Source organism: Phodopus roborovskii, unplaced genomic scaffold (genome assembly GCF_943737965.1).
Source record: "Phodopus roborovskii unplaced genomic scaffold, PHOROB, whole genome shotgun sequence".
Lineage (NCBI taxonomy): Eukaryota > Metazoa > Chordata > Mammalia > Rodentia > Cricetidae > Phodopus > Phodopus roborovskii.
In genome coordinates, this window is record NW_026126541.1 from 2,702,501 (window position 1) to 3,645,000 (window position 942,500).

At 44.6% G+C, this 942,500-nt stretch overlaps 3 protein-coding genes across 4 annotated transcripts in view; 1 reads left to right on the forward strand and 2 right to left on the reverse strand.

The window, feature by feature from the left end:
* The first annotated feature begins 2,897 nt into the window (after window positions 1-2,897).
* On the forward strand, window positions 2,898-208,015 carry Gfra1 (GDNF family receptor alpha 1). Its single transcript, XM_051199904.1, has 10 exons — window positions 2,898-3,007; window positions 3,896-4,189; window positions 5,372-5,455; window positions 61,276-61,290; window positions 149,287-149,623; window positions 175,675-175,784; window positions 178,541-178,675; window positions 182,390-182,571; window positions 206,590-206,643; window positions 207,840-208,015. Exons 1-10 carry the CDS (start codon window positions 2,968-2,970, stop codon window positions 207,993-207,995), a joined length of 1,407 nt encoding a protein of 468 aa, XP_051055861.1. The 5' UTR covers window positions 2,898-2,967; the 3' UTR covers window positions 207,996-208,015.
* A 106,766-nt stretch (window positions 208,016-314,781) lies between these two features.
* Window positions 314,782-822,219, reverse strand: Atrnl1 (attractin like 1). Of its 2 annotated transcripts, XM_051199717.1 has the most exons (29): window positions 821,896-822,219; window positions 799,011-799,094; window positions 797,861-797,974; window positions 792,744-792,872; window positions 788,757-788,965; window positions 779,951-780,125; window positions 777,770-777,857; window positions 771,275-771,530; window positions 768,472-768,655; window positions 755,307-755,461; window positions 747,652-747,736; window positions 745,398-745,606; window positions 744,396-744,514; window positions 737,658-737,790; window positions 733,162-733,343; window positions 730,165-730,378; window positions 727,755-727,943; window positions 724,416-724,634; window positions 718,687-718,824; window positions 705,594-705,687; window positions 696,499-696,551; window positions 688,637-688,731; window positions 686,894-686,972; window positions 685,379-685,536; window positions 646,740-646,801; window positions 631,027-631,105; window positions 502,891-502,998; window positions 403,233-403,347; window positions 314,782-317,218 (listed from the first exon to the last, which is right to left on the reverse strand). In XM_051199717.1, exons 1-29 carry the CDS (start codon window positions 822,183-822,185, stop codon window positions 317,097-317,099), a joined length of 4,137 nt encoding a protein of 1,378 aa, XP_051055674.1. In that variant the 5' UTR covers window positions 822,186-822,219; the 3' UTR covers window positions 314,782-317,096. The 2 variants fall into 2 exon arrangements, with proteins under 2 accessions (XP_051055674.1, XP_051055675.1); XM_051199718.1 differs by lacking the exon at window positions 403,233-403,347 and having other exon boundaries at window positions 317,059-317,218.
* Window positions 822,220-933,327: 111,108 nt separating this feature from the next.
* The window catches only part of Trub1 (TruB pseudouridine synthase family member 1), a 36,991-nt gene continuing 27,818 nt past the window's right edge, over window positions 933,328-942,500 (reverse strand). Inside the window, exons 5-8 of the mRNA XM_051199875.1 lie at window positions 938,236-938,308; window positions 936,889-937,028; window positions 934,884-934,940; window positions 933,328-934,232 (exon numbers count right to left, since the gene is read on the reverse strand). Of these exons, the coding sequence (XP_051055832.1) occupies window positions 933,973-934,232; window positions 934,884-934,940; window positions 936,889-937,028; window positions 938,236-938,308 (530 nt within the window). The 3' untranslated portion in view covers window positions 933,328-933,972. The remainder of the gene's footprint in view (window positions 934,233-934,883; window positions 934,941-936,888; window positions 937,029-938,235; window positions 938,309-942,500) is intronic.

A 942,500-nucleotide genomic window follows, 5' to 3' on the forward strand; every position in this document is an offset into this window, starting at 1 on the left:
TAACCACCCCAGATGGTCCCCAAAGACAAGCACTGACTGACTTGACAGAGAAAGACATTCCCTTTCACTTATGAAATAGGACAAGAAAAAAGGTTTTACGTTTTGAGTATCCATGGGAGTCTTGAGATACATCTTCTCATTAAAATCCACCTTCCCATGATTTTTGCCTTGGCATGAAAATATGGAAATATGTTTTCGAAAACAGAGACACTGATTGGAAGACTCAATTACATCTCCCGGCAGTAGTCCACACTGCAAACTTCTATCACTAGAGAAAAAATTTAAGTAGCCCTTGGATTGAACCATCTGTCGTGAAAATGTGACATATGTTTTCTTTGTTTACTCAACTACCAAGTGTAAACTGATACATTGAACTGGAAATCTGTGTCTGGTGTGACTGAATGGGACGCTGGGGGAGGGGCCCCTGATGGAGAGGACAGCTACTTCAAACCTGCTCCTGAGGAAGCGCGCAAAGCAGAGGAGGAGCAGGGCTGGCGGGATGCCCCCTGGGTTTGGGTCACTCACTAAGGAGCAGACACCCTTTGGGGACTTCAAACAATGCACAGCGCCCAACTGGCAGCCACCACAGCTGAAGGGCACGCCTGGCTGCTCTGTGATGGAGAGCGACCCATCCCTCCCTGTTTTCCCTGCCCTCACACCTGGCCTCAAACTTAAACTAAAGCCCCCATGCCCTTTTCAATTAACCCCCCAGATCAAACAAGAGCTTTTCTTTTCTGTCCTTCTTGGCGGCCCATTGTCTGTGGTGATGGCTTTGCAGATTTAACAGCTGGGCTCATAGATCTGATTCAAACTCGGTTTTCCTGAGAGACGAACTTGAACACAGAAGAGGTCTCCAATAGAAGCCCCGAGCGAGCGGCGATCTCTTCGCCCACCGCTGCAGACTGTACTCTAAAATCTCTGGAATTCTAAGGGACATCGGGTATTCAGCAGCGTCACTGGAGCGACTCTTGGAAGTTGGGGTTGCGACTATGGATGCGTCCTGCGTATACAATGGCTTTTCAGGGAAAAAAAAAAAAAAATTACTCTTGAAATAGTCAAGATGGAGGTCACCTTTAGGTTGATTACCCAAGGCTGGGTCTGACCAGACTTCAAAGCAGTGGGCTGGAAGGAAGCTTTGCTTTGTCTGGCTGTCCGTGCTGGGGGAGAGAGGGGAGTAAGCTCACACTGGCGTGGATCTAAGGGTGGGTGGGCTCATCTCAAGATCACTGCTCAGAGCTTAGGTCTGAGTGAGTCCATAGCATGCCAAGTCTTGAGTCACAGCCGCGAATGACGTGGAGAAGGGGGAAAAAACTTTGTGTTCAAAAGGGTCTGGATGGATTGGTGCTTTGCACTAAATAAAGAGCCCTTGTGCACTGAAGGGGACGCAGTCTCGGCGGCGGCTGCGTAGCGCTGCAGGTCCAGAGGCTGCGTTGCCTGTTGGCTTTGCGTCCCATTGCCTGTAAGTCTCTGTGGCGGACAGTGGAGCTCTGGTGCTTCAAGGAGGAGCTGGCTCTGCTCTGCCGGGCGGCCGGAGCAGAAAAAGCAGGTTGAGGGTCCTTCGGCCAAAACCAATCTGGGCACGCTACTCTCCCACCGCTTCCAATAACCGCTGACATCCCTAACGGGCATCCAGCCGGGGCGGGGCGGAGCGGGGCGGAGCGGGGAGAAGGGGGGGGGGTATCTGCTCGGAAATCGTCCTGGCCAACTCCGTCCTCTGAGCTGTAGCAGATTATGGCATCTTCTCTTCCTAGCGCGAGAAAGTGAGCCCGGAAAAGGAAAGAGGGGGCGGGTCACCCCGAAAGAATAAATAAATAAACACTGGCTACTCGCCTCAGCCGGACGCGGGTCAGTTCAGGCCAGGTTGGTGGCATTTAGAGTTTTCTCATTTCCACTGGAGCACCCATCGCCATCCCCTTCAGCTCCAGCCACCCATTTCCATTTTGCTGGCATTCTCCAACTTTGGGGCCAGGGGGGCGCTAGTGGTGCGGGGCTGCACCTGCTGGGGCATGCAGATGCTGCGGGCTAGCTCGCTCTCCCCGGGCAGTGGTGTGGATGCGCAGGAGTTCGGACGCTGGGCGAGTGCGTGAGGCTCGGATGTCTGGGAAGGCGCCCGGGATGCGCGCCGGGGAGGGGCAGGGGCACCGAAGCCGGATTACGGCTCCAGGCAGGACGTCAGTTTCTTCTTGCGGGACTGCCTGGGAAAAAGAGGCTCGCCCGGGGGAGGGGGTGTCGGCGACGGAGGCGGCGATTGGTGGCCTGGGTGCTAGAACGCTCAAGATCGAGCCAGCAGTGGTCGGGCAGGAGCCAGGAAGGGCGGCCAACTTCCCGGAGCAGGGTCTCGGTCCAGCTGGGTCTGGCTAAGGAGCCTTCGCCACCGAGGCTCCGACTCCGGTAGCGCCAGCTTGCTTCCGGCGCTTGCTCGGAAAGTAAAGCTTATTTATGTGCTTGCGTTCAGCCTCTTGGGTTGTGCGGGATGGCCCCTGGCTTTGGACGCTGGGCGCTTCTCCAGCCCCAAACCGCGGGTTCCGGAGCCTCCCCACGCCCGGAATATATGCACCCCCACCTCCCGCTCCCGCTCTCGGACCCGAGTGGGGGTAGCGCTGAGAAGTCCCTCCAGGCGGGAGCGGGGGAGGGGAGGGGAGGGAGCGGGAGGGAGCGGGAGGCTTCAGCGCTCTGGGCTCGCGTTTCAAAGCGCTTTTCCTCTCCTCTCCAGGTTGGGTCGGAACTGAACCCCTAAAAGTGGGTCCGCCTCCCGCCCTCGCGCCCGCCCGGGGCTGAGTCGCTGGCGGCGGCGGAGGGCGGCAGAGCGTCGGGGAGTTTCCTCTCGCCCTGGATGGAGCTGAACTTGGAGTGGCCAGAGCAGCGCGGTCGCCCGAGGACCGCTGCACGCTGAGCCCTCCCTGCGAGACCCGGCGGCGGCGGCGGCTTTGGATTGTGGGGGGCGGGGACCCGCTGCGCATCGACACCATGTTTCTGGCCACTCTGTACTTCGCGCTGCCACTCCTGGGTAAGTCGAGGCTGCCGCTGGCTGCCACCCCCTCCCCTCCCCCGGACTCTTTTCTAAGAGTCCATTGCGGCGGTCACTCCAGAATTGTAGCGTGGGCTCCGTGGGTGTGGGTGCAAAGTTTCGCCGCGGGGTGAAAGGTTCCAGGGTCTCTGAGCTTGGGAAGCGGCGGCAGCGGACCTCTGCGCGGTTGGTTTTATTTTGCTGTGTCAAAATGATGATAGCTCCGCCCGGTGGGGATTTGAGGGGTCGGAGACCTTCACCGCCTGGGGCGTTGGTCCCCTTGGAAGTCGCAGAGAACTCGGTGAGGCACTCCTGCAGGTGGAGTGTGGTCGGGAAACGCTGGGGTCCGAGAGAGCAAACTTAGGAATGGGAACTTTTTGGGACTAACGTCTCAGCCTACCCGCGGGGCAGACTCGCCTCTTTTCCGGCCTCTGCCCCGGCTCGGCCGACCGAGGCCATGCCGAGCGCTCCAGGGCGCTGTTGGAGGGGCGGCCCTGGGCTCCCGCGGACTGGCTGGCCCGGAGACTGCAGCCCCAGGTGCCCGGGGAGGCGGGGCAGCCAGCGGGCCAGGACCGCTTCTGCTTTAGGATGCTGGGCCCGCATGATCCTCATCAAATCGGGCAAAGGAGGCCAGCTAACCGAAGCTGCTACTACCTCCCTTGGTGGGCCAGGAAGGGATGAAGGCAGTGGTCCCAGGGGTGTGAAAACGGTCTCCCCGAAGAGGGGTAGATCAGCTTCTTAGGTAGTCTGCCTATTGCAAGGAGGGTGGAGGTATCATGTCCCAGGGCTGCGCGCCTTCCCCCGCCCCTTCTCTGGCCCCTGCTGGGACCTGGAATTAGGGTCGCCACTGGTCTCTAGCATTCAAGCGTTCTTCCATTCACCCTGCAGATTTGCTGCTGTCGGCCGAGGTGAGTGGCGGGGACCGCTTGGACTGCGTGAAAGCCAGCGATCAGTGCCTGAAGGAACAGAGCTGTAGCACCAAGTACCGCACACTGAGGCAGTGCGTGGCGGGCAAAGAAACCAACTTCAGCCTGGCGTCCGGCCTCGAGGCCAAGGACGAGTGCCGCAGCGCCATGGAGGCCCTCAAGCAGAAGTCTCTCTACAACTGCCGCTGCAAGCGGGGCATGAAGAAAGAGAAGAATTGTCTGCGCATCTACTGGAGCATGTACCAGAGCCTGCAGGGTACGCATCAACCGCCCCCACCAGCATGCCTGCAGGGGCTTCCTCTCCCAAGTCAGGAGGCAACCTCAGCCCAGTCAGGCTTGGGGTTAAGCCGGCTGATCTCATCTTCCACTCCATTCTCCCAGCTGCGGAATGAGGACCTTTCATTGGCCCCTAGGGACAGCGGCAGCTGGTGTTTGCTGCAGCCCAACACTATTGTTGGAGCTGGTTGTTGGAAGATCCGTGGGGGGGGGGGGGGTGGGACCCCTGGGATCCCACTGACCTTTCTGAAACCTAGTCCAAACATCGGAGTGGGGACCCCCTCAATGCTGCCTAAGGAACCTTCCCCTTCTCTGCCAGCCTGGGGCTTTCCCTGGCTTTAGGCTGTAATCATGTTTCAGAAAGCTACACTGCTGCATCTTGCCCAGAGTTTCCCCTCTCTCTTCCCTTATGACACGAGATGAAGTATTGCAGAGCCAGCCTTCCCCACCACACACCGGTTCAAACACACCACGTGTGAAAATGACATTTGTCATCTTAGATTAGTTGAGTTTTGGACCAGCTGTTGAGGTTTAACCATGATTAGCCCCAAAGTAGCAATCACAAATGCCCATTCCAATGGGACTTAGGGGAGTCTGTGAATGTACCCCATGGACACCCACCCTTTCCATTCACTGAGACTCGCTGAACGTTTGTAATACAGAAGCTGGAAAACTATCAGCTGCCACGTCTAAAACCCAGCCGTGCAAACCTGTGTTTAGGGATGATCTCATGAACAGCCCGGCTCCCACCTGCAGACCACATGCCTCGGTTTGGGGAGCTAACAAGCAATAGGGGCCTCTCAGGGGTCACCTTTCTTCTATTGGTTCCTGGAGGCAAGCGACGTGTGTGACGTCACTGGGCTCCTTCCTCTCGGATTTCAGTTCCTTTTTGCAAAGAGTGGGAAGAGTTTTCTGGCAAGCTGGAGCTGGGTTGTGCTCCAGTATTTCTAGGCACTCTGGGGAGAGCAAGGACAACAGAGGCAGAGGAATGAGGAAAAAAAAAATAATAATGTCCCCAAACGTGCATGTGAAGTCTTTGGGGGCTTCAGCATTCTCTTGGTACATAGTCATAACACGATTAGGGGTTCTGAGCAAGCAGTGAAACACTGTTTGAAACATGCCCGTTTTCCAGAGCTGAGCCTAATCTTCCTGTCATTTCTAGGAAATGATCTACTGGAAGATTCCCCGTATGAGCCCGTTAACAGCAGGTTGTCAGATATATTCCGGGCAGTCCCTTTCATACCAGGTAAGCTGATTTATACTTTGCTGCAATTCCTTCGCCGGCTTGGCTGGGTAGTCCTGCCTTCTCTTGAGCTCTCAGGTACTGTGTGGGGTGATGGGGTGTTTCTGGGGAATCTGAAGTGAAACGAGAAGGTATTGAAGAGGTGGGTTGCCTAGTGAGTTGCCTGCGAGGGAAGGGTAGCTCTGGATGAAGTAATGCAGTGTGATGGTTTGGAAGAGCCGGGAGGGCGGTGACTGAGTTTAAAAAGAAAAAAAAAAAACAATAAAATATGATTGGCTAACTCCTGATAAAGGGACCTCTTCCATCCGGAGTGGGCGGTCATATGTTGCTGCATAGTGTACCCAGTGCCTCTGTAGGATGCGATTTGCTCTCATGACACAACTGTCTTCAGGAAACACTAGAGATATCCTTAAACTGTTGAGGAATTGTGGGTAGGCTAACTTGACTGCCTGTGGTTTAAAAGCTGACATTCTATTTGTTCACTTGTCTTCTCTTTCTTGTCCTGAGCAAGTGTGTGCACTTCCCAGAGACCTCTGCCCCAGAGGCCTCTTAACATTTAGTCTTTCTAACGCTATGCTTTTTGGACTTTCTTTATAGTTCTGAATTTGGGTTGGAAGTGAACTAAAGTCTGAGAATGAAGTGGTGTTGTTTGTTTGTTTGTTTGTTTGTTTTCATAACATCAGCATGAGACAGCCCACATATAGTAAGGAAGGCAGTAATTTCTCTCAATGAAATGCAGAGTCCAGATTGGTGCTGTCTTTATTTATTTGCAGTTAAGACATTTCTCAAGAGCATAGAACCACCACCTGTGTCTTGGTGGTTAAACACGATGCTTAGTGTTGAATATGATTCTGTGAGATGGTGGCTTGTTGATGAGAATCTTCTGGTAATTTCGATGCTTTAGGCTTTTATGCAAAAAAGGCACAGAACCAAGGGAGTGTGTACATATTGAAACTGTGTGTGCACTCATTGGCCGAATATCTCCTGGACAACTACTGTGCTCTCGATATTGTGGCTTTGGCAGTGAGCCAGCTATCATCCTGGTCCTTGTGGATCTTACAGGCAGCTGCTGAGATTTCCTGAGCCCTTACTACATACCAGGCATTGTGTTGGGAGTTTCTTGTCACTAATACACACCATCATGTGCATGTTTAGGTTAGGGTCTGTAGATGAGCAGATTAAGGCGCAGAGATGGTGGGGGACCTTCAGGTCATCACAAAGCTGGTAAATGTAAGAAGCAGAATTCAAAGCCAGATTTGTTTGGTCCACCTACCGGTTGTTGGCAGAGACTGGCATCCTTAACGTGGAAGTTAGAATCTCAGGTTGCATCCAAACGACTGAATCAGAATCTGAATTTTAGCAAGGTCCACCAGGATTGTCCTTCTTTTCTGTGCGTGTTTAGAGTAAGATATGTAAGTTGGTTTTCTGAGACCTTCGTGTTGTTGAATTTTCTGGTAATTTCCATTCTAAATCTTGACTGTTTCTCTCTGTCCTGCAAAGACGGTGTCTTAAGCATTGAGAGAGATATGCAGGGGCAGCCTTTCAAGGAAGCAGTTGTGGAGGGTGGGGTGTAGATGGGTGTATAGGGTGGAGATGGGGTGTAACTGATGGGGTACTGGGATCCTGACCTCTGTACCTCTCCCCCGATGCCTGCCATGAGAACGTTACTTCCCACGGATGGCTAGAAGGGTGGGGCCTGCCCCATAAGTAAGGCCCATTTTGATTTTAATTTCAGAATTGCAGTGTGAGCTACACGTGTGGCTTTGCACAGACTCCTGCCTGATGCTGTATCATTCACCTCTCCTTGGTATAATGAGGCAATTGGTGTACGTGATCTCGAGTTCTGCATTCTGCAGTACTGAAGGAAGACTGAGTTCACCCCAGAATACCTCCCCATCCCCCTGCAATGCCATACCACCTTTGCAACAGCAAGGCCAATCATGTCTAAATTCCCCTGAGGAGTATCAGAAAATCTTCTGCATTGATCAAGTTCCCCTTATTCATTTACTGGATAAATAAACTCAGTCAGGTATACTTTCACAGCAGATAAGATCCTAAGTGTGTGAGGCCCATCCTGTTGAGTACCTGGAAGTCATAATGAATTAAGCAGAGGCAGGAAGGCTCTGCTGAGAGCTTGCATTTGGTATCTCAAGGGCATTGGACTTGGGTTCTAGCCCCAGAGAGCTTTGACCTTTGACAGTGGCTGTGTTCCTTAAGTGGGTATAGTAGAGCCTTGCTTACTTAAATGGGGCCTTGAGGGGTTTGCAGTCATTGACTATGGCACATTAGCCAGTGTGGCCTCTGTCCGATGGAGGGTGGAGACGCAGAATGATAAATGTAGCTTTTCACAGTTGGAGTCTGAGCTTGAAGAATAAGTCCTGCGCTGGCCATGTGTCCGAGGAAGCTAGGGCAGGAGGGCCTCCCGAGCCCTACAGATGCAGTAGCCATCAGGGATCCCATGTTGGGGTAACCCTGCCTGGTGTGAAGAGTGTTTATCCACACGTAGGAGTGAGACTAAGACACAGTTGGAAGTCTTGCAGTGAGGATTGCTGGGTGAGTTCAGTGCTCGCTGAATGAACATGGAGAACTGTGCGGGTCCTCAGCAGCCACACAGAAGCTGGAGCCAGGGATGAGCATCTATGACCTCACCATTGAGGAGGGTAAGGCTGAGGCAGGCAGATCCGGCCAACTCTGTGGTAACAGGTTCAGTGAGTGACCCTGTCTCAGAGGGAGAGGGGAGGGGAGAGGAGAGAAGGGAGAGGAGAGAGAGAGACAGAGAGAGAGAAAGAGAGGGAGAGAGAGGGAGGGAGGGAGGGAGGGAGGGAGGTGTTGCTGGAATTCCCTTGTCAGCCTGGTCCTGCTGCCTTTCAGCCCCAAATAAGAACATGGACGCCATATTGATTATAAAACTGTTGGCTGACGACTAGGCCTTCTTAATTATCTAACTCTGGACCTGTTACTCCTCCTTCCTCAGCTACATGGCGTCCCTCTCCTCGAGGTCTCTCTCTGCCTACCTTTCCCAGAATTCTCGTGTGCTGGTCCCGCCTATCTCTCTGCCTCTATTGGCCAAACTGTGCTATTGGTCAACCAATAAGAGAAACACAAGCGCGCCCATCCCCATCAAGGTAGAGAGTTATAGGACGATGATCCCCAACACTAACATGGACCTCTGGCCTCCACACCCGTGTGAATGGCCTAGTGCACCTGTACACAGAGAAGCATGCCTGGCCCCCTCAAGGATGTTTGTTTGCATATTCTTTGGAGTCTTCAGACCCAAAGCTGTCTTGCTAACTGGGTAAAAGGCCTTGTGGAGATACTGCACGCGGCCGGCCCGGCAGGAACAAGGAAGAGAACAACAATAAGATACAATCTCAAACTATTTTCTCTTCTGAAGCCTGGACCATAGAAGGGGAATGGAGGTGATGATTGAGGCCAGCTCTTTAGTGGACAGTTGGCAGGGTTACACTTGTGAAAATTGGATTGTGGGAGCCTTTGGTCTGAGGCATGCGGAATGGACTCAAGGAGGCATGTTCTCTGTGAACTCTACCAGTGTGGTTTCCAAGGGTCTAGGGCCTGAATTAAACAAAGGAGAAAATGAGCCCGTGTGAGAGAATGGTGGAGTAGATGGCGGGCGGGGCCATGAAGAGTCTGCCCAGAAGGCAGAGCTATGTGTGCACTTGGAGGTCCAGACACTAGAACTTACCATACAGTACTCACCAGGCCCTTCTCTCTTAACCATTGCCCTCTGCCTGTTAACTCCTGATCTACGTCACGTTTTCTTCAAGAGTAACTAGACATAGACCTGGGAGCACAGTGGATCCGCTGGCATTTCCTTTCTTTGACTCCCCGGAAAAGGAGAGCAGTGGATGCATGGGGAAACGTTGAAAGTCCAGTGGGTGCCAAGAGAGGCCTGAGAGCCAGCGGAGGTTTCTGAGGGAGGTGTTAATCCTCTCCGGGGCAGAAAAACTAAAAGGAGCTGCAAGGTTCCAGTGTTGATTGGGAGATGGCACTTTGGAAACTCGTGTAAGTGCCATCGCTTTGACTCTGGCGCCTACATGAGTAAGACTGGTTGAACCCAGGAGCAGGATGTGCCCAGGCTGTCTTGAGTCTGGATTTCTGGATGAGGCTGTGTATCGCTGGCTGTGCTGTCCGTTTCTGATTTCATGTGCCCTGATCTTGATGTCACTGCTTTAAACCACTCTGTTAAACCCTTGGCCCACTGGAGAAGAGTCTTACGACGTCGTCCGTGGCTCACAGGAGACCCTCCACGCTCTGGGATGGGGGTCCCATCCTGATTACTCGGTTCTTGATTTAGTTGTAAACTATTTTAAATTATTGTATGTCGGTCTCTGTGTGTGCCAGTATACGCCATGCATATGGGTGCCCGATGCACCAGAAGAGAGGGCGTGGGAGCTCTGGGAGCTGGAGTTACAGGCAGGAATAAGTCACCGGATGAGATGAAGGTGCTGATGACAAAAATCCCGTCCTCTGGAAGAGCAGCCCACACTCAAAGCTCTGAACATCTCTCTGCCCCTTGCCTAGATCTTGGAAACCATCTCTGATGGCACTGATGGCTGGGTCTTAGAGCCCAGTAGCTGCTGTTACTGATTCTGATCTGTGTCCACTCCTAGCAGGCCACAGAGCCCTTTTTGGCCTAACTGCGCAGCCCCCTGGAAGCACCATGCTCTTTCCAATCAACCTCCCTCCTCAGCCAAACCCTTCCCCCGTGTAGTCCATCTGTGCTCTCCCTCCTGGGCCTCTGCTTGCATCTTGTTGCTCCATCTTGTTGCTCCAGAAGCTTCTAATACTTCTTCAAGACCGTAGTCACATTTCTTCTCTGAAGGCCTTGCTGGAATCCCCCAAACGGGCCCTTCACTTAAGACTCCCTCCTGCTTCCTGATCCTTTGCTTTTATGGTAATTGTTAATCACAGCACATTGAGAAAGACACATTGATGCCTCTGCCTTTCCCACTCGGAGTCGGTGAGTGGGTGAGTGGCTGCTACTCTGTGTGTGTGCTTGGCACCCAGCACCCTCTCTGATCCAGAGCAGGCATTCTGTTGACCTGGGTGGCTGATTGACAGATAGGGCAGCGTCTTCAGAGATCTAGGCTTTCACAGACACTTTTGCAGAGAGGGTAAGTGACGTACTGCTTGAGACTTGCCAGGGCATGGCTCTGTGGGAGGAAAGATGTGTTTTTTACCGCATGCTCTAGACAGGGCTTGTCCATTCCAGGGATGGCAGCCACCTGGTTTATCCAGGTTCTGAAGCAGTCTTTCCTGCTGGGACCATGTAGCTGTATCTGTTACCTCAAACCTAGCATATCCATAACCCATCCCCTTACCTTCTTCCCGATTCTCTCACACAGTGGTGTGATTGGATGTCCCATGTGTTACACCATAAACGGCGGGGTCTTCTTCAGCCTCCTCCATCCTTACTCAGTCAGCGGAGTTCTGACTCCAGGCTCGGAGTAGACAGGAGAAAGCCTGTCTTCTTTGGCATGGTCCTCCGCCATTGCTCAAGTTACCATCTTGCCTTTTGCAGGACACCTGTCAGCTTGGGCTTTGTTTCTCTCAGTGTCATTGCCAGAAACCTCGATGACCCGATGACAGCAGTCTTACTTCACAGACTTCCCGTGCTGGGTCTTTGTCTCCCCGCATTTGCTCTGTCGGTGTTCAGGGTAGCCTCACAGGGTCACTCCTAACACATACACGGGCTAGAAAAATGACATGTACCTTCGGCTTTCACCCAGCCACGTGACTCCTGGCTCCACCCAAAAACTTGGCTTCGTTTGCTGTATAAAATCAGGGTGATTGCATCTTCTTCATCGGCTCTGTGGGTTAATGAGGCTTTATGTGAAAAAAATTAGCACAGTGCCTGAAACACCTTTGGCCCTCTGTAAATCTTCCATTGCTGAGACCCTTATTTGCTGTAAGTTCTCTCCGGACTCTGAGGCCAGGCTTCTTCTCCATAGAGCATACTTCCTAATCAGGGAAGCAATCAGGAACCCAAGGCAAACCTTACGCAAACTTTTGGCAAAGCAGGATGAGCCTGTCTCTGTCTCAAAGGCTCTGGAGGGGAGGAAAGCCTTGCCTCTCCATAGATAGCCAGGCACGAGGCTAGTGGAGGCCTTGCTGGGGATCCCTGCTCATGCCTGCTCAGGTTCCTGATGCTGCACTTACTTGGTTGGAGATGAGTGTGTGGCTCACCACCGGGGAAGGGAGTTCTTCCTGTACTTAAGGATTCTTGTGATCAGTTTTCCCTTCTCAGCTTCACTGACTCCCATTTCCCCCCACCTCACCCCATAAATCTTTCCAGCGCCCCACAGCAGAAGAATTACTGCTCCCTTCGAAGGGCACGCCTTGCCTTAGACAGCAGCGGGAGAGACTTCTGCCTTGGAAGCCTCTGCTAAGTACAGGCACAGTTCACTTTCACAGACCACTACCTTTGGGTTTTAGTCTCCTCCTTTCCTGCTCCACTCCCCCCCCCCGGGGGGGGGCGGGTCCGCTTTTATGGTGTAACAATATGAAATTGCACACAGGTTCAAAAAGAAAGGATAACCAGTCTAAGCAAACACTAGTAGGAGCCTTTTAGGGTCTTTGAACTTGTAAACAAGTGTGTAAATCACACGTGTGGCCTTTCGTTTTAGCTTCTACATACTTGCTCATTACCTGCCGGATGACTTGAGGAAGCTGTGTCTTTCTGTGTCACTGACCACGTCCTCCAGGCAACATTATGTTATTTAGATTAAATGTGAACCTCAATAAGTTTTATGAGGAGAGCAATGGGACGTTGTGGTCTCTGACTCTTTATGGCAGGGGCCTGCATGCACCGGTGAAGGCTGGGGATGCAGACAGTCAGATATTTTGCATAGAGCCCCTGGAGGTCCTGTTTTAGAAAACGAAGATAAAACATCAGTGAGTGACAGGTAATTGCATGAGCTGAGGATTGTTACAAGGTGCAAAATTATTTATAGCCAATATGTCTGTCCTCATTCCTTCTCTTTAGTCTCCTGAAGTATTTCTTCCTGTCGTCTCTTCATTTTTCTACTGTCGAAGTTTGTTCTTTACAGAGGACACTCCACACCTTGTTTTTTTTTTCTTGTTTTCCTTTTTTTGTTGTCTGAGACACAGTGTGAAATTCTCAAGAGAAGGTAAAAATGGAGCAGATTTGGTTCAAAGAGTGCTGTTGTTCCAGGAGGTGGGAATCTGCCAGGTTAACCCTGGACTAGCTGGGGGACCTTGGTCTACTGTCCACCCTTCCTGGAGGACACGTGTCCATGGCAGTAGGAAAGCAGTGGACTGGGGTAGCTTTGAACAGAGTTCTTGAAGAATCTGTACGTTGAATCTTATACCTTTATGTGCCTTTCTGTCTTTGTTTCTAACACTTTTCTTCATACCAAGGAGACAGTTGGTCCTGACACACACACACACACACACACACACACACACACACACACACTGTGATTTAGACTATGGGCTAACTGTAAGCAGAGAAGATGATGGAGAATAAAAGAGAAAGGGAGAGAAGACCAGAGTAGGAAAGAGAAAATGAAACCAGAATTGAGTTTGGTAGGTAAAAGGTAAGCTGTAGGATCATAAAGTCACACAATCACAAGATTGACAAAGATGCCCTGGGCAGGACTTTTGGAGGTCATTCTGGCCCAGCCCTCTTATTTTATTGATAAGAAAACTGAGGGTTCCATAAATTTATGGGACAGTGGAACATAAATTGTTGGGAACAGTGATGACAAGCAAAATTAGGTGTGTGCTTGTTTTTAAATCACTACGTGGAGCCCTCCAGATCCTGGTATTTTCCTGCTTCCTTTCACTGGCCCTTGACCTGTTCAGGCCTCTGTTCCCTCCTGTCTCTCTTGCAAGACAGTGAGCGCTACAGCATGGCTCCAGCCAGAGAAGCAGCTGACCCCTGTTTCAGAACAAGGGTTAATTGACCGATCCAGCAACAGGAACCAGTGGCTGAAATGTTAGTTAGTTGTTGTTGTTGTTTTTTCTTTTTTTAATCTTTTGCCCCTCTTCGGAGTTTCTGTGAGGGGAAGAAAATGAGAAACTTTGTGTTGCTTTAAGCCCTTCAAGCCCTCCAAAAAAAAAAAAAAAAAAAAAAAAAAAAAGACCTTAATCTTTCATTTGGTATTTTTTCTGTTAAAGAAGCTAACCACTTCCTGTAATTTAGAAACTGAACTAGTTGGGTCAGTGATGGAAATGAATGGGTAATTTGCATAAGGGGCTAATTTATTATGTCCCATGGGTATTTCTTTGATCTCTCCTTCCATTCCAATTAACGTTCTAAGGGGGTCTATCACCATATCAGAAATTAAGGGTGAAAGCAGCCATTGTTAACCTTTCTGGTGATTTCTTGATCTTTTAACCATTTCTCTCTGTGACCAGGACTTCAGGCCACAGAGTCTTTGGGGTTAGATTTCTAGGGGTGTGCTCTTTCATGATCTCGCATCAAGTGCTAAAAATCTTCTTTTCCAACTGCACAGGGACTCGGAGATGTGTAGAGTCCTGGTGGTGCATGCAATGGCTTGCACACGAGCCTGAAAGCTGCAGAGACACATGTACATACCATGTACCTCTTGGAGCTTTGGGTACGTTTGTATATCTGCGTGCTCTGAGTTCAATTTTGGGCATCTATTATATTTTTTTTTTCCTTAGAAACCAAAAAAAAAAAAAAAAAAAAACCCAAAACCTTCCTTGACAGGCATTCAGTTGTTCCTGGTGGTGATAGAGGCTATGCAGCTGTGTGTGTGTGACTGAAGAAGGGAGAGAGAACAAGTAATTTCTTCGAAAATCAATTGTAATTTACTCTTGCTAAATTGGTGAAGGTCTGCCCTGTCCGTGCATTAGCATATGACAGACTTTTAATCATTTGGTCAACTGGCCTATTTCTGGTCAATCCATGGTTCCATCTGGTACTCTGCTATCTTAGACCCATGTGTCCTCCATGGTTACTCCCTTTTCAGAGAGGGCTGAAAGGTAAGGGTCTCTCCCTCCGGGAACTCACAGCGAGTCACTGCTGTGTGTCTTTTTACTGAACAGCCCCCTACACGGTGCATTTTGCTTTTATGGCCCAGCTCTCTAGGTCCGTGTTGTGCCTTCTGATGTCTGGAGGGGAGCTTTGAGCTCTGAGAGATTGAGCATGGCTCTGAGGGTCTGGGAAGAGCTCACATTTTTGTTCCCGCGATTGGACAGCTCTTCTCTCTGTTGGCATTTGAATTGTAGACCTGGGTCCCTCGTTCCAAAAGGAGATTTTTTAGTTCCGTTTTTTTCCCCCTTTCCTGTTCCCAGCTTTTCTTCCTCTGTCTTCTACACTGTGTGACAAAGGGCCTTTAAACTTGAAATGTAAGCCAGTATCTGTTATTTTAATACTTGGCCCTGCATTCTGATGGATTCTTAATTGAGACCCGGAATCCAGAACACGCGCGCTATTAAAACCGTTCCGGCGGAACTGCAGGAGTATTAACCAGAGAAGCAATTTCTGCATTCTATCCTTTTCCGTCTCTGTGTGAGGCGGGAAGGTTTCTAAAGTAGAACAGAGTGCCTGGGGCCACTTTTTGTCATGTTGTCATATAAATAGCATTGCACAGTGGCAAAGAACTTGCATAGTTGAGTCCCACTTTGAGGTGACCTCCTATGCTACGCGTTGGTCTTCCACAACGCTGCCGCTGCCTCTGCTCCCCTTTGTGCCCCAGCAAATCGCCTAGGAAGCACCACAGCAGCCGGTATTTCTACTGCCCTCTGCACGTTGTCATCTGGCGGACACTTAATAATGTATGAAAACCAGTATTGATTGCGCCGTTGGTAGGAATACAGCAGCAGGTTTCCTAAAGTCCATGTTTATGAAATGGTTCATTGATCCTTGTTCGTCATATGAGTTCCACATAAACCCTTGATGAAGCAGGTGCCAGGAGATCACTAGATCCCAGGTGGGGGTGGGGGTGGGGGACCGCCAGGGGAGCCCTGTCTGTTCAGAGTGACAAGGGGCATCTGAATGGGGAGAAGGGTGAGTCGCTGACACTGAGTATACTCCCAGTGACAGATCTCACTGTGGTCATTCGAGAAAAGGGAGTAATTGCAACGGAAGTGAGACACAACAGCCTAGGCGTTTACGTGCAACAACTCAGTGAACCCTTGTTGAGGAGCAGGAATGAGCTCCACTGGGTGGATGTGGTAACAGCACCAGAGTGCATACACCTAAGTGTGGCTGGGCTGGGAAGACAGCCCGGTGATTGACGTGTCTGCTGATGAAGTATGAAGACCAGAGTTCACGCCCTTGGAACCCAAGGAAAAGGCACACGGCTGACATGACGACCCACGTACAATTCGGCCTCATCTGTGAGTTCTGAGCTAGGGCTCGAGACCCTGCCTCAGTGAGTAAAAATGAGGATGACTCCTGACGTTAACCTCAGGCCTTCACGTGCACACATATTCACACCTCACTAACAGCAGACCTTGCCATGCATGCATGCACACATATGCATACTGTGCAGGTATGCGCGTGCATGTACACACACACACACACACACACACACACACACACACACACACACGACAGAACTAAGCTGTGGCAGAACCAGGATTCTTATGTATGAAGTTGGCTTCAGTATTCCTGTGATGACATGTGCAGCATATGTGTTCTGTGAGAGTTCAGGGTATAACCAACCTGTAGATGCAAAAAGCATTTAATATCTATTATCTATGTCACACATACATGGTATACATATGACACACATAATCACATACATTACATACTTTGTATTATGTAACATGTAACATGTTGTATGTGTAATATGACACATGCTATGAATGTTACATGTATCACATGCTATCTGAGACTATGTGACAATATATGCTCCATGTGTTTATTTTTGATTTAGGAAAATTGGTCAGTTTGGGGCTCTTATTTTTCATCTTTTCAAGGTGGTAGAATTTTATTCCTGCCAAATGCACTCACAGATTTACTTCCCTTTCCCACCCTCTAAGAATTCGCTTTCTCTGTTTTGTGGATAGAAATGAAGAAGATAATGTATGGGGAATGGTAGAACCCACACAGCTCAGTGTAACCCTGAGAGGGAATAAGCGATTAGATAAAGTTAAAAGTTAGAAGAGTCGCTAAGGGAACTTATCCTCACTTTGAAATGCCTGAACTTATCTTCGATTTCTTTTATTAATAAATTCTGCTCACACGTGTATTTAAAGCATTACTCCCCATTCACCCGCTCTTACACCTTTCCCTTGGGTCTCTCATATTTGTGACTATCATTCCAGTCCTACTTCCATGCTTATGACTTTGGTTTGGTTTTTATCGCCCAGAGTTTAACTAAAACTATATGACCACGGGCTTATAGCCATGTGTTACACTACGCTCCCCCTCCCAGACTTTGTTCATTGCCAATATTTGTTGTAGGGCCCTGTACACCCTGACTCCGTCCAGAGCTGTTATGTACGTGAGACTTGTGTGGCCCCAGGGCCAACTGCCATGAGTTTATGATTTCCATGGCTCTGTCATGCTTAGAAGATGATGTTTTACAATCTAAAGGGGGACTTTTGAGTTGGGCTTTGTGAAATGAATAGGAGTTTGATAAATAGAGACGGTTGGAGAAGGAATTCAGGCAGAAGAGTGTCATGGATGAAGATACATTGCGCCTGGGCCATTTCCTGTGATAAGGCATGAGGCATGACAGGGGTGGACTGGGTACTTGTGTGTCCGAGCGCCAGGATAAGGCAGTGGCTGGCTGCGGCTCTCAGCATCGCTGACACTGTCAGTCGTCGGACTTACGTACTGTGGCTGTGTTTGCCTTTTCAGCTCAGTGTGGCAAAACAGCAGAAAATCTGCGTGTCTCAACCTCATTATTGAGTCTTGTGTGGTAAAAGCAAGGCAGGGCTCTCTGCATGCTTCCTGGTGGGAGAAGAACATGAGGGCCCCCACGGGAACTCCCTCGCTCCACGTTCTCTCCAGGCCGGCGAATGAGGTCAAGAGTGCCATGCTCCTGCCTCAGCTCCTGGTGACGGCAGAATGGACAGGACAGAGCTGCTGGAGTGGGTGAGGCTGTCTGCACCCGCCCGGGGTGGGCCCGGGAACACTGCGAGGCAGACAGGTGGATGCTGGGATGGATGCAGGATGTAGGACAGTAGGGAACCAGACTCTGGTAGAATTCCTGAGGCCAAGGCCCTCTGCGGAGTCCCACAGTGTGGCCGATGAAAAGAAGCCTGTCTCGCTGGCCTCTGGGAGAGGGCTTAGTCTAGACCCCTGGAGCAGGAGCTTCCCACCTGTCTTCTGTGGTAGCTACCCAAGCATTGCCTGTCCTGGGCTCAGAACAGGCCTCTCTGCTTGAAGCCGGTTGTTCAAGCATGGCTCTCCAGGGCAGGACCATCCTGCTGGACAAGTGGTGCTGGTGAACTTCTCTGCAGACTGCTGCCCCCCCCCAAGGGGCAGGGCCTCCATGTATTGGTATTTTCATTCCTTTTCTATCTACTGCTTCTCTGGCATCTGTGTACACATATTAATTACCAGGCTGTTTTCTGGGGAGTCAGGGCATTTGGCAAGGATGTCTGAGTAAGACCCCAGGATTGTCAATGTAGGAATTTGGCCTGACGGTGTGGGATGCTCACTGACCCCAGGACACGTGTCTGTGAAGCTGGATGAACAGTGGGAACTGTGTAGATTACATCCAGACTTACCAGCCAGCCAAGGTGGCAGTGTCCTTGGCTATGGCTGCTCCCTAAGAGCAAGAAACCCAGAGCCTGAAGCATCTCTGCACATGGGAGACCCACCAGGCAGACCAGCCTTCCCAGCGCTTCGACCCTTTAATGTAGTTCTTCATGCTGTGCTGACGCCAACCATGACATTATTTTCATTGCTACTTCATGGCTGTAATTTTCCTGCTGTTATGAATCATAATGTAAATATTTTTGGAGATATGAAGGCTTGTCTGTCAAAGGGGTCATGACCCACAGGTTGAGAACTAGATCTGGGGCAAACATGGGGTGGGGGCGGGGGGCAGGTACGAAGTCTTGATTGTAGTGGAGTGCAGTATACAGCATGGTGGTGATGAACAGAAGCGTGCGGTTAGCACACCTGGCTTGGATTTCGCACCCTAGCACTCACTAGCGGCATCCAGTTCAGGGGGTGGAGGAGACGATGGAGCCTACTTAGCTTGCTTTGGCATGACTGAGCAGCCTGGGAAGTGGGAAGCAGCAACTTCTCGAACGCTGTCCTGTTTTTGTTGTTATTGTTTTGTCAACTTGACGAAAGCTAGAGTCATGGGGGGGGGAAGGGTTCAGTTGGGAACCCCCCCAAGGCTATGGGGGTATTTTCTTGTGTGATGATTGATGTGGGTTGGCCCAGCTTCCTGGGCAGCGCTGACCCCGCTTCCTGAGAGGTAGAAGAAAGCTACTTGAGCATGAGTCTGGTGGGCAAGCTGGTGAGTAGAGTTCCTCTGTGGCCTCCGCTTCAGTTTCTGCCTGGCTCCCCTCAGTGATGAACTCTGCCAAGGCCTGTAAGTCAAATGAACCCTTTCTGCTTCAAGTTACTTTTGGTTGTAGTGTTTATTTACTATGACACAGACTCCTTTCCTGTGTACTAACTCCTCTCCTGCCTCAGCTTGTCATCGCGAAATGGGCATAGATGGGTTGAGTTTGAGGAGAAGAGGAGGAAGAGAGGAGAGAAAAATCACTGCAGCTGTACTGGAAATGAAAATCATCAGTTGAGAGTAGGTTGAACAATGCAATGTCTACTCACAAATACTAGCAGTCCATCTGTCTCCAGAACCCTCTGTGTGCCTGACGCTGTCCTGAGTGGTGATGGGTTAGAGTGCAGAATGGGTTAAAATGGCCTTGGGATGGGGTAAGGGAAAAGAGAGGCAGAAAAAGTGGATAAAAGAAAATTCTGGAAGGACGTATGTTTCTAGGGGGAGGAATTTTAGGCAAGCCAGGGCTTTAGTGGTAGCGGAACCACCGCAGGAATCTCACGTTGGATATATGAGCCCAGTGTGGATGGCTGTGAACATGGTAAAAAGAAACAAACCAGTGTCCCCTCCCCTTTTTGCTGGAGAAGGATTTGAAAAGGTGATGTTTGCAGACAACATGGAAGCAGTCAACGCATTGTTTTCTGTTAGTAGTGTAAGCTTTGCTGGCTCTGGATATTTTTTTCATTCTTGTCTTCCAAATTGTAATTTTAAAAGACGAGACATTTCATATTCAAGAGTTTTCTTTGTCTGAAATAAATTATTCATCAATCTACAGTTTCAGAAACAACGAACATAATACTTAATGCGCCACAATTAAGCAGGCATAGCGTCGGATAAAATTACGCTCCATGCGTTTGGGAGGCAGGCAGTGCGGAGCACCCTACATCTTGCTGACATTTGTTCCCCGGCAGAAGAACATAAAGTCAGAGACCCAGAAATGCGTTTCCTTTCTTTGTGGTGGAGGAGGGGTAACTTTAGACCCCTGCACCCTGTTTTTGACATTCCACAGCTGCTGGTCTCCCAGAGAGAAAGTGGGTCTCACTAGGAACTGTGTTGTGCATGAGGTCAGGTGAGGGTCAGAATTCCTAAGCTCTGCTCACTTTGTTTCTGCCTCCTTTGTCTGGGTTGAGATCCCGGGTGTGACTTCTTCCTTTGGATGCTGAAGGCAGCTTTTCTTGAATCCAGGCTTTGTGATCGATCACATGGGGTGTTTCTAAGGGTCAGCTCTGGAGAGTACCCCCTCTGTGACAAGAGTCCTCCCTGAGAGTTAATGCCAGTGCCGGTAACAAGGGCGGTGACCTCCATGGAATCTTCAAGCTTGAAGATTGGAGGATGTTTGAGGTGCCCTCTATTCATCGCCATCGTCAAAGTTGGTGCTGGTTGATCATTGGCAACCAATAGTAGCATGTGTGCTGGATTCCCATAAACAAGACGCAACGGTCATTTCTGGGCTGTTTTATGGGATCTTCACTAAGAGTATTGGCCTGGAGATGGGACATTCATCACACATTGCGTGGTAGGGAACCCAAACCCAAAAACTGGTGACCCGTACATACTTACACAGCTGGCTGGTGGCTGGTCCTGAATTCCAGCCAAGTCTGGGTAGCAGTAAGGGCTTTGCCGCATGCTGCCTTTCTGGTTGTTTTATAAGAACAGGAATAACTGAATTCAAGGTGGATACTTGGCTCCCTCTGGTCTGAGTATCCTGTTTATATTTGAGCAGAGAAAAATAATTGTATCTCATTACAAAGAGAGACCTGGAGGTGGCCAGTTGACTTACACGTTTCTCTGCCCCAACCCTGGTTTACTAGCTAGTGCCTGGTCTTACTGCCCTCCCAGGACTTCAGAGCTCTTAGGGTCTTTACTGCCACAAAGTCATGTGGCTTTCCATCTTTCATGCTTGAGGAGCTCCATGTTCTGACCAGTGCTTCCTACATGGGCTTCAGGGGATCCGTGGGGATCCGTGCATGAGTTTTGTGAAGTCTCCTGAGATCTCAAACTTGAGGATCCCTCCTTTGAAATGTGCTCATTCAACCGCCTGCAAATACTTCCATCAAGGTCACTAGACATAATGCATATGCGTTTCATACTGAGCTGGCCCTGTCTCTTAGCCTGCCTGGGGCAAAAGGAAGAGGTATATATATTAGACTCTCTAGGCAAGATGCTTCTATGTATGGGGGGGGGGGGAGAAGTGTGGTCATGAAATGACATCAGGGTCAGCTTTTTGACTTGACTAATTCTTCACTTGAGATGTCTTATTTGCATGCTTGTAGCCTGGAGCATGTGTGTATGTGTGAATGCTGAGTTATTTCTATGAGACTCCATGTTCAAGGGCCTCACTCCCTGGGAAAGTGGCCTCATTGTGGTGGAAAGTGCTTATGTACTAACCACTCAACACGTAGACATTTCTTTCGATCAGGAGGGCCTTTGTCTCCTGTCTGCCCTTGGCAGCGGCTTGCCCTGGTCAGGGTGAAGGTGTTTCTCAGATGTCCTGGATGTGTGTGTAATTTTGTTTGCCCTGGCTGGTCAGGAAAACAGAGCAGCCCTACCGTGTAGTAGAAGTAGACAGCACTTTACTGTTACAGTCTGTCAGAGAGTAAAGGGGGTGTGATCACATCCCAAGCATACAATACATTCTCCATCAAGAAAAGCAAGTGGACACAGGTAGAAATAGCCTTTTGGAAATGGCTCTTGATGAGTATCTGGCCTGCCGATCAAATTGGAGTGAGCCTGGAGAATGAGGGAAATCGAGTGGGTATGGGTTCCCAGGAAGGTGAGTAGCCCGAGCTGAGGCTTACAAACAGAACTTAAAGGCAGAGTGCTTGTTAAATAGGCCTCTGACGTAGGCCTTAAATGCCTGGCAAATATTTACCATCGATGTCCAATACAAAGTTAAATGTTCAGAAGGTCTTAAAATAGAAAGTTTTGTACCCAGGGTTTTATATTTCATAACTGAGCAATAAAAAAATAACTAAAGGCCCACTGCAGTCCCAGGAGCTCCCTGCATCCTAGAGAGACAATACGGTGCTACCGTGCTGGTGACCTCCCTCCCCACAGACCTCTCTTCACATGCACTCAGATGAGAACTCTCTCCACCCTGTAGTGACTTTGGCACTTTGCTCTGTAAGCCCTGACTCTCTGCCATGCATCACACACCTGTGCTCCTGGGGTGTCACCGTGAGCACAGTGTGCGATGCTGGCATTCTGAGATTTGGACTTCCCATAGCCTCCAGGATTAACAAAGCTGTTAATCCAAGGGTTTAAACTCTAGAGGGCTGACATTGGGCCTGGGAAAGCCTCTCTCTGTCACGCATGCAAGCACATGTGTGTGCATGTGTGTATGTGTGTGTGTGTCTGTCTCTCTTGCATACATGCATGTGTGTCTATCAGATTTCTGAGTTAAACTCTAAAGGTCCCATTTAATCAGTTCCTTTATTTTGCTTACATCTCTGTTCTCTGGCAAGATGGGCTATACGGGCCATTTAAGTGTTCCAGATCTGGCAACATGGGACGGTTCATGCTTTCATGTGTGTGTGTGACATTTCGTGTGGCATCTCCCGGGCCCCTCTGCTGGGTTGAAAGAGAGATACTATGCTGCAGTTGGTGTTTTTCCTGGGGAACTCTTCCTGTTCTGACATAGCACGTGCTCCTCAGTGAATTTTTAAATTCTTGGGAATTCAGTTCATCGGTGGAATTTCTAAGGCTTTGGAAGCTGGACGTTGTTCATGGTCCTGAGGACGTTGGTGTGGGCAAGACAGATGACACTGACATTTCAGTAGTGAGTTACAGCATACAGCATGATTATATTAACGCAAGAGGGTGCTGATGGCAGCCAGTGTCCTTAATAAAAACATACCCATGTGATGGTCACTGGAGGCCAAGAACAGCCTCACTGGAGAGGAGACTGTCAGCTGAGACTCTGAGTGACAAAGAACTGGCCGTTCCAGGTACCTACCCCTGTCGGCAGAGCTCATGGCCAATGCCGCTTGGCTTTGTGGTGGCAACAATCTCTACCCTGGAAAGACAGACAGAGATGAAGCCAGACCACCATCAAGTTTCAATAGAGAGCTACAGCTAGAGGTCACAGGGATGTTGGAAAATCAGGCCTGGGCACCAACTTTGGGCCATGAGGCTCACCGTCCTCAGCCTTGAAATCCTCCATCGCCGTATCTCCCTACTCTGGATTTGGAGTTGTCAGAATTGGAGACGTCATGTGTGAGTGTCACTGGAGGGGGGAGGGGTGTCTACTTGTCCCCAGGACACTCTGGGTGCACGCTTTGGAAGTGGCATTTCTAAGTGGACATGCTCTTTAGCATAGCGCTGTTCTCTTCTGCCCGGCAGATAGTCGTTACCGCAGCCCCCATATCATGGTGTCCGCAGGACCCACCCACCCATCTGATACTGGTTTTCCAGTTTATTTGCTTGTGGGTCAGAGAGTGTTGTCACTTCAAAGCACGGGCCTCGTCCGCTTTGTTCCTTGCTGTGTCCCTGATTGAAGGAAGCGACAACACGGGCAAACACTCATCCGTGAGTGAATGCGTGCAAGGGTAAATACAGTGAACAGGAGCCGGATGGGTGCAGGCGAACTTCCAAGTAGTTATTCAGCACCGTGTTTTATGGGATGCCCAGCACCTAGGTGAGCGCGGACAAGCGTGCTTTGTGGATACTGCCAAGCCGGAAGGGGTGTCTGTTAGGAGGCATCCAGGGCAATGGAGAACCTATCTGTTGTTTTCTTTCTTTGCCGCTGTGTCAACAGGTGTTGTAGAACATGGTCCCCAAGCTACGGCAGCCCACTTGCCTGAGCATCCTTGGTCTTACAAGAACTTGCGACTGCATCTCCCTGGGGACTTGGTTTTAGAGCCTGTCAGAGGTCAGCTGAGAGCATGACCTCTTGACCTTGCAGCTTATATACGTGCCCTTCACGTTGGATGCATCATTTCAGAGTCAATCGAGGGACGTCTCCCAGCAGTTCTCTGTGTCTCTTTAGGTGCAGATGGGCCAGAGCCTCACAGGTGGACACATCACTAGGTGCCTGGCAATGTGATGGTGGCAATGCCAGCCTCCACTCAGTGCTTGGAGTTTATGCTGGTCCAGTAGAGGGGTCAAGGCGCAGAGAATCTCAAGTATACAATAACCCCCCCCCACACACACACCAAGAGGTCAATGTTGCTAAGAGGGCTGCTAGCAGGGAGCTGGTTCGGTCAGGGTGGTAAGAACGTTCCAGAAAGAGAAAGAGGAGGCGTGCATGTCAGGAGGGAGCAGGAGGCAGGCCAGGATGAGATGAGTCAGGGAAGACATCTAGGGCTGGTGGCAGCAGTCGGGGCGAGGGGATCCGTGGTTTCCTGGAGCAGGCCTGCAGATGGAGCCTAGAGCTAAACCTCGGAATGCACCGTGGCAGCCACTGTCGTCATTGTCACATTTGAGAGGGACCAACTGCACCCATGTGGGAAGAGCGGGAGGGAGAGCTGGTGTTTCACTCGCTTCTCCGGAGAGCATCACGTAATTTTTCACAGGCCCTTTCACTGTTTCAGTCTTGGGTTTCCTCAACGGGAGTTGCTTTCCTGTCTGCCCGAGGACTTCATAGATTTGCAGACCCTTGAAGGAGATGCCCTAGAGGAAACTCTGGATAAAATGGGGCGTTTTGACATTCTGTCAGCTGTATGAGAGGATGGGTCCCAGGCAACTCTGAATGCAGAGTCCTAGCCCTTCAGAAACCAGAGCCTGGAGAAACGTTTGGTTAAAGTTCAGCGGGTGGGATGGGAGTCTTTGTCCTGTCTACTCATGGAAGGGTTGAAGGTCAGCTTGAGGCTGATCACCTGACCTCCCAAAGCAGTGCTCATTATCCACAAGGCTCCAGGGGAAGGTGTAGCTGTGTTTTGTCCCACACTCTTGGGAAAAGTGTGGGTATTTTAGACAAAACTTCATTCTGGAGGCTTTGGTGATGTGCCTGGCATGAGACTCCTAGGCTGCAGCTCTATGGCTATTCCCTCTCCTCCCCTACCTCTCCCCCCTGTCCCTACCAGAGCTCTTGCTGGCAGAAGTATGGGAACTCAGGTTTGGAGGGACTCAGCCTGGGAAACACTCAGTGGCTTTCCCAGGGCCTACGCCTCAGAGTCTTCTGTCAAGTATACAGGTTAAGAGGATCCCAGTGTCTACCACCCATAGTGAGCAGATGGAACCATTTTCTTCTTACCATCTTAAAAAGGAATCGCCATAGGAACAATTGGATTTTCCCTCAAGTATCACTAAATAATTGATGAAGAGTCCTTCTCGGCCAGACAATTTGGGGAACAGGGAGGGACATGCAGGGTTGGCATTCTGATTATGGCCACACATCATAAATGAGGACAGAGGAGAGGGTCGTGTAGGCCAACAGGACGACTACTTTTGTTTTTTTAAGATTTGTTTTTTTTTTTATTATAAGTAGATGTGTGTGTGTGTGTGTGTGTGTGTGTCTGCCTGTGGGTATTTGTATGTGAGAGCAGGTAGACGAGGAGGTGTTGGAGTTACAGGTAGTCATGAGTGGGGTTCTGGGACCCAAAACTTGGTCCTTTAGAGGAACTTCAGGCGTGCTCAAGTGCTAAGCCATCTCTCCAGCCTCAGTGGGTACTGTTTTAAGGAGAGTTGCAATGGTCAAGAACTTTTGAATTTGGAAGATATCCAGGGCCCATGCTCAGAAATGGAAAAGGTCCTTGTGGTTTAAGTAAGTATGAATTCTGATGTTGTGGGGATAGTGTTTGTCCAGCCTCTCTACTTTTTTTCTTTACAAAGATTTTCCATGAATGATAAAGGTATGTATGTTGTTTCTTTGTGCTGTAACCATATTCCTATTCTTGACCCTCTGTGATAAATGTGTGTGTGTGTGTGTGTGTGTGTGTTCTGTCTATAGATAGAATAACTGAGTGGGTTATGAATTATTTATGGCCGATAAGAAAAATGCAGTTATGTACAATGGGATATATATTTTTTTCACCTTTTAAATCCTACAAAGTTAACTTTGTTTGTTTTTTGGCTTCTAAGTCCTGGCCACATCCCTCAGTTTTCTATCATATTAACCACCCTGGATGGCGTCTCTGCTGGGACACACCTTACAATAGTTATTTTCCAAGTATGAATGCTTGGGACCTGATACCTTAATCTTTCCCTTCTTCCTAGGCTCTATTTTAAGTAAATAGTTTAGATCCACAGAATACTTGAAAAGAGAGTTCTGAGTCCCCATATCTACTCCACCATTAACATTTTACTTTAATGTGCTATATTTGTTAAAATCAAGGCCTTACAGTGTTATAATACGAGTACATTATTACCCTTAAAGTGTACCGTTTACCTTTATGTCATGAAATTCCCTGGGTCTGACAAGTGCGTGTCATTTTTATCTTTTAAAAAATCTTCCTTTGAAGCAGGGTCTCCCTGAGTTGGGTAGGCTGGACTTGGACTTGGCAGTCTTCTGCTTTCCTGACTGAAGTTCCAGAGGAGCTGGGATCACAGCGCACACACATGCATGCAGGCAGGCGAAACACTCATCTTAAAGAGAATGACTTCTCCTCCATTAGGACCCATCAACTATCCAAAGCTCCTCAGCTAGGGAATGGAGGTGGGGGAGGCTCCTGAGCTTATCCCCTTCATGCTAGAACCTGGGCTCCTTTGATTTTGAGTAGGCAATCACAGCTGCTCTGAGTTCATGAGCACATCGATACTGCCCTTGCAGGAGATGCTGATTCTCCTCAAACTGTGACTCTAATGATCTTTCTGCCCCTTTCCATGATGGTTCCTGCATCTTGGGGAGGGGGCATGATTTGGACATCCTATTATTTTCTCTCAGAGTTTGGGTGGGCGGTATTGGTAAATATCCTTTACATGACACACCTTGGCACAGAAGGTTCTCTCAGGCCCTCAAACATTTCAGACTGGAATGCATAGGAGGAAGGCTGCAGCCAGTACCTTGCTCCTCTGAACCCTCCAGGTCCCACACTTTGGTCAGATTGGTGAGTTCTAGATGGAAGGGGTGAGGATAGAGACAACCTTGATTGTGCCACAATTCCAAGGGTTCAGACACACCTTCGGAGTTTCAGCAGACCAAGTTGATGAGTAGAGAGTGCATTTTGTGTCACTGTAAAATTCTCTCCGCATTCTTGACAAGAGTCAGCTCTCAGTCTTGATTTGCATTTCTTTAAGCTATCATATTTTCCTTGTCATCTAATATATTAACATCTCCTATTTGTTTCACTGTTATTCAAACATGGCTTTGTTTTTGCGATGGACTATGACTGTGGGTATGTGAGCCTGTGTCACAGCAAATGTGAGCTAGTCAGAGAACGACCACACCTTCTTAGAGACAGAGTCTCTTGTCATTATGTGTACGGCAGGTTGGCCGGCCGGTGAGCTTCTGGGTGTCATCCTGCCTCTGTGTTTGCTACTGCAGCTGGTTTTTAATATGGGTTAAGGATTCAAACTCAGGCCCTCATGCTTTTAATGCAAGCCCTTCGCGCACCGAGCCATCTCCTCATCCCCCAGCTTTGTGTATAAGATTCTTGGCGTTTTATAATTTTTTCCCCCAAAGTGAATACATCTTCATTTCGCTTGCAGATTTTCTGCTTAATTTCCCTCCTAATGCCTTCCATTCTCCCAGCTGTCTTCCTTGTAAACCACTTATTCTCCTTGTGGTTCAGACTTGTGTTTTCCATTCTCTGTTTCTCTGATACACCTTTTGTTTGAGGGTTCAAGTCCAGCTTCCTGCTTATTAACCGCCTTCTCTGTGTTCCATCAAACCCGTATATTGAAGTTTAAGTTTTAAATTTCTCTAGTTATTTTTAAAAATATTATTTTATAGCCTGGTGGTGGTGTATGCCTTCAATCCCAGCACTTGGGAGGCAGAAACAGGCAGATCTCTGTAAGTTCCAGGCCAGTCTAATCTATACAGGACAGGCTCCAAAGCTACAGAGAAAAAAGAAATTACAGGGTGTGTGCATGTGTCTATGAATGTATGTGTAATAGGCAGAGGACAAGTTTCAGGAATCAACTCTTTCCTTCTACCTTAGGGACCCAGGTGTTGGACTCAGGTCATCACCTTTGTTGGCAAGTGCTTGCTGAGCTCTAGCACCTGCTCTAGCCTTGTTCATTTTGAGATAGCTTCTTGTGATTTCCATTCCTCCTTTGTCTCGTTTAGTTATTAGAACCGTTCAGGTTGACCAGTTGTCACTGTCTCCCATTTGTTGCTTTCACGGGGTCTATCAAGTTCGTTTTTGGTGGCAGTGGCCTTCGGAGGGTTCCTGCATAGGGTCTTAAAGGCAACTGTCAGGGTTAATCTAGACTTGCTGTGCCGATCTCTCAAGTTTCACGGGTATACGGCTGTTCGTTCCTCATTCCATGGAGAAGCATCCTCGGGACAGCACTCTTAAGGATGTCTGCCTCTTTCTGGACCTTGTCCTAACTTATCCAGCAGAGATCTCTGGGCTAATCTTCAGCATTTGTGTCTTTGGGACCTCTGCGTACATGCTAGCAACTTGGCACAAGTTTCCTAGATGAGGGTCTGTCCCATGGTGGCTCCTCTCACCGGATCCTGTCACCATTATTCCGGGGATGAACTGCATGTTGGAATTGTCTTATCTGGGAGGCTGGCAGGTTAATTATTTTTTAAAATGCCAGATTATTCTAGATGTGCAGTCTAGGTTGCATATTGCTGCTTGTCCCTATTTGTGTCTTGGTTTCCATTTTTTTTTAGATTATTAATTATGTACATTTCCTATTTGCTCTGATGAATTTTATTTATTTATTTTTGGCTCAAATGATGTCCATATTCCTGTATCATTTCAGGCAACCATTCTGACTATATTTCAGCCGCCAATAGATAGCTTTCCAGAAATGTGCCTGGTCTTTGAATTCTTCCTGCGAGTTTTAATTTCTTTGCAAAAGATAGGTCTTTTTTTTTTTTTTTCCCTTTCTGGTGCCGTCCCCACTGCCAACCCATTTCTTTCAGCATGGGTGCTTTAATTAAAATGAATTTATACTTCGGGGCTGGATTTGCGTTAATGGCATTCCGTGCTCTCCTTTGTGTTAAGCGTTTGAACAGATTCTGTCACCAGAGAATATATCCGAAAGTCAGCCGTGGAAAGTGTTCAAGCAGTAAGACTTTAAATGCTGCATAAGAAGTGATGGAACACTTATTTGGGGGTGGGTAAAGTAAACCATCACAGAAAAGAAGTTATGGAGGAGGGTAGTTTTCCTAGCTGAGTTGAGAGAATGTTAGATGAATAAGTAAATACTCCACCATGTTGATGTGGATTGATGCATCATAGCGTATATTCAGATGCATACAGCAGGGCTGCTGAAATGGCTTAGTGGGGCTTGCAGAAGGCCTCATGACCTGAGTTTGATCCCTGGAAGCCACATGGTGGGAGAAGAGAACCAGCCCCACAAAGTTGCCCGGTGACCTCCACAGGTGTGCCATCAGAGACACGCTAATAATCATAAAAAAATAAAAAATGCAATGATACAGGATGAAAACAAGGGAAACCTTTTATGTAAATGTAGTTTCTGAAGCAAATAGAATGCAGTTTTCAAAGGGGTTCATTCTTAATTATAAAAAACCCTGTTTTCAGATGCTGTCTTCCAAAATCGAATCAGGGCACCATTAGCGAAACATTTTACTTGATTTGATTAGTTTGAGGCAATTGACATTACCCGCCTAATTGACTTTTTATAGGGGTTTGAGTTTGAAAGGAATGATCTGTGTACAGTTACATTTTCAAAATAAGCTTCTAAAACTTATGCCCCGAGTCTGGACTGTGTGGGGCGGCATCTGCATCCATCTGACGTCGCCATAGACATCTGCATCCCTACCTGTAAGCATCTGCAAATGGTTGGCTTCCCATTGCCAGTGCACAGGCTGGGGTTCAGGCCTAAACAAGACTCGAGAGATGGAGCAGTTATCGGATACTCAGGCCCCACATGCATGAATCTCCCATATGATATCTTGGAGGTTCTGGATATTTCAGTTACAAGGATATTTTGATGAAAATCATCTGGGTAATTGCACAAATTTTCCACTTCGTTCTGTGTGTAAACACAGCTGTCCTGTGACTGACAAGTTTCAAAAAATTCTCTTTTGAAAATAACCATTTTTCACGTTCGTGTGTATGTGTGTGTGTGTGTGTGTGTGTGTGTGTGTGTGTGTCTTCATGAATGTGTGATATGCCCAGGCACACTTGTAACACTTGTATGTGCTGTGGAGGCCGGAGGAGGTCACCATCAAGTTTTCTCCTTAATTGAATCTGGAGCTCACTGACTTGGCTAGCTCTGCTGGCCAGTGAGCTCTGGAGAGCTTCCCGTCCATTTCCCCAGGGCTGGCTGTGCACATGCACACTGCTGTGTTTAGTTTGTAAGTGGGCATGCTGGGAATCGAACTCAGGTCCTCACCTCATGATTGTTCAGCTTGTGCTTTGCTGATGGAGCCTCCTCCCTGGCCTCCAGATTGCCGACTTTGCTTGGGAACTGTGTTTCGGCTCATGTCGTGGATCCTTGGCTCCTGTGTGCTGTCTCCTGGAGCATGGCTGGCTAGCAAGGCTCTCCTTGTGTTCTTGGTTTTGAAGAGTCTTCTGTATGGACCTAATGATACTTCTGTACAGTCTCTGGAAGGGGCAGAACATTCATCCGTCCATGCGGTTCTGCCTAATCCCACCATTAACAACGGCGACATTCCACACCTGTGCTTCATAATCACAGGGAGTATGGGAAAGAGATCCATGTGTAGAGACTCATCCGATCTGACTAACCCATCCATTCCAGATGGTACCTGTTTCTGATGAACCTCTGCTCAGTGCCAAAGTGGAGCCTCAGCCAACACATTCTGATTCCAGTCCCAAACTCATGTGCGTCATGTGGTGTCGAGTATTAATACCCATTGAGCTGCTGCTTGGATCAGCTGAAGATGCAGATGTGGCCCAGAAAGGTCCTGCAGGGGCCTCAGCTGGAGGCTTGCAAGGGCCTGTGTTTTCCCATCACAATGAAACACTGAAATTACTCCGCTCAGATTTGTTTTGACAGATTTTGGTTCTCCAGGGTCCCTCTGTTTCTCTGGTCTCTTCCAGGCAATTCGAAATGCTCACAAGACAGTTGGACGAAGCCTGGGGGGCTGTGAACTTCTTGGTGACAGGTTCTTGGAAAGGTGTGCATTGGTTTTCTTGCCCCTGCTGTTGGTTTTACAAGTGCTTTGGATTCTTCTGGCAGAGGCCACGGTCACTCCGAGACATGAGAGTATTGTTTTGCAAAGCCACGCATTTTAGAAATGTCCCCAGTTGTGAAATCATAAAGCATCTGCTGTGTGAAGATAGGTATGCCTTCAGCAAGGTCTGGTTTGTGAGGATGGAAGGCTGTGGCATCAGTCTGTTAAGATTTAGTGCATGGCTGAGGGCGGAAGCTTTGGCTTGGTCCCAAGTCCTAGCTCCGCCGTCTTCACCAGGTCCCCAGACCTCAAGTTCACGGTTGGCTAACTGGGACATCTTCATCACGACTCCTCGTGGTTTGACCCAAAATGAACGCTCCCCTTGCTTTCCCTGACACGAGTGAACCCTGCACACTTCCGACATGCTTTTGACTGTTTTCTTCAGTCTGCATGCACTTGGTGAGTGTCTGCTAGATGTCAAGCCCCGAGATGGCGCCTCCACCCTTCTGCTTGCAGGTTGGGGTAAGGGCTTTGAGACCTGTGATGTGTGAAGATGTGATGCTTTGAGATGTGTGAAGATGTGATGCTGAGTCCAGAGGAGAGGAGACAATCTGCACACACACACCCTTTCCTAGTGGCTCCCCACACGCGTAAGGGCTCCTTTTGTGCTCTATTCCCCACGTTCCACGAGATGGCCCGGAAAGGACTAGAGGTCTAAAGGAGCCGTGTGTGTGTGTGTGTGTGTGTGTGTGTGTGTGTGTGTGTGTGTGCACACGCTCACGTGTGTCATCACAGGTGCACTTGCCTGTGTGTATGTGTGGGAGGAGGTCAAGTTCTGGTAGCTTCCTCTATTATTTGTCCATTTTGTTTTTTTGAGACAGGGTCTCTCACTGAACTTGGGTCTTGCATTTGGTCTATACTAGCTAGAGAACCGCCAGGATCTGTCTTCGGCCATACCACCCTGAACACACCTGATCCCGGAAGCTAGGCAGGGTCGGGCCTGGTTAGTATTTGGATGGGAGAACCCCCAGGACCTACCTGTGTCTGCCCTACGGGCCTACAAGCAACCACAGCTGGTTTCTGTGTGGTGCAGGTGTGTTCCTCACAGACCAAGCCATCTCTGCAGCCCGCGTTTGCTCTTTAGAGTCCTTGGCTTGGGGAAACGGGTGGGATTTGAAGCTTTGAAGAAAACCATGACAAGATAAAGGCCTCTGTGCAGATGTGGTTTGCGATGGAGTTTGGGAAGGGAAATGACACATGTTGCTGCCTTCGCTTTCACTGTGTGTCAAGAGGGCTGGGCACTCTGGGCCTCAGGAAGAGCGAAGAGGGGCCCCTGAACGTGATGGGGCCGAAGGGAGCAGCGGGCCAGCTCGCTCATGGCTCTCCGTAACGGGACTAAGAGGCAAGCACATTAGGTCAGCGTGGGGACAAGCAGTGGGCGCTTTGTTCAGAAGACATAAGAGTATACCAGCTGCTTCCTCAAGTCCAAAAGCCACTTAGACTTCCCTTGGTGGCCTGAAGGGCCAGAAACAGGACACTAGCAGGCAGAGCCTTCCCGCGTTTCGTATGACACCACAGGGAAGCAGCTCAGCCATCTGCTTGTTGACATCCTCCCCCCCCCCCAAGTGCTAAGGTTTCTTGGACCCAGCTAAACTCTGCAGACCATGTAGTGAGTGACCTCATGATCCAGAGACCCTCGTCTGCTGCATCGAGGGCCCCTGAACAGGGCTCTATTGTGCAACACATTCAAAATTGCTTTCATAGTTCCGCTCGGAGTGAACTCTTCAAATGGTTTGGTAAGTCCTGGGAGACTTGGCTATCAGCTTAAGGCTTCTGCCGTTACTGCCTCACTTGAAAATGAATCTGAAGTATAAATTATCTTTTAATGAAGAGCGGCAACCTTCTTTTGTTGGAGATGATACTTGTCTATCACTAGATAAATAATCACTTTAATTATTATGGTGGCATGGGAAACTACATTTTCCAAAGAATTTCATTCTAAATGTATGACAGGCTAAATTAGTATTTAGAAACTCCTGAAAGAAACTCATTGTTACACTACGCTCTTATCTTCTGTCCTATCAGGCGGGCTTTCTTTAATTGAACGTTATTATTTTGGACCTCATAATATTTGCTCTGGGTAAAATAACAATAACTCATTAGACCCAATGCCTCTGCATGAGATCAATAACAAAATTCCCATTATTTATTTTCCCCAAAGACCTTTAGACAGGGTACTACCAGCATGGAATAAAAGAAAGGAGTTTTATAATGATTTACTTTAAGAAGATTTTCACCTCTGATATATATCCAGCAAAGCCCCACTAGAATTGAATTGTAATAATTATAAAACAAAAACTTTGAGAAATGGTTCTGTCGTGATCTGCATTTTGACTCTCTGAAACTCAAGAGATGCAAAGCTTTTCAGTGTCTAGAACAAAATTTGTCATCATAATATGGTAGGAGGGTCTATAAACAATATTTCCAATGTAAAGCCACGAATGCAGAGAAACGTGATTAGTCTTTCTCCTCCCTCCCTCCCTCCCTCCCTCCCTCCCTCCCTCCCTCCTTCCCTCTTCATCTTTCCTTCATGTTATCTCTAAATGCATTTTCCTTGCTGTTTTTAAAAGTAGCTGGACATGATGATGATATGCCTGCCTTTAGCCTACTGTAGGGGCTGGGGGAATAGATCAGCAGGTGAGCATGCCTGCTGTGCAAGTATTAAGACCTTAGTTCAAATCCCCAGCATGCACATAAAAATTGGAGCATAGCCATACACCTTTAGCCTCACCACTGGAAGCCAGTGGGGATAATAGGAGGCTGGCTGTGTCTGATGGCTGCCAGCCTAACTCCAGGTACAGAGATAAATCCAGCCTTAAGGGAAGCAAACAGAGAGAAATGGAGCAGGACACTGTCATTCCTTGGTCTCAGCCCACACCGTGTATACCACTGACATACATGCCCACACACATGCACAAGTCAAATAAAACGAAGTAATGGAATTTCCATTCTATATATCCCAGTCTGAGCCCAGTGGAAGGGACAGAAAAGCAAACACAGAAGCTGTGGGGGCCTTGTTGCAGGGGAATTGCAAATGCTGGTTTTGCAGCTACTAAGTGCTAACATTCAGCATGGGTAAAAATTATAGATTTTTTTTTTAATCTCAGCCTTTTAAAGGAGTGGCCATTTGTTTTATATGTCAATAGTTGAAACACCAACGTGGAGAAACAGATTCAAATATTCTGCCTCAGGAAAAAAAAAAATCTGTAATGTCCCATAGATTTTTAGATTAAATGGACCAGATTAGAATAATTGCAGAGGACATTATTCCTTCATTGAGCAGATTACAACCAATTAAGTCGTAATTGTGAGCCCTTGTTAAATAAATATCCCTTATGATCAATCACCGCAGAGGGAAGACAGGTGGTAGGCTTGTCTATCCGTTCCTGTCTCCAGAAATTCTCTGTGTACCTGAAATGGTTCTGTCCACAGAGAGCTGTCCACAGAGCCCATAGAAAACATGGCCTGTGGATGGCGTGTAGCACATGTGTAAATATGCTTGGCCTGCTCTCTGTCACTTTTTAGCTTGGCACTGGGGAAGGCAGGCATGCCATGGCCTGAAGACGGAAGGCGGATGGAGGAGTTTGCTGTGTTCTTCTGACACTTACAAGATGGAGTAAATCTTTCTGATGGCTTGCGAGGTCACAGGGAGGTTACCTTGCTGGCGCCTTCCCTAGGGCCCCTCCACGTTGAAAGACGAGGCTTTCCTGTTGTCAGATGCAGCCCTGTTCCAGCAGCAGCTGCTCCCAGAAGAGCTGGCGAAAGAGTAGCTGGACTTGCATGCACTTCACGTTGTATATAATTCCGGGTGTTAAATCTATCAGAAGACTGAGCTTAATGTAAAACACAGCATAGGAACTAGGCTCCAGTGTCTGCTTTCCTGCAGTTTGGAAGGAAATGCAGGTTCTCAGGATGTCTGCTGTGTGGGGGGGAACCGGTGCTGTGAGCCTCGGAGTGGACCTCTAATCAGCAGGTCTCTGAGGTGTGGCTCTGTGACATCTGGGAGGTAGCACAGGTGTTGTGCTCCCAGAGGAGCTCCTCTCTCTCTACTCCTGACCTTGTCAGAGCTGTGGGGCTCTGGGCCAGCAAATCCCAAGTCTGCATCCATTCTGAGATCTCCCTTAGCCAGGGCTTGCTGGGGTAAATGATGCAGGAGGAGGGGCGGGCTTTGATTGGCAGCAGCAATGCCTCTGTCTTGCTACTTGGATAGAATATACAGGATGAGTGTCTGGATCCCTCAAGAGGAACAGAACTGCAGCAGAAAAAGATGGAAGGAAGGGAAGAGGCAGTCTCTCTGCCTTGTTTATTTTGATCTGTTTGTCTCCTCAATGTTTTGTTGGTTTATTAATTAGAGTGTTTACTGAATTCCTTGTGCCAGACAGTAAATATGGCAGATTGCTTAAGAGCTCAGCCTGGAACCAGACCAACTTCAGCTCTAGTCTTTCCTCAGCCACAGTTAGACATATGACTTCTGACCCCAGGTGAGTCATGTGATCTCCCTGAGCCTATATTTTCTGGCCAGTAAAATCTGGGAGACAGATCTGTATGTCCATCCATAGACTGTGAGTAAATATTTTATGGCCCAGCCATAGAGTGGAATACTATACAGTTTTAAAATGTACGCTGTGTCTCTATGTAAAGGCCTCTAAAATAACTAAGCATTTGCAAGGGAAAAGAAACATAGAATATGGGGGCTTATGTATGCATAAAAATTACGTGGATACATAAGGCACAGGGACAAATATTAGTGACAGATTTGAAAGGCAACAGCATTTTGTGAGTGCAGGGCGAGAGGGAAACTTCCCATTGTGTCTTCATATGTTTTCATAATTTTAATCATACGCTGCCTCTTAACATAAACATCACCAAGTTTTGTAAATTCCTTGTGGGGATAAAGCTGACTCATAACATTCTTATCCCAGTGCCTGGGTCTAGGTGCTCTGAGGCTCTCTTTAGTGAGGTGATTATCATTGCAGTATTGAAACAAAGTTGCTTATTTGAAGTTAAGGGTTTCCTGTTTAGCCTGAAGACAAAAAATTAGCAAGATGCACCCAGAGTGCCCCGGGGATGTTGAAGATAGTTAAGAGCCAGGCAGGGTTGTGCTTAATTTGGGGACAGGGTGTAGCACGGGGGCTCCCAGAGACACATTAGCACTTGTCTGTGTTTTCAACTTTCTTGAATGTGAACAGTTGTCGTCGGCTATTAAAATTTGTTTTTGCTGGATCTTCTTTGTCTCATGTCACACCTGTCCTGGAAGGCTATGACTTTTCTTCCCCGTGATTTCATTCTGTCTTGGTCACCTTTATAAATACAAGGTATATGCATGCTTCTCCCATTGTACATGAGAAGGTATTAGCAACTTCCATTGGAGCTCGATGGGGAACTACTCAGAGTGCCAGGTCCCTGTGCTGTGGTCCCTGGCAAATGCCTTGACCCCAGGGAAGCGAGAAAGTGGTTCTACTCAACAGACTTGGTCCCCTAGAAGGGAATGGTGTCCCTTCCTATTGTGAGCAGGGCCCCCAGGTGTCCACCTTAGGCTGAGGGTATGAGTGTTTTCTTGGGTCAGTACTAGGGGTGCCTGTGCACCCTACAACAACAACAAAAACAAGGAAAGGTCACACTATGACTTCCATCGCTCTCACCCATCCTTGGTGTCAGAGATGGGCTATTTCTTGGCCCACTAAAGCTGTCACAACAATGCTGTAGACTGGGGTGGGTGATTTCGAAGAGAGACATAGTTTCTGCCTTCTGAAGGCTGAGGTCAACCTGCTGGAAGAACAGATATTCTTCCAATCTTTCCCTTGACTTGTAGGCGGCTGACATTTTGTGGGATGTTCATGTGACATCTTATTTGTATAGGATGAGGGAAAGACAGAGAAGAGGTGCCTGTTGTATCTTACAAGGGCACTGATAATACGGGGTGGGGACTTTCATGACCTTATCCAAGCTCATACTTCCAGAGGGCTAAGCCTCTGAGTGCCATCGAATTAGAAGCCATGGCTTCTTGAGAGACTGAACACTACAGTTGAGTTCCTAACAAGTGGGATGGATGGTTTTGGGGTGAGGGCAGTGAGCAATGCTGGGCATGCCCTTCTATAGTGTGAGGGAGCAGGTTCTTCCAGGTGCTGAAAATTGGTGGTGGTGAAGGTGGTGGTGGTGTGTCTTGGATTTCTTGGATTCAGGGCTCTCAGGGCTCTTGGTGCAGACTTTCAGCTATACATTGGCTAGCCAATAAAATATTGTCAAAATTCTTTGACTCCTGGCTACAAAAAAAGGATTAACACACTTTGAAACTTGTTTCTTTTGTAAAGAAACTGACAGGCCAGGAAAAGATATTTAACAGCCTGCAGATCCTCAGACTGTTTGGAGGCAAGTTGCAGTGGCCATTGTAATAACATTTATTTTCTCTTTGATTGGCCTTGGCTGACCTCCTTTGGGACATCTTTCAGTTACTGTTTGCTTGCTGAAATCTGATGTTTAAGTATTGAATTTCCCAACTGTTCTTCCAGTTTGTGGCACAGGCTCTTGCTCTACCCCTGGGTTCTAGGCAGAGGCCTCCAGATACATATATAATTTTATGTTTCTATATGGTGGTTTGAAAGAGAATGTCCCCCATGGCTCAGGTATTTGAATATTAGGTCCACAGTTGGTGGCACTGTTTATCACATGACATGTACAGTAGCAGGGTAGAGGAGGCTATATGCATTACCTGTGACTGACAAGTATTCCAGGGATGTGATATGTGATGGACTAAGCAAGTGTGTGAGCTAGAGATCCCAGGACAGACCAAAGTACTGATACCACCAAAGTCCAACTTGGTGAGCCTTGAGGGTTTTGTGTGTGTGTGTGTGGGGGGTGCTTAATGACAGGAGCAGAAATGGCTCACAGACAGCTGTATCACCAAAGCCCACCCCAGCATGGGTGATAGCTCACAAAGCTGGGACCCTGGAGCATGCTGCACAGCCTTCAGGCAGCTCAACAGGTTGTAGTGTGTTGTTTGCCGGGCTCACTTAACGCATCCAGGCATCTCCAATGGTTTCTGCTTCTTTGGACAGCTGGTCTCTAAGTCATCTTTGCAGCCTTCTTTGCTTATCTGGTCAGTTTCAGGAACTTCCTGGAGCTGTTTTGAGTTGTTTACCTCCCTGTTTAAGGAGGAGTTTCCCTGAAGGATGGGATGTTTCAATCTAGAACGAAACTGTTACACAATATCAAGTTTATGTCTACAAAGAGGTTTTTGTTGTTGCTTTGTTTTATCCCCTAACCTGGATTAAATGAATGGGGCCAGTGTCACTGATTTTTATCTGAAGGGTCCAGAAGAGACACTTTTACTACAGTTTAGGCAGTTTCTGGTTCCCATGCCCACTGGAGCCCACCCCTTCATTTTAGTGCATCTCTGAAAAGATGTCCAGCTAAGAGTTGGTTTGATCTCAACCAACTAGGGACTGAATGGGTTCCCACAGATGAGATCCCTTTCCTGGATGAGACACACAGGCAAGATGACTGTTAGGAGAAATGCTTTAGTTGGATTGTCTGTACTCCAGCTCAGCACAGAGGCCTGTGTAGGTAGGTGTGTGTGTGTGTGTGTGTGTGTGTGTGTGTGTGTGTGTGTGTGTGTGTGTGTGAGTGATGCAGTGGGAAGGAGTCTGCCTTATCCCCAAAAGAAGGGACCTAAGATGCTCTTCTGTCCCAAGAGCTAAGAAGCCACATCCCTGGCCACCTTGATAAGGAGCTGCTGCCTTCCTGGCATCCAAGGGAAGGAATGTCAATTATGGTAAATGGCAGGTTCTTCCTCCAAGCCCCTTCTGCTGTGGTCTATGGAGAAAACCCCTACCCTCATCCTTTTTTTTTTTTGTAATATTGGCCCTTTATACACAATTTATGTTGGGAAAATGGCAAAACCAAATGTCCTTGTTAAAAGAAACCAGGAGGTGGAGTGAGATGGTTCTGTTTTGAGAGGAAGCTGGCTAGGCAGAACAGTTGCCCTGGGAAGAGGATGATGCTGGCAGATGGAAAGCAACTGATGCGTGACAGCATTGGGTGAGGTGTGGTGTGTGGTGACAGGTAATAAGGGGAGGGGTCGGGCTTTGGCTGGGGGCGGGCCTCCTGATCTAAAGGGGTGGGTGTCTTAGGAGAGGATAGTGATCTTAAAGAATGGGGCCCAGTGTCTGGGTGGGATCTGGCCAAGTTAGTGCAGTGTTTACTTGAGTGTCTGCATGTTGGAAGCTTGAGGTTTGTTCTAGGCTGTTGGGAGTTAGTCTTGGGCAATAGCTTAGGCAGGGAATCCCTCTCTTCTAGCATGCTGACAGCCCTCCGTGTATGCTCAGAAAGATCATTGACTAAATTAAAAGTAACCATGCTGGCTTGGGAAGAGGGCTGACCTGGTAAAGTGCTTGCTGCACTTACTGAACCATGAGAGCCTGAGTTCGGATCTCCAGTGCTTGTAAAAGCTGGGCCTAGGCAGCCTGTATCGGCAATCCTAGCCCTGTAGTTGGTAGACACAGGTGAATCCCTGAACTCACAGCTGAGCCAGCCCAGCTGCGTCTGGGGCTCCAGGTGTCATGAGAGAGCTTTAGCAATTGGGGAAGACACCTAGTGCTGCTGTTTGGCTCTCACACATGCATTCCTCCTCGGGTGTACCTAAGGAATAGGTACGTGTAACACACGCACACACACGCATACACATGTAAATAATAACAAAGGTCTGAGGGAGCCATTGTAGATTTAAGGAAAAATCTGGCACTAGGGAAATCCCCAGAGAGCTACAAGGATGACCCCAACTAACAGTTGGGTAGTGGTGAGGCTACCTTTAATGCCCTTCCCCGATAATGAGATTGATGACTACCTTATATGTCATTCTAGAGTCTTCATCCAGTAGCTGATGGTAGCAGAACAGATACCCACAGCTAAACCCTAGCCAAAATCCTGGAATCCAGTTACAGAGAGGGAGGAGTGATGAGCAAAGGGGTCAAGACCAGGCTGGAGAAACCCACAGAAACAGCTGACCTGAACAAGGGGGAGCTCATGGACCCCAGTCTGATAGCTGGGAAACCAGCATAGGACTGACCCAGGACCCCTGAATGTGTGTTCGTTAGGAGAACTGGGCAGTCTGTGGGGACTCTAGTAATGGATCAGTATTTATCCATAGTATGTGAATAGACGTTGGGAGCCCATCCCACAGAGATGGATACTCTCTCAGCCAAACACATGGGGGAGGGCCTGGGCCCTGCTCCAAATGATAGGACAGACTGTGAAGACTCCCCATGGAAGGTCTCACCCTCCCTGGGAAGCAGAAAGGGGGTGGGGTAGAGTTTGGTGGGGGTGATAGGGGAGGGTTGGAGGGTGAGGGAATTGGGGTTGACATTTAAAATAACATTGTTTCAAATTTAAATTAAAAGGAAGAAAAAGGAAAAAAGCCCTGATCTGAAGGTGTCTAGAATCTTGATTCAGAAGTTAACTTAGAATACCTTGGTCTTTGGCTGGAAGTAGCACAGGTTAATTAAAGGTCAGAGAAGCCTGTGGCTCCGATGAAGGGCTCTCCAGCAGCACACAGGGGCCTCCCAACTGTGCTCCCTAGGGTGCTCATGGGAGCTGGGGCTTCCCAGCTGCCAGCATTGTGAGGGACCCTGGGAAGACTAGAGGCTTTGTAGCCCTGGGCTTGGAGGTCACAACCCCTTTTTAACACCTTTGAGGAAGGTTAATGATTAATAATATGTTCCACTTCAGGAAACTCCACAACAAGCTGTAAAAGTAATTTGTAATTCTCCCTTTCTCCATATCTATGCTGAATGTGGTGTTTAATTACCCGGTAATGGCTTTTTGTTCTGAAGATTTTTTTTTTTTAAAACAAAAGTAGACAGTCCTTTATTATCATTGATAACCAGGAATTTCTTCTTCTTCTTTTTTTTTTTTTTTAAGTTAAGAATCACTTAAGTTATCACAAAAGGTTTGAAAAAATGGCGGAGAACTTGGTTTTCACTTAGGCTATGAAATTTTCAACACAATGCCTTCGTATTTATAGTAAATGAATTCGTTCAAACGGGGGTATATTTAAAGAGAAGTCAAGGCACTAAAATACCCGTCTTTAAATCACCCCACAGCCATTTGGGAGAAGTTTCTGGAGGTCTGCCAGCCCTTCACTCCATAGCAGTGGGAGGAAGGTAGAGTAGCTGCACTTTTTCATCACATTATTTCTGGACAGTATGGAGGATGTTTAATTTTTAACCTGTTTATTTTAGTACAATCTGGAATCTAGCCACCTGGTTGGGATTGTGTGACCTCAAGGGGAGCGCCTTCCTCTTTGCCTGAAACCCTCACCGGCAGGAATGATCTCTCCTAGAGAGAAGAAAGCAGGTCACTCACTCTGGAAGGACCGGAATGGTCACATGGCTCTTCTGCACGTGAGGCCACCAGTTTGATCTTAGTAATAGCATCCCTTCATCCACCGAGGACGGGCCCGTTTAGTGAGGACAGTTTCCTACAAGGGTCCTGTATGCAGAGGAAGTGTAGTTGACGCACAGCTCCGTAGAATTAGTTCTCAATAAGCTTGTGTGCCGAGGCCTTGATGTAGACGTGGGAATGTGAAGTAAGGCCTGTCACAGAGCATTAGCTTTTATCCCGTAGTTAGGATTTAAATGTATGGGTGCATTACAGCAGCTTACTTTTCTTCACTAAGCAGGTGAGTTGGGAAAAGGCTGGCAGATGCTTTCAGGTGAGATGGAAAAGAAAGCCCTGGAATCTGGGAAGGAGAAAGGAAATACGCATCAAAGGCAGACAAGGAAAAGCATTATCCAGTCAGCATAGCAGCCCTGCCCTGCATTTATCTACTACGTGTTAGAAAGATGCTTCCTTGTCAGTTACATAATCTGAATCCACAGCGAGAGAATCCACAGAGAAAGATTTAACTCTGTGCCTTAAATGGCAGCGAGGCATAGAGGAAGTATGACCTTGAAACAATGTAGAGGTGCCTGAGACTTGGCCAAGTACTCAATCATGTGATCATTTAAGGTGTGAAGGGGCAGAGGCTCACAACGTGTGATGTAATTCATGTCACAGAGCTGGCGGACACCCCAGGACTGGAAATGCAGGAGGGAGTCAGGAAATAGGTCCTAGCTTTGTGGGTACCTTCGCAAGGGCCCCCTGCCCTTGTCTGAGCTCACACCTGTTGTAAGAATCGGCCTTCGGCTCAACTGTTAGCCTTACTTTCCTGCCAGAAAGTTTCTGTGCTTCTCATTCAGTCTTAAGTGTACATACGGTTATTTATTTTTTTTTAACAGAAAATAAAGTTCAAATAGTCCTGCACAGCACCTTGAAGGCTTTGTTGATTTACAATCTGTACTGTGGTCCTAAACATTGGTAGCTTCGTCTCCAGAACACACAGCGGATTTCTTTCCAGTCAGAGACAGTCTATATTGCTTTTCTCCTTACTGAATGGTGTGTGTGTGTGTGTGTGTGTGTGTGTGTGTGTGTGTGTGTCCGCCCTTGTCTGTGTCTGTGTGCACAGGCACTCAGTGACCTTAGTGAAGAATGAAGGCTGTGGTCTGTTTACAAGAATGGCACCTGTCTAATGGTTCCTCAATAAATATTTCTGAACTAGAGACAAGCTTGTTTATACCAAAAGCTTTCGCCTGCACTTTGAGAGGAATTGGAGTTCAACAGAGAAAGGACACACAGCAGCCATTGTATACACTGGTGTCTTGATTGTAGCTCTCCCAGCAGCTTCTGAGGAGTGGGCTGCCTGTGTGTTAGACAGCCATCCTACCTAGCAGAGTGAGGACTTGTGACTGTGTCTTCACTGTGACCTTCAGCCTGAGGTTAGTCTCAGTTTCCGAAGCTCTGCATTCAGCCATCAGCACTGCCTTGAGTATCACATGGGAAAATACATGTGAGGCTTTGTTGGGGATGGGGCGGGTGGTTGGGGGCGGGGCGGGTGGTTGGGGGCGGGGCGGGTGGTTGGGGGCGGGGCGGGTGGTTGGGGGCGGGGCGGGTGGTTGGGGACTGGCGGGTGGTTGGGGATGGGGTGGGTGGCAGGTGAAGGTGCTGCTAGGATCCTGAGGTGTATCGGGCATTCCACTTCAGACAGATGAGGAAGTCTCCAGTCTCTGAAGGTACAGATGGCTGAGTGATCGCTCTCCTCAGCGAGTACAGAGAGGCCATAAAAAGTCCCTTCAGATTCCAGACTAAAAGACAGTTACAGAACAGCTCAGGGAGGAGCCCGGATGAGGGGTGTGGCGGTGATGCCTACCCTGGAAAGCCTCCTCTGGTGTTTGTGTCAGGTAAGGTAGACTGTTACTGGGTCTGGAAAGGTGGCTCAGTGGCTGAGATCACTGGCTGCTCTTGCAGAGGACCTGGACTCAGTCCCCAGCAGCCATGTGGACGCCCGCAGCCATCTATGACCCCTCTTCCAAGACATCCAGCATCTTCTTCAGGATGCTGTGGGTAGCCAGCACACATGTGGTACACATACATGCATGCTGGCATACAAGACACACATGCACAGTAAAAATAAGTAAGATCTTGTTTTAAAAGATAAACTTTTATCTAAGGAAGGAAAACAAATAGGAGAATGGACGCTTATCCTTTTCTCCGCACATCCAGCCTCACCGACAATATATTTTGAAAATATATTTGATTAAAATGTGTGTATGTTAGTCAGCTTGCATTGCCGTGAAGAGGCTACAAAGACCAACTTAATGGGACATAGGTATTTGTTGTTGTTGTTGTTGTTATGGCTCAGAGACTCAGACTTCAGACCAAGGGTCACGACGGCACCTGTTGCTTTGGGCCTGAGGTAAGGAAGAATCTCACGGTGGACAAGCTGCTCAGCTTGTATCAGCCAAGCATGGAAGCCTGTGGGGCCGCTGTGGTGGGCTCCTCCTCCTTTTCCCCCCGTTAGTGGTTACTTTTCTATTGCCATGGCTAGGGCAACTTAGAGAGAGGAAGAAGTTGATTTGGCCTTACAGATCCAGAGGGCTGGAGTCCATGTCACTGAAGGTGTGGCAGGAGCTGAGGCCTCACATCTTAAACCACATATATTAAGCAAAGAGAATGAGCTCAAAATGGCCTTCTCCCGTGACATACCCCCTCAACAAGGCCACACCTCTTTTTGTGGTTTTTTTTCAAGACAGGTTTTCCATGTGTAGTCTTGGCTAGAATTGCAGCTCACTCTGTAGACCAGGCTGGCCTCAGACTCAGAGATCTGCCTGCCTCTGTCTTCCAAGTACTGGGATTAAAGACGTGTTACCCCCCCCCCCAATCTCGGGCAAGATCTCTTAAGCCTCCCTAGAAGTTGTCACCAACTGGCGTCCTAGTATTCAGGTGCTGGAGACCGCAGTGAAATCTCATTCAGGCCAATTGAAACTGTCCACATTCAAAGTGAGAATTCATCTTATAGCTGCTGCCCCAGCTGCCAGATACCGCAGAAAAGCCATCACCAACACACCCAATGTGGGCTTCACGAATCTAAGCGTGTCTTGATCTGATTAAGCTGAGAGTTGAGATTGTCCGCCACAGTATATGAACTAGGGCAACACAGATTAGCCACAGGAGCATGGCTTTGTGTGTTCGCCTAGGAGAAAAGCCGCCCTCGTAGCTTTATGACTCATTCTAGCCGCTGTTCTCCAACCTGCGTTTTTACTGAGCGATGTCTGCCCTGTCCACTTGTTTCTTCGTTGCCTGACCCTCTGTAGTGGCATGTAACTGCTGTATGAGTCTCCTGTTGCTGCTGTAACAGCTCTAGTGTCTTAACCGGTAAGGACTGAGTAGCTCCGAGGTCTGTAGGTTAGAGGTTCATTATGTATTTCAGGATGGTGTCAGTAGGAGAGCTAGCTGTGTTCCGTGTGGATGACCCAAGGGGGATCTGTCCTTGTTTAAAACAATGCATGTTAGTCAGACAAAAGGAGCGGAGCCCGTGGACTTCTAGAAGCCACCCATACTTTTGATTTTGCTCTTTGTGGCCTCCTTTCTCCAACGTCAAGGTCAGAAATAGCACCTCTGCAACCTTTCCTTCTAATCGCAACTGTCTGGAGAAAGTCTCAAGTGTTGTGGACTAAGGTAGTTAAGGCGAGTATCATGTGTCTATTCCCATTGCTGCGGTGAAATACCTGTCAGTAGTAATTCACGGAAGGAAGGAAGGATTCATTTTGACTCATAGTTTAAGGACACAGTCCCTCATTGTGGGCATGAGTGTGAGGCGACTAGCCACGCTGCACCCAGAGTGAGGGACAGCGATGTGGATGCTGGAACTCAGCCAGCATTCTCTTTGTAGGCAGCCCGTGGAATGAATAAACGATACTACCTACGTTTAGGGCAGGCCTTCCCACCAGAGTTAACATAGAGTTAACGTAGGAGAGGCTCGTCTCCTCGGTTCTTCTAGATCCCGTCAGCCATTGTAGGGGTCCACTTGGAAAATCCAGGATCGTCTCCCCTTTGGGGCATGTTTAATCTAACCAGGGCCACAACATCTTGTACGCAAGACGTGAAGGTTCCAGAGGAGAGAAGGGGAAGAGAGGTGGGAATAAATGAGTGGTAGAGTCACCTTAATTATGTGAATCCATAACAGCCGAGACGTTCCTTAGACAGCTGTGAAAGAAGAAGGAGGTGCTGTTTCCGACCTTGGAGTTGGAAAAGGGAGGCTCTGCTCGTTTGGGCATTTCTCACAGCGTAAGTATCACTACCATGCACATGTCAGGGTGAAGGGGAGGTTGAAATCCAGGAAGGGCTGAACTCAGAGCCTGGTATATTGTAGGAAAACCTTCTGCCACTAACCGACAACCCCAGCCCCACATGGGACATTGGAACCTACTCTTCCATGTCCCATAGTCAGAGACATAAAGGCTGGGACTCCTTACTGACCTTTGGAGCTGACTGTTCAGGCTGGCTTCCTAGGAGTCCCTAGCTGGGAGATGATAAGACACCTTTGAATCTCTTTATCAGAGAACTCCAGATTTTTTGGTGTCCAGCAGAGGTATTCACATCATGCCAACCCATACCACCCAGGGCATTCTAAGGCAGCCAACTGCTTGCCGACTCCCATGCCTGGTAGATAATGGGAGTGGAGGGGGGAGAGTGGGAAATGAAGGCTTTGATTATCAGGCCTGAGAAGGTCCGTCTAGAAATAACCACATCACAGCCAGTTCTTTCGAACTCTGAGGTACATTTTGTAACAACGGCTGTAATTTGAAGACATTTCAAGCCACAAACTGGCTCCAGAAATGAGCTTTGTTCTTTATAGCATGTTCTGCTCGTCACCACACAGAGCTCTTAAAGCAACTCACTGGGCTGAGAGGAAGCAGAGGCTGGAGGCGTGCTCATCTTTGTCTACACCCAGCTTGGGCATAGTGGACGGCCGGTCCAGCCTGGGTGCTGGAAACAGGTGTGGTGCTTGCTACTCTCTCATTTCTAAGCATGTGGAGGAAATGAACTAATGGACCAGGAGATGGGATTGAGTCCGTATTTCCCAGCTGGACCAGTGCATGCCCAGAAGACATTAAAAGTCCCTGGAACATTTGCCCTCCCTTTCCCCGGTGCACTGAGTGCAGACAATTAAGACACAGCTGTCCAAGGATTCTGAGTGCAGGTCCGTCCAGAAGGGTTCTGGTTCTTGTATCTTTAAGAAGCAGTGCTCTAACCACCAACTCCCACAGTGCACTGCAGGGGGTGTGGTTTGTGAGCCAGATAGCAGAGCTCCAGGTTTATCAAGGGCAGTAGCTGCCCATCAAGGCTGCGATTTTGGCCACATGGTGGTACCTCCGTGTCTTCGACCTTAACTCCAAAGAGATGGGGTGACAAGGTCACAAGGCACATGCCTTTGGGCACTGGCTAAATAAAGAAGCACTCAGGGGCTGATGATGTAGCTCAGCCGCTAAAGAGTGCTTGCCCAGTGCACACAGTGGAGACACCAAGCTTAGACTCCAAAGGCGTATATGCAGAAAGTAGTGGTTCTTTGTGTCTGTGACTTCAGTATCCTGGAAGTTGAATGTTGTATGATACCACTTCAGGAGGGGTTGAACAGAAGATAGGGGACCAGTAAATAGATGAATGTGTCCATACCACCAAAGCCCAGATTCGTGACCCAGTGAGATTTTTTTAGGGTTCCCTGTAGAAGCATGGATGACTTAAAGGTAGCCACATCATCAGACCAACATTGTTGGAACTCTGGATTTCTCCCACCACTTGTAAGCACTCAAAAGTCTCACGGGATCTTTATCCCCCTCCCCCTTGACCATTTTGACTGCTTATGTAGGAAGGAGTCTGTGAATCTGGTACATTTCAGGTACTTCCTGAGACTTAGGAGTTGTTTATTTGGGGGAGGGGTCTTGAGCTTCCCTCCAGGATGGAATATTTTAGTTCTGGAGGGAAAATTGTTACACAACATGCAACAGGAAGGTCAGGAATTCAAGGTTGTCATCTGTGACACAGAGAGTTTGAGACCAATGTGGGCTACATGAGACTTTGTCTCACCAAACCAAACCAAACCACAACTTGGTACAAAAAAAACCAAGCACCTGGAGAGGTTGGCATGGGCTCACCTCTGGTACCATGATAGTGTGTCCATCACTAGGGTCCTCTACTTATCTTTCTTTTGGGTAGAGCTGTGCCTCTGGATTTTGTAAGTAATACTGAACAGGGACACTGTTCATAGCTTTCCCCTGACTCATAACTCGGTCATGTTCTCATTGCCCTGGACTTGTGGATCAAAGAGTATTGTAAAGAAGCAAAAAGCCCCATACACATGGGATGGGGGGAGGGGTCCTTGCAGATGACATGCAAGGCCCCTTCTGGAGGACATGTCTTTGAGAAACAGCTTCCTTTCTGTGAATGGAGGTCTGTTATCTCATCTGTGAGCTTTAGTTGTTTCTGAAAAGGCCACTCTTTGATCACGAGTGTTAAAGAGTTCAGGCAGAGTTTCTGGGGTCTGTCTTATTTGGGCAACATTGGTGCTTTGTAGACCAGGGCAGGCCAATATTTTAAAGGCGGTGGTGAACATCTTCCATCCTAGTCTGGGCAGCGGCTGGGCAGCGGCCAGGCACAGACAAGGAACTGCTTGTGCCTCCCATCGTTACGGAGCAGCAGGCGTTTTTATAACTGTTGAGTGGACTTCAGAGTTAATTACCATTTAAAAGTCTGAATAAAACAATCTTCTAAAAGCACTGAGGATTGGGAGAGTTTCACCGACTTACTCCTTTGTTAGACATGAGTACTAGATCTCCAAACACTCCAAGGATCAGTAAGTAAGAGGCCAGCGTCCAATGGGAACATAGCATAAGCCACATATACATGGGCCTTAAAGAGGTATGGCGCATTAAAGCTAAAGAAACAAGGGTGAAATCAGTTTTAATGCAGATGATTTGCCCAATTCATTGAACATACTCGAGGATATAATTGAAAATAAACAATTACCAATGAGCTATTCCACCTTTCCCTTCCTGAGGGAAGTCGTTGAAATCTTTTTGCTGAAAACATTTGTTGTTCTCACTCATTTTTCTCCTCATGCCCAGAAGTCAGCTGCACCCCGGGGCTGACGTATTGGACAGCCCAAGAATGCACAGGTACCGGCCGTGGCCCTTTGGAGACAGAGGATGTAGTATTTCATTTGGACATGGCTTGCTTGGTGCTGGTCATGATGTCCGGGCCCCTGTGCCTCTCTCTTTAAACGTGTTCACTGGCTGGAGGGCTGGGATGCAGTTGTGACTTTGCACAGTCTGTTTGTAGTTGCTGGTCACTAGCAATCAGTGTGTCTTCTCAGGATGCTGTTTTTTCTGATGTGATTTCACAGACGTTTCATTGTAGCCATGTACAGTGCGAAGTTCAGAGGGGTTTTTTTGTTCATGAAGCTATAGATCCATGCACGGACAGCCCGTTTTAGAATATCCTCAGTTCTCTAAAAAGAAATTCATCTCAACCTTGTATTTCCTTTCTCTCCTTCACTGTCAAGCACTTCCAGCCCTGGCCGTCCGTCAGTCCTTCATTCTGTCTCTAGACAGACTCATGCGTGAGCACATGAGTGTGCATGGGAATGTGGAGGCAAAGGTTTATGTCGGGATTTCCTTGATCATTCTGCATTTATTTATTGAGACAAGGTTTCTTACTGAACTCAGTGTTCTCCAGCATGGGCTACCATCCATAATGTCCCAGAGATATCCTGTGTGTGCCTCCCAAGTGGAGTACTGGGATTACAGATAGCCACCAAGCTTTTATGTGGATTCTGAGGATCAAAACGCTGGTCCTCAGATGTGTGCATCTGGCATTTATTTTATCCACAAACCATCTTCCAAGAGCAGATACTGACTTCTTTAGGGCATAGACCTAGGAGTGAAATTGTTGGGTCATATGAAAAATTCTATGTATTGAACCATTTGTGGACCTTCCAAAGTGTCTCTAGCACTTTATATTCTTATCACCAGTGTGCAGATAACTTCAAACACTTGTTAGGTCTTTTTAAATTGTGGCCATGTGTGTTATTGTTCGGTGCTATTGTAATAAAACGCTGATCCTAAGTCTTTCCTAGATTGCTTTCTGTTGTAATGAACACCATGGCCCAAAGCACCTTTAGGAGGAAGAGGGATTCTCTTACCTTGCAGGTAACAGTCTGTCGTTAAGGGATGCAAAGGCAGGAACTCAAGGCAGGAGCTAAAATGCAGTCAGGGAAGATACTGCGTCCAGGCTTCTCTGTCCCTGCTGCTTTTCTTCTACAGCCCAGGTCTTCCTTCCTAGGATGGCACCGATCATATTAGACTAGATGCTGCCCCATCAATCAGCAATAAAGAAATGCCAACAGACAGGCCCACAGGCTCGTCCAGCAGAGGTAATTCCTCGTTGGAGATTCCCTCTTCCTAGGAATGCCTAGGTTTGTGTCAAGTTGACAAACACTAATGAGCACAGTAGGCAATTTATAAAGAAGGGAGATGTGTTTTCTCACAGATTTTGGAGGCTGAGAAGTTCAAGGCCAAGTTGTAGAAGGCTTGCTTGTCTGGTAAGTCTGTTCTGTTTCCAAGGTGCTGCCCAGACTGAGAAGAGGACCCTCTGTGCCAACCAATATTCTGAAAACCAAATTATATATAAAGCATGATTTAAACGCTTTGGGCTTTGCGATACATTAGAATTCTTTCTTTGGGAGTTACTGGCAAGCTAGCTATACAAATCCATCGTGAAAATGTCATTTACACTTTATGATTTGTGTGTGGACAGTGAATAGTAGCTCACAGGTTTAGAAAAACCTTAAACTGTAGAATGAAATTCCTTTTTTTCCTTAAAAGGGCACTTGGTGGGGTGCAAGCTGCAGTGCCCACCCTGGCTGCACAGGGATGAGTTCTCTCAGGTTATGGTCCGTTCACAGCTGCAAAGGTGATTGGCGAGGTGTGGTCAGTTCTTTGCTTATCTTTATCTGTAGTGCCCATTTCATTATAGAAGAGACAAGCTCTACACACAGCCATGATGAGACAATGGAGAGAGGCTGATCAGCTACCCAGGCCTCCAAAGAGAGCGTGCTACCCTAGTGTTTGGAGTACATTCTGTGTGTCTGCTGCTTCCTGGGACTCCACACAGCTCTCCAGTCCTCTGACAGCCGGATAGAAAGCATGAGGCAGGTTTACTTGTTTACCCTCATTTTGTCTGGCTACTGAGCAAGGATTCACATGAGACAGTGTATCAAAGTACACAAGTTTAGCCTCTGAAACCAGATTGTTTCAACTTGAATCCTGGCTGGCTTTCATTCTTCAGAACTTTGGTAACTTTAGTTTACTCTCAGGGGCTATGTTTCCATGTCTATAAAAGCGCATCTTTATAGCTGTCTGGTAGAGTGATGGAGAGCATTGTCTGTCCCTATAAAGGACTTAAAATAGTACCTAGTACATGGAAAGCTCTGGAAACATACTATTATTAACGTTAATATGCACATAGGATGAGCTACTATTTTACTCTGGGCTTTGGGACCATGGCATCTTAGTTGTGATCGGTGTATTTCAGTGCACAGTAGACAGGTGCCCATGTGTTCCAGAAGCACAGGGCAGAGGGCCCTAATGAAAGAAAGGTCTTGTTGCAATATCCATTCTAGAGTGTGGAAGTTGGAGTAGCTTGCATAGATTTCTCCTTTGCACGAACGTGTGTGTGTGTGTGTGTGTGTATGTGTGTGTGCGCGCACACATGCGTCACATGGCCAACCTCTTCCCTTCTCCACTCTGTTTTGGAGACAGGATCTCTTACTGAACCTGGAGCTAACCAGAGTCAGCTGGAATGGCTGCTCTCCAGCACCTCTTAGGGGTCTGCCTGTCTCTGTATCCCCAGCTACGGGTTATTTGTGTGTGCTGTGGCACCCAACTTTTTACATGGGTGCTGCCTCCTCTCATGCAATGGGACTGCAGGAGCATACACCTTCCTGGCTCAAGATTACAGATTTTTCCTTGTTGAATTCCTTTTAAAACACCCATTGAGTGTCAATGATCTGCCCAAATTTAGAGTAGAGGCAGGCTAGAACCTGCTGTGATCTGAGGCAGAGGCCAGCCTAGAGTGTGTTGTGTCTCCAGTCTTCCGTGAGCCTGTGGGCCTGTTTTGTGGTAATCAACTGTGTTAGACTGCTAGGGCAGCTTCTCAGAACCCCGACTTTAATTGTCTCTGGCTCCTGGGAGCTCCCCTGAAGGTAATTTGTGCCAAGCCATCAAAATAATGATGATGGTCATTGTCTTCTGTTTGCTTTAAAGTTGTCCATCCCGGTAATGATCACCTAACAGGGAAAGAGATTTCTTCTTCTAGACATTTGTAAATGCCTTCTTTGAATTTAGGCGACTGGGTAACCAATCTGATTAAAACCTGGATCTCTCAGACCTGTCTGAGGAATACATCTGTGATGAAATTAATCAGTTGGTTTGAAAACAGAGACAAAAGAGGGTGCTTCAGGAAGTGTATGTTGGGTGGGTGTTGGGGGGAATCAGAAATTGATGCCATGAGCCACTATAACCTTATAGGTTTCAGATGACTTATAATTCATCTGTAATGGGAAAAATACTTTACTGTGGAGATAATATCTTGGGATAAATGCAAAATCATAGACTGTGTTATGGATGTGTTTGTGGATGCATGTGAATTGCAGGGAGTGATTTTTTTTCCTTCTCAATGTAATTTAGATTAGATAAGATGACGAATAAGCTATACACAACAAGAGCCCATTTGATGTAATGTGTGTAATTTTAAACATAAAACCACCATGTTTTAGAGCTGGAAGAGACCCTTAGCCTGCACGTAGTGCATATCATTTTGCAGACAGAGAAAATGAATCCCAGAGAATGCATTGGCTTTGCCTCTAGTGTGGACTGGGTCTGAGATAGGAAAATTACCAGGGCTGATAGGGGGATTTCTGCTGTAATATAACACACAACTCTCGGCACATGCAGATACTTAGTAAAAATATACTTCGTGACTCTTAATAATTACATAAGTTTAAGCAATTAGAATGATGTCATTTCTCAGGTTCTCCTTTGTTTGGGTTATTACCATGGCTCCATAGGGTTTCTCAGCAGGTTCCAAAGAATTCAGAGAAAGTCGTGTATGCTGTTCTTTTCAAAGAAAACCATTGGTTGCCAGAGAGATTGAGTTTTATATCGTTTCATATCGTAGGGATTTTAATAGGAAGTCTACAGTATTTGTACATGAATTCATTAAGCCTAGATTAGCCCTATTATAATTACTCAGAAAGTAATCCAATTGGAAATATTTTTCTCCAGGTATAAAATACACAGTTAGCTGGGTAGCCACACTTTTCTACTTTTATCAGCCCCATAAAGTAGCAGTAGACTTGGACATAACTTTCATAGTATACAGAATGCAGTCATAAAAAGTATTATTCCTAAATCTATTTTTTTTTATGTTCTTTCAGTAGTTAAGAGCTTTATACCTCAGTGGTAGGAGTGAGATACACTAGTGGTAGAATGTCATAAAATGCTAGGGACTTTTACTAGCTGTTTCTGTCCTGCCTGCCCCAAGTCAGTGTAGGCTGAAGGCTCGTAAGTGGAGGGTTCAAGATTGATGCTGGCAGCACATTCTGGAAGTAACTGGAAGATACTTCAGGGTTGTTGTTGTTGGTGGTGGTGGTGTGATAGTGGTTGTGTGTGTGTGTGTGTGTGTGTGTGTGTGTGTGTCACCAACATATAAAAGACATTTACTGGGCACCAAGTGTTTTCAGATGGCTCCCAGTGATAGGCAAAGCGTCGGTCTTAATTTCTGACGTGATAAAAGGTGAGGAGAATATGGGAGGGAGGAACATGCCAGAACTTTCCTGGGCCTCTCTCTGAATCAAGACAAAAGGGCTCGGGCACTAAGGGATGGGATTGGTTTGGGACTTCCAGGCCCTTTGAGACAGCCCTAAAGCTTTGCCAAGGCTCATGGGGACTCTGTCCGTGCGTGCCAGGAGGAAGTGGGGGCTTGTGGGTACTGTGCCTGAGCTGTCTGGCCTTGGAGACACTTAAAGTTAATCACAGCCCTGTGGTGCCACCGAGGGAGGGCCAGGAGAGCCTGTGGAGGGGACAGTGAATTTGGCTGGGCTCCAGGGATGACAGACCTGCACCAAGGCAGGAAGGGCTCTGCCTAAGTGCTCTGTTGGGCTCAAACTTTGCTTTATTTAATTTAGCACCCAGAGTGTTTCCTCAAGTGGATTCATTCAGCTGTCCCATGTGGTCTCTTCCTCTTCTGACCTTTAGTCAGGAGAAAGCGCGTCTCCTTTGGGAGCCCTTTAAACGGGCATCTTCCGTAATGATGGGGCCGGAAGAGGTAGGCAGGGTCAGAGAATGCTGGAAACAGTGATACCTGCTCATTCTCCCTGTACTGTCATTTGAAGGTTAGATGCCACTGAGTCCCGCATTTCAAGGCCCCCCGAATAAGTCATTTGTAAGGTAATACTCAGGAGATCATACTCGAGAAGCCCTTTGGTGTTTCTTGGTAGCGTATAGCCGGAGGGTGACAAGATAATGAATTTTCTTCATGCTCTTCCTATAGTACTGTACTTGCCACACAAGTTTTCAAGCAAGTAGTGAGTGAGGTCATACTACCTCCAGTAATTAAGCTGCAGTGAGTAGAAGACCTTGCATATCCTGCGCCTTTCCACTCATGCATTACTTCAGTCTCCATGGCAGTTGATGAGGTTTCATTCATGAAAATCAGCTATGGCTATGGGCGTCGAGTCCTTCCGGCTAGTTCTTAGAGGTAACAACATGATGAACACAACGCCACCATTCAGACACGACTAAGGCATGGGGAGGCTGCGGAATTGGTCCAAGACCACGTGGTCAGATTTGCGACCTGCTTTGACTCTTTGGACCTCAGTTTTCCATCTTGCTGCTCTGTCCTGCTCTTTGTGATAATGATACCACTGACCCCACTTGTGAGCTGGCTACCATGGACCAACTTCCAAGTGTCAGAAGTTTTATGTGTGAGAGACCCTGCCTGCTCACGGCAGTGCCGAAAGAAAGAAGGGTTTTATTGTCCTGACAGAGGAGGAAATCAAGGCGGAACGAACGTGGGAGCCGGCTAGGAAGGTGGTTCATGCAGGGTTCCGCGGAGTCTTGTTTGACTATACCATCCACGTGTGTGTGGTGGTTTGATCCGCATGAGATTCCATCTGATAGTCAGTCAGGACAGATTGAGCAGTTATCCTGGTTTTGTGCCTGTTAAAAGGCTAAGTCCTGACTCTGGGTTGCTGGATGCAGTGGCCACTGTAACAGTGACTGTGATGTATCATCCCACCTTTTTTGGGGAAGGGAACATAAATGTGACAAGACTGGACTTCAGTTTTGTGAGCTTAGAACACAGGACTGTCAGTAAGGTGGACCGGGAAGACATATCCATCCCGAAGTACTCGTTCAGCAAGCTTGAGGGCCTGAGTTCAAATCCCCAGGATACATACATAAAGCAAGCCAGACATAGAAACACCTACCACCCTGGTGTTGGAGACAGGGACAGGTAGAGCCTTGAAGCTCATTGGCCAGCCAGCTGACATTGATCCCTGGCCTCCATACAAATATGAACATACGTGCAGTCTCACACATGTACACCTTGAAACTGTACACACACACAATACTTTGAATTATTTAATAGGGAAAAATAACATACACATTTTAAAATAAAATATAATTAATAGAAAAATGGAGGGCTTGTCCTCAGTAAGAGGGAGACATGAGCAGGTCTTGCTTTTCAGTGCAGGAAAAAAAAAATCCTTCCTGTGTGCTGATTGACAGCTGTAGAACTTGGGCTGGAGTCTGACTACCTCTTGACCCCTGTGCAGAGCTGACTGAGCTTAGGATACTGAAAGTGACTTACTTAATGGCAAACATGACTCCTTTCAATAAAGCGGCACCCACTTGCTCCAGCTGCTCTTCAGATCCTTTCCCCAACCCTGGTTAGTTGGGTGCAAGTAAAATTTATAGTGCTTTACTGTAAAAGCCCTTGACTTGAGAAAGGGTTTTCTCTCAGTAGCTGAAACCACAGGAGAATGGCGTAAGACAGCTGTCTCCCCAGGTGAGACTTCTTAAATGGGAGTTAAGTGCATGCATTTTCAAGAAACTAAACTGCCCTCATGTATAATTTACCCTGGAAAAGAGGGAAGAATGGGAAGAGGTATGTGATCACATTGTTGGGGAAGTAGTAACTTCACCTCCCCCGGGCTCGGCGAAGCCATGCATACTCTCTCTGTTTGGCAGATCTTGAATGCTGTGGTGTACAGGGTGGCGAGTATGATATTGCAATAATGATGAGGTTTCTCTACCTGTAGTCGGGGACTGTGGTTTGGAATGGTAAATTATTCCTAGCAGACCAAATGGGCAATAAGACTGCCATCCACTTCTCCTCATAAAACAAAGCGATAGATAAATAAAGGACAGCCGACTCATTTAACCCGCATGGCTCTGTGCACTGCTAATTATTAACCCAGGCGCAAGACAGGGGTTCACCCAGAGTGTAGTTAAATCATTTTTAATGGAGGTAAGCACTAGCCATGTGGACGGGCAATACTCAAGAAAATTTCTCATCAGCCACGTTTAGGAATCACCCAGCCTAATTGCCATAACTTATTAATAATAATAAATAATCTAGTCTTTTTATGGGCTGGGTCTCTGGGGACTCCATGCATTACGAGCTCCAGGGTTTGGATCCCTTCCTATCGGATAGCGGTGGGGGAGGGGCACACATCCCTGGCCTCCTATCAGGTTAAAAAAAGGCAGATCTGGGCCTCTTCCTTCTTGCTTCCTTCTTACATCTGAATGACCAGCTCACACATGGCCTTTCATCTGTCTCCAGGACCAGAAGGGCTCCAGGGGCCAAGGGCGGGGGTGGGGGACTAGGGGCTGGGAAACAGGCTTTCTTTGTTCCTCTGGGTGATGGGGGTTGAGGTTTACTCCCTGGGGAAGTGAGTCCAGGCAGAGCCTTGTCTGAAGGAGTTGGTTTCCTCTTTATTGGTGTCCCTGGTACCCTTTGGGCTCATCTTAGTTGTGGTGGTCACTGGCTGCTCTGGATTCTTGTGATTCTGGATCCTTCAAGGGTGAGAAATATCACCATGTCTTACTCAGTGTGGCTTTCCCTGGCTAACTTCGCCTTCCTAATACTGTGCAGTGGTATTAGGATGTACGCCCCCCACCCAAGGTCTGTAGCAAGGAAATGGGAGGTCAGAGGGGGCAGAGAATGACTGTCTGTGGTTGGGTGGACAGAAATCAAACCGCCATACTCCCATTCCAGTTCCTGATCTTTAGTAGTGAATACAGCTGACGGGTTTAGCTGTGGCCGCGCACACAGACTCTAGAGCCACGAATGGTGTGGGGAACCTTGGGGCTGAAATCTTGTGACACCCATTGGTTTGGGAGAAAGTGCCTGTGCGGTGGGTGTAACGCTTAGCTAAAGGGCATGGCTGCTGCTTCTCCTTCCTATTCACACCGTCCCGTCTACAAAGCATCCCAGCTTGAGCTCAGGTGGCCGTTTCCATCTAGAAACACAACGTTTTAGAGAGCCATGATTACAGAGAATGAGATTTAGGAGATGGCACATGTGTAGAACCTGTGTCGGCCTTTATTCAAGTTTCCATGTGAAAATGGAAAAGTTTTTGAAAACACAACAACCTCAAATAGCTACATGAACATTCAGTGAGTTTCAGGAGTGGAGACCTTAGTGGCATTTTGTGCACGTTTGTCTGCAGTGACACATACAGTAGGATTGGGAGGAATAGGGCCGGTAAGTCGGGCCTGGGCTCTCTTCCCCTCGACGGCCGCTGCTTTCCTATGATTCTGGGTTTCAAAACAAGTGTCCCTAGTCAAAATCACGGAGAGGCAGTTGAGGATTGTGGACGGATGTCGAGGCTGCATCTGTGTTTGAGAGACTAATCTCATTTCCCTGATGTTTTCAAGGTTGGAGGTTTTCGTCTGTTTTCATTAAAGGGGAATGACAAATGTCTAATTTGTACTTTGCTAATGACCACAGTGAGCATTTGAACTTTATTAAGGTTAAATGATTCTCATGCAGCCCTGGCTGGCTCAGCCATGAACGGCACGTGCAACCTTAGGGAAGGTTTTTCTTTTATCCGGGGCTCAGTTTCCTCACCTGTAGAGTAAGGTGAGACGGGGCCTTTTCCCCTCCCCCCTCGGTGAACAGGGTCAGGCAGGAGACCTAGGTAGAGTTTAAGGCCCATTGCTCTTGTCCTCAACTCACAGTCTCCGTACATAACTAATTATAATCTGAGCTATAATTGCAACATGCGTGCAACACAGGTGGAAACCGTGAGTTCCCTCTCTGTAGGGGCATTTGTCACAGTGAAGGAGGGCTCCGCCAGGAGTACACGCTGCTCAGAGGGTAGGTGTCCAACTGCGGGGTCCAAGAAGCAAGCACACAGAGACGGTGTATTTCAGGAGCTGCCCACAGCCCCTTCCTCAGCCCCTGGGCAGTGGCATCTCACCGCTGGGTCCGGGTTTGTACTGAAGACGAATTGCCAAGGCTAGGGGATACTGTAGGACATGTGCAGGGGAGGTTTGTGTCTGTTAGAACTTCCGGGTTCTCAAGCCGCTTGCATAAGTGGCACCGTATGTGCTCATCAACTATAAATACCTTTCTGTATATTTCTAATCACCTCTAGATTGCTTCTAAAATCTAACACAATATGTGCTGCATAAATAGCTTTGATGAGGTATTACTTAGGACATAATAACAAGAAAACGTGTTTACCCATGTTCAACACGGTTTTTTTTTTAAAGCCATGTCTTCAGTCTGTGCTTGGGTGACTCCGAAGACGCAGAACCCATGAGAACGGGGCCTGGCTGTGTAAACTAGAGCCGAATCGGTGTAGTGGCACCGATGCAGCCTGTTCTCACTCCACGTGGCTTTCCTCAGTCGGGAGACGGCTCATGCTGCCTGGGAATTGGGAACTTGTAAGAGTTTCTCACCCAAGCCAGAGCAACTTCGAGAGCATGTGTACTGATGAGCACAATTCTCAAAGGGGACATTGTAGGAAGGGAAGGGGTTGGCAGGGATGTGAGAGAGGGAAGAGAGGATGGGAGTGAGGGTAATTAGATTGCACTGTATATGTGCATGGGATTGTCAAAGCAAAGGTTTAATTAATGTAATTGGAGGTTGTGTGCCCAAGTGGAATGAAATCTGCAACCTCAAGTTTTCCGATCTGTTAGTGTGCCAGGAGAATGTCTGTTCTATTCATGGCCCTGGGCTCTTTGTGGCCCCATGGGAGCTGGTGTTTCAGGTGATAGTAATATGAAGTTGATGCGACAACATAGTTCTTACCTAGTTTTTAAATTAATATAAGTTTAATTGTAAACTGAGTTTACAAATATAAGGTATGTTCACTGCTAAAGATTAAAATAATATATAAGATCTCATATAAGATTTAAAAAAACTTAATTCTCAGGCGCTGTGGCGCATATCTTTAATCCCTGCACTGGGGAGGCAGAGGCAAGTGGATCTCCCTGAGTTTGAGGCCAGCATGGTCTACAGAGTTAGTTCCAGGACAGCCTCCAAAGCAATACAGTGGAACCCTGTTTCAAAACACCAAAAACCAAAGCAAAAAAAAAACAAAAAACAAAAAAACCCTAATTCTAGCCACCAAAGATAAGCAACATTGTTGTGACCATTGTCACAAACCTCTCTTAAGGTAGCATGCATGGGCGCACAGGCACATAAATGTGTTCGGGATTATATGCTCCATCTTGGCATCTGATATTTTCACTTGAAGTCAAAGTCTTTAACTATAAAAAAAAATCAAAACTCTGTGTGTATGTGGGCATAAGGACATGCCGTGACATCTATGTGCAGGCCAACGGATACATTGTTTTCCTGTCTCCTTTGCATAGATGCCTGGGCTGAAGGTTGGGTTGTCAGGCTTGCATGACTGTTGGCAGCATCCAGTGTCAACACTGTCAACAATACTGCGATCAACCTCTCTCTAGGTTTCTTTTGTATCTTTAGGTATTTTGTTGGATTAAAGTTCTATAAGTGGCAATGTTTGCCCAAGGAATGCAGATTGAATGTTTCTGTGTATGTTACCAAGCTATCTTCTAGAAGCTTCCTTTTGAAGCCCTGCAGACAGAGCAGGTGCTTCTTCTGTCTGGGTGTGTAGCATGAGCATGTGAGAAACATCACTGGTGATTGTGAGGCCAAGCTCCTGTGTACGTAGACGATGAGAAAAAGTTGATTGCATGTAAGGAGTTTTTCTGCCTGCTGCTTGTCTTGTCCCACCACCATGCCAGCCCCAAATAACGCACAGAGACTCTGTATTTGATATTATGCTGTTGGCCAGTTACTTGTTTCTTATCAGCTAGCTCTGTCTTAAGTATTAACCCATTTCTATGTATTTCCATGTGGTCTTACCGAGAACGGAGGAATGGCGGTTCTGCTTTCTCCAGTCTCTCTATCTTGACTCCTCCTTCCTACTTCCTCTTTCCTCCTTGTCTCCTAGTCCCTCCTATCTTCCTTTCCTATTGGCCAACAGTGCTTTATTCATTAACCAGTATGAGAAACATATATACATAATGGCATCTCCCATCATTTGCATGTGTGCCTATGGTCACTAAAAGATGTGGAGGAAAACACCACTCTTGACTAGTATTGCTAAACACGGAAATAAGTCGAAAACTTGCCCCATCAGGGTGGAAAAACAAATGGTAGAATACTTATACTATGTAGCCATGAAAATGACATGCCCTACCGTGTATTACAAAGTAGCCATGAAAATGACATACCCTACTGTGTATTAACAATGTAGCCATGAAAATGGCATGTCTTACCTGTATTACAACGTGACCGACTCCCATCTGCAGTGCTGAGCAAAGAAGCCACACATAGACAAAAATGTTGCTTAACTATGCATGCATACTAGACTCAAAGACAAAACACACTTGTCATTGGAAGTCCGGCTGGAACAGCATGTATGCATTTGTGTTTTGTTTTGCTATGGCTGCTAGTGACAAAGTACTTGGCACATAGCAGACGCTCAGATATTTGTGGAAGGAAAACCGCAAAAGCGTGAATACTTACTTGGTCATCTTTCTAACAGACTTTGGCCTAGGATTCACTGTGATGACATGGTGTTCTTACTAGTTACGAGTTACAGTGTGTAGGATGTATACATGCTTTGTTTTACGATTTGAATATGACTCTGAATTCACAGGCCCTTCTATCGTCTTCAACTGATCAGGTAGCTTTTTAGATCTTGACAGGATCATGAGGGCTAGGGTTCGATCCTGAGCTCTTGGTGTACCAGCCTTGTGTCCATTACCTAGTCTTCTGGAGACTCTGTTTCTCTATGAAAACAAGAATGATTACAGAGCCTGTTTTGTAAGAGTGTTGTAATGGTGACATCATGGACATAGAGCATGTCATGTTCACTCTTCCCAATCATACTGCTCATGTTGGGGTTTAAGAGACAGAAGAGTGCAGAGTTTGTGAGTATTGAGCCGTGATTCAGACCCAAGTGGTCTCTACCTGTGGCCTGAACTTGGTGCACAAGGGAGAATATTTATCAAAGCCAATGTGAATGAGCTGATTGTCATGATTTCTTCTTCACTATTACTAACTAATGTTCTCCCCCCTCTCTCCCTTTCTCTCCCCTTCCCTTCCCTTCCCTCTCTCATTTTTCCTCCTGCCACCAGATGTTTTCCAGCAAGGTAAGCTTCACTGCGCCTGGTTGTCCTGTTGGCTATGTTCTTTAGATGGTGGACTCTGTTCTCTCTGAGCATGTGTCTCTAGAAATTTGGGGACCCAATAAGGATGGTGGCCTGAAGTGCCACCATCAGTCTCTTTGGGGCTCTGCATCTCCCTCTGAACCGTGTTTGGGTCTGGATCTGGGGTCTAGACATGTGGGGAAGAGGACAGGGATGACATGGTGCTTGGAAGGAGCAGGTATCCCTGGAGGGGTCTGTCCTTCAAGAGCCCTGCTGCCTTCAGAGGACTCCCTAAGCCAGGTCCAATGGATGCTTCTTTGCTGAGCAAACATGTAGTCATGTGGGTGTGGCCAGGGCAGTTTGTGTCCTCCAACCTAGCTCTATCTCTCCAGCTGTTTCACAGGTCTGGCGAGCTGGAAACCCAAGTGTTTTGTCACTGGTGTCTCTGGCTGGGGTTTGTCCAAACTATGTGTAGACATTGTGCTTTGGAGTCATGACCCGACTAGAACCTTCTAGATGCACATGATGGGGGAATTGCCTTCCAGCCTAGTTTGGGTAACAGTGGCAGGCATGTGTTGTTAGTATGCAAGCTGGGAAATATGTCTGCTGCATCTTTCTGGAACCCAAAGCTGGTTTACAGTAAAGCCTTAAAAATACACCCAGGCGTTCCATAAATAGCTTCCAAATATTCTTAAAGACTCCAGTTTCCCCCCCCTTCCCCCCACCCCACAACTGTTATTTCGCCCCAAACGCGCAGTTCGCGTTACAGAGAATATCTGATCTCTGATAGAAGACAGGTTGTGGGTAACGATGAGGGTTCTGTTGTGTTGTCTTTTAAGAAGTCTGGAGTCGTAGACCTGCTTTCATAAATAATTCAAAGAACTCCAACAAGCTATAAGCAATAAGTTCCATTTGACTAGAGACTAAGAGATGAGCAAAATTGAAAAGGTGTCATGGCTGTCGTGTAATGAGAATGCCATTGTCGGAACCAGTTTCTGCAGTGAGTTCTGGTCCTTGACAAATTGGGGGCTCAGCAAGGGAGCCAGCCCCTGCATGTGAGCTGCAAAACACGACCCAGCTCCCAGCGGATATTTCTCCCCTCGGAACAAAGAGCGCTTGAGTTGGGAATGTGTGTTTCAAGGCCATTGGTGGGGGGAGGAGGAGAGCCTCCCCTAAGGTCTCCTTTTCTGTGCACCACGGCTGAGCCTTCCTGAGTGCTATAATTGATATAAAGAATGGCTAGCACACTGCTCATGTCAAGTTTGTGTCCTTTTTTCCATCAGTCATGGTATTGGATTGATGGGATTTGCCTGTCAGTTGCAATGATACACACAAGCAAAAGTTATAATCATCTACAAATCACTGGCTATTGAGACCTAATAGCATCTGAAAGAGGAAGAGGCCCACAGCCAATAGCTGTCTACCCACCTCGGGCGATGGAGGCGAGGTGGCAGCATTCTCCCGAGGGGTTACGAGGGCCTGCATCCCTGAAGAGAACGGATGTGCCTCTCGATAGCCGCCAGCGGCCTGTAGCTTCTCAGCTGGGATTTGGTGAGCCCTCCCCATCTGTGTAGGGGTTTGGCTGTCTCGGTCTTGTGCAGATCTTGTGCGTGTGACCAGAGCTGCTTGGGGTCCATCTGCACAAGTGCGCTGTCCTGCAAATACTGTTTGCTGCAGATGACGGATCCCTCTGGATATTTGTGATTCCTGGGCTCTGGTTTGATGTCATTGTCCCATTTAGAACTATGCATCCCAGTTACAGTTTCTGCTGGCTTACCACCGCTGACTCCCTGGACACATCTGGTCCTATATTGGTGTGTATGCAGGCAGCAATAAGTGTACTTAGTGTCCAGGGTGGAGAGAGAGTGGGAGGGGGAAGTGGTAGTGGGGTTTGAGGGGGAAGAAATGGAGGAGGCTAGATTTGATGAAAGCATTATATTAATATATGAAATCCTCCAAAAGAATACTCTTCCAAATGTATAGACCAGATATACCTAATTTCTGTTTATTGGTTTTTAATATTTTCCAACTTTGGTGAAACTTATATGCTTTATATCCGTATTTTGTGTAGTGAATTTTTGACCTTGAGTGCCAGAACTTTGGGTTTCGCCATTTGTTGTTGAGGTACTACAGTCCACAGAACGTTTTTATGTTTGAACACACACATAATATTCATCACTGGGTCAATGGAGTTACTGTGAATTATTTACATGGCACTGCTCTTAGAAGACTACTTTGTACTGAGACACCTCAGGAATGATGGCTAAGAGCTTACAGAGCTGATACCCACCACCCTCCCAGTGCTATTTGCTTCCTGCCACTCTCCCTAGGAAAGTACTGCCCAGGTAATGCTGGCGGACGTAGCAGACCAAGCCAAAACATTCTACATCCTGTACACAGAGTCTGAAAACATGGTCATTATGTCCCCAAAACTGGGAGACATGCCTTGTGGCAGAAAGAAATGGCAGAAATCTAGTGTTTGCAAGGCGAAGGATGGCTCTGGTGTCCTTTTCTGAATCCCATTTCATGGTGCCCACTGACAGTGGCCTCTGCCTTCCTGAATGTATCCTGTGGTTTGTTTCAGCATCAAGAAGAGAGGCGCGTCTGCCTGCAGTACACATGTGTGTGCTTGTGTGTGTATGTGTGAGAGAGAGCATTCTGTGTGTGTGTGTCTTTGTCTAAGTGTGTATGAGTGTGTGTGCGCGAGTGTCTGAGTGTCTGTGTGTCTGAGTGTGAATGTATGTGTGAGTGTATGTGTGTCTGTGAGAGGGTGTGTGTCTCTGAGTGTGGCTGTCTTGTGTCTGAGTGTGTGTGAGTGTATCTGTGTGAGGGTATCTGTATGTGAGGTTGTCTGTGTGTATGTGTGTGTGTGTATGTGTATGTATGTATCTGTGAATGAGGGTATCTGTGTGTGCACGCGCATGCGTGTGTATGTGCATGTGTGTTACTGAGCACCATGGCAGGCAGACATGGGAAGCAGGCATATGTTGACAACATCAGACATTCTCAGAGGAAACACAGGTTTATTTCCTCTGGATTGCATTATCTTTTATTTCACTACAGATCAATCTTGTTACAGTAGGTGACAGCCCGGCAGCTACTGCTGGGCCTTTCAGGGCTGTGTGTGAGGCTCGTGTTTGTGGGAGTGCGTTTCTCTCTTGATCCTGTGACATTTTACTTCTTAGTTTGGTGCTTTTGTGTAGATAGAAATGCCACCATGTGTTGTGCTGCTGGGCCGTGGCATCTAAAGACGGTCAAGGACCAGTAGACCCACAGCTGAGTCTCTTCCAGATACAGAGCCAGGGCCAGAGGACCACACTTCCTGTTACTCACAGAGCTCAGGAGCGTCTGGTGACTCTCACAAGCTCCCACGAACCACACAATAGCTCTTCAAGCATGCACTGAGGTACCACACATGGACACTCGACTCCACTCTGCAGTTTCAGGGCTGTTCGTGCCAGTCATTTGATGATGGTGAACAGGCCTGTGGGCATTTGCAAACACTCCCACACATGCATACATGCTTCATTTGAAGCTGCTGAAGCACCTCTTGACTATTCACTCATCCGTAGATCCAACCTTGATTTCAAAATCGAACAGAAACTTAGCAAGCAGCTTCAAAATCAGAACACCGTTGCTCGGTGGGTTTTTTGTAAATAAACACGGGAGCATCGTCTAGATTTAGCTGTTGAGTTAATTCTCTCCGTGCTCAAGTCGCTGCGTGAGCTGAGACCGAAGAGACAAAGATCCCCTCACTCCAGCTTCTGCCTGGGGTTGGGCTCTTGTCGTATGTCATATGTCTACACCTGTGAATAGGTTTCAGGTACTTTGCAGGCCTTGATGACTGGGGAGTGAGCAATACAGTCGCTTGTCATTTTCATGGGTCTAACAGTTGGGCATGCAGGGTAGTTGGTACCTAAGGAAGCAAGGGAGTGAAGTATTTCAGAGTGTGTCAAGTGAAGGAAGTGTTCAAGGGTGATACTCGGGTGCCTGGGAGGGACCCCTTATGTGGTGTGGTCAGGGAGGGACGGTGGATTAGTCGTTCCAGACAATTGTAGGGGAAAGGTTTGCAAAGGAAGAGCCCGTGGGCAGTTACCCAGTGTCCTGGGGAAGCTGATGTGGCAGGAGCTGGTGAGTGGAGAGAAATGTGTAGAATGGGCATGGAGAGCGAGGTAAGAGTGAGGTCTGGGGCTCAGGAAGGAAGCTAGAAGGGGCTGTTCAGTAGAAAAGTGGTCGGGTCTCACAGGAAAAAAAAAATAGCCTTTTCGGCGGTAGAGCAAATAAGCGCAGAGGAGCAATACTGATGTACGAAAACCAGCCTGGTGCTGCATGCCCATTGGGCCCGGGCCCCTCTGAAACCAACACCCTGTCCAAGTTACAAAACCTCCTTTCCCCAATACACATGCATGAACACGTATGTGAGGCATGTGTCTTACTTGTGTGGCATGGTTGGTGCCCATGTATGCCTTTTGCATGTTACATAAATATCTAGGTATCTCTCCTCAGACATCCACAGGCGGAAAATGTGGTCAGGCATGCTTGCAGGCCCACTGAGCATGTGGCAGATTATTTTTCTTGACATTTCCCCCCTGAACTACATGTATTGGTGGCTGTTTACAAAGCACACACGTTGTTTCAGGTGTTGCGAGCCATCTAGAGAGACTTGAAGTGATTGGGAGGATGTTATGTATAAGTACTGTTCATTTTATATAAGGTCTGAAGCACCTGGGTTTGGAGTTCTCCAGAGGGGCCTGGAACCCAACCAACAGATTCCAGGGCATGGCTACATAGGCGACCCCTGGGTTGACCCCTGGATTCTCATGCCCTTTGGCCACAATTCCTTAGCTCCCCATATCAGACAGAAACCATGCAAAAATCTGGATAGCTCTGAACAAGAGGTTTTCCAAGAGCAGCCAGAGATCCAGAAGTGGACGAAGAACTTCAATCCTTGGGCTTTTATATAAAGCTTAGACAAATGAACCAAGACCTGCTTTGTGCCAGGAAGGCCTCTGATACTCTGGAGAGCATAGCTCTGCTTGCAGTGGGGTTACTTAACTTTGCACATTGGGACAGTTGCATAGCTTGGTTCTCGCCTGTAAAATACAAGGAGTGGGGAGCCTTCCCTGATCCTGTCCCGACAATAGTCTTGAAAAGCTGTCTGTGGAGTTAGTAGTCTAAACATTGCCCTGTAAGAGGCTGGGCTATTATTGGCCCTGTCTTGGTGGACACTAAGCATTAAGTTACAGAAGCGGCTTCCAAAGTCTAGTTCAGCCATTTCGAATCATCAGCTCTTGCCCATGCAGATGAGTACTGGGATTCACAATGGATGGCGATACTTTTATTAATGTGAAGAGAACAATAAATCATAGTTCGGTCTTTGGCAGCTAAGTCAAGCTTGTTAATTGTTGGGTGAGCTTGTGGTGGCAGGAGACCACTATCATTTATAATAAGCTCAACCTGAGCTCTTATGCATATTTCAAACTCACTCTGTGGCCGGATCTTAGGTTTCTCCAGCCACTTCAGAAAACCCATCTATTATGAAGAAAGCTTTGACCCCTTAGCATAAATTATGGCTCCTCTGATAATGTCTTACATTATGAAATACTGTTTTCTTTATGAGTGTGGGATTTGGGTAGGTGAATTAAATCTGTTGTTACTGTTTTTTTTAGCCAAATGTGCTAAGTTGTTACTCATGACTATTGACTTGTGAGGATATATTAAGTGGGAAACATTTGGTTCCCTGGCCACACTGCTGTTTATGCTAATGTTCGCTGTGTAGGCATACCATTTCCTTATTCTGCCCAGAATTAATAGAATATTCTGTGCCATGTAGGAAATGCATCTATCTTCCCAGCACAAAATGAACAACATTAGCATTAAATTTTACATCGATTCGCAGTGTGTGTGTGTGTGTGTGTGTGTGTGTGTGTGTGTGTGTGTGTGAAGCCATAGCCATATTTAAGTAATCACATTCTCGATGATGCTTTATCATGGACATATGTAGGACATTCTGTTGTGCTAGGTGATTTTGTTCTAGGTGTTTCTTTCAGTCCATCTGTTGTATGTCCACTCTGGTTTGGGGTGAGATGGTAGTCTCTTTCCCAACTACCCAGAGTTTCAAAATTACCAAATCGGTAAATGTGAAAATTTTGATTCTTCAGTTGAGATATTTGCTACTGAAAAGTGCGGTCTTTCCTTTGAGCTTTTATTGAGGAGTTGGGTGTCACAGTGCACAGTTACAATCTCGGCACTTGGGAGTCTGAGACAAAAAGAAGCCTTGGGATGATAATGCTGGAGTTTGTTGATTCTGAGCACGGGCCTGCTAACTTTGCACACATACTCTGTTGAATTTACTCATCATCAATGCTATAAAGTGAAGCCGATGCAGGACGGAATTGTCGTAGTGATGGTTACATAACCGGTGAACCGAGAGCTGGGTCTGGGTTTTTATTTTGTTTCATTTTTTTCTTCTTAATGATGGTCTATTTTATGGAACAACCTGAGTTATAAGGACATACGAAGGTAGCATAGAGTGTTCTGATGTACTCTGTGCTTGGTTTCCCCTGCAGTTAGTAGTAGGTGGTGTTAGAGGCTGACCGGGTTATGGGCTCCACCCACCTGACTGAGAATATACTTTACTTATGAAATCCAGCTTGAGAGACTGGTTTCTGTGAGCACACGGCCAGAAGCAGGGACACGTCCTTGTCCTCATCAAATGCCAGACCCCCTGGTACCTTAATCTTGACTTCGCATGTGTTAATACTGCCATCCGGGGAGTTGTGTACATTGTAGGGGTCAAACATTCAGACTGGGGGAGGCAGTTTCTCAGATTTTCCTTGTTTATAAATGACTTGATAGTTTTGAGGCATACTCCTCAAATGGATTGTGCGATCGCCTGTGCTGGTATTTGGTGGATGTTGTCTCTTGTGGTGAGGTTTTACCAAGTTTCCCAGGCTCCCTTCAAGCTCCTGGGCTCACACAACCTTCTGTCTGCCCTTGCTGCCTGAGGCTGAGCTGCAGGCTTGTACCTCTTACTGGCTGCTGTTTGCTCTTGATTACACATTTCACGGGTTATTTACACGTGTTTGATGTGCTGCGCGTGTGGAAGTCTGAGGACAATTTGTGGGAGTTGCTTCTCTCCTTCTATTCTGTAGGTGCCAGGGATCAGATTCAGGTTATCGGGCTCGGTGCCGGGTGCCTTTGCCCCGAGAGCTGTCTCTCCCACCCTGTTTCTTTATGATCAGTCTGGAGCTGTGGACTTTTGCAAGGAATAGCCCAGACAGCGGCAACGTGACCTCTCCGTCCTGTCATACCAAGGGTGCACACCACCGCCATGTGATTTATGACTATTGATATGCATCTGATCACTTCACTGAAATGGAATTTGTCAAATTCCTCATCTGTAAAGTGGCAGCTCTCTGTCACCCCCTTCTCCCGGAAGGGTTCTCCGCCAAGTCCACCCCAAGCGCAGCTACGCCTCACGGCATGTATCTGAACGGGTTGTTCTCTTACATGTATCTCCCCTTATTTGGTACTCTATTCATTAACCTATGTATATTTACTAGAATGTATTAGTGCTATAAAACACTTGTAGTAATTTATAACGCCAATTAATGTTGAACTCGTAGATATTTATTTTATACTCCGTGTTATCACTATACTATTAATTTCCTTGTTCAGTTTGCTCCAGCTTGGACCACAGGGAACTCCTTGACATATTAATAATCAAGGGTTGTTTTTTTTTCTTTTACACATTTCTATACTGTATGCGACACCAAGAGATTTTCCAGGGTTATTTCCCAGCTTAGTCTCCCAGTCTTTCCCCTCAGGTACCATGGTTCCTTTGGTAGGAGAATGAAGCTAGGAACTAAAATCTGGGTGTGGCTTTGCTTCTTACTACTGGAGAATGATTCTGTTTGCTCCCTCCCAGCTGACAGCTCAAATACATAGACATAGTGTGTGTTGACCTCTGAAAATATATGCATATCTGTAAATATCTCTGTGTTGACCAGGTTGTCTGTGTTAAATTAAGTTCATCCCACAGTGCTCTCCAACTCGGTCCATTATCATAGAAATAATGCTGGCCTCACCCCCTGCCCATGTCCTTAGGGAGGTTCCCCAGGCTGGGACTTGAGCTCAGGTTCTTTGGCGATGATTTTGTTTTTCTACCCACTCTTGCCCCAACACAGACTGAAGGAGCAATCGTGGACTCCTCCCATTTTCCAGGCCTAGTGTGACCACACAGGCAGGAAAGGGCAGGCTCAAGGGTCCCCCTTCTGCTCCCACACCTGACACAGCCTTCATTCCTGACTCCTCCAACAGTCTAGCTCAGAAGCAAACTTGGTTTGCATGGCTGGAGTGGAAGCTGGTTGCTCAGAGACCCACCTCTGAATGTGGCCTTTTTTCCGCTTGAAGTTGGGTGAGCCAGCGCAAAGGCTCCTGTACCTACCTTGGATGAATTCATCCTCTTTGGGGACAAATACAGAGCTGCCTTCAGTCTCCAAACTTTTTCTCAGGGTAAATGGTGAGGGTTTGTGTTGGACAGGGGAGTTGTTGCATACATGTGGTTAATGACTAAAAGGACTGCAGTTTTGGAGTGTGAATTTTTAAACTTTCCTTTTTTTTTTTTTTTTTTTTTTTTTTGATATAGGGTCTCACTGTAGGCTTGGCTGGCCCGGGACTCACTGTGTAGAGCAGACTGGTCTCAGATTTGAAAATGCCAATGAGAAATAAGTTCATTTATCATATAACATTAAGAGACCAGGTTTTGGGATTTGAAAAACTGTAGGGAAATGTTTTCTTTATTCATCTGGTTTCTCAAGAATTTTCCTTGCAATAAGTTATCAGGATTCTTAAAGAAGGGAGAGTGGATTGGAGATGGGCACTGTGGGTGACACACTTTGCAGCCCGACACCTCCAACTTCTGAGCATCGGTTGTGTGAAGTGCGGTTAGGCGTCATCATGGGAAAGAATTGGGCCCTCTGCGGTGGCCAGCACCAGCAAGGCTCTTCCCACTTACAGCACACCTCACTGGTTTGCTGAGCACACTTCTCAGATTCATGTCTTCTTCCTAGACTCAGACTGACGGCAGACCACCAAACAGTGACCGTTACCATTTTATGGAAACTTTGGTCACTGAGCTGGTTGCTTCTGTTGGCTGTATACAACCGATATGTAGGTTATGTGGCACACTCTGATCAAGAGGTGGTTTGTTGCACTGAATGAATGAGGACAGCAGTTCAAAGTGACAGGTCTTTGCTTTTGTTAGTTTTTAGCTTTTGGCTTCTGGTCAGCTCCTGAGAGCATCTGCTTACCGAATCTTCTTTCCACCTTTCCAATGAGCGTCAGGTTCCAAATGACCACTGAACTGACCATGTGGAGTTGTTGGCAACTTCTAATAAATTAACTTTGATGGTTGCTCTCAGTTGGTTATTGTCAGCCTCCAGTGGCCTTCTACTATGCCCCACTGGTCAGTGTCCAGGACTTCATCCCTTCCGCAGAACTTTGAAACACCATCGTACTGTATATTCATTAACAGTTGTTGGGCAAATGCCATGTTGATTAGGAGAGTTGTCTTTGTTGCCTTATGACCAGTCTTTAACTTGGATAAGAAAATCATTCAATTTGCTTTTTGCCTAACATCCTTTCCATAGTATAAAATAAAGAGCAAGTACTAAGTCATTATGAAATAACACAAAGCAAGAAATGTGCATTAAAATGATATGAACATATTCATATATATAGAAAAAAACATAACCTCATTTATTAAGAATATATTCCAGTATTGAACAGCAAATTTCAATAATGCAAAAGCCGCAATTATTTTTGCACCAACCCTGTCTGGCCCCACCTGTCCATTTCTCCCATGCTTTTCTCTCTGGCTTCCCTTCCCAGAAGTCCATGCTAGGGGACAGCCCACTCTGGGTGGAAGAGCTATTCTGACTTAGAGATCCATGCGACTGCCCTATCCATCTGGTGGACAGGTGTTATCTGCTTCCTGATTTCTCGTGACATCCTTAGTGCACCTGTCACTCTCCAACCTAGCAGTCAAGGGCTGGGAGCTGGCTGCTCATGTCATCCCAATGTCCAGATCATCTCAGTGTGGGGCTTATTGGAGGCTGTAGGGTATCCCAGGCCATCATAGTTGCCACAACATGTAGTCTGAGTTAGGGTTTCTATTGCTGTGATAATGACCTTGACCAAAATAATAATAATAATAATAATAATAATAACAACAACAACAACAATAATAATAATTGCTGTGATAATGACCATAACCAAAATAACAACAACAACTTGGGAAGGAAAGGGTATGTTTCATCTTACAGCTTGTAGTTCATCATCCAGGGAGGTCAGGGTAGGGAGCTCAGGGTAGGGAGCTCGTGGCAGGAACCTGGAGTCAGGAGCTGATGCAGAGGCTGTGCTGCTCACTGGCTTGCTCCTCACTGAGCAAGGTGATAGCTGAGGTTATCTTTTGAGAAGCATTTTCAAGTTGATTAGAATGTGTCGTTAGGGCTGGGGAGGAGGCTTGGTGGACAAAGGGCTTGCTGTACAAGAACCAAGACCTGAAGGATGGATGGTTTCGAAGGGCGGAGAAGGGCTGGATGGATAGAACAAGAGCTGACCCAGCACAGGTGGTGAAGGGTTGGGAGCAGATTCTGGATGCAGGAGACGAAGACATGCATGCTACTGTGTTTACAGCGTGTTGCCAGGGTAAAGAACCTGAGCGGTTCTGGGCTTGGATCAGACGAGGATAGTTGCGGAAAGTCCACGGTTTGTTTACTGTTGAAAACCCTGTGTTCTCTCGTGTCCGTGAATGATCCCAGTGTGATTGAAAAGATTTTTGTCTGCTAAATGAATAGTATTGGTTATTGAATTTCCCTGTTTATTATTACTCCTTTTATTATACCTCTCGTTGATCAGTGTAGGCGGTGTCCTGCTCCTGGGTTGATGAGATCCCAATCCATGAAAAACCAAGTTTGATATTTCAGATAGCCCAAGCTATGAGTTCTTTGGTTCTCTTGCAATCTAGGCAGCAGAGCTTTGAGTAGTTCCCTGAAGCCCCGCCCCGCCCTAACCACTGTAGCTTTTCAAACAGAGAAAGGCATCTAGTATGCACAGCAGTGTCCCATGGTGGATGCATAAAACAATAGTTACGCGTTTATTTTCATGTTTACTTGGCTTGTGTCAACAAGTGTTTGTCTCATCTGTTAACTTACTGCCCGTAGTAAAGCAGCTACGGGCTGAATGTCTGTGCTTCTCCCAAACTCCTGTTGTCTTTCTAGGCTGTCTTATTGGGAGTTGGGTCTTTGGGAGGACAATTAGTCATAAAGGTAGACTCTTTACCACAAGGGCTCGAAGAGGCAGAGGGGAACATCTGCTTTCAGCCAGCTGTCATGGGAAGACAGCAAGAAGACAGTCCCCTGCAAAGGGGCAAGGAGGCTGTTACCAAGTCACTAAGACCTGACCCTGTAGACACCTTGGTCCCAGACTTCCACATTTCAGAAATGAGAAATCAGTATTTACTGTTCAGTAAGCATGTGTGGATCATGGCATTTTTGTTAGGGTCACATCCTTAGCAATCCCTCGTCTTATTTTCCAGGTGCTGACATAGTTCGGGATATTTACTTTTATTTTTCAGAGGGCAGACAGCTAGACTCGAGTCTGAGCTCAAACCCAGGCAGCTGGTCTGAATTCCTAATGCCTGCAGCACAGTCGATATGGAGAGACTAGGAGACCGAATTGGTCTTGCCAGTGGTCAGGATTAGCAGAATTGAGTCAGACAAGAGGTCTCAGCCAAAGCTGCAAGAAATAAAAGCATCTGTACGGGAATAAGACACACATGTACACATTCTTACAGCAGGTGAAATTGTTAATAGCCCCAAGTAGGGAAATGCAGATTTCTATCAGCAGGAGAAAGGGCCACTACAGATGTCCTCAAGCACATGTATTCCTAGCATTTGGGAGATGGAGGCAGGGGGATTTCAAGTCCAAGGCTAGTCCAGGCTGCAGAGTTAGACCTTGTTTCAAAATAAAACAAATGAACAGAAACAGCAAGCCATAGGCACTAGAGAGATGGCTCAGAAGCTAAGGGTGCTTGCTGCTGTGGCAGAGGACTGGAGTTTGGTTCCCAGCACCAACATTGAGTGGCTGACACCACTTCTGACTTCCAGTGTGGTGTGCATACCTACACGTGCACACACACACACACACTCACGCACACACACGCACATGCACACATACATACATGCACACACATTTACACGTATACACTCACACATGCACACACTCACATGCACACTCACACACATGCACACACATTTACCCATACACACTCTCACATGTATACACAAACACATGCGCGTACACACACACACACACACACACACACACACACACACACACGAAAGGGAGAGAGAGGCAGAAAGATTAAAAGGTATAATACCCTGTGAAAGAATCTCTTCCCAGAAGACACACAGCTTGGTTCATTTATATTAAGTTCCAAATACTAGTGTGATGGAAACACTCACACTTCGGTTGGTTCTGGAGCCATAGCGTAGAGACTCGATTGGGAGATGCAAGGACCCTCTGCCCTGATGGTGATGCTCTCTGTCTTTGTAGGTTTGGGTTATAGAGTCCTATGCATCTGCCCAAACTTAAGACTTGTAAATTTTGCCTTAAAGGGAAAAAAAGAAAAAGTGGATAAGAACCGTGGTGAATGATGTGCCCACGGAAGCAATAAGGGGCAAGTGTACTGATGTGTGCAGATTGCTTTGGAACGTATCCAAGAAATGCATGGGCAGTATTTACTGCTGGATGGAGGGGAAGTGCACAGATGGAGAACTGTGTGATAAAGCACGCATTCACTCCGTTAATTATGCTAGGACAGAAGCGTTAGGTATATCAGTGCACATTGTGAGACTCGTCAACTTTGCCCCATGTTTGAAAACTTCGTAGTAAACGATCAAGGCAAAGGAAAACAGACCCTAGTTGGTCTTCTCTATGTGAATAGAGAGTTGTGGCCTCTGCAGTCATAGAAGCAGAGGTCAGCCAGAGGGAGTCACTCCAGTGCAAGGGTAAAGGCCTGGAGCCCCGATACAGAGCCTTGGGTGAGGAGGAGGCACAGACCACAACACGTGTGTGTTAGAGATGGTGGCGAGCAGGCTGTGCACACACATGCAGCGGCCCTGTAACTTAGGGCACTGCAGTAGAGGGTTGCAAATTAGATGGCTTAAGGTAACACAAAGGAGACATGCAGTCCAGGTTCTTACTGGTGGCATTGGGGCCATGGTGTCACTGGAGAAGGGAGGCGTCCATGCTCTGATGTTGTGTCTGTACCACATCCATCTTTTTGTCATCATATCCATGTCCGCGTGTCTCTATCTGAGGGCACCGGTATTTATGAATGTAGAGCCCGTTGCACTCTGCCATGGCATCTTAACTTTGCCTGCAGAGATTGGGTCTGCATAAGGCTGCTTGCCAGGGTTGAAGGTGGGGCTTTGGGTGGATGCTATGCAACCACGGGAGATGACAAACTCAGCTGGTGGTGGCGGGTGAGAGCTTCAAGGACTGGGTGGAAAGGCAAGAAGATTCCCTGCGGATATGGAGGGGAGCAAGTGTGATTGTTTTTAGAATGCCAGGGGGAAGAAACGAGGGCCAGGGGCAGAAGGCAAGCAGGTTTGCATGCAAGGACAGTTGTTTCAACCATGCCCCCCCCCCACTTACCTCCTGGATCTCTTAAAGAATTAAAATGTAAATCTCAGAAATTAAATCCATGGGTGCGGTGTGCACGGAAGAGGCTTTCGCAGAACAGACAAAGCTGCTCTCCTTCCTTGTTAAACAGCCACACATGGGTGGGAAGCCGCGTCTGTACGCACGGGTTTTATTTGAGGTGGATTAAGTTTCGTGATGAACGAATCTCAGAGGTATTGCAGGTGCAGCTCTCATAAGCTTGCAAAAGTTCACCTTATCTGAGGCTTATCCAACCTGAGGAAATCTTTCAGGCCAGCTAGAGGTTAGGGACCTCCAGGAGCCGAGTCAATATCCTGTGTCAGGAAACCACCTGTGTGGGGGGAGGTCTATAAATTAAAGTTCTCTGGGACCAGAGACCTGATGTGGCTTTGAGCTGCCTGGGCTTGGACCACCCACTCTTGTTGATGGATGGATTTAAAGGGTAACCGCCCGGCCCTTGTGGGGAGGAGTTTGTGCAAGCCTCAACCTCATCCAGTTTTCACACCAGCTCTCTGGGTCTGGCCCTGGGCACCTGGTGCTCCTACACTGCCCTCTTTCCTCTGGGGTTTACACCTGTTTACCTTGCTCAGGGACTCTCTTAGGCCGCTTGGACCTGTTGTGATATTTACTCAGAGCTCCAGAAGCCTCCTCGTGAAGTTTGTATAGACAGGGATTCTTCAGCGATCCCTTCCCTGGACAGTCTACTGTGAAAATGATCTTACTTGCTTATTTTAAACTTCCGTATCATTTAAACAGCTCCCCCCAACCCACACCCAATAATTGTTTACTTTAAAGCTCAGATGCTTGGAAATCGTGTTGACTTGGTGTAATTGGGCTCCTATCTGAAAATACCATAAAAAGTAGTTTCTGACAATTCTGGAGTCTAGGAAATTGATGATCAAAGCTCAGTGCTAGCTGAGTTGGTGTCAGGCAAGGCTCAGTGTATGGCTGATAGATGGTGAATTTTGAGCTGAGTTTGCACAAGGCAGAAGGAAGGGGCTTGCTGGGGCTCCCATGGGGATACTAATCCCATCTGTGGGAGTCTGCTCCCGTGGCTTAGTCCCCTGCCAAACACTCCCACCACCTAATAGTATCCTGTTGGGTCTTGGTTTTCAACCTTCTTTGGATGTTGAAGGAACATGAGATTAGAGTCCAGGGCAGGTAGGCTTGAAATGAAAGCGTAGATTTCAGAAGGCTCTCAGTGGGACTGGTAAATGTGGAGAGGGCAGAGAGAAGGCTGAATACAGAGGCAGAGATTGGTCAGTGTCCTGCTTCCTCCAGAAGCCAGGTGATGCCTAAATTGTTCTTAGTCCCTCAACAGACGCAATGCTAAGTAGTTCCCACCCATCTCTTCCGTTAAAATATTCACTAAGTGGGTACGAGGACCAGCTTTGTTACCAGTGCTCACAGCTTCACCACACGGAAGGCCAGCCACACAGTAGGTGCTCAGTGAGAACCTGTCAAAATGATGGACCCTGTGATGTGACCGAGACAGACACCAGCGAGGTTTATTAATGAGCTAATGTCATACTCCCAACAGAGTGGTCACTCAAGTCTGCGTTCTCTCCCAAAGTTCGGGTTTTCCTACTGTTCTGTGTCAGCTTAAAAAAAATTACTCTTAATGCCTTTAGCACAAGTGTAATAATCTCTTCTCCTATTGCAGACCTTGGTTTTATGAGGCTTTTGAAAAGAACCTGAAGGTCATTCAAAGTTCATTTTGCTGAATGGAACAAGCAAATCACAAGGCGAGAGAACTCCAGTCCAAATCAGGAAGAAAAAGAAAATAAACGTTAGGTTAGGGTTAGCAGACTGTGGTCCCCTGTTACCACTTCACTCTGGACTTTCTTGGGGACAGACTGGTCTTGCTCACTCTTTACTCTCCAAGGCTTGGGACACAGTAGACAATTAAGGGGTACTTGGGTGGATTTAAATCTGGGGCTTGTGTGTGGAGGAAAGAGCCATCGCCTGTGTCGTCCTAAAGCTCTGTAGGTTTTATTTCTGAGACAGCGTCTCTCACTGACCTGGAACTCACTAGGTTGGCCAGGCTGGCTGGTCAGTAAGCCTGAAGTATCTGCTTGTCTCTGCCTCCCCAGTGAGAGGATCATAAATGTGAGACATCATTTCTGGTTGGTTTTATTTTATTTTTTAAGACAGACTTTAGGAATTGAACTGTGGTCCTTATGGTAGCAAAGTTCACCAACGTAGCCATTGGCCCAGACCTTGAATGGATGGCCAGATGGATATGTGGTGAATAAGTGGCTGAGTATCTATCTGGCTTATAGACCACAGTGAGTGCTATTCTGAAAAGGACTTTGTTACAGGATCGAGAATTCTTTGTTGCAACCTTGAAGGCACATGCCCGGGTTGCTCTCTGTTCTGTGTCCTGGCTTTTGTGTATCTGTGGCTCCTCAATGTCATGGGTTTTTGATGGCAGCCTAGACTCTTTGGTTTTTCCATTCACACTAATTGTAGTTGTGGTAACATTTAGAAATGTTGTGGCTACAAAGTGGCATAGTCATAGGACAGTAGATAGGAGGTGTGTCATGTCTGATAGTTGGGTGTTGGCACGCCTCCTTGAAGAGCCACCCTGTATGGGCTCGTGCTCTGTGAGATGGTGGTGAACTATTTACAGTATTCTCCTCTGCTTTTGTATCTCTCCTTAACTAAATTTTAATTCTTTTCTTAGCCACAGTGGCTCCTATGTTCCCACCTGCTCACCAGATGTACTTAATCAAGGTGGCATGGTTAGCTGAAGAAGGCTGGGATTTCACTGAAGACAGGCTGTAAACTTAAACTTATACGGAATTGCTAGGAGTCAGATGAGGTTCTGAATGTCTGTCTCCCTGTGGGTTTTTCTTGGCCTTCCCTCATGTAGTCCTTAGTATGCCATCCACAAAAAAATGTTAATCAGATATCCAAAGCCTATCAATTTAAAGTACACAAAACTAGCAATTGGCCTACTGTGCTCTAAGACTGAGTCTGGCTAAGAAAATCTATTAAGAGAAAAAGCTAAAAGTAAGTGAATGAGACAGTTTCAATTGAAGAGTGTTCACAGGAACACAGGGGAAAAGGTTCAACAGAGGTTGGCCATGGAGAGAAAACAAACCAAACCAAAACAATAACAAACCATAAATTTCCTGCAGGAATGGGTAAACTATGGCCAGTGAGCTCTCTGTTCTCTTTTTAAATAAAGTTTTATTGGAACACAGCCGTGCCCATTCATTTGTCCATTGTCCTTTATTGTTTAGCAATAAAGATGGATGCTTTCCACTGTTGTGGCTGGTGAAAATGTTTACCACCTGTCTCTGTGCAGAAGGAACCGGGAATGGAGTCTTACTCTATGGCTGCATGCCTGCTTTCCCATGTTTTCCCAGCAGACTTCTGGTCAGCAGCCATAACCAAAGATAAATTGTGACAGTGGTTGTGAGTTTGTGTGGGGAGTGATTAAGCCCTTGGTGAATGATGAAAGGAACCTGGCTTGTAGCAAGCAATCACTGATGGCTCTTCAGTGGGTCAGTCAGTGGGCTTAACTTGTCAAAAAAGTGAAACACCAAACCCATTGCATTGAAGTCACTTGGGAGCCTTCTTTGTGTTCTAATTATTGAAGACTTGCAGTCCAAAAACTTAGGCCAAGTACATGTCAGACAGAGGATTACGTTCTCAGAAGCAGGACCCTTGATCAAACTAAATACTGTGTGGTTAAGTTAATATGGGCCAAAACCATACCAGAAATTTTAAGTGATTTCTTGAAACTGCCCTTTTGAGGTCTCCAGGATATGTTATGAAGTGCACAGGTCTGTGTATTCATTTGCAGTGGGGGGGGGGGGCTTAGCAGTAGACCCAGCCAGGTGAGCAGGGTCCGGAATGACTCACTGGAAATGGCTTTGTGTGCTTAACTGTCCATTGGGTGAGTATTTGTGAGGTTATTTTTAGGTGTTCTATTCTTATTTATCAGTCAACTTAGGCAACATCGATTGACCTAAGAGACCTGGTTTGTAAATAGTGAAACAAGTCCACTGGAATATTTAGAAACTACTTGCCGCATAGAGACAGAAGAATAAGAAGACAGCAAACTATTAAAAACTCCCTGGTCATGCTATTGCTCCTTAAGGTTTTATAATGAGCCTTCCTTTTATAGAGTGTTGACTCTTGATTTGCCTTTTGGAATGAGGTCTGCCCAAGGAAATGGGGGTGGGCAGTTGGATGACCCAAAAGCAGATGCCCACCCCTCGCTGGGGGTGGGTCTAGAGACTACGTCCACCACCCTGACCGTCACTGCCTCCTCAGCTCACTGGGCACAGGGTTTTCTTACCAATAAAAGTAGGATTTGTGTCTCTTAGGAGACAAGTCTTTCTTGGCTGGTTCTATCAGAAAATACGAAACAGATGTGATCCATGGGGAAGGTTGGGTGACGTTCCTGTGAACTTGGGACCCCACGAAACCCTCTTTCTTGCCCTCACTATGAAATTGTTTCCCCTTAGTCTTCCCAAAATTGATGGCTCTATTTTCCTTTGACTGGTAAAGAGTATGTTAGTAGATTTTTTTTTTTTTAAGAATCAATGCAAAAAAAAAAAAAAAAAAAAAAAAAAAAAAGAAACAAAAAGTCCAAAGTCTTAAACATTCTTTCGACTTCTCCCGCCCAGACTTTAATGGCCCCTGGAGTGGGTGTAGAGGTGGCAGGGGTCTTTTGTGCTCTCCCAACCTGCTGTTTGTACAAGTGGCTGTTATGACTGCAACAGCATAATTGCTTTTAAAATCTCTCAATAATAAAAAGAAATCTGTTTTTATTTTGTAATCTCAAGTCTCCTTAACTTCCATCTTTCCAGCCACTTTAGTAATTTCTGGAAATGAACCTCACAGATACACTTTCCCAGGCTGGCCAGTGAGCTTGGGCGTTGGCGGCTAAGGCAGGGTCTCGAGAGGCTGAAAAGTCACAAGTGAGCTGAGGCAGGGGGATTTGCCTGTTAGGTAGCAGCTGCTTGTTCCTTCCCTTGACCGTGGTGGGCAGGGTGGGGCATACATGTAGAAATGTGTTTTCTAGCATTCTCCAACGGTGTCAGTTCCTTTGGGTTTCGAGACCGAAGGGAAGCATCTCTGCTCTCTGGTTTTCTATGACACACACAGGCGAGGACCACATCTATGGTTTGGACTCTTTCTCCCAGTGGAAGGCCCAAACTCACCCTCATGCAGAAGTCTATGTTTCTGAGTCTTATCTCTTAAGAAGCTTTACCCAGAGAGATGCCAGGCAAGGTGGGCTAGAGCTGTTCACTTGGAAGAGAGGCCTCCCCGTTGGGTAAAGGAACAAAAGATGGTCTCTTGGTGTGGATTCAGCCTTCAAGCAGAGTCAGAACTGTGTTTGCCATGGGCCATTTGTAAGGCCACAGATGATAGGGTTTGGAACCGCCCTAAGAACAGACTTCAGTTAGGTTTGCCAGGACTGCTGGTGGTGGGTTAAATGGCATGCCCTTGTGGTGTTAGTTTTGATTATTACCCTGACAGCATTTATAGTCACCATGGAAGCATACCTTTGGATGTAACCACCTTGAGTGTTTTCAGAGGGTTTAACTCAGGAAGGAAGACATACTCTGAATGTGGGGCAGAGTTCCATGGCCTGGGGTCTTTGGCTGAGTAAACAGGAGAAAGTACACTGAATGCCTGAATGCGGGTGCTGATCACTCTTGCCTCTGGCCAGATTCCTTGCGTCACTGCCACGATGCCTTCCCCGCCGTGGTAGAACTGGACTGTGAGCCAAAATAAACAAACCCTTCCTTAAGTCGCTTTAGTTGGGTATTTTGTCATAGCAAGAAGAAAACTTGCAGTTGGAAGTTTCTGTCATGCTCCGTCCTATACAGTCCCAAATAAACACATAGAGGCCTATGTTCCTTATAAACTGTTTGGCCTATGGCTCAGGCTTCTTACTGGCTAGCACTCTCTTAATTATTAGCCCATTTCTATTATCTGTGTCTCTCCACGTGGTCATGGCTTACTGGTGATACCCAAGCCTCTTGCTTCCTCAGCAGCTACATGGCATTTCCCCAACTCTTCCTCCTCCCTTTCTCTATCCCTTGTACAGATTTCTCACCTGGCTACATCCTGCCTATTCATTTGCTGAAACGGCTTTATTCATCAGCCAATAAGAGAAACATATATTCACAGCATACAGAAAAAGTAACTAACATAGGCCTAACACCCATGGGCCTGGGGCACCAGCTCGAGCACAGGCCTACACAAGGGCTTCCCACAGGCTACACACCTCACTGCACATCTGTATACACCAACTTCTAATGATCACTTTCCCATGGGAGCAAGTTCACATGAGTGAGTGTGTGTTAGCATAGATACTTCTGGTCTTTGGGGACAATGGCTGGAAATGCCTTGCAGAAGAAGGACTCCTAGGTGAGTGAAGGAAAGCTCTCCAAGTCACTGAAGAAGTAAGTTACTCCTTTGGTCTTACTAAAGGATGAGGGGAAGGCTTCCCTAGGACCCTGTGGTGGGGGCTGACTCTTGCCATCACCTTCTCTTAGCCTAAAAGCAAAGAGCTTACACTTCCCGCCTGCTCTGATGTTGGGAATGCCTGGCCCCAATTTTCCCTTTCACACGCTTTAACTCAGCTGAAAAACGTTTTCACGTGTTTGGAATTTCAAAGAGACAGTCTAGTTAAAATCTTGCAGTTTCTCCTGGCAGTGCCTGAGTTACCCCTTCACGCCGCCGGAAAGAAAGAAAGGGTTGCAAAAACTCTGCAGAGAGTCGGTTTTTCACAACACAGCTGCCCAAAAGTTTATTGCTTGGTGCTTAAAGAAAGCCATTCTGATTTCATTTTCAAGAAAGTTGAATTTAAAGCTCAGAATATACTTTATAATTATGCCACTTACTTGGCAGCATAAAGGGAAAATTTATACGGCCTATCAATGTGAACGAACAGGGCCGAGGCTCCAGGCTTTTACCGTGATTATGTATACCTGTATGGGGGCTTTGTGTGCTTACAATTTGAATCATTTATAGATGCACACTTGACAGAGTTCGTGCGTAACTAGTACTGTGGGCTTTTTTTTTTTTTTTTTTTTTTTTTTTTTTTTGCTGACTAAATGATAGGCAAAGCAATTTTCAACAAATGTCTCCCAGTAGGCTCTCATCACAGAAGCCTTGTAATATTGCTTTTTAACCTTACCATTGGCAGCTATCCAGAAATTACCGCATTGATACCAAACTGCCATGTACCAGGCTGTTGCCCTTTTCTCTCTGGGAACCTGGTGAACTCCCAAGTAGGAGCCAGCTCTTCTACCATTACCCTGGTCCATCTTTTATGAGTAGATCTTTTCACCTGGTTCTTGTTCAGCTGTAGGTAGCGGAGCACACGAGAAGTTGAAAAGGGCAGCAAAATGGTTGTCTGGGTTGGGTTATTACGGCTTTAATGCATTCAGTTATCATTTGGAGCATTGTCGCCAAATAAATGATGCCCATCGGTGGGTGCTGTGGGAGATAGAAGGGCATTGGGTTCTCTTCTCTCCCCTTGGGCTAAGACAAATCCAGCTTCCTTCTCTTGGCGCCCACCCATTTTCTTCTTTCAAGGCATCTTGTAAATGACTTTCGGGGATTGACAGGTCGTGAAGGACTGGTTGGGGCTTCTAGAGAAAGGCTGGGCATGAGAAGACCCTGCAGGTTCCTTGCACAGGAGCTGGTGTGGACGAAGGGAGAGAACCAGCAGTAGCCACTCTTGCGGGGAGCTCCAAGAGCAGCCAGAGTACTGGCTTACCCGTCTCTGTGCTGGCATCAGAGGCCGGAGACTTAGGATGACTTCCAGGGAGCCCTGTCGAAACAGGGTATGCGGCTTGGTTCCGTGCACCAGCATAGAGAAGGGATGTCTGGTGTCTGATGTGTTCTGGAAGTGTGACTTCAAATGCTCACCAGGTTTTAAATTCACCTGTTATGTGCCATGTGTGAGCCCTGTGCACTTGGAAGGTTTATGTGTGTTTGTGATGGCCGGGCCATCTCCGGCAGTTGGCTTGGTGTGCAGAGAAGGCTGCACCTTGGTGTGTTGAAAGAAAGGGTATTTTTTTCTCACTCAGCAGGGAGATGCTGTGATCTCTGCATGCCAAGTTGCCAAGTTGGCTTTAAATTCCTCCACTGTGTCTAGTTGCTGAACCTAGCCTTTTCTCCCCCAGCTCTTATCTCCCTGTCTACCTTCCTTGAGATTCTCTCTCCTGCAGCTTAGAATGCCTCCCTGGGGGACATCTGTCTTCTCATGGGGCAGCATGCTCATCTTCATGGTGATCGCCAGGAGAAGAGAGATCCAAGAACCATCTCTGGCCTTGACCTTCTAAATGGCCAGTGCCTCGAGTGGAGAAACAGATAACTATGACATATCCTCGGTTCATAGGAAACTGTCTTTGGCGCGGAGACAAAGTATTGTACAGGATGAAATTGGAAATGCAAACTGTAATAGAAAGTCTTAACTCAGAGCACTGAATACAACAGTGGAAATCAGTGGTCTCCAATCTATTTTCTTTTGTTTGTTTCTGAGACCTAAAATACGTTCCATTTAGTAATTATGTGAGTGAGTGAATTTATGTAATAATTCCTATATGGTGGGCAACAAAGGGAGAGTTAATATAGTCCACTGGTCTGGTCTCAATGGTAAGCAAGCTCCTAGCACAGCTGGGAGAAGAGAGCTGAGGAGGTGGAGGGGGCAGAGGAAGGCACAGGAGAGGGGAATCCATGGGCGAGCAGCTGGGGCTGAGGAGATGCAATTTCTTCAGTAAACAGAGTGCTAATCCAGGGAATTCCTCAGAGGCAGTCTTCCCTGTGATTTGGATGGAGAAGCACACTGGTGTCCAGGCATCATGTGGGATAGGATCCACCCCCTCAAAGGACTGTCTTTTACATGAGGACAGCTAGTCCATCTTTAGGTCTTGGAAGAGAAACGACTTCTCCAACTGCAGGTAAATTTGCTAAATTACTCAGGTAGATTCAGAAAAACCCAACCCTCAGGGATGCAGAGATGGCACAGTAGAGAGGAGCTTGCAGCACACAAGCCTGAGGACCTGAGTTCGAATCACCAGTGCCCATGCAAATGCTGGGTGGGTGTGCCAGCCTACCTGTAAGCCCCAGTGTCTGAGAGGAAGAGACCAGGTTCCCTGGAGCAAGCTGCCTGGCCTAGCTGAATGAGCCAGCTCTGGGTTCAAGTGAGAGACCCTGCCCCGAGATAGTAAGTACAGGGTGATTGATCCAGAAGGGCACCTGACAGAAATCTCTGCCCTTCGCAGGCATGCACACAAATGTTCACAACTGTGCACACATGTGCCCACACACGTGTGAATGTGCATATACTCAATGTGTGCACAACATAAACAAATGTACAGAAAAGCAAAATGCCCAACCTTTAAAAATGGTGGCGATGTGCACACACAGAACGTCGGTCTTTACCATTTGTGGCTGTAGTCCAGGGAGCCTAGTCATGCCTTCCCGCCACCATCTCTACCAGCCAGCCAGTCCTGAAGTTTTCCATCTCTAGTGACGGCTTCCCTTTCCACTCCTCCCTCCAGCCTCCTGGCAACCACAGATCTGCTTTATATCTCATGAGCTGAACCTTGCAATGTTCATTCCTGTGTGGTGTGTCTGGCTTACTTCACTACTGCTGGCCTTGTTAGTCTGGGATCGGAGAGGGACTGTAGGTGTCCTTTTCCCAAACCTCAGCTCTTTCTGCCGCGCTGATCTCCTCATTCTGGACACCACAGGCTATGACCTCTACCTAACCATCCTCTCTGAAGCTGGCCCCTCCCCCTTCCTTGACCCTTGTCTTGCCTGCCTACGGTCACGTGTCCTTTGATGATCATGTTGTGTACAAGCTGTGCTTTCTCAACTCTTTGGCCATCTGTCCCCTGGATTCTTAGACCTGAGAGGGTAGAGATTCTACAGCCTGGGTTTATTCCTAGGGTATAACCTACCTCCAGCACTGCTGTCGGGAACTCAGTTAACAACTGAAGAGGATTGAGGGTTGTATCTCTGCCTCTGGCCTTGGCCCTGGCTGTCGGGATCCTTTTGAGTGTCTGAGTATAGGGTGCCCCAGAGATAAATGCAAACTTAACACTTCTAGTCTTGGTATGCTCTTTTCTATCTCCCTAAGTCTTCCCTGGGAAATGTCTGGCCCTGGAAAATGTCTGGCTTTGTAAGTCCTTGACTCTCATGGGCAGACAAAGTTCATTCATATTCCCATGTGACCGTGTGCTTAGACAAAGTAAACAAAGTTTAATATAGACTCAAATAAAACACAATTAAAAAGCAAAAATGTGCCACGGAGAAGTTGGCCCGGATATTCATACACTAGATGAAATGAGTTTTGGATGAGTTCCTTCATTGGATTATTCACACCACTAACTTTTAGACTATTATAATTAGACTTTATTAATATTAAAAAAATAAGATACCAATTTTCAGGCCTGAGGGATCAAAGCATAACTCCCTGAAGAACCCTGAAGTCTTGGCCTGTTCATTCTGGAAGGTGTCTCACTGAGGATCCCACACATATCATTCAGTGCATGAAGGATGTAATTGCAAGCCAGTGACATCAGGGGCCACCCAGAGTCCCCAGAGATGCTGAGGGAATAGAATGTTGGGCTACAGCCTCTTGGCCTCCAGCAGGCATTTTTTTGAATAAAACAATGATAGTTAAATATGAAATATTTGCATAATATTTACATTCAGGCAGAGTCGTTTTCTAGACTCTCTCCTTGATGCCTTCTTTTCTTTCTTTTTTTTTTTTTTTTTTTTTTTTTGGATGGATATGAGCATTTCTGTCATTGTTGGTCACAGAGGGAAGGACTTGTGTGTGTGTGTGGTGTGTGCCAATCATTGTTGGGCATCGAGGAAAGGGCATGTGTTGTACAGTCACATGGGTAACCATTAGTGTGGAGACTCTATAGTTTTATTATGTAGGAGTTGGGAATAAAACCTGCTTTATCTCTCCAGAATCCTTACCGCTTTGAGAAAGGGCCTCTTGCTGGACTTGAAGCTCCTTGATTAGGCTAGGCTGGTTGTGGTTGGCCAGTGAGTTTCAGGTGTCTTCGGTCCCTCGCTGCTGGGCTTACAGGAGAGAGCTGCCGCCACTGGCATTTCCTTGGATCCTGGGACCCTGGTCCTGCATCCTCATGCTTCTCTGCACACGCTTCGTTGAATGAGCTGTGTCAGACCCTCCATCGTTCTTTCTATGCCTTTTTGCCTTTATGGCTCTATCACGCATTCACACACAGAGCCTTGACCCCTACAACTTCATGTTAGCTGAGCACAAGTGTGAAAGTCCTCGGGAGTGAACCCTGGAGTTCCAGATGAGGGCAGGAGATGCCTCGGAACTTGCTTGCAAGCATGAAGATCTGGATTTGGGCCTCAAATCCCAGAGATGATGGAGCACACTTGTAATTCCAGAGCTTGGGATGGGGGATAGGGATAATCAGATTGCTTCGGCTCATCAGACAGCCAGCCTCATCTACTTGGTGAGCTGCAGGCCAGTGATAGGCCTCTTCTCCATAATAAATAAGTGGGTGACTCCTGAAAGTAACTCCCTAGGTTGACCTCTGGCCTTCACATTCATGTGGACACAAGTGCATATATTTGTGTGAACATATGTGTGTTCTCCGGCACCTTAGAGCTTCCTGGGTATGGCCCAGGACCAGGGTATGGCCCTGAACATAGATGGTGTTTCAACCTCCAGTATCACAGCTCAGTGAGACACTGCTTGAGGAAAGAAGGACTTGAAATCTTAATACTCTGAAGGCTTTGGATGCAAATGCCAGCGGAAATTGTTTTATTTCCTTGGGAGGAAGTCACATTCCTTATAAGTACCGGAAAATTTTCTCTTCTGTTCTGTACACCTGAAATACAAATAGAAGAGTTTGCTTGCTATTAATTAAGCAGATGATAGACGGCCTGAAAATGAGCATTCAGCACCCCATAGTCTCCTCCTCTGTTTGCAGAATACTGAGATAATTGGATGGGAAACAACATGGCATTTAAATGTGGACTTAAAAACATTCCCCTTTGCCTTCTAGAAAGAGGTAGCCAGCCTTTCTGACTTCTGCTGCATCTCAGGCGAATGTGCAAGGCAATCATTTGTCCACGTACCCTCGTTCTGTGCATGTGTGGGTTCATTTAGCTGTTGGCAAACCTTGCTTAGTGGTGCGTCAGTAATTAGAGGCTGCCGCCACCGTCGCGTGAAGTAATGTGGCTCCTCTCTCTTGTCACTTAGTTCCTTGGGGCTTTGTGGGGACAGAGCGAGTCACATTTTATTGCTGGTGAAACACAGACCCGCTTAGAAGTGGTAAGATTGTGCAGGCTGCGTTTTAACCACCTCAACTTCCGTTATTTCCCAGACACTGTCAGTGCCAACACTGACTGCCCTCTGAGGTCGACGCAATTGTTAGGTTTTTCTTGTGGCAAGTCACCTGACAAAGGAGACTTCCAGAAGGAAGGGTTTATTCTGGTTCGTGGTGTGAGGCTTACGTCCATCCTGACAGGTGGTGTGGCAGTGAGAACAGCCTGGCTTTGTAAGCAGGCATTTGAGGGATTGGACCGAGGGCTGGAAGCCGAGAGAGATGTGTGTTCAAGCCTCCTGTTTTGGATTCCATCTGTGTCCCCAGCCTGTGAGATGGAGCTGCTCAAACTTGGGGTGGGTCTTCCTTCCTCATTAAAGCTCTTGAGGACACAACCTCACAGGCATGCCCTGGGGTGCATCCCCTGCTAAGCTGATAATCTGGACCAATCATTGAAGTTGACACAGGGACTTCTGTCTCTGCTTCTCTTCCTGAACCCCGCATGGGGGCCAGGGCAACTGATGGAGTACTCCTTCGTGCCCTGGGAGAAAACTTCCTTTATCTCTTTCTCCTCCCCAAGGAAGGTATTTGAAAATGAACTGTCACCGGGTCTTGGGACGGGACATCAGGAGCTGGCTAACAGCTACAACAGCAGCCTTGATGGTTGCAGGGACCCTTCATTACCCTGGTGGTGTTACTTGGGCTGAGAAGAGAACCCCCCCCCCCCCGGCAAGCAGTTATTAAGAAATTCCTTCAAGAGTCACACATGAGGAGAGGGACAGATGATGCGTGCGGGAGACGCGGAGCTCCTGAGAGCTCCAGAGAATGGGGCTCCGGAAGGCCTGGTTGGTGAACTCCTCAGTGCTATGACGAGGGTGGCTCTGTGCCCAACACGTGAGAGGGAGAGGGAGAGAGAGTGGGGATGGGGAAAGCCTGCACGTGATTCACAGAGGCATCGAGATCGTGAGCTGATCCCTGCAGCTGCGCAGAAGCCTGAGAATGTAAGGTTTAGACACTGCTCGGCAGATACCGCATCTCCTGGGACATGTGCGGTCTGAGGGAAATGAATGTTCTAGTGAGGACTCCATACATTCTTCCTGGCCCAAATGGCAAGCTGTTCTGGCACCCACTGTTCTGGGGCTCTGGCTCAACAACCATAAACCAGATAACTGATGTAGCCGGGTTTCCCCCGACCTCTTGCTTTGAAGCAGCTTCGTGTCCAGGCTGAGCAGATGTGCCAGGGGGCCTGGGGTCTCTGCTCTGACCCTCTGAGGACACACTTCCATTAGAGCTCAAATAGCTGGCCAGGAAGCTCAGCTGCAGCATTGACTCTTCTTCATGCCAGGGTCTGGCAAGGGAGCCAGCAGTATCTGTAGCCACTTGGTTCCACCAGGCAGACGGGGCTTGGTTTGGGACTCTACCCAGAGGTGGCAGGTCTCTGCCAGGCCTGACAACAGGGTGCATTGCTCCTCTGGGGAAGCAGTCATTCACCATCACCCTGATAAGTGATGGAATTTCTGAGAAGAGGGTCAGAATCTAGCCATGCTGGACCATGGGGCCAGGGAGGAGGCTGCCCTCCATCTTCCCATACCGTGTGGTCCTTCCCGCTCACGATTGGCCAGGAGGTGACTGATCCTGGAGGCCCCAAATCTTCTAGGTCATTGGCAGGTGGCTGTCACTGGAGGGTCAGTGACGCTGGACCAGACTCTAGACAGTGGAGAGGCTAACGGGCCCAGTAGTTGCATTTTGTGACACACAAGCAAGGGGGTCCCTTGGGTTTCCAGGTGGGGCGGGCCTGCACCCGGTGAGATGTCCTCTGAGGCATCAGGAACCGCCAACTGCAACATCGCCAAGCAGTGGAGTGCAGGTTGGACAGCTGAGGCCATGGCCCCGGGTTGCAGAAGTCTCCCAGAGAGGCAGTCATCTGGACTTGCCCCCAGGGTCAGGTGGTGAAGTTAGCTAAGTGGCCAGGGGTACTGAAGAGCAGCAAGCATACTTCCGCCCTTTCTGCTCGTGCCAAACCAGGCCCTGTACTCCAGCACAGATGCACAGATCAGCCAGGCCCTATACACGAGCACAGATACACAGATCAATCTGTGGCCGTGGTGTTCTACTAAGAGGAAACAGAGAGAGCCAGTGAGGAGGAGGGGAAGGAAGACTGAAGACAAGTAACACACAGCCGATGGATATTGGATCCTGGCTTGCGAGAGCTTTTAGATGGGAGGTCGGAGTTGCTGTCTACCTACACGCTGTGTCTTCGATACTGATAGTACGAGAGCGTGCTGCTCTGCTCCCCATCAGCCACGATCTGTCTCTCCGTTGCCACAGAGAGCCAGGCTGGGGGCAAGATGGTAGACTGGCCAGTGTTCGCGTTCGCTTTTGACTGGGGTAGGCCTTGACTCCAGAGTGAAGTGAGTATCACAAAGTCCCAAGCGGCCTTGGGCTGAACGACGGGGAGAGGAGACAGCTGGGATTCTTGTGGAAGAGCTTTCTAGAGTGTTCAGCTCTGAGGAGGGACTGCGGGGACTAGAACCTTGGGACGTCCTTCGTTCACGTCGAACATCAAAGCACAGACCTGAGCACCTCAGAACAGTGCAAGAGTCACAGGTAGCCTGCTTGGATGTATTTCCCTTCGCATATGACTGCTGTTCTCAGCCTGGGATGTTGCGGGTTGCCCTGCTGCGACACCCCTTGAGGGAGGGGGTAAGAAGACGCAGCACCCACGACTCCCAGGAGTCAGTGCAGAGCAGAGCATTTATTAAGGAAGTTAGACACGCCTTTATACCCCGCCCCCAGGTCCTGGTGGCTCAGGCGGCTGACACTGCTGTGTTGTCCTATCCTCCTTGGAGTCTCTGGGCCTGGTGTCTCTAGGTTGGCAGTCTCTCTGCTAACACAAGCTTGGCTCAGGGAGGAAGAGCCTGCCACACATGAGCATGCTCATATGGGCTGTCCTGGGAGGGGGCGTAATGTCGGCCAGGGTAGGCTGCCCACCGTTCCTCCTACACTGGAGTCTCCACCCCTTTAGGGGTCTAAGGACCCTTTCACAGGGGTCACATACCAGACATTTTGTACATATTCACTTACATTGTGATTCACAACAGCAGCAAAATTACAGTTACAGAGTAGTGACAAAAGTAGTTTCGTGGTTGGGGGTCACCACCACACGAGGATCTCGCAGCTTTAGGAAGGTGGAGAGCCGCTACCGTCTGAGAGGAGCACCCATAAGTCCGGCTCTAGGCAAACGACAGACGGTTAACTCCTGAGTTGTTCTGCAGCTTCTGTAACATCTCCATTTTCAGGGAAACGGATCAGCATGGTTGTGGTGGACCCCTTACCACACAGAGCTCCCTGAATGCTCTTCAGCTAATGCTCCCAGTCTTAGCATTTATACCCAAACTCTTAAAAAGTGAGCCCATGGTTTCATATGCAACTAGCTTGTACCCTCTTCAGAAGCTTTTGATTCTTAGAAGAGAAAGAAAGAAGGGGTAGGAAAAAAGGAAGGCAGGCAGGCAGGCAAATAACTTACTGAGGTGTCGCTGTGACCATTTCACAGACACATAAACTGAGACCTGCGTGCGGTACAGAACTCGTGCTGACGTAGGTGGCTGAGTTAGGCCTTCCCCTTATCTCTGGCCCGGTGACCTCAGTTTTCACAAGGTGAGTGGTGACTGTGCCTATAAGAGTCTGAGGGTGTTGCCCTGGTTATAGCCTTGGAGCAGAGGCAGGGCAGTATGCCTTCTCCTGCTTTCTCTCTTGGCCCTCTCATTTTCATAGGTATGACCGCACACAAACCATTCCCACTCTGTGTTACTCAGCACGAGGTAGCAGCACCTCCCACACTTGCAGAGTAATACTGCAAGTGTGCTATTCTTGAAGACGTGAGGATAAATTCGTACAGACATGGGGATAATAATGTCTTTTTACCTAGGTTCTCAGAAACGGAGTCCAATAGGTTCATTTCAGTCCATTATTATCGCCTACCTCAAGGGCTTCATCAAAATCGACGTACCAGGAAACACGTTATTTACGGAGGAGTGAGGAGCGGTAGCTTCATGTACTGAATGAGGAGGAGGGGCTTGATTGGACTTCTGAACCTATGACCCCTCCTGGCTAAAATGATGGCGCTATAAAAACTAGTCAGAAATGGAACAAAGGCGCTTTCTAGAAAAAGAGACTATACATGCAGTTTCAAGAGGATTCTAGAGATGACATCATTTGAGGGGGTGGAATAGATGTCCAGAAAGAGGGCATTCCCATGGAAACAAAAGCTTGTCATCTTGGTGGTCCCAACCCAAAATCAAAACAAAACAGAAACATTAGTCCCCCCTCGGGGGGATAAGAAATAGCATCCTCTGGACCCAAACAAAAGCCTAGGAGTAGAGGTTCAGGTCACTCCAAATCCTGTGTTCCAGTGTGATAGCTTCACAATTTGTTAGCAACAAAACCAAATTATAAAGGTTCGGCGGGAGGTGCAGGTCTTTCAAGGAACTCCACCACAGACGCCATGGAGAGGGGCGAGGGGGAGCAGGGGAAGGTGGAAGAGAGGGGTCAGTGCCGCCCACCGGCTGGAAGGGAAGCTGGGAAACACAGTGAGCGTGTCAGCTTTATTCCCAGAAGAGCTAAGAAGTCGGTGACCAAACTTGACAAGACTGGGTATTGACTGAGGCAGGTACATGCCCTTAATTATATCATCCCTGTTGTCTGTGGTGGTGTTTTTGCTGCACTTTTGCTTGGTAACTGAGTGACGACAATGATATTTGATACTGACGAAGACCTTCGAGTCAGAGTATTTATCACACCGCCCAACTTTGAACATATGTCAAGGAGCACAGATGCACAAGAGAAAATTTTTTTATTTGTGAGGGCAGTCTAAGTATTTGGCTTTTATTTATGTCCCCACATGCTACACAAATAGCTTTTCTGTCCAGTGTGCTGGAATTTATGCTGCAGAGTCTTATTACAATATTGTAAATTGAACTGTGTATGAATTTTCCTTTGGAACTGATGGTTTTTTTTTTTTTTTCTCTTTCCTTGTCTCAAGTGTTCACCTCAACTAGGCACTTTAAAATCTTCCAGTCAAAAAGATGTTGCCTGAATTAATCACTTACTTGTTTGCAAAGAAATATTTGCTGACTAGCATGGACTCGAATAATGATTATTAAGGAATCTAATTCATTCGACAAAGTGTGTATTGCCAGAGTTACAAACTCACAGAGGAGGAAACAGAGTATCTCCTTTTGTGTGGTCTGTGTGGTGGGTGGCATCTTGCTCGCACCAAAACCAGGAGCCAGTGCTTGTGGCAGCCTCTGGGACTTGAGAACTCCAGTTTGTATTTTCCCTCCCGGGGCACAAGAACTGCACCTGTGTGTGGTGTCTGCTCCCTTCTGAACCCCTAGCTTATCCAAACTCCACCCATCATTCCAGCCCCAAGGCACAGTCCTTGCTCTCAGACCAGTTACCCAAAAAGTCACCCTGTCTCCTGTCCCCACGTCCTGGCTCAGGGTTCTGACTGAGAAAAGGGGAGGAGGGTATGATAAATGGCGAGGAACAGAAATTCTACCTGTGTTCAAATCCTGCCTCACCCACTAACCAGACGTCCAGGCTTGGGCTGGCCACTCCATCTCTAAGTCCATCTCCTCATTATTGCAGTGGGGATGAAGGGGCTTGACCCCAGAGAGGCTAATGTCTGTGAAGCTCTTCAGCGCTTGCTCAATGTGTGCTTGATGCATTGTGCCAGATCTGGAGAGTGGGGCCGTTTGGTTAGATTTGGGCTGCCTCTTGTTTTCTCCCTGGCCTGGGGACAGCTTCCCTCTGCTCAGGGTGCTTCCTGCTTCCCTGTGCACTAACGAGCAGGGGCCCGGTGGGCCTTGGTGCTTACCAAGGACAAAGTGCCGTGCTCACCGGGCCTCAAAGGATGAGCAGCCACTGTCACCCTCCCGAGACCTCCCTCTGCAGAGGACTCTTTGCTGGCTGCTGTCTTGCTGGCATGAATGCTTCTCCTATCTTAATCCACCAGGCTGGCAACACCACACATACCACCACAGGTGGCTCACGTCAGTGAGAGGTAGGACTGCCCTACTCTGGGTGGCCGGGATACCCCGTGTCTCCAGGGCACCCTGGTTTCCTCCCTCCGTGGGATATCCTGTGCAGTGGCTCATTAGATTTGAGCCTGTCTTTTGCATCCAGTTTTGCAACTTTGGATCCATTGCTTAAACTGCCGAGTTGGGTTCCTGAAGCAGTGTAGTCTCTACCTGTAGAAAAGAGTAACTCGGCCTGTCCTCAAGAAGCTTGACAACAACTAAATAATAATAAACTCAAAGTGGGGGCAGTTACCAGTACAAGACAGTGCATACTCTAGGAGTTGGGGGAGAGCAGCATGTTCTTAAGAGCTGGACTGACCAAGGAAGGTCTCTCGACACCATAATGTCCTTGTGTTTAGGGTTTCCCAAACATAGTTTATAGTTTATCTATAGTTCAAAAGAGTAACTATTCACCAGTTGTGAAGAATCTAAGCTCAAATAAGATGCATTTCGAATCTCGGGTAAGCAACAGACACAATGACGGTCTCCTACTTTTCAGAGTGTGCAATTTATGTGTGGATACTTGGAAAGTCAGATTTCCAAAGCACACCTGTGGTGCTGTTTGACCCCATTGTTAGTGGATGTGACAGAACAGAGCTCTGTAAGGTCCCTCCATTCCTGACCCAGCTTCTGCCATGAGCCTGGGCTCCTTGATGGATACCATTCATTCATTCTGAGGCATATTCCTTTCTGGCTCAGGTTGGCAACATTTGGTTTTGTTCTGGGATTACTCCAGCATGCATGTGTGGGAGGGTGTGGGTGGCCTTTAATTGTTACCAGGATTGCGCTGATACTCTGAGTGTAAGTTTACTGGGGTTTCTGCTTTAGATAACTATTTTTTTTAGTGGTGCTTCATTTCTCCCCCTAATCGACACCTCCTTGATGGCGCCCGCATCCTGTGAGGAACGGCACCGAAAACTCTATGTCCACACCACCCTTTTGTGCAGTCTCGCACTTGTGTGGCTGCATTACATCCCTGTCAGATGCCAGCTGCCTGTGACCCAGATCCCTTCGCAGCTTCAGAGCGCTGCTTCTAACTCGTCATGTCTGTCCAGCCTCCCCAGACAAGGCAGACTCCCCCAGCACTCCAGTCCCTACCTCTTCAAGTCTCCTTTGGCCTTGAACTTGTCTGGTGTAAATGCCAATATGGCTCCGGGGTCTTTTCTTTTGGTTCGGGATCTCATTCGTTTACCCAGACATTGCATACATACCCCAGTGAGCCACTCACTCCCTGTCTCCTGTCCTCTGTGTAGCCCTGGAGTCCAGACCTTCCTGTGGCCCGGCCTGGATGGGCTCCTGTAACTGTCTAGTCCAAGGACCCCACACGGCTCCTCACTGTCTGGTCAGAGGCTGTGGTGTTCCGCCCAGCGAGGCCTTCCCTTCGTCTCTTGTCCCATCTTCTTCTGAATGCTTTACAATCTAGAGATACCAGACTTTGTATCCATCCCTAGACCTCCCAGATGCGCTACCAGCCCCTGTCCCTTTGTTTCTGATGCCTACGGTCTTTTTCACTGTGTCCTTGGTATAAACCAGTTCACCCAAAAGTCCATCTTTATTTCCTGTGACTTCAACTGCCGCACCGCAGGAGAGTCCCTTAACTTTTCTGCTTCTCCGTCCTGGAACTCTCTCGGGCCTACCTATCACTGGGTGTGTTGGATTTGTAAGCCTGGTGCCAGGTCCTCTTGTGCCCCTGATACTGCTGGACATGGACATTTGGAAGAGTGGCCAGAGGGAGGGAAGGAGGAAGGAAGGGTTTGAGAGGGCAGCTAGGGAGGAAGGTGGCAGGGACATAGGACAGACTCAGGCTAGCTCTGCAGCCGAGTCTGCCCCATCCACCCAGTGCCTAGCATCACCTACCACTTGACAGTCTTGTTTAAAGTAAATTATTTGTAGATTGACACATGTTTATGGGGGAAAAATCATTTAAAATTCCCCGGCTGTAAAAACAGTAGATATTGTGTTGTGTTTCTGTTTGTGTTAGTTTTCTTATAAAGATCTTTTTGGATATCTTTGAAGAAGAAATATTAATGTGTTTGCTGGGCTGTGTGTGGTGACAACTGTCTGCACCAGATACCATTGGCCCATGTTTTAAATTTTTAAATGAAATAAACACGCAAGACAAAACAAGCTAACATCTACTTAGGAAGGGAGGAAGGGAGAGAGAGAGAGAGAGAGAGAGAGAGAGAGAGAGAGAGAGAGAGAGAGAGAGAGAGAGAGAAGGCAAGCCCTTTGGTACCCAGGTGGGTGTTTCTTGTCACCGGGACCCTAACAGGCTGAAATGGGCAAAGACCCACTGGAAAACAAGACAGGAACCACTTTAAAAAATAATAATAGAGGAAGTGCAAGAGGACTTTTCATTTCCTCCTGGATTTTGAGAACCAGTGCAGCTGGCTAGAGTCTGTTTTCTTTATTACCATAATGACGTTTATATCTTGTAACCATGGTGATGTAGCAGCCTCCCAGTGAGAGGTGGGAGGTAAATAGCCCCAGGGTCCAGCAGTGCCAAACAAAGGGACTTCCAAGGAAGGCAGAGGTCCAGGCCAGTGACCTTCACTCATTTTCCTGAAACTTTGAATTTCCTCGCAGGAAGCAAATCTCACAATGAAATTCTAGATGAGAGTCCCAGGCATGATTGTAGTGAAAGTAAAATCAACCAGCATTAATCTCGCCCTTTAATGATCTATGCATGGTAATCCAGCATAGTGTTTTCCCATCTTCTGTCCTTGGCGGAAGGCAGCCCGCTGAGCTCCTGCTTGCACAGGCTTCCTGATAAATGTCAAACCATCTTTGGGAGATGGCACGTGGTAAGACAGCTAAGAAGTCTTCACAGATTTCCTCCAAGACTTCCTCTTGTCCCAGGACAGGGCTCCATGTTGAGGATGAATCCCAGGATGCCTTCTGCAGCAAGCACACAACAAATGCTATTAAACCTGGGGGAAGCTGACATTTTTGCATATCTCCTTCCCTGTGATGGACTCAGGTGAAGCACAGGTTTCCTAGCAGAGCCAGGGATACAGGGTTCCCCTGAATGAGATTTCATTTTGTGTCCTTGGCTGGGGCTGTGCACCTGCTGCCTTAAATTGATTAGGGCAGGGCATTCGAAGGCAGGCTCCGGCTTTTGTCATCTGTGTGGGGAATGGCATGCAAATCTTTTAAGGAAAAAAAAAAGTACAATAAATCCACAGCTTGCTTGGAGCCTTTATGTATTTATGTATTGTATTTTGCTTTCAGTATTGAGAGAGGAAAATTGTATTTTAAAGCTTATTAAAATGTTACCCATCTAGATAGTTTTTAAAGATAATTTATATTAGCGCTGGTGCATAACCTTTTAAATTAATAATTCACAACTGTGACTGGAGGCTTCAGTAATCCTGGTAGTATATTATCTGACTGCTCCACTGAGAAGGTAGCACTTACAGACCAAGGTATAAAATTGAAAAATCTAACCCATTTGGTAGTCTGTTCTCAGCTAGGAGAGCCTTCTCCAGTGGAAACCTATTAGTGTGAGAATTCTGATTTCTGGAATCAAATCTGTTTTGGGTCATTGTGGAGTTTTATAAGCAAGCCTCTGTGGCCTCACTCAACGCTGAAGTCTTCAAGTAGGCAGACTATTGATTTTCAGTGGGAGTTACTGCCCCAGACACTGAAGAATGGGTCACATGACTAAAATTTATAGGTTATTAAGGAGAAGAATGCAGGGAAAGGACTAGTTGGAAGATCCACAGAATTAGCTCATTTTGTGGGTTAGAATTCGCTTAGCACTCCTCTCTGAAATAGAGAGATAGCTGAATCCAAAGAGCTACCAAAACATACTAGAATCAGACCTGAGCTTGCAAGGGGGAAGGGTTTGCAAAGAAACAGCAAAGCACTTTTTCTTTTTCTTTTTGGGGAAGACTAATTTGTCAAAAGGAGCGGGATTGGCAGATATGGCCAGATCTGTCTTTTGTTTGGTTGGTTTTTTTTTTTTTTTTTCCTACACACCTGGAAGAAACAAACTTGTCCAGTGCAAACTAGACAGGTGTGTGGCAGAGAGCTGTCTAAAGTCTGGAAGCGAGCTCGGTGCAATGCTTACGTTGTCATGCAGGCTTTATGCCTGACTGGGGATCCAGGAATCTGACAAAGTCCGCGTGGGTACGTTCTAGCCTCTGGCAGACCACAACTCGGGTTGTGGTCTAATCTCTGTCATGCAGAGGAAGCTGCAGAGTCATCGGAAAGGCGTTTGTGTGGAAGCAGTAGCTACACATACGGGCAGATGTACGTCAAAATATGAGGTGTGTCCTATGCCAGAGGCAGAGTCTCCCAGGAAAGGCCACACCCAGCGAGAAGACACTCACCAACCGGTCCTCTACCACAGACATCCTCAGAGCGTCACGGACCAGACAGGATGAGCCCAGCATCCAGGAGAAGGACCTGCCTACAGCTGGGGGTGGGCTCCACAAGCAGGGCTGCCTGAGCAGACACAGGATCAAATTATCCATCATGGGAATGCATTGCGATGACGCAGAAAGCTGATGACGTGGTGGGCTTCCAAACACGAGTATTTGAGTTTGATGAAAGTGCATGCGCCCCAGTGAACAGCGCCTCCTCGAGGGCAGCGCCGCTGCCCATGGCTCACTAAGAGTCTTCACGTCAGATTTACGTCTTCAAACCTCACAGCTGTCTACAGGGCTCTTGTGACAGTCAAGGTGTAGATTTAGACAATTCAGTCCGTGGCTCTGATTTACCCAGCTAGCCCCTTGTTTCTTCTGAGACTCTCCAGTAGTGACTGCCCAGCAGGGTCCCCGCTCCCCACCTGCACACACCCCTGTATTTTGGGGGTCCTGATGACTCTCCAGTCTTTTTCATACTCCAAGCCAGTGGCCCACTTGAATTTCTCTCCCATGCCACATCCTCCGGGTCTCTGGCCTTCACCCTGGACGCCCTTTTGACCCTCGGCACCCTCTATGTCCAGCGCTTTCTTCCTCCGAGAGGACCACTAATTCCACTGTCTAAAGAGTAAACCTTTGTGTGCTCCATGCCGGTGGAGTACTGCATCCCTTCTCATCTCCCATGAACTCCGGGTTCCGGGTTCCCTCTACCTGTATTGAGAGTGGATTTACTGTCACACCAGCTCCCAGGCTGCTAGCATGTTCGGGTAGAGGATGCTTGCTGAGTTCCAGAGCTGACCTTTGACGGCTACCGTGCCCATTGTCTTGAGGGAACAGGGCAGCGGGGCTTAGGGTCCCACAGTGAGAAGCAACTCAGCCCCTCCTCCTGCTGCAGAACTCTAAGGGTTGGAAGATAAGGGTCTGAATCTGGCTGCAGATGATCAGCCTGTTCCTATCTCCTACGGAGTCCCTAGGCTGAGGGTAGACAAGACTTAAGTGTGTCCAGAGGCAATGGTTAGAACAGAGTGCTTGGGGGGCTGGCAGGGTCCCCAAGGGAAGAGAGGTTCTGAGCTGGGTCAGGAAACATGCACAGCCTGCCAGTCTTACCTCTTCCCTTGCTCTGCCTGTCTGCTGAGTTGGTGCGCGCCGTGGCAAGCCCTTATTGAGGACACGTGTGAGCGTGAGTCAGGAGGCAGGGGATCCTCCAAACCTTGGACTGCTGGTGAGACCAGCGGGACCCTTGGTCTACGCACCAGAGGAATTTGAGAAAAGCTACCACCGAGAACTGCTTGCAGGGTCCCACATCTGACAGGCACCACCATTCCAGCTGTGTGTGCTGCTCCAGAAAGCCTAATAAATCTGCTGATTTAATTATACTAAATTACTTAATCAGAGAAATTTTATGCTACAAATTATTACTTTAATAAACCAGAGAGAATAAAGAAAAATTTCTTGAATATCTTTGGCAAATCAGTCTAGGCATCCATTTTCAATTTAATAACTAATAGTGGAGGAGATTGAAATAGATGTTATTACAGATTTTTACAAGGCAAAATATATTTAAGAAGGATCAGAAGGTTAATTAAAATTATAGTTGAGGCTTGTCATTACCCAGCCACTCTTTCTTCTGCACAGTTGCTTGAGTTTAGCGTCTGTTTGATAAAAATGCTTAAAATGGAATCCTCATTTAAGAGAGAATTACACTCAGTATTATTATTTTTTTTTTCTGGGCCTGATCTCATGTACCTGCGTCGGAAATAAATGCATAATTAACCCTTTTTCATGATAAATTAACATTCATCTTCCTAGGATTAGTAGGAAATAGCATAATACAGGGCAGGGTTTGCTTTCATTCTGATCATCCCAGGGGACCTCTGACACTCTTAAAGGATTAGTGAGGCCTGTGATTCATTTGTGTGCCTGTGTACATGGAAATCGGATGTGGGCTCTGACTGACAGGAGAGCCGGGATTTGTAATGGACAGTTTTCACAAGTAAACATCAGAAGGTTAGCCTGAAAACACTATGAAGATGACTTTGGAGTCATGGCTGGGGTGTGTGAGTGAGAAGAAAGTGTCCTATGTACTTGGGGAATTTCCATTGAGTTCTGGCGGGATCTTTAGACAGAAGGAACCACCAGCCGTTGACATCAAAGACACATAGGACATAGGCAGTCAGGGGAGGCTCTTTGTCTGTCCCTGCATGTCTAAACTGGGGGTTTCTTGCTTATCTGAGACTGGGTTCAAATTCACATAAGCAGTATGGTTGGTTTGTTTATTTAAAGTAGGGTAGGATGAAGTGGAGGCTGGAATTCTAAGACTCTTAAAAATCCTTAAACCAGAATTCCCCAGGCGTTGGTGGGTGTGGCAGTAACTGCCATCAGGCTGTCCTTGAGTAGGGAGCTTGCATAACAAGTGCTTGGAAGAGGGTGTGGAAGTTCCTTGTATTTCTTCACTCAGCAAAGGCTTGGTCTAAAGCATGTGGAGCCATCCTTTGTTTGAGTACAAGACCCAAGTCACACTCCAGGGAGTGGGTGTGAATCATCTCTGTTGAGAATGTAAAAACCAAGAGTGAGACTAGTGTGAACAGTGAGGCGAGTGTGAGCAGTGAGACACTCATGAAGAGAGACAGGTGTGAAGAGTGAGTCACTCACGAAGAGTGAGACAGGTGTGAAGAGTGAGACAGACAGGTGTGAACAGTGAGACAGAGACAGGTGTGAAGAGTGAGACAGAGACAGGTGTGAAGAGTGAGACAGGTGTGAACAGTGAGACAGAGACAGGTGTGAACAGTGAGACAGAGACAGGTGTGAAGAGTGAGACAGACAGGTGTGAACAGTGAGACAGACAGGTGTGAAGAGTGAGACAGAGACAGGTGAGAAGAGTGAGACAGAGACAGGTGTGAAGAGTGAGACAGGTGTGAACAGTGAGACAGACAGGTGTGAACAGTGAGACAGGTGTGAACAGTGAGACAGAGACAGGTGTGAACAGTGAGACAGAGACAGGTGTGAAGAGTGAGACAGAGACAGGTGTGAACAGTGAGACAGAGACAGGTGAGAAGAGTGAGACAGAGACAGGTGTGAAGAGTGAGACAGGTGTGAAGAGTGAGACAGACAGGTGTGAACAGTGAGACAGACAGGTGTGAACAGTGAGACAGACAGGTGTGAAGAGTGAGACAGAGACAGGTGTGAAGAGTGAGACAGAGACAGGTGTGAAGAGTGAGACAGACAGGTGTGAACAATGAGACACTCGTGAAGACTGGGATCCAGGAAAGGGTGAACTTTACCTCTGCTTCCCTCATCATTGCCATACACCTAGTAGAGGCTACAAAATAAAAGGGAAACGCTCCTTGCATCTGTCTGCCAGTGAAGACAGGCTCAGCACCACACACTGGGCAACCCCAGGCCTCCCCTCTCAGCCTTTCACGGAGGTCTCTGGAGTCCGCCCCTTGGTTGATCAGTGGTGAGAATCGGCTTTGTGGGTAGGGAATTTTGTTAACGTTTGAAGGTTGAGGATGCGGAGTCACCTTTGCAAGGCAGAGTTGCTGAGTGAGTTGGCTCTGTCCTTGCTGCACATGGACAGTGGGCCTCCTCGGAATTAGTTCTGTGTCCTGGAGTGGAGACAGAGCATGATAGTGGTGAGGGCAATGAGCGTGGTTGACATCAGCCAGGAGACATTGCCAGTGGAGGGAAGCCGGCCCACTACACCGGCTACAGTAGGGCAGGGCACACTTAACCGCCCCATCCGGAACCTGCATCTCAATGTCCAAAGGGGAACTATTGACGTTCAAAGCACTGAGGGATTGTTTACACAGCAGGGTCATTGAGGGTTTTATATTTGGGAGAAAAATCTTGTGTGCATATAATCTCCATGCTGGATGTGGACTGCATCAAGAAACAGCTGGATCAAATAAAAGTAATGATGAATAAAACAACCCAGCAGCAGGCCAGACCCATGAAAGATGCAGCCTGAGCCTGGCAGCAGCCTCTGCCTGGCAGGCAGTAGGCACGGGAAGCCCCCTGGGGATCTTAGAAGACTCCTCAGGCCAGCACTTACCCCTCCCCTGTGGCCATAGTGGAGTTGAAGGGGACTTGAGCGTTTATGTCAACAGTTCTCGGGTGCCCTTTCCTCTGAGGCCTGGTGAGCAAGTCCAGAGAGGGTAGACCAAAAGGGTACGTAACAGCAGGTGGAAATTTTCAACAGGAAATAGCTGGCCTGGAAGGGCATCTGGTGGGAAGGGTTTGTGCAGTGGTCGGCAACACGTGCCCTTTCAGCTCTTTGAAAGAAGCTTCCCTTGGCTTGCCTCAGTCTCCTTTTTTCAACTGAGGCAGTGGGAGGCACTTAGAGGGTGCTCCTGCAGCCTTCCAAGTATCTGGGTCCACAGGTGCGTACCGCCGTGCCTGGCTGGACTTCTCGACTCAGCCAAACTCAGAGCCCCATACTTGCACAGGGCTTAACCTCCTGAACCATCTCACCACCCCAGGTCACCGTTTCTTACTTAAGAATTTCATGTTTCAAGGGTGAGCTCTACAAAGTGCCGTGGAGGCTGCAGATTTCAGAGTGGTGATTTTATAGGGTTTGTTACTATCACACATGGTGATGTGGATTGCTTCTGATTTCCCAAAGGTGGAACCTAGCAATCCCTGGCTTAAACTCAGGCTGCTGTATGGCAAAGGCCTTTGTGTTATGACAATGCCAAATGAGAACTTGGGAACAAAAAGCGGTGAACTTGGCTACAGCTGGTTTTATAAATAAAACCACGGAAGGTTCTGATGACATTTTGTAACAGGCACTGGACTGAATCCCTGGGGATGGCTCAGAGGATTGAGGCAACATGTGCCCACCTGAGTAAGGATGCGGCCAGGGACAGACTCTGGGCATGGATGGGGTGGGTGAGTGCCGCATGCCAGACTAAGACGGAAAAGGGAAGTCTGGTGAGAGAGTGCCTACAAGGTGGGTGATGCTCAACCATTGATGGTGGAGCTGGGGAGGCCAAGTGGGGCCTGGAGGCAAGGGGTTGACAGGAGAAATCTTGGGGAGCTTTTGGCAGATTAGCAAACCTTGGGCCCCTTGCAAGGAGAAAATAAAGTTGTAGTCAGTCTGTGATCTGCTACGCATTTGAGGGGACACTGCTGGATTCTGAGGTTCAGGGGGTTGTTAGGCTCCTCTTCCTATCTCCATGGTGGGACAGTGGAGTGGGTCGTGTCTGGTAGCTGCAGGTGCTTGGAGGAGATGTGGTTGTGAATGTTTTTATGTCCAGTAAGCGAGGTGGGAGGGGGAGGAAGGGAGAGGGAGGAACTGCTCAGGCACTGTTTGGAAGATACAAGTTTGGGCTGATGAGATTGGGTAAAGGCACTTTTTGCCAAAGCCTGGTGCCCTGATTCATATCCCCAGGGACCTGAAGGGAACTGACTTCCACAAGGTCAGAACCGCACATGGGTGCAGCAACAAGTACACCCTTACATAGCAAGCATAAATCAGTGTGGTTCTGCCACGGAGAGACCCTCCCTCCTCACTGTGGGCTCTGGGATTTCTTGGGCCACGAGACTAACTAACATTGGCCTATCACCTCGTCCTGGTTAAACGCAGCTTCCAGGAACACACAAAGTAGTCTAGCTGTTACAACCTGCGAGGGAGGAGCCAAGACCATGCCATGAGTTACAGCCACCCCTCAACCGCTGAGTAAGAGCTTTCCTTTGGTGACATCCTCTCGGTTCTTAGAGAAGAGACGACGGGCCAGGTGTGCTTAACGTGTTAAAGTGACTTCTCATTATCCACAGTAAAGGGGTCCTTGAGACTTGGCTAAGGGGAGCAGAGAGGCTCCGTGTGTGCTCCGTTTAGAATTCTGCCATGCCTGGGCTTACAATGTGTCTGTGGCAGAATGATTGACACCACACAGAGCCACTCTGAAGACATCAAGGCTCTGAGATTGCCTCTTAGTTGCCCCTGCTTCTAGAGAACGCAGACTGGAGGGTGTGTCTAGAGCTCAATAGACGTGTTATTAAGAGCTGTCTGCTCCTCCTCAGCTGGGATGAAAAAGTAAATATTGGAAAGGCAAGTGGCTACATATACTTGGAAAAAGCAACAGTTTTGTGAGAATTGTATAAAAGGATTCATATAAATGGTTTTGTGAGTAGGAGACAAAATGCCCGCAGTGCTTTTAAATGATCTTCCTGGCAGTGGCCGTTGAAAACAAGTGAGGGCTGGTTTCCCAGGGGCAGTGGCTGCAGCTGGGCTTACACTGTTGTAGTGCTGGGTAGCCACTGCTTATGGGTGGAGGAAATACTTTATTTTTCCAGTGTAAGATCCTATGTGACTTTAATAGTATGAATTCTCTCAAGTCGTTGGTGAATAAATTTGCACACAGTTTAACATAACGTGGGTACATTAAGTCGGATTTGGCATTAAAAGGCCCAACACCAAATGGGGGTCTGAAAATAAATGCCACATTCTCCCCAGAAGCCTGCTCACCCTGAGGCCATGGGCATTAATTTAACCGAATGAGGAAGCCATTGGGGCAGCTGTCGGGAGCTTATTTGATTTGTGAATAAACAATGCCTTCATTTTAAATGCTGCTCCCTCTTACCCGGACCAAAGCAGGACAGAGAGTACAGAAGGGACTAATTGGTTACACAAAACCCACTGGAAAACAGTCAGTGATTTTTAGGGTCGCTGTTAGACTTTTGTTTTTAAGGAAAGTGCAGAGCTTCAGGGCTCCCCAACCTCTGTGTGTGTGTGTGTGTGTGTGTGTCTTGTCTGTGTCTGTCTCTGTCTGTCTGTCTGTTCGTCTGTCAGTCTGCATTCATTCTTGTATATGCAGAGGCCAACCTTGGCTGTCATTCTTCAGACACTCTACTGTTTTGGGTTTTTTATTTTTATTCTTGTTTTTTGTTTGTTTTGCTTGTTGAGAACTGGTTCTCTCCTGGTTCTCTCACTGGCCTGGAACTTGCCAAATAGGCTAGGTTGGTTGGCCAGAAGCCCCATCGATCCATCCACCTGTCTCAGGCTCTCGGGGGCTCGGGTTACAAGCGCAGGTCATATACCTTGAATTTTTCTTACTGGGTTCTGGGCATTGAGGAGAGGTTCTTGTGTATACACAGCAGAACTTCATCAAAGAAGCACTGTCCGCACCCTTAGCTTGCTGATTTCAAAGCTCAGCGAGTAGATCGAGGCCCTGGGTTCTGCTCAGAGTTGATAAGGTACACTCAAGCTTCCAGCAAATGACGATGAAGGACTTGAAGGTCATTCAGGTGCTTAACACTTGGGATTGTCAGCCTGGAGGGGTCAGCGCTCTGTCGGTGGCCAGCAGGGCTGGTGTGACATGGAGAAGTTCCCTCAAGGATACTCTGGACTGGTAGGAGTGATGTCCCAACGGAACACCAAGGGTCCCAGTGGCAGAATCAACAAAGTATCTACAGCAAGTACTTGGTGAACTGGACGAGTCCCTCATTTATCACAGCCCAGTGCTGAGAGACACAGATTATAGACTCCACTTGAGACCCGAGGTCTCCCAGACAGGGAACCCGGGAAGAAACCTTTGCTGTCATCTATGAAGCCTGTGATATGATAGCTCACCCTAGCCTTTGATTCACTAAGTCCTCCATGTCCAATCCTGCCCTGAAGAGGGAGCTAACAAAGGCACATGGCACAAGCCTTTGAGCTCTACGCACCCCCATCAGGCCATCTGATGCTAAGTGAGTCAGCACAAGCCAGGACAAGACAGAGGAGGCCATGTAGGAAACGGCCCTGCCTCCAACCAGTCGGTTGTACAAATTTTAAGAGGCAATGCGGCTTGGGATTCACAGTTAGCAAGTCACAAACCCAAGATGAAATGGGCCTTGGAGGCGTAAGAGTGTCGCTGGAAATCTGGGGCTGTGGATAAATTGTTTTCCAACAATGTCTTCAATTTGCCGAGAACAGATCGACTTGACGGTGGTGACAGGCTATGGTTTGGCTCCCGGTGTTTCTCCGGCAAGTGTCTGATGCGTGGCACTTAGCTCCTGGAGGATGCACCTGGATGGAGGCAAGGAGGGAAAACACTGGCATGGATGCCCGTGGGTATTTTACCTCCCCCAGTCACATGCGTTAATGGAGCCTGAGGTTACGCCCTCCTCGTGGGTTTTATGGGGTTTTCTTTCCTTGAGAGCCAGAGAATAACTCAAGGTGTTTAGTGACCTCCTTTACGAGCAGAATCCTCTTATGGGTCATTACATTGATTTTTCTCCTCATCCAAGCTCAGAGTTATTAAGAGCAGGGCACATGACCTTTCCCACACTGCGGACCAGAGGTCATCTGCCAGCAGCAGCATGTGATATTACCACAATGGCCGGCCACGGCCACAGTGTGGCCATTAAGGCGAGCGAGCAGAGCTGCTATCTTCACAACTGTTTTCATTTGTAGGCATGTGTTAAGATAGATCACAGGGGCCAACTCCATCCTTGTGGATATGGTGTTGTTTATCGCCCAAAAGTAGTGCAGCCCTGGGCAAGGTTCTCTAGATTAAAGTCCTCTTTGGAAACGTAGCTTGTTGACCATCGACTTCACTCTTTGTCGTCAGCATTCACAGTATAAGGCCAGCGCAGTCCTTCGGATCAGTGTGTAATTGCTCTTGTAATAATCTGGTTTCCAGGGACTGAGGAGGGTGGCCCACTAGGTAGAGTGCTTGCCTGCAAATGTGAGGACCTGAGTTCAAGGCCCAGCACCCAAAGTTAGCGTGGCGGTGCATTGCTTGTAATCCCAGCTCCAAGGAGGCAGAAAGGGCCCGTTAGCTGAATCAGTGAGCTCCAGGGTCAGTGAGAGACTGTCTGTAAACACAAGATGGACGAAAGTGCAGAGTTGACCGCTATCCTCCGTTCACGGACACACAGACACACGCGGACATGTGTCACTCGTTGGTTGGAAGTCAGTAGGTGAAGTGCTATGTCGTGTGTATGGGGGTGTGCATGTGTGAGCACTCCCATTTTCCGGAACCTCCACAGATGGACTCCTTAGGTAGAGGCTGTCATGCCTGGGCACAGCAGCTTAGAAAGAAGGAAGCCCAGAACCAGTGGATGGAGGCTTACTCTGCTGTAGTCGTCAGAGTTTCTGGGAAGCTGTGAAAGCTGTTGGGTCTCTTAGTCCTCAACACCACCCCCGCCCCCAGGCACCCTATGTGAGAGTCTCAAGCCAATGGAGAAAGACAGCAACATTGCTCTGCTAGCGTCTCTCTGATCTTAGGTCATTTCTATTTAGACTCTAGTCTTGGATCTTCTCCGGCTTAACCACCTCCAGTTGGTTCCATGCGTGCATCAAAGGGGCCTGCCTGGATTGACGCATGCTTGTGGAGCCAAGCACGGTGCCTTTTAGATTTGCAGAGAACTGATAAAACACGCTTCTGTCAGCCCTTGGGTTAATCCCAGCAGACATGGAAGGGAGGCCGATCCCTTAGACCCTGAACCTGAGAGATAGCTGGCAATCAGAAGCAGCCGGAAGACATCGGATAATGTATGAAGTTGGAGTCTGGAGTCTGTGATGTTTCTGCATGTGTGACGGGAGCTCAGATGCATCTTCCTTTTGATTAAGGACCAAGTGGTCCTTCGCAGGAAAGTCGACAAGTATGTTTCTGCAGGTGTGGCTGCGTTCAGCTTTCTTCTCTGTGGTGTGTGTGTTGTATATATGGTCATGTGGGTGTGTCCACATGTGTAATAAGCAGGCGTGTGGAGGCCAGAGGTCAACACTGGGTGTCTTTTGAGACATGGCCTCTCTAACTGAACCTGTATCTTTACTATTCGGCTAGACTGACCAGTGAGTTTTGACAGACCTTCGGGTCTCTGCCTCCCTAGCGCTGGGATTATGGATGCACACTGCAGTGCCCACTTCCTTTACACGTCAGAGTTGGTGGTCCAAGCTCATGCTCACACAGCAATCCCTTTACAGACTGAGCCGTATCCCTAGCCCCTCAGCTTCTTTCTACATGGAGGGGAATTCCTGTTCTGTCTTGGCTACAGAAACGGCGCTGTATCCCATAGAACACGGTAAGGCTCGTCAGGAAGAGATCTGTACGTCTGGGCGTTAGGTGACCTGAAGGGCTTCTGAATTCCTAGCAGTCGGATATCAGGAGCCTGGCAAAGCAGGGTGCCAGCCACAGAGGTGACTTTGCAGGGGTCACACTGAGCATGCCCAGGGTTGCGGAAGGTTTCCACCTTCACTCATATCTCTCTCACAGATGATGTGCAGGCTACCAGGGCTTCCCCTCATCTCCCAGTAGGCACAGCCTCTCATTCCTGTCCCTGGTTCCACTTTCTAGGTCTACCTCAGGGGCTGGAAAGCAGCCACTGTGCAGCCCAGTCCGGTGTTTCCTGAAAGAGACACAGGGCCTAGAGTGTCAAGGTTCCTATTCCTGCATGGATTCCCTATGAGCAGTAAATTAAGATCCTATCACCAGAGGATTAATAATGCATTGCTGTTATTGACAGGTGTCTTCCCTCCCAAGCATCTCAGGAACTCGCTTTGGCGTGCGAGTGGCTTCCCGATCTATGCGTGGACCCATGCCGGATGGTCCCTGCCACTTGGGGGTTGTCTAAATGCATGATTTGTTAAAGACAGTGCATCCTTCTGTGAAACATATATTGCCCATTAATTGGCCATTGATCTCCAGCCCATTTAGGACAGTTATTCTTACTGATAATTGTATGCCTTTGTCATGTTGTATAATTCTGACTCTTAGTTTATTGCTTGTGGGTTATTGTTTCAGCGTAGGCACTTGAATGATGTCTAATGATTTCTTACTGACATCCATCCAGCAGATATTCCTTATGCATCTGTGTACTGCGACTGAGAAGAAATGCCAAGGACATGAGTATCCAGAGATGGATCAGCTATCTTTGATGCCTTCAAGGCATTTTTCTGTCTGGTTGCAGAAGAGCGACACACACCCAAATAACCATCCTGGAAATGTGCTGAACAGGGTTCTTCTGCAGTGTTAGTGGGGCTGTAAAAGGGTTAGTGTGGTTTTGGAGAGTAATATGATAATATCTTTTAAAAATTAAAAATAGCCTACACTCTGACTCCTCTAATCCCCTTTCAAGGAATTTTCTAGGAAGTCATTGTGGGAACCTGAAGTTATAAATTCCAGAATGCTTATTTTTAACAACTAATAAAAACCAAGAGACAAGAACCGAACGCCGTTTGTATTCAGCAATGGGGGGCTGGGGAATAAGTAATAATTTTTACAGCGGTGGGGAATGAAATTGATAATGGGGACGAGACAGTTCCATATCTCCGTAGGGCAAGGCCTCTGATACATCGGCTGGTATAAAAAAACGTAAATTTCACGTGACTCATAAAAGTTAAAAAAAAAATAAGTAATTGTTAGTTATAGCAGAAGTCGGGATGCATTAACTCGTGCTGTGTGTAAGCTGTGGAGTTATGGGCAGTCTCTATTTCATTTTCTGGGTGGAGGGCAGGGGAAAATGTGGGGGTGGGGAAGAGGATTGCCAGCACTTTCCACCTCTTGTGTGGCCACCCGTAGTCATGACAACATGGGAGAGGTGTACCCGGTGGCCGGGTTCCTGTCCAGATTCTTTCCCCACACCTGCTGGCCCAGTGCACACCCGCTGGCCCAGTGCACACCAAGCCCTTTTAGAGTGTGCCAGCCAACCCTGGGGTTAACCCAGCCTGACCCAGGACCCAGGCAACTGTGGGCTTCACACTCCGAAGTGAGCCCCCTCACTCGGGCAGGCCCCTAGACGGGAGACTCCGTGCATGTGTTCAGAATAGCATGTCCCCTGCTCTCCGTCGTTCTCAGAAGTCAGTGTTAGTGTGTTGGGAACATAGCGTAGTATCCAGTGTTGCCTGTGAACATCTGCTGCATAGCGGGATATAAAGGCCGTGACAAGTTCTGCAGTAGTTCCTCGCGTTCAGTTCCATTTAAATCAGGATGGGTCACAAGTCTATGACCCAGGAAACTTTCATGGGACCCTCATCTAATTCTGAAGAGCACACAGACAGGACTGGAATGAACCGGGCCACAGTGGGGCTCATAACTCCGCCACCCGTGGAGGGGCAGGGTCATCAAAAGATCGTCTCCTAGAAGTGACTTTCCCGTTCTGGTCATGTTAGGAACTGCATTTCCCAACATTTCCAGCCACGCTCTGTGGCCTGTGAGTTTGCCCCTTGGTGTCCAGTGCCATTGTACTCAGGGCAGGCAGCCGAGGTGGCTCTGGGTGACAGCTGTCTTCAGAATGCCTCTTTGCTGTGCTCACTCTGGGTGCTCAGGGTTGAGCCTCAATTGCTTCCTCATTCCGAGTGGCCTTATTCTGCTGATGAGTAATTGCACAGCCATGTCTAGTTACAAGTTGACTTTGTCTGGAGAAGTCGTCTTCCTACCTGTGTCTGACATCACTTCAGGACCTTCAGCTTCTCTCTCATCTGGCCAGCGGTGTAACTGCCAGAGAAGCCTCCCGGAGCCTGTAGAATGTCCTAGAAGATCAGATGAGGTGCGGCCGCCTGTCCTTCCCTTTGCAAAGTCTTTGCTCGAACGGTTCACTCAGTGACTTTTTGAGCCGGTATCGAATGATCTGGTTCTCATTTTCTGGGTGTACCAGATAAGCTTAGCATCTGTGAAGGCCTTTAGTCTTCTCAGTTGCTGCTAACCAGGGATTGGGTCCTCCTCCCCGTAATATAGCGGTGCACTTTGCACCCTGCTGTCCATGCCGGGTATGTGGGGGTGAGTCTGATGGGAATGTACAGTTTAGGGGCTGTACTGCTGATGTGGGAACAGCAGGGCATTTGCAAACGGGACTGGATAGTGGGGATGATCCCGGAGAGAGATGGGAGCCTTTCCTATAAGGAAGTCTTTCTGATTCGTCAAAAAAGTGAGCAAACACTAGACAAAGGCTCTATGCTCAGACTGAGTTGTTTCTATAAAAGCAGGGTCGATTGAGCATGCCAGAGAAGCCCCATTGCTAGCTCTGAGATTTGTTCACGCATCTGGTCGCTGTTCCCACTCTTACGCTAGCTATGCTGACATCCGTTGTACATGACACTAGGAATACAAAACCGATTGAGGTAGTTCTGTCGCAAGGACAGTGCTTTGGGGGTCACACACGCTGCCCCACAAACGTTGGCACTGCGGTGGTGTGGTGCAGAAGCTGTACCAGGGTGAGGAGGATGGAGAAGAGCGTCAGAGGGGAGGAGGGAGGAGGTGGAGGTCCTTCACTGGAGAAGATGGCAGAATAGCCTGGGCAGGCAAGCGATGGTGCTCTTCAAGGATGGATAGAAGTCACTAGAAGGACAAGCAGAGCTCAAGGCATAGAGGCGCTGTGCTCTGAGGCGTGAAGGCACGATTGAGCAGGCCTCTGCACCCTTCCCAAGGGCTGGAAGGCTTAGGTCTAAAAGAAGACAGGGGTGATGGCTCCCACCCTGCTGACTGTCACCTTGATCTCACGCACACCGGGCCTTCCTTTCGAGCATAGCCAGGTGACCCTTTAGAAAGGTGATGTCTGTGGCATACCCACCCTTCCTGTGCATCCATGCCCAGATCCAGCAGTCTCAGGAGGTTGACCCTTAAAGGAAGTCACTAAAGTCTGCCTTGGAAATCCACCAGGAGGGCAGGCTGAACTCAAGTTGGCCGACTGATGAACTTGGTGTGAGCTCACCCAGGCTGGCTAGAGGGTGTAGTGAGCTTTTCTCTACAATCCTAATGTTTGAGAACTCCTTTTGTGTGAGTTCCCATCTTCACTCACCCTTCCTGGGAAAGCAAAGCTAGTTGCAGTTGAGTTTGTTATGGCCTGAGTATCTGAAGACAGCCCAGTGCCTGAACCCTGGAGGAAAAACCTGGCTCTGGAAGGCAGACTGGTTATAATTAGCAGGCAGGCATTGGTGATCCTAGGTTTATCAAGAGGCGTGCCCCTTGCGCCACACTGCGGGGAGAGATAGTGGCCCCGCCCCCTAGTTTGGAAACACAATAGGGACAATTCCAATTAAAGAACAAAGGGGAGACAGCGAGAGCCTGCAGTGAAATACCATCTCTAATTGGGTTTTACTTCCACAATAGCACAGATTAAAAGCAGACCATCAACTTAACCTTTCCATTGGCTGCCTTTGTCAGCCCCAAACAGACAGTAACATGATTTATAGTTTCCTTTCATTGTAGTTCTTCACCATCTAATTGGAATCAGATCATCAAAAAAAACTGTTTCATAAGCAACCTGGAATTGGGGTGTTTGTTTTTTTATCAGCGAAGGAAATAAAGAATGGATGGGGATGGCAGGCTTGTTGGATCAAACCTAAGTGCCCCGTTGCAGGGAGGTGTGGCTGGAGAGTGGAGTGGGAATGTATGGCTCAGTTTAGGGACAAAAGATGGTTCCAGTTCTTCCAATGCGCAGGCCTCTGCTTACCCTCAGAAGGAGACAAACAGAATACATTCTGGGGGGAATTCTTTGGAAAGCTGAAGAAAACCATTTAACCCCTAACTTCGTTTGAAATGGCTCCTAATGACCTGTAATTTCCTCCGTTGAAATGGTCCCATTACATCAATCACATTGATGGGGCAGTGACAGATTATTCTCATTAAATGGAATATTCTTTTGTTGTCCTTCCCCATGGACCGTGAGACCAAGAACAGGGCATCCGTCTATGGCTCGAGCCCCTGTTTTTAGTGTTACGCTCTGCTCTGTGCCCTTGGTCTGGCGCGAGGGTCTCTGCTGCCTTTCAGAGGTCAGGGAAGATGGTTGGTTGATTAATTGGGATAGCATCTCATTTAGTTCCTGGTGCACATGTAAGGCTGACATGGCACGGGCCTTCCTTCTACTAAGTAGCTGTCTACGGAACCTGCTCCAAAAGAGAACTTCCCCTCCCCTGCGAACTTGCCGGATTCGCCACCCAGAGCAGGTCTTCACACCCATCTGTTTTTACTGCACCCTCTGTGGCTCTGGCTCCAGCATGCATCCGGTGTGAGGACTGGGTGCCGTGGGGCCGGCTGTTTCCTCTCTGACAGCCAGAAGCTTCCATTTTTCATGAGCTTCTGGGGAAGCAGTGCCCTCCCGGGGTCTGTCTGTATTGCTGTGTTTTCCTGAACCTGACTGCTTGTGTGTGTATGGTATGTGTGTGTGTGTGGGGGGTGGGGGCAGTTGCTGAAACTGAATGACATGTAAAATCACTTTACTGTCCTTGGATGTATGTGTTTGTATGCACGTACATGTGCACATGCATGTGCGTACATGCTTGAACATCGATGTGGAAAGCAGAGGTCAGCCTTGGCTGTCATTCCTCAGGTGTCATCCACATTGGCTTTGGAGATGCGTTTCTCACTGGCCTGGAGATTGCCAAGTGTGTGAGGCTGGCCTTGGAGTTCCCAGGATCTGACTGTCTCAGCCTAGTAGTGATATGCCCCCTCCCCTCATAGTGTTGACCACGGAAGCATCAGGGACCAGGGTCCATCTCCTTGGAGCAGTTAGCCGCAGCAGCAATTACCCGTTGTTTGCCATGTAACTTACTTACTAAGTTATATTGGGTCTGGTGGAAACCAATAGTCACACCATCACCTAGCATCCATGTGGGTAGGTTCATCCAACCAGCTGTGAGGGAGGCATGGCCTCCTCAGTCCTGGGATTATGGGCACATGCCACCACCCATACCTGTCTTTCGTTTTACATGTGCTCTGTGGATTGAACCCAGGTCCTCGGGCTTGCACAGCAAGCACTGTGACCCATTGAGCCGCCTTCTCCCCGGCCCTTTATGTTACCACGTCTTATTCATCCGTGTTTATAAGTTTCTGTGCTCTGGAAGGTAGTTCTGTTTCCCTGGGGGCATTCCCTAGATGTCTGCAGGTGACTTCAACAGATCACTCCCTTTCTCTACTAGAAGGTAAAGGGGACAGAGGGACTCTGAAGCCCTGTGTTTACAGCAGCACTGACTGCCATTGTAAGGGTGTGGGAACCCAGAGACTGTGTCTAATGCACGTTGTTCTGCTGTGCTTTTTTTTTTTTTTTTTTTTTTTTTTTTTGCTTGTTGTGTCTATGTGGTTTTACCTGTTGTGTCTAAATTCTGTTTTTAATATGGGAAGAACAACCCATCTTCCCTATGATTGATACAGGAATGAGATGGGTTGAGCTAGATGACTCACAGAAATTCTGAGAAGTGATTAACAATAGCATTATATTTAAGGTAATTGTATTTGAAGGTAACAAGTGCTTTAACTTACTGTATGCAGTTTATAAACACTCCTAGAAGAGCTGTGATGTACTGTATTCATGTTCCCTGGACACCTCTCAGCAGAGTTGCTTTGAAATGGCCTGTCTTGTGTATGGAACAGTCCCAACTGATCAACACTGGTAGCCAAGGGCACCAAGGCCAGAGCCTCTGAATCTGGGAGATCAGCAGCGACAGGTACACTATTATCTTGTAGGGATGCCTTTGTCTTGTAGGGCTGTTCTCATCTTACAGGGATGCCCCCATCTTATAGGAATGACCTCATCTTATAGAGATGCCCTCATCATCTTATAGAGATGCCCTCATCATCTCACAGGGATGACCTCATCTTACAGGGATGTCAGCCATCTTATAGGGATGCCCTCATCATCTTACAGAGATGCCCTCATCTTACACAAAGCCACGCCCACTCTCTGCTCCACTCTGACATGACTTCCGTGTCAGTGCGCAGTAAGCACTTGCGACAAAGATAGTAGGAACTGATGCTGTGAAAGTTAGCTTGGAGCGAAGCTCTCAGAACAGTAAACGGACCGCAGGTACACAGCAAGCCTAGCTCAGAGTCGGTTACATAGTGTGAGGATCCCCCCCCCCAGCAACCCTGGACACGTACAATGAGCACACTAGTAGGGAAACATTTTAAACAGTGAATGTAGCTCTGTGCATACCACCCAGTCAAGAACTGCAGCGCTCCTGGGATTGAGGAGACCACCACTTCGGTAGTGTACCCCGGAGGTGGCCTCTCTGTGTCTTCTATCAGTGTGGATCAGATTTGCCCTCTTTGAACTCTGTGTTTATGAAATCTTGTACCATGAACTTCCTGAAATTGACTCCTTTTGTTTAGTACTTGCCAGTATTGTTACACGGAGCACTAGTTTGTTGATTTTCATTGCTGTGCATGACTGCCCTATGACAACACACAGTTATCAATTGTGCAGCTGTTGGGCTCTGAGTGTGATCTAGGTTGGGGCAACGAATATGCAGCAATGAAGATTCTTGTATGTGTCTGGTGCCCATATGCATGCAGTGTACATACACCCCCCTCTGTCTCTCTCTGTGTGTGTCTTTCTCTGTCTCTCTCTGTCCCTGTCTCTCTCTTTCTTGCTCTCTCCCCCTCCACCTGACGACATTTACTAGGTCATATATTTGAACCCAGCCTACTACCGATAAGGAGCTTTATGTTTTTGTTTTGCCAAGTGTCCGATGCTCCTGCTCCCTCCCAGCCGGGCTGTGTATGTGCTGGGTGATGTATGTTCTCAACTTACGTTTGCTTTCACTGGCTCTCTTCATTATAGTCACCTTGGTGGGGCTGTAGCTCTACAGTGCATGTCCCCAAGGGTGACTGCTGGTGAGCACTGCTCCACGTTCTGTTTTCCTCTAGTCAGAACGACTCGGATGTTGTTTCTTGTCAGTGCATGTCTGGTTCTGCCTGCTCCTCTGCTGGGTTGCCTGGCTTTTCTCTGATGGATTCGTAGAATTAGAGGAAATCTTCTGTCTCTGAATGTCTTACAAACATCCCCACCCACACAGTAGCTTGCCCTTTTGCTGTTTAAATGCTATCATTTGATCAGCAGAAATTTGTTTGCTTAATGTAGTCCAATGTCTGAGTGTTTCCCTTAAACCAAATGATATGTTTTATGGGAGGTATCTATACCTATCCTGGCTCACTGTTAACCTGTCCTGCCATGTAAGTTCTGGGATCTCCCACAGGAACCCCAAAACAGAGCATGTTTTAATATAAATTGATATTGTACTTCCATAGGGCTTACATAGTCTTCATGCCAGTACTCTGTCAATCAATTTGTAATATTTAACACAATATGAACACTGTAAATAATGGTTGTGAACGCTGTTGTGCTGTATTGGGAATTATGATGCAACAAAGTGTAGATGTTGAGACAGATTAATTTTTTCTTAATGTTTCCATCCCTAGTTGATTGAATTCACAGATTCACCCTGAAGATACAGAAAACCAACACATACCCTCACCCCATTTTCTACAGCCTCGTTCATTTTATTTTAGAGTAGGCAGGATCACAACTCTTCAAACAACTCTGCAGTAGAGTAAATGGAAGTCATCCAAAGACGTTACCTTAAAGGGACGGAGTAGGTAGCACTCAACCAGTCAGAAACTGTTGTTTGAATAATTTTACAATGCCTGGAATACAAAGTCAGGAACCCTGACCCTGGCCCTGGCCCTGGCCAGGTGTCCATGAGAGATCACTCACCATGCACAACTGTCATGGTCCTCATTTATACAAACCTCCTTCTGCTCTGGAAGGTTCCAGTAAGACGCACAGACAGAGGCAAGTGTGTCTTACTAGTGGTAGCCTGAGGGGTCTAGTAAGGGTACCAGTAGGTGTCCCAGTCTCTGCATCTTCTGAGGAGTTTTGTGTCCAACTCCTAAACTTGCTCTCTTGGCATAAGACTGGCACAGAATGCTAGCTCTGCAGTGTGACATAAATCATTTAAGTGCCGGTTTCTAATCTGTAAAACAGATTCAATAAGGAGGGGATTGCTTAGAACATTGACTCGCTCAATGGATGGATGGGCAGATGGATGCATGGATGGATGGGTGAGTGGCTGCATGCATGCATTTATGTATGGATGGATATATGGATGAATATATAAGGAGAGCATAAATGTATGGCTGGGGTTGGGTGAGTGGAGGGATAGACGGAAATTGGATTCGTGGATAAGACGGATGGGTACAGATGGGCTATTTTGATAAATCATTGAAACCAAGTTTATAATATACTGACTGTGGGGCTAAAACAGGGCAGAAATGTCACTAAAGTCCCTAAGATGCTGCAGTTGCTGACCGCTCAAATGTCGTTAGCTTGGTGAATCTAATGTCACGGAAACAAAAATAAATGTACACTCTACTGAGAAGACCACAGTGTAATATCACCTTGTGGTTATGGTGGCAAATCCATGTGTGCAGGTTTCAATGTCACCCATAAAAATAAATAAAATAAAAAAATAAAATAAAAACTAAAAGTCAACCCAGTGCTCACAATGCATCCCAACAGACTGCTCCTGAGTGGGTATTGGTGCTGGTCAGGGGGTGCGCGGGGGCATTTATGATGTCACAGTGACAATACTGCTCTGGTTACACCGTGTTACCAGAATAGCCTCCATGCCGGTGCCCCTGCTCCCTCTCTGAACCACCTTAAGTCACCACACCCACTTACTCTTCACTCACAGACGATGTGGCCACTGCACAAGAATGGCATTATTACGTCACTGGGAACGCTTCAGTGACTTGCCCTGCGCTTAAGACTGACACCCAAACTCTGGCCCCTGAGGAGTCTCAGAATGGTTTGGCCCTCAGAAGCCTCCTGGACCTCCCTGTTGAGCCACCTTCCTACCGTGGGCCAGACACAATGGCCTCCTTTCTTGCGTCTCGAAACAAGCAAGCTTTCCCCAGCCCCAGGCTTGCTGGACTTGGGCCTCTGACTGTCCTATAGCAGAGCTGTAGTGTCCACATGATCTCAGGTTCACGCTACTCCCTCTGTACAATACATTCTGTCTATACAGCTGATTGCTTGCCTTGCCTCTCTCTGTCTCCTCCAGTAGACTCTGAACTCCAGGCTTTATTGCTTGAGCCTGTACAAAGGGATGCTCAACCAACCAACAAGCAAATGGTTGGTCATTTGTTTAGCCTCGGCCCACTGGGCCTCCCAGGTCTTTAAGGGTCTTGCTCCTCTCTCTTACCACTTTCCGGAAGGTTCTGGCCTCATTCAGGAAGTGACATTTGTCCATACCAAATGTGCCTGCCCATTCCCGCACCTTGTGATACGCGTCTACAGCATCTCACCCTGGCGGTACATCTGTCGCCGGCATTCTTACCCAGTGGCAGAGATTTCTGCTCTGCTGCCGTGGGCTGTCCGTCATGCTGACAGTCCTGGGCCACATCTAGGCCAGCAGTTGTGGTGTAGTTGGTGGCTTCTCCCGTTTGACCTTACAGGAGGTGGAAACATTCCCAGCGCCCTCTCCCAGGGGCTTTCCTCATTCCTTCAGTTCAGGTCATAGAAACTTCCAAAGCTTCTCATTGGGACGCCTCGTAGTCAGTGTTCTCTTGGTTTCTGATCAGAGAAACCGGCTCAGGTTGCTTAATTCTCAGAGTGAGATAAGAACCCAGACGTGTCCATGGAAACGGATGAACAGAAAGCACATCTGGGGCCTGTAAGGGCCTTGCCTGGGTATCTATTCTGGGAGTAAGCAGTCCATAGAGACTTTCTGATACCAGATTTCTGGAAGACAGCATGCCACTGATGCAGATGGTGGTCCCAGCCTCATCAGACGTGCCTCTCGGGGAGTGTGCTTCTTAGGAGATGTGGACCGTAAGGGCTCAGTGGGGGAAAGAACTGAGTAATGCTCAGAGACGTTTCCATGTTCCTTACCCCAGAGACTGCAGTTGGGAAAGGAAAACGGGCAGTCCTGATCTGGACAGTTTCTGAAGAAAGGCAGGACATCAGGACTTTCTTCTATGAAGAGCATGAGCCGACAGTAGACAGTGTTACAGGAAGTGTGTGTGTGTGTGTGTGTGTGTGTGTGTGTGTGTGTGTGTGTGTGAGAAAGAGAGAGAGAGAGAGAGAGAGAGAGAGAGATGGATGTCTTGCATGTGGTGGGCCAGGATTGAAGAGGCATCTTCAGGAGACACAGGAATGAGCAAATGAATAACCAGACCTTTGGGGAGGTCAGGGACTCGAGGTTTGACTCTCAGTTTCATTTGCTTAGGTTCAAGTCCCAGCCCTAGTACTGATCCCTTCTAGCCTTAGTCAGTCAGCTCAGTAATTTTTGAGGCAGGATTTCATGTGTCCCAGGATGCCCTTGATCTCAGATCTGGTAGATTATGTAGCCGAGAATGACTTTGAACTCTGGATGGATCCTCCAGTCCTCCAGTCTCTACATCCCAGGTACTGCTGGGATTACAAATGTGAGTCGCACCCGGTTTGCATGGAGCTGGGGAACCAAACCAGAGCGTAGGCATGCAAGACAAGCATTCTGCTAACAGAGACACACCCCAGTCCACCCTCACCCTTAAGGTGAACACACAGGAAAGTGCCCAGCAAGTAGAAGCAAGCGCAACAGTTAGCCTCCAGTCAGCTGTGGCCTCAGCCGCCACCCAGGGAAGTCATCTTAGGAAGATGACAAAGGCGAGTCCTCTTTTTCAGCACCCTTTGGCCTCTGGGACCCATAGTAGGTCTTGTTTCTAATGATCACACTTCAGTGAACGGTGAAACCCACTCCTCAGCCCCGACCCTGAGGAATGTAAGCAGAAGCTGAGGGTCGATTCCTCCCTGCCTGGTGTCTTCACTGACCCTCTTGCGATGGGTTGTTTAACAGGTGAGAAACCGCCAGGATACCCAAACGTTTGGCTAGTATGAAGCACCAACCGTGTGTTAATCGTCTGCTGTTGAGACCTACCTTTTATTCTTGAGTGAGCAGTTTGTATGCGCGCAACTCAGCACCCCTTCAGCTCTACACTCCCTTTGATCCCTAGCTTATTAAAATATGCAAATCTAAACTGTATCTTATTAATGGGATTCTTTGTGTTCGAGCTGTGGGGGTCTGAGAAACATTCCTCCCTTCCTCTAATGTATTTGGATTTTTAATGTGAAAGTGAGGGAGTGTGGAAGAGCTCAGTTTTCTGCAGGCCATATTTTCTAATCAACTGTTATGAAAGATTTTTTTTTCCTTTTTATTGTGATGCTACTTCTTGCTTTCTTGGAACGCAAGGAGGTAAGGAGTAACGACTTCATTGTCAAGCCCCACGTAGTCCCAAGCATGTCAAGATCTTTATTCATTTGCTGTTATTTCTTCAACATGACAGTGGCTCTGGCTTACAGGAACATTCCGGATGTATGTGTTAAAGATGTACCTGATGTTGGAGACAGTCAGTCCACACAAGTTCCCGGTGAAGATCTCAGGCATGCATCCCCCCTGCCTCCACAGGCTAGCATGATGTGTGTCATGCTGTGCGTGTGCAGCTGGTCCCTTGCCTGGTTGTCAAAAGCAGTCTTTGCAGCCTTTGAGTCACTGTGTTTTTAGAACATCTTTTTTTTCCCCCTTAAAAAAATTAAGCATTTGAAGTATAATTTGAATCAAGTTTAGAACTGATCCCCTGGGATCATGTGTGTACAGATGAGTTTCCCTCACATGTCCTGTTTCCTGCCCCAGCCAGATCATATCTCGATCACCAGTGTCTCCTCACCCTCAAATCAGCTTCCTCCTCCTGTTTAATGATTCTGTTTCTTAAGATCAAAGCTAATTATTTTACAAAAGCCATCATATGGAAATGATCATTTTATATTTACAAGGCTGTCAATATGTTCCCCTTCCTACCCTAGTAAAGCTCTTTCTGAAATACCCTGTGTGCGTGTGTGTGTGTGTGTGTGTGTGTGTGTGTGAGAGAGAGAGAGAGAGAGAGAGAGAGAGAGAGAGAGAGAGAGAGAGAGTCAGGGTGGTGTAGTGTGGAAAAAGGAAATGGCCTGTTTAATAGTCAGCGTAAAGGCCATGGGTCCATGGTACTCTCTCTGAGCCCTGCGTCCCTATCCCACCTAACTTTCCAGATAGCCTGAGGTGGTTTGGACTCTTACTATGGTACACTCGTTTAGTAGATGGGGACCCAGAGGTTGAGCCTAAGAGCTCGTGATGTTAGGGGTCAGACTTGGGGTATAGCTCTGTGACTCTGGTTATGGGGCTATTTGTAGTGGGATAGTCACCTTGTTGGCACCTGTGGCACAGACCACGCCCATTGGGGGTGGAGACAGGGCTGGGCAGGGCATGATGTGGGGGAACTAAGGCTAAGGAGGGGACTCCAGAGAGCTCTCTTACAGGGACAGGGGCACTTCAGAGGCATCCTTGGGAGCAGGAACCTGCTGGTGTTCATCTGTCTATGTTGTGAGTTATTTCTCCCTGAATAAACATCTATTCGGCCTATTTGTTTCTCCTGATCCTTATTAAGCTTCAATAGCTATTACCTTTACCACTGGCACCATTTGGGTCTGGCTAAGGGAGGACTTGAATTCTTCCCTGGTCCTTCCCGCAGCTTGCTGTGTGTCTCCAGGCCCACATGGCCATCTTCCCCATTCGTAAATTGGAATTTTAGACTAGGTTGTCTCTGAGGTCACATTCAGCCCTAAAACTTTTATCATTCTTACTGTTTTAAAATGCTTTCTAAGGTGCCACCAAAAGGCAGAAGGCACCCTCCCACACACACACACACACACTTACACACACATGCTTGCACACGCATGCTTACACACACATGCTCGCACACACACTCTCTCACACATACACACAGAGTGCATACGCGCACACATCATGTTCTCACTGGCAGTGGATTAAGTCATGGTAGAAAGATTTCAGCTGTCATTTCTCATCACACCATTCATTTCTGGTAGGCAGAGATTGCTGTAACTCACACACACACACATACACACACACACACACACACATGCACACACGTGCGCTACCTGTGGCTTTCTGACACCTCCCGCAGTGTCCGCAGGAAGCAGGTATCTGGGGGAGGAGCATGGTAGGTGGGAACAAGGGAGGGCCTATTTTTACCCAGAGCCTCCTGCCTGTCCCCCGGCCCTAGGAAGGAGGCCTCCTTGCTCCCTCTTCCCAGAGCCAGCGCGAGCAGTGGTTCATAAAGAAAGATCCGGCACTACTGAAGCATTGTACAGAAAGGCTTTGATGGGCGTGCTGCGTGAGGGGCGTGCTGCGTGAGGGGCCGCAGGTGCAGATTTCTGTGACATGTACCAGCTGATGCGAAGTGACATGTGGTGGCAGAGTCCCGCTTGGTGATACTGACTTCTTTTGTCTTGATAAAACCGGTTGCCCTTTCTCCTAGCGTTCAGGGCACAAGCTGGTCTTTTCTGAACCTCTTAAAGAGCAGACATTCACCGCATGTGTTTTCAAATGCAAGGGAGCAGGATAAATCGACAGCCCCAATTACGAGGGCAGATGAGCTTGACCTTGGATGATTGACAGCTGCCTCAGGAGCTAGTCATGCGCTCTCCATCAAGGCCAGACAGCTCATTCCAAGTCATTTCCCCAGGTCTCTCCACAGGCTGGTTCCCTGCACGCTTTAGGATGGGCACACTGAGGGTTCTCTGCCTGTCTCTAGTAGAGTGTTGCATGTAGATAGGAAAGTGTAAACAATGTGAATGTCTACACAAATACCAACCCAGCTAGCTATATACAACCCTCATACCCCCTCATCTCACACACACACACACACACACACACACACACACACTCGTTACACATCCAAAAGTCATCCCAGGGGTGGATCTAGTTTGAAGATTCGGAACCTGCCTTACTCTCTCACCCCTCTACTCTACCATGCACCCCTCCCTACCCAGCCCCCAGGTCTGAGGAGAGGACCCAGCCATGGGTTTAGATGAATTTACAGAAGAGATGTCCACTGGCTGCAATTGCTGATGGACATTTTTATTCCCCCCTCCCATCCCCTCCCGCCCAGCAGGGTGGTACGGGTCTCGGGCATTTGAATACCTCTAAGGGGAAGTTGAAGATAGAAATTAATTGAGTTTGAGATTGTCTGGGTAGGGGTTCCTATAGTTTATGAAGAGACATCAGACTAAGGCAACTCTTACAAAGGAAGGCATTTAATTCGGACTGACTAGTAGTTTGAGAGGGTTAGTCCATTATCTTCACGATGGAACATGCCAGCCTGCAGGTAGTCCCGGCGCTGGAGAAGGAGCTGAGAGCTCCGCATCTTGATCTACAGGCGGCAGAAGCAACTCTGTCACACCGAGGAAAGCTTCAGCAAAGGAGAAAACTCAGAGCCCACCCATGGAGTGACACACTTCTCCAGGAAGCCACACCCCCTAATGGTACCTTTCCCTATGGGGGCCGTCCTCTTTCAAACCTCCAAGGGTGCATGAGGCTCAGGGGACTACAGAGTGACTTCCAGGAAGCTCACAGTCAGGACAGGGAGGTCACATCGTGGCGGGGTGTGTCTCGGGTTGCCCACGCCTGATGTTGGCAGCTACCGAGTAAACCGAAGTTTGAAGTGTATAATGTCAGAAGCTCTTGGAGGGAAAAAAAAATTCCAGTGAGAAAGCAAGACTGATTGTAAGTGATTCCCTTCTGGCCGATACTAGCTCACACTGTCCTGAGGGGAAGGAACTCGGTGATGAAGTCCATATAATTCTAAACACACCACTTTGTCCTGCCTGAAACCCCACATTTCCTTCCTCAGACAGCCACCTCTGTTGGAAGAACTCCCTGCTACAGACAATCTGGGGTTTGTCCAGACATCGGATGCCATGGCCCCACATCTTTTTTATTAAAATATTCTATTTTAATTATGTATGTGAGTTTGTGCACAAGGCCAGTGCCTGTGGGGCTGGGAAAGGCATTGGACTCCTGAAGCTGGAGTTATAGGTCCTTGTAAGCTGCCTGACATCTGTGCAGGAGTCGAACCTGGGTCCTTTGGAAGAGCGTTATGTGCTCTTACCCATCAAGTTATCCTTGTTGACTCATATTTTTATCCTTGGCTGTGCACATGGATTGGTAGATATGTGAGTACTGTGTGTGTGTCTGTGTTGCCCGTGTGTGCCTGGGGCTTCACTTTTTTTATATAAACTTTAGCATTTGATGACCACCTGCCTGCTTATCAAACACTGTTTTGAAATTTCTCTTTTAATACATTGCCGTCTTACTCATTTTTTTTCCCACTGCCAATTACATCGGCTACATTATTTCACTGTGTGACTGTACTATAATTGATATTTCCTGTCTCCTGTCAGTGAGCGTTTGGGTCAAAATAATGACTAATTGGAAGTAAACAACCGAAATGACTGTGTGACACACTCAGGTGAGCGAAGACAGATTCCTTGTAGTGAACGTCTTCAAACTCTTGTTCAAGAATTTGTTAAAAGAATTGTAGAAATCTGTGCCTCCTCTTGCATTCCTTAATCGACAGCTGAGATGCTTCAGTGTGAGTTTGTGTAATCTGAAAGGTTGTTAATTTGCATAATACTGTGATGTAGATATTTAAATGTAAAGGTAAGGGTCATAATATTTAAGGACACTAGTGAGACCAAATAGGATAAAGACGGAGCGCTGCCATCCCTTTAAGTAATATGCCTCTAAGCTGCTTCCGATGTCGCCCAGTGGGGAGTTAAGTAGAGGCCCTGGGTCCCATCCCCAGGGCTAGGATTCAGGCATCTGTACAGGCCCGCACTTGGGGTTCTGTCAGGATACACCCTCAGCTGCAGCCACTGAGAGCACCATCTGTGCACATTCACTGTGTTCCCCTTTAAAAAGGCCCCGCCCACCTCCCATTATTTTCTCCCTTTCTGTCTGTTCCCCCTCTCTTCCCCTCCCCCTCTCTTCCCCCTCCCCCTCTCTCCCCCTCCCCTCTCTTCCCCCTCCCCCTCTCTTCCCCCTCCCCCTCTTCCCCATCCCCCTCTCTTCCCCCCTCCCCCCTCTTCCCTCTCTTCCCCCCTCCCCCTCTCTTCCCCCTCCCCCTCTCTCCCCCTCCCCCTCTTCCCCATCCCCCTCTCTTCCTTCCTCCCCCCTCTTCCCCCTCTCTTCCCCCCTCCCCCCCTCTTCCCCCCTCTTCCCCCCTCCCCCCTCTTCCCCCTCCCCCCTCTTCCCCCTCCCACCTCTTCCCCCTCCCCCTCTCTCTCCCCTCCCCCCTCTCCCCCTCCCCCCTCTTCCCCCTCCCCCTCCCTCCCCCCTCCCCCCTCTTCCCCCTCCCTCTCTTTTCTCCTCTGTCCTGCCACTCATGTCTCAGGAGGCTGGTGTCCCCACCCTCCCCTTTCCCTAATTAAAAAAAAAATTACCCATCTTGAACCCTGTCACATGGCGCGTCTTTCTCTCGAGTGCCGCATTTCTCTTTCTTCTTAAATCACAACACCCAGCGCCACCCAAAGCGGGGGGTGGGGTGTAGGGGGCAGGAGGGTTAGCAGAACACACTGAAATGTAATGTAACCGTTACTTCTCCAGACGTAGAAACCGGAGGACACGGACATCAGCTTCACACGGTTCACCCCTCTGTTACATTAGACGCTAGACCCTGTCTCGGAACAATCAAATACAATATCTTCCGTGGCTGTCTTAATTTGAAATTCATTCCTTTTGCATCCCCGGAATTTTATCTGGATGCACTGTATTCTTTCCATGACAGCTCCTACTATCAGTGGCCATGGGCTGTGTCTCCCCGTCCCGTGGCTCTGTCTGAGCACCATGTGACTGACTTCGGAGTTCTAGTCTTTTGCCGCTTCAAGACTTCACACGTCTTTCCCTAACCTGTGCCTCATCGTTTTGTCTCAGACAAACTTGACAGTTTTTCATCCTCATATGGTTAATTTACCAGTATTTTCTCTGTGCTGTGAAAGTACTTATGTCCTGTTTCAAAGTTTCTTCTCTTGGGCTTATCGTCCCCATGGGTCCCTTCTAGAAGTTTTAAAGCAGTGTTTTATGTTTTAATGCTTTCAAGTATGAGTGTCTTAGAAATTTAAATTTATTTTTTATCTTTTGTGTGCATCTATGATGCCCGTGTATGTATGTACATATGCATGCATGTACTCATGTTCATACGTAAGAATGTGGGTATGCGCTTGCCTGTGTGTTTTTGTGGAGGTCAGTGGGTGATCTCAGGTGTAATTTTCACCTCCTACTTCATTTGATCCAGAGTCCACATGTTGCTCCCCTGGTGTGTAAGCCAGGCTAGCTGACCCTTGAACCTTCAGGGTCCTTCCCATATCCACCTCCCGTCTGTCACAGGAACCCTGGAATTATAGATGTGCAGCTCTGCCTGAGGTTCATGTGACTCTTGGTGGTTCAAACTCAAGTCTTCCTACTTGCATGGCAAATGTATTTTGCCAGCCGGATGTTGGTGGCACACACCTTTAATCCAAGCACTTGAGAGGCAGAGGCAGGTGGGATCTCTGTGAGTTTGAGACCAGCCTGGTCTACAAGAGGTAGTTCCAGGATTTTTCCCACACAGCTGCTTCCCTAGCCCTAGAAACCTAATTTTACACTATTTGAGGAAATACACAATTAGTTATTGCAGGGTTGTTTTTAAGTTGCTTATGCTTTGTCAACTAATATCTTTTGCTAAATTCATATATAATTTTGCATATATATATGACAAACAAAAATACTTGGACATAGTAGCTCCCAAGATTTCAACTAGAAGGAATTACTTTTATTCAATTCCGCATTATCTTATATTCTCTATATGCTCAGGGCATATCATTTATACAGCTAATATTTATCCACTTAAGCTGAATTTCAGTGTGGTCCGTCATGGAATAATAGGGGCAAATTTTATGTTGCCTAAACGCCAGAATAAGTAACAGCAGGAACCCTGTGTGTGAATGAATGACACCAAATTATCAATGCACATTAGACCTCACATTGGTATTGGCGTACCCTAAGCTTTTATAGGGAGAAAACTTATTACCACACCTTCATTTCCAGGACAGCATTCTGTTTTGGCAGTGTAATGTCTCTTATGATCTGGTCTGGCAGAAGCATTTGGAAGGAACGTTAAAATAAAGACTTGTGATTATTGCCCAGATCCAACTACAAAGCCAGACTGGAAGTGAGATCCCTGCTTGAGGAGATTCCTACATCTAGAGACATGTAAGCGTTCTTCATTGGTGGCCTGGCATTCATTTCTGCCAGTATGAGCAGTGGTGAGGGAGGTCTAGCTCAGCCCATGTCCCTCAGCAAAGATGATCTGTCTCAGGTCAGAACCTCGAGTGAGAGAGAGAGCACGCAGCCAGAACCGGAACCCTTGGGTTTGTCTGTTCCAGCCCTGACTTCTTCTTTGCGCATTTATCCTTTCGCTCAAAGATGCTAACTTCCCGACCAAGGCTTTTCCAGCTTGTTGGACTGCGAGTCAGACTTCCCGTGGCCACTGTAGGGAGGGAAGACTAAACCAGGAAGAGGAGACTTGGCTGCTGCTGTCCTTTCCTTTCTATAAATCTGAGTAATATTCAGGTGGTGTCTGCAAGGCATGGATAGGTATCTTGTTATCAGCTCAGAGCAAAGGGATGCTTACAGAAATCTGGCTTGTAGTTGGAGCATAGAAACGGCCATCGTGGCTGTTTACAGGTTGTCTTGGATACTCAGCCAGTTGTTCCCATACTCGTTATGCCCATGGATCTGTGGGCTGGTCTTTCTATGCTAAAGACACGTAAGGAATTTTATTCCAGCACAATTCTTAGTGGAGTCACTGGCCTTCTAGAGAGTAGGGGGGAAAACCATGGCGCTGATAGATCCAGTTTGAGGATGGCTCTGCCTAGTGTTCTGAAACCCAGGCTTTGTACCTGTTCATCACAAAGTCTCCCCGAATCCCCCAGCTTGCCTTCTGCTGTAATTCTATTTGAATGAGCGCACACTTGGAGTATATGAACCGTACAGCTGGTTTTAAGGAGGGATAAGTCTGAGATCATCCTCCCTCTATCCTGAATGGCACAATCATTTTTTATTCCATTCTGCTTGGCCCGGGAAGCAATTAAAGCTCCCATAGTAAGAAGCATTTTCATCAAGTAAGGCATTAAAAATACCAGCCTGTCAGAGTGGGAAGCGGACCTGGTCTTTACCACAACTATTCTTCAACTGCGCTAGGGCATGACGCCGTGAATAGCATTCATTTCATGCAGGGGAAAAATAAGGCCAGCTTTGGCTTTAATCTTTATTATGAGGGCCCTCGTCTCCGCAGGGATGGAATGAGTGGATGCACCCCACTTAGTTTAAAGTAACAGATCTATAGTGAGTTGTTAATTTGTAGGTAAATACGGGTTTTCCACTGTTAATGTTCCTTGATCCACACAAAGTGGCTATATTAATACTGAAACATTATTAATCAATAGTTGGCTCTTTAAAAATACATCAGTAAGACTACCCAATTACCTTTAAGTATACATCAAAGGACAGCTGAGCAATCTGACATACACTCAGACTCCATTAGAAGCTACTGGACAGATTAATTAAAAATTTTTTAGTTACAATGAACTCTTACACAGTGGCTGGAAAAAAATTGCTTTTGGTAAACAAACAGTTGTGGTGGATTGAAAACTTGAGAACTTGAGAATACATTTGGGAACCCCCGAAAGGTCTGGTGTATTTCAGGGGTGGAGCGACTCAGGATGGCTTCGTTTAACTTAAGCCCAGCATGTAAAGGGTTTTCATTGTGACTGTGAGCTGAAGGATGTGCAGGGTTTCCCTCTCGGTTATGGAGGGAAAGGCAATTCCCAGGTATGACATTGAACATCATCAAGGGGGAGGTGTTTTCACTGTGCACCAGTGAGGCCTCACTTTGGATTAAGAACAATAAATTGAAACACTGTGAGGGATGCGACAGGGCCCTGGCTGTGTCCTGTTGTGTGGAACCATCCTTGAACTTGATCATTAGGGTAAAAACAGATGCCCGCATTGAGCTGCCCCACACTTCCTGGTCCCTGCCTATCCCTCGGCCAGACTCTGTGTGCAGGGGTGAGTGGTCCTTTTTTATTTTTTTATTTATCTTGTCATACAGCAGCAGAGGGAAGCCTTCTTTCCCCCCGAAGTCCTTGCTAACAGCCCAATCTGTGAAGATCACTGGTCTGGTACCTGCTGTGGGCAGAAGACCAGAAGTGTGAGATTGCTCTCCATCGCCTCACATGTAAACCCAGGAGACAGACCCTAACCCTGTAAGTTATAATTAGAACACCTCCCTTACTATACAACACACCACCAAGGCCTGGATGTCCCAAGGAGGAACATGCCACCATGGTATTCACTCTGTAGTCTCCCTTTTCACTGGAGGGGTTTGTCAGCAAGTGACAGGCTTCTCCCTTCTATGGAAGGCGAACCTGAGACTCAGAGTTAAGCATCACATACCCACATCACTCGTTTTGGAAGATAGCATCTTCTCACCAACCTCAGTGTCTGTCCCTAGGCCATTATCTAGCACTGGCTGTCCACCGAGAACTGTGCAAGGTGTGATTGTCATTCAACACAAACGGGTTTTTTAGGTGGGCATTGGTCACCGTGTGAGGCATGCTCCCTTCAAGTGCAAGCAGTCAATTACAGCCCAGAGGTTTTACGGCTACATTATTACCATCATACTATTAGGTCTTCAGCTGCAGAATTCTGTTTGATCGATCCGTGCCAGGACATTGATGGATAGCTTTGTTCTTCAAATGTCAAAGATGCAGGGCTTGTGTACTTTATGTGTTTACTGACACACCAGTCTTGGGTAGATACCTTTCCCCTAGGTCACTGTCAGCTCTTGCGGAGGTCTCACAGAGGACTGCGGGACGTCTGATCACATTTTAAGTTTCCTTTCTCACCTCTCTCGAATTCAGAAGTACTACTGAATTATCGGCACTTCAGAGAAGTATTCCCTGCTCAGAGAAGACTCTTATCTGAGTAAAGAATGAGAGTAAGAACTCCCTCCCCTTTTCCTCCTCTTCTTCCCATTCTAGTATGCAGATGCCATGCAGAAAATTGGTGACCAATTTCAGAGTGTGTCTCCTATTTTTAGAACTTCGTTTTTCTGTTTGACTTTTAAATTGCTTTAGTGTAAGGGGTAAGGTTTTTCCTCCCGCTGCTGATCTTGTCCCGCCACCGCGCCAGACCTAAATAACACACTGAGACTCTGTATTTCATATAATGCTGTTGGCCACATACTAGTTTCTTATCTGCTAGCTCTGTCTTAATTATTAACCCATTTTTATGTACTTCCACAGGGTCTCATGTTACCGGGGAGTGTGGCAGGCGTCTCGTCTCCCCAGTCTCTCCATCTTGACCCTCCTTCCTCTTCCTCTTTCCTCCTCGTCTCCTAGCCTTCCTTTCCTATTGGCGAACAGTGCTTTATTCATTAACCAGTATGAGAAACATATTTACATAATGACATCTCCCATCACTTTAGTGTGTGTGTGTGTGTGTGTGTGTGTGTGTGTGTGTGTGAGAGAGAGAGAGAGAGAGAGAGAGAGAGAGAGAGAGAGAGAATCAGTTCTCTCTACCTGCCTGTGGGGCCTGGGGATTGAACTTAGTGGTGAGTGTTGTGACCTGCTGAGGCATCTGGGTCTTACTGGCCTTTAACATAACTTTCCCAAAGCCATATATAATTTTCAGTGTTTCTTAAATCCCTGCCTCTGAACTTTGTAAACCTTAACCACACTCTGATGCCTCGGCATCTCCAAATGCGGCCCTGCACTGAACAGAAGTTTCCATGTGAAATCCTTCCAGGGAATGTGGGAGACTCTAAGGGTGAATATTTTTTTTAAGTAAAACTAATAACTCTTAAATCTGACATGGAGTCTTCTGTCCCACAGAACAAATCAGCCGAACACTTGTAGAAATTGTAATTCCCCTTCAGAAAGTCCCCTTGGGCTGCTGTTTTCTTCCCATCCAGGAACTTCTTAGAAGGGACAGCCTGGCCCACAGGAATGGCAGCCTCCTTCCCAAGTCACATGGTGTCCACTGTGTGGGCTTCGTGTCCCTGCTTCAGCGGTGACATCCAGCTGCGGTTTGCACCCCGGCTCCTCCCCCAGTTTTCTTGGGTAGACTCATCCACTGCTGCCGCTGGGGGAGGGGGTCAATGAGATCTTTGCCAGTAGCTCTTTCGTATGTATGTATGTATGTATGTATGTATGTATGTATGTATGTATGTATGTACATACGTACACACACAAGCACGCACACATCTCAGGAGATGTTCAGTATTCATTTCATTTCCTAAGGCCAGAGTGCACAAGGCCAATCAGTACCATGTTGGGCAGTGAACACAAACCCACAGAGATGAATCCTGTGACTCTGTCTGAACACAAGAACGCCCCCGTCCCCAACACTGAGCCTGCTTCATTAGTACAGGGCCAGGGATCCAGGACATCCTGTAGTTTAAACAGCCACGGCGGCTGTTCAACGCTCAGTGGCTTCTGCACAGAAGGGCAGTGTGTCTGGCCATGCTGAGATGGGCAGTGTCTGCTTCCATCCTGCAGAAGTGCCCTTGCTAAAGGGTGACCCTGTACCTCTGGCGAGTCCTGGGGTGCTGGCTGCAGCATTAGCATTGACCGGATCCCGGGTGCTGGCATTGGATGTCACTGTGATCTCTCCAGGCGCAAAGCTGATGGAATCACCCTGACCTCCACACTCACTTTCTGCTGCAGCCTTGCCCAGAGTTAAATGGAACCATTCATGTGGACATTTCTCACAAAAGGGAGCCGCTGTGCTACCTTTCTCTGTTAGAAAAAGGCTCGCTTTGAAGCTTGAAAGAATTCCCAGCAGAAATCATGCTTTTGGGCCTCAATTGCAGTTGTTTTTAACAGGAGGAACCTGCAAATGGAAATATCAGCTTTGGGTGTTGGCACAGTTCTAGTTGAACCCTCGATCTTTAATTTACACAGTGCCCATGCAATCAGGAATATAAAAGTTGGCATTCTGTGTGAGTGAGGAGGTAAGGAAAGCGACATTCTAGAACCAGCAGAGAGGGCTCAGTAGACTCCCAGCATCCCATGGATAGGAGCCAGGTGGGGGAGAACCTCCCTCCCTGGAAGAGGTGGCTTGGTGCCCAACGCCATGAGGCTAGACTCCACAAATCCCTTGGGAGGCAGAGCTGAAGCTTAAAGTTACCAAGATTAGTGGAAGCCCTGAGTGAGGAACTTGGATGTAAAATTTCCAGGTCCTAAATGGTCTTTGAGTTAACCAGCATCGTCTGTCATATGGGGATCTAGCGGATCAGAGGGTACATGTGTGAATGCATTCTGGATTTAAAACTTTGGGAAAGTAAATGAGCAAGAAGACTCCCCAGCAGCCGATGCAAATGGAACAATGCTCACTGGGTCACTCAGATGTGTGGCTAGACACAACCCCGACTGTCCGCTGCTTCTGCAGCTCAGGGAGGGATGTGGCCTCCTGAAATCAGGTGAGGGAGGGTTGTCCTGCTGACCAGCTTCATCTTCGGCCACCTTGAAAGTATGCACACTGGAGACGTTCGGTCTTTCTTTTCTGAGACATAGACAAAGACTGCATTGTCAGTTGGATCTTCCTGGGATGATGGCTGAAGGAATGGATTATCAGGACTCACCCCCTAATGACCACAGCCCTAAATATGTGTCCAGAACCAACTGGAAATGGAAAGCCAGGATTTGCCATGGCGATAAGTAATGGGTTTATATCATGAAAACTCATTCAGTTTCAAATTTGACTGTTCAGGAGTCCTGGGACCTGTGTGGAAAACGCAAGTTCTTAAAGGGTAGCCAGGCTTGGTAACTCCTGGAAAGAATGATTGGAACACTAAATCTGTTATACAAAAGATAAATTATAATATTCACCACAAACAGGAGACTACTATAAAGCCCTTAACCAAACAAATCTTATTAATGTGGCTGGACAGGAAACCCTTGACTGTAATGAAACATCATTTTGCAATATTAACTTCAGGACTAGGGATATGTCACACAAGCCTGAGAACCAGAGCTGGGGAACCCACATAAAAGCGGGGTGGGCCTGGCCACCCACCTGTACCTGCATGTGGGGGAGGTAGAGGTGACATCCTTGGAGCAAGCTTGCTGGCTAGACTAGCACAGTCAGTGGATTCACGCTCTGTGAGAGACCCTGCCTCTCACTGTAAGGAGAGTGATGGAGAAAACATTTGATGTCAACTTCAGGCCCTCTCATCACCTGCATGCAAGCCTATGCACACAAGAACACACAGGGAGGCCCAGTCTCTCTCTCTCTCTCTCTCTCTCTCTCACACACACACACACACACACACACACACACACACACACCGTGTACATTGTGTACATTAGATAAAAAGGTAGGCATAGAGTTCAGAATCCATGTATCTGACTCTAATGGCCATTTCTTCTCCACCAGCCCTCGTCTTGGGGAACACAGACACACTACTCCAGACATTTGCCCAACCAGAGGCTCTCTTTCCATCCTGACCACAGCTACTGGCTACTACTGTCTTTTGTGAACACAAAGCCCTTTAAATGCAAAGTGTTGCTATTATTATTCACGTAGCTTCTGTTTACCTTCCCAAAAGAAACAATTGAGCTGGAGCAAATGAGTAATGGTTCTGGAGCTATGGCTGTGGAGTGACTTAATGGGGAATTAATTGGGATGCAGGTGAATGCATATAGGTGGCACAGCAGGTATGTAAGTAGGCTCGTGGGAGGAAAGGCATTGAATTTTATGCTCTTTAACTAAAAATAAAGACTTGATATTTAGCTTATCTTTGCTGAAATCCATACTGTGAGGACCCTGACAACCACCAGCATCATCAATGATTCATTATCCCGGCATCATCTCAACTACTTAACGGGATCTTCAGTGTCTGCACCCTGCCTGGGCTTTAAATGCAGACTTTGTCTTCTCTCTGTGTCTATCAGGTAATTTTTTTTGAGAGTTTCAGGTACAAGCAACCCTTGGGCCCCTGCCCATCTTCTGGTCATATCCATGTCCTCCAGTTTCACAGACCCAGTACTGTGACTAGATAAAAGGTTCCCAACACAGTCATTCAAGCAAACATGCTTCTTCCAGGCAACCGCCTTAGAAATACTTAACTCCAGGATCTTCTGGTAGAATACCATTTTGAGAATGCCTCCTTAGGTAATTGCTACAGAACTCGATTTGTCAGTCACCCACAGGAACAACAAAAACCTTAACATGGATCTTCCTTCCCTTTTTTTCTACTCATAAACACCGTCCAGTATCACCGCTTACTTCTTTCAACACTCAGCACTAAACACTTAAGCATCAACCCTGGGGCTGGAGAGGCAGCTCAGCACTTAAGAGCACTGGCTCCTTGCTGCAGAGGACCCAGGTTCAATTCTCAACACCTACACGGAGCCCACACCATCTACAACATCTACTCCAGGGGATCTGATGTCGCCTTCGGACATCTGAGGGCAGTGTACACAGAAGGTGCGCAGATTCACATGTAGACAAAACACTCATACACTTAACAGTCGTTTAAAAAGCATCCGTAATGCAGACTCAGGGTTTCTCACAGACATTGAAGAGCAAATCCCAGACTACTAACAGAGACCTCCTGAGGTCTCCAGAGAGCTGGTAGCCTTCTGGGGGTAACATTTCTGCTTCCCATCATTGCCTACCTTTAGACATAACCTTTATATATTTTAATTAAAAATTACATTGTTTTCTGTCTTCATTTTTCTCCCTCTTAATCCTTCCCATGTAGCTCAACTTGGTTGTTCTTGAAATCAAGGCCTTTTTTCTTTGTTGTGTATATGTGTTTGTGAATATATAAACACAGCCTGCTGGGTCCACACAGTATTACTCATGTGTAGGTGGTCAGGAGGTCTCGTCACTAAGGAAGATGGGTTCTTCCCCTTCTCAGCATTCCTTAGTTGCTTCAGTTCTTTGTCTGTGGCTGTTGCCCGTGATTTTTCTCCCTCCCATGTTAGCATGTCTGTTGATGTTGTACTTCAGATCATGTTTATGCAGCCATATGATTGAGGTATGATGGGTGTTGCTTCCATGTCATTTCTGGAAGACACAGCCTTTTAGTAGATTTCTATCGTGGATAAATAAGAATCAGGGAAAACAGATAGGCTGATGGGTTTACTCAGGGAGAAATCATTCACAACAGAGACAGATGACCGCCAGCAGGGTCCTGTCCCAAGGATGCCTCCGGATGCTCTCTGTCTCTGACCAGAAAGCAAGAGGGGTCCTCTGGCTCCCTGACCCCAGGCCTAGTTCTCCCTGGTCCTCACCTGTCCCCACCCCCCAATGGTCAGTGCAACAGGTTTGGGCGGGGTGAATATCTCACTACAGATTTCCTGGTACTTTGGCTTTTAACAGCTTTTCTGCCTCCTCTTCCAAGGTGTCCCCTGAGTCTTAGGTGCAGGATTTTTTTTTGCTGTAGATTTATCAGTTGGGACTGGGAACCACATGATTACTTGTTCTCTGTGGTTTTCTGTAAGAGTCTTCTTGCAAAGAGAAGTTTTTTGTTTTGTTTTGTTTCTGATGGATGGTGAGAGAAATATTTATCTGTGGGTACAAGAATAAACATCCAGGAACAGTTAGGAATTTTGCAGGCCTGATAAAGTGGCAGTAGTAGGTTCTTCTCTAATGCCCTTGACCCTGGGGTAATTGGCCAGGTTTTCAGGACTGGCAATGATTTCCCTCCTGTGAATGGACGTTACGTCCGATTAGAGAGCTGTTGGTTACTGCCAAGATACAAATGCCACTACAACACCCTTGTGGTGATCATGCCATTCTGGTCATTGCTTGTGGTTCATTTAAAAGTACAGACACGTTTTCTCACGGACAGCTTTTTATTTGACAGTGACCTAGAAAAAAATCTTTTAATCTATCCCCACTCCTTCCAGTTGGCCCTGTCTCTGGCGACAGATACCGTGGCAGAACACATGCAAGAAGGCTTGGAGTCTCGATTAGCTGGCCCACATCAGCTGTCTTCCCTGAAGAGAAGCAGCCATTGAAATCGCTAAGGATCAGTAGAGCTTGCACATGCGGGATATTAGAGGAGTAATATTTTGTACTCCTTAAAATGAATTAGGTTTATTTTATCATGCAGATCCTTCCGATAGTTGAAGTACTCATTAATTTTACTGCTAATGAGATGTTAGCAATTAAATGTCTTTAATTAATGAAAATCAGACAAAAGCAAGGGCTGTTGACTGTGCCTTCATAAAATACGGGAAATGTTCGCAGACCTCACTGTATGTGATGTCTGTGGAAAGACCGCAGATCTGAGCCACTGTTCTGGTCCGGGGAAGTCATTAGGAGAGTTTGCTTTGGGAAAATGAGGAAAGCAGGCACATTTGGATGGCAGAAGAGGGTCAGGGTGGGCCTGAAACTGAAAACCAGCCCTACATGAAATAGCAAATTTCATGGTTGAAGATACAGCAGGATTAAACACAATTAATAGTTCTCTAGTGTGGCTGAGTTCTGGGGTAGGCCCTGAGCACATAATTAGATTATTAAAAATGGCCTGTCTTAGGCCCACTATTTCTAAATTGAAATCCAATTATGCTTTTATGATTTTGCTAGAAAAAAATGTTTAGCTGTTTTGCTTGAGTCCGCCTAGAAGATCATTTCCCCTCTCCCTCACCATTTGCACATGTCACAGTACATCTCCAAACAAATCTGACCTCAATTATCTTGGAATCAATCTCACATTAAATAAAATGTATTTTAATGAGTGTTTTTATGTCTAATATTATAATCATGCCTCCAAACTTGAGGAATTAAAGGATGATGATAGGACTCTTTCCAGAAAAAAATTATAATCTTTTTTAATGGGAGGCATGCATATTTCAAGAGAAGACTAAACATGCCATCTTAGGACTTGCAGAGGCATCATGCCCAGATATGTGCCAGAGTGTGCTACAAGACAAACTCGGTGCCATTTGCAGTGACTGGCAACGGGCTGTAATAAAGCAGTTGTTTGTAGAGAGAAGGGCTCCACCATCTCATGCACTCCCGCAGTGTGGATTTAAATGCTGAGTTAAATATTTATGAACCCGGGATTTTTATAATTGATCATTCTATGATTTATACTCTGTAATTATAATTAGGTTGAAAGAGATTCTAAAAAGCCAGTTCCCTGGTAGCCAGGGCTATTAAATAATGCTAAGCTGCCAAAACAAAAATTAGGTGGGAACCCAGCCACCGAGAACTCAACGCCTGTCCCCATGTCTGAAACACGGGGAGGTGCTACACCTTCACCAGGCACATGGCCTGCAATGCCGATTCCCACGTCGGCTGTGACTGCTCCTCATGCCTTTGTCTCAAACCTGGTTGAACGTAAACAAATAGGAAACTTCGAGGAGCTGGTGTTATAACAAAGGGTAAAGGTCCGGGGAGATTGGAAAGGTTAATTAAAATGTAATAATCACATTTGCTGAGACAGCACTTTTAGTCACCGTGGCCGCCAGCCCGTGTGTGACTGGCACACCCCTTCTTAGAGACATCTGGTTTTTAAGGAATGGGAAGAGCTGGGGAGGGAATGCAGTGAAGGCACGTGACTGTGTGTCTAATGGCAGTCTGACGGACCGAGAGCGCCCTTGACTTGTGGTCAGCGTTGGAAACTGTTTCCACCAGGTAGAAGAGTTATTTCCAAGTTCATATTCATTCACAATGTTGTTCCTGTTCTCGCCCGCAGTGGAAGCTTAGGTACGGCTTCAGGCTTTGTGTAGTTGTGGTGAATACAAAAATGTGGGGCCGTCAGGAAATGCACACTGTGTGATACAACAGGTCTGAACCGTGTAAATGGAAAAATGAGCTCCAAACAGCCGGCACGTGGATTTTAAATGTTAATTTTTTTTTTTTTTTTTTTTTTTGCACCTCGGCTGGAAAAAGCCAAACTCATGAAGGATCAATTACAAGGGTCACAGCCTGCCTGATCAGATTTTGCCATCTGATCCACTCACATATCAGATGACTATCAACGTGGGCTTCCAGAAAAGCTTGGATACCCTGGGAAGAGCTTCGCGCCTGTTGCTCACTTTTCATTTGCTGGGCTAACACATTAGAGGGAGCCCATTGGAAGGAGAACAGTAGTTGTGTTAACGTGGCAATTAATCAAGTCAGAAAGAAAGACGGGATGGGTTGTGAGTTCCGTTCTGCAGCCCCACAAAGAAGAGCCGGAAATTGGCAAGCCCTTGTAAACAGCACTCTCTGGCTGTGTCTTGCAAACTTTCTGACTAATCCATCATATCTCACGCAGCCCGTGCAGATTTTAATATACTTACTGCTTGACTCCATCGCATGACCTGCAGAAACTGATCGCTACTTGCTTGTATCACTGCTACAACTGGAACAGCACCGACTGGGTAGCTGGCACTGGAGTTTTCTAATAAGGACGGCATCTTTTCCTGAGTGTAATGCATAGAGGCTCCTGGTCACAGTAGTGGCCTCTTTGCTTTGGGGATTGTTATCTGGGGGAAAGGTGGTTCCTTGCTTCAGAGAGTTTTGAGTTTGAGTATTTCTCTCAGGCCATTGTGCAGCCCTGACATACTTATCTCCCCTGATGGGGTCTGCTTTCAGATCAAGGTTGATTTGGGGCCCATGAACTTCCTGGGTCAACACAGAGGGCAGTGGCTTTGAGAGCGTGGAGCCTCTGCCTGTGGTTTCATTCTGTCCTTCACCCTCATCCTAAATATTTAAACTGATAATTTGAAAAAGCACATTACATTGTACATTAAACCAGAGGTTTTTGAGGATTGAAGGAGCTCCATTTGTCATTTCTTGCAAATGGGGGAAGAAGGTCCACAGGGGTAAAACTGACTTACATACCGATGCACAGATGGTTGGACCATATTTAAAACCCAAATCTAGTCAGGCATAGTAACCCATGTCTACAGTCTATGGTAGTTGGGTCAGGAGGATTAGGTTAAGTTCAAGAACAACCTATGCTACAGACATATTCAAAAAGCAAATAGATGGTAGATAGATAGATAGATACATAGATAGATAGATAGATAGATAGATAGATAGATAGATAGATAGATAGAAAGGTGATAGAAAGTAGGTATAGATAGATAGATGATAGAAGATAGGTAGATAGGTAGGTAGGTAGATAGACAGACAGACAGGTATTCAGACTCCAAACCATTACTCATTAGCAGCACATGACTCTGCTTTGGGCTATAGTTCTCCAATTTTGATGAATGTCATTCATACCATACCCAAGAAATCAAAAACTCCCAATCAGATAGAGTCCTACTGGAAAGACTTCCAGTGGGGGAGAGAGAGAGAGAGAGAGAGAGAGAGAGAGAGAGAGAGAGAGAGAGAGAGAGAGAGAGAGCAGCCTGTAACCTGCGAAGTAATGCCATGGTTATGTTGAGATTCATCATGAAAAGCTGTTTAAATGGCATCCCCCATACTACAGTATGGGGGCCCAGGCTGGAGAGGAGCACATTAGTTGAACACAGCCTACTGGCATATGCCCTGACCCCAGATAAAACAGGATTTCTAACAAACAGCCTTCATTCTGGGAGCATTCCCATTCAGCCAGCACCCCAGACATTCCACCAAGTTAAAGAATGAACGACACCAGATGGCAGGAGAGATTAGAGGTGGAGGGGAGGGAAGCAAGATCATAATGCTGAGCTCAAAAACGGGCTGAGTCCAGGATGGCACTAAAAGACACCGTGAAGCTATCTAAAGCTGCCCCGCACCAGCAGCAGAGCCACGAGCCTAGAGGGTAAAATGGGGAGTGTTCCTGCCCCTCCATGGGGGCCTGGGGGATGGAGGTGTGGAGCCTGCCCTGATGCCAATCATCTCCTCTTTCCTCCCTCTCTCTGCCGCTCATCGAGGTGACATTTGTTTGCTTGCTTCTAGGAGATCATTTCCTAATGCAGCACTGAGGTTCAGCATTCTCAGGCACTGAGGCTTAACACTCCCTTATCTGTTCCGCGATGGGGAGCATTTACTAGAAACTTAGCCAGGATTTGAGAGATCTGGAAGTAAGTTTTGTGAGGGACTCTTGAGGAGAAGCGGCTGAGAGAGGTACAGTTAGTTCATAGCTTCCTGAGGTAAAAGGGTGGCATAATGTAAATTTATTTTTTCTGAATATTTTACTATGAACATTTGCAAACCTATAGAAAAGCAGAAGCATTTTCATAGTCAACACACCACAAGCATTTAGAGGCTACCCTCAACATTTTGAAGGTGGTTGTTTTGGGGGGGGGAGCTGCTTATCTATCGACCCCTCTAAGTTTTTAAAATGAAACTGTCATTATCTATCCTTTAAATACTTCAGCACACATGTCATTTACCAGTGTTCACCGTTGACCTAGTTCCTTTTGGGGGGTGGGGAGAAATATTTAAATATTCACAAACCTTTGCTACCCCTACCCTCTGGTTTTAACCTAAACTATATAACCAGCTGGTATCAGCGTACAGAATATTGCAATGAATCTAGAAAGTTCTAGCTCCTTCCAGCCAATTGGTATGCCCTCTCTAGGAGTAATTTGCCTCTTGTATTTGCCTAGAGAACTACATAGAAGGTACTTTTCCTCTCCCCCTGCAGGCCAGTGTAACCCGTGGCCACGGCCATGTGTCACAGGGCAGAAGTATGCCTGCAGCCCAACACAAAACGCTTAACTTTCTCAAACCTGATAGTGATTTTCAATTGTGTGGTTCTCAAGTATGACCTTTGCAGGTGGCAAACGTCTTGTCACAGTGTCATAAGGCTGGGCGCGTCCTTACAGGTCCTGGGCGCATCCAGGCCTAAGGCTCTGTTTCCCTCCCAGCGTAGTGTTTTTGTGATTCATCAGTGCCATTGTATATGCTGATAATTGGCTCCTTCTTGTTTCTTATTCCTCCATGGTGTTTCATTGTCCGCCCGTCTGTCCATGCTGTGGAGTACTGCCATGATTGTGTAAAGGTGTGTTACATTTGTGAATGCTGCGTTTGCTTGATTATGTGGTTTCACTTTGCCTGCCTAAAGCGCTTGATGGGTTTAATAAAGAGCTGAACGTCTGGCCAGCAGCTAGGCAGAGAGAGTATAGGCCGGGAGGGCAGGCAGAACAAGTACAAGGAGAAGTCCGGGCTCAAAGTACAAGAGAGAGAAGATTGAAGGAGAAAGACAGGGACATGCCTGGGGCCAGAAGCCAGGCAGCGGCCGGACAGACAGACAGATGGACGCTGGAGGAAGCAGGAAAGTAAGATATACATGAAGGAAGGAAGGAAGGAAGGAAGGAAGGAAGGAAGGAAGGAAGGAAAGCCCTGAGTAGATAAACAGATTAAAACAAGAGCTACGCTAAGACCGAGCAACCATAACTAGTAACAAGCCTCTGTGTCATGATTTGGGAGCTGGTTGGTGGCCCCAAAGACAGCCTGTAGCCCATCCAGTCCTCTGGCTCTCGTTTCTGGCCCTCTTTTGTGGGTTTGCCCTGAGCCTTTGGAGCTGTGTCAGTTGAGTCTGAGCCCACTATTACACTTACTCTCTGTATCTGACCAGCGGTGGCTCTCTTTAATCCTCTCCATGTGTTGCAAAAAGCAGTTTATTAGAGAGAGAGAGAGAGAGAGAGAGAGAGCTGCATTTGTGTAAGTATATGGATAAGTATTTGGAATATGGTTAGAAATTACACCAAAAAGAAGGGTAGTGTATTCTCCTCTAGGGTGTGTGGCCTCTTCTTCCAAGGGAGTTGGCTGGGTTTGCAGTACCAGTCATGGAGTCCCTTATACTGAGTGGGTCTTCAGTCCAATTAGACAGCTGTTGGTTGCCCCAGAGATAAGTGGCACTACTACACCATTAGTGGAATCTTGCCTGGCCCGTCATTGCTGTGGCTCAGAGGCCTTACGGCTGCTCCTCTCACATGGGACCTTCTGATGCTAGGAGAGTTAGTCCATGATGGGGCTTCTGTGGTTATGCTTTGTGGTCTAACAAAGCTTCCTGAAGATCAGAATGCAGAGCTGAGCCACTAGTTAGCCATAGAGGACAGACAGTGGTGGTCACACCTTTAATCCCAGCACTCAGGAGACAGAGGCAGATGGATCTCTTCAAAATCAAGGCCATCATGGGCTACACGAGAGTGAATAAGTCTAAAAGAGAAACAGAGCTCACAGCTTTGATCCCAGTAGTTGGAATGGCATAATTTAATCCCAGCACTAGGGAGGAATATAAAGTGGGAAGATACAGGAGCAGTCTAGGCAGTCTGAGGTTTGGTGGAAAGCATGGCAGTCTGTCTGGATTCATGGAGACAGGATCTTCCCTTTAGATCTGGGGGAGAGGTAAGAGCCAGTGGCTGGCAAGCTTTGCTTCTTTGATCTTCAGGCAAGCTTTATTAGGTCATAGACAAAATATCCCCACAGGCTGCCAGGCTCGTTCCCCCTCAATTCCGTCTAGCCCCGTGTGGTGTCTTCAGCAATGCAAGTCCTGTTTGTGGTCATAGGTTCTTCCCTTAGACATTTTTGTGAAATCAAGGTCATCTTTGAGTAGGATGTAGGTGTGGTTCCCATAAGACACTGCCTAAGTTTTCCCCAGTGTGGTTGGACAGATAGAGCCTTCACATTCACTCTGCATTTGAAATTGTTGGACTTTGGTTTTAACAATTGTGATTACTGGGTAAAACATCTTGTTGTTAGATTTTTTTTTTTTTTTGCATAACTAATGATGTTGAATACTTAACGTGTTTATTGGCCATTTGCACACTTAACTTCTGTGACAGATATGTTAAAATATTTGGTGTGCTTTTCAGGAGGGTGCTTTCTTTTCATTGTAAGGTTTTAAGCATGAATTAAATTCATATTAATTCATATTAATTTAAATATGAATTTTTTAGATGGTGGTACTTTGTCTGACACACATTTGTGACTATTGTTACAGAATTCCTTCCCACCAGCCGGTTCTTGCAACCACTGGGGTCCCAAATGAGCACGCAGAGACTTACATTAATTATAAACCTGTTGGCTAATGACTAGGGCTTCTTATTGTCTAGCTCTGTCTTAATTATTAACCCATTTCTGTTAATCTGTGTGTTTCTACATGATCTTATCTTACCAGAGAACACCTCACCTGTGTCCTCTCTGCCTATACTTTCCAGAATTCTCCTTGTCTCCTAGTCCTACCTATCTTCCTGCCTGATAGGCTTTTCATCAACCAATAAGATAAACATATATACAGAAAGACTACTCCCATAACACTATTTTCTCATAAGGCCTTCTATGCACATGGGTTTTTTTGTTTTGTTTTGTTTTGTTTTATTTTTTGTTTTTAACCAGTGTCTTATGCCAGCAGAGTTTTTTAATGTCTGTGAATTGTAACTTAGAGGAAATTTTTTCTTGATGTTACTAGTATATTATATGGTCCTACATAATATTTGTTGACTGCGCAGATTATTTTATTTTCTAGCAAATTCACAGATTTTAGCTTTTGTATTTATTCTGTATTGATTTTATGCATGGTGTGAAGTGGGCGGGGTTGATAAATTGGAATTTTGTCTTTCTACTCTTCTGTCAATAGTACAAAGATACGCCCCCCCCCTTCCTTGGGTTGCTTTAGTATAATTTGTTTTTAAGACTCAAGTAACTGTGGGTGTCTGATGTAAACACCTTCCTGAATCCTGTCTTCTGCTCCAGTGTTCAGTCTGTGGGTGTCTATGCTACACCACAGCGACATGACGATGTCCGGGCATCTCTGCTTCATCCTCTTTCAAGTTGCATTTATTACTCTGTATCACATTTATGCGTAAATTTTAGAATGTGAATGTCAATTCTAAGACATGAAGGTTTAGAGGTAACTGGCACATTAATTATTTTGGGTCTTCTGGTCCATGAACATGGTATGCATCTCCATTTATGCGTCTCTTTAATTTCTACCAGCAGTGCTTTTGACTTTTCAGTATCTAGATGTCACCTGTGTTTTTATTTTTTGCTATTTGGTACTATTGTAAGTGACATTGCAGGTTAATTTGTTTCAGGTATCATAGAAAAGGGATGGATGTGTTAATTAGATTGGTTTATTCATACCACGTGCACGTGTCGTGCACTCATGAGGGCATCACACTGAACCCTATGAACACTAGTTTGTCAGCTAAAATCAAACGTGTGGTGTGCAATGCTGACTCTAGACATGGCATGGCTCTCGCAAGCATCTAGGCAGCAGCTAAGACTATGACCTGCTCAACATTTCAATCTGGACCAGGGAAGGGCCCAATCAGAGGATCTGTTGGAAATCAATGGCTGCTGAGGGAGGAAGATGCATCTCTTAGGAATGTGGCCCCTAGTAGGTTGTCCACGCCCCAGTGGGGGGCCACACACCCATGTGTGTATTGGGAGCAGTAACAGGACTCAGGAGGTAATTAATAACAAAAAAATAAACTTGTGAACTCAAGAAGGTACAATTGATTTTTATATTGTCTATCTTTGACAGCTAAATTTAATTCTAGTAGTTGTTTCATATATTCCTAAGGAGCTTTCAAAGTCTTTTGCAAACAGGGTGTGCACGCATATGTGTGTGTGTGTGTGTGTGTGAGAGAGAGAGAGAGAGAGAGAGTGTGTGTGTATGTGCTATGTTTGTGTGTGTGTGTGTATGTGTGTGTGTAGAGAGAGAGAGAGAGAGACAGAGAGAAGTATGTCTTCTCCTCTAGTACTTTCTATTTAATTCTGTTGCTTTATTGCAAAGGCTGAAACCCTCTACTGCGGTATTGACTGTGAATGATAAGGATGTGTGTCCTTTGTCCCAGATCATAGGCAGAGACATTATTTTACTACAAGATATGATGGTATCTGTGTGTCATAGCTGCTCTCTCTCAAGCTGAGGAAATTATTTTCTATTCTTAGTTTGCTGAATATTTGTATTGAGTGAGTGTTGAAATTCACTGAGTGCATTTTTTTTCTACTAAAATAATGTATTTTTCTTCTTCTTGAATTCTGTTACTGCGTGGAATCACATTGATTTTTTTTAAACATCAGATTTATCTTGGATCCTTGGGGAAATGGTGTGCTTTCTTCTTAACATACTGCTAAACAACTAGCTCAGATTTGTGGGAGAATTCTTTTTACATCTGTGTTTGAAAGGAGTGGGAGTCTGTTATTGTGCTTCTGTTGGGTTTTGGAGTTTGGATTTTGCTGTCTCATCAAGGTAAGAAGTGTAGTGGAAATGTTTTGTGTTCGTAAGGGTCAGAAATATGTGGAAAGTCACACACGACCCATGAGGTGGAAATAAATTGGTTTTGCCCCTCCAAATGTTCCAGGCTATACACTTTGGAATTTGTCAAAGGCTTTGAAATAATGGTAATGAGATGGTGTGCTGGCCAGGCTTACGTGTGGAAGAAAGTAGGATCAGCAGAAAGTGAGGCAGTCATAGCCACTGCTAAACTAAGTTAGCTGTGGACAATTGCTTCAGACATAACACACTTCCTGTTTCCACTTGTACAAAGCTTTTCCTTTAGAATATTGCTTTTCTTTGTTTTATAACATTGAGGAGGAGGAGGTGGTGGAGGAGAAGGAGGTGGAGGAGGAGAAGAAACTGGGCAGAGGTGATGGTCCATTCTGCAAAGTATTGCTGCAGGAGTCTCAGGAACCGAGTTCAGGTCCCCAGCACACGTATAAAAGCCAGTCTCAGCAGGATATGACTATGTGATCCCAGTGCTGGGCCTCAAAGAGACAGACAGGTTTCTGAAGCTCTCGGGCTGGTCAGGCCAGCTGAATAGGTACTCTCCAGGCTCTGTGAGAGATCTTGTCTCAAACAGTAAGATGGAGGGTTCTAGAGGGAAGCGCCTGACACTGACCTTGCTTCCACAAATGCATGCAGATAGGTGTTACACATACTCACACAGAAGAAGTTAATAGTTACGAAATTCCAAAGAATATATAAAAGGCAACAGTCTTTATGAGCAGGCTTCCCCACCAGCCTGGTCCCACAGCCGTGCCAGCCCCAAATAACACACAGAGACACTGTATTAGATATAAAGCTGTTGGCCGGTTACTAGTGTTTCTTATGGGCTAGCTCTGTCTTAAATATTGACCCATTTCTATCAATCTAAGTGTTTCCACATGGTCTTATCTTACCGGAGAGAGGGTCTGGAGTTCTTCTTTCTTGGTCTTACATGTCGAATCTCTTACTACCTCCTCCTCGAATCCTCTTTGTCTCCTAGTCCCGCCTATCTTGCTTTCCTATTGGCCAACAGTGCTTTATTCACTAACCAATAAGAGAATCATATTTATAGGATGACATCTCCCATCAAACAGTGTTATGGGAAGAAAAAGTATGCACCAGCCAAGTGTTTCCTAAGTTTGTATGTTGACGTGTAGATTACTTTGAGAGATAAAAGAAATTTGTGGGTATCATAAGTTGACTTTTTATTTTTATTGTAATGTTATCTCAGAGTTGTAAACAAAAAGGGACTCTGCTTGTTTTCACACAATTATAAAAGCAACACAAGTTAAACAGTAAAAGGTCAAACTTTGAAATCAAGGGAATGCAAATGAATAGCGTGAGTTTAATATGACATTGTTTTGCTGGAACTGAGCAAATTCTTGACCATCAAATGACCCCGGCACCAGATGTAAGTGAGCATAGGTTCATTTTCGTTTGGCAGGCCTGAGATATCCAGTGTATGTGGTGACATCTTCTCTGCCATTTTCTCCATTTGAGATTGCATGCACTGTTGGGTCATCTGTCACTCGCTGCGTTCCTTACGTGTAAACCACCTCTGTCTCAGCTATTTTTGATTTATGCAGAATTTAGGAAAAAAAACTTTCGCTAGTTATCGGTGGCTATACGATGATACGTAAGGGCCTACTCCAGATGATGTGGAATAAGAGATTATTAATTTATTTTGAGATATCATGAAAGCATTCACAATTTACAAACTTAGAGGACTATAGACATGCAAAAAACACAAATTATCCTTGCATCCAGCAGCCCAGCATTCAACATCTCCAGGGCTCAGCTGTTCAAGTGCATAGCATGCCTGATGCCCCAAGTGTTATCCCTGGCACCATGCAAACTTCTTGTGATTCCAAAACCAGAGGTTTAAGCAAAAGTATTAGAAGTTCAAGGTTTATCCTCAGCTACAAAAGGAGTTTAAGGCCATCCTGGGGTTCATAAGACCTTGTAATTAGAAAAGAAATTGCGGACAGTGATAGCTCAGACCTTTAATTCCAGCACTTGGGAGGCAGAGGCAGGTGGATCTCTGAGTGCAAGGCCAGCCTGGCCTGCAGAGTGAGTTCCAGGACAGCCAGAATCCTGTCTCAAAAAGCAAAGGAGGGAGGGGAGAGAGAGGTTTTAAATAGAAAGCTCTAAGTATTGACCAGGGCATTTCCCACCAAGAGTCCTAGATTCTCAGAGTAGGGCAGTGACATGGGCTTGGGAAGAGCTGTGTGGAGAGCACATCGGGAGTACTTGATGAAGTGGCAGGCGTCTCTGGAGCGGCTGCATGGCTCACTCTGAGAGGCTAGAGGGCCTGCTTCCTGCACTCACTCTGAACCTGCAGGTCTCAGAGACCACACACAGAGGCATGGACCCGGATGAAAGTACATGAAAGTGCCTCACAGCTCCGTGCAAAGTAGAGTAGATTCCCATCTGGAAACTTGGTTAAAACAAGGCACTTGTTTTAGCTACTTTGTGTGCCCTTTATGTTTGTGCTCTGTAAAAAAAAAACTGTTTCTGAGGTTCTGGTAACAATATCTGATACCCAATCTTCCCTCCTAGGAATTAAAAGTAGTTTATTACATTTTGATTTATTTTGTGTGTGTTTAGGGAAGGTGAGAGAATGCTATGGTGTGGAGGTCAGGGGACAGTTTGTGTTCTCTCCACGCACCATGTGGGTTCCAGGCACTCAGTTCATCATGCTGGGCAGCAAACACCTTCACCTGCTGAGCCATCTCAGTGGCCCCCTAGCAAAAAACGTAAGAGTAAACACAGGGTCAGTAACCTTGGATGGGTTCTCATAAGGAAGACCTCTCAACTTGCAGAACATACTCAGCTTGAAGCTGGAATTCTGTTCTCATCGAGTAGCAACCACCTCCTTCCTCTACCCTCAACCCAACAGCCTTCTGTGAGTTGGGGCGTTTATCATCGTTAGGCGAGTGGAATCACGTTTGTTTTTCCTTCGGATGCTGACTCAATTCACTGGGCTTAATGTCCTCAAGTTCCTTCTATATTGTCACAGTTTGCAAGGCTTTTCATTTTTCCTTTTTATGGCAGAGTAATATTCCACACACCCTTATAAACCCACTGCCGTACATTTCAGCCCCACACGGCCCACCAGGGTGCTTTCTTTCTTGTCCGTTCTATAAGCTCTTGCTGCTTCCCAAATAAATGCCTTCCATCAGTTGAGAATGGTGAGGGACCGAGCTTGAGTAGGGACTTGCTTGGGATCTGATCCATAACATGCTAGTTTTCTGCTAGTCACTGGCATAACTGCTTAGCAGCTGCTGTGGGCCACTTCATCAGTGGGTTCTAGAAGGTTCCTTCACTTCACTAACTCTAGAGAAACCCCTTTATATGGGTTGTGACAGTTACTTCTAGGTGTTAACTTCGCCACAGCCTGGAACTCCCCAAGGAGAGTCTTCATGGAGTTAAGGTCTTTTCAGGCTGCTCTGCAGGTGTTTTCTGGTGGCTTGTCTAAATTGTAGATTGTAGGAAGACCCAGCCCGCCAGAGTGGAAGTATTCCTAAGTGAAGGAAAGTAAAGCTACCAAGCACCGAGCATTCATTTCTCTCTGCTCTTGGCGGTGGGTGTGATGTGAGAAGAAGCTGTTTCAGACCCATATTGGCTTCTCCTTGAAGACAGACTGTAAGCCTATCTTCTGGAATAGTAAGGCCAAGTGAGCCCTTTGCAGTTTTTTTTTTTTTTTTAATTAGGGTGCTTGTTACAACAACAAAGAAACAAGAGCCTACAGCACCGGGTGGTGAGCCTAGAGCTCTGGTCCCCAGTCTAGAGCGTGGGTCCTGAGCTCAATTCCCCTTGTCAGTTTACTTGAAACTTCCCCATTGACCCAGGCAGCATGTGCAGCCTCCCCATGGAATCTGCTTCCTGGAAACTCCTACCCAGGCCACACAAGAGCAGCCCACAGTGGGCAGCGCTGGTTTTTCAAGCAGCCTGGGCATGAAGAGCCTGAGCAGAAGGCAGCATATGCCCTTTGTTATTTCTTATGCCTGTGGTGTGCAAGCCCAGAGAAATTGTATCCAAAACCCTAGCTGAATTTTCCTAATCAGGAACTTCAGTGTCCACAGAGCCTACATTTTGAGTGTGGTGAGCTCAGTGGTAATTGAGGTTTGCAAAATGTTATGTGCCTTATTCTAGTGTTCTTCCAGTGGCCCGTGAGCCGAAACTTAGACAGAAACTCTCTGGAGTTGCTTCTTCCTGTTTAGAGAGGCTGGCATAATATTTTGTCTTCTGGGCTCAAATAACCATGTAATTACTCTGTAATCATATAGTAATTAGTATGTTCTATACGCATTTATTACATAATTATATTCCTGGAGGATTGCATTGCAATTATACTTGCATTCAGCATATCATTTTATATGCTGTATCACGAACAAGTATATAATTTGTTGCTGTTTTCTTTGATCCTGATTTCAGTTTACCAAGCAGGAACTGGAAACATTTCTCCGGTTGCCCTTTTTACTAGTAGCTGGGCAGGAGCCCGAGTTCCCCAGGCCTGGATCCCAGCTCCACAAAGATATCTAGGGATGTGTAGGGTCTACTGTAGGCTCTTAGCCTCTGCACCCTATCATGTTCCCTTTGTCATGGACTGTTAATGTTACCAGGTTTGAAACTCGGTGAATTCTAGAGTGTATGCATGGCCAGGTGAATGGCGATGGGCCAGCGCAAATGTCTGTGGGAACACTCGGGAGCCAAGCCCTGTGCTCACTCCTCTCTCTCTGCTTTGCAGTGGAGCACATTTCCAAAGGGAACAACTGCCTGGATGCGGCCAAGGCCTGCAACCTGGATGACACCTGCAAGAAGTACAGGTCAGCCTACATCACCCCGTGCACCACCAGCATGTCCAACGAAGTCTGCAACCGCCGCAAGTGTCACAAGGCCCTCAGGCAGTTCTTTGACAAGGTCCCCGCCAAGCACAGCTACGGGATGCTCTTCTGCTCCTGCAGGGACATTGCCTGCACTGAGCGACGGCGGCAGACTATCGTTCCTGTGTGCTCCTACGAGGAACGAGACAAGCCCAACTGCCTAAATCTGCAGGACTCCTGCAAGACAAACTACATCTGCAGGTGAGTGTGCCAGCAGCCGGCGATTGACGAGGGAGCTTTGGCCCACTGCTCTGGCTCCCAGGCCCCTGTGCTGCTCCCAGGACGGGTGGGAGCCCTGAGTGGAGCGGTAAGAGTCTGACCTCTGCAGCTGCAGCCTGGGAGGTGGATCATGTCTTTAACTGGGGAATGCTTTTGAGACAGAAGGGGGAAGTCCCCGGCTAACAGGGAGCCCTCTAAGGTGAGGGACGCCCACACCTGGGTGAGGCTAGGCTGTGGCATGTGCCCACTGGGGTCCCCAGGGGATGCCAAGCCTGGAAAGAAGCTTGCCAAGGATAGAGACTCTGGACCTGCAGGTGTGGCACACTGGAAGAAGCCAGACAGCGGGAGTTGGCTGTGCCCAGCCTATGTGTGTGTGTGTGTGTGTGTGTGTTCTGGAGAAAGGGGTGCGGGGGTTAATGTTGTAGAGAATGTTCCTTTCTTGGGTTGACTATTTATTGGTTTATTTTTAACATTTGGAGGAGTCCAGAAACACATTCTCTGTGGGGAGGAAGGGGTGTGAGGGTGGGGTGGGGCAGGGGGTGGAGATTGGGGGATGTATGGCACTAATAGGTCCTTCCCATCCCAGTCCCCAGCCCTGCTGCGTCCTTCCAGAACTTAGAGCTAGAACGCAGTGGGCACCAGTGAGCAGAAATTAGCTCTGCGCACTGAGGCTTGCTGTGTCTCTTTCAGAAGAGCATACCGAGCTGTAGACTTCGGCGGGCCAGCATGTCTCTCTTTGTCCGCGGGGTCATGTGCAGGGGACTTCAGAGCCTCTGAAAATCCCTTGTGCTAGGTGGGCAAGCGATGGGTGAAGGCACAAGGTGCTTTACTTGTTTTATAATAATAGATTCTCTGTTTCTAAAGACTAGAGATCAAGACGGAACATGCGCCTGGTGTGTTAGTTCTGATTAGCTATTAATCTTACTCTGGCGGGATGGGACTCCATTCTCCCTTTAAATAAACTCTAATAATAATGGAAGGAAGCGAAAGTCCTCATGTATAACTGTCTCGTGCTAAAGATGTTTTCCTCCCGCCCTCCCTCCCCCTTTTATTCTTCCCTCCCCCCTTTCTGTACATGTGTATGTACACACGCATGCGCCAGGCTTGTCTTTGTCACATGAGTTCTGGGTTCACACTCAAGCCCTCTTGATCGCAGGACGAGCGCACCGACTGAATTTTCTCCCAATGCCTTGTTAAATAGTTTCTGAGAATAATGGCCACACATGTGTGTGCTGTTGTTTGCTTTGTTGAAAGAAGTGATCTGTTGTTCCTGGAGGGGCTTGGGTGAAGCATTACAGGGGCAGTTGATGTGTGGAGAGGACCCACTCTACTTCCCAGCTACCGGCCCCACAGGGTCGTCTTGGGAGAGATGGGTTGTCCTGAGCATAGGGTAGGCCCCAGCAAACCAGGAACCTGGAAAGCAAATGTAGCTGAGGGCAGGGAAGGGATGGAAGGCAGACCTCACGTGAAAAGATGGGAAGGCTCGGGAATTCCGAAGAACCCTTACCTTTGAGCAGAAGGGATCCCCTTGTGTGAACAGGACTTGACTTCTAGTGTGTTCTTTGGCTTAGAACCTGACAGTTCAACCCTAAGGTATGTTCATACCCACTGCTGAGTAGAGAAAGGAGGCCTGGGCTCTGAGTCCTCCTGGGGAAGTAAGAAGGACATCTTCCATTGAGTAGTGGCTGGCCAAGGAGGCGAATTCTTCTCTTAAAGATTTCTGTTGCACACGACTTCGGGGAAGGTCTGTGGAACACACCTACCAGGCATCTTGAATTTGCACTCACACACTGCCATGATCTGCTTGTAATGATACACTCCTTGGATTGGTGTAAATGTGTTACATCGCTCTGGACTCCCGCTCAACTGGGGAGGAGAACTGGGAACTTGAAGACTTGGGGGCCTCCGGGGAAGTGGCAGGAGAATCCTGCAGATAATACGATGGTCTGGCTGCTCTCTGGGACCTCAGCCTTTCCCCACACAAGAGCAAGTTCAGGAAACGGAGAGACACTGCCATGGTTCAGCCGACAGGACCGAAGTGGAAATTGCAAGACAGTCCTTGCCTGAAAGTAACCCTGCCAAGGCCAGAGTGGACAGAAGCCATAACGACACAGTGGGGTGGCAGCCCTGTGGGCACAGTGACATCTGGGGTGGTGTTGGCACCACTGTCGCTGATGTTCCCGATAGGACCCAGAGGCCATGTGAGAGCCAGAGCTAGGCCTACCAGGGAGCCCCACCAAGGGAAATTTCTGTCCACGTGACTGATCGTGACTGATGGCTTTTCTACCCTGTCTTGAGCCTCTCCCCGGAAGGTGACGTCTCTCTCTCTCGGGTGTTACCTCTTTAAGTTATCTAGCCCATGACCTCTTTCCAGAGCCTGGATTTACTTCTCAAGATCACCCACTCCTTGCCCAGTGTGGGTGAGTGTAATCGGAGCCGCCACATTGGCTGGCCCTGTTTTCCTTCGGTAGATTTTATTAATCTTGTCTGTAATTTTATGCTGTTACTTCATGCCTTCTCAATCCAGCTTAAGGAAGCCTCCATAAACCTACCCAGGGCAGCAGCTGGTGGTGGCTGGAGCCTGGGGCTCTGTGGGCTCCCTGCTGTAGTCACCTACCCCTCTAAGCCCAACCCTGACTCTGCAGAGATGGCTGAAGGGCTTGTGTGTGTGAACATCCCTGACTGGAAGGGATAGCAGCAGGAAACACCATGTGTTAGCCACACCCTCTCCCCCCAATCTTCAGACTTTCCAAAGAGCCCTTCCTGGCTTAACATCCTTGCCTATCACAGAGCTGCTCAAACTGATTAAAACATGCTTTCCTACTGCAGCCTTCAGGTTTCCTTCCCAGGGGTCCCAGGGTACCTCTGCATAAAACCCACTCTCTCTGCCTTGAGCCTTCAAACACATACAAAGCAACTTTGTTTTCCTTCCCCCCTTTCTTCTTTAGTGAAACTGACAGGCTCCTTTCCTCTTGGGGTGAATGGGGAAGGAGTAAGCTTGACTGCTCAGGCCTCCAAGCTTCTCTGGAGCAGTGCACGCACCGCACCGAGGAGGTGTTAAGAGATAGATGGCTGTGATGAAACCTGAAAGATCCTCGCTCCTCCCCTGGAGCACAGCGGCTCCCCTGGAGCACCACAGCTCACATGCTGGCTTCCTTCTGGTTGTTTCCCTTACTGCCCGGAAGGCTGACGGTTCCTAGTGTGGCCCAAAGGAAGCGCATCCTTCATTACCTATGCAAATTACGCTGTATACATTATTTAAATTTATACTCTGCCTGCTCCTTCTCTTCCTCCCAAATTCCAACATTCAAAGTTTAAGCTCTGCACTTCAGGTCTGACTCAGGGTAGCAGAGATTTGCTTCGGTTGCTCTTGGCTCTCTAATTAATCACTGGGGTGCTTGGATTCTCTCAACGCCGGGAGGGTGTCCTCTGTAGCATGCAGCTCCAGCCATCTCTGAGGAGTCACGGAGGTGATGCCATCCCCAGTCTTCCTCCAGTGCCAAGCAAAGAGGGAGCCCACGGCCACCTGTCTGTGGCCTTCATTACTGCTCCGCATTTCCCTTGTTGAGCGGCTGGGGATGAAACTATCACTCTGTGTGAGCAGCAGAGACACTGAAACCTTGGGTATCCAAGTATGCACTAAGGCATTGTGCCTCAGAGGGCTGGGGTCTGAGGGCCTCAGCCAGAACCAGCTGTCCACCATGGACAGTGTCCAGGTTCCCCTTTGCCTGGCAGAATGCCCCTCCGGGGTAAGTGTTTTCTCTGCATTTAGCAATGCTGGGTCATGATTACCTACCTACTTCCCTCTAGACTGTTCTAGTAATGTTGAACATCAGAAGGAAGCTGGATGTGGTGGTGCACACCTTTAATCTCAGCATTCAGGAGGCAGAGGCAGACAGATACCAGGCATCTGTGTGTTTAGTCCAGCCTGTACTCATAAAAGTAAAATAAATAAATCTAAAGTATTTTTTAAGGGAGGGAGTCAGGGGCTTCAGTACCTCTGTCTCTGAACTTCTCCTGGCCCTCTGGAGATATTTCTCCTCCAGGGGCCCAGCAATAGTGTAACGAGAACTCTTTCCTGCCGGCCTGGTCTCACAGCCATATCAACCCCAAATAAACACACAGACACTATATTAGTTATGAAACAGTTAGCTGGTGGCTTGGGCTTCTTAATGGCTAGCTCTGTCTTAATTATTAACCCATAACTACCAATCTATGTATTTCTACGTGGTCTTAACTTACCGGAGAATGCCTGACTCTCATCTTCTCTTCCTGGGCTCATGTGACAACTCTTCTCTGCCTACACTTCCCAGAATTCCCCTTGTCTTCTAGTTCCACCTCTCCTCCTGCCCGGCCAATCAGTGTTTTACTCATCAACCAATAAACAAACATACATACAGAATGACATCTCCCATCACTGTAGGTCCTCATAGTCTACAAAGTAGTAGCTTGATGAGATCGCCAGGTATATGGTTCTTCCTTCCCTACGGACTTAGGATCTTATAATTACATCTGAGACACCCAGGAAATTGTCACAGAACCAAGAAGGCACCTGTCCCTTGGTACAGCTCTAGAAGAACCATGCATTGCGATTTCTGAGCTCCTACTCTAATTAATGCCTCATTTGCCATACATGGGGTGACCCTTTTACACATAAAGAAAGTGTGGCCTTGTTACCTAGTTCAGTGGCAGGTGAGCACCTGTTTAAGATGAGAGAAATGTTTCATTACCAGGAATGAGGCCCTTTGTGTACCCTAAGCCCTGTGGGTCCCATCGACCAAGGCTCTCTCTACTTCCCAATGGAAATCAGACAATGCAAGCTTTTGAACTGGGGAAAGGAAGGTTCGGGAATATGAGAGAATATAAGTAAAACGTCTTCCAGTCCATTTGAACAGCTTTCATTTCAGGTGAGTACACAAGTGTCTTTAGCAGTGCATTCCGAGTGCCAAACCGCTCGCTGGTTCTTAACGCACCCCACCTGGGAGAGCCTTTCTCCCCATACAAGCATGTGTCTGCATGATGCAGATTCGTCAGACCTTGGAAGCTAGGCAAGGATCTCCAGCTGTCCCTTGTCTTTGTCAGGCGAGGAGAGCCTTGCTCTTCTGGACCTCACTGAGCTCAGGGATGTGTGAACCGGATGCGGACCGCTCCACTGTCTTCCTGTAACCCTTTCCTTACCTCTCTTTTGGTAGTTTGTCCTCCTGGAATCAGTAGTTTCATAAAAGCCTGGGTGGATTCACTATGCATTCTCTCTCCATCCAGCGCTCACACGCTTGCCAAGTCCAGGAGTTCTGCTGTCTCTGCCTGGGCCTCCTCACTACCACCACCCCCAGGCTGTCCACGCCCTTCCAAAGTCTCTCTCTTTGTTGGCCTGGAGGCAGAAAGAGCCACAGACTCCTTTTACTATATGAGCCTACTGTGTTGATTTGGGGTCTGGAGGGAATCTTAGTGCCAGAGCTTTCTTTCCCGTTGTTGAGCAGGAAAGCGAACGAACAAGAGCATGGATGAGCAAAGGCCAGGAAGCCAGAGAGTACAGCCAGTGTCCAGATCATTGGTGGCTACGAAACAGAGATGGTGAAGCTGAAGGGGAGCATGGGGGTTGTGCAGGGAATGGAGATGGGAAGCTCCAGCCTCCAGCAGCTTGCAGAGTACTAGATTTTATCCCTCAAAGATGACCTAGAGAGCATCAGAGGAGGTCAGGTGGGCAGGGTCTGGAAAAGATGGAGGCCAGGTGGGTGGGGTTTGGAGAGAATGGAGGCCAGGTGGGCAGGGTTGGGAGAGGACAGATTGGAGGTCAGGTGGGCAGGGTCTGGAGAGGATGGAGGCCAGGTGGGTGGGGTCTGGAGAAGATGGAGGCCAGGTGGGTGGGGTCTGGAGAGGACAGATTGGAGGCCAGATAAAAAATTATTCAAAGTAAAGATGAGCTTTTGGAAAACTTCACTGCCAACTAATGTAAGGAGTAAAGTTTTCCCGCCCGCAGCTGGTCTTGTCCCGCCACCGCGCCAGCCCCAATTAACACACGAAGACTCTCTATTAGATATAATTCTGTTGGCCAGTTACTTGTTTCTTATCAGATAGCTCTATCTTAAGTAGTAACCCATTTCTATTAATCTCCAAGTGGTCTCATCTTAGTGGAGAGAGAGCCCGCCGGCCTTCTGCTCTGTCTTCCATCTTGACTCCTCCTTCCTACTTCCTCTTTCCTCCTTGTCTCCTAGTCCCTCCTATCTTCCTTTCCTATTGGCCAACAGTGATTTATTCATTAACCAGTATGAGAAACATATTTACAGAATGACATCTCCCATCAAACTAATGTAATTAGTAAATATTTGCTGAATAAGTAAATGAACGAACAAGTATAGAATGCAAATAGATATCAGAGGCAAGGCTGGCTAATGGGGAGAATTTAGAACTGGCTCTGTAGAGGCTGCTGTTGCAGTGTGCAGTAAGACTTGTCCTCCTGGACAGGGTGTGAGAAAACAAGGTTTCCAAGTACTAAAACTTGGGATTTCCAAGTTTGTGTTGAAAATACCAGAAGAGGGAGAGAATCAGAAGGTTGAGCAGTTTTAACAAGGAAAGCACAGTTGTTAGTGGTTTTAGTTACTCAAGGGGGGAAGCCTAGATGGACAGTGGATTTAGCATAGAGAGGGTCCAGTCCTCTGTCATTCTGTCCTTGTATCCCTCGCTCTGTGAGATATTCCATTCATCTGTCTATCTGCTCATCCTTCTATGTGTTGTCTATTAATTGCATATCCATCTAGCCACTGTCTATTCACATATCCATGTATTTACCCATCTGTACTTGTATCCTTCCACCCATCTGGCCCATACTTACTGAGAGAGAATAAAAACCTAGAATCTCATTCACATTTCAGAAAAGGAGGCCAACACACAGCTTCTATCGGGACTTGGTAGTCTGTGGTCAGGAGGCCTCGGAGGACTTTGTGAGAACAGAGATAAGAACTTCAGTAAGGCTTCCTAGAGAAACCACCATGTGAGGGAGGTCACGGGTGAGTTGCATGGAAGAGAACATTGTAGTAGCAAAGCCTGGGGCGTGAGAAGGTGCAGCACAGCCCACCCTTGGGTGATGATAAGGGCCGTCAGTAGACTATCCTCGTCACTGCTGGGACCACACTCACATGGCCGTGCTGGTGGGACCAGACCAACGTGGCGGGGCTACTTCTGTCTCTGATCACGCCACCTTTGCTGGTAGGAGAGGGTCTACAGCCCTCTCTACAGGAGAGAATCTAAAACAGAGCTAAGCAAGCTTACCATCACCAGTTGCAAAGGATTCCTTTTTCTGACAAGACTACAGTTTGCACACTGTTCAGCCTGTCTTCCTGTAGTCCAGACATACAGGATGATGGTCCTGGGTCCAGACGCTCTCCATGGCTCAGTAACCAAGATTGCCTTGATTTTAAAGACTTTCCATGGAGATTAGGACATACTGTCCATCCGAGCCTCTTAGCGGCATTTGAGAAGTGAAAACGGCTTCTCACATAACAGATGCTCATTAAGTTCTTGCTTTAGCTCATTTCCTTCTGAGTGTTCTCTGCTTATCACCACTTTGAATGGGTACTCTGTGACAGCTTACTGCTTCTGAAAGAGTTGTTCCCACAAATAGGGAAAGTTATTAACTCACTGCTCTGGGCACACTATCTGAGTGTCGGTGACATTTGACGGCCTGGGTGCTGGACATACTGGTCATGTGTTTTTCTTCCAGATACTCGGGCTCTTTCTGAGGGACCCCACCGCGTTGCCATTAGAGTCCAGTCCCTGATCCTCACCTAGCTGACAGGAGCTTTGTCTGTGCTTCACAGGGCTTAGGCGAAGTGTGTGGTCACACGGTGACACCAGCTCTAAATAACCAATGTGTCTGCCCCACTCCTGGAACGTAACTAATAGGTTTGCCTTCCTGACTGCCCTGTGCCCCAAGGCCACCTCATTCATTACAGAAAGTTTCTGTGCTAGAAGATAGCATAAGGCTATCCTATCTTAATACAGGTCTTGGGGATGTTGTAGTGAGGTTAAGACCTCAGGGTCTTCCTAAGCACTGAAGGACGAGGACGTGAATGGGCAGGTCTTGGGGCCACGGATGTCAGATACCTTGTCTACATCTGTATGCATCTGAGGGAGACCACGTTTGAACGCCTTTGCTGCCTCAGTACGGCTGGCTCTTCCTCTTCAAAAGAGGCCCAGCAGTCGGTTCCCGTACTCAACACAAGGAAGGCCTCACAAACCAGGATCACATCCCGTTAGGCCCACACCTAAGCTAAGCAGATACACGCTGTTCTTCCCAGATCCCCACCTGATTCCAAAGATGGGGGCTTCCATTTCCCACAGTCTCTTTTCAAAGCTGCTTCACCCTCTGAGCAAAGAATGGGAAGAATGGGAAGACGTGAGACCTCCGCCTTCCCAAGGGCCACGGGTAAGAGACATCCCCAGCAGACCCCTGCCCTCCTCCAGGCCCCGCCCATCAGGCCCCGCCCTCCTCCAGACCCTGCCCACTGCCCACGGGGTGGGGGGCATCTCCAGCAGACAGACTGCTTGCTGCCTCCCAGTCTGGAACTGTGCAGCTTCCAGAACACGGTATTTCCTTTTTCAGTCATGCGCTGTCTCTGGTGGACGTAGCACCTGCAGCCCATGACCTGGGACATTCTCACCCTTGTACCTGGACCTTGTCCCTCCCAGTGTCCTCTAAGTTAGGAGTGGGGCATGTCCCACGAATGGGGAGGACCTGTGGAGGGCGGGGTAGCCTGGTCCTGTGCAGCCAGTGTGCACTCTCCTGCCTTAGATTCTGTTCCTGGGATCCTACCTGAGCCTCCGCTGTGTAGCTTTTACCACTGAGCATGGGCCTGGGTCTCACACACAGACTTACTGTTCTGCTCCCACCCCATCTCACGCTTCCACACCTCCAGGGTGTCCTGTGGGGCACACTGACACTTTCGTTTCTATGTGCATTTCCAACTCAGTGAATAGGAAATTTCTCTTTAATTTCCAAAGGTGATTAATTATGCAGAAAATATCACACCCAAGGAAAACAAGAATTCAAAAGAACTATCAACATGAAAAGCCCCACTCTGCTGGAGCCTTGGGATTTTATTTCCTCATCACAGTTGTCAGTGTCGAGCAAGTAAGGCAGACCTGGGCTTCCATTGCGGCTATCATATGGCCCTGCTTCCCTGCCGTGGGTGGGACCGTTGACTCCATCCTCACAAGTCTGCACGAGGACAAAAAGAAGCAAGCGTAAGGGCCGGTAGCTGCTACAGAGCACGGAGAGCTCCTTTCTCCTTCACTTTCTTCTGCAAAAGCGTCTAGACGTAACGTTTCCGTCCCATAGCAACGGAGACCTTTAGTGTGGGATGTGCGCATGGGAGAGGGGGGGCAGATTCCGACTGCCTAACACTGCGTACCCGCACGACTGAGAAGCACGTAGAAATGCCAACAGTTTCCGGAGCTGACATCACCAGGCTTGGTATGATCCATAGCCGTCTTTTCCCCTTTGGTGTTCAGGCCTCCAGGAAAAGTGGGAGGACGGAGGCAGGGAACAATGTCTAGAGGTGTCTGCGGTATGTGTCATTTCTAGAACATCTCTTGTAGAACATGCAGTTATTAACATAATATGGACAATAAGATGTGAGCGGAGCTGGCCACGGTGGTGAGGCTCACTATTGTTGAGGGTGTGTAGGCAGGGGGCCATGACTGGCGGCCTTGTGGGCATGTGAAGGCGGCTGCAGTGACCCAAAGGGGCCACCCCAAATAGGGGGCTCTCTGACGTGGAGCTGTGTGTGAGTCACCGTGATGAGGGGCCAGGCAAAGGGCACTTGCTGACTCGGGGATGGCTCCTACACATCCCTCGTCCTGGACGGGTTCAAGCACTGAGTCATTCCATCGCCCCATTGGGGAGCAAGCCGCAACGAGAGGCAGATGACTTGTCACAAGGGACTCAGGAGCCTGGGGATATCACCACAAGAATGTGTGAATGGCAGTAGCAGTTGAGGCTAGGGTTAGGGAGAGCAACATTTGCTCGGCATTTGCATTGTCCCAAGTATTGGGCCACGCTCTTGCCAGCAGAGGTGGAGTGGGAGGGCTGAGGATGCGAGAGATGAATTCACATCTGTGTCACCCGAGCACTGTGACTGGATTTGCGCTCCGGAGGCCTGGTGGGCTGCCGAGCCGCGCCGCCCGCTGCTGTGCAAGGGGCGCCTGTCTTGGAAGCTGCCCCTGTGTGTCTGCCAGCCACACTGAGCAGGAGTGAAATGGAGGCTGGAGGTGACTTTGATTTCACTTTTTATTTAATCATTTTCAAAGGGAAAAAAAAAATGCTTAAGTAAGAGACCTAAGCATCTTGTACCTCTTGGAAACATATTTCATTTCTCATTAAAGTAACAAATCTTCAGCCTTTTTGGTTCCTAGACCTCTTTACACTCCTGAAAAAAACTCACTGAGACTCCCAGGGGGGTTTGCTTATATGGGTTAAATCTATTAATACTTCCTATATTACATCAAAGCTGAAGGAATGTTTACATGCTAATGGAAAGCTCCATTTGCATTTCACTTAAAAATAACATCAAGAAGCCTCCCGTGTGTTACTTTAAATAACAGGGTCTGTTTGCTAGAAGTATTTCTCAAATACAGCAACAGAAACAAGAAGAAATGCATGGGAGGGGTCTCACACTCTTCCAAACCCGTGTCTGGAAGGAGGACCTTCGGGTGGCTCCTTCATTCAGTCTGTGGCGTTCTCACAGCAAGTGGCCTCTGGCCAACCCTGTTCCGTTCTCTCCTGACAGTGAGAGACGGAACTGCATTCATTTGACTGCAGAAACAGCCACATTGACCCCAGTAGGGTTCCGTGCACAGCGGGCGCCTGGATGGACTGTGTAAATTTGGGGCTGGAGTCTTGGGTTCCTAGATACCATCTTTCCCAAGATCTCTGAACTGAGGCATTGTGTGTAGGCAGGCACCTCTATCCTGTGTCTGACCTGCGTATAGGCAAGGTGTGTCAGGGTCTGTCTGTGGGAGCAGGCTCAGAGCCCTTCCTGGTGCATTCTGGGTAAGTGCTAAGAATGCCAGGCTTGGCCATCAGACACGCTGTGCTCTGGGGCTGCCAGGCAGGCTCAGAACAGGGACCTACACTGTATCCTCCTGGGAGAAATGCCCCGCTGAAGACAGCACCTTCCTCGGGGCCCTTCCCTTTCCAGGGTCCTAGGGGATCACCACGCATTGACTGTTTTATGCTGATGGTTATTAATTCTGTGTCTAGAAATATTTGTCAAGGCTTTCTTCTGAGGCTGGGGCTTGAGAAGGTTCCTCAGGTAAGTCCCAGGCTCAGAGAAGGGGTTATAGCCCGGCTCTGCTCTCTTTGCTGTGTGTGTGTGTGTGTTATGTGTGGTGTGTGGGTATATGGTGTATATGTATGTGTCTTATGTGTGGTATGTGTGTGCATGTGTAAGGAGTGTGCGTGTGTGCGTGCATGTGTGCGTGGGTATATGTATGTGTCTTATGTGTGGTATGTGTGGTGTGCGCATGAGTGTGTGTGTGTGGTCTGTGTGTGTGTGTATTATGTGTGGTGTGTGTGGTGTGTGAGTGTGTGTGTGGTGTGTGTGGGTATGTATATGTATGTGTTTAAGGCTACAGTTAACCTAACTCAACCCCTAGAATAGGAAATGGAAGATTCCTGTGATTACGCAGTTGGAATTCCTCTGGTAGTTAGTTCCCTGACTCCATCTAACAGCTTGAAGCTTCTTAGGACAGGGATCTGGGTCCAGGAAATCCCTTCCCTTGAGAATGCTGCAGCAGAGGAGTCAGATGCCGCCCTGGGAAGAAGCCTCTCTGTAGGGGCAGGACGAAGGCCCAGAGGTCAGCCCCCAGCAGGACTGCAAGCTGAACCATGCTCACATAGGAATAATGCCTTCCCTGCTATACTCCTCTTTTGTTTCAGACTGGCTGTTTGCTGTGTTGTGGCTGCTGGTGACTTCATTTGGTGGGTCGTCAGGATTAGGGGGTCAAATGTTTTGTGGGGCTCGGGTTAGAGAGGAGTGGGTTACCCTGAGTGCTGGGGAGGCAGGTAATGTGGGTATCTATGGCACTACAGGAGAGACTGTCCTGTAGCTCTGAGAAGGGCCACTCTGCTGGGATAAGTTCTGATGCGGGACAGCTGGCATGGACCAGCGCATCTACAGCCCAAAGGCCAGTGCTGCTGCTGGTCTAGGGTTCAGCTGGGAGAGCTACTGATTTAGGAAATGCTGGCCAGGTGGTCTAGGCTTGAGGTCACATCCTCCTTTGGGCTGAAAGGTTGAGAAGGAACACACTGAGATGGATGTTGCTGGGATCTGAGCCTTGGAGGGAGGGGTTGGGGAGGGGAGGGATCTGCACTGTCTAGCCAGTTGGACGTGAACCGTGGAGAAGACATGGAGGCCATGAAGTTAGTTGTGGGCAGGAAGAATAAGCAGGAAACCCTTGATGCACTAAAGGAACTATGCTTGGAAGGCCTGGGAACTCACTGGGAAGAGGTTTAAAGTCAGGTGATGCCCCTGTCAGAGGACACTAAGATGCTTGTGTGTTTGTTGGCTTTGTGTCCCTTGACCACAATATCTCAGGGGACAGCTTAAAGGGAGAAGACATTATTCTGGCCCACAGCTGCCGAAACTCGCACTGTTTCTGGCCCTGCGGGGAGACGACATGATGGTGATGGGAAGATGGGGCAGAGTTTGTTTACTTCATGGTGGCCAAGACACAGGGCGGCCTGGGACAAGATGCAGCTCCCGTGGACACAACTCCAGTCAGTCACTTCCTTTAAATTGTCCGTATCTCCAAAAGTTTCCAGAACTGAAAATGGTCCCTCTAGTTAGGGACAAAGGTTTCAACACACGAGTCTTTGGGGGGAAATTCTTCTTAATTCCAAACCATAACAACGTGGTAGCCACTGACCTGTTTAGTTCCTTTCGGGGCTAGCCCCATTGCCTGTCAAACTATGTCGTCATTTTGTGAGGAAAGGAGGAGACAACCAGGTGTCCATAGGCAGAACCTGGCCTGAAATAGGAGTCAAGTCATCCGAGTTATAATTGAAGATGTATGCCCAAGCAGAGGGTTTGAGGACAATAATTTGGAGAGAAGCCCGGTTGCAAAAAAATGGCCTTCGGAGCAGTCTTTGTGCCCCGGGGGGAGGAGGGAAAGCTGCTCTACCTGGTTCCTGTGTTACTTCCTCTGTGGACATGTCTGTGGTTATCAGGGGGGAGCATGGGCTGGGCTGAGATTGCTGTCTAGACTTCAGGAAGGGGCATGTCTGGGTGTCCAAGAGGTACCACCAAATGTCGTCTGACTGGGTTTTGGATACCAAGCGTGCAGCAGAGACCTTTCCTTCCTGCGTGGCAGACAGGCTCAGTGTTTTCCTCCCTAGGCAGAGGATACTGGTGTTGGGCACTTGCAGACCCTGCTCAGAGAGATGGGGCCCAGTCCCAGGTGACCATGGCATCTCCATGTAGCTGTGTCACCGGGTTGTATTTGAGCCTTACTGGCAGTGGCAACAGACGCTACATTGTTGTGTCTTTTGACTTTGAGCACTGTCAGACTGTGCCCACGAACCCTGTCATTACACTTTATTGGTCCCAGTAAGATCACTGGTAGACATTTAAATCAGATCGAACTCCACTCATGCAGGGTTCACGAGCTGAGCTGACAGATCGTGAAGTCTTGGAGGTGACTGTGGGCTTCTCCTCTCCTCCAAATCTGCTTCTAACTCTAACCAGGCTCCTGACCGGGCTGATCTGGGCCTGGCTGGGACCCAGGGTGCCAAACTGTGAATGAAGGTTGTTGTTTGTCAAATGATGGTTGTTCCCCGAACACCATCAGGTACAGCGGCAGATGCAGTTACTGTAAGGACAGTTTGGAGCCGCCGCATTGGGATGACGTCTCCTCACCCGAGCCCGTTGTGTGGGTGAAAGTACACACCCAAGCCGTCCATTATTAAGCGCTGATTAACCAGCAGTTGGAGCCCGGTGTTTGGGACTTAGATTTACTTGCTCACACATCCAAGCCTTTACCTGCTTTGTTCTCTTCTTGGTTCTAGGCCCTTCTTTCTCCCGGTGTTGTAAAAGTAGAGGCTCGCACCTGAAGCAGGCACCCTGCTTCAGGCTCCCACAGAGAAGAGGCTTGGTAGGGGCCTTAGTGGTGTTCCCTGCCCCCTGTAGGATCCCATCCATTTGCTACTACAGCAAGCTAGGTGAGGGACCCACTTCTAGAAAACAGCTTGTACAAAACGTGGGACTTGGCTCCTTCATCCTTGAGAAGCGAAGAGGGGATGCTTTATATGCAGTCGAGAGAGCTGTATATAAAATGCAGGTAGTGGTGGGCGGGATGCAAGACCTGAGGATTCGCTGGAAGGGGAAACTGTCTTCTGCTAGCAGGAGCAAGTGACTCATTCCCTTGATACACACCCCGGTGAGTGCCTGCCTCCTGCGCAGTTGTGATATTCTCTGTGCCCTGTCTTGGAAGAAATATATTAAAGAGCGGCTATTTGCTAAGCTCAGTGTCTGTTGACTCTAAAACAACTTGCCTAAAAGAAAAATGGCCTAGTGTATATTTACTGTTGAATATAATTTTCCTTAGGAAGTCTGCATGCCCATTAAAGATTAATAGGGGACCTTATTTTCATGTTTCTGTTTAAGGTTTGTTCATAGGAGAGTAGGTCATTAGCCACTCAGGCATCCATTTCTCTCTGCTTCTTTCTTCGTTCCAATAATGTGATGACAGTCCATGGGGCAGAGCTTGGGGCCCAGGCTCCACAGAGGAAGTTAGTGCTTGCCTTTGAGAGTTATGGCAAGAAGGAAGGGCTTTGCAAATTATGGAAGTTAAGAGAGTTATGTAATTTTAATTTTTCATCTTCTGGGAACCCCCCCTCCAAAAAAAAACCTCAAGGCTCAGCTGAAGAAAGCAGCTTTTGGGATAATTTCTAGAATTTAGCCCGTTTTCGCAAAGCTAATTAGAGTTCAAACAGACACTTTAACTGCAAACATCATAATACTAAGTTCCGGGTCTCTCCACACCCTTGTGAGAGTAGGCTGCTCTCCTCCTTATATAACACAGGCCTGGTGATCAAGTCTTAAGACCATTAGTGCTCCATGTATGGGAGCTACATTCAGAGCTTCACTGTCTGAGTGTGTATGGATTGTGGGCTTCTTGACCCATAGGACACTGATGTACTTGTGGGCTCATTGGACAGTAGGATGCTCTGATATCCTTGAAGATGGCGAAGACTTACCAGAGAAAGTCCTTTGTGCTCTGTTGAAGGGATGAGCCTGGCCTGGTCTGTCATGGTCTCAGTTTGAACGCATGGACTGTGGCCTGGTCAGGAGTTAGTTATAACTAAGTTATTAGCAGATGAATTCTACAAGTACCACAATGGTCATCTAAACCCTAGCATTTATTTCATAGAGGTCCCAAGGCCAGTGTGGAGTCTCTGGCAGGTCCAGATCTGAACTGCAGACACTGGTGTGTGAATGGAGTTTCTTAATTAGTCCAGATAATGAAAGGGCGGAGTCAGATATGGAGGGAAACGCTGAGAGATTGGAGAGAAGGAGCGAGTCACCGCACACCTCACCTCCTCATCATCTCAGCAGCGAAGAGAGCAAATTCCTGTTTCTCCCTGCTTATATCCTGTTTCTGCTCAGCTACCTCACTTCCCGTCTGTCTGTACAGACCTCCAGAACTCTGTGCTTAGCTAGTGGCAAGCTCCATTCTCTAACACCCAGACAGGCTTTATTTGTGCAAGAAAGATACCGCCACAGTGGTGCTCATGAGTTTCCTTTTGCTTAGGAGTCAGGAACAGCTGTGAACAGGTGCAAACTGTTAGATGGACCTAACCCCTCCTCCCCCAGTTTTAGCTGGTGGATTTGCTGCCATTCACCTCAAATAAGTAAACTTTAGAGAGATTAGGGTGCTTCCCTGAGGTGTCGTGGTTAGTAAGCAGCTGAATTTAAATATAATTTTTTACTCCATCAGCAAATTTGATACTCAAAACTCCTTCGCTGTTTGCTTAATACGTTGCCGCAAACCTGAATGATACGGAATGTTCTTCTGTATGGTCGGAAACATGCCTTGCTTTTATTGGTTGATGAATAAAGCTGTTTCAGCCAATGGCCAGGAAGAAAAATACCGCCAGGTAGGAAACCCAAACAAAGACGCAGACGGAAAGAAGGCCAAGCGAGGGAGACGCCATGCAGCCATCAAAGGAGTAACATACGGGAGCATTCCTGGTAAGCCACAGCCTTGTGGCAATGCAGAGATGAGTAGAAATGGGTCAATTTATAATAGAGAGCTAGCCAGTGATATGCCTGAGTCATTGGCCAAACAGTTGTAGTTGATAACAAACCGCAAAGTGTTATTTCAAACAACATGAACTCATTCTCTCAAAGTCTACAAGTCCCAAGTCCTTAGTGGCTGCACTAGGCTGTGGTTGGGGTACTTGCTGGGCTAAGTTTTTTCTGTATGCCCGTGCCTTGCTCTCATTTCCTGATTTCTTGGCTTATAGGTCTGTCTGTTGTCTGCCAGTCTGTCTGTTGCCCTCCTTAATGAGACCTCACTCTATAGCCCAGGCTGGCCTTGAATCTGCCATCTTCCTGCCTTGACTTCTTGAATTCTGGGATTGCCCGCGCATACCACCACACCTGGTTTCCTTACCTGCTGTCCTTTCACACACAAGGATCCCTGTGGTTGCCTTGGCCGCAGCAGCAAGCTTCCTTTGCCTGGTGAGTAAGGCAGCATTCTCTCAGGCTCTGAGGATCGGAGTGTAGACAACGTTAGGAATCAAAATGGCCCACAGGTCAGTTCATCCCTCCACATGTGGCTTCCTTACACATGCCCATCTTGTTTAACTCTTTGGCATCATGGAATGCGTCAGTCACTGACTTTTCTCCCAGGGGATGGTATAGACCTCGCCTCCAGGTGTGTAGTTCTTGCCCAGCCAGCAGAGATGTCTGCAGTCTGTACAGGGATGTGTGCAGTCTGTCTGTTGGCCCTCAGTCCCCTCACTGGTAGTTTCCTGGACCCTGCTGCATGGCAGCTACACCAGAATGTACTTCAGACAGGTTTCTGAGATAGGAGTGAGCATAAATAATTAAATAAAGCCACAGTGGGTGACCCTTGCTGTCCAGTGTCCCTGAACAGCTGATGATGTGAGATTTGAGTTCGAAGAGGAATGGGAGGCCGCTTCTGAAAGTCTCCCCTGAAGACACGGGGGAGGGCTGCTGAATTCTACATATCTGGAGCCTTACAGTGCAGCTCTACTGGTGAAAGATTGGTTGAACATCTAGATTTCTATTTCTCCCTGTGGCCAAATTGTCACAAAAACTGATTTATTAATTTCCCCTGCAGAAATATCAAGGGCTTATGAGCTAAGACTTGCTCTAAAGGGGTTTAACGTATTTGTCACCTGTGGTTACCTCAGCAGACAACTGTTGGGTGACTGAGAGTGTTATGATTGTCTCATCAGCCAGAAAGCCTCCAATTTCTCGGCTCCTTCAATTTCTTCCTTTAAAAACAAGGACGCGAAGCTAGATTTTTTTTCTACGCTAATAGACATAGCATGGCATGGGCAATACAAACAACTTTATTTGACTTGGAGATGCGGCACAGGGCTGTCTGTGCTTGTTCTGTGCTCCTGCTATTGTCTGGAGTTTGTTTATATTGCAACTATCAGTTTGTGCATTGAGAGGAACCCACTGTGGGAAGCTGGAGAGGGAGCCCTGCTGATGGGGAACTCTGGGACACCAGATCAGAGGCCTGTGAAAGCCACTTTCTGGTTGGAATGGATTAGCAGCGGACCAGCAGCGGTAACTTACTTTGCAAAATTGCCAATGAGAGAGTAGCTAGCTGTACAGCCATGCCAGCCACCTGGTGCGTGCTGACTGATGGCTGTCAGTGCTCATGCGAGGTAGCTTCAGGAAGAATTGTTTGGATGCTGAGGGGACTGCCCTCAGGGGGCCACCGCAGTGTGATGTGATCTGAAAGGGTAAGAGTGTGCCATCTCTGCAGCCTGCCTTGTCTGAACCCGGAAAGCTTCTGACTACAGAAGACATGGGCAAAACTGCAAGGTGCCCACGTGCTGCCTTGAACACCTTCCTCGGGCTAGGCTCTGTAGAGATCCACAGACCAGGCATGGGGTATGGTGAGGGAAGCCTGTGTGCGATCCATGGGCTGAACTCTTGCCCTTGGGGCCTCCAAGAACCTTGGTAGCGAAGCTCAGGGGACAGGAATAGTCAGGATATACCCATGGTTCTGGTCAGTGTCTTGGAGCTTCCTAAATACCAGAATAGAGCTGAGCAGGGATTTGGGGAAACAGGGATTGAGAACTGCTTAGGCACAGAAGCCTTCCTGATTCTGGAAGCAAAGCACAGGAATGTCCCAGAGGCTGTTGGATCTAGCAGTCAGCACGTGGTCGTTTTGGCCGAGTCTAGTAATCTCTCTCTGAGTGACAATTTCAGGTAGAAGCTCATGAACCCAAGTTTCAAGAGGCTCTAGCATTTGCAGCAGGAGCGTGTGTATCTGACCAAGGACCCCTGCTCTAGAAAGGCTGTGCTTGGCTCTCAGGCTTGGCTCTCAGGCTCACTGCTAGGCAGCAGGTAGATGCGGGCTCAGCCCTACAGTTGAGTCCCACAGCCTGCCTCCAGCCTTTGCTGCAGAAAGCCAGTGAGGAGAAGAAGGTACAGTGACAGAAAACAACGCCTTCTGCGGAATGTATTTAATACAGGCTCTGATTTCCTAAACGATGCTTTCCAGATGTGCACTGCAGTGGGCTGCCGGAGCACAAGGGCTAAGGTAATTTTCTAAAAGCAGAAAGAGGAAAGATCTGTTTCATGTCACTGTATCAGACAGTTACCATCACAGTACTCCAGCACTGTCCTCCCTGGGCTAATATTGGAAGCTTGTTTTTCAAGATGTTTTTATTCTGCATGAGATATTAGAAGTGGTAGCGAACTTACTGATACTTAGTCATTGAAAAATGTCTTTCTCTCTGCATCTCTTCCATAAAGTAGCTTCATTTAAAACCCCTTCATACCACAGGTTCTTAAGACCGAGAAGGCCGTAAGGGACACTGTAAGATGCTTTGCTTTTGGGCTTCTCGGTTTTGTTTTGAGTCAAAGTTGATGTCTCTAGCTTCACAGATGTAACCTATTCCTCCTGTGTGACAGGAGGGCCTCTCGGGGAAAGGTATGCTTCTCCACTTGGGTTTTTATGGTGAAAAGTTCACATTGGGATTGTCTGGGGACTAGGAGAAATGGATGAAGGAATAGGAACAAAGCTGTATCGAGCATCAGGTGTCAAGAAGAACTCTGTAAATGCCAGCCATGTAAAGCGGCTTTCCTGGCATTGGCTATCTTCCAAGTGAAGAAAGAAACTGAGGTAGAAGTCAAGTCACCAGCTAACGGGTCAGAGAGGGGATCTGGAGTAGAGAGGTGTTCCCAGAGCAGAGAACCTTCTATGGGCATACTCATTGAGAAGCTTCCATCAGCCAAGTGATGTGAATGGAAAGCCTAATGTTTAAAGGTTTCCAGAAACTTCATAACCTCTCCCTCTCAGATCTCCCCAGGTTCTCACGTAGCCCAGGCTAGCCTCAAATTCACTATGTAGCCGAGGATGGCCTTGAACTCTTAATCCTCCTGTCTCTACCTCTGAAGTGCTGGGATTATGGCCATATACCAAGCCAGGATTCCAAGTGTGCTAGACATGCATTCTACCTAATTCAAATTCAAGATCTTCATTTGATAATCAACCCCTTCCGGTGTGTGGATTCTGGTTGGCTCCAAAGAGCCAAAGGAGGAGAGCATGATTCACAGAAAGGGTCACCCTCTCTAATGTAGTTCCTCTTGTGCATGCCCTGCCCACACATATTCCTTCAGAATATATAAGATACATGTGTATCTTATATCCCAATGCTGCCTCTGAAGGCAGGGGGACATAAGGATGAAGTCTGCAGGCGAAGTCTAAGGTAGGTGACTTCAGGGCCCCAGCGAAAGGAAAATCAAAGTCTGTTCTTGACCCCTGCAGAGCAGTTACAGACATGTGACAAGTCCTTCTCTGAGCATGCCACCTGTGGCCACCTGCTCTGGCATCCTGAGCTTGTGAGCCCTGCCTTGTGAGCTGGATGAGGCGTCCTTAATACAAGTCCTGTTCCAAGTCTCCAGAGGAAGTACAATCATGGTTAATGGCAGAATCGATATGGGTGTCAACAGTAACACTGGAAAAACAAAAAGTAGTGTTTTGTTGGTGTTGACCTTAGTTTGTTTGTGGCAGCCTTGTGTCTCACGTGCTGCATTTCTGAGATTGCCAGGAGGAACCTGCAGAGCACAGGTGTTAAGCAGTACATTCAGCAGTTGTGGGCCTCGATCCCATACAGCATCACAGCTCTTCACCCAGGCTCAGCATAGCTCTCACCCAGGGGGTGTGTCCCAGGAGGCAGTTAGAGGCCTTGCTGACCCACGGGTGCCTACCCTTTATAGCACATTTCTCCTAAGTTACAGAAAAAGTAGGGAAATGGCACCCTTCCCCACTGTCCAAAGACCATCTGCCGTTTAAGATGCTTCAAGACTTTATCATTATAATCATTTTTCTATTTCCAGTTAGCAGCGTACTCCCTTAATGTGCTATTTTCCACATCAACCACTATTTTTCAGATTCCCTAAGAGCCTCGTGGCATTTGCCAGCCCTTTCTTCTTTAAGGGCGGGGGTGGGGGTTTCTGTGACTGAGGGCGATACATTTCTACATTAGTACCTATTCATTTCCTTTTCATTTTCTCAGAGAAAAACAATCGGCGCTCATCACCGCCGTAGTCATGGAGATTTCGCGTCTCCAGAAGAAATCCGTCGGTGGAGTTTCTTTGTTAATCCCATATTGGACATTTATGCTTCCTGGCAGAGGAGCCACTGAAACCCAGTTACAGCATGATTCATCACTTAGGGCCTGAGGTGGAGGTGTGTTCACGCACTGTATCTGAGGGCTGCCGCAGCTGTGCATACAGCTGGTGCTCATGTGGTGAATGTTCGCTGGGTGATACATGAGCTGGTGGTCTAACCACCTACCAAAGCTTGAATTCTGAAGACACTGTGTACTAGGAAGAGCCACAGCTACAAACCCATAGCCTGGTTTTTCCACCACAACACCATTTCCCAATCTATTGTTCACACTCTGATCCTTTCTGAAGCTTGGGTTCCACCATCTTGATACATTCTCGTCTTTTCTCTGTGTCCCAAGCAGCGTGGGTATGCATAGGCCTCAGCCCATCAGCTGAGGGATCTATGGCCACCCATTGGTTCTAATTATGCCTTTGCCCATCAGCTCAGAGATCTGAGGAAAAGTCTTCACAGGATCCTATGCCTCTAGGATAAAGTCCAAACTCAGTTCGTCCACTCTTCCCCTCCAGTAGCACCTGCGTCCCGTAGCCTCGCAGTCCTCTGTGAAAGGGTTAGCAGTATACCTGAAGTGTAATTCTGGGGATCCTTGTGGTGCTGGAACTGGACAGAATGTGGCCATCCCCCAAACCCAGCCTTGGAGTTCACAACCTGCAAGGGTCCACACTGACCCTCTCTCTGACGCAGCTTCCTCCTAAAGATAATGGGGACCATGCTACATATTAGTGAGGTGGTTGTGGAGCTGAATGTGTGAGTATGTGTTGAGCACATACACCAGCACACAGAACATGCAAATCCTTCACAACCGTTGCCCTGGATTACGGAAACACGATAATAATGTCGCCTCCTGCCTGCCACAGTCTTCCTTCAACTTTGTCTGAAAAGTGTGTCCCTCCTGTCTCAGGCCCTGGAGCTTGGCTTTTCTGAAGCCATTGCAGCTCTGGGTTGAAAGCATTCGCAAGGGTGTTAGTGTGTGGTTTTAAAAAAATCCAGGTTCTGCTGACCCCTCTTTTCCTCTGGAATGAAGACTTAAGTATAAAATTAGGATTAAAGTATGAGGGAAAAAAGAGTAAGGCCCGGAGGTGGCAGACAGGCTTAGTGTATGAAGGGAAATAATCCAAGCTAAGTGTTAGGAAACGCCACAGGGAAACATGTTACTTTGTGTGCTAAGACATTAGAAATAAATAAATAAAAGTAAAGTTAAAAAAAAAAAAAAAACAGCAACAAAATATCTGTCTCACTAGAGTTGTCAGGAAAAGTCTAGGCCATTTGTAAAAATGTTAAATTGTTGGTTTGTCTTTGGTTTTGGTTTGCTTAGCAGCCTTTCTTAGATGTTTTGGGACTTGCTGACTGTGAGGGAAAAGCCTGTTCTACCAGCACTTAGGAAATGGAAGCAGGGGGATTGGGAGGATTGGGAGTTGAAAGTCTTTCTTAGCTGCAGATCTAATTTGAGGCCAGCCTGGGCTACATAAGACCCTGTCCAAAACCAAAACAAAACAAAAACAAAAAACAAAACAAACTGAAACCAAACAAAACAGCCAAGGTATTATAATAATCCCTTTACGGATTCTGGACCTGAAGTTAAGATAAAGACAAGGTCTTTTTCATCCTCATATTGGAAGCACAAACACAACATCAGTCACTGAGCTCGAACACACCTTGGCCAATGCATGAGACCCTTGGCTCCCAACGCTATAAGTTGTCTTAGAGGACAGTGATGGAGGTGTTGTAAAGGAATAATTCCTGTCTTTCTTTGGAAAAGGCTGAACTTGGACTTTAACCGGTGCCACAGAGCCTTATTAGGCACAGAAAAATAGGAGTAGAAGCCTGGCCCAGAGGATTTGTTCTGGGTGGCCAAGATACAACACAGGCTTTCCCATGGGACCAGCTGCATCGTTACAATTCTTCAACATGATGTCTATCTATTGTTCATGAGGAACCTGCTTTGTGGCATTGACTGGTCACCACATTCTGATGTCGAGCAGTTCCCACAGTTCCTCAAAACGGCCCATATATCCAAAATGCTGACTCCGGCACACTTTCTTCTATTGGTTTTCCCTCTTTCATAGTGGGAGCCCCATCATCTCCAGCTGTGGATGTGAGGAATAGGTGTGGGGTATATCTGACAGAATACTGCCCGTGTACCCTCCTGGACCCTGAAACGCTCTGCCCATGGTACACTGGTCCTGTTTCCAGGGACACAGAGGTTCTCTTTTGGGGTTCTTGGTCTCATTAATAAAAGAGTTTAAAAACAGACTCAGGAGGAGGCTCGTCAACAGTTTATTCAATTTTAGAGTGTAAGGGGAAAATTACAGTATAGGTTAGGTGGGAACCCTGGCTGTGCCAGGAGAAAAGGTGGAGGGAAAAATCATGTCTCTTAAATTAGCCATGGAGTATATTTAAAGTTAGAAGCATTCTCAAGGGTGGGAGGGGTGATGAGTGGAGAAAAGAGCCCCAATCGTCTTACGGTGTAGTGGCTGTGTGGCCTTCGGTTGCCCCTCCCCCTGTGTTTCCTCGGGGGGGGGGGCGCTTTCTTGGCTTCTTGGCATGTGCTCTGCTTCCTAGATAATCCCAGGTAAAGTGGAGGCTTCTTGTCTTCCTCTGAGTACTGGCTTCTTCCATGCTAACCTTGCAGCTGCTTTCTTCCGTTCCTAATCTCTGGTCCCATCTTAGCCTTGCTGGCCTCAGAGCCTGGATCTTCGTTCCTCTCAAAATGCAGCCACGGTGTTCTGCTTAGAGCTGTATGTATTTTGTCCGATTCTCCCAATCAAGCTTACAGTTTATGCAACATACTGATTCAATTAGCCTTTCATTCCGGGGTCCAATTGTGAGTCAATTCTTGGGTTGTTAAAGTGAGTCTGGTGGTGTTAGCCTGTACAGAGGAGAGGGGCTGTAATCCCCATCACGATGCCATTGTTAACAGTGTGATCCGGAGACTCAGTCACATTCCAGAGTGGGTGATCACCGAGGTTTGGCCACCACCGCCATCTAGGTTCTGTGTAGAGCTGTCTGAACTGGAGTTGAGCTTTGCTGAATGAGAAACCCAGGGCCATTAAAGCATTAATTTCATGGCCAGAATTTTTTGGTTTTTTCTGAAATTAACACTCCATTCGAGCTGAACGCCGTCTGACACAGTTGGGTAAACCTGAGGTATCTTTAGAGATTTCCTGCAGAAAAGAAATCCTTTAGCTGGACTGTAGAATTAGCCAGGTCCTGTGCCATTCCATGTGCTCAGTACAAGGTAGAGGGCACCAGCGAGGCCCTGGCTGTGTTTGTGGTCCAGGTGTTCACACTTTCAGAGCCTCGCCTGACCTGGTGGGGGAGGGGTGGTGTCCAGGGCTGCTTAGTGTTAGCCTGCAGCCCTGCTCCAGACCTGTGCTGGGAGACTTGCCAGGGAGTGCTGGCGTTAGGTAGAGAAGATGAAGCAGATACCAACACCTGTCCTCCTGAGGCCCCTGGAGATGAGCCCACCACCCAGAATGCAGAGCCCCTGCAGTGTACTGTGAGCTGTGACCACTGGCAAGGCCTTTGCATGAGCTCTCTAATTAAAATGGTAGCAAAGATCCAGGCATAGTAGCTTATGTGCATGATCCCAGCACATGGGAGGCTCAGGCAGGAGGATGACAAGTTTGAGGACAGCCTTGACTACATAGCAAGACCTTATCTCAAAAAACAAAACGAATCCCAGGACGCCCCCCCCCCAAAAAAAACCTAGAAGAAAGTGGGCCTTTACAAGCCTGTAACTCCTACATCCATGCCCAGCTCAGTGCTGCAAACTCGGCTTCCTGGGGTCTCGTCAGGCTACAGGAATTACAGTTTCTCTTGTGCAAGAAGTAGAATCCGGACTGGGCATGTCAGCAGCTGAGCTGAGTGAGAGCTGAGCTGAGTGAGAGGCTCCTTGCTGGGTACGCACATCCCCAGGTTCATGGTGCTCTCCTGTAGAAACAGGACTGTTCTCTGCCGAGATGGCCTCACAGGAGGCTACTTCTTATTCAGGATTTCCCCAACAATATCCCTTCGAAGAGCCTGAAACAGCCCCATGCCAAAAATTAGCCCTCTATGTCCCCATACCAGTGAGTCCGGGGCTTCTGAATCTCCACAGTCAGGGCTTCCTGGTGAGTGTGCAAGCCTCTGGAGAGTTCTGGGAATGCTAAAAGCCACATCCTGGCTGAGGGATCCTGCAAACGAGGCCAGCCACGGGCCTGCCCCTGCCGTGCCTCACCCTCCCCTCTTGACTTCCCTGTCACTCTCAGAAAAACCAGCTCTTTCCTGGCATGGGGCTGGGGACAGCATGGGACTGGAGTGGGGATAAGGAAAGACTCAAGAGACAGAGACATGCATTTTTCAAGGCTCTAGGAATTATGGGAGCAGATGGGCTGTAGGATCTCATTTTGATGCCAGGAACATGTTTCTGTATAAAGTAAATATTTTCCCACTGTGGATCTCCGGTGAGCGTGTGGAGAAGCATATTTCCTAAAGATGCAAATAAGTCTAGTCAGAAATAAATATTGAATGGAAACTTCAAAGCCTTTAGATTTCTCTAGTTATAGGCCCTGAAGATTTCTGTCCAAACAAGCAGAGACACACAGGTAGTTGAAGGCTTGGGGAGGGGCAGGTGGAAGGTTGAATAAAGAAAGGGTATGCCCATATTTTAGGGTTCTCTCTCTCTCTCTCTGGGGGATGCGGGGTGAGGGAGAAAGCAAGGGAGCACAGAAAGTCATATTGACAAAGGAATTACTGTTACATCTGTCCAAACGATGATATTTTCTGTCTTCATATATATTTTGTGTTTGTCATAGACACACATTATACCTTATGTATTTATGAGCTATGGAGGTGACATTTCAACACATGTGCATATGCAGTGTCTAATGATTTGGCTAGTTGGCATGTTCATTACGCCAGAGATGTATCACATCTTTGTACTGCGAACATCCAAAATCTTCTCTACTAACCGTTTTGAAGTCACAACTAAGTGTCAGCAGCCACAGGTGCTTCCTGAGCTGAGAGCCTTAGGAAGTTGATCCTCTGACCAGCCACACCCTGAGCCTGTTACCAGCATCTTCCTGCACCCTCCCCTCACTCCAGAGGCCTGGGGTATTTTCAGCACGCCCCCCCCCTTTCTGTTGCAGATCTCGCCTCGCAGATTTCTTTACCAACTGCCAGCCAGAGTCAAGGTCTGTTAGCAGCTGTCTTAAGGAGAACTATGCAGACTGCCTCCTGGCCTACTCAGGACTGATTGGTAAGACCGGGGATTACAGAGCTGTCTATTGCAGGCTTCGATGTCTGCACAAGAGACAACTTCCCAGTAGCCTCTGTACTGGAGTTTGAAGATAGCTGGGAGGGAGGGAGGGAGGGAACAGGATTGTTGGGCATGAGGGAGGGGGTTAAGGGGGAGGGAGGGAGGGATAAGGGGGAGGGGGGAAGGGAACAGTGCCGGAGAAAGGAATTGGGGTAACTATAGAGCAGGAAGGCTACATATTCTGAAGGGGGTTGGGACAACTGGAGCAGGGGATCCACAGTCATGGGGGAAGAAAGCACTTCAGGCACTGTCAATCAAATCAAGGAAAGGTAGAAAGCAGGAGCTTGGAAGTCGGGAGCTGCTTCCGGGAAAATGGATTCCTCAGCATGGCGGAGCTTCCCGCCATTATTGTTCTAGATCATTTGACTCCTGGCGTACAGGAGATTGTTGAAAGCTAATCTCCCCCCCCCCCCCCCCCCCGTAAACAACTGTTCGAAAGTAGAAACAGTGTTTTCCAGTTTGGGAGTCCTGTAGTGCTAGGAGAGCCATATTCTCAGTATTCTAGAGAATAGTGAGATTAAACAAGCCAGGAAGAGGCTGACTCACATCCGGGGTAAATAGTGCTGGCAGGAAGAAAGGCAGGTGTCCCATGTATTGGGGACAGCTGAAGCTTCTCTGTCAGGGTTCCATCACAGTTGGCATTTGAGACGTAACGTTGAAGGCTGTGGAGGGTGAGAGAAATCACAGCTGTCATACGGCCCTGGCTGAGCGGCATCTCACTCCTAGGGTCCATGCCAGTCAGGTCCTACACATCACCAGCGGGGACTCCCTCTCACCTAGAACGACAGCACAGGCTAACCTTACTGTCAGAAGAGCCTTTGGCTTAAGTGAGTGTACAGTGCAAAGTGACTTCCAGTTCTGGACACCCCAGCCACTCCCAACTTTTTGCGAGGACCCCTGTGCTCCCTAGTGTAACCCTTTAATACTCTCACAGTTCCTCCGGGAATATACCAGCAAGTGTACGTGCCCTCCTTAAGTTAGAACTGTAGAAACAAACATATTCATGCCCTCCTTAACGAAGGTCCTAGTCTCTACCTGGGATTGCATATACAATGATGGAATTGCAGAAATAACAAAAGCAATTAAGGCGTAACCACTGTTTAGAAAGGAAAACTAAAGCCAGAGATGCTCCCAGAAGACAGTTAAGTCTCTGCAGATGTAATCACTGTTAGTACTTCAGTCTGTGTCCTTCCAGGAGTTCATGCTCGTTAACTCCCCTGTGAGCCGCCAAGGAGAGTGACTGCCAGCGTGTCTGTGAGATCATTCCCAGGCTTGGCAAAGCCTTCCATGTCTCAGGATGATGAAATGGAAGGAGCAAATGGTAGATGGAGTGTGTTGTGCAGGCCAAGAACTGTTTCTCTCCCAGTCTGGGTCTCTGCTACACGGTTTCCCGAGGAGGCGGTGGCGCCTGACTTCTGCCTCTCCCACATGTCAGGGCTCCCTTGTAGCATCTCGGGTCAATGGCTCTGACTTCCTCATTCTGTTCCCAGTGTCTGGTGAGTTAGACCTCCCTGTATGATGCAGATTAAATTCTCATGCGGATAATGAGATTCAAGTTCAGAAAAAGTAAGACCAGTAGGGCAAAGACAATACATCCTTGACGCCTTGACCCCAGAAGAGCATCCCAAATCTATTCTGCTTATAGCCAGACTCATCCTCTGGATTGCTGACCGATTTCTTCTTCCTTCCACAAAAGCAACTAAAAACAGAAAGTACTTGGCGTCCATGGGCATCGCCTGGTGTGAGCCACCCAGGAGAAGACATTTGGGTTGTATTAAATATGAATGCATTGTACATTTCCCCCAGTGGAGAACTCGCCAGAAAAGCTACAGTCATAAGCAGGAAGGTCCCACACAGCATTTCTGTGGGAACTGCTGTGGATCCTAGACCATACCTCAGGAGGCCTTGACTGGAGAAACTACACTGGCTTTTTCTCCCTATTCTTCTTTTCTTTTATTCTTCTTTTTAAATTGTATTTCCTGTAGCTAAGGATGCCGGTTCTCCTGCCTCTACCTCCCAAGTGTGCTGAGATTACAGGTGTGCGCCACCAAGCCTGGCTTTATGTGATTCTGGGGAATGACCTACAGGCTGGCTGGACAAGAGCTCTGCCCGCTGAGCTATACCTGCAGCCCTGTCTCCATGTCTTTCACACCTTGGATGAGTTTATTTAAATCAGTGGAGAATCTGGGAAAGGACGCCTTTTATGTACATCTGTAGACACTCAGGATGTGGGGACCTTATGGGAGGCATCTATACTCCTTCCCTGGCCATTTGCCCCAGAGGAAACTGGATTAAAAGCCTTAAGAGAATTCTTAAACTGTGTGCACCCAGTACTATTTATGAAGATTAATGGCATTTTCAAGAAAATGCAAGGGATTTGGCAACTCATGCATTCTGAGTTAATTCTCGCCTTCTCCATGACATCCATACCATTTGTGCGGGAAGAAAATACCCTAAATACAGCCCAAGGAGTTTGCTTTTAATTTTTAAAGTAAATGCATAAATTATTTTATGTGCTCAAGATAAATTGCCAAGAAAATGCGCCGCTTAACGTAATTTCCCACCCGGCAAACACGGCGTCTGTAATTAGCCGTGGCGTTACCACCCTCAAGCCAACAACATTTGTTTCTTTTTAGGCCGCAGAAAAGTCCATGTCAACGTGGAAAGACAGCATGCCTTGTCTTCTTCTCTTCCAGGCACAGTCATGACCCCCAACTACATAGACTCCAGCAGCCTCAGTGTGGCCCCATGGTGTGACTGCACCAACAGTGGCAATGACTTGGATGAGTGCTTGAAGTTCCTGAATTTTTTTAAGGACAACACGTGTCTCAGTGAGTTCTCAAAAAACAAGGAGCATGCATGCATTCGCGTTGTCCTCTTTGAGTGACAGATCTCTCTGTTATGTCCCTCCCTCTCTCCCTCCCCTTTCCCGAGGGATGGCGGTGACTCTTGCTTATTTTGGCACGCTCAGTGACACAGCGGGGAGCCACACAGGTGATGAGCTGGGTGATGCTGAGACTGCTCCCAAAGGCCTATGCGGACAAGATATCCAAATTACCGGGGGTGACTTGAGTGGGAGAGAATACTTCTACCCACAGATCAAATTTCCATCTTGGCAGCCCGCACAGAGTTCATTCCCGGGTTCTGAAAACCTTGCTGGAATGTACAATGTGAAAAGCTCAAACAAAATGGACAGGACAGGCCTCCAAGGACTCTGCAGGGAAAATCAGAATGTTGACACCAGCAGTCCCTTGCGTTGTCAGGGCTGGCTCTGAGCAGAAGCCATGGATCTATCTTGATGGGGGAGTCTGGCCATGCCACAGGGTCACTCAGGATGCGGGTTATCGTGAGAGCTGAGCTGAGCTCTTGTGAACAGGATGCTTGTGTTTAAGAACAGGCTAGTTACTATTGTGGTACTCTCTAGGCAGTTTAGATCATGCTTCACAAAGAGATAGGGATGTGCGGATGTGAACCCTGGGCATCACCAACAGGACTTCAAAAGCAGAGCACCAGGTCTCTTGGGCACACAGCTCCATGGTGGGTGGGCATGCTCTGGACCGCTCTGCAGCTGAGACACACACAATGCATATTGTAAGGAGTATTGTAAGGCGTATTGTTTTTCTGCCTGCTGCCGGTCTTGTCCCGCCACCGCGCCAGCCCCAGTTAACACACCGAGACTCTGTATTTGATATAATTCTGTTGGCCCGTTACTAGTTTCTTATCGGCTAGCTCTGTTTTAATTATTAACCCATTTCTGTTGATCTATGTATTTTCACGTGGCTTCCTTACCGGGGAGTGGGGCAGGCGTCTGGTCTCCCCAGTCTCTCCATCTTGACTCCTCTTTCCTCCTTGTCTCCTAGTCCCTCCTATCTTCCTTTCCTATTGGCCAACAGTGCTTTATTCATTAACCAGTATGAGAAACATATTTACATAATGGCATCTCCCATCAGAGTATAGAGTCCATGCGGTTTCATTCTCTATACTCCACACAAGGCACGCGAGAACCCTAGGAGACATGGGTGTCATATGCACGTGACAGCTGAGGAGAAGAGGTAGTGTTCTTACCGACCCAGAGTGGCGGAGGTAACAATCTACAGCTTCGATCCTTGTGCATCCCCCTGGCTCCAGAAGACCTTGTTCATGGCTGGTATTGAAGGAACTATTACTACAGATGTAACCCTGAACATCTGGGGCATGGTCTGACTTCTTAAAAGAGGCGTCAAGATTCAGCCACGCCCCTGGAGAACTCTTGACAAGTTCTGTACAAAGTTATATGATTATTGGCTTTTGAAGAATTAGCTGGTGATTTGTCAGCTATTTGGAGAAAATTTCTCCAGCATTTCGCTGAAATTTCCTCATCACCTCCTCCATGAAAAAGTAAAGTTCAACTTGCTTAGTAGGTGCAGCTGCAGTGCCTGAGGTTGGTTCTCCTAAAAATAAAGTCATCTTGTGAGTTCTTAGGTAGCATTCAGACCTACAAAATGTGCCATGTGTGTGGAGGCATTCCCTGAGACATCGGGTGTCCAAGCATGTTACGATTGGGCCTCTTGTTCGGGATTCATTCGTGTTATGCATTATTATTCTTTCCACTTCTTGTGCTCTTCTGGTTGAACACAAGTTTAAGCAAAAATAAAGCAATGGAAAATGTGTTCCTCCGAGAGAAGATGAAGTTGCCCCTCGTTGGCGACATTTTGGTGAAGTGGAGGCTAGTCTTTTACATAAGACTGACTTTTACATAAAGACAAATGCCAAAGGCAGCCAGCAGCTGTCATAATCGTTCCATTTATCCTGGTTTGGATGGGACACAGGGCTGCAAATGCAGTCTCTTACAGAAGGGCTTGACCTAGAAGCTGTTGCACTCTCCGGATGGGGCTCATACCTAGAGGCTTCATTGCACCTCCCTCCAGTTAAGCCAGACTTCCCTCAGATCTCCCTACCATCAACACAACTGTGATCGGTTGTTTGTGTAATGTGGGAGTGGGAAGTGGCCATCCTCACACCAGTTCATGGCAGACGGATGTGAAGAGGGACACAGGACTTGTGTACAGAAAGCAGAAGCGTCCTCTTGGGGGCCTCCCTGGGCCACTTGATCTAAACACCAGCTGCTTTTCTGCAGGCTGCCCTTGCCTCAGCCTTTGCCATCACTTGTGTGTGGAAGCTGTTGCTTTTCTGCCTTCCTGCTCTGAAGCTCTGCTTGTGGGTGTGGCTTCGGTCTTCTGTTGCTGCCATCCCTGGAATTTAGTAGTTAGATCAGTAGCGTTTCAGTGAATGAGAGGACAGAAGGCCACACTCCTAGGAAAGCAAGGGTGGTCTTCACAAACGACAGCCCTCTCTTGACTCTCTGTGTCTAACAAGGGAGAGCAGAGGGCTGTGTTGTTCGTGTCCCGAGGTCACTTAGGGAACCTGATCTGCAGGCTCACCCTCCTACATGTTCTATGTCCCTCTTAAACCACAGGACCTACTAAAACTACGAGCTGCGTTTGTATTATTTGGAGGCTGTCTGTTGCAGAGCCCCCAAAATGAGAGTCATAGAAAGCAAGCTTTCAGTTTTGCTAAACTTGAAGGACAACACTTTTGAAGCAAAATGTCACTTCTAAGAGGAAGATTAGGCTTCAGTTACTCTGTCTCGTATATCAGAAACTGCCAAGTAAGCGTCATGTATTAGCAGTCTGCACGTTCAGGTCCCAAATGAAGGAGTTTGATTTCTTATACAATGAATATGAACAAAAAAAAAAAAAAAAATCCTAAATCCAGGGCAAATCCCCCAAAGACCTGATTAAAAACTGTTTTTTATTCATTTTGGGAAGGGAACAACACACAACCAATTTACACTTGCCATAAAAACAGTCTAATCCCATGAAATTATAATAAGCTTTGAAAGTTTCACGTTTCAAACTTTTCATTTAGACAGGGCTGTGCCTATCTAATTATGCAGATCCTCTTTGGAAGACTGGAAGCAGAAAGGAGAGAAATAATCACACCGAAATTTTCTCTAGATATCGATGAGGTTTAAGGTACATTCTTCTTCTAAGGAAGCAGGCTGCATTTTGCTGCCAAGTGAGTGTTAGAGTAGCATCAGCTTCAAGGTAAAGAGAGAGATGCTAGTTAATTTCCATCCAGGATAGAGTTCCCATACGGCACAGGTATTTATTTTTCCTTGGGAAAAAAAAAATCTGTGGCTAAGATGCGACCTCTGAGTTTGAGGATGTGTTTTAAAGGGCTCATGATAAAGACTTGCTTTGTTTATGATTAGTAAGTGTCTCACTCAGTGTTTAATAAGTGCATCCATTTTTGAGCACCTGATCCAAGAGATTGGGTCTCAGAACCAATCAGGTGATTGGGTAGATGGGTGGCTGGGAGGATGGGGATATGGGGATGGGTGGATGGGCGGATGATGGGTGGGGAGGTGGAAGAGTGGACAGGTTTGTTCTGAGACACCCAGTGCTATAACCAGAATTCTGCTCAGGCCTCTTTGGCTGTTTTCATCCTGCATGTTATGCTTGCTCCTTGCCTCTGAAATGGGATTTTACTATGTTTTCCTGCAGAAAATGCAATTCAAGCCTTCGGCAATGGCTCAGATGTGACCATGTGGCAGCCAGCCCTGCCAGTACAGACCACCACTGCCACTACTACCACCGCCTTCCGGGTCAAGAACAAGCCCGCAGGGCCGGCAGGGTCTGAGAATGAAATCCCCACACACGTTCTGCCGCCTTGTGCAAATCTGCAGGTGAGAGGTGGGTGGGGTGGCTTCTGGGAGAAAGCGTGCTCAGCGCCACTCAGGCTCCAGTCATTTCTCAAAAGGATCTTTGCATGTGCACATGCATGTGCACATGTGTTCATGTGCACGATAGGGAGCCCATGTGCGTTTGTGAGGGAGTCAGAGTGCAACCACAGTGTCCGCCTTCTTCCGTGCTGTGAGAGCCAGGCTCCTTACGAGCTTTGGGGATTGCCTCTGCTCCCTGTCTGGTTGTAAGAGTGCTGGCATTGCAGATCCAAGCCACCATGTCGTGTCTGGCTTTACATGCGTTCTGGGGATCTGAACTCAGGTCTTCATGCAGGTGTGGTGAGTACCTCACCTACTGAGCCGCCTCTCCAGCCCAGATGGTATCTGGGAGTTGCATTTTAAACACTGTAAGAGGCGATTGTGACGTCTCACAGAGTGAAGAAAAAGACGGACTGTGGAACTGACTGCCAGCTCCTGAAGATGCGACTTTGGTCAAGGCTCTATAAAATGAGGAGTCTGGGCAGATACACTACTAGTAAATTTTGTGGGGGAGGGGGTGTTAGTGTAGAGTTTTGTTGGCTCTAGGTATCTTCTGTGTTCTTGATAAACAACAGCATTATCAAAGAGAGAGTGTTTTCTTGGCTTGTCGCCGCCACAGCCATTCAAACAACGTGCAATCAGAGGCAGTATTACTAGCTGTTATGTAGAGTCCCAGGGAGGTTAGTAATTTACAAGGCAACACCAAACGCTGTTCCGGAGTAAGAGAAGATGCCACGGCGCCATGAAAAACCACGTGTGTGCACAGAGTATAGTGAGAATGGCCAAGAAACTTCTTGAACTGACCCAGGTGTGTTTGAGTTGAAGCAGGGTATAAACACAGCGTTTTCCCATCTCTGGTCAGAGGGCATACTGGATCTGTGGCTTTGTTGAGTTGTCATGGTAGTGAGTATTCAACTGTCAGCAAGACGTTAGTGATTTGGAGGTTTGCCTGGGCTCTTTACGCTTAGACGCCTTGGGTGCTCTTGTGGTGGTTGATGGGGAAGGGCAGTTAGTTACTGTGACATGGTGATCCAGTTCTTGCATCTGAGGACACAGGCTTCTGGAAAATCACGTTTCTATTCACGTCTGCAGAGCTGGTGGGTCACAGAGGCAGTGCTGGGAATCCAAGCACATCATCTGTCCACAGTTGTTCCTATATGCCGAGGGAGAGGTAACCACACGGTGACCGGGGAAATGGGTGGTTCGCCTATTTGCTGTTGTTTTGATTGTTATAGGGTCTCATGTGACACCTACGGACCTTGAACTTGCTATGTACATAAAGGGGGCTTATAGACACGTGCCACCATGTCTAGTGCATTCAGAGCTGAGGGTGGAACCCAGGGCTTCTTCGAGTGTGTTACTTTCAAGCCGCTGTGATGGGACCCCGCTCTTAGCATAAGAGTGTCTCTCCCTTTCCACCTCCCTGGCAAGGGTCAGCCCCTCTGGACCATTCTCAGTTCTTACAAATGCTGTCTTCACCCACACGTACCGTGCTCTCTAGAGCGTGTTAGGCAGGGTTTCCACCTAATCTGTATGGCACTACCTCTGAGTGCTCTTCATCTGAGTGCTGGCCTCTGTCACCTAGGTCTTCTGGGTCCCTCACTCCCACACACGGTGTCAGACATGTTCACTCACGCCAGACAGCAGGGAGAAATCAGATTACACAGCTCAAGAGCAAGCCCGGTGCTCTTGGGCTCTCAGAACCACTTCCTAAGCACTTACCATCTTCAGATCCCCCCCTCTGCAGAGTATCTGAGCCAGGAGGCCGTGCAGGCAATGGTCAGAGGCAGCTACTGCTCCGTTCTGCAGCAGGGCCCTGAGTCTGAAAGAGGAAGCGATGTGTTGAGTCTCCCGGGCTGGTGGAGGTGTATCTAACATCAGGAATGACAAGGTCTGTTTCTGGCCAGGGCTCCGTGCCTGTTTGCTCCCTTTGTGCTGTACAACACAGCCAGCCTTTGCTCTCTGTACCTCCCACCCTCAGAGTCCAGCCAGATGAAGGATAAGACCTTGTCATCACAGCCTGACAAGGTGGGCCAGGCATGCTTTCTGGTCGGTAAGGAAGGGAGCTTGTGCTTCAACAAAATCTGCAGCATTCTGTACACATTTAGATACACAGAGGGTGACTCAGGTGCCACCTACAGTCCATCAGTAAGTTTCCTCGGACTCAGAAGCTGCGTAGACCTTAACATTCAAAATCAGAAACAGAAATTCATTCCTCAGTGAACACAGGCTAGTAGGCAGGCTGCACCTTTCCCACAGTTTGAAGAAGGTCACATGGGGTAAGTAGGTGACATCTCAGATTGGAAACCATGGCCTTCCAGGTTCCCTCTTCCCGTGAGTGGAGAAGACTCTTTTAGCTGCAAAACGTGTCCCCTGCTTCTCCAGTCCTTTCCTTGTTGCTAATTCCAGCTCCTGACTTGGGTTCTTGTGGTGCACATCTCAAGTCCAGCACAGATGTGCCCAGCCAACCCTTCCTACCGGGAGGGCTCTGTGGTACCGCTGTGTAGTTGCCCTGGCAACGCTGAGCACACCTGAGCAGCATTCCCCCTGAGCAGCATTCCCCCAGAAACCATTCCTTTCCAGTCCCCATGTTAGCATAAATACAAGAACAAAGGTAAAATTCAAGTGTGATGTCTACCTCGGGGTTGCCTCTGTTGACTTCTCAGGGGTTTCACAGAGCCTGTATTTACAGCTGAGATGTAAGATGAGGGTGTTAGCACGTTCGTGCTAACTCTTGAAGCCTCATCTTCCTCGTCCAGGGTTCGTGAGTATTGCCTAGCTGCTGGGCAGTGATCATCATCATGACAGATCCTTAGTCAGCTGATCACCTGACCCATCTGTTAGACGGGGTCTGGGGCGTGCTAAGGAGCGCTGATGGCAGACAGAAATGGCAGATGGATAGTAGTGCATTTCATGCTTTGGAATGTCACCGCTCGCTCCCCTTCCCCCTCAGAGCACCCCTGCGGGGCTCACATTGCAGGCACACTTTCTTTTCACGGAAGAGACAATTGAGAGGACAGTGACTTCACCTCCACAACCAGTGTCTGGGGCAGGCTCGCCCCAAGGGCAGGGTGTCGTGGCTCCTGGACAACGGTGTCTTTCTGCGTTAGGAGTGGTCAGTGAGAGGACACAGAGGGCGGGGAGGAAGGAAGGGGAGGCTGCCCTAGTTCCTGCTGAAGTTCATTCCAGGAATGAAACAACGGCAAATCTAAAGTTCACCCTTCACTCATTCCTACTCCTGTCTTCAGGTCCAGGACACGGGGGGCAGAAAGTTCTGTAGCTCGATGACCTCGTTAGGGCAGCCTACATGAAGAAGGGGGTGAAGGCTAATCTGAGGTCACAGATTGGGGCTAGAGACAGTGACAAGTGAGTGGCCTTCACCCTGAGGACATGGTCCCTCTGGCTGATTTAGGGCTGAGCTCAGTGCAGGGCTCCCAGGAGGCACATTCTCCTCAGATAACTGCCTTCCCTTCGTGCCTGCCTGGCTGCACATGAATTACCATTTGCCTGGGGGAGTGGGGGAGGGGGAGGGGGTGGGGGAGAGGGATGGGGGGAGGGTCCTGGAAATATCTTCGAATAGTGTTTGTCCCTGCTGCCCTGAGTCATGACTCAGAATTAGAACTTACTTAAACCAACTGGGGATCCACTGGTACCAGATCTTGAGACAGTCAAAGACCTAGGCAGCCTTAAAGATCAACTCCTTAGAGATGCACCCTCTTGTAATATTTTTAAATACACAATAACATGGAAAGACTCTGTGGGACTGGAGAATCTGCCTTAACATTTGAGATAGACTCCCCTTTGAAGGAAAGGAAAAGAGTAAACATACTTTTTTTCAAAAGTCTGCCTAGAACCAACAGCAGGTCTGCATGGGGGGGATGGGCGGCTCTGGGCCTGGTGATCATGGGCTCATGGGTCGCTGCTGCGGAAGGCTCTACTTTAAAAAAAAATTTTGATTGATTAGTATAAAATGTCAAGGAGATGTCCAAGTGCTGGCCCCCTGAGGTGATAAAATACTGGGTTTGGGGTAACCCACCAAGCTCCCGTGGCAGGATTAATTGGCAGCCTAGTAATAACAAGCGTCACGCAAGCTGTGCTATTGTTAGCCTATCCCTCTGACTTGTATGAAATGGTCACACAAGAAACAAAGAAACCTTAATAATTCTACAAATTACTTCATCATCTGTGCACTTGAGTGGCCTGGCAGCTGGAAGTTCTTTGAGTATTTAAACCAAAAGAGTGTACTTGTCGCTTATTTAAAGTAAACATCTCTGGGGATGTAAATGGATATTGGAAAGTGTTTGGAATCACTGTGCCCTCTTATGACCAGCGCCTCCCTCCCCAACCCGGTGAAGACCCCTTGATGGCAGTACCCAAAGACCTCTAGGATCTAAATCTAACTACAGTAGAATTATGTTGGGTGTCTGTAGGGGAGAGGGTCCCAAGCCTGCTAAAATCTATACCCTATTTACTTTTGGGAAGAAGAGTCTCACTTTGTACTCCAGAGTGACCTTAAATTTGTGTCAGCCTGCTTACCTCGAGTGCTGGGATTTTAGAGAAGAGTTACTACACCTTCATCAGGTCCTATATGTGATAGTGTATGTGTGTGTGCAGTTTCGTGTGCAGGCTTGTTGTGAGTGCAAGTGAACATGTTTGAGTGTGCACATGTAGGGCAGAGGTCAGTCTCCAGTGTTATTCTAGACAGGGGACGACGCTTTACCTAGAACTTGTGGTTAGGTTTGGCTGGTTGGTCGGTGGACCCCAGTGGATATTGGTCTGTGGTGCTGGGATGACAAGCATGTGGCTGCTTATATGTAAGAACGCTCTGGTGGCCAAACTCAGGTCCATGGTGTTTGCATGGCTTGAGTTTCACTCACTGAGTTACCTCCCTAGAAAACAAGGTTTGGTTTGGTCTGAATTTTCTCCTGGGGTTGGTTGACTCCTTAGTGATGGTAGATTAGTGGGCTGATGCTACTACAGGATAGCCACTGCAGCCTTCAGACTGGGCAGTGATGCAGTGGTCCAGAGAGGACCTCATCAGCACAGATCTAGCAGGATGGCTGGAGAACTGTGGGGCAGTTGACCTCTGTTAGAGTGAACAGTGCAAGCCACCAAGTTAGCTTGCTGTGAGCCAAGTGAGTGTCAGACAGAAGGCCATCAAGTATTCACCCCAGGTGTGGGTCTCCGCTGCTCATCCTTGAGATCCTTGAGACAGATTCTAGAAGGAACCAGCAGAGTGGCTGTCTGAGGAGAGATATGTTAGTCCTCTGGGCTAATTTTTGTAAGAGAGATTCCTGTCCAAATCATCAATGCAGAGCTGGCTCCCTGCTGCCCCTGCACCCTGATGTGGGTATCCTCAGTGGTCTCTGACTGTCAGAGCTCATCAGCACCGCGTGGCTCTCAGCAGGAACACTCAGCTCTCTCTGTGTGTGCCCGAGGGGAGGAAGGTACACGGAAAGGCTGTGAAATCACCACATCTGAATCTAGGTCTACGCTTCTGGTCTCCCCTCATGGTTTGGACTCATTTCCTTCTATTCCAAAGGCAGGGTCTAACGGCACTGCAGGCTGGACTCTGACAGACGTCACCTAGGAGTCTCAGATGGCTCAGAGCCATGGAGGGAAGACAGTGCACTTAGCTCTTCCCTGTTATGCTTGAGAATATTGAATATGATCTATATTTAGAAAAGGTCCCCCTCCCTCTTCCTCTCCGGTACCTTATGGGACCCAAATGGAGTCCATTTGTTCCAGATAGGGCCTGACCATTCCTGAACTGATGTTTGAAACTTCACAGCAGGAAGGTGATTATCCAAAGCTGCTAAATACCTGGGGCTCTGCTGGTTGTGACCAAGTGCAAATTTTTAAGTGTTGAGTTTTCAAAGGAAAGCTGCCAATGGGTGTGCTGTAAATCATTTGTGCCGGCAGACTGACCCCATTATGTCAGCTAATCCTGGAAATACAGGAGGTAAATTTAAATCTTCGAGCATGAAGCACTTAATCAATATTCTAAATGTTTTTCTTGCAATTTATGCTTGCAGAGCAATGGGGTGCTCTGGCGTCCCGTTAATCTTCTAATGGTGAAGAGACACTCTTGAGAGAGGCCAGGGTGGTAGGGTTTGCTGGAGATGTCTAGTGCAAAGACAGCTCCTAGAGCAGAGGGGAGGGGGCTCCTTTCTACCCCAGGTCTGTCTGGGGGCAGGGTGTTCAGACCTTCGAATTTACCTGCTTCGCCCTTCCCAAGAGGCTAGAGTAGACCCCAGGTTCTTCTCATGCCTTCCTTTTGAGTACACTGGACACCTTAGGCATTAGCTTACTAGGAAGAGTCAGCCCCATGGAGTTAGGTGGGCCTGAGCAAGAGTACTGGCTACCGTTTCAATAATACTTTGTGATGAAGTATGTTCATTAACTTCTCTGGATTTCTGCAGCCAAACCCAACCAATGATTTGAGTTTCTTGTATTGATGAAGGAACAGTACACAAGGCCAGCCAACCCCCTGGCACTTGGCGAGTGGCAGCTTCCTGTCGTGATGTATGCAGTGCCTTGGAGACATCTTGGGAATGTTCAAGCTGCAAAGGAGAAGGTTCCAAGGATGCAGGAGGAGGCAGCAATGGGGGAAAAAGCATGTTGAAACTCCCTAGGTTTCATTTGTTTTTTAACTTTGTTAGAGGATTTGAACTAAGTGTCAGTAGACAGTCCCTACCAAGGGGTAGGATGTTCTTTGGACTCCAGGCCAAGAAGGATTAGAAACCCAAGGCAGAAAGAAAGGTCCAGGTCTTTCTTGACACTAGGAGGCTCCAGATTCCATCTTGGTACCTACATAAGTCTCTCCAGAGCTCTGTCCTAACAGCCTGCTCCTCAGTAGAGTCAGATCCCATCGAGCCTGGGCACAAGAACAAGGTCTGTCTGCCAAGGGCCTCGATGCACTTCTAAGCAATGTCAATATGGGGAACAGGTAACATAATTGTTAGCAACAAATGCTCTTCATTACAGAAAAGATGGTGTCTGAGAACCAGTCCCGCCTCTCAGGTTTCACAGCCCAGGACTGGAGCTGTTCACATATTTATACATCACTGGTTATAGTCTTGGAGAACGGCTTATATTTATAAACTCATTTACAAAAAGTCATCCATCACAAGCTCTTAATAAATAGCACACGTGAAATCATGGGTTCAATTTAGTGATGCATGCTTTTAATCCCAACTCTGTCGAGGCAGAAACAAGACAGTCTTTGGGGACTACTGGTCAACCATCCTAGCCTACGTGGTGAGCTCTAGACTAGTGAGGGACATTGTCTCAAAGAGAAAGCAGAAGGCTGCTTGACAAACAAAACCCAAGCTAACTTCTCTCCTGCACATAAATAATGCATACGAGTTTATCTTTACACACATATGCGACCCACGCATGCTCCCCTCACACACATGCATGCACATGTACACACACATAAAATTCGAGAGACCCCAAGAACAATTATAGAGATAACTTGAATCACTTCATTCTGTTGTGGTTTGGTGTTAATAGTAAAGTATATACAACACTCTCCATTAATAAGCCCAGAGTAGCTCATGAGGTCAGTGCCGTTACTCTCTCCATTTTCTCTTTCTTTCTTTCCTTTTTTTTTTTTTTTATAAAGATGAGACCTAAGAAGCAGATAGCCTTAGTTGGGAAAGGAGATACAGTAAATTGACATCTTCTTTATGCATTCAAAATGCCTGTCCCATATTACCTAAATCAGAAGACTTTAAACATTTCATTTCCCACCAGCATTATTCATCACTATAGATTAAATCAGTTCCTAAATTCTTGTTGAATATCTGACAGATTGAAGTGTCAGAATGGCTCATAAACTAGCATAAAGAAAAGTAATGGTGACTGTTCTGATGCCAGCTGGTGTACCACAACACAACTCAATCTTGACGCTACCACCAAGAGCTAGTGTCAGGCCATAGGTCCCATCCAGGCTGGCCTCTCAGCAGATGTCAGCTGCACTCCTGGGCTCTGCTCTTGTATGCAGTCTGAGCAGCTAGTTGCAGATTCAGGCATCTGCAGGAAGCTTCATGCCCTAGAATGACTCGTGGAACTCAGCAAATTGCTACACTTAATAGCTTTGTTATAAAGGATTCAAATCAGGGCAGTCAAATGAAGGCACAAATGCTATAAGACCAGAGTGGGCTTTGGTCAGGGATTTCTCCTGACAGCCTCCCCCGGTGAACTAAGTGCAATTTATTACCTTTTGTAACACGAATGTATTTACCAGGCAAAAGGCTGGCAACTCAGTGGTTGATGTTTCTATTGGAGTTGCATTAAGTAGGCATAGGAACAGAATCATTGGCCCCACAATGACTGGACATAATAATCTTTAGCCCTCCCCAGATAGTATCTGAAAGACAGGTCACTTTGACCTTCCCTGACTCAAAGCCTAAACCCTAGAACCCAAGGTTGGGTTTATTGGCTAACAAATAAAGCACTGCTAGCCAATAGGAAAGCAAGATAGGCGGGACTAGGAGACAAGGAGGAGAGAGAAAGAGTAGGGAGGGGTCGACATGGAGGACAGAGAGAGGGCAGAACTCTGGACCCTCTCTCTGTTAACAGGAGACCACGTGGAAACACTTAGATTAATAGAAATGGGTTAATATTTAAGACAGAGCTAGCCAATAAGAAATGCTAGTAACTGGCCAACAGATTTATATCTCATATAATGTCTCTATGTGTTATCTGGGGCAGGCAGAAAAACTGTCAAAGAATTCCAAGGGTTTAGAGGTTATCGTTCAGAAATAAGGAAAAAAGCCAATCAAATACTTTTGTAGGAAAACATACCATGTCAGAGTTGATTGTTTAAAATGTGGTGGCAGTCTTAGAGACATGCTGCCAAAGGTGTTGAAAATGTTGCTGTCCTATAGCCATGGAAACCAGGGCAAGTTACCTTCTTACCCTGACTGCCCCAGCTTCTTTACTAGTGATATGGGCGAGAGGGTAGAAGAGCCTCCTGAGGTATTAGTAGGATCCCTTGTATCCTGTCTCTACAGCTTGCTTGGAGCTGTGAGGACTTCAGGATTTAAATTGTGCAAGTTTTTATTTGTAATAAGTGGCTAGAGGGAGCCTGCCAACACTAAGAAATACTTGACTGCCTTCACCCCACCCTTACTAAAATGAACTGCTCCCAGGGGCCAGGCGTTGCTTTCAGTTCCGATTCCCAGGGGGTTTCTGGTCTTGGTGACCTGTGCAGCTTTGTACATGTAGACTTAATATAGACAGGAAGAGATGAGACCATGTCACAGCTCCAAAGTCCCATACTTGATAGGAAATCAGTATCTCTCCTGGCATCCTTTGCTGGACATGAGTTGTACCTCTCTAGGGCAATCTGAGGGATTTCAATCAAGATTATTCAGGACAGTTCTCCTGGGTCAGGCTTTCTCGGGGTTCTACTCTTGGTAATTTGGTCTGAATAATTGTCATGAGGGATGTCCTGGGCATTGTGGGGTATCGAGTATCATTCCAAAAGCACCTTTCCCCCATCATGACAACATAAAGTGTCCCCAGACTTGCCAAGTACCCACCCCTTTCGGGATAAACCTAACCTTTCTGAAGACTGCCTCAAAATGCCCTCACCTTCCTTCTTATGTGGTAAGGTTCCTAGAGAGATGCCAGAGAAGACTGGTGTATTGGAACGAGCCCTCCCTTGTGGCATAGGCAAGAGTTAAACGGGCGGGGGCTGCGGCTGCTGCTGGCCTTAGTGTAGGAGAGATGTAACAATGGTACAGACCAGCTTGGACCAACAGAAATTAACTGTCCACCGTTCAGAGGGAGGCAGATTGGGTCTCTTGCTCAGTCTTCATGAGAAAGGCATTAAGTTCCATCTTGGGGCTGTGTCCTCAGGACCTCGTCAGTGTAACCGCTTCCCAGACCCCTTTCCTCTTGCTGCTACCGCATGATGTGTCCGGGTTACAACACAAGAACTGGAGAGGAAATACCTCAGTCAGTCCCTATCCCTGCCCAAACCATACATTTGGGGCTTTAACTTGCCCCAAAACAGCATTGTGCCTCCAATTGGTGCCCGTCAGCGACACCATAGGTGATGCCAACTTAGGCTTGAGCTGGTGGCATTCACGGACACGCAGGTGTCCACAGCAATCTGGGGTGTCACTGTCAACTTCCTTCTAAGCAGTGCCTGTGGCCCTGTGGCACACTGTGAGTGCGTTTCAAAGGACTTTCGACTTAGGGCATAGTGGGTGACAGAGTTGGTACCAAACCGAAGTAGGGTTCCCCACAGGTGGACGGAAGGATGGGGGTTTCGGAAGGGTTGGGGTTAAAGGACAGGTTATAAGGCCTCCTGACAGAGTTGCTGAGGAGTCCTCAGTAAACTTCATAGTTCCTAAACACTAGAGGCCTTGGATTTAAGGCAGTAGCAGCAGCCTTGGGGACACACTGAATCAGTCGATGGCATCAATGTCTTTCTTTTGTGTTTGCTATGACATAAATACCTAGGGAGAAGCAACTTCAGAAGGGAAGGGTTTGTTCACAGGTGGAGGAGATACAGTCTGTCACAGAGAGGAAGCTGGGAACCGGAACAGGGGGATGTGATGAATGCTGGACCTCAGCTCACTTCCTGCTTGTTACTCATTCCAAAGCCCCAGCCCTTAGAATGGCGTTGCCCACAATTAGAGTGGATCTTCCCACCTCAGTTAAAAAGGGCCAGCCAAAGAAACACACCCTGTCCCTGAAACCAGAGCCAAAAGGCTGAAACAGACCAGTGAAAGAAACACACTTTGTCCCTGAAACCAGAGCCAAAGAAACACTCTGCCCCAGACCAGCTCAGCACAAAACCCAACCAATACCCGAGCACCAGCCAATGCCTGAGCATGCAACCCTTGTCCAAACTCAGGGATTGAAATCTGACCAGTTCCCAGCCTGGAAATCTTCACCCTGGAAAAACTCTGCCCCCAAGAAGCCCTATGTAAGCCCTGTACCTGTTCAGTTAAGAGCTGCCCTTTCCCACCCTGGCAGGGGCAACGGCCCTCCTGGATCTTTCCCTCCCAGTGACTCTCTTGAATGAGGTTCGGGTGAGACCTTTTCCCTAAATGGAGTTGAGCAGAGAAGTAACAACTTTCCGGAGTCAGAGCAGAACTGTAACAGCTTCGCTGGGGAAACCCTCCCCTGTGGGAGCAGAGTTGTTACATCGGAGTTGCCCTTTCCCTGTACACTGCTACACTTACAGCGATTTTGTGATACTCCTTGGCTCCTAACTGCCAGATTCCCTTTCCATCAGAGCAGCAGTGCTTACAGGTAATGCCTTCCCAGGCATGGCCAGGATCTTATATATCCAGGGATGTGTCCCCTATGGTACTCTGAGATACTGACAGTATTAACCAGTAGGTTTCCATCTGGGGTGGAGTCCACTATTTCTATGTAATGTCACCTGCCTTCTTATTTTTGTCCTGTTTTTAAAAAGAAGAAAAATGTCAGGTATATCTAGCATTTCCCTTACGCAATGTTCATGTGCTTGGGGTGAGTCTATTTCCCTGATTCGGGAGCTATGATGTGCTAAGAGAGACAAAAGCCTCCTATCCTGGCTACCATGACAGAGCTGTGGATCAAGTTGCCGGATGGTTCCAGGATGTCCGTGGTGTCTCCAGGTCCTCACAGCCTAGAGGCTGCCAGTGGGTGCCTTGGATTCCATCCTCCTCTTCCTGGGTGCCAGCAGAGAAACTCATGGGGAAACTGGATCCCAGAATTAGCCCTGGGAGGAAAAAGTCTGTCTTGAAGAACTGCCTGTAGAATGCATTTGGAGTTCTTGAACCAAGAGAGTGCTTGTATTCGGAACTCTAAATTGGGTGGTACTCCATTAAGGCTGCTGACAATCCAGAGACTCTAAATGCTTTCACGTGTGTGTGTGTGTGCAAACCTAAGTAGTAGAGGAAGCAAGCAGGCACTAATGAGCTCCCCCAAACAGGAACTGAATCTTGGGCCCAGGCTTCCTGGTAGGTACGTACATACACATACCCCCACTACATGCTAAATAGTGCCTGTGCAAATATTCAGTGACTGAGCAATTGGAATGAAGGAAGGAGGAAAGGAAAAGAAAATAGAAACTTTTAAGTCCTTACGGAAAGATGCTAAGGTCAAAATTGTTGTCGTCACAATCCTTTCCTTAACACGTGGGGTCCTAGTAAGAGCCACTGAGCAGCCTTTCACTCTGAGGCTCCAGTTCTGGTTGTTCCTGTGGTTGAAGGGACACCGAAGGAAGTACCTGCGGTAGAAGACAAGCTGTCCCAGCCAGCCTGCTGCCCCAGCCAGCCTGAAGATCAGGTGCTGGGTTGCCTCCGGGCAGCAGCTGTTACCAGATTGTGGGCTTGTAAAAACTTAATTCAGGTAACGATTTCTTTGTGATTGGCATGTTTGTCTTGTAGCAATCTTAGGTTCTGCATATTGTTAGAATACATAATGCTGTAATTTAAGAATATTTTATCAGCAGTAAGGGGTTTCTGTAATTCATTAAAAAGTTGTAATGTGCTTGAGCATCTTCAGCATGGTTGATAATACAGCATTTTATAGCTGGCTGTAAAATTTCAGATTACAGTATTTGCGATCGTGCAATTCTATTTTATGGTTTAATAATTGTTCAAATGAAGGAGAATGTAAAGTTCCTTAAAACCAATTTAATGACTTAGAAAAATAGCTTTTTATCACAATCTATTGCACACCTTTAATGAACCCAAATGTCCCCCTTTCAGCAAAGAGGCCAGTTTTTCTCAATGAGATATGTTCCCAATTTTTCTCACACGTAGTGTTAGTGCAGGTAACTCTGAGTTAACAATTTTTCTCTCCCCCACCCCCTTTATCCTTAATCTCTTGCAAATAGAATAAACCTGTTTGTCAAGCAAGCACAGAGAGAAGAACCAGCCAGGCCAGAAGCCTCAGCTGTGAGCTTGAGCGGGCAAGAACGCTCTCTCTTTTAGGTGTGTTTTCTTTTTCACAGGCGACTCCTGTATTGCAGGAGTCTCAACTCCCATTCCTGAACTGATAGTCTCTTATTAACACTCCCAAACAGCTTGTTCTTCACTGTGCTGTGAAGTGAGCAGCAAAAATGGGAGCCTTGCATTATAATAATTTAATTGTATGCTCTCGTTATGAAAGCGTTAGCCTATGGCATTGAGGAGAAAGCACCCGTCTCGTTTTGTCACTGAAACTGTAGTTCATGTATTTCTTTGAACTTGCCATGAGTGTGTCATTGGATAAATAGCATCAATATAATAAGTAACTATAGGCCAGATCACACAGGGCCTTGTGGGACACACCATGCAGGGGTTCAGTAGCAGGATCCATGAATACTGTATGACTGTTGGGATGACTATCTCGGGCCCAGACCCCTGTCTGTATGTTATAGACTCATCCGTACTTGCCAGGACACAGGGCTGCTTCCTCTCTGGGGTTCAATCCAGGGGCCTGGGGCAATAGCTCATGACCACTTGGTGTTATAATAGCTGTGCATACTGATCCCGTGGCCTGTGGAGAGTGCAGCCACACTTCCGTTCATTATCCTGCAGACTGAAGCGCCTTTTTAAATCTTACATGTGGGGAGTGGTTTGCCTGCGTGTGTACCTGTGCTCCATGAGCGCCCATGGAGATATACGCTCTCCTGGTGGTCACGTTTACAGATGGGTGTGAGCCTCCATGCCGGTTCGAGGAATCCAGCTCAGAACCTCTGCAAGAGCAGTGAGTACTTTTGTAACCACGGTGCTATCTCTCCAGTCTCTGAAACTCATTTTAAGCTAATTTCTCCTAAGCAACAGAGTGCAGCAGCAAGTGTTCCGAGGATTGGCAAGGAATCGTGCAAACATTAGGGAGATGGTTAGTTCTCCAAGGTGCTTTTGTAAGATAAAGAGGTGATGGTATGTTGGAGTATCCTCTGAGAAGATGAATCTGAAGGGGGCTGTGCTTTGTGTTACAGTGAAATTCAGAGTGCCCCACAGACTGAGACGAGAAATCTTTTGATCTTCTGGATCCTCGGATTTGTCATCTCTCCTGTGGGCTCACAGTGCCCCACTGCCTGGGAGGGTTGGGATAATTAAACGGATCAAAATCCCCCAGCTCCAGTGAGACTTCTCTATCACTGTTTTGTATTCCCGAGTGGCCCATTGTTGACCATGAGATAGGAAGGGCCTGTGCTGATGAGGCACTTGGGCTTTACGGAGTGGGCCTGCTCCCTTAGACATGGGCGCGGGTTCAAACCACTTGTTTGTGCCCGCCTGGTCACTGCATCTTCTCCTCAGCATTATTTAAAACCGCTTATCTCAAAAACTGAGACGGGATGTGAAGACCAGCCCCCACGTTACTACGTTCAGCACAGAGGCGCTCCTTTTCTACCCGGGGCCTGTGGTCAAGAGGACAGTGTGGCCAAGCCCATGAGAATTCAGCCTTGGACAACTGCTTCACCCAATTGCCGGGTAATAAACATGCTTAATAAAAAGGAATAGGATGCCTGCCCTGCCCTGGCTATAAATATGCTCTCTTGTTCCGGGTAACCTACGAGAATACCTCTGAGCACACTTAGATCACATACTATAAATAAATCCAATTTCTTGTATTCCCTCCTGACCTTTTATCCTTAGCACTTCTAACCAACTGCGCTTGCCGCAATAATGGGCTTCATGGTTTGAACTATGGGACGCGCTGTGGAGGAATCTGCTGTGAGCCTCTGCCTTCCCTCTCCATTGTCCTTCTCGTTTCAGCCCTTAGAGGAGACATATTACGGAGGGAGATATCGAAGGGGAAACTAGGAAGTTGGGCACTGGACATATGTTGAGGGAGTCTTCCCCACAAATGGTTTTTCTTCTGCCTGCCACTCAAGTACAGGGACCTCAGGGACACTGCAAGGCAGTTGCCTCCTAGATCCGTAAAAGAGCAGAAGTTACCGTTACCTACCCAGTCTACCTCTACCTGTGGCTGCTCACAGTAGCCATGTTTGCAGACATTGTTCCTGGTATTTGGGTTCAGGATTGCGAGGCTCCCTTTATGCTCTGTCCCTGCCCTAGTTAGCTCTGTCTGTGTTGACCGTGGGACCCTGTGCCTGAGTGAGTATGCTCATCTGTTGTCAACAGGAAGCAAGGTCTGTCTCTAAGGTTTGTTTCATGGGCAGAGCTGCTCCGAGCTGGGGCCAGTATTCAGGGATGCTGAGGTCTGAGAAAGTGTGTGTCTTCAGATTTCTGTGTGGCATTCCAGGCTGTAGCAAACGGCAAGTCTGTGTCCAACCTCTACAGAGAGGGTTGCCCACCCCCCACGAGTATGCTCAGCAGTTGCAGTTTGCATCAGTTTTTAGGGTACTTGGCTTTTCCTGTGTATTTTCTAGCATATTTTCTCTCTGCTAAATGCACAATTAAAAAAAAAACAACAAACTTTGATTTACCTTATCTATCTTTTATTTTTCAGCCCTAAGTATCACTGTCTTCTCAACAGAGAGAGGACAAAAGTGTCTTCCCACTTAGTCTTGAGACTGTAGATAATTTTTTTAATTAAAAAATGTTTCTATATAAAACCCCAGTTACCACCGTAAGTCATAAGACCATTATGGGTCTGCACTCAGCTGTACACAAAAGCACCAGAGACCGGGAGGCTTAATAAATACTATCTGCTGTGATGAGGGTTCGTGTCTGATGAGATGGGCTGCATATACTTCTCACCGAGGAGGACAGCTATGAATCTTTGCCATTGCTCTTGAGGATTTGCAGTACCAACTGCGTATGCTTAGAAAATAGATGTTTTGCTGCAGAGCTGTCCTTCCTCCTTGCCTTACACCATTGTTGCTGAATGTTTGCACCACAGAACACCCTCCCTCCCCTAGCAGACACCCCGAACAAAATATCTTTCACACATTGTTTAGCATCATTGTTAATTGGGCATAATTTTCTAAACTACCGCTCATAATTGCTTCTTGTCTGAATATTTTACTAATCAAGCAAGCTAACCATGAATGAAAACACACAGTTCTGTGGTGTATTTTGCAACCTGTGCTTGCCCCATCGTGGGGAAAAGCAAAACAGACTTGAGATAGTTGTGTGGAATTGAGAAGTCCAGCTCCAGAATGCTGGAGCTTCAGGCCACAGCCTACAGGCTGCTTTGCTCCATTCTGCCATTAGTGTTGAATTACAAGGGCAGGAGACGAGGGAGAGACCCGAGGGATGCCTTAGCTAATGGGGAGTGTTGACATGTCTTCCTGGATATATGTCTGTTTCATGTCTCTTTTGTGGCGTCCATTTTTAAAACCGTAAGGATGGTCGTGGACCACATCCCTGTCATAGAATGTAGATGGAAGCTAAATTAGCCTCAGAATTTGCATTTTCTATTATCCTGGTCTAATACTAATATCTTGTCTCAATCCAAGAGCAGCTGGAGACCAAAGCCAGGATAAGCAATGTCGGCAGCAAGTTTGAAAGAATTTCCTGGGGGGGGGGGGAGACAGATCAGTGGGCCACGTGCTTGACACTCAGCACGTCGGCCTAAATCTGGACCCTGATTTAAAAGAAAGAGGTCAGTGGCCTTTCTATGTAGCCTCATCAGTGGGGGCGAGGGTGTAGGGAGGCAGAGACTGGCCCAACCCCAGAGCTCTCTGGTCAACCCAGTCCAGCTGAACGGGCGATTTCCAGATTCAGTGAGAGACTGTTGTTAAAGAAAAGAACAGGTAGAAAGGGACTATACATAGTACACACATGCATTTCCAAACCTGTGTTCCCCTTAGCATACTTTACCAATCAAGCCAGTATCAGGACTGACTTCTAAACTATGGTAGAATCTGTCTTAACTGCCGTTCACTTAACTGTCTCAGAAGCCAACCTGTCCTTTCAGGGCCACGGTTGCGTGGGAGGCGTGAGGGTTACCAAATGCCCCAAGCTTGTTCCCCAGGCCCCCTCCCCCATCTCCCTGGTAGAAACAGAGGCTGCAAAGCTGAGTGCCTGCCCTCAGTTGTTTCTCAGGATGCTGCTTACAGAACTGAACTTCAGTAGCATGCAGATGAAGAGCAGCACGAAAAGGAGTGATTGATTTAAGGAAAAGATGAGAAAACGCAGATTCCTTCTTTCAAAAAATATTCCCGTGGATTAGCGAGGAACAAGATAATTATAAAAGTCTGCCTCCCAAATGGTAAGAAGGAGAAGGTGTTCTAGTTCCTCTGTGGGTGTTAAACAAACACTACCCCCGTTTTAAAGCACCTGAACATGGGGGCTGAGGCTGTGGTTTGGCTGGTAGGGTTGGTAGAGCTTGCGTGGCATTCGTGAACTATCCTACATTAGCCAGGCACGGTGCCTCGCACCCGTGACCTCTGTGCTCAAGAGGTAGAGGCAGAGGGATCAGAAGTTCAAGATTATCTTCAACTATAAAGCAAGTTTGAAGCCAGCTTGGGCTACTTGAGATCTGACTCTTATGGATGGAGATGGATGGATGGATGGATGGATGGATGGATGGATGGATGGATGGATGGATGGATGGATGGATGGATGGATGGATGACCAGGAATTAGTGACACACACCTTTAATCCCAGCACTTGGGAGGAAGAGGCAGGTGGATCTCTATGAGTTAGAGGCCAGCCTGGTCTACAGAGTGAGTTCCAGGACAGTCTCCAAATCTACACAGAGAAACCCTGTCTTGAAAAACCAAAAAGAAAAAGAGAACAGAGGAATTAATGAATGACTAGCTAAAAAGGAAAAAGAAAACTAAACAATGGGTATTCTGTAGCTGTCAGTTCATAAATGTAGCTTCTGTTAAACAAAAGCTAGAGAATTCTGTTCCATGGCCTTGACCCTTAAAAGGAAAAGAAAGTACCCTTGTTCAATATTCAGAATGGTATGTGTATGCACACATGAGTATGAACACACACACACACACACACACACACACACACACGGTTCTAGGTGGTTGTAAGCCATCTGGTGTGGGTTCTGAGAGCAGAACTAAGATCCTGTGCAAGGGCAGTATCTTCTCTTAGTTGGGGAGATGACCTGCTAGGCCCCAACTCCCCTTTTGTAAACAGTTGGACACATCTATCGTGTGTGAGTTTTCCATTGTTCTTTTCTCTGGTAGAGGAAGAGAGTTTCTGCTGTAGGTGTAGCAGGGACACAGGTCAACTCTGACTACAAGGGTGTCAGAATCTGAGGCCTTGTGGACTCCAGAGCTGGTCTCCATGTTGCTTTTAAGGCTGTGATGCGCCTGCAGTCTGACATTCTTTAGTTCGCTGGGATGCATTATTGGAAACCTCATCTAAGCACAGTCCTGCTGGGGTCCGAGTAAGAAAGTCACCTCTGCTGACTTTGCTCACCTGACCTTATGACCAGACACAGCCTGCCTCCCCCGGTCTTCAGGAACTGGGGCTGAGTGAGGACCAGGCCTTTCTTCCAGCGCGTCTCACAATGAGATCCTTTGACTGAGGCTCAAGCAATGCTGGGTTAATTCGTTCTGGGACTGGAGGAGGTCAAGGTGAGCTAAGTATGCAGTCTCCACGGTAGGAGCACTGAGCAGGACCTTGGTGAAGGCTTTCAAAGGACTCCAGGTGACCTGGGCTGTCCTGTCAGCTGGGAGGAAGTGTGGGTCCCTTCCCTGCTAAGCACAGGGAGCAAAAGACAAATGGCCAGACCCAAAGGCTCTGAGGAGGCCTTATTTATGTGTTCAATTGTGGTTTTTTTTTTTTTTTTTTTTTTTTTTCCATGCCAGCTTTACTGCGAATTATTCAGGCCAGTGGCTGGGAGCAGTCGTTACCAAGTTTGTAGGGAAGGTAAAGTTTGAAAATAGACAGTGGAGAGATGTTAGAAGGGCTGGCCAATGGCTTGTGACCAAACTGGCAATAAAAACCTCCTCTCCCAAAAGTCAGGAACAAAAGTCTATCAGGAGTGTGAAAGTGCTGCAGCTCACAGTTAGCTCAGATTCACCGGAAGGCTTGGTCCTGCTGTGTTTTCCTGCAAGTGCAGAAGTTAAATCTGGGCAGATGCGGGTCAGGGACACTGCAGACTTGTTACATAAAACATGCCAACAGCAACTGCGCATCACTGGTGACTCTAGTACCGTGTGAGAAACAGGGCTGTGTGGTAAGTTTCCCTTGGGATTAGGTACACACCCGTCTCCCTGTTTGGTCTCTCAAGAGAACATGAGACATGCATACTTAAGTGGATTCAAGCCCTGGATTTCCACTTCTGAACTATTTGGGAAAGATCTCTTGCAGTAGCTTTTGCCAGCCGGAGTCCAGTCTGTGCGGAAGGAGAGGCGCTATGCTAATGAGCTAGTATTGACAAGTGTGATGGATACAGCAAGGTACTTAGTGAGAGCAAAGTTGATTGTGTTTTACAGCCTGTGTGTTTCTGTGTTTATCGCTTGCATTCTGTCATTAAGCAAACAGGTTCCTAATATAGCGAATCTCTCTAATCACTAAAGCAAAAGAGAAAAGAACCAGAGCGCTTTAATTATGACTGTTTGGCTGTAGCCTGGACAGTCTGTTGCTATCATCAGATTGGGCAGCCTCTTCTAGTTTTATTTCTTGCAGTTTAGGCAGAGAGGAGAAAGAGGCTTTTCTCCTGCATGGAGGGGAACAGAGACATGTTCCATGCCCTGCTGGCTGACAACTGCCTAAAAACCTGTGTTTAATCTCAACATTGGCTTCTCCACAGAAATGGAGCCCTGGGGCAATAAAGGCCAGGCTCTGCAAGGGTACACTTTTATGTCTCCAATTCCATAAAGAGATGGAGCGTGCTGATCATGACCCTGCACTGTCCCCAAAGTCCTGCATTGCCCTACAGTGGGCAGAAACAGGTGGGGAGTCCGTGCCAGCTAAGCAAAGTGTGTAAGCCTGTGAATTCAGAGCGCTGTTGGCACCCAGGCTGGCTTTGCAAATGCTGAGACCCAGGGTAAAAGGCAGAGAGGCCACTCTGACTCCAGGTACAGGAGGTTAACAGCATCTAATGCATTTATTAACCCTCTGGTGCCATAGACCGGCCTCCTAATCACAGAGCCCTGGAAATTCTATTATGTGACATGCCTGGACTCGTTGATTGCCGCCAGGGACAATTTTGTAACAGCTGCTGGAGGGACAGAGCTTATGGAGACTCTAAAGGGCAGGTTTCTGTGGTTTTCTAAAACGCAGGCAAGGCCTTTGCACCAGGCTTTTGCCCTTTTAAATCTTTGAGATAAAGCTCAGAACACATTGTGTCTTGGTGGTGACATTTCACACAAAGCAGAGTCAGGAGGCTTTGCCCAAACCACAGGACCGCAAATTATCTGATAGGAAACATCTTCATAAAAGACATTAAATAATTCATTTTCTTCAACCTACTCTGGTAATTGTTCAAATTAACTGTTGCGATGACAGATTTCCTTCTCTTCCTCCCTTAAGCCAGTGACTGCTAGGGTCAGTGTCTATGTGGGTGTGGGCTGCCAGAACTCTAGGTCAGGTGCCTGTACATCCCATAATTAACTGGTGTCAGGGGACTACAGGGATCCTCACACCTGGTGCCAGCATGCCTTAATGGAGCCTTTGGCTTTACCAGTGTACACTTTGGTGATGACAGCTAGTTTTCCACATTGGGGCTTAGTTTACTCTCTACGGAGCCTTAGTGGTGTGTGCGTGTGCGTGCGTGCATGTGTGTGTGTGTGTGTGTGTGTGTGTGTGTCTTTTCATTTCCTTAATTCCATCTCAGTTTTCAGTAAGTGAAACAAGACTTAATGTGTAAGTACTTGCCATATCCTCAACAGTAGTTGAAGTGTGTATGTGTGTGTGTGTGAGGGGGGGGTTGCCCTGTAATTTTACATTTGAATTTATCATTACTGACTAGCAAGACTGGTTGTTTAATGACGTTTCCAAAAACAGGATAGAAATCTTCAAAAACATAGAAGTAACAGGTTTCTGGGGCTTCTACTAGTGGGCTTCACGACACAGATTTTCTTAAGGCCACTCTGGGTCTGCAGTGGTGTCTCGGATCCTCAGTGGCCACTGGAATTCGTGCCATGTACAAGACTCCTGAGCATGCTCACACTCTACATGTGTGAGCCCAGTTCTGCCCCTCTTCTCTGCCTGCCGATCACATGTGGTATGGGTACCAGACAAAGCTTGATCTGTAGTTAATTCCAGGGTAGGTGTGGACCCTTTGAGCTCCATCTCATCAGGTAAGGGACTAAATCCTTTGATTTTATTCTCTGGCTATCACCTGCCTTCTTCTTCTCATAGTGGCACATACCTCCCGGTGTCCCTGCTAGGTTTGGGTAGCTCCTGCAAGACGACGACGACTTCTGTGTTTGCTTTACTCTGTCTGCAGTCATGGTATCATCTCCAGTACCAGGAAGCTTGCTAAGTGCTTCCTGGAAGCAGGGTTTAGAGACCTGCCTTGACAGCCAAGCTCGGCTCTGAGGGCTGAGACAGGGAAGCCTCTCTGGGTTAGACAGCACACTCTCACTTGGATTCAGCATTCTGTGTGCTTACGCCCACCAGGATGGTCCTCCAGCTACAGGTGAGCTGTTAGAAGTCCGCAGGATGCTGCTTTGGGGCCTGTCTACGACACAGAAGTAAATGCATCTTCCTGTGCCAGGAAATGATCACTGCGGCCACCCCTTGAGTGAAGGGAGGGCTGGCACCTTTAGCTGTGGGAATGTTGACCTACTGGAAAGCTTAGAGACATTATATTTAGTGTGAGGCCCTCGGTGATGGGTCATACAGGTCTACCCATGTGCACGGAAGCTCATGGTTAGCTCCTGGAAGTCCCATTATAATCACTTCATCATGGGAATACTCTCCAAGTCTGTCTCAGGTTCCAAAATGGCAGACTCATGGGTGGGTGCTGGTCAGGTGAGGGGGAGAGCCACCGTGAGTGCTACTTTACTGTGATCACGCTACAGAAACAGTTTGAGGCCACACTGCATCATCACAATGCTGAGGTCCTACTGTTTCCCCAAACCAGTCAGTGAATGGATTAGCTATGCAGAGTCCTTCCGTGGAGACCTTTGTCTTTTATGTCTTACGGCCTAGTAAAGAAAAGGCAGATTGTGTTTTAAGGCCATTTGGGTGTCTGGGCACAATTCCAAACTTGACATTCTGCACGTTATTCTCTGTAGGTAGCAGAGCAGTGGCTCAGACTTGCAGTTATTATAGATTAAAAGTAGGCTTTTGAGTAAGTTCAGTTCCGCTTCCAATTCCCCCTCTGATCTTCTTATACATAACATTTAGTGACCTTTGAACAGCCCGGGGATGCTTCCCAGTGTCTTGTTCTTGAAGCCTGCTTTAAAGGTTCCTATTTCATATTCACTGCTGGCATATGCAAATATAGGTAAAGATTATGATGCCTTCCCAGTGGCATTATGGTCAACAAATTACTCCTTGGGTGAGCCTGCTGTCGCTGTAGCCTCCCGCGAGTCACAGAGGCCGGGAGCATGCAGGCGGCCTTCGAGCAGCATGCCCTCAGAGCTGGGGGTGGCTCAGGTGTTCAAAGGTGAAGACTGTTTATCAGCGTTTGCCTTCCTTGGTGTCAGAGGGCTGAGGGTGGGTTCCTTGGGAAGAGTTCCTTGCGTGGATTTGGGGAGGACACAGACTGAAACGAGTCTGTGATCCAGGAAAGAGCATATTTCCATTGAGTACAGGTTGCATTCTGACTCTGTAAGCATATTGATGAGTGTTGAACCAAGTGACTAGTTTTCAAGGTCTGTTCCCTGCAGTTGTCTGAGTGATGGAAACACCCCTTCCACTGAATCCTCAAGCCTAAGCCCAGTGGAGGAGTTGGTTCAGTTACGTTACAGGAAAAGAGAGTTTCTGGCCTGCACTGCTCAGCCCGCTAGCATCTACCTTGGAGGTAGATTACGAATTTCTGTATGGGGGTCTGCCTTGATTACCGTTCTATCGCTGTTAAGAGACAGCATGACCAACGTGACTTACAAAAGAAGGCCTTTGATTGAAGTCTTGCTTATAGTTTCAGACACTTAGTCTGTGATCATCATGGCAGGGAGCATGGCGGCAGGCGGGTGGGCAGGCAGGCAAGGGGGCACTAACTGAAGGCATGACATCCTGATGCACAGATGGGGGAGAGGGAGGGGGAGGGAGGGGGAGGGAGGGGGAGAGAGAGATTGAGAGGTTGGCCTGACATGGGGTTTTTGGAACCTCAGACCCCACCACCACTGACCTCCTCAAACACTTCACCAACAGGACAGGGCCCCAAACACAATGAGGCCCTGGGGCTGTCTCAGGCCACCACAGGGTCTGTAGTGCTATGTGATTGCTGTAGGACATCCATCTGAGAGGCCCTTCCGGGTGCTTTAACCCCAACCCTGGGATTGTTTGCCAGGAAGCAGGGGGCCCTGGTGCTCAGAGAGCCCTGAGCTCAGGAAGTGAATCTTTTCATCCCATCTCCCCAGACCAGCAAGCACCAGGAAACACCACCAGGGAGCTTCTGACTGTTTGCTGACTGGGGTGTCAAGTTGGAAAGCAATAAGCCTCCAGGAGACTAGTTGCTAATATGTGGGCGTGTCTGTTGTGAAGTTTTAAAGTAAACGCACTTTCCCCAGATTAGCGCCTGGAAAGATAAATAAAGATGAATGAGTCATCACTTCAAAACTCCCTCCTGCACCCAGTGGGTGCCCGCTTGTGACAATCCCTGTCCCTGCCTGCCCCACACAGTGGTAGCTACTGGGCTCTGAAGCAGGGCAGCCCTGAGCAGAGACACGCAGGGTCACACACCGGGGTTTGAAGACCTGGGAGGAAAAAAATGCCAAATCTCTCATTAATTTTTTTTATATTGAATCCATGTTGAAATGGTAATACAGTTGGTTAAATAAAATATATAATTAAGGTTAACCTCACCTGCTACCTCTTTATTAGACAGCCGCTTGAATGCTGTAAATTACAGATGGGGCTCACAGTTGTGGCTCCTGTATTTATCATCTGGTCCTGCCCTAGACTGTTGATTAATGGATCATAATTAATTACTCTTCCCCATTATGTCTGAGTGCTTCCCTCCCCCCTTGTCTCCCTCCAGGCACAGAAGCTGAAATCCAATGTGTCGGGCACCACACATCTCTGTCTTGCTGATGTAAGTGACATTTCTTTTTGTGTTTCTTTTGGCTTTATAGGGACATTAGACTTCTGCACTGGGTACATAATATATAACATGTCTTGGATCCAGAAAAGAGCTTGTCAGCCTCTGTATTGACCCGAAAGGTGCAGAATTGAGATCTGGTGCAAAGTTAGAACTGAATGTACCACTTGTGATCTTTAGCACAAGGCCAGCCTTAGCGACAAGTCCATCGTTCCATGCCAGGGGACGCCTAGGTCAGTTACCTGAAGTCATTCTGCCTGCTGGCTCAAGGATCCTGACCTGCAGCTCCTCTGACCTCTCCACAGCCCACTGGGAGATGGCGTTAGCCCCAGACAAAGAGGAGACAGTCAGGTGTGCTATGTGTCATCTTCCTCTGCCGTGAGGGACTGTGGCATCACAGCACTGAGCAGCTGAGATGATGCAGTGGGTACTCACATAGGAAAGGATGGCCGTGCTGGTCAGGGAGTACAGTGCAGGTTCTGGAGTCAGACCCAGTGGGACCCCTCTGGTGAGGTTAGTCAGGGATGCGGGGGAAGTCTCTGGCTACTGTCGTCCCTGACCGTCATTTTGGTCCGTGAGCTGCACATTCCCGGATGGTTCTCTCTGCCTTCCTGGCCTGGTGTAGAGAGTCAGCTAGAAGCCCCCTCCCCAGTGAGTAGGCCGTAGCTGTTAGGTGGTCTAGAAAGAGATACAAAGGCAGCCATCCCCAGGCCTACACATTTCCCATCAAAAAGGGCATTTGAAAGACTGAGTAGCAAGTGTTGGCCAGCAACTGACCCAAGGGGTCCACACCTTCTAAGGTCATGGTCCCTTCTCATAAAAAAAAAAAAAAAAAACAAAAAAAAACTGAAAGTTAGCCAGTTGAATCTCAGTGGTTAAATCTCAGGGCAGCTTTTTGTGAGAGAGTCTACCATTAGGGAGGGGATGAGTGGGTTAGTGAGGGTGGGTATGTGAGGATGGGGTGTGGGGGTAGAGGGTGGGTATGTGGGAGGATGGGGTGTGGGGGTAGAGGGTGGGTATGTGGGAGGATGGGGTGTGGGGGTAGAGGGTGGGTATGTGGGAGGATGGGGTGTGGGGGTAGAGGGTGGGTATGTGGCATTATGATGTGTGGGGGTAGAGTGTGGGTATAATATGGCACTATGGGGGTGGGCATGTGCTGTGGATGATAATGAGGACATTCTTTCTTGCAGCATGATTATGAACAGGATGGTCTTGCTGGTGCCTCCAGCCACATAACTATAAAATCGATGGCTGCTCCTCCCAGTTGCGGTCAGAGCTCACTGCAGGTGCTGGTGGTTACCACTCTGGCCACCCTATTATCTGTATCCTTGGCAGAAACATCGTAGCTGCATTCAGGAAATACGGAAAGACAAGAGAGAGAGAAAAACAAAACAAAACAAACAAGCAAAACAAGTAACCTGTTTCCTGTCCTCTTGTATATCTAAAACTCCAGTCTTAAAGCTCGTCTGAGAAACAGTTTCATCCAACGGGAACTCTTCTGTTGTTTTTAAGGAAGCTTCTTGTGACCCTGATGAGCTTCTGTGAAAGAACATCACAGGGCTGATTCCAAACCCAGAAGGTTCTGCAGCAAGCATGGTGTGGGTGAAGGGGACCATTTACAAACTGACTGTAAAACCAGCTGAGGCTGTGTATTTTGGTGGTGGTGGTTCTGGTGGTGGTGATGATGGTGGTGATTTTAACAGCTTGAACTCTGTTCTCTCCACTGGCTAGAGCAGGAGATGCGCTGTTGGTGAAGATTCTTCCATATCTTACTTAAAAGCTTTGAATTCTAACGCCATGGCTGCCATATAATGTGGATGACGAATGAAGGTTGGGCCTCAAGAGTGGGACATTTTGGACTCCATCTCATGTTAACGTTCACCTCTCTGTGTACGTTGTCCATTGAGTGTTTGTGTATTATCAACGACTCTGTGACACTTAGCAAAACAGAAAGCCCCGGTCACATCCAGATGTAGAACCTGTCGTTCAGTCCAGTAGCTATCCGGGCTGTGGCCCTCACATAGTGCCTGGATTGTTGACTGACGCTCTCCTGAGTCTTGCCTGAGTGAGAAGCCCTTAAACTAACAAGAGCCGGATACAGCAGAAGTGCGGTTCTTAATGCTTTTTACACTTGCAGAAGTGTTAACTTTACCATTTAATGATTCCAGCTGTTGGCTTTCTACATTTTGAAAGCAAGGATACTGTCCTCATTTTTTTTTTTAAACTGATGGTTTAATACAGATACCCGCAGTGTGTTTTCCTCTCATAATTAGTACTAGCTCCAATTAGTACTTCCTTCTCTCATACAGTTCTCAAAAGCAAGACCCCATGCTTTAGCAGAAAGCTGCATCACATTTCCGTGGACAGGCAGGGGAAAACAGAACAGCCAGCCCCTCTCTGTCTTTATCTGTCTGGAAAAACAAGGCTGCATAATGCAAGAACAGGCTGATCCTTGTAAAGGGTGCTACAGTGTGATGGCATGACTGGCAGCTGACACAGCCCCAGGACCTTGATAGTCATGTTATCTGACAAAAGCACCATTGATTTGGACTCGACACAAGGGACACGTTGGAGATGCCCTGTCTGCTTTTTCAAAGATCCCTGTCAGGGTCTACAGGAGTGTGTCCCCTGCTCCTGACTCCAGGGTATCTCCTGTAGAGTATTCTATGGCCTTTATCACAGACTCTACCCCCTGCAAAAAGGAATATTCTTTGTGGGTCTCGGGGGCCAACATGGAGTTCTGGAAAGGTGAATTGGCTGGTAAAGGTACACAGAACAGGATAGAACTCTCGATGAGACATCTGGCTTATATAGCCACAGCCTTCTGGGATCCTCTTCCTCACCCGAGCAGACCCTTAGGTGTTTATCTAAAGTCTGGGTGAGGTCGTAGTCTGCAGATGATTGCAGACTGGCAACCATGTTTTCCCCAAAGTTAGGAAAAGAAAGTCTTCCCTCCATGGAGCCCTGGCAAGATGATCTTGCTTCCTACCCTCAGAAAGGCAGAGAGGCAAGTCCTGGTGTGCTCACTCTACTGATACATGCCCCCTGTGCTCTGAGGTTTGCCTTGGACACATAGCAGTAACAGTTCACCTGGGAAAGGGAAGACACCATGAAAGCCAAGAGATAGAAAAATCTGTTTTTCAGCTCTTTAGTGTTTGAAGTACATTTATATCCAAGTGCTAATGAATACCAATGTTAAATACTCAGTAGCAACATTTTTTCATGTCAGAATGTTTCAAGGGGAAATGCACTCAACATCCGAATATACCCGATCAGTGGGAAGTTCCATGAAGACTCATCCATACAGTGAATAAACGCCTTGAATGTGTCAAAACATTCAGAATACCAGTCATGTATGATAGATATCTCTTATGGAGCGTATTTTATTTTAATTAAGGTATCTCCATGTATCTACACCGGACTAATTGCATATGGGTCTGATTGGATGTGATCCGCCTTAGGAAGCTATCGATTACCCCTGCAGTATACCGCAGCTCTAATTAGCTTCAGAGGACCATAAAGGAAAAGGGAGCCCTATGCTAACAAGGGCAGCCTTCAGCAAAGAACTCATAGATACGCAACATGCAAATTAAACTTTGAAAAGCTCTGTCACCAACAACAACAACAAAAAAAAATCTCATTTTTTTTCTTTCAGAAATAAAAGCATATGGAAGTTACCAAATCCTCAATTTGCAAACAAGTTGCTGATTAGATAAACTGTGGGCAGGGCCTCAGTAGGGAGACTGTTAGAAAAACCAGCCCAAGTAAGTGGTCCTGTCATTCATGATCCCAACTTGATGTAAGAGCTTGACAAAGCGATTTGTCTCAAGACTGGAGAGGGAAACATGGCGTCTTTTACTTGCCTGACTTCCTCCTGGATCCGCTGACAAGCAAGAGCAATTCTCTGTTTTCTATCTGTCCGTCTGTCTGTCTGTCTGTTTCCCCTTTGCACAGGCATGGGTTTGGTCTCCTGGGGTTGGATTCCTTGCAGAAAACTCTCATGGAAGTTGCTTTTACCATCATAGCAGATAGTTGTGTCCACATAGTGACTCAGAATCTAGCGCTGCCCTACCTTCAGAGAGAGACAGGAGACAGCTGCTTTGAGTAGAAGCACATTCTTTCAGTTTGACCCTGGATGCCTTCAGCAGATCATGTTTAAGAGAGCACAGGAACAGAGATGTGCACATCAGGGAGGTGTTTGGCAGGGAAAGTTGCCTATTTTTCCACATACGTTTTTTTGGTTTTGGTTTTTCAAACCTCTAATAGAAAAAAGTAGACATTGAAAATTGCATAGGTTATTTTTCATCAAGAAAAGCAAATTTTATCTAGATGTAATTGGAGAGTGGTTTCCATTTGTTTCCAAGGCAATCCCATATCTTGTAGTTAAGCAGAAATGTCTTAGAAGTTGTAGCTTCAAGTTCACCCCAGTACAACACAGGAACTCTCCAGAACCCTGGGCTTAAAGTTTGCCTTGGTAAGGGCTTGTCTCTGTCTTCCTGTGCTCTTTGCTCTGCGGGTAGATCATTCCCAGCTACACTGCATTTCCCATGAGCCTCCCTGTCTGTAAGTCAGACACTCCTAAGCATCCTGTCTGTTAAGGCAGAGACATGAGAGAGGGTGGAGGTTAAATCAGTGTATATTTAGGAAAAGAGGTGTAAAAAAAGCACATCATTAGCAATTATTTCCTTAGCTCCCAACGTAAATGTACTTCAGTTATAACTTACAAAACAGTGGACTCAGAGGAGCGATCATTGGGAACGGAATGTGTTATTCACAGAGTCAGACCAGAAAAGGGTTGCTTAACTAAGCTCGCATTCTGCCTTGGCAATGCTGCTCTCTGTCTCCACGAGTCACCCCCTGCAGTCCTAGCTTGTTCTTTTTGCCTGAGCAGATGAGACCATGGGAGACCCATCTTCGTAAGGAAGGCTAAGACAGTGACAACATCTAGACAGAAGAGAATATCACCATGGCCTGGGCACCATGGCACCAGGGGGCCCATCTGTCCTGAGCTCAAGGGGTTTGGAGAAATCATGGGGCAACAAGAAGCCACTGAGATGGTCTGAGGGGGCCCCACTTTGTGAGGCCCTTTACTGATGGGAGCGTCCTTCTGATAGAATAGCCAGTGTCCCGGAATAATGGGGGTGTCCTTCGTAGAAAAGAAGCTAGAATTGACGTCTGGGTGACTGAGGGAAGACTTTGCTTTTAGAAACCCTAAAGTAAAAACCCAGGGGGTGTGGTTGGGTAACCCTAGAAGCTACATCCCTCTCCTTATCGACTCGTCTTGACTTTGACGTGGTTCTTCTCACGGAGCAAGTTTAAATCTGATCGCTAAGATTCTTCATGAGGAATAACAGTGTGACGGCAGAGGCCTTGCTTTCATGGCTTTAGCCACTGCCTCTGCCCTGGTGCACATTCTGAAGGGTTTTCATTTCCCTGTTGATTGCTGAAGCCTCCACGCTTCCCCTTTCTTATATCATAGAATCCCTTCCCAGGTTTTCATCACCCAAGTCACTCTAGGTTCAGAGCAGCCAACACTTAGCCACGCCCCATCGGATGTTCATTTTGTGGGAAGAGACCCTGGAGCCAGAGGATACAAGTACCAACTGGGAAATGCACTCCCCTACCTCTCTTGAGAGCCTCCTTCCTCGCTTTTGGGTACCCTGCGCCCTACACCCCCCCCCCCCGGGACAGCCCATACTTTTTCCCCAGAGGCGGCTTAGTGTGCCTGTTCATCAGAACGCACCACCACCTGCATTTCTGATGGGTTCTGAGACCCAGCCCAGAGGGGTGGGGGAGGAACACAAACCCAGTTCCAATAAACTGCCTGCCTGCCGAGTGCTCCAGCCTGCTGATAGTCATCAAGGCCTCAGAGCCCCCTGAGGTCTTTCTCCAAGCTCATTTGACCAACGCAGCTGTGACTTCTCGGGCTGTCTGCCTCTGGCAGGTGCCAGCATCAACATCTTGTCCAACTGCCACGAGGAGGGGTCCATTTTCATTGGAGGGGCAGCTGCCAGCCCAGCACAAGCATCAATAAGGGATTCCCTGGGTTTTCTCTCTTTGACAGTGTGGAACTTTCTTACCAGTCGCTACTTTACCTTGTAGACGATTTTATTTTATAGATGATTCCAGGAGCTTGAACAGAGACCGACAGTTCCAATACCAACAGTGTTCCTGGCTCAGTGCCCTCCTTTGTAAATCCAACCTGTAGTGGGTACTTCTAAAACGCCAGTTGCCTGAAAAACACTGGGACACCGAAGGGTTCTGTCCTGCCCCATGGCAGAGAACTCTCCAGACACATACCTGTGCTGGTCTCACTTGGAGTGGACTGGGACTGCCCCAGTCTAGAAAGGTACTCAGCTGACCATGTTCAGGGCCAAGAGCTGAGACTTGAATAGTCATTCTCAGAAGAACCCAGCATGACTAAATAATCAAAACAGATCTACTATGCCTGCCAGACGAGTGAGCCTCCAGGGATTTTAACCACCACTTAAAACAGGGTGCCCAACCCCTCTGGCCACCCCAGGGATGATGACCTTTCCATTCCCCATCCCAGGAAGCAAGTACAGTATCTGTCAATTTAGCACGTTTGGTAGGCAGGTTCTGTGACTGGCTGCAGCACCCTTTGAAACAGCAGCTTCGCCACGCAGCACTGAAGCACGTTGGGCTGGCTCCTTGGCAGTCCCAGGGAAACACCGGTTTCCCTTTTCCTGCTGATTGGTGCAACCCTTCAGTTTGACCCCCTCTTTATAATGTGTAGACTTGGGACGTTGGTGTGTAAGAGATAACGTCTCAGTTCCTATCTGCACACAGCAAAGCCAGCTGCTGTGAGGATGAGGAGGCAAAGCCACCACCCTCAGTCTGAGTCAGACAGGCTACCAAAAGAAGCCAGGCCTCACACGGCCATGAGCTTACGGGGGAGGGGGGGGATGTCACAGTGGTCTGGAGCCAGCAGCAAGGGCAAGAATGAGGGACAAGGAGCGGCAAAAATCAGGACTCGGTTTAGAATCGTTTTCATTAGCGTATAAAGCAACGGGTTCATGATCACATTTTCATACGCAAACGCCATTGTGTTTGCTGTGCATTCTCCCTGTAGTCCCCCCCCAACTGATGCTGCTCACCAGGGCCCGTTCACAAAGCAGGACTCAGAGTATGTGCAAGGAGCCCTGATGCCCACTTCACGAAAGAAACCTAGATCCCAGAGTTCAAGTGAATTGACACGGAGAGCTGGGAAAGCTAATGGACGCTCTGGTATAGGAAACTCAGGGTCGTTTAATAGTAAAGCATGGTCAGTAATCAGTGTGATGGTTACAAGCATAGGTGTGATGGTTACAAGCATAGGTGACCTGTGCTTTCTTACACTAGACTGTAAGATATCATCACTCACCCCCCCATACACACGCACAAACATGTGTACACATCTCTCTCCCACATCCTCCTCACCCAGGCAGGGCTATAGAGTCCAGCTTCATGTTCCAGGCGTGAAAAGCATGCTTGATCTGAATCTGGGTTTTTACTGTTCAGCTGTAACTGAAGGCATTTCTGGAAGGGGGAAAAAAGTGAGTAAGCAAACAAACTGAAAAAGCACTCAAGCTCTGCTGCTGTGCTTTTCCCGATTCAGAAAGAGCTGATGTCCTCAGAGAGTTTAGGGGAAAAAAAATGGCTTCAGAAACCTAAGATCCAGAGCCTTGCAGAGTTCCTAATTATCTGACTTTCCTCTCTTCTCCCTCACCCAGGGGACAGGGGAAAGCTCCTCACACAGCTCACTTGAAAGAGTCTCCTGTCCTGTGCACATTATCCCTTGATATTGAAATTATTTTCTCTGTTTAATCCAGCTCCTGCTGAGGAGCAGCTGTGGGATTTAGGATGCCGGATTTTCTCTTGGACTTTTTCAGCGATGATGCACCTTTTACTCCTAACTGGAGGGTATGTCTCAGCTGCTGCTGTTCTGGTCCACACAGGTTAGCTACAGTTGAGGGGGAGCCAGCTGCTGAGGAGATGTTTTCAGAATTCTTGCCTGAACAAGGGTCCAGACGTGTGTGTCCTGGGAGTGTGGATGAGGAGAGGGGGCTGTGTTCAGAGGTCTCAGGTTAGGAGAGGCCACCTTGTGTACCCAGGGTTTTCCACACGTAGAGGAAGGGGCATTTGCCAACCGTGTGCCTCCCAGGTTGCCCACACGTCTCCATGCAGCTCTCCGGACCGACAGAAGACCATCTATGCAGACGAGGACAGTTTTCCATTTGGACTTTGGCAGAGGTTGGGTGATGTTTGAATTCTCTGTCAGCCTCTTGCTCAGACCCTACAGAGTGTATGTAGTCCCTCGGGCCCTCTCCACCCCAGAATATCCCAATAAACGTTCTTTTATATAAGAAAGACTTGAATTAGTTACTTTTCTTGTGTTGTTGAAAAATTCCCCGACAGAAGCAATTTCAAGGGACGGGCTTATTTCAGCCCACAGTTTGAGAGGACACAGTCCTTACGGAGGAAAACCTGGTCAAGAATCAAGAAAACTCGGGCTGGGAGTAGGGCCGGACCATAACCCTCCAGGATCACCGCCCTGCCTCAGCCTCTGTTTACACTGCCTCCTAAAGGTTCTAGAACCTTCTAAAATAGTGTGACCAAGTGGAGACTGCAAGGTCAACGTCTATGAGGAGGAACACGTCTAAATTCTCACGCGAGACTTCTAAGAGCAGTCCCTCAGGTTTGGTATAGGGGCCGCAGTTCCCATTTATTTTCTGTCTGCTAAAGGCAGTTTTATTTAACTCTTTATTCATTTTACATACCAACCACAGTTCCCCTCCTCGCCCTTCTCCTGCTGCTCCTCACCTCCCTCTCACCCTACTCCTGGTCCCCAGAGAGGGTACCACCTCCCATGGGAAGTAAAGGCAATTTTATAATCACATTACTGGGTTGGTAGATTCTCTTCCTACCATTGTGTGCACCGAAAGGTATGTATAGACTTAAAGACAGTATTTTTTATGAAGGATTAGGGCTTAGAATGGGGTTGCTTTTCTTATTTCCAGCAAGTAGGTCAAAGCCTACTGGCCAAGAAAGTCACTTATGGTCCCAGATTTCTCGGTGCATTAGGACCTGGAGAAGCTGCTCCATACCGTTTCTATCTCCCTGGTGGGGCAGATGTCACGTGTGTCCTTTTTCCATCAGGATTCAGGGAAAACAGAGTGTTTAGACACAGGAGCCACAACGAAGTTTTCCACCACCGTTGTGTGTGTGCGCCTCGGGATTCACTGTTTATAGTCTGAGGGACACAGAGAAGTGGCGTCTCATTCAGGCTTCTGTGGGGGCCACCTCGGTTTTTTATTAGTTGTTATGGAATTCGACGCAGCATTTTCACACATGTGTATAATACGCCTTTTTCACATTCACCCCTCCTTAGCTTCGCAAGTCCCCCTCCTGACGACCCCCAGTCCCCTCTACTCTCCGGTGTCTTCTTCACCTTCCTGTTACTCGATGCATTTGATTAGCTGTGCTGACAGGAGCAGGGGTCGGCAGTTACTTACAGAGACCAGGACACTCTGCCGGTAGCTACACTACTGAAGAAAAAACGTCTGCCTTTCTCAGCTACCGGTAGTTAGCTACCTGTAAACCCTCAGGGTGTTTAAGGCTTCCTGAGCCCCTCCCGTGTTCATGACAGGATGTTGCCAAACCCAGTCTTGTCTAGGTCCAGCAGCTCTAAGCCTGAGTGTGCCAGTCAGGTCCTGCCCAGAAAACAGCATTCTACAACACTCCACCCCTTAGTGCTCTTACATCCTTTCTGCTCTCTCTTCTGTAATGGTCCTTGAGCCCCGGAGAGAGCGTCTCATTAGGGATTAGCGTTCAACTGCCATGTATCTCAGTACCTGGATCACTTACGAGTCTCCGCCATTCAGAATCGAAGCCCCGCTTACCAACAGTACTGTGTAAGCTGTTGAACTTCCAGAAAGCCGTTTGAAAGCCATACCACGCCCACCCCGCTAAACACCAGCAATGGCCTCCACTCTGGCCCGTGACATCCTCAGGTTTTTGTGTTTTTCTGTTGTCCACCAGCTGGGCTTCTCTCCTTCCCTGCTTCTAGGTTTACGTTCAGACAGCCAGGTTTGGGTTGATTACATTCAGACCCTTCAGAATTTCTGGGTCCGAAGTTTGCAAGCACTCAGACCTGTGTGACAAAAGCCAGAGCTCCCAGGTTCTGGGCTTCTCGGGGAGAATGACACAGATAAATGACCCGTAGCTGCTCAGGCCCACACAGGTGGGGTGCACTCCAGAGGTGGGCAGGGGTAGGGGCAGGGTGTTCCCACCAACAGAAACAAGAAGAGCAATCTGCAGTGCAGCAGCCACCTGGGGCCTGCGGGGTCCCCACCCGAGCTGTCCGTTCATATTCTAACCGTCTTCTGAATATAGCCAGGTCCCCAAGATGCTGGTGATAGAAATTTCAGCGTCTAGAACAAGAAACGTCTAATAAAACCCTGACAGAAATGCCAAGAAAGCAAATAAAAATTGTGACAGGAACAAGGTACAAGACTGCTTGTGTTGGCGATATAAATAAAGCATAAACAATACACAGTGATGGGTAAGATATGAGGGGAAGTAGCCATAAAAGTCCCATAAACCACCGTGATTGCTGCACTGAGGGGTTTCAACCTCATGAAGGTTCCTCCCATGCAGGCTGGTGCAGGCCACATTTAAAAAAAGCCAGCTTTGGCCTCTGACTGCTCAGGTGCATACATAAATAGAATACATACTCTAAAAGAATTTTCAAAATGTGCATATGCAAATATGCATGTACCCATGTGTGTGCCCTTGTGCGTGTAGGCCAGAAGAGGGTGTCATGTCCCTTGAAACTGGAGCGGCAGGCCTTTGCTGGGGTGCCTGGCTTGCTGTGTGGCTGCTGGGATCTAAACTTGGGTCTCATGATTGTACAGTGACAGCTCTTAACCACTGAGCAGACTCATCACACTGCAGGCTGGGAAACTCCTTTCTGGAAATGTCCTAATTTAAAATTCACACCTCTTGGAACCACAATTCCACTGCCAGGAATGCACCCCAAATTCTTCTGCAGTGTGCCCAAACCCATGCAGAAGTGTTTCCTACCACAGAATGGTTTATAGTCTCATGTAACCTGGGAAGACAGACAAGGGAATGCTACACAGCCGTTTCTTTATCCCTACTATTTTTAATTTTCTTTTTTTTACAATTTCAGACATGTGTTTTGATCTGATTCACAACTTAACCTTACCCTTCCTTGTCCTCCACCTTGGCTCTTTCCAACTGGCCCCATTCTACTTTCGTGGCTTATTTTTATTTATATTTTTATGAACCAGTGCATTTTCTTAAGGTTGCTTCCATGAGATGAAATGGGGATGGGGGGCTGTTTACCAGACTTCAGGGAACTCACCCATGGCTTACCACAAGGAAGATAACTTCTGATTACCCACAACCTGTTAACCTGTGCGATCACTTTTTAGAAGGTAGATGTAAATAGGCTCAAGATGAAAGCCTCTATAACAAGTCAGATAAAAAAGGAAAATCATGGGGTAATAGGTCTTATTAGTAAAAATTTAAAGAGTGATGATGGGTGACAGATACATAAATGCATACACATAGGCAAGAGATTCCAATAGGTTATAAATATGTCATAGCTATGCGGTATATATGCAATAGATGGCTCACAGGTAGATGATAATATAATAGAGAAATGATGATTAGATAGAAACTGATGGATAATAAATAGGTGACAACGTGTTTTATCAGTGGATGATAGGCACCTAGACACATTTCACTGTGTCCACAGATTTTTCCTAGTCTGCTTTGGAGAGTAAGAAGCAGAGGAAACTCTGGCTGTATCATGTCTGTGACTGCCTCAGCCTCTGAACCATACTTTATGGAGAGAAGAGACAATTCTCTGCCTCAGAGCTCTCTCGGGCCTGAAGTTCCCTAGTGCAGCCAACAAAGCCACCCTCCCCAACCCTGCACATTCCAGTAAGCAACCAGCAGCATCCCTACAGCACCTTCTGCAAGATTAATTGCCTCAATTTTGGGAAGAAGCACCTCCAGGCACCTGCTGTGTGCTGTGAGCTTGGCAGAGTTATAAAATAATCCCTCACTCAGTGACTGCAGACTCAGGGTGAGTCAGCTCCAGGCAGGGCTTTCCCAGCCCAAGGGAGGTTGGGTCAGCCCTTGCCAGGAAGGAGACGGCCCTGAAGACACTTCTGAGGGGCTCCTGAGCAGCGTTTGCTGGCTACAGAGTTTGCATGCACCACGCACGAGATGAATAGGCTGCATGCCCACAAACATACCAGTTCTCACTGCAACCACGGCTTGGGGGAGAGGGGCTCAGAGACGGTGCAAAATCACATGACCAAGGCCAGCAGGCAAGGTTATGAGAATACATCATTTCATCGTCGTTTCTCCATACCTTCACATATCAACCTCCTCCACCCACACAGGGGGCGACATCCTGAAAACAGCCCAAGTTGGTAGACTGTGGCGTGAGCTTGTCTCAAGAGATAATTAGATCACCTCCCTTGCGTGGAGGAAAAGAATAGCAGATTAAAAAGGAAATATGACAAGTCATCCAAGTGCCAGGAATGCCTCCCCCGAGAGCCACACTTCCATTTCGGTCCCTCATTCCAGACATGGGACCAATTAAAGTAGGTGTGGTGTATACATTTAAACAAAAGCCAGCGTAAGTGTTAAGAGCCAGTTCCCCCAAACACTGTACCCAGAGAAACAGCTGGCCCCTTATCCTACAACTGTGTGACTGCAAGGCCCAGCTCCGAGGCGTTGGGGGCCATTTCAGATGTCCCCCTCCCCCCAGCCACCACCCCTTGCCTCTTCTACCCTCACTAACACATAGGGGAGGTCAGGCAGACTAGGCTTGCATTTCTGGCCCTTGGCAAGGTGCTGGTCTAGAGAAGCCCTTTGTCCCCGCCTGGCCCCAATCCCACCACTCCACACTGGATAACTCTGAGAAGGCCCATGACGTAATCGGTGCAGTTCCCTCTGCCTCAGCACTGGGACACCCAGTGTTCAGATCGAGACCAACGAGTGTGTCACCTTCCCGTGATTGTAGCAAACCCTGGGAGAAGTCATCTTAAAAAGAGTCCTCTGCTCTCCACATGCAAGGTGGCGTGCATGCATGCATCCCGGCACATACATGGAAAGCAAAACCAAACAAATACAATGGAGAGTAGATATGAGCCGTGTGGAGTTCTCACAATTAAAATCTCTCCAAATGTTGGAGAGAAAAGGTTAGGGCCGAGGAGGTAGTGCCTTGTAAGCTTGAGGACCCGAGTGAGTTAGACCCCAGAACCCACATGCAATGCTGAGGGTGGTGGTATACACTTGCAGTCCCAGTGCTGGGGATGGGACACATCAAGATGTATGTCCTGCGGGCTAACTGGACGCCTCGCCAAGTCGGTGAGCTCCAGGCACCAGTGAGAGACTGTGTCTCAGAATTAATTAACTGGAAAAGACAAAGCTGATGGGGTCTGAGGGAAGACTCCCAAATTTGACCTGACCTCTCCATGTGTGCATTCACACAGGTGAACACATCTACACCTATCCATCTATGCATGCATGCATGCATGCAAAAGGGAGTGTGAGAGAGAAAGCGAGAGAGTGGCTGGTGTTTACTTGGGCTCATGGTTTTGGAAGCCTGCGACTGATAACATTATTGCAGCAAATCTCCGCAAAGCCATCACCTTATCATGGGGCATAAGCAGAGGGCTGGGTCCTGCAATCCCTTCCAAGGGCACACCTCCAGAGGCCTCACACTCCCCATTAGGCCCCACCTGTGAGGACTTCTACCTCCGTGCTCTAGCACCCATATCTTGGTCCTCTTCGGTGTGAAGGCACGAAGGAGCCACATTCCACCAATGGTGATAGAAAGTGGGTTGGACTCTAGCTGAGGAGCCCAAGGAAAAATAAATTATCCAAAAGGAGAAGAAAACGTTGGCCAAATGAGAAATGGTAACAGCTGTGCTTTGTACATGGCCCTCACCTCAGCCGGTTTCTCCTTCCCTTGAAGAGGATCCTGCCTGTGGCACGCAGTCATGACTGCCTAGTATCCTAAGAGTGAGCAAACAATCTGACACAGCTGATTTGTGAACCCTTTCCTGGCACTCCTGGCACACTTCTGTCCTGGGGGCTTAAGTGACACCTTAAGAGAGAAGGGATTCAGTTTGCCCAACTTCTTTACCCCATGCCATTTCTGGCTCCTCCTGCTGGACAGTGTGACACTAATTGTCCATCCGGATTCCTTGCACACCTCTGTTGGTCAGCAGCAGAGGTTCCTCTGCCCAGCGTGTCTCAGAGCTCCCTTCGACACCAGGATCCCCTTTGATTTCACAAATCGCCTCAGTGATGCCTTCCAACTCAGGAATCGCAAGGCTATTTTAATGCAGGATGCACTATCTACTTACGCAGGGCATATCTACACACTTGCAGGTATCCAGTAAGTTTTAAAGGCATTTTCTTTTCTTTCTTTTTTTCTTTTTCTTTTTTTTCAAAATATTAAGTGTTCTTTGAAACAGCCTCCACTATAATTTGGGAGATCGCCAGTTTCAGATACACAGAGCACAGTGCTACTAACAATGGCTTTATGTGATAGCTGTTTCCACAAGCCTGGTTGATGGGCAAAAGCAACACAGGACCAGGGCGGTGGCCTCCTGGACAGGCACTAAAATGTCCTAACATTACAAACCAACATGGAGGGGCTGGAGCAGCTCTGAGTGTGGTGCTAACCTCCTGATGGGTCCCTTGTCTGTGCAAGGGGTCCTCACAATCGGCTTTACTCCAGCAAACCCAGCACGAAGCAGCCATGCAGTCCATTGGCAGGTGCTGTCTAGAGCCTACAGCTCTGCCCGCCACTCCCACCATGGAATCCACTTCCATTGTGTTCTCTGATTGGCCTCCATGGTTTCCCAAGTCTCTCCAGGGCGCCCTCTTCCACTGATGGCTTAGACAAGTGCAGGTGCCACAGTAAACCTCACAGCCCCCTGGAGGTAGATGCTGCTGTCTTGGTTTTGATGATGAGGAAACAGACTCGGGTTAAGTAACTTGTCAAAGTCACAAGACTAAAAGAGAGGGCTAGGCTCCAGGTTCAGGGAGCCTGGCTGACCTTAGGTGTATGTTGTGACCTTGGGTTATCTTGGCTCTGGTAAGTGATGCCTCTTGTCCAGGATTAGGTCCTTGAGGAAACCTGTGGGATTATGTTGGCGATGTCTGGGTCTATGGAAAGCTAGGGATTGTGCTTGGATTGTTCTTTTCTTAATTTGATTTGCTGAGAGCAAAATGTGGTCCCTTCGATGCTCAATTTGCTGGTGACATTTTAACGAGTGATGACTCAGATCTGCTTGCATGCCTTCACAGGAACAGCCAGTCCCTGTTCCCTGTCCTCTTCTGCCCTGTCCCTTCTGGAGAGCTCCCCTAGCTCCCAGCCCAGAGCTCATTTACCTCCTGCCAGCTCCCAGCTCCAGATGCCACCCAAACCCAGGAAAACCAGCACCCTCTCTCGTGGACCATTCTCACTCTGCTTCCCGAGTGCCCAGCATCCCTGGGAAGAATCCGCTGTGGGAGGAGCCCACAGCAGCCGCTCCAGGCATCCTCCTAGGGGCTGGGTACCCTTGAGACTTACTATTAATGAGTCATGAAGAGACAGGCCTGCCTTCTCACTGGACGACCGACACAGGCTTGGGAAAGGAGTGTTTATGACTGCAGCAAAGTAAGACATGTCCGTGAGATAATGGGCAACATTGGCAATTACGTCACTGATTGCTCTGAGGATGAAGTGTAACGACTCTCATAGCCAACCTGTGTTACGACAGACTCTGTGGAAACACATGGTGTTGTCACTGTGAAACTCACGGGGTGCCACAAGGGGAGGACCCGGGGCTGGTTGTTATCTGGGTGACCAGAGGAAGTCTCTTTGAGAACGTCCTCACTTTTTAAAATCCAGGGAGTTTGTTGTCACTGCTGTTTGATTGCTTTAAAAAAAAAAAAAAAAAAAAAAACCTCTTGAAGCAGAGAACGAGCAACTTAAGGCAGGACACAACAAGGTCAAAAACTGTGAGTGGGCATGATTGCTGAAGAAAGCCGTCAAGCGCCTGACTCCCAGAGGATGTCTTAGAAGGAGGAGTGCAGAGAATCGGGCGTGGCCATGGTCTGTGCAGAAAGAGCATCTGGGATGCTCACAGAGAGGGCGGGGCAGTAGAAACAAGTAGGAGGGGCTGGCTTGACTGCACCCCTAGAGGTGAGGCTGAGCTAGAACAGCTCCCAGGCTAGGCTGAAGCAGCAGGCAGGGGATGGCCCCTTTGCCAGCGAGGAGGGCATGAGCGAGGTCCCGTAAGGCGCGAAGGAAGAGACCCACAGTTTCTTTGAGAGTCGCCAGCCTCAAATTCCCCCACATCTTGCTTGCTCTTTGCTGACCAATCTAACACCAGCCAATGGGGTGTGGCCTTCCCTCTGCTGCTTGTGGCTCCCCCATGTACCCGGCCTTCATCCATACCCGAGTCCTCCCGACTCTGCCGCCACCAGGCCACAGGGTGGGTCTGTCCCCAGCTCGGATCTAAATCACCCCTCTTTTCTGTTCGCTGCTAAGTGTGCCCTGCTCGACACCCTGACCCACCCGATCGATCCTGTCCCAGCCAGAAAGCCTTTCAGTCTCTCCCCTTCACAGTGAGCTCCCAATTTGAAACCCTCGATCTCATAGCTTGCATTACTCAACGGGCTCCTGGCCTGGCCTGTGACACAGTACACTCAGCCTGAAGAGCCTGAGACGCCCCTCCCCCATGGCAAGGCTCAAGACATCAGCTCTCACACAGCGAACTTCAGGCAGGTAAGAGGCCAAAATAAATACCATCAGCCTGCAGAGGAGCAACAGGGAACGTCGCCCCAACCCCACGATTGGCCCCTCCATGCATGCGCCCCTGTGCACGTCAGGCACATGTGAGGTGTCATAAACCCTCATTGGCTTGCTTTGCTGCCCTTATAAGACTATTGCTACTACCACATCCCAAGTGACAGCTTCCACCGTCAAAGTGTGTCTGCACGTTTATTTGCCCAGAGAAGCAATGACTTCGCTCCAGCATTCCACAGAAAGCCATTTCCTTCTGCTGGCCTCCTGTCACTTAATTGTCATTGTGTAGGAGTTCATTAACGTCCCCTTAATCTGCTATGAAGACTTAAAAGGCTTTCAGATCCAGTCAAACTCAAAACACATTTATTTGCTTTTACCATGATTGAGACGATGTGCTCTGTAAATAACCTTATGCTCAACACTCGGCGATATTAATTTCACTCGACTTCATGACTTAAGGTCAAACGTGTTCATCAAAGCCGCCATCGTTAGCACAGTTTCCTTTTCTATTAAGCGATTATGATCACTTACTATTAATGAGTCGTGAAGTTTTAATAAATTTTTGCTGGTGTGAAATTGCAAAACAGTAATTATGGCATACACTGTATGGACGGCCTGTTCCATAACTTAAATGTGGCCTAATATTGCGGGGGGGGGGGGCGGGATACGAAACAAGGGCAGCAAACAGTTAGTTGTTGATATGGAACCCAAACAAACCTTGGCCACGTAGGTGAATGGTCAAAAAATGAAGACCTTTTGTCGGCCATAGCGAGATATTTAAGCATATGCCCCGGATCCTCTAAAAGTCCTGCTGGGTGTTGGGGTGGATTTTGGGCTGAGGTCACTATTTCTGGCATGAGGGACAGGATGAGGCTTTTAAAATAAAATTGAATGTAATGAAATGGATTGGTATGAATGGCACCAAACAACTATCATGGCAAGGCTGTCCTGGAACCACGGGCTCCTGAGGCAGCTTCAGAGATTGGGAGCCGGTGCTTATACCAAAAGGAGTTCTCTCGCAAGACACAAAAGCTTCTCCGAGGGTGGTGTCCAAATGTAGTTCAGGTTCAGGGCCCTCCCACATCTGCACATGTTCTGACTGGGGCCAGCCTAATCTGCATTCAGCCATGGCTACTTTGGCACAGGTGAGCTATAAAGCTCATAAGAGAAATACTTGTCTAGAAATCCCAAGTCTCATTCTACAGAATCATACAGGAGCCAAGACTCTATCTGGGCAAACAAACATGTCTTAGATCTCATATTAAACACAAGACTATAAGACTTTTAGATTAAATAATCTAATAAGAAAAGTGTGATGTGTATAAACAGCACGTGATAACTGAAGATCTCTTCATTTACAGGCACCAGGCACAGATCGGAGTATTTTTTATGCAACCTCGCCATAACCCATTTTACAGATGTGGAAACTGAGTCACAGGAAAAGATTAAGCAACTTACCAGTTAGATACTCTCATCTGATGAAAATGGCAAGATGGGTGTTCGTTAGGCAGAGAGTGAGCGTGTGTTTAGGAAGGGGAAGAGCATACCCAGAGAGCTAATCTTGAATCCTCTTCAGGTGACAGCTGTGTAGATCAAGAGTCCAAAGTACCAGCTGTCCAGGGTGGTAGCTTGGGAGGTTCTCAGAGTCTATGCTAAAGTGAGGGGTTGAGTGGGGTTTCTTAGACTTCTACTCCATGCCCTTTCTCATGTTTGTTCCGACAACTGAGTCATGCCATCATTCGATAAGATGGCTGAAAACTAGGAGCTCAGGACATAGGTCAGAAGAAGACTGGAGATGCTTCCAGAACTGACTCTGGAGGGGTGGGATCAACTTGAATGTTACCTGCTGGCTTAGGGTTTGGTGGGAAAGGATAGCCAGGAGGCAGAGAGACAAGAGATTCCGGCATTTATTTTAGAATTACACACAGCCAGGTAACTCATCCTCATAGATGGCAGTGTAAGCCACCAGTTTCTGGATGAGGATGAGGAAGACCCTGGTAACTGCTCTCCATCGAGTACTGTGGAAGGACAGTAAACACCTAACGATGTCCAGCCCTGTAGATGGCCTCCATGGCTGCACCTACAGGACAGAGAAGAACCATTGTTCCTGGGATTCCCGGCAGCATCTCTGCGCCCCTTGCTAAGCACCGGGCAGGTGCCGGGCACTGGCAAAGCCTTCTGAATATCATCTCATTGACACCTCGGAGAAACCCTGGAGGAAAACACAGCTCTACTTACATTCCACATACGGATCTAACTCAGTGTACTGTACTGCACAACTGTACAACACATCACGTTGTGAAATTCCACGCCACCGTGTTCCTGTGATGGCACAGCGGAGACCACGGTCCGTCTTTAAAATGAAATGAGAGGTAGAATTGCTTCAGCTACACAGAGTGACCTGGACAGATGGTGCCTTGCTAATTCAAACGCATTTAAAAGCCCACCCCAGCTTGAGGCCACTGATTCTGTAAGAAGACACAGATTGTACAAACATGGGAGCAGACAAAAAGGGTCCCTGATACCGAGGCCCCACCCAAAACGGTCTAAGTATATAGAAAGAGGGAGAGCATCTGGCAGAAAGCCAATGGCAAAAGGTGTTCTGTGACTTACCCTACATCTCATCCAACTGGATAATTTTCCCAGGAAAGATTTTATTAGCCACAGCCTTACCCAGGAACCATTGTACACATCAGTGTCCATTTTCAGATCTCCCTGAAATCCCCATCAAGGGATTTACTAGCACAACCACTACCTCTGCCCCTCCAACACCCTCTGAATGGCTGCTTCTCCAGATTTACCAGGATCAGTATGAAAGCTGAGCTGAAGCTGGCAAATGCCTCTGTCTGTGTTCTTCATAAGCGGAGTTGTCTTCTTATTCTTGGCAGAAGTAGTGTTATCTGGCCTTTACCTCATTATGTTTGTCTAGAATTTTCTCCATCTGGGAGGGAGATCTGACAAATGACTTGAACACGAGGTTGTGCCAACATAGGCACAAGAATAATGGGCTGGAAATTGGCAAATATCTCAGGAAAACATGTTTCCAAACAGACCGAGAAGCTGAGCTGGCCCAGGGCCCAGGCTCCAGGCTGAAGCATCCAGTGCTGGGGTGACTCCCTGTCTGGGTGAGAGGTCACCAAAAAGTTTGGGTCAAGGGTATAAGAACTCACCATCTATGAACTATGCAACAATGGCCATTGCCTTCATTTTACATGGTATAAACAAACACTAAAGTCTGGGTTGTGTGGAGCATTGACTGTGTAGCAAATCTTCTGCTAGGTACAGAGGCATCACCTCTGACTGATACACCAGCTAGGTGTAAGGAGTACGGTTTCTCCACCCGCCGCCTGGTCATGTCCAGTCGCCGCGCCAGCCCCAATTAACACACAGAGACTCTGTGTTTGATATAATTCTATTGGCCCGGTACTAGTTTCTTATCGGCTAGCTCTGTCTTAAGTATTAACCCATTCCTGCTGATCTACTTATTTTCAAGTGGTCTTCTCTTACCGGGGAGCCGGCCGGCATTCTGCTTTCTCCAGACTCTCCATCTTGACTCCTCCTTACCCCTTCCTCCTTGTCTCCTAGTCCCTCCTATCATGCTTTCCTGTTGGCCAACAGTGCTTTTGTTCATTTAACCAGTATGAGAAACATATTTACATAACGGCATCTCCCATCAGCTAGGTACTAAAAAAAAAAAAAAAAAAAAAAAAAAAAAAAAAGATTCAACATGGCTCCCAACTCCCTAGGAACGATATCAACAATGTCAACAGCAGTTCTTTTCCTAGTGGTACCATGGGTGGTCTCTCCTCTCTCTCTCTCTCTCTCTCTGTCTCTCTGTCTCTCTCTGTCTGTCTCTCTCTCTGTCTCTGTCTCTCTCTCTCTCTCTGCTTATCTATTCACTTTAAATGTTCAATGTTGGACAACAAAAGAACATCAAACTCTGTTTATAAAGATTTATTTATCACTGGCCAGATACAAGAGCGACAGACTGGGAAAGCCAATCTCTGTCCATGAGAACACCAGAGGACAGCTGTGTCCCAACGTCAATGAAAACACCTGCTGCTTTTGCCCTTGTTTCTAGAATGCCCTTCCTGATGCAGAGAAACTGGAGATGCTGAGGAAGGCCTGGTTCTAGGGCTGAGGAAAAGGTGAATTTGCTGTGGCGATAAAAGTGAGGAGATACGCAAAAGTATCATGGGAATATGTCAAATCGAGAGGGCATTGGAGAAAATGAACACACGGCCATGAAGCAGGGAACCATGGACTATAATATTGAGAGTAATAAATGAATACACTGGAAGGTTGATGAGGCTAGGTTACTTACATAGTCTCAAAAACCTCAGGTTAAACAGTAATTGTGAGGAAGAGGCAAGGAGAGTAATTCTATAGTAGGAAGCTTGACAGATTTCTTAACCTAGTGATTAGCATCGGCATCATCAGACATGAGGCAGGCGGCATCATGTGACACCTTCTTAGGAGGTCCGGAAAGGAGTGTACTCTCCTCTGTGACATTCTTGCCAGACATGGTAACCCCGATAAAATCAAAACATCGGACGAGCCTCAAGTACTATGGGTTCTACAAATTATCTGCTTCCTTACCCTGGTTAGCTTCAATCATCAACTTGACACACCTCAGAGTCACCTGAACTGAGGCTAAGCAGGTGGCTAAGAAAGATCAAATGGTGCTCCCCCATGGTAGAAAGCATCAAAGGGTGCTCCTGCATGGTTTCTGTATGAAGTTACTGCTTGAGTTCTTGACCTGGCTTGCTTCAGTGCTGGATTGTGACCCAGAAGCATAAGCCAAATAAACTCCTTCCTCTTCAAGTTGTCTTGGTCCAAGTGTTCTATCACAGCAGCAGAACAGACACTAGAACACATAATTTTCAAGAAGAAATCATGATGATAAGATCAGAGGAAAGACTAGGAGCAAGGTAATAAAGACAGGCTGAGGGAGATGCAAACGCAGTCCTAAACTTGGGCAGAGACCCTATCTTCAGGCCTTGCCGTTTGTGTTTTAGGAATGCGGTATCTTTATGCGCAGTTAACATACAAACAAGAAGAGTATGTGGTGAGGTAATTCTCGTGTTTTCGGGGCACAGGGTAGAGTGTGCACAATTCATCAGACTTTGGAGGGTTTTATATTGCTTTATGAAACATTTAAAAATCACAGTGTATGGACTACAACATGCCAAGTTTGTACCATAAGTGAGCAAGCCTCTCCATCTCCACTTAGAAGCGACCCCAAGGCCTGGTGCTGAGTCAAAATTTCCTGAAAGCACATCTTAGAACAGACGCAGCTCCGTACCTGGAAGTTTTCCATCGTAAAGCATACATGTAATAATTTTATCTTAAGACATTTTTACAGGATGAAAATGAAACTTCTGTCTCAGTTAAAAGCATACCGTTGAAGGCTCCACAATGCCAATAGTCCCGCTGGCACGAGCTAGTTGCCAACGTTAATGCCGGGTGTACTGAATGAGGTGAGGTGCTGAATGGTTTATTAGCGATGAAGAACTTACTAATGAGTTTTGATTCTAGCAATAATTAAGCACCAGGGCTGATTTTCAGGAGATTAATTAGGTGAGATCATCTGAAACGATGGGTCCAGGTAAATCCTAAGTATGGTCAATGGTCCAGAAGAAACGCCACTGTCATTATCATATACATTATGCTCGTCATTACTGTGGGTATCAGCAAATGGTTTTCTTCACATTTTTCCTTCTTCGTCACAGGTGGGCATGCTCCAGGCTCGCTGGGAGGTGTCATGCAGCAACTAACTCAAGGATGCATTAGGAGGAGGTGGACTCTGTCAGAAACTGCTTCTCGGATGCTGGGAATTACAGATTCATCGGAGCAGTGGCCATTTGTGCTGAGGCGGTGATTCAGTCAGGGACACTGAAATGCAAGACGCAATAACCGAGAGACTGCTTTAAGACCACACATATTGGCCTATAATTGGTTCCTGCCAGAGAGTCAAAGGCGAAGGGAAGGTCTGTGAAAGTCGCAATCTGAAAGTGTTTCTGGTTTATTTTTCCATCTGTAACTCCTATAAAACAGTGACCTAAGAAACTCGGGGCTGGTCGGGTAGTCAGGATGAAAAGGTAGTTTTAAATGGCATGCCCAGTAAACTAATTGGTTTGTAACTAGGGAAGAAGGAAAAAAAATGGAACTCAATATCTACTGGCAGCAAAATAAAAAACTAGGCACCTCGACCAATTTCCCCACTGGAAATAGCTTAAAATGCTGGGAAAACATTGTAAACAGCCTCGGAAGCGCTTGGAGGGGCAGACAAATGAACTGAGGGTCTGAACCCAAGAGGCGGGCAGGAAGTGGAGCAGATTTCATCCTAGGGGCGTTGGCAGAGCCAGGGATACTGAGCTTGGATTTTTCCCAGGCTCAGGCAGCACCAGAAACAAAGTACAGGTCCACTTAGGAGGGAGTCCAAGAACAGGCCTTTTCTAATGAAACCCGAATCCTCAACGCTAGGTTCTCAGTGTAGGGAGAATGAGAAATACTCCACTGCCTCCTCACCACCGATGGGACTATCAACAATGTGCTGCCTTTGAACCCCAGGGTATCTGTGGTCCCCACTTGGGATGCAGCCTGAATTCTGATGATGTAACCCCAAACAACAAGGCTAGTGGTCCTGCATTAGTGGTGAGCCCAGGCATCAGTGACTCCTCTCTTAAGGGCACCATTCAGCCAACAGGAATCGCGGGTGGTTTTCCCATCTCCTTTGGGGGGACAGGGCTGGAAACTACCAGGGAGCCTTGTATCCATTAAACTTGGACTTCTTCAAAACAAGGAAGAAGGAGGAGGAGAAGAGGAAGAGGAAGAAGAGGAGGAAGAGGAAGAAAAAGGAAGATGAAGAAAAGGAGGAGGAGGAGAATCATCACATACAAGCTCCAGAATAAATGAGCCATAAAGGACTTTAAGGTTCCCTTAGAAAAATGGACAATGAGAAATATCAACTATGACTTAAAGTCCTGAAATTACTGTAGACAGAGCTCAAAACCATAGAAATAAAATTTAAGATCAAATACCAGCGGCTCAAAGAGACCTCACAGATGACCAAGAAGGTACCGCCGGAGAACGAAGTAAAGAAATTATCCAATTTGCAGTCTAGAGATAACATGGGCTTCGGGCATTTGTGTTTGCAGAAATATTGAGAAGCAGGGAAGGTGGACAAAAGATCAGTGTCTGTTGGCTGGGGCAATTTTGTCCTCTGGGGGACATTTGGCTTGGGTCTCATTGATGACTGGTACAAGCTGATACCCAGCTGGCAGAGTTCACAGATGCTCGTGGTCCATTCATAGATAGGGCTTCCCTGAGCAGTAAAGGGGGCATCAGCAGTGCTGAGATGGCAAAGCCACGCCCTCTCTCCACAGAACTCCAAGGGAAGCATATTGGAAGTGAATAAATACATTTCAATCTGTTCATTTATTATTTATTTGTTGATTGATTTTGTGTGTGTGTGTGCGCGTTCACACTTTCATGCTCACATGTTACAACGTGAATGTGGAGGTCAGAGGAAAACTTTTGGGAGTCACTCTTATTATTTGGGTGCCAAGTATAGAATGTAGACCGGGTGGCAAGTGCTCTTAACAGCTGAGTCATCTCAGCAGCCCACCTTCCTTCTTTCCAAATGTTAGCACTTTCGCCAACCTGGCCTAATAATAAATATTTTAAAAGCCAGGGTACATTAGGATCCCATACACTATTCAAGTACCCATATACTATATGTATTTTGAAATTTCCTAAGTTGAGAAATTTACTAAAAATTAAAATAACCACCCAGAGAAAAGACAGACTACTCTGGGGAAAAAAAAAAACTGTAGTCAGTTTGTCAGCAACAAGAATGGAAACAGAAGTTGGGAGAGGTGTTCAGTATGCTGGGAGAAAAAATGCTGTCGGCACAGAATTTTATACAAAGTGAAAATACATTGCAAGAATTGCAAGAACAAGAATCAGGCACGCTCAGACAGAACAAAAATTGAGTTTTTTTCAATGGCAAACCTTCAGTAGATTTTTTTTTTTTTCAAGCATGGAGTAGAGGCAGGAAGGACAGGGATCCAGACAGAAGGTCTGAGGTGCAGGAGGGCTCAGAAAGATGACTGTGTTTAAGTGTAAACATCTATTTCCACAGTGAACTTCCTCATAATCATGCCCAGGGTCAAACTGCAACCAGAGTTGTATTTGAAGAAAGACAAATACATGTGAAACACTTAAGAATTTCACCATATGCTCAGCCTATAAATAGGATAAGAGACACTGGTTTCTGGGGCTGTACCAATTCACCTTGTCTTAATATCAGTCTAGTTTAACATTTATCCCAGACAAAGCTTCCTGTTTGGGTGTGAATGTACATGTTTGTTCTAAGCATAGGCAAGTCTTAACCTAACCTACAAATACCTAACAACATAAGATTATGTTCTTTCCATAATGCAATTAACTCAGAAATCAGTAACAGTAGCCAGTGTACAGTTACCAGCCTGGTCCCACAGCTGCATCAGCTCCAAATAACACACAGAGACGCTGTATTAATTATGAAACTGTTGGCCGGTTACTAGTGTTTCTTATTGGCTAGGTCTGTCTAAATTATTAACTCATTTCTATCAATCTAAATATTTCTACATGGTCTTATCTTACGGAGAACACCAGAGTCACATGACATCTCTTCCCAAGATCACATCACAACTACATTTCCCAGAACCCTCTACCTCTCCTAGTCCCACCCATCTTGCTTCCCTATTGGCCCATAGTGTTTTATTCATAGACCAATAAGAGAAACATATTTACAGAATGACATCTCCCATCAGTGTACTAGTGTACCCCAACTCAAGGGATTGAGGCTTTTGTGGTAGTTCACATGAGAATGGCCCCAATGGGCTCACATGTTTGAATCCTTGGTTCTTAGTTGCTGTAACTATTTTGGGGAAGGATTAGGAGATGGAACCTTATTGAAGGAGGTGTGTCACTGGGGTTGGGCTTTCAAGTTTCAAAAGCCCACACCAGGTCCAATCTCTCTCTCTCTGCCTCCAACTCTGTGAAACTGTAAGCCCTGATAAACTTTTCGTAAGTTACCTTGGCCACAGTGTCTCTTCACAGCAATAGAACAGAGAGTAGGTCAGGTTCCATGTTGCTCAAGCCCTTGTCACGCTTGCCCATCAGGAAGCTCTGTGCTAGAGGTGACAACTCTAAGAGCTCTCAAGTCTGCTTGCTCCATCTGTCACTTAGTGCTCAACTCCTAAAGGCAGGGCCGCTTCTCATGCAAGACAATGCCCAGCTTCACAGTTGTAGTTTGTAGATTTTGCCTGGGAGATGACACCAGCCTCATAGGACCCGCCCTCGCCAGTCTCAGGGAGGACTGATGGTCAGCTGAAGCTTGTGCAGAAGCTACAGTTGAGGGAGATTACCAAACAAGTGAAGGCTGTGGTGATGGGCAGCTGGGGGCGGGGCTGGAGTGGGGCTGGGGCGGGGCCTGGGCAGGGTCTGGGGTGAAAGATGCCTTGGAGAATGTGTGCTCAACCGCTCAGAGAAAAGGGAAGAGAGTGAAAAAAAAAATGCTCATTCAGGAAGAACCTCTGCAAAGGAATATGAATTCGGTTGTGTTAATCAGTGTGTAAAGCTATACCATGGCTATCCCCAAATCCAGAGCAGTGCCGTCTGCAGCGGGACCCACCCTGGGTGCCTGGGAGACTCCTAACAGGAAGAGTCTAACAGAGACAGCATAGGGGCAGAGGAATGACAAGTCTGATGGAAATCGGAGGCATGCCACAGGGGAGATCTGAGCCAGGTACCGAGAGAGAGGAACCATGGGAGCAGCTGGGAAGGAGCTGGCTTCTCATGGGGAGCAGTGAAGGTCAGAAGTCTGTGGTGTGACACACTCAAATCCCTGAAACAGGTAAGAAAACAAACAAACAACAACAAAAAAAAGAGTTGTTAACCCAGGATTTCATATTTAATAAAATTAGTTTATGACAGTGAATGTGGTGATATGTTACTTATGATTTATTAAATCTTGCCTGAGGATTCAGAAAGCAAAGTCAGCCACAATCCATAGAAGCCAGGCACGCACCTTTAATCCTAGGACTCAGGATTAAGAGGTAGTGTGGATCTCTGGGAGTCCAAGGCCAGATCTACACCAGACTGATTCAGCCCTAAAGAGAAACATCTGGGATCACACCTTTAATCTCAACACTAGAGGGGAATAAAAGATAAGAGCGGGTTCTTCAGTAGTCAGTATCAGGCATTCATTCTCCAGCCACACTGAGGATGGGAAGACATTGAAGTCTCAGGATTCTACTGCAACCAGGATCACCTTTCAGTCTGAGGTAGAGTATGAGTTACTGACCAGCTGCTTTGCTTTTCTGAGCTTAAAGTTTGAACCCCAATATCTGTCTCTGGGCCATTTATTTATTAGTGATAGAGGTAAAGACACAAAAAGCATCCCAGATAAAAACTGAAATAATAAATTGTTAGCCAGGCTGCCTTACAGAAAATGTTAAAAGTCACTCTTCAGGATAAAAGTCCTTGATCCCAGATGGTCATTTGAGCCAGTAATTTTGTATCTAATTATACAAAGCAGATTAATACCATATGTTTTCTCCTTTCTCCTCTTGACTGAATTAAAATACACTGTTAAAAACAGCGGGTGTGTACCTGTGTTGTTGAGGTTACAATCTATAGAAAATCAAAAAATTTTTACAAGTGAAAGTTTTTCTTAAAACTGTGTTTGTTACACAAAATAACTGGCAAAAGCAACTTGAGGTGAGAAGGGTTTGTTTTGGCTGATGGTTTGAGAAGAAAGGAAGGTTGACTTCTGTTCTGTTTAGTCCAGGCCTCCAGCCTGTAAGGCAGGGTCCGTACATTCAGGGTATGGCCACTTCCTGCAGTTGAGCCTCTCTGGAAACCTCCTCATGGACACACCAGAGTTGTGTTTCCTAAAAAAAAAAAAGTGATGCCAGTTAGTCAAACCCTTCCAAGTGAGAGATGAGCGCTTGTCCAGATGGGTCTGGCAGCTCTGCCTCTGCAGAACATGCTCTAAACGTGTCCCTGCTGACCTTTATCCTGTCATTATCATCTAAAAGTACAGCATAAAGTTATTTAAATAACATTCACATTGCGTTGGGTATTATAAGTAATCTAAGGACCATTTAAAATGTGAGAACATGTATAGATGTTGTAAAAGAAAATACTACAACACTTTATGTAAGGGACTTGGATGTGGACATCTGTGTACCTACAACCGTCTACAGAAAGATCTGGAATGAGTTTCCCAGGAAACTATGGAAGACAGTACAATTGCATCCCATCCTCTGAAAGACCCCCACTATGCTTATTGCCTGTTTAAATTGCTCTTGCTAATTGCCAAGGTCAAGTTATGAGAAAAGTACAGGAGGGAACCAGGTGCTGCTCTCATCCAACGCCAACCAGATATCTGTGGTCTGCAGCTTGGACTAAAGCAAGGTCAGCAGGACAGTGTCCAGGATTCTGAGAGAGTCATAACTGAATTCTTTGTATTCTTTGTGCCCAACCCAAATAACCAACTGTCCTTGGTTAACTACAACTGCTACATTTAGATGAAACAATGAAATCCCTGTAACCATGCTTCTGCTTCTGTAAGCCTGCTTCTTGCCACCCCAACCCTATATAAACTGCCTGAGTTTTAACCTCAGCACGCTCAGTCCCCCCGAAAGACTGAAGTGTCCACAGGTACCTGTGTAAACAATAAACAACCTCTTGCACTTGCATCCAGTGGTCTGGTCTCTTCTCTTGGGGGCAAGGGCCTTCCCCCTGACAGGCTCCAAACTCTTGGGGTCTCTTGGGATCTTTCACTCCACTGATTTAAAATGCAATTGTATGAAACAATATGCTCATTTCATTTTTTAGAGCAACAACATGCTTAAATATAAAATATTTGACAATAATGAATCTAAGAAGATGGATGGAAAAGAAAAAAACATGCTTCGCTGGAGGAAGAAACTGACACCAGTCAGATCCGCAAGAACTGCTGTCCAGAAGGGATGATGGGCAATTTTTCAGATAATGTGTACCTCCAGGGTGGTAGTTAAGAGTGATCGCTGAAGAAATGAGAAGTGATTGCTGATGGTACCGCATTCTAGGGAAGGTGGAGGGGATGCTAAAATGTTCAACAAGTAACCTCGATGATAGCTACCCAGCTTCAAGAATACACTAAAATCATCGAATTGTGCAGTGAAAATGGAGATCTCTGAGAAACTGTTAAAAATGAGAGCGTTTTAAAAATTACACAGTAAGACGAGGAGTCACAGAGTGGAAGATAATTACATTAGATATAATTGAGAGAGAAACGGTTTACAGACTTTGAAAAGAACTTCTATAAATAGGTAATAAAAAGAACCAGACTGAAAACGAAGGAAAAACTACCACAGATGCAATCCATAAAGACATTAGACAATCTTCATTAATAATCAGAAAGGTGATACTAAAACCCCAGTGACAAACTTCTATAACCACCAGATAGGCAAACGCAAGCAGCCTTGACAGCTCCAAGCCTCAACACAGATTTAGTCCATTGGGAACAGACAATATGACCAGCAAGATGACATAGTGTGTAAATGTGCCTGCTGGGCAAGCCCAGAGACCTGTACTGGATCCCCAGAACCTACACAACAGTGGACAGACGCAAATTTATTCTCTGATCTCCATATGCATACCACGGTATATATAAACCCACTCGCCTTCGTATATTTGCCACGGTGTACACCCCCAACTTACACATCCATGCGTGGTATACACCCCCACTCTGATGTCTACATGCATGCCTTGGTCTGTACACCCTCCACACACAGCATGCTCACGTAATGATAATAAATACATAAATAAATAAAATAAAAAACAGATGGAGGGCATGTAATTCTGGGGATTATCTAGTATAACTGAGTGTGTACACGCTATGAGTCGGTAAGCTTGCTCCTATCTACTTTAAGGCAATGCGATCTAAATTCAGTAGCCACTGAAACACTGAAATGTGGAAGTATAAATTAAGAGATGCACAACACAAACCACTCTCTGGATTTCAAAGACACCACGCCGGGGAAAGACGATGTAAACTAATGCATTAATAATCTTCATATTGGTTACATGTTGATGTAGCCAATGTTTTAAATATATTAGGTTATTATGTGTTGTTCAATTTATTTCATATTTATACTTTCTATGTGGTTATTAGAAGAATTTAGATTATTTATATAGCTTTCTGTTGAACACCACAGAGGTGATGGTTAACATTGGTTTTCAGCTTGTCGAGATGGGCCTGAACTTGTCAGGAAAGGAGTTTGTAGTTGGGTATATTGGTGTGGGACGACTCACCCTGACTGTGAGTAGCACCACTGGGCTGGGGTCCCCAACTGGAATGACGGAGAAGAAAATCTGAGGAGCAGTGTCCACCTCTCTCTGCCTTCCTGACTGTGGGTGAAATGTGACCTTGGCTTTCCCGACTGTGATTTAACATGACCAGCTGCCTCATGCCTTGATGTCCCCTCAGAGCCTAACCCCAAATAAACCCTTCCTCCCACAGTTGCTTTTGTCTGTTACCTTTGTCACAATAAAAAGTAACTAATTCACTTCCTCAGAGAAACCCTTGCACACAGAAAACAACACGCCCAGCATCTTTGTTCACAGAGCAAAAGAAAAACAACAAAAATAAAAGGAAGGAAGGAGGGAGGGAGGGAAGAGAAAACAAACTCGAAACATTAAAAGTTGGAACAACCCAGATGCCCTCAGCAATAGAGTGAACAGTAATTTTCATACACCAAAACAACAGAAACTGGTATCAAAGAAAAAATGAAAGAGCTCCTGCTTTGTGCATCTGCCGAGAAGAATCTTAACAACACTGCCAATGGAAGAAAGGCAAGTTCCCAAGCGATGCACGTCAGTCATGAGCCACTGGTACAATGGCTCAACGTACATAGGTGAAGTAATTAAGACTCTAGTTAATGCAATTATTTTGCATGGAAAAGCTGACTATGGATGTCTATTGCTGTGAAGAAACATACGACCATGGCAACTCTTACAGAGGGAACATTTAATGGGAAGAGCTTATAATTCAGAAGTTTAGTCCATTGTTTTCAGGGTGGGGCATGGCAGTGAGCAGGCAGACATGAGGGAGTACTTGAGAGTTACACACCTTGATCTGCAGGCAGCAGGGTGTGGACGGAGTGTCACACTGAGTGAAAACTGAGGAACAAAACCTCAAGGCTTGCCCCAACAGGGCCACACTTCCTAACAGTGTCATCCCCTACAGTGCATGGGCACCGGTTACAGTCAAACTAGCACACTGGGGGGGGTGGTGCTGACCACATAGCTGAGGCTCTCACTGCATGGTCGTGGTGTGTTCATTTGTAGTAATTATTTTAAAACTTAACACATGCTTCCCTTCTCTTCTGCGAGTCCACACCAACCCTCCTAAGGCAGGGGAAGCATCACCCAAGAGTGAGTGAAAAAAACGTAAGAGCCAGAGAATGGGGAGGAGGGCTGGGAATGCTGTCCCACGGATATGACCTGGCCTTACACTCACAAACTCACACCCACTGCCATTTCCCAGGCAGGATGGGTCCATCGGCATTCCGTCATGGGCAGGGGAGGGGCTCTTGATGCTTCACCCCTTCAAGAAGCTATTGACAATTAAGGATTGATGGGGAAACACAGGGGCAACACTGATTAAACTCAGGGACACACACACACACACACACACACACACACACGCACGCACGCACACACACACACGCACACACACACACACGCACACACACACACACACACACACACACACACACACACCATGAGACTAAAGAGGTTTGCTGGAAATAAACGGCTCAACAGGGATGGGAGGGGATGAGAGAAGCTAATGGGTTGTCAAAGGAAATGGACCCAAAACGTTGTCTACATGTATGGAATTGTCAATGAATAAAAGGTAGCTAAAAGATGAGAACAGGTGAGTAAAACCAACTCAAGGAACTCAAAGGGAAGGTATTAGTGGGATAAAAAAAATTACTTAAATTAGTAAAAAATGGTAGTAAAGGTGTCTTTGTTAGAGAACAAAAGGAAACGATACTTTTGTTACCCAGACTGTGAGCCCGCATGTGTGGAGCTGAGGCTGATAACAAACAGCACAGCAGAGAGGCCAGCTGGGCATTTCTAGACTTTTGCTCTTTGACCACATTAGAGGCTGCACAGCTTGACTCTTGATTCTAAAGCAACGAGTGTTCTGTTCTTTAAAGCCTGGAGCAAACTTCCCAGGAATTACCCCAGATCTGGGTCAGTGCAACCCAGAAAAGTTCACACCAGCTAATTCTGCCTCCTTCTAAGTCCTCCCATGACCAACCTGACCTGGAATATCAACCTCTCTGTGGGAGCTAATTTTACCTGAGTTCTTTGATAGAGTGAGAAATATTTGATGGGTTTTACATTTTAATGCTATCCTAATGGCTACTTTTGGTTTTCATTTTGCTTGTTAGAACAGAAACTTGACATACTTTGTTTGTTTGTATCTTTGGTGTTTAGACTGATTCAGAGTCCCTGGGAAACCAGGTTCAGGGTGAGGTAATGCTGTTTTTCTGTAGTCAGAGGCAAGTAGCTTAGGTTATCCTCAAGGTTAAATGGCCTCAAACAAAGCTACTCAAACCCTGGGCACATTGTTTATGTCTACTATGGGGCCACAATCCATGGTGAAGGGGTGTGGTCTATTCCTTCTCCACCCTCAGCCCCACCCTCATGAGCTCTGGTTGAACAGCCGGACTAAAGGGGACAGAAAAGCAAGTTGTGGAGATGTCAGGCAAGAAAGAGACACCGGATTACTCTCAACAATTGTCCCACTGCTTTCCACGGAAGTCTCCTTCACAGTGGCCCAACAATGTTGCTAGTAGACTGACTCACGCTCTGCTAACACCAGATATTACAGGATAAAGCAGAACGAACCTCCCACCCTCTCCTCTGCCTGGGGGAATGCAGCTGCTGGCTCTGGAGAAAGCCTTTTCCATCCATGTGGACTTCCATTATTATCGAAGCCCAGCCAGGGCGTGGTGATGGAGAGACAAGCACACGGGGCAAAAATCTTCCAGCACTATTATTTATTTATTTATTTATGTTACATGTCCATCCCAGTTCCCTCTCCCTCCCTCCATCCCTCCCTCCTCCTTACTCTCTCTGCCCCCTCACATGCACCCTAACCACCCTCCCCTCCCATCCCCCCACCCCAATTCCACATGTAGGACAATACCATCCAGTTGGGGTCATGTAGATCTGACAGGTCATGTGAAGTAGGGACTAGGGCTTCTCTCCTGTCTCTAGGTTAAGGCAGTATCCCTCCATGGGGGATGTGTCCGCAAGGTCCTTTTGTGCACCAGGGATACATCCTGGTTCTACTGTCTGAGGTCCCGTAGACTGCTCAGTTTGTGGAGCACTACTTTTATGGATAGGATGTGTATGCGTTAGTCATAGTTCTGCAGTCAGAGTGATCCTTTACAAATGTGAAGGTCAAATCTAGAGCCTTAGGCATGCCAGCAAGTGCCCTGCCATCCATCTACACCTCTAGCTTGAGCAATTTTTAAACGTTAAAAAAAAAAAAAAAACCAGTCATCTTGCCCCATGTTTTAAAAGCAAGTGTCTATCACTTGCCTTGTTAAAAAACAACATCACCCTGCTATGTCTATCCATTCATTCCTCCTTCTAGCCATCCATGCATCGCCCTTCCACTCACCCATCCATCCACCTACCCACTCCATTCAGCTACCCCCTCACCCAGCCAAATGATACGTACTGAGTACCTCCTATGCTTACCGAGTTCTGGGCACTGGAAATACGCAGTGAATATAATACTCTTGGAACTAACGTTCTGATGGGAGGGAATGTATGGAGAAATGATCAAAGGGCACATTCATTAAAAGGGGGAGACTGGGCTAATAAGTGTTCTGTAGAATGTTAAAATAGAGTGCTGTGTCAGAGAAGCCAAAAGGTACTTCGGGTTTCCTTGAGACGGTGGCATTTAAGCTGAGACCCGGGTGGCAATACAATCTAGGTGGAGAACACTTCAGAAAGGAGGAGCAGCTTGTGAAGAAGCCCAATGATAGCGTGTGGTGTGCTCAAGAAATGAGAGGTGCCCCGTGCACTTAGGCAGACTGCAGGAGCCCGGGGTGGGCTCAGTGAAATCCTCATCTCCAACCTCTGGGATAGAACTTGTGTCACTATGAGGTACTTAAGGATCTGCCACAGTGTTTGGGATTCATGGCCTGCCCTGCGGTTCATGAATGGGATAGTCATTAGGTCATAGCAGGACAGCAGAATATCAGAGAACAACCACCAGCAGATGACCAGATAGACGGCTAAAGGTCCCTCCCCTGGGCAAAGCACGTTGCCCTAAAGGAAACATGTCAGGGGGCAAAGGCTGATCACATAAGATCCACTTAAGACATCCCACCCGACCCTCCCACTGGAAGTTCTAGTGAACAGGCGTATCTCTTCTCAGTTAGCACGTCCTGTACTGTGAGCCACTGAAATAAACTTCAAATGAGTGTGATGCAGTGCTAGATTTAAGGATGCCTTGGGGAAACACCCTTGCTCCTCACAGACCTCCCTCTCCTGGGCCCACGGGTCTCAAACAATGTAAAATGTTGTCCTGTGCTTCTCTCCACCCCAGGGTCTGGGTACAATTCCCATCCTATCAAGCAGGAGAAAATTGAGATTCAGGGAGTTGATAAAGTAACTCACCATAACTAGCAAGAGGCAAAGGCAAAGTCCAAACTGAGCTGTGCTGACTTAGTTGTTTTTACCTTTGTGTGTGTGTGTGTGTGTGTGTGTGTGTGTGCATGTGTGTTTGTGTGTGCATGTATGTGTGCATGTTTGTATACATGTGCTTGTGTGTGTGCATGTGTGTGTATATTTCAGCTGAGACCAACCTAGAGCATCGAGGCCAAGCTGGTCTATGGCTGACTCCAGGGGTAAGCTTTGTTTAAACAAGAATCCCAACCCACAGACCCATGAATTACCAAGTGTGAAGTGGTGTGTAGCATGACAGCTCTCTGATCTGGCCGGTGGTGAACACCGATGTAAAATGGGTGAATGTGGGAAGAATGCAGACAGCAGCATGGTGAAACTGAGAAAGTCAGGCTGGGGCTGCGGGACGGGAGGACTAAGTACCTCGCCCCTACTGCGCACCTCGCCCCTACTGCGCACCTCGCCCCTACTGCGTACCTCGCCCCTACTGCCCCTACTGCTGTTTACCATCTCAGAACAGGGCAAGCTGAGTGGTGTGAGGAGAAACCCTGGAATTTTCTTTCCTTGGATAAGTTTCAAGGACTTAACAGCGTCTTCTGTTTCTATGCTCACTCAGAATCTTCTGGAAATAGAATGCACACAGGGTAGGTGTGGAGGGCTAGGGAAGGATCGGCAAAGCTGGGAGCAGCCTTGAGTCCTTGACACGCCAGGGCCGTTGACTCGCATTCAGCCTTTCAACTGTAGACTTGTATCTGACTAAGCCTCAGGCAGAGGACCTGCCAAATAGGCTGGGCAGGGACTGCAGAGGGCAAGGGACAGCACCGGTCACACATTCCAGACACCTCTCGCGCAATTAGTGGAATGGAAACGTGCTGTTCATGATCAGCAGTATCAAAGAGAGTGCTTTGCACTTCGCAGGTGTTCCTCTCAAACACCATCTGTTACCACTGGCCTCTCTTCTCAGGGCACAGCATTCCAACAGCAAGAGCCACGTGGAAGACCAGGAGGGGCAGAGGAGAGCTACAGAGCCAGGCGGTGCGTGAGCAGGAGGCAGCCAGCCTTGCTCCTCAGTCCTTAGTGAGTGGCTGCCAGGGATGGGGGATGGAGTAAGGCAGCCCTCACTAGGTACCACCAGGTTGCCCTTCTGCTCTCCCCAAACCCCCCATGGATAGATGTCTCCACCCCTTCACAGCTCAGCCCATGCTCTGGAGTCACAGACCAGGAGAGAATTACAACCTAGGCAGGACATTTGCTCAGTGATACCGGGCAAGCCACTTCCCAGCCTCTGTTGTTCTTACCCATCACATGGGTTTGCAGACAGCAGGCCCTTGGCTTCTGGGGCTGTGGTGAGGAGTAAATGACACAAGGCTGTCATAGTAAACCCATCGTCATTGGGTATCATGACATTCTTGTCACCGGAATCCTCACAGGGCTTGGGCTGAGGGCTGGGGAGCATTAGACGCGTGGTAAGATCTTCTAAGATACATGGACTTGCAAAGGCCACCTGCTGGCAGGATTCTTTCTTACTTTTTCTAGAAAGGAAGTGGATGTGGAGCGCCCACACCCAGGAGGGCGTGTGCTATGCCCAAAGCTAATCCCACGCGCAGAACACCTTCACAGAGACGCCCCTGCCCCAGAATAATGTGTGGACAGGTGTTTGGACACTGTGACTCGGAAAAAGTGACACACAGATAAATGTCCCCGCTTTGCCATTGATGATGGAGCATCTGAGAGCCACACACAGCAAACCACAGCAACCGCTAGGGACTCTGAAATGAAGGCTTGGTCTCCACTCTCCACACGAGTAAGATGGAGACACGGTGCCTCCCTTACAGGGAGAACAAGAGGAATAAATGGAGGAGAGTACACTTTGGGCTGGGTGTAAGCCAGTGCCAGAGAAAAATTCCCACAGACGACCCCAAGCAAATCGGCACCAGGTGGCATTTTTCTGGATGATGGGAAAGCCCCCTTCACACACTAAGCCATTGCCACAGCTATGTCCCAGGACACTGTCAGAAGCTATCACCCATGAGAGATTTACCGCCATGAAAAATACTGCCCTGCTGGCCAGGAGAGCTGCAGTGCCCGCTGCACGCTTTGGAAGCCTGCTGCCCGCAGCCACACACACCAATCTAAGCAGGGTTATTAAAGCATAAATTCCCATCTCTTGTCTCCCTCTCATTGGACCGAAGCATCACCATGTTCATTAGCGGGAAATGTGAGGTTATATAATCTAATTTTTATAACTCTCCAAGGAGAGTGTGGGTCATACATTAGCCTGAGATTTCAACCTTTAAAGATAAGGGGAATGTCATTTTTATTAAAAAGGACCACAAAGTATAATGAGAATTATTACCCCAAATAGGCAAAACAACCCAGAATGCACAGGAAGGATTGCTTATAATTCTCTCTCAGATGTGGCATCTGAAGAGGGAGTGTATATGGAAGGTATTCCCCCATGGTGCCCAAAGAGCAGCTGGGCTCTGCGCGGGGGCCCAGGCAGATAAGAGGTGGCACCCTGAGTCATGGTGGCTGCCTGGTGGGAGGTGGCCAGGTCCCATTAGCCTTCAGTCAGTGCATGAACTGGGCAAGAGGTCAACCCAGGCCTGCCCCGCCTCTTCTTATACTGAAAGCACCAAGAAGCCACAGAGACATCCAATAGAGGAGGCTGCAAAGCGACCTTGGTTGATGTGTGTCGGTGGACATCTGTGATGGAGCCACATCTCCAAGGGCAAATGGTGGTCTCTCCTTCCTGCCCCAGATCCTCTTCTCTGGCACCCAGGATCTTCAAAAGCAGTGACAATGTTCCCAGAGTCACATGACAATGACCTACAGTCAGAGGTCACATAGCCCTGGACCCGCTCTGCGGCATCCGAGAATGAAAAGTTTTACGTGCTGCCACAGCGTGAGGGCTCCCCTGGTGCTCCCTGCACCGGGTAAGCACATGGGTACAGCCTGGCAGGAGCTTCTGTGTAAGTGACCCTTGGCTTTCGCTTCTGCTCCTGTCTCCCGAGCCCCGGCTTTGCAACACAATGTGGGGAGGTTTGAGCTCCATACGGCCCTCACCTGCCCCTCCCACTGCCCTGGCCATTCTTGCTCCCCACGTTGGCATTGTTCCATCAGTAGGTATGATCTGTTACAGAGTGGGTCTCTCTGCCTACCTCCTCCTCTCTGACTAGCCTGTGGCATGAGGTAGATGGGTTGCCTATAGCTTGCCCACCTGATGATCCCATCACAACCTACCACTGGACTACTGTGGGAATTTACAAATGCCAAGTGATGTAGGAAGCTACCAAACTCTTAAAAATGCAGTCTCATATGTCCAAGGATGCTAAAGACAGTAAGGACCCCTGCGTTCTAAGCTCAGAGAGAAGTTCAAGGCAAAAGAGAAGTCAGAAGTCTAGCCCAGAGCACACTCCAGGCCCTCACTCTCGACTCCCAGAGCTGCTCAGCAGGAAGTACTGCCTCAGCAAATCTAAATCTTTCTTGTTGCAGTTCGAGCCAATTTCCTGGGCAGTGTGATGTACATTTCATCAAGGACACATGGGTGGCAATTATCTTTCAGAGTGGCTATTATGGGCAGGCCCGGCGGATGACAGCCTTTTAAGTTTTCAGAAGTGTGTGTGTCTTTATTCCATGCCATATGGACTTCCTGCTCAGTTCTGCATATTTAAAAGCCCATCGTCTTCTGTTTGAAATACATTTAATCCATCAGAATAGTCAGGACATCAAGTAAAACCATACTTGCAGCTACTGATCGATATCCCACCTGAGAGAAGAGCTTAAGCAAGGTTGACTTACGCTCCGATCTCATAGCAAACCAGAGCGGGGCTCGTTCATAACTGCTCTAGACCTTCAACTCCTCTAATTCCCTTAAATCCTGAACCACCTCCCCCATCCGTGACTGTCAATGAAACATAGAAACAAATGTTTGTAACTAGGTTATGCTAACTTGGAAAGTGTGTCTCCTCGAGCTACTATGTGCATTTTAAAATAATTCCCTCTGATGTACAACAAAAGAGTCATCCTGAGAAAATGACTGTAGCTGGGATTCTGGGATGCTTTGACACAAGAGCTCCAGGCACTGAAGCCAGACTCTGTGAAGATAAATATTAATGGAGACGTGGGTGTTCAGCAAAACCTCATGTTGTATTTGCAAAACACCCGTAGTTAAACAGGCATTGAGAAAGAAGAAGGGTCTGATGCCTGCAAACAGTCTGGAAGGAGGGCTGACATGGTAATTAGAAACGTCTCTCCCACCCCTCCGGGCAGGAGGCATGCATTCTGTCTGGGTGGTCTATTCGGGATGATATAATTCTTCATATTACGTATTAATTTCACATATATGTGAATATATACATATTTCATATGTATAAGGGACTGTTCTCTCCTCCTGTTCGCATCAGTGCTGGGTCTCAGAGTTTGATGCTCAAGTTTTAAAGTGTCCCTTTGAGGCATGTGGGACAGAGCTCTCTGCTGATGTGTAACAGATCGGGGCTTATGAGTCAAAGCCAGGAAAGGGCTGACATTTCAAAACAGCCTTGGGGACTTTGTGAAGACAGACTTCTGGCCTGCAGGTGTCACACTCCTCTCGGGGCAGGGTCACCCAGTAGAGTAAGGGAGGGTCACCTTGGAGTCACAGGGTCCTCCTGTGACACCGGGGAGGGAGGCTGAGCAGCCTTTGAGCCTTCCTCCTAGGACCCATGGGTTACAGAATGCTCCTGGAAGGAGGAGCTGGAGGCGCACCTGCCTGAGCCTTCTGTTCTTCTTCGAAGTCCCCTGGAGCAAAGCGCCCACGGAGCGGTAGCACAAAGAGAGCCAGTCCCAGGCACGAAGCCATTGTGCCTCTCAAAGGCGGTGGGGGACAGGATGGAGAGCCATCATTTTCCTAATGGGGGAAGAAAGTATTCTTCATCCCGCTATGACTGTTAAAGCAGATATCCCAATTGCTATTAAAAACCAACGGTGTCATTGGTATCTGGGGAGATAGTCACCAAGTTTCAGATCTCAACAAGCTGGCCTGGTCTGTGTCAGTTCCATAGATCTCTGCTTAACTTTAGTGACATATGGTGGGGGAATAAAAATACGGTTACTGTCTGGGTTTTCCTTTTGATTTCCAACCCATTTCCTCTCGTCTGAATGAGCAGCTAGTCCACGGATACTAGAATCGAAAATTCCACTTCAGAACCACTTGAACACTAAATGCATTTTAGCTGTGTCAAGTTTCTAGTAACCAAATCTACCCATTAATACAAGTAGGGAAATAATAAAATCAGAATCATTCCATGCCAGAATATTCCATTATTTCCTCTCAGCCTCAACTCCTTTCATTCCACTCTATTGTCTTTATTGTAATGAGCACAAGAAGCTGTAAGATGTGAAAGCAAGAAACCCAGGCTCCAGGGAGGCAATCGCACTTGCAGGCACAAGAATTGATCATCTACTCTTCCTATTCATGCTGTTCAGACTCATATTGGTCCTTCTAATTTTAACAGAAAGAGTCAGCTTGGGAAAGAATGATTCTGCGCAAATTTTCACAATATGTTAACAATTCCGACTGTGAGGAGTCAACAGTTACAGGATGCATCATTGTCAGGGAGACTATATTAAGAGCAGATAATTATGAATGGAACATACATATATTCCATTCATATATGCATATATTATTTGCATATAACCGCAGCTCTGGTTCCTGAGGCAGGGGGGTGGGGGACGCTTGCTCATGGAACACATGTTTGGTAATTGAGTTCTCATTTGGAAGATTAATTGTTCAGTGACTGCTGTCTGAGACTCTCCGTCTTGTCACTGATGGAAAACAACCCCCACAAGGCTGTCCTTCTAGAGCCCTTGGCTCTGGGTAGAGAACAAAACCCAGGGGTAGGGAGAATATGGGCTCTGGTTGGGCTGGGTTACAGTTTCACCCAGCTCTTGACAATGGAATACTCCATCAACTTGCCTAGGGAACTCTTAGACTTGTGTCCCCACCAATGGATACTTTGTGTCCCAAAGGTGGCAGGCGAGATCATTTTAGAGACAGATGTGGATAGTACTTAATCACTACACAGTTAAACAGTCACTTAGCACATATATGGGTAATTTCAGAGAGAAAATTACTTAAAATGAAGCAAAGAAATGTAGAGGCTGACAGTGAGTAAGCTGGGTGCAAGGTTTGCTCAGGTCCGAGAAAAAGAAGATAGTGAATACTAGGAAACTGTGCCATGAATCCTCATCTCGTTCAAGACAGGCAGGGAAGGGCCCTGCTTAGAGAAAGCGGGGGAGGGGGGATGAGGAAGGATGGTTTCAATTGCTTGTGTCCAACGTTCAAATTGAATTCAGATATGTTATGGTGTCTGGCAACTCAGAACCAGCAGAAGTTATCATTCCTGGGTTGTAAGCATGTGGGCGTCAAAATTACAACCCAGATTTCAATTTTGGAGGAAAAAAAAACCCTGAACTAAACAGGGAATGCAGAATCTAAGCAACCATGTGTGCCTTAGAATTCTTCCAAGTCCCTGCCTAATTCCCAGTGTCTCTGGCCCGGAGAGACCATGAGATCTGAAATGGTAGAGGGCTAGGCTCTGCTTGTCAGCCCTGGACACAAGGGGCCTAATACTTTTAGAGAGAACTACTTTCAAGAGGAAGAGATGAAGACTTGAGACATAACAGCTAGCCCAAGGCTGAGCTGCTGTTTGTTGCACACTGAACACAGCACATTGGATGTCATCTTGCTTGTCACCAAAAGCCCCAAACTGTTGAGAATCACTGTGAAGGCCAAGTCCAGACACCCCATCCCAAGACCTCACAGTGAGTTTAAACATTTCTCTTATCCTAATTGCTTGCCCTTTCTCCTCAAGATCATGGCCCTAGCTGATCAGTCATTGTCTTGAAATGAGCAAAAAGGATGTCAATCAAAAGTGATGTACCCATAGGAAACTGATAGGCTATTGTTTCCTTTCATTTTCATTTAAATTTCCTGTAAAAAATAAAATTTAATGCCAAGTGGGAGGAAAGGGCCTATCTATTATATCTCAACTTGGTCAGGGAAGAAAAGCTCCTACGGGTTTTTTCTTTCTTTTCTGCTCCCCCCATGCCCCACCCTCCCAGCCCCCTCCACCCCCGCCAAACTTAACCTTCTCCCGCAGGGTGCATGGCTTCATGATCGGATATGCCTTACGAGAAAACATGATTGAAGAGAGTCTACACATCATTTCTCAGCCTCCCTTGGCTTTTCCCAAAGAGAGCAAGCACCGGTTAGGATTCAGAGGTGATTTTTCAAATCTACTGTCTAAATTACCTATGAGAACGGAACGGCGCCTCTTCTCAAGGTTAAATTAGTCTTTAAAGAGTATGTTGTATCACTGAAGGCAAATTATTTTTATCCCTCCTAGTGCCTAGCAATAATACCGTGTTAAACTTGTAATGAGGATTAGTCAAATGCTGAACTTCGATAATGAGAATAGTTACCTTGTGATGAGACGGGCAGCTGAGCAGGACTCAGCTGAGTTCTGTTTTAGCATCAGGTTGGTTGATGACTAGTTTCTGTTGTGCATGGAAAGCTGCTTAGCCATTGGCCCTGGGTGTTCTCGGGTTCCAGTAAAGCTGTTACAATGGATCAGAGGACACATGCCTCTACTCACCCTGGGAATAAGACAGTAAACAGGCACAAGGAGATCTCCCTCCTCACCCTCCAAAACGGCACAGGAAGTCAAGGAAGATGCCTCAGCCACTAAAGTGACAGAAGCCAACAGTGCAAAAGCCAACTGTGGTTACTCGTCTCTGTGACTTTAGTGCTGGGATGCCTGACAGAAAGACCTCTGGAGTAGACCAGTCAGTCTACTCCACTGGTGATCTCTGGACTTACTGAGAAATTCTGTGACAAAAAAGCCCATTTGAGAGAGGTAGTGGAGAAAATGCCTACCAGTGACATCTTTCCTCCACACACACTTGCACAAGCACATACTTGCTTACATATACGCTGCATGTGCACACATAAACCTAACACACAACAAGGGGCGCTTTAAATAATCAAGCTGTGTACATAGAATAGTCTGACAGAGGCTTCCCTCAAAACCAAGCACCTTAAATATCCCACAGAGCCACTTTTAACACCATCTTCTTCTCATATGTAAATCAAAGCCAGTCAGTGCAAATCCAGGATGACTTGACTTATACCCCACTCTGTAGCCTGAGATCTTGGGGTCGACCAGAAGGACGGCTCTGAAGCAAAGGCATAGCCGAGTTCAAGTCCATCGCTCTGAGGACTGTTATTAGTGCTGCTGAGGGAAACCTTTGTTTCCCTCACCTCGTTCAGGTTGAAATTGCAGGCTGGTAACAGGCTCTGACATTCGCATGGTCTCGTTCAAGTTCACACAATAAGGAGAGTTGAAGAGTCAGGGTCAATGTCATTGGCTGATGGGTGGACCCCAGAGCACCATCATGTGCCTTTCTGTGATTACTAACACTGACTGAGCCTGTCAGCTAAACGCAGTGACAACTCGGCTGTACCTCAGGCTTCTCAACCACACAATGCTCAGGTGGGAAATAGTTTGGATAGGATTCTGAAGTTTTAAAGACACCCAGCTGTAGTGAGATAGTTCTGTGGCACTGACCACGCCCATTGGGGGTGGAGCCATGGGCGGAGTGACCTGTGGAAGGAGGTTGGAGGGGGCCAGGAAAGGCCCTCTCTGGCTGGCGTGACTCGGACAGGAGAGGATCGGGTTGAATTTCCTGGTGTTCATCTGTCTAGGTTGTGAGTTATTTCTCCCTGAATAAACATCTATTCGGCCTATTTGTTTATCCTGATCCTTATTTACCGCGTTACCCAGCACAGGGATTTAAATTTTTCCTTCACTGGCTTCGGTATAGCTCAGACCTCATAACGGAGAAACTCAGAGGTTCACTGAGGCTGAGAGAAGTCACTTGTGGTAGGGTCTGCAGCAGGAAAGACAGCAGATTCCAGAGCTGGTGCCACTGATCCTGTGTGTCCCTGAGGCTGGTGCCTACAATCCCCTATGGAAGTTAGGAAGAACCCACAGGGCAAAGACATCCAAAGCATACCTCTTCATAAAGGCATTTCCACGAACCAGACATAGCTCTGGGCATTCATATACCACAGTCGGCATAAGAGGAAACTTCTGCTAGGCCAGGGATCTTTCAGTAGGGAGGTGTGATAGATTAATAAGGTGTTCAGTGGTTAGCATGAGAAAAGCATGAAGTAGAGTTTGGGGGAGGGTCTTTCATACAAAAATGTCCAAGGAAATATCTCAGTAAGAAACTGAGTGGAGGCATCATGGTTGGATTTTCAGCTGCTTGGTTTGGGGAGATGAAGGGGGAGGGCATGCCGAGAACCTAGACCAGAGAATTGCAGGTGGTAAATCCAGGTCAGGGTGGTCTACGAAGCAAGTATGGACCTCAGAGGGGGAGTGCACTTAGAGGATCAACAGAGAAAGATGGCGAGGGACAGAGGAAACAGGGCAGGGGGACTCTGGTGGCCGATTGCTCACTCACACAGGACACCTACCTGCTCTGAGCTGCAGAGCCTGGAAGAAAAGCCTTCAAGAAGATAATCTCGCTGATGATTCAAGATACAAAAACCCAGAGAAATCACATGGAGTCCCAGAGAAATTACTGCAAAAATGAGTTGCAATGGAAGATAGAATAGCCAAGAACATTTCCTAAGGCCTGTAGTCATTTGAGATGATGTATGAAAAGACAATGCTCCTTGGACCTCAAGGGTGGCTAGACTCAAAGAGAGTAAATCTGTTTAACACACAGCTTGGTATCTGGCATATGGAGGCTATGCAGCAAACCCTGGTAGCTCAGAGAAGTTACCCAATGAACAGAGATGGTAGGGGGAGAAATGAAACCTGGATGAGGAGGACATGACTCCAGGAGTAATGTGTTTCAGCACATGCATGAGGAACTGAGCTCAAATTCCCAGCACCCAGATAAAAAGCTCAGCATGACAATTGAAATCTGTAACCCTGTGCTGGGAGCTGGGGAAGAAAGGAAGACCTTGGGGCTTGCTGGTCAACCCGCATAACCAAAAGGTCAAGCACAAGGTCAGTGAGAGACTCTGCAGCAAAAAATAGTAATGTGGAAACTGGTAAAGACACTAAGTGTTAGTGCACATACCCACAACACACACACACACACACACACGGGAAGCTGTCTTTTCAGGGCTGCAGTTGGAGCCAGATGACTTGCCTACAGTTCAGGCCTGAGCAGGGGGAGTGTGGACTAAGAAAGGCTAGCTAAGGGAGTTAAGAGAAAAGACAGACACAGGAATATTTTCAGGAGGGCAGATTCAGTCTGTATTAAAGGCCCTGAGTTTATTCTTCAACCTTCTTAAGTACCTAACCAAAAGTGGGGGCAATGGCAGAAGACTTCTATTATGTATAAGGAGCAAGAGAGTTACTTCCCTTAATCCTCCAGGCATTGGGTAGACACACCTGCCATGCAGCCTTTGGGGTCAAGAGTCAACACACCTAAGCCCAAGTCTGTTGTTATTTACATAAAGCATCTGCTACCAAGGCCGAAACATCTTGCAGCAACCAAGTTATAGACTTGTAAGTATAAGGGCAGTTTTGAACACTCTGATCTTGAGGCAACATGAAATGGACCCTTCTTTATGGGCCCTGACATACACACCCATTGGAAGTTTAAAGTACCATATTAGACAGGTTGAATGGCATAGTGCAGGATTTTATAGAAAACCAGGGCATTTGGGGTCCACTTTGACCTCTTAGAATGATCAATACAATGTAAGTTGTAAGTCTTGTCTTGATCATCAACCATTTTGGAATACGTTGTATCAGATGCTCAAGCTAGAAAGAGCAAGGAGCGTGGACATCTACACCCTTCTTTGCTGACTGGGGTACAGCAGTTCTTAATAAGGGTGGGCTATAATCCATGACTGGGTTGCATTTCCCACCGAGCAAGAATCAGACCTTGTAAGGGAGATACTCAAATATTTGTAAGTAATTGCTTCAGCAGCCTCAGGTTCTTGTTAATGTGTGCCAGCATGCTGACGAGCCTGGTTTGAGGGAAACACCTGTTGTATTTTAGCGGCCACATTCCACCAAAGCTCCCCAGAAGGAGAGCAATAAAGTATGTCCCAGTGCAAGGGGAAACACTTGTGGATGTCTGCTTTTTTCCCTCCAAGAACCAGGAGCAAAGGTAAACTTCAAAAACAGATATTCATGTCCAGCTGTTCAGAGGGCTACATATAAAGTCAAATTGCAACGTGGACTGAAGACCAATATATTGCATGCCATATTAAGTAAGACATCTCATAAAGCTGAGAACCAGTTAGGACAGAGCAGAGCAGAGAAAATCTGAAAAATTCAACAGAGTCAGAGAGGCAAGTTAGGCACAAGACAGACGCTAGCATCCCAAGAGCTCGTGTTGGGTGTTACTGCTGCCAGATGAATGTGTAAACATGAATTTAAGCTGCTATATGACTTGGGACTATTATGGGTAACCAGCGATTTACTTATTTGATCAACAGAATTCCCCCAACAGCGGCATCTGAACTGCAAGAGGTAATTCACAATTAGCATCATTTGGCACAGTTGCTGAATTAATTTTTTAATCAAATAATCATGATGTTAACTTTTGAGAAAACGGGCAAGTTTTGTGGTAGGAGGTGATAATGAAGAACATACCAGCCTGCTTTCTGTCACTGTAGCGGTATTCCTAAAATAATGGACTTCTACAGAGGGAGGTTCCTGGAAGCTCACAGCTTAGGAGATTCAAGTCCACAGCAGTTGGCCCTACTGCTTAGGGCCTGGGTTAAGTCAGCACATCCTGTCCAGGATAATATGGAGGAAGAATTGTTCATCCATTCATAAAGGAGAGAGGTGTCCTCCACAATCTTCCTCAAGGGCACATCCCCATTGACTTAAAGCCTCACGAGCCCCGCCCCTAAAGCTATCCACCCTTCCCAACAGGGCCAATATAAGGACAAGCTTCTGACATCTGGGCCTTTGAGCAGCATCCAAACTCAGGGACAATCCAAAAAGGACAAGGCATGGAGGCTAAACTACAGCATCTACCTCCCACAGACCTGCTCGCTGGTCTGTCTGTCCTCCCTGGCCAGCTTCCGTCCTGCTCAAGCTGCATCACAAAGGCTTCGGTGTGAGCCCTGATGAACTGAGTCTTCTCTCTCTCATTCTCCTCACAGGCCATCGATCAGGGAGCGGGTACTCCTTACAGGCCACCCTGTCTCACTTCACCGCCTCTACCGTGGCTGAAAGGTCCTAGAGCCCAGGGGAACGCCTGGCTCGCTGGGAAAGATGAAGCCTATTTTTTTCAAGCACATAAAAGGCCAACACATGGCTGCCTGGCCAATCCTCCCGGGGTAATGACTCAAGCCCAGGCCCCGAGACACAAGTTTGATGGATGTCTAGGAGATCAGAGCCAGGGCTGGTGTGATCCATCCCCAGAACCGCACGCCGTTTGGGATGGAACGGGGCATATTTCCTCTATCCTGGTGAGGACTTTATCTTCGCTGGGCCAGGAAGAGGACGAAAAGCTTGACTGACCTTTCTGATGGCCGCATTATTAAAACTTCCTCTTGCCATTCCATCTCTCTGTCTACTGACCTCTTTTATTGGACCGTGAAGGCAGAGTCCCCTTGCTTAGGCTTATGATCCATTGCCTCGATTTAGTATTCTGTTTGTTCAAAAACATATCTCCTGCCCAGCCCCTTTGGCAATATGTTGAAAATACAGATGGGAAAAATATGACTCTTATCAGCCTAAATGTTCAGTTTAAAAAATAGCTCAAAGCCTTATCTAGCAGAAACTATCAGGCGTTGTATACAGTGTGTTAGATCACAGGAAAAGAGCCCAAAAAGTGGGGTGGTGGCTAAAATCGGGGTTACTGTGGACACAGATAAACTCCAAGTGCTAAGGGTACCAAGCTGAAGGATGAACCCCAGGCAGAACACCCTCCCTTTCCTAATCCTCCTGGATGCTATTGTCCCAGTTTCCTACTGGCTTGGCCAAATTATTATAATGGCTCTGAATGTTTGGTGGGTGTTTGCAACATGCATTTATACACATCTAACTTATTCATCATCTGCTCCCCAGGGGAGAGGGCTTGGCTGATGTGTGGGTCTTTATATGAGAATAGGTGTGTTCCTTTTGCTTTCCACAGAACAGGAACATGGCTGTCTGTGGCTGACCCATAAAGCTGGAGGATAGCCGGACAGTGTGAAACCCCAGGTATTTCTTCCCAGTGAAAGCCAAGACTTAGACATGTGTGGGTTTTCTTTTCTTTTTCCTTTTTCCAGTCTGTTCAACTGAACTTCTGGTGACCCCAGAGAGGAAGGAAGAGAGTAGGGTCATCACAACATTCAGGTCTAAGGAAGCCATGGTCTTGCAGGACAGGGATGAGGAAGTCAAACCCAAGACGCAGACTCCCGAGCGGGAGGGGTGTGGGAGCCTGAGTTCTGCTTAGCATCTTAACTGTGATGGGGGCTGTGAAAACAGGTCCTGGTCATAGAGTTAGATATAAACCTACCAAGATTTTCCATGGGTGGAGGGTGCTTCCCCCAAATTAACATTTAACAAAAAACTAAGGAGGCGCTTTGCCCAAGGCCTTTATGGTCCTCAAGGAGTTATATTTATAGTTTTGTGTTTGTTTATTTTAACAGAATAGTTAATCATTCAGCTTATGTTAGGATTTAAGAAGCATGCACTCCTCAAGAAGAGGAAATGGATATTTTTAGGAAAATTAAAAACTATTCTAGATTTAAAGCAAGTTTGGGAGCCCAGTTAAAGAGAGGGAGAGAGAGACAGAAACATAGACACATACACACAGAGACGGAGGCAAGAAAGAGGAGAGACAGAGGGAGAGGAGAGAGATCCAGAAGGAGGAAAGGAAAGTTGGCTTCGTACCAGGAGTTTGGGCAATGCAGACTAAAAGAAATTAGACTCACACGAATCCCTGCCCATGGCTATAGAATCCCATGTAAAACACTAAGTGGCATGGCACCAGTTTGGAACACTGAGCTGGGGTCTCCAGATAGGAAGTCTGTTTTGTGGGGGATGGGTAAGGGTAGAAGGGGAGATACTGGAGAGCAGGAGGCCTTCTGGCCTTTCCCCTGGAGTTCCAGTTACATCGAAGGAGGAGAAGGCCTTCAGTAAGTCCTTCAGAGGACAAGAACCTCGGAACCTCTTTATAGAGTAGATGCATTTAAATTCCCTCTTGGAGAATCAGAGCTCAGTATGACTCTGGAGTTAGGGTAGGTCCTTTAACAGGAGACCCGCTGAGCCATCGCAGGTCTAGACCTAATCTCTGCAAATTCTTCTTCCTGGAATAGGAGTGTGAGAAAGACTGTGGAGTATGGGTAGAGGAAAGCCTGTGGAGCGCAGAGATTGTAGACACACCTCATGGCCACCACCTGCAGGACCTTAGGAAGACCGGCTTACAGGTCAACTCCTTGAAGCCTGGAAGCTTTGAAAGGAATAAATCACTGCTGTCTTAAACAACCACATTTAGGAGTAATTTAGGAGTTGGGCAACGAAAACAAAGGGGTATCTGAATCTTTGTCCAGTCATCCATTTGTCAATTCATGCATTTGACAACACTTCCTGGGTGTCTGCAATAAGACAGTCAGGCAGCCACTGAGAATCAGAACCGCCTGCCTTCCTTAGCTCAGCATCAGAAATAGACATTGCCTTGGACAAGGAGCCGCAGCCACATGGGTGGCACAGGCAGGGGCAGAAATCTGTGGGAGGAGCTCAGCATATCCAGCGCCAAACAAAGAAAGTCCACAATGTCTAGCAGCCAATTTTTAAAAACAAACAAAAGCAGCAGCAAGAAGACACCTACGTGGAGGTAAAAGGCACAGAAGGGACACAGCCGAAAGCTAAGGACAGGAAAGTGGGTGGAATTACATCCAACAGCAAAGAGAGCTCCGGACGACAGTGAGACCCAAACCAAATTTCCAGAGATGATGACCACAGTGATAAGGAAGATGTGTGGTTGGTGCTGTGTCCACGGCAGACACATTGCATAGGGAGATACGGGCTACTTTCAGGACAGAGAAATAGGAGATGTCCACCATGAAGCTCTGGGAGGGGCCAAAGACCAGGACCAAAACAAGGGTTGCGATGTAGAGATTCCTGCTAAACCGTTCGGGAGCAAAGCCAGCCGGAGCACACTGGACCCATGCTGTCAGCAGTTAATTCTGGAGCCACCAAAAGCAGCCTTCAAAAATTAAGGAGGGAAGCTACGTCACCCTCACTTCACATTTGTAAGTTCTTCGTTTTCTGGAAGGGATGCATTGGTTCCGAACTTCACACAGAAGCATGAAGGACCTAGAATGATCGAAACAACTTTGAAAAAGGAAGAATAAATATGAAAAGCGATTTCAGAACTTTATAAAGGGAGTCGTTACTGCTCATGTAAGCAACCCCAATTAGACACAGTGGGTCACAACAGTAGACATAAAAGTAGCAGGGGAACACGCTAGAAAGAAAAGGGGGCTTGGTGGGAGGGGAAGAGGGATCGGGAGAAGAACGTGGGTGAATATGATCAAAGAATTCTACGTACGGCATTGAGAAGGAATACATAAACAAAATGGAAACACAGCATAGTTTCCTGTCGATACATTACAGAACTCCTCTACAATACAGGCCACGAAGTAACCGCTCTGTATTTATAAAGCCTACATAACTAAAGAGTGGCCACAGTGACCACAGTGAGGTGAGGCCACAGTAGACGGAACCAGCGTGACAGGCCACACTCTGGGAACCGACCCTGTGAGCCGCTAGCCTCCACTTTAATCCTGATGGAGGCATCTCACAGCAATTGTGTTCAGTGAGGTGTTAAAACAACTCGATATTCGCAGGAGAATGTAAGGGTTCCCACCATTACCTCACATAGCACAGAAACCCCTCCAGAGAATAGCATAAACACAGGAAATCACTGTTCGCGTTTTAGAAGAAAAGGCAGGAGAAAAATCTTAGCGACCTCTGACTTTCACAACGATGTCTTCAACAGGACACAAACTCCAAAAGACCGAAAAGGAAGAAATGGATAGTGTCTTATGAAATCTGAAGTGTCTTTAAAACACCATTATAAAAACAAAGATGAGAAACACAGTGCAGGAAAAAAAATATTAGCAAAAAAATATGTGCTGCTCATAGAAAGGACACAACTCAATAATGCAGCCAGCAAGCTGCTCCATCAGACGAGACATGGGTAGCAAAGAGGCCTATGAAAAGTGTTCTTGTCATCAGTTGTCAGCAAAACACAAACTAAAACCATATGATATGTCACCATACATTAATTGCTATTCATAAAATTACAAAGCCTGCTGAGATCAAAGGAATCAACTACTACTCACGTGTGTGTGTGTGTGTGTGTGTGTGTGTGTGTGTGTGTGTGTAGTTGCTCCATGTGGTGGGGCCATCTTTGTGGGACTCCAGCAGGACCCAGCTGACTTTGCCCAGTTCATACTTGAGAGGGGTTTGTACCTTGAGAAACAGCAGGAAGAGATACTAAGGAAAAGATAGAGGCAGAAAAGTCAGGCAGGAAATCCAGTGAATACTGAATGACACAAGTTTATTCTTCAACGTTCTTATATAACCCAACCAAAGAGGGGGAATTGGCAAAAGACTTCTTTATCATGATACAAGGAACAAACACACATTCTTAATTCTCCAAACATTTAGTAACCGCTCCTTACACTAAATATCTTGTCACCTGGCCTTGAGGGTTAAGAGTAACCACACCTTAGACCAAGTCTCTTGTTATTTAGATGAGACATCTTCACCTAAGACCAAGCATCCTACAGTAGCCACTCATTAGACCTTTAGGTTTTATAACTTTAACCTTGGAAGAGTAAGGGTGGTTTGAACTCTCTGACCTTAAGCCAAGATGAATCAAAGCCATTTTTATGGACACTGACATACACACTACTCTTGACTACACAAAATATTACAACTTGGGGAATAATTTGGCAATTTCTTTTTAAAATTTTGTAACCATGAGACCCAGTTCTTCTGTTTCTATGCATTAATGCAAAAAGACTGAAGCACATATTTACAAAAAGACATAAATAAATTATGTCAGCTTTGTTTAAAATAACAAAACTATAAACAAATGTCAGAGCCAGCCTGCCTGTACCTATAATCTTTGCAAGCTACTTGCAAAGCTGAGTGGGGAGTCCCTTGAGGCCACAAATCCAAGGCTAGCCTGATCAACATGGCATGTCTATGTCTCAGGAAAAAGAAAACAGAAAAGATGTTATGATATGCACCAAAGCTTGGCATATCTTCACAAGGAATTCTGCCAGGAACCCAAAGGTTGACAGAAACAAACACAATAGATCTCCAAAGGGCTAAGCAAGCATAAGAGATAAGAGCACATACCATATAAGCCAACCCACACAAAATTCTGCAGAACATAGCAACCGGCACAACTAACCAAGTTGAAACCATGTCAAATTCACCAGAACTTAATTTGGAAAACTCAGAGTGGGAATATATCTTGTGTGTGGGGGGAAAAAATGCTAGCGTGCAAATGCTCTAATTTTTAAAACATACAAGAGATGTGGTGTCCTTGCCTAAAGAAGATTCCCAGGTGGTCATGGGACCCCCTGAGAAGATGCTTGGTGTCACAAGGGGAATTCACAGTAAGAAGCCACTTTGTTCCCTACAGGATGGCAATAACCATTACAGACAGAAGGAAAAATGGAGTATGGGTGAAGGACACGCCTTGTTGACAGGAATGTAAAATGCTCACTCACTGTGGAACACAGCATGGCAGCTCCACAAGCAACTAAATCTAGAATCCCCATATAAACCAAAAAAACTCAATTTCTTGGCATAGGTTAAGGGAATTGGAAGTAGTGGGTAAAAGAAAAATGTGCACAAACACGTTCATGGTAGCGTTATTCACGCCAGATAAAAGACAGAAGCAACCACGCGCCCATGGACAAGGGATGACTAAGCAAGGTGCACGTGCAGTTGAATGCACTGAGCACTGAGGAGGGACGTGCGTTGGCTTAGCAGGCTTTGCTGCCAAGCCTGGTGACTTCAGGTCATTCCCAGAACCAAGCAGCAGAAGGAGAGTAGTGACCCCAGCTGCTTGTCCTCTGACATCACATAGACCGTGGCATCTCTCTCTCTCTCTCTCTCTCTCTCTCTCTCTCTCTCTCTCTCTCACACACACACACACACACACACACACACACACACACACACACTAAATAAATGTAAAAAAAAGACTAAAGAAAGGGAAATCTAAGTCATGCTTAGACTCTCAAGGATATCATCTCCTCTCTGTGTGATGTCATAGGTATGAAGTGCTTAGAGCAGGTAGGGTTCGTAGAAAGTGAAAGGGGGGAAGGGAGGAAAGGAGACTATTTAGTGGAATTCTTGCTTGGTAGAACACTCTGGAAATGGGTCAGAGTGTTTGCACAATCATGTGTGTATATTAAATGCTACTAGAAGGCATTTTGGAAATGATTTGAATGGCCTGTTTTACATTATGTTTTTTTTTTTTACCACAATTACAAAGAGGGAAAATATAAGATACTCTCTGCAATGTCATGTGTTAAAAAAAAAGAAGGGCAGAAACAACTTAAGTACCTGCGAATTGAAGCTGTTAAAAGCTTATAGCACATTTAAAAATTGTACCCATTAAAAATAATTAGGCTCTTCCCTTCATACAGAAACGATCTCCAAAGCTTTTGTGTAAAACAAAACCAAGCAAGATGCAGAATCATGCATGTTCCCAAGTATGTAAACGAAGATGGAGGAGGAGCTGGAACCACACACACCACACACCGTGCACACACAGCACACACACACCCCACACACACACCACAAAGGTGCATATGAACAGACTCTTCCTGGAAGAGTTAGCACTGGGGGCTGGAAATGTGGCCCAGCAGTCAAGAGCTTGTGCTGGTCTTTCAGATGTCAGAGGTCAGAGGTCAGAGGTCAGAGGTCAGAGGTCAGAGGTCAGGTCCCAGAACTCATGTCACCTGGCTCACAACTACCAATAAAACAAGCCTCTGCAAACACCTGCACTAATACTCACATACTCATCACACACACACACACACACACACACTGCAGAATTTAAAAAGAATTAGCAGCAGTGGTTGCCTCTGGGAATGGGGAGGGATCTGACCATGAGTGTGCGGAGCCTTCCTCCCTCACCCTCCTCCACCCCTGCTCTCCCCTCCCTCACCCTCCTCCTTCACCCTCCTCCCTCACCCTCCTCCACCCCTGCTCTCCCCCTCACCCTCCTCACCCTCCTCCACCCCTGCTCCCCTCCCTCACCCTCCTCCACCCCTGCTCCCCTCCCTCACCCTCCTCCACCCCTGCTCCCCTCCCTCACCCTCCTCCCTCACCCTCCTCACCCTCCTCCACCCCTGCTCTCCCCCCTGGTACAAGCACCATCTTGCAAGCCTGGTTACCTAAAGCAGACCTCCAAGTCTCCTTATCTGCTGCACCTTTCACACATCCAGTGGATTTTTAAAAAATTAAAGACTTTCTCAGCCACAAGGTGTCAAACCAATCACTTCAAAATGATTAGCGTTATGTTCTATGAATTTCACTTTAATATTAAAAAGTCAATTACTGGATAGGTTGTAACATCTTACTGGTTCCTTCACTAATTAATGAGTTAAATAAAATCTTGAACATGTGTTCATCAAAAAAAGCCAAGCTGCTTTACCCTCCTGTAACCGCTTAAACATTTTAAATATTTCCCCCGGGCTCTCCCAAAAACTCTCCAGTCCTCAGCATGGCACCTGCATCCTAGGCTGCCCACTGGAACTTTCTGTGGAGATGGAGACACTCAATGACCATCCAAGGACGCATTCGCGTTGCATTCGCCAGGCACGGGGTCTTACGTCGTGACTCTTACAATCAAGGAGGCGAATGCTTGGCATTGCCTGCTGTAACTGCTTAGATTTGCTTTAACTGAAATGCCGTGTTAACTTCTTTTTGTTATTGCTGTTCTCTTTGGGGACTCGTGTGGCGAGGAGGCTGGCCTTGAACTCTGCCTCACTGTATCTGACAAGGCCCTGTACACCCGCCCCCTCCTCCCTCCTCCCTGTATACCCGCCTCCCTCCTCCCTGTACACCCGTCCCCCTCCTCCCTCCTCCCTGTATACCCGCCCCCTCCTCCCTCCTCCCTGTACACCGGCCTCCCTCCTCCCTGTACACCCGCCCCCTCCTCCCTGTACACCCGCCCCCTCCTCCCTGTACACCCGCCCCCTCCTCCCTGTACACCCGCCCCCTCCTCCCTCCTCCCTGTACACCCGCCCCCTCCTCCCTGTACACCCGCCCCCTCCTCCCTCCTCCCTGTACACCCGCCCCCTCCTCCCTCCTCCCTGTATACCCGCCCCCTCCTCCCTGTACACCCGCCCCCCCTCCCTCCCTCCTCCCTGTACACCCGCCCCCTCCTCCCTCCTCCCTGTACACCCGCCCCCTCCTCCCTCCTCCCTGTACACCCGCCCCCCTCCCTCCCTCCTCCCTGTACACCCGCCCCCTCCTCCCTGTACACCCGCCCCCCCTCCCTCCCTCCTCCCTGTACACCCGCCCCCTCCTCCCTCCCTCCCTGTATACCCGCCCCCCCCTCCCTCCCTGTACACCCGCCCCCCCCCTCCTCCCTCCCTCCCTGTACACCCGCCCCCCTCCTCCCCTCCTCCCTGGACACCCGCCCCCTCCTCCCTCCTCCCTGGACACCCGCCCCCCTCCTCCCTCCTCCCTGTACACCCGCCCCCCTCCCTCCCTCCTCCCTGTACACCCGCCCCCCTCCTCTTTGTTGACATAGCCTGTCTGGCCAGCTCCACCTCTGCTTGTCACCTGCCCTGCTGTGCTGTGCTTGTCCTAACCTGCACGTTATCACACGCGTGTCCAATCCCTCCCTCACCACCTTCAGGAAGCTCTGCTGGCCGCTGCTGCTTCAAGCTGTGCCCGCCTCCCCCTCCCGGAGACCTCACCGGTGGGTGGGGCTCACTCTGAAGCCCTGCCTTTGGAGAGGAGGTCTTGTGGGGCCCGTGCTGCAGACTGAGCTCAGGCTGATGAAGGTTCTGCCCTCTCCCTTTCCTCTCTCTCCATGCAGAGTCTTAGCCCTCATCAGAACGATGCGAACCTGGCAGGTGACAAGCTTGAGACCATGAACTCACTCTTCATTAAGGCTGAGCACTGTGACATGGAGATGATCACTCACTGCCAGTGTGAGAAGACTCCCCGAGCTTCCATATATTACAGATCATGAGCGTCTCACATGGTCTTCATAATTTCATCCAAAATAAAATAAATCCTTCCTGGTTTAGACTCTGGAGGTGACTCAGCATGCCCCGTTAATCACAGCACCAGCAAAAGGGGAAGAATCCTGCAGGAACCCACCAGTAGCCAGGGCACTGAGGAAAGCAGGCAGGCAGTAGCGTGTGGAGGCTGTTTGAAGGAAGGTGAAGTCTCTGTATGGCAGAATTCATAAGTTCGCCTCACTTTTGAGGAGATTCAAATGCATAGGCAGATTGTGACATTCTTGGGAAGATCAAACAAAATCTGAGTTCTGAGTGGGACCATGAGAATTGAATAATACCCTCAGAAAAGCCTAGAACATGGAAAACCATGAGAACAGATCAATACCTACAGAGAAGTCTAGAACGTGGAGATGCAGAAATGATCACCACTTTGTACCATGGCATCTCTTCTCAACCTAGCTTCTCTCCTCTCCTCTGCTCTCCTGTCCCCTCCCCTCTCCTCTCCTCCCCCTCCCCTCTCCTCTCCTCCCCCTCCCCTCCCCTCTCCTCTTCTCTCCTCTTCCCTTATTTCTCCCTTCCTTTCCTTCCTTTCTTCTTTCTTTCTTGGAAAGCTCTAGTAGTTATAGAAAAATAACTAGCAATTAGTTAGAGCCTCAAATAATGGTGCTACCAAGAATAGCCATACTACCAATAAAGATATGGAGAAGGGGCCAGCAAGATGGCTCAGCACCTAAAGGTGCTTGCTGCCAAGCCTGCAGGCCTGAAGTTCCATCCCTGAAAACATATAGACGGGGAACTAACTCTCAAAAATTGTCCTCTAACTCCACACAAACACCAAGACATCCTTGCGCCCTCCCACACACACTAAATTAATAAACAATGAGTAAATACATGCAAACCACTATTTAAAAGAGATGTAAAAGGAGGAGAGGATGATGAGGGGAGTTGTGATGGTGGAATGGCCACGGAGACACCGCTCTGGGCACGCTGTGGTTGGCTCTACCAGGCCTGACAGGGACTCCCCTGGTGAGGTTGAGGTTGGAATGTCTACTGTAAAATTCATGAACTTGAACTGCTAGGGCATTTCTCCCTTGGAGCCCCTCCCCACCCACACTCTCTGGAATTCTTTTCTTCCCCTCAATAAGTCTATACCCACTCTGAGAAAAAATACAGAACAGGAAGATACGTGAGCACAGACCCTCAGCTCTTTTCCTTCCGACAGCGGATGCCTCCTTCCTGCTTCTGCCTCCAGGACTTTCAAACCCTGACCACAGAAAGCCTTCCAACCCTGAAGCTGCTGCTGTCCAGGTAGTCTAGTTCCTGCTGTACAGGAAACCCAACTGTTACAAAGGAAGGGAGAGAGGAAAGGGAAGAAGAGGAAGAAATACTAAGGATAGTAGTTGTATAAAACCCCACAACAAGCAACTGATTAAAAGTGCACACTCTTTCCTCCGCACGGTCTCTGTTGTTCTCAATTAACTTGCTGGGCTGTCTTGGTACAGCCTCCATGAAAGAATGTCTTGACTTGCTGTTACAGATAAGTATCTGCACCGAGAGACCTGTCTGACTTTGCAGTCAAAATTACGGCACCCACAGCGGTCCAACGCTGGGAGGCGGTCAATTCTCCAGCAGAGTCGCATCTTCACAAAGCTTATTTCTCTCTGGGCGAGTGTAACTCAGAGGCCCAAGTGAGAGCTGCAAAGATGTTGGCCCACTCTTGCCAATAGAAACGTTTCCAACAGGCAGAGTTCCCACCCTGTGCAACTGTTGTGCAGTCAGAGAAAATTCGTGCAACCTTCTGGCACCTTGTAAAAGTGCAGGAGACATCATGAATGGCAGTGACAGTGGACTGGGCAGTGGAGCGGGAGCCCATACGTGAGTGAGGGGCTCTGTGCCACGCCTACCTACCTCCTACATGGGGACTTCAAAGCATGAGACTGACTCAAGCTCGCAATACAATTATAACAGGCATGCACCAATGAAGGACTAATTTAAAGAAATAAAGAACAAACATGGATACTGTGAGAGCCACTCTAAGCTCCGAAGGTCCAGCTCAGTCTTAGATGTAAGCACACATGCAGGCATGCTTGTCCATATACTCACCTGTGGCTCCAACCCCTCCTTCTTCTAAGGAGAACTACATCTCTCTGGCTTATGACTCTAAAGAAGAAGGCCTGACGAGGAAGGGCCAGGACTGAGGTGAGCAGACTGGTGTCAAGTATACTAGTCTGCGGGTAAGAAAGCCGAGCATCCCACCATCCACAGATCTGTCTATGTTGACAACAAACAGAAGTGCACGTGGATGCCTGTGGCCTGGCTTCTTCCTCCCTGTGACTGAAGGCTCCAGAATTTCTCACCCTGACAGAAACACATGCCGTGCTGGCCATACAATGGAAACTATAGTTACAATAGTTACAGCTCTGAACACCACGGAAGAGCTACAGTGTGGAGATGACGCAGGTCCTGAACTGGCAATTTCATCCTGCCTTCTTGGCAAAGCTCCTGAAGCCAAACCGAACCCACAGCTCCTCAGGGCCAGGAACCAAACCCAGATGACTGCTGTCCTAGTCTGCCTGTCTGTTTTTGTGATAAGCTCCATGGGCAAAAGCAGCAGAGGAAAGGGTTTCTTTGGATGAAACTTCCATGTCACAGTCTGTCATTTGAGGGACAGGGCAGGAACTCACGACAGGAACCTGCAGGGAGGAACTGAAGCAGAGGCCGTGGAGGATGCTGCTTAAGGGCTTGGTCATGCTCACGCATGTTTCTTATACCTCCAGGACTGCCTTCCTCTGCTGGGGGTACCACCCATGATGGGCCTGGCTCTCTCACATCATTAATGCAGAAAATGCCTTAGTAGACTTGTCTACAGGCCAGTCTATGAAGGAGGAATTTTCTCAGCTAAGGTTACCTCTGTCCCCAGTGGCCCTAGCTTGTGTCAAGTTGAAAACCAACCAAACAATTAACCAGCTAACAAACCAACTAACCAACCAACCAACCAACTAACCAACTAACCAAACAACTAACCAGCTAACCTGTTCTGACACCAGCCTGTCTTCAGCCTTGTCCTCTGGACAAGCTGCCCCCAAGCCACACTTTACATGTCAGCCATTTCCCTCCCAGAAGTGCTAGTGTATGAGTTGAAAGCTCTGCCTCAGTTTCTCTTCCTCTGGAAGTGCTGAAGCTGCCAACCTCATTTATAATTTCCTGTGTTCTTGGCTAATCCATGGCACCCTCTGTGTCCTGGCTTCCCTGAGAACCTTTCTTGGCAACTCTGTTCTCCAACCACCATCATCCAGTTCATTTCTCTAGTAATTTAGTACAGAAACACCAGAGACATAGCAGATAAATCCTATGCTGCATTGGCAAACCCTTCTAAACCTTCACATATCTGTTCCTGACCAGACAATAGACATGGCGTTTGGACGACAGTGCCCAGTATGGTAGGTCCCCAGCATGGGGCTATTGAGCACTGTGGCTGTAAGTAATATACCTATATTAATAATTCATGTTTATTCTGCATCGAAGTGATATTACTTGGGGAATGTTTTCTTATATAAAATGTATTATTAAAACAATTTCACTGATTTACTTTTTACTTTTTTACAAAGCTATGAACAAATTTTATAATTTCATACACAGTTCGCATTAATTTTCAACTGGACGGCTGTGAGTTTGACCTGGCCATTTCCAACCCCTACTGTGCCCGGATACCTTAGGTGAACATGGCAAAGTCCTGTTCCGCTGTCTCCTCTTTTCCCATCGGATTCAAGGGCACAGAATACATAAGCTGGGCCAGGGAGTTAACCTCAGGAGTATCATTTGGGAGAGCTGGTCTCAGATACCTTTGAACCTGTGATCTCTGAAAGCAGAAACAGGGGAGCAAGACACAGGGCAGCATAAACACTAGAAAAAATAAAACGCTCAAGGTTTTTACAAACTTTGCCTCCAAAGGAATTTTGAATAATGAACAAGGGAAATAAAAACTCAATTTTCAAAAAAAATAAAAGAGAGAGAGAGGGAGAAAGAAAGAGAAAGAGAGAGAAATTAAACTAAATTGAAAAAAAAAAAAAAACTTCTCAGGGCCATCAAGCGCCAGAAGAGAATCTGTGAAAACATATTATTGCAGTTTCAGGGGGCTGCTGGGGCAGATTGATTTGGTGATGAGGGCCTCCGAAAGCTATTTTCCCAGCTTCGGCTGAAGTTAACCACCTTGGAATGGCCCAGTATTTAGCTCTGCAGCTGACAGCAAGCATGGGGTTGGGGGAGAGAAACGAATGAATGAACGCACTAGATCAGAGCTCCCAGTGATCTGTAGAGCTCCGTCCGTCCCGGGGGCTCTGATTAGCAGCAAGGGCAGTTCAGAAACCTTACCTTGTTATTCTGGGAGCAGGACAGCATCCAGGGGACAGTGACTTGGACCCTGTTCTCAGTAGCCCCGCAAATGGCAGGAAAGTTTTAATTGGGGTTTAAGTCAGGCACACAAAAGCAGAAGAAGATTTTACTTTTTTTTTTTTTAAACCATCCCCTGGGTGCTACTTGCAGGTGTTGGACCCCAGCGCCTCCCAAGCACACATGCTAAGGGTTTGTTCTTTTTCCTATGGGTGGAGAACAAAGAAAAGTTGTTTATTTATGTTCTTTACCAGGGGACTTCGCTAGCACTGCACTTACAAAGCATTTGTTCTTACAGGGAAATAGAGAACCCTAATTTCCTCTCTAGTGCTTGCACAAAGCCTCTGAGGGTGGATATTCTCAACATTACGAATAAAGCTTCATCTTCAAACATGTTTTTTTTTTTCCTGTCTGTTTCTAGAAATAAAGGTGCTCTCAAAAACACTTTAGCAAACGCTCACAAATCCTTGCTGGGGACTGTCCTCTCTCCCTTCCCCTGCCCAACCTCCTTGGGTAAATTACTAATTTCCTGTCAGATCCCAAACCACAGATATATAATATTGCTCCTCCAGCCTCCAGGGAGAGGGAAATGCCTTTTATTAAAGGCTGATAAATAGGAATGACAAGGTGGAAGGTCTTGATGCAGTTCACGAGTGCCAGTGTCCCTGGCTCTGGTCATTTCTGTCTGCACCAGGAGGCTGTCATTCTGACCTCCGTCCGACCTTCAGAATATATAGAAGCGTATCTCCTCTCAGCCCCTCATCAATCAGCAAACTGGAGTGAACTCACAACTGTGTACTTCACTCCTAAATGTGCCAAACCAGCCAGGAGTATGGGTAGGGTGCAGAGAGAGTGCAGGCTGGGCCCAGGGTTGAACTTGAACACGCAGGCTCCAAGGAGTGATGAGATTTTATGATATACACACTCTCTCCTCTAACCACGGGTGGTCTCTAATCTTTTGTTTGGAATTCAAGTACATTCAGTGAATTGTAAATTTGAGTGAGGGTAAAACACATTGTTCCCATGGAGCCAGACAGACCTGGATCAGATGACTGTTCCTGTAGTTAGGACCCTGCCACCTTGGAGTCTTGCTGGGATTAAAGATGTGTGCCACCAACACCCAGCACTGTTATGTTTTCTAGTAATGACACATTCAAAGACACAGAGAAAATAGGTAAAATTCAGTATTTCTCCCCTAAGTCAGCGGATTAAAAGGAGCAGCCTGTGATCTTGGGATTCTCACTCTGAGTGGAGCACATTTCAGATCAGAACAGCCAGGAGATCTACAAGTGGCTCCCGTCCTGGACAGCAGAGTCCTGTGAGTAGCTGGAAGGGCACACAGAGCCCCCACAGAGAGTATGCAGTGATGCTGGCCACAGGCCTCATTACAGCAAGACTCAGGAAAGTGTGACCAAAGGGGTTAATGGGAGAAGTTTACCCTTGAGAAGTACAGCCCCATCTTGCCTCTAGGAAGCGATCTGTTAAATGCTTGATCCAAGGCTGGGCCGTGAGCAGGAAGGGGTAGAGGTAGGTAGGGCAGGGAGTTATCCCTCAGACAGGAGGGTGCCAGGGAAAGGACCTTGTGCTTTCTCCATTAATCCAGCTCTCCAGTCGCTGTTAGAGCCATCCTCGCTCGGCAGGGCAGGGTGAAGGATCTCAACAGCTCTTCAATACCTGAGTATGTACCGCTGCAGGGCTAGGGTCTCCACAAACACCACATTCCCTCGTGAGCTCCGCGGCTTACTGTGTTGGCGTAATTGCGGTCCTGGTGCAGGTCTGCAGAGTGGTTTGGGGTCAGGGAGACCCTTCAATCCTGTCCTGTGTTCTGCTACTCTGAGCGACTCTGATGGGCTCTCAGGCTGTTTCTCCACCTCTGAGAGACTATGTATCAGAGTTCAGAACAGATGTTGGTGCCATAGTAACCAACTTACAAGGACTTCATGGTGAAGACTGGGAGACAGCTGGAGCCAAGCAAAGCAGCCAACACAAGACCAGCTCATGACAGGGCATCAGGGTCATCCGCCCACACAGACAGACTGCTGTCCTTGTGGACAGGACAGCTCTGAGTTACAAATGGTGCCGTTCGGCCCCATAAACACTATGTGTGTGCAACCACACAGTACCCTGGAGGCTTTCCTCACTCCTATCACTTCCGGCTCTCACTTTCAAGTTCCTGACTATGAGTTAGACACAAGCCAGATTTAGTTTTACAAAATGAAACTTTGGGTACGGGGTCTGACAAAGGATGCTTGTGGCTGAATTTCCACGCTGAGTCATTTCTCGTTACTGGTGTAATACCTACAGATACATTTAAGAAAACGAGAGAGAGAGACAGACAGAGACAGAGACAGAGACAGAGACAGAGAAAGGAGTTACTTTGTATTCTGGTCTCTGTGTCTTGAGTTCATGGTCATGTAGTGTTCCACCTCTGAGCAGGCTCATTGTGAGGAAGATGCGTAGCTGCTCATCTCATGATGGACTAGAGTCAGAGAGTAAGCAGGCACACTCCAGTGACCTACTTCCTCAGGTGGACCCATGTCCTAATTAACGATGCTACCATGTTATGAACTGATCAGTGGATTAATCCATTGATTGGATCCAAGCCTCATCACCCAACCTCTTCTCAAAGCCTCGTTTCTGACCACTTAGGGACCGTGTTTTGAACACAAGCATTCGGTGGTGGTGGTGGTGGTGGGGTTCATATGCAAAACATAATACTTTCCAAGTTCTACAAATGTAAGTCAGAAGTCATATTGAATTACCCACATAGTAAGCTTCATTTAAAAGAGTAAGGACCAGGGCTGGAGAGATGGCTCACCACTTAAGAGCACACTTGCTGTATGAGCAGATGACCCCGGTTTGATTCCCAGCATCCACACATTGGCTCACAACTGTCTATAATTCCAGTGCCAGGAAAGCTGGCCTTAGAGGGTTCTAGGCACATGTGCAGGCAAAATACTCAAAGGCCTAAAAAAACTAAAGATTTAAGAAATGTTTTGAAAGTAGGGATGATCTATGATCAGCACTGTCCCATGTTCTATGGAATGTCAAAGCTGTGGACAATTGTTAAACAGTCTCTTCTCAAGCCCAGGTCCTGGTAGCCATTTACAGCCAGAAGCTAATGATCTGGAGATGAGAGCTTCCAGAAGCTGGTAGACCATGGGACCCCCTGGACAGGTCACTAGGTCTGTCTGCTTCCTCCCTGTCTGCTCCTCGCTCCTGGGTGTCTAAAGGGAAGACAGTGTCGCAGAAGTAATAGCTACTCACCCTTTGCTTCTTAAATGAGTTCTTTGGCTGATCTAGGAACCCAACTTGGGTATTTTGTAGCAGGGCTTTCTTGGACCGCCAGTCCCCAAATCATGACATGGAAACTTGCTATTAATTATGAATGCTTGGCCTTAGCTTAGGCTTGTTTCTAGCTAGCTTTTTTTTAAATTTAAATGAACACATTTCTATTAATCTACATGCTGCCCTGAGGCTCGTCTATTGCATCTACACACCGTCCATCCTGCTTTTCTGCCTCCTTTCTGGCTGGCCGGCCCCTGGCTCGCTGCCTGACAGCCCTGCCAATCAATCCCCCCTCTGCACAGCTATTGACTGGCCAGCTTTTTATTAGACCAATCAAGTACCTTAGGCAGACAAAGTGAAATGGCAATACAGCATAAACAATTGTAACACACCTTTACAAAGTTAAACAATTATTCTGCTACATAAACAAATGCTACACATCTTTACATTGTTAAACAAATATTCAATTCCACAAGCGTTCCTCCCCCACCCCCCCAACTTCCCCCCAACAAGGGAATTATCTACCTCATAGACGGTTTAGCTTTACTACTCTTTAGAAAATGGTCAGTTTGTGCTTTTGAGGGCAAATCGGATTTTCTTAGCTGCCCTTTAGCAGCCCTTTCTTAGCTGCCTTTATCCCTTTAAGAATCCTGAGGTTTTAAGGTCTGTGTTTCAGTGTAGGTACTTCACAACATCAATGCAGGTTTATCTCATGAGTTCCAATGATTGAACCCTGGAGAACATAATGAAGACAGACAACCAAGTCTAAAGAGGCTCTTCTAGTGAACATTAAAGTCTGAAATCTGGGTTTGTAGAAAAAAACCAGCAGTCTTCCATTGCCCCCAGCACGTGATGATGGTATTTGATTTAAGTTGCTAGTCTCGCCCTGTTAAAATAGCTTAGCCTTCCATGTTGCAAACTCAGAAGAGCTTCCTCCCAACAGCTCCTGCCCTGTCTTAATGAGAGAATTGGTCTGGTAGTACCAGTTAACTCACTGGAAGTCGACAATGTGTTAAGATTTACTGTAAACCAAATTTGTGTGTGCTGGTATAATCATATTACTGTTTAAAATATGTAATTTGGGAAATTAAATTTAAATTATTTACAGAACTCCTGAAGTGCTTCTGCTGAGCCCTGGGGTCCCTGGCAGAACATAATTAGAAAGCCTCTGACCTGCTCAGCCAGGTTCAAGCTCATCTGCATCCCAAGGTCCCTTCATCTCGACCCCCAAGTGCTCCCCCAATAGGAGCTTCTGGCTTCAGGTGCCTCTGCTCCTCATGGCCCCGGGATCAAGCTCATGTTACAGTGTTTTCAGGTTTTAGTTTATGCTGACAACTGAACTTGGATGGGTACCTGCCTCTTTTCTCACTCAAGACTGGCCATATTTTAGGTGCAGGCATCCATCTGTCCATCTGTCCATCTGTCTGTCTGTCTGTCCGTCCGTCTATGCATCCTGTCGTTCAATCTTCCACCCGTCAAGTTTGCCAGATATCTGTTGGAAATTGTGATGTACGGGGTTGCTAGAAAGACAAGCAGATCATAGATTTGTCCTGTGGAGCTCCCAGAGCAGCTCAGGAGAGACTCGGGCATGAGAGGTGTCGGAGTACAGAGAGGCTGATAGCAGGGAGGAGGGAGGCACACAGATATCTCAGATGAGTAGGGACCTAACTCCAAAAGGTCCAGGCTGTGAACTACAGGTCCTCCCCCCACACCACACACTTTTTACTTTGCTGCTCATGAGTTTGTCCAAAGCCTTCAGCTCTACCCCTCCTCTACCCCTACCCCAGCTTATCTTTGCACACTCATCAGTGCCAGGCACAAACACCGACACAAGGAATCCTAGAAATGCCTGCTGGTTGATGTCACCGACCAATGGGAGAGGAGAGAAACTTCACTTAGGTGGCATCAGAGGAGCAGAGGAAAGGGCCAGTTGTGGGTGAGCACTCAGCAGGTTCTGAATACAGTAAGGTCACGCTGCTCCTCCTAGAGTGGCATCCCGTAGGAACACTGGTCTTCCTATCATAACATCCCATAAAGAAAGGTGACCTAAGAGGTCTCTGAAGTGCAGTAAAGATCACATTGGCCCTCTTAGCGTGGCATCCCACCACAGCAGCTGACCCATGGAGGGCTCTGAAATATAGTAAGATGGCATTGGTCTTCCTAACAGGACATCCTTTAAGGACAGTTAATTATGCCCTTATCCTTGACTATGGTGATGATATCACTTCACTCTTGTAGTTTTCCTTCCCTTACACGCCATTAACTCCTGAATAGATGTAACAGGTCAGTCCATTGACAGCTGGGCTGGTATATGATGCACCAAAGCCGTAATCTACAGGGTTTTCCAATTGCTGTGGTGTAAATACTCCCAGTGGGGTTAATCCCACACTACCAACATGGTTCCCCTGACTAGGAAGCTGAGAAACAGCTCTGCACAAGAGGCCCTGTGTGCATTAGCCAGGCAACACTGGGAGAAAGCCTCCCATCTGACGGCTCTCACTCAAGGAGGGCTTCTATAATCAGGTAGGACATTCGGCCTCTGATTAATTTCGATTGCGCTGTCAAAAATAGAATGTACACGAGCTCATTCTCAGTACAAGGCAAGGAGACAGCCTAATGCCTCTCCTCCTTCTAAGAGCTTGTTTTGATGAGTAAATAATGACTGATGAGCTTTCAGAGAACACAGATCAAAACCGAGAACAAGATGCTATTTTCAGGACCCGGCTGCTTCTGCCTGTACTCCAGAAACAACACTTCTTTTCAGAACCTCTGCTGCTACTGAAGCAAGGTCTCAAGATCAGCTTATGGAGCAGTGAAACGTCAGGCACTTTCATGCCAGCCTCACTCCCAGACTGCAGTACAATACACCCGTGCCCCAAGCACGAGCCCCGCGAAGTTCAAGACATTTCACTCTACCGAAGGGTTCTTGAGTGAATGTTCAGGCAATTTTCTGGGTGCCAGGGAAATCATGAGGAGCCAGGTATAGAACACAGAATTAACAAGAAGGTTTACACACACTGCTTCCGTCCTCTGGCCACACCCACACTTCATCTGCCCTCTGCCCACCTGTTTGTATTTTAGGATCCTTCCTGCTCACAGCTGGGTCAGCCTTCCCGGGAGCAGAGATCTGGACTTGGCTTGTGTGGCCTGTGGAGCTAAGACCCCACACAAGAGCCAAGGATACACTCAGCCCATCTGCCTCTCCATTCTCTGCCTGATCAGGAAGCTCCAGCTCAAAAACCCACTGATTACAGGGGTTTGTGTTTCTGTGACTTCTCCTGGGAAGACCCTGCCAAGTCTTCACAATGGTTTTACTAGCTCTCTTTTCCCCTTCTCAAGGTCACTGAGCCCACTCTCAAGGTCAGTGGGAGTAGTCCCATGGGCTGGAGTGGGTTACAGGGGCAAGGGCTCAGGGCTGTATTTGAGTGTTAGGTTTTTGACACCAGTTGTTGCATTGACTGCTGAGCCAACCACCAAAAACTGACTTCTAGGAGACGAATTCTGGGTCCCAACTTCTCCTCCAATAGCTGAGCAAGCCTGCTGCAACTCTGAAATGCAGACAGCAGGCATAATTGTTCTGCACTCACACATGCTCCTTAAAAAACCTGGTGGGTTTGCTTTTCCATCCATGAAAGAAGAAACAATCTTCTGAAATGTGTGCATTTAAAACCCATCTGTTGGCGTCCTCCGTGGCAGGCACCATGGTGGATGCCCTCCCTATCTGCCTCCGCCTCCTCTGATGCCAGGGCCCAAATTCATGAATGGAATTCTTCCCACATATCCTGTAATTAATCTCTCTCATTGGGAGTAAAGCGCAGTTTGCCACAATGCAGTCCCTGTATCTGTAAGCAGCAGGCTCACACCTATCGGGACACATACACGGAGTTCCTTCCCGGTCATTAACTCCCTTGGGTGTCTAAAGCCAGGCAACTAGGTGGGTGAGCAGATCAATGAGCCTGTGAACTTCAATAGGGCCACTTGCTGCGTCCTGAAGGAGGACACAGTACAGCAGGCCGGGCCGTGTCCCTTGTAGCTAGTACTTTCCTCCTCCATGGGTGTCTGTACCTGAGTGGAGTGGGGTTGGGGAACAGCCCTTCCTTCACGGCCAGGCCACCTCAGCTCCCTCTGCGTAATGGCCTCTCTGCTTTCCTCTCCAGGTTGACAATTAGCATGGCTGCCATACTGGATGTTAGGAAGTGCCGTTTTCCTTAAGTGGGCTCCATCTGTGGGCTTCGCTGAGCCCTGGCACCCTCCCTGGGAGGCGGGGAAAGCAGAGAGCTTGGTCATTAAGTTGCTTGTTGGTAATCTCCATTCTTGTCTTCTCTGTAGGAGATTCCATCTGTGGTGGGAAGTGCAGACACCTGCAGTTTGTTGCAGAGTGCAGTTCCCGCCAGCTTGGACATTTGGTACCCGAGGCTATGGATGCCGCCCACTTTTTGACAATGCACTGAGGACTGTTCCTTGGCCTCTGGAATTTAGTAAAAGCAGGGCAGATGGGGCACAGATAGGGAAAGACGGGAGAAGGGGGTTTTTAGAATATGGGTGTTCCCTGACTTGAGCCTTAGACACGGAAATTACTTTTTGGATGAAAGTTAAAATAGTCTTTGGACAAAGTGTCCTTCTTCGCGTTTCTTGGAGTTTCTCCTTACCGGACATAAGACATACTGCTTACCCCGTTGTCTCTGAGGTGCGATCTGAACTGATCGGAGCATGAACTGATCGGCTGCTGAGATCAGAACTTGTGTTCAGAGGTGCAGCCTGGGGAAGGTCATTCAGTGTGATGGCTCCGTGCGCACGACTAGAATCAGCACCTTTCCCCTTGCGTGGAGTGAGGGGCTTCTGGAAGGTGCCATCCTTGAGGCAGAAGGAGCCAACTAGATTCAGAAGCTGTTGGCACCTCGGTCTTGGCTTCACAGTCTTCAAAATGAGGAGCAGTACTTTTCCATTCCTAAGTTACCCAACCAGGCATCAGTTACTTTTTTTATTGCTGTGATTAGATAGATGCCTGATGAAAAACAACTTAATAGAGGAAGAACTGTACCCAGGTGACATCACCACCACTCCAGCCATGGGTGACGCCGCCTCTGCTCAGGGTGGGTCTTCTTCCTTGAAGCTCTCTGGAAACCCAGACAGGCTCATCTTCTTGGTGATTCTATATCCAGTCAAGTCGACAAGAGAGTGACCTTCACATCCAGTCTGAGGCTTTTTATTACAGTGTCCCAGTTATGAGACACAGCTCAGAATGTACAAAAAGCATCCTGGGTGTCACCCACAGGGAAGTCCGTGTCTCCTGCTTAGTGACTCTCCACCCCCTTCAGCACGTGCATGCTCTGGGTGGACTGACAGATGGAGAAAAGTTTATGTCCTTTCTCCAAACGACCGGTTCAAAAGTCACACCAATCCATTCCCCTCGCTGTTGAACAGTTCAAGACCAGGTCCGAAGCCGTCTCCGTACCGTACAGCTTCTGAAAGCAAGGAGCTAACCTCACTTCCCTCTGTACAGAAATGTGGAATGGCCGCGCACTGCCTTTAAAATAGCTGCCAAACTTTGCACAAATGTTTATGAACCTGTGAGATCCAGTGCTGTTATTTTATCCTAGTACTATTATTTTAACCTCCTACAAACTGGTCAGAGCCTGGGCTGGGTTGGAGTTCTACCTCCCTCCCCCAAATTCGTGTCTACCCAGAAATTCAGAATGTGACTTCATTGGAGGGTCGGCTGTTTGTGAATATAATTGCCTAAATTAAGATGAGGTCATCCAGAATTAATCAGCCTGATCTAATGACATGTCCTTATAAAGCCATGTGGGGAGCATAGATACACACAGAGCAAAAAACAGCATGGCGCTGCAAGAAACACTGTTAGAAGCCACCAGAGGGAGTCACACCCCCAACAAGCCGGAAGTCAGTAGCTCACTCACTCCCCCAACAGGCAGGAAGTCAGTAGCTCACTCTCCCAACAGGCAGGAAGTCAGTAGCTCCGCTAACCGCTCAGGGTCAGCTGTTTAGTCCCCCAGAAGTGTCAGCTTGGTGTTCTAGACAAAATCTCTGTTGTTTTAATAAAGCAGATGCCTGACGATCCATCACACAGCCCTGAGAAACCAACTGTTACCTACTGTGCACTGTCCATGGCCCTGAAAAGCCTGCCCCTTCTTGTCCTGGGCATCTACATAGCTCTCACATTCAATTCAATTAGCACAAACAGTCCTATGTACCTAGAGTGGGTTCTCAGCTCAGTTTCTTTGTGTGCTTTATGTGCTGTGTTTGCAGATTGTTTCCCTTGGTGCTCAGCCTGTTTGTAGAGAGCACTTATTGTGATTGGCATGTCCCGTCCTGTGGAGGGCTTTCCAGTGTTAAATGGACAGTGACAGGTGCACTCAGAAGGGGACGAGTTTTCCTCCCGTACCTTGTCTCAAGCCCCAGGTTCACGAATAAGGAATCTCCCCTCTTAGAGAAACATGTATCAGGCTTGCTTTTTTGGAGAAAAGAGGGCTCAGAGAAAGGCGGCCAACTAGGAAGGGCTGTGCCCAGTTAATTATCTTTTTCAGGTGAACCTTAACCTAGTTTTTCAAACCCATGGAAAATATCTCTGGATCGATACCCAGTTTTCTAAGAAATCTCTATACTGATTTCCACAGCAGCTGTACAAGTTTGCGCTCCAGTAGCCAGCAGTGGAGGAGTGTTCCCCTTTCTCCACACCCTCTCCAGCATAAGCTGTCATTGGTGGTTTTGATCTCAGCCATTCTGATTGGTGTAAGGTAGAATCTCAGAAACATTTTGAATTGCATTTCCCTAATGACTAAGGATGTTGAGCAATTCCTTAAATGTCTTTCAGCCATTTGAGTTTCTTCTGTTGAGAAATCTCTGTTTAGGTCTGTACCCCACTTTTTAATTGGTTGGATTATTTGTTACTTTGGTGTCTAGTTTCTTGAGTTCTTTGTATATTTTGGAGATCAGTCCTCTGTCAGATGTGGGGTTGGTTTAGATCTTTCCCATTCTGTGGGCTGCTGTTTTGTCTTGTTGACTGAGTTCTTGGCCTCACAGAAGTTTCTCTGTTTCTGGATGTCCCATCTATTGATTGTCAATCTCAGGGTCTGTGCTACTGGTGTTATGTTCAGGAAGCGGTCTCCTGTGACCATGTGTTCAAGGGTACCTCCCACTTTCTCTTCTAAGAGGTTCAGCGTGACTGAATTTATGTTGAGCTCTTTGATCCATTTGTACTTGAGTTTTGTGCTTGAGGATAGATATGGATCTATCTGCAGTCTTCTACATGTCCACCTCCAGTTATAGCAGCACCATTTGCTGACGATGCTTTCCTCTTCCCATTGTATACTTTTAGCTGTTTTGTCAAAAAATCAGGTGTTCATAGGTCTGTGGGTTAATATCAGATCCTTGACACTGAGGCCAATCTGGTACTGGTGAATTCAAGGTTAGCCAGGGCTGCACAGTAAGATTATTATCACAAAAAAAAAGAAAACAGACATTAAAAAAACTTTCTAAACAGTTTTATCAAAATATAATTGGTACATAATAAAATGGATGTTTAAAGTACACAAACTGGTGTTTCCACACTTGTATTCACCCTGGAAGTTGGTCTCACCACAATTGAGATAATGAACAAACTTAGCAGTTTTCAAAGTTTCTTTCTGTTCTGTTTGAAAATGGAAGACCTGTATTGCACTGTGATTCGTCGCTTTAAGAAACAGCGTGGTGGCATTATGTGTGTTCCTAGAACTGTCACCACCACCTCCCTTCAGGGCCACTCACCTCACACCCTCACACTGAATCTTCTCACTGAGACCCCTCGCCTTCCATCCTGGCCCTGATACGCTAATGTCCTACCTTACCAACTGTACTACTAATGGTCCATCACGCAGGGAAGAGGCAGTATTGCCTGACTTATTTACCTTAGCGTGCAGGAGGACATCGGTATTGTACCGTTTCAGAACATCCGTCTTTTAAAAGACGACGTACTTTAGTTTTTAGTGATGTGTGTATGCATGCGTGTGTACCTGTGGGTGTACATGTAGGTGCCTGTACATGAGTGCAGGTGCCCCAGGAGACCAGAAGAAGAGGGCATCGCATATCCTGGAACTGGAGTTGTGAGCCATCAGATCTGGAGTCTGGGTATCAACTCTGGGTCCCTTGGAAAAACAGCAATTTCTAACCCTCAGAATAGATTTTTATTTAATTTATTTATTTATTTTTGCAAGAGATGCTATTCTATTGTATGAAACGTTCAATGTGACATTCTTCCAATATTGGGCAATAATGGTGAGCCTCAGATCCTGGTCAGTAACGTAAACCTACAGTGTTGATTAGCTATGGCGTTAGGTGTGTCAGAAGCATTTCTGTTTACAATGGGTGTAGCCACATGTAACCCTGTTGGAAGAAAAAAAAAAGTGAATTGAACGGACTGATTTTCAAACCTTAAGCCAACCCTGACACTATAAGCTTGTGGTGGCAAATCTTTTGACACATTGTGTTAACTGCATGTGTGCTTGGATGAGTACATGTCTATGCTGCTGTAACAAAATATCCCAACAAAAGTAACTTCAGGGAGATAGGCTCTATTTGTTGTGTTTCACAGTTGGAAGGCCCATCGTGGCGGGAAGCCACAGTGGCAGGGGACGACGGGGACGGGTGGTCACCTGGCACCCACGGGCAGGAAGCTAGAGGATGAATGTGGTCTTGGCCTTTGGTATTCAGTTGGCCTAGCATTCCATTCTAGGGATGCTGCCACATGGAGTTAAAGCGAGGCAACCTTAAACTCTTCCAACCTGGAAATCTAGTCATCCGTCCAGGCACCAGAGTCTGTGACCTGATCTAGAGCATCCTCATAGATCTAGAGCATCATCCCGACTCTGCCCTGTCTAGATCACCCGCTCTTGCCCAGGTTGAGTTTAAGGATCTCCGGAAATGAACTAATTCAAGCTGGGTGATGCCCTTGTTCCCATCTGATGTCTTAGCTGGTCCCTGGGGTTTTATTCGCTCCTTGGTTTTATTTCTCCCTAGCAGTTATTGGGAGCAGGGTGATGATGATGTCTCTGCTGTAGTTCTGGCATTTCTACCAATCCCTGTGGTCCTCTGGATTGTGTCAGGGGAGAGGGGGCATGCAGAGACTACATGCTCTCCCTCTGTAGGAGGTCAGGGCGGAGCACTGTGGTAATGGGTGGGAAGGGACAGTTCCAGAAACAGGAAATCCTCCTGGGAAGCTGTGGGGAGGAGCATTGTTACAGGTGCAGGAAACTTTCCTCATGCCCCTGCTTCACACCTGTGCCAGAGTACCAGCCCCTCCCAGCCCCTCCCAGCCCCTCCCAGCCCCTCCCAGCCCCCTCCCAGTGTCTACTGTGGTGCTTGGCTTCCCTCTTCCCGGCAGCTTCCTGGCAAGTTGCTCCTTAAGGCTGGCTGTCTACTTGTCACATTAGGTGATGACTGCCAGTCTGGCTGCCTCACACTGCACTCCCACATCAGATCCCTTAGAGAAAGACTGTGTAGATCACCACAGACTCTGATACTCTGCTGCGCAAGTAATGTATAATTCCCCAAAGTCTGAGCGGCCACACAGAACCTCTCCTGAGAATTCCACGTGTTTTCAGAACTGAGTATGAATTTTAATGCTGCCGACATTTAAGATATTGTCAAGTGGAGCCAGCGTCTCTGGAGATATGCCCTGTCCTTCTTGGGTGCAAAACATATGCAGGCTGGGTGTGAGGTGTACAGTAGCCCCGCACAGGCCTGCTCTCTCCCGAGTCCCTCGGTCTGCACACATCACACATCGCAGGGTGCTGTGGCTCTCTCTCAGAGGAGTTGCCACTGTCATTCCTTCGGGGCACGGTCTGTTCTGCGTAGGCAGCTGCTGCCAGGTCTCAAGATGAATGCTTCAGGTTCTGCCTTGATGGATAGCTGCCCCCAACAAATTGGCACAAGATCTACAGAGATCTTCTTTAGAAGGGTGACAAACGGTGACAGGTGTGGAGGGTGAGCTGCACACTTGTTTCCAGGTATACCAGCTCTGAGAGAACTTCTCCAACGGGAAAACAAAACAAAACAAAAACCTGGTCATCATGGAGGCTCCAAAGGAGCTTGAGACCATCAGGAAAGATCAGAAGAGAACTGCCCACCTCTGTCTCCCCATTTCCATCATACATAAACCCAGACTAGAATAGGTGAAATTCCAATTTTAGGTCACAGGGTATGCGGGAGACAGAGCCAGGACGTGACATGGTAAAATATGCATTCTGTCTTCCTCCTATTCCCTGGCATACCCTTCCTAAAGTCCTTGGCGTCTTCAAACTATGTCACTTGAGAGCTGATAGCTCCTAGGTCTCCTAGAGATGGGGGTTGGTCCCTGGGAAGACCAAGGTAGGACGAAGCTCAGTCCTACTTTCCAACATTGCCTAGGGCACAGCAGCTTATGATTCTGGTAATCATGCCTAAGTAATACAATTTCCAAAGGACAAGATTCTGGAAGTGTCTAGGTATGGGAACATGCAGCTATTCCTAGAGAATAGAATCCCTGGACCAGCATGGAAGCCCCATGCTCCACACCACACCTTACCCTGAGCCATCTCTTCATTTATAGCATTAGCGACAGCCTTCATTAGAATCCAATAAATGTTTTCTTCTTGAGCTCAGAGCCACTTGGACAAATTAACACTGAACCAGAGAAGGTTGTGGGAACGAGATTCCATTGCTTGATCAGAAAACCAGCTGGAAGCAACCTGGTGGTGGTGGTGGTGGTGGTGGTGGTGTGTGTGTGTGTGTGTGTGTGTGTGTGTGTGTGTGTGTGTGATTTAAAGGGTAGCACAGAGGGAAAAAAATTCCTAACAAATGAGCCCCAGACCTGTGGGATCTGGCGCTATCCCCCTGAAGAAAGTGCCCCCAAAACAGAGTTAGAAGACACTCAGTTAGTGTCCCCGGTTCACAAGTTCTTATTTCTCAGTGGTGGGATGTAGTGAGGGATCCACCCAGCTGCACCTGTGGCGTGGCCACGCCCACTTGGGCATGTACACAGGCTCACAAGTGAGCATGTGGTATTTGGTCTGGGTTCCAGGACAGGCTTGCTCTCTCCTGATGGGGTCACACAGGGCAGCTCGTGTGGATTCTCAGAGTAGGGACTTTTGAGGGTCATCTGCATCGTGTGTAAGTGATTTCTCCCCGAATAAAATTATTTAAACTTATATTTGAGCCAGTCCCTTGAATCTTGTGCTGTGCACAAATCTACCTCAGTGAGACTCCAGGTTTTTTTGCGGCCTTAGGTGTCCTCTGCAATATTTAGATCTGTACTCCATTTTTAAATTGGATTATTTGGTGTTTGGCGACTAGCTTACTGAGTTCTTTGTATATGTCGGAGATCAGTTCTCTGTCAGATGTGGGGTTGGGGAAGATATTTTCCAATTCTGTGGGCTGCTGTTTTGTCTTGTTGACTGTGTTCTTTGCCTTACAGAAGCTTCTCAGTTTCAGGAGGGCCCACTAATCGATTGTCAATCTCAGGGTCTGTGCTACTGGTGTTATGTTCAGGAAGCGGTCTCCTGTACCAATTTGTTCATGGGTACCTCCCACTTTCTTTTCTAAGAGGTTCAGTGTGGCTGGATTTATGTTGAGGTCTTTGTTCCATTTGGACTTAAGTTTTCTGCGTGGTGATAGATATGGAACTATCTGCAGTCTTCTACACACCAGCATCCAGTTATGCCAGCACCATTTGTTGAAGATGCTTTCCTTCCATTGTATACTTTTAGCTGTTTTATAAAAAACCAGATGTTCATAGGTCTATGGATTAATATCAGGGTCTTTGATTAGATTCCATTGGTCTACCTGTCTGTTTTTATGCCAATATCAACCTGTTTTCATTACTATAGCACTATAGTAGAGCTTGAAGTCAGGGATAGTGATTTCCTTTATTGTACAGGGTTGTTTTGGCTATCATGGGTGTTTTGTTTTCCCATATTCCAAGATCTGTGAAGAATTGTGCTGAGATTTTGATGGGGATTGCATTGAATCTGTAGATTGTTTTTGGGAAGATTTCCATTTATACTATGTTTATCCTACCTATCCAAGAGCATGGGAGATCTTTCCATTTTCTGCTATCTTCTTTGATTTCTTTCTTTAAAAACTTAAAAGTTCTTGTCATACAGGTCTTTCACTTGTATGGTAAGTGTTACCCCAAGACATTTTATATTGTTTGTGGCTATTGTGAGGGGTGATGTTTCTCTGACTTCTTTCTCAGCCCATTTATCATCTATATGTAGGAGGGCTACTGATTTTTTTTTTTGAGTTTATCTTGTATCCTGCCACTTTACTGAAGGTGTTTATCAGCTGTAGGAGTTATCTGGTAGAATTTTTCCAGTCACTTCTGTAAACTACCACACCACCTGCAGATAAAATAGGGGAATTTCAAATGGCCAAAAGGCATTTAAGAAATTGTTAACACCCTTAGCCATCAGGGAAATGAAAATCAAAACAACTCTGAGATACCATCTTACTCCTGTCAGAAAGGCTAAAATCAAAAACACCAATGACACTTTATGCTGGAGAGGATTTGGAGAAAGGGGAACATTCCTCCACTCCTGGTGGGAGTGCAAACTTGTACAGCTACTACAGAAATCAGTATGGCAGTTTCTCAGGAAAATAGGAACAAGTCTATTTCAAGACCCAGCAATTCCACTCTTAGGCATATACCCAGAGGATGCACTTTTATACCACAAGGACATCTGCTCAACTATGTTCATAGAAGTATCATTTGCAGTATCCAGAACCTGGAAGCAACCTAGATGCCCTTCAACCCAAGGACGGATAAAGAAAATGTGGTACATTTACACAATGGAGTACTACTGAGTGGTAAAAACAAAACAAAAATAAAAACCAATGACACCTTGAAATTCACAGGCAAATGGATGGAGCTAGAAGAAAGCATTCTGAGTGAGGTAACCCAGACACAGAAAGACAAACATGGTATGTACTCGCTCATGAGTGGACATTAGACATAGAGCAAAGGATCACCAGCCTAGAAGCCACGATCCCAGAGAAGCTAGGAAACCATAACATTGGACCCCTGAGAATGGGGGGGGGCTCCTGAATGAATTGGGAGCACGGGGGACAGGGGAGGGAGCAGAAAAGAGGGGAGAAGGGGTATGGGGAGGAGAACATGAGGAATCAGGAGATAGAGTTGGGAGAAGAACAGAGAAGGAGAGCAAGGAAAGAGACTCCTTAATAGAGGGAGCCATTATAGGCACTAGGGAAATCACCAGGGATCCACAAGGATGACTCCAACTAACAATCTAAGCAATAGTGGAGAGGCTACCTTAAATGCCCTTCCCCTATAATGAGATTGATGACTACCTTCAATGGCATCCTAGAGCCCTCATCCAGTAGCTGATGGAAGCAGAAGCAGACACCCAAAGCTAAGCACTGAGCCGAACTCCTGGAATCCATTTGTAGAGAGGGAGGAGCGATGAGCAAAGTGGTCAGGTCTGTGCTGGAGAAACCCACAGAAACAGCTGACCTGAGCAAGTCAGAGTACAAGGACCTCAGTCGTAAAGCCGGGGACCCAGTATTGGACTGAACCAAGCCCTCTGATGTGGGGGCCAGTTAGGAGGCCTCTAAAGTGGAACCAGTATTTATCCCTAGTGCACAAATGGACTTTGGGAGCCCATCCCCCACGGAAGGATGCTCTCTGAGCCCAGATGCATGCTCCAAATAATGTGACAGACTTTGATAATTCCCCCATGGGAGGCCTCACCCTTCCTGAGGATTAGTGGGGGGGTAGAATGGGTGGATGGGAGGGAGAGGGAACTGGTATCGGTATGTAAAATAAGATTGTATTAAATTTACATAAAAATTAATAATAAAGAAGGAGTCTTCTGCATTGACACCGAGCTGCGAGACCAGAGGGAGATGGACACCACCTGTTGTCTGGGTTCCCGCCCGGTGCCCCTGCAGTCACTAACAGGCAGAGGGGTACAGACAACATTGCAATTCACACAAGAGACAGGAGGGTAGATGCCGCCTGCGCACATCTGTTACATCTGTTCTATTCCTGAGATGTTGTAAAGGCAAAGAGAATTTACTGGGGGTGGAGAATTAAACAAGGGAGGTGGTTTTGTGGTCTCAGGTACTCGGGCATGCAGCATTACCCAGCAAGCCCTAGGTGTGTGGCGGGTGGGTGGTCTCCTCCCCCGCCTGCCTTTTATATGGGGAGCATCTGGGCTTTCTCTTAATGGAACGAGGCCTGGCAGAAGCTGCTCATCCACTCTAGGACTGACAGAGCAGTATGCATGGCTGCAGAGAAAGATCTGGGGGCCATGCACCAGCCTTGGGCCAATTAAGCCTAAAGCAAATTCTCAGGCTGCCAGAGCTCCGATTATACTTGGAGTGCTGTGGGCTCTACCCCATAGGAAAGCCTGCTGGCCCTGCCCCAGTAATTGGTCTGAAACACGGGCTCTCCACCGATGGCTTCCTAATGATCAATGGCGCCAGGCTATTTGTTTAGGCACATTTAAAAGCAAGGGTGCTGCAAAACCCAGTCGGCAAGCCCGCTGGTCTTGCCTGCCCGCCTGCCAGGGGATGCACACTCTGGATTTTTCTACCAATCTATGTGGCCTAAATAGGGGAACAGAAACGAAAGGTCAGAGAAGCCAGAGTTATTAAAGTGAGAGCTGAGAAGTCTCCCCATGTGAACAGCAGCCTCAACTCATGTGAGGAGAAAAAAAAAAAAAAAAAAAAAAACCATGGATTTCCTTTTCATCAAAAACACACAAGCTCAGCATCACGGAGGAAACAATTATTCATAAGGTCTAAACTGTGCAAGCCTGACCTGCCATCCCACAGGGAGAGGGTACAAGCGGCTAATAGCTTGGGCGTGATTAATTTGGGCAAGATTAAGTTTGTGTTTTCAGTGGGTCCAATCCACACAGCGTAGAGGCTGTGCAATTGCTTGCTGCCCCTAGTGTGTGCTCATCAGCCTTGGAAATAAGGAAGCAAGGCTTCGGAGGGAAGCAGCCTCCTCCACTGGGCTTCACAGAAGCTTCTTGATGTGTACTGTGGGTTGGTGAGTGGGCATCTCTTTGCTTTGGAAAAAATGAGACCCTGGAAGATCATCTCCAGGGCAGAAGGCACTTGCTGGCTGAGTGTCTGGGGCAGAAGGGGCCGTAACCGTCATTACTGTCGGGCTTAGGTCTCCACTAACACGTGTATAAAACATTCTTCTGCCAAATTTGAGGCTGACCAGTGTTATGTCAATACAGAGCTGCCTTGCTGATTCTACCAGATGCCAATTTAGCTTACCCTTCCATTATCCAGGAGAGAGCCTGAGGTCCAGACTGAGCAAGGACCATGGCTAGGACGGCTGCTGCAGCCAGTTCCTAGACCTTTGCCAGCACCCCCTCTTACATCTTCTGGCTACTATCAACATAAAGCAGATTCCAGCAGCCACAGACCAGAGCTCTGGCAAGGGAAGTCCACCAGTGCAGTTCCGGGGATGTTTCCTGGCAGGAGGAGAATCTGAACCGGACCCGGACACACAGACAACACTGACAACATTTATTACTGATAACACCTGCCTGCCCGGCCCCCAGCCTCTCACTGAATCCCTATCACATCCCACCTGACAGCTGTGGACAATGGCCACTCGATTCTCCATCCTGCTCTGACTAGAGACAGACAACCTCCTTCAACAGAAACACCTCCCGAAACAGAGGCGGAAAAGGGGGTGTGGGGATTTAGCTCAGTGGTAGAGTGCTTGCATAGCTAGAACAGGGCCCTGGGTTCAGTCCTCAGCTCTAAAAAAAAGGAGATGGGGGAGAGAGGGAGACAGGGAGAGGAGAGAGAGGGAGGGAGGGGGAGGGAGGGGGAGGGAGAGAGAGAGAGAGAAGGAAAAGAACGATCACTCAAAATGTGACCATGCTTAGCTTTAGGCATGGGGAGCACCACAGAGAGACATATCTTTTTATCCAATAGCCAGAAAAAAAGCCCAAACTCTGAAATCAGCAGAGGATCTGCAGCAGATAGACACCAGGGTCTGTTTGTCTTGCAAGAGTTTGAAGGGGCACAGTCTATGAACACACATGGTCTACAAGCAAAGGACACGGCTTGTGAGTAACAATGGGTTAGCGGTCACACACACCCACACATCGGAGACCACATCCTTCAGGTAACCCCACCACACACACACACACAGCATACACAGAGTTACAGGTACAGTCAATCTTGGTTTGTAGGCTCAAGAGCCTGGGAACAGCTAAGGGATCCAACTGGAGAGAGAGAGACAGACAGAGAGAGAGAGAGAGAGAGAGAGAGAGAGAGAGAGAGAGAGAGAGAGAGAGAGAGACTAACAACAGAAGACTCTGTGTTGACATGCAGAGTCTTCTAGGACGTGTTTTAAGAAGAAGAATTAAAGCACATAATGTGTGAAACAGTGCATGAAGTCTGATAGGTTTGCATAAGAAAGGAGACAGAGACACGCACACACACAGAGATAGACACACACACACAGAGAGAGAGAGAGAGAGAGAGAGGGATAGAGAGAGGTTTTCCGATGCACCCCCTCATTGTTTTTGGAGCCACCCCACCTGGATTACGCCTTTCCATCTGCTGACTCCTGTGCCCACGGCAGGCAGTCCAAGCTGCTATCCCTTGTTGCTGTTCCTTATGGCTTTTTTTTTTTCTTTATGCTCATGTCCAATGCTGAGAAGAGACAAGAGGCACAAGAGAGAGAGAAGGAAGTACCAACTACTTCCTGCGGCAGATGCAAGCCTAGCCTAGGGCCATCACTCTGACTTTCCTCTTCTGGGAACTCCTGTTAGGGCAGTGGAGGGTCCCTGCTGAGGTAGGTTCCCCCAGAACCAGGTTGAATACTTCGGATGGCCTGTTGAACCTACAGCTCCTTGGCTGCAGTGCAAGGTGTGGTTTTCATTTGTGACAAGACAATGTGTAACTCTAAAATGCAGGCAGGGCTCATTCCTTCTGTCCTTCTCCTCTTCCCCTCAGTCACCCAGATGGTTTAGGGTATGTTGGGACTGTAAGAGCTGATGTTGGGAAAGGTGACTATGGAGGAGACAATCCCTGGCATCAGGGATTGTCAGAGCCTGAACTGCATGGCCAGATACAGACACAGGAGACCCCAAAACCCAGAGACAGGGTTTGCTTCTAGAAAGACCCAGAAGTCAAGGGAAAACCGCACTTGAAAGCCGCTGGGAGGGAGTGGGGAAGCTGCCAGGAATAAACAGGCTTCTTTTCCTTTTTCTCCTTAAAAAAAATATAAAAATAAAAAAGCAAGACACACCATTTGCCAAGTGTGCAGAGCTCAATGTCTGATTAATGTCCACAGGGGATTTTCTAAATCAGGGGGAAAATAATGCAGCTAGGAAAAGAGTTGAGTCAGGAAATCTCAGGAGCTGAGAAGTGGCCATTACTGATACAGGGGTGGATGGAGGCTTCAGGGATCAGCATATCATTTGGGAGGCCCCTGGGACCGCAAGGGAAAGATGGCTCCTAGCACTGGCTTGCACAAGTCCCCACCCTCCCCCTGCTCCTGCCCATCTAGGTGGACAGCACGGGGTGAAGATCCATGTCACTTAGTTCTTCAGTGATTTGCTATGGCACATGGCTAGTTCTACCCAAGTTGGAGGTGTTCACTGCCCCCAGGAACCCACAGCTCTGCTTCTCAGCTTCAGAGGAGTCATCCACAGAGCTATGCTGGGAAGGTGGAAAGCGGGGGAGGAGCTTGAGCATTCCAGGACTCATTCTGTGTCCTCCCTCCCTGTCTCCTCTCTTCCTCCCTCCTCCCTTCCTCCCTCCCTCCATCCCTCCCTCCCTCTCTCCATCCCTCCCTTCCTCTCTCTTCCTCCCTCCTTCCCTCCCTCCCTCATCCCTCCTTCCCTCCTTTCCTCTCTCCCTTCCTCCCCTCCTTCCTTCCTCCCTCCCTTCCTTCCTTGACACTCACTTAACCATCTCTGTTTCCCACATAGAACTCCACAATGTCCTACACAATAACCGAACAAGTTTTAAACAGAAGAGCAAACTCACCTGGCAGAAATCAGGCAAACCTCACCCAGAGCCTCCCTCCTAGACACAGCCAAAGACTCAGACAAGAATAGCAGCCACTTTAAAAAGTTCTTCCCTGTTCTCTCCCTCCCATTCCCCATCCTCTTTCTGTCTTGGGATAATGAGTGCCCTTGTTTATAGTTGCTACCTGAGATAGAAACTCTCGGAGGGAGCCTGCCAGCTGCTCTGCCCACCCAGTTACTATTGAGGAAGCACTATTGGGGGGGGGGGGACCCTGCCGCCTTCCTGACTGTCTGGACATGGGTGGGGTAACCCAGAACACATCCCAGCGGGAGCATCAGACACTGGGCGGTTTTACAACAGACTGGACAAGCTGATCGTATTGCACAGGGCCGGTACCGTTGCCAATCCTCACAGGGCATGGCATAGGTGTCCTGGGGCTGAGCTGGAGTGACTTCTGATTGGCTGAGCAACCATCAGACATGTCTGAAAAAGGAACCTAGCATCCTCACATGAAGAAGTAAGCCCGCCACAAACCTCCCGCACATAGTGCAGGCACCCAGCTTACTCTCCACAAGTGTCTCCTTAGTGTTTGGGTTACACAGGCACCCGGCTGCCGGCTCTGAAGTCTCCCCTCTTTCTCACTCCGACCCCCATCTTCCAGAGTTCTCAGAGTCCTGAGCCCTCCTAGGTCTGAGTTGCTTTTTGTGCCAGTGCAGGCTCACTTTCCGAAAGGTGGCTTTGGGAAAGGCCTTTTGAAAGCCCTTGAGCTGAGATGCAGGCAGGGTATCTTACAGATGCCTTCCCAGAAGTCCCTTCAGCAAGGGGAGGCACAGCCTGAGCTGCATTCCCAAGACCAGAGCAGCATAGGACAGTGTGACATTTGGTGTTGGCCGGCCACTCTTCTCTCAAGGCCCAAACGTAGGCGAGGTCCTGGCTGCTGAAGAGTTTCCTGTACACGTTCTCCTCCACTCCACGCTAGATCATCTCTCCCTTAAAAAGGACTAGAGAAACTTTACCCAGAACCTCTGGAGCCTGTCTCCCTGGGGCAGAGGTAGGCTGCTCAGATGGGTGAGGGACCAGGGAGCCAGGAGATATTTGGGGCTGGATTGGAGCGCAATCAGGGGCTGGGAGCCTAGAGGCTTGCCAGAGGTTCAGGCCTTCCACAATTCCTGAGTTAAATGTCCACAGATGGTGAGGGCAACAAAATGGCTGTGGTATCCTGTATTCAGTCAACAAACATCATGCCAACAGGCACTCGCATTCCAGGCGCTGTCCAGACCCTGAAGATGTGAAGCACGGAGATTCTGACCCCATGGAAAGAGAGTAAACGCACAAACTCAGAAACTAAAACACCGAAGTGAGAGCTAGCAGGGCTCTTTGTGCAGGCGCATGGGATCAAGGGAGTGTGCCACCCACCTCAGGCTCAGTTGAGGCTCAGAGGACACAGGAGTGGGGACCCCACAGAAGGCCTCAGGTGGGCTGTCAGCAAGGGGCAGCCGGCGGCACCCAGCAGGGACGCTCTGGGTCTGACCCTTCATGAGATGGAAGCTGGCCTTCGCAGGAGCTTCAGTGTGCAGGTTGCTACAGAGGTGAGGGTGGTTTATGTCATGTATGGCTTGACCATTGCCTGTTTGTCTACCCAGCCACCCATGATGACGAGATCCCATCCCACACTGGTTAGAATGACCAGCCAGCAAAGCAAAGAGCTCATCTGCAGTACGCTGGTGAGATGCAGAGTCACCGTGAGCCTGGTTTGAATTGCTGGAATCATGGACTCAGAGGACTACTCCAGCAGAGGTAGTCAGAGCCTGGTGATCCGGGACCCTACGTAGTCACCTATGGTGCCAGAGCCTGCCTTCATGTTCACCCCAAAGTAGAAAAAGTCATTGATTTTTATAAATAATAGATAGGCAAACTGGAACAGAAAAGAGGTATTGTTGCCTAACATGAATAACTCCCAAAGGCGTGGTCTAGAGTGCCTAACACCACCGGCAGCCCCTGATGTCGTGGTCGGCAGAGACAGCAGGAAGTTCTAAGGCTGTGTCGCCGTCTCCTATGATATTCTGCAAAGGGCGGAAGTGTTAACATAGGAGAGATGAGGTGGTTGCCAGGGAGGAAGTGGAGAAACATGCAACCCGTGGCGTGGACCGTGAGACTGGCTGTTGCATCATGGGGCAATCCCACGGCGGACAATCCAGGGAATTAGTTTAGGGTGGATCTTTCTGCCCTAGCCGGGAGCCAATCCTTTCTGGATACAGTCTCACAGACATGGTACAGGTCACTAATTCTGAACCAAGAAGATGGTCTGTGAGGTTGACTAGAAGGTCTAGCAGAATAATCAACAGCTCCTTAGCTGTTACTAGGCTTGTTACTAGCCAACTCTTACATTTAAATGATCCCATATTCCTTTTTTCGTTTGTTTGTTTTGTTTTTTGTTTGTTTGTTTGTTTTTGTTAGTTTGTTTTCTCTGTGTAACAGCTCTGGCCTTTGTAGACCAGGCTGGCCTAGAACTCACAGAGATCACCTGCTTCTGCCTCCCGAGTGCTGGGATTAAAGAGTGTGCCACCACTACTGAACCCATATTTCTTATCTACGATTTGCCACATGGCTTGGTACCTTTCCACAGCATGGCACGCCCATCTTGCTTCTCTCTGAATGTGCTTGCGACTCTTATAACTCCGCCCTTCTTCCTCCCAGCAGTCTCCTTGTCTAATTCTCCTGTCTAACCTTATCCTGTTCCGGTATTGGCCAGTCACCATGACTTATATCCGCACAGAGTAAAGGAGTGTGCCACAATAATTGCCTTTGAAAACCGAGAATGTTCCCCATCTCACCTAGGATTCCAAGTCCCACTGAATGCCACACCTCACTGCTCCTCACAGCAGAGGGTGGGAACATCCTCCACCGAGCCCAGATACCCTGAGCCCCTTGTGTTGTGGTGGGGTGCGAGATGTCCAATGGAAATGGCTGTCTCACATTATCACCAACCACACACACCCCTTAATCCAGAAGAAGGTGGGAAGAAGCCACGTGGCGGTCAAAGGAGAGAAAACATTGTGATTTCACCAGAGTTGTGGCAGCGGCTCCTTTGGAAAATTGATGGGTTACGTGAACACTTCACTTCCATTTATTTCAGGGAGGAAAAAAAAAAAAAAGCCCAACAGGAATCAGTTACTCTAATTGTTATTAGGTTTAGCTCAAACACACCATTGGTGTTGGCAGTCAAGTGGTGTGGGCTATTTATTTGAAGGATCCTTGATAATCCATGTTTATTGATTTAGCTAAGCAGGTGCATGCAACACTGTTTACTGAGAAGAAAAAGATGCCTTGTATTCAGCGAAACAGAACCACTCTATGGGCTAAAAAGAGCCATATTACCGTCTAAAGAAAGAAAGAAAGATGTTGAAAGAAAATAACCAAATGCAGTGCTGGCTAAACTCTCAGTTCGGAAGAACTTGGAGTCACATTGAAATGGCAGCTCGAGAGCCAGGGAGATAGCTCTGTTGCTAAAGCACTTGCCAGACAAGCAAGAGGTTGCCAGGTGGGCACGGAAGCTCGCAGGTAACTTCTGTCTTAGACTGCAGAGACAGCTTCCCCTGAGAAATAAGCCATGTTGGCAAACTCTAGGTTTGACTGAGACCTTGCCTTACAAAAATGAATAGAGTGGATATCATGCCTACACACACACACACACACACACACACACACACACATGTGTGACTATCCTCACATACAGATGCATCCACACACATCTGAACATGCATGAAACATGCACCACATACACACACACATAAAGATGATGAGGACAACGATGGCATGGTGTCTCGCAAAGTGAGGAGGACCTCTCAAAACCCAGAAATGGAGCAGACAAGAATCCTCGCTCTTACGCTTGCTGCCCAGAGACCTAACTTCTTGTGAAGGAGATGGGGGAGGGTCTGCAGATGTGACCAAAGAAGGTCTTCTGTACTCGGTGCGTGCGTGTGATGAGGAGGGAGAATGCTTGGTGCAAAGGGGACAACTTGACACATATTCACAGGCACTTTAGAAGACGCAGTATTAGCGATTGCATTAAAGAAAAGTAGCACACAGAGAGCTACACATGGCCAAAGCTGACAGGCTCCTTTCAGACATAAGGAAATTCTCTTACACACAGATCTTTGGGGTGTTGCTAGGTGGTCCCTGGAGAGCAACCAGCCATCTCTTTAGGAAGAAATCTATTTAATAGGCCCGCTCACATCCTGCTTTACTTTCTCACACTGCCCATCTGGATAGGGAGGAGCGATGTTCTTGTTGTCCGTAGATGGTAACAAGTGTAGGTACTGTGGTGTTGTGTCAACAATGGTCTGGACTTGCACCAGACTCCAGGAAAGCAACGACGTCAGTGCTCTGTGGGCACCCTCCCCCGACAGTGTCCCCTGTCCCTTCCTCACTGAAGCTATTGCTCCTGAAGGCTCAAGCCAGATGCCATCATGACCACAGCTCTGTCAGGGTTAGCTCACTCAGACACATTTTGAGCATCGAAGCTGCTCTAACTAATGCCAGTCCAACCAGCCTCTTCCAGTAAGTGTCCCACCCACATCCTTGTGTCTACTCTTGCTTGTGGACTCCTATAAGTCCTGCATTCAGCTCAGTAAGCCAGAGCAGTTCTCTTAAAACACATGTGGTACAGCTAAAGCCAAGTGCTGTACCTTACAGCGCTGTCTTCAAAGGCGCACTCCTGTTTCCAGAAGACCTGTGTAGGGATGCCCATGGCAGCACGTGTCGCAAGACTGGTGTCTTGGTTAGGGTTTCTACTGAGAAGAGACACCATGACCATGGCAACTCTTACAAGGAAAAGTCCAGTACATTATCATCATGATGGGAGCATGGCAGCGTGAAGGCAGATGTGGTTCTTGGAGCCCTAGATCTTGCGGGAAACAGGAAGTTGACTGAGACACTGGGCAGTACCTGAGCATAGGAAACCTCAAAGACACATACATCTACAGTAACACACTTCTTCTAACAAGACGTACCCACTCCAACAAAGCCACACCTCCTAATAGTGCCACTCACTATGAGGTTATGGGGGCCAGTTACATTCAAACCGCCCAAAACACCAAGGAAGTCATTAGTTGTACAATGGAGGAATGCCACTCAGTCTCTCCTTGACGTGACACAGCATCGGGCACAGAAAACTTTCATTTACACTTCACAGATGGGGGAGTCTTACTGGAAACAGAAATCAACACAAGAAGCAGACATTAAAAAATACATCTAGTCATCCATAGATGTGAGCTGTTTCCTGTGTGTACATGTGCACCAGTGTGCACACATGTACGTGTGTGCCCACATGTGTATGTGCATGCATGCATGCACGTGTGTGTGTGTGATCTATGAGGTGTCATTTCTTAAACTGTCCACTTTATTTATTGAGACAAGATCTCTCATTGCCCTGGAACTGACTGAGTAGACCAGGCAGCCAGCTAGCAAGCCCCAGGAATCAGCCTGCTCCCACGTCCTGGGCACTGGTATTCACACGTATGCACCACCATCCTCACATGGGTTTTGGGGATCAAACTCAGGCCCTCAGCTTACGGGGCAAACACTTCACCAACTGAGCCATCTCCACTGATTACGCGTAGTTCTCAAGTAGGCCAAAGTGATTTAGAGGTGGAAGTCAAGTTAATGTTATGTTTGGGGTGCAGAGCGGCAACAGGAAGAAGCCTGGAGGGGGGCACCCTGGGGATGCTGGAGTGCCCGGGCTGGAGGCGCTCAGGAGGTGCCCTGCTGACTTGGAAATTCCACTGTGCTCTTACGGTTCAAATGCTCTTCCGTCTCTTATACCACCCTTCAACAAAGTGTATAACCTTTGGATGATTGCACAAGGAAGACTGAGAGTAGACGGACACACAGTTCCCAAGAACGCCCTTGTCAGATGCTCCGAGTGAAGTGTTTAGAACAAATCCAGGGTACTCTGCATCCTCGATGTGGAATAAGTTGGGTTCAGTTAGAACGTTTCCGGGCCATTAAAGAAACTTTCCGCTCTAACCAGAGCCTATCCCACCCCATGCTTCCTGTCTCTGTACCTCACGCAGTATTTTTAATGTACAGTTTGGGTTTTGGTTTCTTGAGCACGGACTCACTAAGTAGTCCAGGATGCCCCAAAACTCACCATGAAGCTTGCCTCAAACTTGTGGGTATTTTTCCTGCCTCAAGCTGCAATCACAGGAATACTGCATTATGTGAGCAGGACTGAGGCTGATTGATGGTGTGGCATAAATCCAAATTCTGATATCTCTATCCAGATATCACAGAGAAAGTTAAGTTTTGAAGCCATGCTCAAAACCTATACCCCTCCACCCCCACACACAGCCACTGTGCAAGGATTCACCAAAACCTCTGCAGCTCTGCTGATGAGAGACTTCTTGTCACCCCGCACACATACTCTTGCTACGCCTCAGACATGGTAGCCTCCAGAAAGCCAGAAATACCCACCTCAAGTCTTTTGGACAACCTGCCTGTGCTCCTGTGTTACGAGTAGATTTTTTTTTCCCGCCTGCCTGGTCCCACAGCCATGCCAGCCCCAATTAACACACAGAGACATTGCATTAGATATAATTCTGTTGGTCAGTTAACTAGTTTCTTATCAGCTAGCTCTGTCTTAAATATTAACCCATTTCTATTCATCTAAGTACTTCCACGTGCTCTTACATTACCGGAGAGAGGGGCTGGTGTTCTTCTCTCCGTCCTCCATCTTGAATCTCCTCCCTACTACTTCCTCTCTCCTCCTCGTCTCCTAGTCCCTCCTGCCTTGCTTTCCTATTGGCCAACAGTGCTTTATTCATTAACCAATACGAGAAACATATTTACAGAATGACATCTCCCATCACTCCTGGGACACTATATTTTAAATATCTTTATTTAATTTCTGATACTTTATACATACCTACATACTACATAAAGCACACACATGAAATATTGTGATTGCGGTCCCCCATGACTTCCCTGAGCCCACTCCCATCCCTCCCTATTCCCTGCCCTACTCTCTTGTTTTCTCTTTAGGTCCTGTGTACCCCGCCACAGCTGCTGTGTTCACAGTGATATCGGCCATGACATCTATCTCAAAGTGAAGATTCAGGTGCCCCCTTTTCCTTAGCCTCTGGTTTTTTTGCCCATCTCAGCAAATTCTTTCCCAACCACCAGCCTTTGCCATTCTCTTCTGCGCTCTCTCTCCCTGGCTTTATTGCCTATGATGTATTGCGCCATTAGATATGTATGACTCTGCCCTCTCTTCTCACACTAGAATCTGGGGTGATCGCTGACTGTATCTGTTCCATCTTTCTCTACTTCCTGGCATTGGGCTTTGAGGATGGCCTCATTCCTTTGGAGTTTCCATTTCCTTTTGTTTGCACAAAGGTGGCTGCTGGCACCATGAGTAAAACAGCACCAGCCCTTCTGTGGGAGCTGATACTGCTCCTGCCCAAGGGGACACTCCATTCTATCGGCCTGAGAGTCAGCCTGGTGGCCCAGGAGATGCTGCAGTTCATGGAGGTCTTGTGAGTCTTCCTCCCTGGGCTCAGTCAGAGCAAGTGAAGTCTTGCCATTACTGATTCGTAAACATGAAAAAAAATAATTTAATATGAAATAAAGGCTGAGTTTGGTAGGCCCCTGTCATCTACAGAATCATTTCACATGTTCATTCTTGTGGAGAGGCAAGGAAATTCATTTGTGAGTTGGCTTCGGCTGGATCCTTGATGGAACGTCCCGAGCTTGCGAGCTGGAAACTATGAATGCTGGTGATTAACTCTAGTGTTCCAGAGACAAGAGTGGTACAGGACTGACTGTTGGGTCTCAGCATCCTTGTGTTGCCATAGCAATCTAGTGGGTATGCTTTAAGAGAAGGGGAGACAGGCAGAAAGAAAGAAAAAGTAGGAAGTGGAAAATGGTGGCTGAAGCTTCCTGGCCAGGGTCCTGATCACCAGAACTAAGCAAAAGCCAGGCAGTCTAGTAGATACCTATAATCACAGGACTAGGGAGGCAGAGCCACCAGATCCCATGCAAGCTGGCATTAACACGTGCCAGTTTCAGGGAAGAGCCTTCCTCAGTAGAATAAAGTGGAGCGTGATGGAGGAGGATACTGGATATCAGCCCCAGGCACCCACATGTGTTCCCCGCACACATATGCATGCGCACATGTAAACATGCATATATGTGTGGACACATACACCACACGAGCATGTTCAAAGTTAAGTATGCTCACAGGCGGTATTTCCTACCTTCTGACTCCTAAGGATCATACATTCAGGACTCTGTCCATTTGACAGGGCAACTCAGCGCAGCACCGGGCAGGCTTCCAGAACTGTCTCCTCCTCAGTGTGTGTGTGTGAAGAATGCTAGTGTCTTCATCACAAGTGACTTGTGGAGAATGAATTGGGTAAGACACGGCACATCACATATCTAGGAAAAGCACTATAGTAAAAACAGGATCATTGCTAATCCCTTTTGGGTGGAAACCCATTTGCATTGTGAATCGCATGTAATGGTTTTTGAGTGGAATGAGACTGTTCCTGAGACACCGTCACCCACGTGGTCTAGCTCAGCTGGGAACAATAAAGAAGAAATGAAGAATGAACGAGGTAGCCAAACAAAACTCCTGTGCAGAGTGAGCTGAAATCCAGGGGACACGCTTCCTTTTTAGCAGGCTAAACAGACGTGGCATATTGACTGTAAAATTTACACGCCATATGCCCAGGTGTGAAAAAAAGAAAAACTATTTATTTTTCCTCCACCATTGGTTCTCGTTGTAGCCCAGTTCACAGCTAGTCAAGGCAACCCAGACACATGAAGGTTTCTTGTAGGCTGTAGATCTGCCCCTTTCTTTCTTCTCAGAGCACATCTACAGTCTTGTTGAGTGAGGAGCTGGGAACATGGTGCTTGTGTCTCCACATCCACGGAGAAGACTCCATGTCACCCTCTGTGGCGGGTTTCTGGTAATGACCGCCATGTTGTCCTCTTCTGACCTAATCACTGGCGTACGATCTATGGGCTGCTTCTAGGAACCAGACCTGGACCCCCCCCAACATGTGTGTGACTACACATGGCACCGCACCCCTACATGTGTTCACATCCTCTTTTGTCCTTGTCCAAGGAGTCAGGTGAGTAGGCTGGGCCTCAATTCTCTTTCCCAAACTCTTTCTTCTGTGTTCTTCTGTCTTCCATCCACACATCTGCGGTCTCCTCTTTCTATGGATGAGGACAGGTGTTCATGGGAAGGGTCCCCATAGGTTGCTGGGTTTAACACTCGGTCCTTGATTGGCGGAAGTACTTACTGGAGGTGGACTTTTGAAGGCCACGCCCATCTCTGGATGGGGTCTGGATTTCTGTGTCTTATCAGGGTTCCTGGAAGTGAATGTGCACCTTATACTCCTATAACCATGCCCTCCCTCACCATAATGATCTGGAGTTCCTGACATGGAGAGCCAAAACAATCTCCTCCTCCTAATTAGGTTGTCTCTACTGGCCATGTGGTCACATTGGTGGCAAGTGGTAACACAACAGGTTACTGTCATCTCAAACATCAACCGAACCTACGGCTTGGGCTAGCTCTCAGGTCTTAATAAACACACACTGGGGATTAAATATTACTATACCCCACTTTTTTTAATTTTAACTTCATCTTTGGGGACATAGAACTATGGTGTATCTTAAGACTGAAACATTTTTGTTTTCATTTGTATGTGTGTGTGTGTGTGTGAGAGAGAGAGAGAGAGAGAAAGAGAGAGAGAGAGAGTTTGTGTATGTCTGTATATCCACATGCATGTGCAAGCTCACAGTTGATGTCAGGAGTCATCCATGACAACTCTTGGGCATGATTCAGTGAGGCCGGTCTCTTGATCAAAGCAAGGGCTTTCTAACATGGCTAGTCTAGTCTCACTAGCCAGCTTGCTCTGGGGCCTCTTCTGCCCCCATCTCAATGATGGAGCTCCAAACAGACTGCCACACCGAGGCAGCATCTATACGGGCTCTGGGTCCTTTGCTTTAACAATTTCCACATCCTCCTAGCTAAGGATGAACTTTAAAGGTGGCACATTACCCCAAAACGCCACTTCAGAAGACAAAGCCAGGCACTCGAAGCACCCACGGCCTCTCGGCCCCCTCAGTGCAGGTGAGACTGTCAGACACTCCTGTGCCTTCCAGGGAGTCGGGAACTGGGAGGTAATTCTCTTTTGTTAAAACATCCAAGGGCCAGGGACCCGACCCCGTGCAGTCAGGAGAACAGTTCCTAAGTCTGCTTAAGAACCTCTGCTAACCCCCAGTGGGTGAGCCCAGAGGGTAAGCTGCCTGCATGAGTGGAGGGCAGGCGTTTAGAGGAACATGGCTCAGAGGCAGACTTGAGGTCTGCGAGCGCATTTCTGAGAAGAAGCTGTGCTTGCAAGATTGTGACAGCTCCCACCTCCCTTTCCCAGCAGTGAAAACAATTATTCTTCACGTTAGTCTCCCTCGGTCCAGACCCTCATCCATCTCCATCCAAATGGCCCGAGATGAACGGTGTCCGAAGAGCTTCTTGGAAAGCCTCCATCAGCATAAGCATGGCTGTGCCAGGGTGGCGCCTGTGCTCGCTGGGGCCAGGCTATGGTGTTCCCTGCTGCCTTAGGCTGGCTGCAGCTGTGGCCACTTGGACTTCTGTCGCTGCTTTGTATGGGATCTCCCCAGTCCCTCTCAGTCTTCTCTGGAGCTATCCATTGTCCCTCCAGGGTGCTAACGATGGCCTTTTATCTCTCTTAGCATCTTAGTCAATCTCCCCGGAGTGCTGCCTTTGGCTCCGTCCTCAGTCTCTATGATCCTGTCAAACGGCGGCTTCGAAGGAGAACAGTAGCATCTATCCAGCTCACGAGAGTGGAACCTGGAAGGCATACATGACTTGGTTTTCTAGCCACGCCCCTTTTTCTCTGTTTAATGAGGGCAATCTGAGGGTGGGGGTGATGGGGCCACCCTCACATTGTCACCCACCCTCTGTGCCATGCGACAAGATGTTGTTGCAGCCCAGGGCTTGCAAGGATGAAGAGACTCCCTACTCCAAGCTTCCTAGAGTCTGATTTTTTTTTTTTAATCAACTCAATGAGATTTTTTAAAAACTATTTTATGGCCTTGAGAAAATCCCATCTGTGAATTACATTGAAATCAGTAAGTGCTAACATTTCTGGGTTTGAACTTGTGGTTTAGAAGGTCAGGCTACTATTTAAGTGTATTAGATTCTAGCAGCCTCTGTAACAAATGACTATACCTGACCAGTGAGTTGTTTTCACAATGGCTATGTATCCTCCTTTGACACCTCTGGAGGTGTAGTGAGGCTCAGGGGCAGAAAGCATGTCGATTGACAGGTCTAGTTCCTTCTGTAATTGTAGGTAAGGTCCAGGTCCCTTGGGGCAAGGACCTGACCTAACTAAAGATAGCAAAGGACCGAAGAAAGGACATAAACACAGAGAAGCTGGGATCATTTGGGTTGTGCCACTCTGATGGAGTGGCACCGGCCACACATTGATACTGTCTCTGTATCTCTGTAGGTCTCTGTGGGAGATCTCTGTAGATCTCTGTGGGAGGTCTATGTGGGAGGTATCTGTGGGAGGTCTCTGAGGGAGGTCTCTCTGAAGGAAGTCTCTGTGGGAGGTCTCTGTAAGGGGTCTCTGTGGGAGGTCTCTATGGGAGGTCTCTGTAGGAGGTCTCAGTAGGAGGTCTCTGTGGGAGGTCTCTGTAGATCTCTGTGGGAGGTCTCTATAGGAGGTCTCTGTGGGAGGTCTCTATGGGAGGTCTCTGTAGGAAGTCTCTGTGGGAGGTCTCTGTAAGGGGTCTCTGTGGGAGGTCTCTGTAAGGGGTCTCTGTGGGAGGTCTCTATGGGAGGTCTCTGTAGGAGGTCTCTGTGGGAGGTCTCTGAGGGAGGTCTCTGTAGGAAGTCTCTGTGGGAGGTCTCTATGGGAGGTCTCAGTAGGAGGTCTCTGTGGGAGGTCGCTGAGGGAGGTCTCTCTGCAGGAGGTGTCTGTGGAGCTGTCTCAGGCCTTTGGCATCCACAAAGAAGCTGAGGTTGCCAGTTTTGCACACTGCCAACATTCATCCTGAGCACAGGAAGGCTTTGTCGCCCTTCTGATCCACACAGGGAAGGCTTTGCCATTCCACTGGGTCTTGGACATGGCTATGCCGTGTCAATAATACACAGTCACTCAGGGCTCCCACAGTCCACACAAGCTTTGGTAGTCTTATGGCCTCTCCCCTTTATTTGTGAAAAGTCACATGAGGAGGTAAACCTGGAGCCACGGCAGTCATCTTGTGATCAAGGACAAGCGTGGATCAAAGCTGATCCACTGAGGACGAGGACTTGGGGCACCGGTGACACTTCCTGATCACCCTGGGACTCCTCACGGAAGAATTTTAAAAACTGACATTTGTTTCTGTGTGGGAGAAGCATGCCATGGTGTGCATGTGTGTGCGCACACATGTGTGCATGTGTGCGTGTATGTGCGCATGTGTGCGTGTGTGTGCATGTGCGTGTGTGCACGTGTGTGCATGTGTGTGTGTGTGTGTGCATGTGTGCATGCGTGCATACGTGCATGTGTGTGCGTGTGTGTGCGTGTGTGCATGTGCGTGTGTGTGCGTGTGTGCACGTGTGTGCATGCGTGCATGTGTGTGCGTGTGTGCGCGTGTGTGCGTGTGTGCATGCGCACGTGCGCGTGCATTCACATGTGTAGGCGAGAGCGCAATTTGAGGAGCTGGTCCTTTCTTTCTGTTGTGTAGGGCCCGGGGACTGATCTCAAGCAGTCTGGCTTGATGGAACCATCTTGACCCACTGAGACATTTCAACAGTCCATGAAGTTTTGGGTGTTGTGACGTGAACTCTAAGTCCCTTGTGGTCATTCCTCTGTTTCTCGGGCTGTCCAATGCTGACAGCTAAGGCACCCTAAACGACAAACAGGCAAAACAGAGACAAGCGATGGGAAACTGGTTCAGAAGCACCACCAGAAGGATCCTAGAGCACACCTGCCCTTCACAGTGACGGCGTTCTATCGGAAGCGTCGTCACTGTTGTGTATCTGTGTGTCAGGATCACAGGGGTGCAGGAAAGGCAGCAAGATGAACATGCACAGGAAAACATGGGGCCCTTTCCCACCTGGGTCACATCACCCAAACGGAGCGCCCCACAGAAAGCCATGGCTCAAAAGAGTGAGAGGAGGCGGGTGTAGAAGCATGAAGTCTTGGGACGCTTTCTCTATGGAGGGTCAGGGCCCAGCGGTCTTGAACGGGGAGCATGCTTTCCCAGCGCCCCAGTCCACGCCCATCCTCAGGCCTGTTATCTCTTTCCTAACACACTGCCCTTGTTTCCCTTACCGACTAGGTGCCACGTATGATCTTTGTCTGCAGCCCTGACAACCTGCAGCCTTAGGTGGCAGGGCAGGCTCAGGCGTGTGGCTAACAATTACCGGCCTGCACTTCTCACCCCCAACTTTGTGGCATTGTGCAAATGTGGGTTTTTTCCAATCATTTTTAAAATTTCCACCCCCAGTTCTCCCCTCATCTCCTCCCGTACCCTCCCCTACCCCTTCTATCCCCTCCCCCCCACTTCACTCCTTTGTCTCCATTCAGGTAGGGCAAGGCCTCCCAGGGGAATCACCAAAGCATGGCAGAAGCAGGACCAAGCATCTCCCCACTGCATCAAGGCTGAACAAAGCATCCCCCACAGGGAGTAGGTTCCAAAGAGCCAGCTCCTGCATCAGGGCAGTTCCTAGTCCTACTGTCAGGAGCCCCACAAAACACCAAGCCACACAACTGTCACACGATGCACAGGGCCCACATCAGTCTCAGGCCAGCTCCCCAGCTGTCTGTGCAGTCTATGAGCTGTCTCTGTGGGTCTTCCCCACCATGATCTTGACCCCCCTCACCCCCCACCCCCCCATATTGTCTCTCCTCCCTCTCTTCACCTGGACTCCCGGAGCTCAGCCCAGTACCCAGCTGTGGATCTCTGCATCTGTTTCCATCAAGTACTGGATGAAGGTTCTATGATAGCAATGGGGTGGTGGTCACCAAACGATTACAGGGGAAGGCCAGTTCAGGCACCCCTCCACTGTTGCTAGGAGTCTTCCATGGGGGCCAACCTTGTGGGTTCCTGGGGATTTCCCTAGCACCAGATTTCTTTCTAAACCCATATCGGTCCCCTCTATCAACATATCTCTTCTATTACTCCCTCCCTCCATCCTACCCCCAACTTAACCATCCTTCTCTCTCATGTTCCCAACCCCCATCCTCCCCTTTACTCCGCCCACCTCCAGTTTACCCAGGAGATCTATTTCCTCTTCCCAGGGAGCTCCATGTGTCTCTCTTAGGGTCCTGCTTGTTACCTAGCTTCTCCAGGGCTGAGGATTGCAGCCTGGTAATCCTTTGCTTTACATCTAATCTCTACTTATGAGTGAGTAAGTAGTACATGCCTTGTTTGCCTTTCTGGGACTGGGTTACCTCACTCAGGATGATTTTTTTTCCCTAGTTCCGTCCATTTCACAAATGTTCTTAATCATCTTTATAAGTCACAGTGATTTGGATTCAGTGTTTGTCACTGGAGTGCTGGGTCAGTCCCTTGGGTCTGCAGCTCATCCGTCCGCTTAGAGACACCCATTCTCCTTTGTACTGGGCTCACTTCAGTTACACCACAGGTCCAGGGGAGCTTTGCAGAAGCAGGGGGAGGCTCCTTGGCTCCCTGTCTGCTGCCACCGGCCGCTTGAGTAATTATTCCGCTGTGTAACTTTAACTGCTCTAAAGAAAACTCCAGGCAGGCAGACACACCCATTTTTCTTCTGGAATTGTTCATTTGAATTCCCTCACTCATATCAGACTTAATTGTGCAATATTTTAGAAATGCCCAGACATCTGCCATTGCTGAGCATATTGGAAAGGTGACGTTGGAAAGGCAATGCCTCCTGCTCTGGTCCCGGGAGCAGGAGGCATCTTCTCCAGAAGGAAAATGAGAGGGCTGCCCATGCAGATTAGAGCGAATCCAAAGTATGTCAAGTGATCCAAGGTGAGGTCTTGACTCATTTCATAATCTGCATGTTAGGGACTATGCTGATTTTTCACTTAAGAAGTAAGTCTTGAAGAAGTCACTTTCCTTTGGGACTTGGTTAAAGGATGCCTGTGGCACTGATTAGCTCTCTAACTTTTAATCTGGACGGCAGCTAATTTCCCTGGCAACTCCTCTCCCAACTCTGCTGTCCTGCTCTCTGAGTCAGCACAGCAGCTCTTGGAGGAGGCTGCCTCATGCAGAGCTGTCACCACCATCAAATAGGAGGCCCTCAGGGTTTGTGTGCATCATTAAAGAAAGAAACTCTTGTTAGAGTGTTAGCAAGGCCCAGTGCAGCACAGTTAAATTAATTTTAGAGGTGTATCTAGGTTAACGTACCTGCACAGCCACCACATACAAACATGTCAGCTAGGTACCTGTGTTTGCACATTTGTGAAAGGTTACAACCTTGCTTGGCAGTGACTTACCCTTTATTTGGGCCTCAGATTGGAAACTGTGGAGTTGCTTCTGAGAGCTGGTTTTTGGGGAGGGGTGGATAAAGAGCATTTTGTGTATGATGTGGAGCTTCTGTTAGGAAGCTTCTGTTAGGAAGACAGAGCATTTCTCTCTATCAGTATGCACGCAGCCTGCGTCATTGCTGTCCAGGGCATCCACGTTACAGACTGAATCCTTGTGCACCCATCAGTGTCTCTCAGGAAGATCCCAGTCTGTAAAGCTGACAGGTTTCACTCGATTGATGAGCACTGATTTTTTTGAGCGTGTAAAGCTAAGCCGAACAAACACACACTACTGTTGTCCCCGGGTAACGATCTGTCAGACGGAGAAACCGCACCCTGAAAGCTACATAAGGACATGCCAGGCATAGTGACAATTGCCTGTCAGTCCTAGAGCTGGGGAGGTTCAGACAGGCAGATTCCTGGGGCCTAGCCTACTCGGTGAATTCCAAGCCGGTGGGAGACTCCAAACATTGCAGTGGATGGTGACTGAGGAAGACACCCAAAGCTGACCTCAGCATCCCATGATTAAGCACACACACACACACACACATGCATGCACACACAGACACACACACGCACACACACATGCACATACACGCATGAACAGACACACACACATGCAAACACACACACACAGCACGCCGACTAGTCCCAGGAACACACTTTAAGTGAGAACTGCTGTGTATCACTTCCTGTCATCGTGGGACCTGCTGAGAGAACAGACATTCAGATGGTGTTTGCAGGTTGCCAGCATTCCAGGAGGAGACAACTTCAGTACCTCTCCATGTAGCTTGTGGTGTGATCTGACGTGGTGCGAGTACCTCCTGAGGCACCCACGATGAGCCTGACTTTGCTGCTCCGAAGCTGGGATGGGATAAGCAAGAAAGTGCCAACTACTCTGTGTGTGCTGAACACAATGAAGGCTGAGCAGTAAAAACAGACAGCAGGTCTCTGCTACAGCCCCATCCCCACCCCAGATGAGCTTCTCCGCTGGACGCTAGGCCAAACCAGTGCCGCAGTGACGTCTAGAGATGTGTGAGCCACAGCCAAGTGGGATGCGGACAATGTGGTCACATCCTGTCCCTGTGGAATTTAAAATAACCAGAGTCACTTTCTATTCCTTCCCGTGCACTCTTGTGACGCAGTGTTGTGGCACGAATGGATCTGAAGGCAGTCCCTAACGATGGCCACTGTGATAGTGTGGCTGACTCACTGGTACCGTGGCCCACAGGTGTCTGGGCATCCCAGGCTGCCTAGGGCTCAGGGAGTCAGAGCTTGTTCCGTTGTTATAGGGAACCAGGACCAGTGCAAAAGATAAGGCTGTGGTGGTGCTTAACGGAAGATGCCCAGCTGGTAAAGCTGTTTGGGAAGGATCGGGAGGTATGCCTTGTTGGAAGAGGTGCATCACTGGGTGCGCCTGGAGGTTTCAAAAACCCGTGTCATTCCCTGTTAGCTCTCTATAGCTCTCTCTCTCTCTGTGTCTTTCTATCTTTCTCTCTCCCTGTCTCTCTCTGTGTGTCTCTCTCTGTCTCTCTCTCTGTGTGTCTCTCTGTGTCTCTGTCTCTCTCTGTGTCTCTCTGTCTCTCCCTGTCTCTCTTTCTGTCTCTCTCCCTGTCTCTCTCTCTGTGTCTCTCTGTCTCTCTCCCTGTGTCTCTCTGTTTCTCTCTCCCTGTCTCTCTCTGTCTCTCTTTCTCTCTGCCCCCAACTTGTGGATCAAATGTAAACTCTCACCCGCTCTTCTAGCACCATGTCTGCCTGCTGCAACACCCTCAGAAACTATAAACAAAGTCTCCAGTTAAATGCTTTACTTTATAAGTTGCCTTGGTCATGGAGTCTCTCTGCAGCAATAGAAAAGTAACACAAACAGCTACTTATTAGCTAAGGGAAGTCATGACTTTGACTGAAAAGGTCATGGGGAGGTCTAATTCCTTCCACTGTGTAAAGGGTCTGTTTGGCAGGTGTCTTACACATGCCTCTTAGTTACCATGCAAGCTTAGGCAGGTGGTCTACACAGTTGTGAAGGTGGGACTCCACAATTTTGTTCCTGCAGACTGGCAGAGGATTATATCACACGGTACATAGTAGGCACTGTGACACACTGGAACTTTCAGAAGGTACACTTCACAATAGGGTCATCTTTTAAAAAATACTTATTTTGATGTTACGTGTCTGTGGTGATTAAGTACGGCATGACCATTTGCGTGTCATCAAAGGCTGGAAGAGGGCATCCATCAGATTCCCTGGAGCTGGAGTTGCAGGAAGTTGTGAGATTCCCAAAGTGGGTTCTGGGAACTGAACTCCAATCCTGTGCAGTAACGGTGCATGCTCTCAATTTCCTAGCCACCCCTCCATCCACAGAAGCCATCTTTGGAGAGGAAGAGCATCCATGAATTGACTCCAAGGGCAGGAGAGATGCAATTGGTCATTCAAAGCAATACACACATGCAATTAACAACCTTTCAAGCCCAAATTGTCTTATGACCTGAGGTTTGAAGGCAACAGCATCTGCCAGGACAAAAGCAAAACCTAACTGAGCTGATGACAGTGGGTATAGACTACACAGCCACAGCCGAGAGCCCCCAGGGCCAGTTCATGTCCCACAAGGCCATCATGTCACATGACCAGGAATGGCTGGGTGGAGGCCATTAGCTGCTTTATGAATGGTCTGCCCCCGGAAGGTCTATGCAGACGACAGGGATGAAGGAAAAATCTGAGTTCCTAGGTAGAGTTTTCCACAGCTGTCTCTTGTCAGTTTTAGAAACAACATTCCCATCATTCGTGACACACGAGTAATTATAAGACAATGGGCTATTACTGGTGTGTATGAGTATTCATTGATGCTTCATGATGGTCAGGCAACACCGGGAAGGATGAACTTTATCCCCTAAATAAACAATTAGCCAGGGCCTTTATCAAAACCACAGAAGCCCCATGCTACTCTTACCGGCAGACGTAGGAACCCATGCAAGTTGGCTTCTGGCATGCCTCACTAGTGTGGGTGAACCAAGGCCTCGCACCCTCCGAAGAAGAGTTCATTTTCAAACATTTGCAACTCCTGGAAAGCTCTTCGAGGGGGTCTTTATCAATTAAAATACAGATAATAGCGAAGTGTGGTGTCTCATGCCTATGAGCTTAGCACTAAGGAGGTGGAGACAGGAGGCTCTGGAGTTCGAGGCCAGCCTGAGCTCACGAGGCCCTGTGTCAAAAATATCTGAATAAATAAACAGATAAAAATATAAAGCAACGAATCTGAATAAATGAACATGTAAAAATATAAAGCATAGGCATTGATACCTTGTCACCCAAATCCACCGTCTAGGTCCTGGTCCTGCCCAACCAGAGAACAACCTGGAAGGCCATGACCTTGTGGGACATGGGGACTCCTCACTGTGGTCTCTACGGTCTGGTTTGGCATTGCAGGCACGCCCCCTCCATCCTGACAGGAAGTCCCTGACAGGAAGCCCCCAGTTGGGACCCTCTGTCTCTGCCCCCTCTGTCCTTCTCCCTAGAACGTGTCAAACATGGAAATTCTTGGGTGCCTGCCGATGGTCCCAGGCTTTGCTTTAATCACCCCCCCCCATCTAGTTCATTCTCGACACCATAGGTTAAGAACCACTTACGTCAGCGTGACAAAACAGTATGCTTATAAATGTTTAGACCTCTGGAACACTTACTGAGGTTTTCCTATATTCAGGAAAAAGGAAACTAGACTCCATTTCCACAAGACTGACTCACGTGTAAAAATCACTTTGACTTGAAAACATGACAACGAGACCAAATCTGGTTATTAGCTAAGAAAGGCAGTGACTGCAACTCACTACTGTTGAATGTTCACTGTCTGAAGGCAAAGTCACCCGATGACGTCACTTCTAAAATAAAAGCTAGCATCCAATCATGCCGTGACATAATTAGCTCTGGGGCGTTTCTGTGTGTGTAATTGTGCAATGCACTTTGACTTTAGCCACTGGAGTCATGAACAGCCACTCAGTGACAAGAGTCCATGGGGTAAAAATAATGATTTAGATTTCATTTCTAATGTATCTCCCATCATTCGCTTGTCACACATAGGTGAATATATAAAAATACACTATTTCGCTGGGTACAAACAAAAGGGCATTAGATACTTGTTTTAAAGTTTATTTAGAAATATATTCTCTATTAAGGGAAACCTGAAGTCTGAATGTAAACAGGCTTTTACACAGAAAAAAGGAAGGTCCATTATGCACACACACACACAAACACCCAAGAAAGAATTGAGCTGCGTGATACAATACACTCCGTTCAATAGTCTCATATTGGTTTATAGAAGCCCAAAGAACACAGTTAAATGAAGGAGAATCGAAGGCACATGATGGGAGCGTCCCTCGCAGATTTAAATCTCTTCCACTTGATTAAAAATTCCTAGTCCCTCTTCAGTGGATTGTTTGGAGTTTTTGAGCAGCCCCTGCCCTGATTAAAACAAATTAGCATCAAAGATCCCCTGCTGAATGAGAAATCATTAATTGAGAAACATGCACTGCTCCTTAATTACCTTTACAACAGCTAGAGAACAAATACTCTGAGGTTCCCGAGGGGCCGCCTGCCCTGCACCACGGACTCGTTTCCCGGAGTTGCTAGAATAAAACTCGGCTGCTAACACTACTGGGGACCATCAGTGCACGCTTCGGCAGACATTGGAGATTGTTTATCCAAGGAAAATATCTACCTAGGTAACCGCTAGCAGAAAGAGGGGGGAATGTTTGCTCTCTTACTGCAGTGGATGCTCTTAAAAGTGTTTTTGCGTATGTCCCTATCGATGGATAAATCACGAAAGCTGTTGTATCAGGCACAAATGCCAATGCTCTGTGTAAGATACTTCATTTGTGAAACTCCCAGTGAGATTCCAGACGCGAATGCACAGGAGAGAAACTTCATTTTTTAATTGGACAGAAAGTGCTTAGCTTCAGACAATTCAACTTCATCTGGATATGGCTTTGTCTTTACACTTTTAAGATAGGATCTCATTCTCCGTGTCCTTTTAGTTTTATTTATTTCTTTTGAGACAGGGTCTCACTAAGTAGCCAAGGTTGGCCTAGAACTTGTGATGATTCTCCTGCCTACGTTTCCTGAGTGAGGGCATTCTGAGTGCCCATCAGATGGAAATGTACATTGTAACAGTTACTCAGTCCCTAGTAAAGGATGTATTCCTCACTGTGGCTCAGTGAAGTAAAGGGCAGCCCGCCTCTCCCCGGCCTTTGGAATACGAACATGGGGGCCATCCCTGGAAAACCCTGCAAAAATGTTGTGATTTTGCGGAGAGTTAGCCAATGCTGCGGGTTCCAAAGGCACATTGCACCTGCTCCTGGGAGGAAGGAACTTCACTGTGGTGGTAGTGGGGGGGGGTAGGATAAAGGACACTTAGCTCTCTGTGTGGTATGCACACCACTTCATATCAAACAAAGCACACAACCCCAAATAACGCCAGCATCCCGATCTATTCTAATGTGATTAAGCCCAACACAAGGTTCCCATTTAATTTCAGTGGAAGCAAGGAGTGTGTTTTACCAGGTGAATTAAACTTTCTATTAATAGACAGCAGATTCCAGAGTTTTCAGACATCACCAATCATTATTCTACATCACAGTGATGAACCGGGCATTGCTGCTACAATCTTCTCGAACAGTCTCTTAAGAGTCCATATCAAAGCCATTCTCAAGGCTCCACCAAGAATAATTTGTAACAGAAGAAAATGTTACCATGAATTGCACGAATGCTGGTCTGGGGCTATAATCATGGTTGTAATGTTATGTACCACTAGGAAAATAAAAAGAAAAAGGATTTTTTTTCTTCCAAGTGGTTCCTGTGGGGGCATAACATGAGCCTTCAGGATAAAATCACCCTCAGCTTCACAGAGTGATTGTTTGCACCCAAGAGCTGCTAATGCTGCCACATAACCGTATCCCGGACCTCGCTTTAAAAAATAAAAATAGAAAGCCATACTATAAACACGGTGTCATCTGTATAAAAGCACACAGCAGAAAGTGCATCACTACAGACTCCCGCAGACTCGTCGTGGACAGGCCTGTGTGCTGTTACCTCTGAAAGGCCGTTCCTTTGCCAGCTCGTGTCCACAGAGCTGCTCCTCCTCGTGCACGGGAAAGTCTAGTTGGAACTGTCATCTGAGAAGTCCACAAGGAGTGAACACTGCAGTCCCAGAGGTCTCTCTCGCAAAGGTCGTCTGCAGGCGGGCATTGGGAGGGTTCTGCCATCTCCGGCTAGGAAGCCTCAATTGCACTTGACAAGCCACACGTCCTGTTTGCCGTTATCTATTGTGGTGTGAAGTAATTCATTCCAGGGTGAAATCAAATTGTCTTAAGCAGACCTAGTGTTTTTATTGGTGTCCTTCCAGCCGGCCTTCCCTCTGAAGTGCCATCGTATTTCAAACAAGCCAGCATCCTCAGGAGAGAACAAGGCTGCGTGCCCATTTTATGCCAGTTATTTGTTCTTAAAGCATTGATAGGGATGTGAGTATGCTGTTCTGCAGCCTGAGGAGCAGATTGCCTAGTGCATGAAGGGTCGAGGCCTGTGCTGCTTGCTACAAAACCGCCATTTAAAGTGAAGGCAGGTGACATTTAGTTGTGAAATATGTCATGGATATCCCAAAACCTTGAAGAGAACATATCTGAATCACGAGGAATGCATTTCCTGCGTTCAGACTGCTTAATAATTACGTGGGAGCTTTGGCATCTCTGTGAACTTTGGTGTCGTTCCTTTGCGCGCACACACGGAGTTCAAAGGAAACAAGCGGCAGTGCTCAGGAGCTGCTGAGTTCAATTTTGGACTCTTCCATAGTAACAGATGAGTAACCACGGTCTCCTCTGATATCGATGACAGCACCAAGGAAGCCACGGAGGAGTAGAGTGAAGTAGATAAGAGGTTTGTTTTTCTTTCTTTATATTCGTGTATATGCATTGAGTACTGAGTTCATGAGGACATTTCCATCCAAGCTGTGTCCCCTTGCCACCCTCTTAGGTAAGCATTTTGTCACAGTTCACTTAGAGATGGTTTAGACAACTGACCTAAGACCTTAAAAGTGGGGGCTGTCATTTGACTTTATAGCAAAATTTGATTGTGTCCAAATTCTAAGGTCACTTAGCACATCAATTACCAGAGAGTACAGGATCTAAGATGCCTTTGGGTACTGGGGGAATAGTGCACGATCTAAGATGCTTGGGTACTAGGTGGATACAAAGCCAGGAAATCAATTGTTGCAAGAATCTATATTCACTAATATTATTATTTCCTGAATGGGTTTCTTAGAGAATGTTCTCTACGCACTACACACAGCAGCCCCATGCTTAAATAACTGTCTCCCCTCAGCAAAAACACTTCTGCCAAAAGCAGCTGGGTCAGACCCAGTGGTGAGCAGACCCTGTGTCAGTAGAAGGGCTGCGCCCTCCCCTGCATATGAATGGGGAGAATTATCTCTTCAGTGTATGGTCTAAACCAGGGGATCAAGTCGTGAGAACGAAGAAAGCTCAGAGACCCTAGTGTGTAGATGAGTATTCACAATGATACAACAGCTCCATGTTTAGACAGCAAAGCAGCCAAGTGTGTGTACTCTACAGGTCATGGGTAGGGCTGGAAGAGCGTGCCTGGGTTCACAGTAGCTATCACAAACCTAGGCAGATCTCCCTAAAATCACTTTCCAGCCAAACCCCACAAATCTCCATGTCATCATAACCCGCTATTAAAAAAAAAAAAAAAAAAAAAAAAAGCCTGGGAGTGAGCAGGACAGAGGCCCACAGAGCGGGTGAGGAGGAGAGCGAGCAGGGCTTGAGGAGAAGGTGCTTCCTGTTGACCTGGCTACTTTTCACTTGGGCCTCGCAGCCATCTTTGGAAACCATGATAGAGAGCCACCTTGCCTGGAGGGAGGAGGATGCAATATTGTGCAACTGTCAGCAGAGGCAGAGGGCAGAGGCAGATGGCAGAGGGCAGGGGGCAGAGAGCAGAGGGCAGAGGGCAGAGGGCAGAGGGCAGAGATCAGCTCCCAGCCAGAGACCTTGAGGATCCTGAAAGCCTGCTGTTGACTTTGGGCTACAGAGGGTTCTCCTCAGGTATTTGATCTGTATGTGTGTGTGTGTGTGTGTGTGTGTACATTGTGTGCTTGCAATCACACGTGCATTTGTGTCTGTATGTTCATGGACACCCACTGAGGCATCTTGCTCACCCAACACTCTCCTTTTTGACACTGATTGCAATTAAATGGCCACAGATGTCAGAAGAGAGTGTTGAACCTCTGAAACTGGAGTTACAGGTTTTGTGAGCTGTTTGATGACAGCCGGGAGCCTAAACACAGTTCTGCAAGTGCAGTACAAGCTCTTAATGCCAATTGAGCCACCTCGTATAGGGCACTGGGGCTAGAGCTCAGGCCCTTATGCTCGCAGGGCAAGTACTTTGTTAACTGTGCCGCTTCAGCCAGCAGGCATTCCAGCAGAGCCCAGGCAGGAAGCCTGCTAGAGCACATGAGGGCTTAGCCCAGCCTGTCCCAGGTGCTGGGGGAATCTACAGTGGTAGCAGGGGTCAAGAGAGGAAAGAGTTAAGAAGAACAGGGTCTCGAGTTCAAATGCAGCTTTGGCAACTCAGTGAGCCGGAGCCTGACAGCTCGGTGGTAAAACACTTGCCTTAGCATGAGCAAGGCCCAGTCCTGGGAGCCCAGCCCCTGGGCTCAGAGCCTCACTGAGCGCTGGCACCCTGAGGCCCCATCTCTCACAGCACAGCCTTCCCATTCTAAGAAAAACCCGGGATCCGGAGAGCATGTCGGGGAAAGGTCATGGAGGATCTGAAGAAGGGGAGAATGATATAGTCTGTGAAACCAACAACTTTCACAGCTGCCTTCCAGATTCTGAGGAGGAGTGCTCTTTGCTGGAGGACGCCAGAAAGGTCAACATGATAAAAATAATAGCAGAAGCAGCTTAGAAGATGGGTGTAGGGGTGCTGACCTGTGATCTCAAATCGTGAGGCAGGAGGACTACGGGTTTGATATTAGCCTGCGCTACATAGCAAAACCAAACCGAACAAAACAAAAGGCTCCCACCCTCCAACACACACACATAAAATCCTGTATTTGGTGACCGGGCCTGGAGAAGCCAATGTTTTTATTTTAACAATTAAAGTTCCAACTAGCAGCAAATCATATTCTAAAACATATGCTTCTAAAGGCATATTTAAATGTTTACACAGTGTTTAACACAGGCTTGCACACCTACACACACACACACACACACACAGAGCTACAACTATAATTCTTAATTTAAAAAATTGGGTGAAACTAAAATGTTAACTATGTATCACTGGAAACCACTGCTGAGCATCCAGTGTCCTGAATCCTTGGGAAATTATGCAAAGCATTAGGAATTAGAGGGATGACTGATTTAAATGAACTCCCTGGTGCTACAGAGGCAGCTCAGGCCCAGGGCAGTGTGACCCTTTGCCTGTCAGTCAGTAAGGACCTCTGGCAGCGTACTGAGCAGACTGTCCCACAGGCCACCCTGTCCTTGAGTCTGAAGATGGGAATCTGCCCTAACTGGAGATTTTCATGATCGATTAAACCCTGAGCTCAGTCTTGGGAGGCAGCAAGTGAGTTTTGCAAGTAAAGGTGGAGCCTGGTTCTCAGTTTCTGAAGCATTTGAAACATATACCTGCTTTTCTGTAGAGTTCTACGGACACTGAGAAAACAACTAAGCAAACGAGTCTCAAAATGACAGAGGGACACACCTGTCCCTCATGCCTTGTTTGTGGGTGGTCAATGGCACTGGGTTAGAAATCTCCAGATCCCAGAGGCACAGGGCGTGTTTCTGAGTAAACTAGCCTGGCCACCCCATAATTACAGCAGCTATGCTAACCATGGGCCCACAGTGGGCTTAGGTGGAAGAGCTCGGCCTTCAAAACAGCCCTGGCACCACACACCTCATGTGAACACCCTCTAAATGATCCCATGTCAGGGGCAATGGCCACTACACAGGGCCTCTGTCTCATGACACCCAAAGGAAACGAGATGTCAGAAAGGACTGCAAGAATTGACTGCATAGACGTTCTAGTTAGTGTTTTCCTATTGAACACAACAGGGCAGGGCTGGGAGATGAGAGGGTGGGCCAAATGTTTGCCCTGCAAGCTTGAGGACCTGCATTCAGTCCTCCAGAGTCCACTGGGGAGACAGAGAAGCAGATCCCTGGGGCTCACTGGCCTGCAGTGTAGGTAAATCAACAACCATCCTGTCTCAAAGATAAAATGGGATCAAATCAAGTAAGGTGAAAAAAAAATGAGTAATGACTAAGGATGAAGTCTGCTGTCAACACACACACACACACACACATTTACACACATACACACACATGCATACACACATACATACACACATATACACACACATACCTCTACACACATACACACACATGCATACATACATACATACACACACATATACACATATACACACACATACACACACATGCATACACACATATACACACATATACATACACGCACATGCACACACATATACATACACACATATACACACAGACATATACATATACACACACATATACATAACACACATATACATACACCACACACACACACTACAGTGTAGATCACTGTTCATTACATATCACTAATGTAACTTTTTTCCTTATGAGAACCTTAACTCTCTTTAACTCTTATCCTTAAAGTTCACCAACCAAACTAACTCCTCACAAACACAAACACACTGTGTTTTCACTGGGATTGTTCTACTTGCCCAAATAATGTTCCCGAGTCAATGTTTAAACTCAGTTCCAGTGGACTGACAGTGCGTGTACTTAGTGGAGTGAGACTTTCCGCCATGAGGTTCCCCAAGTCACTCTACGCCGAGATACCGAGAATCTCATTAAAGACATTCTCAAAAGAATCACCCATTTGGACCCCCAACTTCTCAGAAAGATTCTGCATACACAAGCGGCTTGATTTTTAAGGAAGGAAAGCATCCAAATACAAAGCCATCGGGAGGAGTCGTGTAAGAGCAGACCACGGAGAGCGATGCCTTTGGTTCACTTCACCTGGAGGTGAAGAATTTTATTTCCAGTAAAAAGCTTTATATGCCAAGAATATATTGCATAATTGGCCACAGAGTTAATGGTAGAGGGTGACATTGCATTAAATTCCATAATTCTCTTAATTCGAATTTAAGTTTTAAGAACCTTGTGGGATTCATGGTGGATGAGACTGGGCAGCTCTTCCTTGCTGGCATTGACTGCTGGAACTGGAAGCTGTAATGACTCACACAGGTCTGATGACTTCTCTTTCCGTTGTATGAGCTTTCTTTAGTGACAGATGTTGGGGATTAAACAAAATGAGCAACTGCCTTATTTTCAAATGACTAGATCTTTATAATGACCGGTTTTGCCAATTTATTATTTTATGGGGAAAAAAATCAGCAAGAAAGTGTCCAAAAGCCAAAAAAAAAGTTGATCAAATTACTTGATTGTCTTTAGGAGACAATTACAAATTCAACTCAAGTAGTTTTCTGAGAGAAAAATCTCCTGGGAAGTATCAGCAACCAGCCCTCCCTCCCCGACCCAAACCCCACAGGCTGTAGAGAAAATTACTAAAACTATTCTACAAAGTCATCTGATTTTGAGTGCATGGAAAATATAGTCAAATTATCATGCCAACATAAAGAATATATACTATATTCAAAAGGCTAGTTATCAAAATAAGACAATCATGGTTAGATGGGACCTAACTGTTTTGTAAGATGCAGTACATATTCTGTGGTCATTTCTGTTACATATTACACTCGATCCTCATCAAATTAAGCTATGTATACATGGAATTTGAAATAAATATTTGACATTGGGATAGGGTCATATTCTGCTACTGCTCTACCATGGCATGCAACAAGTAACCAGGCATTAATCGTAAAGTGTCACCCATCCCCTTCCAGAATTCCAAAGAACACGAAAAGTATGTTTACAGTACTTAACATTGATTAGATGTAATGACTCTCATATTAAACAAGACTACAGAGTGTGCAGCAGCTCTGGGTATCTTTTTCGTTGTTCTAGTCTCTCGCCTTTCCTGGGCTAACCCTGAAGTCAACCATAGCCACTCCAGACTGAACCTCGGTGAACTGCGGTTGGGATTAGGGCACACGTGACAATCCCATGTGCGAGCTGTCTTCCTTTTGTTTTTCTTTCCTGCTGTTTTTCAGGACTTTGTGTCATTAGGGATGTTTAGGATGTGGCCAGCAATGAATTTGTCCTTGGACTGTGGACATCTCACCGCCTGGTGTGACTGCGCGGTGTGGTTGTATTGGGGAGGGAGAATTTGCCGATGCTCGCCGCCGGGGTGTCTCTTTCCTGCTTGCATTCTATAGGAAGAAGTCGGTGGCAGGGAACTTGGAAAGTCTTACCTTTAAGACACGTTTTGTAACACTTGTAAGAGGTAAGTACAACCCAGAGAACAGAAGACTGGAAGAAAATGGCGCCTCCTAGTGGAGGCCCAGGGGAACACGTTGGCCTGGTGCTGGCACAGAGATCCCAGGCAACCAGAGCACCACCATCAGGACCAGAAACTCTGCTATCCAGTGACCGCACTGGCCATCTTCTGGTTGTTGAACTGGAGACTGTTTGTGGGAGAGGGGACACTAATTGCCAGGCAGTCTTTTCCATGCTTTGTCATTGCAGGAATGTCCCCATGCTCAACATTCTAACAAAGTTCCTGCCACACACGCAGGCATCCAGACCGACTCTCTGGTCCGAGTTCCTATTAGCTGGAAATTGTCGCATTCTCAAATTGACTCTGGATACTATATGGTCATGTGCAGAATTTAAACACATGACCTACAGCTTATTAAATAAAAGCCTTGCTTTCATATTTATAATGAGACAAAACAGCAGTCACAGCTGCCATGATTTGTTCATTTCCTACTCATATGCAAGTAACTGATGTTTGCCGAGAGGCAAAAACTGTACATTTCTCACCATTCAAGCATTATAAAATGTCTTTCTTTAAAGTCTTGGGATATAAACAGTTGGCTTATAAGAATTACATATTTCCATCTGTATTAAGAAACAATATACATCTTTTCCCATAGTAAGTTGTGTTAGCTCTAAGCCCAAGGAAGCCATAGAAACTGAATCTGTCACTTGTGACCATCAATACTGTTATTTTTAAAAAAATGAAAAAAACCTCACTGGCATTCTTTGGCCACTTGGGACATTGCCCACTTAGAGGGAACTGTGCTTGGGCCCTGGACCCCAGGACATTAACCTTTGTAAGACCCAAGGCCACAGAACAGCTTTAAGGGAAGCGGTTTGTGAAGTAAACCAGCACACAGCACCGAGGTGGCTTCCACTCAGACACAAGTTCCTTGACGTGTGGAGAGGTGTTTCCGGTTGCGGATTCCGGAAGTCTTGTCTTTATTGTCAGAAGGCTTCTGCTGTGAAATGTCTATCAGGGCACTGGCGATAGCAAGGCCTGGAAAGAAAGGAGAAAGGCATTTAGACCTTCACAAAGACGTCTTCGACGGACAGAGGTGGCTTTGGATGATGCCAACACATTTGGTCAGGCAGTGCTCGGGTGCTTACTGGTGAACTAGCTAGCACTGATCGACACAGCTAACTGGATATAATACTGGGACACCCAGTCAGAGCCCCAGGAAGCACTGTGGTCTGCTGTGGGCTCAACTCCTCACTTCATTTCTACTTCATTTCTGTGTTGAATACAGTTTGTTCCGGGTAGGTTGGGAACCTCCAAGGTTACTATGTTGTTTTTGCTTCTACAAACAAAACCCATTAGATGTGTCTTTTAAAAGAGGCTTGGAACACTGTTAAGTTTCTGGAAAAACTGAACACAGATACAAGATTGCCACTTGAGGTTGGTGGCTTCCATTAGCAGGCCCAAGGCTTTCCACCAGCTCCGCCACATTGCTACACGGATAGTTTTGTTGCCCTGAAAAACTGTGTTTGACACTAATTTATCTTTCTCCCTCCCTAGCAAGCATGGCCAGTTTGTTTCTGTAGAGTCCTACAATTCCAGAGTAAAACAAAAACTATTCCAAAATTCCCATCCTTCACCACAGGGCCAGAATGCTTGGCCTTGCTTCAGACCTGACTGAACCCCAAGGTCTTGGGGAATTGATTTTGAAGCGAGCTGGCCCAGTTCTTATGCCTTCCTGCCATCTTCACGTGACGCTTCTCAAGGAAGATCTTTGTTTTGGGGGTCACTTCATTGTCACGGTCAATTTACTCCACATAGGCTTCAAACATGATCCTATGGTCCCGAAAGAACAGAACACAGGGTTCTTGAGCAGAGAGAGATGACAATAAAGGACCATGGGACACAGGAAGACCCGTGGAACGGGGGCACACGACTTTAGAAGGCCTTAACCAGAGGCCACTGAGTTCCCTCGAAGTAGATTTCGGTAATCTCTGACCCACCTGAGTGGAAGGTGAGCAGGGACATACGGCCATCGGAGTTGGCCAGTTTAAGCCCCCAGCTTAAGTTGTTGAATGGAGAGAGGTGGGTGAACTTTTCCGCACAGGGGGGCAGTGTAGGAGGAGGATGTGGAGAGCTCATGACTAGACATCTTCTGTTTGGAAGGGAAATGCACTCAAGGACATCTGGAGACTGTAGGCGATGGTGGAGGAGCAGCTATGGCTAGACGGAGAAGAAATACCACACACACTAAGAAATACCACATACACTTACATTTTAGGGGCTGCTGCCAAAGAGCCCTTCAGAATGCTACTATCTCCCTGGCATTTTCAGAGAAAACACAGGCTCAGACTTGAAATAAGCTAGTTCTTGCTCTTTGGCAATCTCCCGTGAACTCCCAAGTGCCACAGATTGGGTGGTAGGGTTGACTCATGGTAAACACTTTATTTCTTTACTTTATGAATTTGTTTATTTTTTATTTATTTTTATATCATCACAACCTCTGGTCAAGCTAACCACAAGTTCAGACGGAGCAGATCTCAAGTTTCCTCAGGTCTCCTTGAGTACTTTTGTCATAGTTTACAACTTCCCGCTCATTTGCCCCTGGCACCGACTTCTCTGGAGACAGCAGATAGAAGGGTTAATGCACGGCTCCTTTACTGTGGGCAGAGATGACTTACACTCACTCGGGCGAAATCATGCCAGAGCTTGGAAAGTGCGTTCTCATTTCCCTGTAGCTGCAGATGTTGCCACCCCCCCTTACAGTGCAAGCAACACCAGGAGCAAACTAAAGAGCTTCAGATGCTAAAATGGGACATCCTCTGCTAATTCACCCTTGTGCGGCAGTGCCTTTGTATTGGGGAGTACGTGACGTTCAAAGCCTAATTAAAGTGCCATCTCTCACAGTACTCTTGGTTTGCCTCAGGATTCCGAAGCTTGGGAACACATTGAGCTGAAAACTCATAAACCATATTTCCATATTTCAGTTAATTTACAAATGAAACAAAAAATTGTGCTTACTCTTAACTTGGCAGCTTTTTGTGCTGTCCTATAATTAATAAAAAAAAAAAAAGAACAACTAACTCTGTATAGGAACAGCTCTAAGCATGCTGGGAACCTTGGGATCCTCTGGACAGTAGTATCCAAGTGTCGCCCACCATGTGCAGTTATAGAGGACACTCAGGGTCACTTTTAACTTGTGCATAGGTTAAATGCGCTTTTCATTTGGGGCTAAGCTTAACTCTCTTACCTTATCTCATGGTTTCTGGCCCTTCGGGAGGTCATAATGTCATAATTATGTACAGCGTAAAGATTGTAATAATTGTGTTTATGTAACTTGGATGTCAAATGTCAGGATTTTATTTCTGATTTCTGTGCCTCCTCCTGTTTGATACAGGGTAAACTTTAAAACCACCAGGACAACCAGAACTTGCCAAGTCTTCCTCCTACCTTCCTGCAAGGGTGAGGAAGAGAAACAGGCCTCAATTCTGTAGGGACACGTGGATGTGGGGATGCCTCATCTCTAGCTTTAGGCACCTGCACACTTCATTATTCTGCTTCCTATTCTCATTAAATGACAAAAAGAAAAGTGGACTTAGTAGCTTTTTAAGGAGGGATGTTATCTCCTTCCAATCCCCTCATACGTTACATGTGAGGGAAAGGCTGGGCATACAGACAATATCCAGACCCTAAGTAAGAGCTCAGGATTGTCACCGGCTGCATGCTCAGGAAACCAACGCATGAGATGCCAGGAGCTGTGCAGGATGCCAGCAAGCAAGAACTTACAGTGGTAGGAATGCAGATTGTTCAGTAACGGCCATCTTCCCAAACAGTTGGGGCTCAGTGAATAACCAGGCAGCCTACCTAATCCCTGCCTTCAGTGCTAGTGTAGGACAACTGGGAAAAGGAGATGTCCACCCTAACCAGCTGTGCAGGACACACTCACTGGTAGTTTGCCTCTTTACAGCTCCCATAACCCAACACTCTCCAATCTCGATGTAACAGCACACCCCTTGTCCCCTGAACCCTCCCCATTCCATAGCCTGATGACAAGTCTTCAGCGGAAGGTGGCCGGCCACCTTCCAACAGCAGGCTCCTGAAATAAATAGCTTTCGGTTGTTTTCATGTAGAATGTGGTTTCCTTTCCCCATTGGCAATGATGAGATGTAGATATGAATAACCTCAGGTCTTGCCTGTATTTTAAAACAAGGTACACACCCAACAAAGTAAGCCAGAAATGGGTTCTAAGAGCTGCCCTGCCACAGCCACTGTCTCCCAGTCTGGAGTGCTCACTGCCAGGGGGCTTTCGTGGGATAACCTTCTGCTGTGCACCATGGGAGGAAGCATGCCATTGGGTCCTGCGCAGTGGCTTGTGCTGATTGCCACTAGAGTTCCATTAAAATCAGGTTGCTCCAGAGGATCATTTTTCAAAACGTCACACAAATCATCTGATGAAATCCACTTATTGTCTTCTCCTGGCCTCCAACAGTTCCTTGTTATCACGGCAATACAATTAAGTGGGGGAACAATTCATTATCTTAGGCTGGCCATCTAAAGGAATTTCATTCACCGTATCATGGTAACACACAGGCACTGGGGGCTAGTTCAGTGTGCGTCAATATACGCCCACAGATTCAATAAAGATGCTAGGGTTTAAATATTGACTGCAAGCCTTAGCTTTCTGTATTTTTAATTCTTAAATACCAGGCACCGTGACATGTTATTTACATTCCAAGTCTAAACCGCATGAATAAAAAAGTCCGGCTCTCATGTCCCTGTCTCCCATGACTTCCTGCCATTTCAAACGTGCTGCCCTGGGTCACTTAGGTGGGGACACGTTGTGAAGGAGGTAAGTACTTTCATCAGGATTTCCTTCAGCAAATGGGCTTGGCCGGGCAGTCGCGGTGCTGAGTGCCAGAGATTACCACAGGCATCTTGTAAGTGTGGAGGTACACAATGCACCAAGATGGGGCTCAGTCGCAACCTGAACTATATTTGCTTCCTAGAATTTGAGACCTTCACCTCTCTGTAAGCACGTGCAAACATGTCCGGGACAGAACGGAAGATAATAGCTGATAATCAGACACTTAACTGGCAAATACATCTTCAGACACTAGGAACACACCAGGAGTTTAGTGATTGTTTGTAAAACCCTGGTTTTCCCCGTAGAAGTGAAGTGGATGCACTCTGGCAGTAACAGTGTAATCATAAAAACCACGGGTGCGTGTCTCTTTACAATCACGAGAAAACAATTAATAAGTGCAGTAATAAATATTGCACGTCGGATGAAACTGCGCTGGAAAGAACATTCTAGCATCGCACACAGACATCGAGCTCTCGCATTTTACATTTGAATAGAAACCTTGAAAAAAAAAGTCATTCATTTTGAAATACTTTCCTCCCAAGTCTTCGTAAAAGCAAGCAGCACTATATATTTTAATTTTCCAGGAAAACAGCTTCATTAGGCGTGAAAGGTTAATTGCAGGTTTAAGTGGAGTTCAGAGAATGGTACGGGGTGTGCAGTGAATTGCGCAGTCTGCTCCTGGAAGACAGCATGAACGCCGTAAACTGTGTACCCCGCCGAAATGCTTTACTACCTCATTTACTATCTGTCTTCTTTTACGGCTTGTATTTGTAGTTCTTCTAAACCTTTAATGGCTACAGTTTTATTTCACTGTAATCAGATTTAAATGGAAATACCATGCTGGGATGTTTAAATGTTCCCCTTCTGATTGTATATAGCTACACACTTGTGATCAGAGCTTTGGTAACCCTTCACGTGATTAAGGAAGTGACTTTGGGAAACTTTGATGTCACACAGACAGACTCTTGCCATTGAGCAGCCTCCATTGAACACTCAGCGTGGCCCTGCTTGCCAATATTCAGCCAAGGCCGGGTGCATAATTAGAAAATATGCATTTCCATTTTAATTTATCCGTTGCAAGGCTATCACAAGTGAGGTCATTGTGGGGCAAAATTCCAAAGGTTACATTGCTGAATAAAAACCGAAATACTTCAAGTGCTCCAGACTCTGGAAAGACAAGCATATCAGTAATATTCTTCTGAGCGAGCGCTTAAAGGAATGTTTCTCCATCACCTGCTAAAAACCAGTGGCTGCCACAGGTGCCAGTGTTTAAATCTAAGTGATCTTTGTACTCTGTCACCTGGCCTTTAACACACGATGGCATTGTGTGATTTCATTTAAAGGCACCGTGTCTGAATTATAGGAAATGTAAACCTATACATTCCAGGGACACCTGACCCATGTTCTATAACACCGTCGAGCACGCCCTTGACTGTGTATGACAACATTCCCTCATTGGCTGGAATGCGCTGTCTCAAATCATTATGTTTAGGCGAATTCCCATGATGCTTCCCCCATTTTCCACCAGTTCTAATTTTAGTTACAATGTAGGGAATTTTACTTGGTTCTTTTATATAACTTTGTGTTTTTTAGAGTCATGACATGTGGAAAACCAGCCTTTACCATACCAGCTTTCCAAGCTGGTAGTAAATTTGCAACTCAGCTGAAACTTCTCCACTCCAAAACCAAGTAAAACAACCACTCTGTGTGGTGTTCTCAGAATGGAGGGTGGAATCCTCGAGTGTGAGGGACATTCCAGCCCACATAAGGTTCTGTCTCAAAACAAAAACCCAAGACCCCAAACAAAAGAACCTTTCTAACATATAATAACCTTCACTTTAAGACTAGTGATCCTCAATTCCAAAGTGTTTATCACTAGCTGAGAAACTGAAAAAATGGCAATATTGTGACAATGGCCAGATTTTATTTTTTTTATTGTGTAGAGAAATTATATTTTATTGTTTCTTAACTAAGTAAAATTATGTATGCAAAAGTGTTTTGTAAGCTGTAAGGTGCTATGCAGAGTTTATCAGTAAACTACAAATGCCTCAAACTCCCAACTCCTAAACATCAAGAGGTTAGAACAAGAAGTCACTTCATGGGGAAGGAAGGATTTCTTCATGTCTGCTACCACCAGTGGCTGTTCTTGTCCCTAAGTGACAAATTAAACAGAGCTGGTGACCCTTGGAATTTATGCCATTGTTCATCAAGTATGCTGTCTTTTGACCAAGTTATAGTGAAGAGTATAAACGAAGGACTTTTCTAAGTGCCTACTACCTAAGATTTCAAAAATGTCAGCTGTCTGAATTAATGCCTCCCCCCACTGAGGATTATCTCTCATGGAACCAGAAGCTTCCATGCAAGCTTCCAAAAGAGAAAGCAACCAAGAGCTCTGCATGCTATGCTGGCTATGTACACAACAGTGGCCACCATAGCATGGTAACCCTAAAGGTGCAGTAAGTCAAGAATCTTGGCAGGAACCAACGGCTTTCTAATTGGACTTAAGACCTGTTCAACAGAAACCATGCCTGACACTGGAAACCAAGCCAACTACCTGGGCTAGTAAAGTCATAGATCTTGGGGAAGAACCTACAACCACCATTTTACTAATACAGCATAATACCTAAGTGTATTCTAAATGTTTGCCCTTATACCCACAGGTAAGTGTGGGCCTCACCCTTCATCAAGGAAACTACTTTTTGCAACAGAGACCATTACAGAAGACCACAAGTAATCGAACTTCAGCCTTGTGGAGTCCAGTCCCAATGGATACATCTACAAAACACTTTGGAAGAGGGGCAGAAGCAAGGTTGTAAGGGCCAGAGGATCAGGGATTTGTTGTGAGATTGTGTCTCCTACATCCATAATGTCTTAGCAACGTGACTGCATAAACAAGAGCTGAATGAGCACAGTAGAAGGGCCACAGGGACCCAGCGAGGCCCAATGAGGCTTCGGCCCTGCACAAAGAACTACAGGCAACTAAGGGGTGTTGACAGCCAGAGGAATGGTGTTCCTACAGAAGAGCGCAGCCGCCAACCCTGAGCAACATATACAAATAACATTATACAGGCTGGACATTACACACCCACACACACTCACACTCACACACTCACACTCACTCACAATCACACACTCACACACACTCACACACATACACACACTCACACACATACACTCACACACACCCACACACTCACTCACACAATCACACACTAACACACAGTCACACACTCACACTCACACACGCTCACTCACACACACTCACACACTAACACAGTCACACACACCCACACTCACACACACCCACACTCACACACACCCACACTCACACACTAACACACAGTCACACACACTCACACACATACACACAGTCACACACTCATAACACACATTCTCTCATACACATACTCACATACACACATACACACACACTCACACACACTCATACACACACGCATTCTCATAGACACACTCACATACACACTCACACACAATCACACACTCACACTCACACACTAACACACAGTCACACACTCACACTCAGACACATACACACTCATACACACACACTCATAACACACGCATTCTCTCATACACACACTCACATACACACATACAAACATATATACATACACATTCATACACACATACACTCTCTTATACACACACTCATATCATACACACTCTGTCTCATACACACTCACATACACACACACACATACACACATACACACAGTTATAACAATTAAAAGAGTTCATGAATAATTTGAAAGGGAGCAAGGAGGAGTATATGAAAGTTGGAGGGAGGAAAGGTAAGGGGAAAATTATATAATTATATTATCTCAAAATAAATGCCAGCCATCATCTTTACCATCATCATCATCATCATCATCATCATCATCATCATCACTATCACCATCTCAAACTAAAAAGGAAGGAATGGAGAAAGCAGTGGGATTTGTATAATTGTGATGCTGTCTTATGATAGCATTCATTCATTCATTCATTCAAAACCAAGTATAATTGTGAGTTGGAATGCCAGATAAGGGGGACAATATACAGGCAGACAGACTGGAAGACTCACAGACAGCACCTACTGAGACAGTGTGGGCAGTTCTCAGGGTTGGGGATAGAACAGCAAGAGTGTTGTGAGGGACATGCGTGACTGTGTGACTTGCCCGTGCTGCCCATGCATTAGGGAACATGAAAGCAGCCGGCATCACTGATGTTGGCGTGCTCCAGCCAGCATCCCACAGAGAAAGCACTGTTTGTATTAACGTTGTTTGAGGTATTCCGACTAAAGATTAACTTGCGATTCTCAGTTAAAGCATGCCTTTTCATTCACCCTCAAGGCTGCTCCTCAAGACCATCCTGCTGAAGTGGGTCAGGGAGCTATTTTTATCCTCACTTCACAGATGGCCAAAATGAAGCAGAGTGTGTAAATGACTAGTTCAGTTCACACAGCTGGTGGGGTGCAGGGGCCTGAACCCCCCTGCCCCAGATGGTGCAACTCCAGCTCTGTTCACTTTGCAGGCGAAGGAAGGGACTCTGTGATTTTGAGCCAAAACAAAAAGCAAAACACACTGCTAGAGATGTGAAATCAGTATGGTCCAAGGTATTAATTACTGCCAATGGTAATAAAGGCCACAGCAACTCTGGCACAGAACAACATTTTGCTACCATTGATCAAAAGCATGTCCTAAGCCAGGCATTGCCCCCAGGCCTCTATGTGCAACATTGTATCAATGTATGCAAATAGGAGTGACGGTACAGTTGATTAAGGAGTATGGAGGGCATAATGCAGGCCATGTGTGGTAGCTGGCTGTGCTCAGAGAGCATAGAGCCTGGGCAAAGACAGAAGAGCTCCTGGATGTGCTGCTAACTATCACATGGGTTCTCAATTTGCCAGCAGGGGAGAGCTTCGGATGACTTAAGTCATCGAGAGACATGGAAGGAAAGCCAGACCCAAGGCCGATGCCTGGCTCGGATGCCTGTGCATCCAAACACTTTGCGGAAGCATGTGATTGAAAGGAACCAGCCAGGCTGTGTGTGTCCCAGACACAGTGATTTTGGTGACCCAGGGAACATCTCAGGGGCTTGTATGGGGAGCAACACTGGCTGTCACTGTAGTGTCTGAAATCAGAGCAGCTCACAGATCAAGGTTAGCTGGCATCAGGATGGGCAATGGGGTGGGAAGCAGCCTTTGCCTTTGCATTAGCAACATGGTTGCACTGAGCACTGATACCCGCAGGCCGGGGTGGGTCCGGCCCCTGGACCACACTGGGCCAGAAGCAGGCCTGCCAGGGAGCTGGACTCTGTGCTGGAGGGAAGGACTCCACAAGAGTGAAAAGGAGGATGATGCAGAGGACGGGCTGAGCACCCAGGGCAGGAGCATCACCGGGGAGGCAGGGACAGGGTGGCCGTGATTCTGTAAGGGCTAGCCTACACGCGGCCATAATAACCCACGGGCCTTGTTTCTGTCGTCAGCAATTAACCCCGCATTCCACACCAACTTTAAGCCAACTGAGTTTGCGGCTTCCGATTTTTTCTTTCCCCTTTGGCTTGTAATTCAGAGTGTCTCTGGAGATATTTCTAAAATGTTAGAGTTGGTGGTTCCTACAGTTACTGCTGGCTCTTCACGTGTATGATTCCAGATGGTTTTCTCCAGGAGCCCACTGGCAAGGGTGTCCTGCACCCTCCTATGTGCTATTATGTGGCAACAGAAGGAGCCAAAGGTCACCAAGAAGTCAGAGGACTGGTGGGTTCAAGAGCTTGTCTGGAAGTGAACATCTGGGCTTGGTAGTTAAGGATCGGATCTCTATGTCAAAGCCCAGCTGGTAGCATTGTACGTGTTTCAAACTCATGCTTAGGTGCTGTCCTGACATCAAGGGTCGAGGAACTGGCTGAGTCTTCCTTTGGGGGTTTCTGTCGCTTGCTCTTTTCGTTTTGTTTTCTAGTTATGTACATTTAGTACCCCCGTTTTTGAATTGGGAATGCATTGCATAAAAGGACTGTTCACTTTTATGTTCCGATGTGTCTCTTAGATAAACAGTCAATACACACTGAATAGCAAAGAACAGAGTGTTATGGAGCTGTGTGCTCCTAGAGAAGTGAACTGGATATCCAAGTCTCAGGTATTGTTATCTGACCCCCCTCCAAGGACCAGGCAAGCTTCACCCATGCAGGGTGGGCTGCAGTGGGAGCTTCTGGTTCCATCTCTTGGTCCACATCGCAAATGAACAGGTTTCAGTGTCTGTGGCTGTGTGTACAAGACTGACAAAACCCAGGAACAGCTGCCACACTGGCTTGGTGTCAAACCCCTAGCAACGGTTCCCCCCTGAAGGTCCCTGGAGCCCCTGCTGATATTATAAACCAACCCTGTGAGTCCCACACCGCCCTGCTATCCTGCGGGGGACTTGTCTTCACCTTCCATACTTCTCTGAGGTTTGTGCAGGAAGTCAGAGCCAGGGCAGATGTTTTCCTTTGAGCTGTCTACAATTTCAGACCCGTCCACAATTTCAAATCACGGCTAAACAGTCTGGGGGAGGTGACAGGCACCATTAGTTGGATAGTATTTACGGGACACAAAGCTTGTGTCTTAGGAAAAGGGCCACATGAAAATAGGTGAACGATACACAGCTGCCTCTGTGAAGTCAAAGTACTCTTTCAACAAACCCTATTTGTGCAGCGAACTTGTGGCCTCTATCTGAAACTCAGATTGCGGCCGAAGTGGAAGGAAGTGGCTGGGTAAAATTATGCAAATCTTTGCTTCCAGCCATTAGGGTAAAACAGGAGGGGAACATTGCAGGGAATCATGGTTTTCCCATTACTATCACTATAAAGTACTTGGAACCTTACCAAAAGTTATTACAGACAACTAAAAGGCCAAAGGTACCCCAACAGAGACTGAGGTGTCTGCAGGCAAACTGATCCTTGACAAATCTCCTTTGCTGCAGAGGGTAGTAGAGCTGGGCAGCCCTTTTTCTCAACACAGATTTGTGAGCCTGGCTCAGATGTCTGAGGACCTGTGTGGGACCCTCCTGGTTATGCTGCACAAGGACTCCTGGAAGACAGTTTGCTTAACTGACCCCTTCAATCCAACGGAGGATGGGAAAATGGAACTGTCATTGCCCGAAACAGCCGAGTGCCTGACTGTGTATATCCCATAAATGCTGACCCCTCGGAGTGGGAAAGAAAAAGTATCACTGTCTTTTGCTTTGCCTTTGAGAACAATAGAAATGCCCTTTGGACAACCTGAATTGAGAGGTGTCACAGCGGCAGTACTGTTGGGACCTCACAGGCTCCAGGGGCACGTAAGTCACAGGGGACCTGGCTTTGGAGGGATAATCACCGTCCAGTGCCTGTGCCCAGGTATCTTCCAGGCAAAAGGTGAGTTCTCAGGACATGAGTTACTCGCAAGTGCTCCTCCAGGAGAGGTGCTCTGCTCACCACAGAGCATCAGTGGGATGAGTTACGCAGTGGGCGTAGGGCGGCACCTCAGTGGCTTGTGTCATCACAGCTGGCCAGGAACAGACGAGAACCCAATTGTCATTTGCGGGAGAGTGGGCAGCTTCTGCCTTCTTTATGAGGCAGGTTCACCTTGCAGAGCGTCTACCTACTGTAGTCAGTGCCTCAGCTGGCATCAGATTAAAGGGACACTTTCAGGTCAGCGAAGAAAAGCTCCTATGATCAATGGTCTGTGAGAGCAGTAGGCTCCGAGTTGTGCTTGGTAAAGGGTTTTCAAATTAGGCTGGCTCCCAGGTCTGGGCAAGGGGCCAGCTCACCACCCAGCTGCCTTTGACGTTAGCTCAGTGGTGGATGTGTTCTCATAATTAGAGGGCAAAATAATTTTAACAAAGGAACAAAACGAAACATTACACTTCAGAGGCTCTGAAAAGCGTCATCAGATTCGGTTTCACACTTACAAACACAAATGTTCTTGTATTAAAGTAGGAGAAAAGCAGATTGAAATCTTTACCTGCAAATACACCTGCAGTTTTCCCACAGAACAATTCGAAAGGGAGGTGTCTAGCAGCTAACAAATGACTCACTTAACCTCAGAACTCACTTTCCTCTCTTCGTTTCAGTTTTAAGGTGTCTGACCACTTGGCATCATCATAATCAAAACGCAGGCAGGGGCCCTGGGCCCACACTGCACCTCTATGTAATTGTAGCTCGTTCCGTTTGCCGCCTTAGAAGGGGAAGCAGGGAAGCACTTGCTTTTACTTTTCTGGTCCAGTACTGGGAGAATGAGATGGAGGAACTGACCAATGAGACACGAGGCTCCGGCAGTACCCGAGAGCATCTAGATACGACACAGTTACACCCCCAGAGTGCAGATCCAGAGAAAATGCCACCGGAAGTCCCTGAAACGGCCAATGTCTATCGTGCAACAATCCTGCTACATCCCACAGAAGGATTTTAGGACCGCACCATTGAACTCCAAATGTGGGCTTTTTTTTTTTTTTTTTCAGGTTACTTAACCTTTCTCAAACGTTTACCATATTTTGATTGGCATTTGAAAAGTGAGGTGGATGGAAAGTTAAAAGAGAAGATGTATCTTTTAAACATAAAAGCAATCTGCTCGACTTCCCATCTTTAACATATTGACATATGTTTTGTTCCAGTATTACTCAAAATTAGCTTTGAGATAAAAGTTCACATTAATTATCCCATAACGCAGCTTAATCACGGCTGACATTTTGAGAGAGAAGATATAGCCAAGATAGAGATTACAAAGTGGGTGCAAAAATATGGCACATATTAATCCCAGAGAGTCTCTCACCTACTTCACCAATTCATTTCTCTTACACTCACCCCCTGTAGTGACCAGGACTGGAGGAAACGGGACAGGACGGATGTGTGTCAGTGACCAGGACAGGAAGAAGAGAGATGGGAAGGAATTTGACTCCTTGACCTGCTCAGGCTCCTCCCTCCCTCCCTCAACTGTCTGCTTCAGAGGTACATGAGCCAAAAAAGATTTTGGCTATGATTCGGTTCTAATTTCACTAATTAATTTCATTAATCTATTAGCCTTTGGCAGGCCACAAAATAAGGCAAGGGTTTGGTTCTCTTCCTTAAATAGTTATCCCCACCCCCAGAAAGAAACACGTCAATCCATCTCTTTAATTAGCAGGCACTGAAAACTTTACTATTAAAAATGTTTATTTAATATCATGTGTGAGTTTCTAAATTCCTGTGAAGAGATAAGTTAGCCCGTGCCTGTCAACTCTCTGTTTAGTTTTCCACTATGAACACGCATCATCCCTACAGTTTGCATTTAGCCAACCCCCTTGCGGGAGTGAGTGAAAACCAAGAGGACCAGGACTGTGACGCAAACAGTAGGGAGGAGAAAGTGTTGTAGAGTCCATCAGCTCCCTCAATACGAGGGTTCCAAGACCGACTTCTCCAGTGTTCAAGGACACGAGCGCATGGATGCAGCCTTGTCTTATCTCACCAAACTGACTGGAAACCACTTCAGTTGGTGGAAGAAACAAGTACCGGACAGGTTCATAAAGCAATCTTAAAAAGTCATTGTCCTAAAAAGACACTGCTCTCTCTCTCTCTCTCTCTCTCTCTTTCTCTCTCTCTCTCTCTCTCTCTCTCTCACACACACACACACACACACACACACACACACACACACACACGACTGGACCCTATGAATTCAAAATTGTCAAATACCCTGTTTAATAATATTCACATTTGGTATTCCAATATGAATATGAGCAAAATTGTTTCCTTATTCAGAAAAAATTGTCTCACTCTAGTTTTTAACAGAGTAGCCTTCCAAAGTGCAGTAAACAGACACTTGTTACGAACACTCCGATTTTCTCACAAAGTAATTGATACGGTCTCCACAACAGAAAATTACATTTGAATGACTTTCTGCCCAACTGACATGAATTTCATGTAAGGAAAGTCTCAGCAAGTTTAAGATTCTCTTTCCACCCAAGTTATTAAAAATTTGTGTTTGAATGCACCTCCTTTCATTAACATTAAATCAGTTAGCTTCAATTTCTGGGGGATTAAAAAAAAAAAAGACTCCTAAGTTTTACCACAATAGTTTTCACAACTCTAATATGCAATCATGAAAAAAAAAAAAAAAAAGAACACAATAAATTAATTTTCTTTTCCTGGAAAGAATTTGACAGATGCATTAGTCTTGAAGAAAGCGCATTTGATTTTTCCCACTGTTTCACACAAAGATACACTACTGAGTTATCGTCCTCTAAGCAAAATGAGGCATAGCGGTAATAATGGGGCATTCGGGGTCCCAGAGAACTCAGCGATTCTCCAGTGTATCAAGCACTCAGTCTTCCCAATGCTGCACAGAGTCACCAAGTGGAGAGGGACTATTTGCATTTTCTCCACTGGAAACTCCCTCCAAAGTTAGACTTACTCAAGCAAAGAGCATGCCGTGTCCTAAGTCACGGAAACACGCTACTGAACCAGGCTACTTTTTGCTCCAAGGCTTTGAGGGTTCCGTTAAAGGGCTGAGATGATGCTGAGTCACATCTACACAAAGCTTTGTGTAGAATTTATATGTGAAAACAGCATTAAAGTTGTTCCCAGCACTCACTCTGCGCGGTGATACATTTGAGAGGACACTGCAGTGTTGTTGAGCAATCTCAGTTTGGGAAAACGACCAGCAGACATGTGTCACAGATACTCCTCTCCTTTGCTGTTGGTCCTTTTTCATTTTTAGCATCACACTTTTCTCGGGTTCCAGAGAAAACCTCCCGTCTCATTACCTGGAGCCTTGCTGGTTGTCACTTCGTTTTAATGTTAAGGAGACACAAAGGAGGTTTCCAAAAGCAACAGCGACTGCACTGTCCTCAGTGAGTGGCATGCTCTAGTAGTCGTTTTTTTAATGAAATGCAATCAGTTTTTTAATACGAAACATAAATATGGCTCACATGGATAAACAGACACGTACTGTCTATGTACATATGCATGTACATATTTATACAAATGTTACAAGCTGATGCAAGTAAGCTAAATCATGGGACCAGCCCACAGAACAATTTCACCATCGCAGACAACATTTCAAACCTTAGATGACGGCATATGCAAGAAAATTCTCTAAGAAATGGAAACCTGCTAGGCATGGTGGTATCGCGCTTTAACCCCAGTACTCGGGAGGCAGAGGACGGTAGATTTCAGAGTTCCAGGCCAGCCACAGATATATAGGGAAAGCTTTTCTTAAAGAATAAATAAATAATAAAAACGGACAATCTTTTTTCCATTTGTAAACCGTGTGGCTCATGGGAGCCCATGTCCTCCTTCTGTCCGCGGGTGAACAAGCATTACTGTCCTCAGGGGAGGAAGGGAATCGCTCACGTGTCCCTTGCAAGCCTGCATGCTCTCCCGTGGTAAGAACTCTGCATTCCTTCCATCTCACTCCTTTTTGCTTCTGGAGAATAAATGTATCTTTCTCACATTTAACCCATGACTCTGTTCTCTTTATGTTATTTCATAAGAATCTTATTCTCTTACTGGTTTTGAAATTTTAAAGTCCTTTGTAGTATACCACCAAGTACTGGTTTGAAAAAAGCAGTCAGTACTGGTGGGCTGTCTTTGCTAGTGATAGTCATCACTGACCAAAACAAATAATCCTGTTTCTTCCCATACACTAAAGGGCTGCCTTGCTTTACTTTAAGGGATATTTATTTTCAGTGGGCTATTGTTTCTTTAGAAGCACTCAGCAGTATTACATTTAGTTAGGTGACTATGTACAAGCACTCACCGATCCGTCTCATGAAAACATACAAATCTTACCCAACAAGTCAAACACAAGAATTAAAATACAAGCATTTTCCAAACTTAGTGCCAATCTGCTTGTGAATCTACACGATGTCTTGGCAAAGTCTACACAAAGTAACTGTGATAAAATCATTCTGTGTGAGTAGGGCTGGGGCCCTGGTCCTGCACCATCCCTACCCTCGGCCCCAGGTACCACAACACTGGGCGAGTCTCGGGCTTCTAGCGGAGCATCAGCCATCTTCAAGGCAGGGAAATACACTAATGCTTCAGGAACACTCCTCATCCCAAGCTTGGAAAACAAGAACTTTTGCTTAACTCAATTATTTGCTGACTCACTCAGCCTGCTTTTATTGTATAATATTGGAAGATGTGGAGTTATAAAAAAGTGTGCTAAATTTGGGATAATCCCAATTTAGATGGGGCCATTTAGTACTTCTTCCCGGAACAGCTCTGGAACATGAGCTGTGGAGTTCTCTCACCTTGGGTTTATCCTGGGGTTGACCCTGAGTGCGTGAGGGTCACCTGCAACTCACTCAGTGCCAAGACTGGACACTCCCTATTAGCCTCAAAGTTTAGCAAATGAACACCGGCAGCAGGAAGGGAAGTGGACGGACTCCAATGTCAGCACAGTGACCCGGGGAACACAGAGGCCACAGCAAGGGACGACCCCGCCCCCCGTGTGCCTCAGTGTGTAGCCTGGACCCCCTCGCACGCGCTTTGTAAAGTGCTGATTTCTGGGGCATTATTTTGTGTGTCTTCATTCATATCTGTTTTATTGAGACATGACTGACATATAGAAGGTGGCATGTGATCCTTTAAACCCTTTAGTACATTTTAATTCACATTTAAACTTTAGGGGGAATATGAATGAATATGAATATGAATATGACATGTGAATATCTCTGTATATGCACCAGCTACAGCAATCAACCCTTCTATCTATGTCTGTTTTACCCTCCAGGCTGTTATTCAACACGAGGCGCCACACAACATGGGCTTGTGTGTGAGTCTGTGTCACTCACCACAGGAGCTCTCTGCTAAACACAGTGGGAACAGGCTCAGATTCTGCTAGACCACATATGGCCACTGTAACAGAAAGCTAAAATCCATTCCAGGCACCTGGGGTCTCCTCCTTCCTCCCACGAGCTCCCTTGGGGCAGGGACAGAGGGATGGAAGGTGTGTGTGTCTGTGTCTGTGAGAGAGAGTGTGTGTGTTTGTGTGTGAGAGAGAGAATGTCTGTGAGAGAGAGTGTGTAAGTGAGAGAGAAAGAGAGAGTATGTGTTTGTGTGTGTGAATGTGTGTATGTGTGAGAGTGTGTATGTGTGTAATAGAGAGTGTGTGTGCAAGACAGAGTGTGTGTGTGAGTGTGTGTGAGAGTGTGTGTGCATGCGTGTGTGTGAGAGAGTGTGTGTGAGAGTGTGTGTGTATATGTATGTGTATGTGTGTGTGCATGTGTGTGTGAGAGTGTGTGTGTATGTGTGTGTATGTGTGTGTGCATGTGTGTGTGTGAGAGAGTGTGTGCATGTGTGTGTGTGTGAGAGAGAGAGAGAGAGTGTGTGTGTGTGTGTGTGTGTGTGTGTGTGTGTGTGTGCGCACGCGCTCCTGAGAGCCTTATGTCTGTAACACAGGCAAGCACTTGTTTCTGGCAAGGGATAGTTAAGCTTCTCAGAGTTCTAGTATCATCATTACCCTCTTTTGCCCGCCCCCAGTCCCTTGAATCTCTTTTAGGGCACGTGTGCCAGCTCTGGCCTTGCTGTCCCCAGATCACCGCCGCTGCTGCGTGCGTGGCTGAGGTGAGGTGAGGTGGGGGAGAACCAGCGGACAGGGATGTTACATCAGGACAAGGTTGTGACCCGCAGTCAGCAGAGGAGAGCTCAGGAGGCGGCATGCGGCGGGGCCCACCAGTGCTTGGCAGTAAGCTGCTCCGCTGTCCCATGGCCTTGAGAGCTGGGCAGGGGACCGTGGACAAGTTAGATCCCAAAGTGATGGTCTCCATTATAGCTCTAATGTGGCTACAGGACTGCTACTCTGCAAGATGAATACAGCTGAGCACGTTATCCTAGGGTGTGGCAGTTGCCAGGTCACTGCCTGGGGAGGCTCTGCCCTTTACTCTGCAGTAAGTGATGATGGCTCGAATCTTACTGAGCTTCTCTGTTGTCACTTTCAAGTATGACTATTGCTAAATTCACAGCACACCTGGCATCTCACCCAGACATCTGGGGAGAGGGGATGAATACACTGATCTGCCTACTGTAAGAAGGGCCTGCACATAACATGTATCATTGTCACGCATCACACCAGTGGCCAAGTCTATCCTGAACACTTCTATACATTACCTTTGGCTCTTCCAAAGTCTGCCAAGCACCTCATCTTTTTATCCACACAAGGCAGAGGATTCCTGAGGATTCGAATCTGGATCTGTGTGCACATCGCTACAGGGCTTCTTAATACAGTGATGGTTCTCAACTACACGGCCGAACACATCCTTTAACAGCTTTTACATCCCTTCTTATTATGAGAAAAGAGTCAAAGAATACACAGCCTGTCTACATAAATAATATTCACTGAGCTAACAGTAACATACATGAGGGACACATAAGGAGCTAACTTAAAAATGTGCATTTCACTGGGTATTAATCACATGACCGGCTACACATGGATATATTATAAGTAGATAGATACTTACAAAATCACCAAGGCTCAGGTACAAATACAGAGGACACACATATCTTTAAGATGATGAGTAAATGTATAAGAATTGCATAGCTAACAACGGCGTGTCAATAAGTCTAGAAAGATTCTAAACAAAAAGCATATAAATTTCTAATGATTTAGACAATGGTTCTATGTCTGTAAAATTGATTATATATTAGACTCATAAAAACACGGAGTTTATTTGTTTCCCTTTTTTGTTTACTGAGACAGTTTCACTATGCAGCCCGGGAACTTTAAAGACTGGGCTATCCTTGAACTCACAGAGATCCACCTGCCTCTGCATCCCAAGTTCTGGGATTAAAGGTTTGTGCCACCACTGCCTGACACTGAGTTGGGATACAAAATAGAAGTTCGGATAACATAGAACAGTCTTCATTTTTTCCACAGGGCCTCTAAGCTGTGGCGGAAAGTGGGTTGAGTCCACACTGTAGGTGCTGTGAGTCTACACTGTAGTCGCTGTCGTGAGTCTACACTGTAGGCGCAGTCATGCGTCTACACTGTAGACACTGCTCCATATGGCACAGATGATGCTGGATTCCTTCCCTGTCAACTAAAAGCCTTTATACTGATCCCAACACCACTCATGCCTACAAGGCCTGCAGAGATCTGAATATGCCCATGAATCATCGGTGGGATAGGTTTTTAGATTCCCTACTTATCTAGAAAGATTTTATAGGCTCATACAGTGGAAAAAACTTCCAATTCCCATCACAGGCCAGAGGTATGAAACACTCCAGGAATTGTTACCATTGTTGACTTGCCTACAGTCATTTAGATCTTGAGAATTTGATTCCCAATGTGTGGTGGTAATGGTAGGTGATGGGACATTTAAGGGTAGGACATCATGAGAGACAGTTATGTCCCTGGGTGAGTGTCCATGACATACTGGAACCCGGGCCTCTGTGTTTTTATGCTGCCTAGCTACCACGAGGGGAACAGCTTTCTTTATCATACCCCCACTCCCAACACACACACACACACACACACACACACACAATGGGCTGCCTGGCTGCAGGTCCCAAAAGTTAGGCCAACCAAGTGTGCACTAAAACTTCAAAACCTATGGGTCAACATAAACCTTCCCTCCTTGCAAGCAAGAACCTCAGGTGTTTTGTTACAGCAGCAGCAAACTTCCTAGTGCACTACCCTCCTCCAGGGGCCCCTTCACCTGCTCCCCCGACACGCTTTGTCTTTAGCACTGGGCGCTCGCATCACAGACCAATCCTGGTGGTTTGTGTCTTACTGTTTTATCAGTAATGCTGGGAGAGAGTCTGGCCTCTTCAGATTCCTCATCTCCCTAAGCTCTGTTGTGTAAATATTCGCTGATTAGTTAAAGATCAAATTATTTCTTTAAATTTACGGATGCAATTGCTTTGGAATTATTTAAGCTTTTCTTGAGACTCCCTTAGCCCTATATTCACAGGGAACATTGGTATGACTACCTGTCGAGCTTTTCAGAAGCCACAGGAGGCAGACTCCTATAGCAAGAGGAAGGACAACAGAGAGCAGGCTACTTCAGAGGAGGCAAAAGACATTTTAGAAAAGGAGTGTAAACACGTGGATCATGATTACTGAGACCAAATCTTTACCAAAAATGACATTTGACAAGTCAGTAGACCAGAGGATGCATGTTAGTAATGGCAGTAGAACCGATCTTTGCCGTTCCCGCGTATTTTGTTACCCGTTTACATGGAGAATATCACGTGAGAAAACACAGGCTTGGAACAAGAGGGGGTCCTGAAGAAAATCTCCCTGCAAGCCGAATTGTGGCAGACTCTGGATGTAAGTATCTGGTGAGCGATTTCACAGGGTCTTTGTTTCTTAGGAGTGACATTTGAGAAAAATACGCAAGGGTTTTTTCCCCTTTTCAAATATTAATCGCATATGAATTTCCACTCTATGGAAAGTAGTCTGTAATAGATTTAAATACCCCCTTCACTGAAATTGCACAAAACAAATCAACACTGCCAAGTAAAACCAAATAGCAAAACAGAGAACAAAAGCCACTCCATATAAGGGAACTTTCTGACACTCTTCCCTCCTTAATCCACACAGCCACTCCAAAGAATGGATACCATTTCGGCGAGAAACTCAGGATCCCACGCTGTTGCTGACCACCCAAGGCCATGTGGTCGCTGCAACCAGAGCCATGATCAGAACCTGTCGTGAAGCCGACTATGTTCCCGGCACCATGCTGCAAGTTTACAGCACCAGCAGCATCAGGTACCTGGGGTGGAGGGCACGTCCCGGAGAGCTGCATAGAGAAGCTCTCTTCCTTCATACTGATGACATCAAAACTTGGATCCAATTGGTGTGTGTGTGTGTGGTGTGTGTGTGTGCATGTACATGCATGCACACATATGCCACACCCAGTGACAATGAGGGATAGAGCCTAGCCCTGAACTGAATCTGGTCCTACTGTCCTTTGTAAAGTCCTAGATAGTACAAAAAGGAGAAATGTTGGGAGCATCAAGTCAAGGAATTTCACAGTGTGAGAGCCAATGATCTCTCTGGGTCAGAGCTCCAAGGGAAAGGAAGACCACCTACCTTCAGAGCAGTGACCTCTGCCAGCACCAAGTCACCGGTAACACAGCAGGTGGGAAGCTGGGGTGTCTGTCTCTGTCTTACTCTGAGGAAGTTTATAGTCACACGTTTATGAATTCCAATAGGCGAGGGATTGCAGACCGGTAATCGGAAGTGAAACAGGCTCTGGTCAGAGGCCGTTCTCACTCACACGACTGCAGTAACACACAGTCCGTGAAGCGAGGGACAGCAGATCTACGTTCTCCCCTTCTCCCAGCAAGTTCGCTGTATGTTTTCAGGCATTTCTTCCTTTGGTCTGTGTTGGGGCATGCCCGATAGCCTGTGACTATTTTAAACGAAAGGTCTCTGAGGGCCCAGGCTACGTCGACTTAGCCACGTGGAGCAGCAGTCAGAGCCCAGCGGGCGCTGTACACATTTATAATGCTGTTTGGGGTTGGCGATTATGACGAGGCCGTAGTGAGATCTGAAGCAACTCAGCGGTCATGTAGAGATTGAAAGGTGGGGTCATGGCTTTCCAGCAGTCGCAATCAGACCGTGGAGCATGGGTATGAGAGCTCAAACAAGGAGACTGCCCTTTTAAACGCCCATGCGGACTGTAGAGTCTTCTAGAAAGACGCACAGGAGCTGGCTCACTAATGTGCTGCAAACACTCTAACAAGTACTTTAAGTGATGCTCAGCTTTGAACAGATAATTGGCCCAATTCTTCCCTTCTCTGTGCCTGTAGCTCCCACTGAAATCAATGAGCATCGCATATTCAAAAGGGACAGAGAGAACAAAGTTGTAGGTTGAATTAATGGGATAAAGGACTGCAGAGCTCTTAAAGCCAGTGCAATTAAATTGTGGTCTCACACAATTCTCTAGGGTCACCAGCAATTTGCTGGCCTAGGAAAGCCAGCTGACTTCCCTTTCGGAGGTGTCACGATTTACAGAATGCATTTCCTTAGACATCGCCACGTGGTCCTTCTCAGCTCAGAATCCACCTTCCCGTTCAATCTCTTTACAGTTTGATGCCTTGGAGTCTAAGCACCTAGGACTACCTTATTTTTCTCTGAAATCTTTATGTAGCACACATATTGGGTAAATATGCATTACTGACTTAATGAGTAATACTTCATTATATCTATATTCTTTTTCATTGTCTGCAGAAAGCTGTGACTAACAAGAACTCTGTCGCATCTGTTGCTATAACCCCAAACGTTTGATCTGGTTGTAATTATCAAATATTTTTTAATCAACAAAATACCCAGTGTGCTCATCTGGGTATTCACAAAGCCTTAAGATTAATGTTTCAATATTTGCCTCAGCAATTTCTCTTTCGGGACAAAGAGGAAGAAGGAAGAAGGTGCCACTGACTGTAACTCTCGTTCATATGTTAATTTCTCTCCAAATGTTTTCCTTCTCTAACGAATTCTCACAACAGTGGAGCAGGGTGCCATCGTTTTCCTTGGTGATACAGAATTGAAGCCCTAAAGAGTTTGGGTAGCGTGCCGAAGAATGACACAGGACCAGGCAGCAGGAGAGATAGGTCCCAGCCTTCTGACACCCGCCTGCCCTCAATGGTTAGCACACGAGAAACAGGAAAACCAAATATGAGAAATATATTGATATTCAATCAACAGAAGTGAAGAACGATGAGTTTGGCTCACCTGGTCAACCAATGAGCTGAAAGTATCAGGAAGGCAGGGCTCGGGCTGCCTCCTAAGACGTTCACAGGCACTCTGAACTCTGAAGACCCTGCAGGTCACTCTGGACTTTGACAACAGGAGCCCTCAAGCTGAGACCTAATGTGTCATAAACGTGTCTCCGTTTTCCTTGACAACTGCAGCCTATTCTAGACCCATCAGTCCCTGCTCTTGGGTAGGTATGATCTCAGTCCAAAATTTGCACACACATTTGATTGTCCAAAGCCCAATGTTTTCCTCTCCAAACAGACCCACCTTCTGCTTTCTTATTTCCCAAAAAACAGATACTCAACCTCCTTCTGGCATGTTTCAACTGTTCCCCTCCAAGTACTTTGGAGTTTACACTTGAATCTTCCTTCAGTGAGGGCAATGACTCCAGCTTTGGAATAGTACTTTGTGGGTTGCCAAGAGGAGACTGGCTGTACAGGAAGACTACGTACTGTCACTGTATCCCATATAGCCGAGTGCCCTGAGCTCTGGAGGCTTCTTCAGTCACCAGACTGTGCAGGGAATGCTGTGGAGGGAGGGACATTGTTCTAGAATTGGATTCAGGAAGGCCAGTGTAGAGGGCAGGAGGAAGAGCAGACCCTTCTGCTGACTGGCTGCTGGTGTGCTTACCTGTGCCCTTCGACCTTGTCACCCCACAGCCCCTCTGGGTCCCTGTGAGATACAGACTCTTGTCTTCTGTGGTAGAAGGGCCAGTGTGGCTTCAGAGCAGTGAAGTGCCTTCATGGAACATTTGCAGCTGGATTTTGAGAAGACTGGGACCCAACTGCCACTGTGCTCTTAAAGACAACACTACCCAAGGGCTCAGGTGACCCTGGAGCCTTTTCTGGGGATGTTAGTAAGGGGACATGTGTATAATTAACTAGGTGATTGGAATTCTGTTATAGTACTGATACTAGCAGGGGATAGAATATCCTGTATGTGGGAAGGAATGAGAATTAAGAATCTATTAAAGTGCTGCTTTGCACATCTACTGCAGGTAGGCTTGTAAAGCACGTTCTCACATTAATAGCTTCCCCCTTCTCTCTGGATAACCACACTCTGGCTGTAGCCACAGCTACTGGGCGCCCTTACCAACCACATTATCTCTCATTTCTGCAAAAGTGGGTGTTGGGGACACTTGGGGAGTTGGGAGTGCTGGGCAGTCCATGTGGCGAGTGATAGCAGCCAGGGCATTGTGCCCCTGGCCTCAGGCCCTCCCTGTCTTCATTTGCCTCCCAGGTGGGAAAGGTCCTGTCACTTCCCCATGGCTGTGTGTGAAGAATGACTGTATTTCCCCAAGGTTTTAGGCAAAATCTTGTTCCTTGACATTTCCCCACGTTTTTAAATTCCCTGTGCACACAGCTTTACGATTCCCCTAAAGCTGTGTGACAATCCACGTTGTTTTTCTTACTTTTACTTATCTAGGTTTTCAGTTTTCTTCTATTATAAACAGAAGCTATCCTATTCATAGCTAGTGAGTATTTGGCCATATTCCTGCTTATTTTCCTCAGGCAGATTCCTCTAAAAACTACAGAGCCCATAAGCCAAGGCTTGGGGAAGTTCAGTCTAATCATTTTTGCAAGACATGGTCACTTCGCCATCACTGGGCCTTCCACATGTACACTGTGCATTCAATCCTGTGCTAACTGGACAGATTTGGGGCATTGCTTTAGTATCTATATTATCGACTACTAATTAGACTATAGGCTTCCACTGTTTTACGAGTTGTTACTTTATCAATTGCTTCTCTGTATATTTCGTCTCTTGCGTATTGATATACTGGCTTATCTTCATTGATTCTGATGAGCCATCCCTACAATAAAACAGTCAACATCTTATTTGTCTGTAATGTTTCCCTGGCTCCCGTGCGTGCTTGCTCTGGCTGTCTTTGGCTCTCTTGATTAGCAAGTGATGACTTCTAGAGCCAGGCTGCTGTCTCCTGCAGTTCTCCCAGCCAAATGGCTTCCTGTCCCCCGGATGGGTGGGAAGCAGCCGATGTCAGAAGCCTGAGACTGAGTCATTTAACAGTCTTGTGCTAGCACATGGTATGTGAGTGAGAAAACCAGACGGAACCAGCACATAGGAAGGACACCATACGGGGATCTATTAAGGTATGCAGACCCAGGAAATGAATCATGGATGACTTTCCAGGCTTCAAACCTTCTAGCTTAGCATGCAGATGGTGTCCAAGAACCCTAGGAGGGTGAGGGGCTGGGGCTCAGGGTGAGGCTGCCAAGCAAAGGCCACGGCACCCTGAGCTCAGACATCCCTCATGCTGTCCGCACAGGAGTCCTGGCAGATGAGCCATCATCTGGATGAACACTTTTCCTCTCCAGTGCTGCACACTCATGGGTCTGTAGGTTAGATTAGTTACTTATTAGTTAACTGGTCCTCAGTTTCTTCATCTTCAAAGTGAGCATGGCTGCTATGAGAAAATAAAGCCGTTCTCATTTTATATATGGAGAAACCAAGGCACACAGCCAGAGAGGAACGCTTCTGAGTGCATCACGGCTAAGCATTCCAATCAGCGAGAGAATGAGTCCCAGAACCTAGATAAATGTAGGCGGGAGACCCAGCTCCACAGAGCTGTCCTCTGACCTCACACGCGTGCGAGGCTCCCACCCCCCTACACCACAGACGCTAACAATTTTGGAAAAAAAAATAAAAAGAAAGAAAGAAAGAAAATTACTTGTGCATTTTGGTAAAGATTTTGCTGCATTCGGTATCTTAAGACTAAATAAACAAAACAAAACACTAGTGTACAGTACTGTAAATTAAATCCAGGGACCGGCCCGGCTTCTTTTCATCCAGACGTCACATTAGTCATTTGACTTTCCATAGTCACCAGTGTGGCCATGTGCCAAGTAAGTGTCCTGATAAAAAGTCTGCATGCAGGAGCATTTGGTATAAACGCCTACCCTGAATAGAACGTTGAATGCTATCACGTGATATTAATAATGGCCTCCTCTGCTGTGCGTGCTGAGCTCGGGGGCTTTGCACGGACAAGGGGCAGGAATCGCCTGTGTGAGTGGGAGGCTACACGGGTGGTTTGGCTAAGGATGTTCTGAACAGAGGCCTGGCTGGGGGTGTGAGGTCTACCAGGCTGCTCTGTCTGTGAAAAACGCCCCCCCCCCCCGGTCAAAGGAGCCTCCTTGACAGGACTCTGGAAGTAGAAGAGGCCCATGCAAACAAAGGGCATGAGAACAAAGAATGAGCCTAACAGTGTGCTAACCACAACCTGGTCACAGCCCTGACCCCTCTGCAGAACGCTTTCGTGGCCACATCAGTTAGCGGGCACTAAGGCATCGGGTGAACAGGATGAAGCAGTGTAGGCAATGCCCAGCCTTGCCCAGAAGTAAGATGCCAGGTCCTCGCGGCCCCCACCCCCATTACGGGTGGTAATGTCCGGGTGGAAGCCCACTGTCCTGTCACAGAGAGCAGGACCTCACCCATCCTTGGCTCTCCCTTCTACTTCATTCAGGGAAGATCATGTTTAGATATTTAAAATATCCTTTGGGCAGGATCACACCTGCCTAAGTACATTCTAAACAGAAATATACACCCTAATCATCATTTAAACACATTCGGGACATTTCCTGTTCTTTCCCAAGGCAAGATGAACCTCCCTAGAAATTCTAGAACATTACTCTGAGATTGTCTGACCCATCTCTCCCCATTTTTAAAAACTTAGCAACATGGGAAAATACTGATAATGTTTAGTCACCGACCCCCCCCCCAGCACACCAGGAGCCAGGCAGATTCTGCTGGGGCGCTGAATGTGGTAGGAACAGTTGAAGGTTGCCTCCAAAGGTCCGGCAGGAGGCAGGTCCTGATTGTGAGACCTTTGCACGCTGAGGCATTTAGCCTTCGTCCTATGGGTTGCCTCATGCGGCCCCAGTGACGCTTAGGAATCGATTTGTGTGAGTAAAAACCAATGCACAAGGCTGGCTTCTGAGGGCAGTATGAAGTGGAGGACCCTTCTCTGCTTGTATCTCACAGATAAAGAAACTGAGGCACCAGGGGACACGGGAGTATATTGAGAATATGACAGCTACTGAGTGGCAGATTTGACTGGGCCACTTTTTTCTGCAATGGAGAGAAACAAGGTCAACTGTGGAGAGCAGGGCTGAGAGAGAATGAGAGGGGAAAAAAAAAAAAAAAAAAAAAAAAACAAGCTCAGTGTCGAAGTCTGGAGAGGTTTCCCTGTAGGAAGCCGTTTTCTTCAAATAAAAATTCTGAATTAAAAAGTGTGGTGAAAACACAGAGGTAAACATGGGAAAGGGAGATGATTGTGACTAGGGAGACCCCCAGGATACCATTCATTTCTCCCGGACACAGCCAAAGTGCCACACGGTGCTCCCTCAGACGGTGCTCCCTCACCACACACGGTGCTCCCTCACACATGGTGCTCCCTCACACGGAGCTCCCTCAGACAGACCGTGCTCCCTCACACAGTGCTCTCTCACACGGTGCTCCCTCACCACACACAGTGCTCCCTCACACACGGTGCTCCCTCACACACGGTGCTCCCTCACACATGGAGAAAAGCAGTCAGGAGGAAGAAGAGCGGGCACCCTGCTAGAGCAGCATGTGTGCACATCAGGGAAAGCCTTAGCCGAGCCGTGAGATGAGGCCCTCGCTCTGCCTACAGCTGGCCTCGGTGGCTGCTCAGGGGCCCTGAGGAATATATTCACCTGGAGTGTCTCCACGGCAGGCAGGGTCATATCTCTCCCCTATTCTGGAGGATTTACCTGGCAAAAGGAATGCTGCAGGTATGATTAAGGTAAGAACCTACGGTGGGGAGACAAACCCACACCATACAAGGGTTGCCCTGCAATAACCACAAAGATGCTTAAACATGGAAGGAGGAGACAGAAGCAGGCGAGCCACACTGGGCCAGACATTGCTGGCCGTGAGGATGCGGGAGGAGTGTGGGTCAAGGGATGTAGGCAGCCGCTAAAGATGAAGGACAAGGAAAAGGCTGTGCCCAAGAGCTGGAGCCTCTCCAGGGACTGAGGCGCAGCTCCATCTTCCCCTCCGAGCCCGAGACACCTGCTCCAGCAGCACCATGGAGCTGGTAGAACCTCCTACCCCTCAGGACTATGCCAGGGCCCGAGGTGCCAGCAGAGCTAGGATCTCTGCTTTGTGCGGCATTGTAGGCTATGCTTTGCAGAATCACCAAGAGATGGAAAGCTAAATGGAACCAGGAAGAGGAGCCAGTGCACATGTCCTCCTCTGCCTCATTCGGGTGCCTGCCCACGCGTGGAGAATTCGGCATCTTGCTACTTCACTGAGGGATAAAACGACATGAGTCCTGACAAGGTAGTCACTTAAAGACCCCGAGGGGCCCCTCCACACTGCATCGTGGAGAGACAAATTCACGCACTAAGTATGATTTTATCGTAAAACATCTGAACATTAAAAGTAATTTTATTGGCTATGGTTGCTCAGCAATGATAATGCATACTTGTGAATTCTAATGAGGCACACACACTAATTACTTACAAGTCTATTGAAATGGTTACAAATGCCAAGTTTAACAGCAAAACTGGTGTTATATTCTAGAACTGTTTCTTTATTTCAATTTTGAAGACTTTGAAGTTTTAGAACAAAAATTTTATTTTAATGCTCAAAACAGTTTCACAGGCCAAGGCCCTTTGCTCATAGTTCCTGATTTGGAAGAAAAATAAAAACAAACAAACAAACAAGCCAAAACAAAACAAAAACCCCTTTTATTACTTATTTACTGAGACGAAGTTCCATGTTCCCTGGGCTACCCTGGGCTAGTTGAAAACTACCTTTGTAGCCAAGGATACCTTGGCGATCCTGATCTTCCTGCCTCTACCTCTCCAGTGCTGGAACCACAGGCACGAATTTCCTGGTTTACTCAGGGCAGGGATCAGCCCAAAGCTTCATGCATGCTAGACAAGAATGCCACAAACTGAAGCCTGGAGAATGCCTCTTGGTGGTAAAATATCAAATGGCGTTGCCAATGGCTGAGCTTAACTCCAGCAGTGCTGTTTTCACAGTATTTATGCAGCAGAGGGGAGTGTCCTCTGCTGTGTCCTCTGTGGCCGACCCAGTCACCTTGTGACCACGGTTCTCTTCCACCATTGACGTGTGACAGAACTGTATGAGTTGCCTGACTCTCAGATGTCACGTTCAGGGATCGCAGGTCCAGGAAAAAACGCACAGGCGCCAGGCCGGTTTGGTACTTACTAAAGCACGGGTTTTCAATTTTTTTTTTTTTAAAAACAAACAAACACAGCTTTAAGTAAAATCATGTACTGTGAAATGTGTTGTTTTAGTGGTGGATGGTAAGTTATGGTGATCATGTTCTAAAGCAATTACAGTGATAACTGTAAACATTCATTTATTATAAACCAATCGATTCGAACGATGTGCCTTTTGTGCTGAACACAGGAAAATGACGCCACTGTAGTCACAATCAAGCAGTCTCCAGCTGTTTCCCTTCACCGTATTGAGAGAGCGCTACACTACACAACTGCACATTAAACAAAATTTTAAGTAAGTCTTCTTATAAACCGGTTCATCCTTCAAACGAGCAACTCTGATGCTCAAAAGGCAAGAACTGAATTACAGTCTGTTTCGTTATACGCATTTCTCTACGTCAGGCAGGGGTGCTGGGAACCAGGGAGCCTAGGGTGCACGCGACCATGGTTCTCAGCCATGGCAAGAGCGTTCTGTGCAGGTGGAAGCTTCCATCCCGCCTAGGCCTACAACGGCATTATCCCGCATCAGTCCTGGACCAGGGATGTTAATGGGAATTGAACCCTGTGTGGCTTGATTCTCCCCCAGTGGTGTGAATGTGCAGGGTCTGGCTAACCTTTGTAGAGAGAGATGTCTCTGTTGAATTTCTCCTCAGTTGTCATGGAATAGTGCACTGAGGCACGAGGGATCGGGCGCAGAGTGCTGGTTAACTTTGGGAAACCATAACTGTGACTCTGTCTCCTTAGCTTTACCCGCCTGCCTTGGAATTGTGACTTTCGTTTGGTAACCCCGACCGCTAGTGTGGTTCCTTTAGCGCCTGGGAATTAGCATTCATAAATCCAAGCTCAGCATTACGGGCGCTCTGACTTTCTTACAGACGTTTGGACGCGCCCAGTTAGGGGCGTCGTTGTGGCACACCGAGGGAAGCACATGGTGACCTGACACTCCAGCTGATAGTGCTTTAGTGCTCCAGGAATGGCAGGGCCCTGGCGTGAGGACCTCCTGCAGCTGGTACTCAGCCACAGGGAAACCTGAACAGAATGGACTTCACGTTTTCCTCCCTTCCGTTTAGTTCCGCATACAAGAGAACCTGATTACAGACTTCACTTTCTTTTATAATAATTGGTAAGCTGGAGGGAGGGGGGACAGGGGCTTACATTTATCTCTAGGAGTGGGGACACGATTTGCTTTCAAAGTTGGGGATCTTCGTGATGGCAACCAATCCCCGAAGCGAACTCTACAACCTGGCTGTGCCGAGTTGGAAACCAGACAGAAGTACAGCGTGTGCACCGGGACAGCTGCTTTATGAATGTGCAGACCCCACCCCCGTGACCCTGTGAGGACTGTCTGGGGCAGCCCTGGCCACTGCCGCAATGGCAACTGAAGCAAGGCTCTCCTGGGGTAGTGATCTCTCCCTGTGTGGGCAAGAGCGTCCTTCAGGTGGTAATGAAATAGCTTGGGGGAGGGGGTGAGCAGAGCCTTCTGTGGGCCCCATCACGTCCACCCGAGGCTCAGGTGTGCGAGGACAGGCAGGGGTCTTCCTGCTCGCGCAGGGTCCTCAGTGAGTAACCGCTGCCCTGCCCAGAGCTTTCTCTAAACTATACCGCGCTTCCTTTCCAGTCACCCCTCTTTCCCCGGGACCACCCTGGTCAGAGCTCTCATGGGCGTCGTCCTGCACTCTGCTCCTAGACATCTCCTTCCAGCGTCTGCTTCCGGGAGAGCCAGAGCTGCCACGCCAAGGGATGTCAGCGTGCTGGGATAGTTGAAAATGCAAAGGTCACATGGAAGGCTCACTGGGACCCGGCAACTTTACATTTTCCACTCTTCTGTCTGTCGGATCCATGTTCTCTTGTGAACTACCCTGCCACACTAACCAGGGGAAACGTTTAAAAGCGCTCTCTTTCTCTCTCTCACTGTGTGGAGAAAACTAGACCCCAACATCAGAGGACACTAAAAGTGAAAAAGGGGAGAGGAAGGTTCGGGTGCTGTGTGTGGGGTGTGTTGGGGAGCACGCTCATCTGGGCAGGCTGTCCAGCCAGCGAGCTCTGGAATGTGTCTGTTCACCCTGCAGGACTGGGCTTACACAGCCCTTCTCAGCACTCAGGTTCAGCCACTGCACACCGAGTGCTTCCCACCTTCCCAGTCCCTCAGTCATCTTTTAAACTTAGTACTGGAACTTGGAAGACAAGCCGGACATGGCAGCTCCCGGGACGGACAAACAGGAGCAGAGCCAAGGGCTCCAGGCCATCCTTGGCTCCACAGCCATTTCCAAGCCTCCGTGGGCTACATGATGCAGTCTTACAAAAGCAAAATGAATGAACGGGTGAATGAATAAGTGAATGAATAAAATCAAAAGAAGACACTCTGGGTAACGGATTTTTTTTTTTTTTTTTTTGGTGTTGGCGTTTAATTTGGTTCCAAAGAAGGCTGCAAGCAATACTCTGAGGCCGAAGATTCATCACAGTTAAGAAAGGAAGCAATTAGAGCAGCAAAGTATCTCGGAAGCCTTTTCCAGGGCAGCAAGAATAGCAACAGCATTCCGGAGAGAGTGGCTTGGAGGCAGCAAATGATGCTACTGAGCTCAGATTTTTGCAACTAAATGAAAAGTCTGGGCCAAGGAGATGGAGGGCAGGTGGAGGGATGCCAAAGGGAGGCTTGCTCTGTCTTTGAAGCGCATTTCAAAGGCTAGAAACCAAATTTGAAGTCGATGCCTACCAGATGTAATAGGAGTGTGTCAACACTAAGACCAAGCAAATGGATGAAAACCGAAGAGATCGTGATAGGTAGCACCCTGGACAGGTCATACTTTAAACACGTGACCCTTAGGTGACTAAACCAAGAGTGAAACCGTGAAGGAGAGCCTCCCCCAGTTCATGTCACGTGTGCAGGACTAATGTGAAACTTTCATACAGTGCCCAGCACGAGCAGGGCCGCAGATGCGGAAGCTGCAGAGTCAGAAGCCCTTCCCAGATGTGTCAGGAGGGAGAAGCCCTTCCCAGATGTGTCAGGAGGGAGAAGCCCTTCCCAGATGTGTGTCAGGAGGGAGAAGCCCTTCCCAGATGTGTCAGGAGGGAGAAGCCCTTCCCAGATGTGCCAGGAGAAGCCCAACGCTGCCAGCCCTACTCTCAGAGCCCCCTTCTTCTGCGAACAGTTCTCAGGTAACTAACTTCTGTCTCCAAGGACGCACTTCAGGAAAGACCTGTCAACACCCGCCCTCCCTTCCCCTTGTTGCTTGGTTGCTTTTCATTACCGAATCCCCTGTAAGTTGTGTCATCAGGGTTAAAATAGCGAATTCACATCCAATTGATTTCTGAAGGAAGAAACTGCCTCAAATTATCCCTTGATTTCCTCCAATATACAAATGAGCAAACGGTGTGCGTGTGTGTGTGCGTGCGTGTGTGTGTGCGTGCGTGTGTGTGCGTGTGTGTGCGTGTGTGCGTGCGTGTGCGTGCGTGTGTGTGTGCGTGCGTGTGTGTGCGTGTGTGTGCATGCGTGCGTGTGTGCGTGTGTGTGCGCGTGCGTGTGTGTGTGCGCGTGTGTGAGGGGCATTTGAGAGTGGAGCTGTTTGCTTTGTGTGTGTCTTTTCTAGGGAAAAGCATCAGTTGCTCATCCATCGGAACTCTACCGTTCACTTCCTGCCACTCTACCGGCTAGCGATGGCGCCACTCATCTCTATGCAAACACTCCCTTCCCTTCCCTGGTGTTAATGGAAGTCACTCTGGTGTATCAAAGGGAGAATGGGCTCCTTTGTCTTTTTAATTGGTCCTATAAAACAATAAATGAACACACTATGCCAGTTCTATCTAGAGATAAATTTTGGCTCTCCATACTGTGTTTCTTTAAAAAAAAAAAAAAAACATTTTTTAAAAGAATGTAATATGTAGTTTTCTCGTTGGACACAGGCTAGGAACTAGACCCATAAAAAAGTACATCAAGATTAAGGGGATAATAGGTAATTTTGTTCTTTAGTGAGAAGCTTCTGCCGAGAGTGTGGGACTCCAGCAGAATGCAAAGCACAGAGAGCTTGTGACGATGAAGCAATTGCAACCACAATTTAATGGAGGACAAGAAGGCAATTAACAGCGTAGTCACTGATGCGAAGGATAGACCTCGAGATTAGAATCTTATTAAAACAAAGGCTGGTACAACTTGATTATAATGAGTTAAGTTGAAAGAGCTCCAAAGCAGCCTCAGCGTGCAGATGTGGGAAAGAAAACATAATTCACCCATTATTACACATTGGGTTCCAGAAGGTGTGGGTAGCACAGGGAAAATTTTTTTTTTTAACTGAAGGCGCTTTGAATCCACTGAGTTGACCCCTGGAGACTGAAGGTGATTGGTGGATAAGTTTCTCTCTTCTCTCATTACCACCTGGGGAAAGTGGTCATGCAAAGTTGATGGGTTTGTTCCCCAAGCCCTGCCCATCATTCCTTACCTCTTTGGGGTGTTGTTTGTGTGTGTGTGAGTGAGTGTGTGTGTGTGTGTGTGTGTGTGTGTGTTTTATAACACCACTAAGAATGTTTCACAGCCCAGTGTAAAAATGTGCGATGGTTTGTGATAAACTGAATGGTAACCAGACTCAACTCTCCCTAATTCAGCATCTCAAGTTTAAAAAAAAAAAAAAAATTACACAAGAGACAGGGGGTAGGTGTTAAAAAAGACAAAACAACAACAATAACAAAACCTAACGCCCCTTCCTCCAGAATAAGCAAACAACAAAAACAGCTAGAAAACCTGCCAGGGCTATTTGATTTACTGACTTCTTTAAACTGGTACACATGTCTTTTTAAAGAGTGTTTTCACCTGACCCTGAAATGCACCCTCATTAAAACATCTGTTTCATGACTCTCAGGGAGAAACCTGGTGCTAGGAAAACTCCCAGGAACCTACAAGGATGACCCCAGCTAAGACTCCTAGCAACTGACCTTCTGCTGCAATCAGATTGATGGTTCCCTTAATTGTCATCAGAGAGCCTTCATCCAGTAATTGATGGAGGCAGATGCATAGATCCATAGGCAAGCACTGGGTGCATGTGTGTGTCAAGGTCCTCCAAAGGGGACCCACACAAACACCTCACCCGGGCTCACAGGAGCTCAGACACTGTACCACCAGCTGAGGAGCCTGCATGGGGCCAACCCACACCCTCCGCATGTGTGTGAGAGTTGTAAAGCTTTCCCTACTTGTGGGACTCTTCCTAGTGGGAGCAGAACCTGTCCCTGACACTTAGGCAGGCTTTTGAAAGCTGTCCGTCATGCTGCACCACCTTGCCAAGCATTAATATGAGGAGAGGAGCTTAGTCCTACCTCAGCTTGATTTGCAATGCTTTGTCAGCACCCATGGGAGGTCTGCCCCTTCCTGAACAGAAACAGGAGTGGATGGGGGAGGTGAGGTCGGGGGAAGGAATTGGAGGAGAGGAGGGAGGGGAAATTGTAGTCAGGATGTAAAAAAAAAAAAAAAATGAATAAATTTAATTAATATAAAATAAAGTAGGCTTTTAAAGCACAAGTTACAGTTTTTCAGTCAAGTATACACTATATTTTTAATCAAAATATACTCGAACAAGGCTCAATTTTCCTTCATTTTTATAGACTAATTTAATATTCTACAAGCCATTTAATATACTATGGATGCATACCTTATGAATTAGGATGTATTTGCTTCTGTTTTTAATGGAACTGTTTCATGTGTCCATGTGGGATAAAATGTTGTATTAAATTTTTAAAAAAATATGCACTAAGGAGATAGGAGTTTTTTTCACAGAAACTTGAGTAAAGACTAATTGGCCATTAAGACGATGATGTCAGCACATGTCAAAGCAGACTGGCTGCTGTCGGGTAGGTCTGCCTGTGTGTAGTATACATGTATGTATGCATGCCTGCTGGTGTGTGTGAGCACACATGCGTGTGGGGGTCTGAAGTTACGTTGGGTGTCTTCTTTATTGCTCTGACTTTATCTCTCAGTGAACCCTGAGCTCCCTGATCTGTGGTAGCTTCTCTTTGGAATTCTCTGTCTCTGACTCCCCAGTGCTGGGATTACAGGTGGTTGCAGGCACTGGGTATCAAAGCTGCGCAGCAGGCATTTTATCCATCAGCACCACCACCCCCAACTGGACTTCCTGTAGCTCTAATCTGCATTTCACGGGTTACTGTTGAGAGTGGCTATCATTTCTGTTTCCTGACTGGGGACATTTCCTCTGGTGAAATGTCTGCTCAGTCTCTTGAATGGGTTTAAAGCCCGGCTTACTCCGGAATGACTGAGAAGTCACCTGGCCTCTCTGCCTCAGTGTCCTACATGAGACGGGGGATGACAGGGTGATGTCGTCACAGGGCTGCTGGGAAATTAAGTGCATCAGTGTATGTAAAGTGTTTAGTTTAAGAGCCGGCCTATCATAAGTGTTACAGATTACAAAGACTACAGGCACACGTGTTTAAATGGCTTTTTATCTTTTCACACTTCCAAGGAAGCCTTTTTTTTTTTCATGGCTTGAAACTGATGCAAAAGAAGCTCCCTCCAAAGTCCTCAGGACCACCATAGATGGCCTTTGGGATGTCTTCTGTTACCTTCCATACTAAAATCTCTGATCGAGTTATGATGAGAGGTGCCGCTCAGTTTTAGTTTATTTCTAGTGGACAAACAGACTTCCCAGTTACTGGGAAGCACACCTCTGGCTGAATTGTCTACAGTGTCAACTTTGTCATCAATTATTTCTAGACATTTCACATGCCAGTCCATGCCAGCCTCACCCTGTCAGTGCAGGTACGCCTTGGTTTGCCTTCACTTCACATTCATGTTCCTAAGGCCAGATATTTACTCTGTTGAGAAGGAAAAGTCCTGCGACCAGAGTATTTTTATTATGCTCTATGTTGTCTTTTCCTCCCTGTCTTAGTGTCACTTCTGTGGTAAAATACCCTGAAGAAAAGCAACCGAGGGGACGGAGTTCTTATGACGGCCCACAGCTCCGGGATATGGTCCATCGTACCACGGAGGCCAGGGCGGTAGACACTTCAAATGACCCAAGTCACATCACGTGCAGTCAAGAACAGGGACAGAATGGATGCATGGGTGCTGACTATCTAGTCCAGTCCCCAGCACTAAGGAATGACTGCACCCGTGGTGGCCTGGGCCCCACCACCACCACCATTTAAGGTAATCAAACAGCCCACCTGATCGAGACCCTCTTCACCGGTGATTTTAGATTGTGTCACATTGATTACAAAAACTAACAATCACCAATCACTTCACAATATTGTCTTTTTAAAAAAACTGCTCAATACAGGGCATACAAATACAGAGAAGAAGGAATATTTAAGTATTGTCCCAAGTTCCACGTCTCCTCAATGTACTTCCCATAGAAATTCCTGCCTCTCTACAGCTCTCCTCAATGCAAGCACTTTATATTTAATGTGCATTTATGCAGAACATTTCGTGTTATACTTGCTATTTTAATAAGTCCAGCAGACCCAAGATAAATGATAAACAGGTATTTGTTAGGGAAGCCCCTACACAGATAACAGTAAATAACCACCTCACTCTTCCTGCTCCAGAGGATGCAGTCTCTGTCCTTCCAATGCGCTCACTGCAACCCAAGAGAGTGAGCCACAGTCTGCACCTGAAGCCACGCCCAAAGGGTGTGGCCATCACTGAAAGTTCACTGGCAAAGCAAGCAAGGTGACATTACATTTCCCCTTTTTGTGTAAATAAGAGGGTTTTAAAGCCTGATACAAAACTATATACAATAACAAATATCAAGAGTAGTCCAGGAGAAGGAAAGGTAAAAACACACACAAATTTAGTTCTACAACCAGCAAGACAGTATTAAGCAAAACACACATACTAAATGTCCAGTCCCAGGGTACTGGCAATAACAGAGATTACTGATAGTTGTCCTATTCTGGAAAGTCTAAGTCTTGTACCTAATATGTTCTATCTAAGATAAGAGAGGATATTAGCTGTGACTGTCTAGTTTTCAACCTCATCAAAGGCCTGGAAGAAAAATAACATTACTAGGGTAAATAGGAAGTACAAGAAATGACAGAAACAGCAGGCTGTCTGTACAGTCACCCAAGGTCTCACATAATGTCAGGGCAACCAACTTTGGCTAAGGCCTAGAGTATCTGACAGATCATCTCAGGATCAGGAAAATTTGAAAGACTGTCCTACCCTCACTTGGCAAGGTTGAGAAGTCTCTTTATTCTTATCTTCTGCTAGCCCAGTTAGGACAGTGTGTCTAAGGTTGAGGGAGGAAGTCAGGTTTTTGCCCAAAAGGCCAATAATGCCAAGACAAAAACTAATTCCAAATGGAGTGTCATCGGTGCCCATCATATTCTTGGGAATAGCTCAGTGCTGTCAGGAACAATCGTATCTCATGTCAATGGAGTTCTAAATTATTAAAACATTTAAATGCCATATTCTGTAGGCCTTTGAAGTGTTTGAAGATCAAATATCTATATAGAACCTAACTAACTAGGTACAAGAAGCATTGGTAACTATAATCTGTAATTCTCAGGAACATATATTGCTTACTGACTGAAGCTTCCCAATATAATTTAAAAAATCTTTAAACAAATGTGCAGCATTAGGACAATGAACTCAAATTTGTAACTATATGCATATATAAATGTAAATCTCTATATCAGAGGTAGAACTGAAATATTTTTGCCAGAGGTAGAATTGTATAGTACAAAATGATTAAAAACTTCCTAAATTGTATCAATACTCAAAATATCTTAAGCATGTGCAGAAACATACATACATATGGCTTTTTAGTTTTTTTCATGACCATGAGACACAACTGCTCTTGGCAACACCAATTACAGAGAGGAAGATGGGCGTAGAAGAAACTCATTTTGGAGTTTGCCTTCAACTTGACAGGAATAACCATTTGGACAAGAAACTGCTCTTGCCTGGACTGCTTGATAGCACACTGTCCAAACTGGACATGCAGGTCACAAAGGAAAGTGACTGCTGAACTTGCCAAGGGACAGGATGGTCCTTCAGGTTCCTGCTTTACAGAAGAAAGCAACTGGCAGACTTTGCCAGTACAAGACAGAACAGATCTTCAAATTTTCTACTTCACTAAAAAGTCTGCCAGACGCTATGGCTTATGGGCTGAAGATGGATGCTCCAACATTACAAAGAAACTATGGGTGACTTTCCAGGCAGCAAAAATGTCTCTGTCAATTCTAGAATTTATATGTTATCCTTCTGAGGTCTTTGATGGAGTTGAAGACAACTTTAGACTTAAAAAATAGGATAACTGATAGAATATTTTAACTTTTTCCATGATAATGAACTAAATATTGTAATTATAATTCTTGCTTTATAATTGTTTTATATAATTTTACTATGTTAAGGTTAAAACCTTCCTTTTTATTTAGACAGAAAAGAGGAGATGATGGGGGATGTCCTTCTGTATGCTGTGAATGTATGTTTCTCTTATTGGTTGATGAATAAAGTTGTTTTGGCCAATGAATAGGTAGGATGTAGCCAGACAGGAAGTATATGCAGAGCTACCAGCAGACTAGGAGAAGTCTGGGGAGAAGAACACAGAGGAGTCACCAGGGAGAGACCATGTAGCTGCTGAAGGAGTAACGTGCTGGAGTATTACGGGTAAGCCACTGCCTCATAGCAATACATAGTTTAATAGCTATGGGTTAACAATTAAGAGAGAACTAGCCAATAAGAAGACAGAGCCATTGGCCAAACAGTTTATAATTAATACAAGCCCCTGTGTGCTCATTTGGAACTAAATGGCTGCGGGACCAGGAGGGATAGAGACCTCCATCTTCAATACTCATCTCTTAAAACATAATAGAGATATTTCCATATATATTAAAATTGACACATTTCTAAGTTGTTGCGTTCCTAGTCACCTTTGCGGTACTCAAAGAGCCAACAGTTCCAGAGTGTTCCACTACAAGGTTCTCCTTATGCATGGCATGCCCAAGGTCAGGTTGTTTTGTTCCAGGACTCCTGTAGCTTCAAGGGAGGACTGAGGCTGGTGTAGAGAGTGTGGAGATGCCCGATGGCACCCAATGCTTCCTAAAGCTCCATGACAAGCAGATGTCATTCCTGGGGTGCACACTGATCCCACAGGCCGTCACAGATGAGTAAGGTGGGGAGGGAACGCAGATGATGGTGCAAAGAAATGTTCTGCCCCAATGAGGGTCCCACAGATAACTCACATGCCTTATTTTTAAGAATATGGGTGTGAATCCTCCAGTTCCAATTTATCTTCCAGGAAAACTGGAAGACTGGCCGGCTGGTTGGGCGCTCCCTATGGGAACACAGCTAGCTGTTGCTGAGAGTTGCTCCACTGCAGTGAAGGTGAGCGAGCTTCCATTTGCCACAGTCACCATCTGTCCCTTGGCCTCACAACCCATTCACTCCCTCACTGGACAGGCTCCATGACCTAAGCAGATGGTTAAGAACTTTCTAACTTTTCTGTTATATACATTTCCCCTCATACGTCAACATCTCTTGATGTGTGTTCAGATGCTTTGATTACTGACAGGCCAATAGAGACAGCCCACAGTTCACTAACAGTGTCAGGATGTCTCTCCAACAATGCACGGGTATGCTCGTCTCCTCAAACACAGCCAGCAATGGAGAGGATGGACATCGCTGATGGACCTCCATTGTAGTCATCCTTAAGTTAGCAGCAGCACAGGGCAGACGCTCACACCTACCTAGGAGTTTCCGGGTTCTTTCCGAGGCACATATGTTCATAGATGACATGTCCGCTCACCTCCACTGTATGTTTCTTAGTGTCACACGTCTGACAAGTTAATTAGGACTCTTCCTATTGGGATTATTGACTCTGTTACATTAATAAGCCCCAAAGTTTGCCAAATATAGAATGTATCTGACAGCGTGACAGTCAACAGCACTGGTCTCTTGTGAATCTTGCTAATGAAAAGTCTGCAGAAAATATATACTCATACTGTTTTGTACCATTCATGGAGGTACAGGTCGGTGCCCATGGAGGTCAGAAAGCAAGCTTGGGTATGGTTCCTCAGGAAACGATCATCTTACATTTTGTTTCCTTTGAAAAGTAATTAAATTTTGCTCTTTCTTGCTTCTTGAGACAGGATTTCTTGATGGCTTGGAGCTTGTTGACCCTGGGCTGACTGGCCACTGGGCCCCAGGATCTGCTGTCTCTACCTTCTCAGAGCCTGGATTCATAATGCCACCACCATACATGACTTGTTCATGTGGTTCTGGGCACTGGACTCAGGTCCCTTGGAGCACTTTAGTTTCTGAGCCATCATTATAGTCTAATTTATCTCGATCTAACATATGTATGCACGCCTTTTTTTTTTTTTTTTTTTTTTTTTTTTTTTTTATAATGCACTATCCAAGCCAGCCAGAACTTAAGCTGTGATTTCAAGTGGTATTTTTTGAACATCATTTAGTCAATAGTCTTCATACTATTTTGGAACAGTCATCCTTAGCCCATTTATTTATAGTCTTTATTATTACACTAAATTACCATAATTATTTGTGCCTATTTCTGTATTCTTTACTGATTAATTTGTTCTGACTTCATGTTGTTTTAATGCTATGGTTTTATGGATTAATATCTAGAACAATTATTCCCTTTTCCAATATTTTTCCATTATGTTCTTCCAACATTTTTACTGGATATTTTTATATTTTACTGTTTTAAACAAACTGACAGCCATTCTTTCAATGTGTCCTTCCTGGGCCAGATTTGCCCGGTCTCACAATGTAGTTATGCTTGTTTTAGAAAAGGCTGGTTCCTTTATGCTGTGAAGCAGTTTAATTAGCACGGCGAATTTTACTTCTTCAAGGTTTAAGAGAATTCATCTGAAAAGCGAGGAGCGCTGTTTGGGCAGTATATCTCAATGGCTTCTTAAAGCTATCTCGTGATTATTAGTTAATTTAAGGCCATGACGTCATTATTTAAAGGGACAATACATGCTGCCTCGCGATAAATAACCTACATATTAGGAAGACAGCACACACGTAATATATTTTTAAAGTATCAATTTTCTGAATGCTTTAGGGGAAATACAGAAACAGGGTTTGATGGCTATGACTGCTGGCGGTGGTGGCAGCGTATACACCCATCCTTTCTGCCTTCCCACACGCCCTCTGTCTGGCAATGTTTCCATTTGACTCCATCGACCCTCAGCTCCGCGCTGTAGGCCTCGCCTCCCTGGTTCTCCTGGGGCTGACACAGTGTGACACACTCTCTAACCAGTGCCTGAGTGTGGGCCTCACTCATCTTATCTTCATGCACAGAGGAGTCTAGGTGTCCAATAAGATTACCGAACGGAGACAGCAAGACTGTGGCCTTCCTGGAAGAGGGGAAAGAAGCAGGCGGAAAAACAGCTTCCCGATGGGATCCCTTGGGGGGGGGGAGCCACGCAAGGGGGGCAGGAAGTGGCTTTAAGCTCTTGCTAGACCTTCAGCTCGGGTTTCCCCTTCTGTGCCAGTGGGAGAGGAAGAAATATCCTGAAATTCACGCTAGGATCCTGTGCCGCCTCTGCCTCTTTAATCCGTAATCTCACACCTGCAGTATACACTAGTGATGGGAGATGTCATTCTGTAAATATGTTTCTCTTATTGGTTAACAAATAAAGCACTGCTGGCCAATAGGAAAGCAGGATGGGCGGGACTAGGAGGAGAGAGGACGTAGTAGGGAGGAGTCAGCATGTAGAGTCTAGAGAGAACAGAGGTCCTGCCCCAATCTCTCTTAAGATGAGACCATGTGCAAATACTTAGATTAATAGAAATGGGTTAATACTTAAGACAGAGCTAACCAATAAGAAACTAGTAACTGGCCAACAGAATTATATCTAATACAGAGTCTCTGTGTGTTAACTGGGGCTGGCGCGGTGGTGGGACCAGACTGGCAGGAAAAACTACTCGTAACATAATGGTGCCTATAATGTGGCTAATAAGAACTTCCATTTAAAACTTAAGAAAAGCTTAAGAAAGTGTTTTAGCAACAAAAGAACAGAGATAAGCAAGGCTTCTTGAAAGAAAATTGATTGTTGATTCAAGATGGACATTGCTACAGAGTTCCTGCTTCATGGAAGAGTCTGCCAGACAATCTGCAGAGAAAAGTGACTGACAAACTGCCAATACAGGTGACAGTTTAAAGTTTCCTGCTTTGCTGAAGAGTCTGCCAGACACACTATGGCCTATGGGCTGAAGATGGAAGATTACAGAAGAACTTCAGGTGACTGACCAGGCGAGATGTCTCTGTCATTTCTAGAGTTTATATACTATCCTTCTGTGGTCTTTGAGGGAGTTGAAGACAAATAGTTATGGTTATAGTTTTCCTTAGTTAGGATTAAGGATAAGTTACATATAAGACTTTAGACTCACAAAGATAGGATAGATGATAGAATATTTTCTTAAATCTTACTAAATGTTAATGGACTAAATATTGTTAACTGTGATTCTCACTTGGTAAGTGTTGTGTTATATATTTTGCTATGTTAAGGTTACAACCCTTCTTTTTATTTATACAGAAAAGAGGAGATGATGGGAGATGTCATTCTGTAAATATGTTTCTCATACTGGTTAATGAATAAAGCACTGTTGGCCAATAGGAAAGCAAGATAGGCGGGACTAGGAGACAAGGAGGATTCCGGAAGTAGTAGGGAGGAGATTGAAGATGGAAGACAGAGAGAGAAGAATGCCAGCCCCTCTCTCTGGATTCTGTGCATCATTAAAAAAAAAAAAAAAAAAAAAAAGATAAGAAAAGCAAAAGAGGACACAAAATGGGAGATGGAGGAGCTTGGGGAAAATGGGGGGAATGTGATAAAAACAAGGTGTGAAATATTTAACAAAATATTGTATGAAAAAAGAATCCACTTAAGCCGCTATAAGAATCCAACAATGGTCAGTACCTTCGTAGCTGCTTCAAAATTTAATTTTCCATGGGAACTGTTCCTAGAACATTTACATCCTGATTTTTGAGTTTACATAAATCATAATTTTACCGAACAGATACAGTTTCTTGGGTCATGCCAATCTTACACACACTGCACCTGTATACATACACTGTGTCTGTCTGTACACACACACACACACACAGTGTCTGTGTGCATATACACACTGAAACAGTCTGCATAGCCACAGTGTGCCTCTGTATAAACACACTGCACCTGTCTATAGCCAGTTTCCGAGTTGAACGGAAAGTATTCCTACGGGATGAACAGTGGTGGGACCAGGGTGTATCTGAAGCAAACTCGCCACGATTTAGGAATTAGCAGCACAGTGTTCCCATGCTTTCATCCCCATGCCTCCAATTCCTCTGAGGGCAGCAGAATGACAACCCATCTTTAACTGAAAGGGACGCTGACTGAGATAACTGAGTCCAGGTCAACTGTGGATAAAGCTCTCCTACAGTATAGGACTCAGCCTCCTTGGACCCTGAAGTCTTCTTAAAATCCCCTCATTCCTCCTTGTTATTAACGTGTTAAGATCCCCAAGCCCAGCCACCCAGAAGAGGAAGGGCTGCTTGGCCCACAGCCTTGGAGGTGTTAATTCCCAGTTAGTTGCTCTGGGTCCTGTAGTGGAGAATGTCATGGTAAGGTAAATTGTGGAAGAAGCTGCTTACTTTGTGGGAGCAAAGAGAAGAAAGAGGGGCTTGAAGACCAGTTTCCTCCTTAACGGCAAGCCCCAATGCCCAACCTTCTCACACTAAGCCTCACTGTAAAAGTTTCACCACCCAGTGACAACACAGGCTGAGGGCCGACACATAGGCATTCTGGAAACAAACTCTGGTACTATGGGAACCCAGATTCCTCCCAAATACTTCGCCCATTATTGGAAAACAAGGTTTTGTTTTCCATTATTCATCTGTCTGCTTCTTCAGCCTTACCAATTCTACAATAAAGCAAAGGCTCCCATTGTCCCCACTTCACCCACCGTGCCCATTCGTGCACTCAGCAGGCACTGCGTGTCTGAAGAGGGGTTCCCAAGCAGGACCGCTGCATCCAGTCGTCTGCCTCATGGGCAGGCCCTCACACCCAGCACTACCTCTGCAGCTAAGCCTCTCCCTCCTGAATGGCAGGAAGCCCTCACAGGACAGTTCCTCAGTTCTCGTGCTGGTCCACCATGTGCTCAGAAAAACACAGACCTGTCCCTCTGGACGAGTCACCTATCCGTCTAAGAAGAAAAGCAAGGCGTGCAGGATAAAAACATTTCATGGTGTGTATTTATTGTACCCACCAAACCATCATCTCAGCTCCACATCGTGATTGAGTGTCACAGCCAGGTGCTCCAGGGTTACACACGTCCCTCAAGGTTGCACCAGGGTTACACACGTCCCCCAAGGTGATACCAGGGTTACACATGTCCCCCAAAGTTGCACCAGGGTTACATACGTCCCCCAAGATTACATCAGGGTTACCCACGTCCCTCAAGGTTACACCAGGGTTACACATGTCTCTCAAGATTACACCAGGGTTACACACGTCCCCCAAGGTTGCCCAGCTTGCAGATGCAGAGTCCTGATCTTTATTCTGTACCATGCACACTCTGTGCACTAATGCCAAGTCCTCTACAGCCACTCACTATCAACTGCTCTACCCTTTTCTTCTTCACTTTCCCTGGAATCTGAAAGAGACACGGGGCCACCAACTCTGTGCCTTACGCACACCTCTATCATCTCACATTTGCTGTCCTGAAACCCAGTCTTTGCTCTTGCCCATGTCTAAACTCTGTGTAGTTAACAGTGTCCTCTGAGTTGCCAACCACACAGCCATTCATTTCTGTTCTTCATCGTTCTGTTCCTGGCTCATTGGCACTCAAAAGAGTGGGTTCTTCAACTCCTCTTATCCCAATATTCTACAACAAATGTGTCCAGATAGAGGTCACCGGCAAGTTTTAAAATGCACCCTGTCCTGATTGAGTTTTAGAGTATCAATATAGCTTTAATATTAATAACTTACAAACTGACATTTTGTCTGTCTGTGGAACATTTAATTATATCACTGTAATGCAGGGCAAATAAAATTAGTGCTACAACGTCAACACAAACAGGCTTGAAAAATAAGTTAATCTCTCCTCTATTCCAAGTAGTGTCAGTATTTTCTGATCATGCCGTTATTCAATCTTACTCCATTATGGAGGATGCATGCTATGATTCGCAGAAGGAGTCTAGGTATCCTGTAATCAGCCAAGCACACATCTAGTAGAGTTTCAATGAGGCTCTTGGCTACAGCCGCTTTCAAAGTGTCCAGTCTGACTTGGTATACATTATAAGCACAAAACTTTGCAGCCATGAATTCATTATTCTTAAGGTAACAAGAAAAGCGGTGTGATCAAAGTTTTAAAGAGAGTTTCTGTACACATTGAAATCATCAGGGGCTATACAGGACAGAAAATATATCACCAGAGGTACAAATCACAAACCACAAAGAAAAACTGCCCATTATTGGGTAGTCTTTTATACTGAAGGCTATCACATTCCTTCAACAGGAAATAGTCACCAGCCACAACAGGTCTTGTGGCATGGTTTTAGAGTTCACAGTGCGTGGAGCAGGAAGCCCCCACACACACCTGTAGACCTTCAGCAGACCCGCAGGACTCTTCCACCCATACACATTAATACACCCTTGCTTCCTGAGTGCCAAGGGGTTGGCTGTTTTTCTGCCCTGCATCTATCATTCTGTAAGTGTGTGTGTTTCTGCACCACTTGTCTACAAAACCCTGAGCTGAATTAATAATGCAATGCCCTATTTACACGGCACAAACGTTGAGATTGTGCAAGGCTAGCTGATCAATGTGACAGATGGAAAAAGAAAGTGCTCCTAGCTCACCTACGTTACACGGACTAGGCATGTTCAATGTCAATTGCAAGGAATGCCAGTACTCCCTGCTTTTGGGTGAGATTTGAAAGTTTTTTGTTCAGCTTTAGAAAATAACTTCCTACAGAAAGTAACTGAGAGACTGTTTACTGTTTGGGGGCAAATTTCAAAATGAAAGCGATTGATGAACAAAAGCCTAATAAATGAATCCAAGGCAGAGGAATTGACTGAGAGATGATTTAGGGATGCTAACCCATTGTTGCAAGCATGGGGAAACTTCACTACTTAACTTAAGTTGCTCCACTGTCCATACAGAGAATAGCTATCTCCTTATTTTATTCACCAGAACATGCATTTCCTCAGAGAAACACAAAGAAGTGTGTTTGTGGGTGAATTTCACTCACTGAGGCATTGGTGGTGGCTACCGGGTTTTTTTCTAGAACACTGTCCCCAGCACTCTGCTCCCCGACCTAATGTTCTCATTTACAAGTGTTCTCGACCTTAATTTCATTCATTTAACCAACCACTTGGGCTCTGAACGTGACAGTGCTTCCCCACAGATTACAAGCTTTCATTTGCTGCTAAAACTGTATGTTTAGAATAAGACGATATTTTTATTTTTATCTGGGGAAGATAGAACACATTTTGCTAAAGAAAATGCCCATTAATGCTGCAGGCAGAAGGTGCCCTCAATTGCCCACACACCTTGATTTGTACCTTTAAAGTCAAACAATGGTTTCTAAGGCATTTCATGAGTCCCCTGTTAGCATCGGCAGTAAAAGGTAGCACCTGAGATAAAACAGAGCACCCGCCTCCAACTTGACAGCCATGACTCTGATAGCCACACTGAATATTCCTCTCATCAGAAACCTCCCTCAACACTAATTTGGCACAGGGGCAAACAGGCCTTTGAGCAACCCTGTAAACCAAGGTGTCAGGCACTAAAAGGTGCCATTAAGCTGATAAAATACCTCTGCATAGAAGTAGGCATCATTATGGGGCTGTATTTCTTAGTACCTAAAGTTTATTAGCTCATTCTCCAAACCTGACAGTGTCCTTCATGAACTATCAAACATATCATAACACAAGCTATTAAAAGAAATAGAAAGTGTACGTTTTCCTAAACAATCTTTTCCTGTAGCAAGTAAACTAACTGAACTTGGAAACAACGAGAAATAACAGATAACAGCAATCTTCAAAAGATGACCTGGGGGGGGGGATCCTATTTTATGGGCACCATGAGCACATAAAGACCATTTCTGCATATTTCAACACAGATATGATAAATATAAGTGATGAATGAGAGTAGTGGACTCCTAAGTGCTCAATCAAACGTCTTTGTGTTCAATAAATAGCTTTAAAAATTAACCATATTAGAGTTGGTGAAAAATGGGATCCTTCAACTCCTATTTCTATACTTAATGGGCTCCACACTCTTAATGTAACACGGACTGTCAGTCAGCTCTGTGGGCTTTGGCGGTCCACCTCCCACAGGGATGGCTGCACAGAGGAAAACAGGTCTCTGGAAGTTTCTATGGTTTTCCAATAATAGGCACTTTCGAAATTTAGTGCTTTGGCTATATTTAAAATTAAGCTCCAAAGTAGCTTATTTGTACAAACACGGGTGAACGTCTGTATCACAGGAACAATAAGAGACTCAGTGGCCATTGTGTCATGTCAACCGGAAAGCAGCCTCTCTCTCTGGTTGATCCAGAGTAATACCGATAATTGGAGAAACCATTTGGTATCAGAATGGTAATTAAGTACATGGTCTTTAGAATTTGGCTGTCATCTTGTCCAGGTTCTCTTGCATGCTCTTCTGTGAATTGTACTTTTAGAGGCAAGGTCAAGGAGATTGCTAATGTCACTTTCACGCACTCACACCAGCACTGATAAATATTCAGGTGTTTCACGAACCACAGCGTGGAGCCGAGAGTTGGCATACAAGCTTGAGGGCAGACATCCTGTGCCTACATCCTAAGGCAAATAGCCAGGGGCCATGTGGTCCACATCAAGATATATAGAGCGCTGAACTAAGAATTGCCTACACTGCACAACTGTTGAGGGAATTATCGCCTAACAGTAGATGTAAAACACCCTCACACTGTCTAGTACGTGGACATTTCTTCTGAAACTTTTAATGTCAACTCAGCATAGAAAACCATGGCATTACACAAGCTGACCTTCTGGTGGGTGATCACAGAGTCCGCACTGTGCAAATCCATCAGCAGGAGAGAAACTGCAACCGTTGTTAGGTATGCCTTCTGCCACTGCCTCTGTCCCCCTTTCTGCTTTTATTCTAACTGAATCCTTCAACCAACCATGCAGCCAGCAACGTGAACTAACTGTCAGACAGGTCAAATTTGAACACATCAGATCGGTAGCGACGAAACTTATCCTGCCAGTGCCAGGCTTTGCTGCTCTGGACAAACCACTCCGCAGGGATAACCTGAGGGGAAACGGGCTGGTCTCGGCTCATGTTTTCCCAGGCATCAGTCCATAGTCGGATAGCCTGGGGTAAGGTGGGGTATCACAGCATAAAGGCAGAGAAACACAGCTCACGGGTTGCCCCCGGAAGCAGAACGATAGACAGGCAGTGGCAAGGGCCTTCCTTCTCCGTCCTCTCCTACGGGGTAGGGCTTCTCACATGACGGGCAGCTCTCCTCACTGTATTTAGTCCTCTCCAGAATGGTCCTTTCCCTGTCTTGGCATCTTGCAACACAGTCAAGTTGACAGGCTTACCGTTGCTGCCTTTGTCCTACTTGAAGGGTTTCCCCTATGGTAGAGCTTTCTAGTTTTCACACCTATCTGATTCTATGTATACCCTGTGTTGGCTCAAGGGCAGAGAGTTCGAAACTGTCCTCAGCAAGTCTTAAGACCTAAAGGTCTAAGGTGTGGCTACAGTAGGCTGTTTGTCTGTCTTACTCTAAATAACAACAGGCCTTGTCTGAGGTGTGGCTACTCCTGACCCTCAAGACTAGGGAACAAGAAGTTGAATCAAAGGTGTGGTTACTGAACCCTTAGAGAAAGGAGGAAGAAAAGTCTGTTTGTTCCATATACATGATGCCATATAAGAGTAGTGAAAAATAAACTCCTGGCATTTTAGTATTAACTGATTTGCCGTCCTGATTTTATTCTGTCTCTGTCTTTTCTTTATCGTCTATAGCTAGCCTTTCCCTCGTCCACACTCCCCCACTCAGGATGAACTTGGGGCTGGTTCCAATTGCAGCCCCACAAAGACAGCTTCAGACAATCCTGAGCCCACAGAAAGACGATCCCTCACTGTTCCATTAATTTAGAAGGTACCATAGGATTGCTTCTGGTCAATGTAAGGTCAAAACAAGTGACAAGCCATTTCTGGAACGGAATGTCTAAGGCAGGGGGAAGTATCATTACTCTCTGAGACATCCTTGTCAGCCACATGCCAGGCAAATGGAGAAGACGGAGGGGCCTAAACACTGGGTCAGGTGAGTGAGTGCTTTAGTTAGCCAACAATACAATGAACACGAGTGAAATTATCTTTTGTGGCAGCAAATGGTTACTTACACACAGGCAGAAATGCGTGTGGTAATAACAACTATTGTAGAGTATTAATAGGGTCCACACAAGTGTATAAGAAGGGCTTCATCCTGGAGAACCATGTGGTTTTCTTCCAGCTCAGGGGGTTGGGGGGGCTATTTGACAGCAGAGTAGGAGGAACCTGATTCACACGGGAGACACTCATGACTAGAGGGAGAGCCACCCATAGCACACTGCCCATCACCCATTAAGCACTAAGTGACAAACATGGTAAGGTTATTGCAGAGAAAGAAAGTCATACCTTCCCAGGCATAAAAGTCAGCGCAGGAAACAGATATTAATCTAGAATCACAAAAATGAACCTTGAGTCATAACTGTGACAAATATGTCAGGAATAAGCAGTAAAATGTGAGCTGATGGAATAGGGATGATCTAAGAAGGTCAGAGAAGGTTCCTTGAGAAAGAAATAAATCAAGCCAGGATCTTAAGAGTCCTAGGAACTAAGCCAGGTAAATTGCCAGGGGCTAAGGATGAGGAGGCTGCTCCCACTGAGGACATGGGCATTAGACCGGCAGGCAGGCAGTGTGTGATATCTCAATCAAAACATTGCAAGTGTTCATCTTCCTTACAAAGGCTGTGGAAGGTCATGAGCATGTTTTATGCAAGATGGGTCATTTATGCAATGATCTGTTGCATGCATCCACGTTTACTCTGTTGTTTGTAGAAGATAGAAATGTTCTATCTGGAAGATGGAAATTCCTGAGGTTAGGAGCAGGAGGAGGGCTCATTACGAGGATGATGCACGATGTCCAGGTAGACCCTGATGTTTCGGACAGCAAATGTCAGTGAGCACAGTGATAAGATTAAAGTTGGGGATAATAAAGGAAAGAAGATGGCTTGGTAAGACACTGGGACAAGAAAAACTGGAATAAGGACTATTTACAGAAAACAAAACATAAGGCCCATGCTGTGGTCTGAGTGTTTGTGCTCCATGAAGGTTACGGTTAGGATGTGATTTTGTCAGAGAGATGGCGGCTTCATGACTAGCTCAGTGCCTTATAAAGACGGCGCAGAGACACGCCAGCATGTGAAAGCATGCCGAGAAGATTCCCTCCTAACAGGAGAGCTCATCAGAAACTGAATCTGCTCCTGTTTGGCCTTGAACATCTAAGCTTGAAGAGGTGTGAGAAATCATGGCCTCTTGTTTATAGGCCACTGAGACTAAAGTGTTTTGTCATAGAAGCTCAAATGAGCTAAAACAAAAAACGTTGAGCTTCAGGTAACTTTGACAGAGCCAGGGGGATGAAGCAGGGAGGCCCCTCAACTCCCACCTGGAGATCGGGTTCAGACTCGGGTCCTGATCCAGGGGGTTTGGGATAGAGTCCAACCCTCTCTATTCCTTAGGATCATAGACAGTGATGATGCGTGAGCCACACACAGGGCTTGTATGCCATAAACACTTGCAAGTGGACAAGTATGGGAAATACCCCCAAATAAACAAACAAACCAAAACAAACAAACAAAAAAACCAAAGACCAAGCTAAAGGAAGAAAAAGCATCTTGAAGAATCTGTTCTCATATCTGACAGAAACGTCAAAACCTTAGATTGTTTATAACATTTGACAGCAACCTTAATATCTCAGACATGTCTCGAAAGCAACAATTTATTCTGAATGTGCTAAATTTATATCTAAATCTATGTATAAGGATGTCACAACATGAACAACAAATACACAGATCTGTCTAGAGGGAGAACCTGATAGCCCTTTTGTCTTAGGGTTACTATTGCTGTGGTGACACCCCACGGCCAAAAGCACCTTAGGGAGGAAATTTCACTCACAGTCCCACAAGACAGTTCATCTCTAAGAGCAGTGAGGGCAGGAAACCAAGCAGGGCAGGAACCCAGTGGTAGGGGCTGATGCAGAGGCCATGGAGGGGATCTTTTTACTGGCTCGCTCCCCATGGCTTGCTCAGCCTGCATTCTTAAAGAACTCAGGATTACCCACCCAGAGATGGCCCCACTCATAATAGGCTGGGCCCTCCCCCACCAAGCCAATCACTAATTGAGAAAATGCCATCAGGCTTGCCTACAGCCTGATCTAACGGAAGCACTCTCTTAAGTGATGATCCCTCCTCTCAGATGACGACAGCTGGTGTGTGTGAAGTCAACACAAAACTAGCCAGCACAGCCTCAACGCTCACTGCTTGTTGCCATAACTTAAACGAGTAAACCACAGGATTGATTACATGGTATCTGTGGTTCTCTGCCCCTAAGATGTAAAACATCTACAGGGTAGACACACTCACAAACAAAACTCCGACCAACACCACTAATTAGGGTCACTGGGGACACTCGTGAACCGTGAGTTCCGCCTGTTGTGCATACATGGTATTAACCTCCCAGGGGTTTTGAGGTCTTGCTATGGCCTACACGTGTCAAGAGTCATACCCTCCCAGTCACCCCTGTCTCCGTTCGAGCTTACACTTGTCCTGCACACTATGAGGTCTTTAAGTTTCATTCATTTTCTTGTCCCGCCAGGTCCTACCGCTTCAGCCCCGAATGAACAAAAAGAGATGCTATATTAATTATAAAACTGTTGGCCAATAGCTTCTTATTGGCTAGCTCTTTCTTAATGATTAACCCATGCCTACTAATCTATGTGTATCTGCATGGCCTTGTCCTCCTGGGGAACGCCTGGTGCATCCTATCTTCCCGGTCTCCACACGGTATTTCTTTGAGGTGCCTCTCTCTGCCTACCTTTCCAGAATTCTCCTTGCCTCGTAGTCCCGTCTGTCCTTCTGCCTCTATTGGCCAAACAGCGTTTTACTCATCAACATATATACAGCAGGATATCCCCCATCAAGTTGAAGCGAGTATAGAACAATTTACGCATCAGGTAGACCTCTGCCCTTCCTCACCGGCTCATGGCAACAAGGTCACCCATTGTTACAGAACTAGAATCACCACAAGGCGATTATCTGGAATGGAAGGTCTTTGTTATGTTTCCACAAGAACACATTTAAATATCCTTTTGGAGAACTGTCGTGTGAAACAAATAGTGAGATGATGGTGATTAATGGCGAAAACCAAGACAAATTGCAACTGCAGAAGTATTCCCTGGGCTGGGAGATGCTCAGAGGTTAAGAGCACTTGCTACTTTCTCAGAGGACTTGCATTCTATTCCCAGCACCCATGTTGGGTAGCTTACAACTGACTGTGACGCTAGCTCTAGAGGAACAGATGCCCTCTTCTGGCCTCCTTGGACCCCTGTACACACATGCATAGACATGCATACATACACATACACATAAATAAAAACCTTGAAAATAAGAACTCCAAAAGGTGGATACAGGGACCGGGGAGATGGACCAATCAGTAAGGCTCTGTTGTAAAAGTATGAGGACTCAAGTCCAGGTCCCAGCAGCTGTGTAAAAGTCAGGGACATTTGTCATCCCAATTCTGGGGGGGAGAGGGGAGGGACACAAAGATCCCTGGGGTTCAATGGCCAGCTAGTCTAGCCTAATTGGTGAAATCAAAGTCACGGTGAGAGACCTTGATTCACAAAATAAGGTGACAGCTCCTTTGGAATAGCACCTGAGACCATCCTCTGGTCTCTGTGTGTATGTGTAGGCACACATGCTCACACACCCGCAACATGCGTGTACCTGCACATTTACAAACACACATAAATAAACAAAAACCAAGCAAGAATTGCTGGGCAATTTAGATACCATCAGTGTTACAACAGGGAAGATACTTAGTTGAAATGTGTCACATAAATAAACAAAAACCAAGCAAGAATTGCTGTGCAATTTAGATACCATCAGTGTTACAACAGGAAAGATACTTAGTTGAAATGTTCATAATATAATTTAAAGAGGCAAGATGTGGTACACAATGTGTGTGTGTGCCTGTGTGTGCAGCGAGGTTCTCATCTAAAAGAGATTCCAAATATTTACAATATTTCATTTATATTTTCATATAAAACCATTTTTTTTTAAAGGATCCTCAGCTTACCTGGTGAGATGACTCTGGTGTATTTGTTATCTGATGTGAACCAAAAGAAAAAAAAGGGAAGACTTCCTTAGTACAACTCAGCCCCAGTGGTGAGAAAAGTCAAGACAGTCATCTTCCAGGGCTGAGAGCAGGGGTAGCAGCTTCCCAGCCTCAAGAAACTAATGTTACCATTATAAATTCCTGACATGCTAGACGACCTGATCTCCTTGGGAACAATGGAATTTCAAATGAGATGTGATTCTTTGAATCTGTTTATTTATTTATTTTTTGGATAAGGCAGATTTTACATAAGTACTCTCTACTTATACAGTCACTGTTCATCATTTAATTATATAGCCAAAGCCATGGATTACAATAGAGTGCACACAGATGTAATTATAGGATAAGTACCCAGTAATGTCTATTCTCCAAAGTGAAGCCTGAATGTTAATTAGCTTTATGAATATTACTGTAGGTGCAATTACCAGGTAATCCTTGGGAATGTGTACTTTTTGGATCAGCATTCACTAAGGAAACCCTAGGCCTTTAGTGAGGAATGAGACTTTAAAAAAAAAAAAAGCTGTAGACCTTTGTGACTGCATATAAAGAAAGAATAATTAGAGGAGACAGTCTTATTGGTACTACTCTGTTCCCATTGTTCCCTAGTAACCCTGTCCCTCTAATGGTTCACTATCCCTGGGAACCCGGGAGATCAGAAAAACCTGTCTACGAGCTGTACTCCTCAGCACACAGCACCCGAAGAAGCCAAGCCTATCCGATGAACCTGTCTCCAGCAGTTTGCATTTAAATATGAAACGGTAATGAAGTGTCCAGGTGGCAACATTTTTTTGCACCAGCAGCTGCAGCACCTACACAAGGATTCAAAAGAATGAGCCCGACAGATTAACGATTCCCCATAATATTATCTCTGTAACATGCAATTTGTTCTCAATGATAATTAGATATTTAGAGAGAGAGACATAATTAGGAAGAAGCGCCATAATGCTTTTTGATGCTGTTGTTTGTGGAGCCTCTCCTGACGACAGCGGACGCTCTGCCGTGGGAGTAATGTAATTCTGCTATTGGAGCTCTCAGGCGCTGCCCACGTAATATTGTGGCCTAAACATTCTGCATGGTGAAATAAAACCTCTCCAAATTCAAACCTTTCTAGTTAATTGGTATCTGCTCATATGTGCCTCATAAGCATGGGCTATCAAAAGAAACACCGAGCCAGATAAAGAGAAATGAGGTAAAATCCTGTTTCAGATTGTCCTGGAATTATGATGGCTGAAACAGCCGTGTAAAAGTAAGATCCAGGTGGCAATGTCCTCCGGCGGTTTGTGACAGCTAGTTCCTTCTCTTCTTCAGATCTAGCACTGCTGCCAGGAAAGTCCACACGCATTTACATGCACAGCATTTTCCTTGGCATTCTATTTACATAATCAATAACTAGGCTCCTTGTGATGCATGGAGTCAATACCAAGCAATTTAAGATTCCATTTCCCACGCTCACTCAGGTGTCCACTGCAGGATCTGAGCAGACACGATTTGTTTGGAACAAGTTAGGGGACCTTACCCAGGCAGGAGTTCCAACCCTCAGGAGCATCGCAAGCCCTGAAGCAGGAGTTCTTGGTACTCCTCCACTCTAGAAGATGCCCCTTGGCCTCTCCTCCTCAAGGATAGCTAATACGCATATCTTTGGCACTACTGGTGAGTATTCTCTTTAAAACCATGGGGCTTGAGATACAGTTCAGTGGCTAAGAGCACTTGTTGCTCTTACAGGGGACCCAGTTCAGTTTCCAGCACCCACACCCACACAACCATCCTTACCCTCCAGTTATATAGGGATCTGATGCCTTTTTCTGGCCCATTTTGGACACCTGCATGCACTTAGGTACACAATCATTCACACAAAAGAAATAAATCCATGTAAAGCAACTTCACTGTGTATCTTCTGAGGCTGGCTTGTTTGTCTGGCTTCATGTATGTCCAATTTGCAACAATTTATTTAGCCCATTGCTGTGCACAACTCCTTTGTAGGAATATACTATTCTTTACCAATTACATTATTAATGGCGATTAGGGTTACCTCAAAATTTTAGCCATTATAAACCATGCAGTCATAAACACTGCTGTATAAATCCTCCGGTGCATTTATAACCCCACTTGTATGGGGGAGATAGCCAAAGAAAGAATTTCCCTGATAGCTTCTAAAAGTGGTAATTTGATCATGGATAGGCAGGAGGGCTTCATTTCTGCAACACAGGAGAAGACAGTTTTTATTACAGATGTGTCTGAGATGGTATGAAGGGGGAATCGCAGACCATGTGGGCTCCTCTGCAGTGTGAAGAGTTCCTCTCCTGGGCATGCTTCTCAGAGGGACTGCAAGAATGTTTAGGGCCTACAGGGACCTCCTACTGTCTGCTCAAGCCTAACCCAGAGTCGTTCCACACAGTGGGAATTTGGGATTAATATGAGCGGGAGGCTTATGTCCTCATAGTCCATTGTAGCAGTGAGACATTGATGGGTTTAGGGGCAGGGGAGGTGGACAAAGAACGGCACAGCCAGGGTTCAAGCAGCTACGTTACCTTGTTATTCATTTGAAATGCTCAGAAGACTAGCCCTCTGTCAGGATGTCCCCCGGCTGTCTGTCCATGCCCACCACATGCCCAGCTCTGCTGGGATCCAATGGGAATCACCTAATCCTTTACATTTCAGCATGTACTCTAGGCTTCCTTCCCCCTTGCTTGCACGGGCTTGTGGATTTGTGGATGCTGAGTGCTGATGGGGGGGGGGGGTGCGGCGACACCTGCCAGTGGTCACCTGTGCTGGGGCCTTGGGTGTGCTGAAACACTCCGTGGTATTGGGATGCCAGGGCGGGAATCTGGGAAAGTGAGTCATGTTTCTGTCCAACTTGTTAAGGAGAATGAAGTTTCCCTTGTCGGAAATGAGCCCCAAATCCATCAATGAGAGTAACCTTTAGCGAGAAAGCTACAGGAGGGAGGGACCGAGGTCAGGTAGAGACAGTGAACAGTGGCACAGTGCATGGTGAGCCAAAAAGCTTCAGGTTAGTCAAAAAAATATGTGGTGTGCTTCCCCACAGCAAGGGGGACCCGCCCAGGCCATGCTACAGGGCCAGGAATAAGTCACTCTTTAAATGAGATAATATATGTTTCCTTCTGAGAATTCTGTACCACCATCTGAGTCCTGATTCAGAAATAATGTTTCCCCCCTTCTCTCTCTCTCTCTCTCTCTCTCTCTCTCTCTCTCTCTCTCTCTCTCTCACTGTGTGTGTGTGTGTTTCTCAGATCTATCGAGAGCCTGAGTGTGAGCTCTATCTGTCCCTCTTTCAATAAATGGCTGCTTAAAAGCCGCTCCACCCTCTCTCTTCCCACTCTCCATGAGAGATTACAGCTTGCCTGCCCTGAGAGAGGTTGTCTTTTAAACACTATCCTCAATATGGGGGAGTGCAGACAGACAGACAGACAGGCAGACAGACACACACACACAGGGAGGTAGGGAGAGAGGGAAGGGGACAAAAGAGAGAGGGGAGGGAGACAGAGAGAGAGAGAGGGAAAGAGAGAGCCTGAACATGTCATCAGTCAGAACGAATTTCATGATTCTGATGTGGCCAGCACGATCTGAAACTGACTAAGCAGAATGGCATCTTGCAGAGCAAAGGCTCTTACGTTTCTTCTGCACACCGTTTACACAGAAAGCTTTCCGTGCCTGACTGAGGTGTGTGGAGACCCCAATGGGCCCCCTAGCCCTGTGGCACCTCCATCATGGCTGGCTCACTCGAGGGCCGAAGGACACCTCAGAAAGGCTCCTTTGACCCCCTGCCTGTCGCCCACCTGGATGATAAGTGTCCTTTTCAGGAGCCATTGCCTGGTCCCCAGTACAGTGCTCAGGAACACTCAGTAAATTGTTTCCCATACATGAATAAAATAACACGCCTTCCACCTGCCCAGGGAGAAATAACCTCCAAGTCTTTAGAGAGAAGTTAAGACAACATGGCTGAAATTACTTTAAGTTAATTGTGTAAAATTTGGTCACTGCTTATATTAAAAGGAATTTAAATATTGCCAAACAATACTTTTGTTCCCAAAGCTTGAATGGTCTCGTAGATAGTATCAAGAGGGTAAGTGAACATCAATATACTTGGCAATTTCTCTTGCTTCTAGCCATTTTGGATTATTTTTAAAATTAATGTGCAAAGTAATGGTGTGTGTGTGTGTGTGTGTATGTGCGCGCGCGCGCGTGTGCATGCGTGCCTGTGTGTGCGCGTGTGTGAGTGCATGTATGCGTGCATATGTGCACGTGTGTGTGCATGGGTGTGTGCGTTCATGTGTGTGTGCGTGCACGTGCCTGTGTGCATGCCTGTGTGTAGGCATGTGCGTGCGTGCGTGTGTGCACACGTGTGCGCGCGTGTATGTGTGTGCATGCGTGTGTGTGCCTGTGTGTGTGCGTGCGTGTGTGTGTGTGTGTGTGATTTTCACATGAGTCTGTGTCTGTTGGTCTCCTAATTTTTTCTCAGCTATCCTATCATTCCTCTTCCCTTCCCTCCCACACTCAGTAGTCCCTTTCCATGGTTACGTCACAGGTGTTCTCTCCTTCCTAAACCTCCCTCGCTGATGGGGGTCGATCTGTATGCTGCGAATATATGTTTCCCCTACTGGTTGATGGCTAAAGCTGCTTTGGTCAATGGGCAGTCAGGACGTAGCCAGGCAGGAAGAATAGGCGGGGCTACCAGACTCGGGGAATTCTGGGAAGCAGGGTGCAGATAGTGAGAGGCAAGGAGACGGCGTGTAGCTGCCAAGGAAGCAAGAGACCTGGGCTGAAGTATGGCTGATGGCTTTTGCTAGCTTCTTACCACGTGCCTCACCCTGACTCACGTTTATATACATACAGCCATACATTCATGTGTCCGCAAGCGTGTACCACGACTACCTGAACTGAGCCCACTCACAGTCCCTTTCTCCAAAGCTGAGGCTTCACTAACTCTTTACAACACTCTTGGTCTGAGAACATCTATAGTCTTCCCATTGTGATTTCTGGAGCCATCTCTTAAGACTCAAGGACGTAAAGGTGATATAGGCTGCTTCATCTCCAGCCACCACGGGATGGGCTACAGAGTTTTTTTTTTTTTTTTTTCAGACTACATTCTAACATGGACCGTCTTCATTCCTACCTGAAGTAAATAAGAAGACTTCCATTCCACCAAAAACAGCCCTCAATGCAACCTGAATCTCAGCTACAATCACACAGATGCTTTCTTCTCAATTTTGTTCTCAGGCTTCTCAGAGCCCGGAAATATATTCTATGGTAATGGCATCTCAGAACAGTCTATGATGATATACCAGTTACTCATTTTACTTTCCAATTGCTTAGACTGCACAGAAGCTGCATGACTCTTGGCTTGGATCCACGAGACAGAAAATTCACTGTACTCTGCTTCTAATTGTCCACTATTCTTTTTAAAGAAAAAAAAGCATTCTAGATAAATTGTTTAGCTGAAATGCTAGAAATGTTTTAAAGAGAAAAAAAACGTTTCCTTTCCTGGAACTGTCAGAGTTTTCTAATTAAAACACAGTAGACTTATGGCTAAGTGAACAGTCAGAGAGCAAAGGCTAGAATTTAGTTTACTAACCATTTAAAAATGCAAATTACAAAAACACTTTAAAATTATTCCTAGTGTATATTATCTTAGCAATTAATTAATTGTGCTTACTACTGTCAGATCTTTTAAACTATGCACCAAGTATACATTCTCCAAGTCCCCTCAGCTCCCTGAGCCTGATGCTTTCACTTTAGAGGACCTCACAATGTGAAACGCAATTACATATCAACACCCAAACACACAGAAACAAAACGGAATATCCGAAGGAATGGGGACATGTGGCGAAGGTGTGGAATGAATGAAGCACTCTGTAGACGTCTCCTCTCCAAGAGGTCGGTGATATCATGGCTATCATGCAGGTTAAAAATTAAAATCGAGAAAAGCTGTGTCTTCCCAGGGTAAAACAGCCAGGAAATGTCCACACTCATCTGACTAACAATCGGAAGATCTGACATTCTGGTCTTTTCCATTCAATCCTGAGTGGGTACAAAGGCCACTTGGCACTTAATTCTCTTCCAGCTTCACCCTGTCCCAAAGCTTCTCACTCCTACAGCAATTCCCAGCCCTGACCTTTCTATTTTGCTTTGTTCACTGTCCCTCTCACTGAATCTTGTCCTCCTCAGTTCCCCAAGTCTTAAGATGCTGGCTTTGTCCAGGCTGGGGATTCAGGGTCTCAGTTTTGCCAATGAGCTCAAGAGACTTGAGGTTCTTATCTGACACGTCTCTGGAATGCCAGCCGTGGGGTCCCTACAGATCTCTACCTTACTCCCGAGCCAATCTCTTCAATGCAGCCTTGGCCTTGGTTAATTTCTGGTTAGACTTCAAATGCCTGATGCAATGCCTGCACAGGGCTCAAACCTACAACAGGGCAGATCCAGGCAAACTCTGTGCACTGGTCAGCAACACACAGTTGGTGCTGAATGTGTGTAAATGGAGAAAGTGATTAAAGCAAACCTCCAGCACCAGAATGGGACCTCAGCACATCTCAGTGACAGAAATGTGGTGAAAGCATGAACTCTCTCCTTAGAACACCGGACCCTTACCATAGCTTCACACTTCTTTCTCCATGAGGACTTATATCTGGTTTGGGGCATTTCTTTTGGACAACATGACCCTGAGCTTGATCTTCCACTCATCTTCCAGAATAACCTAACCCCAAGTGCTGATTTTCAGGGCAATTCCAGCAGATCCTTCATTATATTCAAGCAGGGCTACGCGTGGCGGCACGTGCCTTACTCCCAGAAGCACAGAGGCCTATACTGGTGTATCTCTGTGACTTCTAAGCCAGCTTTGACAAATAGTGAGTTCCGGGCCAGCCAAGAACACATGGTGAGACCCTGACTCAAAATATATACAACAACAACAAAATTCAACTAGAGATGAGGTCTCAAGTCAAACTATATTAAGAATTTTACTATTAGTGGCTGGAGAGGTGGCTCAGTTGTTATGAGCACTGGATGCTCTTCAAGCACCCATCTTATCACTGTAACTCCAGTCCCAGGGGACCCGATGTGCTCCTCCAGCCTCCAATGGCACCAATGGACATGGCATGTAGAGAGATATGCAGGTAAAGCACCCAGAGATACTTCTAGAAAATCAGACTTAAATAAATTGAAAGAATACCTTGCCATTCGTAAAGCTCGTCAACGAGTATGTAGGTAGTGTTGCTGCTCTATCAGTCAATTTAATTTGGTTTTGTCTATAGTTCATGTCTATACTTCCAGAACTTTACTCACTTAGTTACTGTGCATTTTCCCTAATTGATCCACATTTATAGCTGTGTTTATCATATAAAGAAAAATTTCTTTTCTTTTTTTTTTTAAAGACAGGTTCAACATTTATTTTCTTAAAACTGAATTTTAATCTCATATCCCAGCTCAAAATCCAAGTATCTTTACTAGTTTGCAGAACATTAAATTCAAATACCTCCTGGCAGGGAAGACACCTTAGCTAGTGTCTTTTCTCACTCTGGGCATGTGCTCAGACTCTGTCCGAGTCACGTTCTGCTGACGTCACCTCAACAAGTGTTCTTTCTCTCCTTCTGTGCTTTTATCTGTTGTAGAAACTGAAGATTCGCTTATTTATTATCTACCTGGGAGATTGCACTTTCCCTCAGAGAGGATTATCATCCACATTGTCCCTGTTTACAAAGTGTGTTGATGGTTGATCTCCTTCAACTGTGCCTGATATTCGGGAAGTGCTCTCACAGGAGATGTGTGTAAAGATAAACACCTTCCTCCCAATTCCCAAGTCACCGAGTGGCAGCCAGAGAAAGCGAAGGCCCTGAGGACAGTAGGCAAAGAACCTCCTTGTGTGAGATGTTAGGTGTATCTCCCTGTGCTGACAGACCCGTAGGCACAGAAACTAGAGCAGAGGCCGGGTCAGTGTCCGCACCACAACAGCAAGGATCTTCTTCTGGCCTTAGACTCTGCTTTCTAAGGAGCTCACGAGGTGGAATCCAGATGCCAGGCAGGGTGACCCCAGCATCCTGAATGATAACAGGTCAGGAAATCCCCTCAGGTCACAGCAGGAGAGGAAGCTTTAACATCTACTGCAGTTGGTGGCCCAGAGTTGGCACAGGAGTCTTGTAATAGGAAGGATGGAGGAGGAGGTTATCATTACATCGTCACTCCTGGGCCCTCAGAACCCTTGAGTGACTGATCAAAGGAATTATTGAAAATCTGTTACAGACTGCCAATACTATTTCTCTTACATGAAACTAAAATTAATATAATCATTAAGTAAAAGTGTTCATATATTTGTGTGTGTGAGAGTGTGAGTGAGTGCGTGTGTGAGTGAGTGTGAGTGTGTGAGTGAGCATGTGTGTGAGTATGTGTGTGAGTGTGTGCGCTTGTGTGAGTGTGTGTGAGAGTGCATTGTGTGAGTGTGTGAGTGAGTGTGTGAGTGTGTGTGTGAGTGTGGGTGTGTGTGTGCTCACCCCTCATGTTTTGTTAACAGAGTTCTAATTAGAGAGGATCACAGGCCAAAGCTCTGAGCAACAAAATGTCTTCTCCTTCTGGCTTAGGGGGCTGTGATCTTCCCTTGTCCCAAAGGCCATTCCAGGGCAAAAGTCTAAGAAATAAGTATAGAGCCATGTGTTAAAATGACCCTTGAACCAAATAAGGTAACACGTTTAGTCATAGAATTTCAGGGCTGAACCCTGAGCAGATACGGTTGACGGGATGACCTGGCTGGTAAAGGAAGAAAAGGCCACGGTTCTTAAAAGCGCTGAGTGTGTTGTTGAAGGTTATTAGTTTAAGATGTGTCACATTCATTTACGCTGTGGAACATTTGTTTAAAGATGCAAAGATGCGTTGCACCCTTTTATGATGCATTTGTTTAACTCTGTGAAGCTGGGTTACTTTGCCTACCTGAAACACCTGGTTGATCTTATAAGGAGCCGAAAGGCCAACAGCAAGGCTGGAGAAAGGCTAGGCGTGGCTGCCACGCCGAGATAATAAATAGAAGAGAAGAGGGAGGATGGAGAAAAGGAAAAGAGAGGAGGCCATCAGGGGCCAACCACCCAGCCAAGGAGTAAGAAAGAAAGATATATAGAGTAAATACAGTAGAAAGCTCAGAAAAATGTAGTTAAAGAGAAATGGAATAATCTAAGTTAGGAAAGCTGACTAGAAACAAGCCAGGCATTCATAAGTAAGACTACGTCTCTGTGTATTTATTTGGGAGCTGAGTGGCGTGCCTCAAGGAGAGAGAGAGAGAGAGAGAGAGAGAGCATGAAGGAGGGGTTGGATGGTTTTCAACCCTACTCAAATTTATTTTTCAGAGGGACTTGTGGGATCTGAAACACCCCCAGGAGACTCTCTACTCGCTGTTATTTTATGGCCTAGGTCTTGGGTCCTGGTCATTTTTGCCTGGGCAGAGGCTTTCTCTCATCAAGGTATTGCCTGTGACTTACAAAACCAGCATGCCTACTCACTGAGGCTGTATGAAGGTTACAGCAAAGCAAACGGGTAGACGGACGAATGCACGCCATCCTGAAGCCAGCCGTTATCAGGCACACGGGCTTCAGTTGATTACGCTCAGTGTTACACGGCTATTGTCTCCCATCCCGGGGTCCTTATCTTCCAGAGAGAAGCAATGGGGACACAATACAATGCAAGCAGAAAGATGTTCTCCGAATGGCTAATAAACAGCGCTCGTGGCTAGACTTCAAGGAGAAGCAGCTACTCTGTAATCTGAAAATTCCCAGACGATCAAGGCTTCCCAGAATTCCAGCCTGATTTACACACCCAAGTCAAGGAAATAGTTTGTCACTGTTTTTCTGAAAAATAAGAGAAAACGACCAAAGTAGCTGCCGATTTATCGTTGCTTTCTCTGGGGTTCCTGAAGTCAGGATACAACAGTAGCTACAGGAAACTGCAAACACTCAGTTTATTTCAATTAGTTCTTGCTGGACAGCCCAGAAAAGATGCCTTTTTAGCATGTTCAAGCTGCTTGACTTCCGAGATAAGCACTGACCTCAGAGCTAGTCATGTCCGGCGAGATTGGGTTCTTTGTGTCTTACCCGTTTACCTGCTGGCATCTATTTAACTCCATTTGTGATGAGCGCTCACTTTTTTCTCTTGGTTTCAATCCTGACTTGATATTACTTTATCTTCATCTTCAGATTAACACAACTCTACCTTCGTGGCCTGGAGCTGAGTTTTTCATCGAATGCTTGTTGTCTAAATAGCAAAACTGAGAACTGAAGAGCGCCCCACTTTCGAATACGAATCACAAGCTGGCGCAGCCACTATTGAAGGCTTTGAACTTTTAAGGAGAGAAAACACTGGCATCCCTCTGTCAACGTTTTCCCGAGCCACAGCTTGCTCATGCACTAGAAATTCTCTAGCAGTGGAACAAAAGGGCTATGACAGGGACATATTTTTGCACCACAGGCCTGCAAGTCAGGGCACTTTCAGAACACACCACGTATGCTGGAAGGGTGGCAGATGCAGGAACTAGGTTTAGCCACAGATGATAAGCCAATTTTCTCCATAGCTCTGTAACTCAATAAGTCTTTAATGGCTTCTTAGATAAACAGATGGATGTCATCAAAAGGCACAGGACGATAAATCTGATCGGTGTCTGAAGAACTTGCTCGGCTTTAGCCCTGAACAGGCACTGAGGACGGGGGAGAGAACCACACTTAAGCCCCAGCATGGGAGTTTAAATTATTTGCTGAGAAACAGTTGCATTTTCCCAGTGGCATAATATTAAAAACAAGAGTGGCGGCATCCAGGAAGGACAATCCCTCTTTTTAATTAGGCTTCCCCTTTCGAAGACTTACACTGTTTAGCTGTGTTTACTCTGACTTGGTTGATTCCGTTTATTTTCATACAGACTTGCAAATATTCCATCAAAGCCTTGGAAGATTACGGATTTCAGGTATCCACGATAAACTAGGCTTCGTAGACTCCCAAGCCCATGTCACTGCTGCCAGTCAGGCGTTCCTCCTTGTTCAGGCAGCTCCTTGGCGGGGACGCCGTCCATGTATCTCAACAGTTTATCGAGATCATTCAGTAGCATTAGATTTCAAAGGGCTCATTGTCAGAAGTCCTACTCACGACTCACCTGAAAGGTTAAGCTCAGGATGCACCAGTAGCCCCAACCACCAGGGGGACTTGCCCAGGTCAGCCCAGGACAAAGGCTGGAGACTTAAGAGACCTCAGAGGGGATTCGAGAGTTCTGTTGATCGACGTTGTTGTGGTTGTTTCCGGGTTGTGAGACTGTGGGAAAGTTCTGTGGTTTTTGAGCATTGTGGACAGAATGTAGGATTAGATCATTTTTAAACACTGATGGTGAAGTATACCAGTTCTTTCTCTAATTATGAGGAGGGCATTTCTGAAGGATCAGAGATGCCAATGGTCCTCATCTGCAGCACAAGAAATTGCTTTCATATATTTCTAGAAGAGTCAAAAGTTCACTAAACACAGTCTTGAAAGAAAGAAAGGGAGGAAGGAAAGACACTATTCCAGGACACAACTAAACTATCCTGGAACAACAGGGCCTTCTTATACAGAACTCACTGTGGGCCGGACAGAGTTCCTAGCACAACACACGGCAGGTCTAAAGAAATCTCTACTGCCGGCCAATCCACGGAGAAGAAAACAGCAACACAGATAGATTAAGCAACCTGCCGAAGGTCTCTCAGTTCTGAAATTGTAGAGCTAGAATTGAGCTCAGACAGCTTGGCTCCAGAGTCTATGCTTTTAAGCATTTTAATATTTTACTATCTTTCATAAAAGCTTGACTCATGTATAAAGATATCCACGATAGTATCAGTAATCAAATCAGATGGGCTGGTTAGGTCACAGAGAACACAGGGTGGTAATCTGTGCTTAGGAATATGGTTACTAAAGTGATTTGGGGTGGAGGGACACAGCGAAGCAACCCACCAAGAAGATGGGGGCAGGGAGCCCGTTATTGTCAGGTGTCCCAAGCTCTCAGGATGCCTGCGGGGCACATCGTAAATAAACTGCACATTCCAAAAGCACGTGATGTGTGCTGGGGAAATTTGCTGCCAGGTCCCCTGTGTGCCGAAGCATGGCCCTGCCTTCACCTCAGATGACTGCCCGTTAGGCTTCTGCCAGGCTTCAGGTCTGGAGTTCAAAGACCTTTGGTTAGTCATGTGACTGGCTCCTTCCTTGACTGAAGAGCAAACTATATTCCTATGCTCCACTGGCAATCCCCTTAGAAGGGTCATAGTGTTTTCTATGACATTCAAACCGCCTCAGTTGGCAAATAAATTGCTAAAAATTTCCTGAAAAAAGCAATTTAGCACTATGTATTGAAAACCTATCTATCAAGCATATGCACATATGTAATAATTTTAGAACTACAGACATGGCCTAAGTAAATAAACAGAGGGGGAAATGAGCGTTTTATATGAGGATTAATTCACAGCAATACCCATAACAGAGGGCCTGGGAAGAGCATAGATATCTAAGAAGGGAAATATAATTAAGACATTTATGAGACTTCCATAAAATTCCATATTATGCAGTCATTAAAATTATGTTTCTGAAAATTTTTTACTGAAGAATTTTTAAAGACTCAGAGAAATACTTATTATATAACATTTGTTGAGAATGCAGAATACAGGATTTCATTAAAAATGATGCCACTTATATAAAAAAAGAAGTCTAAATATATCTGAAATCCTGGAAAGAAATAGGATGTTTATGTTGGATAGTTCCAGGTTGTGGATATAATACTTGTTTCTTTCCCCCCCAAAAAAAAATGTTAAAGGAAGATACATTAAGTTTTCTCCAGAAAAATCAACCAATAAAGTACAAATGTTCCTGAGCTGCCAGGATCTCCGTGGTGGCGTGAGGAGGGTGTCAGTGGGCAGCGGAAGACAAAGTGCAGCCTTTCTTCCCAGGACAAAGGTCTCAGGTTCCCAGCCTCCCCGCTCCATGCATGCACACATACGTACTCACAGGTGCACATGCAAACACATGTTTATGACTGTCAGTGGCACCTAGCTCTTTCCAGTAGGGGTTTGGAATCCCAGTTAAGTACAGCTGGGAAGAGAATCAGACTGTCTCTGTGTTGCTGGAGTTTTCTTTCCAGCCTGCTTTCACAGCTGATTTGGCCTCAAATGAGCACACAAGATGCTATATTAATTATAAAACTGTTGGCCAATGGCTAGGGCTTCTTACTGGCTAGCTCTGTCTTAATTATTAACCCGTTTCTATAAATCTATGTATGTCCACGTGGTCTTGGCTTACTGGAGAATGCCTGGACCTGTTACGCCTTTGGCAGCTACATTGCATCTCCTTCTGGTACCTCCCTTTACCTTTCCCAGAAGGCTCCTCGTCTCCTAGTCCCGCCTGTCTTCCTGCCTCTACTGGCCAAACAGTGTTTTTATTCATCAACCAATAACAGAAACATATATGCAGAAGGGCATCCCCCATCATCCCTGGACCAGTTAAGTACAGCTGGGAAGAGAATCAGATTGTCTCTGTTACCATTTTTATATAAATTACCTCAAATGACAGTCACCCCATCCTGTGACCTGTAATCCTTTAGGCTAAAGGACATTGGTCCACAACACTTCTCACATCATCACAGCCCCTCCCTCTTGCCCCCAGGCTTTGGCTTCTAGACGTGAAAAGTCAGAGGGGCAGAATGTATGAACACATTCATCCACTTGCTTCTCAAAGCACGGAGGATCCGGGTTGGCAGGTGCTGCTGCTGTGCTGGTCTTGGAGGGTGTGGTGGTAACAAAGAATGGCCCTTCCTTCTGCCTGTGTTGCCCACAGTTTAGTCGGAAGAAAAGCAGTGAACAGGAGGTATTTGGCTGGGGAAAGATGAAGGGGTCAGGCAGGAGCTAGAACACACTGTTAGGTTTAGAGCTGTCTCTGGCTCTAAAGTACTAATCAGTCAAGTGTATTTAACCTCCCAAGACAGCAGATTTGAGAGGCAGCAACCAATCCGATGCAGACACTCCAGCGTGTCCATATAAAATCAATCATGGAGTGGCCACATTCCAAATGCTAAAAGGAAATTAAGATCTGTGAGTTATTATTGTGAGAACTGGGCAGTCTCACATCCACGTAGAGGTTAAAACACGAGGAAGAAGCGACATGGGCTTGGGCGCTGAGTGATATGGACTCTCCTTGTCTAATGCTCCTATGCTAATGATGCTAAGAGAGGAAGAGAAGGAGGATGGCCAGTGGACAGGGAGAAAGTCCCAGGTTTCCAGGCTGCTTCCTGCAAGGAGGCCTTGATGCCTCCTACCATTCTGTCCCTTTTAAGGATGTTATAAACCAATGGGAGCTTGCCCTGACCATGTACCATGAAGGAGCTGTTGATACCTAAGCAGCTAGTGACTTGGCATCTCTAGATGAGTTATAAAAATCACAAAATCTCACAGTGGTTCAAAGGATCTGCATGAACTGAATAAAACTCAATGAACTGGCTGATAGTTTCAATGAAAATATCTGGTAATTCTCACACTTAATACGCACAGTTCTTAGAGGAAAACAATATTATGAATATGCAGGGATTTCAGAAAGTTGGTTACATCAACCAAAGTCACTAAACTAAAGATTGGGGTCTCTTTTCTAACTAGCATTTCGTCGATTGTACCAATTAGTCTGAACCAGGCTGAGATTCCCAGGATTTCCTAAAACTGACATCTGTGCCTTCCTTATCGGCTGGCGTCAAACATGATGCAAATTCCCCAATTATGGGGCTGTGTGTCGGACGCGCACCAGCGGCAGCAAAGCCGGGGGGGTTTGAGCGTGAAGTGTTCTGGGACAATAGACAGCTATGTTTGATCTCTGAGTCACATTTAAAATCCCTGCTGGCTTTCGTTCTGTTCTGTCATCTTAAATCATAGAACAGAGCAGCTTAGACACAAGCCTAACAGGATTCCTGTAATTCTTTGGGTGCTCTGCTCTACTGACTGCTTCCTGGCCAGGGACATGCCAGAGGACTGTGATCACAGGCGTAATAAACTTTAGAGAAAGAAAAAGGTTCTTTCTGTTGTGTGGTCAGTAACTGTGGATAAGGCTTTGGATTTTAATGTTCCCAACCTACCTTATGGGCTGCTACTAAGGTTCAGCGAGAGCATAATAGGAACCAGCTGCCGTGCCAGCATCTCAAAGTAAGAACTCAGTGAATTCTGTTAGTGGTTCTGCTCTCTGTGTGAGTCCTTGACCATCTGGACACTTAGACTACTCGGGTTACTATCTAAGTCGAGATGGTCGCAATAGAAACGCCATTTGCACTGGAAGCCCACCAGACATGCTGTGTTCATATCTTCATAATTTATAGATGCCCATTAGGAAGGAACTTCATAGTGTCGTATCACAGCCTTGACATGCTTAGTTATTTTAAACACTTCCAAAACTTTTAACCAAAATACGGTCATGCTTTGTGAGCCTGTTATGATTCAGTAAGAACATTGTTTTAAGCTTTAGGATACCTGCTCCTATACTTTCTGATTCATCGACCAAATAAATACGATTTAAAGACACAAGGCAGAATTATTAATAAAAACACTCACAATCTAACAATTCTAGTTTTTTTTTTTTTTTTTTTAAGGTATTCTCATGAACAAGATAAACACAGCAGGCTGCTCCTCTGCATGCTCTCTAGCCAGATGAGGCCCCCTCCAGGCACACAGACAACAGGGCAGCCATTGCAAGGGTCACGCAGACCTGGCTCGAAAATCAGCTCTGCCACGTGCTTACTTCACATTCTCACAATAAAAGCCTGAGCCCAGTAAAGCAGCCCTTCATTCCTTTGGCTTCCCCTAAGGAATGCAGCAATGGACTTATGGCTTATGTTCTGGGCTACAGGGGGCTAGCAGACACACAGAAGATACAAGCCACCCAGTTCTAGGGCTGACCCAGGAACCGTGTGATAGAACAAATGTGATTTCTGTGTGAGAGAGAAAAAAAGCGCATCTTGTAATCTACAGATTAACCTTTGGGGTGTGACCTACTTCAAAGGAGGCATGAGAAAATACATTCCACTATTTACTTTGAGGTAATTTCAGACACAAACATCTCCAAAAGCGACCGTTCTCACACCTTCCTTCCCATCCCCACCTTCCCCAGTGAAAGCATCTGGCGCATGATCAGACCACAGAGATTCAGGAGCCCTGGCTGACGTACACCACCATCCTCTGATGTGTTATGACTAAGGCACATTTGCTTCATAGCTGTTCACCATTTGCATTGTTATTTTATTTTTTCTTGGTTGCACTGGGTTATACATTTAACAGCAATACAATAGAGGTGTTAGCACTGGGTTACACATTTAAGGCATGTTTACTAGGTCGCTGTACCAGTAACTGGCAACTTTTCCTTTGGCTTCCAACATGTGTCTTGTGGAAGGATGCTTCCAGGCTGCACAGACTTGCTGCTAATGTATTTGTGCTGTTTTACATCCCAGCGGGGGCTCCCGCCCTTAACAATTACTCTTGTGGTCCTGTCTGATGGTGCCTTTTCTGCTTGCTTTTCCTAAGGAGGAATTGCTTCCCCTTCTCCCTCAAGCAGTAATTTAACCAACTGTGCATCCGTGAGAATGCACTGGGTGCTAACTTAGTATTTCAGTTATAGTGGTAGTACACCTATTTATCCGAAACTGTGCTAATTTTTTATCATTAGTTGCTCTTCCAGTAAAGCCCCCATGCCCAATTATCAGGTCTTACTCATGTTGAGAACTTACTTAGTTTGGGGAACTTTAAGGAGACTTTGGTACATCTTGCATTTTCCTATTTTCAGTCTTGGAATCAACCTCTGAATTCCAAATCCAGTGTTCCTTTTGTTAAGAGAATAGTTTTAAGAAACCAAGATGTGAGTGTCAGATATATTCATCACTACCAAGGTACCACATCTTCTCGGCCCTGTCCTGTCCCATCCACCCCTCTCCCCATACCCCTCTCTCTCCCCATTCCCTCCTGCCCCATCCCCCTTTCTACCCCCACCCCCTTCTACTCCATCCCCTCTCTCCCCATTCCCCTCTCTCCCTCTCTACCCCCTATCCCCCTCTCTCCCATCCCCCTCTCTCCCCCTCCCCCTCTCTCCGCATCCCCCTCTCTACCTCCCCGTCTCCCCATATTTCACAGCTCCATCCCATCTTTGACTGGTGCATTTATGACCCCCCCCCTCTACTCTTTTCTTGCAGGTAGACAGTCTTGTTAGTTTCTGGTTTATTTTACTGTGTTTATTTTCTGTGTGTGCAGTTTGTGTTTACACATGTGTGCATGTGTGTGAGCATGCGTGTGGAGGCCAGAGGTCAATATTTGGTGTTTTTCTAAATTGGTCTTTGCCTTACTTTTTTGGGACTGGATTTTTCACTAAACTTTGATCTCACCAATTTGGCCAGGCTGGCTGTGGGGGGCCAGAGAAACCTGGGATCCTTCTACATCTGCTTCCCCAGTGCTGTGGTTACAGATGCAGGTCCTGCGCTTGGTTTCGGACATGGGTGCTGGGTTACACGGTCAGCTCTTCAAGCCCGTGAAGCAAGGATTTTGGTGACTAAGCCATCCTGCCGGTCCCTGGTTTCCACTTATTCTTCTCTTTTTGCAAAACTAGGTTGTCTTATAGTCTATGTCTTTGTTCTTGAAACAGTGTCTTACTCTGTAACCCAGTTGTCCTGGAACTCACTATGTAGCCAGGGATAGCTTTGAACGCAGTAACTCTCCTGCTTCAGCTTTGCAACTGAGCCCTGCTTTTATCTCTGTTCTGTGTTTCCTCTATTAACACACTTGGGATAGTCTTAAGCAATTTGCATTTGTCAGAAACATGGCCTGTGAATTCATACCTGTTCTTTGAGAGGACGTCCCTGTCTCCCTGCAGGATCATGCTGTCCCACCACGTTCCTATGTATTGTTTTTAGGTTGTCTTTCCTACGTGGTTGCATTTGATAGTTTGCGTTCATGAAGAACACTGAAATTCATATCGATGGAAGTATGCTTTACGGCAAGTTCCCAGAAACTGGATTGCGTGTGCAGCTTTGTTAGGCATTATCAAATCCCCTTCAGTGTGGTCACGGCTGTTTGTTCTCAACTGCAATATGTTGTCATCCTTTTTAATTCTCACCAGCATGATGGGTGAGAAATAGTATTGCAGAACTGTTTGGGGTTTCTAAGAGATACTTTCAATGGGAATGGAAAAGGGAAGTTGGGCAGAAGCTTGGGTGGACAGGCAAGAGCTGCCTATAAATCAGAATGAGTCTGAGAGGTCTCGACCAAGACTGAGTAACCTAGCGATAGAGGGCGGCTCTGGAGTGCTGGCCAATCAAAAGCAAGAAGACAAGGTCCCAGTGACTGGGCCAATGAGGACAGCAGAAGGAATTCTGAACGGCACTAAGTATGAGGTAGGCTTAGGAGATGGACGTGCTTTTAGATACAGAAGAAAAGGCAATAGCAAACGGTGTTTAAAACAGAGATTCGAGATTTCGGAGGTGTTCGCAAATCTGTCCTCCGACACTTATGGGGGATCCAGAATCTAGGGAGGCAATCAAAATCAGAAGTTGTAAATGGATGGTTACGTAGCAGAAAGAACCTTGAGACTCATTCCTAGGCCACCAGAAAGAGTAATGGACCCTGATTCTGTTTGAAGCCCTAACATGAAAGAAGATTCCGTGGAACATTAATTCCTAGGGGGAAAAAAATTATAACAAAAAGCAAGGGTTTTAAGGATGATGAGACCATCACAGCATATATTTATATATGAAGAGAGAGACAAAGAAATGTTTTAAACGTACAAGAGAACCACCCACTATAAGCCACTAACAAAACTTCTATGACAAACAGGACTCAACTGAGGCGTGCGGAAGAATCGGTTTACCTCATCGAACTTCTGGTTCTATTTCAAACACCAGACTTGGAGCCAGATGTTAAGGGTTTCCACACTCCCCCCTTCAGATTTTAAACCCGAGAAGCATCTAAAACACCTTATAGTGAAGTACTAATAACAAGTACTTGACAAGGTGCAGTAGAAAGCATAAACTCACAACCAGCTTAGGGGCTTGATTCTGGGAGGTTAACACCGAGAGGTGTACATGGGTCGGCCAGAGAAAGGAGGAAAATAATTAAGCAATATATTGATCTCCTGTTATGCTTTGGGCACCATTTACCAGCAAGGATGTAATGGTAAGTGGGAATTGCTGCCCTTAGCTTGCCTGGGTGTGGATAAAGACAGTGTAATGAAAATCTTATAGAAGTAAATGAAAAAGCAAAGCTGTGGAGTGAGTGTGGGTGGCTCAGATGGAGACAAGGTTCCCAGGTGACCCCTAAATAAGACACCCTCTTGGTGACAAAAATCAAGAGGCGCTCACAGGGACAGGTATATGCAAAGGGGCAATTTGGTGCATCCACAACTGCGTGTGCACTTGCATGTGTACATATGTGTGCATATGTGTGCATGATGTGTGCTTGTGTGCACAAGCGTGTGTGTATGTGTGTTTGTGTGTATATGTGTGTACTCGAGCACTTGTGTGTTTGCACGTGTGTGCTTGTGTGCACAAGCATGTGTGTATGTGTGTTTGTGTGTATATGTGTGTACTCGAGCACTTATGTATGTGCACGTGTGCATATGTGTGCATGGTGTGTGCTTGTGTGCACAAGCATGTGTGTGTATGTGTGTTTGTGTGTATATGTGTGTACTCGAGCACTTGTGTGTTTGCACGTGTATGTTTGTGTCCACAAGCGTGTGTGTATGTGTTTGTGTGTATATGTGTGTACTCGAGCACTTATGTGTGTGCATATGTGCATATGTGTGCATGATGTGTGCTTGTGTGCACAAGCGTGTGTGTATGTGTTTGTGTGTGTATGTGTTTGTGTGTATATGTGTGTACTCGAGCACTTATGTGTGTGCATATGTGCATATGTGTGGTGTGTGCTTGTGTGCACAAGCATGTGTGTATGTGTGTTTATGTGTGTACTCGAGCACTTATGTATGTGCACATATGCACATGTGTGCATGGTGTGTGCTTGTGTGCACAAGCGTGTGTGTATGTGTGTATATGTGTGTACTCGAGCATGTGTGTATGTGTGTTTGTGTGTATATGTGTGTACTCGAGCACTTGTGTGTTTGCACGTGTGTGTTTGTGTCCACAAGCGTGTGTGTATGTGTTTGTGTGTATATGTGTGTACTCGAGCACTTATGTGTGTGCATATGTGCATATGTGTGCATGGTGTGTGCTTGTGTGCACAAGCATGTGTGTGTATATGTGTGTGCACAAGCATGTGTGTGTATGTGTGTGCGTGTGTGTGCGTGCACGTGTGTGACTTTAAAAGCCCCTCTGGAATCCAGCACTGGGAGACATATGCCATCAAGAGTCAGAGCAGAGAGTGACACTAAGGACAGCTTGAACTTTTAGAATGACCCCGAAACAGCAGAGAAACCAAGTGAAACAGAGTTCCTTCTGGTACAAGGAACTCAGCGGCATAGACACAAAGTAGGGGCGTCAGGGAGGGGCAGAGGGGTGTGGTCCCTGCAGGGACGCAGCCATCAGCAGGGCATAAAAGAGGGGTTAGGACACCGTGGCCTCTGAGGAAATCCCCTCAGGGAAGTGTAGGTGTCCTCACCTAACAAGCAAAGGGAGGGAACCACATCTCCAGTCCCTGCATAGCCCGCCAGTCTCGAACCAATGACATCGGGGTGTCCGAAGCTGCGAGGGTCAGAAGGAAGACAGGCTCGAGGAAAGCTGGAAGACTAACTCGAGCACTGAGGCTAGACAGCCAATCAGCTGCTCTGTGACACGTGGTGGGTTAGCTAGACAGCCAATCAGCTGCTCTGTGACACGTGGTGGGTTAGCTAGACAGCCAATCAGCTGCTCTCTATTTCTGGAGCGACAAGGACAAGACGACAGAGAACAAAAGAAAATGAGATGAAATTGCAGAGAAGACTTAGAAGCACACCTTTGGGGGGCATCGTTAGGGGCAGTCTGTCTGTCTGTCCAAGATGACTCTGCACAGGGTCACCAGCTGTGACTGCAGCGCTGGACGAGCCAGATGTCATCTCACTTCGCTGAATCTCCACAGTTACGGAATATTATCCATAAATAGAGTAATACCAAGTCACCCCGTTTATACATTTTATGCATCTATTAATATGGGCAACGGTTTCCTCTCCATTATACCAGGAAAGTTTTGAATACAAATGTGTCTCAGCCTCTCCCCATTACAGCTCAGCCTCCAGAGCTAATTGCCTCTATGAACACTTAAGGAGTCATTTTTCTTCATGATGGTGAGCAGGGGAGGCAGATGGCACAGTCGCGTTATTGATTTGATGATCCTTGCCTGGCTTGCTGGGTAAATGGAACCCAATGCATGGTCACTGCATTGAGACTTTTAGGGGCTCCAAGGTTCAATCCAAATTGTATCAGACAGCAGGTTCAGGGGACAAGAATCCATTTATTCCCCCAAGGTTTCTACATGACGGTTCCAGGGACCAGAGAGGACTCTTCAGACACCCTCCCTGGAGTCTTCTGAAAAGGAAGAACGAACTCTCTTACGTTTTACTGGGACTTTTGGTGCATGACAGCCCAGGACATGCTGCCCATCAATTAAGGAAGACTGCTCAATTTGCATGGCCTATGTTCATTTGCAAATTATAAGGCAGATAGATGGAGACACATTACTCACTTCTCTGAGGGTCATTAACTTTTTCCTTAAAAGCCCTCTGAGAAAGGCCGCTGTGGCTTTAAGGAGTTAATGTAATTATAGTCAACGATTACCTTTTGTGGAATTATATTTCTGCTGCTGCTGTTTGACCCTCCCTCAGGACTGGCATTAAGCACGAGCACGTATTCACACGAGTAACACCTCGGGTAGACACTATCACACCACTGAACAGTACACAGTAGGAGCTGAGACCGGATATGTTTTTTAATGATAAATTCATTTATCATCCTATTCATGGCTCCATAGGTTTCTTTTCTACAAACTCAGCATCACAACGACAGTTTTGTGCCACCAGGATTACCCACCCGCCCTTGTTTAACGAAGACAGGGATCACTACTGTGATGGCTCTGGAGGAGAGACCCGTGGGTAACTAAGAGGGCAGAGCCTCCACGGTGGGACTGACCGGAAGGCAGCAGACCCCATTCTGTCCCTACAGGACAACGGCCTCCAGATACGTCAGACACCCGGATTCTGACTTGCCAGCTTCCACAACGTTGAGAGATGTGTGTTTGCCGTTTAGGCCTGTTTGTTTATTATGGGAGCCTCACTCACTATGAGCAGACTTCATTTAGAGTCTTTCAAATCCAGAAATCACAGTTTTATTTAGATTACAACGTCATTTTTCAGAAGGAGTCCAAAGGGAAGGGGATTTGCTCTTTGTGTTTAATTTACAGTCACAAAACTTGCATCTTATTGTTTGGATTTTATTTCAAAAGCAGCTTTCTTATTGTGAATGAATTTCTACCCCCTGGCCCGGCTTTGTAATTATTTGTTGAGTTTTACTACCGCCTCCTTGACCAGAATAATAATTTACCAATCAATTATGGGACTACCAAAACGGGGTGGTGGGAGGGGGAAAGGACAGGGAAGCGAGGTATGTGGGCTACAGGCCTCATGGCAGCGTGAGAAGTCCCACCCTGTTAGGAAAAGTGTTTCTAACTGGTGAGCCTCAGAAAACAGAGACCCATTTTAGGGTCAGCGCAGACTGAGGCGCGTTTCGTTAGTCATGCTCACTAGGCATCGGGTTTCTTACTGGCATTTTTTCTCTAATTCTCTGACATGGGAATCAATCTCTTTCCATTAACTGTGGCACAAAGAAAAATTGAAATCTCATGAGGGAGGGACTTGGCTGCACCTCTGCTGACTGGCACTTGTCACAGGGAAGACGTTTGCACTGTTCTCAAAAGCAGGCAGCTAACCCCTCTATTTATGCAAAACCCCAGCTAACCCCAGCCGAGATTCAGAAAAAACAGCATTGTTTCTGACATTTTCTGATTTTAAATTCTGGTTCCATAGTTATTTACTGTGTGGCTGTAGGCAAGTGTCCAAACCTCCATGAGTTCACTGTCTTCACAGGTTATGAGAATTTGGTACTCTCTACCTCCTAGGGTTAATCTAACACAAAGGTATTTGGAATGCAGAATAGATTCCAGACGATCCGTGTAATGATAATTACAATAGTGAGACCCTAAGCTCTGATCGTTTGCGAGGTTCTCTCCTCTGAGAGTAACTAGTATGTGGAATTCATCAAGTAAGAAACCCAGTCGTGTTATCTCAAACTTAAAACTAATAGTTGTTTTCTTTTTTTTAAATCATCAAAGGAAGAAACCAAAATTAAAATCATACAACAGAACATTTCATGACGGGCTTCATGTATGGTGTGCTGGAAATACAGCCCCTGCATTAATGTTTTGAGCCACCCTTCACTAATACTCGGATTTGATTGCATCTTTAATATATAAACAACGAAAATTTCTAACAGATGTATTCCACCAAAGTACAGTTCTCAGCTTAATTTTAGTCCTCAAGATATGTAGCCTCAATGCTTCATGAATCAATGAAGCACAAAGCCTAATCTACTAGGATTATGGGCTTACATTTGTATGGCATACATCTTTTGGCGAGAAGTTCTACATTTTACGACTAATCAATTTTACACACCAATCAAATGTTTATCAAGCAAAGAGTAAGACCAGGAGCCTGCTGGCAGCTTCTGCCTGGGAATCAGGTAGAGGGTAGGCCACACAGATAGCAATAAGGAAGGGCAGCGGTGGCTGACCTAGCTCTTATCTGATAGAATACCAAGGCTGCTTGGAATGGAAAGTGGCCTTCAAAACTGAAGAGGAAGGGGACTTTCAGTACAAGGGACAGCGGTAAGTATGATGAAAGGCATGCACGTACTCAGGGAAACACAGGCACAGGGCCAGGTGTGGTGTCACATGCAGGTAACTGATGAACGCTGAGCGCTGGCCACTTGGAGGTCAGCTCAGGATGCACAGTGAGACATTGTGTCAAAAGAATAAATGAATGAAAGAATGAATACATAAACAAACAAATGGAAAAACCAACCAAGCAACCAAGTGGGTATAGAATTAAAGCAGCCGTAACAAGGGTTCCACTTTTGTGATAGGTGAGGTGGGGTTACGTGAGGGCCCGGTCACTCATGCTGCTGTACACCTGGCACAAATGGGCACCGTGGGTGCTGGGTGGTCCAGAGGTGGCTGAGCAATGACAGGCAGGGCTGCCTACCCTGGAGGAGGAGTGGCGACCACAGTGATGCTTTCCCTTGGCAGAAATCCAGGGCGTGGAGAAGGCATGCTGGAGTCAAGACTGGAAATAAAGGACTTGGGGGCAAGGGAGGAGGAGGAGAAGACGAAGGAGGAGGAGAAGAAGGAGAGAGAGAGAGAGAGAGAGAGAGAGAGAGAGAGAGAGAGAGAGAGGGAGAGAGAGAGACTCAAGGGGAGCGGAGGTGGTTAGAGTGGGCGGGCAGGAAAAGGAGGGGGGACTGACTTTACATGTGAACGTCAGGAAGCCAGCCAGAGACTGACCTTCTGCTGGTGAGGTGTGAAGGCTGCAGGACCCGGGAACCAGCCCACAGCAGCTTTCCTAACTAGATGGAGAGGACCCCAGAGACTTGCTAAGGCTGCACCCAGAGGAACAGAAACCCTTCTTCTCAGAAAGAGGCAGAGGAGCTCAGGAGCCATGGCCTCTCCATGCATTCTAAGAGATGGGTGGGGTGCAAAACATCAGGGCATCCATGCTGTAGGCGTCTGGTCTGTGGACCTGAAATGGTGGCCACGCCCCTTGGGGTGTGGCTGCAGGGACTGAAGCTGAAGGAGAGGAGATGGAGGCGTGGCTTTCCTTTGTGCAGGCTCTTTCTGGTGGGTCAGCGAGTCTGGTAGGAAGCACAGGGAAACGCTCCAGTGTTTTTTTTTTTTTTTTTATTTTTCTGTGCAACTGTTCCCTAATAAACACCCATTTATCATTTATCTTGGGTCTAGTGATATCATTACATCCTCGACTTCGGGATGCAAATGGTCCCAGAAGCCGAGGAGGTGAGGTGGGGGATATTCAACAGAATGACTCTACAAGAGCTGAGGTGGCATGTGGCAACAGGGGACAGGGCTTCATTCATCATTCCGTTACTGCTACAGGGAACATGAGGCTCAGCCGTCAGACTTCTCGGTAACCCACCTCCATACCTTCTGTCCATTGCACCGATCATATCTTCTAAGTTGTGGGTTTATTCGCATGGTTATTTGTGTCATGTTTATATCTGCAAAGGGTGAAGCCTTTCCAAGCACAGAGCAGATGCCTCTCAATAACCCTGAGTGAGTACGAACAGTAAGTGGATTGATTCCCAGCAGCCAGAATACTGCAGAGAGGGAAAACCATTTCCTACTGTGGGGCTTGGGTCACCTCAACACCAAGCATTCTTGGAGACAGAGTGATACTTATCAACAGCAACAATTTTAGACATTTGTTCCTATTTGATGGCCTTCCTGGGTTGGGTCTCTGCCGAATTCTGTCATCTATCAAGCCACACTATTTCGTTCTTTGCGTAGGCTCACGTATCAGCTACGGGCAGTACTGGATCTGAGGATAACAGTAACTAACCTGTTGGATTTTTATAATGAATTTTATTTAGTTCTACTTTTTAGTTCTGCCCCCTCTACTAAGAGTGCTACGGTTGAGCAACAGAAGTGTTTCTACAAGTGTGGAGACACAGTGGCCAAAGTAAGAAGGAGGCGTCTGCAAGGATGCAAACTCCACAGACTTCCAGGAACTGCAAGTTTGTTTGACAACCGGTTTGAGAGGGGACGGTGTGTCACGGAGGTCCAGCAATTCCGGAATCTGTGTCTAGATCACAGCTCTCCCCACAGCCTTGGCTGCACTCTTCCCAGGAAACGGAATAAGCCTAAACGTCCATCCGCTGACCAGTGCATAATGAAATGTGTGACAGGTACAGCATGGAACGCTATTCAGCTGTAAAGGAAACTGAAACCATGAAGCTCACAGTTAAACGGACGGAACTAGGAGATATTATGCTGGGCGAGGCAGCACAGATCCACAAACACAGACACCCCAGGGTCTCTCTTTGTGGTTACTGGCTCCCACACTTTAGATGTGAGCAAATAATCTGGAGTAACCACAGACACCAGGGAAGTTAGAAGAGACCCAGGGGTGGGGGCAGGGCTCTAGGAAGCGGCAGGACACACCGGTGATATGAAGGGGGGATGAGGAAAGGGGGAGCTTTAATTGGGAGGGGTGGGGAGGTAGGGGGATAAGCAAGGCTGAGGACACTTTAGAAAGCCTGTGAAGTCATATTATTACATGTTCTCACAAAATTGATTATAGTACATGCATATATTTGAGTGAAATTCTGCCACTTTGAGGTGATGATACTTCTTCAAGACCCATACACTGTATTAAAGACTAGGCATGAGAAGCCTTTCAAGTTATTTGTCTGAGGAGTCCAAGAGGCCCCCAAACAATTCAGGCTATCACCATCGCCCGTGGTTGCCTTCCAGAAGTTGAAGGTAAAGTCGCTATTGCTGAAGACATCATGTACTTTATGCAAAACTTGAAGCAACTGAGATGGATCTGGGCCAGAGGCCTCCTCCCTCAGGACTAGCTCGAGTAGCACCATAAGACACTGTGCAAGCTGCCAAGGGGGAAAAGAGCAGTCCTACTCAGCTGTGACGCCTGGTCACAATGACCATCACGGAGGATGTCGCCAAAGGTGCAAAGTGTCACTTAGATGTCGGGAGTGACCACCAGCTGTGCAATTGGGCTTACGCCCACTCTGTGTGTGTGTGTGTGTGTGCAGTTGTGTGTGTGTTCATTTCTGTCCCTGTGGTCGTAACTAACTGGAGGAGGACCTATTATTGCCCCTTCCCTAAACAGTGCAATAGCTAACTCCATTCTAAACCTTGTCTTTATCCCCACAGATAAAAGTAGCTCTTATCAAAAAGGCTTCTTTCCTTTGTAGCGGATGAGGGCCATAGTAGAAATCCACGGAGGTCAAAGTTTAGAGCTCTGACCATGGTTGCCAATGGAAACTTCTACAATCCCTACACCAGAGATAGAGGAACATCGTGGATGAGCGAGCAGAAAGACCAGACCAACAGGATGTCTGTTCTCTATCTGACAGGGAAGCTGCACCCAGGAAATCTCAACGTCGTCGTGGTTGCCCACACAAAACCTGGACAATGACAGCACCAGCTGACGAGTCACCGAGGAGGAGAAAATCTCAGAAGGCATGAACCCCTCAACTGGTCCAATGCCTAGTGGTCAGTCCTAAACACATATACATAAGAGCAACAGTAAATGAACTCAGTAGGTCACTCACACACACAAAGCATGCACATATGCGCGCGTGTGCACGCGCACACACACACACACACACACACACACACACACACACACACACGAGTTTCAAGGGCACAGGACGAGCCACCAGCAACTGGAAGTACAGGTTTGATGACCAAATGGACACAGTAGCACAGTTTGTAGCAGAGTACTACAGCCAGTTTAGGGTGGGTTAGCAAGTAAATCTTGAGAATAAGGCCTAGTCACATGTAAACGACACAGCTCACGGCATTAATGGCAGAGTCTGTCACATGTAAAAAACACAGCTCACGGCATTAATGGCAGAGTCTGGTCTCCATCTCAGGTCTGGTAACTCTGATGCCACAGTTCACCACCAAGTTCCTCTCATGCCCGCACACTCCTGTTGTTACACACAGAACCGTAGCTGTGCTAGCAGATATGGTGTGACAAGCAAGCACATGCTTGCATTTTACCAGTGAAATCACCAGGAAAGATCAAGGAGTCCGGATTTCCCTCTCAAGAGCACTGATTAGCACAGACCCTTCATGTCTTTCTGGATGAGCTTTAAGTCTGTATGTTTCTTCAGGACTAAGGGCTGTATTTGGGAGCATCTCCTGTCTGTATTGAGATCATAGTGGTATACAGGCAGAGGATATAAAATCCCTGGGTTTAAATTCTGGCTCATTCGTTTGTTGGCTGAACTGAGTCATTTAATCTTTAGAGATCCAGGTAAAAAGAGGAGTCACAAAGGGTCTGGAAACAGTAAGAATATCTGTGCATATATGTGTGTGCATGGTGTATATGCACAAGTACACACTTTGTGTGTACATAGTGTGTGTGTGTGTGTGTGTGTGTGTGTGCATGCGCACATGCATGCAGATACATGTGTACCTATCTTAATACAGTAAGTGGCTGGCCCAGAATTGTTATTTCTCCTTCCTTCCTTCTTCCTTCCTTAACTTCAAAGGTCTTTTTGTTATTGTTCTAAACAGGAAATGCATCAATGACACTGTGGCTAGAATATCATTTTAAATTTCATGTAGTACTTATGGATTATTCTAAAAATGTTTGATCATCTTGCCCAAATATCTAAGCCTAAAATGAGACATCACCTTAGGCTCCCCAGAAGTATTCTCTTTGTTGATGTCAGAAATCCCTCATAGGCTGAGGAGATGTCCTAGTAAGCAGCCTTACAACCCTTGCAACTTGTATGTCACCCCTGGGACCCACACAAAGGTAGAAGGAAAGGAGAGACCCCACAAAGTTGTCTTTTTACCTCTACACACACACACACTCACACACACACACACACACACACACACACACACACCAATGACAAAAGAGTTCTACAAGGAAGACCCCAACTAACAATCTAAGCAGTAGTGGAGAGGCTACTTTAAAAGCCCTTCCCCGATAATGAGATTGATGACTACCTTATATGCCATTCTAGAGCCCTCACCCAGTAGCTGATGGAAGCAGAGGCAGACACCCACAGCTAAACACTGAGCTGAACTCCTGGAATCCAGTTGCAGAGAAGGAGAAGTGATGAGCAAAGGGGTCAAGACCAGACTGAAGAAACCCACAGAATCAGCTGACCTGAACAAGGGAGAGCTCATGGAGTCCAGTCTGATAGCTGGGAAACCAGCATAGGACCGACCCAGACCCCCTAATGTGGGTGTTATGTAGGAGAACTGGGCAGTCTATGGGCCCCGGTAGTGGATCACTATTTATCCCTAGTATACAAATGGATTTTGGGAGCCCATTCCACATAGAGGGATACTCCCTCAGCCTAGACACACGGGGGAGGGCCTGGGCCCTGCTCCAAATGATATGACAGACTGTGAAGACTCCCCACGGAAGGCCTCACCCTCCCTGGGGAGCAGAAAGGGGATGAGATATGGAGTCAGTGGGGGGCAGGAGAGGAGGGGGAACTGGGATTGACATGTAAAACAAGACTGTTGTAATATAAATTTTAAAAATTGAAAAAAAAGAGTAAATCATACATGAGTAAATCATCATAAAATCTTGGTTTTAGTTGAAACACACTACTTCATTCCAGCAGCGGACACTTGGGGCCCTGGGATTTTTAATCCAGTGAGGGACATTAATCTGCTTCTCATTAGGAAGAATTCATAAACTGTGGAATCCATAATCTTCCATCAGAGAGCCAGTGGTCATTACCTTTTCCAATTTGTGCTTCTCAAGAGGTCTACTTACATCGTGCACATTTCATCCTAACGTGGCTCTAAAATGCTCGGGGACGGTACCGCCAGAGTGATTCGACAGAAGCTTGGTTTACCGTCATGCAGGCCAGCCAGCGACTTAATGTGTCCTGTTTTCATGGGGATCCGTGTTCTGCACCAAGTGTGGGGTGAGAAGGGAAGGTGCTGCGTGGTGAACACATGTCACCAGTGTAGACGTCACACTGACCTCAGAGCCTGGGGTAGAGAGAGGTCACAGTGACCTCAGAGCCTGGGGTAGGTAGAGGTCACACTGACCTCAGAGCCTGGGGTAGGTAGAGGTCACACTGACCTCAGAGCCTGGGGTAGATAGAGGTCACACTGACCTCAGAGCCTGGGGTAGGTAGAGGTCACACTGACCTCAGAGCCTGGGGTAGGTAGAGGTCACAGTGACCTCAGAGCCTGGGGTAGGTAGAGGTCACACTGACCTCAGAGCCTGGGGTAGAGAAGCTGGCAGCTTTGTCAGGGCAGGCTCGGACCCTCATGGGGCGATTTGCCTCTGTCCTGCCTGCCATTAATGTTCTGGCCAAACGGGTGGCAAAATGTAAAATGTAAAAAAATAAAAGACAGAAAAAACAGAGGCGTGTCAAGGAAAATGGGTTATATGTGAAGAGAAAGCAGGAGAAAGGAACTGGAGAGGGTAGGTTGGAAGGGTTACCATGAGGAGGGCAAATAAGAACAAAGTTAAGGACATCAAATTTGTATAGAAATGTCCCAATGACGAACAGACGATCCCGAGAAAGAGGTTAGTGCCCGAGGAATGCAGAGGTCAAACGTGCAGTTTTTCTTTACCTCTCTAATGAGATGAAGGCCAAAGGCAGTTCACATTTTCAAGGCACACACAAGAAAGGACACCTTTCTTCCTCAAATATTGCAGAAACAGTTGTTAGTAGGAAGAGGCAAAGCCCCTAGGAATCCTGCAAGATTCCTAGCTGTCCCTGCAGGAAATGGTCGCTAGAGTAGAGTGTGTTTCCAGAAACTTACTTCCATGTGATACATGCAGTTTTGAGAAAGAATTTGGTGAACTTAACTGTCGCCCTGATATAAGTGTGTGTGTGCGTGCGTGTGTGTGTGCGTGTGTGTGTGTGTGTGTGTGTGTGTGAGAGAGAGAGAGAGAGAGAGAGAGCAGTCCGATTGATTTGGGAAGAAGAGTCACCCTCAACACTGGTGTGCTGAATGGGCCAGAACAGCTCCGGGAGGGGTGACTGTCCTGAAGGCACCACAGACATTCCAGCACAGTCACAAAATTGTTATTCTATTATAGCAAGACATTTTACTATTAAAAAACAAATATATATATATATATATATATGTATATATATATATACACACACACATACATACATACATGCATACATATATACATACATGCATACATACACGCATACATACATACACATATATATTTCAAAGTTAATTTTACAATGAACACGATGAACACTGGTAGGTATTCCCATCACTTCTGAGTCCCCCACTAGTATTTGCCTGTTTCTTTCCTACCTGTCAATCAACCATCATTCTATCCAGAGATCCTGTCTGCGCCTTCTTAAACACCAGGTGGGTGTCTATGCAGAACTCCAAGGGTGTAGAGCAAAGAGACACACAACATCCCTCAGTTTCCAGGCTCTGGAAAAAGTGTGCAAACTATTTCAACGTTTCACCTTTCTACCTAGAGCAGCTCTGTAGACATCATCATTATGAATTCAGAAGCTTCAGTTGGTGAAGATGTGGGCTGTTAATTACAGAGAGATAGGCTCTCTACTACAGATGGAACAGTAATATCTTTCTCTTTGCTCTACACCCTCGTCCCCCCACTCCAATCATTCCTCGAGCGTAGAAACACAGTGTTTCTACACATGACTCCTCTCACTTGGAGTTCTGCATTACTTCACAGCCCTGTCATGAAGATCAAATGTGAAAAACCGGGGAGCTGTGTGTAAATAACACAGCTAAAGCAGCGTTATCATGAGGCATCATCATGCCTCCTCCATAGGAAAACATGGCTCCCGCAATGGCCCACACTGCTTCTAAGTCACAGAGGGACAGACAGAATATTGACGATTGCCTTTAGTTTCTCCCCATCAGTTAAAGTCATCTTGTCAAGGATCAAGAGGAACCTTGGAGTATATCACCTTGGCTTGTTTTCACTAGTGAAGTATTTGTTTTGGAAATCATCCCAGCTTTAAAACATTGCTTCCATTAGCTGGGCTCAGGTACCTATAAATATCCCTCACATCTGAACAGTGTCAACCTGTTCTCCTTCTGCGTGCTGGTTCACCTGGGCGTGGACAGGATCTCTCTTCTGAGTAAACATTTACTGTTGAACTTTGGATGGAAATTCACTACCTCAAGAGTGTTGTTGGGAACTGTTCACACAGGGTAGTTCTGCAGCATGGATATTTAGAGCTTAAAAGACGTAAGGCAGCATGGTTCCCAAATTGTTGGGGGAAAAATATAAACCTTGGCAAGGTCAAAGTTAAGTTGGGGAGTAAGCAAAGAGAAAATAAGCAGGGAGGTGAGTTCGCCATCCATTACAAACCCAGAAGCTGCCAGGACGCTGGCACTTTGTTTTATGTATAAAGAGATTGAGGAGAAAGGTCTAGAATTTCCCTGGCTCTCAAACACATTACTTCCATTAAGAGCTGACCAGATGATAATCAGATTATTAAAAAAATATTTTGGACAGCTGGACTGCAACATGTAGACGGGGACATGAGTGTGGCATTGAGATCTGATTACTAGTGACAATCACATCGAGTATGTGTAGCGTATGCAATGGCATCCCAGCTGTGATTGTCTCCAAAAACAAAGCATACTTTTCAGGTGTGAAAGGTGACTCAACCAGAATAGGAGCCACTGTACTCATCCATGGGAAAGAGAGTGCCTAGCCCATCAGCCCCCCTTGTCTGGGGCTGAGGGGGAACATCATACCTAGATGTTTGAAGGAGCTGTTGTTTCCTGAGGCCACCGAGTCCCCTGAACACACACTCCCTGGGTTGGTTCCAGGTCAATGATGCAAAGTTTTCATCATAGCTACAATGTGGCTCCCTATAAGCCACACATGCCAGGAAAAAAGCTGGCCCAAAGCACCACGAGCTTGCGTCTTTACTAGACAGATTTCGCCCAACACTACACAAATACACACACATCAGCAGCGTTTATAAGGGAAACACTGGTGAATGGCAAAGCATAATGTACACGTGTGCCACAGTTTGTATGCTAATAAGATTTCATCACCATGTTCTGAAACTTGTGAGCCTCCTGATAGTGTCTCTAGTGTAGCTTTTCTCTATCAAGTTTGCTTAACTTCTGTCAGCTCGTGCATCATACCTGACTGCCCAGGGGGTGGGGCGCCCGATGATCCTCTCGGTAGACAGAGAAACACCGTCAGGACAGCAGCTCTGTTCCCAGCACAGGGTTCTATGGCTATTGGTTTAGGTGCACCCTGAAAAAGAAAACCCGCTGTAAGTTTCCATAGGTGACATGATATGGCTAATTTCCCCTACCCTCCCCCCACCCAGTGAGCAAAACTGCATTCCTAGTTGTTGGGGGATACCCTACTGCTAGCACAGTGGAGATGTGTGATTAGCACTCAGGTGACTGCATGAGCACATTTCACTATGATATACTAGCTGGTCTATCGCAAAGCTGTGCATCTTTGGTTGCTCTCCCCAGGATTTCCCTCTGATCAGTGATGTGTCACATAATCACATTTATCTAATCAAGTGTTCGCGATTTCAAATATCCTACCGGCATATCTATTTTTAAAAAATTACTTCCATGTATGCATGTATAATACACCAAACACAAATGGCATTATTGCAAAAGCCAAGCAAGCTGCCAACACTCCACATAGTCTACACTTTTCAAATAGTTTTAGCATACAATATAATGTTATTAAATACAGCCCTCCTGATGTACAACAGATATCTAGATTCCGTCACCTTATCAAGCTTGGTTTACAGGCACTGCCCAGCCATCTTCTCTATCCCTTCCTGACACGGTGACCACATCTCTACTGTTTGTATATGATGTAAGAAAACTCCATATATAAGTGAGAGTTTCATATATGTATATGTATGTATATATGTATATATGTATATGCATATGTATATTTAATTTGTTTGTGTATTCATATATATATATTTGTGTGTATTTTCATATATAGTGGCATATCTTTAAAATTACCTTAGTGAAATATATATGTAATAATTATGCTTCAATACATTTGTATAAATAACAGGGCAGAAATAAGGCAAATATGCTTAGAATCTTATGTGAATCCTACATGATAAAAATACTGAAGAGGGTTCTCACCCAGCTATTTCCTCCAAATTAAAACATTAGTGGGAGGTTATTAAGACTAAGAAAGTAAACGAGACTTAAAGTCTCAGGAAGCTCCTGAAACAGACAATTTTCACAAGCTTCTCCCCAAGGATACAAGCTGTAACAGATGCTGGGGAGGACCCAGGCCAGCTGAGCTGTCTGTACTCCTGTAGTAATCCAGTAAACTCAATGGGTGGGATAGCTTTGGGGGACTGGTCTTGGCTCTTTATCTGGGGTGAAAAGATGTTTGTAATATCTCTCAGGAAGTCAAGGAGCAAGTATAAACTCCCCATAGCTTGGAAGAAGTTAGAGGACTAGCATGTAGGTTCAGGTAGCTACCTCCTGAGTCTGTGTTCTCAACAGTAGCCTATGGTTCACTTACAGACACACATGCACTCCACACACACATGCTACTTACTACACATACACCACACATACCTGTACACTCACCTCTTTCTACGTAACAAATATACACATATTTTAGAGTTAAAATAAATGACTTTTGAGACATTACAGGTTATCATCTCAGCCCAGGGATTACAGTTTGGACACCATTATTTGAAGAATTACAAGTGAGAGACAGCTGTTATGTCACAGCAGTATCTTTGCATGAAGGCAAAATTAAATAGAAGAAAGACAAATATAAAAAAAGACCTTTAATTATTAGAACAAATGATTTACTCAGACATTTTTCTATTTAAGATATTTGAACTTTGGAAGAAATATAGACATATGTAGCCATTCATTCAGTCAGAATATTCTAGAATATTGACATTTCCAGAAAGCTTAATGAGGCATTAAAGATAAAATATGTCCCCTTTTATGTAAAACTTAGACAGAGTTCCTGGTTGCAGTGGTTTTATGTGGTTATAAAGGATTTCTCCTTTATAGCAACATAAATCTCATGTTTAAAATTTATTTTCCTCCTATAGATATATTTTTGAAGTTTCCGATAGAAAGGTGGAAGTTGCCAGGGTGGGAAGCAAAGGCCATTACAATGTTCCAGGATAATGCCATCAGGTATTGTTGTTTTACTTGCACCAAGTTACACGATCTATGTTCTGATACTTTAAAAGATTACATTTAATTTAACAGATTAAGTTTTGAAAATGTTAAGTCAGAATTTGCATAAGTACACAGATATTATCCAATGATGTAAATATTTAGAGAACAGGCTTGTCATATGGCAAGACTAACAGAAAAAAAAATACTACGAATTTTCCAACCATATTACTAGGCACTGAAATGTATTTTAATTTAATAGATGCAAAATATATGCAAAGGTCAATTTGCTAAAATATACCAAGAGAATGTAAAATGAATTTCCGGTTTAAATGACAGTAATTTATTAGAAATAGCAAAACCCCCTTCACTTAAAAAAAAAAAAAAAAAAAACAAAAACAAAAAAAAACCAAAAACCTCATGATTAGTATCAACAGAGGAGGTTACTTTAGTTATTTGTTTTGTAGCTCCAAGTGGAACAGCTGATACATTTAGTTTATCCAAAGTCATTAAAAAAAAAAAAAAAAAAAAAAAAAAAAAAGAGGTGAATTTCCATATGACCAAAGATTTCCCTGAAACGGCGTGCTTTGGTGTGGGGAGTTAGGAAACTACATGGTTTGGGAGTCTATTAGTTGGCCTTGTTGCCCGGCTACCTTGCAACATTTTAACACCACAGTAACAGACTGTAACTATCAAAGCACCAAGGGAAAGGAGAGCTTAATAAACTGCAAGTTTAACTGTAAGTTTCTGGTGGAACAGAGCACGATTATCTATCGCTTTCAACTTCAGAGACAATGGCCAAGGACAACGGGTGTGAGAACTGGACCATGGGGCATGAAGTCAGCCCAGAAGCCCTAAGAACAGGCCATATTAGTATTCAGGCATCTGTACTGGCCTGTCCTTGGGGTTCTGACAGGACACGCCCTGAGCTGCAGCCACTAAGAGCATCACCTGTGCACATGCACTATGTTCTCCTTTAAAAGCGCCCTGTCTACCACCCCTCCCCGCCTCCCTCTTTCCCTCCTCTTCTCCCCTCTCTCTCTCTCCCCCACCCCTCTTCCTCTTTCCTTTTTCCTGCTCACCCATCCCCAGAGACTGGACTCCGCCTTCTCCGCTTCACAACCTTTCCCCTTTAATAAAAACCGCTCTTCTTGAACTCTGTTGCACGGTGTCTTTCTCTCTCGAGCCATTTTTTAAAAAATTACAACATTCAGTCTGTGGAGCCATTCTTAGACTCATTCTCTCCCTCCCACGTCTGCTGTGATCATATAGAAAGTACTTTTTAAACCTCTTTGTGTTGGTAAGCTATGCAAAAGGGGATCGTAAGTCTACTTTTAAAAACCAAATTGGCTTATAACTCGGTCTATATTTAGCTTCAAGAATTTTCATAGAAGGATATTAGCAAACGATGAATTATTCATTACATTCAAAATATTAGTTACTAGCCAGTTCTCTGACACTTCTGGGAGGAATTCACATAATTAAAAATTATTGTGAAAGAATTTGTAACAAATACCACTTTAAGGATGGGATTTTAAATGTTTCTAAAAAAGGAGAGAAACAGTACATAACACCTGAATTTTACATAAGAAAATGGCAACATGCTATACGTGCTAATATTTCGGACGCCCTGAGTTCTGTCAGTTGTTTTGTTCTAAAGGTATGAGCGTGAACCGCAGTGGCTTCACAGTGAGATCACATGCTCGCAGAACCCGGTAATTTATCGCGGTTTTTCCGTGGCTGCCCTGAGACGAGGTAAGGCTCAGGTCTGTGGCCTGCAGCACTCTGCAGCTGGGATTTGCTTCAAGGCATTTTTCCCGTTTGTCGTGCTGCAGAAGGTGTGTGAGAAAACAAGAGTGATGTCAGGAGCAGCTCTAGTTCAGGAAGCACACGGCACGCACGCAACGCCCACGCACAACCGTGTGGATTGCAGGAGGCGTTTCCAACTGCAGAACTTATTTTCACATCGCTATTTTGAAGGGTCATTAATGCTATGGTAAACCCTTCCCGGTCTTTTTTAGCAATTAAAGACAAATTACCAGGGAACCTTCTGGACTCACAAATAGTCCCAAGGTTTATCCTAAAACATCGTGTTAGGAATAAGTCGTGTGGGGACCTTGGCGGATGAGGGTGATCAAGACGGGGGAGGGGGACAAACATGCGAGGAAGACAGACTTAGAAGTTTTATTAGGAAGGCGGGGGCGGGGGAATAGATAAAGGGACAGAGAGAGGACAGGAGAGGGAGGGAGACAGGAACAGTCCTGCCCGCCCCGGGACCAGCAGGAAAGAGAAAGGAGAAATGCAGCATAAGTGGGCGGGGTCTGTCTTTCAAAGGACCCTTTGCACCTATGTGCAGACTATGCAACCACGGACCCCTGGGCCCGACCAGGGCGCAGCCTGAGTGCATCCTGCCAGGTGACAGGGGCGGGCCAGCGTGATGCCTGAGTCCTTACAGTATGTTCTGGAAGTGAGGCAGGGGCCTGTCCTGAATGGCTGCTGTGACACGAGCCCCTGCAGGTTTAGAGCATGCCAAGGGACAAAGCTAGGTGAGCTTTCCTCTTCACGTCTCAGAAACCCCAGAAGCCATCTGTGGGAGCCCCGCATGGCATGGTGGCTGAGGATTTCATAGAGTATCTGATGTTCTCAGAGCAGCTGTCACGCTCATGTGCGGGGTTGGGACTCAGGTAAGAAGTGAAGGTCTAAAGAAGACCACAGAGATGGTGATCAAAACTAGAAATGCGCGGTCCTTAAGGTCATGACAGTTTTAAATACTTCTCGGTCAGCAGAGAGTGTCTGTGGATCAACAGAGGCCTGGAGGCTGCCACGTGCGACCTGTAGCACTGAATAGCATTCCCGGGCATTCAGGCACGAGGCCAGTCCATCTGCAGTCTGTCCATGGAAGGGCACGCTCAACTCCTGCCCCGGGTTCCAGCATCTTCCTGTGATGTCCTGTGATGTACGACGTCATCCTGCAGCATCTCATGACCCACATCCCTCAAACCCACACCAAGCGTCACCTGACCAGGAAGCTGTCCCTGTCTGAGATATCTGGCCTCTTTTTAGTTTTCAAGTGAGATCTCTCTCTCTCTCTCTCTCTCTCTCTCTCTCTCTCTCTCTGTCTGTCTGTCTGTCTGTCTGTCTGTCTCTCTCTCTCTCTCTCACACACACACACACACACACACACACACACACACACACACACACACATTATACCCTGCTTTAGAAGTACAGATCAAACCATGGCCCTGAACCTGTTATATTAACTCTCTACCACTGAGCTGAACCCAAGTCTTTATGGTTTTGTTTTGTTTTTGACAGTGTCCTGCTATGAAGCCTAGGCTGTCCCTGAACTCAGGATCCTTCTGCTCACAGTTCCCCGGTGTGAGCTGGGGAGTAAAGGTGTGTGTCACCACACAAAACTCCTAAATCCAGTTTCTCATTCTTCACTCGGCTCCCCTCTTTGGAATGCCCAAGCACTATGGTGACTTGGGGGACTTGTCCCTCAATCTTTTAAGACACGTATTGAAGTACGCGTTGGGTGCCCATGAACTAGGTCCTGGGCAGGGCAGGCCCGAGCCATTCTTTGCCCTGTTTGTAGCATCTGTTTCCGTGGCTACCGTATGAGCAGCAGAGGGGAGATGTGGGCAGGTAAGCTTGTCACAGGGGTAGCAGGGAGCCAACGCTATGACAGGACTATATCCACTTCAGGGCACTAGAAGGGCAAGAAAACATGGAACACAGTGACTGCTAACATGTATGGGGTACTGCGGGTACTCTGTGGTGCTAAGCACTTAAGCCACGTGGTTATGTGTAACCATGCAGCAATCGTGCTAGGAGAAAGTGCCTTTTTCTATTCCATAGATGAAGGAACTGGGATTCAGAGAGGTCAGCCGATGTTGTCAAGTAATATGGGCATTTAGGGGCAGATCAGGGTTCTAATACACAGGTTCTTAATTGAAGTTCTAGACCAATATTGCCAGGTTAAAATTCTAGGTTCTAAATATACAATTTTATTAAGAGGACAGTTTTAAAATTCAAGGCTTCTCTTATCCTGTTGTTTGGCTATGAGTAGGAGAAACCAAATGAAGATTTTTGGTATAAAAATTATACATACATGTATATGTATATATACATATATATGCCCATTTATTTTAAAAATATTTTAATTAATCATTTGAGAATTTCATACATTGTATTTTAATTATTATTTTTATTATTTAAAACTTTTTTTTTTTGGTTTTTCAAGTCAGGGTCTCTCTGTATTGCTTTGGAGCCTGTCTTGGCACTCACTCTATAGCCCAGGGTGGTCTCGAACTCACAAAGATCCGCCTGCCTCTGCTCCCCAAGTGCCAGGATTAAAGGCGTGTGCCACCAATGCCCAGTTGTTATTTAAAACTTTTAATGAAATCTTTTTTTATACAATAGATTCTGATCATGCTTACTCCTTCCACAAATCCTCCCAGACACCCCCCCCTTCCACACACACCCAAATCTAAGCCCTCTTCAAAAAAAAACTACACAAACAAAAATGAAATAAACAAATATGAATAGCAAAGGAAAAAAATCCTATCAAAGAACACAAGAAACAAGCACTCCACACCCTTACCTACACAACTATACACACAAAACCACACCTACACAACCACATCCACACCTACATAACCACACACACACCTACACAATCACACCTACCAACCATACCCATACCCACACACCCACACCCACACCTACACAACCACACCAATACTTACACAAAACACCCCCTCATAGCCACAAAACACCCTCCCACACAAACACCCCCATACCCCCACACCCTCCTGCACACACAAACACAGCAACTCACACACAAACACCTCCCCACCCACAACACACACACGCACACACACACACAGTCACAAAAGCATATGACAACGAGCATTAAAAATGAAGGGTTCCCAGGACCAGCTTTGCTCTTATCTGTCTGTGTGTCACTAAAGTCACTTCTCCCAAATGTAAAGTGAACCAGCAGGCTGAGAGGCTTCCAGGGCACTTCTCCTCCTTAATAACTTGTGACTATGCTTTACGTGATTCATGAATAAACTGTAGAATGTCTGGCACAAGAGCAGCTAGCACTGTCTGTAAGTACCATGAAACTTAAGGTTTCCAGTGCTTGCTAACGTTTTCTTCCCTGCCAAGGCACTTTTAATGCCGTTGTAATTTAAAGAACATTCATATATGGTATGATGAATAGATCACGTGGGCCTGAATGGCCACCATCGCATGCCAAAAAAGCAATTAGAAAATTGGATCAAGGAATTAAGGATTAATGTGGATATGTTATAGCTGTCAGCAGTAATGAGTGTTTTGACAGGGAGAGAATAGCTTGACAGTATTCACAAATACTAATCTGATATATGAGTGAATTATTAAAAATGCAAACAACTGAACATTAATCACTCTAGTATCTCACTCCTAAAATGTGTTTAATGCTATTCTTATCAGACCTACGTATAAATGTGAACAGTTTGGTATTTGCAGTTTAATGATTGTTTAGAGTGATGGAAAATTTAGCTTTTAGTCACATTAATAAAACTGCATTAATTTACTGAGCCTTGAATTAAGTCAGTAGAGAAGCTTGAGTCATAGCTAGTCAAATGCGCTGGATTCCATAGGATCAGCAAGTCCCAGCACTCCACACACCAAAATCAGGTTCTTGAATGTCATTATCAGTCCTTATAAAAGGGTGAGGCTGGGAACCATTCTTTACAGATTGACTTTCCCTCTGCGTGAAATGATAAATGAAAAAATACATTAGCTGGCTTTATTCGGTAGGAGAATTCACAGTAACAAAATCAATTAAGCTGATGGAAGACCCTCACAAGGCTAACTCAGGATGGTTTTTTCTAGTTCCGTCCATTTGCCAGCAAATTTCATGATGTCATTGTCATTTTTTTTTGTTTGTTTGTTTTTAACTGCTAAGTAGTATTCCATTGTGGAAATGTACATTTTCTTTATACAGTCTTCAGTTAGGGGGCATATAGGTTGCTTCCAGGTTCTGACTATTACAAATAGTGCTGCTATGAACATAGCTGAGCAAATGTCCTTGCAGTATGAGTGTGTGTCCTTTGGGAATATGCCCAAGAGTGGTATTGCTGGGTCTTGAGGTAGATTGATTCCAAATTTTCTGAGAAACCGCCACACTGATTTCCAAAGTGGCTGCACAAGTTTGTACTCCCACTAGTAACGAGTGAGTTAACCCAAGGCAGAAAGACAAACATGATATGTACTCACTCATAAGTGGATATTAGACATAGAGCAAAGAATAGCCAGCCTACAGTCCACAACCCCAGAGAAGCTAGGTAAAAGAGGAGACCCGAAGAGGGGCACATGTGGAGGGCCCCAGGAAGGGAAAATAGCTCAGCTCTCCTGGGTAAACTGGGAGGGGGTAGGGAGGGGATGGGGGGGGCATGAGGGATCAAGAAGACGGAGTTGGGGGAGGGGAGGAGGGGTGAGCAATGAAAGAGATATTGTGACAGAGGGAGCCATCATGGGGTTAGGTAGAAACCTGGTGCTAGGGAAATTCTCAGGGATCCACAAGGAGGACCCCAGCTAAGACTCCGAGCAATAGTGGAGAGCGTGTATGAATCAGACTTCTCCTTTAATCAGGTTGCTGACTGCCCTAATTGTCATCATAGAAGCCACATGCAGTAATGATGGAAGCAGATGCAGTGACCACAGCCAAGCCCTGGTCTGAGCTCCCAGGGCTCAGTTGAAGAGAGGGAGGAGGGATCATGTGAGCAAGATCATGATGGGGAAAACCACAGACAGCTGACCTGTGATGGGAGATGTCATTCTGTAAATCTGTTTCTCTTACTGGGTAATGAATAAAGCACTTTTGGCCAATAGGAAAGCAAGATAGGCGGGACTAGGAGACAAGAGAATTCGGAGCTCACAGACTCTGGACTAACAGCTGGGGAACCTGCACCGGCCCTCTTAATGTAGGTGACAGCTATGTGGCTTGATTTGTTGGGGGAGGACCGGGCAGTGGGACCAGGGCATTTCCTGGGCACACCATCCCCTCCCTTGCTCAGCCATGATTCAGGGGGGAGGGGTTGGTCTTGCCTCGACTTGGTATGCCAGACTTTGTTGATGCCCCAAGGAAGGCCTTAACCACTCTGAGGAGTGGATTGTGGGGGGATGCAGGGGGAGGGAGGTGGGGGAAGGACAGGGACGTAAAATGAAAAAGAAATAATTCATAAAAGAGATTATAAAAAGATATAAAACAACAATAACAAACAAACCCAAAAAACCCACAAGGCCAGAGAATTCTAGAAGTCAAATCAGAGGGAATAGAACAGTGTCTGTGGGAACAGGTACAGGAATAAAACCACATTCACAAACTGGTCAGAGGCTCTGAGGGACCCGACTGTCAATCATCCTCACACCATAGTGAGTATGTTCCTTTGGGGAAACATCTCTGTTCTTACTATGTCATATATGTACACATTCAAAGCCATTCATGTATGCTGAGGGTTCAAATCTGTAGTATTCCATGCTGCTTGACTGAACCTTGCTTTGTTCTACACGGCAGGGACTTGGGGGTGAGGAGGCTCAGTTGTGAAAGGCCTGCTAGCTTCTCTAAGGAGCGTGGGAGCCAGAAGGAAAAGCAAGCTCTGTGAATTTGTGCTTTGCCTGAATTGGTTAATGATAAAAATGCTGATATGGGATGGTTTTTTTTTTTTTTTTTTTTTTAAACAGGTCATCTTTAAAAATCTATGCCTGGTAGCATTTTTCAAACACTTGACATGGATTACCTATGAGATAATTGCAATAAGTAGAATTTTAATAATCTATATTCTTCTCAGCATCTCAGCCCAAGAGCAATTTGCCCACGATGCTTCTTTTGTGAGTTTGAAAATGGAGCCCATCTTTCCTGGCCATGAAACTGCTCAGTGAGAAACTGGGGTGCCGGCCACACCACTCACCTTCCCTCAAGCTCAAGCACAGGGCTGGGCCTTTGTCATGCTGTCCTACCCAACTGGACTAGACGCCAGCACCAGAAGACCCACATTCCCAGAAGACCCAGCCCAGTCCCTTCTACCTTCAGAGACTAGTCCAGGCCGTGCTGGGCCACTGTGGGACTGTCACTCTAACAGTGGAGTAATTCACCTTTCAGGGACAAATGTGCAATGTGCTGGGGCTGAGACACCAAAACAATGCTCAGGTTTCAGGCTGTTCTCTGACCAACGTGTGAGCTCGGTGAAACACTTCTCTTGTCTCAGACATCTGACGGGTAAGATGAAGCCGAGGGAGGCTCCCTCACAGTGTAATTACAAGGACTAGAGGGACTTATACAGCTGTCTGCAGGCTTATAGTGAGTACGTTGCCAACGAGCTGCCCTGAAAAACCACCCGCCCTGTTCTTACTTAGCTCTGGATTGTTCTGTGTCCCACCAATTCAAGAGGAAGCTGTCTGAGGGCAAAGGGATACTTCAGGAATTCCTGTTAACAGCTTGAAACGAGTTTTTCCGGCAAGAATCCTGCTGTGGGAAGCCACATACCCGACGCCAAGTACCACCTTCATCCACACACAGCATCACGGCTGCAGAGGTTGCCACATTCATCCACAGCCGGTCTGCTTTGATAAGGTTCGTATCTGTGGCCGTGTGTGCTGCACAGAACCTAAGACCAAGGTGACGTTTTACATACACGGTAAGGGGACATCCATGGATGCCCAAACATTCACTTTTCTTTCTTTTCCAAACTGCACACAAGGCAAATGTCTGAATCTTGTAACCCAAAGCTATTACAAATAGAACCTCAGTCTGGAGCAGATAGAGGGAGGGTAACAAGGAAGCGGAATTAAAATCATGCTGCGGTTTCCCAGATCAGTCTTTTCCAAAGCATATTGTGTCATTAACGCAAAATGCCACCGTAGGAATACAGCTGCCGGGACAGTTCTGTTTAAAAGGTAAACAGCAGGCGTTGGGCACCCTTCACAGCTGACTGTAGCTAGGCATTGACAGGAATGTTCTGCGGCTATGCAAGGATCCCTCAAAGTGGGATGGAGGGGGCACAGGAAGGTGACCAGGAGTTCACCGGAAAAGTGAGGGAGCGCGGAGGTTCCCGAGAGAAGGGAAAATCTGAAGCAAAGGATGCCCTGCAGACGGCTTTGTCTGGGAACCTGGCGGAAGTGCCAGGGACGCATCCTAACAGTTGTCCTGGGGAGCCAGATAGAGGCCAGAGAAGAAGACAGGGCACTTCAAGAAATCCAGGCCCCCTCACTGTCCCCTCCTTGGCCAGGGCTAGGGTGGTATCCATCCACTGAGGGCTGAGATGGGACCGCGTCTCTGTATCAAGATATGCAGATCCTCCCAAATCGACACTACGACCATCTTCCCAGGGATCACCGTGTCCTGGTGGGATCCCTTAGGCTTAGTGCACATTAAATTAAAACATTTACTCTGAAACTTCAACCGTAAAAGTAAATGAAGAATCACCGTGAAAACCAAGTGTCAGCAGAAGAAGGAAAGTGCAGATTTGGCAATATTCTCAACTGGGAATCAAATGTTAATAGATCCAGCGTAGCAAATGGCTTTCTGCCATGATTATTACACCAATCACAACCTAGTATAAGCAAGAGCACAGTCAAAACTGCGAACTGAAAGAGCTTCTTTAACTTGTACAGAGGCGTACATCAGCACCGAAGAGCGAAACTTGCCTGGATGGAGTGACTGTCATCCGGATGACAGTTTTCCTACAGAGCCCAACATTAACCCTACAAGGACCACAGCTTTACTGTTTGGAACACTGAAGAAAAAAAAAATAATGGTGCGAAATAAACAATCAATTCTCTCTCTGCTTCTCAACCAGGCCTTAAAATACTGAATAGAATTTAATACTTGATGCCCACGGTTAGCTTTACAGAGAGTAGTTTTCTCTGCATGCTGCAAGTACAGAGAGGCCTTTACTTCCTCCCCTGCACTGCCCCGGGACCCGACAGTGCCATCCTGCTGGCTGCTTATTTGTTGTTTACATGAAGGCAAGTGAGCACTGCGCAGCTGCCAGCGAGAGGCGTAGAAGACTTCCCGCAGTACCCGGCAGTGACGCAGGCTCCGTGGCCTTCCGAAGGACCCCTTCTCTCCACTCTCTTTACTCTTGTTGCTATGGATGTGGCTACTCCAGTCAGCATCATCCAAAGTGCTGCCTAGCTTCAGCATTCCCAAGCACGTGGACCAGAATTTGCAACAACCCCCTGTCCCCTGAGATCTCAGAGCAGATTAGAACGGCAGAATTTGGAAATATTCATACTGTAATGTCTACAAATATCTCACTAGACCCAAACGACATTTTGCACATGAATCAGACTTAGGGCATGATCTTGGGTAAATATAAACACACACACACACACACACACACACACATATGTATATGTATACATATATATTAACTTTCCTGTGCCTCAAGTTCTCCATACAGAAAGCAGAGATTATGAAACCTATCGTGAGGTTACACTGAGGGTTATAAAAGATAATGCAATGTATGAACAAGTAAAATTGGCGGGCCCCAAACAGGTTTTAAATTTTTTAAAAATATGCCAAATAATCCCCAAATGTAATTCGTATTATTGAAAACTAATTGAATATCAGCAAGTTGTTCAGGTCAACCTCACAAACTCCATTTCCCTCTTCTGACTTTGCTTTTGTGAGCCACGGCAGGGAAGCTGGGGCTTTCTTGTGTTTCCCGGGTGCTTCCATAGTCTCAGACGTGGCCTCAGGGGATGAGAACAGTAGTCTAGTATCTGTGCCTTAGAGGAGGAAGTCAGTTCCAAGTGCAGACATCATTCTATGGTAGAGAAGATGATTAGGAATCGATGCAAACAGTAGAAAGTCCTGAGGTAAAGCCTCTTAGATCACTAACTGTAGGCCAGGGGAACCTTCCTGATGACACAGGGGAGGGAGATGGTTTATGTGTGGATACACTCAGAAATGGCTTTTCATATGTGTTCTTAATACCTGTGACTAGCCCAGGAAGCCTCCCTGCCTGATCACTCCTGTGTGTGTGTGTGTGTGCGTGTGTGTGTGCGCGCACACATGCATGTATATATAGATACATATACACACATATACTTAGTTATATATAATATATATTATTAGTCCTTGATTTTCTTGTGAAGTGGGTTGAGACAGAAATGGGTTAAGTTGAGATGACAGAGGCAGAGCGTTCTTTTCTGCTTCCAAAAGGCCAAGCGATTGACCGGTGTGACAAAACTCATCAGGAAACTCGTGCTACTCCTGTATGCATAGAGGGCATCCCCCATGCTCAGCGAAACCCAGAAGATGGTGTATGTCATGCGTGCTCTGAAGGGTGTGGACACGTATGGAATATGTCAAACCTAATGACATTTGCACAGTATCCTTTGTGCTTTCCTCACACGGCTTCACCGTGCGCTCACAGCCACCAGCTACCTCACCGTGACTTGTACCCGACAGTGGGGCATAGGAGAGGGAACAGTCTCCCCAAAGCTCTTCCCTTTAATCCCGAAGCACCGTTTTTCAGTGTGACTAGAAATTAATGGTCAGAGTCCGTGTAATGATCCTTGCCTTAGTTTTTACACTGACGGTTTACAAACTCTCTCTTGGTGACAGCAATTATCTCCTTGATTAATCCTCAGGGACTCTTCTGTCACAGGGTGTGGCCCACTGCAGACATCTGGATCAGTATGCCTCCTTCAGAGAGCACAGTGGCACAATTAAGACACCAAAGGCACACCCAGGAATGGAGGAGGATGTTTCTCCCTCGGTCTGTGGTAAATTAAATCCCCCACCCACCCCCAAATTCGCAACCGTCAAAATTTTAGCATGTTCCCTTGTTTGAAACTACAGTTTTAGCCTCAGGGTTGAAGTATTGATCCCCGGAGGTGAGGTCTTTGGAAGCTCATTAAGTCCTAAGGTATAAAGCTCTGTGGTTTAGCTCACCAATAAGTTCACGGCTCAATGGGCTGGCAAGCAGTGGTGGAAATTTCAAGTGGGTAAGCTGGGAGAAGGAGGTCACAAGGGTGTCCCTAAGGGGCATGTTCTCTCTCCCTGCTAACCTTGCCTCTGTGGCTCCACCATCTGCTCTTGCTGGCCACAGGGATGGGGACAGCCAACAAGGACTGAGACATCTTTAACTGTGAGCCAGAGACACGCTCTTTCTGTGACTTTCCTCAGATGTTTTGGCTCGGCGACCAAAATGCAAAAACCTTTCAGATGCAGCTAATTAGGATTAATTAAGGAATCGTAGCAAAGCAGGACACACCCGGCATTCTCTTAAGGGGAGAGGCCGCGCAGAGATGATATACAGAAGAGGACATGACTTGATTGAAGAGATGAGTTCACCGGGAAGGGACAGCCATGGTCTGCTGGAAGCCAACTGTCATAGCCAGGAAAGAGACAAAGAATCCATTTGCCTTTGGGACCTCAGAAGGAATCAACTCAGCCAACATCTTAATTTCAGACTCCTGGCCCAGAGAACCATTGCTTTAAGCTGCAAATTTGTGGTAATTTTTCACAGCAGCCTTGGGAAGCCAACATAGTGTCCCTAGTCACAAACAACCTCTATTAGAATAGCCAGGCAACACTGCCTGTCTGTTGTGTTCTTCCATTGTGTAGGACATGTCCATGTTGGTATAATATTGAAATAGTGACCGACAGAGTGTTGGGGACATTCAGCTACCTTCATTTGAGAAAAAAAAAAAGCAAATTATCAGATAAAACAGCAAAGGTCAACAGAGAAACTCAGTTAACTAAGAGAGTTTTGTGATCATCCTACAATTAATGACATTAATAAACTTGGAAATCATCATAATTGCTTACAAGAATGTAGGCACAGGCTATGTTGGATGTGAGGTTCCCTAGGAAACAGGTTCTGACTCTTCGATGTGTGAAGCAGGGTTTTAGCAAGCAGCCCCAGGCACGGTATCTGTGTAGGGCGAAGGCAGACTTGCAGGCAGAGAGCTCAGGCCCCCTGAGATGCTGAGTTGACAGGTCTCCAAGGCCTTCCAGGTGCCCTGTGGAACAAGTCTCCCTGCAGAAGGACTGTGGCAGTCCCCAGAGAAGTAGCACACCCCAGCACTCCTAGAGTATTCCAGACTGTAAAGGAGAATTCTCATTGACTGAGACAGGGACTTCAGCCAGCCTCAAGCAAATGAACCTAGGAAGCAAATAGTGTAGCCATTTTAATATCTGACAAAATCGCCCTCAAACCAAACAAAGAAGAGATGGGGAAGGACACTGCATACTCACTAAGGAATAGTCTTCCAGCAGGACACTGCAATCCTTAACATCTATGCACCAAACATAAGCGCACCCGAGTCCATAAAAGCTAAACTCACACACTGACCCTGACAGAGGGAGGTGCCGATACCGGACTCTCACCAATAGACTTCATCCAGACAAAAACCACACAGAGCGATGTTAGAGTTAAATAACGCCACACACATAAGGGACGTAGCAGACATCTGCAGGACATTTCACCCAAACACACAAAAATATACCTTCTTCTTAGCAGCTCAAGGAATTTTCTCCCAAACTGATCACATACTTGGACATAAAGGAAGTCTAACAGATGATAAGAAAATGGAAGTAACACCATGTGGCCACCATGGATTAAAGCTGGACATCCAAGACAAAAACTGAAGTATATGAGCCCCAGCCAAGCAACTCACTACTGAATGAAAAAAAAGGGGGTTAAGACAGGAACTAAGAAGGAAATCAAAAACATTTTAGAACTGGGTGGGAATGAAGACATAAGCTATGGGACACAATGAAGACAGTTCTAAGAGGGACGCTCGCAGTGCTAACGCCTACATTCAAAAAGAATGGTAGAGCGGCCTCATATGAGCAATGTAACAACACACCTGAAAAGTCAAGAGCAACAAGGACAAAATAATATCTAAAGGGAGAAGATGGCACAAACTAATCAAACTCACGCAGGGCTGAAGTCAACAGCGTAAAAACAGCAGCAAATAGGACAAAGACTCGATGAAATAAAGAGTTGATTCTTTGAGAAAATCAATAGGATTGGTAAATCCGTGGCCAAATGAAGTAAGGAATAGAGAAGATCTAAGTTGATGAAATTAGACACAAAAGAAGGGGACAACCCAACAGACATCAAGGAAACCAAGGGAACCATAGGGACACACTTTCACAACCTACTGACATTAAATACAGATCAGATGAGCAATTTCCATAGACCCCCTAACCTGCACTGGAATTACAAGCAGTAATTAAAATTGTCCAAACCAGAAAAAGGCCAGGGCCAAACTGATTCAGCATAAAATTCTACCAGACCCTCAAAGAAGAGTTAATGCAAACACTCTTCAGACCGCTCTGCAAGATAGGAGCTGAAGGGACATTGCCTAATTCTTTTAAGGAAACCACAATCACCCTGATAACAAACCATACAAAGACCTAGCAAAGAAAGAAGATCACAGAGCATTTTGCCTTATGAACATGGATGCAAATATGTTCGTAAACTGAATACAAGGACACATCTGAAAGATTGCCCACCACCATTTTGGTGTGTTCTTGGAATTGGTTTCCAAGTATCTTATTGAGTATTTTTTGCATCTACCTTCTTAAGGGGAACTGGCCTGTAGTTCTCTTTGTTGAACCTTTATGTGGTTTTGGTATCAGGGTGACCATGGCCTCATAAAATTATTTTGGCAATATTCCTTACATTTCTATTTAGAGGAATAATTTGAGAAGTATTGGCATTAACTCTTCTATGAAAGTCTGGTAGAAGTCTATGCTAAAACCATCTGGCCCTGGGTGGTTTTTTTTTTTTTTTTTTTTTTGGTTGGGAGACTTTTAATGACTTCTTCTATCTCAGTAGGGGTTGAAGCTCTATTTAAATTGTTTTTCTGGTCTTGTTTTAACTTTGGTAAGTGGAACCTAAAAAGCAAATTATCCATTTCGTCTAGATTTTCCAATTTGGTTTGTAAAGTTTGTTCTTATGACTCTCTGGATTGTGATGTTACCCTTTTTATTTCTGTTTTTATTAATTTGGATATTTTCTATCCATCCTTGAGCATGGATAAGGGTTTGTCTCTGTTGTTAATTTTCTCAAAAAACAACTCTTTGTTTCATTGATTTTTTTTTAATAGGACAGTTGCCATCAGAGAGGCTTCCTCCTGCAGCAGATGGGAACAGATGCAGAGACACACAGCTGGGAATTATGCAGAGAGAGTCTAAATTGGAAGTCTCCATTGGGGCCTTTCTCTGGAGATCAGGGACTCGTGCAGAAGACTCTCTCTATAGTTATCCAATCAAGTACTTGAAGTCTTACCTAGAACAGTAAGAGAACTGAAGATCAAGGAGATAAATCAGGAGCAGAGAAGCCGAAGTGTCTGTATTTACACAATTCTACACATAAAGACCCCAAAACTCCACAGCAAACTTCTACAGCTGATAAACATGTTCAGCATAGCAGCAGGATACAAAACTAACACACAAAAATCAGTAGCCTTCCTATCTACAAATGACAGACTGAGAAAGATACCACACACACACACACACACACACACACACACACACACACACACACACACACCTTCAGTAATGCTAACAAAGCAAATGAAAGACTCGTATAATGAAATCTTCAATACATGGGGGAAAGGAATGGAGGGATTCAGAAGATGCAAGACAGATTCAGCAGTTAAAGTTGCGGTGCACCGTTATGCTGATCTCTCATGGAATTTTCTCGGTGCTACAGCGCTGCCCTGCGGAACCTCTAAAAGAGAGTGCTCTTCCAGACCTTAGCCTGCCTCTATAACTTCTCTACTTGGACTTGAGCAACTCTGATGGTAATTTTTCTCTTTAAGAAAGGACAAAAGTGATTTTACTGCTAGATCTACGGCCAGATCAGCAGTCTAAAGAACCAAGTAGGCAGTGCCGGAATTTTCTTCATACTTATTATTCAAATAACTCACTGTGCCTGACTGTATACGTCATAAAGAGTCCGGGGAAGGTGGCCGTCCCTACTTGGCATGCAACGGAGGGTGTGCTCACCAGCTGATGTTAGGGTTCTATAAGCCATCAGAAGGAAAGGTAGACAACTCCCTTTGTCTCCCAAGTTAAATTCTATCCAGAAAATGCATTTTTTTTAAAACTTCTTTCCTTTTATAACAACAGTAATGTTGACTGTTATTTATTGGCATTTATTTGGGAAGACTGAATAGTGGGTGGGCTACAGCTTTGAACAAGTTACACAAACACCCAGAACATGAGCTCCAAAGGTTCAGGAAAGAATTACAGCAACATGCAGCGGCTACAGAGTCTAAAGTGGCACGGCCCAGGGAGAAGACTCTGTGAAATATGTCACAGGGAGCATGATAAAAATGAAGAAATATTGTGGCTGCTGAAAGCTGTCTCTAGTGGGGTTGGCAGCGTGACGAGCAGACACTGAGAGACAGTGACAGACAGACGGAGGCGATTGGAGTTACACGACGTCCTGTTACAGACAGGCGCTGCTGGGAAGAGGAGTGGCTTGCTGAAGCAGTGATTACGCGGAGGTGAAATGTGGGGAGGGTTAAAGGACGGGCTCGGGCATTGCATGGTTGAAAAGGCCCCATAGAGTCATGTGTATGGATGCTCGGTCCCTAGGGGGAGACACTCAGGAGGAGTGGCCCTGTGGGAGGAAGTGTGTCACTGGGGTGGGCTTTGAGGATTCACCATGCTGCCGTTTTTTCCTACCATGAATATACTAGACTGACCCTCTGAACTGTAAGCCCGCCCCAATTAAACGTTTTCCTTCATTCACTCTGCTCTGGCCATGGTGTCCCTTCACAGCAATGAAACCACCATGAATCATTCGCTGGCTCTGACACTGCTGTAACCCAACTTGTGTCCTTACTGCTCTGTGACAAAATGATTTCCACCTACCTCACTGGATCATCGTGAGAATTAAATAAACAGATACTTGAATTTAGGATAGTCCCTGGCATAGGGAAGTGATCAATAAGCATGGCCTATTACCTTTTTTTAATCCTGTCCCCTTTTAATGGTCTGCTTAACATAGCAGACATTTTTACACCAGAATAACTCATTCTCCCAACTTAGCCTAACCCTTCCGAATTGAGATGGGATGGCCCAGGGGAACATGATATAGGCAGGTTCTCACTAGAACGGGAAACGGAGCCTGAGTCCTAGCTTGATAAAACGTGGGAGTTTAGACAAATGGTCAAATATTTAAAGGCTCACAAGAAACTTTACACGTGAAAATAAAATAATAATAGTAACAATGATATATATTGGGATGAAAACGTATGTTGGGATGCTCCCTTGTTGCCTAACGGGCTCTCTTGACCGTTGACTTCTTCATGTGTATACTGAGTCCTGCTCTGGCCAGGGCTGGGGTTGGACAGTCGCGGGCAGAGTGGATGAGAGGCTGAAGCAAACTGAGCATCAGGGAGGAGTGGCTGTTGAGCCAGCCAGCCAGGATGGAAGAAGTGAAGTGACCCGCCGGGCAGAGTCACAGCTGTTCTCACGTGCACGGTAAGGATGGCCACACTTAACTCCTAATGCTTTCTTTACCTGTGAAATGGAGTGAACAAGTCAGGACAAAGTCCAGGCCCACAGGACATGTCAGGACACCTGGAAGTCTAAGGTCTGAAGCTTGGAACCCTGAGTGTCTTTGAGACTTGAAGAAATGAAGCAATGCCGAGAAGAATCCAGGCTGGGAGTGTTCCTGGTCCCTGCCAGCCCCTCCTTCGGCACTGCCCCTGGCTCCGGTGGCCTGGGTGGGCAGAGGCAGGAAGAGATGACTGCCAGACCCTGTCTAGGAACAGACCTCCAGGCAGAAGGTGCTGCTCTGTGCCACCCCAGCTCTTCCCCATCCGAGCTTCATCTTTACACACCACATCTTATCCGCAGAACCTGAGCCAGGTTAGGATGGAAATAGCAGCTCATTTTTCACTGTAGCAACTACAAACTCTCAGGTTCCCCACAACCCTGACTCTCCTCTTTTATTTACTTCATAAAAGGGAGATTTGCATCCATTAATCTCTGTAAGTATGTCCATATTTTCTGAGATCACCTCAAAAGAAGACTATTTGAATAAGATGAATACTATTTGTCAGAGAATTTAATCGTATTTATTTTTCTTGGCGTTTGTATAAAGTTTCACCGTGCCTTTGGTTAACATCAGATAGCTACAGAAACTTTAGTGTCTCTCTCAGCAGTAACATGGCTTACTTTTTTCTTTAACAACTAAATCTCATTCGACCCTGACAGTTCCTGTGTGAGGTGCTAAGAGAACGGTGGATCCTCAGACTGCATAGATGCTAGCACCAGGGCTCTAAGAGGGCGGTGTAGCTAGCACACTCCTTCTCTACCTGTGGGCACACTACATCCCCCGCTCTATCTCAGCCCAGTATCCTTCCCACTGGAGGAAAACTTGTGTGCATCCATGTGAGCTGGGTTGCATCACGCTGATTATTCATTCTATACTCATCTAGATTTATTCCTCTTCACTAAAATTAGAAAATGCATTGAGCTGAGGCTATCAGGAGGCTTGCCTAGCATTTGTAATGCCCTGGCTTAGTCCTTAGCACTGGAGGGGAGAGAGGCGACTGGCGGGGGGAGAAGAAGGGGGGAAGAAGGAGGAGGAGAAGAAGGAGGAGGAGGAGGAGAAAACTGCAAAGCTTGTGGTGGTGCATACCTTTAATCGAGCATCACAGAGGCAGAGACAAGGGGATCTCTGTGAGTTTGGGGCTACTTGGGGCCAGCAACAGCTGCTCAATGAGACTCTTTGGGAGGGATGGGGAGGGTAGAAAAACCTTCCTGGTTCACCCTTCTCTAGCGGTTCTGTTAGCCCACAGCTATAAACACTCAGAAGAGGTATGATGAGGGCAATGAAGGGAACTACACAAGGAATGAGAAGGGCAGACTAGGCAGGGGGAAGGGCTGAGCTAGCATCCTTGTATTCCAGCATTCTCTCTGATGACAACAAGCAGTATTGTGTCTGTGCTGGCCTCTGTGGGTAACAAGCCACAGTAAGACAAGGAAGCAACAAACAAGTCTGAAAGGTAAGCTTGGTTGTGTTTTGATGAACAGCGGGAAGCAGAGGTATATACTCAAAGAAATTTACTCTTCTTGGGTTCAAATTGTTCTAGAAAATACAACATGGGTGAACTTTGAGGTGGGAGGTGGGGAAGGGGAGTAGTGGGCATGGAGTACAGGGGTGAGACCTGAACCATGTTCTATGGTATAGACAGGGCAGTGCTGGGTTGCTCCCAGCCACGGAGTACAGAGGTTAGTCTTGAACTTCCCACCTGTACATTTTCCTGTTTGCTAAAGAAAAGTTATTCAGGAAGTGAGGACTGATGGACAGGAATTAGGTGACAAGAGATGAGCTGTCAAGGAGTAATCTTGTCACAACTGGCTACAGGATGACATCAAGGCTCCCCCAGGGGAAAAGTCTGGTTGTGACAGTGTCTTCCATATGCTTCTGAGTGTCTTTGGTGCCAGGAGAAAACAGCCACATGTCTGCTCCTCACTTTGACACGCAGCTGATTCACAGGTTCTGCCATGTCTTCTGACAGAAGGTCTGTGTTTTTCTCTCTTGATTTCAGGAACTGAAGAACACGCACCCAGTATGAACCATTATTGTCCCAACGCATCCCACTCAAGCAGATGGTCAGACCGAAGTTCACTGCTGCAGTCTTGATAACAAGACAGTCATTCGATAAATGTTTATTGACCATGGCCGTTGTGCACGATCCTGTGGCCATGCCAGATTTCCTATTACTCAGTGTGCTGAGTATAATGAGAAAGCTGGTCTTGCTGAATTCCTAATGAAGAGACGCCCAAATCATACCTCAGTGGTTGCCAAGGATGAAAGGAGCAAAAAGAATTTGTCCTGGTTAGAGCTGTCTCTATGGACTCATAATTCAGAGGACGGATTAATTATACCGAATCATTTTGTTCACTTGTAATTCCATGGACCAAATATGAATGGAGGTCACATGACAGACTGGGCATTGCTCATGTGCAGCTAGTATGGGTTTAGTGTAAAACAAAGACTTATCCAGTTATTACACAGTAACAAGCACTCAGGACTGTAGATCAGTCCTTGTAATGTGAGGAAAGGAGTTGATACAATGTAACTAAATTTATGACACATAGTGTAAGGGCAAGGAGTTGCTACAATGTAACTAAATTTATGGAACACTGTGTTATGTTAAACCCTAAACCCAGCGGAGAAGGAGCTGAGTCATGGATCATCTTCCTTCTGGGTTGACATTTTTCTACCTAACTCTGGAGTTCCCCAGGACCATATCAAGAGAGCAGAGCCCTCCTAGCCTGGCATAAGATAAAGAGAAACTGTGGTTTGTTTCTGGCTCCCAGGAAAAGTTCACTAGGGTAGAGGTGAGAGGTCTCTCTAGTGGCTCCTTTACTTCCTGACCATCCAGGCTTTACCTTGATATCTGACTCTGGGTTTTTGTTATTGAGACCTATTAGACCTCATGCTACCCTTGTGGCTCCCAGTCCTTACGTGGTATCAATTCAGATAAGAAAGCGGATGTGTGGATGAGTATAAAATAACACCCACCTGGAGCAGTGAGGCCTCTACCTGTCGTGATAAAGCTCTCCTAAAAATCCTAAAAATACCACCACACACATATATTTGAAGTTTCAAATTACACCAGGAATTTGGAGAAGGCTAACAACACCTTATAGATTTTACAAAAGAAACAGACTGCTAAGCAGACAGAGCCCCCCATGAGGATACATGCGTTCATGCATCACTACTCAGGAAGGCTACAAGGGGGTGAGGTTTTGCTGTTATTCATACACTCCCGTGAAGGCTAGATTTACAGATAATTCCTCCAGACTGTTGAAATGGTAATAAAATTTAGTGAGATAAAAAGTAATGATGAATTTGAGATTCTCTAAAGAATAGACAATGTGAAACATTAAAAAAAGAAACACAAGAAATCAGAATATACCACAACAGAAATAGTAAACAGCTGTTCCCCAGCCTATGCAGTGGAGAAACACTGAGGGCTGCTGGCCTCGCCAAACCGTTCACTGCAACTGAAATGTCCTTTTGAGTGAGATAATCGACAAGCATGAAGACTCTCTGTCCTATTTCCTGGATTCAACTTTCCACATTTCTTTCCTCACAGCCTCAACAGCTGCAAATGGTCTGTTCAAGTCCTAGCCAGGCTCTCTGTGTGAGTGGGGCCTTTGTTCATGCTTCTGTCTCATCTACTGCTCAGCTCTCACTACTGGATTCTTTTAGGCTGAGCAAGAAACAAGTCTGGAACCCTGTACTCAGAGGTAGCCCTCCATCCGCGGGCATTCTTCAGTCATGATTTCACTGGGATCCATACTTAAGCCTAGTGTGAGTTTCTTGTCATGGTCTGCATCTCACTGAACCCAGGGTGCTGTCCTTGCGTCAGAATTTGTCTTTGTTCTGATGTCATCTCATACCTACGCTAGCATGGGGGGCATGGGAGCCCTTACGCTGACTAGGGTCCTGATTTAATATCTATCCCAGGCAGCAGGCTGCCACAGCTGTTAGGGTGTTGTTAGAATTCTTTTGTTCACAGGCGGAGTGAAACCCATACCACATTGTGCAATAAACTCAAGATGCGGTCATCCCTTTGGATAATCATCAACTCTAACATCAGCCAGTGCTCTGCCTCTGACCTCAAAAACCTTCAGACTCCAACCGAACACAAGAAATAGAACCCCCGAGACAGACAGCTGGAGGTCTGCCAGCATTCTCTGATACATTGGCATGTGTATCCTTAGATACCACGTTGTAGGCATCAATAATGCATATTTAAACTGTGAAGCCTCAGAGCACAGGCCAGTGTTAGAGCTTCTCTGGCCAGAAGCATTAAGCAGGGTGTGGCCCATGCAACTGTAGCCTCAGCTCTGATTATTTGGCTCCTGCCAACATCAAGTTTAAATCATGATATCAGATTTTCAGACTTTGGGGGTCCCTGAAAGACTGGGACACTGTCCTCTTGAATTATGACATCGGCTATGCTAATCCCCCTCCATGTAGCATCAGAGAGGCAGCCAGGATGCTTTCCTCACCCATTTTTGCAGATGAATCTCTCTGTGGGGAGGTTCACTCTAATAAAGGATATCTCTCTGTTGATGTGTGAACATAGAGTTCCAATAACTGGTGGCGATGTTTTGTTTATGATCTAACAAATACAGCTTTCCTGAAGGTCAGAGTGCAGAGCTAGCCACACTAGTTAGACATAGAGGCCAGGCAGGGGCAGTCACACCTTTAATCCCAGAACTCAGGCAGCAGTCTGAGCAACCAGTCTGAGGACATGATTGCCCCTTGGGGTACTGTGTGTTATGTTCAGTATTGCATGTATCTGTGGGCACTGTGTGTAATGATCAGCATTGCATGTATCTGTGGGTACTGTGTGTTATAAGGAGCATTACAGGTATCTGTGGGTACTGTGTGGAATGATCAGCACCATTTAATCCTCTTACCCTTGATTTGTGGAGCTTTCCAGTTGCCCTCCCTTACCGAATAGGCGATCCTGTCCTCGTGTTGCCTCCTCAGACTGACTGCTCAGACTGCACTGACCTCCACCCAGCCAGATCACTCTGTCTCTACCTCCACAGTGCGGGGATTAAAGGCGTGGGAGCCAAAGTGCTGGGATCATCTTGACGTGAGCTCTGTTTCTCTTTTAGACAGATTCAATCTCATGTACCCAATATGACCTTGAAATCACAGAGATCCGTCTGCCTCGGTCTCCTGAGTGCTGGGATTAAAGGTGTGGCCACCACTGCCTGGCCTCTATGGCTAACTAGTGTCTTAGCTCTGCACTCTGGTTTCAGACAAACTTTGTTACAGCACAAACAAAATATCCTCATACCCTACTTCATAGAATACAGCCTATCTGCTATGGAACTAGAAGCTTTTGATTCCTAATTGGATGTGTTTTGTTCCTGTTGGCCAGGATTATATATGAACATTATTCAGTCCTAAACAAAGAATAAGATCCTGTCAATTACATTATGGTAAATGAAATAAGCAGACACAAGTACCACATGTTCTCATTCATATAAGGTCTGAAAAGGCGATAAGTTTATTTTGCTATAAGAAAACCTTCTAATCGCAGTAGAGTGAACTATATGTAAAGAGATGACAGTCACTTAAGTGTGGCCCTGAAATGATGAAGGAGTGTACAACTCTCATGTTCCAATAGCTCAAGGAACTGCTGTCAGCATTCAACCACAGCTCTCGGGAAACAGGCAAGTCCTACTCACTGCCTGCCTAATGGGCAAGGGGAGCATGCTACTGGGATGGAGTGTGGAGTCATTTCCACTCGAGCTAGAGAATGTTCTGGGCTCTCTCACCCAACACACAGCGGCACCAGCTCTTGTCTAGTGTGCTACTGCCATACTTTAAACAGATGCTAGAGTAACACGTTGTTTTGTATTATTTATAAAAGTTTGCATCTCCGGGAAGTAGAATTACCCTTTGTAAATGAAAGACGAGAATAAACAGGAAAAGAATGCTTTTAAGAGGAAGGAAGTGTTTGTGTTCAGTGTCTGTCGTAAAGGCCACATGGTGCCTTGGGGTAGACCCTGCCTGCATACCTCCTTGGGCGAAAGCATCTGTACTGGGTGTTTTTAGACTAAAGCCTCATCTGTCATATGAAACTCGTGGGTGTGGAGTGATCACGAGAGACACAAACTTAGAGGCAAAGACTGTGTGCTCACACCAACCAGGTGGGTTGCTGTAGACTAGACAGTGGCTTCTAGACTGACTTGGGGTAAAGCTTCTGACACCAGAGGATCAACCAAATAAATGATATTAATGGTAAGGAAGACAGGAGAGTTTTCTTTTCTACCACAGAAAGTTTCTTTGCTAACACAAAGTATGTTCGGTGCTTAAACGTATGAAGAACTAGTGATATAGAAGTGGTCAGAATAGTTCTCTGCCTTCCTAGAACTTGGCGATGAAAATACGGATGCTTTTACCTGAGGAGGAGGGAAAGCTGAGGAGAATGCGTGTTCAAGGGAACCTGCAGGACGTTGAACGTGTGCGTCTGAAGCTGTAACTGAGCCTTGGGGTGGGCGTGTCTAGTAAGCTGTTGACTACAGGCTTTGCACGTAGCAATAACTGTCATAGCAGTCATAGCAGTCAGGGCCATGCATGAGAAGGAGAGTCAGGCGGGGACCTAGGAAGTTACCCTGAGAAACAGTAACAGTGAGATCAAGGAAATGGCCAACAACAGATGTGGCAGAGAGGTCAGACACCTGGGCAGAATGAAGTCTTGAATGAGAGGGAAGAGAGGCTGCTGGTAATTGCTTGTTTTTGTTGGTATGCCTATAGGCACAGGCTGTGGCTGCCATGTTCACCGTTGTCTCTCGGCTCCTTGTCTAGCACAAGGCTGGGCACTTAATACACACTGTGGACAACTCGGTGTAGTAGTATCCAGTAGTATAAATGCTACAGCCAAGACCAGTAAGACTCAGAGAGGAAGAAAGGTCTGCTGGGGAAGTTGAAGGAAAGGAAGGAGGACAAGATGAGCCGCTTTAGCAGCCGGGTTTGGAGCACACTGGTGTAACACCAGTGTGAAGAGCCATCGGGGAGGGGCAGGGAACACTCCTGCACAGGAACCCTCCCACTAGACGGGAGAGTCCTTGTGTTACCACTTCTAATTGATAGAATTTCATGAAAATGGAAACAGAATTGACAGAATAGAATATTAAAGACTCCCCTGAAATATGGTATTCTGAAGTATGGTATTTCACCACTGACCCAGCCCTGGGCAAAGCAAACATTCCCACATGCCATGGGGCCGAACAAAGTTGAGGAAGGGAACAGGCAGGACTAGACTCTGGCATCACTGTTCAAACAGAAGCGTCCCCTGCACCTTCTGCGTGTGGGGATTTATTCACAGTAACCGAAACTAGTAAGTGAAGAATTGGCACATGGTCAAAATTTCTATTTCTGAGTCAAATAAATCCTGGACTTTAGCTTGGACTTAAGAAAATTTGTTCCTAAGCAAGCTCTTAGAAGCCTTGGGAAGCAATAAAACGGAAAAGCAATTTTCACAGACTAATGGAGCAGCTAAAAGGGGAGTGAGCAGAGATGGGAGCTGTGTAATAAACACATTTGCTTTAAGAATTTTGGTAAAAAAAAAAAAAAAATAGCCTCTCCCTACGATGGGCAATGACACACAGGGGTTTTGTTAAAGTCAAGACAACCTCAAGTTTGTGTTACTACAGATTAAAAGGGAAAACAGATGTAAAACTCAAAGCTAAATTTTCTGTCATGGGAAATAGCCTGTGTCATGGGGTTATAAGTCTGTCAATTCAACCTCTAAACACAGTAAATGACAACAACCCTTTTTGTGTGGCATTAAGCTACTTAACGCTAAATGTTAATTTAGTCTTGGAAAATCTTGAGAGAATTATTTATCTTTTGTTTCTTGTATAAGAGGGGATTTAACTTTTCTAGGTAAACACAGAAGGTAGGGAAAAAAAAAGACTTACCGGAATAAAAGGCCTATTTTGACACCCTCAAATCCTTTTCAGTGTGCTCATACAAAATGATTGAAGTAAGCAAATAAGACTCTACTAGAGGACTAACATTCTGATTTTTAGACAATGGCAAGTTTTGATAAATGTTAAAAATATATTGGAAGAGAAAGTAAATTGCTACTATTTCTGATCATATGGTATCTTCTCTTGTATGGTTAATGAGATGATTCATGTAGGATTCTGAAACATTAACTAATTTATAAATTTTACTTTCATATTTGCTCCTCAATTTGAAATTCAGGACCATTTACAAGGCTCAATAATTATTATCATTCAGCTATTTGATCTGACATTTACATAATGCCAGGAAGTACTCTAGAGTTTTACTTTACTAATTTTTCACTTCTAAAGAAGACATCATTTTATTCTTTTTTTGTAAAACATACTGGGATGTTCATATCACTAACATAAAGCAAGCAAGATATAGTGATTATGTCAAATGAATAAATGTTTATCTCACAAAGTTCTCCTTAGTTGTCAAGGAATATGCAAGGTATTCTATGAATATCTGAATAAAGATATTTAAGATATTTTTAAATTATGTTGCCTATAGAGAGTAGGTGTTTTTCATCAATACCTACTAATCTAAAACTTGTCTTATTTGTCTTGGAATATTTTGTGAAAATTGTATATTGTTCTTTAGATACCCATCTGTTATTTAGTAGCAACTTATAGTTGTTACTAGCTTCAAATATTAATGGCAATAAATCTTGCTAAAGGATTCTGAAAGTGACTTAGAAAGTCATTTAAGTGTAGTAACTTAAATAATCCAATGCAGAAGACATGCTTTTTTTGAGGGCACAAACCAGGACAGCCTATTGTCAAAGCACCGAGTCTGATATACGTGCCTGGCCGGTGATTCTATACAGGTGGTCACTGGTGAAAAACAAAGAATTTTCACTATCTGACTTCTAGTTGTCTAAGCCCCCCAAACAGGTGTGTTGCATTAGATAAGAACATTATCTACTGGAAAGCCAAATTTCCCTTGGGACTCTGTTTCCAGAATACTAGGAAACAAAAACATAAACTTACAATCCCACAGGTTGCATGTAAAACCTGTTGAGTGTAGATGACTCCAGGCAGTGGGGTTCTTGAAAGAAAGGCAGGGTTCTGTGGCAGAGTGCCAGTGCACGGTCAGGATAATCTGGCTGGGAGTTCTGCTATGATCTCTTCACAGGGCCAAAACCAGACAGCTCACATAAGGTCACCAGCCCTCGCTAGGTGAAGTCAAGGCAGGGAAGGCACCCATGCTAGGTTGAAATACGATGACTTCAACGCTGCGTGCAGAAAGGGGATCCCTCTGCTGTGACTGAGAAACACAGCACTGGAGATATAAAGGGGAAGATGGGCAGCCTAGAAACGCCAGGAGGGCACAACCCCGTGGCCTCCTGGTGAAACGGAATACACTTATAAAGACTGCATACAGTGAGGGAGACAGAAATGTTGAGTAAAATAAGAGACCAAGGACATAGAGCAGGACCACAAGCCACCTCATAAATAAATAATAACATGGTGGATTGTAACGGCACTATAGCAATTATATTAAAATGCACTGTCTCAACATATAAATCAAAGACAGAGACAGCCCTCTAGGATAAAATCACAAACACCAATTCACTGTAAATACAAACGCAGGGTTATATGTGAAAGAGGAAGGTGAAAAAAGAAAGCCCATGGGAATGAGAATTAAAGAAAGCCGGAAAATGGACAGCACTCTGAGTGAATCCACTGATCTTTACCCTGAGAAACAAGATGATGCACTTTAAGTCACAGAAATTTCACCACAGTAAATAAAACCACATGCGCGCGTGCACACGTACACACGCACACACATACACGTACACACACGCGCGTGAGCGTGTGCACATGCATACACATACACACATGCACACGCATACACACACACACTCACACACACACACATTCACACTCTTAAAGGATTCACATGGAGATTTTAACACTGACATTTTTCCTAACATTGAGTTTATGGCTAACTTATCTTCCTATCTTTGCTTTTGCATGGATGTTTACATGTTCTTATATCTACAGTATGTGGGGTGAGCATGCATATGAGGTCATGTACATAAGGAGACCAGAGGTCCGAACTGATATTTTACTTAAATGCTTACCACTCTACATTTTGGAACCAATCTTTCACTGAACCAGGAGCTCACTAATTCTAAGAGACTGTCCAGCAAGCCTGAGGGAATCCTCCTGCCTTGGTCTCCCCAGCACCGGAATTACAGGAGCAAACCCACACCCAGTTTTACATTGGTGCTGGGCATCTGATCTTAGGTACTCGTCCTAAGGAGTCTTAGGGCAACTTGACCCACAGGGAAGTTATCTGAGAGGAGGGAGCCTCAATAAAGAAAATGCCTCTGTAAGATCAGGCTTGTAGACCCGCCCTGCCATGCGGGACCATCCTGAGACACCCCCCCCTCGCCCAGCCATGGCCCTCCCACACGCTCTGCTTGCCGTGAGTCTGGGGCTAGCTCAGGTCCAACCTCCCTACCTTTTCCTTGGAACTTTCTGGGTTGGTTCTGCATCTTAACCCCCCATGTCCTCTGCTTGAATGTTCCCATCCTGGCTTGCCTGGCCATCCAGACTCTACCCTCTTCCCAATCTTGGCCCTCCTATGCCCTCTGCTTGAGGTGAGTGTTTGGCCAGCTCAGGTACAACACCCCCCCACCATATTTTGAAAACCTGTGTTCTACAAAATGTGAAAATTCAGAAGAAATGGACAAATTTCTGGACAGGTATCACCAAGATTAAAACAAGAACACATAAACAATTTTAATTGACCTATAACCCCTAATGAAATAGAAACAGTCATCAAAAGTCTCCCAACCAAAAACAAAACAAAACAAAAACAAAAACAAAAAACAAAAAAACAAAAACAAACAAACAAACAAACAAAAAGCCCAGGGCCTGAGGGGTTCAGTGCAGAATTCTACCAGAAATTCAAAGAAGAGCTAATACCAATACTCCTCAAATTGTTCCACACAATAGAAGCAGAAGGTTCATTGCCAAACTCTTTTTATGAGGCTACAATTACCTTGGTACCCAAGCCACACAAAGACACAACTAAGAAAGAGAACTACAGACCAATATCCCACATGAGCATTGATGCGGAAAATGCTCAATAAAATACTGGCAAATCAAATCCAAGAACACATCAGAGAAATCATCCACCATGACCAAGTAGGCTTCATCCCAGGGATGCAAGGATGGTTCAACATACAAAAATCTACCACTGTGATTCACCATATAAACAAATTGAAAAATTATATGATCATCTCACTAGATACTGAAAGGGCCTTTGATAAAACTGATACCCCTTCATGATAGAGGTCTTGGAGAGATCAGGGATAACAGGAACATACCTAAACATAAAATCAATATACAGTAATCCAACAGCCAACATCAAACTAAATGGAGAGAAACCCAATGCGATTCCTTGAAAATCAGGAACAAGACAAGGCTGTCCACTTTCTTCCATATATCTTCAATATTGTACTTGAAGTTCTAGCTAGAGCAATACGACAACAAAAGGAGATCAAAGGGATACAAATTGGAAAGGAAGAATTCAAACATTCACTATTTGCAGAAGATATGATAGTTTACATAAGTGACCCGAAAAACTACCAAGGAATTCCAACAGTTGATAAACACCTTTAGCTGATTAACTCAAAGAAATCAGTAGCCTTACCATATACAGACCATAAATGGGATAAGAAAGTCAGCAGAGAAACATCACCCTTTACAAAAGCCACAAACAACATAAAATATCTTGGGGTAATGCTAACCAAACAAGTGAAAGACCTGTATATCAAGAACTTTGAGTCTTTCAAGAAAGAAATTAAAGAAGATACCAGAAAATGGAAAGTTCCCCATGTCCATGGATAGGCAGAATCAACATAGTAAAAATGGAAATCTTGCCAAAAGCAAACTACAGATTCAATGTAATCCCCATCAAAATCCCAGCACAATTCTTCACAGACCTTGAAAGGAATACTCAACTTCATATGGAAAAACAAAAGACTCAGGATAGTCAAAACAATCCTGTACAATAAAGGAACTTCAGGAGGCATCCCCATCCCCGACTTCAAGCTCTACTATAGAGCTATAGTCCTGAAAACAGCTTGGTATTGGCTAAAAAAAATAGACAGGTGGACCACTGGAATCGAATTGAAAACCCTGATATTAACCCTCACACCTATGAACACCTTATTTTTGACAAAGCAGCTAAAATTATACAACAGAAAAAGGAAAGCATCTTCAACAAATGGTGCTGGCATAACTGAATGCTGACTTGTAGAAGACTGCAGATAGTTCCATATCTATCATCATGCACAAAACTTAAGTCCAAATGGATCAAAGGCCTTAACATAAATCCAGCCACACTAAACCTCTTAGAAGAGAAAGTGGGAGGTACTCATGAATGAATTGATACAGGAGACAGCTTCCTGAACATAACACCAGTAGCACAGACACTGAGATTGACAGTTAATAAATGGGACCTCCTGAAACTCAGAGGCTTCTATAAGGCAAAGGGCACACTCAACAAGACAAAACAGCAGCCCACAGACTGGGAAAAGATCTTCACCAACCGCACATCTGACAGAGGGCTGATCTTCAAAATACATAAAGAACTCAAGAAGCTAGTTATCAAAACACCAAATAATCCTATTAAAAAGTTGGGTACAGAACTAAATAGAGAATTCTCAATAGAGGAATCTAAAATGGCTGAAAGACACTTAAGAAAGTGCTCAACATCCTTAACCATTAGGAAAATGCAAACCAAAACAATTCTGAGATACCTTCTTACTCCTGTCAGAATGGCTAAAATAAAAAACACCAATGACAGTTTATTTTGGAGAGAATATGGAGAAAGGGGAACATTCCTCCATGGTGGAAATGCAAATTTGTATAGCCACTTTGGAAATAAGTATGGTGGTTCTTCAGGAAAATGGGAATCAGTCTACCACAGGACCGGGCAATTCTGCTCTTTGGCATATACCCAAAAGATGCACATTCATACAACAAAGACATCTGTTTAACTATGTTCACAGCAGCATTATTGGTAATAGCAAGAACCTGGAAGCAACCTAGATGCCCCTCAACTGAAGAATGGATAAAGAAAATTTACACAATGGAATATTACTCAGTGGGAAAAACAATGGAATCCTGAAATTTGCAGGCCAATAGATGGAACTAGAAGAAACCATTCTGAGTGAGGTAACCCAGTCACAAAAAGATGAACGTGGTATGTACTCATATATGGATTTTAGACATAGAGCAAAGGATCACCAGCCTGTAATTCACACTGCCAGAGAAGCTAGGAAACAAGGAAGAATCTAAGAGAGACATACATGATCCCTCACAGAAGGGGGAAGGGACAAGATCTCTTGAACAAATTGGGAGCAGTGTGGGAGCAGAGAGGATAAAGAGAAGGGGAGAAGAGGAGGGGAGAGGTGGGCATGAAGGAGAAGGAAGATTGAGTCGGGGGGAGAATAGTGAAGAACAAGAAAAGAGACACCATAATAGAGGGAGCCATTGTAGGTTTAAAGAGAAATCTGGCACTAGGGAAATATCCAGAGATCTACAAGGATGACCCCAACTAACAACCTGAACAATAGTGGAGAGGCTACCTTAGATGCCCTTCCCCAATAATGAGATTGATGACTAACTTATATGTCATCCTAGAACCCTCACCCTATAGTTGATGGAAGCAGAAGCAGATACCCACAGCTAAACACTGAGCTTAACTTCTGGAATCCAGTTGCAGAGAGGGAGGAGTGATGAGCAATGGGGTCAAGACCAGCCTGGAGAAACCCACAGAGACAGCTGACCTGAACAAGGGGGAGCTCATGAACTCCAGTCTGATAGCTATGAAACCAGCATAAGACAGACCCAGATCCCCTGAACATGGGTCTCAGTTAGGAGGCCTGGGAAGTCTAAGGGACCTGTGACAGTGGAACCAGGATGTATCCCTGGTGCAGGAATGGACTTCGGGGGCACATTCCCCATGGAGAGATACTCCCTTAGCCTAGAGACACAGCTGAGGGCCTAGGCCCTACCCCAAATGACTTGACAGAATTTGATGATCCCTCATGGAAGGCCTCGCCTTCCCTGGGGAATGGAGTGGGATGGGATGTGGGGTCTGTGGGGGGAATAGGAGGATGGGAGGGAGAGGGAATTGGAATCCATATGTAAAATAAGAAAAAAAATTAAAGAAAAAAAAGATCAAGCTGTAGGCAAGCCTGTACAGCATTTTCTTAATTAGTGATTGATAGGGGAGGGTCCAGTCCATTGTGGGTGGTGGCACCCCTGAATTGGTGGTCCTGGGTTCTATAAGAAGCCAGGCTGAGCAAGCCATGAGGAGCAAGCCAATAAGCAGCTCCCCTCACGCCAACTGCATCAGCTCCTACCTCCAGGATCCTATTTGAGTTCCTGCCCTGATTTCGATAATGAACTATGCTGTGGAAGCCTGAGTCAAATAAAACCTTCCTTCCCCTGAGTAACTTTGCTTACATGGCTTCATCAAAGCCGCAGAAACACTGACCAGACAGACCTCATGGCAGCTCAGGAGCCTCCTAAGACTCTGTCTTCTAGTTTCAACCATCTGCAGTTACTATTTATCTAGACAGTTTTGTGATTGGGCATATGTTATTTTTAATGTACAAAAGAAATAAAAGTTACAAAGAAAAAAGTTTTAACAGCTATATAAATAGCAACAACAGTAAGCAGACTTTAGATTAAGGAATATTAACGGCAAAAGAGAGCAATAACATGATAAAGAAAGTCAATTAATCAAGAGAATTAACTATAACAAAGGATTACATGCTTCATAATTGAGCTGCATAATCCACGACACTAACCTTGATAGAATCCAAAGGGAAAAAGAGAGATGAGCGCATTGATAATTGGAGAGTTCAACATTTCTCTCACACTAAAACACAATAAGATTATAGAGCTATGGGTACAAGCTAGTTTAGTAACATAATGCGTTGACTTAATTGATAATGTTAAATCTGTACATAAGCATGAGATTAATTTAATTCAAGGGTGAAAGGATTATGCAGGCCATGTTTTCATCAAAAAAAAAAAAAAAGCAGTCCCCAAGATATTTAAAGAAATGGGAATCATACAGGAATATTATCTCACCGTAAAAGAAACAAACTATGGAAAGTACTGTGTCCCTAAATGTGTCAAAATCAAACCATCCTTTTAAATAAGACAAGGATCAAAGAACTGTTTATAAAAGGTTAGGGAAAAGATTGAATTCAATAAAGACGCCTCAAATTAAAATTTGTGTAACACAGCTAGAAGGTGCGTAAGGGAAATTTAGAGCAACAAATGCTTACACTAAGCAAGAACATCCTTGAATCATTCAAGTTTCCAAATGACAACAACAAATAAAAGATCATTAAACCAATCAGAGAGGAAACAACATTAAAGACACACTCTACCCCTCTTGGGCATACACTAAAAGGACACTTTGTCCTCCCGTAAGGACACTTTCTTAATGATAGTCATTGCTGTTCTAAGCCAGAAATTGGAAAAAAAAAAACTATGTGTCCCTCAATAGATTAATGGAGAAAGAAAATATTTACTTATACAATGGAGTATTGCTCACTTTAAAAAAAATGAAACCATGAAATTCACAGGCAAATGGATGGAACTAGAAAACAAAACAAAAAAAAAAATCATCCCAAGTGAGGTAACCCAGACCCAGAAAGACAAACATGGTATATATTCACTTATATGTAGATATTAACTGGTATGTCAATAATAACCAAACTATACCCTGTATAACCACAGAAGTTAGCTACAGAGTAAGGGACTAGGGTGGGCAGATATACCTCATTAGGAAGGGGAGACAGAACAGAAAGTTATGGATGGATGGGGGGGGCCTGTTAGTACTCAGGCATCTGTACTGGCCTGCCCTTGGGGTTCTGTCAGGATACACCCTCAGCTGCAGCCACTGAGAGCATCACCTGTGCACATTCACTGTGTTCCCCTTTAAAAGGGCCCCGCCCACCTCCCATCCTTCTCTCTCTTCTCTCCTCTCTCTGTCTCCCCTCTTCCCCTCCTGCTTTTTATGATCTCTTTCCCGAATTAAACAAACCTAACCAAACCAAACCAACAAACAAAAACCCCTCTGCTTGAACTCCATTGCATGGTGTCTTTCTCTCGCATGCTGATTTTTTTTTTTTTTTTTTTTGTTAAATTACAGCATCCAGACAGCAAAATATAAAGTGGAACGGAAGAGGAAAGGACTATGGGGAGAAATATCTAAAATTAAGGGCCATTTGTGGGGGTAGTATAGAAATCTGATACAGTAGAAGCTTCCTAAAATATATGCATATGTGAAGGCAATCTAAGTGGAATCTCCTAAACAATGGGGGAGAAGAGTCCTAAGTAGCCATCTCTCATTACCAAATGAAGTTTCTAGTCCCTGGACTGCATTACATTGAGTTATTGGCTAGAGGGGTCCCTTGGAAATCCCCAAGCTGCCAAGACTATAGGCGGGTCCCCCAAAACTGGTGGTGAGGCCCTGCTGCTGAGGACAATAACTTCAGAACTCCCTGAACATGGAGAAGTTGAGCTGGTGCCCACACAGTCTCCATCCCCCACTTTCTAGTATAGGAGTGTTTTGCACACTTTCAAAGGATACATGTAAGCACCAAACCAGCCACAAACCCAGTGACTGGAAACGATGTCTGGTGTGTAAGAAGAAGCTAATGCAGCGGTGATAGGAAACTTACACTAGTAACCGACCAGTACCTCATCTGACTGAATGCCCACTCCACCAGACGGAAGCCACACCCAACACCGCGACTAGATAGCACAGGGATGTAGAGTAAGAGCAAATACTACTGTCCTAAAACAACAAGAACAGCAATAGAAGACTCCTAATGATATTCTTACAGACGAGTGCCTTCCTCAGCCAACATCAGACAAGGTCCCTCCGGCAGCAGATGGGAACAGATTCAGAGATCCACAGACAGGCATTAAGCAAAGTGTTAGATCCCTTGGAACACTCCGCTCTATTTGGGATGTCTCCATCAAATCCCTTCCCCCAGACCTCAGGGGACCCCTTGGAAGAGGAAGTAGAAAGAACTTAGAGCCAGACGGTGTGGAGGACACCAAGAGAACAAGGCCCTCTAGGTCAGCATGATCGACACACATGAACTCACAGACCGAGGCAGCATGTACAGGTCTGCACAGATGGGGTCCAAGAGCAGAATGGAGAGGATGCTTGCCCCAGCCCTAACCCAGGAGCCACCTCCAATTGATAGCCACTTGCGAATGAAAGTTTACTTTCCTCTAAGGCAGTCTCACCGTGGAAACAAACTACTCTTGGGGTAGACTGTGTCCCCAGCAGTAAAGGTCAACAGAAAACAAACTCAGTGGCCTATTCGGAGGCTCCTGGTTTCATAATGCCATGCCAGGGCTTTGGTTTCTTTTTAAAAATTTTATCTTATTATTTCTTTAATTTTAGAATGTACACATACATATATATTATATCCTCCCTTTTTAACCTACACATCCTTTGCTCATATGTTGTGACTTCCAGTTTAGTGTTTTTATGGGATTACTGAGCGTGCAAATGAGCGAGGCTGTTTCTTGTGCTCCCTCTTGGGCTCCTCTCCTCCTGTTTGTCCTGTCCAATTCTGATGGGCTTGTTTTAGTTTTACCTTACTATATTTCATTAGTACATCTAAGCATCACGTTATTAAATACGATATTTTATATTATAAATGTAATTTTAATAACAGTTCTAAGTGTACTAATTAGATATTTCATTATTTTTAAGACTGTATTCTAAGTAGATACTGAAAGGGGTCGGTCCAGATGGGAGGGGAGGGGAGGAGGACCTAGGAGGGGCAGAGTGAGGAGGAAAGAAATCTATTTTCAATGAAAGGGAAAAAAGAACTGAGGATCTCTACAGCAGTTTCACAATACTGCGTTTGTGCAGCTCACTCTGTCCTGATGAGTTTGAGTGACTTGCAAATGTGGCATCGTTTATTCTTGCCGGCCACCCCTCCCTCCATTTTATTAATTTCCTGCAGGAAATCACAGTTAATCGAGAGGCAGCCGTGGAACCTGCCTCGCCCCACAGTCATTAATTAGAGCAATGCTGCTCCGGCAGCTCAGGATGCTAAAAATACAGACCCAAACAGAGATGACTGACTCTTGAAATGGAATTTCAACTTCAATAGTCTCCAGAGAAAATTGTGCATCAGAAACCCCTGTCTTTGCTTCAGAAAATTCTCCACAAAACACACAATGAGGAAACCATTCCCCACTAAGACTTCAGAAGAGGGAGGAGCCCAAAGAACACCGCAATGAGTTACTGAAGTTTCAATGAGTTTCTTTTAAAAGCTATTAGCCACATCATTCCCACCTACAGGTTATTACCCAGTGTCGATAAAACAAGAAGCTGTATAAACTATCTTATTAATTTTATATAATGGTTAGTATACTTTAAAATACTGTACAATAAAACTTTTAAATGTGTCTGATGACTCCAGACCACACTGGATAACTTGTCATCTTGTGTGGCATAAAATGTCAGGCAAGTGGATATCATGCTGGGGAAACCCATTCTACTGCAGCCCTTGCGTGTGATGTAAGGTTATTGTTGGGATGATTTTACAACCTAGTTACTAGAAGTCCCTGACGACTACGTCAGGCATACTGCAAGTATGCACAGGCTGCCTGAATACACCTGTATCTTAGTGCTCCCACACCCCAAATGCACTCATCTTAGGGCCCCTGTGGACAGAAAGCTGTTTGGAGTCGGGCACTTTACATATTGCCTGAGAGTCCCTTGTCAAAGTCTCAGCATAACAGAGTCAAGTATTAATATGGAGCAGGAGAGGTGGAAAGAAATACTGACGGACAAATGCCTGGCCTGACAGGGCTAAATCATGACGATGTTTCCCATGCCTACGAGGTCTTCTCTTAACAGAACTGTAGATAGGGAAGGGAGGGAGGGAGGGAGGGAGGGAGGGGGTACAGAAGGAAGACTAAATGTGAGTATATTAAACTGACACAATTAACTTCCTCTGTGGTGAAAGCATTCAAGGAAAACCCAGAGCACGCTCCAATGGGACTAGCAAAGCTTTGACAGTGGGCTGGGTAATGGGGGGGGGGCGCATGTGCCACCCTGAACTGCTGTACTCAACAAGGGAGATGCATCGTTTACTGGCTTCCATAGAGAACACCTCGGCCCTGAAAAGGACCTCCTAGATATTTGTAATTTCCTAGGAAGTCACTGAAACCCACCTTCACAATTATTCTCTGGACTTGCACATGCTATAGATTAACCTTGACACTAACACTAAACCAATGGGGGCGCGTCCCCAGAAGGGTGTACAGAATGCGTTCATTGTCTATTAAAGGATATGTTCAAATCGATAATTTTAATACATTTCATATTTGAAGGAAGTGCAGAGGAAGGGAGCCTGCCGCATTACACAGTACTTCTGTCTCATAGGAAACTCCAGCTTTGTTCTAAGGTTCCTTTGCTATTTTGCCTTTGCTATTGTTTGTGGTATGCACAAGCTTCAGTCATTTTGGCTCATATAAATATTAATAAAAGTACATATTGACTCTGAAATCTGGGAAGATTAAGCCCACGGTCAGAACATGGGTGCTGGTAGATTTGTGTGTGCTGAGGGAACTCGTTTGCAGGTGGCCTCTGATCACCATATACTCTTCTGAGAACGGAACTAACACCTTCTGGTGGGCACCACCCTCACGACCTAATTGTCTCTCAGCGTCCCCAGCTCTGGATGCCGTTCTCACTGAGAGTTAGGGCTTCAGCATCAGACAGCTAGGGGTGTGCAAGCATTTAGGTCACACCAATATAGATCCAGATACTGTGCTTTCCAGTATTTTATTTTGGGGAGGTTAAGTAAACAATCAAGACGACTAACTTTAAAAGGCAGAGCAGACATCACAGTACTCCAACGTAGTTAAAATGAATTACGAGCCAGCTATACTAGCCTAACCTGCTCTTCTAAGATATAAAACAAGCTGTTCCTTAGCTTTAAAGGCATCTCTGATGATGTGTACCTTTATTCAAGGCTATGACCCTAAGTACCAAGGACATCTTCATGCCTGCAGAAATCACATGATACAGAACGTAACAAATAATGTGTCCATAACAGAGTCTGTGTGTCCCGACAGGCGATGCAGTTGGAAAATAGATTTATGTGTTTGTTATTAATGTTTCTTAAAAGAGAAAAGAAATGGAAGTAATCTCTATTAAGAATTTCATTAACATCCAATCCTCAGTAAAGAATATACTAATTAGAAGACCTATAAATATTATGTTCAAAATATGCAACAACACTAAGACAAAATTATGCCAGAAAGCCTACTCTACCTCCCTAGAAGCTTGCTGTGAGCAAGAATGGACTCGTCTTTTATTTGTTCTCATTAGTGATTTGACTAGTGACATTTTATCTGCAAGGTCACACAAAACCACAAAATGTAGTCTACGTAGAAATGAAGCCCTTATTCATATTCAAGCGATAGGTTAATTCGCCTCTTTCTTAAATGACTGCTGGTAGATTTGTGTCACTGCAATATATTATCTGCACCAGGGAAAATGATGCATCATTTAAAAATATTAACATATAAATTTTATTGTATGAGGACTAGGACCAAAGTAATCCTGCCAAATTAATTTAGGTAAGTATACCGGCTAAATAAATCAGCACCCTTTTTACTTCTAAAAGCACTCCAAGCAATTTCACATCATTAAAAATACTTTTAGCTGCAACATTTTGCTTTCTCCTATGGCCTTAATGGTGGCATGGCATCTCTGCTGTGCTTTTTACAATCTCCGGATGGCAGAAGGCATTTTAGTAAACCACAAAGAAAATGAAAATCAGGGGTAATTTTTTTGAACAAGTCATCTAAATTGTTAAGTCAAAAATGGCATAAATGTTGAAAGCTCTTATAAATTCTAATTTTCCATAATCTTTTTGCCAAACATCCAATAGCAGATGTACCTCCTCTAAAGGGATACACAGAATTGGTAACAAATAGCAAGGGAGTTTGGAATCCCCAGGTAGTGTTCTGGGAAAGTTTTACCCAATCATCTGATTCGCTGATTTATGAACTGGCCTTGCAGTCTTGGGACTTAATTTCTCTTAAGTCCACAAATGTCTCATATAGATAAATGTCATTATGCTTCATATCTATTTAGATTAAAAGCTGAGTCCCACAAGGCAAGAGACAGTCGATCGGTCTCATTTTATGCTGTTCTTATGAAATACTGCAGTTTTAAAAAAGTACTTCTAGAGAATAAGAATTGTTTGCCAACATATTTTAATGTGAATTTCAGATCTCTGGATGCCACAGAGAAAATTATGTCATCTTGAAATATAACTTGTTTTTATAATGATTTTTTTTAATTTTTCCACCAAGTATTCTCTGAGAAAAATGACTAATCCTTTTTTCCATTTCTGTGATTATATTGTGAGATTTGGACAGCATGCTCTCTTTTTAAAGAAACTTATGATGAACTTAGAGATCGCATAAGACAGAAGTTTCCCAGGTTCTATTTCCCAGACAAAACTCGGACCCATAGGGCACCTTCATGTCATGGTATGGAAAGAAAACGGCTTCTGTAAACGGAGTGTGGAACGGCGGCACTTGTTAAACAGAACAAGATCAGTTTTGGCTTCTGTATTTTTTTTTAAATGACCTGAAAAGACACAGTTTGTTTGCTGTGCAATGTGCCCCACGAGATTGTTTCCTTACACACCCCTGGTCCCCTCCACAGCGAGATCTGAGAGATGGGAGGGTTTTGGCAGGTTTTGTGATAGAACAGATCTGACCGGGGGTAGAGAAGATAATATGTTAGTTTGGTGGGCACAGGAGGTATGTGTAAGGAGTATGGTTTTTCCACCCGCCACTGGTCTGGTCCTGCCACCACGCCAGCCCCAAATAACACACCAAGACTCTGTATCAGATATAATGCAGTTGGCCATGTACTAGTTTCTTATCAGCTAGCTCTGTCGTCAGTGTGTTAACCCATTTTTGTTAATCTATGTATTTCCATGTGCTTTCATCTTACCGGGGAATGGGGCCTGTATCTGGTCTCCCCAGTCTCTCGATGTTGACTCCTCCTTACTCCTTCCTCTTTCCTCCTTGTCTCCTAGTCCCTCCTATCTTCCTTTCCTATTGGCCAACAGTGTTTATTCATTAACCAGTATGAGGAACATATATACAGAATGATATCTCCCATCAGGTGTGCGCTTGGAAATTATAATAAATGTTAGACTAGAGGATCCCCAGCCACTCAGTGTCCCTCTGGATGGATTTTCAAAATGTCCCTGAAAGGAACGAGGCAGCATTTATCGCTGTCCAACTCTGACCGCTGTTGTTGTAACTAACACCATGCTCAAAAGCAACTGTTAGAGGAAAGGGTTTACCTCAATGATGCTTACATCCCATCAGGAAGGAAGTCAAAGCAGGGGCTTAAGTAAGCAGGAGCCTCAATGCGGGAACTGAATCACGGGCCATCATCCTTTCTTAAGCAACCCAGGACCAACTGCCCAGGGTTGGCAATGCCTATAATGGGCTGGGCCCTCCCAAATCAATTAGCAATGCCGAATATGCCCTAGTGACAGGCCCGTCTGATGGAGGGAGCTCTTCCACCAACCTCTTATGTCTCAGTTTGTGTAACCGAATGAAGTCTGACAAGCACAATGATCTCATCTTTTTGGTGTAGTTTCTTAGAACAGTAAAATCCTGCTGGCAACACAGTAGAATAGTAGAGCCACGTTCAGGCAGACAGGAGGCTGTGTGGTGTAGATCAGTTTAGGTCGTAACCAGCAAAACCCAAGAACAGTATCCTTCATCCACAAATTAAACAGTTAGAGAGTTTAGAACAACAACAAAGGTTAGAATGTAATTTGCATTTCAAGTATAATGATATAATAACACTCCAATACCGCATTGCAAGTAAAGGCAGAACAGCTTATTAAATACAGCTAAAGCGGAACAATTTGCTGCAATTTCCCGAATCTTCTGCTCTAGAATTTTATTTCCTTTTCCCTTACACTTAACTCCGCTATCTTTTTTTTCCTCTCCCTTGTTTGTTTCTATCCAATGACTCTGGTTCCCATTTAGGTTTTTCAAGTAGATATGAACACTGTCATTTCTAGAGAACTTACATTTCCTCACAATCAAAGTAGGTAGTCATTTAAATGTATATAGATAGCACAAGGCTACCAGCTGTGAGAGCCACAAACTGGCCAGAAACCCAAGTATCAGAGCAAGAGAAGGACCTCACTTATCCACGAGAAGGGACAGCCTGGGACTGGGAAATGCGCACACGACGGGCCTACTTCTGGGCCCAGGATGTGCTGAGCTGAAGAGTTTTTACTTGCCCCTGCATGGAGAATAAAGCTGCCTTCATCTCCTTGGAATGCCATTGTAAAATGCCAGAGACTCGGGCACTTGAGCAAGAAAGAGTGGCTCTCACAGTTCAAGAGGCGGCTTCTGAGCAGGGCAGACTGATGGCCACCTTCCGTCAGTCTCTGTAGGGGTCAATGAGGAAGGAAAAACCACCAAGGCCTAATCTTAAACTAACTGCAAGGCCTGACCTCTAAATATCATATGGTAGGGGTGGGGGAGGGGCCGGGGTGAGGGGCGGGGCTGACAAGCAGGGTTGGAATGGCAAGGACAGAACAAGCCGGGTGCCTCTCTTTCCCAAGCAGAGCCACGGGGCAGAGGGAAGAGCTTGGGACGGACACCTTTCACTGTTCCCTTCTCTCCTCTCCTCCATTCTCTCACTCAGAGGTACAGCGGACCTTGGACGGCAGCATGGGTATTGAGCGTCAGGAAGGGCTGGATTCCCTTCTAAGGACTGGCACTTAGCTGTGCAATACTGGGCAGAGAGGATGCTCTGTGCAAACAGGAGATTTGTGCCAGTCCCTATCGCCTTACAGGCTGCGGTGAGCAGCAGAGATAAAACTCGCAGCCGGCACCTGGTCTGCGGCGGGGTCTTAGAAAATGCTGCCATAACGCCATCGATATTGTCCAGAAAGTTCAGCTGGGCAGCCAGCTATCTGGGTTGAGTGGACTTTTGTTTGAGTTCCACACACCCTAGGGTAAAGTTTGGTGCCACCTACTGGTAGTTGATCTAACCTAAAAATTGATGAGGGCAATTCTGAGACCTTAAACTGGCCTCATTCTGGGATAGTGGCTGTGACACCAAGAACATTTGGAGTGTTGGTGCACACTTTGTTTGCCTGATCCAGAGGGCCAGGCTGGGAAAATATGGGGAGGTACAAGCATCTCAGTTCTGAGTTGGTGCTCTCAGATTACTGGCACCTGGAACCTGGCTCTGTGCTGCCCTAACTTCTTCATGAGGAACTTGGAGCAGAAAGGGAAAGCAAACACAGTATCCCCTGCCAATCACTACTTTTAAATTCAGGTTATTCTAATCCTCATTATTTTCGAGTGCACTACTTGAAGATTTCATACCACTGCTATTAATGATATTAATTTCATCACTACTGAGTTCAACAGACAAGATTTCAGTGTTTCTTAAGTGCAAAGCAAACAGGCACAGTGAATGAGAAGATGAGTTAGGAGGCATCTCTGACCTACGGATAGCTTTTATCCCATGTGCAGAGGGAGCTTACAGAAAAGTGAGACCAGGTAAGAAACCCTAATGAGATGAAGCAAGACATACTTCAAAGAGAAGACGCCACCGGCCGAGGCTCGGGAGTAGGTTTCCAATGACGTGAGGCAGAGTAGAGATAACGGGATAACTAAGGCAGTGGACAAGTAGTGCTCCATCACGGAAAAAAGGAGAGGGCAGAGGTCAGCTGAGGGCTTTGGGCATGGCAGAGGTCAGCTGAGGGCACTGAGGGCATCAGGGGTCAGCTGAGGGCAGCGAGGACATCAGGGGTCAGCTGAGGGCAGCGAGGACAGCATGTGGTTCGACACTTTCGCACATTGGTGAGATGTGTGAAACCACACAATTGTGTTTCCTAGAAGACATCGCTGTCTATGTGGGCGACCCCAGCACCAGCATCAGAAGAGCAGAGGGCAGAGAGATTTGGAGCAGGCAGCTAAAAGCCTCTCCAAATGAGAGAAGACAGAACTCTGGTGTGAGGTTACTGAATCGGGAAGGGGTGTTGTGGGACAAGTTCCAAAAACAAGGCGGGTAACGTGGGGAGCGGTGGAGGGGGGTGAAGTGAACGCGAACGTGAAATACGCAGCATTTACTGAAGAGAGCACGGGCCACGGGCTCGCTCCCCCTTTTGGGCACGCTTCTTGCTGCCAGTGTCCTCATGGACCCCTCCTCCATCATGTCCCTTGACCTTTCCCAGCCCATCTCTATTTCTCCAGATAACACTGGAGTAACAGTGGCGCACATATTACGTACGGAAGTGGCCAGCCACATTCAAAAATGCAGCCGTGAGGCCGCACACCTGACATTGATGAAGTGGACAAGGGCCCGACACTAGGTAGGCCATGTCCTAGGGGAAGGCTCCCTGCTGCTTAATTCTGCCGAAGGGACACAGCAACAGAATGACTGTTAATGCCACACTGCCACACCCAGCCTTCATCAGAGGAGCTTCCTCTTGCAATAGATCATCTGGTGTTCAGAAAACAGACTTCGGGGCATTCAGCCACAGATGCGGTATCTTTAGAATGAGGTATCGTGATACATCCTTTTTTTTAATAGAAAAAAATCTTAAAAATGTGTAGGCATATCTGCATCGTAAATATTGACAGTACATAGGGTACATATACTCAAATATATGTTACGCCTGGACCCCTTAAAAAGTCAACCCATTATACCTTTTCCTCGTCCCTGTCCATTCTTGCTAACCTATCCTCATCCTTTGCCCAGTTTTGTCTCTTCCTTCATGCCATATATCTGTATATCCTGTATTGTCTATTAAAAATGTAATGTGTACATATACTCTAGGACCCACATAGAGAGAAAAATGTGTTTGTTTGTTTGAGTTTTGCACATTTCACTTAACATGATGACCCATCCATTTTTCTTCAAACAACACAATTTCACTCTTGTTAAGGCTCTGTACGACAACATCATGCACACACATTCATTCATCTGCGGATGAATAACTAGGCCAAGCTTACATACCGCTACTGTAATTAGAACTGCATGGTACAGGTTTATATGTTGGTATCTTTGTAATATACTGAGAACCCTCTGGGTATATCCCCACAGGTGTGGGACAGCTGGACTACACAGTAGCTCTAGTTTTAAGTATATGGATTTCCACAGTGGCTATATGAATTTATATTCCCACCAGCAGTGTGTAAAAGTTACCTTTTCCCTATATCACCCAAAGCGTTTGTGTCCCTAATGACAGCCACTCATGAGGTGAGTGAAATATAATTTTATCTGTCTACCACACTGAGTACACCAAACCTAGTTCTACATTTCATAGGACTTGTCAGTACCTGACAGATACCAATACGGATATGAGCATGGGGGAGGGGAGAGGGAGAGAGAATATGAGAATGGATGTAGGGACCCTACTCTTATGGGGCAGGATCTCACTTTGTAGCTTCTGCTGGCTGGGAATCTGGTGACACACACACACACACACACACACACACACACACACGCACACACACGTAACAGCTTAGAGAGCTTAGAGCTGTTAAAGGACGTTTCTTCTTTCCTTCTCTTTTCTTTCCCCGAGACAGAGTTGCCCTGTGTAGCTTTGGAGCCTGTTCTGGAACTCACTCTGTAGACCAGGCTGGCCTGGAACTCACAGAGATCCTCCTGCCTCTGCCTCCCCAGTGCAAGGATTAAAGGCGTGGGCCACCACCACCGCCCAGCTCTCCTTCTCTTTTTAACTTAGCTGTAGCTGATCCCGAGTTTTCAATGATCTTGAACGGATGAACAAACTTCTCAGGAAGGAGATAAACAAACAAACAAAAGTTTGTCCCTGCAAGTAACAGGAACTAAGAGCAGGACCCTCATAGTTAGAGGGCTCCCTGCCCACCATGACTGGTTATTCTGATGTAATCCCTCCTCCCGACTGGATGTTGTGATACAGTACTTCTCCACACATAATTTTCTATAATCACTTTTGGACAATGGCTACAAGACTGAGCATATACCAAAGTTAATGTACTCAACTGTGCTTTGAAAACAGGGCATATTTCTGATCATTTATGATCTGTGATACCAAGATGGAAGAGCTGTGCATTTTATGTTGCTATCCTTAAACTTATGACTTGAAAATAAGTCAGTAGCTTTGTTCACGTGACCACTGCGCTGTGTTCAGAAGGCCAGGCCATGTAACATTTCGCTTTGCTGAATCCCATTAGAAGCATTTCTGTCCTCTTGGGAGGACACCTGGCTACGACGCTTCTGACTCACTGTCCTCTATATTGACCAAGCTCAAAAGATTTCAACCTGGCTGGTGTTAACAAGCATTTACTGAATTTCTGTGTCTTTGTGTCAGACACTGTCCTAGGATACGAGAAACGGGAGGAGGGAAATGTGGCCCCTTCACCCACAAGTGTCACTCTAGTAGACAAGAACACGTGAAGGCAAAGTGCATGAGCTTTCTTCCTTCCCTTTATCTTTTATTTATTTCCCTTTCCTTTTCTGAATAATTTAGGTCTACAGTCATTTGGTGGACCAGGGCAAGGGAGGCACCCACAGCAGAGAAGAAAGGGAGTCAAATGTGTCCAAACAGGGCGTCCGAGATGCGGTGTACTCAGAACCCACACATGTACAGAAGGGAGGAGTTCTCTGAGGAGGAGGGAGGTAACAGAATGTGTAAGAGCTCTACAGAGAGGCTACATGGCCTGGTGTATCAGAGACCTGGCAGGTGGGGAGGGTTAGAGCCGTGTGCAGACCCAGAGCCCCAGAGGGGAACGGGAAGTGTGTTCGTGGGGTGGTAACCCTACCCAGAGGGTTTAATGCCCAGGCAGAGAGAGAGAGGGGTTCAGGTGTGGAAATGGCAAAGCACACAGTCTGACAGCAACCGCAGTCAGGCGGGGGAGGGGCCAGCACCGCTAGGGTGCCAGGACCAAGTTTCCAGGGAGGACCGGAGTCTGCCCTAAGGAAGGCGGACAGCTGAGACAGGAAACAGAACAAAACACACTTCCTAAGGTAAGCATAGAAGGGTAGCTGGCAACTGTAGGTTCACCAACTATTAGAGCACAGACTTACAGACCTCGAAGGAAAGACAGGAGCCCTGGAAACTAAGCTGGAATTGAACCTGTTAGTGGAAACTCCATATGTTCAATATACAGAAAAAAGGAATATAAGTGTCACATGCATGTCCTGTAATAAACAAGCCCAAAGAGCCTGTCGCTCCTCAATGGAGCCCTACAGCAAAGAAACCGCAACTCTGCGGACAAACGGCCAGGGCGGCTCAGGGACAAAAGAGCCTGGAACCTCCTCGTACCAAATCACAAGGCCATGTTCACAGAATGTGGACACCTGAGAGAGGACACAGAGGCAACCCTTTGTTATCAGACCTGAGAGAGGACGCGGTGAGGAGGAGGCCTCTTTGCTGTTGACAACAACAACACCTGGCATCGATCATGAAGAGAGACACTGTATAGATCCAAATGGAGGCAGACTCCAAAATCCACTGTAAAATGATTCCTTTTAAGGGTCAAGCATATGGAAGTCAAGAAAAGATTAAGAAACTGTTTAGAGAAAAAGGAAACATTCCCTTGTGTTAGTCAGGGTTCTACTGCTGGGAGGCGACTACGACCTTGACAGTTTTGGAAGAGAAAGCATTTAACTGGGGGCTTGCTTACCGTTTCAGGGGTTTTTAGTTCCTTACCCTCAAGGTGGGGGCATGGAGGCATGAGAGAGAGTGATGACGGATGTCTTTCCACGTGCTGTGAACATGTGTTGCTCTCATTGGTTGATAAATAAACCTGACTTGGCCTATGGCAAGGTAGGATAGCGGCAGGTGGGAAATCCAGGCAGATACAGGAGAAGAAGGGAGGAGTCTGGGAGATGCCATCCAGCATCTCCAGAGCATACCAGAGCACCACTGGTAAGCCACGGGCCACCTGGCAATATACACATTAACAGGAATGAGTAAATTTAAACGTAAGAGCTGGCTAGGAATAAGCCTGAGCCATTCAGCAAAACATTTATAATTAGTACTAAGCTTCAGAGAGTTTATTCGGGAAATGGGGTGGGAGAGAAAAGTCCCAGTTACACAAGGGAGACTGGGTCAGCATGGGCTTTAAAACTTCATCTCTGGTGACACATTTCCTCCAACAAGGTCACATCTCCTAGTCCTTCTACCTCTTTTCAAAGAGTTCTACTCCCTGGAGGCTATGCATTCGAATAGACGACCCCTATGGAGGCTGTTTTCATTGAAACCACCCCAGCGTACAAGATATGGAGACAGCTGCTGGGTATGAATGGTATGTGTGGGCTGGGTGGCAGCAACATTGGGGGGGGGGTCTCTACACAGAGACAGCTGCATTGTGTTTATACATAAAAATGGCTCCAATTTTAGTAGAAAGTACATTAAATTACTAGGGCTATAAGGAGGGCACAGGGAACAAATAACCCTCTATTTAACAAAAAGCAAAAAAAAATTCTTTTTATACACGTTTAACTTCTCTATCAATTCACAATCAAAGGATGATGACTCATTACAGAGCTCGAGCTGTTTTGCACCTTCAGATGAGCACAAATGTTAAATTATATGTCTGAGTGATGCAAGGATCTCAGAACTACTCATAAACTGATGTTGACCTCTTCACTGTTGGTCCGCACTGGACGAGAATGGCAGTAAAACTATGATCAATGTCATTATAACATTGTCCTTCCATCAAAAAACCATTACAAAATTCTCATACCATAAAACCCACCTATTTAAGATGCACATGCTTAGCTCATTGCTTTCTTTGCACACACGTAGAGTTGTACAGCTGTCTTTATAACATCTTTATCTTTTCTTCTCAAATTCTTGCCCTCTGAGGACTTACTCTTCATCCCCACCCCTACTGATTCTATTTAAAAGCGTCTTTTCTGCAGATGCAGCAGTTAGTATCTCACACATACAGTGACCAGTCGGTGTGTGGTTGATGAAGGAATGGATGGATGGTTGCAGGAGTCTCTTGGCAACTGATGTGACACACTGTTTCTGAATGACTTGGAGACTATGGTTGCTTTCCATCTGCTACATTGTATGTGTTCATGAACCAGGTTACAAAACCAAAGGCAGCTTTCAGGGTCTCCAGTCATTTTACAAAGTGCACAGCAGCACTGTCGCTTTCACTGTGGGTTAATAGAACATGGAAGGCGAACTGCTATTATATCAATATATTTCTGAAAGTGTTGAGGTCACTTTAACACAGATAATAATAACAATCATGGCTGAACTTCCAACCCCGGCCATATTAGTACCCTGTAGTTGATTTCTACGATGGTATAAAATCCTTCAAATACAGGATAACTTTATCACACAATTGAACTGAAGACAAATATATAAAAGAAGACACTTCTGTAGGTGTGACCTATGACAAAAAGGAAGGAAGGAAGGAAGGAAGGAAGGAAGGAAGGAAGGAAGGAAGGAAGAAACTAGTCGGGGCACAGATAATGAGTAGCCATCAGTGACTTTTCCTGTACCCTATATTTTCATTTTAGACTACCACAGAGACTTTTTTATGATTAACTTAGTGCAGAATGCTCGAAAATGGTCAAGTTATTGTTTTGTCTCAATGATGAATGAATATTTAATCTCTTCTTTAAAGGACTTCTTAGAGTTCTCCCATGTGGCTGCTCGTAACAGTTTATGTCATTATTTCTTCCAAATAATATTTGTTGTAATTGTTTAACGCTAACAGTTCTTTGAGACAACTTACGAGCTCACCACTAAAACAGCCACATTCTCAAATTGAAAATAGACACCTCAGCTTTAGTCTATGAAGGCGATTGTTTTTATCCTCTTTAAACCAATACTTAACAAATAGATGCTATACAGGAATTTAAGTTTAAGTAGGCTAAACAACAACAACAACAGAATCTCTTTCAAAAAATGTAACAAGGGATATTTTTAAAACTTAGTTTTTGGAATAATGGAAGAAATGTGAAGTATTAAAGATGATGCAAACCAAACCAAATACATACATACATATCACTTATAAAACTCCCCAAATCTCTTCTTTATCACTAGAGCTCAAAGGATATGTGGAATCCTTAGCAAAATGCACGGGAAGTTAGTGTAGACATGTGTGAGCCCACTCACCATGCCGCCGTAGACAGTGAAATGACAATATCCTTAACAGAACCCTAGATACTACACCTAATATATGTTGATAGCGTAGCAATGGCCGAATGCAGGAATTCATTTCAGGGGCCAGTGACATGGTGATTGCAGCTATTGTGGAACTCAGATTACAGATGAATGAAACATCTAATTCTAACAACATGGAAAGGAAGTGAGTGAAGCTCTCTGGACACGATGGTCTACAAAAGGAGGACACTGTTCCAGTGAGCACTCGTGAGACGAGAATAATAGCTGCCTTTAAGTAGATGAGAATGGAGGACCGTTACAATGTCAGAGGTTCCGAGGATGATAACTTTCATTTGCATAACCCTTGATTACTCATTTGGATTGTAGATGAAATGGCTGGGCACATTACTGAAACAAAGTGAGATCATCCGCCAGGCTTTATTCTTGCTGGAAGCTGTGGCTTGCCCACAAGACAACTCTTGTCAGAGTAATGCTATTCTGAGGAGCCGGCCAAAGAACAGAGTCCTTGTTGGGGCAGGCCTTTCCTTCCCTGTTACTGGAGTGGACAAACAAAGTCAGGAATGGTATTGCCGCACCCGCATGCCCCAGGAATGAGAGCGATCACCTGGTATTTGCTCAGCAGTTGTTTGGTCCCTGAGGGCTGAATTATTTTCAGATCAGTTGCTCGTGACCAATGACAAAAATAACTACTGTTCCATAAAGAGACTTGGGTCTGAAAACAAATAACTACTGTTCCATAAAGAGACTTGGGTCTGAAAACAATCTAGTAAGGGCAATTCCAGAGATTCAAATAAATTCAATTCTAGGCAATAAAGGCACAGAGGAGGAGCTTGAGGCTTTGGGTAAAATGGTGGGAAGATTGCTGGTAGGGAAGTTAATTTGGTTAAAGATGAATGAGGAGCTAGGCCTGCTGGTCCAATCTATAACCCAACCTTGGCCCAAGACAAGAGCGTCAGAAGCCTAAGGTCAGGCTGGGCTTCAGAGCAGGTTCAAGGTCAGGCTGAGCAAATTAGTCAGGCACTGCTCAAATGGCAAACACACTGAAAGGTACACAATGGCAGGTGCACACGTGAGGTTCGTGTATGGCCCTACTTTGAGTATCCAGTTTCTGGGTGCTAAAGAACATGCCTAGAAATCCATCCGTCTGCACAAAGAGTGTCAAATACCTCAGTTGGGTGTCTTAAATACTCTGAGTAAATATGTGCTATCACTAATGGATATCTAAAGAAATAATAAAGTAAATATGTGCTATCACTAATGGATATATAAAGAAATAAAGTAAATATGTGCTATCACTAATGGATATATAAAGAAATAATAAAGCAATAGAGAACTCTCAGGGAATGATTTCCAAGAAGCCCAGACAGTTGTCACCTTTGACTGGACACATAGAGTTTCTTATTTCTAAGCTAAATGTTGTTCTATACGTTTCCATGGGCTCAGATGTTGGTTCTAAACTATACAGAGCAGTTTTTATTTGTTGTTTTTTTGTTTTTGTTTTTTTTTTTTTTTTTTTTTTTTTTTTTTTTTTTTTTTTTTTTTTTTTGGAGATGAGGTCTCACTGTATAGCCCTGTCTACCCTAGAACTTGCTTTCTAGACCAGGCTGACCTCAACTCACAGACATCCATGTGCCTCTGTCTCGTGAGTGCTGGGATAAAGGCCTATGCCACCTTGCCCAGCTGTACATATCATTTGGCATGCCTCTATGCATGGTATTTCTCACATACGTGAGGGACGGCATAAGTAGATAACCATGGGTACTGTGGGAGAAAGCAGGGGAAGGGAGTCGAAGGACAAAGCATGGGGCCTGGGATGTGCTTTGGAACCCTGATTTGGCCGGGCCTTACCAGAAGAAGATGGTATTGGAGCCACTGTCTGGCCAGTGATGAGCAGGCTTAAGAATTTGGAGTTGTGTGTGTGGATTCCCACCAAAGGAAACAGGGGGCTCTGAAATGAAGACTGCCATATTACGTTTCTATGGAAACCAAATTCTTTGCTGTGGTAGCCAGCGAGAGGAGCTGCGTCTGGTGCACACACGTTAACGCCCCGAAGTACACACAGAGGGACAAGCAAGGGTAAAGAGAACAGGTACCTGCTGGAAACCTCAGATTTAAGGTGGCGGCATTGACATGCTAGCACTGTTAATTATTAAAATAAAGGGAGGGGGCTGGAGAGATGGGTCTGCGGTTCGGAGCACTGGCTGCTCTTCCAGAGGACCCGGGTTTGGTTCCCAGAACCCACATGTCCGCTCAAAACTGTCTGTAACTCCAGTTAGAGTAGGCGGGGGGGGGGGGGTCACTATGAGTGAGCGAGTCAGTTCCACTTAAGGAGGTGCTTACAGCATTGGCCAATGTGACTTGTCACAGTGGCCTGCTCTCACAAAATAACAGGACAACCTAAGAAGATAACATCTCAGACCACATGTCCTATGATTCCCCAAATCCACTTGGGGGATAAGTAAACATACACAACATACCATGGGAACATGTTTTGGAAAAGTGAAATCGTAGAGAAAATGTTCAGTGGTATAAAAATGTCTTTAATGGAATAAAAATATTTTGCACTCTCTGGCTAAGGAGACTGCATTATGCTCACTTGAAGCAAATTCAGTTTATTCCTTATCTTTTGTGTAATTAATGCCTCTAATCCTTCAGTATTATCCCTCCAATAATTGCTAATTTCAAAAGCAAAGTCTTGGTTGTGTCTTTATTTTGGATATCTGTTGCTAGCTTTTAGTCTTCAATTGTGCTTACAGCATTTGCATTGCAGCCACCAGAGCACATATCCAATTGTTTTCTTTTTACTTCCAGGGAGATTTTCCCCTTAGTCAGAGACTTTTGCCTCCTCCCCAGGCTTACCAAGCAGGAGGTCCTGATTAAAGCCAGCAACAGACTGGACAAGACAAATGTTGAAGAAGGGGGGGAAATTAAACACAGGGAGAAAGGCATTTCCCTTTCTCCATCCATGCTAAATCATATGCTTTCCCGGTAAACTAGCTCTGTTTTTAGAAACTTGACCTCAAGCTCTCTTGCAGGCAACTGTCAGTGCCCAACCCACGCAGCTGAACCCTTTTAGCAGGGGTACATGGGCTCTGGGAGGAGCAATGAATGCCATTACCACCGGCACCAGCCAGCACTCTGTAATTTGTGCTGCGAGGTACCCATTCCGAAATGTGTCAGGTGATGTGGTGATTCAGGCCTTTTCCATCTGCCTTGACAGCAGGCTTAATATTTTCAGGTATTCAGGGCACCAATCTTCCCAATAAATTTTGTTTTCTTGTGACTGGAGAGTTAATTCGCAGACCCGCTGCTGTCAGATAAAAGAAGTTTTCTTGTTCCACTCTCTCCTCATTTACATGGGATTTACTAGTTGGATGACAAAGTGCAGTGCAGTTAGAAGCATCACAAGAAAGGAAACCCTGCAGGGATGTTAGCTGGGAACCCTGCTGGCCACAGGAAGCCCTGTGCTGTGGGTAAAAGCACCACAGCATTTAGCTCAAGAAGTTCTGAGATCCAATGGGCTGGTGAGGTGCGGCTGAAACTCAAACCCAAACAGGTGATGCCCCCAAGGAACTATTAATTTCGCAGTGTGGGATCTGACAGCGCTAACACACCACCACACACACAATCAGTGTGCTGGGATGGTCTTCTCAGGATGAGATGACCATACGAGTTCCTAGGAGAGTGGGCAGGTCAGTGTTGGCAAACGGGAGCTTCCCCAGTTTCTGTCCCCTTTAAGGGGGGAAAAGGCATGTGACAGCCCCCACGCCTCCTGGGACACCAGGCAGGCCCAATGTCTGGTCTGTTTTACCTCTTGCATTCTAATATTGCAGATTGCAGACACAATAACACACTAAGCCTCCTGTTACTTTACAGAGATTTTTTTTTTTTTTTTTTTTTTTTTTGCCCAGTAGACATTGGTACCATCTTGGTAGGGACAATTTTCATTTTTGTAATCAGTCTGGGCAATACTAATTGCTTTTCTAATTACCTGCTTGAGAATGCCAATTATCTCCTCCACCCCACAACGGCACATGCAATTGGCTAATTAGACCTTCGAGTAGGCAAGTAGAAATATAATTAGTCGTTTGAGAGAACAATTATTTGTTCCATCAATTCTGGGCCCATAAAGGAAGGAAGCTTTGGTTTAATCTGCTTTAATTTATAATGTGAAATGAAAACTGAACAGAGCTGGAGGCTGAAGAAGGGTCACTGCTCACCAAGGCGCGGGTTCTGGGACCTGCTGTTCAGGTCAGGGCAGATGAGTCTTTTTTGAAAGGACTTCCGTGGAATGGTCTTCTATTGTCTTAATCTGTTTTGTGGGGGAGTTTGGGGTTAATTTTGATAGGGAGGTTGAGCTTTATACCTAAGACTGAAGAGAGAGACATTACACAAAACATAGGTTAACCAGGAGGATGCTAACCACACAGAACCACACCATTAGGAACATGGGGATCGCACAGCTGCCAAGAGAGAATGGTACACACCTAAGTTAGTTCCTTGAGGCTGAGGTAAACAATTAACTCAAACTTAAACAACAGACTGGGACTGTATTTCCCTCACAGTTCACAGTTAGCTCCACTGGGCTGAGGGAGGGAGGGGCGGGCTGGCCAAGCAGTGCTCCCAGAGACTCCCAAAGGGAACCCGCCTCTTGCCTATGGAGGCATTTGGCATTCTGGTCTCTGCCTCTGAGACCATGCATAGGGCTTTGCTTCTGCTTGCACCCCAATCTCCCCTTGCCTTTATGTCAGGACAATGCTGACCTCACTTAGAGTCTGCTCAGAGGACCCAGGAACATTTCCATGTCAGGATCCCTAGTCCAAGCCACCCTCAAATGCATTTTCCCCACATGGGGTGAACCTCACAGGTCCCAAAGGCTTAGGATGCTATTTTGTGGGAAGGAGGGAGTGGGCAATCGGTTTCCCCATTAAGAGAACCATAATGAAACAGGACCCTCAAGGAACAAAACTCCAATACAGTTTATACAGGGATGAAACAGGACCCTCAAGGAACAAAACTCCAATACAGTTTATACCGGGCGGAGATGGAATGTCTAGTCCTATCTGCAGAACGCATTGATTAAACCCACAGAACTGATAAGAGGCAGACGCACTAAAACAAAAGAGGTGTCATTTCGTAGGTCTCAAGTGAGAAGGTGTCCAGGAAAGGAAGGGCTACCAGTCTGCACGTTAGCTGCACTGAGCAAGAAAGATTAAAGGCATAGTCATCTGTTTTGGTAGTCAGATTGAGAGACCCGTGTATTGATGCTGCGAATCTCTATTCTCAAAAGCCAAGGGAGTACAATGGGTTCACTGTCTTCCTTATCATTCTCTTATGGAGTGACCTTCAGTCACAAACAAGGCACAGGGACCAGTGATTACAAAGACATTCCAAAGTCATTAGCATCTTACACACAGGCATTGCCATTGACTGATACATTAAAGTAACAAACGCCAGGCTGGTAACCATGGCAGACCATGCATTAAATATCAGTTCACAGACTCGGTTAACAAAACTCGATGTTATCGGCTTGATTAAGGACTAGCTCGAGCAAAAAACAAAGATTATTATTTAACCACAGCCAGTGGCAGGCAGACATATTCCTCCGAAGAACAAAGAAACGACGTTTTACTGTTTCTGACCTCATCTTGGCAAATTTCCCATCTCCCGAGGGACACAATGTCCAGATTTCTCAAGATACAGCCACCAGTCTCTCTGTCAGTGTGAGGCTTAGCATTTTAGAGATACAGCTGGGAAAGGAAGAGGATTAGCATGAATACAATGGGTCAAATGAATAAACCATCACCATAGCAACTTAACATCAGTGTTGTCAACAAAAAGAGGGTGAGTAAAAAACAAAGGCACATATTTCATCTGAGACTGAACAGTGCTCTGCCCTCTCCAACACAAATGTGCACCGGAACTAAGAACGGGACTCCACTGCGGATGTGACTGACCAAACGTATGTTACACTGGATCCTGATGGCCCTGATGCTCATGAAGGCATGCGATGATGAAGGCAGAGGTGTAGATACAGCTGACAATTAGTTGCTGAGGAGCCACTGGAGGGGGGACAGAGGCAAGGATTCATCCCCAGAGGCATCCAAGGAAACGAGACTGACACCTTGGCTTTGGTCTTCTGACTTCCAGAACTTTTATCTATAAAAGTTTGGGTTGCCTAGCCTGTGGTGACCTTACGGCAGATATGAGAAACCTGACACAGATTTCCCGAGTCGAGGAAGGAATGTTGCTATGGCAAATACCCAAACGCTTGCAGAGGGCTTTGGAGTGGGGTCGAGGGACGCTGGTGCTCTGTGGCCCAGGCTGACTGAAGCCTGTGTGCCTTGAAAGGACTCAGGGGAAACATGGGCGTAGAAGGCCCCCCCACCCCCAGCGGCAGGAGTGGGGAGGGACTTAGAGTGGTCCTAGCATCTGAAGGGCACCTCTTGTCATGGACAGGAAGCGGGCTCTTTATAAGAATGCCATGCGAAAGCACATGAGGGAGGGAGGCCAGGCCAGGCGAGACCAAGATGGAGCTTGGAGTGAGACCAGCAGCGGCCAAGAGCGAGGAAGGGAGAATAAAATAGTTTCCCCGAGGAACCCAGTGACTTAATTCTGGATTTCTGTTCTCCGGAACCAGGGGAGAACACGTTGTTATTTCATGGTAATCTGTAGCAACACTCACGGAAAAATCGAATACGGAACCATCTCGTAACCGACTCATCTCACCAGACAGTTTAGAGTGCAGGGTCTTCCACTGTAGGAAGTCCCATCGGCTCCTCCCTCCTTCATCACACCTCACGTTCCACACTGACACTTTCTTATCCTACTTGTTTCCCCCCAAGGGGTTTGAGGGGTCGCGAGCAGAGCTCAAGTCTCTCCCTAGTGAGACCCATCGTGTCTACTATGTCGTGAACAAAAATGAACTCAGTGTACACTCACGTGGAAGTGTCCTCTTGTGATATAGCCGAGTGTGATGAGTATAAAAGTGAAATTGTATATTATCAAATTACTCTCAAGAGGAAATAAGCCCGTGTATCCTGATTTGGAAGTGTTTTCTTTATTATTATTTTTTTAATAACACCCATAAGGTTACTATCCTAACGTAGAAAAGGTGACTTATATTCAGAAAATTTAATGTCTTGCTTGCCTTAAACTAATATGACAAAGTGTGTTTTTCAAAAGTTGTCTCCAAATTACTTCATCCCTCCTTCTCAGTAGGTCCTGGGCTGGGAATTCCCACTTCTCCATTGGAAGAGATTCGCCGACAAGGTCAGGTAGAGTAGCTGCTTTATGAGCTTAAATAAGATTGCATTTGAATGCTAAAACCCAAAGGTTATCTCAATAATATCTTACATTTGTACTTGGAAATTTATACATATTTTAACATTTATTACCATACTTAATATTCACAACAAACTCTCAGGAATTATTGTTCTATTTTTTAAAACATGCCTGCTGGGGCAAATGGAGGTTAAATGATGCCTTCACGGTTATTTAGGTAGCAATTCTAAGGGGCTTGAACCTATCCCTCTCCAAACTAAAACTTTATGTTAGATCACAACTGAGTTCCAAACCCCTATGGAATTTTATCAAGATCACTTTGCGAGGATCTATTGCTCTTCTCTTTATTGCATGCCCCCCCCCCCCAACGGCAGCCCACAGACTGAGCAAAGATCTTCACCAATCCTACATCTGACAGAGGGCTGATCTCCAAAATATACAAAATATACAAAGAACTCAAGAAACTAGTCAGCAAAACAACAGAACTGAATAGAGAATTCTCAATAGAGGAAAATAAAAAGGCTGAAAGACACTTAAGAAAGTGCTCAACATCCTTAGCTATCAGGGAAATGCAAATCAAAACAACTTTGAGATACCACCTTACTCCTGCTAGAATGGCTAAAATTAGAAACACCAATGACAACTTGTGCTGGAGAGGATGTGGAGAAATGGGAACACTCTTCCACTGCTGGTGGGAGTGCAAACTCGTACAGCCATTTTGGAGATCAGTATGGCGGTTCCTCAGGAAAATGGGAATCAGTCTATCACAGGACCTGGCAATCCCCCTCTTAGGCATATACCCAAATGATCTGCATCCACGCAACAAAGACATGTGCTCAACTATGTTCATAGCAGCATTATTTGTAATAGCAAGAAACTGGAAGCAACCTAGATGCCCCACAACTGAAGAGTGGATAAAGAAGATGTGGCACATCTACACAATGGAATACTACTCAGTGGGGGGAAAACAATGGAATCTTGAAATTGGCAGGCAAATGATGGAACTTGAAGAAACCATCCTGAGTGAGGTAACCCAGTCACAAAAAGAGGAACATGGTTTGTACTCACTCATATATGGATTTTAGACCTAGAGCAAGGGATCACCAGCCTATAATTCACACCTCCAGAGAAACTAGGATACTAGGATACACAGACCCCCCCTGAATATGGGTCTCAGCCAGAAGGACTGAACAGTCTAAGGGATCTCAGACAGTGGAGCCAGGATGTATCCCTGGTGCATGAAAAGGACCTTGTGAACACATCCCCCCATGGAGGGATAACTGCCTTAATCTAGAGACAGGAGAGAAGCCCTAGTCCCTACTTCACATGACCTGTCAGATCTACATGACCCCACCTGGATGGCATTCCCCTACATATGGAATTGGGATGGGGGGATGGGAGGGGAGGGTGGTCAGGGTGCATGTGAAGGGGCAGAGAGGGTAAGAGGGAGGGAGAGGGAACTAAGATCGACATGTAAAATAATAATAATAAAAAAAGAAACCTGTTGCTGGATATTTGATCACACTGTGAACCTGGGTTTGTGTTTGTGTCAATTAATAAAATCAACCTTGGGTCAGGAGACATAGCCAGCAACTAGTTGACAAAAAGCAATCATAGAGAGCCAGAGGGAGTCTGGAAGACAGCTAGAGAGACGCACAGGAAGTAGTAGGGAGGGACTTGGAGTGTGGCTGTGTTTTTGATTCGGCAGAGCAGGATGCTCTCTCTCTCTCTTTCTCTCTCTCTCTCTCTCCCCCCTCTCTCTCCCCCTCCCTCGCTCTGAGACTCTAGCAAGAGCGAGGGTCAGCTTGTAGCTCCTCAATCTCTCTGAGCAGCTGCTGGCAGGACATAAAAGTCCCACTGGGCTTCTGCTTGAGAAGTAGGCCAGTAACTGTGGAGCCATAACACTGCTCAAACTGTAGTAGATTCAGGGGCAGCTGCAATCCTTCCATCTTCAAAAGCAAAGTAAAGGCAACTCTTTCTTTAACCCCTTTATGACCACGGATCAGCACTGGTTAGTAGCCTATGTTGTCTAAATGCGTTCATACAATGAGAGGAATTATGGTTGGGACACAAGGGGAAAAATTACTACTTTCTATGTTGATGGCAATGTGATCATGGTGACTGAAAACACGCATGTACAGAAAGCTACAGAACATGGCAAGTACAGTGTCATGAAAATCAAAAACTGAACATACATATATGCTATAACCATTGCCCATTAAGAGGAAAAAGGATAACGCTCCCATCACCCAAGAACCCTTGTACTCACTCTCCCAGAGTCTTCCTCACCCTCTAAGGGCAAGTACGTGGGAGGTGAGCTAGCCCAGATGGGGTTTGTGGGTTGGTGATTTTCCAAACACGGGCCATTCTTTGTGTTTTGCCTTCTACCCAGGCCACAAGTTCTCCGTGTTTTGCTCACGAGTCTGAAGCCCTTGAAGAGCATGGAATCCCACAGATTTCATTTCAAAGGCACACGTTTTCCACTTCTCAATTTTCGGTTCATATAATCTGCACTGTTCATTTGATTCTTAATCATTTACTTCTTTGTTGACATTTTAGCTTTTACAATCACACACTGTACAATCACACATTCCTTCCCAGGAGCTGGGCGTTTCTTCCTAACCACACTGTAAACCTTTTGTGGGTGAGGGAGCCACATGGCTCCGTTTTCTTTCCCACAGCATCTAGCAAAGGGCTGTTTTCCTTGAATGAACCATTTTGTTCAAAATGGCATATTCAGCAAGAATTTTATGCTGAACATTTCCTTTCTTGCAATAAACTAGAGTCAAGATTTAAATTTGTTAAAGGTACTCCCGAGATGCATCAGATATCATGGAATTTATGCCAATTAGCGACACAGTTATTATTGAATTTGAAGATACACCACATAAAGTGCTCTAGTGCTTGGCAAGAACTTTTCGTTTCTTAACAAAACAACTGTATTTTTCACAATTTCTGATACTAAAATTAATAGTTTTAATTTGGAAGACTTTTAAATGGAGTAAACATGAGTTTTGTGTCATGTGGTTACAATTAAGCATGAAAATTGACTTTAAAAGATTACTTGCGCATTTAAGTTTACTAGTTGTTTGGCATTTCTTATTTTATTTTCACATCTAAACACTTAATTCTTTTTTAAAAAAAATGATTATTTGATTTTGCGCCAATGCATGTGGACATGAGTATACGTGTGCACACCATATGCATGTGGGCGCCTAGGAAGCCAGCAAAGAGTGTCAGAGTCTATGAAACTGGAATACAGGTAGCTGTCAGCTGCCTGATGCGGGGTGTAGGAACTGAACCAGCGTCCTCTGCAAGGGCTGCAAATGTTCTTAACCTCTGAGCCATCTCGCCAGTCCCTGTCCTACTCATTTCTTACATCTACTCAACTTGATGTCGTTACATTCCTTTTGTAGATGACAAACTATATGTGGGCTTAGTAATTAAAATTAACTTGGCCAAGGTGACATTGTCTGAGTGTAGGGGAAGAGGGGTTCAGCAGCTCTGCTGGAATAGAGACACCGTGTGCGTGTCTAAAGAGTGTCTCCAACCGAGAAAAGAATTGCTTCCTTTCTCTACTAAGAAACAGTTTTCTAACATTTCACTATGAAAATGTCCAAATGTGTAGTAAAGTTAAAACTGGGTTAATCCACCATCACCCAAGTCAGTGTTTATTTCTTGCTATGTTTGCTTTGTTACAACTTTGTTACAGATCGAAACAATTCTCTTGTGCATCTGTCAACCCATCTCTTAAGAACTATCTCAACATAAGTTCCAGGTCCTGGTACACGTCATAGGTAAAATTTTCAGCATACTGTGCTAATCAATGTGCATATTTGTTTGTTCTAACATGGATTCCAACTAACCCGATGGTCCTTTCCTTGAGTTGATAGTATTTCCAATAATCTTTAGATTCAGTATTGTTCAGGATGGCAATTCAGATAGCTGAGATTTCTCTACCGCAGCTGTAAGAACAGATATCCATGGGAAGCGGAATTTGATGTCAAGGCGCTGGTTCTCATCTTTCCTAAAGGACTGCGCCACTATGCAGCTTGTGTCAGTTTTAGACAGGAAGATCCACAGGTTAATGTTATTTCTCCATCAAGTTTTAAGCCAGAAGGGTTAAATATGGGGGAGGGGATGAGAACAAGATAAAGGAAGGAGTAAGGGAAGGGACAACTAACACTAACGGCCTTTTGAAAAGCCACATTGAAACCTACTACTGTAGAAACCTGTGTGTGTGTGTGTGTGTGTGTGTGTGTGTGTGTGTGTGTAGGTAAGAGGGTCCATGGCCCTTTCTGATGTGTGTTTAAGTGGAGACAAAGAGTAAAGGTCCTCCAAGCACTCATTTCTGTCCTGTCTGTAATGCAGATGGGATGTCCACTGACGTCATCATTAAGAGCGAGCTAAAGAAGGTGGCACTTTGTGAGTAACACGGAGAAGCAAGAGGAACGCAGAGAGAAACCAAAACCAGCTGCAATGCGTATGAGTGGTTCTACAAACATCTGAACTTTATGTTTGATAGCAAGTCGTTTTCAGGAGAATGAAAACCTACCTTAGCCAGGACTAAGTGACTGAGAACAGAGCTGAGCCTGGAGTTACAGAGGGAGATAAGGATGATGCGCGTTTGGCAGGCATTTAAATGCCAGGCTAGGGAAACTGAAGGTTGGTAAACTCCAGAAGCCCTTTGAGAGGATTAGAACATGATTGAAGAGCACGATCAAACGGCATTGACAGCTGTGGGAAGATGCAACTAGATGAAGGGAACCTCTACTTAGAGGAGTTGCTCTACCTAGGCCAACACAACTGTACCTAATTCAGCTTGCCACCTTAGCAATACACTCACTCCAGTTTAGATGTATTTGACTCCCTAACCCCAACCTTGTACCCGATGGGGCAAAACCTAGCTCACATTCACTGTCGCCACCTTAACGACCGACCGTGTGTGCCGTATTTATCCTTTCTGTGTAAAAAGGGATATTACTCCATGTTCCATCCATAGTACTGCAGGAGGAGCATCTAAAATGGAGATTACTGCTAGAGATGCACTCAGATCCACTATTTTCCTCTATCTTGGCTACTTATGTCTCTGTAATTCTTATGAGGCTAGCCACTGCTTCGATTTCTGTTACAATTGAACCTGTAATTTGGGCAGGGCTGGGAGAAGGTAGGCTCATCTTTGAAGATCTCTTGTGGGATGAATTACTCAGTCATATACCTGGCGAGCCAGTGCTGGCTGTCAGTCAGTTAAGCGGTGACTGCCAGAAGTGCATTGCTTCTTTGTACCTGAATTTCTTCTTGCACTGGAATATATATGGGTTTTAATATGATGTGACAGAAGGGTTTCGAGAGTAAATACTTGAAAAGGAAAAGGGGAGGGGGAAGCTGTCCGTGTCTCAAACCTTAACCTGCACGCAAGTAAGCTCCACTTCCTCTGTAAGTCAGCCACAGGCCTCTTCAGATTCAGGAGGGCGTCTATGCTCTACCTTTTAACACAGGGACTGCCAAAAGAATTTGGAATTTCATTTTGTTTTCTCTGAAACAGGTTTGCCTGAAACTCATCACGAAGCCTAGGCTGGCCTGGAACTTGTCACAATCCATCCTTTGTTCAGAAGTACTAGTATTACAGATATGCACCAGCATACCTGGATTGAAGTCATTTGTAGTCAAAGATTACTTAGCAACGGAGCATTTTCTGAGTTTCCTGAAGCCATGTGACACTTGGGGACTCATAGGTGATAACTACCAACAGTGTGCTGCGTCAAGAGAGCCAATGCATGCTTTCTATCTCAGGCCAATGTGAGAAGCTGATTTTGGCGCTGAACTTACTTGCTACTCTTGACCCATCTCAATTGTTTTCAAGATACATGGCCTGGTGTTTACAATTAGGATTAACTTGGTAACTGACAGGATGATACTTGAATTGACTGTTTCAGCAGGAAAGCATCCGACTTATATAGCATGTCCAAGCAGATTATTGCATGGATGCCTTCAGATTTCCCATATACTTTGAAGTACATGTTGTATACTTGTCTTTTTAATTTCAAACATTATAACTTTTCATGTTGCATTGCCGGGAGTGCATTTATTTTGTTATATTGGACTATAACTGGAAGGCTATAAAACCTTAAAAAGCACCAACTCAAAAGAACAAGCAACATCATAAAAAGGTAGTTACTGGGTAAACATTTCTTATTGAAGAGAAAATATTGTTTCCTCAAGTCAAAATAATCTATTTGTAATAGAATGCTCTATGTACAACAAATTGTATTTAAGAAATGAGTGCTATTTTATTTAGGGACATTTCTGTGAAAACAATAAAAGAATAATATGAGTTTAAGAAAATCCAGCCGAGTTTCAAAAGGCTGATTCAGCATTTCACAAAACTAAACTATTCAGATTCATGTGCTGGCAAGCTAAGGCTCTGTGTTTGAAGAGAAAGCATTGGGAGGCAGATGTCATAAGTTTGCACACGGACTGCACCAGACATAATGTCATCATCCCATGTATGATTTTTTAAAGTGGGTATTTGTGGCAGTCAAAGCAGGATTGGTCATTAATTATAAAGTATGATATTAAAAATTAAAATGGCCGATCATTTGACCATCTCAAGGCTCTTGATTCCTCAGCTGATGCCTTATGACCAGTCGTCAAAAGTATTGTTCTGCCGAAGCCTGTGTGGCGTGACGGGGCTAGGGAGACCGCATGAATGGTTGCCGTTACTTCAAGCATCACCTAGTAAAAGACTAGAAAGAGGAGCCATCAGCACTCAGTGGTAAGGGCACATCTTCCATTAGTGGTGGAGTTATTGCTATACTAATTATATTGACACTTCAACAAAAGACTAAGAAACACATCAATCAACCAAACAGCATCTTATTTTCTGGCTGCACCAAAGCCGAAAGGAAAAACTCATAGAAATACATTCAGCCTTGAAATGTGACCACTCTTCCAGCCAAAGATGACTTTTTTTTTTTTTCTTTTTTTAGTTTAGGTGACCAAGAATCTAATAGGGTTATTTTTCTTACTACTTGGACCTTTAAAAGAAGCTGCTTTAGAGTGTTTTGCACCAAATAACTCCTAGTCTTCATGGCTCTACTTGAAAAGTGCACATACTTGCTTATCACCTACAGCTACACACCTAGGCCTGGCATTACAGTTGGAGACTCTGGGCGGTGCTGAGGTTTGAAAGCAGCCTTCCGCGTTGTACAGCCTGATGACTCATGAGTGGGAACAGGAAATGGGAAGAGGGTCTTGTACAATGGGTTTAAGGAGAGGATACCAACCCTAAACCTACATTAATAAAGTGGAAACCTAGGAATCCAACACAGAGATGGGATGGAAAGGTGGCTCTGCAGTTAATGATGCCTACTGCTCATGCAGAGGACCTGAGTTCAGGTCTCAGTACCTACACTTGGCGGCTCACAGCCACCTGTAATCCGAGCTCCAGGAGATCCTCTGACTGCCTGTACAGGCATGTGCACACACTTGCACACCGCCATATGCAGACACAGGCACATATATATATATATATATATATATATATATATGATGGGAGATGCCATTATGTATATATGTTTCTCATACTGGTTAATGAATAAAGCACTGTTGGCCAATAGGAAAGCTAGATAGGCAGGACTAGGAGACAAGGAGGAAATAGGAAGTAGTAAGGAGGAGCCAAGATGGAGAGTCTGGAGAGAGCAGTATGCCGGCCAGCTCCCTGGTAAGAGAAATACATAGATCAGCAGAAATGGGTTAATAATTAAGGCAGAGCTAGCCGATAAGAAACAAGTAACCAGGCCAACAGCATTGTATCAAATACAGAGTCTCTGTGTATTATTTGGGGCGGGCGCGGAGGCAGGACAAGACCAGGCGGAGGGCAGATAAACTGTATTCCTTACATATATATGTAATTAAAGATAGCAAAAGTAATCGCCACAGAACCACATCCTTTGCCTCAAGAAATCAGACCTGTGGTGACAAAGCCCCAAGTAAGTCACAAAAAGTTAAGAGTTTGGGTGTCACCATTAAGGATTCATAAGTTAAAATGTTTAGGTGTCTTTAAGGAATCATTTTCCTTGAATCCACCGCCTACAGACATGCTCACTTAGGGCCCTGGTCTTAGAAGTTCCCCCAAATCTAAGATGTATGCTTTGAAAAGTTTAAGTGTTGTTGTGTTGGTTTTCTGTCTGTTTTGTTTTTGTATTTGTTTTGTGATAGTGGAGACTGCAGAAACACAGGGAACGAGACAGCCTTATCAGGATTTAAAAAAAAAAAGTTAATGAATTTTCAGTGGGGAATCCCCACACACATTTTCTCATATGTTACACAGCCAGTCCTGAATGAAATTAGTCATGACTGGCTCATAGCTGTCTAAGTGAAAGAGAATACAATACACCTAAGGAAAACGCATGCCTGGTTGTTTCTGGCACCCCTCACTCGCTACTTTTAGTGGTGTGGGCTCCCTGTCTTCTACACTCTCCTAATGCCTGGGATCCCCAAAGCAATTTGCTGGCGTTTCTTTTATGTTGCAAGTAGATGAAAAATGCACCACGACACAGAAAGATCTTCTCTGGATACGTGAAATGTAAGGGTAACAAGGAATAAGCTCAATGAGGACATCTAAATTGCTAATGGTAAGAATTCCCAGAAATAGCTTAGGTAATGGATTTTCTCCATCTCCCTACATACACAGCGATTACTTGACTTACATTTAATGCCCAAGCTCAGGAGTATTTTTTTTTTCCAAATCATGTTTTCCTTATTCCTTACTTTAAATTTTTTCATAGCACAGAAATGCTCTTTGCCAGTTTTCTTAATAAAGCTGTGGCAAGAATCTGTCCATAGATCAAACACCAAATTAAAATGACTTTTGACTCTGGCTGATTTTTACCTTTTTCACCAGTCACAATCTCCAAGACAATTTCCCTTTATGCTCTTTTACACCATCCTAAATAGCTCACTCTTTGGCATATGAGTCGTAGTGTAGCTGAATCATGCGGGTCTGATTTAGCTGGAAAAATGTCAGTCACAGTAAGCAAGATGTACTCTTTGGCCTTGAGTGTGCTAAGCTTCCATGAATCACAGGTTAAGATTTTGCCAAATGAAAAGCAATTTCACTTGCAAAAAAAAAAAAAAAAAAAAAAAAAATGTCTGTGGAGATATGGCTTTTAGCTCACATGAATAGTGTTCTAAAAATGTCTAGAAGGGACACAACACACACACACACACACACACACACACACACACACACACACACACACACATGGAGGGAGAGAGAGAGTGAGAGCAAGAGAGAGAGCGAGGGAAGGAGAGAGAGAGAGGAAATCAAGAAAAAGAATTAGCAACTGCAGCATTTTTCTTTGAATTACAATACTTTCCCTGTGAACTTCGTCAAACAAGTGGTAAAATTAAACTAATGAACTGCTCATTCAGTTAGACCTTATCAGCGGTTAGGGATATTTAATAAGCTCTAAGTCAGCTATACTGTGTCAGGAAGAATTTGGTAATTAGATGCCAAAATAGTGAGGGACCCGTTAATTTCCTATAATTTAAGCACCAGGCACGGTCTGAAAATAGTATTGAGGACAGTACAGACAATCACTCTGGAATTTCTGTTCTCAGGTTAAAATTAAAAAAAAAAAAAAAAAAAAAAAAAAAGAAAGAAAGAAAGAAAGCAGCCTTGATTTTCATCTTGGGATCCAAATTCCACAAATGGGATACTCTGTCTTGTCCCTGCGGTGTTTCATCTCTCGCCTGTAACGGTCACAGGGCCTTCATTCTTGAGGACTGCCCGTCCTGTCTCAAAGTGCAGCTTCAGACACGGTTCAATACGGTCCAGCACACCAGCCAATGCGTACTGCTCTAAACAATGGTTGTCGAGACAGCGGCAGCCCCATTAAGCTGTCTGTACCATCTCAGCCTTTTCTTCTCTTCTTCCTTTTAAATCTAAGATTGTTCTCGTTATGAACAATTTTTGTGGTGTAGAAAGGAACTGTGAAGGAGTAGGCATTTGGAACAGAATTTCAGGTCGGGCCATTACAGTAGACTGGGACATCCCAACCAAGCACTCCTGCTTCTGAACTGATGACCGCATCTACCAGTGTTTTTGTGTTTAGCTATTTGAACAAAACTAATTTCTCTCCTGGAAGTGTTTGTAAGGAAAGAGAACACAGGTATGGGTAGAACAGGACTATCAGTTCCACATTCTGCGGAAAACACAGGAAGAAGGAATTTGCTAAACACTAAGAGATGATGCAATGCACAATATTCAAAGGCAGACACGAGGCATGCTGGTGCCCGCGGCACCTACGAGCCCGGAGTCTCTCAGCCCTGGCACTCAGACACCTGACATTTCCCACCCAACACTGAGGTACGTATTTGACAAATACTGGTAAAGCTCAGACGTTAACTAAGTGCTTCAATGTCCATAGAATCTGGCTTCCTCTAAGTTCTAAGGTTAAGATGCAAAGTTTTAGAGGAATCACTTTTTAATACATTTCTTTATTTTGGGGTAGTCAAACTTTAAAGAGCAGGTGTACACTTGAAAATCCCTTGGTTGTAGACATCAAAGGTATTTTCTGCCCTGTTGTACGTACATGGTATATAACTCAAGCATGTAAAGGTAATGCAAAAACTCATCAGTAACTTTTAAAAGAACAAGATGTACTTGTAAATTACAACCTATCTCTAGCATTTTTATCCTTTTATCCGAGCTCACCAGCTGATGTCGGTAGGAACATTTCAAATTGTTTTCTTTCTGCATTTTGAAGCTGGCCATTTTAAATTCGAACACACTTTTGTAGAGTACCGCTCACTTTTAAAGTCTAGAGTTAGCTTTATTGATTTCAAATATGTCATTTTCTCGGCTTCAATTATTGCATGTGTGAGTAATGGAAGTTTAATTTTCATTTGTTGGAAGATCTAGCCTCTGTATGCTTTTGACACACTCCAATTTGCAGAAGACTGTTATTAATTTTAAGTAAGTTTGCCGGTGCACTTTCTCCCTGATCTGCTAAACCTTCCCTTACTCCACACCACAGATCTCTGCTCTTTGGGTTTGACTGCGATCCCACACGTTTGTTCATTACGCCACGTTTAAAAGCAACATAATTCTGAACGCACACGATGGACTTCAGAAGATGTGGACCTAAAATATCAACTTAATGTGAACATCATTATTATATGTTTGCTAGATGACATGCATGTCTGTGTTTCAGAAATGCTAACTACCCTTGACAACCTTCAGTTTACAAAAAGCACAGCAACCTTAGGGGCAGTAGAGACTATCATTCGCAGAAGCAGACACTAAAACTAAGAATCTGGAGGTCTTACTAAGAAAATGAATGGAATGTTAAGCTAAGAACTTCATTTTGAGTACCAGTTTGTAAGAGAACTAAGCAATGAGGGAATTTTTTTACCTTAAATTGACAATTTCAAGGTCAGCCCACTTCTGAGATGGTCGTGGATGGAATCATTGACGTCATTCAGGGGCATCCACCCATGGCAATAAATACATAGCAATAACATAAAAGCAGCAATAGCTACTACTTAATGCACCCTTATGATGCACAGTAGACTCATATGTGTGGTCTTGTAACGTCCTTGGAGACGGCTCAGTGGTTAAGAGCGCATGCTGCTCTTCCAGAGGACTGGGGTCCAGATCCCACCACCTACAGGATCTGCAACTCCAGTCCTAGTGAATCTGGTGCCCTCTTCTGGCCGCTGTGGGTACTGTATTCACGCAGTGCACAGACATACTTGCGAAGCAATGTTCTTTGGTAAATGAATACCTTTGTTTTTTATTAAAGGAGAAAATTTTCATTGTAATGAAATTAATTTTCATATTTGTCTTTGTGTAAAGAATTAGATATTTCAGGACACAGAACGTCTTTTGCATTTTTCAAGTAGTCAATATTCTGATCAAGTAGTCAATATCAAGGATGCTGTTTCACATAAATACATAGTTAGAAAAGGGCTGGAGTACATCCATCTCAGAAATACCAGAAATTCTATCCTGACCCTGAGCCAAAGTTTATCTTTTTGAGATTCAAATCAGCAACACAAACAGTAATCTCAAAGAAGAGTTATTATAATGTAATACAATCAAGGAGTTAGTGATTTGGTAATTCTGAGGAATGATGATAGAAAAATATTAAAGTCTCCTGGACTTTAAGTACAGATCAGTCAGACACCATGGGGATTCTGGGAACTCAACCCAGGTCCCTCCACAAGAGGGAAAGGCTTACACACCGCTTATCCCCTTGGGCTTTAATTTTGAATTCTAATTTCCCTATATTGTCCACACATGTGTAAAGGTCGGCTATATTATTCTGCTACCTGTCAATGTGTACTACTTAAGCAAATCGCTCCTTTAGCATCTTTTGACAAAGGAACAATGTCAGTGATAGATGGCATTTAATGGATACCAGTCCGGTCCCCAGGTCCAGTGCATGATGAAGTGGCCACCATGTGTGACTTTTATAACTTTGAATGAAATTATCAGAGTAATTGTTATTTTTTTCTTTTAATGGTTCTGGAAACTGGCCCTCCCCGTGGTTGAGAACGTGTGCACGGTGTTTAATTCCTCTGTGTCACCCAGGACTAGAATCTTCAGTCATGGCCCCGGGATTATATTGACACAATAACCAATGCTCATCCAGGAGATGAGTTAAGAGAAATTGGAGAACAACAGAGTGACGAAGAGGCCACAGGACACGATCAGGTGCAGTACCAAAACAGATGATCCAGACTGGCAGGCCCAGGACTAGACACTTCCCCGGCATGGGGCGATGGCTCAGTGGGTATAGTGATTGCTGTGCAAGTCTGGGGACTGAGTCTAAATCTGCAGCACCCCTGGAAACCTGGGCGCTCGGTGCACATCTGTAAGCACAATGCTCCTCAGGCAGCCGAGGAACAGGGCTGGAGAAGGGAGAGTTACCGTGCCCAGCAGGTGCGGGAGGGAACAAGGGAGCCTGTGTCAGACGAGGAAGACTGTGACTGGCATGTTCTCTGAGCTTCACATGTGTGCTATGGTACACGCAGATCCACATTCACAAAGTGACGTACTCTCTGTCCCCACCTGCCTGCCTGCCTGTCTCTCTCTCTCTCACACACACACACGCACGCACACACACACACACACACACACACACACACACACACACGGTAATTCTGGGAAGAGAATAGCGTGAACAAAAACAGAGGTACAGGAAAGAGCCTGGAGCAGGGATGGAAGATGAATCGCTAGGAGTGATAAGGAGTGCTAGCTAGAAATAGTCAGTGCTCGCTTGGCAGCGCACAGACGACCCTGGGAAGGCTGTTCTACTCCAGCTACTGAGCTGAGGGGGCACCGTACCTCAGTGCAGGGAGCAGGAGCCAAGAAGATGACTAGGCGGTGGCTACCGTCATGGCCAGATTAATACTGGCACTGCTGAGAAATCGGGGCTGCTGGGGAGAAAAGCAGCTTGAGAGACATCAGTGGCTCTTCTCAACGGACACTGAATGAACGAATAATGGAAGGAAAAACAGCGGGTCTATCTGGGCTCTGCAATTATGAGAGAAAGCATACTAGGATGATTTACAGGTCAGCGAAATGGCGATGCGGCCAGTGTCTAATGAATAAATGAATGAGGACAGTTTAGGCAGAATGCAAAGCATGGAAGACAGAAACTCTAGGGACACCACCAGTCATGAGACAAAGCATCGGGCCATAAAACCATCACGGTAATTATCATAAGCCCTTGCAACTGTGAGAAGCTCTGCGGTCAAAATAAAATAACCTTACAATAACTCAGCTTTGCAGAGAGAACAAATGTTATTACCCACAATTTCCAGATGAGTAAATCGCACCTCAGTGTTTATGTGACTTCCCCAAGGTAACACAGCCAGTAATTAGGAAAGCCTATACTTAAATCCAAGTTCTGTTCATTAATCAAGGTTAATTTACATCATTCTAGAGAGGATTCCACCCCTCAATGTACGGGAGTGTGGAGATAAAAATGACAAATAGATATTTTAACAAAGAAAAGTAAGGACCAAAGGCATTTTCTCCAGATACTTCTGTTACCACAATGTGCACTGTTAGTAATAGCAAACACATGCTTTTGTGTTACAGAAAAAGTAGTATATAAGAATGCAAATTGATATGAAATCCAAAACTATGGGAACTGTTTTACCAGCAGATATAAAAGGTCAAACTGCTAAAGCATTATTATTTGTAAGGTCTTCTGAGAAAACAGCATCTTAATCATTGGTAGGCTGGGGATACTCACAGTCATTGGAGGCCAGAGATACCGTTAAACAGCCTACAGAGTGCACTGCTTTACATCAGAGGGGAGCATGGGACATGGTTTACTAAGAGCCAAGGTGTGGTCCCTCTGCTTCTCACAGATGATGCCTGAAGCCCTGCCTGCTTCTCAGCGAGCATCTCAAACTAGCAATTCGCACCTGCCACTTTGCGCGTGAGCTCTATCTGTGCAAAATCCATTCTCTAGCATTCACTGAACCTTTACTACAAGAGTTGAGGTTATATCCAAGAATAAACCAAACAAATTTTTTACCTTTGGGGATGCTTCTATGGGATGGGGTAGGTATTGACTATGAAATAAGTAAGAAAAATGCATATTAATTGATATGGTGATAAATTATAGAGAGGAGAAAATAGACACAATGAGAGGAGCTGCATGATATTAGCAGCAGCATATTCTAAAATAGCTAGGTCTTTTGAAAACCTAAAAACCATGTGTTGTATATCGAATGCGGGTTCAGTATAGTGCCGTAGGATACCATGAGACATTAAATTCTACTCACAGTGGATCACAGACCTAAGTGTCCTAAAGAGGACACCACCGGAAGAAACTCAGGCCACCCAGGGTGTGGTGGCAGCTTTAGAAATGGCATGACTGCTCCAGGAAAGACATGATAAACTGGCCTTGATTCAAATTAAAAGCATCTTCCTTATAAATGGCAATGTCAAGAAAATGAGATGACAAATCACATGAGGGAAAAGTCCTACGGAAGGCATGTGACACAGAACTGTCACGTAAACATAAAATGAACTACTAAAACTCAACACTAAGAGAGCAATGGGCCCAGGGCCTTAACAGGCACCTCCACAGAGAAGACGAGGTATCGCCGGACGATACAGGAAAGGTTGCTTCACACGCCAGGGATGTGGCCTGGTGGTAGCGCACACCCAGCATGCCCAAGGCCCTGTGATCCTTTCTCAGCAGCACTCAAAGCAACATACAAAGATACAGGAAAGAAAGGCCCTTTTGCTGGCACAGTTGCATGACCCTGCCCCACGGTTCATGTGTGTCTTACATGAAATGAGCTCTCCTCAATGGCATGCTTCAGCCATGCAGAATTTAGACTTTTTTTTTTTTTTAATTGATGTTGGATGCCTAAAAGACAGTGCTCAGCTAACAAAGGACAAAGGGCCCTGTGGACAAGCTTCGGACGAGCCACCTTCTTCTCCATTGACAGGGGTGCTTACCTCTGGCTTCTTATGGTTCATGGGTGCTAGTCAAGGTTATTCCCCGTTTTTCAGTGCTTTTGACCATTTACCACAATCCAGAAATTGCCATTGCTGCGCCTGCTTCTGCTTAATGGAGAAAACGTCACCTCTCTAAGTAAGACAATTCCCACCTTGAAGAACAAGCCATGGTTCGTATCCAAGACTGCTTGACCCCATTTGTTCTAATAACGTTCTTGAAAAGTGTACACAAAGCAAAACAAATCCACTGCCACGACCAGCCACAAACACATTTCCGTCTCATCTCTTTCATCTAAATGTACTTCAGTGCCTGTGAGCAGGCAAATGAGAGTAATGGTGAAGAAAATATCCTAGTGTGTTAAAAACAAACAAACAACAAACAAACAAACAAACAAACAAACAAACGCACAGCACTTCTTAATTGTGTTTTCCCAAATGGAGAATTTAGTTGCCAGCCTACATGACTGGGGAAAGGAACTCACGGCGCCCACATCCATCCCATCAACAGACCCATGGCATCCTCAGTGCACAATCAGGCCACAGCTCTGGCGAGTGTGTGTCCCAACATTACGTCTTCCAGTTCAAGTGCACACGCTCCCCGACACACTCACATTGTTCACGGTGAGATGCCAAAACTGATTGCCCACCTACAGGCCAACTCACCAAGTGTAATTACTGTCATCTTTAATATGTGCTCTAATAGTATTTGAGGCCAATTTCAAGCACTTCAAATAATGTATTATTATAACAGAAGAAAAGTTTCTTTTTTTTTTTTTAAAATGAAACAAGCCTTTTGCTATCATTTTCAGCTTTCTTTTGACAATGTGAATTGATTCTTTTCAAAAAGAGCTCCAACAGCTAGAGCTTTGAAACTCTCCCTCAAATAGGTCAGAGTCTTACTTCCCTGGTTAGGCAGTACAGCATGAAAGGAGGCCTGGGTTTTCTCCCTCCTCAGGGCCCCTCCTGCCGATCATTTATCTCAGAGAAAAAGAATCCATTGACCAAGCCTCTCCTAAAGCTAACAAACTGAGCTTTCCATGGGTAAAACTGCAGCAAATTGAGTACAGCTATTGACCAGCCTTCTGTAGTTAAAAATACAACAAACTACACCTTGTCTGAATCACTCTTGAATTACTGGTCATTTTCATGCTCTGCTGGCAGTACTTACCGCTTGAGAACCTTTTAGGCAAGGAGAACAAAATATTAACTGCTATTGTCTCTTAGTTTTATAGTATGCCGCGCGTGCACGCGCACACGCACACACACACACACACACACACACACGAACTATCTACACATATATGCACATACAATAATATATATGTGTGTGTATTACACAATAATAATACACACATGTATAGGTATGCATTTATTTTAGTCAAGGGTAGTACAGAACTATCCTGATCACATATTAAACACGTGTATTCCTTTCAAGAGAGAGGTGCTTAAAATTCAATGCCTTAATTATACAAATAATAACCTAACATATTTATCTTTCTTTCAATCCAGGATAATTACTTAACAGGAAAAGCTATGCCCTATTAAATGATATAATTAAGCTATAAATTATTTTTAAAATCACACAGACAAGCTATTTAGGAGTATTTAAAAAATAGTTATTGTATTTTTTTCATTCAAAATGAAGTACCAATGAAAATGATGAAAAACTAAAATATTTTCCAGTCATACTTCTCATTACTAAAGATTTGCTTGTGTGCAAAGATATATGTGTGTCTGTGTGTGTGTGTGTGTGTACATATACATACATACATACATACATACATATGAGTGCATATGTGTGTGTGTGTCTCTGTGTATGAGGTGGGTGGTGTATGTGCTTGTGTGTTCTCAAAGGCCAGAAGAAGGCTCAGATCTCTGGTGGTAGAGTTGGAGGTGTTTGTGGGTCATCTGGCTTGCTCTCAGATGCTAGACTTCATGTCCTAATGACTGTTGACTGTGCTGTATGCATTGTTAACACAGGGTCTCTGCAGCTCCAACACCCTATTTTGTTTGAAGGAGGAAAGTCTGTCATCTAAAGGATGATTGTAGAAATATTACCTAAAAAAGGTAAGCTATGTCCTCCTAAAACTTAACAGTGCTTTTGTAAACAAACCCAAAACAACAAAATTCCCTAACAAGAAGATATTTATTGTGAGCTTTGTAATTTTTCTTTGGTAAGAAGCATAATTTTAAATGTGTGTGCGAGTGTAAATGTCTGCATGTTCCTGTGTGTGCAAGTGCAGATCTACACGTGTGTACAGCAGAGGCCGATCGCTCACTGTTCACTGTATTTTTGGAAGCAAGTCCTCTCACTGGAACTGGAGCTCAGCATCGAGGTCCAGGGACCTGCCCATCTCTTCCTCTCCGTGCTGCAAGCTACAGGTGCAAATCAGCATGCTGCATGCATGCCACATGTTCTGCACGGATGCTCCAAGCATCCTACCTCATGCCTGCTAAGCAAGCGCCTCACCGGCTGATACACCTCAGCAGCACTCAGCAGTATACTTCGAGGAGCATCAGTCGGACGAATCACTGCATGCATGATTTTACGTTAGCTCATTTTGTTCATCTGCAGTTTCAGCACTTGGGATGTGGAGGCAGGAGGATCACCGCAACCGTGAGGCCAAGTGCCTCGTACGGTGGGGCTTCCCAGTGAATGCACAACAGGGACACTTCCTAGTGAGACCCTACCTCCAACAAAACAACGCAGAGCAAGGCAGAACCCAGGCCTACGCAGGTGTTCACAATTACAAAGTCCTACTTAATTAAATATACAGTAACCATATCCTAAGAGAACCTTAATGCTTTTGTAAAAAAAAAGAAAAAAAATTGCAACATTAATCAGAGCCTAATTAAGACTGCGATACAATATAGTTTAAAACTGCCTGTCTTCTTTTCTTCATTTTTTCCATACCTCAGACAACTTCTGCAAGAGATACTTTAGCTTGCTACTATAGCAAGCATGTTGCTTACATGCCATGGGCACAGGGCAGGAACAGAGCTAGACATTGCTTGTACACATAGCCCACCACAACAAGCAATCCCTTCAGTTGCAACATCAAGTCCGTTGGCTTAAAACAAAGGTAAACTGGGGCAGAAACACAGCCACTCTAATTACCTGGACTCTTATTTGCACACACAGTGCAGTTTAATGAGCACCGGCTTCCAGGAATGTCCAGTGCAAGCTGGCTGTATTCACCTGACAGAGGAAGGGTGGGATAAGTCCTGTGTTAATTTGAGGCGGGTGAGACAGATGCCACATCCTAGAAGTGTAACACTGCACAGGCATTGTTAGTGATCCTATGAAAATAATGAAGTGATTCTTATAAGACAGGATAAGTTGTTACATATTGCCTCCCACCGCCACACAGAGACGCTGTATTAGATACAAGGCTGTTGGCCTGTTACTAATGTTTCTTATTGGCTAAATCTGTCTTAAATATTAACCCATTTCTATTAATCTAAGTACTTCCACGTGGTCTTACCGGCAAGACAGACCGGCGTCCTGCCTTGTAGGTCCTCCATCTTGGAACTCCTCCCTACTACTTCCGGAATCCTCCTCAGACCTAGTTCCACAGGTCACTTCCGCCCCTGGCTCCACCCCCCAATGGGCGTGGTCAGTGCCAAAGAAGCAGGCAAAGTGAATATCTCACTACGTGTGTGTATATATATACACGTAGTGAGTGTATATATATGTGTGTGTGTATGTGTGTGTGTGTGTGAGTGTGTGTATACATATATATCTCAACTAAGATAAACATTTATGCAGCCAGACTAGGGGTGGTGCCACCTTTAATCCCAGCAGAGGCAGGTGGATCTCTGTGAGTTTGAGTTCAGCCCGGTCTACAGAGCGAGTTCTAGGATAGCCAGGGCTGTGACACAAAGAAATTCTGTCATGAAAAAAAAAAACAATAAACAAACAAACATCTGTGTAAATGTGTAAAAGAAAGAGGTGACATGCAAAGATTTGTAGTGTTAAAAAAACAAATTTTGTAATTGGTAGTAAGCCATCTATTGCTTTAATAGCAACACTTTACCCCTGTGGGTTTCATAGCAGGCTTATAGCAGCAACAGGTAACACCCTCACCTGCCAGGAGAAGGGGCCGCGGACTGAGTGTCACTCAGTAGCGTCCCCCATAAAGCGGCAGATCCCTCCTCAGTCCTCACCAATCTCATGGCCGGCCACCAGCCCCTGTGACAAGCAGAATGGGCTCAGCTTATCAAAGAGTAGTATTTTCACTGGAAAAGCGAATCAAATGAATATAAAAACCTCCAGACATCTTCCTGAGAAAATAAGTCTGTCTTTGGTGACCGTTCATGATCCAATGGGAAAAACTCACAGGGAGTAGCATGAGCGGTCTAGGACGCTTTCTGGTACCTAGTGTCCTCTATAGGTCAATAAATAGGAAAGATTGCTCATTTATTTATTATTTATTTTGGTTTTGCGAGACAGGGTTTCTCTGTATTGCTTCTGGAGCATGTCCAGGAACCAGGCTGGCTTCGAATTCAGAGATCAGCCTGCCTCCACCTCCTCAGTGCTGGGATGAAAGGCATGTGCAACCAATATCATTGCTCTTTAAATGTGGAAATTTACCTTGGGGTGAGTAAGAGTCAAATTCATTTTGAAACCCAACCGATTTCAGGACTGGAGAGAGGAAAGAGAGCACTGGCTGCTGTTGCAGAGGGCCTGGGTGTGGTTGCCAGCTCCCACAGGAAGGCTCCCACATACATACTCTAACTCCAGTTCCAGGGGACCCAATGCCCTCTTCTGGCCTGTGCAGGCAACTATCACTTGTACTGCAGAGAACACATATCAATGCAGGCAAATATTCATACACATAAAAAAATTTAAGTATATACATGTGTGTGTGTGCGTGCGCGCAATTGTGTATGGATTTCTGACAATAAACCTAAAGTTAGTATCTTTCCCATTTATTATCATTAATAAGCAAAACTAATCATATATTTAAAGAATCTTTAGAAAGAACAATCAGGTTTTTTTTTAATTAAGTTAACAGTAAAATCTTTTGTAGGTAGGCTACATGCTACACATGACTGGGTAAAAATTCATACATGTCATTTATAATTTAATGGTATTCATGCGTTTAAGATCTACAAATTAAGTTATTTAATGTTATCTGTGATGGACATTGTTTACATGGTTGTCAATTTAGATGTGCTCTTTGATAACTAGAAATGATGGCATTTATGAATCTAGTCACCTATCCATTGATATATGAAATTGTGTTTCTAACTGGACAAGTTAGTACCAGTGGTATTTCAGCAGTTAGCCAGCAGAACTGAGTAAAAATTAATTACCAATTTTAGTTTATATAAATGCATCACTTCTTCGTCTATTATGTGCACAGGATCCTGTAAAGTGCACAAAGACTTCTTTAAAAGGAGGCCACAGTACCGACTGGGCGGGGCTTATCTACGCTAATGATCCTCACTATGTATGGGAACCATGTATCTCTCCTTGGTGGCACAGGTTATTATCAGCCTTGTCCACAAAGTGATCTCTGTAATAATAACTGCTCAATTGTTTGCATCCTTAATTGGCTTTTCCTTACACAAACTCTAGGCAAGAATATCCAAAACTGAAACGGTGTCTGTATCTCACCTGGAAAGATGGCTCGGGAGAGAAAGTGCATGGAGTATGACAATGAGAAGCCAGGGTGTATCCCCTGCAGCCATACAAAAGGCATGGTGGTGCCTGTCTGCAACCTGAGGGTCAGGGAAGGGCAGAGAAGGGTAGATCCGGAGCAGGACAGGCGTGCAGCCTGAGTGTCTGGGTGGGGCAGACACAGGTAGTTCCCCTGTGCTCACAGTCTAGCGAAAGTCATCGAAACCAAGGTGCAGTGTGGCAAAAGACACAGAACGTCTACCTCTGCCGTCCACACAAGCTAAAAAAAGAGATCACATCCTACATTCAAAACAGCTGGACAAAGCAGCCTTGCAGACTACAGCCAGGATTTTTGCATCTTCTTAGAATCCCCCATGACAGCGCCCCCTACCAGCAGGAAGTAGTTTGGAAAGAATAACGCCCAAATTCCCAAACATTGTCTATAAATGTTTGTTTTCATTTAAATGGACTTGGTTAAAAAATAAATAAATAAATAGAAAGAAAGAAAAAAGTGATCAGAACTGCAGATGCGCGCGTGCGCACACACACACAGACACACACACACACACACCACAGATGCACTCACGCACACATGAACGGACCCGCACGTGAGCCTCAGAATGGATCGATCAACCTTGGTGTAGGATGCAAAGTTTTGGAACTATGGGAAGAAAGCATGGTGGAAATACCTCAATAGTGAGGTAGAGGCAGAGGTTCTCGATTATACTTTAAATAACGAATACTACAGTGGAGACAAACTAGAGAAAGCAGCTGACAACAGTCATCAGGGAGGAATTCCAGAACTAAAAAACTTAACTGCACAGAGCCGTAACCCCGCCCCACAGCGGGTGATGGAAATGAGACTTTAAACGAAGAGGCACAAAAATAAAATACGTTAAAAAAAAAAAAAAAAAGTTGGATCCTTTCAGCCATCAGGGGAATGCAAACCACAGCTACTTTGGGGTTCCAGAGCCCTCAGGCAGAAAGGCAACATCAGGAAAACAAAGAGCAAGCTGCTGGGATGTTTGTGGACTTGGGGGTGGGGGTGGGGAAGGGCTTGAGACCTCAGCTCAGCTTCCACCTCCATGCCACTCATTTTGCTTTCTCTTCAGTGCTACAAATAACTTCAAAGGTCAAGCTGGAGACACTTGTACTATTTTCTTTTCTTTTTGGTTTCTCGAGGCAGGGTTTCTCTGTGTATCTTTGGAGCCTGTCCTGTAACTCACTCTGTAGACCAGGCTGGCCTTGAACTCACAGAGATTAAAGGTGTGAGCCACCAACGCCAGGGCTATTTTTTTTTTTTTTTTTTTTTTTGCATTTTTAAAGCAACTATATGTGCACACACACACACACACACACACACACACACACACACACACACTTATTTCCTTCCCTTTTGGTAAAATGATAGACAATACATAATTTTCTTTCATCTCAATACTTAGTAATATCACCTGAAATCATTCCCTTTCAATACATGGCAATATTTATTGTCATCGACACAAAACAGAACGTTTTATCATATTGACATCAGCATTTGAATATGCAGATGTTTTGGGTGGTTTTCTGACTTGTGCCTGCCTTGTACATTTCTGACTGACAGTGGCAGAGCTGAGTCTGTGTGCTGGGAGAGCCAGCTCATATATAAACAGTAACGCATACTTTTGCATCTCCAACAACACCAGAAAATCTGTTTCTTATAGCTGTATTCTTAGATGATCATATTAATTGCCTATTGCTATAGAAACGTATTATCAAAAATTTAGTAGGCGGGAAAAACAAAACACAGAACTGGAATCCAAAGTTCAAAATGGGTCTCAGTCAGACAAATGAAAGAGCCCTTATGTCAGTGTGTCTCCCCAGGCCTGGGCAAGGCTTTCCCTCCCAGAAGCCAGCAATCTCCTCGCCCTGCCCTCCCCTTTCGGGCTCCGCCCTGTCTGCTGAGACTCCGCCCTCTTCTCCATGACCCTGCCATCTGCTGAGACTCCGCCCTCTTCTCCAAGACTCCGCCCTGTCTGCTGAGACTCCGCCCTCTTCTCCATGACTCCACCCTGTCTCCCGAGACTCCGCCCTCTTCTCCATGACTCCACCCTATCCCCCGAGACCCCGCCCTCTTCTCCATGACTCTGCCCTGTCTGCTGAGACTCCGCCCTCCTCTCCATGACCCTGCCCTGTCTCCCTTGACTCTGCCAATGTAACCAGGGCAACCAGTGCATTTCCTAATCCTTGTACACTTTATTTTAATCATAACTGCCAAGTCTCCTTGGCCATGTGAAGGCACGGGATTGTAACCAGGCAACTCTGTGTTGGTCTGTTTATTGCAAATAGGCTGTGATATTTAAACTTTTAATAGTTTAATGACAGCTAATCATAATTATTATTTTTATTATGAGGGAATTTGAATTCTTTTTTTGTGTATAAAGGCTTTTTATGCTTCTTAAATGAATTGTCTGTTTTATTGACCATTTTTGGTTGTTCTTAAAATTTTAGTTTTAAAGCTCTTTATATTATAAAATCTATCTATTTATAATCTTTTGGAACAGATTCAAATTTTCTTTTCCAACACAATTTCAAGAAAGAACAAATCCATTGTTTCCTTATAGATTGATATGCATATATGCCTATTTTTTTCATTTACCATGTTTCTATATAAAATGCGATCTATATCTCAATTTAAACTACACTATTATATACTAACTGCTCAGACGTGACAAGCATCTAACTACGAATCTGATAATTAAAAATGATTACTGGAATTAAGGTATTCCATTATCTTGTCCTTCCCCATACAAATCTGAGGTGATGTCTTATACCCTCCCATTCACCAGCGCCCAGCACTGTGCACAGTTCCATGCACAATGAAGAATATTCACAATCAATATTTAAAAAATACAAGTGCAAACAGCTGGCAGCACATCTCCACTCAGATACTTTGCTGAGGTGGGATTAAGTGTGACAGCAATACCCAATAAGATGTGTGTTAAGTACAAAAGTTTTTCTTTCTTCACAGAGGAAGGTGTGGGCTCTGGAAAGCTGCCATCATTGTCTGAGGCTGTGAGAGGGGAAACTCAGAAACGGACAGGGAGCCTGGGCCTGGGGCTACAAATTTAATGCTCCGTACATTACAGGTAATGGAGTCACAGTCTTGGCCTTGACTTTACCTTTCCTTATGCTTTGACTTCCATAACGATATTGTCTGAGAGACTGGTAAGAACTAAACCTGACTGCCAATGAGATGAGCCAATTGCTCATCAACAAAAGATTTCATGAAAGCTAGAAGAACTATTTTGAAGGCAATATTAATTACATCTGAGTTGATAAAACATAGTAAAATACAGAAGTTATAAAGACGTATTTTACTTTCACATATGTGTATCTGCCTGTGAATGCCACATGAATGCCGGTGTCCGCAGAGGCCAGGAAAGGGCACTGTTTGTAGCTGGAATTACAGATGTTGAGAGCACCTATAGGCACCAGAAACCAAGACTTAATCCCACAGCTTTCAAAGGTGGGGGTTCCTGTTCAGTTATATTAACAATATAAACGCCTTTACCCTTTTTCTTATCTTAATAATAGACTGAATATTATTTATGAAATAATATAAAAATTCTACCCAAAGAAGTTCAGGAAATGGCAACTCTTTCTAAGTATATTTAAAAGAATAAAAAGAGGGATGGACAAGAAAAAAAAAAAAGATCATTAGCGATAATCCCTGAGCTTTCTTTACTTTGGAATTCTTAGGTTATTGTTTCTAATAACCAAGGAAGGAGAAAAAGAAGACGGAACTAATACAGAGAAGATGTTATTCTGACACAGTGGTTGAAATCCACTGTGCTTTACATTTGAAAACAGGAAGCTCTGGGGTGTAGAGATGGTTGAAGAGGCAATGTACTCATGGCACAAATATATTGAAACCCTGAGTTTGGGTCCCAGAACCTACATAAAACCACACGGGGTATCATGCATCCTTAATTCTAGTATTCTTACACTGAGATGGAGACAGAGGCAGGAGAATTCTCAGAAATCCTCAGGCTTGCCTACAGGGTGGTGGTAACTAAAGATCTTGTCACAAAGACTATAAAAGATGGAGACTCAAACCCAGGCTAGCCGTCTGACCTCCATCCGCACACCACAGCACATACACGCTTGCACTCACACGCAGGCTCATGACATACACACATTCATACACACCTCGCAAAATGATACGCAGAAATAGACAAAAGGGAGAAGATCTGCTAAGTAATGTTACTAAAACATACAACATTCTGTTTTGGAAAACAATAAACAATAAACATCAATTTATATCTGAGCTCTATGGCTCATACTGAAAATTTCCCCTTAATATTTACAATTTAAAACCAATCTGGTTGTGAATATAATTAAACCCATCACAAACTAATAAAATGCCTTATACATTCTATGGTTATTCTATAGATCTACCGTTTTTATATAGTTTATATAAGCTAAAATGCATTTGCACTTTATAAATGAACACTCTGAATCTAGATGGGGTGCTCATTTCCAGAATTAAGGCTCCTAAGAGAGAAAGAAAATTGCTGCCTGTGGAAGCTAAACATAATGCTGCATAATCGATTGGCTCACTTAAAGACATCAGCCATGCTCCCTTTGATGATAGATTAAGTAAATATAAGAGCAGACAACACAAACATTACGGGTATTATATTGCACATTGCAGTAAAGACTATGAAATTGGTCACGCTCTAGAGCAAGCAATATGGATAACATGTTTTATGAGAAATGTATTTATAAAGAAATTAAGGGATAGTGTTCATATTAATTATACAAATGCTGCGCAAACAGTGCCATATCGGGCAGAATGAAACCAGAGTAGATTTTTAGGTTCTCCAGGAGAAGATGTTAGGTCCCAGTCCTTTAAAAAAGGGAAAATGAGAAAGGTTTCTAGTTAAATGTGAGACAGAAAAGTCCAAATCAAACAAGAAGAAACTATAACCCCTAACAATTTACAACCTAGCTGAAAAATAAAAATAATGCAGCTATCACTAACGTGAGTCAAATGAATTATAGATGTGACAAACAGGGCAGTTTCTTGGCCTCCTTAACTCTATAAAACAATCTCAAAGCTTCAGGATAGGCAAGGAAGTGTCCCACACTGATGCTGCCTTGGTGTGTGTGTGTGTGTTTGTGTGTGTGCGCATGTGTCTGTGTGTGTGCACGTGTGGGCGCGCATGCATGCGAGTGCATACACGCATGTGCGCATGCATGTATGGGCGTATGACATCATATCAGGAAAACAGATGCTAACACTACCTTGTACAAGCTTCAGGAAAGGGGTACCAAACACAGATATCACAGGAGTGACTTCATATTAACAACTGACAGAATGCTCTGGTTGTGGTCTGAAGTTTTTGTTGTTGTTGTTTTTTGTTTGTTTGTTTGTTTTTTGTTTTCCCACAAAAGTTACTATTTGAAAACCTCACCCTCGGTGGGTTAGTTTATGTTAGTGTTCAGAAGTGTGGCCTTGGGAAGGTGATAGATTAGTGTCCTCAAAAAGAGACATGGGCAGCCAGTGTGCCGTGTGAGATGAGGACACAAGACAGGCGCCAGCCTTCGGTCAAGCAGTGGGGCCCTAAATAGACAACAAATCTCCTTGTTCCTGGGTTTACCTGTTCCAGAATGGGCAGGAAATAATTCTTGTGTTTACAAGGCACCCTGCCCATGGGATCTCTGTTATAGCCACCACGATGAACTAAGAGAGCGCTCTGTTGCAATGCTTTGCTCCTCTGACATCCTTGGCCCAAGGTGTTCTGATAGCTCTGTCTGTATGTAACTATAAATGAAAACAAGGCCAGGCATGCTGAACCACAAAGAAGGCTGGAGCAGTCGGATCACATTTACTGCACGTTTGCCTTCGTGAACATCCCTTCTCCGAATGAGCGCTCATTGGTCTTTCGACTGATTTCAACCTATGTCCATGTAAACTCTGATGCTCCTGACCCAGTTTTCCTACCTGCAAGCCAGGCCAAGCTTTCTTAACAAAGTAAGAACGTGGGGTTTCAGATACTTGTGAGAGTAGGGCACACAGATGACAATCAAAGGTGTCCCTGCAGCAAATGAAAGGAGACAGGACCATCGTCCTGGCAGCAGCCTGGAGCGTGCACACAAATGGACCTGAACCCAAGGCTGTTATCATCAGAGGCTGAGGAGACACAACAGGAAAAGCCCGAGGCTGTATTTTGTTTCCTCTTTTGTCTACAACACTGCCTTATCATAGCAAGGACCCACTCCTGTTTCTCATCAAGGCTGTCATCTTTCTCACACTCTCATCTGCCTTATAATTGAAATTCTTATTTTAACAGCATTATGTTAATGTTATTGCTAGCTATGGAATGCCTTGTGAAGACTGCAACATTAAAGTTAATTTAGCCCTACATCCCGGGTAATGGATACTGTCTGGGATATAATAAACCACAGATAGGCAGAGTTGGACTGAGATGTGTCAAGGTTACTCTCCCAATTACCAGCAACCCCTAATGTGGTTATCATCTCACTAAGCTCACATTGCTTGTAGACTTTTTGATTGTGGTAGCAAAAATCAAAATTCCAAATTAAGTTCCTTGTTTTCTTTTTCTTTCTTTCTTCCTTCCTTCCTTTCTTTCTTTTTTTCTTTTTTTTTTATTCTTAATTAAAACTGGTCCTGCACTTGAATTGAGCTGCCCAGTGAGAAAAATTAGACCAGTGTTGTAATAAGAATTAAGAAAGTACTTCACAGATTATAGTCAATGTGCTATTTAAAAAATATAGTGAATTAAAAAATCAACTAGCTTATATCGTTAAATGGCAACTTCCACTCAGCAAAACCTAATATTCTCGTAATTCAATGTCTACCCAGTGCTACCAAAGAAACTATGCACACAGTTTTCTGGTAAGTGAACCAGCTTGTGTAATAAGCTCTAGTTCACATTCAGGTGCTGGATTTCCCACTGTACACTGAATGGAATCATAGACATAGCAAATGCGTCACTTGCAGACAGGTCAAACTGGAAGGCTGTAGAAATCTTAGAGAGCACAACTAGAAATTGCATGTTTAAATCTAAACGTTTAAAAATAATTATTTTCAGTATTTCAATATGAAAACTCAAGAACTCCAAGATTGAAATGAAATACAATGATTTGATGACAAAACAAGACTGGTCAAGGATCTGGAACTGTGGGGACTGAGTGGTGCAATTCACGTCTCTATTTCCATGTATGCTCACTTTTTAATTTAAAAATTAATATATGATATTAATATTTTATTTCTTAATAAATGGAGTTATTTCACTAAAGAGATCCTCATAGGCAGCTGGAAAAGTGCAGCCATTTACTTTGTGAAGATTTTTTTCCAAGTTAATTTTTGACTCCTATAAGAACAAGCACATATCAGGTCCCTGACTGTTTCTGCTATAGTTGGAGTGGAGAGACCCCAAAGGTCCGAGTATAGAAAGATCGATGTTCATGATGCTGTTAGGAAAAGAGGCTCTTAGGGACTTGGGACCTTAGGACCTAGGGGACAAGCTCTCTAGACAGAACTTGCTTGTGACTTCTTGCTGGTCCAGGTTTAACTCTGTGAGTTCTCCCAAGAGGGCTGATTTAGGGCCCATCCATTCCCCTCTGTTCCTTTTGGGGACCTGGCCACTTGTTCTCACAAATACCCAGGATATGCCGACATCCACTGCTGTCACCAAAAAGCTGACTCAGTAACAACTGCTCCGTCCATAGACTTCAACTCTCCAAAACTAGGGACCAAATGGACATGTTTACCTTTGTAAGTTAGATGCTTTAGCGTTTTGCATTTAAAGCACAATTGGGTGTGTACTGCTGTATGGCGGTCTATTACCTCTATTGGAAAGGAAGAAAGGGCTCCTCAAACCCAAGGGCAACAATAAACGTTCCTCACACCCAGCAGAAGGCTGAAGTGATCAGCCATGCCCAGTGGTGAGGAGGACTCCAACACCAACACACCTTGGAAAATTGTTAAATATATGTTTAACATGTCACCCAGAAATGCTGACAGGATGTTAATCAAGAGAAATAAAGACTTACTTCCTTGCCATTAAAGGCAAGATCAGCACCAAGAGATGAATAGATCAGACATACAGCTTATATGGGATCTCATGTTGACGATGATACTTGGAAATAAAGATTTACTTCCTTAAAAGATGAGAATGCAAACATTCATGGCAGCTTTATCTATAGTAGCTACAGACAAGAAATAATGCAGAATTCTATTGCCTGGTAACTGGACACATTTTGGTACACTGTACAACGGAATTGCCAGCAACATGGACAGATCTCAATTGGAAGCATCAGACCAAGTGGAAAAGGCTATAAACAAAAGGTGCATAACAAATGATTAAACATGTGTGTTATGAGAAATAGACTCTAAAGATGTGAGTCGGCTGAAGGGTGCCACAGGCAAGGGATGGGGGAGGAAGGAGGGTCCACGAAGGATGGTTTGAGAAGGCAACAGTTAAATGAAGTGACCGACTTAGCTGGGATTGACACAATGCCAATTATAATCATTATCAGTTTGGTAATTTGTGTTTTAGCCCTAAAAATGTTGTTTGATATCAGATCCAAATTTTAAAAAAATTGATAAGATACAATCCTTAGAAAGACATATTGATGAAACTAGGAAAGATATTCGCACAGACAGAGGCTCTTAGGGCAGAAGCTATCACACTGTTGCCCAAGGAGTGGCCCAAGGTTATTAGAAAACCAACCTTAATTATCCAGTTATAATTCAAGAATGAGCACAAGATGATAGGCATCCCCAAGGCTATTCAGAAGGTAAATGGGATTCTATAGAAATGTTAGATTTGAAGAGATTTAAGGAAGCAATAGTTTCCTATGATATGCATTCAACTTTTGTAGAAAGGATATTAAATTCATGGGACACTCAAAACAGAATTATTCCACAGGACTGGGAAGATTTAGTGACAGCAGTATTGGAAGCCGGTCCTCAGTTATAGTGGAAAACACGGTGAGACGTGGAAGCTAGAGTCATAGAACAATGGAGTAGGGCTAGAGGTATGAAAATCTCCCCAAAACAGCTTCATGGTGAGGCCAAGTTTGCTGATTTGCAAAGACAGATTACATTTGATAATCTAACCTTGGCTATATACCAGTTTTGAATGCTTGGGACAGGGTTAAAGAGAGAGGAAAGGAAACTGAGTCGTTTACTAAATTTATACAAGGCCTGAAAGAAGCTTTCACCAATTTTGGCAAAAATTGACTACAGCTCTAAATACAGTATCAGGTTCAGAATTTAGACAAATATTTATCTAATCTTTGCCTTTTGAAAATGTTGGCTCAGAATGTAAAAACGGTAATTAGGCCATTAAAGGCAAGATCAGCACCAAGAGATGAATGGACCAGAACTACAGCTTATATGGGAATCTCATGTTGACGATGATACTTGGATAGGAGAAGTGATTTCTAAACATTATAAGAAAAATCAAAATGTTAAATGTTTTAATTGAGGTAAAGCAGATCATCTGAAAAGGGGTTGTAGGCAAGGCATTTCTAGGAACAATGTTTTCTTAGAGACAATCCAATTAGAATACCCCTGTCTTCTGGAATGTGTAGAAGGTTTGGCAAAGACCAACATTGAATTAATGAGTGCAGATTAACATGGGAGAGGCAATGTAACTAATGCCACTGAGAAATGCCTGAGGAGGCCTCTTGTAGGCCCCCATGTCAAATTTGGTTCCCTGTAAGTATCGGGGAAAATCTCCACAGAGCAATTAAAAGACTTAATGCCTGTCTGTGCTGGATGACAGATAGCTTCACTTGAGAAAACAAAAATTTCAGGTGAGACAATAAAACAAGTATTTGGTAAATGTCTAAAGCCAAAATACAAATAAATGACATTGAAATAGCTGGGCATCTAAGTTGGCCTCCTCAGGAGGTAAATGTTCAGGTTCTAGAGATTGGAATGCTATCTCAGGTAAAAACAGACTGCAAGATGGGTCGAGTGAGTAGCACCAGAAGCATAGAGAAGAAAATTAAAGCAACATGTGGCTGACATTGCAATTAATTTATGGGGATGTGATTTGTTACAGCAATGGAAAACACAGATGAACATTCTTCCAATCTCAGAAACAAACCATAAATTAATGTATGCGTCTGAGAAAAATACTAAAGGGCATTATCAAGAACGGTCACTGACCATTCAGGTTGTGTATAAACAAGGTACAAAAACTACTGATCCTTCTAAGGAACAAACAGTCCTGCCTGGTAAAAGATACCAGTGGGAAGTTCTTCCACAAGGGACGTTAAACAGCCCTACCTTGCATCAATATTTTGTACAACAGCCACTAGAACTAATACATGAAGAGTTCCCTCAACCTATATTTTATGATTATATGGAAGGTATTTTACTAGCTGATTCAGATGCAGATACTTTAGAGAAAATGTTTGAAGAAGTAAAGAAAATATTTTCTTTGTGGGGTTACAAATTGCTCTGGAAAAAAAAACACAAAAAGGAGATTTTATCAATGACCTGGGCTATAAGATAGGTTTACAAAATATTCAATGACAGATATTACAAATACAGAGAGATCAATTACAGACTCTTAATGATTTTCTAAATTGTTGGTAGATATTAACTGGCTATGACACACAGCTGGATTGACAACTCAAGAACTAAGTAAATTACTTAAAAATCTTACGAGGTGATAAGGACTTAAAGAGTCCAAGGAAACTGTCAGTTGAGGGAGAACTGGCTGTAATGTAAAGGAGGCACATGTTGATCTCTTGGACCCAGAGGTTGATTGTATCCTGGTTATTTCCCTTACTACAATTCTCCTGCAGGAATTCTTTTGCAGAGGGAAAATTAGAATGGATATTTTTTTTACCACACAAACAGGGTAAAAAATTAAAGACCTATGTAGGAAAGGTTTCTGAACTGGTTCTAAAAAGAAAAGTAAGACTTCATCAGTTAGCAGAAACAGACCCAGAAAGAATTGTGGTACCTTTTCCCAATGCTGAAATTACTTCATTATGGCAGAAAATGAAGATCAACAAAGAGCTTGCAGTAATTTTTTTTAGGGAGTGATTGCCAACAAATATCTCCAAAGCAAGACATCTCAGTTCATAAAGAGAACTAATTGGATCCTTCCTTACACCAATTTTTGGAGCTCCTATAGTCTGTGCTGATGCAAATAAACCAGAAAAGGGAGATTGTAAGCCAGGAATTTAAATAAAATGGCTCAAAGCCCATTTGATTCCATTCAAAAGTCAGAATTCTATGCTATTCTCAGATTTTCAAAAACCTTTTAATATAGTTACTATCAATATGCAGAGAGAGTTGTTTACTATATTGTTACTGCTGAACTTAGTACATGCAGCTCTCCCAGGACTGACCAATACCTTAACCTTCTCAGAGTCCCCTAGAGAAGCCATTGCCTCCCCCTGATCACTAGAAGCAGTCTAGAGAACATGATGTATGCATTCCCAAGAGGTGGGGTGGGGTGTTTTTTGGTCATTCAGTGGGTTATGGATGTTTGCCATTGTTTATGGGGGTTAGTCACGAGTTGTTATTGGTCATGGTCAGGAAAAAGCTGAACAAAGGGAATTAGATTCTGGAATCTTGTTTTGAAAAAGAAAAAGGTGATATAGAGATGCCATGATAAAAGGGTAGTCTATTAAATCTAATCTTACACTAAAAAAGCAATTAATAATCTTAAATATTTCTAATTGGCATGGATTATTGTGTATTGATACAAATTTAAGGTTGTTTTTGTTAGAACAGCCTGTACATATGTCTCTACTCTTGCTTAAGGTGTTGTTCCTATGCAGCTCAGTCAATAATGTACTGCAAATTTCTAGTCCCTATAAGTTACTGTTACAAACTATTTAGGATAATAAAGAAATGCAAGTTAGCAGTCACTTCCCACAATCAAACCTGGTATCATGTTGCATATGTTTTCAAGGTCAAGCAGACACATTTTAGACACCTGCAGAATATGACATTTAAGATATTTAAATAACATAAGGTTTTGTATGACAATCAGATGTGTCTGCTCCTGGCTGTATCAGTCTACTTCAGAGAAGATGATGGGCACTGAAGAAACTCCATATGGAGTTTCCTTTCTTTGTTGCAAAAGTTAGTCACTGGGCAATAAACCGTCCTTGCCTCAGATGCCGACAGTGTGCCATCCAAACTGTACAAATAGGACAGGAAGGAAAGCATCTGCTGAACTTTTCTAAGACAAGGCGAGACAGTCCTTCAAAATTCCTGCTTCACAGAAAAGTGTGATAGCTTAGGCCTTCAGACTGAAGATGAATACCCCAACATTACAGAGTAACCTTGGGGGACACTTCAAGCAGGCAGGTGTTTCTATCATTTCCATAGTTGTGGAAGTTGTTTGCTGTGAGCTTCCTGTTTATTCGAGTTATCCTTCTTGGGTCTCTGATGGAGATTGAAGACTAGATATAGTTTTACAATTTTCCTTGCAACCACATTCAGAAAAGAAAGTTACAAAAAGAGGTATAAAGTGTATAAGGGTGATAGACAGACAAGGACAGATAGCTTTGGGTTGGTGACACAATTTAGGACAGAAAGTGAATTAGGTAGAAAGCATTTGACTCACCAAGATAGGAGAGATAATAGAGTATTTTCTCTGAGTTTGTCAAATACAAACGGACTGGACATTGTGAATGTGATTCTTACCTGATAATTATTCTTATTGCATATACTTTTTCTGTGTCAGTGTTGAAAAATTTCCCTTTTATTTGGTCAAAAAGGGTCAAATATTGTGTGATATTTTAATCACATTCTGACACTCACAAGACTGCCAATAAAATTTTGCTTTGATTCAGAGAATGTAGCTAGTTACTAGCTGACCAAAATTAACCATAGAAGTTTTGGAGGACTGAGAACAGATAGACAGACAGGAAATAGTAGGGTGGGGCTCAGAGAGGGTCTTGGCCTTTCTGGATCAAGGACTGAAAGACAGGGATTTACTGGTTACAACTCTCTGATCACTCAGGTTGTCACCACTATATCTGACTCTCAAGTTGTTATTTTTTAAAAAATACTTAGGTAAATGCATCATAACATAATTGTCTGTACTAAAATCAGTATCGTACAGAAATCCTGCTGTCATCTTGGATTAATATTCCTTATTGGTTTTCCCCTGACTTAGTCAGTCATTGCTTTATAACCTAAAAAATAAGAGTTGTGTTCACTGGGTGAAATGAAAGTATGCGTGTTAGTGACTGTTCTCTCCCATGAAAGAACGTTCCCCGCAAGCATCTTACAGGAGCTTAAGTTTTCTCCTCCTGCTCTCAGAGGGGACAGACCATGGCTGTACCACCTGAGCTGAGGCTGGGTACATGGTAGAGCACACAGTGGACAAGGTTGCTCACCACATGGACAACGAGAAGTAGGGGGTGGGGTCCCGGGGCAGGATACTTTATTTTTCGAGAAAGCATGGTATGAGAAGACATGATGTTTATTTAACATTATTAGTTTCTTATCTTCTACATATACTGATACAATATCTAGCGCTACATTTCTAATATCTCATATTTCATTTCATAACTGTACGCGTTTGATTTAATAGAATTTTATGGAATTCTCACAGTCGGTTATTACATTGGGTATATAAACCAGGAAATGATCTACTAATGTGTGTAATGGAAGAAAAACTGCAAATAAATTAAGAAAATACCACATAAAACTTGATAAAATGCATTAAAGAAAACAAATGTAATGTTAGGGAATGATAGCTTAATAAAAACATTTAAACAAAAAATCAGTTAACTATTGAAGCACAACAATCGCTTCAAGATAATATAAAATGTCAGACAAGAGACTAAAAAATATGATCACTGGCTATTGCTATTACTGGCAAACCTTTGTTAACTGATGCTAGTATTAATTTTTCACTCACAGTAGTAGAAGATCTATGTGAATCAATGTTACTTTATGTCCATATATTAAACATTATCTGGAATGAGTATAAGAAGGTTTGCTAGAAGTTGAACTTACTGTTCCACACTGTAGGAGGAATTTTTTGAGTAGATGGAATCTGTTCTCTGTCATAAGAGAGGGATTGGGGGCTGCTGGGACATTGGGCGCCATATGTAAGGAGTAGGCTTTTTTTTTTTTCCCACACAAGTGGGAGCCAAAGGACAACTTGGGAGAGTCAGACCTCCCTTCCTACCATATGGGTCTTAAGGATCAAACTCAAATGTTGGGCGTCGAGGCAGTGGTTGGCCGCCCTCTGTCTGCCATGTCTTCATCATACAAGCACTGCTGTATGTGGAGTCTTCAAGCTCCTCTCCTTGTTCTATGGACAATAGTGAGCAATCTGTCTCTGTCACACTGTGCTTGGTGACTGTTAATCCAAGCCCCCCTATCTTCCAATTCCAATTCTTCCATTTCTAGCTATTCCAGTATCCTACACTTTAAATAACTTTTTACCGTTTCACATAAAAAAGAAAAAATATTGGCTTTTCTGTGTCTTGCTAATTCCATTCATTTAACAAAATGCATCTGAGTTCCATTCAATTTGATACAAATAGTAGAATATCATTTTCAAGGCTGGATTCTTATCACACATCCACACCTCATCTCAACACTCATTTGTTGACATGTTCCGAGGTTGATCCCACGTGTTGATTTATAAACAACGATAAACATGGAGGCACTGATGCTTCTGAAATGCAGGCGTCCCTTCGGGTTACACAGCCGTAAGGAGCGCACTGGGATCTACAGAATATCTGTTTTTCGTGTTTTAACAAACACTCAGAAATTACCCATGATAACGGTATTAATTTCATTTACATTAAATTCTGACAGACGGCATTTAAAAGTTCTCTTTCTCTACATTCTCAGTAACATTTGTTTAGTCTTTTTGGTAAAAGTCATATCTCATTAATTAAAAATCACATCTCATTAATTTTAATTTTCACTTTGTTAACAACTAGTGAATCTGCGTTTTGTTTTGTTTTGTTTCATGAATCTGTTGACAACCCGAATTCCTTCTTTCCGGGGCCCTCTAGTCACACAATTAGTCCATTTTCTTTAGACTGAAATGGCAGGACTTTTGTTGCTCAGCCATTCAGACATTCTGAATGTGGCCTCCGTGTCAGACGCAGGGCCGAGCTGGTTTGCAGCCCAGCATTCCTCACCCGGAGCACCCTTCATTTGGTAACTGCTGCGGATATGGACAGGCCCCGATGCCACCACCGCACCATGGCAGGCACTATGGTGTGTGAGGTATGACTTGTTCCGGCTCCTTCCTTTCCCCCATGGAGTTGTTCATTGGCTGCCTCCATTTCCTTTTTCTTCCCCCATGACCAGATTATTCCTCAGTCTGATGGAGTAAACGGTCCAAGTCTCAATGTCTGCATCCCAGGGAACTTCAGGGAGGCAGCCACCTCCAAGCTTCTCCATCCACAATAGGAAGAGGTCGGCTAAAAGCTTGCAGTAGACCTCATTCGCCTCAGAGCCCACACCGGCTTTCTCATTACTGGAGCATCAGTGTTTTTAAGTGGTCTGCAGGATACACAGTCATCTCCTGACACCAGATTCCCATGACTGCTCGCTGCCTCTGGAATACAAATCTTTGGTTGTGATATTCCATACTGTCGGGGCCCATAAAGATGGCTTTGCTTCATCTTGCCTCAAGGTCAAAGAGTTCAAAACTGTCCTTAGTGAGTCAAAAAACCTAAAGGTCCAAGGCGTTGCTATAGTAGGGTGTTTGATCTTGGCCTTGGGTGTCTCATCCAAACAACAACAGACTTGGTCTGAGGTGTGGTTACTCTAGACATTCAAGGCCAGATCACGAGAAATTAAGGTGTGGTTACCAAATGCTTGGAGAAGGAAGAAAGTCTGTTTACACATGATACCATGGCCCCTTTTTGGCAGGGGTATCTAAGAATGGTGAAAAATAAACTTGGGCGTTCGGTATTCACTGGATTGCCCTTCTGACTCCATCCTGTGTCTGTGTCTTTCTTACTGTCTTTACCTGCCATTTCTCAATCCACACCACCCCTCTCAGGTAGGAACCGGCAAGTCGGCTGGATCCAAGTGAAGGCCCACAAACGGGTTACGGCACCACCGAACTCCATGTACAATTAGCATCATCTCTTCTGTTCTGATTGTAACTCTGTGCACACTGAGCCTCTCCACCCCGCAGAGCACGCCCAATCTCACAACCTGCAGCTTCCTGCTTTTCCCTCTGGCATTGTACTGACACCTCTCCCTGCAATAAAAATTACTTTCTCCTGTTGGAATATGGGCCCCATGGGGACAGGTTCTTCACTGTATTCCCTGACACTCCTGGACTGCTCAGACAGTGCCTGGCACAGAGGGAACATTCCACGAAACCTACTGTAAAAATCTCTCCCGTTCTTAAAGACAACAAAGGAAGACATTCGCACCGAACTTCTGAGACACACTGAGATGTCTGTTTTTCACAGGGAGAGGTTAAACAATCGATTTAAGCTCTAGGATATTTACTGGATGGCATTTTTCCAAATTGAATTTATTAAAAAAAGAAAATTTAAGGTGTCATGTAACTGACATCACTGGACATGTACAGTCATAGGACTTCTTTTAACACCAGAAGTCGCAGTTACTTGACAACAAGTGGAAGAAAAACAACAAATATATCCCACGTATCACACGACGACCACAAAACAATCCTTTACCTGTGAGATCAGTAACAGACTGCTTGACAGGGAAATTCATGCTCTAGACGTATTCGTTAGATTGAGTGGTAGATATTAATTTCCCTGATAATATAAATCGTGATTCAAATTTACTAATACTTGGTTTACAGTAATTATGTATAGGATATATTTTGTTTTTTAACCAAAGGGGTTTTGAACTGTTAAAGTCCACTAAAGATTCATTATTTAAGTAACTTCCAAAATGTGTGAGCTCATGGACAGTCATGCACGGTTACCCCAGCTGTGCTGAACAGCAGGATATAAAAGATAATCATCTCCTACTCTACCTTACGTTTTCACCTGACCGTACTGACGTGACTCTCAAGACTGCACCTAGGAGCCAAATTAATTTAATACAAACACATTGTTTAACTAACCACATTACAAATAATCAATATTTCCTTAATAACACCAATAGCCCACTGACCCGTGGCACTGCGTTGGGTTTTAACACTGAACTTTAAGAAAAACCTATCCTAATAACTTTAAGCACTTTGGTTTCCAGATTTATCTAAAACCTTTAATGTGATTTCACAACGGGCCCAGGTTTCACAGTTAGCCGTGTAAGCAAATCAATAAACCACATTGTGTTGTTATGTGTATTTAAAAAGGGAGATTTGAAACAGCTGTCAGTATTCTGCAATAATGATTAATAAACCAAAGCTTAAAAGTTTCTCATTAGTGGCAATTATTACAAAGAGCAGAGCAAACAGGAAATGAAATATAATCTTAAAAGCCGACTTCTACCTCTCATTTTCTGAAGGGAGGAATTAGCACCAAGCTGCCAAGACAACATGAAATTCAGATGTTTACTTTTACAGTAGGAGCAACCAACCAGTGTAAGCCCCCAAAATATCTCCCGAATTGCAATGTCCTCAGCAGAAAAGGAAACCTGATCCTATGGTTTACATGGAATTTCAAGGGACAAGAAGAGCCAAGGTGTTTGCATAAAGAGCAGAGTTGGAGGGCTTGCCTTTTCTGATTCCAAACACACTGCAGACATCAGGAGAAGGGCCCAGGAAGAAACTCTCCATTTAAGATCAGTGATTTTCAAAAGGCAAACTAAGCCTTCCAACACAGAAAGAGTCTTTTCAACAGTTTACAAAACATCAAAGCCCAGCGATTCCAAACTTGGACTTATCAAATGTAAACTCTGCATTTTCCATAATATCTATGACGTGTCATCAGGACTATTCCCAAAGAGAAACAGTCTGTCAGCTGAGGAACTCCACTAACAAAGGCAGGGGAGCTGGGCACGGTGGTGCACACCTGTACTCTAGACACCCAGGAAGCTCAGGCAGGAGGGCCGAATAAGCAGCTTGGACTGCACACAATACAGCATAACGTGTAACAAAACAGAACTACGTACTAACAGTCCACGGCAGAGACAGATGCCCAAACTGTAGTGCTTCGTGAAAGTCGGGAGTCAGAGAACATGCATCGCATGATTCCGTTTATACAAATTGCTCCAAATAGGAAAAACAAACATATAAAGACAGGAATGGGTTAGCAGTTGCCTAGGGCAAGAGAAGATGTCTGGGGGCGGGGGGGAGGATGTGGGTGAGTGCAAATGGAAATACTATAAATTAACCTGGGAAGTGATAACACAACTCCATGTTTATACTAAAAACAATAGATTATATACTGTGAGTGGGTGCACTGCGTATTATATGAATTATAGCTCAGCAGGAAATAAATACCCTATACATCTATAATTAGAACTCAGTCCCGGATAACATGGACTTACTAAATGGGAGGTAGCATGTAATTATTTTTCCCCGTGATATCTTGCAGCTAAATTTCTGAGGAGAAGTGGTGTAATAAACATAAAGGTTTCTCTCTGCCCTGCACACCGCCCCTCCCCCTGGCAGGCACCTGAGCAGCTGGAGCCCACCTTGTGGCCTTGTGGGACAGTGCTGTGTTTCAGTGTAAACACCCGAGTAAAGGCAGGCTTGGAGCGGGCTGGAGAACAGAAAGCTAACAGCCCGTTTGCACACGGAGTAAGGATGAAAGAAGGGTGCAGAGAAATACCAAATACAGGGATGCCGGAGGGATCTCGACGAAGGGTGCAGAGAAATACCAAATACAGGGATGCCGGAGGGCTCTCGACGAAGGGTGCAGAGAAATACCAAATACAGGGATGCCGGAGGGCCCTCAACGAAGAACGTGAACCAGGAGTGTAAATACATGACGTGAAGATAGGCATTTTTAAATGCAACAAAAGTTAAGAAAAATCGTAATGTAGAGGAAAGAAATGTGTGGGAGGAGGCACCCCTAGAAGGCTGTATGTCCAACACGCGTGCACCTGGCACACGGTCGGGGAGCCACTGAAGACAGGTGTGAGGCAGCTACACGCCCCGCCCCGCCCCGCCCCTTCCCAGCTTCCTCCTCCCGCCCCCCTTCTACACGGCCTGCATACACATTCACTTGTATTTACTTCTCCCATGACTGGAGCATGCAACACCAGAGAACAGAGGTTTAAACAGTCTAGGATTTTCTCCTTGTTTTTAACGTTTCTAGATCCCATTATCTGAAACAGGGGACTGAAAATTAGAGCGTTTTCTATACATTTAATTTATACATTCTGCCTTCTAATTTCTCTTCAAACAATGGGATATATATATGTTCCTTAATGCTCTAATCTTCCATGAACCTTCAGCAGGAGACAAGTATACAGAAGCAACAATCTGCTCTCTCTCTTTCTCTCTGTCTTTGTCTTTCTCTCTCTCTCTCTCTCTCTCTCTCTCTCTCTCTCACACACACACACACATTTTAGTTCATCCAAAAACTAATGTTTCCTATTTTATTCATGAGTTATACTTTGAACTTACTTTTTAACAATAACAAAACTATGTTCCTACAGACAAAATCAAATATATGTGTACCTAGGTTTCAGGATGAGTCTATTTTTGAATTCCTTCCTTTCCTTAGGGAAAAAAATATCAGATAATAACATAATTAGTAAAATAGTGGCATTTCTAAGAGGTAGAATAAAAGTCATCAACTCTGGAGTTTTTTTAGACATTGCATACACGGTACATAAATAAAGTAGGAAGCATATGACTAGACTAGAATGCCCTGAGTAGCTTGGGACAGCCATCCCTCACAGTCTGAGTTTTTCCTTTTGATGGTTATGATTTCACTTTATGTCAGAATCCAACATCACACTCAAATGTGCACAACCCCCCTTTAAAAAAAAAACTCATTTCTCTCTTATTTCTGCACGAAACAAAGCTATGTGACAATCGTCATGGCCCACAAATGAAAATATCCAGAATATTCTACACTCAACTTTAAAAAGCTAAACTATGCAATTAAAATGCAGCTCATCTCCACACACCTTACACAGTAATATTTTGCTAATAAAGATGGATGTGAATTGTTCAGGATACTCCGAGGACTAAATATGGCATCCGACGTCTTCCACTGTTAACTACACCTTAAATTCCTTCAGCTCCTATCTGTCAGGCAAAGGCTGCCAGGTGAGCCGTCTGTCACTCTTGCCTCGGCTAATAGACTCTCCGGTGGATTTTGCTACAGCTCGTGTCATGCCATTAAAACTATGTGCCTTGAAAATACCATAACATATGTGGCTGGATCTTGTCAACTCCAGATAATCAGACTCCGTGTGGCTTCACAAGCAGATGCAGATTAGAGAGGCAATATAAATATGCAAATCACACCGGTCCCCTCAGTGCCCCTGTTCCTACCTCTAATGGCCCTCGTAGAAAGTCTGTCTGTTCCGCTCTTACGTCCAGAGCTACATCAACAGAAGCAAAGGGACGGCTGGCCATCTGCTGTCGTTCTCGAAGCAGTTGCTGGAGGGGGTTAAAAATGATCTGTTTTAAAACAGGCTTAAGAGCACATTAAACGCAACAATAATGCAACAATATCTCTTTTCGTTTCTGAACAAACGCACTGAAAATTTAGCAATTGCTTCATATATGTACACATCTAGAAAGCTAAAGACAAAATTACCTTCTCCCCAGGCCCTGGTTCGGCTTCACAGAGGTATGAAATGTGTGGTAACTACAAGTAACTTTCCATGGGCCTAACAAAATGTCCTCAAAAGCGCTTGGGAAAGCTCAGGTGATAGTTGCTACTTAAACAAGCAGTACTATCACAACTACAGGCATGGGCAGGCTCCCACTCAAAACAACCCATGCATGTGCCTTTGCAGACAGGAAAGTATTATCGAACTCTTTAAGGGGTGAAAATGAAAATTTGTCACAACACTACTGAGATCAAGGAACATAGACCCACTAAGACTACGTTTTGTAAGTCGTTCACTCCTCTGCTGGGGAGCAGGAGGAGCTGTGACGGACCGTCTTCAAATCCATACTCATGGCCCGTGCCCTTTATTTGAAGCACAGACGATTATGAAGGTGTGAGGAAATCTGTACCAGGGCCTCTGAAGTACCACTGGGTGTTTTGCATATGCTGGGTCTGCCTAGCTGAAACTACTAAGCTTGCAAGTCCCAGCCAACTACCCAGCTAATTTATATTTCTGCCTTTCCTTGTAATTATAATATTCATTAAGTCATGATGAGAAAAAATTGATGACCAGCAGTAGATACCACAGATCTTGTCCCTCTCATCCTATACAGCTAATAAAATTATTATTAAATATTAAAGAGGACGGGCAATGCAATTAAATACTCTTTCAAATGAGGGGAAAATCATATCGGTGAAGAAGGCAGAATCCTCGAACACAATGAACGGCTTCATTATTTATGGAGATCGTTCAGATTCTCAGGCATTAGATGAAAACAGTAACTACCGGTCTTTGAAGACTGGGATGCATCATTCATAACATTTCTGTGCAGATCAGGAAGGGACATTGTGAGGGAAGGCAATTTGTTATCTAGCGTTTGAGCGTTAACACCTATGACACAGGGCCTGTACAGAATTTAAGGCTTAGCTTTCTTGTAATTAAAGAGAGCATCTACCCGATGATACTATATGGAACGAATAAACCATCAATGAGCGGTAGTTTAACTTATTAACTTACATTTTGTTTAAGTAACGGATTCATAATTAATATAACGTGTAAAGGTATACAAATTAGAATGAGTCGCTTTCATAAAATTTCACCCTTGTGTTATTATATATGGCTGTAAACAAATGGAACTTGGCTGATGCCTCTCTCCACAGGAGTGGCTAAAACATCTGTTCAGAAGACAAACAGGGTCATATTTCCAAGCAAGACATGGTAAGGGCAGAAGGTGGTATATACTCGGGTGTCCTTGGTGGAATGTCACAGATGCCACCTTGCACACACAACCCAACAACATAGTTGCACAATCTACTTCTCCACCAACCATACACAAGAAGCTTCAAGAAAATGTAGATTCAAGTTAATGTCCAAACATTATTGTTTAGTGTTTACAATTAATAGTGCCCTCCGCGTATCTGCCTCTCATTGACTTATAAATGGTTATCTCCTACAACAGGGATTTTAACAGTGGACCGTTGCTTCACCTGTCCTCTGCTGAATTCTCAAACAAAGAGTTTAAAAAATATAATTAATAAGCATTCATTGCCACAAATTGGGATGTCATGGGTAAGTACTCCAAAGGCAAGCACACCAAAATGAAGTGTATCACAGTGATTCTGACAGACAACATGGAAAAACCCTGCCTGCCACTGATACTCAGTTTTAAAAATTTTATTTGTACAATGCAAAGCATATTTTATGGCTCAGATTTGTTTTGAGTTTAACTGATTTTAGAGAACCGAATGGATTAATTCTGGGCCACTGAGTGGGGCTGCAGATCTTGTTAAGGGACGCAGCGAGGTTCTGGCTGCGGACACTGGAAGAGGAAAAAAAAAAAAAAAAAAAAAAAAAAAACTACTTTCTCAAGACACACTCTGCTTAGGAGTGATGTTCTAAATGGATTAAGTAGAAGACACTGCAATTACCTTTCCCACTAATTTCTGGTACTCAACTTTGTCCTTAAAGTCTGCCCCTGCCAATTAGTAACCAGAAAGAACTTACTTTCTCAGTTCTGTTATGACAAAGGACATGTCCAAACTGCTGACCTCAGTCTAAGAAACAGCCCCTGACATTGGAAAGTCCTGCACTTGCTCGCTGCTCTGTTCATTCTTAGCTGTTTGATAACAGGCCTCAATAATCGTCGATTTTTCTCACCTACAGAGCCTGGGTGATGGGCCTGTCCCTATGAGGACCTATTCTCAGCCCCAGCTTCTCTACTCACTCTCTATTGGACCATGACCAGATAGCCTAGGCTTTCCAGAAACTTGTTCTTTCTCTGTATATGATGGGAATGACTAATATCTTCCTACTGAGAGCTTGGGACGGAACAGGATGCCTGTAGAGCACTCCGCACAGAGTCTGCAGGCACGGAGGCTCGGTGTTACTGTGCTGAACCTGAAGACTAATTTCATATTTGAAGATGGCACACTAATTACTGCAGTCTCATTTTCCTCATCACGGGTGACACATTTGGCTCTTCTAATCCGCCTTTTACCAAATGTCGCATTATGACGCAGTTGGAAATGTCATTATTGAACTAGACTTGGAACGGTTCTCTGCCATTTGTGACTAAGAATGAGAAAACCCAACCAGAAAACCTAGAGAAAATATGAAATACTTTCTTAAGACATTCTGAAAGTTCTTTTTCACGATTCTGGTTTTGTGTGGCAGCTTAGCATTTGTGTATCCATGAGAACACACATAGCAGATGTATCTGGTTGATACGTGATCTGCTACTGCAGAACAATAAAATCCACAGAGCAAACTGATCACATCACAGTAGATGATAATCGCGCTGCTACAAATGTTGCTGGTAAGAACATTTGAAAATGGAAGAGATGATTCTTTGGATCGTTGATTTGTCCAAAATAATTCTTCTAGTATTGAATATCTGCTGTAAAATATCATGAGTTGAAAATTAATACGAAAATCCAGACCTAAAGTTGACAACTTTTTCTCACATATATACATTAGGTGTATACATCTTTATATGGATAAAGATAATTCTACTTAATACTCCTACTTAAAATGCTGTGTCAAATACTGCAAGACTATAATAAATTTTCGGATAGTATACCTTAAAAATACACAATGTAATTAACAAAACTGTAGTTAATTTTGCTCAAACTATTCTCATAGTTCCGACCCCATTCTGTTATGTTCAGGGTCACCGATATCCTTCCTATCACATGCAAAAGTCCTACTCTACTCCAAATTTGAAATCAATAAGTACTTCTGATTTCCTCTCCCTTACATGTTTAAACTTCAGCCAGACTGGACTGGAATTCATTATGTAGCCTGAACTGACCTCAAACGCAGCATCTGCACACGTGCACTGGGATCTCAGAGGTGGTCAGCCACACCTGGCACACGTTCCTATGAACCCATATGATTTCAGTCCAGCCGTATTTTCATGAGGATCCTCTTACAGGCAAAAACCTACTCTCAGCTAATTCCCACCCACCAAAGCACCCCGTTGACATTCAATTTCATTTGTTAAATGAACAATGAATTTGAAAATAATTTTTTTAAAAAAAATCTAAATTTGCTTTCTAGGAAAGTGAGTGAGGACACGTTACAATAAAATGATACAATTATGACTAACCATTCAAAGTTATGACACATGCTTTGGTAGTGTGGTATATTATGCACAGGGACACCTTTTCAGATGAGTCCAGAAGGCTGAGTTTCAAATTCACATCAGGTTTCACATTGTTCCCCATCCACCTTTCCACACCACTACAATTACAATTGGAGAAAATTCCTAAGGTCGTCACGATGTAATATTTCTGAGGTTCTTGAAAAGATAAGGGAGTCATCAAAGAGGTTTTATATTGGTCTGGACTTTGAGAATTCTGATGAATGAAGTTTTCTGGATTCAAGATGGCGCAACAGTGTGTGGGGCGCGTGTTGAATATTAGTGCAAACATGCTTGACACGGACAAGACAGCACACAGGGAGCCTGGTGATTCTGCCCTCCCAGTGACTCCAAGGGCTGCCATCCAGTCTCACTGACCGGGAACAAGGATAACCTAGCACTTTGTAGAACTAAACGTGTGCAAGGCACAAGGCTCAGACTCCACCGTGGTTCAGGGGTCCTCTATGTTTGGTCTTCCAGTCTGAAGCTGGTTTTCTAGACTTGACTTGATGCTAGTACCCAGGGATGTCATGATGGACAGCCTCATTCCAGCCGGCTGGATTACTCTTTACTGTGCTTCTACAGTCTTCAAACTATGTAATGTAACTATTCTTGATATATGTTCTTGAAAAGAAAAATATCTAGTGGCTTCCTGATGGTCTACTCATTAACTTTAGTAAGACTATATACTTTCACTAAAGTCAAAAAACTTACTCAATCTTCACTTATTGTCTCAGTTGGCAAAAGCCAGACTATAGATTTTGCAAACTGAGTCTTCAGGTGCACAGGGTTATATTTAAACACCACACACTGTGGATTGTGAGCTCACTACCAGAAGAGAGACAAGAATGAAGGGCATTTCTACATCTACTATCAAGACATAACAAATTAAATGATAACAACATGTCAGCATATACACTCAAACATACAGATATACTATGGATAATGTCAAATGTATGAAGGTAGAGTCTTGAATGTCTACATGAGTGAAGCACGTCATAGCCCAAAGTAAACACCCTGTAACTCAAGCTTCAAACTTAAGAGGACACGCGGATTTCCCTGGGAGGGGGAAACGGTATAGATTTTACAGGTGGACTGGGGGCTTGGGGACAAGAATGGGAGCATCAGGTAGGATGGGGGAATAGGGTTGAGGGAGGGAGAGACAGCTGGAATTGAGGGGCATTACAGGGTGTTATTGTTAAACTAGCGTAGTGGAAACATCCTAAGAATATACGAAGGCAATCCTGATAAGGAAATAAGGGATATGGAATCCCAACTGGCCATCTCTTGTCACCAAATAAGGCTTCCAGTACAGGGACTGTGTTGCAATCAATTGAGTTGTTGGCCAGTGAGGTCCCATGGAAGTCCCCAAACAACCAGACTGTTGCTAGGACAACGCTAAGACAAACTGAGAACAGGGTCGCAGTGCCCAGGACAACACCCCACAACTCACTGGACACGGGAAAGTGGAGCTGGTGGCGGGCCGTTCACCCCTATGTTTCAGTGTGTCTGGTGTGGGAAGGTACTGTGCAGGCTACCAGAAGAGAAGTGTAGATACCAACCCAGCCACAAAAGCTTTCACCTATCTGCAAGATAGGCTAGGAAAATGGCGGCACAGAACCTGTAGAAATAGCCAACTAATGTCTGATTTGACGTAAGGCCCATTCCACAAAATGGAACCAATCCATAATACTGCCTGGGTGACTAGAAACCACAGACTAGATAGCCCAGAGACCTAGGATAAAACCAAACACTTTTTTTTGAGATATATATATATCAATAAAATAACTCCTAATGATATCCTGCTATACACATGGATCAGTGCCTTATCCAGTCATCATCACAGAAGCTTCCTCCATCAGCAGATGGGAACAGATGCAGAGACACACAGCCAGACATTCCATGGAGAGAGAGTCTACATTGGATGTCTCCATTAAATCCCTGCCCTCAGAGAATTCCTCAGGGAATCTCGCTGAGGACGAGGTAGGAAGAGGGTAAGAGCCAGAGGGGATGGAGGACACCAGGAGAACAAGGCCCTCTGGGTCAACAGAACAAGGCGCACATGAACTCAGAGACTGAAGCCGCAAACTCGGCCTACACGGGTCAGCACCAGGTACTCCGCATATAAATTTTCAGTTTAGTATTTTTATGGGATTACTGTATTTGTGAACCAGCAGGACTCTGATTATTGTGCCTGTCTGTTCTTAGGGCTGTTTACTTCCTTTCTTTCTTTCTTTTTCTTTTATACTGAACCATCATTAAAAAGTTTCAACTTGTCATCAGAAAATAAGTACAGAACTCAAAACTGAGTTGTAATTCAGTTTTAAAAGACAAATTGGTGGTAAAGACTATTTAGCATAATCAGAAATATTTAAGCACAAGTGCACCAAACCGTTTATTAAGTGGGGTTTTGTGTAAGCCACCCCACCAAGATATGGCCTTTTCATTCTGTTGAGTTGTCTTGTCCAGACTCAATGTGAAGACTTTTGTTTGATCTTACTATTTTATTTTTAATGCTTGGCTGTTACCTCTTAGAAGCCCATTCTTTCCCAATGCAGGCAGAAAGGGAATGAAATGGGAAGGGTGGGAGGAACTAGGAGGAGTAGAAGAGAAACTGTACTCAGGGTATACACTGCATGAGAAAATAGTCTATTGTCAATAAAAGGAAAGTGAAAAAATTAAGAGCCCAAATAAATATGAATGTTAGCCAATGAGAGTTTTTGTTGTCATTTGGATAGCACTGATGACATAGTTGGTATTACCAAAACTGCGGTTTTAGCTTCTTCTCTGTTGCTTTGACGAAAGTAGAAAGTCCCTCACAGACATGGCCATGCCAACTGATGTAGACCGTGCCTCCTTGAGACTCCAGTTCTAGGTAACTCCAGATCCTGCCAAACTGGTAACTGAAATTAACCAGTATCGCTATAAATTATCAAATAAACTATAGAATTTGCATAGACTGATGATACCTCTTACTCTATTTTGAGGTAGATCAGGAACAAATAGGTTTTGAAAGACTCAGGAGTTTTACCATGCCTCTAACACATTGAAGCACAGTCTGTTTCCACTGTTCCTTTACTGTGTGCACAGATTTCATTCATGAAGAAAGCCAAAGTGTGAACCTTTCATCAAAGGAAACAATTTGCAATTCCATTAATAGCGAGGCTAATTTCCCATGTCGAAGTTTGATTATGTAGATAGTGTTCCTTTGTAGGATTATTTTTATTCTATGCTTGGCAGCATTATTTATTTTGTTCATCAAAGGTAAAAGAAAGCTACTCATCATGTCTTAGCAACAAGAACAAGATGTCTACCTATATTAGCAAACATAAGGTCATTCTCAACTCTTGCTCCTTTATTAAGAAATCTCACTAAGGATTGGAAGCAGATGGCATTCTTCTCCCTCACTTGGCACTGTAAAGGATGATCAAGGGTAGACTCCAATCAGAGCGGAACTTGGTTCCTCCGTCTTCTGAAATGCAAGTCTCTCCTTAGATGGTGATTGCATTCACACTTGTTTTATTGGATGATGAAAATGTTCCACTATAATTACTCATTGATTAAACCTATCTTATATGATCTATATGCACCATCCTTGCTCTTAGCATCGATGTGGGAAGTGGTTCTCGAGTCCATCCCTCAATGTCTTCCACACTACCAAAGGACAGAATAGGTTCTTCTGCAGCACCTGTCTGAAGGCGGAGGCAGGACACCTTCTCCTTCTGAAGGGGTTATGTATACTCTCCAAAGTTGAAAGCAAGAAAGCTTCCAGAAGAATCTTAGCAAACACTTAACTGCATGTGAACACACCACAGTCTTCACATCCCCTGCCCCCCACACCCATATACCTACAGCCCTGCCATTTCTCTCTCTCAGAGCTACATGCTGGCCCCAGTCCTCAGGCATGCTAAGAGGCCCTTAGGAACCCTTTGACATTTACTTCATGCACTGTCTTTGTTGGCAGAGATGGTATCCCTGACAGAATCTGCCAAAGATGACCATATCTGAGGATTAAAGAAATCACACAGTGAAGAATGGCGAAGAGTCAGCATCGCATCCCGAAAGCCTACACAACTGGAGAACAGTGGGCAGTACAAGAAAAATAATTAAAATTAAGTTAAATTTAAAAAACAGACTACAAAAGGCATACTGCCTACTTTTAAAATTGTTGGTACTTAAAAGCCATATTTGATGTCATATAGAAGTCACAACTATCTACTCGCCTTATGAAAGCAAAATATTATAGAAAAATGTGATGGAAAACAGAATGGCTGGGCAAACAGAAAGCACCAAGCAACGTTCCAGAGAGTGAAAACAGAAGGAAGGAAAGGAGGGAAGGAAGGAAGAAAGACAGGGTATGTACCTACCAAGTCCTGGACACGGTGGGCAAGCACCCCCGCAGCACAGAGCTTAAAGCTGAAAAGTGTATTTCAGCCACACAACTCTGAAGTTGTCACGCCTATCACAGGAGTGTCATGTCATTTCAGTGTCATGGCTGCCATCTCAACTCAACCCTGACAGTTGGCACGGATGTACTGTGCATGAACTGCACAATGGCTCAGCCACTGTTGTCCAGAAATACCCATACTGCCCAACACAAGGAGATTGCAGCCAAGAAACAGAGAGGAGCAGACGGAATATCGGGCTGATATAACAAAGAAAGCCATGAAAGGGCATCTTCAGAATCATCAGCCGCTGCGGAGTTGGCCAGGCAAGCTTGAGCTTCGGATGGAGACCTGGGAAGTCTTCACAGGGTGGTAGGTGAGGAGTGTTCTGCTGGGGGGGAGGGATGAGAGGTTGGTCAACACGAAGAGGAATCTGAATCCTCTAAATGTCTAAATCATCAAGAGCTCGAGCTAAACGAGCCAGATTCAGTATTTCCTAAAACAAAGGCTCTCCTTGTGTCACTCAGAAAGTTCATTCCCATGGAGCAGGAAGCGGAGTGAAACCAAGCCGCACAAGAAACACATCTACAACCCTCAAATAAGGTAGCGCAATGTGTCACCAAGAAAACAGCAGCAGCAGTTAATCTCAAATACAATGAATTTCTCTCTCCCAATAAGTAGCAAAAGGTCAGTTTTGTATGCAGCTTTCTTTAATACAAAAGGCCAGGTGGTTGTAATTTCTCTGAGCAAATCAAAATGAGCAAAGGGACGAGCACTGAAAAGGTCATTTAAAAAGCTACATCCTGAGAGCGGATGTGTAATGCGTAGCACTCCTCAAAGAGCAAAAGCGAGAATCCAGATAATGCTACCCTTGAAAACTGAACTTGAGAGGAAAACAAAGGTTCAGGGTCACATGCATCACTTCCTGTGTGAACGAACACCTACACTGTGGGGAAATGCAGGAGGTGTACCGCGTGACCCAGAGGGCGGGATCCCAGCAGACGCTCACGCAGAAGCCACCAGTGACTGGTTGCTCTCCCACATACCTATGACTGGACACTTCTGAGGATGAGGCTGCATCAATCCTTCAGTGGTCCTCTCCTGCAGGGAGTCTGTGGTACATGCTGTGGGTCATCTATGACTAAAGTACCGTAGTCCTTAAAGAGTTGCTTAGATCGCCACAGACACAGAAATGATCCAGAGACTGGTAATTTCTACCTAATCAATATTCTAAATATTGGTTCTTTTGTAAGGAAATGTGATTATTCTGTTATTAGTTAATGGAGTTATTTTCAATTCATAATTGAAAAAGGTTCCTTCTTTGGTAAACTATTTCTTTTTTAAGTCGTAGGCTAATTATAATCTAAAATGTCTTGGGAAATACCCAAGATGTTCATGGACTTACTGTGATGAATGAAAGCAAAGCTTTACCTTTAATATTTTGTGAAGGGGACCATGACTTAATTTTTCAAAGCAACTAATTTTGGTTGTTTCTATGTTAAATGTGAAGGATGGCTCGATGGAAAGCAGATTATTCTAATCAATGTAAATGGCTTCTTTAAAGTATTTGGAATACCATTCAATTAAAAAAAAACTGGGATATATGAGAGTCTGTGGTCATACCAAACTAACTGCCATAATTCATTTTTAAAATTAAAAGGAACCATAGGAGTCATCTCATCCAAAATTCGCATTACAGCATGTTCAAAAGTGCTCTGTCTTCTCTGATAGGTGGTCACCAGACATGAAATCACCTATTGGTAATGATCCAAAATTGATACCTCCTAGCAAATTTTATGACACACAATGTTGGGTTCATGCATTGAACAATAAATATGTATATTTTTCCCTTGGGATCTATTAGAACCATTAAAATTAAGAAAGATACTACAAAGGTAATTTGCTAAAATTTCCTGAAGCACGTATTAAGTATTTGAAAAATTTTCTCACACCTTCAACTCAAACAGATGGAATATTGTAACACTTTCATAGTTATTTATGCAACAGAGATCTGTGCAATACTCTGTGTTCTGGGAAGAGGGCCAGGCATACAGTCTTATACGTAAGGGGCTTACTCAGTTTCATGAGTAGGACAAAAGTGTTTCTAGTGTAATAGCTTTGGGCGCCATTCTCGGAGGTCTCTCTTAAAAGGTAATGTGTATGACTGGTTTACAAAGTGAGAGAATTGTTTCTCATAATCTAGACTAACCTGTATTCTTCTCTAAGACAAGGTGGCAAGGTAGATTTTACTTTGCTTTTACAATTATTCTTCTGTTGCGGGCCCTAATTAGCAGCCCCAGGCTTTCCTCAGACAAACTATGAATATAAGTATTCTCCGGTTAGCACTAGTATGAGGTGTGATATTCTTAAACTAAATTCAGAATTTTCTGTTGCTATTTAAATTTTTTTAACTTTTAAAATTGTGGTTGCTATCCTAATTTTTCAGAGTATAGGATTCTCGATGAACTGTTGGCCTTTTGGTGTGTTAACGCTCTCTCTGTATATGGCCCTTTGTATTGACCTTCTATTTCATTCCATCAGGTAGGCAGAGAACCACCAGGGCCGCAAACTACCAAATGTACTGGTGATCCAAAGCAAATTCTAAAGTCATTCATTGATTGACATAGGCCTGTTCGTATTCCAGGGTACCTCCCCTAAAGTGATGCATTCAGATAGAGTGAATGAGATATATATTGCTGTTAAATAAGGATCAGGATAAACAAATAGGCCGAATAGATGTTTATTCAGGGAGAAATAACTTACAACCTAGACAGATGAACACCAGCAAATTTCACCCGATCCTCTCCTGTCCGAGTCACGCCAGAAAGAGAGCTTTTTCAGGCTCTTTCTCTGGCCTCCTTCCACAGGTCACTTCCGCCCATGGCTCCACCCCCAATGGGCGTGGTCAGTACCACAGAAGGACTATCTCACTACAGATATATGCATTTGAAAGCACAGAACATGAGTCTACTCTGCAAGACAGGTATCGTCTTGGGTAACAATGTTTTCCACATAGGAAACTGGGTATATTTTCCTCTTTTTAAAAATCCTGTGAAGTCAGCCTTTACCCACAGTACACTCTGCACACACAGAGTTTGAGGGGTTGACTTCAAGCAAGGTTTAAGGAGATGACTCTACTTCGTCATGGCCCAGTTCCTCAACAACTAATGGCTACATGGCTTTCTTGATTCAATCTCACAGTTCTAGAATGCTCTACAGAGTTCTGTAGATTCTCTCTTTGAATCTTCACTGCTTCACCTATTTGCTGGTGTGTTTTCCTGAGTTACATAACTTATGATATTCTTAAATAACCAAACATATATGACCATATAACAATTAACCTATAATTTCTTCCTATTCTTATCCAAGATATTTCTTTTTTTTTTTTTTACCAATTTGCCCCCCAAATCCTACATTTTTATAATCAAGACATTTACTTCTCGGTTGATAAAAAGTTTAAATGGATCAAAGAAAAGAAATGAACTCTTTAGTACCCTATCAGAGCCCCCTCTCTGGAACTACATACTATTAAAAACCAAAATTGAGCAACTGAACTGTTGAGGTCCCGCCTAGGATTCTGAACAAGCTGAAAAGAAGAAAGTACAATTATATGGCTAATGTCTTTATTAGTGACGCCATTTACTGTGTCTACATTTACACATTGATTATATCATTTCCCTTCCTTGGGGTAGAACAGGGAAGCCACCAAGCTCCAGACAATGAAGATCATGTGACTTTCACTCAAGACTAAAGCCTTCAGAGTGATCGTTTACATGGATAGTAACAGAAGGGGTCTAGAAATTATCAAGGAAAGCATTTTCTGCTACTAAACTATGAAGAAGCCAACAAACATATAATCTCTATCAAACCTCAATTAGCTTCAGAAGGTGTTTAAATTAGCCTTAGGTATCGATACTGGTCCCTATACCTGAAATTTCACTCTTCCCTCGAGGATCATTCCATTTAAAATTCGTCACTTTCACAAACATGGACTGAACACACTCACATGCTGTATTCCCATTATCTCTCTCCCATCTTGCTTTCCTCTGTTGCATTACATACTGAAAGATATTTAATGTATTTTGCTTATTATCTGTTCAGAATCTGTCTTCCTAATATCAATAGAGATATGTTCATTTACAGCAAAAGTCAGCATCTAAAAAGTATCTGACAACGGCAGATTTCCAGAGGGTAATTGTTGAATTCAGTAATTCACTTAAGACAAAAACAAACTTAGAAATACGTAGATTGAACCCAAACTGATTAGACTCTATCAGGTGGACTGCAATTGTCTATGAATAAAGTGGTTAAGGAAACACAGTGGTAAAGCCACCATAAAGACAGACGTGCGTGCTACCAGTGACGACTTCACGTGGGCGCTCCTCACTGTGGCCACTTTGCTTTTTCAGTACCAGGCAAACAGACGCTAAACACTGTTGGTTAAGTGCACAGTCTGGGAGCACACAGGGTCGTGAATGGTATGTGTCTGGATGGATACTATCACAAACATCTGAACTGTGTAAGACAGCAGCAGGGATTCTCTAGGAGGTGAGTATGAACAACACCACAGTTCCCCCACTCGCTCCCAATCTCAGGCCATGAGCTTGAGATGCTTTGTACAAGGTGACAGGTACGCTGGCATCGTTTATACAAAGATTTTCAGCCTACCTGCCCCACACACAAATACACACATTCTTTCTGTGCCGTACCTGGCCTCATTAAGAACTAGTTTTAGGAGATGTAATTATGTTTGCGATACTTCCATTGGGGGCATCTGTTGTTATGGGACTGGCCTGGTCATTAAATTTGACAGGGCCAATGATGTTAACATTTTTCTGCATTATTAGTGATTCCTATCCTTTGAAACTAATGCCACGAAAGACTTGGTAGTGAAGTAACACAATTGAGTTGAGGCTTTAGGAATTTTGTTCACTCTGGTGACTAGAGAGCATTCCTGTTTAAGGCTAAAGTAGACTGAAGAGTTGTTTGGGGGTTTTATTTGATGAGTTTTTAGTTTGCAAGAGTAAAGGAATTGTATTTTTGGATGTATACTATGACTTGCAAACAGTTCTGATATTTAAGCCAGGAAAATGTTCAAGTAGGGACACATTATTGCACCGTGGGACATCTTAGTGACTTCCTTTTTTAGGCGTTTTTCTGCATTTTGAATCAAAGTTACATAATGTGGCCATATAAATAGATGTAACACTTAGTTTTCACATGACTGGTTGTGATACATTTCAGAAAATTCAGGGTATAAAATGCAAACTACCTACCACAAGGCCAAGAATAACACCAAAGTACTCATCCAAACAGAAGAGAGCTGTTTTGATATTCTCCCAGGTACAGAACCAAGCTGACGTCTTGGTGGTCTTATACCCAGGAAAAAGGAGGACCAGATACAGAGCATAGTTAGAGGGAAAACCTTTGGATGTGTGTCCAGTTACTTATTGTGAGACAACATCTCTCTTCTATGTAGTCTTACCCGGCCTGAAACTGCCCACTCACAGTGATCACTGAGGGAAGTCAGGGATTGTGGAGGGGAGGTGCTTATTGGCTTGTTCTTGTTCTCGTGTTCTGCAACTTTACTTGTCTCTCACAGGATCATCTGCCCAGTGTTATACAACCAACAGTGGGCTGGGTCCTCCAACATAAAACAAAACAAACAAATAAAAACCCGCCACACAGATTTGCCTACAGGCTGATTTGATGAAGGGATTTTCCCAGGTGAGGTCCTTGCCTCCAAAGTGACTCTAGTTTGTATCAAAAGGAACCAATGTACTCTGGAACAGGGTTATAATGCTCCTATGAGACAACACAGGCTAACAAAAATTCCAGCGGCAGCAATGGGTCACCTCTTTGGAAATGTGGTCAGTCAGGTCCTACAGTCCCCCAAACATTACAGGTTATTGCCTAGGCTACTGTACACCATCCAGGACTCGACCATGAGACACCATTGCTGAAGGCACCGCATACTTAAAGACGTGAAATAGTACTTACCTGGGACCCTCATCCCTGCTAGCTAGCTTTCACAGTGCTATGTACCCTAGCAGAGGTATAAAGAGGTGTTAGTGTTAACTAGCTGTGAGCCCTAGAAGCTACGATAACGACTTGTAGGCAGAAGTTTCTTTCCTGCCAGGTCCCGCAGCCGTTTAGCCCCGATTAAACCCACTGACACATTAACTGTAAATGATTTGGCCAATGGCTCAGGCCTATCAAATCTCCACCCAAACCAAATCCCAGCAAGCAGGAAGGAGAGGGAAGACCGTGCCTCGCCAGGGAAGGGCTGGCAAATGGTAACTACTGGGAGAGGGAGAGTTGCTGTCCTTTAAGAATGTGGCCCCCGCCAGGCATGGTGGTGCACGCCTTCAATTCCAACACATGGGAGGCAGAGGCGGGTGGATCTCTGTGAGTTCAGGACCAGCCTGGTCTACAGAGTGAGTTCCAGGACAGCCAATGCTACACAGAGAAACCCTGTCTTGAAAAAAGAATGCTGGTTGGCCCTGGAAGGTTGACCGCCACTCTCCACAAAATTCTCAAGGTACTAGTAAAAATAAAGTTTCCAAAACATACTTTTTGTATGTGTGCATGTGTGTATGGTGAGAGCGTGTGTAGGGGCATGCTCATGTTCCTGTGTGAGGAGGCCAGGGCAGACACAGAGTCTTGGCTGCCCTTCATCTTGTGTTTTCAGACGGGGGTCTCCCAACAAATCTGCATCTCGCTGATTGGCTGTACTGGCTAGCCAATAAGCTTTGGGGATTGACTTGTCTCTGCCTCCAAGCCTCTTCTCAGCACCGAGACTGGGCAAGTGTGTCCACAGCTGGCTCCCCCATGGGATCACTCAGGTCCTCTTGCTTGTGTAGCAGGCAGACCTATCGCCAGAACCACTTCGGCTTAAATATTCTGAAATGAATCTAGCTAAATTCTAGCTACATACATAGCATCAGTCTACATGCCTTCCCCTTAAAATTCGATGCTTTAAAGCGACACACGTAAGTCTTCCCTCTCAGGACGTCTACCCGCCCCCCCTCAGTCCAGCTTACCGCGTCTCCCGGTATTACTGTCTGTATTTTAAGTTGAGGGTGTAAACGGATCGCATTCCAGCTTTACGGGGTCTGTCCAGGTTCTGTTTCCCTACAACTGCTCTATCTTAGGGCCATTTCTGTGACTCATCTGTAGAAGAATTTGTCACAAGGCATATAATCATGATTAATCACATTTCTCAGGTCAAGTGCCGTACTTACTGGAACTACCATTTCTTAAACATAATTCACTGCTCCCTTTTCCATTTCTTATGGTCTGAGAAATATAAGCTTGGCCCAGAAGCACACATCCTGTCGTAGCTCGGGTTCCTAATGCTGGGAAGAAACACCATGACCAAAGCAATCCTGGAGGAGAGGCCCATGTCACTCACAGCCCATGTAACAATTCATTATCAAAAACATTGGCCGCCAGAACCTAAAGACAGGAGCTGATGCAGAAGCCATGGTGCAGAAGCCATGGAGGGTGCTGCTTACTGGCTTGCTCAGCCAGGTTTGTTATAGAACCCAGGACCACAGCCCACCATTGGCTGGACCCTTTCCCCATTGATCACTAAGAAAATGCCTTGCAGTTGGGTCTTTGTTTTGTTTTTCTTCTCTTCATTGCTTTGGAGCCTGTCCTGGAACTTGCTCTATAGACCAGGCTGCCCTTGAAGTCACAGAGATCCACTCGCCTCTGTCTCCCGAGTGCTGGGATTAAAGGTGTGTGCCACCAACACTGGACCTTGCAGCTGGATCTTATGGAGACATTTCTTTTTTTTTTTTTTTTAACTGAGGCTCCTTCCTCTGTGATGACTGACACCGACAAAGAACTGCCCGGTACAGCTCCTCTGCGTTAGGAGCATCGCACAATGAAAATAAACAACTTAGTGGAACGTATGTCACACAGCTTTCAAACTTGATATGCATCTATATGTTTTTAGTGTGATCTGACTTTTTCTTTTACCACAGTGTGAACAAATGCCTTTAATGAAGGATTATAAATATCTTACTCCATCAGTCCTTAGGTACTCAAAAGCTGCCACAGCGCAGGATGGCTTGCTTGCTAGTGCTGTGAATACCAGCAAGGAATAGGACACAACTTGTCTTCCAGATTTACATTCTACTTATGAAAATGAGATTTAAAGCCCAAATATTAATTTACAGAAGACTAGTTTAATGACGTGTCAAGCAAAGGACAGTAATAACCAGAGTAAAGGCCAGGACGAGTGGATTTGAGTAATTGCAGTTTGATAACTAAGTGATAACTTTGTTCAGAATAATTTATTTACGTCACCATTCAGTAAGTCTTGTGAGACTAGGGGGCCACATGCTTCCTCACAGGACAAGCACTTGTGTATCATTTCTGGTCGCCAGTCACTCTACTTTGCTTTGCTCTCCTCTCCAACTCCCTCAAATTTGCACCAAGTCCTATAAAACTTGATGCGAGCCCTGCTCCCGGCACACCGCAAGAGAGAATGGCCAGATGTGTAAGCTACTAGCTTACACATGTGTGGTGTGCCGATCTTAATAATTAAATTCACCCAATGTAGCGAATGTGTAGGGCTTCCTTAATTAATATATATCACTGACATTCTGAAAGTCAACCAGGTCAAATAAATATGTGAGTTGTTGGAAGACGAATGATTTTTATAAATAAACATTATTGAAACATTTCTGAAACTTTAGCTGGCCTTTGTTTGCTGTCATGCACTATGATTGCTTTGCAGTGGTAATAAAAGTAACAGGCACGATGTAAATGATCACTCCATTAACTAAGTGCCACAGTCATCAACAATGCACATGGATGCATTCCGAGCCTCCTCAACAAGCATTGAAGACCTACTTTCAACTCTCAGCTGCTTCAAAAGGGTAAGATGGTTAACAAGCAAACTTAATGTAAATGTGGCCTTGGCCTTGGAAAGTAAACCAAGTCCATATGTTCACTTGAGTTAGAAGTTACCTTGAGTCTATCGGTCTAAGCAGCATATACCAGGGACATCAGGGGATACGTGGGGCAGTTAGTGACTGCCTTCATGCTGCCCCACAGCAATCCTCCTGCTAACATTTCTGGTAGAACGCACAATAACAGTTGTGATAATTTACTCTATCCCGCTGACTTAAAGCATCTAATTGGAAATGATGGGAACGCACTTTCAGAGAATAACACAGCAGACTTGGCAAGGCTTTCTCTAGTGAGAAAAGGAAGGGCATCACGCACAACGCTGTGGAAAACGAGGCGTTCCTCCCTTAAAGGCACCCACCTCCTTCAAAGGGACAATGGCTTCACGAGAGAGGCAAGAGTTTGTGGATTTGCAGGTGCACTATTGACCTCACAGCATTCAATTGGAGTGGTACTTCTCTCTAGCTAGACCATGCTTTTGAAAGGGACGGAATCTTCACAGGAAGATTTGGGTCAGGGTTACAGGGCCAACGCATGACGTGTGAAGGGCTGATGGCCCACAATCTACTTAAGATAATACTCTAGAGAACACCAGACTCACATCTCATGAACCCTGCTTCCTTCTGGAATTCCAATTCCATCCCAAACATTTCCTCTCCCAAAATTGTCACTGGTTTGAATGATTTAATAAAAACGCATTATATATGCAACTTCACAGTGCTAGAATGAGATTCACAGCATGAATTAGTAAACATGAGCACATCACAATAATTTGGACCAACTGACAAAATTAGACTCATGAAGTACTTTTGCAAAAGTGTTCAAGAGAATGAAACTAATTTGGTCCCAAATATAGGGGAAGGTATTTGCTAAAATATAAAAGGGACACTGGAAGTACACAACCTTTGACCTAGTAATTCTACTACCCTCAGTGACAGATTTATTAATGTCAACCAAAGGATCCCTTATTTGGTGAAAATCTTAAGGCAATTTGGCTAATCAAACTGGAGTTTCAAGCATATAAAATGACTTAAGAAGTTTTGGCTGAATTTTAATGATGATACAAAGTGTCAAAGAGCTAATTATAAAAAATAGTAGAATATAAATATTTGTATATACACATATAAATATGCATAAATTCATATATAAGGTAAAAGTAAGATTTGGAATCATCCTCTGAATTAGGAGCTACAATGGGATAGAAAAAAGTTCCATCAACTTCAAGAGAAAAAATTAGTATCTATGTCATCTATTATCTATATCTATACCAGTATTATTAGGTTTGGATAAAAATTTATCAGTAGAACATGAATTTCAGTTTATTTTAATTTATATTTTTCCACCTTTTTTCAGTAAGGGGGGGGAAACAAGAATATTACCAACTATTTTGATGCTTAGAAACTATTGACACATTTATCATAGAATATATAACTTGGGAAAATAAGAAGAACAGGTAAATAAATTAATGATTTGTGGGGTTTTAGGAAAGTGACAAACCTGTGCCCATTGTTTAAATTACAACTCACATTATACTATAAGGTCAAAATGGGTAAGATTAGTCCTTGATGAGATCATGCAAGACTTAGGACAGATCTGAACAAAGGTAATGGCAGTTGATAAAAGTAACTGAGCACACACAGAAGACTCGGGAATTCGGGAGTTACTAGAACAACAGGAGAAAGGAAGCACTGTCCGTGAATATTAGAGGTACACACAGTCCTCAGTGTTACCACGGCTGTCGATGTTAGAAGCACACGGTCCTCAGTGTTATCGGAGGCCATTAAAACAGTCCCAGGGCAAGCAATCCCAGGAAGTGTTCTCATGCTGAAGGCTCAGCTGATTCCAAGCTGGTTTCATGTGGGCACATGAAACCACATGGGCTGTCTAATTAGCCTGGATTATGACTAGGAATATCATGACGAAGTTTGCCACCTGGTGGTCAGTGACCCAGCAGGTTGTCTTCACATTCACTGACTAAGTTTGAATTTCCAAGGTGTATAAATTATAAAGTCAGTATACTGTGTGGTTTGGTCCAGCTGAATAGTAGCCAAGGATATCTGCTTATGAAACCGAGGACCCTAATAATCTCATGTGGCCAAAGGGATTCTGCAAATATGATGGTTAAGGGTCACAAAATAGGGAGCTCTTCCTGGATACTCAGGAAGGGACAGGAATGTGACCATTGTGTCCTAATCAGATAATGGCAAAGGAGCGTTTCAAGTTGTTCAATGTTTTCATAATGTCTACTATATTGCTTGCTTCTGAATTCTAAGAAATTCTTTATGGACAAAATACTCTATGGACCAATTCCAATTATATAAGATAATGTTTCTGACATTTTTTATTTTTGAATTTAAGTCTTTCCTTTTACTCTAAATGAAAACTGACTGTGGTCTGTCTTGGATGAATTTCTACATATGTGCTAGAAGGGAATCTACTTCACCTTCCCCATAAACAATCAGCAGCATCACCATCACCGAGTAAGTATGAGATCGACTTTTTAAATTTCTTCCTTTTCTCGCTGATAGTTTCCATATACTTGATATGGGATCTATTTTTTTTTTTTTTAATTGTAAGTCCTAAAACCCGGACAGTGGACCAATAAGGATAATCGTAGAAAGTGGTAGGGCTCGAAAACAAGAAGGAATTCTAGAACCCAGAGGACGAGAGGATGCCCAGCACTAAGCTTCCAAACACAACAGACACCCCCCTCTCAGTGCTGTGTCTGTAGGCCACTCAACCCCAGTGCCCCCGCCCTTTTAATCTTGTCCTGTCCTGGAGTGACAGCTGGACTCACCTGGGATGTTGGGGTACAACTCTAGGTGTCTCTAAGAGGGCACGTCAGAGGACTAGGCGAGGGGAAAGTCACGCTGAACGTGCGTGGCCCTGCCCCATCATCTGAATGCTACGTGGAATAAAAAGGGGGAGGGAGCAATCAAAGGTCAAAGCAGGAGTGTTTACCTCTCTGTACCCAGACCTGCTGAAATGCTTGCTCACATCCTCATGTCCCAACACTGTGGCCACGAGCTGGTCCCATTTTCACGGACTTTGAACTACGGTATGGTGTATCTTCAAGCCACGGGTCAAAATGAATCCTGTATTTAAGATGCTTCCTGTCAACCATGTACTGCAATAATGAGAAAGCCTACCCTGAGGACACCCTCTTACTACGCACCTGCTTTACTGACAGGGTCCGATGATGCTTTTGCTCTTTGTTTGGAAATAGGTTTTCATTTGTTAGCAATTACCCTATAATTTGTTCCGTTTTTATAATCTTAACAGCATATACATACGTGCTAGGAAGGTATCAGTTCTCTCCTCTTGGGTAATTCTGAACTGAGCCAGTTGTGGGAGGAGCCAATGTTCTTCCCAGCTTGAAAGCAGCCCTCAGTGGCTGACACCCTCCAGGACTCTTCTTTTGCCCATGTGATTTGAGCCAATACACTTTCGCTTTCGCGTTATAAACAAAAAGAAAATAAAGGCAAGAAAGTGCCAACAATAACAGCATAAGGCGTATAGTGGATTTACAATTATGCTCACATGGGGTAGCTGTACAATGTTTGGTGCTTAGGTTAAAATAGTATTTCCTTAACTTGTCACTCGCCGGAAATAAGTCACTTGCAGCATAGTGGTATTACTGTAGGTCACGACTGCAGGGGGACTAGCATCTCGATTGCAAGGTCTATGAAATACCCAAATTAATGGTAAGCACCGATGTGGGATGATGCTCTTGTTCACTGTAAAGATGTGTCACTCATATTGGTTTAATAAAATGCTGATTGGCCAGTACCAGGCAGGAAATACAGGCAGGGCTACCAGACTAGGAGAATTCTGGGAAGAGAAAAGGCAGAGACGCACTTGCCAGCCAGACGTACAGGAAACTAGATGAGAATACCATACTGTGGAAGGTACCAAACCATGTGGCTAAACATAGATAGGAATTATGGGTTATTTTAAATTGTAAGAGTTTAGGTGGTTAGTGATAAGCCTGAGCAATAGGCCAAACAGTTTATAATTATTATAGTCCTCTCTCTGTTAATTTGGGACTTAATTCCTGTGGGACCGGGCGGGACAGAAACTTCCATCTACAAAACACCATTTGGATAACTCCTTTAAATGCTTTTATATTTTCATACATTTATATGATGATAGTACTGAAGAAAATGATATACATTTCCTCCAAGAACCATTAGCTGCTGCCAAAAGTCCCTCAGTGCAAGGAGGTCCCTCAAGGGCTCTCCCCCACCCATGTTGAAATGTTGATGGCCCAATCAGGTGTAGGTCGTGTGCCGAGAGCCACAGGTACAGGGAGTTCAAGAATACAATGGTCATGTCATGGCCCGATGACATCTTTTCTACACCTCTCCCCATCCTCTTTCTACCCAATCTCCTGTGATGCTCCTTGGCCATGAGGACATGACAGAGGTGATACACCTAGGGCCTAGAACTCAGTCATCATGTGTCTTCCCCTTGTTGGTCAGTTTTGCCTTCCTGAGTTAATTCATTAACTGCCTACTGCAGTGGGAAGTTTCTCAGATAGAAGCTAGCGCAACACTAATCTCAAAAATGCCAGAGCTGTGATAACCACAGTCTCCTACACCAAACAGTAAAAGGTATGATGATGGGAATAGAAAAAGAAATTGTCCTGAGAGTTTTTCTTTTGTTTTTTTTGTTTTTTGTTTTTTGCTTTTGTTTTTTTTTTTTTTTTTTTTTTTTTTTTTGGTAATAGGCTATGCCAGGGGACCACAGGATGGCTCAGCAGTTAAGATTTGCTGTGGCTCTAGAAGTGAACCTTGGTTCATTATCACCCACATGGCAGCTTAAAGTCATCCATAATTGCAGTTCCAGGGAATATGATGCCCATTTCTGCTATCAGTGGTCAGAGGCCACACATGATGGACAAACACACATGAAGGCAACACACACACACAATGAATACAACTTTTAAAAAATGCGAAGAGCTATTCTGAAGATTATATGAAAAGAAGCACAGTCCTGTGCATAAGTAGTGTTAATGATCTTTTTTTTGTAATTAAGTAATCGAAGGGGTCACTAAAAAAGCAATACCCCTAGTAATGGCAATTCCCATTAACTGCCAATTTTTTTTTGATACTTTGCAACAACTGTAGCATCTCCCAAATATGAATGGACTCTGTCAATGTTCCACCTGCCTGGAACACAGCACCCCGAGGACTTCAGTGGTCTCTTCTTTCTCTTCGGGGACATCTGTGCAAGTGTCAAGCGTCAGATGTGTTCAGATTGCCCAAAGCCCATCAAAACCTTTGTGATGAATATCCAGCAATACAAATGGATTTTCAATTGATTTTTCCCTATAAGTGTTGTCTTCGTGGCCTTTATAGGCTATATTAAGATCCAAGGTTTAAGCATGCTGACCCTCTTCTAGGGTATTTTTATTTCACTTTTATTTGTATGCTTTGTTTTTATGCACAAGCAAGGTCCACTTTGTTGACTGTTGTAGAGCCAAATAGTTTTTTTTAAATCTCCTAAATTAATTCCAGTTTCTAAACCACTACAATGACTTTTTCAATATCAATGTAACAAAGAACCTAAGTCAAAATACTCTGCATTACACAATATTCAGTGTGTTTCAAAAAGGAAAAGGGGACAATTTGGAGTTCATCAGCTCTATCACATTAAATTAGACGCCATCATTGACTTGGCTCTGCAGCTTTCATCTATTTTAATTTACAACAAGAAGGACAGCCAAGAACAGCAGGATGGTAGCAATGACACCATTGAAAAGAATCTCTGTCTTCTCAGTACACACACACACACACACACACACACACACACACACACACAATCACCCACACAGACACACACACACAGACACAGACACACACACACAGACACACACACACAGACACACACACAGACACAGACACACACAGACACACACACACACACAGACACAGACACACACACAGACACATACACACACAGAAACACACAGACACAGACACACACACAGACACAAACACACACACAGACACATACACACACAGACACACACAGACACACACACAGACACACACCCAGACAACACAGACACACACACACACACAGACACACAGACACACACACAGACACACACACATAGACACAGACACACACACACACAGACACAGACACACACACAGACACATACACACACAGACACACACAGACACAGACACACACACAGACACAAACACACACACAGACACATACACACACAGACACACACACAGACACACACCCAGACAACACAGACACACACACACAGACACACAGACACACACACATAGACACAGACACACACACACACACACACACCCTTTGTTTCTGTCATTCTAAGATGGCATTAAGATAAAGACTTGTAACTCAAAGAAAGTTTCGAAATACTATACATCTCATGATTACACTGAAAAAGTTCTATATTCAAAATGATTTTAATGACTTAAACAAATTGTGCTGTGTTCACATGATTAAGAATAACTTGTAACTATGACACTGCATTTGTTAAAGTAAAATGTTCAGTTTTCTTCATTTCATTTCCGTACATGTTTGTTGTTAGCACTATGTCACCAACATTACCAGAGGGGCTATGGGCCTGAACAAGGAGACTAAAGTGTCTCTGGTCTCCTTAACAGGAGGCAAGATAAACGTACATAATCAAGTCAGTTGTTACCTGTCTCTTAGGTTTGAGGTTGGATGCTAAAGGCAAGTATAACAGGAAATGACTGACACATTCACTGACACCCCACAGGCAAAAGCCAAACCAAACCATATTTTATGTAAGGGGTAGTGTTATACAGTACACAGAGGTTAAAAAAAAAAAAAGAATATTCCAGACAGGGTATGTATGATCCTAACAAGGGTATGTAAGATCCTAACAGTGGCATGAGGTGATCAGCTTTAGCACACCCAAAATCACGTGCTAGTTAAATAAGCATCAGTTGGGCATTCTGACATAGGATTGAGGATACTTCATAGCTGTTCCTTTCCATGCCAATGCCATATCCTTCTAAGGGACCACATTCTTACGGCAGTACACAACAAAATGTTTACTTTCTAATGCTTTAAACAAGCCAGAACTTTCGATGGTTGACCGAAAGGCAAATTGTATTAAACTGATTAAAATTCCTAATAATACAAATTCTTTTGTATTTCCACAATATATTTTTAACATAAATGTATTGTTATTTTAGATACAATCCAAAGATACCCTAAACAATTTCTTTAGTTCTGAGCTCAGGGATACAATGGCCATCCTTATCACAGATGCCACATTGTGTGCCCATATTCAACATCATCTTCGTTCTTTGACAAGCCTTATGCTCCTTGTCTGATAAACTCACAACTCACATTTTTCATGAACACCCTCTAGGAACCCTAGCTTGCCTTTCCTCACTATGATGCACACAGAACTGCTAATCCTAAATTCCTAAATTCCAAACCAGTGTGTGTGTGTGTGTGTGTGTGTGTGTGTGTGTGTGTGTGAGATTGAGGGGGGGGTTACCGGTGTGTACATCTCCTCCTGAGCGAGCAACACTTAACTCTACTTGCCATCTACTAGGACTCTAAGTAGAGTCTGCTGATTAACTCTGCACAACTACTATACATTACACTCAGTTCCCCCCCCCCCCTCGTCCCTTTATTCCTTGGCCATAAGGAAACACAGAATGGAGCAGGAGACTTGGAGAGTCTGTGGGGCTACTGAGTGCTGGGTAAAAGAATGCTGTGATCCCACATGACTGTGGCTGCTGCTACCACAGAGACCATGTCCTGGATAAGTCCTAGAACTGTGGCATTCATTACTTGACTTGGGCAGCTCCTCATGTGACCTGCTTCCCACTCCCATTCTGAAATTCACTGCTGACTGAGCATGTGAGGAGGAACTCCAGGGAGAAGGAATCTCTCTCTATGTAGGCTAAACCCGAAGAAGCTGGCCTGCACTGTAAGTTTTAAAGATAAACTTGTAAAGCACGGTGATTTTGGAGAAAAAGAAAAACCATCAACATGTTGTGTCATTGATTCTTCAATTCCTATAATGATACCACATGGCTAAGAATGCTTCATGATTGCTTTTATACTTTGTGACATTTCCTTTTACCTAAGTGTTAAGACATAATTGTTCTTTATCTTCATTTATTGCCACTAACACCTTTGTCTATAACAGAAAAATAAACAACATGGATCTAAGGTATAGTATTTCAGCGTGGCTGCCAGCAGAATGCACGTGTAACACAGGCCACTGCACATTAAAATGCAAATCACGTTTTCTCTCTGTGGATTTTAGAATGATATCCAGTTATGTTTCAAGTACTGACAGCTCGTACTGATAGGATGATTGAAATATTCACTTGAGTGTTACCTGACTCATGGTCTATCTTCTCTACCAAGGAATTACTATAGCATTGGACTAAGGAACCTTTTACATTTCCAACTGGCTACAAGAAGATTAGTATAGATCTACGCTTTGGGTAGAATTTGGAGGTAGAATGTGTAGAGGTCAAGTCCTTTTCTTACACCAAGAGTAGAACTAGCATTATTATATTTCCTTTAAAAACTAAAAACTAAAAAAATACACCTGATTTTGTCTTGAGGCACTCTTTTAAAAATATTACTTTTAAATTGTGTGTGTGTGTGTGACTGCAGTTGCTCACAGAGGCCAGAAGCATCTGATATCCTGGATGTGGAGTTACAGGCAAATTGTGAGCTGCTGGGCTTCGGCAGAGGGAGGGGACTCTGGAGGTCTGGGTCGCATTTCCTGCCCAGAAAGCACTGTCTGTCCCTCAGGTATCCTCAACGAGTAAAGAAATACCAGCCACATCAGCTGAGTCTGTTGTCTTTAAGAAGACACAGGTAGATGAAAAGCCTTACATTTCCAGGTGTGCTATTGGTAACTGTAGCGAACTGTAAATGGAATGTATCCAGTCGCCTGACAGTGTTTACACCAGCTTACTCTTGCTTCTAAAACAAAACAAAATGAATCTACACACAGAAAATATATTTACATCCAGGGAACTTTTTTTTTTTTTTTTTTAAAGAATCTGGCCTGCTTTATGTAGATAGAATTCTGTGTGCCATTTGACTTTGTTGTGCTCAGAATTAAATAATGCTCAAAATTAAGTAAATACAAGTGCTCCACCAAATATCGTTTGTTTAGTAATAAGAATTTAAAGGGATGTCAGGAATGGTGTTCAGTGTATACAAAATGGATATAATAACATCAATTTTGTAGGAAATGCATTTTGTATAGAAAAATCAAAAGTCCTGGTTCTGCAGTTGTTGCAATGTGAAAAACACTCCTGTGATGTCAGCCTTTGAATTTATTCTAACCACGATTCTGCAGGATATTTACTAACAAAAATGTCTTCATTTGTTAAAAAATAGCAAGGTGCTCGAACTCTATCCCTAATTGACTGTATCTGTTCAATACACATTTTTATATATGAAACGATTTGCTTTCTCAAATTAGATACATACACATCCATGAGAAATGTATTATAAACAAGTATAAATACAAACAAGTTTATTAGTATAAACAAGACAACTAGTTATGAGACAAATCTGTTTTTGTGCCCTAGTGAGAAGCCGTGCCATTGGCCCCATCAGGCAATCAGGTTCAGGCTTGCCACTGTTTAAGCATGTCACCTCTGAGAAGAGATGAAGTAGCTAGCTATCACGACCTGTCTATGAATTTATGTGTAGAGAAAATGTGCTAACACAACTTCCCAACTTAATTCAAGTTAGTAGATGACAAATATTTAACATCATGCTATTTAGTGACATGTAATCATTTGCCATTAAAAATTGCCTTGTAGTGCTGTGCACCTTTAATTCCAGCACCCAGGAAGCACAGGCAGGCGGATCATGAGTTCGAGGCCAGTCTGGTCTAGAAAATAGGTTCTAGGACAGCCAGGGCTACACAGAGAAACCCTGTCTTGAAGGAAAAAAAAGATACATACATACATACATATATATATATGTATAACTGGTAGTTTGGTCTTTACAATTTTGGAACTATGATAATAAGATATCATCTACATCTAAGATAGTGTCATTAGAAGACAATCATCTGACTTCTGGAAGCAGCTCTCAGCACACTAGACCTGATTATCCATGAGGAACCACCCGTAATTTCCACCTGCCTGGTCTCCAACCCCCACAGCTGGTCCTCTACTGGAGCTCCAGGCCCCTCCCAGAGATCAGCCTATCTCTGCGGGACCATGATGAGTTCCTGCTGGCAGGATCCTTGACCCCCATGTCAGGGCCTCTGCTAAAGAGGCCTCAGCTGGAGAGTGCCAGGTCCCAGGCAAATCCGCCTACAAATAACATAAAGTATCTTGTGGTAACACTTACCAAACAAGTGAAAGACCTATATAATAAGAACTTTGTGACTTTAAGAAATAAATTAAAGAAGATACCAGAAAATGGAAAGATCTCCCATGTTCTTGGATAGGTAGGATAAATATAGTAAAAATGGCAATCTTGCCAAAAGCAATCCACAGATTCAATGCAATCCCCATTAAAATCCCACCACAATTTTTCACTGACCTTGAAAGGATAATAATCAACTTTATATGGAAAAACAAAAGACCCAGGGTAGCCAAAACAACCCTGTACAATAAAAGAACTTCAGGAGGCATCACCATCCCTGACTTTAAGCTCTACTACAGAGCTATAGTTCTGAAAACAGCCTCGTATTGGCACAAAAATAGACAGGTAGACCAATGGAATTGAAAATCCTGATACAAACCCACACACCTATGAACACCTGATTTTCGACAAAACAGCTAAAAGAATACAATACAGAAGCAGACAACCACAGCTAAACACTGAGCTGAACTAGAATCCAGATGCAGAGGGAGAGGGCAAGACCAGGTTGCAGAAACCCACAGAGACAGCTGACCTGAACAAGGAGGAGCTAATGGGCGCCCAGACTGATAGCTGGGAATCCAGCATGGGACTGACTCAGGCCCCCCTGAATATGGGTCTCAGCCAGAAGGACTGAGCAGTCTAAGGGACCTCAGACAGTGGAGCCAGGATGTATCCCTGGTGCACAAAAGGACCTTGCAAACATATCCCCCATGGAGGGATAACTGCCTTAATCTAGAGACAGGAGAGAAGCCCTAGTCCCTACTTCACATGACCTGTCAGATCTACATGACCCCAACTGGATGGCATTGCCCTACATGTGGAATTGGGGTGGGGGGATGGAAGGGGAGGGTGGTCAGGGTGCATGTGAGGGGGCAGAGAGGGTAAGAGGGAGGGAAAGAGAGAGGGAAGGAGGGAGGGAGAGGGAATTGGGATCGACGTGTAAAATAAAAAAATAATTAAAAAAATAAAAAATATACAATAAAAACATACATTTTATAAAAAAAGACAGTCATCCAATTGTAGCGTATTAATAAAGATATATACTCAATTGAAGTTATTACTAGAGATCAAAGAAATTTAATTCTTTGAACTATGCTGCTAAATATTACCACTGGGATGAAAATTGTGAGAGAGAAGAACCTGAATTAAATCATTACATAACATGTGAAGATTGGCTGTCTATGTAATGGATGGTTGGTCTTCTTGGCTTTGAGATAATAAGCCTGAGTCTAGTGTGGAAATGATCATATGAGCATTGTGCAGAAATGGGCAGAGGCGGCTGCTGAGATCTACAACTTACTCTTAATATGATCTTCACCAACATAGGGTTAGTTAAAGAAACTGACAGTGATCTCAAGTGGGAAGCGGGGGGAGTGTGGGTGTGTGCACAGACTTCAGGGGTTGGCATTGATGACAGGAAAGGAAGTGAGAAACAGGAAGTGAGAAACAGGAAGTGAGAAACAGAAAATACCAAAAGTTAGGATGTTCAACTCAGAAGCCATCACGGTGAGGGTTTCAGGGTTATAATTAGGCTGCCATATGGACAGTTGTCTGGCAGTATGACTGTTTGGGCTTTTTTGTTTTGTTTTGTTTTTTTCACTCAATACCCTTAAAAACTGGGCTCTGGTGCTGGAGCTATGAGGAAAAAACGGAGGATAAAATATGATAAGGAGGTGGTCACTCGTGTCCTCACATTCTTTAATTACAGTTTTTTAAATGTGTTTTACATTTGTACTTGTGAGTGACTTGGCTCGAACAATGGGTACCAAAGTTAACAAAAGCCTGAAAATCAATGTTCGACTTAAAAAAAGATGCACAGCAGACATTAGACAAAAAGGTTTGTCTGGTGCAACAGCTTGGGTGAAGCTCAGCCCTTGCCGGTTTACATGAATAGTGATCCAATCAGGGCTACTAGAATATTATAATAACCTAGATTCAAGGCCCGTCTCACTTTTACCCATAACAGGATATTAAAAAAGAAATATACGTAGAACTTAAAATGTTTCCTCTCAGCTATTTAAGTAGCCACAAAACTATTATCATATATCATAAAGGGAAGTCTGGCCAAATGTCCTTATTTGAATAAAACTTTCCCTTTTTATTGTATTGCAAATAAAAACTTCAACTAATTTGAGGAAGGATTTTCCATGGATATTGCTCATCAGTAATAAACACATCAACTCCCAGTGGGTTACTAAGTGCATTTTAAGGAGTACATGTACACTAAAGCGATAATGCCTACATTTAAAGATAGACACTGCATTTATTAAAGGAGGTGATAGAAAACAAGAAACTCTGTCTTGCTCATAGGTTGAAGCTATGGCCAATGATATGGCATTCATGGACTAAGAAGCTAATACTGCTCTAGAATATGAAACTCCTAAAAACCCACCGGTCATCTGCACAACTATTTCCTACATACTATTTCTGGTATGTCTTGTTAAGTGGACAATCTATATTCTGAGTAAGTTTTAACAATACACTCTATGAATTCTTTATGGACCTATTTTTAGGGTGCTCAGACTATTTCACATCAGTTGTCAGGTTAAATATTCCAGGGCTCAGTGGCTCATCAGTGTAACAGAGTGGCCTTCACCTGTGACATGCCTAGTATAACCATTATATACTGCAACCACTATACGGCAATTTATTCTGCAAGCCCCTGTGCTGTTTCCATCCCGACAAATATCTTCCAACTCGGGCCTCACAAGTCCAGTTGTGTTTACAATGAGATTCCTGGAGCCAAGGTAACTCACTGAGGGCTATCAGCTTCCCATGTTCATAAGAAGGGTACACATGTGTCTTAGAAGCCAAGACATGCTTTTCCTCAGCTGTTTAGGAGCCAGAGATGTCATCCATAGCATTTGACTCTGCTTTAGGGAAGAATCTTAGAATATTACTGAGCCCAAAATGGATCAATCAAGGAGCTGATGATTCAATATTTGTCTTTGGCAACAACTATTTCAGAACATAAAAAGTCAACAAAAGCAAAACAAGGCGACTGCAATTACCTCAAACTAAAACACTCTTGCCCAGCAGAGTAAACAATAAGCCAAATGAAAAGGCCATCTTCAGAACAGGAGGACACATTTGTGAACCACAGACTCGAGAGGAAATCCTGTGTGCAAATAAACTCAGAGTTCTACAGTAGGAAAACAAAGAAATAAAAACCATAATCCAAAAGTAAAAACAAACAAAACACCATGCAACCTTATAGAAGGCAGGGAAGGAATTAACAGCAGCTTACACAAGGAAGACTTACAAAAAGGCCAAAAGGTGTATGACAAGTATCCCACAGTTCTAACCAGCAGGAAAATGACTCTTAAAAGTATGCACAATGAGATAATCACGGAAGGACAGCTACTTCCAAAAATTGGAAAGGGGGCTGCTAAGGGCCTGGGGTGGTGATATAAACTTCTGCATCCTGAGAATAGTAGGCTACTAACTTTAAGTTACCACCTGGTCCAGCCACTCTATTCTGGTCATATTTAGCAACAACAAAAAGGTGCAGCCACATTGCTATTTTAACTTTTGCATTATTCAAAAATAACAAGATGTGGAAAAAACCTAGAAGCTGATGGGTGAATGGACAAATAAAATGAAGTATATACATGTGATGGAATGTTACTCACTTCTAAGAGAAGGGACTCTTGTCAACTGGAACAACACACATATTTATCATTTCTAAGAGGGTCTGGCATTAAAGGGTCCTTGCAAATAATCAGGACTGAAATGAACAATGCCAACTGCAGATGGTGGGAAACCCTGCACGGAGGTGGGCGTTTCATGAAGCTGTACCTATATGATCAAGAATTACAACTCATGCTGCATACAAAAGGGATAATTTTTTTAAAAACTCCATTTTTACCATTATTTTAAAGGTCTCAAATTCACAATATGATTAGAAAGAATAAAATAATTCATATATGATTTCAGGAAAAAAACGAATATTTCCCAATCTCTGCACCCGTTTTAGGAAGGGACTGATGAAGCTCGGTGCCTGAAACACAATTCATAACACACTGGCTATGAATCTAGTTCTCCCTCAGGGCTAGGGATACAAACGGGCACCCCACCAGAGTCATTGTCTTTATTTGTATTGTAGAATGAAAATATAGCGAGAGACCCATACAGACATTGCTAGTTATCTTAAAAGAAGCATTGTTTATAATATGCTGTAGTCTGTAATGACAGTTAAAAATAAAGCTTATAGACAATAAGGAGGAATGATATCAATGGTTAAGTTATACGACATGCTGGAAACGAAACATACAGTCTTTGATTCTCTTGGAATGAATAAATCCACATTAAAATTTTTCATAACAAACTAAGATCCAGTGGAGCATTGGACTCACAGTACATGTGTTTGTGTGTGTGTGTGGGGGGGTAATTGAAATGCTATTTTTGTTTTAACTACATTCTAGAAAAAGGTCGAGTAATGTTTGTATTAAATATAATAGCCCAAAAGGCTTAAAAAAAATCTAAGGTATATAATGAATCAATACCAATACTGGATTTTTTAAAAAAAGTACTGGTCAGAATATTATATACACAGGAAACGCTTACTGTGACATCTACAAAAGTTTTCCTTGCTGGGCTTTGTTGTAGGTTAAAATTTATCCTGTAATGCATTGACTTCAGAAGTGTTAAGACATACCTTATCAAGTGCACAAATATACTCATAATATGCTAATTAAATTGGAAATTTTTGGATCATTATCTCAAAATATACATTGACCAAGATAAGACACAGTGTTCAATAAAAAAAAAGATGTAAGCAAAGAGTATAGATATGGCATATATCATTTTTACACACCTACTTAATGGTAATAAAGATCATAGCAAAATTTTTTAATGTACTTTCTTTACTAAATTTTAATGTAGGAAGTTTGTCTTTATCATTTTATGTGTCCAAGATTCATCTAAATTTTCCCTTTCTGGAGTTTTGATCTAAATGTGGGTCTAATTGTCCGGGCTATAATGCGTTTATTAGGTAACACATTTTATTGCTAAGTTATTTTATCAGTGAAATGAAAAACACATATCAAAAGCTGCTTAATATCTGCTGACTGTTCACTGCATACAGAACATTTCCAAGCAGTTTACAAGCACTGAGTTCCCCTAAACATGAGATGTGTAAGATCTTTTTCTTCCACTTAACAGATTATGAAGACACAGAATTGCAAAGTGACTTGCCAGTGTCCACACTGCTATTGTGGAGCTAGGCCGTGAGCCCAGTGCCTGGATCACCCAGCTGGCCAATCAAAGGAAACAGAAAGGAAACCCAGGAGACAAAGGCTCACAGCTACAGTAAGAAGTACCTTCAGAATCCCCCACTCTGGAACACACCACAAAGGGAGAGAGGCTGCTTGCTTCGCTGCTCCATCATGGCTCCTTCTCTCTTAACCACTGGGTCAAATTTGGTAAACTTGTGCCGTGCATGGCGAAAACAACAACCCCAAACTCGCAGAGTTACAAACAAGTACAGTGGTAATCATAAAGGTGGCGGTAGCCGAGGTTCAGTATAAGGGAGTGACCGTGCACGCGGCTAGATTGCAGGACTCTGAGGAGCCCTGCCATTCTGCTTTGTTACAACAGTTCAGGTCACGAGAGCCTCTGGACACCAGAGTGCCAGCTTCAAAGTGATAAAAGTTATATTGACTCATAGGATCATTTCGCAAAACAAATAAAACATTACATGTAAAGTACACTGATGCTATCTCATTAAAATTATTCTTCCATCCAATATTTATGTTGAACTAATTTCAATCTGTTAACTTACATGGTATAAGCCCATAATGAACAAATAATGGATCAAAAGAACCATTAATGGACCTTTCAATTAGTTCTCAAAAATCATATCTGAATGTGAGAAAATGGATTATTATAATTTTTCAGTTAATGATTTAGTGGCTACATTACAGGTTCTGTTAGGTATTTAGAATTCTCATAACCTTGTATGCTTTTTTTCTCCCCCCCCCCCGGAGACAGAGCCTTGCTTTGAAGTCCAGTCTGTCTAATATGTGAGAAGAATTTGCATCCATTATTCTGGGCATTTACCTTGATGAGGAATGAGTGTCTAGATGAAATCTGCTAGGTTACACCTCGGGAAGACTGTGTGGGAGAGAGGGCAATGATCTGTGTTCGGCAAGCCAGAGTATAAGAAACTAATCTTTGACAGATGAAGTCATGGTGATTAAAAGGTTAACTTGTAGCATTCTAAAGCCTACCGTGGTCATCAGAATCTGGCGGGGAACAGGGTGCTACCAGAACATAAACTAAACCGCATGTCACTGACTTCTGCTACAGTGGATGCTGGAAGCTGCACAGAAACTCTCCACAGCAGGAAGCCGCTGCATGAAGTGCTACACAGTAGACAGACCTAGTATAGATCAGGACTCACAAGTTTAGACTCTAGACAGAGAAAATGGAAAACTGGTTGAGTATGCTTACTAAATTTGAAGAAGTATTAGGAAAGACTTCAGAAAAAAGCGTGCAGTGAGACTTGAAATAGAATGGGTAAACTACAAAACGAAAAACAAACAAACAAAACATTGGAAAATTTGCCATAGACACTACACAACTGAGAAACAAAGACAGAAAAAGGTCATAGAAAAAAATGGTCCGTTCTAAGGACAGCAATGATGATGTATTGTCTACACGTCTTAAAAACACTGTACAGAATGCTGCCTTAGGGAAAATATCAAATTAAAGATATGGCACCTTAAAATGTTTAGTAACAAAATGAGTTAGTTAAGACAGAAAGTGTTCCTGTCCACAGAAATCAAATTGTCTCAATGAAGCTCCCATTGAGTCTAGAGTGAGATCTGAGAATTAATGTCCTTACGAGAACTGCGAGCATGTGGGACTCACTGCCATTGACAGATAAGAAACCATAGAGTTTCTGAGGGTTGACAAGCCTGCCCAATGCTTGGGCTGCCAACTTCCTTTAGGCAGAAATTAAGTAAAGCAAGCTGCACAGCACCCAAGTAAGGGATATTCCAGCATGCTTGGGGTATAACCGTGTAGGACAATGTCCAGTGACCCCAGGGTCAGCACAAGAGAAGCCACCAGCAGACATCAGCGCTCCATCCACCTCACGACCACAGTGCGTCTGGCCATTCTTTGTTCTGGCCGAGGAAGCCTGTACTGTGGAGGATGCATTGTACACAAACATCTACACCCAAGACAGATAGCCCAGAGACTGGACAGGGCTTTGGGATTGCCGTCCCGTTTGCCGTCCCGTGCAAATACCCACGACAGACAGCTATGATATATTTAGCAGCTACATCGTGGCATCTAAGGTAAGATGCAGCGTCCTTTGGGGAGACAATGAATACAATATGAGTGGGAACTCCACCATGCTGATAATGTATCTCATAAGTATCACTGTCCCTGCGTAAACAAACACTGTGTAGCAGAGATAATTACAAGCCATGTTTGTTAAAATTAGCCAGACTAACTTTCTCTAATGAGATGAGTACTGATTTAGGAAAACATAATAATGAGTTGTTTTTCTTCAGAGAGCGCAATTCATTTTTTAGCTGGCCACACAATCTTCTTTTCTGCATACTAACCAAAGTGAGATAGCTTACTTCATAATCAATTTTATAGATCTATCGCTTATTTTTTTAATCCATAGAGATTGATATTTACTGTTGCTCCATTGTGCATCCTGTCAAATCACAGAAATGACCCTTAAGTTGTGTGACTGAACAGGGCTGTAAACATTGTATCTCTCCTTTTATGAATATGATGGACTAGGTGTTATGCCAAAAGAAACTAATATACGATATTACTTGGTGAAAACCAATAAATTTACCTTTCCACTCTTCTGAAAATCATCTTCCACAAGTGAGCTGGAGATGGTACCTGTATACTGGTATCTGATTGCTTACTACTTTAAGAACACTGAGGGAGGGAGTTCGAAGTCCACCAGCACCAAACATAAGTTTTCACGATCTAACAGTTTGGACATAGCCCCCCAAAAAGCACATTTTAGCTGCTTAGAGATGGCTTGCACTACATATCCAGGGATCTCTGTACATCTCCTACCTCATGCCACAGATAACCCCAGGCTATGACTACCTCAACCATTGATACCTTAGGGACATTCTTCTGAGAGGGCCCTTGCCAGCCTCCTCCTGTGGATGGAGGTCCCATGGTGCTAGCTTTTGGGCCATTGCATGCCACGAAGGGCTTCTCCTTTCCAACTATCACCTCAATCAGGCTTGTGTGTGCGTCTCCACCTTACGCTCACAATTCTTCGTGTCCAGAGCCTCTATCGTTAACCTCGTGTATCCCGGCAGACCAGACCTGCTATCGGTGGCACTTTATCAACTTACTTTATTGAATTCATTCAGAGAGACACATTTTGTTTGCAGGGCTGGGGCTGGATTAGAGCTTTACACATGCTAGACCTACGCTTTACCCAAGCTCTATCTCTAGAAAACATACTGCCATTGCTTTTATCATAACTTATTTCTTCCTTTCACCCCCAGCTTTTAGGAACTCTGTATTCCTTCCACCTTTTCCTCATTGCAAGGCATCTGCAGAGCAGCTCAGGGCCACGCGGTTATGGCTCCAACCCACTGCGCTGTGGGAGCTGCTGAGCAGTCCTCAGTGGCTGGCTGGGCCCCGCAGCCTTGAGGAGGGAACTTGTAGATGGGCACAGAGGTTCTTGCACACCCTCAGGCCAGTCTGCCTCAGGAGCTGGAGCTGTGCATTGGTCGTCCTCGTTCACAGCCTTCTCAGCTGCGGTCTGCTCCACCTCAATCTCCTCTGGTCTCTGCAGAAGTAAAGATCAGGCTCACCCTCCCATGGGTGCTCACGGGAGATACTGCCACACTCGCAGGGTACTTCCGGGGCCAGCGCCCACCACGAGACGCTCTGAGTGAACTCCTTTGCTGTTGTGTGTGATGGTAATGTCCGGGCACAGGAGAGGAGGAGTCTGTGTTACACAGGGCAATGCTGGGCAGCTGACATGATGTCAGATCTGGGGTCAGCGGCCACTAGACTGTGGCTCCCTGCAGGCTGCTTACATCTGGCAGTGAAGGTGGCAGGTGTGAAGGGCCAGCAATCAGAGCAGCTACCGTGGCAGCAGTAACTTCAGCACAGCTCGCTGGCCAGTGCTCCTGGAGACGATGCTTCCTCTGCACAGTTCTCAATGGCAGCAGCGGACAGAGCTGCCAGCAACCGTTTCTCCCGGGTCCTCTTCGGATTAAGATGGCACCACGTTTTTTCTTATGTAGATGTGCTACTCCGTCTGAGAGTCAAGGTTAGAGCCACCGGAGTGGATGCCGGCAGCCCTAAGGAATTTGAGGGCACCTCCCTCCTTCATCTGCAGGGCATCAAGGGCCCTGCACACTGTAAGTTTCCCTTTAAGCCATGGCAGGAACCAATAACAATGCCATATGAACTTGTCCTTGGGCAGTGTGGGAAGCTTAACTTATTCTTAATGGATGATTTTCCTGATCAGAAAATCCCCCCACATCCTTCCCATTTAGCTGCCTACCCAATGATGTTCTCTCTGCCCTGTTTCAAATCAGAACAAAAGCAAGGAAGCAAACAGAAACCCAACAGAAATAGAAAAATGAAAATCAAAACAGTTTAGTATCTCTCACACACACACACAAACAAGCAAAACAAAAGAAAAAGTCCATAAAAAAAACTGCTGTATTTGTTTTATGCTGGCCAACTACTCCTGGGCATGGGGCCTGCCCTAGAATGTGGCTGGCCCCTGGCAAAAACCGAGCTTCTCCTGGACAGTGGGCATCAGCTGCTGACAGCTTCTTGGTTAGTGGTAGCCCGGGGTTCACTCCCCCTTCTGTTCTGGAGCCCCATCTGGCTTGAACCCGTGCGGGTCTTGTGCATTCTGCTACATCCTTTGTGAGCTCATCTGTGCTTCAGTCCTGTTGTTGAGACAGGCGTTCCCTGTGAGGCCTGCAATAGCCTGTCTGTGGCCTGGGCTGGCCGCAGACTCATGATCTTCCTGCCTGTGTCCTCTGCAGGAATGTGGTAACTAGCATGTTACACCTTACCTGGCTCCACACATTGATTTTATTCAAAATATACCAACCAAATGCCTGTTTATAGCATACTATGCTGGGTTCTAAGAAAAGGAGGATAAAGTAAAGGCGGTCAGTCAGAAAGAGGTCTGTGTACTAACTAGTTCATGTTTATTCATGGTTTTGCTTTCTGAGGCATCAGTTATCTGTGATCACAATTACGTATGGTTAAATGTGGTCAAATGGTAGAAACTGGAAAAATAAGCAACTCGTAAGCTGTGGGTGTGTGCCACTCTGCATAGTACTGTGGAATCCTGTGCCCTCGTGCTCCATCCCCACGCAGGAAGTGAATCTTCACTGTCAGCAGAGTATCCATCCACAGGGTTCACGCTGCCTGCCTGCCAGTCTCAGTGAACTCAGGGCACTGCAGAGTCTGTTTGAGTAGTCTCTTTAACTCAATAAAAGACCCAAAGTACACAGAAAATCACACTGCCAATATTGTGTTATTCTTAGATGTGTGTGTTATTTTACTGTTGTCCTGCATTTAATTTATGTGTTTAATTTTACCATAGTGATTTCCTGTAAAAGAGAAAACTACAGCGTATGGAGGGTAGACATCACCCACCCCTGAAGGATATAGCAACAACAGCAACAAAAAAGCATGGCCCATTACTACTGTTTGCTGACTGACCAACTCAGTTTCTTCTTTTCACAGAAGCAAAGGTCATGAGTGGTGGGGAAAATAGAAATCCAGACGTCAATTCAACATTGGTTGATTTCTAATCCAAAGCTGGAATACAGAAATCAACCCGATATTGAGCCTACTGGATGATTCCTCTATGGACTCTTACCCCCCTCCCAGCTGTATTACTGAAATTTACAGACAGTGATGTTCAAGTTTTCCCCTTGACAGGATCCAGAATCACCTAGTAGACAAATCTGAGTGTTTTTCTGAGGAAGTGCCATGATTAGGCTGTGAGGAACCATGCAGTTTAGGTTAAGTGTGGGCAATTCCATCCTACAGGCTGGGGTCTGGGGCTGAAAACAAAGGGGAATTAAGCAGAACAGTAACACTCATCACTCTGCGGGTCAGACACACAGAAACCATGGCTGCCGTCCTCATCTACCAACCACGGCACGCCAGGATGGGCTGCATGCCCTGGAACAGTAAGTCAAAGTTCTTCTGCCTCAGTAGCTTCTTTTCACGGCGTTTTATCCCAGCAAGAGGAAAAGGATAACTCTCTCCTGGTGTCCCTGACTGCGGGCTTCATGCTTCAGGACACCCTTCCTTTATTATTACTTCACTGTGCTCGGCTTCACACTATCTTGGAAAACTATAATTAGACGGAACATTAGCTTTTCATTACTGAAGAGGAGGTGTGGAAGGGACTTCTGCAATTTTCCTGGAAAGAATGATTTGCAAAGTTTTGCCTCAAGTTACTTAGCAACAGCTATGTGGGTTTTAGAGTTTCTGGAGGCCGCCCCCCCGCCCCGGAGACACATTACTGGGACCCGGTGATTCTTCATACTGTTTATCACCGTCCTACCTTGGACAAATCGCATATGGCACACATTCTTCATGTATGAGACAAGGACGATACTGCTTATTTCCTAGGGTCTTTGTGAGTCAAGAATCTGTGAAAACTATAGAAAAAGGCACTGGCATGTAGTAAGCAATAATTAATGTTAGCTAATATAATACTGTTAATGACAGATAGCTAGGTGTGCAATCAGAGTAAAAATAAGAATAGAAACCCAACGGCTTTTTCCATTTTTCCTTCGCTATATACACTAACAATGATGATGATGATGACGACGATGATGACGATAAACTGTGGCCTGGCGTGGGGCACATGTCTACAGTTTCAACTGCTTGGGTGGCTGATACAGGAAGATCACTAGAGCTCAAGGGTCTTATGCAACACAGCGAGACCAAGAAAACAAATAACATTTTCCAGGATGGCTCTGTGGGTAAATGCATGCACTTGCTGCACAAGCCTGAAGACCTGAGTTTGATTCCCGGAATCCACATAGAGGTAGCAGAGAACCCACTGCGCAGAGCCGTCCACCGTCCTTTACATAAGGAGAGAAGTGACAACCCCAAGTCATCTCTGACCTTTACAGGCAAACCCACCCAACCATGCACAGATACATGTAATAAAAGATTTTAAGCTCATGAGGTAGAAACTTTTGCGTTGTACAATAGCTTTGGTTTATACTAAATGCTAGTATATTTTAATCTTCAAGATGTATAGGATTTTTAAATCCCAGTGAATACTTAGCTAAGTTCATCTTTCTCCTTGCTCTATAATAATCTATGTGCCCAGAGATTAAACTTGTTGATTTAAAACCATTATTAGTACTAAATCAATAAATAATCGATCCCCATTATGAAGGCACCTTAGACTCACAAATGTTAGACGTCATGGCTTGACCGTGTACTAAACCATGGCCATATTTTACAACTGTTTTCACTCCATATTTGGGTAACAGCTTTGATGCACAGGAACTTCAAATGAAAGTAGGGGAAACCCATTTTTAGATACCTGTGTTATACCAAATTGTGTGTGTCCTATACTGTTTGAACTGATGGTGCACTCATGGGGAGATAATACACATTCAGTTCAAAGTGCCATGTTTAATTGTGTTTGGTTCAACAGATATTTATTGGGAGCTCACTGTACGGTAGGTTACACTGCGGACACTTTGAAGGATACAGAACGGACGGGCAGGCCTGAAACTGAAGGGGTTCAGTGCCTACCGGAAGAGTGACCATAAACGGACACAAATTGCCACCAAAGTTTCACAACAGGAAGGACTGATTATCGGTGGCAGTCAGGAAGCAGTCCATGAACATGTAGCATTCAAATTGAATGAAATTATGGGGAGAGGGAGATGGTGAAATTTGACAAACAAAAATAATTTATTTCTTGCCAAGTCACTAGCATGTGCAAATATCACAACAGTTTAGAAAAACTGATAATCTGGGCTATTTTTAGTTATAGCTAAATCTTCACTGCTTCATCATATCTGACCATCTCTGCCGCTAAAGACTCAATTCTGGTCACATACCGAGCGCCAGTCTTGAGGATTCAGTACTTTGCCCCTAAGAACTTCAAGCATCCTAAGAAATGTGGGGAAGCAAGCAGATGAGCCTCACCATCTCTGCACGGTTCATAACCATGGTCAGCAAAGACAGCTTCGCTTTTCCCTTAAACAAGAGCTTCACTCACAAGGACAACATGGGAGGACTTGACATTAGAGCAAGTAGACATATCAACTAGAGAGAGAGAGTTGTGTGTGTGTGTGCGTGTGTGCGTGCGTGCGTGCGTGCGTGCGTGCGTGTGTGTGTGTGTGTGTGTGTGTGTGGTGTCTGTGTCCTGTACCTGGCATCATAGCAGCTCCCCAATATCATTCAAAGGGAAGGTTCCAAGACACAAAAGCAACAAAACAGAAAACAAAACAAACAACCCCCCCCCCCAAAAAAGGCAAGAAGCCTCAAGACTCCTGAACTCACCCTGGAAGTACTTCCTTGCATTCTGTTCATGACAGTTGAGTTGGTGAGGCCCCTCTACACTCAAGGGGGAGGGGGAAAGGCTCCCATCGAGGAGGAAGGTGCAAAGTCATTCTGGAAAGGAGTATGTGGGACCGCTGATAGAATGGTTATCGTTGGAAACAGAACCTGCCTCAGCTGCTGGCACAGACACGTTTCTTTGGTTTATGGGTGCAGTAGATAGACCTGTGTGGAGATCTTGATCTCAACATACTAACACAGCTGAAGATTCGTGGGTGCAGTTGAACGGCCTTTTCCACATCCCGCATCATCCCAGCATGTCATCCATTCCTGCCCCTGAGGTTTGTTTGCAAGATAGCAAGAATGCTCCAGCTCTGATTAATCATATTAGAGTAAGCAGATAGAGGTTATGTGCATTCCAACTGGAATTGGGGTGCATGTATATTTTCCAGGGACTTTTTGAGTCTAGAATCACTAGCGGTATATTTTAAAGTTGATATGAATTGTTTAAAGAAATCCGCTTATTACTTATTACTGTATTCCTAAGAACTAGTTTAAAACCTGTTATGTTAAAGGCTTCAAAATACATGTTAGAGTGAATGATTGAGTCAATGAACTCATTATGGGGAACATTATACTTATAGCATATTTTAAAGGGTTGAGGAAATTTTAATTTTTACAAGTTATTATATTGTTAGGCTTTATATAATACTTTTTCAGGTTAAAAGGTGATTTATTGTGATAAAATACCTCTTTCTGGAAAGCTTTGAGAGCACTGCATGCAGTTAGCTTCCTCTTTTTTATCCCTCCCTCCCTCCATTTCCCTTCCCCCCCCCCTTCCCTTCACAAATGATGACTCTCCTATTGAGATCTAGAGCAGGTGGGATTTAGCACGGGATCTTTCTTTGATCGTACAGAATATATCTTTTCATGGGGGTGACAGATTTTAGGAGCTTGAGAATTGCTATGTGGATGCTATGGGGTGTGGCTGGGCTGTATGGAGGATGGCCTAGACCAGTTGAGCTGTGGATGCTGCAGAGAGTGGGGTGGGCTGCCACAGGAGGACCCGGGGATGTTCCTCAGAGAGAACATCAGGTAAGGAAGCAGGCACACGAGTCATGTACTTGGTCAAAGGAGAAGGCAGAGCGCAGTGGCTGGAAGATTAGGAAGGAAACACCAGGCAGCCCCGAGTATGACTGGGGCCACAGGACATGTCGGGAGTTGAGGCAGCCCTGTGTTATTACTTTATCTTACTCATCTCTTCAGAATTCTGCCTTGTTAACAAGATAATTCTAAACAACAAGTTCTACAGAAGTCATCTTAGAGGAAAATAGGAGTTGAAGGGTAATAAAGTTTTTGAACTAAATTTGATGCAAAACTTTTTGTTAAGTGGCCAGTGATTTTACAATGCAAACTTGTACTTTCCAACGTGGAAGCTTTATATAATACTTAATCTTATTAATTTAAATGAAAAAACACTTCAGATATGACCCGGCAATAAATACACATTAAGAAAAACTTAAAATTAATTTCCGTGTCTCTTTGAAAGAAATGAAAGTTAACTGCATGTAAAGTGGGGGGTGAACATGGAGGAGATATAGGAGCAGTTTAGGTCAGATCAGAAGGATGAGGTGATGAGCAATTTAAGGATCCAGCAACACATAGATCATCTAGATTAATGCTGAACAGTCTGCTGTGCAAGCTATAGCATTCAAGCAAAACCAGCGTCCCTATCCCTAGACCAAGGGTTGGGCTCGGAGCTGCAGGGAGAGAAAAGGGAGGCATGAGGTGTGCTATTCCCTAGCCTGGACCTGCATCTGTTGTTACTGAGTGTCTCAGTTTCCAGTATTTGTTGTGAGAATTCAACCTAGTTATGTTTGTACACGTTGGGCAGGAAATTAGAAACCGTCACGTCGTAAGTGTTTATCGATACATTAGATCTGACTCAGGCTCACTGTTAACAGGATGGTTAACAACATGTAGCTGTTGGGCCATTTGTTTTCTCTCTGAAAGACTCAAGCCCCTTTAGCGCAGTGGTATTCCTTTACCTCCATTCGTCTAGACATTACTCAATGACTAGCGTGAAGTCAGGGTCCAAATGGATTGGCAGAATGGAAAAATAATGTCTATCCACACAGATAAACACAGGCCCTTACACACAGAACTCATCATGTCAATTAGCCTGGAAAGGCTTATTTGTAAAACCTAATCAACAACATGTTACGGTACAAGTATATAGAGAGAATTTAAGATTTACTTAAATTGTGTATAGTCAATATATACAAAGATACGCTGGAGAATATTTTATCATATAGGGAAATGATAAAAATAGCAAGTTGCTAAATCAAAACACATAGTCTGGTCACATAATTCTTCTTAAAAATCTGGCATATTATAGAAACACCAAAACCACTGATTGAACAAAAACAAATAAATTTATAAAATAGAACATACATGCAAATAATGTTTTTATTCATTTTCCCACTATAATTATTTGCTATTAATTTTGGTAATGATTAGAATAAACTAATAAGATATTAGTAATGCCTATTTCAGGTCTCAATTTTCCCTTCTAAACATTCTTTTTTTCCAATTCTTTTAGTAGACATACATGATTTGATAATCAGAAATATGTAACTAAGATAAAAATGTGATATTCAAAGCTCAGTGATATACAGAGGGAAAAAAGATATTATTATTGTTTTGTGGGGGTTGGCGGACAGGGGACATTTTGTAAAAAGTGGAAATATTATATGAGGGCCAAGGAGATGGTGAGATGGTTCATTGCTACTAAGACTGAAGACCTGCGTTTATTCTCAGGAACCCACAGGAGAGAGAAAATCAATTCCTACGAGCTGGCCTCTGTCCTTAATGTGGAGACCATGTGTACTCATATCCATGCACATGCACACATGTGATAGACAGACAGACATATGGATAGATAGATGATAGATAGGTGAGGATAGATTATAGATAGATGATAAATAGATAACAGATAGATAATAGATAGGTGAGAATGGATAGATAGATAAAGAGATTGATGGTAGATTGATTGATAGATAATAGATAAAAAGATAGGTAAGAATAGATAGAAGATAGATGATGCACAGATGATATATAGATAGATGATAGACAGATAGACAGATGTAAATCCATCACATGAGTACCATAAGAGAAAGCTGTGTAGTGTACATATAAGGGTTGATAATTATAATATACTTTAGAGATCAAAAAATAAAACTTTTTGGAGGCTGTAGCAATGCTAGCACACTAAAAGTAGAAATAGTTCTGAGTAGGGGCATTTAGCACAGTCAATGGGGTTTACTCAACTGTGATTACTGCAGATTTAAACTCTAGGGACAGAAAGTGCTAGAGAAATGAATACAAAACTTCAAGCTCTTCATTAGGAGTTTTCTTCCTTTTAATTTGAAGTTATTTCCATTTTAGGATCTAAATTTATTTTTATCCTCTCCTTTTATTGAAAACAGATTCTCTTCTCATACAATGTTCCCTGATTATGGTTCTCTCTTCTGTCTACTCCTCGCGGTTCCTCCCCACTTCACTCTGGATCCACTCTATTTCTGCCCCTCATTAGAAAAGAACAGGCTTCTAATAGATAACAACCAAACACGACAGAATATAACAACGTGAAGCAAACACTATCATATCACAGTTGGACACAGCAATTCAGCAGGAGGAAAGGCATCACTCTCCCCGGCAGGAGTCCCGTCAAAGCACGAAGCTAATAGCTGTGTTGCACACGGGGCCGGCAACAGACACGAGTGGGCCCTGGGCTTTCTGCTTTCTGCTTCAGACTCTCACTTTATGCGCACCTTGCTTAGCTGACTCAGAGGCCTTGCTCCCCTGGTTCCCCTACACACTTCGCCTCTTCCAATCTCTCCACCTCCTCTTCCACAGGATTCTCAAAGCTCCCAGGAGAGATTTGACGGACATCTCCAATTTAGACGGTCTCTCCACAGAACGTCTGCCTGTGCGTCTCTGCATCGCTCCCCATCTACTGCGGGAGGAAGCCCGTGTGGAAACCAAGTGCAGCGGGAGCTTCCGAGAATCTATGAGGATGGCCCTGAGGAATCCTTCAGTCTCAACTGGCCATGTCTTGTAGGCAGCCGAGGCTTCCAGTGGGAGGGCTGGATTGTTGGCCAAGAGGATTCCATGGAATTCCCCAAACAAACCAGGCTGCTGCTAAACCAAAAGGTTTCTCTCAGAAAACTGACTGCAGGGCCCCATTGCCAAGGACGACACCCACACAGCTCACTGGACAGAGACAAGGAAGGCTGGTGACTACACAAAGCCCTTGTCCTTGTCGCTTTGGTATGGGAAGGAATCCTGTGCTCTACCAAAAGAGAAACATGGACATGAAACCAGCCACAAAACCTTTGACATACAATCTTTCCTGCCTACAATGTAAGATGGGAAAATGGGGGCTCAGAACTTGTGGGAGTAGCTAACCCATGTCTGACTTTGATCCATTTGACTGAAGGCCTACTCCACAAGAGGGAACCCACAGCCGACCCTGCTGGACCAGAGGCTGGAAAGCACAGAGATTTAGGGTGGAGAAAGAGAGAGAGAGAGAGAGAGAGAGAGAGAGAGAGAGAGAGAGAGAGAGAGAGAGAGAGAGAGAGAGAGAGGAGGAGAGGGACAGGAAAGGAGAGAGAGAGAGAGATTCCCAGAGGTATTCTGCTACACTTAGAGGTCAATGCCTTATCTAGCCATCATCTGAAGTTTCTCTCTAGCATTATAAAAATCAGGAATTTATCAGTTACCTTTAATGTTCATCAAATAGTAATAAAAGGTTAGATTTATTCAACTCAATCCTGAATTTGAGACTTCTTTTTTGTCTTAAACATCCCTAACAGAAACATTACTGTATCACTCAAGTTTAAAACTGTGTTCTTGAAAGTATTCAAAGTAAGGGTATCACTTAAACATTAACCACTGGCAACAAGTCTAGTGTCTACAGCTTGATGGCGTACCCAGAAAGAAGGGAAGGTCTGGAATGGGACAATGTGGGGACATCCACCCAAGCACCACCAGATGAACACGGAGATGGTGACGACTACAGTGAGCAGAGACTGTGTGGAGATCCAAAGGGATTTCTTTTACCTTATTCCCTTTCACACACAGGTAAGATAGGAGCACTGAATTCTAAAAAATGATAATCGGTCAATATAGATTATTCAAAAACTCGAAGAAGCGAAAAAGTCTATTTTAGCCATCGCTATCATATATGAAATGAACATTTTCCACAGGGGGGAAAAAGGTTATTACTTTGAAACTCTAACAAGCTCATTTGGTAGCAACATCCAGATAAAATCTGTCTAAATTAATATTATTGCCTTGGGTTATTTTTAGCCTCTTAATCATTTTCTCTTGTGCTAATCGAAATATGTTTTCCTTTTTTTACATAGCATATGTTCTACCATGCTGTAATTTAAGATTCAATTCATTAGAGAAAAAGTATAGAATTATTAGGACATGTTTCTGTGAGAAATTCCTAAAATAATCCATATTCTTCCCAAACCAATGACGTAATCTGGAACAGCAGCCCTGGCTCCCCCCCCCCCAGGTCGGCCTCTCCCCAGGCTGCAGATATGGGACACATAGTGCGGCCTTTCCTTACATTCCAACACGTACATACTCCTGAGGCATGGTAGAAAGATGGGAAAGATTGGCACCCAATGGAAATAAGCCCTCACCCAGGAGTCTGCCTGAAAACTCTGGTCAGCCATTGTCAAGATTTCAGTACAGGACTGGAGATATGATTCAGTGGTTTCAAAGTCTTACTGTTCTTGCAGAGGACCCAGGTTATGTTCTCAGTAACAATGAAATGGTGTTGTCATGTGCTGTACATGCAAGCACCCAAACACACGCACACACATGTACACACACACATGTGCACACACACACATACACACATATACACAAACACACATACACATGTACACACATATACATATATACACACAAACACACACGTACATACATATACAAATACACACATGCACACACATACATGAACACACAAACATGCATACACACATGCACACATACACAGATAAAGATAAAACATGTACACACATACACACATATTCACAAACACACACATGTGCATAAACACATACTCACATGTATGCTCACACACACACATGCACACACACATACATATGCACACGCACATATACACACATGCACACACATATACACATGCACACACATACACACATATGCACACATGTACACACATATACACATACACACATACACGAACACACAAACACATATATACACGCACTTGTACACAGATATAGATACAAGCATGTACACACAAATACACACATGCACACACACATACACACATGTATGCACACATACACACATGTATACACACATGTACACACATGAAAACACACATACACACATGCACTGAAATAGATATTAAGAAGTAAACCACTCCATCACATTTACTAACACTTAAGGCTGTCCCCTTTCCCATCTGGAAGCCTGGAATTCCTGGGCATCTCAGCAGGAACCCCACACAACCTCTCACCTTCAGAAACGCCCTCAGCCCACTTATCAAAAAGACAAAGAAAAAGAAACAAAATACAGCAAATGAAAGAAGACAGGTCTGCCAGGAACAGAGGAGGTAAAGGTTGACCTGGCTTATCTGTCCAGGTCAGGGTCCATTGCTGAGGGAAGCGCAGGCAGGCAGGCAGGCAGGCAGGCAGGCAGGCAGGCAGGCAGGCAGGCAGGCAGGCAGGCAGGCAGGGTCTCACACAGGAGCTGCGGAGAGTACTGTCTGCACTGCCTCCCTCTGGCTCATGCTCAGCGGCTGTCACACACAGCATAGGACACCTAATAAACACCAATTTCCGTTGTCAACCAAGACCATCTCACAGACACAGCCTGGAGCCAACCTGGTCTGAGCAATCCTTCAAATCAGGCTCCCTCGGACGACTGTAGGCTCAGCTACACCAAAAGGCCCTAAGGACACAGCATATCTGGTCATCTTTTGTAATGTTATCAAGTGTGCAGCTCATTACAGATCAGGAAAATAACTGTCTCCTTTCCCCACACAGTATTCAGCTAATTCGTAACCTTTTGATAGCAGGAGCATCTAATATATGAGTAATTTAGCCATTCCTTTTTCTTACCTTCAGACTATAATCCAGAACAACGACCATCCCTACTATGGAGAGTTAGACTCAAAAGTATTACATGTGGTATCTGTTAATTTTGTCATTTCTGATAATTCTTTGCAAATTTGCATAAACGATATTTACCCGGAAGCCTTAGGACAAAAATAAAGACTCTCAGAGCGTCGCACATTGGTACCACTGGATCCCTTTATCCAAAAGTCCTGAGGGTTGCTGCTTTGTTCTAAGAACTGGCAGAAAGGCTCCATGGTCTGTTCAGCAAGAGCATCTGTGTGGTCAAAGGCCGCAGCACACAAGCATCGGGATGGTTAACGTTGTACCCCACGAGCATGGGCGTGGTTAACATTGCACCACACAGGCACATTAGAAGCTGGTTTAAGCAGGGCACTGTGGGATACAACTCCAATCCCAGCATTCCACACCTACCAGCAGGGAGAACAGCATTGCAAATGGACCGACCCTCAGCAACACAGTGAGTTCAAGGCCAGACTAGACCTCAAAGCAAACAATACAACAACAATGTATGTCCTTAACAACAGCAGCTTAACAACAACGACGATCCAAAGGATCGTTTATCCTTAAATGATCGATCAGAAGGCCACAGAACTTACATAGTGGCTGCTTCACTTTCTTAGCTTCAGTAATTTTCAAGCATCACAACAACTCTATGAGCCATTATCAGGCCCCGGTATATAATGCTATTTCCACTTTACAAATGAACTCCCCTAATGTAGCTGGGAAACAAACAACGTGTACAAACTGACACCAGGCTTGGACCTGAGCTGAGATTAAGCTTCCAGACTTGCCTGAGTCTGATTTCTCTATATTTAAAAAAGATTAATTTCTTTACTTTTTGTGTATGGTTGTTCGCCTACATGTAAGTATATGCATCACATGTGTACATTGCTCATGGAAGCCCCAAAAGAGTATCTGGTGCCCTGGATGGGGAATTATGAACTATTTTAAGCTGACATGTGTGGTGGGAACCGAGACTTCTCCTTTGTAAGAGCAGACAGTGCTCTGAGCTGCTGGGCCACCCATGCAGTCACAAATCTAAATTCTTAGCAACTATGAAAATACACTTCTTTTCAAATTTTTCTATTTTTGCATATACCAAATGCAGAAAATTCCAGGAGCATAACACATTTCTAAATCAAAGAAAAGGGAAATGACAAGTTATGTAATTGGAGAGCTGTTAAAACAGCTTCAAGTAATAATACCTTTTCTTCTTCTTAGTTCTCAAATTTAGCTAGAAATTCGGGTAAGGAACTTAACAATGTATATAGGAAATTCAGAAATGTCATCATACATGGGAATTAAACACTGAAATTTTTACCAGAAATGTTGAAGAAACGGGAGGTTTAAACAAAATCTCCATACATGAGTATCAACTTTACCTGGCTTTATGGCAGAAATAGTTCTGTGCTCTGGGAATTTACAGAATGACTACTGCTCGGAGCAACATCCCTGGCCTACTGTTACATGGCAACGCTTTGCTGGGAGTCACTGCTCTTATGTATATCAATAAAAACGTCACTGCAGTTCAGGAGAAGAGAGTCTCTCATGAAAGGAAATGGCAGAGGCATGTCCGGGCACTGTGACCCCGAACACGGAATGTCAACCGCAGGGGAGATGCTCAGCCCCAAGTTAGCCTTTACCTATGGAAAGACACAATCTGTGACGGCGGCAATAAGACATCCCAGTAATGGGATACAGAACTAGACATGTAGCATTTCTACACTCACGTGCACACCAGCTCTGCTATTTACTACAGTAACGTTCTGTACCCGCTAAATCTTATTTACTAATATTACGTTTCCTTTAAGCCAATACTACAGTCTATCAGAAATGTGAGCACATAGCGGGATTTCAATGATGTAGCACAAATATTTGTTAAGTTGTTTAATATAATTATTCTCCTGAGTCCAAGAAGAATGGTTGACTTTGAGTAAACTAATGGTATGGCTTTTTTTTTCTTTTTCATTATGTTTTAAAAGTACTAAAGTAATTTAGTATGTCATCAGGAACTTATAAATAAAGTAATCTTGGAAACTAATATTCAATTAAGGGGGTAAGCCACTCTTTAAAACAGGAGCACTGTCTTCTAAATCTAGTTCTTTAAAGTCCCCCCAAGAATGAAAAATTAAACCAAGCAACCAGTGTGTCTCATGGGAACACTGACATTTAGCTTTGAAAATGCTGGATCGCTCTCACAATGATGTGACGATCTTCCTTGAACCTTAGTTTCTAATAGAAATCAGAAGTGAAAGCTGGAAGAAGACATGAGCCAGCCGAGGGCGTTAGTGCTAAGGGGACAGTGTACCAGGATTTTTGGAGGGGCCACCAACCAGCTCCGAAATCATGACATGGAGACATTATTAGTTATGAATGCTCAGCCTTATCTGGGGCATGCTTGCCCGACTAGCTCCTATAACAAAGAAATCTGCTTCTCTCCTACACTTTGCCTTGGGACGTTTTACCTTTCTTTCATTCTGTACGTCCTACTCCATGTTGGCTGGCTGAGTGCTGCCTGGCTGTCTGGTCCTGGGTGCCCTGTAGAGCGCACATTCCTCTTCCTACTGAGTGTCTGTGCCCACCAGCCCCAACTATCCCTCTACCGCCTAGCTACTGACCGTCCTGCTCCAGGTGCCTTAGGCAGACAGGGTAAAACAGGAGTGTATCTTTATATAATTAAACAAATGCAACACACCTTTACGTAGTTAAAGTAATATCCCACAACATCACACAGAAAAGCAACATTGAGAGGTGAATTACCTAAGGCACAAAAACAAAGCATTATTCTTAAAGGAAGAATTGTTGACATTCAGCTGGACACAGAAATGAGCCGTGTAGCTAGGCACTGCCAGCTTAGGTCCTGGAGTCTGCTCCTAAGTAATGAACTTGAGAAATAGTTCTGAAACATATTAATTGAACTTCATACTCATCTCCCCCCCCCAAAAAAATAATACCTTGACAAAATAAAGTTTAGAGGAGACTTCTAGAAAAATTATGATGGGCAAAGAATAAGGTTATTTTAATAAAATTTTTAGATGCACTTATTTTATAAATGTGTATGTTAGAGACATCAGAAAAGGGTTCTGGGTCCCCTGAACTGCAGTCCCTGACAGTTGTGAGTCACCATGTGAGTGCTGAGAACTGAACTCAGGTCCTCTGCACTGTGCCTTCTATCCAGCCCAACCACAGGCAATTCCTAATAAACACCCTTGAACAGGATCAAACAGAAAGGGAGCAGAAACGGTTGGGTGAGGAGAAGGACGAAGCAGAGTTGACGAAAAACACACTCAGGAAGAACAACTCGGTTCTTGGAGGTCAGAGTAACAACCTGATTCTCACCACACCCAGGCCAGTGTGGGTGAGGAGAAATGGGAAATGCGAGTACAGGGAGCATCTAGGTCACTAGCTGTGGCGAGGTCCTACTTGACCAGTATGATACAGTTCTTTAACCGACGGCAACTCTACGTCTAAGACTTAAGAGGAACAAGTTTCCAGAATCCCAGCAGCCGGGCTGTAGACAATGGAACAGTGAGCCCCTGAAGGCTCTAGCCACTCATTCTCCAACACATCATGGTAAAGAACTTGCTAGAAAGAACAACAGAAACCCCGTGAGGCTGTAGGGATTTTGATTTGTCTGTGTGCTTGCTTGCTTGCTTGATATCTGGTAGAACTGGAACTCAAAGCTCAGCGCCGCACACAAGTGTTCTATACCTGAGCCATATGCCTTATTCTCGTTTCCATTTTAAACCTGTGCATTTGAGGAGAGTTTGTAACGCAACATTAATATACCTCAATCTTCAGACATTGAGAGCAGAGAACTAGGGACATAGACGTGCTAATATTATACTGCACACAAAACCTGCCAGGAAAGAGCACAGGACCGTGAGGCCTGGTTACATGGTTAACCATGAATTAGCCCCTGGAGATGGCAGGGTACATGTCTAGCACACGTATGAAAATGCACACATTCAAATAACACGTGTAGTATGTATGCATCCACGTGGGTGTATAACACCATAAACTGTATCTGAAATATTTCTCAAAATGCATATATTCACTGAACTTCCCTTTAAAATCTATAGCAAAAAATTCCAAATGCCTTCAGTGTTGGTAAATATTTTTACATCCTAAAAAGCTCTAGAGATAAGCTTGAGCGAGGTAGACAGATGTCAATCCAAATAAATGCCACACAACAGAACTCTGTTGTTGATTTTAATTGTCTGTATGAATGAAAATAAATACGGTAGCAGTAAGATGGACTTATCAAAACCATAAACCTTTGCATTACAGAAAACAAGTCGCATGGTGTATTGAATTGTGTATCCAACAAAGGCCTTGTTGAAGAATGCACGTAGAACATTTTTCTCATTGCCGTTTACAGCGTTGGAGATATAAAATACATCTTTACAGTGAACAATTCCTTGAAGCCACAGACCCGTTGACTCAGCATTACATTCTATTACAACGCTGTAGTCTCTGCAAAAAGAAATCCCTTGTTGAACAACAGTCTGTCCATCCACCCTGTAGCCATCCCCCATGCTGACTCCTTCAGCATCTGCTTTCGGGCCCTGTAGGTTTACCTATTCTGGCAACTTCCTAGAAACTGAGCATATAATCTACTGCACGCCGTGGCTGCATCTCTTCATGTAGTATAGTGTTTTGATGGCACTCATCATGCAGCATTTATGAGGCACTCCATTCTCTGAAAGGAACTGGATTTCTTCTCCTGAATGAATAGGGCACCTCAAAGATGTGCAAAGTTTTGTTTATTTGTTCTCCAGCCGATCAAGCTTTGGATCATTTCACTCCTTGACTTTGAGTTGGGGGTGGGGTGGGGTAGAACAGAGGGAGGAGGAACTGGGATCGATATGTAAAATAAGAAAAAATAATAATAACAAAAAAGAAACTACCCTGATTTACAAGGGAGAAGTGGTAGATGGTTTTAGGAAATAATACGTTGTCTCAAGTTACAAATACATTATGAAATGATAAATCAAGATAATTATCATAGGTATGGCTTCCTATACTTATCATTTACTAATAGAATGGACATTTATCATTTTTTTTTTTTTTAGCAATCCCTGGGTATACAATCCATTGGCATTACCAACGATCAGTACGTAGTACTCCACAGCTCTTCGGCGTGGTCCTGCCGACTCTCCATGGGGACTCAAAGGAAACAGAGAAGCGAGGCCATCCAAGTGAAGCCAGGTGCGTGTTCACACTAATGTGCCACTACCTACAGTCAGTGTCACAGATGTAGCACAGATATGAAAACAATCCATACTTTCCTACAACCAAAATTTACCTACAGTAAGTCTGTTTGAATGAGTATTATTTTGGTTGTGGTATCAAGTTGACAAGTTCAACATTTCAGCTTCCCTTTTTCAATCTTAGTGTGACGCAAAGTATTATTATTGTGTCAGTCCAAACCTTGAAGGCTACAAAAGAGGCCCTAGGTAGTTGGCAATCAGTGCTATTTTAATTCCATGTCTGCCAGGTACCTGGGTAATAGCTGTATGCCACACACTGTGATAGCATTTGTCGGCTCTCACCTTACCATTGCACATCCAATTAGTAAAAGTTTTAAACTCTTGGCAGCCAAGTTTCTCAACTGGCTTCTCAAAATAACACTACTGCCATTTAGGGGTCAGAGGACGGGAGCTACCTCATAAACTATGGGAGAGTAAGAAGTAGCATTGTTCTCTATACACTACCCTTCATGGCATCAACCTGTGAAGGTCAAAACTAGCTTGCCATTATCAAGGGTCAGAATTGTGGCCCCATCCTCATTAAGAGCCATTTAACTCCACTAGATGTGACCCAATCCTGGTACTGGAAGCTTCATCTGGTGCCAAGAGGAAGCGAGGTGGGACTCTGTCTCCCCCATGATTTGGTGATAGCATTTAGATTTCCTTCACATATGTACATATGTAAGAAGATTCTACAGTGTTATGTTTATATACTCTCCCTCAAATGGCCCCTAAATTTAGTTGTCTTTCCCTATATTCCGTACTTCAACCCCTTCTCCATGGGATCCTTCCATTCCAACCCCCCACTCCCACCCCCCAGCCCATCTATTCTATTTCCCTTTCCTAACGAGCTATGTCTGCCCCCTCCCAGCACCCTACTCAACAGCCAACCGCTGTGGATCTACAGGGTGTCACTTGACTATCTTTGACTTAACAGCTAAAATCCACATATAAGCAATCATACACCGTATCTGTTGTTCTGGGTCGGGGCTGTGACACTTAGGATGTTTTCTTTCTATCCATTTACATGTGTCAGGATTTTTTTTTTTTTAAATTGGTTGAATAATGCTCTATTGTGTAAACGTACCACAGTTTCGTTATCCATCTTCTGCGGACAGATATCTAGGTTGTTTTTGATTCCTGGCTACTATGACTACAGCAGCAATGAACATGAAGGAGTGTTTCTGTGGTAGGATATTTACCCACGTGGTACAGCTGGATCTTAAATTAGATCAATTCCCATCGTCCAAAGAAACCACCACACTGATTTCCATAGTGTCTGTACAAGTTTGTACTTCCAGCAGCAATGGATGAGTGAGGGGTCCTACAGGGATCCCCGAATAATCTGGGCTGTTGCCAACACCATAGGTTGCTCTCTACTGACTAACAAGAAGGCCGGTTGCTGTAGTCAATGCCGACACAATTCAGTGAACAGGGAGAAGTCAAGTTGGAACCTATGTCGAGCCTTCACCCTTCCATAGAACTTTTACCCTTACATAGAGCCTTCACCCCTACATAAAGCCTTCACCTCCATGTAGAGCCTTCACAGATTGCATCTTTGTTATAGGAAGGTACTCTGCATACCATCAAAAGAAAAATACAAACACCAAACCAGCCACAAACCCTGTGATGGACAATCGTGTCCTTCTTGCACAAAGCTTGTGGGAATAACCTACCAATATCTGATTTGACCTAGGCCTACTCCATGAGATGGAACCCATACCTGACACTTGGGTGATGCTTGGGTGACTGGGCTTTGCTCAGTCATCATCAGAGAAGCTTCCTTCTACAGCAAATGGGAACAAATAAAAAGACCCACAGCCAGATATTATGTAGAACGTACATGACCTTGAAACACACAGCCCTACATGGGACGTCTCCAACTAATCCTTCCCCTCAGGAATGAGTGAACGCTCGGAAGAGAAGACAGAAAGAGTTTAAGAGTCAGAAGGGACTGAGGACATTGGAAATACGAGGCTCTGTAAATCAACAAGACCAAAGCTCATATGAACTCAAAGAGACGGAGGCAGCGCACACAGGGCCTGTGTGGCTCGTATCAGGTTCTCTGTGTTTACACCATGGCTTCTCATTTAAGAAATCAAAATGCTAGGTCAAGAATGTAGCTTGGCAATTCAGCCCTAATTTAGAAAGTGTGGAGACTAGGGTCTAGTCCCAACCATGATGAATAAATAAATAATAACTGTTTTAGTAATAAAACCCAAGCACATATACTCTAATTTTGAAGTGAAGTTGATTCCTCCTGCAAAGGTATCAGCATTAAAAGGCCCTTGTGTAGTTATCCCAACATGTCAGTTCATTCGTATTTGTAATTCTTAAGGTCCGAACAAGACCTGTGGAGGGCCACTAAGAAGGAGCTCTAGCCACTGTTAACACTAATTGTGCCCGTCACTGATTTGCACTGTGCCTCGGTTTCCTTTAGAGACAGTGCTAGGGATTCCTCAGCATCATGGCAGTTTTGGTCACCAGTGCCGAGTGCCTCAGTTCTACTTATCCACTCGTGTACCTCATCCTCACAGTCATCTGCTTTCCCGGGACAGGTACCTAACAGCCATGACTCTAACACACTGCCTCTCCTGGGGCTGCGGTCTCTGCGTCCCTGAGGAACTATCAGATATTCTCCTGCTGGTCTTCACTTTCGGGGGCCAAATGGCCAAGTGTAACATTTCTGGAATAACATGTCTAAGCTGCACCAATTTATCCGTGGCCTTAAACTAAAATCAGAATTTAGTATCGGGTGACACAGATTTTTAAACACAGAATAGCTTGACATAGAGCAAGGTGACCTGAATCTTTCAGACTTCACCACTGGGTAAAATAACAGGTAAATTAAAAAGTGAGCAATAAGAGAAAACATCCTCAAGTGGTTTTGATTCTAATTCTAAAAGAGGAAGGAAGAGGAACCTCTAATATTTCCTATGCCCCCCAAAAACAAACAAACAAACAAACAAACAAACTTTGAAATGGGAAGAAAGGATGCATTTCTACAAAATCATTTGTATGATGACTTTTCACATACTGGAAAGTAATATTGTAAACCTTGATGTTAAAAATTCTAGTATGAAAAACTGCACAACTTTCTCACGTCTTAGTTTTATTACTTTGCTATTAAACATTAAATTGTGTCAAAGTGATATACTTAGCTATAAGTAGTGACATTGAATAAAATTAATAAGCAAAATAATGACTCACTACATTGAACTAAAACATTTTCTTTTCATTCACATATTCATCGTACCAAGTGAGAGATAGAACAAGGAGACTGTGGGGTTTCCTACACGTAGCTGCAGGGCGTCAGCTATGCAAGGCTGATGATCGGTGCCAGGAACACTGGCAAGGAGCAGGAAGTAGACAGGAAGCAAGACAGGAAGTAGCGAAAGAAGTTACTGTAGAAACACTGCCTTCCTGGGAATCACGGGGCTCCCCAGGTGAAGAGCCGGCCAATGCTGCCAAGAGTCCAAATAAAGAGCCTTGTCTGTGTCAGAGCAACACGCAGTGACAGACATGGACATCCACCAGGTCACTAAACTGAGCGACTTCAGCCCCAGAAAACTCATGGCCGTATCCAGTTAATTCGGAAGCACACAGCTCTTAGCAGATCTCTTCTGTGCACTCAGATCAGTTCTAGGATCTGTCAGCCCTCAGCACTTAGTTTAACAAAGCTCCCCACAGTGGAGATGCCTAGAGGGGACTATTTCCCCAATTTTTGTTTTATTGAAAACATTTTTTACAGTGTATTCTGATTAGAGGTCCCCTTTCCCAGAGCCTCCCTGTTCACTTTTACCTCTCCTCCCAAACCCAGACCCTTTCTGTCTCTCTCTCTCTCTCTCTCATTAGAAAACAAATAGGAATCTAAAACATAACAATAAGATAACAAGAAGAGCCACAGGAAAAACACAAGAAACATACCCAGACACAGAGACATGTATGTTCTCACACAGAGAAAAAAAAACATAGAACTGCAAGCCATAATATATACATAAGGTTGAAATCAATAAAAAAAACCGTGACGAAGCCTTATGAAACTGAGTTTGCTTTGTGTTGGTCATCTGCAGCTGGGCATGGCGCCTCCCTGAAGAGTGGTTTGTGTACTCAGTGAGACTCCGTTGGAGAGAAATAGTATTTCCTTTGCCAGTGGTACCAACTGGAGGAGGCTTCTGACTTAGGAAAGGGGGCTTTGGTTTAGGTCCACTCTCAGGTCAGGGGCCCCGTTTCCAACCCCCGATAAGAACATCTGAGTATTCAGTATGATTACGGGGGAAGGCGCATTAGGACACCCTCTCCACTATTGCTCGGAGTCTTAGCTGGGGTCATCCTTGGGGATCCCTGAGAATTTCTCCAGCACCAGGTGTCTCCCTAACCCTATAATGGCTCCCTCTGTCAAGATCTCTCTTTCATTGCTCTCCTCCTTCATCCCAGAATCTACATTCATCACAGAATCTACATTCAGTAACTAATGGAAGCAGGTGCAGTGAGTGACTCACAGCCAGGCTCCTGGAGTTCAGTTGAAGAGAGCGAGGAGGGCTCAGGAGAAATGATAGGAAAAACACAGAGGCCGCTGACCAGAGCTCGTAGGAGCTCACGGACAATGAACTGACAGCTGGGGAACCGGCGTGGGACCAGAATAGGTCCTCTGAATGTGGGTGACAGTTATGCATGTGGCTTGATATTTGTGGGGAGAAGGGCCTGTCCATGGGATCAGGGCCTACCCATCTGCATGAGCTGGCTTTTTGGAGCCCATTCCCTATGGTGGGGTTCCTTGCTCAGCCTTGGTACAGTGGGGAGGGCTTGGTCCTGCCTCAACTTGGTATGCCAGACTTGTTGACTCCTCAAGGAAGGCCTTACCCTCTGTGAGGAGTGGATGGGAATAGGAAAGGTGAGTGGTGGGGGGAAGGAGGGAAAACTAGGGTTGGTATAAAAACTGAAAAATAAAAATTTTAAAATGAAAACGAAAACAATCAAAAAAAGGAAAACAACAACAACAGCAACAAAAACCAGCCAGGATCACCACCTCTAACAAACATTAGTTATTGATTTACACACTACAGCAACAGAAGTTACTCTATTAGAGGTATCCAAACTATACATTTCACAGAGTACACTTTGAAGACGCCACCCTCCAGAATGACGGACATTCCTTGACAGCAGAGAGCAAGGAGTTTTGTAACTCAAAATGTCTGCATATTTTAAGGCATTTAAACGTGTGGACTGAGGCTGCAAAGATAGTGTGGTTGGTAACACGCATACGGTGCCTGTGTGAGGACCTCACAGCTATGTGAAAAAGTTGGGCACGGCACTGCCCTGTAACGGTAGAGCCAGGCAGGCTGGAACAGGAGGATCCCGGGGTATGCTGGCCAGTGAGCACAGCCCAATCTGTGAGCTGCGGTTCAGTGATTGTGTGTGCAGCTATGCCCACATGTAAACAATGACATATAAATCATACACACACGCACACACACACACACACACACACACACACACACACACATACACACACACACGCCACTGCAGTCACAGTGATACAAACTGCTGGCTGTGACTGAAACAGACGTGAGGTCAGGACTTGTGCAAGTCATTAGATGCATTCCGTAGCTTGCTACGTGGGGACCACAAGCTCCCTGAGCCTCATTCCACACAATGAAAACATGACTTAGCACACTAAGAATGTCTAACGTGAAATACATATGGACCGCTACATATGGAGTACATACAACATGCAAAATACATATGGACTACATACAACATTACAGAGAGACAGCTGGTTTAAAAACCGTACTTAAATTTAAATCACAATTAAAATTTCATCAATTCAGAAGAGGTAACTATGTGTTTCTTCGTTTTACAGTGTGTTTCAAAATTATATTCTGAATTTTGTCAGTAAATGACAAAGATACATCAGTTTCTTTTTCACCTGAACAATTTTTAATGTATGAAGCCAATGATTAAATGCAGTATTTAAGTATTTTTATGTTTATTTGGAGCATCAGGTTAGGGATAGGCTAAAGTTAAATTGCTGTCAAGTTAATAATTACTCTTCTTTGGAATGATTAGCTAGGTCCTGTCTTCTATTATTAAAACAGTACTTTAGATATATGTAAAAATTCTAGTATGAAGGTTAGCATCCCAATGTGCAAATCAGATATTATTGCTAAATCAGACTGTTGCTAACAATCCTCAAATGATATTTTAGAAAGTTATGATTACTTAATAAGCTGCAGAAGGAAAGAATTACAGCCGGGCTGCACACGGTTGTTCTGACTGTCATCTCACTACACCAAAAAGATATCTAATTTAATGGAGTCACCGTAGCCAAGCCCATGACATATGTCCCGACTTTTTGTTACAGGTCTAGATTGTTTCTAATCAGTCACTAAATTAAAAACCCTGGTGTGACAGAAAGCCATGTGGCTGGCACAGAGTCTAATCTGATACAAGTGGACTTGCTTCTTCTGAAATAGGATCAATCGATGACAAAGAGCAGGTAAGACACAGGGTCACGAACACAAAAGCTCTCTGCCGGGCTTCTAGAAGCTGCACCGAGAGCCTTTGTCACAAATACTGATATGACCGTAGAAATAACACAGGTCCTTCAACTTGTGTTTTATTGGATTTAAACATATTGACCTAAATCACTGTTCACATTTATCACTTTCTCTTTTCATTTAGTGTATATTGGAAGAGCAATGAAACGATACATTCAGTACTAATTCAAGATTATTAATACTGTTATTTAATGTCCAAAATGGGTCACTCTAAAAGCATTTTTATAGACAAAATAAATTTGGAAGCACAAGCTTGACAGTGGTTGAATATGGAATGTGATGTAAACACTGGCCAAGGGTGCAGGGACCCTGGAGATAAATTAACTATTTAATGCCCCGCTTTTCCTTAGAACAATCTGTTTTTCCCATCCACCCAAACACAGAAAACCGTATCGACCTCTCAGCCATGCATGCCACTGGTGCCGAGAACACAAAACCTCACACAAAGCCCAGGGGAGCCAGAAGCGGCCAGGAACACTAACAATGAAGTTCCTTTCCCACCTGCCTTGCACTCCAAACTGTTGGCTATTTATGCTCTGTGGCCTTTAACCCCCTCTGTATAGCTAGGTGGACATTTTCCTCAAGATTGACTGCTGTCACAAATGAATGCATGTGCATGTGCGTTCTTACGCATGTCAATACTGGCATGTGTGTGAGCCATGTGTGTTGCCGAGCCAACACCACCTCTGCCCAAACACAATTCCAGCCTCTGTCTTTTGAGAGCAAAACTGTTTCAGTTATCTGCAACCCCTCCCCCATCTGACCTCCAGTAGGCCACACCCTCTCCTGCCTGATCTCAAACCCAGGCTCCTCGCCACAAACAATCTCAGCCACTATCCTGACCTTTTTGGCACCTTTCATCCTGAAAAGTTCAGAAAATGCTGGGACCATGATCTTCAGCTACTTCCCAGCTGTCCCATCTTATTTGAGAATCTCTACAAGTAACTATGCTACTCGCCTTCTTATACCCCCACATGCACACACACACACACACAAACACAAACACACAACACAAGCATGCATGCGTGCACACACACGCAGGCACACACACGCGCATGCGCGCACACACACACACACACACACACACACACACACAAACACACACACACACACCACTCTATCTCTGTCTCATGCACCTCCACTTACATTCACCACAGCAAACCAGTAATACTGGTGATTTTTCCTCCAAAACCTGCTGGGAGTCCAGCCTTGTCCATCTCATTGGATGTCACCAGGGCGGTAGTTAGTCACAGATTGAAGGTTTCTTCCCGGTCACTCAGATCCTACAATTACAGGTGGGCTTCTCAGAGCCCCGAAAGTCACCAGATCTCGTTGGTCCTGTCAATAACGTCTCTCTGAAGTCAGAAGACACATCTCCCCTCTGTGCACATGCTGCTTCAACAAGCCGCCATGGCCAGATACGCAGACCTTCTGCTTTAATTCATATTTCCCCCCCTGCAACGGATAGCGGTGTTTCTAAGGTTAGATCTTTTTATTTGTTCCCAATGTTTCTCTGGATCCCAAGCTGTCTCTGACACATCCTTCCTTACTGCAAACACTGTCATTGTAGTCTCCAGAAAGCAGTGTCCATTCCCTGAGCCCACACGCATGGCTGGGTATGGAGAATCCCTCCTCACCATCTGCGCTTTGTACAGGACGGGCTTTCCAAGAGTCTGACCTCATTCTCCAATGTCCACTTGAGCCTGTCTGTTCTCTCGAGAGTCCACAGGGCCACCAGATTTTCTGTGGGTATGCCATTGTCAACGACAGCTGCCTATCACTTAGCACATGATCACCAACTCACACTAGAATAACTTGAGTAGCTACATATCTGTTTTATGTGGTGATGGGGGATGTCCTTCTGTGTATGTGTTTCTCTTAATGGTTGACGAATAAAACACTGTTTGGTCAATGAGGCAGGAAGACAGGCGGGACTAGGAGACATGGCGAATTTTGGGAAAGGTAGGCAGAGAGAGACCACGATGAGACGCCATGTAGCCACCAAAGGAGTAACAGGTCCAGACATTCTCTGGTAAGCCAAGACCATGTGAAAATGCATAGATTTTAGAGAAGTGGTTTAATGATTAAGACAGAGCTAGCCAATGAGAAGCCCTAGTCACCAGCCAACAGTTTTATAACTATTGTAAGTCTCAGTGTGTTTATTTGGGGTTGAGAAGGGTAGCAGGACCTGGCGGGACATGAAAGTTCCATCAACAGTGTGGGCGCAGAAGACTGTCTGGCATTTACTGGATACATAATAAATGTAAACTGAATTATCTAATCAAGAAATGAATAGAAGGGCAATGTGTACAATGTCATGGCAATATTACGTATGCCAGGCGAGTGTGCTAGCCAGCGTCCTGAGAGGAAACTGCTGACATAGTCTCATTAGGATGATCTGAAGGCTTGTAGCATGATTTGTGAAGGTGGACAGAGTGTGGGAAACCATGACAGTGTAGCTGAAGGAGAGAAGGGCAGGCTACCGGAAACCACTGAAGAACGTTGTTTCAGGAGGGCCTCAGAGAACCGACTCCTAGCAAAGGATGTGGGCGCTGTGGGGAGACTTCACAGGGATGAAGGAGAAATGCCACACTATCACAGCAATTATAACATGGAACTCGTGTCCCACGGACACCATACAAGCCTCTGGCCTCCTTGACATTCTCTCTTATTTGGTGGCCAATGCTCTAATTTGAAATAAGTTGACTGAACTTTATTTAATTATTCCTGTTATTTGAGCCGTGCCGAAACACCCTGGAGTCATAACTGCCACCAAAGGGTACTAGAAGAATGCTCACTGTTTTTTTGTTTTGTTTTGTTTTACAGCAAATAAAATTCCCACATGGATTTACCTATTCTAGAGGACAGTAGACAGAACGAAATAAACAGAAGAGGCCCATTTTGTTCCAAACTGCTTTGCATTGCTGCAAACGAGTGGATTAAGATGGGAACGAAAGGACGGGAATGCACACTCTCACGAGCAACACTATAATCATTCAGCACAGTATTCCTAAGTCCACACGTGGCCTAGAGCTATTACCCCAGACCACTGAGGAAGAGAGCTGTCTGCCACACACAGGGAACAGGTAGAGCAGAGGAAAACGGAGAAGGACGGTGCCTAACGGGGAGGCCTCTTACTGGTGGAGGCGCTGTCCGTCCCTCACATCAGGATGCCATGAAGCTTCACCACCTGTGGGCTGGTGAGTGAGCATGGGCTTGTGAGGGTGAAGCAGGACAGCATCAGGTCATGAGTCATCTGGCATTTCAGAAGTGCACTTGGAATGTGACTCACTAATACTCACATCTATCTGTCCCAGTCAGTTGCTGTCACATTTATGTTAATTCTATGAACAGAGGCAAGCATCTAAGAGTATTATTAAGTCTACACAATGGACACGTTTATTATACATCACTTCTATTTGCCTTCTTTACATTGGGACATTTTATCATCTTTTAAAAACTCTGTGTGTGTGTGTGTGTGTGTGTGTGTGTGTGTGTGTGTGTGTGTGTGTGATAATGGGTTTCATTCTGTTCCAATAAAGTAGTGACTAGAAAATGTTTATCATGTTATGGATTGAGGATCACTAGTTTAAATTCCTGAGGTTGGGGGAAAGAGTAATATCACCCACTAATGATACTGTAAGGGATCAAGCAAGCATTGAAAAGCCTTGCTTAACACAACAATAAAGGCATTATTGCCAGTTGTCCTGATCATGCAGGCTCTGACTCATGCTAATAATATAATAATGAGAAAAAACAGGCACAAATAAATAATAACCATATATAGAGAGAGTCAGGGAAACATGGTCAGGCTTCTGGCCCCGGTGAGGAATTGGGAAGACTAAGTTTGTACTAGGAAAGGGGTAAAAATCATAAGGCAAAGGAATTACTGTCTGTCATGACCCAACAGCTCAAAGTGTCCCGTATTCTGTCAGACCTGGTCGCTATCTTTGTAAACAGCGGTGTCCACAGTGACCACTGGCACATTTGCAAAGACATAGAGCTGAGTTTGTGTCTACAGCAGCATGTTTATTTTGGTGGGTCTCACTGATCTTGCCGTCACCAGCATGGGCTGGACTAGGCAGACGGTCAGACACGGCTGAGCAGGTAGGAGCACTTCCAGCTCTTCAACGGAACCCAGTTTGAATCCCAGCACCCACATGGCAGTTTACAACCATCTGTCACTCAGGTTCCAGGGGAACCTGAAGCCCTTGTCTGGCCTCTACAGGCTCTGCAAGTACTAGGAGCAAGCAAAACATCAACGCATTAGACAAATAAATTAACAAATACTTTTACGGAGCTATGTAGAAGATACAAATGGGTTAGTTATTAGAGAAGGAGAAGCTCATCTTTGACTTCAGCTGACCTTGCAGAATTTTTACATCAATCTATCAAAATAAAAAGCATAATCTGACAAATATTAATTAAGAAGATGCATGCAGGGAAGCTTGTAACATGTGTTTGCAGTCAGAAGTGTTAATTACATACTTCATGATTGAGTCCCTAAAATATGTCATAAAAACACTTCACAATTCCTTAACACTGTAAAACTAGCGCTAACAAATCTTTGTGTCTATGAGTCGTGAATTAGGGACCACTCTATGTGCCCCTCTATGTCACATAAAGTGATCATACCTGTCCTTAAGCTGTGGCCAGGACTGAGGAGCTTGGGAGGAATGGGGATGAGTGCTTCCTGTGGCTCAGCCAGGAGACCAGAACCTTCTCTCCCTTTCTATTCTCCTCCTCTCCTGTCTGTGTCTCCTCAGCTTTTATTCTCTCTCTAACTCCTCTGACTCCTTCTCTTCCTTCTCTGAGATGACAGAAGCAGACGTCTTACATGGTAGTTGACTTACCTGGAGTGAATGTGCTGTGGAATATTCCTCTACTGTACATTATGCTGATTGGTTTGATAAAGAAGCTGACTGACCAAGAGCCAGGCAGGATTAGGTTAGGCAGAGAAGACAATGTTGGAGAGAAGAAGGGCGGGTCGGGCAGACGCCAGAGGAACAGGATGCATTAGAACACAGGTAACAACATAAGACACAGATTAGTAGTAGAAATGGGCGAATTTAAAAGTAAGAGCCTTAGGAGTTTGGCCAAGCATTTTGTAATTAATATTAAGCCTCTGAGTGATTATTTAAAAGTGTCTGTAGGACAGGGCAGGACAGAGAAACCTCCGATTACATGAATGCCCTAAGAGACAAGAAGTGACGTTTGTTCATCACCTAAGGACTGTACAGGAAATCTAGCAGAGCACTACTTCCTGTTACACAACCCTCCACCTAGCCCACTCACAACCAAAGGAAAGCACACACAGCATCTCTTTGTAGACACCTCGAATCCATACACGCTGTTTCATAGCATTGATAGGAGTGACTATTCCCCGTTATTAATTCTTGCTGCTCAGCAAAAAGTAAACATGCAATGCCATGATCATAGTTAAAAAAAAAAGAACAAAATGTGCTGTTAAGAGACTTAAAATTTTTAATAAAAGCAATGGAATTGAAAATCACCACATCCATGAACAATTACTAGTGTCCCATGTAATCTTTGAGGTCAATGAGAATCGTGCAAACGGCTAACACACAACTAGCAGTACACGGTTTTCCTCTGCTTCTCAGTGCAATGCCAAATTCTCCCATGTGTCTACAAGAAAGCATTGGTAAATAAGCTTCAGGGAGTGTGCGATGCGCCAAGGACAAAGCGAGCTCCCAGAGACAAGCCTGGCAGGTGATTTCAAGATGAGGATGTGGAAACAATCACAGAAATTGTGCAATCATAGGTGCTTTTAAGATTGCACAGGAAGGTGGACCTCAAGTGCAAGCTTACTTGATAAATACTAATTACATAATTATTGAAGGTCTGCCATGTTCAAGAGAAAAGAGCTACATCGCTTTGGGAATAAAAAGATTAAAAAAAAAAAAAACCCAAAAAACAAAACATGTAATCTCCATAGGGAAACATAAGTACTTAGCATGTTTAGCACATCTTGTGCTGTCCTCAAGAGTACAGATCTCACGACAAAGCCAAAAGAAGGCACTTATGGACAAAATAAATGTACACAGCTGAGTACAAACACGTGTGCAACCATGTATGTGCATGTGGTAAATGCACACAGCTGAGTATTAATATGTGTGTTGTAATGAGTATGGTTTTTCTGCCCGCCACCACTGGTCTTGTCCTGCCACCCACCGCACCAGCCCCAAATAATGCACAGAGACTCTGTATTTGATACAATACTGTTGGCCCGGTTACTTGTTTCTTATCGGCTAGCTCTGCCTTTAATTATTAACCCATTTCTGCTGATCTATGTATTTTCACATGGCTTTCTCTTACCGGGGAGGCAGCTGGCGTCCAGCTCTCTCCAGACTCTCCATCTTGACTCCTCCTTACTACTTTCTATTTTCTCCTTGTCTCTCCTATCTTCCTTTCCTATTGGCCAATGGTGCTTTATTATCAACTAGTATGAGAAACATATACAGAATGACATCTCCCATCAGTGTGTAGCCATGTATGTATATGTGTTAAATGCACACAGATGAGTATAAATACCTGTACAGTCATGTATGTGAATATGCGCACACCCTCATTTGTAAACAGCCAATATATGAGGTTTGAAAAGTAACATATCAGGAATTTCAAAGAGGAGGCATGTGAAAGATTTTACATTTAACGTCATAAATCAGAAGGTTCTTGTTTATGAGGCAAATGTGATTTTTCAGTTACTTGCATTTATTAGATTACTTATTGATTTAGTTTGCGGTTTTAATGTTAGAATTATTCAATGCAGGGATAAGAATTATTATTATAAAACCGTGTACATCACAGGCCTCTCTGTGCTTTTCAATTAAATATTATACAGCTACACTATTTATATTGTTCAGAATGTTGTCTTATACTAAGCTGAAGTAACATGCGCACTACAAGCTACTACGACTTCATGTAGAATAAGCGATCCGAAAAGATGACACAATCACATAAAATGGCTCATTTTACTTGGCCAAAGTGAAAGTTGAAGAAAGAAGAAAACTTTCTTATCTAATGATTTTTCGAATGTGTCTATAGGCATGGGATAAGGTTTCAGTTGTTGAGACAGTCTTATTACAGGGAACTGAAAGTACCATCTGCCTCAGGCTGTCCTTGAACCTGTGATGCCATCTGCCTCCTGAGTGCCGGGGCCACACCAATACACCGCTACACCTAGCCCAGCCGGATTTCCTGTCTCAATCACAGAGACCAGGCTCTTTCAAATGAGATGGCTACAGGAAAGCAGGCATCTGCTATACATAAAATTCCGGAATACATAAAACAGAAGTCATTTGTGTGATGGTTAAACAAGAATGGCTACGTGCAGGCCCGTTCTAAACATACACATGCTACCCCCCCGTGTTGTCTTGTACTGGCCATATATATCTCCTGAGTAATTCAATGAAAAATAGGTATATTGGTCATTGTTGAGATATAAAGAATAAGAAAGCCTTAATAAAGTCTTAACTGTTTTAACCATCACAATGACAGTTAATCGATAGTTCAGCCACATGTCTATCCCCTACATCGTGCTGATAAATGCAAATTCTGCATTACACAGTTTTTATATACGCCTGCCGCATACATTGTGACAGCACTAATTCACCATTGGTAAATGAAAAGACAGCTAAAATCAAATTTCAAACTAAATAAATCATATTTGCTGAAGAGACCAATTGATTGGCTAGCAAATCCCAACATTCGCCACATTCACCTGTCCCTAGAACTTTGCTTACGCAAGCATCCCTTCTCACTCGCCGCCTGTGCGAACCTTAGGAACGCCTTCTTACCTTTCCACACGTAGCTACTCTTTCATTCACGCAAACTCTAAGAACTCTGGTCTTCCTGTTATAAAGTTGGGAGTGGTTAATACGCAAGGACTTGCAGTCAAAATTTTTCCATAGCAAACCTGGAGGACACAAAGACTAATTGTGTCTGTTCTCGAGAACAGTCTGCAGTAGGGATCATGTCTGAATATTCTCACATGACAGAGATAGGTCCCTGGGGCCATATTAAAATATGTTCATGGTTATACATTAGGAAATTTGTTTCAATGATAGACCCAAAATCTCCTACTTCTGAGAGAAATTATTCAGCTGAGAATAATTCACAGGGCAAAGGTATAAATAGGGATAAATGTCAATAAGGGAAAGGCAAAAATGAGCCCCTTGAAGCGCCTACAGGACGGCTCATTTAAACCTGGGATTTAATTTTTAATACGCAAGGAAGCACAGAGATGGAAAACAGGAAAATTAAGCCACAGTCAAAAGTCATGTATTCAATTCATTCCCCAGCCCTCTCTGTATAAGTGTGTGCCCGCCTGTCCATGAATGCATGTGTGTGAACATGTGTGCCTGTGTGTATACACATGCGGCAGCAGGATGCTGACATGGGGAATCCTCCTCAGTCTCTACTCATTTTAGAGGGTCACCCACTGAAGCTGGAACACAGACACACAGACTTGGACAATCTGCCTGCTAAAGATGCTCACCTTCTCTGCCTGTCCAGCACTGGAATGAAAGACACACAGACACACGCTCCAATACCAGGCCATGTTATAAGCCTGATAGGAACCAAACTCAGGTGTTCAACCTTGCCGAGCAGGCACATTACCAACTAAGACAATATCCAATCCCAGCTCTTGAAAAAAATGTAAATGTATTCGGCCAACTTTTCTATTAAGTTAACGTGTGTGTGTGTGTGTGTGTGTGTGCACGCGCGCGTGCGTGCACTTCATTAAGCTACACTCATCTCATCACGTGTCAAATTATCATCCATAATGGACGTCAAACCGATATCAGTAAAGGCATGTGAAGTCACCATCATAAACCGGTAACTAACCAGGAAAAGTTTCTCAATAGTAACACTTTACCTGCACATAAACCTAATTAGTATGCATATGACAACCCCTGACAACACAAACAACACACGCATTAAGTCAACTGCACCGCCTCCTCAAGCCCTGAGACCTCAAGGTCTTTGAGCACAGAGAAGTGATTTGTTCTGCACGGACCTGGCTTAAGTACTACAGCAATGAAATCACTTTCAGTCGGAAGGAAATTGCCCAGTGTTGAGTTGCCAGTGGCAATTTTAATAAGACTTTCAACCTAACTTGGTTTACGAGGACCCCAGATGAAATTCTTAATTTATTTAGCAATTCTAAAATTCACAAGTGGGGAAAGGAGTGGGGGCATTTTCTAAGGAAACCGATAACTCTGGAGGTCTATTGTTCCCCACAACAATAGAGCTTTATTTCTACCCCTCATTTGCTGCCACGGGATCACTTTATCAGGTACTTGCAGTCCACGCCTTTAATGGACATCTATTCAGCTGACAATTCACTTAGACATTTGCAGTTCCCTGGCATAAAAAGTTCATCTAACTGCTTCCTACATGGCGGTTAATCTGCACAGATTTTAAATTTGACCTTAACGGGACTGTGCACTCCCGAAGTGCTTAGGATGCTGGGGACGTGGATCGTGTCCTTAGAAGTGCACTGACTGTAGAGCGAGTCTTGATTTTCATTCACGAGATGAATTCTGCACAGAGGTATTTCCAAAGTGCTTCCTTTTACAATAAAATGCCGAGTCATTTTTCATTTGAATTCTTCCTACACAGTGAGAACCTTATGCAAACATCAGACACAGTGTCAAACTGCTCTGTTAACAAACTTATTTCCCAGATGTGGCTGGAGCAGGGGACAGAAGGCTTGGGTGTTCCAACACACCTAACAATTCAATTACAGTTATCTTATGGCACCTTCACATATTTTTCTTCAACAATCAAACAACCTCAGCTGGAAACCTCTAGCAATAACACAAATAAACGGCCATCTGGCTACAATCATGAAGGAAGGCTGGAAGTAAAACATTAATTAGAGCAGTATTTCAAACGACCTTCAGAGGCCCTGATTATGAAATTATATCTGAAACGGGCAACCACTAATTTTGCTTTGCTTTTAAACTTAACTGGGCATGAATAAATAAAAACAGCATTTTCATCTTTCAGGGAGGACATATTTCTTAAGTGTGATGATTTAAACTAAAGCAACAAATAAACAGGTGAGAAAAATGTCATCACAAACTTAAATTCCATGTCACAAACATACAGGGACTTGGGGGTCATCTTGTTTAAGCCCCTTGATCTATGAAAGAGAAAAACCAGGCTCAGAGACTAAATGCCCCACAAGGCTGCACACCTAGAGAGCGGTAGAGAGCAGAGGTGAGCATGAATGCTCAAGGCATTGACCGTGGGAACTTGCAAACTAATATCCAGGCAGAGAATGGCACAAGGCATGCTCAGAAGTGTGCTGGTGTCAGTTCACAGACTTGTTAATGTGCAGACTTCAGGTCCCACACCGAGACACCTGCAAAGGAGTGAGAATACAGAGTGCTCCCACCACGGAAAACTCAAGACCGACAGACAAGGCCCTCTCCCGATGGAGGGGGGATGGTAGGAAGCCCCTGCACGGGCAAGCGGCTACGCCATCCCTGCTCCTTGCAAATGAAACGTCGGAGATGTAGAAGGCATTTAGAGAAGGAATTCGCCCTCTCTAGTGTGTCTTCGCCGTGCTGGTGGCTGTTGTGAGGAGGGGACAGCCCTTTAACTCTATGGGGAGGTGGCAATAACACCCATATCACACTGGCCCATGGGTGGGGGCTAAATTTATATAAGGAGGAGTTACGAGCAGACCTGGTGGGCACCAATTTTCAAATTAAAGCAGCCACTTTTACTAAGTGACACTGACCTATAGATTTAAATAATGGATTCAAGTGGCATTTTAAAATTCAGCATAATTTTAAGCATCCTTTGATATACAGATCATCTGTTTTGTATAAACCACTACTACTGCTATCCTCTTGGAACATCCATAAACAATTCAAGGTTGTTTAGTTTTTATTAGGTAAAATGATACATTTTTATTAATGTATTTAAATGTTTCATACAGGTAAAATGTGTTTTATTACATTCACCCCTTCCTACTTCTCCTCTCTCTGATTCACTCCCCCGTCCAGTCCTCCCGAAGCTGCATGTAGCCTCACATGTGTGAAACCATCCAAGAGAGCATGGTTTGCCAGGCCCCACACCTTTAAAAAGAAGACAACTCCCTCCCCTGGAAGAGCTAGCCTGGACATGTGGCAGGGCTCACTGCTGCTGAGGTCAGGCTAGGTCATGTCCAGAAGACACTTTGCCTGGTCCTCCCTGATTCCTGACTTTGGAAATATTCCTGCCCCCACTTCCACAAGGTCCCAGCACCTAGCTGAAGTCTGTATCAGGACAGGTGCCATCATGGTAGCTGAACACACAACACTCCCTTACTCCAAACAGTTGTAAAACATATCATTTTTTTTTAAAGTTGAAGTGCACGGATGTTTTGTCTGAATGTGTATCTGAGCACAATATGCATGTGTTTCCCGAAGAAGCCAGAAGATAGCATCCGATCTCCCAGAACTATAGTTAGGGATGGTTGTGAGTCACCACATGGGGGCTGGCGATCAAACCCAGGCCCTCTGTAAGAGCATCTGGTGCTCTTGAACTCTGAGTCATCTCCAGAGCCCGGTAAAACGGATTTTAATTGTGACACCTGTTCATTTTCATCAATGTGGTGACTTATTGAGGAACGCACAGACATTAGTGAATAATCAAACCGGGACCAGCTCATTTTTTTTTTTTCAATTCTTTATGGTAAGTACACTCAAAACTCTTCTCCTCTGGCCAGTCTGAGCTGTAACACACTGTTGCTCACTCAGGAGGAGGCCAAGCTGCTGAGTTCAAAGGAGAGCCTAGAAAACACTACAGAGCTTGGGTGGAATTTTTTTTTTTTTTTTTTTTTTGGTTTTGATTTTTTTTTTTTTTTTTTTTTTTTTTTTTTTAATTTGGGGAAAGTGGATGGAAATGGGGGAGGGGAGAGGCGTCTGGGTTGGTCCTATGCTGGTTTCCCAGCTATCAGACTGGGGTGTATGAGCTCTTGTTCAGGTCAGCAGATTCTGTGGGTTTCTCCAACCTGGTCTTGACCCCTTTGCTCATCACTCCTCCCTCTCTGTAACTGGATTCCAGGAGTTCAGCTAGTGTTTAGCTATGGGCGTCTGCTTCTGCTTCCATTAGCTACTGGATGAGGGCTTTAGGATGGCATATAAGGTAGTCTTCAATCTCATTATCATGGAAGGGCATTAAAGGTAGCCTCTCACTATTGCTTAGATTGTTAGTTGGGTTCATCCTTGTAGATCTCTGGACATTTCCCTAGTGCCAGATTTCTCCTTAGATCTATAATGGGTCCCTCTATTTTCTTGTTCTCCTCTACTCTTCCCTGTCTTAATCTTCCTGTTCCCTCATGTCCACCTCCTGAACATAGACACTGACATCAACAATCAATAGATGGGAACTCCTGAAACTGAGAAGCTTCTGTAAGGCAAAGGTCACAGTCAACAAAACAAAATGGCAGCCCACAGACTGGGAAAAGATCTTCACCAACCTCACACCTGACAGAAAAGTGATTTCCAAAAATACAAAGAACTCAAGAAGCTAGTCACCAAAACACCAAATTATCGTATTAAAAAGTGGGGCACAGAACTAAATAGAGAATCCAGAATGGCTGAAAGACACTTAAGAAAGTGCTCAACATCCTTAGACATCAGGAAAATGCAAATCAAAACAACTCTGAGATATTATCTTACTCATGTTAGAATGGCTAAAATCAAAAACACCAATGGCAGTTTATGCTGGAGAGGATGTGGAGAAAGGGGAACACTCCTCCACTGCTGGTGGGAGTGCAAACTCATACAGCCACTTTGGAAATTAGTATGGTTGTTCCTCAGGAAAATGGGATTTAGTCTACCTCAAGATCCAGTAATTCCACTCTTATGTAAAATATGCACATTCATACAACAAGGACATGTGTTCAACTATGTTTACAGCAGCATTATTTGTAATAGCCAGAACCTGGAAGCAACCTAGATGTCCCACAACTGAAGAATGGATAAAGAAGACATGGTACATTTACACAATGGAATACTACTCAGCGGGGGGAAAAATGGAATACTGAAATTTGCAGGGAAATGGATGGAACTTGAAGAAACCATCCTCAGTGAGGTAACCCAGTCACAAAAATACAAACACGGTATGCACTCATGCATATTTGGATTTTAGACATAGAACAAACAAATCACCAGCCTACAATTCACACCTCCAGATTAGCTAGGAAACAAGGAGGACCCTAAGAGAGACATACATGGTCCTCCGAAGAAGGGGAAGGAAGATCTCCTGAGCAAATTGGGAGCATGGAGGGAGTGGAGAGGGAGTGAGGAGGAAGAGGAGGGAGAAAAGGGAGGGGAAGGGGAGGGGAGGGAAGGGGAGAGGGAGGAAGCACCATTGTTGTTCTGTAGCTCAGACTGACCTTGGACTTACTATACCACTACCAAAGCCTCCGAGTGCTAAATTACAGGTGCTTGCCAGCTTCAGATTCTACTCTTAATCCATTATGATGTGTTGCTTTCGTTGACATATATAAAGAGGATTCAGATGCATGCAAGTATGTAGCAGAATAGAGGAGAGAGCATTTTGTGAATGTATTTCATTTCTATCTTCATTAAACTAGAAGGCTCGAGACAGGTTTCATTTTTGTTTCTTAAAATTTTGAGTTTCCTATTTGAGCTATACCTTACCCACATATTTAAAATTCATCCTTCGTGTCACCATTTTATAATTTCTGGGAAATGCATAAAATTGTGCAGCACCGCCCACAGTGAAAACCAGCTGTTCTGTCACACAGAAACACGCTCTCTGCTAGAGCTTGTTGTGTTGTTAAACCACTCCCCCTCTCGGATGACCTGGTGGTGACTGAAAATCTATTTCTGATGCTGTAACATTGTCTTTTCCAGTTCACATAAACATAGAACCATCTGAATATAGTGTGGTCTTTTGCTACTTAGCATAATGCACTTCAGATTAATCCATGTCACTGCAGCAATCTGAGCACTTCAGACCCCAGGGGTATCCATCTAGAGGACACAGGGATTCAGGCTTGCCAGGCTCTGGTGCTAATGCATAAAGCCATGGCACACACTCACACACAACCTTCGTATGCACACAAGCTTTCGCTTCTTTGGGGGGAATGTGACAGAACAGGACTGCTAAGTCTCTAGTACGTTTATGCTTAACAATATATATGAAAACAAATTTCTACCATCTGTGCTTCTGTAGTGAGGGAACAATCTTGAATGTACAACAGTAATGTAAAATTATAGTCAATCTATATTCCCAGAGGGAATATATCACAGAGTGTTTACTTGCTCTATGCACACATGTATGGGCGGCATCAGCAAAGGCATTACTATGACACTGTGGGGTTTGCATGTGTTTTTTCTAAGATGGGTAATTAGTATTAATAAGTGTTAAATATCATATATACATATTGTGCATCCGCTTACCTTATTTGTTGAAGTGCCTTCAAATCTTTATGTAATCTTTTCCTGTTTTTAAGTTACACATTTAGGTGTGTGTTAAACTAGTATTTATTTTTCTTTTGCAAATGAAGCATGGTTCAAGGTCATAACTATAGTCCTCATCTTCCTGTAATGTCTGAAAACTCCAAACATTCCAACACCATTGTTCAAAGGTCATTCAATGTTTTGCCTTTTAGTTGAAATTGATCATGTATTTAGGACTATAATTATGTTTCATCGATATATGTATTTATATATACATGGATTATTGTATATTACAGCATGGTTTCAAACTTCCTCCCTATGAATACTTCGGGCTGGATGATTCTCAGTACGGTATATATTCATTTGCACCCTATCTAGTAACCGCCTACTAACAGCACCTAGCATGTAAGGACCCACCCAAAGTATCTCCTCTGAGAAGCCCTGCATTCAGGTGAGATTTAAAGTCAATTGGTAAATCCACCAACTCAGTTCTTGAACAATTTTATACCACTTTTTTACTATCATATAAATGCCATCAGTGTATGCAATTATTTAAAAATACATTGGGATTTTGAATGTGCTAAATGGACAGTTCAATTGGAGGAGGGGCCGACGTCTGGACAACACGTGTGGCCTCTTCCATCCAAAGGCGTGACTCTCCAGGATATGTGTTTCTTTTATCCCCTGCTCCAGAGTTTTCAATCAGCAGCATGGTTTATTAAATCCATACCGAAACATTTTTTTTTTTTAGAACTAGTATAACAATAACCTCACTTACATTTTTAATTGCATGTAGAAGTATCACTGACTTGATTCACCACTCCTGCAGACTCTAAACCTGCTACTCTCAGACTTGTGAAACTTCTTGCTGTATGGGATACGGGTGTTTCAAAGGGTTACTACATTACTATAATAAAATCTCCAGGCTGAAATAATGCATAATGCTACCCTCCTTGCAGTCACTTCTGTACAAGTTTCAGTTTAGCTTTTAGTTTGCTGAACCACTTAAGTAGTCAAATGTGTGTTTCAACAGCCCCACACGAGCTGCAACACAAAAGGTCACTACCTTAATCTGGATTGTAGTTACCCCAGTGGGTGTGAGGCGATGTGTCGCTGTGATTTCAATTTTCATGACCTTAACTATAAATGTTAAGCATCTATTAATAGCTACTTTCATATACTTGAAGAAATAGCTATTAAATTCATGTTTTATTTATTTATTTTTTTTTACAGCCGGGATGAAAGAATACCTCATGAATTTCTGAGGTGAGTCTTCTGTAAGATATGTAATTGGTGAATATGAAATTGGAAATTTTTCAGGACTTTTGTTTGTTTTGCTTTCTCGTGTACCACAAAAATTTACTTGAGTGAAATCTAACTCATGTATCTTTTTCTTCAATAATTTAGCTGTAATTTTAGTCTTGCTACAAACTATTTCAAAACTCATAAAGATATATGTTTCTTATAAGAATTTTATAGTTTCTACTCTTGCATATGATAATTCTGAGTTGATTTTTACATAGTAGGTTTAGCAGGAAACTCAACTTCATAATTGCACAGGGACACACCACTCCAGATGTAGAAAAGACAGATTGCCCTCGTTATTAAGTTGTCCTCACATCCTTGGTGAAAATCATTCGGCCACAGAGATGGCGGTCAAAGCTGGGTATTTATTTATCTATAATTGTCTTTTACTTAACACTGCATTGTCTTATCCACCGAAGGTAATATATTCAAAATCAGAAACAATAAATCCAGCGTTGATTCCTTTTTCAAGAACATTTTTACAGTCCTGCATTGGTTTTATTTCCTTAGGAGGATTAGAATCACCTTCAGATTTACAAAGAAGACAGCTAGGAATCTGGTAAGATTTACAGACCTGGAGACCAACTAGGGAATGCTTCCATGTTAAGGACAATAGCTTTCTAAATCCAGGGACACATTTAATTCTTTTGTTCTCTCAGATTCTGTGGGCATCGCTGTGTAAGCCTGCAGCTCCTTCGCTATATCTGGTACTAACTTACGGCTTTGGGAAAGTGTTGTAAATTGAGTAGTTTTTTTTGTTGTTGTTGTTGTTTCATTTCTGAACTGTTTAATAACTCATTTATTTATAAACTTCTAGTGTCTTCCATAAACTTTCCTTTCCTATGTACGGAAACACAATTGGGTTTGTATATGGATTTATCTTACAACTTTTTTACTTTCGTTGAGATGATTTTCCTTTTAATTTTTTTTCAAAAAATTACAATTTGATTAAAAACCTTAACAATGACTTTTACAAGCCTTATCAATTAACAGTTTAATTGTGCATGCTATGTGTTGCCTTGATGATAAAATCTCATAAGTGCTATACCCTACTACATGAACTACATTGTTTCCATAAATGTTACTACAAACTGTTCATAAGTACATTCTTCAAACATTCACTATGACATCCATGCTCATCCATATTGCCATCAGCTGACTGCATCTTTTCTTGGTTTCCGTGTTTTGATTGTTTGGTATGAGGTATGTTACGGTACCCTGTCCATCCTGTGTGTGGAGAACTGGGTTCTAATGCACCTATGTTGAAGCAGGTAAGCAGGTTTAGTACAGTGGTTCTCAGGTTTCTTTTACAGTGCTGGCTTTAATGGTGGTTTCGTTTTCAGAGTCTCTACAGTCTTATGTTGCTATGTTTGTGTGTTTGTGTGTGTTTGTGATAGCCACTGCTACGCTGGCATCACTTAAGGAGAGTAGAAGAACTGTCTCAAGCCCGGTAACTCATGTGCCATGTGGGAGTAGGGTTGTGGTGGATTTCCCACCTTACTGTTACCAGAAGACTGCATGTGAAAGGGAAATGTCGTAGACATACAGGGTGCAAAAGGCTACTAGGATGGAACGCATGATGAGTGACCCTTTGCTGGCTCCATCCAAACAGCAATCCTCATTAATTCTTCCTACTAAAGTAGAGCAGACAGGAAATACCATGAATCATGTTACCGCTCAAATGATTTCTGAAAAGATGTACATGTGCATAATTAAGATTTAAAACAAGAAATCCAGTATCAGCAGCACATTAGAAAGCTCCATAGATAATATCCAGCAAATCTCCTCACATCATAACACACTGATAATTTCCATGCCTTTAAAAAAGTAAAACGACTTTAAACATGTCTGCCGTGTGTGTGTGTGTGTGTGTGTGTGTGAGAGAGAGAGAGAGAGAGAGAGAGAGACAGAGAGAGAGACAGAGAGAGAGAGACAGAGAGAGAGAGTGCATGCATGCAACCATAATTCACACAAGGCTGTAGCTATTATTAACAACCACGTGAAGAGCATCCACACATGCACCTAAGTTGAAATAGTTTGCACTCTATGAGTGGAGTATGCCATGGTGAGCTTTAATAGACACCAGCAAACAATCACCCAGCAGAACATCAATTACCCACCAATGACCTACAGCTTCAGCTGGCATGGACCTTCATCAACCTCTGGTATTGTCTACCTTTTACTTTGGCCACTGGGAAGATGTGAAATACTTCTTCATTGTTAGTTTACTAAGCATCTGGTAAACTTTACACTGCTTTAATTTGGAAGTCCTCTGTTGTGAAGTGACGAGTCAAAATGATGTTCCATTATCTACTGGATTTTCCATCTTTTTTTTTTTTACTAATTTGCAAAAATATCTTTATAGTTTCTGAATATCATTGGTCATACTGTATACTGAGAAGAACAACTCTTAATAATACTAAAATTCAATGCATTATTTTTAATCACATGGTTACCTATTAGCATAACCTATGCAAGAAATATCTCCCCATTCCAAGGTCACAGTGACTGAATACTTGGTAATTATTTTGATTTTACAATGACATTTAGACACTTTAACTCAACATCATCTATTTTTAAAGTGTTGAGTGTAATACTTTTATGTAAAGAACTGAACAGTTTAAAATACTTTTAGCCGAGAATCTCTGTAAATTTTATTAAAATCATGATAGATAATGTTGATTTTCTAAAATATAGTTTTATTCAATCCTTTGCCTTATGTAGGATGTAACTCTATTATGCTTAATGGACTGCTAAATTATATGAATTTTTGACATCATATTTGCTTACTGTCTGGTGTTCAATTTAATTCACTGTTCCAGTATTAATTTTATCAGCCATAAAATATGCTAGATTTATCAGAATTTTAGACTATCAATAGCCAAAGCCATGAATCATTATTCTTTGAACAATCCCGGAAGTAGGTCAGGGCTTAATGTGGCCGATTGAATTCAAGTGTCAATTCAGACTTTAATAAATTACCACTGTGCTGTATGAAGTAGAAAGTCTGATTTAGTGTAATGAAATAGAATATACTACAATGATGATATACGTACTTAATGGTTTGGCATGCTGTATACATAAAAACTGATTCTAAGGAAAAAAAAACTGATTCTACATTTTTCTCTCAAGATTTTAACTCATTGTTCTCAATGAGTTATCAGTTTGAAATCTTTTTGTATGGTTAAACCATTCTGTTCTAACATGTTTTCAGAACATGGAATTAAGTGACATTTTTTTCTCAATTGGTCTTTGTTAACATGGCCATTTGGTTCTAACTAACTTTTAACTTTCAGACCTTGGTAACAATATTTCATTATGAATAAAGTTCCTGGCTGAAGAGACAGATCAGTTACAAGCTGCTCTTGCAAGGGACTCAGGTTCAATCCCAACATCCACACAGAGGCTCACAACCATCTGTAAAGACTGCACTGGTGAGCTGATGCCCCCTGCTGGCCTCCAAAGACATCACATGGTGCAGACACATGGGGAGGCAGGGTATCCATACACTTAAAATTAAATTAATTTTTTTAATTAATAAAATGTCAAAATTAAAAGACTCAAGAATTGTTCTGTTATTATAAGTAGGAAAATGAGTTTGAAGTTAAAAATAATGAATATAAAAATTACTTTGTAATGAGAAAGTTTCACCTGTAGTAAATACTAAATATGGATCTTCTGTATTTCTACCAAAAGGAATTTGAAACAGCTCACTTTCACAATAACCACTGAGGTCAAGATACTATATTTCTTCTATTTCTACAAATCTACGGAAAAGATATGTTGAAAACTGATGGTAGGAAATAATCCCAGATCAGCTCTTGATTTCTGTGTGTACGGCTTTCAACATGTGAGGTCACATATCCTACAGCTTTTAACATGTGAGGTCACACATAAAATTATGGCTTCAGAGGGGTGAGGGGAGATGCTAATACACCAAACTCACTGTTTCACATTCAAGCAACTTAATACAAATGCAAATAATCAACCTTTGACATTACTAAATAGAACAAGAACTCAGAACCATTTCTAGTATCAAGAAATCTCACTGAGTAATTTCAAAAGAACTACACATAAATTACTACAGAAAAAGTGATAAGTTTATTTTTTCAAGGCATAAATCTATAGACCAAATTCAAACACACAATAAAACATGCCAAGATAACTTCCAAAGCAACTAAATCTAAAAGAGTATATCAAATTAGAAGCAAAAGCTTACATTAGCATAGACAGAACAAATTCGCAGACCTGTATTTCAGAACTCAAGGGGCTTCCCCGGTAGAGATTTATACTTCTGCAATGAGGAATGACACACAGCTCTAGGGCTTGGTATTTGTGTTTGCAGTGCTAACTAATGATCTTAATTTTCAAGTAATTCTTCCATTGTGGCTCATCAAAAATTTTATGTCTCTATATGATAACCTCAATATCCTCTACACACTAGGATTTATTAGTGAGGTATGTAACAAAGAACCATAGGGTGAATTCATCATCCATCCTTTATAGTTTTAAATATTGAGATTTCAAATAACAAACAATAATAATTACAGCATGCAAAACTAAGTAGCTTGCTATGACCAACACTTATTCTGCTACATATTGAGGGAAATAAGGAAGACAACAATTCAGCTAGCTCCCTTGGGTAATCAAGAGGAATGAAAGAAACAACAAAGAAAACAAACAAACAAACTGGAGGGCTGGGGAAGCCTGGGGCTTTCCAGCACGGAAGTAAGGCACCCCACTCCTAGAAGTAGAATCACGAGAATTGTGACTTTAAGGACCAGCATTATCCAGCCATAGAAGAGATCTCTCATTCAACTCTTGTTTCAATTATGTCTTAATTGGCTTAAAAAGTAGTTGGGTCCCGTATGGTTTTCTCACACTCTCTTCAGGTATCCATTCCTCCTCACTCCCTCCACAGCCCCATGCCTCTGACCTTGTCCTTTCCACCCACAGTATTCCTGTCCTCTGGGTATAAATCCATACCTTCTACTACCACCCTTCTCTTAAGGATATAGCGTCCCAGTGGCCCCTTTTAGTTTCCTGGCTTCTACAAATAACTCCAAGTTAGCTACACATATCTGCAGATCCAAAGATAGCATCTAAATAACTCCAGGTTAACCACACAAATCTACAGATCCAAAGCTAGCGAGTGTCTAAATATGGCGGAGAACATGCAGCAGTTGTCTATCTGGGATCCAGTTACTTCTCTCAGTATAATTTTCTTTCCAGTTCCATTCATTTACTTTTAAATTCCATCTTCTTTACAGCTGAATAAAATCCAATTAGGTTTATGTATCACACTTTCATTATCCATTCATCATTTAATGGACAGCTGATTCTATTTCCTGGCCATTGTGAACAGAGAGGAGACGAACATGAGTGAGCAAGTGAGTCTGCAGCAGGGTACCGATTCTTTGGGTATATGCCCCGGGCTGGTACAGATGGATCACATGTAGTTCTAGTTTTATCTTTGTGAAAACTAGACTGACTTCCAGGGCGACTCTACCAGTTCACACTACCACAGTGACTGCACCAGTTCACACTACCACAGTGACTGCACCAGTTCACACTTCCACAGTGACTGCACCAGTTCACACTATCACGGTGACTGCACCAGTTCACACTATCATGGTGACTGTGCCAGTTCACACTTCCACAGTGACAGTATCAGTTCACACTACCACGGTGACCGCACCAGTTCACACTACCACAGTGACTGCACCAGTTCACACTTCCACAGTGACTGCACCAGTTCACACTATCACGGTTACTGCACCAGTTCACACTACCACAGTGACTGCACCAGTTCACACTACCACAGTGACTGTACCAGTTGACACTACCACAGCGGCTGCACCAGTTCACACTTCCACAGCGACTGCACCAGTTCACACTACCACAGCGACTGCACCAGTTCACACTATCATGGTGACTGTGCCAGTCCACACTACCACAGCGACTGCGCCAGTTCACACTACCACAGTGACTGCACCAGTTCACACTATCACAGTGACTGTGCCAGTTCACACTATCAACACTGGAGAAAAACACCAACCAGTATCTCGTTGTCATTTGATTTCTTGATGACCCACATACTGATAAGACTGAGACCACACACTTTGTTTGCAAGATGAAGAAACATCAAGGCAAATCTGAGCTGAACGCTCTGTCATGACGAGTGAGATTCTGGAATTAGGAGAGGTTATGCCAGCTGCCAGGAGAGAAAGGCTGTGAAAAGTCACCAGTTATCTTACCTTGCTATGAAGCCCATAAACTACAATACTGACCTTCTGGGTGAGATGTGCACACTGTTGACATAGTAGTCTGGCTCTTCCAGAGCTAATTAGCTGCTTTCTGTTTAGATTCGTGGCCTACTACTCTTAATTAGATAAAATAACAAGGTGCCAAGCCATCTTCAAATATTTATGTTCACACCCATAGATGAATGCTATTGTCAACCTTAACCAGAGACACTTTTCTTTGCCATGAATGGTGGTGAAGGCAGAGGATAGCGGTGGCTAAGGATCTGAGAATATTCCTCTGAGGCTCAGGGAACACTGAAGTGAGGTTAGAAAGGGAAGGAAGAGCCGGCAATTGCAGCAGAAGCCCATTGCAGCCACAGGTGTCTGAACTGGGCATGTTCAAGACTAGACCTACAATTCACACCCTGTACCTAATCGACTCAAAAGAACTCGAAACTAGAGAAGCAACACACGGGCAGCAACGTGAAGCCTTCAACAACGATCCCGCCGACAAGCTAATCTGAACAGCTTTCAGTCCAGGAAGACAAATGAACCCATGTTTGAGCACAGTTCATAGTAAAATAAGCAAGGATGCCTCAAGAAGGCAGAAAGAGGCCGGCACCATCCTACTCTGAATCCTACTCCACATGAAGTGGAGCCCCCCTCCCCAGGACTTAGCAGATAAAGAAGGGAATAAACCCAGAATTGAAATCCAGGGTCAGTCCTACTGTGGTGTAAACCTGGGGGAGGGGAAAGCTCTGTGGTGCATCGGATTTCAGGACTTTAGTTCTGAGGCCAACAAGGTGAGATTGGGCACTACATAGAAAACTACATGTACAAGTCAGAGGTCCACAGAGCACTGCAGGAGTAGACTCAGGGTTGGCATGCATCACTGCCTGCTTCAGAATGAGTCCAGGGTGCAGCACATACACCCCCCCCCACATAGCACCCTAAGCATTTCTGAAAATCAGCTTGGTATCATTGGAGAGTCTTTGCTAACCATGAGCAGCAAGGTTTAGAAAACAACTATATTTACTAGGTGTAGAAGATGATAAGCCCATGGCCTTGCCCTATACATTAGTGCCCAGGTGGTAAGCCAGCGGCAGATGACGGAGTAGCTGGCATATCCTGCATGGAACATTATGTCTAGACTACTAGACTTTTATTCTAGTTCCCATCACCTTGGCAGCACTGAGCCAAATGTCCACCTCAACAGTTTTTGGTCCACAGCCTTGATGATCTTGGTCGATCCCTGATGCTGTACCTGTCCTAGCAGGCAAACAGTGCTTTAGCTGGTTACTATTGACACGGTCATCAGAACATGACAGACCTCACAGCTCCAGATTATAGAGCAGTGCTCGCTGATAAAACGTCAGGGTGGGCATGCGCTGCGCTGGCTCAGAGGAGTGGAGGAACAGGCTCTATCCTGGGTACCTCTCCAGTTTGAGAGCCAAAGAACACCAACTGTGGATCCTGAAGGAACATGAACTGAAATCATCCTCAAGCTCTGACATAACAACATACAAACAGCTGGCCTGAAGCAAACTTGGATGGAATTAAGACGTGGTATGTAGTGCTAAAACATATAAGTAACTCAAGGTCTTCAAATCCGAGATCTCCCAGATGGATCTGCATAGGTTGGTGAAAGTCAACAGTGTGGGTGAAATCTCAAAGAGAGAATTTACACAGCTATTTTCAGGAAATCTGGGGAACAAACTAAAAGGAGGCCGGCTTTAGGGCTTATCTTCTGTAGATCTTATGTTTCAGTGAAATATTTTCTGTTATTTGAATAAAAAGATAACTCACCAATGACAAAACGGGTCACTCCAGTGATGAAATGATAGTTCATCATAAGCAAATCAATAAAGACATGTCAGGCAGCACAGTGACGATTGATAGACAATCACTACAGTGACAGAGGACAGGCGCTTGATAACAAAACAATAACAACAAAAACATATCCTCAGGAAATAAGTCACAAATAAGGGATGCACACATTATCCAATACAGGCCACTTAAACCACCAAAGCTGAAATATAAATAACCCACAGGAGAGAGGGTGACCTGACCATGTCACGTGGTCTTGTGGACCAACTGGAGTCCCTCTGTGTGAAAGAACCTTGAATCTTGAACTGTTCCTTCTAGAATACTCAATGGTAGGACCTGACATAGATATTTCTATGAACAAAATTTACCATCACAATGTATATGGGTTGGGGAGAGGGTGTTTAAGACTTGGAATTTGAGAGATCCTCATCGCCTAGGACCTGCACAGTTCTTCTACTGATGAGCTTCGGTAATACACTTCTGATTCAAGTGTCCGCTGACTAACCAAAGATCACCAGCACCTAGAGAAGGAACTCGGCTACACACCATCAACAGTATACCGATCAGGTCTGCATCACGACTCCTGCTTTGCCAAGACATCTATCCTTTCCACCTGCATTTAAGAGGCAACGGCTTATATTACAGAATAGGAACCCAGTCATCCTCAGGCTGGCTTTGTGAAACATCCCCAAAGTCTGCAGATGTCATTTGGATGGCTGGGAAACACAGTTATCCCAGCTGTGGCCCCATGCTGTTATTCATTACCCCATATAGGATTCTAAATCAAGCATTGTGAAGAACTCTCTGAGTGTTAGTGACAGAACATAGTATCTGTGTCTTCTGAAGAAGGGAGCTCTGCTGTTATAGACTTCCTTAACCCTGTTTACGGTGATCTAATTGTGCTATTAAAGCAGCTGACCTGTTGCTCTGTAGACGTGTCTGAGTTAATTCAGGTGCTGGAGTTGAACAAATTTGGCTTTAGAAACCAAAATGAAAACATTTCAAGCAAACATCATAACCCTTGCTAATCAAATGTAGATTCTGCCTTTAAGAACCACTTAAGATCATTTCTCTGGTAAGCATGTGAAAGAAACATGTCTGCCTGCCTGCCTGCCTGCCTGTCTGTCTGCGTGTCTGTCCTGAACTCAATGCACTATGTCAGGAAGCAAGCCTGTCCACTGCAATAGAGTCTGAGGCTAGCTGTCCCATGGTCCCAGACAGTACGCCAACTAATATAGATGCCATGTGTGTGCAATAGTAAATAAACACCAAACTCGTTGTGTGTATAATCACATGGCATATGATGATTATATTAATGACAGAGAAATCAACAATTATCATAACACAAATTACATCATGCTTACTGTACTAGTAAACAAATATAGAAACAGCCTATATATTAACCAGCATGAACTGATAAACTGTGGTGTGTGTGTGTGTGTGTGTGTGTGAGTGTGTGTGTGTGAGTGAGTGTATGAGTGTGAGTATGTGTGTATAAGTGTGTATGAGTGTGTATGTGTGTGAGAGAGACAGTGTGTGAGAGAAAAAGTGTGTGTGTGTGTGTGTGTGTGTGTGTGAGAGAGAGAGAGAGAGAGAGAGAGAGAGAGAGAGAGAGAGACCTGTACTATAACTGGATGAGCCTGAACACAAAACATTGGAGGAAAGAAAGCAAACATAGAAACTCACATGTTAGCGATTTATATGTATGGTCAGTGGAAATGAAGAAGACAATCCAGGAATGGAGAACGAAATTCAAAGAGGAGACAAACATGGAGAGGACTCAAACTGAAATGAAGATGTAATTAAAAACCCAACAGCTCAACGAGAAAACTCAGAGGAAATCCTTACAACTAGATGATTCAGGGAGAACACAGAATATCAGCACTCGAAGATACAGTAGAGCCTAGACCAGGTAAGTAAGAAAATTAAAAAAATAACACAGAGGAGGAACATTCAGGGAACACCATGAAAAAGGCAAACGTTGAAGTGAAGGGAAAAGGATTTCAAGTCAACAGCCCAGAGCAGATCTTCAGCAGGATCAAAGAGGAACACATCCCCACAAGAGACACAGCTAAAGACAAAAAAAGCAGCAAACACCGAACCGACAAGACCAGAAAAGAAAATCCCTATGGCATATTATAGTTAAAACACTAAGTGTACATAACAAAGGAAGTATGTTGAAAGCTCCAGTGCAACCAGTGCAAGTAATAAAAAGCCATCCGGACAATAGCTGACAGGAAACCCTGAAACCCAGAAGAGCCGAGAACCATGCATCCCAAGTCCTAAGTGCCTAAGACTGCCCATGGAGGGTAAAACGCTCAACAAAACTATCCACCACAATTGAGTGGAAAAAAGATCACGACAAAACGTAGCTGGAGACTACAAGAAACACATCTTAGATTTAGGGACAGGCACCTCCTTATAGTAAAAGAATGAACAAGAAAAAACTCCAGTCTAATGGGCCAAGAAAGCAAGCAGGCATGTCATCCGGAAAGACTTTAATGCTATGACCAATAGACTTCAAACTAAGACCAGAAGAAGTAAGAAGGGACAGTTCATTGTAATCAAAGGACAGCGAAACAAGAAGACATTACTATCATAAACATATGTGCACCAAATCCTAAGGCATTACACACTCACACACACACTCACAGACACTCACACACTCACACACATTCATACACACACTCACAGACACTCACACACTCACACACACTCACACACACACTCACAGACACTCACACACTCACACACACTCACACACACACTCACAGACACTCACACACTCACACACACTCACACACACACTCACAGACACTCACACACACTCACACACACTCACAGACACTCACACACTCACACACACTCACACACACACTCACAGACACTCACACACTCACACACATTCATACACACACTCACAAACTCACACACTCTCACACACACATACACACACAGTCACACACACATACACACACAGTTACACACACACACACACACAGCCACACACACACATACACACACAGCCACACACACACATACACACACATACACACACAGTCACAAATACACACACACCTACTACTGGAAAGAAAACAGAGATGAATGAGCAGAAATCCATTAACAGCAGGTGATTTGATATCTACTAGACAGGTCATCTGAGCAAAATAACTAAATAAATAAACAGAAAACACCAGACTTAATTGACATCATAAATTAAATGCACTTTACAGATATCTACAGAATAATATATATATATATATATATATATAAAAACCCCAGCAAAGAATGTGTACTTCACTTAGCATCACATGGAAGGTTTTCTAAAGCAGACCTCATCCTGAGACACACAATAATCTTTAAAAATTCAAAACAGACTAAAATCACTCCTTGTGTCCTGACAACAATACAGTAAATTTTAAGTTGACAGGAAATGAATCTGTCTATTGAAAGGAGAGGTGTAACAAGCCAGATAGACGACTGTCATGATCATTTCCTAAGATACACGTGTACAAACATGCTTGCACATGAAAACACATCCACACACATGCACCAGTAGTTTGTCAGGACTGTGACATAGATTATCTCCGTGATGGAAGCATGCACTATGGAGGTTGTATGGAGGCAAGCCTTGGTAAACATCAAGATACGGGAAGACCCATGTAGTGGGGAGTGGCTCATCGAGAGGAGCCAGTTTGATCGAGTGAATTCTGAATAAAGAAGTCATTTACATGAGTACCAGTTGATAGATGCCACCAAATGTTGTATCTAAGCCACAAACCATGTTATGAACTGAGTTAGAGAAAGGTACATTTTTTTAACATATTCATCTATATAAATAAGTGATAAAGTATCTTCTTTTCCTGTAACAATTCACTTATTCTTGTCTCAAGGTGTGGTTAATTCTGTTTGCACACACTGAGAGAAAAAAAAATGTTTGAGTATTCAGAAGAAAATGAAGGAAGTTTACTGACAATATCAAATCAGAATAAAATGAAAAGACGATTTGTTAAGGAAATCTTAAAATAATGTAATGTTCTGCCTGTCCTGGGGAACATTCAACATCAGAGGACGCTCTGACTCTTCCCTCGTTATTTCAACATAGCCAAATATGCTAAACACGAACAACACCATACTGAACATTCTAGAAGTTAATTCACAGACAGATGCTGAAGCAATGAAGAGGTCCAAAAATAAATTATTTGAACCAAATCACTGTTAACTCTAAGCACAATAATTACCAGGACAGCTGATGTTTCCAACGGACCTGTGTTGCTTTGTCTGTTGAGCTAACACTAAGGGCTGACTCATTATACACTCACTAAGGGCTGACTGAGTGTGAGCAGGTATGAACTATGGTGGATGTGCTATGAAAATGGAGAGCCACTGTGTGAACTACTTGAGACAGCTTAAATCTTTAGGTGTCTTGGATGCAGATAAATTCCACTTTCTGGTAACACAATATATTTAGTAGCACAAACACTATTAACAATAATGATATAACTGCAGTTGTTATTAGAGACAGAGTCTCACGTTGCCCAGGTTGGCCGCAGACTCACAAAGATGAAGCTGGACTCCTGATAGGTGTGCGTTCTCTCATCAGGGACTGGGATTACAGGTGTGCAGAACACACAGTCAAGCTCAGCACTCTAACAACTGAGCCACGCCCCGGCCCAGGAATAGTCTTTAAGAGATTGTGTGGTTGAAGCAGACAAAAACAAATCCAGGAGTGAAGCGTGAAGTTGGGTAATAACAGATGCTGGTTCCTGCAGGCTCTAAAATCTCCTCTTGAGAGAGGAGGGTGTTCACTGAGGTAATAACAGGCTTGAGCCTACAGGGTCGGTCCAATCACACACAGCGTTCGGATTCTAGATAATCCTTGATTAAGTTAAGACAAGAACTGGGTCTACAGGGACAAAGTTAATTAATTTTGGGGGAAAAATCACATACAGAATAAACTATATGGTAATAGAATATCTTCACTGAAAATTAAATGATGTGTAGTGACATTTGTTAGAGAAAATTTCATCTCATAGAACTGATGGCGGAAGTCTTTCTGTATATATGTTTCTCTTATTGGTTGATGAATTAGGAAAAAACTGTTTGACAATAGAGGAAGGTGGGTAGGCAGGACTAGAAGATAAGGAGAATTCTGGGAAAGGTAGGCACAGAGATGCCATGTAGTGGAGGAAGGGGTAAGAGGTCTGGACCCTACTCTGGTAAGAATAAGACTATGTGGAAATACACAGATTAATAGAAATGGATTAATAATTAAGAGAGAGCTAGCCAATAAGAAACCCTAGCCATCAGCCAACAGTTTAATAATTAATATAGCAACTCTTGTGTGTTCATTTGGGGCTGAAGCAATAGAACCTGGCAGGCCAAGAAACTCCAGCAACATAAGAGTTGCTTGGATTTGATTCCAGGTGCTACATTAAATCACGTGACATTCTTACCAATGGTGTCTCACAGGGTCACGGGAGAATTGTAAAATATTAGCTAAGCCAAAGATAGGGTCTCATGAACTTATTTATTCAGCTTCCGACCATTTGCCAGCCCACACAGTTTATTACAACTTCTCTGTCCTCCAAGGATCACTCTGAATCTCCAAGGCCACACTCATTTATATTTTCATTTAGCCTTAGAAGAGTAAAAGTGTCCTGGCCAAAAGCATTTCTGTCATCTGCAGGGACCTGAGAAGTAGTCTTGCAATTACTTAACAATAGAGTAGACTCAACTCAGGAAGTGAGCAATAAAGAGACAGACCAACAGCAGAGTACGGTTGATGCAAACAAACGTGGCTCCTTCTGTGAGTCGGAAGTGTGTGTACCGGAAGTACAGGAACCACCCTTGGGTATGGTGTAGCTCATGGAGTATAGTGATGGTAAATGCTAGCGTGGGCAGGGTTTGACGAACGAACTAAAGCCCGCCCTGCAAACACTCAGTTTGGGCCTATCCGAAACTACCCAGGTGATGTCACAGAAGCAAGCTGGAGAGACACTGACAGATGCCACTGAGATAAATCTGCACCAGCCAACCCCTGCACACTACAACCATCCGTTCAATCTTACGTTAAAAATATTAAAATATGATGCTACTGGGGAACGCCTCTAAAAATGCTGTCATTCAAGCAGTGTTAACATTCAAGTGATTTACTTTACAACTATAGGACATGAATGCATACCAGTATCCATTTATATTGTAATAACATTTAAAAACACACGGGAGCAGGCAAGATGTCTCAGCAGATAAAGGAACTTGCCATGAAGCTTGAAGACCGGAGCTCAACACCCAGGAGAACCTACCCAGTAGGAGAGCCAATGCCTCACAGTTAATCTCTGACCCCCACATGTGTCCATTGCCACACACAAGCCTGCACACACACACACACACACACACAGTATTTTAAGATGTAGCTAGAAAACATACTAGACATACTCATATTCTTGTAAAACCCCATAGTACATATATCCTCTATGCTATGGCCTGAAGCATTTACATTTTATATTATACATTGAAACATATAAGGCTATACTTTAGACCTTTTCCCTTTAAAAAAAAAAAACTTCATACCTAAAAACTTTTTCAGTATCTCCTTCCCTCCTTCCCAGTTTCTATCTCCATCTCCCTTTGTCCCTCTGTCTCTCTATCTCTGTCTCTCTGTCTCTCTGTCGTGTGTGTGTGTGTGTGTGTGTGTGTGTGTGCGTGCGTGTAAGAAAAACTTCAGGGTTCTTTATTGTACATTTATCATGACTCTGATCTCTTCAAATTTTAAAATCCAAAGTTTAAATATTGTTATTAACTCCTAAAAATATTGAGAGCCCTTAGTCAGGCAGCATACCAACTACCAAACTGGGGCTAATGTGTAGGCCAGCCCTGTTGAGACAAATCAAATCTGTAAATAGTATCATATAAGGAGACTTTGTGTATGTTTTGCCTTTTTGAGACAGCATCTACCTGTGTATTAAAGGCTAGCCCAGATGAGAAATACTCACTCTACAGCCTCTGATGAACTAGGATATGGCATTTATAATTGTTTCTTTGCTGGAGAATAATGGCAATACATAATATTGTCACTTTTGTACTTTTAATATGCGTTATTCATGTCTTCTTTTTACTCTTTAATAATATAGTTTATCCTTCAGAGCCCTGATTGTGGGGTCTGTTTTATTTGGTTCTTTGAATGGTTTCCTTTACCTCATGCTAAAAACTTCATTTTCTTCTCTACTTTATTTGGGTTGATTTTGTTTTTCTTCCCAAGTTTCGTGCAGTAGCTACACAGCTCATTAATTCACAGCTTGTGTATGACATTTTTAACTCTACAGATTTTTCTGTACGTAATGTTTGTGCAACATCTCGGCAGCTTTGATAAGCCACATTCCAGTATCAAACTCCAAGTATTTTAAATTTTCTAGCGCAATTTCCTTTCTGCTATATTAGGTTGGGCTTGCTTTTAAGCTTTTATCCCCTAATTCCTGGCATTTTCAAATTAGATTTCTGGTTCTCATTTGAGAAACAAAGTAGTCTGCTTGAAACTGACTCCTAAAAGCACTGAGATGTGTTTGCTTGCATCTGTTATAATTCCTATAAATACTGCATCGTGCCTAAAATTTTTCCTGCTGTGGAGTTGCAAGGGATTTCGGTTCCACCAATAACTTCAACACCATGGACAGCTCCTGGCTTAGGGAGAGGGAGAGCTGGTTTTGAAGGTGTGGCTCATGGTTAAGTCAACTACACTCCAGTGCACTCTTGGCCAGGAGTAGAAACAAAACAAACTGTAACCTGTGGGTCATTGAACAACAAGAACAGGATACGATTTTTGTGTGGGGAGGTAGTGATAGAGCTGGAGGACTTATGGGGAAGACATTTTGTTATTTATGTTTCTGGCATTTCTATATGGATGTTTCCTGCATGCATATTTATTTTCAATTCTACTGGTCCTATCCGGTTAAACCTCAAGACTACGGAGCTACTTTTCCTGTTTTAATTTCAGTAAAGTAGGCCCGGTAGTTCATATCTAGTTTACCATTCTGACATTTTTCACAGTTTGGATGAGCGCCCTCTAGCGACCCGTCATTTAAAAGCTTGGTGCTCACCCAGGAATTCAGTCTCAGGGTCACAGAGACAATAAATACCACAGAGGTAAACACACAGCCTATCTAATCAGCTCCTCCTCAAGCTTCCCTTTATCTTTTTGTATCAAGAGGCACATGTATAAAAATCCTTTAAAATTACTGTCGGCCCTGGAGAATTTATATTTTGAAAGCATAAATGTGTCTACTGCATTGCAAACCTGTAGGTTTGCAAATTTTGAGATAAAATTTAAAGTTTGTATTTGTTTTCTTTATATGTTAATTTTCATTTATTCAAAATACTGCAACAAGAATTTCTGATGTCTTGTAAAATTCCTAAATATATAAAGCAAATTACAGGTGTTGATCTTAACTTTTGATAAAAATAAAATTAAGTTTGTGTAACTCTGGCATGAAATCTTCTTTAATGAAAGCTGCACATCTACTGCACAATGCAAACCTCGAACTAAGGCCTTCCCCAGTTAGCAGTTAATTTACTTTGCATCACAATTTGGGTAGTTATGATATAGCCCCTATTTCACAAATGAAACAAACAAACAAACAAACAAACACAGAGGCATTAATTAAATACCTTGTAGTGAGATATTGTCCCCACCTGTGGTACTGACCACGCCCATTGGGGGTTGGGACAAGAGCAGACATTACATGGGAGAACTAAGTCTGAGGAGGGGGACCTGGGAGCTCTTTTGATTGCAGCACAGGGACAGGAGAGCATCCACAGGCATCCTGGGAACCAGGAACCTGCTGGTGTTCATCTGTCTATGTTGTGAGTTATTTCTCCCTGAATAAACACCTATTCAGCCTATCTGTTTCTCCTGGTCCTTATTAAACCACGATAATACCTTGATTGGCTTCTGAGTACAGACAAACTGGTACCCTTTACTACAACATTTAAAGAATAATCAATAACAAGTTATTACTCTGAAAGATAAAACCATAAATCACTACAAATGATACTTTATGGGGTTGAGGACACTGAATGCTCCCTGACAAGGCTATGGTTAATTTTCCATTAGAAATAATGTTATATGGGGAAATTAAGGTCTTTGTGGCCCTGCAGTTCTGTAACATAAAGGTAATTCACAAGTCGACAACTTCATCTGTCGTCTGCATCCGTTACTTAAGCTCTACAAACTTCACTTACTAAATGAAGAGAATGATTGTACACACTTCACCATTTGTAAGGAAAAACTGAAACAGTCTATTTTAACAGCTTTTATCATAGAGTTCAGTATACTAAAAGGTAAGTAATTTCATTTCGGTTGTTGACAATCCCATGTTAGCTGTTTAGACTCCCCCACCCCCCAGAATGGCGCAGACATGAGTTTACCACAACCTCTTTCTTCCCATGCTGGAGACATGACACACACCATACCATACCATACCTGTCCCTGTACATCAGGCTGGTACCAAAAGTGTGTTTCTGTCTTACACAGAGGGTGGTGTCAAAATTCATTTTTAACCCTTGTCTTCTTCCCCTCACTGTATACTGCTCATTTCTGACATATGGAATACCGAGGGAAAAAATGAAAGCTGTCATCACAGTGGACAGGTGTATAGGATGCAGTACGTCTAATTCTGAGCAAAGAAAAATAATGGTCTGTTTTAAGATGTGGGTTTTGGCATGAGATCCATGTTTAATAAAATAGTTCACAAAACATCTTTCAAATAGCTACATTAAACACTTGCATTTTATAGTCTATAGTACCTCCACTCAGAAGTTAGTGCCAGGTATTTGCCCTTAAACCTTCCTGCAGATTCAAGAAAGTGTCTTTCTGAGGAACCCAGGAAGCCTTGCTACACGACCTGCCCAGTGCATGGACTGCTCAACACCCTGCCAGCAGGGGCAGGGTACTAAGGATGACTCACACACCCTTGTGAAAGAATCCATGTGGTTTCGGGACACTGACACCTCTGTAGTCCTATTAAAATACTATGTCGTTTTCAAGAGTCAGAAAGTTCACAAACTGTAAATGATATTATCAGTGTTGATATCTTAAGAATACTCAGGTAAATTTCCAAATTAGTTTCTGCATTAAAAGAATAGATAAGAGATAATTAATTCACACAATCAAAATAATTGGAAATAAATTTTACAAATTCCACAGAAATTATCAGTAGTTTCTTTTCTCCAATTTTGCCGACTCATTTCATAAACTACCAAATTCACTAGTTCTAAATAAATAAATAATGATCTTCAGAAACTAAAAATTCAGAAAAAGAAAAAACAAAGTTATATACTTTTGGAAACTTTTCTTGAACTTAAACCTAGCTACAACTTAAATTTCTATAGCAGCAAAATAATTAAAATTTCCAATAAATTATTGAATATAATGACAGCAATATATATGCATATATATATATATATTTCACATGCCAAATATATTTACACATCTTTATTCATTTATAAAAACTAGTTATTGCCCATACATTGTGACTAAAGTAACTAAAGATATGAGTAGATGTTTTAGTAATTTCTGAAAATCGACGGGGCATATTCAGGCCTCTGTAATGTACAGTGCTCTAGATTGTTCTGAGCTGCTGTGATAAAACTCTCTGCCCCTGAGAAGCTTACAGGAAGGAAGGGCTTATTTGTCTTATCCTTCCAAGTCACAATCAGTCACTGATTGTGGAGCAGGGAGAGATTAAGAGGACTCAGGTTCCCTTCCCAGCACCCACATGGTGGCTCACAACCATCTGCAACTCGAGTTCCAGGGGATCCTGTACCCTCCCCTTGCTTCATAGGTTCTAGGCAGGCAAGTGGTGCATACACATACATGTAGTCAAAACACACACAGCCAGGCGTTGGTGGCGCAAGCCTTTAGTCCCAGCACTCGGGAGGCAGAGGCAGGTGGATTTCTGTGAGTTCGAGGCCAGCCTGGTCTACAGAGCGAGTTTCAGGACAGGCCCCAAAGCAATACAGAGAAACCCTGTCTTGAAAAACAAAACAAAAATACACATAAAAGAGGCTTAAGTTTAAAAAAAAAAAAAAAAAGGTAAGAGGTAAATATAGGTTGACCAAGTTGACTGTTAGTGCTAACCAGGATGTGGTGATCATCATCATTGAGGAAAGTGTCCCATAGGCACAATTCCTCTCCTTTGGCCTGTGGAGGCATTTCAAATTGAGGTTCTGATGCAGGACTTAATAACTCAGACACCGTTTTCACGTTAATTCTTCATGTCACCAGTTGAGAATAACTGAACATAAGAGTCCAGATTTCTGAACTGTATTCCTGGGGACTCACTGTAGAAACCTTTTCCAATAACAGAGTTAACTGCTATGCATTCAAAGCTGACACCACAGAATCTAAGAGTGCTTGAATGTAAGTCTCTACAGTGTGGTTCACATCATAGATTATCAGTCCTGTAAAGGACGAAACCGGTGTGGAAATGGCTACAGGCCACTGGCCACACAGGCTGCAACGGCACAGTTTTGGGAAACGTATAGTACACAGTGTTTCATGTCAAACCAACAAGAGAAGATTATCTCATGCTAGTCAGGGAAAGGAGGATGTCTAGTCTAAGCAGAGACGCGCAGACCAGGGACCCTCTTACCTCAGTGGATATTTCTGGAGGCACATGATGAAGATTTGCATGTATGGGGGAAAAGTAGGGCTGGGGATGGCGTGTGAGGACCTGTCAACCAGGCTGTTGCTTTAGGATGACCGACACAGGGACCTATTAATTGCATCACATTTTCATAATTTTAACAGTAACACACACTCTTGAGGATCTCGGTAAACATGGAATACAACAAAGAACCCTCATTAGAATTTTTAAAAGTGGAATTCAATCTGAAGCTGTGAGAGCTTAGTTGAAACTATTGCCATACTATTTCTTCTGAAATGAGTAAGTCCCTAAAGGATATGCCACATAGAATAGGAATCAGGATGCAAATAAACACCGTAGCAAGGGCAATTCGAGAACGACAAACCATCCTATGAATGAGGGAAGATTATTGAGTAACCAGTGTAAACGACAATTCATGGTCATTTTTATATACTCATAGTTCATAAACAAAAAATAATTAAGACAGACCACAGAAACTTAGAATTTCACCGTGTTATATTTCCATAACCAACAATAAAAGGACTGATAAATAAAGGCTGTCTTGTTTATTACAGAAGATGAATTAAAAAATAGTTTTGAGAAATAAAATTAAAGACCAAAAAAAGCATCAATGTCATTCTTTACTATTAATATACATGTAACTAAAATTTCTTAAAGTGCCTAGTAAACATGAGGAGATGGTCTCTGTGGCAAAGGTATTGATTAATAAACACATTCTGAAAAGTACCAATGAATCCTATTATGTTGACCTTGAGTAAGAAGTCATTGGGAAATATTATCACAGCATTAATGCATTAGCAGGAAGACAATGCTCCTCACATTTTATCACGCATCATTGAACTGTAACAAATGTTGACAGTTAAAGAGCAAACTGCTAAACATTATGACACCATCTCGGTGACAGCTAAAGAACAAAACTGGCGACAATCATTGCTTCAGATTGACTGGGCAGGGATGGCTAGAAAATACAAAAATAAACTGATTTAAAGCATTTGGATAAACATCTTTAATACTGGCATCGTAGAAACAAGCATGCTGGAAACAGTATTTTAGTCATTTAGCACTGCTAATTTATATTTAGGCCTTATGTATAATACTATCATGGAAACATCTATTACAAAGCTGTGTTCAATAACCTTGCTCCATTATCACACAATTCATGACAAAGGTCTTTGGGAGAAGCAATAATATTTGCATAATAATTACAAGCACAGAACTCAAGCTTGAAATGCTTTAACTGCATTCCAAGAGGTTTCTTTCCTATAAATTAAATTTTCCCCCAAAGCACTTCCCAATTCAATGTTGGGTTTATGAAATTTATTACTTAAACATTTACTTTCAATGGAATATAACGGCCCTTTCTTACCTTTAAAACGAAAAGCAGATAAGAATACTTCTTAATTATTTTTGATTGAACAAACTGAGCAGCAAGGCAATGCATTTGCAGGGCAGCAATAAATTAAGTGTGCCATTCCCATTAACATGTGGGTGGCAGCTGTGCCTGTCACTGTGAGTGCCATGCCGGAATATTCGTCACTGGGGTCAAATCTGCAGAGTCAACTGTGCAACCTGCCGTTTGAACTTTTGCCTCCCAATAAAGGCTTATGTGGGAATACTGATGATGAACACAATGCTGCAGGCCCACAAAAGTGACAACTCAAGCCATCACTAATACATTTCAACCACTCTGCAGCAATCAATGTTGATGGATAGATTCTGTACTGTTACTGCATCGGAACATGAGGAACTCAGATAAAGATACTGTTAGTTCCTTCTGCCCATCCCCTTGTTCCTGCCCATAAAGTAGGCAATTCTCTTGCTAATGATGTAAAAGTAAAATGCCATTCAAATTCTATTTACGAAAAAGGAGAACAGGAATTCATGCATCGGACATTAACATTACAACATGGTTGGCCACTCTCAGCAAGAGATTAAAGGCTACGTTATTATGACAAACAACGCCCACCGGTGTTCTGTCTACAGATATCTAAGTATACACACTGAAGAGAATGTCTCTTCACGCATTCTCTGACAAAAAAAAAAATCTGTAGTATTAAGATGAAAATAAATTAATGCATTCAATGTAAAGCTATACAAATAAAATGTAATATATGCTAAACCCAGCTCCAATATCTTCCTGTTATTAATTGTCAAGTATAAATACTCCTAAAGAAACTAACTGAATTGATCACTAGGATATTACATTATGCTCATTAGTAAAGTAAGGCAAATCAGTGCCACCAAGCAGAGAGTGATACCAATGACCCAGCTCATTTCCCAAGGAAGGACCAGGGTAGACTGCTCCTGGTGAGCACAACTGTGGGAACACTAAGTGTAGGAAAACTCTACAACAGCTGGAGAGATGCTCGGAGGCTAAGAGCACTAATTGCTCTTGCCGAGGACCCAGGTTCAGTTCCCCACAGCCATGCACCTGGAGCTCCAGTCACACACCCTCTTCTGTCCTCCATGGGACATGCCCCATGCTCGCGGAGGCTCTCACTCACATGAGTCAATCGATACAAAAATAGATAAATAAATGAACCTGAAGGAAAGAGAAACATCACAACCTTGTTGTGTGCTGGCATGGGTGGGGAAGCATATGAATTCTTGAATATGGAAACAACTATTTTGGAAGAGTGTGACATTTTCCCAACAGAGTCAAACAAAAGACTCAAACGACACAGGAAACGATGCCAAGAACTGACAAGCAAGACTACACCGATTTGAAACCTTGTGAACAGCAGAGAACAATCTCCAGAGCAAAGGGAAAGACTTGAGAATCAGAACCAATTCTGTGCCAACTACATAGCAGATGCAATTAATATCTAAAACACATAACAGCAAAGACCGAACAACAAAAATCCTATCACCCAATCAGTAAACAGGGTAGAGAACAGAACACACAGTTCTCAAATGAAGACATACGAATAATCAATGATTGCTTCAGTTGAGTGTTTTATACCCTAGCCAACAGGGAAATTCTAATGAAAACTTATTTGTGGTTCTGTCTCAACCCAGCTTCAAGAAAACAAGAACAGATGTGGACACAGGAAGGGACCTGTTGTCTTCATAATGTCAGGGATATGAACGGGGCAGCCTCTCCAGAAAACAGTATGGAAGTTCTTCATACAATGAAGACCAGAAATCAAACTGGTGTACACCCAAAGAAGCCTAAGTCAGCACACCCAGACACACGCACATCCGTGACCACTGTTTCATTATCACAATAATGATCAGGGCATGGAACCTTAATGAACGGGTGGAGAAGTGAGGTGCTCATACACAGAGGAATTTTATCCCGCTATAAAGGAAAAGTAAATCAGGAAATTACAGGAAATGGACGGAATTTAAGACCTTTAAGTAAATTAAGAAAGACCTAGAGAGTGTGTGTCCGTATGAGTGTGTATGTGTGCGTGTATGTATGAATGTGTGAGTATGTGTGTGTATGTGTGTGTATGCGTGTGTATGTGTGTGCATATGTATATATGTGTGTGTATGTGTGTATGAATGTGTGTGTATGTGTGTGTGAGTGTGTGTGTATGAGTGTATGAGTGTGTGAGTGTGTGTGTGTGTGCGTGTGTATGTGTGTGCGTGTGTGCGTGTGTATGTGTGTGCGTATGTGCGTGTATATGTGTAGGATATCACGAGAAGGGTGTGGGAAGGAAATGAAATATGTGACATTAATGAAGGAGGAATGGGAATTATGATTGAAAATGAAGGGAGGCAGAGGGACAAAGAGGACGTGGAAGAGGGAAGGATCAGGACACAGCATAATTAATGACAAAAACATAGGAAATCCTGACAACTAAGCCTACACTACAAAAATCTAAGAAAAAACTGGAGGTCTCAAGTCACATGCACAGCACGGGTAATGTTCTTTTGTATACTGTGAGCTCTACAGCTCTCCAACATTAAAGACCATTCTTACTAGACCACTGGTGACTTTTTGGTCCCACAAAAAGTAGTGGATCGACATTTAGAAGAACCACATCTCTGAATCGACGTTTCCCAGAAGACCAAAGTGTGATGCTACAAAATGACACAAGGCCATTAGAAGATTAAAAATGACCTCAGGAAACCATCACTCGTCAATCTAGACTGAATAATCAAAGAGGAATCCAGAAACTGTGACTGGCTCATCCAGACTGAAATGTCTGAAATGATATGAAAAGGTCTGAAATTGTGTTCTCCACTCCAATTGGGTATCTGTGGGAGGCCAGATTCTCTTTATTAGCGTCAACCAATATATCCTATAAAACGGGTGTAGAAGTCAGAGGTCACCCGGAGATGTGTCCCTCTGTCGCTACCCACCTTATGCCTTTTTCCCATTGTCTCCCACTGAACCCTGAGTCCACTGTTCAGGCTAGACTGGCTGACCCCTGAGATCCCATAATGCCTACTTTTCTATGGGGCTCTTGGGACCTCATCCTTACCCAGCTAATGTGTTACCAACTGAGCCATCTTCTTAGTCCCACCATGCTATGTGGATTATGCTAACTTGGTAGTTTTGAAAGTTAGTAATATGATGCCTCCAGCTTTTTTTTCTCTCTCTCTCTAACTATCTCTGGATTCCCAATATTACATTTTAAAAGTTGAATATGAATTTGGAGATGTTTTTTCTGTTTCTGTGATAAAATGGCATTGGAATTTTACTAGGGATTTGTACTGAATCTGTAGATCCCTTAGGGTAGCAAAGATGGTCTATGTTAATTGTAATCCACAGACACATGATAACAGATATTTTCATAACTAATATAACAAGTACTGGAAAGGATGTTCACAAAAAGGAATTGTTGTACACATTTGCAAATTACTATAATGGAAAAGAGTATAGAGAAATCTCAGAGAATTAAAAATATAACTGCCATATGATCCAGCAATGCCACTTCTGGATATAAACACAAAGGGCGTGAAATCACGGTACAAAGAGGCATCTGTTCTCTGTTCCCACTGCAGTATAATTAACAATAGCCGACATACTGAGTCAAACCATCCATAAACGGATGAATGGATACTGAAAATGCTGTACATATACACAATGGAATACTATTCAGTTCCATAGAAAGGAAATCCAGTCATCTATGGCAGCATAGGTGAACCTGGATGGCATTTGCTAAGTGAAGTCACACAAAGAGGAACAGGGAATGCATAGCATTCCCTGCATATACAATCAAGAAGGGGGAGGAAGAGGAGGACCAGGAGGAGAAGGAGAAGCTTAAGGAGAAGGAGAAGAAGGAGGAGGAGGAGGAGAAGGAGAAGATGATGGCAATGACGTTGATGATGAACAATCTGAACTCATAGAAGCGGAGGAGAGAATTGAGGCAGCATGTACGTCTGCTGTCCATCAGGGTGTGGTGAAAACAGTAGAGAGTTGGTCAGAGTACAAGTTTCAGTCAGTTAGATGTAAGCAAGGAGTGCAAAAGACTAAAGAACTACCCCACAACACAGTAACTATAATTAACAACAATGTGCTGCGTTTTGAAAATTGCTGAGATTATCTTAAATAACAGTCCAGCAAAAGAAAGATGAACGTGTCTGCAATCCAGGTTAATTAACTCACGTGAGCTACATCAGAATGTGACATGTGACAGAATATAATGTAGTGTGGAGCACGTACGTACAACCTTTGTTTATTTAAAAAGTAAATCAGGCTGAGCCATACAAATACGCAATAACCTTAAGTAGGATTAGTTTTCTATGTTGGCACACGTCAGTGTAACAGAACAATGACACTGGTAAACTTAGAGTTTAGAGTCACTTGGCTTTGTAAGCTCTTTGGGATAAAATGAAATTATATGCCCCGAAAACAAACTCTGTGCTCAATGGTATTTATGCATTGGCACACATTCAAAGATTTATAATATTCTAAAAAGGCTAATGCGCTAATGTTTCTTAATGGGTCTCAAACTACTTTAGAAAGTAAAATCAGAATATTTAATTCAGAAGCCAAATAAATTTTGAGAATATTGTTTCCTCATATTCCCAGCAATTGACCATTTTGAGTTTCATCATCCATATACCAACTCACATTTAAAATTCCATTAGTTCCTTTCTATAAAGGGAATTATTTTTCTCACAAGTCTAACAAATGTGATAAGCCACATGGAATTTCTCTGAAACAGTTAAATATGTATTTGTTTATCATCTCATTTGCTTGCTTATAAAAAAAAAAGAAATTTGTCCACTGACAGAAAAAAGAGCATCTCCTCTCTCTCTCTTCCTGCAACAGAAACAATCTCATCCCAGATGCTCTCTGCATACCTGCTCAGCTTGTGTCCCTCCCTCACAAAGCTCAAGCTTGAGTGTTTGTCTTCTTTGATTGGCCTTTGTAACTGTATGGTTAGCCTCTGCACCTTCCTGACTCTGACTTAGGGACAGCATATCTCTCAGGCAGTGGTAGGTGGCTCCTACAACACAAGCTTCCCAAAGAGAAGCCATTTACAACAGATAACAGTCAATGGTTGCCTAATGGATGGCCACATCTGGGCCCTGCTGTCACATAACACAGTAGCTCCCATTAGCTATATGATTTCAGAGTTGTTATTACACCTGAGGGTGTGTCGATGCCTTAAAGTGTCTAGAATTAGTCTAAGGGATGAGCAATATGGGAACCTTCCTATCCAACGGGAAACAGTTGGTACATTTGTAACTTGTTTTATGCATACACGTTGAGTAAAAAGAGTAGGCTGTAAATGGCAAGTCTTAAATGATGGTACTTCTGGACTGGTGGTTACTGCTGAAAATAATGAGCTAATAAAAAGAAATGAGCTCAGAGAAGACCTGAGCTTATGGAAAGAGAAAATGGGTCAGAAACTCCATGAGTTGGTGCACCTTTTGATTAAGTCATTAAATTAAGTTGGCCTTCCAAAGCATGTATGTAGCTGAATGTCTCAGGATAAGATGTCAAATGATGAACTCAAGATATCCTTAGTTAGAGAACTAGCTAAATCAACATATCTAGAGAGAAGACAGATAAGCAGATCAATACTGGGGTGCCGGCACTTTCTGTAAAGCTCTGTGAGTCAGGACTCCTGGCTGACCACAGTCAGAAGAGAAGAGAAAAGCAGCTGTGTTCTGAAGAAATTCTCAGTACAAAAACTGCCATCACCCGGGTTGACTGCGACTGAGATTTAAAAACACACCATTAATATATTCAGCAATAAAGCCAAACCAAGTATTAATAAAGGCGGTAATGTGGGTGGGTGCTGAAAATGTGGTAGGTTTAAAGATGCCTACGTCCTGCAGGATTTTGATTAAATGCAACATCTAGAGAGGTAAGTGTAGAGACGGGTGGAAGTTGGGTGGGGGCCGGCATAGGATGGCGTGGGATGGCAATGAGCAAGCCGACTAAGGGGTTTGGACTTGATTTGATGAGAACATTGTAGCCTATGGTGGCAGGTGCAGAGCTGTACAACTGTGTGACTATACGGATGTCACTCCCGTACACTTTAAACAGTAATTAAAATAAAAAAACTTTATAGTCAGGAGATGGCGGAGAAAGCTTCTCGGGGTCAGGAGATGATGCTTTTTCAATAGTTCCGTACATACATATGGTCAAGATTTTCTGACAAAAATAAAAAATAAGATAACAATTAAAGACTGGCAATTTCAGACAATATTAAACAACAACTAAACACTGGACGTTAAAGACAGAAATATGCAAGACAACTTAGACACACCTCAGGAGTTTCTGTTCCAAGGTGATGACATGGGACAAGTGTCTACCCTTCCTCAAACATTGTGTGTTTACTTCCCAAAGCAAGGATGCCTGTCTCTCAAATCCGAGTGTGGAGGATGGGCACATGAGCAGACAGTAAATCTGGCCTTGCTGTCTCATCTTGAAGGGAGTCCGGGTGGAGATAAATGACAGAAATTGCTACAACTCTAAACCATCTCAGGACCACACAGATCCCAAGTTCTATGCAACACGGGTGTCCACCTGTCTGTCTGTACACACAGCTACAACACTGGCTGTCTGTATACACAGCTTAACTACAACACTGGCACCCAGAACATTCTCATTCCAGACTTAAAACCTAGATGCAAACGAATACAGATCCTACAACACCCCACCCACCCCTGGGTAAAAGTGACCATGTACAATCCGGCAATCAGAAGTTCCCCAAAGTGCAGAGCCAAAACCTAGCAGGAACAGCGGCTTGCTGCAGTTACAGGGAAACACCTGAGTTGGCCCAAGTAAATGCTCAGAGGCTGTTGTGAGCCTCAGACTGGCTTCTCCTGCGGGCAGGCATGTTTGTATGCATGAAGTGAACAGAACAACCTATGCAAAGGCAGACTGCAGCGGACCTTACTAATATTCAGACATGGCCATCCCCATGCCACAGAATAGTAAGCCCTCTTCTTAAATTACAGGCGGATCTGACGATGAATTTATAACAGAAAATAAAGGAAAGGCACAGGCAGAAACATCCTCTACCTACCAAAGGAAACCACTGCCACACAAACAAAGGCTAAGGTACTCAGAGCAAACTTGTGAAGCCAAAGTCTTTTCAGATGGAGATGACAGTGGGGTGGGCGGGGCTGCAGACAACCCACTGTGCAGCAGGAAGAAAGCACAATTCATGAACTAAAGGAGCCCCTGATCTGCTTAGGACCCATGAGAAACTAGTCTGCTTCTCCATCTGGGAGGACCACTTAGGCTTTTTCATTTTTGTGGCCTAGGGCAGTAAATGGTCCCAATCATTTAACAATCAGATCCTTGACAATTCAGATTTATTCTTAAGGCTGGTGGAGTCAAACTTTCTATTTAACTAATGGGACTTTGTACTTATTTGTTTCTGCTGCAGAGTGATGTACACCCTGAATCTCAATCTCTCCATGCCAGGATAAATACCTACATCAAATCTTACAAAGAAGCAGCCAAAGCTGCGTCAGATGTAATTTGATTTCTCACAGAACACAGCAAACTGCAGCAATGGAGAAGGCCTGGCCTGCTACCAATGTGGCCTCCTGATGTGGTGGCTCAAGACCTTGAGCTCCTGACCTTTGCCTGGAAGGTCAACAGCTTCATATGTTACAGGCAACTAAGCTGACAGGCATTGGGGGGGGGAGGGGAACCATGTGTTATATTGACAATTTTAATTCCAAACAATGCCGCTCAGAGCTAAAATAAAAACTGAGTTTCCAGAATTGTTTCTGAAATGGTACCTTCAATTACAGCTACAGGGCTGAGGCCCTAGAGGGGAAATAATATGGGAAGAAAGGAAGCTTCGTGTGTCTCTCTGAGAGCACTAGAAAGAGTTGTGCATGACGAGGGACCAAGAGCAGCTTGTGAGGCCCCACACTCTTACACAATTACTGTCAAGGGATCAGATAATGAAACACGGCCAGTCCAATATGTTTTCTCATTAAACAAATGAGAATCCAATGACAAAGCAAGAATAGAATTATAAAGTGCTGTGAATAAATAGGATATTGCCCATATTGATCCAGCAAGTCCTTGCGAAACATGCTCAAGACTTTTTGACCAACATTACTGCTCAAATGTAATTGATTTTAAATAGTTATTTAAATAGACATTATTTAAATATGTCCTCCAATTTTATATGAGTAGTGACAATTATACAAAATCCCTTGATAATATTGGCTTAAGTTAGTTAATGGCTTCTTAGAAACACATTAATCTTCACAGCCCTTTTAATATTATAATATGTATTTAAGTTTTATTGTAAATTAATCATGTTTCCCAATACCACAATTCACAGAGATATATACTTTTCCCTTAATTATTATTTTGTTAACCATTCCCTAAAACACTAGTGATAGATTTGCAACAACTAAGGTAATAGTCATAACTTCTTTAGCACTCAAATATCCTACACAGAAAATGCTACAAAGACAGGCAATCCCTTCTATGTGTTTTAACACCATCTAGTTTTGAAAGACCCACAGAGGGGGTGGACCCTCACGCCCAGACTCAGGAAAGGCAGCCCCCCCCCCAAATCACTCACTAGAAGCGGTCTTGATGCAAAAGCATGAGGTATTTTATATTCCAGTGCACCGGGGTCCACAGCCATACTCCACGTGGGGTAGAGGACTGGGAACCCTGGGTACAAGGTTTAGACAGCTTTTATAGGGTTAAAGCAAAGCCCGTGCACCATAAACCAATCATCTCATAGCATCCAGTGCGGACCAATCAATTTGAGCTATCCAAGCCCGCGCTTAGCCCAGGAAGTCTGCTTTCACTAGGGCTTCTGGGTGGTGTGACAAGGCTCATTTCCTGTGTTCACTCACTCACAGGTGCTGTCCTAAACAGCCCTATCCTAAACAGTCAAGAATGTGAACTTTTGCCTACTCACTGCTAGGGGGCAGGATCTAGGGAGAGTTAGGCTAAATTTTTCCATCCTTACAGTTTGTGTTCAGGAGGTCTGCAAGATGCTAACATAGGAGGTCCCAGCCTTCCCTCTCTCCACGGTGCACACTTGATGACGATCTACCTACACATGGACTGATTCCTTCTCAGATAAAACCAGAACCAAGTGACAGAACCCCATACTGGGCAAATCAAAGCTAGTAAACATCCAACAGCCAGGAAGACGGAGGGGCCTTACACGTGCATCTCAAGTGGCGAAGGATGCCACCATCACCATGTCAAACTCTTCCTCTCGGGGATGAATGATTTCTACAACAAATGTAAGATTCCAAGCTTAAATGTTCACCCTGGAGGGATCAGTTTTAAGTCACTTTGCTTTAGAAGCAAAAGGGAACCCAGAGAGTAAATAAGTAACTTTCCAAGGGGCATTCCTTCCAGGGCTGTTCCCAAAGAGAGTGTGTCAGGTCATTTGAATGAGCCTACAGGCACGTACCACAGAACTTCTCCCCTTCTTAATCGGGCAAGTGAGAATTCAAATGTAACATTCAGCTCCCTGTAAGAACAGAAGGAAGCAAGACAGACAAGATATGCTGACCTTACCGCCGGGTGTAGATTTATCTGAAGAACACATTTCAGTCTTGTTTTGAGAGGGCATGAAGCACACTAGTCTCCGGGGGACACTGGAGGAACAACTCTGGGCAAGCACAAAGGTTTGAGATGCACAGACCTTCTTGGCCAGGTTGGAATATTAAAATAAACAGGCACTCTGATGGCACAATAGAAACCAACTAGAGAACCAACACAAATGAACAGAGTGAAATGTGCTCCAGATAACCCTGTAGACAGCGGCTCTCAACCTTTCTAACACTGCAATACCTCAATACAGTTCCTCATGCCACAGTGACCCCCCCCCCCCAGTCACAAAATCATTTCTGTTGCTGTTTCATGACTGCAATTTTGCTACTTTTACAAATTGTAACATAAATACCCACGTTTTCCAGTGGTCTTAGGTGACCCCAGTGAAAGGGCCATTTGACACCCAAAAAGGTAGTAACTCTCAGATTGAGAACTGCTACTCCAGAAATGACATTAATTAAATGGTGTCACAGTATTTACTTCACAGAAAACCTGAGTTATTCAAAGGTGAAGAGGAAATATACAAACGGCAAACTTTGAAAATAGAGGGGGAAAGGAAAGTGTAGCAGGTATCAGGCAGAGATTTCAGGAGCTGGGCATAAAGCACTCAAAACATGGATTCAACAGGGCAAAGGAAGGAAATGCTAAGCAGGTCTAAGATGACATGCTGGCGATCAGTCGTCTAAGAGGAGGAGTAGAAGGCAATGTGAAGGAGACCACTGAAGACCCTTCTGCATGATATGGGGATGGTAACAGATTCCTGCAGAGACAGGAAGGGAAGGAACAGAAAGCCTAGTCAAAGAAATAGCAGAAAACTATTCAAATCTGGAAAAGGAACCCACCCGCAGGACAGGTCCTGCAAGCCTGGGGGCAGGCAGAGCAGTATGAGTCAGAGAGAACCCTGGGCCCCAACAAAACACTCTGCTGGAGCAGCTCAGGACCACAGGTGCTGCCCACAGGAAGGGGCCAAGGCAGACCGGAAGGAAACAGGTCCTCCTTCTGTAGTGATAAGGATTATACAGAAAAGGGGGAACACCACGAGCAACTTAGCAAGCAAACCTGGCTTCCAAAATAAGGAAAATAAATATTTCCAGGGACACCCAAATGCTGACTCTCACTCACCACTAGAGCTGCTTTCTGAAAAATTCTAAACAAAGTTACTAAACAACAAAACCACAACATCAGCAAGAGGAAAACTTAGGAACAAAAAGGATCCCAAGCCTGAAAGACAAACTACAGAGCCTGAATCAAGAACAGCAAGTCTGAACCGAGCAGTAACAAACACGGAAGTGTTAATGTAAAAAAAACCATAGGCAAAGAAGAGCCTAGAAGAGAAGGACATCAGTACTGAATCCTGCCAAATACCCAAGGATCAATACCAGTCCCTTTAAAAACTACTCCCGAGTGCAGGAGTGACAGGGACAGTCCCAAAGGCATTTCATGATGCCAGCATCACCCTGACATTCAAGCAGGACAACGACATACAACGAACAAAAGTTCATGGAAATGTTGCTGATGGACACAGCAAAAATTCTCAACTACGCGTCTAACAACACCACAGAAATACTTTGCACCACTCCTTGGATGGGAGTGAGTCAATGTGACACACCACAAAAACAGAATGCAAGGTTAAAAATGCAGTCGTTTCTTTCTCTCTCAGTAGACTCAGGAAAGGCATTTAACATAGTTTAGCATAATTTCTCGATGTAAATTTTTTTAAACTTCTCACGAACAAAATAACAACTGTCAAAACAGAATAAACAATGTTTTAGAAAAGTCCAAAGCTACTTTCATAAATCAGTGGGGAAACACCGGAAGCTGCTCTCCCTCGCTGTCATTTCAACTTTTAAGGTTATCTTACAAATACTATCAGGGGCAATCAGAAAGCAAAGGAAACAAAAGGTACTCAAATTGGAAAGAAAAGAACTGGCCTTATACTGACTTAATTAAAGTGCCATAATGGCTTCATCAAAAACAAACAAGTAATAGAACTTAAAAGCGAATGCTGCAGTAGAATAGAGCCAACGTAGAAAAATCAGTTGTAATATTTTATGTTTAATAAATATATATCCGAAACACAGAGATAGAAAGTGGACCGGAGAGACAGCTCAGTAATTAAAAGCACTGGCTGCTTCTACAGGGGATCTGGGTTCAATTTCCTGCATCCCCGTCTGTGACCCTAGTCCCAGGGGATCTGACTGACTCCCTCTTCTCTGTAGGTATGAAGCACACATTTAGTCTGTAGACATACATGTATGCAAAGCACCTGTACACATGAATAAATAGACTGGCATTCCGGCAGAACATTGCATCACATAATAAATAAATAAATCTTTAAAGATTTGTGTTCACTCAAGGACAACACACATTTAAAAAAAATAAAATAAAATAAACCTATGGCAGGGGAAATATTCACAAACCACCTGTATGAAGGAATTAAAACACCAAATGTAAGACTCATAACGTTCATTGGTATAATCAGTTGAAAAATGAATGGGTCCTTACCCCTAAGTGAGTCTCCATCTCCCTTTAGTTATCAATTGCCAACAGCTCCTCAAAAGCTCTGGGAATAGGAAACACTGGACGAGGGGAGGTGTGAGTAAACACATTATATGCATGTGTGGATAAAAAAAAAACCTTAAGTTTTAAAACTGGATGAAGAGAGATAAAAAAGTGCATCATTCTCAGGACAAACAAATGGGACAGGTTATGACGTTAAATAAAATAGCCCAGCCTCAGAAGGAAAAGTACCATGTTTCCACCCGTGTGTGGGATTTAGATTTAAAAGCAAATGATTAAGAAGGGAAAAACATTGGGGGAAGGGAGTCAACCAGGAGCATAACCGGAGAGAACAGAGGATAGAAAGAAATGTGGCCAAAACACAGCACACATGCATTATGTGCATTTGTGTTATGTGTATATGTATGAATGTACATATGTATGTATGTTACATACATACACATGAGAATGTTGTAATAAAACCCATTACTTTATATAACGTAAAATTCAAAATATGGGCTGGTGAGATAGCCCACTGATAAAAGTGATTTCTGTGCAAGAATGTTCCCTAAATTGCACAAGAAGCCCGCCCTGGTGGCACTATCTTAGATGTCCACATTGGAGGAAGTAGAGATGGGTAGAATCTAAGAATCAATGGTCAGCCAGGCTGCCTAGCCAATGAGAGATGGGCAGCTCCTGGGGAAAAGGCAACTGAAGTTGACCTCTGACCTCCATATTCATGTGCACTCACACGCACTAGTACACACATGTACGTGTGCGTAAGCATGGATGCACATGTGTTCACACACACACACAAACACACACACAGAGAATTTAAACTATGTTAAAGACCCTGAACAGACAGGAATGCTGTAACTAAGAAAGACATAAGCAACACTTTCAACATTGTCGATCACCAGCAAAATGACCGTTAGTGAAAAAAACACAACGCAGTACTTCTTCACACCTGTTAGGCTGGCTACAGTAAAAAGATAAGACATTAAGCCATTGACAGGATGTGGACAGAAAGGAAGTGTTATCCCTTGATGGACAGACAGCACCTTGCACATGTGTGCACTGAATTCCATGGTGCTGGTATGCACATAGGGAACTGGACACACTCCTGTCTGAGCAATCACACACCAGTGTTCCCTGTAGCATATCAGAAGAAGCAAGAGAGGGAACCAACCTGAGTGTCTGCAGTCACATAAATAAGAATTTAAAACGACATCTGCAAGAGGCAGCGGCAAATGGGTGTGGTTGGAACGCAGAAAGAAAAGGGCCAGATCAGGGTAGCCAGATCAGGAATGGCAAACAGCTATGTTATCAAGACGAAAAGAGAGGGAAACACGTTATAATCCCTGTTGCAAAACACATCAGAGGTCAACAACACGAACTTGCGACATTCGGACAATAGTCAGTGCGATCGTGCGCACGGAGTGTGTTTCTCAGCTCGATCCTAGTTAGGGCAGAATTCTGACGCTGATCCCTGCTTGGCTGCAAACGAACACGAGCATTCTCCAGTGAGATACATTCAGCTTTAAGGGCTTGGCTGCACGGTAATTGCTCACATCTCAGTCTAGCTTAGTAAACACAATGAGTTAGAGAGGATGGTCCATTAACAACCTATACTTTGTAAAACTGAACGGTAAGTAGAAAAAGACGAATATGCATAATGTGCTCTACTTAAATCACTTTCCATGTCCTAATGTTTTAGAGTGTATTTCATGAATCCCTGGAAAGGACCATTCAAAACCTTTATTAAAACAATGAATTTTACAGTTTCAAGGGAAACACAGCCATGTTTATTTCAAGTCTATCTCAAGAAACCTGTACGTTTAGCAGTATTTCCAAGGCTGTTACAACTAAAATATTATAAACTGTTTAAAAAAAAATGTATCAACAAACTTTCACACATACTACCCATTCCAGAATGGCTAGAACATATTTATTAGCAACTGTTAATTTCTTCTAATTGCTCACAAAGAACAATTAGTCCCAGCACCCTACAACAACTCTTGGCTATGGAGAACAGAGCTAAGAAACTTGATCTTATCGCCATACCACCGTTGGTCAGAAAAACCTCTATGGAAAGGAGAATGCAAACACCAATTAGGACCATAAAGCCCCGAGTTACTTACGTTTTTTTAAATGTGCCTGAGATGGAGGAAGGTAGTGTTGACAGTTAATGACATGCCACTCTCTGTCACCCTGACAGAAGATCACAAAAGTTTATTTCAGCCCAATATGATTTCAGCTCCGAGCACCTCCCCTGAAAGAAAGGGGGATGTCCGAGCAAGCACAGAGATTGTTTGCTAAGGGTAAGTGTGGGGAACGGGGCCTTAATCACCACGTGACGAAGAATTGTATGACGAGCCATTTCCTGAACAGCTGTCTGTTTCTTCATGGTCTGCCCAGAGTCAGACACAAAAGGGCATTTTCCACTCATCTTTCAAAATTTTAAACCACAAGGCTGCATTTTATTATCCAGTACTGTTACTTGAATAGACACTTCCACATAAGCCTATATTTATTTTCTAATAGTGCTACCTGCACCCATATAGGCATTTAATACAATCTTGATCAATTTCCCCACCCAGCAAAACACCTACTTTAAAGCTCAAGTGCTACTGTTGGGTGATATTTATTCTAACTGCCTGTCTCCACCTAGTGGTAGGAATCAGCAGTTTGCACAGCATCTCTGGAGTTGTGAGCTCCCCAAGGAGGCCAAGGCAAGCACAGTCAACATCCATTCCTCTTAGGCTTGGAGGTTCCTGTATACATACTGCACTTTTCCGTGAAACCCAGACTTGCACAGCCAACTGCCCAGCCACTTCCTCCTGAACATACTTTAATATCCAACATAGAGAAAGCATCTGTGTCCTTTCTTGGTTATGATTTGAACCCTCTCCCCACAACCTTTCTTCCAGCTCTCAGAACTCTGGCTTTCTTCCATCCTCCTCGTTTCTAAAGCTAAAATCCCAGGTTGTGTTTTGGCAAACAGTCTTTGTCTCATCCATTGGAACCAATTCACCAGCGAGGATCGGATGACTGACCAAAAACGTTCCAAACTCACCTCTGCTCCAGTTCCAATACTAATCCCCTTGTCTCAAGTCTGACAGTCTCTTACTCAGGCTGAACAGTCACGCCAACCCCCGGCCGGTCTACTTTGCCCTCCATTCTGTCTACCACAGCTAGTTATCTTGCTTTCCTCCAATGAGCAGCTCTCATTTCATTGATTAATTTGTTCTATGGCACCGTGTTGCTTGTAGGCAACTCTCCCTCCTCAGCCTGCTCTTGTCTACCTCGCATCCCAGCCGATGCCCATTCTACATCCCAGATCCTTTTCCCAGATTTATGACTGTCTGAATGACCACTGGATTGGAACATCACAGGTAAGTTCCCTTGTAGCAGCAGCAAAGAGTTAAACAGTAATGGGGGGGGCACCCCTGTCTCACAACCCCAAGCCCATCCTTGGACTGACTCAGTGGTCACTGTAGTTACTGTCACATTCTGATTTCTCAATGCCTGGGTTATGTTCAGAATACAGCTTTGGCAGCCCTTCCCGCTACCTTCTTGCCCCTACATTCACCCTGCCTTCTCGGAAGACTATAGAGTCCACAGCCCAGCACTAAATGACCACATGTTCTCAGGGACTTGTGCAGCCCTAAGTTTCTGAAAAGGTCTAGCCGCTGAAAAGAAAGACTTCTGTGATCAAGGCTAAGAATAGAATTTGACTGCCCACAAATACAAACAAGGATACTTAGAAGGAAGTGTGATTGTATCTAAACAATGTATTTAGTTTCCCCTTTTACCATGTTACCATGTTTATAGTTTCAGGCATAGATTTTTTTTTTTTTCCTGTGAGGTGAGTCACAAATCTAATCAAAGGGTAGCTGGTTACCCCCTCACCACAGTAACACTATTGTACCAATGGATACATGTTGCCTAGCAGGTTAGTCACAAAAACCTGCATAATACCTTCTAGGACTATGAAAGCTAGCCAGCTAGGAGGAGCGTCCCATGCATGTCTGGCTTCATTTCTCCATGTCATACAGCCACTAAAAATCTTGAAATTCACAAGGAAACACAAAAGACCCTACACAGCCAAGGCAATCTGGTGCAAAATAATGATGATGGCGGTGGTGATGATGATGGAGGCATAACCACACCCAATCTGAGGTTATACCACAAACACATGATAATAAAAGCAACATAGCACTGGCATAAAAACAGACATGTAGATAAATAAAATGAAGCAGAAGACACAGATTTAAGTCCATTCAACTACAGCCATCTGATTTTTTTTTTTTCAAAGTTCCCCAAAATATACACACTGGAGGAAAAACACTATCCTCAACAAATGCTGTTAGGAAAATTAGGTATATGGCGAAAAATGAAACTACACAAAAATCAACAACTTCAAAGAGATAACAACAAAAACAAAACCCCTCCACATTAGACCTCCGACACATAAGTACCAAAAGAGAAGACACAGTGTGAACTACAGCATGCATCTGACCACTTTAGGGATAAGACTGATCACCCAGGAAACAGGCCAGTAACTGTGTTCTCGGGGAATCTAAAAACGCTGCGGTACAATGAAAGAGACAATCTATCCCACAGAATGAGACAAAATCTTTGCCAGCTGCACATCCAATAGATAATTAGCATCTGAAATACACAAAGAACTAAAAAGTTTGAAACTAAACAGTGATAAAACAAACAAGCACTCAAAAAAAAAAAAAAAAATAGCCTTAGATCCGAACACAGGACTCTCAGCATAAGAAACACAGATGGCTAATAAATACGTCATTAGCTATCAAGGGAATGCAAACTGAAATGGTTTTCATTTATTCTAACAATTCCACCACAGTATAATAGGTATGCTATAAAATTAAACACAGTATCAAATTCAATTTACTTTATACAGAGTGGCTAAGCCACCAATACACAACTTAATTATAGAAAATATCCATTACACTAAAGTATCAACATCTTGCCCATTTGCAGCCATGAATTATTCTGACGTCTGTGTCACCACTGCCATCACTATTATTGGTATCAATGTCATTAGCATTACTACTGAGGGCATGCACATGGTATATACAAGTGTGGTGTACATGCCACAGCATGGAATGTGGTCAATCCGTCAATTCTCTCCTTCCTTCACATGGGCTCCGAGGATTGTAGTCAGGCTGTCCGACACACACAGAGTAATTATATCCACTGACCTATCCCTCTGGATTTTTCTTTAATATGCAAATCTTACTCTCACAATTGTATGTGCATATTGTTTTTTGAGTTAAATTTATTTGCTAATGTGAGTGTGCATACATGACGTAGAACGCACTTGACCGTCAGAGGAGAGTCTGTGAGGGTCAGTTCTCTCAAACAAACTGTGGCTTTCAGGGATCAAATTCCGGTTGTCAAACTTTCCCGTGAGTGCCGTCACCTATGACCCATCCTGCTGGCTTCCTAAAATGTATCAAACGATGGTCTGTAGGGGATGGAGAGACAGTTCAGTAGGTATTCGTGAGTGAGGATGTAGACTTGAATTCCTAGCTCTTATAAAAAGATCTGGGTGTGGCTGGGGGTGGCAGAAACAGGAGGACTAATGAGGATCATTAGTTCCAAATTCAGTGACAAATGCTGTCGAGAGAAAATGAGGGCAGAAAGCCGTACAGGACGCTTGACATTCTCCTCTGACTTTTGAATGTATGTGCACATGCTCCCAAATACCCACATTCACACATGCGTGCGTGAGCGCGCGCACACACACAGACACACACAGACACACACAGACAGCATATGGTTTGCCTCTATGTTATATTAGATAATTAGATATGGTGTTTTATACACGGTTCCATTCCTTTACCATATTCTGTGTGCTTCTGAGCCAAAAAAAGAAAGTGAACTTACATGACGCTCTACACATTTCCTTTATACATGTAAATGGCCTCACTTTGAGCAGTCGTGAATAATGATGCTCTGTATTTCGGTTTCAGTGATTTAGTTTCCTCCAAGTGGAAAAATGTAGGATTGTATGATCACACTGTTAGCATTCTCAGAAAGTGACAAACTCTTATGCCAATGGCTGAACCATCTCACCCGTATCCACAATGCAGGGGGGCTGCAATCTGTCCATCTCCAATATTTGTAATTATCTGGCTTGTCCGTTCAGCCGTCCTAGTGAATAAAGCTGTATCTCACCATATGCTTATACTTCTTACTATATCAAAACACATATAACACATGTTTGTCAATTTGGTCACATAATTTAATGACATATTCACAATAGAGTATAAGCATGACCACAATTTCCAATATTTTTATCCCTCAAAGAGAAATTCTATAGCCATTTAACAAAAGGTTCCTATCCCTTAGTCTACTTGTGATTGCAAATGTCACACGTAAGTGGTAATTGTGTTTCATTTCATTTACTGATTATCTACCATGAATGTCCTTTGAAATAATGTCTAGTCCATAGACACTAGACTCTTTGACGGTGTCTATAATATTGAGTTATGTAAATTTTTTATGTATTCTGGACACTGATTCCTTATCAGCTGTGAACTTGTAAATATTCTTTGTCGTTATCTTTTTTTATTTTTTTTAGGGATAAAAGTTAAGTTTGATAAAATACAAATTATTATTTGACCTTCTGACAGCTCGCTATCTTCCTGGAGCTATATTTACTAAGCCATGGTTTAGTCAAAATTACGAGGAGTTTCTATAATGTTTCCAATGAGTTTTGGAGCATCTGCTTTTCAGCAATGCCTGTGAACTCTTTCAAATGGAACTTCTCATATGGTGTGTGAGAAAGGTTCCAATTCATCATTTATACCTGGATCCAGCAGAGCCAGGACAACTTCCTAAAAGGATACATACACAGCCCACAAAACTGCCTGTGCACCTTTTAAAGACCAGTAGATCCTAAAGCAGGGTCCTATTTCACACAGGTCACTGCATTAGTTTACGTCTGTGAGTGTTCTGTATACATTATTTTAATCCTGTACCTTTGGGTGACTTTGGAAAATGAGGAGGTATGAGTGTTGTGACTCTGATCCCTTTGCAGAGCCTGGGGTAACTTGCGTCTGTGTGGACTGTAGTGCCAGCCTGACATTTCTCTGAGAACTGCCTGGGGTCCTGCTCCTGCACTGAATCTATAGGCCAAGCTGAAGAACACACAGAATTGTAAGACAATTCTGACAACTTAATGCTCCAAACCCGAAGCCTCCATTTCCTACTCTGAATCAACTCTGCAATTCCTGAATGCATGAACTGAGCACAAAGTCGGGAAGTCACCTGGGTGAGTAAGCTAAGTCACAGGGACCAAGGGTCCGATGGAAAGTACACGCCGGACCCCCCATGCTCCATCCCGAGGTTACAGGCCTCCTGCTCTGTCTCCTGCTCATATTCCCTACTCTCGGTTTGTGCCGCCTGTCTGGTTCACATGACCTCGACTTTGCTCCTTCCCATCCTCTGACACAGAGCGAATGTCACTGGATTTTAGTCTTTCTTTCCTGGAAAAATAATTTAAAACTAGAAACTTCCTGTCAAGGATGGCTTTATGGATTTGATTTCATTCTGCAGAATTTTAAAAGAGTGCATGTTACTTTGTTTTAACCAAATTCATAATTCAACTTCTATTATTTCATTATCTTCAACATAGAGAAAATTTGTTTTGTTTTCTTTTTTGTAATTTTTAAAACATTTTTCACGAAAGCTTTTTTTCACACAGCATAATTTGATCATGGCTTCTCCTTCCCCTATTGCTCTTAGAAAATTTCCACATCCGCACTCACCAATGCCTTACTTTCTAACTATACACAAATACATGTTTCTCCTGTTATTTAGAACTCGATTAATTTACTTTCATTTGCATTTACTTAGTGCATTACATATAAAATAGGATAAGGACAAAATAATTTTCACAAAATAAAGCAGAAGTCAAAAATTTCCATAGGTGAAGCCAACACTGTCCCAAAGCTCCAGAGCATGCACTGTCACAGAGGGATTTGTCAGCAATTTAACAGGATCCCCAGCAGTTTCCTACTGCAGAGAACAGGGAGTATTTCCCCATCAATTTCCAATGCTGAAAAATGAGCAAAAATGACCTAAAAACTGGTACCTTTTATGGATATTGATATAAAGCCTAAAACTTAAAAGAACAGAGAAAAGACAAATTACAACTCAGTAGAAATGTAAGACATTCATTACAAAGTTATAGGTAAGGTTAAATACCAGTAGATAGACTACTTTAATAGAAAATATTGCTTAAGAAGAAAAATAATGTATGTCTACAGATATTCAGAAGCATGTGACATATTCAACATCACTTTTGGATAAAAATTTAATATAACAGCAATACAATTAAATGCCACTTCCTGGGTAAGCAGATAATCAGAATCGTCCAAAGTATCTCATGTATGGAATTGCATCCATGTAGGAGCATCTCCAACAGCAGGAAAGCTGTCCAGGCTATTCCATAAGGAGGTGTGTGACCTTCCTAGACCACATCCCTGTCGTGAACAAAGATGATTCCGTTGTTACCTTTCTTGTTCCAATTCTACCCATGTTTCGGTTCTGTCAAAACCACTAAGATTGGGCTGAAACACCACAATGCTTAGGGCAATAGCGCACTCCCTCTCAAAAGTCTCTGCTTAGTTGAGAAGTTCTGTTCCAGTCACTGCCTTGTGACCTGCATTCTGGGGGGGAATACAAGCCAGTGGATGCAAGGACAGCTTTCCCTATGAAGTCTGACGGCAAGCTCAGGGAGGCCTCTGCCTGGCCATGCTGGCTCTCGCTGGGCTGTCAGGTTCCAGGAAAATGATATAATTAACTAGTGCCCAAGAGCGGAGAAAACAGCACCTAAGATTCAGAGACAACACATCATCCCAACCACATCTGATTCACAACCGTCGCCATAGGGCCCACCACACCCTAGTTTGTAGCACAGAAGAGAAGACACTCACAGGCATGAACACTGGAATCCAGAGGTCACTGGGAGTCACAGAAGTGAGTTCACAAACAAACAAAGCCAAAGCCATTCTAATTGAAAATGTGGGCAAGTTCCTTTACAATCTTTGAAGTGTCCATGGCGTGAATTACAGATGACACGGAAGCTTGATAATTCTGTCCCCATTAAACATCAACAGTAGTAATTTACTACATTTGTTTGTTGAAATTCTAACCCCTGGGTTGACTCTTGTGCCTTTGGGAAGCAGAGAATTTTTAGAGCAGATTAAATCATGAATGGTCCGCCCTTGAGATTGGAATTCAGTGTCCTCATAACCTGAGAAGATGGAAGGGGGTTGGCTACCTTCGCGCTGTCTATGGGCAGTTACAGGTCCTCTCCAGACACTGAGTCTGCTGGGATCTCGGTCCTTACAAAACATGCTTCTACCACTTAACAGCTACATAGCTTGTGAGAGTGTACTAGCCCAACATGAATAGATGAGTATAACGTTCAAAGAATGGAGGAAGACTCCAATGACAAACTGAGAAAGACACAACTCATACCACAAACAGGGGCTAATCTCCAAGGCAGAAAGAACCCGGTAATAAAACTGCTCAAAGGATTAACAACAAGGGAAAGGATTAATGGTTTGCAGAGAGAGAGAAATACATGGCTCACGGACACTGGAAAACAACCATCACCTTGCAGAGTTCGCAATGTGCAACTTAAAGGTGCCCCGAAACTTCCTTCTTCTCTGGCAAATTAAAAAACTGCAGTTTTTCCATACGCTCTTCATGCAACTGGTGGGATACAATATCCTGAAAAACTCTCTGAAGAGAAACATGGTGACGAGCGTGGAGGATAGAGTGAATGTGGTACAGCGAGACCCTCGCTCAGGATTTACACTAAACACACTCACAAACATACAACGAAAGGGGACCAACAGCTCAGAAGGAAAACGTGAGTGTATGAATACAGGATTGAGTAAATTAGGATACAGTCTGTGAGGTAGTACATGTCCGTAGACATAGAAATAAGATCTACATCAGAGATGCCCACTTTGTATCATGTGTGGTAGGAAGGACGGACTGAATTGACATGTGAGCTTTTATACAGACTGCAATTTCTGACACTGGGATGTCTTAGGCAATCACTACCATGCCAACGTTTAATTCCCAGGATTTTCTTCCCTCGTGATAGCTTTGCCATGCATCATATGGTTATCTCAGGTTTGACGGCATAGGAAAATGTATTATTTTATGAAAGAAATGATTTATGTGTGATTACACACTTGCGTTTACTGGAACATGCATAAAGGAAACCTGGAAGGAAAGATAAGAGAGTGTCCGGCTGCACTTAAGGAACACCTTAAGTTTTCCGTCTCCACTTCAGCCCATCCTAATCTTGAGAGATGTGGATGCATTGTTTTGAACGCCGGCTTTAATTAAAATAAAATCTGATACCCCAAACCAATTGTGTTACAGCTCTCATGAGAAGCTATCTGAAATTACTTATCACTCATCACCTCGCATGTCAACTGGAACAAACCCTGAATTCAGTCCAGGCTCTGTGCATTGCTGAGAAACACACATGCAGCTACATCAGTGCTGAAGGAAGGAAGCTCGTGCTTCGCGGTTGAAAGACGAAAAACAGGGTGCAGGCAGAGTGATGCTCTGCATCTGACATCCTCAGTCATGCAAGGAGCTAGGACATGCTTTCATAAGGGGACACTCTGCTTTCAACGGAGAGACTATGAATTAACATCTCCTTTGTCAACTCACTTTCCACATTAAATTTCTGATATTAAAAAAGATGAGGCCGATTAGAATGTATTCTGTTCCACGTGAACTTCAATACTGATATATAAAAAAAAAGAACTTACAATTCTCTTTTCCTCGTGCTGAAATGACACATGTGACTACAATTTAACAGCCTGCACTAAGTGTGTAGGCTACTTACTATGTGTGACATAACCTCTGCCAGCCTGGTTTCTATGCACCCACATTCATAAAAAGTTATTCACTGTTATCGTTAACTGCCAGCTTTCAGCACAAAGTCACCTTCAATTGAAATCCACAAACATTTATCTTAAGGAAAATAAAAGGCAATTCTACGCACAATAATGAAGCATATTAAATATTGTAACACACCGATAAAGGGTGACGGTCTCACTCATCAATAGGGAAGACTATAAAGGTTTTATAGAGGTTGAACAAAACGGGATCATAGGGAGTGGGATTGTTATTCATTATGAATAAACCTCCTTGCCAGAAGTATCTGGGAAACTTATTTGATTTTAAAACTAGGAAAATGTAATTAAAATATTTCTTCCTTATTCATTAATGAGCAGGGTATCTGCTAATTGTAAGGCCTAAAAATTAAATCTGTTTTAGGAAAATATGTTCCTGCACTGATCTAAAAGACCACAACATACAATTTCAATCAAGATATAATTAAAATTCTGGATAAAAATAGGAAACATCAACATAAACAGTGCAAGTGAAATTAACCATAATAAATCTGTCTTTGAAGGTTGCCGGAATGCGTGGTATCACTAAGTGACATTATCAGAAAATACATTTAATTAGTATGAATTGTTCATGACAAATTTAGCTCCTACAACATAAAACAGAAGATAAATTTTATTGGGGAAGCTTTAATTATTCTAATCTACGGAAAAGTTTTCTTTTTTTCATTTGGGAAAAATTATACCAGCATACCTTAAATATTAATTGGTGCAAAGTAGTTCATAAAGCATGCATGCAACAGAAAAAAGAACAATCATGGTCTAAAACTACACTAACAATAATTAAGAAAAAATATCGAGATTATTCTCTAATATTATAAAATACTAACCCTATAATGAATATTTTAATTCTCACATTAACGTGGATTCTAAACTAAAACTTGTTGAAATTCTTAGGTTTGCATCAATACAGCAGAACCACATGGTATCTTAAGGCTGTCAGAGACTCTACTAATTTTGATACAACCAACTGGACAAACACTTCCTGCCTCGCCATCTGCAGTTCCTGAAGCCTGGAATGTAATTCACCATTAACCACAGCATTGCCTCGTTATTAATGTGTTAGTGCCCAGAATTCTTGGGCAGTTTCCTGGATCTGACCTAGATAGAGTTCCTATCACCAAACAGATCTAAATACCAGGCTTCATGTCCCTGAACACAATATGCCTAAGACAGCACAACACCCAAACACCCAAGTTATTTATGAATATATTTATGGAAGAAAGAGATTGTAGTATCCTCAGCAATCCAGCATTTTCATAGGTCTCAACAGATTTAAAAGCATAACAAAGTAATTTGTCGAAATTATAATTTAACTTCCTTCCATACTCCATTCAGACTCATTGAATACTCACAATAGTCTCAACTGCATCATTTAACAACACAACTGTCCAAAAATAATAGAGAACTTAATTATATTTTGCATTTCAAAGTACTTTCTACATGGAATACAATTTCATGCAACGTATATGAGTATTCTAAGATAAAAGAATAGCCAAAGGTTATATGTAAATGACTAATTATCTAAAGGAAGCAAAACAGATTTACTGCTGACTTTATGGTAGTGCATCTGCCAGGCAAAATAGGATTCTAAAAGTAATAATATAGCCCCCACATTTGTGAGATGGGTGCTTCACACTGATGATGAAATGGAAATCCTCCTTCTGGAAATGGCACTTATCTCGTATTTGGATTCAAAACTTTGAGCCTTATATGTTTTTAAAAGTCAGTAATTAATCATGAAGATGGTCAAAGGAGGTTTCTAAATTAAATGAAGACTGTTCACGTTTTCAACTGTACATACTTTGCAAATCTTGACCACTGTAAACTTAATTTTGATATTCTTGTCATTCTTAAGTCCTAGAGTGGGAATCAAGTCCAACGCATGAGAGGCTAAGTTGATATCATTCTTTAACAGAATAAGGTAAACAATGATAAATAAGGAATATAATGAACTTATCACTATATCATCTTTTTATACCAACATATAGTGTGCAAATACACATATTACAAAGACACACCATGCAAAACATCTTATCAATGTGTTCATTTAAAGCTGTAGGGTTTTAGCTTGACCTCTAGTGTCCTACATGGCTTACTGAAGTGCCGATTTTCCTGTGCTACTGTTACAAATTTTAGTAAGATCCATAAAGTTTTGAAGAGCTACTTCAAAATAAGTGTGAATGTGGGATGATGTCTCGGGACCACACAGAGAGTTAGTGACTCTCCAGAAACAGCGCAGTGCAGAGTTTGCTGTTAGGTCCTGTCATTTAGTAATGTCAGACGGTGCAGATATAACGTTTAAGTTACACATACACCAACACATGAGCTCAACTCGCAAGGCAATGACAGTCATGCTAAAGTGAGCAAGGGAAGGACCACTCGGTATTAACTCTTGGCTTTGCTTTTCCGATACCAAATGTGAGCCCTGAAAACATACGCACAAGTGTCATCATACAGACTGAGCAGTGTATTCATGTCTTTAGGAACATATATGTTTATACACATACATGCATGTAACAATCATACATCTGAGGCCATACATTTGATAGAGAGCAAGGAGGTTTCGGAGGAACAAAAGGAAAGGGGGAAATGATGTAATTATGTTATGATCTCAAGATATAAAATAACTAAAAAGTATATGTACTATACTATACTTCGCAACAGCAGTAAATAATAGAAATAAAGACAAGAACAGGGCAAATGTTTAACCCCAACTCATGTAAGTGTTATTTTAAGATGGTAAATAATTTAAAATTACAAATAATTTATTAGATTTTTAAAGATTAAGAGATTAAAAACCTGTTAAATGGGTAATATGTACTATGGTGTCAATTATGGGTGGAAATGCAGAAAAAAATGAATGTACCTGACATGGCTTGTACATGCATATAATAATGTTAAAAGAATACAGCTGGAGAATAAAACTGGTTAGCTGCATGGATAAAATGAAGGGGCTGGACAAGAATATAATATTGGATTCTGAAGCTAAAAGATATGATACCTGTTATAATCGATGTGAAAACAAGAAAGAGAGGCAAAGTGTTAAATTTATGTTAGCTCATCTGCTAGCCAAATAAAGATCCTCCGAGTAATAACAAACCGTCCATCACTGGAATGATGCTCTGTGCTGAAGGCAAACTGCCTGTGTTTGCTTCTGATAAAAAGAAAAATTACTTCTAAACAGTCTCTCCTATTGCTAGAATAAAACTTCATGATACCAATTTGCCAAGGAAATGGGAAACTCTGTCTATAAAAGGGGCTCTAAGGGGAGAAGAGCGTTCTCCTCCCCAGTTTCTGAATAAGCAGAAACTGCCCACCTCAGACCTGGCTGTGGAAAAAATGCTCCAGCTCAGATCACTGCCCATGTGCAAAGGCGGGGCTGAACCACAGCAGAGTGCTTCACACTTAACATAATTAATACGCAACAGTTTAGTGTCCAAAACGAGAGTTATGAGTGAAGCTAATACTGCATTCACTTGATACAGTGTGGCATAAATAAAACTAAAGGGCAATCCATGGCATTAAATGGCAAGGCATTAAATCGAATTAGGGTTACAAGCACCTCAAAGAATCAGAAAAGAAATGAATGGCACAGTCAGCACTGCAGAAGGCATCTTCTGGATATAGGCAGCATGCACTTGGGCGTGCTGCACGGGAGATAGGAAATGGACCACACGCTGTCCTTCTGATCACAGCCTTTTGAACCACTGCTAGTGACGGAGTTTGTGCACAAAGCCAGGATCATTCATTCAGTGTATTAACTGACGCCACGTCACAGCTAAGGCAACGGAGTTACTGGGAACGCAGCACTATGGAATTCGATATTGGTACAAGGCAAATTTATCCTATATTAAATATGAAATAAGGGATTAAGGAAAGTTTACCCTGGCATGAAATTACCTTAGGCCCGAACAATTCATAATAAGTCTAGCTAAAATCATCATACTAGAAGCATTTTCCCTTACGATAGCACCGGATGGATAGACTCCAAACACTCACATTTATGAAACAAAGCACCCATGAAGTCTGCACTGAGATATACGTGCTCACAGATGGCTCCATGCTAAACAGGCAACAAAGAATTCTACAAGTGCAATGGTAATTATAACTATAGGACGATGGGCAAATTCTTTGATTAGGCATCAATTACAAAATATGGATGAAGTTAATACAGGACACTGGAAGCTTTCATAGTCAACTTCTATTGTGATGACTCCAGTGTCAAACTCAAACTCTTTTCAAATTACTCCATAAGGAGAAGTTGCTATTCTTCACAGACCTGGGTTTGATGCCCAGGAAATACACGGCAGCTCAACTAACTGGGACGTCAGTCCTGGAGTATCAGACACCCTTTCTAGACTGTAGACACATTCGTGTGGTACACAGACATGCATCCAGGCTGGACACTTATCCACGCTTTAAAAAAATAAGTACACAAACTCTGATATTCAGAGAAATTGACAACAGCACTTGTCAATCAAGCCATGCTTCAGCACGTATCCCCTGTAAACAAATAGTTTGGTGATGTAGATGACTAGTCAAACTAGAATGTATCCTTGAAGCTACATGTTTCCAGTACCTGTGTAAAAAAGAGCAAGCAGTGATAGCGTGTTCACCTTCCAGTGCGTTCATTTCTGCTAACCAACACCCACGTATTGTTTCCCTTCATTAGCATTGTCCAAGAGGAAGCCTTCACATTAAGTGTAAGGTAAGTTACTATAGAAACTGAGTTGAAGAGTACTATGGAAATTGAAGTATTTACAGATTTTAAGAGCCCTTGAATTTGCGTCTTAGGTGTCTGATATTAAAATTATATTTATAATAGCTATATCAAGATTTAGAAAAACCTAGGTGTTAAAGAATAAAAGGCAATATGCTTTGGGGTAAATACAACACATGACTTTTCAAGTCATTCTCATTTTAAATAGTCCTTACATTTTTGGAAAAGAACAACTTTATAAAACAATCACAAAAGTTATAAGGAAAAATTATTATTGCAGATAAACTAACATTCTCTCCATCAGAGAATCATAGCAATGATTGTAGCTCTGAGACAGAGACTCATCCCCATGTAGACAATATGAGTGAGGGTCTCAAACGGTGGGCATGTAACAGTCTTATTCACAACACAAGACTCGCCTCTGCTCAGCATATTTACTGAAAGTGCAATGATCATCACAAGCACACGCACTTACTTTGAGAAGACGTGGAGATCAGAAAACAAAAACAGGGAATCTCCTTCCCATTATTACCTAAAAACATCGCTAGCCAACAAGTGTCGCCAGAATCTCTGGGCCTTACGAAACAAGCTTTGGAATAATTCTTAAATAAACTAAAAATCATGGTCTAAATTGGTGTCCGATAGTCAACCAAGATAATGTCATGTTTACTGTGCACATTAACATATGACATTTTCCTACATTTAATGTCTTTCAGTTAAAGGTATTTAGTAAAATTTAACTGAAGAAAGATCTGCAACATATTTGAACCATGCATGCATTGCAGCCTAACAGGCTCTCAACAGCAGATCTGTATGTCTGGGCAGAGGTGAGCAAATCAAATACAGGACAGAAAAGACTACCTCCCTGTCTGGGGCGAAACCACGGCCATGACACGCTATCGGGGACTGTGGTGTCTAACGACAGTACGGTAGCTCTCGCTGGTTTTCGCTAATTCTCCCACGTCCACCGGGTATTTTGGAAGGCTTTACCATACAATCTAAATGTATTAACACTTATAAGATGAAAACAACAAAACAGCATCACTACTCTGAGGTGGCCAATGTTAAACAAAGTCCACTCGTATTTAAAGGGGAAACATTAGATATGTAAATAATAGCTTTCTTTTGTCAAAGTAAACATATGTTTTAATTTCAGGTAGTGAATAATTATATTCCTAATTAAGCTGACTTAAGTGAGGACTCGTATATAAATTCAACACTGAACTTAGTTACATGTCACAATGCAATGCCCCCCCCCCATTTTTTTTTTTTTTTTTTTTAGACAGGGTTTCTCTGGTAGCATTGCAGCCTGTCCTGGCACTCACTCTGTAGATCAGGCTGGCATCGAACTTCTATATCTGCCTGTCTCTGCCACCTGAGTGCTGGAATTAAAGGTATGTGCGACCACCACCCAGCTACAAAGCTCTTTATAGCAATAAGGAAATTCAACAGAGCACCTACGCATGGTCAGATTCAAGGAGCAGTAAGGAACTGTGCATCTCTGCATGGCACGGCAGGAGGGGGACTGCATCTCTGCATGGAGCAGGTGGACTGCAGGAGGTGGACTGCATCTCTGCTTCTGCACGGCGCTGCAATGGGGAGACTGTGCATCTCTGCACAGCACTGCAGGAGGTGAACTGCTTCTCTGCATGGTGCTGCAGTAAGGAACTATGCATCTCTGCACAGTACTGCAGGAGGTGAACTGCATCTCTGCACAGCACTGCAGGAGGGGACTGCATCTCTGCACAGCACTGCAGGAGGTGAACTGCATCTCTGCACAGCACTGCAGCACTGCAGGAGGGGACTGTGCATCTCCGCATGGTGCTGCCTTAGCAAAGCTGAACTGTGTCCACTGTGAGGACAGATATCTAAACACTGCTCCAGAAAACAGAAGGACAGAAGCTGCCACTGGTCCACTTGTTTCCTAGTGGTTAGGGAAACACATTGTTTCCAGCTCTATTCCATGACCAGGGCCCTTCCCATCCACCGCCTGCCATCCACCATCATGATTTACGGTGTACTCTGTCCTACACCATCTGGCTGGACCAGAGAATTCCACGTGTGTCTGTAGTCACTAAGCTCCTTTGACCTCATTGATGATGGACTGGACATACATTGAGTCACAGATGAACACGGGACCAGGATGAGCAGTAACTCGGAAAGGGAGAACCCCAACGTTCCAAGTACCTTAAAGCAGGCACCGAGTGGTGAAAAACATAGAAAACATAAGTTTGATCCATATAAACTCATTCTATAACTCCAAAATTCTAGATTGTTTCAATTAGCTTTCAACATTTTCTTATGCATGCATTTGCATTGCATGGGCACATAAAAATGCTGGGAAATGTACAGCAAGTAATTTACCAATGATGCTAATACTAGAACAATATTAAAAGAACGTAACAGATCAGTAAATAGAAACTAAGAATTTTATTGTATAAGCTATACAACAAAGGATATGGCTACTTTGTTCATCATTTGAATATGCTTTTATGTTGCTTTCCACTAACCAATATATCAGAAGATAATAAACTATGTTTTCTAATGTGCTTACATCATCAGATGATATTTTGTGGAAGTGTAACCCTTCTTTAACCAATATTAGAATTATAATCATGACTAATTCTGACACAGAAGTGCATCAAACTGACCTGACTTTTTAGACAAAACTGGGAAATCAGATGATTAAGAAATGGCAAATATCTGAATCACTCTTCCCCACAGAAACATTGCTCTGAAATAGGAATCCTCTGAAAGCAAAATATACACATAGAGCTGTCTTCATTACAAAAGCACCATGATAAAACAACACTCCTACACCATAACTAGATGTCAAAGGAAAGATATTACTGATTACTTAACAATATAATATCAGTATTTACTATGAATTTTAATACTGTCAAAAACTACAACTAACATATACATACATACATACATACATATATATGTATATATATATATGATGTCTTGAAAATATTGTGGTTGTCAACTCTGAATTTTTGGTTTGTTTTTGTTTGGTGGTTTTGTTTTCTTTTGTTTGTGTTTTGAGACAGAATTTCTCTGTATAGCCCTTAATGTCTTGGACCTCTCTCTGTAGACCCAGGCTGGCCTTGAACTCACAGAGATCAGTCTCCTGAGTGCTGGGATTAAAGGTGTGAGCATCATCACCCAGCTCAACTGTGAAGATTTAAAGATAGAAAGCTTCTCAATGCTAATGTGTAAAATTGATTTGACAAGTCTGTACTTGAAAGAGCATATGCATGAGTTATCAGAGTGCCAGGACAGCTCACACCCTCACAAGAGGTTAGATAATATGAGTGCTACCTCTCTCCGTCGAGAAGCCCAGCAAGTCTGTTTGATCTTCCAAACCACAGCAGCCACCAGCAGCAAGGATAAAAAACAACTAGAAAATAAAAGCACAGATAATTGTGTTCAAAATACACTTGAAATATGCAGTAAGGAAAGTAACATACGGTAAATTAAAATACAGAGAACTTGTCATGATAAATATTTCAAAAGGACTTCTTCATAATCAACTCACTGGTTTCTTTGTGAACTATTTTTTCCCCTGGTTTATAAACCAATAAAATCACTCAGGAAAATAATGATTAGTATGTATATAATGCACAGGACACATTCCGCCAACTGTTCCAATGGGACTTTGACTATAATTTAACTGAATGTTTTTAATCCTATCAACAGACTCATTTCTCACTGATGATGATGGGAACTTTTCATTCTCTGGAATCTCCTACGTAATTTTGTTTCCTTTCATCCTTTTTTACCCACTGTAAGATAAACAAATGCTGGTGACACTCTAGGTTGCTCCTTTAAATGATGGACATCCCTTAAAATTGAGTGTAAAGGGCTTCCAAGATGGCTCTGCTGGTTAAGGTGCTTCCTCACAGCCCTCACGGCCCGAGTTTGACCTCGGGAACCCTCATGATAGAAGAGGAAAACCAACTCTATAGAGAGGTCCCCTGATGTCACATGTGACTGCGACATACAAGCCTCGCCCCCCCACACACAAAATAAAGTTGAAAAGTAGATATTTTTAAAAACTAATACATGCTTAAGGAATGTACTTCTCTTTTTCTCAAAGACAGCTTTTCGGGTTGGGCAAATAGCTGGGTGAGAAGACGTTTTCCCTAATTACAGTATGGCCCCTTGCTTAACCACAGCAGTGACAGAGATGGGGAGTGGTTCGGGAGACAGACACAGGAGATTAATGTTGCAAATCTGCATGTTTAGTACTGCCAGAATTGCAGCATATTATCATTAAAAGGGATTTAAGAGATTATTTAGTTCAAAATCCTGCATAGAGAAGAAATTCCCTGCTGAACTGGGGGAGTGACTAAGTCTGCGATTTACCTAATTAGACGCTCACCAGTCAATGCTTCCCACTCTTAGATAACTAAAACTATGGAGATGTACTTATTCTGATCACCTAATACCAGTTCTGTTCTGAGTAAATCCGAATCGCTGTGTTGCATTCTGAAACATCTTATATATCAGAAAAGGCCTCCCTGGCACCCTCTGGCTGAGCAGTTCCCAACCAGGTGTGTTTTAGACTCAAGGAGACATTTCTAAGTGTCTAGGGGCATTTTTATTGTCATCATTTGATTGGCATTGTAGGATGTTGCTTAACCACTTAAAATATACAACATGCACATATGCTCGCATGCATACACACATACGCTCACACGCACAGGCACGCACACGCACATGGAGACAAGGTTTTATATGCACAGACTGCCAAGGCTGTCAAAGTTGAGACGCTCTACATGGATCTCGGATATTTCCATATAAACTGCCTTCTCACGCTACTGTCGGTTAGTAATGTTTAAACTTGGTCTGAGGTTATTTAGGGTCCGAGGGTCCATGTTAGTTTCAGTGAGATCATTATGTCCTTACATTTTCTAGCACAAAAGATACAAGCTTGCCATTCCAATGACCCCATTGAGAACACTCTGATTTTTAACCATGGACACGAACAACACCTACAAATACCAAGCCTGCATTGCTCTGTTCCCCAAAAACTCTGTTGTCGCCAAAAAGTGAACGCCCCGTGGTTATTTAAAGGTGAGGCGGTGAGACATGAAGACTGTTACTGGGTTTCTGATGCTTCACAAGTATTAAAGTAAAAGTTTTTCCTCTGATATTTTTATTTCAGTTAAATGTAAAAGCAGGCACTCTTCACATTCACTCTGACCCTATTTTTGTTATTCCTTTCCTTAAGAGCAATTACAGTAGTAGATGACAGCTTACATACAGAAAGCCATTCGTATTAAACATAATTTGAACAATGCCGTGTATTTCATTTGTTGTTCAGTAAAGTATTTATGCCACAACAGGTGCATGATTAGAATTACTAGCGAGGAACGTGTCAGATTTCTCCTAGAAGATTTAAAATTCCTTCTCATTTAATTAAGTTTCTTGACTCCAATAAAGAGAATCACTTCTAATAATTAAGGACAACATAAACATGAAGCCTTTGTAATCATTTTCTTTGGAGGAAGAATACAAAATTCTTCTTCCAGACTTTTACCCAACAATCCCCATAGAATTTGAGTTGGGAAGCAGTCAGATTGATAGTGATACATTAGCCTTTGGTGACCCATCCTGGAGACATGAGGAATAACCAAATTTACACTTCCCAAATACCCTGGGAAGCATCATGGGACAATAATCTCCATACAGCTCACACCCATTCCAGTTCTGCATGAAGAGAAGTAAACTCTGATTGCATTAAGTCATTGAAATCTATTGGTTTATGTTTTTAAGTTAGCTTTTACTTATCATTAAACCAAAGGTTTTAATGGGTAGCATCCAATGCCTGTGTCCTTTATTTATTTTTCATTGCTACTCAGTTTTGGGTGCATTCTTTGGGATTTCTTTCTACATAAAATGGACTCTGGGATGGAAACTGAGGAGACCAGATACTTGTGCTTTCAAGAGAAGAGGGAAGAAAGAACCAGGAAAGGGGTCGGGGAAGGGAAGGGTGGGCAAGGCATGGAAAGAGAAAAGAAAAACTATGTGGTCTGATAATCGTACCAGAGTTCTCAGGGGTCCAACACATCCACGTAATGAATGTAGTAACAGAAATAATAAAAAAGAAGCATGCAAACTAGAGATGAGGTGAAGACTCAGACATTTAGCGAGGGATACTGCAATAGGTTAAGCATGACCTTTATAAAGTGATCATATTTTACAGCACCCCTAAAACAAAAATGTAGCATCCAGCAATATCATGTAGAGCGGTGGCCTCAACCTTCCTAATGCTTTGACCCTTTAATGCAGTTCCTCATGCTGTGGTGACCCCAGCCATAACATTATTTATAATGCGACGTCATAACTGATTGTGTGGCTGCAATGAATCGTAATGTAAATAGCTGATATGCAGGATAGCAGATATGTAAAACCTGTGGGGGTCTAGAACCACTCATCTAGAGAGGAACACAGATCACAATATGACAAGATCCTGCACTGTAACAGCAGCCAGGGATGAAAAGGGACTCTGATACCACAAAAGACAAACCATTTTCCCAACGCTTTATAGGTTACAGCTTAACTGAACATAAGCCATAAATACTAAATATTTGAAATTAGTTTGCATACATCATTCTTGTAATTTACTAAAAACTTGGGAAACTAGTGTAGTGTTAAGATACAGGACTTTATTTTATTTTTAAAATTACTTCCCTCTATAACTGATATCCGAAAGCATCCTTCTAATGACTTGCCAACTCCCTAACACATAGGGACATTATTCTCACCAACTGAAATGTTAACAAGATAAACCAATTCAAAAACAATAACGTCAAATGAAATGAAAAGAGCTTGGATTTGTCCATCTGTCCATCTGCTAAGGGTTGAAGACTAAATAAAGCCACGTGGATCATAGGAAAAACAATGCACTGATTGTTTAAAAAAAAAAAAAATCACACAGCATACTAGCTAGCCATTCAGAGGACATCTCATCTAAACTGTGAATCCTCAGAAACCCCAGCTTCAAGTGCTGACCCGCTCCAACAGGTGGTAGGTTTTACAGCTGACCTCACACAGTGCACTAAAAACACTGCATAAAATCACCTTCCGCCCATGTATATAAGGTGTATATACAACATACAAAATTTGAGTTTGGATGTGGGTTCCATAACCAAGCTATCTCATTACATACGAAAACATTTCAAAATGGGGTGGGGGACCTTGAGCATCTTTAATAGGAGTAATTACCTTGTACACGTAGGATACTCTACCAGTATGAAAATGTCAAGTACAAGTAATAGAAAACCTAACTGGCGCTGGTATAACAGCATGAAAAACATGTATTCCCGAGTGTGATCTTACCTATGTAGCCAATGGGAGTCCCATAAGACTGGTTCCATTAAATCTTCCCTCACTGAAGGAGATAAAAGCTCAGGGGCAATGTCTTTCACCAAGATTACATCGACAGTTAACAGCTGCTTGGGAAAGGGGGCTCACGAAACCTGGCACCCACCGGAGCTTACCTAAGCGGTTAGTGGTGACGAAGCCAGGGCAGACCGGAGCTTATGTTAGTGGCGTATGACTGACAAACCGCCAAAATGAGCAGGACAGTTTCAAATTTCCTGCTTCACTAAAAAGTCTGTCAGATACTCTGGGCCTGTAGGCTGAAGATGGATGCCCAATGTCACAGAGGAACTCTGGGTGGCTGTCCAGGCAGCCAGACGTATCTTTTGAAAGTTGCTCGCAATGCACACCCTGCTTACTCAAGTAATATTATATCCTTCTAAGGCCTTTGATGGAGTTGAAGACTAGATAGTTATAATTATAGTTTTCCTTAGTCATAATAGAAAGTAATTAGACACAACATTTGAGAGTCACCAAGATAAAATAATTGTTTTCTTTAATTTTGACAAATACAATTAGACTAAATATTATAACTGTAATTCTTGATTGATGTCAGTTTTGTTACATGTAATTTTACTATGTTAAAGTTAAAACCTTCCTTTTTGATTAGACAGAAAAAGAGAAAAGATGTGCAATGCCCTTCTGTGTGCTGTGAATATGTTTAATTGCCATTGGTTAATAAAGAAGCTGATTCAGCCAATAGCCAGGTAGAAGAATAGAGCCAGGTTGGATAAAATATACAATAATGAAAATGGGTTAATTTAAGTTGTAAGAGCTAGTTAATAATAAGCTTGAGCTAATAGGCCAAACAGTTTGTAATTAACATTAATCCTCTGAGTGATCATTTTATAAGCAGCTGCTGACGCCAGCAGGTGGGTTACAGGACCAGTGGGAAGAAAGGGTTAAATTGGCTTATAGGTTACAGCCCATCATCTAGCAAAGCCAAGGCAAGAACTTTGAGGTGAGAACTAACTAAAAGTATTGACCATGGCGAAACACAATCTACAGGCCTGCTTACCTACCTCTCTTATACAACCCAGGCCAACCTGTGTAGCCACTCAACATGGGCCGGGCCCTCCAGTGTCAATTATCAATTAAGACAATACTTCAAAAGAATGGCCACACGCCAATCTGAAGGAGGTAATTCCTCAACTGATATTTCCTCTTCCTAGGTCTGTCTGAGTTTGCAAAAACTTCACAGAAACTAACTAATACAGTGTCCTCATTAGAAAAGGAACCAGAGAAGTCAAACACCTTCTTTGCCTTTCACGAGTGGAAGAAACGCCAAGAGGTTAAGAACAAGAAATCAGCCATTTGTCCTCTTATTGAAGGTCCAAATCAGAGACGAAAAGGTCCGTTTAGCTTTCAGATCTATGAATTAATACCTCTCTCTCTCCCTCTCTCCCTCTCTCTCTCTCTCTCTCTCTCTCTCTCTCTCTCTCTCTCTCTCTCTCTCTCTCTCTCTCTCCATGTAGACCACTGAGGTTTAAGGAAGATGAAGACAAAATGCTCTGGCCTAGGATATAAATAGACTGGCAGACAGACAGATAATAGATAAATGATAGGAATATCTGGAATATACAATTTGATTGTTTCTCAGACTTTTTTTTCAAACTCCTTAACAAATTCCAATGCCACAGCACCTTCTCTGTGGTAGGTATAATTAATCACTAAAGAGCTACTAAATAGCTTTAACCCACCAGGAAGCTGATGAGGGATCGATCTCATTCAAATCAAATGGTTGCTAAATAGACACAATGACAGAATTAAATGAAGGTTGGGCAAGAATTCATAAAATCCAGTAAACATATCTCCTTTTTGAAATTCATGAAGAAATGCAGCTAAGTCTCCCAGAAAATAAGGGACTTAAGCATGCCTGCAGAGCATTTTGGAAAAGTGAGTGTCAGGCTAACATGGAAGGATAGTATTCCTTGGTGTGCCTTGACTGCTATTAATCTGGGTAATATCTAATAATTCAAACTTGTGACAAGAAATGACACAGATCAATGTACACAGTGTTTCTCCTATACTGTTTAGGTTGATTTAGAATTACAACACTTGAAACCAGGCAGCTGCATAAAAGCTTTTGTTAAAGCGTTCCTTTGATGTTTTAAACAAGAACATGCTCTTTTTCAAATCGTCTATAAACCAATGTTCTGTAACATAAGAGAAATAAAGAGCACACAGCTATCAAATTATCAGACAATATGCCCATATAGCCAACACCGACATGGAGAAATATGCGAAGCCATTCTCGCCTGTGAAAATGATACTGATTTAATACCAAAGCTTAGTTTCCCATTTCTGGATTTTATACAAGTGGAATCCTAAAGTGTTTCTTCTGTTTACTTCAGTTTCTTTCTTACAACACACTGTCATCCATATTGTTCCTTCAACATTATTATTTTTTCATGTTTCTACATTATTACATAGTATGGTCCTATTTTCCCAGCCTACCCTTTTTGAGCATTTGGGATAGTCCCGTAAGATATAGTTGCTTAAAGAGAGGTAATTCAGACAGCAAACCAGAACACAGCATCTGAGTGCAAGTCCTCAGGGTCTCCACGGTGCTGCCGTGTCTTTTCAAGGACCTGAAGGATTGCTCGCTTCGTGTCCTCGATAGCACAGTGCACCATTTGCCATTAGAGTCTCTTCACTCTCAGCCACCGTGGTCCTAGTTCAAAGTCCTTGACACATTTAGGTTGAACGCATTTCTATTGTCTAGTCGGTACAATCTCTCATAAAGTACATGTTGAGTCTCGTGCTATTTATTATCGCGGAGGGGGTGTTGGTGTCTGTTTTCAGACATGTGAGATATGCATCATATCCATAAAGACCTTCCATTTCCATAAGAGACAACTGTGGCGTGCCATGATGTAACGTGGTATTTCATGGTAACAGAGTCTTCTGATAGACATTTGGCATAACTTTTGTAGCACTTAATTAAAGTTCCCCACTTTAGGATTATAAAGGGTAAGTGGATGGCACAGAGTCTTTACTGATTTTACTGCCTCTTAAAACTTATTTGTACGTTTAGACGAGACAGTAATCAGATGTCACTTTTTGTCATCCACAGGAAACAGACCTGCCACCTGATGATAGAGCAATCAACGCTGATGGTCCTGGACATGACAATAAAAGTTAGGAATGTTCCCTTCAGTCAGAGCCATCCTATAACTTCCTCAGAGTTCCCTCGAAGTTGTCTTTCTTTTGCTACTTTGACTTCCCAGGGTTTGTTTATGCCCTGCAAATAATATTAATATACTTGATCATATTTTGTTTCATCTACTCGTGGGCTCTGTGTACAATGCACCCGAGTGTCTTCTGGAGGGCAAGGGAACTCTCCCCACTCAGTCTGAACCAGAGCTGAGGTCGCAGAACCTCTGCTTTTCTAACTACGATCAGACCTTCCTGTGTGAAACCTGAGAGCCAGTGCCAGGAGCTCTGACACACACTAGCACAGCTTTCGTCTATGATGTCTCCAGCTCTCTGTGGCTCCCCAGGCTCCCCAGGCTCCCCTCTTCCACGCCTGACTAGCAACCATGTTCATGACCACACCATCCTCTGCTCAGTGAGAACAGAAAAACCGCAGTGGGTGTCACACGGCCCTCTATAACCACACACTGAGCTTAATGTCTCTTCCTGTGAACAGTGCTCTACAGCTACCTATTCTCAACCACATTTGTCATTCGCTGCTAGAGTTCTTGCTCGGTGATGATCTGGATGAAGAAACTGCAGAGAAGACAAAACCTGGGAGGAGCCGGGTAAGACAGCTCGTGACTAAGAGCACCCACCGGCCGCCTTTGCAGAGGATGGGTGTTCAGTTCTTGGCACCGGTATCAGGCAGTTTACAACGGCCTGTAACCCCAACTCCAGATACTGGGTCACACAACCCTGTTCTGGTGTCAGAGAGGCATCTGAATGTGGGACAGGGACAGACACACTGACAGATGGGAAGACAAATACATGCACACACACTGTCTCTCATAAAATAAATCTGCTTTGAGTCTGAGGGGATTGCAGATGGCTCAGTCTTTGTCAGGAGTCATAAATCCTTTCGTAGTCTTGAGCTGCATGGTTAATTCAGTTATTTGGCTCCTGGGTCTGTGTCAGAACCGATGGACTCCACCCACCATTGAGCATTATCAGCTGACACTGAGATTGGGAGACTCCGCGTTACAGACCCAGCAGCTTTACACACAGCTTTATCCAAAGCAAATGTCCCGACAGACAGACAGACACACAGACAGACAGACAGACATATCTACCCATAGTTCAGGTAATGTGGTGTCTAAAGTGAGAGAAGAAGATGCAATCTGTCTCCAAATGACCTTCTCATACCACAGCCGTAATCTCCCAAAAATGTCTTAAACACAGGATCACTAGTGAACGTGATGATTTAGAAATTAACTTGTGTGTGTGTGTGTGTGTGTGTGTGTGTGTGTGTGTATGAGTGAAAGTGTGTCCATCCGTCCGTCCGCCCACATGCCCCAGTACACATGTGGAAATCAGAATGAGTTGCAATTTTCCTTCTTAAGAGGACCCTGGGCCCAGAACTCAGGTCATACGGCCTGACGGCAGCCTTTACTTTTACTCACAGAGGCATCTCACTGACCCCAGCGGTCGTGAACTACAGTCAGTCAATGCCCAGAGAAAGAGACATCATCTACAACAGAAAAAAGCACACCAGCTGCTTATCCAGAGCAAAGGCCAGCCCTGAAATCATACATACAAGCAATGTTACATAGCCCGGGCAGGGCATATTTAGTATGTGTACACGCATACACAAACAGGCATACAACAATTAAAGACAAGGGAGGTTATGAATTTAAAACAGATTAAGAAGTATACATGGAAGGTAACAGGGAGGAAAGAGGGAAGATGCTAAAAAACCATTATAATCTCAAAAAGTAAAAACTAAAGAAGCCATAAAAACGTCCTTTAAAAAGTAAATAAGAGAGAGAGAGAGAGAGAGAGAGAGAGAGAGAGAGAGGATGTCCCCACTGTCTGCGACCTTAGAACTTTCCCTTCCAGAAATGAGAACTGGGGAATGTTGCCAAGCTGAGCGATAGACCAACTGCCATGTGTAGGAAATGGTAACCGCTGCCATGTGCTGGGCGATGGTAACCACTGCTGTGGGCTAGGCTATGGTAACCACATTCACGTTGAGGCTTCATTATATCTGTCTTCATGCATCTGTCATATAACATGCTCTGTGTGTGCTATCATAGATCCATCATGTACATACTACTGTACGTGTGTGCCATCACATATCATATACAAACTCCTTGTGTGCCCATGTGTGTATGTGCCATCACATGTCTACCATATACATGCTGTGCGTTCCATCACATAGCTATCATGTACACGTGTGTGTATGCCATCACATATCATCACATACCGTATATGTGGTGTGTGTGTGTGTGTTGTAAAAAGATGTGAAACCTGGGCCCTCTTGCTTTGCAATTCAATATGAAAAGACACTGTGACTCTGAAATAACAGCCAGTATTGTGAAGATGGATGTACTCACAACCTCTGACCCACAGTTCTACTTCTAAGAGGCTATCCTACAGGAATAAAAAAAAATTGTGTCCATATAAAAAATAAAGGAAATATTTCATTTGCTGACACTTGATTCATAATTGCCAGGAAGTATAACTTCTATCTCTCAATGGGTGAATAAACTGTGATATGTCCATAAAAAAGTACTAATCCAACAATGAACACAACGGGCTACCGATACGAACGCAAACACCCAGGACAAATAAATCTCATCTGAAATATGCTAAGGGGAAGCAGCCATTAAAATAGCATTGCTGAGTGAGCAGGGGCCAAAGGACAGGTCAGTCTGGATGAGAAGAAAGCAGTGGCCCAGTGATCGAGTCCTTGTGGGACAAAGAACAAAGCTGGAAATTCCAAGAGATTATATGCCTTCCCAGACAATGAGTCTTACTGCACACGACTTACAATGGAAATGAATCCACTCAAATGAAAGCAAATGCAGAAACAAAAGCACAGGCAAGTAACAAGTCATCACACCCAGCCAGGACCCACACAGAATTAACTTAAATCAATCGGGGGCTGGTAACATGAGGTGACGCCAATAACTGGATCACGTCAAATTGTACCTTGAAGCCACCATCTGGACCATGAATGTTAAAGGAAGCTTTAAATAGTCAGGTTATATGATTTAACTCATGCCTTAAAACATTACTTAGGCCCTTTTGAACACAACGCAGTTAAGAAGACAGGATTAGGGTTGGCAGGAGATTGAGCAGAAAGGGATAGTCAGCTGCTTTATAAGCAACGGAGAAACCCATGAGTTCAGCCACGGAGTGAGGTGTGAAGTAGGGTGGGCAGTGACACGTGGAATGCATTGAGTGAGGTGTGCTGTGAGGCATAGACACACAGAACGGGGCAGGTCCTAACAGCCATAAAGACCTAGAGACTACTGAAAACGAGGCTGATTGCCAGGACAGCGCCCGCACTGGAGGGCAGGCTTGTGTGGGCGTAAGCGCGAAGCCAACGGCAGAACGCGCTCTCAGCCTCAGCATTGTGGGTAATACGTGCAGGGTTCAATTCACCATAAACTGCATCGTATTAAATGCTTCATAGGAGACAACAGGGCATGGGCATCTATTTTCTTCAGTAAGGGAGAAAACCCGAGGGTCAATTTCCAGTACAGCGAGAGTTTGCCTACAGACTCCAGAGCCCCAGGGAGGTGCAGAGCCCCGGGTCTCATTACATGGTCATCACTGTCACCTGCGGTCACTGCGGAACTCAGCAGGGTCACCTGTGCACTGCTCAGCATTCACCGTGCTCTTTGTCCTTGCTCTGATGGAGATGGTTTGGGTACCAAACAGAATGTGTGATGAAGCGGTGTTGGAGGGAAGGAGAGAAAAGATCTGAATCGAGGTAGCTGCCAGCAACATTTAATTGAAAAAAGGGTACACCTTTTACAGTGTGTTCTTAAACACAGGGCTAAGTGGGACAAGGGGCATGTGAGTCCGGGTGTGGCTTGAGGTCAGGCTTGAGGAATCTAGCATTGACCTTGACAGCAGGTACCAGCATATGGTAACAAAAGGGTTACAACTTCCTTGCTCTAGGGAGAATGACTGCTTTAGCAAGCAGGAATTTTCCTTCCGCCCCACAGGGGATGGATACCCTTACCCAAATGGACTTCTTCTGGGGAGCAGACACTATATACTACAATTTCTTAGCTCTACTCTATGAGCCTCTTCCCCTCATAACGCTCCCAAAAGGGAATGTTCTGATGTCTCAGTCTTTTCCCATTATACAGCACTATTCTGATTCCCCTGGATTTATTACCTGCGGTGCGTGCAACGGCCTCAGGCTCTGGATCTAAATTGTAGGCATTCCATCCTTGGGTCAGGCCTGTCTAGCAAATCTCTAGCATTACTGATTATTGTTCTAGTGTAATTAGGAGGGCACAACGGAATTCCTGGTTCCATGGTGGTGGGGTTTTGGTTTTTTTTCCAAACTATTATTTTGTTTAGAGAGGCTAAAAAATGTATACACTTTAATCGTTTACCAAAGCCCACACAAATTTTCCAAAAGGAAAGGCATTAATGGCGGGAATTGCTAAAAATAAGAGTGAAAAGGCACTGGAGGAGGGTAGTCTGCAATGTCACATTGCTGGAACTCTGTCAAGCAGCAATGGTCACTGTGCAGTCCACGCCAAATCACTAACTGAGCAAGTGTCCTACAGTGGATCCTATGAAGGCATTTTCTCAACTGAGGTCCCTGCCTTTCAGATAACTCTGACTCCTACCAAGCTGATATAAAACTAGCCACCACATAAGGGAAAGAAAAACAGTTGGATATTATCAGTTATGAGCCAAGGGGGACAAAGATACCTAACGACCTAAAATATCGCTGTGGCTTCTTGTTGGAGTTGGCTATTGAGAAGGGAGGGGGGGTGGTTAAAATCCTAGATAAACTGTGGCTCGCATAGGCCAAATGTGTCTGTGAACCCATGCAGCAGAAACTTCCCTAGTGTTTAAGTGTGACACCTGCTAAATTATATCCCCAGCCTATAAATAAAGTAGGGAAAGACCATGACAACTTCTGGGACTGCGACAACCTAGTTCAGACATTAGCCACACCCAATGGACAATAGGAATTACTGGCACCATCAGAAATGCGCCTGACATATTTCCGTTTAACATGTTTCTTTGAGTAATGCAGACTTTTCAGGTTGAGAAACATTTGCTATTCCACTTCACATAACAGAGGGGGAAAAAAAAGACATTGTAAAGCAATCCCTTTCATTTCTATAATCATTTACTAAAATATTTTATCGCATCCCCAACAGCAATAAGAAAAATCCTTAGGTCCTATAAATATAAAAAGACTGAGAGTTGGAGGAGCTGGGTTGACCTACTTAAGGCAGCACAAAGAGCCAGGATCAGAGCCAAGCTGTGTCTATAAATGATCTCCCTGGTACTGGCCCAATTGTGATTGCCACCAGAAGTCTCCAGAATGAGGAGGTAAAAAAGCTCACGACAGTCTTAGAGAAGTGGCCTGGAATACTGGGTAAGCTGTAGGTCCCTCATCCATTCACAGGCTGACCCAGTACCTGGTCCCAAACAGCAGCAGAGACAAGCGACTGACAGGGATGTCCATAAACATTAACTTTTCAAATTTACCAGTAGCTTTCAAAAACAGTAAGCTAATGAACTTCAAAATATTCTGTCTATGCATTTTCCTAACAATGAGATGATTTTAAATTATCTAATTTACATTTCACTACTAGAAGAAATTTAAATGACAAAGAGCCCATCAAACATATTTGATCACATACAATGATTAGAATATTTTAATTCGCTTTGTCTATAATGGCAACCTAATAAAGGAAATCATCTCTAATATATGGTATGCATTGAACTAGTTTTCCTTTGCTTAATAAAAGAACTACTGAATTTAAATATATGTACACAAAATCAGAGGCTCCAAATCTTAAATATTTAAATAATTTACATGTACATCCATTCACCTGTGAACTTTCACAAATAACTGAACTTTTTAGTATATCTCGATCCGTACTATTTTGCATCAAGTATTTTCCTTTTAATGTTTTAAGTGACACTCATCCAACTGTAACTTCTAGCTTCATCTAAAAACACCCTGAATCTCTGTTACTATCCTTAAGTTATTCTATTCTAAGGAATAAAATCCTAAGACATAAACATTTTAAGATGTTTCTCCAAGTTTAGGGGAAATGTTTACAGCAGGAATGGATTTTCTGCACCTGTGATGGGTAAATATGCCGATGGTACTAAGTGTTAAAACGTTAGCATGGCTGTACACACAGACAAGCATGGTGGTTTCAGAGCACAGTGACTAATAAGACAAAGATTCTGAAAATGTAGGCAAAGAAACAGAGAAGGTGAAAAGTGAAGAAAAGAATTTAAAACTCTGGCAGGTGAAGATGAGAGAGCAGACATGGTATGTAAGGCCCTATAGCTGATGTAAGGCCCCATAGATGATGTAAGGCTCTATGGGTAATGTATGGCCCTATGGGTGATGTATGGCCCTATAGCTGATGTAAGGCCCCATAGATGATGGATGAACCCATAGATGAAGTAAGGCCCTATAGATGATGTAAGGCCCCATAGAAGATGTAAGGGCCTATGGGTAATGAATGGACCTATAGATGATATATGGTCCCACAGATGAATCAAAATAGATTGTAGTACATAGGTTGCAGCTCAATTATAAAAAACAACCAGCTATTAGGTGGCATGGAATATAATTTCCAGAGATGCTTTTAGTTATTAAATGTACTCAGGCATGCGCTAGCTCAAGAACTGGAAAGCTCGGGTTCACAGATTCAGTTCATTCACAGAAGTTTTCGGGGATCACTGCCACTCCTCCATGAATTTCCTTCCATATGCCTCTTGGCTCCACAGCAAATGTGTTGCATAGATGCAAGAACATTGCATGAACTTGCATTTTTGAAACCTTCACTATTTGTCTCTAAGTAGGAAGTATCTATAGACTCCAGTGTTAAAGATACCCAGAAACCAAGCAGACCCTGAACAAGACAGCACAAGCAAATGGTTGATTGCCTGGTGTTTGGGAACAGGGACAACGTTCTACACTCTCCAAGAACTAGGTACTATGAGTTCTTGAGGCCAAATCAGCCCAGACAAGCTGGTGGTGGGCTGAGAGCTCCACTTCAGTCCTGTTGACACAGTGTGGGCTGCACAGCACCAGGGGAACCATGTTTGTCTGACTTGAACAAAGTCCTGAAACACACCCCTGGGATACACATTCAGAACGATGTTTAGGAATGACTTATCTGAAGTCCCATAGCACGACACTTCATCTGGAACAGTGTCTGCTCATTTACAGCCATGACAATGCAAATGAGATTCCCCTGAAGGTCTGCTTGCTTCTGGATACTAAGGACACCGCCCTTTCTCTAAGAAACACATGCCAATCTGCTACTGAAAAAGTAATGTCAGTTAAAAAGACTCAACCCACAGATGTCCGTGTACATTATAATACACAGAATTTTCCAGAGTTGTTTCTGTGGTGATATATTATTTATGATTTAATAAAGCTTGCCTGAAGGATCAGAATGGAAGATAAGCCACAGTCATAGAGATCAGGCAGTGGTGGCCACACCTTTAATCCCAGGACTCAGGAGACAGAGGCAGATGGATCTCTGTGAGTTCAAAGTCAACCAGGGTTACAGGAGAGTGAATCAGTCTAAAAGAGAAACAGAGCTCAGGCCTTTAATCCCAGCACTAGAGAGATCTATAAGAAGAAGCAAAGGGTCTCATGTGACATTCAGTTTCCAGTCACAGGAAGGACGGGATCTCCATTTCAGCCTTTGCAGGGGTGAGAGCTACAGGCTGACTGCTCTGCTTCTCTGATCTTCAGCTTGAACCCCGATGTCTGTCTCGGGGATTTTATTATTCATCTACAATTTCAGTTTGGAATATTTTTATCTTAAGAACTTATTTTAATGTGTAACAGAACTAATGGTCTGGTGATGTGACTCTATTAATAGGCATTTGTAGCGATCCGAGGCTAGAAACTCCTTCAAAGCAGAAATTACATGTTGTCTTACTCGCCACACATTTAGTACATCACTAAGCACACGTGCTAATTCATCAATGAAGAATTGCATTGATTCGATTCTAGAGCATTTAACTAATCCACAAGGTATGTGTATTATTGATTTCATTAATTAAAACAGTATCAGCATAAAAGATCTTACAAATACATTCAACTACAATCCATCTGCTATAGGACATACAGAGTATGCATTCAAGAAATGGAATGTAAGATACTATGTAAGATACATAGTTGACAAATGATCTGACAGACAGAATATACACAGACACACAGACACACACACACAGACAAACACACACTGACACACACACACAGACAGACACACACACACAGACACACACAGACACGCAAACACGCGCACACACACAGAGATACACACACACTCACACTCACACACGCACACACACACTCACACACACGCACACACTCACACTCACACACTCATACACACACTCGCATACACTCACACGCACGCACACACTCACACACACAGATACACACACACTCACACACGCACACACACAAAGACAATTACCTGAAGAAGGTGACAAAAAACTGCACAAGGTCCATGATTGTATTGTGTTGCGAAAATGCAATCTGAAAAATCAAAATACAAGAAACTGAAATAAACTGATCCTAAATTCTTTAAAACCTGTGTTGATAGTTCACAGCATTTGTAAATGATATTTCTAAATAAGCAAGACAGTTTACATCATCATACCATACGTAAAATATGTACATGAAAATGTTACCTGGAATACCAAATTATTAAAGTAATGGTGATCATTATACAGATTATGATATTAGGCAGTTATGATCTATTATAAAATCAAACCAGATATGTAAGCTATGAGTTCCATGTGAAATACTATGATATATTAAATGCACCTAAATAGAAACTTGCAATTGAGTTTCTTTATCTAAGTAGTGATCATGTTTTCAATTACCACAGTTGATAATTACTTATTTGAAAGAAACTCAACTATATTATCAGAAACCAGAAAAATTTAACCTCCCCACAGATCTTTGTCCTCAAAAGTGAAATGCATACATACATACATTTTATTCTTGCACACTGAAAGAAAAATAACAATTCCACATTAATAATAAATAAACTTTACAATGTGAACCTAGCAAAGTATCTAAATTTTTCTCCCTTCCAGTGAACATCATAGGTCCTGAACTATAACATCCTTCTTTAGAAACTATTGTATACCATGAGGCAATAGCATAATGGCTCATGGAGAAGCATAATGGATTGGGAATAATACCTCTCATAATAACCTCCTATGTTTCAGAAAACTGTAGAGCTATGTATCTCAGGTGTCCTGTACTGAATGCTAATGAAGAAAGCATCTGCGTCATAGTGTCAGAAGAAAACAAAGAAATAGAAATAAAAATATAATAAAAAGTTAAGTCTGTAACGTTAAGCATAGCTTAGGTATGATGTAACAAATACTGACCTTTTATAACATATACAAATAAAATAGTCAACAGCAGTGAGTATCCATACACAGCTGAAGCTAAACTTAAGATATGGCTAGCGTGTTTCTTTTTAGTGATCTTTCAATAATATCTTTAGAGGACATATCAAAATAGATTAATAGTGTTGAATATCCTCTTACGTTTTAAACAGCTATGAGACTGGGGGAAATGAAATTCAGATCCTGCATGAATGACAGAGAAGGCCTGTAATTCTGAGTCCAGAACCACATAGACGCACCCTAAGCATGTTCCAGGTTTCAGCGTGGCCTCATTGGACAAGAAGGAGAGAGAGACATTGTCTGAGGTTTGATTTTTGTGTGTGTTCCCTATGTGAAGGGTCGGTGTGCTGTGTGCAAGTGTGCATGCATGTAGGTGCACACAAATGTACATGCATGTATGCATGTGGATGTATGTGCATCTATGTGTTGCACATGTACTGTGAGTGACCCAGACCATGAACACCTGTGAGCGTTCGGGGTGACTATGTTACCACTAGATGTAGATGCACTATAAGCCCCCATTTGAAATTTTAATTAGAAATTAACTAATTAATTAATTAAAACCTTAAGTCAATTAAGCAACTAGATTCCTGGATTACAAATGCAAACTAAAATATATAACATTCATGTCCAACAAGTTTCTAAGCAATTGAATTATAAACGAAGGTATAATTAGAGTAGCTAGAGGAAAAAAGTATTTTAAAAGATGAAATTAAAAACCAAAAAAACTTTTTAAAATACAGAAGATATTAAAGGTTTTTATTCCATATTAGAATCTGGTGGAAATATAGTTTATTGAAAATTATATTAAATGCCTTAAATGTTAAGGAGAACTACAAATATTGCAATTAAGAATTATCTGGGTGATCTTTTAAAGGTAAACATTTTTAAATAAGACTAAAGAAAATGAGCTGGATTTAGGGAAGTTATAAGATGACCTCAGAGAGAGTACATACCATGTTCTTCTTTTTGTGACTGGGTTATGGAGCAAAGGATTGCCAGCCTATAATTCACAATGCCAGAGGAACCCAAGAGATTCATACAAGGTCCCTCCCAGAGGTGGAAAGGAATAAGATCTCCTGAGCATATGGGGAGTGGGGGGGGGGGAGCGTAGTGAGTGGAGAGAGAGCTAGGAGAAAGACAAGGGGAGGAGAGGGAAACATGTGGGACTAGGAAAATTGAGTCAGGGGAGGAACAGATGAGAGAGAGAGAGAGAGAGAGAGAGAGAGAGAGAGAGAGAGAGAGAGAGAGAGAGCTGACTCTAGAGAAATGTCCAGAGTCCTACAAGACTGACCCCAACTAACAATTTGAGCAATAGTGGAAAGGCTACCATAAATGTCCTTCCCTGATAATGAGATTGATGACTAACTTAACTACCATCATAGAGCCTTCATCTAGTAGCTGCTGGAAACAGAAGCAGACACCCATAGCTAAACACTGAGCTGAACTGGAATCCAGATGCAGAGAGGGAGGACAAGACCAGGCTACAGAAACCAGCAGAGGCAGCTGACCTGAACAAGGGTGAGCTCAGACTGATAGCTGGGAATCCAGCATGTACTGACTCAGATACCCCTGAATATGGGTCTTAGCTAGAAGGCCTGGGCAGTCTAAGGGACCTCTGACAGTGGATCCAGGATGTATCCCTGATGCACGAAAAGGACTTTGGGAGCACATTCCCCATGGAGGGATGCTCCCTTAACATAGAGGCAGAAGGGAGTGCCTAGTCCTTACTCCAAATGACTTACAGATTTGTTGATCTCTCCTGGAAGGCATCACCCTCCCTGTGCAGTGGGGGTGGGGTGGGGGGATGGGAGAGTCGTGGGGGGGCATGGGAGGGAGGGAAGGAGAGGGAACTGGATCGATATGTAAAATAAGAAAAAAATAAAAATTAAAAAAAAAATACCCCAGAGAGCACCAGGAATGCTATGAGACTAGAAGGCAACTTAAAGGCAGCATCCAGTCAACCACAAGTACATAGAAAGGAGCTGTGCAGGATTGAGCCAGAGCAGCCTCTCCTCTCCTGCCTGAGAAGAAAAGATCACCACAGACAGAAAGGAAGAAACCCTGTGCAAATGTCTTAAATAAGAGACACCTAGGAAACATTCTAGAACAAACATTAAATGCCACTTAGGATCTCAGTGGGGAGTGGAATTTACAAACATGGAAAAGAATGTCAGTATCTTTTGAAATCACAAACACCTCCGGTATTTCATAGACACAGGAGGGGAGTGTTCTGAGCCACGATGTTATCAGAAACAAAAAGGAGATGTGAAATTAGACCAGTCAGAAGCACCTTGCCTCCAGCTGGCCACCTCCCTGCCCGCAGTGCTACAAGGACTACAGCCTGCCCTGCGGTTTACCTTGATGTGCAAACTGAAATCAAAGAGCATTCCTGGCTTTTGTGAAAATGCCCAAATCCTTCTTATTTTGTCACTGACAGAGCATATACTTGACTCAAATTTTAGAAGTGTTAGTGCTTTTCATAATTCTACTTTGCAGAACCTTTAGCTAAATGGTCTTAAAAGTGCAGCTGTTATCACGATTGTCTGTTTTATTTACCTCAATTACTTTCTGCACAACTTTGTGCCCTCCCCACTTTGCCTGGGCACCCCTTGCTTTGTCTTGCTTTTTACCCTGGTGAAAGCGGTAATTATTGTAGCTCTAGAGATGTGGCAAGTCAGGGTTATAAACACTGTGCTAGCAGTGTCCCATAGATTTAATATTCCAAAGCTTTCCATTGACTAAGCTTCTTTTACTATTTTGAAAATACAGTTTTACTTAAATTTTACTAGAATATATATATATAATATGTATTATATATATATAAAACATTGCCCCAAAACTATGTTTCAACTGTGAAAAATTAATTTTCTCTACGTAATTCTCTAGTTCTCCAAATAGTAATGGATTCCATGTTTCTTAAATTCTTCTAGCTGCCGACTGCTGTTGGGTTCATGACACTCTGGAAGTTCAGGCTGTGGTATGTCTATAGCTCCTCAGCCCACACTGTGCTTACATTGTATAGTTGTACCCTAAACTGACATCACAACCGCTACAGTTGAAAATCCATTAAGCTACTCAGCAAGGCCATGGTGCACCAACTACTACTGCTTTTGGGCGAGTCCTGATGCCCCCAGCATCTTTGTGAGCATCACTCTAGCACACGAAGCGTTCGACGCACCTTTAACTAACAGGTGTCTCAGCGGAAGGAACAAGCAGGAACACTACGATCGCTTGAGGTAAGCACAGCACAGGACTTCAGGCCTGCATGTGAGCAGCCACCCTGCTGCCCTGTGCATGTAATAGCAATGTAAACTTCAGAAGAAAACCATGGTTTAAGGCGAGACACGTATAAACGTACCCGTATTTTTTCAACAGTTGCCTGAAAACATTTGAATAAATGAAGTAATTAGGTAGGATTCCACAAATTGTAGCCGTGATGTGAGACATTCAAGTACTCTAAAACTTGAATTAACTACAGTCTCTATCTCTACCTGTAAGTCAGAAAAACTTTAAAGTTATTCTGTAAGATATACATGTTTGTTGGTTTTTTTTTTTTTTCTTTAATTTCAGCTTGTATTTAGAGGACAAACTAAGATACCAAGACCAGGAGGTAATAATATCTTTAAATATTGAAATTCTAATTGAAATTCAACACAGTCTGCCTTTCATAATATGGAATACTATGTGAGGGAAAACTGGTAAGGATCGGGCCTCTGCCAAAAATGGCACAGGAAATACAAACCACCTTAGGAAGAACACTCCTGAAGAAGCCACTCCTCCCTAAAGAGCCGAGGGAAGTTACTGGCTGGGACGGGGAAGGAGGTCCCCATTTCCTTCAGGGCCATAGTCCCCCGTGTTCACAATACCAATACCATGGAAGCAAGGCTAACCAAAGCAGTCTGGTCACAAAAACGCAAACAATAGGCAGGAAAACAGGAGGGTGACTGTGGTGGTTTGGAAGAGAATGTTCCCCATAGGCTCAGATATTCTAATGCTCCTAACAGGGACTGGAAGGGTTTGGGGAGGGTTAGAAGGGCTGGAAGGTACAAGCTTGTCAGAAAAGGTGTCACTGAGGCCGAGACTGTGCTGAGCCCACACCAGGCTCTCTCTCTCTCTCTCTCCCTCCCTCTCTCTCTCTCTCTCTCTCTCTCTCTCTCTCTCTCTCTCCCTGTTGCCTATGGATCAGGATGGAAGTTCTGAGCCTCGTTTCTGCCTGCATGAAGTCATGCTTCCTGCCATGATGATCATGGAATAACCCTGTGAAACTGTAACTGGCCCCCAGTTAAATGTTCTCTTCCATAGGAATTATCCTGGTCATGGTGTCTCTTCACAATAAACCAGTAACTAAGACAGGGACTTACGGGTAAGAGAAGAGGGGAGAAGATGCATGGTGCAAGTTGGAGAAGAATAAAGTAGGAATGAAACTGAACAAAATATGATATATGTATATATATGAAATTTCAAACAATAACAGTAGAAGGGAGGGAGAGAGGAAGAGAGAAAGAGGAAGGGAGGGATTATAGAGGTGAAGAATTTTACATGTGTGCTAGAATCCAAACGCACGTCCTCACACTGATGGGGCTGTCCCCGAGGAACCATGTTCTCAGTTCTAAAATGAGAATCTGAATGGCCAATGGAGACTCAGCCCAGCACAACTGTACTACAGCCTGAAGACTGCTGCCCAACAGCAGACTCGAGACTGTTGTTCCCATCTCAAAATGGTTTTTCACCTGAGACTTCCTGTAGAAAACTCAATGACAGACAGGCAATGGAAATTACTGCCCATGCAGTCGACCGGGAGACACCACATCATCTTTAAGAAATAATATTAGACTGATTTTGTAAATTTTCAAAAGTAAACCAGGAATGGTTTTGTAGAAGACACTAAAATCACCCAGAACCCCCTTGACTGTGATTTGAAGTCATCCCTAAGATGATGTGGTAGAAATAGAAATCCTCAGTTCATTCATTGACAGTATTTGGACATGGGGGGTTCAGTTTAATTGGGGTCATGGGGTGAAACCTAAGATGAAATCTGTGGATTTATAAGAAGAGGCAGAGAGTCCTGGACATATTATGTCCACTTGTCATGTGATGTCTTAGAATGTAGGATAACTACAAGGAAGGTCCTTATGGCCAAACCTTAACTGTAAGAAATGAACTTGCCTTACACATTCCCCAGATTGTAGTATTCTGTCATAACAGCAGAAAGAGACTCAAGAGTCTTTTCAAGATGCCCACTTATAAGGAGTCAATTTATTCAGGCTTTGACTATTTCGCTGAGAATCTATCACACTCCGAGCCTGGTACCAAAGTACTTGAATATATCAATAGAAAAACTAAAAGTCTAGAGAGCTTGATTGGAGGTTCTAGCGGAGGAGCACAGGCCCACTCATACACCCTTGACTGAAGACTAGCCCTTCTCTACACAGGGAAGGCCGTCCTCTTGAGTGGGGAAGGATGCGCATGGAGCAGTGTGGGGGAGGGGAAACCTGTGTGGCCATCGGGATCGGTCAAGTCAACCCTGGTGATCAGTGTGGTGAGATATGGGAACAGATGCTGAGAAACACAGCCAGACATTAGGTAGAAAGAGAACACAGAGTAGGGATCTCCATCGGGTCCCTCCCCTTGGAGCTCAGGGAGCCCCATGGCATGACAGGAGCAGGAGGGCTCAAGGACACCATGAGAACAGGAAACACAGAATCAGGTAAGCAGGACTCACAGACGCTGAAGAGGCAATCTGAGAGCCTGCATGGGTCTGAGCTAGGTCCTCAGCATATGTTAGGGTTGTGCAGCTTGGTGTTCTTGTGGGGCTCCTGACTCTGACTCCTTTCCCTGCTCTTGGGAACCTTTCCTCCTACTAAGTTGCCTTGTCCAGCCCTGATATGAGGGTTTGCACTTACTCTTCCTGTATCTTCTTATGCCCTGTTCAGTTCCTATCCCTAGTGGACAGCAAGAAGGGAGGTGGAGAAGAAACGGATCTGGGGGACAGGGATCTGGGGGACGGGGATCTGGGGGATGGGGATCTGGGGGACGGGGATCTGGGGGACGGGGATCTGGGGGACGGGGATCTGGGGGACGGGGAGCTGGGGGACGGGGAGCTGGGGGACGGGGAGTCGGGGGACGGGGAGTCGGGGGACGGGGAGTCGGGGGACGGGGAGTCGGGGGACGGGGAGCTGGGGGACGGGGAGTTGGGGGCAGGGGAGTTGGGGGGCAGGGGAGTGAGACCTTGGGTGACTGTTCAGGTGGCTTGCTGTTTCTGTCCTTGCTGCACCTTTTGGAAGTTGTCCATCCGCACTTCCTGTCTACTCTAGTATTGTTATTTTCCTCCTCAAGTCTTGATGAGTTTGAAGATTAAACTATCACAACCATTATTCTCTCTTCCTAGTTAGATATATTAGGTACTAGACTTATGTTTTCCAGCTTAGGACAACTCTATTGTAAACTCCATTATGCCCTCACCCTAGGACTAGATATGTAGGTTATTTTGTTCTCGATTTTCCTTTTCTTAGAGCACACTTGTTATTCACTGTTTTGTATATAGTTTTGTATTAAGCCTAAATCTTTTCTTTAGACTAAAAGGGGAATTGTAGTGAGATAGTCCTTCTGTGGCACTGACCACGCCCATTGGGGGTGGAGCCATGGGAGGAAGTGACCTGTGGAAGGAGGTCAGAGAGAGAGCTGGGAAAAGCTCTCTTGCTGGCGTGACCTGGACAGGAGAGGATCGGTTTGAATTTCCTGGTGTTCATCTGCCTAGGTTGTAAGTTATTTGTCCCTGAATAAACATCTATTCGGCCTATTTGTTTATCCTGATCCTTATTTAACTGTGATACTCTACTTGCTAAATGCTAAGATTAACTGTATGCATGCCTTGCTCAGATCTGAAATACCATTTATTTACATACAAAAGTCAACAAGATTACCTTGAAAGGATAACTGATCAGTGTTTACTTGCACATCCCTCAAAAGTGTTTCCTCAGGATACAGAGTATTTCTAATACTAAAACCTATAAATACCTAATTATAAATATTTCTATTGGTAGATGCCTTAGCTAGAACATGGCCCACTACAAATAACTGACATTTTCCATTTACTTTCTGTGATCATTCCAAAGAAAAATACTACATGTTTATACATGGTGCATTTACAATGTTTCAAAATATCAGCTAGTATAACTGCACCTTTAAATTTCTCTACCCTTTAAGACCCTTCAATCCCCCTGGTAGTCATCCAAATCAAGAGACTGGTTCCCAAATAACTGCAATGGTAACTTGTTAAAATCCTCATCTGAGTGAGAGTGAGCAACTGGCTCTGTCCCCACCCCTACAAGTTCATACTAAACGCATTCAGATCTAAAACACAGACCACATTTTATGAATTCATTACAATCACTGGGTTTTCAACTGTAGGATCTGACTTAAGGATGTTGTATAAAGTAGACTTGGAAAGAGGATTTTTTCATAACATGATATTTACTCTAAAATGTCAGAAATTTTTAAAGAAACAGCTCTTATTTATAAAGGACATATTGATGTGTTTGTGCAAAATGTCAGCTTGCCGTGCATAGCTAGGTTCTGATATGATGCTGGAGATAAACAAAATGGAAATGCGGCCAAACAGATGTGCTTACACTACCAACTTCATCTGACAGACAGTAAAGGAGGCTGGCTCACGAGCTGTTCCGATTATGGCATTTCAAAATGCTGCCATAAAAACCGTATTATACAATGGAAGGTAGTGAACCAGCCAGGCTTCAAAAAGCACCAGGCTAGGCCTCGTGCAGGAGATTCTGAGAACTTAACATGTTATATTACCATTTATTTAAAAAAAAATAAGAGTAAGGGTTTTTAATTAATAGTGTCTTGCTAAGATCAACTATGATAATCTATCCTAGGAGTAGACTTCTTGTCGGTAATAAACATAATGTTTATTGATAAGTATAACTGATAAAATAATATTTTAATGCTGAAATAGAACATAGATTCTGGAATAAAGAATAAAAAAGAATACCCTGGGTAATGCTGGATAAACAGTACAGAGATTACTCGGGTTTTAAGTATGAGTACCGTTTATACAACTGAACCATTGCGATCATGCTGAGAGCTGGGAAAGGCCTCACTCAGGCGCTCATGAGTTCCCCTGGTCCAGTGCACTAGGCTGCCATCTGAGCATCCCTCCAGCCTGACCCTGGTATCGTTACCCAGCTGAGAAGCTTCTCCAGCTTGCCCTGCAGACGTCTCTGTTCCTCTCCACATTCCTTCATGCCATCTTTCTCCATCACTTCTCACGGGATTTCCAACCTTCAAAAGTGCACAGCGCTACCTGCTAAATAAGACTATGGTCCCTAGTCTGTCTCTGTCTCTCTGTGTCCATCTCTTTCTGTCTGTCTCTTACCCAATGACATTTCTCAGCTCTGAAAAACTAGCATATGTCGTTAAGCATGTGTCTGCCACAAACTTGTCCCTTACATAGTTTTCTCTTGGAAGTTCCTTCTGAGACTCATCACATGCCCTTTGTGCGTCTGCTCTCCACCTTTCTGTTTTCTCTCTCTGCTTCTTTCCCTGACTAAAAAGAACTACACTTAGGAAGCTATCACTATTGCACTAAACACTTTTGCTACTAAGTCATGGAATGCTTCCTCAGGAGGCTGGTGATGTGTACCTCATTTACAGATGCAGAGACCATCCAAGGCCTCCAGGCAATAAGTGGTGTAGCAAAAGGAGAAACCATAGCTCTGACGGTTTCTCCCGCTCTGGGCCTCCCTCTCAACAGTTAATCATGTCATTTTGAGACATTAGATTACCTGTGTTGCCGCTAGAGAAGATCATCACAGTTAGGCATTGCAGTGCTCAGCTATAATCCCTAGAAACTGATAAAGAACCTAGTGCTTTAACTTGCATTCATTTAAAGAATGAATTCCAGTAATTCCTGGAGAAGTACTTCTAGAATTTCTACAGGGGAATTAAAAAAAAAAAAAAAAAACAGAGCTTCAAGCTTAAAGTCAAGCTGAAACAAAATCAAGAGTAAAGTTTTCATCAAGATTATAAATGTTGAAATAAATAACTTTATATTTACATGAAGATCATTTCTAGTTTGAGTTAATTTGCGAGGAGTAAAATATCTTACAGTTAAACGGCATATAAACTTGTATATATAAATACTTTGTAGAAAAAGCATATTATTTACACATAGTTATGGTAACCTATAAACTATATATGTAATATTACCATATATTTAAATATATAAGGAACACAAATCTATAAAGCATTAGATTTTAAATTCACTTCTTGATCAGCACAGGACACCTAGATTGAAAAAAACAGAATGCCCCCTTTGTGTGAAGTACTCTCAACGAAGGAAATTACCATATAATAAGTACCCACCAAATGCTGGTTTTGCTCATATATAGATATATTTCCTTTTCTAAGTTACATAAAAATCATGGCATCTTAGTGATGGGAGATGTCATTCTGTATATGTTTCTCATACTGGTTAAAAATAAAACACTGTTGGCCAATAGGAAAGGAAGATAGGAGGGACTAGGAGACAAGGATGAAATAGGAAGTAGATAGGAGGAGTCAGCATGGAGAGACGGGGAGACCAGACGCCTGCCTCACTCCCCGGTAAGGGGACCACGTGGAAATACATAGAAATGGGTTAATACTTAAGACAGAGATAGCCTATAAGAAACAAATAATGGGCCAACAGCATTATATCAAATACAGAGTCTATGTGTGTTATTTGGGGCTGGCGCGGCAGCTGGACCAGACCAGGCGGCAAAACCATATACCTTAACATCTTAGTATTTAGGTGTCATTATAATCAAAGTTGATGAATTTTTAAAGCTCAAGTTCAGAGGTCATAGATTTCCACTGATACAATATATCAATGCAATACTTATATAATTAATAACAAAATGAATAGTAATACCTAGGCTCAATATATTATTTGGATTCCATCATTGAGTATTTATTTTTACTTAAAAATGTTTTGGTTTTGATCATATTATCCCCTCTTCCCCAATAGCTCTCAGGCACACATATTTGATGGGGATGTCCTTCTGTATGTATGTTTCTCTTATTGATGGATGAATAAAACACTGACTGGCCAGCAGCCAGGCAGGAAGGTAGGCAGGGCTCAAAGATGAGAATAATTGTGGGGAGAGGCCATGAAGGTCGCCAAAGGAGTAACAGGTCTGGGCATTCTACAGTAAGCCAAGACCACATGGAAATATATAGATTAATAGAAACGGGTAAATAATTAAGAGACAGCTAGCCAGTAACAAAGCTGAAACATTGGCCAAACAGTTTATAATTTAATATAAGCCTCTGTGTGTTTATTTAGGGATAAACGGCTGTGGGAACAGGTGGGACAGAAACTCTGTCGATACACACACACACACACTAAGGCCCCCATGCACTGGGGCTCCCTGACAACCACAGTCCTGGCTCCACGTCTCTTCAGCAACGTAAACTGACAAATCACAAATCGTTCGCCAGGAGACAGGTTCCCCCTCCAGATCTCACAAGGCCTTCACCAAGTCCTCTCCCTGTTGGAGATTCCCAGGGGAATTCTAATTTCTTGACCTCCAGTCTTTCAGAAGTCTAACAGGAAGGGAGCATGGGTGTTTAAGGTGACTCCCATCACACAATGGAAGGACACAGACATCATGCTCCATCCTGCCTAGGGAACCCTGACCAGAGCTGCCAATCCAGAGCAACCACCCCAGCCATGGACACACTTGAACATGACGTTCTCTGTATTTTATGAGTGTGCTGCGTGTTTGCTGCATGTTTTACCGCACAGCACGCATGCCTCACACCTTTGGAGGCCAGAAGAGAAGGACATCAGATCCCCTGAAGCCCGAGTCACCGAGTGGGTGCTGGGAAACAAGCCAGGGTCCCCTGGAAGAGCAGGAAATGATCTTAACCCCTGAGAGTCATCTTTCTATCCGCTGCCATGCCACGACATTAGGCATCCGCGTCTGACAAAGTATATGGCTTTTATGCCAGGCACAGTCACAATCATGTGAGAGGCAGGCTGTGAAGTCACAACAGCTGACTTCAAGTCTCTTCAGGTGAGCTCAAAGAATTAGCTTCTTCCAGTTCAGCTTCCTTATGGCTGGAGGGGCCGCATTCACTCAGGGTGAGGCTCCCACGGACTAACATCACCCGTCCTTAAGGTCTTTGTTGTGTATGATGATTCTTAATGTTTCCTCAATTCCTCTGACACTGACATTGTTCAGGAGTGTTAAAAATGTATCTGTTGGATGGGGTTAGAGAGCTGATACTGCAGTTATGATTTGTGGACGATCCGGGGTTGGTTCCTAGAATTGAAAGGACAGCTCACAACATATTTCCTCTTCACTTCCCGGAACCTGATGGCCTCTGTTGGTCCCTGTGGGTATCAGGCATGCACAGCTGTGTGTATACATACATTCGGGCAGATACTCGTGCACTTAAAATAAAAAGTATAAACCTTTAGAACAGTCATCAAAAGGTTTCTCCATGTACAATTCCCATTGAAAGATTGGGAATATAAGTTTTAGAGGAAAAGACTATGTGAGTAAAGAGTCATGCTAACCACATCAAATCATAAGTATTTAATGTTTAAACTCATATTCACATTAAATATATTTAATATATTTAATCAGAGGAGGAAAAACAATAAGAAACTACACAGAATGTAGGATACTATGAAGAACAGTAGTATTCACACGAAGAAAGTAAAACGTGGACAAGAAGTTTATTTAAAGAGAAAGTAATTGAAAATTCCCTGACACAAACACCCAGATACATGGAACTAGAAGCTCTCTCTTGAAACACATCCCAAGTATTACACATCCATTACCATGAAAATGAAAACAGAGAAAGAAAAATCTTTGCTGCCTTGAGAAAAACTGCTCAAGAGAACCCGCACCCTGACGCAGGCTGCACAGCGGCTCTGCAGTTAGGAGACTGGAAGACACTCAGGGTGCAGACTAGCTGTCAACCACGTCTAGAGGCGGCATTCAGGAATGAACAAACAGCTGGGCGTTTGGTGCACACCTTCACTTTCCGCACTCAGGAGGCAGAGGCAGGAGGATCTCTGTGAGTTTAAGGCCAGCCTGGTCTACAGAGCTAGTTCCAGGACAGGCTCCAAAACAATACAGAGAAACCCTGTCTCAGAAAAGGGAGGAAGGAAGGAAGGAAGGAAGGAAGAAAGGAAGAAAGGCCGAACAAACAATAGGCTACTCTAGACGAACAAATGTAAGCAAAGTTCATTATTATTATAGTTTCCTTACAAATGTGAAAGGGAATTTAAACTGAAATAAAAAAAAAATGTGTCTTGTATAAATACATGAAAATATAAAATTCAATATTAAAGATAAAGGTGTAGTCAAGTTCATAATAATTTAACAATTTATAGTGATATATAGTCTACTTTTACTTAGATTATTTAGGTTGAAATTAGTAACTACAGGCATAAGATTTTTCAAATAATGTATAACATAAATCATGCAACCTATTTATGAATGAATATGGAGAAAGAGAATAAAATGTGGAATAATTTATTCAATCAATGTTCATAAATGTAAGATGTTTAAGAATCATGGTAATAAAAAAGTAAAAATCTGGGATGTCACAGAGGAAAAGGGAGGGACCTTAAACGTGAAAGATAAGTTCTCCAACCAAGAGGCGGGTCCTGAATGGACAGACAGAGCAAAGACGACTCGGCCACCAGCTGCCAAGAAGAGATTTGACTCAGCTTTCCGGGGACTAACAAACAGAGGAAACTATGAAGAGACAAGGAAGTAAGGATGGCCATATACAATCACATAGATTGATACAGAAAGACTTGTTTCTTTTTCTGCTAACATATGCCTTGGTAAATAGTGACTGCCACTTTTCATTTGTAATTTGAACAGACTAATATTATTCATAAAATTTTCTAAATGTCCATAATTGTTGAAATATGTTGAAATCGTGTAATAAGAACCATGTCCTATATTAGCAAACAAACATATCATTACTTTTTTAGTGTAAAGTAGGAACTTGAGAAAAGATTATTTTAAGAATGTATTCAACATCTGGATACACTTGGGAAAATAATGACTATTCATGATCTTCAACTTTATATTGATATAATACACTAATATAACATAACAAGCTAAATCAAAATTCCAGAAATGATACAACATTATATCTCTCAAAGGCCTCTGAAACATCAGGTGCATTTCAGAGCACACTCACATGTCATGTGATATTCCTCAAAGGAATATTTGTTTACATCATGAAGATGTGATTTTGCCAAGGTGCCTTCTGATTGGTTTAATAAAGAGCAGAATGGCCAATAGCTAGGCAGGAAAAGGTGAGGTGGGGCTTCCGGGAACAGAGAGGACTCTGGGAATAATAAGAGAGGTAGAGAGAAACCAAGTCAAGCATATGGCTCAGGAGAGGTAACTGAACCTCACGGCAGAACGCAAATTTAAAACTGCGGGTTAATTAAGTTGTAAGAGCTAGTTGGGGAAAAGCCTAAGCTAAAGGGCATAATTAATAAGAAGTGTCCGTGCCGTTATCTGTGGGCTGGCAGTCCAGACTAGAAAGCACTTCTACTATAATGCAGCAATTCACAATAAAACCACAAGTGCAATATTTACACTTTAATAACTTTACTAAAGTTAATCCACTCTGAAATGGAAGGTCCTAAAACCCCTCCCCCCAAATAACTAATAATAATACTTAGGAACACTGGAAAAGTAGATTTTCAATCTTCTAAATTTTACACATTTCTAACTTGGATTTATGTCAGAAAAGGGTATACAGTTCATAAGCAAGGACGTTAGGTCCAAAGTGGGGACCAAAAGGGCAGTGCTGGTAACAATGTTGTAAAAGGAGGGACTAACCAGGTACACCGAGGACGGCCACTGCGTAAGCAGAGCCTGAACGCGGCATTGCTCAGGAATCCCTTAGGCCAGTGAGTTTTCCAGAAAATCATCTCCAAAGCAGCAATACTCAGCTCCCAGGACTTCCTGTAACCTGCCCCAAAGGGCACCGCCTCCAGCACGGGCTCTAGACCAGTCTGAACAGCCAGCCTCTGCTCAAGCGCCACACCCGGACTACAGTCATCTACACACACCAATCCGCTGGCTTTTCTCTGCCACCCACCACACCCCACTCTGCAGAAACAGTCTTGGCAGTCTAACCCGCCCCGGACCTACTTTCTACACACAGGCGGTCTAGTTCCATGGTTCCACTAACATGCTTACAGTTGTCCTCACTTGCAAGGCTCAGAAAATATTCTCCTCATGTCTTCTTAATTGTGATGCCACATATAACAATGTATACATGTGTAAATCCTTACTGGTAATTTAATAGTAAAAGCAACAGAAAGATTTTATGCATGGCTAGTCTTCAACTTCACTATTAATAAAAAGCAATAAATAATCACATTGGAAGTAGAGCGGAATTTCTTGCCAAATTGTTTTAACATCTGCATTCCCTGCTTACTGAGTGAAATTGCACAAGTTACTCTGTATACTCATTCATCAAGGTTATACAATAATAAATTTACTTCATGCCTTATAAAAACATAGGAATCATATAAAATGCCTTGAATATTGCCTGGTGCACAGTGCCTGGTTATAAATTTGCATATATACTTCAACTGAAATTATTATTTTGAGATACGCATTTAAAAAAATATAAAAATAGTTTACCAAAAATGTACCCAGATATTTACTGCTGTACTATTTAAAACAAACAAAGTGAGCTAATTTTTCAACAACAGACAATGAAGCATTTAATCTTATGAAAAAGTATTTTAGGATGAAAATGTTACCAAAAATTATATAGAAAATAATAGTTATAACTTGATGTTTAAAAACCATAGGGGTTCTTTAAGCGACAAAGGAAAAAAACTGTGATAGGATTATACAACTAGTTGAGGGAAATATATTCAAATTTTAATGCATTTAAATTTTAAAGGCCGATTAGCAATTTTTAAACCACCACTCTAAAAAAGTGGAGGATCCTCACAAAGACTTGTTTTGTAGATGTAAAAGTTGAAAATGTTCTTCACAAGGAACTTCCATCGGGAAATAGATTCTACACTCCAGCTGTCTTATCTAACAAAGGCATCCAAGGTTTGAAATAGCATTAAATAAGGCCCTAGATAATAACAGCATTTTAGATAAGGAGTGAAGCATTATTTCTAAGAGCTAGATAGTAAATACTCTCAGCTTTCTGAGTAATAAGATCTGGGCTTATTTGTTTGTTTAACATTTCAACTCTGTTCTTACAATGTAACGCCCCCATGTCTCTCTCTGCACAACATCAGATTCTAACAGACCCAGACGCAGCCATCATGGGGAGTTTATCTCTGTTAAGTATTTCATAGGGTCTCTCATATTTCTATTTTCTGTAGTTGACACAGGAACTGCTCCTTCCTAATTTACAGCAGCTCAGATTTAAGAACTAACGACATGAAGCTTAATAGAACAAGCATTTAAAAAAAAAAAAAAAAAAACTTCCTGTAGCCCATAATTGATAATAAATGTTATAATTTATAACACAGCCACTAACAATGACTTAACTGCTGTGTCTTCTGGAGAAATTTAGAATTCATTTACACAGGCATTTATTTATTAGCACACTTGATCACAACTCTTATGTTTCAAACCACACACCTATGATGAAAACCTCGACTCCAAATCCTACTCACGCAGAAACTTGTCATTCTGCTCATTCCAAAACAGTCCACGTTCTAATTTCCAAATGCTAGTACCTTCTGCTGGAATACCACAGTTGTCAGGATGAGGGTTTAGATCTTTTCCATTCTTGTTGTGTATAACTTAACCATTATTAGTGAAGAGACACCAATTGTCTAGGGTGGGAATTAGAACTTCAAATTGAAAGATTCCATCATAGATAGAAAGATAAAATAAAATCTAAATTATGACATCAGTTTGCAGACTGACTTAATAATGAATTACCAGAACCCATTTACTCGGGACCAGGTAATTTAGAAGCAATCTGATTTAATTCAATTTAAACTGTGATGTGTAAATGTTGATTAGCAGCAGTAAGTAGTGCTGGAAAATGCAAAGTACTGAAGCTCACCATGCTCCTTCTGTATGTGGATTAAGTCACTACCGCTGCAGCTACAGTAAAACACCTTTTCATCGACAAGATTGCCTCACATGGCATATTCTGCCTCATACAAAACAGTGCTACCAAAACAAGCCTCTCACTAAGAAACTCGAGATAATAGGATCAATACCAGGACTTCGAGCCTCTGAGGGAAACACCTCAGTTCAGATGCCAGATTACCAGTAAAATCACCACAGAATCCTCCTAGGGGCCAGATGTTCATGCTTGTATCTTTAAAAGAATTTCAATGATTTTCACAGAATAAAGGGTTTTATAGGACAATGGGGGAATATTTATTTAAAATTGCCAAGCTTTACGTTAAATTATGACTAAGTAAATTCATGTAATGCAATTGCAGTGGGTCTCAATGACTAAATTGAAACCTAACTAAGTATGTACAGAGAGATATGTGCTTAAGTTGCCTACTCTCACAGGTATTAAACACTTGATGAAAATAAAATAGCTTACTTATTTAGAATAATTTATGCTTGTGTAAGAATACCTGATTCATAACATGTAAGGCACAAATAGGGACCTAAGGAAAAGTGTTCTAGTCATACAATCTTTGGTACAGCGTTGACAATATAGCTACAGCTTAAAATTACCTTTTTTCAAACTTCAGGAACAAAAACAGCTAGCAAATTTTGGCAACACCAATGCTCACAGAAAAAGGCAAAATTGGCCTTTTAATTTAACAGTAATTATACAACCGTTACTTACACTGAGATTTTTGTGACACAATAACTGTGTGTCTAATGTATCATTCACAAGAGGATGCTTTTTTATTACAGATTATTAAAAGAAAATATGTAAAGGTACCAATGAGTAAAAGAACAAGACACACAAGAAATGAAAACACAGGCTATAATACGGTTGTAATAAAATCTGCTTTGCTGGAAAGGAAACTATTTTAATGAAATTTCAACAGTAAAAGCTAATATAATTTCAGTGGAACTTTCCTGTGAAATAACCTTGCACAGCTATTATCCACACTTGGGTTTCTGGACCTGCAGAGTATGTTAACCTTATATGTTAACGGCTGCGGAGGATGTCCTGAGTGGGTTAAATCTGGAGTGAATGTGTGTTACAAATGTGGGTACCACCAGGCCAAGGACACTCCAAGGACTCAGACCCATGGGAAACTGGCATGGATCAGACTTAAGATAGATTCAAAGTTTTCCATGAGGGTTAGGGTCTGAGTCTTGAGTGTTTATAAACAACAGATGAGTGTACAACAACTAGCAACTGTCGTTTTCTTCCTCCCAGATGTTTACAACCCAAGCCTGCTCCCTATCAAGATCTCCGAAGGAAACTAGTGTCGGTAGATTATCTTTGGGCCACCAGCTCACACAATGACATGGGAACCTATTATTAATTAGCAACACTTGGCCAATGGTCAGGCTTCTTTCTAAATGGCTCTTGTATCTTAAACTAACAGCTCTATCTGCTGTCATTTGGCTCATGGCTGTTACTCTCCTTCTGCATGTCTTGCTTTTTCCATGTCTCTCCGCATCTCCGCTGCCTTCTATCCAGTGTCCTCTGTTCCCCCAAGATCCTGTCTAGCTACTGGGCATTTAGATTTTTGTTAAACCAATCAGATGGCGATATGGCCAAGACACGTCTTTAGAGTTTACAAAGAGGTCATTCCACAACATATACCCCTTTTGTCTAACAAAAAAAGGAAAGGTTTTAACTCTAATACAGTAAAATTATATACAGAAAGAAACAATTACAAAGTAAGAATTAAATTCTCAAAGTCCAGTCCACTTCAGTTTGACAGATTTACAGAAAATATTGCATTATCTATCTTATCTTGGTCACTCCAAAATCCGTTCCTAGTTGTCTTTCTATCATGACTAAGAGGAACGATAACTATCCCATCTTCAACTCTATCAGAGACCCAAGAAGAATGTAATATTGCCTGAGTAAACAGGAAGTGCAGAGAAAGCAAATTCCAAAACTATGATCCACGACAGAGACATCTGGCTGCCTTGGCAGTCACCCAAGCTTCCTCTGCAATGTTGGGGTGTCCATCTTCAGCCTACGGGCCTAGAACATCACAGACTTTTTTGTGAAGCAGGGATTTTGAAAGACTGTCCTACTCTGTCTTGACAAAGCTTGGCAGTTGCATTTTGCCTCGTGGCTGTCCAATTTGGACAGCGTATTCTCAGCAGCAGAAGCAAGGGAAGTTTCCTGCCCAAATAGCTAGCTTTTGCCATAAAGACAGTAAACTCTAGAAGGAGTTTCTTCAATGCCCACTGTCCTCTTTTGAAGTAGATTGGTGCTGACAGGAGCAGATGTGTCTCACTGTCATGAAAAGGCTTAGGTTATCAAAACATTTAAATGTCACATCCTGTAGGTCACTGAAGAGTTTTAAGACCATCTATGCGAAATATTTCTCCAGTTGATCTTGAAAATATACTTAACATGAATATAAGTTTAATTGTTATGGATGACCAACTTATTTCTTTATTACTCAAATAAATTTCAAGGACTTGACGGGAAATTTCCTTCTATATGCTGTGAATGTATGTTTCTCTTATTGATTGATGACTAAAGCTGTTTCATCCAATGGACAGGCAGGATGTAGCCAGGCAGGAAGTATTGGCAGTGCTACCAGACTAGGAGAATTCTGGGAAGAGGAACACAGAGTGAGAGACAAGGCTGCCACCATGTAACTACAGGAAAGGCAGGACACCTGGGTGTTGTTGAGTAAGCCAACACCACATGGAGATACACAGATTGATAGACATGGGATAATAATTTATAAGAGCCAGCCAATAATAAGCTTGATCCATTGCAAAATGCTTTATAATTAATACTAGCCTGTGTGTTTATTTGAGACTAAACAGCTGTGGTACTGTTCAGGACAGAAACTTCCATCTAAAAGTGACGCCCACATATTTGGCAAGAATTTCCACATAAAACCTGAGAAAGCTTTTAAAAGGAAGGTTCTGAACACACAGAAACGAGGCTGTGCTGGGCTTCCTAGACTCACAGTCTTGTACAGGCCATGGTGCAGAGATACTGTGGGAGCTGGGCTTGAGCACAGCATGGTGGATTCCCACCCCAGGACACAGAGGCCGTCTCCAAGCCCCACAGTATGCTGCATGGCAGATTTAGCTTCTACTCATACAGACTAAAAAGGTTTATGGGCAATATGCTACAAGCTGCTTGATGGCAGATTAGGCCAGAGTCAGGGCAGTAAACACAGCTCCCAGAGCTGGAGGTTAACCTACCCCCAACCCTGCAAAGTTGGAAAGCCTAACTGGTTGAAGCCAGCAGCCAAAACCCCTGCTTTAATCCTAGGCATGCTGTTTAGGAGATTAAAAACTCATAGTCAGAAAAAGAGATATACATTAAAGACAGATTCAAATGAAGAAAAACCTCTAAATAGTTTACAGTGTGTTTAAAAATATACATAAACTTGGGAGAGAAAAGAAATAGTAATCTCAGCCAGATTACTTTTCACTGTGGTCTCCTAAAACAAAAAGCTGGACGTTGGTCGCGCACGCCTTTAATCCCAGCACTTGGGAGGTAGAGGCAGGCGGATCTCTGTGAGCCCGAGGCCAGCCTGGTCTACAAGAGCTAGTTCCAAGACAGCCTCCAAAGCCACACAGGGAAACCCTGTCTCAAAAAAGAAAACAAACAACAACAAAATAAATAAATAAAAAGTTTCAAATTACCCCTGTGCTAAAATGAATAATAGTCATATTATACTGTTGTACACTCATATAAACACTCAATGATGACCTGGGAAGGCGTTTCCTCAGATTCTAGTATCTGGCCACTTATCTATCCTCATTCTACTTAAGCAATGTCCTTATCCTCCTTCTGAGAATAACTTTAATTCCCCACATTCCTGAAGAACAATTTTGTTGAACACTGAATTTGGAGTGACTGTTAACTAGCGTGTCATTTTCTTCTGGTCTCCAAGGTTCCTCATACAAAATCCACAGTAATTCACACTGATATCCTTTATGGACAATTCATTGGTTGGTTGGTTGTTTTTTCCCATTGCTTTCATGACTTTATTTTTTATATTGTTTTTGACAATTTAATCACGGACAAAGGCGGTGGTGGCACAAACCTCTAATCCAAGCACTGATGAGGCAGAGGTAGGCAGAGATCTGTGAGTTTGAAGCCAGCCTGGTCTGCAGAGCGAGTTCCAGGACAGCCACGGCTACACCGAGAAACCCTGTCTCAAAAAACCAACAAACTAACAACAACAAAAAGACACAGTTAATTACGGTGGCTATGAGAACGTCAATCAGTGGTTTTACAATATTTCTGAGTCATTATATATATTGAATACACAGAGCTCATGTACTTGGCGAACTATGTCTACACATTTTCTACTAAAAATTTTTTCCTATCATTTTGAGACTCCACAGACCTAAATACCAAGACTTATATTGCAAACAACAAACATAAGCAACATGAAATGGATGGGCCAATGGAAAAAGAATAGCCTGTTATGTAACATCCTAATGACAAAGGAAACGTGCACTTGGAAAATATCCCATGAATTATTTTCCACAATAAACAATGCATTCTAAAGCACTAGAAAACATCTATTTTGACATAATATATAATCAAACATGGCTATTAAAATACAGAAGGAAAAGTATTCATATGATTTTGATAAGAGTCTTTTATAATTTTATTTCCACAATGAGAACAAAAGCAATAAAAGTAGACCAGAAACTTTGTAATTCTGGCTCAAAGGATAGTAAAGCAATTCTTTGTTAGGTTTTTAATAAAATTTTGTGATAGCTAGTGTGATAAACTGTATTAATTTTCAGCTGGTACTCCCGTACTCCTTGAAGTAGAATATTCACTCTATATTATGCTGGGCAAGGTGATTGCTTTGACCAACCTAGCTTGAATGGAATTTTTAATGTTCTTGCATTGCCTTTCAATCTGCTGTCAACATATCACCTCTTAAACCAAATAGGACTTTGGCCCTATGTCCCAGACACCAAGTGCACGGACCGGACTCAGATACTGGCCCAAGTGCTTCCATAAGCAGAGCTGGACAGCAGTCTGAAAAGAAGCTGATGGTGGGTTTAACGTTGATCTAATGAGCTTACATTAGACCTGCAGAGTGAGAGCATGTGACAGCATGGGATCTGAGAGGGTCCAAGCAATTCAACGTGACCATCGAGCTCTAAACACGTTTGAATTAAGGACCGAGTAGAGCGCATGGACTGATTTGGCTTGCATACTGCACTGAAAGGGTGAGGATGAGGGTGGTAAAGAGAAATGGCTAGAATGATGCTCACAGCAGAGGAAGAAATGGGGCTCGGAGCCATGTTGTCAGAAAGTAGGAGGGATTCAAAGCAATCATGAGATGTTTGGAGGAAGAGGAGACTGTGGTCAGCAGTCCATGTGCGTGCTGTCATCGAGGAAAACCTGACTTTCCAGGTCCTATGGATATTGGTTCCAAAGTGACCCAGATGCCAGAGGACACCAAGAAACATGGTAGCCCTCGTTAAAGTGAAGGAACGTGGCGGTCAGGCGATCAGTGGAGTTTTAGCTGACGTCTGACTCACGGGAGGCGCAACGGTTCCCAAACTCACCTTGGGTTACAGCCCCAGCCCCAGAATGTACCACTGGGACAGATACACTGAGAAGGTGCAAGAACTCTCACATGGCTTCCTTGACCTGCGAACTACCACGAACAACCAGAGCTTTTGGGGTCGGAAAGGCTAAATGGAGGACTTCGATGTTGCCTCTGCTGAGGAAAATGGTGAATCCGAATCACGATCGCATGCCTGGAGAAGCTGCAGGAATCAGTGCCACCATCAAGGACCTGAGACACAGCGGCGGTGGCTCCTGTCACAGCTCCCTTTAACGCTCCTATATGGCCAGTGAAGAGGACGGTTGGGTCGTAGAGAATGACAACTGACTACTGAAAGCTGAGTCAAGATGTGACTGCCAATTGCAGCTGCTGTGACAGATGTGGTATCCTCACGTGAGCAGACTAACACACATCAGTTACGGCGTGCGGCTAATGACCTAGCAAAGACCTTTTCTTGGTGCCTGTCCACAAGGACCATCAGAAGCAATTTGCTTTCAGTTGGCAAGACCAACCGCATACCTCTACGGTTTTACCTCAAGGATTTATCTCTTTCACCCTGAACCTTCCAGAAAGCACCACAGTAGTCCACTACATTCACGGCATTATGCTGACGGAACTAAGCAGAAGGTAACAACCACTGTGAACTCATTGGTGACCCACATGTGAATCTGAGCATGGAAAATAAATCCAACCAAACCTCAAGGCCTTCGGCCTCAGGGAAATTCTTATGAATCCCGGGGTGTGGGGAACGCAGAGATTTTCCTTGTAAAAATGGAGGGAAAGAGTTACCCATGGCCCCTCACACCTCCAGAAAAGAAGGGCAGTTAGTGGGTCCATGTGTGCTCTGCCACACGTGAGAAAGGTTATGTACAGAGTGGAGGATATCTTTGAGGGCATTGCCTGATGCTCCCATGTGTGGTGATTACAGTCAATGAAAACTACAACTATCTAATCCAGGAAGGATAACAAAGGGTACAGAACCATCAGGAATGAGGGTGTGGGTTTCTTCTCCGGGAAAAGACCCAAGCCCTGCTGAAGAACTTACAGAGGGTGGAGGAAGACAGTTACCAACATAAGCTAAAGCCATGTGAATAGTTGCAGGATTACAATTGATAGGAGTATGACTTATTTTGTTTGTACATGTTTCTTTCCTCTATTTCTTTATCATGTAATGTAAAATCATTTAAGATCGGTGATCATCATATTTAAGTTTGAGATACTTAAAGAATGTCCCTCAAGGGGCATTGCTACTCATTTGAAATCTCATAATGCATTTGCCATTTTACAAGGGATAGTTACATCATATTAGCTGTAAGTATGAACTAATTATACATATAATGCATTTGCAATTGTACATAGCTAGTTATGCCATGTTAGGTGAAGGGAGATGTCATTCTGTAAATATGTTTCTCTTATTGGCTAATGAATAAAGCGCTGTTGGCCAATAGGAAAGAAAAATAGGCAGGACTAGGAGGCAAGGAGGATTCTGGGAGATGTAGTGAAGGAGAGTCAAGATGTAGGGACTTAAGAGATCAGGACCGTCTCTCCGGTAAGGGAAGACCATATGTAAACACTTAGATTAATAGAAATGGGTTAATATTTAAGACAGAGCTTGACAATAAGAAACACTAGTAACAGACCAACAGCTTTATATCTGATACAGCATCTCTGCGTGTTATTTGGTGCTGACGCAGCTGTGGGACCAGGCTGGTGGGAAAGCTGCTCTCAACAGTTAGGTGTAATTATTACCTAGTTATTCGTTTCATTTGAAAATTAAGTATGACATAAGAAGACATTATTGTGTGTCAAGATGTAATGAGGTAGACTTGGGATGGCTATTCTTATCTGTCCACTTGACTACATCTGGAATTATCTAAATCCTAAGGCTGGGTATACTTGTTAGAGATTTTCCTTCTTAATTAATTCATTTGAAGTGGGAAGGCCCAGGTTTGGTCCTGATCTTTTGAGGTGGGAAGATGCACATTTTACTCTGGGCTCTGCTGACAGCACAGATAGAGGACATGGAAGAAGTAGACTAAACACACAGGGTTCTGGAAACTGAAACTCGTAAGAAGCCATTGTTCAACTAGCTGGACCACATCTGGTAAGCCATCTTAATAAATCCCCTTCGGGTGGATGATAGAGATAGGTGATAGAAGATGATAGCTAGCTAGCTAGATGATAGATAGATAGATAGATAGATAGATAGATAGATAGATAGGTAGGTAGGTGATAGATGATGGCTAGCTACATGATTGATAATAGATAGCTAGATGATAGATGATAGATAGGTGATAAATAGATGATAGATAGATAGATAGATAGATAGATAGATAGATAGATAGATGATAGATACTTTAAGTTCTGTTCCTCTAGAGAACCCTCACTAATACAGTTCTCAACTAAATGAACTGTATTCCCTACCTTCCCACAAAATAATAATAATAATAATCATTTCATAGCAGAGGAGAGGAGAAGGGAAGGAAGAGGAAGAGGGGTGGAGGGAGATGGAGGAGGAGGAAGGGAAAGGTGCTGTGGGGCAGCAGCAAGGAATCGGCATACAGGCTCAGTGTGGCACTCCGATATCCCAGCACATGGGAGGTGGAGACGGAGAATGACCAACTGTCCAAGGCCATCCTCCTATACTAAAGAAATCCAAGGTCAGCAAGGGCTAACATGAGACTATGACCCAAGAAATTAGAGCGGAAAGGACCTCAACTATGTTCCATATAAGAAAAAACCACTTTAGATATAAAGGTACAAATAGGTTAGAAACAGATGGAATTGATATATCACTGTTCAAACAAAAGGGGAGGAGACCAGAAGCTTCTATGTGGTCTGGCAAAGCAGACCTCAGAGAAGAGAGAGGGCGTCACTGTAAATAGTCCTCTATTTCACCTGGAGTGGTAAGAACAGGCATCCGCCATTGCTCAAGCATGAACTTCACAGAGAACCCAAGTTCTAGAGGGAATGTGTCAATGTGCTGCATTTCTTTATACTATAATGTTCACTGAACAACTCACCACACCCATGGGTGTAGTGAGATAGTTCTTCTGTGGCACTGACCACGCCCATTGGGGTGGAGCCATGGGCGGAAGTGACCTGTGGAAGGAGATCAGAGAGAGAGAGCCGGGAAAAGCTCTTTCTGGCGTGACTAGGACAGGAGAGGATTGGGTTGAATTTCCTGGTGTTCATCTGTCTAGGTTGTAAGTTATTTCTCCCTGAATAAACATCTATTCGGCCTATTTGTTTATCCTGATCCTCATTTAACCACGATATCTGGTGTCAGAAGTGGGATTAGGATTTTCACGGGACCTGGGTTTCACCCAGGCGGGAGACGCTGCTCCCCTCAACCACCTTCCCCAACGGGCAGGGTTTAACCAGGTGGACTCACCACAGCTTTGGGACATTTGCCTCTTCCTTACAGCAAAGCAGATCTTTGCTGCCAAAGTGGACCTGAGAAGGCACTCACCGCTTCTCATTTTTTGCCCATTTCCGCACGGCACTTTGCATTCGCGCAGAGCCACTCGGCACCCGCCCTGCTTGCGCGTTTTCCTGCCCTCAGTCTTCTGTTCTAGCAATTCTACAAGTCTCCTTTTAACAAAATTTCGCTTGCCATAGTTTGTTAAGAGCTATTCTACAGGGACCGGAATCAGAAGGATCATCTGCTGCTGGACGATATTTGGCGGTACACTTCTAGGCAGAACCAGGATCAGACGGGCCTCGGCGGCTAGGCGCTATTTGGTGGCACACCTCCAGGCGTAACTACCACAAGCTGAGATCTACAACTAAAAGCATCAAAGTCCCAGGACAGCAGAATTACACCTAAGGTAATTGTAACATCCTTTGCAATTTAAGCTGATATAAAATCTAAAATCAATTATTCCATAACTATGGCAGATAATTTTACAATGCAGAACTTTAGGAATTATTTTACTGCATATATAGAAGGGAGTTTAGCAGAAGAAACTTATGACTGGACCAATATGTACTTTTATTTTGTAATAGCAATGGGTTTCATCATTAACATGATATTCTTAAAGAAATGGTTTGAGATTACAGCAAACAATAAGGAACTTGTACAAACCATAGGAGACTTAGTAACAAGGATTCAAAACATTGAAAATGATAGAATTTAAAGCATAGAGACAAGGATTCGAAACACTGAAAATGATAGAATTCAAAACATAGAGACAAGGATTCGAAACATTGAAAATAATAGAATTCAAAGCATAGAAAGTATAGAAAGAAAGGGTCAGAATATTGAAGATGGCGTTGGAGAGCTGACAGGTAGAATTTGTTTCATGTCAGATACTTCAATAACCAGAACAGAAACAATGCAATGCATTAACACACTGGTCGGAGGAAGCTACTAATAAGTTTAAAAAACTGGAACATCAGATAGAAAGACTAGATGATAGAATCTCTTCCATGTCTGAGGATAATGGCAAGCTAGCAGATAGAACATTTTTTTCTGGAAGGCAGTTTACATGCCATTCAGATAATATCTAAGGATGAGAAGATTAAAAACATGGAATCATTTGTAGTTGGAGAAAGTAAGAAACTGGCTGATGCAATGAAGTCTCTAGAAAGTTATTTGATTCAAGAAGTTCAGACACTCAAAGAAACAATGGTGAATAGATTTAGGCTTTAGAAGACCTTCAGTCTGATACATCAGAAGAACTAAAGGTAACAGGGCATGAAAAAGACTTAAAATTTTCCACACCATTTAGGGTCAGGGGAGCTTTCCCTGTATCTGTTAATGAAAAATCAGCAACGAAAAAACACCCAAAAGGTGTCATTGCATATCAGTAGGAACCAATACGTATGAAAGATTTAAAAGGTATAAAGGAAGCAGTAGTCTCTTATGGCATGCACTCACCTTATGTGAAGCAATTAGTAGAATCATGGGCATGGAATAACAAGGTAACCCCTAAGGATTGGGATCAATTAATATCAGCTGTCCTTGAAAGCTCCTCTCAATTAGAATGGAGGGCTTTATGGAGAGATGAAGCAAAAGCTCTTGAACTTCAGGGCTTAAAGAAAGGTTATAAAGCTCCCCAAGATAAAATTCTTGATGAGGGTCTCTATGCTGACCCAGAAACCCACGCTGCCTATGATGAACATATCTTGTCTCTAAGCAGTACAGCAGCTGTGAATGCTTGGGATAAGGTTCATGAATTAGGAGAGAGGATAGAACCCTATACCAAGATAAGGCAAGGACCTAGAGAACGCTTTAGTGTCTTTCTAGAAAGATTATCTAGGGCAGTACAATTAGAGGTAGCAGACATAGATGCTAGGCGAATACTCATAGAATCTTTAGCTTATGAGAATGCGAATCCTCAATGCAAACAGGTGCTTTGGCCTTTAAAAATGCGATCAGCACCCTTGGATGAATGGGTCCTATATACAGGCAACATTGAGTATAATGACAATAAGACTGAAGCATGGGTAGGAGAAGCCATATCTAAAGGTCAGAGAAGACATCAAGATAACAGAGTTCCTTACTATGGTGACTTAGAAGCTTGGGTAGGAGAAGCCATCACCAAAGGTTTGAAAAGATATCATAATGTCAGATGTTATAACTGTGGTAAGATAGGACATCTAAAAAGAAATTGTAGGCAAAGCTTCCCTAGAAATAACACCCCCAGGAATGAATCAAACAGAAGGCCTCAGCCTCCTGGGTTATGTAGAAGGTGTGGCAAAGGCAGACACTGGACAAATGAGTGTAGATCGACCAGAGACAAGCAAGGAAACCCTTTACCATCAGGAAACTCCTTGGGAGGCCTCTCGAAGGCCCCCACATCACAGGTGGTTCGAACATTCCCAGTCACAGTGGAAGACAATCTCCCACAGGACAATTAGAAAATTCTGTGCCTATTATAAAAACTCATACTGCTCTGGATGACGAATTAGTGACGGAAGTTGAATCAAACATGACAGAAGGAAATGAAAAACATATATTTTGGCAAGCTGCTATAAATAGTCATAGGCCTAGATTGATAGTTAAGATGAATAATAGACTGTTTGAGGGTCTCCTGGACACAGGAGCTGATGTAACTATCATATCTAATAAATCTTGGCCTCAAAGATGGCCCCTGCATGAGGTAAATGTTCAATTCTTAGGGATTGAAACCCTGTCTCAGGTAAAACAAAGCATGCTATGGATTGAATGTATAGGACCAGAAGGACAGAGAGGAAGGTTGAGACCTTCAGTGGCTGATGTAGTGATAAATTTATGGGGTCGTGATCTATTACAGCAATGGAATACACAGATTAACATTCCTCCAGTATTAGATAGGAACCATAAACGACCTCATGATTGTGGAAAAAATATTATTACGTACTATACTAGACAGATACCAAATATCCAGGCGGAACAAAAACAGAATAAAAGTGCTGAACAAACAGAGGAACCAAAAGCCCTACCTTTAAAATGGCTAACCGAGGAACCTGTCTGGGTAGGACAATGGCTTATGACCTCTGAGAAGTTAGAAGCTTTAGAAAGCCTGGTTCAGGAACAGCTAAATGCTGGACATATTGAGGAATCAACCAGCCCTTGGAATTCTCCTGTATTTGTGATCAAAAAGAAATCTGGTAAATGGAGAATGCTTACAGACCTGAGAGCCATCAATAAAGTTATCCAGCCAATGGGCTCTCTACAGCCTAGAATGCCCTTGCCTTCTTTGATACCCAAAGAATGACCTATTATAGTTATTGATTTAAAGGATTGCTTCTTCACTATACCTTTACAAGAACAAGATAAAGAGAAATTTGTCTTCACGGTATCTAATTACAATAATTCTCAACCGGTAAAGAGATATCAATGGAAGGTTTTGCCACAGGGAATGCTAAATAGCCCCACCCTGTGCCAACATTTCGTACAAAAACCGTTAGAAATAATTCGTAAACAGTTTCCACAATCCATAATCTATCACTACATGGATGATATATTATTAGCTGACTCCAAAGGAGAAATATTAGAAAAAATGTTTGAGAAAGTAAAGGAAGTTTTTACCTCGCTGGGATTACAAATTGCACCTGAAAAAATACAAAACAGAGAGTCTATCAACTACTTAGGATATAAAATAGGTCTGCAGAAAATTGGACCACAAAAAGTACAGATCAGAAGAGATTGCTACCATACTCTTAATGATCTTCAAAAATTACTAGGAGAGATTTCTCAACTGCAAACCATTATTGGAGTAGAAGGGCATGATTTGAAAAACTTGAAAATGGCCCTAAAAGGAGATAAAGACTTGAATAGTCCACGAATACTGTCAGCTGAACCTGAGAAGGAAGTAGAATGGGTAGAAAAGAGGATACTAGAAGCACATGTGGACCGTGTGGATCCAAACCTAGACTGTATTCTGGTTATATTACCATCTAGAGAATATCCTTCAGGGATTTTGCTGCAGAGAGAAGATATCATATTAGAATGGATATTCCTACCACATAAACAGAATAAAAAACTAAAAATATATATAGAAAAGATCTCTGACTTGATTATAAAAGGTAAATTAAGACTTCGTCAGCTAATAGGAAGGGACCCAGCAGAAATTATAGTACCTTTAACTAATGAGGAAATTTCCTCCTTATGGAAAGATAACGAATATTGGCAGAGAGCTTGCAGTAACTTTTTGGAAACAATTAGCAACAAATATCCCAAAACTGAGAGAATCAAATTCATAAAGAAAACGATTTGGATCCTTCCACGCATTGTAAGAAAAACACCTATTTCTGGAGTTCATACATTCTACACTGATGCAAACAAATCAGGTAAGGCAGGATATAAATAAGGAAAAATTAGCAAAGTGGTTCAAAGCCCTTACAATTCTGTACAAAAGGCAGAATTGTATGCCATTCTCATGGTACTTATGGATTTTAAAGAACCCCTCAATATAGTTACTGACTCTCAATACGCAGAGAGAGTCGTTTTACACATTGAGACTGCAGAATTTATTCCTGACAATACAGAATTAACTTCATTGTTTATACAGTTACAAGATACTATCAGAAAGAGGACTCATCCTATATATATAACACACATCAGATCCCATACGGGTCTGCCATGTCCCCTAGCACAAGGCAATGATGAAATTGATCGTTTATTGATAGGAAGTGTGCTAGAAGCCTCAGAGTTTCATAAGAAACACCACGTGAACAGCAAAGGTTTAAAAAAGGATTTTTCTATCACCTGGGAACAAGCCAAGAAATAGTAAGGAAATGTCCTACTTGCTCATTCTATAACCAAACTCCTTTACCACCAGGCAGTAACCCTAAAGGTATAAATAGGAATGAAATATGGCAAATGGATGTGTTTCATTTTGCAGAATTTGGAAAATTAAAATATGTACATCACACTATAGATACATTTTCAGGGTTTCAATGGGCTACTGCTCTGAGCTCTGAAAAAGCTGATTCTGTTATCACACACCTATTAGAGGTAATGGCCATTATAGGCATACCTGCACAAATAAAAACTGACAATGCTTCACCATATGTCTCCAGCAAATTGAAACAGTTTTTTGAGTATTATAACATAAACCACATAACTGGTATACCACACAATCCTACAGGACAAGCAGTGGTTGAGAGATCCAATCGTACTTTAAAAGAAATGCTCCATAAACAGGCAGGAGGAACCAAGACACCCAAACACAGATTACATAATGCTTTATTAACATTAAACTTTCTTAATGCTGATGAAAAAGGAAAAATAGCTGCAGAAAGACACTGGACAATAGAAAAAAACTTCTGAACTAAATCAGCCAGTGTACTGCAAGGAGGTACTGACCTCAGAATGGAAAGCAGGATATGTGTTACGTTGGGGTAGGGGTTTTGCATTTGTATCTACAGGAGAAGAAAAATTATGGATACCATCTAAGTTAATCAAGATCCGAGTTGAACAAGAGAAACATCTTAATGAAGAGAAATGACAAGTCATCCAACAAATTAGGTCCCATGAAGTGTTCGGAGGCCTCTCAAAGGTAGGGGAAGTGTTCTGTTCTTGTTCTTACAGGAAAACAGAGAAAACCTATCATCAAACAGCCAAAGGACACTGAACATGTAGATGCCTACAGAAGAGAAGACAGCTCTTCAGAAACAATAACTTAAGGAAGAAGAATCTGATATATGGTAAAAAAAAAAATTTAATTGTAGTACACTATTTCTATACAGAAATCTATTTCTCTCTACTATCTAGTATTCCTGAAGTCCCAATTTATGTAAACCAATGCTGACTTTGGAGTTGGATTTGGCTTTCCTTCTCTAAATTCAAGCATGTTGTTAAGATTAAATTCATGGTTTCTGCCTTAAATCAAAAAGCCAATTGGTGTAAGGCAGAAGAAAACAAAATCTGGGGACTAATTTCTTATATGCAATTTTCTCTCTGAAATCCTAATTTTCTCACATACTTTTTAATGCTTATTGTTGTACACTAATGCATACCTTAAAACTTGAAAATTTTACTTTAATATTGATGTGTAACTTTTCCACAAGGAATAATAACGAATCCTAACAGCAGACTTTGAACTCTCCGGAAAGAAGATGGGGCCCCACATCATCGTTTCCACTTGACTCAACCTGATGCATCGGAACTACAAACATCACCCTAAAACCGGTTTGAGACTGTTTTGCTCGAGACAACTCATGACTAGCTAGTTGTAATGGTGCACCTTTTTATTACACCCTGGCCAGAATATCAAATAAAACTACAGTCAAGAATTTTCTGCCACACAGTGACTAGCTACATATGTCACAGCCAGTTCTGTTGAGAAATTTGGTTGCTAAAAATTTTTCTTCCTACAGGATCCATTGGAGCAATCATCGTCCCATTTCAGCAGGAAGTAACCTTAAGATAACGACACCCCCTTTCCCTACCCTTGGAATTTTGGGATAATAGTCATCGTCTTTGGGTTGGTTTTAGTTATTTAGGGTTGGGTATGGAAGGTGATGCTTACACTCAGGTTTATCTTTTAGACAGGAATAGGGAATGGTTGGGAAAGGTATGATTTAGATGGGATATAGGTAGATTAGCCTATTTTCTTGTGAATTTGAGTAAGAATGAGATAGTATTTTACAGCTTACATTGTTATGTATTCTTATATGTGGTAAGCTATGTAAAATTAAGTTATATTTTGTTATATTATGTGAAATCTTTCCAATTACGAAGTTTTATGCACATTATCCTTACCGTATTCTATGTATATATACTTTTACTTATATTCAAGACATTTTGTATATTGATACAATTTAGGATACTTTTATCATGCTGCACTTTATACTTCTACCTCTGGTCTAGACATTTCTACTCTACCTCTGCTTTAGGGATTTACATGTATATATACGTACATAGTTATATTGCTTAGGTATTTGTCCCTGCCTTACTCAGGGAAGTTTCAGTCAGTTTTATAGCTAGGTTCCTGAGTATTACAGATTATTTTCACCCATGTTTCCTATACCTATGAGATTAGTCAGATATAGATGCTTAATCTTCAATCACTTCATAGACATGCAGAACATGGCATTTAAATGTTTTAATATTAGTACTCCATTGACATGAGACACTGTTGCTCCTGCTGGAGTTCATTCTCGCCTCAGCTAATGGCCTTGATGAGGTTGAAGATTAAACTATCACAACTATTATTCTCTCTTCCTAGTTAGATATATTAGGTACTAGACTTATGTTTTCCAGCTTAGGACAACTCTATTGTAAACTCCATTATGCCCTCACCCTAGGACTAGGTATGTAGGTCGTTCTGTTCTCGATTTTCCTTTTCTTAGGGCACATTTGTTATTCACTGTTTTGGATATAGTTTTGTATCTGGTCTAAATCTTTTCTTTAGACTAAAAGGGGAATTGTAGTGAGGTAGTCCTTCTGTAGCACTGACCATGCCCATTGGGGGGTGGAACCATGGGCGGAAGTGAACTGTGGTAGGAGGTCAGAGAGAGAGCTGGAAAAAGCTCTCTTTCTGGCGGGACTCGGACAGGAGAGCATCGGGTTGAATTTCCTGGTGTTCATCTGTCTAGGTTGTAAGTTATTTGTCCCTGAATAAACATCTATTCAGCCTATTTGTTTATCCTGATCCTCATTTAACCGCGATACATGGGGACGATAAAGAAATGGGAAGACAACTATAGAATGAGGGAACTCCCTACCCTTGGATGGCCGGTACAAAGCATGCAGCTAAATATGTAGATTCTTCATTCCTGAGACACGGCATCACTTTGTTTCTAAGGCTGGCTTGTGAATCCCTAAGCAGCCGGGCTGGCCACAAACTCTGCCAATCTCCTGTCTCCACTTTCCAAAGCTGAGATTATGGACGTGCATGCCAAGCCAGGTAAGCAAAATGTAAAAGGATACAGAAGAGTACCTTCCTAAAGATACACAAACTGGCAGCGAGGGTATGAGATTCACCTGTCCTCAGTAAGATGCAAACAAGGAGATGCTGTAAATCGTGGTAAATGAGAATCTGGGAAACGCCGGGCTGATGGATGCTTATTCGGGAGAAATCACTTACACCAGAAACAGATGACCGCTGCAGGTTCCCGTCCCAAGGATGCCTCCTCCGGATGCTCTCTGTCTCCCACCCAGAAGCGAGACAGTGAGCTAGTGTCCAGGACCCCAGACCTGGTCCCCCCAGGCCACACCCGCACCTGCCCCCACGCCCCAATGGGTGTGGTCAGTGCCACAGCTGCGGGTGGGCGGGGTGGATATGTCCCTACAGTGCTGCCTCTCACCAAGTACAGTTGTCTCTAAAACAGGAGGGGAAGGAGTGGAGAGGAAGACTTGGAGACCCCTGCTGGGATGCAGCGGGCCACTGTGTTACCTAAGACGCAAGATGCAATTTAACTGCTTCATCAAAACTGGCAAAACATAAAAACAATACATACGCTCCACAGTTGAATACAAAATTACACGTGTAGTTCCAGGAGTATTGACAGCCCTGAGAGATGGCTCTGACCAGGGGTGACCAGGAATATAAGCCTTCCAGGGACTTGAACATCTGCCATGGCTGGCATGACGGCTGGAGATGAGTAAAGTCCCGTTACGCCTGATGGTTAAAAGTTGTGCACTTTACCATAAATATTAAAAATATAAGTATGGGGAAAGTCCTAAAAGAGCACAAAGTAATATGAACAGAGTTCCAGATTCTACTATGCTACAATGGGAATACAGACATGTAAGCGTGGACATGTGAGTATGATAAATCTAAAGCAATCCCGCCCTGCCCCCATTTATGAAATTAGAAAAAGACAACTCTAGCTTGCATATTCTCACAGCTCGCCAGCGATGTCTTTAGCATCAGTGGCTAAACTCCAAAGTGTCAACACCAAAGATACCTTCTCTTAGGACTTTAATATGATTAGCTACTATTCGGTATTAAGTATGGTAAAATTAGCTAAGGTTAATTTTAACATTTAACAAACATTATAAAATTATATCCAGTCTAGTAACATAAAGAATAAACTGTTCTCCCAGCCCAAACACTAGAGCCAGTGCAGCTAATTTACTGAATTTCTGGTTTGTGTTATCTTACTAGCATTGGAGGTTTCTGGTTCTTTGTTTGTTTGTTTGTTTAGGATTAATTTAGGAGTTTTACTTCTTTAAAGAAAGTAGTTCGCCTACAAGCCTGCTGCCAACTAACAATTTGAGCTTCCGTGGAAAGTCTACCATAAATGCCCTTCCCAGAGAGTGAGAGCAACAAGTAACTTATCCATGGAGCCCTCATCTAATGCCTGTTGGAAACAGGAGCAAACACCCATACATAAACACTGAGTCGAACTAGAACCCAGAAGCAGATGGAGAGGAAAAGACCAGGAGGCAGAAACACATAGAGACAGCTTACCTGAACAAGGAGGAGCTAACGGCCACTAGACTGATAGCTGGGAAGCCAGCATGGGACTGACTCAGACCCCGCTGAATATGGGTCTCAGCCAGAAGGGCTGAGCAGTCTAAGGGACCTCAGACAGTGGAGCCAGGATGAATCCCTGGTGCACAAAAGGACTTTGCGAACACATCCCCCATGGAGGGATAACTGCCTTAATCTAGAGACAGGAGAGAAGCCCTAGTCCCTACTTCACATGACCTGTCAGATCTACATGACCCCAACTGGATGGCATTCCCCTACATATGGAATTGGGGTGGGGTGATGGGAGGGGAGGGTGGTTAGAGTGCATGTGAGAGGGCAGAGAGGGTAAAAGGGAGGGACAGAGGGAGGGAGGGATGGAGGGAGAGAGGGAACTGGGATCGACATGTAAAAAATTAAATTAAAAAAAAATGCTTTGACTCCAAAATTTAAGTTGAAGGACAAGTTACTGGGGAAAAGGATTTCTATTTTTGTTTCCACAGAAAATGAAAAGATGTGGATGTCTTCCAGACTAATGTGGTTTGATCAGGCCAAATCACCTGAAACAGAGTACCAGGTGATCCCACATTCAAAACAGCTGGACCAAGCAGCCTTACAGACTACAGCCAGGATATCTGAATCTTCTTCGAATCCCCCATGACAGCGCCCCTTACCAGCAGGAAGTAGCTTGGAAAGAATGGCGCCCAAATTCCCAAATATTGTCTATAAATGTTTTTTTTTCATTTAAATGGACTTGGTTATATAAAATAAATAAATAAATAAAAGAAAGTAGTTCACATTTTTACAAAATAATACAAAAAGGTATAGCCTATGAATTTTTGGTTTATTTTTGTTTTGTTTTTGTTTTCTTCCCCCCAAGTCCCCTTTCCAGAGCCTCTAGCACATCCCCTCCAATTCCTTCCATATTTGAAATGTTAAAAACAGATATGATTTCTTATACTTAAGAAATTCTTTAAAAGGAACTAAATTAAAGATCTGTGTAACTTGTTCACTTAAAAAATAAAAACAAAATGACAACTTTGAAGTACATAATTTGAAAAACCTCAATGTTATTATATTTTATGTGTAATAACTGGAAGTGAATATAGTCCCTTAAAGAAGCATGTACACATGCTTCAACATATTTCTCGGGGCAAATATAACAACTTTAGAAATACATAAAGATTAGACTATATATCAGATCCATCTCAATTGTGTTCCAAATTACACTACATTGAAATAGTGAAGTATTTACACTAACTACACAAATTCTGGTTTGACAACCAGAATAGACTACTAGTATATTCTCAAAAGAAAGTCTAATTTAGAAAGTTAATTTCAAATAATTAAATATTCATGAACATTCTTAAGGAACTACGTAATTGGTTTAAAAATAAACCATATTAGATAAGCAAAAACTGAAAAGCAGGAAATGACTAAAAATATAATCATAGCAATTTTAATTACTATGTAGTAAGTAAGCTACACAAATGAGCCCTTATTTTTATTGAAATTTGATTTAAACCAAGTAAAATCTGATCAGTACATATGTTGGTCAATCTTAAATTTACGTTTTGTCACTATAAAAATGAATGAATTTCATGGAGATACTTCTAAAATTCTTGAATGAATGTAGAAATCTTTTTAGAATGTAAATCTGAATTAGTTTAAATGAATAAGTTTACAGTAACCTCTAATATTTTAACATGAAGTATTAACTTCTATTTAAGTGTTACACTACAAAAGAAAACTTTATCATTAACCATGTAATTTTAAAACGGACTCACTCTGTTCACAAAACATCAGCACAGAAATTAACATAAACAAAACATTCAAACATTTCCAATTGTGATGCATAAGCTGACAATTGTTAACAACTGTTTCAATCTCTAAGAGGTTTTAAAACATAACCATAAATGACTTGTTCGATAAACTAACGTGAATTCAGTTTAGTCAAGAATAAAGAAATAAATAAATCCCAAATATCAAAAAGTATTTCATCGAAGTACAAATTAACGATAGCACAGAAACGTTTGTAAAGATTTCCTAGAAACAAAATGCGAGACAAATATGGTCATCTGATCAGTGCCCTGCACAGCCATCACCAGAGTAGCTTCCTCCTACAGGACATGGGAGTGAATGCAGGGAGCAGCAGCCAGATATGATACAGAGAGTAGAAGACCGAAATGGGACCTCTCCATCTAATCCCTCCCCTCAGGGCTCAGTGAACATTGCAGGAGGAAAGAAATTGCAGCTAGAGGAAATGAATGTTGCCAAGGAAACAAGACCCTGTAAAGGAGCACGAGGAAGCTGCCCATAGCTACAGCTTCCAGTTTAGTGTTCTTACGGGGATCCTGGGTGTGCAGACCGGTGGGTCTCTGTTTCTGTGCCTTCTCTTGGGCTGTCTTCCTTCCTTCTGTTTAGTCCAATTCTGATTTGTTTGTTTTTGTTGTATCCTACTGTATTTTATTAGTAACCCTTACACCCCTGTGTATTTTCTAATAAGACAGAAAGGGGGTGGATCTGAATGAGAGGGGAGAATTGGGAGGAGAAGAAAGAGTAGAATAAGCTGTAATTAGAATACAATGTGTGAAAAAAATCTGTTTTCAATGAAAGAAAAGATGGCGAAATATATTACACACAGGACGTAAGTGAAGAAACCAACTGTGAGAGTCAGGGGTCCCTCAAAATGTACCTGCCAAGGATTGTTAATCCTGTCTTAAAGGAAAGACAAATTATACGCAGAATGCATTTTAGAAAAGTAGAGGTTATTGAAACACAAATGATATCAAGTTGACTACATGAAGGCATTCTCCATCAACTTAATAATCAGAAAACCCAAACATCACAGCTGTGTCAAGCTTCACAGCATCTTTCACAATATAACAAATAAATACTGAAAACGTTTAGCACACTCCACTTGGTTGAACATTATGGTGTGTCTCTGTGGAATCATTCATTCCTCACTGACAATCATACATGACAACTTAGGAAGAGTCTGTGAATGCCTTACTGTTCAAGACAGTGAATATGCAAGCACATGCCTTCTCTCTGAACGAACCAGCGTTCTTTCAGCGTGAAAATGGTCAACATCATTAGAAATGAGTGCCCCTCTGCTTACCTGTATTTTAATGGGCCAGGAAAAGTTGCTGACATACACATAAAATGTGATATTTGGATTGCTCCTGAAGTTAAATTTTTCATAGGAAAAGCTGTCTCTGTATTCCTTTATATTTGTCTTAGAAACTATAGGAGTCTCTTCCCCAGATATTGTTCCTCCTAAAATATGAATATGGAGAAGTTATAATTGATTCTAGGAAACAGGGATCCTTATTAAGTCAAAGTACATAGTACACTGAAATCCCAAGAACACTATCACCAGAACTGTGGTACACCAGCGGTTCTCCTCCATGGTGGCTCCTAGAACACCTCTGCTTACAGGTTTGCCAGAAATACAGTGTAACAGATTCAGTATAAATATCACACTTAGAAACACTCCCTGCAGTGTAGCAGCACTGGCTTTCAGACCTCCCAGTCTTCAGTAATTCAACCCCAGAGGCAGTATCATTCCTGGTTTTCAGACTGCACCCTGTGCAGGAAAAAGGAAGTACAGATCCTGCCCACACACCTCCTGCACACACGCCTCCTGCCCACACAGATCCAGAAGAAAGAGGTCATTCTGCTTACCACCAAAATTACAATCAAAACATATTTGTTCATGTCTTAATCAAATTTAAAAAATGAAAAATATCAATTTGTTTGCCTTTCTACAAATTGAACCACCCTATTAAAAAAAAAAAAAAAAAAAAAAAAAAAAAAACACAGAAAGAGGCCATAGATTTAAAACACTATATTGGGCACTCGGTAAATGTTTAATGGAATTAACCAAATGGAACAGGGCATTTCCAACTGCTTTAGCAAGACCTCCACCTTAATGGACAGTAAAAACAACTAAATTGGTATATTGCGTGACTACACGCATTTCCCATGATCTATTACAAAAGCAGCCCGTGGGCATTCCTGATGTGAAGATCTCTGAGCTCATCACTTAGCAAATGTGGTGAAAATGACCTTACACACTGACAATTCAATGTAACAGTTTATCTTCCTCATAGTTATGATTTCTTAAAAATTAATCTTTTCAATTTACGAACTTTAGTATGGAAGACATGCTCACAAAAAGGTGGGTTTGCTCTTAGCCCTAATGCCAGCCAGAACTAAGATGGAAAGAATAGATAGCTTGTCACTTTTATCAGTAAGTACAGGACACTTTAGTCTCGTGTAAATATCGGGGTTGATAATTAAATTGGTAACTTCAATAATGAATTGAATAATTGAAACCTCAATCTCTTTAGACACTAAAGAAGCAATCTATCTTAATTAAAATCAGAGCATCTCATAACATTATCATTTTCAATGCCTGAGCATTGCACATTATTTGGTAGCCTTCTAATCTTAATTGAATAAGGAAGCATGCATGGTCGGATTAATCTTTCAAGTTACAACTTGCTATTTTTATCAGTCAAAGCACAGGATGATGAAAAACAATGCTATGTTTTTATTTATTTAAAAAATAGTAAACCACAACAACTTCCACGCCCAAACACATGTAGAGGAGACACGCAATTCTTTTTACCTGTTGAGCCAACCGACCATGTGATGTTGAGATTAAAGTTGTTGGAAGCATTAATCGAAATATCCAAATTCTTGTTTGACTACCAAGAAAAAAAATTAACATTAAAAAGGTGGAAATGAGTTAAATGCATATTAATCAGCCAACTGATTTAACTCTGCCCATTAAATATCTGGAACTGTATATGAAATAAATAAATGTTCCACTGAATAAGTACACAGCGCATATGCTTTTTAATGAACATATGATAAACTAATTTGTCTTCTTTAACAATTTGACCTTTTGCTTTTATGTAATTTCTAAGAAGAAAATTTAAGGACATTGTATTTATAACAGTAGTTTGCTATTATTATCATTAGTTCAAGATGTTTTCCTTTCCATTTCATTGTCTTTCCCCAGAGAGAAGGTGGTCGTGTCTTTAGTATGTGCGTGACTGTCACAACTATTATTTTTATGGCTGCGAAATGTGTATAAAATGAATGCAAGAGAAAGCATAAGCCCTTAATTGAACTCAGCTCTTCATACCGTGTGCTTTAACTTATTCTGGATGGGGTGAAAATGAGAACTATTAAAAGTTCATAACAAAATGGTCAGTGTAAGCATAAAATAGTCCTTACTTTCTTAGTTTCTCCTCTATAGATTCAAAGACCAGTTACTGGGTTAAGGGGAGTGCCCTAGCTACAAGCCCACTCGAGACTGATGTTTCTCTGTAGAGCCACATGCAGAGCTGTGACATCACAGGTAATCCACAAGATAATGGCAATGGTCCGTAGACTGCTGGTGGTAATGGGGGAGCTCACTGGGACTGCTTGGCACAGAAGCCCACGCTGTAATGGGTTCTCGTGAAAGTGCTAATCAGAGTCAATCTACAGTGAGATACGCTGAAATCTGTCGTAAAAAGCGTTGGAAGTCCACAAATGAGAAGACATCTACATATTCTATTTTACAGAGCAAATTAATGAGCTTTCACCAATAAGTTGTTTTAACTTTGGAGATTGTCTTTGGTGAATTGTTTTCAAGTAACAGGGATTATACAAGAAAATCTTGCCAGTGTCCCTGGAGATGCTTCTCACACAAGCATAGCACCAGAGGTATGTCTAGGTGCTTCATTGAAAAATTAAATGGACAAGACTGTGTTCAACTTGTGTATCTTTCTAATTTACTATTGATAGTGAATGCATTTGATCTTCAAAAGCTTGTAGAATCACATGACTGTGAAGCAGGCATTGCGTAACTCGGTAAACACTGGATCGGGTCAAGCGTCAACAGGAGTCAATGCTTTACTGCAGTTGATATAGTGCACTTTGAATTCTCTTGCTGCTCAAAGTTTCTTTTCATGTCCTTGTTATCCAGAGAATTGCCAGTTTGTATTTTTGATTGACAGTCTCCTATTTAAATCATATGCTTATTTGCAACAGGATTTCTACTTACAATTACACACTTAAAATTCAGGGGAAAAAAATCCTATTTGCAAGTAAAACACAAGAATTCAATGTAAATTAGAATTTTCTGAACCAATAAGTACAGGGGTATATAATTTAAACCAGGAGATAAACAATCAAAAACACTAACGTGTCATTTGTCTGAATCACAAGCGCATCCAAGCTTGGTGAAAGGAAAATTTAAGAGCTCCAGAAACTTCTACAGAATCCCTCTGTGCCGTACCTCTGAGGAGTTAGACCACAAGGAACACGGTAGAGAAGCCACAGCAACAGTCAGCCAGCGCAGGAGGCGACATCTCCTTACCTGCTCTGGGTTCGCTATGAAGTTGATGGCGGTGTGGTGGCGGTCATCTTCCTGTAACAAGCTGAAGGTGAACTGGTAGTCAATCAGAAGACTATCTGTAGGGAAAGGAGAGGCCTGAGACTAGGGAGAAAGTTGATAGAAGAACCAAGAGCTGGGTGAGGTACACTGCACACAGGATTGAATCATCTTTAAATGCTAGCAACAATGGCGAGGTAGAAGACTCAATTAACTGTAAATTAAATAGCTAACAATTGGACTGCACACGTTTCCTGTACAGGGAGCAGTCAACTACAAAATTTTCAGATGAAACAGGAGACAAACCCATCCCTCTTCAGAGTCTCAAAAATCACATTACTGTATCTTTGGGGGGTCATGAAAAACTATGCAATGGCGTTGGAAACACACTCTGATGCCATTAACGTAATACGCTCTAAATTTTTCACTGAGTGGAGTACAGAAAAAAGATTAATTTAACATGAGTTTTGAATTTATACAGATGGATATAATTTGAAAGTTTCTTTTTACATTGAATTATTGAACCATTCCTATGCATCAAGAAAAAAAAAAGGTGTAAAGAAATAAGGGAAATAGAAATTTTGACATATGCATGTCTAGTTCTATAAAATAAGAAATTTTAATAAAATGACAAAAAAAAAAGTATCCAGGTGAGTAAACCTAAATATTCATTTAAAGGACTATGTGTGAAAGACAGATTCATAATATAATATAATATAATTAAAATAATCCAGTGTCCCTCCACTGATGAATGGTACAATACAGAAGTGGTGGTGGCTGAATAACTTCGTGGATACAGAAAGAGGCTGCTGATCGGGGCACTTTGACCATTGCATCCAGAACAGTTGTGCGTATGAATGTGCACATGGGTACACACACTCACGCATGCATGCACGCACGCATGTACGCACAAATTATTTACAAAGAAATACTAATAGCTTTTCAACTTGACACAAGCTAGGGTCAGCTTGGAAAGGGCAATCTCAATGAAGAAAACGCCTCCATCATATTGGAATGTAGGGAAGTCCGTGAGGGACTTTGTTGACTAATGCAGGATGTGGGAGGGACCCGGACCCGCCCACTGTGGGCAGAGCCATCCCCTCAACTGCTGGTCCTGAGTTGTAAAACACAGCAGGCTGAAGAAGCCACGGATCTACAAGCCAATGAGTAGCATCCTTCCCTGGTCTCTGCCTGGGTCTCTGCCTCCAGGTTCCTGCCCTTACTCCCCTCCAGACAAACTCCAACTGTAAGCTGAAGTAAGCCCTTTCCTCCACAAGATGCCTTTGGTCTCCGTGTTTGGTACAGCAATAGAAACCCTAATTAGCACGGGCACCAATCGCTCTTACACAAAAATAAAGACCAAAGGATAATAGTAAAGGACATATTCATCTTCCACATTAAAATATAAAATTAAATTTAAATCACTTACACCTATGTGACAACTGCAATTAAACAAGTAAATAAATGACGGAAGGTCTGCAGAGATGGCTCAGACAGTGAGAGGCACTGTCAGCTTCTGCAGAGGACCCGGGCTCAAGTCACAGCGTTCACGGGGAGACAGACAACTTCCCTAACCCCGGCTCCAGGATATCCCAGGCCCCTTCTGTCCTCCCCAGGCACTGCGCACAGATAGTGCTCAGACAGACTTAAATGAAAAGCATGCATACACATAAAAAATATCTTAAAGGGGAAGGGCATGTAAGTAAAAGGCATGACAGGGAATAAATTACAGATTTAAACTAGAAATTATAGTTACATAATGATTATTGAAAAGAAGAACATCCTGTTACATCTATTGCAAGACTGTTTGCTAAAGATGATACAAAAGAGCTACAGTAAAAAATAAAATAATGAACCATACACATACAAACATCTACAGCTTTCATCTCGGGGAGTTTATCATACGGTGATCAATACATAAAATTAATACATTGTTTTAACAGTTATATATAGCTAGGAAGATCTAAATCTGTACATAGAAGAGTACTAGACTTTTGAATATTAATCTATACCCAGAAACTTGACAGACATTGTTATCATTTCCTACAATCCATCTGAGGATGTTTATATTCTCTAACAATGTGTTTTATAAAATAAGCAAAAACATTTTATGTTTAAAATGCATGTAACCATAATTTAGATTTCTAACCATTATGTTCTGGAGGCCTTGGATTTTTTGTTTTGTTTATTCTATTAATAGTTATAAAGATGTATGCATATCCCCTTATTAAGGGATCCCCTTATTAGGATTACTTTGTGTCATGTGGGCAGGAAACCCTGAAAATACATTGCATGTCGTATCAATACGAAAAGTTTGTCATGGAATGTGCAAACACTTTTAAACTAAAGACTTTAAAACAGGAAACATAAATTTTCAATGTGTATCAAAAAAATATATTTTGAAAGTACAGGTGTGCAAATAGGAAAAATACTTTTGGATTTGGTATTTGTTTCTAAATTGTCATTCATGTTCAGGGGGAGAAAAGTCCATCAATTCATCGCACAATGAAAATTTTAAAGAATGCCACGGCCATGTGTTTTGTACAATAATCCAAAGAAAACAACAGTATGCTAAAATCACTGTGCCCCCAAAAACTACAAAAAAAAAAAAAAAAAAAAAAAAAAAGTTTGAAAAGGAATACATAAAAAAGTGAAGGAACTAAAATAAAATTAAAGAGTTGACAGAATCTCACAAATACCACTAATAACTACTGATTCATACATAGATTCATTTAGTTCATCATTAATCATAAAATATCAGATTGAAAAAGCACCAAGTCAATTCATTCATGTTCCACTCTTAAGTGACATGCCTTGCCTGTGGGAGGAGGGTGGACTGAAGGGAGATGTCATTCTGTAAATATGTTTCTCTTATTGGTTAATGAATAAAGCACTGTTGGCCAATAGGAAAGCAAGACAGGTGGGACTAGGAGACAAGGAGGATTCTGGGAGATGTAGTAGTAGGAGACTTGAGGAAGAAGAAGGTCCTGCCCTCTCTCCTGGTAAGATAAGGCCACGTGGAAACACTTAGATTGATAGAAATGAGTTAATATTTAAGGCAGACCTAGCCAATAAGAAACGCTAGTAACAGGCCAACAGCTTTGAATCTAATACAGCGTCTGGGTGTGTTATTTGGGGGCTTCCGCGGCAGTGAGATCAAGCTGGTGGAAAAACTGCTCGTAACAGTGGTCAATGTGAAAGAAGGAACACACATCAGGCAAATATTCCCAAAAAGACACTGGTGTCACAGGACATAAAAAGTATCAACAGAACATGGCTATTTCCAATTACAAAAAGGTATATAATTTACCCACTGAAATCTGACTTAATAAAGAAACCACAGCTATAGAGATTCAGCAAATACCCAGCATGCATCAGGACCTGGCAAGTGTTCTACCACAAAGGGAAGAAGAAAGCCTAGATAGTCTAAGATCATAAAACAGGATATTCCCTTTGGACTCATATTTTAGATCAATATAATAATGATTAACAGCAATTTTCTTTGGATAGAATCATTAGGGGCTTTAATTTGTCTTCTATCTTTTTTATGGAATGAATATTCATTTCTTCTATTGCTGAAATTTAAAAGGGTTTCTGTAAAGAAACGTACAGATAACATCATTTTCTTGAACACTGATCTTTAACACATTTTCATATAATATACTTACTCGATTAACAGTTAAATTAATATAGCTACAATCACTTCCAAAAAATGACACCTCATTTCTAATTTGCATGCTTCTTAGATGTAGGCGAACACAGATGTAATTCATGCAGATCCAGGCACTCGTACTAGCGTCACGTGATGCTCACAATATTGCTGCTGGCGTTTGTAACGTCTTTAGCCATTACTGGACTTGAATCCATGAAAGGAAACGGTGCCAGCTTTTACAGAGTGGAGATTTATACACAAAAGTAAATGAGGAGTAAAACAAACTACATACAGGAAAGGCTTCCATAAATGTCCTTCCCTGATAATGAGATTGATGACTAACTTATCCACCATCATGGAGCCCTCATCTAGTAGCTGATGGAAACAGAAGCAGACACCCACAGCTAAACACTGAGCTGAACTGGAATCCAGTTGCAGAGAGAGGACGAGACCAGGCTACAGAAACCCACAGAGACAGCTGACCTGAACAAGGAGGAGCTAATGGGCTTCAGACTGATAGCTGGAAAACCAGCATGGGACTGACTCAGACCTCCGAACGTGGGTCTCAGTTGGAAGGCCTGGGCAGTCTAAGGGACCTCAGACAGTGGAACCAGGATGTATCCCTGGTGCACAAATGGACTTTGGGAGCACATTCCCCATGGAGGGATAATCCGTTAACCTAGAGACAGGAGAAAAGGCCTAGTCCCTACTTCAAATGACTTGACAGATTTAGATGACCCCTCCTGGAAGGCAGGTGGAGTGAGGGGGGGTGAGGGGAGGGTGGTCGGGGGGCATGGGAGGGAGGGAGGGAGGGAGAGGGAACTGGGATCGATATATAAAATAAAAAAATTAAAATTAAAAAAAAGCTACATACATAGCTTTGGCTATTATCTGACGTCCATGGCACATTTACAGCAAGTTTTACTTGACAAGATTCACAAGACCTCCAAACATTTCGTTAAACAGCCTTAATCAGTGAACGTGCACACATGGCAACAATGCATGCCGGTTCATTTATTCACAATTTACACGTAGGTCAGCCATGCGGGTCATAAATTCATGTGTGTGGAGATCCAACAAAACAAGTTGTTGTGTACTCAAAATTTCATATTATATGGGAAAAAACCAAGTGTGTAAGCGAGACAGCTTAACACCATGTGAGCATTAGACAGAGGAAGAAACGTAGAGAAAGTAAAAGCTACAATCAACTATAAAGTTGGGCATTAAAGAGTCTAATGCAACCATAATTGCCCTCATGAGTGAGTCTGCTTTGTGATGCTATGGTGCTCTATATGCACAAGTTAAAAACGGGGAAACTTACAAGGGAGAGGTCTGGGGGGAGTTCACGTGCATAGAGCCCGCAGCTGATGAAGACCCTACCGCTGCATCACCCAGGGAAGAGGGGGCACATTCAGCCCTGCCTGTCAGGCGGGGTCTGGTGCACGATATACGCAGTGTTAGAAAGAGTTTGGGTCTGTGTTCAGCACCAAACCCAATCCCAGGCCAACAGGCCAGAGAAATCCCCATTAAGCCCTCAAAAGGTCAATTAAAAAAACAAATCATTAACAGGACAGAACATACGGTCCAAAACAAGGAAACTCCTGCATATGGACCTAAAGCAAAAGAAGAGCTATCTCATGGAGCGTGAAGATCACCCCAGCTTCAGGGTCCTCCTTGTTAGCAGTGATGCAGTTAGCAGTGGCATTAACACTGACATTTGCCTTTTTAAGCTTACTGCTGCAATCACGTGTTCAAAATCTTTCATTCTCTGCATCCAAACAAAACTATTAAACCTAATAAGCATATGCTCATAAATAATGTTTCTCTAAGACCTACACATTAATTAGATAAACCAATGCCAACTGAAAGCCTACCTACAGTAAGATGAACAGGAGAGCAGTTTGCTTTTAATAACATGAACTAAAGCAAAACTTACTGAGTAACAGAGTTGAGTGCTTCAATAGAAAAGTAATGATTTTCAAAATACGTACAAAGTTAGAACCTCAAAAATTATCCCGAATCCTAACAGGCAATGTAAGTGACCAAAAATAAGTCATCTGTTAAAAACTAAAATAGACCAAAACATCAACTACTTGAAAAGTACAGTAAAACACATGGCTGCACTCCAGGAAGGGACATAAAGAATGGACGGACGCACAGACAATCACAAAGTGACTTTGTGAAAGCTAGGTTTTCACATTTCAGTCTTTCATTCAAGCTTAAACTTTTTTTTATTTTTCTTAAAGTGTTTATGATTTTTAAAATTCGTGTCTTTGAGGCAGTGTGCTTTCAAAGAACCGAGGCTAACTCCAGTGCTTCCTCACAGAGTCTGGTTGGGATCTTAGGGAAACAACTAAGGCTGTACTGTGAACCGTGCTGGCGGCATTGCTGAATCGCTCTCTGCTGGGATGCCTCTCAGTGAACTGGGTGTCTAAGTCAGGAAGTTTCTGTTTACAGCCCATTCCCTTCCAAGTTTCCTAGCTCTAAGGAGTGCTAACAAAGTCAACACTGCCATCTAGTGTGTCAAGACAGTTTCTCCAGCATTTTCAAAGGGAGCCACTGACTGACTGACTAACAGAACACCTTCCCTGTGGCCAATGAGTGATTAAAGGGAGGCCAAAAGGGATTAAGATAAATTCAAACGGGGCCTGGCAGTGAACACCAGTAATCCCCATGCTCCAGGAAGGAGAGTTTGGGGCCAGCTGAGATTACACAGTGGAAAGATAGAAGATTATGATTGTATTTCAATACTTAGCACAAAGAGAAAGAATAGACACCGATTTGCTCTAAATATTGATTACACTTTATACTGAAAATACTTAGATATGTTGAGTTAAATGTTTTATTTCATCTGATTTTACCTGCAATAAAATGGTCAAGTCAGCTAAGTTATTTTTCATGGGAAAAGACTTTTCCCTTGGAAATATAGACCATGACAAGAGTGTGCGTCTGGATGCTCACTACATCTTCTCATCACAGTTTTAAAGGCTAAAGGTGATGCACGGAAAACAAGAAAAATAAGGAAAGGAATTCAGGGTCAAAAGGACGAGCTACAACTGCTCGTCCTTACAGAAGACAGGACGGTTTAACGTAATTCTGACAGAGTATGCCAAAGATGCTCCAACTGAGGGTACAAACCATTACAAAATCGATTACATGTGTATACAAAGGTAAAAGAAGCTAAATGTTCACAATAGCTTCAAAACAAAATATATATAAGGGCTGTCTGAGTCAGGGTTTCCATTGCTGTGAAACACACCATGACCAAGAGCGACTTAGGAAGGAGAGGGTTTGCTTTGCTTACACTCTCACACTGTAGAGCATCCACCATGGAAGTCTGCTCAGGGTTCAGTGCGGCAGGAACCTGGAGGCAGGAGCTATTGCAGACACCATGGAGGGTGCTGCTTACTGGCTTGCTCAACCTGCTTCCTTATAGCACCTAGGACCACAGCCCTTGCAAGGGGTCGGTGGCACCCACAGTGGACTCGATCCTCCCCCAACAGGCTTGCCTGCAGCCCAACCTAGAGGACACTTTTTCTCAGCTGGGAGGGAGAGAGGGAGGGAGGGAGAGGGAGGGAGGGAGGGAGGGAGAGGGAGGGAGGGAGGGAGGGAGAGGGAGGGAGGGAGGGAGGGAGGAAGGGAAGGAGAGAGGGGAGGGAGAAAGGGAGAAAGAGAGGGAGGGAGAGAGGGAGGGAGAGAGGGAGGGAGGGGCATGAACAAGTTTAATTTATTTATACTTAGTCTGCTTTTTAAGAGTAGGAAAAAATAAACCAAACAGTTAAGGGAATATTACAAACAGACATTGCCTTTTTTTTTTAAGCAATGAATTATGGAAGCATAAAATTTAAGAAGTATAAAGGATAAGAATAATAAAATTATAACCTTAAAAAAATTTTTAAAGTAATACCGGGCAATGAGGGTACAAGCCTTTAATCCCAGCACTTGGGAGGCAGAGGCAGGAGGATCTCTGTGAGTTTGAGGCCAGCCTGGTCTACTGAGTGAGTTCCGGGACAGCTAAGGCTGTTACACAGAAAAACCCAGGCTCCAAAACAAAACAAAATTTTAAAGTAAACAATAAATAAATAAATAAATAAAATATGTGGGCCAGAGTAACTAAAATAGTAATGAAACTATAGCTACTCATTTACCTGAAGCTAACAATATAAATCAATTACAAAAACATAAAAATACTTACAATAACACGTCCCCCTGAGTGGATTACCAACATAGCGATTTTCAGAGTCACATCTGTAGAAACATGAGGAAGTTACTTACTACTAAACAATGTAATGTGTTACAACCACATCATAAATTGAATTTTTAAAAATAAACGTGCAAAGTAATTGAGTGCAGAAATCCTAAGGATAGATAAGCACAAGTGGACAGAAAATGTTTCTGACAAGGCCCATCGGCCCAGGTGATCCGACAGAGTGACCAGAGGCAGTTGTGACAGGCACCAGGCAACTTAACCTACTTTACTAATGCAGCAAGTTCTTGACAGTTATTTTTAAGTACAAGAAAGGCGAGGACATGCATAAAAACCCTATTTCTTTCTTTGTAGTATTATCTAAATTTAAAAACTTCTGTCTTATACAACAATGAACCTTTACTTTTAAAAACAGAGTACCAGGTGATCCTACATTCAAAACAGCTGGACCAAGCAGCCTTACAGACAACAGCCAGGATTTCTGCATCTTCTTAGAATCCCCCATGACAGCACCCCTTACCAGCAGGAAGTAGTTTGGAAAGAACGACGCCCAAATTCCCAAATATTGTGTATAAATGTTTGTTTTCATTTAAATGGACTTGGTTATATTAAATAAATAAATAAATAAGCCTCAGAGTGCATCTATTATCAGTGTCTATCCTACATGAACATAAATGAACACACACACACACAGCTTACACGTATGAGCACACACATGCATCTATCACATACTGATATCTCTCTCGTGTACATGTGTACATGCACACACACACACACACACAGGTTCTCTCAATTGTGTTGCGAAGTTTCTTTTTTTTTTTTCTAAATCGATAGACTGGAGTAAAATAGACTAACATGACCTAAGATGAAGAGCTTGAATTCTTGAGCTGTCATGGGGTTATTAAAAAATAGATACATATGAAGACTCTAGCACATGAACTCCAAGTTAAATACTTTGAAACTAATAACAACAGAGAAACGGGAATTTTTCAAAAAAATTTTATTTTTCCTGGCCCTGTTTCCACAAAAAAAAATTGAATTGATTATCGGTTTATTTGCATAATTCTACTTCTTGAAATACCTTTTCCAGAATAAATTTTACAAAATACATGGACTGTAAGCAGGGAACCCTGTGAAAAGGAGGCGGATCACCGAGTTTTCTATAAGACCGAGTCTCCTGCTAGTGTCGAATGCTTCACCCACAGAGGCCAGGCCAAAGTGGCCCAGTGTCTTACTTAGGTCTTCTGCTGCTGTGAGGAAACGCCAGGACCAAATCAACTTGGGGAGGAAGGGGTTTATTTGGCTTCCACTTCCAAAGCCTTATTCATCGTGGACAGGAGCTCAAACAAAGCCCAAACCTGGAGACAGGAGCTGTTGCTATGGAGGGGCGCTGCTTACTGGCTTTCCCCTGCCTTGCTCAGCCTGCTTCCTTAGAGAAGCCAGGACCACCAGCTCAGGGATGATACCACCCATAATGGACTAGGTCATCCTACATCCATTACTGGTGTTCATGCGTGCTGTGAGATCATGAGAGACACTTTCTTCTAAGGTTTATGGCATCTAAAAATGCCAGCCAAGTTTACAGGTCTTAGAAACGCTAGGCTTCACACTTTAGAGTCATTTATACATTTATACATCACTGTATAAAAATGACAGCTTCTTGCCAAGCTCCATCCTCCTAATGGACCACCACTATGATTCTGAGTGCTCGGTTCAGCACATCAGGACAGTTACTACCCCACTTCCCAGCAGAATCATCGTGGTATTTAGTGCCAACTGACACTCACCCAACCAAGTCTGAACTCTCATCATGATGTTCCTTATCTAGAGCTACTATGAACAGCAAGTTCCTCGGACAGGATGACCTCAACAGAAGGACTTGGTGGTGCACACATTCAGAGCAAAAAATTTCATTGCGGCCAGGAGTTGGTGGCGCATGCCTTTAATCCCTGCACTTGGGAGGCAGAGGCAGGCGGATCTCTGTGAGTTTGAGGCCTGCCTGGTCTACAGAGCTAGTTCCAGGACAGGCTCCAAAACCACAGAGAAACCCTGTCTTGAAAAACCAAAAAAAATAAAAAAATAAAAAAAAAAAAAAAAAAATTCCATTGCGTACATTATTTATCCATTCATGTGGGCTGCCCCATTTCCTGGATACTGTGAATAGTGTACATCCTTGTAAGTAACTTAGTCCTTCAGGTACACACCTTAAAGAACAGGTGGGTTATACGGCAGCTCTGATGGCAGCTTTAGGAGGAACTTCCTCACCGATCTCCTTCACCACTACACAAGCTTACACTCCCATCAGCATCAAGAAAGGGATCCTTTCTCTCCATGTCCTTGCCAGCATTTGTCATCATGAGTTTCTCTGAAGAGAGCGGCACTGGCTGGAGTGAGCCAGACGCTTATATTTTCCTGATGGCTAAGGAGGCTACTACTTTGTGAAGTGCCTATTGGCCGCCTGTATCTCTTCAGCTGTTGAGTTTAGCAGTCGCTTTTGTTTCAAAGTTACCATTTGTCAGCACCATTTACCTTGGGAAAAGGTTAGATTAAGCATTGTCATTACTGTGGCAATATGTATCCATTTAAAGAGATGGTTTTATGATTTGTTTGTCCCATACTTCATTCGTTTGAGACTGCGGAGCCAAGACTTGGCCTTAAATCCTCTTTGTGGCTATGACTGGCTAAATGTGTATTCAGTCACAATATTCACCCTTGGCCTAACAGGACTGCCATTCCCTCCCACCCTCTCTTTCTCAGTTAACAAGCTGAGGGACAGTGGTTTGCATTTTAATGAGGCTTTTCCTTCTTCTGTCCTTCCATGATGTCTCCTCTCTACATCCATGAGCAGACCCTGGAAATGCCAAGACCATGTCCATTTTTATGTCTGTGTTGTTTCTGGAGCTACTACCACTGTCTGCTGTCTTCTTCAGCCAGGAAAACGATACCCTTCCTTCATATTCCAACGCGAGTGCTCTGTGCTGAGGACACACGTCTTCATCGTCACTGAATCCCACCTCAGAAGTCACAGAGAACAGTAAATACTCTGCTGAGAGTTTGGAGCCTGATGCCATGGGTCCTGGAAGTTGTCCATTCAGACAAAGGACATAGACAGATACATGGCTACATGGCCAATGCAAGCAATGACCTGGACATAAAAGGAACCAATATCACTTGGGAAATTTCAAAGACATGTAGCAATTGCTGACACATCTACAGAAGAAAGAAATTTATCCTTGGGAAAAAATGATTCGTGGTGTTCTAGGTCATTAAATATAAGAAATCTATGTGTTTCCCTGTGGTGATTATAATACTAGCAGCATGAAAGGTACTTTAGCAAAACCCTCATCAATTTTGCTTACTAACACCATGCACTAATTTAATCACCGTTTGCTTATTTGGATGACTTTCTTTGCTCCTAGTAAAAGAATTTTCCAATAGAACCATGACATAGCAACAATTATTTTGAAAATGATGACTTTATTTTTACTAGCCCCACCCAAAAGTTTAAAATGTACTGAACAGCCACTTAAGATTCCTCTGCTGAGAATTGTTTTGATCTGTACGAAATTTTTAATGGGATTACTTGGTTCTTTGATATCTAGTTTCTTGAGTTCCTTATATATTTGGGTATTAGCTGTCTGTTGGATATGGAGTTATTGAAAATCTTTTCTCAATCTGTGAACTACCGCTTTGCCCAACCGATGGTGTCCTTTGCCACGCAGAAGCTCTTAAGTTGCATGAGTCCCCATTTCCCTTCTATTAGATCCGGTTGTCTGGTTTTATGTTGATGTCTTTGATCCACTAGGCCTTCAGTTTTGAGCAGGGTGACAAACAAGGATCCATTTGCATTCCGCTACATGTCAACGCCCAGTAATGCCAGCAACGCTTGTTGAATATGCCTTCTTTTTCCCAGTGTGTATTTCCAGCTTCTTTATCAAAAATCTACAAAGTTCCAGGGCAGCCAAAGATAGACATAGAATCCCTGACTCAAAACAAATAAAATAAAAAAAAAAAATAAAAAAGAATAGAGTACATTTGTAAAAGCCACATAAAGATGGAAAATACACAGAGTGTCTGGATACTGAATGTTATTGTGTTGTCTTTGAATTGTTTGCTGAGGAAGTAGCAACAGCTACCAAAAGACATTTGATTATAAATGCTACTGAATTAAGCCAAACCTATATATTTTGAAAATGCCTTGACTTCAAAACTGAAGTCTAAGGGCATGTTACTTTGGAAAAGAAGTTTTGCCTTTGTTTATACAGAAGATGAAAAGCTGTGGGGTGGATTCCTTCCAGACTAAAATGGTTTGATCAAGCAAGACCCCCTGAAGCAGTGCCCTGGGTGATTCAACATCCAAGACAGCTGGGACAATGCAGCCTCACAGACAACTACAGCCAGGATTTGACCGGGGCTCTGGGTTTTCTCAGGATCCCATGGAATTGACAGCTCCTTCAAACAGCAGGAAGCAGTTTGGAGAGAACAATGCCCAAATTCTCAAATATTGTTTATAAATGCTTGTTTTCAGGTCAGCTGTCTCTGTGGGTTTCTGTAGCCTGGTCTTGTCCTCCCTCTCTGCATCTGGATTCCAGGAGTTCAGCTCAGTGTTTAGCTGTGGGTGTCTGCTTCTGTTTCCATCAGCTACTAGATGAGGGCTCCATGATGGTGGATAAGTTAGTCATCAATCTCATTATCAGGGAAGGACATTTATGGTAGCCTTTCCACTGTTGCTCAGATTGTTAGTTGGGGTCAGTCTTGTAGGTCTCTGGACAGACCTGAACAAGGGGGAGCTGGGAAACAAGCATTGGACAGCCTCAGACCCCCGAACGTGGGTTTCAGTTGGAAGGCCTGGGCAGTCTAAGGGACCTCAGACAGTAGAACCAGGATGTATCCCTGGTGCACAAAAGGACTTTGGGAGCACGTTCCCCATGGAGGGATACTCCATTAACCTAGAGACAGGAGAAAAGGCCTAGTCCCTATTCCAAATGACTTGACAGATTTTGATGATCCCTCCTGGAAGGCATCACCCTTCCTGTGGAGTGGGGGGGGGGATGAGAGGGGGTTTAGGGGCATGGGAGGGAGGGAGAGGGAACTGGGACCAATATGTAAAATAAGAAAAAATTTTAAAAAGTTTGTTTTCATTTAAACTGGGTTGGTTATAAATGCTTAATGATCACAGTCAATCTCTTTCTAAAGAGAAAAGGGGAATATGATACAGAAATGAATACTTTGCATTGGTATGGATTTTGGTTTACTGACAAAATTTAAGATCAATTTTGTTATATTATATTTCTACTCTTGTTTAGGCAATGAGTTTATACAGCTCTTTTTAAAATGTAATATATAATTAAGGTCAATTATAGATAGTTACCCACAATAGTCAGAAGTTAGTTAGCTTTTCTAGATATATATAGATATATTTCAAGTGGATAGGAATTCTTCAAAACCTTAAAATGGTTTATTGGGGTTTTCCATGACAATAAGACACAACTGCTCCTGGCAACACCAATTACATCAGAGAGGAAGATGGGCATCGAAGAAACTCAGTATGGAGTTCGCCTTCAATGTGGCAAAACTGGCCTATTGGGCAAATAACTGTCCTTGCCTCAACTGCTGGCAGTAAGCACACTGTCCAAGCTGGACAAGCAGGTTACATAGGAAAGTGACTGCTGAACTTGCCAAGGGACAGGATGGTCCTTCAAGGTTCCTGCCTTACAGAAGAAAGCAATGGGTGAACTTCGCCAACACAAGACAGAACAGATCTTCAAATTTCCTGCTTCACAAAAAAGTCTGCCAGATGCTATGGCCTATGGGTTAAAGATGGATACCCAAAGTTACAGAGAAACTTTGGCATCAAGATGTCTCTGTCAATTCTAGAGTTTATATATTATCCTTCTGGGGTCTTTGATGGAGTTGAAGACAGATAGTTACAATTATAGTTTTCCTTAATTATGACAAAAGATAAGGCACATATAAATCCTTAGACTCACAAAGATAGGACAGATGATAGAATATTTCCTTTCAATTTTTCCAAATGTAAATAGACTAAATATTGTAACTATAATTCTTACTTGATAACTTTTTTATACATACTTTTACTATGTTAAAGTTAAAACCTTCCTTTTGACTTAGACAGATATGCTGTGAATATATGTTTCTCTTATTGGTTGATGAATACCCATGGACAGGCAGGATTTAGCCAGGCAGGAAATGCAAACAGGGATAGGGAAAGGTAGTAGATGGGGCCAGAGAGACACCATGTAGCTACTGGAAGGTACTCCCCGCCCAGGGAGGGGGCATTCTCTAGTAAGCCAAGACCATATGGAGATACAAAGATTAATAAAATGGGTTAATGATTAATAGAGAGCTAACAAATAAGAAACTTGAGTCATCAGCCAGTTTATGACTAATACAAGCCTCTGTGTGTTTATTTGGGACTAAATGTCCACAGGACCGGGTGAGACAGAAACTTCCATGGACAGGAGTGTAAGGAGTCTAAACTGGCCCTCTTTTACAGCCAAACAAATCTTCCAGTGGTAGCACTGGGTTGTATTCGGGTGAGCTGTCGGCCAAGGCAGTCCTGTGGAGATCCCTATACAACTCAGGCTGATGTTAGCACAACATCCATTCGGCTCATCGAACATAGAAAGATGGAGCTGGTGTCTGCACCCAACATTCTAGTCTCTTCGTCATGGGAAGGTACTCTGCAAGCTACTGAAAGAAAAACCTAGACATCAAGCCAGCCGTAAAACCCTTGACCTACAATCCGTTCAGCCTGAAAGCTATGCCAGTGTGCTTATGGGAATGACCAATCAATGTCCGGGTTAATTTGTGGCCCATGCCATGAGAAGGAGCCCATGACCTATACTGCCTGAATGGCCAGGATCCAGAGACTAGATAGCCCAGAGACCTAGGGTAGAACCAAATGCAACAGGCCAAAAAAGAAAACGAAATCAATAAAATGATTCCTAATGACGTTCTGCTATAAACCGCAGATCAATGCCTCGTCCAGTCATTCGAGAGACTTCCTCTGGAAGCAGATGGCAGCGGGTGCAGACACACAAATATTATGTGCAGGATCGAACCTGGAGGTCTCTGTTGAATCCCTCCCCTCAGAGATCAGAGATTCCCTGACGAAGGGAACAAAGATTGTAGGAGTCAGAGGGGATGGAGGCCACCGGGAGAACATGTCCCATGAGATGAACTCAGCAGGGCTCACGTGGGCGCACGAGACAGAAGCAGCAAAGCACGGAGCCTGGTTAGGTTGGCGCTTCTGTGGGGCCCCTAACAGTGGGAACAAGTGTGTCTCTGACTCTGTACCCGACTCCTGGGACTCTTCTACTCCTATTGGGTTACACAGTCCAGACTACACGAGAGCTTTGTCTTGTCTCATCGTATCTTGTTTCGTCCTCTCTGGCTGTTGTCTCTTGGAGGCCTGCCCTTTTCTGAAGGGAGTCAGAGGGGGAGTGGATCTGGGGAAGGAGGAGGTGGAGAGGAAGTGGGAGGCGGTGAAGGGCGGGGAAACTGAGGCCAGGATGTATTGTATGAGAGAACGCTCTATTTTCAATCTTTAAAAGAATTAAATGAAGAAATGCACTTGCATTCAAAAAAAGTACTGAAGAACATCATATCTATGTATACGATCTACAAATTATTCTTCGCAAGTTGGTATTCCAATGCCTCTTTAGAAAAATATATAAATTAGATCAGAGGCAAAAATTTTTTGTGATTCAAAACTATGTATTTCAGATAAAATGTATATGTTTGACCCGTTACCTGTATTAAGCTGAGCTTATCAGCTCCTAGGTAAACAAAAACACGTTCTTAAGATGCCAAATAGAAGTAACTATTAAAGGGCTATGTGGTTGAATCACTCATGAAAAACTGTAATGATTATTTTAAGTTCATAGTCATGGCTGTAACTAACATCTTGCTTTTGGCTGTGATTACCAACCATGGGTCCACAGGTGTTGCCTTCATTGCCGTAATGAGATAAGGATGCTTATGACCTGGTATATAATTTGAGGGTGTGAATCAGAGGACTGCGAGGTGTAAACACAGTTATAGTCTCTGTTTACGAAATTATTAAGGTGGTCATACGGAAGCTTTAAACTCTCCTAAGCAGGGGTCTGTGAAGATTCACCAGCCTCATAACAAAAGAAAACAAATATTACTGTTGCAGAACACCAGAGGCATCCCTCCTACCACAGAGCGTAAGCCTCTGGCTTAGTTTTTTGCTCACAAGGCCTCAGAGGAACTGACTTTTAAGTATAGGGGTATTATAGATAAGAGACTACCTGGCTACTCAAGGCTTCTCTGAACTGGAAAGTCTATGATAGCCAAAGATATCAAATACATATAAGGAAAAGTTGGTTTCTGTGTTTAAGAGATTCTTTAGATATAAATTTTAAATATTTACAATTTAGAGAATTCTTTATTAAATTTTTCTCGATAATTACATATATAACATAATGGAAACATGATTTTTCTCAATAAATGTTCATGAAAAATAAGCATGTATTTGTACCTAGTTAACAAAACTGATTTCAATGTACTGTACATGGATAAAGGAAAGAAAACTAATTTAGATGCATTGTCTTTTAAAGTCATATTTGGAAGGTAATGAAGGTTAAGAAAAACTAAATGATAGAAAAAGGTCACTCATGAAATACAGAGAACAAAATGCGGAGTTCCTGTGTAACGAACACTCTAGAGAAAAGAAAAGCTGGTGGGTTCAGTGACACAGATGTGAACCCCTGAGCCTGTGCACTACATACGTGTCAGGTGTGAGGCGTGTGCCCTCTGTCAGCAATGACCCGGGTGTGAACCCGGGAAGCATGTACAGGTCAGCTGTGGTGCCGTGTTCTCTGCCAGCTGGCTCCACAGTCTCTGCTCTACGCCTCCAGGAGACTGTCATCTTTAAACATCTATTCTTTCCAAAGGATTTGACAATATGTAAATGAAAATAGCTTACAATAATGCAAGCTTAACTAACATAATGCTAACAGTAAAAAGTAAAACATAAACGTGAGTCTTATAACACTAAATCCATAGAAGTTCCAAAAGTAGTTCTGTGTACTTACAACTGGCATTGGTCACCTTTTATCCCTTTAGTTGTGCAGAAGCATTTTCCTGTGTGCAGATGACAAATATTTGCATGGCCACTGCATGTGCAAGCTGTAAGTAAAAAACCAATACGGAGTTGTTAGTATCTTACGAGGCCATTTCCTCATGTCATATGAGCTATTCTGACAATGTGAAAAGTTTGCGACACTCTGTCCAAAGCCGGGGACTGTCCTATGTTGTGATCTGATACGGCAAGTGCTCAGAACCACAGCAGGGGTAGCGGTGCGCACCTCCAGTCCCCGCGTGTGGGAGGTGAACACAGCGCACACTTCCAGTCCTGTTGGGATTATTCTCGTAACTATAACTTCAGAACACTAAATTAAGCATTGCGTCGCACAGTGGCATGATTGGTTTAGTTGTAGGAACACAAATCTCAATTTTCTCCTCATTATTTCCTAACACTGCTGCCTAAACAAGACCTGAGCAGCAAAGAAGACTCCAATAGATGGGCTAACACAAAGCCGGGGCATCCGTGGGACCTCAACCTGGACAGAGAGGCAACTAAGAAAGGCTGAAAGTCGGAGAGCCTGCCCCAGGAAAGAGCCCCCAATTGTTACCTAATGCAAAGTGGTCAGCCCTGAAGTCACGACTGTGAAGCTGCAGCAATAAATTCAGACCGTACTGAGGTCCGCACGCACCCTCAGGAGCAGAGAGAGCTACAGGGGCCTGGGGGGAAGAATGGGCCGGATCCTGCACTCCAGCCGCAGAAGCCATCCGATGGAGCAAACATTTTTAAAATCCCAGAACAAAAACTTCAAGAGTTTCTGACATTATTTGGGTAATTATTTTGATACTGTGTGATTTAAATAAGAAACGCTCCCCCATTGGCTCGTGGATTTGAACACCAGATCTCCTGTTGACAGTGTGGAAGGTTCTGGAACTTCAGGGACTTCAGGAGGTGCAGACTTGCAGGAGTAATTACACAAAGGGCACCATTTCAGGGATTCTATCCTTAAAGCAACTCCTTCTCTGTCTCCGTCTGTCTGTCTGTCTGTCTCCCTCCCTCCCTCTCCCTCTCCTTCTCTACTTCTTATGTGTAGATAAAAAAAGTCATTGCCCAATGAGTTAGTTAGGATTACTATTGATGGATAAAACTCCATGACAAAGAGCAACTTACAGGAGGAAATTATTTCGTTGTCAGATCCTTCCACATCACTGTTCATTACTGAGGGAAGTCAGGGCAGGAAACTAAAAAAGGCAGGAACCTGAAGGCAGGAGCTGATGCAGAGGCCATGGAGGGGGGCTGCTTACTGGCTCGCTCCTCATGGCTGGCTCAGTCTGATTTCTTATTGAACCCAGGACCACCGGCCCAGGAATGGCTCTACCCACAATGGACTGGGCCTTCCCCCATCGATCACTAATTAAAAACAGGCCCCATAGCTGGATCTTCTGGGAGCTTTTTTCTCTATTGAGGTTTCCACCCAATCACAGGACTCTAGCTTGTGCCAAGTTGACAATAAACTAGCCAGCACACCGAGTTCCCTGCTCCTATAGCGACGCCTGCCATGCCATGGCTCCCCCTGCCTCCTCTAAGCGGCTTTTGGTGGTGGTATTTTATCACAACAACAGAAAAATAATTAATGAAGTCACCAAAGACAAGGAACAGGAAAAATAGAAAACAAGCAATGATAGAATGTACTTCAGCAATCTTAAGGGATTTCCATGACAAGAGATGCCAACAATAAAATAAAAGAACAACAAATTACGGGAGAATTTTTTGGAAATCACGCATCTCACTTGTGTCTAGAACATAAACAAATAAAAGATAAATTTCCTAATTAAAAAAAAAATATCCATGGATTTGAGTCAACATTATTTGAAGGAAAATACACAAACCACTAATAAGCACAGAAAAAGATAGTCACTATATTAGTAGTTAGGAAAATAAATGCAGGTCAAATTTTTATTAGATACCATTTATGCTCCTAATTTAAGATAAATATTGAAGCACGTCTTAATAAATACTAAAATCAATGTATATTAATATTTTAAAGCCTGGACTTAATTTATGCTTCCTGGAAAAGGATTATAGTTTTTCTTATAGCAGTTATAATTGTTACAAAAAATCTTGCATACTTTCTTTTTAAAAAACTATCTTTGTTTAGTTTCTTTAATAATTTCTGAAAAACATATTTAAATAACTTTTATGTGAGCTCATTTTGCAAAAAATTCCCCTGTGGTATAATTCTTCAGTGTAAAATAGCACAAATGCACCTTAAATGCAATTGTCTAAATTTATAATGTGTGGCAGTTTTTATATTATTCTGTGTTGTCAGCATGTGAGACCATAGTTTTATGCTGAATAAGCACCTATGAAACCATCAGGCTGTGGCCTTTGGTTTGGGAAATTTTATTTGGCAATGATTTTATAGCCTAGACGCACACTAAAGGGACATGACATACTCGCCTGGTATTTCTGTCCCCAAGCATATAAAGCTGCAGTAGCAACTTATAGCAAAACTAAAACAATCAGGATTTAAAAAAAGGTGGTAGGAAGGTTTTTTTTATGCAAGATATAGACACAAAACACACTGTAGGAAACACAAAACCAAGCAGGAGTTCTACACAGGACAATGGTTTCTGGAGGTTTGGAGATCATGTCAACGCAATCTCTTTTACGGGTAAAAGTATAAACAGTCACGTAATCCAAACTTCTGTCCTTGAGAGCTGCAGAAGATTCCTGCAATCTTCTGTCAACCATGAAAAAGGAGGAACCTCAGCTTCGTGTGCTCTCCTGTGAGTCATCTATTTGGGCACAATAAGGGAAGGTTTGCTGGTGTATCACTCTGAGTGGCTTCTCGGGTTCAGTGCCACAGCAGCTGAGACAGTCATGAGTCTTCAACTCATTCCACACAGCTGTGGGTAAGAGTGCACATCCCGCTGCTGGTGAATCCGTAACCAGCACACACCCCCATTACTCCAGACACACTGCTCTAGAGGACTAACTGTCATGGACGCCTGGAGAACCCTGTGACTGGAAACCCAGCCCCCTCTGGCAGGAACGAGACGGTACAGTTGGCTTCACAGGCACACAAACATTAATGCCTGGTTTTCTCTTTCATGTTGCCAAATTCTTCATGCAAGTTTCTAGTTTTCTTGTCCATCTTGCTAAGCATTCCCTGTGTTGCTGATTTTCCTGTCATGACTGGAGTGAATTTTCTTATTTGAATCCTCCTTCAGTTCATTGATGATTTTTACATAAGAAAAATTGAAAACTTTTAGAAATACTATTTATTTCTCTGTTAAATAGTTAAAATAATTGTATGCATTATAAAATTGAATTAGACGTTCAGGCAAAGTTCTCGGCATAAAAAAAATGACCAACAAATGCAATAAACTTGAAGATGATGCAGGAGGCTTGACTAATTAGAAAAATATGGAACAAAAAAGGATATAAAATGTGTAGAATATGAAAAAGGTGACCATAAAAGTTGAGTTATTTGGGATCATAGCACAAAGATGCCCTGAAGGTATTCTTAAAGAGTTTGTAAATAGGTACTCCTGTAACAATTTTGAACACTACAGATCAGAAATGAAAATGAAATCTCCTGAATCACTGTCAGAACAAAGCTGTTTCTCCTCTCCTACAAACAAAGAATAAAGGGAGACAACTGGAGAGCCGGTGTAATGATTCACATGTGGAGGGTGCACTCGCCCTGTAGACCAGACTGACCTTGAACTCACAGAGATCTGCCTGCCTCGGCTTCTGAATGCAGGGATTAAAGGTGTGTGCCACCGTGGCCTGGCATGAAATCACTTCTTTAAAAAAAAAATGACATAAAATTTCAAGCAATATGTTATAATGTAGCTAAATATTCCCTCAAAAGAAATGAAAGAAAAATGTTGACCCAATAGATGAAATAATGATTCCTAGGTGTGTGGGTTAATATCAGGATTTTCGATTCAATTCCATTGGTCTACCTATCTATTTTTCTGCCAATACCAGGCTGTTTTCAGGACTATAGATCTGTAGTAGAGTTTAAAGTCAGGGATGGTGATGCCTCCTGAAGTTCCTTTACTGTGCAGGATTGCTGTGGCTATCCTGGGTCTTTTGTTTTTCCATATAAAGTCGATTATTATCCTTTCAAGGTCACTGAAGAATTGTGCTGGGATTTTAATGGGGATTGCATTGAATCCGCAGATTGCTTTTAGCAAGATTGCCATTTTTACTATATTTATCCTACCTATCCAAGAACATGGGAGATCTTTCCATTTTCTGGTATCTTCTTTAGTTTCTTTCTTTAAAGACACAAAGTTCTTATTATATAGGTCTTTCACTTGTTTGGTAAGTGCTAATTAGCCCAAGATACTTTATGTTGTTTGTGGCTATTGTAAAGGGTGATGTTTCTCTGATTTCTTTCTCTGCCTCTTTGTCTACTGATTTTTTTTTTTTTTTTTTTTTTTTTGAGTTTATCTTGTATCCTGGTAGTTTGCTAAAGGTGTTTATCAGCTGTAGGAGTTCCCTGGTAGAGTTTTTTGTGTTGCTTATGTAAACTACCATATCATCTACAAATAGAGACAGTTTAACTTCTTCCTTTCCAATTTGGATCCCCTTGATCTCCTTTTGTTGTCTTATTGCTTTAGCTAGAACTTCAAGTACAACATTGAAGAGATATGGAGAGAGAGGGCAGCCTTCTCTTGTTCCTGGTTTTAGAGGAATTGCCTTAAGCTTTTCTCCATTCAGTTTGATGTTGGCTGTTGGTTTACTGTATATTGTCTTATTATGTTTAAGTATGTTCCTGTTATCCCTGATCTCTCCAAGACCTATATCATGAAAGGGTGTTGAATTTTGTCAAAGGCTTTTTCAGCATCTAGGGAGATGATCATGTGGTTTTCCTTTTCAGTTTATATGGTGGATCATGTTGATAGATTTTCATATGTTAAACCATCCCTGCAACCCAGCGATAAAGCCCACTTGGTCATGGTGGATGATTTCCCTGCTGACATTAATCCACACACCTACAAACACCTGATTTTTTAACAAATTGGTACAGGAGACCACTTCCTGAACATAACTCCAGGAGCACAGACACTGAGATCAACAATTAATAAAGGGGACGTCCTCATACTTAGAAGCTTCTGTAAGGCAAAGGACACAGTTGACAAGACCAAACGGCAGCCCACAGACTGGGAAAAGATTTTCACCAATCCAACATCTGACAGAGGGCTGATCTCCAAAATATACAAAGAACACAAGAAACTATTCAACAAAACACCAAATAACCCTATTAAAAATGGGGTACAGAACTGAAGAGAGAAATCTCAATAGAAGAAATAAAAAAAAGGCTGAAAGACACTTAAGAAAGTGCTCAACATCCTTAGCTATCAGGGAAATGTAAATCAAAACAACTCTGAGATACCATCTTACTCCTGCCAGAATGGCTAAAATTAGAAACACCAATGATGACTCATGCTGGAGAGGATGTGGAGAAAGGGGAACACTCCTCCACTGCTGGTGGGAGTGCAAACTTGTACAGCCATTTTGGAGATCAGTATGGCGGTTCCTCAGGAAAATGGGAATTAGTTTACCACAGTAACCGGCAATCCTCCTCTTAGGCATATACCCAAATGATCCACATCCATGCAACAGAGACATCTGTTCAATTATGTTCATAGCAGCATTATTTGTAATAGCAAGAACCTGGAAGCAACCTAGATGCCCCTCAACTGAAGAATGGATGAAGAATGGATAAAAAAGATATGGCACATTTACACAATGGAATACTACCCTGCGGAAAAAAAAACAATGGAATCTTGAAATTTGCAGGCAAGTGGATGGAACCTGAAGAAACCATCCTGAGTGAGGTAACCCAGTCACAAAAAGAGGAACATGGTATGTACTTGCTCATATATGGATTTTAGACCTAGAGCCTATAATTCACACCACCAGAGGAACTAGGATACAAGATTCATATAAAGTCCCTCACAGAAGGGACAAGTTCTCCAGGGGAGTTGGGGGGGGGAGGGCAGTGAGTGGAGAGGGAACTAGGAGAAAGAGAAGGGGAGGAGAGGAGAGCACATAGGACTAGGAAGATTGAGTCAGGGGAGGAATAGAAGACAGGAGAGAGAGAGAGAGAAAGAACATAAAAGAGGGAGGCACTATAGATTTGAAGAGAAAACTGAACCTAAAGAAATGTTCAGAGACCTACAAGACTGGCCCCAACTAACAATCTGAGCAACCATAGAAAGGCTACCATAAATGCCCTTCCCTGATAATGAGACTGATGACTAACTTATCCACCATCATGAAGCCCTCATCTAGTACCTGTTGGAAACAGAAGCAAACACCCACAACTAAACACTGAGCTGAACGGGAATCCAGATGCAGAGAGGGAGGACAAGACCAGGCTACAGAAACCCACAGAGACAGCTGACCTGAACAAGGAGGAGCTAATGGGCCCCCAGACTGATAGCTGGGAATACAGCATGGGACTGACTCAGAACCCCTGAATATGGGTTTCAGCCAGAAGGCCTGAGCAGTCTAAGGGACCTCAGACAGTGGAACCAGGATGTATCCCTGGTGCACAAAAGGACTTTGGGAGCACATTCCCCATGGAGGGATAACTGCCTTAGCCTAGAGACAGGAGAGAAGCCCTAGTCCCTACTCTAAATGACCTGACAGATTTAGATGACCCCTCCTGGAGGGCATCACCCTCCAGGTGTGGAGTGAGGGGGGATGGGAGGGGAGGGTGGTGGTGGGGGGCATGTGAGGGTGTGAGAGAGGGAAAGAGAGAGGGAAAGGGAACTGGGATCAACATGTAAAATAAAAATAATAAAATAAATTGATATTATAAAAAACATAATTATTCCTTTCTAGGTCCAAATAGAAAGGTATTCCACTTGTACACCTAAGACCATTGTTTTCCAAACTCCAGAGACAGTGTGAATCTACTCATGGAAAGACAGCATAAAAAGTGACATATGCTCTTATCAAAGCCTGGTAAACCTGAGCTTCACATTATAGACACAAATGTCCCGGGGGGGGGGGGAGGAGGAAGAGGAGAAAAAAGGAAGGAAGGAAGGAAGGAAGGAAGGAAGGAAGGAAGGAAGGAAGGAAGGAAGAAACCATAGCTAGGTTTTTCAAAGTTGAATCAAACATCTAGTTAGAGTTGGGAAAGAAGGAAACTAGAACTTTTTGCAAACAAGACTAGGAAGGGAGGCCTTGAGGAAGGAAGCACACTAAAGTTCCAAGGGAAGTCATGGAGATGCCCACTGCTTGGAGCCAGTCCCGTGCCTGAGCACGTTCTGGAATCAGCCCACGGAGGCTCCTTTCAAAGGGCACCTGGCTCAAATGCAGATATGCACCTTCAAACACCCAAGGTCACGTTTCCTGAAGTATTTGGCCACGGAGGGTCAATGATCTCATGCGCTTCTCACGTCTTCTCATGCTGGAAACCCCTTACAAAAGCAAGGGGCAGAAGAGAATGAGACAGGATGAAGCGGCTACAAAATAGCACTGAGGATCGCAAGTCGGAAGGGACTAAGAAGTACCGTTACAGGAGTGCCTGACGCGTCTCTGAATTGGAAAGACTAAATCTCTCTCCTTTACTTTAATGAGTGCTCAAATCCATCTGATTATGAACTTTCTTCCTCTATGAACAATGTAACAATGGCTTACAATTCAAAAAAAAAAAAAAAAATACCTCCTCGACCTAGGAGCAAAACAGTGATTTTCCTGCATCCTACCCACGTCTTGAAGAATGCTACTGTCATACTCTAGAATGTTTACCACATATTAAATATGTCCACAAGGCAGGTACTAATAGAAACTCACAGTACACCAAAATGTAAACTAAGTTTGCTGACTGAATGTTACTAAAAGCAAATATGAGTGCACTGCTAAGAAAAGGAACTTATCCATAATACAAGCCAAACCTGTTAAGTATTGTGTAATAAATTTAGCCAAAAGAATGTGATCCAGAAGAAAGGCTATCAGTCATACAAGACTGGAAAAGTATTTTCTTTTTGTACCTATATTTTACAAATAAATAAGCATAACAAATCTAGTCAACAATTTTATGGTTAATAACGTACTTAGCTGCTTCACGTGGAGAATGAATTATAATGAAAAGCAAGCTACCAGTAATGATAATAGAAAACAGAAGCATAGATTAACACACGGTCCTCAGTTATCAAGGGACCACTAAATTAACTGCGGAATGGGACTTTCCCAGATCGTTCAGTCAAAATAAATCTCTTTGTCCCTTATTCTGTCACTTGATTTATCCGCAACACAATATCATAACCCATCATGTTTGTAAATTTAAGTTGTAGCATACTCTGTGGCAGTTAGTAAGCTAGCACTCCATCCATGCTTTACCGCGTCAAGGCTAATTTCTCTTTGTTGGGAACTGTAGTTTCTGGTGCACTGAGCCATCTACTCTTAAAAAAAAAAAAAATCATTATCTTCTACTGCAATTTATAAGTCAGTTTGGAGAGAATATTCTTTAAAATATACCAAAAAAATGCATCATTTTGAATATATTAATTATACTTGCAGAGTCCCAAAAATGTGTCAGTGTGCCATTAAGGAAAAGAAATTCAAAAGCACCTCCTCTGGAGGAATTAAACCAGGAGTGAGCCCAGACTTGAACCCTACGCTTCCCTGTGCCTTCTATAATTCCCTGTCGGTTGTATGCGTCTGGATCCGTGCCTCATGAATGCTGCCCTGTCTTGCCTGTCCCTGCCTCTCTCTCTGTGTCCCTCTGCACAGAACGTTGTGTGGTATTTATTGGACACAACAGAAAGTACCGCGTGGGGAAGGAATGAGCAACACTTTACAAAATAGGGACAAAGTCTCTAAACCCCGCTGGCCCAACCACCCCAGATGGCAAACAAAGGCCCTCATTCAGTGCCCATGTGTTGTCTTTAACATTTATGGTGGATATCCATTTTATAAAGAGACTTTGAACCCGTTGGCTGTTTCCATGATATACTGTCATAGCATACACACACACACACACACACACACACACACACACACACACACACGCACGCACGTGCGCACTCACGCACTCACTCACACACGCACACACCCGCACACAACACACGCACGCACACACGCACACAACACATGCACGCACACACACGCACTCACTCATGCACGCGTGCACACACACACACAACACACGCATGCACACACACAACACATGCATGCATGCACGCGTGCACACACGCACGCAGTATTTGAAGGCAGTGGTATGAAAGAGTACTTAATATTATAGTTCTGTAGCCTGGTGTCATGGCACATGTCTTTAATCTGTGAGTCTGAGGATAGCCTGATCTACACAGAGAGCTGTTGGCTAGCCAGGGCAACACAGTGAGACCCTGAAAATCAAAACAAAATTTCAGCTATGTTCTCACTTCTGTGTAAGGTAAGTGCATGGAAAACCCAAGGCGAATAAGGTGGGCTGCACATTGTTCTCTCGAGGAGAGGTTAAAGGGATAGACTTCTTACACAGAAGGAGAGCGGTCTTCCATGACCTCAAGGTGCATTGTTACCTCTAATTGTAAGAACCAGCAAAATCTTGAGTCGCTTGGAAGTTAAGAGATATTTTCATAATAAAAAGTCACCAATTTGGGGGTTAAAAAAATTCTGCCACCTGGGCCGTCTATGGGGCCTCTGGCAGTGGAACCAGTATTTATCCCTAGTGCATGAATGGGCTCTGGGAGTCGATTCCCTAGGGAGGGGTACTCTCTCAGCCTACATACACAGGGGAGGACACAGGCCCTGCCACAAATGATGTGACAGACTTGATGACCCCCCCATGGGAGACCTCACCCTCCCTGGGGAGTGGGTGGGGGTTGGTGGGGGTCATGGGATAAGGGAGAAGGAACTGGGATTGGTATATAGAATAAGATAGTTTTTAACTTAAATAAAAATTATTTTTTAAAACCTGCCAAATAATTGTTTGGTGGTCTGCAGGGGACTGAATTCAGCGTCCGTCCGGTCATGCTGAGCAAACGCTGTACCTTTCAGCTAAAGTCCCGCCCTTCTTGATTTGTTTATTGTTTGTTTATTGTTTGAAATGGTGTATCACTACTTAACTCACAGTAGCACTGACCATCATAGTGTGTAGCCTTGAAAAGATGATTCTCCTGTGTTAGCGCCACAAAGTGTGCCCACCAGTGTTATTCAATTTTATTGACATACTTAAACCTGCTAACACTATGAATGCTCATAATCATAATATCACCATAGTAACAGCATTAGGGGTTAATATTCGGGAGGAGCACAGTGCTGTCTTATCTATAAATGATCTCACTCAAGAGGCTGGTCAGATGCCTCTGTTGGCCAAGCACTTGCAACAGAAAAACCAAAGTCCAGTCCTCAATACTCATGTGCAAAAAAGAGCTGGGCCTGGGCTGGCCAGATGGGTCTGAGGGTAAAGATGCCCATTGCACAGGCCACATGGCCTGCATCCCTCAGAAAGTTTACAGAGGAAGGACAGAAGTGACCCCACAACCATGGACACACAAGCAATTCATGGACTCAGTGGGGTGTAGATGGAAGGAAAGGAAAAAACAACAGAAAATAGTCAGGACATTGGGGGGGCCCAAGGGGACATTGAAAGCGTGAATGAGGGGGGCTATATAATCAAAATATACATATACATGGAATTCTCAAACAATAAATGTATTGCTGTTTAAAAATTGTTCACTGCCTTCCAACATGTACCATAGCATGAATGTCTCCTGTAAGCATGCACAATCACACACATGCATGTGCACACACACACTCAGTAAATACATGTTTTTAAATCTGGGCATTGTGGCTTTCATTTGCAATCCTAGAGCTGTGCAGGCAGAGAAAAGCAAATCCCTGATGCTCACTGGCAAGCCAAAACAGCAGTTGGTGAGTTCAGGTCAGAGCCATGCCTCAAAACAGCAGACTGAGAAGGTATGCACTGGGAGGCATACAGTGCACACAGTGTGCAGTCCACTCCCAAACACATGTGGGCCTGCAATACACACATGTGAACACGCACATGAGTGTCACTGGAGATCTGTTACACCAATCTAAGACAAACTTCATTTTACAAATAAGAAAACCGGGAACTAAATAATTTATCCAATGTGATGGTGGAAAGAAAAAAACAAAATTCAAACTTTTTGTTGTTGTTTTCCAGGCAGGGTTTCTTTGTGTAGCTCTGGTTGTCCTGGAATTGCTCTGTAGACTATGCTGACCTTGAACTCACCGAGATCCACCTGCCTCTGCCTCCTGAGTGCTGGGATTAAAGGTGTGCTTAAAATTCTAACTCTTAACAATGCTGTATTCTACTTGCAGTCTGCAATGGTTATAATATATACATACACAACGAGACCCTAAGAAAGCACTTTTAGTCATTAATTATAGCAATAATAAACTAACTATAAATGCTATAATCTAAAACCAATCTTACAAAATTACCAATATAACAATGACAGTGTATGAACAGATTTCAGGGGTTAAGCGTCTCTAAGTAGCCCACAAGGACATGGAGAGAAAGCTCAGGGCCCAGAGCCGGTAGCAGTGTTATAGAGAACCCAACCCCACTTCCCAGGAAAGGACAATAACTGCATGCTTCCTGGCTTTTCAAATTTTAATTTTAGTCATTACTACATAATTCAACAATGTGACATGTTGTTTATTAGTTAGGTAACTAATGTGGCCATTAAAAAATCAGTTATTTTTATATATCACACAACGACACAAAGTCACAGACAGCAAGATATCATCTTGCCACCTTTTAGGACCTAAAAAACAGTCCAGGATTATTTAAAGTTTCATAAAAAAAAACTATAACAATGAGTGAGACAGACATCAATCCTTCTTTCCATTCAATTTTCTATTTACTGTGCCTCAGATTGCCAGATGCGTCATGTTGGTAACAAAAATTAATTCGGAATAATTGAACTAGTTTTAAATCTAGCAGAGGAATACTGTCCCCAAAGGGGAACATATTTCTCAAAGCACCCTGCCTGCTGAAAACATAAAACCCTTCATAATAATTTAAATTATTTTATAACTGATATAAAAAAGTGACGTGTTCCTTTTGCCCATGTAGGTAAAAGTTTGTATAATCAATCATATGCATTTGGCAATACATTCTGACAGATAATACGCTATTTTCAAGGATTCAGAAAAAAATGGGGGGGGTATGTTAAACAGATGTCCCGGTGCTCAGGGACACTCTCTGTACCGGGCTCAAATGGCTCGTAACCTGTAACTTATCAGCAAGGGCTGGAGAGATGTCTCGGGGGTTAAGGGCATTGGTATAAAAGCCCGTGCTGGAAATATGCTGTCAAGCAGTTTTCTCTACTCATGGCAGGAAGGCTCCCAGCAGCTGTACCTGAATGCGTATGACCTGAATAAGACGGAGACGGCTCAACACTCAGCACAGACAGGCAAGAGCCGTGGAGTTCTGAGGAGATCCTTGCAACAGCTGAGAGAGGAGGATCGGTTTACTTCAAGGCAGCCCCTACAGGCTGCCCATGTCCCACTGGATGGTCACGGCCACACACACACACTACCACGCTGCTGGACTCAGCGGGTTTGAAAAGGAGGACGCGACACTGGGAGAGGGAAGCAGGTGCCACAGCTACACCGAGAATGGGAAAATGAGAGATGCTAAGCAAAGACACCAGTCAAAGAGGCTTTTATTAACCGTGACAGAATCGATGTTTCAGACCAAACCCACTCCCTTAACTGCAGCCCTGTCCAAAAAGCAATCTCACCTACCACTGGGCATCTCTCTGTAACTGTCAGTTATCCCAAAAGTCAATAATCTCCTGTCAAAACCCTATCTGCAGTGGTCACTTTAAAAATGAAAATAGATGTGCTTTTACTAAATGTCTTGTAACAAGTATGCACCCCATATGAAGTGAGAAAGTAGTATTTTCAAATAAGCGTATCACAGAATTTTTAGAGTTCACACAGTCATATATATATTTATATATATGTATAATATACATACATACATACATACATACATACAAAACCTTAAAAAACACTGAGGCTGGAGTGTGTTCTTTCGGTGAGCAAACATGGGCATCAGTGAAAGCGATTACCTGTGCACTGCCCTCCGTTGGTGGGGTCCCCGTAGTACCCCGGCATGCAATCCTGACACTGCTTCCCAGTGGTGAGATCTTTGCACTGCTCGCACACATTGTCACTGACGCACGTGCTGTGTCCGTTACACTGGCAAGCTGAGGAGAACAGTGAGACATGTCACAAGCAGCTAAATAACGACATAAGTACCCAGCCCGAGGCAGATGTTACCACTAAAATCCCAGTCGAGCAAAGACAAAGAGCTTGGCCCAGCTTTTAAATACGTCACACAGGCAGACAAGAGCATCAGTCGGACGTGAACCGTGAACGCGCCTTCTCGTACGGTCAGGACTGACCGCACTGTTTGTGAGACGTAGGGGTAGAGGCGGTGTGCAGTTCCACAGGTAATTAAGGAGTAATTTAACATAATCATTAAAGGACCATACGAATGTTTTGTCCATTAAAACTTGTAAAAAACGAGATGAAGTAATATAGGTTTTGATAAAGGATGGCAAGTTCTTAATACATCATAAATATATTTATACTTAATAACAAACTATAAGTACAGAAAATTATCTGGCAATGGAGCTTTATTTTGAGAAAATGGATAGTAAGGGACTCTTTCAATTTGAATAAAATGTACCTTTTTGTTTCAGTTTTTTGAGACAGGGTTTATCTGTGTAGCTCTGGCTGTCCCAGAACTCACTTTGTTGACCGGGTTGGCCTTGAACTCACAGAGATCCTTCTGCCTCTGTGTCCTGAGTGGTTGGATTAAAGGCAAGTGCCACCACCACCCAGCAAGGAATATCATTTCAGTGAGTGGTGGCAAACTTAGTTCAGCAAGATATTTCTGAATCATCAGTGGCCAACAATAAACATGGAGTCCTTAGTCCTTTTACAATAAAAACACCAAAATCTCTACTGTTATGCTTAAATGGTTAGGGGAAACATTCATAGATTTATGCCATATACATAATTAACTCACTCTGGTTAAAAAAAAAAAAAATGGGTACCCACTCCACATAAATCGCCAGAGGAACCAAACTAAGAAACAGGATAGCATTGCTTTGTGGGATTTCAAACCACATGGAAACATTGTCAGACCATAAGCACTTGCTTCTGAACAAGAAGGGTGAAGCAACTCTCACAGCTAATGTGCCGTACAGATTATGACTGCAATATCAGAGGCATTCCTACAACAGCAGCAATTAGGGTGTGGGCGTTAGATAGGTTCACAAAGAGCACAGGAGTGATCAATACCACCTCCTAGCATCAGAAGAACACCACTGGCCAAATGCCAATCAATCTCTGCTGTCTGAATGACAAAAAATCCAAGGGCAGCCTAGAAGCCTGCTTCATGAATCCAATCCACCTACGAAGAGGCTGTGATAGAATTAAACTCAACTGCAGGGGGAAATTGCCGGGACAGAGGGTGCTAGCAACTGTTAAAGCTTACAACTAACATACTACTGATGGCAAAGGGCAAGGCATACTGTAAAACGCTGGACCCCTGCGTACCAGCTGCACCAAACACAGAAGAAGGGTAAGCTCTTAGGCCTACGCTTTGATTAACACTCGCACCAGACAGCATCAAGAGGTAACATGATCTGACACTGAGTAACTCTGCCAGGATAATTGACATTTTAAATGCTCTAATATCAGCATACCTATAGAACACAAATGAAACTAAAGACAATCCATCTATTTTATTTTTCTACATTTTAAATCTACCCCCAGATGGCTCCTTATTTATGGAAACACAAACAAAAAAAAATCAAAATAAAACATGATGACAAATTCATCATTTGATATGCAAATAATGCACAAAGCTCTGAAAATATGGGCTCTCCATAAACAGATGTGCAGCATTTAAAAATATCTTCATGACATTATTAGTAAGTTTCCAACATGTTTACACAGAAATTCAAGGGGGAAAAAAAACTTACCCACAACTTTTTTCAATATATAGCCTACCTTCGAATAAAAAGAAATTGTCAGGTACTAAAATGGTGCACAATTTGAAAACAAGAGTTACAAAGGCTGAGTTAAAAGGAAATCTGTACTCTACGTAGGACAGACAAGCAAGTATCAGCAGGCTTGGGTTCCAAATCTAGCTAAGGCCAGGAAATGTAACTGCTGCCCCCTTCCAGGGAGAAAGAGAAACTGAGTCACGTTTGTAAACTGAAGTTGCCAGCTGCATCCGAGCAGAAGGACAAATTACCAAAGCACACCATAAGACAAAGAGGAAAGAGTCTGATGCGGCACTGGCATCTATGTATGGAAGGAGAGAGCCACTTAAAAACTTAAACTTTCACTATGGGTGGGAACATGGCAAAGGAACTCTAAATCCAACACGCACATAAAACACTCTCTGCCAATGGTCTCTGGGACCTCACAAAGGCAGCTCAGAACTGTAGGGAGCCGTCCCTGCATTCTCCATTACAATGGCGCCTGCATCCAGCAGGCACCGAATGGTTAAACAAGCTAGTGCGCAGGCCCTGGGTAACTTTCCATCCCTTGGTCTCTGCCTCTCCCATGGTGTCACATGGGCTGATGGGCTGCAGCCAATCAGGAGGTGACACATCCGAGGCAAAGGTTGTAAACCTATATAAGGGTTGGATTTTGGATGTTTGGCGTCTCCGCTCTGTAAGCTTATGCTCTCCCTCTCAAGATGCATTAAAGCTTTACTGCAGAAGGATCCTGAGTGTGCCTCGTCGTTCTTGCTGGCGAGACGGTAGCGCGGGACACAGAACGACCCTTGGAATACACCTACAACTCAAACCATGCAAATATGCCATACAATAAACCATTTCCTTCACTGTTAAGTACAGTGATACATTGTTTATGATCCAATAAACCTTGCCTGGAGATCAGAATGCAAAGCCAACCACAGCCATAGAGGCCAGGTAGTGGTGGCCACACCTTTAACACCAGGACTCAGGAGACAGAGGCAGACGGATCTCTGTGAGTTCAAGGCCACTCTGGGTGAGAGTGAATTAGTCTCAAAGAGAAACAGAGCTCACGCCTTTGATCCCAGCACCAGAGAGAATGCCTGAACACAGCTCTGTCACTGTCCTAAGGCATTAGATCACATGTCTCCTCCACCCTGAGGATGCTTTCAGGAAAACTACTTTGTATTTGAACCAAAGGGCACTAATTGTGTTTCGTGCCTACATCCCATGCAGGTTTACTTTAAAGATTCTCTTTCTCTGGTGTTTTGAAATTCCTGTTGAGTGTATGCAGAACTTTCCACTTCACCCTGCCTTTGACCCCTGCTGTTCCTCGAATCTTCATCTCTGTTTATCTCTCCTGAACGCTGAATTGCTTCTTACTGATAATCTTCTTCATACTTTGTGGATTCTGTCCTGCATGTTTTACCTACTTAATGCACTCACTGGCCTTCAACTCCAATAACTACATTTTTCCTTTCTATGAGATTCCTTTGACTATAATTCTAAAACTGGTGTGTGTTTTTCAAATTTATAGAATTTTATATTTATATAACTACAAAAATATAACAAGTTAATTCATACCAAATGTTAGTATCTTAACCCAATATTTAGCAAAATTAAAAAGCATTAATTAATAGTATAGCACTATAATCAAAATTATAGATGTTAGTTGAACTTTACAACTTTGACAAAAATGCCCTATCTTGTTTCATTACTCTGTGATATTATACTGATTTTATTAGTATATATTAATTATCTATAACAAGGGAGTTTATTATACATTTTCATACATATAAAGATACTTTGATCATATAACCCACCTTACCCTATTAGTCCCTCCACTCACATAGCTCCCTCCCTCTTCCCAAATAATCCCCTTCTACTCCACACACGTGTGTGCATGCGTTTTGCGTGTGTGTGTGTGTGTGTGAGAGAGAGAGAGAGAGAGAGAGAGAGAAAGAGAGAGAGAGAGAGAGAGAGAGAGAGAGAGAGATGGAGACTTAATTTCAAATGCTTTGTTTCCTGGTTTGACCCATGTCACACTTTCAGACTGACTTTAATATAACTCCATTTCCTCTCTCTCTCTCTCTCTCTCTCTCTCTCTCTCTCTCTCTCTCCCCACAGCCCATGTTTATGTAAAGTTTTTTTCTGCACCCTTGCACTATACAGTAAAGAACATTTTTTTTTTTTGCAAGATAATAGTCAAAGTCCAAGTCTGTATGAGAGAGAGGGGGACAGACAGAGAGAGAGAGAGAGAGATCACTGCACAGTCAGATTCATTTCTGACAACTTGCATTCCATTACGCAATCCTCTTAAGTGGAATGGCTTTATATATATAGTAAATTTCACATTTTGTGGTATATAGGTATGAATTCCGTTTCCTTTTGCTTTGAGGTACTAGGCACTGAGTCAACAAGGTGTAAATAAATGCTGGGCAGGGATGTAGCTCTGAACGACATCCCAAGAACGCCATAGGGATTTTGACAAACGCACAGCGTGCAACCTCCTGCAGAGCCGTACAGATCGCATGTGCACCTCCTCAATGGTATCCAGTAAAGAGCAATCTCTACCCTCCTCCCGGGGAGCGACCGATACTTCCATCCACACATCTCAGTCTGTTTGGGATTGTCTCTGTAAGCAACCACACTGCGGCGCAGACGTGGCGACCGCGGTTCCAGCTCTCCCATTGCCTTCTTGGTTTCTTCCACTTTGACTTGGTCTCTGGCCTCACGCTGCAGGGTGAAACCCATCTGAAGCGTCCTCTGCGCAGCTCTCAGCCCTGCTGACTCAGCTGTCGCTGGTCCTGAGGAAACCATTCGTCAGGCTCGTTGGGTAAGCTCCCAAGTGTGGGGCTTTCGTCCCAAGGCACCAGGAAGACACGAAGATGCAGATGGACCGTAGCCTCGGGAGCATCTCTCACCCACATCCGTCTTACCTCTTCCCAAGTCCGCACTGGGGCTGGGTACCGCACTCCGGTGTGGCAGGCGTCTAGTAAAGCAAATATTATTGATTTTCCACCTCTGTGTCTTAAGTTCTCCTCGCTCCTTCACGTGGCTGTCACCTCTTCTGTGGCTCATCACACAGGTATCCCAGCCACGAAACATTCCTTCTCCTCCTTCCGGCTTTTATCATCAGCAAAGCTTCGGTCCCCTGCTTTCATTTAGTAGTATTCAGCTCCACATAGCCTCATAAATTTCACTTATTTCAATAAACGTATATTCTCCATGGGTGTAGTGGTTTGTTTTTGTTTTTCTGGTTTTTGTTGTTATTTAGAGACAGGGTTTTCCTGTGGCTTTGGAGCCTGTCCTGGAACTTGCTCTTGTAGACCAGGCTGGTCTCGAACTCATAGAGATCCACCTGCCCCTGCTTCCCGAGTGCTGGGATTAAAGGTTTGTGCCACCAACACCTGGCCAGGTGTAGTGATTTTTAAACTAATTTATCAACTATGTTTCTAGTGCCTACAACACTAAATAAACTATTCACTACACAGTGGGTGCTCAGAAAACATACACTGAATAAATTAAATGTTCAACTTTCTTCCATACAAGCACAGAATAAGGGACGCAGAAATATGAAGAGAGCCCCTGAGAAATTAAGTGGCCTTCAAATTTCAACAGTAGTGAATTTGAACAGTGGCTTTGAGATAAGGCCACGTGGATGCACTGTGGATGCTCACTGCACACTCACCATGAGGGTTCCTGGAAGCCCTGATGAGCATGAGAAGCCTGAGGTAGTAAAATAGTACAAACAGGGGAATACACCAGCGCATTCATGAAGAAAGTGAGATTCCTGTTACCTGGACACTGGATAAAGGACCACTCGTAGTTCTTTTCTTTGGGGCACAGACTGGGGTCGAGGGTCACCTCGCTGCCGTGTACTCCGCCAAGCCTCATCGGTCCCCGTGAGGACCCCTCAGTGCAGTACCCTCTCCCTGTATCACTGGGGTCATTGCACCAGCCGCATCCAGGCTGCTCCAAGCACTGTCCACAGGTCCTTAAGCCAGAGCAATTTTGAGCTGCATGACAGAAGCATTAAAAGCAAAATGATTTCATAACCTAGCAGAATTGCATGCTTCAGAAAAATGTTGTACGAGGGAAGACATTAAAATGCCATCTGTGCTAATAGGAATATTTTGCATAAATACCTAGCAGATAAGAACAATTCATCATACACATGTATATATGCACAAATAAATATATACACGTGTATACATAATACACGTCTTGAACAAACAGAAGATGAATTGAATTGCATGTTAAAAGGCAAAACAACAAAACACGGTAACCATAACACAGAAAAACATGAAGGCAGGACTTAAAGATGGCTGAGTATCTTGCCATAACAGGGCATCGAGGAACTAACCCTGATGCCTGGTAAACAAGAGAGGCTCAACAGCAAAATGTCAGATTCACGCATTCACTGAGGATCTAATTTGCTGCCAGATGTTTGGAGGCCAAGAACCTTGGAGACTGGGTTTTACAAAGTACTAGATAAGAACGTGTCAAATCATATTAAAAAATAAAATACAACATTCATTTATCTAACTTTCTAGACAGGTAACACATAGGCATGAGTGCTTTCTTTTCCAAAGTTGTATCTTCCAGGGCCCTTGGAACACACGGCTCTAAGGAGAATGTCTCCATCAAAGCCCTCCCTCAGAGCTCAGGGGATCTCGCTGAGGAGGAGGTGGGAAGAGTAAGAGCCAGAGGGGATGGAGGACACCAGGAGAACAAGGCCCTCTGGATCAATAAACAGCGCATTTGAGCTCACAGAGACTGAAGCAGCAAGCACAGGCCTACACGGGTGAGCACCAGCTCCTCTGCATATATTTTACAGCAATTAACGTAGTGTTTTTATGGGACTCCTGACCGTGAGAATGAGTGTCTCTGACTCTCATGCCTGCTTTGGGGGCTCTTTCCCTCCTGTTGGGTTACCACGCCCAGCTTTGATGGGGTAGCCTTTGCTTCATCTTTTTACAACTTATTTTGTCATGTTTGGCTGTTACCTCTTAGAAGCCTGTTCTTTTCTACTGGGAGGCAGAAGGGAATGAATTTAGTGGGGAGGAGAGGTGGGAAGGAAGTGAGAGGAGTAGACGATGGGGGAAGTGTACCAGGATATATTTAAGAGAAAAGAAACTACTTTAATAAAAGGGGGAAGTTACATCGTGCCAGTGCTCAGTGATAAGTGTCAATCCCCTTAACAGACTCTTTGGAACTGAACATTTCCTGTATTTCTACGATTGTGTGTAGTTCGTGTATTGGTTGACAGTTGTGATGAGTGTCTTGAAAACTGTATTGGCTTACTATGAAGACAATGAGAAATGACAAAACCTCTTACACGGGTACAATTATGTACTGTGATACTGCAATCAAAACTGTCATGTGATGACATGAAACCGACTGGCTCACACCACAGGAAGTTCACACTGCCTAACGGACTTGATTCTAAACGTACTCCCTAGAAAAAGAAACTACCTCAAAAGTATCTTTTTAGGGAAATATAAATAAGATGTCCTTAAGATATTTTTTGATCAACTAAACTGTCCTCAGTACATCATTCCTACTAAGACTTTCTAGTAGGGGATACGAGTCAACTTAAAACGTAAGAGCTGGTTAGTAATAAGCCTGAGCTATGTGGCTGCCAGGACACAGAAAACTCCAAAGGCAGTGCTACATTTCCTACACTTAATGGACAGTAATGTTGGTGGGAAAAAAAAATGGTTTTGTATTTAGGAGTTTTTGAAAGCTGTGTTATTAAATACTCAATAAGACTTACTAATTGTACCAGAGTTTTTTCATCAGTAAATTCATCAAATTTTAAAAATAACTACCTTCCACAGCTGACCAGAAAAGAACAGTTTTCTTTTGGAAAACAAAGTCCTGGTCAGATTCCCAGCATTCGGGATGTGGGGAGGTCTTAATAACAACGATGTCAGTATTTAGAATCCTTACTAAAGATTTCTGCTGGAAACACAGCTCACTGGCAAACTGCTACTCACTGAGCATGGGGGCTCAGGTATCCCTAGTATCACAAAAGAAACCAAATGAGTAATTAATTATGCATATTCATGAAATCTCCAAAATAGTGACAGACTTCTGAGATGTATGGCATAAGCTCGGATTTCTGTTCTAGTTTTACAACATTATTTTAATCTTAGCTTATTGAAATTTCTATATGTTAAGAAATAAATCTATTATTCCTCTAAGCAATGCCTTTTGCATTTATAAAACATCCAACTACTAAAAATGTATTAATTATGAATTATGTAATTATTTTTAAGGGGTTCAGGGAGAACAGTACTGCCTTCTTTCCTGCCCTGGCTTCTCGCTGGAAAACACAGATATCTATGCTACAACCGCCATTGTTCACGGAAACCAGACTAACAGTGTCCTCGGGCTCCGCTGTGGACTGCAGATCAGTGTCTCTAGGAATCTTCTCGGCCTTCAACACTCAGTCAGTGCTGCTGAGGCATCTAACTTCTGCACTGAGCACCTATAGTGTTGTAAGCCTCCTGGAAATGCGGCCCACCGCGGCGGGACTACCCAGGTGCAATGGGTTCTAAGTCACCCAAGTAAACACTCCCTTCTATGAAGTTAGTCTCTTGGTCCCATTCTCCAGAGAAGCCACCTAATACAATCTCTAATCTCCCCGGCTGTTATCTACTAGCCATGCGCACGAGAACACTGTGACCACGTACAGATGCATCCCGTAACAATTCAGGGTGCAGCTTACACAGCGACAGTGCAGTCTTGAAAAGATGCCTACGCTAAGCTCATGTTGAAGAAATAATTAGGCAAACGGAGACCCCTATAAAAACAACTGCTGTCAGTTCCTCAGGCGCGTCAGCCACGTGAGAAGAAAAAGAAAATAGTGGGATGAAAGGTGTGCCCGGGAGTCGTTAAAGACGACCAAACGCCCGCCCGCAAGGGATGCACTGTCTGTCTGTACACCACACTCGGAGTCCAGAGGCTGGGTCACACACAGAGGTCAACATCACAATGAATCCAAGATGACGGCGGCACACTGAAAATCAGAGGCTAACAGCACAGATACATTTCAGACTTCTCCACGACAGTACTTTTCTCCATGGTCTTCAATGCCCCCGAAAGTTAGTTTTCTCTCCCCTGGTACTCACGGGAGCAGGTGGCGGTCTGCCACTCCAGACACTGCCCGTATGGGAAAGAGATGATGTACGCGTTGGAGTCCACACACCGCTGGGTGCTGCTACACCACATGCACTCCATAGCATTGCTTGTGCAGTTGGAACACGAGGTCCTCAGGGAGCACGGCTTCTTGCACGGTCTTGCATTTTGATTCGGACTGACTGCAATAAGCCATAACTGCAATTACTTCATTTCGTAGCTTCGTTTCTTTAAACTAATCTCTATTTTTAATTATGTGAACGGGTGTTCTGCCACATGCATGGATGCCACCACAGACATGCCTGGTGCCCACAGAGGGCAGATGAAAGGGGGGGGCATCAGATTACCCCGGAACTGACATAGGATATGGAGACAAGCTGCCTGCCGTGTGAGCTCTGAGAATCAAACCCACGTCCTCTGGAAGAGCAGCCAGTGCTCTTATCCACTCAGTCACCTCTTCAGGCCCCTGGCAATTGCATTTTAACACAAATGCTTGTTTTTGTCTGGTTTTTTTTTTTAAAGGGTTCAGTTGAACAGACTGAAGCATTATAACATGAGGAAATGGATAAAAAGTTGGTATTGGTACTAATTTAGTTCTGAATTTGAAAACACATAATTCCTTCATTTTTTTTTTAAATTCTTTACAAAGTGTAAGGTGCACACTTCTTAAAACTTCAATCAACTTTGTTTGTAGTCTGAGAGCGGCTCTTTCTATTGTCTCAACAGTGCAAAGAGAGATTTACTTTCCCAGTCACAAGTGTCTCCATAAAATCTTATTTAAGTAAATGTCCTGTGACTGTCTCCTCAGTACGAACAAGGGGAAACATACAACTTACAATAACATTATAATACGAAAACACAGCACTTATCATACACATCAAGATGATGAGCATTTTCAAAAACAAAACTACAAAAAGAAATAACAATTATCGGCAAGGATGTTGAAAAATTTGAAAGTACATTGGCAGCAGGAATGTACAGTTGTATACTTGCTGTGGGAAAGAAAAAATAGATCTTTGGGATATTAAACCTAGAATTTTTATATGATAATAAAATCTACATTCACTGTATCACAGCCCAACCACAGCACCTTGCTCTAAGCGGCCAGAAAGTGGAGATATTTGTATGCTCACCTTCATAACAACTTCTCTAAAGAGCTAAAATTAACCGAAGCATCCACCAGAGGATGAAAAGATAAAATGTGACCTATAAATACATTAGACTATTCTCGGGCATGAGCAGGTTTGAGCACACATGGATAAGCTCTGAAGGCATTGCACTAAGGGAACAACGAAATCTCAGAAGTATAAAGTGGCATGACTCCAGAACGTGAGGTATCCGAAGGATCAAATCATAGAAATGGTGAAATGGTGTTTCTCAGGGGTCGCAAAGAGGAAGAAATGTTTTGTTTAAAACACGGAGAGTTATGCCAGTTGGTGGTGGCACACACCTTTAATCCCAGCAGGATTAGGTTCCAGGACAGCCAGCACTGTACAGACAAACCCTGCCTCGAAACACCGGAATTTTAATTTTGCCAGATAAACTAAGTTTTACATAATTAGTAGTGATGGCTGTAAAAAATGGGACACACTTAATGCCACAAACCTGTACACTCACAATTGGTTAAAACAGTAAATTTTCATAAAATGTATATAACCACAATGAAATAAAATTCTTTAATAAGGAAAATCATTCAAATATTTATTTTCCATGCAACAAAATCAATTTCAAAAGAAGTAACAAGAGTATATTTTAGAAACAATACAGCTGTAAAATTAAAAATTATCCAGTCACTAATCTTTAAAAACAAATCTTCCCTTCGAAACATACTATGATAAAAGCAAAAGATTAACCAACTAAGAGGACATTGCTAAACTATAACCATAGCCACGTGTCCGTAATAACACGGTAGCAATCAAGAAAGGAAGATTATACAAACACCTCAGTGGGTGGAGAGAAGGCTCAGCAGCTAAGAGCACTTGATGTTCTTGCAGAAAATCAGGATGATTCCAGAACCCACACAGAGGCTCACAACCGTCTGGTCACACCCAGTTCCAGGGGATGTGACCCCTCCCTTCTGATCTCCACAGGCACCAGGTATGCACACGGTACACATACATATATGTAAGCAAGACATTCATACACACAGAGTAGAGTAAATAAACCCTTAGAATTTTTGTCAAAGAATAAGTAAAATTTAAGAAATTATATAAGAATAAATCATTACAAGTAAATGCTAAGATCAATTTAAAAAAAAAACAACTTGGGTGTATTAAAAAAAAAAAATTACTATCCTGAGATAGATTTAGCCAGGGACTGGCTGAAACCAGTCCCTGCCCTCTAGAAAGAACGGTTGGGCAGCGTGCTAAAGCAAACACAGAAACACTTGTTCACGCTACTCACCAACGGGTTTTTCACAGACGAGGCCATCTGCCATAGACGTGCAAGGATTTGCTTTTAGTCCCGCCACCGCAGCCCTTTCTAGATAAGCACAGAATCCAGAATCATTCGGTTCACCGGGAAGCCACTGTAGCGTCGTGTTTGTAAAGGGGGACATGTCCTCCCATCCCCAGTAGGAGACGTTGATCTTGCGCAAGCCTACCCAAGGTGACACTTTCTACAAACAACGGGACATTGGCAGTGGTTAGAAGTGGAACTGCTACATGGTCCCTCTCAACAAGTAGTCACCGTCATATCACTACGTGCTGTGTTTGAGGGTACAGAAAGCTACCTTTCTAACCGCCTTTACTTCCAGTAACAACCTCAGTGTGACCTGGGGGATGGCAGAGACCACAGGGCTGGTTTGGAAGCACTAGGCTTTGAGCTTAGCTACAGGGTTGACTGATTTTTGTTCCCTTGCTCACTTTTTTCCCTTCGATAAAATGGGGACAGAGAGTGCTTTTAACGCCAGCATCCAGGAGGCAAAGAGCCTGACCTTCACAGAGAGGCTAGCCAGGCCAGCCAGGGCTCTACCGTAAAATCCTATCTCAAATAAACAAATAACTAAATAAGACACCAACTGAAGGGGGGGATGTAAATGTTCAACTCACTACTACTGCTATAATTAATACTATCAGGTATGTGGCTTCATCAGTTATGGATTTAGGGACCTGCAGATAAATCTAGTCTCTGCACTGTACACAACGGAAAACAAAATTAACAGATCAGTATGAATTCTGAGTGAAATATCAATTAATAAACAAGGGTCTTAGAATAGAAATTATTTTATACTATCTAGCATAATGCTAAGAGAGAGGTGGGGTTAACGGTCTTCTAATTGTAAAATCATACATGCTACTTCATATTAGAATTATTATTATGTTTTACACATTTATTCGGAGAGATGTTTTTATAACAAAAGGCTGCCTTTTAAATCGTGCTTTATAATAACACTAGTCAGATAATAAATCCAACAGAGAAATTCACATTAAAATGTGTTTCGTGTCACTGCTATTCCCCCTACGCTTCCTATCTATGGGGGGAAAGTCATTTAAAATGAAATATTACTGCCTAACTCATCATGATAAGAATCTGAATAAAAACGAAGAGGAAAAAAATGAAGCCAGTGATAAAACATTTAAAGTAACTATTACTCAGTAAATGAGCCAGACAGGCAGTTGAAAATGGAAGATAAATTACTGTATTATGAAAATGTACTGCACTACACCATAAATCACTGCAACATTTCATTAGCCATTTCCGATAAGTAAGTGATCATTTGACCCAAGATATTTCTCTACAGTGAATGAATTTGTCGATCTCTACTGCCCAAAGAAGGTTATCGTAAGCCTGCAATGACTCACGATATAATTCACTGTATGTAGGGATATGCCTAATGAAACGTCACCTTGAAGAAGTTTTCACTTTGAAATCCTGAGAAAAGTTGCTTCTGATAAAACCGAACATCATTTTTATGATGTGACTCAGCAACCCAGCAAGACTGAGTCTATCATCCACTCTACAGATTACAATAACTGAGTCTATCATCCACTCCTTACAGATTATAATAACTAAGTCTATCATCCACTCCGTACAGATTATAATAACTGAGTCTGTCATCCACTGTACAGATTATAATGACTGAGTCTAACATCCACTCCTTACAGGTTATAATAACTGAGTTTATCATTCACTCCGTACAGATTATAATAACTGAGTTTATAATCCACTCCTTATGGAGTATAATAATAGGCAACAGAAATTAGCAGCTACAAGAAGTCTTAAAATATAGAAATCTAATGACCAGACTTGCAGAGATTTTTGTAACTGCCAAAAATAACCGATGCTAAACACCGGAAAATCAACAGCGCTTTGAGGACAAATCCTAACATTTTTAAAATTCAAAAACATTGAGTGTGCAAATCAAAGGCTTATGATGTTACAGGATTTCAGTAGCACTAATTTTCACATGCTGAGTGGTAAATTGTCAAGTACATATATACAAAAGAGAAGTCTCCTAACATCATACACACACACACATACACACACACACACACACACACATACACACACACACATACACACACACATACACACACACACACATACACACACACATACACACACACACACATACACACACATACACACACACACATACACACACACACATACACACACACACACATACACACACATACACACACACACATACACACACACATACACACACATACACACACACACATACACACACACACACATACACACACACATACACACACACACATACACACACACACACACATACACACATACACACACATACACACACACACACATACACACACATACACACACACACACACACACACACACATACACACAGATCTCATCTGTATGTTCCATATATTTACAATAAAACCTCACTTTAAAAAAATGTTACATTTTCCTAAAGCATAAAGAACAAAAGACCTCCCCAACCCACTACCACATACATTGCACACATCACCCATTATGCTGGAAGCTCTTACAGACAAATTGAGAATGAACTGTAGGGATTTCCTGATAAATAGCTCAAAGTCCGTTGAGTGCTGGCTAAGACATTTCTCCAGGACCGTTCGACAAGCTCATGCTATGACTAGCTGCCCATCTTGTCTACGCAAAGCACCCCGAGTGCATCCATAATTGCAATTACCACCCTCAAGAACAACTCTTCTTGTCTCTCTCTCAACATCACTGTCGGAGGAGAGCACCTCAGAGCATCTCGGCGTTCTCACACAGCAGTAGAATACTGAGTAATTAGCGGCTTCCATTCGTGTGTAATAAGTAAATATCTGTCCATCCTTCAGCTTACAAGGCAAAAAGAATAAATCATTTCTGCAGATCAGGGATCACCCTGCCCATCACCTGAAGACATTCTGTACAGCCATCACCTGAAGAGTCCCAGGCAAGGCTTACCTGCTGTGTGTACTTCTGTATTTCATCCAACACAAATTCTACCTCCTTAGAAGTTGTTAGAGAAGCGAGATTTCCACTGAGGTTATAGCAATAAAGCTTCGCGTTGTCATAACTTTCTCTACTGGCATTGATTCGAAGACAAGCATCCCCAACATGATTCCATCCTTCTCCACAAAGGTGAGCTACGTAAAGAAAAGGAATTGCACCTTACTTTTACACTACAAAGGAAGTACAGCACTTTATCAATTATTTCAAAATTATGTATGACCATTGTGTTCATTTAAAATTTTTAAATAGAACATTTCAAAATTTCTAATATCCCAAATAAAGTTAATAAAATAGTTTGCTGAAGAGTAAACACAATATCCTAATTCTTTCCCAAATTCCTTTGTGTGTTCTGTTGAGATGGGCTTGATATGTAGATCAGGCTGGCCTTGAACTCATGGATATCCATCTGCTTGTGTCTCCCTAATACTGGGATTAATGCAAGCACCACAATGCCTGGCCTTTCCTGAATTCTTAAACAACATAGGCTTCAGCTCTTCAACACCTGTTATCTACATTGTCCCCAAAGATTCCTGTGTAGTGGGGCTTCGGCATACGACCTCTCAAGAAATAAAATTACTGCTGTAATTGTCTAATTCCAGGCTACAAAAAATCAGATTACTATTTTAATTATTCAAAATTATTTTAAACGTAAGTATATTTTTATCATATTCTCCTCCCCAAGCCCTGCCAGGTCCTCTCCTCTCTGACCATCCAACTTTAGTTTCCCCCAAAACCAAGAAAACAAAGAGAAGACCTACCCAAAAGGAAAAACAAAACAACAAGCAAAAACCCACCAAACTGTAACCAAATAAAAGTGTGCACACGCACACACACATGCACACACATGAATGCATGCACACACATGCATGCACATGCATGCACACACACGCATACACACATGCACATACACATGCACACATACATGCACACACGTGTGCATGTCTGCACACACACATACGCACACAGACACATGCATGCATGCACGCACGCACATGCACACACGTGCACACACATGCATGCACACACGTGGGCATGTATGCACACACACACATACACACATACATACACACACACTCACAGTACTGAGAGGTTCACCGAACATGATTAAGGCAGGACTTCTCAACTGTGGTCTTTAACTTTGAAAATTATGAGGGCCACCTTGACCTTTCTTGTTCCTCCAGTACAGCATTGACTTAATCGTTTTAAAAATAAATGTATTGACTTAGAATAATAAATTGTAGTCCCACTACAGAGGAAGTTCTGTAGGCATTAGGAGGACATTGCCACTTTACCTAAGTAAACCTATTGGAGATGTCTCCAAACCACTGAGAGCCTCTGACAATTCAAGTGAGGTCCCCGACGTACAAAAGCTAAGATGGGCTAATGAATGCATGGACACAGGGGACAGAGTGATGGACACAGGGGACAGAGTGATGGACACAGGGGACAGGGTGATGGACACAGGGGACAGAGTGATGAACACAGGGGACAGAGTGATGGGCACAGGGGACAGAGTGATGGACACAGGGGACAGAGTGATGGACACAGGGGACAGAGTGATGGACACAGGGGACAGGGTGAGTGTGGACAGGGTGAGTGTGGACAGGGGACAGGGTGAGTGTGGACAGGGTGAGTGTGGACAGGGGACAGAGTGAGTGTGGACAGGGTGAGTGTGGACAGGGGACAGGGTGAGTGTGGACAGGGTGAGTGTGGACAGGGGACAGAGTGAGTGTGGACAGGGGTCAGGGTGAGTGTGGACAGGGGACAGAGTGAGTGTGGACAGGGGACAGGGTGAGTGTGGACAGGGACAGGGTGATTGGATGGACACACGGGACAGGCCACCAGTTTTAAAGATGATATGGAAGAGGTGTATTTGTAGCTCCTTCCGAGTGGGACTTGGGTGTCCTCGACATTTTTCCATGCCCTACATCCTTAAATTGGGGTGGAAGAAAACTTGATATAACGGGATTTATTTTTATTACATAAATCGAATTAGAAACAACCTAGTCGTGTGGGTTTGTTTTGCCTTTTTACAAACTTCTTTAATTTCAGACATGCAGTGTATTTTCACAACTGCTTCTACATTCAATCAAATGAGAGAATGTGTGCTACTGAACAAGGCTTCCTACACCACATTCTCCTGTTGCCTTACAGACAGGAGACCATATCCTGCCGCCCGGGGCCATTGCCTTTCCTGCTGTTACGGACTCACACCCTCTGGAACCATAAGACAAAATAAACCCTCTCTTCCTCAAGTGGCTTTTAATCACGGGTTTCAAGTAACTGATACAAGTCCCTTTAGCTTAGACAAAATTTACATGGCCCTACATGCATGGGTATAGGAAATAGGTCTATACATTAAACAGTTGCTGATAATAAATCAAAACAAAATTTTATTTTTAAAAATTTGCTATAATGTTGCCATTTATCAAAGGCAAAAACAAAGGTTCGTACTAATGAGACAGACAGTTGGTTATTTTCACATAAAGAATTAAATCGTAACTCAACACCTGATACTTTGGGACAGACTATTTTCAACGTTTTCAGCACTAACAGCCATTTTAAACATCATTGTTGAGAACACTATTTCTCACAATTATGTAGAACGAAAGGGCAGAGACAAATTCTGTCCTAAACGCTATCAAAATTACTTTAAAATCTTTTATGAAAAGCCAGCTGAAGTCATATAGTAATTTTTAAATGAAGCCATCATACACAATGCAATGCAAAAAAATTAATTTAAAATTCACATGCTGAGAAATTAAAATGGCCAAATACTCAAAAGACTGTAATTAAATCATTATGCTTCTATAAGAACATATAAAACGCTGTATGTAGACTACAAACAATGTAGTCCAAGTGTCTCATGAAGAATCCCTGGTGTCACATGCTAGCATATATAGGCAGAGTAACCATAATTGCATTCTGAACTCAGGCTGCTGTGAAGTCACACGATTCAATAAAGATGTTGCAAAATATTTCAGATTCATTATGCATTTGTTTTCCAACTAATTTCGGTTGCTGAGTACTCAAAACAACTTTTATTATTGCCAAATTTTCTAAACCACCTTACATCCAGTGTGACCCAACATGGAGTGGTGAACCAGAGTTTAAGAGGGTAGATTCATAGCCCATGAAAAGACCACAGTAGATGGACTCAACAGGGAAGAGGGAACACAGGTACAGTCATTAAGGAAAACTGTGTAAAGCTCTTCAAAAGCCTTGGAGAATCCAGCTACACCAGTCTTGGGAACTCTACATCCTGCTCAAGAAATATCCACTCATCCGTGTTCACTGCTGCTCTATTCAATGTCCAGTCGAGGGAAACAGCCTAGACGCTCACCTACTGATGTCTGGGTAATGAAAATGTGGTATGCTGACACTATGGCATATTATTCATCTACTGAGAAAGGCGAAAGTCACAAGTAAACGGATGGAGCTTGAAACAGTAGTTTTGAATGAGGTCAGCCAATCCCAGAAAGACAAATGTTGCATGTTTCTCCTATTTGTGGATGTTAGCTTTGAATCTTTAGGTGTATGGGCTCCTTAAGGAATTCACACAGAGGTCAGGAGTTGCTAAGGAGCCATGAAGAGGGGCCTTCAATAGAGGAGAGACAGTGTTATACAAGATTTAAAGAGAAAAATGGAACAGGACGGGTTTAACTGGGGTGGGAGGGTGAAGGGTAGAGTAGAGGAGGTAGTTTGGGGAGAGATAAATAACACTAAAAACCTTTTTAAAAAAGTCATGAAAACTGCTGCCATAGAAGCTCTCTCTCTCTCTCTGTCTCTCTGTCTCTCTCTCTGTCTCTCTCTCTCTCTCTCACACACACACACATAAAATGAAGTTACCCTTAAGTGGGGTAACAATGTCCCTACCATATACCAAAAGCTAATAAATGAAAAGCCCAGTGTCAGAAACGGTTGCTTCTTTTGGAGTTGTTGACCAGTGGGGTCTGACAGACGCCCAAACAATGTAGGTATTGCCATTGCTCTTTACTATGCTCCAGATCAGGGCAGTAAGACCCTACGGCTGAAGATGCCACATACCTGAGTCATATAAATCGTGGGGAACACACCTTACTGCTTAGCTTTCATTCGTCCAAGCTCTGGCATGTGCTGTGAACACTTGCAGAGGAAGAAGTAATCATCGGCTGTACCCAACTGTGAATTCTGAGTTACAATAATGTCTGTCTCAGCACAAGGCGCACTGGTTCAATAGTGAGCATGACTGTCACAGGAATGACCAATCATGTCCTTGTTGGATCTATGTCCTACTCCACAAGACCTACGCACACATGTCATGGGCCCTAGGGGAGAACCATTACTATTATTTTGCTAAGTGGACAGGTCATTAAACTGACTCCTAATGACTTCTCCGTCTACCCAAAGATGATGATATAATAGTCTGTAGAGTGAAAACCTCATTTCTCAAATCGTGAAATATTTACCTGGCAAACCCTGGCATTCTTGCTGACGCTGATCCCACTGACAATTCAGGGTTAGTGAACAGCTTTTACAGCTTGTAAGTTTGTTACAAAGCTGATCATTTCTTACATGGCATTTCGTGTAGTTTCTGACAGACTAGAAAATTGAAAGACAAAACATGTTAGTTTTTACAATCGAACAAACAAGGATTCTTAAACATCACAAAATGTTAGGCCCCTGTTGAACTTTAAAATGTTTCTATCTCCAAACCCAATTCTATTGAATCATAACTTCCCTTAATTATTGCATTAGTGTTGAGTTAAATCTACTAGTTGTCTTAAGTCTACTATTCCACATAGTAAACTGCAATATAACTTAGCATGTAAGCAATATATCCTGATAAGAGTATTCTTTAACAGATATTAGGACTGAGGCAACCTCAGCATGCCGATGAGAAGACCATGTCCATATAAGGCAAATGCCACCACAACAAACTAAGCTTGCACTTTTGTTATGGCTCTTAACATTTATTTGTTTTGCTTATCTGTCTTTGATTTGGTCTTAGGGAAAATTGGAAGGAGTTCCCTGAGTCTCCAGTGGTTCACGGTGCTATACAATTTATGAGTCGTTCTTTGCTTAAATGAACTCTACTGGTTTTTGTTTCCCTGTATTTTTATTTTTCACTTAAGGTGGAAAACTTGTTTTTAGAATTATAATGAGTTCCTAAAATTGGAGACTACTGAGAAAATTATGCAGTTTCAAATTTGAAAGAGAAAACTTTTTTGTTAATCTGAAAATGAATCTCTAATTAAGTGAATGCATGAATTCACTTCTTAGTAACACGAAAATTTTCTAGTCCTAATGAAACTATCACAAAAATGAAGTTGAAATAAGTAATAAAACAATCTCAAGTCTACTACAATATGAAAAAAGAAATTATAATCATAATGACTTAAAATAATAATGGGTGTAACTACTTAATGTCTCTCTGTGGGTGTTATACTTTCTTCATAGAGGCTATAAAGAAAATTGCAATATTACATTATTTTCGATCTTACAACACCATAAAAGCATATTTCTACTAATTCTGGCAATGAAAAGTTGAAGGGTGGGGATCAATAATGAAAAGTAGGAGGTCATATGGCAATCCTTGTATCATTCCTCGTGTACACCTATGTTCAGCTAGCTCCTTCATAACAAAATATCACCACTATTTGATTAAAAGCTATGTCATGAATACAGACTTCACAGCTGGGGGCCTGGGACATTCAGTGACTGAATGCATGTAAGGGACTAACTAAACATCTGAGCAACACACTCAATCTTGTTAGTGTCTATACAGAGAACTGCTTATATGCGACCTTCTTCTATAGGACAGGTAAATACTAATTTCCAGCTACTAATGCTAAAAGTTAATAAATTAAGATACAACTCTCTCGTATTAACTATTGTAAACAAATATATTTAGGTAGTTTAATGAGCATGCACCAAATATTTATTGTTAAATATTATACTTCCTTTATAAAATGCATTACCATTTTATAAGAGACTGTTCAGTGGGCACAGGCGCTCACTACAAAGTCTGACAACCTTAGCTCAACCCTCAGAACTCAGAGAAGAAAAGAGCAGATTCTGCACATTGTCCTCTGACCTTCACACACAAGCACATACATGCACACACATGAACACACACACACACACACACACACACGCATACCCAGAAGCACACAAGCATTTTTTTTAGGATTTTTACTCCATGGATCAAACACCAAGGCCAAGAGCATCTTGGGAAAGAACCCACCTCCCCCCATCACGGTCCATGAGCACAGGAAGTCAGAGCAGGAACCTGGCGGCAGGAGCAGGAACAGAGGCCATCAAGGAAGACGCTTACTGGCTTGTTCCTCGTGGCTTGCTCAACCTGTTTTCATACAGTGCCCAGACCAACCAGCCCAGAAGCGGGAGCACCCACAGTGAGCAGGACCTTCGCACACCCACCGTCATTCATGAAAACACACCACAGGCTTTCCCACAAGCCATTCTGGTAGGGACATTCTTTCACCTGAGGCTCCCTCTTACAAAACGACACCAGCTTGCATGTTTGTATGTGGTCATGTATATGTGTGTGCGCGTTCATGTTTGTGTGTGTGCATGTGTATGCAAGTGTATGTGTGCATCATGTATGAATGTGTGTGTGTGCATGTGTGTATGTGGTCATGTGTGTGCGCGTTTGCATGCATGTATGTGTGTCTCTGTGTGTAGTGTGTGTGTGTGTGTGTGTATGTGTGTGCGCGTGTGTACATGCATTCTAATGTACAAGCAGAAGTGGGTGTTATGGTCAGAGGACAAACCCAGGTGCCAGCTGTTCACACTGTTGAAGGCAGAGACTCTGTTGTTCACTCTTGTGACATAAACAATCCAGAAGTCTCAGCATTGGGATTAAAGCTGCATGCTATATTGCCTGACTCTGTTTGACTTCACACGAGTTCTTGGGACTCAATTCAGGTCCAAACACCTAAACGGCAAGTGCTTTACCCACTAAGCAATTTCCTGAACCAAATATACCCACATAAAATGTTTAACGTGCTCATCTTTAAGAAAAACATTCAGACACATTTTTGTGAATTTCGTTTTTGAGTTAGTCAACCATCACATCTACTTTAGGAACAAGTAAGATGGTTTAATATCAACTTTTATTATTCAAAATATTTTATTTTCATATAGCACATAAATTCTAGTATTATTCTATATGATTATTGAGTATAGAATTAAAGCACTAGCTAACTGAACAAAGAGAAATAAATTAACTTGACTTATTGAACATATAAATCTATAAAAATGACAGAAAGACTAAACATGTTGGGAGTAGTTTAGTGTAAACTCAGAACCACAGTTAAGGTAGAGCCTACATTCGACCATTTCACGGCTCCTCACTAACAGATCATTCGCTGATGGGAATAAGAACAGGAGATGAAATTCTACTTTAATCACATACAGCACCAAGGAAATCAGTGAATGAATAAAGCTGAACACTGCTCTGAATCACAACTCACATTGTTTACCTAATGAACCAAGGGCACATTAGTAATCAGGCAATGAAGAGTAGCCATTACTGTTCCAGTCTTTGATCTATTTAGTCATGAGTTCAAAATGCAAATCCAGGAAGAGCAAACAGATTTCTGATCCATTAGAGCACAAATGCGCAACTTGAAATAAATATGGCTAAATAATGAGATAGGGTATCGCCGCACATAATTTGACTAAATTCCCCTAGAACTTTAGGTGTTCATTAGCATTTGGTTTGACTTAATCACCAGACACTCCTCCGATGAAACTGCCTAAAAACTACATTACAACAGAACTCTAAATTATGGGAGAGTACTATCTGCTCACTCATACTATGCCATCCAAGTTGTTCCTGGCTCACACATCATCAAAAATAAAATAAAGCAAAGGGAGAAGACAAATGCTTGAGAGAAATTTACGTAACTTAACTTTTCAGATGAGCTACAGTTGTGTAAACCTACACACACACACAAACTTAAATGGCTGTGGTGGTTTGAAAGAAAACGACCCCACAGAGGGCGGCACTATTGGAGGTGTGGCCTTGTTGGGGGAAATGTTGAAAGACAGTCTTCCGTGGACCGAATGTCTGTGTGCCCCAAATTCACATACTGACAAAGGCCCCAGTGTGTCCATACAGGAGAGGACCCTGGGTATGTGACTCTGCCTCATTGCGTCTCTGTGATGGAGTTTTCACGGGCAGGAGGCCACATCAGAACAAGCCAGGAGAAGAAAGGGGCTAAGAACCAGAACCCAGGTCTTTAACAAGCGTGAAAGCTGTGAGCCTGACTCTGAACTTGAAACGCCAAGTCTTCAGAACTTTGGCAAATAAATCCTTCTTTCTCATCATGCAGTGTAGTGAGATATTCACTTTGTCCGGCATCTGTGACGCTGACCACGCCCATTGGGGGGATGGAGACAGAGGCGGAAATGACCTGGGGAACTAGGTCTGAGGAGGAGCCCAGGAGCGCTCTCTTGCTGGCCAGATGCGGATATGTTTAATGAGTTGTTTCCCCCATTTTAATTATGTGATAGCCAAGTGTATGTGTCAATCTAAGTAGGACACAGGTGTGCAGAAGGCCAAGCATGTGTCAATCTTAACGGGTCACAGGTGTGCACACGGTCTGAGCGTGTCAATCTGACCAGGGCACAGGTGTGCGGAAGATCTGGCTGTCTGTGAGGATGTACAAATGACAGTAGCCTCTTCATGAGCTGACTCACATTTCCCAATGCGAGCCGACACCATCCAGTTCACTGAGAGCCGAACGACACAAACTCTTGGGACAGTGAGAATTGCTGTCTGACTGCTGAGTGGACACATTAGCTGCCCCTGCACTTGGCTAGGATTTACATGAGTGGCACCAGTGGTTCAGAGGCCACTATGTTTCCACTGAAATTCTACCACATCCCCCTATGTTCAGTTTACAGGTGACAGACAGGACATGGAGGCTTTTCTAAGCACATAAACAATCCCATACAATCCTGAGTGTGGCCCTACGGCTGTTCCTCTGAAGAACTACAGCCACAACGCCAGACATGTGTGCCTGTGTGTGCCCATGTGTGTGCCTGTGTGTGCCCATGTGTGTGTGCCTGTGTGTGTGCATGTGTGTGCCTGTGTGTGCCTGTGTGTGTGCCTGTGTGTGCATGTGTGTGCCCGTGTGTGTGTGCCTGTGTGTGTGCCTGTGTGTGCCCGTGTGTGTGCATGTGTGTGCCCATGTGTGTGCCTGTGTGTGTGCCTGTGTGTGCCCGTGTGTGTGCATGTGTGTGCCCATGTGTGTGCATGTGTGTGTGCATGTGTGTACCCGTGTGTGCCTGCGTGTTCCTGTGTGTGTGCCTGTGTGTGTGCCTGTGTGTGCGTGTGTGTGTGCCTGTGTCATACATTACTTAGTCTTGCTCTGTTTCCACTAATATAATCCCATATGTGAGTGAGTATGAATCTAAAAATATATCTAAACTTCAAATATAAACAAGTCGTGAAAAATGTTGAAACTCAAACCTTTAGTATATCTTAAGTCAATTTGCATGACTGAAAATCATATACTAATAAATATGTACAAAAACGAAACGGTTCAATGTACTAGGCCAAAAACTAAATTTTCCTGTTTTACGTTACTATTTTATAATAGACTCCCACAACCTTGGTTATTAGAGGAAATTTAAAGATGGTATTGTTGGAGGATATTTGATAACAATGTGGCCCCCAAGACTGAATTCTTCATTGGAAAAACCGGTTTCTAGGTCTGGTGTGGTTTACCCTGGCACACACCTTTAATCCCAGAGCTTTCTGCTTGGATATTATAAACAGGATTAAATAAAGTCAACCTTAGGTCAAGAAATCAGTTAACAGAAGTGAACACAGAATTAAGAAAAAGAGAGGGAGAGTAAGAGGGAGTCAGAAGGACAGATAGACACTCAGTACCTAGCAGGGAGGACACTCAGTGGGCGGAGTCTTGTCTAAGAAGAGAGAGAGGAGGAGGAAGATCAAGTGGTGATCTCTCTGAGCCAGCAGGCAGGCTTTCACCCCAGACCTCAAACAGTTGAGATCTCGTTTAAAACAACGTGATTATAGGTTAATGTTCACTGTTTCAAACCATGAATACTAATGTCATAAGTTTTAAGCCATACAATAATTGTTCTAAGAAGATTGTTGTTCTGGGCACTGGTGGTTTGGGAAGGCTGTTGTTCTGGGCACTGGTGGTTAGGGAAGGCTGTTGTTCTGGGCACTGGTGGTTTGGGAAGGCTGTTGTTCTGGGCACTGGTGGTTTGGGAAGGCCTTTCCAGGACTTTTCAGTGCTGAGCCTCTGCACAGTAAATGTGAACGGCAGCCCCACTATTGTGATAATCAAAATTGCTGCTAAAGGTTGGCTGTGAAACAAAACTGGCTTCAGTTGAGAACAAGTGATGTGATTTTAAAAATAAAGAACTAGGGTTGTCAATACTGTGGTAAAAACAACAGACAATATTGTGTGCGAACAACAGACCATCAACACACAGCTGATGTGTGTCTGACAGGAATTCCATGGGGGTAATCTATGTAATTATTATCTGTCTACGTAACCCTGATCCATCAGTAAAGAACATTTAAAGACAGCATGTAAAAATGAAAGCATACAAAGTATTGAAAAACTTTTGGTCTCATTCATGAAATACATGAGTAAAAATTACAAGTTACAAAACAGAATATAGACCAGTACTTCTGACCAATAAAGGTATATACAGGCTAACTACAATATGCTAAGATGGGAATGATTACTTATTATTATTATTATTATTATTATTATTATTATTATTATTATTATTTTGAAGAGTGTGTTAAGCCAGGGTCTCACTATGTAGCCCTGGCTGTCCTGGAACTCTCTATGTTGACCAGCTGTCTCTGAACTCAGAGATCTGCCTGCTTCTGTCTCAGTGCTGAAATTAAAGGTGTGAGTCACTAAGCACAGCCAGATTCCTATGACGTGGGATATTTGTACACTGTGTGAAAATGTGTTGCTGTGATTGCTGTAATAAAAAACTAGTGCCAAGCTTTCATAATTAATAATTAGTCTCCGTGTCATTACTTGTGAGTTGTCAGCACAAAGAACAATTGGACTACACTCACACGTTTCCTATCTCATATATGAAGTCATTCCCCCACCCCCGAACACAGTCATTCGATGACAGCGTGCAGGTGACATCTCCATCCAACCGTAAGTACTGACCATGCTGCAGTTGCTATTTGCTGAAATGCATTTCTTGTCATCACACCATTGGCAACCATTTGTGTTGGAGGTGCAGCTGGCACAGTCTGCATATCTGTAACATCTGTCATCAGGAGCAGCTGTAACATAAATAGGGAGATAAAGCATGGTACACTAAAAAGAAAATGTCAAGATTCTTAATCCACACATTTATAGCATCTACTTAAGGATCACAAAAGAAAAAAACAACAAAAAAAATCAGTAACAAAATAAGTTCTCTAGTAGTTTATAGGTCACATTTTAAATTTACTCATTCAGAAAGAAAAAAGGAATTTACCAATAGTATACATCCAAATTAAATATAATAAGTATTTGTGTTTTGTGACTATAAAAATATTTAGAGATCCAATGTGATATAGAGTACCAAAATCTGAAAATGTTTGTTAGTTGTAACACCAAAATATATTAAAGCCTGATCAACTGAAACATATAACAGTCATATAAATAATAAATTAAAAATACTGGCTGCCCATTTTTCACAAGTCTAATTATTTATTCAACACATAATAAAAAATTAAAAGCTTTTTAAAAAGCTCCATAGCATCACAATGGCCATGGCATGTATAGAGTTTGGAACTGGCAAGCGTTAATCTTACAATGTGATATTTTTATTTATGAATTCATTGCAATGAAATAATTTTTATGTCAAAAAGAAAAAAATTTAATTGTCTAATGTGGCTTTGCAGAAATTCAGGAAGAAAACAACAAATATAACATATATCACTTTTTGTTTGAAGCAAACATTTCTGAGAAATTACGTATTAACATGTAATAAAATAACTCACGTTACACATAAAATATTCCCACACCAATTTAAAAATTAAAAATAAGTGATTAACTGATTTCCAATCCAAGTATCAGACTCCATAATTAAAGCTTATATTTTTTAAATTCTAAAACAAGGAAGCTCATATAAGCAAAATCAACTCTACTTTTAAATACGCGGAGAAGGGAATGCCTCACCGGTCTTAGGGGGACACTTTGCTCTGAGAATATTATTTGCATTCCCCGTCTCCCAAGATTCACAGTGATTCTTATTCCAAACACACTTTATCCCGGGGCCAGCATTTCTACAGAGCGCTTCATCTTGGAAAGCTCTGCAGTTTGGAGGCTTGTACACAAGGACATCACTAAGGAGCACGCTAGAAAACCCACCAAAGATGTACATGGACCTAGAAAGCAACGGGAGAGAGGGAGAGCATCTTAACACAGCACGGCTGAGCGGCCTAGCGAGCTAGTCTGAAGAATTAACAGATCCAGCTACACATTCTAACACTTTATATGCCTGTGCTTGTATCCAACTGTTCCTTAGAATCATATTTGTAACATACAGTATGATGTAAACAGCCCAGGTTAATTATTGCAAAATTTCCTCAGTGATTTTTTTTCAGATAAAATCTGAAATATAGTATAAATCTGAATGTTTGATGGAAACATTAAATACCCAGACATGTTCATTATTAATGTAAGGGAAAGATCAATAATATAAGTACTACCATCTTAACAAAGAAACAATCTTTTAAGAAATACACGACAGCTATAATGTAAAAATATACAATCAAATTATAGTCATATCTAAATGTTAAGATGCACTTTGAAGTTGCTACCTAGATTTACTGTTTCTTTTATATATATACATACATACATACACAATTATATATATATAATAAATTTGGGATCTTGTTCCATGATATTGTCTGTTTTGCTTAGATGTGTTGTGTTTGACAGTGTGTCCCTGGCCAGCCTAGAACATACACCCTTCCCGGTCTTGAACTCATGATCCCTCTGTTTCAAGGTTAAGCTGTGGGGCAAAAGGCATGGATCACTCTACCGGCCACTCGGCTCAGACACAGATTTAGAAGTCAGGTACTGAGACTTCTCGTAAATGAAAATGCGGAGTAAAGACAAGTCTTCCGCATGCCCCTTGTGTAATGGAGCCCCACAATACTGAAGTGCTTAGTAGCAATGATGACGCCCGCATACCCCAAAACAGCGCAAATGTAACTATTATCTATAGACTACTATTGACATAAGAAAGTGGTTCAAATGCTTCCAGAATACTTTTTATTATTAAACAAAGAAAATCAAAACCAAACCCTATTTTCCACAATAAAACATAGGGATTTTAAGATTCACATAAATTTTATTTATTATTATTTTTGGAGTCAATTCAGGGTAGTAATGAAATTTCATTGTGGATAATTATCCATTGTATGGCAACAATAGGAGAATTGTATGTAACTGGGAAGAGGTGATAATAAATTTATAAAATCATTATTTGGAGGTAAGCATTTTAAACTACTGAATGAGCTGTAGATTACTTATTAACAAGTTCTTTTGTTTTTGTTTTTTAAGGTTTATTTATTACGTATAAAGTGTTCTGTCTCCACGTATGCCTGCAGGATAAAAGAGGACATCAGACCTCATTACAGATGGTTGTGAGCCACCCTGTGTGTGTGTGTGTGTGTGTGTGTGTGTGTGTGTGTGTGTGCTGGGAACTGAACTCAGGACCTCTGGAAGAGCAGCCAGGGCTCTTAACTCATGAGCCATCTCTCCAGCCCAACCAATTCTTGTTAATGAAACAAAAATCATACAAACTTTCTGGGTATGGTGCCTGACACTTAAAATCCCAGCACTCCGGAGAATGAGACAGGAGGATTGTCATTAGTTCCATGCTACCATGGATTACACAGCTAGACTATAGTCTAGTTATACTGGAGAGAACTCATCTCAAAAACAAATAAACCAAAATATTTGTATAAACTTAAGAGGAGACCATGATTTAATCCCATACTCCAATTTCCAAAAATTGAAGTCTCCAAATTCCAGATATTGAAGTCTAGGGAGGTCAATAATCTACAGACTGGATCACACAGGTGGTTAAGGTGTGAGTTCTCTGTGTGCAGAACAGGAGGCCAGTGTTTATCTCTTCCTTGGGTCTTTTCGCAGAGTCTCTAAGAAGAACAAAGAAGATAGACCCCACTGGGAGATTCAGTCTTATAGCACCTTAACCACGCCCATGGGCTTAGAGAGCTCAAGGCGAAAAGAAAACTTACCGGAGGATGTGGTTAACAAACCTTAGTGTACTCGGGGAAAAAAGGGGAATGAAATGTGTGTCTTAAGAAATCAGCATGAAGTGTGGAAAGAACGTGAGGACATCTGAAGATGCAAGGGCAAATGTTTTCTCTCTCTGAAAAGGAAAACATGTGCCTTTTACCCATTGATGACTACTGCAGAGTGTCCGAATCTGTTCACATCTCTATGAAGATTTGGTTTAGGTAATGTCTTCCATTCATCACAAGCTAAAAAATAAAGAAAACCGATATAAAAAAAAAAACTTTAAGAAATTCAGGAGAAATATAAAACAATCATTGACAAAATTACAGACACAATACTTAAAATCAGAAAACAAAAAAGGATGATTAATCTTCCACTACCTACAATTTAGTATCATTACTCAACCACAATACACGTTAATTAAAGATAACTCTTGAGTAAAATTCTCACCAGTAATTTAAATAAGAATTAACAAGTGAATGAATGAAATTAAGTATCATTCTCTCATGTTTGGAGATAATTTCACTGACTTGACTTTACTAAATACAGCAAAATTCACATAGTAAAACCAATGAATGCCACTGCAGGGCCCACTTATAACTGCATGAAATAAACGTAAATAAACACGCAATATTCACTGACAGAATATCCAAAGTAGAACAATCATAATGCAATATTTAAATTACTTTAATGACGTGTTCCGATTCTTTGATGTTGGAAGGACTAATTCAATGGCACAAAAACCTAGATTTAAAAACTTTTTTAAATGATAAAATTCAGTTATATAAAGAATATAGAAAGAAAAATAGCAAAAGAAAAATTATAGCATGTTTGAGAAGAGGTAGAGGGCACAGAAGCAGGGGGAGGGAGAAAGAAAGGGAAATGAATGATGTGAATACAGTTTTCATTTACACAGTGCTCAAAAAAGGTTAAAAGGAAGAAAATATACCATCTTAATACAACATTAAAATCAGCACACATAAGCACAGACTATACTCAGTGTTCAGGGCCTAGGCACAGTCTCAGGACACACTACCTTTCAACTTCTTAAACACTGTATCTAAAGGCAGGATTTGATGTTTAGTTTAAGTGTAATAAGCTTTTCAAAGTGCAATCTTAATAACCTTAGAAATCTACAAAGAACAGTAAATATAAAGTTAATTGCAAAAGTTAAATTCATAATAAATTGCAAATTTTCTATATAACTGTGCCTAAAACACAAATACTAAGTGAGTTTTAATTCAATATTCTTACTAACAGTGATCAAAGAAATTGTAAAAACCAAATCACAAAGTGAAGCTGACATACTAAAAGCAATAAAATACATCCCAGCAAGTATTTTCTGGAGTGTTCCACGGTAGGTACACCAATAGCACTATTGAGAACTCTTCAGTTTGTAAAGCTCCCAATGTGACCACACGCTTGTCTATTACTCTAAAATGAGCGAGAATAAAAATCTAACAATTTCATTTAAGTATTTTTACATGGATTGCTCCATGGAGACAGTGTCCACATTAGGACCATCAACATTCCTAAAAGTCAGTGCTCTGCATGTTACAACTGAGGTGTGTGTGTGTTCGTGGAGGGGGGGAGCCGGGCCTGTGTGTATGTGTGTATGGATGTGTGTGTCCATATGAACAGGTTGATCTGTGTGTGTGTGTGTGTGTATATAGTGTCTGTGTGTTCATGGGGGGGGAGGGTGTATGCATGTGTGTATGTATGTGTGTCTCCACATGAACAGGTCTCTGTGTCTGTGTGCATTTGTATGGATGCATGTGCTCACATGGACAGGATGGTGTGTGTGTGTGTGCATTTGTATGGATGCATGTGCTCACATGAACAGGTGTGTGTGTGTGTGTGTGTGCATTTGTATGGATGTGTGTGCTCACATGAACAGGTGTGTGTGTATGTGTGTGTGTGTGCATGTGCTTGTATGGATGCGTGTGCTCACATGGCCGTGTTGATGTGTGCAGGCAGGTTTGTTTTTTGTCCAGCTTCACACACTAGACTAACTGGCTCAGAGCTCCCAGGCTTTAGTCGCCCTGTCTACACCCTCATCTCACCTTGGCACCACTGTGATTACAGATTTCCACTGTGTGAGTTTACACGGGTTCTGGGGATTTGAACTCAGGTCCTCAGGCTTACACAAGAAGCATCTACCTACTAAGACATCATCCCATCCCTTTAGATTACATTTTTAAAATCTGTAACAAAAACTCATGCATGTAAACAGACTACCAAATGTATGTGCTATGGTTAATGTAAGAAATGTGCATAATGTGTACTTACTAAGATAAAATTTGTATAAAACCACTTTCAAAGTGATGTTTGTCTATGTAACTTAAAGCAGGCTCTGCAAGAACTCACTGGGGTTTACTGAGGAACTGCCTTGTTATAAATGAAGAATCAGATCTATGGAAGTTAAGTGACATGCATAAGGTTCATTTGACAACTTCTGTCTTTCCATAATGAGACCTATAAGTATTTGAAATAATGTGTTACAAGGATTTTAAGACATTATTTGTTTTTTGTGGAAGTGGGGGATGGCCTATACTTGGTATAAGCTCTGAATGAGAAAACTAATGAAAATGTTAGAGTCTACTAATGAATTCAGGTAGCTAGATGTCAATTATTCATCCAGTTCAATAAACATAATTTATATTGTTAATTATGTATGAAGTGCACTGAGGACAGTATTACAATACATTGAAAACACATCAATATATATATATATATATATATATATATATATATATATATCAGGACATCGAGAATAATAAACGCAATGGAGACCTTATTAAGACAGCTGTACTCCAAAAGGTGTAAGGTAAAATCCACAAAGCTTCAGAATTTCCACATTGCTAAAATATAAAAGGGTCTAATGGACAACATGCCCTCTTAGTAAAATTTAAGAGAAACAACTATGGCACCGCCACCACACCAGACCGCTCTGAACTCTGAAGACAGCAGACAGGCCATGTACCAGAAGGCAGCGACAGACGTGAGTTCTGACTAAACGCCTGGCCAAGAAGACTGACCAGCTAAGGTCCGGTCAGCACTGATAGCAGCATGCAGCTAGGTCACGTGACCCCGAAAGCCTGGTGACGTTACCGTGCAGAAGCGGTGAGGACAGACGGGATCCACACGTCCACAGCTGCGCCACCGAGCTTGGACAACTACAGACCTGTATTCCTGCTACTCTGTACAGACAGCACAGGCCAGGGACTAGCAAGCGGTCATACAATCAGAATGTGCTGTCATCAGTAAGAGGATCGGCTGGAAGATAACACGGGGATCATCAAGATCACCGGGACCCAGTTGCCTGCGTGAACAGGCAGCTCCAACCTTGTGTCACGCAACACCGCTACACCAGCCTCCCCCTCATCCTCCAACCGTAACTGCACGGTGAGTCCTGATAGAAAGAGGGAAACGCAACCACGCCAGCTTGACACTGACGTACAAACTGAGTGACTCAGCAATCGACAGCAAGTTAATAAATCTGCTCACGTGCGGTCTCCTCTGATTCTCACACAGTGAAGTCTCGATCGCTATTACTCTCTTTAGCTGCAATCTAAAGAAAACACACTGCTACAACAGCCCAGTCATTACCTCTCCATAGCCCGCTCGGGCTTAGACGAGGCAAAACAAACATCTACACAGAACTGTAGGGTTTCTTTTAAATTGAGAGAAATATACTCCACAGCAACAAAGACCAGAGTAAAACACACTCTATAGAACACGTTTGAAAAACCCATTGCTGCAAGGTACTTACTCTACAAACCAACACCAAATACACAGACGATCAAGAAATTAAAGTTACCGGTCTTGAACTTAGATCTCAGCATACTACACCACCAGAATTATTTACCAATGAGGGGAAGTGTGTGTGGGGGTGGAGAGGGCATGTGTGTGTGTGTGTGTGTGTGTGTGTGTGTGTGTGTGTAATCATTTGAAGAATTTGAGCTGAAATCCTGATATTTAATTTACCGATTATGCAGAAAACAATACACGTAAGAATACATTTGTTGGCTAACTTTTCTACAAGTGCACGTCTCTAACTTTGTAAGAATCCTGCTCCTACTCCAAAATATACTTACAATAGTTAATATTCTTGGGTCAGAGAGATACCAAGAGGTTAAGAGCACTGGCTGCTCCTCTAAAGGGTCCTGGTTCAGTTCCCAGCACACAGAGAGCAGCTCACAACTGTCTGTCACGCCCATTCCAGGGCTTCGAATGCCCTCTGCAGGCACCAGGCACATAAGGGACACAGACATATGCATGCAAGCAAAACACTCATATACATATATAACTGACCATTGCTCTGAGCACTGAGCTGTGAGTGTGGATGAAATGCAGCACTGTATGTATCAGGGCTGGAACACGGCAGATATAAAGAAAACTTCAATCTCTTCAATGTTTGTGTAACGGAAAAAAATAAATTTCCTGCTGCTGCCAAATGGTTTCCACCCACCTTAACAATTGTTGGTGATCAAAACTCCCTTAATATTCCAAATATACCCTAGTGTCGCCTTGGTAACTGCACGCCGTAACACACACTACACAGACAGTGTACGTGTACGTACAAAGTGTGTGTGAGGCCGCGCCCCGTGGCGAGCGTTAGGCAAACCTGGTTGTGTGCTTTCACAAACTGAAAGGAGGGAAGGAGAGGAAACATCAGGAAACTACAGCAGCAACTATTCCTCCCTTACCAAACACCAACGGAAAAGACAACACCGGCCAAAGATTGACCACAGGAAGAGGTGTGAACATTTGCAAACATTTTCCTGACCTCCATCCACAGTAAGAAGCTGGCTCTTTCCAGCGGCAGGCTCAGCAAGAGGGGCCACTTTCACCAAAGAGAAGCCGTGAAAATACAGGGAAACTAGGAAATACTGACAAATAAAACCTCCAGAAGACGGAATTACATTTAAGCACAAAGAGCAAGCCGGATGGAACTTCCAGAGCTTTACTGGAATGTTCCAAAAATAAGTAGATTATTTAATTTGCATATGGTTTTGTCATGAGATTACGGATGACAGAGTCATGCTCTACATGCTTCGTATACAGCACTTCATAGGGTTGCACAAAGCGTGTATGCTGTGCGTCATAAACTAGGTAAGTGATATTTAACTCCACTGTACAATAAAAGCAATTGCAGCAGTTTGTGTGTGGTGTGTGTGTGCGTGCGTATGGTGTGTGTGCATGGTGTGTGTGTGTGTTTGTGTCTATGTGTGTGTGTGAGTGTGTCTGTATGTGAGTGTGTGCTTGTGTGTGTGTGTGTGTGTGTGTGTGTAAATGTGCAGTTGAGTACTCTGTGTTGTATGTTCTCTTAAGCACTGGGCCATCTCCAGAGCCTTCAGTGAGCCACTTTTTGAAAACATGTATGTTTAGTGACTGATCTCTAATCTAATTATAGATGTCTGACAGCAGTAGTTTGAAAATCAGCAGTATATGCTGGCTAAATCTCCACCACACACACTCTGAAGACGGAGTTATATTTTCAAAGATGAATGAGTTCGCCATGTACAATTTCCAAAGGGTACCAAGACCGAAAGTGTTGAGTTTTAGAACAAAAAAAGATTAGCACTGGCATAAATTTGTTTAAAACTCATGTAACACCTCAGATGCATTTCATTTAAATGTGACAAAGAATAGTCCTTTTATGAGAAAGAAACGTGATTTTAAAATCATCTTCTATTTGGTTCATTACAATGTCTATCTTTGCTTCCAAGGGACAATAACTACTTGAAATAATTTTGTGTGTGTGTGTGTGAAAGATAATACAAAAAATATTTTCTTCATGAAAACCTTGCAACATTTGATGCTGCCAAAGAAAAGTCTAAATAAATTCATGGGAGGACTTTACTGGGAAACACATGCAAATAATCAAATAGACAGAAAGTATTTACCCAACGCTCAGTTTGGGGCTGCCTTTATGTTTTTGTGAACAGGGTCAAAAAAAAAAAAAATGTGCTGTGTTAAAACATAAAACTTCTAAACTATGCGTTTCCTCAAAGTAGACATTTGCTTCTAACGATCACGGCATTAAACTAAACTGGTAGTGTACGGGGCGTTAAGAACATGTAGTGGATCCAACCAATCAGCACGGTGTAGTCGAGCAGACAGATTCCTAGCTCTGGAATCATGGCTGCCATAGTTCCTTAGTTCTGGTGCTGTTACCGACAACTGCTTGGTTTTGTGACAGCTGAGTCAGTAATGCCGTGCCGTTAAAGAGCTTTAGGGACGTCGCAGACTCACACATACGTCCCTTCACCTCACCAGCGCCTAGAGCTAGTTAGACTCCTGATCACCCAGTCTCTCTTCCCATTTCTTTCTGAAACAACGCTTGGTTTTCGTAGCCGCCGTAAGGTGTTTTGACACACAAAAGTGAAATATAATCTTTACTACTATGGAAGGATGAGAACAGACTCTCAATATGTCACTCATCAGAAAAAAAAAAAGTTTCAATCTTATAGTTCATTAAAGCAAGCGCTGTGGAGATGGAAACTCACTTAAAAAAAATAAAATGAATGGAAAGTTCAAAATCCCACCTTGCGGATTTTAACAGGAAATGAGACATCCTGACCTTTCACTTCAAAAAATTCCACAGAAGAGTATGGATGAACAAAAAAATAAGTAAATAAAGGTCTGGTTTTCCTCCAGAAGAAGCACTCACTGAGTCACACCAGGTAAAAGAGGTCACTGCCAGCTGGACTCACTGTGGCAACCCACCTGTTTTTCTGGATCTCAGGCAAAGATTTAGGAGTTTTCTAGAAGCTGGGACCACCCCACGCTCCTCATAAGGAAGAGGCATTATTTCACAGCTAATATTGTCCGGAGTTAACCCTGAGTAATCTCACGCCCACCACAGCTCAGCATCCTTGCATACAAGAGCATCGAGATCAAAGTGCTGATTAACTTCCATCGTTCCTTCCTGTGTGGTCATGTGAAATAATGCAGCACAGCAGGCAGCGTCTCTATGACGTTAAAAACTAAATCCGTCTTACATTAATCGTCTCCCTCATTTTTACAAATCCAGTGAATAGCTTTGAATCTGATAAAGTCCTTTCTTCTCAACCATCAATAAAAGGCATTCTTACATACCGCTGAATACATCAGCTAGCTTTTAGCAATAACATGACAATTAGAGAAGCAGTATTTTCACTACAACGATGGGCTGGAGCGTTAAATGAAGTATTTTAATAAATGTACCCACTTATATACAATCAACAACGACACAGCAGGATGAACAGGCTGAATTACAGCTAGGACAAGTGAGTACCCCAACTATTTCTCATTCTCTGGCAAGGCCTTGTTTAGTTTTTTCTCTTTTTTCCTTCCCAGGTACATCCTGGATTCCTACTTTACCTCATATTTCACACCCCCTTTGAAACTTCCCTGCCAATGAGCTTCTTCCCCACACTCAGTAAATATATTCTGTGTATGTAATATAGAATATGTTTTGTTCATTTCTCCTGAATCTGGATTCCTACTGTCTTCATTTTGATAGTTTGACAGTACTGCGTCTCTATCCTTATCTGAGACACAAGAGGCCTGTACAACATTCAAATAGGAACACAACAGTCAAAAGCTTCTATCGGCCACTGAAACTGTATTTCTATTCTCCTCTTAACTCATTCCAACACATCTGCTCTCGTGGCTCTAGGCGACCACTGGGCAGACATTAGAGAAAGCCCAATTCACATCTACCACTAAACTGATCTCTGAAATGATACATACACATGCTGTTGATTAATCCACTTGAGAAAAATGTTCTGGTATTTTCCTCTTTGCAGAATCCTAACAGATACATACCTATGTCATATGCCAGGAAATCGGCAGAAAAACATTTTGCACCGTTACTCAGGGAAGTGTCATTATGGGTATTTCCTCCAAAAATAAGCATAGCTCCATTGATAAGAACTGCTGAGTGAAGGTATCTGGCAAACCCACTTTCTTTCAGAATAGTCCTACAGAATAAAATTCAAAAACGTATTACAGAGGATAGAGACTTCCCTGACTTCATAAATAAAGTATTAACTGCATATTAAAATGTTTCTGGGAACTAAGAGGGGGAAATACATACATTCTAATCACTTGTAAATAACTTCTAAGGCCCCAGGTTGCTTTCAGGGGAGAACCATATCGATAGAATTTTTAATACTAGAGCTTTACAGTTTCAATGATTTTTTTATTTGTGAAGGTATGGAAATCAGTCTACCTGAAATTACAGGACCAAAACACCATGGGGTTGCATTCATGCTAAAACTAGTAAAAAGTTAAATATAGTAAATTTAGTACAAATTACATTTGATTAAAATTGATAAGAACCTCTTAATGAGCTTTTATGCTTAATTAAAATGTATTTACAAAGGCGCAGATACTGTAAGTTAAAAACTCAATGAATTTCTGCAAGATGAGCATTAATTACCAAATAACCAGAACCCAGACAGAAACATTGCTGTTTCTACTTCAATGACCAGTTCTAATATACTTTCACACACATTGTACTTATTCGCATGCTAGTTATGTGGGTACACCCACAAGGTGAGGGATGAAATCCTCCAGGTAGGGACTGGACAGGTAGCGCAGCCGTTAGGAACACTTCTACATCAGACAGTGGCAGGGGCATCTGAGGACTCTGGCCTCACGCACACATGCATGCACTCATGCACACACACACATGCCCTCATCCCACACACATCCACGCACTCATACACACATGGATGCCGTCATGCACACATACATGCACTCATGTATACACGCATGCCCTCACGCACACACACACATGCCCTCATCCCACACACATCCACGCACTCATACACACATGGATGCCGTCATGCACACATACATGCACTCATGTATACACGCATGCACTCATGCACCCATTCACGCACTGGTGCACACACACATGCACACATGGATGCCCTCGTGCACACATATATGCATTCATGCATACATGCACTCACCCACTTAAAAAACGAATTCTCTAAAATACATTATTTTTCAGACAGTAAAATTTACATACAAAGTACTATAAATATATGCTCAGAATTATAAACTGCTGTGAATAAACCAATATATAAAGATGACTAGTGATATAGATCAATACTTTCTAACAATTCTGATAAAGACATAAACATGGTAAACATGTATAAAATAGTTTGTTCTTATATAGTCTCTAAAAACATCGATTTTTAATGTCATTTAATGCTTAAAGAATATGAGAGTGACAATACACAGTTCCACAGTCTCTCCAGGAAAAAAAAAATTAATTAATACAAAATAGTTTTAAACTCTCAGAAAATGTAAGATGTCATTAAGTACTTACTGAAGAATTATCTACTTAGTTTTGGTGAGGAAGTCAACAGTCAATCTGACCGGGTCGGCTACTCAGAACTCTAAGACAGAAAGGCCACACAGAACGCAAGGCCTGCCTGGACAGTGCAGTGAATCCTGCTTCAGAATAAAAAGCTCATAGCTCAGCGGCACCGTACCCACCTGGCATGCACAACTCCCTGAGTGTAATCTCCACTCTTCCCAAGGAAGGGAAGGGAATGGCCTACAGTACACGGAATCAGTCCCTTCCCGTCTCCCTTCCCATTATCTTTCCGCCTTCAATATGCACCAACCCAGAATGACAGATCTCTAACCTGGAGAGGCAGAGCCAGGGTAACAAGGCTGTTTCATTGCTTGGCTCCTAGCAGGTCAATGACATCTTACTAAGAGTATTGAGCTACCAGGATTCACGTTCCCCGTACTTATCCAGGGAACTCTCAGAAGTCTGAGTGATTTTCCATATTTTCCCTCAGCATAGACAGGAACTATCAACCAGGCTTATGAGGCTACAGTGGGGCCAAACAATGTTTATCCTACCTCACACAACAAAGCAGAGGTTCTATGTCAGAGACTCGAGCTTAGACCCCAGGACTCTGCACATAAAACAACAGTTCTACCCCAAGGAGAATCAGACCACAGAGCCCATGCACCTACAATTCCTGAACCGTGATACAGAGGTTCTCCAACAGGAACAGAGGTGATCAAGACAACCACCTCTAAAGCGTGTGTGTGTGTGTGTGTGTGTGTGTGTGTGTGTGTGTGTGTGTGCTTTACATATGAGGAAATCTACAAAGTTCTGATTTTAAAAGGGTTCAAGCACATGGGAAACAGAGGAAGGTAAATTTCTATTTGTCTGAGTTCAGCCTGTTCTACATAGCAACTCCTGTCCAGCCAAGTTAAACTCTAACTCAAATAATATGCAAATAAACAAATGAAATAAACTAAAATCTCAGAACAAATGGAAAGATACAACTTGTAAGTATATGTAAAGAATAATATCAAATTTCAGTTCTTACACTGATCTGAAGATTCAATTTAGTCTCAATCAAAAGTACAGGAAATTATCTAATGAACAGCAACAAACTGACTGTAAAATTCACAAATGAGGGTGAAAACTTCCGTTAGACAACGTTGGGAGCTGAAGGGATCTCTGAGCAGTTAAGAGCACTTCCTGCCTTACAGAGGACCCAGGCTCAGTTCCTAGCAGCCACACTGCAGCTCACAGCCATTTATTACTCCAGTTCCAGGTAATCCGATGCCTCTTCTGACTTCCATGGGCATTTGTGCATATGTTATACACATAAAGCCAGGCACACACTGATACAATAAACAAATGTTTAAGAGAAATACTGAAGAACTAGATTAAAGGGCTGATCACTCCTGATGCCAACATTTAATGTAATCTAGAAAACCAAACAACCCTATTACTGAAGAAAGAACACACATACCAACAGAGTGAAATACAGAGCCCAGAGACAAACACACACAAATATATCCAACTGATTTTTGTGAAAGAAGCAAAATTATTCCATAATGAAAAGATAGTACACCCAAAGAACACTACTAGAATAACTAAACATCATAAACAAAAGAGAGAAAAATAATCTAGACCCAAACTGAAGATTCTCTATTAATTGCTAACACGGTAATATTCTTGCCCTACAAGTGTGAAGACAGGAGCTCAGAGCCCCCAGAACCCATATAAAAGCCTTCAAGCGTAGTGGGCTCCCCGTCATTCCAATGCAGAGGCGTAATGTGACAGGCAATAGAGCACAGTACATGAAGCCGACCTCAGATCTCCACATGCAAGCATAAACACATGCCTGTGCAATACACACATGTGCACCCACACACATATGAACATACATGCAGGCACATATGCACACCACATACACACATTCCACTGATTAAAAAAAAACTAACCTCAAATGAATAATAAACATACATGAAGAATATGACAAACTCCAAGAAGATAACATAGGAGAAAAATCTAGGAACTGAGTTGGATGAATTTTCAGAAGCGCCAAAAAGCACAAATCATAAAGATAGGTTGATTTAGTCTTACTTACGATCAAAAGAAAAATATTGCTCAGAGAATAGAAGTACAAGCCACAGACTGCCATAAAGACATTTGCAATATAACACCTGACAAAATAATGTTTGCCCAATTATACAAAAAATAAAACCCTAAAATGGAACAGAAAATAAATTTGAGGAGCCAAATATGTGATCCGACACCTTTCCAAGGAAGGCACATGGATGCGAATGTATGAATAAACACACGCTTCACTCTGTGTGACTGGGGGAATGCACATTGGAAATGGTGAAACGCTTCTGGCTAAGACCTGACAAGGATATAGACCACTGAAAATTCCTACCTATTGATGAAAGCATGGTATCACGTATTACAATCCTAGACACTTCTAATGCACAACCAAGGAATTGTGCGTCTTACTACTCACTAGTGAGTTGAAAACGTTTGTTTACTGAAGTACCTGCGTGCAGGTATTCATAACAGTTTTACATGTAACTCACAGAATCTGGAGGCCTTTGTGATATTCTTCAATATGTAAATGGATAAGCTGTCCTATCATGCAATGGAATACAATTCAGCAAGAAAAGACACGGGATACTACACATGAAAAGACATGGGAGAACATAAAATACATATTGCTATGTGAAAAAAAAAAAAGCCAACCACACACTATACAAAAAAAGTAGAGGGTATAGTTTTACACCCGTGGTGGAAATCAGTGTGAACGCTACAAAAGGAAGAGATCTATCTTACAGCTCAGCGATACCACGTCTGGGGTACACACAAAGGAATCTACACCAACTAACTATAGGGGCAGGTACGCCTGCATCATTGCAAGCCTCTGTCACAAAGTGTGGACTCAGCCTAAGCGCGAGAGACCTGAACAAGGAAGACATGTTCGCACACGATGCGGGGCTATGCAGCCACACGGAAAATGAAATGTCATTTGCAAGGAAGCAGGCGGGGCTTAAGTTTACTTAACTAACATCACAGTAAGTAAAATGCGCCATATTCAAAAAGACAAACACCACATGTCTCTCACATGTGAAATCTAAAAATTCCATGAAAGCAACGGTAAAGTTATTAGTGATACGGACGGGAAAGGAGAGGACAGACAGCAAACAGGATCAATTACACGGCAGGCACGTGTGAAGAATCACGAAACCCCCCATTTACATACTTATTAAATCTTACTTTTAAAGGGTATTTTACTGAATTAATAATAGTTACAATAAATTAGTGAATAATCAGCTTCAAAGATCAAAGATTCTTTAAGAAACTTACAGACAACGAATCGGGCAAAAATGATCTGGTTATTCTAATAACCACTTGGTAATAAATTCAACTGTTAAAATTCTATACCTTAAAAAGTCAGCTTTAGTTCTCTCAAAAGGCTATAAACTAAAAAATACTCAGGGAAAAAACCTGATTTTATAAATGTGAACTATAGCACTAAAAAAGAATGCTCCCCAAACAAGTTTATGTTACAGCATTAACATCAAATAATTAATGCAAATAATTCAAGAGAACCATGGTCATCTCTCATATAGTAACAAAGATTTTCAAAGTGTCTCATCAAAATATTGGAAAACCAAAATCCAATAGAAACATCTGAATAAAGTTGATCTAAGTGGAGTTCTAAAATAAATCATGACAATTAAGCCACGTTACTTTGGGGAAAGCATCAGATAACCAATTTTCAAAGGGATTTTGATATAAGCTGTTAGCAAACCGAGAGCAGGAAAAAAAGGTGTTTTTAACATAACTTCTTTTAAAAGGATTTTCTCCACCCATACTGTATTGACATCATTTCTGCTCATTCCTAACCCCACTCCAAATCCTCATTGTCTCCACCCCCTCCAAAATTTCTGACCTCTTTTTCAAAAACTATTATAGCAAGCATGTGTATGTGCACACACACACAGCCTCCTGAGTGTTGCTTGTGTGTATATGTGTCTTAAGGCTAAAGACTGGATAAGCTATCAGGGCTCATCTTTGGAGAAGGCAATCCCCTCTAAGCAGCCATTAACTGCCTGTAGTTCTTCATCTATGGGTGGGGCCCGTAAGATTCCGCATCCACACGGGCCCGCCAACTCCTGCTGTCGCCATGCAGGTCGGGAGACGGCACTTTTTAGATTTCACGGATATAACTTTCCTGCCATCAGCAGTGTCTCACCTCTGACATCCTGGCCCCTAGCTATTTACCTTTCTGTCCCCTTTTCTGAGCTTACCCTGTAGATTCATCCATCATGACTGGGCATCAATCACACTGCTATCTGACTAGTTGTAGGTTTCCGTAACGGTCTCTGTGGTGGTGTGAGTGAGGAGGGCCCATATAGACTTATACATTTGAAGGTTTGGTCAACAGGCTCATATATTGGAATGTCTGCTTTCTTCACTATTCGAAAGGATGGGGAGTGGCCTTGTTGGGGGAAGAGTGTTACTAGTGGTGGGCTCTGAGGTTTCTCTCTTACCACTGCCTGAGGAACCAGATGACGTAGAACTCTCCTCAGAGCAACAAACACTGGCTTAGACCATCCCCATCTGCTGAAAAAGAGTTCCTTTGATGGGGATTGAGAGCCATATTTATCTGTAGGCATAAGGGTAGGTGTTCAGAATAGTTTGAAATTACACGTTTAGTAAAATGGTGAACAGGTTGTTTGGCTAGCAATATAATACCAGGGATTAATCTTTTCCTACTGAGTGGGACTCAAATCCAATTAGACATCTGTTAGTCACCCCAAAGATGTATGTGCCACTATTCCAGTATCGGGATACACTAGACAGCTGGTCATTGTTGGGGTCCACAGGCTTTACAACGGGGTAGGACTACTGACTGCTTTTTCCCTTGGCAACATTTTACATTGGTATCTCAGAGAAATGAGAGATACGATGAGAGCTAGTCTTCAAAGAGGAGGCTTCCAGGTCAGTGCCTGCTCGATACCTCTAAGTCCTGGGTCTGAAGCTGTAGTATTGTCAGAGGCCATGAGAGTTACAGCAGGTGACAACTGGTGTTCAGATGTCAACCCACCAGAGGAGTGACTTACTGGAGGTTAACCCTCTGCACCAAGGCCTGCGGGACCATGGGCTCTGGAAGCTGTTGTTCACTCTTGCTAAAGCAGCTTGGTATCTCCCCAATCCCTGCACTGTAGTGTGTGATCTCATGTGGTGTGAATATGTAATCTCATAACTACATCCCAGTCTTACGGGCACATACATCTGTGGACGGTCAGGAAGATGACACATATAGCTCACTTTTACCTGAGAGAGCAAGTTCAAACTAGACCAAAGGCTTTTTGTATATAGATCGTACGTTTAAAACTTTACAGTTATGCACAAGGTCAGATGTCTAACCAAGGTTGCTACAAAAGCATCCTAAGAAAAAAGCATGTCAATTCTTCACTTGCCGGTCTGCTAACAAAAGACCTATCTCTCAAAGCCTATCTCACTGGGCACTGAGCTCCTGCCCTCTGGTCACAGCCTTACAACCTGGAAACCCTGCGTTGCCATGGCAAATGGCTCGGCTTCCTATTGCTTACCCTAGGAATGCGCTTTTGACCAGTGAGAGATAACTTGTAATTTTTTTTTTTTTAATGCTTCAGGCCTCCTGTAAAAGAAGACTTTTGGCTACAGGAGAAGAAGCTAGGGGAATTAGAATTAGGACAGAACTAGAATAGAGCAGAAAAATAAAGACACTCATTGACGTCACTGTGAGAGTTTATTGCCCTCAGACACCCTAAGCTCGTTTCACTTGCTACAACATCCCATCTGAACACTGAAGAGGACCTTGGGGCTGGACCCTAAAGGCCCTCATGAGAGTATCTTGGCTATAAGAGCTTACCTTAGCTCAGAGAGGAAAGCAGGGGCAACAGCAAATCTAGGAGACATGAGGCACATGGGACTATGGAATCGCATCCTCCAGAAAACAATCCCAGGTGAGACGGGTCAGGGTAAGGATGTTTGCTGCCGTGGCTGACAAGCTGAGTCAGTCCCAGAACCCACATGGTGGGAAGAGAGACCCAACCCCACAAACTGTCCTCTGACCCCATAAGCACACTGTATCCTGTATACATGCACACAGACATGTGCTAAAATGTGGCCCCCAACACACGCACATGCATACACACACAGAGAGAGAGAGAGAGAGAGAGAGAGAGAGAGAGAGAGAAATGTGTTTTAATTTTAAATTTTAGTTACCAAATAACAACAAATGAAGAGAGACAATCCACAATCTGGGAGTGCATGTTTGCAAAACACAGATCAAACTACTATTGCAGAGAAATATACACAATCTACCAAACACAGTAAAATGGGCAAAATATTAGCACTAAACTTCAAAGAAGCACTATCAGGATGATAGATAAGAAAAGATGCTCTATGTTATTAGTAAAAGAAAAATGCAAATTAAAATCAAAACTGCAGGCCCGAGGAGATGGCTCACCAGCAAGTGCCTGTCTCCCAGGAAGGAAGAGGATCTGTGTTTGGTTCTCTAGCACCCAAGCCAGGCAGACATATGTGCCTTAACCTCGGGAGTAAGGAGGGGGAAAAGCAAATCCTGGAGAACCAATAAGAACCAGGTTCAGGGAGAGACCCTGTCTCAAAAACTAAGATAGAGAATAAGGCAGAAGCTCAATGTAAATTTCTGGCCTCCACATATATGCATACACGTGTGCACAGGCATGTGTGCATGCACGAACATATCTACACTACCCCCCCACACACAGAAAAACTACATAAATATAAATAAATAAATCAGAACAAACACCAGGCTTAATTCCCCACACCCATATAGCAACAATTTTCGCCCCTACGGAAACAAAAAAACGAATCTTGGGGAAACTCGCATTCACCGATGGTCAGAGGGCGAATGAGCAGACATCCAAATTGGAATATGGCTTGGGTACAACCGAACACGACATTACTCCCTTCACTCTTGTTTCTCTGAGAAAGTAAAAATAACTGAAGTTCTCCTGGCCTTACCCACAGGCCTGCTCTGTGCTCATGCGGCCGGCCCTCTCTCACATCTCTGGGAACACGGAGTGCCTGTTTCCTCTCTTTCTCGGTGCTACACCCTGCTGCTGATGCCTTAGCAAATATTCTTCCTGCAAACCGTCCCTTTTCTGCATCCGTTTGATCCTTCCTAGTTCAGTCCACAAACATTACTAATTCCTCAACCTTAAAAAAGATGCACTTCTTACATCACCGCTATTAATAAACTTCCTTATAATTCAAGTTGTCGGTACTTTTTCTGGTTGTCTTGTAACCTAATAAACAGGTTGGTAACCGTTCGATAAGGCATTTATGAAAAGCCTTCAGACATTCAATATTCAGGCATGAAACATGGCCATTAGCATTAACTGAAATGGGATTTACCTAATAAAGGAAATACACAATTGTTCTGTCTCCAAAATCTCTGACAGGTAACTTTCTTAGAGAAAACCAAAACAGTAAAGTGAAATAACTGAGTGATTTAATTAGCTTTGAATGCAAAAATAACTCCATAATGTCAAACCGAAGCCTGAAGAGACGATTTCATGTAACCAGGTAGAAGCCTTGCAGAATTCTCCAAAGTGCACGTGACTTCAAAGGCTTTGGGTAAGAAACTGATGCAGCACCAGGCCTTAATCATCGGGAAGCATTACTTACAGTTATTACTGTGTTTATCACTTATGTATACAGAAATATTCCTGCCGTCTTTTTCCCCTCATTTGAAAAATAGATTTTCACAATCTAAGTCTCTGTTATCCCATACACTTACACATGCACACACACAGCACACACGCATGCACACACGCATGCACACACATGCACATTCACACACATATACACAGGCACACATGCACACACATACATGTGCACATTCACACATACACACACACTTACACATGCACACACATGCACACGCACATGCACACACGCATGCACACACGTGCACATTCACACACACATATACACAGGCACACATGCACACACATACATGTGCACATTCACACATACACGCACACACTTACACATGCACACACATGCACACATGTGCACATTCACACATACACATACAATGCACACACATGCACACATGTGCACATTCACACACACATGCACACATGTGCACATTTTCACACACATGCACACACATGTGCACATTCACACACATATGCACACACTTACGCATGCACACACTTATGCATGCACACACACATGCACACATGTGCACATTCACACACACATACACACACATATGCACACACATGCACATGCACATATGCACACGCACAGCCTTGAAAAGAACAATGAAAATGTTGACAAGCTCCTATTATATGGTCTATACGCAGATATACAAAAGGCATCATGAGCTGTCACACGTAACAAAGCTATAATGGCAACAGACCTTTAAAACAGAGATGAAGCCCTTGGGTAGGGCAGTGTCAAATAGTGGAACACACTAACAAGATAAAGCAATCAACCTGGAGAAGTAAGGAGTCTTATAGTAAAGAACGCTGCTATTCCTCCACCCTTAAAGTGTCAACAACTCAGACTTAACGACCTGGGAAGCAGGGACGCAACACACAGCCTTTGAGTGTACCCTCAGTGGTCTCCACATTTCCCCTACAGTGAAAATAAAAACGTTTGTTAATTAAACACTAAAACGTGAGCTTCCTTTAATGTGCCACATTGTCATAAACTCGTAGCTTAACAAAATGAAATCACAGAATGATATCAAACACTTCTGGGTTCCATATGTCCAGTTAAGAAGTTGTCTAGGAGAGTGTAATGGGTTTCCTGGGCACGTCACAAGGATAATGAGCAGAGTTCAGTCCCCAAAGCCATGTAAAAGCCAGGCAGGTGTGGTAGCCCACCTGGATGGCAGTGCCTGGAAGGAAAAAGCCAAGCAAGGGTCCTTGGAGCGAGCGGGCTAGCTAGACGAGAAGTATCAGCCAGCTCTGTGTTGAACTGAGAGACCCTTCCTCAAGGACTAAGCTAGATGGCAATGGAGGAAGACACCTCAGCTCTGACCTCAAACCTCCACAGGCATGCACACACAGGTGCACATGCAACTGCACAAATGCATGTGCACTCCACAATAACAAACATGCACACGTGCACATCCGCTACCCACCACACACACGCATCACACAACAAGAAAAAAGTGTCACTTGTCAGCCTTCGTTGCCGCCTCCTTTCTGTTTTTACTACTGTCTTCTTGTGGAGGGTTTTCACTGAGCTTTCTAATTTCCCCTGTCCTCGGTGCCGGCCAAGCTGCTCCACTCTGTGACTTGGTATGTTTTGTCACGATAACTTGGCTTTATTCACTTCCCACAGGGAGTCTCACAGCCCTAACCCTCTCAGACAGTGAGGGATGAAGGGGAAAGGGGACTCAACCACCAAATCACTAATAAACAAGTTCTCCTTAAATGCATTTAAACGCTCCAGAGGACATGCCAGCTGTCTTAAAACAGAAAGCGTAACTCCTCGGCCTCCCAAAAGCAAACAAGTACAATAAAAGTCACACATCGAAGCTATCAACACAAAAGACAAAGGAAAACTCAGTATTTCTAGAAAAAAAAAAGAATGGTAGGGATACCAATAAGTCATACACTAAACAAAAAGAGAAAAATGAACACACAAAAAAGTTCAAAGTCACCATACTAACTGGGGAAACCCACATCGGGGTATCACTGAGCTGCTACTGTCCCTACCTAGTGCATGGGCAGGAGCAGGAGCCTCATTACCAGCTGCTGCAGAGAACACAGAGGTAAGGTAATCCTCGGTGTTGGATGCTCCCGGTGCTACAGAGGACTGAACCACAGTTCAGTAACACGTTACAAAGTCGGCTTTCATGCATGCACCTCAGAACAATTACTGCAAATGAGCATCAGAAGGCTCATATGTACAGTGCATAGCATAGTTACATGTATAGTAACTATGCTACTGGTATTGGTAAAAAAAAAAAGTGAAAAATACATCACAAGCTTTATAGTTCTTTCAAGTTAGATGAGAAAAAAAAACAAAAAAAAATACTTTTTGCAAGGCTAATAAATATTAAAATTAAAGTATAAATAAGAACAAATCCTGGACAAATAATACCAAAGTTTGAGATTACAATGGTAAACAAAAGTATTCATCTAAAATGAATGTATTCGAGGTACCTGTAGGTATTCCTAGGGGATCAGAAATCACATTGTTTATACATAGGGGAATTTGTTATTTTGTACAATGGCTGCATGACAATATATTATGTTACCATGAAAATTTTTAAGGTTCAAAAACTTTTCTGTGACATCGTTCTGTAAAGACCACTATTATAAAAACAGTAGGGCTAATGTTCACAGGAACTCACAGGGCTGTGACAGCACACTCAGACCTGCTCAAGTTCAAGCCAGACAAAGCCACAGCAAGGGGATGGGGAAGTGGGCGCCAGGTCCCACCCCTAACCAAGAAGCTCTCTGCAATGGAGAATCGGTCTCCTCCAATATAGTGGCACTGGATATATCAGCCACACCGCTAGGCATGCCCCATGCCCAGGAGAAGTAGGCCAACACTAAAGGAATTCCATGATTGTCTGTGTGTGTGTGTGTGTGTGCACGCGCATGTGTGTGTTTGTGTGTGTATGTATGTGTGCATGAGTGCATGTGTGTCTGTGTATATGTATGCGTGCATGTGTGTGTGTCTGTGTGGTGTGTGTGTGTGCATGTGTGTGTATATATGTGTGCATGTGTGTGTGAGTGACTGTGTGTATGTATGCATGCATGTGTGTGTGTCTATGTGTGTATGTATGTGTGCATGAGTGCATGTGTGTGAGTGTGTCTGTGTGTGTATATGTATGTGTGCATGTGTGTGTGTCTGTGTGGTGTGTGTGTGTGACTATGTGTGTATGTATGCGTGCATGTGTGTGTATGTATGTATGTGTGTATGTGCGCATGTGTGAGTGTGTCTGTGTGTGTGTATATGTATGCGTGCATCCCTGTGTGTGTATATGTGTGCATGTGTGTTTGTGAGTGTGACTGTGTGTGTATGTATGTGTGCATGTGTGTGTGTGTATGTAGGCGTGCATGTGTGTGTGTCTGTGTGGGGGTGGTGTGTGTGTGTATGTGGGTGTTTGTGTGTATGTATGTATGTGTGTATGCGTGCACACGTGTGTGTGTATGAGTGCATCCGTGTGTGTATGTATGTGTATGTATGTATGTGTGTATGCATACACGCGCGTGTGTGACTGTGTGTGTATGTATGCGTGCATGTGTGTGTATATGTATGCGTGCATGTGTGTGTATGTATGTATGTGTGTATGCGCGTGCACGTGTGTGTGTGCACGCATGTGTGTGTGTATGTATGTGTATATGTATGTATGTGTGTGTGTGTGTGTGGTTTTGGTTTGGGTATTTGTGGGGGTTGGCACTTGTGTTGTGTGCCTTGCTTTGCTTTTGTTTTTTACTGGGAGAAAAAGAACATGAAGATGATGGGTAGGGAGGTAGTGACGTATGGGAGGAGCAGGGGAAGGGAAAGAGTAATAACAAAATATATGGTCTGAGAAAAGCCAGTACAAATACTATCACACGGCTGTTATGAAATGTTCTCCCTCTTACCCTTTTTTTTACCTCATGTACTCACCAGATCTTGGTGTTGACCTCATACTTGTACAGGTCGTCCACCAGGCCGTACTTATTGCCCGGCAGTGCTTTGTAGCCTCCGTGGACATAGATGGACTTGGTGACTTCATCATACACACTGGTGTGGCCATATCCACCTTGCACAATGGCTCCTTTAGTTTCCGGAACCAGCCAAGTGTTTGATGCTGCAGGAAGAGAACAAATCACGAAACTCAAGTAGACAAAACCACCAAGCGAACTCATTAAAAACACAAACAAAATGTCACGAGAACGCCAAGTTAACTCTGTAGGAGCAGCTTTATGAGCAGACAGAGCTACCGGGCTCTTACTCGGTTCATGGCTGAGGGCATACCAGTGAGGACTGGGGGAGACTAAGAGCCCTGGGTCTTCTACCAGGAATTCTAAAACACTGAAAATCCAGCTTTTAAGATTATAAGGGAAAAAAGGGAAATGCATCTTACATGTACTTACGTTATTCAAAAATAGTCCTTAATAAAATAAAATATATAGCAAATATTTATTATGGCCTTCTGTGTAACAAACTTGAAATAAATTAGTGACGCAGAAAACATAAAAGTCACATGGCCAGTCTCTTGAACCTAAGCCAACTGAACAAACCTTCACCCTGTGCTGGTCCTAAACACTAAAACTCTAGTATTCTCTTGACAACCACAGCACTGTTGGGTTGCACCAGCAGGAGCAGCAGGTAAGAGCTCTTTAGGGACAGGGATATAATCTGCTCTGGCTGCGGCAGCAGAACAGGTGGCTGCTGGGAACTGACCCTTGACCCTCCACGGAAACAGTGGCTCTTAGCCACTCCAGGCCGACTCCTCCTTTCTGGCACAGCAGTGAAGGGGCCCAGTAATGCAGCCATTCTGCCATCATTAAGCAACGCCTGCCCACCCTTCTGTGAACTGTCCTGTGTGATTCCCAAGGTGCAAGCACCCAACTGTCTGCACCTAAGCACACTTGGATATGGTAGAAGATCTTACCGTGCGTTCTTATAGTCAACACACAGAATTTTCAAATGCCCATGACTATTCCTACGAAACTCAAACACCATGACTCTTACCACGTTTGTGCAGCCCACAGAACAAAAGTCAAGCAAGACAATGCTATCATAAATTCACTTAGTATTTTAGTTATAGAATAAGCCAAAAGGAAATGAAAGTATAGGTTTTTTTTTAATTCACCAAATTTCCATTGGTATACTATAGTCCGAACAGTTAGTCCTGATTGAAAATAAAAATCTATCAAATAATACATGTTGTCTGAACTAGCGCACATGTTAGAGAAGACAGATACATTCATGAAACAGCTTTCGGAATGACCAACCCTGCAACTACCCAGGCCCACCCCAGCATCACTCCATCTATGTATGATCAGATGGAGTTGGGGGTGGGGGAGCCTGTGGACCCAGAGCTACGTGATCTCCATGACACAGCGAGAGTCGTAGTGAAGGCCCAGTGTCAGCAATATAGCAGGGACCGGGGCCTCAAACCAGACCAGTGATTCTCCGCAATGAACCCGCGCATGTAAAGATGTGTGGATAAAGGGTTTACCCGTGACTCACTGCCACTTCCACGATGAGAAAGACAGAAGCGATAAATGAAAAAGAAAGCTGAAGCGCACGCACACGCACGCACACGCATGCGTACATGCACAGGCACACACACGGCAAGCCAGAATCTAAGTCCAGGAAATGAAACAGTGATGGAATTGAAGAGCAAACGCTGAGGTGAGGTGAGGTGAGGTGAGGTGAGGTGACAATGTGGGCAGGGTGAGGTGACGTGGGGCCGACAGGGTAAGGTCTGCAGCCAGGCTATCACAGCAGTAACACGGGGACTGAACTGGCGTAGAGGTGGCGTGTTCTGCTTCCACACCCATGTCCGGAGGACACGGAAACAGCCTGAAGGGCTGCAGGGAGGCTGGCCTGCATCCTCCAAATGTTGCAACCCGGTAGTCAGGTCCCTATGCTGTGGGGACCCTCAGCTGCTACCTCACAGTGTAATTTTGCTACTCTTATGGATTGTAGACGCTTCTAGACACGGGTTCGATGATGGGCTTGAGCCCCACCAGGTGAGAACCACACAAGTTCTCACTGCTAGTGTGGCCTGCAGGGAGCAGTCTGGCTGTCTGTCCGTCCGTCCGGCTGTCGGTAAGGCCACAAGTGTGTTAACACAAAAGCCAAGAACCGGGACTCCATAAGTGAGCAGACCCAGAAATGAGTATGTCCCTAGCTTTAGATAGCAACAAGATAAATATCTGTGAACAAACTAAAAACAACAACAACAAAAAAGTACTGCTTGGTGAAAATGTCTTAAGGAATGGGGAGGGGGCTAGAAAAAGTAATTAAAGGAAAGAGAACAATAATCCAGAAACTCATGCACAGTCTGACACTAATAACGATCCCCTAGGAGCCGGCAGCTCACCCTGGAGATTCTACTTTGAACAGGCCAATACGGGAAAGTGAAAATCCTAAAACTCATGAAGCACGACAAGAGCTAATTTCAGCTTTCGATCCATAGGTAAAAATCCAAGGAAACAGCACCATCTATTGGAACGTCTCATATTTAAGAATATTCATAAATGAGTGTGTCACATTTCCCCCTCATCTGGCTAAGAGATACACCCAAATACTAAAGAACAAAATTCTACCATAATCAGAAAGATTATACTGGAAAAAAAAGAGTCCCTGTTTTATAAGTCCAATCTAAAATAACTCACCATTTTCAAATAGTTAGAAGATTACAAATAAAAGTGCTCCCAACCCATAAAGAAATGACACATATAACGAAACTCACAAATGTGGTATTCCTGTATGCTGCTTGTGTAACCGTATATTGCAGAATATCCAAATATCACAATCATGACAACGTCTCTACTGTCCAGCTCCATAATGTGTGCCGAGTGGCCCTCCACCGCGTACTGCTGGCCATGCCCTAGGACAGTGGGGGTTTTCGTACTCCAGGACTGACTGGGTATGTTAAAAACCCATAATTCATCAGTGACATTGCCGTCTCTTGTCTCAATTCTGCCTCCATACATAAAGATGTTTTCCTGTTAAGTTAAAAGACATACATTAGTGGACAAAACACTCATTTCTTAGCAACAGGCATGAATTATTTTTTTAAAGACTATACTTACTTAAACACTACATTTTAGTAACTGCTCACAGAGTGCCGCAAATGGAAACACACCAATTATTACAAAAGGGGAAATACAGTGATACTTTGTTTGTAATCTAACAAATAAAACCTGCCTGAAGATCAGAGTGCAGAGATGCAGAGATGCAGAATGCAGCCACTAGTTAGACACACACCTAAGTCACTAGTTAGCCATAGAAGACCTGGCAGTGGTGGCCACAACTTTAATCCCAACTCAGGAGACAGACAGACAGATCTCTGTGAGTTCAAGGCCACCCTGGTCTACATGAGAGTGAATCAGTCTAAAAGAGAAACGGAGCTCACACCTTTAATCCCAGCACTTGGGATGACACGCCTTTAATCCCACACTAGAGAGGGACACAAGGCTGGAGCTCAGTGCAGTCTGGGGTTTGGTAAAGAGCACCTCAGTCTGCAGCCACTCTGAGGACAGGATCGACCCCCGCTTTGGTCTGAGCCTCGGTAGAGGTAAGAACTCTCTCATGGCTTGGCTGTTTTGCTTGTCTGAACCCCAATATCTGTCTCTGGGTTTTTATTATTAAGACCTACTAGAATTCTTGCTACAGGAAAAGTTATCAAAGTCACTGCAATGCATTTCAGTTGAGTGCTCAAATTACATCGTTTACTATATGTACTTCTGCTTGTCCTACATAAGAAGAGAACATGTGTGAGTAGAAATGCAGCAAACACATCAGAAACTAAATGCTTAAGAGTGCGGGGGTTCTACAATGGACAGCTTGCATACATCTCAAAAGCCGCACCGTTGAGTTGGCTGGCATCACCGACGGGGTCTTCCCGGTATCTGAGTGATCTGGGCCCCTGACAGGTACATTTTAACTTCACCACCTATGCGAATTGTTCTCTCTATTCTCAGTTACTCACTGCTTGCCAGCCCTGGTCACTATGGGCATTTGCATGTCACATTAAGTACATTTTATTACCATTTATGGCTGTGGGAAAACTACATACCTTCAGTTCACCTTAGGTAAGTCTTTACAATACTTATAAATTACCCAATTAGTTCCATTCACAGATGATTCATATAGATGGCACAAAAATTGTACAGACCGCTCTATTTCAACAAACTAAACTGATGATTTCTTCAATTTTGGTAAAGCTCGTCTAAGGAAAAAAAAACTAAACTAAAATTATACTTAATTGTGAAATGTGGGATGCCCTCCCCTAAGACCAAGTATAAGATAAGGGTGCCTCCTTTATCATTTCTGGAAGGTCTACCTAAGACAAACAGGCAAAAACCAGTAAGAGCCCAGATAAAATGGAATGGAAGACAACTTCTATGAGTGGATTATATCACCTTCTATATAAAAGATCCTAAGAAATGAAGAGTTAGCAAGTGAATTCAGTTATATGTAGTATGAGGTCAGTGTACAAAGTGCAAACACATCCACACACCTGCAATGAACTATCCAAAAGCAAAGTCAGCAAAAGTAAAAAATATTTCAGGAAAAAAATTTACAGAAGAGTTCAAAAGTGAAGCTATTAAACAGGTGAAATTTACAACAATATGAATGGAAAGATATTCCACTTTAGGGATCAGAAAATGTACCAATGTGATGGCAAAGATCTCAAAGTCTATGCAGCCACCACAATATTTACCGAATTCTAACTAGCTTCTTTGCAGCAGCATAAATGTCATTCTAAAAGTCACATGCATTATTAGCAAGGGTTGCAGAAAATCAGAACAGTCTGTAAAAGTACAGAAACGTTTTTAAAACTTAACACAAAACAAGTGGAGATACAGGCATAAAACAGCACAACAGAATGGAGAGTCCAGAAATATGCTGATGGTGGACAGATATGTGCTGAGTCATGGGGAGTCCAGAGACACGCCCATGATCATGAGAGTCAAGAAATATGTCCATGGTCATGAGAGTCCAGAGATACGCTGATGGAGGACAGATACCCCCATGGTCAAATGGTTTGTGACAGAAGTGGCAAAACTATTCAAGGGGGAAAGAATAAAATTTGTAATAAATGATGAGAGAAAACACACATGCAAAACAAGAGCTGAACCCTCACTGTCCACCATACACGGAATTAATTAAAAATGGACAAAGTGACTAAATAAATGTAAGAGGGAAAGCCTGCCAAAGAGACTGCGTGGGTAAGATGGCAAACGAGAAGCCACTTCTCTGGGACGCAGTAGATGAGAAGAGCCAGGAAACGAAAAATAAGACGACTAGGAGAACACCGAAAACCAGACACACAGTAAGAGGGCAAAGTGTTGGCACAGCTCATCCCAGCGAGGAACCCTGGTAAAACCCCCGTGGCCCAGCCCGTACAGCGCCAGCCCACATTCTGTGAAAGCCTCAAGTCCAATTGGGGCTATAGTGACACAGTGGCTCCCCCGTCTTGATGGGTCAGCATTGATGGGGAGCCACACCCCAGGTAAGGACTCTCCATGGCCAGGCTCTATGTTGAGAGAGAACCTATTGCTGAAAAATTGATCTACCCCAGGCACCTAAAAAAGAAACAGCCATACATCAGAAAGTGGGCTCAACTTACCGCCACTCCAAGGTAGAGACAGCCACAGTAGGTAGGCAGCTGAGGTGAGGAGAGCCAGAACTTGGGAACTTCAGGTGCCCACGGTAAAGGGTCCCTGCCCTCTGCCCTCTGCCCTCCTTGTTGCCTAGGAACTGAGCTCATCACATGAGGGTAACTGTCAGTTTTGAGTTTTCCAAGCCAGAAATTCCTATTCTTCGTGAGTGTGTATGAGAAAGTGTGTGTGTGTGTGTGTGTGTGTGTGTGTGTATTCCACCTCTGAGAAAAACAAGCAATTTTTTCCCTCTCTTTTGGCTAATTTTGCTTAACATGATGTGTAGTTCTAACTTTTTTTTACAAATAATTTCATTCTTCATGGCTGAACAAAACGCCATGCGTACACCCCATTTGCTGCCATCACTTGGTTGGTTGGTGGGCCTCTAGGTTGGCTCCACGTTTTGGCTCTTATGGGTAGTGCTACAATGAGCATGGGTACGCAAGCATCTCTGATGTATGCTGCCTCCGATCCCTTCAGAGACAGAAACAAGAGTGGTAACTGCACTATCTCACAGTTTTACTTTTAGCTCCTAAGGAGCCTCCATATGGATTTCCACAGTGGCTGTGGCAGCCTCCATTCCAAGCAGCAGTGCGCACAGGACCCTCTCCCTCTACAGTCTTGACAGCATTCCTTAGCCTCTGCTTTGCTTCCTTTTAAGTTGATTTTATGTGTGTGCTTTGCCTACATGCATGTGTGTATGAACACTGCGTGTACGCCTGTTTCCTATGGAGATCCAAAGAGTGTCAGACCCCATAGAACCAGATCTACAGATCATTGGAAACCGTCACGCGGACACTGGGAAGCACACCGGGGTCCTCGCCAAGAGCGACAAGTGCTCTTACCAACTGAGGCATCTCTCCAGCCCCTCGTGAGTTTGCTTGGTGACAATGGGGCCTCAGGATGGTTTAAATTTCATTTCCCCGATGAGTAAGAATTATGAACATTATTTCATATACTTATTAGCTAGCTTTATTTTTTCTTCTTTCTTTTTTAATCTTGGTTTTTCAAGACAGGACTTCATATATCCCACACTAGTATAAAGTTGCTACGTAGCTAAGGGTGGCTCTGAACTCGGGTTCTTCCTGCCACCTCCCTAGTACCAGGATTATGGGCACACAGCATGCCAGCCTGTGGTTCTTTAGAGACTTGTCTGTTCGATTAGTTTGCCTGTTTACTGAGTATATGACTTCTGGGTATATGTTTAAATTTTATAGACTCTAGCTGTTAATGCCTTATCTGATATATAGTTGAGAGGGATTCTCTCCCACCCTATAGGCCCTTTATTCTGCCCACGTACACGAAGGAAAAAAATATATTATGGAAACACATTATTTTGAGCAATAAAAAAAAATTTTAAAGTATCTAAATTGTAAATACATAGATAGGCTTTTTGCAAAACATGAAACTCTATACTACAATCCATAGAACTTCTAAGTGATCTTTAATAGCCAAAACAATCATAGGGGGAAAAAATGAAGTGTAATATTTAAAAACTACAATCCAAAGCACTGTGGTAACAGCAGAAGGACAAACATACAGACCAATACTGCAGAATAGAGACCCCAGAGATAAACTCCCAAACGTGGTCAAATGACTTATGGCTGGGATAGCAAGTCAGTTTAATGGGAAAGGACAGTATTTCCACCAAATGGTTCCAGGAAAGTATTTACCTACATGCAGAAGAATGAAACTGGACATTTAAATCACACCACACACCAAACCCCAAAGTGGAAGAGAGATACAAACATAAGATCTAAAGTGCTTAAACTAGAGGGAAATAAATAAAACATAAAGAAAAAGCTTCATGCTGTGGACTGGGCAATGATTTCTAACATACATCACCAAAAACAAAGAAATAATAAACTGGAACTACTGGACTGACAGGGCATGTAACTTCATGTTACAGCATGTGCTTAGCATGTAAGTACTTAAGTTCTGTGCCCAAGGCTGTGGTCAGTGGTAGAGCCCTGGTCTGATCCGCACTGAAGCCTTAGGGTCAATCTCCAGTAACACACAGAAATGAACAATACTGCTGACAGAGTGAACAGACCACAGAAAAGGAGAAATATTTACAAATCATAATTCTGGTGAAATGGAAATTTAACACACAAAGAACTCCTAAAATTTAATGACAAAAACAAACCAATATTAAAATAGCAGGAGACTAAATAAACACATGTTCAAAGGTGATACACAAGTAACCAATAAAACTGTATCATAACCAGTCATAGTAGCCCATGCCTTTAATCCTAGGGCAGAAGCCAGTAGATCTCTGTGAGTTCAAAGCAAGAGCAACATAGTAAAACAATGTTTCTAAAAGGAAAAACAAAACAATATGCAACCATACAAATTGTTAGGTAACCACAAATCATAAAGTAGTAACACTCTGCTATCACCAAGGGCCTATTATCTAAAAATAGAAACACTGTTATCAAAGCTGTAGACAGTGTGCCCATTAACACATGGGAATTTTTTTTTGGGGGGGGGGTTATGGACACGTACAAATAAATATTATTTGTGCTGCAACATGAACGGGACTTGGAAACATTATGCTTAGGAAAATAAAGCAGAAAAAAAAAAAAAAAAAAAACCAAAGGCCATCTGATTCCACTCCCATCTCACACCTACACTAGTCAAACTCAGAGACAGGAAGTAAACTGCAAGCTCCCCAGAGTGGGGGCGGGGGTCGGGTCTCACAAGGTTTCAAAGAAAAACCAGTTATAAAGATGATGGTGATGATATAATAACGCAAATGTAGTTAGTCACTGAGCTCACCACTTAAATATCACTCAAACAATAAACTGATGCACACTTACTGTGGTGATACACTATTTATGATATATTAAAGCTTGCCTGAAGGTACAGAAAGCAAAGCCAGCCACAAGCCACAGAGCCAGGCAGGGGTGGCTCACACCTTTAATCCCAGGGCTCAACAGGCAAGCAACCGTCTGTTAGTTCAAGACCACACTCAGCTACACAAAATTGATCCAGTCCTAGGGAGAAACAGCTCACACAAAGGTGATCTCGACACTTGGGATCCCACGGCTTTAATCCCTGGATTTGAGAAGAGGCAGCAGTCTGGGATTGTAGTCTGAGGCTTGGTGGGGAGATCTATTCTCCAGCCATGCTGAGGACAGGACAGCCCTTTCAGCCAGCCTGAGGCACAGGGGAGAGCTAGTGGCCAGCTGTTTGTTTTTCTGATCTTCAGCTTGAAGCTTGAACCCCAATATCTGTCCCTGGGTTTTTATTTTTCATGGTACACTTTACCTCAGTTTTTGTGACTAATGTAAACATACTATAATCCCAGAACAGAAGAGACTAAAGAAGAAGGATTGAAAACTTGAGGTCACCAGCCAGCCAGTTCATGGCCAGCCTGCGATATTTAGCAAATCCCTGTCTCAAAAACAACCAAAGCCCTCCATCTTCCTTGCTGCGCACGCCTAACATAAAGCGTGTTGTAAAAATGTCAGTTTACCACTGTTCTCACTGAGTGTACGAAACAAATCTGAGGTCTAGAATTTTTTCCTTCACAAACGTTTAAGGCAATAACCAGATCTCTTAAACATGAGACTTGCCTGATACAAAGCAAGAGAGTGTCCATATCTCTGAAGAGGTCCCCTTGACACAGCTCCTACATTCCATACACTCCTTTCCAAATTGTAACTATAAACAAGAAAATAAACTGTATTAGTAAGGTAAAATTCCTTTCCCGTGCTTTAATTTCTGCATGTGCTTCTTCAGTTGAATGCAAATTCTCCTTAAATTCAAAGGGGGTATAACTAACAATGTCATGGGCCATGTTAAAAACTGTCAATAAAGCTCCAGACCAAAAAAAAAAATTGACTTTTAAGATTCAATTATTTAAACATACAATATATATATATATATATATATATATATATATATATATAGTGTGTGTGTGTGAGAGAGAGAGAGACAGAGAGAGAGAGAGAGAGAGAGAGAGAGAGAGAGGTCTCAGCAGTCAAGAGTACTTGTCCAGGCAGAGGAACATCAGTAACTCCAGTTCTTGGGGTGTAATGCTCTATCCTGACCTCCACAGGCACCAGGTACACACGCGATTTGCACACATACACACAAGCAAAGCACTCAAAAACGTTAAACTCTAAACTTTAAAAAATTAAAACAGATACATGAACTTGAGTATAGAATTCATTGCTAGAATTAGTGTAATTGCATTTAATAATTGCGATGAACTTAAAAATAATGAGATCCTGAATTTCAAATTAAAATAAAATCGTTTTTCTTGAATATCCCTTCATTTATGACTTTTCACAAAATGACTTTTTACATTAGTCATCTCCTTTTAATATTTATCTTATCATGTATACATATTTATCTTTAAAAAAAATTCATCAAGAGCTACATATTTCCTATGCATAAATATAACCCTCTTGGCTATAGTTATGTCCAATGTTAATGCAGTAATATACAGGTTTTTGCAAAAGTAAGCTAGTCTTGCATGATGTGACACAAAAGCGTGACTTCTAGAAGTCTACTGAGTGTGAACACTGAAGTTCTAAACTACGGATCCGGAGTGCTTAGCGCTCAGGTTCCAGGGAGAGCAGCGTCCCCAAGTCCAGTGAGCGCACCAGAGACCCCAGCTACACACCAGCTTCACATACCCACCGCTCTAGATCCTGCAACACTCCAACGACTCCCCATCTTCCCTTTTGTGTGAGTGTGTGTGAGTGTGTGTGTGTATAAGTGTGTGAGTGAGTGTGAGTGTATGAATGTGTGTGTGAATGTGTGTAAGCGTGTGTATAAGTCTGAGTATATGAGTGTGTGTGAGTGTGTGTAAGTGTGTGAGTATGTGTGAATGAGTGTGTGAGTGTGTATGATTGATGTGTATGAGAGTGAGTGTGAGTGAGAGTGTGTGAGTGTGTGCATTAGTGTTGCGTGTGTGTATGAGTGTGAGTGTATGATGAGTGTATGTGATTATGTGTGCGAGTTTGTGAGAGTGTGCTTGTGTGTATATAAGAGTGAGTGTATATGATGAGTGTGTGTGAGTGAATATGTGTGCATGTGTGTGAGTGTGTTAGTGTGAGCATGTATGATGAGCGTGTGTGAGTGTGTATGAGTGTGTGAGTGCGCGTGTATGATGAGTGTGCATGAGTGTGTGTCAGTCTGTGTGTGTGCTTGTGTGTGTGTGTGTGTGTGTCCCTTTTGTCTTACTGGATCAGCACCCGTCTGAAAAGATTTAAAACAGCACAGTGACCCTGTCTGCTCTGGCCATCACTCTGTGGCTCCTCAGCTCCTCCCTCTCCCTCCCTTCCTTTTTTACACCAACTCCAGAAAGCGTTTTACCCCAACGCTGCACAAGGCTGCTCTCAGGTCAGCATGCTCACAGCAGACCCTTGGCCACATTCATGCCATCCGCCTTAGCCAATGCCATCATGAGAAGTGGGTGGCGCTTTGACTCTCGCATGGCTTCCCTCTGAAGACACGGCACTGGGCGGCTTCCCTAGACCTCTGCTCATTCCTTCCCACGCCTCTGCTGGTCTCCTCTGCCTCTCAACCTTCTAGTGATTCGGCTGTCGCGGCTCAGTCCTTGCTCTTCTCTGTAGAAAACGCACCCCCGTATGATTTTATTCTAACTAAATCCCTGGTCACTCGAGGCATGCTCTAAACTCCATGACTCATAGCTGTACAATTTTAACAAGTACGTTCTACCACAGGAATACCCGCTTATATATCTGAACAATAAAAACTGTAAAACTCTAAAAATATTCACTTACTTCAGAACCATTTGGAAAGAACTGTAGTTAAAGGTGTATCCTCCAATCACCCACATAAATTTCCCATGCAAAACTGCTTTATGTGAAGCCCGACCTACAGAAGGGCTGAAGGGTTTAACATTTGGCAAAATCCAGTAAGACTCCGTAGAAGGAACATTCAGAGAACAATCCGGACCTGTTTAAAAAGAGATAACCACACACACACAACACACCGGATTAAACAAAGATCACTGATTACATGAGGAGACGAGGAGAACTTAAGAGCCTAATGTTCAGCACATTAGAAATGTGCCGTCTGCGATAGTCTGCCCCCGCTCCTCGGTGGCTCGCACCTCTACAGCTGTCAGTCAAGAAGCTGGGGAGGAAGACTGAAATCTCAGGCGCTATGGACAGTTCAGCCTGAGCTACACTGTAAGAACGTGTCCCAAAACCTTCCCTCGTGAAAAAAAAAGGTCTGAAATTAAACTTGCAAATAATTTCTTAACAAGGGAAATGCGATCTGGTCTTAACATGTTCTAATGACTATCAGAATCTATGAAAAGGTTCTTAAATCACATAAAATTTCATATTCCCTTCAGTATGCTACTAGGATATTGAAATGGAAAACAGCGCCCTCAAATTCTAGTCCTGTCAATAATGACGTCACTTTGAACAAATATGTTTACCTTGCCAATCACCAAGCTTTCATATACAAAGTGGAAATAGCAATCCATTCACAAACACTATTACAGGTGTGTAATATTTCACAAAACAGTATAAAGCATTTATAAATTATAAATATAATATAATAATAATATAATATAAATTTATGAATATAATAAAATCATAAATTAAAATACATTGGACAAAAGTGAAAATAAGAATCACATTACTAATATCCAAACTGCCTTCGGTAGGTAGGCTCAAATCAACGAAAGAAAATGAAGTACAATAAAATAAAAACTATTTCAATGTATGAAAGGCTCCATCAAATGAAAACCCTCATCACTCGGCGTGTCTCCTGTGTGACTGCTCAGTGTCGGCTCCCTCACCACAAGATGCAGAGGAGGCTGGTCCCCACCTCTGGGACCCAGGTCACAGAAGGGTTCGGTCCTCTTCTCGTTATATGACAAGTCACATCTGGACGCGTGAGTCACATCTAGACGCGCCTATCAGGCAGCAAGGTCTGTCCCAGGCACGCCTGGTGTCGCTGCACTTGGCAGATGCATTTGTCACAGGAGAGGCCAACAGCCACACTAGCCGAACCAGGTCCCCATTGCTGCCTTTGAGCAGTGTGTCTCTTGTGTCCCTTTATCTCCAAGATCTGCCATTAGTATACTGCCTGTCGTGACAACCTATAATTGCACTGCTGTGAAAAATCACCGGACGTCAAAACCACCCACACCTATATAAAACAAACAACAAACCCAACCGATAAAGGTGTGTTCTGGCTGCTTCAGGAACTGGCCATTCCCTATTCTCTACCTCTCCTAAATCACTGTATTACTGGAGACAAAACACTATTGACACTAAGCAGACTAATAAGTACAATGGTCTGTAAATACTGAGATGAAGGGGGAAGTCCGGGGCCTCTCACTTAAATAAAAAGCAGATGCTGCTCTCTGGTATCAGTAGCCGCGTCGGGAATGCAAAGGACATGGAAAGAGTGTGCTACTCCAGAGATGAGGAGGAGGCGAAATGCCCTCTCTGCTAACAGTGCAAGTTCTGGGGGTTTGCAGGGAAGGTCTCCTTTACTGTGAGCGAAGGAGGGAGGGAGGGGGAGGGGGAGGGAAGGAGGAGGAAAGGGAGGGGGAAAGGAGGGAGGAAGGGGGAGGGAAGGAGGGAGGGAGGGGGAGGGGAAGGAGGAGGAAAGGAGGGAGGGGGGAGGGAGGGAGGGGGAAGAGAAGCTACTTGTGCAGTGAGCAGAGGTTTTCTAGGAGTAAGGGAAGAAGCCAGCTCCAAAAAGTGAACAGCAAGACCTAATGGAGACTGCGGCAAGCTAGACACCAGAACCGCTCAGGAGGAATGCCGCCATCGTCATTCTGATGCCAGTGAGAGGATCTGAGCTCAGAGGAGAAGGTCATATTGCCAACCCCGAGAGAAATTTAAAGGAGATGTCACCAGACCCGTGGATGCTTTCAGTGCTACAGTAAAGGCAGTGACCGCCAAGCTGGTGGGCTCAGCAAACGGCCCAGAAGCTACAACATGGAGAATGTGACTGAGAGACAGCCATCTCACATTAAAAACTTAACCACAGAGGCACTCTTTGTGATAAGAAAACAAAACACAAACAGGATTCCCAAGAGGGAATCCACCGACAGAGATGCGGCAGACGGACACTTGCTTGGCTAGTAGACAGGTGTGTGAGGATGAACACCAACGCAGAAAGAAGTTCTGTCCAGGTACGACGTTATCAGCCAGTACCACACAAATACAACTGAGCCTGCAAACGTCACTGACCACCCCCCTTAAGAAACAGCCACCGCCACTGCAGCCTCTACCAACGATGGGAGCCGTCAGCCCTCCACCAGCGAAAAAGGCTCAGTAACAGGTCAAGTAACCGTTTATCATTCTCTAGCAGTAAAATGTTTTTAATTAAGATCTGTACATTTTATGATAACGTTATTGCATATTTAAAAGTATAGTTGAACATTTATATTGTTTTGTATAAACGTAACCATGTGTTCTATGAAACAAGAAAAATACACATAACTTACTACACTGCAATATTTATTTCACTGCAACCACCTAGAATTAAACTTATAGCATCTCCAAGATTAGATCTATGATATATTTAATATGTTGGATATATTGTTTTGACCAAACTAAATAATTGGCCACACGCTAAAAGTAAAACTAATTCTTACAGTGACTTTCTTGTGTCATTTTAGCATACCTAAATCATTTAGCTATACCCTCTATTTTTCTTTCTTCTACTTATGATTTAACGGGTACACTGAAATGTGAAAGTCTCCAAAAAATGAGAAAAGCAAGTTAAGAAAAGGACTCTGTAGAATACTGCCTTCTAATCCCGAGGAAAAGCTTTTGCAACAGTATCCAAAATATTCTGCATAAGCACCAGGCTCATCGAAGCAATCGCTAGAAGCTTGTTGTCTGTCTCAGTCTGTTCTGGCAATGCATAACTTTACAAACAACAGACGGCATGACTGGTAATCATTATCCTAGACTTTTCTACAAATATGGTTCTTACAATTGAGGTAAATGGGTCATTATCATGAAAGTGCTTTTTTTTTTTTTTTTCCCAGCAGAAATTCGTGGATTCCATTGTCCTGATTTGAGAGTGCAATGGGGGTATAATAAAGTTGTGCATGGAATCCAATACAGAAACTACTCCAGAGCGATAACACTACAGTTGGAGAGGAAAAGGAAGGGTCACGTCTCGTCTGTCTCTTTACATAACCCTTGTAGCACTCACCCTAAAAATCACTGACATTACTACGTACCCAGAGAGGAATAACTTTAACATTTTAAATACCTATTTCTGGATAACTATAGCCATCAAGATTATGTACACAGACATTTAAAATAATAAGATAGGAAAGAAAGCATACAGGTTAACATTTATTCTAGGTTAAAAAAAAAAAAACTAAAGGGCCCATTTTATTAGCCTGGCATAATGTTCACAGAATACCTAAACACCGTGTCTAATATTCAAGTGTTATTCACAAATGCTGATTTTACAGGTTAATAAAATGCATTAAACTTGGTGACAAACGTAGACTATTAAATCAAGAGCTACTACCAAATGTCTCCTTACTAAAAAGGAAATGTCACTACAGCATTGGTCCTTAAGAATACTATTTCAAGGCAGAGAGATGGCTCGACAGCTAAAGTGCCGCTGTGCCAGCAAGAACTCCAAGTGAAGATTACCAGCATCCACCCAAAACTGAGTGTGCTGGCACACATCCTCGGAGTTCCCAGTCTAGTCCAACAGATGAGCTTCCGTTCAGTAAGAGATGTCCCCTAGCCCATCTCAAAAAATAAACAGCAATCTCAGAAGGCACCCTCCATCCATGGGCAGACAGACACACAGAATAAATACTCTGAATGCATCCCATATCATTTTATATGGAACCACACAAATGTAAACATATCTTCATAAAGAAAATGAAATCAACAACTAGGGAAGCTAGTTGATTTACCAGAATGACACTAAGTGAGAGCAGGGAAGTTGCTCATGAACTCATAAACTGAACTGGCTGTAAGATTTTCCCCTCTAAGAACGATCGTGTTACAGACGGAATGTCTGCGGTTCTTCTGCTTTCCCTGGTGCTGAGATATATCAGATTCTGGAAGTTTACTGAGTGATTTCGTGACGCAGAAGCAGACACCCACAGCTAAGCACTGAGCTGAACTCCTGGAATGCAGTTGCAGAGAGGGAGGAGTGATGAGCGAAGGGGTCAGGACCGTGCTGGAGAAACCCACAGAGACAGCTGACCTGACTTAGTGAGCGCGAGCTCAGAAACCTCAGTCGTAAAGCTGGAGAACCAACATTGGAGTGAACCAAGCCCTCTGAACGTGGGTTTAGTTAGCAGGACTCTGGGACCTCTGACAATGGAATCAGTATTTATCCCTACGGCATTAACGGATTTTGGGAGCCCATTCCCTATGGAGGGACACTACTTAAGTCCAGATACATGGAGGAGGGTCTAGGCCCTCCCTCAAATGATGTGACAGACTTTGATGATCCCCGAGGTGAGGTCTCACTATTCTTGGAGAGTGGGTGGTGGGCGTGGAGCATGGGAGGATGGGAGAGGGAAGGGGGGAATTGGTATGTAAAATAAGATTGTTTCTAAATAAAAAAAAGAAAAGAATGCATTCCACAACAAAAGAAAATGATACAACATTAAGACTCGGTTTGGAAAGCACTGTATGTAACCCACACTTCGATTTCTTTGGCTTTACTAAGCTATTATTTATATACAACAATCAATATAGAAAGTGAAAATATTTTAGTTTCAAATTTTAAGTGGAAAAAAGCATTAAATCAATTCCTGAGGACACAAAATTTGGAAATGACTAACCACTTAAAAATACAGTTCTATCACTAATGATCTCCTGCCATAACTGTAAATAACAGATAATCACGAATAAAATCCTTGTTACCAGAAGTCACTGGTATAGTGTGTATGTGTGCAGTTCTTGGGTGAGAGAGAGCTGCTGATGTAGGGCTAACCTCTATTGTATGAACACATGCTCAGTGATTCTCTGAGTTATGTAATGTGGGAGTCAAAGTTCCCTCTGTCAAAAAGTCATACATCATCACAAAGGAAGCCTCTCTGCAAATGTCATCAGCAAAGTAGACTTGATCCTCTCTGCAAATGTCATCAGCAGAGTAGATTTGATCAGATAATCACTGATATTATACTCATCCCTTAGTTCAACTCAACAATGAGAAATACATGACTACATACACAAATACTAAAGAAACTCAAACTCCCCAGTGTGGTTTAATGTCCTGAATGACAGACATGATGGGAGATGTCATTCTGTAAAAATGAATAAAGCACTGTTGGCCAATAGGAAGGCAAGATAGGCGGGACTAGGAAACAAGGAGGATTCTGGGAGATATAGTAAGAGAGTCAAGAGGTAGAGACTTGAGGGAAGAGGTCCGGACCCTCTCTCCAGTAAGATAAGACTATGTGGAAACACTTAGATTGATAGAAATGGGTTAATATTTAAGACAGGGCTACCCATTAAGAAAAGCTAGTAAAAGGCCAACAGCCTTATATCTAATTCAGCGTCTCTGTGTATTATTTGGGGTTGATGTGGCTCTGGGACCAGGCTGGTGGGAAAACAGCTTGTAACAAAATGGTACCTGCAATGTGGGAATAAGAACTTATACTTAAAACTTGACAAAAGCTTAAAAGGTGACTTTAAAAACGAAATAACAGAGGCAAACAAGTCTTCTTGGTAGCAGCATGTTTATTGGTTGGGCTCTGTTTTGCTAGAGACAAGCAGAGATTGTCTCCTTTAACGGAGATTTCCTGACTTGGCATAAGCAGCAAACCCTGCTAACAAGTGAATGGTGTGTACGAGAGCTGGCAATGGCAGTGACCACATCTCCAAGCCAGCAGCATGCTGCTGGATGGCAGCGCAGATCAAGGTGGTGAGCACAGCTCTCAGTTCTGGCGATAAACATACCCCCGCCATCTTGGATAGACAGTGGTTAAAACAGCTGTGCCCGCCACTTTAACTTTAGCAATGTTGTTAGTTAGCAGGTAAAAGTCTCGTGGCCAGAAAAAGATAAAGATTTGCAGTAAAGACAGATTCAGATAAAGAAAAACCTCTAAAGGTTTACAGTGTGTTTTAAAATATATGTAGGCTTTCGAGAGAAAAATAAACAGGATAAAGTAGTTAAAAAAAATAGAGAGTAGCTGGGTGTGGTGGCGCACACCTTTAATTTCAGCACTCGGGAGGCAGAGGCAAGCAGATCTCTGCAATTTCAAAGTGAATTCCTGGGCAGCCAGTTACACAGAGAAACCCCGTCTCAATAATTGAAAAAACAGAAGTAAAAGAAGTAGAGTAATAAAAAAGCCATGGGAAATACACAGTCTGCATTCTGTATGCTACTGTGTTGCTTTGAATTGCTAAGGAAGGAACGACAATTGCTACAATACACTTGATTATCAATACTGCTGAATTAATCCAATTTATATATTTCTAAAAATGGCTTGACTTCAAAATTTAAGTTTAAGGACTGGGGAAAATAATTTCTATTTTTGTTTCCACAGAAAATGAAAAGCTATGGATTCCTTCCACACTAACGTGGTTTGATCAAGCAAGACCCTCTGAACAGTGTCCCAGGTGATCCAACATTCAAAACAGCTGGCTGTTTTGCAGCCTTGCAGACCATTACAGCCAGGATTTCTGCATCTTCTTAGGATCCCCATGGCAGCGCACCCTACCAACAGAAAGCAGTTTGGAAAGAATGATGCCCAAATTCCCAAATATTGTTTATGAATGTTTGTTTTCATTTAAATGTGGTTGGTTATAAATGGTTAATGATCACAACCAATCTCTTTTTAAACGGAAAAGGGGATTATGGTATAGAAATAAATACTTTGTTTTGGAATGGATTTTCATTTATTGATACAATTTAAGGTCAATTTTCTGATATGTATATATACATTTCTACTTGTTTATATATTGTGTTTATATAGCTCATTTAAAAAATACAATGTATAATTTAGTACAGACTATAGTTACCTATAATAGTCAAAACTTATACTTATGTTAGTTAAGATTGCTAGTTAAACAGAGATGTATTTGAGATGGATATTCTTCAAACCTTTCAAAGACCTACAGAATATGGCATTTAAAACGGTTTAGGGTCAGGGTTCCTGCTTCATGGAAGAGTCTGCCAGACAGTCTGCAGGACACAGAGAAAAGTGACTGGCAAACTGCCAATACAGATGGACAGTTTAAAGTTTATTGCTTTTCTGAGGAGTCTGCCTGACACACCATGGCCTATGGGCTGAAGATGGAACATTACAGAAGAACTTCGGGTAACTGACCAGGTAGTGAGATGTCTCTGTCATTTCTAGAGTTTATATACTATCCTTCTGTGGTCTTTGAAGGAGTTGAAGACAGACAGTTATGGTTATAGTTTTCCTTAGTTAGGATTAAAGATAAGTTACATATAAGACTTTAAACAAAGATAGGATAGATGATGGAATCTTTAAATCTTTCTAAATGTTAATGAACTAAATATTGTTAATTGTGGTTGTTATTTGATAACTGTTTTGTTATATATTTTACTATGTTAAAGTTAAAACACTTTTTATTTTAGACAGAAAAGAGGAGATAATGGAAGATGTTATTCTGGAAGATGTAGTGGAGGAGATTCAAGATTTAGGGACTTGAGGGAAGAGGTCTGGACCCTCTCTCTGACAAGATAAGAGCACGTGGAAACACTTAGATTAATAGAAATGGGTTAATATTTAAGACAGAGTTAGCCAGTAAGAAATGCTAGTAACTGGCCAACAGCTTTATACCTGATACAGTGTCTCTGTGTGTTATTTGGAGCTGATGTGGCTCTGAGACCAAGATGGAGGAAAACATCTCGTATCACAGACGGGAGATTTTATAATGCTTTACTGGGAATTTGACTTTTAAAACAGCAAAATAAACTTTTACTTACTGAAATAGTTTAATGTTATTTTTAAAATAGCCACAAGAGGTCAGTCTTTCCTAAGAAATACATTTAAAATGATGCTGTGCCTGTGAGACATCATTTATTTTCAAAATATGTTGCTACCCTTTATGAAGTGAATTTGAATACACCGCATATTAAATCCAGTGAAGTCATCTAAGCTCTGGAAGAAGGTCATAATTTTAAATTTAGTGTACAACTTCATTTAATCTCTAAAACAGCATGCAGACGAGTCTTAACCAATCCTGTTTGTTGTTGTGGAATAGTCTTTTTACACACTGTGAAGATGTCTCTTTGCAGGGGGGCCTTCTGATTGGTTTAATAAAGAGCTAAATAGTCAACAACTAGGCAGGATGTATAGGCAGGACTTTCAGAGAGAGACAGAACTCTGAGAAGAAGGGAGACAGAGAGGCCAGAGAGACACAGAACAAGTTATACACAGAATGCAAGAGAGGTAAAGCCACATGGTAGAACATGGATTAATAATAAGTCTCCGTTATTTGGGACCCGGCTGGTAGAGCAGAGAAAGACTGGTACATATTCGTGAGAATGCAGACTACTAAGAAGTTAACTGTCATACATACCAAAAGGAAATGAAAAGCGAGACTTGGGTTCGCAAGCGAATGAACGCAGAGTTCCCAAACAACTTACCCTGCCAACTGTTGTTGCAAACACAGAGTTTTTCTCCAGTCAGGTCGCAGTAGCCATGGTCTGGGCTGCCGCAGTTGGCTTTACAGTAAGGGATGTCGCACGCTTCCCCTTTCCAGTATTTATCACATTCGCAATACACTTGACTTGCAACAGGCACACGGGCTGTACACTTTCCATGGCCAGAACAGTTGTTAGGACAAGAATTGATTCTGCAAAACACAAGCCACAGGCTCCAACATCATTCACACGTCCAAACTCGAGACAATTACAAATGAATCGAGTGATTTTTTTGTGAAGTTAATTTTCATATTTTCATTCGTGTTTATTAGTTTAACACAATTTTGCAAAGTGGCTTTGTTCGCTGTTGTGTGCTCCATTTTTAGAGACAGGCTGTCGCTGAGGCTGGTCTCCCGCCTAGGCCTCCCAAGGATGAGCTCGACCCCTCCCTTCCCCCCCATGCGTCTTAGTTCATCCAATAATCGTATTTTTGCCCCCAACTCCAACGTGCAAGGACTACAGGTTCTACCTCTGAAGCCTCTGTGCAGTCTCAAGCTTGATGTCTATAAAGCCTTAAAGAAACATTTTGAATATACATTTTAAGAAAAAGAGAAGTCTACAGAATCCCGAAACTTAAAAAGAAACAAAAAATAGTGAGGCTCTAACGTGAAGACACAGGTCCAAAAAAAGACATGGTTATTGCATCTTAGTTTAATGCCTTTAACTGACTGTATTCTACTCTGTGTGTGTGTGTGTGTGTGTGTGTGTGTGTGCGCGCGTGCGCGCGCGTGCATGCGTGTGTCTGGATACATTATCATATAAAGAAATCCTACAATAAGTTGGTGATTCAAGGGTATTTTAAAGACCTTATTCCGGGTGAAATTTTTTCTGATGAAAAATTTACATCTTCGTGAAGAAAAAAAAAATTGACAGGTTATTCTGTGGCTGTTCCTCTAAAAGCACCTGAGAGAAACTCTCATTCCCTGAAAACAAATATGTTAAGAGGCTAGGGAGATAGTTCATGGCTCTTCTTCCCAGGGACCCAGGTTCAATATCCAGCGGCTCCATAACAGCTCAGAACTATGTGTGTCTCTAGTTCTAGGGGATTCAATGTCTTCTGGCTCCTATAAGCACAAAGCATGCATGGGATACACAAACATGCACTCAGACAAAACGCCCACACATAAACATTTTAATAAATAGAAACACATATGTTGAACAAAATCAAAGGGAACACAAACTTCTGGGTTCGTTTAGAAGCTCCTGATGCCTGGATACAATGATGAAGCCAATATAAGACTTCAACAAGAAGATAGAAGTATTGGAAACACAGATTGCAGAATGAAGAGCTCAATAAGCCGAATGAAAAGAAATTTTGGAAAGACTTGCCAATGAACAGATCAGATGGAATACCAGAATACCAGGACTTAAAGGTAAAGTAGATAGCATCAAACATGCATAACATATAGGACACCACTTTAAAACCAAACTTCCAAATCATGGGCATAAAAGTACAAACTAGGAGCACAGAGAATACACTTGTTAAAAAGCACAGCAGAAAATTTCCCAAATATAGGGAAGAAATGGCCATCAGATACAGGAGACATGTAGCACACCAGTCGAGACCAGAGAAGAAGCTCTTACATCAAACGCAGGTACAGTCCCGAGAATCCAGAGTAAACGGTGGACACTAAAGTTGTCTGAGAAAAGATCAAGCCACATACTCAGAAGGTAATCAGAGACTCCTGGCAAGAAACCGCACAAGCCCGGAGGACAGAGAAACACGTTTCAGTCTCATAAAGACAGTAGCTACCAACCCAGCAAAATGGCCCTTGCTACCGGAGCAAGGCAGAAAACTTTATCTTCGTGGAAAACAGAAGCGAAAAGAACTCTGGTCGTTAAGCCTGCACTAGAAAAGATGTCCACAGCCATCACCCAAACTGCACTGTGAGCGGCGCTGACACCTGACAGTTCACCCGGAACTGGCGATAAGAGCGGGTACATACCGTCCAGACAGTATCACTTATCAAGAAGCAAAGCGTATTTCCCAAGACAACTCTGTTGGAGGTAAAGACAGACTGACCTCGAGACAACAGTAGGTAACATCTGTACCTCAAACTCAGCAGACAGGTCACCCAGACCAAAAATAAATCAACAAAACTTGCCAGATTTAAGTGACTTAACAGACATCTACGTGGCATTCTAACCCAGACACGCAGTCTACACATCCATCTGGGCAGCCCTGGGAACTTCTCTGAAATGGAACACATTCTGGGACACAGGAAACTCTTAGCAAATACCAGCAAGTTGGAGCAATGTCTTATACTCTGTTTGATCACAATGGCATAAATAGAAACCAAAAGGAGATTGGGAAAATATACTAATTCATAGAGACTGGAAAACACATTCCAGAATGAATTTTAAAATCCCTACAATCAAATCAAAATGAAAACCCAATAAACCCGAACCTATGTATTAAAATGAAAGCAATTATCAGAGATAAATGGTTGCAAATACCATTCATTAAAATCATAGCAATCTCAAATTAAAAAACAAGAAAACAAAAACAAACAAAAAACAAAAAAAATTTAATAATGGGACTTCAAGTCTTAGAAAAACAAAAAACAGACCAAAACCAAAATTAGTAGATTGAAAAAAAATAATAAGTATCAAGGAAGAAATTAATAAAACAGAAATGAACAACATAAAGAATAAATAAAATACAATGAGTTCCTCAAACAAAGAGAGAAGACCTAAATTCAATAACATCAGAGCTGAAAATTGACAGCAATGATGCTCAGAAGATCACGGAAGCACATCTGGAAACCTATATTCCAATAACTGGAGATCTGGGAGAATGATAAACTCCTGGAGACCTATCAAAATGAAGACTGTCCGCCTGGTCCCACAGCCGTTTATCCCCAAATTAACACACAGAGACTTATATTAAGTTTAAACTGTTTAGCTGATGGCTCGGGCTTCTTACTGGCTAGCTCTCTTGATCATTAACCCATAACCACTAATCTATGTATTTCTACGTGGTCTTATCCTACCTACTGAAGAATGTCCGGCGCCCTATCTTCTCAACAGCTACACGGCATCTTTCTCCGGCGGATTCTCTCTGCCTTCCTCTCCCCCACATTCTCCTTGTCTGGTAGCTGCATTTATCCTTCCTGCCTGGATACTGGCCAATCAGTGTTTTTATTGATCAGCCAATAAGAGAAACACATATACAGAAGGACATCCCCCATCAGAAGACTATATGAACAGTTTAAACAGGTCTAAGACAAGCTATGATGAAAGTCCTTAGCCCAGATGGACTATCGGACGCCACCCACCTTTATGGAGTGCCAGTGATTTTGCTCAGAGCGTTCTGCAGGCACAAAGTTTTGTACAAAGTGTCAGAGACACAACAGATTTTCAGTGAGCATTGATTTTATTATGTTAGGAGAAAAAGGAGTTGCAGCCACATAGTTTACCTCCTATGCCTCAACTTCTCTACATGTACCATGAGAAAATCAAATGCGGCCATAGCAAACCTGCTGTAAAGGAGATTAAAACCCACAGCGTAGCCACAGCGCCTAGGATGTCTCTGGGACAGAGGAACTGACAGGCCCTAACTCCTTCAAATGCAAACTCTTCAAATGCAAACAGAAGTGTGGGGCTCCCCGAAATGCCGTGTATGTGCTTCTGTGTGTGCAGAACAACTCTCGTACTGTGTAACTTAATTATTTACTTAGCCAAGCAATTTTATGTTTTGTAATTAACTTTTCAACCACACAATTTGCAACTATACGATCCTCCAGACTTGAAAATTACCGTGAGTCAGACTCCGAGGGCAATCTGTGGTGGATTGCTAATACTTTACATCATGTAGAAAAAGATCCCATAAGGTGATATTTAATACACCAACCTGTTTCCTGGTATATGGAGGACATTTCCATACAAGTTAAGGGCTGCTTTACTAGGTGACACTGAACAAATACTTACGAGTAAAAAATGTTGAAGCCAGTTAGGTTATATGCAGCGTCGCTAAAGAAGTGTAGCAGCGCGTAGCCAGATGTTGTGACAACCTCAGGCACTGTCTCGTTGCCCCTCACTTCAGGGACGATCAAGCCACTAAAGGAGAGGAGAATCGAGAATTTTAGGAATCCTTGTGACTCTACACAGAAAATATGCTCAAAAACGCTATCCAATTCAGAAAGCACACACGTGAAAAGGGAGAATTAGCTGGATAATAATAGCAAATGTATCAGTGTCTACCCCTGTGGGTCTACTACTGATAATAAACTAACACACACTCTCATACCTCCTCCCCATCCTCCTCCTCCTGGCCTTCCTCCTCCCCATCCTCCTCCTCCTGGCCTTCCTCTTCTAACACTAATTGGATTGAAGTGCCCCCACTTCAGTCCCTGTTTGTCCTGCTACCCATGCTGTGACAATGCTCCACACTGGTCCCTTACTCTAAGCCATGCTGATATTCCAGTAGTAGCTGGAGAGCTTTCTCCCTGCACTGAGTACAAAGTTGATGAAGGAACACTTTTAACGGTTACATATTTACAGAGAATCTATGCAAACTCTATTTCCAATTCAGCGATCTAGACATCTGATGTTTTTAAAACACGTGCATTTGTTTCTGTAAAATTCTGCTTATTGGTATATGTTATATTAGAACATAAGTATTCCCAAGTACACAAAATGAAACACATGGCGAAGGGCGGGGTAATAAATGTATGAAAGTTCTAAGTGCCAGAGATTTCTGTTGCTTGTTTGGTGGTTGGTTGGTTGGTGGTTGGTTGTTTGTTTAGTGGTTGGTTGGTTGGATTTTGGGTTGGTGGTTGGTTGGTTGGTTGGTTGGTTGGTTGGTTGGTTGGTTGGTGGTTGGTTGGTTGATTGGTTGATTGGTTGGTGGTTGGTTGTTTGTTTAGTGGTTGGTTGGTTGGTTGGATTTTTGGTTGGTGGTTGCTTGTTTGTTTAGTGTTTGGTTGATTGGTTGGTTGGTTAGATTTTTGGTTGGTTGGTTGGATTTTTGGTTGGTGGTTGGTTGTTTAGTGGTTGGTTGGTTGGATTTTTGGTTGGTAGTTGGTTGTTTGTTTAGTGGTTGGTTGATTGGTTGGATTTTTGGTTGGTGGTTGGTTGTTTGTTTGGTGGTTGGTTGTTTGTTTAGTGGTTGGTTGGTTGGTTGATTGGATTTTTGGTTGGTGGTTGTTTGGTTGGTTGGTGGTTGGTTGGATTTTTTTTCGGTGTTCTGAGACACTCTCACACTGCAGTCCAGGCTGATCTTGAACTCATGGCGTTCCAGCTGTCTTCGCCTCTCAAGTGCTCCGGTTACAGGTGTGAGCCACAAACCCAGCTGTGATATAGTCCTCCATCCTACCCGTTCACATAGGAAAACTACATTCCTCATTTAGTTAGACCAAACTATCCTCGCTAAATGTGTGAAGACATGCATCAGGATGGAGAAGTTGAGAAACAAATCATGTAACTCAAAATAGTGGATTATTTTTTAAGTCAAGTTCATCAAAGCAGCATTTCCATACAGAGCACATGGGGATGGACACAGGTACAGAACACGTCCATCACTCGGTGGTCATCTCACACCACTCACTGTCAAACCTCCCCAACATTATAAAACATAGCACTGATGTACATCTTCTACATGCGGCTTATTTCAGTCAACATGGCTGCTGACGTTCCCAGCTTTTTTCAAGTATCCACAGTCCTTCTTTCTCCAAGTAGCAAAAGGAAAATTTTGTCAAAGTTAAAGTAATATGTAGGTATCTCTGAAAACTGAATTCCCTCAAACAAATCTTATTTGATAGAAAAATGAGACCCTAAAGATGTTTTATTATCAAATACAGACAAATTTAAAAAGTAACCCCTGGTTTATTGCATCTACTAGGTCTGAGGATAGAGAACAGATGATTTTTAAAAGAAGATTCTCAGCAGAATTTGATTTCTACACCATCGGTCTTTGTCTTACAGACATGTGTGTGTGAGCATCTCACAGTTGTGTGATTACATCTGTTGTGTAACTTGTCTTGAGGAGACATACACTGACAACTCTCTGTCCACCCTCTGAGGCTTAGGCAACTCCCGAGAAGAGGGGAGATGAAGAATGTCAGAGCCACAGGAAGGCTTAGGTCCTGCTGCTGCTGCTGCTGTTTGTTTGTTAGTTATTTCCAAAAAAAAAAAAAAAACATGGAGGGAGGGAGAGAGGGAGGGACAGACGGATGAAGGGATGGAAGGACAGAGGGACAGAGGGAAGAAGGAAGGAAGAAAGGAAGGAATGGAGGGAGAGAGGGAGGGAGGGTAAGAGGGAGGGAGGGAGGGAGGGAGGGAGGGAGGGAGGGAGGGAGGGAGGGAGGGAAGAAGGAAAATCTCCCTCCTGGAGGTACAGTGGCCACCTGTGAGCTCAGAATGGAAGGCTGGGAACCTCTGGGACTGGTAATGGTTTGTTTTCGTGCTCATTTATAAATGGTTTACAGCAATAAATGAGGCTGCTGGACAGAGGGCTCAGCAGTTAAGAAGTCTGGTTCCCACCACCCACATCAAGTGGCTCAAGATCACCTGCAACTCCAGGAAGTGAGACTCTCTGGCCTCCATGCACATAACCATGGGCAGACACACAAGGACACACACACGCACATGCATGCACAGGCGCACATACATACATGAATGCATGCACACATGCACACCACACACACACACATGCACACCACACACACGCACACACACGCACACACATGCACAGGTGCACACACCACACACACATGCACACACGCACACACATACACGTGCGCACACACATGCACACCACACACACGCACACACCACACACACACACGCACACGCATGCACAGGTGCACACGCACACCACACACACATGCACACCACACACACGCACACACCACACACACATAAGCTTTCTCAAAAATGAATCTTTTTTAAAGCAGTAAGTGAAAAGGGGACTTGCATTTATTCTACACCACACCAGACCATTCAGACCAAGCCACACTGTAATACATCCCACAGAGTAAAACAACTATAGAAACCAGAAGCAATCTGTCTGATACTGACAGAACTATCTCGTAGGAACGAGCCCAGGCCCAGGGGAGGACACATCTCTCTTCACAGCTGAAAACCAGGGCGATGGACTCACAAAAGGATGGGCCTCCGGTGCCAATCACTAATGAAGAAGGTTCCCTACAGGCTTGCCTGCAGCCTGGTCCTGTGGAGGTGTTTTCTCGACTGAGACTCCACTTCTCAGGTGACTCTACAGAGTGTGCCGAGCTGGCATAAAACTGCCCAGTTCACTTAGGACGGGTATGAGGGGTGCTTGATAATGCAATGTTCCAGCTCCATCCATATTCACAGGCTAAACCTACCCTATAATTATCTCAGGAAAGATTCTTTAGTAACAGGAAAACACTGGATAAAGTTTGATAAAGAGGTGTTAATGAGTGTAAAGTCACCAGAGGACTGAAAACAGAGATGTACCTAAATAACAGCCAGTCAACAACTCAATGGAAACAATGAAATGATCACAAATGCCGTTTGGTCAAAAATAAGTTTGCAAAGCCAGAATTTATCTAATTGTCATAATAAATTTTCTTACATCATAATTATTTTCGAGGGTCTACTACATTTTTATCGAGTGGCTTTAAACGACTATTTCTAACTTTACTTTTTATAATGTTCAAACACTCAGACTGGAGGGTCTAAAGGGTACAGTGGTTTCAGTGGCTGAGAGTGCTTGTTTCTCTTGAGAGGACCAGAACCCAGCTCGGTTCCCAGATCCCAGGTCAGAGGGCTGACGGTAGCACGCTCCCAGGGTTCCAGCTCTCTTCTGACCTCCACATGCATGGGTTCATGTGTGTGCACACACATACACACACACACACACACACACACACACACACACACCACACACACACTCACACACATACACACACTCACATACACACACACTCACACACATACACACACACACCACACACACTCACACACACCACACACCACACACACACACACACTCACACACATACACACACACCACACACACACTCACACACACTACACCACACACACACACACACAATCTTCTAAGCACTTCAAAAAGTATTTCCAGCAATATCACAGAATAAATACCTAAACTACCTATTACAGATTCACTCTAAAATAGTCATAAATCATAGACTCATAAAATGAAATGGAAATACCAGCCCTAAAATGTTTGTTTATCCAACAGAATTTCAAATTGTTGATGAAATAAAATATTTACATGACAGCAAAGAGAATATTTTAAATAAAAATACTTGTAGGAACAACAATCTTTCATCTACACTTAGATTTTCAACATTGGCAGAATATGAGAGATACTGTGTAACAAAATTAAGAATAAGGTAATAAGCAATTTGTTCATAGTCATATTAGATAACTTGTATACAAAATCTGCATTATATGTTAATACTTTTTCTGTAACCCATATATTTTCCTCCTACTCACAGCTGTCTAATAATGTCTTATTAAAAAGTTTTAATAAAACTAAAACGCTATGATTTCAACATTAATGTCCTGATTATTTGACTGTTTTCAAAATGTTATGAGGTAACCCAAATTTCCAAATTTTTGAAACCTAGTGGAAACACCTAATTTATTAAATGCTAACATCGAGTATAATTTAATCCTGGTTTTCAGAACTTGAATTTCCTCCGTTCACTACAACAAAAAGAGAATTATAAAAAACTCATATACTTGTTTATGTCAGTATGAAATCACCCAAATCTCTCTAAACAGATATTTATGAAAACATATTCAAACCAAGTAAAGGAATAAACTAAACACAGAAAAAGAGTATTTACAAAATTGGTCTATAGTTCCTATAGTATAGAGATTATTCATCTAAGCATTATTTATACTAGAGTGTATACCTTCAGCTGGCAGTCATAGTACACAGAGTATTATAATAATCTGTGAAATCCAGCCATCGGCAATCATTATAAACTTGCATACAGATCAGTAGGGCAGACTTCAAACAAACAAATCATAGTTATTTACTTCCCTATGGCTGTCAATAAGTTCATCGGGCAAGCATAATCACTCACCTAAGCACAGCCACCAGGGGTGCATAGATCGAATCTCCATCATAAACATACATGTGATCCCAGCTGCACTCAGTAGCAAAATGATTGAATCTTAATCTCAACACTGCATTTGGACTGGAAGAACAAACAGAGTATCCTTAAGTACACATAAAATGTATAAAACATAGTATTTTTAAAATTAGACTTAGTAATTTATTAAAAATCTATTTACAGATACTTTTTCTACAGATTGGTAAATCACCAGAAGAAAACTGATGTACTATCATGACACTGGTTTCAAAAAAAAAGGCAGACATCATAGATTGATAAGGCAGAAGTTAGATATTTTTCTTATGTACATTTTTTTTTTTTTTACTGAAACCTTAATAAATTACATACTAGCACGGATGCATTCTATCACAGCCAGTTGTCCTTGAATAAAGTTGGTTACAAAGTTTCAACACTGAGAAGCAGCTATTCTAGAGGTAAAGAGCCTTTAAGTACAGGCATTAGGTTCTTTCAGTAAGGTTCTCAAATTACTGATACACTATGACACTATGAAGAAGTTAGACTACAGATAACAGCTGGTGTGGTTTTAAAAGACTTTTAAAGTAATACAAAAAGCATGGCTTTTCCAATGTATTCTAAAAGCCATAAAATAGTACCAAAGAATACCTACCAATTCATTTATGATCTACTCATAGTAAGTTCAAAAAGCTAAAGCTTGCCCATTGTGAAAAGTACCCAAAAGCAAACAACTAATTCTTCCAGTAAATGTTATAAAAACATTGTAAAAAGATTCTTAGCACAATTAAAAATTTTTAAGTGACCATCAGAACTAAAATACTGAAAAGTATTAGCCAGTGGCGTAGCCAAGCACAGAATATTTACACTTCCTACAGCATTTGTAAAGCTAACAAGATGTTTTCACAAAGCCACAAGGCCTGATGTGCTTAGTCCTGCAATAATGTGACTCAAAAACAAAATACATATTCATCTATTATACTACAAATGAAAAATACTATGATTTACATTTTTAAACTTCATACAGTGATGCATGTGTTCCAATAATAAGCAAGGAATTAAAATATATAGCTAGTCACTTTACCTAATGCTTCAACTTTGTTTAACATCTCAGAATAAAATTATTTAACTCAAATTGTATACTTACTAGCCTTCAATTAGCCATGTACACTTAGTTTTATATTTATAGTTAATTGGGCCATCTGTTAAATATCCAGAAGGTTCTGTTAACCTAGAAAAGAAAAGTCATGAAAACAGTCACCTTAGGGCAGCATCAAGACGTGCAGTATGAGGAAATTCAAATCATGAGGTCAAAAGATTCAGACAGAGGAAGCTGGAGAGGTGGATCGGTGGTTAGGAGCATTGACTGCTCTTCCAGAGGTCCTAAGTTCAATTCCCAGCACCCATATAGCAGCTCACAACTCTCTGTGAAACTCCAGTTCCAGGGGATCTGACACACTTACACAGACAGACAGGCATGCAAGCAAACTCCAATCAATGCTCACAAAAATCAGTATATATAACTTTAAAAATAACAATGTAACGTAGCAGTTTACAAATTGGAGACTGGATTGACAACCTAAAACAATTTTCTGCCTACAATTAAAGAGAAATTTGGTCTAAATTTCTAGAAACTTGACAAACCACGGCCATTTCAACTGGCAATAGTAGGGAAAGTCAGTGAAAAACTGAACATTTTACTGACGAAAAAAGCAAATGCACCCTGGACAGTGCAGATCCTCAGAGGAAGAACCCACACATGTGTCTCTCTCCAGGGAGACTCAGCTGCACATGGTTCCTAGGCACCTGAATTAAGCAGCCGTCGTCATACTTGAGAGTTCTGCTGCCTATTCTTACCAATTTCTCTTGACTGATTTACATTCCCACACCACCTCAACCAACCCCGAAAACAAGGGGGTATCACAATGTTCTTGTTTAGACTCAAAATAGAAAAACACCGGGCTTTTCAGAATCTTAAAATATTTAAGTCAAAAATTTAGATGCACTTACTTCTAGGCAAATTACTTAATCAACAACTCCGTATTTCAAATAACTAAAATATCTTTTTATTTGGTGTTCAAATGCATACATACATACTTCACAGATGACTGGCTTTTTGTAGTTACATAAACAGACATACATACCCAGTGGTGTGTATGTGTTTCTGTGTGTCTGTGTGTGGTATGTATGTGTCTGTGTGTATGTATTGTATGTGTGCTTGTGTGTATCTGTGTGGTGTGTGTGTGTGTGTGTACTGTGTGTGTCTGTGTGGAGTGTGTGTGTGTGTGTGTGTGGTGTATGTGTGTCCTATGTGTGTATGTGTAAGTGTGTGTTTTGTGGTGTGTGTGTGTGTAGTGTGTGTTCTGTGGTGTGTGTGTGTGTGTGTCTGTGTGTGTAGTGTGTGTTCTGTGGTGTGTGTGTGTGTCTGTGTGTGTAGTATGTGTTCTGTGGTGTGTGTGTAGTGTGTAGTGTGTGTTCTGTGGTATGTATATGTGTAGTGTGTGTTCTGTGGTGTGTGTGTGTAGTGTGTAGTGTGTGTTCTGTGGTGTGTCTGTGTGTGTAGTGTGTGTTCTGTGGTGTGTGTGTGTGTAGTGTGTAGTGTGTGTTCTGTGGTGTGTGTGTCTGTGTGGAGAGTATGTGTGTGTGTGTGTGTGGTGTATGTGTGTCCTATGTGTGTATGTGTAAGTGTGTGTTTTGTGGTGTGTGTGTCTGTGTGTGTAGTGTGTGTTCTGTGGTGTGTGTGTGTGTGTAGTGTGTGTTCTGTGGTGTGTGTGTGTCTGTGTGTGTAGTGTGTGTTCTGTGGTATGTGTGTGTGTGTAGTGTGTGTTCTGTGGTGTGTGTGTGTATAGTGTGTGTTCTGTGGTATGTGTGTGTAGTGTGTGTTCTGTGGTGTGTGTGTGTTTGTGTGTGTAGTGTGTGTTCTGTGGTGTGTGTGTGTCTGTGTGTGTAGTGTGTGTTCTGTGGTGTGTGTGTGTGTGTCTGTGTGTGTAGTGTGTGTTCTGTGGTGTGTGTGTGTGTAGTATGTGTTCTGTGGTGTGTGTGTGTCTGTGTGTGTAGTGTGTGTTCTGTGGTATGTGTGTGTCTGTGTGTGTAGTGTGTGTTCTGTGGTGTGTGTGTGTGTGTAGTGTGTGTTCTGTGGTGTGTGTGTGTAGTGTATAGTGTGTGTTCTGTGGTATGTGTGTGTAGTGTGTGTTCTGTGGTGTGTGTCTGTGTGTGTAGTGTGTGTTTTGTGGTGTGTGTGTGTGTGTAGTGTGTGTTCTGTGGTGTGTGTGTGTGTAGTGTGTGTTTTGTGGTGTGTGTGTGTCTGTGTGTGTAGTGTGTGTTCTGTGGTGTGTGTGTGTGTAGTGTGTGTTCTGTGGTGTGTGTGTGTAGTGTGTGTTCTGTGGTGTGTGTGTGTGTAGTGTGTGTTCTGTGGTGTGTGTGTGTGTAGTGTGTGTTCTGTGGTGTGTGTGTGTAGTGTGTGTTCTGTGGTGTGTGTGTGTGTAGTGTGTGTTCTGTGGTGTGTGTGTGTGTGTAGTGTGTGTTCTGTGGTGTGTGTGTGTCTGTGTGTGTAGTGTGTGTTCTGTGGTGTGTGTGTGTGTCTGTGTGTGTAGTGTGTGTTCTGTGGTGTGTGTGTGTGTGTTTGTGTGTGTAGTGTGTGTTCTGTGGTGTGTGTGTGTGTGTTCTGTGGTGTGTGTGTGTGTAGTGTGTAGTGTGTGTTCTGTGGTGTGTGTGTGTATGTGTAAGTGTGTGTTTTGTGGTGTGTATGTGTGTAGTGTGTGTTCTGTGGTGTGTGTGTGTAGTGTGTAGTGTGTGTTCTGTGGTGTGTCTGTGTGTGTAGTGTGTGTTCTGTGGTGTGTGTGTGTGTAGTGTGTAGTGTGTGTTCTGTGGTGTGTGTGTCTGTGTGGAGAGTATGTGTGTGTGTGTGTGTGGTGTATGTGTGTCCTATGTGTGTATGTGTAAGTGTGTGTTTTGTGGTGTGTGTGTCTGTGTGTGTAGTGTGTGTTCTGTGGTGTGTGTGTGTGTAGTGTGTGTTCTGTGGTATGTGTGTGTAGTGTGTGTTCTGTGGTGTGTGTGTGTCTGTGTGTGTAGTGTGTGTTCTGTGGTGTGTGTGTGTGTGTCTGTGTGTGTAGTGTGTGTTCTGTGGTGTGTGTGTGTGTGTAGTATGTGTTCTGTGGTGTGTGTGTGTCTGTGTGTGTAGTGTGTGTTCTGTGGTGTGTGTGTGTGTGTAGTGTGTGTTCTGTGGTGTGTGTGTGTAGTGTATAGTGTGTGTTCTGTGGTATGTGTGTGTAGTGTGTGTTCTGTGGTGTGTGTCTGTGTGTGTAGTGTGTGTTTTGTGGTGTGTGTGTGTGTGTGTAGTGTGTGTTCTGTGGTGTGTGTGTGTGTAGTGTGTGTTTTGTGGTGTGTGTGTGTCTGTGTGTGTAGTGTGTGTTCTGTGGTGTGTGTGTGTGTAGTGTGTGTTCTGTGGTGTGTGTGTGTGTAGTGTGTGTTCTGTGGTGTGTGTGTGTAGTGTGTGTTCTGTGGTGTGTGTGTGTGTAGTGTGTGTGTGTGTGTGTGTGTGTAGTGTGTGTTCTGTGGTGTGTGTGTGTGTAGTGTGTAGTGTGTGTTCTGTGGTGTGTGTGTGTAGTGTGTGTTCTGTGGTGTGTGTGTGTGTAAGTGTGTGTTTTGTGGTGTGTGTGTGTGTAAGTGTGTGTAGTGTGTGTTCTGTGGTGTGTGTGTGTGTGTCTGTGTGTGTGTAGTGTGTGTTCTGTGGTTTGTGTGTGTGTGTAGTGTGTGTTCTGTGGTGTGTGTGTGTCTGTGTGTGTAGTGTGTGTTCTGTGGTGTGTGTCTGTGTGTGTAGTGTGTGTTCTGTGGTGTGTGTCTGTGTGTGTAGTGTGTGTTCTGTGGTGTGTGTGTGTGTAGTGTGTAGTGTGTGTTCTGTGGTGTGTGTGTGTGTAGTGTGTAGTGTGTGTTCTGTGGTGTGTGTGTAGTGTGTGTGTGTGTGTGTGTGGTGTGTGTTCTGTGGTGTGTGTGTGTGTAGTGTGTGTGTGTGTGTAGTGTGTGTTCTGTGGTGTGTGTGTAGTGTGTGTGTGTGTGTGTAGTGTGTGTTCTGTGGTGTGTGTGTGTGTGTGTGTGTGTAGTGTGTGTTCTGTGGTGTGTGTGTGTGTGTGGTGTGTGTTCTGTGGTGTGTGTGTGTGTGTGTGGTGTGTGTTCTGTGGTGTGTGTGTGTGTGTGTGGTGTGTGTTCTGTGGTGTGTGTGTGTGTGTGTGGTGTGTGTTCTGTGGTGTGTGTGTGTGTGTGTGGTGTGTGTTCTGTGGTGTGTGTGTGTGTGTGTGTGTGTGTGTGTAGTGTGTGTTCTGTGGTGTGTGTACATATATCACTCTCTCCACAATTTTACTTGCCCACAGAGTTTCGGAAGCTGATTTTACACTTAGTCTAGCTAGACCAGCCACTCAGTGTGGCTAAGAGAAAACATAAGAAAAGAGGGTGGTAGTGGTACCCGACTTTGATCCCAGCACTCAGGGAGGCAGAGGCGGGTGGATCTCTGTGAGTTCAAGGCCAGCCTGGAATACAGAGAGAGTTCCAGGGCAGCCAGAGCCACCCGGGGAAACACTAGCTCAACAAAGCAAGGAAAAGAAAAAAGCAATTACTACAAGCAGTGGTCGGCACATGACTTGGGAACCGTGTTTGCTCGTTTGTGGCAAAGAGCTCTTTGCTTGTCCGGAGTTTGTGTTCTCGGGTAAACACGGTGATCTGTGTTGTTACTGGGGAGTCTGAATATGCTCAAGAGACTTCTCTGGAAGCTGAATCTCATGAGGTACACTGTGCCTATGACCCATCCGGTGCCGTCGCCCCTCCCATTCACCCACTTGACTACTGTGTGAAAACAGATCTGCCCTCAAATAGTTTCTCTTTGCCAGATGGCAAGGAGTTTTCCAGCAAGCGGGCATGCTTTGCTCAGCAAGCGGGCATTCTTCACTCAGTAAGCGGGCACGCTTTGCTCACAGAGTCCTGGAAGACAGTCGGGAGAAGGGGTTTTGCTTCCTCATTCCACTGTTACACAGCTGCTGTGGCTTTGCCAACACTAAGTTACTACTCAACACACTGGCCAGCACCATTCAGCCACCGTCAGCTCCCCAGGCTTCCTCTCAGCCATTTTTTTAGCCAAGTCCCTGCAGTGAGACACTCCATGAGCAGCTCTCCTCAGTTCCTATAAAACACTTCAAGGCAAGATCCAGGGGGGCAGTGGTTGAGCAAGCTCCACCGTAGCTCAAAGGAACTTTTTCCATTCATTAAGTCGCAGCCATGCCCACCAAGCAAGATGCCAATTTAAGATGGTGAGGAAGTACTCTTAACCCATGCATTCGCTCTCAGTCTCAAGCCACGGGGGATGCTCCTTTTAACTCTGCATTCTTTCAGAGTTCTTCCTCTCCTATTAATCTCTACTACAATTCATACTACTTATACAAATTTTTGTTAAAATTATAATCCCTAAATATATTAAAGCCAAGTACACTAGTACCAAATTCATGCAAAATAAACTGACAATAACATACCACTTTCACCCAACAGAAAGACAAAATGTGACAATATCAAATAGTGGGAATAAATCAGTACAACTTTATAAAATAACTTGCTGTTATCTTAATAGTTGAATATAGGCATATGGTACCACTATGACTGACGGGCAGTGCTGTGCTCACAGTGCAGTGTGCAGTGACTGACGGGCAGTGCTGTGCTCACAGTGCAGTGTGCAGTGACTGATGCCTGTGCTCACAGTGCAGTGTGCAGTGACTGACAGGCAGTGCTGTGCTCACAGTGCAGTGTGCAGTGACTGATGCCTGTGCTCACAGTGCAGTGTGCAGTGACTGACAGGCAGTGCTGTGCTCACAGTGCAGTGTGCAGTGACTGACAGGCAGTGCTGTGCTCACAGTGCAGTGTGCAGTGACTGATGCCTGTGCTCACAGTGCAGTGTGCAGTGACTGATGCCTGTGCTCACAGTGCAGTGTGCAGTGACTGACGGGCAGTGCTGTGCTCACAGTGCAGTGTGCAGTGACTGACAGGCAGTGCTGTGCTCACAGTGCAGTGTGCAGTGACTGACAGGCAGTGCTTCCCTGTAGACCTGGACTCCAAGAGTCCCTGTGGTAGCTGACTAGTAGCCTCTACTGACTGACGTCTGTTCTCTCTCAGCGTGCAATCCTTCCAAAGGCACGTGTTACATGGGCTACACAAGTAGATAAGGTTGCACTCACTAATGCAATAGGTTTTGCAATATCCATACAAGTACTTAGAAATTTAGTCTAAAGGCAATTATACAGACGGTGGCTTTGGACTTGGCAAGATGACTCAGTGGGTGAAGGCACCTGTGGCTAAGTCAGACAGCCTGAGTTTGATCTCCTGGACCCGCATGGTACAAGGAGAGAATCAACTCCAACAAGTTATCCTTGGACTCTACACAACTCTCTCCTCTCTCTCTCTCTCTCTCTCTCTCTCTCTCTCTCTCTCTCTCTCTCTCTCTCTCCCTCTCTCTCTCTCTCTCTCTCTCTCTCTCTCTCTCTCTCTCTCTCTCTCTCACACACACACACACACACACACACACCTTTTAAAGACAGTGGAGTTAGTTTACTGCTGTAAAAACACAGCGACATGCTAAAGAAAGCAAGCTATACATTAACATTCTGGTGCAGTGTGAGTGCCAGAGACTTCTCTACATTTAAAAAATGAGTGGATGTCCTCACAGGTTTTCTTCATAGCCCTCAAGTGTTTAGCTAAACTAAAATTATAAACAAACAAAACAAATAAACAAACAAACAAAAAACAGTGGAAATCTGAGAGTTAGGATACAAGGATTCTAATTACATGTACTTTAAACCTGGATACATACATACATACATACATACAACATACATACATTGGACCTACCAAGCCTGCAGCAATTTCATTACAAAATCAGGAGTGAAACATGTTGACTTCTGACTTAAAGGAAGTGACTGTTACCTTTGGCCATAGCATACAAAACACCAGAACTGAGTTAAATCAGTTTAATCGGTTAATCAAAGTTGGCTACAATAACCACTCTTCCAAAATCCATGCAGCTCACGTACACTGTGGAGAGTGTAAGTTAAAAAGCCCTAAGTGTCAGGGAATTGAGAAAGAGCTTTCTATATCACAGAGTCATCTAGAAAACATTTTCATTGACTCATCTCAAAATCACAGCCTCCTAAAGTCTGTAAGATGAAGGTAAGTGGTGGCTAGCAGAATTTATAGCTTTAAATATGAATATTAGAAAACTGAAAAGTAATTATCTAAGTAATAACTCAGACCGTAAGAACACATTCAAAACAAATTGTAAGGAACAAATGGTAAAATAAAAATAGAAATTTTCAAAATAGTAAAAGCAAACCAAAAAGAAAAATGTGTACAACTAAAAAGTATTTTATATAGAATAATAGCTGTTAAACTCCTAACAAACTTGTCAAGAAAGAAAAGAAAAATATTAGTTTTCAAGAAGGAAAGGGGAGAAATTACTAACTCAATATAAAAAAATAGGATATTTAAAAATTCCTGTGAATTAGTTTGATAGTTTAATAAAATGAAAAAAACAAAAATATGTAAGATTCAACTTGGCAAAACCAACAGCAGAGGAACAGAACAATCTAAAAAGTCCTGTACGTGCTAAAGAAGTGGGTAAGTCACAGCAAGGCATGGAAAATCACCTGCCTGCACGGATAGCTTCATTGGTAAAATGTTTCAATCACTTATGTGAGAAATAATAAAAATGTTTGTAATTTCTTTCAGAGATTAGAGTGAACAGGAATTCATGCCAACTTACTAATGTCACAATGTTCTGCTCAAGAAGATAAAACCTGATGACACTGTTCCAAGAAATAAACATTACAGACAAATAGTTCTCAAAAACAAACAACAAAAAAACAACAAAATGTCAAACTTAATTAATCATAAAAAATAAATAAATATAAGAATAACAGGACAAGATTCCTGAGAGAGACAAATGTGTGTGAAGATCTGGAATCGCATGAAGGGCACCCCCTGGAGACGAGGGGAAAGCTAACAGCTGGGTCTCCTAAGAACTGGGAAGAGCTGGGCCAGTGACAGCTCTGTGCAGCTGTGCCAGGGAACTGGGAAGCTGCATGAATGCCTACCTCAGACTGCATGCCCAGAAGAGGGCTGAAGGGACTCTAAGATCTGACCCCTGCTTATCCTCGGGCCCAGAACAAGAGGACCTAGGGCCAAAGGACAGTCTTAAACAACCTGAAATCACTCAAGGCGTACCAGCAAATCTGCAGGCTCAGACCTTCATTCCGCCTTGGTAGCCATGGAAATCAACATTTAAATAGTAGAGGCTGGCAGTGAAGGAACAACGATTCCAGAGAGGCCTCCAGTTCCTTGGCTGTGACTGAAGACATTCTCCTTCAGTCCAAGGAAGCGAACTCTAGAGACCGAAGTACCCACTCACACCTGCATAACCACACACTCACACCTGCATAACCACACACTCACACCTGCATAACCACACACTCACACCTGCATAACAACACACTCACACCTGCATAACCACACACTACACCTGCATAACAACACACACCTGCAGAAACCACACACTCACACCTGCAGTAATAACACACTCACACCTGCAGAAATAACACACTCACACCTGCAGAAACCACACACTCACACCTGCATAACCACACACTACACCTGCATAACAACACACTCACACCTGCATAACAACACACTCACACCTGCATAACAACACACACCTGCATAACCACACACTCACACCTGCATAACAACACACTCACACCTGCAGAAACCACACACTCACACCTGCAGTAATAACACACTCACACCTGCAGAAATAACACACTCACACCTGCAGAAACCACACACTCACACCTGCATAACCACACACTCACACCTGCATAACCACACACTCACACCTGCATAACAACACACTCACACCTGCATAACAACACACTCACACCTGCATAACAACACACTCACACCTGCATAACCACACACTCACACCTGCAGAAACAACACACTCACACCTGCAGAAACAACACACTCACACCTGCAGAAACCACACACTCACACCTGCATAACAACACACTCACACCTGCAGAAACAACACACTCACACCTGCAGAAACAACACACTCACACCTGCAGAAACCACACACTCACACCTGCATAACAACACACTCACACCTGCATAACAACACACTCACACCTGCATAACAACACACTCACACCTGCATAACAACACACTCACACCTGCATAACAACACACTCACACCTGCAGTAAGAACACACTCACACCTGCAGTAACAACACACTCACACCTGCATAACAACACACTCACACCTGCATAACAACACACTCACACCTGCATAACAACACACTCACACCTGCAGTAAGAACAACTCTCTTTCAAGTCTCTCAATCTCTTAATTCTTCCCACAGTCACATCAAAGAGTTGCCATGGCAAAATCTGAAACTGTTCTGAAACGCATGTCTTAAAACTCAAAACCATCTGTGACGGCAAACGACGAGTTTTGAGTTCATCCACTTATTTCTCACTCCTAATACCCCTTATACGGCCACACAGAAATTAAGTCACACATCATCTAAGTTTCAAGCAACTAATTTTTAAGACAGGTCCTTGCTATGTAGCTCTGGCTAGCCTAGAACTTGCAGCATAGGCTAGGCTAGCCTTGCAAATCATGAAAATCCTCCTGCTGCAGACTGTGGAATGCTGTGATTATTACTGTGAACCACTACACCCAACTATCATTAAACAACAATGTTTCTGTCCTTTAACTAACCACCAGAGCTATATAGGGGTGCCTACATTCAGAGTCTAGCACCCAGGTTAAAACACAACTTGGCATGTCTGCGTGGGCTATTTTGGGGGCACAGACAAGAGGATTGCTAGGACTTGCCAGCGCGAAAGCACGCACTACCATGCATCCCAGCTTTTAGGGGGGTTCTGAGAACTGAACACAGGCCTCACGCTTGCAACGGCAAACACTTTACCACCTGAAGTATCTATCCAGTCAGAGATGTTTCTTAAAACTGGTTTTCTAGTTGAAATACGAGTTACCAGTTCATTGGTTCCCTTTTTATTGTTTTATATTCATTGACAAATAGTAGTTGTATGCATTTCTGGGGTACAAGGTGATGCTTCCACACATATATATACACTATGGAGATGGGAAGATGGCTCTGGCGATGCTGACTAGAGCGTATAGCCCAGCACTGGGGAGGTAGAGACAGGCAGATCCCCGGGTGCTCACTGGCCACTGAACCTAGCCTCACTGGTGAGACCCTCTCAAAAAAAGAAAGGGTGGATAAGCACTTGAGGAACACCACAATACACAGGGTTATCTTCTTGCTTCCATGGGAATGTACATACATGCACATATGCTCACACAGACACGTGCACTCACGTGTGCAAGCGCGCACATACCCTTGCACATACACACACAAGCAAAGCACTAATTATCATAACTTTCACCTCTCATACTTACCTTCCCACATGATAAGGACATTTACGTCACCTTCAGTGGTTTTGAAATATACGTTTTTCAACCATAAATTGCCTTGCTGTGCAAGCCAACCCCGGGACTCCCTCCCATGTAACTGAACCTGCCCACACCACCCCAACCATTGCCCTTCCACCCCTTTGTCACCCTTGACCCCAGCCCAAACAGGGAGTTCAACCATCAGGGGACCGTAGGGGACATTACTCTTTCTACCCCTGGTTTGTTCACATACTGTCCTTCACACGAATGTCCTTTACATTGCAAATGACGCAGCTCCCGTTCAGCCTCAAAATCCCACTGTGCATGCATGCCTCTGTTGCAATCCATCCATCTGTTGATGAACACTTACATTCTACTCTCCGAACGTTTGGGCGGCTGTGGATGGTGCTGCCATTAATGCTGGAGTGCAGGCAACTGCTAAGTCACATGTCAATCTGTTTCCAAGGCTTTTAAGAACCTTCCCACTATTTCTAAAATGGGTGAGGTAATCTACATTTCCATTTTTAAAAAAAAAAATTCTATTTCTTCACACTGTAGCCAACACTTGCTGTCTCTCATCTTTTCAATAATAGCTTTCCTAACAGGTATGAGGTGATTACAGTTTTAATTTGCATTTCCCTAATCAATGTTGAACATAAATTTTATGTATTTGGGGACTTTTGGATGTCTTAAGAGAATTTTATTCGAGTCCTTTGCCTCCTTTTGATTTTAAATAGGTGGTTTTCTTGTTAAGTATTTGAGTTCCTTAATTTGGATAAGAGTCCCTTACCTAATGTATGATTTACAAATGTCTTTTCAAACGATAGAGTTTATTTTCAGTCTGTTAGTTATTACTTCTTGCCACAACCTGCGCAGTTCAGGTCTGAACCTGATTAGAGGTGAAGAGGGTTGAAGAAATGACAGACACCTAGCCACGGGTAGAGAAAAGCTGGGGTCAGACCCAGAGCCTCAGGGTCATCGTGAAGAGCACACAGAGGTTGGGTTGTCTCTGCAGGTGTCTGGAGGCTGTAAGCAACTGAGAAGATGGAGCTTCAGGTCCTAGTTTTGTACACATTGATCAGCCATTCTCACTTAGAGCCCCAAGGAAAGCTTTACTATCCCTCTGAGCTTTACCCAAGATTTTGCCACTCCCGTGGGCCTGTGGAGTCCTTGGCATGGCCACACCCATGTCCAAACACACATTCACTCAGAACGTAACTCACTCAGAGTTTCCTCTGCTCAATGCAACCTCTGCTGTGCAGAGCTTTCTAACTATCCCTCTCCTGTGTCTGCTTAAGGTCGGTGTTCTTGGGGTCACACACAAGGAGTCATTTCTGAGACCGAATCATGGACATTTCCCTCTGTCGTGTTTGGAGAGTTAATAAAACCCCAGACCTGCAGGAATTCACTGGTGTGTCCATTAGTTGTTTTGTTATTGTTGTTTGGTTTGTCAACTTGACACAAGCTAGAGGCATCTGGGAAGAGGGAAGCTCAACTGGAAAAATGCCTCCATCAAATTGGCCTGTAGGCAAGTCTGTGACTTATTATTGCTGCTGTGGGCAGTGTCACACTGGGCAGGTGGCTATGACTTATAAAAGTAAGACAGCAGAGCAAACCACGGAGAGCTAGTGAGTAAACACTTTTTTTCCACGCTTCTACTTTCCTTCCTGTGTCCAGGTTCCTTCCTTGAGCGCATGTCCCGACTTCTCTCAAAGATGGAATGCAATTTAGGATTTTTTTGGGGGTGGGGGGAGTGTATTGTTTTGGAGCCTGTTCTAGAACTCGCTCTGTAGACCAGGCTGGCCTTGAACTCATAGAGATCCACCTGCCTCTGCCTCCCAAGTGCTGGAATTAAAGGAGTGTGCCACCGACACCCGGCTGCAACTTAGGATTTTAAGATGTAATCAGTTTGTAGTGATATATTATTTATGATTTAATAAAGCTTGCCTGAGGATTCAGAATGCAAAGCTAACCACAGCCAGTCGGGCAATGGTGATACACACTTTTAATCCCAGAAGCCATACTAGCAAGACATAGAGCCAGGCAGTGGTTGTACACACCTTTAATCCCAGGACTCAAGAGATAAAGGTAGATGGATCTCTGTGTGTCTAAGACCACCCAGGGCTACACAAGAGTGAATAAATCTAAAAGAGAAACAGAGCTCACACCTTTAATCCCAGCACTAGAGAGGTTTAATAGGTACAAGCAAAGGGTCTCATGTGAGATTTAGTTTCCAGACAGGAAAGGCTTTTGCGGAGGCAGGATCGCCATTTCAGCCTGAGGTAGAGGCAAGACTTAGTGGCTGGCTGCTTTGCTTCTCTGATCTTCAGCCTGAACCCCAGATCTGTCTCTAGGTTTTTATTAACCATGTTATATCACTTCCCTCCCCCAAGTTTCTTTTGGTCATAGGGTTAATCACAGCCACAGAGACCCTAAGACAAGTGGTGAATTCTACCACACACATAATGAAGAAATCATACCAATTCCACAAAAACTCTTCCAGGAAACAATGAGGGTCATCCTGTGAGGTCTAGTTACATACACACATACACACAAATTAAAGACTAAGAAAACAGGCATGCACAGGGATGCCCATCCAGGGGAAACCCCTGACCAGAGTCTGCCAGCATCCTGGTCCCACCTCCACCCACAGAAGGAGCCCGCCTTTCAGTACCCTGCTTGGAGCTTCCTGAGGACTGGGGACTGCGTGCAGGGTAGCCTGTCCCAGTGTCCCAGCCCATGCAGAGTCTGCCAGCTCCCAAGTCCCACCTCCATCCACTGAACGAGGAGAGCCATCAGAGTATTGGACCTGCTGACACACACTGGTGGAGAACCTTGATCCCATACCCACCAGGAGAGGGAGAGACCGCACTGGTACACACGGGAAGAAGGGAAGGTTAGACAACAGTGTAAGAACAGAGTCAGCAACAGAAAGATCAATATGACGCCCTCAGAGTCTAGGGACTCCACACCAGCAAGATCTGAACATCCCAACACAGATGAAGCAGAAGAGAACGACACTAAAAACAACTTTATGATGATGGTAGAGACCCTCAAAGAGGTGATGAGAAAATCTCTTAAAAGCATAAAAGAAAAAATTCAAGAAATGAAGGAAAAGACAAACCAAAAATTACAAGAAACAATTCTAACAGTGCAAGGTTTGAAAACTGAAATAGAGACAAAAAAAAAAAAATCTGAGGAAATGCTGGAAATAGAGAAGTTGGGTAAACAATCAGAAACTATATAGATGCAAGCATAACCAACAGAATACAAGAGATAGAAGAGAGAATCTCAGGTGTTGAAGATACACTAGGAGAAATAGATTCATCGACCAAAGAAAATCTTAAGTCCAAAAAAATCAATAACACAAAATATCCAGGAAATATGGGACACCGTGAAAAGACCAAACCTAAGAATAATAGGTGTAGAAGAAGGTGAAGAAGCCCAACTCAAAAGTGCAGAAAACATATTCAACAAAATCATAGAAGAAAACTTTCCCAGACTAAAGAAAGACATGCTAATGAAAGAACAAGAAGCTTACAGAAAACCACAGAGTGGACCACAAAAGAAAGTCCCCTCAACACATAATAAACAAAACCAAACATACAGAATATAGAAAGAATACTAAGAGCAGCAAAGGAAAACGGCAAAGTAACATATAAAGGCAAATCTATCAGAATTACACCTGACTTCTCCAAGGAAACTCTTAATGACAGAATGTCCTGGATAGATAGTCTACCAACACTAAGATACCAAGGATGCTAGCCCAGACTACTATATCCAGCAAAGCTTTCAATCACTATAGATGGAGAAACCAAGATATTCCATGACTAAACCAGATTTAAACAATACTTTTCAACTAATCAAGCCCTACAGAAAGTTCCAGGAAAAATACTCCAACCCAAGGAAGTCAACTACACCCACAAAAATATAGGCAATAGATAATCCCACTTTAGCAACAGTAAAAAGAAAAATGGGGGAAAATCCACACAAAATAGCAACAACAACAAATCCAAAACAAACAAGAATTAACAATCAATGGTCGTTAATGGTCTTAACTCACCTATAAAAAGACATAGGATAACAGAATGGATACAAAGACAGAATCCATCCTTCTGCTACATACAAGAAACACACCACAACTTCAAAGACAGGTATTACCTTACAGTTAAGGGTTGGGAAAAGATTTTCCAATCAAATGGACACAAGAAACAAGCAGGTGCAGCAATCCTAACATCTAACAAATTAGACTTCAAACTAAAATTAATCAAAAGAGAAGAAGAAGGTCATTTCTTATTCATCACAGGAGAAATCCATCAAGATGAAGTCTCAATTCTGAACAATCTATGCCCCAAATACAAAGCCACCCACATTCATAAAAGAAACATTACTAAAACTCAAATCACACATAAAACCTCACACACTTATAGTGGGAGACTTCAACACTTCACTCTCAACACTAGACAGGACCACCAGACAGAAGCTTAACAAGGAAACAAAGGAAATAACAGAAGTTATGACCAAATTAAGTTTAACAGACATTTAAGAACATTCCATCCAAACACAAAAGAATATACCTTCTTCTCTGCTCCACATGGAACCTTCTCTAAAATCGACCACATACTAGGCGACATAACAAACCTCAACCGATACAAAAAAAAAATTGGAATAGCCCCCTGTATCTTATCACACCACCATGCTTTAAAATTGGAATTCAACAACAATACAGATCACAGAAACCCTACAAACTCATGGAAACTGAACAATGCGCAATTGCACCATACCTGGATCAAAGAAGAAATAAAGAAAGAAATTAAGGACTTCCTAAAATTCAACGAGAATGAGGACACAACATACTCAAACTTATGGGACACCTTGAAAGCAGTGCTAAGAGGAAAGTTCATAGCACTAAGTGTCCATATGAAGAAACTGGAGAGTAGTCACACTAGAAAATTAACAGCACAACTGAAAGCTCTAAAACAAAAGGAAGCAAACTCACCCTGAGGAGTAGACGCCAGGAAATAATCAAATTGAGGGTTGAATTCAATAAAATAGAAACTAAGAAAACCATACAAAGATCAATGTAACAAAGAATTGGTTCACCTTTATCCAAACTCACCAAAAGGTAGAGAGAGAACATTCAAATTAACAAAATCAGAAATGAAAAGGGGGACATAACAACAGACACTGAGGAAATCCAGAGAATGTTCAGGTCATACTTTGAAAACCTTACTCCACAAAATTCGAAAATTTAATGGAAATGGACAATTTTCTGGATAGGTATCACTTACCAAAATTAATCAAGACAGATAAGCAATTTAAATAGACCTATAACCCCTAATGAAAAAGAAGCAGTCATCAAAAGTCTCCCAACCAAAACAAGCCCAGGGCCAGATGGCTTCAGTGCAGAATTCTACCAGAAATTCAAAGTACAGCTAATACCAATACTCCTCAAAGTGTTCCACACAATAGAAGCAGAAGGGTCATAGCCAAACTCTTTTTGTGAGGCAACAATCACCTTGGTACCCAAGCCACACAAAGACACAATTAAGAAAGAGAAGTACAGACCAATATCCCTTATGAACATTGATGCAAAAATACTCAATAAAATACTGGCAAATTGAATCCAAGAACACATCAGATAAATCATCCACCATGACCAAGTAGGCTTCATCCCTGGGTTGCAGGGATGGTTCAACATACAAAAATCTATCAATGTGATCCTGAAAAGGAAAAATCATGTGATCAAATCACTAGATGCTTAAAAAACCTTTGACAAAATCTAACGTCCCTTCATGATAAAGGTCTTGCAGATATCATAGATAACAGGAACATACTTACACATAATAAAAGCAATACACACCAAACCAACAGCCAACATCAAGCTAAATGGAGAGAAACTCAATGTGACTCCTCTGAAATCAGGAACAGCACAAGGCTGCCCACTCTCTCCATATCTCTTCAACATTGTACTTGAAGTTCTAGCTAGAGCAATAAGAAAACAAAAGGAGATCAAAGGGATACAAATTGGAAAGGAAGAAGTCAAACTGTCTCTATTTGCAGATGATATGGTAGTTTACATAAGCGACCAAAAAAACTCTACCAGGGAACTCCTACAGCTGATAAACACCTTTAGCAAACTAGCAGGATACAAGATAAACTAAAAAAAAAAAAAAAAAAAAAAAAAAAAAATAGTCCTATTTATTCAGACGACAAAGGGGCTGAGAAAGAAATCAGAGAAATGTCACCTTTTACAATAGCCACAAAAATATCATGGGTAATGCTAACCAAACAAGTGAAAGATCTATATAAGAACTTTGAGTCTTTAAAGAAAGAAATTAAAGAAGATACCAGAAAATGGAAAGATCTCCCATGCTCTTGGATCGTAGGATCAACATAGTAAAGATGGCAATCTACAGATTCAATGCAATCCCCATCAAAATCCCAGTACAATTCTTCACAGACATTGAAAGAACAATACTCAACTTTATATGGAAAAACAAAAGACGCAGGATAGCCAAAACAACTCTGTACAATAAAGGAACTTCCAGAGGCATCCCCATCCCAGACATCAAGCTCTACTATAGAGCTATAGTCCTGAAAACAGCTTGGTACTGGAGCAAAAATAGACAGGTGGACCAATGGAATTGAATTGAAACCCCTGATATTAATCCACACATCTGATTTTTGACAAAGCAGCTAAAATTATATAACTGAAAAAAGAAAGCACCTTCAACAAATGGTGCTGGCATAACTGGATGCTGGTGTGTAGAAGACTGCAGATAGACCCATATCTATCACCATGCACAAAACGTAAGTCCAAATGGATCCAAGACTTCAATATAAATCCAGCCACATGGCAACTCTTAGAAAAAAAAAGTGGAAGGTACCCTTGAACTAATTGGTATATGAGGCTACTGCTTCCTGAACATAACTCCAGTAGCACAGACACCAAGATTGACAATTAATAAATGGGACTTCTTGAAACTGAGAAGCTTCTATAAGGCAAAGGACAGACTCAACAAGACAAAACAGCAGCCCACAGACTGGGAAAAGATATTCTCTGACCCCACATCTAACAGAGGGCTGATTTCCAAAAAAAAAAGAACTCAAGAAACTAGTAACCAAAACACCAAATAATCCAATTAAAAAGTGGGGTACAGAACTGAATAGAGAATTCTCAATAGAGGAATCCAAAATGGCTGAAAAACACTTAAGAAGTCAATCAACATCCTTAGCCATCAGGGAAATGAAAATCAAAACAACTCTGAGATACCATCTTACCCCTGTCAGATTGGCTGAAATCAAAAACACCAATGACAGATTATGCTGGGGAGCGCTCCTCCACTGCTGGTAGGAGTGCAAACTTTACCGCCACTTTGGAAATCAGCATGGTGGTTTCTCAGGAAAACGGGAATCAGTCTACCTCAAGATCCAACAATTCCACTCTTAGACATATACCCAAAGGACGCACATTCATGCAACAAGGACATGTGTTCAACTATGTTTATAGCAGCATTATTTGTAATAGCCAGAACCTGGAAGCAAACTAAATGCCCCTCAAGTGAAGAATGGATAAAGAAAATGTGGCATATTTACACAATGGATTATTTCATAGTGGAAAAAAACAATAGAATCTTGAAATTGGCAGACAAATGGGTGGAACTAGAAAAAACTATCCTGAGTGAGGTAATGCAGTTACAAAAAGACAAACATGGTACGTAGTCACTCATATATGGTTTTGGATATAGAGCAAAGGATCACCAGCCTACAATCTACACTGCCAAAAAAAAACTAGGACCCTAAGAGAGACATGCATGGTCCCCCAGAGAAGGGGAAAGGGACAAGATCTCCCGAGCAAATTGGGAGCATCAGGGAAGGGGAGAGGGAGTTAGGAAAAAGAGAAGGGGAAGAGAGGAGGGGAGAGGAGGGCATGAGGGAGCAGCAAGATTGGGTCAGGGGAAGAACAGAGGAGAGCAAGAAAAGAGACACCATAATAGAGGGAGCCATTATAGGTTTAAAGAGAAAATCTAGCACTAGGGAAATGTTCAGAGATCTACAAGGATGACCCCAACTAACAATCTAAGCAATAGTGGAGAGGCTACCTTAAATGCCCTTCCACAAAAATGAGATTGATGGCTACCTTATATGCCATCCTAGAACCCTCACCCAGTAGCTGATAGAAGCAGAAGCAGACACCCACAGCTAAGCACTGAGCCGAATTCCTGGAATCCAGTTACAGAAAGGGAGGAGTGATGAGCAAAGGGGTCAAGACCAGGCTGGAGAAACCCACAGAGACAGCTGACCTGAACAAGGGGGAGCTCATGGACCCCAGACTGACAGCTGGGAAACCAGCATAGGACTGACTCAGACTCCCTGAACATGGGTGTTAGTTAGGAGAACCCGGCAGTCTATGGGGCCTCTGGTAGCAGATCAGTATTTATCCTTAGTGCACAAATGGACTTTGGGAGCCCATTCCACATAGAGGGATACTCTCTCAGCCTAGACACATGGGGGAGGGCCTGGGCCCTGCTCCAAATGATATGACAGACTCTGAAGACTCCCCATGGAAGGCCTCACCCTCCCTGGGGAGCAGAAAGAGGATGGGGTGGGGTTTGGTGGGGGTGATACAGGAGGGTGGGAGGGTGAGGGAACTGGGATTGACATGCAAAACAAGCTTGTATCAAATTTAAATTTAAAAAATGTATCATTTAAAAAAGAAAACAGAAGAGAAGCCCAACCTGGCAGAAAAATACTTCCAAATAATAAAGTAACATCCAGTAATGGAAGAGCTCATAAAATTCAAAAATAAGAGGAAAATCTAATGTGGACAAGATTTGAAAGTTTGCTCACTAAAGAAGACAAACAGATGGCAAGTATGAACACGAGGACACATTCGGTGTCATTCGCCATTAGAGGGTGCGGACTACAGCCCAGTGAGATGGCTTAGCAGGGTATGGTGCTGGCTCATGGAGGATGCTGACAGCCTGAGTTCCATCCCAGAACCCCCTGGTGGAACCGACTCCTGCAGCTGACACACGACCTCTACGCATCTTAGGGTGGGTCACACGTGTTCACACACACACACACACACACACACAAATGGATGCTTTAGAAAGACCAATGACATATCATTTATCTACTAGAATTGTTACAATTTAAATAGACAGGAATTGATGAGGCTGTGGATTAACTAAAACATTCGAATAGCCTTGGGAAGGTAAAGGATTGCAGTCACTCTGCAAAACAGTGTCTACTTAAAAATTAAACATGAGTGGCCGGAGAGATGGCTGTGCCATTAAGAGCACCGGCTGCTCCTCCAGGATCCAGATTCAATTTCCAGCAACCACATGGAAAGCCCTAAGTGTCATTAACTCCAGTTCCAGGGAATATGCCACCACCCTCTCTGGCCTCCAGGCAGAACGATTATCCACATAAAATCATATAATAAAATTCCTTTCATTTAAAAACAGCTAATCGTGTACTTACAGGATCGGCATTTCTCCTACAGAAACAGAAACGATGGGAGAGGAAGGGAGGCATTAAAAACTTTGGGGTGTGACCATTATTATTACTGTGATAGCTTCAGCGATGTATACAGAAGACAAAACTTCCCAAATACCAGACTCTAAATAAATGGTACATTACAAATTATAGCTAGAAAAATGACCAGAGGTTACAAACACACAGTGCTTTTGCTGAAGAAGTGAGTTCAACTCCCAGAACCCTGGATGTTAGCAAGCTCGCAAGTGCCTGTAACTCCAACTCCAGGGGTTCTAGAGACCTCTTCTGGACTCCTTGACTCACACACTCATGCACACACACAAATGCGCAGGCATACAATACACAAATACACACATGCACACACTATACATACATGCATACACGCATACGCACACCACATAATTTAAAAAATAAAAATAATTTTTAAATTGCAATTCAGCCTAGCACTTGAAGAGCATATGTAAGATTTGGCTTGGGTCCACAAAATGTGTGTGTGGGGGGGCCACAAAAAAAATAAAAATAAAATTGTAAAGAAAAAACAGCTAATCAAGTGCTTTGCTTTGAAATCACTGAGTTGGAGAAGCTGCGCTAAAGCAGGGTACAGCAAGAAATGACTGGGCAGTTGGAAAAGCCTCCGTCAGAAACCTGTCATTAAGCTACGATTAAAAGGCTCCACAGTAGCTACCCATGCAAAGACTAGCCGTGAAGAGTTCTGAGAGGCACAGACGGACGGACGGACGGACGGGGTAAAATACCCTGAGGCCAGAATGAAATCACAGGGCCTTATAAAACAAGTGAGGGAGTAAAATCAAATTTGTTTAAGAAGCCAAATAATGGAGGGAAAAAGAAAGGAACTTCACAAACTTATACTGAAACATTCCACTTAAATTATTTTAAATCCCTACTCCGTGATTACACATTCTAATAATACAGACGATGATATAAATTATCTATTATGATTTTAGTTGGAAGTGAAGAGAAACAGAGAACATTCATTTTTCCACATTGAAGTTAGTCAAAGGTCTGCTATAATTAACAATAAACATTCGATTGCCCCAAAGAGTATGCATGAGGAAAGACAGATTTGTACTACTTATATTTACCCTAGAAACTTATATTTACCCTAGTTTTTCATAGAAAAACTAAGTCGCATTTATCAAGAGCACAATGAATCATGGGAATCACACCTTCCCAGGGATAAGTATCCAATAATAAGTTCAGGACTTATCGTCTATCTCCACGAAAAGCCTGCTCTCCTGCTACTCAATAATGCATTTGGTTCGTGAACATCTATCTTCCAGTGTTATGCGGGCTACTTTTACCTGGATCTGTGTGATTTCTCTTACTAAGTGGGACAGCATCTAAGTGAAGTCTGTAGCCTGCTGACCCAGCTTTCACAAGTGTCCCTGCTACAGAATGCAGGCGGAGCAAATTCTCCACCAGGGCAGCGGGGACCCACTGGTTACATATGGATCAGATATCTTACTGTTCTGTAGAAAATGTGAAAAATGTGTGTAGACGGTCCTTCTCAGCTGCTCCCAGCAGACACATTCAAGACACTCTCTTAGCAGGTGAACCATCGCCAAAGGAAATGAGGAATCAGGCATGGATCGATCTTGCCTCGCTGTAAAACACTCCCAAACTTTTCATTGGCCCCTTCCACAACTTATTTTACGTGCATTTGTAAAGCTTACACATCAACTTCTGAAACCCTGGAACACCTTCGCCTCCAAACAAATTTCACCTAAGGTTCATCTTGCACACAACAAACTAAAGAGTAAAATCTCCTGAAGTTTTGAAAGTGTCATTTTTAAAACAAACTTCTTTTTACGTTGAATAAGGGGCAATGCTCTGGGCATCAGCAATAAAAATGGGGGAAAGAAAAGAAGAAAAAAATATGCTGCTATTAAAACTCCAAAGAAACTACCCTGTGCTATATTAATAGTGTGAACCGTATCCTTACCTTTGCCTCAAAACCAGAGCTACTTCACCTAGATTTTGCTACCATCTTCACAACAAATACTAGTCATCTACGTGATAAAATTTCCCAGCCACAAATCAGCCAGCAACCTTCATGGTAAGTATCCAGGACAAGCTTTCTAAAAACTGCGCAGGTTCTCGGGAGGGCTGCACTAAAAGCCTCGAGAAACTTCTTTACCCACAGCCGCCTTTCCCTCTTCTAGTAGCCCGCAGAAATCTAATGAGCATCAACCGACAGGGAGGAGTATCTTGGCCCCAGAGACTCGCACTCCTTAGCACCTTCAGCTTGAGAAAAACCAAACTGATTTTTGCAACTGTCCAAAGCCACTGAACCCAAGACAGTCCAATCAAATCCAACATCTCTAAAAAAAAAAAAAAAAAAAAAAAAAAAAGTGGAGTAAAGCTGGCTGGCTTGGAATCACGACTCAGCACTTTTCCCGGTAACCTTGATCCGAGTTTAAGTTAAATTGCTGCCTGGGTCTCTCTCAGCAGATCCTGCATAGGACGCATACTTGTGGGGGATGAATAAGACGATCGCCCCCAGAGCTCACAACTAGGTACCAGAACGCAGCACGCCCGCCATGCTAAACTGTGCAGAGTGCCCAGTGACTACAGGGGAAGGGGCTGGGCCACAACTTTAAACCTACGCGCCTCTCGCTTCCCGCAGCGCCCGTGGGCTTTCGTGCGTTGTTTGCACCGTTTCCGACAGACAGAAAGAACCAGATAACTGTCCTAATTGGCGGAGTTTGGCAGCCCGACTGGGAGCGGCAGTGCTCTGCGCAGAGATGACCAGCCACGGAGGACACGCGAAAGCACCGACTCAGCCAGGGCTGGGCTCTCCGGGCTGGGGCTCCCGGGGGCAGCGTGAGGCCGGCAGGAGGGGGCGCAGCGCGAGCGCCGGGGCCCCATGTCCGGGCAGTGGGAGCGGGGGACCCCGAGGTCACAGCGGGCAGGGCAGGGCAGGGCAGGGCAGGGAGCCACCGCGGCGGCGGCGGCGGCGGCGGGGAAGGGCTGAGGTTCGGGGCCCCGCGGTGGCACTTACTTGAACCTGCCCTGGCAATGCTGGCACTGGTCCCCGACCCAGCCCGGGTTGCACAGGCAGGTGGAGTTGACACAGCGACCCGAGAAGCAGGAGCCGGTCCTCTCGCAGGGCTTGGAGTGGGACACCTGAGCGTAGAGCGCCAGGTAGAGGAAACCATAGCAGAGCAGCCAGCTGTTCCCGTCCAGCAGCAGCCAGGAGGAGGCGCCCCCGCCGCCCGCCGCCCGAGCCCTGCACAGCCCCGGGGCTGCAGGCTGCGGGGCACCCGAGCGGGCCCGGCCCCCCGGCTCCATCCTCCCCGGCGCCCCGGCGCCCCGGCCCGGCGGGGCTGCGCTCGCGGGCGCGCACGGGGCTGCCGCTGGGGCGGGATCCCGGCCGCAGACGACCTCGCCGCCGCCGCTCCGCTCCTCAGCGCCGCCGACCCGCGTCCGGCCGTCCGGTCCCGAGCGACGGTCCCCAGCCGCGGCGGCCTCCGATCGGCTGCCCCCAGCCGCGCTCGGGCATCGCCGCCCGCTCCCCTGACCTTGTCCTCGGCGAGCCAGACCCCGCGGCCGCGGCAGCGCCGGGAGCGGAGCAGAGAGCCCGCGGCGCCCCGCGCTCCGGAGGGGACCCGAGGGGGAGGGGACCGGGCGGGGAGGGGCGGGGAGGGGAGGGGTGGGGACCCGCGCGGCCCCGCCTCGCCCGCGCCCCGCGCCCAGTGCCCGGGCTCCGAGCGCTGCAAACCCGGGAGGGCGGGGCCGAGCGGGAGCCCCGAGCTGGGCGCGACCAATGCGAGCAGGGGGGACGGGAGCGAGGACGTCAGCCTGCCGCCGCCCTCCCTCCGGCCACTCCGAGGCCCCGCAGCGGCCGCGTCCCCTCCGCCGGCCAGAGCCAGGCGCCCGGCCCGCGGCCGCAGCCCACGCGGGGCAGGGACGCGCCCGCAGCCCGGCGCGCTCCTGGCCGCTCCACTCCCCCCTCCCGATCCCGGCGCTGTGGTCCCGCCCGGCCCCTGACGGGGACCCGGGACTCCCCCGCGCTCGCCCACCCGGCCAGCTCGGATGGGAGTGTGTCCCCCAGGTGTGGCCCGCGCCGCGGAGCCCACGGAGGAGAATTGCACGCAGGCTTCGCAGCCTCGGCGGGAAAGCAGCAGTCCTCGGGCCGCAGCAGAGAAAGTGCAGCTCTCCCCCAGCCTCCTGCCTGCGTTCTTCTCTCTTTCTTAAAAACTCCCAACTACACACAAAGAGCTGAGCATGTGCAGCCAGCAAAGTCTTCAAGGCACCGCGGTCTGGCCGCGCCGTGGGGTCTGCAGGGACGGGGCGGGGTGGGGTGAGGGGCTGCCAGGGACGCGAAGCTGTCCCCGTGGGGCGACCTCGGAGAAGGGCAGCGCTCGGCCCGTGGAATTGGGGCTCCCCGCCCCCAACAAAGAACTGCGAGGTTCTGAGCTCCACGCACCCACCCCGCCCGGTGCCGCCTCGGAACACCAAGAATCTCCTTTTTGCTTGTCAGTGTCTGTCTTGAAAAAAATATTGCAACATAGGGGGATTTTCTTTCTTCAGGAAAGCAGAAGTGATTCCCAGAAAGGGGCCCTTTTCTTTTTACAGAGGCATTCTGTTTCTTCCCTGAGATGACTTTCCAAGATTTGATGGCACAAGCTGAGATTCTGCTTCTTGTGCTTTGGTGCTTCCTCTAACGGGCCTTTTAGCGGAACCCTTGCAGCTTGCACCCTGCACTGTTGTTGGAGCTCCACCAAAGAGCAGGCGGCATGACCAAGAATGTGAAACTCACCAGACGTTTCTGACAGCTGGAGGAGAAAAGTTTTTGTTGTGACCACACAGTCATAATATTATTGCTAACGTTCAATTCGAGTTTATTTTGGGGATAATGGACCCACGTCATCTCTTAATCTCCGTCATCCCCACCTCGCAGAGAAAATCCTCTATTAACCCCATTCCACAGATGAGGGAAGAGAGCGAGGAAAGGCTGGGTGCAGGTTAGGATAAGGAAGGAGTCCTCTAACTTCCTTCCGCTCCTTTCCAGTGTTTACCAGCAGGCTTCTATTTGCAGATGCTTTGTTCTCTTTTGGTGAATAAAACATAAGTGCTGGCTTGCTTTGCAAATACCTCAGCAGTGACTTAAGAGGAAAACAAAGGTCCAGGAAAAAAAAAAAAATATTCCTTCCCAAGTGAAGAAAGGCAACTGATACACACACACACACACACACACACACACACACTCCATTCCCACCTCATAAGAGGACCAGCCATGCCCCCACATCAAGCCTGGACTGAGTCCTGCTCCTTCCTCTCACACCGTTTTCTTATCAGGGTATTCCTCAAAAGGGGAGGATTTCAGAAGAATCTAATGTAGGGTCACTTTCAGCCTTTCAGGAAGTGGCCAGCCTCTTAAAGACTCCAGTGAGAGTGAAGGAAATTCCAAGGGTACACTGGAGTCTGCCTCTCTAAGGGCGCCCCCTGACTGTAGCCTGTATTTCAGTAAAGGATTACACATGGATACCACCTAACTCCTGTAATCACTCCCCTTACCCTGAACATGCAGCCCCACAGGCCTCCCAATATGACCTTTAGAATGGAATTGAATATATTAAATTCATACAAAATTATTCCCCTGAGGATCACATGGAATTCCTGCATTCCCTGTATCATATTTCTTCTCCAAATTGTTTCCTTCAGCATTTTATGAGAAACTACGATGAGTTTAAGGCACAGAAAACAAGTGAGTAGGGATGATGTCTACCTATGAAAAGGCTTGCCGTCTATTGGGCCACAAAATTGTCAGCCCCTAGTATACATGAATGCCATGGTTTGCAGATGTAAACGCGGAAAGCTGATTTAACATAGTGACGGAATATTGTCCAGAATATTGGCTTATGTTTCAGTGCCTTCTAGGGTCAAGAAATGTTAAAACTTCTAGCTCATCCTTCCCTCCCCCCCCCATGAAGAAGTAGAGTCAACATCCTTGCATGCCAGACATGACCAAAGTAATTCATAGTCGATGGCAGTCATAAGTCTAGCAGGAAGGATAAAAAAAAAAAAAAAAAAAAAAAAAAAAAACCCTAAAGAGGAGATAGGGCAAAAGTCAGTTTCACTGAAGTAAGATGAAATTGTTCAGAATTGTTGGTTCAGGTGTGTTTGTTCTCTCCACGGTTAACCTAACATCAGGACCCTTGGATACTTGGGTCATTAGGCTTCTCTTTCATATATACTCTTTTAAAATGTATAATATGGTAGACAAAACTCTAAGCCTTCTCATTCACAAAGTGTTCAAAGGACATTCAAATGATAATTTTTGTTAACCAAAAAGCAAACAATCCTATTTAGGGAAGCACCCTGAAGACTATAGGACAGTTTAGATGGTCTGTGAGATTGGGCAATAAAGAAAGAGTCAAGTTTAGATACTCCTTAAAATTTATCGGTGCTGTTAAGAATGTTTGTATGGCTGCAGTCCTAAACACTACCCTCCCTGAAACCCAAACCTAGCATTCTGCTTCCTCTTGGACCCATTATTTCCTCCCATCCGCTTCTCTTGCAAACACACATACCAACCACTTCTCCTTCTGCCAGTTTTTCTACTTAACACATTTCAAACATATTGTTATAAGTAAATCCAGAGAGATAAATCCAAAGATTTTAAATTCACTATGCTGAGCTAATATAATTATTGATTGAATAATAAAATGAGCATTCTTAATCTCTTCTTTCGATTATCCAACCCTCCCCCAATATTGGTTAATTGCCAAGACTCAGTTGTACAAATTTGTCTTTCGTAAAGTTAAATTTTAGAAAACATAGGCTGTGCGTCCAATTAAGCAAAGTGCATCAGGTAAGTATATCCATTTACCTGGGCATAGCAGTGTACATCTGTGTGCTCAGCGCGGGAAGGATGGAAGGGAACATCTCCAGGTTCAAAAGCAGCCTGGCCTACATAGTCTCAAATAAATACAGAATTAACATATGCTCCCTCTACAAACCTCACCAAGCTAGGATGAAAACAAAGGAATGACTATCCCTGGACAAAGTACAGACTCTCAGCCCTCACCCTTAGTAGGGACTGACTATCCCAAGCCCAAACCAATACTGGAGTTCAGTCTCTTAGGGAAAAAAACCAAACTCCAGACTTGGGACTTCACCAACATACTAGGCATGAATTGGGTAAATGGGTGAAAAATGCTAAAACCTGGTGGAAATCTACATTTGAGGTACACATTTTCTGACTATTTCTGGAAGATATATGAGAACTGGAAGAATTCCAAGACGAAAGATACTGTCATCTGGAGTCACCTAACCAGATGACAAGTCTCTGGCTCATCCTATGTAAGTCTGCTAGGCAATAGGCCCTACCCTGATGCACTGTTCATAAATCTTTATCAATAGAGACAGTAAAGTTTCACAAAACATAAAAAATAATGGAAGTGGGGGGCAGGGAGAGGAAGACGATGTTAGGAGGGATGAAATCACCTAGAACGGGAAGATTTTGTAGCCAAGAACTGGAAACTTGTAAAGGGGAGAAGCTTAAAACATAAAGAGTAACTAGAAGGTAAAAATGTAACAATGTACTTGGAAATAAGGCATGGGAATCTACAGATTATCAGGAAGGCAAAGTTCCACTTACTTCTTTTCCCTCCACTTTTTGTTGTTGTTGATGATTATTTTGCCTTGTTTAATTATTCAGCATTTTTTTCTTAAAGATTCATTTACTTTTATTTTATGTGTATGTGTGTTTTGCCTGCATGTGTATGCACCATGTGTGAGCCTGGTGCCCAAGGAAGCCAGAAAAGGACATCAGAACCCCCTGCAACTGCAGTTATGGAGTGTTGTGAGCCATTCACTGTGTGGGTATTACAAACTGAACTCAGGCCCTCTGCAGTAGCATCAAGGGCTCTTAAATACCGAGCCTCTCTAGCCCAGTTGTGAATTTTCTTAAAGACAGGTTCCCATTCTATAACCCTAGCTGGCCTGTTCTCACTGTGTGGTCCAGGCTGGATTCCAATTTGTAGCAATCCTCCTGCCTCAGCCCCCTGATGGCCTGGAGCACAGATGTATGCTACACCATCCAGCTCCTGCTTCCTGTGAAGAGGGAAAAAGATTAAAGGAGTCAACAATGATCGTGCATAATGGACACTAAGAGTGTTAATATGAGTGCATTGTTGCTCTATTAGCACATCCACTCACAGCATACATAAGAGCAGAGAAGACTTTTTATATGAGCTCATCAAAGTCTAACATAAGGAAATTGCCCAGAATTTACCTGAGCCTCCAGATGCAAGACCTGGCCTGCAACACTGAGTAACAAAGTCTCATAAATTAGGGGAGGAAGACAAATGCCATCAACTGGAAATAAGGATACAGTTAAAGTTGTCAGCAGCAAAACTAGAAGCCAGCAAGAAGTAGAGATGTGAGGGAAAAAAAAAAAAAAATTCAACCAAAACTTCTATACCCAACCAGTCTATCCATGGAGAATGAAAACGTTTTATTCCCCAATGTTTGTTTAGGAAAGCAGATTCTTACAAAGGAAGATGAGATTGAACATAAGAAAATTATACATAAATACCCCATCAGGACAGGCAGTTATTCCCAGGCAGGCATGTAAACAGGCAGGCATGTGAGTGCTTGGGACTGTTTGCATTTAGGGGAAGAATACTCACTCCATGTTATGGTACAGATCTTAGAGTCACTGGGGGGAAATGTAATAAATTTAGAAGCATAAATAAGCTGGACGTGGCGGTGTGTGCAGAGAAAGAGATTTGGTGGGGTTGCAGGAAGATCAGGGGTCCAAGGTCATCCCCAACTATACACTCAGTCCAAGAACAGCCTGGGGAGTTAAGAAAATGAACAAAATGAGGGGGGAAAAAAACCAAAAACAACGTAACCCTGAACAAAGCAGCGCAAGCAGCGACAAATGTGTGCATGGCCATAATCACATGAACACTGACCTTTGATCTAACTCCCAAATTATGTTCTCGTTTTGTTTTTGTGGGTCTGTTTTTATTTCTGTTTGTTGGTTGGTTTGTTTTGTTTGTAAGGGGGGGCTGTTTTTTTGGTTTGGTTTTCGGTTTTTGAAGACAGGGTTTCTCTGTGTATGTCTTGGCTGTCCTGGAACTCAATAGACCAGGCTGGCCTTGAACTCTCAGAGAGGCCCCTGCTCATGCCTCTCAGATGCTGGGACTAAAGGCGTGCACCACCACCTCCTGGCCATGTCTGATTTTCAAAATGGGAAGTAATTAGATGGTCGTAGTAAATCCATTTAAGAAATGGTTGCTTGACCAAAATTGATGAATGTAGATGTAACGATATTATATTACATTGAATGAAATATGTGAAACATGCCTTCTCCAAGGCAGCAAAGAGAGGCAGGAAACATAACATTTTATTAGAAAGCTTTTAGTGCCGTCAGATTGATTGAAAATTAGAAATCAAATCTGAGAGATCAAAATAAGAAAAATGCATTTGTGAAAAATCGAGTCAATGACATGAAGCTAAGGATTTATGAATTCTAAGGATTTATTTATGTGAATGAATGCTTTGCATATATGTACACCACTCCTATTCACGTGCATGTCTGAGACCACAGGGGCCAGATAAGAGCAGCAGGTGACTTGGAGCTGAAGTTACAGTGAGTTGGGAGCTGTCATGAGAGTCTAGGGACTAATTTCAGGTCCCCTGCAAAGATCAAGTCCCTTAAACCCTGGTCCTTCTCTCCAGCCCCAAAACATGGGTTTTGTTTCTAACTCTGTTCTGTTCCATGTGCTGGTTGTCCTGGAAAGATTTTTTTTTTTTAAACCTCTGCCTTAGTTTCCCCACATGAAACACAGACAGACAGACACACACACACACACACACACACACACACACACACACACACTGAAAGAAAAAAGAAGGGAGTAAAAAAAAAGTGAGAGAGAAAGGGAGGGAGGGAGGGAGGGAAGGAGGGAGGGGAGAGGGAGGGAGGGAGGGGGGAGGGAGGGAGGGATGAGGGTCTGAAAAGGGTAAAGTAAATGTAAGTGCATAACTATTGGCAAAGCGCTAAAACTCCACTGGTTAATGTTCACCAAAACTTACGCTACTTTGGTATGAGGGAAAGGAATATTGAAAGGCATTTGAGTCAGTATAAAAAGACATATAACAGAAAACCAGGCAGAGCTATACAAAATACACATGACTTTACATCTTCATTTCCTTCTTCCCATCCTCCCTCTCCTCTCTCTGTCTCTGTCTGTCTCTCTGTCTCTCTCCTCTCTCTGTCTATCCTGTCTCCATGTCTCTCTGTGCGTCTCTATCTCTTTCTGTCTCTCTCTCTCTCTCTCTCTCTCTCTCTGTGTCATTTGTGAACACACGTATACCATGGTGCGTGTTTGAGGGTCATAAGACAACTGGCAGGAATTGGTTCTGCTTCTATCATGTGGGTCCCAGGGACAGAACTCACCCAACTAATTAGTGTCAGATTTAGGTCTAAATGCCCAGTTCTTCAGAAATTATATCAAGTATCTTTGCCTTCCAACATCTAATTCAGGATAGTAGGGAAAGTTTTCAATTGAGTCATCTGTGCCTAACCTCAAAACAAAACCAAAAAACAAACAAAAAAGGTAAAGTCAGGTGACTTGGCTAAGGTCACTAAGGTCACATGGCAGACGAGATTGAAGAAGCAAAAATAAGCCAAATAAGAAGACAGTCAACCAAAACTTCAGAACCCAATGACAAGTTGAGCAGAGTTAACAGAATCCATTAAAAGTCCAGTTCTGGGTCTGCAGCATAGCAGATGATGAACCATTGACTAGCAGCTAAAGTTTCTGGAAATACACAGCAAGGAAAGAAAGCATATGGGTGGTCTTTTAAAGGGCATTTGGAAGGTAATTTAGCAAGCAGACTCAGCGGCAGGATTCCTCCTCAAAATGGAGTATGAGCTGAGCTCTGGCGGAGGAGATGACTTGGTGAATAGAGTGTCTGCATGAAAACCTGATTCTGGATGCTTTCTACCCATGGAAAACTGGACAATGGTGGTGCCCACCTGCCTGCTCCCCTAGTACTTCTGGGGATTTGCTGGCCAGCTAGTCTAGCAGAAACAGCCAGGCTCAAGTTCAGTGAGCAACCCTGGCTCTAGAAGCAAGGTATCTAGGAAAACACCCCATGAGTACTGCACACACTTCACAGACAGATAGACACATACACACACACACAGAGAGAGAGAGAGAGAGAGAAAGAGAGAGAGAGAGAGAGGGAGAGAGAGAGAGAGAGAGAAGGGAGTGAAGAAAAAGAGAGAGGGAGGGAGGGATCCAATCTACCGAATTGGGAGTGTTTTGGAAAGGGAAAAGAAAATCAAGGGGAAGGGTGAACTAGGAGCTGTCTGTCCCAGGTGCGCCAGGGCTCCTGGCGGGCCCCCCCCCTCCTTGACATAATGTTGAAAGGGAGATGTGGGATGAAGAAAAGACCAGGATTCTTCCTTAGTTCTGCACAGGAAGTCAGTCACTGGGACTTTCTCTCATGAAAAAGAATAAACACTTTTCCTTTTAAATTGCAGTTACAGTCTGGAGCTGGAGGGGAGTGTGGCTCAGTGACAGACTGTAGACTCTGTGTACACATCCTCCCTACTGCAAAAACAATGCAATTTCACCACAGGTCTGTCAATGAAAATGATCAGATAACCATAATAAAACTCTCACATCATTTTATTTCCAATAGTCATCATTTTCTTAATAGATAGCTCTTATTTCTGAAGATAGTTCTTATTAAGAACTAACACATCATCTCAAGTCCAAATAAACCAAATTTAAGAAGAGTCCAACACTGAAAAACAGGGCAAATGAACAGAGAGCCAGGCTTGCAGTTTTGAGAAACAGGTGTGTCTGCTTGGCTGTGTGGAAATCCCAGCAGCTGGGTCACTGGGTCAGTGTGACTGTCATCATATTCCTAAAGTGTTACAAACTAGCAGGTAAACCAAGTGAAAACGTCCCTGTGCCTTGGAGGACTCAAGGTCTGCTTCATAACCCTCTGTATTAAAAAAGGAAAAAAAGAAGTCAGTCAAAGCAGGAAGAACTTAAAAAAGAAAAGCTCTCAAACAAAATAAACAATTCACAAGAAAATAAGGTGCTGACTTTCAAACAGGAGCTTGGAGTTCTGACACAGGAGAAAACCAGGAAAGAGAATTATGGAGAGGCGGAGCCTTGACAACCTAGGGAGGGTGCCTGGACCAGTGCTCAGAGACAAAGAGGGACCACAAAAGCACAGACACATGCTACACACACACACACACCACACACACACATGCACGCACACACACACACACACACCACACACACTCACACACACAACACACTATACACACACACCAGACACACACATGCACACACACACTCACTCACACACACAGGCACACACACGCTATACACACACACCACACACACACTCACACACACACTCACACACACATGCACACATGCACACACACGCACACGCACACGCTATACACACACCACACACACAACGCTATACACACACGCACACCACACTCACACACGCACACACACGCACACACAACACGCTATACACACACACCACACACACTCATACACACCACGCACATGCTATACACACACATACCACACACACATACACACACCACACACTATATACACACGCTATACACACCACACACACGCTATACACATACACCACACACATACACACACCACACACACATACACTCACTCATACACACACACCACACACACCACACACACACCACACACCACACACACACACACACACACACACACACACACCACAGGAAAACATTGAACAAACGATAGCCAGGTCCAACAAATCCTGATAACATGACATCCTACTTATTAAAAACATCATTCTTGGAAGACTCTAGGCACAGTCATTTTGAAAATGTACACAAGTAAATTAAAACCAGGCTTACGATTCTTCTTATTATAAGTCGCTTGCCCAGATAGCTCTGCAAACCTAATGCAAATTTTTAAATTAAAAGAGAAGGAGGGTCAATGTGAACATCGATAGTTTTAAGGAAGATTCTCAAGTTTTCCGTTTTTAATTGAAATGAAATCTGAAAGCTTTTTGGCATGCAAAGAAAACATGTTTTCCTAGGAAAATTAGTTTCAGGATAAAGATAGTAAATATTAAACCTGCAGCTAAAAAGCACATGTGAAAATTTCATGCAATTTATCTGACTCATTGGTAGAAAACTTTGGTGTTTATCACGGGACACAGGCCTTTCCGATATGGAGAACGGGACAAAGAGCCAGCAGCCCGAGTGTACAACCAAACAGGACATGTCGTCGCCTTCCCTGCCAGCGCCTTCATTTACAAAACAAACAATATCGAACATTGCTGGGAGGCTCAGCATTTACTTTGTAGCAGTCATGAGCATCACAGCACAAACTACCTATTCCTGGGAGTCCTTTTGACATGGAATGCAAGAAAATATAGTCGTTAGGGAGAGCATGACACTCAATCTCAGGGTCGTGGGTTCGTCCCTCATGTCGGACACCAAATGTAGGCGAGTTCACAAGAGTTAGAGAGAGATGGTTCAAATGGCTAACAAGGATTTTCATAAGAAAGCACTCACAGATACACAACAAGGTACATAGCTGCCGTGGTCTTCCGTTATGCCCCAGGAGTGAATGGGGCAGAATCATTCAGATCTCTGGCCAAAGAGAGAGAGACAGAGACAGAGAGATAAAGAGAGGCAGAGACAGGGAGAGACAGAGACTGCCTCCTCTTCGCTTTAAAGCGGTTAAGTCTGCAGACAACATGGTCTGCCCAAGGCCGATACCCCAAATCTATTGGCTGCATGAATTCCCAGAACAGGGGAACTCTCATTCCCATCCCCCCCACACACACACAACCTCCACCCATTCCAGCAAACACACAGCTCACATGCCGCTCCGCCATGCTTTGCTTCTGAACAAGGAGGGGATACAACCACCACCAACCTTTCCTTAGTTTGTGTTCACAGCACAGAGGAAGTTTACAGAGAGGAGCCTGGGGTCCTTTGAATGTAACTGGCCCCCATAGTCTCATAGGGAATGGCACTATTAGGAGGTGTGGTCTTGTTGGAAGAAGTGCATCACTGCGGGCCGGGCTTTGAGGTTTCCTATGCACAAGATACGGCCCAGTTAGTCAGCCCATTCCTTGTTGCCTGCAAGATGTAGGACCCTCAGCAACTAACTATTCTAGCACCATGCGCTCCCCACCGTGATAACGTGATAACGGACTGAACCTCTGAAACTGTAAGCCACTCAATTAAATGTTTTCTTTATAACAGCTGCTGTGGTCATGGTGTCTCTTCACAGCAATAGAAACCCTCACTAAGACTGAGAATGAAACATAGAATCAGTACAAGGAGTCAAGTAATGTTTGAATTTTAGACAGAGTGGCAACTGAATGGAAGATTTTATGTGTACCTCCAGGCAATTATACTAGGACGCTACTTACTTTCCCTGAGTGGAGATTGGACCTAGCAGTAACCCTGGCATCTCTAATTATATAATGAATGAATGAAAGGTTTAGTCCTCACCAGGAAATAACCCCCTCCCTCCCAAACTCCAGGCTTGCAGATATCATCAGCAACAGCCCCATTTTTAATGGCTGGGACAATTGCTTAAGGAAATGTCACTCACTAAGATTACCCTGTGTCTCCTCTGCATAAATAACAACATCCTAACCGACAGATTCTTGGCTCAACCAACCTTCTTTTGAACATGCAGACTAGTCAAAAAGAAATATTTATTAGAGAAAGATTGGAAAGGGTGAAACTGGAAATGATCACTCAAAATAAGAAAAAAAAATCAGCCTCATTAAAAGAGAAAAAATATGGGCATTCAGAGCTAGCCAGACACGCGAAATATGTATGAATAAACAGTAAAGCAGTAATCTGGTGCTGGCATGATGGCCTCTGAGGGGGTAATGACTCGAATGAAATCACTAAGGAAGCTAGGGACAACTTCTCATGTTTCCCAGAAGACTTGCAGATACCACACAACCCCAGTGGGCAATGTTTTACCAGGCAGCCATACTTCCTTTGGTCCTCAAGGGCAATGTGTCCCCCAAAGCTTCAAGACACCCTAGAGTTCGCTATTTTCATTATAATTATTTTTCTACAAAGGGTATTCTCATTTGCACAAATGCCCAGCCTTAACCCTCCTACGCTATCTATAGCAATTATTCCATGACATTACTAAAATTAATTGCTAGGTTTAAAAAAAATCATAATTTTATTCGCTTTAAAGCTTTCTGCCTTTGTAATTTTGGACTTCCCTTCATCCCTCTATTATTAAAGACATAAATAAAACATCCAGCTACTGCTCTCTTTAAAATTTATTATTTTATGTTTATCGGCTTTCTATATTTTTCCTCTCAAAAAAAAAAAAAAATATATATATATATATATATGCAGGTTACCCCTGACATTCTCCCTATACTGACTAGTTATTTCATCTCATCTTACTTAGATTATTCCTTTCCCAACTGTGTCTGCTTGTCTTGAGATGACACAGTAGGAGCAATAAGGGGAGTCTCTGTAAAAGGGAACCTGATGTCTGCACACAACCCAGTGTGGTTGTAGGGAAAAGGTGCACTGTGGGGAAGCCTTTGTCTTTGTTGCTCAGGATTGGCCTTTGCTAGAAGTAAACAAAGACTGATGAGTAGTGAGTGAAAGGGCGCCAAGTGACTGATAAGCATCTCGCATGGGCAGCCATTATTAGGGAACTATAGTGGAGATGTCTGTGGCAGCAATTCAGGCTCTATCTATTACAGCCAGATATTGTCAGGACTCTACTGGGCGACTGGTGGCAGGGATCTAGGCTTTGGTTCTGGGATTAATTACTGTGGTCTTGGGAGATTGCATGGCATTCGCTAACATTCCCAGCTTGTTTTATAGATGATGGAGGGGGTGGGGGACAGTGGTTTCCTGTGTGGTTCTTTGCAGCTGGATGAGGCTGGCATCCTCACGCAGCAGTTTCTTGGGCAGTCTGTGGTGTCAGAAGTTTTGGAAGACCTTCCTGTGCTTGTGTGGTTTGAAGGATCCTTCTTCAGCAGCCTCCAAGACGCTACTCATCTATCTAGCAAAGCAGCATCAACTCTGGAGGACGGGGATTCTGTGAAAGGCGGCAGGCATATTCCTCAACACCCTCCAATCCGATCATATTTACCTCGCTGCCCGACAGGCAGAGACCCTGACACTGGGGGCATAGCGGGCCTTAGGGTCTGTAATCTAACTGACGTTCAAGAGGGTGACCAGTGTGACATACCCAGACACATAGATTGTCCAAGGCCCGACTTACAAACAAGATAAATGTAAGACAGCAGTTGAGGACACAGAGTCCAGGGATTAATATCAACACCATTGAGGCTATAACAGATTTGACCCAGTCACCCTGAGAATTCAGAGATTCATTTTCGCTGCTATTTACCTACGAGGTGCTGGCGTTTTCTGTGGTCTTGGTCGGATTTTGCAGACCTTATAAAACAAACAGAATTGCCAAGAATATATGAACCAAGCATTATGTGCTGGGAATCTCTGCTCAAGTCTCACTCCCCCATTCCAGAGGAGCTGTGAACCCCACCCCACTCCTCCCACACCAGCCCCCGCCCCTCAGAAAGCCCACCAAGGGTCAGCTGCTGCCCCTCGAGCTGCCAAGACCACACCAGGATCTGGTCACCATCCTGCCATGTGATTTCTCCCCTGCTTTTGTGAAAGTCACCTGGGAGTTGCCTTGCTCTGTTTATTACATCTGGTCTTATTAATTCAGTTTGATTTGGCTTATTACATCGGCAGAGGAACCCACAAGCTGGGGATTTTCAAAACACTGACCATGATGTTCGTGGTTAGGAATAGAATGAGAGTCCTTAATTTGTTATAATTGGGGAGCTGGGATTACTCCACACAGGGTGTCGGTCACCCACACAGAGGCCTTTAAAGACTGACCCATTGTTTACTTTCTCACCGAGGACAGATGAGGGACTTCAGCTTGACAGGACCCCTTGGCTCCAGAGTTAATTTATTCCTTCCTTCCATCCTTTCTTTCTTTCTTTCTTTCTTCAGAGATGAGTTTCTCTGTGTATCTTTGTAGACCAGGCTGGCCTCGAACTCACAGAAATCCTCTTGCCTCTGCCTCCTGGGTGTTGGGATTAAAGGTGTACACCACCATGGCCCAGCTTCCTCTGTAATTCTTTTACCAGTTGTTCATCTGTGTGAGGGTAAGTTAAGGCTTTCCTTGACCGTGGCTTCTCTTGGAAGCGTGGAGGAAGTTTTTCCTCCCTGTTGACAATTCTCTTTATGGACGGTTAGAGTCCACAGGATGAGATCTCCATGGCCTCCATAAACAAAAGGGCGAGGACTCAGGAGGGTTATAGGGCATTCTGGGAAGTGTCCCACAATTCCTTGTCAAAGCTGACCTTGGAGGGCAAGAGGCAAAATATTTTCTCTTTTAATCTCTCTGTCCATATTAGTTTATATGTTCAAGTATGGTTAAGAATGCCTAGATAGTTACCCTACCCTGGTATTCTTAGCTGCCGTGCAACATCTAGATAAAGCATAGGCAAAACCCAAACACTTCCAAATACACGCGGCTTAGCGCCTTCTACACGCTAAGTAGAAGTTACATAGACGCTAAGTTAAGTAACTACACGCTAAGTTAAGTAACATAGTCATAATTGTTGTTATTCCCTTATACTTTCTCTTTTCCTTTCCCATTCTGGAAAAGCATCCAGCCACCTTCATCTTCGTCCACAAATCATTCCTTAGTCCTCACTCTTACATCTTTTCCTCCTTCCTTCCTTTCTTCCTTCCTTTCTTTTTTCTTTCCTTCCTTCCTTCCTTTTTCCCCTCCTCCCTCCCTCCCTCCTTCCTTCCTTCCCTCCTTCCTCCCCCCCCTCCCGCCTTCCTTCCTTTCTCTTTTTCCTTGTAACATGTATGTAGTCACACTATGTAGCTCTGACTGTCCCGGAACTCACAGAGATCTGCCTGCCTCTGCCCATGCCCCCCCCCCCCCAACGCTGGGATTAACGGTGTGTACTACTGTGTCCGGCTTTCTTTTTTCCTACTTACTGGTTCCCTTTTACTTTATTTCCTTTCTTAACACTGAGACAGTAGCACAAGCAAATGAAGTTACCATTTTATCAAAAGAGAGTTGAATATAAAGTGCACATATAACCTAACCTAACCAGTGTTGCCTGGATACATAGTGTTAGACTATGAGGCTTTGCAGGTTCTCAGGAAAATACCACAGAAAACAAAAGGCAATCAAAAGCCTTTCTGCGTTTTGCATGATTCAAAACTTGATCAGGCCTGCTTTTTTGGTTTTGAACGAGTGCAAGTAGCAGGTAGAGATACACAGCAAGCCATCATCAGATTTATGATTGCAGCTGCCAATAGAAATCGGCTAAGGGGGCCCCACTAAAACTGTGATGCTGGAGTTGTCCATGGAGGGCTTTTAGGCAGAGCCCTCCCATGGATAGCTTCTTCGGCGTTCCCACTAGAAGCATTTTATATTATGGAACAAACTTACCTTTTATTTGTCCAAACCACAGTGCTTTTGCCTCTGCCTGTTTGGTTTTCTTTTCTTCCTGTGACAGAGTTAGGGGCCAGCCTGACCCAGGAAAAGGGGATTTGGAGGACACTTTGTGATAAGAGTACACTTATGTCTGGAGCAAAAGGATCGGCTCCTTCCTGAAGTGGCTTCTGGGTTAGCTGAAATGGCGCATGGCAATTTATACACCACGGCTGTGCAAAAAGCATGCCTCCCCTGTGTAACTGAGTACAGCAAATGGTTACACATTCCAAAAGAGCGGAGCAGAGAAGAGAGAGGAGGAACCCTGTAATGCAGACTGGAGAGGACCCAGGACACTCAGCAGAAGCGGACGAAGGGTGTGTGGCGGGGGGCAGGGTCATTCTATTTTAAAGGCAGCCATAGAGGGAGAGGCAGACATGAAGACCAATGCAGCCCCCATCTCCAGTCTCTCCTGAGATGGCCACACTTGGTGGAGAAACTCTACCAACAGACACAGCATGTCAAATACCTGCTTCAACCACCACAGGATCCCACAGTGATGGTCCGGAAATCACCAGTCCTACATCTGGTATCATCTCTTAAGTCTGATACATGAAATATAGTGACCTTATTACACAGCGTCAGACACCAGGAAACACAGCCCAAGTGTAGAAGAAGACAGCCAAGGTAGGGAGCCTTGGATGGGCAGGCCTGAGGGCGCTCACTGGTAAGGGAGTGTCTGTTTGATAAGGTGAGTGGGCCCGGCACTGGGTGATGGGGACAAATGCCTATGTGAGTTTCAGTCTTCCTTTCGGAAATGGGTGAACTCAGAGACCGGCACAGTGAACAATGAACAGGGGAGAGAGCTCACAAGTTTACCGGGTGAGGGAAGGGAAGCTTAGCAATGCTGGGAAAGGCCCAGGAAGGGCTTTGATTAAACGTAATCGTATCTGAAGCACAGGAAACAATCCAGATTTTTTGTTTTTGTTTTTGTTTTGTTTTTTGAGACAGGGTTTCTCTGTGTAGCTTTGGAGCCTGTCCTGGAACTCACTCTGTAGACCAGGCTGGCCTCGAACTGACAGAGATGGACAGAGGTTCACCTGCCTCTGCCTCAGAGTGCTGGGATTAAAGGCGAGCACCACCCACGCCTCCCGTGTAGCTTTTGTGTTTCACCACAGCTGCAAAGGAAACGAAGGAAACGGGAGCCCCAGCTTCCTGAGAGAAGATAAATGGTGCTCAAGCACTCCTCTCCTACCAAGTGCACTCAGTCCCTAGTCATTGTTTTAGCCCTCGTCTTCCGTGCATGACTGCTGACTGCCTCTATAAGCCCTGGGTGCTGGCCCAGCTTGCCAGGGTGCTCCACGATGAGGTTTAGGATCAAACCCAGATGCTTTCCCATCTCCATTAGTCTCCGTTCATAGATCTATCTCAGCCAGGCTACCTCAGGGGGCAGCGATGCTGCAGCTTTAATGACATCAGTCTATAGTAACCCAATCAGGAGGCAATCGATAAGCATTTGCTAGCATGTCAATAATCCCTGTTAGACACACAATGGGACAGACATAAAAAGGGGGGGGGGGCTTGTTACCAACAGAAGGCTCTCCAGTCCTTTGTCCCCGGTCCCTTTATTGTGACATGGACTCTGTTCCCAGTGGTCCACATGAGCATCGACGGGAGCGAGGACAGAGGCGCAGGTGAGCTAGCCGTGTGTTCCCGTGTGCTGCATTGCCCGTGTGCATTCCTAGTTGCTTGCCCACATGAGCATCAAGTCTAGAAAAGGGGCTGCAGGTGTCACGAAGGACAGGCACCAGCGAGTCTCTGAAGTAGCGCTCTGGGGCCTGGCCCGCTGAGTGCCACCCTGTGTGCACCGGGCGCTGGCACCAGCCGACCCGACTGAGGGCAGGCAGGCAGGCGGGCCCAGCGGTTCCTGCCAACCTCTCAAGGCGCCTGTCATGCGCACTCCCAGGGCGGGGATCTGGCCCCTGGCTGGTGCTATCTCACCGAACTCATCAAAACACATACAGATCTAGCTTGACCCTCATGTCTAGCTTGGCTTGGGAAATAATCGGGGACGTTTTTAGGTGAGACAGTTTTATGTTGTTCAATAGCCACAGAAGTTTTAATATGATTTATGATTAGCGTGTCCGGCCTGCTACTATTACTCGCTCATCTCTTCTCTCACTTGTTTAGCCTCCTAAAGACTCAATGTAATCTATTTGGTGAGCGTCGCGTTAATGAGAACAGCTGTGTCAAAACACAAGGTGGATATGACCTGAGGGGCCAGGCCTGAGGTGGGTCTCTGGGCTTTGCATGTATGCGCGCGCGCGCGCACACACACACACGCACACACACACACACGCACACACACACACACGCACGCACACACACACACGCACGCACACGCGCGCACACACACGCACACACACGCACGCACACGCGCGCACACACGCGCACACACACGCACACACACACGCACACACACACTTTTTGTTTTAAAGCTTTGGCTCAGCTTTGAGTGCTGGCCTCAAGTGCCCAGGACCAGGCTCTGCTTGGTTATCTCACAAAGAGGACTCGGCAGTCTGTGTTAGCTGTGTTATCAGGGAATCCTTTATCTTGCCGTCCAGTCCTGCTGTAATGAACACGAGACATATTTTACAAACAGTATTTGTGTCCAGCTAAGTGATGACTTCAGTGTCAAAAATCATTTCATCTTTATCAACACAACCATGTCTAACTTTTCTAAACTGACAAGAGACGTTTGTTGTGCTAAACGCTTGGGTCAGTGGAACTTTGACAAAGACTTTTTGAAAGTCCCCAGATGCGACGTCCCCTCCAAAAACAGCCTGTTCCTAGTTTGGGGGGATTTGGTTTATTTTGTGTGTTTTACTACGGAAACAAAGTGCTCTTGGCAATCAGGGTTGATATTCTTTTAAACTATTTTTCCCCCTGTAAAGGGAAAACTATTTTAATTGACATTTATCGCCAGACTGAACAGGAATCATTTCAGTTTTGAAATTTTGGAAGGAACATTGTCCCATCTGTTTCAGTTGCCCAACTGGCTGATTACATAGCCAGGAATGACTGCCACAAAAGGAAGGATCATGGGGGGAGGGGGGAGGGGAGGAGGAGGGAAGGGGAGGGGGAGGGGAGAGGTGAGGATGGGGGTGGAGGATGAGGGAGGGGGTGAGGGAGGGGTAGAGGGTGAGGGAGGGGTAGGGTGGGGGGAGGGGAGGGGGAGGGGTTCTTTATCTTACATCACTAACTGATTAATGAGCAATTAAGGAAAACTTAAAACTAACTCTCGACATGGGTTTATTCCACAAATTAGATGCCCAAAGGAATCGCATCTCTTTGCCTAGTCATTTAGGGTTCCTTAAAATGAGAGATGGAAGGCCTGACATCATGATTCCGTGGGTGGATGTACTTGCCCCCCACCCCCACCCCAAGCCTGCGGCCCTAACTGCTGATCCCAGGACCCGTGTGTGGAGAGAACAAACTCCCACGAGAACTCCCACGAGATGTCCTCTGACCTCCACGTGTACGCAGTGACACACACACACACACACACACACACACACTACATTATTAAATAAATGTAAACAGAGATGTGTCACTTTGATTGGCTTTATGCTGCTTTTTAGGGAGAGGTTCCTGGATTATGCATGTCTCAGCTAACAAGAAAGAGACGAAATGCAAACTGTCCACAAAAGGGGCCCAGCTCGCATGGCTACAGGGCAGGCAGCCCCCAGTGAGCCAGTGGAGAAGTGATTTTCAGCTTCAACAGCTGCACATCTGAAAAATGTGTAATTTCTTGTGCCTTGGGTGCCTCATCTACAAAATGGGTGTAGTCACAGTAACAGTAGCTGTTAGGTTTCGCACCTAGGACCACTGGCGCCTATTTAAACGTAAGGAAGTGGACAGGGCTAACAGGTTCTCGCTCAGGTCACACCTGTTACAGGACCCTCCTGGCTGGCACACCCCACCCCACCTGAACTCTCCAGCCCAGGGACTGGACTGACCTCCCAGCTGCCCTTCCCTGTATAACCCGAACCATTTTGGTTAGCAGCCCTCTCTCTGTACCTTTGGGCCTCCCGGCTACTCTACCTGGTTCCCCTTTGTTCCTCCCCCTCTCCTCGCAAGGTACAGCTTGCTAGGAATACTGCGGTATGGGTTGGGACCATATGTGACAGGTCCTGGCCTCACACTGGTCATGGTCCCAGGGCTGGGCTGATGGGGAAACAGAGACCGGTAGATGTAACTCATATTGAACGTTTTATTGAGGGGGAGGTAAGAAAATAAAGAGACACAGAGACGAGACACAGAGACACAGAGAGAGACACAGAGAAAGGACAGGAGAGGGAGGGAGACAGGAACAGTCTTGCCCGCCCCAGGGAACCAGCAGGAAAGAGAAAGGAGAAACGCAGCATAAGTGGGCGGGGTCTGTCTTTCAAAGGATCCTTTGCACCTCGTGCAGACTATGCAACCACGGACCCCTCGGCACTGCCTGAGTGCATCCTGCCAGGTGACAGGGGCGGGCCAGCGTGATGCCTGAGTCCTTACATAGCTCAGTCTGGTCATATCCACTCCGGATTCTCCCACAGTCCCTTCTCCTCCACTGTACCTAGGAGCAGTCATTCTTTTTTTTTTTTTTTTTTTACCTTTTTCATTTTCTTCCATTCAGTAACATTCATGGTGCTATTACAAATTTAACTACTGTGGTCATTTAAATAAAAATGACCTCTATAGGCTCATAGGGGATGGCACTGTTAGAAGATACAGCCTTGTTCCAGTAGGCGTGGCTTCATTGGAGGAAGTGTGTCACTGTGGGGGTGGCTTTGAGTACTCAGGACGGATCCAGAGTCTATCTACTGCCTGCCTAGCCAGGTGTAGAAGTCTCGGCTACTCGCCAGCGCCATGCCTGCCTGCCTGCACACTGCCATGCTTCCCGCCATAATGATAATGGACTAAACCTCTGAACTGTAAGCCAGGACCGAATTAAATGTTTCCCTTTATAAGCGTTGCTGTGGTCATAGTGTCTCTTCACAGCAATAGAAACCGTAACTGAAACAAACATCTAAGAAACATAGAGCTCAATGGATGATCTTAACACTAACAGCACCATGACAGTTACTGTTGACACTATCACTTGACGCCTTTGGTTTTCTGGCTTCCCAGGTCTCCAGGAAAAGCACATTCTCTCTGTCAGGGTTGTTCCTGTCATCAGTGTGGCTCTCAGTCTGGCTGCACAGGAGAAAGAAACGTCCAGAAAATTTAAGGGAATGCAGAAGATGCAATATCTAGGCTTTACCAGGATGAGATGAGATTTTTATTTGATTCATCTTGGATGAGGAGCAGAATTCAATTTTTTGTTATTGTTGCTGTTTCTCGTTTCTCAGGAGTCTCTGCAGCTTCAGCTGGATGGGAGGACCTTTCTGTTGTCCAGGGAGCACTTGCATCTTAGGGCTGCTTCCATCAGAAGTGCTCCCTCCCGAGATGGCCTTAAGATGCAGTCTGATGGGCAGCTTCCTCGGTGACCTCTGCCCTTTGCCCTGTATCCGACTGTCCGCACATGTCACTTCACCCTTCAGCACCCTCGTCTAAGAAGCCGTCAGAGCCCTCTTTGGATATTAAGTACATTCCAACAAAGAGTCCCATTTCCTAAGTGAAATCTTTTGACTTCAGAGAGATCAAATGCAGTTCTCACGATGAATGGCTGCAGCTCAAGGGACTCGAGCGTTAAACAGCTGTGCACGTTCTTTTGAAGGAATGAGAGCCTCCTAACTAAGAGTGAAGTTGTTGCTCTTACTTTCTGTCCACTTCAAACGCTCACTCTACACCCAACTGAAAAGAGAGACAGGGAGCAGAGGAGGCAAGGGTAACACCCACATCCAAAGAGCGGGGAAACAGGACCTTCAAAAGAGCAGAAGAAAGTCTTCCGGTTCTGACGCTGCCTGAAAACTGAAATTCCGGTGACCTCACCCTTTCATTTCTGTCTTCATCCATGGCTTCATTATTGAAAAAAGTTTCAAACACCGCGAGACAGCCTTTTTGTTTACTTTTAGTGTCTAAACTGAAGAACAAAGCTTGGCCGTGTCCTTTCTCTCCAAACGGGGCTCACCCAAAACTGCCTCACACTTACTAATATATCCGCATCTAACCTGACATTGTAGCTACCATACTAAGTACTTTATGCAAATTCTATCACTTGATTCCTTCAATAACTCTGCTACAGTGTCCGCCAAAGGTCAGGGTGATGATCCCCGCTTAGCACTATCGAGTGGTAGAACCTGCACCTGGAATCGCCCCCTCAGAGCTCTGCAGGTCACTGTCACATGCTTCAGAGGGGATGGGAACCCTGCCTTGTCCTCCTCCATCTCTTGCTCCCTCACCACAGGGAAAAAGTTCCTATAGCTACATGCTGCGGCCGCACAGCTCTGCCTCATAGGCCTGGAAGCAATCACACCAGTTGACCAAAGACTGGCAATCCTAAGGCTGCGTGTGACCTCTGCTCTTCACGTTTCAGTTACATTAAGTGTTTTTCATAGTGATAGAAAGCTGGCAAGATCAGCTTTACTTCCTTTGGGAGGGGGGCGAAGAAATGAACCCTCGCGGAAGTTCTCCATTCATTCATTCACTCAACAGACGTTTGCATTCCTGTTTTGTGATAGTCTTTATGTCTGGGCAAGAGGGGAATGGGACCAAATCAGCCAGACACACCCATCATCCCCTTGTGAACGCCCTTTCCGTCCTGGCCACCTGTAACCGCTGCCATCACTCCCCTGTGTGGCTGTAAAACTTCCTAAACATTCTTCCCATTTCTCCCCTCTCCCTACGCTTTATTCCAAGCACAATAATTACATCACCTCCACTCAGACACCTTCGCCTCCTCTGTCCTCAGAATAAAGGCTGAAGCTCTTCTAGGGGCTAAGAAAATCTTGTAAGGCCCATGGCTTCCACAGCCTCTGACCTCCATCACGCTCTGTGCTCACCACACTGGCTTCCTGTCTGTCCTGTGAGCATGCCAGGAGACTTTGTCTTTTTTGTTGCTGTAACAGAGTGCCATGTGCTGATTAATTTACGAAGTGCTTCTCGTAGGTCTTGCGCCTGAAAATGCCGACCTCAAGGTGCTGGCACCTGCTGTGGGTCTTCCTCACACATGGCCCCACAAGAGAAGGCAAGGACGATGGAGGGGAGGGTATTGGAGGGGGCGGCAAACTCATCCACTCATCAGAAACTCTTACCCACAATGGCTACCCTCTCCTGCAACGGCAGTGTTAATCCCATCGCCAAGGCAACTTCTCGTGTCCCTTTGAAGGTCCCATATCAGAGCTTTGGGGACTATGTTTCCCACATGTGATCTTCAAGGGGCATATTTAAACCTTAGTTCTATCGTCAGAACTTTATTCCCCCCAGCTCTCTCAGTCTGGAATGACCACACTCCATAGTAGGTCCCTGAAAGATCAGAGAGACAAAGCATTGAACCACAGCCACACCTTACCTCTTCAGCTTCCCAGCCGAAAAGAGACAAGTTCCTGTCTCCTCCCACCCAAATTCCTCTCTCCACCCATCCACCTCAGTCCCTGCCTGTGCAGACCTCCAGATCTCTATGGTTAGCCAGCTCTGCACTCTGATCTTCAGGAGAGCTTTACTTGTTAGAGTACAAACAAAATATCACCACAGGGGCTCTACATAAGAACAACTCAGATTTTTTTTTTTTTTTTCCATGAGAGGTGCTTACCCTGTGCGGGGAAGAGAAGATGCTTGTCATCAAACTGTAGCCATTACCAAAACCAACTGTGAAAACTCGCCTACATGTAACGCCGGCTTTCTACAGTTTTACACATCTATTTCCTGGTCGTGGCTCTTTAACTTACCCCAATGTTGCCGCATCCCACAAAACGTAATCCTTTTTGAAAAATATAATATATAAGCTGCTAGGCCTCATGGCCTATTTGGATCCTCTCTTTCCTTCTAAACATTCCCGTGTGCAAGTGAAAACACTCAATGGATGTGTATGCTTTTCTCCTGCCAGGCTGTTGGCTCACGTCTTAGGCCTGTCACTAACCCAAGAGGGTAGAAAAAGCTTAGTTTTCCCCTGTGCTACACCTACACATCCCCACCAAATATGACGGAGTCTGGGGGGGGGGGGTGTTAAAGAATCCAGGTACTCGCAGTGCGGAGCATTCCAGGCCAGGGATACTCAGCCAGCTTATGCATCGACTGGTCACTTAACCCTCAACTAAAAGTAAGGTTTACACAATCCAAGGGTCTCCTCTTTCATTAAAACTTCTTGTTTCAGAGACAAAGAAAAGTCCTAGAAACTGTAGGTGCTTCTGCCCTTGTCCTGCGTAAAGCAACCCCCATGGGACCCCAAGATCCTCGGCAGCGAAGGTGAGTCCTGTTTAGGAATTCAAACAGGGACGGACACCCGATTTAGTGCCTGAGAATCAATTGGAGTGCTCCACGACAGTACAGATGGTCCAAAAAAAAAAAAAAAAAAGTTCCTATGCGAGCACTTGACACTGTGCAGGATGCTGATTGGCTGCTTCGTTATCTGTAACAGTTTAGGGGAAGCCAAGGTTAAGGGACTCAGGTCCAGCCTTTCTCTTCTGTGATGGATTTTCAGTTGCTAGTTGCGATTTCTTGTTCTTGTTCTTGTTCTTGTTCTTGTTCTTGTTCTTCTTGTTCTTCTTCTTCTTCTTCTTCTTCTTCTTCTTCTTCTTCTTCTTCTTCTCCTTCTTCTTCTTGCTCTTCCTCTTCCTCTTCTCCTCGTCCTTCCTCTCCTCCTCCCTCTCCTTCTCTTCCTCCTCCTTCTTTCTTCTCTTTGATTCTATAATTCTTTTTAAGTTGGCAGCTCACAAGGCAGATCAGGCACCTCCCTTCCCCTAAAAGCGTTTATTTGTGGTAGCAATTATATGAATTTATATAAAAGGGATTTTACATATATAAAGGAATTTACACATATATGTATATTATATAACAGCGAGCTTTTCTGTTTGTTTGTTTGTTTGTTTGAAAGACAGGGTCTCACTTTGTAGCCCTGGCTGTCCTGAAACTTCTCTGTGGACCAGGCTGCCCTCAAACTCACAGAGATCCACCTGCTTCTGTCTCCTAAGTGCTAGGATTTAAGGTGTGTGGCACTACGCCAGGCACAGTAAGCTTTTCCTCAAGGTCACTGGCTTTTCCTTTTGTTTATTTGTTTGTTTGTTTGTTTGGGATGTGCCCTAGTTAGGTTTCTATCGCTGTGATAAACACCATTGACTAAAAGAAACTTGAGGAGGTAAGGGTGTATTTCAGCTTACATTTCCTCATCACATCATGAAGGGAAGTTTGGGCAAGGACTCCAGGCAGGAATCTGGAGGCAAGAATTGAAACAGAAGCAGAAATAAATGCAGCTTACAGGCTTGCCCAGACAACTTGCCTAGGAGTGGCTCTGCCCACAGTGGGTGAGGCAGGACCCTCCCACCTCCCACATCAATCATTCTTCAAGAAAATTCCCCACAGACTTGCCAACAGACCAATCAGATGGAAGCATTTTCTCAACGAGGGTCTCTCTTCCCTCTTTCTAGTTGATTCTAGATTGTGTCAGCTTGACAAAACCAAACCAGCACAGGGCGAGTGTGTGTGTGTGTGTGTGTGTGTGTGTGTGCGTGCATCTGTATGTGTGAGTGTGAGGAGAACATTAAGCGTCTTAGTCTCTATATTATATACTAGCTCAGATACTATAGCTCTGTATCCAGCTCTGGGCTGTCTGTAGCTATGCAGGTGTGTTTTTACTCACTGGGCCATGTCCCAGGCTCAAAGGAAACTTTACTTATCTATACCATACTATCACAACACAATAGTCTATACTTTCCCGGTATTTGTCTAGTCTTTGTCTATAGACTTGCTCAATTTTTTTCCTTTTGATTTTTTAATTTAAATTAGAAACAATCTTATTTTACATATCAATCCCAGTTCCCTCTCCCTCCCGTCCTCCCATGACCCCTCCACCCCCCTCTCCCCACCCCCTTACTCCCTATTCACTCTCCGGGGAGAGTGAGGCCTTCCATGTGGGACCATCAAAGTCTGTGACATCATTTGGGCAGGGCCTAGGCCCTCCCGGGTGTATTAGGCTGAGGGTGTAGCCCTCCATAGGGAATCGACCCCCAAAGTCCACTCTGACTCACTCTCTTTTAAATCAGTCAGTAAATCTCTGATTAAAGAAAGACGACGAGTCATCTGTGTAGCTGAGTTCAGTTACTGCACACTCTTTCTAGAAATCCCCTTAAGCAAGACATGACCGGATATGCTCAAACTGTGACCTAGTAGACCAGAGGGCCCTCAGCGATTATTCAGCTCAGTGCTTGCATTTTAGTGGTAGATGTTCTGTCAATGTCGCCGTACAAGTAGTTAATAAAGGCTGCTGCCACACATTCAGAGCCAGGAATACTTACTATTTATTATTTCTGCCCTTTTTTGCATTTATGCAAATGTTCTGGGGATGACTGGGGATGTGGCTTGGTGGCATACTTCTTGCCTAAGATGTGAAGGCCCTGGGTTCAATCCCCAGCAAAGGAAAGAGAAGAAAGGAATGGTTTTAGCTTGAGTCCTGCATCTTAAGGACAACAGCACCAACCTTCTAGAGTTAAAGGGAAGATAAATGAAGCAAGGCATGTGAATTCCCTTGTCCAAAGCTTTTTATTGTTTTTCAGACGGTGCGGCAGGTTCCAAAGGGTTAAATCACGAGCATACAACGTCTTCTGTTTCCCTCTGAAACTGAGCTACTGCCTAAAACAATGTTTCGACTCTGAACTTTCGGGCCACATGCTTCGAAATCTCTCAGGCGCATGGGAAAAATTCAGCACCCAAAACTGTCTTAAGTTGGGATTCTGACAGCTCTGATGCTCAGACCCTGAACTCAACATCCAACTCTTGGGCCATGTTTTTTCCTCCTGTGAAATGGGGAGAACTCTTCAAGCTGGTGTGGAGAATTAAAACAGTGTAGAAACCATGCAGGAAACTGCTTTGCAAACTATGGAAGAGTCAGTGTTTCTAGCTAAGTCAAATCCTTGCCAAACAAGAAACGACAATGTCCAGCGTCCCTGAAACTGTGTCATCATAGAGGCCGGTCTAAGAAACCAGTGAGATCACACTACAACCAGAGCACCCTCCCGTCTTAAAACATGACACCTGGGATGTCCCCAAACAAGGAGTGTTTTGAGTGCTAGCAGAACCTAAACTGGGAAAGCTCTGTAGCTGCACTCATACAAGAGGCCACAGTTAAAACCCACAGGTACAATAAATACTGCGTAAAATCACCTTCGTTGTTTCTGTAGAAAATGTATGTGAGGTTCAAATAATCTTTGTGGTAGGCTTGGATCCTATACCACAAATATGTCATGTGTTTGCAAATATCACAAAGTTTTAGGGGGGGAATTAAAAATTCAGGCACTTCCGATGCCAAGCATTCCAGGTCAGGGATACTCAGCCTGCTACGAACTGCCTCATCACTTAACCCTCAACCCTAGCACACAGAGTCCATTTTAAAGGTTGGACGCCAGCACTCATGTCCGTGGCCACAACGGTGTTCCCAGAGCAAACTGCCATTGCCACAGCTGACAGGGATACTGTTCTTCAGTGTGCGCCCCCTGTCCTTACGGAGCAGGAGGTCCGTGGAGAGCCAGAAATCTGAAGAGGGCTGATAGGGGTACGTCTGACACTTCCTTTTTCAGGTCTGTGATTATAAACTTAGCAGAGAAGCTTTTGGGAAAGGGGATTTGAGTAGCAGGGGAAGAGGTTCAGGGAGTAAGAAGCACCGTGTGAGCGAGCCGTGTGAGCCGTGGATGAGAGCAGCGGCAAGATGGGCTCCAGTGAGAAATGCCTTGAGCTGTCTTCTTCCTACTTTCTCCTGGAACGCCAGCCTCTCCATGGAAACTCCTCGTGAAGAGAAGCGATTTTTTCTTAAGCGAGAAGAATGTGGATTTCGTATGCCCAAGGGAAAAGTCTTCAAGCCCATCTTGGCTCTAGACCCAGAAGCAAGTTCTCTAAGACCCATATCTTTGCAGACTGATGTAGAGCATGTTGTTTCCTGCTTAACTGGTACCTACATCTTGTGTGTGTGTGTGTGTGTGTGTGTGTGTGTGTGTACGTGTGTGCATGTGTGTGGTGTGTCCTGTGAAGTTATCCATCCTGACCCTGAAGTCCCCTCCTCAGAGTGATTTCTCCAGGGCTGAGAGTCAACTCAGGTTTAGCCAATAGTTGTCCATTCCCAGGATTCTTTCACAGTTTGAAGTTTGGAGCTGGAAAAGCAGCTGGGGATCGGGAGATGCGTGGTGGCCACTATCACACCTGTGTACACAGTTCATTTTCAGAGAGAAGGGATGAAATCCCTAAGAAACTGGGGGAACTGGACTGAGAGGAGAGGCCCTGCCCCTGGGCCTTGTTGCTACCCAGCACCCTCTAATAAAGGCCCTATGGCCCAAACGATGATAACTTTGCCTTTGGTCCTGTGTGGATCAGAGGCCTGCTTCTGCCTCACATGGCTCCTGGATTGGATCCCCCATGATTCTCACCCAGAACCCAAATCTGTAACAAGCCATTGCTCTGTGTGCCTCCTCATGGTGAGCCGTCATTTTGGGAGACATGAAAAGGCTCCAGGTCACTCGTAGTGAATCACAGTTTAATATGCTACCATGCTCCAGCGAGCACAGGAGGAGTCGTGCCGTTATTAACGACAGCCGACAACAGCAACAATGGCTACTGTCTCCTGAGTGGTAGATGCTATGCTAAGCACATTATATGCACAAGCTTATTTAATTCTGATAACCATCATAATATTCCTACTTTATAGATAAGGAGATTGAGACAGGGCATGCATAATATTCCTACTTTATAGATAAGGAGATTGAGACAGGGCATGCATAATATTCCTACTTTATAGATAAGGAGATTGAGACAGGGCATGGGGAAACACAACCAAAGTTTTACTCCTAGCAGAATAACTTACAGGAAATGTAGTGATGAGTTATGTCCATGCATACTGCGTATAAATGCAGTATGTGCAATCGCTTCTCTGTGCACAACCAACCAAGGGGCGGGGCTAGTCAGCACCATGTCTGCTTTTTATCTGGAGACTTGATAGTTAAGAACAGCAATAGTTCAGCATTCGCCAGACAGAAAGGAAAGTCCTGTCAGAAGCGGGCTGGGAGCCAAGGTACCCTGCACAGAAGAGGGCGGTGCTGGAGGCCATTTATCACCAATATCATCCAGCAATGGATGTGAAGTTGAGCCACTCCCTCGAGGAAAGCGATCAGTGATGTTGGGACTATGTCTCGGAGTGATGAGGTAGCGTTTTTCTAGTCCAGTCTCTTGCAAGCTTGATCCCTGCCAAGCTTGTAAGTTGGCCAAGCTCCACCCACACTTTCCTTCTCTGTGCCGTCCCCGGCCCATCCCTCCCTCCTTCCTTCACGCTCCTTCTACTTGTCTTTCCCTTTTCAATAGGGATTTAAGGAGCCTTCACAACTTATTAATTTCACAAAAACAGGCGGGAATTTCAGCAATAATAATAACAGATGCACAATGATAAGGTAGAAATAGCATAGGCTTAGGAACCAGGCTTAGTGCACTTGATTTTGCCTGCTACCAAGAGAGAAGATAATTATCTTATCTGCTTAATATGATAGTTGGGGTGATTAAATGTGGTATGTGATCCATGTTCAAAACAAAAACACCTAGTCATTAAGATGGGAAGATGGCTCACAGAGAAGTCCCTGCTGTCAACCTTGAAGGCCTGAGTTTAACCCCCACACCCACATGATGGAGATAACTGACTTCCGCATGTGTGTATACACACACACACTCACACACACTCATACACAGTCACACACTCACAACACACACACACTTATTCACACAAACACAAACACATTTTCACACACACTCATACACATACTCATACACACAAACTCACACTCACAACACACTCATACACATGTACACACACTCATTCTCACACACATACACACTCATAAACACACTCACAAACACACTCACATACTCACGCACTCATTCAAACACACATACACTCACAACACACTCACAACACACTCACACACTCACAACATACTCACACACACACACCCCACAGTGGCTCACAAAATAAGTAACTAAAACTGTAACAAAAAACAAATAAACAAAAACCCTGGCAAAGGATCTGGCAAATGCTAAGTGTTCGATAAAAATTGAAGACTGTAACATTTCTTCAAGCACTCGTCTTAAGGGGACATCTGGCAAAGCAACTTTTCTTCACGAAACATCACTGAGGCATTATTAAAAGTCTACCAGGAATGGCATGCAGGGATGACGAAGCAATCTCTATCACAAAGCAGTCACAGCCTTGCAGAGGAACAGGAAACTATGAGTGTATTTGACTGTTAAGGAGGGTTAAGAGCACTGACTGCTCTTAGGACCCAAGAGTCTCAGGACCACGTACACAGCACTCACAACCTCCTGTAATTCCAGTTCTGGGGGAGTCCAGGCCTCTTCTGACAGACAGACAGACATGCAGGTCAAACGCAAATGCACACAAAGTAAAATAACAGAGACTGAGAGACAGAGACAGAAGACAGAAGGTGGGCTGGGGTGGCACCCACCTTTAATCCCAGCACTGGGGAGGCAGGGGTGGGCGGATCTCTGAGTTTGAAGCCAGCCTGGTCTACAGAGTGAGTTCTAGGACAGCCAAGGCTGTTTCACAGAGAAACCCTGTATGGAAAAAACAAACAGATGGTTTGGGGAGGGGGGAAAGGAGAAGGGGGAAGGGGAGAAGGGAGGGAAGAGGAGTCCCAGTTATAAAGAAGAAAAGGAAGCTGACTATATCACAGGAGATCTACTGTTTTGACCATTTACACACATTCGGCTAAGCACATCCGCATCGGTGCTCACCTGAGCCAGGCACGGGGGCCACAGGTCCTCCATCCCAGCACTCCGGCAGTGAAGGCAGGGGCACTAGGGATTCAAAGCCAGCCTCAACTAAAATTCAAGGCCAGCATGCGCTCTGTAAGAGCCCGCTTTCATCTCAAGACCCAAAGCAAAACAAAGAGAAACCACAAACTCTAAGAACGTAATCATGAAAGGAGTGAGTGTTCCTTCTTCCCCCAGCCCAGGCGGTCTCCGCTGTACATACATTGCCCATGGCAGCCCAGGCAGTCTCCGTTCTACATACATTCCCCATGGCAGCCCAGCAGTCTCCGTTCTACATACATTCCCCATGGCAGCCCAGGCGGTCTCCGCTGTACATTCCATATAGCAGGACTTCTACACCATGTAAATTTACTTAGGCTTTAAGAGAAAAAACAGGAATAGAGGCAAAAATCCAGAAGCAACAACAGAGACAACTTCAGCCTGCATGTGAAGGAGATGGTGTACATTTATGAGTCGGGACCACAATGCCAGGGGAGGAAGGTGTCTGGGCTGCCGAACCCACGGGAGTCAAGCAGAAGGCTGCCAGGCTTTTCCCGTTGTCTGCCTGCTCAGCTGTGAACTCTCCTTCTGTGTGGACAATCTCCTTCTGTCTCACTCCTTACCGGCGGAGTACCGGATCCCTGCAGTCTCCTGAGTACGTTTGTTCAGAGAAACGTGTTAAAATCACCTGGAAACTGATCTTTCTGAATTTTCTAAAATGGCAGAGGGGTGGCAAATGAATAATAAATAAATAAATTTAAAAATAGGAACTGACTAGAGATTTAGATTTAGAGATTTAGACAGTGGGATTGTGAACCCAGCACTCCACGGGCAGAGGCTGGAGAGCCGCAAGTTCAAGGCGATCCTGGCCCCCATAAGAAACCCCACGTAAAAAGACACTAAAACAAGAACAAGCCAAAAAATATACAGTTGCCTTTAAGGTACTGGCAACCTGACTGGAAAGACAGGCTACCCAAGGAGCTTTGACTGCAAGAGACTCACCTGAGTTCAAAGTAGCTATTGTTCCCTTCTCTAGAACTGCTGCTCTCTCTAAAAGTTAACAAACCCCCACTGGCCTGGGAAAGAGAGCTAACAGTGTCTTTTACATCCTCTCCTCAGGCACAAACAGAACCCCTGGACATCTCTAGGGCCACTACCTAAGGACAGTGGGCACACTGGGCTACAGCCTACAGACTAGAGTCCTGACTTGTGGTGGAGCTGTCTCCTGGGTCCAGGAGTTTTCTCAGTTTTACTTGAGTCAGGTTTTCTGCAAAGTCACAGTTTGAGTTTGTTCCTATTAGTGATGAGAGAGGGAGAGAGAGAGAGAGAGAGAGAGAGAGAGAGAGAGAGAGAGAGAGACTAGACGAAAATGAGAAGGAAGAGCTCCAAGAGGACCCGCAGTTAAAAATAATATCCAGATCACACCCGTCTCTGCTACATCCTGAGAACCTCCCACAAACCATTCCCGACTCTGTTATCAGCAGATTTGTGATTCCAGAAGCACATAATGCAGTAAACATAATTAAATACAAGCTTCAAAGGGGACAAAGTGGCAGTCACAAGGCCACTGGAGCGCCCCTTTCTTCGGCATATTTAAGTGTCAGCTTCTCCAAATTTAATTTTACCTGAAAATTTCAAGAGACTGGTTGGATTCCAAAATTACATATTCTGCTTCAGATGAAAGCCGAACGGCTGAGCGGATTGTGTGTCAACTCATTTCTCTAGACATCAGTTACCAGAAACCCTTTTAATGAAAGCTCCGGGGCTGTCCATTATGCTGCTGAGGGGCCTGAGTCAGCAAGCTCATTCCGATTTAAAAATTTAACTGGCCCTGCTCCAACGGTTAATCAAAAGCTAATGTACTTTCACAATCTAAGTCCTTTGCATTCACTGTCTAGAGAGGATGCTGGATTCAACGTCCCAGGGAAACAGCTTGGACGGGCTGTTAATGGCTAAGCACCATAGTGACGGTTGTGTGTTTGTGTGTGTGTGTGCGTGTGTGCGTGCGCGCGCGCACGCTTCTTGAAGGTCTTCACAGTTATGAGCATTAATAAGCCTTTGCTTCCTTCTTCTGGAAATGGGACAGGGTACAACCCCTCTGGCCTTGAAGGTCTCCTGGAGCTATGGGCAGAATTAACAATGGAGTGGAGATGGGTAAAAGGGCAGGGAAGTTTCTCTGAAAGATCTTTGAAGTAAGACTGGTTTTATCCTGGAAGGCATGAAGTTGAATGTTTAATTCCCTGCAGATGAATGGATCTCAAATGAGAGGACAATTACCATTGTTGGGCCCTGGCACATTCGACGAATCGGAACAGGTGGTTCCTGGATAAACATCGTCTGGAGTGTTGTGAGAAAGCTGGGGCCCTCCATTCAGCACCTGCACCATTGGAGTGTTTATAATGAAACCAATTCTCTATACAGGTGCAAAATCAAGAGGTCTACACCGCCCACTCGAGTCAAGGGTAGCTCCCATCACAGAGGAAAAAAATCATAAAGTATCTTCAGTAGAATCACAATTACTTGATTAAAGAAGCACTATGTTCAAGTGGTTTCTTTTGTTTCCATATTTGCAAAGCCAACCTGTTCTGTTAATTGCGCAGACAGTACTCTTTTGTTTCTTGGCTAATAATGACTTCCTCGTTAGAACTGAGCACGGAGATTGACAGACCAGTCTATCTCACCTAACCCAGTGAATTCTTTATACTCGAGGGTCATAAGGAAGAGGTTTCTGTATCGTATTGTTCAATGCCCCCTGACATGTAAGCAAGAGCCTTAAAGCGCATATGACATTGACACTCGAGAGGCACGGCTCTCGTTAGTAGACGGGTATGTGGTACCGCAGCATGGGAGGGAGGCATGTGTGAATGACTTACAGGAAAACTGCCCAGATTATCAGCGGATTCAAAATAACAATGCAGTGAAACTAGGGGCTTCTTATTTCTCTCCTGTAGTTTATCACAGGTGTTGGGACTCCCAGGGCAGGAGCTAGCTACGCTGACAGAATTCTGATTCTGCAGGAGATGGTTTGGGGACTCGGGCACAGACATTCCTGGGGGCGTCAGGAGAAGACATGGGAGATTCCAGAAGGAATGAAGGCTGGTCACACAGCATAGACGACGGCTCCCTGTCCTGACAAAACAACTTGGAAGAGAGGTTTGTTTGGCTCTGAGCCCATCAGGGCAGGGAAGCCATGGAAGTAGGAGCCTGAGCTCGAGGCAGCTGGTCATACTGGGCCCACAGTCAAGGGGGCAGACAGCAAAGAATGCTGTGTTCACCCAGTTTCCTGCGTTGTATGCAGCCTGGACCCAAGCTCAGAGAACGGGGCTGCCGACTTTCCCAAGGCAATTAGCCTAGTCAAGGTAATCAATCCCTCACAGGCATGTCCACAGGGTGATCTCCCAGGTGACTCCGTAGCCAGCACAACAATCCAAGAGCACAGTGCTGGGTTCTGGTGAGGATTGTGTGCTGCTTTAGTGCCGGGCAGGAGAGTGGACAAGGCAAGGTCTGTGAGCACAAAATCCCACAGATAGACTCTCCTTCTAGAGCTCACCCCCATTGTCAAGGGTTAACCTCTTCATGTGCTCTCAGTCCCCCTGAGCCAAACATCTAAGCATCCTAAGGCCTCTCAAATATCAACGAGATCTGGGGCAAGAATAGCCATGTGCAGCCACACACAATAAAAGAACTCCTTGGACAGTGGCATACACAAACCTTCTCAGACCTTCAGGAGAGACGTGAACTGTCCAAAGATCTCTAGACTACTCCACTGTTAGGAAACCTCACCACAGTAAGGCTGTGTCAGTGGCTTGGTTGGTAGTGGTTTCTGTAAGGCAAGTGCTTTAGTTCCAAAATGTGACTAATCAGCAACACATTGCCCAAAGAGTCCTCTTGTAGAGTGCCTACCCTGAATTAGGCATTCTGAGCGCGTCCGACTTGGGTGGGCAAAGAGCCTGAGAGCAGGAGCCAGTGGCGGCAGTTTATTTGGTCCAGCATAATCTGAAGATGTCACTCTTCAGGATGAAAAGAAGAACAAAAGAGATGGAGGTCTGGGGAAGGACATCGGCCAGGAGTATGATCCAATAGGAACTGAGGGAACAGTCCCGATGGGAGCAGCCGTACAGCAGCTTTTTATAAGATATTTGCTGCCTCGGGAACAAACAGTACCTGAGCTGGGAAAGGTACTGAGCTCAAGACGTAAACACGGCTGGTGCAGCTCATGTCCCCCATGAGCTTCATGGTGGCCACTCTTACAAAGTATAGGACAATCTCAAGGGAAATGGCTTTTAACATTTCCTGGTTTCCTTGCCCTTGTCTGCTCAGCCCTACCCCAACTCAACTTACATCCCTTCCCAAAACCCCGCTAGCACGGTTAACTCCTCAGATGCAGTGACCCGCACTGGATTCACCCGAGTGAAGCCCTCTCCACCTGACCTACCTCAGAGGTTACACAAACCAGCGTATTTCCCTCTTGGCAGCTTAATGCGAATTGAGTTTTAGTCTCATGAAGCCCCAGAGTCCTGAATAATACGCACGGCAATCTAGCTTTCGTTTTCTTTCTCTCCTACATATGAAGGTGCACTTGTCATAAGCACACACTAAAATAATCGGTACACATTCTGCCATTGTCAAATTAAAAAAACGATTTTCCCCTCTGCATTTGACCCCTTTGCTATGGGAGTTTGCTCCTCTCAAGAAGCCTGGGGTAGGCACACAGATCAGGAAACGATGGAGCCTCGGTCGCCACAGACACGGAATGATAGAGGCTAAAACCTTGTTTATCAAAGCAGGGTTCAGACTGGCCTCCCTGGGTTCCCTTTTCACCGCTAAAGGACAGAAGCGTAGCGTAGCGTGCTTTCTCTGGTGCCTCTGTGGAGATGTTTGAAGTGGTGGGAAACAACTGGGGTAAGTGGGAGAAAATGAAGTGAAATCACTCAAGAAATGTCTGTCATGCTGTCATGCGCTTCCTTTGTAGAAGCAATGCTATGTGTTGCATGGTGTCTACAGATGGATGGGATATGGTCCCACAGCCTGAAGAAGACCACACTCTATTTGGGGAGACGAGGCGTACACACAAACAGAAGTTACCCGAATAAAGGAAGCCAGTACTAAAGATCGCAGTTGTGCTAGACAGAGAAAACAACACAAGTTTGAAAGCACCAGGCGCCAGCGCAAGCTGGCGTTTTATTAAGTCTGGGTTGCAAGGAGACTTTGGCTAACTTTAGCCAAAATAAGACCTTACTGGGGGTGGGGGGACAACACCCTGAGCTGAATAAAGACAGTGGTGGCTAGAGAGTGGCTCGGTGGTTCAGAATACGTAATGCTTATGAAGGACTCATGTTCACGTCCTGGCTCACACACAGGGCACTTCACTGACTCTTACAGCTCCAGCTTCAGGGGACCCAACCCCTTCTCTTCCAGCACCTTCCCTCATGCATACACACACATCATAAAATAAAATAAAATGTTCTTTTTAAAAGGCAGTTAACAGAGCTTCCCCCACCCCACCCCATCCCTTAAGCGGAGAATGTGTACTTACTGTTCTTAGAGCCTGGGAAGAGGCGCCTGCGATGGCTGACCAGCTATAAGACGCAGGGACTAAAGAGACCAGGGGGGAGGCTTGTGTACACCGGAGGGCAAAACTATTATTGCAGTGCCATAATGAAGAATTCTCCAGAATCATCAAAGAGCACCTGGGGACTTTAACCACTTATGAGCCAAGAGTATTGCTCTGAAACGGACTGTCTGGAAAGCTTGACTGTGCTGAGACATCAGATTCAGCAATCAGTATGCCGGAGGAAACACTTGGCCTTCTGGCTTTATTGAGCACTATTGACAGGCCGGGGCATCCATGACAGCTAATCGCAAAGTTCCAATTAGCTCTGGTCTCCTAATGCCCCCCCCACTGGGCTGGGCCATACACTCTCACGGAAGGAGAGTCCCCTGGAGAGAGCAAGCACCCCCAGCAATGCCAGGGGGGGTCAGGGAACAAGCAAGCATGGGTGTGGACACTGCGCTGTGTTTTATGGAAGAGGGGGTGGGTGCAGAAATGGCAGTGTCACCTAAAGATGGCTTCAGCTCAGCCAAGTAGGCGGTGGGAAAGTTGACAAGGACTCCCTGCAATCTTTCTAAGAGCTTTCTTGTTGCTAACAGACACAGTGACTCGGACTCCGGTGAAGAATCCCAGGAAGGAGGCTGCTCCAGTCTGCACGCTGGTCAGGGTTTCCTCCAGAGCCACCACTGATGGTTTGTTGGGGGGGGGGGGGAGGCTGGCCCACTGTGGCTCACGGCCTTTGCTGTTTGCTCTCTGCCTTTCCCTCATCTTCTCTACCACCAGGCTCTAACAGGTCCTGTGGGAGAGACATGTGTGTCCAGGTCCAGCTCTGCTTGTGGCAGTGGTGACTGGTCTTCTCGTTTGGTCATGAAGTTCAGTGAAGCCATATTCTTCAGTGTATCTTCCCTCCTCCTCCTCCACTAAGCCCTGTCAGAGCCCTGATGGCATCAAGCAGAAAACAAAGAGTGAGATTTCCGTTCCAGCGTCGTCGTACAACCTTTAACACAGTCAGGGGTACTCACGAATGGCGTTGACTACCTTACAGACCATGCTTCACACACATGTAGCATTTTCCCACGCCATCTCTATGTGCTTCGCAAGGTCCTGTGAGTGGCAGAGCAGGGATTATCACTGCAGTTTTATAGATTAGGGAACAAAGATTCAGATAGATTGGGCAGATTCCTCAGCTTCTACGTTTGCTATGTTGTGATGTCAAGACTCCAGCCTAACTTTCCACGCCCACTTCGGGTTCTACAGGAGCGGACAGTGGTGACTCGCTAGCTCTGCAAGATCCACGCAGGCTTTGGTTTGAACCCCTGTGGCATCTTCCTCTCACAGGCAAGGAGGCAGAGTTTCAAGTCTTCCTCTCCTTACCTATAAAATAGGGGCAGGGCAGTTTTTTTACCTTACGGAATAAAAGGGCACATTGAATTCTTTAGGGTTCTGCTTTTTAGGATACATATACATATACACATACATACATATATATGTTATTTAAGCAAGCACTCTACTTACCTACCGAGATTTGGTACAGAATGAAATCATCAATAGAGGGTGGCCCAAAACTCTACAAGATCACATAGACAACTCAATGAAGCCATCTCAGTGCTGAACTGGAAATACTCTGTGTCCTGTGTTTTAAATACTTCATCTGTTACAAGGTCCTCTTGAACAGATTCTAATTTTTGGTAATATTTTCAGCAACATATAATATAAAATGCAAATTGGTGTAATCCTCTTAGGAAGCATTTGGGAAATTTATATTAAGAATCAGAAAAAAAATGTTAATACTATTCAACTAAGTAATTCCACTGGTGGGAAATTATGTAAAGCATCCAAGAAACCATACCCCTCACACATTCCCATATATTTGTCACAGGAGCATTCAAAATAATATGGATAAGCATAATGCTTGCAATTTGTCTATCATCTATAGATATTCTTGGTGGCAGAGAAAACACAAACAAACCTAACTATATCAGAAAGGAAATGTCCTGGGAGGTAGTTCCTGCGTGAAGGATCAGAACTAAGGTCCCTCTAGCTTCAAGACGCTTGGCATTGGGGCCTCATGGGTGGCTTTCCTTTTAACTCAGGTCTTAAAATGGCTCATGGAGAGGCCGTGGAATGTCCCTGGTTAGTCCCACGTTTGACCCCAGGCGGTGGTTATGAAGACTGTGAAGGTTGCTTTGGGAGGCAAGCGTCTTCAAATGGAGTTCTCTGGAGGCAGGCCTTGGCGCTTCATGGCCTGGCCCACGTCCCATGTCCTCTCTGCTCTCGGCTTCCCGACTGCACACGCCATGTGACGAGCCACCTTGTGTTCTCGCTGTCGCCATTCACCTACCCCACACCATCATGAGCTGTACGTGTCCTTAAGTTGCTGTCCCTCACGTATTTAGTCACGGAAACAGGAACGCTAATGAATGCATCCACCTTCTACGACACCTGAGTATCCTTTTATCCAGTGACCGTGTGTGACTGCCTGGTGTGAGTCCCCTCTTGCCCCTGAGTAACACAGAACCGAGAGTGAACAATGCTGTGGTCAGTAGCCCTGTACAGACTCGGGCACAGGAGGAGATGGCATGTCCCTAACGGCAGGTGCTGCAGAGAAGATGCCCACCACCGGGGCAGGTGGCCACATACATTGTCATGCACCAACTAGATGACAGTTTATGTTCATAAACATGGCAGTTACGGAGTCTGTTCTAGAAGGGTTGCTTTGTCCATTTTAAATGAAAAAATGCAGGACGGTAAAAGAAAAACCAAAACGATGACAGGAAAAGATGGAAGACAAGCCACCCAAGTCTGTATGAGTAACTATGCTTCTGTCTGATCAATGCTGGACAATAGAGAGCTTTCCTTGTGGGCCGAAACCAGAGGGTGGCACAGGTGCTGGTTCTGAAGATGCCCCAGTCACCACAAGAACTGGGGCCAGATGGTGAGAGGACCTAGAATGAGGGAGACTCTTGCCATCGAGTCTGGTGTGTCAGATTCGAGGGCCTGAACGAAAACGATGCCCAAAGTCAAGGGTTGAGAATAAGTTGTGGAGGAGGAAGCTGAGCAGTCACTGCCTTTGGTCTGAGCTTGGCTGGATGGCCCAGACGTCCCTCCTCTCGGGGACCTGGGCCATAAGAAAAGGCAGAAAGGAGGAGGCAGGGGAGAGGGGACGTAGATCGATTCCTCCTTTGTGACCATTTGCATTTTTATATGATTCGGGGCATTTAGAACTACATGGCAGAGCGTATGCTTAGTGTGAACCAGGCCCTTGTTTGAATCCCCAGCACTCACTAACCCCAAAAGAACATGTAAAGAGAACAAATAAAACACATATTGCAGTTTTACATTTTTGATTCATTCTGCGTGCTTTCTCCTTAAATGCCTGGTGCATAGTCAGAAAATCTTTATGTTTGGAACACGCGAGGAAAGTCTATTAAATTCAACTGCTGTCGATAAATGGGCACTGTAAAAAAGCACTACTCGTTTGGTTTAGATATTACCCACCTCTCTCCAACTCCCAGAATGCAGCCTTTCTCTTCTATAACTTAACGATCCAAGAGGAAATCTTGCTTATACTCAGATGTAATATCGTCACTATTAGTTCCTTCCAGGTTCAGTAATCTTTTGCTTTTATAACTCTCCAAAGGCTCAAGGATGAAAGCATTGCCTACAGCCTTCTTTAAAATGTCTACAGTGTTTCCCATGACGATATGAAGACAAGGAAACTCTGGATAACAAATCACTTTACACCAAGAAAATGGACTCTTTGCAAATCAGCGTTAAGTACAGGACTGTGTGATTGGAACATAGGAACATAGCACCCTTTGGAATCTGTGGAGCTAAAGCTGACATTACTTAGCCCTAGCTTCATATTTTCTAGGAGGGAGGCAAAAGACAAGTAACCCCCACAAAACAAACAAACAAACAAACAAAAAACTGATCCATGCAGGAAATACATACATAATTATATACAGGGTTTTGAGGAGTTTGGAAAGGAAAACAAAACAGTTTCATGACTGCTCATGAAGGTTTACAGTTTTTTCTTTAAAGATTTATTCCATTTTAATTATGTGTATGTCTGTGGGTGCATAGTGAGCTTGGGTGTGAATGCAGACTCTCCCTCCTGGCCTCCAGCGTCTTCCTTGCCACAGACCAGAGGACTGGGAACACGAAGAGATGTTTCTTCTAAAACTGGAAATGCAGTGTTATTTCATTTAAATAGACTTAAACTTTTGACCATTTCGGTGAGGCATTTGTTAAACCTAGACTAGGTTTTATAGCTCAAAATCATAAGGGAATTCCTTTCCTAAGAGAATCATGAAAAATGTGTGTGTGGGTGTGTGTGCATGTGTGTGTCACCCACACACACATTCACACGTGTGTGCACATGAGTGAGGAGAGAGACAGAGAGAGAACATAGTAGTTGTTAGACACACTCTGGTGAAAAACAATGTTCTTGGTTTTGATACCCTGTCAGAGTGGGCAGCCCAGTAAGGGCTCACGTTTCCTGATCTTCCTTTCCCTTTGCATGGCCAGCTGCGTCATCAGACTTGGAATAGAGCTCCCACCAATAGGATGGGCCACAGTCAGCACGGTGGCAGGGGCAAAGACGGAAGCCATCTTAACCAAGTGTGCCTGCCAGGCCTTCTTTTCAGGTTCGGGGACACCCTTTGCCTTTTCAGGTTCTGGGACACCCTTGTGGAACAAGATCTTGCTTCAAGCGCTTTTACTCTGCTCCTGAGTCCCTTCATGGGACACTGGGGTCGTGTGTTTCTAACATCCTCACCCCCATCGCTGCGGATGCCGACGGACACCTTGTTACTTTCTGTCCACGGCGACAACTGAATTCAATGAATAAACTCATCACAACAGGGATGCATGCAGGCTCCGGTTGCCTGCCCGCTCCTCCTGTGCCAAGGGCACTTCCGCCGCCTGCATGTGCATACATGCAGAGAAAACATACACATGAAGCAAAACAAGGAAACCCTCTTCCAACAAGCAAAGAGAGCAGCACCGTGTCCTCTCCAGGGACCTCTTAGACAAGGACAGAGTCAACCCCCGACCATCAAAGACGCCTCTCTCGGAGCCGTTCATCTCCTCCCAAGCTGGGATGGCGAAGCTGGACCATTAAGTGACAGTTTTCAAACATCAGGCTACTAGGATAGGCTTGTTGAGGTCCCTGTCCAACTTGAAGGGGATGGTAGGCCTTCCCTGTGTGTCCATGGGGATAGCGTGGGATTCATTTACAGCACAGGAACGACGCTCTACAAGGACGTTCTTCACCTGATGACCCACGCCCACTTTCTCAGGGGGTAAAATCCTTAAGCTTCCTAACTTCAACCCACACAGACACTGTTTTTTTTTTTTTTTTTTCAGTCCTCTCTGGTAATCTGACATGCATTTTGGAGTGCATATTTTTAAATTGCCCTGTCTTAATTTGCACCCCATCCTAATATCTTATATTTATATTCAGAAGAATATCCTAACTCATCATAGTGGGACACACCTTCAATTCCAGCACCCGGGAGGCAGAGACAGGCGGATCTCTGAGTTTGAAGCCAGCCTGGTCTGCAGAGTGAGTTCCAAGCCAACCAAAGCTGCATGGTGAGACCCAGTCTCAAAAACTAAATAAACTGAATTTAAATCCAAGTTAAAAGAATGTTGTACTTGAGCCCCAGCCCATTGAATGCAAATATATTCCAAGTATATAATGCTACATATTTTAATAAACATAATCAGTATAACCTTAAGGTAATGCAAGTGTGGATGTAAAAATTCAATAATCTAAAATAAAGATATCAGAGAGGCAATGCCTACCCGGGTGCTCTGGTGCCGGCACAGCTATCGGGTCAGTCAACATTAAAGAAATGAAGTGGAGGCTGCGTTATCCGCAGAAGTTGTTTGCTTTTTATCACATAGGCTTTGTCTTCCGGCCTGTTCATTTCCTTAGCACCAGTCAATCCTGCTCCTTTCTAGAGACGGCCTCATCGTTACCTGGGCTGCCTTTCTCACACACGCATCGAGGCCAGAGAAAACTGTTCCAAGCACAAGGCAACAGCCTGTTTCTTTTGAAGCAAATAAAATGGGGCCATCGTCTTCAATCTTTTTGAATTATTATTGTTTATTTTGTTTGAAATGCGACAGGAAAAGAATGAGGGTGGATAGAGAAGCCTGCAGAAACATTTTCTCCAGCAGCCTGAAAGGCAGCTACTACATTAACAAGGCACGCACTTCCTGATAGCGGAGCAGTGAGCTCTTTTGTTTACGAAAATACCTCAATCAATTTTTCTTTTAATGACTTTCATCCCCACTGCCTACAGGGTGTGCTGCTGAAGGGCATGCTCTCCCTGAATCTTATCTTCCCTCGTGTTCTTTATTGTTCAGAACAAGCACATACCGCAGTCATGTGATACTCCTTGTTAGCTGTAACTGAAGCTTAACGGATGTAATTAATGGATTATTCCAACCCCCTCTTTAGTTCCACGGTTCCTTTTCCTCTTAAGGAGATGAATTCTAATAAGGGCTTTATCAGATTCTAAATACAGTAGAGACATATTAGGAGGATGAAGACCCTCTTGTGACTTACCATGTGGCTTACTGTAGTAATGAAATAAATGCCCTTCTAGGGGGGTGGCGTTGGGTTTCAGCACCTCCCCCCTTAACTCTTTGCTGGAGATGAGAAATCTGGTTCCAATATCTTACCAAACCCCTTACTCACTGTGTGTGACTGGCAAATCACCCTCCCTCTGACTTGTGCAAAATTACCTCGTCCAGCAACTGCCTAGCTAGATAATTTAAGTCAGCTGGGCTTCTCAAAACTTTCTACCCATTGACACTACCCGTATTCCTTGCATTTGAAGAGAAGCCAGGGCTCCGGCTGTGGCTTAGTTGGTACAGTACTTCAGTCTTAGTTATGCAAACAGAACACAGTAGCACACACCTGTAAGGAGTAGTTTTCCCCGCCGCCGGTCCCACCGCCATGCCTGCCCCAAATAACACACAGAGACTCTGTATTAGATATAATTCTGTTGGCCAGGTACTTGTTTCTTACCGGCTAGTTCTGTCTTAAGTATTAACCAATTTCTATTAATCTAAGTATTTCCACGTGGTCTCATCTTACCGGAAAGAGGGGCCGGCGTTCTGCTCTCTTCAGACTCTCCATCTTGACTCCTCCTTACTACTTCCTCTTTCCTCCTTGTCTCCTAGTCCCGCCTATCTTACTTTCCTATTGGCCAACAGTGCTTTATTCATTAACCAGTAAGAGAAACATATTTACAGAATGACTTCTCTCATCACACACCTATAACCGGGAAGGCAAAGCTACCCTCAGTTACATTGCCAGTTTGAGGCTAGCCTGGAATACATGAGAATCTGTCTAAAAAAAGAAAGTAATTAGAATGTACGACACAACTTTGGATCATTTTCGTTTTATTTTGTTAATAGTTTCTAAGGTTTCTGTGATTAATGTGGATTACTATTAGGATAAGAGAAAATATTAAATTTTAATTATTAAATATTATTTTAAAATATTATTTAAATATTAAAATTTAAAAGAGAACAACATAGAAGAAAAATCAATATTAACTGTAAATACATTTGGGATCTTACATGTCCCAAATCTTCACACGTTTAACTGTTTAAATTTTTTTTTTTTTTTTTTTTTTGGTATATAGAACATTGATGGAGGCAAAGTGTAATGCTGCATTGGGTTTAATAACATTTATGGAGCATTTACATGTGGGGAGAACTTATGCACAAAAAAATTAATTTTAAAGACAAATCATATGCTTTCCTGGTTCATGAAGGTCAGAGGTTCTCCACCTTCCTAATGCTGCAACCCTTTAGTACAGTTCCTCACGCTGGGGTGACCCACCAACCGTAAAATTATTTTTGTTATTACTTCATAACTGTAATTTTTCTACTGTTATGAATCACAGTGCAAATACCTATGTTTTATAGTGGCCACGACCCCCAGGTTGGGGACCACTGATGTAAAAGGATACTCTTAAAAGGCAGCAGGCTGTTAACAGAAAACCTCAGTTTCGTTCACCCAATGTTTGTTTACTGGGCTCGAGGCATTAAAGCCTGAAGACGATGAGCTTAGGGCACAGTGGAAGACAGGGATGTTTAAAGGAGACTAACATAGGCACAAATGCTCTCGAGTGTCAGCACTAGCGTTCATTCTGTCTGAGGTCAGAGCCCTGGATTTACACTGAGGAGCTTCCATGCCAGGGCCTGAGCCCTTGAGAAATTTATTGAGCTTATGTCTCGGGTTTCTGAGTTGAAAAGGGAAAAATTTGGAATTTTGTTTTTCATGTTTGTATTTCGGAGGTTTTTGAGTCATGGTCTCATGAAGCCCAGGCTGGCCTTCAGCTCTGTCCTAACTTTTCTTCCTGTCGCAGTGATAAAATACACTGATGAGCTGGCTGTTTTCATGCCAACATGACTCAAGCTATTGCCATCTGAGAGGAGGGAACCTCAATTGAGAAATTGCCTCCACGGGATTGGTTTGTAGGCAAGCCTTGTAGGACGCTTTCTTAATTAGTCATTTAGGTGGCTGGGACCATCCCTGGGCTGGTGGTCTTGGGTTCTATAAGAAAGTAGGTTGAGCAAGCCCTGAAGAGCAAGGCAGTGAGCAAGCAGCTCCCCTCCGTGGCCTCAGCATCAGGTCCTGGCTTCAGGTTCCTCCCCTTACCGCTTTCCTTGATGACGTTTGACATGGAACTCCAAGCTGCTTCTGGTCTCAGAGTTCCGTCCCAGCAAGAGCCGCTCTAATTAAGACAGAAATTGGTACCAGGAGTGAGGTAGGGCTGCAGCAGACCTGACCAATTGTGGGGGAGGGGTTTAGAAACTTTGGATCAGAAAAAACCATTGCGTGTTTAGAGACTGGTTTTATGGGAGCTTGAAAGATAAGCGTGTTGAGAGGAAACAGTTGGCTGAAGCGCGGCACCGCACAGCACGTGAAGTTCCAGGGGGGAGTTTGACAGACACTTAGTGACTCTGTAGGGGTCGTTGCATATCTGTGGTCCTGGTCAGCTAGGGCTGAAGAACTGGGTGTGGTCAGGAAGATACATCAGAAAAGTGAAACCTTTGCTTTGCTGGGACAATGAGAACCCATTAGTTAGTGTGTGTGTGTGTGTGTGTGTGTGTGTGTGTGTGTGTGTGTGTGTGTGATGTACCTGTTCATGTGTACACACATGTGCAAGCACCTACATATGCAGATGTGTTGAGGCCAGGGCTGGGTATCTTTTTCCATTCTTCTCCACTTACTTTTGAAACAGGATTTCCTAGAGCTTATTGATTCTGCAAGTCTGGCTGGCCAGCAAGTTCCGTGGATTCCACCTAGCTTCCCTCATCCCAGTGCTGGGGTTACGGCTTTGCCTGGTGCTGAGGATTCAAACTCGGGTCTACGGACTTGCGCTGTAGGCCCTTTACCAGCCGAGCCATGCCCCTGTCCCTGTGATCGTGCACTGCCATTGATGCTCGGCACAATGAAGTCTTGTTTTATACGCCTCCTTCTATTCCAGCTTCTTCATATCTACAAACTCTCCTAGTTTCCACTCTGCACACAGGAAACTTAGCATTCAACCTGGGGATGCACAATGGAGAAAAGTTGGCTCAGAGCTTCCTTAGTTATACTTTCCCCTCAAATATTGCTGATTAAATGCTGGTTGTAGCAGAAAGCAGATATTAAGAAGCCTGTTAAGTTAGGGTTTTTATAATTAACCCGATTGAGCTTCCTTTCTAATTCAGAGGGGTGCAGGAATGTCATGCCTTTTTTTTTTTAAGTCTGTGATCCTCCCCCCCCCCCCCCAGTGTCTGTAAATCTTACACATTAACCTTGAAGCCACATGGATTTTTTTTTCTGAAATTCTTTGAATTCTTTTAATAAATCTGGGGGTTGGATGGGGCTGACTTTTATCAGCCTCACATTTCCAGCAGATGAAACCCCGCTCTCCTTTCTTTGTTAAAGGCGTCAGCACAGAATCCGTTCAAAGAAAGAAGCAGGCAGTTGTTTGACAATCCACTCAGGACGAACACAAGTTATGTATATGAGAAGCCATCTTCCTGTTATTTATTAAAACGCATGAGAAATTAATGTTTAATCTATTCACTATTTAATTAAAATATTTTTTATGGCGCTCCTGGTATGTGAAAGGCAAAACATTATTTTTAAAAACGCCTCAAGCTTTCGTTTGAATTTATTCTTTTCCTTTGACATTACTATGACTCAACCCTTTAAAAATTCTCCAGGGACTGCTGGGGGCTAGGAGAATCCTGGTTCTGAAAGGGCAGGGTGAGTAGGGGAGAGCTAATGGGAGCTGGACCAGGCTTTGTCACTGCTCATGTTTTTCAGCCAGATGATTTTGTTGTAGGGAGTGTCCTGTGCTCTGAGGAGAGTTTAACAGCTTCACCAGTCCGTCCTCCTGGGCACCAGCAGGACTTCCCTCCCCTCCCCTCCCCTCCCCTCTCCTCCCCTCCCTCCCCTTCTTCTCCTCCCTCCCCTCCCTCTGCTCTCTCCCCTCGCTCCACTCCCCTCCCCTAGTGTGACATAGCTATCAGGAGTCAAGTTCACCCTTGCTTAAGCCCCGCTGAGATCACTGATTTTCAGACAATGTGCCGGTCTCCACTCAGAGTATCCCTGGGCCAGTAAGATGGCTCAGTGGGTAAAGACCTGAATTCAATTCCTGGGATCGCGTGTGCACAGTAAAAACCACTCTTCAGAACTCCACCTGTGAAGTATGATGAGTACCACAACACACACACACACACACACACACACACACACACACACACGCACGCACGCGCCCACGCACGCATGCACGCTTGCACGCACGCTCACACCACAAGCAACAGTCAGAAATGTCTTTAAAATGTACCCCTTTTGGCCCCTGTAGATGATAACAAACCCCTGTAATCTGAGTAGCGAGACGTCGCATGAAACAAATTTCCATTTCTATTTGCACCACCAGAAATAATAGTGTCAGGTGAGCTCTTCCTGACAGAGTGAAGAAGTAGCTGTTGGCCTAGAGTTAGAGCTTAGTTTTCCCAAAGAGGTGTAAATCTGTCCCTTGGCTTCTCGGGCTGCTTTAGCCGCATGGTGACAGAGGCTGGGACAGCACACCAGGTTTCGCAGGGGCTCCTTCCGGCTTCCAGTGTGCAGACTTCTCCCTGCAGCAGAGCAGAGAACAGGCATTGTTCCCTTTGTGAGCGGCCAGTCCCACTCAGACTTTCTCCGTCCTCGTGACCACGACACCTCCTAACATGGTCTCACTGGGAACACATATCACAATATCTGAACAGGAGATGCCACACAAATACTGAGTCTTCCATGACAAACACCGAGTGGAGCCAAGGGGCCACCAGGAACTTAGAAGCTCCACGCGCAGGGAGTCCAGAAGTCCACGCGTTTTGTGATCAGCAGAGCTGTGGGAAGGAGACCCCCGTCCTCACACTGAAGGGTATAAATTATCTAGTAATGTGATTAAATCGCAGCTCTCTGGGCTCCACCGTAGAGATCTGGGGAAGGCATAAGCTTTTGCCTTTTTAAGATCTATCCGAATGAGCCTCATGCAGGTGGTTTAACACTGGAAATATCTATCCCGGTTTGAGGATGTAGTTCATTAGGGCCGCTCTCCAGCACTGGGAGAAAAAAAACAACAGCAAGCCTCTCCCGAAGGTAGGGAACAGCTACTGGGCCTTGCAGTCATGAAAGGGTGAGAAGTTCCCAGGGCACAGGCAGCCTTAGTCATGCCATGCAGGGAGAGTCTTTGAAAGGACAATGTCTTCCTTAAGACACTGTATCTCCACCGTGGAAATGAGTATTTAGGGTCACTTTGGCCTAATTCCACTAAACATTAAAAACATTTAACTAGGAGAGGGGCAACTCTCCTCACCACAAATTAATAGATACTCTGATGACATATATAGATGACTGAGCTTGGGCCACGAGAATCCTTCCCAGAAATATAGCTCTGTTCAGTCTAGGCTGCCCAGTCTAGAGTCAAAATGGTGGAAAGTTAATAACTATAAAACTAGTGGGTTGTTGATGAAACTTTAGCAGAGAGCGGGGAGTGGGGAGGGAGTATCTACCTTTGCGTCTCTAACCAGTCTTCACGAGTCAGATACATGTGCTCACGTGGCAATCGCAATCGGCTGGACAGCGGGCCATGAACTGCTGCGGGCTCAGATCAGGGCGGGTTGATCGTGCTGCTCACTCCGAGCTTAAAACCATTAATGTGGTCCCTTTATGTGTGTAGCCTCTGTGCAGACAGAAACAGCCCTCAGCACGCAATTTCAACTGGCTTTTTACAGGCACATCATGAGCTAAATATAAAAGATATTGTTCTCTTTTATACGTGAAAAGACGCTCAACTGCTTGCCCGTGGTCCAACAGCTGGTACACGGCAGAGCAGAGACATGCCGCAGCTACAACCCTCGGACGTCCAACTGGAGGCCGGAGACATTAATGTCTTGCCTAGCCTCAAAAGCAATCTCATGCAGCAGGCCTCATTGGCTTACTTTTGTGTTTGTCTGTGGGTGTGCATGTCTGTGTATACACGGGTGTAGAGGCCACAGGTCAACCTCGTGTCTTATTCCTCAGGGTATACTGTCTGCCCACCTTGGCCTAGAACTCAGCCAGCTGGGCTTGCTGGCCAGCAACTCCCAGGATCTACCTGACTGGTTCTGCCTCTCCAGCACTGGGATCACAAGTGAATACCACTATATCCAGCTTTCTGACATGGCCTCCGGGGACCAAATTCAGGTCCTCATGATTGCTCAGCCAGCATTTGATGGGCTGAGACACTTACCCAGCCAGCTGGGCCCATTCTAAGCACCAGAAGAAAGAAGTAGCTAGAGACTCAGCCCAGGTTGGGATCGGCTATGCAATCTTTACTTTTTTATTATTATTTTATAAAGTTTTATTTAAATTGGAAACAATTGTAGTGAGATAGTCCTTCTGTAGCACTGACCACGCCCATTGGGGGTGGAGTGATGGGCAGAGAGGACCTGAGGAAGGAGGTCGGAGGGGGCCAGGAAGGCGCTCTCTTTCTGGTGTGACTCGGACAGGAGAGGATCGGGTTAATTTCCTGGTGTTCATCTGTCTAGGTTGTAAGTTATTTCTCCCTGAATAAACATCTATTCGGCCTATTTGTTTATCCTGATCCTTATTTACCGCAATATCTGGTGTCAGAAGTGGGATTTACCTGGGTTTTGCCCCCAGGCGGCAGAAGCCACCCCCCCCCCCCCACCTTCCCCAACGGGCAGGGTTTAACCAGGTGGACTCACCACAGCTTTGGGACATTTGCCTCTTCCTTACTGCAAAGGAGATCTTTGCCGCTAAAGCAGACCTGAGAAGGCACTTACCGCTTAACATTTTTTGCCCATTTCCGCACGGGACTTTACATTTGCGCAGAGCCGCTCGGCGGCACCCGCCCGGCTTGCACGCGTTTCATCTTGTGTTACAAGTAACTCCAAAAGTCCCCTTTTAACAAAATTCTGCTTGCCATAGTTTGTTAAAAACTTTTTACAGGAACCGGGATCAGACGAGCCTCGGCGGCTAGGCGCTATTTGGTGACACACCTCCAGGCGTAGCTACCACAAGCTGAGATATACAACTAAAAACATCAAAGTACCAGGACAACAAAATTACACCTAAGGTAATTGTAACATCCTTTACAATTTAAACTGATATAAAATCTGAGATAAATTGTTCCATAACTATGACAGATAATTTTACTATACAAAACTTTAAAAATTATTTTACTTCATATGTAAAAGGGATTTTAACAAAAGAAACTTATGACTGGACCAATATATACTTTTATTTTGTAATAACAATGGGTTTCATCATTAACATGATATTCTTAAAAAAATGGTTTGAGATTACAACAAACAATAAAAAACTTATACAAACCATAGGAGACTTAGTAACAAAGATTCAAAACATTAAAAATGATAAAATTCAAAGCATAGAGACAAGGATTCAAAACATTAAAAATGATAAAATTCAAAACATAGAAACAAAGATTCAAAACATTAAAAATAATAAAATTCAAAACATAAAAACAAAAGGTATGGTTTAGATGGGATATAGGTAGATTAGCCTATTTTCTTGAGAATTTGAGTAAGAATGAGATAGTATTTTACAGCTTACATTGTTGTGTATTCTTATGTGGTAAGCTATGTAAAATTAAGTTTATATTTTGTTATATTGTGTTAAATGTTTCCACTTATAATATTTTATGCAAGTTATTTTTTTACCATAATCTATGTATGTATACTTTTCCTGTATTCAAGACATTTTGTATATTGATACAATTTGGGATATTTATCTTGCTGCCCTTTATAGTTCTACCTCTTGTCTTGACACTTATACTCTACCTCTATTTTAGGGATTTACATGTAGGTATATGTAAATAGTTATATTGTTTAAGTATTTGTTCCTGCTTTACTCAGGAAAGTTTTAATCAGTCTTTTTAGCTAAGTTCCCGAGTATTACAGATTATCTTCACTCACATTTCCTGTACCTATGAGATTAGTCAGATATAGATGCTTAATCTTCAATCACTTCATAGACATGCAGAACATGGCATTTAAATGTTTTAATATTAGTACTCCATTGACATGAGACACTGTTGCTCCTGACAGCACCGTGCACTTTCCCGAAAATATGTTGGACACTGTTGTTGCTCCTGCTGGAGTTCAATCTCGCCTCAGCTAATGGCCTGTTGGGCATAGAATTGCCCCCACCTTGACCACTGATTTGGACATGCAGTCCTATGTGCTTGCAGGAGACAAATATAGAAGACTGCTTGACCTTGCCAAGTCAGGGTAAGACAGCCATTCTATTTCCCTGCTGTTGTGGTCTGTCAAGTTCTCTTGGCCTTAGCCAAATCTGGGTGTACCAACGTCGCTGTGAGACCTAGGGTGACTGTTCAGGTGGCTTGCTGTTTCTGTCCTTGCTGCACCTTTTGGAAGTTGTCCATCCGCATTTCCTGTCTACTCTAGTATTGTTAATTTCCTTCTCAGGTCTTGAGGAGGTTGAAAATTAAACTATCACAACTATTATTCTCTCTTCCTAGTTAGATATATTAGGTACTAGACTTACGTTTTCCAGCTTAGGACAACTCTATTATACTCCATTATGCCCTCACCCTAGGACTAGATATGTAGGTCATTTTGTTCTCAATTTTCCTTATCTTAGAGCACACTTGTTATTCACTGTTTTGTATATAGTTTTGTATTAAGCCTAAATCTTTTCTTTAGACTAAAAGGGGAATTGTAGTGAGATAGTCCTTCTGTAGCACTGACCACGCCCATTGGGGGGTGGAGCGATGGGCGGAGGTGACCTGAGGAAGGAGGTCGGAGGGGGCCAGGAAGGCGCTCTTTTTCTGGCGTGACTCGGACAGGAGAGGATCGGGTTGAATTTCCTGGTGTTCATCTGTCTAGGTTGTAAGTTATTTCTCCCTGAATAAACATCTATTCGGCCTATTTGTTTATCCTGATCCTTATTTACCGCAATAAACAATTTTATTGTTATATATATCGATTGATATTCTACATATCGATCCCAGTCCCCTCTCCCTCCCATTCTCCCATTCCCCCGCCCCACCCCCCATCCACTCCCCAGGGAGGATGAGGCCTCCCATGGGGGATCATCAAATTCTGTCACATATTTGGGGCAGGGCCTAGGGCCTTGGCCCCTCTCCCATGTATCTAGGCTGAAAGAGTATTCCTCCATAGGGAATTGGCTCCAAAAAGCCATTTCATGCACTAGGGATAAATAACTGGTTCCATTGCCAGAGGCCAGAGGCCCCATAGACTGCCCAGTTTCCTGACTGACACCCACGTTCAGGGGGTCTGGGTCGGTCCTATGCTGGTTTCCTAGCTGTCAGACTGCAGTCCATGAGCTCCCCCTTGTTCAGGTCAGCTGTTTCTGTGAGTTTCTCCAGCCTGGACTTGACTCCTTTGCTCATCGCTCCTCCCTCTCTGCACCTCGATTCCAGGAGTTTGGGTCAGGTGTCTGCTTCTGCTTCCGTCTGGGTGAAGGCTCTAGGGTGGCATAATGTTTTCTTAAACTACAAAGCACACCATGAACTTGGGAAATCCTAAATCACAGGTTTCTGGGAAGCCAGGGACTTGGATCTGTTGGGTTTGTGGTTGGGCCCAACATTTGTTTACCTAGAACCCTGATGGCAACAGCACACTTTGAATAGTGTTGAGCAGCAATGTGAAGCCTGCCATTGCTTCCTGGGGCCCAGGCGTCCCCTCCTGTTTCTCTTCATACACCCGGCAAGAGTTTGTGCCAGCCCGGTAACTAATCAGAAATAGACAACATTGTACTAATTTCTAAACATACATGTTTTTGCTTTAATAAATTGACATTATGGGTGGTGTTCTCAGCCTCAGGATGGATTGGTATTATAAAGAAAATTTAGTCAATAGTCCTTGAGGCAAGGGATGCAGCAGAAAGAGATGTCTTAACAGAGAGAGCCACTATGGGCTTAGGGAGAACCCTGGTGCTAGTAACTCCCAAGGACCCCAACGAAGACCCCTCCTAGCATAGTAGAAGGGTTGACTGAACTTGCCTTTCCCTGTAGTCACATGGATGAATACCCTAACTATCATCATAGAGCCCAGCTACTCAGCCAGTAATTGATGGGACCAGACGTAGAGCTCCACAACCAAGAAACAGGCTGAGCTCCAAGAATCCAGGCAAAGAGAGGGAAGAGGGACCACAGGAGCAAGGGAGGTCAAGACCATAAAGGAGGAATCTACAGAGACAGCTGAACCAAGCTACAACTGTGCAGACTCCAGGGGACTGAACTACGAACCTGGGAGACAGTAGTGAAGCTTGGGCTATCAGAGGAGGGCCTGGCTGTAGGATCACGCTACAAACCTGGTACATGAGCCAGCTTGTTGGAGCGATTCCCTATGGTGGGGTGCCATGCTCAGTCTTAATGCATGGGAGAGGGGCTGGGCCCTGCCCTGACCTATTGTGCCAGACTATGTTGACTCATTACGGAAGCTCTTACCTATGAGGAGGAATAGGCTGGCGGTGAGCTAGAGGGGAAGTGTGTGTGTGTGTGTGTGTGTGTGTGTGTGTGTGTGTGTGTGTGTAAGGATGGGTGGGAGAACTGTGGTTAAAATATAAAATGAAATCAAAAAATAAAAATAGGAGAAAAGAGAAAATATACATACGAATGTGTAGTTAACCCTGAACCACAAATCATGAACTACGTGATTTTAAAATTTCAGTCTCGCTTCAGAGAAAATTGACTTCTCGCTCATCCGACACATATATTTGGAAGCACAGAATCCAGGCAATACTTGACCATAACGCTAATTACAGTATTCAGAAGACATCTTGCCACGAGGCCCTTGGATAACTGCGGGCATGCGATCTTCTCTCCTCGAGATGGAGCTACAGCTGTCGGACTCTGTCTGGGAGATCACAAGCCTGTGGTTCTGCACAGAACTTAGCTGACTTGGTGGAGGTCTTCGGTGTTCTCAACAGCTGCGAGGAATCCTAGCTCAGGGCAGAACCACACATACACAACACCGTTCAGTTCAGCAGATGCAGCCCTGTGCCCGCCGCCAGGGTAATGGCTCGTTGACAGCTTAGGTAACCGTGGGAACACCAGAGTGCAGCTAGAGGGCTTCATTAGTCACCCCTCTCCACCTCGTAGTTTCGGTGTGAAACTGTGAGTCAGCATCTAACCCTTATGGTTTACCTTGTCTGACCCAGAGATTCTTCTCCGGCTCCTGAAAAAAAAAAACATATTTTATTAAAGTAGCTTCGGTTTCAGTGTATCGTATCTGCACACTAACAATTAGAAGGCAATTCATTCTTAAATCATAAGGCCTCATGAGTGCTTGCCCAATTAAAAATTATAATTTAATTATGTACAATTGAAACATGTGATTGGAGGGCACCCTTTGACCCAGCTTCACCGTTTCTCTCCTTGCCTTCCTTTGGAAACACGGAACAGTCCTGGTGAGTACTTGTACATAACTCACTCTCTCTCCAGCGTTCATTTCATGGATGGCTGAAGACTGCATTTCCGGCGCATTACCCTATCCAGGTGATGAGTGGTTTTCTCAGGTGAAGGGCTTGGAGTTCGGCTCTACGGTGACTGGCACACTGGAGTAGCATTTGGGCACTTCCTAAGTCCGGGTCTCGCTTCGCTAGGAAGCTGGACTCTACACATCAGGAACTCTGAGTCTTCAGGAAGAGTTGAGGCATATCCATAGGAGAAACACGGAGTCTGAATTTGGGAAAAGGGGGAAGAGTTCTCAGGTTTTAGTGAAAACCCCTCCTCACCTACTGACACTGATGGATTTAGATAGTCAGTTACCCTTAATGTGTGCTGTGTGGCTGAAATCACCTAAACATTTACAAGTACACAGTGTCTTTCAAGACCACCCACCTCCCACACCCAGCCGAGCTTCCCTGCTCTGACACAGCCATCCCTAAGGTTGCTCCTGCCAAAACCCTTCATCTTTCCTTGTTAGCTCCCAGCACTTCCCAAGGACATCAGAACAAGGGACTGCGTAGCAGGGCGTTGGTGGAGCATGCCTTTAATCCCAGCACTGGGGAGGCAGAGGCAGGCGGATCTCTATGAGTTTGAGTTCAGCCTGGTCTACAGAGCAAGTTTCAGGACAGGCTCCAAAGCAAAACAGAGAAACCCTATCTGGAGAAACAAACAAACAAACAAATAAAATAACAACAATAACAAGAAACCAAGGGACTGCATATTTTCAGGCATCTCGATCCTAACCACTGGGCATTTCTCATCCTGTGTGTGTGGCTCTGGGTTGTGGTGGAGGCTGAGGAGAAAGACACAGCCTTCAGTGAAGACGACGTCTGACTGCAGACTTTGGCTTGCCGATTGTTTAGATTTGATTTCCAAATGTATATTTAAAAGTTTTAGCACATTTCATTTATTTATTTACTTACTGTGTGCACATGGGGGGGGATCACATGGCGTGCATGTAGATCAGAGGACGAGTTGGAGGAATCAGTTCTCTTAGTCCATCATGTGGAATCCAATTTAGGCTGTCAGTCTTAGGGCTGGTACTTTCTTGCTGAGCCATTTCACTGGACAAATATATATATTTGTATATATATATATATATATACATATATACACACATACATATATATATATAATCTCATTCTGCAGGCCAGACTAACCTCAAATTTGTGCCCCTGCCTGCCAGGCGGGGAATACCATGACTGGCCTGACTATGGTTTTAACAAGTACCCTGCCATGTTAATCTAGCTTTCTATGACATCATACTATAATGAACGCCCCAGGAATAGTTAGGCTTTATAGCAACAGGTAAGATTTGGAGGGACCCAACAAGGGTCACTGGGCCAGCCGGGTGGTGCCTGCTATTTTCTGATAACCTGTCGTGATTGGCTTCTCAAGAGAAGCTCCAGGAGGAGGACCAGGACAGCAAGACTGAATCAGTTTGGCAAGAGGATGCTCTTCTGTGTGTGGAAAGAGATTAATGCCTCAACCCTAGCCTGCAACACGTCATTCTGAACCTCTGCCAGGCTGTCATTGCCCAGCAGTTAGCAAAGGGGCAGAGAAGTCCACAGCAGCCTACGCCTTTGGTTTCATAGTCCAAGCATCCGCCTGAAGGCACAACTCCACCATCTTCCCTCCCTGTGTATTATAGTTGCCAGCATCTAATCGTTGCAGGACAGCAAGGGCAGGAAGAACTTTCCTTCCTGACCTAGGTTAGAGGGTTGCTTCTACCGGCCCCTTCACCTGTGTGGACACAAAGGCTTTAAAGCATCATCTCTGTGATAAAGGCCCAGGCTACTCAATGCTTCCATAAGATCCCACAGTTCTTTCTAAGAGGCAGAAGAGCTAGCTGACAACGAACAGGTGTGTGTGTGTGTGTATACGTGTGTGCATGTGTGTGTGCACATGTGTATGCATGAATGCCTATGTGTGTGTCTGCATGTGTGTCTGTGTGTATGCATGTGTGTGCATGAATGCCTTGCATGTGTGTGCATGTGTGTGTACATGTGTGTGCATGTGTGTCTCTGTGTGTGCATGAATGCCTGTGTGTGTCTGCATGTGTGTCTGTGTGTGGGTACATGTGTGTGCATGTGTGTCTGCATGAATGCTTCACATGTGTCTGTATGTGTGTCTCTGTGTGTGCATGTGTGTACATGTGTGTGCATGTGTGTCTGCATGAATGTCTGCATGTGTGTGTCTACATGTGTGTCTCTGTGTGTGTATGTATGTATGAGTGTGCATGTCTGTCTGTGTAAATACATGAGTATATACATGTGTAGACACGCAGAGGCAGAGGAGACGGAAACAAAGACACAAACAGGCATGTGGAAGTGAACAAATGAGCATTCTCTATGGTAGAAATAGAAAATATGTTTTCCCACAAGACAGTTCACAGCTTACCAGGACACAGGAGAGGTCTGACCTCAGGGCCGTTTTCTTCAGTGGGATTTCACCCCCTCAGTCTGCCCAGCTTTTACTTGAGTGCACTTCCCCAACCAGGATGATGTAGCACAGTAAGTAGCCCCAGGGACTGCTTCCTTCAACCTTAAATCAAAAGCTGTCAGTGCTGGCTGATGGCTGCTTGGCAATCTTTGAGAGAGGTTCACAGCAGTAGCTCCCTACACCCCACCCCACCCTTAATAGCCCCTGTCAACTGACCAAGTCAGTTGGAGTTGCTGCTTTGGTGCCAGGGACATCAAAGGCAAATCTACCTGAGGTGAAGCCTGCCTGAGGTGAGCCCTGAGGTGAGGCCTGCCTGAGGTGAGGCCTGCCTGAGGTGAGGCCTGCCTGAGGTGAGGCCTGCCTGAGGTGAGCCCTGAGGTGAGGCCTGCCTGAGGTGAGGCCTGCCTGAGGTGAAGCCTGCCTGAGGTGAAGCCTGCCTGAGGTGAGCCCTGAGGTGAAGCCTGCCTGAGGTGAGCCCTGAGGTGAGGCCTGCCTGAGGTGAAGCCTGCCTGAGGTGAGCCCTGAAGTGAAGCCTGCCTGAGGTGAGCCTCCCTGAGGTGAGGCCTGCCTGAGGTGAGCCCTGAGGTGAAGCCTTCCTGAGGTGAGCCCTGAAGTGAAGCCTGCCTGGGGTGAAGCCTCCCTGAGGTGAGGCCTGCCTGAGGTGAGCCCTGAGGTGAGGCCTGCCTGAGGTGAGCCCTGAGGTGAGGCCTGCCTGAGGTGAGCCCTGAGGTGAGGCCTGCCTGAGGTGAGCCCTGAGGTGAGGCCTGCCTGAGGTGAGCCCTGAGGTGAGGCCTGCCTGAGGTGAGCCCTGAGGTGAGGCCTGCCTGAGGTGAAGCCTGCCTGAGGTGAAGCCTGCCTGAGGTGAAGCCTGCCTGAGGTGAAGCCTGCCTGAGGTGAAGCCTGCCTGAGGTGAGGCCTGCCTGAGGTGAGCCCTGAGGTGAAGCCTTCCTGAGGTGAAGCATGCCTGAGGTGAAGCCCCGCCTGAGCTGAAGCCTACATTTCATCCCCAAACCTTCAGACTCACACCTTCTGAGTCCTCACAAGTCTGAGCAGGACTTGTGGCCTAACACACCCAGGCTAGGAAAGTAGGTCAGAGGAGATGAATATGTCTATTCATAGTCATGTGAGCCTCCCAAATCTCTATTGCAGATCACTAAGATAACCAGAGAGAGTAACTTAAACGTTCTTGCTCTCCTCATACCAAAATACAATTAAAAGACATTCAGAAGCTCAAGATGAGAGGGGCTGGAGAGGTGGCTAGGTGGTTGAGAACACTGACTGCTCTTCCAGGGGACCCAGGTTCAATCCCCAGCACCCACATGGCAGCTCACAACTGTCGGTAACTAAAGTTCCAGGGGATCTGACACCCTCACACAGACATGAATGCAGACAAGACACCAGTGAACATAAAACAAAATGAAAGTAAGTTCAAGATGAGCCAAAATTGTTACACAGTTACCTGGAGGAATACACCCAATAGACCTTAAGTAACAGAACCGGTGAAGAGGCTGGGATCATTTGGCCCAGCGGCTGTGGGGCTGGTGGAGAAACAAGACCTCAGGGTAGCAGCAGGCAGCAGAGGAAGCCGCTGCGCCTGGGAAGTAACTTCTTCCTGGTAGGCCCAACCTCAAGATTCCACCAGCTGTCAATGGCACCGCAAATGAGTGGCCAAGTCTACCACACAGACCCTTGGGGGAATCCAACTGTAGCATCACTCTGACGCTCTGAAACATGACGCTCGAGTCTGTGCACCTGGACTTCACTCTTAGAGCGCGTCTCATCTGAACATCAAAGGTGCACATTTTGACAGGGGCCCAAGGGTGGCCACCCTGCTCTCCAGAAGCAAGCAGAGGCCATCCCTAGGGGTGTGACTAGGACCATCATACAAGGACTGTGTTAGGGGGCAATGCTAATTGTCTTTCCCTTGCTACAAAACACCTCGCAGAAACAACTCAGGGAGGGAGCACTTACTTTGTCTCATAGTGCGGTCCATCGAGGAGCAAGGAACCAGGATGTCTTACACGTAAGTGGACCAGAAAGCAGAAAAGGCTTGGCCATTGTCAGGGCGAGGCTCTAATTCTGAAGGTCCACCCTTGCTTGCCAGCCTCATTGCTGGAATCAGCTAAGAGACACCGCTCTGGGTGGGTTTGTGAAACTATTTCCAGGAAGGTGACCACACTGGGAAGCAGCCTTCAGAGTGGCGGCCCCTTCTGGTGGCAGCCCACACAGAGAGATGCCAATCCAGGATGGCTTGCTTTCTGGCTAGGACCCTTGCTGGTGGACGGTCTATCTTGCTGTCGCTTTGGCCACTCCTGCCATATTTTTGCTATCCCAGGATTCAGTTTCTTTGGCTTTCCACCAAGGACCGAAGACCAGAGGCTTCCCAGAATCCCCCAGGCCTTTAGGCCAGGTTGGAACTTCTGAGGAACCCAGACGCACAGACCGCACGGTTACAAGGCTCATCACCTTCTGCGGTGTACAGCCATCCCTGGGCTGCCCAGCCATTTCACGTACGTCAGTCTGATGAATACCCTCTCACTCTGTATTCGTTCTCTCGGTCCCCGTGCTACAGGCCCCCGACTGATGCACTCACAAATCCATTTCTTGTGGTTTACCCCTCCGGCAGGTCCCCAGTCTCCTGCACCACCACCAGCAGGGGACACAGACCTATGGGAGACACTAAGCATCTACAAACTGTAGCATTTGTGGGACGGCAGGAGAATTTGTCTTCATGAAGATCAGAATTTAGATGTGGGCAAGGTAGGTTTCCTTCTGTGTTATTAAAGTAGAACAATCTTTCATTACAAATGATAACTCTTTCTTTTTATGCTGATAAAATTCTGCTGAAAGCAGGCAGGGCATACATTATCCTCTCGGCGAGTGCTTATGCATTTGGACTGTGGCAGTTGTTATGAGATGCATGAGGTTACTGGTACACTCATTTGAAGACAGATGTGTGATTTGCTCTGTGCACTGGAACCCTTTGTAGCCTGGGAGCCATTTTAATTTTGCAGTGTTAGAATTTGTTATTTAAGAGAGCGGGGTGAAAAGAGCCGGTGGTTGGAAGCCTCTTCCTTCCCCCAAGCGCTGAAGCACAGCAGACGAAAAGCCATTTCTCTTTGGAAACTGCAGAGCATCCAACACCGATCAATATGTTTGCACGGTGGCCAAAGTCCAGCTGTTTCTTATTGCTATGAATCATCTACAAGACCAGGCATTTAGTTTTGACACCTTGTTCCCTAAGTACAAATGTTTATGACTTTTTCTTATTTACAGAATCACAGAAGAGAGATTCATTTCATAACAAAATACTACTTAAAAATATATTATTTCCTGAAAATTAAGAGTCAAAGATGGAAGCTGCTGTGCGTGTCCCGTGGACCCACATATCTGAGGATAGCAGCGCAGACACCAGCCCAACGCGAGATCCGTGAGCCCAGCAAAAGCACCGTGGTCCAACCTTGACTGTTCCTTCTTGTGGTGTTCAGTACACCGAGCACACAGTGGGTAGGCCAGAAGCAGCCGTGGGTCCTCAGAGGGTGGTCATTACGTCCCTGTATCAGAGTCACAGAGTGGGGAGACAGGGGTTTCCCCAAGGGGGAAGATCCCAGGGCTCTGGCACATCCCACTACCTGGGCATCCCCGAAAATGGAGCCTGCCATTTGCTTTCTTTGGTCAGTTATTCATGCTGGTTTCAAAGGTAAGTTTAACTCACGAAACCATTTGTATCACCTCTCTTAGGAGATTTCTGTGTATTTCCGGTCCAGCAATAAAAAATAGGGGGAAACAATTGGCATGTACCATGGGTATTCCAAATAGCTGCATTCACGTTTTCTCCCAATGTGGTTCTTACAGTGACTTTACGAAGTGAGCCTCGTATTCTTTCCAGAGAACGTTGAGCAAAACAGAGAAGTTAACTGACACAACAGGGACCCAAATGCAGGAAGTCCGGCTTCAGAGGTCACACTTTCAATCCTCTACCAAACTAAATACATACATGCATACACATGCATGCACACACACACACATACGCATACATACACATGCATACATACATGCATGCACACACATGCATGCATACATACACACACACATACATACACACATATATTCTTGTCAGCTCCTTGTCATGTGGGGCTGACCTCTATGCCCTATTTATCTAACCAACACTTCATCCCAGGTGACTAATGTTCCACGCCTGACTGGGGGATGCCTTCCTTTGCCCCCTGAATAGAGAGTCCTCTCCTCTCCACAGAGATAAGAGGGGAGCTGGAGAGGCAATAACAGCCTGGAAAAGATGGCTGGGCGTGGAAAGGGAACCAGAGCAGGAAGTCGAAGTGCTTGGCGGGGATTTTGAGGTGGCTGGCGAAAATAGCCAGGACCTACAATCTCCAGAGCCACCAAATGTGGCCAGCGACCAAACGGTGAGATCCCATGCCAGGTTTCCTAGACATGAGGTGAAATCTCCCCTGGTTTGCTAATTAGAACGGATCACAGTGAAAGGCTGCTCAGTGCCCTGTGGCCCCGGTGAAGGCGATGGTCACTTCCTGACAGTCGTGTTTCCAGATGCTCAGGATAGCCTAAGACTGAATGAATGAGTGGATTTTGAACAACAGCCTGTTGTTTCAGAACTGTCATCAGTAGAAACATCAGAGGCAAAGCAATAGGCTTCCTGACCTTATCCCAGACGGGTAGCTCTGCTTTGCAAAGGGAAGGGTGGTTACCTTTCCTGCGTAATTATACGTACCAGCAGACATGACAGTGTCTTTATACATGTAATGTTTTGACCCAAAGGAGACTGCGTGAATTGTCTGATCTGTCCCAGAACAATGCTGGGAATTGAGTTTTATCATCCTCCCTGTGTATGCAGAGCCAGTAGACATGAAGGAAGGGTAACATACTGCCCAAGGTCACTGTGCATGGCTGACCCAGGCACCCTGAGACACACTCTGCCTAATGTGTGTGCTGGCCCTGAGACACCCACGCTGCCTAACGTGTGTGCTGGCCTTGAGCTACCCACGCTGCCTAACGTGTGTGCTGGCCCTGAGCTACCCACGCCTCTTCCTCCTTTCCCTTGGCACTTGATGACATTTGCAGGCTCTGGTCACTTACAAGTCTCCTGGTATCTGATTCTCTTTCACTGCTCACCAAGTACATTTCCAGTGTGGCAATTACTCCATCAGCCTCTCCAAGCAGGAAGATTTGAGAGGAGGGCCTCTATTTTCCATGAGTGCAATTATTTATGTGCACAAATAATTGTGCATATAATTGGCTAATGGAAAGTGCAATCGGCCACATGTGGGCATAATTAGCCACTTGCCCCTCGTTCTGAGGGTATAATTATCAAAGTGGGCAATTTTATGTCTGCAGATAATTGTACATGCAAGAGAGTCAGCTAGGAAATTCAGTCCTTAATTACTTTTTATGTCCTTGTTACCGGAGAAGCATCATGAAGCGAAGGTAACATTGGAGTTTTGGATGAACCATGCACTCCAGCCAGGGAGAGGGTGTACTCAGAGAAACCTGAGCAGGAATAGCCTGGATTTTGTAGCTGAAGCTGCACAGTCCTTGCCAGAAGAGCCCCAGCATCCAATTACCCTGGACACTGCAGTGAAGCCCTCCTAGTGGTCAGCCATCTGCCCTGGCAGACAGCGAGGACCCATTCTGCCCCTTCCCTGTTCGGGCATCGTTTCTGCTTTAGCTGTGCTGACATTTTTCCCACTTTGTGGTTTTATAATCTGAGAAACACCGGTTGGTTTGGCCCGGCAAGTGATTTTACCCACTGGGTCATTTAAAATGCCTTAACAATAGCTTTAAGTAGTCATTCATCCGGGATGTACATAGAATAATAACGTGAGAACATGCGCATCTCTCTGTGGATTCCTAAGACCTTAGATGGCAGAGATCTCACAGTCTCTGCAGAGCCCCCTGCATTCTGGTTGAAACAGCTCTGCAGAAATTTTCCCACTCTCCCACTCAATCACACAAAAATACACTTGCTAACAGCGGAGACTAAAAATACATGTCACATGCAAGCACAAGGGAGATTTTCCCTTTAAAAAAAAACAAAACATGAATTGACTCTTTAGGAATATGCAGGCTGCACGAGTCTTCTGTCTGTGTGCCATGCTGTGTAACAGTAGATAAATCACTTAAACATTCAGCAGGGTCTTTTCATCTAAATAGAATGCAAACAAAGGACCGGACCCAATATTTAAACACCTTGTAAGGACTCGGGTAGGTGGTATCAACGTCAAAAATACTTAAAGCTTCCATTCTCCTTCTTCATCTCCACAACGGCCCATCTCTACCAGGACACGTGATACCGCCATGTGTGGACGGTGTGCAGGCTTCATCCGTCAAATGGACAGGAATATGGGCTCGCACATATTTGCAGTGCACAGAGCCTCATGCCCACAGAACGGTGGCTCTCGGCCTTCCAGGCGCTGCAGTCTTTTAACACAGCTCCTCGTGCTGTGGTGACCTCGAACCATAAAATTATTTCCATTGCTACTTCACAACTGTAGTTTTTGCTAGCTACAAATTGTAAGATAAATGTCTGTGTTCTCTAGTGATCTTAGGTGACCCTTCTGAGAGACACACAAAGGGGTTGCAACCCACAGGTTGAGTTGCCACAGAGGCCCTTCCATAGCTGTCGATGGATGACAGCCTTTACACAGCAACACGTGGCAGCTTATTAGCATATAAGGCCCTATGCTCTTTTTTGGCTTCTGGACCCAAACTTTGTCTTCTACACTTTACTCCACCCTACCCTCCACCCCTTACCCCCCCCACATCCCACCCCCCACCTCCACCCTATCCCCCCATCCATCCCCCAACCCCTATCCCTACTCGCCACCCCCCAACACCCCACCCCCTCAACTCCCCCACCCCCGCCCGTGGCCATCCTCACCAGTTTAGTTAGGGATTTCTAGTTTTTGTTTCCATTTCTTCAGCTTGGTGACCTTGGTGGGCAGTTGGCTTCCACCTCCCAGCACAACTGTTCCTTAGACTTTGTCGTTCCTAAATCCGAAGTGTCTCTTAATGCTGAGTTTTCATTGATTTTGTTGTGTCACCTGATTTTGCTACCGGCCTCTGCCTATCTCATGAGCACTCTGCCTTCAGCCACTTAAAATTGGTTATGGTTAAAACACGTATAGCATAGAAGCAAGCAAAGGGAACATTCCAGGGTCTCTCCTCCAGAAAAGCCAGGTGGTTAGCCATTTTCCAGCAAAGTGTTGCATGTAGATGCTTTATTGATCTCAAGCCCATGGTCCCTTCACATGTAAGTATTCTCCATCACTACTGGCTGATTGTATTTACCTTTGTAACTTAGACTTGGATTTTTCTTTTCTTCTTATTTTTAAAGATTTATTTATTTAATATGTACACCGTTATGCCTGCATGTATGTTTGAAGGCCAGAGGAGAACACCAACCAGATCTTGTTATACATGGTTGTGAGCCAACATGTGGTTGCTAGGAATTGAACACACGACCTATAGAAGAGCAGACAGTGCTCTTAACCACTGAGCCACCTCTCCAGCTCTTTGGCTTTTTCAATAACACAGTGACTTAGGTGGTTTTGCACTACTATCCCAGCATACCTGAGTTGAGTAATTCTTGAAGAATGGAGATTTACTTCACTGAGGGAACAGCATCTGGCTAAGCCCTTCTTGGGAGTCATATACAGGGTGTGTATTGACCAGTTGTTGTTTTGTTTGTTTTGTGAACTTGACACAAACTAGCCATCAGGGAAGAGGGAACATTAGTTGAGAGACTGCCTCCATCATCTTGTCTAAAGACATGCCCCTGTAGGACAATTTTCTTGATTAGTGATTTATATAGGAGGTCCCAGTTCACTATGAGTGGTCCCACCTCTGGGCAGGCGGTCCTGGGTGGTCCAAGAAAGCAGGCTGAGCAAGCCACGAAGGGACAAGCCAGTTAAGTAATGCTCCTCCATGGCTCCTGCTTTTGCTCTTGTCTCTGGGTTCCTGCCTTGAGACCCTGAATCCAAAACTTAAGGCACCGATCGAGACCTCGGGTACATGGCACTTACGTCACAGCATTAAGGGCCTCCTTACGTAATCTCTAGCACACCAGACACACAGGCTACAACTGTAAGCTGAAGTAAAAGGCGGATCCTTTTGTTAGGAGCCTCTGCTGCAACGAACCCACCCTGGAGGACCCTGGTGACCCACACACCCATGAAAGGCCTCACCTCACAACAGTGCTGTGTTGGGGGTTAACTTTCAAACTGTATCCGTTCGATACTTTTCTGTTGCTGTGGTAAAACGCCATGACCAAGTCGATTTATAGGAGGAAGACTTTATTTGGGCGTCCGCTTCCGGTCATAGCAGGAAGGGACATGCATGGCAGCTAAGGGCGGCAAGCTCACATCTTGATCACTAAAAGGAAGCCAAGAGAGCAAACTCAAGATGGTGCTAGTCTTCAAACTCCCAACACCTGGCTCCAGCGACACTCCTCCAACAAGGTCTCATACCCAGGCCCCCAAAACCGTGCCACCAACTGCAGACCAAGTATTCAAAGGCCCAAAACTACGAGGGAGATCTCATCGAAGGATCACACTGCCACGTACATTGGTTTGGGGGGTGGCGCTCTGTCAAACCACAGCAGACATGCAACATTGTCTCCACCCGCACACCTGTGGTGGCTCACTGGTCTGCTCTTAAGTCCTTTGGAGAGGGAAAGCCCCACCCTCACCTCCTGGCCCTGATTGGTCCTCCTGGTGTCCAGTCTCTAACCCCCAGTGCACTGCTCATGGTTCCGGCTTAACCTTCAGCTCCTGGCGCTTGTGTGGGCGGTGGTGCTCTGTTCTAGGCTCCTCTTGGCGCTTATCATACAGATATTCATTTTACCTTTTAAAATGAGAGAGGAGTCGCGTGACTATTTGTTCTGTTTGTCCCTTTTCTTTTTTCTTTCTCCTCCTCCTCTTCTTTAATTTTTAAAGACAGGGTTTCTCTGGGTGACCTTGGCTGTCCTGGAACTCACTCTGTAGGCTGACCTCCAACTCAGAGCTTCACCTGCCTCTGCCTTCTGGGTGCTGGGGTTATAGGCATGTGCCACCTGGCTTATATGTTCGTTTTCTAGCCCAGTGTTAAAACTATGTAACCCTTCAGACGGAGACTTTCATGTGTCCTTTGATGCTTTCTGCCCTCGCTTCAAAATGGAATTCTTTACTGCAGCTCAGCACAAGCCTCTTAGTGTGCCTCATCTTGAAGTATTAGCTAAAGCTGATAGAATTTTCCCCTCAAAGGCTCAACTCGTAAATATTACCTCGTTAAAATTAAAACTCCACGGTGATGAGCTTGTCGTGGCTGAAGTGTAATCAAAGGGTGTCTCTGACATAGAGACAAGCAGCCCTCCTGGTTTGCCAACCGAGGGTCCTGGGTACAAGCTGGAGGCAGGAGGCAGGATGCGGGAAGGTACTAAATGAAGTTCAGACGTGTGTGGCTCACTTCCCCGCGACCTCCGTCTGCACAGGACACACTGTGCTGGGAAGGCCGGCTTGAGTCCTTTAGGAAATGTGAGTGATTTTACAAACAAGCTGAGGTTTCTGACTTTTCCTGAGAAATCTTCAGGATTGGCAGCACTGAGCTGCATTCTTCATCAGAACGCACTTGGCAGCAAGTGAACAACAGCTGCTCCCTTTAAAACCCCCAGGCATCCTCCAGCTGGAACAGCTCCCACCTCCCCTCCGCCCACAGGCAGCCAGAACCGCTCTTCCTGTTATCTGCAGGGCATTTGAGTTTGTGACTTCTATCCTAAGGGGACACACGCGACTCACTCACATTAAATTTCCTCCTAAAGTGATGGTGTCCGGCATCTGTGAGATCTCCTTACTCATCTCGAACCTCCATGGTGCGTTACACAAAGTAGATGTTTCACCAACAGGATGGAGTGCTCGCTGGATGATACAGAGTCAGCCAAAGCAGGCTCTCTGAAGCTCTGCACGCGAGCGAGGGGTGCAGAGAATCACCCACAACAGTTTACACTCTGCTCTCCTGATTGTGGAGAAATCTCCTGTAGACCTTAGCTGCCCTAGGAGCTCTGAACCAATCCATCAGCGAAGCTCCTCTGATCAGAGAGATTCATATTGGATTGAGATGTCAGTGCCCTCCCTGTAAAAGGCCCGGAGTGCTAATGAAGCCATATTATTCTGGTAAAGGATGCTTTGCCAGTTGACCTCGGTTTCCTCACAGGAAAAGCACAAGTGTTGTTCTGCATACGCCCACCCCGGTTTCCTCCTAAAAAGAGGCTAACAAATGAGGCCCTTCCCACAGCTCTCCTTGATGAGGCTTGTGCCTGGCTTTGATTTGTATTTTTAATTTCTTAACCCCTGTTAAAATAATCACCTTTGTACGTTGATGCGGAAAGAAGCTGAAGTGACCTTGTGGCGAGAGCGCCTGGCCTGGGGAGGCAAAGTCCTGGCCTGATGTGGAAGGCCTGTGTGGTACCCCCACCCCCACAACGCCCAGCATCTGGCTGCTCACTGATGCAGGCAAAAGTTGTTCTCATACTAATCAGAGCGGAACAAAATGATGCCTGGCCTTTTTGGTAGAAGATTAAAAATCAGGGAACTGTTGTCCCCTCTGCTGATGTGAGCTGACGCCGGGAGGCAGAGCTTGTGAACTGTCCCCTGAACTGGAAGAGAGGATAAGGATATCAAGGTGCTAATTGAATTCACACACACACCCCTGCAAAAAACCCAACCAAAGCAGCTTCAGATCTAAGGGCTTAAATGACCCAAATGGGCCCCTTCTCAAATTAAAAAACTAAAATAAATAAACTGTTGCCAACTGCAGCTGAGGTTAAAAGTGCAGTGTATGTTCTGTTCCTAAGGAGGCAATGTCCAAAATAGAAGCAACAGTATCTTATTTATCACACATCTGGGTGAAACAAAGCCTACAGGCTTAATTTAAAACTGTATTTACTTACTTTTATACTTGATACTTTCTATTCTGAGACAAAGTCTTATTATATTGCCCTGGCTGGCCTAGAACTTGCTACATTAGACCAGGCTAGTTCAGAGATCTGTTTGTTTCTGCCTCCCAAGTGCTGGAATTAAAAGGCCTCTGCCACCACCCTGGGAACAAGACAAACATCTAAGAGGAAGATAGCTAATACTCATTTAGATTATGCCAATGCTTCTGAATTATTAGGAATACTTAAAGTGTAAGTTTTGATTTCTTGGTTGACTGGTCACAATGAAAACTAGAACCCTTGAATGAATCTTTTATGCCCTCTAGTATTCATTGAGGAACTATTTCATACCAGATACTTTTCTTGAACACATCTTCTCTGTTTCTTCCCTAAGCAAGCGATCATTATGCTGTTGTACCAGCAGAAAAAGAGGCTGGGGGAGGCTGAGTACTTCAGGCCGTTCAATAAATAAATATGAACAGAGATTTGTCCCACAGATCTTAAGTGTTCAGGGCCACGAGGCTGACAAGTATGGCTTTGATGGTCGATCATAGATTTTAAAACTCAAAATTCATAGTATTTTCTTTTGTATTTATTCATTTATGTCTTTACAAGTATTTTGCTTATATGTACATATGTGGACCATGTGTGTGCCCATGGAGGCCAGTAGAGGTATCAGATCCCCTAGAACTGGGGTTGCAGCCAGTGCCCTTAACCCCTGAGCACCTCTCTCACACCCTTAATATTTTCTTCCTAAGTGATTCTTTCTCAAGCATATCTCTTGAGATCCCAAATTTTCCTAATTTGTATGGCTGGGGCTTGTTAGAGTACAAAATATTGTGTTTTCGTTTAGCATACACATCGTGATTATTTCCTTCCACTTTTCAACACTGCCCGGCAAAAATCTGTCCCCCTCCCCATGTCATAGAGTCTGCTATTTAATTTTAAATGGAAGAAATAGTGGATGGGACTAAATAGTTAAAATAAGATGCAAAGGTGTATGCTTTAAATAAACCAAAACAGAAGAAGGAAGAGGAGAAGGAGAAAACAGTGATATCTTTATAGATAAGGGAATGTGCCAAATACAACAACGTGGAAGGCTACGGAAAGCATAGTGTGGCAAGCTTCTGAGAGGTCCCGGATTTGAATCACTCTGAGCTGCTATTGGAAGCGATCCTAAGGGGGCCTGGAGAAATGGGCCAGAGGTTAAGGGTACTCAGTGGCCTTGCAGAGTTTGGTCCCTTATGCCCAAATGGTAGCTTGCAATTTTTTGTAACTTCAGTTCTAGGGGACCCGGAGCCCTCCACTGGCCTTCGAGAGCTCCATGCACACACATGGTACATATACACACATGTAAGCAAAACACACACATTAAAAATTAGTTACTAAAGCACTTTCTTTTCTATTTATTCCTGTGTCTAACTGTGGAAAACAGCATCAACTTTCTCCAGTGTAGTCCGAACACAATGCCCAGCACATGGGTTACACCTAGAAAATGTTCACTGAATGAGCACAGACATTTCTTGAGATTGTCAGTAAACACTGAGTTTCACCATCGCATTGGTCGATGTCCAGCAGGAGTTCCCCAGACCCCTCTGGACCCTAGGAACTAGACCCCACCCCTGAAGATTTGAGGCCTAGATATGGATTAACCTATCCTGGATCTCTCTCCCTCCGTGTCCGGTGATGTCCTGTTTAGAAGGCTCATGCTGGCCTCCAGCTCCCTCAGTGGGTTCCTACTTCCTGCCTCGTCTCACCCTGCTCCTCACCATAGACGTGGGCAGCTGCTGGCTTCCCTCCCCCGAGGGTCCCACCTCTCCTCAGAGCCTGCCCTCTCGGCGCCATGAGTGCCTCCCTCCCTTTGTCCCTCTTCCTTGCCTTCTCTTGCTTCCCGTTGCTCCTCTTTCTTGCTCGTCTCTTTGTCTTCATCCCTCACCCCCCTCCTCTCAAGGCCAAGGCCAGTCTGCTGGCCATGTCCACTCTACTACATCCTCTCTCTCTCTCTCTCTGTCTCTCTCTCTCTCATCTACAATAAAGACCCCCCTCAACCATTCCTTGGAGCAGGCATGTTGTCAGTTTCTGCATCTGGCCATGAAACACACAGACGCACACATGAGGGGATTAACTATGCCGATATTTGGAAGAAAACCTAGGTAAGTGTATTCTGTGGCATGAAGCAGTGCGGGGTGCGGGTGAGGGGCGGGAATCATGATGTCAAGGCTGCAGACGGTGGCTCCAATTAAAAAGAGAAGTTGACAAATTCCCTTAGATTTGCCAATTAGGCTGGAGGGCATGGGTCGCCTCTGCTGTACAGTTTAGCAAAGAAGAAATAGAGAACAGAAGGTATTAAAGAGCTATTTTAAAACTGTTAGTGCACAAGAAAAAAAAATAAGATGTTAGTGAGCAGGAAAGGCAAGGTCAGGGAAGATTTTGTTTGCTCTCAGCTTCTGCTGTTGCAAGTCCTTGGTGACGCTTCAGGAGGGGGAGAAAGAAATCTAGCACAAAAGAAAGCCTTCCTCACTCACTGAACCCGTTCTGAAGGAGGCCGTGATAATTTAAAACGTGATTTGAAGTCAGCCATGACATAACCTTCAAAGATTACAAGAAATGAGGCTGAGAAGCAAAGGCCTTAGAGAATGTGACGCTGTGGCAAAGTGTCGTCTTGACAGCCTTTTTTCTTGGAGGTACATTTAAGATTATTTGAGTTGTCATTTTCTTTAGGAAGACTTCACTTTAATTACACAAATATTGAATAGTTTTTCCAAGATTAAAAAAAAAAAAAAAAAAAAAAAAAAAACGGTAGGCAGATGTGCTTTGAAGTCACACAGCATTGTGTGAGAAGCGAGAGAACGGGAAAAGGTTGTATTAGGGACTCGGAAATGAGGCCTGTATCGGTTTTAACCAAGGTCTTTAAAGGGCCAGTGGAGGGGACTTATTATTAAATATCACAGCTCTGGGGCTTCCTGGGTAAAACAATGGTGAGTATTAGCAAAGTGCCTGTAAACACAGCAAGGCAAAGGGAAAAGAGCTAAAGATCTGAGCCGCCATGTTAAGAGCCCACTAACCTTTCACTTATAGCGACAAACCAAAGTAAGAGCTAAACAGCCAGAGAGTTTTCTTACCCTCAACAGACCCTGAAATACTGGCTATCCCATGGCTCAAGGTGTAATAGTTTTGCTCTGTGCTTGAGTGCAACCAGAGGGAAAATTGAATTTGGCTTGCTAGTGGATGGGGGCAGTGGTGGGGGGTGGGGTGGGGGGTGTGAGTGGGTGTGGGGGTGGGGGTGGAGGGGACAGGGTGGGGGGTGAGGGGGATGGGGATGTGAGGGGTGGGGTGTGTGGGGGAGGGGAGTGGCGGTGGGGATGAAGGGGATGACGGGGTGGGGGGGATGGGGTGGGGGGTGGGGTGTGTGGGGGTGGGGCAGCGGTGGCTGGTGGACTAGAGTCCTTGGTGCGTGGCCTGAGGGACCAGGAGGAGCTAGCTATGACTGCTGACCTTGGATTTTCCACTTTGTAACGGAGTATCCTGTACAACTGACAAATATTTTTGAGCTTCGTTTTCCTCAACTATAAACCGACTATTTTCAGAGCTAACAGAGAGGGTGAGATTAGGGTGAGAGGTCGGAGTTCACGCAGGAAGTGTGTGTCAATGCCACCGTGTGCCTGGTTCAGCACCGGGGAGGAAGCGGGGAAGAAAACTATTGGAAACAGAGGACATGGATGTCAGAGTGTGAGCTAGGTGCTGGCTGACGTGTGACAGAGCAGATGCAGCCAGCTCACAGGGCGCAGCAGCTCTCCCATCTTGTAGGTCCTTGGGTTACTTTGGCAGCCGCCCTAGATTTCTGTTTCTGTGGTGAAAATTCACGGTCTCAGTTGCTGTTCTGTTGCCATGCTAAGATGCCATGGCCAAGGCGACTTGTAAAGAGTTTATGGAGCGTACAGCTTCGGAGGGTGAGTCCATGGCCGTCAGGGTTGGGGGTGGGGCGAGGCACCAGCAGGCAGGCATGCTGAGAGTTAGTGTCTGATACGCAAGCACGGTCAGAGAGAATTGGGAAACTTGAAAGCCCACCCCTAGCAACGCACCTCCCCCAGCAAAGCCGCACCTAGTAGGGACCACATATTCAATTATATTATTAGTCCACGGGGGACAACCTCCATCAGACCTCCACATTCAGCTTATAATCCCAGGCTAAGATCCACCACTGCAGAGAACTGGAGACAGGACTTAGAGCAGTTAGTCACACCCACAGTCAAGGGCGGGGAGAGAAGGGAATGGATGCATCTCTCAGCCCTTCTTCAAGCGTACTCACGATCTCCTGCCTAGAGACCCGTGGCAGGCCGGGTCTTCCCGGCCAGTTAATTTAACCAATACAATGACACCAGTCCAAACTAGCCCAGGTAATGCCTCACTGAAACTCTTTTCCTGGGTCATTCTATGTTGCGTCAAGTTGACAAACCTGTCGCCACGCCCCTTCAGCTCTGCGCTTGCTCCCCACTGGAACTGTGTGAGCTTCCTGACTAGCATTCAAGGAGCGCACGTGCAAGTTATGTTGCACAAAGTCTGAGACGGGGTCATGTGAGGAGACGCAGCTGCCACTTTGTGTACTGGAGTACTTTCCTTCAGCCTTGCTCTGCTGCGAAGATTCTGCTGCCGTGAGGCCAGCGAGAAAACTCTAACTAGCCCAGGAGGAGAGGCCACAGACAGGCTCTGACGCAGCATGCAGCCAGTCCTGCCCACCATCCAACCACACATGTATGACAGATCCAAAATCCAGAGCAAACAATGGAGGGTCTCTGTAACGCGGTAAATAAGGATCAGGATATGTCTCTCTCTGTTTGTAAATCCAGGTGTCCAGGGGAGAACTGGCTTTGATGACTGCTACAAGCACTGATGTGTCTTGCAGTGACAGGCAGCAGCAGACAAGCAAACCAGGGGATCAGATGGATGTAGGGAACCATGTCTGCGCAGACATCTGATCAACGGATTGGAACTGTGGTGTCTGGAGAAGAGCATCCTAGATGAAGGGAGTGTGGCTGTGCATTCAGTCTCCCATTGAAGCGACCAGGCTGAGGCTGGAGCAGAGCGGGGAGGGGGGGCACAAAGGCAGCAGATGAGGTAAAGAGCAGGCACCTTGGGGCTGGCAGGCCACCAGGACCACCCCTTCCTACGAGTCGGGGAAGCCGGCTGGATGTGAGCAGACTCTGGGGTGGATGCCCCACTCCAGCTGGGACCTTGATTCTGAGTTCCATCACAGCATTTCTGAACATCGAAAGTGGGCTTCAAAAATGTGTCCCAAGAATGAAGTCCCTAATGGCAGCGGCTGGAGGTGAATCCATGCTGGCTCTTCCTGGTCTTAGGATTCATTTTAAATTATGCGTGTCTGCGTTACGTGTTGGGGTATATTCATAGTGAGTGAAGTTGGCCAGGGTCAGAAGAGGACATCAGATGCCCTGGACTTGGGCTGTAAGTAGCTGTGTGCTGCCTCATGCGGGTGCCGGGACAGAGTCCTTGATAAGAACGGCATGAGCTCTTAGGCACCAAGCCTCGGCTCCAGCTCTTCGGAAAGTGATGTCAGATGGCCTCAGCCGGAACTTTGGGACCAGCCATTGCTGTGGCTTCAGCTCGTCTTGGTCAAGTGCCCCCCCTCTCTCCCTCTGCACCCCAGGAAAGGGCACCTGATCTCATTATAGACATTACAGATGGTTGCGAGCCACCATGTGGTTGCCGGGAATTGAACTCAGGTCCTTTGGAAGAACAGCCAGTGCTCTCTACCTCTGAGCCATCTATCCAGCCCAGGTCGAGCACCTTTTTAGGATAAAGAAAGGCATAGTAGTTACAGGTTTAGATTCCAGACAGGCCAAGTTGAAATCCTAACTTGGCCATTGGTTGGTTTGTTTGTTTATGAGACAAGGTCTCCCCATGTGGCTCAGTCAGGTCTCGAACCCATGACCCTCCTGCATCAGTGTCTGAGGCAGGCATCATGATACCCACCTCAGCTTTGCTTTATGAATTGTCCCATGAACTCAGCTTCTGTGTGCTCTCTGCCCATCTGTGAAATAAAGGCAATTACTCGCTTTCCTAGAAGGATCATGGGAGGGCTGACATAAAAAGGCATCTTGGGACTTAGCCTACCACCTGGTATACAGGAAGTGCTTAATCATGGCTCCACTCACAGGTGGGGCACACGGCTTGGCTCTGTGCGTGCTGCCCTGTTCCATGTTATCAACACCAGCCCCTTGCTCCCTGCACGTCCAGCCACGCTCACCTTCCTTTATGACTTCAAGGCATCTTCCCTTACCTTTGTCTGGTTACAACATTTCCTAGTCCCATACTCTCTGTTCTGAGGAATTCTGCATTTTCTCTCACTGTGATTTTTGATCTGCCCTCTGTGACTGCAGAAGTCATAGATGATAAGTTTAAGGCCCAAGTAGGTGGTGAGACCTTGTTTTGTGTAAACGGAAACCTCCTTGGGGGGCCAGGACAACTTAGAGACCCAGTTTCTACAACCTCTTCCTGGAGCCACTGTTTCTCGTGGTAGACTGCCCTTGGGTACTCATGCCTGCTGCCTGTTCCCCTCACTCTCCATCCTCTTCAAGGCCCCCTCTACCTCTAAGTCGCCTTACTTCCCCAGACAAACCCAGACCCTGGCTCATAGTCTTTTTTTCAATCACTCTTTGGGCGTCTCAGCATCCTACCAACAGAGCTCCCCACAGCCAGGGCTCTGAGGTGCTGCCACGGCATCTTCGTCCTCTGTCAGTTCAACACAAGCACATAGGTGTGCTGTTCTCCTCGGGGGTTCTCAGAGCCGTGCACACCCACGTCCTGTAGCTGGAGGGAGAGGGCTGCCCTGACAACCCTGAGCTCTGCCACTATAACTGATGGACTGAGTGACAAAACCTGTCTCCCTTCCCAGGTGTCAGCTGTCCTCACCGAGGGACAGAACAATCCGGTAGAGAGAGCATTATTAGTCTGAGAACTTCTGTCCTAGCTTATCCAAGTGACCCTGAGCAAGCCATTGAGGGCTTCCGGTCTCTGTTTATCTGTGAATTCGGGTGGTTGGGGGAGAATCATCTTCCATGGTTCCCACAAGCATGAAAATTTTATGCTTCCTAAGATCGAAGTCCTATTTCTGTCCCCCTCTTGCTCCCTGGCCTCCTTCATCGTCACTCGGGCTGGAGCAAGTCTGCATCTTCGCCATGGTCCTCAGGACTTTAATCTGACCCCTCCTCCTTCTCTCTGCCACGCCTTCACGGAAAATTCCCTCCCCCCTCCCCTGGCAACCATTATCCCCCCTCCCCCCCCCAGCCTCCACTGCAGTCCGTGCTCTCCTTAATAAGACCTTGGCCCATTTCAACACAGAGAGGACTCCACTATAACCCAGTTCAGGTTACCTGAACTCTCCCGGTACCCTTTTCTCATAACTTCATTTATCCATACCCTAGCTCTTATGTCATGAAATTGTCTCCTTAGCTTTGGGATTACACTTCACATTTGCTGTCTTCCCCCCCCCCACAGCCTCTAAAGCAGGGGCTACCCACTGGAATTTGATGAACTTTTCCTTGGTGAATGAAGAGGATACAGGATGCATGGGCCATCATGGCCCGGGCTGCCAGAACTGAGTCATAAAGGAAAACCAAGCTTGGCCTTACTCATCTCCTCATTTTGAAAGGCACACACTTTCAGTGGGGCCAGTCTGTTAGAACACCTCACTCAGACATCACACTTCCTAAAGTCCACATTGAATCCCCACCCCAGACCAAACCCTGGTGCATACTCCACTTTAAAACTAACTAACTAACTAACTAACTAACTAACTAACTAACTAACTAACTAACTAGCCTTTCCTTGCCTCCCTGATAATATCTAAATGCCTCTATCTCTTTTGAGCCTTTTGTGGTGCCCTTTGGCCTCATGTTCTTAGATCCTAGGAAGATACGAACAATGTCTTCGAAGCTTTGCTCTCCAGTGAGCCTCGCTGATTGATGGAAGTCAGCTCTTTCGGTGGTCAAAGTTACAAAGATGTGAATACTCACAAACACAACTCCATCACCTACTGTTAGAGACACAGAAATGGTTCTCTGCCTCTCTGGTTTTAGCTTCCTTAATTAAACGTAAGAGAGCCCTCAAAGCCCCTGGGCTCTACTCAGGCAGGAAAGCAGGATCCCTGCCTTGCATAACCAAGTATGATGCGCACAAGGGCTACAGTTTGCGTATTTATTTTCTCCCAGGAGAAGTTGTGCACACCGGCAATAGCGGGTTTCCATGGGGAATAATCTTTGACTTGATAATGAGTTTTTTGGTTGGCTCTGTAACTAATGAAAATGCAGGCAAGTAAGGAACTTATTATCTGAGTTAGGGCTACCTGACCAGGTGTTTCCCCTTTTAGTGTAAAGGTTACTTCCTTTTAAGGACTGTGGAAAGAGGATATATATCCACAGTAATTAAAAGTACTGGGCCATTATGTACCAAAGACAATTTGAAGTCCTAACTCCAAGTACCTCAAAATGTGACCTTCTATGGAAATACAGTCATCAGAGATAAATTCATTTTTTTTGACTAGACTTGAGTAGAGTGGCCCTATAAGCCTTGTTGGTTGGTTTATTCATAAGGCAAAGAGAGAGGCTGTATACCTGCTATGAACCGAAGCCACTTGCTGTCAGCTATGGTCAACTCTACCGTGTTCCTTGACATCACAGTTGATGGTGAGACCCTGTGCCAAGTCTCCCTCTCAATGCTTGCAGACAAAGTTCCAAGGACAGCAGAAAACATTAATGCTGTAAGCACTGGGGATGAAGGATTTGGTCACAATAGAGAACCATTCTAGGATTCGTGTGCAAGGGTAGGGATGCCTCACGCTATAACGACCATTGCGAAACCTGAGAATGAGAACTTCATCCTGAAACATGCCATCCTGGTCCCCTGCTCGTCGCCAGCGGCTGTGAGTGGTAGAACAGCGGTCTGCGGTCTTTAAGAAGGTGGAAGAGGCATGTGGAGGGTAGAGGCTGTGGGGCTCTCTGGGAGCGGGAACAGCAAGGCTAGAAAGAAGACCCCTGTTGGAACTGTAGACAACTGTCAGGCTGGCCATTCCTTCTGTGACCTGGGAGGCCACCTTCCTCTCACCTGTCCACATTACCCTGTGGCCTTTATGCTCTCCCTGCGGCCCCGGGAGTTGCATGATTTCCCCCTCCAAGTCTAGCCGCACTGTAGAGTGACATTGATGATTTTATGAATAACAAACTAAATAAGAAATAAAACATGAGAAGAGGTATGGAAATGCCAAGGCGGCAGGATGCCATGGGACGGTGGAGGCTAAGGCAAAGGAGCTACAAGGCAGGGAGCATCAATGTTTCCTAACCCTTGGAACCTTCTAGAATTAAAGGAGATCCATCCCTACACCCTCAGGTTTGAAATAAGCCCGTAGCTGGTTAAAAATGAAAAGGCAGCTTCAATGTCTTTAGTGAGCAACGCCCCCCATAGGCAAGGGTAGCTAACACTTGGTCTCCTGTGGGTGGTGCTGTTTTGGAGCATCCCTCTACTGTGCAGCACCGAGAAGGAGCACAGGTCTGCATCCTCCACAAATCACAGATGGAAACTTTACCCTCCAGGCCAGGTTACTATGAGGCGGGGCCTCTCAGGCATAACTTAGGTGGTGGAAGTCAAACCCTGTGGATGGGATTTTTAGCCTGACAGATTAAAGAGACCCACAGAACATTTCTTGTCCCTTCCACATTGATGTATGTGGACATGATAACAGCCATCAGTCTATGAGAGCTCTGTCCTTGCCAGGTGCCAGGTCTGCTGGCTCCTCTGTCTCTAAATCCCTGGCTTCCAGGACCGGGGAAATGAAACTTTGTAAGCTGCTCAGTCTACGTTATCTTGTTACAGCAGCAGAATGGACTGAAACAAAATGGGTCACAGACATGCTGGTGAGCAATTCCCCAAAGGGATGCGGTGTGGAGGGATGCGGTGTGCAGGACAGTGCCCTCCCCCACCCCCACCCCGTTCTCTCTCTCCACACTGCTTAGATATGAGAACAGGACTTCGGGGAACACGATAGGAAGAAGAAAAGGGTGCTCTCAAGAAATGGACTTCCCCATAATGAGGGGAATTGGGATCTCAAGCAATTAATTAGAAAGATTTAGAGCAGTTTTTCTCAGTTTGCATCCCAAGTTGAAAAAGCAGGTTAAATGGGCAAACCGGACACCGCGAACAGCGAAGCTGCCCAGTGCATGGCCGCGAAGGGTGAAGTGTTCCAGGACTAACCAACGAGAAATTCTATTACAGGAAGGTTCGAAAGAGGTTTTTTCTGAAACCGACAGTCCAGTTTGTTGAACCAAATCTCTGAACAGACTTCAAATAAAATCTCCTCTCCCCAGAAGTGAAGCTATTACTCAAAACCAACCAAGAGCAAAGGAACTGCACTAAAGGAACGGAAGCCAGTCGGCTGCTTCCATGCAGAACCGATGCCAGAAAAATATCTATTTTCTTAGCCATCGTTTGTCATCAGTCATACATTCTGTGTGGAAAAAGCAAGGGATGTGTCACAAGCCCAACCTTACACAGCTATAACACGGATTCACCGGTGTTCTTTCACGCCAGGGAAACGTCTGACAAAGGAGCCATGTGTATGTCCTGGGCGCTGTGGATTAGAAAGGCCATGTGTTGGTTACACTGAGTGGGCTTCTGTGGATCTTCTGTGTTAACACGTGTGTTGCACAGTAGGTACTCATAAAGGCTCAAAGAATGCCTGCTGGGTGTGTGTTATTGCAGAGATGGAGGAGTCTTTAAAGGAAGACAATATTGTCCTAATGATAGATGGGAATCAAGGCGCTTTCCCTGTGCTCACGGAAAGATCCGAACTCTAGAGAGAGTCACGGAAAGTGGGGGGGGGGGGGAAGAGAGGCACAGGCCAGGAGTCAGAATCTTCTCATCAGTGCCTGGCACATGCTTCCGCTGTCTGCCCTGTGTCTTCCTCTTCATCATCTCAGCCGCAACTGTCCCCGTTCACGATGAGCGCCCTGTGGGGGAGCACGCCAGCTCACGGCTTTCTTAGAGGAACTGATAAAGGGAGCTTTGGTTCTTTGTCCCTGCCTAGAAATGAACTTGGCAAAAATGGGACTGTGGCTGGAGCCCGCGTCTCCAAGGAGTCGAGGTGGCGGCTCCTGGGAGCCCGACTCTTCTCCTCGGACCGTGGCTATCCACCCTAAGGCAGCTGTGTCTGAGATGTCCTGTGTTCTCTCTGCCGACGCTGTCTGATTTAGCTCTTTGCCGACTCCAGCCATTTCTCCCGTGTAAACAGTATGTATGATGGTGTACTTCCTAACACACTTGCTTGGCATGAGCCACCAGCTTTCGCGAGACCTCCTGGGCCCATCTGTTGCCTTTGCCTCCTTTTTTTCTCATCCCCAGTCCTCCCACTCAGCAGTGTAGCTCAGGTCTACGCTGCAGGGCCCTGATCCCAGCACAGCAGCCGCTAGGACACCAGAAGCCTTGATGGCTGGAATCTTCTGTGTCAGTTCACGACAGTGAATGTGCAGTAAAGAGGGCGGAAGCCTGACTCGAGGGCCATTTTGGGTTCTACCCTCTTGGACAGTGCTAAGGCGGGTTGTTGTTTTGTTTCTCCTCTTACCATTCCTCCCATTCTTCGTCTCTTTATCAATTTTACACAAACTTGCACAGAATGTCTTTCCCCTCTTCCACTAGAACTCATACTGACTCCTTCGGGACAAGATCATAGAAGAGAAGATATAGTTACTCATGGAGAAGATGTCTATTAACGCTTCCTCCAAAGAAGGCTGGTGTAGGCAGCCGTGAACGACGGGAAGATGTTTAGGACGCCATGTGTGCTGCAAGCAGTCTGCAAATACAAGTGGCATGAACACCAATGATAACACCCGGCAGGCCAGCCACAAGTGCTGAGTGGCTTCACGGATGGCTCCAGGGAAAGGGCAGCATTCCCGGAAGCCTCAAGGAGGTGGAGGGATGAGGCGTTAGAGATAGAATTCAGCTCCATGTGGGAAGTTTAGTTACATCCCTTAGGGAAGGGTGAGTGAACCCAGCCCTATCAGGTGCATTCTGGATTTCTACTGGGTACTAGTCTGGTTTGGTTAAACAGTAGGTTGTCTACAGTTAGCTTGCAGCATGTTGATTCTCCTTTTGGAAATTTAGTTGAAACAGACATTAAATTTCAGGCTAAGACTAACATAGTGTGTTTCCAAAATGTTTGCTGTTTAGCTTTGTTTTTTTTTTTTGATTGTTTGTTTGTTTTGTTTTGTTTTGTTTTCCGAGTTAAGATTTGGGTCATGAGTCTGAGGCCATGCAGGGTTACACAGTGACACCCCGACTTTAAAAAAAATTATGAGGTGGAGATGTGGAGAGGTGATTAGGGGCACAGAATGTTCTTTCAGAGAACCTGGTTTCAATCCCCAACATCCACAAAGTGCCTCACAGCCATCCATAACTCCAGTTCCAGGGGATCTAATGTTTCCTCCTCTCCACAGACACCAGGCCTGCACATGGTACACACGCATACACGCAGGCACAATAGTCATACGCATAAAATAAAATGAATACATCTTAAAGAGTCACAGATTGGAAGCAGAGCTGTACTCCCACTGAATGAACAGAAATCATGTCTTCACCTCAGTCACATGCTTTTGTGCTTTCAAAGCATTCCCTGGAACTCTGGACTCCAGAGTCCTCTCGTAACAGGCCACATGCAGTCATTAAATGATCCTAAGCAAGCGGAAGGCAGAATTTGGACAGACCATTCAGGAAGCACTTTGAATATCACCACTGAGTTAATGTTGAAGGGACACAGCCAGAATAAGACAACCAAAGGGAGGGAAAGAAGAAAGAAGAAAGCAGTAGACTATTGCGTGGTATACGGTAAACATGAATAAGTGAGTGGCAATACAGGGGTAAGATAGCTAGAGGCGTTGCTGAGGGACAACGGGTCCACTTTCTAATGGCTGACTGCAGGAGACAAGAGACTGGGTTGTTGCGGGGAAAGAAAAAGGAAAGGAAAACACGAGTTGTAATCCTGGGCTCCTGGGGAAATACAGGAGCAAAACCAGGTGATAAACTTGAGGGCCACTGAGGGGTGGGGAGAACAGAATACACACTTTGGAGAGAGATTCGATTATAAATGTCTAGGGACATTTGAAAATTGGAGGCTGGGACTCACGAGGAAGACCAGAGGTATTGATATAGAAGAAATAATGTAATTAGGACCCTTGTGTGGGTAAGATGACACAGAGAAGTCACGGAGGTGAGGCCGATTCCGGGAAACCAGGGCGTTTATGGGAAGGGAGGGGGGATGCTGAACAGATAAATGAATGCTTGGAGAGGAAAACCACGGTCATTTTAAATCATAAAAAACCAAGCAGCCTTTAGAGGGGAAAGCAGTTCCTCCAAGAGCACAGGAGAGGACGCAGAGAAGGCCAGGACCTTTGGGACTTACTGTTTACCTGATCAATTCCGTGTACCGAGAAAGGGGGTGTGAGTCTACTCCATAAAGGGACATAAGAGCCAACAAGGAAAGCGAACAGTAGTAAATCATGCCTCCACACGCCCACAGAGAGTAGGTCATGCCTCCACACGCCCACAGAGAGTAGGTCATGCCTCCACACGCCCACAGAGAGTAGGTCATGCCTCCACACGCCCACAGAGAGTAGGTCATGCCTCCACACGCCCACGGAGAGAAACACTCGAGTTGATGGCGCTACAGTTGGAATCCCTCACAGGTTATCGCCCTGCTTTCCTAGCTCACAACTTGTGAAGGGCAGTGGGGCTTTTAGGAGCTGAGGGGGTCACTCGGCATTGAGAGCTCTGCGCCCGGCTCTTCCTGCTTCCTGGTCTGCTCCATTCGAGCAAGTGTTGACTCGGAATCGCCCTCTCCGAAGCCACAGGTCTGCTCCTCCTAATCGGCTGAAACCCTCTGACGGTGAGAGCCAAGATCACCTCATCACGGGTTTCATCACAGGGACAAGAAAAGCAGCCAACAGAGACTCTAGACACTAAGTACACTGCAACAAGAAACCTTTCCTTATTTCATTTCTTAAAGGGGAAGATCGCCAGCAGCTTCAGCAGCACCTACGAAATAGACAGACAGTCAGCCGAAGGGAAACTAATGATGGGAAACATCGGTCACGTTAAGCTTCCAGGGTGATTACAGGCACGATTTTCAGAGCCGGAGATATAGTTGGGAAAACAGTGCCTGGAATGTGAACGTACGTCTGGTAATTGGACAATTATCTCCTGTACTGCTGTAATTTAAGCAGTCCCATGAAACATGCTCCACCTGGAAAATGCTCATGTGTTCTCAATTAGTCATCTGGCAGGAGGAGCGGCAGCTCTTCCAGTCACGTGGGTGACAGACGCTTGCCACCTTGAAATGCTGTGATGAGCTATCGGAGCACCAGGCCTTCTGTGCGAGACCTGAGATGCATGGAGCTGTGATTTCTAAGAACTCGTGCCTCAATCCTTGGGCTTTTCTGCACAAAGTAGGTTGGAACTCGGTCCAAGTCAAGAGGAACCAGGGAAGACATCAAAAGTAAGCCTAAGTGGTGGCCCAGATGCAGTCTCAGGGCGGGCCCGTTAAGGGATTCTCAATCAAGGATGGATATTCATATCAATATTGGTTAATTTTAATAAATGAGTGATAGGTATATAAAATGACAATAATTGTAATGACCAGAGACAGTGAAGGAAACCATATTGTCTTCTTAATTTTTCTATAAGTCTAAACGTGGCCTTGTGCTGAGCATTGTGGCAAACACCTTTCATCCAGCACTTGAGCGACAAAGGAAGGCGATCTCTGAGGTCAGCTTGGTCTACACGGTGAGTTTCAGAACAGCCAGGGCTACAAAGAGACACATTCTTAATAAAATAAATAAAAATAAATAAATAATAAAAACACATGGCCTTAAAAAAAATAAAATCTTTAGCTGGAGAGATGTCTCAGCCATTAAAGGCTTTGCTCACAATCAAATGTCAAAAAAATAAAATCTATTAAAAACAAAACAAAACAAAAAAAATTCCAAAAATGTTCAGTCCTAAAACTTGTGGGATAATCCTTTTGTACAATGTGAAAATACGTCTCTAACAAGGCACCTTCTGATTGGTTTAATAAGGAGCTGAACAGCCAATAGCTAGGCAGGAGAGGAGAGGTGGAACTTTCGTGCAGAGATGGGAAGACTCAGAGAGGCAGAGATTCTCGAGAGAGATGCAGCAGAAGTCAGATGTACATAGGGAGGAGAGGTAATGAGTCCCATGGCAGATTAATATAAACAGGTCAATGTAAGTTAGAAGAGCTAGTTTGGAACAAGCCTAAGCTAAAGCCAAGCTTTAATAATTAACGGAAAGTCTCCGTGCCATTATTGGGGAGTTAGTGCCCAAAGAACTTCTGACTGCATGAAATGTCACCTTGTAACCAAACACTGCCATCAGTGATTGAAACATAACTCTGCGACCCAGCTACACTTCAGACTTTTGGGCTCCACCACACCCCCATTCTTGCCTGGATGTGCATCAGAGAGTTGGTCCCATTGTGCAGGTGGAAGGTTGTGACCCTTCACAGGTGGATTATACTGGAAGGTCCTTAGGTCACTTTGTGATTCACTCTGAGTGTTGTGTTCTCTGGGAGTGGTGGCCCATGCCTGTAACCCTCAAACTCTGGAGGCAGAGGAAGGAGAGTCATGTAAGTGTGAGGCCAGCCTGGTCTACACCATGGTCCTAGAACAGCTGGGATTGTAGAGTAAGCCCCTGTCTCAACACACAAGCAAACAAAACACCACTAACAACAAAACCCAAGACAATAAAAATTAGTCAACTCTTCCGGGATTCTGATGACAGGGGAGGTCTTTCTGAATGCTGTGAATATATTTCTCTTTGGTTTATGAATAAATGCTGATTGGCCAGTAGCCAGGGAGCAAGTATAGGCTGGGATACCAGGCTAGGAGAATTCTGGGGAGAGGAGGCAGAGGGAGCTGACAAGGAGATGACATGCAGCTGCCAAAGCAGTAACATGCCTGGGCATTATGGGTAAGCCACAGCCTCATGGCAGCAAATAGTTTAGTTAATAATTAAGACAGAGCTAGCCTATAAGAAGCCTGGGCCACCGGCCAAACAGTTTATAATTAATATAGCATCCATGTGTTTATTTGGGGGCTAAAAGGCTGTGGGATCAGGTGGAACAGAAATTTAGTCTTCACTCTGGTTCTTGTCTGAGGGTTTGGTTTTTATTAATCTTGTATCTCCGGGCTCTCCAAGTTCCTGCTTGAGCAAGTGATCTCTTTTCCTCAGGAGGGCTCCTGGCACTGGGGCATCATTCATCCATGGCATCGTTTGAGGGCTGCATTACTTTTCTTGTTGCTGTGACAAAGTGTCTGACAAGAGGCACCTTAAGGGAAGAAGGTGGCTCACGGTGTGAAGTGATACAGTCCATCATGGCAGGGGGACATGCAGCATGCAGGGGGACATGGCAGCATACAGTGAGACATGCAGCATGCAGTGAGACATGGCAGCATGCAGGAGGACATGGCAGCATACAGTGAGACATGCAGCATGCAGATAGACTTGCAGCATGCAGATAGACTTGCAGCATGCAGGGAGACATGGCAGCATGCAGGGGGACATGACAGCTTGCAGGGGGACATGGCAGCATGCAGATAGACATGGCAGCATGCAGATAGACTAGCAGCATGCAGGGAGACATGGCAGCATGCAGTGAGACATGGCAGCATAAAAGATAGACATGGCAGCATGCAGGGGGACATGCAGCACGCAGGGAGACATGGCAGCATGCAGGGGGACATGGCAGCATGCAGTGAGACATGGCAGCAGCAGGGGGACATGCAGCACGCAGGGAGACATGGCAGCATGCAGTGAGACATGGCAGCATAAAAGATAGACATGGCAGCATGCAGGGGGACATGCAGCACGCAGGGAGACATGGCAGCATGCAGGGGGACATGGCAGCATGCAGTGAGACATGGCAGCAGCAGGGGGACATGCAGCACGCAGGGAGACATGGCAGCATGCAGTGAGACATGGCAGCATGTGGGGAGACATGCAGCATGCAGCAGGCAAAGTATGCACTGCAACTGGATTGAGGAGCAGATAGTTACACTGCATCTGTAGTCAGGCAACAGAGAGAAGCTAGGAGGCAGGGTTGGGCTGCAACTCTTCAAGGCCCACCCCTTAGTGACTCTAGTTACTCTCCACCTCCTCAGTGTTCCACAACCTTCCCAGATATCACCACCAACTGGAGACCAAGTGATCAAACACAGGAGCCTATGCTAATCATTTTATACTCAAAACATGGCATGGGCCAAACTGATCCTGGGCCTCTGAACACTCCAACAATCACTAAAGCTCCTGCTTTACTCCAGTAATGAAAAGCAGACTTGTGCAGACTCCATAGAAGTAAACGCAGAAATCATGTGGGCTGCGTTCTCTCCTCTGGCAATGTAAGTAATAGTGCACTTACTCACACAGGGCAGTGGGCTGGTTAGCTTTGTCAGCTTGACCCAAACTAGGGTCATCTGGGAAGAAGGACATCAACGAAGGAAATGGCCCACAGATTTGCCTGCAGGACCCTCTCATGGAGGTATTTTCCTGGTGATTGATGTGAGAGGATGTACATCTGACTTCTGCTGCATCTCTCTCGAGAATCTCTGCCTCTCTGATTCTTCCCAGAGTTCCTATCTCTGCCCGGAAGTTCCACCTCTCCTGCCTGGCTATTGGCTGTTCAGCTCCTTATTAAACCAATCAGAAGGTGGCTTGTCAGAGATGCGTTGGTGTAGGTAGAGCCACCCCAGACAGGTGGTTGTGTGAGGGATAAAAGTGGTGCCAGGACACGAGCCTGGACAGGAAGCCAGTAAGCCTTGTTCTGCCATGGCTGCCTCAGTTCCTGCCTCCAGATTCATCCCTTGGTCCCTGCCCGGACTTCCTTTCATGGCGTACTATAACCTATATGCTAAACGAAAGCCTCTCCTACCTAAGTTGCTTTTGGTTGTGGTGTTTATCATAGCAATAAAAGCAAACTAAGCTAGATTCATAGCTTCAGTCATAATTTATGTTTTTTCCTATATCTATGACCCAGAATGTGTTAGTGTGTGTGTGTGCATGCATGTGTGTGTGAGTGGTGTGTGTGTCTGTGTGTGAGTGTGTGTGTCTGTGTGTGTATGTGTATGTATGTGTGTGTGTGAGTGTGTGTGTGTGTGTGTGGTGTGTGTATGTGTGCGCGTGAGTGTGTGTGTGTGTGTGTGTGTGTGTGTGTGCGCGCGCGCGCGCGCGCGTGTGCTGCCATGTCCTTGTGGAGGTCGGAGGACAACTGTGGAAGCTATCCCCTCTACCATGTGGATTTGGGGATTGAACTCAGGTCATCACTTGCAGCAGAAAGCCCCTTTACCCGATGAGGCATCTTGCAGGCCTAATTGTCCAATACCGGGGCTGGGGAGACGGACCCACGTTAAGAGCAGCAGCTGCTCTTGCAGAGGACCTGGGTTTCATTCCCAGCTTGCAGGTATGAGGACTTACAGCCTCCTGTAACTCCAGCCCCAGGGGAGCTGACGCCTCTTGTTTGGTCTCCCTGGGCACCGGGCACATGCATACATAGACATATGTGCAACACTCACGCATGTATAATAAAAATAAAAAGGAAACACTTCCGATATGTACCATACCTGTTGTTTCAATAAAGCAAGTTTGGTCACAATGGTGTCCACGCCCACGTGCTCTGATTCGGCTTTGTGTTCATGGATGACAGAACTGGCCAGACTTTAACTGCTGTCCTGGTGCAGAATCCCTCCTGGCACTGCCCTTGTGGGGTTTAGCACTACCAAGGCCACGGGGACTGGGTCACACCCTTCTTATACCTAGCTTTCAGTTATTTTAGAGACAAGACGCTTAGGAAATCTGTGTCCACTTACAGTTCCGATTTTATTTGACTGGCGGCATGGTTGGTGCCCAGCATATAGGTGTTGTTTGTTTGTTTGTTTCTCTCCACGTAGCCCTGGCTATACTGGAACTCACTATATAGACCAGGCCTGCCTCTGCCTCCTGAATGTTGGGATTAAAGAAGTGTGCCTCGCGGCCAGCCCTCCAGTACATAGTTTAAACATTAAAAAAGATATAGTTATCACAGAGACAACTTTTATCCACCACCTCAGATTTATTTGACATAAGAAATAAGATATGTGAATAAGTTTATTCCTTCCCTTAGGGCTAGCCAATTATTGCATGATCGGTATCAATTATTGCTTGATCAATCCTCCCACTGGTTAACTCACCCCTTTATTTTACACCACTTTGTGCATTTGCAAATCCACATGACGTCTGTCTCATTGATCTGCAAGTCTAGTCTGGATTTAACTTTAGCTTCATAATACATTTTAGTAGTTTGTATTTTTCTACAAAAATTTGATATAACGTTTTCTGTGATTAGGATGCTTTGCTCTGCAATTCTAGGAAAGGTTTGGAAAAAGCGGGGTGGGTGGGTTGAGAATCAATCTTGAGTCGCCTACAGCAGCACCAAGCTCTTCTTTTATCAAGACGAAATTGAGAAACTAGGTGAGAGCCCTGAGCTGCCTGTTCTTCCTCTCTCTCTGTCTTCTCCAATCTCCGTTACGACTTCACAGCTCATCTGAGAACTCTGAGCTTGGGTTCTAAGAGGGTGAGAAAGTGAACCCAGCAAAGCTGGGAACAGCCTCGACTCTGGCACCTTCCTCCCAGGATGGACTGGGCAGCCTGTGGGGTCCCAGTGAGCCCGACTGCTCTGCAGAGAGGGCCTAAGAGACCACAAAGGGCCAGGTTCCAATTCCAGTGAGTGGATGGATGTAAGGAGCCTGAAGGGTTGGCCTGAAGTTTTCCAGCCGCCTCCAGGAGGTAAATTCTTCCCTGGCAGCTGCATAGGCGGGTCGCTGATTTCCCACAATGAGATGCCTCTATTCCACGATGAACTAGTTTTTCTCTTATTTCCTCTTCAGACACAGACTGTTTGTTTCGTCTTATGACCCTTTGGAACCCAATTCCAGTGCCCCCGTTGCCCAACACCGAAGCCACATCCCCTCACAATGTGTGAGGTACTCATGTTCATGTTAGGCACATACTATCTTATTATGCGGTGCTAGGGTGCTCGCAGACATACTGAGTCGGGTGCTGTGTGAAACATTCGGAAGGCTCAAGACAGTTAGTAGTTTTCTAGTACATATTGAAAAAGGTATTAGAATAGTCAGTCATGTATACAACATGGTGAGGGGGTGTGCTTAATGACAAGAAATAAGATCAGTCAATAAAAATCAGGCACATGCTTTAAATCCTGCATTAGAGGAACACATAATTTTAATGAAATATAACATTAGCTACTGAACGTACTTTCTGAAGGAGTAAGGAAGGAGCCAGAGAAACGCCCAAAGGTAATTGATTATTGGGAGATATTATTCACATTTGCTACTCTGAAAATTAACATGATAGACATGAAGTCTTGAGGGGAAAAAATATAAGGTGAGATAATACCTTTCTGAAGAATTTCAGTATGGAACCACGGTCTCTTTGTCACTCATGGCTAGGGTCTTCGGTGTCACTCATGGCTAGGGGTCTGAGGTGTCACACATGGCTAGGGGTCTTCGGTGTCACTCATGGCTAGGGTCTTCGGTGTCACTCATGGCTAGGGGTCTTAGGTGTCACACATGGCTAGGGGTCTTCGGTGTCACACATGGCTAGGGGTCTTCGGTGTCACACATGGCTAGGGGTCTTATGTATTAAGGCTGTAACATTTCATGCAGAATGACTTGGGAGTTACTCTGTATGGTAATGCAAGTGCAGTTGTATTGACAAACATCTTATAATAAAAAGAGAAAACAGATTTATTTTACCAGATTCGCAAGGGCATAGAAACACATCCACACATAGGCTTGTGTTCTCCAATCTATTAACTGTTTACGTACTTCAGAGGAACAGAAAAACTTTCCAGGCTCCTGTACAAACTTGGTTAAGCAATCCTCACAGATAATCGATCCCTCACCTCAGGGCAACTCAAATCAACAGCAATTATTCCTTTATCAAACCGGTGAAGCCATTCAAGATCTTGCCTTTAAGTCCTGAGGCTGCAATTTCCTGTTTGAAAGGTGAAATTTTGGTTTAGCTGAGCACACATCCCAAGAGGTACTCAGGGTACCCTTTGCTTTGAGAATATTACTCTTCTGAGAGAATGGGCATGGAAGGCCGCTGCTTTGTTGTATTCCTTTGTCTTTGGCATTGAAATGGTTTCAAAGAATTATTCTTTACTTGACCCCAGAGGGCATGCCCTGCAGAGGTAAGAAAGGCAAATGAGCTGGAGCCAACACTATTAAAGACCAGGAAGAGTGAGGAAGCCAGAAGTAGCCAGAGGAGCAGACACACTGAGGATGTTGAACAACACTCCCTTTCCAGGGCCATGGGTACATCACCATCTGTCTTAGGTATTTCTGCACCACGGTGTCCAACATGCCTCGCAGACACTACCTAAGGTAGGAAGGGTTTGTCTGGTTCCTGGCTTCAGAAGTTCTCGCCCATCACGGTGGTGGTGGCATGCGGGGGTTAGTGGTGGCATGCTGGAGCACGTCATGGACACACTTCACAAGGCGAAGGGTCAGGAAGCAGCGACCGAGGCCAGAACACAGGCCAGGCTCTCCCCTCAAAGCCGGCTCCTAGTGACTCGCTTCCGCCACCCAGGGCACATCTAAAGGCTCCATAGCCTTCAGAATACTAGCACAAACAGGACACCGAGCATTCAAAACATGGGCCAATGGGGAACATTCCAGATTCAGGGCACATGGCTTCTTTTTTTAAATGTTATTGAGTCCATACTAAATTCTCACTTGTTTTCATTCAATGCTGGAGTTACTATCAACATGACAATATACCACTCCTTGAGTTAATTTGAAGATTAAATGGAATAGGGTAGCTAACTTACTTGGTACAGAATACAGCTTTTATAGAGACCAAACAAGGAAGTCAGAGCCTGACTTACTCCCTGACAAGTTAGTCAATAAATTAGATGTGCACGCAGCAGTAAGGCTGGACCTTAAAAATCTACTTGAAGGGGATAAAAAGATCGAAAGGTATGTGGAAAAGCACTGTCAGACAAACTGACAGCACAGGCTCGCACAACCTGTGCGTACAGACAAACACGTGCATATTAAACACACCGGAACAATCACTGGCTGGGGTGGAGCATGTTCAGGACGCAGGCACCCGGAGTGATGCATTAAGCAAGAGCAAGGGCGGTGGCAATGAGCTCTGACTTGAGGGTGCACTTAATTAAACTCCCCACATCAAGACTGAAAACAAAAAGAAATAGTAGTTATAATTTCTCCCAGAACTTCCGCTTGCTCTCAGGTTGGGGATGCTGGGATAACCTTCACACAGACTCCTTGTTCTTTCTCCCTTCCCCTTTCCTCCAGCTTTCTGGGTGACGAACACACCAGGGCATAGGTATATTAAGAGGCACCATGCTCCCCCTGTACATGAAAAGTCACCGTGTTCCCCACGTGCATATAAAATGACACGGTGCTGCCCCTGTGTATATTGAAAGGCACCATCCCCTCTTTGTGTATACTAAAAGACACTGTGCTCTCCCTGTGTATATTAAAAGGTGCCATGCTCCCTCTGTGCAGCCTTTCTAGACTACAGAGCTAAATTATAAGTCAGTTCAGGGCGTGTGATTCCATCTATGAAATTAGGGCAAAGTAGGAAACACACAGAGGAAAAAGTAGAGATTCGTCATATTGTTCTTCCTTTTAAATGGAAGGTCAAGCTGCCTCTTTCCCCACACAGGTACGAGGCAAGAGAAATGAAGCACAGCTATTATCACAGTTCTTTAATGCACACTCACGTCCCTCCCCCACCCCACTTCAGGAGCCCTCGGGTTTAATGTGCACGTGCAGCCATAGGATGAGTAACTGTGGCCCTGTGACAGTGCAGGCTGTTGTCACTGAGCTCCTTCTACACTGGTGCACAGGAAAGGAGGGACCTAAAGATATTTGGATTTCCAAGTGTAACAGAACAAAGCTGGAACACAGCCACTGGCCGAGCTGAGGGCTCCCAGTGTTGACCGATGTGGTCTCATCGGTCAGCTTTCCTCAGACAGCTGGAAATGAGCCAGGTTCCAGAAAAACCTTTCTCGTTCCTTCTACAAGGTCACCTTCAGTTCTAATGGCCTGTTGTCTGGGGAAAGCAGCAACAGATTTGGGGGTTAGGAGAGTGGCTCTGGTATCTGTTACAGGACCAGGGATACACGCCCCTGCCAGGCTTTCTGTTTATAACAGTACTCTTCTTCATGGCTGCAAACACAGCAACATTGTAACTCAGGTTAAGGAAGCACAGATTCAGCTGCCAAAGGATTTCTGTTCTACCCCACCCCACCCCACCGGACTGCACTGCCTGCTCCTATGAGTCAGCTCACTTCCCGTCTTCTGTGCACATCCTTTCTCCGTGTCTCCGCCTTTTCTCTTGTGGATCCTTGTGTTCATCCTCCTTCTCCTCCCCTGACAAGCTCCACTCCCTCAGTGTGTGTGTGTGTGTGTGTGTGTGTGTGTGTGTGTGTGTGTGTGTGTGTGTGAACGTGCACAACTTGTGGGTCTGTGTCAAATCAGAGCATGCATCTGAGCACAGAGCTTGGAACACAAGCAGCTTCTTCTCCAGTGCCTGCGTTTGTGTTAGATATTCAGAGTGACTTGCATGATCAATGACATCAAGTGAAGGACTCCAACTTTCACACTTGGAATGTGAGGAAGTCTGGGGACCCTAGCTTTGCTCGTAAGTGTGTTCAGGACTCTGTTTCAGCGACGCTTGTCCCTTCCCACAGGAACCTGAATCCCACACAGATCTTACCCATTGTCACAAGGTCACTTTCCACTCCCCTGCTTTCTATCCCAAAGGCTGTCTGTCTGTCTGTCTGTCTGTATCTACCTATCCATCTATCCATCCATCATCTAGATATCTATTGTCTGCCTATTATCTATCTCTCTATCATCTACCATCTATCTCTCTATCTCTTTATCATCTCTATTATCTATCTCTCTGTATTTGCTGTCTATATTTATCTCCTATCTATATGACTGTCTGCCTTCCTGTCTATCATCTATGTATCTTTGTCACAGTCTTCTAGGAACAATGGTCTAATAATAAAAAGTGTGGGCTACAGCAGTTCAGATCCTAGCTCTGCACTAATTAGCTATTGTAACTCCAGACAAAATACTCAGTATTGATGTGCCTTGATCCTCATGTGTCCAAGGGACGATGCTACTTACTCTACAGAGTTGCTGCGGGGATTGAATGGGTAATAGGGTACCAGGCAAGATCACTCAATAATTATTACTACTACTACTATTATTGTTGTTGTTGTTGTTGCTGCTGCTGCAATTATGCCTGGGATAAGGCATACACCAGATTTTGCAAATGATTCCCAGTCACACTCCAGTCCTCTGTGTCCAGTGAATCCGTTTGTTCAGGATTTCTCATTCCTGCTCAGCAGCTCCAGCCAGTCCCCTCCCCCAACCCAAACCGCTTCTGCCCTGGATCCGTGGGACCCCACTGTTGGCCCCTCCTACCTCCTAAGTCTGATTTTGAATGGTCAGAGACTCAAAGGCTGAAGGGACACTAGCCTACCTGAGCACACTGTCTTACCCTGAGTCAGAAAGCAGTCACTTCAACGTTTCTTTCCTGATTCATAGAGGATCTCTGTGTGAAAAACAGTTGTGGTTTCTGCCTAATCAGGGGTCTAGGAGGAAGCCCCCTGCTTAGCTCCTCTCCATCTTCCCAGGGACCACCATTGGGCAGTGCACTGTGAGTTTAAACACAGCGATGCCTCTCAGGTAGTCAGCTCCTACCGCCATGGGATTTTCCTCCCAGGAATTTCCGACTTGCCTCTTGTGGGATATGTGTACATTGTGCAAAAAAATATATTGCTGTGATTGTTTTAATAAAGGGCTGAACAGCCAATAGCTAGGCAGGAAGTATAGGCAGGACTTCCTGGAAGAGAGAGAGGAAGTAGGAAATGAGGTTAACTCTGAGAGAGACGTCATGGAGACTCAGAGCACGACAGTTACACAGAGAGTGAGGTAAAGGCCATGTGGTAGAACATAGATTAATAAAAATATGGGTTGATGTAAGTTATAAGAACTAGTGGGACAAGCCTAATCTAAGGCCGGAATTCATAAGTAACACTGAGTCCCTGTGTAATTGTTTGGGAGTTGGCTGGCAGGACGGAGAAAGACTTGAAAGCGAGGATGTAATGACTTCACTAGAACCAAGATAAATGATAAATGGGTGTTAATTGGGGACACTTAAACAAACAGACAAACAAACAAACAAATAAAATACAAAGAACTGCGGGAGTGTTTCTCTGCACTTCCTACCTGATTGGCTGCCAGAAAGAGCTGCAAACAGAAGCCATGCCTCCCTCTTCCATCCTTCCAAGCCAAGCCCAAAGGGGTGTGGCCACATTACAGGTTCACAGACAAGCTGCCTACAAAGATTAGCTCCACTCGCCTCAAGACCAATTCTTAGATACCAATCACTGCTCAAACTGCACATGCAACGGCATTCATTGTTTCTGGATTTGCACACCTGCCTCTGCCCAGACCTCACTCACCTCTGCCAACAGCGCAGATGGACAGATGGACAACCCCTGCAGGGAACAAAAGGAGCCCTTTGTGTCTTAGGCTGGAGCAGCTGTGGGAGCAGAAAGATGATAGAGTCCATATTCGGTGTCCAGTGAGAAGGCACAACAGGACAAATGCCAAGACCCGGTGTCGGCTAATTGAGCGAGGAAATCCCACAACAAAGGCCAAAAGCAAGCAACTGGGAACTAACTTGCTGTCGACCAACAGGAGGAGCATTTTACTAACTGCCCCTGCACACTATGGAAGGAGGCTCCCACAAGCCAAGCTCCCAGCTCCCGGGGAAACCAAGGCACAGTGGGGTGTTGCAGAGGAGAGCAGACCCCCTCCCATCAGACGGCCTTCCCAGCCCTCTGAGTTCTTATGTATGCTTTTAGTTTTTAAAACTCAGAACACAGCTCCAGCATGCAGAAATATACAGAGAGCCACGTTTCCAAAGCCCTAACACATCCACGCATGTACAGAGAGCCACGTTTCCAAAGCCCTAACACATCCACGCATGTACAGAGAGCCACGTTTCCAAAGCCCTAACACATCCACGCATGTCGTCTTTGGGTGGCACCGGCCCATGGGTCACAGAACCATTCACTGTCTCCTGCTACAGAGCGGTGCCTGGAGGGCAGAGCCTCGCCCCCCTCTCATCCGGCAGGCTCCATGTCATACATGCCCGCATTACAATCCATACATTAGGGCTGTGGCAGAGGCAGGATCGAATCCAGTTCCTGAAGACTCTGAGGAAAAACACAGGTACAGCCAGAAACAGGAGCAAGTTTCCCAGATTTGAGAGGCCGTGGCCGGCTTTAAGGGGTATTAACTCGGGAAGAATCGGTGTCGGGTGGACGTGGGATGGAAAGCTGCATCTCAGGGTGTGCAACGTCAAAACCCTAACCCAGTTTCCAAAGCAGAGCTCCGCACGGCTCACACTGGCAGGATGCTGGCTTCCGGCCCTCCTGCAATAGCTAGCTTCTTTTTGGTTTGCCAAGGTACTTAACCAGCAACAAAAGTTTACCACCAGTGACTTTCTAATGACTACTGGAACACTTTTACACCCTTTGTCTAGTTTCACCTGCTCTGTCTTGTGTCCTAACTGGACTTGTACTGGCTCTGACTCTAAGTAAGTGTTGTACAGCAGCAAATACCATAACTCCCTAGGATCCCTGAGGAATTTGCTATATAACAAGGTCAGCAGGCTGTCTGTGTTAGTGGCACGCTCTATAGCTCGGGTGCAGTGCATATGGTTTGTCCTGAGAGGTCCTCATCATACCTGTCATAAGGTGACTAATGCCTTTTAATTGCTCCAGCATTCCATATGAGCTCTCAAAAGTGCCTGGTTTAGGTGATAAATTATGGAGTTATCTTTCTAGTCCTCCCCTCAGACTCCCATCACAAGCTGGGAAAGTGCATATAGATGGGATTTTGGCTTGTTCATTTGTGCTGTGCTGTCAAAGGGATTAAATTAGGGCCTCGGATTGCCGTAGAAAGCTGCTCTCAGCAGCACAAGCAAGACTTCCATTTCTGGCCTGCTTTCCGAACAGAGCACAGACTAAAATAAACCTCTTCACCCAGATGTTAGCAGCCAAGTGGTGCCGCTCTGACACACAGCTGTTTTCCTAGGAGAGTAAAATACCAGAATAAATAATAAAGAGTTAAGACAGATCATACAACAAAATGTCCAACGTGCAAGTCTAGGATTGTTGACTGAATTTGAGTGACAACCGGCTTAAAATTTCATGAGCGGCAACAAACATCCAGGGTGACATTTTTATTATGAATTAGAATGCTCCTTGTCTCTAAGTCTGTGCCAATGCTCCAAGAAAAAAGTTAACGACATTAGAATAATGTGCAGTTATAGCTATATTTTTAGCTCAGCAATTTCTACCCAATTTTCACACTAGTGTTTGATTACAATCAAACGTTTCCTGGGTGGTTTAAGAACATGAAGAAAATCTGACCTCCCCCTCCCTTTTTTTGGAGCTTATGTGAATACAGCTTAACTTATTACCCAAGAATAATGAGATTTCATATGAAAAAAAGAATTAAAGCAGGGCAGGCAAGACGGCTGAGTGAGTGATGACATTTGCCATCAAGGCTGGCCACCCTGGAATCTACATGGTGGGAGATAAAATCTCAAAAGTCAACCTCTAGCTTACACACAGACGACCCCCCAATAAATACACAAATAAATAAACCAGGCAGTGGTGGTATACATTTAATGCAAGCACTGGGGAGGCAGAGGCAGGCCTGAGTTAGAGGCCAGCCTGGTTTATAGAGTGAGTTCCAGGACAGCCAGGACCACACAGAGAAACCCTGTCTCGAAAACCCAAAACTAAAAATAATAAATAAATGCAAGAAACAAACACTAAAGCAATATCCAAAAGTGGATTCTTCTTTAAGAAACTCAACTTGCTGTACACATTAAATAATTCAAACCAATGATGCTTTCAAGTCTCTAGCAGCACATGAACAGTGTGTGTGTGTGTGGGGGGGGAAGCCATCTAATACTTCATGCATTTAGGGCATTACGTTAGAAAGACTTTTAGCGCGATTCCGCTTTTATGAATGCAAATGTATGCGGAGCAGACAGATTGGAATCTGTACAATTTAGCAGTGATCGAGACTTGTAATGTTTGAAAAGTGGGACAGATGTCCGGACTAGTTACTTTAAGATGCTTCTTATTGAAGAAGAAGCCAAACAGACAACGCTCTGGCCTCCTTTAAGCTGAAACAAACAAACAAAGCTTCCGTAAATTGCTGCACTCTGTGTGAGTCTCGCTTCCTTCCTGGGTTCTAAAGTTGAGCGGTAGCTCGGGGTAGCAGAATTAATATCTCCTGTGCCATCACTGCATTATCTACCATCGTGTTCTCAAGATACAGAATTGGGGAAAATGCTGCCCACTCGGGGGTCTGCATTGGGAGAAAGTCTAAATTAAACACAGCTACATTTCCTGGGCGGCGGGTATGCCCTCCCTGGGCCAGACTGGCAAGCCGGGGGAGGGGGGAGGCTAACAACACTGCGCATGTGCCAGATGAAGACCGGCTGGCTCACTTGATCTAGCCACTTAAACTCGACGAGCTTCCATTTGTCCGTCCAAAGCCCCCAGTCCAGCGGGGAAGACGGGCAACTAAACACACCATTAGAACGGGGTGTTACGTGTAACAGTACGCTTCTGTGTGAGGCGCCCAGGTAACTGAAATGAATATGGATTAATCCTCACTGGAAGGGCTGTTTTAAGTTGGGCCATGAAAAGAACGGGAAGGATGCTTTGGTTTGGAGCTGAGCTGAGCCCATCTGCGTGCAGGAGGCACCGTCTTCAGTGCGGTACGGCTGACGGAAACCTTTAAGACAGCCGTCTCACCCACAGAGCTATTTCAGAAGGGATCAATGCCCTTCTCATAAGCTTCCACTCAGTTCCCACCAAAGCGGGAAACTGGCTTGCGCCTCTCGCTTCCTTTGACTTTTACACTGCGACTGTGGCCACCACAGTGTGATCGTCAGGATGAAGCCAGAGGTGGCAAATACTAGCTAGCACCATGCTCAGGACATGCACGGCTGTGATGTCTCTTCTGAATATACCTCCAAGCGTCAGGTGTTTGTAACCGCAGCCCACAGCGGCCTGTGAGAGCAGAGGCGAGGGGGGGGGGAGAAAGAAAGAAAACCATCTTCTGCATAGAGGGTAGAAAATACACACACGCAAAGGTTCAGAGAGGAGAGACCTGAACTGCACACGCCAGTCAAAGCTTACGTGTGTACACATTCCTATGTAAACCTGTGTGTACAGATGTGGGCACAGGTGTGTATGTATGCACACGAAGACCAGAGATGTGTTCCTCTATTGCTTGATTATTTAGGAAAGGTTCTTTTGCTGAATCTGGAACTTGCTGACCAGCAAGTCCCAGCAATCCTCTCTACCTTTCCAGTGCTGAGATTATGGGTGCATGCCATGGGGAACATGCTTGGATCTTACCGCTAGCATGCAAGTACCTTGCCAGTTGAACCATCTACCCAGCACTGGTAAAGGCTTCTCCTTTTGGTGGTCTGTCTGAAGCAGGTTCTCACTATGTAGTCCTGGCTGGTCTGGGACTCTCTCTGTAGACCAGCCTGGCCAGCAACTCAGAGATCTTCCTGCCTCTGCCTCCCGAGTGCTGGAATTAAAGGCATGTGCCAACCACACCAGCGTCCCTGACACATCATTATATAAGGATGGTGCCAATCACCATGGATGTGTGTGTGGGGAGGGGAACTAGGCATGGCTTACCCAGCTTTACTTGGTAGGTGTGAGGAGCTTAAGAAGGAGAATGACACTTCAGTGGGCAAGCATAATAGTGGAAGGAAATCCAGGATGCTTAATTACTTCTTCTGCAAGAGTCCTGGCAGAGATACTGGCCTGGCCCAGGACAGGTATTGGGAATGCCTGTAACATACACCCTGCCCCCTCCACTACCCCCCCCCCAGCATTCCTGCCTGCCCAGAGTCACCTTCACTCTAAGCTCATCTCCAGCTCTTTCTTACTGCCACACGCTGGCCTAGTTGTACATTCTAGAAAATTTCAGACGTTACAGCTCCTGGGATATCAGGCTTTGTTCATGCTCGATTGCCGTCAGCAGCATCCAGATCAAATATTTATATTCTCCCAGCGAACTATGAAGCAGACAAGGCCTACGCTACAAAAGCTCTTCAGGCTTCCTGCTATAAACATTCAAAGCAAGAGGGTGAGGCGAGGTCTCCTTTGAGAGGGGGAAATGACAGAGTTTGCTTTATAAATTCTTCCTTAAAAAAAAAAAAAAATCAAAACCCTGCAGAGCTGCGGAGCTGACACATGCTGGGCAGACACTCTCAGTGAGCTACGCTTTCAACTGGATCCTCTTGTTTTCATTTGTTTTTGCACGTGTGAGAACATGGGCGTTCAGGTATTTATCTCCAAGTGCGTGTGCACGCTGTTGTCTGATGCCTTCCTCTATTACTCTGCATCTTAATTATCAAGGCAGGGTCTCTCACTTGAACCCAGAACTCGTTAGCTTTGACTGGTCCAGCTATCCACCCTTCCGTTGAGAGCCTGTCTCTGCCTCATGTTGGAGCTATAGGCTGGTCACCAGGAAGCCTATTTGGCATATACGTGGGCACAGAGGGTTCAAATGCAGCTCCTACTTGACTGGCAAGTACTTTTTCCTGAAAACCTGTCTCCTCAGCCTGGTATTTTCTTTTTAATCTCTAGATTTATGAATGGATAGTGGGGTTTTCAAGTCTTTCCCTTTCTGCTGGACGTAAGGGCACATGACTAATTCCAGTGACATGAAAGGTAAGGCAGGAGTATTGTAAATCAGCTGAGCACACATGGAGCTCAGTTCACTCTCATCTAAACACACACACACACACACACACACACACACACACACACACCTACCTCTTTATGGATGACCATTTTTTTCTTCCCAAATTCCACAACTGGGGAGTATTTCTCCACCTGAGAGACCAGGGTTCTGTCACTGCAAAGACACCAAATCTTCTCTCCGTGACAGATTGGGGGTGGCCTGTGAGAAGTGTTTCATGGCCCACCTTTCATCTTAAAGACCCTTTTCTGGGAACAACACAAGAGGTGTGCACTGCTAAGGACTTTCTGGACTTCCAGCTACAGCTGGACAAAGAGCCTTACATCTCAAAAACAGGAAGGAAAAGGCCCTGGGTCGACCAGAAGTCTGTTCACCCGATGAAGGTGTTTTAAGCCCCTGAGCCCAGGGACAGGTGTATTGCTGAATTTTGTTCATGAAAACATAATCAAACACTTTTTGTTGTGAAGGTTTTCAAGCATGTGAGAAAGCAGGAAAAAAAAATAGTAAAGTGGACTCTGATGATCAAGAATTTGCCACACTGGCTTCATCCACCCTTCTTTCTCTCATCGTCTTCCTCTTTCCTTTGGCCCTGTTTCTATTTCTTTTCGTCTTTCTTTGGTGCAGTATTGTAGAGCAAATCTCTGTGTAACAGTTTGTTGCATGTCAATAATCCAGTGTACATGACATTGGAAAAAAATTAAACATTCTACATGTATTTACTCTGCGTGTGTTCAGTTTGATTAGTAATAAACCCAGACTCACCAATAATGTCTTAGTTATCACATCAAGGAAAGAAGCCAAAGCACTAACCACGTGCCGGCCAGGTTGTGAATTCTTTAGTTTACTGTCCCTGTGTCTTAAGTTGTCATTTGTCTATGTGTCTTAATCTGTGCCTGCCTGAAGGCTGTCCTAAGAATCTGTCTGTTCCTGTCTGTGCTAACGGATGGTTTTGCTTTCTCTTTTATTGAACAACAAAGAAACATCACATGCGGAAGGAATCAGGGATTCTTCGTGCAAATCTTGAACAGCGTTTAACATGGCACACACAAAGTCACCGACTTTAACTGACTCCATGTGACCCAGATAACAAACACTATCAAGTGACATCTGAATGCTACTTTCAGAATGTATGGTTCCTACTTGTTTTGTGGGGCCACTTTCATCCTATTGAATAGTTGCATCAGAAATTTATGCTAACACAAATGCGGTAGGTACTCTGAGTCAGGGGCATGAAAGAACATAGCTTCAGATTACAGCAAAGCATTAGCTTAAGATGTAAAAGTTGATGGTTAACATTATTCTCCTAAAGGCAGAACATAGAACAGCAGCCCTAAATGACCTCCAGGCTGTGGCTGGGAGGCCCAGCATAAGTCCAGATCTCTTATACTGTAAGAGGTGTTTGTATCATGATGCAGCGTCACTCGTGTGTGTGTGTGTGTGTGCACGCGCGTGTGTGTGCACGTGTGTGCGCGCGCACGCATGTGTGCACGCGTGTGTGTGTGTGCGCGTGCAAGCGCGCGTGCACAGCATGGCATGCAGAGGTCACAGGGCAAGCTGCAGGGGTCAGCTCTCCCCTTCTGCCTTGCTGAGTTTGGGGGAGCAAACTCGGGTCACCGGGCTTAGGGGTCATGCTCTTACCTGTGGAGCCACCTCGCCGCCCCCTCTTTTGGTTTTCTGGACAGGGTCTTATTTTCCTGGGCTGGCCTCAAACTTGCCACATAGTCAAGGATTTCTAGTCCTCCTTCCTCCACATCCTGGATGCTGGGCTTACAGGTGTGTGCACCATTTAAATGACGTGCTGGGGACTAAATTTAGGGCCTTGAGTGCCTAGTGCATGCCAGGCAAGCACTTAACCAACTGAGCTGTATCCCCAGCCCTGTCGTTTCCTTACCCAACCATGAGACCATTATCACACCTGACCAAATGAATACCAGCCCTCTAATATCTAATGTCCAGTTCCCAAGGAAGTTTTAAAAACCACATGGCTTGAAATTTCTATTGCTTCTCTAGAGAAAGGCTTTGCCACTGCCAGCCTTGATAGATTCATTATCAGGAAAAAATTTTTATACGCTTAGCTTAAGTTTTTATCCTATTACTGCACATCGTGCCCTTGTGTGTTGTATTAAACGAATACTCTCCCTTCTTAGTGTTTCCACACTTCAGATACTTGTAGAGACGTAGCCTCCCCTCTCCTCTTTGCTTGGCTGAGCGGCACATATTTGAAAGTGTGCTAACAAATCCACCCATCAGCTCCTCCACCCTGCTGCTGCTTGTCTGTGAACTGCACCCAGCTGGGTTTTATAAAACCCATGCCGAGCAGCCCCACACCAGATGCAGTCCAAGAGGGGTCTCACCCAGGTTAAAGCGATGCTGGTTCCGCCCTGTGCTCAGGCTCAAACCAGAAGTACCGATTCTGTTTTCCGCCATGCTGGAGCGGAAACAAATGTCTTGCTCTCTGCTTTTATCCTCAGTTTTTTTTTTTTTTTTTAATTTAAAATTCTTTTCTTCTTCTTCTTTTTTTTTAAATACATGTCTCCCCCCTCCTCCCACTAAACATCTGTGCCTCAGAGCACTTCGCTCCAGATGTGATGCAAACAGCCCTGCGTGTAAGGAGCCCTAACTCTTCCACAGTGCTGGGGTACCGATAGGCGAGTAATCACGTCCTCGGTACCACCGAAAGCTGTTCACCTAAATAAAGACAGATCCTACTGGTGTCACAAGATTAGCTGGGAGGGATTAATGCAATGATGTGAGGGAAGGGGTTTAAGGTAATTAGCCTTTGTTATTGCAGGGGCCCATTCCCAGGTCCCCGTTGAATGTCTCCATCTGCAGATGCGGTACGAAGCTCACGTCTGCCATCTTCTCCTATATGGGTATCTATGTCATAAATGAGGCAGGGAGGGATAGCAACCACTAACCATGAGACAGAAGTGACAGAAAGCACTCAAATAAATGTTACGTAGGACGAATCGCGCTGGAGACTGCTTGTGCTGTATTGGTGTAAATGCCCTGTCTGTATATGGACAGACGAATCGGGCTGGAGACTGCTTGGTACCAGTTTTACAGAAAACAGCTGCCCATGGTTCATAGAGGATGGGATGGGCTTCCAAGCAAAGAGTAAATGGATTAAATATGTGCATATAGTTTAGGGCACTTAGCATACCTACTGTGCACATGCGGACATCCCTGTTCTCTAACCTTATTTCTGCTTGCGCTGGTAGCTTATCTCACCGTTTAATAATCTCTGCTGCCAGGGAACTGTATGTAGTTTACATCTTGTCGCCCAAACAAGAGAATGCAATGCATTAGGACTCACAGACCAGAAGAATGCCATGTTCATCCTCCGCTGTATATAGTGAGCCTTGAATAGCCACATATATCACACACACTAACCCTAACCTAGCTCTAACCTGACCCTATTGTATATGCGGCCATCGCCTGCTTCCTGAGCTCTAAGAATCATGCTAAATGCCTTATCCGAACCATCTAATGGGGTTCGGGACTTTGTGGAGGAGAGTATTAATATCCCTGCTTCACAGGAGAGGGAGCTGGAGCTTAGGAAAGTAAATTAACTTGTCTAAGGTTAATAGCTTATGGTAGCAGCGGGGCTGGGAAAATGTGTCATCCGAAGCCTATGCATTCAACTGCTAGCAAGACTTCGTGTTTCAAACCACAGTTAGGAAGCCCTAAATATAGACCAATGGCAGCGGACCCTACACCCACACCCTCTGGAGAGCCCTCCCAAGAGGCTCGTCATCTGGTAGAAGAGGAGTATGCATAGTGGACGTCCCCACCACAGGCAACTCTAATCAGCTCCTCATTGCCTAAGAAAATGCTACTCATACAAAATTTCAGCTTCATTTCCTTCCAGAAAAATGACTAATAATCATTTTGTCCTTCAATTCCATAACCTCGATTCTCTAGCAAACCACTAAGGGCCATCAATTTCTTTTTTGCTGTTCGTTCAAATGTCCATCACCAAATGCTACTCCAGTTTGTAGTTTATGACCTCAGTCTGCCATTACACCGCCATACTGACGTCTAACTGGGTGTCTGCCTCCTGTTTCTACCTATTTAGCTGTGCCACTGTAATCTCCTTAAACAAAGCTGCCTTGAGAGCCAGTCCGACCCCCTGAAGGGTCATCGTGTCTTGATGAAACTTAAAGGCTCCAAATGACGTCATCCCAAAAGACTCAGACCCCTTTCTCCATTCAGACTAGACTCTTACTGGCTGGCCAGCCATGGCATGTCCTCTGCCACCTTTGCTGGGCTGGACTTCCTCGGTTGCTGTCCTCTTGGCTCTTCAGATATACAGTTCAAGGATGACTCAGCCTGTCTGTTCCAACGACCATGTGCTCTCTCCGTTCAGTGGGAGTGTAACAGATGTTTTCAGGAACGGATTATTGTTCCATTAAACCCTTCTTGACAAACACACTCCCTGGTGATAGAACATAGCCACGCATTGCTACTCATCTGTGTGTGTGTGTGTGTGTGTGTGTGTATGTGCACGCTTCCTGTACCTTGTCTTCTGTATACCATACCTTACCTCCTCGGAGGAAGTCACTTGTCAATATTTTGACAACTGATGTATTTAAATTACACAGAATAAAAAGAACCGCTCATCGCCTTTCGATCACATCGCCAGCTCCAGGAAGCCAGAGACGTTAGTGACTTGATACCTGGCCTCCACGTGCTGCCCTGGCTAACGCAGTAATTTGGAGTTAGAAGCCACTTGTCTGTGCTGTCTTCTCTCATAACAGAAGGATGAGAAGGTGGAAAGTTTCAAAGCTCCCAATACAGGAAAACTTCTGTTTTTTTTTTTTTTTTAGACTAGTGCTTAACAGAATATGATTTTTGGTGTATATGAGTGTGTGTGTGTATGTGTGTGTGCCTGTCTGTGTGTGTATATGTGTCTAAGTGTGTCTATGTGTGTCTATGTGTGTGTCTGTGTGCCTGTCTGTGTGTGTGTGTCTATCTGTGTATATGAGTGTGTGTGTGTGTGACTGTGTGTATGTGCCTGTCTATGTGTGTACGTATCTGAGTGTGTCTATGTGTGTGTGTATGTGTATGCCTGTGTGTATATGTGTGTCTATCTGTATGTGCCTGTATATATGTGCCTGTGTGTGCCTGTCTGTGTGTGTGTCTATGTGTGTGTATCTGTGTATATGAGTGTGTGCTTGTGTGTGTGTATGTGTATGTGCCTGTCTCTGTGTGTGTATATGTGTCTGCGTGTGTGACTATGTGTGTGTGTGTATGTGTAGGTCACAGCTCAACCTTGGTTCCTTTTCCACCGGATGCTGTTCACTTTGTCCTCCGACAGTCTTTCACTGGCCTGGGATCTGCAGACTGATCTCGGGTGCCCAGCTTGGGAGCACCGGGGCCTCTTGTCTCTGCCCCTCCAATGCCGGGATAAACAGCGTATACCATCACTCCTGGTTTTCCAAGCGTATGAGGTGAACTCCGGCCTCATGCCGGCACAACAAGCATCAACCAGCTGCCCTACCTTTGTCAGACGGTTTTCTGAGGAACTGAAATTAACTACGTTAGTGCCCCAAGTTAGTTTCTTTAACACTTATGGGATATGGTGGGTTCAATTTTTCACAAAAATAGACCAGATAACCTAAAGATTCTGGGGAGGGGAGATAGTTTGAGCATACAGGAAGCCTCAAGGGAGTATCAAACTCTACTCTAATCATAACAAGACACTGGAGGATGTTTTGGGACACGAGGCCAAGAAGGATGCAAGGTAAATTGAATACAAAGGGGTGAGAAATTCTTCCAAGAGATGGAGAACAAACATACTTCAGGCGGGTACAGATCAGGCAGCCGTGGCTGAAGTGGGTGTGCAGTCACGATTTTCAGCAGGTTGGTGGAAGGAAGGACAGGTAGATGATAGATGGGCAGATACAGAGAAGACAGACAGAAATATAGTCATTTCCTTGTTTCTGGTCTTTGAGTGAAGGCATTTTTCTGCTTTTTTGCTTCAGTAAGTGTGTTACTGGCTACAAGGTCTCTCCATGGATGTTAGCTGTCAGGCTGTAACAACTGCATGTTGTTAGCTCTTGGTGTTTTTGTAGTCTTTGCATGGTTATGATTCCATTTAAAATAATTTCCACTGTAATGTTTCTTTCACCCATTAAGTTGTTTTGAAGTTTGATACTTAATTTCTAAATACTAGTGGAATTGTCTGATTGGTCTCTTAATCTTACTGTGTTGGAAAACACAAAGCATATGACGGGTTCAATCTTTTTTAAGTGTTTTCCAAGCTGCATTATGAGACTGAAATGGTTGACCTTGTACTGACTTGTGTGCATTCTCCGCAAGTGCGTTTCCACTGTTGGCAAGGTCACGTGATTGCTAGTGTTCACATTTTCCACAGCATGATCGCCACGTTTGGCTGTATTGTTTCCTGGGCTTTGTCTATGAGTCACAGGGAGAGCCCATGTCCCCAGTTCTAACAGTCTTCTCTGTTTCTCTCTTCCATTGTCTTTTGCTGTGGACCTGGAGGAGTCTAGTACAAGGTGCATGCACATTTCACATGTGGGGCAGTGGTGTCTTTGGTGTACCTGGCAGAGAAAATCTCCGCACCTCTTCGGGGATGCTCTGAGGGTAAGCCACCTTCCGTAGACGGAGGTTTGTAGAACGAACCCAGGACCCCATCATGCAAGACAGAAGACACAGTGTGCCTTGGCTGAGAATTGGGAGATTCGATAAACAATATTAGAACGAGCTCTGTAACAGTTTCAGATGAGTGAGGTGAGGGCTGGAGAGATGGTTCAGTGGCTAAGAGCACTTGCTGCTTGTTAGCGTTTTGTGACAGAGACAGACAGAGAGAGAATCTGACTCACGGTAACAGTGGAGATGGAAATGAGTCACATTTGTTGGCTGGTGATGAGGCTGCTGGCACTGAGCCCCTGGGCGAAACCCTGGTTCTGGAATGTGGGTGGTTTTCTGTCTGTCAACACTGCTCTTCCACAGGACCAGAGCTTGGTTTCCAGCACCCAGGTCAGATGGTTAAGAGCCCTCTGTAACTCAAGCTCCAGGGTCTTCCATACCTCTGGCCTCTGTAGGCACCTGTACTCATATGTACATACCCACATGCAGACAGACAGGCACAGACATACACACCTATACTTTGTTTTAAAAATAATAAAAATACACCTAAAAAAAAAGAATTTCAGGTAAACGAATTATAAGAAACAACTAAACAGACAAGATTAATTAGGAAACAGACTAGGAAGTCAGACCAAAAATAACTGGGGAGGACAGAGGCGAGCGATGGAACTATACAAGCTGTATTGTGACGACACAAACACCTGTGTAAACTGCTAAGAGAATATTTAGTGCCCGTGCGGATGTGGGTCAGCCAGAATTCCTAGGTAGTGCTGAGCTTTGAGAGCCCGTTCCTGGCAGCTAACAAAGCTAGACTCCACTGTTAGATGCAAACGAGTGTGCAGTTTTTACCAAGAAGCAAACGCTGGATAGTTCAGAGAGCCCATCGGAAAGGGAAGGGAGCAATGTGCATCACTGAGTAAACACACAGGGAGGGCAGGGTTAGGCACAGTGGACACTAACCAGTAACCAAACGCAAAGGCCACAGCCGCAGGCCTGCATAACCCGGTGACAGCACACCCGGACAGAGAGAAGGGTCCGTTTGTGTCTACGGCTGCAGGGGGACCAGGGTCCATCAGACAGGCATGGAGGCGGAGGCTGGAGTTCACATCATCACGTGTGAGCGCAAACAGACTCAGGGCAAGTGCTGGGACACTTTGCTTCTCAAAGGGTGACAATCCTTTCTCCAGCAAGTCTGCCCCAGCTGGGGCCAAGCATCCATTCAATTATCTGAGCCTGTAGGGGGCTTTCTTGTTCCAATCACTATGGCAGCCCAACCCTCAACATGGTTACTTAGAAAGGAGAGCCTCTGGGAATCCATTACACTGGATAAAGCCATGAGTTAAAGCCTGCAATGAGATTAGTGCCCTGGGGACAAGGGATTGTCCTCTCTATCCCAAGAGGACCTGTGAGCCGGAAGAGGCTTGATCAGGAACAAGACCATGCTAGTACCCTGATCCAAAGTTGCTGACCGAGCCATTCCATCTCTGGTATTTGCTGTCACAGCCTGGGCTAAGACAGGAACAAAACAAAAAACACACACACAAACACACACAAACACAGCAACAAAACAAAGAACACACACCCTTGAGCAGCTATGGAAATTCACAACCTGTATGCTTGCACTTATATAAGACACAAAACAGACAACAAAAATGCACAATGTTAGGGGTGGGTGGTGGGTAGGGGCAGGGCACTACTGACCAAAAAAGCTGCAGGGACTAGGGGCAGGCAGAGTTAGGGGCATTCTGCTTCTTGATTTACACACTGGTTACATATGTGTTCTGTCTCTGAACACATGTGAAGTTGTATGCTTATGAACAATTTTTTGTATACATATTCAAAGTTTAGGAATACATGTTCACAGAAACCCTGAAGAAGGCTACAGCTCAGTGGTAGGACAATGTCTAAATAATGATGAGGTCCTGTGTGCCATGGGAAGGGGCACATCACACATACACACACCATACACACACACACACACACACACACACACACACCACACACATACACCACACACAAACCACACACACACACACACCACACACTACACACATACACCACACACAAACCACACACACACACCATACACACACACACCCCACACACACCCCACACACACACATATACCACACACATACACACACATACACCACACACCATACAAACACACACACACACCACACATACACACACACCACACACACATACACAACACACACACCACACACACATACACATACATACCACACACACACATACACCACACACCATACAAACACACACACACCACACATATACACACACCACACACACATACACCACACACACCACACACACATACACACACACATACACCACACACACATACACACACACATACACCACACACACATACACCACACACACATACACACACACATACACCACACACCATACAAACACACACACACACCACACACACACACACATACACACATACACCACACACCATACAAACACACACACACACACCACACACACACCACACACACACACACCACACACACATACACACACACGCAGATTTTAAATAATATATAAAATATACTGTGATGTTTTAGAAATAAAAAAACAGAATACAATTATCACTGAAATCAAGGAGTATTACTAAATATAAATAGCAGAAAGAAGCACTTGGAAGAAAGATTTAGCATGGAGGGATAACGGGTCGGGAGCCATGAGAGGGGTTAGATGCTCAGAATGGAATGTGAGCATTCGGAAAGACTAAGAACTGCAAGACACATGCTATGCGAAGAAATGAAGGGTGAAAATCTGTCAGAGTCAGTCGATGTAGTAAAACTCAAGTTCCCAAGGAATGAGTCCCTGGGAACACAAAGCCTGATACTCGGCTGTGGGAGGGCTCTTACACACAACCCAGACTGTCTCCTTCAAAGCCGAGTCCCTCGGAGATGACGTGATATGCCTACCACCCGAGAGCTCATTAATGGCAGACACAAAAACACTCTTACTACATCGTTTTCTAAGAGAAACGAAACAGAAGACAATCCCTAACAACTTTATGGCATTCTGCAGCATTTTTAACATCAATCTGAAACCATACTACTATTTGGAGAACTTAATCTACATGCTGCTAACGCAAAGGAAGGCACTGCCCATCTTAGTGCCAGTACTCCGGGCTCAACATCTGCATTTAACAGACGAGCAGGGCAAGCTGGAACAGTTTAAGACAGTCTCTCTATCTAAAATTTAAGGCTATTGCAATAACTCCAGTGCCCAAACTTCATACTTTTATGTTCACCCGTTTAATAAAAGCACAGCGCTTTGGAGTGCCTTCGAATCACATTTTTCCGTTATCCACATCATGATACATCGTAAATTACTTTCTTCCTTTGGAACAGAACAACTCACCATCTAATTGAATGTCCACGGTAAATTTGACCTAGATTTCACACTAGTCAGAGGGGCATAAACCGCACCAGTTGTTCTTAGATGGGTCATTCCTGATGACTCAGCAGCCTTAAATTAACTCACGTATGGAAGAAAGAAAGATCCAGTGAGCACAGGGAATGTGTGAGTTTATCCCTATTCACCCACTGCAATTTTCAGTGTGTGAAGAACAAACTCCTATTGTATTGATGTTTGTGGATTTTAGGTCAGAAAACGATTCTGCGACTATTTTAAACAACATCCAGGTAAACACAACGTTTCTCAGAAGCATAAGGGTTAACGGACCAAAACAAGGTGATGTGGCATGCTCCACGCCGGGGTATCTTCAGAAAACTGTAACTTGCATTTTGCCTGTGAGTAAAATCGCTTTATCAAGCCATGCTTCTTAAGGCCTAAGTTACGTATCACGTGTATTTCTTCAGTGTTTTGATTAGGGTTTTAAAAAGGGCGAATCTTGAACTTTTTCAGAGCTGTGTCTTGGTTTCAGCTACCCAGGAAAGTTAAATTTTAATACATTCTAAGGACTCGAATTTGCACATCTGATGATGGGAAAGGGGAAGGCTGCAGACAGTGAACCAGCAGCATGGGCAACAAAACCCAAGGTACAAAAGCAAGACGCAAGTCCTTGGAGCTGCCAGCGAGGTCGAGCCTCCTGGGAGACGGCTCTGGGCATTCCTGGGAGGAGGATGACCTTGACAGGTAACGGAAGCAGCAGACCAAGGTCAGCTTAGCAGGGCCACTCCCTAGGCAGGGGTCGGGGCTGTGAAAAACCGAGAAAGCCAGTGCGTACTGAGAGTTGTTGCTGGATAGTCCTGACCGTGGGTGTGCTCTACCCAGCTCCACGCCCCTGCTCTGACCGGCTGTAGCCTTGAACTGGAGCCAAAATAGGCACTTCCCCATCGGTCACCTTTGTCAGGCATTTAATCGCCGGACCTGGAAAAGAAATATTAAGACAAGCCAGAAAAATACGTCTGCTAAGCACTTGTTGCATATAACTCATGTAACACACAAAGAAAGCATCAAGGTGTTTATTTATACAAACGAACAGAGTGTAAAGACAAATCATACAAAAGCAGCCAAACTTCAGCAACAACATATAAAACCCCAAACAAATGGCGAGGCTGTAAATGCTACAAGCCTGAGAACCACAAAACTGTTCTGCTGCAGAGGTTACAAAAGCCATGCCCTACGCACATACGTCCTAGAGAACTGGAAAGCACTTACGTGTGCCCAGCTTAGATGAACTGAGTGGAGAGTCATGTGACCAAGATAACCGTGAAGACTGAACACAATCTGATAAAAATCACAAGAGAAGTCAACCACAGCGTATGTGCCTGGATTGTATAAGTACAAAGGGAAATATGATATAAAAATAAAGTCCAAAATGGCTGCATTAAGATGTGGAACACATCTGTTAACTTGCAGTTTTCCTCAGCATTTTCAAACAAAAGAAAAAGACTGGCTACTAGTCTTTCTAGAACTTACCTGCCTTTTCACAAGGTCTACTCTTCCCTATGAGAAGAGGGTGTGCGCAAAGTTGAAACTGAAAGAGACAAACATCCCTCGGCCGTGCGGTCTGTTCGGACTTCGGCTTTCATGAAGACACAATACACAGCCTATGCCGTTCTAACGGGCAGTGGGATCTGCCGCCACTTAGCTTACACAAGTCACGGGGCACTAGCCAGCAGATAGGAAAGCTGCAGACTTACAGGGTCTCACTCAGTGGCCCAGGCTGGCCTGGAACTCCCGGATCCACCTGCCTCTGCCTCCCGAGTGCCCTGATGAAGGGTTGTACCGTGACACCTGGCTCAAAATGACAAGACTTCTAATTTATAAGTTTACCATGACACCAATACTATCTTTTCTGTCTTATACTAAGAATTAGCTTTATAAATTACTTTCCATTCATTTGTGTGTGGGGGGGGTACACACGCTACAGAGTGGATATGCACAGCTTGCTGGGGTCCTTCTCTCCTGATATCACACAGGGTGCCCAGGGATCAAAACTCGATTTTATCAACAGTGACCACGTAAGACCATTGCTCTGTTCATTTAAAACTCTTTTAGAGGCAACAACCTTTAGCAAGAATAGCAATCCGGAGAGTATAAAAACTTGTATTTTATGAAAATTTTAATAAATCTTCTTTTTGAAAATATACTTTAGGAAGTGAAGAACTTCATGTTGTCATGTCTACACAGCATGTTACATCCATGCATGACATAACGGTATATGCTTGTAAAGGTCTACACGTGGGCATATCTGTGCGGTACATCTCTACATGGCACAGTGGTGAATGCCTGTAATCTCTACACAGTATAAAATACGCCTCCATGACATAGCGGTGACTTCACGTCTGCACGGTATATTACATCCATGCATGACAGTCTATAGTCACTGCATTTGGGAGCAGAGACGGGAGGAGCCCTGGCTGCAGGGTGTGTGAGTCATCCTGGGTTAATCCACATACCTTCTAAAGTAACTATTTTATCTGCGTGTGCATGGGGACATGCGTGTTCACGGGCACCCTAAGGACAGAGTGTCTTTGGGTTTGAGTAGCCGGAGCCCCCTGGCCTGGGTGCCCGGATCTAAACTCTGAGGTGTGCTGAAGGGCCAAGGGATCTCTCAAGCATGGAGCCACTTCTCAGCTCCACTGCTCTGAGGCCAGGTGACCTTGTCTCCAAGAGCCCGAAGCACACAAGTAAATGAACAAGCATTCCCACAACAAAAAGACTACACACTCACGAATCTGCTATTTTTAGACGTGATCACATTCCCAAGATCACATCGAAAGCGGTGAGAACTTCCTGAAGCTACGGGAAACCAGCATTTGAGAGCTGAAGGAGGCTGAGGATGCTGGGCTGCTCTCTCCATGTCACAGAACCACCCGAAGGAGCCAACAGCTACAGAAACCATTCGTCGAGTCCCGGGGACGCCTGCTCCACAGAGACACAGACACACACGCTAACGAGCAGGTGGGAGAGAATTTTAATCCAAGATACACTCATTACTGTATAGCCTAAAAACCGCATTTTTAGTAATTTGATATGATGTGGTTGACCAGAGACATAGCGGCCACAACGCACAGCTACAGGAGCCGAGGTTTGCTCTGAACGGGAGGTAAGATTCAGCACGGGTTGACCCATTACGTTCTGCTGGTGTAGCACAGAAGTTTGGGCAGTGGCAAATGTTTATTAGGAAACAGTAGTCATTTTCAAGATTTGAGCGACAGGCACAGGTGAGTACAGTCTGTCAGTACTGTGTTTCACAGCAGCCATGGGCTCTGCAAACACACGGGGCAGCTCAATACTGAACACTTCATGCGTACCCAAGGACTTTCAGAGCAATGGGAGCCCCTGGCAGTTTTAATAAAGCGAGCGTGACACTCAGTAAACCCGCTTCGGTGAGACTAACAGGAATACCTGTTTTCTGTGATTAGAAAACTGCTTACTTTTTCATACGAAAAAGACTAAGGAAAGATCAAATTCAGACAGCCGATTTGTCTGAATCCAATCACATTCATCGTTCGGCGGCATTAGCACACCCTGCAAAGAGACACGTGACACACAGCAACCAACCAGGAGACGCAGGAGGCGGCCCTGGGGCAGCCTCAGAGCGTCTTGGTCGCATCCTCCGCTCTCTTTGTCTCGCTTAGAGTTATATATTCATAGCTTAAAGCCTGGTCACTGCATTTCTCAGATTTTGGTTTTTTGAACGCCAACTCATCTGGCAAAAGAGACGTGCAGTGTTCAAGGGACCGTGCGATGTCATCGATGGTCCATCTGCCTTCGGGGAGGGCGTGCTCTTCAAGTGTAAATGGCCCCTGTTTGGTGCGCGTCAGCTCCAGCACGTGGGCGCAGGAAGAGAGTTCTACGGCACCCAAAAGTGAAAACGGAAGGTGAACCACCAGCACTCACCATCTGCAAGTTTACAAGCGACACAACTCTACTCGGACGCCTCAGGGTAACAGCCCAACATAAGAGTCCACCGCCTGAGGTAAAGCAGTGCTTGAGCTGCGAAGACTTAGTTCGTGGCCTAAACTTACACCTGCTGGTCACAACCACTTGTCACTGGGAGCCACCCCATGGGTAAATATTGCCCTTGTTCTGCAATTACGGTAATGTGGTCTGTCCACTTTCACGTGACCAGAGAGCAGGAGGGGCAGAACCGGAACTTTCTGGGTGCTTCTAGTTTAAAAAAAAAATGATTTGTATCAATGTAAATAATTTATAGAAGGATAAATCCTTTTGTCCCTCACCCCCACTTTGAGTTAAAATGTTTTCGAAAAGAAACGTTGGCTTTTCCATCCGTTATCGCTGTGTTCAATTTCTGCTCCCCTCTGCACCCCATTACCAGCACCTTACCGCAGCTGCCCGGCTTGCAAGTGCATGCTATAAACCCACAATGCATCTGAGATAAAAGCAGCCACAGTCCCACTCCTCAGCCAGTGCTCAGGAAAACGGAAAACAGAAAGGAGCATTAGTCGCTAAATCATAATCCACAATCCATTTTTCTGCTTACCTCTGCCAATGTCATTGACCAAGCTTCTGATGTAGAAGCCGCCTCCACATTCAACATCTGGAAAGTTAGCAGGGGCATGGTAAAAGGCTGACCTCCTGAGAGATCCACTTTACATAAAAATGATGGTCTCCGACACATGTAGAAATGCACTATGCAAACAATCGAGCCATAAAATATTTATGGGCTAAACCATAAATTATTCATCCAGCGGCATATGTGTTCGTGAGATTGAAAAGTCAGAGTGTGGAGCAGGCAGAAAGTCATGAACACATTTTAAATTAACTGCCAAGCCACACCACGTTAATACCTCAGCCTTGTTCATCTAATAGGTCTTAAATAGGAACCCCAGCCTTGCTGTCATGAGCTATGGATGCTAACAAATATTTCCAGATCTGTATGCTTTGTCCATTTGTTAAGTTCAAGACGGTCAGAGATCTCAGCTTCTCTGTCATGAGCTGTAGGTTTCTTAAATATTTTCAGATTTTTATGACATGAAAAAAGTTTAACCAAATACTAACCAAAAACTCCTTTTGGCAAAGAAAAGAACTGTGCTTGGGGTGCCTAAACCACACAGTGCTATAAACCTACATGGCCTCACAGGCTACATGGGAAGCAGAGCCTGAGGTGACTCACCCACTCCAGGTGGGGCAGGTACACGCCACGCTCCACGTTTGTTTCTGGTCCCATCGATCAAATGAAGAGATTTGGAAGGGCTACTCAGCTGAAACTCACCACCCGGGGACCTGTTTCGTTTGTACAGCTCACAATGGGGGCTACCCAGACAAGAAAGGGTAACACTGGGACCAAGCTGGGCTGTGCCTGCACTGAGCAGCACATGACTTCAGAAGACAGCTGCTCACGCTCCCTAGTCAACACGACGAGGCCCTAGGGACCAACACGCAGCCACGTCTATCTGTTCTTCCAGAGAGGGGCTGCGCTTCCACCGAGTGAACGGGATCACTCTGTGGTTGTTTTTTTCCCCTTCATTATTTGCCAAGTCATTTGGAATCAGGAGGTGTAAGCAAAAGCCTCATTTTCTTAACTGTACCACGCTCTGCTGGAGTAAGAACAAACACCAAGAAGGAGTGGGTGACAGACAGGTTTGGGGAATCGCCACCTGAGGGACGCTATTCGTAATGACCGTGAAATGAAGGGCCGGGTTGATTGTGAGGGGTCTGAGGACTAACAACTACATTTTTAAACTATGTAAATAATCTGTAAGCTATATAAACAACTTTCTTTCTTCTTCTTCCTTCCTTCCTTCCTTTCTCCTTTAAATTTACTTCAAATGTGGATCACAGATTCAAACCGAAAGCCTGACCTGACACTGTGACCAGGCGTCCAGCTACACCTCTGTCTCCCCATTCCCACGGCATGGTCATGCCATCTGCACGTCACAGAAAAAGTGATGGGACAGAAGTCAGGCCACATTGACGACCACACCCCAAATTAACTAAACGTTCTTTGTTTCACAGGAGCAGATTACGTATGAATGAAAATGGAAGGAGAAGTAACTGTAAGATAGAAACTAAAAAATTAGCTCATATTTATTGTTGATCGTTACATGTATGCAGAATTTATTTGCACATACGTCTGAGTACCGTATGTGCATTTGGTGCCCAAGAAGGCCTGTAAGGGAGTTGGAACCCTTGAGACTGGAGTTACAGACAGCCACCGCGTGGGTACTGGAAGTTAAGGGCAGCCGGTGCTCCTCAGGGCTGAGCCATCGCGCCAGACCCCCTATTCCCAAGTCTTGAAAGCACACGTCTACGTACTTCTCTGAAGAGATCTAAAGTATTCTACTCCCAACTCTATAGTGAGGTGATCAAAAGCATCCAAACATCAGCTAGTTAGGATTTTCTGAAGCTCTATGGAATTAGTCACATTTACCTCGTGGAGCCAAACTGTAAGTCTTCTGACCTTCAAAAACTTCCTATATAAAATCGGCCAAACACAAAATAAAGACGCGGGCAGAAGCAGATTACTTCCCACCTGTCCATCTTACCCAGGGTGAAGAGTGGTAGCTGGCAGCTCAGGAGGGAGATGCTGTACACGGTCACTGGCCTGGCGGGTCTGGCCTCCACCGCTTCCCCTCTCTTCATCAACGCCGAAAGCCTCTGCCCACCCTGCTTCAGTGCAGAATAGCTTCATGATGAGAGAGAGTGGGAGAGAGAGAGAGAGAGAGAGAGAGAGAGAGAGAGAGAGAGAGACTGTGATGGCTGCTGGCTGCGGAGAGAGCGATTCCCAGCTCTTCACACCAAAGACCCGTCTAAAACTCAACTAGTCTTTCCCCCTGTTCTACTCCGTCTCCGGGGCTGATACAAGCAGTGAGCAGCATCCGTTGTCATCTTCTGTTTGGAGATGACCTTGCCAGCTCCCTCCAACGGCCCCCAACACAGAGGCACAGTAACCCCGAGAAATACCTCACACTGTAAACAATCTCATGACATCACAAGCCCACGGACAACCACAGAAACGCTGAAACAGTTCACATGCAATAAACGTATATGTTTAACCGAGTCTAACAAACGGTTCAAGCAGTTTTCAAAGATTTGCGTTTGAGAAAAAAGTGTGAAGAAATATATCTTCACAGATATAGTCCAATGTTCTCAGGGAAAACAAAAGCAAGATTTCTAAATACAAATAAAATCTAAATTCTAAAAGAACCATAGGTAACACATCCTGATGTCTCCTTGTAACGTGTATACAAAGATGGTAAGTGGCACTGTGTGGCCTGAGCATCCCCCCCCCCCCAAAGGCCTAAAGGAGAGGCCTTTAGGAGGGTGATCAGGTCACAAACCAGAGCCCTCAGCCACACAAGGGCAGCATCTACGAGAAGGCAGACTCTGACCAGCAAAACAGCCCACTAGCAGCTGAGCGGGGACATGGCCTCCAGGACCATGGGAAACAGCTCCTGAGTTCCTGGTATTTTGTTACAGACGCCCTAATGCACCAAGACAAGCGATAAGGCAATTTACACTCACACTTATTACAAAGTTGTAACTCTTATCTGTTGGATATGCTGTCAAGATTCTGGGGTAGACAGGAAGCACACATTAGGGTTCTTAACTCACAGGTCTGTTGCTTCAACACAGTGCTTTCACATGGCAACCTGCCCTGGCAGCTACAGACAGAACTTGATGAGTCGGGGAAATGGGACACACGGCAGCCAGGCTAAGCTAAGGTCCAGCACAGGCTGGAATGCACTTCGGGATCAAAGCTTTGCATCCGGGATGAACCTGCTCATCAATTTTTGATTATTTACAATGTCCAGATAAAAAAACAGAGCTAAAGAAAAGCCTTCTAATTATAGATGATAAAATTTAAACAGAACTTCAATAACTGAACTTACAGTGGGGGTACTTGCATTATATTCCCTGTAAACTTCTGCAGAACGCCTTCAATATCTTCTCGTGTTATTTTATCTGCCAAAAATAAACCAAGTAAAAATGACACAGCCATATAGGTAACAGTCCCAACAACTCTGAAAAGGCATTATTATTATTTTTCAATAAATTACAAATTACAGGCACTAGGTACACAGTATACAGACACATGTAGGCAAACACCTAGACAAATAACTAGAAAAGTAAAACATCACAAATTGCAGTGTGTGTCTTAGAGGACAAATGCCACCTTGTTGACAAGAATAAAATGCACATTGAAGAGATAAAAAGCAAAGAAAACCATATGTTATTCTTTATAGAAACTTAATTTCCCTTAGTTCAGGCCCCATCCTACCCCAGTTAATTCCCCACACCCCTGCGCTTCGTCTCTCCAGGCTCGATGTCTGAGCATCTATTACCACACAGAGGACAGTGGGCACGGCTGTAACTTACGTCTCACTTGGCAGGATTTAACTCTGCTGTGCTATGAAATGAATTTCACAGGCACACATTCAGCTCTGTCTCCACGCAGAGCTATTGATCTGTCTCCCCAACCCTCCCCTGCCTGGAACTTCTCCACTTTGAAATGATCACTCTCAGTCAGCTCAGAAACAAACCAGAACATAAAAGGGATGCGTGGAGCAAGGACTTTGGCATGCTTACTAAGCATCTCCTAAAAGGCGGATTTTAGAAAATGTGTACAGACACATATAACGCTTTTCACATGTCAGTGATCTTTTCGGGCTCTTTTTGGTGCACTCCACAGAAGGATGCGGTATTAGACTCACTCGCTCAAGTTCAGGTTTTCGGTTTTCATACTCACAGATGATCAAGAAGAAACCACGCCTTGGAAATACTCTATAGCTCATTTAGATTACAGCCAGTGCTTTTATTATTTTGTTGAATATTTATTAAACTTTTTTTTCTTTTTGGTAAATGTGCATTTGATTTTATTTGAAAAATACTATACAGAAGAAATTGTTCCAGGACCACGATAAAGCTCGAAGGGCATCGGGGAGCCTGTGTACACTCAGCAAGAGAGTTGTAGCATCACCATGACCTTGTGAGCTAAACACAAACAAAGCTGGAATCAAGAGCTACGATGTCGGAAGACTTCCTGCGGCAGCCTCCAACACCGTAGACCGCAGACGGCAGCCCCTACAGTCCTGCACAGAGATGTGATTCAAGCCTGGGTGAGAACTTTCCCACGGAAAAGGTTAACTGTACTGTGACAGTAAGAAATAATTACAGTTGGCACCTTAGTGACGCTGTTCCGAGCGTGCCAAACAAATCTAGCCGGCCCGTGCTGTACCAGGCTGGACTTGCTGAAGGAAATGCACAGTTGGTAGAACTGCTGCATCCAGTAACTTAGCCAGGCAGTTCTAAACAGGATGGCTGTCCATTCCTGCCAGGCTCAGCTCTTCCCTGACATTCCTTCTCCTGTGAACACCCTCACCTTGTCCTGCTTCGCTGGCGTTCTGTCGTGGATGTACACGCGCACACACACACACACACACACACACATGTACTCACACACACACAGCCGACTCCCTTCTAGCACAGGCGTCTGTGGTGTGTGTGCAATTCATTCCGGCCATTTTCAACAGCATGCTGAGCTATCAGCTCAACGACAAAACCCTCAGATTGAAGACAAAGCCAGCGTGTCTCCGAGATAACAGACCCTGGTAAGGAGGCACTCAAGACTGTACTTTAATTTTAATTTGCTCAGGGTAATAGAATCTCCAGGTTGAAGGGCATTTAAAAGTCAGCTCGGCCAATCATTTATCCACCGTCAGGACGACCAGGCAGAGAGCCTACAGAGAAGTTATTTTATAATAAAAGCCAAGCTTGTGACACTCGCGTGTCCAGTGGAACCCTGGCTGTGTATCAGAGGCCTTAGTCCAATCAAACAGCTGCCCTGTGATCTAACAGTGCTATGGCAAGATCTTAAAGGTGCAGATAAAGTTCTCCACACAGGGACAGCCGGTGATGAACCGGAAGAGGACAGACAGGTACAGCAAGGGCACAAAGGGACCTGGATGTTCCATTTTGTTCAGTAAAGAAAGAGCAATCAACGTGAAAGCATACATTTGAACTGCATTTTAAAAGTCATTCTCTAGGCTGCGGTTGTAGATCAGTGGTGAAGCACTTGCCTAACATGGAAAAAGGTCCCGGGTTCAGTCCCCAGCACACACACACACACACACACACCACACTCACATCACACACACACACCACACTCACACACACACACACACACCACACACTCACACACAGTCACACATACACACACCACACTCACATCACACACACACACTCACACACACCACACTCACATACACACACACACCACACTCACATACACACACACACCACACTCACATACACACACACACCACACACTCACACACCACTCACACACACCACACTCACACACCACACACACACACACACACATACAATGTCATCCCCATAAAATGACCACATACATGGACAGGCTGTGCAATTGCTACTCCCTTACAATGCATTGAGCCCTCTGTGCACAGGGCACGGAGCCTGCTACCCTACCTGAACTGCAGAGCCAACAGCAGAGTGAGAGGTAAGCACAATGTCCTACCACAGTGAGCCACTGCTGGACAATGGCTACCGCCAGTGCTAAGCCCAGGCCTCACTCAACCGCTGCTTCCGGCTGCTGCACAGCAGCCAGCAAGGTCTACAGTCAGAGAGCAGAAAGAGACAGACACCTCAAAACGTGCTTCTGCCCAAAAGTTTCAAAAATGCATGATCTGAAAACTTCCTTATAAAAGAACATCACAGAGATGTCACCAGTAAATACTGCCAAATATTAGGAAAAGAAGGAATTTCAGCTGGACACAAATTCTTCCAGAAAATAGACGAGATAAACAGGGCCAAGGGCATAGCTCAGGGGCAGGGCCCCAGGTTCTCTCTCCAGCAACACAAAGATAAACCCAGATTCACAGACAGTAACAGGTTTCTCACATCCACCTAACTCTTAGGCCCGGATGGTAAAGTTGGAAGCATGGAATGAAAAACAAAAAAACAAAAAACAAATACAAGGTAATCCCACTCATAAACACAGATGCAAAAAACCCTAACTAAACAGTCACCTACCAAGTCCACCGTGTATAGAATACACGCTGACCAGGTTAAGCCAACTCCAGAAATGTGCACTTACTTTAGCATCTGAATGTGGAGAAAACAAAAAAAAAAAACAAAAAAAAAAAAAAAAAAAAAAAAAAAACAACAACAACAAAAAAAAGCGGAGAGAAGCTTTGCTAATGCTGTCTTCAGCACATGACATGGCTAGCCCACTCTTGACCCCAGGGCAGCCATGGCTACCTACACAAGATCGAGACAGCCCACAACCCCTCCCAAAATTCACTTCATGATTTGAAAGCAAAACAAATTTCAGCAAAGCAGGAAAGAAAAAAAAGGGATGAATTCCTTTGATAAAATAGCTATTTTTAAAGGTGAGGGGGGGGGGTCTGTAATAAACAAGATGGGAAGATGTATTTTCCTCTAAGATAACAAATCCTTTGGTGTTGAGACAAGGATGGACCAGCTTACTGAGCTGGCGATACAGATCCAGACAAAACACACACCTGCTAGGGTGCTTGACGTGTGACATATACGGAATAATGGAGAAATGGCGAGGCCAATTGTATATCCACAAAGGGGAAAGTGATGGATTCGACATGTACTGTCAGAGGCAAAGCAATCAAAGTTTCTAGAAAGTAGAAAAATACTTCTTGCTTAAAAAGTTGTATGTCACCTATGGACACCTGATTTTTTACAAAGAAGCCAAAATTATAAAACGGGGTGAAAAAAGGAAACATCTTTAGCAAACGGTTCTGGCATAACTGGGTGTTGGCACGTAGAAGAACTCAAATATATTTACCACCCTGCACAAAACTCAAACCCAAGTGGATGGAAGAGGTCAACACACATCCAGATGTGCTGAATCTGGTGAAGACACAGTGGGAAATAATATGGAACACACTGGATTGAGCTTCCTGACCCTAACAGTAGTGCAGGGACTGAGATCCACAATCAATACATGGGACTTCGAGAAGCTGAGAAGCTTCTGTAAGGCAAAGGGCGCGGGCAAGAAGACAAAACAGCAGCTCACAGAACTGGAAAAGATATTCACCGGCCCCACATCTGACAGAGGGCTGACCTCCAAAATATAGACTCACTCAAGAAACTAGGT

Excerpts from the sequence above, each read along its gene's own strand:
- Gfra1 (XM_051199904.1), top strand. The coding sequence starts at position 2,968 with ATGTTTCTGGCCACTCTGTACTTCGCGCTGCCACTCCTGG. Across the intron at positions 178,676-182,389 it reads TAAGGACAACACGTGTCTCA|AAAATGCAATTCAAGCCTTC; the intron begins GTGAGTTCTCAA and ends GTTTTCCTGCAG. Across the intron at positions 182,572-206,589 it reads CGCCTTGTGCAAATCTGCAG|GCACAGAAGCTGAAATCCAA; the intron begins GTGAGAGGTGGG and ends GTCTCCCTCCAG.
- Atrnl1 (XM_051199717.1), bottom strand. The coding sequence starts at position 822,185 with ATGGAGCCGGGGGGCCGGGCCCGCTCGGGTGCCCCGCAGCCTGCAGCC. Across the intron at positions 646,802-685,378 it reads CCTGGCCCATTAAAATACAG|ATTGCATTTTCGCAACACAA; the intron begins GTAAGCAGAGGG and ends TTGATTTTTCAG. Across the intron at positions 631,106-646,739 it reads TTTTTTGTCACCTTCTTCAG|TTGTTTTTTATCCTTGCTGC; the intron begins GTAATTGTCTTT and ends TTTATTTTCTAG.